At 39.7% G+C, this 1,018,202-nt stretch overlaps 1 protein-coding gene, 1 non-coding gene and 1 pseudogene across 14 annotated transcripts; 2 read left to right on the forward strand and 1 right to left on the reverse strand.

The window, feature by feature from the left end:
• Positions 1-253,263: 253,263 nt before the first annotated feature.
• Positions 253,264-866,719, reverse strand: MAGI1 (membrane associated guanylate kinase, WW and PDZ domain containing 1). Of its 13 annotated transcripts, XM_054595356.1 has the most exons (25): positions 865,779-866,719; positions 493,001-493,117; positions 385,630-385,749; positions 370,033-370,239; positions 363,824-364,025; positions 352,745-352,827; positions 349,100-349,135; positions 343,753-343,810; positions 341,323-341,423; positions 338,696-338,788; positions 333,891-334,073; positions 332,771-333,391; positions 295,673-295,704; positions 285,715-285,931; positions 282,531-282,614; positions 279,624-279,715; positions 277,442-277,634; positions 274,748-275,038; positions 271,666-271,869; positions 264,386-264,479; positions 264,191-264,251; positions 263,181-263,324; positions 260,694-260,832; positions 258,572-258,660; positions 256,516-256,720 (listed from the first exon to the last, which is right to left on the reverse strand). In XM_054595356.1, exons 1-25 carry the CDS (start codon positions 866,089-866,091, stop codon positions 256,664-256,666), a joined length of 3,831 nt encoding a protein of 1,276 aa, XP_054451331.1. In that variant the 5' UTR covers positions 866,092-866,719; the 3' UTR covers positions 256,516-256,663. The 13 variants fall into 13 exon arrangements, with proteins under 13 accessions (XP_054451324.1, XP_054451321.1, XP_054451323.1 ...); XM_054595349.1 differs by lacking the exon at positions 258,572-258,660 and having other exon boundaries at positions 253,264-256,720; positions 271,666-271,833; XM_054595346.1 differs by lacking the exon at positions 258,572-258,660 and having other exon boundaries at positions 253,264-256,720.
• Positions 677,026-677,160, forward strand: LOC129061103 (small nucleolar RNA SNORA75). Its single transcript, XR_008528073.1, has one exon. It is a non-coding gene; the product is annotated as a small nucleolar RNA SNORA75 (small nucleolar RNA).
• Positions 812,461-812,903, forward strand: LOC129088479 (40S ribosomal protein S24-like; annotated as a pseudogene).
• Positions 866,720-1,018,202: the final 151,483 nt, after the last annotated feature.

The raw sequence follows: 1,018,202 nt of genomic DNA on the forward strand, positions 1-1,018,202 counted from the left end.
ATATCTGATTATTGCACCCCTAAGATGGTGCCTTCAAATCACAAATCTATTAGACTTTTCAACTCATCTCTCCAAAGTTAACTAATTCAATCAATATGCCTAATTGAAAAATCCTAGAGAGATGCTCTGATAGGGGCCATCTCTATATACCATTAGACAAATCAAAGGATCCATGAACACTCTTTTAAGGTTGCAAGGCAGAGTCTCTGCAAAAATTGAGTAGCAATAGGAGAAATAATAGACCTCTCACCCTGACCGGTGTGGCTCAGTCGTTTAGGCATCGCGCTGCAAACCAAAAGCTCACTGATTTGATTCCCAGTCAAGGCACATGCCTGGATTGCAGACTAGGACCCCCTTTGGAGCATGCAAGAGGCAATAGATTGATGTTTCTTTACCTCTCGTTTTCCTTCAATTCCCCTCTCTCTAAAAATAAACAGTCTTTCAAAAAAAAAAGAAGGAAAGAAAGAAAGAAAGAAAGAAAGAAAGAAAGAAAGAAAGAAAGAAAGAAAGAAAGAAAGAAAGAAAGAACACCGCTCAAGCTTAACACAGTCCCCACCACAATACCTACACACATGGGGGGAAGGAAGATGGCAGAGGAGTGAATGGGAGTCACACTGACATCCTCCCAAGACCAAACTGAAATTGTGACTAAATAGTGGAGTAATCACCTGGAAAACAATGGAACGATAGAGGGAGAGGAGCCTTGGAGCCGCGGACAGAGAGTGGATTCAACTCTCACACATCCCAATGAGTGAGAAGTGTGGTGGGAGGCTCAAGAGGGTGGGCTGGGTGTCCACGGGCACCAGCACTAGAGGGACATTGGAACGGCCAGTTAACTCCCCCCGAGAAGAACGGGGTCTGAATCATAAACAGGGACCCCTAAACTACAGCAGCTAAAACCAGGAAAACACAGACAAAACGCAACCCCGAAAAGCTTAGGGGCGCTCTCTGCCAGAGACAGGTGGCTGGGGATGCAAAGAGACATTTAAAGGGCCAATGCAAAAATTGCAGTGGCAGCCGCCCTCCTTGATCTCTGGGCAGAGGCGTCAGCAGAGTGGGCTGGTGCCTGAGAAAAGACTGATGAGGAAAACTTTGTGAAGAGAACAGAGACCGCTGGTGGAGCCACCGTGATAACGCACCTCCCACTCTGCAGCTACCATCTTGCTCAGGCATAAGGGAATCAATTAAACTGCCTTTTGTGCGCTCCGCACACAGCTTGTGCCCGTGTGAGCTGGGGTGCTAAGTGCAGACAAGCTGGAAGAAAATAGAGGATATCTGGCCAAAGGGGTCACACAGCTGCATTGAGAGCCTTGAGGAGAGACTGGAGATGGAGGCATTGGGGAAAGAACGGGAGGAGGAACCGGGGAGTCCCAACTGCCTCCCCATTCCGTAGTCTTCAATTTGGGCAGGCAGGGAGCACCCCCAAAGAGGCAAAAGCGGGGCACGCGCAAACCAGACTGCCCAAGATTGAAACACAGTCTGCACAAATAGTGGATCCTTGGCCAAAGGGGTCACAGAACTGCCCAGAGACCCCTGAGGAAATACTGGAGACAGAGGTGTTGGGGAAAGAAGGGGAGGCGGAACCTGGGAGTCCTGACTCCTTCCCCTTCCCGTAGTCTCCATTGTGCAGGAACAGGCCACCAAAGAGCCAAAAGCTGAAAAGCACACAATAGAGAGCCCAAAACCACCCAGTGCAGGTGTGCACACTCACACCGAGTGGCCAGCAAGGGTTGGCGAGCGAGTGCGTGGATCGACGTGGGCTGGGGAGGGCTCCCGCTGGCTGGCAAGGCTTCCCGCAGGTTGAAGAGGCCTGGGAAGGAGCGCGCAGATGGGGAGGGCATACGTAAACCAACCTGCGCGGCCCCGCGGGTGCAGAGAGGTCCGCAGAAATAGTGGATCCCAGGATGAAGGGGTCACAGAGCTGCCCAGAATCCCTGGAGGAGAGACTGGAGACAGGATTAACAGGAGAGTCCTGGAGCTGACTTCCTCCCATTACCATAGTCTCCATTTGGCAAGGGCAAGCAACGCCCCAAAGAGCCAAAAGCCGGGAGAGCACACAATAGAAAACCCTAAACTGACCAGTCCCGGGGTGCCCATGGGGCTCAGGCACTAGATGAGTGCACAAGGTTGGTCAAATAAGTGCCCAGGTGGATTGGAGATCCTGTCTGGCCAGGGATCCTGTCCGACCGGGGAGCATTCTCAAGGAGCCAGCGGAAGAGTGCAAAGCGATCCACAGAAATAGTGAATCCCTCCCAGAAGGGGTCACAGAGCTGAGGAAAGCAGGAGTCGGACACACAATAGACTCCTGGAAAGCTCAAACAAATGACCCAAGGTCATATAGGGTCAACAACTGACATCATCAGAGGCAGGCCCAGAAAGAAAACTAAAGAAAAAAATAAATAAATAAATAAATAAATAAAAAGACCTACCTACTACCATAGAAGTTTAATTTACAAAGTTAGGAAATCTAGACGGCCCAATTGAAGCAGAAGCAAAAATAAATAAATAAATGAATGAATGAATTACTTAACAGACTCTCACAAAAATGGGAAGAAAAAGAACTTCCCCCAAATGAATGGAAAAGGGGACTCCCCACATAGAGAGCTAAATCAAAGAGAGGCAAGGGAACTATCAGATATTGAATTCAAAACAGTGGCTCTAAGGAAGCTCAATGGGCTCAGCGAGATCAAAGATAACTATGAGAAACTTCAGAGAAACTATCAGGATCTTACAGCAAACTATATCAACCTGGAAAAGGACATAGAAACTATTAAGAAGACACAAGAGGATATGAAGAATACCATTTCTGAATTGAAGAACACAGTAGACGGAATCCAAAGCAGGCTGGATGAAGCCGAGGATCGAATCAGTGAGATAGAGGGTAAAGTAGAAAGAAGCTCCCAGAAAGAACAAGAAGTGGAAAAAAGACTCAAAAAGAATGAAGAGGCATTCAGGGAATTGCAGGACAAACTGAAACGCAATACTATCCACATAACAGGGATACCAGAAGGAGAAGGAGAGGAGCAAGGGATAGAGAACCTCCTCGAAAAAGTAATGATGGAAAATTTCCCCAATTTGAGGAGAGAATGGCTCTCATAGATCCAGGAGACACAGAGAACCCCACTCAAGAGGGACCCAAGGAGGTCCACTCCAAGACACATCATCATTAAAATGGCAAATGTCAAAGACAAAGAGAGAATCCTCAAGGCAGCAAGGGAGAAGGAGAAAGTAACATACAAGGGGGGCCCCGATACACCTAGGAGCTGACTTCTCAACAGAAACACTACAAGCCAGAAGGCAATGGCATCAAATATTCCAAGCCATGAAAAGCAAGGGCCTACAACCAAGGCTGCTCTACCCAGCAAGGCTCTCAATTAAAATAGAAGAGGAAATGAGGAGTTTCCCAGACAAGAGAAGGGTAAAAGAATATGTCTCCACCGAACCAGCACTACAAGATATGCTAAAGGGACTGGTGTAAGAAGATGAAGGAAAAGAGTGAGAAAGAAAAAAACACAGGTACGAAGAGAAAAAATGAATAAGTTTCTATCAGTAATAACTCACAATGTAAATGGACTAAATGTCCCAATCAAAAGACATGGGATAGCTGAATGGATAAGAAAACATGACCCATACATATGCTGCCTACAAGAGACCCACCTCAGAGCAAAAGACCTACACAGATTGAAAGTAAAGGGATGGAAAAAAATATTCCAAGCAAATGGGCAAGAGAAAAAGGCCGGGGTTGCCATACTTGTATCAGACAAAGTAGATTTCAAAACAAAGCCCATAAAAAAAGACCCAGAGGGGCACTTTATAATACTTAAAGGAAGAATCTATCAAGAAGACATAAACATTATAAATTTATATGCACCCAACAGAGGGGTTCCCAAGTTTATAAGGAAAATCTTGGACGACTTCAAAAAAGATAGACAGCAACACACTGATAGTAGGGGATTTCAACACCCCACTGTCAAAAATGGACAGATCTTCCAACAAAACATTAATAAACATATTGAGGAGCTGAATGACGCACTGAATCAAATAGACTTAACTGACATATATAGAACCTTACAACCCAAAGACAAAAAATACACATTCTTTTCAAATGCTCACGGCAGTTTTTCAAAGATAGACCACATCATAGGACGCAAAGCAAACCTCAGCAAATTCAGGAAAGTTGAAATAATACCAAACTTTTTCTCGGACCACAAGGGCTTGAAACTGGAAATCAACCTCAAAGAGAAACTTCAAAAACTTGCAATCTCATGGAGACTGAAGAGTAGACTCTTAAACAATGAATGGGTCAATAATGAGATAGGAGAAGACATCAAAAAATTTCTGGAAACAAATGAAAGTGAACAGACAACAGTCCAAAACCTATGGGACACAGCAAAGGCAGTCCTGAGAGAGAAGTTCATAGCAATACACGCTTAACTAAAAAAGATAGAAATATTTCAAATAAAAGACATAACACTACACTTCAAGAACTGGAGAAACAAAACAAATAAATCCCAGAGCAAGGAGAAGGAAGGAAATACTCAAGATTAGGGCAGAATTGAATGACATAGAGATGAAAAGAACAATTTAAAGGATCAACCAATCCAGGAGCTAGTTCTTTGAAAAGATAAATAAAATTGACAAGCCTTTAAGCGGACTCATCAAGAAAAAAAGGAGGAAGACCCAAATTAACAATACCAGAAATGAAACAGGAGAAATAACAACTGATACCACAGGAATACAAAGGATTGTCAGAAACTACTATGAACAATTATATGCCAAGAAATTTGAAAGCCTGGGTGAAATGGACAAAATTCTAGAAAAGTACAGTCTTCCAACACTAAAAGAGGAAGAAACAGAAGCTTGAACAGGCCAATAACAGCTGGGGAAATTGAAGCAGTAATCAAGAAACTCCCCGCACACAAAAGCCCAGGGCTGGACGGTTTCACAGGAGAATTTTACAAAACATTTAAGGAAGAGATAACCCCTGTCCTTCTCAGACTATTCCAACAAATCCAAGAGGAGGGAAGACTCCCAGACTCCTTTTATGAGGCCAGCATCACCCTAATCCCAAAACCAGATAAAGACTCTACAAAGAAAGAAAACTATAGGCCAATTTCACTGATGAACATAGATACTAAAATTCTCAACAAAATATTCCAAACAACATCCAGCAATACATTAAAAAGATTATCCACCATGATCAAGTGGGATTCATCCCAGGGATGCAGGGATGGTTCAATATATGCAAGTCAATAAATGTAATACATCATATAAATAAAAAAAAAGACAAAAACCACATGATCATCTTGATAGACGCAGAAAAAGCATTCGATAAGGTACAGCACCCATTTATGATCAAAACACACAGCAAAATGGGAATAAATGGGGCATTCCTCAACGTAATAAAGGCCATATATGAAAAACCTACAGCCAATATCATACTCAACCGGCAAAAACTGAAAGCTTTCCCACTAAGATCGGGAACATGACAAGGATGTCCGCTTTCACCGCTTCTTTTCAACATCAAATTGGAAGTCCTAGCTACAGCGGTCAGACAACAAAAAGAAATAAAATGCATTCAAATAGGAAAGGAGGAAGTAAAGCTATTGTTGTTTGCAGATGACATGATAGTGTACATAGAGAACCCTGTAGACTCTACTAGAAAAGTCCTCAGCCTAATAAGTGAATTTGGCAAAACAGCAGAATACAAACTCAATATTCGGAAATCAAATTCATTTTTGGTACACCAGCAATGAAATAGAAGAAGAAGAAATCAGAAAAAAAATAGCATTCAATATAGCAACAAGAAAAATAAAGTATCTAAGAATAAATTTAACCAAGGAGGTAAAAGACCTGTATGCAGAAAACTATACAATGTTGAAGAAAGAAATTAAGGAAGACACAAATAAATGGAAGCATATACCGTGCTCATGGATTGGAAGAATTAATATCATCAAAATGTCCATACTACCCAAAGCAATTTGTAGATTCAACGCAATCCCTATTAAGATACCAATGACGTATTTCACAGAAATAGAACAGACATTTCAAAAATTTATATGGAACCATAAATGACCCTGAATAGCCGCAGCAATTTTGAGAAAGAAACACAAAGTAGGAGGGATCACAATACCGGACATCAAACTCGACTACAAAGCCACCATACTCAAAACAATCTGGTACTGGCACAAGAACAGACCCATAGAGCAGTGGAACAGAATAGAAAGCCCAGAAATAAGCCCAGGTCTCTATGGGCATCTAATATTTGACAAAGGGGGCAGAAGCATAAAATGGAGCAATAATAGCCTCTTCAACAAATGGTGTTGGGAGAGCTGGACGCCTACATGCAAAAAATTGAAATTGGATCATCAGCTGACACCATACACAAAAATAAACTCAAGATGGATAAAAGACTTCAATATAAGTCGCAACACCATCAAAGTCCTAGAGGAGAACATTGGCAGGAAACTCTCAGATATCCACGCAGTCATTTTTTCACTGATATGTCTCCTAAAGCAAGGGACATAAAGGAAAGAATAAACAAGTGGGACCTCATCAAAATTAGAAGCTTCTGGACGGCAAAAGAAAACATTAGCAAAATGAAAAGGGAGCCAACCGTATGGGAAAATATATTCACTAATGATACATCAGATAGAGGTTTGATCTCCAAGATATATAAAGAACTCACTCGACTCCACTCCAAGAAGACAAACGATCCAATCAAAAAATGGGCAAAGGACCTGGGCAGACGCTCTTCCAAGGAAGAGGTATAGAAGACCCACAAACATTTGAAAGGATGCTCAGCATCAGTAGCCATCAGAGAAATGCAGATCAAAACCACCATGAGGTACCACCTCACACCGGTCAGAATGGCCATCATAAACAGATCCGCAAAGAAGAGGTGCTGACGAGGCTGTGGAGAAAAGGGAACCCTAGTCCACTGTTGGTGGGAATGCAGACTGGTGCAGCCACTGTGGAAAGCAGTCTGGAATTTCCTCAAAAAGCTGAAAATGGAACTGCCTTTTGATCCAGTGTTTTTCCTGCTGGAACTATACCCTAAGAATTCCAAAACGCCAATACAAAAGAACCTATGCACCCCAATGTTCATAGCAGCACAATTTACAATAGCCAAGTGTTGGAAGCAACCTAAATGCCCATCAGTAGCTGATTGGATCAAAAAGTCATGGTACATATACACAATGGAATACTACGCAGCAGAAAGAAAAAAAGAACTACTAAACTTTGCGACAGCATGGATGGAACTGGAGAGCATTTTGCCAAGCGAAATAAGCCAGGGGGTGAAAGACAAATACCATATGATTTCACCTATAAGTGGAACCTAACCAACAATACAAAGATGTAAGGAAAATAAGACCAGCAACACTGAAAGGAAAAGAAACCAACAGAGACAAGAGGGAAGGAGGGAGAGGGGTGGGGGAAAAGGAAGGGAAGAAGAAAGTCAAGGAAGACAGCAAGGACTCATGGACAATACCCAATGGGAAGAGTTGAGGGAGGGAGAGAAGGAGGGAGGGTGCAAGGGAAAGTGGTGGGGCGAAGGGAGAGACAAATGTATTTGAAAAAATTAATTAATTTTAAAAAACCAAACAATACACACACACATAAGTCAAAGCTACTTATGGGTCTTCCTAGAATGCCAACCTGTTCCCCCATGTGGTATAGAAATGGAGAAGAGGTTGGAAAACTCTGTTTATTCAGGCTAGACAGAATTTCCATTTCCAGCCTCTCCCATGTACTCCCAAAATACAAGCTTCCCCACGGACCACTAACATAGGGCCAGCAAATCCCTCAGGTTACTCTAAACACAAATGAGTCCAATAAAACCTTTAGTCAACTCCAGCTTAATTTTTAACTAGGATAAATTAAGATACTAACTATCAGGATCTAACTGGCCAGATATGAGTTCAAATTTTGACTCCATCAGTGGTGAACTATGATGCAGTGGTAAACTATGATTTCTCTTTGCCACATTTTTTTTTTTTTTACTGTAACCTGTAACCTTCATCATCTTTGCAGTCCCTCTTTCCTAACATTCTGTGGGTCATGATTTTCCACAGCGGGACTGTTTGATGATATTCTTTTATACCTCAATCCCTGTTAATACTCTAAGTTTTCTACTACCAAGTAGCACTAAAATAATTATATGCGAGAGCATCAATGCGGAAATACTAATCTGAGTTCTCGGCCCAGCCCTGACCTTAGCCATTGTGCCACCTGGAGAAGGCACTCCATTTGGTCCTCAAAATGAAATGAGGGAACTGGAGTAATTGTCCCCATGTTTCCTTCCAGCTTTATGCTAATAATATCTCTAAGTGTAAGAACTATTTTAAGATGGGACTTGAGGTAACTTCAGTGTTATCGTCATGGAAAAATTAAGATGCCTTTGTTAAATAAAGGAAGTACCAGGATGCTGTCAAATATGGAATTCTCTTGTACACATGTGGCTGGAGGAAAATCAAAAATCAGAAAGCAACCTCTCAGCCAGGCTTCTGATAAAATACCTAAGGGAATATCCTGAGAGACTAGAGCTCTTCATTCAGATGCCTGGGGCTAGCACAACAGAAAATAAGAGAATATCCAGAAGACTTGCCCTTGTAGGATGTTGCTGGTCTTTTGTGGGTCTGTATTTTTCCCCCTTCCTTGATTCCATATATTGTTTACCTACTAATAGTTTCCTCAGCCAGATAGCAAGCCCCATTTGTGATTTATAAAATGGATTCCAAAGCAATCTTTATTTTGTTGCAAGCAGAGAAATTGGCTTGCTGTAACTATGGCCTTGGGGTTCTGAAGGAGGCTTAACCTACGCAGAATATTATTTCTGAGTAAGGAGCTGAGCAGTCCTTGGGCTGCCACAGCTGCATATTTATGGTGTGCCGGGAAACATGCTCTGGTTGAAGAATCATTTCAAGTCACTGCCCAGGCCTCTCCACTGATTCTGTCATTACATTCTCTCTGACCTGTGCTTGAATACAAATACATTTCCCCACAGCATCCAACACTGTTCTGTGGAGACTCCAGCTGCAAACTATCCTAGAAAATATATGAACAGAGGATGCTTAGCTTTGCAGCATAACTAATTTTGAGTATGTGCCCTTTTTTGTGAACTTAATCGCCCTTTCATATAAAAAGCAAAAAGAAAATTAGAGAAGCAAAATTCATAGATGGGTATTATATCTGACACTCTAGAGAAATAAGGAGAGTGAAAAAAAATCATTTGTTGAGAACTTACTACTGATTGATCTTTAACTGCATTGTCAAATTAAATCCAAATAAGAAGCCTAGGGGCAGGCTTTCCTCTTTCCTTTTTACACGGATCAACTTGCCCACGGTCTCTAGCCAGTTACTAGATGAACTGAGATTTGACCCCAGGTCTGTTTGGCTTCAAAGCCTGTGCTTTTTTTCCCCCTTATGGCCCAAATGTTCAAATACCATTTGATGTAATTGGAAGAGTATGTGTCTCGTTTCCTAACTTAAATTCACATCGATGCATATTATATGACCTGACCAGGGTCTCTTTCTGTGGCATTTTCATAATGTCCCAGAGAGTGAAGTTTTTCTCCAAAGGAAACATGTAGTGAGAATATTAATATACTGCTCACTTGTAAAGGAACATTACACTCCATATTCAGAACAAAATAGCTCCCCCTACAGTTTTTGCTTCATCCACGTCTTAGGCTTCGGCAGAGGCGGCAGAGAAAAACCTCAGGTCGGATGCCAGAAGGCAGAGCAGTGTGTTTGCCCCTTAATGATAGGAAGAATTACCAGTCCATTTGCTTAGAGAGGACCAGCAATGTGCTCGGGACAAGGAGATATCCTTTAACATTTTCATCACTTTCAGCAGAATGAGTCTGTAACTGCTGAGAGTTGTTTTGACCGGGTCTAGACTGGAGTGAAAGTGTGCCTCTGAAGGCCAAATTCCCTTCTGACTTCCAGGGCATAGCTGGCAAAGGCATTCTGTCAGCCTTCCAAGTGCTGACAGTCCTCTGTGACATCACAGGTCCCAGCTTGGCAGAGTGCCCACTGTCTCTTTGGAACTATTTGGAACCTCACAGGGCTGTACGTCAGCATCTCCTCAGAACTGGGTCCCAGCAAGCTCTCCCATGGGGCTGCAATGAGAGGAACAGTGATGAGGCAAGGCCAGCAGGAACTTCTCTGCAGTGCCATAGTACTCAGTGGCCTGGGAACAGTATGACTTTGAAGTGGCCTAATGCTGTTTATTCTCATTATCATCCTTTCCACCAACAAGCTGTCTCCTCCCCTCTCCCATTTGAGCATTTCCCAGAGAACATGGGGATGGGATAGGGGTGACCCCTCCTATATCCATGTAAAACCTACTTAAATGGATAAATTGAGGTGGATAATAATCAGACACCCTACACACACAAACACACACACACACACACACACACACACACACACCCCTTTATTGATAAGGATGATTATATGAGAAAATACAGTTGAAGTGGGCCCTGCAAAATTTAAAGCAGATAGAGATAGCAAGAGCTAGCATCTACTGAGTTCTTTACATGGAATAACCACTGTGTTAACAACTTCCCATGAAATATTTCATTTAATCCTCAAAACAAGCTTATGAGATCAGTTCTACCAATAGGCCTGATTTGCAGAGGAAGAAACTGAGATTGACAGAAATGAAATGATCTCACCAAGTACAGAGTGTAAAATTGAAGCTATACCTATAGTACTCCAGAGTCAGCACTCTGCAGTAGTGTTTTTACAGAACAGAAATGCTAGCTGTTAAGTAGCTATTTAAAATGGAAAGTACACTCAGATATTAAGGATGCCACTTAGAGACACAGATACTTGAGAAAACTGAAATTTTAAAATATAAGCATGCTCTCCCCATGGAGTTGTCCCTTGCATCTTTCAATCTCAAAGACTGGACATGACAGTTAATGTGTACAAAATGATCTGTGGCTTTTCAAGCATTTCCACATATGCCATTTTAGTAAATACTTCTGGGAGTTTATGAGAAACACAGGGAAGGCAGGAATTGTTATTATTATTCCCACTTTCTAGACAACACAACTGAGGTTTGAGGAGGTTGTGACATAGTCAAGGTCCCATAGTTTAAAAGAAGAGTCTCCTGATTCTCAATGTACAGCTCTTCTACTTCTCTTGATGCGTGAAACATTTGGTAACTTCAATTCTTCCACCTCCCACTTACAGTAAGCCTGAGTTCAGACCTGTCTTCCTCTATTTCAAAGACATAACTGCCCTTTCACTTAGACATCCCTATCCAGAGACATGATTAAGTCCCTTATTTGTCCTAATCCTCCCTGGCTACTCTATTTGATGAGTGGCTTCTTCAGAATATTCTTCAGGCTCTCTTGACCAGCTGAAAGTAGTGAGCAATGGAGAGAATTTCAGGCAGGAGGGATGAGGAGTGTGGTAGGTATCTGGGGATAGTATTACCTAAGTCAGCAACTTTATTTTAATCAAGCAGCTTATGTCAAGCCATGATTAGCTCTCCAATGTCAACAGTATCAATGGGATGACTTCCTAAAAGTTCTTGCTCATACAATCTGGCCACTTAGATCCATTTTTCAGTGAAGCCAATGTAATCTTACAAAAATGCCAGTCCCACTCCAGCTTTAAGCCTTTCAAATGCTTCCTAAGACTTTTAGGATTAAGAAACCAAATCCTTCTAATAACATACGACCCTAGCTTACCTGTCCAAATTCCTAGGTCATTCCCATGTGTTGCCTTTCCCTTCTGAGTCTTCACCGTGTTTCTTTTGGTCAGAGTATGAGAATTTTCTTTACAACATCTACAATAACCCCCAACCAAGCCTTCAGCAACTGCAGAAATAGCCTGGCAAGGCAATTATTCCCTTGATAAGCACACCAAATTATCATTTACTAGTTGAATTTCAATATGATCCAAGAGTCACAAAGATCTGGGCTCAAATCCTATTCCATTATGCACTGGCTGTGTGAGCTCTATCTCAAAGTCTCAGTTTTCTCATCTGAAATGTGGACAACCTCATGAGGTTGTGATAGCAATTACATAAGGACATGTTAGAGTGCTTCAAACAATGTTTTGCATAAAGTGTGTTTCATAAATATTAGTTATCATCATTACCATCATCACTCCCCCATATAACTTCCACGCATTTCGTTACACATCTCAGGTTTCTCAAAAGAGTACATGGTAGTATTAACTACTTTAAAAATCAAGTCCTGAGAGAAATCAAGAAAGTGGACAAGTGAGTGGAAGTCACATTTACCTCCTCCCAGGACTAACCTGGAAATACAACTAAATTGTGGAGAAATCACCTGGAACAAACAACTGAACAATAGCAAGAGAGGAGCCCTATAATCTCAGAGACAGAAGAATCAGCTTTTGTGCAATCTAATTGGTAAGGATTGTGGTAGAGACTCAAGAAGGTGGGCGGGGCACCCACAGGTAGCATCACCAGAAGGATATTGAAAGGGCTAGTTGGATCCCCCTGACAAGAGTGGAGTCTAAACCAAAAGCGGGGATCTCCATCCTACAGCACCAGAGCCAAAAAGTACACAGAAAACAGCCAGCTGTGAAAAGTGACAGGGTTGCTCTCTGCCAGAGACAGGCAGCTGGAGATGCAAAGAGCCATTTAAAGGGCCAATGCATATATTTTTATTTGCAGCCACTTATCCTGGTCTCCAACAAAGGCAGGGGCAGAGTGGGTTGGAGACACCTGAGGAGAGACTGGGGAAGAAGGCTTTGGGGAGAGAAGTGAGAGAGTAGCTGGCAGGATCTCAGTGCTGACTCATCCTCCATACAGCAGCAGCCATCTTGCTCAGGCAGAGACCGCTTCCCTTATTGGCAGGAGCATGAGAGGACCCAATAACCCCGCCCCCAGGAGGGGCTCAGAACCACCCTGAGCTGTCCAAGCTGGCCTACTGAGTGCAGAGAGAATAGATTAACAGGTTAAGGAGACAGCCACAGACAATAGATTCCTGAAAGTCTCAAACAGACTGCCTAATGTCAGACAGAGACAACATCTGACATCAGAGGCAGATCCAGAAACTAAAAACAGCAGTCTCATAACATAGAAGTTCACACCAAAAAGTCAGGAAATCAAGACAGATCAATTTAAGATGCAGAAGCCAAAAAGAAGACTCACAAATAATGAGAAGACAAAGAAAAACCCCCACTCAAAGGGAATGGAGGAATCCCCGGAAAGAGAACTGAATGAAATAGAGGCAAGTCAACTATCAGATATTGAGTTCCAATCAACGGTTCTAAGGAAGCTCAATGACCTCAGTGAGCTGAAAGAGAATGAACAAAAAACTACACAGAAACTACAAGGAACTTACTGCAAACTATATCAGCAGGAAAAAGGACATAGAAACTATCAATAAGAGATGAGGAAATGAAGAATACAATTTCTGAATTGAAGAACATGAAGGAATCAAAAGCAGGATAGATGAAGCAGAGGATCGAATCAGCGAGCTGGAGGACAAGGTAGAAAAAAGCTCCCAGAAAGAGCAAGAAAATGAAAAAAGACTCAAAAAGATAAAGAGGCATTCAGGGAAATGCAGGACAACCTGAAACATATTAATATCTGTACGAATGGGATACCAGAAGAAGAATAAGAAGAGCAAGGGATAGAAAACCTGTCTGAAAAAGGAATGATGGAAAACTTCCCTAATTGGAGGAGAGAAAAAGTTACATAAGTCCAGGAACCACACATGGTCCCATTCAAGAGGAACCCAATGAGGCCCACTCCAAGACACATCATCATTAAAATGGCAAATATCAAAGACAAACAAAGAATCCTAAAGCAAGCAAGGGAGAAAGAGGTAGTAACATATAAGGGAGCCCAAATATGGATAGCAGCTGACCTCTCAACAGAAACACTGCAAGCCAGAAGAGAATGTCAAGAAATATCCAAATCATGAAAACAAAGGCCTGCAACCAAGACTGTTCTACCCAGCAAGGCTCCATTAAAATGGAAGGTGAAATAAGGGGTTTCCTAGACAAAAGAAGGCTAAAAGAATATACCATCACCAATTGAGCACTGAAAAATATGCTAAAGGGACTGCTTGAAGATGAAGAAAAAGAGTCTATGAATACCCAGTTCCTTTCACAGTCACCAATACTGGATATTACCAATATTTTTAATACATATTAACCTGATCGTGAAAATGATGTGTTATTTTAATTGTTCCTTTATTATTTGTTGAAACTAAACCTGGTTGTGTATATTTCTTGCCTATTTCTATTATTTTTAAAAAGCTTTAAATGACTTTTTGATATTCTTTATCCATTTATCAATTAAACATTTGTAGAATTTTTTTTCCCTAAAAGAAAATCAACTATTAACCCTTTTATAGATGTGTGGCAAATAGTTTCCTTTTTTATTACTTGTCCTTTATCTTTTTTTATACATATATTACTGTATAGTCTTAAATGTCTAACATAGTCATATTGTCAATATTTTCCTTTATAGCTTCTAGGTTTGAATATTTTACTTCAGGGTAAGAAACATATTAGTTTGTATTGTGCCCTAAAACTCCTTAGAGTCTACGTATTGATTATTAACTCAGCTGAATATTTTTTGCATAATGTGTGAAATAGGGCTCTATATTTTTTTTATTTCAAGTAATAGTAGTCCATACACTTTATTTGTTGAATGAGCCTTATATTACCCATTGATTTTAAATAACAATTTAATCATACATTACATTGTTAGACAGATATATACATGTTTCTATAATGCTCATTTTATTTCATTGATCTACTTGATTATTTCTGTGTTGGTGTCATGTTGGTTTAATTGCTGAGACTTTATAATGGTTTTAAATTTTTTAATATTTTATAATTTACTTTGACATTTAAAAAAATAAAATCAGCCTGCATTTAGAAAGAAAGAAAGAGAAAGAAAGAAAGAAAGAAAGAAAGAAAGAAAGAAAGAAAGAAAGAAAGAAAGAAAGAAAGAAACAGAAAGAACTCCTACCTCTGCGACAACATGGATGAAACTGGAGAATGTTATGCTAAGTGAAATAAGCCTGTTGGTGAAAGACAAATACCATATGATCTCACCGATAAGTGGAATCTATTCAACAAAATAAACTAATGAACAAAATAAACCACAGGCATGGAAACATGGAGCAGACTGAAAGTGACCAGAGGAGATGGGGAAAGAGGACAATGGTGGAAAGAAGGGGAAGGGACTAAACAAAGAACATGTATGAATAACCCATGGACATGGACAACAGAGTGGGAATTGACTGTATGAGCATGGGTGGGGTGGGATGGGTCAAGGGGGGTAAGAATTGGAGAATTGAGACAACTGTAATGGAATAAACAAGATTTAAAAATTAAAAAATAAAGTATACAACTCAAAAAAAAAAAAAAATCAAGGCCCCACAGCACATAGGGCTCACTATCTTTTTATAGACAGAAAATGCCCTGGATTATGGTTAGAGTTTTGCCAAAACTACTGCCAAGTTCATGAGTTTACCAACCAACACTACAGCTTTCTGCTACCCCTTCCACAAAGCCATGTATACCTCACACTCAGCACATGGACCAAAGAGTACATTAGTTTCCCAGTTCAGTTCCCCTTATACATGGATTTCTAATTCAGCTTGAGTTTGTACTATATCAAGCCTATAGGTATATAAGGAAGAGAGAAGAAGGAAGATAAGTTAAGACCAGGGGCAGCTGCACAGGATCCTCTTTTTTACAGAAGGACAGAGAAATAAAATAAATAAAAAGAAATAAAAACACCTGATGTAGTACTCTCATTTGTGTTTCAGGTTCACAGTGAAAAATCAATGAAGCCTCTGTCTTCTCAGAAGTCAAATGTTTACTACTAAAAGCCAATCATCTGCTTAGTTACTTCCTTTCACAGGGACCCAAAGTGAGACTTTAATTTTTGCAGCATGAACTGAATTTCCAGAGGCAACATAGGGGGAGTGCATATGAGAAGACTCTATGGGTGCCAGTGAATGAAACAAGGTGCCCTGCGATGATGATGTGAGAGTCATGCTCAGCCGGATGTGGGCAGACTACCTCTATTACATCACACTCAAGTCCACAGTCCAGGTGCCATGCCAGATGTATCATGAGGAAGCACCATATTTTCTCTGTATCTAAAGACTCTTGTAAACATGAAGAAGTAGGTAAAACAAGCAACTGATATAAACTGTGGGCCTGTATTTTTTCACCCAAATTATAGTATACTGACTACAGTTACAAAACAGGTGGGGGTGGGGGGGGCTGATTTAAAGATCAATCTTTAAAGCATAAATTTAAGTGATTCAAAATCAAAAAACATCCAAGAACTCCAGCTCATCAGGAGGGTAGCCAACTCCTGATAAGGAGGAGAAATCAATTTCTTGATCCCCATTCACTTTACAATTCCTCTGCCCTCCTCACAGCATCAGGCTCTGCTTTAAGCAAATACAGCTCAGAAAGTTTACAGCAACATCTTCTCTCTTCATCTTCATGGCCTTTCTCCCTCATTGCTGCCACCTACAGCTTTCTATCCTGAAGGCACTGAGAACATTGCTCAATAATTCACTGGGATTCCCTTGCTTACAAATGACAGAAACTAAAATTAGTTAAGCTAAACTGTAATGATTGGCTCATATAGTGGGGAAATCCAGAGGTAAACTGGACTCAGGTTGCCCAGTTACTTAGTATGATTATATTTAACATCTCTCTCCATTTCCCAACTCAGATGCTACCTAATGTTCTCCTTCTAAGCTGAGAGATGGAATGGTAAAAGAAGTGTGAGTGCAGACAACTCCAAGCTTCCATCACTCCTGCTTAGTCACACTAGAGCATCTCTATTCCATCATCTATGTGTAAAATAGCAGGAAAAGATTCTGATTGTCCTGAGTCAGGTCACGTGCTCATCTCTGTAGCCACAAAACAGGTTAATATGGTTGGCCAGGCCTGTTCGAGTGCCCACTGGTGCAGCCACAGGACTAGGTCCTGTGGTTGGCAGTTCCTTAGCAAAACATGGGGCAGAACGTGAACAGTTAGTTCCTAGAAGGATGAAGGTGTTTGTTGTACTGAGAAGGCAGAGAGGAAGACAAAAATAACAGATATTCACCAGACCATCCTATTAAGCTTCTATTTCCTGGATATTCATGTACTATGACCCTCTTTCACCTTAAGGCACAATCTCTAGCTCCCATTCAACATTCCCTGTAATAATCCTTAGGAAGGCAGAACTTTGGGTCCAATCTGAAATCCCCCCCTTTTTTAATGTTAGCTCTCTCCATTTATTTGGTCTTTTCTCTTAGTAAGTTCTTTTACATCTTTTTTATTTTTAAATTTTTTTCAATTATAGTTTGCATTTAATACTATTTTGTATTTGTTTCAGATGTATAACATAGTGGTTAGACAATTGTATACTTTACATAATGTTCTCCCTGATGAAATCCTCACTTCTAATCTCATTTTCATAATAAAGAAATGTATCTTAGCAATTAAAAATAGTAAAGAAAAAGCAATTTCAATGTTTACTACAGTTTGATAAGGAGAAACACCAACTTACAAATTATTCTTAAAACACCCAGAAAAATATTCTCATACTGAGCATTCACTGTTTCTCACACTTCAAGATGTATGAAGGCTGCTCTAGTCACCTGCCCTGCTCAGACTAACAATTGCTTTCCAAACCTGTTTCACTGTGCATTTCCCCCTTAATGTTTCTATTATTTTTCCTGTTGTTTACTCTTTGAGTTTACCTGAGTACTTAGCTAGAGTCTGCATACCTTACCATTTCCAGTGATGTATAATAAAGCCCAAGAAGCTGATAATCAACAGAGAAATATATTTGGTTAAGCAAAAGTAATGGAACCAAGTTGGCAAACGCAAATTTTTCTTTAGCAAATGAAGAAGGAAGAAGTCTGTGAATATTCCCATGTAGATAATACTTTCCAGCCATAGCCTATTCACTAAAAATCCAGATATTTGATAACTGCCACTATTTTACAAATTCAATCATAGCCAGGTAGAGTTGTGTAAAGCATCTGGCACAGACCATGTTCTCATTTCTCATGAGATGTTACATCAGCCTTCATAATTAAATAAATTTAGGAAATGTTTTATATTATATTCCTCCACTTAAGATTTATAATGTTCTACAGTAAAAAAAAAAAGTGTTTAATTTGTTTTACCTGGGATTTCAAAACTAGTTTGTTGATAAAAATCTTTAAAGTAATACCTATCAACAATCTTTGCAATATACTTTGAGAATGTAACACTATGAGATTTGTGATTAATAATGCCATCTTTGGGAGCATTTCCATGTTTTGAAAGGTTCACCCCAACAAGAAAGCTCTAATTGTGGAGACACTGGGAATTCAGTTGGCCATTGATAGGGACATAGAAGTTAGTCTTCCCTCTGACAACTAGTCTTCCACTGACTGTATTTGGCTTAAAATTGTTTTCCATGCAAAACTGCTGAGTTACCAGGTACCACAGGTAAGGGAAGAATGATTTTTTTCCACTGGAAGGCTTCCCTCCCATCAAACCAATTTAGTGCTTTTACAGCTCCTATTATACTTTGTGATAGTTAGCAATTTCCTACAAAAAGGAACAGGTGCTGATATTAGTGTTTCAGGAAACTTCTCCAGGCTTCTCCCATATTGCTCCTTTTGAATGCTTCCTCCATCTTCCTATTTCTGGTTGAAAACCTTTGGTTTCAGACTGGGTTTCCACCTCTCTGTCCAGCCCCATTTGATTTGCTGTTTTGTTCCAGAGGTTTAGATCCAACTCCAAACTACTTTCAAACCCCAAAACTATCAGTCAGCTGTTACCTCATTGAAGTCAGATTTCAGAATCCCAGCTCAGGAGTGGAATCATAACCCACCACTGGAGTTCCTCTCCTTGAAAATATCTTCTAAAATTTTACTCCTTTCTCTCATCATACTTAGTACTCCCTACTTGCATTATAGGTATGTGTATACATGTCCTAAATCTCCACCCCCACCTCAGATCTCAAGTTTCCTGAGGATAAAAATCTGTATCATTTTTTTTTGTATCTTTCACAATGTCTGGATAAAGTTGATTGTATGCAGTTAGCACTAAATGAATGTTTATTGACATTAAATAAGAGAATGAGTGATATTTTATATAGCATATGAAATTGTGTTTTTGTGGACCAAGAGGAAAGATAACATATTTATTAATGCAATGTATAAAGGTAAGATAACATTACCTGTTGTTAATTTAGGATTCTCTAATCCAAAACCTGTGCTAATTCCCATAGTGCAGTGATATTTGCCTGCCTGCCTCCTTCCTCCACCTCCAGGTACATCTGGCAATGTTTAGCAGCATATTTTATTGTCACACTAGAGAGGGGAGAACAGAGCTGTTGACATCTAGAGAGGAGAAATCAGGAATTCTACTAAACATCTTACAATGTACAGACCCCAACAATTATATGATCCAAGATGTCAATAGTGCCACTGCTAAGAAAACCTGCAACAGAAGTCAGGCAAAAATACTCCCTTTTCACTGCCCAATAACAAAAGTCTCTTAAGAAATTAATAACCAGAGTGACATCAGAGGACTGGCACATCAGAGATCCTTTTGGACTCTCCCCTTGAAGTTTCAATAATTTAAATAACTACTATTAACAAAAGATTTTCTGCTCAATGCACAAACACATTTGAGATATCCATGCATTGAGACATTTAAAGGTGAGCAAGTGCGAAGAAACCAGGGAGGTAAGAAGGGAGGAAAGCTGAGATGAGTCATGAATGCAGCTCTGCAGCCCATAGTTCACTGCAGGGCTCAACTGGGAGAGGAAGAGAAATCCAAAGTTTGGGTAGAGGTGCAGGGGGGATGCCACGGGATTTCGCCAGTCGCTATTGCTGGCAAGGCAAAGCAACAAAGGAGACAGCTGGGCTCTGCTAGCTCACCCCACCCACACACATCAAGGCTGCCCTGCCAGCAGCAGCTGACTGCAGGGGACAGCACTGGGATTTCATGAATTTGGAGCCCTATCACCTACCGTGTTTCCCTGCAGGGTCAGTCCTCTGGGACTAGAATGAGTGAAACACAGGGGAGGCACTCAACTTCCCAGGGAACACAAGCCACATTCCACCACCCTATAGAGATTTGAAAAGCCAGAGGGTACCAGAGAGCTGGAAAAACAAAAACAAAAAACCTTGTGATTTAGTGCCACCTACTGGAAAGCAATAGAAAGACTTCTTATCAGTCTTCTAGGGAAATGTCACTCATACAGAGATGCCTAGACAGAGAAGCAATCCCCAAAAAAGCATGAATAACCAAGATAATAAGGCAGTTTGGTAAGAAAATTAAAAATATCCAGAAAATAAATTTAAAGATATGGAAATAATGTGATTTCATGAAAGAGAATTCAAAATTGCAGTTCCTAAAAAACTCAACAAGATGCAAACAAACACAAATGGGCAGTTTAATGAACTCAGAAACAAAATCAATGAACAAAACAAATACTTTACTAAAGAGATTGAAACTTTTAAAAAGAACCAAATATAAATTCTACAGATGAAGAACTCAACAAAAAGAGATCAAGAATGAAGTAAAGAGTATAGAAAATAGAGCTGATCAGAGGGAGGAAAGAATTAGTGATATCAAAGATAGGAATCTAGAAATGAAGCAGAGGGAAGAAGAGAGAGCCTTGGACATAAAAAAAAATGAAAGATATCTATGAGAATTATCTCACTCCATCAGAAAGAGTAATATAAAATAATGGGTATACCAGCAGGAGAAGAAAAGGAGAAGGGAATGAAGAGCTTATTCAAACAAATAGTTGATGGGAAACTTCCAAATCTATAGAAAACGCTAGATCCTCAAACCCAAGAAGCAAACAGAACACCTAGTTACCTCAATCCAAAAAGGCCTTCTCCAAGGCATATGTATTAAAACTGTCAAAAACTAATGACAAAGAAAGAATTCTCATGGCAAACACGGAAAAGAAGGAAGTAACCTATAGAGAATGCTCATTAGGTTATCATCAGACTTCTCAGCAGAAACTCTACAAGCTAGATGAGAGTAGAACAAAATATTCAAACTACAGAAAGAGAGAAATTGCCAGCCAAGAATAATATAGCCATCAAAGTTATCTTCTAGATACAAAGGAGAAATAAACACTTTTCCAGACATACAGAAGGTGAGGGAATTTATCACCAAAAGGTCTCCATTTTAGGAAATATTCAAGGTGGGTATTCTACCTGAAACAAAGATGAAAAGGTCACAAAACTATGAGTAAAATCACCAACAAACTTACAGCATAAACAGGAATCATTGTGACAACAAAACCATAAAAGTGAAGAGGTAAAGGTCTGAATTTGCAAAGGAGGGTGGAGGTCAGAGGTATTCAAAAGAAAAATAACTACTGTATATATGGAATGTTCTTTTGTCATAAACATAATGGTAACCACACACACACACACACACAAAAACAAAACTGAGACATATAGCTTTAAAACTAAAAGGAAACCAAGGGGGAAAGTATGGAATACCACCAAACAAAAACAACAGATAGAAACACAAAGGAAAAGCATCAGTGAAGGGGAGGCACTGAACTTCCAGTAAACAAAAGATAAAATGGCTATAGGAAATCCTTATACATCAATAATCACCCTAAATATAATGAACTGAATTCATCAATAAAGAGGCACAGGGTAGAAATTGGATCAAAAATCAAAATCCAACCATATGCTATCTTCAAGAGACACATCTAAGCTGCAAGGACAAAGGTAGAGTCAAAGTGAAAGGGTGGAAAGTGATTCTCAGAGCAAATAACATCCACAGAAGCAGATGTTGCCTTACATATATCTGATGAAATGACTTCAAGCTAAAAAAAGTTAACAAGAGACAAAAATGGATACTTTATAATAATACAGGTGATACTACATCAAGAAGACATGATACTTACCTATATATATATATATATATGCATCCAATCAGGAGCAACAAAATATGTTAAGCAACTACTAGGAGAACTAAAGGGAGAAACTGACAAAAACACAATCAGTATAGGAGACCAAAATACTCCACTGGCAGCTCGGTAGATCATCCAAACAGAAAAATCATTAAAGAAATATTGTCCTTAAATGACATGTTAGATCAAATGGATATAATTGACATTTATAGAGCCTTTCATTTCATAACATCAGATTATACATTCTGCTCCAGTGTACATGGAACAGTCTCAAGGATGGATAATATATTGGATCACAAAACTAGCCTCAACAAATTTAAAAAGATTGAAATCATACCAACATATTTTCTGACTGCAAAGCTCTGAAATTAGAAATCAACTGCAAAAGGAAGTAAAAAAAAAACCCGCACATATGTGAAGATTAAACAGCATGCTACTAAAAAAGACTAGGTCAAAGAAGAAATAAAAGGTGAGGTCAAAAGTATATAGAGACAAAAGAGAATAACAATATGACATATCCAAACTTTTGGTATACAGCAAAAGAGTAATGAGAGGGAAGTTTACATCATTAGAAGCATATCTCAAAAAAAAAAGAAACCCAACAAAACAAAACAAGAAAAATCTCAATAAGCAACCTAGCATTACATCTTAAAGAACTAGAAAAAGAAGAATAAACAGCCCAAAGTCAGCAGAAGAAAGAAAAATTCAAAAATTTTAGCAGAATTGAATGAAACAGAGGACAAAAAGACTATGCAAAAAATTAATACAACAAAGATCTGGTTCTTTTGAAAGATCAATAAAATTGAAAAAAGCTCTGGTTAGATTCACTAAGGAAAAAAGAGAAAAGACTCATATAAAGAAAATCAGACAGGGGCAAGATGGTGAAGTAGTGAGTAGAAGTCACACTAACCCCCTCCCAGGAAAAATCTGGAATTAAAACTAAATTGTGGAAAAATCACCTCAAACAAACAACTGAACATTAGCAAGAAAGAAGCCTTATAACCTTGGACAGACAGAAGAATCAGTTTCAGCACAGCCTGACTGGTAAGGAGTGCAGTGGAGATTCAAGAGGGCTGGCTGGTTGCCTACAGGTGACAGTGCCACAGTGCCAGAGGGTAAATTAAGTGGCCGGTTGTATCCCCCTGAGAAGAGTGGGGTCTAAATCCTAAGCTGGCATCCCTAGCCTAGAGTACCAGAGCCCAAAAAGTACCGAGATAACAACCAGCAGTGAAAAGCCGCAGGTTTACTCTCTGTCAGAGACAGACAGCTGGTGACACAAAGAGCTGTTTAAAGGGCCAATGCACAAATTTTCATTTGCAGCCACTTACCCTGGGTTTTTGCAAAGGTGGGGGCAGAGTGGGCTAGAGATGCCTGAAGAGAGATTGGGGAATGAAGCTTTGATGAAAAAACTGAGAGACTGGCCACTGAGATTCTAGTGCTGAGCCATTCTCCATGGGGCAGCAGCCATTAGTCTCAGGCAGACCACTCCTCTCTGAGCAGCAGCAGCCTGAGGGGAAACAATAGCCTCAACCCCAGGAGGTGATTCTGCCCTGGCTCTGTGATGCTTAAGCCTGATTGCTGAGTGCAGGGTGACTAGATTAACTGAAAGAGACAATCACGTACAGTTTACTCCTGACAGTCTCAGATGGAGTCAACATTTGACATCACCAGAGATGGATACAGAAAGAAAAAAACAGTGATAAATACTAGAGGCTACAGAGACAAAATCCACTGTGGTCTTCTCCATGATTTGTGATATTTTCCTTCCTGCATAGCTTTTTAACATTCATTACTTATCCATCAATTTGTGCATATTAAGACGCTAGATTTTATACCATAGTTTATTTCAACTCACATATTTTGCCCCTCCCTTCTCTTACCCCATTTTACCTTCTTCTTTCCTCTTGTTATTTTTGTTTTAAATTTTGTTTTGTCTCTTGTTGCAACTTGTTTCCACTCCACACTCTTACTGTTTCTCCCCATCCAGCCTCACAAAACCAATTTTCTTGTCAATGGTCATCTCACATCCTTTTCAACCCGCTCTTAAAATACCTGCATTGTCTCTCCATGTTTAGCAATCTTTGCTAGTTGGTTATGGATAGGGTAGTTGTTGTTGCATTTTTTTCAATTTTGTCTCTAGATCTTCCTTAATTTTATATTTCAAATTTCGAATTTTACCAGTTCCTTCTCCTACTTTTTTTGTCTCAAATTTTTAATTTTGCCCTCAGCCTATTTTTTTCTTCATTCTTTCTCTCTTTCACTTGGCCCTTTTATTTTTCTTTTCTCTTTACTTTTTCTTTTTCTTTTAATCTCAAATTTAAATTTTTCCCTGTCTTAGCCTGGTTTTCATCCCTCACTCTTAGCATTCCCTCTTCTCTATCACTTCAAAATCACTTCCCATTCCTTTAGACACCTTTTAAGGTTTTATTCCTCTCTTTTTCCCCTCTTATTCCCATCCTTAATTAATATTAAAAAATATCAATTTTAGCTCATGTGTTGTTGATAGTGCTGTGGTGGATCATTCTCTCTGATTTGGCTTCTATATTTTTATTATTTATTTACTTTTTTTCTTTTTTAATATATATTTTATTGATTATACTATTACAGTTGTCCCATATTTTTCTCCTCTTTATTCCCCTCCACCTTCCACCATCCCTCCCTCCAGCATTCCCCCCTCCTCAGTTCATATCGATATGAACTAATACATATGAACTATATGAACACATACATGTAAGTTCTTTGGCTTCTCCATTTCCTTTACTATTCTTAACCTCTCCCTGCCTATTTTGTACCTACCATTTATGCTGCTTATTCCCTGTACCTTTTCCCCCATTTTTCCCCCTTCCCCTCTTCTCTGATCTCTATTTGTGTGATTCTGTTCCTGTTCTAGTTGTTTTCTTAGTTTATTTTTTGTTTTCAGGTTCAGTTGTTGATAGTTTTGAGTTTGTTGTCATTTTACTGTTCATAGTTTTTGATCTTCTTTTTCTTAGATAAGTCTCTTTAACATTGCATATAATAAGGGCTTGGTGATGATGAAATATTTTAATTTGACCCTATCTGGGAAGCACTTTATCTTCCCTTCCATTCTAAATGATAGCTTTGCTGGCTAGAGTAATCTTGAATGTAGGTCCTTGTCTTTCTTGACTTTGAGCACTTCATTCCAGCCTCTTCTTGCCTGCAAGGTTTCTTTGGAGAATCAGCTGATATCCTTATGGAATTCCTTTGTAAGTTAACTGTCTCCTTTTATCTTGCAGCTTTTAAGGTGCTCTCCTTATCTTTAATCTGTGATAATGTAATTATGATGTGCCTTGATGTGTGCTTCTCTGGGTTCAACTTCTTTGGGACTCTCTGAGCTTCCTGGATCTCCTAGAAGTCTATTTCCTTTGCCAGATTGGGGAGGTTCTCCTTCATTATTTTTTCAACTAAGTTTTCAATTTCCTGCTCTTCTTCTCCTCCTTCTGGCACCCTTATGATTCAGATATTGGAACATTTGAAGTTGTCCTAGAGGTACCTAAACCTCTCCTCATTTTTTTTGAATTCTTGTTTCTTCATTCTGTTCTAGTTGAATGGTTATCTTTTCCTTCTGCTCCAAATCATTGATTTTAGTCCATTTCTTTCCTGTTACTGTTGGTTCCCTGTACATTTTCCTTTACTTCACTTTGCACAACTTTCACTTTTTCCTCCATTTTCTCCATTTTGTGACCATACTCAACCAATTCAATAAACATCCAGATTACCAGTGTTCTGAACTATGCATCTGATAGGTTGGCTATCTGTTCCTCACTTAGTTCCATTTTTGGAGCTTTGATTTGTTCTTTCATTTGGGCCATATTTCTTTGTCTCAGCACATCTGTTATATTGGGAAGGGTGGAGCTTTAGGTATTCATCAGGGTGGGGCAACCAAGGTTGCTGCATTGTGACACTGTGGGAGGGGGGGCATCCAACAGGGAACAATGCTGCTTGCTCATCTTTCAATGGCTTTCAGTTACTTCCTGCACTACCCTCAAACATATTGGGGCCTTCTGGTGCTGATTCCCAGGTGAGTGCATTTGTGTAGATTCTAGGACCCTGTAGGTCTCTCCAACAGGCCCTCCTGTAGGGCTGGGAGTTTATCCTATCACCAAAACCCCCACAGGTTTTTATCTCCAGGCAATTTGAGGCTTTCTTTTCCTATACAGGAACCTTGTCTCACTCTTCAGCTGTTTCTCACAGTTTATCCACACACAAATGTGGGACCACCTGATCCTGTATCTGCCACCTTGCCATGTGTCCTCTCCACCTTGGCTGCCCATGTCTCCCCCTCCTACTGGTCTGAGTGAATTGTTCTTCTTTAGCTTCTTGGTTGGCAGACTTCCATACAGTTTGATTTTTTAGCATTTCTGGTTATTTTTTATTTTTAAATTTGCTTTTGTCCTATTTTTGGTTGTGCAAGGAAGCAAAGTGTATCTACCTATGCCTCCATCTTGTCCAGAAGTCACCATGAATTCTTCTTTTACTTTCTCCCCCTCACTTTATTTTAATTTCTGTTTAAATTTAATACTATGTTTCACTTTTCATACTCCAATCTGCCTTCTTCATTACCTTTTCTATTCATGATGTAAAATTTATCTTCTCTTTCCATTGCTCTGACTCCCAGTTTGTATTAGTGTTCCTCCCTCTACCCTCTTGAAATTATTGTTCTTTCAGTGAGTCATCTCATATTCACTCTCCTTTCACATAATAGTGTTAATATCTTTATATCCTTATCAATACTGGTTCAATTTGCTGTTGATAGTGGGATTGCAGGGGAGGGAGTTATTTTTGTGGGTGTGGCTGTTTCCTTGGCTTTCTGGTCTTATTCTAGCAGCACCTACACAACAGCATACAAGATGTAGTGGGTGGACTAACCCTCAGTCAACCAGCTGGAGGGAAACACCCACAAAACTAATAACCCAACAACAATCAAAACCCAGTTACATCCAGAGAGCCAACATAAATGGCATAAAAGGCATCCCAAGAGCATCAAGTTTAGGAGATCAAGAAGACTACACCACTGAATCGTACAAGTCTCCTACTATAGAAGTTCCAAAGTCAGGGAGTCAAAACAGATCACCTTAAAGCTGAAGCAAACAAGAATAGTCTCACAGGAAAAAAAAAAAAAAGAAAGGAAAGACAAAGAAACAATGCTTAGTCAAAAGGAAAGGAGGAATCCTCAAAGACTGCTAAATAAAATAAAAGCAAGTAAACTATCAGATATTAATTTCAAACCGATGATTATAAGGAAGCTCAATGAGCTTAGTGACAATTAACAAAAACTACAGAGAAACTATTAATAACTTACTGTAAATTGAACAGCATGAACAAGGCCATAGAAAATATCAAGAGAGCCAAGAGGAGATGAAGAATATAACTTCTGAATTGAAGAACACAATAGAAGGAAGCAAAAGCAGGCAATATGAAGCAGAGGATTGAAAAATGAGCTGGAGGACAAGGTAGGAAAAAAATGCTCAGAAACAGCAAGAAAAGGGAAAAAAAGACTCAGAATGAATAAAGGTAAGGGAACTACAGGACAACATGAAACGTAATAATATCCATACAATAAGGATACCAGAAGAGGAGCAAGGGATAGAAAACTAGTTTGAAAAAATAATGATAGTAAATTTCCTTAATCTGATGAGAGAAAAAAGTCCCAAAAGTTCAGGACGCACAGAGGGTCCCATTCAAGAGGAACCCAACAAGGCCCACTCCAAGACACATCATCATTAAAATGGCAACTACCAAAGACAAACAGAATCCTAAAGGCAGCAAGGGAGAAAGAGGTAGTAACATACAAGGGAGCCACAAGATGGCTAGCAGCTGACTTCTCAACAGAAACACTACAAACCAGAAGGGAGTGGCAAGATATATTCCTAGGAATGAAAAGCAATGGCCTGCAACCAAGACCGCTCTACCCAGCAAGGCTCTCAATTAAAATGGAAGGTGAAATAAGGAGTTTCCCAGAAAAAAGAATGCTAAAAGAATACACTTCCACCAAACCAGCACTGCAAGATATGCTAAAGGGACTGCTTTAATACAATGAAGAAAAAGAGAGAGGAACACAGATACAAAGGGGGTAAAATGTCAAAGAATAGGTACCTCTTGGTAATAACTTTCAATGTAAATTGATTAAATACTCCATTCAAAAGACATCAAGTAGCTGCATGGATAAGAAAACAAGGCTCACACATGTGATGTCTACAAGAGACCAACCTCAGAACAAAAGACCAACACAGACTGAAAGTAAAGGGTTGGAAAAAAACATTCCAGGAAAATGGACAGGAAAAAAAAAGCAGTGGTAAAAATACTTATATCAGACCAATTAGACTTTGAAACGAAGGCCATAAGAAGAGGCACAGAAGGACACTTCATAATACTTAAGTGAACAATCCATCAAGAAGATATAATCCTTGTAAACCTATATGAATCCACATAGGAGCACCCAAATAAAAAAGGAAAATCGTTGAGGACTTCAAAACAGATATAGACAGCAACACACTTAAAATAGGGGATTTTAACACCCACTACCAATGATGGGTAGGTCGTCCAAACAAAATACCAACAAGGATATTTTGGCACTGAATGATGCACTAGTTCTAATGGACATAACTGATATATACAGAACCTTTCATCGCAAAGAGCAAAACACACATTCTTTTCAAATGTACACAAAATCTTTTCAAAGATAGAACCACATGATAAGACACAGAACAAGCCTCAAGAAATTCAGAAATATTGAAATCATAACAAACACTTTCTCTGACCACAAGAGCTTGAAACTAGAAACCAACCTCAAGGAAAACACTCAAAACAATCAAAGTCATGGAGACTGAATAGCACGCTATTAAACAATGAACGGGTCAATAATGAGATAAGAGAAGACATCAAAAAGTTTCTGAAAACAAATGAAAATGAACGCACAACAGTCCAAAACCTATGGGACACAGTGAAGGCTGTCCTGAGAGGGAAGTTCATAGCAATACAGGCCTATGTCAAAAAGATAGAAACATTTCAAATAAATGACCTGACCCTACAGCTTCAAGAACTGGAGAAACAGCAACAAACAAAGCCCAGAGCGAGTATAAGGAAGGAAATAATCAAGATCAGAGCAGAATTGAATGACATAGAGACTAAAAGAACAATTCAAAGGATCAACCAATACAGGAGCTGGTTCTCTGAAAAGAGAAACAAAATCGACAAGCCTTTAAGCAGACTTATCAAGAAAAACAGCGAGAGGACCTAAAAAATTAAATTAGAAATGAAAGAGGAGAAAAAAACAACTGCTACAAATAACAGAAATACAAAGGATTGTAAGAAATTACTATGAACAATTATATGCCAAGAAATTTGAAAACCTGGGTGATACGGACAAATTTCTAGAAAAATATAATCTTCCAAAACTGACTCAAGAAGTAGCAGAAAACTTGAACAGAATGATTACAGCTGGTAAAACTGAAGCAATATTCAGAAACACCCGACACACGGAAGCCCTGGACTGGGCAGTTTCACAAGAAAATTTCACAAAACGTTTAAGGAAGAGCTAAGGCCTGTCTTTCTCAGACTATTCCAAATAATCCAAGATGAGTGGAGACTCCCAAACTCCTTTTATGAGGTCAGCATTATCCTAATCCCAACACTGGATAAATACACAACCAAAAAACCCCCAAAACTGCAGGCCAATATTGTTGATGAACATAGACCTAAAATTCTCAACAAAATATTGGCAAACCGCATCCAGCAATACATAAAAAAAGATCATCCATCATGATCACGTGAGACTCATCCCCAGGATGCAAGGATGGTTCAATATTTGCAAATCAATAAATGTGCTACATCACATAAACAAAAGACAAGACAAACATCACATGATCATCTCAATAGATGCAAAAAAAGCTTTTTATAAGGTACAGCACCCATTTATGGTAAAAACACTCAGTGAAGTGGGAATACAGGGGACATACCTCAATATAATAAAGGTTACATATGAAAAAAACTACACCCAACATCATACTCAATGGGCAAAAATAAAAGCTTTCCCAATAAGATCAGGAACAAGACAAGGATGTTCACTTTCACCACTCTATTCAACACATTTTGGAAGTTTTAACCCCAGCAACCAGAGAAGAAAAAGAAATAAAAGGCATCCAAATAGGAAAGGAGGAAGGAAAGCTGTCATTGTTTGTAGATGACATGATAGTGTACACAGAAACCCTCATAGACTCCACCAAAAAAATACTCGACCTACAAGTGAATTTGGCAAAGCAGTGGGATACAAAGTCAATATTTAGAAATCAAAGTCCTTTTTGTACACCAAAAATGAAGTATCAGAATCATAGTTCAGGAGGAAAAAAATCCCCTTTTCTCTAGCCACAAGAAAAATAATGTACCTAGGAGTAAAGTTAACCCAGGAGGTAAAGACCTGTACACAGAAAACTATACAACACTGAAGAAAGAAATTAAGGAAGACACAAATAAATGGAAGAATATACTGTGTTCATGTGTTGGAAGAATTAACACCATGAAAATGTCCATACTACCCAAAGCAATTTATAGATTCAACACAATCCTTATTAAAATACCAATGGCATATTTCACAGATCTAGAACAAACATTTCAAAAATTTATATGGAACCATAAATAACCCTGAATAGCCCATCAATTTTGAGAAAGAAAAACAAAATGGGAGGAATCACAATACCTGACATCAAACTATATTACAAGGCCACGGTAATCAAAACAGTCTGGTACTGGCATAAAAACAGAAACATAGTTCAATGGAATAGAATAGAGAGCCCAGAAATAAACCCATGTCTCTGTTTTCAATTAATATTCTACAAAGGGTACAGAAGCATAAAATGGAGTAAATATAGCCTCTTTAACAAAGGGTGTTGGGAGAGCTGGATAGCTACATGAAAAAAAATGAAATTTGACCAACTTACACCATGCACAAAAATAAACTCAAGAAGGATAAAAGACTTAAATGTAAGTTGTGACATCCTAAAAAGTCCTAGAGGAGAATATGAGCAGGAAACTCTCAGATATCCTATGCAGCAATATTTTCATTAATATGTCCCCTAAGCAAGGGACATAAAGGAAAAAAAATAAACAGTTGGGATTCCACCAAAATAAGAAGCTTCTTTATGGGTAAAGAAAATGTCAGCAAAATGAAAGGGGAGCCGAAAATATGCGAAAATGTATTTGCCAATGATACCTCAGACAGGGGTTTGATATCCAAAATATATGAAGAACTCACATGACTCCACTCCAGGAAGACAAACAATCCAATTAAAAAATGGGCAAAGGACCTGAACAGATACTTCTCCAAGGAGGACATAAACAGGGCCCGCAGGTATTTGAAAGGATGCACAGCACTACTAGCCATCAGAGAAATTCAAATTAAAACCACAATGAGATACCATTTCATACAGGTAAGAATGGCCATCATAAATAAATCAACAAACAAAGGGTGCTGGCAAAGCTGTGGAGAAAAGGGAACCATGGTGCACTGTTGGTGGGAATGCAGGCTGGTGCAGCCACTGTGGAAAACAGTCTGGAATTTCCACAAAAAGCTAAAAATGGAACTTCCTTTTGACCCAGTGATTCCACTGCTGGGATTATACCAAAACACCAATTCAAAAGAACCTATGCACCCAAATGTTAATAGCAGCACAATTTACAATAACCAAGTGCTGGAAGCAACCTAAGTGCCCATCAGTAGATGCTTGGATCAGAAAACAATGTATAATTGTGTAAATTCCATTTACACAATGGAATAATATGCAGCAGAGAGAAAGAAAGAGCTACTATCCTTCATGAGAGCATGGGTGGACCTGGAAAGCATTATGCTAAGTGAAATAACCCAGGCAGTGAAAGACAAATACCATATGATCTCACCTATAAGTGGAACCTAACCAGCAAGGGAAGCAGGCAAGGAAAATATGACCAGAAACATTGAAAGAAAGAAGAAACCGACAGGGATGGGAGAGACGGTGGTAGGGGAGTAGCAGGGAGGGGAAAGGAAAAGGTCAGATCAAGGAATAGGTGTGAAGGACACATGGAGAACGCCAAGGTGGGGAAGGATTGAGGGTGGGAGGTGGGGGAGGGTGGGGCAGGGGAGAGTGGCTGCGAGTAAATGGAGACAAATATATTGGAACAAGATAAAAAAAAGAAATCTGTTTTGAACAAATACAATAGTTGACATAAAAAAAGAAGCAACCAGAAGGGAGGAGAGATGTGGCTGCTTTTGTGAAGGGGCATCTTTAAGGGCATTATGGCTGTGTGTAAAGTTATCCAGGCAGAAAGTGGGGACATTAATGATGACATCAGTGCTCAGAACAAATGACTGGGATTACATTTCTCATTGCATTCATTTGAGCTTTGGAGAAGAAGAAAAAAGGGTGTAAAGGAGCATGCTTTAAAAAATATAGACATCAGATGAAACATGTGTGATGTGTGGGGGTGAGAAGACGCAGAATTCAATTTAAGAGCATGGTGAAACAAAGAAAAAGACCTATCAAGGAATAGGAGAAATGAGCCTTTCATGCAAGAATAGATTTTTAAAGAGAGAATGATTCAAAGTTCATATCATGTGTTAGTTATTTATTTTTGGTGCACAACAGATTTCTCCAAAAATATAGCAGCTGAAAATGACAACATATTTACTATTTCATAGATTCTGTGTGTCAGGGATCCAGGTGCAATTTAGCTGGCTCTTCTTGTTTTGGATCTCTCACAGGGCTGTGGTCATCTCAAGGCTTAACTCTGAAGGATACGTTTCCAAGCTCTCTCGTGTGTGTTGTTAGGATTCAGTTCCTTGTATATTTTTGGACTGAGTTTTAGTCCCTCGTGAGCTGGTGAGCACCCTTGGTTGCTTGCCATAGGTCCCTCCCCCTGGGAAACTGACAACAAGGTAGCGAGGATCAAGAAGGCAAGAGAGAGCACCAGCAACCAAGAAAAAGCTTGCAAGATGGAAGCCAGACTCCTTTATTACCTCACCCTGGAAATGACATCCCATCAGCTGCGCTATATTCTTTATGTTAGAGTCTCTAGGTCCCATACACACTGGTGGGAAGGGGGTTATGCAAGTATGTGAATCCCAGGCATCATTGGGAACCCTGTTAAAAGCTATTTTTTGAGGAAATATTTGAAGAAATGGTGCTGATAAAAACAAACTTTCTGAGCATTTTTGTTTGCCATCAATCACTTTGTAGTTAAGTAAGAACTTCCATAAGAATAACAGAAATGTTTCCCTATGATAGAAGGTCATATGTCAATGGAGGTGTTTTTGGCATTTGCTAATGCACTCAGGAACTTCATTTGAAAAGTGAACTCTACAATACTGTATAATTTCAAATACTTTTCTAGCAAAAATGTATTACTTTTAATTAGACTAATTTAAAGCTGTTAAGATTCTTGTCAGAAGTAATTTTTAAGTGGATGTGTCAAGATATAAACAGCAGTTGTCAAGTGAAGAAAGCAATAATTTGGCATGTGCTGTCTGGCTTAGGAGCAGTTGGGTCTTTCAATATGGAGCAATTGTGCTTCTAATATCCTAATAAAAGATATGCTGGCCATTAGGGATTCAAATTGTCAGAATGCTATTGTTTGTGGTAAATATTTGTCTTATGATTAGGTAGTTAAATTTGGTTCTTACCCTGTAACATAGACAAAAGCATCGCTAAGAAGAAAAGCATTTAAGCAATTCAACTCACCAGTTAATTGGTGAAACACATAGTATTAGCAAAGCATTCTGGGTGGTTACAAGGTAGAATAGTAATAACAATAATGAAGAATATTCTTTGATGAAAGCAAATCAGGTTGCCTAAAGCACTTGAAAAAGATTGAATTCTATTTGCAACAATTTTAGGCTTTTAGCTTCTTTTTTATTTAATTTTATTTTTAAGTTAAATTTATTGGGGTGACATTAATAAAATTATATAGGTTTCAACTGCACATTTCTATGATATATGATCTATATATTGCATTGTGTGCCCCCCACCGAAACTCAAATCATCTTCCTTCACCATATATTTGGCTCCCTTTACCTTTACTACCTCCCCATACCCTTCCCTCTGGTAACCACCATATTGTTTTCTGTGTCTATGATTTGTAGTTTTATATCCCACATATGAGTGAAATTATATGGTTCTTAGCCTTTTCTGACTGATTTATTTCCCTTCGCATAATCTCAAGGTCCATCCATGTTGTTGCAAATGGCAGTATTTCATCTTTTTCATGACTGAGTAGTATTCCATAGTATATATGTACCACATTTTCTTTATATAATTATTCATCAAAGCACACTTTGGTTGTTTCCATGTCTTGGCCACCTTGAATAATGTTGCAACGAACACAGAGGTCCATACATCTTTGCAAGTGTTTTCAAATTTTTCAGGTACATACACAGAAAAGGGATTTTTGTGTCATAGAATAAGTCTAGTATTAATTTTTTGAGGAGCCTCCATAGTGTTTTCTATAGTGGATGTACCAGTTTACAATCTCACCAGCAGTGAATGAGGGTTTCTTCTCCACAACATCTCCAACACTTGTATTTACCTGTCTTATTAATAATAGCCATTCTAACAAGTGTGAGGTGGTATGTCATTGCAGTTTTGACTTACATTTCCCTAACAGTGAAGTTGAGCAGTTTTTCCTACATCTGTTTGCTGTTTGTATGTCTTCTTGGGAGAGTGTCTGTTTAGGTCCTCTGGCCATTTTCAAGTTAACTTTTGTTTGGTGTTGTTTGGATTATTTGTTTGGTGTTGAGTTTTATGAGTTCTTTATATATTTTGGATATCAATCCTTTGTTGGAGCTCTTGTTTGCAAATACTTTCTCCTGTTCAGTTGGTTCCCTTTTTGTTTTTTTGGTGGTTTCTTTTTGGTGCAAAAACTTTTTAGTTTCATATAGTCCCATTTATTTATTTTTGCCTTTACTTTTCTTGATTTTGGGGTCACATTTATAAAATCTTCTCTAAGACCAAGGTCCATAAGTTTAGTACCTATGTTTCCTTTAATGTAATTTATTGCTTCAGATCTTATATTTAGGCCTTTGATCCATTTTGAATTAATTTTTGTATATGGAGACAAAATATAGTCTACTTTCATTCTTTTGCATGTGACTTTCAAGTTTTCCCAGCACCATTTTTTGAAGAGGCTTTCTTTTCTTCATTGTATGTTTTTGGCCCTGTTGTCAAAAATTATTTACCCATGTACATGTAATTTTATTTCTGAGGTCTCAGTTCTGTTTCATTGTTTTGTGTGTCTGTTTTTCTGCCAATATTATGCTGTTTTGATTAGTGTTGTCCTATATTGTAATTTGAAGTCAGGTAGTGTGATACCTTCAGCTTTCTTCTTTTTTCTGAGGATTGCTTTGGCATTTTTTTTTTTTGTGGTTCCATACAAATCTGATGATTTGTTGTTCTATTTCTTTAACAAATGTCATTGAGATTTTGATGGGGATTGAATTACATTTGTATATTGCTTTTGGTAATATGGACATTATAACTATGCTGATTCTTTTGAGCCATGAACACAACATATCTTTCGACTTCTTTGTGTCTTTTTCAATCTCTTTTAATAATGCTTTGTAATTTTCAGTATATAAGCCCTTTATACATCCTTTGTTAGGTTTATTCCTAGGCATTTTATTCTTTTTTTTTTTTGCAATTGCAACAGAAATTATTTTTTTAAGTTTCTTTTTCTGAAATTTCATTGTTAGTGTATAAGAATGCATTGAATTTGTGTATACTGATTTTGTATCCTGCAACTTTACTGCATTTGTTTATTGTTTCTAATAGTTTCTTATGGTGGAGTCTCTAGGGTTTTCTATATAATCACATCATCTGCGAAAAGTGATATTTATACTACTTCCTTCCCAATTTTGATGCCTTATTGATCTGGTTAGGACTTCCAGTGCTATGTTGAATAAGATGATGAGACTGGACATCCTTGTCATGTTCCATATTTTAGTGAAAAGCTTTCAATTTTTCATCACTGAATATGATATTAGCTGAGGGTTTGTTAAATGTGGCATTTATTGTGTTGAAGTGCTTTCCTTCTGTAACGAGGCACAGCCAGGGCCCCCCAAAGGGTATTTGTAACGGGGTCCAGAGATTGGGGTATCCAAGAAAAATATATTCTCCCCACCCCAGGGCAGGCTGCCATTGGGGATGGGAGCCTTGAGCAGGGCCATTGAGAGTCATTTTGTTTGTCAATAACAGGATAGCTTCATTCCTCATATGCAAAGAGGGTTATTTTGAATATCACCAAAGCTAATCAGAAAGGTTTCAAAGACTTTATACGGAATGTAACTGGGAGAGAGAGGAGAGACAGGGGCCTGCAGGAGACACAAAGGGACGCAGTTTCTGGGGAACAGTGTGAAGACCACGTGGAAAGAAAGAGGGGAGAAAGAACTCTTGCTAGTGGGCCAGGAGAAGGTGCCACATGGTTATGGATTAAGAGCTGGAGATCGCGGCAACACAGTGGATGGTGCTGAGACCCGCGAGAGGCCTGCCTAGCCGAGCCCCGGACTTCTGTTCTTTTCTTTCTGCTGAAGGACAGTACCCTGACTGGCCTGACTGGCCTAACTGGGCAAAGGGGGGAAGGCAGGACGGTGTGTGTGCAGGTGGTTGTTTTGAAGGGATTTTGAGGTTTAAGGGTGACATTTAGCCATTAATCAAACCTGTGTAACTTTTGAATAAATAGTTCCTTTTCCTTTTCACCAAACTCTGCCATTCAGAGCCATAATTCCAAGGGTGGCGGGCAAAGGACCCACAACCTAGGGGTCCCAGGGAAGGAGGGTGTCGTGGTTTCGGTAATAGCATCTGGCCACCCCCTCCACCACGGGTCCTTTTGTTCAGTAACACTTCTACACTTACTTTATTGAGTGTTTTAATCATAGGTGGATGTTGTATCTACTTTTTTCTTTATTTTTATTGTTCATACTATTACATGTGTCCTCATTCCCTGCTCCCCCCACCATCTTTGCCTGCCTTCACCCAGACCCCGGCCCCCCTTCCTCTGGCCATCACCATACTATTGTCAGTATCTATGGGTTATGCATATATGAATATGTTCTTTGGTTAATCCCTTGGATGTTGTATCTTATGATATGCTTTTTCTGCATCTATTGATGATATCACATGATCTTTATTCTTTGTTTTGTTAATGTTGTATATTACATTGATCACTTTGTATGTGTTGAGCCATTCTTGTGTCCCTGGAGTAAGGTTTTGATTTTGATGAATTATTTCTTAAATGTATCATTGTATTCAATTTGCTAGTATTTTGTTTAGGATTTTTATGTCTGTATTCATCAGAGATATTGGTCTGTAGTATTCCTTCTTTGTGGTATTCTTGCCAGGTATTGGTATTACGGTTATGTTGACCTTATAAAATGTGTAAGGAAGTGTTTGCTGCCTCTTCATTTTTTTTGACAGAGTTTGAGAAGGATACATATCAAATCTTTGAATGATGGGTAGAATTCACTAAGGAAGCCATGTCGCCCGGACTTTTATTTTTGGGGAGGTTTTTGATGGTTGTTTCATTTTCCACACTGTTGATCAGACTCCTTAGATTTTCCAATTCTTTATGATTCAAATCTAGGAAGGTTATATATTTCCAGGAATTTATCTATTTCTTTTAGGTTATTGAATTTGGTGGCATATAATCTTTCATTTTATTCTAGTATGATTCTATTTCTGCGATGTCTGTGGTAACTTTTTCTCTTTCAGTTTTGATTTTTTAAATTTTTATTTAGTTTTATTGTTGTTCAAGTATGGTTGTCACCATGTGCACACCACCACTTTCCCCCATTCCACCCACCTCCACTTCCCACCCTCAATCCTACTCCCCTTTAGGTTTGTCCCTGGGTCCTATATACCCTTCCCCTGATGACCCTTCTGCTTCTTTCCCCTCTTATACCCCTCTGCCCTCCCCTCTGGTTACTGTCAATTTGTTCTTTATTTCAATGTCTCTGGTTATATTTTGGTTGTTTGTTTGTTTTGTTGATTAGTTTCCACTTATAGGTGAGATCATATGGTATTTGTCTTTCACTGCCTGGCTTATTGTACTTAGCATAATGCTTTCTAGTTCCATCCATGCTGTCAAGAAGGGTAGGAGCTCCTTCCTTCTTTCTGCTGCATAGTATTCCATTGTGTAAATATACCATAGTTTTTTATCCACTCATTTATTGATAAGCACTTAGGTTGCTTCCATTGCTTGGCTATTGTAAACTGTACTGCTATGAACATTGGGGTACATAGGTTCTTTGAAATGATGTCTCAGGATTCTTAGGGTATATTACCAGCACTGAAATTGCTAGGTCAAAAGGCAGTTCTATTTTTAGTTTTTTAAGGAAATTCCATAGTGTTCTCCACTGTGGCTGCACCAGTCTGCATTTCCACCAACTGTGCACCATGGTTCCCTATTCTCCACAACCTCACTTAACACTTACTGTTTGTTGATTTGTTTATGATGGTCATTTTGACCAGTGTGAAGTGGTATCTTTTGTGGTTTTAATTTGCATCTCCCTGATGGCTAGTCATGCTGAGCATCCTTTCATATGTCTCTGGCCCTGTGTATGTCCTCCTTGGAGAAGTGTCTGTTCAGGTCCTTTGCCCATTTTTTTAATTGGATTGTTTGTCTTCCTGGAGTGGAGTTGTGTGAGTTTGTTATATATTTTGGAGATCAAACCCCTGTCCGAGGCATCATTGGCAAATATATTTTCCCATACAGTTGGTTGGTTTCCTTTTCATTTTACTGATGTTTTCTTTACCCATGCAGAAGATTTTTATTTTGATGAAGTCCCATTTGTTTATTCTTTCCTTTATGTTCCTTGCATTAGGGGACACATCAGTGAAAATATTGCTGCATGGGATATCCGAGAGTTTCCTGCCTATGTTCTCTTCTAGGACTTTTATGGTGTCATGACATATATTAAAATCTTTTGTCCATCTTGAGTTTATTTTTGTATATATTATAAGTTGGTGGTTGATTTTGATTATTTTGCATGTAGCCATCCAGATCTCCCAACACCATTTTTTGAAGAGGCTATTGTTACTTCATTTTATGCTTCTGCCCCCTTTGTTGAATATTAATTGACCACAGAGACATGGGTTTATTTCTGGGCTCTCTGTTCTGTTCCATTGATCTGTGTGTCTGTTTTTATGCCAGTACCAGACTGTTTTGATTACAGTGGCCTTGTAATATAGTTTGATGTCAGGTATTGTGATCCCTCCTACTTTGTTTTTCTTTCTCAGAATTACTTTGGCTATTTGGGCTTGTTTATGTTTCCATAAAAATTTTTCAAATGTTTGTTCTATGTCTGTGAAATACGTCATTGGTATTTTAATAGGGATTGAGTTTGTATGTATAAATTGCTTTGGGAAGTATGGACATTTTGATGATATTAATTCTTCCAATCCATGAACACGGTCTATGCTTCCATTTCTGTCTTCCTTATTTTTTGTTATTCAGTCTTGTGTAGTTTTCTGAGTACAGGCCTTTTACCTACTTGGTTAGTTTTATTCCTAGGTACTTTATTTTTCTTGCTGCTATAGCAAATGAGACTCTCCCTGATTTCTGTTTCTCATATTTCATGGTTGGTGTATAGAAATGCCTTCGATTTCTGAATATTGACTTTGTATTCCACTGCTTTGCCAAATTCACTAATTATGATGAGTAGTTTTTTGGTGGAGTCTATAGGGTTTTCTGTGTACACTATCACGTCCTCTACAAACAATGACAGCTTTCCTTCCTCCTTTCCTATTTGGGTGCATTTTATTTCTTTTTTCTTCTGTGGTTGCTATGGCTAGGATGTCTAATACTATGTTGAAAAGAAGTGAAGGTGGACAACCTTGTCTTGTTCCCAATCTTAGTACGACACTTTTAGCTTTTGCCTTTTGAGTATGATGTTGGCTATAGTTTTTCATATATGGCCTTTATTATGTTGAGGTATGTTCCCTCTTCTCCCACTTTGCTGAGTATTTTTATCATAAATGGGTTCTGTACCTTATCAAATGTTTTTCCTGCATCTATTGAGATGACCATGTGATTTTTGTCTTTCTTTTTGTTTATGTGATGTATCACATTTATTGATTTGCAAATATTGAACCATCCTTGTATCTCTGGGAAGGATCCCATTTGATCATGGCGTATGATCTTTTAAATATATTGCTGGATGAGGTTTGTCAGTATTTTCTCGAGGATTTTAGCATCTATGTTCACCAGCAATATTGGTATATAGTTTTCTTTCCTTGTTGTGTCTTTATCTGGTTTTGGGATTAGGATAATGCTGACCTCATAAAAGGAGTTTGGGAGTCTCCACTCATCTTGGATTATTTGGAATAGTCTGAGAAAGACAGGCCTTAGCTCTTCCTTAAACGTTTTGTGAAATTTTCTTGTGAAACTGCCCAGTCCAGGGCTTTCGTGTGCCGGGTGTTTCTGAATATTGCTTCAGTTTCACCAGCTGTAATCATTCTGTTCAAGTTTTCTGCTACTTCTTGAGTCAGTTTTGGAAGATTATATTTTTCTAGAAATTTGTCCGTATCACCCAGGTTTTCAAATTTCTTGGCATATAATTGTTCATAGTAATTTCTTACAATCCTTTGTATTTCTGTTATTTGTAGCAGTTGTTTTTTTCTCCTCTTTCATTTCTAATTTAATTTTTTAGGTCCTCTCGCTGTTTTTCTTGATAAGTCTGCTTAAAGGCTTGTCGATTTTGTTTCTCTTTTCAGAGAACCAGCTCCTGTATTGGTTGATCCTTTGAATTGTTCTTTTAGTCTCTATGTCATTCAATTCTGCTCTGATCTTGATTATTTCCTTCCTTATACTCGCTCTGGGCTTTGTTTGTTGCTGTTTCTCCAGTTCTTGAAGCTGTAGGGTCAGGTCATTTATTTGAAATGTTTCTATCTTTTTGACATAGGCCTGTATTGCTATGAACTTCCCTCTCAGGACAGCCTTCACTGTGTCCCATAGGTTTTGGACTGTTGTGCGTTCATTTTCATTTGTTTTCAGAAACTTTTTGATGTCTTCTCTTATCTCATTATTGACCCGTTCATTGTTTAATAGCGTGCTATTCAGTCTCCATGACTTTGATTGTTTTGAGTGTTTTCCTTGAGGTTGGTTTCTAGTTTCAAGCTCTTGTGGTCAGAGAAAGTGTTTGTTATGATTTCAATATTTCTGAATTTCTTGAGGCTTGTTCTGTGTCTTATCATGTGGTTCTATCTTTGAAAAGATTTTGTGTACATTTGAAAAGAATGTGTGTTTTGCTCTTTGCGATGAAAGGTTCTATATATGTCAGATAAGTCCTTTTGTTCTAAAGTGTCATTCAGTTCCACAATATCCTTTTTGATGTTTTGCTTAGAATATCTATCCATTGTTGACAGTGTGGTGTTAAAATCCCCTACTATCAGTGTATTGTTGTTATCTTTCTTGAAGTCCTCAATGATTTTCCTTTTTATTTGGGTGCTCCTATGTTGGGTGCATATGTTTACAATGTTTATGTCTTCCTGACCGATTCTTCCTTTGAGTATTATATAGTGTCCTTCTGGGTCATTTTTTATGGCCTTTGTTTTGAAACTATTTTGTCTGATATATGTATTGCTACCTTGCTTTTTCCCCTGTCCATTTGCTTGGATTATTTTGTTCCATATCCTTACTTTCAGTTTGTGTATGGCCATTCTTCTGAAGTGGGTCTCTTGTAGGCATCATATGTGTGGTTCATGTTTTCTTATCCATTCAGCTCTCCAATGTCTTTTGATTGGGACATTTCATCCATTTACATTTATAGCTATTATTGATAAGTACTTATTCATTTTTTCATTTTGTACCTGTGTTCCTCTCTTTCTCACTCTTTTTCTTCATCTTCTTAAGCAGTCCCTTTAGCATATCTTGTAGTGCTGGTTTGGTGGAAGTGAAATGTTTTATCCTTCTTTTGTCTAGGAAATTCCTTATTTCACCTTTCATTTTAATTGAGAGCCTTGCTTGGTAGAACAGTCTTTGTTGTGTGCCTTTGCTTCTCATTTTGGAATATTTCTTGCCATTCCCTTCTGGCTTGTAGTGTTTTTGTTGAGAAGTCAGCTGCTAGCCATATCAGGGCTCCCTTTTTTGTTACTACCTGTTTCTCCCTTGCTGCCTTTAGGATTCTCTCTTTGTGTTTGATACTTGCCATTTTAGTGATGATGTATCTTAGAGTGGACCTCATTGAGTTGCTCTGGAATGGGATTGTCTGTTATTTGGACTTTTGTGGCTTTTTCTTTCCTCCAGTTAGGGAGGTTTTCCATCATTACTTTTTCAGACAGGTTCTCTATCTCTTGTTCCTCTTCTCCTTCTGGTATCCCTATTATATGGATATCATTATGTTTCAGGTTTTCCTGCATTTTTCTTTTAGTCTTTTTTCATTTTCTTGCTCTTTCTGGGAGCTTTTTCCTACCTTGTCCTCCAGCTCACTGATTTGATCCTCTGCTTCATTAAGCCTGCTTTTGATTCCTTATATTCTCTTCAATTCAGAAATTGTATTCTTCATTTCCTCTTGTCTCTTATTGATTGTTTCTATGTCTTTTTTCCTGTTGATATAGTTTGCAATATGTTCCTCATAGTTTTCCTGTACTTTTTGGTAATTCTCTTTGAGCTCACTAAGTTCATTGAGCTTCCTTAGAACGGTTGTTTGGAACTTAGTATCTGGTAATTGACTTGCCTATTTCATTTAGTTCTCTTTGTGGGGATTCCTCCTTTCGCTTCTATTGGGGGGGGTGTTTCTTTTTCTTCCCATTATTTGTGAGACTCTTGTTTTTTGCTTCTGCTTTTTAAATTGATCTGTCTTGACTTCCTGACTTTGTGGTGGAACTTCTACAGTAGGAGACCACTTTTTTTTTCTATATTTCTGGATCCACCTCTGATGATGTCAGTTGTTGACACCATCTGATCTTAGGTAGTCTTTAAGAGACTTCCAGGAATCTATTGCCTGTCTCTTCCAGCTGTTAACCTAGTCACTCTGACTTCAGCAGACAGGGCGGGGAGAGTCCCTTATGTGGTCTGAGCTATGGGTCGTTTCATTCTGCTACCACTCAGGGGAGTAGTCTGCCTGAGCAAGATGGCTGCTGCTGTATGCATGTAGAGAGTCTGCACCTGGATCCCCCAGCTACTCCCTCAGTTCTCTCCCCAACGCCCCCATCACCAGACTTTCCTCAAGCATCTCTTGACTACTTTGCCTCTTCTTTAGCCTGGGATCTACTATCTGTGACTGCTGCTCTGTACTCAGCAGTCAGGTTTGCCCATCACCCAGGCTAGGGCCCAGCCTCCTGGGGGTGTGGCTTTTGTGTCCTTTCATGCTGCTGCTGCTCAGGGGATCAAGATGGTTGCTGCTGCATGAGGGAGGAGCCAACTCTAGGATCTCGGCTTCTCCCTCAGTTCTCTCCCTAAAGTCTCTATATCCAGACTCTCCTCAAGCGATCTAGACCACTCTGCGTCCCCTTTAGCCAGAGATCTACTATCTGTGACTGCCTTTTTGTACTCAGCCCCCGGGCCTGTGCAATGCCGGGCCAGGCTAGAGCCTCCTAGGGGTGGGGCTATTGGGTCCTCTCACATTGCTGCTGCTCTGGGGAGTGGTCTGCCTAAGCAAGATGGCAGCTGTGGAATGGGGCATGAGTCAGCACTGGGACTGCTTTGGCCACTTTCTCAGTCCTCTCCCCAAAGCCTCCTTCCCTAGTCTCTCTTCAGGTAGCTCCAGCCTACTCTGCTCCCACCTCTGCTGGAGCCCAAGGTAAGTGGCTGCCACTACAAATTTTTGCATTGGCCCTTTAAACGGCTCCTTGCATCTCAAGCTCCCTGTCTCTAGCAGAGAGCACTACTACACTTTTCGCAGCTGGCTGTTATCTATGTGCTTTTTGGGCTCTGGTGCTGTAGGCTGGAGATCTCTGCTTATGGTTTAGTCCCTGCTCTTCTCAGGGGGATCCAATTGGCCATTTCCATAGCCTCTGGTGCTGCTACCTGTGGGCACCTAGCCTACCTTCTTGAGGCTCTACCACATTCATTACCAGTTAAGTTGTGCTAAAGCTGATTCCTCTGTCTGTCCAAGGTTTTAAGGCTCCTCTCTCACTGTTGTTCACTTGTTTTCCAGGTGATTTCTCCACAGTTTAGTTGTAATTCCAGATTGGTCCTGGGAGGAGGTCCGTGTGACTTCCATTCACTTCTCAACCATCTTGAATCTACTCGTCCAAAACAGATTACTTCAATTCATTTTGTTTATAAAAAGCCAGCTTACACCTTCTAAAACAACTCTCATTTTACATGAAGCTTTTGCCTAAAAATCTAGAGAATGCTCACTTCTGTTTGGAAAATTACCTTTGACCATGACATCCAATCTGACAGTGCACCTGGCATGACAGTTTCTATGTCTTTTGTGACCAGAACCTTATGAAAACTTGACTTCTAAGGTTTAGAACAAGTCTTAGAACAAAATAAAACAGCACAGCCAATTTGATATAATATATCCACTGAGGATATCATGGCAAGTCAGGTTCCCAGGAAGTGGACTGTGAGATGGGGATTATTACCACGAGAAAAGATTGTTAGGGAATCCTTCTAGATTGATTTTTTGGGGTGTGGGGAGCAGAACTGGGCATAGGGAGAAGCTGGGAGACAATGCAATCACTAAGAAAGCCTCAGCCTTATTCAGAACAGCATCTTTACTCTTATAGGGCTAAAACTAGGAGCAACGCAAAATTGTCCACCAACAAAATCAATTGTGGGGTATCAAACAAGAAATATATGTAGTAATTTAAAAAAAAACAAAAAAACTACTGTTAATTCAACAACATGGATAACTTTCATAGACATAATAGTGATCAAAAGAAATCAGTCACTCAAGGGTAATTACTGTATGATTCCATGTATATTAAGTTGAAGAAATGACAAAACTAAACTATAGTTATAGAGATCAAGATAGTGGTTTCATCCTAAGGGTTATTAACTATGAAGGGCCACGTGGGAACCTTTGGGGATGTGGGGACTGATAACATTGTCTTGATCTGGATGGTTGCCATATACCTATGTAAGAATTTCTCCAACTGTAGATTGGATATCTCTACACAATAATGTATGCATGTTGTAACTCACTTTAAAAGGAAAAAAAATAAGTGTTAGCCTAAACAAAACAACAATTATCTCAAACAAATATGTTCATCTTCCTTGATTAATGAGTTAAAGTTCAGTCAATTTATAAAATAGCTTTCCACAGCTGTATGGCTACATGTATACCTCTATTTATAAACTGTAAGATATATGCATCAAAACAAGAGGAAGACACTTGAACAACAATAGTAATCTCTGGACACTTTAATTGAGTATAAATTTCATTTTCTCCTTTTCACCTTTTGATTTTTAAAAAACAAACACTGACTATGGTATGTGTGTGTGTGTGTGTGTGTGTGTGTTAAGAGGAATAGTGATTATTCTTTAAAAATATATTATAATTCATTGAAATGGGCTAGAAGAGGAAGGCAATGCCAAAAGTGAGGTTGCAAACACTGTAATTACTTAGAGCACATGATAAACAGCAAGATGAAATAGTATGGGTTTTTCTTTTTCAGGACATGAGAGTGAAGATTAGTACAGAATGCTAGTTAAAAACTAGCTGAAAATGACCCAAACTGAAATAACAGTGCATTTAAATGGGATCATCTAATGTAAAGGACCATGGCATAACTACTGACATCAGTGGAGGATTTCTGACAAGCAGCAGGCAGAGACAGAGGGGTTGTTCCAGCAACAAGGCTCTGATTTCCCAGGAGGCAAAAAGAGAGCCCCATCCTCTGACAATGATGGCTCTTCCCATGGTGGCAGCTTCCAATGCTGCATAGGGAACAGGCAACACAGATGCAAAGCATGAGACCCTTTCAGTCATTTTCAGATGCCAGGGTAACCAGGATGTCAGCTCTGTTACCTGGGAATACCCAGAGTAAGCCACAGTGATAAGTAAATATTGAAGTGTGTGAATTTGTCAGATTCCAAAGGCTTCCAGACACTTGGACTCAGTGCCTACTGAAATCATTTCATAATGGTCAGATTATTCCCAGGGCCCCTGTTGTGAAGCCTTGCATTCTCTGCCAGCACAACTCAGCATCATGGATCCCCAGGTATGTCTGAAGAAACACAGACATTTTCATGCAGTTTTCATAATAACAGGGAAAATATTCTCTCTCCCAAAAATAATGCTGAAAGCTCACAAAAAGAAAAAGTTTAATTTCTTTATCACCTAATAAAAGTAAACAGTAATAAAATAATAATTTAAGGATTTATATTTGAGGAAGGAACAGGGAGATAAGGTGGTGGCTGTGAAAAATGTCATTTGTCTTTGTGGAAGCAAAAATAGCTTTGAGATTAAAAGCACTAGCATCAGCTGCATAGCCTTGGGCAGTTTACCTCTCTGTTCATCAGCTTCCTCCTGCATGGAGCAGGAGAATGATAACACCCATCTCGTATTGTTGTGAGCAAGGAGTAATGGGGTTGACATATGTTCTGTACACTTAATACAATGCCTGGCACTTAGCAAGCACTTATTAACAACACATGTTACATAGTACATGATGTTATGATTCCCACTATATATTGGCAGTTCTCATTATAGTCTCTTTTGACACTTCTCAATTTCATTCCTGGTGTAAAGTCTTCTTTTATACCTCTTGTGTGTTCTTTCTAAAATAGAGTCTAGCCTTGTAAAAGGTATGATAAGGGCTAGCCCAAGCCAGCTGGCACAAGGTCACAGTAAATGGATTGAGTGTAACACATTGCAAATCCAGGTAGAGAGAAGCCTAGTTAAGGCAAATAGGCAAAATCAGCCTACCTGGTTTTTCCCATTGGAGAGACATCAGAATCTTGACTCATAAAGTCTGGTGTGATCTATGTAAGTACCTACATATGAGAATACCAAGATGTGTCTGTCCTTTAATCACAAAACCTGAGAGGCTCATAAGTAGATGGAATCAATATTCTATAAGGAAACCTACATTCTGTGAAATTTATAATAAAAGATTGATAGTCTCTGGCCCCTTCTTATTAAGGACTTGGTTTTAACCTCTAAACAATGAAGTTGAGGAAAGCTTTCCAATACCATGTCTGGTAACAGAGAAACTTATTAGTACTTTTAGCTTCGGTATTTGCTGGAAGCATAGTATTATAATAAAAAGGACAGACTTTGGCACCACAATGCTTGGGATTTTAACTCAGACCCAACATTTGCTAGATGTGTGGCTTGAGTAGGTTGACATCTCTGTGCCTCACTCTTGTCAACAGTAATTGGTATTAAGTCAAGGGACATATAGCAAGGACTCATGGACAAAACCAAAGGGGAAGAGCTGAGGGAGGGAAGGTGGGAGGGGGCGAGGGAAAGAGGTGGGGGGGAGGCAGAGACAAATGTATTTTAAAAGTAAATAAATTTAAAAAAAAAAAGAATAGTACCTATCTCAGAAGAAGTATTAAATTTATTTATAATAAGGTAAAGAAAGCACTTTAGCACCTGCACACAGCAATTAAATCTTTAACTATTTTTATTAATTAATTTTTGATCAATGAATATCTTTTATTAACTCTTTACTCACATTCACCTTAGAAATTTCAGAAAATAAATTAAAAGGGAGAAAAATAAATTGAAAGGAAGAAAAATGTTATTATCTAACACCTCAAGTTAATCACTGTTAATGTTTTAGAAGTTTTCTTTTTAAATATATAATTTTAGAACTAAGATGAAAGTACACTAGAAATTTTTTAACCTAATTTGTTTCAACTTAACCACCAATTATAGGGGGGTGTCATATTTTTTCATTTAATCATTCTTTATCAGAAAAATTCCTTGTCATTAAATATTCTTCTACACAACATTTTGCCTACTATAAAATATTACATTGCTTAGAGATATTTATTTAGCCATTCCTTCATTAATGGGTATTTTAAAGGTTTCCAAGTTTTTAGCATTTTTAAAAAATGAAAGACCATCTTTAGAGTTGAATGTTTGTGCAGATCTAAGATTTTTTTTCTTCAGATAAATTACTAGGAGTAGAATTTTCAATATCCAAAAAAAGAAAAACATTATTAAAGTTTTTGATATATTTCATGGATTTTTATTGTAGGGCATTATTTCTTTTAAAATACTCTTTAATATTCTGGCCTGGAATATGTGATGCTACAGTTTTTTGTCTCTCTAGACAACAGGTTCTTTTTTCATTTCTGTTATGAGATCCACATTTTCTTCTGTGGTGGTAGGAAGAGCTTTCAAAACTCTTCAAAAGAACCTATGCACCCCAATGTTCACAGCAGCACAATTTGAAATAGCCAAGTGCTGGAAACAATCTAAGTGCCCATCAGTAAATGACTGGGTCAAAAAACTATGGAACATTTACACAATAGAATACTATGCAGCAGAAAGAAAGAAAGAGCTACTACCCTTTGCAACAGCATGGATGGAATTAGAGAGCATTATACTAAGTGAAATAAGCCAGGCAGTGAAAGACAAATACCATATTATTTCACCTACAAGTGGAACCTAATCAGCAAAGCAAGCAGGCAAGGAAAATATGACCCAACAACACTGAAAGAAAAAAGAAACTAATGGGGACTGGAGGGAGGGAGGGAGAGGGGTAGTTAGGACGGGAAGGGAAAGGGTTAGATCAAGGAACAGGTATGAAGGACACATGGATGAAGCCAAGGTGAGGAAGGATTGCGGTGGAATGAGGTGGGGGTGGGGCAGGGGAAAGTGGTGGCAGGTAAATGGAGACAAATGTATGTGAAAACTTAAAAAAAGAAGAAATAAATAAATTTTAAAAATAAATTTAAAAAAACTCTGATAGAAAAGAGTCCTTCTCTCTTGCCTGCAATTAGATTATGAAAAAATATGAACCAAGATACTTGTTGTGCAGCTTCTTGCAATAGCATCCCTGTATGTCAGCTTTTCATCGATTAAAGTTCAGCGTTTTGTATTTCATTTTTTACCTGTTTGATGCTCAGCTATAGTGGAGAGCTTCAACACCTCTTGACCATCTCTCCACTTTCCTTTTTCACTTTATGAACTTGTAATATTACTTTTTATAGGAAAAAGTAGAAGTTAAAAACATGAAATCCCCAAACTTCAACTACTTTACTGCTGATATTTGTCAAATTTCCCGCACAGGGGCCTCCTTGGAATTAGAAGAAATCTCAAACAATCACACTGTCATGAAGAACTAACCCCTGGCTATTTTCCAACTGCTCTGCTCCCCTCTCCCCATTGCCTACCAAACTCTATTCACATAAAATATTCTTCAGGTCCTTTAACATGCCAAGCACTTTGACCCTGGAGCTTGGGCATGAGCTGTCCTTTCTACCTGGAATAATGTTTTGCTCTTACTTATTATTCACATCACAGCTAAAATGACATCTGCTCACAGACCTTCCCTGGACATTCAGTCTTTAGATGCCTCACACTCACTTTCTGACATCACTCAATTTAAGTGTCTGCATTGCACTTGTCATTTTCTGATCTTGAAAAATAGCAAGGGCCTCAGTTTTCTTGTTCCCTGATGTAACCATTGGAACTAGTGCCTGGAACAAAGTAAGTGCTTAATAAATATGCATTGGAAAATTTTGTTGAACTAATTATGAAAAAAATTGCTCGTTATGTCCTGCTTAAAATTACCATCAAACTTGAGTTCTGGAAGGAGGGGAACGTTGTAATGAGAATAAGGTGAACCCCTGTAAGAACAACATCTATTATACAACTAATCTTAGGAAACCAGTTGAGAGAAGATCTATAGATATTAAATAGGATAAAACAGGTTTAGCGACTTTTAAGTGGCAGAGAAATTTCTTCCTGGCTGTCAAAAAGGGACGCAACAAAAAAGGAACAGAATTTGGAGAAGAAGAGAGAAACGGAAGGTGAAAGAAAGAAGGGAAAGGGGGAGGTAATGAGGAAGGAAAAGAAAGCGTGAATTCAAAAGAGGTACAAGCCCATGTAATGATGCACAGAAAGCAAGAATGATGTATTATAGGGCCGCCAACCAGGGAGAGTTTCAAAAAGGAATTTGAACTGAGCTTGAAGAATTAGTAATTTTTTTAATAGAAAGAAATGAAAAAAACATAGCAGATCCTGAGCAAAGGCAAGTAAAAATAAAGTACACGGCTGGTTCACAAAATGGAGGTCATTTTGTGGGACTACAGTAGGAGGGACAAGGGGTGATGGGAGGGAGTTCTGATTGCTAGTACCCCTATATTAAGCACATTTATTACCCAGGGGAAATGGCAACGGCAGGTCAGTTCTGAACTATAACAAGAAGTCAGTCGTGAAATCCATGTTTTTAGTGGTTTTCCTCAATTTCATTTTTCAATTTTTCTCTTTCTTGATATCTTAATTGAGATATAGTGCACACACCATCCAATTCACCCACTTAAGTGTACAATTCAATGGTTTTTAATATATTCACAGAGTTGTGCAACCAACATCACAATCTAATTACAGAATATTGTCATCATCCCTCAAAAGAAAGCCCATTCTATTAACAGTCAGCCCTCATCACCACCTCCCATTCTCAGGCAAATATTAATCCACTTCTTATCTCTATGGTTTGCCTATTCTGAACATTTTATATAAAGGAAGCCCATAATACATGGCCTTTTCTGACTGACTTCTTTCAATGAGCATAATGCTTTCAAAATTCATCTTCATTTTAGCACCCATCGGTTCTTCAATTCTTTTCAAGGTTGAATAATATTCCACTTTTTGGATAGACCACATTTTTTACAGCCATCCACCAGCTGACATATATTTGGACTACTTCCACTTTTGGCTATCGACTTTCACATACAAGTATTTCTGTGAACATATATTTTCATTTGTCCTGGGTATATAGCTAGGAGTAGAATTGTGGATTCATAGTGTTTATGTTTAACATTTTGAGGAATTGCATAGCTGTTTTCCAAAGTGGCTGCATGGTTTTACATTCTCACCAGCAAAATATAAGGTTCCAGTTCTTCTACATTCTTGCCAAAACTTATTACATGTATCATTTTGATTATAGTCTTTCTAGTGGATGTGAAGTGATACCTTCTGTCGTATCTCATTGCAGTTTAGATTTGCATTTCCCTAATGACTACATGTTGAGCATCTTCTATTGTGCTTTTGGCCATTCTATTCTGCTCAATCTCTTGTTCACACTGTAGCAAAATTATAGTCTTTAACCTACACCAGGTCTCAGTAATCCCTTACCTAAAACTTTCAAAGGCCACCCATTACACTTAAACTAAAATCCAAATCCCTACCATAATATACCACACCCTGCATGATATTACAACTTACAATTATTTTACTAATTTGCATGTTTAATTTGGGGGGTATGTTTTAGTCTTTCTCACTCCAAAAGGCAAAAATAATGTCTGCCTGTCCACCGTGAATCCCCATGCTTAGAACAATGACCAGCATATGGTAAAACAAGTGCTCACCAAATGCATGAATAATTAATAAATTACAAAATAAATACCCCCAAATATAGCTAAATAATCCATAACATTATGTGAATAAAAAGTGACAAAAATGTGTGTCCTTTATTTATTTATATAGAATAATAATAGTTTCTTAACTTTTGCCATAAAAATATATACACTAGTCAATCTAGAAGTAAAGAATGCAATTAAAGTAGACATACTTACTGTAGTCAATTCAATTTGATCACAGTCCCTAAAGAGCATGTCAGGTGTTGTGATATTCCCAACCAGCACAACTCACATCCACATGCTGTACATTTGCCACTCCAAACTATAGGAAAAAAAGGAGAATAAATTAGTTAGGCAACAGGCCTATTAACATTATGCAGATTTATAATGCAGGCTTTTTTTGTATAGATTACTACTGTTGTGATTATTCTGATTGTGCTAACAATGAATGTGTAACAGCCAAATAAAAGTGTCTGCTGCTCCATTTTGAGTCTGTGTCTTAACACATTCCAAAGATATTCTGATCACCCTACAAGTCAACCTTTGTTCAATAAAACATAAATGTCATTTTGAACTATGCTGTAGGTGTCGGTTACTTTGGGATTTTGAAGTTGTTATTGTCATACTCTGAGTAATTAAAGTAATTGAAAGTTAATAGAGAAAGAAATTATTCATGCCATGTGTTACTTAAAATGTAAAATCATTATGATGATTTGTGATCTTTTACATGGAAAGCATTTTTTATCCTTTGCCTTTCTAAATGTATGACTTTGAGTATTCAGAACAAAACAGGAAGTAGTTCCCACCTAAGCCTCACTGACTTCTCATACTGTACATATTTGTCCCCAAGAACTCATCTTGTTTAATTATTTAAATTTAGGTAGTTTTACCTTCCACATAAAGATTCTAATGAGTCCACTCTATCTTATGTCAAGTCATCCGCTTCTTTCCACCTTGTCAGTCACCACGATGGTCCAAGACACTCACTTCTTTTTAGGATGACTGCAGCCACTACCCACATGTCCCCTGCTCCACTCATGCTTCCCTCCAGCTCACCCTCGAACTAGAAGGTCAGATCCTGGCACTACCATCATTACTGGGTGAATGAATCAGTGAATGAATGACTAACCCATAGGTGGAGGAGCAGCTATTCTAATGATAATCTTCCCATATTTACAAAGCATTTGTTCATATCCTCAAACCAAGATTTTGATGAGAATAGGTGAGAAGTATTATTATTACTTCCAACTTACAAGTGAAGAAACTGAGACTGGAATGATAAGATGATTTACTCAGAATTCTACAGCTAGTTGGGGGGCAGACAGAGCCAAGATTCTAACTTGAAATTCCAAATGCCCTGCCCTGTGTTCTTTCCATGACATTGTGTTTCCTCTGCCCTCCCTACCTAAACACACACACACACACACACACACACACACACCCTAATTCAAGTAGAATCTAGGGTGTCCAGTCTGTCTCAAAAACAAATCTAAAAGCTATTTATGTTTTCTGTGTTCAGACCAAAAGAACTATTATTGCTTGAACATCTGCAATAGCACAAGTATACCAGTGGGAGATTATTACATTTTCAGGGCAGAACCAATCATGCTATGCTCAAAACCACCCAAGAAGAAACTCCCAATCTCAGAACATGAACACAACTCAAATTACCAGGAAAGCCACTGAAATAAGAAAGCCTTGATCTCCTTTGTAAAGAGCGGCCTCAAATTAATGTTCTGCTGAGCATATCTAGAAAGTGGGAAAGATTAAAATGCTCCCTGACACTTTTCTTGCCTTCAAGCAAGGTACTAAATGAGACAGAGCTCTTTCTGATACCCCTTTTTCTTGTAGTTCACAAAAGCAATTTACAAGATAATGGACAGATGCTCTGTTTTGGCAGGGCAAAGGAGACTGGAGAAAATGAAATAAAAAATAAAGAATCATAGGGTATCTTCATACCAAAATATATCTTAGAACAGAAGGCATGCAGGGTGCACAGTGTCACAAAATTATCTTATTTCTTACTAACCATCTTAATCTCCTTTCTCATCCAGGACAAGAATGACACTCACATTCTCTGGAAAAGAGAGTCAGGCAAGTACAAAGGAGAAAACTCTTCCATGGGTGATATGAAGAAACTTGTTCCCATATGGTACATTTTCTATGACTGGTCAGAGACTGGTAACTCTGTACTAACAGGAAGAACTAAGGGCAATCAAATAAAATTATCCTAGACCAAGGAGTCTAGAACAAAAAAAGAAAAGGAATAAATCAGAGCCTGAGTCAGAAATACACATAAAGTCAAAAATTCTTCTTCAAGACAAATTTCCTCTTTTCCAGAGATATATAGTCCCTCTTACCTGTCTCTTTACAATTTCTGCTTGGTTAGTTAGTACCACACCCTCCCCAGTTCAGTTTCTCTTTTTTCTCTTGAGTTCTAAGTATAGACAGTTTTAAGACCAAGTATAAATGACCTATGTACGTGGACAACAGGGTGGGGATTGACTGCGGGGGGGGGTGGAGCAGGGAAGAACAATGGGGGAAAATTGGGACAGCTGTAATATAACAAATAAACAAAACAAAAACTTCCAGATGTCTAGATGCCTAGGCATCTGTAAAACTACCTAGATGCCTAGGTAAGTGAAAGCAGAGCAGCCATGAGCTGCTGAGACCCTTTTGCTCCATCCCACGTCTGTCACACATCCCTGTGACACTATATTCCCACTTCTACCAAGTAGAAGGATCTCTCTCTCTCTCTTTTTTTTCTTTCTTTATCTCTCTCTGTTCTTTAATTACTCCACATGTTTGATTCCTGGGGACCTTCAAAAATGTTTCTTTCATCTTCCTGGAATGTTTTCTTTCATTACTCATTCTTCTTTGGGTGCCTGACTTGAACCTGCCCCCTTACCCTCTCCTAACCAGACCTAATTAGTTCAGTTTGTCTTACTTTCACAGCACTTATCAAAGAAAGAAACTAATTAATGAAGTAATTATTTATTGTGTTTCCCAGTTAAACTGGGCATTCCAAGAGGAACATGATCTAATTCTTCTATTGGAATACCAATGCTTAACTCATTGCCTAGCACATAAAATGTGCTCAATAAATATCTGTTGTTCCTTTGGCTACCTGTCATCTTTGAAAATATTTCTACTCCATCATCTCTCTCAAATTGTAATTCAGTATATAGTGACCTGGAGATGAAACACAGGTAACCAGAGAGAGACTATTAGGCCCTAATGACCAAGAAGCAGTAGGGTTGTCCTTCCTCCATAGTAGTTTATCTCATTGACATGTTTCACCATCCCTCCTGCTGCATTGCCAGAAATCTAGGCATCATTCTTGATATCTGTCTCTCCTCATCTATAAATCTCACATATCACCCAGGACTGCCTATTTTATCTCCTATCTAATGCTCTGCAAACCACTCTCCAAGTCCCCTTCACAACAGAAGAAGTCCAAGCCACCATTCTCTCCCAGCAGCAGCTTTCTTCTCACTGATCTCGCTACATCTCTGTTACCCCTTTCCCCTTTACACTCTACCTAGCAGCCAAAGTATCTCTTATGAAACATATATCATGCTGCAGCCCTGGCTTCAATGACTTCCCATGATTCTTAGAATAAAGAACAAAAGGCTTAATTAGTCTACAAGGCCCTTGTAGAGAAGACTACTATGCACCTCACCCACCTCAACTGGAGCCAATTTCTCTTTTGCCCTGTCATCTTGCTTTCCTGTGGCCTGCTAAGCCCCTGGTGTCATATGTCTTTGCACAAATTTCCCTCAGTCCACTGTGCTCTTTCCACTCCCCTCCCCCATTAACTCCTAATCATTTTTCAGATTCCAGCTCAATTATCTTACTCAGGAGAGTGTTCTTTGACCATATTTCCTCCCCAACTCTAAAGCCAACTCTTTCCATTTATAGGTTTATATATACTTCCAAATGTTTCTAATTCTGCATCCCTTCAGTGGGACTGTTTGAGGAATTCCTGTCTTTTGTTCTAGACTCTAAGTTCCCTGACAGAACAGAGACTTGATATTTTAATGCATCCTCACATGTAACACAGTGCTTAGTGTATATAGAAGATACTAAACAAACTTTTGTGCATGGGTGGATGGATGAATAATGTGGACGGGTGCTATATTTCTATCTGTTTTGTAATGTATTACAATATCCTCATTGGGGCCAACCAACTGCCACAATTGTGTGAATTATGCTGGGGGTTAGTTAAAAGGAGTGGTAGAGAGTACATTGAAATTTAAAATTTTCTTGAAACCCTAGGTTGGATCAATGAAATGTTTGCCAGCTTTTTTGCAGCTTTTAGTTTAGGCATTTGAGGAGATTGTTCCAGAAAGCTCAAGTCATACCTGCTTGGCCCTCAGAGAGGAAGGAAGGTTTTGTTGTTGACAGGTCATGACCATAGTCTCTCCCCCAAGACCTCTGCTTTCAAAAGGCAAATTCTGTTCACAGGAAGCAAAGGGTATCCACACAAGTCCAATTCCAATGAGGAAGGCTATCACATAACCAAGAAGCCAGAGACTAGAGTTCTACTTACTCTGATTCATATTATGGAGCTTAAAAGACTAAGAGAAGTTCAAAACTTAAACATGTGGTATAACCCCAGCAATTCATTTGTTCAATATTGTTTTTCAAAAAAGAAAGAAAGGGAAGAGTTAAACTTAGTAACAATAGTATGAACACAAAAACATTTCCTGGGAGCAAAAGGAGTATTATGGCTTTGAAATTCTGCTTTTATCTTCATGAGAAAAGCAAGAACTTACAAGCTGAAAAAGAAATGTTTCATTTTTGATAAACTCATAGGCTATTGCTTCCCCATAGCCTCAGCTGATATTTTGCCTATCTATGCCTTGACCATGTAGAAATGTTCAAATGAAAATCAAGGTCATTTTCACTTATCGTTCTTGTTCTTTTTGACAATGAGAACTAATATATTCTAAGTTTACATATGATTTTACATGATTTTTGCCAATACAAGTCTGTTTTCCTTTAACTGCAAACCAACTGATTCTGATTTTCCCTTGACATAAATCTGAAATTTTACTATATTTTATCTGGGATTTACAACTGATGGGCTATGAACCAAGAAAAATACAAGGAAAGAGAAGATAAAAATTATTGGGCAAAAACCATACAGACTATGAAACAACTCTCAGAATATAATGGGGATGGAAAATGTAGTCCTGGCAAAACAAAAAGTGATCTGATGACTAACTTTAAATGAAAAAACCCACATTTTCTTAATAAAACCATACAAAGAGCTGCATTCACCTTTAGGGTTGTTGCAACCCACAAAAGAAAGCAACAGCCTTGGCATTTTATCAACCATATTTTTATGTGTTGCCATCAAAAATTTCTTTCCACTGTTTCTGCATACTCTCTGGTTATAAAAGAGGGAGGCCATTTTCATTGATGTTACATCCACCAACTCCCATACCCCTGACCCAACACTGCATATTTTCCTGAAACCAAACTCACCAGACAATTTTAACCAGATTTACAAAACGGCATTATAGAAACCAATGTCCATCCAAACATTCTAAAGAACACACAGGTAAGACCCGAGTCAATAGACTAAAGAAGTACCTACAATTTTAAAAGTGATGCTAAAATCCATGATTAAAAGCAGAACAATTTATACTTGATATAAAATATTTAAATAGGAAAAGTTAAATTCATCATATATGTACTATGCTTACATGATGCCAAACAGATTACTTGATAGTTGTACATTAAAATAGCTGTTTTCATATTAGCAACTTACATCTAATTTCTATAGGGTTCTGGTCCTGCAAAACTTCTCAGATGTACATTTTTATCCTATTTTCTAAAATCCTTTAGCAGGAATTCAAGAACAGCATTTATCTCATAGAAGAACCTCATCTCTCTCTTTTTTTTTAAAAAAAAAAGCCACTGATAAAACTTGACTTTCAATCAAAACCAAACATTCTTTTTTAAAAATCTGTACAACACATCTTTTGGCAAGTATAGCAAAAAAAAAAAAAAAAAAAAAAAAAATTCAGAGTTTTTACTGCTGTCAAATTTTTAGAAGGATTTATCTCTTTTGTGTTAGAAGCTCATTTAGCCCCAAGTAGCAGAAATTTATTGAATCTTGCTTTGGGATGGGGATGAACAAGAATACATTTTGGAACTCAAGGGCAGGAAACAGCTCAGGGAGGATGAGACCCAAAAGCTGGACAACCAGTCCCTGGATCCCTTATCTCTCTGCATGAAGTCCGTCACCACCATCTCCAAAGAGTCAACAACAGTCTTCTGCCTATAGAAGTGCCTTCTCTGCTCTGCCACTAGGCCTGCTAGACAGAAACTGCTATTCCCTCAACTTGAAGATTGTGGGTTCCCAGCTCAAATGACTAGACAGGCTATCTTTTCTGATTTTAAATTCCCAGATGAACTTCAACTGCCAATCAGCTTTTAGCAGAGGGATACATTTTCATAGTAGAGCAATCCAGAACTATCCAGATAAATTATGTCTATGCATTTCCTAGAAATTCTACTCCAAGGAGAATTTCACAGAGGTTTCTAAAGGGACATGAATAAGGATGTTCTTTGTATGCTGTTTGTTGTGGCAACAAGTTGAGGACCCATTCCTGGGAGAAGAGATTAGGCAAAATTCAGTGGAATCCCATCTCAGAGTATTAAACAGAAGTTAGAAGCAAAGGACTACATGTACCCACATGAGAAATCTTTGTTGAGTTCAGGGTTTAGTCACATACTAGGTAAGCCTCACATGAACAAACTAGAAGTTCCAGGGAGAAGGGCAGCAGCAGGATGTTGGCCACACAGTTGCCTTTACTACAACACCCATGAAAAGATGTTCTGGGGTCAGAGAACAGCCAGATATATCATGGGCCGTGTGCTCCAGGTGGGAGGTCCACCCCTTCTTCTAAGGCCTCGTGAAAGCTGCATTGCAGAACCAGAACAGGCCATGTGGTAGTGTTGGCTCTTCGGGGGAGTTGTATGACAATGCTGATAGCAACTGGAGAAACTTTTAGGAAATTGAGGTTGGAAACAGCCCACTTTGCTGGGGAGAGAGGAGGAACCCCCTAATCCCAGCCAGTTTCCATTTAATGGGAAGAGAACACTGGATTTTGCCATTGACATTTTCATGGTCACTTCAAATCTTAAATAGAAGAAAGGAATATAGAATAATAAAGAGTGCCATTCACATAAAAAGTGGGGCATGTGTAAATAAAATGGGGTGAATGATTAGCAAGTACAACAAAAGAGGATTTTTCACAGAACAGTAATGATAAGGTGGCAGCAACTGACCAGAACTCAACTGAACCCTTTCTACTGGAGGTCCATCAGCAATGATAAACAAAATAATTTTAGAAAATAACTAAACAAAAGACTTATATACTTACAGTTTCAGAAAGGCTGGAGGGTGTGAAGCTGAGGAGTTAGCCTCAAAGCTATGTATGAAAATCTGTCTCTAATCATTTGTACAGACATTAGATTCTGATTTTGAACAAGAAGTGAACATTGTTATACAGTGGCTCTGAATGACCTTTAAATCACAGCCTCTTTGCCAGCAGGGTATTTTTCACTTAACAGTAGACTGCTAAGAAATAAGATTAACTCTTCCTTTCTCTGAAAGTGGCAGTGATGGTGATATCAAACACCCCCTTGACCTCAAAAATTACATAAATAACAGCTCAGCAATGTAATGCTTTATTGTTGTCCAAGAAAATCTTATCAACAAACAGTTAAGCTTTTGTAGAGAAAGAGGAAAAAGAAATTACCTGGAAATATTTTAATAAATCACTAAAGCTTGAAAATGTGTCTGAAGGTGCATGGCACAAATTGAATTCTAGATTTCTGATCTTAAAGTCTTAAACACACTCAATATCTGCAAGAACGTATCTATTTCAATGCGCACCACATTTCAAATCAACTTGTAATTGTCTAAGGTGATCCATCTAATGTCCAAAAGCTTCTTTGACTAATGTGGAACAGAAAAATTTCCTGCATCAGAGGACAATCACACACTGGATTTGTAACTATAAACTTCCAATTATATACCAACTTATATTTCCAACTTTTGCCTTGTATCAACAGACCAGGATTGCCAGAGGGCATGTTTCGGGGGGAAATGCTGATTAAAGCCAATCCAGGGTTAGAGGAACAGTTGGAAAGAAGACTACTCTCTTCCCTGGAATTTCTTGGGCTCATAGAGGACATAGATGACTGGGTCTAAAGGAGAGAGGCCCCTGGCCACCAACGGGCAAGCAGACATTCATTAGTTTAATGATATCATGGTGACCCTTCACTTGGGTCTCAGGATCCACAATTTGTAGTTTGGCTGTTATGTGACCTCTGGGAGTTGATTGAGAACCATTAGTTTTCATTAGGAGTTTTTTTTTAGCTCCAAGTTTTTTATATCTCATTTCCAGAATTATTACAAAGGACACTATGTTTATAAAACATCTCAACACTGAAGAACTTGGCTGAACCAAGGCAACGCTGGGAAATGGTAACATCTGTTTTAGTATTCCACACCTATCAGCCTTCTGTCCAGTGCTACTCTATTATTAAACCTTCCCTTTCCCAAATAGACAGCCAGCCTTACATCCTTGGTTCCTACACACTTAATTTCTCCTCCCCTGCCTGCCCCTCTCCCAACTTGGGTTTTGCTAGGAGACAGCTGATATTAGAAGAATTCACAATGGGGCAAGAATCAATAGGCACCCATATTCTCAAAGTTTGGAGTGTGTCAATGACCAGGCCTGGTATTAAGTAGTATCCACTCTGATAGCTCAGTGCTCATGCCATACTGGTTGTTAAATACTTTAACAACATTCTGTGTATGGAGCTTGTTCAAACTGCAAATGCCATTCCTTCCCTTCCCTCCAAATTCTCCATTCCTTTACCCCAACCCAAGATTCTATGTTATGAACCAATGCCAAAGTGAGTCACTGTGACTGATGAGGATGTGTGGCAATCTATAGGTGTTTGATTCAGAAAAAAAACAATATCCAAGGAACCAGAGTTTAACTTATTATTGCAATGGTTGTTAAGCCTGGCTGTAGGTTAGAAAATTATATGGGAGAGGTTGTTTTTTTTTAATTTTTAAATACTGATGCCCAGTTCTACCCTATGCCAATTTAATTATATTTTCTTTTATATGTTGAATGCCATCAATATTTTTAAAAGATTTTTCAAGTGATTCTATTTTTCAGGCATGACTGATAAGCACTCGCTTTGAAATTATCTGTGCTTTAGGACATACAATGGTTTAACTGAAAGGAAAATTTTACAGAGAAATTTCAGTTACTGTAGATGAGTAGAAGAAATATTTTTGATCAGTTTGGGTATCACATTATATGGACAATTTTTTCTTCCCTCTAGGCATGAGATGCCAGCATTTTGTCTTCATTCTCATCTTGTTAAATAAACAGGGAAATCAGACTGGCTGAAGACTAGTGAGAGATGCTCTGGTACCCACTGGGGTGTGTCTGATGAAAGCCTTCTCTTGGCAGTTATGTCCATGCATGGAAAAGCAAACTCCATGGTACTGTGCTGTTGAACATTGAAATTGAAAAAAAAATATGCAAAACCTTAAGACACTCTAGTTCTTCATGCTTGATTTACTCTACTTAAGTTTACTGCACGCTGGCATTTCTATATTAAATTATTTTTCCTGCTGTCTTGTATTTTAAAGCCCTTTGAGAAGCCCAACATTAAAGTGGCCACACAATAGAAAATTGGGAGAAGCAGACTTCCTCCCACTCTCTTTTGTTACTATGATTGTTTTTTATTAAGTAAAGTCCAAAATGAAAACCACAGGGGCCTTCCATCATAGATATCCACCACAAGCAATGTTGAAGGCATTCTCAGGATCCTTATTAAAAGCTCTATAATGTAATCACAGAGAAACTTGCTTGAAAATTCTGATATCTCAGAATCATTTCTGAGGAGTCAGGTTGGGGATAGAGGTACAGGCAAAGATAATTAAGCTAAAATACTCAAGATTAGAGAAATGTCTCCCTAAATTAATATTTTTTCTATTACAGTTTTTCCAAAATGTTATTGCTGCAAAAATCCAAGTGAATTGTTTAATTTTATATGGGTTTGGCATCTCTTCTTCTCTCAGTTGCTTTTGTTTGTAATTGTGAATATTTTCTATCCTAATTCTGATGCCTCCATATGAAACCTCATATACTGTACATAGTAAAGTATTTCCCCAGAGAGGATGGTGGCCAGGGGATCTTTATTAGATTCAGAAACAGCTATATATTTTCCTAGCAAAAGATAAAAAATATAATAAATGCAGCAGTCATTTATTCTTCTTAGAATAGATGCTTACTGGCATCTCATCTTAGGAGGGCTAGCTCTAGCTTTATCCTACAACTATCCCTTATTAATTCTTACTACAGGCCTTGTGTCATGTACTCATTTTAAATTTAATTTCTTGTTTAATCCTCACCATCGATACTATTCTCCTCACTTTACCAATAGAGGGACTCACTTCAGAGCAGTTAAGTTACTTGATCAAGGACACACAGCTAGTACCTGGCAAACCCAAAGAATGGAAATCCAGTTTGTCTCAACACAAAGCTCTCCATAACAGCTCTCTTCACTTGTGTGACAGAGACTATTAAACAAATTCTGAAAGGGAAAGTAAATGCACATATATCTTCTGGCCTAAATCTTCCTGGGCCACCTTGAAGGACACTGGATGGAAGAGGTAAGCAGTGAGGGAGTCAGGTCATAGGAAGTCAGGTCATTCTTGTAAAGCAGGATCTTTCCCCCTCTCACTACAGACATGTAGAGCCAGATGATTCTTTTATGAGGAGTTGTCCTGTGCACAGTACCATGTTTAGCATCCTTGACCTCTAACCACTAAGTACCAGGAGCAACCTCTCCCAGTTGCGACAAAGTAAAATGACCCAAAATATAATAAAATGTCTTTTGGGGGCAAAATTATCCCCAGATAAGTACAAGTGATGCAGACTAAAATAAGAATGGGGAGAATCAAGATGGTGGAGGAATGAGTAGAAGTCACACTAACCTCCTCCCAGGACCAACTAAACTAAATTCTTGAGTTACAGCTCCACAACTAAATTGTGGAGAAATTACCTGGAACAAAAAACTGAACAATAGTGAGAAAGGAGCCATATAACCTTGGACAGACAGAAGAATCAACTTTAGCATATCCTAACTGTTAAGGAGTATCATAGAGACTCAAGAAGGTGGGCGGAGTGCCCACAGGAAGTAGCACAAGATGGATATTGAAACGGTGAGCTGGATCCCCCTGAGAAGAGTGGAGTCTAAAATATAAGCAGGGATCGCCAACCTACAGCCCCAGGCCCCAAAAAGTACATAGATAACAGCAAGTTGGGAAAAGTGGCAGGTTTGCTCTCTGCCAGAGACAGGCAGCTGGAGATGCAAAGAGCCATTTAAAGGGCCAACGCATCAACTTTTATTTGTAGCCACTTACCCTGGTGTTTGGCAAAGGCAGGGGCAGAATGGGCTGGAGGAACCTGGGGAGAGACTGGGGAAAGAGGCTTTGGGGAGAAAAGAGTAGCCAGTGGGATTCCAGGACTGATTCATTCCCCAGATGGTAGCAGCCATCTTGATCAATCAGGCCACTCGCCTGGGCATCAACAGTGTGAGAGGACCCAATAACCCCGCCCCCAGGAGGACCTTGGCCCCGTCCTGTGGTGTCTCTAATCCAGTCTGCTGAGTGCAAAGTGGCAGCCACAGATAATAGATCCCTGCATAAAAGGGGTGCAGCATGGTCTAGAGACACTTGAGGAGAGACTGGAGATGGAGGCTTTGGGGAGAGAACTGAGAGAGTAGCTGGTGGGATCCCAATGCTGATTCCTCCCCAGTACAGCAGTAGCCATATGGCTCAGGCAGACCACTCCGTAAGCGGCAGCAGCTTGAGAGTACGCAATAACCCAGTCCCAGGAGAGACTCTACTGAGCGCTTTTGTGTCTATAAGCTTGATTGCTGAGTGCAAAGAGACAAGGTTGACAGCTGAAAGAGACAGCCACAGGCAGTAGGTTCCTAGAAGTCTCAAACAGACTATCTAATGTCAGGCAAGGTCAAATTCTGACATCATCAGAGACAGATCTATGGAAAAAAACCCCAGCAGTCTCCTACAATACAGGTTCACACCATAAAGTCAGGAAATCAAGACAGATCAATTTAAGAAGCAGAAACAAAAGAGAAGAGCTTCACAAATAATGGAAAACAAAGAAAAAACCCCAGTCGAAGGGAAAGGAGGAATCCTCAGAAAGAGAACTAAATGAAATAGAGGCAAGTAAACTATCAGATATTGAGTTCCAAACAATGGTTCTAAGGAAGCTCATAGAGCTCAGTGAGCTCAGAGGAAATTACAAAAATCTACAGGGAAACTATGAGGAACTTACTGCAATCTATATCACAATGAAAAAAGACATAGAAACTATCAATAAGAGACAAGAGGAAATTAAGAATACAATTTCTGAATTGAAGAACACAGTTGAAGGAATCAAAAGAAGGCTGGATGAAGCCAAGGCCTGATTCAGCAAGCTGGAAGATAAGGTAGATATAAGCTCCCAGAAAGAGCAAGAAAATGAAAAAAGACTAAAAAAGATAAAGAGGCAACCTGAAACGTATTACTATCTGTACGAATGGGATACCAGAAGAAGAATAAGAAGAGCAAAGGATAGAGAACCTGTCTGAAAAAGCAATGATGGAAAACTTCCCTAATTGGAGGAGAGAAAAAGTTACATAAGTCCAGGAACCACACAGGGCCCCATTCAAGAAGAACCCAATGAGGCCCACTCCAAGATACATCATCATTAAAATAGCAAACATCAAAGACAAACAAAGAATCCTGAAGCAAGCAAGGGAGAAAGAGGTAGTAACATATAAGGGAGCTCCTGTATGGCTAACAGGTGACTTCTCAAAAGAATCACTGCAAGCCAGAAGGGAATGGCAAGAGATATTCCAAGTCATGAAAAGCAAAGTCCTGCAACCAAGACTGCTCTACCCAGCAAGACTCTGAATTAAAATAGAATGTGAAATAAGGGGTTTCCCTGACAAAATAATGCTAAAAGAATACAACTCCACCAAACCAGCACTGTAAAATATGCTAAAGGATCTGCTTTAAGAAGATGAAGAAAAAGAGTCTATGAATACCCAGTTCCTTTCACAGCCACCAATACTTGATATTACCAATATTTTTAATACTTATTAATCTGATTGTGACAATGATGTTATTTTAATTGTTCCTTTATTATTTTTTAAACTAAACCTGTTTTTGTATATTTCTTGCCTATTTCTATTATTTTTAAAAAGCTTTAAATGACCTTTTGGTATTCTTTATCTACTTTTTGATTAAATGTTTGTAGAACTTTTTCCCTAAAGAAAAACTATTAACCCTTTAATAGATGTATTGAAAATACTTTCCTCTTCTATTACTTTAACATGTTTTACATGAATATTACTGTATAGTCTTAAATGTTTAATAGTCATGTTGTCAATATTTTCCTTTATAGTCTGGGTTTGAATATTTTACTTCAGGGTAAGAAAAACATTATTTTGTATTTTTGCCTAAAACTCCTTAGATTCTACATCTTGATTTTTAACTCACCTGAAGATTTGTTGTATAATATGTGATATAGAGCCCTATATTTGTTTTATTTCAAGTAATAGTAATCCATGCACCTTATATGTTGAATAAGCTGTATTTTCTCCAATGATTTGAAATATCAATTTAATCAGATATTACATTGTTAGATAGATATATACATTTGTTTCTAGAATGCTCATTTTATTTCATTGATCTACTTGATTACTTCTGTGTTCCTGTCATGATTGTGGAGACTATAATGATTTAAATTTTTTAATATTTTGTCATGGATCTTGACATAAAAAATAAATAAAATCAATCTGGATTTAAATAAAAGAAAGAAAGAAGGGACTCCTACCTTTTGTGACAACATGGATGGAACTGAAGAATATTATGCTAAGTGAAATAAGCCAATTGGTGAAAGACAAATACCATATGATCTCACCTGTAAGTGAAATTTATTCAACAAAATAAACTAATGAACAAAATAAACCACAGCCAAGGAAAAATGGAGCAGACTGAAAGTGACCAGAGGGGATGGGGAAGGAGGAAATGGTGGAAAGAAAGAGAAGGAACTAAACAAAAACACATGTATGAATGATCCATGGACATGGACAACAAAGTGGGAATTGACTGTGGGAGAGGGGGGCGGGGTGGGATGGGTGGAGGAGAGCAAAAGGGAGAAAATTGAGACAACTGTAATAGTAAACATGATTTTAAAAAATAAAAAAAAGAATGGGGAGCTCTGGCAATGTGCAATGTCAGCAGCCTTGTTCCATCTTATCCATGACCAAAAGTCTCCAAGTAAAAACTGAGATCCACAGTTCTGACTCCTCCCCAATACAACAGAGGCCTTCTTACTCAGGCAGACCACTCCCCTGAGTATCAGCAGAATGAGAGGACCCCAAGGAGGCTCTGCCCTGACCCGGTGGTGTTTAAGCCTGACTGCTAAGTACAGATGGCAGTCACAGATAGTAGATCCTTGGCTAAAGGGTGCACAAAGTAGTATAGAGACATTTGAGGAGAGACTGGGGATAGAAACTTTGGGGAGAGAACTGAGAGAGTAGCTTGCAGGATCCCAATGGTGACCCCTCCCCCATACAGCAGCAGCTGTGTTGCTAAGGCAGACCCCTCCACAGAGAGGCAGCAGCTTGAGAGGCCACAATAGCCCCACCCCAAGGAGAGACTTTGCCTCACCCTGTGGTGCCTAAGCCTGACTTCTGAGTGCAGAGTGACTAAATTAATAACTGAAGGAGACAGCCACAGACAGTATATTCCTAGAAGTCTCAAACAGACTGCATAAGGTCAGATGAGGTCAACATCTGATATCATCAGAGGCAGATCCAGAAAGAAGAAACAGCAATCTCATACCATAGAAGTCCACACCACAAACTCAGGAAGTCAAACAAGATCAATTTAAGAAGCAGAGCAAAAAGAAGAGTCTCACAATGGGAAGACAAAGAGCACACCCCAATCAAAAGGAAAGAAGGAATCCCCAGAAAGAGAACTAAACGAAATAGAGGTAAGTAAACTATCAGATATCGAGTTCACAACAATGGTTCTAAAGACACTCAATGAGCTCCATGAGCTCAGAGAGAATTACAAAAAATAAAGGGAAACTACAAGGAACTTACTGCAAATAATATCAGCATTAAAAGGAACATAGTAACGATTATTAAGAGGCAAGAAGAAATGAAGATTACAATTTCTGAACTGAAAAACACAGTAGAAGGAATCAAAAGGAGACTAGATGTAGCAGAGGATTGAATCAGGAGCTGGAGCACAAGATAGAAAAAACCTCCAAAAAAGAGCAAGAAAATGAACAAAGACTCAGAGAGAATGAAGAGGCATTTAGGAAAATGCAGGACAACCTGAAATGTAATAATAGTATGAATGGGATACCAGAAGAGAATTAGAGGAGGAAGGGATAAAGAGCCTGTTGGAAAAAGTAATGATGGATAATTTCTCTAATTGGAGGAGAGAAAAAGTCACACAAGTCCAGGAACCACACAGGGTCCCATTCAAGAGGAACCCAATGAGGTCCACTCCAAGACACATCATCATTAAAATGACAAATATTGAAGACAAAGATAGAATCCAATAACAGCAAGGGAGGAACAGGTAGTAACATACAGGGGAGCACCAATACAAATAACAGATGACTTCTCAAAAGAAACACTACAAGACAGAAGGGAATGGCAAGAAATGTTCCGAGTAATGAAAGCAAAGGCCCACAAACAACGCTGCTCTACCCAGCAAGGATCTCAGTTAAAATGGAAGACCAAATAGGAGTTTCCCCAGCAAAAGAAGGCTAAAAGAACACACTTCCACCAAACCAGCACTGCAAAATATGCTAAAGGGAACGCTTTAAGAAGATGAAGAAAAAGAGTGAGAAAGAGAAGAACACAGGTACAAAGGGAAAAAAATGAAGAAGTACCTATCAATAATAACTTTAAATGTAAATGGATTAAATACTCCAATCAAAAGACATACAGCAACTTAATGGATACGAGAACATGGCCCACACATATGATGCCTACAAGAGACCTACCTCAGAACAAAGGACCTACAAAGACTGAAAGTAAAGGGATGGAACAAAATATTCCAAGCAAATGGACAGGAAAAAAAAAAACAGGTGTAGCAATACTTATATCCAACAAAATAGATTTCAAAACAAAGGCCATAAAGAGAGACCCATAGAACATTTTATAATACTCAAAGGATGAATCCATCAAGAAGATATAAACATTGTAAACCTATATGCACCCAACAAAGGAGCACAAAAATGCATAAGGAAAATCTTGGAGGACAGAAAGAAATACATTCACAACAATACACTGATAATAGGGGATTTTAACACCCCACTGTCAACAATGGATAGATATTCCAAACAAAACATCAAAAAAGATATTGTGGAACTGAACAATGCACTAGAACAAATGGACTTAACTGACATATATAGAACTTTTCATTGCAAAGATGAAAAATACACATTCTTTTCAAATGTACATGAAACCTTTTCAAAGATAGAACCACATGATAAGACACAGAACAAGCATCAACAAATTCAGGAATATTGAAATCATAACAAACATTTTCTCTGACCACAAGGGCTTGAAGCTAGAAACCAACCTCAAGGAAAAATCTCAAAAACATTCAAAGTCATTGATACTGAATGGTACGCTATTAAACAATGAATGCGTTAATAATGAGATCAAAGAAGAAATCAAAACATTTCAGTTCACAAATGAAAATGAACGCACAACAGTCCAAAACCTATGGGATACAGTGAAGGCAGTCCTGAGAAGGAAGTTCATAGCAATACAGGCCTACCTCAAAAAGATAGAAACATTTCAAATAAACGACCTAACCGTCCAGCTTCAAGAACTGGAGAAACAACAACAAACAAAGCCCAGAGTGAGTATAAGGAAGGAAATAAGCAAGATCAGAGGAGCACTGAATGACATAGAGACTAAAAGAACAATTCAAAGCAACAAAAAAGCCAGGAGCTGATTCTTTGAAAAAGTAAAGGAAATCAAAGAGGCTTTAAGCAGACTCATCAAGAAAATAAGGGAGAGGACTGAAATAAATAATATCAGAAATGAAAGAGGAGAAAGGACAACTTTCAGAAATACAAAGGATTGTAAGAAATTACTATGAACATTTATATACCAAGAAATTTGAAAACCTCAAAGAAATGGACACATTTCTAGAAAAGTTAACCTTCCAACACTGAATGAAGAAGAAGCAGAAAGACTGAACAGACTAATAACAGCTGGTGAAATTGAAGCACTCACCAAAAAACTCCTAGCACACAAAAGCCTTGGACTGAATGGTTTCAGAGCAGAATTTTACAAAACATTTAAGGAAGAGCTAATGCCTGTCTTTCTCAGACTATTCCAAAAAAATCCAGGGAGAGGGAAGACTCCCAAACTCTATTGGTGAGGCCAGCATCATCCTAATCCCCAAACCAGGTAAAGACACAACAAAGAAAGAATACTACAGGCCAATATCGCTGATGAACATAGACACTAAAATCCTCAACAAAATTTTGGAAAACTGCATCAGGCAATACATTAAAAAGCTCATCCACCATGATCAAGTGTGATTCATCCCAGGGATGCATGGATAGTTCAATAGTCAGAAATAAATATAAGTAATACATCACATAAACAAAGGAAAAACAAAAACCTCATGATCATCTCAATAGATGTGGAAAAAGCATTTGATAAGGTACACTACCCATTTATGATAAAAACACTCAGCAAAGTGGGAAAGAGAGGGAGCAATACCTCAACATAATAAAGGCCATATACGAAAAACCTACACTCAACATCATAATCAATGGGCAAAAATTGAAAGTTTTTCCAATAAGATTGGGAACAAGACAAGGATGTCTGCTTTGACCGATTCTATTCATCATAGTATTGGAAGTCCAGGCCACAGAGATCAGACAAGAAAAAGAAATAAGAGGCATCCAAATTGGAAAGGAGGAAGTAAAACTGTCACTGTTTGCAGATGACATGATAGTGTACATAGACAACTCCATAAACTCCACCAGAAAACTCCTCAACCTAATAAGCGAATTTGGCAAAACAGCAAGATACAAAGTCAATATTCAGAAATCAAAGGCATTTTTATACACCAAAAATGAAATATCAGAAAGAGAAATCAGGAAAATATCCCATTTGCTATAACAACAAGAAAAATAAAGTATCTAGGAATAAACATAACCAAGGAGGTAAAAGGCATGTACTCAGAAAACTACACAAATACAGGAATTGAGGAAGACATAAATAAATGGAAGCATGTATCGTGTTCATTGATTGGAAGGAATTAATATCATCAAAATGTCTATACTACCCAAAGCAATTTATAGACTCAACACAATCCCTATTAAAATACTAATGACATATTTCACAGATATATAACATTTAAAAGATTTATATGGAACCCCGAGTAGCTGTAGCAATTCTGAGAAAGAACAAAATAGGAGGGATCACAATACCTGACATCAAAGTATATTACGAGGCCACTGTAATCAAAACAGTCTGGTACTGGCATAAGAACAGACACATTGCTCAATGGAACAGAACAGAGCACCCAGAAATAAATCCATGTCTCTATGGTCAATTAATATTTGATAAAGGGAGCAGAAGCTTAAAATGGAGTAAAAATAGCCTCTCTTAACAAATGGTGTTGGGAGAGCTGGACAGGTACATGCAAAAACTTTGAAATTCAACCACCAACTTACATCAAACTCATGATGAATAAAAGATTTAGATATAAGTCATGACACCATAAAAGTCCTAGAGGAGAACATTGGCAGGAACTCTCAGATATCCCACGCAGCAATATTTTTACTGATATGTCCCCAAGAGCAAGGGAAATAAAGGAAAAAATAAACAAATGAGACTTCATCAAAATAAGAGACTTCTTCATGACTAAAGAAAATATCAGCTCAAAATAAAAAGGGAACCAACCATATGGGAAAACATATTTGCCAATGATACCCCAGACAGGGGTTTGATCTCCAAAATATATACAGAACTCACAAGACTCCACTCCTAGAAGATAAGCAATCCAATTGAAAAATGGGCAAAGGACCTGAATAGACATCTCTCCAAGGAGGACATACACAGGGCTCAGAGACATATGAAAGGATGCTCAGCATCATTAGCCATCAGAGAAATGCAGATCAAAACTACAATGAGATATGACTTCACACAGGTCACAATGGCCAGCATAAACAGATCAACAAACAATGGGTGCTGGCAAGGCTGTGGAGAAAAGAACTATAGTACACTGCATGGTAATGCAGACTTGTGTAGCTTTGTGGAAAACAGTTTGGAATTTCCTCAAAAAGCTGAAATGGAACTGCCTTTTGACCCAGTGATTCCACCGCTGGGATTATACCCTATGAATCCCAAAACACCAATTCAAAAGAACCTATGCACCCCAATGTTCATAGCAGCACAATTTACAATAGCCAAGTGGTGGAAGCAACCTAACTGCCCATCAGCAAATGAGTGGATCAAAAAACACTGGTGCATTTACACACTGGAATACTGCACAGCAGAAAGAAAGAAAAAGCTACTCCCTTCACCATAGCATGGCTAAAACTGGAGAGCATTATGCTAAGTGAAATAAGCCAGGGGTGAAAGACAAATCCCATATGATCTCACCTATAAGTGGAACCTAATCAACAAAACAAACAATTAAGAAAAATATAACCAGCAACATTGAAAGGAAAAAACAATCCTTCAGTAACAAGGGGGAAAGAGGCTGTAATGGGGAAAAGAAGGGAAAAGTCAAATCAAGAAACATGTATAAAGGACCCACGGACAAAGCCAAAGTGGGGAAGGATTGAGGGTGGGAGGTGGGGGTGCGCAGGGCATGTGAAAGTGGTGGTGGATAATGGAGACAAATGTATTTGAACAATAAAATGAAACACAAAACTAAAAAACAAAAAATAAAAAAATGAGTTTTTATTATAAATTTAAAAAAAGAAAGAAAAGAAAACTGGGATCCAAAGGAGTAAGTCAAACCAAAGACAAACAAATTCTACCACACCGGAGTGCTTTGAGACTCCTCCAAACCAGCAATTTTTAACCAGTGTGCTGCAAGAAATTTCAAAACATGCAATACCTGGCTATTTAGTCAGGGGCACTGACCTTTTTTCTCTTAGATTTTCAATTAAAAAAGTGAAAAGAGCCTACACAATAGCTGTCTAGTATGAAAAAATAAAAAAAAAATCTATTTCTTTTGTCAGATTGGCAAAAAATACATATTTTTTGGTGTGCCACAGAATTTCAGTAATTAGTTTATGTGTGTCATGGCATGAAAAAGGTTGAAAATCATTGCTCTAAAACATTTATGCACCATCAGATTGACTGGATCGGAGTCTACACCATTCCCCAAGTCAGTGAATCATTACTTTACAAACAACCTTTGTTCACATTCTTCTAGGATCAATCTAGTTGATGTCACCTTGCCATGTCTGGTATATGTTGCACACTGAGCTATCTATTGTCTGCTCTGTGCTGGGGTCTGCGTTTTCCATCATTCAAAAGCAGAATCGAAAATGGAGGCAGTAATGAAGTTGACAGAGATGAAGTCTTAGGTCAGTGTGCAAAGTCTTGCTACTAGTCTGGTTTCCTTCACAGCACAAAGATTATTCCTGTTTTATAAAATGTCTGTCTCATGTATTCTAAGGACTTCTGGCCTAACATTATTCAATTGCCGACATCATCTTTCACCCCCACCACCAGCAAGAAAACTAGGCAAAAAAGCCACAAAAGGCAGTTCTTTAAATCTTGGAATGTTAGGCTTACATTAGAATTAAGACCTTGAGAGGCCTGTGAAATGAATTATAACCTGAACACCAGGGCGTTAGCAAAACAGAGTAAGTGTGACACAGATTAAATTTATTTGTTGGCTTTGGCATTCTGATCTTCTTATCTCCCCCAAGTGTTGGGCCTAGTAGAGTTGCAGACACTTTCAACCCCAGTTCAAAGCAATACCTAGAATTAATGCAAGCCATTTAATTAACAGCTGATAATAGGAAAAGAGGGAGGGGGGACAGGAATGTTCTAAGACTCCAAAGGCATTTTCTCCAGACCAATTGCTCACAAGTCTGTCTGCAATTCATTTTCTCTTTCCAATGGGCTCAAGACAGGGGCTCTGCACAGAGCATTGAAAAGCTTTTATAGCTTGGTCATTGCAGGTCCTGTTGCCTGCTGTCATCTCTGGATGTCAGAGGAGGTGTTATCCCCTCATTGTCATGGCAACAGGATCCTCCTAGGTTGGCTGCCAGACACTGGAGCCTGGAAATGATATTCATATCACATGGACACTTTTCCCTTGGCACTCTGGGGTCCCAAACTGATCCAATGGCATTGTGCCCCTGCTGGAAATAACTCCAAGGATTTCCCTAAAGTGAACTGGAGCTCAGACCCACACTTGGCCTTGAACATTCTTCCTGCTAGCCACTTAACAGAGCCCACAGAATGAGTTATTTTAGGCAGATGAGCCTGCTTTGAGCCTAGGACTTCTCTGTTCCTGCCAGATGACTCTAACGATAAATCCAATTTCTCTTCCTTGTTGCTAATGTTCAAGCCTTGTGTGAGGTCTCACAAGCATTTTTACAAGTACGAGAATAAGGAAAGACGAAACAAAGGAGCTCAGTCTCTCATCCACCCTTAAAACTTTTTTCTATTACATAAGCCCCAGGGAACTAAAAAATCATTGCCTGAAATAAGCACATCTGAAAACTTGTGACTTTTTCCAGTCAGGATTATGCCATGCTTTGGTTTTATCAATACCTGCGAGTTGGCAAACTCTTACCCTGGTGCTTAGAATTGAGGTTGGTATGTTGGGAACACTGGGTACATGATGCACATCTAAAGCAGATGAATCTTGTGGCCCAGTATTTAACTTTATTCAGTCAAATAAACTCAGACTTTAGAGAATGGCAGTCAATGAAACACAGGCTAGAAAAAAAAAAAGAATTCAAGTATATGAACTCTTTACACAGTCACCCAGAGAAATGCCAAATTCCCTATCTGGGCTCTCTGCTTCCTCTCCTAATCTCCCACAGTCTATCTTCCATAAAGCAATGAGGATGAGCAGATGGAAATAAGGCCATGTTACCCTCCATTTAGGACCATAAAATCCAAAGTTTTATCAGGGCCTCCATGATCTGGTCCATGATCAGCTACCTCTCTGATCTCATTTCCCACCTTTGCCTTCTCAATGACTCAGTCCAGACCTCTGGCTTGCTTTCTTTTGTTTTGTGAACTAAAAGGGCTCTGCAATAAACCTGACAAGCTCGGGGTGGGGGTAGGGGCACATAGAAGGCCTGACAAGCTCACTGACTGAAAGTAATCCCACAGGATTGTCTGATCACAAATTCCTAACTGAGCATGTCATAGCAAATAGTCACATCCCAGACCTATTGCTTCCCTAGCAAAGGTCAAACTTTACTTTAAGAGAGCTGTCCATTGTTCTTATGCATCTAAGATAACATACCTTTGAAATGTCAGTAATTTCCTTTTCCAGACCCCTCAAAGACATAATTGCAGACACAAGAACACAAGACCACCACAGCAAGAGACCACAAAGCCCCTCATTGCTACCTTTTTGCCTGCATTCTATTTGTATTTACTGCAAATGTTGTGTTAACTATTCTGTATCCACAAATGTAAAAAAAGTGTCTCTCCATTTTGTCTTTCATCTAGTCCTAGAGATTCCCTGGAGCATTTGAAATCCTGCTCCCTGGAAAATGTCATCAGTTTCACTCAAATAAACTCATAAAAATTCTCCACAGGTTGGGATGCTTCTTAGGTCAACACTTGGAAAGAACAGATTTGTCCCTACGTGGTTCAAGTGTCTACCAATCATGACTTTGCTAATTGGTCAATACAGCCCTGTCCCAGCATCTCACCCAGCTTTTTCTCTTTCTCCCTTACCCTTACTTGGTTTCTTATCATATTAAACATTAATTAATCATTAATCAATTCATTTGTCACCCCCTCCCAAAAAGGTCAGCTCTATAAAAACAGAAAGTTTGTCATTAAATAGGGTGGTCAAGGAAGGTTTTTATAAGGAAGTGACATTTGAACAGAGAAGTCAGTGACCCCAGATAACCAGAGGGATCAAGCTTGGGGAGGAGAGTTCCTGACAGGACATAAACACAAAGACTCTGAGACAGGACTGGTCTTGGCAATTATGAACAACAACAGGAAAAAAAATTATAATTTCTTAATGTTGGCTTCCTCTCTTTCTGGGAGAAACAAACCAAAACCTTCTCCTTCCAAAGCAGTTCATTATATTTGATAGAATTAGATGAAGCCTTTGTGTTTGTATAGGTTTACAAATTCTCTCCTCTGAGCTTGAATATTCTCTGTAGTAAGACAAGTGCAGCCAATAGGTATTTTGTAAAAGACAGTGTGTCTGGGGAAAAGAAAGTGTGGACTGCCAATTCATTTCTCTTCTAGTCACAGAAAGATTTACCTATGGGAATTTTAGATGTTTCCTCCCAGATTGAGTTCATCTTTAACCTTTTTTTAGGAAATAGAGACTAACTAAGCAAATGAACTGCCACCTTAACTAATCAATCCCCAAAAAGACGACTTTATAGAGCAAACAGGCTAAGGCCTAATTTTCTAAAAGAATTTTTAAAACACAGCCCTGAGGCCTGTCCTCAAAGAGACTAAGTTCTTTTTTTTTTTTTTCTATTTTTTTTTCTTTTTTTTTTCTTTTTTTTTTTAATTAATTTATTTACTTTTTAAATACATTTGTCTCTGCCTTCCCCCCCCTCTTTCCCTTGCCCCCTCCCACCTTCCCTCCCTCAGCTCTTCCCCTTTGGTTTTGTCCATGAGTCCTTGCTATATGTTCCTTGACTTTCCCCTTCCCTTCCCTTTCCCTGCCCCCCCTTCCCTCTTGTCTCTGTTGATTTCTTTTCCTTTCAGTGTTGCTGGTCATATTTGCCTTGCTTCTTTGCATTGTTGGTTAGGTTCCGCTTATAGGTGAGATCATATGGTATTTGTCTTTCGCCCCCTGGCTTATTTCGCTTAGCATGATGCTCTCCAGTTCCATCCATGCTGTTGCGAAGTTTAGTACTTCTTTTTTCTTTCTGCTGCGTAGTATTCCATTGTGTATATGTACCATAATTTTTTGATCCAATCATCTACTGATGGGCATTTCGGTTGCTTCCAACACTTGGCTATTGTAAATTGTGCTGCTATGAACATTGGGGTGCATAGGTTCTTTTGTATTGGCGTTTTGGTGTTCTCAGGGTATAGTCCCAGCAGGGGAATCGCTGGATCAAAAGGCAGTTCCATTTTCAGCTTTCTGAGGAAATTCCACACTGCTTTCCATAGTGGCTGCACCAGTCTGCATTCCCACCAACAGTGGACTAGAGTTCCCTTTTCTCCACAGCCTCGCCAGCACCTGTTGTTTGTGGATCTGTTTATGATGGCCATTCTGACCGGTGTGAGGTGGTACCTCATGGTGGTTTTGATCTGCATTTCTCTAATGGCTAGTGATGCAGAGCATCCTTTCAAATGCCTCTGGGCCCTCTGTATCTCCTCCTTAGAAAAGCGTCTGCCCAGGTCCTTTGCCCATTTTTTGATTGGATCGTTTGTCTTCTTGGAGTAAAGTCGAGTGAGTCAAAGAGACTAAGTTCTAATTCACGGTTGGTTACTCAGTCTTACACCCCAGTATGTATTTTCTTTTATTAGGGAGAGAGAGTGTTACAGAATTTGTGAATCCATGAAATGCATACAAGATACACACACTAAAACTTAGTTTAGAGTAAGAAATTGCCTCACAGGTAATACCTGTGGAGTAGATGAGAGAATTTAGGCAAGGCATCTATAATTCAATTATGGCAAAGGAGCTGAGTTGGTCATATTTTTTTAACAAGTTTTGACTTCCTTACATACTTCTGAATATGGAGCCATATGAAATACCAGGCTCATTTATCACCCAGCATTCAGGAAAGGACCTTTTAAGCTATTTCACCCCAAGGTGATGGCAACTTAATCTGCTACCTCTCCCACAGTCGGCATTATAATTTCATTTTGCGGAAACATTTATTAAGCACTTGCTATGAACAAGGCTTTCTGTTTATTGATTAAACTTGTCTTATCTCAGTGATTCTTAATAGAATGAGGCCATCAGAATTAAGTTCGGGTGGATATAAGTAGATTTTAAATAATATGGCTAATAACTATTATTTTCATGATATAAACTATAGAAACTAAAGCTCAACCAACTTCCTCTTTGTTAGTGGCCTTGTGCCAATTGACTCTAAACCTTGAACTTAAGTAATTCTGCCTCTTCTCTTTGTCCCTTAACCCTCAGAGTATACTTCCTGCTGTTGCTGTCTGGTTGCCAACTCCTATTTGTTTCTTAGCCTCTTTTCCACAATCCATGTGACCAATTCAGTGCATCATAGCCCTCAATTTTAAACACAAAAAATTCTCTGTTTTTATAGTTGGATCTTAATTGATTCAGGGACCATACGTAACATGTTCAAGATCATACTTAAAAGAGGTGGAACTGGGAATAAAACTCAGGTCCGCATGCATCCAACAAGCCATTTCTTCTTGCTACTTGGACAGATTAAATCGTTCAACAAATATTTATTGATCTCCCACTATCTACAGGCACTAGACTAGGAAGTGGATAAGTAAGATTCTGAAAGCAAAGGCTTTTGACTGACTCAAAGGTGATTCTAGCTTCCTGTATTTATAGATGAAGGCGGTAAGAGGGTTTCCTTCCCAAGTGTGAGCTCTCCCTGTCCTTATGGCCACATACTCTAGCTCAGTCACTGAGAGGATGCTTCTCAGACCTCAATATCTAGGATGTGAATCACAAGAATGTCCTAATTTTAAGAAAATATATTGTATTGTCCATTTACTCTATCATCAGAAGTGGCAACTGTGCTGAGAGATGGTCAGAGGGGTGACTGAACTCTACAACTTCCACCACTCCCAATTCCTAGATACATGTTGCCTGCACTCATGGATGTCATCTCCTGATTGGTAGAATCCTCAGAACCATCGTTCCCCCATCACCTCCCCTACAGAGCCATGCTTGCAGAGTCTGGCCTCAGCATGCAGGTTGTCATAATTTCCTATTTCATTACTTCCTGCTCCCATGGCAGGTTACCTCAAATAATATCATGAAATCCATCTTGCTTTTCCTTCTCTTTCTGTATCTTCCTGTGTGATGTGTGTCTCTGTGTTTTTCTTTTCACTTTTTCTTCCTAGTGCTTACTGCCTTACCTTTTCATTTCTTTTGGTAGGTGGTAGATTTTTATAAGTTCTTAAAACCATTTCCATTTGTTTTCTTAAAGTTACTGAAGGCAGGAAACAAAGCTCTAATTCAACTGTAAATACTGCAGTAAACACAGGTTTCAGTTCCTTGAATAGAAATTTATGGAACTACTTATTATCAAAAGCATAATTAAAATCATGTAATAATTTAAATGTCATAGTTAACACTGTTCATTCTTCTGTTTATTCACATAACTCTTTTGCTTTATTAAAAATTTCCTTCATCATCAAGATATTATTTTAACTGCAAATAATTGTAATAAAATCCTGGGTTTGTATCATATGTTGCTTCTTAAACAAAGAGCAATCTGATCTTTGGCTGTACAATCATCTCTTCCTGTATCTTATCAGCAGGGAAGAATGGAAACATGAGATGGTGACACAGAAACTGTGGGGATTTATTGAAAGGCCAAGCATGTTCATGTTGATTTATGGGTTTAGGCATCTGGAGAAATTAGGTAAAATACACATACAGGAGGGCTTTTGTTGTGTGTATGTGTGTGTGGCTGAGCATCTCAGGCTATAAGGTTTATGGGTTTTAGACATGAGCTCCTGAGGCATGGAACCCCACACCTAATGTAGCTTGACAGAGAATCCAATGCACATAAAGATGGCATAATTTTTCCAATGTCATAATCCAAGTTTGTTGCAAATAGAATTGACCTAGTCAGCCATCAAAGTTTTACTCAGGCAAGAAAGAATGGCTGCTTAACTTGTTTTTGCTAATAAAATATTTAAAACTATTTATTTATAAACACACACAAACAAACACATGCAATTGTAAGTTTAGAAATCCTTAGGAAATATTCTACAAACAAGATATGAAAAGAGATTAGTCAAATCTAGAGCACAAAAAGCCATTCTACTATTTGGCATATCTTTCCTCAATAAAAATAATTATTTACACAAGAAAACAAACCCCTAAACATATCCAGGATCCTCTGTATGCACCGGAAATATGACAGCTTACAAAAGAGCAAGTAAGCTGCCTTCCCCTCTCCAGGAGCATTGCTCAGGTCAACAAATAAAAATACACATCTTGGCGCATATATAAATGCTTAGCATGAAATTGCATCTCTTTGAGATTTGGAGTACTGATTAAGAAAATATAGGTAATTTTTTTCTGGCCTAGAAATTAAAGACTCAGTCCTTAGACTTAATGATCTTATCACCTTCCTTTGTCAAGCACAGATAGATCCCAGTCAAACTTGACCTCATCTAGGAATAAATCTCAAGCGCTAGCTCAGAAAGACAAAAAAAGATTTTTTTAATTTTCATTTTATGGTTTAAAAATGTGTCCACAAATTCTTTGAAGCTCCTCTCATCATCAAGAGTGGACTCTTACCCTGATTGGTATGGCTCAGTGGTTGAGTGTCACCCAGCAAAGTGAAAGGTCACTGGTTTGATTCCTGGTCAGACCACATGAATGGGTTGCTGGTCTGGTCTCTGGTTGGGGTGTATGTGAGAGGCAAACAATCATAGATGTTTCTCTCACACATTGATATTTCTCTCCCCTTCTTACTGCCTCCCTTCCCCACTCTCTAAAAATAAATAAACATAATTTTTTTTAAAAGAGTAGACTCTTATTCCAGTTCCCTTAAATATGGCTCCCTTCTAAGGAATAAAAGGCTGCAGAAGTGACACTGTGTGACTTGTGAGGCCATATTTCTCCAAGGTACCTGGCTCTCTCCTCTTTTGGAACACAGGACTCTGGAGCCCCAAGACATGGTGTAAGAAGTCTGGTTACCTGCCACACTGGGGACACCACAGACAGAGAGATGAACAAGGGATTCCAACTATTCAAATCTTCCCAAGCTAGGCACCAACCCTGAGAGTGGCAATGATAATTCCAGGTCAGCCACCAGCTGACTGCAACAGCTTCAATGACCTGAATGGAAACCATCTAGCTAAGCCCTATTAGCCCACAGGATTGTGAGAGAAGATAATGATAAATGATTATTATTGTTTAATGCCATGAAGTAGGGATGATTTTTAACACAGTCACATACTGCATAACAATGTTTTAACGACAGACTGCATATCTGACAGTGGTGCCAGAAGATTATAATGGAGCTGAACTTCCTATAAGAAATTGAAGAATATGTGGTTCAGGAGGAATTATTTTCCTATGACAAGAGCAATATCTATGAGACATAGCAAGAGTCCGCTCTCACTCACAGCACCTCAATTTTGAGTTCACAGATAATATCCTAGTCACTCTACCAGCAACATGTTTCAGCATAGAGGAGCCTGACCACCAGATCTAGCCTGATGGTCTTCAGAATATGCTGTTTAAATTCCTTGTTGGGGACCTAAGATTTTGTACAAGGACGCAGGTCCACAGGAGCTACCTTAACAAGTACTAAGTGCCACTGTCACTTGAGTAAAAGCTTTCTGTGGTTGTGTGGGGACAGCTGGTCCCTGGACTTTGGGAATATTTTCAGGATATAATGATAGAAAGCATAGGTAAGTTTTATTTCTTCCATCAGTTCAATGCCAGAGAGAGTCTTATCTGCTAGATAGGATTATTGGAACAAAAAATAAATTTCCAAAGTCAAAACATCAAGTCCTAATCAATGCATATTTGCAGGTCTACATCATCTCTATATTAAATCTCCTCTTTTTCCTATGAATACCACAAAGTTCCTTAATCTACCCACTGTTTCAACATGCAATAGCCAAAAACACATTGCCATGTCAGTCCTCTGTGCTCCTTTATCTTTCCAACTTAATTTCTAATTTCTACTGATCCTTAGGCCACCTTTCACTCCCTCTTGACAGTCACTATTGTGGTGATCTACACCTTACCCAGCTCGTTCCTCCTGCATATTCCCAATCAATCTAGTGCACATCCCTGTTCATGGAGCTGCATTGACGTTTTATTTCTCACCCTATTTGGAGGAGACAAGGCCTGTGTAATAGAATTTATGAAGTCTACAGTAGTGTCCAGTCATATCCTAGGCCTTCACGTTCACTGACAACTCACTCACAGACTCACCTAGAACAACTTCCAGTCCTGCAAGCTCTATTTATAGTATCTTTTACAGGTGTACCATTTTCTTTCTTTTATACTATACTTTTAATATACTTTTCTATATCTATATGTTTAGATACGTAAGTACTTAGTATCTATATGTTTAGATACGTGAATACTTAGTAAGTTTTCAGTACTATACTGAATAACTGGCTGCAGTATTCAGTATAGTAACATGCTTTACAGGTTTATTGCCTAGGAGCAATGGGCTGTACCATATAGCCTAGGGGTGTGGTAGGCTAGACCATCTAGGTTTACGGAAATGCACTCGGTGATGTTTGCACAATGACAAGATTGCCTAACAACATATTTCTCAAAATGTATACCCTATGTTAAGATATGTATGGCTTTATAGCAATAAATAATCATAACATTAGAAGAAATAAGTTGTTATCTTTCTACTTAGTGCACCTCTGGTATTTTTTAGCTACTTGGATTTTCTCTTTTAGGAATTCTTCTCCTTCTCAATTCTATATGATTTTTCTAGAATTTTCCACAAGATAACTCAGAGTCTTCTGCCTTGGGGACAGACATGCAGCTCAACATAGCCAATCATAGTATCACATCTCAGGTAGTGATTGGTCCAAGACAGGGTACACATGAACTAGCAGGGCCAATCATAGACCTTTAGAGGAATCAATGCAAACTCTAGAAGGAGGAGACCTTGTCCTTTTCTCTGGGTTTTCTAACTTAGGGATGAAATCTTTGAGGAGAAGAAGAAAGAGTTGAACATAGAAACACAGGTGAGGCAAGAGAATGCAGAGGGCAAAGACAGAGCTGTGGACAGCAGAGGTGAGAAAGTGAGGAGACAGAGAAAGTTACTGAGTCACAGTGCCTCACTTGAACTGTTGCATCTAGTTATGCTGAAGGAAGGATCCACTTCCTTGGACTTTTCACACACATAAGTAAATAAAGCTTCATTTGTGCTTAAGCTACTTTGACTTTTGTTTATGACATTTGCAAAATGTGTTCTGTTTAATTCAATATACTTTTTAAAAGAAGTATTCAGGAAGGAGTCAAAATAAAATTATAATTATTCAATATAAATTCTACATGCCAATGATGGAAAACAAATATACAATTCATTATTTTTATCCTACCCAAAGACATTTTTTTTCATTGCCTTTAAAAAGAGATGAAAGGAGAAAGAGAAACATTGACTGGTTGACTCCTATTTGCATCAAGACTGAGGACTGGACCAGAGATCAAATACATAACCTAAGTATGTGCCCTGACCAGAAATCAAACCTACAATGTTTTGGTTATAGTATGATGCTCCAACCAAATAAGCCACACTGACCAGGGCACAATTCATTTTTAAATACACATAACATACTTAATCTAACTGAAAACAAATGAATAAAAGTACAAAATGGAGAGTCAGGATAAAGATTGGTATTAGACTTAGTAATGATTTTGCTTAGGATGTAAATATTACTTTGAAACTTAAACTTAGTGGTTTAGAACATTTATTATCTCACAGTTCTATTGGTCAGGGATCCAGAGGCAGCTTACCTGGGTTGTCTAACTAAGGATCTCTCAGGCTGAAATCAAAGTGTTGGCCAGAGCTGTGGTCTCATCTGAAGGCTCAACTGGGTAAGGACCCGCTCTCAAGTTCACTTCTGTAATCATTGGCAGGGTTTGCATCCTCCTGAGCTGTGAACTGAGAGTCTCCATTCCTCGCTGGGTGTTGGTAAGTGGACACCTTCAGCCCCTGGCAACTTGAACTTCAACAAAGGCAAGCTCACAACATGGTAGCCAGCTCCCATCAGAACACACAAATGAGAAAGTGTGAGAGTGAGAGCAAGACAGAAATCACAGTCTTTTAAAACTCAATCCTAGAAGTGACATCCTGTCACTTTGCCTTATTCTATTTATAGAACCATGTCACTAGGTCCAGTCTACTCTTACAAAATGATATGAATACTGGAAGAGAAGGATCACTGAGAGCCCTTTTAGAAGTAAAATGTCACTGCAAAGGTATTCTCATTTTACAGAAGGCTTCTATGTGCTCTAAGGCCACACTTAAAGCCACAAGAGTTTTATGATAGAGTTCTTGGAACAGAAAGGAGTGATGGCAGAAAAATCCTTTTAGGAAATTGAAGGAAGGTATTCTTCCAAACCGAAGCTGCTCAGAATTTCTATATGTCAGGAGATTATGTTCAACAGTTTTATTAGAAGATGAAAACGAGATTTGTCTCATTCTTTTATATTGTCTATGAGCAGTTGAGAAGTGGGAGTAGTGGATGGAGGTTATGATGGTACTGGACCTTCTATATGCCTATGGTGTACCAGCATCAGAACTTTTTGAGCCATAACACAAAAGCCACAACTTTCTTTGCCTAACAGATAACTGGACTTGGACCAAAGCCTTCCCACCCAAGTCACTGAGGTCACTCTCACCTGGCACCCCTGCTGAGGAACACAGGTGCAATATGGTATATAGGAATGAGAACTAAAGTCCAGAGTGGATGAATTGGTGGAATGGGAAGAACATGACAAGCTATCTGCTTACCAGAAGCACTGTGTCCCCTGTATTTTTTTAAATGTTTGTTCCCCATTCTTTCTAGCCACTAATTACTCCATAAAATCCTATTGGCTATTGTAAACTTGTTCTTCTAGCTAAATGAGTCTGTAAAACAAAAGTGACACCATTAGAACAGCTCTTTGAGTTTTAGAAAAGGACTATCATTGTTCTTATGTGACACAAGGAAAAGAATAAATTATTTGCATAAAATTATTTAATGTAGAATTTTAAAAGAAGCTTCAGGTTTCAGAGTGCTTTATTCCAAAAATAGTTTCACTTTTATTTAAAAAAGCATCTATAGAAGGAGTTGTTTATCATTTTTAGTTACTTTTTCCCCACATAAAGGGGTGCGTTCTAGATTTTGTGTGTTTGGTACTGATTCTTGAATAAGTACCTCAATTTTCCCATCTTTGTGAAAGACAATGTTAGAGTGTCTCTGGAGAACAATGGGCACAAGTCAAGAGGTGGAAGATATCTCTTGTGAGTGTGCTTCTGCATGGGAAGGCCAAGACTGAGGCGGAGACTAAAGCAGCAATAGCGAATTTTCACAGCTTGATTCAAATTGTGTATGCATCAAGTTCATTCAAAAACCCCAAAAATAACCTGCCAGCTAGCTATTATTAAACTAAGACATGTGATCTACAGAGAAATCTGCATGTCAGCAGAGAGCTCTGCTACAAAACTGCTTCTCATCACCAAAATACTGATATAATAATTGATACTTGATAGTTGGTTCTGACTTTTAAAATTATAATCAAGCCTCCTTACTGTTCCCTTCCAAGCTAGTTACAAACACCATAAGCACAAGGTTTAAGACTTGGACATTTCCATGAGAAGGGCATGAATGCTCCTGCCCCTTCCTGTACCTTTAACTCAAAGAATACAAACAAGGTCAGAAAGGACACATGTCTCCACTCTGTGTTCTCACTCATTATTGTCCATGAAAGCCATCTCCCATAAGTGGGACACCGTGTTGGTTAGAATAGCTCTCAAGCCTTGTGACTAGAGGGGACACCATACTATATCTCCAGAAACTCCAGGGTGGAAATTCTCCTGGAAGCCATTTTGAAGTGGCTTGCTTCAATACATAATTCTATTGGGTGCAAACATGACAGGGGACATGAGAATCAAAAATTGGCCTTATTGCTCTTTATTCTCAGATCCTCCAACTCCAGTGGGAGAGTCTTATTTTTTCCACCTACTCATTAGAACACCACGTTTGTTTTTTCTGTATTGTAGCCCCCTGCCTTGATAGTTCGTTCTCAGTTGTGAACTACAGATAACTTTTTATCTGGACTTAAATTATTTTTAGCAATATTATCTAAAACCCTTGATTAGACATTGTCACTATGTGAAAATATTTATTATGCTCTTTCTCCATTGGGAAGCAAACACAGAGTTTGGGGAAAATGGACTTCAGGCCCGGGACCCCCACTCCAGAGGAGTTGTGTTGAGGTTTCCCAGTTTTCATTTCCCATGGGAGACAGCCTTGTGGCCAAGAGCACAGATTTTGGTGTCAGAGAACCTAAATTATAATCCCATTTTTCCTCTTACTCTCTCTGGGCTTAATCTTCATCATATCACATTGGGAATGATAATAGTATCCACTTTACAGGCATGTTGCATGGATTAAATGGACAATCTATTTAAATTGCTTTTAATAGTGCATATAGTAGATGTTCAAAGCATAGCATAAAATTGGAATATAGTAGGGCTCAAGACAAAGCAGCAAGTGCCATCATTATATTGATTGCACCAAGGTCATCAAAATAGTGAGTTCTTGCATTCAGAAACAAACAAACAAACAAAATCCTCAAAGAGTGAAAATGAGCAAGCTTTCAAATGGAGGTATAAAAGTGGGTGGGAAAGAAAGTGCTAGGATGGACCAGTAGCAGGACAATTGGTTGTGTGTCCTGTGTCTGGAACGATGATGAGACAAGGAAAACACAAACCCCTGTGCCTTTTGAGTTATTCTTCTCCCAACAACTAGGGGTCTGATGAGGCCATGACAAAGTACTAGTCCTAAGGTCATAGAAACTTAGAAGTATCAAATACAATCCTCTAATTCTATGCATGAAGAAATGGCAGTCCAACAAGGTGAAATGACTTCCCCAAGGTTATGTAATGCAACTGCTTTGTGGTAGAAGTAGTAATGAAATACAATTTCATGATAACCAAGGCTGTATTTTTTTATCCACCAACCAGAATCTAATTAGCTTTTGCTTTTTATTAATTAAATTTATTGGGATGACATTGGTTTGCAAAGCCATACAGGTTTCAAGTGCATAACTCACTAAAACATCATCTGTACACACCTCATGCACCCATCACTGCAAGTAAAGCCTCTTTCCATTCCCATTTTCCCCTGCTTTGCTCATCTCCACATAGCCCCCACCCCACTTCTCTCTGTTTTATCACCACACTGCTGTCTCTATCTATGTGTTATGTATGTATGTTTTTTGACTAATCCCTCCACCTTCTTTCATCTAGTCACCCCATCCCCACCCCTCTAACAGCTGTCAGTCTGTTCTATGTAGCCATGCTTCTGTTTCTCTTTCATTCATTAGTTTATTTTGTTTATTAGATTCCACATATAACTGGGATCATATGGTATTTGTTTTTCTCTGACCAGTTTATTTTACTTAGCATAATAGTCTTCAGGTCCATCTATGCCAGTGGAAAAGATAAGATTTCCTTCTTTTTATGGCCATATAGTATTCCATTTTGTCAATATACCATAGCTTTTTTACCCACTTGTCTGTTGGACACTGGTTCCAAATCTTTGGCTACTGTAAATAATGCTGCACAGGTGTGCATATATCCTTTCAAATTAGTGTTTCGGGATTCTTTGAATATAATACCAGAGGTGGGATTACTGGGTCAAAAGGCAGTTTTATTTTTTATTTTTTTGATGAAACTCTGTACTGTTTTCCACAATGGCTGCACAAGTTGGCATTCTCACCAATCATGCATTAAGGTTCCCTTTTCTCCACATCCTCATCAGCACTTGTTTGTAGATTTATTGATGATAGCAATTCTGGCAGGTGTGAGGTGACAGCTCATTATGGTTTTATTTTGCATCTGTCTGATAATTAATGGTGTTGAGTATTTTCTCAGATGTCTATTGGCCATCTGTAAGTTCTCTTTGGAGAGGTGTCTATTCAGGTCCTTTGCCCATTTTTTAATTGGGTTGTTTGTCTTCCTGGTGTTGAGTTTTATAAGTTTTTCATATATTTTGAAGATGAACCCCTAATCAGATGTATCATTGGCAAATATGTTCTCCCATTCAGTGCATTCCCTTTTCATTTTGTTGATAGTTTCTTTTTCTGTGCAAAATCTTTTAGTGTGATGTAGTCACATTTGTTTACCTTTTTCCTTTGGTTCCCTTTACTGTGGAGATACATAGGCAAAAATATTGCTATGAGAGATGCCTGAGATTTTCCTGCCTATGTTTATGTTTTCTTTTAAGGTTTTTATGGTTTCAGGACTTACACTTAAGTCTTTTATCCATTGTGAATGTATTCTGGTGTGTGGTAAAGTTTCTGATCTTTTTTTTTCTTTTCTCTCTTTTCTTTCTTTCTTTCTTTTTCTTTTTTTTTTTTTTTTTTGCATGTGCCTGTCCAATTTTCACAACACCATTTATTAAAAAGAGACTCTCTTTATTCCATTGTAAGCTCATGACTCCTTTGTCAAATAGTAATTGACCAATAAAGGCATGTGTTTATTTATGGTCTCTTTGTTCTGTTCTCTTGATCCATATGCTGGTTCTTATGCCAGTACCAGGTTGTTTTGATTACAATGGCCTTATAGTATAGTTTGTTATCAGATAGCATCATTCTTCCAAATTTGTACTTCTTTCTCAAGGTTGCTAAGGTTATTTGTGTTCTATATAAATTTTTGAAATATTTTTACAGATCTGTGAAATATGCTATTGGTATTTTAATAGGAATTGCATTGGATCTATAGATTGATTTGGGTGGACATTTTATTGATGGTAATTCTTTCCACCCATGAACATGGTATATGCTTCCACTTAGACTTGTATCTCCCTCCATTTCTTTCTTCAATGTCCAATCATTTTCTGAGTGCAGGTCTTTAAACTTCTTGGTTAAATTTATTCCTAGGTACATTTTTATTGTTGCAGTAGTAAATGGGATTGTTTCCTTAATTTTTCTTTCTGATAGTACATTATTGGTGCGTATAAAAATGCCACTGATTTCAGAATATCAATTTTGTATCCTGCTACTTTGCCAAATTTATTTATTACATCAGGTAACTTTTAGGTAAAGACTTTGGGGTTCTCTATGTAAGGTGTCATGTCATCTGCATCCAATTTGGATGCCTTTTATTTCTTCCTCTTCTCTGATTGCTATGCTAAGACTTCCAGTACTATGCTAAATAAAAGTGGTGAAAGTGGACATCCTTGTCTTGTTCTTGATCTTAAGAAAAGTGCTTTTAGCTTTTACCCATTGAGTATGATGTTGGCTGTTGGTTTTTCATATATGGTCTTTATTATATTGAGGTATGATACCTCTATTCCCACCTTGCTGCAAGTTTTCATCATAAATGGGTACTGAATTTTATGAAATGCTTTTGTTTTGCATCTGGTGATAAGATTATGTGGTTTGTATCTTTCATTTTGCTTGTGTGATGTATCACATTTATTGATTTGCAAATAACATAGCAAGCTTGCCTCCCAGGAATAAATCCCACTTGATCACAGTGTATGATCTTTTAAATGTATTGCTGGATCTGGCTTACTAATATTTTGTTAAATATTTAGCATCTTTGTTCCTCCAGGATATTGGCCTATAATTTTCTTTGTGGAGACTTTACCTGGTTTTGAATTTAGGATAATGCTGGCCTTGCAAAAATGGCTTGAAAGTCTTCCCGCCTCTTGATTTTTTTTTTTTTTTTAAGTTGTTGAGAAAGATAGGTGTTAGTTCTTCTTCCACTGTTTGGTAAAATTTACCTGTGAAGCCATTTGGTTCAAGGTTTTTGTTTCTGGGAGTTTTTGACTAGTGCTTCAGTTTTATTAGTTGTTATTTATCTATTCAGGTTTTCTGCTTCTTTCTGATTCAGTTTTTGGAAGATTATATGTTTCAAGGAATTTATCCATTTAATCTAGGTTGTCCAATTTGTTGATATATAGTTGTTCATAGTATTTTCTTACAATCCTTTGTATTTCTATTATATCAGTTGTTACTTCTCTCTCATTTCTGATTTTATTTATTTGGATCCTCTCTCTTTTTTTCCTTGATGAATCTAGTTAAAGACTCATTAATTTTGTTTATCTTTCCAAAGAACAAGCTCTGAATTTATTGATGTTTTGATTTTTTTTTTTAGTCTCTGTCATTCATTTCCTCTCTGATCTTAATTATGTCTTTCCTTTTACTTACACTGGTATTTGTTTATTGTTGTTTTTCTAGTTCTTTTAGGTATAGTGATAGATTGTTTATTTGAGATTTTTCTTGCTTCTTGAGACAGGCCTGTAATGCTATGAACTACTTTCTCAGGGCTGCTTTGACTCTTTCCCATCAATTTTGGGTTGTTGTGTGTTCATTTTCATTTTTTCCAGGTAATTTTTGATTTCTGCAGTAATCATATTGATAAGCCATTAATTATTTAATATTGATCATATTGATAAGCCATTAATTATTTAATACTTTCTGTATTTCAATGTTTCTGAGATTTTTTTTTATTGAGGTTGATTTCTAGTTTTATGCCATTGAGATCTGAGAAATTGCCTAATATCATTTCAATTATCTTGAATTTAAGGCCTATTTTCTGTCCTAACATGTGGCCTATCTTTGAGAATGATGCATGTGCACTTGAGAAGAATGTGTATTCTGCTGCTTTGGGATGAAATGTTCTGTAAATGTCAATTAAATCCATTTAATCTAGTGTGTCATTTAAGGTTACTATTTCCTTGTTGATTTTTTTGTCTGGAAGATTTATCCATTGGTGACACTGGGTGTTAAAATCCCCTGCTGTGACTTTATTGCATTGATCTCTTCCTTAAAGTCTACTAAGATTTTCTTTATATATTTAAGTGCTCGTATCTTGGGAGCATATTTGTTCACCAGGGTTATAACCTTTTGTTGGGTCAATTTCTTTAGTTTTTATGCAGAGATCTTTTTTTGTCTCTTGTTATGGCCTTTGTTTTGAAGCCTATGTTTTCAGATATAAGTATTGCTAACCCAGCTCTTTTTTCATTTCCATTTGAATGTAATATTCTTTTCCATCTCTTCACTTTCAATCTCTGTGTATCTTTTGTGGAGGTGGTCTCTTTTATAGACAGCATAAATGCAGATTGTGTTTTCACATACATTCTGCTATGTCTTTTGATTGGAGCCCCTAATCCATTTACATTTAAGGTTATTATTTATAGGTACTTGTTTATTGCCATTTTATTCTTTATACCTATGTTCCTTTCTCTCTTGATTTTTTGTATTTCTTCTTCTTGAAGTAGTCCCTTTAACATTTCTTGCAATACTGTTTTGGTGGTAATGAACTCCTTTAGCTTTTGTTTTTGTTTTTGTGTGTGTGTGTGTGTCTGGGAAGCTTTTTATTTTGCCTTCCATTTTAAATGATACTCTTGCTGGATAAAGTAGTCTGGTTATAGGTCCTTGATTTTCACCACTGATTATTTCATGTCAATATCTTCTGGCCTGAAGTGCTTCTCTTGAAAATCAGCTGACAGCCTTATGGGAGCTCTCTTGAAGGTAATAAATTGCTTTCCTCTTGCTGCTTTTAAGATTTTTTATTTGTATTTATTCTTTGACATTTTAATTATGATGTGTCTTGGTGGGGGACTCTTTGCATTCATCCTGACTGGGACTCTCTGTGCTTCCTGAACTTGTGTGACTTTTTCCTTCACCAGGGGAGGAAAGTTTTCAGTCATTATTCCTTTAAGTATCTTCTCAATCTCTTGTTGTCTCTTCTCTTTCTGGTACCCCTGATGTGGATGTTGCTATGTTTGATGTTTTTTAAAATTCTCTTTTTTTTCAATGCTCTGTTTTGGTTTTTACTATTATCTTGTCCTCTAACTCACTGATTTGCTCCTCTGCTTCATCTAACCTGCTGTTGTTTCTTTCTAGTGTATTCTTCATTTCAGATATTCTGTTTTTCATTTCTGACTCGTTCTTTTCCATGGTCTCTATGTCCTTATTAATGTTCTCTTTTTATTTAAGTTCTTACTGAGGCCATTCATTCTTCCCCTAAAGTCCTTGAGCATCCTTATAACCATTGTTTGAAACTATGCATCTGGTATTTTGATTGTTTTTATTTCATTTAATTCTTTTTCTGGGGATTTCTCTTGTTCATTTGGGGTTTTTTGTCTCCCCATTTTGTCTCTGTATATTATGTTGATCTGCTGTGATTCCAAAACTTATTGTGATGATTTTATGATCAAAGTGTCTTGTTGGGCTCAGTGGCACAGTCTTCCAGATCACCTGAGCTCTAGTACCTCAGGAAAGTTTCTTATGGGTTATATACACCCTTCTGCTGTATTTGAGTCTTGAATGCATTGGGCCCTTTCATGGGTACAGTTCCCTTCAGGTTGCCTACTATAAGGGTAAACCTCAATCACCATGTAAGAGACATTGTGCAAGGTCTCCCTCCTGAGAAAGAGTTGTTCCCAACAGGGTGCCTACTGGAATCCCACTTTGGGTGTGCCACTTATGTGGTAGTTGGTTTGAATTCTGGTGTGGTCTGAAGCCCCCCACTGGTTGTATTGGTTCTGGGTCCACTCAGGTGGGGTTCAAGTAGAGATAAATGTCAGATGTTATGTGTATAACATATTGGGCTACCTGTATAGAGTTACCATGCTGTTCACTGTCCATGGCTGCATCTACTGAGCCTGGGTGTGCCTGAGAGAGGTCAATCTGTGTATAAGGGTTGGTTTCCTCCAATTTATATCTAGGGGCAGATCTATAATAGGACCAAGGCTCCCTGAGGTCCACTTCTATCTGTCAGCTACTTCACCTCCTCCTGAGGTTGCTTGGCCTTCCTCCAGAGTCTTCCAAAAACAATGTAGAGTGGACACAGACTGACCACACTCCACAGACCCTTCCACAGGTTCCAAACTCGGTAAGACTGTGCAATTGGGGTTGAAAGGACAGGGCTGGTCATTCCCCTGCTTGGGGGTCATACATTCAGGCATTCAATGAGAGGAAAGTGGTCCCTACACCAGAGCCAAACGACTCAGTCTCTGCCATAATCTCCTACTCTAATTCCCCCAAGAGGAGTACATAACAGGTTCAGGTTATGTGCAGCCAGGTGTCCCTTCTTCAGGAACAATTTCAGCTGGGCAGAGTCACCAGGCTCCGGGGGGGGGGGTAAATTAAGAGTCTCCCATTGGGGGTGAAGCCAGCTTAGCCCACAGAAGGGGGTTAAGCACTTTGTCCCTGGCCCAGACAATAGTTTTTGAGGGACTCACATTTTGAATGTCCCAGCTCTGAGGAGCTCTCCTCCCCCCTCTCTCCCACACCCCACCCCTCATGAATCTGAGCCCAGCATAGCAGGATATCCAGGACTTGGCATGGCAGACCCAACAGTCTCCTGTTACAGGTAATGCCTGCAAGCCTGTAAAAGGGGGTAGGCATTTCTTCCCCTTTCTGGGGTAGTAAGAGCTGCACTCACTGGAGAAATTAGAATTTCCCTGCTCCTGTGATATAGCCACTCACCCCAGCACCTGACTTTCTTGTTCCCAGACAAAAGCTTTCCCAAGAGACACACTCCAAAAGTCCACACTCTGTGTGGCACTCTGGTCCCCTTGCGCAGCTGAACTCAGCAGTGATTCAACATGTGAGGAGAGGGGCACCAGCTGTGCACTCAAGGTGGAGGAAACCTGCCCTCCTTCCAAAGCCACACAGTTTAGTTATTGTCTGAGTCTCCACCAAGAGCCCCCCATAAAAAGAGAGCCCCAAAAGGCACTGCTGCATGTGTGCAGCAGACTCCTCCACAGGACCAAGCATAGTACAGTGGCCTTGTCAGAATTTGGGGACTGAGTAGTACACTCCTGAGGCTGGTGCTGTAAAAATAGGAGTGCTTGTCCCTGGGAAGGAGGGTCTCCCAGAAGGACTGAATCTCCACTGATTTGCATCACCAGATCTTATGAGAGCTCCTCTTTCCTTCTCTGTTTCTCTGGGTTGGGGATCCCTGCGTGGATGTGGGACCTTATGCTCCTGGGGGAGGGGGTATTGCAGCCATGATACCCTTCTGGCTTCCTAGTCATTACACCTGGATGCAGGGGCCACCCCTTTTCATTACTCTTCCCTTCTTACCAGTTTCTATGTGACTTCTGCTGTAAATCTTTGATTATAATATTTCAGTTCAGCTAGACTTACATTGGTTATTCAGGCTGACTGCTCTATGATTTAGTTGTAAATCTGGTTTGGGACCAGGAGCAGGTGAATATAGTTTCCATCTATTCTGCAGCCATCTTGAAATCACCTCTAATTAGCTTGATTATAATATCATCATGAAAGTGTTCCAGGTGTCATGACCTGCAAATCAATTTTGCACATTAAAAATTTTTTTAAAAAAACAGTTTAAGTTTTCACAATTTTTAAAAGATTTTTATTTATTTTTAGAGAGAGGGAAAGGGAGAGAGAAAGAGAGGGAGCGAAACATGAATGTGTGGCTGCCTCTCATGCACCCTTCACTGGGGATCTGGCCCACAACCCAGGCACATGCCCTGAAAGTTTTCACTTTTGAGAAGGCAAGTTACTGCTCATCAGTAAGAAAGACAGAACACAAATATTATTGTAAAATTTCCAAACCATTGAATTATTGAATAGAATGTACTTACATTTGGAACATCAGTCTATACATAAAACAGAACAAACCACCAAACACAAACTGGATACAGGCAGAATGGGAAGGGTGAGATGTTGACTAACAAAACTGATCCAAGATAAACCAGAAGTAAAGGTGCTCTAACCAACCCGAAATTTACCATTTTGTTCCTTATAACTGCCATGAGACCCAGGACAAAAAGACCTACATTTCAACTCTCTTCTACATACTAGTTATGTGACTGCAGCTGGTTACTTAAACTCTCAGGGCTCCAGATTCTGCTTTTATAAACAGAAGATAATAACATCTGACTCATAGTGCTGTTTTCATGAGGCATTAGAGAGAAATTGTTGATGATGTCCAGAGTAGTGCCTGGCCCATGAAGTTTGGCACTGCCTCTCCCAATCCAGGTATAGTCAAAGATTCATGTTCTAAAAAAGCAGTAATTATCTGTTGTGCAGCAAGCCTTTCCTAATTGGGTTTTTGTTTTATTTTGTTTTAATGATTTTTCCAAATTAAATAGAGAACAAAGAACTGGTTTAGATTACAAGATCACCACAAAAATAGCTGAAGCTGAAGATATGACCTATTTTTAAGCTGCCACAGCATAATTTGGAATATTTTATTTTTCTTGGGAAGGAGCCAGAGCTGGAAGCCTTCTCTCCTCTGCTTTGTAGGTCATATCAACAAGGCAGCAACTTTGACAACTCCAAGGACTTGGCCCATGCCTGGTAGTTCCCTCTGACTTTCCTTAGGTTCCTTCCCTGAAGGCTTACTTAGCACATTTTCCAGAAATATTGAAATTCCCCCTACTTACAAGTAAACTCCAATCAAGGTGATCATAAATGCATTTATGATGCTACTGATACAACATCCAATGCTTCTGAGCATGGCTTTTCTGAATTCTACAACAATTTGTGGCAGATAATCTCCAAAGATGGTCACAAACTCATCTTACAATAAGTACTAGAGGAAGTTCATTAGACTGAAAAAAAGTATTCTCATACAGTAATCTGACTCCACATACACACAAAGAAAAACAAAGTACACACCAGTTAAGGTAATTATGTAATTATAAAAGATAGTATGAATGCTTATTGTTTTTACTTTCTTCTCTTAACTAATTTAAGTAGCAACTGTACAAAAAATATGTATATCATTGTATTATTAGGGTTATAATATGTGGAAGTATGGAATATTTGACAATAATAGCACCAAGGTAGTAAGTCAGAACAAAACTACTTTGAAATAAGAAAATGATACTTAAATCCACAAAAATAAAAAAAATGAAATGGCAAATAAGAACATTACTGTAACAACCTCTATAAGTATATACTTACCTCCTTTTTTCTGTTTACTTTGTTTATAGACATAAATTATATAAAGCAATAATTATAATAATGAATTGTTGGGCTTATAGCATATGTCCATGTAATATTGTGACAATAGCACAAAAAGGAGCAAAAGGGATAGAGATACATAAGAGTAATGTTTCTGTATCTCACTAGAATTTCATTTGTACAAATGTGAAGTCAGTTCTAATAAGAGCAGATGTATGTAGTTCAACCCTAAAGCAACCACTAAAACAATAACTCAAAATATATATTAAAAAGATCACTAAGGAAATTGAAATGTTTCACTAGGAAATATTTACTTAATGCAAAAGAAACAATAAAGAAAGAATAAAGGATCGAGAAAGACATGCACCACATAGAAAACAAAATGTAAAATGTCACATAAATTGAATTGTGGTAATAACATTAAACGTGAATGAATCAAGCAATTCAATTAGAGGGCAGAGACTGTCAGACTAGATAAATGAACAGGATTCAACTATAAACTTCCTACAGGAGATACACTTTAAGTTCAAAGACAGAAATATATAGAAAGTAAGAGGAAGGGAGAAAATGCCATGCAAATGGCAATTATAAAAAAGCTAAGGTAGCTATCCTAATATTAGACAAAATATATTTTAAACACAAAATGTTACTAGAGACAAAGAGGGACATTTTATAATAGCAAATTATAAAATTTTTTGTCAGTAAATCAGGAATATATAATAGTTATAAACATCTATGCACCTAAAAACAGAACCCCAAAATACATGAAGCAAAATTAAGAATTAGAAAGAGAAACAGACAACTCAACAATAATAGTTGGGACTTCAATATTTAACTTTCAGTAATGGACATAACCATGGTATCAACAAGGACACAGAAGACTTAAATAACATGATAAACCAAGTGAAACCAACAGGCATTTATAAAACACCACAACCAATAACAGAGAAGATACACTCTTCTCAAGAACACATAGAACATTCTTAAATATAGACCATATGTTAAACCATAAAATAAGCCTCAGTAAATTTAAAATGATTGAAATAATATAGAGTATATTGTCTGACCACAGCAGAATGAAACCAGAAATCAATAACAGAAAAAAAAATTGGATATTAACAAATATGTAAAAATTGAACAACCCACTCCTAAAAACCCAGTGTATCAAAGAAGGAATCACAAATAAAATTAGAAAATACTTTGTAATAAATGAAAATAAAGATGCAACACACCAAAACTCGTGGGATGTAGCTAAAGCAGGGTTTAGAGGGGAATTTATAGCTCTAAATGAGTACATTAAAAAATAAGATATGAAAGCAATAACAATTTTTACCTTAAGATCCTTGGAAAAAAAGAGTACACTAACCCCAGAGCAAACAAAAGATAGGAAATAATAAATATTAGAGCAGAATTTAATGACACAGAGAATAGAAAATCAGTAAAGAAAATCAATAAAACCAAAAACACCATTAATCCCTTTGTTTATGTACACACATGCAGTTCTCCCCATCAAGAAGTAGCAGTCTATTTTTTTTTCCATCTGAATCTGCACTATCATTGTAATTTGCGCTGACTAGTCAAATAAGACAGAAACAACAGTTAAAGAGGCCACTGTGCTATGTAAGTCCAGGCTAGAATGCTATGAGAAAGGCTTTATGAAGAGTCCTGGGAGGATGGGAAAACATGAGGGGAAGATCCAAAGTTTTAAAAATATCAACCAGCACTGAAATGGGATTTCTGGAGTCAGGATTTCTGGAGCCTTGGAGCCCTGCCCAGCCACTAGCTAAATGTAGCTTCATAAGGCACTCCTCTAATTCCCCTCTAAACCCTGCTTTAGCTACATCCCATGAGTTTTGTACTTTAAATGTACTTTATTATTTTATGTATCTTTATATTTCATCTCAATTTTCCTTTGAACTATTAGATCAATTTCTGTCCATGCAACACTTCAAGTCACTTTATGGATATCATTCTCCCTTTGCTAAAAGGTAAGACCTTGAGGATAAAAACTAGTTTTATTCATCTTTATATTCCTACAGCAAAAAGAAGATGATCAATAACTATTTTTGAGTGAATAAATAAATGAATGGATGAAAAATTTGGCCTTATAGGAAACACAGAAGTCCACTTGCTCTTAGCTCATGTCACATTAGTTTGATCATTTTGTCAATGTAACTGATGGCTGAACTGCAGTTATGCTAAAGGAAAAAAATGCTTGATGACAACTATTTCAGAGATGAAACACTTATTATAAGATCCATAATGTCCCTGTCATTCTTAGCTAACATCTATTAACTAAAATTTCCCCAAAAGTCTTAATCATAATACAGGAAAGAATCTATTCAGGTTTCCAAAGTCAATTAGTACAGCGTAAGTTGTCTGCAGGCTGAAGGTGCTTAAGAACCATGAGGGCGTACTTTGAAGAAACATGAGCAGCTCTCAAAGCCTTGAGAGTTCTCAAAACCAAACAGCCAAAAAGAAGTCAGATCCCAATAATTCTCAGTCCATCATCTTTTTACTTGATGGTGTGGAATCAGTGTGATGAGCATTTAATTTACTACCTCTTGGTTACGTATTCTTAGCAGCTTGTTTTGTCTTCCAATTTTAGCATATTTGTTGAATTGGTGCAAACCAGAAGACAAGTAGTATATCCAGAACAATAAGCACATACTTCCATGGGCTAATGAGAATCATTGCTAGGATTTCATCAGACACAGTCTTGTAATTATCATTATAATTAATAATAATGATAATAAGTAATTTTCTAACTAGCAAAGGTGAAATTACTCAACACAAAACTGATAGATAATCTCAGTCATGATTATTGGCTCATCGTTTTAGCTTCTTGGGAATCTAACAGTTCTCTTGTCAATTTAAGGAGATGAGCTTAATGATTTCGGAAATTTGGTTTATAATAAGTCATAGAATTCCAGAGTCTCAGAAGGTCAGACGTAAGAAAATAACCTATATTTAATCTCTCAGAAGAGGTTGATATGCATTGGCATAGGAAAATGCAAGCTATATTGTCAAGTTGGAAACAATAAATTATAATACATACAATACCAATTTTTCATAAACATAACCACAAAAATAAAAATAAATGAAAATATGTCCTCTGAAAAATGTGTATTCTCCAAAATAAAAATCAGTATAAGTATTTTGGATAAACAGAAGACTATATATCAAAATAGTAACAGTGATTATTTCTGAGGGAATAAAGTTATATAGTGATTACAAAAATAGCATCAATTATTTCCCCTTCCCATATGTATGCTGCTTTTGTGATTTTACAATTCCCCCCACCAAAATGTGGAGTCAGTTTCTCCTTCCTTTGAATCTTGGCTGGTCTTGTGACTTGTGTTGGCCAATACAAGCAACAGGAGCAAGTGTGCCAGTTACAAACCTAGTCATCAATAGGCTTCTACCTGCTTTTGTAAGGTCCTGCTCACCCACCATGAACAAGCCTCAGACTAGCTTGCTGTGTGATGAGAGACATAACCCTGTCTCCCCATTGCCATTGCCCTAACTGACAGCCAGCACCACCAGATTTGCAAATGAGGGCATCCTAGACCAGTCGTTCCCCAGCCAAAATACCTGCTGACCAAAGACACATAAGTAATCTCAAGTATGATCTTCTAAACTTGGATTAGATCAGCAGAAATACCCAACTAACATTTAGAGTTCTGAGCAGTAATTAACACTTCTTATTTCAAGTCACTGGACTTGAGTGTGATTTGTTATGCAGCAATCATTGATGCAACCTAATAACGGGGGTGTGGACACAACCTAATGATCCATTTGTATAATGCCATAATTTTACAATAAGCTTGGATTTGTTTTGAAATCAGAAAGCAAAACTTTTTTAAAATGCTTAACCTTTTAAAGAGAAGCCACCTGAAGGCCTCAATTAGGGAATTGCCCTACTCGTTAGAACTCTGGCAGCAAATAACAAAATCTGCATCCAAAGTTTAAGCAAATGAACTAACTTACTGATTCACAGGAACTTCAAGACCCTGAGTCAACATTTCCAGTTTTGGTAATGGGTGAACTTAGCTGATCAAATCATATTTGTCTGGAATATGCACTTTTCTTCTTTTATGTTTATTTTCTTCTGGTTTGGCTTCATTCTCAGGTAGGCACTCCTAACAGTGTGAAGATGGTCATCTACAGGTTTAGCGCAAAAGTTCTCATTTCTTAAAAATTCTAGCAAAGTCTCAAGATTCACTGTAATTGACCCAATTTGGGTCACATGCCCATCTGTCATTCAACCACTGTTGTTTTTATTGGCCAAGCCTATTCATACCCATTACTCTATCAGGGACATGCCCTGAATGGAGAAGGAGCAGTTGTACTCAGATGAAAATTGGGGTACTGTTTTCCTAAGAAGGGATGAGTGAGAGCTTGAGAGGAAAATAAAAAGTTCAAAACACCCCAGGACATATAACTAGTAAATGATCAAATTGGGATGAATCCCCAGATTTCTGACTTCCAGCACAGCCCTGGAAAATGCCATTCCATGCCCTGGCATAGTATGTTGTATTCATCTCTGCCTTTGCGCTCTTCCTCTAACTGGCAAGCAAGCTTAAAGATTATGAAATGTTTTGCTGCTGTGATACCTCGTGACAAAATACTGTGGTTTCACAAATTAAAATGAAGCTATAGCCCATTATTCGGAGGCAGCAAAACCTGCATTCATTCATTCAGTAACTATTTTGTGGCCACCACTACATGCCTTCGTCTGTTCTATGACTCAATCAGCACATAAATGAAAAGCACTAGAGACACTCTAAAAGGCAGTTAAGTTTAATTATCATCTCACAACTCATCTATTTCTCAAACTTTCTGGAATAGAGCAGAAAAGATGCCTTTTCCACAGCAGAAGCACAGGGAGGCCCTCATTTGTTATGTGAAATGAGCTGAGTCTGTAAAAATAGAAACTTTTTTTATTTTAAATCATGTTTATTCTATTACAGTTGTCTCAATTTTTCCCCCTTTACCTCCCGCCACCCATCCCACCCCCCGCATTCCCACAGTCAATTCCCACTCTGTTGTCCATGTCCATGGGTCATTCATACAAGTTCTTTGTCTAGTCCCTTCTCCTTCTTTCCACCATTGTCCTCTTTCCCCATCCCCTCTGGACACTTTCAGTCTGTTCCATGTTTCCATGCCTGTGGTTTATTTTGTTCATTAGTTTATGTTGTTGAATACGTTGTAATTATAGGTGAGATCATATGGTATTTGTCTTTCACCGACTGGCTTATAAAAATAGAAATTTTAAATGGGCTTTTACTATAGTTAAGTAACCTTCATGTTTTTCTACTAAAGTTTCGGAATATGTACATATTGTCACATTTGCCACAATCTCTCATAGCAAAGCCTCCTGATTTACTATAAAGTAAAAGAAAATTAAAGCCCAGAGAGAGAAACCACCATGCTCAGTTTCACTATTTGACTAGATGTATGTCAGCTCTGATCATCCAGGAATAGAAGTATCTGACCCAGTGGGAGGCAGAGATATTTTCTTTCACATATTTTAATATCACACAGACAAAGCTGGTACATATCAGAAAGTATCTGATGACTTCCTCCTCCAATTCATTTGGTAATTAAACATGGACTTCCTTGTAGCATTCCTCCTTTCTTCAGTTTTTTTGAACTGGAAGTTTACTCTTTCTATTCTACTTTTTTTTGTGTTTGCCTTGGGAACAGGGACTCTATATCAAGCTAGTAAAGATCAGTAGGGTGTTACCTTGTATACCCTCTCTCATTGCTGGTAATTGATGGGGTGTTCGGAAGTTTGATATCAGTGCTCTGTGGGAAAGAGGGCTGAAGTCACTGATAAAGTCTGCCATGACCTCCAGCTCCCTTCTCATTTGACCCACAACTTCTTGTCTTTCATGAAACACTGATTAGTATCCTTTTTCTAGGATTCAAACCTTTGTGTGGATATGGATATATAAATGTTATATATGCAGATATTCTTTAAAAAAGCAATTTGTTTTGTTTTCCAATCAGAAAATTATCATGCATTTTGTGTAGTAAATTTAGAAAAAATTGCAATAAATATAATATGATAAATGACCAATTATGTCATCCAAAGATAACAACTAATAATGTTTTTGGAGTGTTCCTTGAAAATCTACTTATTTTTCTATTTATGTTCCCCCCAAATTTGGTTCATGTTAGTATACAGTTTTAGATTATTTTTATATCTTAGCACTGTATCTCAAACATTTTAAGTATAACTATTTTTCCAAAAAAAAGGGTTTACTCCAATAATATTCCTCTACATGGATTTCCATGTGTTGATTTTCAATTTATTTGAGGCTTTATGATTATTAAACTGTATCAGTTTTGATTGTTTAGATAATTACAATTCTCCATACAACAGTGGGACTTCTCACTGCATTATTACAATAAATAAAACATTTTCACTAGTTCTGCTTCCAAACTAAAAAAAATCCTGAATTCAAACCCCGCCAAGATAACAATCTGCCTTGGCTATACTGTTGGAAAAACGAATAAGATTATAAGGAGAAGAGAATAGTAGTTAGGTTATATCTGTCTGTTGGAATATGATCTGGAAGCAAATTATACTTTTTAATTTTTCTTACTGAATTAAGAATTTACACTATAGCCATTTAGTTAACTTTTCCCCTTGATTGCCTTTAGAGCCTTGAATCCAGGGGGAAATAGTGATACTACTAACAGAGAATTTCCCTTTAACCTCCTGGCAGGTAATACAGTCTTCACATTTTATTCAGGAACATTCCACAGAAGCTATTCTTGGGATAAGATCAGAATGAAAAGAAAAAAAAAGCCATCAAGAGCTAGAATATTCTAGCAATCATCAAAGATAGATCACCAGTAGACATCATTATTTTTCATAGACTTGAAAAGAAACTTGAAGCGTAATTAAGATTAGTTTTTTTCTTTCAAGTTACTTAATGTTGATATACATTAGCATTTCCTAAGTTAAACTGTACACAATAATTAGCTGGGGGCTTGTTAAAGTTTCAGATTCCCATGCTTTACCCTAGACTTACTGCATGAAAATAGTAGGGTAGAGAAGAGGGAAGCCAGAGACTCTGCAGTGTAAAAAGTTCCCCAGGGATTCTGATGCAACTCATGGAAAACCACTCTCTGGAGACAAACAGGTAGAACTGAAAATCACAGTCAATAATCTGCTATTTCATCTTCATGATTTGATGTCAAACAAAATGAATAATGTATTTTGATGAGAGTCCCCAATCCAAGCCAACTAATAATATATTAAACATTAATGTGTTTATCTAAGCCCTCTGCCAATGTTTTATAATTCTCTCTCTATCGAACTGTAGGGATCTGATAACTGGTCCACTCGCATCCCAGAAATTTCTTTAGTGGTTTCAGCAACCAGTTGATATATCTAGCAAACAAGAAAAATGTATTACTACCCTGTCCATAGAGTTCCAGCAAAGAGCAAGAAAATTGACATTTTGGTTGGCCTAAATGGCCTTTGGATGGAAAAATATACCATGTCTGGTTGACATTTTGAAATACTAAGCATAAGTCAAGACTCCTCATAGGCTAATCTTTATTCATGAATTTCTAGAAGTGTGGGTTTACTAGGAGAGCAAAGTATAAGGCTTTCCTTACTTAAGAAAATCAAAGTGGGGCGAGGAGAACAGAAATTATTCTAAACAACAAAAAGGGAAAAATAAAAGACACTGAATAAACAACTGTATGAAGGATCCTGAGTAATAGAAGAAGTTGATGACCAGAAAAAATATACGAGATTTGGTTTCCATAATTATATTAACTTTGTTGATGGAAACTTGCCTACAATTGAATAGTTCCTCATGATATTTATTTTTTTAATACATTTCATTGATTATGCTATTACAGTTGTCCCAATTTTCCCCCTTTGGCCCTCTCCACCCAGTACCCCCATTCCTTCCAGCAATCCCCCCGGCCTTAGTTCATATCCATGGATCATGCATTAAGTTCTTTGGCTACTCCATTTCCTATATTGTTCTTACCATCCCCCTGTCTACTGTACTTACCAATTTGTGCTTATTAATCCCTGCACCTTTTCTACCATTCTCCTCCTTCTCCTTCTGAACTGATAACCCTCCAAATGACTGATCTCCATATCTATGATTTCGTTCTTGTTCCGCTTGTTTGCTCCCTTTATTATTTAGGCTCAATTATTGATAATTGTGAATTTTTTGCCATTTTAATATTCATCATTTTGATCTTTTTCTTATATAATTCCCTTTAGTATTTCATATAATAATGGCTTGGTGATGATGAACTCCTTTAGTTCTACCTTGTCTGAGAAGCCCCTTATTTGCCCTTCCATTCTAAATGATAGCTTTCCTGAATAGAATAATCTAGGTTGTTAGGTCCTTGCTTTTCATCACTTTGAATACGCCTGGCCAGTTCCTTCTAGCTTGCAAAGTTTCTTTTGAGAAATCAGCTGACAGTCTTATGGGATCTCCTATGTGGGTAACTCTCTGCCTTTCTCTTGCTGCTTTTAAGATTCTCTAATTATCTTTAACCTTTGGCATTTTAATTATGATGTGTCTTGGTGTGTCCCTGTTTGGGTCCATCGTGTTTAGCACTCTCTGTACTTCCTGGACTTGTATATCAATTTCTTTCACCAAATTAGGGAAGTTTTCTTTCATTATTTTTTCAAATAAGTTTTTGATTTCTTGTTCTTTGTCTTCTCTTTCTGGTACCCCTATGATTCAGATGTTGGTATGTTTAAAGATGTTCCAGAGGCTACTTAGCCTATCCTCAATTTTTTGAATTCTTTTTTCTTCTTGCTTTTCTGACTAAATGCTTTTTTATTACTTGTGATCCAAATCATTGATTTGATTCTTGGCTTCATTTCCTCCACTGTTAGTTCCCTGTATATTTTTCTTTATTTCACTTAATGTAAACTTCATTTCTGCCTGCATCTATTTTATGCTGTTGAAGTACTTAATGCATTCCTGGAGCATCCTGATAACCAGTGTTTTGATCTGTGCATCTGATAGGGTGCTTATCTCCATTTTGTTTAGTTATTTTTCTGGAGTTCTGTTCTGTTCTTTCATTCAGGCCATATTTCTTTGTTTCCTCATTTTGGCAGCCTCCCTTTGTTTATTTCTGTGTATTAGATAGAGCTGCTTTGACTCTCTGTCTTAATAGCATGGTCTATTATAGAAAAGCATGTCTGTAATTTGTATGGGGCAGAGCCTTAGGTAGTCACCGGGGAAGGGCAACTCATGTCACTGCTCTGTGGCTCTCTGAAGGGGAGGGCTCAGATAACACTCAATGCTGTTGTCTGGCTTCTGGACTTATGTCTAGGAGGAAACCATCTCCTGACATTTGCCCTGTTTCCAGTCTCTTCATTTTCTCACTATATGCCACTGGTGCCCTTCCAGCTGTTGACCTGTTGCTGAATCCCAGAGCGGGTGGGTTTGCATGAGTACCAAGTCCATTATGGGCCTTTTAAGAGGAGTCTCTTAAAAATCCCACAGATTCTTCTGCTGCCTCAATCTCACCCCTACCCCAGTTTTTACAACAAGAATTTATGGGAACTTATCTTCCTGGTTCTAGAACCCTGGGCTGGGTGGTCTGCGCTGGCTCTGGGATCTCTCATTCCTGAGGTATCCCTCCTAAATTTTATCTATCACATATGGATTTGGGACCACCTGTTCCACATCTCAATGCCTCTCCATGCCTCTCCATGCATCTCACACATCTCTGCATCTTGGTATCTCTTACCCATCTGGATGAATGTGACTTCTTTAAATCCTTGGTTGTCAGATTTCCATATAGCTCTATTTTTTACTCTTCTGGGTGATATTTGTTTTATAGTCTAGTTATAATTTTCACTGTAGTTGTGCAAGGAGGCAAGTTGTGTTTACCTATGCCTCCATCCTGACCTCATGATCCTCATGATCTTTATTTTAAATGTGTCAGTATAATACCATTTCTGGATCCCCGATGCGTTAAACATTTTTGTTTGCCAATATATTCGGGGAACTTTTTCAAAGCCTGTTTTCAACCATAAACAATCAGTTAAGACTCTAAACATATAATCCATTTGAAGAAGCAACTGTAATTCACCCTGTTCTTCTGCCTATACTGAAATAATTTTTTTACTCCAGCAATCCAATTTTGAATCGTCAACAAAATAAAAAGACAACCCACAGAATGGTAGAGCATGTTCACTAATACATCTGATAATGGGTTAATATCCAAAATTTATAAAGAACTTACAAAACTCAACATCAAAACACACACACACACACACACACACACACACACACACACACACACACAAAACACAACAATTAGAAAATAAGCAAAAGACCTGAACAGACACTTCTTCAAAGAGGACATATAAATGACCAGTAGACATATGAAAAGATGCTTAAAACCACTAATCATCAGAGAAATGCAAACTAAAACCACCATGAGATATCATCTCAGATCTGTCAGGATGGTTATTTAGGGTAGGATGAGTGTCAAGTGAGAGCCTTGTGCAGGATGCCTTGAAAGCACAAAGAACAAGGTGACAGGCTCAACAAGAGAAGTCAGAATCACAGGTCATAGTGAAGGTCACTTATTTGGAGCATACATGGAAGGACATTAGAGTCAGATGGAAAAGATATGCAAAGGCTTAGTGGCCTTTGTGACAATGGAACATTCAACAACTGGTAATACAATTATGGCTATTAAGGAGCACAGAATCCCAGCTATAGACAAGAGATGAAGATGGAAATGTGACCTGGACCAGACTTCAAAGACCCCTAAATGCCAGGTTAAGGAGTAAGGAAAACAAAAGATTTTTGAGAAATATTTTTCTCAGAAAAATGATTCAGAAAGAGATTTTTTTTGGTTCCTTTTATTTATTTTTTAAATTTATTTTATTGTTCAAATACATTTGTCTCCATTTACCCAGCACCACATTCTCCTGCCCTATCCACCACCCCCAGCCCTCTCAATCCTTCCCCATATGGCTTTGTCCATGGGTCTTTTATACTTGTTCCTTGTTTGACCCTTCCCCTTCTTTTCCCTGTTACCCCCCTGCCTCCTTCCCTCTAGTTACTTTTTTCTTTCACTGTTGCTGGTTATATTTTCCTTCCTTGTTTGTTTTGTTGATTAGGATCCACTTACAGGTGAGATCATATGGTATTTCTCTTTCACCCCCTCACTCATTTAGCTTAGCAAAATGCTCTTCAGTTCCATTCATACTGTCATGAAGGATAGTAGCTCTTTATTTCTTTCTGCTGTGTAGTATTCAATTGTGTAAATGTGCTATAGTTTTTTGATCCACTCATTTACTGATGGGCACTTAGATTGCTTCCAGGACTTGACTATTGTAAATTGTGCTCCTATTAACATTGGGGTACATAGGTTCTTTTGAACTGGTGTTTTGGGATTCTTAGGGTATAATCGAAGCAGTATTGCTGGGTCAAAAGGCAGTTCCATTTTTAGTTTTTTGAGGAAATTCAAAACTGTTTTCCACAGTGGCTGTGCCAATCTGCATTCCCACCAACGGTGCACCATGGTTCCCTTTTCTCCACAACCTCACCAGCACCTGTTGTTTGTTGATCTTTTTATGCTGGCCATTCTGACCGGTGTGAAGCAGTATCTCATTGTGGTTTTAATTTGCACCCCTATGATGGCTAGTGATGCTGTGCATCCTTTCATATGTCTCTGGGCCCTGTGTATGTCCTTCTTGGAAAAGCGTCTGTTCAGATCCTTTGCCAATATTTTAATTGGATTGTTTGTCTTCCTGGAGTGGAGTCGTGTGAGTTCTTTATGTATTTTGGAGATCAAACCCTTGTCCGAAGTATCATTGGCAAATATATTTTCCTATATGTTTGGTGCCCTTTTCATTTTGCTGATGTTTTCTTTAGCCATGTAGAAACTTCTGATTTTGATGAAGTCCCATTTATTTATTTTTTCCTTTATGTCCCTTGCTTAGGGGACAAATTAATGAAAATATTGCTGCGTAGGATATCTGAGAGTTTCCTGCCCATGTTCTCCTCTAGGACTTTTATGGATGTCGCAACTTATATTTAAGTCTTTTATCCTTCTTGAGTTTATTTTTGTGCATGGTGTAAGTTGGTGGGCGATTTTGATTATTTTGCATGTAGCCATCCAGCTCTCCCAACACCATTTGTTGAATGGGCTATTTTTACTCCATTTTATGCTTCTGTCACCTTTGTTGACTATTAATTGACTACAGAAACATGGGTTTATTTCTGGGTTCTCTATTCTGCTCCATTGATCTATGTGTCTGTTCTTATGCCATGACCAGACTGTTTTGATTACAGTGCCCTTGTAATATAGTTTGATGTCAGGTTTTGTGATCCCCTACTTTGTTCTTCTTTCTAAAATTGCTGCAGCTATTTGGGGTCATTTATGATTCCATATAAATTTTTGAAATGTTTGTTCTATGACTGCAAAATACATCATTGGTATTTTAATAGGGATTGCATTGAATCTATAAATTGTTTTGGGTAGTATGGACATTTTGATGATGTTAATTCTTCCAATCCATGAACATGGTATATTCTTCCATTTATTTGTGTCTTCCTTAATTTCTTTCTTCAGTGTTGTATAATTTTCTGAGTACAGGTCCTTTACCTCCTTGGTTAAGTTTATTCCTAGCTACTTTATTTTTCTTCTTGCTATAGCAAATGAGATTTCTTTCCTGATTTCTGATTCTGATATTTCATTTTTGGCATACAAAAATGCCTTTGATTTCTGAATATTGACTTTGTATCCTGCTGTTTTGCCAAATTCACTTATTAGGTTGAGTAGTTTTTTTGGTGAACTCTAAAGGGTATTCTATGTACACTATCATGTCATCTGCAAACAGTGACAGTTTTACTTCCTCCTTTCTAATTTGGGTGCCTGTTCTTTCTTTTTCTTGTCTCATCGCTGTGGCTAGGACTTCCAATACTATGTTGAATAGAAGTGGTGAAAGCAGACATCCTTGTCTTGTTCCCAATCTGAGTGGGAAAGTTTTTCATTTTCACCCTTTGAGTATGAGGTTGGCTGTAGGTTTTTCATATATGACCTTTATTATGTTAAGGTATGCCCCCTTTATTCCCATTTTGCTGAATATTTTATCATAAATGGGTGCTGTACCTTACCAAATGCTTTTTCTGTATCTATTGAGATGGTCATATGGTTTCTATCTTTCATTTTGTTTATGTGATGTATTACTTTTATTGATTTCTGAATATCGAACTATCCTTGCATCCCTGGGATGAATCTCACTTGATCATGGTGGATGAGCTCTTTAATGTATTGTCTGATGCAGTTTGCTAACATTTTGTTGAGGATTTTAGTGTCTATGTTCATCAGTGATATTGGCCTGTAGTTTTCTCTCTTTGTTGTGTCTTTACCTGGTTTGGGGATTAGGATGATATTGGCCTCATAAAAAGAGTTTGGGAGTCCTCCCTCTTCTTGGATTTTTTGGAATAGTCTGAGAAGGATATTCCTTAAATGTTTTGTAAAACTTTGCTGTGAAACTGTCCATTTCACGGCTTTTGTGTGCTCGGCGTTTTTTGATTACTGCTTCAATTTCATCAGCTGTTATTGGTCTGCTCAGGCTTTCTGCTTCTTCACCCAGTATTAGAAGGTTATACTTTTCTAGAAATTTGTCCATTTCACCCAGGTTTTCAAATTTTGGGGCATATAAATGTTCATGGTAATTTCTTGCAATCCTTTGTATTTCTGTAGTATCCATTGATATTTCTCCTCTTTCATTTCTGATATTATTCATTTCGGTCCTCCCCCTTTTTCTTGATGAGTCTGCTTAAAACCTTGTTGATTTTTTTTACTTTTCAAAGAACCAGCTCCTGGATTGGTTGATCCTTTGAATTGTTCTTTTAGTCTCTGTGTCATTCAGTGTTGCTCTGATCTTATTTCCTTTCTTCTACTCACTCTGGGCTTTGTTTGTTGCTGTTTCTCCAGTTCTTGACACTGGAGGGTTAGATCGTTTATTTGAAATGTTTCTATCTTTTCGAGGTAGACCTGTATTACTATGAACTGTCCTCTCAGGACTGCCTTCATTATGTCCTATAGGTTTGGGACTGCTGTGTGTTCATTTTCATTTGTTTCCAGAAACTTTTTGGTTTCTTCTTTGATCTCATTGTTCACCCATTTATTGTTTAATAGCATGCTATTCTGTCTCCATGAGTTTGACTGTTTTTGAGTTTCTTCCTTGAGGTTGGTTTCTAGTTTCAAGCCCCTGGGGACTGAGAAAATGCTTGTTATGATTTCAATTTTCTTGAATTTGTTGAGGCTTGTTTTGTGTCCTATCATGTGATCTATCTTTGAAAGTGTTCCATGTGCATTTTAAAAGAGTTTATTTTTCTTTTGGATGAAAGGTTCTATATTTGTCAGTTAAGTCCACTTGTTCTAATGTGTCATTCAGTTCTACAATATCCTTGCTGATTTTTCATTTGGAAGATCTATCCCTTTTTGACAGTGGGGTGTTAAAATCTCCTAGTATCAGTGTATTGTTTTTGATATCTTTCTTGAAGTCCTCCAAGATTTTCCTTATATATTTTGGTGCTCCTATGTTGGGTGCATATAGGTTTACAATGTTTATGTCTTCTTGATGTATTCTTCCTTTGAGTATTATAAAGTGTCCTTCTGTGTTGTTTCTTATGGCTTTTGTTTTGAAATCTATTTTGTCTGATATAAGTATTGTTACCCTGTTTTTTTTTCCCTGACCATTTGTTTGAAATATTTTTTTCCATCCTTTTACTTTCAGTCTGTGTAGGTCCTTTGTTCTGAGGTGAGTCTCTTGTAGACAGCATATGTGTGGGTCATGTTTTTTTATCCATTCAGCTATCTTATGACTTTTGAATGGGATATTTAATCTATTTATATTTAAAGTTATTATTGATAGGTACTTATTCATTTTTTCTCTGTGCACCTGTCCTCCTCTCTTTTTCACTCTTTTTCCTCATTTTCTTAAAGCAGTTCCTTTAGCATATCTTGCAGTGGTACTTTAGTGGAGGTATATTTTTTTAGCCTTCTTTTGTCTGGGAAATACCTTATTTAATCTTTTATTTTTATTGAGAGCTTTGCTGGGTAGAACAGTCTTGGTTGTAGACCTTTGCTTTTTGTTACTTGGAATATTTTTTGCCATTCCCTTCTGCCTTGTAGTGTTTCTGTTGCGACATCAGCTTCTAGCCATTTCGGGGCTTCCCTTTTGGTTATTATCTGTTTTTCCCTTGTTTCCTTTAGGATTCTCTTTTTGTCTTTGCTATTTGCCATTTTAATGATGATGTGTCTTGGAGTGGGTCTCATTGGATTCCTCTTGAATGGGAACCTCTGTGATTCCTGAACTTGTGTGATTTTTTCTATCTTCTGGTTAGGGAAGTTTTTCATCATTACTTCTTCAAACAGGTTCTCTATCCCTTGTTCCTCTTCTCTTTCTCGTATCCCTATTATACAAATATTATTACCTTTCAGGTTGTCCATTTCCCTAAATGCCTCTTCATTCTTTTTGAGTGTTTTTTTATTTTCTTGCTCTGCAAGATTTTTTCTACCTTGTCCTCCAGACGAACCTCTGCTTCATCTAGCCTGATTTTGATGCCTTCTACTGTGTTCTTCAGTTAAAAAATTGAATTCTTCATTTCCTCTTGCCTCTTATTGATAGTTCCCATTTCCTTTTTCATGCTGATATAGTTTGCAATGAGTTCCACATCATTTCCCTGTAGTTTTTGGTAATTCTCTTTGAACTCGCTGAGCTTTTTTAGGACTGTTGTTTTGAACTCAATATCTGATATTTTACTTGCCATTATTTCATTTAGTTCTCTTTGTGGAGATTCCTCATTTCCCTTTGATTGGGGGGGTGTTTCTTTTTCTTCTGATTATTTGTGAGAACTTCCTCTTTTCTTCTGCTTCTTAAATTGATCTGTCTTGATTTCCTGACTTTGCGGTGTGAACTTCTATGGTAGGAGACTGCTTTTTTTTTTTCCTTTCTGGACCTGCCTTTGATTTTGTCAGCTGATGACCCCATCTGATCTTAGGCAGTAGATCTGGAGATCTACTGCCTGTGTCTGTCTCCTCCAGTTGTTAATCTAGTCACTCTCCCCTAAGCAGTCATGCTTTGCCACCACTGAGCAGGGCAGAGTCCCTCCTCTGTGATGGGTTATTGTGTCCTTTCACACTGCTACCACTGAGGGGATTATTCTGCCTGAGCCAGATGGCTGCTTCCATATAGGGGAGGAGTCAGCACTGGGATCCCCCTGGCTACTCCCTCAGTTCCCTCCCAATGTTTCCATATCCACAATCTCCTCAAGCACCTCTAGACCACTCCATGTCCCCTTTAGCCAGGGATCTACTACCTGTGACTGCCACTCTGACTCAGCACCCAGGCCTGTGCAACACTAGGCTGTGGCAGAGCCTCCTAAGGATAGGTCTATTGTGTCTTTTCATGCTGATGCCGCTCAGGGGAAGGGTCTGCTGAGCAAGATGAAAGCTTCAGAATGGGGGATGAGTCAGCACCAGGACCCTATTGGCTACTTTCTCAGTTCTATGCCCAAAGCCTTCCTCTCCAGTCTTTCCTCAGGCAGCTCCTGCCCACTCTGCTCCCACCTTTGCCGGAGACCAGGGTAAGTGGTTGCCACTACAAATTTTTGCGTTGGCCCTTTAATCAGCCCTTTGCATCTCCAGCCATCTGTCTATGGTCACGAGCACCACTATGCTTTTCATAGCTGGCTGTTTTCTGTGTGCTTTTTGGGCTCTAGTGCTGTAGATTGGAGATCCCTGCCTACAGTTTAGACCCCATTTTTAGGGGATCCAATTGGCCATTTCAATATCCCTCTGGTGCTGCCATCCATAGGCATCCAGTCCACCTTCTTGAGCCTCTACCATACTCCTTACCAGTTAGGTTGTGCTAAAGCCAATTCTTCTGTCTGTCCGAGGTTTTAAGGCTCCTCTCTCACTATTGTTCAGGTGACTTCTCCACAATTTAGTTGCAATTCCAGTTTGGTCCTGGGAGGAGGTCAGAGTGACTTCCACTCACTCCTCTGCCATCTTGAAGTCCTCTCTGAGATTTTTTATTTTTAAAGACATCATCCAATTTGACCAGACTATGAATGGTTATACATAATGTTTTGAAGTCACCTTAAGCTGGAGATAATATCCTTCTTAATTATTTGTCATTAAATAAATTGACATTCATGAAGAACTCAGCAACTGCCTGAGTTATACTCTGTACTCAATAAATAGTAGATGATACAATAATAAGTATAATAGTTTATTATTAATACTTACAACAACCATTCAAAGAAGGCATGAGGGGAAAGGAAAGTTCAAAAGGCCTGAGCGTCTTGCCTAAATTCTAACAGGTAATTAGTTGAGAACTTGACTTCAGCATCAGGTTTTGTGGCTCTAAGTCCAGTGTTCCCTTTTTTTCCACATTACAATGTGTTGACTCCATGATGTTTTACCTGACTGGACTGATTTCTCCTGATACTCAGCACAGATGGAGCAAATTGGAACCCCTCTGAAAGACCATCTCTCAATCTCTCCAGGAAAGTAAGGCTAAGAAAAGTAACAAAGCTGGGCTAACCACTAGCCTAGTTGAAAATAGCAATGCCAATGATAAGACTAACAAGTTGGTTAAAAGTATTAACAACTATAACTTTTATTAAATAATTACTAGGTTCCAGGCACCACATTTTACATACCTTACAATGTAACAAATTCCAACAACCCAAAAAATAAAGTAGTATTCTACAGGTGAAAAAATTGTGAATCTGAGTGCTTAAACAACTTGCCCAAAGATGTAAGTAAGATTCAAACATTAGCCACATCATTCCTAAGCCAGTATTTTAAATCTCTGTCAACATTGCCCAAACAATCCAGATATTCCACTTGCTCAAAAAAAAAAAAAAAAAAAAAAAGAGGAGGAAGGAGGGAAGGAAGGAGGGGACAGAAAAGAAGGAAAAATGGAAGGAAGGGAGGGAGGGAAGGAAATGAAGAAGAAGAAAGAAAGAAAAGAAAGAAAGAAAGAAAGAAAGAAAGAAAGAAAGAAAGAAAGAACGGAAGGAAGGAAGGAAGGAAGAAGGAAAGAAAGAAGGAAGAGAAAGAAAGAAAGAAAGAAAGAAAGAAAGAAAGAAAGAAAGAAAGAAAGAAAGAAAGAAAGAAAGAAAGAAAGAAAGAAAGGAAGAAAGAAAAAGAAAAACAGGGAGAGAATCTCAAAAAAATCATCATCAGCTTGGACACAGGCATTTTCCAGAGCTTATGGTCCTGTGTTGGTTGCAGGAATCACTGGCTTATTAGACCACTGAGTGACCCTAGCATGCTGCAATCTAATCTCTTGCAGAAGGACAATCTCCCATTTGAAAAGCTACATTGGGGATAGGCTCTTTGCTACTATAATTGGCCCATAGGAACATTTGTAACTGAGTATCACTATTTGACCTTGTAACAAAGGTCAGTGATGAATGGAAGGCAAGAGTGACATTTATTAAATCAGGTAGCATCCTCCATGCAGAGGAATGAGGAGCACAAGTGAGCAAGAATGATTCACTAAACCTGCATTCATGCTCTGTGAAGACTTTACTCCAGACTCACAGCAGGGAAAAACATCCTTAAATCTTGCCCACAAAGCTCTCTAGGAAGGAAATCTATCATGTCACTATAGGGGGAGAAAGAGAAATAAGCCCTGCAATTGTGTGCTGTGTCTAGTAGCTGGTCACTGCTGTCAATATTCAAATGTCCTCTAGATGTATAACACATTACTGGCCAATTACTGGCTGTGGAGGCCGTACTGGGCTGTAAGCAGTTTTGAGGTGGTAAGAAACAGCCTCATTGCATAGAGGATGAGAAGAGAGCTTGGTTAGAAGGCTATAAACTGTAAGGAGGAACAAAGCAGAATTCTAGGAGGGAGAACACACTGCATCCATCTCCCCCTACAAGTCAGTTCTCATCTCCCTCAACTGAGGGTGAGCTTGATTTGAGGTCCAGCCTCTGTGCAGGGGAAGTAGGTCAAATGCTTAGTGGTATTCATGGATAGAGGGAGCAGAAAAGCTTTAGCAACTCCTTACCACATCATCCCCTTCTCTAACCTTACTGTATATATCATGAGTCCTAATCTTTGTTGAGCCTTCATTATATGCCAGGTGCTGTGTCAAGTTAAGTCCCTTTGTAAAACAAGCCTCCAAGGTAGGGATTACTATTATCCCTATTTTATAGACGAGCTTTTTAGTAACTTGCTTGGGGTCACCCAAGTCATGAGTTGCTTTGCCAGAATTTATATAGAGCCTTATAATGTAACCATTAGACTCCACCACCTCAAATGATTACACCGGGTTCTGCTCTCGAAGATGATTTCTATATTACTACTTGTAATGGGATGATACTGAATCTTTATTGATTTCCCAGTTCATTTCCTTTATGATACAGAGGTGGACAAAAGTAGGTTTATAGTTGTTCATATGGAAAAAGACAGGCAGGATTTGATTATTACATAGCTTTATTAACTTTGTGTTTCACACACAACTGTAAAACTACTTTTGTAGTCTCCTCTCTTATATCATGTCCACCCAGAACCTCAGAGGTGATCTTTTTGGAAATAGAGTCTTTGCAGATATCATTAATCAAGAATCTCAAGGTTTAAAAAAAAACCATCCTTGATATAGCATATACCCTCTTCCTTCTAAGAGGAGATATCACAAAGCAACACAGATGGCAAGACCATGTGAAGACACAGAGACAGAGATTGGAGATATGTTGCCACATTGGAGGTATGTTGCCAGAAGCCAAGGAATGTCTGGAGCCACCAGAAGCTAGAAGGGTCAAGATTTCGCCTATAGAGCCCTCAGAAGGGAGCTAGCCCCAAGAATGCCTTGATTTCAGACTCTGACCTCCAGAACTAAAATAGAATATATTTCTGTAATTTTAAACTATCCAGTTTACGGTAATTTGTTATGGCAGGCCTAGGAATCTAATACAGCGGTGAATGTAGATGTTATTTGAGAACACATCTTAACTTAAATATATCATACATATGTACATACATATAGAACAACAGCAAGTGACCCAAATTTGAAGCAGTTCAGGTTCTCCTCTCTGGGAGTAAGCTTAATGAATAAAAGTATTCATTCATAGATAAGATGAATTAGAGAACCAAGACCTTCTCAAAATGATCCATCACAGGATCTCCTCAGAGCAAGATTCACTTTAGCAAAATGTTTACTCACAAATGTTCATCCCACACTTTGTGAGCAAAATAAGATAAAATTATAAAAACCATAGTCCTTAAATCAATCATGTTCTTTTTCTTCATCTGATAAAATGAGGTAAAATGCTTATTTATCATACTTCTCCTTTAATGGCCTTTTTTAGTGAGTGATTTCATTAAAATATAACATAGATATGGAAAAGTGCCCAGTATATATCTGTGTGGCTCAATAAATTTCTACAAATTGTTCACACCTATGTTATCAGACAAGAAATGGAGTGTGGCTAGCATTCCAGAAACTTCTTTTATGCTCCCTCCAAGCCACTATTTTATCCTTCTAACACCTTTAACCAGAGTAACCTGTTTTGAATATGTGTAATGGAATCACACAGTATAAACTCTATGTCTGCTTGTTTGCTCAATATCACATCTCTGAGATTCATTCATGTTCTTCATACATGGTAGTTTGTTCTTTTGCATTTCTTTATAAATAAAACACAATTTATTTATCCTTTCTACTGCAAATAAAATTTGGGTTGATTCCACTTTTGTGGCTATTGAAAACAGTGCTTCTATGAACATTTTTAAATCAGTCTTTTGAAGTACATTTTAACACATTCCTTTGAGATATTCAACACATTAGTGTTGAATTATTGTGTTATAAAAAATACTTATATGCATTCTGCTTTCCAACATAGTCAATTCTACCCAGTTTAGTGGATCTGTAGTGGTATTTCATTGTGGTTTTACTTTGCAGTTCTATGATAATAATGATGTTAGGCACCTTTAAAATACTTTCAAATATTGATTGTCCATTTGGTTATCCTCTTTTGTGAAGTGCCTGTGCAAGTCTTCCCATGTTACTAAAAATTAGGTTGCAATCTCTAACATATTTTTAGTTCCCAGTTTTCCACAAAATTATTGTACAAAGTTCATGTGAGAAACATTTTAGCTGACAGAGTACTATAAACAAAAGGCTGACTACAAGAATTCTATTTTGCTATGTGGTTAGAGCACTTCCCTTTGTTATTGGACAGACAAGAGCCTTAGAAAACAGGAGGCTGCCCAGCCTTGAGGCTAGAGGTCTATTTTGGGCCACAAAGCCAGAGTTACTGTTGCAAACAGGCTGTGGAATTCCCCCAGGAGCAACTTGAAGAATATTTTAAATCCTTAGTTTCCCAGTTAGCAGCCATGTTTTTCTCTCTCTCCTTTCTCATAAGTAATCTGAATGTAGTACAAATGATACAGGATCCTTATAGCCAAACTGATTTAGGACCTTCAAGTGCTCACCTTTTTCTCAGCTTTTGGGGAACTCATCCATCAGAGATCATGTTGTCTTGATAGGCAGAGGTGAGGTTTTTCAATGTCAATGCCTGCATGGAAGGAAGGAAGGAAGGAAGGAAGGAAGGAAGGAAGGAAGGAAGGAAGGAAGGAAGGAAGGAAGGAAGGAAGGAAGGGGAAAGAAGGAAAGAAAGAAAGAAAGAGAGAAGGAGAGAGAGGGAAAGAAAGAGAGAGAGAGAGGGAAGGGAGGAAGGGAGGGAGGGAGGAAGGGAGGAAAGGAAAGAAAGAGAAATCCTTTTCTTGAAAAAAATTGATTTTCTTTATAATTTTCACTTTGTTTTTAGAGAAAATATTTTGTTATAATAAGTATAATTGGTTGGCCTAGATCTGATTTCTGTCCATACTGTTGTCTTTCTACTAATTACTGTGATGACCTATTTGGACTAATTTGTACTTGCTGATGGTAAAATGATACACTCTTCCAGGATTCAAGCTGTGAAAAAGGTACCTAAAATAGAGTGAAGAAACTTTTTTACTCAGTGGAGAATCACAGTTTCTACTGGTGTTTTAGGCCTTGAGTCTAGAGACAGCTACGCAGACCCTGGGGAGAAAAATCTGCAGAGCTGAAAATGCAATCCTCAGGCATTTTTATTAGGTGAGTTTCCCAGATACCATTCTGCAACTTTACCACTGAGGCACCTGAGAGCAGTTGTAGCCTCGGGGGACACTGGATGTCAAGAGGGGCAAATTTTATCACTCAGGCAGCCTTTCCTTCCATGAGAGACCCAAGTTTCTACCTGAGGTTCCCTGAACCTAGTGGTAGAGCTCTCAACCAACACTGGTAACATATAGCTTTTTGGTTCTGTTTGCAAACTATCCTAATGAAATAATTAAGGATGTGCACAAAGATTTGCAGACAAAGATAATCATGCCAGCATTATTTATAATGGTAACACATTGCCAATTACCTGAATATTAAACAGTAAAAGACTGGAGTTAAAGGTTATATTTTCCTTATTTTTGTTTATATATTTTCTTTCTATTTTCCCACAAAATTTCTTGTTTAATTAAAAAATATTTTTTAAAATTAAGGGATATTAAACTCAGGTTAGATAAAGAAAAGAATACAAGAGAGTAGTTGCAAAAAAATATTTCACAATCTTTGAACTAGAGCTTCAGGATGGAGCTGGGTTGGGCGGGGCTTCCAGTTGAAATAACTTCCTTTAGGAAAGGAAGATAATGGTACAATAATAGATGAGGCAGCTTGTTCCTGTAGAGGCTCTTGTTTGATAGAAAATAGTAACAGTGGATTTACCCTTGTGTCTAGTGATAGTTACCATTTCAGAGTCATGTGCCAGACATGATAATTATGTACCACTTAATTCAGGCAAAGATGTGACATAGGCACATTTCATGATCTACACCTCCATCTCTCCTTCAACTCCATCTTTCCTATCTACACTACTTCCCCCACCCCACACTCCCAATTCCTACTCCATGTCTTACTCCCTACATTCTGTGTTAGAGGTTGAGTGCCACCATGCTGCCCTCATCTCTTCTAGTTAACCAGAGCATTCTGGACCTTCTCTGGGCCCACAGTCATGCTGTGTACAGCTAAGTCACTTAGTCATTCATTCTTTGCTCAATTTTGAGTAACAACCCAAACTCAAATAGGCAAACTCTGAAATTAAGCACTTCTTCCCTCTCTATTCTACTAGCCCTGGCACGCATACAAGCTTTGGTCTACATAGATAGGGTTCAAATCCCTGTGTTGCCAGTTTCTAGCTGTTTAAGCTGTTTAAGACTTTGGGCCAATTTCTAAGCTCCCTAAGCCACACTGCCTTTATTTGTAAAAATGGGTTTACCAATGGCAACTATTGCATAAGTTTAATATGAGGGTTAAATTAAATAAGACAATGTAGCAGAAGGTCTTGCACAAAGACTGACATATAGACAAATTAGTTTGATTGATTATAATTGAACTGAAAATTGGTCCATCAAATCAAGTTTCTGAAAGAAAAACTTATTAAGTGTTTATTGCAACACTTGGGAAGTGGTGGGAAGTGAACCATGTAAATAGAGCTTTTTCATCAGTATAAATACTGAGTTTCTGTTGAGGTCATTTTGTCCCCAGTCACCCCAAATTACCATTTGATAAAGGTCTAATTGAGGGCCTTCTGAGAAGTAAACATCTGTAGAAAATTTTTCTCTGACTTGTCTCTCTCTCTCTCTCTCTCTCTCTCTGATCCCTCCCAGGAAGATTTAAAATAGGATATTATGTTACCATTCAATGCTCAAAAATTTGCACAGTATTTAAAGGAAAGAAAGATCCTTCAAGATTATCCCTCTTGTTGCTACTCAATCTTTAATGTGCATACAAACCACCTGGGGTTCTTATTAAATACAACTTCTGAATTAGCATACTTGGAGTTGGGCCTGATATGCTACATTTTGAAGAAACTTCCACATGATGTCATACCACTGATCTAAGGATCATACCTTGAGTAGCACAGCAATAGAGCAATAGCTCTCAAATGTCTCTTTATATTTGAATCACCTCAGAGCTATTACAATACTGATACCTGGTTCTCCTGCCCAGAGATTCTGATTTCACTAATGTGCAGTGCAGGCTGGACAGTGGGTGCATATAGCTACCAACAACAACAGTTAGTAGCTATGCATATAAGATTTTAAAGAAATGGTAGGATGTTTTTCTTGAAGTATTCACTCAAGTGCACAGAATGTACTGTGACTCCCAGATATGAAAGAATAGATGTTTATACATACAGCCCAGATTGCTTTCTGTCAGATAAAATCCCCACTGAACGAAAACTGCTACTTACTGGGTACTTACTATGTACAAGGAACTTTGGTAGAAGGCACATATATTCACCTGACTCTAAGACAATTTCTGAGGTAGATATCATTATACCCATTTCACACATTTGACACTCAAAAAATTAAGTGATTGCCCAAGCTAACACTATCAATGTGAGGCAAAGTTAGGAGTCAAAACCAAGTCTATCTGATGGCAAAGTATGGTTTTTAAAAAATTTTAACAGCTTTCAGGCACAATTGACATACAATAAACTGTTCATATTTAAAGCATGTGAGTTGATGAGTTGTGAAATATGTCTACATCTGTGAAGTCATCACCACAGTCAAGAAAAGGCCTCTATCCATCTCCCCTAAAAGCTTTTTTCTGACTTTTGTCTTCCCTCTCTCCTTGTCCCCACCCCACACCCAGGCAACCACTACCTTTTCTGTCACTGTTCCTTGGTTTGAATTTTCTGTAGTTTTATATAAATGATATCAGAATGTGTGCCATTTTTAGCTGCTTTCCATGTTGTTGAGTGTATCAATGGTACACTCCTTTTTATTTCTAAGTAATATTCCATTGTATGGAGGTACCACAATTTGTTTATCAATTCACCTGCTGATGAACACTAGAATTTTTTCCAGTTTGGGACTCTTACAAAAAACACTACTATAAGCATTCATGTAATATTACATTTGGGTGGATTTGTGCTTTCATTTCTCTTGGGTAGATACCTAGGAGTGGAATGTCTGAGTCACATGTTATCTGTATCTAACTTTTTAAGGAACCTCCTAATTACCTTCCAAAGTGGCTGAAGCATTTTACATTCTCTCCAGGAGAGTAGGAGAGTTCCAGCTGCAGCAATTTTTTACCAACATTGGGTATGACTTGGTCTTTTTAATTTTAGCAATTCTGATGGATGTCGAGTCATACCTTGTGGTTTTAATTTGCATTTCCCCAGTGACAACTAATGATGTTGAGCATCATTTTATGTTCTTATTTTAAGTGCAAGATTTTACATTCAATACTAGTGTTTCTCAAACAAATACAATATGATTATTTTTATTTTTGAAAAAATAAAATCATAGCAATCCCCAAACTTTACTTAAATAACTGTTACAGTGATATTTACTTTATTATAATATTAATAAAATGACAATATAAAACCAGGCAAACATTTGTTTTACTTATAAACTTGATATGACTATAAAAAATTAAATCCAAACAAAACTAAAAATTCACTATAATATAAATAATAATGAGACACGATGATGGTTGCTGACCCAAAGTCATCACTTGCAAATTTCCTTGAGTCATCAAAATACTACCCCATGATATTATGTGGCCTTCCTTTGGCAGGAATCCATAATTTATGAACAAGGCCTGCCTTCACTCGTTAGCTGGTGTTAGTCAAAGTAGTTCTTCCTGGCTCTGGCACTACTATAAACACCAATGTAAATGTGGACACTGGTATCACATGGCAAAACTGGCTTATAAAGAGAACCAGATGATTCAAAACATGTTTATACTGTTTTTGTTAGATTTTCTTCCAAATGAAAAACACAATATTGAAATGCCCTCACCATAGTCATCCCCTGAAGACGACTGTGATACCCGGTCAGTTTGGGACACCCCATAGTTAGAAAGTCTCCATGCTGTGATATGGTGCCCTGTGCTGTCTTGACCTGACCACACATTCTGCTTGTACCCCATGTCCAATAATGGTTGCATTGTCCCACGTGCTAATGACTCTTCCAACAGTTTATATGTCAATGTGTCACTGATTCCCCTCCCCTGCCACAGATTTCTGGATGAGGAAACTGAGGCCTAGAACTCTAAGTAAGCCCCCCCCCCCACATTCATATAAAAGAAACTCATGGAGTCACAACTAAAGCCAGTTCACCAAAGTTTAAATTACATTTTTTTTTCTTATATCACAACCTCCCTGGCATTAGTACTAGAAAAAACATTCTGGAGAACACACAAACCTTTTTAACTAGCTCTCCTTATGATCAAACAACCAAATGTTTCCACCCATTTCATTTCCACTAATCCAAAGCAGACTCAGTGCCCTTTTGCCTATAATTCATGTCTATTCTTTTAGTCATCTCTTTATCCTCTTCAATAGGATGCACAAAGTCCCAGGCACACAACTGGGTATGACACAATCCAGCTGCCATCCACATGCAGCTACTGCCCATCATATAAAAACAGGGACCCCTTCCTCCCTCATTCTTGCAGACCAAATCCTGGTGTTTTTATAATCACACCGGTTTTAAGTATCCTCCACACATTCACATATGTCATTAAACATGCCACATTTTTTTTCCAGGTGGAACTTTTTAAATAAAGCTCTAAAAACAATTACAACAGAACCATGCCACCTGCCATTTGTTGAGCTTTTTTTTCAGGCCAGGCTTTATGCTAAAAACTCACGTGTGCCTCATCACCATGCCATGTCTCTGTAAGGGAAATACTTTCTTATCTCCATTTGGGAAATACTGCAATGAATTCAGAGTGACAATTTTACACAGCTAATAACTAGTGGAGCCTGGAATCAAACCTTAGTCTTTTAAGTGCCAGTAACGCATGCTGCTATTTTCCCAGAGAGGCCATTCCCAATTTCTGCTAGCTGTAGGGAATATTTCCTTCCTCTAAAAAGTCAGAGCCCTTCAGTTAGATCTCTTACTCTACTTAGCACTTCTGACTTTGCACTATCTTGAACTGTGAGTCTCATACAAGGTTTAGCACAATGCTGTACCCATAAAAGGCATGTAGTAAAAGTCTATCTATTTTGGGTGTGGGGGCTGGCTAAATGACTGTATAGATAGGCATATGGATGAAGAGGACCCAGTTGCTTTCCTCGGCCCAGCATCCTTATTTCCAGAACTGACACCCACTACCATTACTATCACTACCTATTCTATGAGTGGTCAATCATCCTGTCCATGTCATTCTCTGGCCACATGAATAAAAATGATTCTCAAGTTTCCCTGCAATAGCAATTGATCCAGAAGGGTCAGTTTATCCAAGCAGAGTCATTTTCTGAAGTCTTACATGGACAATGGCAGAGGGAAATACCTCTTCCTTCGGGAATGGCTTAACCTGGACAATGTGACTCTGAAAAAAAATTGTATCTTATTTTTCCTTGTCTTGAGGGGAGAACCTGCATTTCAGATGAGGGAAACATCATTTGAACCCTGAATTCAGCCAGCCATGCCTGAAGCGTGAAACCCCACCAGGCTTACTTGTTAAGTGAGCCACATTTGGCCTATACTCACTTGAGTATTGGCCACTTCCAATTCCAAGTGTCCTGAAAAATACAAGAAACAAGGTCTAGATAAGTACAGTTTTATATACATAAATTATAACTCTTCATATTTTTATTATGAAATCAGTGATGGTACATGAGAAAGGTAGACATGACACATGAGTTTTATGGAATCTGTCATCATTCACAGGCCAAATACCATTTCATGCAGCTAACATATCATAGTCCTCACAGGGATTTTCTCCTCTAGTCTTTTATTTGTATTCTTATTTATTAAAAATAGCAATTGATTTTGTCACCTAAATGTAAAGTCCAGAAGTAAAGCTGATTTCAGGGTAGACTCAAGCAATACCATCAAGGACTTGATTTCTCCCTTTCTCTTCAACCTGACTCCTCCCTTGTTGCCTTTAGCCTCAGGTTTTACATGGTGGGTGCTTGGTGGCTCCAATCTCTCTCCTCATGGATTCAAATGGTTGCAGCTGTTCCAACATCACTTCCTTATACTGTGCCACACCAAGAAAAAAAAAGAGTCTCTCTCTCTCTCATCTCTCTTTCTCTCATCTATCTCATCTGAGGATATTTTTTTTCTAATCCTCACCTGAGTATATGTTTTTAGTAATTTTAGAGAGAGACATGGAGAGAGAGAGAGACTGAGAGAGAAACATTTATCAGTTGTTTCTCATATGTGGCCTGACCAGGGATTGAATGCACAACCTGTGTATGTGCTCTGACTGGAAATTGAACCTTCAACCTTCTTGTGTATGGGATGATGCTCCAACAACCTGAGTCACCTGGCCAGGGCAAGAAGAATCTCTTCTGGTATCTACTACAAGATAGCTTGGTATAATTGAGGTTGTTGGTCTCCAGTAATCACATGAGTAAAAAGGGTGAAAGAACAGGACATGTATATACAGAGAGAGAGAGAGAGGATGGAGCACAAGTATGGTAAAAAAAATTAAATCTAGGTGTGAAAGGTATTTAGGTGTTCACTTTTGTGTATGATTTTTTAACAGATCTATACAGCTATAATTTTTGTGATAAAAAGTTGATGGAAAAAGAAAGTAAGACGGTCATTAGTGGTATCTACCAAGTATTCAGTTCTCAGACTTTCAGACACATGATGAGTTTACTCTTCCCTCCTTCTTTGACTTTTGATGTGGACAAGCAACTAGCCACAGCCTGTGAGATGCGACTAGAGTCACTTTTGTAAGAAGCTCTGTAGGCCCATTTGTTGCAGTGATCAAGGAAGCATATATTGAGATGAAGCCTCCCTCAACCTTGATCTCTGAGAGACTGTACAAGAACAACCCCAGGTAAACTACAGTGGGTATACATCTAAGCAAGAAATAAACATTTCTTGTTACCCTTCTCTAAGATTTGAGGGCTGTTTGTTATAGCAAAAACACTTAGATCATCCTGACCAATAGAAAATTGATGCTATGCAGGAAAAACAATACTACTCCATCCATAAAGTTTTAACTCCTAGATCATTCATAAACAGCAGATTTTAAGCACACACTCAGAGCAGGCTAAAAATAGTGATTTTGTTTTTATTTAAAATGATCAGTTAGATCATGGCCCAAAACCAAACATAATTTGCTCACTCTTTTAAGATATCGGTGCTGTTAAATAATATTGGGAAAACAACCTCAATTGCTGTGTTTCCTTTTTTTCTGCCCTCCAGGAATGGATTACAAATGGTGTCAGAGCAGTAGGCAAGAACATTTGTACAGTGCTAGAGTCTGTCCCATTAGCTGATTGTTTGTGGACATGAGCAACCAGCAGCACATTCATTGTAAGGCAGATCACTGCCCATTATATATAACTGTAAAACAAGGAAAAGCAGCAAATATATCTAGCTGTTGGAAAGTTTCCAAGAAGTTGTAATAGTAAAGTAGAATTAGAGTGAATTCACCAGTAATATCCACCAAAGAAGTAAATGACTTCTCTTCACTACTTAGAGGAAGTCTTTCTAAACTACTCAAAATCCATTGCACCTACTCCACAAGCATTGCCTGTGTGGTAAGTGGTCCTTGGTAGGTTAGTATTGGATTTTTAAAAGTAACTGAAGTGATCTCTCCAAAGAGAAATCATTTAAAAGTGAAGAAGCTACCTGGAGTCCAAATTCAATGTGTAAAAGATTCTCTAAGAACAGAGAGAAATAGGTAAGTGGCCTGATGGATAGGTCTGTATTTTTTGGCAGGAAAGAATCACAGAATTTCTGGTTAATGTGGGGTCTATGTTGACTGCAGCATGGGAGTGGCTCACAGCCACCTTTGAGGCCTCACCCTGTGTTACCTCTCAACAATTCCTTCAGCAGGTGTCTGAAACCTTTGTATTTTTCTGCATCGACTTAGCCATATTGTCTTGGGTAAGTGACCTAAAATCTCTGTGCTTCAGTTTCCCCATCTACAAAATGGGAATAAGGTTATTGTATAGATTAAACAAAATCAAAATATAAAGTGCTTAGCAAGCCTTGGCATATAGCAAAAGCTCAGTAACTGTTTAGTGGCTAATACTTATAATCTTTGTGTCTTTCTTGGACATCTTGTGTGTGTTTTTGTGGGTTGGCTAGGTTTTTCCTTTCTAACTCTTCCAGGTTTCAAGTCACTCTTTTCTTTCCTCTTTAATTCAAGGATAATGAATTATGTGCCAGGCACTGTCCTCTAGGTTGGTGACAATGATGGATAAGACAGATTTCCTTGTCCTCACTAGACAAAACACAAATATAATGTGATCAGAATGCAGGCTGTGGCACCAAGGAGAAGGGCACAAGAGTTGGCCTGGGTCCTAACTCTCCTACCCTAAGGAGCTAATATTTGAATGGTACCCTCTCCACATGCCCAGCTCCACCCCTAGCAGGACTTGCAAACATCACTGTACCTACATGTGTTAGGAAACTAAAGCAATACTCCTCACTCATCTTTCAGGGCTATGGAAACTGGCCTGAAGAAAGAGCTCTGGGAGGCACAGGCAAACCCTAGACTCCAGGAGGCATGGTTTTCTTGCTTGTGTATTGGATATATTCATGCCAAGAAATATAAAGATAGAACTTCTATTCCAAAATTATTAAGACAACAATTCCAGTTTCTGTCTTTCTTTCAGCAGTTTTGGCAATAGACATTTCTCATTGCATGCTTGTGTCATCAAGTTTCACTAGACAGTCTCCCTGCATCTCCATCTGAATTTATTGCTTCAGCAAAGCCTGAACATCATATTAGTGTGAGCATACATCTTGGTTAAGCTGAGATAGTCCTGCTTTATGCCTACTGTCCAAGTGTAATTGTTAATAGCATTACCTTTCGCTTTCAAAAGTGTCTCAGCTTCAATAGTAAATTATTGTTATACATTCCACCTAATTTTAGTAAATCTCTCTAAAATTAAAAAAAAAGTTTGAGTATTTTTATGCTGAAAATTCCTTAAAATTATAAGAGAAGTTGAATTCATTTTCAATGTTATTCATATCATTAATTGATAGAATTATAGCGATAATAAAATTATATACTATTTATTAAAAAGCAAATATGCTAAGGACTTTACTCATTTTATTTCCTATATAAACTTCATAGTTTCATTTTGACTGCTTTCTACAGATGTGAAAATGAAGCACAAGACAGGGAAGTGGCTTACTGAGGAATCATCTGGGGGTAGGTGGAAGTATGTAGTGTGGGGAAGACAAAGGCATGGTAGCGGGAGGGAACCGGGAAAATGCTAGAAGAGGCAGGCAAATAGAGAGAAAGCAGAGATAAAGAACTCTGCTTGGTTCAAGGCTAGTAATACTCCTTGGCTACCACCTTGCAGAAGTTGAAACACTAATGCTTCTTGGCTTTGGAGCTTGAGTCACGCTTTCAGCAGCCCAGATGCTTAAGTGAAGCCCTCAAGTCCACTGATCTTAGAACACTGTGATGCAAATCTTTGCAATAATGAAGTTTCTTCTCATCTCAACTATCCATCTCCCTAGATCCCACCCTAAGCTTTATCTCTAGAGCAATATCAAATTATAAAGATAAGCATGACTTTTAAAATCCAAAGATTGTCAAAAATGAATTTGAGTTCTCATGGCTTGCAAAATCCCTGATGTGGCTCAGTGACTGAGGACAAATCTTTTGCCTCTTCTCAGATTAAGCTACACTAAAATGAAGCATGGTCAGTAAATCTGAGCACTGGGAATCTGGTTCCAATCTCCTTTCTCACATTATTCACATTCTCACCACTGCTAGCATGGGGGTCTCATTTCCGACATCATGATTAATCTAATCTTTCCAGGTTTTCGCTACTAATCACATCTTCATAAAGTTTAATTTAATGTAATTTAAAGTAATACTGCCCTCTTGTGCCTCATTGCACAAGGGGCCTTTTAGGAGAAAGATGTATTTTTAATTAAATTTATAATTCTAGCACCTTATTGAACATTATGCTGGGGAAGGGAGGGCATATTTCTTGTTTATCTGCCTTCATCATTTATCCCAGTCATTTGCTACATTGGTTTACATCATTGATACCTGCTGGCCAAAGAAATCAACTCTAAGGGCAGATCTCAATGTAAATCCACATATGATTATTTTAAAGTAGTAAATGGACGGAAATAGCAAACAATGAATCCAGGCTACCTGGGAATGAGGAGTGCAGGAGAAACTGAGTAAGAAATCAGGAAATGAAAGAAAGTTATTAAATAGGCTTGCCACAGATGGCTTAGTGATTTCAGTAGACTTCATTAATGGGAAAAACAATCATAGAGAGCCCTTTTATTGCTTTTCTGCTGAGTTCCTTTCCACCTCTTTATGTTTGCAGAGATTAATTAGGAGTCCCAATCACAACCTAAAGCTAAACTCAAAAGGACAGATCAGAGAATTTTTTTTAATGGTGGCATGCTCAAGAGATTTCTGAGCAGTGTGGCTCATAAAATCACTGTTCAGTGGCTCTGATTTACAAAAAATTACTTGCAAGGAATAATTAATGTAAGTGCAGAACATAACATGAGATAATACACAAATCACCACATTTTGAGTCTTATTTCTAGCTCAAAAATTAGGTCTTATATTTTTTTCTCTTGACTAACCACTATTCAGCACTGAGGGAAAAAAACAATGTGAAGGAAAATTATCCAGAAAACCTCAGATATTCCATAACTCACCAAAGAAGAAAGGACACAGCCAAGCTGATATCTAAGATAAGGTGAAACACAGGGGCGGCATAAACATCTCTGGAGGCATGCTCCTCACTCTTCCAGAGACAGAGCTTCCAAGATCGTTCCATTTCCATTTGGTTTTCTGACTCCAGCCTCCATCTCTGGGATTATCTCAGAAGGTGGGCATGTTGGCCAATGATAGATATCTGAGTGCTGGGTACATAGCAGGGGTGCCTACTTCCCCCACTGACCCTAACTCATCCCCTCTAGGCCATATTTTGTTTTCTGAGGCAATCTTTTCACCAAGTCCAGAAGTTTGGGCTTTGCCCCAGGCTCTGAACATTCCTAATATCTTAAACTACCAAGGAGCCCCCTTTGGCTTTATCTTCTATTTCCTTTTTTGTTTGTTTTGTTTTCAACATTGTGCCCTCTACTAGTCGGTGTCACCCAGAACCCCATCAGGGATCCATGAAAGACAAGCAAAACTGAGCTCTGAGAGGTTATGAGAAAGTCAACTTATCTAGTTTGGCAGGTTTCTCTGAGGAACTTTAACTCTCCCTAAGGAAGACAGCCCTGAGGGTGGGTAGGGGGAGAGGAGGGGGGAAGGAGAGGAGGATTATTTTCAATGGGAGGCATAGCAAAAGCAAAAATCAGAATAAAATAAGGAGCTCAGTGTGTTCGGGGAATTTATAAAATTATAGTTAAAAGCAAATAACTATAGGAGGGTGACAGTGTCACAAGATGAGACTGGAAAGGTACATTTTATGCCATTTTTCAGGAGAGAGTAAGAAATCGTATGGTCATTATACTATGGCTCCCATTTCTTGATCATTGGTACCCTGTTTCTCAAGGCACACAAAGTTCTGCTCCTGGCAATTCTCTCCACCCATCTAAATTACATCTCAATCATGCAGCTGATGATACTTTGGTCACATGGAGAAATGACTACAAAGGCTTCATGAGTCATACCAGTTTCTGAAGTCTTGGTAGACTACAGAGCCCATAGAATCTGCAGATGGCCTGAGTTCAAATCCAATGCTTTACTCTTACCTTCCGTTTCCTCATTGGTAGAATGAAAATATTAATAACACCTTCCTCATAAAGCTTTTGTGAGGATTTAACAAGATAGTAAAAGTAAAGCATTTAGTATAATGCCTAGGGTATAACAGGATAGTCTTAGCATTTTGATCATGGAACAAAGCTTTAGGCAGAAGGAATAAATCCTGGTGTCATTTTCGGTGCAAGTGAGCTGGAAAGGTACTTAGAAATCTGCCTTTTGTTCATCTTGGAGTCATGTGCAGATCTCCAGCTTGACCCACTGAAAAGCAATGTTTACCATCTCATGAAGCAAATTGGAACACACTTCATAAACCAAGTAGTCTGTCTTGGACCACAATGGCAGTACAACATTTATCTTGGAGGTGAAAGCATTTCTCCCTCTTTTTTTTGATTGGTTTATATTTACTAAACTATCAGTAATGAACATGAAAAGCTTTGCAATTAAAAAAAACATGTTTGTAAAATTTAAATTTAAAAATATTCTTCAATGAATTTTTATAGGCTTGGATACTAGTAATTTTTTCTTTAAAAATTTGTACCAAATTTGGATGTTGAAGTTATTTCACTCCATTTATCATATACTATATACATTTTTCTTTGGCAGCAGTATCTATTACTATTTAATGTAGAATAATAATCATATTTGTCTGATAAATCATTACCTGTTGTATATGGAGCATTGATGTAGACAGTGCACATGTGTCGGGCTGGGAGAAAAGATAGGATAGAGGGCAAAGACTGATGAGGGTTCAGTCCAGAAGCTGATGAGTTTTAAATTCATAAGAAAAAGGAGTCATACACACACAGTTAACTGTTCCACAAGGTGGGAAAAATCAGTGCCTCAGAGATAGGTATCAGTTGTTCTTAGCCTTCAGTATAGATCAGAGCCACCTAGGGAGTTTTTAAAAATTGCAGCTGTCTCAGTCCCACGTTTAGTGATCCTGATTCCATCTGTCTGGGGCAAGGCCCTGGGTATTTATGATTTTTAAAAACCCTCAGGTGATTTTCATATGTAACCAAGGTTGAGAACTACTAGCTTAGCAAAATAGGCATGGGGATTCAAGAAAGTATGAGGTTATTTGCCCTTGAAAAGAATGAACAAAAAAAAGAATGAAAGAGTGGATTCATAGAAGACATGGAATTTTACATGTAAGTAGTTGCAAGATGAGTGCTAATGTAACATATATGTGATGTCATCCATATACCCAGCCCCAGATAAGCACAAAATTACTGGTCATTATGAACTTGAAAACTAGGTAGACATAGTAACCACCCAATGTAAGATATTTTAGAGATTCTCAAGGATGAAAACCAAACACCAATGTGCAAGGAGCCAGTCCATATGCCACCAAAAACAGTAAAACACTGCTTGGTGGAAAACAGAAAGGACTTAAAACTGTTTCAAGTTTGGAGTTAGTATGACCCTGTAGTTCTAGAACTACAGATTGGTAAAATGAAAAAACATATCCTGTTGTTGCAGGAAATATTACTCTCAGTCTTTCAGCTGAGAAGGGAGAAGGGGGCAGATGGGTGCTATGAACATGGCAGCGGTGCTGACTGCACATGCATCGTCTTCTTTGAATAACCAAGTGAAAGGAAGGGCTCCATTTCTTTCTCTCAGGCTTCTGCCTTGCTGAGAAAGTGAAAACACAGAGGAAACAGCTCAAACTCTGCACCAAAACCACTCTATATTTCTTCTCTTTCCTCTCTATCTCCATCATGCTTCTATTTTTGTTTGAAGGGATTGGAATGGCAATGGACATCTTTGGGATTATGCTAAAATTGGGGATATATTTTGTTTGGATTTAGTGGGTGGCATTTATATATTTACAGTCATTTCCATGTAGTGACATGAAGATATAAGACCAGGGATCCTATCCCACTAGAAACTTGTCCTACCTAGAGTACCCTGCACCACAAACATGTAGAAAAGATAAATAAATAAATTGTATAGAGCCAGAGGCTTCTATGTAGAGAATTCTTTCAATTCTTATAGGCTTCATAAATTTGACAACAATTCTAAAAATATTTAATACTGTCAAAAAATACTTGTGAAGCTGAAATTGTTTTGTGAACCACAAATAATAGAAATTAAATGATGATAAAGTATGTTAAAAACAAAACTGATGACAATACTATAAACTTAAATGAAGACGAGATCAACTGCAGAAATGTGTCAAGCAGTTAACTAATAAAACGATATTGTTATTTTTCTGGATTTTGTGTGATGTTTGTGACATTTGTCAGCTTTTTGAAATCTAAAATCTGTTATGATTTGCTTTCTCATTGTAAAAAAATTAAAACACTCTATGTTTATATTAGTATAATTCTTTGCCTCTCCTGAAATTTGCAAGAGAAGCACCAAGGCGAATCTTCTAAATGTTGCAAGAAAGTGTCTAGTTCTTAATCTCAGGAGAAAAAGAAATGTTATACTTATTTATATACTTAAATCAAATTATCTGATTCCCAGTTTGCCATGGGATCAGGAAATTGTCATTCATTATTGGTGTTTCTGCTATCCCAGGATTGTGGGAAGGTCTCAGGGGCCTTGAGGCAGTACCCAGCCTAAAGCATGGGGGGATGGTGAGGAGGTGACACTGTTCATTTGCTCGGCACCTGTGGCACACGGCTCCTAAGGAGAGGTTCCATGGCTACCATGTCATGTTGAGAAAATGAGAATCCTGGGCTAGTCCTGAAGCTCTTGAGCTTACTTATATCCCTGTCCCTGGTTTTCTTGGGTAGGCACACCCCTCCCTAACCCAGGAACACAGCCTTGGATAGATCTACTAATCTCATCCCGTACTGAGCTTCACCGTGTTTAGGTTATTCCCAGTTCTTATCCTCTATCCTTGACCCTATATGCTTGGATTTTTAGTCTCATAGACTCTAATAGCTTAGACCTTTCAAAAAAGCAAGAACAGTGTTGTCTTTCAGCAACTTTGGCTAATATGGAGCAGGGGGACCACAGGACTTAGAAATATCGAGGGTCTGATCACTTCTTGCAACAAAGAGAGGGGGACCTACAGGGAGAATACTGGCCAAAAATATTTAAATAGTGTCTCAAATTAAAAAACAAATCTGACCACATCATTCCCTAAACTGCAACTTTCAGTGGCTTGCCATCACCTGCTAGGTGAAGCATATATCCATTACTGAAAAGAACATCTATGACATTACTCCCACCCTTAAATTCCCTACAAGTTATTTACAAGATTTAATGTGCATCATATTGTTTGAGGATCTTCTTAAAATGCAGATTCTGATTTAGAAGGTCTGGAGTGGATCCAGGGTTCTACATTTCTAACAAGTTCCCAGGTGATACCAAGGCTCCTGCTTCAAGAGCCACACACCAAGCAGCAAGGGATGACAGCATTCTCTTCTGAGCATTCCAGGCCTTCCTGGACCACTGCCAATCTGGAGTGACTATCCTTCTGTGTTGCTTTCAAGCATCCATGAATAAATACTTTATTTTTTAAAATCTTTTCTTACTTTGTAAAAAATATTTTATTTATTTATTTTTAGAGAGGGAAAGAGAGGGAGAGAAATATCAATGTGTGGTTGGATTTCACACACCTCCTGCTGGGGACCTGGCCTGCAACCCAGGCATATGCCCTACATTAGGAATTGAACTGGCGACCCTTTAGTTCGCAGATCAGCACTCAAACCACTGAGCCACACCAGCCAGGTCTAAATACTCTAATCCTTAACTCTGTCTGCTTGGATGTCTCCCTCACAGCTTATGAAATACTAGAGACTAAGAAATTATTTATCATTCATACACCATGGACATTACCCAGTACCAGGGATGAATGAATGGGTGGATGAATGAATAGATGGATGGACAGACAGATAAATAATGAATTAATCAGGGGAAGATCAGTCTTTTAGTCTAGACAAATATAAAAGTTTTACTTGAATGAAATTCATGGGAGTCATTTAAAATACATTTAGCTGGATGGCGGAGGAATGAATGGGAGTCATGCTGACCTCCTCCTCCCAAGAACAAACTGGAATTGTGACTAAATACTGGAGTAATCACCTGGAAAACAATGGAACGATAGTGGGAGAGGAGCCTTGGAGCTGCGGACAGACAGTGAATCCAAATCTCACACATCCCAATGGGTGAGAAGTGTGGTGGAGGCTGGAGAGGGTGGGCTGGGTGCCACAGGCACCAGCACCAGAGGAACATTGGAATGGCCAGTTAGCTCCCCCTGAGAAGAACAGGGTCTGAATCATAAACAGGGACTTCTAAACTAAAGAAGCTAAAACCAGGAAAACACAGACAAAATGCAACCCCAAAAATCTTAGGGGTGCTCTCTGCCAGAAACAGGTTGCTGGGGATGCAAAAAGACATTTAAAAGGCCAATGCAAAAATTGCAGTGGCAGCCACCCTCCTTGATCTCTGGGTAGAGGCGGCAGCAGGGTGGGCTGGTGCCTGGGAAAAGATTGGTGAGGAAAACTTTGTGAAGAGAACTGAGACAGTGGCCGGCAGAGCCCCAGTAATAACGCACCTCCCACTCTGCAGCTACCATCTCGCTCAGGCATAAGGGAATCAATTAAACTGCCTTTTGTGCGCTCCACACACAGCTTGTGTGCATGAGAGCTGGGAAGCTAAGTGCAGACAAGCTGGAAGAAATAGAGGCTCCCTGGCCAAAGGGGTCATGCAGCTGCATTGGGAGACTTGAGGAGAGACTGGAGATGGAGGCTTTGGGGAAAGAACGGGAGGAGGAACTGGGGAGTCCCAACTCCCTCCCCATTCTGTAGTCTCCATTTTGGGCAGGCAGGGAGTGCCCCCAAAGAGGCAGAAGCAGAGCGCACATGAACCAGACTGCCCACAATAGCAACGCGGTCCCCACAAATAGTGGATCCTTGGCCGAAGGGGTCACAGAACTGCCCAGAGACCCCTGAGGAAAGACTGGAGACAGAGATGTTGGGGAAAGAACTGGAGGAGGAACCCGGGAGTCCCAATTCCTTCTCCTTCCCATAGTCTCCATTGTGCGGGAACAGGACACACCCCCAAAGAGCCAAAAGCTGAAAAACACACAATAGACAGCCCAAAACCACCCAGTGCAGGCACAGACACTCACGTCGAGTGGCCAGCGAGGGTTGGCAAGCATGCGTGTGGACCCACGCGGGTTGGCGAGGGCTCACGCAGGCTGGCAAGGCCTCCCGCAGGTTGGCACCAATGGGGCCTACGAGGGAGTGCACAGATCGGCAAGGGCAGGAGTAAAACAACCCGCGTGGCCCATGAGTGCAGAGCGGTCTGCAGAAATAGTGGATCCTGGGCCAAAGGGGTCACAGAGCTTCCCAAAGTCCCTGGAGGAGAGACTGGAGACAGAATTAACAGGAGAGTCCTGGAGCTGACTTCCTACCATTTCCATAGTCGCAATTTGGCGAGGGCAGGCAACGCACCCAAAGAGCCAAAAGTGGGGAAAGCGCACAATAGAAGACCCTAAACAGTGCCGGTGTGCCTGCCGGCCTGGGGGACCGGTCCAGTATGCGAGGTCATGAATAAGCCCCCTGGGCTGGGGCAAGCACACGCAAGCCCAGGTGGGAGGCAGATCCTGCCAGGCAGGGAGCCTACTCAAGGAACGGGCGTGAGAGTGCAGAGTGATCCACAGAAATAGTGGATCCCTGGCAGAAGGGGTCACAGAGCTGCCCCAAGCAGGAGTCAGACACAGACAGTAGATTCCTAGAAAGCTCAAACAAAGGACCCAAGGTCATATAGGGTCAACAACTGACATCACCAGAGGCAGGCCCAGAAAGAAAAGTAAAGGAAAAAATAAATAAATAAATAAATAAATAAATAAATAAATAAATAAATAAATTACTTGACACACTCTCACAAAAATGGAAAGAAAAAGAACTCCCCCCTAAATGAGTAGAAAAGGGGACTGCCCACAGAGAGAGCTAAATCAAAGAGAGGCAAGGGAACTATCAGATACTGAATTCAAAACAATGGTTCTAAGGAAACTCAATGAGCTCAGTCAGATGAAAAATAACTATGAGATACTGCAGAGAAACTCTCAGGATCTTACAACAAACTATATCAACCTGGAAAAGGACATAGAAACTATCAAGAAGACACAAGAGTATATGAAGAATACCATTTCTGAAGTGAAGAACACAGTAAAAGGAATCCAAAGCAGGCTGGATGAAGCTGAGGATCGAATCAATGAGATGGAGGATAAGGTAGAACCAAGCTCCCAGAAAGAACAAGAAATGGACAAAAGACTCAAAAAGAATGAAGAGGCATGTAGGGAAATGCAGGACAACCTGAAACGCAATAATATCCACATAATAGGGATACCAGAAGGAGAAGGAGAGGAGCAAGGGATAGAGAACCTCCTCAAAAAGTAATGATGGAAAATTTCCCCAATTTGAGAATAGAAAAGGTCTCATGGATCTAGGAGGCACAGAGGGCCCCACTCAAGAGGGACCCAAGGAGGTCCACCCCAAGACACATCATCATTAAAATGGCAACTATCAAAGACAGAGAGAATCCTCAAGGCAGCAAGGGAGAAGGAGAAAGTAACATACAAGGGGGCCTCGATACGGCTAGGAGCTGACTTCTCAACAGAAACACTACAAGCCAGAAGGGAACGGCAACAAATATTCCAAGTCATGAAAAGCAAGGGCCTCCAACCAAGGCTACTCTACCCAGCAAGTTTCTCAATTAAAATAGAAGGGGAAATAAGTAGTTTCCCAGACAAAAGAAGGTTAAAAGAATACATCTCTACCAAACCAGGACCCCAAGATATGCTAAAGGGACTGGTTTAAGAAGATGAAGGTAAAGAGGGAGAAAGAGGAAAACACAGGTACAAAGAGAAAAAATGAATAAGTTTCTATCAGTAATAACTCACAATGTAAATGGACTAAATGTCCCAATCAAAAGACATGGGATAGCTGAATGGATAAGAAAACATGACCCATACATATACTGCCTACAAGAGACCCACCTCAGAGCAAAAGACCTACACAGATTGAAAGTAAAGGGATGGAAAAAAATATTCCAAGCAAATTGGCAAGAGAAAAAGGCCGGGGTTGCCATACTTGTATCAGACAAACTAGATTTCAAAACAAAGGCCATAAAAAGAGACCCAGAGGGGCACTTTATAATACTTAAAGGAAGAATCTATCAAGAAGACATAAACATTATAAACTTATATGCACCCAACAGAGGGGCTCCCAAGTTTATAAGGAAAATCTTGGACGACTTCAAAAAAGATATAGACAGCAACACACTGATAGTAGGGGATTTCAACACCCCACTGTCAAAAATGGACAGATCTTCCAAACAAAACATCAATAAGGATATTGTGGAGCTGAATGACTCACTGAATCAAACAGACTTAACTGACGTATATAGAACTTTACATCCCAAAGAAGAAAAATACATATTCTTTTCAAATGCTCATGGCAGTTTTTCAAGGATAGACCACATGATAGGACACAAAGCAAGCCTCAGCAAATTCAGGAAAATTTAAATAATACCAAACTTCTTCTGGGACCACAAGGGCTTGAAACTGGAAATCAACCTCAAAGAGAAACTTCAAAAACTTGCAAACTCATGGAGACTGACAGTAGACTATTGAACAATGAATGGTTCGATAATGAGATAAGAGAAGAAATAAAAAAATTCCTGGAAACAAAGGAAAATGAACAGACAACAGTCCAAAACCTATGGGACACAGCAAAGGCAGTCCTGAGAGGGAAGTTCATAGCAATACAGGCTTACCTAAAAAAGGTAGAAACATTTCAAATAAAAGATCTAACACTAACTTCAAGAACTGGACAAACAACAACAAATAAACCCCAGAGCAAGTAGAAGGAAGGAATAGTCAAGATTAGAGCAGAACTAAATGACATAGGGACGAAAAGAACAATTCAAAGGATCAACCAATCCAGAAGCTGGTTCTTTGAAAAGATAAATAAAATCAACAAGCCTTTAAGCAGACTCATCAAGAAAAAAAGGGAGAGGACCCAAATTAATAATACCAGAAATAAAGAGGAGAAATAACAACTGATATCACAGAAATACAAAGGATTGTCAGAAACTACTATGAACAATTGTATGCCAAGAAATTTGAAAACCTTGACGAAATGGACAAATTTTTAGAAAAGTATAATCTTCCAACACTGAAGGAGCAAGAAACAGAAAGCTTGAAGAGACCAATTACAGCTGGGGAAATTGAAGCAGTAACCAAGAAACTCCCAGCACACAAAAGCCTTGGGCCAGACGGTTTCACAGGAGAATTTTACAAAACACTTAAGGAAGTGCTAACCGCTGTCCTCAGACTATTCCAAAAAATCCAAGAGGAGGGAAAAACCCAGACTCTTTTTATGAGGCCAGCATCACCCTAATCACAAAACCAGATAAAGACCCTACAAAGAAAGAAAACTACAGGCCAATTTCCTTGATGAACATAGATGCTAAAATCCTCAACAAAATATTGGCAAATCACATCCAGCAATACATTAAAAAGATTATCCACCACGATCAAGTGGGATTCATCCCAGGGATGCAAGTATGGTTTAATATACACAAGTCAATAAACGTGATATATCACATAAATAAAAGACAAATACCACATGATCATCTTGAGAGACACAGAAAAAGCATTCGATAAGGTACAGCACCCATTTATGATCAAAACACACAGCAAAATGGGAATAAATGGGACATTCCTCAACATAATAAAGGCCATATATGAAAAACTTACAGCCAACATCATACTCAATGGGCAAAAACTAAAAGCTTTCTCACTAAGATCGGGAACACGACAAGGATGTCTGCTTTCACCACTTTCACCACTTCTTTTCAACATCGTATTGGAAGTCCTAACCACAGCAGTCAGACAAGAAAAAGAAATAAAAGGGATCCAAATAGGAAAGGAGGAAGTAAAGCTATCATTGCTTGCAGATGACATGATAGTGTACATAGAAAACCCTGTAGACTCTACCAAAAAACTCCTCAACCTAATAAGTGAATTTGGCAAAACAGCAGGATACAAAGTCAACATTCAGAAGTCAAAGGCATTTTTGTACACCAGCAATGAAATAGAAGAAGAAATCAGAAAAAAAAAACCATTTGATATAGCAAGATGAAAAATAAAGTACCTACGAATAAATTTAACCAAAGAGGTCAAAGACCTGTACGCAGAAAACTATACAACATTGAAGAAAGAAATTAAGGAAGACACAAATAAATGGAAGCATATACTGTGCTCATAGATTGGAAGAATTAATATCATCAAAATGACCATACTACCCAAAGCAATGTATAGATTCAATGCAATCCCTATTAAGATACCAATGACATATTTCACAGAAATAGAACGGACATTTCAAAAATTTATATGGAACCATAAATGACCCCATATAGCCACAGCAATTTTGAGAAAGAAACACAAAGTAGGAGGGATCACAATACCGACATCAAACTCGACTACAAAGCCACTATACTCAAAACAATCTGGTACTGGCACAGGAACAGACCCATAGACCAGTGGAACAGAATAGAAATCCCAGAAATAACCCAGATCTATATAAGCATCTAATATTTGACAAAAGGGGCAGAAGCATAAAATGGAGCCATAATAGCCTCTTCAACAAATGGTGTTGGGAGATCTGGACGACTACGTGCAAAAGATTGAAATTGGATCATCAGCTGACACCATACACAGAAATAAACTCAAGATGGATCAAAGACTTAAATATACGTCGCAACACCATCAAAGTCCTAGAGGAGAACATTGGCAGGAAACTCTCAGATATCCCACACAGCAATTTTTTCACCGATATGTCTCCTAAAGCAAGGGTCATAAAGGAAAGAATAAGCAAGTGGGACCTCATCAAAATAAGAAGCTTCTGCACGGCTAAAGAAAACATAAGCAAAATGAAAAGGGAGCCAACCGTATGGGAAAATATATTTGCTAATGATACATCAGATAGAGGTTTGATCTCCATATATATAAAGAACTCACTGGACTCTACTCCAAGAACACAAACGATCCAATCAAAAAATGGGCAAAGGACCTGGGCAGATGCTTTTCCAAGGAAGAGGTATAGAGGACCCAGAGACATTTGAAAGGATGCTCAGCATCACTAGCCATCAGAGAAATGCAGATCAAAACCACCATGAGGTACCACCTCACACCGGTCAGAATGGCCATCATAAACAGATCCACAAACAACAGGTGCTGGCGAGGCTGTGGAGAAAAGGGAACCCTAGTCCACTGTTGGTGGGAATGCAGACTGGTGCAGCCACTGCGGAAAGCAGTCCAGAATTTCCTCAAAAAGCTGAAAATGGAACTGCCTTTTGATCCAGTGATTCCCCTGCTGGGACTATACCCGAAGAATCCCAAAACGCCAATTCAAAAGAACCTATGCACCCCAATGTTCATAGCAGCACAATTTTCAATAGCCAAGTGTTGGAAGCAACCGAAATGCCCATCAGTAGCTGATTGGATCAAAAAATATGGTACACTTACACAATGGAATACTACACAGCAGAAAGAAAAAAAAGAACTACTAAACTTCACGACAGCATGGATGGAACTAGAGAGCATTATGCTAAGCGAAATAAGCCAGGGGGCGAAAGACAAATACCATATGATCTCACCTGTAAGCGGACCCTAACCAACAATACAAAGATGCAAGGAAAATAAGACCAGCAACACTGAAAGGAAAAGAAATCAACAGAGACAAGAGGGAAGGAGGGAGCGGGGGGGGGGGGGGGGGAATGGAAAGGAAGGGGAAAGTCAAGGAACATAGCAAGGACTTATGGACAAAACCAAAGGGAAAGAGTTGAGGGAGGGAGGGAAGGAGGGAGGGAGGGAGGGATGGGGCAAGGGAAAGTGGTGGGGGGAAGTCAGAGACAAATGTATTTGAAAAAATAAGTTAATTAATTAAAAAATACATTTAGCTAAATACTAGTGACAAAGTCACAGTGTGTGCTCTTTAAAACCTCACCAAAAAATGTCAAATATCTCAAAAACAGGGCTTTTCTTCCCAAGAAGAGGACTATGCCCTCTATTTTGGTGTGCAATCATGCCAGAGAGATGACAATATAATTTACTCTTAAAAGCTACTTGAGAGTATCTTCTTCTAAAGTCCTCTGTGTACAGTTCTTCTCACCCCTACGTCACTCCCAAAGGGCATCAGTTTTTAGCACCGTAATTATTGTATTACATACTAAATTATACCATCAAGATCAGCTGGACTCTATGAAGCACTTTCTACTATCCAGGAGCTCTGTTGATTCCTTTTATTTGAAATATCTCTTGTAAACTACACAATGAGGTCAAAGGATGTTATAGATGAGGAAACTGAGATTGAAGAGCTTAAGTTAGCTATGCAAAATCAAATAGCTGGCAGGAGAATGGAACTTGGAACTCAGGACTCTCTGACCCCAGAGGCCACACTTGTAACCTCTACATCACAGCATCTCCCAGGGAACATGCTGTGGTCACCCATGCACACATCATTCAAAGCCTGCAGCACAGTTATTTGGATAGAGCTTTGGATTTGTCACCATTGCACTGGATTACCACTGGGAATTTTCATCTTTGAAAACTCCTTGACAGAGGAATCTTTGTGTTACTTTCCTTAGAGAGGATAAATCACACTCAAGTTAGCCCCAGCTCCCATCCAGAACTCTGGGATCCTTACTTTCTGGACAGTCTTGCCTTTCTTCACCTCCATGTCTTACTTATTAAAGCAGCGGGAGAGAGTCCATATGTGGTTAGTAAGTGGTACGTTAAACTACCCAAAGAATTCCACAAAGGCCACAGTCTTTCCTAGACTCGAGGTGTTATTCCTGGTGTTACTTACAATTTCTGGAAAGATGGTGTTTTCAGGTAAAAATCTCCCAAGGCTGCAGTTTTCCTCCAGTTACCCACACGGTTGCCAAGCCCTCTCTGCATCTGAGATTTAGATTAACTCAGCCTCAATCAACAATTATGCTGCCCTCCCAGTGGCTTCTGCCACTTTGAATTTCTCCTATATTCCCATCTCTTGCTTGTATTTCTTTTCCTTATTTTTTCTCCCAGACGAGAAATTCAGTCCCTTTCAGTTTCTACAAAAGCATTCCAAGAGCGAGGAAGAATTTATTAGCAGACAGGAGGTCAAGAAAGCAGTCACATCAGATCTCCTGCCACATCCCCAATCCTCATTCTTACTGCTCTCCTCACTCATTTCAGAGAAGCCAACTTAGTCCCTCCTGAGTGTGCAGAATAAATACACTAGGTGGACTTGGAGAATCAGCAACATTTCCCTCTTTTGCACCCTAATAGAACCCTGAGATTTTTAGGGATTCACCTGTTAAGCCTCTGTGTGCTTTAGAGGATGCCCCCCTCCCTGCTCCAGATGTAACTGAACACAGGTATGGCTGCCCGCCACTTTAAAAGCCAATACTAGAGAAGCAGGTGCTGATTTAAAGGGAAGTGGTTTTATTCAGGTGCCAGCAACCTGGGAGATGGGGGACTCTTGTCTCAAAGCCCATCTTTAACATCTCAGTTCAAGCAGGGGTTTTTGTAAGGAGAGAGAGAGAGACAAGAACAAAGAGAGCAGGGGGAGAGGCTGTGGACACACAGGGAATATCCAACTGGTCCTGATATGGATCTTTGATGTTGGCATCTTGGAGCTGGTCAGTGCAAGACAAATTCCTGCAGTTAGGCAATCTGTGTCACCTGAAATCGTGATCATGGCCATTTCTTACACAAGCAGGAAGTGAACTGCTGGTGCTTGCAATATGCTTACAAAGAATCTGTCAGTATCTGTGTTATTTTTATCAGTTTGTTAGTACATTTTCTTCTAATTCCATTTCATGGTAAGTCAGAGTAGTATAAAGTTTTTAGTTCCTGGTCCACAGTGACTGACTTAACTTGTCAAAGAGAAATTCCACTTCCCTGTGAGTGATCGGTGCAGGTAGGAACAGAAATCAATGGCCAATGAGAGGTGAGGGGAGGTTTGCTGGGGGCTTCTGGGAAAAGTGTCCTCATTCATTTGAGATGGCCCAAAACAGAAATAGTCTGTCTCTTTTCCTCTCTCAGCTACAGTACATGGCTATTACACCTGGCACTGCTACCAAGAGAAGGAAGGTGACTTTGAGAATGACAGAGCAGAAAAATGGGAAGAACTCATGAGAAAGAGATAATACGGTAAGCTAACCAAACCCATTTTATTTTCCTCTTGGATACACAGCAAACCACAATTAACAGACTCGCTAAAGGTAGGCAGCAACACAAAACTGAGTCCTGATCAGTGGATTATGGATGGAAGTAACATTTATAGCTGCTAGGCCTGGTCTTTCTCCACCTGCAGACTGGATCATGCCAGGGTGATTCTGAAGCCATGTTCAGGATGGCACAACTACAGCATAAAAGAAACTAAGGTCCTTGGATATAGAAGGAGCCTCCATTTCCATAGAAAGATTACATGAATGAGCAGTTATGTTGTATTGTGTGAAACCCCTGACATCAGGACTAGTTTGTTATAGCATGTTATAGACTAAATATCTATAATGTTCTCCCCCCACAAATTAATATGTTGAAATCTAATCCTCAATGTGATGGTATTTGGAGGTGAGGCCTTTGCAAAGTAATTAGGAATCCCTCATGAATGGGGTTAGTGCCCCTACAAAAAGAGTCTAGAGAGCTAGTCTGCCATGTGAGTATATGATGAGAAGTTGTAAGCCCTCAGAAGAGAGCCCTCAACAAAACTTGGCCATACTGGCACCTTCATCTTGAACTTTCCATCTTCAGAACTTTGAGAAATAAATTTCTATTGTTTTAAACTGCCCAGTCTATGGTATTTTGTTACAGCATCATGAGTTGACTAAGATATAGAACATGGCATTTCTTACACTAACAGATACAACTAAAATTGTTGAGTGTTGAATCAACCAACTCTGAAGCCCTTCTACCTCTAGACTTCTATGAACTAAGTTTTTCTTAATATTTAAGCCAATTTTGGGCAAGATTTTTTGTTAGTTTCAGTGCAAAATAACAGAAATTCATATTTCTACAGCTCCTACTTTCATACTTGTGTAAACAAACCCATCAAGATGTTCACAGAATCAAGGCCAGGATCCACTATATTAAAGAAGATTATCAACCTATATAAGAATTTTTTAAACACTTTCCAAGGGTTGTTTGCTTTCAAGTCCTCATCTTGTGATTTTCTGCCCTTTATTGGCAAGATCTATTTCTGTGCTTATTTCTGCTTGATGAGTCCAGTGAATTCTCCTAACCAGAACCCTCTTCCAGCCAGCCAGGGCACCTACAGCTATGTGGGATATAGCATTAAGCATTCTGAAATATCTCTCTAGATAAACCCATTGATGAGAACTCAGATCCCTCAGATCTAGCAATAAATTAGATTTTCTTTTGTGAGTCTCATCTTCTCTGCTCTTGGTTCATTTGCCTCCCTTTAAGAGGAGGGTCTTTCAGTGATGCTACCCTCCTTCCTTTGTATGCACATTTTTGTCTGCCCCCAGATGAAGGGCCACAACATTGGCCTTTCTCCCACTACAGGTGTCCCATCCTTCTCAGCCTGGTAGTTCCATTGTGCCACCTGGGATGGAGGCATCAGTGCATCCACCCATAATCCAAGGGATACCAGACTACCTCAACTGGTCTTCCTGAAGGTCCCATGGATATACAGATATACATCTAGAGAAGAAATAAAATATCCCAACAATCAGATCAGGAGTTGCAGCACTATGTGTATGTATGGCAAGTTTCTACATATTCTGCTTCTTTATGGTATTTTCTCTGATAAAATGAAATAATTTGTCTGAGCTCCAAAGCCTTTCCTGAAACTCCTCCTTACTCCCCACATTAGAATTCATCACTTCCTCCTTTATGTATCCTGTTATGGTACCTACTGCCCTTTGACACTCTCTTGAAAGTAGCAGGGTATAGACTTTAGGAGCTTGAACTCTGGAGTAAGAGGACTTTGGCTACATTCCTAGTTCTGTCAACCACTTGGGCAAAGTAAACTCTCTGGGCCTCAATCTCCTCATCTGTAGAAACAGATAATAATAATACTGACTTCAGCAGGAAGTGGTGAATATTAATTGATGAGGTTTATACTTTGCCTAACAGATTAAGTGCTCAATAAATATCCATGTAGCTATTGGTATAGTATCTGTCTACCTCTTCTTAGATTATGAACTTCTTGAAGACAAAATCTTACTCATTTTTTGTAGTCCCATAGAAGACCCTAAGTAATGCTCTGTGTGTGTTGTTTGAGTGAGTGAATGAATGAATAAATGAAAGGATGAGAAATAAGTGAGTGAATTTCCATATGTGCCTATGGCTAATAAGCAGTTATTGAGAGACAGTCCCACTAAAAAATACAGCTTTATAGCCAATAATTCTGGTTTTTGTGTCATATGTCATAACCGAAGCCAAGCTTGGTTTCATGTTCTCTGTACCACTGTGCTTTTTGATGCTTTTCCTGCTCTCACCCCACACCCTCAACCCGTAACCCCTAACTCTCAACCCGTAACTGGGCCCAGGTGAAAATATTCTGTTTATCTAACCACAAGGGAATGGTTAAGAAAGTTAAATCATACTATGAGGCCACTAAGAAGGGAGGTTGGATATCGCACACTTCTGCAGAAAGATGTTTATAATAAACTTTAAGTGATAAAATTAGGTTATAACACTGTATTGTTTACCATTTTGGTAAAATATACATTTTATATACTAAATGTCTAGGCCTGCATTTTTCACCTGCACATTAGAGTCTTAAAAAATGATCCAGTCCAGGCCTATACAGGCCACTTGAGTCAGAATCTCCAGAGTAACATCCAAGCATTGGTACACTAGTCCCCACATCTGCAGTTTTGCTTTTCACAGTTTGTTACCTGCAGTCAATCACAGTCTGAAAATACCAAATAGAAGATTCCAGAAATAAACAATTGATAAGTTTTAAACTGTGTGCTGTTCTGAGTAGTAGGATGAAATTTCATGCTGTTTCACTCCCTTGTTCCCAGAACGTGAACCATACCTTGGTCCAGCATCTCCACACTGCATATGGTCCCCACCCAGAAGTCATTTTGTAGCTGTCTTGGATATCAGATCTGTCATGGTATATTATAGTGTGTGTGTTCAAGTGACCCTTATTTCACTTAATAATGTCTCCAAAGCACAAGAGTAGTGATGCTGGCAATTCAAATATGCCAAAGAGAAGCTGTAAAGTGCTTCTTTTAAGTGAAAATGTTAGTACAGTATAAGATACTTTGAGAGAATGATAAAGATGACATTCACATAACTTTTATTACAGTATACTGTTATGATGTTCTATTTTATTATCAGTTGGTATTGTTAATATCTTACTATGCCTAATTTTCAATTAAACTTTATTATTAGAATATATGTATAGGAAAAAACATAGCATATTTAGAGTTCAGTACTCTCCATGTATCTTCAGGTACCTGCTGGGGTATTGTAATGTATCCACCATGGATAAAAAGGGACTACTATATTTCCTAAAAGGCCCCCAAATGACTCTAAGGATATAAACTGATATGTTTATCAGCAGCTGTCTGTGTCTGGTGAGATTATTGGTGTTTTTATTTCCTTCTTTTAGCTTATTTTTTCCTTGTATAAACATGTATTGCTTTTGTGATCGGGGAAAAAACCCAAGTTCAGTCAAAGCAGAGGGGGAGAGAAGGGTAGAGTGGAGACAATTTTTAACATCAGCCAGCTCCTTATGAGAAGGAAGCATAATGCACTGTTTAAATTCAGCGCCTCAGCTCAGTACTACATGCAGGTCGATGCCAGCCCCTGGGAAGATGATTAAACAATAAGCTGGGCAGCTCTAAACACTGGGCTTACTTTTCTTTTTCTCTTTTTTTAATTGAACTTATTAGGTGACATTGTTCAATAAAATCATACAGATTTCAAGTGTAAATTCTATAACACATCATCTGCATACTGTGTCATGCACTCACAACCTAAAGTAAAGTCTCTTTCGGTCACCATTTATTACCTGTTTGCCTTCTTCCACATTCCCCAACCCTGTCTCTTCCCTCCAGCAATCATCACACTGTGGTCTGTGTCTGGTTTTTGTTTTAGTTTTTTTGTTTTGGTTTTACCTAAACTCTTTATTTTTTTCAATCAGCCCCCTAAGCTTCCTTCCCTTTAAAAACTCTCAGCCTGTATCTCACTTCTCTGTAACACTGGGCTCACCTTTCAAATTTATTCAACTTTTTGTTAGTTAAAGTCCAGCTTCAACTGTCCAGTGCCATGAGACTTGCACTAAGAGAAGATACAGTGTTCACAGAAGTCCTCTGATAGTCCCTAAGGCCATCTGAGATGTCTGAGATGCCAGTGATTACTATATAAACAAATGCAATCCTCTGCAATGTACAAAATTTGAAAATGTCTGAGCATTCTCTAGAGTTGAAGATAATCATAAATTTCAGTATTTACCTAAATAGTGTGCTGGGTAGGGAGATCTGAGCCTGCCCTTAACATCTTCAGGGCCTGGCTCAAGAGTACAAGTGGAGGTCCACATACTAGATGTCTATGTTAAAGTCAACCTAACAGACTGTTCAGTAAGTGGAGACTAAACAGATATGACAACCAAATGTAACATGCAATCCAGGGTTAGATCTTCTTGTTATAAAGAACATTAATGAAACAATTGACAAGACTTGAATGGGCTCTGTGAATTAAATAGCAGTCATCTATTACTGTTAATTTTCTGATGTTTTGTGGGTTCTTTGTAGTCAAATAAAAGAATGTCCTTGTATAGGTCAAGTGTACTCTCAGATATTGGGGGATGACTGGACACTATGTTTGCAACTTACTCTCAGGTAGTTTTGGGAGGAAAACAAGTTCATTGTACTGTTTCTTCAACTTTTTTGCAAGATAGAAATTTAAACATTGATTTTTTTTAACTATATTTTTACTAAATTTATTGGGATAACATTAGTTAACAAAATTATATAGTTTTTAAGTGTACAATTTTATGATACATCATCAGTATGTTGCATTATGCAGCTACCACCCAAAGTCAAATCTTCTTCCGTCACCATATAATTAACTCCGTTTACCCTTTACTACCTCCCACCTCCATTCTCTATGGTCTGTGTCTATGAGATTTTGTCTGTTTTTCTGGTTTGTTCATTTGTTTCTTTTAGTTTTCTATCCCACGTATGAGTGAAATCAAATGATTCTTAACATTTTCTGACATATTTCACTTGGCATGATATTCTCAAGGTCCATCCACATTGTTGCAAATGGTAGTATTTCATTTTTTCGTATGGCTAAGTAATATTCAATTGTATACATGTACTACATCTTTATTATTAACAAGACAAGTAATAACAAACGTTGAAGGGGATGTGGAGAAAAAGAAACCCTCATTCACTGCAGGTAGGAATGTAAACTGGTACAACCACTATAGAAAACAGTATAGAGAGTCCTCAAAAATTTAAAATAGAGTTACCATATGACCAAGAAATTCTTCTTCTGGGTATCTACCTAAAAAATTTGCAAAGGCATATGCACCCTTATGTTTATTGCAGCATTGTTCACAGTGTCCAAGACATGGAAACAACCACAGTGCCCTTTGATAGGTGATTGGATAAAGAAGATATGGTACACAAATATTGTTTTAAAATCACCCCTCATCCTGCAATTTCACAATTATTGACATTACTAATTCTTCCACTAGAATAAAAGCTTTATTTTCTCTTAACTCTCCTTTTTAAACTACTAATATCCCTAAAGCAGATTAATGCTTTCTATGATCCATGATTGATTCATTCATTCAATAAAATTTTACCCACATATTCAATCAATATTTTAGTGCCTATTATGTTTCAGGGACTATATTAAGCAGTAGGAATATGTTGGTGGGCAAAATTAGTCTTGATCCTAGCCCTACTAGGCTTTTGATCTAGTCAGGAAGACACAAATTAATCCAAAAGTCACATTAGCAGCTATAAAATTCCAATTGTGACAAATATTGCAAAGAAATATGTGAGAAGACCATAGAGGAATTGACCTAGTTAGTTTGGAGCACCAAAGATAACAGAGTGAATGGAATACACATTTACTCATAACGTAATAAAGAAAAATATAAAATCATTATATTATAACGTGATAAGTCAAACAAGAGTAATGTGAAAAAAATACATCGGGAGCTCTGAAGAATTGATCTTAATGTAAAAATCAGGTCAGGAAATAAGTGTTGTCGGATCAAAACCTTGAAAAATAAGTAAGCAAAGAAGTGCATTCATATTCAAGTATTTCATAGGAACAAACATGGTGGTATTGGGGGGAGGGGCATAAGTCTTGTTAAGAAAGAGGCAACTATCACAGTGTATCTGCCACACAGACTCTGAGAAAGAATGGTTGGAGCTGTGGCTTCAAAGGCAGTTTAGGATTAGATTGAGAAGGGAGCAAAATATGATCTTTTTTCAAGGTGACGTGGAGCCATTAAAATTTATAAACAGTAGAGTTACATAGCCACATCTTTGCTCAAAAAGTAACTGCACTCATCCACAGAATTGAGATTCCAAAATGTTGCATGAATAAACAAATGAATAAAGGCATTCTACACTTCAAAGGTTGGCTGTTAAAAAGACTTCTGAGAAAAGTACAAGATACAATCTAATGTTTATTGCTGATGTGGTCACTCCAGATTTAAATGATAGAGCCACACTTATCCACTCTGCTACCACAAAGAGCTGAATTGTCCACACCCTCACCCACAAGAAGCTCCAATTTATGCTTAAAGTGGGCCTCTCAGAATCCCTCCCACATAAGTTTTACCAATGGATTTCTATAATAAATAAGATGCTATAATCTTATATAACCTCTATGGTCATTTTTACAAAAAGAAGTGGTTCCTATCTACAAATACAGGAGGAGCACCTCAAAATATGTTGATTCACATAATTATGAGTCAGAACGTTGTAATGTGACAAAAAAACCCCAATTGAAACTGGTATAAGTAAAAGGGAATTTCTAGGATCATATAACTGAGAAATCAAAAGGTTAATAGACAGGCATAGTTTGATCCAGAAGTTTACGTGAAATCAAAGTAATTCTGTATCTCTTTCCATTTCTCACATCTCCCTGAGTCTCATTTCATTTTCAGATATGACCTCTCCCCTTGGTGGCAAACTACCACTTAGCAGCCCCACATTCATATCCTGAATGTTTCAGATTCTCAGTAGTAATAACAAGCTTTTTTTTTAACAGCACTGGCCACAGAGCCTTGGAGGAGACTCTTACAGTGTCCAATGGATGCTGCTCATCTAATTGGCAGATCTGAGTCAGTGTCTACTTCTGAGTGAATTTTTCCCTCACAGAAAAATTAATAAGTAAATAAATTCTGTTTCCAGAAGAAATGGGATGATGTGATACCAGGCAAAGAAGAACAAGGTGGGAGATTTTGCAGGTTAGCTTGTGACTCTTCACTCCAACCTCCTTGTAGCATGCCCTGCTGCTGCTAGTGGCTGGAAAGCTAGAAACTATGCATCCCAGGCTCCCTTCCAGCTCAAATGTGTACAAGGCAGTCTTTGCAGAAGACACACTCATGCAAAATTTAACAACTTATGTTGTTTATTCTGGAAAGTACAGTCATGGAGGTAGTTTGTTGAGATAATTAGAGATGGTCTCCAGCTTCATGGACAGCAAGAAAAATAGGTTAGAGCATCTAATTTGCTGGAAAGGGTCATGGCTGAGACAATCTGGTCTTGGAGCCAAAAGCTGTGGTGACAGCTTGCTAATCATTGCTGTGGTAACAGCTCCTTTGGTAAACCACTTTTGTAATGTTTTGGAGACACTCCATGGGAGCCCAGCCTACAGACTGCTCCTCCAGTCCTTCAAAGGACTGTGTAAGCCCCTAAATGCTTCTATATTTAACCCATTTCTATTTAAATCAGGTCGATTATTTTCTGTTATCTGCAACTGGACCTTGATCAGTGCATTCATCCACCACAATTTTTTAATAATTCTCTACAAAAACTTTTTTTAATTTGTATTTTTTAATTACAGTTGATATTCAATATTATATTAGTTCCAAATATACAGCATAGTGGTTAGACATTTATACAACTCACAAAGTAATCCCTCGATCAAAAACTTTCTTCTGAATTTTTTACATAAATGGAATCCAGCTTAGTAGAGTTATCTATACTTTTACTGATGGACCTCAGCAGTTTGAGATTTTTTTTTATTCTGCCATGCTATACTTCATGGATTCGCCCCACCTCTCTATAGTATTTGTTGTTGAACTCATCTCTTATGATATTAATTTTGATTATTGTAATTTTCAATTCCCACATTTGTGTTTGGTTCTTTGAAAATTTTTCTGTGTAATTTTTCCAGTTTCCTGACAAGATTTTTAATTTTTCAAGGATAGTTACTTTAAAACATGTTTGATCTTTTTAACATTTGGGTAGGGCTTAACTCTACCATCTCTTGTTCTACTTGTATTTAGTTGTGTGTAGTCTCCTTGTGTACCTGGTTATCTGTGGATATAAATGTATTTGAAAAAGTGTTTACAGAAATAACTTGAGAAATCGTGTTATCTTCTTCCAAAGAGGATTTTCCATTTACTTTTGTTGGGCAACCAGAGACAGTGAGAATCTTGAATTGCCTGTACTCAATTCTTAGGAGCCACCCAGATAATTCAAAGGTGGGCTGCAGACTCTATGTTTCCAATCCATTATATACAGCCCTTACTAGTTCTCTACCCTTAGCTGTTGCTGAACTCCAACTTTTTCCCCCCTAGATCCATCAGGTCACTAGAAGCAGTGCTGAGTCCTCTGATGCCTCTTCCAGAATCAGCAGCTGCACCCAAAGTTCAGACAGCCAAAACTGCTAGTTTCCCTTCTCTAGAGTGCTTTTGTCTTCTGCATCTTGTCCCAATAATTTCTTATAACCTAGTTAGCTCTCTTAAACCTTCAAACAGAATTTTTTATATATAATGTTTTGTCCAGATTCCTGGTTGTCACAAATGAGAAGGTTGTTCCAAATTACAAAATCTGCCAAAATCCAGGGTATTTTACTTTTCTGAAATCTAGAAATAGTTTTCCAAACTCAGTCTATCTCAGATTATACAAAGATTTAAAAGAAAATTAAGTGTACATTTGTGTACAGTGTTCCAGTTATTTTTAGAAAATCAGCCTGAGTACATCTAAGGGATGAACCAACCATTTTGAGGAAATTAATGGCCAAGAATTTTGTCTTTAAACACAACAGTGACTTTAAACTCTTGTCAAGCGGCACACTCTCTTCATGGAAAGACAGGCAGTTCTCACACAAGAGGCTGCTGCTTGGAATCGCTTCATTACCAACAGCTGCTCTGCATCCTCCTTACTCCTAACAAGCTGAGAATGGTTCTCCCAAGAAAATTTTGTCATATTTCATTTTTTGATGGCAGGGCATAAAATATGTGTTTTGGGTATAAACAATTTCCTCTCAGTGAATAAAAATAAAAGTAAGAAGGAGGCTTGCCTCAAACATGTTTTACAAAGGATTTAAATTTTAAATATATGAGGCTTCATCATATTATGTATGTTTTGCTTTAGCATGTTGCAAGAAATGATCCTGCAGAGGAACTTTTGCCTACGTTTAATCTTTTTCAAAAATCTGACTTCGTCTAAGCCTGGCTCTCTTCACAGTCTCTTAGCATTTGCTTTGGTCCTGATGCTGAGCGGTAACAATCACAGAGCTTAAAGCCATGGAGTGGAAATATCATGCAGTAGCACCAGGAAGCCCCAGATGTCCTGGTTTTTCTTTATGGACAAAATTTTTCATTCCATTCTATAAGAAAGAGAGTCCCTCCAGGCTGCTCCTCTGGTAGACAGATTCATTTTGCTGAGAAATCTGGGGAAAGTTCCCATGAAATACAAGACTGCCATGTTGATTGCATTTATTAAGCAACCAATGATAAAATATCAGCTGCAGAATCCCACCAGATGACCCATGGGAAACAATAACTCTCAATAGGTAAGGGGAAGGCTAGAGAGGCAGGTCATCAGAGCTGCCCAGAAAAAAGTTATTTTTTGTTAATGAGCAGCCCTGTAAATAATTGACAGGGAGGTGATGTCCAGAACAATGAGACATAATCAAAGGACTAAGAAATTAGAAATCATATAAAATGAGTGTCAGACAGAATAAGAACCTAGGTCTTTGAAGCTTAGCTTTTTCATATGGACCTATACAACAGAAAAACAATTCTCACAAAAGTAGAATAAAAGTGAGCTCAATGTTTACTAGTTTTATGAGTTTGGACACATGTTACAGTCTTTCCACACCTCAGTTTTCTCATCTCTAAAATGGGATTAGTTACAGTTGCCATCCTCAAAGACCAATTGTACATGAAGAGCTTAGAATAGTCTCTGGCATAGAGTACATGATCAATATTGTTACTTTTGTATCACCACATTATTATTAAGTTAGTTTTCCATGAAAACCAAAGTACAAATGACAAAATGAAGTAGTCCCCAGACAAACTGATGTTAGCCAAGGAGGAAGACAGTACAGTGTTTTAAGGCATTATAATTAAAAATGCTTAAATAAAAATCCACTACTCCAGATTCAGTAGTGCTATAAAAAGTGCCTTGCTGACATTTCCCTTTGAACCACTGATTTTTAAAAAGTGTTTTTAAGCAAATGAAATAGTGGAAAGCAGATTAAATGGATTGAATATGACCAACTTCAACAGAAACAGGAATCTATGTGCCAAGTCAATATGCAAAAGTGACTCTACTTTCAGACTTGCTTAAAAGAATAAGCCATATTCACCTTGGCAGAAAGCTCTTAGTGCAAGCAACAAAGTTTCTCCTCTATTTCTATGATATTTCCATCTTCACATTCTTGGCAAAATTCTGTACATCACTTGCTTCTTAATTTGTATTATTCCCAAATCCTGGTGGCTGGCTCTGCTGGAAGATGTACCAGTCAGGTCTTTTCACTTGTGCATGCAGAGCCTCATCTTGATTTGACTTCACCTGAAAACCGAGGGTCTATGGGCATCAGCATGTGAAATCCCATTGATCAGATGATATCCAATAGGAATCTGTTTCTGTCAGGTCTCAATTGCTTTCCAAAATGGCCGCTGGCTCCCCTCACAGTCACAAGCTGACCACGAAATGCTGATCTACTTTGAACAGTAGCAGAAAGAATGAAAACTCCTCTTTCTCATACATTCATTATATATCTTGGAGCTGATTCTTACTGAATTGACTTGGGCCCCTTACCTGTCACTGAACCAGTCACTGTGGCAAGGGGAAAGAAGACACATTTAGCCAGACCTCTATTACATGTCCATTCCAAATAACAGGAAATGAGAGTCAATTGCATCCAGTCTACCAGTCTGAGAGTAAGAGTACAGTAACGCAGAAGAAAGAGGTATATTCAGCTAATGGAAAGGAAGCTATGTAGACAGAATAATAATTATTGCATGCTTCAGGTCTTTCCTGGTCTGGCCCCACTGTCTTCCCTCAACCCTCTGGATACTTCCTGCCACTGAAACAACCTCTATCTCTAATAAATATGATCTTCACTAATCTTGTAAGACTCTACTCAGATATTACTTTCTCCAAGAAGTCTCCCTGACTGTTCACATCACCATCACCCCAGGCAGAGTTAGGAGCCCTCAATAATCCTGCAACTCCCCTTGCTTCTATTATCTACTTACACATTTATGTTCTACTCTCTACTCCTCCACTGAACTCCTTGAGCATAAGGACTATCTAAGTCAATTTTATATTCCCTGAATTTAGCACAGTATCTAACATACAGTAGACATTCAGTGAGTCTTTGATAAGTGAACTAATTGATGAAAAAAAAATTCAATATAAGTTCATAGGCCAAATAATTACACATACACACACACACACAGATGATACTCAAAATTGTTAGGAGTCTGTAAATTCACAGACCAGTCAGAAAGAACATGTTGGCTGTAGGATTAGGGCATGGGTCTGGAGGTACCCTCCAATGGCCAAATGTTGCCATTCAGCTGCTAGATCAGGGGGAAAACTGAGAGTTACGAGAATAACAAGAGGGACACTCAAGGGCAGCAGTTATTTACCAAGTTCTATGGGAATACCTCAATACTTCCTCAGCAGGAATAGTAGCACTGATGCATACTTAGTAATTATCAGTTGTACAGGTGTTTGTATTTATATGAACATGTAGTTAATATACATATACATGAATGAAATATAACATTTCCATCTGTTTCCATTTTATACATTCTCTTATCTAAAAACTTCAAACAATATCCAGGCAGGTCTCAAGATTTCTGAGAAATAGTGTGTGCAAGCGGGAACAAGGGGTGCAGGTTAGGGATTTGTGGGCTTAGAGCACTCCAGAACCCAGGCTGCTTTCAACCATATCTCCCTGGATTCCCAGGTTGTTTTTTTCTGATCTCCACATGTTTAACAGATGGTTAAGGCAGCTCTAGTTTCATCACCCTCTTCATTTGCATGATTGTCCATTTTGAGCTGCATCAAACCTGTTACAGACACATGGCATGATGTGCTGATGGGTTCATCCTGGGTCATATACCTCACCCTTGGACCCATTCTGGAGGTAGCTTCACTGGATCCTCTAAAGAATAATAGAGCTTTCATGGCCAGGACAAGTGGGAGTGGATAGGTACTGAGTGATCAAACCACAAATATCATTTACCCCACCAAGTCCAAGTTATTATAGTGACTGGTAATGAGGTAAGTGAGCATTTAGTTTACAAAGTTATGCTGAACAGTGATTTAGTCATCGGCTTCATTTATGGTAAATGAAATTGAAGTCTCAAGACTACACCATTAATCCAGATTAGAGAGGGGATCCAAGATGGTAGAGAAGTAAGTAGAATCTACACTAACCTCTTCCCAGGACCAATCTGGAATTACAACTAAATTGCAGAAAAATCATCCAAAATAAAGAACTGAAAAAGAGTGTGAGAAAAGACTTATAACCACAGACAGATGAAAGAAACAGCTTCACTACCATGTGACTAGTATGGAATGCAGAGGAGACATGAGAGGGTTGGCTAGGCTCCCACAGGTGGCAGCTGAAACATTGGAGGAAAATTTCAGTGGCCAAGGGTTCCCCCTGAGAAGTGTGGGGTCTAAACCTCAAGCTGGGCTCCCCAGCCTATAGCACCAGAGCCCAGAAAGAATGCAGATAACACCTATTGGCAAAAAGTGGCATGGTTTCTCCCTGCCAGGCACAAATGTCTGGAGTCACAAAGAGCCTTTTAAAGGGCCAATGCATAAAATTTCATTTGCAGCCACTTACTCTGTGCTCTAGCAAAAAGGGATCAGAGTAGATTAGAGATGCTTGAGGAGAGACTGGAGATGGTGGCTTTGAAGAGAGAACTGAGAGAGCTGCCACCAGGGCCCTGGTGCTGAGTCATCTCCCAAACTGCAGTAGCCATCCTGCTCGGGCAGACCACTCCCCTCCAAGTGGTACCAGCCTGAGGGGAAGCAATATCCCTGCCCACATAAATTACTCTACACCATCTTGTGGTGCTTAAGCCTTACTGCTGAGTGCAGAGTGACCAGATTAACAATGAAGGAGTCAGCCTCAGATTGTGGATTGTTGGTAGTGTTGAAGATGCTGCCTAAGGTCAGATTGAGTAACCATCTGACACCACCAGATGCTAATCAAAAAAAAAAAAAAAAGCTGCACCTGCAAAACAGCATACAAGATATGGTGGGCAGAGTGACTCTCAGTCAGCCAGCTGAAGGGAAGGACCCACCAAAGAATGACCAAATCAAAATCAAAACCCAATTACAACTAGAGAACTAACATAAATGACATAAAAGGCATTCGAAGAGCATCAAGTTCAGGAGATCAAGGAGACTGCAGCACTGAATCACACAGGCCTCTTACTGTAGAAGGTAACACCACAAAGACAAGGAGTCAAAGCACATCAATCTAAGAAGCAGAAACAAACAAGAGGAGTATGTAAAAAGGGGAGACAAAGAAACAACCCCTAATCAAAAGGAAAAGAGGAATCCCTAGAAAGAATGCTAAATGAAATAGAGGCAAGTAAACTATCAGACATTAAGTTCAAAATAATGGTTATAATGAAGCTCAATGAGCTCTATGAGAACTACAAAGAACTATAGGGAAGCTGTAAGGAACTTACTATGAAATACATCAGCATGAAAAAGGACATAAAAATTATCTCTGAGAGCCAGCAGGAAACGAAGAATACAATTTCTGAACTGAAGAACACAGTAGAAGGAATTAAAAGCAGGCTAGATGAAGCAAAAGACCAAATCAAGGAGCTGGAGGAAGAGGTAGAAAAAAATTCCCAGACAGAGCAACAAAATGAAAAGGCTCAAAAAGAATGAAGAGGATTTAAGGGAGCTGCAGGACAATATAAAATGCAGTAATACCTGTATCATAGGAATACCAGAAGGAGAAGAGGAACAAGTCAAAGAAAAGCTGTTTGAAAAAGTAATGACAGAAAACTTCCTTAACTTGATGAGAGAAAAAGTCACTCAGGATCCCAATCAAGATGAACCCAAAGAGGCCCACTCCAAGACACATCATAATAAAAATGGCACAATTTAAAGACAAAGAGAAAATATTAAAGGCAGCAAGGGAGAAACAACTAGTAACATACAAGGAGCCCAGATAAGTCTATCATCTGATTACTCAACAGAAATACTACAAGCCAGAAGGAAATGGCAAGAAATATTCCTAGTAATGAAAAGCAATGGCCTGCAACCAAGACTACTCTACTCAGGAAGACTTTCATTTAAAATGGAAGGTGAAATAAGGAGCTTCCTAGACCAAAAAAGAGGCTAAAAAAAATATCTCCACCAAACTAGTATTGCAAGAGATGCTAAAAGGACTGCTTCAAGAAGTTGAAGAAAAAGAAAGAGGGACATAAGAACAAAGGGGAAAATGGCAATGAATAAGTACCTATCAATCATAAACTTAAATGTAAATGGGTTAAATGCTCCAATCAAAAACATAAAGTAGCTTAATGGATAACAAAGTAGGACCCATGTATATGTCTACAGGAGACCCACCTCAGAATAAAACATTTACACAGACTCAAAGTGAAGGGATGGAAAAAAAAATACTTCAAGAAAACAGACCTGTGGGGGGGCAGTAAGCTGGGGTAGCAATGCTTATATCAGACAAAATAGATTTCCAAACAAAGTCTATAAAAAGAGATAAAGAAAGACACAATATGATACTTCAGGGAACAACCCATCCAGAAGATATAACCCTTGTAAACATATAGGCACCAAAAAAAGGAGCATTAAAATACATAAGGAAAATGTTGAAGGACTTCAAGGAAAATATCGACAGCAACACACTCATAGTAGGGAATTTTAGCACCCCATTGTCAACAATGAAAGATCTTACAAGCAAAAAATCAACAAGGATACTGTGGCAATGAATAACGATCTAGATCAAATGGACTTAATTAACATATACAGAACCTTTCACCCCCAAAGAAGCAAAATATACATTCTTTTCAAATGCACATGGAACATTTTCAAAAATAGACCACATGGTATGTCACAAAGAAAAGCCTCAACAAACTCAAGAAAATTGAAATCATGTCAAGCATTTTTTTGGATCTCAATGACTTGAAACAAGAAATCAACATCAAGGAAAAAACTCAAAAACATTCATATTCATAAAGACTGAATTACATGCTATTAAATAATGAATATGTTAATAATGAAGTCAAGGAAGAAATCAAAAAGTTTCGGGAACAAATTAAAATGAACACACAACAGCCCAAAACCTGTGGGACACAGAAAGGCAGTCCTGATAAGGAAATATATAGCAATACCTGTCTACCTACAAAAGATAGAAAAATATCAAATAAACAACCTAACCTTACATCTGCAAGAACTATAGGAAAAAAAACAAACAAAGCCTGGAGTGAATACAAGGAAAGAAATAATCAAGATCAAAGCAGAATTAAATGACATAGAGACTAAAAGAACAGTTCAAAGGATCAATAAATACAGGAGCTGATTCTTTGAAAAGATAAGCAAAATCAACAAGCCTTTAACCAGCCTTATCAAGAAAAAAAAGAGAGAGGACCCAAATAAAATCAAAATCAAAAGAGGAGAAATTATAACTGATACCACAGGAATACAAAGGATTATAAGAAATTACTATTAAAAAACTATAAAGAAACTTGACAACCTGAGTGAAATGGACTAATTTCTAGAAAAAAATAATTTTCCAAACCTGAATTGAGAAGAAGGAGAAAGCCTGAATAGACTGATAACAATTAGTGAAATTGAAGCAGCAATCATAAACTCCTGGCACACAAAAGCCCTGGACCAGATGCATTCACAGACAAATTTTACCAAACATTTAGGAAAGAACTAACTCCTATCCTTCTCAAACTATTCCAAAATATCCAAGAAGGGGGAAGACTTCCAAACTCTTTTTATGAGGCCAGTATAATCCTAATTCCAATACCAGGTAAAGACACAGCAGAGGAAGAAAACTACAGGCCAATATTGCTGATGAACATAGACACTAAAATCCTCAATAAAATATTAGCCAACTGAATGCAGCAATGTATAATCAAGTGTGATTCATACCAGGGATATAAGGATGGTACAATATTCACAAATCAATAAACATAATACACCAAGTAAACAAAGGGAAAGAAAAAAATCACACGATCATATCAATAGATGCTGAAAAAGCATTTGATAAGGTACAGCACCTATTTATGATAAAGACACTCAGCAAAATGAGAATAGTGGGAGCATACCTCAACATAATGAAAGCCATATATAAGAAACCTAATGCCAACGTCATATTCAATGGACAAAAACTAAAATCTTTCCCACTGAGATCAAGAACAAGACAAGGATGTTCACTTTACCCCTTTTATTCAACACAGAATTGGAAGTTGTAGCCACAGTGATCAGACAAGAAAAAGAAAAGAAGGCATCCAAATGGGAAAGGAAGAAGTGAAACTTCCATTATTTACAGACAACATGATAGTGTGCATAGGAAATCCTATAGGCTCCACCAAAAAAACTACTTGACATAATAAGTGAATTTGGCCAAATAGCAGGATACAAAGTCAATATTCAGAAATTGAAGTCATTTTGGACACCAAGAATGAAATATCAGAAACAGAAACAAGGGGAAAAAATTCCATTTACCTGCAAAAAGAAAAAGATAGTAAGTAGGAATTGACTTAACCAAGGAGATAAAAGACATGTATGTTGGGAAATGCCCTGCCTGGTTTCAGGAGCTCTAACCCTGCCAACAGGCTGGAGGGCCCTAAGGCTAGAAATAATCAGGAGGCCTTGGAGAAACAGGCTCCTGAGGAAACATGACCTGTCCCCCTCAGCAGGGGTGTAGCTCCTGCCTCTCTGCTTTGCCTTGTGATGGTCCCTGCCAATGACGGGTAAGACCCCTCAAGGGAGGGGCAACCTAAGCCAGGCATCGACTGATATTGTTAGCAGATAAGAAATTGGGGGACACAGAGAAGGGAAAAAAGGTCCCCACACCTCTTGGCTTGGCTTAGACATGGCCAGAGTCCTCATTGCAGCCGAAAAGCAGTCTTCTTATCTCAGTGGTTCCCTCTCCACACCTGGCTCAGGCTTGAAACAGTGCAGGAGTCAGCTCCAAATCAGGTCTGGCATTTGCCAGGGAAATCAGAGCTAAAAGTAATTTCTTTAAAGTGTGCTTTGTTCTTCCCTCAGATCTCTGGCCAGCTCATGCTGCAAAGGACATTCAAATTATTTACACACTTTACCCTTTATTATTAAGGTGCTTGCCCTTATCTTCATTCTCTTTTGTTTATACTGGCCTCCTCTCAGACCCATGCAAATCAGTGAATTCCTGTCACTTGTTTTCTTAAAAGCATCTATTCCCTGTGAAACTTAACATACTAATGTAACAAGATTACGTATGCATTCCTGTTACCTAGCCCCACTGATAAGATCTTCAATAAAAGCCTTTGAACAAAGGGTGATGGGGCCTTCCCCATTAGAGGGATGTGCCACAGTCTTCTCCAGTAAGAGGGCAGTGCCCCCATCGGCTCTCCTGGCAAACAGAAAAGTGATTGCGATGTTTTGTGTTTATCCCCCTCATCCATGACAACCCCGGGATGGGCTCTGCAGGAATCAGAGCCCTGCTCCCACTTCAGCTGGCCCCAGCTGGTATCCCTCAGGATCAGGGAGTGCCACGCTCTCTGTGGTGCTCCCCCGTGGCAGCATGCCCCATCTAGCCACCACACAGTGCAACACATGTACTCAGAAAACTATAAAACACTGAAGAAATTAATTAAGGAAGATACAAACAAATGGAAGCATATACCCTGTTCATGGATTGGAAGAATCAAAATCATTAAAATGTCTATATTGCCCAAAGCAATCTGCAGATTCAACATAATCCCTCTTAAAATACAAGTAACATACATCACAGATTTAGAACAAATATTTCAAAAATTTATATGGAACCAAAAATGACCCTGAAAAGCCATAGAAATTGTGAGAAGAAGAACAAAATAGGAGGAATCACAATATCTGATATCAAACTATATTACAAGCCCACTGTAATCAAAACAGTCCAGTTCTGGCATAAGAACAGACGCATTGATAAATGGAACAAAATAGAGAGCCCAGAAATAAACTCATGTCTCAATGGTCAATTAATATTTGACAAAGCAGGCAGAAACACAAAATGAAGTAAAAATAGCCTCTTCAACAAATAGTGCTGTGAGATCTGGAATGATATTTGCAAAAAAAAAAAACTAGACCACCAACTTACACCATACACCAGAATAGATTCAAAATGGATAAAAGACTTAAACATAAGCCATGACACCATAAAAGTCCTAGAAGAAAACATAGGCAGTAAAATTTCAGATATACCATGCAGCAATATTTTCGCTGATACATTCTCTAGGGCAAGGGAAATAAAGGAAAGAATAAATGGGACTACATCAAATTGAAAAGCTTCTGCAAGACTAAAGAAAACATCAGCAAAATGAAAAGGGGACCAACCATATGCAAAAACATATTTGCCAATGATACCCTGGATAAGAGTTTGATTTTGAAAATATATAAAGAACTCATATGACTCAATACCAGGAAGACAAACAATCCAATTTAAAAATGAGCAAAGGACCTGAGCAGACACTTCTCCAAGGAGGACATACACAGGGCCCGTAGGTATTTGAATGGGTGCTGAACCTCAGTAACTATGAGAGAGATGCAAATTAAAGCCACAATAAGATGCCTCCTCACATTGGTCAAATGACCATCATAAACAAGTTAATAAACAACAAGTGCTGGGGTAGATGTGGAGGAAAGGGAATCCTAGCACACTATTGGAGGGAATGTAGACTGGTGCAGCCACTGTGGAAAACAGTATGGAATTTCCTCAAAAAAACTAAAAATGCAACTGCCTTTTGACCCAGTGATTCCACTGCTGGGATTATACCCTAAGAATCCTGAAACACAAATTCAAAAGAACCTATGCTGTGCTCATAGCAGCATCATTTATAATAGTCAAGCGCAGGAAACAGCCTAAGGGCCCACCAGTAGATAAGTAGATAAATGTGGTACAATTACACAATGGAATACTGCATAGAAGAAAAAAAATTCCTACCTTTCGCAACAGCAGGGGTGGAATTGGAGAGTATTGTGCTAAGTGAAATAAGCTAGGCAGTGAAAGGCAAATACCATATGGTCTCACCTATAACAGGAACCTAATGAACAGAACAAAGAAATGAGCAAAATAGAACCAGAAGCATGGAAACAAAGAACAAATTGGCAGGGACCAGAGGGGATGGGGCAGGAGATCAGGGAGGACAGAAGGGGAGGGATCCCGTTAAAGAACAAGTATAAATGAACCATCGACATGGACAACTGGGGTGGGGATTGACTATGGGAGCAAGGGGATGGCAGGGGAGAGCAACCAGGCAAAATTGGGACAACTGTAATAAAAACAACAATAAAAATAATAATAAATTACAATTTAAAAAGATTCCTGAGAAATATATCTTTGCCCAGAACAATAATATAGCTCTCTTCTTCATTATACTTTCCATCAAAGGATCATCTGCTCTGACATCAGCTCCCAAAACAACAATTCCTGTAAGATTCCTGGAGATGGCTCAAAGATGATGCTCATCTCTGTGACTCGTGCTCCTATCATAGCAATCTAGGCATACTCATAAGCCTCCCCCCAAGCTTGCATTCATTTCCCAAGAGGCTTCACAACACTTCTCTAAAAAGATGAATCAAACATTAAGAGTCTTAAGTGATCTAAAGGCAACCTGGCTTGAGAAAACCTTCTAAAAAGCTAATTTTGCATTTGCAAAGGAGGTGGCATTAGTCAGGTCCCGCCAGTGAGTGAATTTACAACATATAATTCTTTCAGAATGAGATATGCAAATTAAATCAATTAAATCCTGGCTGTGCTTGGCCATTCTAATGTGCACACTCATCAACACATTAATTGAAACAGTGCTGAAGGAGTCTTAAATTCATAGTAATAAGTTGTGTCTGAGATAATCAGCACGCAATGCATTCACATTAGGGCCAACTAGAAAGAGCCAATCCTAAATCATTCAAGAATTCAGCATTGCTTGTGAGAGAGGCTAGTCATGTGGACTGGTAACCAAAAAAAAAAAAAAAAGAGCTCTGTTTTTCAGTTATATTGGTAAGAGGCACAGCTTGCTCAGGAGAATAGCTGGTTCCTTCCCCACACTCTGGACACCAAACAGGCATAAGGGTGAGGAAAAGTGGTAACTGAGATCTTGACTTAGCAAGAGCTCAAGAGAATAAATCTGGGCCAATCATTTGAATTTAAGCAGTGAGTTGCTTAAGACAGAAACCTGGTTGTTATCCTGGACCCCTACCTCTCTAATGATCCCTTTCCACCAGCAGATCCATCACCAGATCCTCCTTTTTCTGTCTCCTAATAACACTCTTAATCGATCAGCCTTTCTCAATCACCGTTGGCACCACCACCACCCTAGACCAAGCCATCACCATATCTTTCCTGGATTTTATAATTGCTTCCTTATTGGTTTGCCTGATTCCACTTTTGTTTACTTCATCTATTCTCCTTGTAGGTGCTATGGTGGCTTTTATAAATAGAAATCTGATCATATTACTTCTTGCCTTAAAACCTCTCAGTGGTTTCCTATTGCACTTTGAGTAAAAGCCAAACTTTGCATCATAGTCTAATTGGACAAGCATAATGGGCCCCTTCTCCAATCTCCCCATTCTCCTCTCTCCCAGTCCTCTCTCACTCCTCCCCGACTCCCTAGTTATAGCCATATGGACCACCTTTCAGTTCCTCACATACAACAGGTTCTGTCCTCCCTCAGAATATTAGCTATGCTGTTCTCTCTGCCTGGAACATTCTTCCCTACCTCTCCCAGCCACTTCCCTAACCTCTTTTTATGACTGGCTCCTTCTGGTTTTACTGCTTTCACCTTAAATATGACCTCCTCAATAAGCTCTTCCTTTACCACCCTACTCAGAGAACATTCCTTTCCTACTCCAAAGCCCAACACCATGCAACACCAACTCTCCCAAAGGAAGTTTGATACCAACATCCAGAGTTTTCACTGTATCCTCTTCAGCTTGTTTCAAGATGTTGAGAAACAAAAACCCCAATTTTTGCCCTGGTCATCTGAAGCCTGTCAATGCTGCTGCAGCAGTAGTGAGAAATTAAATACTCAGAGATCTGCTCCTGCTGGGATCTATTTCCTCTACCAGCGGGCACACTCCAAAAGGGGTAGCATTTGGATGACTGCAACACACTTGAGCTGGTTTGGCTTCAATCCATTCAATAGGCAACACAATTTAGCCTCACATTTAGTACTACTTGCTTTGCTGAGTACATTCTAACAAATTTTAATGATCCAAGGCGCTCTCTATTACATATGTATAAGTTGATTTATTATTGAGAGCTTTGATTTTCTCATTGGAGACTTCCCTATTAATCCATCATTTATTAAACCATTAGTCAAAGGCTTCAACACTCCAAACATGCTCTCATTAAGACTTTAGCTACTTTCCTATCTCTCGCCCTTCTGTTTAATTTCTTGGAATGACTTCTGGGTACTGCTGCCTCAGGGTATCTGCCCCCAAAACTGCTGGCATCCTCCTCATGCCTCATGTTCTGCACATACCCTTCAGCCTTAAACTCTGAATTACCCAAAGGCCTCAACAGAATTGCCACAGTAGTTTTAACCAACTTCTTAATCTGATTTCACCCATCTTGGCCCTGTAAATATTTTTAATATGCCAGTGAGAGCTTCCCATTTTTCTCAATCCATTCATCTAACCCACTTAATTAGACCCATCTTCTGAAAACTCACTGATTTTTGCAAATATGCTTGAGACGCTGATCCATATAATGGATACCACTTCTCTACCAAACATAGTCCATCAAATTGCTAATTTAGTTTAGTTGTTTTTAAAGGTATTTAAAAAAAAACAGAATCTGATCTCTTTTTTACTTTTTCTGGGATTAAAGAAGAGAAACCTGGGAGGTCGATAACTTCTTATCATCACTGTCATAGCCTGTTAAAAAGATATATTCTTCATACTAACCTACTAATATAGATAATAAGCATTATTCTAGAAGCAAATAAGAAACTCACAGAATCAACCAGGAATTCAAGCAAGATTGGAAAATATTCAGGAAGCAGGGGACACTGGGAAGCTGGGTTACAATATGTTGGCCAGTTACTATTGCTATAAACCCCAAAAGAAAATCATACTCACTGTTGCTGCACCCTACGTGAATACTAACATACCCTTTTCCTTTGTGTCCTTAGACAAGATTGCAAGTCCTTAGAGAATATGATGAACTGAGCCAGCTCCTAAGCACATGCCATCACAGCCAGGCAGCAAGGAAATAGGGAAGCTGGCTCCACGGGTAAGGGCTGTGGTATATGACCCACAGCCCTCACTTCCCAACTTCCACCCCTCAGGATGTTGGTTGCTGATGGTTTATAGATGAGTCCCTCCTGAGGAATCACTCTCCACTGAGAAGAATGGCCTCACCCAAGGTTACACCCTCTGCTGGGGGCAGTCTGCATTCAATGGCTGGCTGATGTGGGGACACAAAGGCTAGTTCCTGTGCCTCAATTTGGGGCATATCTGAAGGGCCACCCTAGACTCAGAGCACCAGTGGTGGTGGCTGGAGTCTCTAATGTAAACTATTTTACATCACAGTTCAATGTCATCCTCTCCCAGTCCTTCTTTCCTCACTCCCTTGCAGGTGTTGTTCCTAAAGTACTCTTCAGTAAACCATCTACATGCAAATGTCTATCTCAACATCTGTCTTCAAACTATGACAGCTCCCTTCAGCTTCCCAAAAAGAACTACCATGATAGGAGAGTCTGTCATGAAGAAGACAGGGCTTGGATACTGGAAACAAAATAAAATGTCATGTGTTCACGATCCAAATACTTTTCCATGGTAGTTAGATTAGACACTGCCATTAGCAGATAGTTTGCAACTTATAGTTCTATTTTTTAAATCCTAGAAAATTTCTATCATCAGGTGTTTCCTTATCCCACTCATCTCATCCCTTCACCATTCTCCCTCCTATATCTCATTTTTGTTAATATCTATATCTACACATTTCTATATCTCTCTATGTATCTATCTCTACCTCTAGAAATGATATGGATGGAGATGGAGATGAAGAGGGAGAAGGAGAAGGAGATGCAGGAACAAGTACAAGTACAGATACAGATACAGATGAGATATATTAGAAGAAATTTTACTTCTGTCTGCCCTCATGTTCTTCTCCCATTCTGGAATTTCTTCTTCTTTTTTATCTCTGCTGGTATAAATCCTACCATTCTTATTTTATGAAACCATTACCTCACATTTGAAAAACACTTGAATAGTTCAAAGTGCTGTAATATATACTTCAACCAATTTGATCTCGTACAATTGCCATGAAGAAAGCAGAACAGATATTCTCATTCCCATTTAGCTCATGGGTGAGACCTGTCCTGGAGATGTGAGCTACTCATCCAGGTTTATTTTTCTGTCATGTTCTTTGAGAATCTCTGGACCTACTTTGACTCTCTTCTAAGCTACTGTAGTGATTATGGCTTGCACACCAAACTGGATTCAGAGCATTAGGTATTGCTCTCCTGGTATTCCTTGCATGGATGTATTTTGTTTCTGTCCAACACTCTCATCTTCCAGCCCACCCCCACTCTGCCCCAGGCTTCCTGGTGATCAGGATCCCATCTTTACTGTTACCACAGTACCCAGAATGGTAAAAATTCAGAGACCATGTCCTGGCTTTAGCTCTTCCTTTCTGGTTGACCTTAAACATGTTGTTTAATTTTTCTAAGCCTTAGAGTCTTCATCTATAAAATGATGAATGCCTACTTTGCAAAATAGTTGTGAGAATTAAATGAAGTGAAGGCATTTGGAAAAACTTGTAACTGATTGACTAAGCACCAACAGAATGACTCACTTTACTCAGATGTCTATCCTCATCCAATCTGATGGAGCCATGGAGGAGGATAGTTACATAATATAATCATGACTTCAGGTTGTCACTTCTGTGTATGTGGAGAGGGACAATTTCTCAGAGAAAGAGCAGCACAAAAGCAGCTACTAGAATAACCTTGGATATTAAAATGACTGTCTTGTATTCAATCATCTGGCTTCTCCCAAGATTCTCAACAATGGGCATCTCCATTTAATCCTTATGCCAACTCATTCATAAAGAGATGTGAACTCCAAACAGTGCCACAGTCACAGGGGTGCACAGCTCAGTTATCCTTTCCAAGAGATTCTGCCATCTCAAAGAGATATTTGCACACCTATGTTTATTGCAATATTTTCACAATAGCCAAGGATGGAATCAAGCTAAGTGCTCACCAACCAATAAATGGATCAAAAAATGTGATATAAATATATAACAGAATATTATTCAGCATGAAAAAAGGATGAAATTCTGAAAAATGTTAAAACATGGATGAAACTTAAGGACAGTATGCTAAAGTAAAATAAGGCAGTCACAAAAAAGAAAAATCGCTGCATGATTTCACTTATATGAGGTACCTAATGTTGCCAAATTTTAGAAACAGAAAATAAAATGGGGGATGCCAGGAGACCTTGTTCAATAGATATCAAATTTCCATTTTGCAAGATGAGGAAGTTCCAGTTCTCTGAATTACAATGTGAACCTAATAAACATTACTATATACTTAGAAATGGTTACAATGGTAAATTTTACCTTATGTGTTTTTTAGAGAGAGAGAGAAAGAAAGACAGCTGTTAGTTTACACCTGTAGGAACCATCTGACTGCTTAATTCTTCATAGAAGGCCCCTAGTCCCAGGCACATCCCAGCAAATGACAGATACCACAACAGCACAGGACTCACTGACACAGGACCCAACATCAGAGCACCACGATAGCACAGGTAATCTTTTTACCAGTGCTCCCTTTGAGCTGGCCGAGACTCTTTCAGCACTGTCCTGCACTCTGGGATTCTTCCTCCTTCCCCTTACCTTTCACAAGTATCAGCCTGACTTCAGATCTGAAGCCTTTCCCTGCCTGTTCTTCCTCTTTTCTTTCATAGGAAATACCCCCAGTAAATATCCTACCCTTCTACCTCTGTCTAGTCATCTGCTTCCCAAAGAACCTACCCATCATAAGCCACTAAAGCTACACACAAAAACAAGTTCTCCCATACACCCGAGAGAAAAGATGTGCATGTGTGTGCATACACATGGTTCAGAACACCATAGAGGAAAGCCCCTCTGAAGGCTGACAGTGACTCCCTGAACCCACAGCTTCATCTTTCCTCTATTTGCATTGCATCTTAGCACACTTAGCTCATCCATTCACACTTAGCAGTTGTTTGGTAAGTCCACAATGCCACTATGAATATGCTCCCTGAAGGCTAAGTACCTAACCTTTTTTATTTCAGTATTCTGAGCACCTGTCAGTATTCTAGCAGACAGGACATACTTTGGAAATGTTTAAGTAAGGAAAGAAGAAAAGACAGGATGAAGAGAGTGAAGGAGGAAGCGTTAAAGGACAGGGACTGTTCAAAACTGCTCACCCACCGGCATGTATACAGTAGTCTGCACCTTCCTGTGATCCAGTCAGCAATTAACAAATATATATTGAGTGCCTACTGTGTGCCATATGGAAAGAGACTGTCACCACATGATTTATGCCTGTGGCCACTGTCCTGGGCACCAAAACACAGGAACATTTGATTGTACTGTAATCAGTTGATGTCCATGTTTCCCCCGGCACTGCTCAGTCAACAAAGAATCCTGTGCACACTGTGGATTTTAACAGATGTGAGGAAAGGTAAAGGTCACTGCTCAGGAAAATGGGCAGTGATGTCACTGATGGTTCTTTCAAGAAGGTTCATGGAAACATTTCATTTAATAAGCCATTAGTCATTTTCAGGTATAAGCTAAGGTTTCTCCTCACTAATTATGTTGACCTTTCTTGAGGCAAAGGTTTACACTGTGAATATATTATCTGTTTCAAGAATCATTGGTTTAGAGATGTAATGAAGTCATGGTGCCTGGGGAGGTTTGCAGACTGGTGACATGAGCATTCCTTCCATATGGAAGATTTTATCACACTTAAGTCACTTAAGGCATTAAAAACAATCATCCCAATGATAATAAAATCATGACTTTCTTCAAGAATAAATACTACTAAATATAGCTGAATTTTAGCTTAGTCTTTATAATTTGTATTGCTGACTTGTCCTTGCTTTCAGGTGGATTTCTAAGTTCCAGAGTGGAGTGACCAGTAAGTGATGGAGATTGCTTCAGTTCAGTGTCCCTTAGCAACCGTAATTTCACTTTCCTGTTGCCATAACAACCATAGCATGAACATCAAGGTCATCAAATCCACTGAGCCTCTCTCAGGAAGCTCAGTCTCTCACACTCTCCAGGTTTCTCTTCTCTGTTTATTCTCACAGGAAATGTATTATAGAAAATGACCTCTGCGTCTCCCTTCCTCCACTCCATGTTACTTTAGAAAGCAATCTATTTAAATAAACAAAATAATCCATAATAAAAGAGATGCAAAGACCTCACCTCTAGATTGAAAGAGCCACTGTCATCAAGCATTGCAATTGTGCTCTATTTTCAAATGGTTGTTTTAAAAGAATGCAGAGACAACATGGCAGGAGGAAGGATATTGAAATTCTGAAAGTCTTGGGTTCTGGTGACATTTGTCACATTCTTAGGGCTTCCTTACGTCTTCTAGCTTGTAGTTCCTGGAAAAGAGGGAGAGGCTTAACTTGACAGTTTCTAAGGTCCTTTACAGAGTTCTTCATTTTGTGAATCCACATTTCAGTGCATCACGTTTTGCAAAGGCTTTCTTTTAAGTGGTAAACTGTAGTTACCCACTTAACTACAGCAGGTTTGTCCAGCTCCCATGAAGAAAATCAGCTTCATGGAAAAAAGGCAAAAGGTCCCTTTCAACATAAGCTTTTGTGCTCGTTCCTATGTGCACAGAGTAGAGATGGCACTCCAGGGTGTTGAATCACTGTGAATAATTATGCATCAGGGAAGCTTTCCTTTCTCTGTCGTCTCTTAAGAATTATAAATAGTCGACATTAAATGTGACATTTTGCCTCAGCTCTCATCCAAAATCAGAGGAATTAGCTAGATATTAGCACTAGGAGATAGTGTAGTTTTGTAACTCTATTAGGGCAGACAAATAAATCTCCTAGCAAAATTGATACCACTTTAGGGGAAAGAAGGGTCTATCTACTTAGGCTCTAGAAGACTAAGGGATCCTGAGCACATTCCTGGCAACCCCCATTTGCCAAGCTTTCCAACCATTATTGTGGACTGCAAACATCTTCTGAAAGTCTGTGCTGCCATTCACTCAGTGTAGGTTTTAATGTGTATCAGATAAATTTGATTTTAGGACATGTTCATGTGCTCATTTAATGAACTGAAGACCTCATCTTTTTCCTCTTACATTTTATTGATTTTTTTGTTGGAAAAAAAATATTTCATTAATTCAAAATAGTTCTTATGGTATTTTGCCTTTTTCTATTTGCCAAAGTGTTTAAAACATTGTTATAAGGTTTTCTTTTCTTTTCTTCCAAAATGCAGTGCTAGCAGGGGTTGATATTTGAAATTACCATCTAGCCCCTTGCTTGCTCTTCCAATCCATATTGACATCAGAGTCTTACTGCCTGCAGCCTTATTCCCTGCCAGAGTGCACACCTCCAGAAGCTGCTGGGGGAAACGGGGCACCAAGTATGCCACTGACATCATTGAAAATTTTTACTCTGGGGTAAGGAAGAACACTAATAAAGAAAGGCTTTCTGGTTGCTCTGATTTTACCAGTGCTTCCTCAGGAGGAGAAATAATGTTTCTTGGCAAAGGATGCAGGAGGCCTGAGTAGTGTGTTCCCTAGAACTGGAAGAAAATGACAGATATAGAGCAAATGATAAATTCCTTATAAAAATGCTAATTAGAAACCAGTGCCTGGCACACAGTGGGCACTTGATAAATACCTCTTGTATGAATGCATGGATCCAATGTCAGCAATTAGCATGTGATAAGTGCAGGCAAAATAAAGTTGCAACACTGAAAAATTAAATAAAATTCACCTATTCATAGATGATCCATATAATTCTATGCCATACTTATAATTTATATGGCATTTTTACTTTTTAGTTCTCTGTCACATTCTCTCACTGGAACTTCCTATGAGCAGCAAATTTTCCTACTCCCATTTTATAGGTGAAGAAACTGAGATGGACATTAAATAACTAATGGGAAATCAAATAGCCAAATAGCTATTCAACTGGGGCTTTAGTTTTCCTGATTCCAGCCCAGTGGCTTTACCTTAAAGTGGAAGTTTTTTGTTGAAAAACGCCCTGTTTGGTTTCAGGAACTGCAACCCTGCCGACAGGCTGGAGGGCCTGAAGCCTGGAAATAATCAGGGAGAAGGCCTTGGAGAAAACAGGTTCCTGAGGGGACATAACCTGTCCCCTCGGCAGGGGCATAGCTCCTGCCTTTCTGCTTTGCCATGTGATGATCGGTAATCCCAGACAGATAGGTTATCTTGAGCTGAGATACCAAGCTAAGACAGATATCAATCAAGTATTGGCAGCAGACAAGAAATTGGGGGACACAGAGAAAAAGCATAAAGGCCCACACGCCTCGGCTCGGCTTAGGCATGGCTAGAGTCCTCATTCTGTCCTAAAGAAGTCTTCTTGTCTCTTGGTGGCTCCCTCCCCTCGCCTGGCTCAGGCTTGAAACAATACCAGAGTCAGTCTTAAACCAGATCTGGTGGCTCCCAGGGAAATCAGGCCTAAAAGTAAATTCTTTAAAGTGTGCTTTGTTTTCCCCTCAGAAGTTACAGCCAGCTCATGCTGGGAAGGAAATTTACATTATTCATAAACTCTAACCCTATACACCCTTGGACACTCATGTTTTCTACACTCTCAGGTGTAGTCCTCTCTCTTGTTCACTTGTCTCCTCTCAAACCCATGTAACTCGGTGTGTTCCTGCCATTTGTTTTCTTCAAAACATCACCCATTCTCTGGGAACATTAACGTACTGATTTAATGAGATAACCTGTGCTTTCCTGTTACCTAGCCCCACTGATAACCTTTTCAATAAAAGCCTTTGGAAAAAGGGGCTCAGGTGGCTTCTTGATGAAGAGGGAAGTGCCCCATGATTCCTCTCCTGGGAAACAGAGAAGTGTTTGCAGTGACTCGTGTTTATTCCCCCATCTGTGACAACCTCGGGACGGGCTCTGAGCGATTCAGAGCCCTGCTCCCAACTCTGCTGGCCCCCGAGGGTAACCCTCAAGTCCAGGAGTGCCGCGCTCCCGGGACACACTCGATTCCCTGATGAGGCACTTGCTGTCCGCCCTGACCCAGGAAGAGCAGCGACCCTCAGTGGCGCTCCCCCCACGCTACAGTTTTTCTACAAAGTGGATGAATTTGGAATTAGAATTCCTTACCTATAAAACACAGTTAAAGCAAAAAAAAAAAAAAATTTAACAAAGGCATCAGTTGGGCTTCCTGGCTGGAAGCAAGATAAACCAACAGTGTTTATTACCACCTTTTGGCAGAAGAATTAATTGGGAGGATGTTAATGGCTCCTACAATGGGTGGCTGAAAATGGGAGTTGGGAATGGCAAAGGGTTCTGGGTCTGATTTGCTGGAGGCAGAAAGCACAGCAACTCTCCCTCTCTTCAAAACTGGTCTGGTCAGACATTGCACAAGATGCTGCTCTTGTTGCCACCATTGCCATTGGTGGCCATGAAAATGTCTCCAAATATTTTTTTATGCTTATTTCACTGCTTCAAGATTAAAGTCCTGGAAAGAGTGTCTGGTTGCTTGAACTTCCGGCTCTTTCAGAGAGCAAGTAGAGGAAGAATCTGCTTTTCTTGCCCCACCCATCAGTTTCTGTGGCAGAAGATGAAGGATTAATGATCCAAATGAAGGTCAGATACTTGCTATTCCAGGTTATAGATAAGTATATTATCCATAGAATTATATGAGCAAGTTAAAGCCACAAATATAAAGAACTGGGCCACGTCCCATCACTTGGACCCTTCTTGGGGTCCCTGGGAAACACAGTGAAAATAGAAGCTAGGAGGACACATAAACTCTGAGAACACCTAGTTGACTTTGAGAGCTGCTCTGACATCATGGAAGAAAACACCTGCTGTTCTGCTTAACAGAGAACATTTCTGCAAAGACTAGTTAGCCCTGCTCTACACTGCACTGTATTTCCTCACTGGCTTCCTAGTTCCATGGATTCCTCCATAATAAGTCACAGCTCACACCTACAGTGGGGTTCTTAGAGAAGAGGAGAGTAAGCCAAAACAGATCATTTGCCTTTAATTTGGTGTTTGCCACTGTGGGTCTCACCTGGTGATCTACTGAACCCTTCAGGTCAATTAGCTCTTCTTTCTAAAGCCATTTCTACTTGTTAGTTTAATGAGTACTTATCATTCTTAGAGGTATATTGGCACCACAGTGAATAGTTGCTAGTTTTGTCTGTCCAGCCCCCTTTGTTCTTTCTTCCAGACATTGCTTCTGGGTTCTGGCAGGTGGAACAACACCTCTCAGACTTCACAGTTCTGGTGTGGTTGACCACACCTTCCCTTGACCTGGGATGAGCATGACCAAAGCCTAGACAAATCCTTCCTCCTGGCAATAATGATAGGTTCAGGAAATGTGTGTGCTATTCAAATTGGACCAATGATATTCAAGCCTGGGAATTCTGATGAAAGAATCAAGAAAAAGAAGCTTTTTTTAGTCTGAGATGACAAAACTGTGAGGCCAGTGGTAGTCTATTCACCATAAAGTAGAGGATTAGCCTAAGCAGAAAGGGAGAAGTAGAGCTGAAACATGGGGACAAAAGATTTGATCCTTACTTGGCATTTGGATGCAGTCATTCCTGCATCCATTCCTGAATCTATACCTGAATTTTCAATTACATGAGTTGATAATTCCCATTTCATGATCGAATCCTTCTGAGTTGTATTTTTTCTCCATGTTTATTCTTCACAATATAAGAATGGTAAAGCCATCCACGCACTCAGCAAATAGTTATTGTGTGCCAGGAGCTCTAATAGGTACAAGAGACACGTAACATATAAACTAGACATGGACTTGACAGTCTGAGAGCAGAGACATTAGTCAAGGAAACACACAGATAAATATGTTTTGAGAAATTGTGACAAATGCTAAGAAGGATGATATAGAGTAGTATGACACTGGACACAAAAGAGATTATGAAATGTCTAAAGGTGAAAAACACTGTTGATGTTAGAGAGCAATAAAAAGTCATCTTTAGGAAAGACCAAACAAAGCGAGGCAGATCAAACCAGCTAGATAAGGCATTTCACCTTAAATTTATTCGAGTATCCCTCTTTTTAAAAAAACTGTAGTGAGAATATTTATCAAGAATCTACCCTCTAAATGCATTTTACTTTATTTTTTTAAGATTTAATTTATTTATTTTTAGAGAGAAAGGGAGGGAGAAAGAGAGGGAGAGAAACATCAATGCATGGTTGACTCTCCAGTGCTCTGCACCGGGACCTGTCCTGCAACCCAGGCATGTGCACTGACTGGGAACTGACAGGCAATATTTTGCTTTTCAGTCTGGTGCTCTATCCACTGAGCCACACCAGCCAGGGCTACCCTCTAAATATATATATATATATTTTGATAAGATTTTTATTTTATTTTTTTAATTTTTAAGTCATGTTTATTCTATTAGAGTTGTCTCAATTTTTCCCCCTTTGCCCTCCTCCAACCATCCCACCCCGACCCATGCTCCCGCAATCAATTCCCACTCTGTTGTCCATGTCCATGGCTCATTAATACATGTTTTCTGTCTAATCTTTTCCCCTTATTTCCACCATTGTCTTCTTTCCCAATCCCCTCTTCTCACTTTCAGTCTGCTCCATGTTTCCATGCCTGTGGTTTATTTTGTTTGTTAGTTTATTTTCTTGAATAGAGTCCACTTATAGGTGAGATCACATGGTATTTGTCGTTCACCAACTGCCTTATTTCACTTAGCATAATATTCTCCAGATCCATCCATTTTGTCACAAAAGATAAGGGTTCCGTCTGCCTTCCTTTCTTTCTTTCTTTCATTCTTCTTTTCTTTCTTTGGTGTAAGTTGGTGGTCAAATTTCAGTAACTGCATGTAGCTGTCCAGCTCTCCCAACAAAATTTGTTGAAGGGGCTATTTCTACTCCATTTAAACTTCTTCCCCCTTTGTCAAATACTAATTGACCACAGACACTTGGGTTTATTTCTGGGCTCTCTAATCTGTTCCACTGATCTATGTGTCTGTTCTTATGCCAGTACCAGACTGTCTTGATTACAGTGGGCTTGTAATGTAGTTTGATGCCAGGTATTGTGATCCCTCCTACTTTGCTCTTCTTTCTCAAAATTGCTGCAGCTATTCAGGGTCGTTTACGGTTCCATGTAAATTTTTGAAATGTTTGTTCTATGTCTTTAAATATGTCATTGGTATTTTAATAGGGATTGTGTTGAATCTATAAATTGCTTTGAGGAGCATAAACATTTTGATAATGTTAATTCTTCCAGTCCATGGGCATGGTATATGCTTCCATTTATTAGTTACTTCCTTCATTTCTTTCTTTAGTGTTGTATCATTTTTTCAGTACAGGTTTTTTACCTCCTTGGTTAAGTTTATTCCTAACTACTTTGTTTTTCTTGTTGCTATAGCAAATGAGAGTGTTCCCTGATTTCTGATTCTGATATTTCATTATTGGTGTACAAAAATGCCTTCGATTTCTGAATATTGACTTTGTATCCTGCTGTTTTGCCAAATTCACTACTAGGTTGAGTAGTTCTTTGGTGGACTCTATAGGGTTTTCTATGTCCACGATCATGTTATCTGCAAACAGTGATAGTTTTACTTCCTCCTTTCCAATTTGGATGCCTTTTATTTCTTTTTCTTGTCTGATCGTTATGGCTAGGACTTCCAATACTACGTTGAATAACAGTGGTGAAAGCAGATAACCTTGTCTTGTTCCTGATCTTAGTGGGAAAGCTTTTAGTTTTTGCCCATTGAGTATGATGTTGGCAGTAGGTTTTTCATATATGGGCTTTAATATGTTGAGGTATGACCCCTTTACCCCCACTCTGCTGTTTTTGTCATAAATGGACGCTGTACCTTATCAAGCGCTTTTTCCACATCTATTGATAGAATCATGTGGTTTTTGTCTTTCCTTTTGTTTATGTGATGTCTTTGCAAATATTGAACCATCCTTGCATCAATGGGATGAAACCCACTTGATCATGGTGGACGAGCTTTTTAAGGTATTGCCTGATGCAGTTTGCCAATATTTTGTTGAGGATTTCGCATCTAAGTTCATCAACAGTGCTGGCCTGTAGCTTGCTTTCCCTGTTGTGTCTTTATCTGATTTGGGGATTAGAATGATGCTGGCCTCATCAAAAGAGTTTGGGAGTCTTCCCTCTTCTAGGATTTTTGTTGAATAGTCTGAGAAGGACCTGGGTTAGCTCTTCCTTAAATGTTTTGTAAAATTCTCCTGTGAAACCGTCCGGTCCAGGGCTTTTGTGTGCCAGGAGTTTTTAGATTACTGCTTCAATTTCACCAGCTGTTATCGTTCTGTTTAGGCTTTCTGCTCCTTCTTCATTCAGTGTTGGACGGAAATTGGAAATTTGTCCATTTCCTCGAGGTTTTCAAATTCCTTGGTATATAATTGTTCATAGTAATTTCTTATAATCTTTTGTATTTCTGTGGTTATTTCCGTTGTTATTTCTCCTGTTTGATTTCTGAGATTATTTATTTGGTTCCTCTCCCATTTTTTCTTTATGAGTCTGCTTAAAGGCTTGTAGATTTTGTTTATCTTTTCACAGAACCATCTCCTGGACTCGTTGATCCTTTGAAATGTTCTTTAATCTCTGTGTCATTCAGTTCTGCTCAGATCTTGATTATTTCCTTGCTTCTCCTCACTCTGGGCTTTGTTTGTTGTTGTTTCTCCAGTTCTGGAAGCTGGAAGGCTAGGTCATTTATTTGAAATGTTTCTATCTTTTTGAGGTAGACCTGGGTTGCTATGAACTCCCCTCTCAGGACTGCCTTCGCTGTGCCCCATAGGTTTCGGACTGTTGTGTGTTCATTGTCATGTGTTCCCAGGAACTTTTTGATTTCTTCTTTGATCTCATTATTGACACATTCATTGTTTAAGAGCATGCTATTCAGTCCCCATGCGTTTGACTGCTTTTGAGTTATTTCCTTGAGGTTGGTTTCCAGTTTCAAGCCCTTGCGGCCTGAGAAAATGCTTGTTCTGATTTCAACTTTCTTGAATTTGTTGAGGCTTGTTTTGTGTCCTATCACGTGCTCTGTCTTTGAAAATGTTCCATGTGCATTTGAAAAGAATGTGTATTTTTCTTCTTTGGGATGAAAGATTCTATATATATCAGTTAAGTCCATTTGATCTAATTCATCGTTCAGTTCCACAATGTCCTTGTTGATTTTTTGCTTGGAAGGTCTATCCCTTTTTGACAGTGGGGTGTTAAAATCCCCTATTATCAATGTCTTGCTGTCTATATCTTTCCTGAGGTCCTCCAAGATTTTCCTTATGTATTTGAGTGCCCCTACATTGGGTGCATATAGGTTTACAATGTTTATGTCTTCTTGATGCATTCTTCCTTTGAGTATTATGAAATGTCACTCTGGGTCTCTTTTTATGTCCTTTGTTTTGACATCTATTTTGGCTGATTTAAGTAGTTCAGCCCTGGTGTGTTTTTTATCCCGCTGTCGATCTGCTTGGAATATTTTGTTCCATCGCTTTACTTTCAGTCTGCGTAGGTCCATTTTTCTGAGGTTGTCTCTTGTAGGCAGTATATGTGCAGGCCATGTTTTCTCACCCACTCAGCTACCCTATGTCTTTTGATTGGAGCACTTAATCCATTTACATTTAAAGTTATTATGGGTAGCTACTCATTCATTTTTTCCCTTTGTACCTGTGTTGCTCTCTTTCTCACTCTTTTTCTTCGTCGTCTTAAAGCAGTCCCTTTAGCATATCTTGCAGTGCTGGTTTGGTGGAGATGTATTCTTTTAGCCTTCTTCTGTCTGGGAAACTCCTTATTTGACTTCCATTTTAATTGCAAGCCTTGCTGGGTAGAGCAGTCTTGGTTGCAGGCCTTTGATTTTCATTACTTGGACTAGTTCTTGCCACTCCCTTCTGGCTTGTAGAGTTTCTGTTGAGAAGTCAGATGCTAGCCCTATCGGGGCCCCTGTATGTTACTACTTGTTTCTCTCTTACTGCCGTTAGGGTTCTCTGTTTGCCTTTGATATTTGCCATTTTAATGATGATGTGTCCTGGAGTGGGCCTCTTTGGGTTCCTCTTGAATGGGACCCTGTGTGTTTCCTGGACTTGTGTGACTTTTTCTCTCCTCCAATTTGGGAAGTTTTCCATCATTACTTTTTCAAACAGGTTCTCTATTCCTTACTCATCCTCTTCTCCTTCTGGTATCCCTATATTATGGATATTATTATGTTTCAGGTTATCCTGCATTTCCCTGAATGCCTCTTAATTCTTTTTGGGTCTTTTTCCATTTTCTTGCTCTCTTTGGGAGCTTTTACCTATCTTGTCCTCCAGCTTGCTGATTCAATCCTCTGCTTCAACTAGTCTGCTTTTGATTCCTTCTACTGTATTTTTTATTTCCTCTTGTCGTTTATTGATAGTTCCTATGTCCTTTTTCATGGTGATATGGTTTGCAATATGTTCCTCATAGTTTCCCTCTAGTTTTTTGTAATTCTCTTTGAGCTCACTGAACTCATTGAACTTCCTTAGAACCATTGTTTTGAACTCAGTATCTGATAGTTTACTTGCCTCTGTTTCATTTAGTTCTTTTTCTTGGGATTCTTCCTTTTCCTTCAAGTGTGGGGTATTTCTTTGTGTTCCCATTATTTGTGAGACTCTTCTTTTTTACTTCTGCTTCTTAAGTCAATCTGTCTTGACTTCCTGACTTTGTGGTGTGAACTTCTATGACAGGAGACAGCTGTTTTTACTTTCTGGATCTGCCTCTGATGAGGTCAGATGTTGTCTCTGTCTGGTCTTAGGCAGTCTATGCGAGACTTCCCACAGGGCCACCAACCCCAGACTTTCCTCAATCATTTCTAGTCCATTCTCCCCACTATCTGCTGGAGCCCAGAGTAGGTGGCTGCAAATGAAATTTTGTGCATTGGCCCTTTAACAGGCTCTCTGAGCCTGTAGCTGTCTGTCTCTAGAAGACAGTAACCCTGCTGCTTTTCATAGCTGGGTGTTATCTGGGTTCCTTTCTGGCTCTGGTGCTGTAGTATGGGGAGCTCAGCTTGGGGTTCACACCCCATACTTATCAGTGGGAACCCCCAGCCACTGTAATATCCCTCTGGAACTGCAGTGGCCACCCATGGGAGCCCTGCTATTCCTCTCACACCTCCTCTGCACTCCCTACCAGACTTGTTATGGTGAAGTGGTTACTTCTGTGTGTCTCTGGTTATAAGGCTTCTCTCTGGCTAGTGTTCCATTGGCTATACAGGATAATTTCTCTACAACATAGTTGTAATCACAGATCAGTCCTAGAAGAAGGTTAGTGTAGCTTCCACTTACTCCTCTGCCATCTTGGCTCTCCCTTTGCCCATTTTTTAAAAATTGGATTGTTTGTCTTCCTGGTGGTGAGTCATATGAGTTCTTCTTATATTTTGGAGATTAAAGCTTTGTCCTATGTATCATTTGCAAATGTGTTCTCCCATACAGTAGGTACCCTTTCCATTTTGATGATGATTTCTTTCATTGTGAAAAGCTTTTTAACTTGATGCAGTTCCATTTGTTTATTTATTCCTTTATTTCCCTTGCCCTTGGAGATATATCCGTCAAAATATTGTTTCATGACATATTTGAAATTTTACTGCCTATGTTTTTCACTAGGATTTTTATGGTATCACAACTTATATTTAAGTTTTTTATCCATTTTTAATTTTTTCTAGTGTATGGTGTAACTTGGTGGTCTAGTTTCATTTTAATATTGCCTATTTTAGAAAGTGGTAGTGATGCCATGATGATATATTTATCAGAAAGGACTTTGTAAAATCTGGTATGTAGTAAATACTAAATTATTCTTAACTACTATTATTACTATGTTTTGGATCTTGATGGATGAGGAAAGTGTGGATAGATTTTGACTCCTGAAAATTAATATTGCCCTAATAACTAATAATAATAACATATAGAGTATTGATTGCATTTCAGGCATTATGCTAAGCTCATAATACAATGAAGAGTATATTATTACCCTCATCTAACAGGCAACAGCACAGAAGTACAGAGAATTTAAGATACCATTCTTTCCTAACACAGCTGAGAAGCAACAAAGCAGAGATTAACCTTACACAGTTTGACTCAAGGTTCCCACAGTTTACCACTACACAGTGCTGCTCTAGGCATGTTCTCTAGCCTGTCCAGTCCTCAGAACTCCTGCAGAGATTTTTTTCAAAGACTTTGTTTTAAGGTCTCACACCCAAGTCTTCCTTTCAATGAGTATGGGGGAGGGGATAGGAATCAATATGCTTAAATCTCTCTAGAGGATTCTGAGATTAAAAGATTTAAGAAACCTCAGGCTTAAAGGACCATGACCCTGACGACCCTGGCAGGCAGTTACCTGCAGCTGCCTTCCTCCCACCACACTTCCTCTTCTGGCCCTCAGAGTACACAATGCTGAGTCTCTCTCCACTATCAAAAAATTGTTTCCTGCAGTATTAACTCATTTGGAACCAGGTATAACTCAATATGCACAGATTTATTCCATGTGATGATTACCTGCATCAAAGTGAAGGGCTTTCTTTGCCCAAACATAAAGACCACTCATGTATTAATTTCAGTTCCACTAGACAGAGGACTTCAAGATGGTGCAGGAGTGAGAAGAAGTCACACTGACTTCGTCCCAAGGACAATCTGGAATTACAACTAAATTGTGGAGAAATCACCTGGAAAACAACTAAACAATAGCAACAGAGGAGCCTTAAAACCTTGGACAGACAGAGGAACCAGCTTCGACACAACCTAACTGGTAAGGAGTGCAGTAGAGGCTTGAGAAGGTGAAATAGGTAGACACAGGGGGAAGCACCAGAGGGATTTGGAAACAGCCATTTGGATCCCCCATGGAAGAGCAGGATCTAAACCATAAGCAGGGATTTCCAGCCTACAGCACCAGAGCCCAAAAAGCACACAAACAACAGACAGCTATGAAATGCTGCAGGGTGCTCTCTGGCAGAGACAGGTGGCTGGAGACGCAAAGAGCCATTTAAAGGGTCAACATAAAAATTGGTAGTGGCAGTCCCTTAAGCTGGCCTGTGGCAGAGGCGAGGGCAGAGTAGGCTGGAGCTGCCTGAGGAGACACTGGAGAGGGTGGTTTTGGGGAAAGAACTGAGAAGGTGGATGGCAGGGTCCTGGCACTGACTCACACCCCATTCTGCAGCTGCCATCTTGCTCAAACAGGTCACTCCCCAAAACACCTTCAGCATGAAAGGACACAATAGCCACACTCCCAGTAGGCTTGGCCCTGGCCCGGTGTTGGGCAAGCCTGGGTGCTAAGTGCAGAGTGGCAGTCATAGATACTACATCCCTGGCTAAGAAGACACAGAGTGGTCTAGAGACCCTCGAGGAAAGTCTGGTGACAGAGTCATTAGAGAGAACTGAGGGAGTAGCTGGGAGGATCCCAGTGCTGACTCCTCCCCCATATGGCAGACCCATCTTGTTCAGGCAGACTACCCTGAGTGGCAGCAGCTTGAAAGGACACATTAGCCCCCCCTACAGGAGGGACTCTGCCCTGCCCTAACTGCAGAGGGCAGAGTGACTAGATTAACAACTGGAAGGGACAGACACAAACAGTAGAATACTGGAAGTCTCTTAAAGACTACCTAAGGTCAGACGGGGTCAACAGCTGACATCATAAAAGGCAGATCCAGAAAGAAAGAAAAAAAAATGGTCTCCTACAATAGACGTTCACACCACAAAGTCAAAAGTCAAGACAGATCAATTTAAGAAGCAGAAGCAAAAAAAGAAGAGTCTAATAAATAATGGGAAGAAAAAGAAACAACCCGCAATTGAAGGGAAACAAGGAATCCTCACAAAGAGAACTAAATGAAATAAAGGCAAGTAAACTATCAGATATTGAGTTCAAAAATATGCTTCTAAGGAAGCTCAATGAGCTCAGTGAGCTCAGAGAAAATACCAAAAAATACAGGGAAACTATAAAGAACTTATTGCCAACTATATCAGCATGAAAAAAAGACATGGAAACTATCAATAAGAGGCGAAGGGAAATGAAGAATAATATTTCTGAATTGAAGAACACAGGAGAAGGAATCAAAAATAGGCTCGATGAAGCAGAGAATTGAATCAATGAGCTGGAGGACAAGGTAGATAAAAGCTCCCATAAAGAGCAAGAAAATAAAAAAAGAATAAAAAAGAAATGAAGAAGCATTCAGGGAAATGCAGGACAACCTGAAATGTAATAATATCCGTATAATATGGATACCAGAAGGAGAAGAGAAACAAGGGATAGAGAACCTATTTGAAAAAGTAATGACGGAAAACTTCCCTAATTGGAGGAGAGGAAATGTCACACAAGTCCAGGAAGCACAGAGGGTCCCATTCAAGAGGAACTCAATGAGGCCCACTCCAAAACATAGCATCATTAAAATGGCAAATATCAAAGGCAAACAGAAAATCCTAAAGGCAGCAAGAGAGAAACAGGTAGTAACATACAAGTGACTCTGATACGGCTAACAGCTGACTTCTCAAGAGAAACACTACAAGCCAGAAGAGAATGGCAAGAAATAGTCCAAGTAATGAAAATCAAAGGCCTGCAACCAAGACTGCTCTACCCAGCAAGGCTTGCAATTAAAATGGAAGGGGAAGTAAGGTGTTTACCAGACAAAAGAAAGCTAAAAGAATACACCTCCACTAAACCAGCACTATCGACAAGATATGCTAAAGAGACTGCTTTAAGAAGATGAAGAAAAAAGAGTGAGAAAGAGATGAGCACAGGTACAAAGAGAAAAAAATGAATAAGCACCTATCATAATAGCTTTAAATGTAAATGGATTAAATGCCCCAATCCAAAGACATAGGATAGCTGAATTGATAAGAAAACATGACCCACACGTATGCTGCCAACAAGACACCCACCTCAGAACAAAGGACCTACGTAGACTGAAAGTAAAGGGATGGAACAAAAATATTCCAAGCATATGGAGAGGAAAAAAAAAACAGGGGTAGCAATACTTATATCAGACAAAAGAGATTTCAAAACAAAGGCCATAAAAAGAGACCCAGGGAACACTTTATAATACTCAAAAGATGAATCTGTTAGAAGACATAAACATTGTAAACCTATATGCACCCAACATAGGAGCACAAAAATACATAAAGAAAATCTTGGATGATGTCAAGGAAGATGTCAACAACAATACACTGATAGTTGGGGATTTTAACACCCTACTGTCAATAATGGATAGGTCGTCCAAACAAAATATCAACAAGGATATTATGGAACTGAATGACGCATAAGAACAAATAGACTTAGCTGACATGTATAGAAATTTTCATCCCAAAGAAGAAAAATATACATCTTTTCAAATGCACATGGAGCAGTTTCAAAGATGGACCACATAAAAGGACACAAAAAAAAGCCTCAACAAATTCAAGAAAATTGAAATCTGAACAAGCATTTTCCTGGACCAAAAAAGCTTGAAACTGGAAACCAACCTCAAGGAAAAAATTCAAAAACATTCAAACTCAGGGAGACACTAATAAACAATGAAAGGGTCAATACTGTGATTAATGAGGAAATAAAAAAGTTTCTGTAAACAAATGAAAATGAACATAAAATAGTCCAAAACCTATGGGACACAGCAAAGGCAGTCCTCAGAGAGAAGTTAAGAGCAATACAGCCTTACTTCAAAAAGATGGAAACATTTCAAATAAACGATCTAACCCTCCAGCTTCAAGAACTGGGGAAACAACAACAAAAAAAGTCCAAAGCAAGTAGAAGAAAGGGAATAATCAAGATCAGAGCAGATCTGAATGACATAGAGATGAAAAGAACAATTCAAAGGATCAACGAATCTAGGAGCTGGTAAACAAAATCCACAAGGCTTTAAGCAGACTCATCAAGAAAAAGAGGAAGAAAACCCAAATAGATAATATCAGAGATGAAAGAGGAGAAATAACAACTGATATGACAAAAAGACAAAGGAATGTACGAAATTACTATGAACAATTATATACCAAGAAATTTGAAAACCTCAAGGAAATGGACAAATTTCTAGAAAAGTCTAACCTTCCAACACTGAATGAAGAAGCAGCAGAAAGCCTGAGTAGACCAATAACAGCTGGTGAAATTGAAGCAGTAGTCAAAAAACTCCCAGCACAGAAAAGCCCTGGACCAGATACTTTCAAGGGGAATTTTACAAAACTTTTTAGGAAGAGCTGACCTCTGTCCTTCTCAGGCTATTCCAAAAGATCCAAGAAGAGAGAGGACTCCCAAACTCTTTTTATGAGGCCAACATCATTCTAATCCTACAACCAGATAAATATACAACCAATAAAGAAAGCTATACATCAATATCACTGATGAACATAGATGCTAAAATCTTCAACAAAATGTTGGCAAAATGCATCCAGAAATACATTAGAAAGATCATCTACTTTTTACCCTGTACCATCTGTACCCAGGAATACAAGGATGGTTCAATATTTGCAAATCATTAAATGTAATATATCACATAAACAAAAGGAAAGAGAAAAGCCATATGATCATATAAATAGATGCAGAAAAAGCATTTGATACGCTAGAGCACCGTTTTATGATAAAAAACACTCAGTGAAGTTGGAGTAAAGGGGGCATACCTCAACATGATAAAGGCCATATACAAAAACCTACAGCCAACCTCATACACAATGGGCAAAAACTAAAAGCTTTCCCACTAAGATCAGGAACAATACATGGATGTCCGCTTTCACCATTTCTATTCAACATAGTATTGAAAGTCCCAGACACAGTGATTGGACAAGAAAAAGAAAGAAAAGGCACCCAAATTGGAAAGGAGGAAGTAAAACTGTTATTGTTTGCAGATGACATGATAGTGTACATGGTAAACCCCATAAACTCCACCAAAAAACTACTTGACCTTGTAAGTGAATTTGGCAAAACAGCAGGATACTAAGTCAATATTCAGAAATCAAAGGCATTTTTGTATGCCAAAAATGAAATATCAGAATCAGAAATCAGGAAAAAAATCCTCTTTGCTATAGCAACAAGAAAAATAAGGTACCTAGGAATAAACTTTTCCAAGGAGGTAAAAAACCTTTACCTAGAAAACTGTACAACACTGAAGAAAGAAATTAAGGAAGACACAAATAAATGGAAGAATATACCCTGTTCATGGATTGGAAGGATTAACATCATCAAAATACCCATGCTACCCAAAGCAATTTATAGATTCAACGCAATCCCTATTAAAATACCAATGGTGTATTTCACAGACATAGAACAAACATTTCAAAAATTTACATGTAACTGTAAACGACCCTGAATAGCTGCAGCAATTTTGAGAAAGAAGAACAAAGTAGGAGGGATCACAATACCTGGCATCAAAGTATATTACAAGGCCACCGTAATCAAAACAGTCTTATAGTGGCATAAGAACAGACACATAGATCACTGGAGCAGAATAGAGAACCCAGCAATAAACCCATGTCTCTGTGGTAAATTAATATTGACAAAGTGTGCAGAATGATAAATGAAGTAAAAATAGCCTCTTCAACAAATGGTGTTGGGAGATCTGGACAGCTACATGCAAAAGATTGAAATTTGACCACTAACTTACACCATACACAAAATAAACTCAAGATGGATAAAAGACTTAAATATAAATCACAACACCATAGAAGTCCTAGAGGAGAACATAGACAGGAAACTCTCAGATATCCCATGCCACAATATTTTCACCAATACGTCCCCTAAATCAAGGGACATAAAGGAAAGAATAAACAAGTGGGACTTCATCAAAATAAGATACTTCTACATGGCTAAAGAAAACATAAGCTACATGAAAAGGGAACCAACCATTTGGGAATATATATTTGCCAATGATACCTCAGACAGGGATTTGTTCTCCAAAATTTGTAAAGAAGTCACATGACTCCACTCCAGGAAGACAAAAAATCCAATTAAAAAAATGGGTAAAGGACCTGAACAGATACTTCTCCAAAGAGGACATACAGAGTGCCCAGAGACATATGAAAGAATACTCAGCATCACTAGCCATCAGAGAAATGCAAATTAAAACCACAATGAGATATCACTTCACACTGGTCAGAATGGCCATTATAAATAAATCAGCAAACAACTGGTGCTGGTGAGGTTGCGGAGAAAAGGGAACCCTAGTACACTGTTGGTGGAAATGCTGACTGGTGCAGCCATTGTGGAAAACAGTGTGGAATTTCCTCAAAAAGCTGAAATGGAACTGCCTTTTGACCCAGTAATTCTACTGCTGGGATTATACTCTAAGAATCCCAAAACATCAATTCAAAAGAACCTATGCACCCCAATGTTCATAGCAGCACAATTTACAATAGCCAAGTGGTGGAAGCAACCGAACTGCCCATCAGTAGATGATTGGATCAAAAACTATGGTACATTTAAGATGAGGGAATACTATGCAGCAGAAAGAAAGAGCTACTACACTTTATGACAGCATGGATGGAACTGGAAAGCATTATGCTAAGTGAAATATGCCAGGTAGGGAAAGACAAATACCATATGATCTCACCTATACGTGGAACCTAATCAGCAAAGCAAGCCGGAAGGTAAAATATGACCAGCAACATTGAAAGAAAGAAGAAAGTGATGGAGATGGGAGGGACAGAGGGAAGGGGGTAGTGAGGAGGGGAAGGGGAAGGGTCAGTTCAAAGAACAGATGCGAAGGACACATGACGAAAGCCAAGGTGGGGAAGGATTGTGCTGGGGGAAGGGGGTCTGGGGGGGCAGGGTAATGTGGTGGCAGGTAAACAGAGACAAACATATTTGAAAATTTTTTTAAAAACATAAATAAATTTTAAAAAAGAAACTTCTAGAGTCTACAACCTGAGATTCACTACATTTAAATGCAAATCCTATCCTGTATTCTATAATTATATAGAACAGGTTATTAAATTATTGACAGTTTGGATAAAAATATAATTTTAGTTCCATTATAAATTATGGTTGTAGTATGTGCCTATAAATATCTTTTAAAATATCTTGAGCTTCCGAGACTTGTAAAGTCTGTCATGCAACTCCCCTTCAATTTATTCCACTCCTTCCAAAATATTTGGCTGTACATTAATGACCATCCCTGGTTCCCCAGCTCATGCCAAGCGTGGCCTCTCAAACACTTCTGAGAAGACCAAGCACTCTACGCACGGTCCAGAGCCAAAGATCCCTGCACGACTCTCATGAAGGCTCAGAGCAGGAGTCACTTGCTTAAGTGGTCTTGTTATATGTTTGGCACAGGCTCACTACACCAAGTAAAAGCTCTATTTGATTTCCTGGGAACATGAGAATGAACTTTCCTCTCAGAAGGGCTCCTAACCAAGGCTGGAAGTTGTTCCCTATAGTCTGTAAAAACTGCCAGAACCAAGGGCTGCATGCAGGTGGCTATCAGCCCAGTCCAAACGAAGCTGTCACTTCACCATATGATGCCAGCAAGTCATTCAAGACATGTGGCACCCATATCCATAAATTAATAACTCAGGCTAGTATATGCACAGCATCTAAAATCAAGGATGCCCAGTAAATGTTTAATCCTGACCTGGAAATTTAAATGCAGTGGAACCACTCAGCTGTTAAACTCTTTCCCCCCTTTTCTGGCATGGTATCCCAGCAGTCATTGCTACTGCCTGGCACAGCAATAAACCTTGTTTAAACAAGTGTTTGAAGCACATTGTTCTCACAATGGAAAGAGAGACAGTGGGAAAAAGCTCTGTGCTTTGACTGATGTGTGATATAGCCTAAGGTGACATATTATAAAATATTTAGTTGAAACAATGCACATAGCTTAAATTCTTTTGCAAATATAAGCATTAGCACCTTTACAGCAACTTCCTCATTATCTACTGGGGGCTGTTCTGCATAGTGGCTTTGCTTTATTCTCTTGATAGAGCACTTTTGGGGTCTTCTTCCACCAGCTTTCCTGTATTTTTAATATACATTTTAAGCTTTATTAAAGGTAGTTTTTAACTCTAGTCAAGAATCTAAGGACAATGTCCTTTGAAATCCAAAACACTTTATTTTCTATACAAGGAAGAGTATGAAGGTAAGCAATGGTACTTGGTAACAATTTATGTCAATCCGTGAAATGGGTCTCCTTAGGTTGTGTGTGGAAAAGCAGAAAAATGACCTGAATTCCAAGTCATCCTCCCGACTTTCTGCTCTAGAATATATATTTAAAACAAATTCTCAGCATGTCAGTTACCCCATTCCTGAATTCCAGATGAGAAAGCAAACCATGAAATTAAATGGAAGCAGGTGAACTTGGGGAATGTCAACTCTAAGATTTTTCTATCCCTATTTCTTGTTTCTCTCCATAAATGTGTTAAATATAACTATGTTCTGTTATTCATGTGTCCTACAACTTACACTTTTGTGCCAATGGGGAAATTTATTCTCTTTTAGTCGCATTTATTTCCATATTTTTACAATATATTCCTTGCTCTCATTTTTCTAGGTTAATGGCACATTTAGGATTCACTTTGCAGAGTCTATTTAATTCTCAATGCCGCAGTGATTAAACACATCCAAGTGACAAACACGTATTGAGCATATCAATTATGATGAAGACATAGCCTCTACTCACAAAAAATACTAAAATCAAAATAAGGCACACATCTTATTCTTTCCCTTGTTCCGAAGGAGCAGCTCCTTCTCCACAGCTGTCACCAAATCATCATTTGAGAATAATCATTTTCTAAAATGTGACAACCTCCTAGTTTTTGTTGTCTGTTTATCTGTTTGGGCTACCTAAAGCCAACAACAATACCTAAGTTGCAGACATAGTTGGTCATGGGATTTAAACCAGAAAAATAGAGAAAGAAAATGAAAGCTTAGCAGACAACTAGTGGAAGTTTCCCATGCTCCCTCCCTCTCTTTCCTCAATAGCCTTTCATTTGCATTTGGAAATCCACAAGGTTCTGGGAAGCTGACTCCACCCTAAATTCCATTAGGGGAGCATGTGATCTCAGCCGAACCAATCCACACATCTCATCCTCCTGGTCAGTAATTGGTTCAGGAGTTGATAGGTATTTTTAAAAGGAGATGGCTGTAAATGGGACAGAGACCCAAAATTAACAGTGACTTAAGCAAAATGAAAGTTTATTCCTCTATCACATAAAACTTAAGCTGGTATGATGACTCTGCTCTTTAGGGGTTTCAGGGGCCCAAGCTTCTTCTGTCTTGTGGTTCTTTCATTTGTAGAGTCCTGATTTTGTCTGTGTGGTCCCAAGACTGCTTACAATTAGGAAAGCTCCCGTGTTTCCTCTTCTTTACTTTAGGGACAAAACACCAAAATTGCACAGAATAATTTCACTCACATTTCATTGGCTCGAACTCAGTCACATGGCCACACTAACAACAAAGAAAGTGGAAAATACCATCTTTTGACAGGCATATATGTGTCCAGTTAAAATTCTATCACTAGGGAAAAAGGGGAGACTAGATATTAGAGGTCAACCAGTAAGTAGCCTCTTTCCAGCATGTAACAAACTATTCCAGATCCTCATGTTTTGGCTTGAAATCCAGGAAAGTAGGTACATATCCCCCCTCTGGATATATGGTTTGCTGAAACAGGAACTTGAGTGACAGTTTTTGCAACCATAAGAAATCCAATATTAGGACGAAGCTAACACAGAAGGGGGCAGGGAGGCAAATCCCAGAGAAAAGTACCTGGGTATTTAGCGATATCATAAAATTCTGGATTAAACTACATCTGAAGCTCTGTCTCCACACTTTTCACTTATGTCAGCCAGCAAATTTTTTGAAAATATATTTTCTCAAGTAGGTTGAATTATTCTATATCGCAACATATAGAATAAAAAATGGAAGGCGAAAGAGACGGGGAGAAAGACTGTGAGATAAAGACCAAAAGATTCCAGATAGCCATTAACATGAAATCTTGACAAAAGTCACTTTCAGAGTCTTGAAGGGTATAAACTACTTAAACAGAACAACTGAATATTAACAAAAGCAGGGAATAACCTAAATATTATGAATGCTTCTTAGAACAAAGAACTGAGGACAAATAGCTGGTATTGAAAAGCCAAGAAGTATGTTTTAAATAATTCTTTTCAAAACTGTTAGCTTGAACTCTGCCGTTAACATCATACTCAAGTTCCCCCACCTGCCACAGGGAAGGGTTTGTTGGCTCAGATAATGCCTCGAATATAAAACCTCATTAGATGGTCAATTCTTCTAGATCAAAGCCTTGGGTAGATTCTTCTACTGTGGTGTCAATGTGAGGCTGTGAAAACTAGTTTTGTAACCTTTCAAATATTTAGTCTACAGTCCCTTAACCTTTGGCCTGAGGACAAGACCAAGCAATTATGCTACTTCTGGCCTTTGTTTTTCCCTAAGATCACAATAATAAATGAAACAGAATATAATTGAAGAAGGAACAGGCACAATTATCAAGGAAACTATAAAAAGACTTTCTTTTTTCTATAGAATAACCCAAAGTTGACTAACAAGCCATGTTTGAAAAAGAGATGAGAATAAGATGGGAAAGATTTTTGTCCTTCAAAGTCACAAGCAAATTAGAGGTATAATTGGCATTAGAATTCAGATTTATTGTTATGATAGACATCCCACCAAAAAGTTCTTCCATTTTATTGATTTCTAGACTGAGAAGACATATATAGTAAGGGTAAGTATTGAGAGAAATATGGCTTAAAATTGGCATTCTTCAAAAAAAGTGTCATTCAGATTCAAAAAACAAAAGTCAGACATTTTGGCAGATATTTTCATATATTACTTTTCATGTGAGACAGGTAAGAGTAAGAGCAAGACTGTTTAGAATACAGATTATGGAGCAGGATGTTCATTCATTCATTCCACAAATATTGATTGCTCCAACTACATGCCATGAACTACTCTGGGTGCTGAGGATACAGCACTAAATAAAACAGACAAGAATCTGCTATCCTCAGAGCCCTCACCCAGGGGTGGTAAGAGCTAAGGAGTTCTGTGACAAGAGCTGGGGAGGAAGGACAGTTTTAAGTAGGGTAGCCAGGGAAAGCCTCCCTGATAAGATGACAATATAGGTTGTTTATAACTCCATAGAAAAGTACCTCTAAAACTTTTCATCTTACAACAACAAACACTTATTATTTCACCATTTTTGTGGGTTAGGAATTCGAGAACACTTTAGCAGGGTGATTCTGACTCAGGGTCTCTCGTGAAGTTGCTAACAACCAGGACTGCAGGCATTTGACCTTGGCTGGGGCTGGAGAACCTGCTTTCTGGGTGTGGGTGGTCATGGCTGTTGGCGGGCCTTGGCACCTGCGTGGACTTGCTGCATGGACTTGCTCTGTATGCTTCTGTGAACCCTCACAACATGGCAGTCGGCTTCCCCCAAGCAAATGATGATGGGGAGCGAAAGCCCAAAATCAAAGCCGCAGTTTTTATAACTTGATCGCAGTATTGACAACACGCATTCTGCTGCGGGCTCTTCATCATGGACTAAAGCTGGAGCATTATAGGAGGTCACTTCACAAAGGTGTCAGGGGGCCAGGAGCAGCAAGGCCCTTTCAGAGGCTGGCTAACTTGGACATTGATGAAATTACCTAAAAGAGGTAATTTCACAGTCACATAACTTCGGGCAAGTCACTTAAATTTTACAAATTTGTTTTCTCTATGCTAGAAATTTTTTAACTATCTACATTATAGTTATGCTGAGAAGACTTAGATAATGCAAATAAATTTCTTTAGCTCAGTGTCTGGCATTCCACAAATTAGCAATATATGTAACTATAATTACTATTAACATTGTTCATATGGTTATCATCATTGACCTCATTTTATAGATGAGAAAACTGAGGCTTCAAAATTTAAATATTCAATGATGGTCATGCCACTGAAGCATGATAATTACATTCAAGCTTTCTGAGTTCAATAACATCTTTATTTAATTGTGCTGCCACATATATACCATGGGAAAGATGAATCAAAGTTTTAAAAATTAATCCAAAGCAGGAATTAGAAAATTAGCATTATATGAGAAGGTAAAGTAAAAAAAGATACAAAATCTACCCCCTGGAAATAACCCGACAGGGCTGTCAAGAGTGCTTTGGGCTCAAAGTAATAGAAAACCCAATTTCTCCCTGGCTCAAACAACAAACATAAAAGTAGATAATTGCTCACTTTGATCCCGATGGTAACCGTTTGGCTTTCTTATGCTTGTATGCTCATGGTTACAAGCTGGCTGCTGTAGTTTCTGACACCACAACCTCTCTGCAGGAAGAGGGAAGGGTGGCGCCCAGGAGCTCTGCTTTCCAAGAGGCTTCAGCAGACTTTCATTTATAGCTAATTGGCTAGAACTGTGTCAAAGGTTATCTTAGTACAAGGGTAGGAGGTAAATTTATAGCTTAAACCTATCATGATGCACCCCTTCCCCCCAGGCCCTGACACATCATTGCCCAAATAAAATCTGGGTTCTGACTTGGCAAAAAAGAAATGTCCGTGTCTTTCTTAAGCAATTGATAGGTTCTGCCACAGTCAGTGAATTCACCGACAGAAAATCACCCATAAAACATGGTCATTTTTTCCACACTTGCTAGGTTAAATCCATTCAAAGTGAAATACTTTCTCGATAATTGAGAAGAGTTATCATAATTTACTAGAGATCAGAGATAAAAACTGCAGACAAGCCCCTGGGCAAATGCACACCTGCCCATCGGAAGCATTTAACCGTGTTTATACGAGGTCTCAGAGCGGCAGGTAAGAGAAACCTGGTTTCACCTTGATGGAGGCTCTTAAAGGGCACCAAAACATCCCAAAATAAACCCCCAAAACCCACTTGGCAACTGAGCCAGAGTGTACTGTCCCCGCCCCCACCCACATCTAACCTCACTTCCCCCTCCAAGTGACTACGCTGCCCAGCGTTTCCTTCCGTGGTAATTCAGAGTAACTTTTCCTTGCTCTCAGTAGGCAGCAACAAATGTTCTCATCATTCCAGATCACAGATATGCTCATCAACATGTATCATAGAATGAATCATTTTTCAAATGTGATGTTTTGTAATTATTTTACATTCTTTGTGGGGCCAGAGAGACTCTAGAGGTATATTTTACAGAGGAAAAGTTTTTAAAAGCTAACAGAAGTACAAGACAGATTCTTTTAAAAAATGACCCTTCATCTCAGATAATCAAATGAAAGCACAATTCAGAGGACTTTTAAAAATTAATTCAAAGAAAGCAAATGATTTTTTTTTTAAAAAAAAAAAAACCTCCTTACCATTGGAGTTGTGATGTGGGGTGGTCTATTACAAAGAGCTTCCAAATCCCTGAATTCTAAGCCCTGTTTGTCCAACTAGAAACCCTGAGGCATAAAATAATTCAGCTATGCTAATGTGGAGATATTTTCTGCCAATTCCGTAAGGCTGAGAGGTAGGCATGGTGTTGATCTAAAACATGATATTGTTGTGTGGAAGTGTTTTCTAAGTAGCTACATTTTATTATGTGACGAGTTTGTGGAAAATGCTGTACACATTCTTTATACTCATCCCATCTGAGCCTAATCTACATAATGTATACTGTTGTCACTGTTCTAAAGTTGGGGAAATTGTGGATCAGAAGAGCTAAAGTGACTTACTCTTAATTACGCAGACAGCAAATCATTGATTCAGAATATGGACCTGTATGGCTCTTTCTACCACAAAATTATTTTCAGTTCAGAATCACACATACACACACTCACACATGAATGCAGTGCCTGTATTTATATTCTCTAGCCTTGTCTACTTTCCAAAACATCTCATTGTCCTTCAGATATGCCCATAGAACCTTTAAACAAAATCCAGCACCTTACTTCAGTATCTCTGTTCTCTCCCAACAAATCTATTGCTTTAGAAACACATGCACATGTTTATAAACACAAACTATTTTGGATTTTTTAGTTTGGGGTGAATCATCAGAAAATGAATAAAATGACCAAAATATACTAAATTGAAAAAATGAAAGGAATAAAATTGCTGAAGCTACAAAGCTTTTAGAAGCCAAAAATATTGGGACAGAGAAGTTTATTGACATTTTGAATAGATATGGGAAATCAAAGAGATGAAAGTTAGGAGGAGAAACTTAGTTTTTATTTCAGATAAAAAAATAATTCTGCCTTTTAAAATGCAAGGAAGAAGGAAAACAATAGCATAAGCTAGGGAAGTAATTATACTAGAATACATTTAGTCTCAGAAAAAAGTTGTTTAATAACAAAAAAAACACTTAATAAACTTAGAGATTTAATACTCATAAGTCCATTACAGATAGAATCTTTACCATGCTGGAAATAATTGAAAGAACGTAGTCACACACTTGACCACTTTATGGCTTCTTTGATTTCTCCAGGCTGTTTGAAGTGTTGAATTCTGGAAAGAATTTGAAAACTGGGCATACAAATCCTGACCAGCTAATTGTCAATGAAGAGAATGAATTACTCAGCAATTATATTAAAGGTGAAAGAGGTCCTGGGGAACAACTCTAACAAAAAAAATGGACTGACATAGGATAAAAGCTTGATTGGTGACAGCCATGACTATTAAGATGTTGAGCCTGAGTTCAAAGGGAGGACAAGAGCAACTTCACATCTGACAATCTTTAGACAGGGTCACCACCCTGTACCAAATATGTGCCAACTTATTCAGACATGATATTTAATTTCATATATCCTTTCTTTACCCACCAAAGTTTTAAAATGCAATCAGATTTGTTTACCATGACTTGTACCTGAATTTGTTCAAAAAGTTTTCCATCCAAGTCATTAGTTGGCCATTATCAAGCTACAGATAAGTTTAAGACAGAGCGGCATAGATAGACATTCTTCTGGAGCTGTAGGTCGTTAGTCACCTTATGGGACTCATTAATTCCAAAAGCTGATAGAGCTTTAAAATAGAGATAGATTGCAAGCAGGTTTTGATAATTCTTGGATGACAGCTCATAATGGATTTTTTTTTTTGAAAAGAGGTCCAACAATTATCTATTGAGCCTCTATTAGGGTTGCCACATAAAATACAGGACACCCAATTAAATTTGAGTTTCAGATAAAAAAATAAACATTATTTTGGTATAAGCCTATCCTGTGCAGTACTTGAGATTTACTAATACTAAAAAAGATATTGCTTATCTGAAATAGAAAAGTAACTGGTCATCCTGATTTGTTTGCATTTTGGGGGTTTTTGGGTCTTTAATTGTTTGTTTGCTTGATTTGGTGGTTTCCTTGGTTTCTTGCCTGCTTGTTTTTGCTAAATCTGGCAACAATAGTCTCTTTTGTTGTAGAGTACTATCTCCCATGGGGTTAGTCTCTTAGTAAGTAAGGAAAAAATTGTCTGTCTTAAAAATTATCATGAAAAATCTCCTAAATCACTCAAAGTCAAGTCTACTTGATTTAATATCATTGTACTGTCTCTCAGTGATTCCAAAACAGACCATTTTCCCTGTGTCGAAAAGTTCTCTAAGTACAAATTGTTAATATTTCCCAAATTCTGCAACATCTCTGCCACACACCTATGAATAATATCTTCCATGTACTTGAACACATCAGTTCCATATTTTTCTTTCCCAAACACCTTCCTCCCAGAGCTTTCCACCCCTTTTTCTCCATTCTGCACCTTCCCTTCTAGGTGTGCTGATCAACTGACATTCTGGGTCTTTTCTTTCACAGCCTTCTGTGCTTTTGCTTTTGTAGTTGTTTACCCAGTTGTTGATATGAGCATACCCTCCAGAATCTTCCTGGGGAGGCTACCCTAAAAGCCCTTGCAAGTATGACAGTGTCATTTGTCTATTCTTATTTGAGAGACTGAGTAGAATTTTAGCTTGAGAATTATTTTCACTCAGAATTTTGTTGGTCGATTGCTTCAAGTTTCCAGTGTTGCGGATGATGAGAACATCCTGATTCTACATGTGACTTATTTTTTCCCCTTTAGAAGCTTTTAGAACTTATTCTTTAATTTGGGGTTTTAAAACATTGTGATTTTTTATTTTTTAGTGTGGGTCTAATCTCATATATAGGGCTGGAGATTTGTATTAGTTCCCTAGGATTGCTGTAACAAAAAGCACAACCTGGGTGGCTTAAAGCAACAGATATTTAGTATCTTCCAGTTCAGGAGGCTGGAAGTCCGAAATCAAGATACCAAAAACTTGGTTCCTCCTGGAGACTCTGAGGGAAAATCTGTACCATGCCTCTCTTCCAGCTTCCGGTGATTGCTAGAAATCCTTGCCAATCCTTGGCTTATCGCTATATCATGACAATTTGTCCATTGTCACATGGCCTTTTTCTGCGTGTCTCCTCTGTGCTGCTGTATGGCCTTCTTATAAAAATACCATTTGTTGGATTTAGGACCCACTCTAACCCAGCATGACTTCAACTTAACTTAATCAATTACATCTTCAAAGGCTATTTCCAAATAAGGTCATATTCTGATGTTCTTTATGAAGACAAATTTGGGTGCACATTATTTAAACTACAACACTGTTCAGGGGTCCCTTTCATTCTGGAGCTCACCGCCTCCACTTCCAGATGTTTTTCTTAATCACTTCATATTTTCCTTCCCCCTCTTTTTTCTAGTTTTGCTCTTTGAAATTCTTATTATTTGTATTTTGGGCCTCCTGGAATCATTCTCTGATTTTCTTATCTTTTATCAGTTGTCTTTCTTTCCTTTTTTGTTATACTCTTCTATAAAACTTCGTTTTCTTATTTTTAAATATTTTATTTATTTATTATTAGAGAGAGGGAAAGGGAGGGAAAAAGAGAGGGAGAGAAATATCAATTGGTTTGCCTCTCACATATCCCCAGCCAGGGACCTGGACTGCAACCCAGGCACGTGCCCTGATCAGGAATCGAACCAGCAACTTTTTGGTTTACAGGATGATGCCCGATGTACTGAGCCACATCAGTCTGGGCTAAAACTTTTCATTTCAGCTTTTGTTTCCATTTCAGTTCAGTATTTAATTTCTAAAAGTCTTTTCTCTTACTTAGGTTTTTCATTTTTACAGCATCTTGTTCTCACATCACAGATGCAATATCTTCTAACATCACTGAGGATGTTGATTACTCTCTGTTGTTGCCGCTGCTATTTTTGAAAATGTCTCTCTCTGCTAAGTTGAAGGCTTTTCTCAACTGTGTGGTGATCCTTTGCTGTTCTTACTAAAAAGTGAGGTAGTAAAAAGGCAAATTGGAATTGCTTTATATAAGAATGGAGTTAGTTGCAGTGCAGAATGATGACACAATAAGCCACTCTCAATTCAATTTTTCCAGAAAAAAAAAAATCCAGTCCCTTGTCAGGGGTGGACAGGGAAGGGTAGTCTACTGTCTAAGAGGGTAGAACAGAAAATCTAGGCTCTAATGGCACTATATACATTTTTTTTTACCAATCTCTGTTTCTTCAACCCCATGTATCGCGCCTCCCATGGCAATAGCTTCTTGGATCAATACAAAGTAAAAAATAAGTAAACAAATAAGCTACTGTTTTTTAGGGCTTAGTGTATACCAGGCACTTTATTAGCCAATTTGAGAAAGTCCCCTTTCTAACATTTGAGGCTGCCCTCACCCAAATCTTCTCAAATATTACTTTTTGAATAATGATAAGAATGGCTCAAAATGTCCTACCTTATATGATGTGAAAAGAGAGATGGCACTTGCTAATAGCCCATCAAAGCTGGTTTGGGGAGCTCTAGAACAGGTATGAGGTGAGGATGCAGTATGGAGTTGAGAAATCCCTAAATGACTAAGGAATAATGTTGCTACTGGGCTATACACAGGTTGGGTCAGTGGGGGTGGTATGTGGGAAGGATGAGGCTTCTATACTCAGGACACTAGTGATCAGGAACTGGCGTCTGAGTTTCAGTCCCAGTTTATTGTCTTCTCACCAGCTCTGGCTCCAAATTCTAACTCTTGCTGAACTTTCCTGCTTTGCTCAGAATCCCTTCATTGCTTGTGCTTTTTCTGAAGAGTGTCAAGCCACATTGGACACATCCTTGTGCGTTTACACCACAAAGAATGAAGACAAAAGATAATGTATAATCTCCTCTACAGATGGTTTAGGAAAGAGTGATGGGGCAGTTGTGGAAAACCTGGGTACTCACTCATCACAGAGACTGACTAAAGTATGGATTCAGTCCATCATGTTTTTTGGTTTTTGTTTTTTGGTTTTTTAACCCTCTGCAACTGCCAGCTACTTTGCTGGCTAGCTCTCCTTCCTCCAAGCCCCATTCGCCTCTTTCCACAGTGGCTCCTGAGAGCTCTCCGATTCATATTTCATTATGAGCAGAATTTAGTTCTCATTATTTCTTTTTCTACTTCAAGTGCAGAACTCATCATTTTGTTGATAAATGGCCTATTAATGTCTTTTGCTAAGCAAAGGTGATCTGATCTAGAAAGAAATGTTGCCGACCCTTAGAGACAGATGTGGCTACACATGTTTTATTAATAAAGAACAGTCTGTTTTTCTCATATCTTAATATAGTCAAATAAGTATGGTTGCATTTTTATGAATATATGTGTGTGTATTCACATATACATATACACACTTCATATAAAGTTGTATGTATGTTATAAATATATATAAATATATATTACACACACAAACTTACATATGTGTAGAGAAAAATAAAGAGAAACTTGGAATAGTATATACTAAAATTATAAATAGAGCAATAGAAATTATCTCTGGAAAGTGCTATACAAAAGTGTTTTGGTTTGTTACATTTTTACAGGGATGTATTACCCAAATAATGAGAAAATGAAAACAAAGCTATCTCCATTTAGAAAAAAAGTAAATTTAGCATGCGTCAGATGAGTAATAAATATAAAATATTTAAAAAGGACCACAGAAAATTTAAAAAGATAGAAAAAAATACATTTATAATAGAGAGGGAGAAAGTTATAATCCTACAAAATTTATTAAACAGAGAATAACACATTTTATGTAACTTTCCCATACTAACAAAACAGAGGGCCTAAGTGCATTTCATGAAGAATGAAATGATACAACTAAAGGTTAATGAAAAGCTAAAATGACAGAACTTCATTTTAGGACTTGCAAAATCTATGCCGTCTGGAATTGCATTCATGTTAAGGAAGTGGGTGGCTCATGCTTCCCTTCCCAATTTACCTCTTTATGGATATCTCTGGTTTTTCTACCAGATTAATCCAGCTTAGGTCACTTTCTATATGGAAACATGTTAAATAGGTTAAGTTAGCCAATACAGCTGATTTTATAGAAAAATGGTAGGTATGTAAACAATTCCACATCCCATAAAGATTAAGGCCCAAATTTCATTGCAGTGGTACCATAAACTAACTTCATCTCCTCTTCACACTCTGAAGGTGATGGTTACATTGGGAAAAAATATGGATTCCAAGAAGCTAGAAATTACCTCAGTGAAGAAAAGAAAGAAAAAGAATAGGGTATATGTTTTAAAAAGTTTTAAAATTCCTGAACTCTTAGTTTTTTTCTGATTATAAAAAGGATAACATTATTACAGATGACTCTTTAAAAAGTTGATAAGGTGTAATAACAGAGCAGGTTAACTGAAAAAAACTAAAACCACTACATTTAACATTTTAAATCCTTTTAACAGCCTCAAAGAGCTGACAAAATAGAAAGGAAATACTAAATAAGTACTAAAATAAAAGAAGTAAATGGAAAACTTCATAGTTACTTTAGCTCTGGAGCCATTTGCAAATCAGGAAACAACTAAGCTGTGTTTTGGATGGCCATGTGGTCTAGGAAACAAAAGTTAAAGTGTGGGGCCCATTCAGCCTTGTGTGTCTGTAAACCACCTGCCAGAGGCATTAAGCTGAGGCCTCAGAAGGCTATAGCATCAGGGAAAGGATAAATCAGGAGTATATCCACCCCCACTTTTCTATTCTAGTAGTTTTTGAGAGATGTACCTTGGCAGTGAGCAGAGCAGGAGAAAAGAAAGGAAGAAGGAAAGAGAGAATTATCCCTAAGAAAATATAAACCATGGGCAGGCTCTATCAAGGATTTACAGCCCCAATTTTGTAATATCTAAGTGGTCAAAAAATATAAACTATGATTTTAACTTAAAATAGCTCTTCAATCATAAGGAACCACCCTCCCCCCACCACCTCCACTCCACCCTACTCCACACACAAATAGTTGTTTACAGGCAGTGAGCAACACACAGACAATAAGTACATGAGGAAATAATATATGATAAGTGAGAACCAATAGAAATAACAGATACCTAAATATTTCAGATATTATAATTATCAGACATAGATTATAAAAGGTTATGGTTCTGCATTTAATGAAATAAAATATAAATTTGAAAATAAATGAAGGGTACAGTGAATTATAAAAAGTATGTTATAGGTTAAAAAAGAACCAAATTGAACTTGGATAAATAAAAAATTACAATAACCAAAATTTGAAACTTTTTCAAAGGCTGCAACTAGAAAAACTGATATGATCAACAGATATTTACAACAGCTTATTAACTACAAAACACTGTGTTAAGTAAGCATTAGAGTTAAAAGTATATATGTTATGACATGTGAAATATATGTTCTTTCTTGAACAACAAGAGCTTCATAAGAGTTTTGTAAGGGCAAGATGGACCTGAGTTCTAACCTGATTCTTCTACTTGCTTTGCTGTGCAATTTAAACAACTAATGTAAAGTGCCTCTGAGGTTCATTTTCTCTATTTGTAAAATGGAGACAGTAGTATCAAAAGAGATAACATACAGAAAGTATGTTATCTATAACATACAATGACAGTATGCATGGCACTCGGTAGATGCACAGTAATGTATGACTCTCTTATTAAGTGAAATTATTTTTTGAGGCACTGGTCTTGGAGAAACTTGCATGTAGCATATAATTTCAAATTACTTGTGAATCCACAAAATCTCCAAAGCCAGTGAAGTCCTGAAACCTATCTTTTGATCCTGATATGGTTATCTAACAATTTGTTGAGAATATTGCTAGTGCCTTACCCAATATGTACCCCTCATTCTTCCTAACAGAACCCGAAAGTATTTGTGGCAGTAATATGCTGAGCTAATAGTCTGCCTCCTAAACCCTCAGAAGCCAGAGTATACATGCGGCATAACTCTAGCCAATAAGGTATTAACTGTGCTGCTGCATGAGACTCCCCAAAAGCCCCTTTGACCTTTTGCACCTCCATCACCTTCCTGCTTGGAATGCAGATGTAGCTTCTAGATGTGCAGCAGGCACCTTGTGAGCATGAGAGCAAACCACTTGAACAGGCAAAGAAGGAACACAGGTGGAGCTGGGGTCTCCATCACTGGGCTGTCATGTCGAACCAATACGGCCTGTTCCCAGACAGTTTCTCATTCTCATGTGAGATAAATAGGCTTCTTATTTATTTAAGTTTTATAGGCTTTTTTAAAAAAAATTACAAGCTGTATTAGCAGTGTTTTCCAGAGAAACAGAACCAAAAAGATGTAGATAGGTGATAGATAATAGATGATAGACAGATGGTGATGATGATGACAGATAGATCGATCCATCGATGGATAGATAGTATAGGTAGATTTATTATAGGAATTGGCTTACATGATTATAGAAGCTGAGACATTACATGATCTGCAGTCGGCAAGCTGGAGGACTAAGGTGTAAGCTTTAGTTGAAAAACTGGCAGCCTTGACCTCTAAGAAAAGCCAATGTTTCTTAGAGGAAGGAAATCCAAAGGCAGAAAAAGGCCAACATTCCAGGTCAAATAGTCAGGCATGAGCTCCCCCTTACCAGCAGGAAGGTCAGCCTTTTTATTCTTTTCAGGCCTTTAGTTAATTGGCTGAGGGCCACCCACATTAGGTAGGGCAATCTTCTTACTCATCTACAAACTCAAATATTAATCTCATCCAAAAATACACAGACACACTCAGAATAATGTCTGATCCTGTTGCTCAGTCAAGTTGACACAAAAAATCAAGCATCACACGAGCAGTCAGATACAAACCTGATTCTTAGTCATTCTTCTTATTTTTAATGTATAAGAAGCTTGGAGATGAGGAATCCCCACCATCTACAATTTTACATTTAGAAAGTCTAAGGCGAGGGTAGTAGAACATGAACACAAATATTAAGGAAGTTAAGAATAATAAAGGAAATGGGCTACTGTAGTGTAAAATGTTAACTAACCCTCAAGGAAAAGCTGTAGTAAAAGTCTGGGGAATAATTAAAGAAAAGTTATGAAGGACAGCTTTCCCCAAAGTGTCCTTTATAATTGCTCCCAAAAGAATTTGCAAATTTCAGTGCTCAATGAGGAAATGAGATACAAGCCACTGGTCTCACCCCTAGCCCCAAGAGAGAGAAGAGAACCCTGTACCTCATCACCACTACCAAAGCTTTATAACGTTCTTTTTAATCATTTTCCCTGATACTTTTGAATTTGTGTACAATGAGCATGTAAGGCACAAATTTGTTGACACTTTGAAAGTGGTTTGATTAGTCCAAGGAAAAGTTCTAATTTATCTGTGGCATTTGCTCACTTATTCATTCATTTGCTGGATAAATTATGGAGTACATTCTACATGTCAGGCTCTGGGGACACAAAGCCAGGCACTCCGTAAAGAGGTTCAAGGAGCCAGTTCTTCCTGTAAGAGTTAATAATCTAATATCAACACTGACATGCATGCAAATATTTCATGGCACAGAATAAAAGAATTCATTCAGGACATTCTCAGACAGTGAAGAATTTATGTCACAGACAAATTAGCTAGCATTGAAGTTAATGTTTGCAAATAAGAGTAATTGGGAATGTAATGAAATGTGTTTCTGCATTAACTTTCATTCACAGTCTAGCTGAATGATCTTGGGCAAGTAGCAGAGCCTCTGTGAACCTCATTCTCATAAAGAAAACAAAGATAGTTTCTAGCATAGGAGATTCTTTGATGATTAAATAACAGCTTATAAGACATATAGCACATGTAGCACAGTGTGCAGCACAAAGTGGAAAATGCTATTAATAGCTGCTCCTACAACTATCACACTTGTCAGAATAATATTAATCTCACTAGAAAAGTAAAGGGTTTTACATACTACATGTATGTTTGAATTTCACAGACTAACCTTTCTGCTTCCAAAGAGTTAAGGTCCTTAATCTTAGTTATCAAGGCAAAAAGTTTTATTTCAACAAATAGTATAGGGGGGTTCATAGTATAGAAAGAAACCAAGTTAAGTGATTCTTTTAAATGCCTTTGCCAGTCATGGAACTAACTATGTCTATTTCATGTTATCAACCACTGATTTTCTGAAATCTCTCAGTCAATTAACCTTCTCTTTAAAATGAGTGGTTTTTGTGTTGCTAAACATTATTTTCTAGGTCTTTCTTTTAATGCATTCATATTTCTGTTTAGCATAACACTAATTTTATTCATTTGTTTACTCATTTATCAAAAATGTATTTTTAGCACCTACTAAGAGCCAGACACTGTTTTGAATTTAACATGTTAAATAATATCACCAAGATGGACACAGTTCCTATTCCCAGGTACCTTAGTCAATGCTGTTGTTCCATCCAAAATGTCTTTCAGATCCTTTCATGTCATGCACTTTCCTGGCCAATCATTGTACACTTTCATCCCTTCAAGATGGTTCATGACATAAGTATCTACTAAACCCTCATCTTTATTTATAGACGACAATCCATCAAACTTATTTTTATTTCTGCTTCTACTCGCTAATCGTCAGTTTCTCGACTAGTGGGTCCCAGTACAGACAGAAGTATCGATGTGTAATTTTGGTGGCTGGAAAACTGTTTATGTTAAGGTTTGATTGAACAATAAGTCATTCCTCTGACACAAATGAGATCCTAATGCAACATGATGATGACACATGAAAAGGAGGCTTTCCGGTAAATCCTTTAGAGTTTTCATCAACTCAGCAGGTAGAAGAGATCGAATATCTGCTCAAAGCATATGTTTATCAGGGACATGTGTTCTAAGACATGAGCTATCCCTTTTCTGAGCAAGATCTTAAACTCCGAACACTTTCATGTTACAAGGCATGAAAAAGCACTGAGCATTCAGTGCATGAATTATAGCGATTTACTGTGTAGGAACCAGTGGGTAATTTGGTGCACATCAAATTTTCCATCTCTCTCTTGATGTGAATGCTGGCCTTGGCTGATACCCCATGAAAGAGTAGTATACATAGACCAGGTATTCAGAAAAAACACCAAATTTCTCGGAAGAGTTGAAAGCATGTTTTTGTTTTAGATGTTCATCTTTCTGTTCATGGTGAGATGAAATAAACACATTTCCAGAAGTTCAGCAAAACATTTTCAGAAGTTAAACAGAAACTCCTAGAAAGCTGAAAGGTATTGATTCCTTCCAGCCCAGCAGCACGGTCCCAGATGAGTATTTAATAAGTGGTGGCACATGGTCTATATTGATGTCCTTTCTGAACCACCTAATTTATACCCAGGAAGTAACTCATGCAACAGGGCTTGCCTCTTCGTTTAATCATCCACCAACCCCTTCAGAGCCCAGTCATGATGATAAAGCACATCACTGATCCCACTGCTGGTCAGCAGGCAGGAGTGTCCCTGACTGCTTATGGGCTTGCAAGGTCTCTGCATCTCACGTTGCCTGTTTCATGCTTCTCTGTCAGTGTCCACAGCAATCTGACCAACTGACTCTCTGCCTCTGTGTGTATCACTCTTCCAGATTTTCCCTCTCTCCCTGTTTCTCTGTCACTATGCGAGTCTCTCTCTGATTCCCTCTGTTTGCATGTCTTTCTTTCTGCTTCTCTCTAAATCTGTCTCACTGTCTCTCTCTCTCTGTTCCTCTCTGTCTGTCTCTCTCTTTCACTGTTTCTGTGTGTCAGTATGTGTGTGAGCTTTTCTCTGCCTCTTTCTTTCTGTCTCTGTCTCTGTCATACATGTGTTATTTTTCAATCCAATAGTACTCTCACCATCATATACTTTTTGCAAATATATACAATTTAAGGTTTCTTAATGTAGAATCCACAGATGTTCCCAGGGGCTCATGAACTCTGAAGCTGAATGAAATTTTTTGCCTATAAACATTTTTCAAGAGAAAAGCTCAGAGCTTTCAACAAAATTCCCAAAGGAGTTCTCATCACACAGACAGAAAGGTTTAATCATCAAAGTGGTTGTCATTTTCTTTTCTTTTCTTTTTTTTTTAAGATTTCATTTATTTATTTTTAGAGAGGGAAAGGAAGGGAGAAAGAGAGGGAGGGAAACATCAATGTGTGGTTGCCTCTAATACATCCCTTACCAGGGACCTGGCCTGAAACCCAGGCATGTGCCCTCGCCTGGGAATCAAACAAATGGCCCTTTGGTTTGCTGGCTACACTCAATCCTCTAAGCCAACCAGCCAGGGCATCATTTTCAATAAATTATAAATTTATTGTAAAAGTTGTACTTTTGGCCAATATACACTTTACCAACTAAGGATACTCACAGGAATACACCAATGTTACATGAAAGTTCACAAAACATTTGACAATTAAAATGATGCAAAAAACTGCTTTAGAAGCTTAGAAATTCTGCCTACAGGGAACTTTCTCATTTGGCACTGCTATTATTTTTCAATCTTTTTTAAAAATATTTGAGAGATACTTATGATACAGTCCAATGAACTCTATCTCCATACATTTTTATCTTTCTGAATAGTTCCACAAGAATGTTTTCTTTTCTATCATAGCCCCTTAAACAGACACTCATAGGCAAGGATAGAGACATGATGCATTTAGCAAGTAGCACATTCTGGCTTCTACAATTAGTCCTACGCAAGTTCTAAAGAAAATGTTGAAAAGGTTATGTATTGTCTGGCTTCTCAGTGCAAAATGAATTTTTGTGTTTGGCTTCAACAATTCCCCAAATGACAAAACTGTAGAAAATGATCAAGGTTCATTCAACATAGATACTTCACTTTAAAATGCAATTGTCATTTTATTTTATTTTTTAAAATATATTTTATTGATTATGCTATTACAATTGTCTCACATTTTCTCCCTTGGCCTCTCCATCCAGTACGCCCCTTCTGTCCAAAAATCCCCGCCCCCCTTAGTTCATGTCCATGAGTCATGCAAACAAGTTCTTTGGCTTCCCATTTCCTATACTATTCTTAACATCCTCCTATCTATTTTGTATTTACCAATTATGCTTCTTAATCCTTGCACCTTTTCTCCCATTCTCCCCATTCCCTCTCCCAGCTGATAACCTTCCAAATGATCTCCATATCTAGGAATCTGTTCCCATTCTGGTTGTTTGCTTAGTTTGTTTTTGTTTTTTAGATTCAGTTTTTGATAGTTTTGAGTTTGTTGTCATTTTAATGTTCTTAGTTCTCATCTTCTTCTTTTTCTTAGATAAGTCACTTTAATATTTCATGCAATAATGGCTTGTTGATGATGAATTCCTTTAGCTTTATCTTGTTTGAGAAGCACTTTATCTGCCCTTCCATTCTAAATGATAGCTTTGCTGGATAGAGTAATCTTGGTTGCAAGTCCTTGGTTTTTATCACTTCGAATACCTCTTGCTAGCCCCTTCTTGCCTGCAAGTTTTCTTTTGAAAAATCAGCTGACAGTGTTATGGGATCTCCTTTGTAGGTAACTCTCTCCCTTTCTCTCACTGCTTTTAAGATTTTCTCTTTATCTCTAACCTTGGCACTTTAATATGATGTGTCTCGGTGTGGTCCTCTTTGGGTCCAACTTGTTTGGCACTCTTTGTGCTTCCTGGACTTGTATGTCTATTTCCTTCACCAAATTAGGGAAGTTTTCTTTCATTATTTTTACAAATAAGTTTTCAATTTCATGCTCTTCTTCTTCTCCTTCTGGTATCCTTATGCTTTGGATTTTGGCACTTTTGGAGCTGTCCCAGAGTCTTTTACTTTCCTCATTTTTCTGAATTCCTGTTTCTTCTTTTTGTTCTGGTTGAATATTTATTTCTTCCTTATGTCCCAAATCATTTATTTGAATCCAAGCTTCCTACCCTTCACTGCTGGTTTCCTGTGGATTTTTTTTTTATTTCACTTAGTGTAATCTTCATTCCTTCCTTGTTTTTTTTGCCATATTCAGTGAGTTCTCTGAGCATCTTGATCACCAGTGTTTTGAACTCTGCCTCTGGTGGGTTGGCTATCTCCATTTTATTTAGTTCTTTTTCTGGGGTTTTGTTCTGTTCTTTCATTTAGGCCATATTTCTTTTCCTCTTCAATTTGGCAGCCTCCCTGTGTTTGTTTCTGTGTATCAGGTAGAGCTGCTTTGACACCCCGTCTTAGCACACCTGTTAAGTTGTATGGGGAGGAGACTTAGGTATTTGCCTGGCTGTGGCAACCCCATTTCACCGCTTTGTGGCTCTGTGTGGTGAAAAGAGTCAGAGAAGGGACAAGGTATCTGCCTGTCTTCTGGAGATTTGCCTAGCACTCACATTATTTCCAGTTACTTTACCCTCTTTCCATATGCAACTGGTGCCATTCTAGCTGTTGCACTGGTGGTAATTCCATGTGGTTGGGGTTTGCATAAATTCTAAGTCCATGAATGCCCATTGAACAGACCCTCCTGAGAAACCAGCAGTTTCTTTTGCCATCTCAATTTGCACTGGTTTTTATAGCCAGAATTTTTGAAGATTTATCTTCCCAGCACTTGGAACCCTGGGCTGGATGGTCTGGCCTGGGGCTGGGATTGCTTTCTCCCATGTTATCCCTCCTGATTTTTATCTACCACATGTGAATGTGGGACCACCCATTCCACTGCCACAGCTGCCACCTCTCCGCACCACACTGGGTACCCTCCACCCTAACTCCACAACTCCACCACTCCTACATGTTTAGATGAATATGGCTTTTTTAAAATCCTCATTTGTCAGACTTCCAGTCTGATTTTCTGGAAGTTCTGGGTGTTTTTGTTTTGAGGTTAGTTATAATTCTTTTTTGGTTGCACAAGGAGACAACACATGACTACCTTACCTACACTTCCATCTTGACCGGAAGTCCCAATTGTCATTGTATTTATAAAACACTTCTAAAAAGAAATGGTTACTTGGAAAATGAGTATCTGAGCATATAATTAAAAACAAAAATGGGTTTCTCAGCAAGGGTGCTGGCTTCATGAGGCCAAGGATAGAAATGTCCTTTAATAAGCTCCACAGTGCCAAAAGGACAAATCTCTCAGACTGGCCTTCAAGGCTCCCTAGAATGCAGCACTAAACTTCAGATCCATCCTGATCTTCAACATTCTTTAACAGCCAATTTATCTCTTTCCTTCTCTTTTTGAACCCAGTATTCTAATATCCCTCCATATCTTTCTTTGCTACTATGACAGACTATACAAAGTGGTCTCTGAGATCTCCAATGTGCCTGGCATCCATATCTTTGTATTATTCTATGCTTGGGTGTATACATCCAATGAACAGAATATAGCAAAGAGGATATATTATGCTATGTAAGACTGGAATCTCTCTCTCTCTCTCTCTCTCTCTCTCTCTCTCTCTCATCTCTCTCTCTCTTCCTCCCTCCCTCCATAGTCCATCTCCATTGTTCAGTTTAAAGAAGCAAGTTGTCATGAATCCTACAGCCCCCAAGAAATTCTGCCAGCAACTCAATGAAACCCGAAAGTGTATCCTGCCCCAGATGAACCTCTGGTGAGATCCCAGCCATGGTCAACACCTTGATTGCAGTCTTCTGAGATCCTAAGCAAGGAACCCCATCCAGGTGCCCCCAAATCCCTGACCCACAGAAACTGTTAGATAATAAATATGTGTTGTTTTAAGTTGTTTACACAGCAAACAAAATTCATACAATTAGTACTTCACTTTTCTAGAATGCTCTCACTCCTTTGAAATCCTGTCCCTTTGTCAAGAATCAGATCCAAAATTCTCTTTCATCTTATTATCACCTAAAAGCTGGCAGTTTATCTCAGGGCTCTTCTAGCAGTTTGATTTTCAGGCTATTCCCAATATCCCATACCCACATGAATGACTCTGGGCCTTACTATCCGGCAGGAATGTGTCTGCCTGTTGCCACAGGGATACACATCTATATAATTGATGCCCCCTGGCTTGATCACTTCTTCATGGCTTTGGTCTTGATTCTCTGGGAACCTTACTCTTCCTTTCCCTATCACTCCTTTTCTTTCCCCACAGCAAAAGTAATCCCTACCCTCTCCCTGACCTTAGTGAGACTCCAGGTTTAGACCTCTGGCCTGGTTTCTTCTTGGCTCTGAATCCAAGCTGATTCCCCAGCTGACCAAACCTTCTGTCTCAAGTTTGAGAGAAGGTGTGAGGGCTCAAATCTGAGTCTTCCCATCAGTGGGCACAGGTCTCTCATCCAATCAAGAAGACCTCACCACTGGTACAGTAGAGTAACAGCTGTGACACCAACCTCTCGTCAGGCCCCCATCAACCTTTTTAAACAATCCACAATCAGATGAGCCAATATTTGAGCCCATATCCAGGTCACAATAAGTATGCCTCACTTATTCCACTGTACCCACTAAACATCAGGTGAGGGTAGAGCTGGCTTTCAATGCCCACAGGGTATTATTCATAAGGGAGTGTAAACTGGGAAAGCTTTTTTGGAGGACACCTTAGAGTATCTATTTAAATATACGATTTATACCCTTTGGCCAAGCAATCCCATTCCACTGTGATTAATATTATAGAAAAATATCCTTATAGGTATACAAGGCCATTCAGTGGAGGATAGCTTATAGAGTAAAAATCTAGGAAAATGTGGGATATGGATGAAATAATTATTATATATGCATATAGTCATACTATAGGTTGGTATTCAGCAATTAGAAAGGATGCTGGGACTTCTGCTTCCAGGAAAAGTAAATAGACATACTTTTGCCTATTTTTCCTGCTAAGTATAACCAAAAACACTGGACATTATATATGAAACAACCATAAGGAAACTCAAAAAGAAAGGAAGAAGACAGATCACCTGGGGGCCTACGATCAGGGGCATGGCACGGCAGCCAGTGTCCTGGGTTTCCTTTTCTCCTACACATCCTGAAACTGGAGCTGAGGAAGTTCAGAGCCCACCTGTACCTGAATGTTCATAATATTCTTAATGGCCCCAAATAGAAACAAGCAAGATGTCCTTCAATGTGTAACAAAGGGAAACAAACATTGGCACACCCACATTATGGAACACTACTCAACAGTAAAAAGGACTTATCTACTAATACATCCAACAGCAGAATGAATGTGCGGAGAGGTGTGTTCAGTGAAAATAGTCAATCCCAAGAGGGTACATACTATAAAATGCTGTTTGCATAATGTTCTTGAAGTCACAAAATTGTAGAAATAGAGAACAAAGTAATAGTTGCTGGGTTTACAAAGGGAGTGAGGACAGGAGAGGAGTAAGTGCAGATTTAAGAGGGCGACACAGAGTCCCTTCAGTGATGGAAAGGTTCTCTATCTTGACTGTAACTATGTCCGCATTTGGGTTTTGATATTGAACCTCAGTTTTATAAGATGTTCCCATTGGGTGACACTGTGAAAGGATACACACAGGATCTCTTCGTTTTTTCTGTGTGTGAACTTACAATCATCTCAAAATAAAAGCTTAATTTTTTTAAAAAAAAAGGAAACCTAATCTCTAATTGCTCCAAGATGCATCATTCAAAAAAAGTAAGTTGTAGAACATCAGCTAAGTATGACCCCATTTATGCTAAAAACATTAACTAAACTTTATAGAGAGACTTACTGGATGTCAGGCACTGCTCCAAGTCCTTTATATACATTCACTCATTTAATCCTCCCTATCAATCTATGGGTTAGGCTCTACTATTATGTGCATTCTACAGAGAAAGAAACTGAGGCTCAGAGAACTCAGCCAAGGTAACAGCAGAAGATAGAGTTAGGATTTGAATTCAAGTTGCCAGATACCTGGATTCATGCCCTAAACCTTATACTAATTTTTCTAGATCACAGTCTGAAATGAATTTTTACATGTAAATAAATAGAAAAGGGTCTTAATAGATATACATGACCAGGGGTATCCTTCTAAAAAAACTCTTTGCGGGTGGAGCTCTGATTTATAATCTTTGACAACTTACGTAGCATGAATCCAGCCAATTTCAAGCTACTGATGTGATGTCCCTAAACACAAGCATTGTCAGAAGCCAGCTCTGACACATCACTGGTTGTTCTGTCCCAGGGTGTGATACCGCAGATTGAAACTAGGATGCCCCGGGGGAGAGGAAAGGATAAATGCCGTATGATCTCACCTATAAGAGGAACCTAATGAACAAAATAGAACCAGAGGCATGGAAACATGGAATAGGCTGACAGTGACCAGAGGGGCAGGAGGAGGGGGTAACGGTGGAAAGAAGGGGAAAAGACTTGTTAAAAAACAGGTGTGAATGACTCATGGATGTGGACAACAGTGTGGGGCTTGACTGTGGGAGCGGGGGATGGGATGGGCAGAGGAGGGCAAAAGGGGGAAAATGAGGGCAACTGAAATAAAATAACAATAAAAAAATTTTAAAAGAAGAAAATGCAAAAAAATAAAATATAAAGAATGATTTTACTTTCTATTAACTGTTCAGAACAAGAATACATATATTGCTCATGTACTTTAAAAATACAAAGTAAAAGCAATTTAAGGATGTATCCCATTAGTTTAGAACTTAAAATCTTATGTTGTTCCAGCCCCTTCCAAAGTACAGTGTGGGGCAAAAGTAGGTTTACAGTTGTGAGCACATGAAATAGAGTATATTCTTATATTATTTATTAATTGGTGTGCTATTTTCCATATGAACAATTGTAAACTTGTTTTTGCCACCCCTGTATTCTAGTGCTCAAAACACTCCGATGCACCCATTGCCCCCAGAAACACCTCAGTCCCCTTCTCAGGATAGACATGTCCTCTGAAGGGTTTGGCCTTGGCTGGGTCCCAACCTCACTTTGTGCCTCTCCTTCCACAAACTCCTGTGCCTCGAACTACTTGCTATGCACTGTCCATCACAATACCTTTGTTTACACTGCTTTCATTTCTGGGCAGGCCTTTCCCATCCCATGTCGCCACACATGCTCCACAGCTGACATAAAGCTTCCAGTTGGACTATACCCTCCTTGATAGGATAAATCATTTCTTACTCATCTTTCTCTCCTTTAGTCCCCATAGCAACAGTACCTAAGAGGTCATTTATTATCCCCATTTTACAGGTAAGGAAACTCTGATTAAGTACTCACTCAATATGCATTAATTATCTATTGCTGCGTAACAAATCACCTCAAAACTAAGCAACTTAAAACAATATTTATCTTTCACAGATTCTGTGGGTCAGAAATCTGGGCACCAGTGAACCTCTGGCCGGCATTCTCTCACAAGGCTATACCAAGTGTTGTCTGGGGTCCCATCACAAAGCTCCATGGGAAAGGGTCCACTGCCATCCACTGATGGTTGTGGGCAGGACCAGCCTCCTTGCAGACTTTTGGACTGAGGGCCTCAGTTGTCCACTGACTGTTAGCTGAAGTTGCCTTTGGTTCCTTGCCCATGGACCTCTTCCTAGGGCAGCTCAGAGTACGGAAGCTCTCTTCACTGGGGAGCAAGTAATGAGAGCCAGAGAGAGAATGTGCAGGTGAGAAAAGAAGTCACAGCCTTCTAAAACCTCTGCATGGAGCTCTCTTCCCCTACTCTTCCCCATCACACGCCTTGCTTCCTTGCTTTTCTCATGTCTCTGCTCAGAAAAACCGTCCCCTCCTTCAACATCTGTCTTTATTCTCTTACCTTTTTTATCATCTGATATAGTTTACATATTTTGGTTTCTGTTTTTGTTCCCTCCTGTCACTCAGCACCCAGGACCCAGTGTTTGGCACACTGTAGGCATCCAACACATATTTATTAAAAGGATGTATATAGTGAGCTAGAGAACACTAACCATGTACGCAGGCAGATAAAAGACACTGGATATCCTTGTAGAAATCCTGGAAATGTTAGCATGTCTGTATTATGTCCCTTGGCAGCTGCTAACACAAATGATGCTCATGACCCCGACTCCTGGTGTTCATGCCCTTGTATAATCCTCTCCCTTTGTGAGGGTGGGACCTAGTGACTTACTCTAACAAATAAAATGTGGTAAAAGTGATAGGATAGTACTTCCAAGATTAGGTAATGGTCGAAGAGAGTTTCAAGCAGAAGGGATAGCAAATGCAAAGGCCCTGAGGTGGGGCTATGTCTGATGTGCTCAAGGAACAAAGAGGAAGCCTGGATGGGGGCGAGGGGGCGCGAGGGAGGGGAAAGTCAGAGGGCTTGGAAGGGCCTTGCAGGCCATGGTAAGAACTTTGGTGTTTTACTTTAACGGTGTCAAGAAGACATTGGAGGGTTAAAAGATTTATTTTTAAGACCCACTCATGTAGTGAGAGACTGAAGTATTTTTTGAGTCTCTCTCTGACCCTCATCATTGTCCTGACTTTGACAGTTTTTCTTTTATCTATTTCAAAGGAAGGAAAATTTACAAATTCTCAGCACATGACATACCCATGTGGCAGGGTTCACCATCATGAACCTAATGCCCTTGCACTGAAGCCTTTGCTTTTCTCTTTTTGGCTTCATTTAAGAGGTCAACAGCAAGTTGCCAACAAAACAGCACAGAGATATTTTTTTCCTCTTTTTTTTTCTAAGCAAATCTCCTGATCTTTGTCTGAACAAACACCATCCAGTTTGACTAAGAACACAGAGACGCTAGCCAAAATGAAGTCAAAAGCTTCATAAGATGAAAGCCAAGCTGAGACATCCAGAGCACCTGTGTAAGCAAACAACCCCACACCATCCAGCATGCACCCAGGGAGTCCTCGCAGTTTAAAGAAGCTTGTGTCATCATTATATTTCTAGATCTGGACTTCATGCTTCATCCTCTCCTTCAGACTTGAAGCAAGTAGATCCAAGTTCTGATGTTCTCTATGGCAGGAGTAAAACTGAGGTTCTCAGCCTCAGTGTTGCTGACATTCTGGCCTGCATGATGCCTTGCTGTGGGGCTCACCTGCACACTGTTGGACATGCAATAACACCTGGCCTCAATTCACCCCTCAGGTGAATACCAGCAACACCTTCCCAGTGTGACAGCCAAAATACCTCCAGACATTTGCCCTCCAAATGTCTTTTGGTTCCAAAATGGTTCCATCTGAGAATATAATTCTATACAGTCTCAGATACATGACTTTGGGGAAGTTACTGATCCTCCTTGGCCTGAAGTTGTTTACCTAGACAGTGAGAAAAATGTCATCCTACATGCCTAAGAATAGGAAGTTTGACAAGGTGACTTTCTGAGATCTTTGTTCAAGATGACTGTTTACGTAAATCTGTGATACTCAATGAAACCATTATATTCAATTGAGAATATTCCTGTGATACTCTGAGCTACTCAAAGATCAGAATGAAATCTTCCATGGCATTGTGTACCAAGGTCCAATTTGTGACATGGAATATGTTCTTAATAAATATTGGCTTAATTTTGATTAAATGTTACCCATACTTTTTTTCTCATTATTGCACAACTAGACCTCTTATACCTAGCATACCTAGATACTTAATAAATGCTTAATACTGTTATTTAATGTGGTAAGGACACCTTAAAATCAGGTCCTTTGTTAATTCAAAAATGTTCAAGTTATCTAACCTATTGATCATTGACAATGATCCAAGTACTGGGCAGATAGATATGACTATAATATGGCTTCTGCCCATCAGAGAATCATGCTAAGTGATGCAAGTCAGGCCCACATCAGAAGATTCCACTATACAAGGAAAGATGTTACAGTCAACATGACAGAGGGTTCCGGAGATAACTGCATAATTCTGCCCGTCATTTCCTTGCATGGGTTCCTAGAGTAAGGAATAGTGGAGAATTGAAGTATATTAATAGAATAAACTATATTTTATAGAAATAAAGTCATCTCTTGGTTAGAACTCTTCATGAGATGGGTCACACATTTCCCCACCATCCTAACTGAATCACATGTGTAATAGAATCCTGTGATGGCCTGATGTTGTGTGCCTTCTTTGACACCTATTTTGTTTCCAGGAGAACTATGTCAGGAATCATGCCAAGGTCACATTCAAGCCCATGCTCAATGTTGCCATGGATCCAGCATGAAGAAATGCTGGTTCACTTCCAGGCACTGACCATCTCCGATTTAATCTTTTCTTGAAAAGTCAAGATAACATTGTAAATATGGCCCACCATGCCAGTAAATGGAGACACCATCATTTGACTTGCATGGGCACAGGTCTTTGGAATCATCCTAGACTCCTCTTTTACTCTTACAGGTCATACCTAAATTGCCAGAAAATGCTAACAGCTCTACCAGCAACTGATAACCACCTCCCCTGCTTCCAACCAGGTACAAATCTCCATTATCTGTTTCCATCTTCAGCTACTCACTTTGCATCCATACTTATCCAACATTTGTTCCTTGAACCACCAAGATACCTTCCAACTCAGGACTCTTGATTTTCTAGTTCCCTCTACCTGGCATTTTCTTTTACCAGGTAATTTTATAGCTTGATCCTTTACCTCCTTCAGCTTCTTAATGAGATTTTCCCTGGCCTTATTGTTTACAATTGCAATTTGAATGCCCTCCCCGTTCTCTGACTTATATTTATCACTTGTCATCAGCTGATATCCTAATATGTTTTTATAATTTATTTAGTGAATACATCTCCCCACTAAAATATATGCTGCATGAAGACAAAAATTTCTCTCCATTCTGTTCACTGTTGTAACTCCAGAACCTAGAAAAGTGCAAGCACATGGTGGCTGATTAATAAGTATTTATCAAATGAAGTATTCAGGATGGCAGAGGAGTGAGTGGAAGCCACACTGACCTCCTCCCAGGAACAATCTGGAATTACAAATAAATTGTGGAGAAATCACCTGGAAAACAACTGAACAGTAGTGAAAGAGGAGCATTAAAACCTCGGACAGACAGAGGAATAGGCTTTAGCACAACCTAACTGGTAAGGAGTGTGGTAGAGGCTCGAGAAGGTGGGATAGGCACCCATGGTTGACAACATGAGATAGATATTGCAACAGCCAATTGGACCCCCCTGAGAAGAGCAGGGTCTAAACCATAAGTAGGGATCTCCAAGCTAAAGCACCAAAGCAAACAGAAAACAGCCAGCTGCGAAAAACGTAATGGTGCTCTCTGCCAGAGATAGGCAGCTGGAGACACAAAGAGTTGTTTAAAGGGCCAGCGCAAAAATTTATAGCGGCAGCCACTTAACCCAGGCTCCGGCAGAGGCAGGAGCTGAGTGGGCTGGAGCCACTTGAGGAGAGACTTGAGAAGGAGGCTATGGGGAAAGGACTGAGAAAGTGGCCAGTGCTGAGTCACACCCCATTCCACAGCTGCCATCTTGCTTAGGTGGAACACTTCCCTGAGCAGCAGCAACGTGAAAGGACAAAAATAGACCCGCCCCCAGGAGGCTCTAGCCTGGCCAGATGTTGCACAGGCCTGGGTGCTTAGTACAGAGCAGCAGTCACAGATAATAGATCTCTGGTTAAAGGGGATGCAGAATGGACTAGAGTTGCTTGAGGAGAGTCTGGATACAGAGGAACTGGGGAGAGAACTGAGGGAGTAGCCGGGAGGATCCCAGTGCTGACTCCTCTTCCATAAGACAGAAGACATCTTGCTCAGGCAAACCACTCCCCTGAGTGGCAGCAGCCTGAGAGGACACATCGCCCTGCAGACAGGAGGGACTCTGCCCTGCCCTGACTGATGAGGGCAGAGTAAATAGATTAACAACTGGAGGAGACAGACACAGTTGATTCTTGGAGGTTTCTTAAAGACTGCCTAAGGTCAGATGGGATCAACAGCTGACATCATAAAAGGCAGATCCAGAAAGAAAGAAAAAAAAAAGTGGTCTCCTACCATAGAAGTTCACACCACAAAGTCAGGAAGTCAAGACAGATTGACTTAAGAAGCAGAAGTAAAAAAGAAGAGTCTCACAAATAATGGGAACACAAAGAAATACCCCACACTTGAAGGAAAAGGAAGAATCCCAAGAAAAAGAACTAAATGAAACAGAGGCAAGTAAACTATCAGATACTGAGTTCAAAACAATGGTTCTAAGGAAGTTCAATGAGTTCAGTGAGCTCAAAGAGAATTACAAAAAACTAGAGGGAAACTATGAGGAACATATTGCAAACCATATCACCATGAAAAAGGACATAGGAACTATCAATAAACGACAAGAGGAAATAAAAAATACAGTAGAAGGAATCAAAAGCAGACTAGTTGAAGCAGAGGATTGAATCAGCAAGCTGGAGGACAAGATAGGTAAAAGCTCCCAAAGAGAGCAAGAAAATGGAAAAAGACCCAAAAAGAATTAAGAGGCATTCAGGGAAATGCAGGATAACCTGAAACATAATAATATCCATAATATAGGGATACCAGAAGGAGAAGAGGATGAGTAAGGAATAGAGAACCTGTTTGAAAAAGTAATGATGGAAAACTTCCCAAATTGGAGGAGAGAAAAAGTCACACAAGTCCAGGAAACACACAGGGTCCCATTCAAGAGGAACCCAAAGAGGCCCACTCCAGGACAAATCATCATTAAAACGGCAAATATCAAAGGCAAACAGAGAACCCTAACGGCAGTAAGAGAGAAACAAGTAGTAACATACAGGGGCCCCGATAGGGCTAGCATCTGACTTCTCAACAGAAACTCTACAAGCCAGAAGGGAGTGGCAAGAACTAGTCCAAGTAATGAAAATCAAAGGCCTGCAACCAAGACTGCTCTACCCAGCAAGGCTTGCAATTAAAATGGAAGTCAAATAAGGAGTTTCCCAGACAGAAGAAGGCTAAAAGAATACATCTCCACCAAACCAGCACTGCAAGATATGCTAAAGGGACTGCTTTAAGACGACGAAGAAAAAGAGTGAGAAAGAGAGCAACACAGGTACAAAGGGAAAAAATGAATGAGTAGCTACCCATAATAACTTTAAATGTAAATGGATTAAGTGCTCCAATCAAAAGACATAGGGTAGCTGAGTGGGTGAGAAAACATGGCCTGCACATATACTGCCTACAAGAGACAACCTCAGAAAAATGGACCTACGCAGACTGAAAGTAAAGCGATGGAACAAAATATTCCAAGCAGATCGACAGCGGGATAAAAAACACACCAGGGCTGAACTACTTAAATCAGCCAAAATAGATGTCAAAACAAAGGACATAAAAAGAGACCCAGAGTGACATTTCATAATACTCAAAGGAAGAATGCATCAAGAAGACATAAACATTGTAAACCTATATGCACCCAATGTAGGGGCACTCAAATACATAAGGAAAATCTTGGAGGACCTCAAGAAAGATATAGACAGCAAGACATTGATAATAGGGGATTTTAACACCCCACTGTCAAAAAGGGATAGACCTTCCAAGCAAAAAATCAACAAGGACATTGTGGAACTGAACGATGAATTAGATCAAATGGACTTAACTGATATATATAGAATCTTTCATCCCAAAGAAGAAAAATACACATTCTTTTCAAATGCACATGGAACATTTTCAAAGACAGAGCACGTGATAGGACACAAAACAAGCCTCAACAAATTCAAGAAAGTTGAAATCAGAACAAGCATTTTCTCAGGCCGCAAGGCTTGAGAAACTGGAAACCAACCTCAAGGAAATAACTCAAAAGCAGTCAAACGCATGGGGACTGAATAGCATGCTCTTAAACAATGAATGTGTCAATAATGAGATCAAAGAAGAAATCAAAAAGTTCCTCGGAACACATGACAATGAACACACAACAGTCCGAAACCTACGGGGCACAGCGAAGGCAGTCCTGAGAGGGGAGTTCATAGCAACCCAGGTCTACCTCAAAAAGATAGAAACATTTCAAATAAATGACCTAGCCTTCCAGCTTCCAGAACTGGAGAAACAACAACAAACAAAGCCCAGAGTGAGGAGAAGCAAGGAAATAATCAAGATCTGAGCAGAACTGAATGACACAGAGATTAAAGAACATTTCAAAGGATCAACGAGTCCAGGAGATGGTTCTGTGAAAAGATAAACAAAATCTACAAGCCTTTAAGCAGACTCATAAAGAAAAAATGGGAGAGGAACCAAATAAATAATCTCAGAAATCAAACAGGAGAAATAACAACGGAAATAACCACAGAAATACAAAAGATTATAAGAAATTACTATGAACAATTATATACCAAGGAATTTGAAAACCTCGAGGAAATGGACAAATTTCCAATTTCCGTCCAACACTGAATGAAGAAGGAGCAGAAAGCCTAAACAGAACGATAACAGCTGGTGAAATTGAAGCAGTAATCTAAAAACTCCTGGCACACAAAAGCCCTGGACCGGACGGTTTCACAGGAGAATTTTACAAAACATTTAAGGAAGAGCTAACCCAGGTCCTTCTCAGACTATTCAACAAAAATCCTAGAAGAGGGAAGACTCCCAAACTCTTTTGATGAGGCCAGCATCATTCTAATCCCCAAATCAGATAAAGACACAACAGGGAAAGCAAGCTACAGGCCAACACTGTTGATGAACTTAGATGCGAAATCCTCAACAAAATATTGGCAAACTGCATCAGGCAATACCTTAAAAAGCTCGTCCACCATGATCAAGTGGGTTTCATCCCATTGATGCAAGGATGGTTCAATATTTGCAAAGACATCACATAAACAAAAGGAAAGACAAAAACCACATGATTCTATCAATAGATGTGGAAAAAGCGCTTGATAAGGTACAGCGTCCATTTATGACAAAAACAGCAGAGTGGGGGTAAAGGGGTCATACCTCAACATATTAAAGCCCATATATGAAAAACCTACTGCCAACATCATACTCAATGGGCAAAAACTAAAAGCTTTCCCACTAAGATCAGGAACAAGACAAGGTTATCTGCTTTCACCACTGTTATTCAACGTAGTATTGGAAGTCCTAGCCATAGCGATCAGACAAGAAAAAGAAATAAAAGGCATCCAAATTGGAAAGGAGGAAGTAAAACTATCACTGTTTGCAGATAACATGATCGTGGACATAGAAAACCCTATAGAGTCCACCAAAGAACTACTCAACCTAGTAGTAAATTTGGCAAAACAGCAGGATACAAAGTCAATATTCAGAAATCAAAGGCATTTTTGTACACCAATAATGAAATATCAGAATCAGAAATCAGGGAACACTCTCATTTGCTATAGCAACAAGAAAAACAAAGTAGTTAGGAATAAACTTAACCAAGGAGGTAAAAAACCTGTACTGAAAAAATGATACAACACTAAAGAAAGAAATGAAGGAAGTAACTAATAAATGGAAGCATATACCATGCCCATGGATTGGAAGAATTAACATTATCAAAATGTTTATGCTCCTCAAAGCAATTTATAGATTCAACACAATCCCTATTAAAATACCAATGACATATTTAAAGACATAGAACAAACATTTCAAAAATTTACATGGAACCGTAAACGACCCTGAATAGCTGCAGCAATTTTGAGAAAGAAGAGCAAAGTAGGAGGGATCACAATACCTGGCATCAAACTACATTACAAGCCCACTGTAATCAAGACAGTCTGGTACTGGCATAAGAACAGACACATAGATCAGTGGAACAGATTAGAGAGCCCAGAAATAAACCCAAGTGTCTGTGGTCAATTAGTATTTGACAAAGGGGGAAGAAGTTTAAATGGAATAGAAATAGCCCCTTCAACAAATTTTGTTGGGAGAGCTGGACAGCTACATGCAGTTATTGAAATTGGGCCACCAACTTACACCATACATAAAATAAACTCAAGATGGATAAAATACTTAAATATAAGTCACAACACCATAAAATGCTTAGAGGTGAACATAGGCAGGAAACTCTCAGAGATTCCATGCAGCAATATTTTCACCCATATGTCCCCTGGAGCAAGGGTCATAAAGGAAAGAATAAACAAATATGTCTTCACCAACATAAGAAGGTTCTGCATGGCTAAAGAAAATATCAGCAAATTGAAAAGGGAACCAACCATTTGGGAATATATATTTGCCAATGATACTTTGGACAAGGGTTTGATCTTTAAAATATATAAAGAGCTCACACAACTCCACTCCAGGAAGACAAACAATCCAATTAAAAAATGGGTAAATGACCTGAACAGACACTTCTCCAAGGAGAACATACACAGGGCCCAGAGACATATGAAAGGATGCTCAGCATCACTAGCCATCAGACAAATGCAAATTAAAACCACAATGAGATACCACTTCTCACTGCTCACAATGGCAGTCATAAAGAAATCAACAAACAACAAGTGCTGGCGAGGTTGTGGAGAAAAGCGACCCCTAGCACGCTGTTGGTGGGAATGTAGACTGGTGCAACCACTGTGGAAAACAGTGTGGAAATTTCTCAAAGACCTGAAAATGGAACTGTCTTTGACCCAGCGATTCCACTGTTGGGATTATACCCTAAGAATTCTGAAACACCAATTCAAAAGAACCTATGCACCCCAATATTCATAGCAGCACAACTTACTATAGACAAGTACTGGAAGAACCTAAGAGCCCATCAGTAGATGAGTGGATCAAAAAACCAAAGTACATTTACACAATGGAATACTACACAGCAGAAAGAAAGAAAGAGTTGCTACCCTTCGCAACAGCACAGATGGAACCAGAGAGCATTACACTAAGCTAAATGAGTCAGGGGGTGAAAAACAAATACCATCTGACTGAGCTATAAGTAGAACCTAATCAACAAAACAAACAAGCAAGGAATATATAACTAGCAACATTGAAAGAAAAAACAAATCGACAATAACCAGAGATGAGGAGGTGGGGGTGATGGGGAAAAGAAGCGGAAACATCAAGAAATTTGTATAAAGGACCCATGGACAAAGCCAAAGTGGGCAAAGGTGGAGGAAGGGTGATGGAAGTGGGTGGAGCAGCAGAAAGTGGTGGCGGGAAAATGGAGACAAAGTATTTGAACGATAAAAATAAAATAAAATAAAAAATAAAAATAAAGAAAGAAATACGTCATTTCTCCTTCATTGTCTTGGTAAATAGGACAAGTCAAATTCGCACAAGAAATTCAACAGGGCTATGAAGAGCTTGGTGTCTGTTTCAAAATATGACCATCATCAAGTCAGAATTCCTCTATTTTACACTGAAAGAAAAAATTATTTGTAAAACCACAGAAGCCCATTAATAGAATGAGCCTGGAATAGCAAACCAAAGTAACAAACAGCTTCTGGCTGAGCATGGGCTAACTGATGTAACAAATAGACCCTAAAGTATATAGTAGTGCAAACACAACACCGTTTATTTCTGGCTTAAAAACAGGCCTGAATAAGTAAATAGGGTGGCTAGTGGTCCTCCCCATGGAGTCATTAGGGGATCCAGGCTGGTAGAGCTCTACTATCAATAGCACAGGGCTTCCATGGGTGCCTGGAAGCTGTCTCCTTTTGATCCAGCCAGCAAGGATAGAGCCTGGAGGAATGTGCATGGGAGGCTTGCAGGCCAGTGCCAAAGTGGTGTTCATGCCTCCTTCCCAGTCCATTGACTAGAACTTGATCTAGTGGTCTCATGATATTTGAGGAAAGATGATACAAATGATAGTATGTATCAACAGCCTCTTCCATAGAACTCCAGATTTGATTCAAGGCTCACAACTTCTAGAAGCAGCTACCCACTAGCAGTGATAAAGTAACTCAATACCTCTGACTCAAAAGGAGAAGTTGGAACCATTTTTACAACATGGACAGACAGTGTATGAAAGTCTCCTTGGTGAATTTCTCAAACTATACAGTGACTCCAGGACTTGGTGGCTCTAGCCTTGCTCACCAAGTCAGACTCCAATATGACACCACAGCAGTGCGTCTCTGGTCCAGCCTCACTGGCACTGGGCCCTGATGTCAGTGTTGGCATCATGCGTTGCTGAAGTAGAAATAATCAGGCTATATAGCAGGATCTCTAAGGTTACTTTCAGCTCTTTCAACAATTAATACTCCTGCCTATAAAAACAGTACACCAGTTATTCCCTTAATAAGATAATAGTTGTTTATTGAAGAGAGTGGAAGCTGTAGTCTGCACTTATTCATTGCGTTCTTCTCTGTGTCTTCTCTGGTACTTCCTAGGATCACAAGCTAATAGTTGTTTTTTTTTTACTTCTATTATCTTAAATTTGATTAATGTCATTGGCAAACAAGAGTACTAATTCATACAAGTTCTTGGGTAATTAGCAAATTTGGACTACCAAAGCATAATTTAAACAAAAAATAGAACAATGGAACTATAGGGGAAGAGGAGCCTTGGAGCCGTGGACAGACAGTGGATTCAACTCTCACACATCCCAACAGGTGAGAAGTGTGGTGGAGGCTGGAGAGGGTGGGCTGGGTGCCCACACACACTAGCACCACAGGGACATTGAAATGGCCAGTTAACTTCCCCCGAGAAGAACAGGGTCTGAATCATAAACAGGGACCTCTAAACTACACCAGCTAAAACCAGGAAAATACAGACAAAATGCAACCCCGAAAAGCTTAGGGGCGCTCTCTGCCAGAGACAGGTGGCTGGGGATGCAAAGACATTTAAAGGGCCAACGCAATAATTGCAGTGGCAGCCACCCTCCTTGATCTCTGGGTAGAGGCGGCAGCAGGATGGGCTGGTGCCTGGGAAAAGACTGGTGAGGAAAACTTTGTGAAGAGAACTAAGACAGCTGCTGGTGGAGCCCCAGTGATAACTCACCTCCTACTCTGCAGCTACCATCTCGCTCAGGCATAAGGGAATCAATTAACCTGACTTTTGTGCGCTCTGCACACAGCTTGTGCACGTGTGAGCTGGGGGGCTAAGTGCAGACTGGCTGGGAGAGCCTTGAGGAGAGACTGGAGATGGAGGCATTGGGGAAAGAATGGGAGGAGGAACGAGGGAGTCCCGACTCCCTCCCCATTCCATAGTCTCCATTTTGGGCAGGCTAAGTGCACCCCCAAAAAGGCAGAAGCGGAGCAAGCATGAACCAGACTGACCCTGATTGAAATGCAGTCCGCACAGGTGGTAGATCCTTGGCCGAAGGGGTCACAGAACTGCCCAGAGACCCCTCAGGAGAGACTGGAAATGGAGGTGTTGGGGAAAGAATGGGAGGAGGAACCTGGGAGTCCCCACTCCTTCTCCTTTCCCTAGTCTCCATTGTGTGGGAAAAGGACACTCCCCCAAAGAGCCAAAAGCCGAAAAGCACACAATAGAGAGCCCAAAACCTTCCAGTGCAGGCGCGTACATCTGCGCCAAGTGGCCGGCGAGGGTTGGCAAGTGTGTGTGTGGAGCTACGCGGGCTGGCAAGGGCTTGCGTTGGCTGGCAAGGCCTCCCACAGGTTGGCACGGGTGGGGCCTGCGAGGGAGTGTGCAGATAGGTGAGGTCAGGTGTAAATCAACCGGCGCGGACCCACGAGTGCAGAGCGGTCCGCAGAAATAGTGGATCCCGGGCGAAGGGGTCACAGAGCTGCCCAGAGTCCCTGGAGGAGAGACTGGAGACAGGATTAACAGGAGAATCCTGGAGCTGACTTCCTCCCATTTCCGTAGTCGCAATTTGGCGAGGGCAGGCAACACATCCAAAGAGCCAAAACCGGGGAAAGCACACAATAGAAGACCCTAAACGGACCAGTGCCAGGCTGCCCACCGGCCTGGGGGGCTAGAGGAGTACACAAGGTCGTGAAGAAGCCCCCTGGGCTGGGGCAAGCATGCGCGAGCCCAGGCAGGCGGGGGATCCTGCCTGGCCAGGGAGCGTGCTCAAGGAGCGGGCATGAGAGTGCAGAGAGATCCACAGAAATAGTGGATCCCTGGTGGAAGGGGTCACAGAGCTGCCCAGAGCAGGAGTCAGACACACACGATAGACTCCTGGAAAGCTCAAACAAACAGCCGAAGGTCGTATAAGGTCAACAACTGACATCATCAGAGGCAGGCCCAGAAAGAAAAGTAAAGGGAAAATAAATAAATGAATGAATGAATGAATGAATGAATAAAAAGACCCGCATACTACCATAGAAGTTTAATCCACAAAGTCAGGAAATCTAAATGGCCCAATTGAAGCAGAAGCAAAAATAAATAAATAAATAAATAAATAAATAACTTGCCAGACTCTTGCAAAAATGTAAAGAAAAAGAACTCTCCCCCCAAATGAGTGGAAAAGGGGATTCCCCACAGAGAGAGCTAAATGAAAGAGAGGCAAGGGAACTATCAGATACTGAATTCAAAACAATGGTTCTAAGGAATCTCAATGAGCTCAGCCAGCTCAAAGATAACTACAAGAAACTGCAGAGAAACTATCAGGATCTTACAACAAACTATATCAACCTGGAAAAGGACATAGAAACTATCAAGAAGACAAGAGTATATGAAGAATACTATTTCTGAAGTGAAGAACACAGTAAAAGGAATCCAAAGCAGGCTGGATGAAGCCGAGGATCGAATCAATGAGATGGAGGATAAGGTAGAACCAAGCTCCCAGAAAGAACAAGAAATGGACAAAAGACTCAAAAAGAATGAAGAGGCATGTAGGGAAATGCAGGACAACCTGAAACACGATAATATCCGCATAATAGGGATATCAGAAGGAGAAGAAGAGGAGAAAGGGATAGAGAACCTCCTCGAAAAAGTAATGATGGAAAATATCCCTAATTTGAGGAGAGAAAGGGTCTCATGGATCCAGGAGGCACAGAGGACCCCACTCAGGAGGGACCCAAGGAGGTCCACTCCAAGACACATCATCATTAAAATGGCAACTACCAAAGACAAGAGAGAATCCTCAAGGCAGCAAGGGAGAAAGAGAAAGTAACATACAAGGGGGCCCCGATACAGCTAGGAGCTGACTTCTCAACAGAAACACTCCAAGCCAGAAGGGAATGGCAACAAATAATCCCATCATGAAAAGCAAGGGCCTACTACCAAGGCTGCTCTACCCAGCAAGGCTCTCAATTAAAATAGAAGGGGAAATAAGGAGTTTCCCAAACAAAAGAAGGTTAAAAGAATACATCTCTACCAAACCAGCACTTCAAGATATGCTAAAGGGGCTGGTTTAAGAAGATGAAATAAAAGAGTGAGAAAGAGAAAAACACAGGTACAAAGAGAAAAAATGAATAAGTTTCTATCAGTAATAACTCTCAATGTAAATGGACTAAATGCCCCAATCAAAAGACATGGGATAGCTGAATGGATAAGAAAACATGACCCACACATATGATGCCTACAAGAGACCCACCTCAGAGCAAAAGACCTACACAGATTGAAAGTAAAGGGATGGAAAAAATATATTCCAAGCAAATGGGCAAGAGAAAAAGGCCGAGGTTGCCATACTTGTATCAGACAAAGTAGATTTCAAATAAAGGCCATAAAAAGAGACCCAGAGGGGCACTTTATAATACTTAAAGGAAGAATCTATCAAGAAGACATAAACATTGTAAACTTATATGCTCCCGATATAGGAGCCCCCAAGTATATAAGGTGATTGTTGGATGACTTCAAAAAAGATATAGACAGCAACACACTGATAGTAGGGGATTTCAACACCCCACTGTCAAAAATGGACAGATCTTCCAAACAAAACATCAATAAGGATATTGTGGAGCTGAATGATGCACTGAATCAAATAGACTTAACTGACATATATAGAACCTTACATCCCAAAGAAGAAAAATACACATTCTTTTCAAATGCGCATGGAACTTTTTCAAGGATAGACCACATGATAGGACACAAAGCAAGCCTCAGCAAATTCAGGAAAGTTGAAATAATACCAAACTCTTTCTCGGACCACAAGAGCTTGAAACTGGAAATCAACCTCAAAGAGAAACTTCAAAAACTTGCAAACTCATGGAGACTGAACAGTAGAATATTAAACAATGAATGGGTCAATAATGAAATAAGAGAAGAAATTAAAAAATTCCTGGAAACAAAGGAAAATGAACAGACAACAGTCCAAAACCTATGGGACACAGCAGAGGCGGTCCTGAGAGGGAAGTTCATAGCAATACAGGCTTACCTAAAAAAGATAGAAACATTTCAAATAAAAGACCTAACACTAGAACTTCAAGAATTGGAGAAACAACAACAAATAAACCCCAGAGCAAGTAGAAGGAAGGAAATAGTCAAGATTAGAGCAGAACTGAATGACATAGAGACAAAAAGAACAATTCAAAGGATCAACCAATCCAGAAGCTGGTTCTTTGAAAAGATAAATAAAATCGACAAGCCTTTAAGCAGACTCATCAAGAAAAAAAGGGAGAGGACCCAAATTAATAATATCAGAAATGAAAGAGGAGAAATAACAACTGATACCACAGAAATACAAAGGATTTTAAGAAATTACTATGAAATATTATAATTTATAATTTCTTAGCATATATACCAAGAAATTTGAAAACCTTGACAAAATGGACAAATTTTTAGAAAAGTATAATCTTCCAACACTGAAGGAGGAAGGAACAGAAAGCTTGAAGAGACCGATAACAGCTGGGGAAATTGAAGCCGTAATCAAGAAACTCCCGGCACACAAAAGCTTTGGGCCGGACAGTTTCACAGAATTTTACAAAACATTTAAGGAAGAGATAACCCCTGTCCTTCTCAGACTATTCCAAAAAATATAAGAGAAGGGAAGACTCCCAGCCTCTTTTTATGAGGCCAGCATCACCCTAATCCCAAAATCAGATAAAGACCCTACAAAGAAAGAAATCTACAGGCCAATTTCACTGATGAACATAGATGCTAAAATCCTCAACAAAATATTGGCACACCGCATCCAGCAATACATTAAAAAGACTATCCACCACGATCAAGTGGGATTCATCCCAGGGATGCAGGATGGTTCAATATATGCAAGTCAATAAACAATACATCACATAAATAAAAGAAAAGACAAAAACCACATGATCATCGCAAATAGATGCAGAAAAAGCATTCGATAAGGTACAGCACCCATTTATGATCAAAACACTCAGCAAAATGGGAATAAATGGGGCATTCCTCAATGTAATAAAGGCCATATATGAAAATCCTACAGCCAACATCATACTCAATGGGCAAAAACTAAAAGCTTTCCCAGTAAGATCGGGAACACGACAAGGATGTCCGCTTTCACCACTTCTTTTCAACATCGTATTGGAAGTCCTAGCCACAACGGTCAGACAAGAAAAGGAAATAAAAGGCATCCAAATAGGAAAAGAGGAAGTAAAGTTATCCTTGTTTGCAGAAGACATGATAGGGTACATAGGAAACCCTGTAGACTCTACCAAAAAACTCCTCAATCTAATAAGTGAATTTGGCAAAACAGCAGGATACAAAGTCAATATTCAGAAATCAAAGGTATTTTTGTACACCAGCAATAAAATAGAAGAAGAAGAAGAAATCAGAAAAAAGTACCATTCGATATAGCAAGAAGAAAAATAAAGTACCTAGGCATAAATTTAACCAAAGACATAAAAGACCTGTACGCAGAAAACTATACAACATTGAAGAAAGAAATTAAGGAAGACACAAATAAATGGAAGCATATACCGTGCTCATGGATTGGAAGAATTAATATCATCAAAATGCCCATACTACCCAAAACAATTTATAGATTCAACACAATCCCTATTAAAATACCAATGATGTATTTCACAGAAATAGAACAGACATTTCAAAAATTTATATGGAACCATAAACGACCCCGAATAGCCTCAGCAATTTTGAGAAAGAAACACAAAGTAGGAGGGATCACAATACCGGACATCAAACTCTACTACAAAGCCACTATACTCAAAACAATCTGGTACTGGCACAAGAACAGACCCATAGAGCAGTGGAACAGAATAGAAAGCCCAGAAATAATCCCAGGTCTCTATGGGCATCTAATATTTGACAAAGGGGGCAGAAGCATAAAATGGAGAAATAATAGCCTCTTCAACAAATGGTGTTGGCAGAGATGGACGGCTACATTCAAAAAATTGAAATTGGATCATCAGCTGACACCATACACAGAAATAAACTCAAGATGGATCAAAGACTTAAATATAAGCCACAACACCATAAAAGTCCTAGAGAAGATCATTGGCAGAAAACTCTCAGATATCCCACGCAGCAATTTTTTCACCGATATGTCTCCTAAGGCAAGGGACATAAAGGAAAGAATTAACAAGTAGGACCTAATCAAAAGAAGAAGCTTCTGCACAGCTAAAGAAAACATCAGCAAAATGAAAAGGGAGCCAACCGTACGGGAAAATATATTTGCTAATGATACATCAGATAGAGGTTGATCTCCAAGATATATAAAGAACTCACTCAACTCCACTCCAAGAAGACAAACGATCCAATCAAAAAATGGGCAAAGGACCTGGGCAGACGCTTTTCCAAGGAGGAGATACAGAGGGCCCAGAGACATTTGAAAGGATGCTCAGCATCACTAGCCATCAGAGAAATACAAATCAAAACCACCATGAGGTACCACCTCACACCGGTCAGAATGGCCATCATAAACAGATCAACAAACAACAGGTGCTGGCGAGGCTGTGGAGAAAAGGGAACACTAGTACACTCTTGGTGGGAATGCAGACTGGTGGGAATGCAGACTGGTGCAGCCACTGTGGAAAGCAGTCTGGAATTTCCTCAAAAAGCTGAAAATGGAACTGCCTTTTGATCCAGTGATTCCCCTGCTGGGACTATACCCTAAGAATCCCAAAACGCCAATTCAAAAGAACCTATGCACTCCAATGTTCATAGCAGCACAATTTACAATAGACAGGTGTTGGAAGCAACCTAAATGCCCATCAGTAAATGATTGGATCAAAAAATTAGGGTACATTTACACAATGGAATACTACACAGCAGAAAGGAAAAAAGAACCACTAAACTTCGTGACAGCATGGATGGAACTAGAGAGCATTATGCTAAGCGAAATAAGCCAGGGGGCAAAAGACAAATACCATATGATCTCACCTATAAGTGGAACCTAACCAACAATACAAAGATGCAAGGAAAATAAGACCAGCAACACTGAAAGGAAAAGAAAGCAACAGAGACAAGAGGGAAGGGGTGGGGGTGGGGGAAAAGGAAGGGAAGGGGAAAGTCAAGGAACATATAGTAAGGACTCATGGACAAAACCAAAGGGGAAAAGTTGAGGGAGTGCGGGAGGGAGGGAGGGATTGGGCAAGGGAAAGTGGTGGGGGGAAGTCAGAGACAAATGTATTTGAAAAAATAAATTGATTAAAAAGAAACATAAAATAAAAGTTTGGAAGAGTCTTAATAATTATAGCCCTGGCCAGATAGCTCAGTTAGTTGGAGCATCATTCCAATATGCTAAGGTTGTGGGTTTGATCCCTGATCAGAGCATATAGGAAAATCAACTAATGAATGCATAAATAAGTGGAACAACAAATCAATCTCTCTCTCTCTCTCTCTCTCTTTCTTTCAAATCAATAAATAATTTTTTTTAAAGGAATAATACACAGAGGCAAAGGAAGAACAAAACAACCATGGAAGCTGACAACATCTTCAGGTGCTCACTCACGTACTTTCTGGAGTAGTGTCCAAGTATGACTTGGCCCAACAGCCTTCCATCTGTAAGTACTACCATTTGGGTTTTCTGATTCCATGGAGAAAAGACTCTAATTGGCCCTACTTGGGAAACACATCTATCTCTGTACTTTCACAAGAGTTTCTCAACCTCAGTGCTATTGACATTTTTGTCAGAATAACTCTTCGTTATGTGGCCTATTCTGTGCATTGCAGGATGTGTACCAACATCCCTGGTTTCGCCCACTAAACTGCCATTAGCTATCTATCACTCCAGACATTGACAAATGTCCCTGTAATGCAAAATCATCTTTGAAAACCACTGTCTTACACTGATTAGCTATGACTAGGAACAGGTAACATTAACTTGGTCACTGGGAAACTTGAGAAAAGCTAGACAGCCCCCTTAGTTTGTGTCTTTTCAAAAGATTTCTCCCTTGAACTTCAAACCATTCCCCCAGATATCCCTGGACATCTCCATCTAGATATTATAAAATCAAAGAGAAATGCAGTAGTTTCTCTTGACCTTGTTTCTTCTATTTGCTATTTTTAAATATTGCATATCGTCATAATGATACTTTTATTGTAATTAATACTTTACGCAAAGAAGTGTAGAGTTAACATGCCACTGTTTTGATTAACCATCTAATAGAATTTTCATTTAAATCACTTGAAAAGATGAGTGATAAGCTTTGGGAAAATTAAGTTTTATCTTGAAATTAGAATATTTTCCTACTATATAGAAAAAGAAATCCCTGTAATTTGTTAAAAATTCTCTGCTTCATCTTCTTTTCCCATATATTTTTTACTTTTTAATAAGGTTCAGGTACACAGCGTTATAATTCAACATTTGAATAGACTACAAAGTGATCGCCACCACCAGTCTAGTTGTTATCTATCACCATACATCTGACCCCCTTCATCCATTTTGCTCACCTCCTAAACCCTTCTCTCTGTCAACAACTAACCGTTCTCTGTATCTATGAGGGGTTTTTGTTTTGTTCTGCTTTGTTTGTTCATTTGTTTTACTTCTTTTAGAGTACATTTATGAGTGAAATCATATGGTATTTGTCTTACTTATTTCACTAAGCATAAAACTCACAAGTTTCATCAATGTTGTTGCAAATGGCAAGATTTCCTTCTTTCTTATGGTTGAATAGTATTCCACTGTATGTACACACACACACACACACCATATCTTTTTTATCCAATAATCCATCACTGGACATAGGTTGTTTTCATGTCTTGGCTCTTGTAAATAATACTGCAATGCACATGAGTGCAGATGCCTTTTCAAATTAGTGTTTTCATATTTTTCAGATAAATATCAAGAAGTGGATTGTTTGCTATCTTGACAAATACTAAAACCATTACACATTCTCCCCAAGCTGACACATGATTCCCACCTCAGCTTCTTATCTCCCCTCCCCCACCCAACTTCCATGCCAACATACTCTGCCCAGTTTCTCCCACAATCCCCTTTCCTTTGCACCCTAATTCCCACACTCTCAGATTTGGCCCACATCAGTTTTTGCTGGACTTTGACAATAGCCTGTTGACCATGCTCTCTGCCATCACTCCCCGTGGCTGTCCATCTTCCAGCCAGCAGAGTGATCTCCTGACAGTTCTGTCTGATCATGGCATGCCCCTGCCCAAAGCATCATGTGTTCTTATTTCTTTAAGTGAGCAGTAGTCCAGCTTTCCAGATTGGGACAAAACATCATTCCTTGTTTTAAGGAATGTTTTAATCTTGCCTCAGATTATTTTTCTCAATTTTATTTTCCTTTCCTTTCCTTTCCCTATTCCTTGTGTTACACACGCACATCCACACATACACATCAATATTTCCAAAGGCATGCCATACTATTGTCATGCCTCTATACATGCTACTGTATTATATTAGAACACATTTTGCTTCTCTTCCAAATAAACTTCTCATTTTCACATCTCTAGAGCACTGTCTGACATTCTCAGAAAGGGTTACATGTTCTCTTCTCCAAGTTTTTGCCATGCACTGTGCTTTGTCTACTATGACACATCATTGGTAGAGTTACACTGACCTACTTACCTGTTGGTTTTCCCCACAAATTAATTGCTTCTCCAGTCAGTGGTGATATCTGTCCAGCACCTAACAGAGTACAGGACATCCAGCAGACAGACAGATGAGTTTCACTTAATGTGTTTGATCATTAAAAGTTTAGGCTGTTATTTCAAGAGCAGCCTAAAATTAAGTGCATGCGCTCTGGAATCAGAAAGAGCCAAGTTCCTATGCTGGCTTTTCCACAAATGTTATCCTGCTTTTCTACCTGAGTTTCCTCATCTCTCATGGGAATAGACAGAACAAGTTCTGCATAGGATTATTATGAAGGTCATTAAATAAGGGTTAAATAAGATCACTTCTGTTGAGCACTTACCCAGAGCCTTTGCAAGCCCTAAATAAGTATTAGCTGCTATTATTCTTAACATCACCATCATTATTATCCATTCATACTCTGCCAAAAGGCATTCAGGCCCTCTGTGCCCTCTGTTGAAAAGCCATTACTGGCTTATGTTGGAATAGAGCCAGAAAAAAACTACCCAGATTGGAAGGCTGTGGCCTGGTGACATTATCCAGTACAAACTCTGCAGGCAGCGCTTTAATGAGGCTGAATGTCAGCATAATGTTAGACTGTTCTGAGGCTTCAGACAATGGCGCATCCCTCATACCACAGGTGGGAAGACCATGGGGATGGAGAATCTGGCTTTAATCCTCCACCCATCAAACTTTGGGCAAAAGGCTTAGGACCTCAGTTTCCTCGTCTATGAAATGAGCACAAAATTATCATATACACCTTTCAGGGCTATGGGTAATGACATTTATTGTCATGTCACTTTGCAAAGCTTTAATACTCAATTCTAATGCAGAAGCTATAGTTTTTCAAAGCCAGTTGTAAATGCTCTCCATCAGGTGTCCAGCAGAATGGGCTGGGCTGAGAGAATTCAATGACAGGCAGACCAGAGTATTCAGAGAATCAGACAAGAAATGGGGTCAATCTCTCAAATGATTTAGGACACACAAGGCCACAAGGCTGATGGGATCCATGTTAGTGCACACATTGAAAAGACACCTCAGATTCCTTAAATAGGAGCATTTCATGGGAAAGCTGGTGGCCCAGGGATGCAAAGTATGTAGTGGAAGAAACTTGTTAGAACCCAATCATGGGCTGTCTCTAGATGAAAACATAAACACTGGGGTTTTCACAGAAGACAAATATTGTATAGCTAAGGTTTTTAGTAAAAATACAAATTGCCCCTTATATGTCATGTGTCAATCACTTTATTAGGCATTATACATACTCTATTTTCCATCTTTCCCCAAATTCTAAATCCCATTTTGTGGGAGAACTAGAAGCCCAGATTTTAGCCTGGGTCATGCAGCTTGTACACAGTAGAATAAAATTTGAACCATGTCCTCCTCCAAAGCTTGAATTCTTCCCACCCTGAGACATCCTGCTTCATGTTCAATATATACCTCCTCCTTGAAATGTTAATTGTCCTAGTTGCTTTATCCTGGACATGGCTAATTTAAATTTTGCAGCCAACACAATGGTTGCTTGTATGTGATCCAAAGAGTTTCAGGGCTTCTGAAATGGAAGACCTTAGGGGGCTTACAGAGAGGGAACAAATGCAGCTTGTCTCCTAAAGGAAATGTAATTCAGATAGGCAAGGCTGGAGTCAGGCGCGTCTGCAGGCTGCTTTCCCAGCCAGAGCCATCTGTGGGAGTTCAGGGTTGACAAGAAATCCCAGATGAGAAACTGAAGTGTTCAGCCACACATCAAGAAGGTTGCCAAAAATTAATTAACTAAGGAACAGGCTTCAGTGACATGAAAAGCACAGAGTTTTGATAAGGGCAGAGAGGCAGACCCATAGCCAAAAGTCAGGGACCTCCTTCCAAGGAGGAAATGACTTCCTCCATTTTGCAACCTTGGTGACATCCAGCTGGGGGTTCCCTGTGACAACTGGTTCTCCTTGGTCAAGATCATTTTCACCGTTATCATGGATATTCATTCAGCACCAGAAATGATTAGTCATTGTGTGTGTGTGTGTGTGTGAGTGTGAGAACTGGGGGAGCAGAGGTAGAATCAAGGAAACTCTAGAGAAATGGGCAAAGTCCAAAATGAAAATATTTACTATTAAAATATAGAAATGTCAAGTCTTTGAAAAATAAATCTGAAGTCACTTTATGGTACAGAAAAGTCAAGAAAGAGAAATAAATGACTTTTTTTAAGCTCATACTTTTGCAAGAACAGAAGACACTCACTATTTTCTGTTCATAAAAAAAAAGCCAGAAATTCACACTTTAAATTAGGATAATCATTTCAAGCTTCTTCTGTCATTGCCAAGTTGGTACTGAAAGAAACTGGTAATTTTGTATGGGAGGGAATAGCTGCAGGGAACTCGAGGTTAAACAAGCAATTAATCTGGTATTGACAGTGGGTTTACTGATAGACTGACAGCTCAGGTGTGATCTGGCTCCTCATTGCCTAGCATTTGTACTTCACCTGTGTTAGCCATTTTTTTTTATTGGGAATGGAAGTGAGAAAGGAAAAATAAGCATTTGTCAAAGGGTCAGAGGATCTGGGTTTTAATGGATCTATAATTTCTATGTAGGGCAGACTTGCAACAAGGCACGGGGAGAGTGTGAAAAATTAGAAGGGGGAGCTGAAAAAAGTATCTTAAAGCCACATTTGCATAACCAGCACATCTGTTCTTTGGGTTGTATGTATCTGTGTGGTGTTTTAAAGGGGCTGATGGCCACATGGGTGGCTTTGCTTCTTACTAACCACAGGTAATGTTGGGCAAGTTATTTAACCTATCAGAACCTCAGAGATCTAGCAACATTTATTGAAGGCTTACTATGTGCCAGGTACTGGCTCAGACACTGAAGAACCAGTAGTAAACCAGATGAAGCTCCTGCCCTTGGGAAGCCTACTTTAAGTGGGAGCAAGAGATGAAAAGCATAAATATACATTCTCATTCCAGGTAGTGTTATGTTATGCTGGATAAGGGATAAAGGTATGAGTAGGGTGAAGAAAGAAAATCTGTTTCTTAAAGATTATGTCGAACACTTTCTCTGAAGAGAAAATAATTAAGCAAAGAACTGAGAAGGACTGGGTTTCCCATCATCATTACTGCTGACACTTGGGGCTGATCATTCCTGTCATGGGGCTGACCTGCATAATACAGGGTTTTAACCAGCATCCCTGGCTTCTTCCCACTAGATGCCAGTAGGACACCTTCTTGGAGTGACAATCAAATATGTCTCAAGACACTTGCCAAATGTCCTCTATGGGGCAAAACTCCCCCTGTTGAAAAGCATTGGAGAAAAGGGAGGGGGAGAGCAATCCAGTTATTCAAGGGTAGAGCCTTTCAGGTGGAAGAAGTACAAGGGCAAAGGCACCTAAGGGGTGGAAATGAACCAGTGGTTTGGAAGAAGAGGAAGAAGACTTGATGGCCAAATGGCTGAAGTCAGGGAAGAAGAAAGAGATAGGAGATAAAGTCAGAGAAGTAGTGAGGGGTTAGATCATTCAGGGTCTAAGCAATGGAAGGAAGAGGTTTAGGATTTGACCTGATTTTCATCTTGAAAGATCACGTTGGCTGCTATGGGAGAACTTACCCTAGATGGTAGAACCACTGATAGATGCTCAGGCATCTAAGGAGAGATGCTAGTGCCAAAGATTGTGGTGATGCCATGGGGATGTGCAGTAGCTGTCAGATTTAGGTTGTACTGAGATGGAAGAACTGACAGAATTTGATGATGTATTGGATGGGAGATTAAGGAGAACAGAAGCCAAAGAAGTACAAGTTGAAGATATGAAACCTGGGTAGGACTGAGCTGGGGAAGTCTGGACAGAAGGAGATTAGGATGGAGGAACCAAGAGTGCCAACTTGGATGTGTTGATTTTGATATGCCTCTCTGGAATTCAAGTGGGAGGTTTGCATAATGCTGGCTCATAGCAGGAGTTAGATCAATGGAACAGAAAGGGGTGGGGGGGTGCGGGGAATCAGACACACCTGGACAATAACAGCATAGAATTATTTACTTTACAACTGCTTATGAAGTGTTCGTTTACATTATGCATTGCCGTCATGCATTTCAAATAAGACAACTGAAATTTTATCCATGTCATTTACCCATAGGTTTTTGTTCCCAATACTTCCATGCTAACATGGGATAGTTGATAGGAGGAATTATTTGGGTATCTGGGATCCATAATCACTAATAAACTTGGTTAATCTTCATGATTCTCCCTTTATTTATTTATTAGACAGTAAATCAGTGGCAGAACTAATTGAAAGCAACCTCTTTATAATATTTTTCTCTATAGTTTCTCACATTCCAAAAAAAAGTTTCACTCCAGAGAGAATTACAGACTCTAAGATGTTGACTATAGAGGAAAGTGATTTTTCAAGGAGTTTAAGGGTGACATTTATACTAAGAACAACCTAGACTCCCTGTTGTCCAACAGAGACATTGCTTTTGGTCATTAGTTAAATAACGCCCTGCTGCTTCTCTCTGTGGAGCATGTGTCCGTGTGAAAAGCACTTGCACCCCAAATGAGTGGCTGCCGTTTGGAGCAGCTTCAGGTTTCTGCTTCTTATTTCAAGTTGTTGTTTTCTCTGCTCTTGCCTTCTTCATCCATGCAGCACATTTCTTCCAATTATTAGCATGTAGAACCTTCATTTTAGATTTCCTAAAGCTGGGATTGGCCAACTTTTTCTCTAAAGGGTCAGATAGTATTTATTTTAGACATTGCAGGCCTTATAGTCTCTACCAAAATTATACAACTCTACCGTTGTGGCAAAAAAAAAAAAAAAAAAAAAAAAAAAGCAACCTTAGCAAGTAAACGAATGAGTGTGACTGGGTTTCAATAAAACTTTCTTTCCAAAAACTGGCCATCGGTGGGATTTTGCCCATGGACACTATTTTGCCAAGCTCTGCTCTGTAGGATTAATCTCTTTCAGATAACAGCCAACTCATCTATAGAGTGACTTCCATGTATATAATACAGTGCATATTGAGACAATCATTTGGAATATAGCCTTCAACACTTTAAAATCTATAGCAATGCATATAGGTAGAATTATAATATCTTTTCCTTTCAAGTTTTATGTTAGGAACTTTAGCATTTGTAATTTCAACAGAAAAAAATATTTGGTGGCATATCAGCTATATCTATTACTACTATGAGGAAATATAACAAATCACTGCAAAGCATAGTCACTGCAAAACAACAGCCATCTTTCATTTCTCCAAAATCTTTGCATCACCGGGATGGTTCTGCCAAGTGGACCTGGCTTGCTGGTCTTGGTCAGGCTTGATTTTGTGTCTGTAGTCAGTTGCTGAGCTGGCTGGGACTGCCTGATCTCAGATAGCCCTGACTAGGACGACTTGGGTGTGGTCCCTGTGGTCTCTCATCCCCCAGAATGCTAGCCAGGGCTGGTGCTCGTGGCGTGCCTGCTGGTGTCCAAGCATGAGCAGGATCCACTGAGCAAGAGAGCAAGTGAAGTGTGCCAGGCCCCTTGAGGCTCAGGCTCTAAACTGTCATGCTGCCATTTGTACTACATTCTTTAGGCTAAAGCAAGTCACAAAGCTAGCCCAGAATCATACTGAAATGGAATTATAAAATTTCAGGGCAGAGGAATGAATACAGAGAGACCATTAACTGGGTCATCAATGCAGCTGGTTTACCACTGTGGCTGCCCCAATACCAGCTGATTACTCGCATGTTTTTGCAGGGTTGGAATACCTCATAGTATCACTTAAGTAAGGAAGGGTAGGAGAAATCAGTTAATTGATTCAGAGCCTTTGACAATCTGTGTTCCAATTATTAAGTGTTTAGAATAGCTGAAAAAATGTCTTTGCTTATTTCCTCTATCTAACCATGATTAAGAGGAGTATTTTATCATTCCAAGGGGGATCAGCATAAAATATACCTTTCCTCCAAATTTAGTATTTAACAGTCCAGAAGTTTTAAGAAGTAAAATGGCCAAAATGATTTAGTTGGATGGGCAAACTGAAGGAGGAAAAATCCAAAAAAAAAAAAAAAAAAAAAGCCTGTCAATAAATCTAAACACAAAGCGCTGGGCTCTGCACCTTCCTTCAGATGGTTTTCCTCTGGACCAGAGTCTTATTGTTAGGCCACCTGAGTGATCTGAACAAAAGTCTTCCACTAGGAAAGTACATCAAAGATGTTTCACTTCTTTTGTAGCAAGCTAGCAAGCTCCATGGAAACTGTATTCACTCAAACCCTTTGGTTGCAAATAACAGAAACCAACTTGTGCAAGCTAAAGCGTTTTTTAAAAAGCTTTAAGAAAAGATGCAGGTCGTCTCTCAGAACCCATGGACAGAGATGCCGCTGAGCTTCAGGAGGAAACTAGAAAGTTAGCCAGGAACCAGGATAATCCTCCTGTTCACTTATTTCTCCCTGATTTATTCCCTCTCCCTGCAGAATTAGCTTTTTCTGTGACTTAGCGCATGTGGTAGAAAATATGGGGTGGGTGGCTGTCCCACTGTGCCTGTGTTTTATTTTTCTTAGCCGAACTAAAGTGTCCAAGTCCTAACTCCATATTCCTGAAAGAATGGATTTCACTTGTCCAGGCTGAGTCAGAGGGCCATTCTGGTCCAATCATCTATGGCCAGTGTTATAAACCATAAACATGGTTCCTAGGGCCTCAAGTTTTGTGGGTGAAGGGAGCACTTAAGGAACAGTCGGTAGTTTTTTCAGTCAAGCCCAAAATGCTTATCATAGCTATTCTACCCAGCTGTAGGATGAGTGTCAATTAGGAAGATGGAAAACAGTCAATCTTGCGATGTCATAAAGAGGCATCATTCAAACACTCCTTATTTTGTGAAGCCCTTTGGTTATGTTCTCCTACTCATCCAGCACAAGGGCTGTTAATGATCCAACACACCAAGAAAAGACTACTAAGAGTTTACCACTGTCTTGATTTGGGGACCCTCTCAAGAACAGACCCTGAGTTAAGGATTTGACAGAAAATACTTATCTGAGAGGTGATCCCAGAAAACGCTGACACAGAAAAGAGAAAACTACATAGTGACCAGAAGAAACCAATGAATGAGTTAACAAGTGACTTAACAAGTTATGACTGTAATCAACTGATGCTTAATCTTGCTGGGCAACTATAAGAAACAGTGTGTGTCATAAACCCAAAGTTTGTCTAGCATTGGTTGAGGGCTTACTGGGGTTGGGATGTTAATTCCCTGGCACTACCAGACTAGAGCTACATGGTAAGAACCAGCTCCACTGGCCAGGGAAAGCTCACGGGCATCGATATCCAGGTTCTTACCGTTGGAAGTCCAGCTGGTGTGCACTGAAATGATTGTCTGACATGATAAGCAAGTAGAGCAGGTGTGATGAATTAGGGAAAGGCCACTCAGCAGATAAGGGACAAGATCTGGCCTATTGCTAAGAAGGCCCACACTAGAAGGAGACAAGTATAGAAGCAGTACGATCAACTAGAAAGCTATTGCACTAGTCCCAGTCCAAGATGCCAGCATCTTGAAAGAAAATCAGTGGTACAAGTGGGAAGAACAGGTTGATAGATTGTAAGAGTTCTAAGGAAGTCTAAGGAACTACTAATGGGTTACAATGTGACAAGGATGACTCCAAGGTAGGCTTGTTGGGTTCATTTGTTTTTATTTTGTTAGGAAGGGGATGGCATTTGAGGCCAAGCAGCAGCCATGGAAGAGGCAAGTGGCAGGACAAGATTTCTTTAAGCCTGTGCTGCTGGGGTTGGGGAGCTTCTGGGAAGTTAGGTCCAGGTCTTATTCTGAGGGGCACACACTGCCTTGTCTTTTGCAGAGAAGAGGCACCCAATCAGATCTGTCTTTTATAAGATTATGTTGGCCAATTATGGAAATCAGATTATCAGAGGAAAGAGTGTAGAGGCCAAGGGGTTCAGTTACAAAACTAACATAATTCTGAAACATTGAGAGGATGAGGGCAGATTTGTGGCAGGAGCATCAGCAAAGATGTGAGAAGGAAAGATTTGAGAAGCACTTCAGGATTGCAGAGGATGAGTCAAAGGAGCTGGTGACTGGATGTGCGGCTCGAAGAAAAAGACCTGGGTCAGACAAGGCTCTGAGGTTTGGCACTGGGTTGACAGTAGGGTGGTGAAGCTAAGGGAAACAGGCAGGGAGGTGATTCAGAAACAGCCACTTTCTCTTGGGTGGGGTCACCAGATAAAATGTGGGAGGCCCAGTTACATTTGATTTTCAGATAAATTACAAATATTTTTTCTTTGGAGAAGTATGTCCCATACAGTATTTGGAGCATTCTTATGCTAAAAATTATTCATTGTTTGTCTAAAATACAAATATAATGGAGTTTTCTTTATATTTACTTGCTAAATTAGGCAACCCTACTCTTTGGAAGAGCTGAATTTGGGGAGTCCATGGAATAAAGGGCACAGATGGAAACATATCTCACATTGAGGGGCAAGGTCTCCTCTAAAGGTACACACCTAAGGATCACACAGAGGACGATTCATGCCTCTGGGTCTCATATTTGGCTGCATCTTGGAATCACCTAAAGAACTTAAAACACACACACACACACACACACACACACACACACACACATGCATACACCCCCAATGATCACATATTCTGATTTAATTAGTCGATAGTGCAATCTGGACACTTGGATATTTTAAAGCTCCCGCAGGTGATTCTAATATGCAACAAAATTTAGAAAACACTGATCTAAGCCACGTCAATAGATAAAATCACTAAAGTGCAGAAAAGGATGCACAAGATGGTTCTCTAAGGGGAGCCATCATGCCTAAACATGCATGGGGACAAGGAGACTATGAAGAGGGGTAGGGGTACAGGGTGGAGGGGAGGGAACAGCAAAGGCCAAGGGGAAAATCAAGAAGGATGTGGTCAGCTGTGTTCAGGCATGGGGAAGGGTAGGGAGGGGGAGTGGGGAAGTTCCATTGGGCCTGTCTATTAGGACTCGGGGCTTTTATGGGCTAAGGGTCACAGGGGGTCAATGTGGAAGCCAAACTGAGGGGCTGAGGAGTGTGCGAGAGATGAGCAAGGTGAATTCACCAATGGACTTGTTATTTGTGGAACAACTCCTTATCTCTTGTCTCTTTATCTGAAGAACAGAGACAATGCCACCTTCTCTACTAGATTCCCAGGAGGATAAAAGCTGGATAGAAAAAAAAAAAGTGTAGTGAAATTTCTTTTAGATGAGTTTCTAAAAAGAATACAATATTGATTTTGAAACAATCCCTCCCAGGATGATCACTTCCCAGCTCTGGTTGAGACAGCAGCTTCTGTGAGCTTCAGTCACTGTGAACTGGGGATAATTGTAACAACGTCAATGGTGACGTGAGGATGAGATGGCGAATTCAGCCTCTAGAGCAGTGCTTGGAATATGTAGGCTTCTACTATTTTTTTCCAAACTACAAAATGCTCTGCAAATATAAGATGATGATGACAGTGACAATCATGATAGTTATAAGGGAATAAGGAAGCAAACTCCAAGGGGGTTAAAAGATAGAGCCTGCGTGTTACAGAAAACCCTCCTGCCCTTAGGGGTCTTGTTACTCTATGGTTCTTTTTGCCCATGGCTGATTAAGAACTGTGGCTCTCAATACCAGGGTTTGGTATAAAGGAAAGGAACTGTTTTTTCAGAAGTTATACAAGTTCAGAGTAATGGCAGAATGTCACCGTTAAATCCCAAAGTCCCTTTAAAACACCCACAAACACACACACACACACAGCCCTGCCTCCCTTTGCCATATCAAGCCAGGCAGGGGTACTGTATCTCAGGGGAAAAAATAGAAGTCCATGCTTAGCTAGGCTCTTGTTCTTAATCCAAAACCGCATCCTCATGGTGGGCCAGGAAATCCTTCCAGCTCCACGCGGCTGCTACATCCTGCTTTCCTGCTTTCTAAGCCGCACTGTCAAGAAAGCCCTCTCTTTGCCCCCAAACCACATGGTAAAAATCCCAGCATGGCTGCTGCACCTGGGTTTAAATCCCAGCGAGGATCTTCCTCCATAACCCCATTTCCTACTCTCCCCACACTGGGGTACACCTGCCAGTAGTCTGGTTTCTTCTGCCTTTTTTCAGCTGCCATTGGCAGTCCAGACAAGCATGGCCTTGCGACATAGGAGCCGCCTTAAAGCCTCCAAGCCCCCAAGCCCTCCCGGCTACGTTGCATCACAGGTTGGAGTCATGCCCATCTTCTTGGCTCTGAGTGCGGGCACAGCTTTTAACATTATTAAAACACTGGCCAAGTTTTTCAGATATGCAAAGCAGCTCCCAATAATCCTGCTCTGCTTCCCTCATCCCCTAAGCAATAGCAATGGGGGCTTTCTCCACTTTGGGGGCTCTCCAGCGCAGCACCCGGTTACATACACAGAAAATAAAGATTTCCTTAACATAATTTTGGTTTACTTGAGACATTTCTACCAGTATCATAATCATGCTGTTCTCTTATTGGGGGTAGGGGTGGGGTAACATGGGGGAAGGAAGGTGGAAGGAACAGACAGTGAATGAATGAATGTGAATGAGAGAACACAGCATTTCTCTAATTTACTCATTAGTATTTCAGAAGTAATAGCCTGAAGTCTTCCATCACTACGAAGGGATTTTAATTTCTCTTGGGGATGTTTTTCTCTTCATCTCACCACTGAAAGAGAATCTGAAAATAGCCATCACAAATGATGTTTGCATTTTTCCACTGTGAGACTACTGCCTATTCCAATATCTTTCTTCCAGTGAACTAACTGCTCAGGCAAGTGAGAAGGCAGGCAGGATCAAAGCCATTAGTAATGACTGAAAAGTGCCTAATTTGCCTAATTATAATAGTTAAAACCCAAAGCGAATTTTTTATCTTTAAAGCACCTTACAAAAGTTAATTAATTAATACTCATAACACCTTCTGAAACATGTATTATTTTTTTAACTCAATGAGAAGAAGCTTCAGTTGGTGGCTGAAATTTAAATCAAGGCCACTTGATAGTGAGAAGTAATATAATTGAATACACAACCAAAATCAGGTTGGCGGTTAATGTCGCAAACTGTCCTCCAAGGATCCTGTGAATTACAAATAAGAAATTTAACAGGCTGCTTCAGTAGCAGTCTGAAAACAAAACAAGGAAATTGTTTACTAAGATACTCCTTTCAAAGAAACACTCAAATCATCAATTTTGGAGAAATGCAGGCTTATTTAAGAATTACATCTTCTGCAAAATTAAGATGAGAAGCCCTTGTTGGGTGGCTCAGTTGATTGGAGCGTCATCCCGTGAACGAGAAGTTTGCTGGTTTAATTCCAGGTCAGGGCGCATACCTGGGTTGTCTGTTCAATCCCTGGTCGGGGCAGGTATGGGAGGCAACCAATCCATGTTTCTCTCTCTACCCCCTCCTACCTCCCTCTCTCTCTAAAATCAGTGATCATATCCTTGGATGAGGGTTAGAAAAATAAGATGTCAATATTCTTTGAAATTATTTGCCCCACTGCAAGGTCCCAGCATCTCTCTATCATGTGGCTTAGAGCAGTTTTTCTCAGCCTTGGCACTACTGAGTACATTTTAGGCTGAATAATTCTTTATTTTGGGGCTGTCCTATGCATTGTAAAGTGTTTAGAAGCATCCCTGACCTGTACTTACTAGATGCCAGTAGCACATCACCCATCTCCTCCATTCAAAATGTGTCCAGATGTTGCTAACTGTGCCCCGGAAGACAAAATTGCCCCTGGGTGAGAACCACTGGCTTAGGAAGAAGTCAAGTTACTCTTTTCCAGTATTGCACACATCCAGAGGGCTCTTGATTTACCAGGAAAGCAATTTTTTTTCTTCCATGGGTCATTACTCTTTGATCTCAATGAACAAAGAATTCCAGATTTTCTCATGGCATAAGGTGACAGGTATATACACACAGAAGTTTCCCAAAAGGTGCACAGCATCGGAAATGTTGTATTTGGTAAGTGGATGCAAATACTATTGGACAACTCTAGGTAGTGGCTGGAAACTGAGCTGGGGGTGTCTGCCTGTGGCCTGGAGTTTTGCGGCCTTCCCAGGTCACCACTGGCAATGCTAATTTTCTAGGAAGACATGCCGCCCACACAGGACATTTCTGGCCTTGTTGCCTCCTCCGGCTTTCCATCCTCAGATGCCAGATTCTCCCACTTTCTTAGCAGGGGAGAAGCAGCCAAAAATTCAGTGTGCTGATGAGATTGAGTAATTGGATATCAGCCTTTTAGAAATCAGTCTCTTGCTTCCATGCCCCTCCTCACCTGCATTCCTTCTCTCTAGCCTTCCCACGCCTTCAAAGATGAGGAAATCTTGGTGACTTTTAGACCAATCAGACAAAATCATGTTGTAGTTAAGCTTTAAAAAAATGTAAAAAGGAATTTAGCCCATGGCAGATCAAGTGAAAGGGATGGACTGAATTGTGTGCCTCCAAAATTCATAGGTTGAAGCCCTCATTCCCAATGTGACTGTATGGAGACAGGGCCATTAAGGAGGTAATTAAGGTTAAATGAGGTCATAAGAGTGGGGCCCTAATCAGAAAGGACTGATGTCTTTATGAGAAGAGCAAGAGGCACCAGGAGTGCACATGCACTGGGAAAAGGCCATGTGAGAGCACAGTGACAAGGTAGCTGTTTGCAAGCCAGGAGGAGAATCCTCATCAGACACCAACCTTAAGCCTTGATCTTGGACTTACAGGATCCATGACTATGAGAAAATCAATCACTGTTGTTTAAACCACCCAGTCTATAGTATCATGTTAGAGTAGCCTGAGCAGACTACGACATTATAGAACACTATCCAAAATTTAAAAAGAGAGAGAGAGAAAGGCACAAGAATGCTCACTAACCTGGAAAGATCTACAAGATGTAGTAAGTGGAAGAAAACACATAAGACCACAAAAGCATATGTAGATTATTGGGCATCTGTCATTTCTGCTCCACACAGACAAGAACTACCTGTGCAGACACGCGTCTGCGCAGACAGTGCCGTTGTCTGAGAGAAGAGCCCCAAGCTGGCAATGGCAACTCTGGGGGAAGCCTGGGGTTTGGGAGGGGTGTGGTCAGGAGGAGCTTTTATACTATTTGGACTTTTTAAAAACAAAGATAGTATGTGTTAATTATTTCATAAAACAAATAACAATGTAAGCTTCTTAAAAATCTTAACTGCTCTCCTAGGCTTTTCAAAGCCTGATTTATGTTCTCAGTGATGCCCATACCTGGCACCTCTGAAAAGTAGCATAAAACCATAGAGAACATGGGTTTCTTTTAATCTAACTACTATAAATAAACCAGACAATTTCCCAGCATTTGAATGTAATGTTCTGTGATGCTATATTGCAGGGGGACAGGGAGGGGGGCGGAGGAATAATCCCATCCTCAGAATATAAATTAAAGTTCATTAATATGAAGGAAAATTAAGATATTTTCATTCTCTAGGTATCTCCTTGGGACTTCTCGTTCAATTTTTTCAATGGAATTCAGGAAGCAAAAGAAGAACTTGTAATAAAAATGAAGAATGAAATAGGCAATCCAGACAAAATACAAAAAAGTAATAAAACTCCCATGAAATAGACTACCAAAGTAAAATAAGAATTGGCTGAGAGGAACAGACATTGGAATCCTGACTGGGTGACTTCATTGGACTCATGACATCGCTCCATAACTTTGCCCATCTATCTACATATAGGAAGTGCTTCCTTGTGGCCAGCTCACAGTAAGACCTGCCCTGTAAAAGAAAGTGACCATCAGCCAAGGGGGGCCCATGCTAAACTTGCTTTCTCTGACTGACATGTTGGCTCTTGCAGGAAGAATAAATAAAATAATCGCTCCTTTGTAAAAAGACCAACATATGATTTTCCCTTCTTATGTTTGTGGTTATTCAGGATTTTAGGATTACAGAGATTTAGAATGTGGGCTGTTCTCACTGCTTTTTGTCACAAGAGTTATTTTAGCATTGGGCCAGGGAATGTAAGTTCACAGGTGGTTCCCTATAAGCTGCTCCTTTGATCTCTTTTTTCTCTCCCAGTGGGAAAACACAGTGAGCCTCTCCCCCTAAGGCTCACGGACACTGTCCAGGTCTTGCTTCTCTCTCCTTTTTCTTTGCCATGCTAGATCTTTAGGCTCACAGGTTGGGTCTTTGCTCCCCTCCAGGAATTAGCCATGAGGCAATTGCCCAGGTGGGGCTTTCTCCTCAGAAAGCCCTGCCTCTTCCCTTCTTTGCCCCACCCAGACTAAGCCCCTCTTGTAGGTAGTCATGGGCACCACATACAGCTCCATAGCTCTTACCACCATTTCACTCAATTATTTAATGTTTGTTTGTCCTGCTAGACTCAATCTCCAGAAAGTTGGGGGTTTTTTTGACACTGAGTATCCAGCACTGTGCCCCCAGAAGTCCTCAGCAAGTATTTAATAATACACTGCTTTGAACTAAACTATATGTTTCAGGAGAGATAACAGAAGAAGTTAAAGTCAACTAAGGTATAATTTCCCAGGATAAGTGAAGAGCGTGCCTCAAAAAAATTCCAAGTGGATGGGGTGGCCATAGAGAGGGCTATCAAATCGATGGGTTGGGCAGGCAAATGAAATTTTCACTTGTCTTGCCACAATGAGCAGCCAGTGAAAGAGGCTACTACTAGTCTTATATTTCAGGACCATTTTAACCTTATTCTTGAGTTTCCCTTTGGTCTAAAGTTAGGGCTAGAAATATCAGGATGGATTCTGTGCCACCTACCTGGGTCAATGTTAGAGTCTCTTCTGTTCACAGGGGTCTAGATAGGTTGTCTTTTTTCCCAGCAGTATTTTCCCAAGACTTCTGTTCCCTTTTTTCCCCTTTTTATTAAATTTACTGGAGTGATACTGGTTAACAAAACTATACAGGTTTCAGGTACACAATTTCACAACACATGATCTGTACACTGTACTGTGTGTTTACCACCCCAAGTCAAGTCTTCACCTGTCACCATTTATCCCCCTATATCTTCTTCTACCTCCCCCAACCCACCTCCTCTGGCCATCACCACACCATTGTCTGTGCCCGTGAGTTTTTTCTTCATTTTCGCTCAATCCTGCCACCCCCACCCCCTCCCAACAGCTGTCAGCCTGCTCTCTATTTATGAGTCTGTCTCTATTTTGCTTGTTAGTTCATTAGATTTCACATATGAGTGAAATCATATGGTACTTCTTTCTCTGACTGGCATATTTAACTTAGCATAATGCGTTTCCCTTAAATTTTAAGGCATTTATGTTGTTTTGGTCATAGGAATGTCACATCCCCCTTATTCAGCCATGACACAATTACTTTCAGCCCCAAAGGTGTCTCCTGAAGTATTTCGGGGAGGGCAGCATCATAAATACTCCAGGAAAACTTGTTAGGAAGAATCTTTCATCTGCATGACTGCTAACCGCTAATTATTCAATACTCTCCCCTTTTCATTAGATTTTAACATAGCACATGTCCCATTTAGTAAGAGCATTAAATTTTTCTCAACATGATTTGAGTGAAAGTGTCGGTGGTGAAAAACGGTGTTAGACCTTGCTTGGTTCAGCAACCTCGGTACTTGAGTTTGGCTTGAAAGAGTTCAGGGTCAAGGAACTCAAATTATAAGGGAAAGTTTATTTGGAAAGTTTCAGAGATAGTAGAAGGGTCCTTGGTGCTTAGGAGATAGAGGGAGAAAGATATGTGCCTTGAGGGAAAAAAGAAAGAGGAGAGATTCAGAAGAGAGAAAGAGAGAGAGGGAGAGAGGAAAGAGAGAAAGAGAAAGGAGATCCTCTTCACCTGACCTATTCTGTCTACTCTGCTTCTGCCTGTCCGACTGCCTGCTACAAAAGTACTCTGGCTAAATCTTGGATAAATGATAGTGCTTTGATCTCTTGTCAGGAATGGAGAAGTCTCTCAATTATCCTTATTACTGAATAAGTTTAGTGGTGACAGGAATATAGAACAGAATTCACAATTGACACATATGTGCCCGTTATGTTTGTATTTCCTTAATAACTTCTTGGAGTCAGAAGACTGTTTAGTTTACTTTGGAAAAATAATTTCTAACCATCTGTCCTTGGGGCTGCTGCTATATTGCAAACTAAAACAAGGCAATAGCAGGCAATATAAATAGAGAAAGAAGCACGGCAGACTCATTAAATCCCAGTCCATGAGATTAAAGCAGATGACAAATATAATGGCTGCCTATTACCATCACCTGTGGGGACAGACTCATAGATGGAGAACAAGATGACAGCTAGTTGAGGGAGGGGGGAGAAAGGGCAGAGGGATTGAGGAAAAAGGAAAAAGGACTCATGGACATGGACAACAGTGTGGTGATTGCTGGGGGGAGGGTACATAAGGGGACTAAAAGGTAATGTAAAAGAATCTTTGTTGTATTCAGTAAAGATTAAATTAAAAGAATAAAAAATAAAAACACACAGGCCACACCCAGACTGATTACATCAGAATCTCCGGAAGGTGGGCTTAGGTGTTTTTAAAGCTCCCAGGTGATTCCAGTGTGTAGTCATGGCTGTGAACTGGGCCTAGTGGTTTCGCTGTGCTTGGTAACTCTCCTCTGATGAGATACATAGCTCTGAAGCCTGCAAGTACTTTGCTGGAAACAGCTGTTTCCAATAAAAGCATGCAAACTCTCAATAATATCAGTGTCACCAGAAATAAAAAAGAACTGGGAGTAACAATGTATCCCTTCAGAAGTATTTAAACCAAACCACTCAAGGGTACCAAGTTTTATACATAAGGTTGTTCACTACAGCATGTATTTCTAATCCATAAGGGACTAGTTAAATAAATGGTGATCAGCTTCAGAACATGAACTGCTAAGAGAGACTAAGCAGAATAGTTCTATTTCCTGAGTGCCTATTATGTGCACCTACTAGAAATGTGATCTTGTTCCAGGAATTTGGAATTCACCAGAGTTCAGGACAAAGATTCTCACCTTTGTAAATCTTATCTTCTAGATAAGGTCAGCTACATAATTTGCGGGACCCAGCACAAATTGAAAAGGCAGTGCTCCTTGTTCAGAAATTACTAAAATTTCAATATAGTGACCACAGAGCATCAAACCAAACCCAGGACCCTTCTGAGTGTGGGCCTCGAGTGACTGCAGGAGCAGACCGCCTGTCAACCAGCACAGACTATAGAGGGACACAGGGGATAAAAAAATAGAGGTAAGTACATAAATTATTCAGCATGTTAGAAGGAGGTAAGTGCTATGGAGGGAAAGAAAGTAAAACAAAGAAGGGAAACCAAGTAGCAATATTAAACTGGGTGGTCAGGGTGGGCCACATTGGAAGAGTGAGATTTGAGCAAAGATTTTAACGAAGCTAGGGAGTCAGATGTGAACATTTGGGGAAAGAACTTTCCAGGCAGGGTGAGGAGCTAAGGCAAAGGCCCCAAGGAGGTCTAGGCATGCGCCTGGGGTGCAGCTGGAGCAGAACTGGTGAGGAAGGGTCAGAGAGGAAAGGAGAGGAGGGATCACATAGGACCTTTTTAAAAGAATTGCTCTGGCCGCTAGGTGAAGAGTCCGCGTGTGGATGGGCAAGGGTAAAGGCAAGAGAACAGCAAGGGAGCCACTGCAGTAATCTGGGAGAGAGGGGAGACAGCACAGTTAGAGAGTAACAATAAATTTGGTGCACACGCACATGCATGAACATATTGTGGCATGGAAAATTATCCACAATATGTGAGATAAAGGTACAGTGCATAAAACAGACAGCACTTAATGACGCACTCTTTTTGTATAAAAACAAAACCCCAAACTATATATAGGAGCCTCCACTTACCTGCCTGGGGTACATTCTAAAACCCCCAGTAGATGCCTGAAACTGCAGGTAGTTCTGAGCCCTCTAAGTATTTTTTTCCTATACCTACATACCTATGATAAAGTTTAATTTGTAAATTAGGCACAGTAAGATATTAACAGCAATAACTAACAGTAAAATAGAACAATTAGACCATACTAGTAATAAAAATTACATAAATGTGATCTCTTTCCATTCACATCTTCCACACACAAATTTAATGCCTTTCCCATCGTAACTAAGGCCTTATGCACTGTGGCTGTAACTTTTGCAATTTGAGATGTGACAGCAAAACTTGCACAAATTTCTTTTTTCTTCATAATTTCACAGATAGTAGATCCATTCTTACAGTAGAGCTAAGCAACCTTGGCATACGATTTTTCCCTTTCCTTACTAAGTGCCAACTTTCATCTTTTCACTTAGAGGAAGCACTTTACAGCTCCTCTGTGGCATATCCGAATTGCCAGCATCACCCACAGCTCTTGTGATTTGGGGCCCTTGCTAAGTAAAACAAGGGTGACTTGAACACAAGCACTGTGATACACTGATAGTCGATCTCATCACCAAGACAGCCGACTACCGAGTGACTAAAGACAGGGAGTGTCTACAGCGTGCACAGGGCAAAGGGATGGTTCAAGTGTGATGGATGAGATTTCATCACACTACTCAGAATGTCCTGCAACTTAAAACTTATGAATTATTTCTGGAATTTTTCATTTAATATTTTCAGACCACAGTTCATAACTAAAACAGCAGAGAGTAAAACTGTGGATAAGGGGGGACTACTGTATGCGCATTTATATATGTAGAAAAAGATAAAAAATGTCACAAACCAAGCTATTAGCAATAGATACTTCTGTGGCTCGGGACTGCTACGTGGTAAGGGACAGCATGTCTTTTTATTTTATACTCTCCTAACATTCTTGAATATTTTACTGTAAATATAGTTTTGTAAATTAAAAAAACCTAATTTGAAAACTTTTCAAATTAGGAAATCATAGGAGCAGCTCCGCTCTCAACACTCAAACACAAGGATTACCTGACAAAGACTGCATAATAGCTGGGCTTTTAAAGATTAAGAAAGACATGGTTAATTTTTTTAAAAAAGTGAAAACAAGATTACAAGGTTTGAAACCAGGAATTGAAAATAAAAAGTGGGATGGGAATTTGTAAACTTGGAGAAAACCAGATAGCATAGTAAATGACTGACTTTATTCAAGAAATCCAGTACAAAGTGTTCTGCATGTATTAATAAAGGTATAGCAAAAAGGAGAAAGAAGGATTTGGGTTGGAAGGAAAATGAATTCTTGCAATAAAAGGATGGTAAACATGGGCCTGGAGACTTCAGCTCTGAGAAATTCCACCTGACCTTGGCTTTTCATGATAAGGGCTGCTGCCTGGGCTCAGAGAGCTTAACCTGGTTCATTCCCAACCTCCTGTGTTGCTCCGAGGCCATCTTTCTGAAGCTCAAACTTGAGGTGGCCACCACACCTTGGTTGAGCTCCCATGGAGGTCACTGGGGGCCCTGCTCACCTCTTCAGTGGTCTTCGTTACTCTTCAAGTCTAAAATTCAAACAAGGCCAGCCCAGTCCTTCATGGTATAACCCCTTCCATTTTGTACCACACTCACATCAAAAGGCTCCGGCCTTCCTCTTTCACTGGTTAATTCCTTCTGCCTTTTGGAATTATAACCTTTCTCAATCTGGCTAAAACCCCTATTAACTACTTTCAGAAGACTGTGTATGTGGTTTGTATTCGTCTTTTCCCCACCAAACAATACGCTCTCAAAACCAGGAAGCCGTGTTCGTCCCACCAAGTACCTGGCAGAGTTAGTCCTCAATATGTATTGAAAAACAAGGAATCTAGTCTCAAGCCTTGTCTGTTGTACATGTAGGGGTTAGTAGCTTTTCTGACCTATTTTCCCTTCAGCTCTGTGATCCTCTGAGATCAAAGAGACTTTATTCCCTGAGGGATAAATAAAAGGACAGTGCTTATTAGTGTGGTATTTAGAGCTCCAGGTTGTGAAGACCAAGTGGAACTCCAGGGATGTCACAATGAAGTGGAAAGGTGATAGAGGGTCGCCATCCCATGCAGTACTTGGGTATTTACTGTGAATACCACCTTGCTTAAATCCATCTTTTTTCAAGACGATGTGGTGATGCAGCGATTGTCTCGCATTAGAGAATTAAAATCACACTCCTGCTCCTGACAATGAGCACAAAGCATAAAGACCTCACTGGGTGAAACCAATAAAAAATTTTCATAGAACGCCCACTCCTACAAAAAATACCCCAAATAATTACGTTGGAGAGGGCCCAGCTTTGTCATTCCCCTTCTTCAAAGCTTGCAATGATGCGTATTCCAAAAGCAATAGGATCTTAATTGTGCTGAATGCTGCACCCCCAATGCTGATCATGTTGCCTGATTATGAGAAAAACCACCTGGAGGAACTTGAAACGCCTCCTCCTTTAACGATTAATGCAGATCATCAAAGGTGGTCTCAGACTGCTCACCAGCAGGAAAAATCCCCGAGAGCTGTGACTGAGTCACATCCAATTCTTTTTCGTGTAGCTATTTATGGCAGGCAAAGATCGTGTGACATATGGCTTTCCGAATAGCTTCCACTGTCAGTTAAGCCAAGGACCATTTCCAGATGCCACCTTTAACAATAAAGATACCAGCAAAGTGACCAGTGTCCCTAATTACCACGTTAGTGACAAAATAAAGTAAAATACTGCAAAAGAGACAAATTGTAGGAAGGCCTATTAGTAAACCCAACACCCTTTTGAATGCCCAGGAACTTAGGTTCTGTAGGAAGCTACTAAGTCATACTAAAAAAACTATCCAAAACCTGCCTGAAGGAACCTGGAATGTCATTAGAAACTACACAATATTAAACAACCAAGACAGATATTAAATCACTCATTAATGGGCTAAATTTTTCATCTAATATGATGAGTTAGGAGTATGTCAAACTCCACATACATCTCTAAGAGTTATACTCCTAGACTATTTTTGTCTTAACTTTCACATCACCGCCTTCTGGTTTCATATTTCAAAACACTGGTGGGTGTAATTATACTTGTGAAGTAGCATGAGCCATATTGTTCACGAACTTTATCATTAAAATAGAAGGCCGTCTCCCCCGTTTTAATAGAGTGAGAAAATATTTCTTCACTTTGATTGGAAAATAAATACTGATTGCAGTACAGATAATTCCTCCTCCTCCTCCTCAAAAAAAAAAGATGATCTTTTACTGAGGAGTTTTCTGATTGTCAGAAGTGTGCTAAGCATTTTGCATTTATACTTCCCAACTATGAGGTGTGGCCTTTTAAAGATGAGGAAATGGAAGCTTAAAAAGAGGTTAAGGAACTCACCTAAGATCACAGGTAGGAAGTGATAAAGCTTTTTGATTGTTTTTGAAGGTTTTGCTTATTACCAGGGTTCCATGCTCTACTGCGCTGTTCAAACTTAGAGAGGGATCTTTTTAAATGCACATTCTAACTTGGTAGGTTCAGGGTGGGACCGAGATTCTGTATTTCTAACAGGATTTGCAGTGATAATGAGCAGCTAGTCAATGGACCACATTTTGAGCAGCAAGGCCCCATCCTGTTGCAAAGGCATAATTCCTTCTCTCTGAAAGGAACAGTGTATTTCATCAAGCTGGAGCCAGACACTTTCACTTGACTACCTGACTTTGATACATTTGAGACAACATGGAGACAAGAAAGATATCAATCCAGAAGCAATAGTGGTTATGGAATGCATACATTTCCATGTATTTTTACAGTAAAAATGCATTAAAAATATTTCACAAAAGAAACTTAAAAAATACAAGTAGGGTGTTGAGTTTTCCCCCCACATTCTTCCAGGCATCAACTGTGTAATGCGTGGGAGGAAAATTTCTATATGGTTTGATTTCATCGTACAAAATACTCATCCATCATCTCTCATCAAGACATTTACATGAAGTGGGGGATTAGGGAAAGTAGGCTCACAAGAATCAGTCTCCAATAAGGTTACAGTAGTTCAGAGAAAACGATATCTTTCTGCTTAGTGCATAGTCCCTGTACAGTACAGTATTTCCAAAGCAAATCTGAGTGGAATTCAGAGGAAATTGCCACACCAAAAGTCTTCAGATAGAGACAGACGCAGGTGGGTAGCACACAGATTTTAAAATGTCAAATGCTATCTCTGACAACAAGAAAGACATCAAAACATTAACTTCAGGATGTACTCCCTAAATCTACCTTGATTTCATTTATTTAAGACTCTAGACCGCAATTGAGAGCATAGATCATTTAACATCACAGATTTTGCTAGAAATAGAGACAATTCCTAGCAGTGGAACCTTCTGAATAAAGTCCCCAAGTTGGCTCTTAGGAAATGGATGAAAAAGAACATCATTATTCAGTTGTATTCTTCCTCAGCCTTACTACTACAGCTCAATGTATGCTTTGTATGGAAAACTTTGATACAAAGAGCAGTCACAGATTTTTCCCTCTTTTTTAGGTATAGAATGTTCATCGTGTCTGTTCCAGGAAAGGAACTTGTTTTGTGAATGTCCACATAACTATAGCTACTCATTCTAATGTTATGTATAAACCCATAAGTCAAATAAAGCTATGAACGATGTAATATTTATATATGCATAGTGTTTTATAAAAAGATTGGCCCACATACTGCTTTTCATCAATACAGAAACAGCATTAAATCCATAGCACACTGCAAGAAATGAGTGAAGAACAGAATGCAAACAAGTGCTTAATAAATCACAGGCAGGCACACTATGGAGGAAATGATGATATTCAAATTGACTAAAGCTTTGGAGATATACTTATATAGTCTCCCATTTTAAAACAGCTTTACATACCTGATTTAGTTTACATTAAAATATATCCCAATGAATCATTTTTTCCATACTCAGAAATATGAACACATCACATTCCTCACAGCTATTTTTTTTGTCATAAATTCTCTTTTATACAAGAAAAAAGGCAACATTTTTTAAAACAGGCTCTATTAATTACAATTTTTAACTCTGTACACCCAATGATTGGCTGGTTTTCTCCATTCTTTTTTTCCCTTTTTTTTTAAAACAGTACCATGAAAACAACAGTGATTGACTTGCAAAGTTTTGTGTCTGTATGGAAAATGCAAAACAGTACTACAGAAATACACACTGCATTGTAAGCAGTGGTTTGCTATAGTGGTCCAACAAGTACAAGCAAACATTTTGGCTCAGCTAGGCAGTAAACCATTTCAACCACTTCCTGGGGCTACAGCTGACCCAACTACACCTTATGTGGGCTTGCAAAAGAATGGGTCTTTTTAAAAAAGGAAAATCATTACATTTTTGTTCTGTCCTAAAATTCAAAGGACAGGGTCATGAGGATATGTTTGCCAACTAGATCTACAACCGTTGAGATCACATCCTCCCCCCTTCAATCATTCTGGAGACTGCTACGGTTTCAAAGGGAAATCAGCATCTAAGAATAAGCACCTCCAACCCTAAATATGAACAAAGAGCTAACTCCACCAAGGCTCACTCCCTTCCGCCCACTTTGGGATAGGGCAACTATGGCCTTATGCCAAGGAGGAACCTAACCTTCTGTATTGTGGATTTTGATGGCTCCTTCAACACTGGGCATATTGTCCCCCACTCCATCTACTCTTCAGCCTCAAATCAGACAAGACGATATATTCAGAAGGTATTTGTTGTTCATTCCTTCCAGTAGGTGAGTGAAGCTGTGACACCACTGCCTGAATGAGATCTTAGTAGATGTTGGTAATGCTAATGAACCTGACCATCTGCAGTTGGGTGATGGGGGCCAGCCTTCTCCTCTCTATGCCTTTCTATGGACAGGGGGAGTCCGAACTGTTTTCTGAACCAATTATAACTCAAAAACATAACATTTCTGTGTGCAGTGTAGGTTTGTTATAAATATCCTTCATTTGCAATAGTAGTCTCTTCATATAGTTTGCTTGATTTTAGGATCATTGGCAATGCTAACCCATCCCAAAAAGTCCTCAGCTTTTACAAATATAGCTTTGCCTTTTTATTTAAAAGAAAAACTCCTAACTACAGTATAGCACTACATCATTACATAACAGTCTATATCAAATTAAACTTACTAACGTCCCTTACTTAGAGAAAATGATCAACAGCCCTATTTAACCAGGAGAGAAAAAGATTGCCCCCAAAAGGGAACAATTCTGGACAACTCTATAGTATATGTAGAAACAAAATTTATATCCCTTTGGGGCAGCATTTGGCAAATAATTTCCAAAAAAGTATGCATTTAAAAATACTTTCTTTAATATTATACATCAGGCACAACACTTTCATATTTTTTTTTCTTATAAGATTTCAAATGCATAAAATGTTTGTTGCTATTTATAGGATCATCAGGTGTCAGATGCTTCATTAGGTAAGAAACTAAATTATTTCAGGTTTATGACTTTCCTCTTAGAACCTTTGACATGGTAAAGGTTGGAATGTGACTCAGAGCTCAGATACTGAGGTCGGTGCTGCATTCTTTATAAGGTCGCCTTCTCTGCTCTGGGGGATGTCTGCAACTTCTGCTGGCATCCTGCTTCAGACTGGGCTCTTCCCTTTCTCGGTGGCTGACTCTGTCCTCTCTGTTCCTTTTCTCAAGGGACCGCTCTCGCCTCCGCTCAGGGGACCTTGCTCGCCTCCGGTCAGTCGATTTTGCCCTCCTTTCAGGCGAGCCCCCCCTCCTTCGTTCTGGAGATCTTCTCTGCTCCAGGAGCCTTTCGAGAGACCTCCTGCGGCGGCTGGGTGAGCTGTCCCTTCTGCGGGTGGGTGACCGCTCTCGCCTCCTCTCAGGAGAAACCTCTCTTCTCTTGTCGTGCTTCTCCCTCCTCTCCAATGTGTTGTCAGCGCTCCGGGTGCCTTCCCTCCGCTTCTCCGGGGACTTCCTCGTGGGGCCATTGGTCACCAGCCGCTCAGGTGGGGCTTCTCTTCGCCCTTCGGGCGCCCGGTCCTTGGGTCGGCAGGCCCCACTGTCGGGTGTCCTGGAAGTTCCGTTCCATGTGTGATGCTCGTTGGGTTGTCTGCTGTACTCTCGGCTGCCCTTTGAATCTTTCCCGTATGCCCGCTTTTCCCCATGTGGTGATGATTTGTGAAGATCGGGTAGATAACTGGATTCCAATGGCGGGTGCGGCCGGCGGCCGGCCGGCCCGGGCCTCATTTCCGGGACACCCTGTGCCAGCCCGGGCCTCACTTCCGGGACACCTTGTGCACCGGCGGAGGCGCCGTTCCGGTCGCTGCTGGGGTCTGCGGGAAAGTAAATGAGAGCGACAGTTGGGTGAGAAGAACCTTGGGCTCCTGTCCCCACTCCCACACTTGAGCTCTCATTAGTGACAACAAACACGCAACTGTTAAAGCAGTCAGAATCAAAGCCAGCTAAGTCCTGGTTAACTATAACTGCAACTAGTTACGTTAAAAACTAGTGCTCGTGGCTTTTAGGGTCTAGCCTACCGTTCTCTCAACACATATAAGGAACTTAAAACATGAAGGCACAACCTTAATAGTCTGTCTCCCTAGAGGTACCCAAACGCTCCCACTTCACCCCTTGCTCTCTGTTCCCCACCCACCAACCCTTCCCCCTTACCCAGCCTTCCCCTCTCCCCATGAAAGAAAATATTTCCTGTAAAGAATACTTTTTAAAATTTGCTTAAAAATAATCTGGGCATGAGGGAACTTTCTGGGGGAATGTTAATAGTGTATGTGTTGATCTAGGTGGTAATTAAATGGACACACACAGAGGTAAAAACTCACTGCAGTGTATACTTAGGCTTTATGCATTTTACTGTATGCATATATACTTCTATTTTAAAATACTTCTTTAAAAAAAATAATCCAGGGTGGTAGGCAAAGGGAACTATGGAGCCAACATGACCAGATGTTGACAACTGGCAAAGGTGACATTAAGTTAGGGTCCATTAAACATTCTCTCTCCATTTGTCCATGTTTATTTAACTATTTACTTCTGTGTATGTTTAATGACCTACTTTTAAAATGTGGAGTCTTCTGACAGGTAAAAGGGAGTGGAAGGGAGGTTGTGAGGGACACAGTGGACATCAGATGGAGTTCAGATAAAGTCTTTAGTTTAGATGCACTTTTCTTTATGCTCAGCCATAATTACATCGATGAGCTATGGAGTTGCTGGATTGCTTCTTACAACATCAAGATATCTATAGATTTAAAAGCAGGACAGCATACATGGGCTTTTTGTTTATTATTAAACTATTTGAAATAACATTGTACATGTAAGTAGCATCCTGAATTTATGAGAGCTTTTTTCAAAGCATGGATGCTTTGTTACAACTAAACCCAAATAGGCCTACACACCATAGCATTTTAGGCAAGGCACCAGGAATGGTGTGCTGCAGCGTGGTGGGCAAACCAGGGGAATAGTCGCAGAGACAAAGTGGATGCTCTGTAAGGAGCTTTCATGAAGCAACAAGGTCAATAGTAAGCAATCTGTTTCATGAATGATTTCCTAAAACTTAGGGTAGGTGTTAACAAAAGCAGGAACATAGCCTTGAGTAGGGGTTGGCAAACTTTTTCTGTATACGGCCAAAGAAAGATATTTTTGGCTTTGCAGCCCTCATAGTTCCTTACAACTACTCAACTCTGGCACTATAGTGTAAAAGCAGCCTTAGACAACACATAAAATGGGTTGTGGTACTCAATTTTACTTGTGAAAACATGCTGTGCATGGGATTTGGCCCATGGACCACCCTTTGCCAAGAGATAACTAATCAAACTGGAAATCTCATCTTCTTCTCTAGCAAAGCCCTATATACCTATATACCTAGGTGAGAGCTCTGTGACATATTTGTTCTTTCTAAATGCTATGTAGGCTATTAGAATTAACACAACTCATTTTAAGATTTGGGTGAGGGGAGGTGCTTAGATCACTATCATAAATCTAACCTTGGCGTTTCTTACACCTACTTTTAGGATAAGGGACAGCAAGACTTCAACAGCGGTGTACTTACAATTCAAAGAACGCAGGGTGCTCAGAATGAATTGCCAAACATATCAAAATAGAGCTAAGCAGAAGCAATGAGGAAATTAGGCCACAGCACAGAAACACCTAGTATTGATTGAGCTACAAACCGTAGTTTGATTATGGCCCATAAGGTAGAAGCAAGCCTCCCCGAGCTTTTCATTTCTCATACATGCAGCGATATTAGGAGGTATCATCGCTGTAGAAGGGAGGGCCCAGCACCAAGAACAGTCAGAGAGAAAGAGAGAAAGAGAAAGAGAAAAAGTTGAACATTTAGATTCCCTATAACAAAGAGGAAAGAAAAAAAATCTGCATTTGTTAACACAGGGCAAAGAGAGTTTATTTGTCCAGTCAGACAGTCTAAGGCAACACTCAAATAAGGCTGCAGAGACCGCAATCAAAACAGTGACGTTTTCAGACAGCCATATAAGGTGACTTGAGGACCCAGACAATAGATGCATCCTTTTTTCTTACTTTTTTTTTTTTTCAAACAACTGGAACAATGACAGGCTGGCATAGGAAAGCATTAACAATAAACAACAAAAGAACAAAGTTCCCTCCCTCCCCCCTTAAGACCGCGGCAGTTAAATCAAGTACAAAAAACTCATTACAAAAATAGCCTCACAGAGAAGCAGGTTCCAATCAAGTCAGAAAAATATTGGAACTTAACATATTATAACCCATTTGTGACTCTAATCAATAGAATTAGAAAGATTTAGTCCAAATGACACATGGAGACATTACAGCAGCACAATCCTGGCATGTTTAACCCTTCTTGGAAAACCAAGTATTTAAATGATCTTTATTTCTAGCCCAAAGAACATTTGTTAGTGTTGGATTTTCATCCTCAGTGCAACAGACATAGATTTTGAGAGGGTACACAGGTTACTGAAGGTGACTCTCAAATGAAATATCACATCCAACAGAAGCATAGGGAAGACAGAAAAGGGAAACAATGTTACACAGTTTCAGTGGCATCAATACACCTGTCAATGGTTCAGTACACTGCACAGCTGTAACATCTTAGTGTTGTCAGACCACCTTCCCTGTGCGTGGTTGGCCAAATCCAAGGGGGCCTGATCTGATAACCACCCATCCCCCACCTTGGGTCCCTCATATTTTGCACCTGTACGGATGTCCAACACCTGGGAAGACTACCCTTTGAAGGAATTATCTTGTCCTTGAGCTGCATCTGAATTAAGAATCTTAGCAAGTCCAAAATGCAACTGGGAATTGTGCAGAATGACTTTCAGAAAAGAGGGTGATAACAGATAAAATCCCTAATAAAGGGGACTGATGTATATGGGGACCATTCAATCACAGTTTCTATAGAAACTTTTGTAGACCTTTGGTTGGGAAGAAAAGCCCTACATCTAGGGCATAGCATTTTTTTTTTAATTTTTAAACAAGAATCTCAAATAAATAGGACATAATTATTATAATATATAATATTTTGCCATCAGGACACTAAGCTATGTAAAGATCATTGCCGTTTAGTCAAATCATGTCTATAGATATGACAAAGGGACTCTATGTATAACCTGGCTTTCCCCATAGGAAAGGTATAATCACGTGTTTCCCTCATGATGAGTACTGGGAATCTATTTCATCCTTTATCATTTAAAAACATATGGCTAACATATCAACAGTTTTGTCTGTTTTCTAGTAGTGGGCTCAGGTGGTTTGGGTTGAGGCAGGGACCAGAGAGGGGAACGCAGAAGTATTGTATACAGAGCATAAAGGAGGTGAGCAAGGCCCCCAAATCATCTCAAAGTTTCACGTCTCATAAGTAAGACATCAAGTAACCACAAAAAAAAAAAGAAAAAGAAAAAAAAGAATTGTGCCTCAACATATCACTCAGGAAACCTGCTTTCCTGCTTCTTAAAAGGAGTATAGTCATTTTGTGCTAAGAATTGGATCTGAGAACAGTTTGGCACAGTTCAAACAATCATTCCTTCGCTCTTGGTCGGACTAGACAAAATGTTCTCTCTGATTATCAGAAAGGGGGCTATAAAGATCTTGTCTTAGGCCATGCCCCAGTCCATGTAAGCAAGCAAAAGGATGAAATGTGTAGAGATTTCAGAACAAGCGAGGCAAAATATCACATGGTGCGAAAGGCTGGTAAGACACTGGTGAATAGGGGAAACAAAAAGACTTTCCTGCTGCAGTTCTGGAGACAAATTCATGGAGTCATGCCAGGGAAGGAAGGAATGTTTTCATAGTTTGACCCACCATATTCTGGGACTGAGCCGTCTCCCCGCTTCAGAGACAGACGCACTCTGCGGCCACCGTTCTTAATCAGTTCTATAGCCCGAGAATGCTTCATGTTTTTGGTGGTTTCACCATTGATCTCTAAAATTTCATCACCGATCTGCTCAAAGCAAGAGAGAACAACAAAGTGAGAACATCACAAAAGGGTTTCACCGGCTATTGAGGTGTTTCATTATTTACAATTCTTTCATTTATTGATTTCTTAAATATTTATTGAGTGCATACTAGAAAATCTTCTATTGCTTAGGATGCAGCAGTGAAAAAAAAAAACTCTGCCATGACGGAGATGACATTCTAATGGGGGAAATACAATTAACAAGAAAATTAAAAAATTACGTCTATGTTAGTCTAAGTACTAAGAAAAAAAATAATAAAGCAGTAAGGTGAATATTAATTGATGAAGAAAGGAAGATGTGGGAAGCAGCTTCTGGGATGGCCCTCAGTGATTTCTACCTCCTTGTATTCATGTCCTATGTAATTTCCTTCCCTTTGAATGTGGTTTGAAATTGGTGACTTGCTTCTAAACAAACAGAATATGGTAAATATGGTCACAGGTCAGTTCAAAGATAAAGTTATGAAATGATTCTGGCTTCTGTTTTGCTTGACCTCTTTTGCTCTCTCACTTGTCCCCTCTGATACCAGCTGCCCTATGGGGTCTGTGCTGGGGACACAAAGGAGGCCCAGGCCAGCAGCCCGACAGGCGCTGCATCCCGCCAATGACCCAGTGAGTGAGCTGAGAAGCAAGTCCTGCCCCAGCTGAGTCTTCAGATGAGATGGCAATCTGGCTGACAGACTGACTGTAGCATTTACTATGTGTCAGCAGCTATTCTAGGCACTGGACATAGAGGAGTAAACAAAGCAGGCCAGATCCTTGATGTCATGGAACTTACATTCTAGAAGATAGAAGAAAAGCCCTAGTTTGGGACTTTAAAGCTTGAATTTGAGCCTACTGCTTGTTAGCTAAGTGATCTTGCTCAAGTCCTTTTAACTTCTCAGAGTTCACATCCTTTCCTATAGAAGGAGATGATAATACCCCATGCTTACCAAGCTGAGGATGTCAAATAGGATAATACATGTAAATGTGTCTTGTGATCTATACAGCCTTATACATCATGATAATAGTATTTCATTCAATCACAAACTCTTTTAACTGAGTAAAAACATGAAAAAGCATACCCCATGTGTTTGAAATTTAAACAAAAGGCATATATACCAGTATACTGAGTCCAGCACAAATAACGCCCCTTTTTTATTACAAAATCTTTTTTTACAAAATCATAAGCATGTAATTCTGTAACATAACAATGTCACACTCAAGTGCACTATATGACATTTTAGAGGAAATGTTCAAATTAAAACTATAAATTATTATACCCATTTGATTACCCTACCAACCACTCTCAAGCAGGCGTTACTTCTACCAGACCCTGTATATTGACTTGTATAGGCACAGATTGTGCATGTATATGCATAGAGAAACTGATAGACAGTTTGATCCAGGGAGCTGTATTTTTATTATGTACTACTTCTCACTGTTTAATTTTTAAAAACCACTTATGTGGTCTACTTTCCCAATGGAAAAAAATACTCATTAAAAAATTCAATCTGAAGAAACCTAAAATTCAAGATTATGTCTTAAGTACGAGTATTAAATTCTCTATGCTTGGTCACTTTTTTCCTTTTTCTGCCCAGTTCCAGTTTCATTCACTTTTTTCTTTTCCTGACCCAACTCCTGGTTTTTTTTTAATTCATTGCCAACTGCTTGCTATGTGTATGGCTCCATCTATGTGACCTATCGATAACAAGCAGATAATCTTTCTTTTTGTAGTCATCTAATCTGCCAAAGAAAGCAACGCATTCATATGCAATAACAGATATTAGATATCTACACAGAGCAGAGTAGATTTATATATTTAAATTTTGTAGCTTTCACTACTACAGAGCGACCCTGAATACGCATGCCATGGATAACTGGCCCTGTGCGGAGGTAGAGTCAGCATGCTGCTGAGGCTACTAGTGTGAGACAGCTGGTGACTAGCGAGAGACCGAATGGAGCTCGCCACCCAAGACCTACAGAACTACAGAGCTTTCCTGCTCTCTAAGCGCCCTGGTACACCCAGGAATTCCTATGAAGTGATATGTCTGCCTCATGAGATTAAGCATAACAAGTATGAAATGATATTCAGAAAATATCTCCTTTAATACTTTTGTAAGCAATTTTAATCCTTCATTCAACCCCAAAGAATTGAAAGCGTTCACCTAACTTTAGCAGCTACATCCAACTATGCTTCAGGGAGAGATTTATGCTAGAGTGGCAGTCATGCATTTTGACTGCCCTGAAAGCTGTAAAAAATGTAGTTCTCATGAAGGAGTTTCTAGCCATATAATGTCAAAAAGTCACTACAGATGACATATTTACATTGACTCCAGACACCTCTTCCGACTTACCCTCATCTTTCCACACCTTTCTGCAGGACCATCCTCTGCTAAGCGCAGGACATAGAGGTCCATGTTATATTCTCGGCCCCCTCGAAGACTAAAGCCAAATCCCTTGGCTCCTCTTTCCAGTTCCACAGTGTAAAACTCCTGGTCCTATTTCAAGAAATTAAATGTAATCATTCTGGGAGAACTTGTATCTTACACATATTTCCATCTCCTCCCAAACATTCTATATTATGATGATTTGACCAAAAGGTACGATCACTTGCCCCTCACTTGGTGATCCTCACTTGTTTATTAATAGCCATTAACCTTAGAAGTTTGTAGATCCAGAATTCGAAAACATTCATAAGTGTGTCTATAGGCTGCACGCCACCATGCAGATATTAAAATTTAAATCAGGGAGGCTGCAATTCTCCATTTACGGCAGGAAAATTCATTATATGATACCCTGCAAATTGCTGGATGCCCAGCCTTCCTGCCCAATGCCTGAAAAACCTCAGCGGTGTTCATCATTAGGACACCAAAAGGCTCAGAAGGCCAGTAGAAAAGGAACCTGCTTAATTTCGCATAATACAATGTTTCCCAAATTGGCTTCACCTGCTATTTATTATTTGCACACCCTCCATCACCACTGTATGGGACAGGTGCTTGCTCTATGGGTCCCACCTGGAATTCACAAGTCTGAGACACACCTGAAGGAAAAGACATCTTGGCCTAAGTGCAATTAGGAATACCATGAGCGGATATCAGCTGTTTTGCTCTTAGATGGGTCACCAATTATAGCTTTTTAGTTTTCTCCCCCTAGAAAAGGATATCTAGAAATACTTTTCAAAGGTAGTAAAATAAAATGTCATTTCCTAGACAACCAAATGTAGTGCATATTTAGTACACTGACTCACAAAAGGTTATTTATTTTCATTGAAGTACCCTGTAAAAGATATCTCATAAAAATAGCTTCAGAAAGCTGGAAGGAATTCATACAAAGCAAACAGACAAAAAAGAGAAACAGCCCTCACCTGTGTTGCCTGGGGTGCTTTGAACTCAAACTGAGATTCCGGCTTTGGTTTGGTGGTATTCCTGCCAAAGCGAAAGAAATACATATAAAAGCAACCCGTGGGGAGACTGAGAAAGAACCAAGGACAAGTGTTGTCATGCCAGCAGTTACTTTTTTCCCCTTTAAACTAACAAAATAAGTCACAGCTATGTCTGACCTGGCCTCCTGGGCTCCTGGCTGAGCAGGGGTGTGAGTGGTGGTGATGGTGGCGATCTTCTCTGCGTTGGTCAGCAAAGTGGCATTCGAAGACTCTGTAGGATGAGATGGAGCACAGTGAAACGAGGGCCCCAGGGAAGACACTCACACTATGAGGTATCCACAAGTCCCGTATCTGAATGACAAACTGGGCTTCTCTGTCACCATTTCAAGCATTCTGACTTGAATTTCTACATAATTAAGACTTCAAAGTACCATTTTAAGATATTCTATGATGTGAGCCATGTAAACCCCATTCCCCTTCTTCCAATCAGACATCCCCAGAAATTAAATAGTTTGCCCAAGAAAATGCTACCCTAAAACTGCAGTGAAGACAGGGGTCTCTCATTCCTCCCCTGCCACTTAAACAGGAAAGTCCCATCAAAATGCTGTACTACACCAGAACTCTTTCCTAGAATTTTACAGGCTGATAATAAATATTGTTCCTAACATTTCCTATAATTTATTAGCAATATTTAATGAATTTGTTTAATTTCCTCATGTGAAGATCAAACTTAGAAATGTGCTAATATCTTGTTAAACACACACTCACTCCCCCACACACACCATCTACTTTCTTCCCTATTGCCTTTAATGACGTACAACGGAAAACGAGGAGTTCTTGACAGATCTCGTCTGGTAACACTCATGAGAAATTAATTTTAAAATTTGCATTTGTTAGAGCTAGAGTTTGTAAATATAAGTTGTATAAATCATGAAGCCACCCTAACATAATAAATATGATTATATTCCTATGTAAATTGACTTTCTTCTCCACTAACCACATTCATAAGCAACTTCATTAATCTCTGTAAGTGTGGAGGCCCAGATGTTGAAAACATTCATGAGCATGCCTATATACTGCACACCAATGCACACATTAAAATGTAATCATTCATGTAGTAATAGTGATATATTCTCTGAGGAATTTTTTCACATTATGATCAAGGCAGATAGCAAGAAACTATGAGCAAGTTGCACTTAATTTTAGATTGGCTGTTTGGAACATGGCATAAATTTCCTATTCAAGAAAATGCTGAATATGGTGGTTAGATTCTAAGATTAGCCCATAAATGCCTATTTAATTCACAGTGTGTCAGGAAGTCTAGAAGTTTCTAGAAGTACTATGGTTTATATAAGGCACTCTAATCTTTGTCAAATACATATATCTACCCATCATGTATAACAAAGTTTGTGTTGGAAGATACATTAATATCCCCACCTGGTATACCTGGACAACATTTCTTTTCACTGCAGTCCTATGTGAAAAGACATCCCTCAAATCCCAATCACTTGTGGTCTGTTTTCCATTACGTGTTTATTTTCATTACACATAGTTGGTAAAAGCATGGGCTTGAGATTTAAACCCAGGTTCAAATCCTCCTTTCCTCACTCATTAGCTGTGTGACTTGTTTTCCTCATCTGATAGAAGGGGGCGATGACATTAATCCCCTTCCGTTGGATAAAAATATATGAAATGTTTAGTATTGTACCTGCCGTACAGTAAGCACTCAATACATATTTACTGAAGGTCTGGCCCTTGCCACTGCTTCTACTTTTTATTGATTACTGTGGAACTTGTATAAATTATTTAAAAATCTCTGCAACATGAGAAAGTTGGAATATGATTTTAACAGTTTGTATTCCAGCCGTAAAGCCCATGCTTGTTACAGCGAAGGTACAAGGTTAGTAAGAAAATATAACTAGATCAAGTGAACTGAAATGTGCATCTTGTTCCTGTGTTAGGACAATGTTTCTCACAATCTGTTTCACCAAATGTTTCTGCAGATTCTGAAGGAAAAGGAACCTGTGTTTAATTAAGGGCGATAAATCATAGGTGAACAGAGAGAAATGTTTCTGTGTTTTCTTTTCCTCAGGACTCCTCCAAACCTTTAATCGTGTCAATATGCCTTGCGACCCTCTGAGTTGGGGAGGTGGGGCTTCTCAAATTTATTGGGAGACAGTTCAGCATAACAGTAACTAGGTCAGATTCTGGAGTCAGTCTATCTGGCTTTGTATCCCAACCTCTGCAATCACCAGCTGGGACCTTCGCAAAGTTACTTAATCTTTCTATGCCTCAGTTTCCTCCACTGCACATATGGGTGAACAGATACATCTTAGAGAACTGGTGCAAAGTTTATCTCAAAGAAAAGTATGTGTGATAGTGCCTAGAACATAAAAAATGTCCCCAAAATGCTTAGCATATTTTTGTTGGTGGCATGTGTTTAGTACTGTTATCATAGTATTAAAAGCCTATTTTTTATGATTGCAGTTAACTGGTACAATCAAGGTGATAAATTTAAGATATTTCATGAAGCATGCCCCCTGTGCGAGTACAAAGGACTAAGACTGCACAACCGCTCATTATGATTCACCAGGCATTTCATAAACACTTGTATTGGACCTTTTAAGAAACTTGATATTGCCCATTGTGATTAATTTTATGGAGACTGTCTGGGAAATCACAAGGTGGTCCAGGCCATGGGGAAATCATAATCAGGATACCGAAAAGGATGTTTCCTTGTAATTACAATGATTATGATTACTGAGTTATATAGAGGTTTCCCTTCAGAGTGCTTGTGTGTTTTGGTAGCCAGTTTTCGAGGCAGATCAGATCTCATTCTCAAACAATTTTTCGATTTCTGCTGCTTTCATGATTGCTGAGGTATAACAGATAATTACTCAATACGCATATAAACAGAACTATTTTTATTAATTTTCCTCCTATCCTTCATTTGCTATTTTTCACTGATTTATATGCAAATCTGTTTTGGTTGAAGCTAAACTTTAAGCATTTAAAAAATTAACATTTAATATGCAGCCCTAGCTGGTGTGTATCAGTTGGTTGGACATCTTCCCACAAACCAAAAGATGCCTGGTTCAATTCAAAAGATGCCTAGTTTAATTCCTGGTGAGGGCACATGCCTAGATTACAGATTCGGTCCCCAGTTGGGGTACGTACAAGAGGCAACTGATCAATGTTTCTCTCTCACATCAATGATTGTCTCCCTCCCTTATTGTCTCTCTAGAATCAATAAAAGAAAAAAAATTTAATATGCAAATGCCTATTTGAGCTCCTTGAATTTTCTTGTTTCTCTTAACCTATGAACAACCACCATTTCCTAATAATTTACAATGTGCCAAGAACTGTGCCAAGTGCATTATCACATGCATTTCCTTTAATTTTTACAACTCAATGAAACAGGTGTAATTAATACCCCCATTTTATAGAGAAACCGAGGCTTAGAAAAGGCAGGTAATATGTCCAAGGTCACCCAGAGAGTAAGTGGAGGCACTGGCAACTTCTAAGTTTTCATTTCGAATGAAACCAAGATGTTTAAGTGCTGAAATTCCCCATAGCTTTTTCCAATACAGAAATGAAGCCCACTATCATAAATTCATAGCTCTATTCCAAAGTACAGTTTACTGCCTATAACAGAAAAAAATATAAAAGAGCCTGACAGAAGAGTAGGCTCCAGGAGCAGTTACTATGAAGGGGTGTCAATGTATTTGACTTTTAAAACTCTAAGGCAGATGGCCAGATTGGCTGTTTTTATGATAAATTATAGAAAGTACCCTACATCCTTTATTAAACAGTGTTTACACCTACGTCAGCTCCCTCAGAGGAATGAAAATGGATATTACTATACTTTGCATAGCAATTGTACACCAAGAAAAGCATGTGTGAGTTCTCCAGGTGCTGTCACAGTGCTGTGCTAAATCAGGGCATTGCCTCCTGACAGCAGCCTCTATCTGGGATTTCAACATATCTCCACGATGAGAGATTACAGTTCGAACCTTGTTTCCATGGTAATATCCTTAGCCTCCCATATGGAATCCACATTACAAAGCCAAGCAAATCAACAAAGGATACAAACATTCCTTTCATAAATATTGTAATGTACAAACATATATGTAATACGCATCTGAAGGAAGCCTTTGGGAGACTTTTAAATGTGTGTGGTTGGAACCCTGTTCTTTTTTGCCCAAGTCTATGCTAGCATCATATCCACGAGCCTTCTATTAAGATACACTATTCTGTGCCTTTACTAAAGAAATAGCAATACCTGTGTTGCCAAGCCCTACCTCTTATTTAAGCAAATACTTTGATACAGGGTGATAAGCAGTACAAATTTATGACAATAAGTAATATATTTTTAAGCTCATAAATATTCTCATTATCTTGAACTTGATTCAGTTTGATGGTCCCATGTTAGCCTGGCTCATTCAAGGTCTGCCCTATCTGATTCAAGTCTCATTTCCATCCAGGCTTCACAGAGCATCTCTATACAACACAAGTGGTAGGAAGCATGTGAGGTTTGGATCATCAGATTTCCAGTTCCAATTCAGTATAGTAAGCAATTCTCTGGGCCTTTCTGTGATGCCATTATGTACTTCTAATCCCATACCCTTATCTCATAGAAGAGAAGATTCTGTCCTGCTCCACCTCCACCCTGGTCCCAGAGATGGTAAAAGCAGAGATGGTGAGGACTCCCCTAGTCTAGGCCTGTCCAACGTCTGAATGTCACAGAGCTTTTGTTGGAAGGAGTGGCAGAGAGAGAGAGGGAGAGCAGGAGAGACAGAGCAAGATGGAAGAAAAAGAAGAAGTGAGGAAAACTACAGACCCAAATAAGTGAAGTTGGAGGAAAAAAATGAGGCAAATGATGATAAGAAAAAAGAATTAGGTGGCATGCGTAAGAAAAAGAAGTGGATTTGGAGTGGGTTCCAAGCACTGGCCAACCAAAAGTGAATCTTCCTGAAGTGCCTCCTAGGGTTTTTGAGAACAGTTCTCTGGACAAGATGGATTTCCAAGAGCTTTAAAAATCATTCTGATTGAGAACTTCAGTCTCCTCATGAGGATCATAAAACAAACCATCTTTGGGCTACCTGATAAATTAAACATTAGAGTGAAAGATCTGAAGGAGACCAGAGAGTACCTCCGTTTCCCCTACACTCCATCATGTCTAACACACTTTCACAGAGAGGAAGTGCAGCCACCATGCATTTCCCTTCAACAAAGTGCAAAACCCTCCTGAGAAGCTCCAGCATCTGCCCAGAAATCGCACTCCCCTGACCAAACTCTAATTTCCAATAATGCAAATCTGGCCCCAGTTACAGGATGAGTATCACAAGTCTATCTCTGTCAGACCTGACTGACTTCTCCTGGCCTCCAAAACTTACGCAGTAACTGATGGAGAGTTTTATTATTATGGCAACGAATTCCTATAGTGTCTTGGATGAAATCATGAAACGGCATCCTCAGCAGCGTACCAGTCCTTAACTATACTGTATCAACTCCAACGTTTACTTCTTCTAACCAAGACACGGTGGATATTTCTATCTGAAGTTTACATTTTTGAAGCATTCAAGTTTAAAAAAATCTGTTTTCATGATAATTATTATTGGATAATTCACCTCACATTATATTTTTTGGTGTTTAGGTTTTCCAAAAATATTTTTCCACTGCACTTTTTAAAAATTAAGCCAACATCTAGTATGTGCACAGTAGTATAAGTTGCCTCTGCATATTTCTGTCTTTCCTGACTTCAAACTTTTTTGCTGAGCCCTTCCCTCAAGGAAATGCTTTCTTTTCCTTTGGACATTGTCATTTCTACATTAAGGCTGACCAGTATAGATTCAGCAAGTCAATTCCTATGTCCAGTTCTTTTGAGTTAGTTTTTAAAAATTTCTCCATGTGTCTAAATTTATAAACTACATTTGGCTCTCTCAACCATTTCTTACTTAATTTTTCCTGGCTTTCTTCATCCTTTCCATAAGGAACCTATGCTCTATCATCTTGTGATCACTTTCCTAAATTGTAATAGCTTTCCAGAGTGGTGAACTGGTGGAATGGACTCTAGACCAGAAGGTCCATTACTAACCGTGCATTTGAGGCAGTCTGGAGGAGACCTTCATTCTAGGAGCTAATTTTTCCTCAACGTTTGGTATGGGGTATTTTTGTGCAGAGAAAATTATTTGTTCTTGGAACCAACAATTTTCAATATTATTGTTCATTCTGGATTTACTTTTTTTCTGAAAGGTATAGTCTATACTACTCAGTTTTAAATTATACAGCTCTTTCTAATAATTCATAAATAAAAATAGTCATTTGATCTATTACATTTAGACAAATTTCTAATTTTTAAAAATTTTACATATCAATGGCATAAAAATTCTATCACACTAGCCCTATAAAACCACATTTTCTCTTGACAACTACTAACTTTTAGCATATATATTTTTATCACAGGCATAGCAGAAATGAAAAGAAAGGGCATTAAAATATTTGTGGACAGGTATCAGTTTCTTCCCAAGGGTCAAATCTACTTAAAATGAGGTCAATATTTAGGACTTAATTCTCTGAAGAATCTATACTTTGTGACATTAGTGTATCAACTTCATTTTTATTAAATATGAATAACACAGTGAGTATTGATATTTTTGGTTGGACAACTTTTTTTGGGGGGGAGGGGGCTGTCCCCTGGGTCTACCCATTTATATGCCCATTATATGCCATAAGCACTCACTCCAGGCAATGCCAAATGTCCCGGGGAGGGGGAACGGGGGATATCACCACTGCTGGGAAAGAACCAAAGACCTGAATTTAACCAACCAACCGAACAAGAATAGGCCAGTTTAATGGAGATGTAATCTATAATTAAATTAAAAATATAGACTTAATTCCTTTTTCATTCATATGTAAAAATTAGAAACAAATCAAGGATGCACAAACCACTAAGACTATACCAATTAAAAAAAAGTAGATACATTCACTTATTCTGAAAAAAAAAAACACTACTGGCTCTGCATTATCCTTATGTAGATTTTGTGATATCACCATATTATACAGTTAAATTTTAGTGATTACTTAAAAAAAAAATCCTTAGCTATTTCCAGATAGAACATCAGGAGATCTTTACTACCTGTATTCAAACTATTATATTGTTTTAAAGCCAAAGGCACCAAAACCAAAAATCACTTGGGGGAAATTGAAGACTTTCTGAAACATTTATATCTGCAGCAAGACAGGCATTAAAGGCTAGAGGATGAAGTAAAGAGAGTGAGGTAAGGTTTGGAAACAATGGCTCACATTTGTTTGATGGGTATGCTCCATTAGGGATGGACAAGGCTGCCTCCAAATCAACACTATTCAATTACATGAACACTAATGATGAAGAGATAGAGAGACAGAGATAAAGGAAACAGAGATACATAGAGAGAGACACAATAGGTATACTTTACCATCCCCAGGAATGATGCGGAGGGTAACTGTGTTTCCTGCTTCTTTGATTAGGTTGACAATGTCTGAATGGGACTTGTTGGTGATGGAACATCCATTTACCGCCAAGATCCGGTCTCCTACTTTCAGCTTGCCACATCGGTCAGCAGGGCTCCCCTCAATAATCCGACCTATTTTGTGAGGCATAGCCACACATGCATTGCCTGCTTTGATATTGAGTTTTAATTTTTTTTTAAGTTATGTGGGAATATAGTACAGGGAGGAGAAAAAGGGTTGAAAAGGGAAAGAGAAGGTTAAGTGTTAATTAATTAAAGCATAAGCAAATGTTATTAAAGGAGAGCTCTGCGCCGATGGTCAAAACATTGGCAACACTCAGGGCGTCCATGTAAGAAGCTACTGCCCTGACCTGCAGTTCTTCCCTGATTCCAAATGAGGGGGAAACCCCAGCAGACCTCCTTAAATCAATTATAAAATCTGGGATACTTAGCAACTTCAAAGATTCTCAAGAGCCCCAAGATAACTTGCCATTGACTTATTTTGGGACTTCAAATGTGAAACCCAGAGCTGGGATGGATGCTTTTATGTATTCCGTGTTCATGTCACTTCATTTTTGCCAGCTATTGGTTAAGTTTCTGCCAATGTTTTGTTCTTTCTCCATTTAGAAAAATAATCACTGGGAGTCTGGTGAGGCATGAGAGTCAGCTAGCAGCAAAAATTCCATCTGAAAACACCTACTGGACAAACACTTCAACTTCCTGCCTTCTAGCCAGGATGATGAAAGCTTTAGAAAAACTAGAGATGAGCCAAGAAAGCTCCCAAGCTTGACAGTTATTTTTGCTTTTATGACCCTTGATCAACCAGCCTACCTCGTGTGCTTTCAGGGCGCGGCCGAAGTGGCTCATGAGCTCTGAAGTCATCCTCCATCCTCTCGAAAATTTCCTCAAAGGAACTAGAAAATCTAGTATCTACTTTTGGACATGATCCAAAGCTAGGTTCAAATTGTTCCTCAATGCTTTTCCTTTAATCATTTACTTTCACATTAGCAGTCACTACCCATCTACAGTACGAAAAACCAGGAAGAGTATATTTGAAGAAGCAGGTTTATTGTGCACTTTGAGTGATTCCATGTCTCAACCAGGAGCATTGTTAACGTCTAGAGAGAGGTGAAAAATTGGCTTTGAAGCCTGACATAGAGTTTTCAGCTAATTGTATATCAGTTTCAAAGTTTCTCATGCACATTCACCTATTTTGGGAACTTGTCTTTCTGGTACTGTGAAGACAGCTGTGCAGTTGAGCCACCTTTTCGAAAGGGTGATGAAATTAACATGGGAGACACTGAAACTGAATAGGCTCTTCCAGCATAATTTGGACCTTGAGGATAAAATGTGCGGGAAAATAAGATGTAATTCCTTTGAATTTCAGCATATTTGCCTGAGTTTATATTATTAGATGTAACATTTTGGCAAAAGAATTTTTTAAAAGGAAGTTAAAGTTTTTCTCCTCTTTTTTTTCCTGAATCCAATAAGCAGGTGTGGTGGAAAGTTTCATGCTCAAATTCAAGGCCTTAAGTTTAGCCCATCTCCAAGGACAATCCGCATGAGAAAGGTATCAAACAGCAGGTATAAGGAAAGCTTGAAACAGAAGTCTCATGCAAGGTATTAGGGAAAGTTTAATTCATTCAATGTAAGAACCAGAGAAAAACAATCAAAGAACAACTGTGAGTGAAGACATTCAATATTCATTAAATAACACATAACCTCCCACCTCCTGACATACCTGCTACTTCCTTCTAAAAAGTGAAACTGAGAATTCTGAAACCCTAGGAACATCAAAGGGTGCATGGGGACAGCAGAAATCTAGATCTGAAGTTTTACTTGGGAGTTCTCACACCCCCTGCCTTTCTTTTTATTTTTAAATTAAGCAGAAGAGTCTTCAAAATTAATTTTAAAAACAAAAAATCCTTGGGTTGATGTCATGTCACCCACCCATGGGTTATTAAAGTAGCTTACAAAAGCAGTGTTAGTAATGGGTGTTTGTTACTGCAGCCACACATGCACAGACCTGCTGACTCACTCTCTCCTTGTGGGTAAGTCTTCGGGAAAATGGCCTTAGCAGGAAGCAAGGGACAGAGGCAAGGGAGTTCTACAGAAACAGGAAGCTGAAGGGATGCAACACTTAGCTGAGCTCAGCCAGCAAGTGCCCTGGGCCACTGGTCCTCAGATGCCTTGTGGGTAAGTCATTTGGGGATAGAGCTGAGGTGCATTTCAAAGCCTGCACAGTGCTTCCCACCTCCCATCATATTCCATATTAATCAGCAAACGTGCTTGGGGAATGACGAATGATTTTTTTATCCAATGAAGAAGGTAGATCATTCTCGGAGTACATATTTATAATCCATTCAATTGGAAATAAATTCATAGATTAGTAGTTCCTGCAATCATCTGGTTTCCTATTTGTCTCTGCTGGTGCGCCCATCAGAGAGTTAACCTTTTGAGAAGGTGACAACTGAGTTTCTCCATACTCTGCTGAAGTCCCTAACACATGGATGAGACAGGAAAATCACTCCCGCTAGAATTCCAGGGCAATGAAGACAAATGACTCCCAGATTTCAATTAGATTCTTGACCAGGTAATAGTATAAAATATTATTTAAAATTAAAGTTAAGAATTTCAGATGGGGATAGAGTAGAGAAAGGACACAGTGGAGAGGGTTTTTCGTATAATATTCTTACTCCTGACATCTCCAATTTTTCCTAAACGTATTATTTTTATAGCCATATGCTTCTCTTAAACAGTCTTAGACTTTCTGATGCTACTGCTATCAATGATATCCCACACAGGAACTTGCAAAAGGCTTTCCCTGGTAAGGATGTCTCACTCTCTATACTGTCAAGGGGTTGTTCTGCGAACTTCATGCAGATTTCACGTACACTTTAGGTTGCTTGCGTGTGAACGGACATTCAGAGTGGACGCTAAAGGGCTACAAAATAAACTGCATCCCCAGTTAAGACTTTTAATTACCTGAAGCAAAAAGCAGGGACGCGCTCTCTTAATGAGATATCGGGGAAGAACCGCCAGCACTCACCAAAGGTCGTGCCCGCCTCCGGCCGGCTCACTGATGACACGATGACGAAACCGAAGCCCTCGCTGTCCCCGCGCCTGATCTCTACGTCGTAGGGCTGCAGCGCGCTCACCACGCCGCTGCCGCCACCCCCGCCGCTGCCGATGCCGCTGGTGCTGCCACTGCCCGAGCTCACCGTGTTCAGGGAGTTCTGGCTGCCCTGCGGGGTGCGCTTGTCCTCGGTCAGGGAGGCGGGCTGCGTGCTGCTGTGGTGGGAGGAGGCGGGCGACGGAACTTCCGTCTCTGCTTTGGGGGCTGTGCAAGACATGCGCCTCTCAGTTACCTGGCCAGGCCCGAAGCATGCCGCCACCTTTCCTCCTCCTCCTCCTCCTCCTCCTCCTCCTCCTCCTCCTCCTCCTCCTCCTCCTCCTCCCCTGACTGCACATAGGCAAGGGGTCAGGAGGTTAACGTGGCCACACAGAACCCAGATACAAGAATTTCGAACAGCTTCTCGGGAAAAGGACTTGCTTTTCTGTATATAGTGACATGGACCCACGGAAAAATGCCAAGAAGGACGGCCGAATTGTGTCTCATTTACTGATGCATCAATACCCTCACCCAGACTCCAGTCGCAGCATTCTGAAGTGACCCCTGTGCACAAATCAAAGGCAACCTCGGGGAAGTGCAGGTGTGGCCCACACCAAGGATGACCCCCATCCTTGCCTCAGAGAAGTGACTGTGGCAGCACATTCATGTTGCCATTATCCAGAAGTCTCAGTTCTGCTCAGCTTTCCAGTTTCTGCTTTTGAATTTTCCATCAGGCAGGAGACTATAAATTAACAGTAGCATTGAGGTTGCCATCCTCTGGAAATTCTGACAACACCTGTCAGAGGTATACTTCCTAGTTTCCAGGTGTCAGTTACCTACTCGCATCACATACTGTATGTCAGCCTCCCTCAGAACTCCAGTTTTATAAAATCCTAGTTTGAGTGCTTTGTCCGGGGACAGGGTAAAGCCGTCCTAAACTGCCACAGTAGTTGGTGGAACCAATTTATGTTTCATGCCAAAACCAAAATGTGTGACCAGCTTTTGGATAAGACCTCATTTATTCAAGAAATCTCCTTTCATAGATTTTTTTTTTATATTGTAGTAAAATATATAAACAAAGTTTATCCTTTTACCTATTTTTAAGTGTACAGTTCAGTGGCATTAAGTACAGTCACACTGCTGTGCAACCATCACCATCTTCATCTCCAGAACTTTGTTATCACCTTCGAAAACTGAAACTCTGCCCGTTAAAGGTCAATTAACTATTTTCCTCTCCCCCAGCCCCTGGCAAACACCATTCTTCTTTCTGACTCTATAAATCTGATTACCCTAGGTACCACAAGGAAGCTGAATTATATAATATTTGTGCTTTTGTGACTGCTTTGTCTATTCATAGATTTAATGTATCTTTGACTCGGAGCTAAAAACCCAAAATATTTAAGATTTTAAAAATAATTCTGAAATAAACAAAAATCCCATTGCTCTACTATTTTTACTTGGGCTAGTGAAGTCAAAAAGTTTTCATCACATCTCAAAAGCCACTTCTGACTGACTGCTATTGGCGGCACGGAATACTATTTGCAGAAAGGTTTTGAGGCCATAAATGAGCTCTAGGGACTTAAATGATTAACACTGCTTTCCCTAGCTGCAGTAGGCAGGACTCTCACACTGGAATCTGACATCCTCATTCTGTGATAAATTATATACAATTTAAATGAGTTATACTAGTTTTTTTTAAAATAAAATGCTAGTTGATTTTATCAGATAAGTATTTGTTTGACTAATATTAAAACTACAGAGAACTCATACTATTTCATACCACACTTCTTCAGTAATTCAACTGATACAATACTGAATCTGCTTCTACTGCCTCCTGGGTTCTGTCTTAGATATTTGGAAATGGGGGCTGCAGACAAAGATTAACCACCAACAGTGTGCTTTCAGGAAACTGGTGAATGAATGGCAAGGACTGACACACAGTACACTAACTGGCAGTTTCTGATATAGAAGTAAACCCTGAATCACAAGAATGGCAAGAAGGGAATGTTAGCACATGGAGGAATTTGGAGGAAGGAGGGCCTATCTGAGGGTGTCACAGAGAAGGTTATATTTGAGTTGGGTCTGAAAGGATACATAGTGTTTTGAGAACTCAGTGCTTTGGGTACTTCGAAGTTTATAGGAAGAATGAATAAAAAATGACCTAGAACTGGGCATCTCTCCACCCTTCTTGTGGAGGAGAAAAATATCTTGCTTTAATGCATGTTACTGTCAACAACAGAGTAACTTTATTATGTGGCACAAACCTAATTTGTGTTCTCTTAATTTGACATTACAGTTCTCCTGTCATAATGACCTCTTTTGTTGAAAGTTATCTTCAGATAACAGGATGACTAGATTCTAGTGGGCAAGGGGTTGAGAGAAGTAATATATTTTCAACTAACCTTCTTCTAGAGGTCTTTGCTGAACACGTATGAATAGCACATTGAAGTACTTTTGAATGACAGTAGTTTTGCAGGGTTTGAGAAATGCAAACCATCTGGAAATTCTGAGCTTAGTCACATTTGCAAAAATTTGCTAGAACAGATGCTTGAGGAGGCAGATACAGAGAAGGGTCCTTTCCTGTGCATGAAATGACAATGCACTGTCTGAAGGAATGCATGAGAAACATACCCGAAAATACCACTTTACGCCGCACTGTGAGGTTGACATGGCCTTGCTTGGCGGCTTGTTGCATAAGCTGGACCACAAGCTGGTGTGACTTTCCAATTACTGGTGTCCCATCCACACAGATTAATTCATCCCCAGACCTGAGGCGGCCATCCGTATCAGCAGCACCCAGTGGTACAATATGACCAATATAAATCTGTTGAGAAATTGGATGATGGATAAAATGTTGATCTTTTGGTCTGCTATTACACTGATAGCCTTCATATCTCTGAGGAATTTTAATCCATTCATTCATTCACATCTGCATCCATGCCTGAAACATTTACTAAGTGCCCGCTGGATACCAGGCATTGTGCTAGGTGTGAAAACGGTTTTTACATGGTGGGAAAAATAACTTTTTCTTGTTTGGTTCCTTGACACTTATCTGTGGTGATGATTCTTTTTTTCTCCTTTGCAGAAATAAATCACTTTCATTTCCAAAATGCTTTCTCCTTTTCTATCTACCCAAGAACCCTCCCTTCAGAAAACTCTGCTAATTATAATAGTAATACTACTTTCTTTAAAATCCAGCACTGTGCCTTGCAGTAGCGAATGCACAATAAATACTGTTAAATGAAGGAATGAATCAAGCAAAGTCTGGTCTGACATCCCCATTTCTGTACTCCCAGCACCTGTATCCAGCACATTAAAGCACAATAAAGATTTAGTGTTTTGCTGTTAGCTTTACCATCCACTAAACTTTACTTAAAATATTTGTGCTTTCCTTGCCTTCTCTCTAGGTAATAATGCTACAGCTATCTTTGCATGACCTGTGTAGTTTACAAAGAACTTTGACAAAAAGACTGGTTAAAAATATGGACTCTGGAATCAAACTCTTTCCAGTCCTTCCATTTACTAACTCTAATCTTGGGGAAGTTAATTAACCTTTTTAATCTTCATTTGCTGACTTGAAACGTGGGGATAAATTCATGGATTTGAAGGATAAATGAGAGAATATATGCTAAAAGCCTTTGGCATCGCGTCTGGCACAGAGTAAACAATAAATATTATGATGAGGGAATTAATACTTTTCTTTAATTCTCTTTCCCCCTTTCAAAAGGATTCTGGGATGTAATACTAAGTTTATTCTAAAGATGAGGCCCAGAGAGGTTAAATGTCTCCTGATCCTTGTTTAGGATTCTTTCTCTTCTTTTGTAAAGGCATCTAATCTCTTACAATGCCTTGTGAAGTGCTCTCCCTGCTGGTGCTACTCGATATACAAAGGCAGCTACCTACTGGCAGATCTAACAGAACTGGCCAGAGGATCAAGCCATTGTTTTCTTAATTGATACCAATTCCTATTTTGCTTTTTGGTTTCATTTTCTTTGATGGGCACTTCAGATGTACTAGCTCCTACTATTCACATATGTGAGCACAAACTTTTTAGAAAGGATCTAGTGAAACCGAGGGTCCTTATGACTTTGATTAAATTTAGCTTTAAATCCTAGCTCTAGAAATCTCTCTCTGTGTCTATACCCTCCAGAGACCTAGCCTTTTCCTTGGATAATCAGAAACCTCTGAGGCAGCAGAAGATAGGAGCCTGGACCTGACAAATGGTCACAGGGTCTGGACCTCTGTCAGGATAAAGATAACATCTCGACCTAAGTTATATTTCAGGTCCTGAGCCCTAAGGTGGAACGATGCCCTGGCTACCTTCCCATGAGGTTGGACAGAACAGACCTCAGACCTAAAGAAATGATTTACTACCTTTACCTCACCTCCCACCAGTCAGCTCCCAGAATGACCCTGAACCCCTAACCCATGGTGTCTTGTGATTTTTCCCTTTAGAGCTGGTATCCTACATGCTATCAGGGAGTTCAGGCTTTTGAGTATTAGCTTCCCGTTCTCCTGAGTGGTGTCATTCATTATAAAATACCTGGTCTTTCTCTACTGCAATTCTCAGTGTCCAGTGTTCGGCTCTGTTAGCACCAGGTGGACGTAGTCTTTCTGTTCTCTAACACTAGTCTCTTCCCACAAGACAAAAAAAGCACCAAAAACCTAAGGAAAACCTCCACTTCCTAAAATGAAGCAGTCAGTGTTACACCTAGTGGGACTCCAAAGTTGGTGATTTGTTACTGCTGCCAATTTGCTTTGAAGTCTTAGAAAAGGGCACTGGGAGAGGGAGGAGGGGAGACAAAAGACTCACAGGTTCCCCTGGTTCATTTCCACCAAGAATCCTAAATCCAAATCCAGTCTCTTTTCTCCAGAGAAAGATGTCCTGTTCTTGGTAATCTGGACCTAGTGAGGGGAGAAGGAAGAGAGAGATTACTTCTCTGATAAAAGCAATCACACGCCTAAGGTTACACAGTTACAGGACCAACACTGATGGTGCTGAGCAGATGACAGTTTTCTAACACAGACAGGGCAACAACAGAATCTGGATGTGTGGAATAATGGAGGACGCAGGCAAAAGTGAACAGTGGGAGTAGTCATTGAGCCTTAAGTTTTTTCAAAAGACTAATGACTGTTCGATAATTCCTAATCAAGCCCAAGTCATGATCCCAGACTAAGCCAGAAATCAGCATTGACTGCTCTCCTTGGCATTGTTGCAAGAGGACTTAATTAAAATCATCACATGCTGCACCGCACCACGGATGCCCATGTCCAAGAAGAGAGATGCTGAGTCAGAGCGACCTCTGAAGCAGGGGCTGGCTCTGCGGATTTTGGAGGCCTGGTAAGTCACGTGATGTGATAGCACCTGAGAAAAAGGCAAAAAGCTTGCAGTAAAGGATGTTCCCTTAAAAAAAAAAATCACTTCTTTCTCCTTTAAAGAAATCAAGACCAGCAATGCCAGTAATTTGATTTGTTAGATCATCTTTGCCAAAAAAAAGTTTGTCTTAAACATCCTAACATTTCCAAATTTGCAAAGTTTACTATGATTTCAGTACTAGTACCAAAAAGTAGGCAGCCTTCCATAACTTTATTAATGGTGAAAACAAATTTGTTTTATATCAATGAACCATATTTCATTGTTAAAATGACTGCTTTAATTCAGATTTTGTCTATAGTGTTTCAGCATTTAAAGTATTAGTTTATTATCAAATAACTTGATATTTCACTTTTAAAACTCAATAGAGTTCAGGGTTTCAGGGTTTTTAAAGTTTAAAATATCTCATTTTTAAAAAATAAAAGTAATTTTCATAAAAACATGCTCACTGCACATGAAATCATTCTATATACCACTGTGTTATCTAACTAAAGTAATAAAAAGCATTATTTCTATTTAATTCTTATTTAATATTTTAAAATATAATGTTTTATAGTCTGTAAAATGACATCTTTATTTAAAGAGAAAAAATATAGTTTAGTGGCAGTGAATCTGAAAAATGTATTTCAAATATTGTTCTGCATACATTCTGATTTATTTAATCAATTGGATTTTGGGCTGAAGCGGTGTATGGGCCTGAGAATTTAACTCATCGCCTCCAATTCCATACGATAGAACCGGGAAGAAGGAGGAGGTGTTTATTTACATTTCAAGCTAGGTGAGAGATGTCCCACTTTAGTTCTTCACCCACAACCTTAAATGGACAGTGACTGAATGTGCTGAGAATAAAACAGCTAAATAAACAGGTAAGTACATGTCAGAGAGGTTTGAATCCGATTATTTTGCTTGGGCTATCTTAATACCATAACTTTCAACTGTGCTTTTTATTCAATACTTTTTATTATAATTGCTGAGGCTAAGCTGTAAGATGCCATGGGACATGGAGAGCACTTCCATAAACATGATCTGAGAATGATATTTTCTTGAGCACACTAAGGTAACAATATTTTCTTTCTGTCTGAGTAGCTGGCTAAAGGGTATTTACTGTAATGGACTCAGTGAAACAACAAATTAAATCAAGTTGGGCCTCTGTCTCCGTTTCACTCAAGCGGAAGATTATTACCAAAACAGACCACAGGGCTTTCCAGGCAGCACTAGGGCCTGGCAGAGTCGGCTTTGAGTCTGCGAAGCCTTTCTGTGAACAAGAAAAGGGCCTCTGCAGAGAATGCAGTCCAGACCCATGTTTCTCAACATTATTGAACACAGGAACACTCACTCATCCTACAATGACACCAAATGTAGCAAGTTTTTGCCTTATACTGCTCATTTAGGTATAAGCTAGCATGCTATGGGTGCTTGCAGCCAACAGACTTGGGCTTATCATACAGGTTAGTCCAAAGGAAAACAGCATTTGTTTCTCTCTGTGAATCAATGGGAAATGGCAAATTTATTAAAAAGCTTCTTGTTGAAAAACAAGATGCCCAATGACACCAAGAATGTTGAGGACTCCAATGATGAGCCAGGAAAACAGAGACACAAACACAGTACATCAACACACAAGGATACTGCAAAGAAAGTCTTTTGGCACCTTAACTTTGGCATTTTAACAATTATACAATTATACTCTTCTTCCACCAACCAAATGCCAGGTACACAAGTACATAACTTTGGTGGTAAATCGGTGCTGCCACATAGAGAATTACAGAATTTCTTTCTTCTGCATCCTTGGCTGCTGGGGACACTGAGGTTTCTAAACTGCTCCCCCAACATGGTTTGTTCTCTTCTTTATTTCAGGCAGATTTTATTATAATTACATTTTTAGGAGGTAGCAGGGTAGAACCATCTTTCTGATGTTTTTATCACTTAGCTTTTCTTTTGAATGAGGCTATATCAAAAAGAGCTAAGAATACCTTGTCCGGCTTTCTTCACTTTTAAGCCTTTGCATAGGAGACAATCTCAGCAGTTAATCTCCTTTGGTAACAAAAATGACAATTCAATAAAGTGGACAAAAGACTTTCTTTGATAATTAGAAGGATGGAATCACCAGGTCTGCAGAGAAACCTCCCGGGTGTCTCCATTATTGCAGAGCACACATTTAACTTAGCAAAAGCATGCCCATCACTTTTTATTTTACCTTTTCTTTGGTCTATGCCTCGTCAACAAGAATAGCAAAACATTTTTGTTCATAGCATTTCTCTTTCTGAGTTTCTCCCCAGCCCCCCAGACCAATGGGAACATCAAACAGGATGGATATAGTGAAGAAAAAAGTTTTCAGCAAATCCTTACTCTGACATTCTCCAAAATTCGTGGAATTGATTTCTCTCTCTCTTTCACCCTTGCTCAATCCCGATGCTGGCGAAGGTGACATAGCTGGAATATTAATTTCACAATTTTGCAAGGCTTAATGTATGTGCTTTCTCTTAGTTCATGTTAATTTCATTTTGATTGATAAGGAACGTGCAGTTAAGTTTTCACAGTAAAGGTCATGGCTGCTGTGAAGTTTAAGACTACAGTTTGATTCTGCTTTATCTTTTTTCCCATGGTGCTTTTCTTGTCAAAAAGCTAGAATTTACATTTGTACTGTTGAGAATTTCATACAGCTCCCATTACCATCTTAGACTTCATATATAATTAAACCCCAAAGTACATATTCTTGTATGACCTTGTTTAATCATGTCATGAACTTTAGAATTGTCTAAACACTTATTTCCTTTAAAAAAATTAAGTATACTTTTGTAACTGCCACACTATGGCACTTATTTATTCCTGATGGAATTCATTCTTGTGCTAATACCTGTTCAGATGAATTCTACACAGTTCAACCAGAATGGTCTTTTATTTGGAGGCGCAGATCATCAGATCTGGCCAAGGTCTGAACACACATACATGGATGCACGTGTGCATGCGCGCGTGCCCACACACACACACATACACAAGAACTGTCATAATGGCTCTTAAAATCTAGAAGAACACACAACCTCCTTAAACTCACTTTGAGAAAGGGGCCCATCCACCAGTTGCACCCTTGGAGGCATATCTCTCCCAAGCAGGGCAGCTTTACCTTGGTTAATATGACAGCTTTGATACTTTTTCTTTCCAAACTATTTGTGAACATGCAAAATTTCAACTGGAAGTTTTAGATTTTCTTAGGCTACATATTTTTTCTTCTTCAAAAAACAAGATAAAAACACAGCCAAGGGAATGTCAGAAACTTATTGGAAATGAAGCAAAATACTAATTAATAGGCAAGATTGATGTAGATTCAGTCACAGGTACTGTGAAAAGTAGAAAATCTGTGACAGATTCAGAATAATTACCAATGGGGGGAAAAGTCTCATCATTATCCTCAGTTAGTAGCTAGGAAGAAATCCAAGTAAATCCTAACATCAATTATGTTGCTACAATCACTCAATTACTGAGCCTCCAATCACCAAAAAGAGATGGATTTTCAGTTGTGCTGCTGGATCCTATCCCTTCAGATGCTAAAGAAAGTGAAGACACAAAACTGGCCCCATCCCAAATTTTTCAGTCTGCCTGCCACCTGAGCAATTCTGATGAGTAAAGTAGCTGGCTGTGGCAAAATTCTTATTGTTTGGGGAGCGGGGTGAAAATATTTTTTCAAAAATTGGATTAAATACCAAATTCTGAAGAAATTTTGCTTCCATCAAAGTAAAAATGGCATTTGAGCTGGAGCTTCCTGTTAACCGATGCGTTAACATCACCTGTCAATTGTGATGTTCCTGCCAACACTTCAGAATATGACTTATTTTATCATGAAAAGATTCCTACATGTGAAAATCAGTCCTAAATGTACACTGTACTGAGAAAAGCAGAGGCACAGTCCATAAAGCAGTATCTCAACATCAACAGAAGTTGGGCCATTGATTGGAGAAGCCACATAGTTAAAGAGAAATGTGAAGAGAATTCTAAAATATTCCTCTTTGGAAAACAATTCTTCAGTGAACTCGCTACAGTTAGAAGACACAGAGAGAACAGACTCCACGTTCATACTCAGTAACTACTGTTTACGAGAGACGTTCCAAAAGGAACCATCAAGGGTTACTCTAGGGGTCTTTCTAGTCCAGGGACTAAGTTGATCTTTTCTGAAATCATGTGGCTTTTGTTAACATAGAGAACCCTTAGCCAAACAGTCTATTTAATTCCACACACTGTTATAAGAAAAAGGCAGTATTTCCCCTTGAGGAGGAAAATGACGGAGGGATCCCTGAGTGACTTCTAAAATTTGATGATCAGACTCCAACTTGCCTTGTGCCATGTTAACTGCTGAAATGCACCAAGTAGTGTGGCCAACTTTCCTTCTCAGACAGGGACGCTGGCCTCACTCCCCTGTTTTGTCTGGGTCACAGAGGAGTTGCTCCAGCCAGCAAAGGAAATGCTTCATAGCCGCATCTGAGGGGTGGGTGGGAGCTGGGGCACCTCCCACTGCCCCACCTCCTCTGTGCCTCGCTCTCCAGGGCCTGCTGCCTGAGAGGTAGCACACCTGTGCTGAGGGGGCGGGGGCAAAGAGGATGGACAAAACGGTTCCCTTTTCCCTTCCAGTTTTAATCAGACCCTTCACCAAACGCCTCCTCCCAGGGATCCTGGGATTCTCTCCTATCCCAGGCCAATAAGAGAAAATGAAGTAAGTACGTGACCTACACAGTTGTTTCATCCTGACCAATCATCCCCAGGAGAAAAGGTCAGCGAAAGCAATAGCCAAAAGCAAAAAGGCCCATTTTTATGTCCCCAAATTAAAGCATTTTAGGAACTTTCATCAGCGTTAAGTTAAATGAATATTATTTATGGTGCACAGTCTTTGGAAATCATTGCATAGCAAAGGTAATACTTTGTTTATAAGAATGAAAAAGTTACGATGTATGCCATTACTAGTTCATATTTATTGAAAATGTAAAGCCAGAGAAACACATTTTAAAACCATGGTATAAATAATTAAAGCACAAACAGCTCAAAATTTTTTCTTTTTAAGGGGAATGTTTAGAAAGACTGATATTATTGGTAAAAAAAATAAATTACCAGTATTCTTAAAAACTAAGAACCACTGAGAAAGAACTTAATTTCTTTTTGTTACTCTTCCAATCCAAACCAATTATATGTACGTTCTGTTGTAAATCAGAGCTGTTTCACAAGAGCATGCCGCAATCTCACACAGGGGAGAATTAATGAGACAGCAGCTCTTATCTGCCACTTCTTTTAACTGAAAGGAAAAATAAATCCATTTTTATCCAGGCCCTTTACTTGATGGCCATCCATACCTACCCCTCCCCAACTGAGGACATAATGGAGCCTCCATCAATATCCAGCAGATTCTTTCACTGCTGAGATTTCACCTCTGACCTCGGTTCACCTCTATCCATTCTACTCACTGAAAATCTATTTTTAATAAGCCTCGAGAGAAGACTGAAGCCCTGGAGTGGGGTCGCAGAAAGGCGGCAGCCAGAGCGCTACTCACGTCGGCTTTCATACATGCTCCTGGACTGGGCCCAGATTTTGAAAGGATCTGGTTTTTTCTGCCCAGCGTTGTCGGTCTGATCTGGAGCCGGGGCCTCTGGAGGCGGGTACTCAGGGGGCACCTGCGTGCTGTGGCTGGGGGAGGCCGTGTGCAGGCTTCGGTGGCTGGACACACTGTGTTGGGAACTGTTCTGGCTGTCTTTTCTTTCCAGAGGTTGCTGCAAGTAAGTAAGTGAGAGGGACAAGAAGAGAGAAGATTATTGGTTCTCTAAGCAGGTGTTTTCCATCAGCTTATCTTTGTTAAGCACTTCTGCACACACATACACAAATGTATCAACAATATTTTGGCTTCCACCTTCCTCCAGCCAATGCTGAATGCCGATAAAACCCCAAGTGACTGGCTGACAGAGACAGGGGTGGGCCAGATGGAGACATAATCACAAACCACACTGCTCTCTGGGCTGTGGCAGAAAACAAATCCAATTCTCATCAAAGGTTTTCGGCTAAGACACTGGGCTAATTTATGACAAGATGTATCAGTTTTTAACATCCTCATTTTTTTAACAAAATGTGTGACACAAAATACCAAAGTAGTTTAAATATAAAGTTATGATATCCAAAAGAAATATAATCAGTGCTAAAAACATTTAGGGATTCCATGTCTTTTTTGTTTGTTCCTCTTCTTTTTTTTTTTAATTGTTCAAATACATTTGTCTCCATTCTCTAACTACCACTTTCCCCTGTCCCACCCACCCCCACCTCCCACCCTCAATCCTTCCCCACTTGGGCTTTGTCCCTGGGTCCTTTATACATGCTCCTTGACTGCACCCCTCCCCTTCTTTTCCCCGTTACTCCCCTCCCTCCTTCCCTCTCATTACTGTCGGTTTCTTTTTTCTTTCAATGTTGCTGGTTATTAAGATTTTATTTATTTATTTGAGGGGAAGGGAGAGAGAAAGAGAGGGACAGAAACATCAGTATGAGAAATGTTGATTGGTTGCCCCCTCGTGTGCCCCCAGCTGGGGACCTGGCCCACGACTCAGGCTTGTGCCCTGACTGGGAATAGAACTGGGCACCTATTTGGTTCACAGGCTGACACTCAGTCCTCTGAGCCACACCTGCCAGGGATTCCATATCTTTTATTGTTCTTTCAATGATAAAATACCTGACTCCTATCTAAGGGTTTGCTATCAGTTCTGGACCGTGAGAAAAGGAGATTAAATCTTTTAAAAATCATTATGTGTGCAGCTGAACTTATAAGTATATAAATAACTATTATATGGAGAGCTTTCATAATTCTTAGGTGATCAATTTTGCAGGCATCACTTCATGCCTGTATCTCCTGACACTACTATTGGTACTTTATATATGGGTTGACCTCAGGGGGTCAGCCTTCTTAGATCTCCACTCTGTCCAAACTCCAAGTTGTATTCAAAAGGAAAGAATGTCATTTAAATTTCAACAAAATAAGCAGTTTCCAGTTCCTTTAAACATGCCCAGCAAATGACCCTTCCCATTTTAAGAAATGTTCTTTATTTGAATGAAGAGCAAAAACTAGGGGGAGGATATGAAATAATTTCAGTTCCTATTTTCTCCAGTAAAAGATTTTTAAGCCCCATTGTTTAGCTTCCCCCATTCAAAATAAAATCCTGGGATCTTGTCCCTCACATGATGGATGCTACGTCCCTACACTTACCCACTGAAGAGCATCCTGAGGGGCAGAGGACAGGAAGGGGAATCTCTGTCCTCTCTTACAGCTTATGATTTTTGAAGTACTTTATAAGATCTTTGACCCAGAGCATTCTGGGTCTCTAGTTATTTATAGAATCAAAATCTTCCCCTTGGTCTTCAATGAATCTTATCAACAGTTCTTTGCTTTCTCCCTAGGTATCCTCCATTCTTCATTCTCCACGTCAATGGAAATTTTCAAGGTCCCTTTCATTTAAAACTCAGGTCTCTCTGCCCCTCTCCATCCAGTCCTTAATTTGAAATAAGTATCTAAAGAAAGCCCATGGAGGACAAAAGCTTCATTTGCCCTTGACAATTACAGATTACAACCTGAAGTCAGGTTTTGGCAAGGATTCAAAGTTGAGGAAAATTGGGCATGCATTTAATGAAGGTAAGACAGACGATTTAAAATTTTCTTTAGTGTGCCTGTGGCAGAAATCTGAGGGCCATATTTTAGACTAGCAAAGAGGTCTTGGTAAAATTGTATGAGGGGTTTGACTCAGGGCACAGAACACTCTGGGGAGGGAGGATGCTGGGAGAAACAGGGTTTGGGTGGTGACAAATAGCATCATAAACCCGTGTATCATTGTTCTCCTTGAGAATAAATTACTCATCTTAGACCTGGATGGAGCAGCATTCCAAAGACTTGGAATAGAACCTGGTTCTGCCAACTTCCAACAGTATCCTCCCCAACAGTGACTTTGGCTCTTAGGGTCAGCTATCTGATTTCTGCCCCAGAAAGTCAATACCGGCTTTCTTGCTTCCCCTGGAGGCATGCTGAAGATTTTCAGAATCAGAAAACATCAATGACAGATAGAATCTCCATTCTCTTTTGCACATACACAGGAATTTGTTTCTCTCTTCACTGTGATGTTTACGTGGGTGGTCTTTATGAACCAGGAAGAGCAGCACTAGCCCATTTTGGGTGTGAATACACATTAGTATAAACAGAAAGACCTGGGATTCAGAGTGGACTTTCCCCCCTCTTTATACTTTCCTATATTGCCTACTTTTAATTAGAATGAAGAGAATGCTTTTTATCATTGACACAAAATTTAAAGCTATTTTCATTTTTGAAATTAATCTTGGTAATGAACATTAATGGGGATTATTCTATTTTTACATCTTGGTGGTACTTTGTTTTTGTTCACCTCTGGGGAGAGGGAAGGAGATATTTTTAAATGTAAAAGCAAATAATTCAATAAAGGACCTCCCAGTTTATCCTGGGAGTTACCTCCCTTCCTTCAAACGCCCACCTCTCTCTTGGTACCTCATATAAGTAGCAAATGCAAGATTGTGGGGTCTGTCCCCTTGACACTAGCTTCGTTTCACAGTTAAGTCTCTGACCCTTGAAGCTCCAGTCTCCTTCAGGTTCACACAAAGTCTCCCTGGGCCCCCAGGCGAGCTGCACTGCAGCATACCAGAGGGACATGTCACACTTCATCCTTCCTGGGGTTACTCTGTAGTCCCTGGAAACCCAACTTTAACCTCTTCCATTCCCTCCCTCTTCCTGAACTGGAGAAAAATATCTTTCTGGCAACCCTGCCCCATGGAGGGAGTCTGATAAAGACTGGGCCTTTCTCCTGCTGAGAATGCACATGAGCTTCTCCATGTGCACCCACAATGCATGCAGAGTCTGCATGTCACCTCATGGGCTCCAAGAACCTTTGGTGGCTGTCCCAGGTGTCACTAATCTCTGGCATGGAGGACCGGACCTCCTGAGTTTAATTTAAGACGTGGTTTTGCCATAAACAGAGGGGCAAACGAAGTCTAATGGACATGGTCTGAGCCATTTTTAACGTTTTAATGCCCCTTCTCACCTCCCCATTAAGGAGTCATATAGGTCCAATTTAACACAAAATGACAGATACAGTTGGGAACAAGTTTGCAAAACTGTCTCACAGTCAAGATGCATTTTTGCAACCCTTTTAAATGTCATCTAAACTTGGTTCCTAAACTGGGAAAAGAGAAAGTAAAGTGGCATCGTGAGAACATGCCCTAAAAACTTCCGCACTAAGCTTTCATGAACTGGCACATTCTCAGCCACACCAAGGGCTAAATATACAATGATCTGGAAGCTTGTGGGATTTTCCCCCAGGTAAGACTGATCTCACTTTATGTTTCTTCTCAAGTTCATTCATGAAAACTACTTAATTTGAAGAGGCATTCTGTATTTAATATTTTGCTGGCACTCTGTGCTTTCTGAAGTTATGTTCTCTGTATGTGGAAACGTTTAAATATATGCCTTTTAATTTTCAGTGAGCATGCTAATGAGCTTTGACATTGTCTTTTAACTGGTCAGAGCTCAGAACTGTCCAGGAGAAAAGCCGTGTTTATGTTTATCTCTCCAGTCACAGTCAACCGGCATGCCTCTTCAGCAGTCTGTGTCACATCCCAGAAGCCTTGGGGCGTGAGGCCAAATTCGCTTCTGAACTGGGTATAAGATCAGGATCAGATTTGTATCTAATGTGATTGGCTTTCACCTCCTTTTCTAGGTGAAAAACTGGCCCAAAGACAAGTATCTGTAGTCAAAGATAGACTTTCAAGCCTGTTGTAGCTAAGAACTGGGGTGGAGGTAGCACCCAGTGCACCAATGACAGAACACCCAGCCTGGGTCCTCCTGAGTAACTACCTGCAGTACATTTATTCACTCATCCAACAAGTACATACTGACCACCTACTGTGAGTCAGATTCTAAGGGAAGCAGTATGTAAATAAGAAAGAGATGGTAGCTGAGCTCTTGGAATACATACCTCTGTGCATATCTAAGGTTGTGTGTGCATTTGTTATGTATAGATGAATATTAGTCAAATGACTATAACAGAATAATAACAACATACTGCGATGTCCTCTAGCTAGGGTAACAAAGAGGCCTCTGGAAAAACATTCCATTAATAGAAGCAGCATGTGTTAAGTCTTCAAAGCAAAAAGAGTCTGGAGTATTTGAGAACAGAGAGAAGGCTAGTGTGGCACAGCAAGGGGCTGGGGCAGTCTTACATTAACTTGGAAACTAAATAATGTAAGGGCCTTGTGGGCTACTTTGAGGAGACTGAGTTTCATTCTAAGTTCAGGGGAGGAGGAATGTGTTAATAAAAGGAAAGCAGGTGTGCACCAGGAGCCACCGTGTGTCCAGAAAGTCTAGTCTGGCTGCTGGGCGGTGTAAAGGTTGGTGGGGAAGGGGGTGAAAGCAGAGAGCAGTCAGGGAACTACTGAGTGTGCAGGGGAGGAGCCCAAGAAGTTTATACGGGGAGTGGGAGTGGCGAAGCAGAAGGCCAAGTGTAGCTAAAAGCCATTTGGTGCTAGAGTCAATAGGAACTGCTCACAGTCTGAGCAGGGGACAGCAGCAGTAGGAGGAAGAGGTCTCACAAACGTGGGCACTCACTTCCCAGGTCCCAGCTTTAGGAACTGATTGGAAAGGGCTGCCATGCATTGAGGTGAGTATTTCCAATGCGTTGTTGTCACTGTGCTGATATTTCTGAATCAAGATTTTAATTTCTGAATATCAAATCAGAACCAACTAGGAAAAAGGAAATGGGCTTAATTTTGAAAACTCCATAGAAGTCCTTGGCCACATACTAGCCATAAGACTTTTTAAAATAAAATTGTACCAACTTCCCTATAATGAATGATTTCCTTACTACTGACAGACCAGGAAGATCCGGAAGATGCAATGGTTTTTATAAACAGAAATGGGGGGAAAAATCAGCTCATCAGTATTTCACAGAATCATTTCAAATGAAGGTACTTATAAAGTAAGCCGAAAATATCCGCTTGGAAGAGCAAATGAATATAGACAGCACTTAGGAGCTTTAATGATGAAAAGAATTCATGTAGCCTAACAATGACAAATCGATACATTTTAAAACAAAATTATTTACAGTTCACTTATCTGCCAAGATTGAAGGCCACTGCAGCAATTTACATGGACAACAGGAAAGAAAAAACTCCAAGTGTTGATGAGATAGCGGGCCAATGTCATTAAAGGTTGTGCGAAAAGCAGAGATTCAAATACAAGGCCAGGCAGATGATGGTCCTTATTTTTGTCTCTTTCTCTTACCACTTATGTGTCTAAGTCAAACAAATTCTTCCAAAAAGGCAGGCAAGAGGAGTCAATGGAGAAGGAAAGGGAGGTACATTAGATAGGAAAATGAATTTTAGTTTACACTGAATGTTTTAAAGCATCTAACATAACTGTTAAGTCTTATTTTTTAGGGCTGCAAAGGGTTGAGGGTATGAGTTGCTGTGGGAGGTGAGAGGCAAGGGAGCTTATTTAAGTCCTTCTCCCATCTACTCCTTACCTTGCAGCCCACAGGAAGTATGACTAGTTGTATTATTGCTCTGGTTGAAGGACAAATGGCATCAGAGTCCTGTGAGAACCAGGAGAGTTTCAGAAAGAGGAAGCATACATAAAACTGGATGATCCAGTCTGGGCGCACTCACTGTGCACGTTGTCCTACAGGGTTCTCCCTCACATCTCTTAGTGACTAGTTGTTAGCGAAGTCCTTCGCATCCTTTCCAAGGAAAAGGAACAGAAGACAATGGAACAGAAACCTGTCACTATGGCTAGCTTTCATCTTGCTGCATTTGCAAGAGGTTGTTGGAGAGACTGCCTTGCCTACCATTCAGTGTCCCCCTTATGAAAACTGCGTGAGAAGTTTTTGAGTAACTGGAAATGTTGTGTCTCCCTAGTGAACATGGTACGCTTTCTTTGATCTGACACAGTAAATCATGTGGTTTCCTGAATTGCTCAGGCTGCTAGGGAACTTGGAAAAATTCCACAGCTCAATCACAGCACCTAACTCAATTATGGGGTTTTTTTATGGCTTTGTATGACTATTTAATTTAGGTTACTGCAATTTAGAGCTGAATGATTTTCATTAAGTGTGTACTTGGTTCTGCTTTGACAACTTTTGAAAGTAGTTGTTCATCAGACTTTAAGCCCCATGAGGAGGTCTATGTCGATCTGCCTGGTTGTGTGGCTGTTGGTCTCTGCTCATTGCACAAGGGCAGGAATGTCTTCTGTTTTAGTTCTTGTTATATACTGGCACTGGTCTGACAGAAAAGATACTCAATTAACACTTATTGTTGGAACAAATGCATTACGAAGTATTGGTGATTTGTGACAATGAGTCTATCTTTTGAAAGTAGCAGTCAATAAATTTTGTGTTTGTAAGATCCAAAAAGAGAGGTGCCATGACATCTTATTTATTATAGTATTCCCAGTGCCACATACAAAACCTGGCACTTAGTATGTTCTCCATTTATTTGCTAAATAAATGAATGGATGTTTGGAATAATGAGTAAAAGATAAATGTATTGATAGATAAATGGATAGATGATGGTTGGACAGATGGACGGGTAGAGAGATGAAGGAAGGGAGAAAAAGAAGCACAAGTGAGAAATGAAGAAGTGAGAAAACATGAATGGATATTAACTTAAAATTCAGGGTTTGCTAAGATATTTAGAGTTTTAAATTCTCACACACAAAATCCTTATGTGTGATCTAGACCAACACTCTCTTAAATGAGTTTCCGGTCAGGGTTATTAAATTGGGCCACAGAATCAGTTTCCTAGTAAGATCTGAAACCTGACAGCAAATGTCTTATTTTTGTGTCTGCCATGCAGCAGAAAAATCTCTGATGTTATGGACATCCCAGTATTAAATTAATAAATTTCATTAAGACACTGCCATTGTTCCCAGCGAGTCCATAAACCATAAAGTCGACATTTAAACTACATCTAGTAGGTGAAATTGCTTAAGAGTAAGCTATCAAGGCCGTCCAGGAGGGGAACCTAGATCAAAAAGATAAGTCCCTCTGTTCTAATAAACACTCGACTACTTAATTATTGAAAACACTATTTTTTTAACAAAAGGCATGAGGGCAAAAAGAAGCTGTCAGTCACATGAGCAAGCCAACAATGTCAGGAACCTTTAAGAAAAAAAAAGAACACATGTTGCTGGTGTAAGACAGTATATTCAGAGCTGATGGTAAATCTAAGCACATCACAGCTCCGGCATTTTATTACACAGCCTGCGAACCTGACCCCATCTGTCATTACATGAATGGCTGTCTGGAACCAGGACACGCCGCCTCCCTGTGGATTCCCGCAGACCCCACCTGAAAAGGCCCCATGCTCCTCTGTCTCTCTGGCAGGACATCACTGAAATTCAGACTGGGAAAGGGGAACGGCATTCCGCCCACCTGTGCAGCGCTCCCCCTGATCACAGATGTCAGCCATGCTCCACCGGCAGCAGCAGCAGGCCTTGGCTGAAATCCCCCAAATTTTGTATAGCAGCTGCCAGAGTGTGCCAGCAGTGCCGTGCAAACCATCATCTCTGTCCTGGCACAAAAAGCAGGTAAGGACAAACCCCAAGCTGGGGGCTTTTTCTTCTCTAACCCAGCAACACACCAGCCTCTTGACTTATGGTAATTAAGAGCCAGCAGACTGTGGGCAAAGCAGTTAAGAGAGCTTTTTTCCCCTAGGAATGCAGCCTGAGTAATTGGCTTGCTTCCGCTAATGACAAGGCTTCTACAAAAATAAATTGTCATAGGGAATTCTTTCAACTGATTCGGTGAATGCAGGCTCTATACCTGTTTGATACCCTTGAATGCAGCAGGGAATTCCAAAACACTTTGGGGAAGAAGAGACACAAATGAATCTACAAAAATCCTCTTGCACAGTAAGTTTGAATAGGATGCAGAACAAAAAGAATACCATGCCTCCTGATGTCTTGTTGCCTGTGCAAAACTACTGAATCTCCTCCACTATGCTCCTTGTCAAGGCTCCGCTCCATGTGGGTGTGTAAAATAAGTCTACCGTGTAGCACGGCTGAGGGTGGGGGAGAAAAGGGATGGCTCCTGCTAACTCAAGCTCATGCGATACATCCTCCAGATTTCTTCTCTCTTCCTGAAGGCTGAACAGGTTTCTGACTATGACCCAGGGATGGGAAGACCCATGTGCATGCATATACACACATGCACACAGAAAGGCTCTGGCATCTCAGTGGGTGCCTACCAGCACTTTTCTTCCTGGATATTAATACAAACTGACAAGGGAAGCAGCCCTGAAGTCACATGTCCCAATCACCACGGCATTAAACCATTGCAATCACATCAATTATTGCAGGTTTTTCTCTTAGGAGAACTTGGGAGTGGGGCTTCGGAATGCAGGAAGCTCCCTCTCTCATCTCCTTAATAAACTTCCACCTCCTGCTGCCAGGCTTGGAGGCAGGTGGAGAGAATTCAGCTGCAGCGCCACGAGCCACAAAGTTTTAAGGTCCTCCTTTCCTGGTGACAGGAAGCTGTAAAATTTCCCTCCCCAAAATATTCTAAGCCACATGAAAGTGGCTGTTCTTTATCTGAATGGCAATGAATTGGGAAGCCTCTTCCACCCAGATCAATTTCACAGACATCGGGGTTCCAGATTCTGAGTTTGTAAGTAGCATTTTAATTTGTTGTCAGTGCCCTGGGAGAAGCTCACACCACCAATCAAAACACTACAGCCTCTAAGCTATTAGCTAACATGTCAACTAGGTAATGCATCTTCAGGGAAACCAGATTAGAAAGGACAGCAAACATCGATTTTTTTTTTTTTTAAAGAATCCTGTACCTGCAGCATAATGCTGCTAAAGCTAGCAAAACAACAAAGGACTTCCACTGCAAGGAAATGTCTTATTCTCAGTGCTGGGGCAGTGAACATTGTTCCATGTGAGCACTGACATACATGTAAGGCAGAGCATTTCTTCCTTAAACCTACAGGCTTTTTAATTTTGTAAATCATTAATCATTCGGTGCATAAGAAAGCTCAGGGGGAGCATCTACCATGTGAACGACTGGAAACACCAGTTGAGAGCAAGGCTACCCAGGAAGCAGGTGGAGCTTTTTTTCCCCCTTCTCCTCCCAAAAGAAACAATAGCATTTGTCTCAGGTTAAAACATCTAAGAAACTCATCCATTTGAAAGAGAGTTGTAACGTATTTATACAGAGAAGATTCCAGTCATGCATTCTTTATCCAGGCTCCCGCAGCCTACCCACAATCACTAGACAGTTAAAGACAAACCCAAATACCTTCTACACTAAGCAGATCCCCAGAACTTAATCTACCGAGCCAGGCTCCTGTCTCCCCATCCACTCTGAAACACATTTAGTGAAGTCAAGCCAGACAGCATCCCCTCCCACCACCAACCGCCCCCCACTCCCCAAATAAGCACCAAGTAACTGGCAAGTCCTTACCGACTTAGGGCTCTTCTTGGGAACTGGCAGTCCTGGAAAAAATGCAACAAGGGGAGGGGGGAGAATTATTAGCATATAAATGTTACCTTTTCCTTAAAGAACAACCCCCAGGTGTTTCAGGGCAACCTAGCCATCTGCAGAGTTATGTCAGATTCCTCCCCAGCACTGGAGTTACTAGGCTGTTCATATCGAATCAAAGCAGGGGAGGAGGAGACGGGAGGCAGGAGATCTATCTGCATTAGCTATGCTGACTTGTACTGCAGCAGCCTGGAGGCTGGGAAAAGAAATTCACAGACCTCGGCGGCCTGGGAAATTGAACACTTGGACAGAATCTCAAATGCTCTTCTGGATTAAGAGAGACTTAACTTACAATTAAGTCCAGGATATTTCCTTTCTACCCAATCCACTTGTCAATTGAAGTGGACCAATAAGAAGAGAGGAAGGGATGCATATTTAATTTCAGCGGAGTACATGGTTAAGGTTTCCTTCTTTCTTTCCTTTTTTTGGTCTTTTCTTTCTTTTTTTTTTTTTCCTCTGCCTGTCAGCAGGGGAAATGCCTTCTTTATTTTGGATGGGCAGAACACCAAAACAAAGACGGATGATCTTCTGCCAGCACAGAACACAGATACGAGTTGCTCTAGGACCCCTGTCCGGATCATGGATGCACCTCTCCATGTGCAGCAGTGAACCAAGCAAACTCCTATTCATCCTGCTGGGAAAAAAACTCAGATGGGACCAGCCCCTGAAGGGGAAAGCAGGTTGTGGGCGAGTAAAAAAGAAAAATGAGAAATTTTACAGAACTGAGATAGATAATAATGGAGAAAGAGGAAGGCAGAGGAGACAAAGATGGTCGTGAAACTGGCTGGCTCTTCCAAAACCCTGTCCTTAGTGGGAGTAATACAGCTGGAAGGGACCTTGGATCTCCTCACTTCCAGGAAAGTTGAAAGGGAGTAGGGGCAGAGCCTGGGAAATGTGCCCCCAGGGGAGTGTAGCAATGGAGGGCTAGAAAGGAAAATTAAGGCATCCAACAGTGTTTCAAAAGTAATCATTTCTGCGAGCGGCCCTCTCATTTTCTTTTTTTTTTTTTTCTGGCTTGAACAAGAGTTAGAATGCAAAATGCAGATTCCATCTGTATTAGACACCAAAGATACACTTGAAATCTGATGACTGCACTGAAAATTTCAACCTTTTTAAGAAAATGATCCCCATGTAGCGTGAGGATATCTACTCTTTGGGAAGTGACTTGACAAACCATGAGCCAATCTAAGTTTAGGGCAAGTAGTACAAAGAACCAGAAATGGGTAAGGAAGAAGCCACCGCAAGGAGCAAGGGGAATGTGTCCACTGCAGCTAGACCTGAGCAGGGTCACTGGTCCTCCGAGGCATGAACACAGTCTTTTGGCAGGGCTCATCACATCGCCACAAAGAGGTCACCGCAGTCTGGCAGAACGGCTCTCACAGTGCAGCTTGTTAAAATGCAGGATCCCTGGGGCTCACCTGGCAGGGGCCCGGGAATCTGCATATGAACATTCCAGGGGGTCTGAGGACCACTAAGGAAACTACAATCCAGTACAGAAAGTATTACTCTTTTGAGTCAAGCAGACTCAAGAGGTAACTTTCAGTGAGCTGCTTTAGAGCCCTCTATGCCTCAGTTTCTCAATTAATCAAATGGAGATAATAAGACTAAGACTGTTACAGTAAGGAAATGAACAGAATGTTTAAAAGCCTAGTACCTGGCAAGGGGTAGGCCCTCAACCATCCCCCGTTTCCTCTCCCCTTGCTAACTGATACCATTCAGGAAGGAGGTGGCTCTAATTTTCTTACTCTAGGCAAAAATCACTTGCCTAGCATGTTATAATACAAAAAAAAAATATTGTAGGGGAAATATTTTTACCTATGGGTGAGAATAACTGTGCTGGGCAATTTAGATATGCCATTATTCTTAAAAATAATTATTAGGCGCTTTTATTTATTCATTCATATGATTCCCTTAATGAATTTTATCAAGTTATATTAGTGGGGTTTACTGTATATACTTAAAAATTATATAATATTACATCTTAAATTCAGACTTTTCCCTAATTCAGACTGACCTTCTTCGTTGATTAGAATGAACAGGCTTCACTGTAGTTAGCTAGACTTGGCTTTACCCAGGATCCCTATGGTTCTCTACAAAAACTTGTAAAGTATGTCCAACTAGGTAAGAGGAGTCAGGGAAAATGGCTTCAGCCCACACTTTGCTAGTCATTTGTAAGACTAGGGCCATCTTAAATTCCCTGCCTTTAATGATTTTCATATGTAAAATAAGGGGCACTTTTCCTTCTCTATCACAGAGACAGATAGACAGGCAGACAGACACACACACACACACACGCGCGTGCGCACGCATGTTCAAAGATGCCTGTATAAGGATGCTCACCACAGCACTGTTTGTATAAAGGGAACCTGGAAACGAATGGAAATTCTAAATAAACTGTGGGACATCCAACCTATAAAGCAGTCTGCAGAGGTTAGAAGAAATAAGCCATCTCTATGGGTAACAATGTGGATGGTTTCTAAAACATAACGCTGACTGAGAACAGCAGGGTCCAGAGTGGCAGGTACAGGAGGAGACAGGTGCGAACCTCACTCAGACACATGCAGAGCATTTGCCTTCTATGACTGTCCACACCAAACTGATAACAAGGACATTTCTGGAGGGACAAAGAAAGGCAGGGATCCAGGGGCTACTGTAGGCAAAATTTAGCCTTAAATTAAAATGCTTTATCAGAAATACCATATTTACACCTTGCTGAGATAATGAAATATTAATTGAAAAATAAATACCAATTCATTAATGGCCTTTCAGTTAACTGTCTGCAGCACACCGGGGTAAGGAGTTGTGGCCTGTTTCCTCTGAGGAGACAGTCCACGGAACATTCCAATGGCCCCAGCTCAGCTGACACAAGTTGTATTTTACAACAGCAACAAAAACAAACTTCTTTTAATTTAAAGAGGAATTTGTTCCTGTTTCCTAGCTAGTTATTGAAAACCTTTTTAAAAAGCCACACCTTTTACAGGAGCCCGAAGTGGTCGCAAACTAGTATTTTACAAGTCCAAAATCAACTGACTCCATTTGACTGCTTTAAAGCAACAACAAAGATTTGTTTTAGGTTCATGCATTCACTAGATTTTTTTAAAAATCTAATGAATAGGAATGCTGGAACAAAACTTCTGATACAATTGATAATTAATTTTAGCCCAAACTATTTGGATGGATTGAAAACAGCTGGGAGACCTAATGGAAAACACTCAAAAGAGGTCACCGTTCGGCACAATTCTCCAAGATCTAGAAATCAGAGGATGCAGCTCTTGTCTAACCAGAGCTGACAGTAGGCCACCCCATACTGGCTGGACGACAGCAAGCAGCTCAGTCCCACACTTGATGGCACATTGGTGGTTTTCCTTAGGACAAACGCACACTTCGTGTTCCCAGTGGGAAGCCTGTGTTGTATAAATCTCATACTCCATAGGAAGCACATGAATAGAAACAGCACCTGTCTTAATGGGTTCATCTGCTCCCTCCAGGGAAAGAAGTGGGATTTTGAGACAAGGCAGAAGAAAGAATTCATGGGTGGCACCATCTGCTCTGAGAGCCTAGAAGGTGACAAATGCTACTTCAAAGGGATCCCAGAAAACTTTTGCAGGGAAGTGTAGTAGGTTCAAAGTGTGAGTCTAAGTGTCATCTACAGAAGTGAGAAAAGCCTGGAAACTGAATTTCTAAAGTTCCCCACAATGAAAGTGTCCCTTTGGAGAAACAAATGGCAAATTGACCGCTAGTGACTGGGATCTGACCAATTAACATGAGGAGGAGAAATCTCATTCCTTTTAAATATCAAGGCTATAAACTATTCTATTGAACATGTTCTCATATAACAAAATGGCAAATGTTATTTTGATGAAATTTTATAATGGTGGTACACAATTCATATAAAAAAAGTAAGAATATAACAGAATCCATATGCATTTGGAAACAAAGACTCGAAGGTTATACTCCAAAACGTCAATGTTTGACTCATGGGATCAAGGATGACTTTATTACCTATTTTTTTCTACAGCATGAAAAGCTTTATTTATTCAGTTATATATACACATAGATAACCACAATAAACAAAACTCTATACTGCCTTTTTAAGTAAGTTAAATTTCAGGACATTTTATTGCACCTTTAAATCTGTAGAGCCATCGCTGATCTCTACATCCAAGAGTTACTTACTTCTATATGTACAGTTTCTTTAAGCATTCTGCTGAGATTAGGACTTGTGCCTGTCCTACTGACTAAGTGGAAATAGGAATGATGTTGGATAGCGTAGCTGGGCTACCTGGGAACGAGACAGAGGCCAAGCCCGACCATGTCAGCACTGAGACGAGCAAAACCTGGGTCGTTGGGAAAGAGATGGGGCTTCCCAGGACCTCGTGCCCTCTTCTGGTTTAAAGAAAGTGAGAATGTCAACCTAACTCACTAACAGAATCATGAAACATACTGCAAAGGGCTTCAAAAGAGTGAATTCTAAAGTCACTGTCACATGCAAAGTGGATCAACAAATCATAAAAGTGTACTTTGTTATTTTGGTTTCCTCCTCAGTGTTCTAACAAACCCTGTGTCTATGTTGCTAATCCACATGCCACTGAACACATGGGATACTTCAGAGTTCTGCATAGCAAATGTTGCATTAAAAACTGTATTGCACCTCAATCAGGTAAGGCAATGTGCAAGGAGCAGGGAACTGATATATATATTTAGAGAGAGAGAGAACAAGAAAGAGACAGGTAGTTCATGAAGACTACCCACAGCCACGGAAAGCAAAGACTCTGAGAACTTGGTTAGGGGATGATATTAGGTACCAAAGAGGATAAGGCTACTCCTGAGCACATTTCATCTCAGACCCCTGGCCTTCTCTCTTACTCTACAATCTATCAATACGTAATCCTAAATGCAGGACACAAAAACCAGAGCTGACTTTAACTCAATAAACTCATCATTAGGAGTTTATATTAAGGAAGTAATTAAAGCATCTCAAAGAGTTATACAAAAAAAGATTTTCAAACCCTGGCCAGTTACCTCCATTGGTTAAAGCATCATCCCGCCATGCCAAGGTTGCGGGTTTGACCCATGGTCAGGGCACATACCAGAATCAACCAATGAATGCATAAATAGGTGGGACAACAAACTGATGTTTCTCTTTCTCTCTCTCCCTCCCACTCCTCTCTTTCTAAAATCAATAAATAAAAAAACATTTTTAAAGATGTTTCACACAGAAGTCTTTAAAGAAGATTAAAAACTGGAAGAAATATGAACTTCCATGAACAGATGACTAAGCAAGCAGATTATTATATCAATAATTGAAAAATTATGAATCCATTAAAAATTAATACAGTGAGGAATAGGGATGTGGAAAAATGGTAATGATATAAATCATGAAAAGAAGGGCAGAAACTGCCATAGAATATAAATTCATTGTTAAAAAATATATATGTATAAAATCACATGCATATATCATACACCCAAAAACTAGAAGGAAATGTATTAAAATACTGTTTCTGAATGCTATGATTAATGTGTGATTCAAGTTGTCTTTTCAGTATTTTCCAAGTTTTCTAGATTTTACATACAACACAGCTAGAAGCATGAACAGCTAAACATTACTGAGTACTGCGGCCATGCTGTGTGCTTAGACAATGCCATGTACTTACTGGCTTTTGTGCAGTGCTAAATTACAAAATAACTGGAGTTCTAGCTCTTTTCTTGACTCAGTGACTGCCATTTCTACTCAGTTGTCTGTGCTACTAAATTACTTGGTCCATGGCTTGATTGAAGACATTAGAATCAGAAGCTGTTAGAGCCTCTCTCAAGCAAAGCTGCACAGAAGCACACAGTTTTGCATATTATTTTAAGCAGTCTCTGAAATCTCAACCAGTAGCCCTGAGAAGCCTATTCTATTGGGTCCCATGATCCTCAGGTTAAATAATCCTTGCCCAAGCACATCACTATGGTGTTAGATGCAATTCCTAGGGTGAGATTCACACCACCAAAGTTTGTGCCTCTAATAAGGGCAGCATATGTAAAATATTGTATCTGCAAGTAGAAGTGACAATGAGAAGGGTCAAGCAGAAAGCAGAAAGGGAAAAGTTTCATAGCTTGCTTCTTCTTCTTCCTTGGAAAGATCTAAAGGACACATCTAAAAAAATTTTTTTTTTGAGGGGAGAAAATCCATTTAAAGAACACACTGGAACACTATTTATCAGCAAAATGCTCCTGCATAAAAAATAATGAATCTTCTAGGTAATGCTTTTATTGAGGAGGAGGGGTAATATGATTACGGGGCAAAATACTAAGAATTCAATGAAGTAAAGATGTGAAGAGAAGTGCAGAAAAAATACAGTGAGAGAATCTATGATTTACCCAGAAATTCAGCATTGATGGTGGACTGAAAACCAGTGGTTCTAACAATTAACATTAATGACCAGTAACCTGTCTAAAAAAAAAAAAAGTCATGTGCACCATCCTCTCCCATCTAGTTTTTCTGATTGTTTCATACATAATATATAACCATGAAATAAATATAAAGTGCCCTGACCTTATTAATAAAATGCTAAGGACAGTCTAGAAGACTGAAAAAGGTAGGTAAAGTCAGTCCTAACTTTTTCCTCTGAGGGCAGAAAGGGAAGTGGGGAAAATTCACTCACTCATTTAACCAAACTGTGCTAAGGGCCTACTATGTGCAAGAGGTTGGCATGAAATAAAGCAATGAAGACAGTCTCCAAGAGCCTGTTTTCACAGGCTCATGTTCTGTGGGGAAAGACAGAATAAACAACTTAGCCAGGAATTTCAGAGTGATAACCTGGGTAAGGAAAGTAAAGCAGGCTAACGAACACGCTGTTCTTGGCCTGCAGAGCTCATTGTACTGGGTGTTCAAGCCCGTCTTTGTTGAAGAGACAGTATTTGAGCCAATACCTGACTCATGAGAAGGAACTGACCATGTGGCTATTCAACCATACAAGATTTACTGAGCTCTGCCATTTGCCAGGTAAAACATTACTGAAGAGATAAAGGTAAATCAGACATGGCTCTGACCTGGACAAGTTCACAGTCTATCCTTCAAAAGAGAAGGAAGCAAAGTGAGTTATAATTCAGTGTGGTCATTGCTAAGTGCCATGACATGAAGAAGCATGCTGCTTTTGGGAGCATGAGGAAGGAAAGCTAATCCAATGTAAAGAAGGGTCAGAGGGATGAGATGAACACTGAAGGAGGCCCAGCACTGGGTCACGGGGTTGGGGACTGGCAGAACGTACAATGATGGATGCTTTATTGCATAATGGCAATGGTGTCTTTTAAGGTTATTTAATTTTTTTTAATTAAAGCTAATCAGTGTGGCAGCATAAACTCAAGGCCAAGTTTTAAACTAGAGTACATTTTCATTGAAGGATTCTACAAACACTATATATCACAATACTGAATCTATAAAACCAGATGAAAAAATGGTTCTAGTTTAAACATGTTTGATTATTTTCTCCTTTCTCTGGCCAACTGTCATAATCAACCCCATGGTATCATTTTTCAATGTAAATATCATACCAGCTGCTAAGAATAGAAGCATCAGACCCAACATCTCCAAAAAGATGAAAACATTATTTCCTTTGGGTACCTTGTAAAGGTCATTATAATATATTATGGCCATCACAATTTAGAGAGATGGTTGGACTTCAGATGTTTGGAATAAGAAGCTCCCAATGTTGTGTTAGTTGGCATTTTATTAAGAAGATTAAGAATATGATTGTATAGCTCTGCAGCTATGAAACAGTCTGCTTCGATTACACAGTATGTATAGCCTAATAAACATGCCCTGAAGAGAAATAAATGGTTTACGAAGTTGGTGATTGCTAATGGTTTACAGAGGCTTTCACCTGGAAGTCCTAAGCCTTGAACTGGCACAGGTGAAGAGACACCTGAAGTCATTAATACTTTGGGCTGCTCAAAATGCTAGGTAAGATGGATGAATTGTCATCATATAATTCTTGAGAGATAAGTGGTCTAACATGAAAAGGTGCCACTGAAATAACATAGACAGTCCTATTGTTGACTCTCAAAAGTATGTAAAGTAAACCTGGAAGAGGTGAAAACTTGGCTTCTCTTTGAATTTCTAAAAAAAAAAAAAAAAAAAAAAAAAAAAAAGGCTGAGTGCAAAAATAGCAAGAACTGTGAGCTTTGACACAGGTGTGTACTTCATAACTGCTGTCTAAGTACCAACATCATCCAGATGAGAAAATTGAGACACTGATGGTTAAATAACACAGTCAAGGTCACATAGTCAGGTGAGCAACAGCTAAGAGCGGACTTGGTCTAATGCTGGGCCTGTGCTTTTAAAAACTGAACTGTATGGTCTCATTCAAAGGTGCTTAATCTATTTTGGATCATAACTCTCTAGAAAGGAATTAAAACAACATTGTTTGTACATACTAAATGCATTCATCGAAAATACTGCACGTAGCTTCGTAGAATACAGGGATATCAACACACAATTGTTATTTGAATTTAGGAAGAATTTCCTTTTTACAGATAGCATGGAAGTCAAAGCATAGTCAATTGAATTCTTCTCATGTCTCTGATAATTTACTCCAAGTGACAGTACCCAAATCACTGACTATTCAAGGCCACATGTGTTAACCAAACCAACAGGTTGGCTGGCCACCAATCCTTATGAAGTACTTTCAAAAGTGGATAGGAACTTTAGCTTGTAAATGTTATGACACTCCCTGATAAGAGGACTATTTTCAAAATTAGGGGTGAGGAAAAGATAGAGTGACAGAAGTAGAATGAGCTACTACATCTTCTCTCCTGGAGGGGAAGGAAAAGAACTGTCAACTGAAAAGACCACTAATTTATCATGATGGACCTACATGAGGCCGATCTTTCTTCTCTAGGGAATATTTCTACCAAGATCTACTTTTTAAGGCTGGAATTAAAGCAGCTTCTCAAATGGCTCCAGGAAAGCTCTCTAGCTCTATGTGGGTTGAAAATACTCATAATTAAGCTGTTTAGGCATAGGGTCTTACTTTAGTCTACAAATGCTTCTACCTCTGAGAAAGACTCTCCAGCTGCCAGACTGACAGCTTGACTTTCCTACCATCCATATTTCACATTTGAATTGCTTTTTGAGCAACCGCTTAAGGGTTGGCCCTGTTACTCATTCCTCTTATCTATGGTTCATCAAGATCTCCCTGGGATAGGAAAGACTACTTGTGGCCTGTAAACTCTAAGACAGTTCCTCTAAACCTGAAAGTTTGACTTCTAGCTGCATGGGATGTATGGGAGGTGGTGGGGTGGGGGCTGGGGGCAGATATGAAACAATAGCTCAAAATAACTCGTTGAAAGAAAATAGCTGTAAGTATTCCTTTTGGGAGTTTGAAAAACAGGATGCTGTGTGAGCCCTTATTTTAAGGTCATTGGCCCCAAAGGGAAACCTATCACTGTAACTGGTGCTGAGCTGTTTTGGGGGAGTGGCAGAGGGGGGGGGGCGGGGCGCAGGCGCCAGTAGCCTTTATTTCAGGATTACTGATTTTTAGGATGATCCTTATCCTGCTTGCTTATTTTTAGCAATGCGAGGTAGTCACAGGACCAAGAAAGAGTATACCAAATTTTATCTTTATATGACACCAAATCCCTGAAACATACGCCCTTCTTGAGGATTCTTAATCTGTCCCACCACACGTCTCCAAAAGTATCCTGATTCCATCCATGTTTGTCCATCTCCACTGCCACAGAACTTTCTTTCCTAAATGAGTGCAAGAGCCTAAAGCCTGGGCTCTCTGCTTTATTCTCCAGTCCCCTTAATTCATTATCCACACAATAGCCAGAGACATATCTCTATGGCAAAAATCAGATTATATGGTCTCCTAGTTACATGTCCCTGTGGCTTCTGAGCAAAGTTTTGATGAAATGCAAATTCTTTTTCCTGTCCCACAAAGCCCTCCTTGATCTGACCCTGCCTACCTCTTTAATTTTATTTCGTACTCCTCTTCTCCTTGCTCATTTGCTTTGGCCAGACTGACACCCTTTACTTCTGGGCTAATTCCTTTCATTCCTCTGGATATTTCCACTGGCGGTTCCTTCTGCCTGGAACACTGTACCTGCAGAACAATGTGTGGGTAGCTTCTCATCATTCAGGGCTCCCTTCAAATGTCACTTGTTCAGAGAAAACATCCAGGGATGCAGGCGATCAGCAGATCTGAGCTGACGCTTCTTGTCACACTTTATTCACACAGCCCAGTTTGTTTGTTTTCACAGATCCTAGGACTTTCTAAAATTATTGCTCGTGCCCTGGCCAGACAGCTCAGTTAGTTAGAGCGTTGTCCTGAAATACCATGTCGTGGGTTCAGTCCTTGGTCAGGGCATATACAAGAATCAACCAATGAATGCATAAATAAGTGAAACAACAAATCAATGTTTTTCTCTCTGTCGCTCGCTTGCTCTCTAAAATCAATAAATAAAAGTTGAAAAAATAGCCCTGGCTGGTGTGGCTCAGTGGATTGAGTGCCGGTCTGTGAACCAAAAGGTCACTGGTTTGATTCCCAGACAGGACACATGCCTCTGTTGCAGGCCAGGTCCCCGATAGGGGGCACTTGAGAGGCAACCACACAATGATGTTTCTCTCCCTTTCTTTCTCCTTCCCTTCCCTTCTCTAAATAAGTAAATAAATATCTTTTTTAAAAAGTTTAAAAAATAAAATAATTGTTTATTTTGTTTACTGTTATCATTTACTTGTTTATTGTCTCTATTTCAAGGACTTAGTCTCTTATTCCAGGACTAGTCCTCAGCCCTAGCACAGTGTCTGGCCCCAGTTCAACAAACACCTTTTGAATAAATGTGGGAAGTGTTGAGCTTATGAAGTGAATTTGTATCTTGAAGGCTGCAGGAAGAGCTGATACAGTGAAGGGAGGGGCAGCTTGGCTCTTCCTTTGATCACCATTATCGCTGATGTGACTACTTCACAGCTCTTGATACGTGGACTGCTCCCTGATTTATTGGTGAGCTGCCAGGCCTAGCTCAACTCACTACTGCGTCCCTCTATGCAGACAGCAAGGTTCTGCTGTGCCACCTTGTGTTCTAAATTCCCATCACAATAGATGGCTCAAGTACAAAGTTAACTGAAGCCTTATAAAGAAACCCCAAACCCTACAGCTCTCAGTCCCAGTAAATGGATATGTTCTCGTGGATTCTTTGAAAGTCAATATAAAGCTTCAGTTAAGGATACCTTCTTTCCTTAGAAAGTGTCTTTCCTTAGAAAAGCATTTTTTTAATGACAAAATTGAGTTAAAAGACTCCAAATGCCTCACCCTTCCCCACAAAAAGCAAACACTGATGAAAACGAGTATTTCAGATCCTTCTCTCTAACCAAATCCATGAATCTCTTGAGGAGTTTTAACCACCTCATTGGTGTGACAATCACTTTTCTATTCCAATGCACTTTTGCAAAATAGGAGGGAAACTTTCCTGTTTTCTCTATAAGAGCATCTGTTATTTAGCCACTTCAATCAACTTTATTACCAAACTGTTTAATTGCACTGAAGCCAACCCTGGCAACATATAAAAACTTTATTCCAATCTCTTAAATTAAGTAAATCATATTAGCCTTAGAAAGAGCTGGACATAGCCAACAAAGGCAAGGCAAGGTGATCCCACGCTGGATCCCTGTAGCACTGCATTATTCAAAGTGTCTGGAAGTCAGACCCAAAGAACCACTTACTGAAGAGTCAGGTTTTTCCAATAAGCAAAGGACGTATGATGAGGAGCCTCATCCATTTCCCATGGAGATATTAAATGTCTTGAAAAAAACCTCTTGCTGAAACAATATCTGAACGGGTTTAAGTGATTATGTGAAATACAGAGGGAAAAAAGCTGTTCCCTTGACTTTGTCAATTTCTTATGAATTGCTGCCCCAGATAGCTATAGAAAGCAGAGGCTTATGCTGTCTTCAACTCTTAGGTTTCAGGTTTCAGTGAGTCAATACTCACTTTGCCAATTGGATTTGCTTACTGACAGAACATGGGAATCAGTTTCACTCACACACACTGCAGCACACACACTGTCCCAGTCAGGATAGATCTCAATTAAAAATAACTTTTATAGGTCAAGTACATTTAAGATGCAGGGGAAATTTAAGAACTGCAAGGTTATTTAATGGAATTTTTAATCCAGAAACAAGACGTATCACAGGGCATTGCCTCGAAGGAGTACTTTGTATTTTCAGCAGGGAAGGGTAAGTAAAAGGAATTCACACTGGCAACGAACTGCATGCTCACCCAGTAAGCATTTACAGTGAGGGAGACACTCAACAAGCTTCTCACCCTGGAGATCAAGTGCCAGGGTAATTTTGCTTCCTCTCCTGTCTGATTTTGGCTGTTCCCTGTTGATTTTCCTAGGTAGATGACACTCTAATCAAACTTAGAATCAAGGTAGATGGAGAACTTGATGCAAGCAAATACTCATACAATGAAAATGGATTTTTAAAAGCTGTCATAAAGTTCTGAGACTTCTTTGTACATACAAGATACCAGCCATAGATATTCTGGGGTACCCCGTGCACAGTAAATTTACAGTTGCCCAATTTTTCTCTTGTTTTTGGATTTAACATTCCTCAGGACAAAAGAATTCATGAAAGAGTCAAACCCATAAAGGTAATATAATATTACGTAAGGGCAACACATAGGCAAGTGATGAAATCTAACCTGGACTTGAACCCAAACTCAGCTTCTCCCTAAATTAAGAGGTCCTGGGAGCAATGGGCAGAGAACGGGTGGTGTTCCCACTGCCCCCCCCCTGCTCTGGATCCCGGTTCCCACTCACACGTCACTCCTATCCTGTCTTCCCACCCTCCTACGGGTCTCCTAAATTTTAGATTTCACAGACCAGCAAATTTTTGTAAAACCAATTTAAGCAACTGGTAACAATCTGCCAATTTCTTATTTTGCCAATTAGGAATATTAAAAAAAGGGGATAAATAATCAACCACCTTTCCATAAGTAAGAGCCTATTTCATCAAAAAAAGAGAGGAAGGCTATCACCTATAAAAGAGCATTCTTCACCTTGGAAAAACTAACTTCATGAAAAACCTATTCAGTTCTGATTTTTCTCATTTCTCTATTTACTTGAAATCATGGTATCACAGACCAGAAGGAACATATCACCAGCTACCTTTTCCCTTGAGCCTCTTCCTTATTGCCTTCCCTTATCTTTTCTTGAGCCCAGAAAATTACACTAAAACAGTAGGAACACCTGAGTATTTCCTCATCTTTCTCTTGAGCCCCATCCAACTGAGCAATAAACCCTCCATCAGGACAGGATGGCATTGTGGGTCTCGTTCTCTGCTACCTACAAAGCAGAGGAAGGCACAGTTCTCTCCATATTTCAGATGACAATGCAGAGGCTCAGGGACTTTGCCCATGGCTGACCCAAGCTGCCCTGCTAGCTAGCGGCAGAAAGGAGGTTGGAAGGGAGACCGTGAAGCCTGACCAAGTTACTACTTCTGTTACTGAGGTGATGCAGGAGCAACAACTGAGAAGAAATGCAGGAATCCTCACATGAAGCTTCTCCCATGCAAGTTCTACAAAAAATAATCCATAAACTGATTTCATTGGCACCTACAAAAAAATAGAACATAGCATTTTCAATAGGCAAAACAGATGGGTGTCAACAGGGTTAAAGTGGTTCTCAGTCAAGTCTGATGCTCCCCTCCAGGGATGTCTGCCAGGGTCTGAAGACACTGTTGGATGTTACCACCGGGGAGGAGGGGGGTCTTTCTGGCATCTGGTTTGGGGAGAGGCCAGGAAAGCTGCTGAAGATCCTGGGATGCACAGGGCAGCCCACGCAGCAAAGAACCATCCAGTCCAGAATGTCAACAGTGCCCAGTTTGAGACACTGTGATAAAAACAGCTGTTTCTTCCTCCTCAAATTACCAAAGTCTAAATGAAAGTTGCTCTGCAGGGACAAACCACACAAACAACGAGACCCATTAATTCATGGGCAGTGCTATTATTTTTAATGCAATCATTTCCCACTTTGGAAAATGGTATTATGGCAAAAGTAAGCATGGGGAACATTTTAAAATTTAGAATCAACATAAATATCTAAGGAAGCAGATACTTAATTCCAACTATTTCCCAAAGATGAAAAAATAAGTTTATGTAAGTATAAGAAAGCGTTTTGAAATACAGTCTTTTAGATAAATACATCATGACAAGCCTCCTGACCATACCAACTGCCAATAAGCACTCAGGTTGTTGAATGAGGTGAGCTGAGAGGCAACAACAGGGACAGAAAGGGATTCCTTCTGTTGCTGTTGGTCCACGTTGCAGTTTCCTAGCTACTATGACTGCTTCTCTACAATACTGTGCAAAGATTGTTGAAACAACCTTGCCTCAAATATGAAAACTAAAAAATTAGTATATTAGAATTTTTCATGGTAAAGGTAATATATCAAGTGAGCTTTCTAGAAAAATAATTAAGCAGAAAAAGAATGGGGAGGATGTGATTAACCACACTGTGTTTTTACAGATGTTTGCTTCCATGCTATTATCTACAATGGGAGATTAACACAGTGCTGAAGTTTGTTAAATGAAAAAAAGAATGAACAGTGTTTACTGCATATGGTGAGAAACAAAAAATGTTGATAATGTTAGAAACATAAAAAGAAACAGGAGTATGAAATAAAGCCAGGTAACAACTTGGCACAGAAAAAGCCATGTTGCATGTTGCCAATGGAAACACCACTTCTGAGGACCCGACACTATTTCCAGAGACCTTAGGGTTCTACCAATGAGATTTCTGAACCAAAAAAGTATTATGTTCATGAATAGGGGACATGATTAATATCTGAGCAGAAATACAACCAGGAAAAATACCAGGTAAGGTATAAGTTGGGGAGCTTTTTAAAAACCTGCAGGTGGCAATGCAAAAACAGCTTCTATAGAAACCATGGCAAGTCCCTCACTCCAGATGGTGGTAAAGAATGCTGGATTTCACTTGAGGGTAAGGAAGAAAGATAAAAAATGTTACATACAGTAAACTCTCTGTTTCAGCTAAGTTTTTAGAATGTTCAGAGCTGAAAAAATACTCTGACAAGAGGCTAGGAACATACCTCTTGCAATAAAGAGAAACTCAGCGAAATAAGGTTGCAAAAAAAGCTTCAGAGAAGGGAGAAGCTGTGTTAATGTTCCTCATGGCAGAGGCTCTGTACCTGGGAGACACCATCCAAAGGTGGTGGTAATTACAAAATTAACTTTTATATGGAAGCAAAGTAAAGGTAGAAAATAAAATTAATTTTTATATGGGACCACAGTAAAGGCAGAGAATCAACTCAAAATTTAAGAAAAAATGTCTAAAAAATATCGTTTCTTTTATTAAAAAATATATATAAAAGAAACCGAAAAGGAAGGAAAAGTAGCCAGTTTCTGCTATTTTGAGAAGATGGCAGTAAAAACGTCCTGAGAAATGGTCCACAGGGGGTCTCTGCACCTTTTCTGGGGCATCCACGCATGCTGTCTTCAGTTAACAAATTATAAGACCAAAAACAAGCGCTCCTTAAGCTGCTGAAAGTGAGGGAGAATTTTTGTGTTATGTAATGAAATATAGACCTAACATACAGACATTTTATATCTGTCTCATCTCTTGCTATAAGTCATCTCAAATACATATATGACTAACATTCTATAAAACAAATTATGAAGTAGAATCCTTGATAACTGTAAACCATGCAATGAACAAAAATAGCAACTTAACACTGTGTTAGTAATATAGGCCAGAAGGCTCCATCGTTGCAAAGGTGACTGCTACACTGGTCAGCACTGTAAGTTTGCTCATTTAACCTGAACAACTTCTAATAGCTAGGGACATATTAGGCAGCAATGCATCTAAATAGATTTGACTTCCAAAATTATTAGAAAACTAAGCAGGAAGGCCAATTAGTTTGAGATACCAAATCAAATATATATGCCAAAGAGACTGCAACGTATTTTTATGTGGCTGATAGGTCATGTGGCAGATTACACGTGACTTTACACATAAGAATTTAAGGTGACTCTTCTTCATGTTTTAAAGGTTCTTCCCCTTTTTGTATTAAAGGTATTTTATGTAATAAAATCATCTAAATTAAGCTTCTTAAACAATGTCAGTCCAGTATATGTGAAGGCCCTGTAATTCCCATTAAAACTTGATAAACTGTCTTGCCACAAGTGCTAATACTTTGCAAATTCTTTTAAGTTCTCTGAGTCGCAATTCCCTGCTACCCCTTAACACGTAGTTAACATGTTTAAAGAGCTTAAAGTGGTGCCTACACAAGGAAAGGACTGAATAAATAGGACCTATAATTGTTACTATCTGTATACAAAAACCCATTCATCACAAAGTTGCTTTCCACTCCATATATGCAAAGGTATACAAATAAGAGAAAGAGTAAAATAAGAGATATTTGAACATCTCGCTTCTGAGGGTAAAATAACGAAACTCCTAGAGCAGGTATGGTCTATGACTGAATGGTCCAATATAGTAGCCATGGCCACACTGAGCTCTTCAAAAGTTGCCAGCTGGACCAAAGAGCCGAATTTTACATGGCATTTAGTTTTGTTTTTATACATTTTTTTATCCTTACCCAAGGATATGTTTATTGATTTCAAAGAGAGAGGGAAACAGGGAGGGGAGGGGGGGGCGAGAGAGAGAGAGAGAGAGAGACATCGATGTGAGGAATAAACATGTATCAAGTTGCCACCCTGACAGGGGCCAAACCTGCAACCTAGGTATGTGCCCTGACCAGGCATCAAACCTGCAACCTTTTGGTGTACAGGATGACACTCCAACCAATGGAACCACCTGGCCAGGGCTTTGGCATTGAATTTTAATTAATTAAAGAGTCACAAGTGGCTAGTGATGGCTGCGCTGGATGTTGGAGAACATGCTTAACTGGACCAATGATTCCAGGATGTGATTCTCTGTCCCATTTCCTTGCCACACAGAGCAGCCTGCGAGACAGAGCCCAGGCTTTGAAGGCAAACAGGCTGTCACCTTTCTACTGTGTGCTTTTAAGATGGTCGATCTCTCCTGCCTGTTTCCTCAGCTGTAATGATATTCGCTTTAGAAAGTACTCTTGAGAATTGGTGTTTATGAAGAAGAGCCTGGTATTCCTATTTTTGTTCAACATATGTGACTATCTGAATACCTACAATGTACCAGGCACAGTTGCAGGTGGTGGGGGTGAAGAAATGGCTGAGACCAAGCCTCCGTCTTTGAGGTGGTAACAGGGACATTTAAGTGCCTGGAGGAAGAAGAAGGGAGCAGAGAGTGGCAGTGGTAGATGGTACTTTACTTTCTATACTGGCCAGAGCAGGCTTCTCGTAGGAAAGGACCTTTGAGCAGAATCCCAAAGGATGTGCATGCCCTGTGGCTCTCTGGAAGACAGAAAATAGAGAGCGAGGGAAAGAGCAAGCACTCAGGCCCTGGCACAAGACTTCAGAGTTCACTCTGAATTATGAGAAGCCATTGTGACATGAGGAGTGACTTGATTCAACTGATGTTAAATCACTCTGGTTGAGAATGGACTGTAGGAAGCACTGAGACCTGCTGCAAGGCCCCTGCAAGGCCAGGTGCCACAGGATGGCTGGTGGAGGCCAGGGGAAGAGCTGGGAGGCACACTGAGCCTGGGCACATGAAGACAGCTGACACAGTTCATTGGTGTGCATATACAAAACAATTAGGATGTGACTCTGCAAGCAACCTGAATTCCCTTTTCAGAGGCCCCACAGCTCAATTTGAGAGATTCTGGCAGTCAAATACTTAAGCAGTGCAATTTGCAATTCATTCTCCAGTCCAAGGCCAAGGGCAGAGAGAGGAGAGGGGCCTGATCAACCCCAGGTTTAGATCTCTAGCACACAGCTCACTGCAGTTCTGATTATGATGGCTGTGCATCATTTCAGAAGGAAAACACACGCACGCGCGCACACACACACACAGGGTCTGATGCTAATGACGGGCTGAGATGATGAGATTAGATGTTGCTTTCCCTTTTTGGATCAATAACGATTTGTTTAACTAAATATCATCAGTAAATCTGGATGAAAATTAAGTGGTATCAACTTGCCCATGGACTTTAGACTCTATCTATTCCTTTGTGTGCAAGATATATCCCTCAACAGTTAGGGTACTGGGGTTTCTTTCCCAGAACACACAAGGCTGCTTAGTTACAGTAGTTAAGGACTCAGTCTCTAGGACTTAAGTTCTGGGCTCCAATCATGGCTTTGCCAATAATCAGCTCTGTGTTCTGGGTAAATCACTGAATCTTTCTAGTCTCACTGTCCTCCTGTCAAACACAGAGTTAACATTTTACTTACTTTAGAGTACTATTTTGAATTACGATCTAAAAAGATGCTTAAACCAATGATTGCCACCACATGTAAAAGTGTTTATTGTTTTTATTACAAGGCGCTTATACATGCTTTTCCAACCAAACCAGAAATTTCTCCTTTCAACACTGGAAACAAAAACAATTTCTTCAATTTCTCACCCTCTAGAGTAGAGGCCAACAATCCTGGCCTTCATTGCCCAGAAGGACCTACTCAGAATCACATTGCGAATTGGTAGCAGTTCCAGTACGGTCACGGCAACAAGGTGTTGTGAGGTGTTATGTGGGTGTAGTGCTTGTACCATGCTAACAAGCCTGGCACATAGTAAGTACTCATCGATGATAATGGTAACAGTATCATTACCTTCACCACCATTTTCATATCTAATATTTGCCTTTTAGCATCTCTTTATCATCTTTCTGAAGTTATGAGATATGACTATAAAACTCTACAATTAATTTTCTATCGTGACTTGTGGAGCAAGTTGCATTTGTTTAGCTAGGATTTACTGAGACATCACCACATGCTATTTCCCCTGACGTACCAGGGATATGGGTTTAAGGTGTAATGCTAACATTTCATTACTTTATAGTCATATCCTAAAATTACTTAGTGACCTGACAAAAGCATTCTGTATACAGTTTGTGCAAACTAGAAAGTGAAACATCACTTCTATTACTGTTGTGATCAGCAAAAGTCACTGGGAGGTCGTGCTCAAAATGAAAATCTCTGAGATCAAGTCCTCCCTTTTGTTCTCCTCAGAAACTGAAAAATGCAGAATTTGGGAGTTGAAATGGACCTTAGGAAAGACGGAGAACTCTGTTGCTTATAAAGTAGACTTTAAAAGAAGGATATTACTCTGAAATGAAAATAGTTTTTTTTAGAAACTTATTTCTAAGTTTTACGTCATAGAATCAAAACTATAAGGATCCATGAGGGTAAAGCCTAACACTGGTTACAACTCTGGTTGCACATCAGAATCACTGTCAGGGCTTCTAAAAAAATACAGATGCCTGGTGGTCAAGCACCGAGATTAAGATATTGTAGGTCCGAGCTAGAGCATTTTTTAATTTTATATTTTTAATAAAGAAAAAGCCACCCCTAGCCAGTTGCTTCTAGTATCAGATAATATCAGTAAAATACCACTATTTTATCATGCGACTACTTCTACGTTAGGAATTAGCACAGATGCTATCTTACTTTTGTCTCCGTCCTGTGCAGGCAAGTGCAAAGTAAGTATTACCATTCTCATATTTTTCAAATGACTTGTCTAAGGTCACAAAGCCAGTAAAGGTAGGAGCTGGAATTTAAACTTACATCACCTGGCTCTAGAATCTTGTGCTGTTAAAAACAAGACAAGCCCTAACTTGTTGTCACTTACGCTAAGCCCCATATCACCAGACCCAGACTTTAATAATTTTGGTTTTGGCATCTCTCAAAAATGGAATCTTAAACCAGTCAATCTGGAATTACCTGGTCAGCACTAGTGAGGTAATCAGCTTGACAGACCCCTACAGTCCCCTAAACAAAGAGGACCTAACAAAAACACTCCATTTTTTAGTAGTAAAATTTCCTGTCCTGCTCTCTCTGCCTGTAAAAGTCTTCCATCGTGTACAGCTTCTTGGAACTCCTTTCTGGTTATTAGATAGGATGCTGCCCAATTCACAAATCATTGAATAAAGCCAGTTAAGATCCATAAAATTTACTCAGTTGAATTTTGTTTTTCTACATATCATGAGGTCATTTTTTGCATAAAGTTATTACCAAAGGGGTCACCCTAAAGATGATCTGGATCAAACCACTCTTTTTTTGTTTTTCTTTGGATAAAGAAATGAGTCTCAAGGCAGGAGTAGTAAACTTATTAGAAGTATAGAGCAGGTAAGGGCAGAGCTTGAACTAGAGGTTGGCTCTCGACACACCCAGTAGACCTTTGTTTTCAGTACATACTTCCTCTAAAAACCAAAACATACATATTCCAATTTCATAAAGCATTGCCAAAGCTTCTCTTGAAACAAAGTATTCTGACTCAACACAAAATTATATCTTAAAGAATGACCTACCTACTAATTGGTGTGAATTAGCCAAATACATAAATTTTTTTATTTTTAAAAAAAGATTTTATTTATTTTTAGAGAGAGGGGAAGGGAGGGAGAAAGAGAGGGAGAGAAACATTGATGTAAGAGAGAAACATCGATTAGTTGCCTCTCGAATGCGCCCCAACCAGGGACTGAACCAGCAACCCAGGCATGTGCCCTGACCGGGAATTGAACTGCGATCTTTCACTTTACAGGATGGTGCCCACACTGGTCAGGGCACACAATATTTTATCTAATAGGGCAGAGGTAGTTATATGCTTCATATAAAATGATCCTTTTCTTTTAAAAAGTTAAAAACCTTTATGGAAGAAATTCTCTATCTTAGTAAATTTTTTTAAAAGACTGTATTTGAAAACAGTAATCACCTTCTAGCCTGGTTTTCCAAATACCTCAAAACAAAGTTTCTAGGGATCCAACAATGGCAGTAAAATAGTTGGATGCTACACTAACCTCCTCCCAGGACCAAACTGGAATGCCAAATAAAATAAAGAACACCCAACCATCCAGAATAACCAACTGAAAAATAGCTGAAGAGAAGTCTTATAACAAAGGATTTACAGAAGAAGCCATACTGAGACTGACAGGGAGGGCTGAGACACGAAAAGTGCAGGTCCACTCCCATGGGCTGTGCCAGGGGTTCCCTGTGATAAGCGTGGTATCTAAACTCCAAGCTGGACTCTCTAGACCAGAGCACCAGAGCATCAGAGTCAGCAAGAGGCACCTACATAGCGCCTGGCTGTGAAGAGCACCACGATTTCTGTCTGCAAGGGAGAGAGGGCTAAAGACACAGGTACCCTCTTAAAGAGTGAATGCACAAAATTTTGTTTGCAGCCACTCATTCTGAGCTTCAGCAGGATGGCAGAGTGAACTAGATTCACATGAAGAGAGTCTGGAGTTTGTGGCTCTGACTAGGGAGCCGAAGGAATAGCTAGCCAGGACCCCTGTGCTAAGTCATTCTCCGATGCCACATACGCTATCTTTCTCGGGTAAAGCATGCAAATCCACATGGCACTAATCTAGGGGAATGCAATAGTACCACCTTCTGGACTCCCTCTTATCCCACCCTGTGGATCTTATGCCCTGCTAAGGAGTGAGCCAGAGTCCGTTTAAGTGAGTGAGTCTTATACACAGCCTATAGGCAGAGGCAGGGGAAGATCTCGAGGTGCCTTGGGACTTTCGCTGATCGGGCCTGGGCCCAGCGCTGGTGAAAGCCAGCCTTGGTGCACAACTTGATCCTTCTCACATGCATCCGGGCCCAGCAGAGGTGGCCACAAACTTTGGATTGCGTTGTAGCTCCCAACAGGTGGCCCAGAGCCAGTCACAGGTAGCGCTTGACACTGCCCAACACCAAGGCCCCTTCCAAGAGGCCCAGAACCAACATACTCAGTGGCCACCTTCTAAAAATAACAGAGCAGGCCTCAATAAGATCACAAGCAGCATATTTAAAGGGACTTCTTGGCAGGCACCAAAGCTTGCTGAGGCAAATTCCCTGCACAGCAACTTGCATGCCATGGTCAGAGTTGAACCTCACAGTCTACCTGCCAGAGGGTCAATCCCACAGATGAACAAGCTAATGGCAATCAAGACTCAATTACAACAGGAGGATCCACAAACACGCACAGGACATTCCTGGAGCACCCAGCTCAAGTGATGAGGGAAACTGTACCATGGACCCCTCAGAACACCTACTACATAAGTCCACCCTACCAAGAGTGGGAGTCATAGCAGATCTACCTTATGCATTGAAAACAAAGACAAAGAGGCAGCCAAACTGGAGAGACAGCATGCCCCAAATATAAGAATAGAATTCTCCAGGAAAAAAAAAGAGCTACTTCAAATGGAGGCTAGATATTTATCAGCTGTGGAGCTCAAAGGAATGGTTATAAGGATACTCAACAGCATGAAAAAAGACAAACTATAAAAAGGGATCAATCAGAAATGAAGAATACAATATATAAAATGAAGAATACACTGAAAGAATAAACAGTAGGTTGGATGAAGCAGAGGATCCAATGAGCGATTTGGAAGACAAGGTAGAAAAAAACATGCAATCAGAGCAGCAGAAAGAAAGAAGAGTTTTAAAAAATGCAGATAGATTAAGGGACTTTGGGGACAACACAAAGTGTGAAAACACCGACATCATAGGGATACCAGAAAGAGAAGAGAGAGAGCAAGGGATGGAGAACCTGTCTGAAGAAATAATGATTGAAAACTTCCTTAATATGGTGAAGAAAAAAAGACACCCACGTCTAGGTAGTACAGAAAGTACCAAACAAGATAAACCCAAAGAGGCCCACACCAAGACACATCATAATTAGCATGGCAAATATTAAAGACAAAGAATGAATCTTAGAAGCTGAAAGAGACAGTTATCTACAAAGGAGATCCCTTAAGACTGTCAGCTGATTTCTCAATAGAAACATTTCAGGCCACAAGGGATTGTTATGACATATTCAAAGTGATAAAAATCAAGGACCTACAACCAAAGCTACTTTAACCAGCAAGGTTGTCATTTAAAATTGGAAGGAGAAATAAAGAGCTTCCCAGGTAAGAAAAAGCTAAGGAAGTTTATTTCCATTAAATCAGTATTATAGGAATTGTTAAAGGGCCAGCTTTAAGAATAATAAGAAAAAAAAACCAGGAACATAGTTAAAAGAATAAATTTATAGTAAATACACACTTATCAAAAATCACTTGAAATGTAAATGGCTTAAATCCTCCAACCAAAAAACATAGGGTAGTTGAATGGATAAGAAAACAAGACCCACCCTGGCTGGTATGGCTCAATGGACTGAGCACAGGCCAATGAACCAAAAGGTCCCTGGTTGGATTCCCAGTCAGGGCACATGCCCAGGTTGTTGGCCAGGTCCCCAGTAGGGGGCACATGAGAGGCAAACACACATTGATGTTTCTCTCCCTTTCTTCTTCCCTTCCTCTCTAAATATAAATAAATAAAATCTTAAAGAAAAATAAAAAAGAAAACAAGACCCATATATATGCTATCTACAAGAGACTGACCTTAGAATGAAAGATACACACAGCCTAAAAGTAAAGGGATGGCAAAAGATTATTTCAGGCAAATGGAAAGGAAAAACGAGCTGAGGTAGCAATACTTATATCAGATAAAATAGATCTCAAAACAAAGGCTGTAATAATAAAGAAAGAAAGAAATTACATAATGACAAAGGGGTCAATCTAACAAAAGTTTATAACCCTTGTACATATATGCACCCAGCAGAGGAGCACCAAAATATATCACATAAAGCCTGATGAACACAAAGGGGTAGACTGAAAGTAACAGAGTCATAGTAAAGGATTTTGACATCCGATTGACATCAATGGATTTCTGCCTTCTAGATGGAAAACAAATAAGAAAACAGTGGCCTTAAATACATACTAGATCAGATTGATTTAGTTGATATGTTCAGAGCATTCCATGCCAAACCAACAGAGTATACATTCTTTTCAGTGTACATGGAACATTTTCTAGGATAGACCATATGTTAGGACACAAAACAAGTCTCAATAAATTTCAAAAGACAGAAATCATATCAAGCATCTTCTCTGACCATAAGGGTAGGAAATCAGAAATTAATCACAAGAAAAAAACTTAAAAACACACAAAGGTATAGAGGCTAAATAACATGTTCATAAACAATTGATGGATTAACAATGAGATCAAGGAAGAAATCAAAAGACTCTGTGAAACAAATAGAAATGAGAACACAACAACCCAAAAATCTATGGGATACAGTGAAAGCAGTCCTGAGAGCAAAATTCATAGCATTACAAGCCAATCTGAAGAAACAAGGAAAAGCTCAAACAATCTACCTTTACACTTAAAGAAATTTGAAAAAGAATAACAAAGCCTAATATGAGTAGAAGGAAGGAAATTATAAAGATCAGAGCAGAAATCAACAAACTAGAGCCTAAAAAAACAATACAAAGGATCAGTGAAACCAAGAGCTGGTTCTTTGAAAAGATAAACAAGATTGACAAATCTTTAACCAGACTCACTGAGAGAAAAGTGAAAAGAGAGAGGGCCTAAATAAATAAAATCAGAAATTAAAGAAAAGAAGTAATAACTGACACCAAAGAAATACCAAGAATTGTAAGGAAGTATTATGAACTGTATACAAACAAATTGGGACAATCTGCATAAACTAGGCACATTTCTAGAAACATACAATCTTCTAAAACCAAATCAAGAAGAATCAGAGAATCTGAATAGACAGACTACAACTAGTGACACTGAAGTAGTAATCAAAAAACTCTGAACAAAAGTCATGGGCTTCACAGAGGAATTTTACCAAACATTCAAAGAACTGATACCTACCCTTCTCCAACTATTCCAAAAAATTCAAGAGGAGAGAAGATGACCAAGCTCATTTTATGAGGCCAGCATTATCCCAATTCCAAAACTAGACAAAGGCACTGCAAAGACAAAAATTTATAGGCTAATGCCCATATCCCTGATGAACACAGATGCTAATACTCTGAACAAATTATTATCATACCAGAGCCAGCAATACATTAAAAAGATCATTCACCACAATCAAGTGGGATTTATTCCAGGGATGCAGGGTTGGTAAAATATCCACAAATCAAATAAAGTGATATACTACATAAATAAAATGAAGGGTAAAAACCACATGATCATATCAATAGATACAGAAAAAAAGCATTTAATAAAATCCAGAACCTATTTAAAAAAACTCTCAGCAAAGAGGGAATACAGAGAACAGACCTCAATGTAACAAAGACCACATATGACAAACCCGCAGCCAACATCATACTCAATGGCAAACACTACAAGAATTTCCCTTCAGATCAGTAACAAGATAGGGAAGTGTGCTTTCACTTCTCTTATTCAACACAATACTGGAAGTCCTAGCCACAGCAATCAGACAATAAGAAGAAATAAAAGGCACCCACATTGGAAGGGAAGAAGTAAAACTGCATTATTTACCTATAACATGATAATGTACATGGCGAACCCAAAAGATTCCACAAAGAAGCTACTAGAACTGATAAATGAGTTCAGTAAAGTAGCAGGATACAAAATAAATATTCAAAAATCAGTTGCATTTTTCTATACGAATAATGAACTATCAGAAAGAGAAACTAAGAAAACAATCCCATTCACAATTGCTTCAAAAGAATAAAATACCCAGAAATAAATTTAAACGAGTTAAAAGACCTGTACTTGAAAAATCATAAGACACTATAAAAAGAAATTGAACAAGAAACAAATAAATGGAAGTATATAATATGTTCATGGAAGGGAAGGACTATCATCTTTAAAATGTCCATACTACCCAAAGAAAAGCATAGATTCAATGCGATTCCTATCAAGAAAACAATGGCTTATATCACAGAAGTAGAACAAATATTCCAAAAATTTATATGGAACCACAAAAGTCCCTTAATAGCAATAACAATCTTGAGAAAGAAGAAAAACGTTGGAGGAAACACACTACCTGGTATCAAATTTACTACAAGGCCATTGTAATTAAAATAGCATGGTACTGGCATAAAAAGTGACATATCGATCCAATGGAACAGAATGAATAGAGAGCCCAAAAATAAACCCATAGATGACTTCAAGATGGCAGAGGAGTAAGTGGAAGTCACACTGACCTCTTCCCAGGACCAATTTGGAATTACAACTAAATTGTAGAGAAATCACCTGGAAAACAACTGAACAATAGCAAGAAAGGAGCCCGAAGACCTTGGACAAAAAGAGGAATCGACTTTAGCACAACCTAACTGGTAAGGAGTGCGATAGAGGCTCAAGAAGAAGGACTAGGCACCCACAGGAGGCAGCGCCAGAGGGATACTGAAACAGCCAGTTGGATCCCCCTAAGAAGAACAAGGTCTAAACCACAAGCAGGGATCTCCAGCCTACAGCACAAGAGCTCAAAAAGCACATAGATAACAGCCAGCTGTGAAATGCGGCAGTGTGCTCTCTGCCTGAGACAGGTGACCGGGTACGCAAAGAGCCGTTTAAAGGCCCAACACAAAAACTGGTAGCGGCAGCCACTTACCCCTCCGATGGAGGCACGGGCAGAGTTAGCTGGAGCCACCTGAGGAGAGACTGGGGAAGGAAAGAACTAAGAAAGTGGACAGTGGGGTCCCGATGGTAACTCACCCCTCATTCCACAGCTGCCATCTTGCTCAGGCAGACCACTCCCCTGAGCTGCAGCAGCGTAAAATGAAACAGTAGCTCCGCCCCCATGCAGCTTGGCCACAGCCTGATGTTGCAAAGGCATGGATGCTGAGTGCAGAGCAGCAGTCACAGATAGTAGATCCTTGGCTAAGGGGACGCAGAGTGGTCTAGAGTCACTTGAGGAGAGTCTGGATATGGAGGCATTGGGGAGCGAACTGAGGGGATAGTCAGGGAGATCCCAGTGCGGACTCCTCTCCCATACGGCAGCAGCCATCTTGCTCAGACAGACTACTCCCCTGAGTGGCAGGAGCTTGAAAGGACACAATAGTCCCATCCACAGAAGGTCTGCCCTGCCGTGACTGCTGAGGGCAGAGTGACTAGATTAACAAATGGAGGAGATAGACACAGACAGCAGATTCCTGGAAGTCTCTCAAAGACTGCCTAAGGTCAGATGGGGTCAACAGCTGACATAGTCACAGGCAGATGCAGAAAGAAAGAAAGAAAAAAAGGTAGTCTCCTACCATAGAAGTTCACACCACAAAGTCAGGAAGTCAAGGCTGAGCAACTTAAGAAGCAGAAGCAAAAAGAGAAGAGTCTCACAAATAATGGGAAGAAAAAGAAACACCATCCAATAGAAGGAAAAGGAGGAATCCCCAGAAAGAGAACTAAATGAAACAGAGGCAAGTAAACTATCAGATATTGAGTTCAAAAAAACGGTTCTAAGGAAGCTCAATCAGCTCAAAGAGAATTACCAAAAACTACAGGGGAACTACGGGGAACTTACTGCAAACAATATCAGCATGAAAAAAGACACAGAAATTCTCAATAAGAGGCAAGAGAAAATGAAGAATACAATTTCTGAATTGAAGAACACAATAGAAGGAATCAAAAGCAGGCTCAATGAAGCAGAGGATTGAATCAGTAAGCTGGAGGACAAGGTAGAAAAAAGCTCCCTGAGAGAGCAAGAAAATGAAAAAAGACTAAAAAAAAATGAAGAGGTGTTCAGGAAAATGCAAGACAACCTGAAATGTAATAATGTCTGTATAATAGGGATAGCCAAAGGGGAAGAAGAACAAGGGATAGAGAACCTGTTTGAAAAAGTAATGATGGAAAACTTCCCTAATTGGAAGAGAGAAAAAGTCACCAAAGTCTAGGAAGCACAAAGGGTCCCATTCAAGAGGAACCAAATGAGCCCACTCCAAGACACACCATCATTAAAATGGCAAATATCAAAGACAAATAGAGAATCCTAAAGGCAGTAAGGGAGAAACAGGTAGTAATATACAAGGGAGTCCCGATACAGCTAGTAGCTGAGTGCTCAACAGAAACACTACAAGCCAGAAGGGAATGGCAAGAAATATTCCAAGTCATGCAGAGCAAGGGACAGCAGCCAAGACTACTCTACTCAGCAAGGCTCTCAATTAAAATGTAAGATGAAGTAAGGAGTTTCCCAGACAAAATAAGGCTAAAAGAATACACCTCCATCAAACCAGAACTACAACATATGCTAAAGGGAATACTTTAAAAAGATGAAGAAAAAGAGTGGGAAAGACAGGATCACAGGTTCAAAGGGAAAAAATAACTAAGTACCTATCAATAATAACTTTAAAGTTAAATAGATTAAATGCTCCAATCAAAAGACATAGGGTAGCTGAATGGATTAGAAAACATGACCCACACATATGCTGTCTACAAAAGACCTACCTCAGAACAAAGGACCTACACAGACTGAAAGTAAAGGGGTGGAACAAGATATTCCAAGCAAATGGACAGGGAAAAAAGCAAGGGTTGCAATACTTATATCAGACAATATAGATTTCAAAACAAAGGCCATAAAAAGAGACCCAGAAGGACGCTTTATAATACTCAAAGGAAGAATCCATCACAAAGACATAAACATTGTAAACATATATGCACCCAACATAGGAGCACCCAAATATATAAGGGAAATCTTGGAGGACGTCAAGAAAGATATAGACAGTAACACACTGATAGTAGGGGATTTTTGCATCCCATTGTCAAAAATGGATAGATCTCCCAAAGAAAACATCAACAAGAACATGTGGAACTCAGTGACACATTAGATCAAATGGACTAAACTGACACTCATAGAACCTTTTATCCCAGGGAAGTAAAAAACACATCCTTTTCCATTAAACATGGAACATTTTCAAAGATAGACCACATGAGAGGACACGAAACAAGCCTCAATAAATTCAGGAAAATCGAAATCATAACAAGCATTTTCTTGGACCACCAGGGCTTGAAACCAAAACCAACCTCAAGGAAAAAACTCAAAAACTTTTAAACTCATGGAGACTGAATAGCATGCTATTAAACAATGAAAGGGTCAATAATGAGATCAAAGAAGAAATCCAAAAGTCTCTGGAAAGAAATGAAAATGAACACACAACAGTCCAAAACCTTTGGGACACAGTGAAGACAGTCCTGAGAGGGGAGTTCATAGCAATACAGTCTTACCTCAAAAAGATAGAAAAATTTCAAATAAATGACCTAATACTCCAGCTTCAAGAACTGAAGAAACAACAAACAAATTCCTGAGCAGGTAGAAGGAAGGAAATAATCTAGATCAGAGCAGAACTGAATGACATAGAGAGTAAAAGAACAATTCAAAGGATCAACGAATCCAGGAGATGATTCCTTGAAAAAAGAAACAAAATTGACAAGCCTTTAAGTAGACTCATAAAGAAAAAAAGAGAGAGGACCCAAATAAATAATATCAGAAATGAAAGAGGAGAAATTACAACGGATGCCAAAGAAATACAAAGGATTGTAAGAAATTACTATGAACAATTATATGCCAAGAAATTTGAAAACCTCAAGGAAATGCACAAATTTCTAGAAAAATATAATGTTCCAACACTGAATGAAAAAGCTGCAGAAAGCCTGAACAGACCGATAACAGCTGGTGAAGTTGAAGCAGTAATCAAAAAAATCCCAGCACACAAAAGCCCTGGACCGGATGGATTAACAGGAGAATGCTACAAAATGTTTAAGGATGAGTTAACCCCTGTCCTTCTCAGACTATTGCAAAAAATCCAAGTAGAGGGAATACTCCCAAACACTTTGGATGAGGTCAGCATCATCCTAATCCCCAAACCAGATAAAGGCAACCACTAAGAAAGAAAACTACAGGCCAATATCGCTGATGAACATAGAGGGTAAAATCCTCAAGAAAATATTGGCAAACTGCATTCGGCAATACATTAAAAGATCATTCACCATGATCAAGTGGGATTCATCCCAGGCATGCAAGGATGGTTCAATATTCACAAATCAATAAATGTGATACATCACAAAAAGTAAAGGAAAGACAAAAACCATATGATCATCTCAATATATGCGGGAAAAGCATTGGATAAGGTACAGCATCCATTAATGATAAAAACACTCAGCAGAGTGGGAATAAAGGGTGCATACCTCAACATAATAAAGGCCATATATGAAAAACCTACAGCCAACCTCATACTCAATGGGCAAAAACTAAAAGCTTTCTTACTAAGGTCAGGAACAAGACAAGGATATCTGCTTTCACAACTTCTATTCAACATAATATTGGAAGTCCTGGCTACAGTGATCCAACAAGAAAAAGAAAGAAAAGGCATCCAAATTGGAAAGGAGGAAGTAAAACTGTCATTGATTGCAAACGACATGATAGTGCACATAGAAAACCTTATCAAGTCCACCAAAAAACTACTTGACCTAGAAAGTGAATCTGGCAAAACAGTGGAATATGTAGTCAATATTCAGAAATCGAAGGCATTGTTGTACACCAAAACCGAAATATCAGAGGCAGAAATCAGGAAAAAAAACTACTCTGCTATAGCAACAAGAAAAATAAAGTTGCTAGGAATAAACATAACCAAGGAGGTAAAAAACCTGTACACAGAAAACTATACAACACCCAAGAAAGAAATTAAGGAAGAGACACAAATAAATGGAAGCATATACCATGTTCATGGACTGGAAGAATTAACATCATCAAAATGCCCATACTACCCAAAGCAATTCACAGATTCAAAGCAATCTCTATTAAAACACCAATGACGTATTTCACAGACATACAAGAAACATTCCCAAAGTTTATAGGGAACCATAAATGACCCTGAGTAGCTTCAACAATTTTGAGAAAGAATAACAAAGTAGGAGGCATCACAATACTGGACATCAAACTATATTACAAGGCCACTGTAATCAAAACAGTCTGGTACTGGCATAAGAACCGACACATAGATCGATGGAACAGAATAGAGAGTCCAGAAATAAATCCATGTCTCTATGGTCAATTAATATTTGACAAAGGGTGCAGAATCATAAAATGGAGTAAAAATAGCCTCTTCAACAAATGCTGTTGGGAGAGCTGGACAGCTACATGCAAAAAATTGAAATTGGACCACCAACTTGTATCATACCCAAAAATAAACTCAAGATTGATAAAAGACTTAAATATAAGTTGTGGCACCATAAAAGTCCTGGAGTAGAACATAGGCAGGCAGCTCTCAGATATCCTATGCAGCAATATTTTCAGTGATATGTCCCTCCAGAGCAAAGGACATAAGGGAAAAAAACCCCACCAAAACCAAATGGGACTTCCTCAAAATAAGAAGCTTCTGCATAGCTAAAGAAAATACCAGCAAAATGAAAAGGGAGCCAACCGTATAGGAAAATATATTTGCCAATGATACCTCAGGCAGGGGTTTGAGCTCCAAAATATATAAGGAATTCATAGGACTCCACTCCAGGAAGACAAACAGTCCAATTAAAAAACGGGCAAAGGACCTGAACACACTTCTCCAAGGAGGATATATATATACAGGGCCTGTAGACATATGAAAGGATGTAGATCATCACTAGCCATCAGAGAAATGCAAAGTGAAACCACAATGAGATACCAGTTCACACTGGTCAGAATAGCCATCATAAAGAAATCAGCAAAAAAACAGGTGCTGGTGAGATTGTGGAGAAAGGGGAACCCTAGCACACTGTTGGTGAGAATGCAGACTAGGGCAGCCACTGTGGAAAACAGTGTGGAATTTCCTCAAGGAGCTAAAAATAGATCTGCCTTTTGACCCAGTGATTCCACTGCTGGAATTATACCCTAAGAATCCTGAAACACCAATTCAAAAGAACCTATGCACCCCAATGCTCATAGATAATAGCGAAGTGGTGGAAGCAACCTAAGTGCCCATCAGTAGATGAGTGAATCAAAAAACTATGGTACATTTACAAAATGGATTACTATGCAGCAGAAAGAAAGTGTTGCTACCCTTCTGGATAGTATGGATGGAACTGGAGAGCATTATGCTAAATGAAATATGCCAGTCAGTGAAAGACAAATGCCATATGATCTTACCTATAAGTGGAACCTAATCAACAAAGCAAGGAGGCAAGGAAAATACGACCAGCAACACTGAAAGAAAGAAGAAACCGACAGGGATGGGAGGGAGCGATGGAGGAGGATAGCGGGGAGGGAAAGGGGAAACTGAAGGGTCAGATCAAGGAACATGTGTGAAGGACACATGGATGAAGCCAAGGTGGGGAAGAATTGAAGGGGGGGTGTGAGGGTGGGTGGGGCAGGGGAAAGTGGTGGTGGGTAAATGGAGACAAATGTATTTGAAAAATTTTAAAAAGAGAGATAAATAAATAAACCCACAACTTTACAGTCAATTAATATTTGACAGAAGAAGCAAAATCATACAACAGCGTAAAGATAGCCTATTCAATAAAGGGTGCTGTGAAGAGCGGACAGATACATGAAAGAAATGAATCTGGACCACCTTCTTATAGCATACACAAGAATAACCTCAAAATGGATTAATAACTTAAATGCTAGACTCGAAACCATGCAACCCCTAGAAGAAATCATAGGCAGTGAAATCTTGGGACATTTCTGGTAGCAATATTTTTTCTTTCTTTCTGATTTATCTCCTCAGGCAATGAAATAAATGGAGAAATAAGCAAATGGGACTACATAAAACTAAAAAGTTTTTGTACAGCAAAGGAAACCATCAACAAAATGAAAAGACGACCAGCCAAGGCTGATGTGGCTCAGTCGACTGAGCACTGGCCTGTGAAATTAGGAGTTGCTGGTTTGATTTCTGGTCAGGGCACATGTCCAGGTTGTAGGCCAGGTCCGTTGTGGGAGTGCGAGAGGCGGCCAACTGAATCCTCTTTCACATCAATGTTTCTCTACCTCTCTTTTTTTCTCCCTTCCCCTCTCCCTGAAAATAAATAAAGTTTTTAAAAAAATGAAGAGAATCCACTGAATGGGAGAATGTATTCACTTGTCCATCTGATAAGGGGTTAGTATCCAAATTTATGAAGAACTTAAAAAACTCAACACCAAAAAAACCAAATAATTCAATTAAAAATGGGCTAAGGACCTGAATAGACACTTCTCCAAAGAGGACACACAGATGGCCAATAGACCATAAAAAGATGCTCAACTTTTAATTTGCATCACTAATCATCAGAGAGATGCAAATTAAAACCACAATGAGATACTACCTCACACCTGTCAGAATGGCCATTATCAATAAATGTACAAACAACAAGTGCTGGTGAGAACAGGGAGAGTGCACTGTTGGTGGGAACACAGACTGGTACAGCCACTGTGGAAAGCAGTATGGAGTTACCTCAAAATATTAAAAATGGAACTGCCTTATGACCCATCTATTCTACTTTTGGGAAGTTATCTGCAAGAACTAGAAACACTAATCAAAGAATATAAGCACCCCTGATGTTCATTGCAGTGTCATTTACAATCGCCAAGATTTGGAAGCAACCCAAGTGACCATCAATAGATGGTTAAAATAGCCATCTATTTTGAGAGGATAAAATAGCTATAGTTCATTCAGACAATGGAATACTACCCAGCCATAAAAAAAAGAAGAAAATTTTACCCTTTGGGATAGCATGGATACACCTGGAGAACATTATACTAAGTAAAATAAGCCAGTCAGAAAAATACAAGTACCATATGATTTCACTCATATGCAGAATCTAATGAACAAAATGAACTAACAAGCAAAATAGAGACAGACTCACAGAAAAAGAGCAGGGGGACAGCTGGGGGTGGTGCTGGGTAGGGGAGTGTAGGGACTGAGCAAAAAGGAAAAAAAGAGAAAGGACTCACGGTTAAAGACTACCATGTGGGGATTGGAGGAAAGTATGGGCGGGGGGAAATGGTGATAGACGGGGACTTGACTTAGGGTGGTGAACACATAATATGGTGTACAGATGATGTGTTGTAGAATTGTACACCCGACACCTGTATAATTTTGTTAACCAGTGTCACCCCAATAAATTCAATCAAGAAAAAACAAACAAACAAAAAAAAGAGTCCCTAGACATTCCATGTGAATGCAAAGACTCTTAAAAAATAAATAACTAAAAAGTATTCTCCTGACTGCACAGCAGAGGGAGGAGGAGGATGGGGAGGCATGGGAAGCCAGGAGCCAGGAACAGGAGGAAGGCGCTGCCCCTTAGAGAACTTGACTGACAGGCCAGTAGGCAGGGATGTCTACAGAGAAGGAATTTATTAACAAATCAGCAATGTTCCCAGCTGCCAGGGATATGGATGGACATTCCCAGCAACTCGAAGCCTGACCCAAGAAACTGACTCCAGAAATGGACTAATGATATTTTCAACCTCTGCTTCATTTCCAGGTTGGGAAAGGAAGGTGGAAGAGATGAAAAACACCAAAAACCAAAATGTACCTGATTCTGACAAGAACAAAAAGCAAAAATGAACTGTGAGATTAAAAATGAAAACAAAATACAATTGTAGCCAGTTATACCCCAAAGTAGAAAAAGGCAGTTTTTTAAAGCAAAGAAAAAGCCTCATCCTCAAGACCTAAAGTCCTGAGATTCACAAAAGGTATGGATTTAATGACTTTATCAATCAGCTTAGTTGGAGTTATAACAGAAGGTTCATGAGAAAGAATCAGTGAAGTGGCCAATTATGTTCTCATTTAACCGACCTTCTGTCTTTGTTGCCTCATCAAACCTTCTCAGTTGCATCCCACCATACAGGACAGGTGATTAAAATGTCAGTGCTGATTCAAATAACTAATGTGTGGCAGAAACAGATATATTTATATGCTGTCTAGAAGGATTAATAATAGCTGTGCTAGCCTGCCAAATGGACATGTTCAAACTTTCTGTCCCATATGTAAATCAAACGCAAGGCATATGGTATATTTGAAAGACTGCTGATGTTACAGTTATCTTAAATTACTCAGGTTCTGGAATAAACTATGCAGATATGGACTACTGAGGCAGTATATTCTGGATCTTTCCATATTAATTTAATATTATAAATGTAATGGCATTTATAATATTAAAATGTAATAACAAAAGGAAGGTCTCAGAAGTTAAAGAGAGAGAATGCAAACATTTGAAATCAAGAGGTATGTTTCTTTAATCAATTGTTTGCTAGTTTGGGCATATTCATTATAATATGATTCCAGTAATCACTGTCAGTTAGTAGACTGTGATGAGACTTTATTTTTTAGTCCCCTTAAAAATGAATCTAAAAAAAAAAAAAGAAAAGAAAACTGAACACATTGACAAAAGAAGGAGCAAATAAATTAGGTAGGAGAGCTGAGTAGTTCGCGACAGTCAAATACATAGTGGCAGAATCATAGATGCCCCAATGAACTAAAGACTGCTGAAAATTTCCCAAGTTGCTGACTAAAGAAATCAACAATTATGCGAAAATCAGTATTTTTCAGAGTTAAGTAGGACAGAATACTGGAATGCAAACTACAGACTGGAGGTGAACTTCTCAGTCATATTGTGAGCTGGCACCTTCCTACATATCAGGGACATGGTAAAAACGAGAGGTGTGTGACAGTATGAAAATGCTTTGTAAATTGCCAACTTACGTATAAGTGCCAGGTATTATTATCATCATCATCCTTACACTCAAGTCACTGTTTAAAAAATAATTATCCATATAGTCAAGTGATCTAGACACAAGAGGTTTCAAAGTTGTATAGGCAGAAACGTTTTTAAGAATCACACCTGCACAATGGCTTTTATAACTGTTCAAGGAAGATTGAGCATTTTGATTCCCACAGACAACTGCTCTGAATTTTGGGTTTCCTTCTAATGACACTAATCATTTTGATCACAGAATGCATGGCTTCATGAGAGCATAAGAACAGGCCGCTGTGACAGAAATGAGTACCACTGTTGCAATGGAACCAGGAGAAAATGCAAGTCTGGTTCCTCATCTCTTTTCAGAGGGTCAGAATATGCCATGCATGAAACAAATCACATTGGCAAGGACAGAGGGAACAATAAATCTCAGGCATATTGCATGAGGTGATCAATCAAGACTAGTCAAAAATACATATTCAGAAACAAGACATTTTAACATTGTGGAAAACATTTTTCAGTGTGAGGTCCTGAGAGTTCTGGTGGGGCAAGGGTAGGGCATGAAGGCAGGGGAAAGAATGAAGTCCGATGTCTCAATATTTAGCATACTCCGCTTCTCTGAGATCCTTAACCACTTCATTAAATTATGGGTATGCTGAGATATGTTTTGGATATAATTGGCGGAGCTGTTGTTCCTGACAAGTATAGATAATCTATATTCATTCATTCATTCATTCATTCAATACCTATTTATTCATGAACACCTAGCAGGAGCCAGGTATTGTGTTAAATGATGGGCATATAGCTATTTACATTTAGACATGGGCCCTAGCTTTATGATCTTATATCCTAGTGAAAAAGAGAGAGCAGCAGAAAATAAATATACAGATCAATGATTTGTGATAATCATGTTAAAGGCTATGAAGAAATGAGGTAATGCAGCAGAGATTACATGGAGGTATTGGGGACCTACTTTAGATAAGTGATAAATGAAGCCTTCTCTCAGGAGATGACTTGAATGAGACTGAACCAGCCAAGGGAAGAGCTGGGAATAGAGCATTCCGAACGGAGGGGACAGGAAGTGCAAAAGTCCTGAGACATAAAGGGACTGGAGCTCAAAAGGCACTTCAGAAAAGAAGCCAGATGACTAAAGCATAGTGAGCAGGGGAGAAAGGTGTGGGAAGGGTGGCCAGGAGCCACATTTTGAAAGGATAAAGGTTTTTAAATCTCAATGGTCATTAAAAGATACAATCTGATTTATATTTAAGAGTATCACTCTAGCGGCGCCTGTATAACCTAATGTATACACACAACCTTTATTCTAAAGATGCTAGCATTAGAAGAAATTAGAAAATAGTTTGAATGCATTTCCAAACATTTAAATAAAAACAATCTTAGAAAAGTAGACATTTAAAAACTCTAAGTAGCCAACTGAAGACCAGGGAGTTAGATGATGGATTATGGGTTAAAAAAAAAAATCAAAGAACAAAATAAACATACATACCTCCTCGTTGCACCAGCAATGTGACCTCACTTCCCTTTGGACATTCTATCAGCATATCCACGACCTGGTTGTGAGTCAGAGCCTGCACATTCTTCTTATTCACTTCCACTATCAGATCTCCTTCTTTCAGACCTCGGCACCTTGGACTGTCAACAATCTGTTTCACTCTTTGGCCGCCCCCACCAGGACTGTCTGCGATAGTAAAACCAAAGCCCATTGGCCCTTTGACTATATGAACAGTTATGAGCTCCGGCTGAGTGGCTATGGAAGAAGCCAAAGAGACAGTGTCATTGGGGTAACCATGGGAACCGTTTGAAGCCACGTCGGCTGGGCTGCTTGGCCTGGCATCCTTCATGCCATTGACTTTGCCTGTTTTACTGCTGTGACTGGCCGGTGAATCATAGTTCTCTTGTCCATTCACAATAATTGGTTCTTTATCCAAAATGGCCACCGAGGTCACTAAACTTGTATTGGGGTCATCTGGGTCAAAAGGCAATGGATAACCTCGGCAGAGTTCAAGGTCCACGCTGGCACCGATGGGAATGGACTGGAAGATTTTCACAACTTGTGCATGTGTGTGTCCCAAAACACAAGTGTCATTCACACTGACAATTACGTCTCCTACAAAAAGAGTATGGGGGTTAAAAAAATACACAGAAAATTTATATCAATATAATAATATAAACACCTACCAATAGGAAACTGAACTGAAACTGGATTTGGGGGTGTTATAGTAGGACACAAAGAACCTACTTCTATTACTTATTTTAACAGCTAATAAGGCATTCTTTTAGAATCTACTGTCTTCCCTGCCAGTGAGAATATATGATCATTGAAAGAACGTTGGACCAGAAATCCATTTATTCAACCAGATCTACAATTTTAGGAAATTACTGCTTTACTCTAAATAGTACCCAAAGAGCTCCCCAAAGTTGAAATGGTTTCTAATTTTTCTTCTATACCAGGGAATGCATTTACATAGTGGAGGAACCTTGCTCATTGTGAAGTTTTTATGGGAGATTTATAAACTCATGAAATCTTGCTGCTGTTTGGTCATGTTTGGGTGCTGGGTAGAAGTCTCACCACACAAGAAATGCTATACGGCCGTGTTTGTCTCTACCTGTTTCCATCTTGCCGTCCAGAGCAGCGGGACCATCTAGGACCAAGCTCTTGATCTGCAGAAACTCATCAGGTTCATCCCCTCCAACAACTGTGAAGCCAAAGCCACGGCTGCTCTTCCGCAGCTTCGTGTGAATGAACTTGCCTTTCAACTCTGAAGGGTTTCGTGTAAAAAAGGGTTTGCCTGGATTAAAACAAGAAAAGTATAAGGAAAATCACAGTGAGTGAAATGGTGAACTAAATAAGAGATGATACAACTTACAGATAGTTCTCCAAGCTCCTGTGCTGGGGCATTTGGGTACATAAGTGTCTAAGAAAGTCCTCTCTTGATTTCAATAATTGGGGTGATCCAAGGTCCCTTTGTTTAAGGAGGGGCGCATGGCACAGGTAGCATGTCAGCATGGAGATCCGAAAGGAAATATAAGAGAAGGATCAAACAGGTGTCCATCACCTGGCACAGGCCCATGGTTTCAGTTCATGTGGCTTGACAGCAATGGACTTGCCACAGGGCCCCTCACAGAAGGAAGAGTGAGCCTTTGCTTTCTGTCTTTTGTGTTGTTATAGTTTATCCTTTGCAATACAGCTTCTAGTGTATTGCGTTGAGGTTGGCTCCCACTTGTAAAACCAAATCAGCAAAATCTTTAGCTTTTAATCAAACAGAAAACTTACTCCGAAAATACATAGATAAGAAACACATTATGGTCACAAAGAACAATTTGCTGAAAGTGCATGATCACTACTTTCAAAATGAAAAGTTATAATTTTACTTTTATTTAAATTCTAAATGACTGATTTTTCCTGTTAATTTGCAACTTTTAACAATTTGTTAAATAGTGTACACATGTCCACTGCTAAAATTTACTGTGTGAAAAAATTTTAGGGATGGGGAGGTAGCTCAGTTATACAGTACATGCTTTGCCATGTATGAAGCCCCAAGTTCAATCCTCTGCATCAAAAAACAAATAAATAAAAAAATATTTAAAAAGTTTAGAAAAGTGGCTTGGAATATTTAAAAAAAATAAAACAAAAAACCCAAACTAAGTGAAATATTTACTAACAAGAGTTGTATAGCTCCAAATTCTGTTGTTTTATTTAAAATAAATTAATAGATATATAGCTTAATAACTTCCAAACATTTTACCTTAGGCTTTACTGAATTTTCTTGATAACATTCACAAGAAACATTTTGTACAGAAACCAAGTTTTGTGTTTTGTTAGTTGGGCATCTCACTGTAATTTAGAAACTTACTGGAATTTCTCTGGTTATCCCAAATGCTCAGACTCTTTCAATTCTCTTAATTATACTTCCTGTATCCTGTCCTTGCCACAGCTTTCCTATATGCCCTATTTCTTTTTTATCAAAAATGTTACTGGAGGGGGGGGGGAGAGAGAAAAAGTCTCTGTAACCCCTGCTCCAGAACCTGGCACCCAGGAAATAAAGTTCTTTTTCGTTAGCTATACCTAAAAGGCATTTGTAAAAAGGTCTCTGGGAACACGTATCTTCTCTGATTGCTTTTTTCAAAAGTTTCTGGCTTTTAAAAAGGCCCTTGAAATTACCGGGAGCCCCAGGTCTGCTCCTCAAGCTTCTCCTCTCTAGGCCAGACCCAAGGCTGGTGGAAGCTGATAGGCTATAACCCTGTGGCCATGGCTAGAGGAAGTAAAGACACAGCAGGTTCACCGTGTAAGGTTGTCTGCAAAGGCACCAGGAGGATATGTAAACTGCAGCCAGGGCTTGTGGACAGACAGTTGCCATGGCAATCATCCACTGAGGACAAGTGAGATGACCCCTCAATTTTACTTTGGGGTGTGTATGAATAGGCCGCTAGGAGTTCAAGGTCTTAAACGGATCACTGCAGAGATACCAGTAACCATCGCCTTCTCAGTGAGGCTTTCCCAACCACTTTGTAAAAAATTGCAACGCCTCCTCCAAAATTCCCAATCCCCTCTCCTGCTTCATTCTTGTCTTTAGCATTTATTTCCGCCTAACACAGTCTACCTCTCACTTAGTGGTTTGGCTTTTTGGCTCACTGTCCCTGCCCCATGTGTGAGGGGCAGCACATGGGCACATACACACACCCACTAGATGTAAGCTCCATGCGGATCTCTGCTTGTACATCCAGTATGTAGAATACTGCCTCTTTCATTCATGTGCTCCAAAAACATGTGCTGAATGAATGAATGAACAACAGCACAAAGAAATGAGATTTAACATGTCTTGGAGAAGGCTGAAGGGGAGGGGGGGTGAGGATTTAAGCTTTCTACCCTTATTACAGGTGAAGTTAAGAAAAGGTGAAAATGTGCCTGGAAGTTTATCTGAATGAATTTTTAAAAGGCATTAGCATATTTTGAGCTTAGTATATTTCCAACTTATTACAGTTATGAGCAGAGCTTTGAAGTTATACCAATGACCTCCTTTTTAAGGCTTAACTAGGGAGGGAAGATCAGAGGGTTTCACATCTATGCACTTCCTATTGTATTTTATGTATGGGAGGGTCATTAGTTAATGAGGTTTGGGGAAAGCAATCCCTTTCTACCCACAAGCTGTGAATTTGAAGCTCTTCCTGCTGCAGCCCTGCAGTACATGTCATTTTCCAGGAGATCCTAGTCTGTTGGTTTAGTTGCCAGTTGTAATATCTGGTTATGGAAGAGAATCACTGGTGTAGCTCTTTATTAAATATACTCATTTTTAGGGCCTGCCCCAGCCTCACTGAATCAGATTCTTCTGCATCTGGGCCCTCAAATCTGCTCTTGAGCAACCCTTATGGGCCTGCTTCCCTGTCAGGTTGGTACCATTCTTGGCACCACTGTTTAAAGGCCCTGGACGACCACTGTCCAGTATACCTTCCGTGGCGAAGTTAACTGTTGAAAGACCAGGCTCAGCGTGGAGATGCAGAAGGGCTGGAAGGATCTGCGTGGTTCCCAGGGAGAGTGCAGTGAGCCTCTCCCAAATCCTAAACTCAGCTGGGAACGAAGAGAGTCAGAAAAGAAAAGAAAGTAAAAAGGCCTAGAAAAAGGAAGAAGGAATCTGAGATAACTCTCCTACTACAGATCAGTAGCTCTGGGCCTTTACCTCAGTTGGTGCACTAAATTTTTGGCACCCAGATCTGGACCTTTAAAGCTTTAATTTATTTAATCTCTAAGACAATTATTTAAGGAAGCTGGGTTGCTTAGCGTGTGTGTATGTCTGTATGTGTACACACCTATATTGTTTCACTCCACAATAAATTGATATCAAAGGGATTCTGCCTGGTTTGGAATACTCTACAATGAAAAAAAGTCTCCTGCTCTATGGGATTTAAAGTCTAAAGAGGAAATTACTGTCAAATAGCTGAACACAAAAATAAACGCTAATTATAAACTGTTAAACTCTATAAACGAAAAGAATAAGATGGTAAGATAGAATATAACAAGAGAATCTAGCAATAACCTGAGATGAGTAGAAGTTAGCAAAGCAAACACTGGAAGAAAAAGACAGCTGCAGAGGGAACAGCATATGCAAAGGCTCTGAAATGGTCCAAGTTCCTCTGGTTTAAGGAACTAAAAAGAGGTTCAAGGAACAGAAAAGATAGTGTAGCTAACTTACCAGGAGAGGTGGAAATAAGACAACATGAGGCTTTTGAAGAAGTTTTATATTTAAAAAATATGAAAAAGGCCACAATCATGTTGATATTAATTAATATATTATCTATGTTATATCTTTATTAAAGCCATTATCATCATAAAAAAGTACATCCAAGCCAGCAGAAATTACTTTACATAAGTTGATATTAATATTAATCTCATGACAATATCCACTAGCAGGGAAACTAGCTAGCGGATATTGTCTTATGAAAATTATAATGGAGGACTCAAAATTAGAGAAAAATAATTATTCTACCTATTTATTTATATCTCTTTTAAAAACAGAGAACAAATTTTATAGTCTTTTTAACAGTTCTGTACCACTAACATTCCCCAACTTTATAAAGTATGATGCTTGTTCTATTTTTCTTATTTAAAAGAGAAAAAACTAAATAAACAAACCCGAAAAGCTTTTCTATCATTGAAGAATAATGAGGCCTGAAAGTAGCAAGATTCAGGAGCTTTCAATTTTCAATCTAGGGGCTCAAATTTTTTGTGAATGCAGAAAAATGAGCCCCAATGAAATGTTGTAAAATGCCAAATGTATAAATGTATAATGTATACATTTATGTAAAATGTATAAATACCAAAACTGCTGTAAGAATCAGAGACAAGAATTTAAAACATCAAACTGTTTTACATGTACAGAAAAATTTTGGCTAAAAGAAAATATGTTGAACTAGAATCTTGAAATATCTAATGCTTAGTTTTCATTTTGTCCTATTTAACGCAATTGTTAAATATCTGTGGTCTCTAAAATCAGTGGTTCACAACTCTGATTGGGTTTTGCCACCCAGAAACACTTTTGATTGTTACAACAAGGGGAGAGTGCTCTTGGCATTTAGTGGGTGAGACCAGGGATGCTGCTAACCATCCTATAGGACAGCCCCAACATAGCATTACCTAGCCCCAAATGTCAACTGTGTTGAGGTTGAGAAACCCTGGCTTAATTGTTCCTTAATGACAAGTAGGCATTGATTTGATAGCATTACAAATAGAGAGATTCATACAGAAAAGTTTCTAATTTTTTTTTACAATTCTGAATGATACATTTAGAATTTCAAGCACTATGGTTTTTACTATCAAAGGAATGAGTTGTGAGTTACAAGATTCCACTCCTTATAGTACCTTTAAAAAATTAGGTTTTTGAGCTGAAACAATGATGCAGTTATAAAAACCCTTTACCCTGAAGTGGAGCTTCTCTGGCTGGCTCCGGATTGCTTGGGGGGTGGTTGGGAATGACAGGAGGCACGAGCGATGAATGGTCTTCTGTCCATTCTGCAAGATACGGAATAAATAACTCACTTAGGATTCACTTTCTTCTTCATTATAAAACTGCCCAAACCAACAAATCCAGGGCCCATGAACTTTAAAAAAAAAAAAGGTATTTGATCCTACTCTACATTAAGAATTTCAAGTCACCTCTCTCTGTTCCTTTTTTTCTTAAGACCTTTTGGATAGAAATATTGTGATATAACCAATAAATCTCCAGTTCTCTTTGGCTGGAGAGTCCAAAGTGAGAGCAAGTAAAAAACATCTGGAAAGATACAGAGTCAACTAAATTCAGCCCAATAAGGGAGACACTTTTCTAACACAGTTGAGACATGGGCTTGGATGCAAAGCCAGCTGAGGTAGTGAAGGTGAATTTACTGAGGTGCTATCTCCTGTCGTCTCTGAACTCCAAACTAGTCCCACTACCAATACTCCTGGGTCTTCACTACAGTCCCATTCCCCTTGGAGGCCCAGAAACAACTCAGTGAGTGACCCTTGACATTTACCCTGAAGTTCCTTTCCAGCTCAGCTCACATATTCAACTGAACACTCCCATTCCCCAAACTCCACTAACGTTACCAAGTTTCACCAGCTCAGGGAAAATATTAAAAATAATTTTTTTAAATAGAAAAGAAATTAAGGTATACAGGAGAACTTTTCAATAGACTAATATTCTCTCTCACTCTCACAAAAAAAAAAAAAAAAAAAACAGTCTAGGGCAGTGTTAGCAAATTATAGCCAAAAGGCCAAACTGGGCCTAATGCCTGATTTTATACAACTTGAGTCAAAAATGGCTTTTATGGTTGAAGATAGAAAGAAGAATATTTCATTACACATGAAAATTACAAGAAGTCTAAATTTCAATGTCCATATATAGTGTTGAATTGGAAAACAGGCACACCGACCTGTTCACATACTGTCTAGAGCTGTTTCCATACAGTGACAGACAGTATGTGTTGTAAAAGAGCCTGTATGGACAACAGAGCCCATAGAATTTACTATATGCCCATTTGCAGAAAAAGTATGCCAGTTTCCACTCTATGATATATATTTATTATGTGAAATGCTATAATAAGAGAAGTGTTATATCTGATGCTCATATATTTAATATTCACAAGTTATATTGAAGATGTATTGTAAGCCTATTGTTTAAAAAGGGTGCAGTAAAAAACTGGGAAAAGCCTAAGCATTTATTAACAAATAGATGGCTAAATGAAGTAGTGACATTTATAAAATAGATTATAATGCAACCATTACAAATTATAAGATAAATCTATATGAACCAACTTTGATATATGTGCAAGAAATATACTTAAGTGAGAAAAACAGGTCACAAAACTTAAATATTGGGTTGGCCAAAAAGTTCATTTTGTTTCTTCTATAAAATAAAAGACACATTTTTCATTTTCACCAATAACTTTATTGATTTGGATATTTTGAGTATGCTGGCTATCTCTCACGTGGTATAATGTTGACTGTTCTCAATTAATGTCTCAATTTGATTGCTATCAACTTCAACTGGCCTACCTGACCATGGAGCATCATCCAGCGAGAAATCTCCAGTATGAAACTTCACAAACTACTTCTGATATGTTCAATCAGGCACGGCACCTTTACCATTCACTGCACAAGTCATTTTTTGTATTTCAGTTGTGTTTTTACCTTTCTTGAAATAATAAAGCATAATACGCCAAAAATGTTGCATATTTTCTTCCATCTTCAATATTAAAATGGTTACACAAAAATTAACCAATTTTGATAAGTTTCTTTGTTAATGCACACTGATATGACAGCTGCCACAATACCATCTAACAAAATTGTTTTGAATGAAGTCAAAAACAACTAAGTGCTACTACAGCCATCTTACAAAAAAAAAAAACAACAAATAACCAAACAAAAAAAAACCTGACAAACTTATTGGCCAAGCCTCTATATACATATATAAAATATGATCTTATTTTTTGTTAAAACATGCATATTTGTATATCCCTAGAAAATTTCTGCATAGTGTTTATCTCTGAGAATGAGCTGGGAGCTAGCAGGATAAAATTTAATATTCAACACTCTTGAATTTTTCATATTTTTACAAAGAGCATGAATTAACTTGTAATTTTAAAAAAGCTCTCAAATCATCAGCTTCTTGTGTTACTTGCATGTAATGCCCCTAAAAGTAAAAGTTAGTTTCATACCTGCTAACTCCCTTTAAGGTGCTAAAAGTGTTTTGGACTTAAGACACCAGTTGCTTTGCAAAGGCTGCTGGAGCAAGAGAATTCTTTCACCATCAGAAAGTTCTCCAATCTAAAAACAGCTCCTTTCTAAATTAAAGTGGATATTGTGGTGTCTGTGAATGGGGGTCCCCACTTGAGCTGTCTGGGTTCCAGGGAAGGGACTCTGGCAGCTTTGCATTCCTCTCAGCAGGACATCGAGTCCTCAGGGCAGCAGGAGGACTCGACCGCCCAGGCCAGTTCTGACCACACGGGGGTGTCAGCGCCAAGGCTTTGCCCTGTGCTTCTCAGCCCACAGATAAAGAGAGAGCCAACCTTCTGACGGCTGTGGCGGCTGCTGTGGCTGCTGCCCAAGCTGCTTCTTCCGTTTGGCTTCTAGAACTGGGTTCTCATATTGTGTCTTCCTGTTGATGTGGCTGGAACAGAAGGCAGATAGTACCCAGTTAGAAAACCTTTTATCCCACAAGCAAATGCCAGTCAGGCCAACTCCCATGATTAGCACCTGAGCAAAGCAGGTGGTCAGAGATGCTGACAATCTTGTGTCAAATGTGCAGTTAGGTAGAGGAAATAAAAAATGATTTCCAGCACTCACTGTTTACATGTACCAAGCATTGTGTTGTAAGATTTATGCACGTTTTATTTAAAAATCTTCAATAAATCCCCAGAGTTAGGTCCTATTATTACTCTGTTTTATGGATTTAAAAAAGTAAATTTTTCAGCAGTTAAGTAATAACTCATCTAGCATAATATAGTTAGTAAACAGTAAAGAGGCATGCAAGTTCAGATCTGCCTGCTTCCAAGTCCCAGGACTCCCAAATATTCAAAGAATCCCCTGACAGGATAAATTGCTTTAAATCAACAAAAAATAGATTATTGAATTATTCAAAAATGAGATTAAAACAGAGATGTGATGATTTGGTAACATACAATGCCAGAACTACTGTGTAACTTTCTGTGATAGAGTTCAGGATGCATAAGCACTCACCCAAACAATAAAGTTAAAAGAAGGACTCTACCAGCATCTGTCAACTATTGGGTCAGGATTTAAGGCTTAGGCAAAAAGACTCCAAATGTAGCTAACCTAAATGTATGTATACAAAGTGACAAAGACCCACATACTTCAGATGGTCCCAAAACTAATAAGGCCATGACAAAACATACACACGTGCACACAAACACACATAATACAAGTACATATATGGTTTTTTGCCATGGCCTTATTTAGTGTATATGTATGTACACACACACATTATATATATACACAAAAGCATAAACATATTCATATTTTTTCCTCCATAAAAATCATACTTCACTAGAAATGTGGGAACATATCAATTATGTGATTATTTAGAATAGAATAAGGTGGATAAGACTACACTTAACTCCTATTTCAGGGCTGCTTATTTCCTAGTTCTTGTAGGCAATTTCATGCTAAGATATACTCTAACATTAACAAGACATTACATCTGAAAAAATACAGGGAGGAAAAGTGTATAGTAAGAAAACAACTTGCCGCTTAAACCAAGCCTCTTCATCAAAGGTGTGTAACCTGTTCCTTTTCTATTAATAAACAAATGGCTACTCAAAATGAGCCCCCAAATTGGCAAGAACCTCATGTGCATGTGCAAGAAAGATAGTCTGCTGGGCACACAAAGGAATTTTATTTTTTGACGGTCAGAGAAATGACTGAGCTTGCCTTTCTGATACCCCAAATCACAATTCCCCCTCCCTGTTAGGAAAATAGGTGGCAATATGAGTAAAGGCCAAGGACACTTGCTATATTTAACTCATAATTTTTTACAATAAGATGCTGAGCATTTTACAACCCCGCATTTTTTACATGATATGTTCTTACCACCAGGATATTACACAAATGACTTTCCATTGCCAGCAGCATGAGGGACAGAAAGTGTGCCAGTTTTTTCTTTGTGGCAGATAGAATTATGATGACAGGACATTTATATGGCATTTGTTTCTTTCAATGGATGTTTTATAGGCTATTTTTCATCTTTCTCAGAAGAAATGATATAAAGCATATTTATTCAATGTTTACTTGGGTTTCTTCTATTTTCACTGGTGTCATCCTACTAATTTGATAGGTTGAAGGAAAAAACAAAGTCTAAGTCCGATGCTAGAATAAGGTGCACAGTAAAGAGGTCCTGATGAGGGCTCGAGACTCTTAAAAATGGAACACAGGAGCCACATGTATAGTCCTCAGGCATGGGAGAGACAAAGAGGCCTACGAGATCTTGCAGGTTAGGCTACTTCTCAATTTCCTTCTTTATCTTGGCAACACTTCATACATTATTAAGACTTGTCTGACCCAATAGAAAGTTTAAATGAATGAATAATTACTGAGAAGTTCAGACTTCAAAATGTAGGCAATCGGGTCCTCCTCCTGAAGAGTCCCTACTCATTTTGTCTATTAAATTTTTGCTTTTCTCATTTGTTCATCCATTTAACTAATACTTACTAAGTACCTGCCATATACCAGGACTATTTTGGGCCTTAGTAATGGAGTGGTAAACAAAAGACACGGTTATGGCCCTCATGAATTGTATAATATAATTTGCTGTCTTCAGATTTGCTGAATATTTTCTCATTCATTAAAACAGATATATTTTCATTATAAAATTATATTATTATTATTTAGTTTTTATTTTATAATGATGGCCAATTCTGTATAGCATAAATGTACATAATGGCAGACAACACAAACTCAAGTGTGGATTAATGGGCACTTACTCTACATAGTAGATACCATAGACAGGGTCTTCAATCTTTTCCCAGCCAGCAGGCAGTTCTGAAAAATAAAAGAATATTCAGAGTAAGAAGAGCATATTCTTAAAAAGCATAAGGATTTTCAACAAGTTAGGCAAAGAAGAAACTCATAAAAGTGCCTTAAATCCAATAAAAACTGTGTATCCTAAAATAAAAGCAACCATTGTTTTTATTTCATCAATGTATTTTTATACATGAAGAACAATTATTTACTTATATTTTGTCCAGGCAAATGAAACTTAATAACATGTAGTCCCAGGTGTCTTCATTCTAAGTCAATTATTAAATTAGATTTTAATAAAAATATAGTTGAAATTTACCTCAAATGTCCAGTTGCTATCTTAAATATTTAATTTTCTCATTTTATTTTTCGACTACCTTAACACAAAAGCAAAACTGGATAAAAATTAGTTTCTTTTCATGTTCAATACAATAGTGCTGTTTTTCTCTTCCTGGAATAAAATAAAATTTACATCTTATTTCCTCCTTATTCCCAATGACAACGCTACTGAGTAAGTAAAAATGTCCACATTGCATTGGGTTTTTGAATTGCATGCATCTATCACTCAGATCGCTATATTTGGGCAGGCCTATCTTCACCAGCAGTTTGCCTACGAAAGCAGAAACACAGGTCCTGCTCTCCCAGAACTCACTAGATTTTATTTCCTTTAAATATGGTGGTAAATGGCATTAGGGCATACATGTGTCTTTCTGAAAACTCAACTGTGCTCTGCTGGACTCAACTTTGTAAGGTTTCATATCAAAGCCTAGAACTTAATTAACTAGGTAACAGTGAGTTCTCTCACAAAAACCTATTGCGAAAAAGCCCTCTGAAGCAGTGATCTGACTTGGTGAAAGACGCAAACAGGTTGTTGTTTTGTGTCATTAAGCAATTCTTTCAGGCAGAGAACAATGACTCAACTTAATTTGAAAGCCACCCAGATACACACATAGATATATAGTTAAGGCAAGCTTGTATAAAACAGTGCTTCAAAGTCAACCATTATTCCTGGAAGTAGCCATTAAGGCCAGCTTGAATGGAATATTACAAACTCTTGAAATATCATTTATTTTGAAATACTAGATTTTTTTTTAAATTCAAGGAATCATTCGATCACTATTTTCAAATAATGGCTGTTTCATCATGGCTTACATATGCCACAAACAGTTCCATACTGAAATGGCGTCCTGTGTATCACCCAAACACACAAAATAATTGCTTACAATTTATGTTTTGCTCAAATTTGGCTACACATCAACATGTATCAATTTCATGGTTTTTGCTCCTTGTTATATCTTTGCAAACAAGGAGATAAGGTTTCCACCTTTTCATCTAATTTAAAAGAAAAACACTTAGCAGGTTTTAAAGTCTTTGAATTCTGGGAGATGTAAACTACTAAAATGCAAGACAAGTCCAGTTTGCAGATGTTGATAAAACTTGGCATTTTTATATGCAGTCTTGTGGACTAATGCAGATTAAATGCTGGGAAAATGGTTTCCCCTTACAAAGCGGGAAATTACCATTTAAATTAAAATGAACCAGGAAAATATTTCTAAAAAGTTGAGAAATTGAATATTAAAAAAATGAAAGTTGGTGCACAGTCATCCATTTGGTGTGGCATGAGGTGTAAGAATGGGTCAGTGTGAGGGGGCCACCGTCTGTTTAATGAGCCAAATCTCTTCTCGAAATCTGCAACCTTAAATACCTGGCCCTATTATCTTTAACAAAATAGGGAAAATAGTAAAAATTCAATTCACCCCATTGTTAGTTTGTTAAACATTTATTGAGTGTCTACTGTCTGCCTGAGAGCGTGAGAGGCACCAGGACACAAAGATAATCACAAGGGCACCATCTGAGCAGATAACTCAAACACCGTGTGCTCAGTGCTCTGATGGAGGTCTGAGAGGGTACAGGAAAAGGTGCCACTTCTGACTTTGCCCTATCACCCAGTCAACAAAGAGAATGAGGCTGTCAACTAGGATTTCTGGATATTCATATATTTAAACACATCTTCTGGGACAGATTTACAAACTCCAAAAATTTTTCAGTTTTTCAAGTAAAACTCATTTAAAACTGAAAAGACAGATTTTGATTTCTCACTTCCAAAATGGTGATTAATTTAATAATAGGAATTAGTCTCATACTGCTTAAAATAGAAATGTTTGTCCTTGAATTTGCCATTTGGTTCTAAAAAACTGAAAACAGCAGAAAATATTAAAAGTTAGAAAAAGAAGACATGACTTTATTTTTACTGAACACTCTGAAGAGGTCCGAGGAACCGCGCCGCACTCCCTCCTTGTTTAACGATTGCCGGACATCAGACCAGACCGCAGCGCCTGTCACAGAGATGTCAGGCAGCCAAGGCCCATTTGTGGTTGCCCAGATCTAAGATGAACCTTAGCTCCACCACCTCACAAATCTGGAGTTGAGCTACTTAACATCTTGGAAGCAGATCTTCCTCTTGGATTTACCACAAAGGTCGACTGCAGATGACATGAGGATGCTTGTGAAACATTTTGCACAGCACCTTGCTGGCACATAGGCTCAGACAATAGCAACTGTTCTAGGAAAGCAGAGGAAAAACAGGGCAGATTTGTATGGTGTGCTTGCTGTTCCTGCCTCTGTAAATTTCACATTGTGCTAATCGTCACCACAAAAGCAAATATGGAACAGTCAAGTGTTCTAAGCTCTTTTCAAAAGGGATTTGTCAGCATACAGATTCAAAGTCATGTTCGTAATCAGAGATAAATTTCAAAACTGTGACTTAGTTTTGGTTGGGAGGAGACTTCATTTCCTCCTCTCAACCTCTCCTAGCTGGTTTCAGCACAAGAATACCCTGTAATTCCAAAAGAAAGTTTGCAAGTGCTCTTCTTTGCAGAAGGTTTGCAAATTCTGCAGAGATGTTATCATAGAGGACGTGATACATCCTGCACACCAAAAGTGCATAATGGAGCTACTGACCCTGATCAAACAACAGAGTTCAGAAATGACAACTCTATAATCAAATGATCTTTGTCCAACACCCATGCCAACACCCTGAGTCTCAGAGGCAGATTACAGAGAGGGTTTCCTAGTCACACTGGGAATTGCATTTTTCACTGAAAACCTGACAGTTGCTGTTGTTTAAGATTAGGACCCTCTTATTAAGAAAAAGGGCAATGAGCTTATCAATAGAATCTGGAGTAAATGCAAAGGAAACGTGTGTGGGTGTGTGTACACCACCCTTTATGGTGGACATGTATAGGCAAAAATCAGAGCGCTATTTCTACTTTACCTACAAGGACACATTTGGGATGTTTCTACAGTATGGATGTTCCTCTCCTGTCCCACATTACAGGCAAAAAGTACCATAAGGAAGTACTGAACAGTCCAAAAAAGAGTGAATTAGGTAACAAATAATAAAACTGAGGGGTATAAGGGGGGTAAAATGGTAATGGGAAAATACAATAAAAAAATAAATAATAAAACTGGTAAAAATGGTATCAGCTGATCACAGGGACAAATATTAAAACACATCTATGAAGTCTCTTCAACATGCACCATGGGAGCTCCTCTTTCAGCCCCTTTTAACAGGTAAGGAAAAGGAAGCTAAGAGAAAGTGAAAAACTTGCCTAAGGTCCTAAAGCCAGTGAGGGGAGATTTGAGGCCAGGCAGCCTGATCTGACCCCAAAGACAGCTCCTCCACTTCCAAACCACTGCCCAGAACTCTGGCCACGAGTGCTACTATGCAGCCACTAAAACCCATTAAGTCCGTAAGATCATAGGAAAATTCCGACAATATTACAGTTACTTGGGAAAAAGAAAACAGACACCTCTTTCCTAAAACTTTCAACATTTAAACTTGCATGGAAGCAAATTAATGTGGACTGTGTACAGGGCCGCAGTATCTCCACCAGCTACGTACAGACAGCAGTGGTCACCCACACATAGGAGGTGGGCAGCGAGAGTGGTTGACATTGGTTCAACAAGTGATTAAGGCACTCACGTTATGTCAGGAAAACCTAGTTCTGTCTTTTTCAGTTACTTTATCTAATATCAATGGATTGAAAATTTTTAAAAAATAAAATTAGCTTCAAATTGGTCTACTAAACAGGTTGAATCACAAGCCATTCCTACTACAATGACCACAGAACTTATTAATCATATTTAAAAACAGATCTATCAATGGTTATCAACCATCATTGGCATATCCATCAATTACAGCAGGATATGTTCCAAACATTTAGAAAAACAGAGCCAAATTCTAGTATATCATAACTCCAGTTAACCGTGATTACCTTCATCTATATAACAAACAAAATAAAACAAAAATAATGATCTCTATTAAATATTATTTTCAGTTAAGGCAATCTTTAAAATGCTAGGCTGATTCGATGGTCTCAGTATAGTTCCATTCATAGTGATGTCAAACAATTTTCTATTTAAAATATATATTATGGTCAATTTTCAACCAGCCAAGGCTTTCTTGTACAATTTGGCCAGAATCTGAGCTTTCTCCTCTAGCCTTCAGTGGAGGAATCAGATGGAATGCAAACTGATATGAACATTGTTCAAAGCTGAACACTGAACAGCTAACTTGGGGAACATCATTCAATATACTCCAACAACAAAGATAAAAAAAACAGTTTGGCATTTTCTGCTAATGTAAATTATTTCTAAACTACAATAGCTAGGGTAGTAAAGACTTGATTTACAAAGACATATACACTCTAAGGACAATGGTATACATAAACACAGCATCTGGTTTTCAAGCTATTGACTATAGTTACAAACGTGGCTAATGACTTAATAACAACATAATACTGAAGATATTAACTATTTATTCAGTTAAGAATCATTGAAGTTACTGTATTACTGCCACTCCTATAAGGAGCCTTGGATTAGTCTGATAGGGTTTGGCTTGTTTTGTTTTGCCTTTTTTTGTGTCACCTATGTAGATAATTACCCACACCAAACAAATCACAAAATGAGGCCTGGATAGGTTATGTGAGAGTTCAAGGGACATGGCAAGGATCTAACCCCTCAGTTTTTTCTTAATCCTCAAATTACAAGAATGCCTAGCACCCATTTGCTAACTCACATTTCAGTCTCAATTCACTCAGACTTCTTCCTTGCGGACATGATTTATTACAACTCCACATGATGTCTGCAGTCAGACACACGTGTTGTAAGATTGACCTTTCGTGGATAAATGGGAATGAAAATCATAATTGGAGAAGTGTAAACTAAAGAAACTGAGAGGTTAAGCAATTCACTGGAGACAAAACCATTCAGGGCAAGTCATCAACAGCAACAGGCTGGAGGGTTTACCTAGTTCACTGTCCAGCTCCTCGGTGTGGACCCCTTCTTCTCCAAAGGAATAGCAGGAATGAGACAGAAAAGAGAGAAAGAAAAATTCAGACACCAGCACCAAGAAAGAAGCTCCCCTCAGAAAAATAGCAGCAAACATATCACTTGATTTTGTCCTTACCTGCATGGTGGCTTATTTCATTGACTTGGCTAACAAACTCTGGGCCTCAGTGTAAATCACAAAATGGCAAGAGCTGGTATTGGCAACATAATCATATGGTTCATTTCCTTGCATGTCAAAATAGGGCTTGATTGGTGGGAAAAGATGATAAATACCTTTGTGGTTTCAATGTTCTTAAGCAAAAAGTCACTTATTACAGGCCTTATATCAAGCAAACAAAGCTGTTAGACCTTTCACTACTAGTCCTTTTAATCCTTCAATAATCCTCTAATCATCGAGGAAATTATACTCATAATTAAAGCATTACTTTTCTTATAAGTGATATTGCTGCCTGAACAATGAGAGATGAGGTCAAATTGAGAACGCAGATTGTAAAATGAGCTACACTTGAATATCTTTTAAAAGGGGTTAGAAAGATGAAGTATGTCACAATGATGTACATTAGGGAAGCAAAGCTTGAAGGCTACCCTGAAGGAGGCAGTTTACTTTATATATTTCTAAGTCAAATGGCTCAGAAATGTTAGAATGAAAATGTTCTCAGTAATTTCAGTGAGTAAAACAAGTCAAGATCCTTGCCATCCCTTGCTGTCAGTAAACATTTTGTTACCTGTGGGGAGAACACAGTACGGCACACACAAACCATTTCATATGTCAAGCCTCTGCAGCTACCGGCAGTGGCTGTCTCCTCTACAGTAAGCTCCACAAAACCAGGGAGCAAGCCTGTTTTCAGTAAAGCAACTGGCTCATGCCCAATGTAGTTTTGGTACATGATAGTGGCAAAACAATTCTCAGACTGATGAAACGAATGACTCGATTGCTGACTTCTAACCAACATGGCCTTAAATACCTTATACACTTTTTAAAGACTATGCAATTGTAAACAGTAAGTTCTGACCCCAGCATTATATCTCAAAGAGGAAATATGATTTACATAAAATCTTTCATGAAAGTGCTTATTTGGATACTCTTTAATAATGTCTCCGGGGGCATTCGTTTATTTCTTCAATAATTATTTAATGAGATCAACTATGTGCCCATCACTACGTCAACTGAGTGACTGAGATATCAAGATGAGCACAATCACATCTCTGTCCCTCTGGAGGAGGAGACAAGTCCAAAGCTCACAAAAATAAAAATTAAATTAAAACTGTGATAACTTCTCTAGAATAAGATGTATAATAGAGCAACCTAAGCATATCTGGGGGCAAGGTCATAGGAACAGTCCCTGAGCTAGAATCTGAAGGATAAGCAAATTTAACAAGAAGACCTAGAGGAGAACATGACTAGAATTTAAGTTCTCCGAGAGCAGGGCTTTTTGTTTATTGTGGTCGTTCATACACCTGAAGCTCCTAGAACACATGACATACAGAAGACTCTCAATAAATAGGTGTGGAATTTAAGAGTATTCTGAGGAGAAGAGAACTGCACATCCAACTGGCTTGCAGCATGTTAGCCACAGAGGGTAGAAAGAAATACAGAAACATACTGTAACCAGCAATGCTATTCTTCTTCATGTCATGACATAAACAACAATACAAGGCAGCTTTGTGTTAACTGACAACAGAAAAAGCAGGTATGGGAGCCTATACTTGTCATGGTGGTGTGATCTGGTTACATATTTATACTGTTTGTGTGTACAGGCACACAGACATACATACAATTTCTACTAGAAATAGAATATAGGAATTCTAATGTTGAAGGGATAATTACTAAGCTAAGTACACTTGGTATGAATACACACTTATTTCAATGGAAAGAACATTTACACCAAAAAGTAAGAAACCTAAGAATTAAAACTTACTGGATTTGGGGAAAAAAAACCATTCAGTAATTCTACTCAATACTTGTACTGCATTAACATTTTTTCTTAATAAAAATGATTGGAGTTTTCTACAACTTATAAAATTATATTAACAGGGATTTGCATACATTTCCATATAACTATAATGGACACTGACATGAAAGACCCTACAGTCATGAGAACGCCTATACAAGCCTTCCAAATCACCAGGCTGCTGATAACGTTTACATTTTGTTCCATGAAGTTTTACAGTTAAATGTGTTTTATATTCTGATCTTTGAAAGTACGTCAAACAGAATATGTGAATATTCAGGAGAGCCCACTATCCCTTAAACATGTAAAATAATGCAGTTGACCATACCTGTTCCATTGCTTCTTCAGGAACAGACTAAACAATCAAAATAAAATGAGCATCTTGGTCATGCCCTCTCAGTCAAAGGATCTGATTTCTACTCGAAGTCAATCAGATAAATATGAACATAGAATTCTATGTTCATTTCATGTGATCTGCAGTCCATGTATAATGGAAGGATCTTGGAGTACAACGTTTTGACAGTATTACACTTTCTTGGCTTACATTTTCAAACAAACCTCAAGGATACATGTAACAATCTGCCTCATAGGATAAATTAATAACGTTTCACCATCTTACAATAAAATATGTATTCAATAATTATACTAATTCAAATGCAAGAAATGAATAACGAGTAGCAAAGCAAACCATTTCCCTTTTAATTTCTTCCTATCAAAAAGTAATTTTGGTAGAACTTGGGCAAGGCTTCAGTGTACTGAGAAGGAACACACTGTTCCATCTTAACTTTTTTCTCTTATTTGGAAAAAGTAATTGGAAATCCCAAAGCCTTGAAATAAACTTTTTAAAACAGTAACTTTTATAGCCAGTTGATTCTTTTTTGAGATTAACAAGAAAAGGGGGGATAAAGTGACACTTCAGCCTCTTTCTTGGAAAAATATACTTTTCAGATACTTAGAATATACTCAAAGGTACACAGAGATTCCCAAATAAGTCAGTATCTGCTTTCCCTACCAGGGGTGTCCAACCTGCAGCTCACAGGCCATGTGCAGCCCAGCATGGCTATCAATGTGGCCCCACACAAAATTGTAAATTTACTTAAAACATCGAGGTTTTTTTGTGATTCCGTTTCACAATGTATTTAATGTGTGGCCCAAGACAACTCTTCTTCCAGTGTGGCCCAGAGATATCAAAAGATTGGACACTCCTGCTACACCAAGACTGGGAAAATAACAGAGTTATAAAAGATGGACAGTCCAAGAAAAGCTGATATTTCTGCCCTTCCCTCCAGGATTTTCAAAATAGAGGATTAAGATTCACTAGGTAAGTCTTTATTTTTAGACTTTCTAGAGCTTTCTCCAATTTCCTAAAGGCAGTGGCTATATCTTCATTTGAATAGTTTCTGACTGTGTAAAATTCTGTTCCCAATGGAGATATGACTATGTAGTTGCTTTTACTTGTAAACAAACGGTTCTTGTAAAAATTCTACTGATTTCCCTTCTGCTTTTGGAAACCTGAGTGCATTTACTAGAAATTGGATTACCTTTTAAAAACTCATTTTTAAAATTGGTTGACCTTGCTACAACTCTTTAAAATACATGCATATAAACAAAGAGCCAATGCATTTGAACCAAGACCTTCTGAGTCCCTTACCATCATCTTCACACTCTTCCAGGGGCTTCTGCTGCTTGTTCAGGCACCGAGGGTCTAACCAAGATGTTGTTTTTGTGTTATGACTGAAATCCAGAAACAAAAACAAGAATATGTTTGAAAAGGAAAAGCAAAGAGATCAATGACAAAAAACTTTTATACTCTTGAACATCTGCTCTCCAACCACTCAAAGGCACTTTCATAGCAAACCCAGACCAGAAGAAAGCCCAATTTTGGAATTACAAAACTGCTTAGGAAAGATCTTCGGCAGGCTTTTTACTTACAGTAAGATATAATCATTCCATTATTGACAGATGAAATTGTAATACCAGTTTTATTTTTGAAAAATGAGTTCCAAATGACACACCTTATCTATACTGTCTACCATTATCTAGACTTATTTTAGTCTCCACATCTGCTGAAGAGCAAACTCCAATTTATTTTTAATTTGCTATGACTTAAATCTTGAATACTGGAATTCACACGGAAGGCTGCTATTTCATTCATTCTATTACATAACAATTCTCACGACAGTGTTTATTCATGCAAGTTGCTCAAAGCAGCTAATACATATCATTAATTGCAGTGTCCCAAGTTATAATTCAGATCTAGTGAAGGCAACCCAAAATCACCCAACATAAAAAAAGAACCTGGGCCAAGAAAAACCTTCAAGAAGGTAAACATGTTACCCAGCTGTCTTCTGGAAGGTGTAACTCTAGATGAAGTGTTTTAACAGACGCTGACTGGAGTCTTGAAGGTCTGAAGTGTGCGGGAACATTTCAAAGAATGTTGCCCTTAACCATATTAGAAATGTCACGAGAATGAATGGCAGAATTGACCCAAACAGATCCACATGGGGGGCAGTTCTGCTTGAGTGCCCAGTACACCCTCTGCACGCTAAGGCGGAGGGCAGAGGGCCTCAAGGCCAGGAGTTCATGCTGCAAACCAGAAATGAAAATTAAAAACTAAAAATTAACTTTATGAAGTTTAGGCAGTAACCTGAAATTTTTTTGAACTCTAAAGTTTAAGTTGTAATTATGTTTTTAAAAATTGCCACAATTTTTTATCTTATATTCAAATCATATTAAATGTTGGAAAATTATGCCTTCAGTGAAAAACAGAATGTGCAAATGTATGTAACACATCAGTAACATGTTATCTCAACTGGGTTTAAATAAAGGTAATATAGTAACAACTATCACCACCAATACTACTTGTTTGTCTAGTTACAACTACCAGAATCAGTTCTTTTACATATTACAATTTATTTAATTCTTTCAATAACCGTGTGAGAGGATTATTATTAATATTGAAATGATTACTCCTCATTTTACAGATAAGAAAACTCAGGGCACAAAAGTGAAGAAATTCGCCCAAGGATACTGCTGATATAAGGCAGAAATGCGAATCAAACCCAGGGAGTCTAGCACTAGAACCCATGGTTTGCTCTATCCCTGCCACAGTAAGACAGTAAAAATGGTCATTGCTCGCAGGGAAGAATATGTATGATTAAAATTTTATAAAAGGACACTTCTAAAAATGATTTTGAGATAACTGCAGATCCACATGCATTTATAGAAAAAAAAACAGAGAGACCCCACATTGCCTCCCCCCCCCAATTACACCATTGGTCACATCTTGCAAAACTGTATTACAATACAATGTCACATCCAGGAAACTAATGTTCCAATAGTCAAGATGCAAACATTTCCATCATCTCCAGGATCCCTAATGCTGCCCTTAAACACCCACACTTGGTTCCCTTCTAATTCCTCCTTGTTAAACCCACTTTAAAATAATGGCAACCACTGAGCTGTGTGCCAATCTAGAATTTTATCACTTTAAAAATGTTATATAAGCCCTGGCTGGTGTCGCTCAGTGGATTGAGCGCCGGCCTGTGAAGCAAAGCGTTCCTGGTGTAATTCCCAGTCAGAGCCCATGCCTGGGTTGCTGGCCAGGTGCCCAGGAGGGGGCATGTGAGAAGCAACCACATATTGATATTTCTCTCCCTCTCTTTCTCCCTCCCTTCCCCTCTCTAAAAATATATAAATAGAATCTTTAAAAAAAATAAATTAAAATGTTATATAAATGGAATCACGCATTATGTAATCATTTGAGGTTGGCATTTTTCATTCAGCATAACTCTCATCGAGGTTGTTGCATACAGGGGTTGGCAAAAGTAGGTTTATGGTTATAATTACCTGAAACAGACTTCATTCTTGTATTATTATTTATTAATTATTGTATTATTTATTTGTATTACAACTATAAACCTACTTTTGCCCACTTCTGTATATCAATAATTCTTTTACTGTTGAGTAATATTTCATGGCATGAATAGACCACAGTTTAATCACTGAAGGACATCTCAGTTGTTTCCAGTTTTTGGTATTGGGTTGGCAAAAAAGTTCATTTGTTTTTTTCTGTAAGATGGCTCTAGTAGCCTTAGTTGTCTTTAACTTTATTCAAAACAGTTTTATTAGATTGTATTGTGACAGCTGTCATATCAGTGTGCATTTACAAAGACACTTACAAAACTTGGTGTGTTTTTGTGTAGCCATTTTAATACTGAAAATGGAAGAAGAAACAACTTTTTTGGCATATTATGCTTTTTTATTTCGAGAAAGGTGAAAACACAACTGAAACACACAAAAAAAGATTTGTGCAGTGTATGGAGAAGGTGCTGTGACTGGTCGAACATATCAAAAGTGGTTTGCGAAGTTTCGAGCGGGAGATTTCTCACTGGGCAGTTCTCCACAGTCAGGTAGACCAGTTAAAGTTCATAGCAATCAAATCGAGACATTAATTGAGAACAGTCAACATTATACCACGTGGGAGAAAGCTGACATACTCAAAATATCCAAATCAATACAGTTATTGGTGAAAATAGAAACGTATCTTTTATTTTATGGAAAAAACTAAATAGACTTTTTGGCCAACCTGGTATTTGTAGTAAGTCTACTTAAATATTCATGTAGGGGTTTTCAGGTGAATGTAAGTGTTGCACATGCTGGGCCATACTGTGGTTGCCTGTTTAGTTTTTTAAAAAACTGTCTGACTGCTTTCTAGAATGCCATACAATGCTACATTCCCACTGGCAATATATGAGTGATAGAGTTTCTCTGCATTTTTGCCATAATTCAGTGCTGTTACTATTTTCTTTTATTTTAGCTATCCTAAAACGCACATAATCATATCTTTGTAGTTTTAATTTGCATGTCCCTAATGGCTAGTGATGTTGAACATTTTCTCAGATACTTATTTGCCATTTGTAAATCTACTTCAGTGAAAATTCATGTTGATGTTTTTAGCTCATTTTCTAATTGGATTTTTATTTTTTACACTGTTGAGTTTTGAGAGTTCTTTATATATTCTAAACACCAACTTTTAGATGGGGGGGTTTGCAAATACTTTTCCCCGTCTATAGTTTGTCTCTTCATTCTCTTATCAGAGTCTTTCCTTAAGCAAAAGTTTTTTATTTTGATGATTCTGGATTTATCATATATTCCTTTTATTTTTATTTCTAATTGTTGACACTACACTATAACAGATACCTCCCATTTCCTCCCTACCATTTACCCCCTTTAGGGATCATGTTAGGATGTAAAAACAAGAATTCTTGAGATCTATTCTTAGATCTCAATCTAGGAACAATCTGTATATTTTGCTAAGGTCCCCCGCCCCAAGTTTTATTGCTTTACATTTTATACTTAAGTGTATGGTGATCTATTTTGAGTTAACTTTTTTGTATAAGGTGAGAGGTGGAGGTTGAGGTTAATTTACTTGCCTCTGGCTCTCTAAATGCTCCAGCACCACTTTACTGAAAAGGCTATCTTCCTCATATTAAATTGCTTTCTTATCTTCCTTAAAAATTAGTTGGACCCATATATGGGTCAGTTTCTGGATTCTACTGATCTATGTATCTATTTATCAATACCACACAGCCTTTGTTACTATGGCTATATAGTAAGTCTTTATACCAGGTAGATTGATAACTCTGGTTTATTCTTTTTCAAAATTGTTTTAGTTATTCTAGTTCCTTTGCCTTCTTCTATAACTTTTAGAATAAACTTGTCTATACTAACAAAAACCTCATTGAGATTTTGGAAGAATGCATAATAAATCTGTATACTCATACAGACATCTTTACTGTACCAATTCTGAGTCTTCTGATCCATGAATAGGGTATGTCTCTCCATTTATATAGACTTGCTTTAATTTCTTTCATCAGCATATTGCAGTTTACAACATACAAAATCTTGTATGTTTTGTTATATTTAAACTGAAGTTTTTAAAGTAATTATGAATATTTTATTTTGAATTTTGTTGTCCATATATTCATTGCTAGTACATAAACATATAATTGACAGTTGTGTGCTTATCTTTTATTTTGCAATCTTGCTGAACTCACTTACTCTAGAAATTTTTGTACATTTCTTTTAGTTTTCTGTATCACCATAATCTGTAAGGAGAAATAGTTCTATTCCTTCCTTTTCAATTGTACATCTTTCATTTCCTTTTATTGATTTATTATCTTAGCTACAATCCAGCATGATTTTGAATAAGAGCAGTGAGAGCTAACTAATATCCTTGACCTATTCCCAATCTTGCAGGAAAAATATTTTCTTCCACCATGAAGCATAATGTTAGCTTTAGATTTTTTGTAGATATTCTTTATTAAGTCAAGAAAATTACCTTTTATTCTTATTTTTCTGAGAATTATTATTGTGAGTACTGAATTTAGTCAAATGTTCTTACTGCATCGATTACTACGATCTCATGATTTTTTTCTTTAGTCTCCTAATATGGTGAATTACACTGATGAAATTTTCAAATATTGAACCAGTTTTGCATCCCTTCAATAATCCCTACCTGGTCAAGGTGTATAATTTTTTCTAAATTACTGAATACCACTTGTTTATATTTTGTTACAGATTTTTGCATCTCTTAATATATTCATGAGGATGTTGTTCTGAAGTTTTCTTTTTTTCTTGGGCTGCCTTTTATTTTTGGTGACAAGGTAACACTCGCTTCATAAACATAATCGGAAAGGATTCCTTCTCTAGTATTTTCAGGAAGAGAGTGTGTAGAAATTTAATCCTTTGAATCGTTCTCTAGTGAAACCATCTGGGCTTGGAGATTTCTTTTCCATGAGTTTTTGAATTAAAAATTCATTTTATTAATAGTTATAAGGCTATTTATATTACCTATTCCCTATTGGATGAGTTGTGCCCATTCACACCTCTCCAGGAAATGGTCAAATTTATATGTGCAGACCTGCTCGCAACATTCTCTTATTATCTCTTTGATGTCTTCAAGGTCTGGGGTGACTTCTTGTTTAATTCCTAATATTGGTAACTTGTATCTTCCTTAAATTTTTTCTTTTTCAGTTTTGTTAGAGGTACTTCAATTCCATTAATCTTTTTGAAGAATCAGGTTTTTATTTCATTGACTTTTCTCCATTGTTTTCATTTTTTATTTCATTGATTTCTGTTCTTTATTATTTCCTTCCATTTACTTATTTCACATTTAACTTGCTATTCTTTTTCTAGGCTCTTGAGTTGCGAGTATAGATAGTCTATTAGAGACCATTCCTCCTTTCTAATATATGTGTTTAGTGCTATAAACTTACTTTTTATTGTTGCTTTGGCTGTATCCCACCTATTTTGAGATGCTGTATTTTCATTTTTATTCACGTCAATGTATTCTTTAAAAATTTCTCTTAGATTTCCTGCATGAACTGTAGATTATTTAGAGGTATGCTGTTTGTGTTTAGAGATTTTCCTACTTTATCTGATATTAATATGCAACTCTTTCTTCTGATTAATGTTTCAACATACATTTTTCCAAACTTTTACTTTCAACTTACCAGTATGTTTTTTTTAAATTTGAAGTTAGTTTTGGTAGGCAGTATATAGCTTGGTCATAATTTTAAATCTCTGCCATTATCTATCTTTTAAATGTTGTATTTAAATTCATTTAATACAATTATTGATGTGTTAGGACTTAAGTCTTCCATTTTGCTTTGTTTTTGTTCTGTTTTTTCCACTATGTGAGAACACAGAGAGAAGAGAACTATCTATGAACCAGGAAATGAATTCTAATCAGACACAGAATCTGCCAGCACCTTGATCTTGAACTTCCCAACCTCTAGGACTGAGAGAAATGCCTGTTGTTGAAGCCACCCAGTCTATGCTATTTTTGTTACAGCAGCCCAAACAGACTGATGATATCGTCTCTGGATATATAGTAGAATATATAGCCATTAATTTTTGCTTCATATATATATATATATATATATATATATATATATATATAATACACACAAAAATATCCTTTTACCTTCCCTCATTTATACTAAAATTGTCTTAAATATTTTCTTTACATACATTTAAAAACATATTAGACAATGTTATAATTTTTGCTTCAACTCTTAAACCTAATTAGAAAACTTGAGAAAAAAATTTATTTTATTTACCTATATTTTACTTTCATTGTTCTTTCTCCCTTTCTAATGTTCCAAGAATATTTATATTATAATTTTATTTTTGTTTAGCAAATAATGTTCAGCCATTCATTTAGTACAGTCCTGCTGGTGGCAAATGCTTAGTTTTCCTTCATCAAAGAATGTCTTAATTTGTCATTTTCACTGGATATAGAACTGTGCATTGATCTTTCTTTTCCTTCAGTATGTGAAAAATGCTGTGCTGCTTCCATCTGGCCTGTGGCTTCTGACTGTCATTTGAATTGTTTCACCAATATAAGCAATGTCTTATTTCTCTCATTGCTTTCAAGACATTTGTTTTCAGAAGTTTGACTACGATGTGTCTTGGTAGTTTTTGTGGGGGAGTTAGCCTGTCTGCATCCACTCAGCTTCTCTGTAGGTTTATTACTTTGGCCAAATTTGGAGAATTTTATTCTTTGAGTACTTTTTCAGCCCCACTCACTTTCAATTCTCCTGGCATTCTGATGACACAAATATTAGATATTCTACTACTGTTCCAAAGCCCCCCAAAGTCCTAGTCATGATTTTATGCAGTTTATTTCCTCTCTGTTGTTCAGACTGGGCAATTTCTATTTTCTGTCTTGAAGTTTACTGATTCTTTCTGTTCTTCCCTCCATTCTCTTGTTGACTCTATCTACTGAGCTTTTTATTTTGCTTATTTAATTTTTCCATTGTAAAATTTCCATTTTTTATAACTTCTGTTGCTTTCCTGAGACTTATATTTGCTGAAACTTTCTATTTTTCCATTTGCTTCAAGCATATTTGTAACTGCTCATTAAAGAGCCTGAATGATGGCTGCTTTGCAGTTTTTTGTCAGATCATGCGAACATCTCTGTCATTTGGTGTTAGCATCTACTGGTTATCTTTATACACTCAATTTGAGATTTTTCTGATTTTTGGGACAAGGGAATTTTTATTAAAACCTGCACATGCAGGGTATTATTTATAGCGCTCTAGAGCATATCTAAACCTTCTATTTTAGTAGGCTTTCCCTGAAACTGCTCAAGACGGGAAGAGGTGGTGCCACCTGTTACTTTTCAGTGAGGTTAAAGTCCAGGGTCCCCATCTGGCCTTCAGTGACATCCAAAGGGGAGAGGAGCTCCTTGTTATTACTGCTGAGTAGAGATGGGAGTTCTAGCTCCCCACTGGGTCTCTGCTGATCCCTGCTTGGCTGGGAGGACAGGAGTGCCTCATTGCTGCTCCCAACTTGATTCTGCTGACTCCAGGGGGTAGTGGCCTCTTACCACTGGATGATGGTGAAAATACTGCCTTTCCACCAAACCTCCTCTGAAACCATCCTAATAGGGAAGAGGAGGCTGCCTCGTTACTTCAAGGTCAAGGTGAGGATCCATGCTTTCCCCTACTTGGCCTCCACTGAATCCACACAGGGAGCGGGGGAATGTCTGCAATGGTCTGGCTACAATCAGTGTCCCAGCTTTCTCTGAGCCGTTATTGACACCACCCTGGCAGAGAGGTTTGGGCTCCTAGTTACAGCCTGTAGAGGGTAGGGGACTAGGCTCCCCACCTGACCTTTGCAGACAGGGGCAGAATCACAGGTTTTTCTGTGTTGTTGGCTAGAGTAACCCAGGTATTGAAGAAAAGCCTTCTGTCTTGTAAGATGACCCTTTCCCAGTCCTTTGGTTAGGAAGAGCAGGCTTTTAGTAGGGCTACACTTGGTGTTTCTGGGTTACTGGTTTCTTCAGGTCCAAGTTTGGGATATATGAGGTAAAAGCTTCCTAGCCAGCCTGCCTTTTCTTCCTTTCAAAGTCTTCTTTACATTCGTTTTCTATATAATGTCCAGGATTTGTTAGTCCCTGCTTCATTTTTAGTATTCCTTCAAATACCAGCATTTCTTAGATTTCTCATAAACTATAAATATTCACACTCATACATAAAACAAGACATATCTGATTCTACAGAAATTTAACTTTGCTATTCAAGATAAGATATTCTAAGATGAAGCTCTTCAGAATGAAGGACACCTAAAAGCTCATTAACCAGGATATATAACTTAGGCTAAAATATAAATGGTGTATAACTAATAACTCTTCTAATATTTTTAGAATTCGATAGCTTCTGACCAAATCCCATTATTGTCAAAAGCCATACTTTTGCATAATTTTTCTATTAAACATTAGGTAAATGTCTAATATTGTAGGAAACATTAGCATCAGTTAAAAGCTAAATTAGGTTATGAAAAGTAAGCACATCACTAAGTCTCCTAAAAGTCTCCTAAAAGTTTGCCCGTCTTGGGTCTTCACTAAACATCTTTACTAAGCATCTCACTTTTTTCAAATTTATGAAGTCAATCTTTAGCAAAAATTATTGGTACATTCTTTTCCAAGAATATGAGTTTCACATAGTATTCTCTATCAGGAATTCCTGTTATATTTCCCCTTGCTCCACACAATTCTTCCTACTAATAGACATAATTTCAAAAGCAATTTATTGCCAAAGGTAAGTACAAAATCCTAAGCTTATAGTTGAAATCCATTTTTATAACAATATTTACAGTCATCTGTAATAACCAAATGATGATGATGAAAATGGGAGCTGTGACAATAATGCTCACTAAGTAGTACTAGCCCACATACTTTACATCCATATCTCATCTAATTCTCATGACAATCTGACAAGGAAGGTATGATTCATATATTCATGCCTCTTGCAGATATGGAAAACTGAGATACAAAGAGGTAAACTCACATTTCCAAGGTCACATTACTAGTAAGTAATGGGAACAACAAGACTTTCTAGGTGTGCTCTTCTCCACTGTATCTTTGGCTCCAAGGAAAAGACTACATCTTCCATCCCTGTCTTTCATAAACACTTGTCATTATCATGAACGTAGACTGTCCCTCCTTCTGGATGGAAAATAACACAAAAGCTCTAGGTCGCTTATCTCAGATTTCCTAGGTTGGTTCTGAAAAAGGGTATTCTGAGACCCAAGCCTTTCCCTTCACTCTTACTTCTTTAAGAAAATTATACCTTCTTATCCTCATGATTTTTCTAATTATAAAATATATGCTCAAATATACAGGGTCTAGTAGAAGTAACACCTGCTTGAGTGTGATAGGTAGGGTAATAATATAGGTGTGATAATTTAGTTTTAATTTGAAATTTTCACCTAAAATATCATATAGTGTGCTTGAGTGTGATATTGTTATGTTACAGAATTACATGCTTATGATCTTGTAATAAAAAATTTTGTAATAAAAAGGGGTGTTATTTTTGCCAGATCCTATATATTTAAATGGAAATATATACTTAAGCCACGCAGAAATGTATAATGCAGTTAGAAAATAAATTCCTTAAATTCCTTATACAAGTTCAGGTATTAAGATACTTCTAGAAGTTGTCTACACATAAAACACTATCTATTGACACATATTCACAGAAACAAATGTATGAATATAACATATATGTGCTGTATCTTTGTGTGTGTATGTGTTTATTTATATACATCTGTATATGTATACACACACGCACACAAAAGTGAGATACTTCATATATTATTCTGCAATGCCCCCCTTCCTTATTGTTCACTGAACAACAGACTTTCTTCAATCTGTTTCAGTACAACAGATTTATCTGTAGTTTTAATTTAACTTATTGTTTAATTGGCCACTTTGCTTTTCCTTTTTAGTGGTATATAAACAGTGGTGAATCTTAATAGAGACTCTTAATAATAGATCCAAAGTACAGCATTTTAAAAACTGATTATCTTTAGTTCGGAAATTATATTATCTCAGATTTTTTTTTAGTTTAGGTTTCACTTGTATGGATTTTTTCCCTTTTCAGTAAAGTTTATTTATTAAGTGTTATAATTTTGAAAGAGTTTTTATGTCTCTATATTCTCAAATCCCATATGTCCTGTACAATGTAAAAACTTACCTTAAAATGGGTCATAGACCTAAATGTAAACTATAAAATTTCTAAAAGGGATATAATAGGGAATGACTGCTTTATGACTTTGAGTTAAGCAAAGATGTCTTAGCTACTACACTCAAAGCACAATCCACAACAGGAAAAAATTGATAAATTAGACTTCATCAAAATTAAAAACTGACTTTTCACAAGACACAGTTAAGACAATAAAAAGAAAACTTGGATTTGGAGAAAATGTTTGCAAGTCACAAATATGATGAAGGAAATGTATCCAGAAAACATGAAGAACTCTCAAGACTCAACAAAAGGAAAACTGCAACCCAACTGAGGAAAAAAACAAACAAAGGATTTGCCTATTTTTAATGGCTAAATATATTCTTTATATATTAGACCATAATTTATATATACGCCATAGCTTAGTTGTCTAACTCTTTAGGAAAAATTATTAGTGCTGTGTTTCCTCAAGCCAGTCAGACTCAATGACTAGGATGATATGCTAATTGCTTTTTTGTGTGCAAAGCTTATTAAATTGTATAAAAGAATACCACCAGCCTGTGATCCACTCTTTCAGATTTAATCTGTATCTGCAGTTGCTAAATATTATATTTAGCAACTGCAAAGGGAAGGAAGGGGGGGAAGGAGAATAAAAGAAAGGGAAAGATTCAGGTAGAAATAATGGTATACTTTACTCTATAAAATAGACTTCTCCATTTTCGGTATAGGCCATCTCCCAGTTTTCAGGTAGAGGACCTAAATTATCCTCTGCAGAAAGAGGTAGGTATTGAGGGAACTTCTGAGAAGGGTCCGTGATGGGAGCAGCAATGATGCTACTATTCACAGGTGGTAGTGCTGTTTCTTGGAGAGTGCGCTCTTCCTGATCACCAGAATCGGCTGTTTCATCACGGGGAGAGAGAGAGAAAAAAATCATCAATCATACCCCAAACTGCGCTATCAGCCCAAACACTGTGTGCATCTAAAAGCCCTCATCTTTTCCTACTTTCTGACCATTGACGATATTCTGTTTTATTTAGAAAAAAGTTTTAAATATAAAACATCAAAACAATGGATGAAATATATTTTACCTAAAAATGAAGAAGAGAAAACCATGTTTAAATAATGCACTGTTTACAATCTTGGAAATGTCAAAAAAGAAACAAATCATGACTCAAAACAAATCCTTAAACTAGGAAGGTTATCAAAACACAGATTGAGTTGCTCTCTCATTCCAGGGGCATCGTTTAGTTTCATGACTCAGAGGACTTTTGAATGCAAGAAAGAAGTCCATGATGAAAATACAGATATAGTAATACTACTGTCCATTTTATATGTTATTTAAAACATTTTTGTTAGAGAGTGGAAAGATCAAAGACTCACAAATCAAGCTGGAAAGCACATAAAAGTTTAGAAGCTAGAGACAGCTATACTAGTGAGTCATACTGAGTATCGTTTGCAAAAGTGAGGAGAATGTTGCTGTGAAAACCAAGACGGTTACCCCAGAACAGTATTATGTGGGTGGACGGACTTGACTTAGGTTTGAAAAGAAGGCTCTAAGTACGTGAGTCTGTTCACCTTCTTATTCACTAGAAACTTCAAGAGGTGATGTCATCAAAGCATCCACAAACTATGGCAATGGTGACAATCATGTTGAATTTTATAAAGGCTGCTGATATTAAATGTCAGTCTCCATTTGTCAGGGGTTCAAAAACAAAATTAGAAATGGAGTTACTTTCTATCTCCCATAGTGATTGTCCTGCAGACATTCTGATTTCATGAATGCAGACTGAGGAACAGTGAAGGTCTGTAATTGGAATCCTTCTTTGATCAGTAGCTCCCAATGACATACGTAAGAAGAAAGGTAAACAAAAGTTGGATGGATGGAGGATGTCACAACTATGAAACAGCCACCATTGCCAAAACCAAAAAACCACTGAGGAGGCTGTCCGTGGTCTTTCCTTCCTCTGCATCTGTTCCCTCCTCTGGTACCACCACTCAGATCTCCCTTTAAAAATCACCCCCTCTATTCCAGATCCAGGCAGGGACTGCCTCAAATGCAGTCCTAGTTCATGCGCTGAGCCCAACTCACACTCCTATCCCTCTTGCCTTTGTGACTGGACCAGGCACATGATCCAATGCAAACCAATGAGTGCCAGGCATGGAAGTTTTGCTCTTATCAAGGTGGCCTCTTGATGCTGAAGTTATGTTGATAGTTTCTTGTACTGTGATACCGGTGACCCTCTTGACACAGCCTGTGAAGACCTGCCTGACACTTAAGCCTACATAAAGGAAAGCAGAGAGGAAAGATACAGAAAGTCACCTAATACCGTGACTGAGCCTCTGATTTCATACCTGAAATCAAGGCTACCCTGGCCTCTTTAACAACTCAATCCCCTAAATGCCCTTTCCTACTTAAGCTCATTTGAGTGGGTTTTATCATTTACATCCAGGAATGCAGATTAAAAAAACAACTATAAGTTTGAAGAAAAAAGGGAAGTTAAGCCAAGACAGAAAAAACATTTTGAAATTACTAATCAATACAAAATAAATTCATAATTTGGCAAGAATTAAAAGATTCATCCTTACTTCTCTAGAGGCCAACACATACTCATTTAGAGTGTATCTTTGGAAGGTATGTAAGAATCACCAGGAGAGACTGTTAACATGAAAGACCTCATTAAGCTATTGTCACTCTATGCTCAAAATGGCTGGTGGAGTGCTACTTAAAGTGGTCCAGAGTGCAATATGCTTTAACACAGTTTGATATACATATCAAAGACTGGGTAGTATCAATTATTTGAAAGAATTTGTGAATTAGTGTATCATAGGTTACCAGCTATTATTGGCTGTAGTTTGGTAAGCGAGGGGACATTCATTCAACATATTCCTTACATCAACACATTCTCTACACATTGAGGATGTCCCATCACATATATATACTGAGACCAGGTCTCTGCATCTTACTGGCTTTCTTGTTTAAGACAGGCACCCAAAAAATGCAACCAGATGGCACTTTTTGGTGCAGAAATTAATGATCCGGCTGACTTTAGCAAAGATGATCTGGGCCCAGTTTTCCTTTGATGCCAGGATTTCAAGTAGAGATTTTATGGGAACAGATTTTTTGAGGCATGACAACTAGAGACAAGAGATTTTAGTTGTTAGACAGAGGAAAGGCATCAAGACCTAGAGTCAGCAACCCTTATGTGCTTTCTATCAGGAAATATGCCTAATAAATGAATGAAAAATAAAGACACATGCTTCTTGGGGACCATGAAGCTGGCTTGGCACAACTGTCTCACCAGACGTTACTCCAAAGGTCCTCTGCTTCTGTGCCCACATCTGTGTTTTGGGTTGTTATAATGATATATTATTCTAATTTGTCAAAAGACTAAGACATTAATATACTTGTTATTTTTAAAAGAATTATTGACTTTTAAAATAATTTGCTCTTGCATCAATAGAGTTACTAACTATAAATGGATAAAATATTTATTTCTAAGTGGATGAAATCACTTGATTTCAATACGGCAAATTTCTCCTAGCTATTGTTACTATAGGTTAACTATTGGCCTAACCTATTCTAATTGAGAAAAAAAAAATTTTCAAGGAATCAAATTCTTAGAGCTAGAAGGGAGTGTATAGACATGATTTAATCCTAGCTAGTCATTTTAGCAAAAAGGGAAGTAGATATTACTATGTTTAGGAATCAAGCAGGGATGTCCAAGAAAAATATAGGGTATTCTCTGCCCCCCCCCCCAACAAGAAAGCCTGCCATGGGGGGTGGGAGACAGGGAGCAGGGCCCTGGAGAATAGTTTCGCTTGTCAGTAACAGGCCGGGGATCACTGAGAGTTACTTTGAATATCAACAACAGGTCGACTTTATACCTGACCTGGACCAGGGCCAGTGAGAGTCACTTTGCACATCAATAACAGGAGGATAGATAGCTTCATACCTCATATGCAAAGATGGATATTTTGCATATCAACCAGACTGACCAGGAAGGTTTGTATAACTTTAACCGGGGATGGGGATGTAGCCATGCAAAGAGCAGCTCCCACAGTTGCAGCACCTGTCAAAGAAGTCGGGGTTGCAGGGGAGGATTCCCGCCAGGGTTGGGACCCAGGCATGGCAGCCATGCTAGAGGCTTTTGACCACGTGGTTTTAAGAGCGGAGTGGGGGCTTCCTTGACCACGGGGCTTAGGAAGCAGGAAAGCAAGATGAGCAGCCATGCAGGTGGCTCCCTCCTGGTGACTCCCTCCTGGTGACAGTGTGTATGCACAAGAGCTCAGAGACTTTTGCTTCATACTGCGAGGGAACAATGCAAAGACTATGTTGAAGGAAAAGGAAGAAAGGACTTTTGCTAGTGGCTATGAGAAGGTGCCATGTTGTTATGAATTAAGAGCTGGAGATTGCAGCAACGCAGCGGATGGTGCTGGGAACAGTGAGAGACCTGCTTAGCTAAACTCTGCAGTTCTGTTATTTTTCGTCTGTAGGGCGGTACCCCTGACTAGCCTGACTGGGCAAGGCGGGGAAGGCAGGACTGTGTGTGTTGGTGGGTGTTTTAAAGGGATTTTGAGATTTAAGGGTGATATTTAGCCATTAATCAAAACCTGTATAACTTTTGAATAAACAATTCCTCTCCTTTTCACCAAACTCTGCCATTGAAAGCCATAATTTTTAAGGACAGTGGGCAAATGAACCTAGACCACAGGGACCCCGGGGAAAAGGGGGAGTGTTGTACCGGGAATAGTATCTGGAGCTCCCCCACAACAGGTCCACATTCAGTAACAAAGAGATACCAAACTGTAATGGGGCACAGCCAGGGCCCCCCAAAGGGTGTTTGTAATGGGGGTCTAGAAATTGGGATATCCAAGAAAAATATATTCTCCCCACCACAAGCAGGATGCCATGGGGGATGGGAGACCTGGAGATGGGCCATTAAGAATACTTTGCATGTCAATAACAGCTGGATAGCTTCATTCCTCATATGCAAAGAGGGTTATTTTACATCTCAACAAGGCTAACCAGGAAGGTTTGAAAGACTTAATACAGAACGTAACTGACAGAGAAGAGACAGACTTGGCCTGTGGGAAAGGCAAAGGGACACAGACTTTGGGAAACAATGGGAAGACTAAACGGGGAGAAAAGGGGAGAAAGGACTCTTGCTAGTGGGCCATGAGAAGGTGCCACACGGTTTTGGATTAAGAGCTGGAGATCGCGGCGACGCAGCGGATGGTGCTGAGAACCACCAGAGGCCTGCCCAGCCGAGCCCCAGACTTCTGTTGTTTTTCTTCTGAAGGACGGTACCTCTGACTGGCCTAACTGGGCAAAGGGGGGAAGGCAGGACTGTGTGTATTGGTGGGTGTTTTAAATGGTGGGTGTTTTGAAGGGATTTTGAGATTTAAGGGCAACATTTAGCCATTAATCAAACCTGTATAACTTTTGAATAAATAGTTCCTTTCCTTTCCACCAAACTCTGCCATTGAGAGCCATAATTCCAAGGGTGGCAGGCAAAGGACCTACAACCGAGGAACCCCAGGGAAGTGGGGGTCGTGGTTTCGGTAAGAGCATCCGGGCACTCCCCACGGGTCCATTGTTCGGTAACAAAACCAGGTCTCTTCCTTTTTCCAATGCTTCTTGCAGAGGGCTGGAGCTACTTTTATAACAATAAATCCATCAAAAAATGTTTTTAAATGCTGAAGAATTTTAGGTTTTTGAGCTTAAATAATGAGAAAATCTCAGAGGGGCCCATAGAGAATGTAGAAAGCATTCAAATAATACAAACTTTTCCCTATTCTATAAGATTTGGTAGTACAAAGAAGAAAGTGCAAAGTTTAAGTAATTTCTCTTTATTAGGGTTAAATTTAACCAAATAATGACTGAATATGGTAAACTCAGAAGAGGCCACTATGAGAGGAAGATTTCAAATGCTGCAAATGGTTAACTCTTTGAGAACTATAACCCTAAAGTATTACAGAAAATATGTAAGTATAGGAAAATTAGAAGAAAAACACATATTCTTCTAAATCATAACACTATAGATTGTAGTAACTCACATATCACACAGTTGTTACATTTTTGAGTTACTATATAAGGTCAAATCCCCACACAGAAAATTATTTTTGAACTGTTCTAGGTCACTGCACCAACTCAGGGAACATCCATCACAGCCTCTGTGAATGGTGCCTCCTGGAAATATGCAAGACCCGACCTATATAGTCTTACCAGAAAGGCCTTTCCTTGAAGATCCCTTAATAAAATACACATATCTAAGTGTGGGGATAGAGAGCCCTGAATACATATAAAAAGATAATGCAATGAGTAATAGATGCTATGTAATACAGAATGCACGTGCAAGATATAATCAGAGTTATTATTTTCCATCTTATAGGGCATATAGTAAAAGTTGCCTCTGTTACTAGAACATGTGATATATTTCCACTGTATCTCTACTTACAAAGGTGTGACATAAAAGGATGCTGCTAGCATTCCATATGGCATCAATTGCTATTAAATTGTTAAAGAAATTTTCATATTTCTCTTTATAAGCAATCATCCATAATTACGGAGCAGTGTCAAGGCCAGGAAATAAATGAACAAAATGCAAATAAGCGTGTGTGTGCGTGTGTGGTTCTGAAGAGACAAACTATATGATTATTCCCAACTCCCTTCTATAGACATTTCTCTTCGGCTCCTTTAAGATATTTGGGTGAAGTTTAAATAATCTTTTGAAGGAGCTTGAAAAATAGACTGGGGAAAAGACCATCTCTTCCAAGCTCTGTGTGGTCAGAGTTTGAATTTTGTTGACCCCTCCAAATTCCTCCTAAGGAATAATCTTTGCAAAAAGCCTCCCACTGCCCACTGTCCCCAAGTCCACTGACGGGAGTATAATCTGGTCTTTACCTGTAAAGCTACTGTTCATTTCAGGAATGTCATCCTCCTCCTCATTCTCCGCATGGATTATGCCAGCATTTTGCATATCATTGTAGGACTTGGTTCGCTTTGGGGTTGATTGCTTGGAGCCAGACTGAAAGCTTTGCAAGGCATCCGTTGTGATCACTTTTCCACTGACTGGCTGGCTAGGAGGTTTGGGTGTCCCATAATAGTTTCCTAGGTGATGGAAAGACACATTTGCATGTTTCAGAAGAGTACTTTGTTTTTTTCAAGACTTTACATCCAAATCTCTTAGCACATTTAGAAAATATGTATTTAAACGGATTAAAAAATAAACAGAACAAACTATTTCATTTTTGAAATGAGTTGGAAAGATGTTCCTACCCAGCTAGACAAGATGATTTCAGAAGCTAGAAGGAAAGCTGCATTGTTTCTGTGCAAAGAACTCAATAGGGCTCAAAACAAAGGAGGCTGTGCTGAATAGCAACACTTCACACTCATTACATTTGAATTTCAATTGGTCACCTTTTTACACATATATGCACTAGCAGAACACTGAATCCCATTTAGAATGAGCCTCACGGAAAATAAAGAATTCATTACTTCCTGCACCCTTACAGGCCAACCAAGTGGAGGTCATCTTCCCTTAATAAGGGGAATCCTCGAGAGGGAACCAGGGCACTATTTAAAAAGGACAGTGACCACCACGTGGCACCTCTTTAACTGAATGGCAGGCTTGACTCTAAGGACCATTCAACTTTGCCAAGCTTTAACAGAAAGCTGCTTCAACGGTGGCACTCCTCACGGGTCACTCTTTTAGTAATTACCCATCTCCTTTCAGCCACTTTCCCCCCAAACTTTGGTTCGGGTTTGAACAGAATGTGCTTCCAAGTGGTACATGGATAGATTTCTGCATTTTAATGAGTGTGTATATTGTTAATGTGCACCAGAAAAAAATCTAACTAGCAAATTATGGTTGTAAAATTAAGTTCACTTTTAAAAGTTAAGTGAATGAACAGTATTTTTAAAATTTGAGTTTTTTAACTTCAAGTTTACAAAAGCAAATATATGGAATAAGAAATTAATCAACTAAGTAAAACAGCAATGATAATACATCATTTCCTTTTTAAAATTTAAGTTAGAAAGTAAGCTTTTCAAAAGAAAACTTTAAATATTCGGATATGGATAAAGCCATGAAGGTGATTCATAAATGGCCAAAGTTTGAAAAATACAGCTTATAATCAATAAGTCCCCTGATTAGATGATAAAAAACATCAACATTAGAATGCCATTGATCCATTCACCATGTTAGATCTTTTAGAGTAAGCCCAGGAAGACAAATTATATTGAGTCCTTCAATCACTCCTAAACCAGTGTTGTTATTCTGCACTTAGTCAAGTAGAATTGTTACTGGTGGATGGTTGGTCAGAGGCCGGGCAGCCTCCCCCCAACCAATATGGAGGCAGGGGACGGTTCTTGCACTGAGCCTGTGAAAAGCCCTTCCTCCCTGCCCCTTCCAGTACCAGACTGGAGGTGGGACCAGAGGAAAGCAGGCACATGCACCACAGAAGTCGAAATAGCAGCGGGGAAAGAACTGCACCAAAGAGGCCTGTCAGTCTCGCCTGGGGAAAGAAGTGATTGGGTGGGAGGTGGACCCACTCTAAGCATCTGAAAGTTTGGGAAGTTGGTTATTTTGAGAAAGCACCCGGTCCATTCCACACCCAAGCTAATATAAAGCCAAGGAAAGAAAGAAACTCTTTGCTCATCATTCTTGTTCATGACCTGGACTTGCACGGTGGGCTTGTCTGTTCTCTCCATGGGCCACGTGGCCCATGGCCTCCAGGAAGGAACCCCTCTCTCCTTCTCTCTTCCCCACCTGGGACACACTAGCCTGTGTGTTTGTGCGACCTTGCGGCCCTAGCAGCCAAATGGCCCATGGCTGCACAAGCTCCACATGCAGCCTCCAGGAGGGAACCTGAAATGAAAAGGAGCCGGGAACAAGCTAAGTTACCTTTATTCGGCAGCTGCCTGCAGCTCCAAAGGACTGGATTTTAAATTGGAGCAGGAACTCTGGACACTGGATTTTGTCTTGGTTTTGCTTAGGAGATGAGCTATGAGGCGAATGTCTGCCGTTCTCCTAGATCATGTGGTACCTGAATAAAACCTCTTTCCTCTTTTACCAGCCTCTGCCTCATGAATCTGGGTTTTGATGGCAGCAGGCAGCTGAATCTCCCTTCTTTTTCAGTAACAGAATTTTTAAATCACAAGAAGTCCTGTACAAGCTATTTTTTTTTTCATGGATCTCATCCCATTGTCTAACCTCAGTTCATAACAACATAAAACATACATTAAAAAACATACATTTTATTATACAAGCCCAAAGGATAAGAAGACAATAATGTGTTGCTCTTCATGATACACAAGTGATGAAGGATTTGCTTTCACTGAGCTGTATCTTTATAATTAAAAAATTTAATTAGTATTATTTCTCTAAAATATTTTTTGAATCACCAAATACATGAATACACACATCCACTTTTTTTGAGAGGGGTATAATACTCATCAGTAGGGGAATGCTAAGCACTCAAATTTGAAAATACAGGGCACCATGTTTGAATTTCAAGGATACCAGACAGAAACCTCACACACACATTCTGGTGAGCTGTACTCAGGCATTGTAGTTCTTTCACAGAAGGTGTTAGAAGTAGCAATCTCTTAAATTTCTTTCAACCTTCCAAGTCAAAATGTACAGGGACTGAGCAGAACCAGCTTGAAGAATGGTACCCCATGTGTATTTTTAGGGGCTAACGGCTGTGTGCAAGGGAGAATGCGTGCGCGCCAAGACTCAGGTTGCACTTCTACAGAAGTTACATTGGAGGATGTCCCATGGCTTTTCCATTAACAGAAGACTATTAGTGAGGTTTAGGAAAGTAAAGCAGCTAATTTTTTTAAATTTATTTTTAGAGAGGGGAAGGGAGGGAGAAAGAAAGGGAGAGAAATGTCAGTGTGTCCTTACCTCTCACGTGCCCCCTACTGGGGACCTGGCCCACAACCCAGGCACATGCTCTGACTGGGAGTGGAACCGGTGACCCTTGGGTTCACAGGCTGGTGCTCAATCCAGCCAGGACTATCTTTTTTTAAATCTTTACAGTGAACAAAAAATAGAAACTAAACTTTACTGAATTCTTACTCTTTCCCATCACACCAAAACATCATGTATTTTTTGATAAACAGGTTAAAATAAAGCAATGTCTATAAATAAGAGTCTTACACTGAAAGATATGACTGAAGGTTGGGACCCTTAAGTCATAATTTTATAATTATAATTTTACAATCATCAATTTTCAGTGGCATTAAACTGAAGTTAACACTCATAAAACTATTGTCATTTAAGCATCAATTAAAACTTTGAAATTCTCAGTTTATGACAGAAATAAAAGTTTGAAAAATAAAAAGTTATATTTGAATTTGAAAAATATATGTGGATTTTCCTCAGTTTTCAAGTCCTGGGTCTTAAGTTAAATGATTAGAAGATTTCTAAACACAACTGAAAATGCACAAACAGCCCCAAATAATCTACCTGTTCACAGTTGTTCCCTGTTTCTGGAAATTAGTTTAAGATTGACAGGAGACAGATAAGATGTGTTTCATTAGGTCGAACCATACAAAATTGCTGTTGTAGAGGACAAGCTGTCAACATCAAGCAGTTTCATTTGGGTTAATCTAATGAATGGGCATTGGCAGTACTCAGCACGCTATAGTGGTAGTTCAGACTTCAGCTTCACTACCTACTGATTAGTGTTACCCTGGGCAAGATAGTTCACCATTTTGTAAAAAATCTTGTTCTTTTCTGTAAAATTGAGGTTCTAGGAGTACCTAGTTTCAACCTAGAATATCAGTTACGGGGATAAAATGAAATGGTCCATTTAAAGCCTTTAGCCCATGCTAAAGCCACTAGACTGAGGCTTGATAAATGTTTATTAATGCTGATAGTGTAGATTTCTAATCTTTAAAATGAAGCTCATTACACTTGCTGGGGGATTAATGAGACAATGTGTCTGAAGTGCCAGTCACCTGGTAAGCGTGTATGTTTCCTTGATATAAAGGAATAAGCGAAAGAATCTGCCAATGACCAAATAACCTTGGGCAAGTTTTTCATACTCAATCTAATACTTTCTCGTGAAATGGGAAATTTCTCTCTGAAATAGTACCAGTCCTAGCAACCTCACAGGATTATCATGAAGATCAAATAATGTTAAGTTTCGAATTGTCCCGTAAACTATAAGGTATGGTAAACAGGAGATGGCGGTGTTATTCAAATTGCTCTAGGATTTCTCACTTTCCATACTGCTATAACCTTTACAGAAAAGCTTCTACTTAGTGTTTTTCTAATTGCAGAGCTTTCCTTTGCAGATATCATTTTTCATATTTTTAAAAGGCAACATGAATTAGTGACTAACATTTATTGTAAAACTAAGTGTTTCAGATTACACAGTCCCCCAACTTGCCAGTTACCAGAGGTCTCCACTGCTTCAGCCATCCTGTTACTCCCTATTCACTCTCTCACTCTACCTGCCACGTCCCCACTCCCCCAACCCCGGCATCTGAATTCACATCTCCTCCCTTCCAGTAAACTCTCGACCTCATCTATAGTTTGGACTCTGGTCATAAACAATTAGGCCAAGCCTAACCACGGCAGAAACACAATTTTTAGAGAGTATGCACAAGAGACTCACTGTGAAGAATACACGGATCACTTAATGGTAGTAAATAAAAATCATGTGAAGAACTATAAATGATTAAAAAATTAATTCGGGTCATCATTTGGCAGGCAGCACAGTTTCTAGGAGACAGGAGCTGGACTCCCCCCAGTCTCCATGTTAGCCAGCACATTAGCCAACACACACTTCCGGAGGTGACTGGGCTCCCTCCCAAGTGGGAATGTGTGTTTTTCTCTTGCTATTTTCAGAACTGGATCTACAATAAAACTCATCAGGGATGGCGGCTGGACAGAGGGAGAGGACAGGGCACATTGTAAGAGGAAGCCACTCCTTGTCTTAATTAATAGGCACAACTTTTGGACACCATTAAGCCAAAGAAAACGTTTTCTGATGTGCATTTAAAAATTAACAGGGACTGCGAATCGATTTTTAGAGCTTGATAAAATATTTAAGGAAAACTGTACCCTGAGTTTTAAGTGAGAATGAATCAAACATATACTGTCTCTCACCTTGTACGGATTTAGTATTCACTCATTTATTTCCTTACAGAGATTTTTATGCCAGATACTGTGCTAGGCACTAGAAATAAATCCCTGTAAAAATGGGACTAAACACTATCTTCACAACTGCTCTGCATAGTATATATCAGTTTTCTTAAGCTTTGTGCGAACAATAAAGTTACACATTAAATGATTCAGTAGGTCAGGGTGGGTCCTGAAATTTGGAATTTCTAGCAAGTACTCTGGTGATGCTGATGCTGCTCATCTATGGACAACATTTTGCATAGCAAGGTAAACAAAGAGGGCAGAGAAAATCATTCCCTGTTCATAGATGAAGAACACGACCCAAAGCAGCAGAAATGCCTGTCTTAGCATCAACCTGACTGGTCCACCGTAAATGGCACTCAGACCCTTTGTCCCACAATCCCAGGTCGGGGGAGGTGGAGAGACCTGTCTGCTTGTTATAGAAAAAGCTTTTGGGAAAAGTAGAATATGATGGTAGTGAGCACCAATAGCTGGAAATCTAGAGCATACATTTTCAGTGGAACAATGTCAGCTCCAAGGGGGTAAAATACAGTTTCATTCGGCAGGGGTTTGGTATACACGCCCACAAAGAGAACATAAAAGCACAGATAGCCAGTGTATCTGTTTTCACCTTGGCTCATGACTAACCTTGCTGGCTCCGCAGGCACCTTCCACGGTTGCTCTCTGCCGCTCTTTCGGCTCTAATCACACTGGTTTTCCTTCAGCACCACATGCAAGCTGTGCCCACCTCATCTCACAGCTCTTGCACCTACTCCTCTCTCTGGTTAACACCCTTCCTTCTGCTTCTTTCCCCACTGTCACACACTCATCCTCCAGTGACAGTTTCTGACCCCACACACTGGATCAGAGCTGCTGTTAGAGATTATATGTTCTCAGGGAACCATGTACCTCTCCTTCCCAAATCCCTTTGCTGTATTTATCAAATGGTTTAATTAATCAATACCTGTCCTTACCTGTGGGCAAGGACTATGAAGTCCTTGAGCACAGGGACCACATCTGTTCTTATGCACCGCTGCATCTCCACACCTAACATAGTGCCAGGCACATGTCACTCAAGAGTTCTTTGTAGCATAAGCAACTGAACATAGGGAGACAGCACCCCTAAATTGCAGTCATGAGTTACTATGCTGTGGATCTGGTTTTTAACAGCATGACCCAGGGCAGTTTCCTTCCAGTCCATCAATTCTATGTGAGTCACCTCAGATCCATGTGACTTCCCCTCACCCCATGCTCACTCAGCACTTGATGGCATCATTCATAAAATCCTCATCACTTTCTTTTCACTCTTCTTTTCCTACCTGCTCTGCCCTACAGAGCTATGATCCAAATGCACAGAAGGATGACATGCCAACATCCTATAAGTACATGTTTGTTCTTGCCAGAGTCATTTGACTTTAAATATAAGACCATATAAGGCAATGCAAGTTAAGAGTTTTGTTACCCTGAGCAGGTAAGGGACCTCCCTCTTTCCAGCCTCAGTTCCCATGGTATAAAGACAGGAATAGCACCCATCTAGTGGAGTTAGATGTAAAGTACTCAGCAATGTGCTTAGGACAAGGTTAGCATGTAATAAGCCCCAGCAGTCTTAAATTGTACCAGATGTTGGAGGCAGATAAAAACTTTACACTGTAGAGGAGTGTGTTGTTATTGAAACACATATTCAAAGAATGTTAACCAAAGTTACATTTACTGTGTACCTACCAAATGCCACTAGCCTTATATTCACCTACTCTAATCTTCACTAACAACTCTACAGACAAATGTCATTAGTATTTCCATTTTCATAGAAAGAAACTGAAATTCACCCAATGTGTAAATGATGACCACAGATTTGTCTGTCTTCAACATCTGTGCTCTCAACAGGGTCTCTGTATAGGGAAGTAAGTGAAACTTCCCTGGCCCCAGGCCTCCTCATCTTCTTACGTAGAGGAACAGCCAAACAGCAACACAGATTCCCTCTGGTTACTTTCATTATCAACAGAGACCATTCTATGGTGGAGTTTGCCAACAGAGCTTATTGTAACAGAGGCTTCCAAGGCCTGCCAAGAGCAGGACTCCAGCCGGTCTCACTTTCCTCAATGACATACAAGAACTCTCTTCACCCCTTCTTTATCTTTGAGTCCCCCAAAAGTATGCCCATGCAGCTGCTTTTATGCAGACCTTCTAGGAAGCAAAACAATAACATTATTGAATGCTGACATCCCCCTTCTAATTAGCATGCAGAAATATGCAACTCGTAACTTCAATTTGAAATGTCACACTGGCACTATACTTCTAAGCCCAGGGAAAATCTCTGCAATGCTCAGAGTGTATAATCAGCCTCTTCTACCCAGAGGCATTTGTAAAACTGGCAGGTCTGGAACCTCCCCCACTGGAAAGCCCATCCCTTGTAACCTTTCCCCTCCTAGAGAAGTCCCACAGGCTGGCTGAGGCAGCAACCTGTCTTGCTGAGAGAAAATGTCAAGAGGAAAAAAACTTAAAACAAGGCAAAAGGGAGAGAGTGTAACTGATTTCGAGCAGCATATCAAATACATGAGTGCCACAATTAGGAAGCTGGAACAAAGAGGAAAGATATGTTTACTTTTGTCCTCTTTTTGACTTGCCTTGATGTTCATTCTGACTAGTGACAGAAAGAGAAGTTGGTTCCAATTGCAAAGTGGAAACCAATTCTGAGTGTTTTGCCTAGTGAGGGGTAATAGTTGGGTTCCTTACCTAACCAGGAAGGGCCTCCACTCTCTCGGGGTCTGCATAACTGTTGGCATTAGAGCCAGTGGGGTTGGACAGTTTCATCAAGGAGTCCCCTGCCCCGCCCCCCACCACATCTGGCCTTCTCTAAGTGTTTCATATTTCAGCAAATGGTAGCAGCATCTATCCAGTTATGTAAGAAAGAAACTGGGGGTCATCCTAGACATCGTAGGAGGGTTATCGTCACCTACTTTTTTCCCTCCTTATTATGATAACCGATACTTTACCCAGTTCAGCTTTTTAATCACATAAATACCTTTCTATTAATTGACTCATTACCACCACCACCACCACCACCACCAAAGTGGTCCAAAACTAACTCCAACTAGGGTTGCCAGATAGGTGTTTTATTTTTTATTTTTTATTTATTTTTTGCTAACTCTAGCAACTCGACTCCAGCTCAACCATCAGAGCTCACCTCAATTATTGCCTCTGCAAGGGAAACTTCTCCCAACTATATAGATATCAGATCTCCCCATCCCACAATCTCCTTTACAGTTCCTAATATTTACAATAGTATATTTCTGTGATTATGTAAATAATGTATCTCATGCACTAGACTTTAAGACCCAGAAGGACAATGATCATATCTGGTTTTGCAAAGCATTTCATCGTCAATGAATCAACAACTCATAACAGAATCTACAAATCAAATGCCAATATCCAGGCAGCAGACATTGGAAATGTTGGCATTCCTGTCCTGCTTGTGACATTAATAACCTGGATGACAAGCATTTGGCCAGGATTTGTGCCCCAACTCCCTTCAGTGTCTTGACCAGTCTCTCTGGATCTTAGTTCTATAATCTGAAGAATAAACTCAACCACATTTCTAGCTTTAAAATCTTAAAACCCTTCAATTCCAAACCCCAAACACATATTAAGCTTAAAAAATGTGATCAGGCCTTGAAGTTTTATTGGTTCACTCTACTTGTCTTTAATATCTCATGCCACTGAATGTATTCACAAAGGAAGATCATCACTCCTCTGTACTGACATTATCTTAGGGAGAATTTAAAATTACACTGTTTCAAAAGGAGCTTAACTTTAACACTTAAAGATGTACTTAGCTCTCTGAAGTCAGCTGGGTGAGAAGGAAAAAATCTTTTTGAAGTCCTTACATGTCCTTGTAGAAGCTTTTATTCTAGAATTGTACTATAAAATATGGCAGCCACCAGGTACATGTGAAATTTGTTAAATCAAATCTAAAATTAAGTTTCTCAGTCCCAATAGCCACACATGACTAGAGGTTGCCATGCTGGACATCTCAGAATACTGAGTATTTTATCACTTAAGAAAGTTTTATTGGATAGCATTGATTACTTAAAAAAAAAAAAAAAAAAAAAAGAGGGCCGGTGCCTTGTCCTTCCTTCCTGAGGACTTGAGGGCACATCACTCTAAACTTGTCTTCATTCATCATCTTGCTTTCTCGGGGTTTGGGCATCATGGCCGGTGCTGACTTTGAACTGCAACACAGTAATAAGCCTGTCACTTAAACTCATGAAATCCTCTGACAAGCTTCACTTCCTAGAGGGCCCTACTCTGATTTGGGATTAGACGTGATGTTCTTTCTGCCTGCTTCTGGAGCATCCTGTCGTTCCCTTCTCAGAACAATCATCACTTGTCCTGAAATTGTTTAAACTTAATTGCCTCATGAGATGAAGGGGCTGAAGAGTGTGGACCCTGGAGTCACTGCCTTGATTTGCATTCCAGCCTTACCTGAGGCTCACCATGTGAACTTAAAAAAGGTAACTGAGAATCCTGGTCCAAATGGCGGACTAGACAAACATGCTGTTCACCTCCTCCCACATCCAGTTCCAAATTTCAACTAAACTACAAAACAACCATCACTGAGAACCACCTGAAGTCTGGCTGAACAGAAGTCCTATAACTAAAGATATGTATAAGAAGTCATGGTAAGACTGGGAGGAGGGGCAGAAATGCAGAATGGGCTGGTCCCAGACCCCAGATGTGGTGGTAAAAATCAGGAGGGACAGCATGGCTGCAGAGGTCCCCAGGGTACCAGTGCCTGAAACAGAATTCCCCATAACTTTTGGCTATGAAATCCAGAGGAGATTGTACCTCAAACAGAGGGTCCTGGAGTCCCATGCATTCCTCTTCAAAAGCCTGCACACAGACTTACTCATTGGTGGATTCACTTGCTCTGAGCTTTAGCACTGGGGCAGCAGCTAGAAAGATGCATGACATTTATGGGGAGAAATGGAATTGTCAGGCTTCAGGGTGAGGGCTGGAGGGGCAGCTTTCTCCCAGACAGAAGTGCTGGCAGAGGCCATTGTTCCTTTTTAGAACCCTCCCCCTACATAGCAGATAGGCAGGCACCAAAATTATGAGTCTCCATGAACCTACCTAATATAGTTCACCCTGCTGGGGTGATTCCCTGTCACTAAGCCCCACCCAAGTTGTCAGCCCACTCATGCCACTTCCAGTGGCTTTTTCATACAAATGGCCTGTTTTGGCTCATGTCACAGACTTTCCCAAAACCTATCAAAGGTCCACAAACCACAAACAAGCAGCATCTGACCTTGGCATGACCCGTATCTCTTGCTAAGCGGCCCCAAGCCTGGCACTAGTGGCAGCTGGCCTCAGTTTGAAGCTTAGCCTCTACTAGGGACCTCCAAGCCTAGCACAAGTGACAACCATTTGCAGATCACCTGTAGCTCATACCAAGTAACCCCCAGCAGGACACAGGCAGTGACTGAACTTGCCTGCACCAGAGTCTATCCCAAGAGGCCCCCAAAACAGCACACTCATTGGCCAGCTTCAGACAACACCAGAGCACCACTCAACCACCTCCACAAACCACACACCCAAAGGGCAGACTCAGCAGGCAGTAGAGCCTCGCTAAAGCAAATCCTGAACAACAGCTCCACTGTACTCATGGCCAGTCCTCACAACCATTCAGGTTGAGAGACAATCCCTCCCACTGACATGCCCAACAGCAATCATGGCTCCACTACAACAGGAGGTCACATACAACCCACACAAGTGACACTCCTGGATCACCAGCCTCAGGAGACCAGAGAGACAGTGTTACTAGGCCCCACAGGTCACTCTACCAAGGTTGGAAGATGTAACAAATATATCTAATATATAGAAACAAACAAAGAAAGGCAGCTTAAATGAGGAGACAAAGAAGCATGTCCCAAATGAAAGAACAGAACAAAACTCCAAAAAAAAAGAACTAAACAAAATGGAGACAAGTAATCTACCCGATGCAGAGTTCAAAACACTGGTTATAAGGATTCTCAATAAACTTAGGGGAAAAGAAGAGGGACTTAACAAGACCTTGAATAAAAAGATAGGAAACATAAAAATGGAGATGGAAAAGAACTATTCAGAAATGAATAATACAACAGATTATGTACATGTAGTAGAGGACTAAATCAGTTATTTGGAAGGTAAGTGAGCAGAAAACACCCAATCAAGACAGCAACAAACAAACAAAACAATGAAAAACATGAGAATAGTTTAAGGGGCTCTGGGACAGTATCAAGCATACCAACATTCTCAACATTGGGGTACCAGAAGGAGAAGAGAGAGAGCAAGGAATTGAAATATTCCTATTTGAAGAAATAATAATAGAAAACTCTCCCAATCTGGTGAAAGAAATAGACAAATAAGCTCAGGAAGTATAGAGAGTCCTAAATAAGATGAACCTAAAGAGGCCCACAGCAAGACACATTATAATTAAAATGCCAAAGTTAAAGACAGACAGAATTTTAAAAACAGCAGGAGAAAAGCAGGTAGGTACCTACAAAGGAGCACCCATAAGACTTCCAGCCGACTTCTCAACAGAAACTTTGCAGGCCAGTAGGGATTGGTATGCAATATTCAAAGTGATAAGTATGTCAATTGTAATTGAAAAATTAAAAAAAAATAAAAAAAAACTGGCACCTCTGGGCCTCATATTTTTCTTCTGTAAAATGGGGACAAATTATAACTACCTCATAGGATTGTTGGGCCATTGAGTCAGTTAGTGAATGTAACGCCCTTTGAACAGCACCCAGCACACAGCATACACTGGACAAGTGCTGGCAAAAATAAATAAGTAAAAAGCCTAAGCACCTTCAAGGGCAGACCTGCTTTAGTCTTCTGCACAGGAAACTATATTGTGTGGCTCAAGAAAACGACCAAAAGTAAATGCTCAATATATACTTGTTGAAACAAACTGTACTTGCATAAAAGGCTTGCTTTAAAGTTACACTGTCAGAAACTTAACCTATAGACATATTCAAAAGTGCAGTGAAATATTTTACAGGAATGCTCACTGTAGCACTGTTTACAAAAACACCTAAGTGTCCGGCTACTACAGGGCAACTGGTTAAATAAATTACATATATTCATACACTGGGATATTGTGCAGCATTTATAAAGTATGAAGTGGAATGGTATGGGCTAACGTGGAAAGATCTCCAAGATATATACGTGTGAAGGGAAAGAATAGAGTGAAATAAATAAGAATACACACGTGTATGTCGTTTATGTGTAAGTATCTGAATCTTTGCACTAGATCCCGTAACAGGGGTTACCTACAGGGAGGAGGAGAGGCAACTTGGACTTAAATATTTTTAAGTTCCTTACCATAGGAAGTAATCTATCATGTACATTTATTACTCTTACTTAAAAATGTTTAAAGTGTCTTACTTTAGAGTATTTTGTGTTGTTGCGGTATAGTTTTCCTCTCTGGAGCCAGGACAAGTTGAGAGAGAGAGAAAAAAAAACTGAGCAGGGAAAAAAAGATGGAGAGTACCTGGGAAGTAAATAAAGCTATTTTCCTGGCAACTCTGTTGGCTTACTCACCAAGAGAAGGGGGAGGAAATCCCCTCAGGTGGCAATTTAGGACCAGTCGTGTGTCTTAACTGGTAGTATAAGAGCTAATGCTGACTGAAAGCTTGCACGTATCAGACACTGGGCTCAGACCTTTCCAATTATTGTCTTGTTTCATCCTACCTATAAGGAGGCATGATTATTATCCTCTTTTTTCTAAACAGAAATGGAGATGTGGAGCATTAAGAGACTTGCCAGAGGCACACAGCTCAACAGCAGAGGGGTCAAGGCTCAAACCTAAGCAGAGCCAGTCAGTACACCTTTAGAGTCCAGCAGACAGCAGCCACCACAGAGTGGGGTGGTCCAGGAGACACAGAGCCAGAGGATTCTGTCGAAAGTCTAGCCAGGCCATTCTTGTCACAGCACCTGGCATTGAATAAAAATCTCACTTTGCTTTAAGCTTATAAGAGTCAGCATCATAGACCAGCTGGTCTCAAAAAATTATGAGCCATCTCATATGGTAGGTAAATTATACAGCTAAAAGGTCAAAGACTAAAATACAGTGCATTCAAATGCCTTAAAATGGAATGGATTAATCTTGGGCATAAGAAAATTTCAACTCCAAAATAGCTAAGTAACATTCATTGAAAGCCTGTTTCATATGAGATGATCAGACATTTTTTGGAAAACATCTCTGTATGGCTACATACTAGGAAATTAGGTTAAGCTATCAATGGGTTGTTTTTTGAACTTTTTAGATGCACCTAGGATATTCCTTTTTTGACATTTTCAGAACGACTGTGGAATGTTAAAGTCAAACTGAGCTGGGTTTGGTTCCTGGCTCTAATATTCTAGGACTAGCTGTACAACCTTGAAAAAGTACAACCTTGAGAAAATTCCTAAGTGCTATTTGGCCTCAGCATCCCCATGTAAAAACTGGTGATAATAACTATCTCTGTCAGAGTAGTACAATTAAATGGGAAAAGAAAATGATTACACCTCTACGTCACCTGCAAAATACACAGCTCAAATGAGTTCATTTTCCTTTCTTCCCCAGACTAAATGTTGTCCAAGTCACATCCTTTTCCTTTTCAGATCCATACTCTTTGGCTTTGCACAACCACTCTTAGTCCTCTCCCACAATGCAAATGGATGTTTTTTATATTAGGAGACTCAGGCTCCCCAAGTGGACACAATAACTGACTTCAGAAAAGGACTATTCATTTTCTGCTAATCAAAGAGGATTCACATTTGTTCCATCCTGAGCCACTTGGATTTTTAACTAGATTTGCATCTATAAGACAACATGTTGAAGATGTTCCTGGTATTCCTCCCTCCCCTCCCCTCACTCCTAGTCCTTAATGAGCCATCTTGCTTTGAACATTCTGAGACCCTCTCCCAGACCCTCAACCAACAGTAGCTAAGACAACTGATAATTAGCAATGTTCAAAGTAAATATTCCTGATTTCACAATCAGAAATTTGATTAACATCTGAACAATGTCCAATATATATTCACAAATTGGAAATCAGCACAACTAAGATTCATCATCATTACTTAACTGTTAGCCACTGCCAGGAAGAGGGGCTGTTCTCACATCAAGGCTATGACCCTTGTGGTAAAATAGTAGTCAACTTTGTATTTACCCTCTGTTTTAAAATCCAACCTTGAAAATGCCCTGTAACCACCTAATAAATCCAAATGTTCAGCGTTCATAAAGAGAAACGATAATAATTTGACAAAGTTAATAATTTGACCTAGGTAATAGTATCGTATTACGCCCTCCTGTCTCAAATAACAACATCCAAAAGAGTAATCAAGCTATAATACTGTTTTCATAAAATCTAAGTTTATTTTTTTCCCTACATTTAGCTTTGACCTTGCAATATCATTTGTGCTATCTCATCATATAGATATATTTCCACTTGTGTGAAGTGATTCATGTTCATGTTATGCAATAGTGTTTTGGAATATTAAAAATATTTATCCGACAGGAACTAACAAAATAAGTTATGATATGCCCATAAAAAAAGATTATACAGCAACCTAAAAAGAAAATAAGAAGTGCTCTATTACTGAATTGGAAAGACCTGAAAGACATACTATTGAATAAAACAGCAAGGTACCAAACAGCATGTATGTATTATATATTACCTGTTAGGTAAAACAGGAAATAAATATGAACACACACACATAAAACATACACGTGTATGCGCGCGCGCGCGCACACACACACACACACACACACCTGTATTTACATAAAGAAATTTTAGAACAGGAATCAGAAAGTAATAACACTGGTTCTAATATTGGGAGAAAAAAGAACCAGAAATTAGGCAGGTGGAAAACAGGTATAAGAAAGAGGTTAGTTACTGAGTAATTTTGAAATATTTTGCTTTATGAACCATGCAAATGTATTATCTACTTGAAAAATCCATTAAGTCAATTAGTGGTAAAAATGATATTTCATTCCTTCAATGTTAAAACAACACTACCAATAAGGTCACATTTTGTGGCTGATTATGATTCTTGTTCATCTTCCTTATAACATCATAGAAGCTCATATTAAAAAACAAAACACATATATTTAAAATAAATTAAACTAGAAACTCACAGAAAAAAACAAGACTACTTCTAAAGAGCTAAACAAAGCTTTATTCCATATATTTGATTATTCACATTAAGGTGAACTGCAATATCCATTAGTTGTTTAGATCTCAGTCCACAAAACACTTCTGCCTAGATAGCCCTGTATCTGCTGAAGTGCCAGGAGAGAGGTGTCCTTGTCACTGTCACACATATAGGCTCACCTTCATAGGTGCCAACTTCCAGAAGAGTCCCACTCTGCTCGAGGTCCAGGAACTCCTTCACAGTCAGAAAGTTGTAGTCCACGCCAGGCACTTCTCCTTCTCTCCGAGATCGGGTTGTGCCTAAAGCAGACAAGACAAAGACATGAGAAACCATCAGTCACCTAAAACAGGAAGCTCCACATCCAGTCGTAATTAAAATAACCTGTTCAGTAAGCTGGGGCACCGAAGGCTCTGAGACTGATCTGCCCAGTCAGGGACCTAGTGAAGACAACTTCTAACAGGATGACACCCTCACCTCTACCCACCAGTGCCTGGGACTCTCAACCAGGAGCAGGAGAAAACCAAACAGTGCGGTAACCCAAGGAGAGTTTTATCCTTTCAAAAATGTGCTGAGTGAAGAAGGTGAACTGGATTTCATAAAACACTTAGTAGCAGCAGCTTTGAGGACTCTAGTAAATACTAAAAAGTTATCCACCTTAAGCTCAAAGCCTAAGGGGTTTATATTTTTATTACAGTCCTTGAGATTCTTGTGTTCCTCAGTGCATCCAGCAAGTTCCAATGTAGTAAGCCTTTTGACGAAAATGACACCCATTGCATAAACACATCACTAGGGAAATGTGATTGCTCAAGATCTGTGGTTGGTATCTCCCGGGGACTAAATAATGCTGCTGCTCTCCATGTAATTAATATGTTGGGTAAAAAGAGGCCACCCATAGTTTTGACTAGAGAGAAAGGACACTGCATTTTGCTACACAATTCTCCCCCTGAATTAAGCTGGTTATTCTTGCAATGACTAATAAATAGAACAATCCCTCTTATGAAATAAAAAATATAGAGCTTTTAGAGAATGTAAGTGACCCAGCTCAGATGGCTAGGCTGTAGACCCATCATTTTAGTTCAATCTCAACTGAAAGTGTGGAAGTAATGTGGAGTTGTGTGGTTTATACATAAACCAAGAGAGGAAAATAAACCAAGATGCAACCATGTAGAGCATACTAGGAACCTATGTGAAATATTATGAAAGACCAAACAATAAAAAAAAAAACCCAGAGAACAGCAAAATACATGATTTCTGCTCCCCTGTTCAAGTTAGAGGATATAATTGACATAGTTCATTTTGAAAGGCACCGTCACCTATGCTGCTTTAAGGTCAACATTTTCCTATGCAGTAAGCAGGGATCTTCCCCGATTCCCAAGAATTTTAAAGCAACTGAATAACCGACGGGACATGCCTAGCGACTTCAATGTTCCTAGCACAGTGCAGCCTCTGATCACTTACCTATGTGACTGATCATATCTAAACACTTACAGTGGATATCCAGAATTTTCTTAAGTCAAAAAAAAAAAACAAACAACCAACACACTGTGCATATTTTTATTCAAGATAAGTACATTTTTAAATAAGCCCAATTTTTCTAATATCTAAAATATGAGTTTTTAAAATAGTGGCAAAGTTTCCATAGAATGGTTATATTACAAATGTTTGCTTAACACACCTAGCATGCTAGGGCTGTCTGGTAACGCAGTCTGCTTGTGCAATAGTTGGAAGTCTACTCTTGTACGGTTTCCTAGTTTGTGCCCATTTCTGGTTCCCCTGGCACGCAATGACAAACAAGTCCCTCGAGGTAGTTCACACGTTTTCAATCTCCAGTGTCAGGCACAAAGTAGGAACTCCAGAACCATAAAGATCATCATGTGGTATAGATTAGCAGGGGTCTGGAGTGTGAGCAATGGGTTCATGGTCTGGCTCCTCAACTTAAGGTCTTGGGCAAGTTCCTTGGCTTCTGGTATTTCTCAGTTCCCTCACCTGCAGAAGAGGGATCATAATGGGACCTCACCACGGGTTTGTTGTGTGTATTGCATGGATAATCCTTTTAGAGGACTTAGCTCAATAAACATTAACAGATACTATAGTTTATAAACAATACCATCGTTTGTTATTGTTAGAATAAAACAAGTTAATAGAATCTTCGAGTTCAAATGATGTATATATTTATCATTACATAGATCTTTATTTTTCATTTAGTTAATAAATATTTACTGAGGTCCCAGTAGATGCTAGGCACTAATTTTGGCACTGAGAAACACTCATGAAACAAGACAAAGCTCCTTCCCTAATGGAATTTATATTTTACTATGCAAAATAGAATATACATATATATATATGTGTGTGTGTATATATATATATGAATGGAAATAGATACAGCATTTAATTTCAGGTGGAAATAATTATTTTGTAGGAAATATAGGTTAAAGTATTAGAAAGTATTTCAGAGAAACATAGGTTAAAGGGCTTGAAAGTGTCTTGGAAGAAGGAAGGAAGGTGGAGAGTAGAGAAGAAACTTTAGAAAGGCAATTGGGAAAAAGCCTGGCTAGAGGTACCATCAAAATTGAAAGCCCTACAAAGGTGATGGGAAGACCATCCCAGGAAGGGGTTAAAGCCCAGAGAAATGGCAGCCCGGCAATGGGAAAGAGGTTAGAAAGGAAAGCCAGTGTCCAGTTTGTGTGGGCCACAGAAAACACTTATTTTTTTCCAAGGGTGATGGGAAAGGCACTAGCAGGGGTGTCCAAACTTTCGGCATCTCTGGGCCACACTGGAAGAAGAGTTGTCTTGGGCCACACATTAAATACACTGTGACACATAATAACAAAAAAAGCCTCATAATGTTTTAAATAAATTCACGATTTTGTGTTGGACTCATTCAAAGCAATCCAGGGTGGCATGAGGCCCGTAGGGCGCAGGTTGGACACCCTTGCTCTGGAGGGTTTTGAGCAAGGTGATACCATGATTCAGTTTTAAAAGATTGCCTGGCTTTACAGAGAACAGTCTATGGGCAGAGTAGCAGGGGCACGTGGCCAAAAACAGAAGCAAGAAAAACAGTTAGGAGCTGTTACAGTGTCCAGGTGAGAGAAATCAGGGCAAGGACAAAAACAGTAGAATGAATGTGGTACAAAGCAGTCAGCTTTCTCTCACAAATTATTGAGTATTTTAAACAGCTGTAACGTAGCCCACAGCATAGATATATTAAAAGTATATCAACTCATTAGGTCATGCTAGGTCAATATTTTTAAGACAGGACTTACTGATATGTCCCCTAGAGCAAGGAACATAAAGGAAAGAATAAGCAAACGTGACTTCATCAAAATGAGAAGCTTCTGCATGGCTAAAGAAAACATCACCAAAACAAAAGGGAACCAACCATACGGGAAAATATATTTGCCAATGATACCTCAGACAGGGGTTTGATCTCCAAAATATACAAAGAACTCACAAAACTCCACTCCAGGAAGACAAACAATCCAATTAAAAAATGGGCAAAGGACTTGAACAGACACTTCTCCAAAAAGGACATACACAGGGCCCAGAGACATATGAAAGGATGCTCAGCATCACTAGCCATCAGATAAATGCAAAGTGAAACCACAATGAGATACCACTTCATAACAGCCAGAATGGCCATCATTTTTAACAGATCAACCAACAACAGGTACTGGAAGGACTGTGGAGAAAAGGGAACCCTAGTACCCTCTTAGTGGGAATGCAGACTGGTGCAGCCACTGTGGGAAACAGTGTGGAATTTCCTCAAAAAGCAAAAATGGAGCTGCCTTTTGACCCAGCAATTCCAATGCTGGGATTATACCCTAAGAATCCCAAAACACCAATTCAAAAGAACCTATGCACCCCAATGTTCATAGCAGCACAATTTACAATAGCCAAGTACTGGAAGCAACCTAAGTGCCCATCAGTAGATGAATGGATCAAAAAAATATGGTACATTTACACAATGGAATAATACACAGCAGAAAGAAGGAAAAACCTACTACCCTTTGGGACAGCATGGATAGAACTGGAGAGCATTATGCTAAGTGAAATGAGCTAGAGGGAGAAAGACAAATACCATATGGTCTCACCCATAAGTGGAAGTTAACCAACAGAACAGACAAGCAAGGAAAATATAACCAGCAACATTGAAAGAAAAAAGAAACCGATAGTGGCGTGAGGGAAGGAGGGAGGGCAGTAACAGGGAAAGGAAGGAGAAGGGTGCAGTCAAGGAACATGTATAAGGGACCCATGGACAAAGCCAAAGTGGGGAAGGATTGAGGGTGGGAGGTGGGGTTGGGTGGGACAGGGGTGACAGGAAAATGGAGACAAATGTATTTGAACAATAAAAAAAAAAGACAAAACTTGCTGATGGAGTGGATATAGTATGTAAGAAAAATGAAAGAATAAAGACTAACATCTAAATTTTGGTCTGGGCAAATGGGTACTGCCATTTATAGAGATCAAGAAAATGGGAGAAATGATTTTTAGGGAAAAGGAATTAAGTGAACTCTTGGACAGATAAAATTTTTTATTTTGAGATGCTTATTAGATACTTAGATATACAGAGCTATAGGCAGTTGATTATATAAATCTGGAGATGAGACTGAAGGTTCGGACATAAACTTGGGAGTGATCAGCAAAGCAGTAGTACTTCAAGGCAAGAGACAAAAAGAGCCAATCTAGGGAGAGTGTAGAAACAAGGAAGCCAAAAAGTTTGGGCTGAACACTAAAACTCTGTGATATGTAGAAGCTGAGCAAAGAAGGGAGATCCTCAACGGAGACTCAGCGGCAGCAGTCAGCAAAAATGAGAGTGTGATGTCTTGGAACCAAGTGGAAAAACTGCTCAGCTAGCTACTTGGAAAACATCACATTGGGAAATTCCAGTGCAGTGCCAGAGCAGAATCTCTTTGAAACTTGCTGTGAAAGGATCTGTCCTAAATATGTTCTGTATGTTGCCATTAACTTAACCTATCCGCTCACTCCACTCCACCAAATAATGAGCACGAACAAAACCAAACAAAAGATTTGGGTTTTTTAAGTCTTACCAAACCAGACAATATTGTTGTTTTTCCTCCCTCTTTCAACCATGTTTTCAGAACCAATTTGTCAGATTTACTTTAAAGACAACAATCACCCCCCCGAGTCTTAATTTCCTAAAAGGATTGAAAATAAGGGCAAACTTCAAAAATGCTACATTTTACAAGAAAAATGAAACTAGCAGATACCATTTTCCCATGTAAATGAATATACTTAGATGGTCTTTGAGCTGCAGGGGAAGGGAGTGGGCAGTGGGCAGGGAAGTCTCTACTCACAAAACCTTCAGGGTTTATTACCGGACAAAACCTCCCCGCTGTGCAGGCCTGCAGGAGGGTTACTCCCAGTTATCCTCCGAGCCGCGTGTCCTGGGTCTGGGCCAACCTGACCAGGCTCCATTTGGTGATGTGAGGGAGGAAGGGGACTCTGCCTCCTCTTTTCTTCTAGCAGAATGACAGGCTGCCTGCTGGACACACGCCTGGCAGATGGCATTTCAAAGGGTTTTCAGGAGCCATCTGGGGTGGGGACAATTATTACAAACCATGCTTCTAACAAAGCCAGAAGGGTTACTTCCTGGCAGAAGAGATGTAAAACAAATTCTATCATGTTTTTCAGGGACAGCATATTAAAAAAATCACCAGGCTGACAAACTGGGGTTATCTACAGCCTACAACACTGCCTTCTGCTCATCTAGCTAGAAACTGGCCCAATGAGATCTTGTTGTTATTAGCTTTAAATAAATAAATAAACACAGTGTGCACCTCTCACTTTCAAGAAGAAAACAGAAGATTATCAAATACTAAGAAAAGAATAGTAACTTCCATTTATTGGACGGTTCCTTATGTATCTCTTAGGCAAGGTGTTAAGCACTTTAGACTATTGTACATAATCTTCACAAGAAAGGCAGAAGGACTGCTATTATACTCATGTTATTGATGAGGAAGCTGAGAATTAGAGAAGTAACCTGCCTAAAGTCACATAACAAGTAAAGTTGGGCAGTAAGATGATTTGAAAGTAGAAATTCTGACTTTAGCATCCCTCCTTTCAAACCATCCCAGAATGGAACTTTCTGCTGTTACAGGAATGGACCATATCTGTGCTGCCTAACATAGTCACATGTGGCTATGGATAAATGCTATTGTGACTGAGGAATTCAATTTTAAGAAGTTTAAAAAGCAGCAGGTGGCTGGGGGGCAACTGGATTGGACAGTGCCATCTCTAAACCATAAAGGTATTTGAGTTGCCTGCACTGCACTGTACCTGGCTCATGGTCCACAAAGCACTTCTGCTTTCAAAATAATAGCAAGGATCATACTTAAACAGCAGACACTCACACAGGAATGCTTTCTTTTTAAAAAAACTCTTATGTGCTTTGAAAAATGATCTGGTCTAACTCTGTTTTATACCCAAAATTCTATTTGGTTCCTATTGGCTATATTCTCTTAGAAAGAAAACCTCCGTAGATATTTGTGACAGCACGGTTTGTAGAAAACAACAACAAACCAAAAGCAGCCTCCAAAACAAAAAAATCTAAGTGCCCGTGAATACAAGAATGATTGAATGAAATATGGTATTTTCATCCTTAAAATTTTGTTCACTTTGTAAAATATAGTTAGATCTACATGCAGTTACCAAATGGAATGTCTACGATGTGGAGTGATAATACAATTTATAGAATAAAATGCAAAAATGTCACTGCATTTTATTGAAAAATAAAAAAGGAAGTCCTATGGACTCTGCACATTTTATTGGTTAATAAATAGTTAAAAGGGTAGAAAAATACTAAAACTTTAATAATGGTAACCTTAGGAGTGTGGGTTCTGAAATGGGAAGAAAGGAAATGACTACTTTATTTAGATACCTCTCACTCTGGATTGTATCATGTGTATGTAATTGTTTTAGCATTTTATGAATTGAATAAAGTAATTGTTTAAGGAATCTTGACAGACCTGATTCTTGGGCATCCTATTCAAATATCTTCAATAATAACTTAGTTCATTGAGAAGTCTCCACAAAAGTATAGGTTCTAGCTGAGTCAAACATACACATGTGCCAAGGCTTCCCAGCTCCCAGACAGACAGCATCAATGTCAACAATACCTGCCTATAGCCATTAGCTGGAACTACTACAAATAAAGCGGAGATGAAGTGGTACTACTTTTCTGCCTCACTTTGTGTTTTAAACATCAAACTGACTTAAGCAGAGTCCTCTTTAAGTTTTAAAATACCTACAAGATTTTCACCAGAATGATAAGTACTATCAACCCTTTCCACCCCCAGATCATAACTTAATTAATTTGAGCTCTGCCCTACTGAATGCCTCAGTATGAATTAGCAATACCCCCCACAAGTCTGCTCCTTAAAAGCTTGAGTGGCTGCTTGCTTCTTAAGCACATTTTACGGTTCATAAACTTTTAATGTACCTGGCTTGAGTGGCCCTTGCAAAGGAAATCAGAAAGTGACCTTCCTTATCCAACTCCACAAACCATGGCTACAGAAAGGAAACCATATTCGGAGCTCATTTGCTCTCTCTTCTTATTCAACTGGAAAATTCTCTTGAAATATCCAATTGAGGTAACAAAAATATCCTAGAGCTGAGGTGCTGTCACACTATTCCTTTGGTTCCATGTTCCTGACACCATCAGGTTCCTGGCAAGCACCTAACAAAACTGTGTCAAGGCCAGACGGCTAACAGAGGAAGCATTACTCTGTGAGGGTTAATTAAGCTGCTAATACTCAATATCACTTGATGTTACCTTCATCTGGGTCCTGCTTATCAGAACTGAACAATAAGACTTCAGAAATTATAGTTACCTCAATTCCATGTTAAGAAAAGAGCATAATTTCCTATAATAAAACAAGTGCTTGCACTGCTTGAAACCAGTTAGATACCTGGGACACCTTCACGCTGCTCATCCTCCAGCTGATGGAGCTGGAGCACAGTTGAACATGATGTTCACTCAGCTACCTATGCAAACAGCTGGGCCGTATCTCAGGACCAGCAATGGTATTTACTCAATATCTTCTCTTCAAAACAAACTGGATATATATATTCATTCATGTAAAAAGGAAGTCATTAATTGCTATACACCTATTAGTATGATTTTTAACAAGTCGTACAACACCAAACACTGGTAAAAACAGTGGGTAAATGGAACTCCCATATTCAAAATCGTATAGCCACCAAGAAAAGATTTTAGCAGTTTGCTAAAAGTCAAAATAAACTTACCACATGGCCCAATGATCACACTCCTGGGTATTTACTCTAGAAAAATGAAAACTTAAGTTCACACAAAAACCTGTATACAAATGTTTATAGAGGCTTTCTGCATAATTGCACAAAATTGAAAAAACCACCCACATGTCCTCTGGTTGGTGAATGGTGCATCCCTACAGTGAGCACCACTCCACAAACAACACACTTGCAGCACAACACAGTGACCCTCAAATACACGTGCTAAGGAAAGGAAAAGCCAGACTCAAAAGGCCACATACAGTGTGATTCCATTTAAATGATAATCTATGAAAGGGGAGACTCCGAGGGGGGTTAACCATGGCGGCCAGCGGTGGGGCTGGAGGTGCTTACAAAGGGACAGTTCGGGGAACCAGGGGAGGCAGAGCCGTGCTGATCCTGACTGCCATCGAGGCTGAAGGGCTATACCTTTCTAAAAGCCTACAAAACTGGACATCAAAGGGTGAACTTTAGTGCTTGTAATTCTTTTAAAAGAAATCATTTTGCATTGCCTCAAATGAAGAATCAGTTTTACCCTGCCACAAATAGTAACTCCAAATAAATATGATAATAAAATAAAGCTATTCCATTCTTTCCAGAGCCCAAGGCGCTAAGCCTGAGATCTGCATTCTCTTATTACAAAGGGAAACCAGCACACATTAGAAAGGTGTTAGACACCTATTAGTACCAAACAGAGACTTTGACCTTAACATACTTATAAGGATTTTAAAAATAATAAGAAAAATCAGCTTCTCACTACTGGATTGAATGTTCAGGCAGTATCTCAAACACTGCCTAAAATGATCTCACATCATACTAAAATCGATTTAAGAATCTCCAGAGCTACATCTCTGACAGTTGGGAAAGCATCAGCATAGAGTGGGGGCTTCTGCTGTGAAGGTGGAAAAACCTAGTTTCCAAGTCCAGCTCGTCCACTTTACTCTCACAGGAGTGTCCAACCTGCGGCCCACGGGCCATGTGCAGCCCAGGATCGCTGTGGACATGGCCCAAGATGAAATCGTAAATTTACTTAAAACACTATGAGATTTGTTTGTGATTATGTGTCACGATGTATTTAATGCGTGGCCCAAGACAACTCTTCTTTTTCCAGTGTGGCGCAGAGACACTAAAAGGTTGGACACCCCTACAAGAATTCAGGTTGCTAAATTTTCTCGGTCTCAGTTCCCTCACCTACAGGTGAAGATGGAAATAATAAAAAATAAGTAAGAATTTAAGATAAAAATTCTAATGGAAATAATAAAATATCTACACCTCAGGGTTCTGTGCAAGCATCCAACCAGGCTCCCCTGATGCAGACCCCATCAGTGTCCAGTAAGTAGTTAAGCATCTGAAACAAATAGCAGGAGTAGTTGATACTCAGCTGACTTAGACTTGGCTGGCTGAAAAACTGGGATGTGAATTTCAACACCATTCTTGGAGGTATGCTCACGGAGAAAAATCTTTATGCTTATGACGTAGCTACATTATGTATTATTTTGTATTCATGCAAAATATCATCAAAGCTTAACCTGAATCATTCTTTGGATCCTGGCTTTCAGTTAATGCAACCTTCTGTATTCTGGCTAGTTTTCTGCCTGTGTACTATTTCAATCCTGTTTCGAAAGAAAAATGAAGAGAGCATACACTCTGCAGCTACGCGATCTTTATGTTTTTCCCCTGAAGGGAAGTCCTGACTCCTTGGCTCCAATTCACAGATGATATTGTCCTCTTTTCATCCTCACAGAATTATAAAGCTCACAGCATGTACCAGTGCAAACTATTCTCCATGAATAGGTACCTTTTTATCAAGGAGCTTGATCAATCGCAGTAAGGATATAAATCTCTTTATTCCTCAGATATATGGAAAGGATAGCTACAAATATTGACCACAGCCTTATGCATGTTAGGGACTCAAAACACTAGCGACTTTTCTCTGTGCCTCCAACGTGGCACAGGCACTCACATGTGCAGCCACTCATATGTGCGCTACATGTGATCTTCCTGAATTTTTAAAATAAAAGCACTCACTTTTACTGAAACTTTTGTGTCATTAATACTGCTAGTTAACATGAAGTATCTTCAGGGAACTGAGGAAAGAAGACCAACAGACCTTTTCTCCTAAGAGAATATGCCTGTGTTTAATACACGTTCACCTGGCTTCTTTCTTGTGTCCTTTCACACCCACATCCCTTGGAAAGGGGGACCTGAACTGACTGTCCATAACTTTGAGGCATAAGAGGAACAACTGGAAAGCATTTGAGAAGAGGGAGAAAAGAGCTAATGATGGGAAGCACAAGACTTGACCCTAACATGACTATTGAAACTATTTCCTCATTAAAGAACAGAGAACAGTAAAATTATTAATAGCTACTATTGATTAAGCACTTACTAGGTGCAAGAGAATTGCTCAGTAACTCATAGTCCTGAGGCTTGGCAAGAGTAAAAAGCCTTTAGAGTAAAAAAAAAAAAAAAAAAAAAAAAAAAAAAAAGGAAAAGTATGTGCTGCATACCGTATAAAGATGATGGGGGTGAACAAGACAGTGCAGACCCTTCTCCGAGAAAGCTTAAAGTTTCTGTGGGGAGGATAAAAGCAAGTAATCACAACAACGAACGTAAGTAATATTAAGGAGAAATTCAAGAAGACTCTCTGTGCTCCCATCAAAGGGACCTACATGTAAGAAGACCCAGGTGAGAAGAGGATGTTAAAAAGCATAAAAAATTCCAATGTGACAACAGGAGAGTGTTGGACAAGGTGGAGGGAGCCACAGAAAGGACTGGGAATATTCTGTGGCTCAAACTCGGTGTGTGCAGGGATGGTGGGGCAAAGGACGGGGCTGAAAACCCATAATACTGTTAATCTTGGATGTGACAGCTGTGTTACTCAGAATGATCACAGGAATGAATGTACCTCAAACTGTCATTAGTGTCACTGAGGATCTCACACACGCGCGCGTGCATGCTCTACTGTGGTTCCAGCAGAACAAAGCGGAGAAGGTAAGGAGGTCCCTATCTTCAAAGAGCTCAGATCTATTGGGCCTGTGTCCAATCAGAATTGATGTCTCATTATAAATGGAAAAGCAACTAAAAAAGAACATGACTGATTAAAATAAAAAGAAACAAAGAAGGGTACCCTGATCCTAGGGGCGCTAGAACCAAAGTTTGGAAGCTGTCAATGTGTTCTTTAATGTTCCACATGGTGATCGTGACTTATGGCCTCTCGCTTCTTCACTCCCAAGAACTCCGCACAGGGTATGAAGGTTAATTTCATGTGTCAACCTGACTGGGTTAAAAGATGCCCAGATGGCTGGTAAAAAAATATTTCTGGGTGTGTCTGTGGCAGTGTTTCCTGAAGACATTAGCATGAAGTCAACAGAGAAAAGGAATTCACCCTCACCGATAAGAATGGGCATCAACCAATCTATTGGTGGCCTAAATAGAACAAGACAGCAGAGGAAGGGCAAATTTGCTCTTTCTGCTTGAGCTGATACACTAATCTACCTTCTCCTGCCGTCAGACTACAGGGCTCCTGGTTCCAGGGCTTTTGGAATCAGGCCAGGACTTACTGCATCAGCTCTGCTGGTTCTCAGACGTTGGACTCAGACTACATTACACTAGTTCTCCTGGTTCTCCAGTAGGTCAGGGGCAGATTGTAGGACTTTACGCCTTCATAACTATATGAGCCAATTCCTATAATCAATTAGTATCTCTACACACACACACACACACACACACACACACACACACACACACGTGCGCGCATCTATACACACACACACACCCCCTACTGGCTACTGGTCCTGTTTCTCTGAAGAATCCTGATTAATACACAGGCAACACAAATTGATCCTTTTGAGAAACACCATTGTGACTAACTGGTCATTCTCCCTCTCCAAACCTCCAATCCTAAAAAAGGTCAGAAACAGTACCCTTATCTTTCTGTCCTGGACACTCACATAAAACACTCAGTAATTATGCAGGTCTTGAGTGGAATATTGCCAAGCTGTTCAAGAGTGGGCGTGTAAAGAGAATTATTTCATGCCAGCTACAACTCACATGCTTGGGAACAGAAGACCCTTTCAGGTTCCGTCTTACACATATGAACACTGTATGATGGAGGCACAGAAACCTCATTAACCAATCATACCTACAATACTTGAAATAAGTAAGGACTTGGCATTTATTCCATTACGCTGATAATTTAGAAAAGTGCCCCAGATGTCAGGGATGGCAAACAACTGATCTGGTCTCCAGTTTTTCTCTACAACTGTGATTTAGGATGAAGAGAAAGGAGAAATTCTGAGTGCCAGATCCAGTGAACTACTCAGCTGAAGGCAATTCAATAGGAACGATTCAAACTGCCCATACGTCCTTTTCTTGGAGGCCAGTTGTCCTTCATTATTAGATGTTTGAGCATGTTACCTTTCTCCTTAGATATCCACCCAAAGACCGCTCAATGAATCACATTATGATACAAAACGAGTGTATATTTTTCCTATGAAAGCCTTTGGCAAACAAACAGCTCCACAAAATAAACAAAGGCAGCAACTGAAAAGAAAAGAACTAGAATAAGAAGAATCAAGTTCTAGTGTCAGCTCTGCTACTAAATAAATGATGTCACTAACCTTGGACAGTTCCTGTTTTTATGTACTCACATGTTCTTATTTGTGAAACAAGAAGGGTAACCATTGCCTTTGACTATTTCACAGAATAACTACAAGATAACAAATGGACTCCTGTGCAAAGTTGCAAAAACTTTTGTAAATTTAAGACACGTAAAATTTTGTTCATATTAAAAATCTGTACTTTGGCCCAACATTTATATTTTATATGTGCTACCTCACTTAACTGTAACAAGTCTATAAGGTGGGTACCACTCACTACTACCCCAACTTCCCAGATGAGAAAACACACATAGAGAGATGAGGTGACTTACCCAAAATTACCCAGCTGGGCAAGTGGCAGAGCTAGGATTTGAACCCAGAATTTAACTGCACATAGCCACAAAAGCTACTGTACTCAAAGTACATATTAGAATCGGGGAACAAACTGGTGGGGGTGGGAGGACAGCTGAACCTTCACAGCTCTTTATCTGAGGGTGAATAAATCATCACCTGTGTTCATCAAAGAAAGGAAAGGGGTGCTGAGAGAGTTGAGCATGGGGAAGAATATCCTTCTCCATGACTCCCTCGATCCAAAACCCAAGCTTTCACAAATTGTCTCACTGCTTCTTAACCAGAATAACGAGGTAAATTAGGCCAGAATCCATTCAACAGGAAAGTTAAGTAATAACCTGAACTTGACTGTTAATCATCCTTCCTCTTTTATGCGAGGGAGGAAACTTTGACACACATAAACTCATGGAAACCACTGCACTCATTAAAAACAGGAAACTGAAAATCCTCAAGCTATCATTTGATTCATTTCAAATATTCAGCATTCAAAAAAAAAGATAAAAATCCTCCAACACTAGAGACACGCTTATCAAAAATCAACTTCTGAGGAGGGTATCCTGAGGTGTTCTTGCCCAAAAAGGAACTCCAGAAATCAGTAGTGCCATATACTAGTACGATAGGCTACCTATGACAAAGGCGGATTAGATCAGATAAACCTCTATTTTGATAAGTAATCATTTTTACTTTATCTGAGTTAATGACAGAAATTGATTGTATAAAATTGAATGTATAATTCCAATTATTTTGACCAGATAATTTCAAAAGCATATGAAAGAAAATGGTAAATTTGATGAAAAGCTAATAGTTAATTAAGAAATCAAGTTTCCACAAATTAGGGGACTTTGTATACACAATGTAGAATGTTTCTATTATTTGGCCACTTTCTCTCTTTGGCTTAAAAAAATAAAAAGTGACTGCAAATGGGTACATAGCTTTTTGGGGGCTATGAGTACGTTCTAACATTAGATAGTTGCAGTGGTTCCACAGTTCTGGGAATATAATAAAAATACTGATTTGTGTACTTTAAAGGGGTGAATTTTATAGAATGTGCATCATATATCAATAAAGCTGTTAAAATATTATTAAACTATAGAGATGCAGAGATAGGAAAAAAGTCTCTGTCCTCAAGAATATCATAATTTAGTAGAGAAACTGTTACATTTCCATAAGTAATACATTCACAGAATGATTCATTCTTTACCAATTTAGTAGCCCCCCTCAGTTAGTTCTTCTAATATATGAATCAAGAACAAGTGTGAGATGAGAAATTACTGACCATGTTATATTATTTTCCTAAAAATTGCAGGGTTCCAGAGTTCTCCCAGAATGGCAGTAAAAAGAAATTGTTAAAATAATCTAAAATCAGACTTGGTGAATTCAAATTCCAGCTCTGATATGTACAAACTGTACAACCATAGCCAAGTTAAGCATTTTAGGTATTGATTCCTCATCTCTAATAATACCAGACTCACAAGGTTGTGTAAGGATTATAAAAGACAACATAAAGAAAATGCTTAGTTAGGTCATAATATGCATTCAATGAACATTGGCCACAATAACAACGAAAGCACCATCACTAGCACCATAAACTCTGCTTTTAAAGAAAAACAGTTGTTAAAGAAAGGAAAGAAGCAAGCTATTGATCTTTTATTATGTTGCTAACATTGAACATAGATTTTCTATGTATAATGTCTAATTCAGTGCTCCCAATAGGGGTATTTTTTCCCTACCTTCACAAAATTTTCTCTCCTTAATCACCATTTTTCAAAGCTTCTCATGCAAATGTACACAACTCCCAACCACAATCCTTTGGGTTATCCTTTGCTAAGAAATCACAAAATCAGCATGTCCTGTAAACACCATAATAGTAGTTCACCATTTGTTATTGAGCACTGGTATCTACCTATAAGAAAATTACTATTTGTTGGAATATAATGTCTTAATTTAAGGACCTCAAGTCCCCTAATTTCATATTATATTATTCTTCATGATTAACTATGTATCACACAATGGATATGATACATAATTATTCAACAAACACTGTGCCCAACAAACACAGTGTGATTGGATATAAAGAGAGAAATCAACATAAATCTAATACTAAGACAATATAATCACAAGAGCAAGTCAAGATGAATGTAAGAGAAAAGTGGTTTGTGTTGATTTAACAAATAGGCTGGTTCTCAGCTGACCTCGGCATGATAGTTCCTGAAGTCTTCTCAGGCATATGGCCAGATATTCAACACTGTGTAGATTTAATTTTGGCTTCCATCAAGTATATGTACTGCATGTCAAAGCAAAGAAAAAGGAATATTGTGTAATGTGTATATAAAGCCTGCACCAATGAAAGATAAACTACTGTATTAGCTATGTGTCTCCTTACTGTGTACTACTGCTTTCATAGTATAAAAGAAAATAGAGGGAATAGTAAAATCTCTAGGATTATAGTTCGGCATAGTATTGAAGCATTACTGAGTTGAAGAGTGTAAAAACCGGATGTTTCTTTCCATGTTTATACTTGGGCTTTTTCTTTTTTTTTTTTTTTTTTTTGGTAATACCAGCATTTACCCTGCAAAGGCTTTACCAATAACAAAGGCCTTAACATTCAAAAAGTGTCTTATGAGCAAAGACAGAAACTTGAGCATTTGAACATCACTTAAGGAGGGGTGCTTCCTAGGCAGCTGAATTCACCCTTGAGACTCGATCGCTCATGAGCAACTTATACTTTTCCCCCTGAAATGATGACATCAGCAGGTTCTCAGAAAACTGAATTACTTCCTTGCCTCCCCTCAACCCTGAGACTATCCATTACCTCATCTAATGGTTGCCAAATATCTCTGTAACTCTAAGTCAGAATCCCAGAAAATAAGAACTTGGAACAATTGCTAAATGATCTAGACCCTGTTGATTAACTGCAATTGTCTTCACTGGAATTAGTTCACTTCTCAATGAGCAATTATATTCTCTCATTATGTAGTATTTCTCTTGCCATAATTCTGGTTCATTTTATGTCACAGGCTACACTTTTCAAATAGATGAGTCCTATAAATTATTATTTTTCACTTTGACTGTTAAGCCAAATTAGGTAGCTTGTAGAGGTGAAATTATAAAAAGTACTAATACTTAGAAAATGAGAACAACAATGAATAGAAGTCTGTGCTAATGTGATAAATTAAAAATCGGTCTCCATGCACACTCACTCCTTTAAAAAATTATTTCATTAGAATACTACATGAAGTATCAAATGTATTATTAGAAAACAAGTGGACAGTTTTTAAAATGTAAAATCAAGTGGAAATCTTTATTACTATAAGTTACTAAGAATGATTATTATATAAAACAATAATTATTCTATGTCTCCATCTAATAGAAATTGGCACTTTCAAACAAGCCTTGCTTCAGGGATGTCCGGTGAGTGAGTGCACTGCTTTCTAGGATAGAGACATCAGTTTAAGCCTCCAGACTCCCCGTTAATCCAAGAATGCAAATGATGCCCTTGTCATCTATACAAACTGGACCTAATGTGAGTCCAGATAAAATCAAATCAAGAATCAAATCAATGACTTTTTATTAGAGACAGGAATTTCAAGAGCAAGTCATTAAAAGGTAACACCATCTCTGTTGTGACATATAAACAACCTACTCTTGAAAGGAAAAAATTAAGTGGTTTCATTTGTTTCTGCTTTGCTTTATTTTATATATATTAATTAAATGTCCTATCACACAATGCTTATTGGTTCTCTCTCCTGGGTTTCATCTAATTCATCATCCCTGTCACCAGCGCCTGCGGATCAAGGGCAAGGAGAGGGGAGAGACGATCTTTATTTCCTGGACTTGGCAGTGGGGTCTGACTGCCATTAGCTCCCTGTCGGCAGGCAATGTGATAGATGGTCCTGGAGCTCTTACAAGGAATTTTCATCAGATACCTGCCTCTTAACCTATTTACCTAGCAATTACACTCTCATCTTCTGGGAAGCCCACATTGTTGCCCAGAGGGGAACCAAGAGTCAAAATCTTTCAAAAATCCAGACGCTGCCACAAAGGCCTTCCACAGACTTGGCTTCTCAAAACAAACCAATGAAAAAGAAACAAAAACAAATGGGTATTTAAATGAGCCTCTGAGAAATCCAGAACAATGCTCCTTCTAATCTCTATATGTAATACATGTTACATTTGAAATGAGTAATAAGAGATTAAAGATAGTCATCTGTAAAGTTAGTGACTTCACAAAATTTTGTGGAAGAAATTTTTGGTTCTATACAGGTAAAACAGGAAATGAGACATTTAAGAGAAAACAATTGGTTTTCTAAACCCTTAAATGAAAACTGGCTAGTGTCACTTTGTGACATTTACATTAAAAAAAAAGCAGTAAAAAATAAAAAAGTCACAAAATAGGACCTGATCAGAGATTTTGGGTAGAGGTGGCTAACTTTGAAACTAATAACACTTACTCACTTATTTTTCTCTTCCGATATAAAAAAAGGCATCCTGTAGAAAATGTAGAACCCACAGAAGAGCACAAGGAACACAAGCATCCCCATCACCTAGAAATGGACACTATCAACAGTGAAGGACCTGAAGCCCCCAGTCAGCACGCCAGGCCCAGGGATAAAGGCCAGGAGTCTTCGGGGAAATTCTCAGCCCCAGAATTGTCACTAACCACTGCAGGTGTCATTACAATCAGCACTCAACCACACGCCAATACTTTGCAAGGAGAAAGCATATTAGCACACCAGCCACTCACATGCTTTAGGTTACATGAATGTTGAAAATGAAACTGAGAAACTTCACAAAATTTATTGGAAAACGAAGTATTGACTGATGCACATTACAGAAATCTTTAGGTGGGGTTGAGGGATTGTAATAAAAAAATCTCAAAATTTATCAGAAGCAATTTCTTGCCCTAGGTATTAAGCCCTGGATCATTAAATAAGTACAGCCATTGTAGTAATGAGGGGAGGAGCAGAAGCGGCAGCAGTAATAGCAGGTGATCAATTAATATCACAGGTTTACGATTATTACCACCACAATCAAATTTTAGTAAGCACTTACTATATGTCAGGCACTGGGCAAGTATTTCAACATTCTTTCCCCCTTGAAACCTTATCACAACCATGAGCATAGGTTTAATATTCTCCCTTCTCAAATCAGAAAATTGAGGATTGGGAAGGACATATTAACGTGCCTAAGGCCATCACATAGTTAAAGAGGGGGATGAACTGGGATTAAAACCCAGTATTTTCTGATTTGAACCTAAGCTCTAAAACTGATCCCCTGATGGCTTAATGTGTCACTGTTGTGTCAGCCATGATGGTCTCCTTATTCCTAAAACACCCTAAGCAGGTTCCTGCCTCAGGGCCTTTCATACTCTTGCCAGAGGAACACTCTTGCACCAGATAGTTTCATGGCTACTCCCAAAGCCCCTTAAAGTATTTGCTCAAATGTCACTGCTGTTGACTAAATTGTGACTTCCCCCTGACTTCAATTCACACGTTGAAGCCCTAAGCCCAATATAAAGGCATTTGTAGGTGGGGATTTTGAGAGGCAATTAGGTTTAGATGAGGTCCTGAGAGTGGGCCCCATAATGAGATTAGTGTCCTTATAAAAAGAACACCAGAAAGAGCTTTTGCCTCCCTCTCTCCTATTCTCTCTCTCCCTTTTTCCCCCTCTCTTCTCCCTCTCCCTTCTCCATTCCCCCCATCTGCTATTTGAGGAGGACACAACAAGAAAGTGGGCCATCTGCCAGCCAGGAAGAGGGCCCTCACCACAACCCAACCATGCTGGCATCTTGATCCTGGACTTCCATCCTCGCTGTTAAAGCCACCGGTTTAGGGAATTTTGTTATGGCGGTCCAAGCAGACTAGTCATCTTCTCAGTAAGGAGATCCCTAATGTCTTTTTTAAACTGCAACAGCCTTCTCCCACTCCCCTCTACCCCTACACTTTCTCTCCACAGCATATATCATCATTTTTTCTGATTATTAAAGTAGCTTCAGCTCCCAATCTGCCCTTCCATACACAGCTCTGTGAAGCTAGAATTAGAAGGCTGCAAACTGTATTTCCTAGAATTCCTGTGCAATAGAGGCCAACTGAGGAAGATTAGGAGGCAAGAGAGGAAAGCCTTGCTTCTTCCTGCTGTTTGGTGCCAGTGTGTCCCCAGCAAGGTCCCTTTACCTGGTACTAGCAGTTGGTTTAGGCCACAGCTCCCCAAAGCAACCTCACCCCATCCCAGAGGTACCAGCAATGCGGGGTGGGCAGGAAGCCAGGGCTGCTTCTAAAGTTTGAGCTCCCAACCAGCTGAGCCCTCCTCTGAGCCTCCCGAATTAAACCCCAAGGACTTGATTTTGGTTTTCCCTCCCTAAGAGTGCAGGCTGCTCTGTGGCATTATTTTCTTTGGATAACCTCAGCTTCCATTCTGGTTTTTGAGATCTCCAAGGCCAATTACCTTTAATGTCATAGAGTCATCTGTTGATATAGCTGATGCTATTTTTGTTTCCTTGACCAAACCCTAATACATTACAAATTAACACATTATATTTTAATTGTAGACCATAGATGACATTTAGAAAATACCTTTTTACACTGGAATGTAAGCCCCATGAGGGCAGGGGTTTCATCTGTCTTGTTCCTGCTGAATCCCGAGAACCTGGAATGGTATCTAGCACATGGTGGGTGCTGAATAAACCTTAGTTGAATGAATGTATCCTTGTAGTCAGAAGCTTAAAACTAAGCAGAAGCCACTGTCTAGGTTTCAGCTTAAAGGCCACCTTAAACCCAAAGCTTTCCCTGACCCTACTTAGTCCCCTCTACTTGTCCTTCAGACCACTGTCGATTTATTTTACAGCACTATTCACTATCTGTAAGGACTTCATGTATTTGTACACTTACATGTTATCTCTTTCACCATGATATTAATATCATAAGGACTTGGGTTATGTCTGTCCCACTATGTCCTCAGTGACTAGTGCAGCCTGGGCATGCAGTAGTTACACGGTTATTTGTTGATAGAAAGATACTTTGGGCTTAATGACCTCACAAGACAATAGTCCCTTTTAAAGTTTCCAGGAAGAAAAAGTAGGAGGAAATGGGAATTAGCACGGTCTCACCCTGGAGCTCCTCGGTGTGACCTGGAAACCCAAATGGCTGTGTGTTAAGCCAGATATGATGTCCTATAGCATTATGAGACAATAAGTTATAGGCATTAGTTTAAAAACTTCATAAACATCAATACTATGAAAAAGTAAAACCTATGTTAAAATCAAGTTCCTCTGTGCATTCAATGACTATTTACTAAAAACCTACTATGTGCCAGGTGCTGTTCGATGTGTTAGTGTACAGAAAAACAACCACAAACACACCAAAATTTCTATCCTCATGGAGATTATACTCTTGTGGGTGAAGATACACAATGAATAAGCTAATAAACAAGTAGTATGACTTAGTATAAAGGAGAAAAAGCAGAGTGAGAGTGATTGGGAATTCTGGGTGAAAAAAGTAAAATCACACTTTTCTATGGTCAGGGAATGGCTCACTGAGAAGGTAAAATGTGCACAGAGGTCTAAACATAGTGAGAGTGGGAACCATGCAGAAAACCCAGAGGTGTTCTAGGCACAGCATGGAACAGCAAATGCTAATGCCCCGAGGCAGGAAAGTGTGTGGTGTATGAGTCTCGGCAAGGAGCAGAATGAATGGGGTAAGAGTAAAATTTTAGATCAGACAGGTAACAGACTTGATAACAAAGGGAGATGTAGGCTACCCGGCCACCATAAGGACTTCAAGTCCTACTCTGAAGACAACAGAAAGACGCAGAAGGGTTTTCACTGGGAGTGTCATGAGAGCTTACAGACTGATTTTAGAGAGGTCACTGGGTATGCTGGGTTGACAATAAACTCCATACTGCACTATAGAAAGAGGAACGAGTTAAGAGAATGTTATAGTAACTGAAGTAATACATTGTGATAGGATCAATGAGCCACTAATCCCTTCTACTAAAACTTGGAATCCCCTTGAATCTGAATTTGCATCTGCTCAGTGAAGTCACTTGAGCAAGAGAATATGGCAGAAGTGACACTGTTCTCTCCAGGGCCAGTCAGAATTCTTGTAGCCTCTGACTTGGCCTGGTAGAACACTTGCTCTTAGAATGAAACTGCCACGCTGGGTGGTATCCGCAGAAACTCAGATGGGGAGGAACCGCAGCTTTCCCTCAGCAGCTCCAGCCGGGCCCTCAGGCAGTGGCCAGCCCAGCCCTGCAGGCCCAGGAGTCAACAGGGACAGAAGTGGACCCTCAGGCTCCATATGAATCAGCCAGTCTACTCGTAATGTGACAGACAGGAGCTACCTCACTGGGCCCTGGCCTAAGGGCAGGTGTTTGAACAAAATATGTGCTTGTTATTGTTTTGGGTCAGTAAGTACTGGAGTGGTTTGTGACACAGCAATAGAGAATTCACAGGGGCCTGGACCAGCCATAACAGAAAAAATAAATTCTAAGCACTAATTTGGGAGGTGTTATATTAATACGGTTAGGAACTTGGGCTTTGGAGTCAGAAAGATTTGCTATTTGAACCCAGCTACGCCACTTAACAGCTGACCCTAGGCAAATCAATGGATTTTTTCCCGAACTTCAGTTTCCTCTTCTGTAAATGGGATTCATAAAAGGGCCTCCTGGTTCCTTGAGACAGCGTGAGGTTATATTGAGTTAAAGTATGTAAAATGTTTTGCTGGTGCCTGACACACAATAAAATGCTCTCTAAAACAATGAGCTAACAAAGGAATTTGATTTTCACTTTTTAAAAAATGGCACTATACCATTAAATATACAAGGAAAATCTAAGTGTCTATGGCATGACTCCCTGATTTCTATCACATTGAGAGCTGAGCTACAAAAAGAATTAGTCCCAAAGAAATCAACAACCACAGTTGTTGATCCACCCACCTTGTAAAAGCAAGAACAGTATTTAAGGTGTTGTAAATGATCCACCAAATGCCCTTTCAGAAGCCCCTGGTGACTGGGGAGCTCAGTAGGAAAGAAAGGAGCTAACTAGTCCCAACTCTCATCACACCTTCCCCCGATTTCAACACTTTCACATGTATTTTAGCAAAGACTTTAGCTAACTCAGTAAGTCAAACTATAATGGCACCGGTTTATGAGGCTGTGTAAATCCATAAAAGAAAGAATGTAATTTTATCATTCCATCAAAATTTTGTGGCAGAAAATGAGTGTAAACGCCACTCCAAACCCTACACATGCAACCTAACATGGACCACACAGTGGAGGACATTCAAACAGAAGGTTCGCTTTCCCACTTTATTACCTTGGGCTTGATAACAGATCGCTGAGATATTCCAATCCACTTCCACTTTATTACAGAGATTACCCTGAACAGAGAGCTGATGTTAACAGTAAAAGTCTTTCTGTGGCATTTAGCCAGAAGCAGTAAAATTTCTGACCTAATAGCTATAACAAAACAGAAAAACCTACTGCCATATATCTCTATAAACAACCAGACTTCAAGATACATCACTGGGAGGACACTCGCTGAAAAGGAATGTTGCTTAAAAAATATCAATACCCCATGATTTAGAAGCAAGTACAACAGATGTTTAGAGTTGGTTTAATAAATATTTAAGTACGTATGCTAACATGCCATTAGTTTGTGAAATATAGATTTCAGAAAATACTGACTTGAGGTCTGTATTACTGAGTAAATACAACGAATATTCATGAACAATGAAAATTCACTCTTTTACTGTAAATATGCATACCTGAGTTACTAAGTGATTTAGCTTCCTATTTGCTGGTTGTTAGATTATGACACATGTTACATTCCTTATCATATGTTAATGAGTAATTTAAAGCACGGGAGCATTGTAAAGAGTCAAGTTTTCATCTTAAACTACAAAATGTTGAAACGTGTTAGAAAGTCATTACAAATTAGCAACCATAAAACTTATCATTTTTACAAAGAAGCCACCATTTATCTGCTGGAGCATAAATGAGAATTTTGTTATTTTTAAAAATTTATATTGGCTATTAAACTTATTGCTTATTTCAACAGAATGTATGTATCTGGAGTGTGCTCCTCCATCATTTCCATTAGTCTTCTTTATAGCTACTTAAGCTTAAGAAAGCAGTGAGTTCCCCAAACCCTTTTTATTGCTACAGAGAGGTAGAGATAAAGGGAACATACTACCAGAGAGGAAAGAAAAACACGTTTCATTCCTCCTTCACTCCCATAATGGTCTTCACAAAGAACTCTGTTTTCTCCCACAGCATGGCCTGCAAATGTTACCATATTTTCATCAATAAAGAGATCAGAGTCAAATAATTTTGGAAAGCACTAGGTTTAATCCAATTAAAATCTTTACAGCAAGACTCCATCAAAGTCTTTAATGTGCTGATATTCACTGAGAGTTTTTATCCAATTCTTTCTTTGTTGGGTATTTCACAGGACTAGTAGTGTTCCCTGGCATATATTTTGGGAAAAAACATAGGTTTTGAGTACCATTTTCCCTAATGCCACAGTCAGCTTACTTACGTTTTTAGTGTCAAGAAAATATTCCTGTTCTTAATTTTTCCTCCTCCACAGACCCAAGATTAGGATGAAATATCACAGTGATTTATGAGGTAGGGCACACTTTCTAGACCCAGGAGACAACAGCAAATACAAATGTAATTACGGGGGAATCCCCAAAAACCCTGGAATTATCTTCTGGAGTGCAGGCCCCTTGTAGTACAGGCCTCCTCCGATAGGTGGGCTTTCTAGGAACCCATCTGTATCAGTGAACCAGCTGGTGTTGTCATGAGAGGCTGCGTTTGGTTTCAGTGAATTTTTTTTGAAGACACAACGTGTCTGCCCTTTTCATGATTTATGAGCACACCTGGCCACACAGCACTGTGTTCAGCAGTTTGTGACCAAAACCAGCATGATCCCCATGACCCACACCCTCCCTATTCAGTCAATCTCAACCTGAGCAACATTTTTTATTTCCCTGAATGAAAAAGCCCTCAAAGGGAAATGCTTTGCTGATATAGAAGAGGTAAAATGAAAAACAAGAAAAGCACTAAAAGGCATCAAAATAGATGAGTTCAAAAACTGTTTTGAGCAGTGGAAACAAACATCTCAATAGGTGTATTACATCAAATGGACAGGACTTAGAAGATGACTGAAGTTTAAACATGTAAGAATACAGTTTTTTTTAAATAAATAAATTCCATTTTGGGAGGTCCTCTCTTGTATATCATTCCCGTTTGAAGTCCTCCAATGGTCTGCCAACACCATTCTTGAAATTTTTGAAAGTTTTTCTAATCCACTCATATCTGCCAGCAATCAGACCCCAAACCTGGCATTCTTGGCTCTCTGCACACCCTTCCCAAGTAAGTGCTCCAAAGGTATGGGAGTCTTGGCTAATTTAGCCCAATGTGGCACCTACTATGATTGTCTACACTTGGAGACATTACACCTGTTATTCCACTAACAGAAAACACTATACTGCCGATTACTGCTGGGTTTCCATATGTTATTTTGGCTTTAGGTTCAGCTCAGACATTACTTCTTCAAGGAATCCTTGACTGATACACAAAGGCTGGGCTGGGTATCAATATTACGGGTTCTCATAGCATCCACCCCTTTCCCGCATCACAGAACTTACCATTCTCCATTGAAATGATCTGTTAACTTGTTTAAAACCAGCATGTATATCCTCAAGGAGCTAACAATGGGGTCTGGGCATACATATCATTTCTAGTAAGAGCCTTTCCACCATAATCAATTGTTAATGCATGTGTAGTCACTAGTGTTGTTGGCCCAATGGATGCCTACCATTTAATCTCAAGAGTAGAAAATTATCCTTCAGTTGCTCTGGATGTTTAAGGAGACAATGCTCTACTTCCACTATTGTGAAGGTACAAGAAAGGGTGAGAGGCCAATCACTATAAACATCATTTAATGTGTGCAAGCTTCATGAGTGGAGTCAGAAAATAAGGGAGTGGGGGAAAAGAAAAGAAAGGACGTGAGGTAGATAAGCAAGGCAAAGAGTGCTGTTGTTTCTCCACTCCAACGATCTTCCGTCCCGAGTGACCAGGAAGTGAGAGGCTGCACCCCCACTGACCTCAGCTCCATGAGCACCTCACAGCGCTCACCCTGCCCCACGCAGCGTTAGATACTGCGCAAATTAAGAGACTTTCAAGGGAAACCTCGACCTGTACCAATTTTGTTTTCCTACGTGCTTGGAAATGGACTCAAATGCATGAAGTATTCTAAGAAAAGAATTATTTCAGTGTTGGCAAAAACTGGAAATAGTGGCTAGATCTAAAATGCAAACATAAATTGGCCACAGGGGCTAAAATATCCCTTCCATAATGTTGTGTCATTCAAGATAACAAGCACAAATATTTCCAGAGTGCACATCCTGGGAAATCTCACTACAGAAGAGCTGATGATATTTTCTTGCTCCTGACATCAACAGAAGTTTGAATTTCATGATCACATTAAACACAGGCTGTAAGTAACCACAGTGGCTGTTACAAAGACAATGCTCAATGAAGCTTTGACAAAGGAAGGAAGGAAATGAGAAAGGGAGTGTAGGCAAGTTGGAGAGAAGGAAATAGAGGGGGAAGAAGGAAAACGAAGGTTAAGAAAGGGAAAGAAGAAAGGATGGTTTTGGCCTTTGGGGTAGCTTTGTTATTCCCAAAGCAACCTTTCATAATTAAAATTTTAATCTACACTCTCAAATCACAAAGTGTGGTGTACAATGAAAACAGATAACACTACCCAGTGGAAAATATCTGCTGCGCTCATTTTGGAAACAACGGAATCTCTCCTAGATCTCTAAGAAGAAAACAAATTGAGACACAAGTCCTAGCTCCCAATCAGCAGCTCATAAGATTGTTTTGGGAGTTCTCAGAGATAAGAAAGGGAAAGTTTCTTTAGCACAGAGCTTGGTCCTTCCCAGGACTTAATGAATGTTAGCCTCCAGTTCCATGACTCTGTTTTGACTTACAGAAAAGTGACAGGCATATAGCCGTTTTTTGTCAAAGTTCCAGGGCAAATGCTGGACATTCAGAGCATCACTCAGTTCTACAGCTGGATATACTAAAATGGGATGGGATCCTGTATGACACAGACACAGACACAGACACAGAAAAATGGAGCAAATGTGACCTGCTCCACAGGTGTCGACACATTCTGCTCTCCTGGCCTGCTGTGAAAACAAATGAATACCCAAGGGTGTAGTCCTTATTAACCAAGTTGAGGCAAACGACTGAGGACGGCAGGTGGATATTTGGACAAAAGTCCGACCATGCAGAATTCCCTGTGGTCACTCATACTCTGGCTCTCTCAGCTGCAAGGGCTCCCTCTGGAGGTCAGAGCTCAGCCACAAGGGCCTGGCAGTGATCCAGAAAATGTACTAGGAAAACTGGCAGAGCTCCCAGCCCAGCCCAGCCCATCAAAACCTGCAGACTGTGCCCTTCAGAGCAAGCCCTCACGACCACAGGTCTCAGAGGTGCAGCCTCACATATGTCTTCCAGAAACAATTACTTGAAAACAGAGGTTCAGTTGTGCTGTTGGCTAAAAATGGTTTCCTCTTCCGTCAGCTCCAACCTCCCTCAACCATGATTTTAAACAGCTACTTGGAACTGCATCTCTAGACTCAAACTGAAATATTGTCATCTCCCTACAATAAGTCCATGGTGCCTTTCCAGCTCATGATCCTCAGCAGCAAGTTCTCCAGTCGCAGCCAGCCCTCTATCCTGATGTCATAGCTGCCTCATTTGTGGGTAACATTTTAGGAAAATTCCAGCATGTGCTGAAGAGAACACCTTCCTCAATCAACAGCTCCAACTGATATCCTCATAAACTCCATCAACTCTCAGTTGTTTATTCTCTCCTCTTTCCCCACATAGTATTTATGACCGAGCACACAACTTGCTGTACTGTGGTCATCTGCACAAAATAATCAGCTAATGTTAGGACTACTTTGACAATCTGTAGAATTAAGATAAACTCATTATACCCATATATTTCATTGTCACTGAAGGATCAATAGTAATCTGAGAAGTGTGAATACTAAGTTTAGAATAGTGAGATTTCGAGTCCACTAAAGGAGCTTCTAAGAAGGTAAAAATGCAATGACATCTTAACTTAAAATATGGACTGTTGTCTGAAATAAATCTTTATGTTCCCCTGTAGTATCTTTTGAGATTAATATCATGGAGTATTCCAATCACAAAGATACTCTGATGTGTAAAAATTTATGAAAAAGAAAGGAGAACAAAACAATTATCTCATCAGTGATATAGAATGTGCCTAATTCTTAACATCCTCAGGTCTTATGATAAGAATCCACTTCTTCATTATACAAGTATTTACTGAGCACCTACCATGTTCAGTCACTGTGCTTGGTGTGACAACAAACAGACATCGCGCAGTTCCACGACTGGCCACACGAGAGTGGAATGGGGTCAGGGCATGATGACACTGTCCTCCCCATGCTCACTCTCCTGAGGACCGCAGTGCCTTTACCAAATCACAGCCAGGGAGAGATGGCAGTTTTTAGAAAATACGTATAGAAAAAAGGTTTCCTAATCTTTGCAAAAGCAACATAGACTCTTGTTACCTAGTTTTCAAAAATTAATCTCACACTCTCTATTTTCATCATAATTTACAGTGTCCTAATTAGGTAAAACTGCAAGTTAACATCTATTTCGTTTTTGCACTCCAACAATGCAACAGGATACTTGATTGTTTTGTTTTTCTGCTCTTCTTGACGCTCAGTTCACTGTAAAGGTTTTGACGTCACTGCCATATTTTGCCAAAATGGCGGTACATATTAAGATAACTTGGGAAGAGAGTGCCTGTAAAACAAATGGGGCATCACTGAAATGGCTACTTCTTGCTTGTATATCATTTGAAACTTAACAAAGTCAGGGAGATGGGTCCCACGAGCATACCTCTAGTAAAAGCTCCAGCTCTCACTAGCAACGTATGTTATGCAGTAATTATGCTACCAAGCTGTCCAGAATTCCTATCTGCATGCAAATTAATTCGTATGTGCTCCAGCTGCTATTATGACAGTATTAAAACAAGAATGTGATAATGAAACTATCCTCTTTATGAAAACACTGTTCAGTTATTCTGATAACACACTGCATATACCTACAATTGTTCCCCAACCGAACAGACTAATTCCCTCCTCACAAGCAGGACCCTGCTTTTGAGCTGTCTTCTCACTGCTGTAAATAGAAGAACAGCCACAAGGGGAATTTCTGGGCTACCCTGACAGACCCGACTCTTTCATGCTGTGGTGGGAGTGCTCCCTCAACTGACAATATGGGTAATTGGACCATTAAATATTCCCACAATCCTCTCAAGGTTAAAAAATTAAATGGCTATCAAACACACAGCTATTAGCTCCCAGCTTTGACATCAATCATTAACATTAAGTCCTGCAACTTTTAAAGGCCACCAGCAGGCAGGAGTACCAGAGGAAAAAAATGTATCAACTTCTTAATTCTAGGCCTAAAGCATAAGCATAAAGCTAAGAATGTAGGTTCTAAACCATATAGAATGGCCATTATACAGGGTGGGCAAAAGTAGGTTTATAGTTGTGAGCACACAAAACACAGTTTATCTTTGTATTCTTATTTATTAACGGTTGTACTATTTTCCATACCAGCAACTGTAAACCTATTTTGCCCCACCCTGTATTACAGGAAGGCTAACATTCATGCATATTCTCTCCTTCCTCTGGTGATTTTCTAGATTTCTCAAACAGCTGTCCTAAATCATTGCTTCCAGGCAGAACCTGCAGGGAAAAGTAAGCGCTGTTGGTCACACCAGCCACTTCTTTCCAGGAAGCCAAGTCCCAGCATCCCTGTGTGCTGTGCCTGGGATTTACCATGAAGACCCTAAGAGCCTCACATCTCGTATCTGCAATGTTGTTTTCAAAGTTGAGGGATTATAAGTAGCAACTGGCAATTTTGCAAAAAGTGGGGAGGATTGATTTTCAAATAAAGTTTTTTTAAATCCTTACCTGAGGATGTGCTTACTCATTTTAGAAAAGGTGGGGCGGGGGGTGAGGTGGGGAGAGGGAGAGAGGAAGAGAGACACTGACCTGAGAAACATCAAATTCTTGTATGCACCCCAACCAGGGATCGAACCTGCAACCCAGGCATGTGCCCTGACTGGGAATTAAACCTACAACCTTTTGGTTTACAGGACCACATTCCAACAAACTGATCTATACCAGCTAAAGTTATTTTCATAGACTGCCTTGTTTGGTTGACTGAAAAATTACAAAGACTTTTAAAAGGACCATAAATCAATCTCAAACTGCTTACATATTTCTCCTTTCCCCTCATATCACAAAAGGACTTAAACACCTTGAAAAAGGTGGCTTGAAATGCTTTTGAAACAGAAATGCCATATTTTTTTTCCTGACTTTTCTTTTACTCTACGTCAAGTGATACAGATTTACCTAACAGCACAAATGTCATCTTTTCCCTCAAAACTGATCTTTTCAGAGTGGTCCAATTGCCAGGAAACATGGTGCTACTTTACACAGCTGAAGGTCTTGTCCATTCATTGACCAGATTCAATACATACACCATGGCGGGGCGGGCCTCAAGGCCTGGGAACCCCACGGTGTATGAACAAGGAGAAAGGGTGCCTGTCCCCCTGGAGCAGAATATCCAACAAACCCGGTACTCATATGGACAACATCTCTTTCTGTGAGGCACTGGACAGGTTCCAGGACTCCCTGAACCTCAACTTCTGAATCTGTAACATGCAGAAAGTGCCTCCCACAACAGAAGACTGTTGTGAGTAATTAAATTGATAACCTAGTTCAGCACTTCACACAGGCCTGGAAGAGAGTACATATACAGCAAATATCAGGTCACATTTCCTTCTTCTCCCCAAGGTAGATTTCACGCCTGCCCCAGTATATTACTTTTAGCTATTCAAGATATTGCCATTAATTATCCCATTACAATGCTCTCTTTCCTAAAAATAAAAAGGAAGTCCAGAAATTTCAGTTCCCACTTTGAAAGCAAAAGATGTTTAATACATATATTTTTATAATGACAAAATATAAAAACAAAAATTCCACCATTTGAACCATTTTAAACTGCACAAGTATGTGGCATGTAGTACATTCACAATGTTGTACAGCCACCATCACTATCTGGTTCCAAAATATTTTCATTACTCCGAATGGAAACTGCATACCCATTAAAGCATTCATTCCTATTCCTAACTTCTCACAATTCCTGGCAACTACTATGGATTTGCCTACTCTGGATATTTCATATAAATGAAACCATAGAGTACGTGGCCTTTTGTGTTGACTTCTTTCACTTAGCATAATGTTTTCAAGGTTTATTCATGTGGTAGTATGTATCTTCTTGTAGTATGTAGTACTTCCTTCCTTTTCATGGCTGAATATTATCGTCTTGTGTGAATATACTAAATTTTGTTTCTTTACTCATCAGCTGATAAACATCTGGGTTGTTTCCACCTTTTGCAAATAGTGTGTTCCCATTAACATTTATGTACAAGTTTCTGTTCAAACATCTGTTTTCAATTATTTTGAGTATATAACTATGGAGTGGAATAGGTTTTAAATATTTTAAACATATACACACAAATATAATACATAGATACATACATAAAACATATAAACACATATACGCATATAGTGTGTATATATACATAGATATAACACCTATATACAAAATATATACAGTTGACCCTTGAACAACATGGGCTTTGAACTATGCAGGTCCACTTCTACATGGATTTAGTCAAAAATTATTTAGAGATTTCCTTACCACCATGAAGCTATCATATCTATTACACCAGGCTACCATAAAGCAATTATGTTGCTGCTGCTTCACTATCAGTACATGAATCTTTATACCGATAGAGAATATGAATTTCTTTTTCATCTCATCTTTTCATTTTTGATGTCTAGTGTTAATAATACATATAACATTTACAGTGTTTTGTATCATAAAAGATAATATGATGTAGGTGCTGACACTGATGATTCAGCTTGTAATCAGATGATTAAAATTATGGTACTGATATAGTACAGTATTGTAAATGTATCTTCTCTACTTTATGATCTTCTTAATACCATTTTCATTCTTTAGCTTACTTTGTTGTAAGAATACAGCATAATATACAAAATATGTGTTGATCGACTATTTATGCTGTTGCTAAGGCTTCCAGTCAGCAGTTGGCTATTAGTAGTTAAGTTCTGGGAGAGTCGAGAGTTACACATGGATTTTGGGCTGCATAGGGGCGGGAGGGTCAGTGTCCCTAACCATCTCACTGTTCAAGGCTGAACTCTACATAGGTAATGTAACTAATAGGCATTTACACTAAACACCCATGTGCCCACAGCAGGCAACTTCTGCGGGAAGCCTTCACTGTACTTGTTTGGTTAAGGACTTTCCTGTCCCTTTCTCCATCATTAGACAATGTTGACTCCTCCCACCTTCACATCTGTAATCTCCTAAAGGACCTACGTCCTCTCCGTGCTCCACCTATCTTTGTTCTAAATATCCGGGAGAATGCTCGGCTCGCGTCGGGTGTTCCATAAATGTATGTTGAATAAATGAATGAATGAAATAGTACCTTGGATAGAGCAAAGATAAAGTGAGCTCTCTAGGGAAAATCAGCCCCATAGTCATCCAAGGTTAAAATAAAGGACATTCTTTAGTGTTCAGAGTGCTCCCTTGAATATCACTGAGTATCTATCATTGGTGTCTCCCATGCTGTTGGATCAGCAAATGCTGGGACTGACCTTGATTTCACTCTTTATCATAAAACTCCTCCAAATGGTTTATCAAAGTAGTTAAAAACATAAGTTTGGAGAGAGACATCACAGTGTTGGCATTTCAACTGGTCACGTTCATTACTGTTTGCGGTTCCCATAAGCTTCTATTTGCCTCTCTAAAAACAAGGACAATAAGCCCCACGCCTTTGAGTTGCTATGGGAATTAAATGACATAATCCCCATCAAGTGCCTGGCACATAGGTGATATAATCAAAGGTACCTCTTAAGTAAGTAGATTCTAAGCATGAATTAAATCTCTCTTAGGGCATGCTGATGCCGAAATCTGTGGGAAATTCAATGCCAGTTGCTCCAATCCAGACTCATGGTTCTACGTCTATATATTGATGAATCTCAAATTTATACCTCAAATTTAGAGCTTCAGTTGCAGTCTGAGCTGCAGACTTGCCTGTAATCCAACTGGCTACGTGAAGTGAAATCTCCACTTAGATCTCTAAGACCTCTTAGAATTAACATAGTGCCCAATAAAGATATTATTGTTGAAGAAATACACACAGGAACGCTCTGTATTATGTTTGCAACTCTATGTGTGTCTTAAACTATTTCAAAATTAAAAGTTCTTCATAATAATACTAAAATTAACATGGCCCAAAGTGAACACTTATAGATTAGATAGGCTCTCCTGCCCCGATTTGCCCACCCATCTCTGTAAATGAACCACAGGGTGCCCAGCCACTCAGGTGAAGCACTCAGCATCATCCTCAAGGTTACAGAGAGAGTGGCAGTAGGAGCACACACACTGGGGTCAGACTGCTGCATTCCAGCCAAGTGACCTTGAGCAAGTTACTTGACTTTGTCATACTTCAGTTTCCTCATCTGTAAAATAAGAATAAACAGGACCTATGCATAAAATTATTATGACTATTAGTGAGTCAATACACTAAAGTGCTTCAAATGGCGCATAGTGCATTCCAAGTTTTCAGTAATTAGTTCTTATTTTCCCTTTGTCTTACACTCATACCCAACATGTATCTAAAACCTGACCTTGTCTAACTCTCCCAGCTGCCAATAGCTCTAGTATAATCAACCACCATCATCAATTCCCATAAATCTGCATATCCTCCTCCCACATGTCTCTATTCTTACTCCTATCCTCCCATATACAGTTAATTTTCCATAGCAGAGTAAATTTTCTAAAACCTGAATCAAATCATCTTATCTTCTATACCACTGGTTTCCATTCAATGCTCCAAAGGTTTTCCATTGAGAAAAAAAATTTTTTTTTTAAATCCTAACAATAACCTGTAAAAACTCCTACTTCTCTGACCTCACGTGTGTCTACTCTTTTCACTAATTTCCTGCCACAATGGCTTGAACATAGCAAACCTTTTGCACTTGCTGTTTGTGGCAGGGATTGCTACTTGACCTCCAATACCCACTCTCCCATTCTTCCTTAGTAAAGGAACTCCCAATTTCTCATGATCAAATGGTATCCTAGAAAGGAGACTACATTTCCAGCCTGCCTATGGTTAGCTACAGACAGGGGACTACATTCTAGCTAGCGGAATCTAAGCAGAAATATTATATGTGAGTTTCAGGAGTAGACCTGAAGTCCAGAAAGCACATCTCCCTTGAGCACTGCCTTGGTCAGACAGGCTGCTGTGTAAATATGACAGCTGAGGCTTGGACAGCCACTTTGGAGCATGAGGTTGGAAAAATGAAAAGCAGCAAGACAGAAGAGGCCAGAAGTCATGAAGGGCAAAGTAAGAGCATAGCAGGAATCTGGGTCCAGGAGACGGTCAAGCTGCATTATCACCTCTAGATTACTCACCTCCGTAATGCTAATGTGAGGGAGAAACAGACAGTGCTCTCCTATTCTGTTTAAGCCACTTTAATGTGAGTTCTCTCCCCATTTCCTTGCAGAACAATCTTCCCTGCAGATCCATGCATAGCTGCCTCTTTCTCATCGGGCAAGTCTCCCATCAATTGGCACCGCTTTTGGGAGGCCTCCCTGACCATCCTGATTCAATAGGACTCTCATCTGCCTCCTTGTATCTCCACCACATGCGATACACTTTCTTCTCTGTAGCCCTTGATAGCACAAGGAATCACTTTACTTCTTTGTACTGTCATTTTCCTTTCACCAGTGGTAAACTTTCCCGGGCGAGGGGACCTCTGTAGCCTCCAGCATTTAGAACAGCTCCTAGCTCACAAAAGGAATGAAATACTTATCTTTTGACTGACTGATTGGTGGTATTGTGAATGAATGGCTTCGTTTTGTGTTTCTCCACTTACTGGTGGGTTTAATTCAGTTAAACACTTATTAAACACCTACTGGGTAGAGACAATGGAGAACAAAGATAACTGAGGCCCAGTCATTGTTGGAGGTAGGGGGTGGGGTGCAGCTTCATAGTGTGGCAATAATGTATTCCACATTTCTTAGCATATCATTAAATATTCAAGGAATAAATAGTAAGTTGATGGCAATTCTTGTTCTGTGTATAATTAGAAGCTTAGACTTTACCCATTATTTTCATTTTTGGATCTAGTTTTGAAACATACTGCAATCGTTACATTAGTTAGTGTTTTGGCTATCACAAAGTATGGATATCTTCCAAAATAGTTTCAAAATATCACTAAATACCCAATTATTGAGAAATTCTGTCATTGCACCACTCTCCCTTGAAAATCACTCTCCAGAATTCAAAGACTCTAACTAATCCCTGAAAATAGTAACAAGTAAGATTCTACCAAGTCCTTTTAATGAGACCAAATGTTCCTACAAGAGGCAACTCCTAACAAATCCCCTCCATCAAAACATTTTCTGTACATTTCAATAAGGAATTGTCCACGTGGCAAAGACAGTTTTTTGGTCTAATTCTACTTAAGATGAAGGCTTTGAAAATTAAACCTGAAAAGTCTTGGGAAACTATCCTACATATGACGTCCATCCAATCCAAAATTCTCAAGTGTCCAAGGATCACTTGTGAAAGTCTGTATCACTTCAGTAAATTCTAGACTTGGATGTTTTACAAAAAGCATCATCACCAATGGTCCTATTCCCAGATTATGTTATGACTTGGAATACAGAATAAAAACACAATTTAATATCAGATAATATCTTACAGAGAAAAGGTACTACTGGTTAAGAAAATGGGATTCATAAAGACAGAGACTAGAGTCTGAAACTGGCCTGAGCCTGTGACTCTGACAAGCAAGTGTCCTAATAACCATTCCAAGCCTCAGTTCCACAAGCTGATATGACAAATAAGTAAGATCAGAAAAAGATCACAGTGCCTGGCATAAATGCTTACTATGTTTGTCAGTTAGAACAATGACATAACAGCAAGAGTGAGCCAGTATTTGAACCCTGGTCTCTCTGCCTCCAAAATGCAGACTCATTTCATTGTCTCTTGTTTAGTTTTTTTCATTGCTAGTCACCAATCTACAGCATTTAGAGGAGGCTTCACCTCTGATTTTTATGGCACAGAGGATCCAAAGCCTCTGGCGGTAGGTGGTTGAGTTTGTTCAACCACATGGCCATGGCAGATAATTTGTGCAGCAGAAAGAACAGAGACTGAATGGAGAAAAAGTGCCAACTCTCCATGTGGGGGACAAGGCACCATATGGCCCTACAATTAGGGAGGAAGAAGAATGCCAAGGGCAAAAATAACCCTGGCAAATCCAATACCACTGGTAGGAGATGTCAGCCCAGGTCAGCTCTTTCTTGGAGTTGTTCTTGTTCCCCAAGAGATTTTACTGTCACTCCTAACCATGAATTTGAAAATGGTTTGAAAGATGAAAAGGAAGTCTGATGTTACTGGATATTTCTAAAGTTAGGTCATTAAAACAATTTTCCTCTTTTCTAAAAGCCTCACATGAACTACTCTTCAAAGGGAAGATCTGGTTCAGGGTAAGATCACTGTTAACACTGAGGAAACTTAACAACCTCACTTTCCTCTCCTATAAAAGAAGTGAACCAAATGAGATGCCTCATCTCTTGCAGCTCTGACATAAGCTCCTGATGCAGTCATATGCTAGAGACAACAACAGGGCGAGAGGGAAGGAAGCTGTATAGATCACCCTACCAGTCCCAACATTTATGTTCAGAGTAGGAGGGCAGGGAACATTGAAATAGCACTCATAACGATGTGCTAAGACCTCAACTATATTTTTATCAGTATACAGGTTTGTTCACACCAGGAAAACCATGAACATGGTAATCTTTTACACTCAGAAAGTAACCTGAATGTTCCTTTTTTTCTTCTTTTAATGGAATAAAAATATCAATGACATTCAAATACCACCATTCATTCAGTTGAAAGCTATTTAAGCATTTGAATACAAGGAATGATTCAAAGAAAAACAGCTAAGGTTTGATTTGGCAAAGTTAAAATTAATATTTCTTAAAATAGAGATCAGTTAAGTAATCTCTATCTTAATTGTGACACCTCAATATTTTTGTCTTGACAACTTATAGTCAAAATCACATTGATTGCTGCTTCCCTAGTTAAGTACCAGCTGAGAAAGCTGGCTTGGATTCAAGGACCATGTTGAATTTAAAAAAAAAAAAAACCACACATAATACACACTAAAATCACACCCACTTGGTGAGGCACTCACACATGAGGGAGGGGCACAGGGAAACTGAAAACAAATGCAATAGGTTCATTCACGCCCTAACTCCTCCTCACTTGGAAAGCTTTACCTGTTGTGTTGAAAGGCAGGCAGCTGTCATAGACTGCATTATTTATAGGATTTTTTCCTTATAGATTGTTTATTTTCTATTTCATGTATACTCTCATTTCACTATATATTATTGTTTTTGTTCTAATTTTATCTCCCCTACCAAGCTGTAAATTCTGTAAATAAATGCAGGATTCATCTTTTTATAATAATTCCTAGCACACTGGAAGTTCCTGGCTTCAAGGCTTCCTACAGTCCAGGTTCTCAGGAACTCTGTAGTGAATAATATGAATGAAAAAAAGTGATCTGCTAATGAAATATGAGTTTAAAGAAAGCCATGAAAATATTGCTACAGCTTACCCTTCCTAAAGATTTCTACAAAAAGGATGAGCCTCTGGCTGGCCTCCTTGTAATAGTTATGATGGTAAAATAAATCAGAAAGGATTCCAGGGTATTTTTCAAAGGAGCCAATCCTTTTCATTGTGTGGGGTAGAACTGATAGTACTGGAAACATACTGTCGTGGTCTAACTGGTCTCCATTCCCCATTTTTCTGTAACCAGCTCCCAGCTCCAGAGATCAGCTCATGACCTTGACCTAGCTAATCAATAACAGCCTTTTCTCCACCAGAGTGTTCACGACTGGTCATATATCCCCAGTTAATCCAACTGGACTCAATCTTGAACTTTGGTTGTAACCAGTAAGAGAAAGAAATTCATTTTCAGGGAGAGTGCTAAGCACAAGGATGGGGAGTCTAAAACTGCCAGGAATAATCCCATCCCACCAGAGATGAGCCTGTGGGTAAAACCAACACAACAGAGGACAGAGCTGAGGTGCAGGGACAGATTCATAACAGCAACCTTTGTGTATCCAGATCTAGACACGCCTGAGGGCAGATACATATCTTTGGAATTTTTCATTACATAAGCCTATAAATTCTCTTTTCTGTTTGAATCAACTTGAGGATCAACATAGACTCACAACACTCAGATCCTTTACAACATACCCTAACCTACTTTCTCTAACTTCACATGCCATCATTCACCATTCAGTCCGTGCATATAAATACTAGGTACACTCCACCATATATCGCCCATGAATAGACCATGCACATTTATGCCAACATACCTTTGCTCATGATATTACCTATCCTGGTAAATTCCTGTTGATGCTACAAAGCCCACTTTCCTGTGTTAGCCATTATCAACATTCAAAAGCAGACACAACCATTCCTTTCTCCATGACGCCTTGGCATTTTCTCCATGATTTATGGCATCTCATGCCATTTACCATACTGGATTATTTTTATTTCTTCATTTCTCTCTCCCCCTGGTCAACAAGCCCATACTGAAGAATTATGACTTATTCTCTTTTGACTCCTCATATTTTAATATTCAATAACCAACTGTGGGAAGGAAAACAGAATCAAAGTGGGGGGCAGAGAAGGAGACTTTCTGAGTCCCCTAGGACTCAAATATAGCTTGAAATAAAAGCAAAAATCAGGAGACCAGTATTGGATTCAAGCACATAGTCCCAAAATAACATTTTTATCTTTCAGTTTACACTGAGAAGTCACTAGGTTATTAAGTAAATGCAAAGGAAACAATCACTGTTAAACTACTAATCAAATTAGAATTCCATTATTCTCCCCAAACCCTGAAAATTATGCATTTAAAGAGACACAGAATGAAGTTACTGGTCTTTTAAATGCAGTCACAATTGTCTCTGTCTGCCACTTTCCCTACCCTGCAGATGGAGCATAAGGATGAAGGCAGAGGGCAGAACTACAGGAATCAGGAATGCAATGGCCTCATGACCTCCAAAGTCTAATGCAATCAACAAAATGCCTCTGCTAAGTAGGATGCTTCAACTGGGATAGACTCAATGGGTAATCCCTTGGCCAGACTAAAAGGTACACACCACGCTTTCAGTGTAGTGAAACACCAATCCTTCTCTCTCATCCAAAAATATTTGTTAAGCATTTTCTGAAAGAAATACACATCCAGAAATCCCCTACAGGTAGACTCATACCAAGTTAGGCTGGGTTTACCTATAATACTACAAAAAGTCTTTGAAATCTGGAAAATAAAACATATCAAAAGTAGCCTGTAATTGAGCTGAAAAATTAATTACAGTCTCAGGGTAATTCTCTTCTGGTAAGAGCCGCTAGGTGCCGTGCTATCATCTAACTTTCATAAGGCGAGATTCACGGCAGAGCCGTAGGGACAAGAAGGGCAGCAGTCAGACCCAGGGCAACCACTTTCTCTCCTTTCGATCCTCAATATTTTTCTTTTATTAAATAAGACACACATACCAACAACCATCAAATAAAAAACTCTCTTCCCTACAATGCTGCCAAAGGGCCATCTGAAATGGATATCCCCATTCTCCTGGGAACAAGCACAACAAAAAAGATGCCTGTGTCCTTTTAACCTGCATCTGCATTTGTGATCCTGGGCCAAAGCATATGTGCTCAATAGCAGGGTGTAAGGAAACATATGTTAAATAACTCACTACAGCCCAACTGGGATCAAAAGCAGAGCCTTTCCAGGCTATTCCTAGACACAAAAAGAGCTGGCTTCCTCCATACTCAGCAGACCCAGGGCAGCTAGTTAGCATATGAAGAGAGGCCAGCCTGTCATCGATATAAATATAGTTTACATACCCTTGGTTTCTAAATAACCTATTACCAGTAGCTTTGACCACAAGTACCTATTCCTTCCTAGTCTGAGGAACCTAGGGAAGGACTGACTCCAGACTTAAGCAGTCTGGATTTCAATATCAACTCTGCTACTTGGAGCGGTGGGAACTTAGGGCAGTAATTTAACCTCTCACTCCTCACAAACTTCCACTGAAGAGGCATAATAACTATCTCATGAGAGCAGCAGGAATAAGAGATTAAATAATATACAGAAAGTACTTGCCATCAAAGGGAAAGTCACCAACCACACACAATGACAACTGGTTCACTAACATTGAAGCTACAGTGAATAGTATGGATCAACAAACACAACCAATAAATAGGAGAGAGACTTACTTTTCATTTGCCTTTCTGAATCGCTCTATCCAAAATAAACACCAACCCCTTGAGTCTCTTTTCTCCTCACCAGCTTTGTTATTTTACATGACAGCATGTAGTATTCATTCCCTGGCATTTCACATTTTCTTGGGGTTTATTTTCTATATCCATGAAGTTTAGTTGAACTCGCTGCTATATCCCAATTGCCCTTAGTAGTGCCTGGCAAACAGGAGGCCCTCAGTAAGTATTTGCAGGATGACAGAATGAATATAAGTTCAAAAAGGTAGGGAGTTATAAATTTTAATACTTGGCTTTAGAAGGGAACTGTATTTTATTAAAAGGGTTTTTAAAATTGCAGGTTGTTTTAAGTCTGAAACAGGATTCACATCTACTAAGACAACAAATACTTACTAGACAGCCTATTTTACAAAGCTGCCTGGGTACTGAGGAAGAGGTAATGCTCAATCAGATTCTGGCCTTCCAGAGGCATTGGAAGAATGCAGTTCATATATACTGGGGTGAATCAATGCACAGCAATCCTCCTTCATTAGGATCTGTCCCTCTCCTTTCTTCCACATGGTGACAGCAAATGCAGCCATGCTGCTAACGTGTAAAAACCAGTGTGCCTGAGAGAGATGGAGGAATCAGATGTTGGGAGCAGCAGAGAGGCTGAGAACTCCAGTGCTCCCCACGGTGCCACAAGTCGGATCATCAAATCTCTGGATAACATCTTTGCTTGAAAAATAGTCACACAATACATATCGAGAACTTTTTACAAGTATTTACATTTCTATGTTTTTAAGAAAATCTACCCCAAAGAAATAAAAAAATAATTAAATATACATGAAAACATAAAGATGTTGATCACAGTAGTTAAAAAGGAAAAACTGATGATTTCAGAATGTGTGTGCATGTGTAAATGGAGAGAGGGATGTAGAAGTAGGGGTGTGCGCGCACACGCGTGTGTGGATGTAAAGGAAATATAGTTGAATGTTCATAATGATTATTCCTGGATTATGGAATTCATGTAAATTTTTATTTTTGAATTTTTTTACCTTTCAGATTCTTTATAATGCATAATTACTATTTTACAGACAAAATGCTGTATTTCACTTTAAAATATTACTCAAGGGACCTGTCTGGTGTGGCTCGATTGGGCATCGTTCCGCAAACTGAAATGTCTCTGGTTCAACTCCTGGTCAGGGCAGATGCCTGGGCTGAAGGCCAGGTCCCTGGCTCAGGATATGCGAGAAGAAACCAGTCAATGTTTCTCTCGCACATAGATGTTTTTCTTCCTCTCTTTCTCCCTCCCTTCCCCTCTCTCTAAAAGTAAATAAATAAAATCTTTTAAAAAATAAAATATTACTCAAAGACTTCTGAAAAGTTCTTCTGTTTCTAAATGATTAAATAGCAAATGCTTCAAAGTCCATCAGGAACATACTACAGTTGAAAGTGTGGGTTTATGACTCATTGCAAGAGGAAGGATGTACCTATGGGGAACTGGTGGTGCTCAGTGGGAAGGTGCTGATTACAATGGGCTTTTATAGGAGTTTGGCAGGTGTCCAGTGGCTTCAGGTGATTTTGACAAAGGGTTCAAGGAAGAAGGGCTTCGTTCTGGGCTGCTCTTCAGAAGTGGAGGTAATTCTAGTGTGTGTGTATCCTAATAAATCACACCTGGAACACAGGAGGGACGAAGCAATGCTACAACTGTAATTGCAAAAATAAAGAAGCAGAAGTCAGTCATATCAGTTAGCAGGGGAACATGTTTGGTCATTTTTGTGGACTAGACAATTTTCATGTTTTTGTCTGTGTTAAGACATGATTATGAGTGGTCTTGTCCTGATCTATCACAAAAGCCTAATTGATAGTACCAGGTCAGATTCACAATTTTGAGGAATATATATGCTGTTAAAAATGTTGAGGAAAAATCAGTGTGATTAGTGTTATCTCTGATAACAACATAATGCAAATTTGATGAGGTTATTTTGTGCATTAAGTAATACATAAGACTGACTTATAACTTGCCGTAACATGTTAGTATGTTGCTAGCATCTTCACTATCACTGTCATCTATATGGATCACTTCTAGGACATAAGGATCAGTATTTCTTTTTGGAAGGCTACAATAGACATGTGTGCATTATTTTAGTTTACCAAGATGGTCAAGAATAATGGAAATAAAGACCCAAATCTTAGGGCACACACTAAAAATTCAAATAACAATGAAAAATAGATAGTACTTCCAAACTCTAATGTCACCCTTTAAAATTTCATAAGAAATTAAGAAATGTAATGCTTACTTAAAAAATACAGTATCTTAAAATAAGCTTAAGAATTTAAAAAAAAAGTTGGCAAAGGTGAAGTGGCATAATGTAGGCAACTAACTTTCTCAATGGTTCAGTCAAAACAAATCAAGCAATGAGAGAAAGAAAGTTAATATTTTGGCTACATAGGATATTTTTAAAATAACTCTTTAAAAATGTACAGATATAGAACTCGAGATAGTTTCTTCCTGTATTCTCATGGATCATCTTGCACTTTGGAGCAAGGACCTATACAAGAGGTCAGAATTCCAGAAGTGTGTATGTTTCTCAAAGGCGAGGAAGTACCCATCTTGAAGCAAAAATTGCTTCCTTTGAGACCTTCCCTTCTTGCTATGAAATTATAAATTCTTAGGTGACTCAAGTTCTAGCCATCCATTCACTCTGAGTATCTGTGGAGTTCCTGACAGGGACCAGGCTCTGTCTAAGCCATGGCAGGTTTATGAAGACTACAAAGAACGCCAGTCAGGTGAGCTTCCTGAGCGGCCTCCCAGGGAGGACGCTGTACCGCGACTGGTATAGGAACTCCGCCTGACAGACATCCCCGGCTCCTTCCGTGCTTATCATCCTATTAAAGGGTTGCAGGTGTTTAAACAAGGCAAAGAAATTAAACAGCCTGCAGTAAAGCAGTAACAAGAAGGGCAAGTTACATAGAAAAAAAGGAACAAATTCAGGAAATCAGGTCCTCCAAATTTTTCTTCTGTTTTTAATTAGTACATGCACATAGTGGTGTATGTTACAAATAACCAACCAATCGACACAATCACTCCCCTCCAGCCCCCTAGACCCTCCCTAAAAACAAACATTATTTTCTATACATATGTACAGACCATAAATTCATTTAAAAACATACATGGCAGTGAACCAGAGACACTGTTTAATACTTTGCTTTGTCTCACTGAACAATATTCACTTAGTCGTTCAATTATTTATGAAGCAACTTTTAAATAGCAAGCACTGTTCTAGGAGGTGCTTAAGAGATGACAAAAATGGATGAAATTCTTGACCTCATGGATTTGGTATTGCAGGGGTTCATTCCATACCATCATATAAACAACACCTCATTCTTTCAATAGGGGTCTAATCACTTCATTGTAAGTATATATTACAATTTCTTTAACCAGTCCTTTATTGATGGGCATTTAGGTTGTTTTTCTAGTCAACACATTCTGTTTTATAAACATTGATCTTACAGCATCTTCTTCATTTATAAACAAATTTCTTGGCCAAACTCGAAACATCTGTCTAAAACACATTAATCTATGTCAACGATGTATGTTTGAAACTGTTTCATTCAAAGACTTCTTTTCACTTACCAACATCTATAAAATCGTATCTGAGAAGACACTCATTTTAGAATTGTTTAACTAAGATTCCAATTGGTTACTTGTAACAGTTTAGCAGAATATGTAATTGATTTTAAGAACCTATGAAGAAAGTTAATGTCATAGTCAATCAATTTTTTTCCCTTGCAACTGTTAGGTGTGGTGCTAATTCTCCCAGCTGGTTTTCAGACAGCTTTGAAATTTACTCTGAAGTTTCCCTATCCCTTAGAAGTCAGAGTGATTGCTTTGCCAAGAGAAACAGAGCTCTGACAGAATAGCTCAGAATTCACTAAGTTCTTACAATTTCAAGTGTAGACATTCTGGGGTGTAGGCATACATCCAGGCACACATGCCCAAGAACATGTGTATGGGTGCACGTGTGTGCCAGCAAACTCCTTAAGCTAAGCTGTGTACCCTGCATCCCAAGGAGTAATGCAGAACCATATTAATCCAGATATTACAAAACAAATACGAACCCAACGCAGTAGCCTATGCTGATTTACAAAAATAACACTAAGCCCAACAGCAACATTTCTTGAGCACTTATGTATACCAGGTCATGTGCTACGAAAGAGTTAAATATAAGTGCAGACAACCTCTGCTTTAAAATCTATAACTGGTTATGGCATTGCGCTCTAGCAACTACAAAATACATCTAATGATAACTTTATGAATTATATGCTAGGCATTTTATACTCATTATTACATGACATGCCATGAAGAATTTATACAGGTTAACTAGCAAATTCCGTAAATGTTGAATCCAAGATCCAATTTAAATCTATCTGACTCTACAGTGAAGAGCATGAGCTCTGCCCAGATTCTAATCCCAGTACAACCACGTGGAAGCTGAACACTGGGTAAATTAATCTCCCTGTACTTCTGCTTATGTTAACTGGGGTTTCTTGATGACTGGGTGCATCAAGGAGCACAGCAGGTGTAAAGAATCAAGAACAGTGTCTCGCCCATGCTCACATTCGCCATACAGCTGGCTGTTGTGGTTATACCGACTGTATCCATTCTATAACAAAGCTACAATTACACATGTTTTCTCCCACATACAAACCACCCCTGGACCATGTCAGGACAGAGCATGGGATTGGGACATCCCACTTGTAGGAAAGCCCAACTATGAAGCTACATTACTGGGAGAAAATTAAGGATAATGCTCAACTGAGAAATAACTGAGGAATTCCCAAACTCCTATCTAAGATGTCCCCAAACAAAAGTCTCTAATAAACCCCCAACCGAGACTAGAATCCATGCAACCCACTGATGGATCCGATTTGGTCTGAAGGAAGAAGGTACTCTGCTCAAGGTATGATTGCCAAGAGGAGAGTTGCACTTCCTATGAGAGGGCGGGGAAGCCATGGAAACTCTGGCCAGAGGGGTATATGGGGGCATCCCAGGTGAAAGAGAGTCCTCAGAGCTTCAGAGCCACCTTTGGCTCACAGAGGAAGAATCCCAAAAGGGGAGGAGATGGGGCAGCTCACAGACAAGCGTAGGAGTGGGATGCCCTAACATCAGTCTTTCTGTTTTTGGGTGGAGGAGAAAGCCTTCTCTACAATGGGGCTCTGCATACCAGGGCGTCTTCTTTTCAGACCTTGTCCATTTCTTCAGCTGAGCCCAGTTTTATGCAAACAACACTCCTAAAGGAGCTCAAAATACAGGCTGGGGCGGGGCGGGGGGTGGGTGATAAGCCAACAATTCATTAAGTGGCAGCAGGCCAGTCAAGTGGGGATGGCGGGAATAGGAGGCAGTGATGGAGAATGGAGCCCGGCTCTCAACCGACCTGAGGCAAAGCAAAGCATCCTCCCCCTGACCCCCACTCCTGGCAGCGCAGGCCTGGAGGAGAGTGGCCGCTCCCATCTCCTTTCACCTGTGCCCACGCCACCGCTGAGGCTGTCCCCGCGCGAGGGCCTGCCGCTCCGCCCTGCCTCCGGGAAGCTCGCCCAGAAAACATGGCTGGCTGCAGCCTGCACGACGCGCGGGAGCAGCGGGAGCGTTCCGGGCAGGCATGCGGGCGGGCGGGCAGGCTGCCCCCGCCCGCCCGCGGGGAGAGGTCGGAGGTGGGGAACTTGAACGTCTAGGATGGCGGCAAGTGCAGCGCCTCCGAGCAGCTCCCTGGCTTGTCTCCTTCCTTCCTCCCTCCCTCCCTCCCTCCCCCCCTTTTTATCCTTCTTTTCCTTCTCCCTTCAGCCTTCCCGTCTTTCTCATCCCTGCCCAGCCTCTTCCAGCCGGCCAGACGCCCCCCCCCCCCTCCCCCGGCTGTCACTTCCAAGCCTAAGGACAAAATCAGCCCGCGGTGCGCGGTTACCTGCGGGCCACCCTGGCCCCGAGGTCCGCCTAGGTCACTGCCAGAGCCGAGGAGCGCACTCAGCAGCCACCCGCCTCATCCCCGCGCGTCTGAGCGGGCCCGGCAACAGCTGCTCCTTTTATGGGGCCCGCAGGCAGAGGCAAAGCCCCGTCGTTCCCCAACCCGCGCGCTCGCTAGGGTGGCAGCAGCGTCAATGCACGCTAGTCACACTCGCCCCCCCCCGCCCCCCCACGGGCTGCTGGGTCCCTGGGGAGTGCTCGGCCTCCCGCCCGCCCCATACACAGAGTCTGCATGGAGATAGTGGGGTGGGGGGGATAAATACTGCTTTCAGGGCACCCAGCTAGGGGAAGGAGGTCACGTGGTCCCTGCCCAGGGTAGCCAGGGAAATACGGGCCCAACCTTGGAAATGGATGTGGAGATGTTAGCCAAACAAGACAAGTATTTTATCCATTAAAATAAAGCAAGGATAAAGTTGAACCATCCTCCTTATATTACTTATAATAACAATTAAATAGCACCTGCCATTTTATTATGTGATTATTATGAGCCAAAAAAGAATTTTCTGTTGGTGCACACCATTTTGAAAGCACTGTGAGGGTATTACAGTCTACCACCCCCACTTTGTTCAATACAAATCCAATCATACCTCAGCTCTTCTGGAAACTTACAATGGCCCCCAATACAAGCTAAACTTTAACTTCACATCCTAGGTCCCTTACAAATCTATCTTGGCACTATGCTACAGCCACAGTATGGATGCATCTCAGCCTCCTGCAGCCCTAGAAGAGGTAACTATCTGTCTTTCCTTTGAAAAATGAAAAAGGTGAGGTTCAGAGAGATCAAATAACTACCAAAGGTTACTCAGCTTTGACGTGCCTGGAGCAATGTCTCAAGTCAGTCCAAGTTCAAAGCCTTGGGCCTTGTTTTCCCCATCCAACTACAGCGTCTAAGGCCAAGATAGCATGTCTTTTGAATTTTGAAAGATAATTCATTTCTTTTTTGGCAAAGATAACCACTGCCACCCCCCCCCCCCAAAGAAAAAAATGGACTCCCTGGGCCATGGGAGGGAAAAAACAACCTCTCAGAGAGCCCCTTTGTCACCTCAGGCCAGCTCATCCTTCAGATTCATACAGAATTGTGGTCCTAACTTCAGGTGGACCATGGCAATAGTGAGTGGGTATTCATAGGAAATAATCGATTTGACTACACCGGCATTGTCCCCTGGCATGCTCACATCATTGCCCAGGACAGCAAATCTTCTATCACAGTAGAAGCCATAAGCAGTTATTGGATATACTTTATAGAATGTTAAAATGATTTTTCCATATGAATTATAGAAGCAGGACAATAACATCCACAATGTAAGTTTGAAACAGACCTCCCCTCAAGGGTGTGGAAATGCATTAACCAAATGAGTGAGTAATGTCACATTCCCTGGTGTCTATTTTTTTTTTTAAGCAGCCACAAGGAAAGGATTTGACAGGAAGAGGTCCAGAAAGCAAAGCGGGGACAATTTTCCTTGTGTAGAGCTCTTCAGAAAGCCCTGATTCTGGTAAGATGCAAAAAAGGAATGTCTAAGTTAGTAACTTCAAAAGAGAAGGGTGGGGTTGAGATAGTCAAAGTGATTTTTCAATTTTGAATAATCACATTAGGCCATTCACTGTGCGGAATGGAGTGTCTGTAGTACAGGGCGTCCCTGCTGAGAGTGTCCTCAAAGGCTGAGTGTTAGGTGGCAGAAAGCCTGTAATTGAAGCCCTGAAGCACCCACCTCTCCATGAAGAGAGCTCAGAGAGAGAGGAGGGGAGGAGGGAGGAGAGAGCTGGGCGGAGAGGGAGAGAGACCTTATTTCCCAACATTACCATCTAACTAATGGCCACGCCTTATGAGCTTCAAGGGGGTGGGAAAAGAAGAATTAAATGCAAAGGGAAACAAAAAGGCCACTTTATAGAACTCTAAGAAATGTGATATAAAGAAAGAAATATTTGAACCCACATGCAAATAACACAGGGTCTAACACAGGGGTGGCTTATCCTTTGAAGCAGCCAGCAAAATCCCTAACTGCTCAGATTCTGAGCTACACAAATTTCGTTTCATTTGCACTTGTGGTAGATTTTCTTACAAGCCCTCTCAGTGCTGCTGGGAAATGCCACTGGGAACAAGAAAATGAGGACTTGGCGGTGATGTCACCATCCTCATGTCTCTCTCTACTCATATATATTAAAATGGGCTTCTTTTGAGCCATGCTACCCTCTCTTGGGCCTTGATCCTCTGAATTACTTACTTTTTGAAAGGTCTGTGAAAACTGACATTTGTACTTGTCTGTAAGGGGGTAGTCTGGCAAATCTAACTTAATTTTATAGCCACTCCTGAACCTCCAACCTAGCTCTAGCAGATGCATGTGTTATGTCTCAATAAAGATTCTAAAATGAACTTTAAGTTTTGTGTAATATGCTGACCAATTTTTTTCCTCTTCACAGATGGGTAATGTAAAATTTCTTGGGGAAAGGAAATTTCAAAATTTCTTGTACATCCTCATACAACTTGGGGTTTCTGCACATGTGTCCAGGGCAATAAAACATCTCAGGAAGGTTGAGTCCCCACCTCAAATATAAAGAGCTGTTCTTAACATTCAACTCAGAAAAGAAGGTGCTTTATATCTCACTTGATTGTATGATCAGCAGTCTATCTCAAAGAATAATACTGTGGGTTCTTTCAAGCCCCTCAAAATGGATGGGAAAATAAAGTCTGATTTAATCTCTATCGGGCGAACACGATATAATGATATTAAGTTATACACGTGGAGCTTGAGTAGCTGAAGGTGGTTTCTACATTAAACTCAACTGGCCACCCAGAACTTACATTCTCTGTGGTAGGTATGAGTCTTTTAACATTTTGGTGGTTGGCGTTTATTTTTTTAAGTGCAAACATCATGGCTCTAACATCAAAACAGAAATAATTCAGTTTGGCTCTGAATTTTTTTGTCTTAAACTATAACATTCATTCAACACATACTTTTTAGCACTTCCTACAGGTTGCATTGTTCTGGACACTGAAGATGCAACAGGGAACAGAGAAAAAGCCAAGCCTTTAAGTAGTTTTATACCTGTCCCTGAGTAGAATCCTAACATCATTGCACGTGTACCCAGAGCTGACCCACAATTATTTACCCTAATTATAAGATAATAAAACAAGAAATTACAATGAATAACTAAGCCTAGAAAAGTTTTCCTTGATTTCAGGATACACTATGTATTTTTTTCTATTGATTTCCTTTAAAAAAAAAAAATTCTCATCTGAGGGCATGTTTCCATTGATTTTCATAGAAAGAGGAAGTGGGGATGGAGAGAGACATCAGTGTGAGAGAGAAATATCAACTGCTTGCCTCCTTTAGGTGCCCCAGGGATCAAGCCCAAAACCCAGGCATGTGCCCTTACCCGGAATACAAAAGGCAAACTTTCAGTGCAAGGAACGATGTGAGCCTCACAGCCAGGGCTAACTTGTTTTTAATATGAATAAGGCTACCTATTGACAGGGATGATCAGTGTTTAGCCCTTGGCCTTTGGAATCTAGGATATCCCCTGTCTATCCTGGGCTCTGTGACCTTGAGCAAGTTACTCAGTCCCACTAAACTTGTTTCCTTATTTGTATGTTGTAATGGGGAGAAGAAGAATACTTAACTTGAGGTAATGTTGTAAAATTAAATGAGATAATATAGGCAAATCATTTGGCCTAGATCAATGTTTCTCAGCCTTTTCTTTATCAACCCACCAATAAGCCTTTTTAGATTTCTTTTCCCCTAATCAATCTGCCCTCGTAAAATTTTAATACTACAGATATCCTGCATGTCTATTTAGTTATTCTAGATCTATCTGTACTTATACATAATAAGATTTTTTTCACCCCTCCCCCAAAGAACCAAGGTTTGCCCCCTTAGAGTAATATCATTCTCCACTGAAAAGGCCTGTACTCGGATCTGGCATGTAGTGCTTGCTAAATCTTAGCAACTATAATAGTAATAAGAAAAACAAAATAAATATATGACCCTATGTCCCCAGACTGGAAAGGGCGTAAAGCCTGGTAAAACGATGATGAAGCACACCTCTGCACCCAGGAAGCCGAGGCGAGTCCAACGGCACAGCAGGTTGGGCTTGAGCCCCCTGCAAGAGGACCTGCTTGCTAATGGGAGACAGGCAAGACCCAAAGCATCACGGTAGCTGGACAAGGACTGATTACAACTCTTAATCATCAGCTAAGGCTCCCCGTTAACTTGCACATGCAATGAAGAACCAAGACAACACCAAAAGGCTCCAGGACAGATATGTCTGCATACCATTCTCCTGGCATGAAAGGTCCTCTTTCCATTTTTCTCTCAAGTCTCACCTTTCTGTCAAGCCCACCAAAAATCCCACTTCCTTCATGAAGTCTTTTCCAGAACAAAGTCTCTGCCAGCCCTCAGTCATCAGATAACCCTAAATAGAAGGCATTTTACAAAATATCTGACTACAGCTCTTCCTCAAAAGTGTCGGGTCCGGAAAGACAAGAAAAGGCTGAGGGAGTGTGCCAGATTTCAGGAGACATGACAAATAAAGGCAGTGTGTGGGGTCCTAGACTGGATCCTGAAGCAGAAGACGGACAGGAGTAGAAAAAACTGGTGAAATCCAAATAGTCCTTAGCTCACTTAACAGTGTTGTGACGATATTAATTTTTGGTTTTCATTATTGTACCATGGTTACCTAGGACGTTACTATCAAGGAAAGCTGGATAGAGGATATATGGGAACTCCCCATACTATCTTTTCAGCTTTTCTCCAAGTCTAAATTATTTCAAAATAAAAAATTAAAATTAAAAAACGGTGATTTGCTCATTCTTTCTTTCAACAATTGTATCCTGAGGGCCTATCTCATGCTAGGTCCTTTCAGAGGCTTGGGAATCAGCAATGAACTAAACAAGACAACAGTAGCTATGAGGCAGTACCTATGGGCCTTATCTTGTCTATTATGGCCAGGCCACATTCATGTCCCCATGGCGGGGTGTAAGTTGCTCATGGGCAGAATATGGCTGTTGTTCTCTGTCACCCAAAGGAATGGATGGGAGAGGAGAACTTTTAAGTCCATTGCCTGGCATGTAACAGGTTCCTAGAACAATGTTTGCTAGACAGTAAATCTTTGATGGGTGAGAGAAGGTGCCATTTTTTAAAATATTAAAGACCTTGACACAGAGCCTGGTACAAAGTAGGTGTTCAATTAAGATATTTCTTGACTAGAACGTAAGAATAATACAGCTGTTGACGCCCTTAGACTTTCAAATGTTAGGATTTTATGACATGTCGTTAATTCTTTGACAAATGAGAGTGTATATGTGTTTGTGTGTGAGAGTTTGTGTAAGAGGGAGTTACTGAATTCATTTTGGAGATAGAGGGAAAGAGGAATGGACATGTGAAATAATATATAGTAATATACCCTAAAATTACTTCAAAAATTAATTAAACTGGGATTTAAAAGATTTCAACAATTTAACAACAAGAATCATAATCAAAAGTGAAACACCAAGAATTCCTATATGTTGCTAGACTTCAGTGACTCACACATAAATTAAAACAAAAAAACAGCACCTGTCATATGGTACTAAATGTGTAGCATGCTTTTGTGAATCAGAGCGGGATTACATTTTTCTTAGCAAAGACATCCCTGCTTATCTCCATACCTGAATAACCCGATATCACTACTCAAAGTATGCAGTGAAATCTCAGTTTAGGGTCGGTTCTGTCATGTCCCCTTCCAGGGTTCACTCTGTTGGTGAATGTTACCCTCATCCATCCCATTCTACAAATCAGAACTTCTGCAATCATCCTGGATACCCTGAGCTGCATGTCTAAGTTCTGACAAATTTTCCTCTGAAACATATTTCATGTCCATCAACATCTATCTCCATTGCCAATATTCTCATCTACCGTGATCTTTAACCTGGACAACTAGAACAGCTTCCCAACTGGCTCACAGTAGGAAAAAATGTTGTTTTTTTCTTTTTTTAAAGGGGTAAATTTGATGATGTCACTCACCAATTTAAGTCTCCAAAAAAACAGAGTCTTAGACATCAAAGAACATATGTGGTCTGGTCCCTGCCAACCTCTTCAGCATGATCTTTCAGCTCATGATTCCCAGGTATTTCTGCTCCATTCATGCCAGCTTTCACTCGGTGTCAAAACACACCATGATTGTACAATCCAGGAAAGGCTCGCTACCACCCTCTCACTCCACCTATTCATCTGTTGTATCTCAGCTTGAACAGTCTTCTCAGAAAAAACTAAGAACAATCCCCCAGACTTGGTGGGTTGGGGGCCTCCCAGATAGCCCCTCTTGGTGCCCATTTCCTGGTATTCAGATTCATGTATTCTCCACCTATAGTGTACCAGGGTTGCTCTGCGTGAACAATAGGATGTGGAGAAGTGATGGTATACATCACTTTCAAGGTTGGGTTATAAGATTTCCAAGAAACAGTGGCTCAGCCAGTACTTCCACTGGATTAACTGTAGAGGCTAAGGTTGTTCAGCCTTCCTCAAATATACATTTTCAACTGTAGTGCTGCTTTAAAAAAATTACACAAAGTAGCAAAAACATACAACAAAATTCATGCATGCCATGGTTCTGCCAACTAGAGAAAACAAAAGCAAACAGGTGGGATAAGTGTATGTATATGCAAACCTATGTTGTTTATTTAAGAATTATCATGTATATTTGGTTTTGTAAATAACTTACTTCATATAAAAATAGTGGGACCATCTTTCTATGCCATTACATTTTCTACCATGTCAAAAAAAAATTACAGATTTAGGGCCCCATCCCGATCTATCCAGTCAGAATTTCCAGAGAAGAAGCCTATGAATCTGCATTCTAACCAGTAACTCAAGAAATGGACTACATTACCTGGCAGAAAAGCTCATGTAACCCGAAATCACTTCTGCTAATAAGGGCTATGATCCCACAAATGCATGTATTTGCTCTAATACAGATGACAGAAAACTAAGGAGAACGATGACAGCAAAAAGCTTTAGGAACTTCATTCTCAAGTGTTACTCCTCTTCTAAATTGGGCTTCTCACAAAGGAACTAAAAGGATCAAATTATACACACACTGCACACTAGAGAGATCAAATAGCTGGGGGTAAAGGAAAAAAAGGCCATACAAAAACGAAACTAACAGCACTCTTCTTGGAGTTCACTTTCATGAATGAACTCACATGTGAGAATACCTCCTTCAGAAGGTGACCATCTGAGGAAAATTACCAAAAAGGTTCTATTATGTCACTTTTCATTATAAAAATCAATTGTGTTTCAAGGCAGAGTACTTAAGCAACTTTACACTTTTCTTAGCTTTCTTTCTTATCCTATCAGGGATCATGAATAAGAAGCTGTTTTTTGCCAATTCAAAAAAACCTATGCACCCCAATGTTCATAGCAGCACAATTTACAATAGCCAAGGGCTGGAAGCAGCCTAAATGCCCATCAGTAGATGAATGGATCAAAAAATTATGGTACATTTACACAATGGAATACTACGCAGCAGAAAGTAAAAAAGAACTACTAAACTTTGCATGGAACTAGAGAGCATTATGCTAAGCGAAATAAGCCAGGGGGCGAAAGACAAACACCATATGATCTCATCTATAAGCAGAACCTAACCAACGAAACAAAGATGGAAGGAAAAAAAGACCAGCAACACTGGAAAAAAAAAAAAGAAAAGGAAAAAAGAAACCAACAGAGACAAGAGGGAAGGGGGTGGGGGCGGAGGAAAAAGAAGGGAAGGGGCAAGTCAAGGAACATAGAGTAAGGACTCATGGACAAAGCCAGAGTGGTGAGGGATTGAGGGAGGGAGAGGGAGGAGGGGGGCAGGGGAAAGTAGTGGGGGAAAGGCAGAGACAAATGTATTTGAAAAAATAAATTAATTTAAATTTTTAAAAAAAGAAGCTGTTTTTGACCCCAACTTCCAACCTACTTTAAACAACCCTACCTAAAAACTTGAAGGACATTTTCATGTGATTGGCTGATCCTGCAATACTACCAGTTTTGAATACCATTTATCTGTAAGAAAACATTTGCCTATATCTACTTTAAATTTTTAAATTTACATAAAATATTTTTCCTTTGCTCTTTATTGAAATAGCTCCAAAATTCTTTCTTTTGCTCTCTTGTTGAAATATCTCCAATATTCTTGGGTGTTTGCTTAATGTATACCAGGTGCTACACGGTTATTTAATCCATTACTTATTTTAATCTGCCCCAAACCCTTATAAGGAAGGGATTTTTCCCTTTATATACATCAGAAAATGGAGGTTCAGAGAGGTTACAAAAGTTCACATGGCTGAAGGGTGATGGACCAGGATTTAAAACAAATTTGAAAGATCACATAATCCAACTTCTGAGTATGAAATCATTTTCTTAAAGAGATATTTGTACTCACTCCCATGTTCATTGTGGCATTATTTAAAATAGTCAAGATATAGAAACAAACTAAGTAAGTATCTATCCATGGATGTATGAATAGAGAAAATGTGAAAAAGTATATATAATGTATAATATATGTACACATTATTATATTATGTAATTATTACATAAATATTATTCAGCCATAAAAAAAAGTAAATCCTCCCAATTGCGACAAACGTGATACACGGGAGGACGTTCGGCTCAGATAACACCAGAGGATTTCAGGCTGGACACAAAAGATAAACACTGTATGATCACTTATATGTGGAAAATAAAACAGCAGAATTCACAGAACCAGAGACTAGAATAGTGGTTTCCAGGGGCTCAAGGGACGGGGAAAATGCAGAGAGGGTGGTCAAAAGGTACAAATTTTAAGTTATAAAATGAGTAAGTTCTGGAGAGCTAATGCACAGTGAGGAGACTATTGTTAACATACTGTTTTATATGCCTGAAATTTGTAAGAGAGTGGGTCTTTATGAAGTATTCTCACCACACACAAAAAGTACCTATATGAAGTAATGGATGTTTTAACTTGTTTTTAATAATCAGTTCATAATGCAATATGTCACATTATATACATTAAATATATGTAATTTGTATTTCTCAATCATACCTCAATATCTGGAAAAAAACAAAAATAAAACAAATCTGACTTCAAACTTGTTTTTTGGACAAAATACCAAACTCCATATATAGAATAAAAATAATTAATATTGCCCCATTGTGACATTAAAAATATTGATTTAAAGTAAGTATATACAAGATTGAGTCCCTGGCCCCTATCAGTGTTTTCTATTACTCTGAAGAAAGTGATACAACATTGCTATGAAATCATTCTCTTTTAAATTAAAATCGTCCATTATGCTGGTGCAATGAAAAATGGACCCCTATCACTTACTCTGTCCTTTAATATGCAGAGACTACACCTGCTAGACCAAATTCTTAAGACAGTTTTGGAGTCTAAAAAAAGCCAGCCACTTGCAATTAATTGAATACGATAAGAGGAAATGTGAACTGTTTCCTGTCCCCTAGATTATGCAATATGGAAAGATGGACCCATGAAAGAAATGGCACTGCAATCCAATGAAAAAGGAAAGCCATCAATTCAGAGCCACAATGATGAGGTTTGCCCCCGGGGGAGGGCTTCCTGCCATGGTGACCATTAAAGACAATGAGAGACACATGGCCCATCTCCAGACTCTGGGGAGTCAGGGCAGAACGCTGCTCTGTGATTAATCCAGGTGGGAACTGCTAAGGTTGCTGAGTTGAGCATCGAAGAAGGTGATTTGCCGAGATAAATGTTTGCATCGGTACAAACCAAGCCCACTTTTTGAAAATGTACATGCCAGCACATCCTTCCTGCAGTAATTCTTATGGGCACAACACAACCAGTATGGCTGATATCTAGAGAAAAGATAAACACAAGCTGTTCAAGGCATTTACATGTTAGAGCTCATGCTTTCCCTATTTCTTTCTTTAAAAAAAAAAAAAAATTCATTTATTTATTTATTTTTAGAGAAGAGAAGGGAGGAAGAATGAGAGGGAGAGAAACATCAATGCGTGGCTGCCTCTCAAGCATCTCCTAGTGGGGATGTGGCCCACAACCCAGGCATGTGCCCTGACTGGGAATCAAACCAGCAACCCTTTCATTCGCAGACTGGTGCTCAGTCCACTGAGCCACACCAGCCAGGGCTCCCTATTTCTTTAATGGACTCTATCAATGGGGGTTTTATTGAGCCTTTGAACCTCCAAGTAGGAAAAGCTTTTATAAATGTTCAAACACTAAGAAAACTCAAAGTACTATAACAATGATTTTTTTTCTATGAATAACTTCCTCATTTGACAGAGCTTTGAGTTTTAGATCTTTTTACTAAAGTATTCTGAGAGCTTCTTTTCCTCCGTAGTTGTACCAGCACCAGACAGACTATCTATGGCTCAGGAAATGACAAGTCAGACCTCTAGATGGATTAAGGTGGAGGATACTAGCAAAGGTCCGCACCTTAACAAACAATCCATAGACTCAGAACAATTCAAAAAGTCCTACTTTACATATTTTTAGTGAAAAGAAAAATAGTAACAGAAAAATGCAAACTCAAGAAGCAAAATTCAAGCATGTGCTTTTAGCCTGAGATGTTCAGGAACAAGCTCTGCGTGGTCAATTAACCCTGGAAATCACAAGCAAACTGGTAATATGACCTATGGGCACTGTGTATTGGAGAGGGTTGATGGGATTTCATTCTATTACAAAAGCCATCTGATAGCCCCCAACAGATTAACAATTAAACTGTTCTCCTCTAGAAAAGACCCAGAATCTTAGTATGTTCAAGATGACAGGACCTTTAGACATAATTTATTTCAACTTTCTTATTTTACACATGAGAAATCTTAGACACACAGGTGTGATGTTTACTACCTTCATTTTAAAATGGCAAAATGTGAGTGTCTTACTTTTTAAATCAGGCCACTGCTTTAGAAAATTTATTAATAACTTTGGACAGACTCAGTTATCCAAACCACATCTGGGGAGACAAGCCCGCCTCAATTCTAACAAGGAATTGGCATGTATTTAACATAGAAAACAAAATCATAAAAACCACCATGTTTCATCAACTGTAAGACAACAATTATAGTTTATGAAGCAGTAAGGCAGAAAAATACTGCCAATTAAATGACAACATACCATGATGACAGAATGCATTTCAATTTCTCAAACATTAAAATGCAGAAAACAAATCTTAGAATTGATGAAATATGATATTGCAAGAAAGTAATGCCTTGATTTATATGGCTCGTAAAAAAACAGAATGTGGTGAACGTCTTTTTGTAATAATTAATAGGTAAGAAAGAGCCTGTAGAACATCTCATACATTAAAAGCCTTCTTTACAGCAGGTGTGAAACCAGCACACAGTAAATTAATCAAAAGAGTTCCACAAAAGAAATCATACAAAATTATTCTACATACATAAAGTATCTTATTTTTACACAAACAGCATTCATTCTTTCATCCATCCTTTAAATTAGATTAAGAGCATTTTTTTGAACCTACTTTCCTTTTTTGGGGTTCTATAGAATCTTTCTTGGTATAAATTAGTATACTTATATTTTAGAGTCTAAGATTTCCAAATTGAAATGAAGTGATAATGCAAAGACACTTGCAAAGCAATTTGAGTGCTTTAGATTTTTTAACGACTTCTCTTTATATTTTATAGTCCTTCCTAAACATGATTTAACAAAGCAACCAACCTTTGTCAAGTAAGTTTTCAAGAAAACATCTCTCTCTTTTTCCTCCACTTATATTTCATTGGTTTATGTAATATTTAAGTATATATTATTATATTAACAATATATTAGGTATAAGCAGGTTTTGGGATAAACAAGCAACTACTGGAAAGCATGCAACTCACAGTGGGAAGAGAAGTGAGCAGACACATGCTTTCAAAGTTGCACTCACTGATTCTTGTCCCCAGGTATTCAAAGCCCCTATGTAATCTCCTCCCACATTGAACAGGGAGATTCTGATATTGCAGAAATGATGAAGTGTGATTTCTGAGGTTATGTCATAAAAGACATTACAACTTGCAACTTGCTCTCTCTTTGGCTTCTCACTGGAGGGAAGCCAGCTCTCATGTTATAAAGTCACTCAAGCAATCCTATGGAGAAGTCCACGTGTCCTCTGCCAACCATGAGCACGAACTAACCAGGCACAAAGTAAGACACTTTGGAGGTGAATCATCCAGTCCCAATCCAGCCATTAGAAGACCACAGCAGCTTAGGCCGATGTGTAGGCTACCATCTCCTGGGACCTCGGCTCAGGATCACACAGCTAAGCCATTACCCAGACTCCTGACCTACAGAAACTGTATGAGGGGCCATACGCTTATTGTTTTAAGCCACCACCAGTTTGCTACATAGAAGTGAAAACTAATACATCAGTCTACTAGCTGGTATCGACCATCAGGAGGCTGTGGGCACCTTTTAGAATGAACAGTAAGTTTGTTCCATAAGAAAGGTTCTCTGGATTTCTGGACTCATGGAGGCTACTAAATATCCGTTTATAGGTGAGGCTCTTATATCCTTTCCTAATTTCCCACTGGGGAATTATGAGTAATACTATTACTCATATTTGTAAGAATACAAATATGAATAATAAAATTATACAATAATACAGTAAGAATTATACAGTAAGAATACAAATAAATTCAGGAAATATTGATAACAGTACCCTCCAGCCACAGGATTGGTCTAAAGATGAATAAACCCTGTACACAAATGGAAGCTGGGAAGAAGATACCAGAAAACCAGGCCATCCCTGTATTTGCAGCTTTGTGATAGCAAACCAGTGCCAACACCTTGACACCTACAAGAGGTGTCCAGCACAAACCTCAGTGCCACCTGCTTCCCGCTCTTCTTGTGCAAAACACATCGCACCTCCAAAGGTCTACACCCAGGAGAGCCTGACCCTGGAAACTGTCAGGCTCGAAAGAATGGATCTCTGAAGCCCATGTACAAATCTGTTTTATAACAAAACAAAATTGAGGGCAGCAGAAACAAAAAAAAAGTGATCCAGAAAATACCTACATTCCCAAATATTCTATCCAGTTCGTCTTCGTATGCAAAGAAAATCAATTAACAGAAACAACTGTCATCCTAGCCAAATCCCACAGTCAAGGCTTAGCTAAATAAATCTGTTTTGTGAAATACAGAAGTAGGCTAATGTATTTTATGAGCATGTGTTGGGTGAAGCAGACCTCAAAATTCACAGAAGGACAAGAATGGGTTTTGACTGGCAGTAAGAGAAATAGATGCCATGGGTCTCAGGTGCCCTGAATATACTTTATTTCTTACAATTACCCTATAAAGACAATATTATCATCTCAATTTTACATATAAGAAAACATATCATGGCAATTAAGAAGTTACCCAAAAATCATAGCTTCATTTCAGTACACCCATTATGTCTTCAATACACTAAGAACGGGCAACTGCTGTGTGCACGCTTCTCTCCCTGTTCTCCCTCAGGCACTGGTCAGAGCGGGGGCGTTCAAGCTGCTCACTCTCTGGCATGCTGGTGAATTCCGTCTGACTAGCTACCAATTTCTCCAGGTGTAAGGAGAGTAGAAAGGCTGCAGAGAGAACTGAAGAGGGAAATCACAGTCGAACTCCAGTTCAAAATTAGGAGCCTGATTTTAGAAAATATACCAATGATTCCCTCTCAAATTCTTGGGCCTCTGGGACTGAAATTACTAAAACAGCACTGAAGATAGAATCCAGATGAATTCAAAACCCAACCCCACCTCTTGTAAGCTGTGTGAATTTTGGGTAACTCAGATAAGACTAACATCACCAAGTTGTCATAAAGTTTAAATGAAAATATCTATAAAATAGTTGCAAAAAGCAAGCGCCCATTAACAAATGGTACTAATCACTAATATTATCGGTGCTTATGTGCACAAATTTTGTAATCATTCCAACCTGAGTCTGAATCCAGACTTAGCCACTTACTAACTGGGTAACTTTGGGTGAAGTACCCTGCTTTCCTAAGAATCAACATTCTCACCAGTAAAACAGGGTTGGCCATTGTGCCCACTCATTGGGCTGCCGTGAGTTGCTAAATTTAATACAAATATTGCTAACAAGCAATTATTACTGAATGCACACTTATGTCAAACAGTGGGCAAAGCCTTTATATTCACTATCAATCATTTTAATGGTGATAAGCCTTCACAGTCCTTATCTTCTCACCTACTAGGTAGCTACTAGTGCACAGCAATTGGGAAGTACTTAATACACGCAACTTCCAGCAATAGTACATGTGATAAGTAAGCACTCCTGCAACTGGAGGCTGGGTTGCAACAAGACGCCAGTCTTGACTGGCCAAATGGATGGCCCCAGCTCCTGTGCAAAGCCACCTTCCTGACTAGATCAGTAAAAAAACAATAAAAACAGCGTTAGCGTGCAGGGCTGGCAAGTGACCTCATGAATCCTAGACCAGCTTCCCTGCCTTACACAAGACTACAAAAATAGACAGAAGATCTTTTAAGGAAAAAAAAAAGAGCAGAACAAATCTATTTTAAAGATTCTTTCCTTCCTTTTACAATCCCAATGTGCTTCGCAAGTGCCCTGATTTTGGTATTTCCACTGCCATTTCTGCCCTTGCATTTGGCTGCCTTCCACATCTAATTTTGATTTTTCTTGTTCACTGAATAGTTCTAGCCAAGGCAAAGAGACAACTAGACCGCAAAGAGGCAACTAGATCGCATAAGAATGAATAAGATTTATTTTTTTAAAGAAAGATCCTTTATAAATAACTCCCTGCAGAAATCTTGAAATAACTGTGGACAAGAATTGTCATCCAATTAACAATACTAATATGAATACAAAAAAAGAAAGAAGAAGAAAGGAAGGAAGGAAGGAAGGAAGGAAGGAAGGAAGGAAGGAAGGAAGGAAGGAAGGAAGGAAGGGAGAGAGAAAGTAGGCCAAGTAATGGCTACACCTGAATCCCCTGGGGAAATTAACAATGGGCACAGCCTTGTCTCCTGTTCACTAGCAACCTAAAGATTTATTCACTTAATATTTTAATGGCCTAACAGCATTCTAACCTGCAGCCAGGGTCTTTAGCAGAGAGACTACTTGTCAAAAATTCTGTCCGATGGCAGCATTAATGTTTTATCATTAAATGCCTGCGAGAGAATAAGTTTACTGGCCCCTCAGTGCTAACCAGCTTATCAATGGTAGAAACACAATATGTTTCTAAAGGCTGGGACAACAACTTAATAATAGAGATGAGCCAGAAGGCTACATACCCAGAGTACTGGTTCCCCAGAGAACATAACAAGGAGCCTTCAGTCAAGGCCAGGGGAACTGCCAAGATGCTGTGGAGATTGTCTAGCTCTTTCTAAACCTAGACACTCACCAACAGACATCAATACAAGCCCATATGGAACCATGCACACATGTGCACACACATGTGCACAAGCAATTTACTAAAGGGTTAAACACATCTCTACTGACAAACAGGCAACAGAAAAAGTATGCATGATTTAAGATACCTTTTCCCTTTTTCTTTTTTATTATCAGATACTGTGAGCTATATCAGATGCAGACTAACTCCGAGAGAAAATAAATACTTTATCAATGGCCCATCATATTCCTTGCTGTTAAACCGCAATATGTAGCCAAACTTAGCATGCCAATATTACTAGTTAGAAAATATGTAGAAACAGGCATGGACAACGAATATTCCACAAGACTGGAGGGGTAACTTAAAAGAGAAAAAGCATACCATGGCCATTTATACCCATGGCTGTGGGGTCCAAGTGTTTGGATTGAATAAACATCCTAGATCCTCACCTTTCAGCCTGACAATATGAGTAAGTTTGTGTAAGGCTACTCTCATTAAGAAACATTTGTGGGAGAACCTAGGCACCTCGCAGCAAGGCACGCAGGGATGCGAAAATCTATCACACAATGGAATGAGAGGGAGCCCCTAACAGTCATGAGGCAGTTATAGAAACTGGAAGAGAAAAGAGTCACAACATTTTACATAGGAAAAAAGGGCAAAAAAGCTATAGACACACACGTTACATAGCTACATGTCACCTGTATGTACACAGAAGACAGGAAAGATAGCGGCAACAGATCATTAACAGGGAATGAGTAGTGGGATTCCAGGTGATTTTGATTTATCCTATTTTGCTTATCTGTAATTTCTTTCTACAATTAACACAAACGATGTCTGTAATAGTCACATTGACTGCAAATGGTAAGAAAAAAAGACACACTTCATACTAACAACCTGGGGTAACTTGTCTTTCAAGTTTCTTAAGGCACTGGCTAATGTGACATATTAACTCAGAGGTCAATTCCCCCAGGTTAATGTTGTTGAGGTTTGTTGTCTGTTTGTTTGTTTCGGAATGTGGACTGTATACTTGTGTATAAGAGTTTAGGCATTTACCAAAAAGCAACCCAACATATGATATAGACAGTGTTAATTAGCAGAGTTTTTCTAAAAGCAGGCAAAATGACAGGGTGTCTGAGATGTCAGAAATGGCCCAGGATGTGTCTAATTTTTGAGGACTTCAGTACAAAATAACCATAAATGGCTATAAATATTATGGTTTATCTTGAGTTATATTGTGACTATATATGTGGCTCATATGTCCACTTGCATTTGGAAATGTCAGAAGTCTAAATACAGGCCTTTCTTGGTCCCTGCACAGCCACCCTGATAATGGGAAAATTGCCCCCCCAAAAACTGCTACTGAAATTAAAAAATAATTTTAAAAGCATTTGATGGAAAGCCTTAAAATTGTGTCCTTAACATTTTGATTGAATCTAAGAAAAGAAGGAAGAAGAGGGCAGGAAGCAGCAAGCACTGCTCAGACCTCTGGGACTTCACACACTGCTGGGACATGGCCCACTGGGAGTCATATTTACACATTTACGTAATTTAGGTTGACCTCAACTCTAGCTACTAAATGTTTTCTTCAAAGCGATGTCAGGATACCAATCCTGGCACTAGCTTCCACATCAACACCAACATGGAACCTTTAAGAGCATCTGCCTAAGGGAACCTATTTCCCAGGGAAGTGACACAACCAGAGGGTATTAACATGAAAGCGAAAGGTTTGTGAAGAGCAAACATCTACCTAAAACCAACTCTTCATAAGTTCTTTACCCGTCTGGGTAAGTAGCAAGTAGTGTTCTTATTGGTAGTGAAAAAGGAATTATTTCCCCATTTCACTCTCCTTCCCCTCCCTAGTTCAGATCCTGCGCTTTGTGGCAATGAAAACAAAATAAGTTTTGACTGGGAAAACACACAACATTTTTTCCCTCTTGGTTTCTCACAAGCGGTTAGAGAGGCCTTGTTATATCCATCCAAACAATACAGGTAGTGCCTTGCTCTGGTTTCTCAAGTCAATCCTTAACTGTAATCAAATCAGGGAGCACCACATATGAGTGGGGAACTGTGCCTTGATCATGCCCAGGCTCCGCTCAGATTGGTGGATTTGCCAACAGTGTACTGGATAACAGGGGCTGCGCTCTCTGCGCTGCAATGTGTTCATTCATTGTGCACCTGCTCTGCACCCTCTTTGGGCAAAGCTCCGTGCCAGGTTCTGTATGTTGGTTCCCAAAGGAGGAGGACTGCTGCCAAGTTTCCTTTAGAATTTGAACCACACTGAGTATGAAATGTAAGTGCTGGGAGTCTTGAAAATTCTGTGATAATGCTCTAAATTTCACTTAAAAAACTAGCCAAGGCTTTAAGTTAGTAGAAAAAGGCCTGTCCCATTAGTGTGATTTCCAGGGATACTTTACCCTCAATGCTTTCAAGGTTTCTATGACTTACAGCAATGAGTTAATAATAATGTCTTACATGAATTTTATTATCCATATAGGGCACCTGACGCAAAATGGCAGTCCATGAGCAATAGCCAGCCAGCTGAGAAAATTTTTTTTTTTCTGGCTGACAAAGTGCTTTCAATTCCGTTAAAAAAAATGAGTTGCCAAGCAACTCAAGTATCCATCAGTGGATAAATGGATAAACAAAATGCTGAATATACATACAATGGAACATCATTCAGCCTAAAGAAAGAAGGAGATTCTGACACATGCAACAACATGGATGAACCTTGAGGATGTTATGCCAAGTAAAATAAACCAGTCACAAAAAGACAAATATTGGGTGATTCCATTAATATGAGCCACCTAGAGGAGTCAAATTCATTGAGACAGAAAGCAGAATGGTGGTTTCCAGGTGCTGGTGGAGGGGAAATGGAGAGCTATATAATGAATGGGTAGAGAGTTTCAGTTTCACAAGATGAAGAGTTCTGGAGATTGGTGGTAGAATAGTGTCAACGTATCTCACATGATTGTACAGTCGGTGTGAATGTAATGCGACTGCACTGTATACTTAAAATGTTTAAAACTGTAAATTTTGTATGTATTTTAATTCGATTAAAAATAATTAGCTATCTTAAGAAGGTGGAGAAGCCTTGGCAACACCGGCCTGCAGGGCTGCCCATACCCTAGTGCGCCCAATTCCCCACCATCCCTGCGGTCACTCTCCACGGCACCTGGCACCTGCATGTCTCCCAGCAGGAGTTCCCAGCGGGAGTGTGTAGCGGGCTCACGTGAATTATGACTCTTAGTCCTGGTTCTAGCCAGGGCACTTTATCAATACCCATGAAAGCTGGGTGTGCCCAGAGAAGGGCACCACCTCTTATCAGGACCAGTATATTAGAGTTGCCTGATTTATGAACACATGGAACACTAGACTGATGGAAGTTAGAGAGCCAGGTTGTACAACAGCTTAACAAAGACCCTCAGATTGGGACTCACTAAGGAAACACCCTAAGCTTTCCCAGCTCGATGACATGGGTTCTCTCTGCAGGGGTGAATGCAACCCTCCATTCTCCTAACACTGAAGGTCCAGTCTCTGAGCAGAGGTTCTGAGCCTTGCTCTGTCCGGAGGGTATATTGGAGTCAATTCACAGTGATGGTCCCAGGGGTCACTAGCAACACAAACATCCTTCTCCTTTTCCATGGTAACTAATGGACCATTGCAGACACCCATCTAGAGATAATGTCCTGTAGCTTACTCACCCCTACCCGCAACCAAGGATTGTATGTGTGGTGTGTATATAGGAAGATTTCTTTTAGATAGATTCATTTTATGAAGACAATCTTTTGTTGTATTCAGTAACTCTGTAATAGTAGAAGTTACTTAAAAAGACTACTTCTGGGCAGATTCCATATTATTTTACATCTTATTGTGGGGAATGAATATAAAGCAGTTTACAGGTCTTAGACTGTCCACATTTGATGGAAAGGTAATGCCTACCAACTCTGCCTCTCCTCCCTTTATCACCTCCCCAGCAGGGAAGCATTTAGAAAATGTGTGGATATGGTTTTCACGGGCACATAATGAATGATAACCAATATCTGTGACAGTGTCACACAATGGAATTCTCCCACCCAAATGGCCAGTAAGACCCTTAAATATAGAGAAAACCACGCTGGCATTGGCAGCCCTCTTGTATGTGACCCAAGACACAGAAATGGTGCACCAATGTCAGAATACTAGAGCTGAAGTCCTGAGGTCTGGCTGCAAATCTGAATATCTTATATCTACTTGCAAGCCTATATAAACTTTCTCAATCTCAGTTTCTGGATCTGTAAAAGGAGGCCAGTGACCCCTGCCCACCTTCAAAGTTTTCTGGAGGTTCAAATAAAACTTAGATATGAAAAGGTTTTTAAATATAAAGCAAAGGACACATTTAATGGAAGACATTTTAAAAATGGAAATAATGCAAGTGTCCACTAATGGATGAATGGAATAAAAAAAAGTGGTAAAATATGTATATATTGAAATATTATTCAGCCCCCAAAGAAAGCAAATTTTGACACGTGCTACAAAGGATTAACATTGAGAACATTATGCTAAGTTCAATAAGCCCCTATAAAAGACAAATATTAGATAATTCCACTTATATGAAGTACCCTGAATAGTCAAATCCAGAGAGACAGAAGAGAAAATTATGGTTACCAGCAGCTGCAGGGAGAAGGGAATAGGAAATTATTATTTAATGAGTCCAGAGTTTCAGTTTAGGAAGATAAAATAGTTCTACAGATAGATGCTGGTAGTGGTTGCACAACAGTGTGAATATACTTAATGTGACTGAATTGTTCACTTAAAATGGTAAATTGTGTCATTTATATTTAAATACAACAAAAAGCTTACAAAAAACCTTCCTCATTTATAAAAATGAATATATGAGCATTGTGGAATCAGAAAATACAGGTAAGTAAAAGAAAATATAAATCCTTCCACAACTCAAATAATCACACTCATTATTTTGGTTTATATCATCCCAGGATTTTTTTCTTTTAAGATATTTTAAGATGAGAAATGGTCAAGCAAACATATGTGGTGAATATTGACTTGTACTATTTTCACTGAAATACTCAGTTGGGACAAGATGAGGTGGGATTTGCAGCAATAGAAGGGAGGAGAGAGACAACCCTCCCTGCTGACCCGGAGGTGAGCTCCTGTCATTCCTACAATACTTTTTAAAGAATAAATGTTTAATCAAATCAGATTTAAAATATCACAATGAAAGAAAAACATTATAAACTGAATAGAAATTAAAAGGTGTACTAAAAAGTAAAGAATACCCAACATTAGGAAAGGTCTTGTATCTATAAGACCTATAAACCATATCAAACACACTAAAATATTTACAAATGAAATTATGAGGTCTAGGACTTGTTTCAGAATAACCCAGTGAGCAGAGAAGTAAACTGGAGTGGATATACAGATGAAAGAAGAGTGACCAAGAGTGGATAATTGTTAAAGTAGGTGATGGGTACACCTAGACTGATGACAACACTCTTTACTTTTGGAGTGGACAGAAACAGATGAGGTTAACAACAGAAAACAAGATTTGAATAAGGACTAAACAACGTTTCCCACCATCATACTCCATTTCTAGCTGTCTAGTTGTTGGGGTTCAAAACTCAGGGGTTCAAAAGAACTACTAATTTTTTAAAAAGCATGCACACAAAACTGTCCACCACTGAATAACAAATTCAAGTTTACCCACTGTTCCTGTGGAAAAGTGGGTTTACGTGCTTTGAAAAATGAGGTGCATTTACTAATTTTGTTTCCTTGAATACAGAAGACAGAAAGGTCATCTCTTCTTCTGGAGACTTATAAACCAGTTTGCTTTTTATTGTTTTTCATTAAATTTTTAAATGTGAAATATGTCCCAGCAAGTGAAAACTCCAATGTGCCTACCCACATTAGGGATTAATTGCTTAGAAAATTCCATTTCAAAAATCACAGTGTTTGAAACTAAGGGGCATTATTTTATTGTTTGCCTTTTACTCAAATGCATGTGAAGTATTTTGTCTAACTTTTGATCACGGAGATACAAAAACATAATAAGAATTTTCCCTCAAATTTTGTATTTTGGAGAATGTAAAAAGAAAATAAGTGTTCTTTAAATAGTTTTTTAAATTATGAATAAATATAATGAAGGTCTACCACTCAAAGAAAATTGTGTAGTGTTATTTATAAGAGTACCCAGGTGATCTTCAGTTAATCTGTAAGCTAACATTTCAGAGGGCTTTATCAAATAGAACTTCTTTTTTCTTAAAGATTGATTGATTGATTGATTAATAGAGAGAGGGAGAAAGACTCAAAGGGGTTAAAGAATGATCTAAGGTTACATGAACTGAGAGCTGGATTTGCTTTCCAGGCTGAAAGAACTGTAATGAAAACACAAGAAATTAAGAACAAGGGAATGGTGTTAGAAGGCCAGAGAATAAGCCAGTGTTGCTAGTGCATGGTGTGCGGAACAAAATGAGGGGAGGCTGGACAAAGAGCTGGGAAGTTATTGCTGACTACTCCAGTGAAAGAGTGAAGACTTCAAGTTCAAACATCCTTCAAAGTGGTTAAGCAGAAGTAAGAGATGACTTGTCAAACATGGGGGCTACACTTTGGCAGTGATTGTAAAATTGAACGAGAGGACTGGAGTTTCTTTGATTCTATCAATAGTAGCAGTAGTAGTGATGGCAGTAGAGTTTACATTTTTAGAAAATGTTCGATATGCTGGTTTCCTTGCATTACCCTTTATCCCTATAACAATATTGTCCACTAGGTCTTATTATGCCTATTTCAAATGCAGAAAAATCAAAAGCCCATAACAAGGCAGGATCCAAGGTCAGACGTGTTTAGCTACAAAACCCCATGCCCACCACACTGCTTTCCTTTTGAGAGGAGGACCAGACCATGGGAACACTGGATTTGTTCCCATACAATCAACATGATTTAGGAAGGATCCAACACCGGCCAAAACCCAGATTGTTTCCCTCCAAATTAACATGGTTCCCAGAATTTTACCCTACCCATGAATTTCAATTTAGGGTTGCATATTTTTAAAAGTAAACATATTACAGATATATGAAGGCAAAATTAACTGTCCTGTCCCTTTCCCTCAAATACATCCCAAAATAACCAATGTAAACATGCTAGTATTTATATTTACTTCTTTCATACGAAACTATATAAACACATATTGTTTTTCTTTTTATGTTTTTCAACAAAATAGAATCATACTGTACATTAATGCCCAACAATATCTCCCATGGATATTTATATAAAATTCTAAACAAAATATTAAAGAATCAAATCCAGCAATAAATAAAAAGGAAAGTAAATCATGGCCAAGGAGGTTATCCCAGGAATGCCATATTAGTTTAACATTAAAAAGTTTATCAATATAATTTTCCACAGTGATAATTTAAAAAGAAAACCCATATGGTCATATCAATAGACAAAGAAAAAGCATCTGACAAACTTCGACCTTGATTACTGATAAAGAAAAAAAAAAACAACTTGGCAAACTATAAATAGCAGGGCACTTCCTCAACCTGATAAAGGGAATCTAGGAGAAATCTAACATCATACTTAACGGTGAAAGAGCAAACCAAACAAGACATCCTCTCTCCTAGTTATCATTCAACATTTTCTAGAGATTCTAGCCAGTGTAATTAAACAAGGAAATAAAAGCATCCAGATTGAGAAAGAAAGATGTAAAACTGTATTTTGTTTCCAGAAAGCACATTTATTTATGACAAGGGTTGGCAAACTGTGGCAGTTTTTGTAAATAAAGTTTTATTGAAATGTAGTAACACCAAATTCGTTTACATATTTTCTATGGCTGCCCTCACAGCCCCCTCGCAGCCCCCTCACAGCCCCCTCAAGACAATGAGAAGTTGCCACAGAGGTTCACAAATCAAAAATATTTACCCTCTGGCTTTATTTTTAAAAGTTTGCTGATTTCTGTTCTATGTAGGAAATCTGATAAAACCTGCAATACAACTGAAGTAATAAGCAATTTTAACAGGATTTCAGAATACGAGATCAATATACAAAAATTTATTATATTTTTAAATGCTTGCAATTTGTAATCAGAAATTAAAAATTTAAATACATTTATAATAGCACCAAAATTTAAAAAAAATACTCAGAGAACATCTGATTAGAAATGTGAATGAACTGCATGAATACTGTAAGAATTTACTGAGAAAAATTTAAAAAGATATACACTGTTCATGGTCAACATGTTTTAAATGTCAATTCTCTCTAAATTGGCCTATATATATTTAATGCAATCCCAATCAAAGTCTCACCATACTGTTTTGTAGAAATGGACAAACCCTCTCATCAGTCAACAGTCATTAATAATCCATTCAACAATAATGTTTATACGTCCTAACACCAGCCCTCTGGAAATTCCGTTAAAGGCACCAGAATAATCTATACAGTGACACCAATACTGGGATGTATGTGACATAGTATCACAGAACTAGTGACGATCCACAGCGACCCCATGCAGACATCGCCATTGACCACTGCGCTTTCCTCAATGAGCCTGGCTAAAGGCTTCTAGTTAAAATAGCGTGGAGCTAGTACCCTCTTTAACATTTCATCAGTCTGATGGATGCTGCTGATTGAGGTCCGTAAATGTTTTTATCTTTATTTTTTGGCCCAACCTTCTCTGCCATTTTATTGCTTTGACAAAATCAAGGAAAATGGGTTCTGTATTGCTACCTATATTTAGTCTTGCATTTAAATTTTATGTTCCCATAATGTTCTCCCTTAAGAACCAGTATACAGCTCATATATTGCAGGAAGCTTCCTATTCATTAAGCCCATGTCATAGTTAGTTTGACTTGCTCTCAATCCTTTGGACACTACATTCCGCACTAGACAATGCCTTATTCAGTTCTGTGCTGTTAGGACTATTCTCTGAGCCTCACTTTTCTCACCTGTAAAACTCTGAGACTGACATCTGTATTGCAGAGTCATAAGAACTAGAGATGATGTAGAGGTACCACTGGGATATTAGCTCTACAAATATCTGAATCTTATCTAATTTGTGTATCACTGTAACCCCAGCACCTACAATAATTCTGAGTGTATAGTGGGCGTTCAATAAATAGCTATTAAAAGAATGAATGTGTAATTAGCTTTGTACATATTATGGCACAGAAAAACAAGTTCAATTCATGCACATAGTTAATATTCTATTGGGTTAGCCAAAAAGTCCATTTGTTTTTTTTTTCCCCATAAGATAGTTTTAGTAGTGCTTTAACTTTATTCAACTTTATTCAAAACAATTTTGTTAGATTGTATTGTGACAGCAGTCATATCAGTGTGCATATCAGTGTGCAAAAAAACTGAATTTTTGTGTAGCCATTTTAATATTGAAGATGGTAGAAAATATGCAACATTTTCATCATATTATGGTTTATTATTTCAAGAAAGATATAAACACAACTGAAAGAAAAAAAAATTCGTGCAGTTTATGGAGAAGGCGCTGTGACCGATCAAACATGTCAAAAATGGTTTGCCAAGTTTTGTGTTGGAGATTTTTCAGTGGGTGATGTTCCACGGTTGGGTAGGCCAGTTGAAGTTGATAGCAATCAAATCGAGACATTAATTGAGAACAATCAATGTTATACCATGCAGGAGACAGCTGACATACTCAAAATATCCAAATCAATAAAGTTATTGGAGAAAGTGAAAAATGTTTTTCACCTTACAGAAAAAAACTAAACAGACTTTTTGGACAACCCAATACACAGTGATTTTCAACCATTTTCATCTCATGGCACACAAATTACTAAATTCTGCAGCACACCAAAAATATATATTTTTTGCTGGTCTGACAAAAAATAGCTATAATTTTTATTTACTCACACCAGACAGCTATTGTTGTGTTGGCTGTTGTCATTTTTTTATTTGACAATCTAAGGGAAAAGCGATCAGTACCCTTGTCTAAATAGTCAGGTACTGCATGCTTTAAAAATTCTTGCGGCACACCAGAGGAAAATCACTGTTTATGAGAATTAAGCTGCTTGAAGACAGTCACCCAGGTACTCTATTTGTCCCCTGGAATCATATTTTACTCAGGGTTTCTAAAGTTAGAAATTAAGGTAAATGCCACAAACAGAGCCAGACCAGAGTAAAGGAATAAGGCACAAGCCTGGTGTGCAAATTTTAAAGAAGTGCCAGAAAAACACAGTAATCAAGAGAAATAGTATTTCCATTCAATATTTTTTGGAAATCAAAACTAATACAAAAAAATCCGTACTGAGCAAAATCAGTTTAAAATAAAAACAAGATCAGTTAACAGCACCATGCTGAGCTATACTGAGGCCTGAGGCAAACAGAGAAAAATCAGTAGCACTGATCCTATCATTATTTAAAATAATTAGATTTTTAAATATCACATTGAAATATTATTTCTATCAATTACTAAGTTTTTATCATCCCCTGAAATTCTATGTCCCAGGTGAGTGTCTCACTTGCTTCTCCTAATCCTGTCTCTGCACAACAGTACAAATTGCCCTTGAAAAATCCCTTAGACTGTCCATGAAATAGCATAACATTCCATTCTTCATAAATTCAGCTCAGTCAGTTTGTGTCCACTTTTGGAACAGCTCATCATTTCTCCAGGTAAGCCCTGGATGAAGAAGGTGGCTTACATTGAAGGAGCCATGCTATCCACAAAATACGTGTCTATAACCAGCAAAGCCACCCTCAGCTCAGGGAGGTACTAAGAGTCTCCTGGTCACTGAAAACAGCAGAATCTTATCTCCCATGTCACCCTTATTCCTGGCAAGGGCTCTAAAGCAGGTGGACAACTATACTATTTCATCTATGTTCATTCTTGCTTGTGTTATTCCTCTCTCTGTCTCCCTGCCCCACCCCCATCTGTCTTGCTGTCTCGCTGTCTCCCTCTTTCTTTCATATACACACACATACACACACACACATGACCTGTGCAATTTGGATGTCTAAACAATGTGACTCTAATGGAAAGCCCCTTGGCTCTGCCCAGCACGCCTGCTCATTGACAAACTGACTCTGTCCTCAGGAGCCTCAGCTCCCACAAATCTCCCACAAATTGCTAGTGATTTCTTCCAGCTGCCAAGACAAAGGCAACCCTGGCAGCCACGCTATGTGTTCCTCTTGCCTTCCCTAAGTACCCGTACCATGTTGCTTCTCACAAATTCACAGTTTTATCCTGAGATGAAATTGCACCATTTCTGCCAGGAATCACACATGGAAACAGTTTCATTTTGCTTCTGGACATACTGTATTTGATGAAATTAAAAGGAAATCACCATATCAACATTTTCACACATGAAGAAAGGGGGGAAAAGAGGAAAGTAAAACTTAAACAGCTATGAGATCCAGTACAGGGAAGATATGAGAAAACATTCCTTTCCTTACAGGTTCCAAATCTTGAGGTATAAATTATCCTCTTGTATTTCTCTTTGTTCCCACTTATGGCATCTAGCCAGTCACCAACTAGTATGAGAGCTGGGTGCCAATTCCATTAAATGTGTTTAAACCTAAATGGAGAGACTGTCATGGCGGGGGGGGGGGGGAGGAAGTCTCCCTGTCCAAGTCTCTCAGCGAGTACAGATATTCCCCCTGCAAGCTCTCCCAGATCACCTTCATTCTTTGGGTCACTGACACAAAACATGGACTAGGCACAGGGCAGGCCATGGTGGAAGGCAGGTCCAATAACTATGTTCATGTAAATATCTATTAGATGAAGTAATCTGGAAGTTCTGCTCAGGCGCTGTCCAACACCCCTGCTGTGCAGATTCGGGAGGCGCCAACTGTCAGATTCCACAAGTTTCTTCCAGGTGCTTTCCTGGAGACAACAGGTGATGTAGCACGCTTAGCAAGGCCAGATGACTTGTCTTAGGTCACACTGACAGCAGGCACAGCCACCCACCAAAGCTTCTCCCGAAGAACCATGATGGGTTCCACTGCCCTGGGGCAGAACCATTTGAACCCAAGCCTGGCACATGTTCCTCATGCAGCCTCACCCCACGATGAGGAGAGCGAGACCCCAATCAGATGTGCCACATTATATGAGCGGCTCCAGAAATGCAGCCAGGAGTCGCAGAGCCACAAATACCTGCTCCTCTGAGACCACAACACCGAGAAATGTGGATGCAGAGTGACTTGTCAAAACTTACTCAGTACTAGTACACAAAAAAACCAACAATACAAGTTCAGTTGTATTCTTTGTTCATTAATCAATGTATCTGTATTTCTAATTATAAAACTATAATGATATCACAAGGCTATTAGCTCCCAGAAATAGCAAAACCTTTTTCTTTCTGTCTTGTTCATTGGTCTATCGTCCATCCAGGTCTGAATCTAACACTAAAAAAAACATTTCCTGAGTGAATGAGATGTGTATGTGTGTGTATACACACACGCATAATATATTCATTGGTAAAATCCCCCAAGTATGGGAAAGTATTATAAATGAAAAGAAACTCTCCCATCATTTCACAAAACAGATATTTGCATTTTAGTTACATTTACAGTTACAGTTTAGGATATTCTGTTGAGAATGTATTCAATCTAATTTGAGATTAGACCAGAGACAGAATTTTGTATCCTTTTTTGCCAAGTAACAAATCTTGCTTTTTAATTTTAGCCTTCCCTTTGGTTCTCTTTTTCTTCAGCTCAAGTACAATTATAGCTAAAGACCCCAGAAATAAGTAAATCAATATACAGTGACCCAAAGTCATCAAACACCAGAGGTTGCTGGAGTTAAACACTTTGGTGGAGTAGAGTCCTTCAGAACCCGTTATTCCTCACTCCTAACACAGGTCATTTTTTCAATTTAACAAGTCAGGCAAACAGCAGCACCAGCATAGTCACACTCAACTTTGTAGTACTCTTTGCATAATAAAGATATATGTCTTTCTCCTAATGTAGAGCTAAAGAACAGAACTGAAGGACAGTAACAAATACGCACGTGGTAGACAACAATCTTGGGTATGAGATCACTCAAGCACTTCTGAATCCTGAAGACTGTAAGAATCACAGATTTGTTTCCAACTTTTTCACAATGTACTATTTGGTTTCTAAATATGAATTGTGCATTTCAACTCAGCAGACTTCCTGTTCCATATCTCTGCTTGGATACTTAATATACGGTGAAACCCAGAATTCCAAAGTTAAACAATAATCTTCCTGTTCAAAGCTGCAACCCCCCCCCCCGCACCAGCCCTACCTCAGTAAATGATGACTCCAGGTTTCCTTTTGTCTCATGGCAAAATTCATGATGCCACCCTTTTCTCCACTTTCTCTCACACCTCCCACCAAACCTCTACTCCCAGAACTGACCCAGAATCTGACCACCTCCTATGCTCCCTGGGGAGGCGTCCATCACTGCTAACCTTGATGGCAGCATGAACCTCCCAAATGGCCTTTCCACAGCCTTGCTTGTCTCCTCACTAATATCCACAGACCACCCAGAATTGTCCTTTGAAATGTTAAGGGAACAAAGAGACAGCACAAGGGAATTTTTTGGAGTGAGAAAATGACAATGGACTCTGTGTCTTGACTATGACAGTGGTTAAGTAACTGTGTGTATTTATTAAAGCTCATAGAACTGTATACCAGTAAGGAGAAATTTTCCTATATGTTAAAAAAAATTAAACCAAAAACATAAATCAGACCATAGAAGTTCTCTGTTCAAAATCTCTACAGTAAAAGTGAAGTTTGTACACAATCCAATTCCCTATCCCATCTTTGACTTCATCTTCTAATGCCCTTTCTCCTCTTTACACACTCTGGTACAGGCCCACCAACCCCTTGCTCCTCAAACAAGTGACTTGGCACACAGGCTGTTCCTTTTCCATGGACGTGTCCCCCCCACGCTACCTTCCAGATACTGCAAGGTTACCACCATCCACTCCACTTCTTGAACTAATGTCACCTTCCCAATTGTGCTCTATTTAAAGATGTCAGCCATTTCCCATCAGCATTCCCAATATCTCTTACCTTGCTGTAATCGCCCTTGTCCTTTCATAGTTTTTTATCAATTTCATACATTCTATATAACTAACCTACTTAAATTTTGTGGCCATTGACTTTTCATTACCCACCCCCAGATGGAATTTAAGCCCCTGATTTTTCTTTCGTTCATCAATATATCCCCAACGCTTAGAAAAGTGCTTATAGTAAGTGTTCAATAAATATCGATCAAATGAATGAGCAGAAATGAAAGGTGCCTGCTATATGAGAGGCATCACACTAGTCCCCTACAATAGATTAAAAATGTAAAATAACACATCCCTGTTTTAAAAAATGCGTTGGGCTACATAACCCCCAAGTGACCCTCTGCCCCCACAGCTCACAAGTTCATTCCAAATGACTGTTTTAAATTACAGGCTACAGCAGAATGAAAGCTCCCCAAAGGAGGGATCTTAGCTTTCTTGCTGCTATCTTCAGTCTCAGAATAATAAGTGGCACACAGTAAGCACTCAGTATCTGAGGAACAAGTAAGCTCCCTGTGGACAAAAAATATAGTTCTTGTTGGTTCTGAGCTTATGATTCTCCCCAGAACACAGACGTCAGAGACAGAGGACCCGGTCCTGATCTGCTCTGCATAGTGTCCTAATGGCAACAGTGCACACAGACTTCCCTTAACATTCTTGGGAACATTAGTGAGAGGGATAATTTTTAGCCACAGAAGCACTTCGCTTCAGGTGATAGCCCTTTAGAATGTCTATTGGATACATCACCTCAGAGAGAGGCTCACTGATGTTGACAGGGATTCTGAGCATGAGAACAATGTCAAATAACAAGCCCATGGACAGCAAACTTTGCAAGAGAAACTGCTGGGCATTCCTTTGTATTGTGACCTTGTGACCTCCTTTCTTCATCTTAAACTTCACAATAAAGTCATCATGAACCCAAATATCCAGGAAAGAAATCTTGGCCATCATCTACCCAATGCCCTCTGCTTCTCCAGAACTCTCAAAGGCTTTGCATCCACTGATGTGAATTTTCCAAAGATGGTTATGCCTCATTGGCAAGTGAACAGCACCATGAGATAGGACTTTGACTTCAACTTCTACAACCATGGTCATATATAGTCTTCCAGCACTGTTCAGTGAATACATAATGTGAACAAAGGTGTAATTCTAAATTACATATATAATATTAAAAAGAAACAAGCGAAATTAATTCAATAATGTATCCACTCTGACTCAATATATCCAAACTGCTATAATTTCAATATGAAATAAAAATACTAATGATATATTTTACCTTCTTTTTTCATACTTAGTTTTTTAAATCCAGTGTTGTCTTTTTTTACACTGACAGTCTATCTCAGTTCAGACTGGCCACATGAGAAACGCTTCAACAGTCGCATGTAGCTCGTCGCAACCATATTGACAGCACAGATCTAGGTGTTAAGCTCCTTCTTTTTCAGGTCGCTGCTGTGTTCTCAGATGCATACCACTGAAAGATGTTATAACTGATTTTAAAGAATCTTCTAAGCTTTACTGACATCACTTTCATTATTCTCAGCTTCAAAACATCTTCTGGCAAGGCAGTTAAATAAGGCAGCATCGCAGTAGGAACAGGCTGCTCAGTAGAGCAAAGCTAACCTGTCTCTATTATTTACAAATATGTGTGTTTCTCCAACCTCTAACTAGAACCCATTTCATTGAATTCTGATGACTTCCTTACCTTCTTTATGTGGTATTTCTTATTGATGATAGGGCAAGTGTGTGCTGACTGCAAGGTTTTTTGAAACAACTATGCCAACAACAGCAAATGGTAAACTAAACAGAAACAAAAAGGAGGCTGGAAGCAGGAGGAAGTTCAGGGGCATTTACCTTCTCATTATAACTGCACTGCTGTATTCCAGCTCTTAGTGTTCTAAGAGGTAGAACCAAGATGAGGCTTAAAAAGAACAGGGCTCTTTGAGGGACTAGGCATAATGTTCTAACTGAGTTTTTAATTAAGAGGAACTAAAAGCACCTTCAGGTTAAGTAATAGTTCACCAGGTGAGAAAGTTGCTTTGAAAATCTGTACCAAGAAGAGCTCCTGTCATCTTTTTCCTTGAAGATGAGATTATTGTTTCTGCTAGTCTCTCAGAGGTGAAATGGATAACATATGAAAGGCAGTTCAGTTTGCAGAACTTTCCACAGGGACAGCAGTGTGAAGTTGGTAGCTAAGTGAAATGTAAGATAATTAACACATCACAGAGCATACAGACTCTGACATTCTCAATCCCTATTTCCATTTTCTATGGCCTCAGAAAGCAACTTTGGCAAAAGAAAGCAAACTGGATTAAAGTTAACTTTCAGTGCAAGGTTGGTTTCAAGTATTTTTCAGCCTACAGAATGAGATATTCTGGCCCAGTTCTAAGAGCTGACTCAGCAGAGACCAGCTGCAACGATGGTTTTCAGGAGACCAACGCTGAAATTGGTGAGACTCTAAAAGTACCTTGCTGAAGTCAGCGATTTCTTAAAAATGGGGTCACATTATAGGAACCCAGATGCTGTATCTACACCCCTGGTTTCTTGGAGAGAGGAAAAGACCAGCCTATAATATCTGCACTATCATAAAAACAGCCAAAAAATAATTGGCAGCAACCTCCAGCAGCACTGATTGATTCTGCTCTTTGCACAGAGCTAGGAAGCAATTGATTTTCTGCAATTACTAGCAGATATCACCTTGAAGTAGAAAAGAAAGCTAAGAATCTGTCGTGGGCCATGGCCCTATTGGTCTTTGAAAATGCATATAAAAGCGGAGAGGAGAAGAAGAAGGAAAGCACATGGCATCATAGATCCTTATGGCTCCAGCCTCTGTGAAATAAACTTGAAGTGTGTGAATAGAAAGATATCAATGACTACAGCACTAAAATTAATGGAAAATGTAATAAAGGTACAACTCAACAAACACTCCTAGATTCAGGACAGTGTCTACTAACACTATATTTGTGATGTTTTTGATAAGTCAAGCACAAACAGTACTCATTCTTTCTTCATTCATGTATTCATTCAACCAGGCGCAAGCCTTTCTTTCATACATGAGGTACTATGCTAGACATTGGTATCACAATGGTAGACTATACCTGACATGGACCTGCCCTTATGGATCCCACTCACCCACTGCGAGGAAGGCAGACTCAGCTACATAAATTCACCTGAGTCAGTAATACTGATAATATTTGTAATAAGAATTGTCATTTAGTGAATGCCTAATATCTGTTGGGTTCTATGCAAGGCATCAGCCTAACAACTACTGGCAAATAAGCATTAAGACCAATTCAAAGACAAGGTAACCAAGTCTTATGACCGCCAAGATCATCCAGAAAGTAAATGACAGAGCCAAGATGTAAACCCAGATTTGTCTGACTCCTATCATAAGCTTAATGTTTGAAAATAAGATGTTCAGCCCTGCCTGGTGTGGCTCAGTTGGTTGGGCATCTTCCCACAAAGTGAAAGATTGGTGGTTTGATTCCCAGTCAGGGCACATGCCTGGGTTGCTAGATGCAGGTTCAGTCCTAGTCAGGGAGTGTACTAGAGGCAACCAATCGATGTTTCTCTCCTTCTCTTTCTCCCTCCCCTACCCTTTCTCTAAAAATAAGTAAATCTTTAAAAAAATAAGATGTTTGAAAATCATGTTTGGGAATATCATCTTGATATTTTAAACGAATTAGGCAAAGCAATGGTTAGTAGGATTGAGTGGTGGTTTGTGCATACCATTAAAATTTCTAATTGAAGAAAACCTATTTAAAATATGCATAAAGAATTTGAACAGCCCCAGCTGGTGTGGCTCAGTTGGTTGAGTGTTGTCCCAAAACCAAAAGGTCATCAATTCAATTCATGGTCAGGGCACATGCCTGGGTTGTGGGTTCAGTCCCTGGTAGTGGCGTGTACAGAGGGCAACCAGTTGATGTTTCTCTCTCACATCAATGTTTCTCTTCCTCTCATTCTCCTTCCTTTCCTCTGTCTCTAAAATAAAAAATGAAGTAACAACAAAAAAAAAAAATCTGAACAGACACTTCACCAAGGAAGACGTATGGATGGAAACAAGCACATGAAAACATGTTCAATATCTTTAATCATTTGGAAAATGCAATTGAAAATTACAGTGAAATACCACCATATTATTAGAAAGTCTGGGAGGAAAAAATTTTTTTTTTAATTTGACAACACCAAGTGCTAGTGAAGGCACAGGCAACTGGACTCTTAAATCTCATTAAAGGAGAATCCAGAATGGTAATTGGTTTGGAAAAGAGTTTGACAATTCTTATACAATTAAGCATACTCACCATACAACTCAGCAACTTCACTCCTAGGTATTTACCCAAGGAAAATGAAAACTGTTTATACAAACCTTTCCAATACACACTTGATTCTTTCCCTAGGGCTCTGAGCCTATTCTCTTGCTTTCTTTGGAAGCTCCTTTATTCATAATCTCCCAGAACTGGAAATAACTCAACTGTCCAAATGGATAAGCATATTGTAGTCCTGTCTTACCATGGGATACTATGCAGCAATACAAAGGAACAAACTAATGATACAAACAAAAAATGGATAAATCTGAAAGTGAAAGAAGCTTAATTCAAAAACTTCATATTATATGATCCTGATTACCTGACATTCAGAAAAAGGCAAAATTTTTGGGAACAGAATATAGATGTGGTTGCCTGGGGGTGGGAGATGGGGAGTGGGGTTGATAACCAAAGGGTGGAAGGAAAGAATGGGGGGAGTGGGGCTTGACAAAACTATTCTGTATGCATTTGTCAAAACTCAGAACTATATAATAAAATGAGCAAATTTAATTGTAATTAAATTCAAAACGTGAATAAAATTTACCTCAAAAAATTGTGATTTTAACATGAGAAATTAAACACCTCTCATAAATACATTAAACTACTTAAAACTCATCTAGCTTAAACCATCTCAAACTACAAGAAATTTTCTTGATGACAAAATGTTGAAACACGCATATTTTCAAACTGACAAGTAACTGACTTTTTTTTTTTTTAACACATTCTCCCTGGTTGGCAAGCAGCACAGTTTGCTCCAACACCTTCACTCTTCGTTCAGGAAAATGCAAACAGCGGGCAGGGCGTTTCTGGAACGGGGATGCAGGTTTTTCCTCAGCCTGTAATAAGTCACAAAATCTGCTGTAGCAAACGTGTGTCTTCACAGAGGAGAAGCTGCCAAGAAGCTGTAATTTTCCAAAGGCTTGCTGATTTCCCAGTGAGAGAGACATACTGTAAGAATAACCTGGTCAATTGCCTGGGTGTTTCTCTCCTTATCCACTGCTGGGTAAGTGCTCTGCTGTCAAAGTCCTGGTTACAGGCCTTTGACGTACTTTGTCATTCCCCAGTAAGATACTGTGCTCTAAATCTTTCCTTACCATGTGCTTTTTTACTGTCACACAGGCATTAACCACACCCTCCACCCCACTTCTTTGCATGACTTATTGTAACACAAGGACACCAAACAGAAGCACTCAGTCAGCCAGTCATTTTACAAGCGTCTGGTAGGCTGGAGAGGAAGCTCACCTTGGCAGCCCCTGCTGGGAGGGCCAGCCCCCTGGGTGTCCACTCTCCAGCACGCATCTGGTTCTCCCCTGGGGCTCCAGGGCCTGTTCCCCTGCTGTGCTCAGAGGCTCCTTTGAGAAATGCCCCCAAGCTCTGGCTCATCTGTCCCCGCAAAGACTCACTAAAAACTCGGTATCACAAACAATTCAAAGCATGAAATGAAAAGTGATGCTCTCAACTCTTGTAAACAGGAAGCTTCCAGAGCCTATGTGTTCCTTCATTTTCCATGTCAGATTCAAGGATACAGTTACCAGCATGTTATATAAGATAAGAATATGGACTAGGCGAAGCATTCTTCCCCAAATTAGACTCCATTAAGGGAAAGCTTTGCAGTAAAAGACAAACCTGGTAGGGTTGTATTAATAGCAAAAAGGAAAACTTCAGAATCAACACTCACCAGAGCAAAGATGACAAGCACTTCCCTCTATATAAAGCGTATTAAAATAATGACTTACTATACTCTCTGAGAGGGAAGCAAGCACATTGTTCAATCTGGACAACACAAATGAAAGCTGCAACGCTCTTGGTGAGACGGGCAGTTCAAGTTCTAGCTCTACGCAATTTAAACAACTGTAAAATAAGACGGCTGAGCAAGAACAAAATCTCCGAGTTCTCTTGCATTATCCTCCATTGCTTTAGGAATTAGAAAAGCGTAGGGGGCAATATACTGTCTGTTTTCCGCTATTAAAATATAAGTTCCATGAGGACAATCCTTGTACCCTTAGTACATAGCATAAACGGTGTGCTCAACAAATTTTTGTTGAATGCCTGAATGAATGATATAAAAGGCAGGAGAAGTGGGCTTTGCCCCATCATTTGACTATCAGATTCTGTAATTAAGAAATCAATATTTACATACCTAAATTGTGATTTCATAGTAAACCCAGTAGGCACAGAAAAGAGTATGAGACACCAAACTTACCCTTGATTTCTAAATGGGGAAATAAGAAATGTTTACTTGAGAAAAGAACAATGTGGGCAGTAGAGAGTCCACACTGAATCTATGCAATGGTTCAGAGCAGGGATAGGTCACAGTGCAGAGTGAGCAGCTTACAGTCTGCAGAGAAGGCTTCCTGGAGTGTAGAGACATGAGGCTGAGCCTTGCTTGACTGGTCAAGAAATATTAAAAATGGCAAAGATGGTGTTCATGTTAAGAACAGGTTACTAAATGGGGCACCAGGATGAGGTGCTTCTGGACTTTTACGTATTAACAAGATACAGTGAAAACAGGTTGAAACTAAACTTGACATTTTGAACTTACGCTGCTCTGAGGTTCAATTATCCCACACTCCGCCAAACATCTCCACTTAGATGCCCCTACAACCTTCCAGGGTGCCTGATCACTCCTCCCAGGACAGTGTGTGCCACCCTGGACTCCTCCTTTACCTCCAATTCCATCTCTCACTAAGCCCTCTCTCCTGAACACCTCTTGGGTTTCTCCCTTCCTCCTTTGCTTCAAGTTGTACTTTTATTTTGACTATAGGTTCCCTGTTGCCCCTCCTGCATGGATTTCACCCCCTATATCAAAGGTCAACAAACTTTTTCTGTAAAGAGCCAAATAATAAATAATTTAGGCTTTGAGGGTCATAAAAGTCTCCATCTAAACTACTCAACACTAGCACTGTAGCCCAAAAGCAGTCTTAAACAATATGTAAGCCAATGACTGTGTTCCAATAGAATGTCCTAACAAAAAGAGACAGTGAGAAGAATTCTGCCCGAGGACCATAGTTTGATGACCGCCAACTCGGATGACTAGCACAGTACTACAGTGGTTTACAAAGAATACAAATAGAACCCTGCTATTCTCCTGCCTAAACTCTTCCAAGACTCCCACTACCCTCACGATAAGTTCCAGGGTCTTTGGCAGGACATACAAGGACCTCTGTGTCTGTCACGCTGCCTGTCCCTCCAACTTTTACCACTGCACATTCAACAATCAATGACTTGATGCTTCCCAGAAATACTAGCCTCTTGTGCCATAATTGTACATGCTTAGGTTCTGTTTGTAGAAGGTCTCCACTTGTCCATCTGGAAAACTCTTGTCTGTCCTTCAAACCCATAATCAATGTCTCTTCCATGAAATCTTTGCTGATCTGAATTCTGAACAACGTCAGGCCAGTCTCTCTATTCCCCAAGGACCTCTACATTTGTTATGGCCCATGTGACATTGGACTGTCATTGACAGGTATGTGTTTCTCACTTCCCCTGGACCTTAAATGAGGATAAAAGCTGTATTTTGCACATCTTTGTATCCCCTGGATCTAGCAAAATATCTAGCACATAGGCAGGTCATAGACAACTATTTGTTTTATTAATTGGTTAAAAAAAGAAAGAAAGAAAGAAAGAAAATCACAAATATTCCAACTTGGTTCTCTTTTGACCTTGTGTAACTTAAAAGAAACCTGATTTTTCTCAACACTTTAACTACTACGGTTATGCCAATGACTTAAATTCAACACTTGCTATTAAAACTTGTCCAAATGTCAGAATGAACTGTTATTTCTCAGGATGTTAAAATTCAAATTTCCCTCTTTTAAAGATGCACTTTAAAAACTGCTACTTAGCTGTCTCCCTGTTAGTCTTTCATTAGCTGCTCGAACAATGCTAAATATGCTACACCCTCTTGTAGACAGCATGAGTCCTCAAGCAATTAGTTTGTCCCACCAAACACAGGTATACCTTGTTTTATCGCATGTCACTTTTTTGTATTTTTTACAAAGTGAAGGGAAGTCTCCACCAGCAGAAAGACTATGACTTGCTGAAGGCTCAGATGATAGCACTTTTTAGCAATAAAGCATTTTTAACCAGGTTTGTACATTTTTTAGATATATTGTTATTGCACATTTAATAGACTACGCTATTAAGACTACATAAACATAACATTCATGTGCACTAGGAAACCCCAAAATGTGCATGACTCACTTTATTGAGATATTAGCTTCATTAGGGTGGTCTGGAACCAAACCCACAATATCTCTCAGGCATACCTGTGTGACCTGATCACCATGTGCCCACAATAAGCAAACTTTCACAGAGCAGGGAAAATTCCTGTGTCTTCCAGAAGCTGCATGGAGCCTGAGGCCAGGGGACACATGAGCCCATCAGCACAGACTATAAAAAAATCTTTTGCCCATCAGCTGGCAAAACTGGAAAAGATTATATTCAGTTTTGGTAAAGATAAAGGGAAATGAATAACCTGTACACACTGATGGGAATGCAAACTATACCATTCTTTCGGGGGGTAACAGGTAATTTGGAAGTACTTTTTACTTCTAAAATGCACAGTCTCTTACAGTCAGCGATGCTACTTCCAGGACTTTAACCAGTGAAAAGATTCACAGTTGGGCACCCAGCCCCGTGTGGAAGGATGCACCTTTCACCATCATTTCTAGCACTCTGAAACAGGGAAATGATCGCCAGAACCAGGCTATAGTGATGTTCTTCATGAGCTCCACGCTCTAGGCCCACTGCCTTCCTGACAGCCCACTTTCATGTCTAAGAGACAGACATCTTAAACTCACCAAGTCCAAGTGAAATTCCAGATCTTCAACCAAAAGATGGCACAGCACAGCGCCCCCCATCCAGGGAGTGGCAGCTCTGCCCCTTCCCGTAGTCCAGGTTTAAAAACACCTCAGAGTCATCCTCAACTCCTCTCTTTTCACAACCCTCATCTTACCTACCAGACAATTCTTCGGGGTATACTTTCAAAATACATCCAACCCCTTCTTACACCATCTCTACCACTTCTACTCTGATCTAGCCACCATCAGTGGCAGCTTCCTGTGTCCTTTGCTCCCAACCCTCCATACATCCTTAACACATTACCTAAGGTGAGACTTTTCTAATGTTGAGGCATGTCATTATCCCAATCAAGACCTTGCAATGGCTCCTATTTCTGAGTAAAGTTTAAATGGTCTAAGATGCTTGGCATAATCTGTCTGCTCTCTCTTACACTCTGACCTTTCTTTCTATATTTCTGCCATTGCCCTCCCTACTCCAGGCCACTCTGGCCTCCCTGTGGTCACTCAGACAATGCAAGAACCACTTCTCGCACAGGGCCTTTGCACGGAGCCCTTGAACTTCTGCCACAGGGCATTTGCGCTTTACCCAGGTACATACATGGCTCCTGCCTTTACTCACTCAAGTTTCTGCTTAAGGTCTACTTTCCCCATGATGTCTACCCTGACAACCCTATTTAAAATTGGGGCAACATACCCTATCTCAATAGTCTTGACCACCTTACTCTGCTCTTCTCCCCATCCTTAATATCACTTTAACCAAAAGACGGCACATAAATTGGATATATTCCATAAAGAAAATATCTAATTTCTTTTTTTTAAGATTTTATTTAATTTTAGAGAGAGGGGAAAGGAGGGAGAGAGGGAGAAAAACATCAGTGTGGGAAAGAAGTGACTGATTGTCTCCCGTAAACCCCAACTGAGGGCCTGGCCCACAACCCAGGCACGTGCCCTTAGTGGGAATCAAACCAGTGACTTTTCAGTTTGCAGGCCGGCACTCGACCCACTGAGCCACACCAGCCGGGGCTTACCAGTTTCTAATATACAAAATAATTTTTTTTTTAGTGTATTACTGTTTATTGTTAGTCTCCCTGATCAGAACATTAACCCCATGAGGAATCGTCCTTTGTTTTGCTCAATACTACCCCACATAAAGGTTGCTAAATAAATGTTTGCTAAATAAATACATGTATCGCAGACTTTTTATGAAACCAAAATTAACCAGCCCTAGCAAACATCCATCTAATCAATTTAGGTTCCAGTTATTATTATAAAGAATGAAATAGGCATACATTTCCCAATGTGGAAAGGTCCCCATAGGTAATGGCAATGAGAAAAACCAAGCTAGACTAGCATGCAACAGCAGTTCTTACTGCATTATTAGTAATACTGAGAAAATGAAAACCATCTATATGGTTCCCATCCAGGGAATGGTTAATAAGAGTGTACCAACACTCACCTCCGTGCTTTGGACACGAGGTAGTTGTTACAAAGAATTATATTATCATATTAAGATAGCACTTTTAGGTGGTAGAGAAAAGTGACTGACTGATTGAACAGGATGTAGAATGTGATACCATTTTCTTTGAAAGAAAAAAACATCTGTGTACATATTAATGCAAAAAGGTTTGGAGGGAAACCAAATGAAATATATATGTAATAGTTACTTTTGAAGAGTGAGGGCTAGTGCTTAATTTTATACCGTATTATTCCATTTTGCTTGACTTTTTTTGTAAGCAATCAAGCAAACTTCTGTTTTGCCAACCACAATAATTTTTAGGAACAAAATTCTTACAACTGAAAGATTCCATTTTAACTAATGACTTCAACCTTATTCCCTATTCCCCGATCTTATTAAGACTAAATTAACATGGATTTTAATGCAAGTTTTAAGAGGGTGTTGGGGGGGGGTGAGGAGCATGGGGATGCCTGTTTGTTTCCGGCACCATCCTCAATAACTAAAACATGCCTGGCACACAGTAAGCACTCACATATTTATAAAGAAAATTAGTTCACGTATGAGATAACCTTCAGGTAAAAACATAAGTAGTGAATTCAGGGACCCAAAAAACTATAAAAAGAAACAGCAAAGGCCTCAGTAAACTCAGTAAACTGGAGTGTTAAGCCTCAAAAAAAGGAGTGAAACCTTTCAGAGTTTTTTGCTTCCCTTTCAGGTCTCTACCTACAATCACTAGGTATTTTTAAAGCTCTCTTTGGCACTGCACCACAATTAACTAGAAAAATAGCCCTGGCTAGTGTGGCTCAGTGGTCTGAGCACCAGCTTGCAAACCGAAAGGTCACCAGTTCAATTCCCTGTCAGAGCACATGCCTGGGTTGTGGGTCAGGTCCCCAGCTGAAGGAATGCAAAAGGCAAGATCAATGTTTCTCTCCCACATTGCTGTTTCTCTCCCTCTCCTCCTCCCCTTCCCTTCTCTCTGAAAAATAAATAAAATCTTTTTTTAAAAAAGAAAATTATGGCACTTACTGTCTTACAGGAAAGTATTTCATATGTTTGTTGTTAAATTTGTAGATTCCCACTGATACAATCTTTACTATGGCAAATAAATGGACCCAGTGTGATACTTCAGGAAAGGTAGTGACAAAAGGAGATTCTTTAATCAGAAGAATAGCATCAACCTTTAAGATCAATTAAACGGGCTTTTGAAGTGTTATAAACACCAAGTACAAAGATCTTGCTAGCCTTCCTTTGCTAACCAGGTCTTGATGACACATTTCCATCATTATTGGCCTCTAGCACATCTATGTGGTTAATTTAGGGAGCCTTAAGCCAGGAAGATGATGCCCAAACAGTGCCCATTACCAGTGTGCGGCGCAGGGGGGAGAGTGAGTAGAAACCTAATGCTTTTTTATTTCCAATAGAACTACATGATAAATATCTAGTTTATGGGAAAGAATATGTATTATGAAATACAACAAAAAGCTCTATTTCCTTTTCCTCTACTTCTAAAACTATTTTTCACAGAATTGTACTTTTTTGCTCTATTTTGGTAATAGCAACTCCTCTCTAGGAACCAGCCCAAACTTCTTAGTGACAGGTCAAAGTTCTCAATTCATCCACTCATTCAAGTATTTACTGAAGAACACATGTTACATGCTAAGCATTGTGCTTAGAACTGGGATAGAGAAAAACAGAAACACTCCCCACCCTGACAAAAGTGTTAAGACTCACAAAAGAGTTGAATGTACTAAGCTTTTCTGCTGCCCTTTCAGGTCAGATAAACACAAACATTAAAACTGTAAACATCTTTTCATTCAAGAGAATTCAGTCCAGTGATTCATTTTCTTTCTTTTGTCAAAAATTTTATATATTGACTTCTTTTTTAAGAGAAAGAGAGAGGAGAGCGAGAAAGAGAGAAAGGAAGAGAAACATCACTTTGTTGTTCAACTCATCCATGTAGTCACTGGTTGTTTCTTGTATGTGCCCTGACAAGAGGATCGAACCCACAGCCCTGGAATATCAGCGCCATGCTCCATGCCATTTTCAAGCTCAGACCTCCCCTTTACTCTCATCTTAAGATATCAAACATCTTAGTAAAATTTAGGTGATATTTTCCCCATGCTATTTTTATTCTTGAATATGACAGACTACTCAAAGTTTAAGGGATGTCAACCTCATTATGAAGAGGAATAAAAATCAACAAGAGCAATTCAAGGATTGTTATCCGGAGATTGGGGGAACCCCAAAAGACACCTAAATAGTGTTTTGGCATCAACTCATTAGACCACAGGTAACTGAACAGATCTAGTGCTATTGTTGTCAACATGGAACCACATATCAAATGGGTTTACCAACGCAAAGCAGCCTCCCCACTTACTAGTGTCATTACAATGGGCACTGTTTGGGCATCATCTTCCTGGCTTAAGGCTCCCTAAATTAACCACACAGATGTGCTAGAGGCCAATAATGATGGAAATGTGTCATCAAGACCTGGTTAGCAAAGGAAGGCCAGCAAGATCTTTGTACTTGGTGTTTATAACACTTCAAAAGCCTAAAAGTCATCTGGGGCTGACACCTGCCTTCAGGCACAACCATCAGCAGAGGGAATTCATGGTTGGCATCAGTGCCTTTTCTTCCCACCAGACTTCTCAAAAACGCTGTGACAGTTTTTCTGGTGCCAGAGGATGTCAGTATGACTGCAAGGGATGTGCTTACAGTCAAATATTTGGGGTCTGATTAGCAACATAAGAAACATTTTTTTTAAAGGAGGAACAAACATGCTGACAAAATGGTGATTACCAAACTAACTAGATTTTGCGATAAATATATAGTTGCAAGAAAAAATGTGGAGTGTTCTGACCAGGTGAAGGAAATCTTTTTAAACTACCATTTCTACATTCACATTCAACTTTAGAAATCCTTTTACCTTTAGCTATAGGTGTCTCGCAAATTATTTTCCCTACAGAAACTCTAATAAGCCAACCTCAGAAAAACTCATGGGTCTACACTGTTATTGGGATCATTAAATAGGCAATCACACTTGGTATCATGTCATCTACTTTACATGACACAGCATAGAAATTAGAGTTCAATTTCTCAATAACTCAATTAATCCTGGTGGTGGGCTCCTTTGTGAACATGGAAATTTCATTCTCTCCTCTTTTTCCTCTCCATATGCCAAGAGTGACTAAAAACCAAGGGAGAGAGGGGAAGCGCCTCATTAGAGGTCTCTGCTAGATGTGCCTTAGTAATACCTGCTAGAGTCGTTGCTTATGGTGCCTTTAACACATGGGTACAATTTCTGTTCTTATACATAAGGGTATCAAAAACCTATTGCCATTTTTTACAATATAGTGCTAGGTATGAGAAAAAATATAGTGGTTCAAGGAGATGCCTTCTGTTAATGAAGCTGTTATGTACAAGTGTTTGGAGAACCTGGGTCCAGTAGACACTCCTGGGCCACATTACAAACTGCCTCTGCTGGCCACAGCTAACTTACAGACAGTGAGGCTCTGGTCTCCCCTGGGGAGGTCTCATAATAAACACAACTGCCCATGCTCTCTGCTTGGCATGGACTGGCAGGAAAGACTGCAGTCTAAAGGTAGTAATAGACCCATTCAAGAGACATAATTAAGTGAAAAGAACAAGAAACTGACCCCATACCTCTTTATTACAAGCACAACAAAGCCAAATACTAAATCCCCAAAATTAAAAATAATGCTGCCACAGAAATACAGACTGAAATATGCAGCCCAACAAAGAAACCACACAGAAATGCAAACCAGTAGAGTAGGGGTGGGAGTTAGAGCTAAGTGTCCTCAGCTGGGACCCTTCCCCTGGGCCTCATCCCCTTTCCCAAAACCAGAAGAGGAAAGGCCTTGTGAGACAAGAGCAGACTGCTTCTGTTTGCTCAGTTGAGAAATGGAGGAATCAAGGCTCTGTTGACATCATTAATCTGCTAAAGCTTTCAACAGCACTAAAATTCATTGGCAAGTGATGAGCTGTGTCTTGTTGACAAGTTACAGTGCAAGTTAAATCATGAAAAGAACCTAAAAGCATATCCAATCAATACTTGAGGGCTTCCAAAGTTATCACAAAACACTAATTTTCAGAAGTTAATAGCCTTGCAGATGATAAAACACAACCTTTTTTGAAGCTAAGAAATGCGTACTTTTCCCAGAACAATTAATATATTATTCTCTGTTACCCAGTTAATATACATGGGTTCGTGTACATGGTACATAATACCCACACTTAAATATTTTTAATATAAAAAAGTCATAATGCCCTCATGCAAAAGCTACCAGTTTTACGTGAACCCCCAACAAAGATGTCTGAACCTTTTGAAAGCACTGAACACTTGTTCAAGGGGAATGTCAAACAAACAGACAACAACAAAACCCAGCAAGGGTTATTTGGCCAGCACACACTCATGAGTAGTCTCCTAGAAGATTCTCAATCGACAGAGCCCTAAGCATGGTTAACTCTAGGAAAGAGAATGGGCACTACATAACTAATCCTTCCTTATAAATAGGCTACACACATCCTCAAATAATTTGGCCCAGGCACAAATCCATTCCCTTTGTTTGTGAGACACAGTGCAGGTACCAACACCATGGACATGACAGCTTTCTTGCTTTCAGGTACCCAAGGCAATTGAACTTAGGACTCAAAATACCAGCAGCCTTCCTTCCTGGCTTGGCCCATTCACTTACAAGAACAAGAAAAAGAGACTGGCCTTTCAGCTCCCAAGCACTCAGCTAACTAGACCCTGGATTCCGGTTCCTATTTTCTGGATTCCTACAAACATGCACATTTCACCTAGACAGGACAGTGCTCTGACACACACATGTTAATTTCCAGGAAGCAAACCTAAAAAACCTTCTGCAAGTCCATTCTCTCTTTTCTTTTTAAAATGGGGAAAATGGGAGGGAGTGCGGATGCGGGTCCTTCCTTTTTTATTAATTCCCGGGAGCTTGCAAAGCCCTCCGAAGTGCAAAGGCATTTGCCACCGCGCCCGCCCCGAGAAGCGGCTCTCCCTCTCCCCGCCTTCCCAGGCTGGGCGCCTGAACAATGCAGCAACATACATTTACCAACACCTGCTGGAGCCTATTAATATGCACGGGGACGTATTGATCCCCACCCCCCTCCTTCCCCTGCCCTCCACACTGAGCAGGCTTTCATCTCCTCCTTTAGCATCCATCAGGAACTCATTTCGCCGGCCCCCTCCCCCTTCCACCCCCAGTCCTCATTCAGTCGAAACCCCTCGCTCCGAAAGCCCAGACTGACGAGCACACTTTGGAATGCACTTCATTAAAATTTAGCTGCCCAATTCCAACCTGCAATGCGGAGGAGGCAATACAAAGCGCGCGCCACACTTCCTCCAGCATCCCCTTCAAAAGCCCCATTGTTCGCCAGGCATCTGCTCCAGAGCCCGGCCTCTCCCTGCCCACTGACCCGATTTTCTTTTTCTACCCCTCCCCCTCCCCCCCCAACTCTGCCTGGCCAAAGGGGCCTGCCCGGTGAATTAAAACGCAGCCTCAGCCATCTGGCCCTCCTAAACTGACTCGTTTCTCCCCGCCCCTCCTCCCTCGTGTGTGTACACACACACATATACACACACACACACGCACGCACACACTACACATGGCATCTTCACCTCCATGGATGTTCCCACAACCCAAGCGCAAACCTCCGGCGGCCGGGCGCCTCTGCCGCCGCCTCCTTGTCCTCAGGCTTCCTCCAGCGGCGGAGCGTTCGAGTCCAGAGGTGGGCAGGGGGCGGCGGGGGAGGCGACGGGGAGATCTTGTACCACTTGTCCTTGCCTGCAAACCTCAGCCCAATCGCCCAGATTAATCCTTCCCTTTGTGAGCCTGAAAGAGCCTGCCACCGCAATCGTCCTTGGCTCTGCAGCAGCTGTAAAGAGAGGCGGGGGTGGGGTTGGGATCCGAACCCCTTCCTAGGCGAGTTGGGGACGCCTCGGCCACCTGACCACAGAACGGTTTGCGAGGGAAGGAGCTGGCAGCAAGAGCAGCTGACGGTGCGAGAAGAGAGAGAAGATGCCCAAGCTTGCGCCTTTTATATTACTGGCGACATTTCTAACACATGACAACAATTTCCATCTGTATTTAAGCAGGGAGTGTGAAAAAAAGAGCATTACATCACAGAGCCTGGGTTCCTAGAGGCTGCCGGATATCTAGGCCAGGGGGATTAAGGCCGCACCTGCGGGGCAGGAGGAGCAGCGCCCGGAGGTCACTGTCTGGGGCCAGGCATGTCAGGTCCCCATCGCACACGTGGCCCTGTGGGAGCCCCAGGACGAGGGAAGGTGGGAAATGTGGCTGCTCCCCTGGCAAGACGCTGGAGGCTGCTGGGTGGATGGGTGGGTGAAGGCAGGGCGGGGGAGTGTGGACTCTCTTGGTTAGGGCTGCAACAACAGGCTTCAGGAGACCGGGCAGAAGACCCAGGGACCTCCCACGGGACCCACTTCTGCCTTTTCTATCGTGCTGCCTCTTGCCCAACTCCGGAGGGAATTTCAAAGACAGTACCTCTCATGTTTGAAATAATATTTTCCATGGAGTTAAGGTAAAGGTGGATGGAGAGGCTCTGAATATTAATTTGAAGAGTCCACCTTCAAGGAACAGCCACTTCAAGAATTAAGGATAGAATCTGGTTCAGAATCAAGCTGTTTCTAAAGATATTCAAACCCATTCTTTAAAAGAATCTGTAAAAGCCCAGACATTATCTCCATTCTGTTTCTGATGAGACATTCCTCCCTCACCCCTCACCCTCCTTGGTGAGAAAACTTTATAGAGATGGGCTTTGGAGAGGTAAGTTTTCTCTTTTGTCAAATGGTAAGTCCTTGGCAACTGTTGAAGTCACTCCTTGTCATAAGGCAGAGAATGCCCAGACTATCAAAGCAGGAAGCCAGCCCACTGCCTGCCTTTCCCTCAGCCAGGTGTTAACACAGTCCAGTGCGACCATCCTCCAGGAACTCGCTACCTGCTACAATTCAAACGGAAGGAAATGAAGGGGTTGGAGGAGGCTCTGAGGTGAAGAATAATAAGAAAATGGGAAAGGGAGGCAGAAGCAAGGGACATTTCTCCTCTTTGGAGGGTACTAAGGAGAAGGCAGTGCAGATGCTTGATTCAAAATGGGTGGAGGTACATGGGATGGGAAAGCAATTTTAAGAATGAGTGGGGAAAGGTGATGGACTACAGAGCTGTTTCAGTCACAAGGTAACAGCCTTTCCCTCCAATGCCCTCTGTGGGATTTCACAGATGAGAAAACATTTCTCCTGCACATTTGTTACTCAGTAAACAGTCATGGTGTGCCTGTTCCCTGGACACCAAGGGTGTGGAAGGAATGTATTTTTTTTTAAGATTTTATTTATTTATTTTTAGAAGGGAAGGGAGGGAGAAAGAGAGGGAAAGAAACATCAACTTGTGGCCACCTCTTGCACGCCTCCCACCGGGGACTGGCTGAGCAACCCAGGCATGTGCCCTGACTGGGAATAGATCCGAAGGCCCCTTGGTTCACAGGCCAGCTCTCAATCCATTGAGCCACACCAGCCAGGGCAGGAATGCCTTTGTAATGCCCCCTGTCCTTCTGGTCACTCATGATGGTCAAAGGCTCAACTCTCAAGTCAGACTCACTGGGTTCCAACCCATGTCTCCACTTTCCTACTGTGGGACTTTGCCAGGTCTGTGCCTGTTTTTCCATGAAGAAAAAATGGAACAAAACCTACCTACTTGTTGTGAGGATGATGCATACCAAGTGCCTGGCGCACAGTTCACTGTACCTGAAAAGTGCTCACTAAATGTCATCTATTATTACTATCGTTATTATGATCATATCTCTGTGTAAACTGTCTCCACAACATGAAAGCCCCATCCTCTATTTCTGCGAGACCTGCAAACTAGAACAGCTCCTAGGGCTTCAAGTAGCAAAGTGCAAACACCAGCACCCTGGATATCACTAGACCTGTAAGAAAAAGTGAGCAAGAGGCCTTGAAAGAAAAACATATTCCTTTGCTTCTAGCTTGTTTCACATCTAGTTTTAGGAAGATGAAAATATCTTCAGGGCTGCATGTGAAATATTAGCTTACACTTTTGGCTTGAGGGAGAAAAATACACTTAAGGGAATAGTGTCTTTATCCACCATGAACATGATACATGTGGACATTTGCATCATATCCCTTTCAATTATTATCAAATAAGAAAAAGAAAGAAAGCAGATTCTACTTAAAACTTTTACAATCTGCCCTGTCCAGATGGCTCAGCTGGGTGGAACGCTGTCTCATGCCCCAAAGGTTGCATGTTCGATCCCTGGTGTTCCTGTCTTGTGTTCTCTCTCTCTCTCTCTCTCTCTCTTCTGTCCACTCTCTAAAATCGGTGAATATATCCCCAAATGAAAAATGAAAAAAAGAAAAAAATTTTGAAAACCTTTAGCCACAACCTAATGTTGAAAAATGGAATTTGTATTAGTTTTCCACAAGAAAATGATTGTGCAGTATAAATTAAATTGCTTTTTTGCAAGGAAGCTGCATAGAGACTGCACGGAAAGGAACAAAAATACAATAGTCATTCTCTCTATGAAAGAAAGAAGGAAGGTTTTATTCAGTAAGAGTCAAGGATAGCTTTCCAGTCTTCAACAGAGGGAGAAAAATAGCCCTCATTTGGTTTGGAAATATCCTTAACAATAACAAATTATTTTCAACCAGAGCTCCAAAGACCAGGTTTCTATGCATAAGTAAAGCAGAAGCAAAAGAGAGAAAATCTACTTACATTTCATCAGAGCACATACTTGATCTCAAAAACTGAGCTACTCTGAGCTTGTGTGGTCTTCAGCATAAACCAGGAGAGATGCTTAATTGCATTTCTTCTGAACTCTGTTTTGTCACACATAAAAAATTAAAACCAATGGCCCTGGGCCAGCCTTCCTTCAGGGACACAAGACTTCTAAACCTTCGGGTCAAGCTATGCAGGGTGTCAGAGCACACTTTAGAGTGGCAGCAAAGTGTAGACGCTTCTTCACTAGCAATTTTTAACAAACAACTGTGAGAAAAGGGCTACGAACTTCCCTCACTGAATAATTCAAAAGCAATTAGGAAAATGATTAGAAATCAGGACAATTAAATGTTGTAGAAATGTGACCACTGATATGGCCGGTTCCAACCCAACTGGGACTGGGTAAGAGACTTTACAATGCCACACCCCCACTTTCTCCCCTGGAAACGGGGACAAAGAGTTCCTGCCTCACAGGACTGTTATGAAGCCTAAGCCGGTACAAGGCAAAGCATTTAGGCGAGCGCCTGGCAGAGAAGAGTGCTCAGTGCTTCTTTTCACTGCCATGTCAGTCACTTCTAGCACAGGTGTGGATTTCCTCCAAAAGCTTGCTCTGCATATGTCGGCCCACAAATATTTATTGAGCATATACGCAGTAGAATATATATATACTGTTGGATGTAATAAAAAGATACAATACATCTATAGGTTTGAAGAAAAGACGGGTTGAATACCTACACCCCCTCATATAAGAATGTTGCCAGCAGGAGCTAAACCCTGGAGAAGACAATTTTAATCAGCAGAATGGATAAACATGGCAATAATAAAAAAAGCAAACTGCTGCCACATGTAAACAATATGGATGAATCTCACAGAAGTAATGCTAGTCAGAGAAGTTAGAACGGAAGAATGCATGGTGTACTATTACATTTATATGAACTTCTAGAATAGGCAAAATTAATCTAGGGTGACAATTCACAACCATGGTTTTTACCTCTGGCAGGGAAAGGTGTTCAGTGGGAGGAGACAGGACAGAGCCTCCTGGAATGCTCAAGTGTTCTATATAATGATCTGGGTAATTGTTGCATGGATGGATGTGCATGTATGTGCATGTGTGGATGCACACGTGTGTATAAAAATTCATCAAGCTCTGCACTTAAGATTTATAGAGCTTACTATATGTATTTGATACCTCAAGTTTTTTTAAAAAGCCCTCTGTCAGAACCCAAATATGCCTAGCTCCAACTGCCACGCTATTGCATCAGTCTGGAAGATGGGGAAGAGAGACCAGTTTGTGGTAGAAGGAAAGGAAAGAGAGGGGGAAGAAAGTGGAGAGAGGAAAGAGCACAGGAAGGGAGAGAGACGAATGATACAGCATGCAAGCCAAGCCCCTAAAGCATGTAATACGATTCCAGAACAAAACAGCAAGTGCTATATCAACAAGTTTTTTTTTCCATCTAGTCAATGTTCCTTAGAGAGAGCATAATTGTTTAGTTATATCTGACAGTGCTTTTCAATTTTTAAATGATCCACATCTACAGTGAACTGAGAAAATAGGAAATTCCCCCACAGGATTCCAGACTGCAGAGAATTTGCATGGGGTGTCTAATTCTAGTGAAATAAAGGAGTCTGAATGCCCACCAGTCAGTGGGTGGCCCATCGGAGGATAGATTGAGCGGCAAACATGAAACTCAATCAAAACTCTATTAGCCACAAATTTCTATCCCCTGGGGAAACACTGAAACACTGGGAGAGCTGGGTCAAAGACGTTCTTGTAGATTCCCAGAATTAGCGGTAGTCAAGCAGGCAACACTGTCAGAACTTAGGCCAAATTTCAGTCCCCCTGATGCTTTTATATGATGTCTCACTTTCAAGTCACACACGTGAAGAACATTTTATCTGCAACCCAGGCAACATGTCCTCAAAATTCCACTGAAACAGATGTGGTGGTGGTTTTCCCCCCAAAATCATTAATTACATGAAGTTGAGACTGTACAAAACTATCTAGAGATGGAAATAAGAAATATGCGTCCCTCAAATCAGCGGATGATGAAAACGAAGAACATAGATGCTGTACCTACTAACAATCCTATAAGATCTGTTTGTAATGATGTCATCCAATGAGAAGGGAAAGGAGAAAAATGTCAAGTTCACTTATGTACAGCAATTGCAATTAGAAAGCCAAAGTAATAAGTCTTTTACAGGTCAGCAGCTTGTTGACCTTGAAAATTACTTCATTTCTAGCATAACCAAATTTTGTCTCACTTTTCAAAGCAAAGCACTTAAGGCAATTGTACGGCTCTGCTTCTAACAGGCAGGTCAAGAGAGCAGAGAAGCCCCAACCAGAAATGTGGCAACGTCATAAGAAATGGTCCAGGAATAAAGAATTTTCTTCTAATGACAGGAATGATGGGAAAGGCGACAAGAAGGCTATGCCCTGGTAACCCTGGGATTCTGGTAGCACCCACCTTGCCTGCTTACGCAGTCCCTTGATAAGTGTCATCTGCCCTGCTTAGGTTTCTTCCATTAACAAGCAGCAGAAGCTGGGTATGAAATAGCCAAGGCTTGGTTGAGAGTTGTCTCCCCATGGCACACTATACCTCTCAAGGTTGCCGAGGAAGGGAAAGGGCGAGGAAGTCATTTGACCCAGCTCTCCTACTCATGAAGGGCATCCAATTTAGACTTTTGTTCTCTTCAGATAAAGTTGTGTCCTCAGTTATAAGGATAACACTAAAGAGAATAAAAGATATTTAAACCTGGGGTCTATTACCAGGCTATTACTGACTTTAGTGTTCCTTAAGTTATTATACATCTTGCAATTAGTGAATAGTACAATTATACGGCATTGTTTTGTGTATGGTAAAAGTATTAATTAAATGCAGACATTAAAATCATACCCTAACTCTTGCTGTTGCATTGGTCTTTGTTGTTGTTTTTATATTTCAGAAGACTGAGAAACCTAAGTGGTCCCTCGAGACTTAGGAGTTCCTCAGGGGCAAGTGCCATCCAAAGGACTTCATTACCTAGAGACTGGGCCTGAAGATTAGGATGCTTAATGTATCTATTATACCCCTAATAAACAGATTCCTTTTTAAAAACAAGTTAAGCTTAGAGATGTTAATTTGCCCACAATCACACGGTTAGATCTTCCTTAATTCTCCTTGGGAATGAGGTTCCACTGCTTTCATTTCTCCTCTCCTTTGGTATTTATATCGCTTCCTGGTCACACGGAGTCACTGGTCTCAAGACTGATGTTGGTGCCAGTCCTTGTATGTCATTCCATCCTGGACTTATCTGATCATGGGACTTACCTTACTCTGGTATAGCTGCCTCCTGTTTGTCTTCCGCACTACACTGAGAACTCCCTGAGAGCAGGAAATGTTACCTCGTATTAGTATTTACTACATGTTTGTTGAATGGGCAAATAAATGGAAGAACTGTAGAATGGTCAAGTAAGTACATGGATCAATTGATTGATACAAATAAAAATGAAAGAAATAGTAGTTACTACCCAGGAAGATCCAATTCTAATACTGTCTCCAGCTTTTAATTAGCTGAACTAAGAATGGAGAGATCTTGTAATTGGATTGGATTGGATTAGGCTTCTGGTGTTTTAAGGATCCAGTGGATATCAGCAGCCTCACTGGGATAAGGCACCCCTTCACCATATTTGGAGATCATGGCTGAGGCATATGCCTCCCAAAGGAATGGAGTTTGATTCTATCTCTCAGGCTCTATGTCTAGCTGAGTGTCTACAATGCAAACTCCGCCACTACAACAAAACAGGGCAATCAGGGTGCAGTTACCAGTGCACCATTCACACAGGTTACAAACTAAATAGCGTCCCCTGAAACTGTATAATGTAGTGGCTTTGATGGGATCTAAGACTAGGAAGTAATTGTATAGAAAAATAACAAAACACACCACCTTAAAGAATAAGAACGTTTTCCCTTTTTTTTTCTTAAATATTTTCTAGCACCATAAAATAAGCAATATGAGCCACTGATTAAGAGCAAAACTTCTGGAACAATACAGCTCTCCCATTTAATAGCTATGACATCTTGAGCAAGTTATTTAACCTTTTTGTTCCTCAGTTTCCTTGAATGGGGAAAGTAATACCATCTACATTACAGGGCCACTGTAAGGACAAAATAAATAAGTTACTATGTTAATATGGAATAAAACCTAGCACATGGCAAGTGTTCAATATGTTAGTAATAATTATTATATTTTTATATTCACCTAGAATCTCATTAGCAGATATTTAAGATCCATTTAAAATAACTTTTCCTAACTTACTGTCTAAAAATGGTAAGTATGTGCATATGTATCCATACGTATAGATGTACATATACATAGTCTGAGCAAATAAAATATGGTGGTTACTAGTGGGAGCTCTAATATCCATCCTGACCGCCTGAGTTCTAATCCTATTCCATACCTGTGAGGTGAGAACATTGCTATGCCCCAGTTTCCTCACCTGTAAATAAGGAACTATAATTAAAACATTTAGCATATACTTTGGTATTCCATAAGTGGTTGATTTTTGTTTTAATATATGTACAACATTGGTCCTGGCTGGGTATTTTAGTTGGTTACAGCATTGTCCCGATACTCCAAGGTTGCAGGTTTGATCTCCAGTCAACGCACATACAAGAATCAACCAATGAATGTATAAATAAGTGGAACAACAAATGAATGTCTCTTTGTCTCTGTCTCTCTCTCTCAAATCAATAAATAAAAATTAAAATAATTAATATGTACAATGTCTTTCAGCCTAGTCTTTCTATATTTTGATAACAAAATCTCAATTATAGGCTAAAAACATTGATAATAATGGAGGAAAAATAAAAACATAACACTCACATATAACCCCCTTTCTCCAAATTATACTGGTTATTTTTTTAATTTTTTGCATGGATATATTTTTAAAATATTTAGAAATTATTTCAAATTTACAGAGAGCTATAAAAATAATAGTACAAAGAATGCTGTGCACACTCTACCCAGATTCACCTAATATTAACATTTCAACCTATTGGCTTGTCATTTGTTCTCCTTCTCTCTCCCCACACATAACAATTTTTAACCATTTTTAATGTTTTGTGGACACTCAAGAGTAAGGTGCATTTACCATGGCCCTTTACATTAAATACATTAGAGTATGTTTCCTAAAAATAGGGGTATGTAATTGCTTATTTGTAAATGCAATAGGAAAATATGTCACTGAGTGAAGTATATTCATATTATGGCTGAAATAACACAAGTGACATATTCTCATTTAAATTTAAGGTGACAATTTGGGGCAGTGCATTTCCCTAGGACCTTAGGTAAGCCCATCAAAATATAACTGGTGAAGTGTCCCTCACTGGACCTTAGCATAAATGTGCATAATCCATTACAGAAGCTGGAAAATTATCTGCAATATATTTATTGAACATAATTGACACAAGATTTCTTTTAAAATATATTTTATTTTATTCTCTTTATTTGAATGACTCTTGGGAAGAAAAAATGTGGTAAAAACATCGCTTTAATAATAAGGGATAAGGATACTGTGAAAATGTCCATATCCCTACATAAATTGCTATGGAAATTGCTTTATAATTGCAACAAATCTTGATGAAAAACGTCAGCTAAAATTACAAAGCAATTAAATAAATTAACATGACTGCCAAATAGATATTTTAGTATCCTAGACCCAGCCAAGGACTAATCCATATGTTCTTTAGATTCTTTTTAAAATTCAATGTATTAATTTTTAAAATGTTTTCTAAGGGAATTACGCCCAAAGAAATATGCCAAGAGCCTGGATTCTTGGAAGCAGCTAAACTGGATTTGAATCTGGATTCCATCACTAGTAAACTGCATCCTTGAACAAGCCACTTACCTGAGCTCCCCATACCTCAACTGCCATACTCCTAACATGGGGATGCTAACTATGCCTCTCAGGGTTTGGGGAGGATTAAAAGAGACAAGACTTGTAAATCACTTAGCACAATACCTGGTCCATAGAGTAACCGCTCAATTAGTGGTAGATATTATTAAGCAGTAAGGCAGGTCTAACATGTTTTCATAAGATTATAAATTACATCATCTCTAATTAAACTTAAATCTAAACTCCTATGTCTCTTCCTTTTTCTCCACTCCTGAAAACCTTGGAATAAAGAATACCAGCCAAACCATGCTTATATGAGTCTATTAATACTGGACATATAAATCAGGTCCAGTGTTATGAGCTCTTAAGTTTGTAGTTTTTCTTTCTTTCTTTCTTTTTTTTTTCCCAATGACTTCATCCACTCAGCAAATATACTATGGCAATTAGGATAACAACATATAATAAGACACACAAAGAAAAAGAACATTGAGGAATTAGCTGATGCCGGGAAAGTGCAGGGAAAGTGCTGCTTCAAGCATGCCTGCTCATTGCTAGGTCATCCAATTATTAATCTTCGTATGTTCTTGCCTAGCTTCTAGTGTTAGACTGTTACTCAACAAATGTTAGAAAATCATTTTTTTTAACTTAGCTTGCTCCCCCATAAAAGAATTATATAAATCATACAAATCATTTAAAAAGAGAGAGAGACACACATAAATAAGGCACAAACGCCTAATGAGAGCTTGAAAAGAGACAAGGGAGAATGTGGGCTTCAGGAGTCATGACAGAAATGAAAGGACAAGGGGCGTGGAAGAAAGAAGACTGATCTAAAGGAGGACCTATGGCGTACCGTGCTCTCTGCTGGGGGTGCTGTACTTCTCAAAACATCAGTAATAGTGATGAGGAAATGGAGTCCCACGAAGTCTCAGTCACCTGCTCAAGTCAACAAAACCAGCAAGTGGTAGAGCATGCGAGCCGCTGCAGCCCACCATACCCGAAAGTCCCTCACACCTGACTGTTCTAGCCGCGAGAAAAAGAGGAAATGCCCAATTCAGGAATGTACACATCCTCCTCCTGACTCACTGACGGGGTAACTTAGTATAGATTCCACTCTGATGGCTTCAGTGCTCCGTAAGGGACACTGCAGAAATGAGAAGGGGTCATTGTGTTTTGGGTTGTCACAAGCATGGGGTGTGCTCCTGGCATTTATCAGGTGGGCGTTGGGAGAGTAACAGAGAACCTTCCCACCTCCCTCACAATCTTTGGTGCCCCTCCCAACATTCATGTGGGTGAAAATTTGTTCAGTTACCTGAGCCCAGACCCTAATTCCAAATTATATCTAAATATAAAGTATTTTTTCTAATCTCATGGTTTTTTAATTTGGCATAAAACTCCTTAGACTACTGCATTCCTTTGTAAAACACAAATCATGCCCCAGCTTTTACTTGGTGGAACAGGAAACTGTATGAGAAGTGATCCAGCAAGCAGAGGGGAAAATCCCCTTGATACAGGCAATCTTGTGTTTAAAGTGTTTTCTATTTATATAATGCTGGGCCAAGCACTATAAAAAGTACAATAACAAATGTAAAGCATAAGAATTCAACCCTACCCATGAATCTGCTTTGTTGGCAGAACATCCCATTATAGGGGGTGTTTTTAGCAGCACCACATTTAAAGTCATCTGTTAAAAATATACATATTATGTAGGATGGAGAACCCTATACCAAAGTATGAGCCACTCACTTCTTTGTTTTAATTCTTGGCTTCTTTGAGGACAATCCAATAGGAAACCAATGTAGAAAAAATATATTTTGGTGGAGAAGGAAGAAAAGGTTAGGTGCAGGTAGTAAGGGGGTGAGTCAGTGGCAAGGAGGAGTCTCACAACCACAGACCAGCCAGGGGCACAGAAGAAAATACAGTGTTGATGGGTAAAGGTAAGCGGAGAGAAGAGTTGAGGACTGATGGAAAATTAATGAAGACAAATGCTGACTGTGTTATAGGCAATATACATGTTTGATTGAACAGAAATGAGGCAGGATTTAAGAGTTGAATGGACTTGAGTTCAGACCTTTAATAATCTGTGTGTCCTCGATGAGGCCAGAGTTAGAGATGACATATATTTATGTTATATATAGATAGATAGATAGATAGATAGATAGATAGATAGATAGATCGTGGCAGGGTACCTCGTACACAGTAGGAGAGGCCAAAACTGAAGAGCTATTTTTGCTGTTACTGGTGACAGTTTTACAACAGGCTAAGCTTTGTAAAGGCTAAAGCAATACCTGTTGTAGACAGCACTTAGTTTTGTTAGAGGACAAGAGCAGTACACACAGCGAGAAGTTCCCAGTGACTTCTATCTGGTCAGTCCAGGGGATGGTGTAGAACTGTCTAGTTCATGAATTAGGACCTGAAGCATTCCACTCCTGTGAAACACAACCTGAACACAGGGATACGCGTTCAAGGAGAGAAGCAGTGTACCAGTGCCCAGTTCTTTTTCCTGGTCCCCTACTGATAAACTGGTCTGGCTCAAATCACCAGCTCGAATTGAAGAATGGGCTGACTTTCAGTAAGCAGTGTTGGAAATAGCTATGTTTAAGAGAAATGAATAGGTTCAAATATGTTTAGAAATAGCACAAATAAAGACTAGGATCCTTTATGTTTACCACCACATCAAATTTAAATTGTCTTATAGATCTAAGAAATTTAGTCCCTTTGTAAACTCCTTTAAGTCAATGATGAATGCCTCTTACACAGGTGACAGTGGGTTTACTGTCAGGCAGAGCCTTGATCGACAAAGGGTTAAGCTACAGGACAAAGTTACTTATCCTTTCCTCTCTCTGATGACCTTTGGTTGAAAAGAAAAGAGAGATCCTTAGAGAGGAGCCCAGAGAAGAGAGGAGAGTGGGGCGGGATACCAGGGTGCCATTCAGCATTCCAGAGAACCAGTGCTACAGGATGAGTTGTATCTTGTTTTGACAGCCACAGTGTAGTAAATGACAAGCCCTGTCAGGTGACACATTTATCTACACAGGAAAAGCAGCCATTCCAAAGCAAGCACCTCAGATGTCACATCAGCTCAGACAAGAAACCATAAAACAGAAAAGCTACCAACACGGGGCGGGGCGGGGGCGGGGGGTTGGGTGTCCAGACCACAGCCAAAGGAGTGTGAATGGGCACTGCCATGCCAAGCTCACAGGAGCCTTGACTTGCCCTCTGGGCCTGGCTTACCAGCCAGGTAATCAGTGGAGTCCTTATTATTAACCCTCTAGGGGCTCAAGTCCCTGAGCTGCCTTTTATTCTAAAACTTTTATGGCAAAAACAGCCCTGCAGTTTCTCCCAAATGTGAAGTAGCCAAGAAAAAAATAAAACAGAAAAACAAAGAACATCTTCACCCATTTCTTCATTTGTTCACTCATTCAACAAATATTTATCCCATGGCCCAGGCACTAATCTAGGTACAGGCTGGTCACTGAGGCAGCTACAGTCACCGGCCTCAGAAGAGTTAGATTCTAATAGGACAGACAAACAGGCAGCAGGCCCGGTGGGAGTCACAGAGGGTGATTCTGGGCACACTGATGAGGGCAGTAGGTGCAATCCATGGAGGCCTTCCTGGAGGAAGTGACTTAAAGCTTAAAAGGGTTAAAGCTTAAAAGAAAGCTATGAACTGGTTACATGAAAGGCAGGGAAATGATATGTATCCAGTTATAAAAGGACACCAGGCGTGTTCAGGGGATGGATGAAGTTTGTATGGCTGAAGCACTGACGGAGAGGAGTTTGGGAACCAAAATAGAATTTGAGGGGCAGGAGACAAGAATATTATCCAGATGGTTCTCAGGAATCAGAGAAGTGAGCAGCACGGATGACATTTACATACATTTCAAATTCATTTATTAAAAGGTGGTTTTCATTAAGTATGCAAAGAAGAGATCTAATGAAAAATAAGATAAACCTGGATATCCCAAGAGAATACTGCAATGATTGTTAAAAGCTAAATAATCATTAAGCAATTATTAAAATTCCATTGTACACACCAGTGAGTTACCTGAAATTCAGAGAGAAGATACTTATTTTTAAGATATTGTGTCTTACATAGCCCCCACACCCAAAACATAAAACCCCATGATTTTAAATAGCTAAAACTAAAATTCAGCAATGAGAAGCTTCTCTTCTTTTTTTTTTCCGTTCGCAATGGTCCACGTTCTACTGCTCTAATCACACTGTTATTTATTACACCCCACATAAGAGTCAGACAGAACTGTCTGAACCCCGACCACGCCACTTGCTAACTGTCCGACTCCAGGCAAGCAATTCACTTCGCTGAGCCTGATTCCTGTGATGGACCCATCTCCGAGGGTTGCAGGTAATGTCTGGGGAGGCGGTCATTGCAGTAGGTATTTCTATTTCCACTTTACTGAAGTGTGAACTAGATCAAAGAGGTTATATGATTGCACAGGTCACACAGCTACACAGCAGCCCCAGGCTTCACACTAGGACTTCTGACTCATTCTCATCTAGTTCTCTTTTCTGTCATAATTATTTTGGAGGGGGGGGGTGATTTTCAATGGTAAATAGAATTACATTTCAACTATGAAGACCTTTTTCATACTGCAGAAATAAAAGTTTTTGAATAAAGAGGGAGTGGAGAATAATAACTAGCAAAAATAGCACTGGATGAATACTGTAAATGGGTGAATTATATGGTATGTGAATTGTATCTCAATAAAGCTATTAAAAATTAAAATAGCACTGGATGAGACGTAATACAGCCTTCAGAAGGGGTTCACTTTTGAGGAATCCCCATTTGCTGCTTCATTTTCTTACCTGTGAAATAGGGCTTCCATTACCTGCCCTGTCTTTGCCTAGGCGTCAGGATAAAACGGATCCTCAACAGTAAAACCCATCATGATGCACCTAAGGCTCTACTGCACTAGAGGACACTGCAAAGAACTGAAGATCAAAGGGGCTTTATTTATTAATTTCTAATGATATGTGAGCCTCCTAAAATGTATAGGTAACGAAGGCTAGCCCAATTGGCAAGCACCTGTTCATGAGGTCATCCCTTCTCAAAATACTGATGTCACTGAAATAGCAGCAGCAGGAAGTTCTGGGAAATAGAGATTATATAAGTGTGTTTCCCTACGGCACGGTTACATATACCAGGAAAATCCGTTCTCCAAATCGAGGGCTTCCTCACCCATTAGCACGACAGGCTGGTAGAGAGAGGTTCTGCTTTACCAGTCGCAGGGGTCAAAGAATCAAAATAAACACAAATGTGGCCAGAGATATCCGAGCCTATGACAGAATCCTAAGTCCCGCCTGGCCTACTCACGTTCAAAGACACACACACTGCGCCAGACTCGGAAACAGGCCTCTTCTGAATTTCCTTTCCACTTTATGAAGGAAATATAAAACGAAATGTTACGTGTTTTCTTTTTCAGTAGGAAGGCCATTTCCATGTTCCAAATTCCTAATTTAATGGTTTCATAGAAATGCAGCATCAACACCAAGGCCTTTATACAAGCAAAGATAAAACATGATTTTCCACAATTTTTAAAAGGATGAGATCATTTTTGCCCCAGTTCCTACATAATGGTAAGCTTAAAATCAAGCCTTTTAGCTCACAGTCAGGTGCGATAAAATCAGTGGAAAACATAAGTGGGAAAGCATGCCAAAATTGTAACCATAGTAACACCACAGATGCGTCTAGAAATGGTGTGCTCGTGTGCTTCACTCCCCACTTCTTAAACTGGAATCTAAGTCAGGGAAAAAATTATACAGAGAACAATCATGATTCTGCAATTACGAAATTCTGAAAAACTGTACTCAGCCTGTTCTAGAACTTCAGAGGTAGCTGCAGTACAGCTACAGAAACAGCCCTGATGGCTTAAAAGATGCCACTTAGCAGTTACCTAATCTGCCCATGGCTCTGTTTCCTCTTCTATAAAATGGGTATTAAAAATCCCAACCTCAAAAGGTTTTTCTAAGAGTAAAATTGGACAGTATGTCAGAGGCAGGAGACCCAAGGCCCTGGTTACTGTTAAGCCTGTTTTTATTGGCTTACCTTAGTGCCTTGGATCTATAAAAATAGCATGATAATCCTGTTTCACCCATGTGACTAATATTAAAAATTATTACTAATCCAAGTGTAAGGAATTATTATTAGGATATTATCTGGATTATACTTTTCAATTCCAGTGCTGAAAGCCCAAGAAAACTGAGAGCGAGAATGTCCCATTAATGCATTATGACATTTTCTCTGTCCAATGCAGCTCTGCCACTCTGCAGAAAGGGGCTACTTTGGGGCACTGACCCAAGTTACTTGAAGTCAACCTCTTTTCCTCTTGGAGCCTTGGTTTTATCAGTAAGTAAATTGGAGGGCAGGGGTCTATTCTAAAATCTGATCTCTAAAGGTTCCAGTCTAGAGGTATGGTCTAAGTCCTTGCAGATCTACGGCATGCCTTCACTTGGGTTATGTTTATTATTTTGCAGTAGTGTCAGGAAATATTCACACTCTGGCACATTACTTGTGAAACATTATCTTTTAAAGAAAACCAAATCACAGCAATAAGCAGGGTACCTTGACCTTTAATTTATTCTTCATTTTCCTGGTTAAAACACAATACTTCTAAAAAGGTATTTCAAACTCTGAAGGAGGGGTAATAGAGAGGAGACAAAAATACCTTCCAGAATCATTCTTCCTTCTATTTTGAATGAAATCAAATAATTGTATGTCTTTCCAGGCTTCCTACCTTACGACTGGCTGTGTAGGGATGAAGTGTGATAGTGGATGATAACACTTCACCTTAACTGAGTTGCCAATAATCTACCTCATAGGCATCCCCCTCCCTCCGCGCTCAGTCTGAAGGCCTGGTCCACCCCATGAATAACAATTTCAGTTAACATTTCTGGAGGCTTACACCCTTCCCATACTAAACAAAATTGACATACCTCATCCCACTTACTCCTCATAACAGTTCTATAAAGTTATTAGTATGACTGAGATATCCTTTTTCACTAATGTGAAAACTGAACATTACAGGAGAAATAACTTGCCTGGCATTATAAGCTAGTACGTGGCCGAGCCAATCCTGGGAAGCCATGTAATTCACCTTGCACTCTTCTGTGCGTCTCATTGTTGATTATGATTCTCAGACTTAACGGAGGAGCCACTAAGTGAGCAAGCTACCACATGTTCCAGACCAGTTCTCTTCTCTCCTCCAACTTTTCACACACCCATCCATCAGAAAGGTGCCCAAACCGGTTACTTACAAGGCACAGCATGGCGATACAGATTATCCCTTATGGTCTGCTGGAGCTCATGATCGGGAGATCCTTTCTGGAACCGCTGGTTGAGAAAGTGTCGTAGGTCCTTGTTCAGCTTTCCTCCTGCAGGAAATGTATAAAACAGACAGAACACATCAACAACAGGGCTTCCCAGAGGCCAAGTAGCCCAAGAGCTATGTGGGAAAGCCACAGGAAGCTCTTCTATTCAGCCACCCTCAGTCATTAGGAGGACTGACTTCAGGTTTTTCTCTGCAGAGGAGGAAGCAAGCAGGAATGTTAAGAGTGATAAAGCAGCATTAAAACAGCATTAATTTGGGGGCCCCATTTCATGTAATACTAGAAGCCTAAGAATTTAAACGAGGTTATTATATTAAAAATAAGTGACACAGACATTTGCAGACACCATTAGAGAGAGAGAGAGAGAGAGTAAATGCTGACACCCTAAAGAGGACAATCTAGCAATAACTGACAAATTAGGAAATGTTCTTTGCCCAGGGAGCCAATTGGTAGAAATCTGCCCCACAGATATACTTGCAGAAGTCTGACAGAATCTCCAGTATTGTTAATTGCAGTATTTTTATAACCACGAATAAATAAAAACAAAAACAAAAAACCTGGAGACAACCACCAGGGATCAACCAGTTAAAGCAGTTCATCTAAATAGTAACAGTGCAAAAGCTAGATCTTTATGTGTTGATACTGTAGAAAAATATGTAGAATAGTGCATGCTGTCTGATCCCTTTTGTGTAAAAATAAAATTAAGAAAGGAGAGACCATGTAATAATGGAAGAATCATCAGAAAGTTTTTTTAAGTACATTTTCTCGATTATGCTATTACAGTTGTCCCATTTTCTCCCCTTTATCCCCTCAGTCCTGTACCCTCTTCCCTCCAGCAAGGTCATGTCCATGGGTCATATATTTAAGTTCTTTGGCTTCTCCATTTCCTGTACTATTCTTAACCTCCCGCTGTCTATTCTGTACCTACCAATTATGCTTCTTATTCCCTGTACCTTTTCCTCCATTCTCCCCCTCCCCCTCCCCACTGATATCCCTCCATGTGATCTCCATTTCTGTGATTCTGTTCCTGATTCTGCTCCTTGATTGCTTAGTTTGTTTTTGTTTTTGCTTTTGTTTTTGTTTTTGTTTAGGTTCAGATGTTAATAGTTGTTGAGTCTGTTGTCATTTTACTGTTCATAGTTTCTGGTCTTCATCCTTTTCTTAGATAAGTCCCTTAAACATTTCATATAAGGGCTTGGCGATGATGAACTTCTTTAACTTTACCTTATCTGGGAAGCACTTTATCTTCCCTTCATTTCTAAATAATAGCTTTTCTGGGTAGAGTAATCTTGGATGTAGGTCCTTGCTTTTCATGACTTCTTTCCAGCCCCTTCCTGCCTGTAAGGTTTCCTTGGAGATATCAGCTGACAGTCTTAAGGGAACTCCTTTGTAGGTAACTGCCTCCTTTTCTCTTGCTGCTTCTAAGATTCTCTCCTTATCTTTAATCTTGAATAACTTAATCATGATGTGCCTTGGTGTGTTCCTCTTTGGGTCCAACTTCTTTGGGCCTCTGAGATTCCTGGACTTGTATGTCTATTTCCTCCACCAGATTGAGGAAGTTTTCTTTCATTATTTTTTTCAAGTAAGTTTTCCACTTCTTGCTCATCCTCTTCTCCTTCTGTCACCCCTATGATTCGGATGATGGAATGTTTAAAGTTGTCCCAGAGGTTCCTAAGCCTCTCCTCATTTTTAAAAAATTCTAATTTCTTCATTCTGTTCCGGCTAAATGTTCATTTCTTCCTTTTGTTCCAAATCATTAATTTGAGTCCCAGTTTCCTTCCTTTCACTGTTGGTTCCCTTAATATTTTTCTTCATTTCCCTTTGTATAGCCTTCATTTCTTCCTCTATTTTGCAGCTCTACTCAATCATTTCTATGAGTATCCTGATTACTAGTGTCTTGGACTCCGCATCTGATGAGTTGGTTATCTCCTCATCACTTAGTTTTTTCCAGAGTTTTGCTCTGTTCTTTCATTTGAGCCATATTTCTTTGGCTCAGTGCACCTGTTACATTGTAAGGGGCAGAGTCTTAGGTATTTGCCAGGGCAGGGAAACCCAGGTTGCTGCGCTATGGCAGTGTATGTGGGGGAACGGTCAGAGAGGGAACAATGCTATTTGCTCAGCTCTTGCCCCACTCTCCTTCACTTCCCCTGCTACCCACAAGCAAACTGCACCCTTCTGATGCTGATTTGAGGGTGAGTGGGTCTGTGTATCTTCTAGGACTCTGTGGGTCTCTCCAACAGACTCTCCTGTGAGACTGGCAGTTTCTGCGCCACCAAACCCCCCCAGTTTTTACAGCCAAGGTTTTGAAACTTTCTTTTCCTGGCACTGGAACCCTGGGTTGCATGGTCTGTCTCACTCCCCAGTTGTTCTTCCTGGTCTGTCTGCCTGTGAATGTGGGATATCCTGGTCTGCCAGCCATGGCCTCGCTTGCCTGGTCCCCTGGCCACCACTTTGCTGCACGTCCTGTCTGCCTGGCTGCCCATCTCCGCCCCTACCCCTCCGCCAGTCTGGATAAACGTTTCTTCTTTAACTCCTTGGTTGTTGGACTTCCATAAATTTCAATTTTCTGGCGGTTCTGGTTGTTTTTTGTTTTTAAATTGGTTGTTATCCTTATTTTGGTTGTGTAAAGAAGCGAAGCACATCTACCTACACCTCCACCTTGGCTGGAAGCCTTGATGTTTCATGAGAATGTTTTAACAACAGTTTACCTTAGGGAGAAGGTCTTGAGTATGGGAAATAAAGGAGATACCACTCTTTATTTTAGAGACAGAGAGAAATATAGAGATCTCACTATCCTGTGTTGACACACAAACACTAAATACATATTTCTTTCTTATTAATGTTGTTGTTTAAGTAGTAGTTAACTGGGTAGAGCTTTGTGTTTATTTCTTTGTAATTCTCTACAGTAATAGAACAAAAATAAAGCTAAAAAATTATATTGTTACAATTATAAGCCATAGAAAGAAGGTAACGGTTTTGTTTTTAATTATAAACACAAACTATAAACTACAGCAACTACATAATGCCTGTATATCAACCTAGATAACATTAGTTCTTAATGGAGAAAGACACTTCAGTGACATCTAAAAATAACAAGGCTCAGATTGTCCTTCCATTTTTAGACATGATAAAAATTAGGTAAGAGCATTTCTAGCCCTAGAGAAACAATGCAGCAATTCAGTATCTGTGCAAGCCACAATATTCATGTCTTCCCCATGGTCAAAAAGAGTAAATCATGAAGATGACAGGAATAGTTAGGATGATGATATGTCCTACCTAGGGCAGGAAACTACTGATCTTTATTCTAATGTCATGTTCAAAACAAGATTCCCTGCAACAATTGATCATTTTAGAATATACTAATAAAAAACAATCTGAACTATTTAATTTGAGTTGTATTATACCTACAGTTTCAAGAGGCCAAAAAGAAAATACATACATTCAAGTCAAGCTTAGGTCATTCAATAAATATTCAATTACTCATATGTTTTTTTTATCCTCACCCAAGGAGATGTTTATTGCTTTTAGAGAGGAAAAGAGGAAGAAAGGGAGAGATACATCAATGGGAGATAGAAACATCTATCGGTTGCCTCTCACATGCCCTGACCAGGAACCAAATCCACAACCTAGACATGTGCCCTGACTGGGAATTGAACCCATGACCTTTCGGTTTATAGGACAATGCTCTGACCAACTGAGCCACACCAGCCAGGACTCATCAAAATACTTATTGAATGAAGTCAAACACACACACACACTTCACTTACTCTCCCATAAAATGAGCACAAGGTTTAATAAGACATTTTGCAAAATAATATATATGATTTGCCATTATGCACATGAAAAGATATTCAATATCACAATTATCAGAGAAATGCAAATTAAAACCACAATAAGATCCTACAGCATACCCACTAGTACAGCAAAAATCATAGACTGACAATCTCAAGTGTTAGCAAGTGTGTGGAGCAACGGAACTTTTGTACATTGCTAGTGGATATATAAAATAGTTCATTCACTTGGGAAAACAATTTAGCAACATCCTATAAAGTTATAAACCTTAACTAACCAAATGACCCAACAATTACACTTTATTCAAGCAAAATGAAAGCAAGTCCACACACACACACACACACACACACACACACACACACACACATACACACACACATAACATGTAGATGAATCTTCATAGTAACTTTGTTCATTAAATAATAGGCTCAAATTTGAAACAACCCACACGTCTATCAACAGGAGAATGGATAAGCAAACTGCATTATATTCAAACAATAGGATGCTATACCACAATTAAAAGGAGTACATACATAATATTAATGTCTCAAATACATAATGCTAAGAAAAAGTAGATGCAAAAGAGAACATACTGTACAAGTCTATCTTTACAAAAAGTTTTTGTAAATGCTAGCCAAATTTAGAGTGACAGAGGGGCAGTTCAGTGGTTACCTAAGGGTAAACAAACACTGGAAATGGGCACAGGAGATTCAAAGGTCTACGGAGCATAGCAATGTCAATTTCTTGGCTTTGTAATTGTGCTATAGTTATGTAAGATGTTACCACTGGGGAAAACTGAGGGAAGGGTACACAGGACCTCTGCATTCACAATGATACTAAATTAAAATATTTTAAAATGGGGAGCATAAGGAAGCTTTTGGGAGGAGATGTCCGTAAAATATATCTTGGTTATCATAGTGACATCACAGATGTATACAGTTGTCAAAACTTAGAGAGCTATACACTCGTATGTAAACAAGTACATTTTATAATATGCAAATTATATTGTAATATGATCTATTTCAAAATTTTAAAATATACATAATTATTGAATGACTATGTAGTAGACACTGTTCTAAATGCTTAGTTCTCAAAGTCTTAGAAAACTGAAGTAAAAGAAAGAAAAAAAATCTTGGTAGTTAGGACTGACAGGCCTGGGTTTAAATCCTGGCTATGCTGTTTATTAGGCTAGTGAGCCCAAGCAGTGTGCACTGCTTAATCTCTGAACCACATTCCTCATCAGCAGAAATAGAGCCCTGATATCACAGTAGTTCCATCACAAGACTGTTGAGAGGATTAAATGAGACTTGCAGTGCTTGGCAATGAGAAAGCACTCAATAAGTGATGGAAATTACCACTATGAGAATACAGCATGGACAACTGAGGCAACAGGGAAAGAATTGGTATCAGTCCAAAAGTGGACTGTTACTTTAAAAAAAAAAAATTCAGCTAAACATAAAACCCATCGTGTTTGATTAGAAATAGTGAAAAACAAAATACAGCCCCAAGGAAACATGAATTACTATTTTTAGAGTTTTTGAAAGGGAACTCTAAAGAAAGGGAATAAAATTTTACTTGTACTCAAATGGCCTGGATATGTGTAAACTGGTTAACAAACACTTAGTACATGAAATATTCCAAGCACTGTTCTGGAGCTGAAGTTCAAGAAATAAAACCAACTGGTAAATCGCTGATGTTTGATAGTTATACCTGCCAACTCTACCTTTAGGTATAAAGCATTCTGGAATTTGACCAAAAGGATAACAATGTTTACCAATAAAATCTGTATTACCTAGAATCTAGGGTTTTATATTCCCCTTAGGAGACCAAAGTCTTAAGACATTAAAAAGACACTGACAGTTATCACTTGTACCTTGAATACCAAAGATGTCTATGGGATCCAAATGTACAGCTTGAGTCAAAAGCAAAATTCCAAAGAAGATTCAGGATACAGCATCTCTTTATCCCATATACACCGTAGGTTCATACATGAGATACCTATCAAGGTAAACCAGGGACTTATAGATTGGAAGGCTTTAAGACACACACACTCTTGGTTTACATGTGAGCTTTACATTAAAACTAGCCAAGCCAGCTACAGTTTATGATCATCCAACTAAAATTCCTCTCTACTGAGGCTGTGCCAAAGGGCAGGGTTAACTATGCTGCCCATTAACATTTACTGTGTGTTCCATGACATTTGTAAGTGAAAAGTCTCAACCTTTGCATTACATTAACAATACTGTACTTTTCGGCATCTAATCTCAAATTAATTGCCAATTATTTGGGGGACATGTCTATAAATCTTCCCCTAATTGTCAAGGGCAGTAGCCAATGAAATAATAAATTGCAAGGCAGAGTTTGTCATAGCATTTGCACTTTCTTTGAAATTCAAGATTTGTTTTGCAAATGGAAAGGAAAACATAGGTCAGGAATACGGGGAACTTTTTCTGAGAAAAGAATTTAGAGCCTCTTAGTTTTTAAAAATTGTTGTTCAGTAAGTTGTCCACCTTTTTTGCCCTTGCTCACCCAAACCGCATTACCCCCCACTCCCACAGTCCAGCCTTCCCCATTGTCCACGCCCATGAGTCCTCTGTTCATGTTCCTTTGCTTGTTCCTTCTTATTTTCTCCGTTATCCTGCCCCTTACCCTCTGGTCACTGGTTCTATTTTCCAAGTCTCTGGTTCTATTTTGCTTATTTGTTTATTTTATTGATTAGGTACCACTTATAGATGAGATTATATAGTATTTGTCTTTCACCGCCTGTCTTATTTCACTTGCACAGTGCTTTCTATTTCCATCCATGCTGTCTGGAATGGGTAGGAGTTCTTTCTTTCTGCTGTGTAGTATTCCATTGTGTAAATGTACCAGAGTTTTCTGATCCACTCATTACTCATAGGCACCTAGGCTGTTCCCAGCACTTGGCTATTGTAAATAATGCTGCTATGAACATTGGGTGCATAGGTTCTTTTAGAACGGCGATTCAGGAGTCTTTGGGTATAGTCTCAGCAGTGGGATTGCTGGGTCAAAAAGCAGTTCCATCTTTAGTTTTTGAGGAAATTCCATACTCTTTTCCACAGTGGCTGCCCCAGTCTGCATTCCCACCGACAGCACACTAGGGTTTCCTTTTCTCCACCACCTCACCAACTCTTGTTCTTTGTTGATTTATTAATAATGGCCATTCTGACCAGTGTGAACTAGTATCTCACTGCAGTTTTAATTTGCATCTTTCTAATGGCTAGTGATGTTGATTATTTTTTCATGTATCTATGGGCCTTCTCCACTTCTCTGGAGAAGTGTCTGTTCAGGTCCTTTGCCCATTTTTTAATTGGATTGTTTGTCTTCCTGGTGTGGAGTCACATGAGTTATTTATATATTTTGGAAATAAAACCCTTGTCCAAGGGATTCAGAGCTTAATTTAATACATTTTATAATATATATTGGAAAATAGGGTTTCAATAGCCCTAGATTTACCATTATTTTATACTTTGATATTTTATCTACATATCTGGATTTTTTTACAATTAAGACAATATATTGCTGCTTTTTAAATTCGTATTAGTTTACAGAAATTTAACTGTATCAATTGATGCAATTTTTGTTATTTTAAATGTTGTGTAATATTTCATTTAAAAAAATATATCAAAATATATTTCTCCTTCATTGAATCCTCATTCATGGCTATCCTCATTGTTTGTGACAATGCTGCAATGTTATTGTAATGTCTTTTTTTAAAACAAATGTGCTAATTTTTTTTCTCTAGACTATCTAAATATGCAAATGTACATAAACATATTTAATTTATCTAGTTATCATTGGTAAATACATCTCCAAAATGGTGGTGTCAATTTACCTTCCAGCAACAATTTTTAGAGGCCCTCCTTCCCCACACTCAGGGCAACATTTGCTATTATTAGTGTATGAGGGGTTATGGATATCACCCCCAGATTTGATGATTCACTATCAGAATTCACAGGATTCAGTATAAGGTTGACTGAGAGCTATGATTTAGTACAGGAAAAGGGTGCAAAGCAATAGCAGCAAAGGGAAAGGCTCATGGAGCAACAAAGTCCAAAGGCCATCAGATGCCAGCCTCCCAGAGTCCTCTCCCACTGGAGTCATACACTCAACTCCCAGTACAACGAATTGTAACAACACTGTGAAGTACTGCCCATTAGACACTCTGAGAAGCTCATTAGACACTCAGAGCCCAGAGTGTTTATTAGGAACTGGTCAAGTAGACAGCATGCGCCTGGCATGAAACAAAACTCTAGACTTTTAGAAGGAAAGCATAAACCGTATCTTTTGCAGAAAGAGTTAAAGCACAGTGAGCCAATGGGGAGAGCCCCTCTGAAATCCAAGCTCCCAGATTCCAGCCAAAAGCCAGCTTGGTAAAGCAGACTTTCATATGGACAATCATGAACACTTTTCTGCGCAGTCCCTCTTTTAAAATTCTGTCTAACCTAATAAGGATAAAATGACATCTTGGTGTTATACTAATTTTCAATTATTGATTACTAGTGAAATTGACTATTATATCTCTTTTTTGTCTTTTATGTTTTCTCTCCTGTGACTCCCTGTTCATATTTTCTGTGCGCTTTCCTAATGAGTTTTATTATTCTTGGTAAGATCTGATATGTTTGCTTTATCAATTATTTATGTTGCAGATTTTGCTTGTCATTATTTAAACATGAAAGGATCCCCTCACATAATTGAGGGGTACTGTTTCTCCAGCTTTTCCTCTCCTATACTAGACAGTTTTGTTCCCACTCAACCAGAAGCAGCATTTTCAAGGTGATGGGTTTTGAGGGGACTCTGCTTGATCTGACCTCTGTCTCCTAAGGGAGAATGCTAGTCATTAGAAATAATCATCATGGTCAAGAAACTGGGTTTCCAGTGAGAACCCTTTTCAGCCCTCTTAAGTCATCTGTTTCTGACCAAGAAGGCAAAACACAGCTCTCCTTGTGCCATGTGAGCTCTAAGATGCTCCCCTCTACTAGGTCAAAGAATAGTGTTTCAATTGTAGAATTACAATTTAGAACTTATACTTTCATACATTTCACATTTTCAGTGTGGAGGAAAACCTGTATAAGGATATTAAGTAATGACACTTTCAGGAGATTCTGCTTTAGCACACAATTTCTTCAGGCAATGACTTGAGTTGTAGGAAAGACATTTCTTAAGGCAACACAAATAGTTTGCACTGTGGTGGAGCTATTGCTGAAAAAAAATCTGTCAGTTCAGCAGTTCAGGGTAGAAAGAATAATTTTTTAAATATTTTATTTATTTATTTTTAGGGAGAGGGGAAGGGAGGGAGAAAGAGAGGGAAAGAAACATCGATCAGTTGCCTCTCATACGTGCCTTGTCCAGTGATTGAACCCACAACCCAGGCACGAGCCTTGACCAGGAATTGACCCAGCGACCTTCTGCTTAGTAGGACAATGTCCAACCAACTGAACCACATCAGTCAGGACAAGAATAATTTTTTTAAAACCAATGTATATATTGAAATACACATTAACTAGTTTTATAGTCACTCAAACTTACAATCTAAAATGCACTGAAATGAGCATTGTCTGGAAAAGATGTTTGCTATTTATTTCTTTCTGATACATTTTTCTAACTAAAAATAATGCACATTGCTGTAGAGTTAATAATTAATGGGTACAGAGTTTCCATTGGGAAAAATAAAAAATGTCTGAGGATGGATAGTGATGATGGCTGCACAACAATGTACTTATTGCCACAGAACTGTAACCTTAAAAATGGCTAGCATGATAAACTTCATGTTATGTATATTTTACCACAATAAAAAGGTAATATAGATTAATTACAATATTTGAAAAGTACAGAAGTTAAAACCAAATGTAACTTGATTTGCATCACTCTTAACATTTTATAGTGTATGCACACATATATATTGTACATACCTACACACTTACAATACACTTAGACATTTGAGGATATACATTCAACAAATACACTCATTCAACAAATATTTTTTTGTTGGCCCTTATTCTGTGGGCCCTTAGGATCCAACAGGACAACGCAGAATTCCAGAGCAGGGACTGACACGTGTGTACTTTAGGAAGGCAGACAGGGCTGGCCTCCGGACAGAGACAACTGTTAAGATGTAAACTGAAGGAAGACAAGAGGCTGGCTGGCTGGTTCTGCACAATGTGGGGGAAAGAGCATTTTACACAAAACAAACAGCATGTGCAAGTGGTTTGGAAGTATAAAAGAGGTCAGCATGTTGGAGAAATAGCACGAAGCTCACATGAGGGGTGGCACAGACTGAGGCTAAAAAGAGACATGGAAGCCATATTGTCCTCGCAGGCCATGATAAAGAGCTGGCATTTTATTCCAAGCTCAGTAGAAGTCCACTGAGGTGAGTTTAGTCAGGGAGCAGGGGGAGGTGTGGTCTAAATTCTGAGATGACTTCTGCAACTGTGCGGTGGGTCACACATAGAGGCAGGTGATGGTATGAAGCCAATGGAGCTGATCAAAGACTTGGAGTGCTGGGACAAGGAGATTCCCCTGCCAGGAAGAGGACAGGAGGGCACAGAGAGGAGATGTCATTGAAAGCTGGAACTGATACGGTTTGCTGATGTGATGGAGGACAATAGCAAAGGCAAAGAAGGAGTCAAAATGAATCCAGTGTCTGGGCTTATGTACTGATGAACAGGTCTGAAGGAATTCAGAGTTCCCACTACATTTGAGATGTGTATGTTCGTGCCATATATGTGCATTTTTATCCAACTGTTCTAACACGGAATTCATAGCATCCCCAATGCACTAGTAGAGCTCAAAAATATAGTTTTATTAGCTATATAATATTTTATTTTCTCATTCCATCACAGCCTATTTAATCATTACCAATTACTAAGCATACATAACCTGTGATTAATCTTCTTGTATAAAAGCTATCTGTATTTCTGGTTATTTTCTATGATTCCTAAAATGAAAATATTGGGACTAAAAGGATAAAAGTGTTGAAGACTTTTGCAACAAATTTCCTCCAAAAAGATTGTATCAGATACCCTTCATCCAGCTTGATTTTAAATGGCTCCAAAGTACCAATGTGGATTCACCATAATATTATCAGTTTCATATCAATAGACACTTAGATATCTTTCCTTTTTTAAAAAACTACTATAAACAATGCTGTCATGAAAAATCTTGAACATAATTTTTGGCTGAAATTTCCTAAAATAGGAATTACTAGAGTAATAAGTATGAACATTATTTTAAATATTCTTGATATATAGTTAGAGATTGCTTTCCAGAAAGGTTATACCAGTTTCTAGAGTCGAAAATAAGTACAATATCACTAATCTGACAATTACAGTGTCAAAATGCGAATGCCTTTCCCCCTTTCAGTTATGTGATTTTTAAAAGTTTCCACCCATACTTCAAATGTATGCCAGCTCTGTATTAGTGAGGCAACATGCATGGTAAAACTGTGCTTCTTTTCATTTTGAGAAACTGCTGATTCCAATAAGAAAATTAATTTGGGGAATGGCCTGTTGAGAAGTAATGAATGAAAGTCCATTATCACATATATTTAAGTAAAAAAGAAAAGAGAGAGAGAGAAAAAAAAACAAACAAACAACAAAAAAGCCCTTGCTTCTAAAACACATACAAGTTGGCAAAGTCGGTGTACTGGTTCCTTATAGAAGTACTTCCAAGCCTCCTTCTCTCAAATGACATGAAAGCATTGGTCTAGATCAGGGGTCAGCAAAATTTTTCTACAAAGGGCCAAGGGCCAGATACATATTTGCCAGCTTTGGGAGCATGTCAGAAACCTGTCCAACTACTAAAACTCGGCCTTTGTAGTATGAAAGCAGTCACAGATTATATGTAAACAAGGTAGTTTTCCAATAAAACTTTATTGACAAAAACAGGCAGAATATTTAGCTCATGAGCCATAGTTAGGCTAAATCCTAGCCTCTATGTTGGCCCTGCACCTCCAGGTTAGCACTTCTCCTTAAGCAGTTCTCAGGGTGGAGGTGGTGGGTATTCACTGCCTCCAAGGTTAGCCTAAGCAGCATTACCCAGATTTGTTAAATGCAAACTTTGAGGTTCCATCCCAGACTTACTGCATTAGAACCTCTGAGGGTCCCTTTCCGCAACCTATGTTTTAACAAGCCTTCCAGGTGATTCTAAAAGATCCTGAAGTTTGGGAACCAATGATCGAAGCCACAGCAAAGTCCCCTAAGAAAATGCAGGCAGTTAGGCTCTGACAATGAGCCTATTTGCCAGTCCCTCACAAATGTTTCCCATCTCTGGCAAACCTCAATGCTGCCACTCCACTACTGGGCTAACAATAACACCTTATAATAACAGGCACAGCAGAAATGACTTCAAGCAGGTGGTACCTAATCAGACATGCAAAGATTAAATCCATTGCCCTAGTGGTACAAAAACAGTTATTCTTTCAGTCATGTTTCTGTAGAGTTTAAATAAAATGAAAAAGAAAAATGTGTAATGAGTCTATGGTGTGAAATAGAGGCTGCAGGACAGATCTGTGTGTGTTGATAAAGTTCCAGAAACTACTATTGACCTTGAACTCCCCTCATGGACAAGCACAAAACATTCTTGTTAGCACTTCAGGACATTCGCTTTATTATTTCCTGACTGTCTTCTCTGTTCTTTTTCTCCTGGAGAATCTTTTTATAACAAACTATGCATAGGAAGAAAAGCAAGGTTTGAATTCTATCACCCCTATCGTTTCATTACTTCCAGCTTTTTTTTGCTTTTTATATTTATTCTAGCTACACTAGGGTAGTAGAATAATATCTGTTCAAAAGTAAATTTAAAAAAAGATTTACATAGAGAAAGCAGAAAGCAATATTGACAAAGTAACAAAGGTGAAATAAGTTTATGCTCAGCCTTAACCAACAAACAGCGGTATGGCCTCACTGAAAGTTTAAGTCAGACATCTCTACACTGAGAACAGTGAGAGAGGTCTGAACACGTACACGTGTGAGTGTTATGTGTCTGCTTGTGCACATGTGTGTGCCCTTCAAGAAAATACTATGCCCTGACCGGTGTGGCTCAATTGGTGGGGCATCGTCCCACAAAGCAGAAGGTCACTGGTTCGATTCCCGGTCAGGGCATGTGTGTAGCTTGTGAGTTCCATTCCGGGATGGGGTGCATACAGGAGGCAACCAATTGATGTTTCTCTCCCTTCTTCCTCTCTAAAAATAAATAAATAAAATATTTAAAAATATATAACAAAACAGAAAACCTAATTTTTAAGACACTCCATTGGGATCTGAAAAAACTCTGCTTAGATGACCTGCTGGACTCGTCACAACAGTGAACATTTCTTAAGCACTTTTCACAGACCAAACACTGAGCTCAGTAATAACTTCACAATTCTCACTACAACCCAGTATGGTTCGTTCTATTTCCAGTCCCATTTTACAGAAGAATAAATCAAGGCTTGCAGATTGCCCTACCCCACAGGTAATTTGGTAAAATGGACGTATGTATAAATTTAGAGAGCTGGAATGGGTACATCAAGATGTGAATAGCCAGTGAGTCTTGGTGACAACAATGCTGTTCTTTCAACAGTAGTGGGGTTTTGAATTTTTTCAAAATAAAAACATAAAATAACATAATTTTCATATATGCCACTGACTTCCCATCTATACTGTTACACTGTACAGTTGTCCCAATATCCTTCTTGATGCCCAATGTTTGCAGAAACCAAGAAAGCTAAACAGCACTGGCTTCCAGGGAATGCTCAGTCAGGGATGTCATTAAGCAAGGTCCTTACCTAGAAAGTGGCAAGAACTTAGGACAGTGCTGACAAATAAGATGTTTTAAATGCTTTCATGCAAATACAAGCTGAGATCCTGCTGACATTTCAGAACCTGGAACATCCGTGGTAATTACCACAGCTGTCGCCCTGCCCGCCAAGCCTCACCCTAATTTATTCTCAGACAGGAATGGATAATCTGGATCACAGACTATTCTAATATGGCCTGATATCATTTACACAACAACAGGCTGAGACCACAGTTCCAGGTACTCTGACCCAAACTGGGCAATCTCATACAAACAGGGTTACAATAGAGTACGCCACTCGGACATCTGCTGGATTATGAGAGCAGGGATCACCAGCTATATCCAGGTCGTTTGATGGGCCTGAAAAAGGTGAGACCATTTCCCCTCAGCAGCGTATCCTTAGGAGTTTATTCTTTGCACAATACTCCTCTTAAACAACTTTCAAAGATGGAAACAAAAGAGCTCCAGCCTAGCAAGAATGCAAAGAAAAACATGTCCGGCATCAGTAGGATTCTAGAGCAGGGGCACACAAAAATTTTCTGTGAGGTCAGATAGTGAATATTTTAGGCTTTGCAGGCTGTGAGATCTATGTTCCCACTATTCAATTCTACTTTTTTGGCAGGCAATCAGCCCTAAACAATACGTAAATGACGGTGTGGCTCTCCTGTAATAAAACAATATTACAAAAACAGGCAGGGTTTGTCCACAAGCTGCACTTTGCTACCCCATTCTAGAGGACTGTGTCTCTCCCAAAATCATGCCACATTTCCCCAGTGCTGCCAGGACATGCATGTGTGAGCAGGAAGCTCTGGATGTGAAAACCATTCCCTTAGGAAAGGGATGGGAAAACAAGCCAGGGGTTTGTGCTGGTGAGACTTTCACAGAAAAACTGAACAGGTTAAAAATATTCCTTCCCCACATCCTCTAGAAGGTAAAATAATTTTACCTAATTTAATTTAAAAGGTCTGGATAGCCTTTGAAGAAGTCTATCAAATGACTCCTGGAATAAAACTTGTTACTGGTGTCAGCCTCCAGTTTATACAAATATGCAGAATAGAAAAACTCATATGATGCAAGTACAAATTTCCCTTCGATGATTGTAAATTTTATGCCTTATCATAAATTGCTTTCATGAATATTATCTCATTTAAACCTAATAAAACCCAGCGAAAATGGTGGCATTATTCCCACCTTAAAACAGATGAGGAAAATGAGACTCCCAATGCTGAAGTCCCCAGATGCAGGTTTAGAACCCAGATGTTCCCCACAAAGTTCTATGCTTTGCCCCCCACCTGTGTGACTCCAAACAAACTGTTCATCCAGCAGTCAAGAGTGAAAATTTATTTTTTAAAATCCATATTATGATATTCTTCAAAACTATCAAGGTCATACAGAAACAAGGGACAACTAAGAACCTGGTACAGACAAGAGGAGTCTAAGAGAACATGACAAATAAATGCAATGTAGAGATCTGCACTGGATCAGGGACAGAAAAGAAACATTAAGGGGGGAAAAAACTGGTGAAATCTGAGTTAAGAGCAGAGTTAGTAGTAATATACTGACTTTAACTTCTTAACTTTGACAAATGTACCATGGTTATGCAAGATGTCAGCATTAGGAAAAATTAGTCGAATGACATTCAGCAATTCTGTACCATCTTTGCAACTTTTTTCCATCTTAAATGTTCCAAAATAGTCATTTTTTAAAAATTTCTATAGTGCACTGAACACACGAATGTGCCTGTGTGCTGGTTTCTTGGCTCTTTGGTATGTTGCAAATACCACTACAGTAAGGATTCTTGAGAGATTCACCTTTCTGGATTGACAACTGCTCCCATTTTTAGAAAGTATATTGCACAGTATACCTGGTTAAAAATATTTGGAAGAGAGAGTTCCCATCTCATAGACTGATTATCAGATATTTCTAATCTTCATAATTTCATAAATGATGATCATTTCCACACTCTATTTTCATTTCATCTTACTGGAGTCTTTCAGCTGCTATTCAAAAGTGATTATAAATAATGGGGCCATAAAAGCCATCCAGTAATCAGGACACTCACTGGCCATATGCCCACCTTGACAACAGAAGTGATTCACAGGAGGTAGCTCAATCACTCAGCTCACTCGGCTTCCCCTCTGACAGGCTCTCCAGTTGCTCATCAACATCACTCTTAACAACGTCTCGTTTTTTGACTGGAGGGCAGACCAGCAAGTCAAATGCTCCAGCTTCTTAAAGTTTATATGCAAGTAGAGAAAAACAAATTCAACTATTTTCTGTCTTGCCATTTCACACATCCAGAGGACAGGAAGCAAGTACAGAATGTAATGAATCAACACAAAGTCCTGGCCTTTGTCGTTGAATGCAGAAGCCCAAGTGGAATCAGAGGACTAAAGAACTCAGACCTGACCAACAAAACCTTGCCTGTCAACACACAAGACCTCAGCACACAAGCTTAATTAAGCCCATTGCACAACTCACCAAGTGTCTCTCAATAGAAGAACCATGGGCATCTTGGCAAGACAGCTCTTATGTTGTGGCAGGGTCAACTCTCTAGACATCAGCATCCCTGTTCTTGGCAGCTCCTGAAATCACTGTGACAACCCTAGTACGGCAGTCCCACCCCCAGAAGGTAAGTAAACAAAAAGCAGTCAGAAACAGTTACTGTTCAACTGTTACTTTCTTTTCTTTCTTTTTTTTTTTCCATTTAGCTCCAAGAGCGTATTAGAGCAGAATGTTACAAAAGGACCCATATTGGTAAAGATCGTATTTGCAATGCACAGGCTTCAGTAAATGCACGTGACTTTTGGTGCAGGGCTGCTGCCTGCCCGCTGCGGAGCCCAGCGCTGGGATCCGAGGTCTGAGCTCCTGTTCCAGCAGCTCAGCAGAGGCCCTCGCCAACACGGCCTGCTGCAGGAGGCCCTCCATCAGTGGCTATATCCCACTGCTCGGGTATACTGTGCTCAGAGCTATTTTCTTTGAAATAATTTATTTTCCTTTATCCTTGTTTGTTATTTGTCACTTCCCCACCAGGAGGTTTTCATATAAAAGCTGAGAACCTCTCCACTTAGAGGAGGAGTTGGCACAGACTTAATGACTGACTGGAGGAATAAAGAATGATAATACTAATTAAAATAGTACAAGCAGTGGCTAAACCAAAACCAGGTGGAAGTATGTCCTCACTCTGACTTTACCATTTGCTCCCTTAATCACTCCAAGCCCCAATCAGTAAAATGGGGATAATGATAGTATAGACCAACATAGCCCTCATGAGGAATAAATGAGAACATACAATGTAATGTTCAATAAATGTTAGGTACCCCCCGCTTCACCACCTGTCTTGAAAGAAACATATTAAAAAAAAAAAAAAAAAAAAAAAGCCTTTCATAAAATTTGGTTTCCTCTCGAGGAGAGATATTTTTTGAAGATTTGTGGTTATGACTAAGTATATAAAACAAAGTTAAACAAGCCAGTCTTTCCATATCGCTAGACTGCAAACTAATTAAAACCTAAATGTTATAACCAGATTGCTTCCACACACCCACTTCTGTTGGTAGTACTCTGTATGGCTGAAAGTGTGCAAACGAAGAGACAGGATTTCAAGGTTCATATGAACTATGACAACAGTGCAGAGCACCAAACAACCGCGTTCCTCCCTCTAGACCAGGCATCAAGGTATCTGGAATTCATTCTTTACTTAACCATTTATTTATATGTTCTTCATATGTGTATTATATTATTTTAATTTTGATTACCCTCATGACTAATGCTGTAAAACATCTTATCATGTGCTAATATGTACCCTACATGCTAGTCCTTTGTCATAAATATATTTTGCAAATATCTTCTCCTAGTCTGTGTCTTGTCTATTCATTTTCTTGATGATGTTCTTTTGATAAGTGGAAGTTTTGATTGTTGATGAAGTCTAATTTATCAAGTTTTGTAAGTTTTTGTATGTGTTATTCATTTATTACAGATAAGTCAGCAAATAGCATAACAAAATAAGATAGAAGAACTGTGGATGAGGGTTAATATACCTGAATTTGACGCCTAAATCTGTGCCGTATTTGTTTTGGGGAAATCATTTGTGAGGATTAATTTTACTTGTCAAGTTAACTGGGCCATGGGGTGCCCAGATATTTGCTCAAATATTATTCCACTTCTTTCTGTGACTATTCTTATGGGTAAGTTTAACACTAAAATGATATACTGAGTAAAGCAGATTGCCCTCCCACATACAGAGTGGGCCTCACCCAATCAGTTGAAAGCCTGAATAGAACGAAAAGGCTGACCTTCCCAGGAGTAAGAGGGATTTCCTCCTGCCTGAGCCATCAAGCTGCCTGTCTCCTGCCTTTGAACTCAAACCTCAGGTCTTCCTGGGTCTCAAGCCTGTCAAGGCTTAGGACCAGAACTCACAGTATCAACTCTCCTAGCTGCCAGACCTTCACACTCAGACCACAACTACACCATCGGTTCTTCTGCATCTCCAGCTTACCGACTGCAGATTTTAGGGCTTATCAGCCCCTATAATTGTGTAAGCAAATTTTTCATAATAATCTCTTTATACACACACACACACACATACACACACACACACACGCACGCTTCCACACACACACACACACACACACACACGCACGCATTCTATTGGCTCTGTTTCTCTGGAACACTAACTAATACATCATCTGCCTCTTTCTAGCTCCAGCACAGCACGGAGCATTTTAATAGATGCCTAATGAATGTTGCTGGAATCTCTAATAAATTGGCCTGGTTCACATATCTGTGAATGAGCTCAATTTGACAACCCCACAGGTCTCCCCATTCTGAAAATCTGATACTTATCTTGGTCTCACCTTTCCATTCCAGCAACACCTTCTCCCTCAAGTGCCCTCTTCCAAAATTAATTTGACTGTGCTCTCTCAGAAAAAGTGACAAAGCACCCTCCTAGCTAATCAGCTCATCAGTCATTCTGACAGGCCCCTGCTCTATAGCATCCTGTTCCGGCTTTCTCTCCCACATGGGGGAGCAAAGCTAACTCATGCAAACAAAGTAGTTGGAGTGTTTACTCTCAATAGGGGTGGTAGCCAAAGAATTCTTTCACATTTCTCCTCTAAATACATCGTTCATCTGCAGACATACTCACCCCACTTCTAAAATAACCTTTTTAAACTGCAGTAAAGATTCCAGCTGAGCTACTAAAACTAGTTACTGACCCACTGTTGGGCAACCAAGTCCCCAACACTCCAACAGTTACCAAATCACAGAAGGGGTCCAGCATTTGTCAGAGGAACAAACAAGCCCGTCAACACCTCAGCCTCTGGGAACCTGTAACACCCTCTCGTTACTGTTTTGTTTCAGACCAGTCCTGAAATTCCAGAGAGAAACTGATCTTTAGAAATCAAATAAATTTAATAAAATTAAATGAACTTTATTTATTTAATAAATAAAATTAAATAAATGAACTTTATTTATTTAATAAATAAAATTAAATAAATTTTGCAATGTTCTTTGAGACCAGCCTATACCCTAGGGAGATGCCAAACCATATTTGAGAATTCTTACTTTATAATAAATTTATATTAAAAAAATAAATTAGGTGATAGTGATTGAGGGCTGCAGTAAGAATCTGAAGGAATTCAGCTCCCTAGATTCCCTCACATGGCTCTAACAAAAGCAGAGGGCTGCTCACTCCTTTGGTCTTGGAATGTTCTAGTAACAGGGAACCAAGGCAGGCTTATTCAGAACTTAAGTGGTAACTGGGTGTTGTCTAGAAGGAACAGTCTGAACCTGACTGCACATTTGCAATCGCCTGTGGTATATCTGCAATAACGTGTTTAGGCCCAGACCTCTCACCAATTAAGACTATGTAGGGAGGAACTAGGCTTTGTTCTTTTTTTTTTTCTTGGTGGGGGACAAGGGCCGGGGGTGGGTGGGCATCTTCCCTAGTGATTCCAGCATACAGCCAGGGTTCTAAGTTTAGCCTCTTTCCCCAATCCTGATTCTCAGAGGATCCACCAAATGTGAGAATATCTACTCAGAACCTTCTGTTTACAGATCTAATATCCTATCAGATCTCCTAGGATGAAGTGCCCTGAGCTTCAAAGCAGAAATATAAGTCTCTGAACCAGAAGCAGGAAGGGATGGATGGGAGTGAAGAACATTAAGGGGAAAGGGAACTATAAAAACCCCTAACATCCTCTTAAGAGTTACGACCCTGGGGATTTACACTAGGTTTCTGCCAGACCCGACTAAGGAAGAAAACACAAATGAGCTGGGTAGAAAATTCACTTCCAAGAATCAGGGGACCCTGGCTGGCCTGGACTTTGATGTCCCACTGTGGCTCAGCCACCTTTTCACTTTCACACCAATTCCTTGAGAAAAAGTTATGACGCTTATATTTAGTTTGAAGAACATACATCAAATGCAAGTGGTGGGACGGGGATGGGGGCAGGGGCACGCAAGGTGTCCCCCTGGCTGTAATCGGTGACAAAGAGCAAGGTGAGAAGGGCTATGAGAGCACAAATGCGGGCCTTCCCTTGCTGACATGCTGCTACTGACAACTTCAAGTGGCACAGACTGACCTCTGGGACTGAGCACAGCACCAACACATTTAGAAATAGCTAGAGAAGATGAAAGAACACACAGAAGGCTCTGGGAATTAAACACAACTCAAATATGACTGCTGTGAATCGAGTAATTCTTACGTTGATGTATTTAACACTCAAGCTAACACTGAGCACGTGCTACCTCAAAAGGTTTCTTCAAGGAGAAACACCAACTGATGCCTTCGGCCACTCCCAGATCCTGATGGGCACCTTCAGTGCTCAGAGGACCTTTAATGAGGTCTTTAATGAGATATGATCCCACCAATGATCACAGGCCCAGGAGCTATTACAACCATGCCCTTTCTCTTAAAGACTCCGAGGGAACCAGCGAAAAGGCTTAATTTTTTTTTTTTATCAGCAAACTAAAAATATTTCAGCCCAGCAAAAAACCCTTTCTTCATCCAGATACCAACATTTTCTGTTAAAGTGTCTCTGTCCCGGCTTAACTAAACATCCACGCTATCTATAACTTTGATATGTATGTTTTATTTATATATACTGAAAGCACACTGGTAACTTAAAAGTTCAAGCAAAATCAAATTATGAAAATAAAGCTGTTATGCTTCTCTTCTTTTTTCTTCTTGAAAGAAGACTAGCTTAACATTTGTTTTTCTCTTCATAATTAGAAAGATTCTGGAAAGAAAATGTAGCCAAACAGCCTTGAGCAGAAAATAGCCAAAAATGAAGCCTCGTATATAAAAGAATAACAATTAAAGAATGAAAGCTTCAGCTCTCACTTGAAAGGTGCTACCTTGCCTGGAAACTGAAACATCCTTTGTGTTATCTCCAGAGAAGCCTTCTGTTCCCAAACAAGGGTGCAATGTTTGACTGGAGCAAGCCAAACAAGCCAGAAGAAACAGACGGCTCTGCGAAGCTTCAGCAGAACAAGCCCTAACAATATGCCAAAGAACATGTTTGACACAACAGAAGCAGAAAAATATTTTCAAAATCAGCTCTTGGCTTAATTACAGCATTTGGCACCTCATGTAAACACAGAGGAGAAGAACAAACTTGGTGATGTCCTGTGACTTTCTGAACTGCACAGGCCACCGGCGGGTTGGTTATTCATTTACCAGGCCCTGCACCCTCTATGTCTTTCCATCAGCAACTTCCCAATTCAGGGCTCCTTAGAAGGGCTGGGAAGAAAAGAACTGCAGAAATACAGATCACTAACTTCCTCAGTCATTATGTCCTTTAACACCATGCTGATAGCAAATATCTCATGCCATCTCAACAACTCTCATTATTAGATGTTCTGGATTATAGAGTCAAGTCGATGTCTCACCTACTGCCTATAAAAAAGTAAAGGGGTAATACCTCCCTCTCTGGGAAGATGGGGCAGAGGTACGTTTCCCTATTACTCCCACTAAGTGCAACAACAGACCTTGGATGTCACCTATAAGACAAGCAAGAAGTCTCTGAAATGTAAACAGAGGAAGGCAGAGAAGCCAGAACACTACAGAAAGACTTAGGAATGAAAGCGAGTTCCATGGATATTCTCTATATCTCATATACCTCAGGATTCAGAGTGAAGACCTGTCAAGTGGCAAATACCAATGGATTAGACATAAGGAGTAGAGAAAAGCCTACTCTTTCTGTCTAAAGGACCAGAAAAGAAGTAGACTACAGCACAGAAAACTTTTAGACAATAACTGCTCTACTCCAGCCAAATACCACACAAAAATATACTATGTTCCCAGCAAATACCCAACCCAGACATGACAGAGCAGGGTGCCCACACATCCACAGGCTCCAGGCTATAACAGGGTGTCCAATCCCCCTGCTCCATGCCAGGGTGATGTCAGAGAACACAGAACAGAGAGACAGAATTTTCAAGCCACTGGGTTGAAAAGAACCTTTTCTCCTCTCTTCTCCAACCCTCCCCACACGTCCTATGGGAAGTCACAACTCCTGCCACACCCAAAGTAATAGAAAGTCGTCACCGACCCCCACCCCCCACCCCGCCCCGGCCGATCAAGTGTCAAGGAAGGAAAAATGAAGACCCTGGATGTCCATTCATCCCCTCACTAGCAAGGTATCATCCCCCTTCTCTATCAAACAACGTAAAACAGAAAGTTTAAATAAGATTCGGAGTTTCCTGGCCTGTGTAGCTCAGATGGTAGAAGTGTTATCCTGTAATCTAAGAGTTGCAGGTTCAGTTCCCAGTGGGGGACACATGCTTGTGTTGTGGATCCAAGCTCCAGACCAGGCACATACAGGAGAGAGCCAACAGATGTTTCTCCACACATTGACGTTTCTCTCTCTCTCTCTCTCTCTCTCTCTCCCCCTTTCTCTCTCCCTTCCCCTCTCTCTAATAGCAAAGGAAAAAAGAGGTCCTTGGGTAGAGATTAAAAGGAAAAAGATTCTGAGTTTTGTAACATAATATCCAAAATGTCCAGATTTTAATTGACAATCACTAATCATAACAAGATCCAGAAAAATCTCAACCAGAATGAAAATAATCAGTAGACGCAAACACTGAAAAGGCAGAGATGTTGGGATTATCTGACAAATATTTGAAAACATTCGTTGTAAAAATAATTCAAGGAGCAATTACACACTTGAAACAATGAAAAAATATAAAGTCTCAACAAAACAATGGAAGAGAGAGTATAAAGGTAAAACAGAGAAATTTTAGAACTATAAAATAAAATCAGTGAATAATGGGGGGAGGGCAGAGGAAATAATCACTCAACTTAAAGGTAAAATATTAGAAATTATCCAATCTGAAAAAGTGAGAAAATGACTAGGGAAAAAGAAACAGCATCTCAGATATCTGTGGGAACAGAATGAAAAATCTAACATTTGTGTCACTGGAGTCTTGAAAGAAAGGAAAAAGAGGATAGAATTAAACACTTACTTGAAGAAATGATGACTGAAAACTTTGCGAATTTAGCGAAAGACATAAATGTATAGGTATAAGGTGCGCAAACTCCAAAACAGAATAAAGTTTTTAAAATATACACCAAAACACATCATAATCAAATTTTTGAAAACTAAAGGAAAATAAAAATTTTGAAAGCAGTGAAATAAATGACACCTTACTCAGAGAGGAGAAATAATTAGAGTGACAGTGGATTATTCATAGGAAATTATTATGGAGACCAGAAAGAAAAAGGTACAACATTTTTCAAGTGTGGGGAAAAAAGAGCTGTCGAGTTAGAATTCTACATCAGATGAAAATCTCCTTCATAAATGAGGGGGAAATCAAGACCTTCTCAGATGAAGGAAAATTAAAAGACTCTGTAGGTAGCAGACCATCCCTAAAAGGAACTAGCTAAAGAAGTTGTCTAAACAGAAGAAAAGAATTGTTAAAGTAGGAATTTTAGAGTAAGAGGAAAGAAAAAAATAGAGCAAAAATGTCAACAGATAAAATATATTTTTCCTACTCCCCTTGAGTTTTCTAAGTTAGAGTTGATGGTCAAAACAAAAAGTATAACACTCTCTCATGTGGTTCCAGGTGTACATGAAGGAAATATTTAAGACAATGATGTTATAAACAAGAGTGTAAAAGAGGCAAAGTTTCAAGAATTCACTAACTTGAACTGATAAAATGACAATAGTACACTGTGAAAAATGTCTATAAGGCAACACTCAAAACCATTACAAGAAAATTAAAATAAAATGCTAAAAAATGTTAAACTAACTCACAGAAAAGCAAGAAAGAAAACACAAATGAGTACGAGACCAAACATACACATACACACACACACACACACACACACTCACACACAAGTGTTAGACTTAAGCTCTAAATTGTCCATAATTATATTAAATGTAAATTGTTCAGCTGTACCCCATCTATAAGAAACTCTCTTCAAATATAATGCTCTATAGGTATGTTGAAAGAAAAAAATGGGAAAAGATATATTAGGTAGCACTAATGAAAAGAAAACAGGACTGCTATGTTTATCAGATAAAATAGACTTCAGAGCTAAGAAAGCTAACATAAACAGTAAAAAATAATTATGTAATGATAAACAGGTCAAAGTACCAAGAGGACGACAAAAGGACCAAAACACCAAAAAGACATAGCAATCCTAAATGGGTATGCACCAAACAAGAGTGTTACAGAGTACATAAAGCAAAATTGATAGAACTGAAAGGAAGAAGAACAAATCCAAAATTATAGTTACTTCAACATCCCTCTCTCAACAACTGATAGAATTAAACAGAAAATCAGCAAAATGTAAAAAATTTCACCTTCAAGCAACAAGATCAAATGAGCATTCATAAAACACTCCACCCAACAACAGCAGAATGTAAATTCAAGTGTCCATGGAATATATAGCATGACAGGTCATACTGTGGATGATAAAATGGACCTCAACAACATTTTTTAAGATTTTATTTATTTATTTTTACAGAGAGGGGAAGGGAGGGAGAGAGAGTGGGAGAGAAACATCAATGTGCCTCTCACAGGCCCCTAGTTAGAGACCTGACCCACAGCCCAGGCATGTGCCCCACTGAGTCACACCAGTCAGGGCCTTAACAAATTTTAAAGAATTGAAATCATACATACAGAGTATATTCTTTAAGCACAAAGAAACCAAACTTGAAGTCAGTAAAAGATAAGAAAACCTCTAAAAACTACAAACCAACCATACGCTTCTTTAAAATAAAATGAGCCAAAGAGAGAACATCTCAAGGGAAATAAAATATAGGAAACTGAATGAAAAATAAAAGTGCAACCTAAAATTTGTGAGGCACAGTTAAATCAATGCTGAGAACAAAAATACACAGTGCTAAAGGATTATATTAGAAAAGAAACATTTCAAATCAAAATCTCAGTTATTACCTTAAGCACTACAAAAGGAAAAGCAAAATAAACCCAAAGAAAAGAAAAACATAAAGATAGAAATCAATGAAATTAAAAACAGAAAAACAATGAGAAAAAAAATCAGTGAAACAAAAAGCTAGTTCTCTGAAAAGGTCTAAGAATGGACACATTTCTAGCAAGACTGACAAAAAAAATTGCCAGTAACAATCCGCAATCTATAAAAAGAATTACACATCATGACCAAATGAGGTTTCATGGATGCAAAGTCAATTATATATTCGAAAGTCAGTCACTGAAATACACAACACATATTAACATGCTAAAGAAGAAAACCTACATGATCACATCAACAGATCCAGGAGTATTTGATAAAATTCAATATCCATTATTGACAATAACTCTCATAAAATAATGAATAGAGAGAAACTTCTTTAAGTTGATAGAGAACATGTATAAAAACCCACAACCACTTTATACTCAATGGTGAAAGACTAACTAACCACCCCCATGCATGATGGGAAACAGCACCAGACTCTCGTTCAACAAAGTGCTGGGAGGTCTGGCAACAGTAATGCAAGAGAGACCAGAGAGGGAAAAAGAAGGCATACAAATCAGAAAGGAAGAAATTAAACCATCCTTATTTGCAGATGGCACAATTAGCTATAGAGAAAATCCCAAGGGATCTACTGAAAAACAGATCTTGGTACAAATAAGTGACTTTAGAAAGATTACAACATACAAGAAACACATCCAAAAATCAATTACATTTCTATATACTAGCAATGAACACAATGAAATTTAAATTTAAAATCTAATTTACAATGGTTCAAAAAGATGGAATCCTTACGTGTAAATCTGACAAATCATGTACAGGACCTGTTTGCTGAAAACTAGAAAACAGTGATGAAATAAATCAAAGAAGACCTAAAGAAATGTAGAAGATACATGCCACATCCATGGATTGAAAGTGTCAACATAGAAAAGACATCAATTCTCCTCAAACTATCATACAGGTTTAATACAATTCCAATCAGAAGCCCATGAAAGTATTTTGTAGACATATACAAGATTATTCTAAAATTCATATGGAAAGGCAAAGAAATTGGAATAGCAAAAAAAAATTTTTTTAAAGAAGGTTAGAAGTATCAGTATACTTGATTTCAAGACTTTGTAAAGCTAAGTATTCAAGTCTGTATAGCACTGATGTTGGGCCAGACATGTAGATTAATGGGACAGAATACAGAACCCAGAAACAGATCCAAACAAATATACCCAACTGATTTTTCACAAAGCAACAAAAGCAATTCAGTGGAGCAAGGATAACCTTTCAACAAATGGTGCTGGAACAACCAGAGCGCCCCCCCCCCCAAAAAAAGATGGATCCTGACTTACACCTCACACCTTGTGTAAAAATTAACTCAAACTGGATGATGAACTTAAATGTAAAATGTAAAACTACAAAATATTTATGGAGAAAATAAATAAAATCTTTGGTACTGAGAACAAGGTAAAGAGTTCTTATTCCTGACACCAAAACCACAATCAACAAAAAGAAAACAATAAATTGGGCTTCATCAAAATTAACAAGTTGTTTTTCAGCAAAAGACCATAAAAAGAATGAAAAGACTAGGAGAAAATATTTGCAAACTCTGTATCAGACAAAGACCTAATATCTAGAACAGAAAAAGAACTCTCAATTCTCAATAGTAAACACAACAATAACACATAACCTTCGTAGAAAAGAGGCAAAAGATATGATCAGACACCAGACATCAAATATGAGCATTTTACCAAAGAAGTTACACAGATGGAAAATTAGCATATGAAAAGATACTCGACATCATTAGGACATAGGGAAATGCAAATTAAAACCATGACCTATTGCTACACACTTATCCGAAGCATTAACATAATGACAACTGGGTCACTCATACTGCTGGTGGGATGCAAACTGAGAGAGCCACGCAGGAAAAGTGTGGCAGCTTCTTAAGTGTCTGCACAGGCAACTACCATGTGACTCAGCAACTGTGCTCCTGGACATTTATTTCAGAAAAATGAAAACCATGCTCACACAAAAATCTGTGTGTGACTTTATAGCAGCTTCACTTTTAATAGCCAAAAATGAACCCTCCCCCTTCAATGGGCGAACGGTTAAATCAGCTCAGCAAGAAAAAGGATGGAACTACTGATACACGCAACAACCTAGCAGAATCTCCAGAGAATTATAATGAGTGAAAAATGCCAATCCCAAATGGTTACTTTCTGTATGATTTCATTTATATAACATTCTTGAAATGACAAGAAGCAGGAAAAGGCAAAGAAGAGATTCTCCGCTATACATACCCTCTGACGGTGGTTTTAGGCCACCAAGGTTGTGGTCATTTGTTATAGCAGCCGCAGGATATTAATACACCTGCCATAGAAGCAGCCTGTGGGAACTTGCTAGGAATCCAGATTCTCAGGTTCTGACCCGGACATAGCGAATCAGAATCAGCATTTAAACAATGTTCCCGGGTGCTGGGAATGCAATTCAGGTTTGAGAAGCACTGACATACATTGCTACACAGTTCCTGAACTACCACAGTGATGACTTAGTACCAACTTGAAAAGCATTTACGATACCAACATATGTAAAGTAAGTAGGGAAAACATTTGAAATTCCATATTGTTTGTGTGAATTTTTTTGTGTCAAGGCCTGGATGAAAATAAGCATAAAAATGGCTGCTGGGTGGGCAGAGGGATGGTGACTCCTTCCCTTCAAAACCCCCACTTTGTTCTCAACACTTCTTATAGTTGTGCAAATATATTTTATGGTAATTTGTAAGGCCAATACAGGTTTATACGGGAACAACATTTGCTTTTCTTTGCTCACTGCTCTCCTAGAATCACAATGACCATGACCGGTGGAATGAAACCCCCACACGCAGGCTTCCCCAGGCTCATTAACGACCAGGACTCCAAGGCCCTGGAATGGGTTTAGGCAGTGCGGCTGCCTGCAAGAAGAATGAAACAAAATCATGGTCCACAGCATTCCCATTTGAAGGGACACCCTAAGCAACGCCAACAGGCTCTGCAGGTAAGGTCCAAGCGGCCAGTATAGTCACACTCCTTGCCTGGACACAGTCTGGGGTCATTTGCTCCAGGATGCCGATCTGGCAGCAAGAGCCCAGTATCCACCAGAAATGCTCAGTGCCTGACAGCGATGGTGGGTAGCTGTGTGCCTGGACACCATGGCCAAAGTATGTACTTGGACATTAAGGCAACTTTCCAACCCCACAAAGTCAGTAACATCAAACAACAAAATCACCTGATTGTTAGCAGAGTCTTGTTCTCACTGAAGGCAGATACCCAGGTATGTCAACCTTGCAAATGGCACCAAGAAAACACCCACAGATTTTCAGAGGCTCCAAGAGGTTATCTTTTTCACATATTTGAAAGTAACAATATGCTTCACTCAACCCCAAAGTTAACTTTTCAAATGATTTGTACTAAAAGCCAACTCTCCACCCCTCTCATCTTAAAATGACTGTTTTTAGATGAAATTTTCAGTTCATCTTTAGAGAACGTAGTGCTCCAGTTCAAACAAGTCCTAGGACTATTTATACATAAACATCTAAAAACTTACTTCCTTTAACTATCACACTGAGGGAAGGAAACATTTTAATTAAAGGGGTAATCCTAAACTGGCTGAACAGAACAGTATCTACTTCCAAAGTCCAACAATTATTTATATACATGCCATCCACAAAACTAAATGAGTTTTATTATTATTTCTATACTAGTCACACCCATGCTATGAATTGTTATTTAAATATTTTAAAAATCTGATTATCAAAGGGTAGACACTCTTCTAAAAAAATTGTTTTCATCTCTAAATATGAAGTCATTTGTCATTTTTTTAAGATTTCAAGAGGAACGTAGGATTCATGGTCTTTCAAAGTGAATATTAGAGAGCAGGAACAACACCGTAACGCCTGGCGAAATACAATATGACTTTAATTCAGGGCTCTCAACCTTAGCACTGTTGACACGGGGGCCAGGTAATTCCTTGTTGTGGGGGGTTGTGTTGGGCATTGTAGGAGATTCGTCAGCCTCACGGGCAGGATCTCTACCCACTAGAGATCAGATGCTAATACTTATTTCCCACCAGGTAAGAAAACCAAAAGCACCTCCAGACATTGCCAAACTTATCTTGGGGAATGAATTGCCCTTAGCTGAAAACCACCTTTAAACTTAGCAATAAGGCAACTTCCAAAACCCACCCCCCCCTCCTTTTAAAAAAAAAAAAAAATTTAAAAAAAAAAAAAACCAGAAAAGGAAAAAAAAAAAAACTTTTTTTTTAAAAAAAAAGAATTAAAAAAAAACAAAAACCCCAAACCACTACCCCAAAACATGGAAAACATATTGTAGTCCTGGTCTAATCTATCCTGAAAAATATGACTGCCCTATTAGCCTCAATTGTTGGGATCCAGGAAACTTGAGCAGTCAGAAGACCATCGGGTAAGCCAGCTCATCCAGCAGGCACCCAGGGGTCACCTGCAGTTTCAGAATAACGTCAATGGGGGTAAGCAAGCCTGTATGTTAGTCTTTTTATTTATTTCCCAATGGAAATTTACATTAAACTCATAACTTGGGGAGGAAGAAAGAGCATCTTCCTGTTCCTAGAAGTCACCTTTCATACCCTCCACCTTCCATCTCCCCAACATTACATTCATTGCCCAGTTCTCCCAATCCCACTCCTGTGTTTCTCTTGAACAGACCCACTCTGCCTATCACACCCTTCATTTCAGGTTTATTCAAAAAACTTCCTAAACAGCTACCTAGCATCCAGTCTTAGCCTCTTCCATGGAACAGAAAGAAATCTTTCAAAAGCATGAATCTGCCTTGACCATTGTGGCTCAGTTGGTCGAGTGTCACCCTGCAAAGAGAAAGGTCACGGGTCCGATTCCTGGTCAGGCCACTTGCCAGGTTTGTGGATTCGGTGCCTGGTCGGGGCATGTAAGAAAGGCAACTGATCAACGTTTCTTTCTCACATCCATGTTCCTCTCCTTCTCTTTCTCCCTCCCTTCCCCCCTCTCTAGACATAAATAAATAAAATCTTAAAAAAAAAAAAAAAGCATGAACCTGGTTGATTTTCTCCAGCTTGCATTCCCTTCATGGGCTTCCCAACGTGCTTAAATGAAATCCAAACACCTTTGAGCTTCTGTGCATCTGGACCATGATTCAATATAAGCCCGAGGGTGAGGACAGATGCAGAAAACAATGTCATGTGCAGTGGCATACACTTTATGGAGGGTTTGGTACTGAAAGAGTTTATGAAGCCAGAATCATTGATAATCGAAATTACACATAAAAATCACTCTACACTGTCAGTACCTGGACTTTTGGGAGCTCAAAGGCCAAGAATCAACCTCTCCAGTTTTTCTTTGAATTTCCATTGTAACTTCCCTTTCCCCAACACAGTGAGACTAAAGTTAGTCTCTAGATTTAAGCTAAGGTTAGTTTAAATCTGGCAAGAGTGGAGGATGGAGAAGTTACAGTGGTGATAAACTTTATTCACAATGTGACTCCAGAATGTAAAACACAAGTCCAGCTATGTTCAAAATATACATGCACATATGTGTTATATTTCCACAAGGTGGGAAGAGGGAAAGAGGGCTGTTACCCACAGACTTACAAGCAAGACAAATGAGCTAAGAAGGAATACAGTCATAGATTAGCAGGAATATCTCTGGACGGTGAGATTAGAGATGACTAATTTGATTCTCAACACTTTCATGTAGTTTCTACTATCAATAATGAAATAAGAAAAATAAAAACTCTAAAAGGTTCCCTTTTTAAAAAATAAAAGAAAGCTTTATATATAGACCTAGATATAGAACACATAGCAAAGGTAGTATCAAATTGTTTTAGAATGAAAAGACTGGTCACTTGCCCCTATTCTTCTCAGCTACAGGTATTCAAAAATGGGGCATGGGATGGAAAATGTTGTCATTTGTTGTTTTTGCAAGTTACTTCCCCTCCCCCCCAATCAATAATCCCTAAGGTCTTTAACACCCACACAAAGATACACAAAAGTGAGAGAATAGAAATTTCCGGTAAAATTGTTAATGGGTCAACAGGACATTAGCGTGTGTGTTAAAGGTGTAGAGAGGGATGTGGAATGCTGGCCCATTGTGAACATAAACAAATGGAGAAGAACACTTCTTAAGTCTGGATGCCTTGTAACAATCTGTGCAAGTGTTTCCCTGACACTTTCAAATCAAAGGTTCCATGAATAAGAAAAGCTTCCAGTTCACAGTTTCATTTGACACACATAATTGAGGCTCTTTCTGTGTACTCATGACATGCATAGTGACTGTCTAATTATTTCCCTGAAGAATATCTTTTTCATTATGGGTATGGTGATACACCTACATGAGCATTTTTACCTACTCTTACCTCTACTTACCCAAAAGCCACAGCATGAATCTTGGTTAGCCAAAATGAACAGTTGTATAGAGACCATGGGCTGCTCTGTTTCCTTCTGACTGCTGCATTTCTTTTCCTAAGTTTCTGAGTGTTGGGCCTCGAGTGTAAGAATGTAAACTACACTGACTTTACTGCCCAGTGGTTTTATAAATGTAAAATGTTAAGCACAGATTGCACTTGGAGTGATTACATTTATTTCACAATTGTCAAATAACTTAAATTTGAACAGGAAAAATCCTCTTGCTATTTTACCCCATTCCTTCCATATCAATTTCAAAAGGTGAAATTGCTGCCTTGGGATAGCAAGACCAGTTGTAATCTGGCCTTTCTAAATTCTCTTCATTACACATATGCGTTCTCCTACCAATGTGCAGGTGTGGGGGAGAGGGGGGCCAGCGGCGGGGAGTTTTTGGGTTCTTATCCAACCCTCAGGCATTCTTGCAGTATGACCACTGTAAGTATAAACACAGGGAAGGGGGTTGGGGGAACATCTCACCACCAGTGAAAAACACTTCACTGAAAACCCATAAAGGCTTACAGAAATATAAAACAATGCACTAATTAAAAGGCATGACCTATATCCAGCCATACAGAGTTAGTGTACAAATTATTATCTATACAGTCCACTGTGACTTCTGAGATAGAACCAAGTCAAACTCCAGCAAAACACACATGAGAAAATAAAGAACTCTTCTGCTCCTCCTTCCACTGATGGAACAATAGAATTCGTATAGATTATCTTAATTCAAAGAATTTTCCCCTTCTGCTCACTTCGACAAACGGAAGAAAATTTTGAGTTGCTGTCACCCGTTACCACGATGACTACAATTTATTATGGGACTATGCTGAACACTCACATACATTATTTAATTCAATCCTTTCCACTCTTTGAAATGAAGACTATCATTCTCTCTGTTTTAGAAATAAGGCACAGAAAAGTTGAGAAAGTTGTCCAAGTTCACAAGCTTAGTAAGAGGTAGAAATTGTGCTCGAATTTAGACAGCTGAATTCTAGTATTCTGAGTCACACCCTATGTGAAAAGTCTTGTTATTTAACAAAGAAATAATCTTCTTAGGTTTGGGGTTTGGGTTTTTGTTTGTTTTTTTATTTGTTTGTTTTGGTCTCTTCTCAAAGTTTGGGCTATACCTTGAGTTCACTGATAACCCAAAAAGCTTTAGTGTCAAAGACATTAGAACTATCTATTCATAGAGGTGTGGATCTCCCAGCTAACCATTCCAGATTTCAATTTTTTAATAAAAATATAATCCCCTAATGTTGGCAAATATGCATCAGGGAAAGAGAAATGAAGTTTAATGTGTGTTAATTTTTTTTTTAAGTCTCCCTTAATATTATGAAGGAAATTCCAGGTCATACATTGAGAGAACTCATTCTTCTTAATCAAAAGGTAGAAAACACATCCATCCCAAAATCCCTTGGTCTCTGATGAATTCAACTGTCTGTTAAACTACATATGACAATACGACAAGTGTCTGCTCTGTTCGTGTTTCCAGAAGGCTTAATATTGGAAATAAGGTGAGGTCTGATGTAAGTTTTCCAAGTATATTTCATATTCAAAGGGATCAAATCCTGCATGCCAAGCCATCATTAAACACAGAACAATATACATCCTTTAAGCAATTTTCAATTCCACATCTCATGCATATAAAATGTTATGGGATATGAAGTAGGATAATGGAATTAAGATAACCATCAAAGGTAAAAAAGAACCTGGAGTCTTTTTGTACAAAATTCTTATTCCAGAGGAGAACAATGAAGCAGAGAAATCTAATAAAATATGGCAGTCAATGAAAGAGTATCTGTGTTCCACCACAAACATAGGAAACATTAGGAAGTATCAAAAAGTGACACAATAGCAAACGTGATGATAATGAGAATAAGGACAATAATATCAACAGCTAACATGTATCAAATGCCTACTGCCTGCCAAGTATTGGGTTAAGAACTTTATAAGTAAGTAGCCCTACCTTCAAACACCACAACATTCCTAGGAGCTTAATACTACCATTATCTCCAATTTAAAGAGAAGGAAAGAGAGGCAGAGGCAGGCAAAGAATCTTGTCAAAGGTGTATACGAAGTGTGGAGCTAGGGTTCAAACTCCAGAGCGAGCATGTGCTGATCCAGATAGAACACATGGAAAATAGTATAATGGGGTAGGGAAAGTGCCCTCAATTTTGTATATACAAGAGCAAGAAATGTGAAAGCCATTTGCTGCTTCTTATTTAGCAGAAAAACATACTAATTTCCCAAGTCAACACCTCTGTTAAAGGAAGGAGTAAGTTGGATCCCCATCCCTGCCCTGTGCCCTGAGCAACTGGGGGATGAGAGTGCAGTGAAACCTGCCAGGCTTCACAGCCTGGCTAAACTCTGGCTTCTATTAAAATGTCTACTTGCCCGCATCCTAATTATCCTAAGCTTTGTGCAGCCAAAATTGGGTGGCAAAGACACTTGCTCCCAAGTCTGGAGCAAAGTCCAATAACGATCAAAACTCCTTGCGCAACCCCCATCCAAAAAGAAGTGATAGCAGCACTAAGATCTTGGTTTAAATCTTGACTTTGCCACTGAAAGCAGCTGCGTGCTAGTGGGAAGGATGCTCGTATCCTCTGAGAGTAATTCCCTCATCTGTCAAATGAGCCTAACCCTGCCTTCCTTAGAGGGCCATTGTTAATTGAGATTATACATGTAAAATGCTTAGCACCATGTATGATGTATTTATTAGTAAATTATTGTGTACAGACAGAAAATAATTTGGGGGTTAGCATTAATTCAATATGCTAGGATGTTAAAATGACGTGGGAGCCACATCAAGGAAAACCACCGACTTCATCACAAGTTCCTGGGTAAAGAGATTCAGTGCCAAAAAGCACGATTTGTAATAAGAAGGCGGAATCAGGTGATAGTTCATTAAAATTAACTGATTGTGGTTGTTTTTGTTTTTTGGCTCAAAATCACTTATAAAACCTTCCTGTTGAGCTCTAGAAAACTGTAAAGTTCTCTTTATAAATCTCACTGTTGACTTTTAATAAGGACCTGATAAAGTAAATATCAATTATGTCAGTGTAGGAATATAGCTCCAGTTTGAGTTAAAACCCAGAGGCCAGATAAAATGCCATTACTTTAATAATCAACATTAATTTTTAAAAGATTTTACCTTCTCTGTCCTCCAACACCGTCATGACAGTAATCAAATTAATATAATGAACAAATGAATTCTTTAGGATAGATCTTCTCAAATGTTATGTGCCTCTCAATCACATAGGCATTTAATTAAAATGCTGATTTTGGTTCTGTAGAACCGGGTGAGCCCTGAAATTCTGCATTTCTACAGGCTCCCACGTGACCCCAATGCTGCTGGTCCATGTGAGACCTGTCATCTCTCTCCCTCCCTCCTTCCCTCCCCTCCCCTAGCTTTACATTTTTTCAATCAGCTCAGAAGCCATTTTTTGTCCTCCTACCACAGAGGAAGTTTCTCTGCAATGCCAAAACCAAATAAAATACCAATAAAACACAAAACTGTGGGAGATCTAAATCTGATTTTCTTGCCCTGTATCTTGATATAACTACATCGGGATAAAGACGCAATACTAGGAATCAACCAGAATTTATACCCACACCTCCTTTGTTTAAGGATTAATGATAATTGCTTTTTTTACATGTTTCATGCCAGTCCTTTATGTTGATCTAATCCCAACAACCACCACCAGGTAGGTCCTATTTTTATCCCTATTTTGTAGAAGAGAAAAGTGAAGTGCAACCGGATGAAATAACTTGCTCACTATTATCCAGACAGGAAGTGCAGAGTCTGTCTGACTCCCAAGTCGGAGCTTGTAACCAGTGTTGTGAGGTACAATTATCCCAGACCGTTCCATTCTGCTTCTGGAGTAAGGGGCACCAAATCACTCACTTCCTGCGTCACACTGATCTTGGCCCCCGCTCTCCATTTCTCACATCCTAAATCTCTGAGTGAGTGGGTGGTGAGGGAAGTGGGTTCCCAGAGTTTGGCTGTGGTCTGTCGATGTGCTACACGGAGCTCGTGGTTTACAGCCTGCCCAGAGCAACACTGAAAGACACCAGTTCTAAGTGACCACATGGAAATCACTCAGCTATCCAATTTAAGTGTTTTTTTTTTTTTCAAATGATTCCTCTCTGCTGTATTGTGAGCTAAGTACAAGAAAGAGGTGGTGGTCAGACAGAGGAAGACAAACGCTGTATAATTTCACTTAACATGTGGAATCCAATAAACACAATAAAAAATAAAACAAAACAGAGAACAAACTGATGGTTGCCAGATGGTAGAGAGGGTAAGAGGATGAGTGAAAAAGTGAAGGCAATTAGGAAATACAAACTTCCACTTATAAAGTAAGTCATGGGAATATACTGTACAGCATAGGAAATATGGTCAATAATATTGTAATAGCTATTTACAGTGACAGGTGGGTACTAGATTGATCATGATCACTTCATAAGGTATATAAATATCTAATCACTATGTTGTATACCTGAAACTAATATAATATTGTATGGCAGCTCTAATTTTAAAAAAATTTTAAAAAGAAGGAAAATGGGAGTATGGGCTCTTTGCCTCCAAGGGCATCTAATATTTTTGGTGAGGTAAGACTTCATCGGACGGTTTTCATTCATTTCACAAATATTCACTAGGGACTGTACTATGCCACCCACTCCGTAAGGTACTAGGCCATGAAGGTAAAGATGTTAGATGAGGACTTCTCTCTCTTTTAGTTCATAGTCAAGGAGGAGAGACAGACATTAAACAAACAATTATATAATACAAATAATCACAATTGTGATAAATGCAACCAGGATCAAGTACAAGATGTTAGGGAAGCCCTGGACTAGCCAAGGGCCACATACAAGACATCCTAGAAAACTCAGACAAGGTGAATATTCAAATACCCATAATTACTCATTTTGTGTTTTGGGGTGGTTGTTTTTTTTTTTTGTCTACACAAAATGACTGTCCCTCTGACAACTCTGAAATCAACACATTCTTTGGGAACAAAGAATGTTATTGTCTTTTGAAAAAGTTTCCAGGTTTCTTTAGGGGAAAATGGGCCAGATTTCTGTTCTTAATAGCATGATTACTTCAAACCATGCTTAAAATCACAGAAAGCAAAGCTATGAAAAAGTTTTCTGGCATCTGTCTTCTAGCAATACTTTTCACTTTCAATTAAACGAATTTTGTTCTAATGAAACACGATGAACAGGGAGCACCATCTCTATTGGAGGCCACAATATCTAGTCTTCCACAGTAAGCGATTACAACATGTTGGAATCATCTGTAGAGGCCAAAGGACCAATTATTACTGGAATTTAATTCTGGGAATACAATTAGTAGGGAGAAGAGCATCAAGTTCAAACAGAAAAACATTCACCACACTGGTACCTCATAGGCACATGAAACAAAACTCTAAACTACACCCCAGGATTCCAGTATGAATAGTCATTTCCTTAGGTAAATTAGATACCCTTCAGGACATAGAACCATCTTCCCTGACATCAGTTTAGAGCTCTAGAAAATTAAAAACAAGCTGAAAACCCAAATGCATATTCTTGTGCACATTTGCTCAGTGGATGGTTTGCAACTAGATTAATTGTGAGTATACATCCCCAGGGGCAGAAATAGCCTTTCCAGATCCCTAGTCTGGAAATCTGGACTGAGTAGGGAGAGAAGCAAATGTCAAAGATACTTCCATTATCATATGTAAATTACAGGGTAAATGATTTCCTGTCAACAAAATAAAAATTCTGTATGTTGCTGTGGTTGTGGCATCTTATTAAACACACAAGTCATTTTCATAATTACGCAAGGATAAATTCCACGGAAAACAGCCATTTAAAATGACATCGCGGTTTTTCAGGGGGAAAAAAAAATCCTGAATGTTAACATTTTAAAATATGTGTTGAAACATAAGCCACATCAACACATCAATAATCAACAGGCCCTGCTACATAAAAAATTAAAACTTGACTCAGGTCAAGTCAGAACTTTCACCCTGCTCCTTCTAGATTGGGAGACGTAGGCAAACTACCTGTCTTCTCTGAACCTCAGTTTCCCCATTTGAAAATAAGGGATGATAGATTTGCTATGATGTGAAGCATATCAAGTTCACAGCCAGCACCTGGCACTCGTAAGTTTTACCTGTTATTACTATTCTTACAATTATCTTTGTATTTCTTTATTGTTGCAACCAAAAAAAGAGGAGAAGAAGGAGAAGGAGAAGGAGAAGGAGAAGGAGGAAGAGGAGGAGGGAGGAGGGAGGAGGGAGGAGAAGGAAGAAGGAGAAGGAAGAAGAAGAAGGAAGAAGAAGGAAGAAGAAGAAGGAAGGAAGAAGAAGGAAGAAGAAGAAGGAAGGAAGGAAGAAGAAGAAGGGCACTAACATACTGAAAAAATAAGCATTACCAAGAGCTTTACTAACAAGATCCGGATAGATGCTCAATCAAATCAGACTAAAAGGTAAATTAAAGGAGAAAAAAAATTTTTAATCAAAAGATTTGATCCCTCCCTTCCTGAGTCCCCAGGCCACACTTAGTGCCCTGCTCACACTATTTTCTGTGTTCTCCTTATGTAGGAAATATGGCACAATTGAGATTTTTAAAATAATAAAACCATATAGGAAGAGATTAGTCAAAGAACTGAATCCTAAAATATGGAGGTCATACAGACAAGCCAAACCAAAGGGCTAAGCATGCTGTAGATCCATTCAAGAGGTTCATCTATTGAGGGCCCACTGAGTAACCACTCCTAAGCCAGGCTTCAGGAGGGCAAAGGAGCCACAGTGCCTGCCCTCAAGAAATCTTCAGGTTTAGTTTAGGGTTTCTCGCCATTGGAACCCCTCACAGTTTGAGCCCGACAGTTCTTTGCTGTGCACAGCTGTCCTGTGTGTTCCAGGATGTTGAGCAGCGTCCCTGGGCTCCACCCATTAGATGCCAGTAGCACCTCCCCAAGTTCTGACCAAAAATGTTTCCACACATCGCCAAATGCACCCCCAGCATTAAAATCATGTCCACTGGCCTAAAGCAAAGGAATGATAATTACAGTTAATGAAAACTACAACCCCAATGGTGCAGAAGGGGTTTTAAACCAAAATGTTAAATCCTCACAGAAAAATCACATCCATTATGAAATGTAAATCCTGACTAATTGATAGTTGTCATCATTAGGCAAAGGGTTAAGTGCATTCACACTGTCCAGTGATGTTGCCGCAGGTTCTGTGCTGGGCTCCAGAGCTAATTCAGACTGTAACCCTGCCAAATATTACAGTCTGCACTGCCTGGAAGAAAAAAACAGAGATCCAGATACTTAACCAGATTCACTGTCTCCAAGTCTAATATTACTACCAACAGCAAAAAAGGTAACACTTATTAAATACGTATGTATTACATACACAACAATCCTATCAGGTAGCATCTGACATTGCCACAATTTACAGGTGAAAAACATGTTCAACGTCACACCACTCTTAAGTGTTGGAAGAGGGATTTTAATTCTATCACACCAGTGGTTCCTCAATCTAGCTTCATATGGATAATTAGTCAATCCTAATTATTCTCAAATACATATTTATGCATTGGCCTACTCACTAAAATTTATTTGTAACTCCAAAATTAACACTGGTGGCACTTTTACGGTCATTTACAGATACACACTGATCAATTAAAAATTTTACTCAACCAATGTGCATGTTATTAGTGAGATCAAATAAAGCCAAACTCTGCTTTCCTGTTTCAGCTTTCAAATTATAAATGTGCCTTTTTCATGTCTTTTTAGTGGCGTGTTTTCACACTTTTGTGCTTTTTTTTGCGATTGGTCTATTTTAAACGGTTCTCAAGTGCAATGTTCAAGTTCTATCTAGTGTTCCTAAGTGGAGAAGACTGTGATGAGCCTTACAGAGAAAACACGCAATAACTAACCTTCGTTCAGGCATGAATTATGTTGCATTGGCCATAAGTTCCATGTTTTCAACAGTAAAGTACACCCAGAAAAAGGATGAGAAAATTTTCCAATCTATAAATTTGTGGCTTCTTCAGATGATAACCAGTATTTAAAAAAAAAAAAAAAAAGCATAGTAGACAGTGTTATGAGACTGAAAGCCAAAGAAATTTATAGCCACATTATCCAGGTTCAGGAAAATGTTAAATCTTTCTCATGTATGGTTTTATTATTAAAAAAAAATACTGTATATACCATTTGTAAGAAATATAAATTACATAAAGTATCTTTAAACAGAATCACAATTAAAACAATGATATGTATTGAGCAATGAAAACACTGTGGCCAGAGCTAACAGGAACTTAACCCTGTTTTGCCCCTAGGAGCAATGGCTGAATATTTGCTAATTCAGTGTTCATGGCAAGTCTACACAACATTGACTACTGAAAAAAGGAAAAGCATCAATTTTAACTGTATCACAGTTAGAAGTTACATATGTCTGGACTTCATCTCACAGGTCCTGATATAAAATTTTCAGCAGTAGGGCCAAGGAACCAGAGCATTTTAAATCTCTTCGCCCATAGACCTGTGTTTAGGAGTTGCTGTAAGTGATACATGATGCTCTTTAACAAAACTGAACTACTCAGTTTTGGCATCCTGGCTTTTGGCATCACCCTGAATTTGACTTGTATGACAAACAGTTGCCCACAGTCATATAATGCTCATGCTGTGAAACTGGTTTATATCCTTGCTCACAGGCAACAGTTCCTTAAACCATTAGGAGAAAAAATTCAAACACCTTCTATATGGTCATTCAAAAAGTGACCCCACCCAAAATTCTAACCAGAAGTCTACCTGCTAAGCAGAAGGCTTTCTGTACTAACCATGGTTACACTGACTCATGTTGATCAATAAATGGATTTGCCATCAACTCTCTGTCACTCTCAGCAAGTTCTAATGTCCCACCCCTTTAAAACCTTCCATGTATGTGTTTGTTTACCATGTGTTATTATATTAGTAATGAGGGCAATATACAAGTAGCATTAAAAGATAATCAGACTTGGAAATAGTGATTTGGAAATGTACTTTCTTAAGAGAACAATGACTGATCCCTGCTCTGGGTGAATCTTAAGAGTCACCCTCAAGTGTCCAACAATTTTTAGCTCCAACACATAATTCTCCAGACATGGTTCTGCTGAACATAGTCACATATAGAGTGCTTCAAGAAGAAAGAATCCTATGGCAGGTAAGTCTGGAAAGTGCTAGGTGAAACATTGTACACACTCAATCACATATTAGTGTAATACAAGCTCTGAGAAGCCCTGAAGGGAAGATAGGAATAAAACATATCTAAACTATGTTTCAATGAGATGTTCCCAGGCTTAGGCACCTATAAATTCCAGGGAACAGAGGCCACAGAGAGTGATAAAACAATCCACCTCTAACGGCATCTTCAGTCCTCTAACAGACCCTCCATGACTCCTCACTCTCCTCCCTCCCATGGAAGATTCGTGGCAAGCAAACTGCCACACAGCCTTGGGACCCTTCAGACACTCCACAGCTACAACGACTTGCTGCCTGACCACAGTTAAGGGCTGCCCTTCAGGAGGAGCTGAGTGCTGGAATTCACTCCCCTTTCTTCCACAACAGTGTCCATCCCAAACTAGGTAATATGGCCCAGGTGAAGCCTTAGGAAACACATACTCTATCCCACTGGGAGAGAGGAGCATGATAAAAGAAGGTTCTCATACAAGAAAAAACAAGAAAGGTAGAGGAGGTGAAATGGCTTCCTTCTGCCTGGAATAAGGACAGAAAAGTCTTCAAATTAAAACATTTTCATTTTCAAAGGCCTTTATCTAAATTATGTTGTGACATCAGCAGAGATTCCATGAGGAAGGGAGCAATGGGCTATGGTCCCTTGAGGGACAACTCAAAATGGTAAGTGAGACTTGTGCTATGTATGAGGTGTGGGCAAGGAAGGCAGGGTAAGATTTCAGAGTGGTTTAAATGGAAGAACAAACATAACATAGAGAAGAGTTTGGTTCATTAGAATTCCACAGTGGCCAACCCCTCTGAGAAAAGCAGCCAGAGGTAAGACTTAATTAGACTCTCCAAGGCCACTGGAGACATGCCTGCGTGAGGACTGTGATGTGCACTTGGCACTGGCTGGGGAAGGAAGGACCCCATGTGTGTGAGAAAACAGAGCCAGGAGGAATGAGCATCTTATCAGAATTCTAGACCCTTAAGGAATATTTAAATGAATAACATTAGACTTTCTGAGTGATAACAGTATAATGCTGAGGTACGGAGAATGAACTCTGAACCCAGGATGCCTGAACCCCATCCCAACTCTGCCATTTACTAGCTATGTGACCCTGGGCTAGTTGCTTAAACTCTGTGCATCAGCAAAATGAAAGTGATGACAGTATGTCTTCCTCAAAAGGCCTGATGTGAGGTTGAAATGAGCTATCCACTTTAAGCACTTAGCACAGTACCTGGCACATGCCAAGTGCTATTGGGCAGTCATGTCCTGAAGCTGGTCATACTGGTTAATGACAGCCAATCTCTTCCCAATTTGTGCTCAGTGATGTCTGGCTCACTAAAGGCAGAGTCAGTTGTTAAACACTTACCAGCATATCATACATATATACATGCATACATATGCACACACAGACATGTCTCCATGTACATGCATATACATGCTATATATACACATACATACCTCTATGTGTGTGTGTATATATATGCATGATATCTATACATACATGCACATGAATATGTCTCTGTGCATAAATGTATATACATATGATGTCTGTCTAGAAGGTATCCAGCCATGTACTATAAAAATAGAAACGTTTATTGAAGAAGATATAAGATACAAGAAATATTGTACACAGGACAATGACACCTTGGTCCCCTTCAAAGTAGGCACCTTGGGACCTCTCACAGTTCTCCCAGTCGCCCTATAGTATTTCCCTGACTCATCAACAGTCTGAAATCTCTTCCTTTTCAAAGGTGGTTTTAGCTTCAGGAAAAGCCAGAAGTCACAGGGCACCAAATCAGAGCTGTATCAGGGCTGAGTTACCTGAGTGATTTGATGTTTCACCAAAACTCTCTGCATGAGACATGATGCATGAGCATGCATGTTGTCGTGATGAACCTGCCAATCACCAGTTGCACACAGCTGCAGCCTTCTGAGTCATTCAAATAGTTTCCACAAAGGAATGTTCAAGCTTAAAGCAAAATGTGATGCAGATTCATTGCTCTACTCACTCAGTCATTTTGAATGTGACAGCCACACAGTACACATACTCATTCAACGGCATCTACCACCCCCACTGTGAAGTTGTCATTGTTCACATATGGACATTCCAGTCCACTCTCCTTGGCTGCCAAGTTACATCAATGTTGCCCAAACCATTCTCATTATATTAACAATCACTGCACTTTTTCCAGAAAGACCTCATATGTATAAGTATTTGCCATCATTATTATAACATTACTAATTATTTTTTAATGTAACTGAAGGGGAGGGGAGGGGTAAGGAGAGAGATGAACAAGCACTTTTCACTTTAAATCAGCAAGCCTCTATTAAGTCCTTAGAAGGTATCTGAGGGCTTTTTGTGACTTTCTACATTTGGGGGCAACTTTTTCACTGTTTTAGCTAAGCCTTATGATGTTGTATTAAAACAAAAAGGCATGCACTATAGTTAATTATAACATCTAATGTTTACTAAGAATGTCCTAGCAGCCACACATTCTTCTAAGCACTTTAGTCCTCACAACCCTGTGAAGTATCTGTTACTATCACCATTTTACAGATGAGAATACCCCAGAGCTTGAAGAGATCGAGTAATCGGCCTAGGGTCACAGAGGCAGTAAGAACTGGAATTTGACCTGGAGTTTGGCAGACTCTGGAGCTCCACATCGAGTGCCTCTCAAGGCTGGCGTGACTGACACTGGGCTGGGTAATTCCCTGCTGTGCACTGCTATGCACTGTAGATGTTTAGCAGCATCTCTGGCCTCACTGACAAGTTACCAGAAGCAATTCCCATTTGTGACAATGAATGGTGTCGCCCATAAGAAATGCACCCAAATGAGTTTGCCAAATGTCCTCTCTGGACGAAAACGGCACCAGATTAAGAACCACTGCTGTAAATGAAGGAAGTAGAATAGAGGAATTCCTAAACCTGGCTATATATTAGTAATGCCATAGGGTACTTTTAAAAATAAGATTAATCATGGAGATGTCAGGCCCTACTGCTGCCTCAGGGAATCAGAACTTCTAGAGGTCCAGCACGATGGTCCAAGAAAACTATTAGAGGAGACATCTGCCACCAATGAGTTATATCATGTTGGGAAATTACTTGCCCTCTCTGTGTCTTAAGGTCTTTATGTACATAAGCTGAACAGACAGAGCCAAGCTGTGAATGAGGCTTCTCCCTGCTAACAATCCTTCTGTGACACCACCTGAGACCCACGGCTTTCCTCCTGGCCAGGCTTCTACCCCACACTGCACATAGTGTCTCAGATCCCCAGAGGAAGACAGTTTGTACAACTCCAGTCTTCATATAATTATGAGACGACCTGGCCAAAGACATATTCTTTGACAAATTTACAATCTCTTCATCAAAGACACAAAACCAGAGCAGAATCACTGCCAGAAAAAGGCTGGTTTCCACTTCACATCTGAGGGATGTAAAAATTTAATCCCAAATTAGAAATGCATCATTTCACCATGCAAAGTGTCTGCTACATCTCTGAAGGAAAAATAAAAATCAGTATTGCCAGAAACTGGATGCATCTGAAATCTCTCACTGGAGATTTCATGCTCATGCATTCAGATTCACAAAATGCATTCATATCCTTTGTGTGATAAAAGCCAAAGGGAAAAAGCAGGGGTACACTATACACTATAGATGGGTAGGCTGTAGTCTAAAAACCCTGGGTCCTATCCCCATTCTGACAAAATTCATTCCGTGACAAGAAACTACTTTAGAGAGTCAAGCAATAATCTCTATATCTGCATATGAGCCTCAAATGAGAAAACTGCAGAGGGACCATACCAACAGTTTAAAAGAAGGCATTTTTCTCTGCTTGTTCCAATTTGTGGATAATCTGCAGGTTACATCAATTCAGGACACCTAAACTTTGTACATCCATGAGTAGACATGGAATACAATGGTTACATTTGAAAGGTTATAGAAGAAATGACAACCACCATTCTTCAAGCCGGAGGGAGAAGTAATCCCTGCAAGAATGTTTAATAGAAGGGAACCTGCAGGGAGGAGAGAGAAAGGGGAGATTTCCTGGATTACAACACCATGATACAGTCTTCTGTCTGTTATCAATTAATTAAGAGATGATCAGATGCCACTAAATCAGTTTAGTAGAAAGTGACTAGTAGCTGTAATTTCAAATCCATTCCCGTAAGCACGTACTACCAATATGCTCTATCAAGGGCAGACTTTGCTTAATATTAAAGTATTAAAGAAATTATTCCCACTTTCTTGGTAAGTATGGAATAATATAAGAAAGGAATCAATTGATCTTAAGTGACATGCTGCTATCGAGCATGAATAATTGCTTTCTTCTATCTTATCTTCTTAAGTGATGGATTAGACAGATTCTGAAAAGGTGTTTAAAAACACTTCTTTCCCAAGCCCAAAAGGGCATCACCTAAACAAACCACTACCGCCATCTATTGGTGGTAGACAGTGTTACAGTTTTACTGGGGTATGCACATTTCTTGGTTCACATTGGATCAAGATGTCCTCATTAAAGTTTTCCATGTGGAGAAGTGTCTTTTGACTATTCTTAATGGTGTAGTACAGAAAGTCTAAAATGTTTTTCCTAACATTTGTACTTTTAACATGGCGGCAGCCTGAATGGATTCCCTGTAGTGATCTGGAGGTAAAGTCTAAAGTAATTGCCTCAAATTCTCTGATGTATAATACTGTAGCTTGAAATTTCATCTCAGTTTTGTGCTGTATACTAGAGTGATCCATGCGTCTGGTTCACTGTAAAGGGATTTAAGATTATTTACAGTTTGACTGCTTTGTTTTTTCACCAAATATTCAGGTTAAACTGATGAGTCATTTGGTTACCATATTTAGCCTCTGGTTTCACATAACTCTGGATACTAATAATCTCCCAAAGTAGTCTTGCCTCAGTATGAAAAGAATCCACATGAACATAAGCTTAGCTCTGCCACAGCCTGCTGTGCCCAAGCTGAGCCTCAGTTTCCTTACTCATGAGGAAGAATCTTACACAGGATCTTGAAGGATGCTCCCCACCCTGGCAGCTCCTGCATCAGTGGCCGTCAGACCTGCAGATACAAAAGCCTCACTCCCCTCTCTCTCTACAGGTGGGCCGCCAGGCACGGTCTTATAAAATGTGGACAAATGTAATAATTCTATTATATTATGTTATATATACAATAAGTTACTAAATATTACAAGTAAACACTTCCTATTTCATCTATATTCCTAAAAGCTTTTGTACACAAGTTAGAAACATTAAAGCTCCTCCCCAATTCTTCTCATTAGCAAAATGGGAAAAAGCCTTACATGTGGGGTCACCTCATACTTAAGCTTACACATTAACTCAGTAGAACTTAAAAGAGTTCAAAGGTAGAGCAAAAGTGACACTAGAGACATAAGCAATGACCTTATCAAAAGAAGTCTCAAAAGTGATGTTAAGATCCAAATATACAAAGAATTCATAAAACTCAACAGTAAAAACTAATTAAAAATGGGCTGGGAGGGGTCACAAAATGGTGACAGAGTGGGAGGATTCTCATGTCTCCTCCCAGAGCCAAGCCGGAAAAAAACAAAAGAGGAGAACAGTCACCCAGAATTAGCAACCAAAGGCTGCCTGAAGAGACTTTTAAAAAAGGATGAGCAGAAACCAACTCAAAACCAGTAGGAAGGGGCAGGGTAGAGGAAGGGACTGGCGTACTCTACCCTGCCCCTTCTAGGCCCCTGCCTGGAGGAAAGCTACAGAAAAACAGACTGGTTGTGGGAACCTCCCCCTGTGAGGACTAAGACCTGGACCCCAGGCTAGGCTCCCAAGCAGGGAGCGCCACAGCCAGGATCAGCCGCCTGTGTAGCATCCAGTGGTAAAAGGCAGTGGGATTACTGTCCAATGGGGAGAGACGGAGCCTGCTGGAAACAAAACCACATTTTTTTAAAGGGCCAAAGCACAGGTTTTTCATTCACAGCCACCCACCTTGGGCTCCTGTGAAGGGAGGACAGTGCAAACTGGAATCACCTGAGGAGAAGCCAGAGAGGGAAGCACTAGGGAGGGACATTGGGAAGTGACGGCTGGGATCCCTGTCAGGGGTCATCCTCCAGTATCACAGCAGCCATTTTTCTTGAGAAGAACAAGTCCCTCCCAGGGGAATCAGCCTGGGGAAAAACAATTGCCCCTGTGGGATACCACTGGCACAGCCCTCTAGAATCCTGCTCCCCTCACCTTGCATCTTTTTTCCCCCTACCCTGCATCTTAACCCCTGCTGAGAAGACAGCAACATAAGCAGACTCAGGAGGTGTCAGAGACCAGCTTTGGGGCTGGCCATTCTCTACACTGGCGCTTCTGCCTCACCAGAGTGCCCAAAGAAACACCTGAGAGCAACACACTCCTGGTCTCTGGAAGACCCAAACTCTGGGCTCCAGCCTCTACCCTCTTGCCTAAGGAGCTCTGCCAGGAGCTCTGACCTGCCACATTCAAGGAAATAATCCAGGACAGACTGAGACATGAGGCTTGGGGGCAGGGTGACACACCCACAATCTTCCCTGAAGTCTGAAAGTCACCTCAGAGATCCAGGGGTCCCACCCTCCTGATTCCATCAGAAGCCCTTTCAGAAACAGTCAGGATCAGTCTTGCCAGCAGAGGAAGATCCTGCGGTACCCTGGGATATTTCCTGACCCATTGCTGGGCCTTGTGCTGGTAAAAGCCAGCCTTGGAGCGCAGCTTGGCCCATCCTGGAAGCAGCCAAGCCCAGCAAGGCAGCAACAAGCTGTGGATCACTTGTAGCTTAAAACAGGCAGCTGAGGGCCAGACACGGACAGTGTCTTAAATTGGCTTACACCAGCTTCAGACAGCAAGGGAGCAGAACCTAAAGGGAGTGCCTGCCTGGCAGGCAGGCACTAAAACTCTGCAAAGATGAATTTCACTTGGTTCTTTTTCATTTTTTTCATTATTTTTTTCTTTTTCATGGTCTTTTAATCATTTCATTATTCTTCTACTTTTTCTTATGCTATTTTTCTTCTTTCCTTTCCTTATTTTATTCTTTCTAATTCTTTGTTCTTTTTTGCTGTTTTTCTCTTTCTGTTCTTCATTATCTCTTCTCCTCCTCTCCTCTCATAATCATTTTCCTTTCCTTTAGTCTTCTTGTATTCTTTTTATTTATTTTACTATTCTATTTCTCTTTTCTCTTTTTTTGTTGACTTTGCTGTTGTTATTGGGTTTTTTTTTACTTGTTTTTGTTGTGTGTGTGTGTGCACGCGCTGTTTGGTTTTGTTCTGTTCCATCAGCACCCCTACAACAGCCTGCAAGACAGGGTGAAAATTGAACCTCTCAGTCAGCCAGCCAGAGGGGAGGGAGATCCTACCAATGAATGGGCCAACAACAAATATAACAGGAGAGCCCATATAACTTACACAAAGGACATTCCTAGAGCATCTAGCTCAGGCGATCAAGGAGACTGCACCACAAGATCCCAAAGGACTCCTAGTACATATGGCCACACAGCGTGAAGACTGGGAATCAAAACAGATCTATCTAATACATAAAGACCCTCACCAAGACACATCATAATTAAAATGGCAGTCGTTAAAAACAAAGAGAGAATTCTAAAGGCAGAAAGAGAGACACAGTCAATTACCTACAAGGAAGCCCCCATAAGGCTGATGTCTGATTTCTCAACAGAAACACTTCAGGCCAGAAAGAATTGCCAGATTATTCAAAGCGATGAAAAGCAAGGACCTGCAACCAACTCTATACAGCAAGGCTCTCATTTAAAATTGAAGGTGAAATGAAGAGCTTCCCAAACACAAAAACAAAAAACAAACAAACAAACAAAAACCTACAGGCTAAAGGAGTCAGAAGGCACAGAGAAAAGAAAACATGACCAATATATATGCTATCTACAAGAGACCCACCTCAGAACAAAAGATTTCCACAGCCTGAAAGTGAAGGTATGGAAAAAATATTCCATGCAAGTACTGGGGTAGCAATGCTTATATCTGACAAAAGAGACTTCATTACAAAGGCCATAACAAGAGACAAAGAAGGGCACTACATAATACTAATGAAATTGATCCAACAAGAGGATATAACTCTGGTGAACATATATGCACCCAATATAGGAAGTCCTAAATATATAAAGAAAATTTTGGTGGACATTAAGGAAGACATCAATGCAATACAGTTACAGTAGGGGATTTTAACACCCCACTGTCACCAATGGATAGATCTTTGAGACAAAAAATCAACAAGGAAACAGTGACCTAAATGACATACTAGATCAAATGGATTTAATTGATATTTATAGGACATTTCATCCCAATGCAGCAGAATACACATTCTTCTCAAGTGCACATGTATCATTCTCAAATACAGACCACATGTTAGTACACAAAATAAGTCTTAACAAATTCAAGAAATTTGAAATCATAGCAAGCATTTTTTTGGATGACAATGGCATGAAACTAGAACTCAGTCTCAATTAAAAAACTCAAAAGCATTCAAATACATGGCAGCTAAAAAGCATGTTATTAAATAATGAATGGATTATCAATGAGATCAAGGGAAAAATAAAAAATTACCTGGAAACAAATGAAAAGAAACAAAACAACCCAAAATCTATGGGCCACAATGAAAGCAGTCCTGAGAGGGAAGTTCATAGCATTACAGGCCAACCTCAAGAAGCAAGAAAAATCTCAAATGAACAATCTAACACCCCACCTAAAAGAACTAGGAAAACAACAACAAACAAATAGCAGTGGGAGTAGAAGGAAGGAAATAATTAAGATCAGAGTGGAAATAAATGACAGAGAGACTAAAACAACAACAACAACAACAACAACAACAACAACAAAACAATTCAAAGGATCATAAATCCAGAAGCTGGTTCTTTGAAAACAGAAACATAATTGATGAACCATTAGCCACACTTATCAAGAAAAAAAGCGGATCCAAATAAAATCAGAAATGAAAAAGAAATAACAACTGATATCACAGAAATACAAAGGATTGTAAGAAAATACTATGAACAACAATATGCCCACAAATTGCACATCCTGGGTGAAGTGGATAAGTTTCTGGACATATACAATCTTCCAAAACTGAATAAGGAAGAAGCAGAAAACCTGAATAGGCCAGTAACAACTAATGAAATTGAAGCAGTAATCAAAAAATTCCAGGCAAACAAAACTCCGGGACCAGATGGTGAAGTTTACCAATCATTTGAAGAAGAGCTAAAGACTGTCCTTCTCAAACTATTCCAAAAAATTCAAGAGTAGGGAAGACTTTCAAGCTTTTTTTTAATGGAATTATCCCAATTCCAAAGTCAGATTAAGACACAACAAAGAAAGAAAATTAAAGGATATTATCCCTGATGGATATAGAGGCTGAAATCCTTAAGAAAATATTAGCAAATTGGATCAAGCAATACATTATAAAGATCATACACCAAGATCAAGTAGGATTTATCCCAGGGATGCAAGGCAGGTACAATATTTGCAAATTAATAAATGTGATACATCACATAAACAAAATAAAAGATAAAAAACACATGATCATATCAATAGATGCCAGAAAAGCATTTGATAAAATACAGAACCCATTTATGATAAAAACTCTCAGCAACGTGGACACAGTCCACACATCAACATAATAAAGTCCATATACAAAAAACCTACAGCCAACATCATACTCAATGGGCAAAAACTAAAAAGCATTTCCCTTAAGATCCAAAACAAGACAGGGATGTCTGCTTTCACCACCCTTATTCAAACATATTACTGGAACTCCTGATTGTTGTGACAATCAGGCAAGGAGAAGAAATAAAAGGCACCCAAATTGCAAAGAAGGAAATGAAACTGTCATTATTCAGATGACATGATATTGTACATAGAAAACTCTAAAGACTCCACCAAAAAACCACTAGACCTAATAAATGAATTCAGCAAAGTAGAAGGACACAAAAGGAATGTGCAGAAATTGATGGCATTTTTATAAACCAATAATCATCTATCAGAAAGAGAAACTAAGAAAACAATCACATTTACTATTGCAACAACAACAACAACAACAAAAAGCACCTAGGAATAAGTTTAATCAAGGAAAAAGAAAATTTAAAATTAATTAATTAATTAATTAACCAAGGATGTAAAAGATTTGTACTCAGAAAGCTATCAGACAAGGAAGAAAGAAATTAAGGAAGATACAAATAAAAGAGAGAATATACCATGTTCATAGATTGGAAGAATTAACATCATTAAAATGTCCATACTACGCAAAGTAATCTATAGATTCAAACCAATTCCTATTAAAATACCAATAACATATCTCACAGATCTAGTGAAAACATTCCCAAAATTTGTATGGAACCAAAAAAGACTCTGAATACCCTCAGCAATCTTGCAAAAGAAAAACAAAGTTCGAGGGATGATAATTCCTGATATAAACTATATTATGAGACTACTGTAATCAAAACAGCCTTGTACTGGCATAAGAACAGACATATTGATTAATGGAAAAGAACAGAGAGCTCAGAAATAAGCACACACTCTTATAGTCAATAGTTGACAAAGGAGACAAGAGCATACAATGGAGTAAAGACAGCCTCTTCAATAAATGGTGTTGGGAAAAGTGGACTCGTACAAGGGAAAAAATGAAACTAGACCACCAATTTACACCATATACTAGAATAAACTCAAAATGGATAAAAGATTTAAATATAAGTTGCAATACCACAAAAATCCTAGAGGAAAACATAGGCAGTAAAATTTCAAATACCTCACATAGCAATATTTTTCCAATATATCTTCTAGGCCAAGAAAAACAAAGGAAAAAATAAACAATTGGACTACATCAAATTAAAAAGCTTCAGGACAGCTAAAGAAACCATCATTAAAATGAAAAGAGAATCCACTGTATGAAAGAACGTATCTGTCAATGATATATCAGATAAGGGTTTAATTTCCAAAACAGACATATACAAATATACATTTATATGACTTAAACCAAGAAGACAAACAATCCAATTAAAATATAGGCAAAGGACCTGAACAGACACTTCTCCAACAAGGGCATACAGATGGCCCATAGACATATGAAAAAATGCTCAACATCACTAACCATCAAAGGAAATGCAAATTAAAACCATAATGAGATATCACCTCACTTCTGTCAGAATGTCCATCATTAACAAATCAACAAGTGCTGGTGAGATATGGAGAAAAGGGAACCTAGTACGCTGTTGGTGGGAATGCAGACTGGTGCAGCCGCTGTGGAAAACAGTATGGAGTTTCCTCAAAAAATTAAAAATGAAACTGCCTTTCGGCCCAGCAATTCCACTTCTGGGAATATATCCTAAGAATCCCAAAACACCAGTTCAAAAGAATATACGCACCCCTCTGTTCATAGTAGCGCTATTTACAATAGCCAAGATCTGGAAACAGCCTAAGTGCCATCAGTAGATCAGTGGATAAAAAAGCTGTGGCTCATTCACACAATGGGATACTATGCAACAGTAAAAAAGAAGGAATTCTTACCTTTTGCAACAGCATGGGTAGACCCAGAGAGTATTATGCTAAGTGAAATACGTCAGCCATGGCAAGACAAATATGACCTTACTTATATATGGAATCTAATGAACAAAACAAACTAACAAGCAAAACAGAACAGAGGCATAGAAACAGGGAACAGACTGACAGCTATAGGGGTGGGGGAGGGGTGGGGGGAATGGATGAAAGAAGGTGAATGGATTAGCCAAAAAACAAGCAGGCATTACCCATTGTCATGAACAACAATGTGGGGATTGCCTGAGGGAGTGGGAGGGGTTGAGTGGAGGCAAGCAAAGGGGGAAAAACTGGGACAAGTGTAATAGCACAAACAATGAAATATTAAAAATGCACATTTTTAAAAATAAATAAATAAAAATGGGCCAAAGACCTTAAGAGACCTCATAAAAGATGTGCAGATGCAAAATAAACATATGAAAACATGTTCTGTATCATGTCATCAGGGAAATGCAAATTAAAACAAACAAGATACCACTACACAGTGATTAGAAATGGCCAAAATCTGGACACAACACCACCAAATACTGGCGAGGATGTGGAGCAACAGAAATTCTCATTCACTGCTGATAAGAATAAAAAATGATGCGGCCAATTTGTAAGGCAGCTTGGGAGTTTCTGACAAAACTAATTGTATACTTTACCATCAATCCAGCAACCAGGCCTCTTGGTATTTACCCAAAGGAGTTAAAAAATATTTGTTATGTCCACACAAAAACCTACACAAAATGTCTATAGCAGCTTCACTTGTAATTGCCAAATCATGGAGGCAACTAAGACATCCTTCAGTAGGTGAATGTATAAATAAACCGTGATTCAACCAGACAATGGAATGTTATTCAGCACTAAAAAGAAATGAGCTATCAAACTATGAAAAGACATGGAGAAAACTTACATGCATATTACTAACTAAAGCCAACTTGAAAAGCTACATACTGTATGATTATAACTATATGACACTCTGGAAAAGGGAAAACTACGGAGACATTAAAAAGATGAGGGGTTGGAGGAGGGAGAGGGATGAACAGGTGGAGCACAAAAAAATGTTAAGGCAGTGAAAATACTCTATATGACACTATAATGATAATACACGTCATCATACATTTGTCCAAACCCATGGAATGTACAACGCTAAGAGTGAACCGTAACAAAAACTGTAGACTCTGAGCTATAAGGATGTGCCAGTGTAGGGTCCCCAGTTAGAACAAATGTACCACTCTGGTGGGGGAGGCAGTGGGGTGGAGGAGGAGTGAGGACATACAGAACTCTTATCTTCCTATCAATTTTGCTGTGAACTTGAAACTGTTCTTAAAAAAACTGTCTTTAAAACATAATTTTGCCCTTTACATGTATCTATGTAAAGAAAAAAAGATTTCCCCACTTGTTGGTCTGTGGATTTTTATACTCTGATAAGCCCAACAAGCTTACGCACCAGCGTAGAGAACCAACCACAGCCTGACGGGCATGAGGCCTTCAGTGCTGATTCCTGCAAACAGAAGAAGGTAGCTCTCAAATGAATCTTCCAGAACAAGACCAGTCATATTATTTCTTCCCTGGGGTGACACATTCCCAGTCCCATGAGGTGCCAGTGACACTCCACATATGGGAACTCTATTTTCAGGAAAAAGTCCACAGTGTCAGAGGCTGCATATCACAAGAATAACCCCTTCTTTCTGCTTTACTGACAAAATTCAACTTTCTCTAGGTTCTGTAGCAGCTATTTCCAAGGCTTTACATTCTCAGACAAGTTTCAACATGGCCTTGCTCCTAGAGTCACTACTAAAAAATAAAATAAAATTTCCAGTGCGCCCTTCACCTTTTCCGTGTCTCCACTCCATCCCCCGCCCAGCACCCAGCCTGCTGTGTAATTCAGGCCTGGTGCACTTCCCAGTGACACAGGTAGTCTAAATTTGTACTACAATGACAGCTTCAAGCAATAATTAGTTGCAAATCAAATATTAAAAATGAGAATTAATCTCATCACTACAACCCAACAGATGTGTCTAGTGTTAATAAATAAACTTGAAACCTCCTGCAGACACTCTGAAGTGAATCCCCAATTTGCTTTTGTGCGTGGTTCCTGACAGAGAGGAGAGTGCTCCATTGAGATGCTGAGGCTGCACTGCCCAAGGATTCTAGCAGCTGGCTCTGTGGAATCTCAGAAGACAAAAGAATCAGAGGGGGAGAAACATTCTGACCTGATGCCCTCTGATCTCCCTAAGGAACCTCTAACCACAGCACAGGTCTCAGTCACATTGTGTGGGCAGGGAGATTCATGAAGCCAAGAAAAAATAAAAGTATGGTAGTCATTGATATGTGTGATGCAAGGGTTGCTGAAAAGCACCACATGTTTACAGTTTTCAGTATAATTTAAAACAGCAGCATATCGGCCATGGAAACAGAACTCCCTAAACTTCAAGGATAACAGAAGCTGCTTGCTTAGGATAAGTTAATTTGGAAAGCTATACTCATCAGTCTCAAAATAATTTCTGCCAAAGCATAAATGACAATAGAAACACAGGGGGGTAAAGTGGTAGAAAAAATATTACTTGAACATTTATTAATAGTATATTACAGAATATATAAAAGTTAAGTATTAAGGAACATGTGAAAAATACAGAGTTAAACTCATATGAATGCATGCAAAAACGTAGCACAGTGAATTCAACAGCATGTTAAAAACAAAAGCAACCCACCATGGGCCAAGTAAGAATAATCCACAAATACAAGGCAAGATAATAGATCTATAAAGGTAGTTCACTGCAGTGGCAGCCCATCATATATATGTCTAACTTTAAGAATTTCAACTGTATAACTGAGCTAAAACAGAACAAGATAAAATAAAAACATAACCAAGAATAATCATCTTTAATGAAGGATGTTTCTATAACACAAGCCAACCATTTCATAGGTTCAATCAAAGAAACAATCATCCATTCCAATAGTGGAGGAAAATCTGGCTGAGAAATGCTAGAACAGAAATGGGGATGATTTAATGGGTTTTCAAAGATAGTTATAGCAGTAGTCAATTTTTATCTTGTTTAATGACTTAAAAGTTTAATATCCCCTACAGAGCAACAGTTCAGAGAGGAAGGGAAAAAAAAAATACCTCAGCATATAGTGTAAAGAAAGCATGTAATAAAATTGAGCACATATTCTTCATACACTTTTAGTAAAGCACGAGGAAATTTGTAGTATTATTATTTAATAGTACACTATGGAAACAATATCCCCCCAAAAATATATATATAAGAAAAATCATGGTATATCTATACAAAGAAGTTCTGAGTAACAATTTAAAAAATGAGACATACACACACTGAGAGGAAAGATGCAAACTAAAGGAAAGGATGGAAACTATAGTTGCACTTTTATAAAAGTCATAACATGCACACATGTTTCTATATTTAAAGTAAAAAGTATGAAAAGACATAAATCAAATTGTTAATAATGGTTACCTCTGGGGAATGATATTAAACAGAGGTTTTCATTTTTCACTTTATAACTTTCTGAAAACTCAGATTTTGTAAAAAAAAAAATTATTTTGTAATTTAAAAAAACTAGAAAATAAGAAAAAAAAAAACAACTTGAAGTAAAAACACAGAATAGGAAGCAGCCCAGACAGGTCACTTAGAAAAGGCTGCATCCAGCATCTCCACCAAAGATGAGGCTCCTGTGAAGAAGCAGGGAAGGACATGGCAGAGTTCCTGCGTCATCCAGTCAATTGTTACACCACCTGAACAGTGAAAAAAAGTGTCCCTTTCATCAACCCCCTTCTTCTTATCCTAGCTCAGAAGCTAATCCTTTTGTTCTTCCCTCAGAAGCTATAGAAAACAGATGGTCACACCATCCTTTGAATTTGTTAGTGAACCACACAAAATGAACAGTGTTCTTCTGAAGGGACAATACTATTGTGTTGACAATACAGAATGATGTCCCAGTTTGCTCCTCACACGGGAACTTATCAGACTTCATTACCAATGAGCTATTCAAAGGGATTTTACCAGATGTATTTTCATTCAACAAGTATTAATTCAGTGCCTCCAATGTACTTGGTATTTTATTATGAGTTATGAAGGGCCCTTTAGAAATTTAAATTTTCTTGATGGGGAGGAGAAAATGACAAGGAGATAAATGAGGATAGTTTAAAATTAACTAGGAGAATGCACTCATATTATTATTATTATTATTATTATTATTATTATTATTAAAGCATAAACAAGACCTTTAAAGTTGAAGTGAGGCTAAACAGGGTGACGAGAGCTTTTATAACCTTTTTAAATTTACTATTTTAGAAAAACAAGTAAAATAAAATAAAATTTACTGTTTTATTTTGTCTTCCTTTTTTAAAGGGTTTTGGTTTTGTTTGTTCTTTTTTAATGTATTATTTGCCAGCAAGGTTGGATAAGCTTTGGAAAGGAGAGCAAAGAAGGTCTGCCAGGTGGAAGCAGGAAGGCTAACGCAGAGGCTTTTCAGTCGCTAGGCAGCCAGTGAAGACAGCCAGCAGATGCAGTGCCCCAGACACGTGAAAGAAGACTTGAGCAGGCTTGATGACTCAAGGACAGAAAGGGCGGTTCCTGTAACTGACCAAACAGAGAAGGAAAATGTTCAATTTGAGGAGGGTGCTGAAGGTAATGTAAAGAAACTGTCAGTACTGGAAACAGAAAGGCCATCTCAAAAGTCAGATCTGGACTCTGGTTTATCATGTAGGAGAATCATCACTTTGTGGCCTCTCCACTTTCTACGCCTCACAGCTCTCTGCAGTTGGCACCAGAATTTAGTGGCAACTCCGCTACCTCACAATCTTTTGTATCCAAGTTCAAAGGTAAATCTCTTCATTTGCCCAGCAGCTGCCTCTGCCTAATTCAATTCACAAAGGAACGCACCAAACAGACATCACTCTATTAATGACTGGTAGGTTGTGTGTGTTTCCTTTCTAAAAAAAAAAAAAAAAAAAATAGCTTCTCATACTGCAAAATGGTAGTATTTTGGCATTTTCTTTAAGTATCCACCTTGATGCCCCAGAAACTAAATCAATCATCCTTGCTAATAAAAGAAAAGTGAGTGTTAGCCTTGGCTGGGTAGCATAATTGATTACAGCATCATCCCAATACACCAAGGTTGCAGGTTCGATCCCTGGTCAGGGCACAATCAAGAATCAAATGCATAAATAAGTGAAGCAACAAATTGATGTCCCTTTGTCTCGGTCTCTCTCCCTCTCAAATCAATCGTTTTTTTAATTAATTAATTTTTAAAAAAGAAAGAAAAGTGGGTGTTACTTGAGGTCCTTAACAGTATAATAGGATTAAGGGAACATGCAGATAGCCTTTGGTCTTAGTGGAAGGGATAGACACTTCTTCAAGTCTACCCTGTTTCTGGGCTTTCTGCAGACACAGGGAACCCACTCTTGTTTGGTTACACTAACAGGAACTCACAGCTTGCCTTGCTAAAAGGAGAAAGCTCAGAGACATCTTTTTTTAATTCGCTCATCAGTGCTGTTCTTTTCATATTTTGTCAGCCTGTTGTGCTAAAACTCTTTGAACAAGAAAACTGTCAATGGGTGTAAAATTTCTCTCCAACACTGAAACTCAACAGACTTCCAAAAATCTGCAAAATTCCACACATACTTAATCTAGGAATTTTGAAAATCTTTTACTGATTTCAATTTACCTTTTCACTTCAGAGATAGTTATCTTCTATCCCTATTGACACTCAAATAAATTATTGAAAGCTATTCAATCTTTCAACATGAATAACGGCCTAAGTGGTTACAGAACTCATTTTTATATCCATGTTCTATTTGCTCAGCTTTTCCTCCTCAATCATGTTATTCAATTTCTCATCAGCTAAGCATATCTTTGGACTAATAAAGCAATTTTCCGCTACAGTATGTCATTTTTGTAGAGAATGTTTTCTGTTTACCTGCTTACATCCTTGAGCTCAAAAACATGAATGAGGTAGACTTAACTGTCTCAAATAGTCTACATTTGCATTGTGTTTGATACAAGAATTACAGAGTGAGTAATGTCTTAAAATTGAATGTGTAGTGGTTACTTCATCTTAGGACCATCTTTTCACAGGTATCCATGGCGATAAGACATGTTGTTGAGGTTTCCCTGGAGATTCTTTGATAAATCTTATCATTTCCTTAACAGCATTCCCACAGCTTAATGAAAACCAACCAAGAAATCCATCAGAAGAGAACAAGTCCAAAGCACAGGACCATGGAGGGAGCTTCCTTCAGAAGCTCTGCATGTTATCTGAACAGATGACTCAAGGCTCACACTGAGTAATGTCTCCATGCCTGGTCAGTAGTCCTGAAACACCATTATCTGCCCACAAGTGTGGAAAGAATGTCACAAGAAAATAATCAAATGTTCAGGTTTGCAAATTATTTTCTATTTTTCTCATAAACTAGAATGAATTGGGGGCACCTTTATAAAAAGGTACTCTAGCCCTGGCTGGTATGGCTCAGTGGGTTGAGCACGGGCCTGAAAACCAAAGGGTCGCCAGTTTGATTCCCAGTTAGGACACATGCCTGGGTTATAGGCCAGGCCCCCAGCAGGTGGCATGCAAAAGGTAACCACACATCGACGTTTCTCTCCATCTCTCTCTCTTCCCCTCGCTCTATAAATAAATAAATAAATAAATAAATAAATAAATAAATAAATAAATAAATTTTTAAAAAATAAAAAAGGTACTCTCAGATCTGCGACAAATTCTAACTTGTCTTCTTGAGTTAAATGAGAAGTGTGTGAATTTATAACTAAAATATAAAATGTCCCACCTAGCCCTTATCTGTGCTGGAACAAACAGTAACAAATACTTCTCAATAAATATGTTTAAGATCTCCATTTAATTTCCTTCTAAAATGACACTTTTTGAGATATTGTAAATTGTTTGTATCATTACTTAAGTGCTTTAAAAATATTGCTAAAAATTCTATACCAAAAATTCTCTAGCTGCCCTGATCCTGCTTTGCCTCAGAGTTGTATCATCACACATTCCTTAGAGGCAGAAGAGTGACCAGATCCAAAAACCATGCATCATGAGCAGGATAGGTGTGGCCTTTATGAAATCCCCTCTTTCTCATCTTCATACCAGCCTCTAGGAAGAGTGCTGCGATGGTTGGAGAGGGTAAAGGGCATTTTAGCGGTCTCTAAGGCTGGGTAGCATTTCACCTGCTCATCAGAAGTCTGAGTGCATGGGGCTGCTGAACCTTTCCTATTTGGAAATTTCCCAAATTTCCAGGAGGCTCTTGGGCAGTAGGACAAGGTTATGCCCACACAACTCTTGATATTCTGGTCTTCTCCATTCTCTTGATGAAGTGGGAATAAGGCAGATCCTAAAGCATTCTCCCTTCTTCATATGGGTAAAAAGCAGGAAGATCTTCCTATAGAAAACGGCCTTACATCTCCCTTTTCTTTTTCTTTGTACACACTTACTTTTCCATGCAATTAGGTAGAAAAGGTCTGCAGGTCTCTCCCTTGGATTCCCATATGCTACCTCAAACTCACTTCATTCAAGACATAGCAGTGGACAGTAGGCTTGGGTAGGTCTCCACCAAGCATTAGGCTTATCATTCATCCCTTTCTTATGATATGTCTCTAATTGAATATGCTATGACTATAGTGACTATATAATTTATCATTCAAATAGGATACTCGAGAATGAAATAATTAAACTGGGACAACCAAAGATGTATACCATAGGTGTTCCAGGCAAACCAGAAAATTATGGTATGACTTTTTCCTCCTTATGGAGTAGAAAGATCGGATATTCACATTTGGGCTTTGGGAAAGATGAAGGACTGGTATGGGCCTACCTGAAGCCATTCTGGAGCACTGGCAGGGCTCAGGAAAGGAGTTCACAAGTTCATAGGTCCAGAGGTACTTAATCAAGACCTGCAAAGCATCTATGTTCTTATATTTTGACTCATCACCTGTGCATAAGTGTCTTAGAGACTCTGAGAACAAAGTGTAGGTATTCCTTGGTCTATTTGGTCATCATCACAGAAACTTCACAGCATCCTTTCCATTATTTACAATACAAAGAATAATTCTAAATCACTTCCTCCTAAGTTTATTCCTTCTCTCTTCCAAAGGCCTGGGACTCACTTGTAGACCACAATCTAGAAACACCTCCACGCTAGCTATTCCCTCAGGGTCTCTGAAAAATAACAAAGGGCCAACGTGACTCTGTCAGATAAAATCATCAGTTTATCTTGCCATTATTTTTTAATGTGAGTTATATAATTTTCACTCTAAATAAACAACTCAAATGTTTTTAAGAAAAAACCTCTTCATATGTTTATATATCCAACAAGGACAGGCATTACAATTAACACTAATCATTTTGCTGCCACACTGTTAGGAAATATTTTCCAAAGAAGATAACTCCCCAAATTTTCTGTTTAAATCAACACTAGCTGAACCTCGGGCCCTTATACTTATGCTCAAGCTCACTGACACACCAACTCAAAGCCATTTTGCTTTTTGAACAGAACACTATTAGATGGCCAGTGGGTAATCATCCCAAATCCCAATCATGTAGATAAACTCAAACAAAAAAAAAAGAACTTAAGAACTGGAGGCCCAAGGAAGCAGATGATACAAAAACAGAACAAGCTCATGGCAAGTTGTTTAAAAGTTTGGCAAGTTTTGATAGGCATAAATAAAATCATCCACAATTTTATTTTTAGGACACTCAGAGAAAAAAAGAAAGACAGGATTCCCCAGGAAAAGGAAAATGCCCTTTTAGTAAAACAAAATACCCTCTTGATGGAAAACTGGAAAGTAAGTCCAGGATTGAAAATCAGCATCACAAACAGACATGCAACACCAGAAAAGAGGACCCATCACCACAAGCAATCCAGCCCAAGAGTAGCTGAAACAATCCTGATGAAGAAAAATAAGTAGAAATAATCACTCTACCCAATATTAAGGCTCATTATGTAGCTCCAGTAATCAGGACTGTGTGGTACTGGCAGAGGGATAGAGATAAATCAATAGAACACAGATTTAGATCTACACAAATATGCCTGACTTTTGACAAAGGTACAAAAAATATTCAAGGGCAAGAGGATTTGTCTTTTCAACAAATGATCCTGGAACAAGTAGACATTCACAGGCAAAAAAATAAATATTGACCTAAACCTCATAATTCATACAAAAATCTCTCAAGATGGATCATGAACTTAAATGTAAAATGTAATATTAGGTTTGACACCAAAAGCATAAGCCATAAAAGGCAAAATTTATTGTTTGAACCTTTTACCCTGTGAAAGCCCATATGAAAAGCATAAAAAAGACAACCTATAGACTGGGAAAGAATATTTACAAATCACACACATGTTAACCTAAAAATAAAAGACCTTTAAGAGTAAGAGGCAACAAGCATTTATTTGAGATCAAAGCTATGCAGGAAGCTCTGATTCAGAAGGAAACCCTGACAGTGTTCTAAAGGCAAGGGATATTTATGAGAAAGGAACATCAATGGAAGAAAGGCATTTCTATTGAGGCAGATTACATAACATAGTGATCCTAAATCTAAATAATTTTTTAAAATTTTTCAGTCCAATAATCATTAGTCTGGTAGTCATAATATCTGCTTCCTTGTTATCCTTGTAAACAGTTCTGTGGAAGTGAGGTTGCTTTAGGCGCAATCCAAAGATATTTTGCCCTGTTTTGACATTAACATTTGCCCTGTTTTAACATTAACATCAATATTTAACATCAACATTAACATTAACATTTAACATTAACATTTTAACATGACATGGCAGCTCTGGCTCCATTTTAAGGAGGCTCCATTTATATGTTCCTTTAACTCACATGACAAAAAACTAGTATCTAGAACATATAAAGAACTCTCAAACTTCAAACATTTTTTTAAAATCCAATTAAAAAATGGGCAAAAGACCTGAACAGACATCTGACTGAAAAGAATATATACATGGCAAACACATGAAAAGATATTCAATGTTATTGGGCAGTTAGGAAATGCAAACTTAAAATACAATGAGATCACTTTACACATAACAGAATGGATAAAATGAAATAGTGATGCCACCATATGCTAGTAAGGGTGTAAAAAAACTACATCACACCCATGAGTTGCAGGTGAAATACAGAATAGTACGGCTGCCTCAGAAACAGTCTGTTAGTCTCTTAAAATCTAAACTTGTGACCAGAAATTGCACACTTGTGAATTTGTCCTGGAAAAAAGAAAAATGTTTATTCAAAAAGGGAAAAAAACAAAAACAAAAAACGCTGTATATGTATGTTCATAGCAACTTTATCTGTAACAGCAAAAAGCTAGAATCAACCCAGGTGCCTTTCAACAGGTGAGTGGTTAAGCAAATTGTGTACATATAATAAATATATATACAAAATAAATACTTGCAACGCCAGATAATTACGCTGAGTGAAAAAATGCCAATCACAAAAGGTTAATATGTATTACTCTATTAACATAAAATTTTTGAAATGACACAACTTTAGAACTTGAGGGCAGATTAGCAGCTGTCAGGGGTTTGGTGGAGGCAAAAAAGTGGGTAAGGCTGTAAAGGGGAAAAGGAGAGGTCTTCGGTGATGTAACAACTCAGTATTTTGCTTGGAGGTGACCACATGAACCTATATAGGTGATACAAGTGTACAGAACTAAATACAAATCCACACAAATGAGTACAAGTAGAACTGGAGAAATCTGGACGAGGTTCGTAGAGCACATCAATGTCAATATCCTGGATGCTGTATTATACTACAGTTTTGTAAAGTGTGACACTGATGGAAACTGGGCAAAGTATATGACAGATCTTGCTGGACCATTTCATAAAACTATGTATAGTCTACAATTAACTAAAGTTCTTCCATTAATAAAATAATTGCTAACAATAAAGCATCTTATATTATAAAGTACAATATTAAATAAAAACATTAACATACAAAACTAAAGGACACACACTGATTTTCTTAAAATGTGAGCTTGTGTTTGCATATTTATGCATTTAAAAAAAAAGATTAAGAGAGAACACTGTACTTATAGTGGTTGTCATTTCTAGGTGGTAAGGCTATACATACTGTTACTTGCTTTTTAATTTTACTCTCAAATTCCTATTTTTCAAATAGTCTATAATGAATATATTATTTTTTATTTCAAAAGTATTGAAAATGCTTGATATCAAAAGAGGAAAAATCATCCCTATCATATAGATTTCTTATCAAGCACAGTATCAAAGAATGCAGCTTGTCTGAGGGTTTAAATATTTTAGAAACCTTGTGAGGCAGTAAGTAGTTGAATTTAGAAAAGATCATCTCTTGAATATAAATACCTCTTGTGATACAATTTAATAAAACCCACTCTACATACTCCTATTCACATGTAGTTAATCCGCCTTTTCTATTTTAGAAATAAGGCTCTCAGTGCCCATCTTCAGAGTGAGGTGTAGCCCTGAGAACTGCCCTCTCTGCCTGGAGGCACCGGTGGCCTCTGACGCTGGGAACACAGGGCCTCTGGGACCCGTGGAGACTGTGCTGGAAAAACACAAATCAGTCTGTGGTTACCAGGAAGTTAATACTTGTTTTCTTCTTCTCCAAAATTATCTTCATTTGCTTCAGATGCTCCACGGGCCTCCACTTAACACTCTCTAACAACACGGTGCCAAACAAATCTGTCGGCTTCAAATACAGCCATAGCAACTTCTCTCCAATTACTAGGGCAACAAAGTGAACAGCAGAGAAAACACAACCAAAAAGAATGTACCACTCTGCTTGCCACATGGAGTTAAATGACTGTGACCCTATTTTCTTTGGGTCCTGGCTTATGAGACAATTTGCCTAAATATAGTCTTCATATCACGCCATGACCCTCCTCCTTGTGGCCTATGTGCTTTTAATTTGTCTTTGGGTTCAAAGTTCTCAACAGACGGTAGGTCCCCCTGGGAGGCATCTTGGAAATCCGTGGGTTGTTTTCTAAATACAGAGAGGAAGGGAGCTCTCTCAGCAATGGGGGTGCGGGGGCCAGACAACCTCCGATTTGGTGGCTCCAGCATCTCAAAAAACTGTGCTATGATGCATCAGGACCACCACGTACCTGAGCCTAGAACCTTCCTTTGGGTCACACAAATGCAAAACATGTTTTTCATAGTTTCAAATAAAATGTATGCAAAATTACATAACATGAGAATGAATTGCTACTCTTCTTTGTTGGGAACCATTTCAGAAAGTGCCATTATCAGCTCTCCTTTTCAGTAGCACATTCCATGCATCTGCAGCAGTTGATCGCATGGCTGGAGTACTCATAGGGATTCTATGTGGAGGTGCAAGCAGCTGATACTTCAATATGTCCTCCAGAGCCTTGCTATCCAAAGCGAGGTCCAAGACCTGTGGTTCTGGAGTCACCTGGGAGTCTGTCAGAAATGCAGATTCTCAGGTCCCACGCAGAGCTGCTAGTCATAACCTGCATTTCACCAGGACTCTTCTGAACTTGGGCTGAAGCGTGTATTACATAGGCATCATTTATTACAAAGTACTTTCCTTTTTTCATTTTCTATACTTAGTTAAGTTACTACATGACTGTAAGAATTTGGTCAATTGAAGATGTGTGAGGAGGGAACTCCCCACAGAAAATTGGAATTAGCTTATAGAGGGTGGGCCCCTAGTAATACAATCTTTCCACTAGGAGAGTGTTCTAGGTGCCCATCTCAGTGTACGAGCTGGCATTGTTTTGAGAGGCTATGTTCAGCCTCAGTGAATTTTCTTTAAAAACTTTTCCAACACATTTGCCCATTTCATGACGGGTGATTTCTGACCGCACCTGCCCACACCACACCAAATGTTCAGCAGTTGTTAACAAAAACAGCATGACCTTCATGTCCCACCCTCCCTATTCAACAGATCTTGCCCGTAGTGACTTTTTTGTTTGTTTGTTTTCCTGGATAAGAAAAGTCCTCAAAGGGAAATGTTTTTTGCCAATGTGGAAGACGTGAAACAAAAAATGGCAAAAGCACTAAAAGGCATCAAAATCAATGAGTTCAAAAACTGTTTTGAGCAGCAGAAAAAAGTCTCGATAGGGGTATTGCATCAAATGGAGAGTATTTTGAAAGTGACTGAAGTTTAAATATGTAAGAATAAATACACAATTTTTATATCTGGGGTTTTAGGGGGATCTCCTCTCTCATTATTTATTAACTTCAATTGAGGATAAGAAAGGGGACACTAAAAATATTTATTTTAAAACAGAAAGTCACTGAGTTGAAAACTACTGAGTAAGAAACTATTTACATGTTGCCAGCTCTATTTGTAGTTTTATGGTTCTACAATATCCCTAGCCCTGGAAAAATAGTTTATGTGCAGCTGACTACAAAAAAAAAAAAAAAAAAGCAAATGTGAATTTTCCTTGACAATGATTGTGCCCCAAATTGTCCTCACTGAGTCATGTGTATTATGTCACTAAAATATGTCATCAAATACAATTTGTCACTCACAAAAGGAAACATTTAACAAGACATCATCCCTCTGAGACCCAGACATCACTGATTTAGAGAGAAAATGAATGCTCCAAAAACACTCCCCTTGAACAGTGTTATTACAGGATAAAGCATTCTACCTACTACTCCTCATGAGGAAATGTGCTTCACTTAATGAGAGAAAGTTTTGTGTTAAACCGAAGTGGATGAGATGGGACTTTCCCATGATACAAGCAATGAGCCTGGGGTCCATGGTCCCAAATGTCAACTGTCCTAACAGCAGCCCCAATGCATTTCACTTGCAAAGTCACCGTTGGCATCTTCTCTCCTAAATCTGCTCTTTCTCCTTTGTTCCCTTATTTCAGTTGAAGACATCCCCCCAAACAAAAAAACCCAACCCCCTAATCCTATAACAATAAAAAAATCATTAAGAATTAACTATGCCAGGTCGTGGTGACAGCAGCCTGAGAGACACAGTCGCCCTTGTGGAGAGGCTCACAGACAAGAAGGGATCCTGGTCTAGCTACCATCTGGACCATTTTAAGTCATCCTTGAGTCCTCTCTCTCATGTGTTCCCACACTGAATTCATTGTCAGGACCTGTTGGTTTTATTATTGTGACATCTCTCCGGTTTGTTGATGTCATCAGCACCTAATTACCTAACAAACTTAATTACCTGCAGCTTAACTAACGAGAAGCTCAGTTAGCCGAAATGTTTTTCCTTCAACATGCAGCAAAAGGGGTTTTCACAAGTCAACGAACTAAAAGCGCAGATGAATGGCATACTGTGTTATTTTTACCTGCAAGACATACATTCTTCGGGGCACAGCACCTCCATTTACTTTTGGACGTCCATCTGCATGTCCTCACCCTGGCTCAGTGCATATGGTCTCAATGTGGCTGACACTACCCTTTGGCAAAGGAGACAGCACACATCCCATCCTTGCCCATCACAGGGCTAAAGAGGGGGTGGGAGGAAGAGAGTCACAGGATGAAACCAGGCCAATGGGATTTCAATATGGGACTTTGTTGGAAGATGGCAAAGAATGTTCTTTGCACTGCAAATGCTATGTGAGTAGACCTGCTGGAGTCCATTTGCTACAAAGGCAAAGCTCTTCCTGAAGAATGAAATGACTATAGACAAGAGAAGATCTAGCAGATGGAGTGGAGCTGAATCCTGATGACACACTCTTAATTAGTACGTCTCTCTCCTGATGCTTTCATACTATTTTGGATTAAAGCTAACTGGAGTTGGATACCTGACACTTTTAACAAAAAATAGATATTTTGAGTTATTTTTTAATTGCTGAGTTTAGTAATAAACTTAAAGACAGATCTATAAAACTTTAATCACTGTAATGGTCTATTTTAAAAATTGACATTTGGATTGATGCCTGTGAAATACCAAGATACAACATTAAGATATCCTGAATGGTAAAAGACAAAATTCTGATAAAAATGCCCCACTTACCAAACCAACAAAATGTGTGAGCTATCTTAGATTGTCTAGAGAGACCATCCCAAAGGTTGTTTCTCAGGATTCCAATCCCTCAAGAAAAAAGTCTGGGGACAAACGTATGTAAAAGTCTGCATGCTGTAGTCGCCACTTGGAAAATGACAATGTACACTAGCATATTAAGGGCTCTGTGAAGTTCTGCCTTTAAGAAACCTGTTTTCCAGTGCTCTTTCACTACATAACTTTCTCTTATTATATTTTTAAATTTTTATTTATGAATTTTTAGAGAGAAAGGAGGAGAAAGGGGGAAAGGGGGAAGGGGGGAGAGAAAGAGAGAGAGAGAGAGAAACATCTATCTGTTTTTCCACTTATTTATGCATTCATTGGTTGCTTCTTGCAAGCACCCTGACCAGCGATCAAACCTACAACCCTGGAGTGTGGAGATGATGCTCTAAGCAACTGAGGTACATGGCCAGGGCCTCTTTTATTGTAATTTCTATTTATGTATTCTTAGCAATACCCAGTAGCACCTCACTAGGGAAGCGATGCACTCAAGGGCCCACCAACTCCATCTGAAGCAACACCCTATTCTAGGTCTCCCCAGTCTGCTACTGTATTGATAAAAATGTAGGCAACTTGACTTTCAAACTCTAACAGAGTTTGAACCCTACCACTACAGCGTATCCCAAGATAATATGCTTCCAGAAGTTATGCCGTCAGCATTGTGTGGCGTTTCTCAATTTTGGGTTTGAGACTTCGGTGGCTGCTTGTGCTGACATGTGGGAAGAGAGAAAAAAAGAAAGCTAAGTAAAACCAACCTAGAAAACAGGCGCAAACCAATTCCAGCCTAATTAGTTTCTCGTAGAAGATGAAAACCTACTTTATATAACCAAACAGCTATTATTAAATCAAAGTCAAAGTGTTGCATTTCAGAACAGAATAAAATTCACATTGTTAACTAATCACTCCAGAGTCAAAATTTAAATATTCTGTCTTTGTGATTTAATTACATGACTCTAACACCATTTGTGCTGAATCAAGTAGACAAGTAAGGCGTATGAGATTTTTTTTTTAAATATAAAAATGTAACCTGGGCATTCCCAGATCAGACATACTAACTTAGGAACACAGAAAAAGAGAACTCAAAGAATAAGCTCAATGTTAGAACATGTGATACAAAAACATGTTTTAAATGTTCAAAGGACTTATGATACAAATACATGTTTTAAATGTTTTAATGGTCAACAAAGTATGGCATCATTCATTCATGCTTGCATGCATGTTCATTGATTTAATAGCTGTTTACTGACGGTCTACTCTGAGCTAAGTGCTGTGCTGCATGATGGGGAAAGGAGAGTCTAGCAAACTCAGACTTCCTCCTTTCCCTCATGTTATTGACTGATTTGTGCCCTTACCCCGACCCCTGCCAATTGCATATGTTGAAGGCCTAACCCCTAGTATCACAAAATGTGACTATGTTTGGAGAGAGGGTCTTTAGAGAGATAATTAAGTTAAAATGAAGTCATCAGGATAGGCCCTAATCTAGTATGACTGGTGTCCTTATAAGAAGACAAGATTAGAACACAGACACACACAGAGGAAAGACCATATGGAGGCACAAAAAGGAGGCAGTCATCTACAAGCCAACAAATGAAGACTCAGAAGAAATCACCTCTGCTGAGACCTTGATCTTGGATATCTAGCCTCTAACATGGTGAGAAAATAAAATTCTGTGGTTTCAGTGACCCAATCTATGATATGTTGTTATGATAACCCTTACAAATTAATACATGAAGCTTAAACTCTATTTGGAGAGACAGTCCTTGACCAAGTATCCACACAAATAAACCCAGACCTGTAGCCCTGACGTGGTTCACGAGATTAAACAATAGGGTCTCTAGCGGAGGAGAGCGCGCTTATAGGGGAGATCAGTAAAATATTCCCTGTGAAGGTGACTCTTGAACTGAGATGGGAATGACAGGAGGGATGGGAAGTGTGTTTGAGGGAGGGGAACCAGTACGTGCAAAGGCCCTGTGAGGAAGAGTGTGAGTGACCAGGGGTACGCTGTGTGGTTGTGGAGCAGAAAGCAAGGGAGTGTGACAGGAGACATGTGGCTGGCAAGGTAATCAGAGGCCAAGCTCTAGTGTATAAGACAAGGAAGGTATTATTAATAGGATCATATTCCAAGGTCTGGGAAATTGAATAGAAAAAAATCACATTCTTATTTTTACAACTTTTAACTAAAATTCAGCATCTCCTTTTGTTATGAATATAGGCAACAAGCCATGGTAGTATTATAGCAACTTTTTCACCAATGGAAATTAGTGGTATTTTCATATAATGTTGACATTCTTGTAGGTACCTTGAAATTAATTTGCGGTCACCACTACTTTGAAATTACAGAGTTATTATGCCTGGCTCTAGATGTAGTTACTTAAGCCATTTAAAGAAGCTCATCTATTACTTCTATGATCCTTATGCCACAAATTTATTTAAAATACTTTGCTAACTGTATGTAATTATTTCCTCTGTAATGTCATGTTATTTTATTGAGTTAAAAATAGTATTCTGAGGTTCTTCCAGGGCGGAGGGGCATGGAAATGGCAGCCAGGTTTAAACTCTGAAAGATCATTTTGGCTCCAATGGAGAGAGTGTCTGAAAGGGATCAGAGAGGACACCCAAACAGGAGACTCCCAGAGCAGTGTGGCAGCTGAAGAATTACCTAATCTAATACTACACTTTTTAGCAGAGAAAACCATTCTTCAAAACAGATCTTAAATAGAAGTCAGATACATAAGTCAGATAAAAGTAGCACCACCCCAGATGAAGTTGGGTGTGCGAGCCCAGGCCCATCAGCTCTGCATTTATATGCTCCCAGAAAATCAATTCCGACACATCAGAAATTCCTCGTCAACAAAGACCTTAATTTGAAGGACTGTTCATAGTTATCTTCTGATAGGAAAATTCTGAGACTTCCAAAACTGTTCAATAGTCCCAGGTTCTTATAAACTGTAGGATCATTCATACTTTAATTTACCTGCATGCTAAGTTTCAGCAGAGATTCATTCATTTATTCAAAAGTCCTGCTGAGTGCTACTCTGTGCCAGGCACTGTCCTGTACACTGAGGATACAGGTGCACTTATAGCATTAAGTGGAAAATCTAGAGGACAGATGAGACAAAAAATAAACAAAAGAAAATAAAAGAAATATATATATGTAAATGATGCATGTTTGTATCATTATATAGATAATGATATCTATACATCATTATATAGATTAACGCCGATACAGCTATAACCTTGTAAATGGTCAAAAGCATATCTCACTTCTTGGCACAGCCTAATATTGATGAGATTCTAGACCACCTCCTCGAATTTTTTTTATATCTAATGTTCTTCTCTTTTATCATAATTTCATTGCTTTTTATTTCTTCAAAGTACATCACCATTTGTCTATCCTATCTTTATTTTAAATACCTCTGACAGTGATGCCTAATCTCTGTTTCTTCTATTTTCCCACTTTTGCAAATACATTTTGTGTGCTTAATATTCTTTGGACAAATTCCTCCTCTTTTCAGCCTCCTAGCCAAGCAATGAGTCAGCACCTCCTTCTGAAGTAGCATGCAGAGAGCTCCATCCCTAGCCCAATGCACTGTTCTTGGAAAACCATCCAATGTGCCCTCATTTCCCCCAATTCTGATCCCCAACCTACAGGATGAAAAACATGTTTAAACTACTGGGTACAAGGGAGTCGAGTGAGGAAGAAAGTAAGCTCTGTGAAGGCAGGACTGCATCTGACTTGTTCAGGGTCATATCCTAGGGCTGAAAGGGCATTTGATAAAAGTATTACTCAAGGCTGAGGAGGAAGATGGAGGGATGGAGAGAGGAACAGATGGAAAGATGGGTGAGTGGGTGGACTGCTGGATACATAGAAGAATAGAAGAATAAAATGGAAGAAGAGGGGGTAAGGATTAAATAACAAGGAAAACTGCATATTGAGGAGAAAGTAGAATACATAGACATTGAAGTATATTATTTAAGAGGATTTGACTTACCTACATAGTTTTGTATAATTCACATAACCCTAAGAGATACATGAGAGGAGATCTGTATAGCTGTATGACCCTAGTACCACCATCAGCATCAGCATCACTACCATCCCCATTTTGTAGACATGGGGACTGAGACCTTTAAACACAAAGCTTAGACTCGGACCTTTGTCCTCACTGCCCCATATTACTGGGTTCCAAGGCACCTGGAGCATAAAAAGTAACATCCGAATTGGCCATTTTTTCAAAGAAAGCCAAGTGAGATTCTGAAAACATTGAATATGAGAAGTGGAGGGACTGCTCATAATCATAACTTCCTTGAGGATCTTTTCTGCTGTATGTGAAATGCCTACTCCCTTATCACCAAAGGGAAATCAAGGTGAGTCTTCCTGGAGGGACCCAAGAAGGCCAGGCCTAAGAAGACCAGGAGATGTGCTCTAAGGGAAAACATGGGTTAAAAAATTAAAAACAGACTTTTTTATCAGCAGAAAAACAAAGATGAAAATTATACAAACAAGAGGGATTATATTAAGTATCTGACCTCCTATACTCTACAATATAGTTAAACTGTTTTTTAAGTCAAATCTAAATTGTAGCAACTGCAGTTATTTCCTTCACATAAACACTTGATGTCTGTCCAGCACCGGACTAAGCAGGGTGCCCTTGAGTACTTGCTTACCTTTTAGTGTCATGATTTCCTCAGTGGAGACATGGGATACCAGTGTCCACACACCAGGCCATTGTGAGGAGTAACTGAAATGACGCCTGTAAAGTGCTTTGGAAAATGCCTGGCATGTCGTAAGTGCGCAGAACGTGAACTGTTCTCATCACCCCCACCCGGGATTCCTCCTTACAGCAACCCAATAAGGCAGATTCAATCCAGTCCATTTTATAGATGAGTAAACCAAAGCCTGGTGAGCCATCCTCAGGGATTGTAGAACAGAAAGGACTTACTTGAAAGCCCCTTTAATTCAGACAGCTACAGGCAGCATTGACGGTTGGTTCCAGCTGAGTTTCCTGCTCTTGCCCAATCACATCTGGAAATTCCCACCCTGCAAATAGCAGGTGCCCTGATGCTTGCCCTGCTCCTGCGACCAACCCCTCAGCTACACTTGCCAAAGCAATGCCCAACTAAATGAGTATACTAAAAAGCAGAAGTCTATTATTTACAACCAAAGACTTCCGTAACAAAATACTGCAATTACTACTCACTACTCTGGCTGGACGACTCCCTGAACATTAAATAATTGGTTTCTTTTATATATTACTTTTCCTACTGAATGGCATTTTCTGTATGTATCTTTTAGCAACTATCACCTCAGGGTACAAAATGAGAAATATCTTTTGTATATAAGGTTAGTGCTCAAGGAAAATTTTAGTACATTAGATGGGTATTTATTACAAAAAATAATTATAGAAGAAAAGGGGGAGGAAAAGAGTCCCCAAACTAATAAGTTTATTACTACATAAATGCCATGTGAAACCTACTTTCATATATTCCCCCAGAGAGCCCTCTTCAACATAGATAACTAGTAAGATGAAAAAAGGACGATAAAAGAGAACTGAATTAGAGGAAGGGAGACAAAAGAAATCAGTGCAGGAGACAAGCGGTGTTTGGGGTGGGAGAGCGTTAGGAGGTCCCAAACAGATGGAGGCATCACCCCTAACAAATGATTCAGACACTTGCCAATCATGTCACTGGGAGGGTGCTGCAGAGTTCTCACTCTGCATGGACAAACAGGGTATCTGCGAACTAAGAGAAAAGAGGAAATGTGCTCTAGACCCTGTCTGTTAGTCCATCTTGCCAACGGGACCTCATACCTGCTGCTCCCTGCACCAAAAGCCCTTCTCTTTATTTAAACAGCCAACTCCTCATATTTCAGATCTCACTCACATCATTTTTCTTCATAGCACTTACAATCTGAAATGATTGTTTATTGACTTACAGACTTTTCATTGTCTGCCTCACAATATTCAATATATGGGGTCTGGTACATTTTTTATTACAAAACCTCCTATTACAAACTCATAAGCAAGTAATTTAGTAACATAACAACATCACAGTCATGCACACCATATGACATTTTAGGTGAAATGATCAAATTAAAACTATAAATTATTACACCCATATTATTACCCTACCAACCACACTAAAGCAGGCATTACTTCTGCCAGACCCCTGTGTGTTGTGGATGACTGAACAAATCTGGAACAGATGCCGAGACCTCTTCTACAGATAAATAATGCATTCAAAAGCCATTTGATATGTGAACTGTTGGGACCGACAGATCTCATTTCATTGCACCCTCCAAGCTCAGAGCTGCCTTGCAAGGTATGTTGGGAGGTCATCTCCATCAATGCCGAGACCACCAAGAAAGCACTCTGCGACTGATTTGTGATGTCTGCCACGTGTGCAGCAACAGGCTTCCCACTGTTTTACTCATGCTTCACTCATCCTGCATCACCTGAGATGCTTTGTTTCTACTCACCACAAGCAGCATGACTATTCCTTCTTCTAAAGTTAAAGCAGGCCCTACCAGTGCACTTATTTTTATCTTCACCCAAGGACATTTTTTTCATTGCTTTTAGAGGAAGGGAGAGAGGGTTTAGAGAGAAGGGAAGGGAGGGAGAAAGAGGGAAAGAAACATTGATGTACGAAACATCAACTGGTTGGCTTTTTGTATGCACCCAAGCACAACCCGGCCAGGGTCTGTAGCTGCAACCTAGGCATGTGTCCTAACCGGAACCAAACCTGTGACCTTTCAGTTTGAGGGATGGTACGTCCAACCGACAGAGCCACATACACTGGCCAGGGTGTCACAGCACTTCTCAAAACCCTTTCATGACTTTTCACTCAGAAGAAAATCCATGGGTCCTTCATCATCCCCCTTCCCTCTCTCTCAAAGGGTCCCAACTGCACTGGCCTCCTTGCTAGTCTTCAAATACAGCAAGGACACTCCTGCCTCCCTGTCCTGAAAGGCTTCCCTCCATCAGAAACATCCTTCTTCCCCAAATACCCATGAGCGCAGCACCCTTATTGCCTGCAGCAACTACCGCTGTGCCTGGGTGGCCTCCCTTGCTCATCTGATGTAAAATAGCCCTTTACAACTATCACTTTCTATAATGTCATCCAGCTTTATTTTGTATCACATTTTCTTCTTGACATATATTGTAGTCATTGCCGGCTTCCTCCCTCCACCCCTTTTGTACCCCATCCAGTATCTAGACTACATTAGGAATTTTATCTTCTTTATTCTGGAGTATCTGGAACACTTAGAACAATATCCGGTGCATGGGAGTCCCCAATAAATGTGTTGAATGAATGAATGAATGAATGCCCACTGATAATTAAAATGTTTAAGGCCTATTTTTACCTAAAGAACAGTTTATCCATTCATTAAAATATGTATTTGAGCCTAACACCTTGCTACCCTCCTGCCAGATACCATAAACCCAATTTCACAATTTGAAACAATTATGGATGAAAAGGCAAATGGAAATACACACTTGGATTCTCAGCAAAAAGCAACGTACCTCACCATGCAACACATGTAATAAAGAAACAAGATGGGCAGGGAGCTGTCCTATGTAACCCCTTAAGAATTTTCCCTGAATCCTGAATTCTCCTCATGTGGTCTGTACACTCAGCATCAAAACTCCTAGGCACTTGCTAGAAATGCAAGTTCTTGGGCCCTACTTCAGATCCCCCTGAATCAAAAGCTTTGAGAATGGGGGCCGAGAAATCTGTATTTTCATAAGCCCTTCAAAGAATTCTGATGCATACTCATGTTTGAAAACTACTGCCCTGAAGGAAGTTGTGAGTTTTTAGAAATTTATTTTAGGTAGGCATAATTTTACTCTTTTGGCTTGTAAATTAAAAACATGACTATAAGAAAAGCGAGACAACCCTTAAATAATAAACAGCAAATTTTACCCTATCATCTAAAAGGAATTGTCATTCTGGCTAGAAATTATACACAAATGGATCTAATGTTTTGAATAATTTTTTTTATCAAGCTTTGTATTCCATGGCTGCTTTGGGTGTACTTATAATAAAACTGAGCAACCACATCTAATTTCATCCTAATGCTGTGATTGTTTCAGGTAGCAGTTCTGATAATTAGCAGGAATCAGCAAATTAAAAAATGACAATAAAACGTATAAGAAACCCTTGAAGGATAGAAAATGTGAGAGTCTAACAGCCCCAGGTACAGAAAATTCAAAAAAGTCTTTACCTGAAGCTGTTTCTTTAATTGCTCCTAATGAAGTCAGTGCATATGTTAATTAAATATTAAGTGCAAATGTGAGTACTCCCAACATGCAGCAGAGCTCTTCAGAGCTTAAGTGCTCTAGCCACTCCCCAAGTCTAGAGAACAGGGACACCTGGGGTCCCCAATCACTTAGTCAACTGCCCCCTCAGTGCACTGAGGCCACCATCAAGGCGCTCGTTACCAAATTCCAGAGACAAAAATTGTGCCCACAACATGGTGTGAGGACAGTTTATATAAAAAGGTTAGCAGTGTTAATCGCTGACTTTGTGCTAAGCACTATGTACCTTTCGTTAATTTTTACAATAGCCTATGAAGTTTATATTTATTTCCAGTTACGAATGAAATAACCAAGGTCCCAGTAAACAAAGTAACCTAACTAAAAATATACAATTTGTACGAATAAAGACTGAACTTGAATCCAGTTAGCAATCAATGCAAGATGCACTTTTTTTTTTTCTATCACATTTATAGTTCCCATGAGCTTCCAAGACAGGCCCCAAATAAAGGCACTTTTACTATAGGACTAAGAAAGACGGGACGAGGAAGGGCTGGAATACAAACTTAATTTGCCAAGAAATAGTCTCTGGTGGACGCGGACATTCCTTTTTTTCACTGATGCTCTGCTCTGAATCACAGCTGTAAATTTCCAACAAAAAGAACTATATGAATTGCAGTCAATATAGGCAAAAGAATAAAACAGAGGGGAGAATGGCTACATGGGTCTCCATGATAAAATTTTAATTTCAACATTTTCTGAGACCAGATTTCAGCTTATCAAGTGCTGTGCAAATCACATGCAATGCCTGCATATATTCCCCATGCCTATTATTTTCTCTTCCTTTCTCCCCCCACCCCTTCCCAGGATGTGACCCACGGGAAATCCAAGTACAAACAACAGAGCTCTGATCACCCTCCTGGCTCAGTGCTCAGGCTGGAATATTGTCTGTAGTGGGGAAGACAAATCTCAGGGAGGTTTTTGATCGGTATTCAGTACATATGTTGACAAATAAGCCCACTGGTCTCCTATAATGACAGCATTAAATCCAAATGTCAAGGAATTTATATGCAAATATTTTTTAAGTGTCAGTTTAAAAGGCCTCAGCCCCATTACATACAGACTCTTGCCACCCTGCTTCTTTAAAAATCAAGGCGCACACACAACAATCCACTTTTGGGGAGTATTCATTAGGCCTTTGAAACAAGGACAATAATGGGAAGAAGGACGGTCCAATACCACCGTGGCCTTTCGGGTCACTGCTATAATTTATCATAGGGCAACTGCAGGCTACCCCAGGAGACACCTCTCACATGGCACACTCCTCTCACTTTCTAGAATTATCGAGCCCTCTCCTCCTTGGCCTTTTTCACTTATTCTTTAACTCTTCTCGATTTTTCCCCTACATCTATCCCCTTTGCATCCTTCAGGACTCAGCTTAAATGGCCCCTCCTCTGAGAAGCCTTCTCTAGCTAAATAAGACCATCCAATTATTTTCCATCAGAATACTTATATCACCTGTAACTATTTTATTTATTTTACCTATATACCTCTTCCAGACCTGAATGCCTTGAGAGCAAAGACCTTATCTCTGTTGGCAACCAGGGCATCTCTAAAAGCCTTGGTCTTTAATGCATGCTTGTCAAATAAGTGAATAAGTTAACAGCTCCTTTTCTGTTGTTGTTTATTTTACAGTTTCCACTCCTGAAAAATTGGGCTGATCATATGATGGTGAGGAACTTCCTTTCTCAGATCTCTGAGGTGCAGAGCTGCCGCCCTGCTAAGATCGCAGAAGGCACCTGCTTTCAGAGAACACTTTAAAGCAGAATTTTGACCAGAGGCACTGAGAGAACGGGCCTAGGAGAGGCTCCAAGTTCAGGAGCTCCATCCTGCTCTTGACAGCCTGCCTCATTCCAGCTTCAAGGCACGATGTGCTCCAGACTGTTCGGGCAGAGGGTGGTGGGCTGTCAGTCTTTGCTGCTGTACTACTGAACAAGCAGATGAGCAAATCTGACAGCTGCTCTAATGCTGAGCGAGTCTCTCTAGAGAAATGAACACCATGAGGGCAATCACTGAACTCTGGAGTAGGCTGTATGAGTGAGGACCCATGACTGGTGAGTCAGTTATCTACTCAAATGCTAGCAAGACTGCCCTGGTCAACTTTTCTCACTTATTAGAAAGGACCCAATAAAAATTTGCCCAAGAAAATTTAAATACACTCCCAGAGCCCTTTCTCATTTTATCAGAGGCAATGCCCTTAAGTGGCTCCATCCAAGCCCAAGTCTTAAGTTATCTCTATGCTGATGAATCTTCCAAGATGGCCCTCTTTTCTGAGCAACTTTCACATATCAACTGCCACCTGGACACTGCTACTTTAATATCTTGCAGGCATCTCAAAATTGTGCAAAACTTGCCTAAGTCACACTGATAGAAAGTGGCAGTTTATTTCAGGTTTTGATGACACCAAAGAATATCCAGTCCTCCCCGCCACCCCCCGCCATTGATGGGACAGTGCAAGGGTGGGTGCAACTGCACTAATTTGCTTGGGTAAACGAACCTCAGGGAAATGAGTTCTAGATTGGTAATGGCAGTGAACGCTGTCAATAAAATACTTCCCAGCCTCCAATTAACCCGAGAATTAATGTCAGTGGTAGCTGGGGACTTCTTACATGTTGATGGGCTTGATTCACTTGCCTAGAATGCTATGGGGTTCTTGGAGGCAGTACAATCTGAACAGCCTTTAATTGCTTACATTGCTTTTCAAGAGTTTCGGGTAATGAAGTACCTCCCTGCACAGGGGATGAGGAAGTGTGGAAGAAGGAAGGGGGTCACCCATAATAATCCTCAAAGGAAAATACCATTTCTTGAGCAACATTCTACAAGTCCAGCTGGCTACGTGTTCTGCCTCATTTCTTTTATGGTTTAGCTCACCGACACGAATAGGTGAAATTATTCCCTCTCTGAACTGAACTCTGTTGTCTATTTGCAGTTTGTTGCAAGCTTCAACTCCTTCCATTTTTCTTGGACACAATTGTTACCAAATAAGCTCCAGCCCAGGGACGACCATCCATCCTCGCCAGTGGGAGGCACAGGTCAGACTGGCTATTCTATGTTTTCCACATGCTTCCTCAGAATTTTTTGGACATTACCACTTACCAAGTTTCTCCTGCCCTTGATCTCCTGTTTCCCATTATCTTTGTACAGATGGGTTAGTTTGATATGGATTTTTTCCTCATCTGACTTGGCACCAAGAACTTGCACATTTGACAAGTGAAGTCAATGGGGGTTATGTGGTTTGTAAATTTAGGAATCTCTGGTAGGTCCATTTTATTTTTTTCAATAGTTATTTTAATCAGTTCCTGATAATTTCTGTGCATCTGATTTCCTGACCGTGTAATGATGCCTATTTTAGAATCATTTTTAATGCCGTGAGTAGCATTACAGAGTTAACACTTTGTAGAGATGCTCCTTTAGGGTGAGACTGTTTCTTCTCAATGTTAGTCATGCACTAGACCCCATCTCATTCCACTTTGCAAGACATGGGTACCATGCGCTCTTTCTCATATTTACCTGCCCTACCCAATAATTCCTATTATTTTCCTTCTAAACTCAAAACACGGCTTTCCACTGGTGCACAGATTCCTCAGGGGTCCTCCCAAATCCCCACTCAATTAAAAATGGCTCTACCTGGCTAAGTTTTTGGAGACTTTTTCCAAAGTTAAGAATCAGTCACAATTCATCTCATATTACTTCATACAAATATTGGGTAGGACACTGATGCAGAGAATTTCAGATTTTACAAAAATTCTCTCTCTCATGGTATTAAGTCAAGCTATGTTCTTATCAAGGTCTATTTGCAGTAAGAGAAAACGATTTCTAAGGTTACGTTTGGATAATAAAGTGTTATTTTAACTAATTTAATGTTTTTAGAATATGTTAGCTTAAGTGAGTATTTTTTCTGCTCTGTGAAATTTCACAAAGCAGTTAGCATTCAATAGCATACCAAAGCCAGCTATGAGGTACTTCAGAAATTTACCAAAATTCTAGTTAAAGAGTGTCTTGAAAACCCCTAAGAGGACCAATACCAACTATACACCTAATCCCTTAAAAAGCAATTAGTAATTATGTACATACACTTTAAATGGTTAACTTTGTGTTATATGAAGTTCAGCTCAATTTTTTAAAAAGCAGTTGTGCAAGGTGCTACATTAGTCTAAGCAACCTCAGCAATGATGCTTCTTTGTTACATGGGCAGCCTGTGACTATCACATTCAGTTGCAGCACCTCTAGTTTACAGCTTTGAATGATAGATTTTGGATACCTACACACCCTATTTTCTTGTTCACACAGGGCTAACAGATAGGTTTGGGGCCAATGACTTTTCAATAAGGAATCTAATGGGAAGTTAGCACTGATATTCTCATTGATTAACAAAGGAAAAATGGTGAAGTGATCATTTCCTTACTGTAGAATGTTTCTACTTGAATTGGAGTTTAAGCATAAAATATATCCCAAGTGTATGATGTAACAAATTCTTCTCTAAAAGTGCAAACTAGAATCATATTTATAAAGGATAGGCCTTTCAGTACTTTCTGTTTAACAAACAGTTCAGTAGGACCAAACTAAGTTTTCCAAGTCATTTTTTTCTAATAGATGTAATGAAAATAGTAGCACTTTTGTTGTTTTGTTGGAAAATCCATTGGCACAATAGATGATAAACAAGTAAGTTTAATATTCACTTGGCTTTGTGGATGGAATTTAAAACAAAATAATCTTAACTTTATATCAAATTGATGCCTCTGTCTGAAAGCACAAAATTTGTTTTCAAACAAAGAAAAAAACCTCTGATATAGCAAACCACGGCAACTGTTGACATGAACGAGCAAAATCTGAGCAGAATTTTTTAAAGCCTCACTGGAATGTCTGGCACCTATTCCATATGGAATAAGGAGCCATATTAGAACATTTGTCTTTCCTCAATTTATCCAGACTCCATTCACTAACTCAACAAATGTGCGCTGAGCACTTTCCATGCGACGAGCAGAGTGCTACAAATGGGGAAACTGTCAAACCTGAGCCAAGGCCCCCTGCTTCCATGAACCAGAAAGCAGGGTCAGCTAGAGTAAAATCAGCCGGGGGGGGGGGGGGGGGGGGGGGCCTGGGGTGTCAGGAGGTGTCAAGGCTGGCACAGTCTTGAGTGGAGTGAAAGATGAGGAGGATCCAGGCATAGGGGAGGAGGCAGAGATTCAAGGCAAGGGAAATGGAAAGGCAAAGACCCCGAGCAAAGTCAGTCTCACAGCACCATACCTTTCTACTGACTACAGAAAGATGATGGCTGGTGTGCGAGTAGCACGAGATGGGGCTGAAAAGCAAAAAGAGGCCAGATACCGCAGGGCCTTTTGGCCACTGTAGTATCTGCATTTTATTATAATTTCAACGGGAATACACTGAGGGCCTTGATTCAGGATGCTCAATTTGCTTTAAATCCAGTCCTATAATTCCATCTTTGCATAGCGTAAACAAAAAATTTACACACCAAAATCACCTGTGGGTTTTATTCATCATTTCAAGTTCACCACTGTCTCAGCACAACAGTAGGACAAACTAAAGACCTGGCGAAGGAAGACAAAAGCTCACTGATCAAACATGAATGTGTTTGCTGCAGTTACTGCAGATGGTACAGGAACTTCTACCTCCCACAGCCTAAAAGAACACTAGATGTAGGAAACTTTTCTTCAATGTTGACTGGCAGGACTGCTACGGTGGGACTTTCAAACTAAACCTGCCATTTCACACTTCCAAATCATACAAATATTTCATTACTCATGTGCTGTAGGGTTAATGCCATGCCACACACTATGGAAATAATCAAAACAGGCAATCAAGATGGCAGAGAATCCCTGGAGAACAGAGAGTTATTAAGGCACAAAGGTAAAAGACATTTCACCAGCAATGGATTTCAAACTTCCCTCTCAAGTTTCTTCTTCAGGAAAGCCTGTAAACTATATCAATAGCTGAACCAGAGAAAAGCAAGTCAATAAAATATAGACAGAAAATTAGAAGATCTGTTAAAACCCAAGGTTATGGTTAAGGTCATGGCCAATTCAACCTGGGGCCATGACTGTGTTGAAGAATATCCAACCAAATAGGTACAAAGAGTTAAGCATCATTTGATAGACCATCAATGGATACATATTTAAAAAGCATTTCATTTTCAAGGAGTATGAAATACGATATAGTTCTGCATATGTATTATTTACTAAGATAATCAGCCCTATAAATGTAACCTGCTTTCCCTAAGTTGAAAAATAATCTTTAGAACTAGCCTGACAAAATTGATGTCTCTCCCACATCTAAACTTTCTTCAACCTGAGGTTCAACATTGCTACAACCATTTACAGATGAGACCCACCCCAGCTTTTCCTCCTTAAAAAAAATCAATCCCAATTAAATATGGAAATAGTTTAAAAATGAACAAAGCCAATAAAGAGAAGATAATGAAGGCCACGAGGGGAGGAAGGCCCACTTTTATTGACATTACAAATCCTCTGGCTCCTTACAACTGAAAGTGAGCTGTGTGGGCAAAGCTCTCTGTCCCTGTAGGAAGAGAGAGAATGTACTCAGAGGGGCAGCTGTGGTTGTCACTTGTTGTGGGGAAGAAGAGAGGACAGAAGGGGAGACAGGGGTGGAGAGCCCGGTCAAAGATGGGGTAAACAGAGACTGGCTGAGAGATGCCATTTTGTCATTGATCCAGAAAAGCTTTCTCTTCTTAAAAATAAATTTGGGAAGAAATGCTCAATCAATTATTTCTTCTAATTAGAGCTTCAGTAAACAATGAGGTTGGCCAAGTGGGTTATTGGGGGTGGAGAGAAAAGGGAAAAAGGGGAAAGGTAAACTGAGAAAAAAGAAAGGGAGGAGAGAAGAATAAAAGGCTGGGAGTAGAGAAGGTGAAAGAAGAGAGAGACAGAAGAGGCAGGAAAAAGAAAGAATAGACAGGAAATAGCATTTCATTTCTTGTGGCAGCTTCCACAGAGACCTTGCCACTCTTTTCAGCTAGCCCTTGCCTTATTTCCTCCTCTTCCCACCAGAGCCCAAGGTGTCTGAAGCACATGAATAATAAGAAGGGAGGGAAAATCCAGCCAAGCAGAGAAGAATAATGTTCCACCTCCTCAACCTCTTTCTCAATGCTTGATGGGCCCTGTAGCCTAAAAGGGGAAAGTCAGAGGTTCCCTAAGAGTTAACAAATTGCTCTAGTTTAAAAAGAACCCAGATGATCAGATACACCCACACACCACAGCTCTGGCAGGATAGAAATTAAATTTAAAACTAGTCAATAATTTTCAAACAAAGATGTATATATATATTAAATATATGTTACATGTATATATAATAGACTTCTGTTCCCTTTTGTGTCAGAAATTTGTTCTGCATTCACATTAATATTGCTCAGTTTTGTCGAAGTAAAGAAAACAGCAAGGAAAAAATGTACAGCCACACATATTTCTTAACCCAATCCCCACGGGAGGGCAGTTAGTGACACACCAGAAAATGAAAACCTCCTATTTCTTTGTTTCCAGTCCGGTGCTTAGCACACTTGATTACAGAGCCATCAAAAGTTTTAAGAAAAGTACTACTTGAGGCTGTGTCTTTTGCAAAGTCTCTGCCTTTAAAAGTGACTTGGTTCACCTCCACTTTTGAATACTTCTGAGGTTTCCCTCCACGTTTAAGAGACACTGAAAGAACCAAATTGAGGACAAAATATTTAAGCCTCTTTTAGCAATATCATAGATGAGCTTTAGGAAAATAAAGATGCAAAATTAGAGTGTAAAAGAGAAACATCAACAACCTTACTGCATTTCTTTGCTGTGTGAGCTTTTAGTAAGACCAGATGCATTTAACACCTACCTTTCCATGTCTCATCCATGAGAGATGGGTGTAAGCAAGCTGACACCCAATTCTGATCCCTCAATCAGCATATGAGAGTGCTCACTTGATGTGTTGCATCTAACAGGTTAAAAATTCAAGATCTGCTTTTGTCAAGAATTTTGTTTTTAATTTGAATGACTCAAGTCTCTATATTAATTGAAACACACACCGTAACTGATATAACACTTTCCTGGAAGTATGTGGTGCACTTTAAGTTATGAAAAATAACTGTGTCCAAAACTGATGTTCTTATGATTAAAGCTTGTTCAGAAAGCCTACTTGATGGGAAAACAGAGAACTGTGGCAAATAAAATCCTAACTTTTTAACTTCTGAACATTCTGTTTGTAGAGCACCTTATCATTAAGGAAATTGTTTTAAGAAGTTATTCCCCAAGATTCCACAAGCATTTTTGACTCATGGTTTAGAAAAGCAAAATAGTGGGTTGGCCAAAAAATTAATTCAGTTTTTTCCATAAGATGGCTCTAGTAGTTTGACTGTCTTTAACTTTATCTGAAACAATTTTTGTTAGATTGTACTGTGACAGCTGTCATATCAACATGCACTTAAAAAAAATTTATCACAATTGGTGATTATTTGTGTAGCCATTTTAATACTGAAGATGGAAGAAAATACAGAACATTTTCAGCATGTTATGTTTTATTATTTTAAGAAAGGTAAAAACACAACCAAAATGCAAAAAAAAAAGATTTGTGTAGTACATGGAGAAGGTTCTGTGACTGACCAAACATGTCAAGAGTAGTTCACGAAGTTTCATGCTGGAGGTTTCTCACTGGACAATGCTCCGCAGTTGGGTAGATCAGTTGAAGTTTACTGAGAATGATCAACGTTATACCATGCAGGAGATAGCCAACATACTCAAAATATCTAAATCAATAAAGTTACTGGTGAAAAATAAAAATGTATCTTTTATTTTATGGAAAAAACTAAACAAACTTTTTGGCCAACGCAATTACTATGTTATAGAACAGGAGGGAGACACTTGAGTTGCAATTTAAAAAGACATTTTTAAACCAGATAAGTTTAGACAATTCTTGATTTTGAGTATCATTTTTCCCCTTACATCTCCAGAACACTTAATAGTTTCTAGATTTGTCTCAATACCATGACTGCTTTTGAAGCACCTATACCCTGTGGGGTGGACAGTTACAGACAGATAACAATTTTCTCAATTCAAATATGAAGAAACTGATTTTTAGAGTCTGGTTTGCCCAAGGTCACATAACTAATCAAGAATAATAGAAACCTAGAACTAATCTTTTCTAATTTCCCACCACGCACTTCTTTCAACCAGACACTTCTTGACTGACAGTCCTTCTTGAGCATGTTCTTCCTAAGCGTCCAGAGACACAGACATTCTTTAAGTCCTATCTCCCTGCCATCTCTCTAACTACTGCCTTTTTTTTTTTTTTTTTTTTTTTGCTCATTCTCCTTGCTGTAACCCTTAAATACGATATGATAGTTAATTTTATGTGTCAACTTAACTGGGCTAAGTGATACCCCAAGAGCTAGTAAAACATTATTTCAGGTTGTATCCATAAGGGTGTTTCTGGAAGAATTAGCATTTGATTCAACAGGCTGAAGAAAGAAGATCTCCCTTCCCCAGTGTGGGTAGGCATCACCCAATCTGCTGAGGGGCCAATAGAACAAAAGGCAGTGGAAGGGGAAGTTGTTCCCTCTCTCTTTTTGAGCTAGGGCATCCATTTTCCTCCTGCCCTGGGCATCCATACATCTGGTTCTTGAGCCTGTGGACTCCAGGGCTCACATCAGTGCTTCTCAGGCCTTCAGACTGGGAGTAACACCAAAGGTACCAGCCCTGGTTCTCAGGCCTTTAAACTCAAGCTGAATCATACCACCAGCTTTGATTATGCAGGTAGACGGAAGATCACAGGACTTCTCAGCCTCCTTAGCTATGTGAGTCAATTCCCATTCGTTCATTCAGTCCGTCATTCTCGTTCTCGTTCTCGTTCTCATTCTCTCTCTCTCTCTTTCTCCCTCCCTTTCTCCCTCCCTCTCCTTCCCTCCCCTTCTCCAATCCCTGTCTCTCTCTCTCTCTCTCTCTCTCTCTCTCTCTGAATAACTCTGACTAATATAAATGGGTCTTCTGAACTTTCCTCTTATACACAATCCTCCTGATGTTCCCATCTATTTTCATGACCTCTATGTAGATGATTGTCACATCTTTTGGTTCTAGTCTATACCCTGAACCACAGTACATACATTCATTCAACAAATGCCAACTATGTTCTTCATACAATAACAGGTTTCAGGAATGATGCGATAAATGGGAGAAGTTCCTGCCTTTGTGGAGCTGGCAATCTAGAAGAGGAGAAACAATGCTTAGTAAAAACAATTACCGTAAACTCCATGATGCCATGATCAGTGCACATAAATTCTTTAAGAGCTTATAGATGGGATCAATCAGGTAATGGCTGTCAGAGGAAATGAAGTAAAAATTTGGAAGCTAGACTTCCTTAGATATACTTGTAAATTTTACTTTGAAACAATGTAAACATTTTATTTCAACATAAAACAGAATTAAATTTAAAAACAACCCCTAAAAACAGAGAGAGTCACAAATGATGTAAAACCAGGTAATTTGAGTTTATACCCATAGCAAGATACAGACAGTCAAATCCCTATTTTGAGCTCAACTGTGTCCCTCTAAAATTCAAATGTTGAGGTCTTAATTCACAGGACCTCAAAATATGACTGCATTTGGAGATAGCATCTTTAAAGAGGTAATCAAGAGAAAATGAGTTCATATGAGTAAGCCCTAAGCTAATAGGACTGATGTTCTTATAAAAAGAGGAGATTAGGACACGGATGTGCATGCATAGAATACAGACCAGGTAAGAACATGTGAGAGGGCAGAACTTGCAAGCCTAGCAGAGAGGCTTCATGAGAAACCAAACCTGCCAGCCAGTGATCCTGGACTTTCAGCCTACAGAACTGTGAGAAAACACATTTCTGTTGCTTTAGATCCCCAGTCTGCAGTATTTTGTTATGGCAGCCTAAGCAAACTAATTTGGTTTCCACATTGTAGACTCTCAGAGTATGTCCCCATCATGACCCTTACTGTACTGCAATTTACCTTCTATTTTCATGCTTTTAGGTTGAAGTCTATCTCCCAAGTTATAAACTGCATGAGGAAAGAAAGAGGGTATGTTTCTTCAAAGTGTCCAGCACATAGTTGGCATCTGTGGTGGTTTAAAAACATAACCTAAAAAGCTTTTGGCACTTTCTCCATTGAAAGGTAGGGTCTATGTTACCTCCCCTGTAATGTGGGCTGTGCCAGTTTCCAGGTTTAGAACACAGACTTACAGTTCCTCTCTCCTGGACACTGTCACAACCCAGCCAGCATAGAGAGAAGGAACTCAGACCACGTGGCGAGGCCGTGAGCACATGCTCTGGCCAAAAGTCCAAATGGCGGCACCAACACCACACGTGCGAGTCAGGGATACTGCAGGACAAACCCAGCCCCCGCGACCCTCTAAAATGCAGCCACATAGGAGACCAGAAGCAAGAACTAACTGCCCCTGAATCAGGAGAATAATAAAATTGTTGTTGTAAGCCACATGTTTTGGGATGGTTTTTTATGTAGTAATATATTACCTAAACAGCACTCTAAAACTATCTGTTCAATGAAATTCGTTCTGGGATATTTCTACATATTTTGTCCATAAGTGCTTTTGGCTATCCCTGGGAACCTTAACAGATTAATGCCTTTCTACCTCTATTCTCTCACTGGTAGACTCCCCAACTAAATATGCATTCAGGGAAGTCAAAGTCACAGAATTAATCCTACTGTCAACTCTTGACTCCTGGTATAGGCAATCCTCTCAAAAATGCAATAAGAAGGGATCTTCACAGACAAAAACAGCTTTTCAGGATCCAGTCCTTCCACCCACGAGCCAGTTCCTGTCCACTCTCATCGGCTGCGGATCCTACTGTTTGCGGTCATACAGGGCTTTGCTGCTTGGTAATGCAGAAGCATCACTCTGTCCAACGCTTCCTCTCCCTGCCACACCAGCACTATTAAAGCTGCAACCATCACCATGGAAACTAGCCTAGGAAGAACTCATCACTCTTGGCCAAACCCTTTGCTGTCACCCACAGGGAGCTCGAGAGCGAGAAGCTAGTATTTAAGAAAAAAAAATGGTTATTTTTTATTCTGAGAGGCACCCATGGGGGGAGGGAGGAGACATTGTTTTCTCACTATCAAGCTGGAAGAGAGATTAAAAAAACAAAAATAAATGAAGGACTTTCGTTTCTAACTTATTCCAAAATAATGTTAACTGCCTACTTTATGGGGACTACTAAAACAATCCATACCAAACCCTAAGCCCCAAGGATGTTTGAGCATTGGGCTGATACCACTACTAACTGAAGAGGTAGAGATTAATAATAGTTAAGTATGAGGCTTCAGAGCCAGACAGACTTCAGTTCAAGTCCTGATTCTATTACTCAGTATCGGGGCAAATCCATCCATTTGTTTACATATTCATTCAACAAATTTTTTTTTTCGTGCATCTACTAGGTCACAGGCACTTTGCTAAACACTGAGAAATGCTCAGGTTCAAAAGAGACACAGTCTCAAAATATGTACCCCATGCCTCCCACATACTGCCAACTACTAATCTGGCTGTAGGAAAAGCAAAGGTGAACACAATAAAGTCCTTGCCTTTGAAGAGCTTTCATTTCAGCGATGGAGACAGAAGAGAACTTAAATAACATGGCATATCATGATAGGAACCATGAAAGAAATATATAAGGGGCTACAAAACAGAAAATAATAGAGTCTTGCTTTAGGGCAGTGGTCAGAAGCAGCATTAGTGTTTACACTGTTTAGGTCCTCGTCTGCCGACCTATAAAGCAGCATACTTCTACACTGGGTTGTTGCAAGTTAACCCATGCAGAGCATGTGCACTCTTCTTGGAGTGCAGTGATGTGCAATAAATGGCAGATGGCGTTACTGATATGATATATGAAGGTAACTTGGGGGACTCTTGGGAGTGGCGATCCACCATGGGCCCTGAACTCCTACTGTCCCTGTTAAGAATGCTAAGCCCTGACTACTCTTTGCCTGGGCCATCACACAGAATTGTGTCTACAATGAGCATTCTTGAGGGATAAGGTCAAGGTTCCCTCCAGAGCAAAGAGCAGCTATGCCATAAAATAAGTGGGTTCCCAAGCTCAGGGTTCCTTGGCTTTAAAGCAAACCCGGTGTGCACGATACCCAGTGTGCACAAATCAACCTCCTTGGGATTTGCGGAGCCTGAAAGCAGATACAAAATGTTGCTCATTCTGCTTTCTGTGCTGGGATTGATTAAATCCTGTATCTCTGACCCAAGAGTCTCATGGTTTCTGTCAGCGTGCATAAAACCGTAATAGGCAAACTTATTTCAGATCCTAATAGTGTCCTTAAAGAATCACTGGTAACCCTTAACTTAGGTTGTCTACAGGTAAGTTTTGAGTCACTTCCTCTCTGACAGAGTAATCTCTTTTAATGACAGTTTGTAGGTACCATCATGATGAAATAAACCACACAATACCAATCTCAATCATCCCAAATTTCTGTTCACGATTACACCAAGCCTGGAAGTTTCTTTTGTTCCTCACCACTGGAGATTACAGATACTAATGATGTTTCGTTTTCCCACAAAGCCAGAAAGAGCTGTGACCATAGGCACAGCTTTAGAATCAGCAAACAGGATGGTGAACAAGATAAAAGACGAGAGAGAGAGAGAGATTGAGGGGTTGGTGGGGGAGTTGAGGGGAGGACAGAGCGAAGGAATCATGAAAACGAAGAGGCAGGCATACTTGAAAATATGGTATAGTGCATAGATTGGCTCTCAAAATGGAGACTTATCGAGAAAGAAAAATGACCTCTAACAAGTGTTAATCAGCAATGCTTTGCAAAAGGCACCTTGTTAAGGACATACCACTTTTATCAGATATTATATAACCCAAGTAAAAGTAAAAAGTGCACAGGCAGCAGTTATAATTTTTGCCAGGTCATAAAGGATTTCATGGTCTCCTTGTACTATTTTCTTCCTTCTCTCCTGGCCATTTTTTTATGAAGAAAGGTGTAAGTGGAATTTGCTAACTCATGTTATATATTGCAAAAGCTCAGAATGCGAAATGCCCTTTTAATTAAGTGTACTGCTGGGAATTTGGAAATCCCCATTGGACCAGCATTTGTCTATTTCATCTTGACATGAAAAGCAGCGCCACTCTCCTCCCTCAGTGCCACCTACTCCCAGGGTCACGCGACCATTCCCGGGAAAGAAGTGGCAGGTACACAGAGACTGGTACACACATGAACCACAGTTTCAGGCACATATTTTGTTTAAAACAGAAATCACCTGAAGAGAGAAAGCAGATTTAGCACTTGTCCCAGTGATAAATTTCACTAACCATGCTGTGAAATTGTATCATATCAAAGATAATTGCATCGATGAAATATTTATGTGCACTCATTAGAGGAAAACACTCCATTTTATAACCAAGACTTTGTGCTGCTTAAGTAAAAAAGAAGGGAAAGTTTAAGTAGTAGAATTTGCTCTGGCTTGGATTTGTAAATTGTGTAAACTAAAGCCAGGGCAGTTCCCATCACACGAGATGTCCTTCAGGTAACCAGAGGTGCTGGAAGCAGTTTTTGAGAGTAGAGCTTTCAAAAAGTTCCACATTCAATTACACATACATGACATTCAGGTCTCTGATCTCTGGACTCTGCAAAAACAAAAAATCGAGTTCCAAGAGAGCATGTGCTGAACTAAGCCGTTTAGGCTCCCTTGAACTGTTTTAAATTAAAGGCATCCTCTGGTCCTTACCTTCAGTGCTAATGTAACAGACGCTGTCCACCCAGCAGTGAGGCACTGAGTCAGAGGCAGGACCAGCCTGAGGTCTGGGAGGGTTTCTGAGGACATGAAAGGCATAGTAGAAACAGCCAGATACGCTACAGGCCAGTGAACTGTAATCCCAAAGGGATTAGTGCCATCTCCCCGTTAGAAAACCCAGTCTCTAGGACACACAAGGCAGAAACACGAAATATTTCATCTTGAGAAACTGATCTGAGAAGGAAAATAAAAATAATAAATTCTGCTCCACCCAGGATTGATTTATCAGTCACCTGCTTCAATGTGCAATGCACAGAAAACAAAAGGACTGAAGAGCAGCAATTAAGCCAACACAGAAACAGACTACCTTATTTCACAGAGTGGTAGGAACAGTAGGGAACTGCAGTTGTTCCTTGCTACCTGACTCTGAAATCCCCAGCTCTTTAAAATCACCTAATTGCTTATCTTTGCGGGGAATGTTTACTTCCCTTCTCTGCATTCTCTCTCCCAGAGCCCTGCCTAACGATTCATGGGGTAGAGTTTCTAATAATTCTCCTCTTGGGGCCCAAGACAAATGGAAAGAATAAACCTACGTGCAGTGAGTCCACAAGGAGGGACATTGTGTACCAGGCTTCTTGTCAGTGACGGGGGTGGGGAGATAAAAAAACAATCTGATTCTTAAAACTGCAGCCATCATGATTGAGAAAGAGGTTTTGAATACTAGGTTTCAAACACTTTATTATTAACTTGCAGTAACTGAAAGTCAAGTCAAACTAGTGCAAGAAAACATAAACTTAGTGTATATGGCAGGCAGGATAATGGCCCCCAAAGATGTCCATGTGCTATTCTCCAAATTTCTGAATATGTCACCTTATATGGTGAAAGGGACGCTACAGAGGACCTCACAATGGGGAGATGATTCTGGACTATCTGGATGGGCTGATTAATCACACAGATCCTTAAAAGAGGAGAACCTTTCCTGGCTTTAGTCAGAGATGCGATGACAGAAGCAGGGTCATACAGATGACAGCAATAGAAAATTAATATAGTATACAAATGACGAAGAAGTTAAAGAGTTATCTTCAGACCCAATTAGATCTGGTTGTTTCAATCAATAGTTCTCAACTGGAGACCATGCTGTCCATCAAAGGATATTTGGCAATGCCTGGAAACATGTCTGGTTATCACATATGGTGCCATGGGGATGGTGCTGTTGGTATCTGGTGAGTGAGTAGAGGCCAGGAATGCTGCTAAGCATCCTACATTGCATAAGACATCCCCCTACAACAAAGAATTATCCACCCCCAAATGTCAATTGTGCTCTTTTTTTTTAATGCTGATTTTACTTTTATTTTATGTTTATTTTGCTTTTAGATTTATTTAATTTTAGACAGCGGGGAAGGGAGAGAGAAAAGAGAGGGAGACAAACATCAATGTGTGGTCGCATCTAGCATGCTCCACACTGGAGATCTGCCCTGCAACCCAGGCATGTGCCCTGACTGGGAAACAAACCAGTGAATCTTTGGTTCACAGGTTGGTGTTCAAACCACTAAGCCACACCAGCCTGGGCTAACTGTGCTCTGTCTTAATGTAATATTGACACCTTTTCTCTACATGTCTTGTCTTTGCTTGGCTTTATTGACAAGTAAGAGCTCCCTACATATAATGTGGCTGCACACAGCTTCAAGTAACAACTTTCGATCTCAGAAACCCCTTCTTTGATAGGTCTGGCGAAAGTCCTATTGATTCTGACTGGCCAGTGCGGGTCATGCCCTGACTCCTGAAGTAACTGCGGTGGCTATGAGGATGGAGCCCTATCCTGATTGGCTGAGTGTGGTCGCATACCCTCTCCTGGGCTGAGTCGGCTCCAGCTCCACATACACTATCAAGCAATAGTGGGAGGCAGTCACCAAAAGGAAACAATATAAGAAAGAATTTTTTTTTTAAGTGTTGCTATAGCAGTAGATTCTTTCTAACCCAGTGGACAAGGAGCTATTTTGGAGGGTTTTACGAACATAACACCTTCCATACACAGGTCTCCACACCTCCAAACCTCCACGTGGAACTATGAATTGATTGGTCTATTAATACCCTATCAAGGTGTTTTTCAAGAGGTCACAATAAAATATAACTGATAGACTGTTGTTTGAAGTAAATGTGAATGAATTTGGTCAATGCAGATTTTCCTTTTAAGAGTGCTATGAGCAGTCACTCAAACAATAGAGGTAAGCTCTACAGCACTGCCAGGAGCACTGTGGCTGGATCTAAAACATAGCTTCCTAAAATGGTGGGGAAAAAGATCACTCTGAGAACCTGATACAATTCTCTTCAAAGTACATGTGTCCAGAAGGATAGGGGGATGAAACAATCTTTGAGTTCTGTGGAGTGTCTGCTATATCGTTTCAAATCACTTCCATGACGTATCTCTCTGCAAAGCATGGGCACCAGTAATGCGCCTTGACTTCACATTTCTTCATGTTTTCATAACTCTGGTACAAACAGTCCAAGTGGCCTGTGATCAAGGATACAGATCTCTGTGCACATACGAAGTCAAACCACTATGGGATTCACATATAAACATGGCAGAGGAACCTGGAAATTAACATAGCACTAAGGGGGACGACATAAAAAGTGAAATCTAAATCTTTTTTATATGAATCTCCCAGAAACAACATATTGGTCCTTTCGGGATTCACATTTCCCAGGTCAGGTATCACTAGGCATCCTTCACAGGCTTCCACCTGTTCTTTCAGTATTTTCCCTCCTTTGTTTGTTTCTCCTTCCTTTCTCTTTCCTTCCCTCCTTCCACAAACCATTAAGAGACAGTGTCAACCCCCTCCCCCTGCCCTCTCTCGGCTCCTCACCCCAGGCTACGTGCTCCTGTGCTGAATGCCCACAGCAGCACACAGCCCTAAAAAGAAAGGACACAATGCAAATGCCCTCAACTTCTGGATGCTAAAAATGATTTTTAGAAATCCCCTGAAAAATAACTTTAAAGCAAAATATTACATATTCATGACAGAAACATCAGAAGACAGCTAGATACAAGGAGATCCACAAAGACTAGAGCATCCACATGAGGCTAACCTGTATAAACACACTGCTATGGATTTGTTCAGACCATGCATATAAAGTACATGTGGGTTACATTATTTATTATATAAAACACATGCAAGGTATACATATATACTATGTATCTAGACTTACTATAATTCCATTTTTGTAAAACATAGTGTATGTAATACATATTAAATATTTTAATAAGCAATCAAATATCATTCTATTTTATAACTAGTTTTTTATAACTTACACTATACATTGTGAATACTGTTCCATTCCAGTTAATATTAATCTGTGACATCACTGTTAATACGTAGTATTTTATTACAGATGTACCATAACTTACCTACTCAATCTCTTATTCTTACATATTTAGTTTTCTGCTAATTTTATTTCAGTGTCAATTTTTTAAATGTTTCTACTCAGACAGCAAGAATAAATGCAGTGTCTTAACTTCCTATAGTTTATTAAGTTTTCCTTAAGAGTTCTCCTTTTCCCCCCTCGCCCCATGGCTGAGTAGTATAAACTTACTGTTAACAGTATTTCAACTTCTTATGGTCTACATGAGGTCCTTGAGTAAAGCCATTGAATGTAACCCCAACAATGGCAGGGATTCTTCCAGGTATTTTTTACTGATGTGTCCCCAGTACGCAGAGCAGTGCCTGGCACAGGGATACGTTTTAAAAGAAAGAATCCATCTCATTCATGAGAATGCAACCTGTATGCCTTCCATTTTCCTCTGATCCCTGCTAACGCCCAGGAAGACAGCCAGGTATAGGGCAGACTTACTCGATCTTGCAGCAGTGGGGAGTAGGGCCCTGTGCTGGTCTCTTTGTCCTCTGATCTCTGCCACAAAGCATCTTACCTCCCTGGGTTTGCCCAGGGCTGGACACTGAATTCCACCCCAGGTGACTCACTCTGCTCTCCAAGCACAACCTGAGCCCTGTGTCCTCCTTTTCCAGCTCCATCCCACCTGAACTCTCCCAACTTCTGGCGAACTATCTAGGCCGTGGTCCTACCTTCCAGCTAAGGCCTGTCCAGCCTACTTAGGCTGCACCCTCCAGGCTGTCATCCCATGCTCCCTAAGTCTTCCCCATCACAAATCCTCTGGTTTTCTCCTTACAACCTAAGCAACCGCCCCTCCCACCCCCCACAGCCCCACCCCGCCCCCGGCCAAAGAACATGTCCACTTCCCTTTCACGCCAGGTGGTAGCCCAGGATGCTCAAGACTGACAGGATCTCTCAGGTCTTCTCTGCCTAAACCCACCATACTGTTCTTATCATGCTTCTGCCAACCTGCCTCCAGGAGGCAACCCTACACTGTGGTCTTCCTAGGGTTTCAAGGACAATGAGGCAAAAAATACTATCATCACTTTTAGCTAAGATATCTACCAGCACCCCAAAACACAATCATTGAAATTCTGACTTTGGAGAGAGAGTAAATCATAAACACATCAACTGTCCTCTCATTTTCCACGTTTGCTGGGGCTGGGGGGCTCAGCCCCATCTCATTCCATGTTCCTTGTGGCATGGATTTCCCTGTAATTTTTCATCCAAACCAGAAAACATCTGAGAGTGAAGGGGGTGCTACTGATAATAGGCCAAGACAACCTGCATGGAATGAGCCATCCTGGTACATGTATTACTGAGGCAAGCTGGTAAGGATGGTCACTCTAATCATACTAAACCTGACACTCAAGCCCTATATAAAAAATCCCATCACCTGCAGACATACCATCATTTCAAACAAAGCAATCTGGATACTCCAAGCAAAGCACTGACAATTATAAGCATGTACAGATAGCTTTAATTAGGCTGAACACTGTGAATCTTAAAAAAGACAATACACATATTAGAGTTTTCTTCCACCACAAGCAGGCTTTATAAAAGTACATGTGTTGTACATAAACTCACATTGTCCTGTCAAAATTATGATGTAATGGTGGAGAGGGATGCTAAGAAAAGTGGTTACCATAGCAACAACAAAAAAACCACCACCACACTGAAGATGTCTGAGTGATTCAGTCTCATCTCTGAGGTTCTTGCCAGAATGACTTGCTCAAGTTATTCTTCAGCAGTCCCGAGGAAAATCCTTTAGGCAGATTGTTCTGAGTCACCCGAGTATGATCATAGGTACAAAGTCTTTGGGTAGGGAATGTACTGTATACCTGGCTCAGAAGATCAATCAGTACTGCCCACTACAGTGCAGGCTACCTGAGAGGAGGGGTTTTTTTCCCCTGTTTTTTGGTTCTTTGCTAAATCTCCATTATCTAGGATAATGCCTGGCACATACTTGGTGTTCAATAAATATTTTTTTAAATAAATTATCCCTATGAAAAACACAGCACTAATGAAAACCACAGCTCAAATCTCCATACTTTATTTTAAAATCTCAAGGCCCAGGATCTGGGTCAAAGAACTCAGTTTTTCAACCTACTAAAAACAAACAAAAAACCTTCTAAATAAGATTCCAATGTAACACAGCTTGATACTGTATCCCTCCCAATTATCACTAAGTCATTCAACTGAGACAAGATAATACAATGGTTAAGTATGTGAACTCTGGAACCACAATGCCTGGTTTTAAAACCTGGCTCTATCACTGTGTGACCTTAAAGAGATTACTTAACTTCTGTGTGCCCCCATGTTGAAAAACAAAGTGAGTAATAGGATATGCCTCAGTGTTAGTATTATAATTGAGCTTACATCATAGATAAAAAGACGAATAAACATCCGAAGTTTTTATTCCAGCACCACCCACGTGGTATCTTGTTGTTTGTGTTCCATTGTCTCAAGTCAGCAAAAGCTGATGTAAAATTTCCTACAGTTTGGAAGTAGATTTTTAACTCAACCAAATCTTTGAAGATCATACCATGACAATTACATTTATATCATTAGCTATTCTGAAACAAAGGCTGGAAAGCAAACATGGTGCTAGCTTTTTGGTCCTCTGGCATAGCAATGGAAAAGGAAGAATAGAGGGGACTTCAGTGAGACAAGCTAAAGGAGTGGAAAGAAAAGAATCAGCGGATCCTTCATTCTCTGCCCAAATGCTGGAATGAGCGGCAGCACACTTCATTCCAACTTAAATGTACGTGGCACAACCTTAGTCGATGATCATACACAAGTGATCCGGCACTTCAGTTTCCAAAAAAAACTCTGTGCATAACGGAAATATGTGGAAACTCATCTCAAAAAGCTTGATTCCCAGTAATTTAATTAGTAATATAAAAAAGGAAAAGAGAAATGATTATTTAAGGGGTTAAGAGACTAGTTGCTTTTCAAATATTTTCTGAAGCCAGTATAACAGAGGAAAGTGATTTATGTGAACAGAGTCTTGGCAAAAAGGGTAGAGTAGAGAAATATAAAATTATGCAAAAGCTTGTTGAGATTAAATGAATTACTGCAGCACATGAATCAGTCTTTTTTAAAGAAGCTATACAGTATAAAATAGACATAGTCTTGTGGTTGATTAGATTTACACTTCCATCTTATTTAAACTATGCCACCTGGAGAATAAAATAATTCAATGCTTTTCATATAAAACAGCTTAGCTTAATATTTCACAATGTGAAGCCTTGCTTTTGGATTAAATTATGCCAAAACGGCAGTCTAGGAGAAAAGAATATTCATTGTGTGGGATGCTAGTCATTCAATCTGGTAAAGACGCTGAATCTCTGGCACTGGATAACTATTAGAAATGCTACCAAATCTTTGATAATCTGACCATAAGGCATGTATAAATTACCATGTTCTCTTATAGGGGCACCAAGTTTCTGCAGCATTCAAAGCCTAGACATCTCTGAATAATGCATTTCTCAGTTAATGGATGATATCTCAAAAATAGACAGAATTAGTCTTCTAGACACACTAATATGAAAGAAGGCCTAAATAAAGTCTATAGACCATTATCCATAAGTGTGTTATAAAATACAGCTCCTAGGGCTCCTAGATAAACTGATGCCCTCAGTGCTCAGGGTCCTGGGTGGACACTTGGGCAGCTGAAGGCTTTAGGACAGTCTCAGCCTATGTGCATCTTGTCTGGGCTCTAAATTCACTCCACAGGATCATGCAGATATCGCCATGGCATATTTCAGCCATGGCATGCAAAAGGTGGAAGGCACGTTGTGAGAATATAGTTAGTTCCACATAATGTTAACAGGAGTTTGGAAGAAAACAAAATACATAGGATAGAGGAGATTCTGTGGCCAAATAATGTAAATGTTGAGAAACAAATAATAGAGATTCTGTCACTGAGGAAATTTGAAAAATTCTTTAACATGCTAATGGCATCTACTAAAGGAATTATCGTACCATTGTATTTTGTTGGGAAACACCCTTTCTGGTTTCAGGAACTGTAGCCCCAACGATAGGCGAGAGGGGACCAAGGCTGGAGCTAATCAAGGAGGCAAAACCTGTCCCCCCTGCCTCCCTCACATCACCCTGCTTGGCCCTGAAAGATGGCGGGTTAGTCAATAATGGGCAAGACCCCTTCAATGGAAGGGACAACCTAAGACAGGCACGGCTGCAATGGGCATCAGGGAAAAAACTTGGGGGACACAGAAAGGGCGAAAGACCCTCACCCCTCAGCTTCAATATGGCCAGGGTCCTCATTCTATCTGAAAAAAGTCTCCTTATTTCCTGTGCCTTGCCCTCCCCCGACCTGGCTCAGGTTTGAAACAAAACTGGAGACAGCCCTAAACTGGATCTGGCAGTTCCCAGGGGAAATCAGGCCTAGAAGTAAATTCCTTGAAGCATGCTTTGTTTTTCCCTCAAAAGCTATGATAACCAGCTCATGCTGGGTTGGAAATGTACATTATTCACAGACCCTAACCCTAAACCCTTTGGTGCCCTTATATTTACACCCTCATGTTTACTCATCCCGTCTCAGACCCATGTAAATGGACCCATGTAAATCGGTGTGTTACTGCCATTTGTTTTCCTCAACATCATCTATTATCTGTGAACATTAACATACTGATGTAATGGGATCACTTGTACATTCCTATTACCTAGCCCCATTGATAACCCTTTCAATAAAAGGCTTTGGAAAAAGGGGCTTGGATTGCTTCTCCACTAGAGGGAAGAGCCGTTCCCCTCTCCTGGCAGACAGAGAAGTTTCTGGGACGACTCATTTTATTTCCCTCCATCCATGACAACCCTGGGACAGATTCTGTGGGATCAGAGCCCACACTCCCACCTCAGCTGGCACCCAAACAGGGACGAACAGGGACCTGAAGGGTCCCTGCCTCAGTATTTCACCAACTTATTTGACAACACACTTTTTCATGAAGTTTCATCAGGATTAATAGTGCACACAACAATTTAGGAATGGGTGCTTTAAGCACTTAAGTTGTGTTACCTGATGAATGAAGGGGCTTCAATAAGCACTTGAGTTACATCTGAATTATTACTTTAAAAACAAATTTAAAAAGAAAAGGAGAGTCATTCTAGATGGAGTTCCTAATGAGGTAGATATTTTATGATTGAGCTGACTGATTATGGTCAGGAGAAGTTAATAGCATATTTGGATGGCCTAAATTAATTCTCCCATTTCTCTTCTAAGATATCGCACGTATATATGTACATTGTTTACGTTTCCTTTCCGTTCATTTCATTCGAGGAGTATTTATGAGAGTATACAGGCACTCCAGCCACTGCGAAACCCAGTCTTGCTTGCAGACAGACAAGATGAATAAACGAGGTAGGCAGGCTGGAACTTCCATTTCCACAGCGGGAGATGGACAACAGAAATACTGATATATAAAATAAATTCAGAAGGAAAATTATGTTATGTTTGTAAGTGTGATATATCAGCCTGGGTAATGTGATAAAGATGTGGCAGCTACTCGAAGGAGGTAATGTAGGCGTTATGTTCAAGGCCATGAGAAAAAGACTGGAAAGCAAAGATCTGGAAAAAGAGATTTCCTTACCAGGCAAACAGACACAAATGCTCTGAGATGCACAGGAGCGGAGGAGAAACCAGGAACAGGGCCAGTGCAGCTGGAGTGTTGTCCAAGACAGAGAAACAGCAAGAGACAGCCAGAGACCCAGGCAGGAACAGACAACGCGGGCTGCACGTTGTGGTAATAAATTGGTAACAAATTGGATGTTCATCTGAGGTAATCTACTCAGCAAGTTTTAGCAGGAAAACACCATGCCATGATTTCTGTTGTTACACATGTGTGCTGCTGTGTGAAAAACAGCAAGAAAGAGGTTAGAGCAATGAAGTGGTATAATTCACGCCTAAACACGGCAGACATCTCCTCAAACCTCAGGGCCTCAAAACCCAAATCCTGGAGGGAGGAGTCACATTCAGTATTCACCAGCTAAGGAATGACCAGATGTTTGTCACACGGATGCACTTCACCCTTCACACAGTTTTGTCCGAAGAGATACGGTCATCCCAAAGAAACAATGCAAAAAAAGAAACACGTGCTTTAAATAGTATTTCGCCTAGGGTACCATTGTTCTTAACATCCTTCTTTTGAATCTTAAAAAAAAAAAAAAAACCTTGGTGATAAAACTTACAATTTTAACTACATAAGCATGATTCCTCTAGTAGAACTCAAGCATGTATCAAAGCCAATTATTTTAAAAAACAGTAATGCTTTACCTTGGTTCTTCATCAACACTCACATGACAGCTCCTCACAAAATAACTTACCATGTTTAAAAACTCCTGAGATTAAAAAGAAGCAACAGTAAAACCTAAGCAATTCTGACCCTATTAGATCAGAGTTTATAAAAATTTGGATTTGGTAATCTGAATCTGTATTCTCCTTTATCCAATAAAAAAATTCTGGTCTACAGATTAGCAATTAACAAACAACTGGTGGGGGTGGGAGTGCAAATTCAATCTGAAGAGAACAAACAATATAGAAATATATTTATACAGAACCTTACACACTAATCACAAAGTGCTCATCTATTCCTTACAGCAGCCACCAAAAGATCTCTATTACACTGTCAGCCTACTTTGAGGTTGTCTACACCTACATCTTAGTAAATGAATATATTCATTAAAAAATATTTCCTAGTTGAAAGTTTTCGGTAATTCTTGCTGGTTTTAGAATATAGTTTGTACAAAAGTTTGAATTTGGCTCAAATCACATCAAGTCAGTATGTTTTAACATTTTGGGAATAATATTATGTACAACAAACAATACAACACTGACATTTTATCCAGTCACTTGTGACTTGTTTGTTTTTCTAAACTTATAAGTGGATTAAGCGCCTGCCATTCAGGTTTAGAAATAATGCTGAATCTAAGGCTGAGAGGAGCCCTTCCCAGCAAGGCCAAAGTCTTCGAGCAAGCCCATGCTGGCCCTCTCTGGAACCCATCTTTAAGGCTCCCAGTACTAACGAAAGTGAACTCTACCTCCTGACCTTTCCAGCTGCTCTGGGAACCAAGCCATAACCAGAGCCTCCTGCAAGAACCTCTGAGTCAGTTTACTGTATATGCAGTACTCCAGTCTAAGCAGAAGACTGGGCTAGATTTTAAAACAAGTGGTTAACAACAAAAGACAGCAACTAAAATCACCATGTAATATAATCGTGCTAGCTCTGATCTTTGGTTATTCATTGGTATAGGATGATTTAATTCAGTAAGAAATTCCAGATTATTTTTTTTCTGTTGCCAAGTATTTTAGGGCCTCATGTTCAACTAAAAATTAAAATTTGGCCACACATACTAATAGTCTAATTACATTTCTCAACATCTGCCTTTCATTCCAAGCCAAAAGAAAAATAATATTTACAGAATAGCATATTGAAACAAAATATACTAATGTCTTTTTATCTAGTTGAATTGGTGAACATCGCCATTACATAATTTGCCTTTTAGATGGTGTGTGAGTTAGGAATGCTTTTGGCAACAAATAAGAGAATCCCTGAATAACAGTGGCTTAAATAACGAGTGGTTTATTTTCCTCATAGAAATATGGAGGGAGATGGTCCCTAAGGACAACGCCGGTATTCAACAATGCTGTCAAAGACACAGCTCTCTCCTTCTATACCACCATCCTCAGCATGCTACTTTTCTTCTTCAAGCCTGTTTCCTCATTGTTACAATATGGCTGCTGTATTTCAAAGCGACATATCTTCCTTCACAATGATAAACAAGAGAGGCAAAAGAATTTATTTTCATGGGCCTCTGTCTTTTTCTTTCCCAGGAAGGGACTCACTCCCACTTCCCCTTATGTGTCATTGGCCAGAGCTGGGCCACATATACAACTCTAGACCACTTGCTGTGGAAGCAGAATGGGTTAAGCAGACTGGCTGAGACTAATCATGATTCATGAAGCACCACTGCCTACTTTACCTGAGACCAAGTAATTGTGCCCCCTAACTACAAATCATGGTTCTGTTTGTAGAAACACAGTGGGGCTGGCTACTGGGGAAGCCAGGAAGTAGTGTATCCCACAGATATTTCAGAGGATGGAAGTGTGTATCTATGAAAAAACAAACAAACAAACAGCCATTAAAGGAGGAAAAGTAATCTCACATCTTCTGTCTGCTCTAAAGCTTGAATATAGTGGGATGCTAAAGTGTCAGGGGTATAAGAGAGAATGACTTATCATGAGCTGTCCTCAGATTTCTCATTCATTGTCTTTAATTAGAGAGATGATCATCTCCATAGCAAGTTTCACCATGTTCACTGAAAAGAAACAGGATGAATGAAATTACCTCTAGAAATATCATCCAACTCCAAAATTCACTGATTGGATAACTGAAAAGATAACCAAAATGCAACAGGGTATTTCATTCAGTTTTCCTGGAAGGTGATTTAAATATCCATTTTGAATGGGTGGTAATATGAAGAAAAGTTAAAATTTACAAATACTCCCATGAAGAAAATGTGTCCTCAGAGTGGTATAGCTCCAAAGGAGAAATGGGGGTGACTGTTTGCCATGTCGCAGCTAAAAATGCCATCACACAGCCAAATCTAACATGTGACTGCAATTGGGCTAAAATGGGATTCTAGCAGCATATAAAGAAATTTACATTATCATGCACAAATTAACAATTTCAGTGCTTTAAATAAGTAAATGTTACTTTTTATAACTCAGGCATCAAGCAACTGTACATATTTATCCCCAGAAATCAAGGCCTGATGCTAAGAAAAACATTTAAAATTGACCATAACCAAATTGGAACATAACATGTAGTCGCCTTTCTTGCTGCATCTGTAAGCACAGGGCAGAATAAGTCTCCAGATTTTACCAACAGCCAATGTAATATAATTGGCGATGGTTATCTGGGGTTCAGATATAATGTTAAGATGACAAATGTTCATTAATTAAATTAATAAACAATTCTATTTTAAGTTTTGTGAAAACTCTACCCCTTTAAATTACATCGCTTCCTAGTAAAAAGTAACCATGTAAATCTGTTGAGCAAATTAGTTCTTGCTAATTTGTTCAGGAATAAAATTAATTCATACTTGGCTTCAAAAAGAGGTCACAAATCTAAGAAAGACAATAGAATCTAGAGTGAAAAAGCTCCTGCCTCTCTTGACAGCATCTCTGTGTTAGAATTACAGTCCAGTTGCTTGGCACTTAGCAGCCAAGTAACACACACATGCAGGTTGTATTTGGCTACTCTGACTTAAAAACACAAAAATTTACAAAAATAGTTTAGACACACACACACTTCTTATTTGAATGATTCTTAGGGGCACTAATAAACAATACTAGCAGAAGACACATTTTTCCTCCCTCTTCCCATATGTTCCAAGAACTCTCTTTGCTCCCAGGATTATCTTGCAAGGCAAACAGAGAGAAGAAAAGGTTTCTGAATTATTCCAAACCAGTAGCTAAGCCCCATACTCTAACCTGAAGCTGCTCTCTATTTCCCTCTAGAGGATATCAATATTACAGCAGGAAAAGGACTGCTCAATTTTCACATCATTGCACACTTTTTATTCACTGATGACTTAGCAAACAAGAATGTGAAATAGGTCTAAAATGAGGATTTCTTGCATATAAGATTCTGAACTCTTGAAGTGTAGGTTTTTTACATTTCGACTATCATGAGAAAATCATGCAAAAATCTTGCCATAGATTGTACATCACAATTAAGCATAATTAACCCAATATAGCCCATTGCCCCAGGTTTTGTCTACTTCCTGGAGTTTACACATCCATTACCTGTAGGTACTGGACTTTCTGCTCTCTAAAAAGTGTCTCTAAGTCCTAAAACCTATGACTCAGTGATTCTTAAATTCAGTGATTAGAAACTCAAATAAGAGAAATGAACTAGGTATAAAAAACATTGGAGGAATGCCCTAACTGCTGTGGCCCAGTGGGCTGGGCGTCATAGTCCTGTAAACTGAAAGGCCGCAGGTTCGATTCCCAGTCAGGGTACATGCCTGGGTTGCAGTACAAGTCCCCAGTTGGGGGCATGCAAGAGGCAACAGATCAATGCTTTTCTCTGTCTGCTTTTCCTTCCCTTCCGTTCTCTCTAAAAATAAATATATAAAATGTTAAAAAAAATAAAAACACTAGGGGATGGTAAGGACTGTCGCAAACCGGAGATCTCACACCCAGAAAAGAGGTTCTTGCTGATTATGTGGACCCAAGGTTGCAAATCACCTGATTTTTTAAAGAAAAGTCAAAAAACTTTATATAAAAATTTCCATGTTTCATATATTTAAATTACCTCAAAGCACTGTATTGGGGGAAAAAAATCATGACAATAGATTGGATGCAGCCCACCAGAGCAGACCCACCTACCGTAAGATCATCTAATGATGGCAACGACAAACTAGGAGAAAAAACAGAGAAGAAAAACTCATCCATCTCTCCTACAATGAGAGTCATCCTATCAAAAGACATTTGGCTGATAGCAACAGATGCAGCAGATGTGGTAATTTGAAGGTTGCTTCAATCTTCAGACAGTCCCTTCATTGGGTGTTTCATTTTAATTTTAAAACAAAATGGCTTTCTACAGCATATTAAAGCATAAACTAATCACTCTAATATTCTGGGCTATTTCTTCCCCTGCTGGCTCAGTCCAAAATCTCAAAAGACAGAGAGTTAGATGGGCACTCCCAAGGAGGAAAGGGAGGCAAGGGAAGAGAGTCACATCTGCGGGGCGGGGGGCGGGGCGCGTGCCCCAATACCACTGCTGTCATTAATCCTCCCTCGGGGAAAGGCGATCAATGCAGGTCGAGGTGTGGTTAAACCCAGAAGTTTCAGTCTTAATTCCTACTGTTACTTTTTCCCACCTTGGGTTAGATTTAAACTCCAATCTATCCTTCCTATTGGTATAATTGCCCTTTCTTACATCCATTTATCTTTTTCAAAAATAAGTGCATGTGCTTAGTCCATCTTGTCTACAGCCAACAGACCATGGGATATGGAATAGATTCAGCAAAAGAAGACAGGTTGACAAGATGCCAACTCGCTTTCATTTGCAGGTTAAATAGACTGTCTTATCTAGATAACCTTTGCTATCATTAGTCAGATCTCTATTTCAGCAACATTAAAAACTCCTTACTGACTGTTCCCACCTTCAATACATGACCTTTGAAGATTCCTGAAGGAAGCACATTTCCTGAAATCTAATGAAAGGACCCAATCCTTTTCAATATATTTATGCATTTATTAGAAATTCCTGGGGTGCTAAATCCAGTATTAAATCTAAGTTAACAGCTCTAAAAAAGAGAAAGAAAGCAAGTAAAAAAGAGAGAACAAATCCTAAAATTATCCTACCAACCACTGCAATTCACATGAGAGTTCCTCTATCTATATTAAAGAATGCATGTGCATGTACACATAATTTACTTAAAAATCTGGCCAAATAATTACTGATTATTTAACAATAAGTTACTCCTCAAAGAGGTATTAAGTTAAATTTAAAGACCTATGGATATCATTTAACCTCCAAAGATTTCTTCAGATCCCCGTTGGGACTGTGCTATATTCCAGCATTTCTTTTTGTCCCCCTGAAAATGAATGAATGGGAGCCATACAGGCTGCTTGGTTTAAAATCTCACTTTATCAATTATTGTCTGTAAATGTTCTAATAATAGGCAAATGGAAGCAGAAGTCGTATAGTTTTGGTCTCTTTTTTAAGGTGGGTAAAGCCCATATTTTTTAAGTTATGTTTGTTGTTTTTTTTTAAGGACAGGAGGTCAACAGGAAACATAAATACTGGAAGTAATACCTAAGGTGATGTAGGCAGTTAGAGGAAAACAGGGCCAATCAGAATTGTGGGACACTGGGATTCCATGGACTTGCTGTATCACATAGAAATTATAGATCAGAAGAATCAGTAATGTTGTCGAAGGGACAAGGGCAATCTGAAGGCTTCACTGATGCACAGAGAGCATTGAATTTGGCATCCACATCTCTTGCTAGGGATCCTTCTGACCCACTGGAAACTCCCTGAGCTGGTGTAAAAAGTAATTGCCAGGCACCAGAGCAGCAAATCAATGGTGATCACTGAAGACCAAAAGTCCACTGAAGACCAAAAGTAGGCAACACATACTGACCAAGGAGACTCCACAATTAAAGAGCCCTTCTTTGCTAATTCTCATTTACAACAAAAGAAATTACACATTTCAATACAAATTAATAGTTAAAGATAATATTTAACCATCAATTAAATATTTAGAATGTTAAAGGCATTATGCCAGGCCTATGTCAATAAATCCTCCAGATGTCTTATGAGGCTGCTGTTCATATACCCATGGTCAGATTTCATGGAGGCCTCTGGAGCTTAAATGGCCTGATCAAGCTTTCACCATAAGCAAGTACCCAAGCTGCAATCAAACTCATATCTTTACACAAGATGCTCTAACAGTTAGAACTCAGACACACAGAATTTTCAAGAATTAACACTGACATTTTTTAAAGTGAATTCTCACCACAAGGGGGGTTTCATTTATATCATTCTACCTCAAACCCATATGGAAAAGTTCCCAGAAAGAGAAGAAGCCTCACCTATCTGCAAATTGCAGGTGGTGATTGTTAGATCAATAGAGCCCCAGGTGAAAAGAACAGCGCTCCCATTTAAATAGGATGCTATTAATTTCAAAGACAACATCATTCACCAAACATTACAAACACCTGATTATTAATGTTCTTTGCTTCAAGCCTTTTAAAATGGATGAGTGGATGGGTGAACAGACAGGCAGATTGCCCAAAATGAATAACAAAAGTAAATTTCTTTAGGTAAGAGACAAGTCAACCTTTAGAACTAATCCACAGTCACCGAACACACCTTGAGTTAAAACCCAGTAACATGCTAGTCACTGGCAATCCAAATGGCCCCAAAATAATTATGTAAGTTTCCTCTAATTGCACAGCTCCAATAGGGGTGAGCAGAGTGCTGTGGGACTGTGGCAGTGGGGCGCTATAACACTGTCCTGGAGACACCAAGGTCACCTTCTTTCACGCCTGGCAAATGTCCATAGCTCCAGGTGAGTGGCATCAGTGAGCTGTGGAACTTGAATGCCTAACTTCAGCCACTCTTTTCACTGCCACTTGCTGCCACATGTAGCCCAGCCTTCCAACTCTTCCGAAAGGCAGGAAATGAAGATTTTAGATGAGTAGGCAGCTGGGGTCAGATCACAAAGGTCCAGGTGAGTCATGTCAAATAGAACCAATAAAAGGTCTCAAACAAGGAAGTGAGGTGGTCGATTCTGCTTATGAACATCGCTCCAGCTCCATGTGCCAGGTTGGAAATCGGTGAAGGCCCAAGTCTGAAGTTTCACTTAACCAATTACTACACACACACACGCACGCACGCACGCACGCGCACGCATGCACACATATTAGCCCATGGAACCAGCCTCATTAGACCTCCTAAAAATAGATCTGCATCCCCTTACAATTTTCTAACTTGAGAAAAACTCACTGCAAGCAACAGTGTTTTCAAAAGCTCTCCACTTTTCTTTTCTCTTTGTGTCAATGGCTTCAGGCCACATCTTCTCACTCTAGTACCAAAGTGTTTAAATCACAAGTGTACATTGAAACCAGCACACATCCTGTCAATATCCTCCAAGAAGACTTGTAATGGTTTTCGTGTTTATCCAAAGCCTTGAGTACACAGGGTACACACTGGTACTCCCACCTGTGTACACACACACAATCACCCAGCAGCCCATATTCTTATTTCTGCCAGGGAACGCCATGGATCAGCTTCCATTGGGGGTGCCTTTGAGGTTCTTATAACAATCAACTGATAAAAGACACTAGTGACTAAAAATGACACTAAAAACATCTTCTAAGTGCCAGACATTGTGCAAGGTAAATTTCATACATCACCCTAACATTTGATTTAATCGTGGCATGAATCCTAGGAGATTAGGACAATTACTATCCCCATTGTCCCAGTGAAACTTTGAGTGCTAATGAGCTGGCCAAAGGTCACATGCCCATAACAATGCTGAGACCTGAACCATGGAAATCCTGACTCCTACCCATTTCTAAAAGGCATACCCACTATATCAAGTGCAAGAACAACAAAGGTTGTTCTTCAAAGGCTCCTGTTGTTATGTATCAATGACAAAAATAATAGCAACAATGGGCATTACATAGGGAGCACTAAGGGTGCATCAGACACCATGTCAAAGACTCTACATCATCACATTTAATTTTAAGAGATGATTCCCACAATTCTAGTGCCCATGCTTTGAAAGAACACATGTATTTTTTTTCCTTTTAGAAAAACCTAACACATCCCAAACATGCTTCTCATTTCGATAAATCATTTTTAGGGAGAATCAGAACAGCAAAGGAGTGAGTGGAAGTCACACTGACCTCCTCCCAGTACCAACCTGGATTTACAACTAAACTGGGGAGAAATCACCTGGAACGAACAACTGAACAATAGCGAGAGAGGAGCCTTATAACCTCGGACAGACAGAAGAATCAGCTTTAGAACAATCTAACTGTCACTTACCCTGGTCTCCAGCAAAGGCAGGGGCAGAGTGGGCTGGAGACGCCTGAAGAGAGACAAGGGAAGGAGGCTTTGGGGAGAGAACAGAGAGAGTAAGCCAGCAGGACCCCGGTGCTGACTCATCCTCCAGATGGTAGCAACCATCTTGCTCAGGCAGACCACTCCCCTGAGCAGCAGCAGTGAGAGAGGACCCAAGAACCCCGCCCCTAGGAGGGCCTCGGGCCCACCCTGTGGTGTTTCTAGCCTGGCCTCCTGAGTGCAGAGTGACTAGATTAACAGCTGAAGGAGACAGCCACAGACAGTAGATTCCTGGAACTCTCGAACAGACTGCCTAAGGTCAGACAGGGTCAACATCTGATATCATCAGACGCAGATCCAGAAAGTAAAAAACAGTGGTCTCCTACCATAGAAGTTCACACCACAAAGTCAGGAAATCAAGACAGATCAATTTAAGAAGCAGAAGCAAAAGAGAAGAGCCTCACAAATAATGGGAAGATAAAGAAACATCCCCCCAGTCAAAGGGAAAGGAGGAATCCCCAGAAAGAAAACTAAGTGAAATAGGGGCAAGTAAACTATCAGATATGGAGTTCAAAACAACGGTTCTAAGGAAGCTCAATGAGTTCAGTGAGCTCAGAAAGAATTACAAAAAACTACACAGAAACTACGAGGAACTTACTGCATACTATATCAGCATGAAAAAGGATAGAGAAACTACCAATAAGAGGAAATGAAGAATACAATTTCTGAATTGAAGAATAGAGTAGAAGGAATCAAAAGTAGGCTAGATAACGCAGAGGGTCAAATCAGTGAGCTGGATGATAAAGTAGAAAAAAGATCCCAAGAAAGGCAAGAAAATGAAAAAAGACTCAAAAAGAATGAGGAGCGTTTAGGGAAATGCAGGACAACCTGAAACATAATAATGTCCTTATAATAGGGATACCAGAAGGAGAAGAAGAGGAACCAGAGATAGAGAACCTGTTTGAAAGAGTAATGATGGAAAACTTCCCTAATTGGAGGAAGGAAAAAGTCACACATGTCCAGGAAGCACAGAGGATCCCATTCAAGAGGAACCCAAAGAGGCCCACTCCAAGACACATCATCATTAAAAGGGCAACTATCAAAGACAAACAGAGAATCCTAAAAGAACCAAGGGAGAAGCAGGTTGTAACATATAAGGGAGCCCTGATACAGCTAGCAGCTGACTTCTCAACAGAAACACTACAAGCCAGAAGGGAATGGCAAGAAATATTCCAAGTAATGAAAAAGCAAAGGCCTGCAACCAAGACTGCTCTACCTAGTAATGCTGTCAATCAAAATGGAAGGCGAAATAATGAGTTTCCCGGACAAAAGAAGGCTAAAAGAATACATCTCCACCAAACCAGCATTGCAAGATATACTAAAGGGACTGCTTGAAGAAAATGAAGAAAAAGAGTCCATGAGTACCCAGTTCCTTTGACAATCACCAATACTAGATATTATCAATATTTTTAATGCTTACTAATGTAATTGTGACAATGATGTGCTATTTTCATTGTTACTATAGTATTTGTTGAAACTAAACCTGGTTTTATATATTTCTTGCCTATTTCTATTATTTTTAAAAAGCTTTAAATGACTTTTTGTTATTCTTTATCCACTTTTTGATTAAATGTTTATAGAATTGTTGCCAGAAAAAAAATCTATTAACCCTGTTTTAGATGTGTTGCAAATACTTTCCTATTCTAGTACTTGTCCTTTAACTTTTTTTATATGTATATTACTATATAGTCTTAAATGTTTAATACAGTCATATTGTCAATATTTTACTTTATAGCTTCTGGGTTTGAATATGTTACTTCAGGGTACGAAAAATATTATTTTGAGTTTTCTCCCAAAAACTCCTGAGATTTTACGTATTGATTTTTAACTCACCTGAATATTTTTTGTATAATGTGTGAAATAGGGCTCTATATTTGTTTTCCTTCAAGTAATAGTGGTATATGCACCTTTTTTGTTGAATGAGCCTTATTTTCCCCACTGATTTGAAATAACAATTTAATCATATATTACATTGTTAGACAGATATATATACATTTGTTTCTAGAATGCTCATTTTATTTCATTGATCTACTTGATTACTTTTGTGCTGATGTCATGTTGTTTTAATTGCTGAGACTTTATAATGGATTTAAATTTTTTAATATTTTATCATGGATTTTGACATTAAAAGAAATAAATAAATAAATAAAATCTGCATTTTAAAAAAGAAAAGGAAAGAAGGAACTCCTACCTTTTGCAGCATCATGGATGGAACTGGAGAATATTATGCTAAGTGAAACAAGCCAGTCAGTGAAAGACAAATACCATATAATCTCATCTATAACTGGAATCTATTCAACAAAATAAACTAATGAACAAAATAAACCACAGGCAAGGAAACCTGGAGCAGGTTGAAAGTAACCAGAAGAGATGGAGTAGGAGGACAATGGTCAAAAGAAGGAGAAAGGACTAAACAAAGAACATGTAAGAATGATCCATGGACATGGACAGCAGAGAGGGAATTGACTGGGGGGGTGGGGGAGATCGGTGAAGGAGGGCAAAGGGGGAAAAAACTGAGACAACTACAATAGAATAAACATGATTTAAAAATAAAATTAAAATGAATAAAAGAAATGTAAAAATGAAACGCACAAAAATAAATAAGTAAATCATTTTTTTTAAGAGAGCAAGTAGGGCTTCAGAGCATGATATATCAGGGCGTGAACTGTGACCTGTACCATGAATTTTTCAGGTAGACTTTGGCAAGTTCTGCTGTCTCTGAAACTCTCTGTTCTCAGCTAGAAAGATTACAGTGTCTTTTCCCAGAACGCAGCAGATGTTTACATAAGATAGTATGTACGAATAAATGTGTGCATTGCCCAGTACTTAGAATGGTAATTGCACGATGGCTGAGCGTCATCTTATTTGAGACAAGACCTACAGCCCAACTGTTTCATGTGTTCTCACTCTTTTAAGGAATTCCTTTCTGTAAGAACTGTCCTAAGATTCATTATCAGATTTCCACTGGACTCTGCTGAGTTCGTAAGCTTCTCTGTCCCTGCATCTCTGAAAGCCTAATAGCATTTGCCATGCAATCAGAACACAGAAAACAGGCTTAAGAAGCTGCTGTTAACTGAAGAAACCTGCTGATCGACAACATGTCTGTAAAATGTTTGTAAACAAACTCTGAAACATCTGCCCACATAAGTATCTGAAAACAGATATGAAGATTAGCTTTTCAAGAAAGGAGGGTAAATAAGAGATAGTGTAAAATAAGCCCTATTTTATCAACCACTGAAAAAAGTCCCAAATGCTTTCTATATACATTCCTGGGTGCTAGATACATACAGGCACACAAACACAAGTTACACCACCCCATTATCACTGCTCCAATTTTCTTGAGATCGTGTATTAAAATAAGGAATATACCTTTATTCCTGTGGTGATAATATTCATATCCTAGCATAAAAGTTCTACCTTTTCACAATCTATTGATTCTTTGAATTGCATATCAAGTTTCTACCACGTGCCTTGTACTGTATAGCGAGGAGATAGTCTAGAAGTTCCTACATGTTTGTCCACTCAGTTCATATTCCACCATCCCCCTTCTAAAACAACCCAGAAAAATGTTTCAAAAGCAGTTCTAATACTGTCTCTGCCAGTGTTTAAAAAAATCTAAAAAACATTTCCACTTGTCTCATTAAGGCTTTTCTTAAAGTAATTTTTCTGCACCTATATTTAGTCTATCTTCATTTTCTTATGTTGGTTCTCAAATCTTGAGTGGGATCCATGTTAATACAAGAAAAGTAAGTCTGGGAGAATTAATTTACAAGTAAGAAAAAAATATATCCAGAAACACAGTTGTTGTGTGTGGGCTTTGTTCTACTGCTTAAAAAAATGACACTTCACACTTCTTCCCCAGAATTCTGGTAAGGAGAAGCACTTGGTTTTTGTTGGGTTTTTTTTTAACACCTCTTTCAAATTGTTTGTTATATTACAAATAAGTTTTTAGGAGAGGCCAAAAATATCTTGAGTATCCACTAACAGAAAAAAGGAGAGCTGATTCTGGAAAATACTTACAGTAGTTTATTTGTGGCCAGGTTACTTCTGGATAGTTTTCAAGTATTAGAATTGAATGTCCTATGTCAGAGACTTTTAGGACCAGAGGAATGTTACAGAATCCTACACCGTCCACCCAGTGTCTCCAAAAATGCATTGCACAGAACTACTTTCCATAGGTCAGAGGATATGACTTGACTACTTAGGCCCAGTCCTGGCTTCCCTGAGCTCAGAGGGCCGGTAGGTGAGTGGCACCCAGTGAGTGCTCAGGGACTACTTGTTCATGCATGAAAGGGAGGCATCAGCATAAACAGAAATAGGCTGAGAAGGATCAATGGCGGTACGTGGTCTTTAATAAATGTGTCTGATCAGAATGAACTCTTATGTAGCTGATGGTATTGATGCAAAGGTTTCAATGGTATAGTAAAATACTTATGGGACCAAGACAAGGATGCCCACTTTCACCTCTCTTATTCAACATAGTACTGGAAGTCCTAGTCACAGCAACCAGACAAGAAGAAATAAAAGGCATCCTAATGGGAAACGAGGAAGTAAAAGGAGGTCTTTATTTGCAGGTGATGTGATACTGTACATACAGAATCCCCTTTCACCATGAAACTACTAGGAATGGTAAATGAATTCATAAAAGTAGCAGGATACAAAATTAGTATCCAGAAATCAGTTGCATTTTTATATGCAGTAGTTATACACACAATGGCGTGCAACCATCACCACTATCTATTTCCAAAATTTTTTCAGTAATATCTCAATAAAACTGGTGGGAAAGCCCTTCTACATGACCTCAAACAGAGATTCTGTAATTTTTAGCAGTAATTCTACATTCTTTCCGTTCTCCCAACCCCTGGTAACCTGTCTTTACAAATGTGTCCATTCTACAGATTTCATGTAAGTGGAATCATACACTCTTGGTCCCTTTGTGTCTGGCTTGTTTCAATTAGCATAATGTTTCCAAGGTTCCTCTAGGTTTTGTGTTTGAAATACGGAGTGAGATTTGAGGGAAGGCATCCCCGCAGGACGAACAGGGCAGACGCAGGCGCAGAGGACAGACATGTGCAGCACTGAGCCTCTGCCATGACGTGAGCACGGGTGCTCATGAGCAGCGGTCAGTATGTCGAACTACACCCTGGAGTCAGCCTAGCAGAGAATGTATATAACCCAGATTACTTCCATAGCTCTTACCTCAAGAAATAGCACAGAGCATATTACTTACAATTGGAGCCCTAATTTTGGAGGCAAGCATATTTTGCATGATTTGGCAGATTATGAACAAATGCAAGAAGACGGCATCTGTCAAGTTCCTTAGGAAACCAAGCAGAACCAAATGTAATTCCTTACCTGAAAAACATAAACATATAATACACATTAAAATTCAACTGGCATAATTTTATGTCTTTCTTAGTCATTTAGGCCACATGTTTAATCAGTGATTTCTTCTTCTCATGGCAGGGTGGCAATGGCACATGGAGATTAAATTCTCAATTCAATGCACATTTATTCCCAAGTCCAGACTGTTTTGCTGTTATGTCCCCATCTAGGATGTACATTCGGTAAGTGCTCCTAATGCATGTATGTGAAGTCATTGTGTCAAACATAACTCACAGTTGACAGCAATTACTAACAGTGTAGTTAATTTCCAGGACACAATAATCATATAATCAAATGGATTCTCAACTCCTACTTGAAATCCCATCTAACCCCTAAATCCATGCACTCACGAGTTGAATATCCATCCATTCAGCACACCTACTGATCATGAATTACACCTGTTGATGATATACAGTGAAAAAGCACAATTCCAGTCATCAAGGACTCCACAATCTAATGTATAAATAATGTGCAAGCTTCTTTTTCCCTTTTTACTAGTAAATTCCTGGACGATAATTATATCAGTTTCCATTTCTTCTGCCTAGGCAATCATGGATTCAATAACTATATGCAGGGCATTTGTGCTAGGACTACACCATACAGCAGTGAGCAATCCCTGCCCTTGGGGACTCATGGTCTGGCGGCAAATACAGATATTCTAACATAAGTGCGTGTGATGGGAAGGCAGAACAGAGGGGTCTAGTCTAAGGTAAGAGAGGCCTCCTTGACAACACATATCTCTACTGGTGACGTAAAGGATGAATAGGGGTTAAAGGAGGCATCGTCTGGGTGTATGGAAGCGGTTCTCAACGTGTGATCAGGGAGTTCCCAAGTCCCTTTCAGAGGATTCACAAGCTCCAACTATTTCCTAATAATGCAAACACATACATGCCTTTTTCACTCTCATTTTCTCACAAGTATACAGTGGCTATGTAACTAGTGGCATGCCAGCAGACTGAAGCAAAAGCAATTATTAGATGCCAGCTGTCTTCTATTAAACCAGGCCATAAAGAGATTGGCAAAAATGTAAAGAAATGCCATTTATAATTTTTAATATCTCAGTTTCAATTTGTGAAGATATATACAAGAAACAAAAGCCCTTCTGTGTTCTCAAATACATTTGAGTGTGAAGGGTTAAACTATGGACTTTAAATAATATATCAATATTGATTTATCAATTTTAACAAATATATACACTAACACAAAACTGTTGGGTGAGAAGAGATATGTGGGAACTCTATGTACCTTCTGTGCAACTTTTCTATAAACCTAAAACTGCTCAAAGAACTAAAGTCTATTAAAATAGAAAGAACACAAAAGTGCTGAGACCAAAAAACTTGAGAACCCCTGGCCCACGGAAAAGCATAACTGAAGCCGTGGAAGGAGGTAGGGTGAGAAACCAGTGAGCAGCATCCTCTAACCAAGATGAGAAGTGATGGTAGTTAGAACCAAGGTGTGGCTCTAAGAAAGCTTTCAACAACACACTGTTTTCCAGCATTACTGACAGAAACAGGACACCCCTCTCCTCAAATAATGACATCCAAAAGGGACAAAGAAAACATGGAAGTCTCAAAGACAGTCAAGGTGATGCACCTTAGTAGCAGATTTAGACACTGAGTCTGTTCAGGCTTGCTCTCATCAAGATTAGGAGAATTAAGATTTTTTAAAAATATATAATTCAAAAAGTGTCCTCAAAGAATCAGAGAGGAGCAGCACTAAGACAGCTCATGTTCACTGAAGTTACTTTCTCTGGTGGCAAAGAGAAGGAAATGGAAGCCATGCGTGCAGAGACATTTCAATTCTCAAGCTCACGTCTTCTGGAATTGATCAATGCAGAGCCCAGAGCGGGTATGAGCCTTCAGACCTCCTGACTCTATTCTGGGTTAGGAATTTGAAAAACTGAGCAGTAACCCCCAGAGAATGCAGAATGCAAGGGAAATGCAATTATGTGTCTTTTCAGACACAGGATGATAGATTTATAAATTTCTACCTACTGCTTTGTACTGCTACACAGTACAGGTAGGCTAGGCTCAGCTGTTTGTTCATTCATTAAAATGGTATTTATTAAGCCCCTACTGTGTCAGACCTGACATCAAGGACCTACTGATCAATTTGGAGAAACTGGTTAAAAAGAAAGAGTTGGTATGTTATGAGAGAGATAAAGGATACTACTGGCATCCAGAGGAAGGACAGGAGGAACACGCCTGTCTGGAGGAGCTGCTGTCAAAATTGAGGTCTGGTTGACAAGTAATACTTGCCCGGATCATGAGTAGAAGGATGGAATGCACAACAGTGTTGAGACTTGGGGAAATGGGGTACCACATGTGCAAAAGGACAGAAGCAACAGAGGATCTCAAAAGAAAGGAGCCCCAGGAAGGGGGGTGAAGGCAGAGGCAGGAGAGTGGGCAGGAGGGATGACAGGGGTTCAGATGGCATCCTCAGCTAGGCCAGCAGCTGTGGGTGGAGAGAAGTCAATGGGCTGAGATACTCTGGAACGGCGCTGATGGGCTCTGGGAATAACTGGATGCATGCAATAAAAAGGAGACATACAATGTAAACAGCCAAATCTCTACAGTGAAAATGGTAATGGGCTTCTACAACTCAGTCATATGAGAGCAGAAGTCAGTGGCCAGCAAACCCTAGCAAAGGCAGTGGTACAGATTAAATGAAAGAATACCGAATGCCTGTATGCAATTACAAAGACCTGTTGTTACTACTATTACCATAGCTATCCTTGTAAATGAGCATCAGACCAATTAAATAAGATGACTTTGAGACACTGTTTTACATAAATCATGGCCAAAATCAGATGTAAAGCTGTGTGTTCTTGGCCAGTCATCAATTATGTGAGTGAGGTTAAAGGTTATGTACAGGAAGAGCTGATACTACTGAATCAAATGTTGGCCGAGCAATCAAAGGGGAGGCTTCAAGTTATATTCCAAATCTTTATTTTAAAGTGTTTTATTTCCCCCCCTCTGGCAAGGTCCGGCTGGCATAGATGGAACACACTCTTTCTACCTGCTCCATAACCTTGTGGGGAGCATTTAAAGTCAAAGTGATGATCAAACACAGACAGGGTCGGGAAGCCTGCAGCACACAGGGAAATCCAGCCTCTCAGAGGCAAAGGCTCTGGTTAGGGGCAGGCAGAACAGAAAGGGGTCCAGTGGTTGCTGAAGCCAGGGCACATGCCACCAATTAAAATCAGAAGTCAATGCCCTCAGGCAAACACCGGAACAAGATGTGTGGGTAACTGGCAAAATGATAGCCAGGGATGCAAAGCAACCATCCTGTAATTCTGTCAAGCGTCCCTGATGGAGGCAGGAACAGACATCTGCATGTACACATGTCACAGAGGAAAACAGGCTTTAAAAAGGGGATTGAGGAACTGGGATTTAGAACTAGAGAGGCATGAAAGGAATCTTTAATACTGCTTCTCAGGTAGAGATGCATCATCAAGACTAAATCTGGCATTAACAATCAAATCAACAAACCAGATGAACAAGAAAATGAGTTCATAAAATTTATAAAAGACCTTACAACATGAGTCTTCTAAATTGTGATTAATTTTACAAATACTGGTTCATAACCATTTTAGAAACCTATGCGATATAACTAGTGCCTCTGAGAATCAGAATTAGTTCAAAATTTGCTCTGTAGATCAGAGTTTCTCCTAATACAGTCAATGGAGAGTCTGTATCTGTCTCACGTGAGGTATCTGTGGAAAACGCACATTGTGGGGACCAAATTCAGATCTATTCCTTTAGAATCTTTGGGTCACAGAATGCAAATTTTTCCCAAGCTCCCTGAGGTTACTGACATACACTGAAATTTGAAATTTATCCCCAGGCTAAAGCAAGTAGACCTTGAAGGAAGGGTCCTTACACACTCTACTGTCCTCAATCAACACAGAAAGAAAGTACCATTTGGAATTTGTGTAGCCAAAGAAAGGATTTACAATAGGAAGTGTCAATGAACATTGAAATGAATTATCAAAGATGCTTATAAAAAAATTTCTGACCCTTTCTTTATACAAGATGCAGTGGACAAGTTATGTAACCTTTCTGAGCCTGTTACCTTATCTTTAAAGTGGGAATTAAAAACAACGTCATGAATCTGTTATGAGGATTGATGTAACTAATACTTTCACTATGTGCACAGTTGTCAGGCACACACAAAGCTATGAACTACACTGTATAAGCAATAATTATATTACACTTGGTTAAATGGTGTAACTAGTTCTGCACTCAAAAAACGAAACGAGTGTCTATTACACTTCTGCCTTTACATTTGCCCTAACCAGCTCAGAGACACTCTGAAATAAAAATAAGAACTTTCAGCCGGAGATGGCTCATGAAGAAAGAAACAAACTGTCCTGCCCCCTGCTGGGCAATGGAGTAATAACAGAAAGAGAAAGAGAAAAATGTAGCATCACAGCCAGGCTGCAGCATTTTCACTATGTGGCAGGGTCAGCTTCAAAGAACAGTATCTCCCTTTGTCTATTTTGATGTCCCTTTTCAATCTAAGATTATGATGTCGCACTCACCTTCAGAGAAAAGGGCACTGTTCTGATAAGCTGCTTTCTAAAAAACACCTCCTAGCACTACTTCTTACCAAGAGAACAAGATGATGATCATGTCATTTAATAGTGGCCTTAGGAAAGAGATGGCAAAGGCTGTTTCCAAAGGTCACTGGAAACTGGTCTTTGAGAATATCACTGAGTCAGATGTGGACCAGTGCATGTAAAAATGTGTGTGCACATCTGTTACATACATCTGCATATTACATATAATTTTTCTCTCCCTAATTGAAATATGTAAAAACGCTACACTTAAGTTCATGTAGCATTTTTACAGTTTAAAATAAGATGTACAATATTTAGGGTCAAGAGATGTGGTCACTAACCAATTTTTTTATTTCCATTTTTATTCTGTTCTTTTACAAATAAAGAATTTCTAATGGAAGGATTTTTAAACAGTATTTATCTTTAATGAGGTCTTTAAAGATTTAAAGGTATCTTTAACGGCTGGAGTTAAAACTTAGGTTTTGTCACTTCGGTATGACATGAGGCAAGTCAACCTCTGTAAGCTTCAATTTTCTTCTCTCAGGTGGGGAAATGCCTACTTAGATTTCTTATGAGTAAGTGAAATAATGTATGGTAAAGTGCTTTACAAGTGGCAATTACATAAATATAATTGAAAGTCAAAATTAAACCATGTAATTAATCCAAAATGGTTGCTCTCCACCAAATTTGGAAATGATCTTGCACAGTTACACCTGCAAGCCCAAAAGTATGATTTTTAGCATACAGCACAAAGCTGTTAAGGGGATGGTGATGAGCAGGCAGCTATTTTTGATGGAGGACCAGGCCTTGCTGTATCTCTTTGTACTGACAAAGCCTCTCCTAGACCAGGCCCTGACCTTGGCCCTGGGCTTGTCTTTGGCCTGCTCAGCCCTGTTTTATCAAAGACTCCTGTCAATCCTCCAACCCTTGAAGTCTGTACTTTGACCTGCCTTCAGCCAAGTTCATTTATCAAGAAGCCCCCCACCCATGATGTTTCCTCTTAGTAACTTCCCATCCACTGACCACCCCTCCAACTCTGCTCATTGGTTATTAATGTCCACTGTCTTTCCAGTATTCAGAGTTGAGCTTAATCTCTCTCCCCTATTTATTGTAAACCCTCATTGTAATCATCCCGAACAGTCTTCAGTGTTGTTTTAACAATAATCAATAATTTTCTCTTTAACAGTCTGTAAAAGATAAATAGAAAAAGCAAGAGCTCATGCCACAGGACAGTGACAAAGATGACAGAAATAAATATTTAAAAATCAGGAAAAAAATATATATCCTGAATTGAAATAGAGCGTCTGAGACCTACAGGGAAACATTTGAACTAACTTTCTCTCTGTCTCCCCTCCCACTCCACCCTCCTTCCCTCACTCTCTCTAAACTGTCTAGGGTCACTGAATTTTGTGGTGGCCCAGACACATCATCATTACCCAATGAGAAAAACCAAGAAAAAATACTAAGATGAAGCAATCTTATGTCTATTGTCTCACTGAATCTTCACAGAAGTAGGGTAAATGAATTAAACAAGGAAGTCTTTAGACTGAGGAGACTTTGAAGACTTAGACTACATAAGCTATTCAAACCCTAAGCAGAGAATGCCTCAAGACCAACAAATTGAAACCAAAGGACAAACAATTACAAATAGCTTTCCTAAATAAAGCAACAGCTTAAGTTACAGCCAGTCAGTTTCCTGGCTTTACTTCAACCCCTTCTCTATAGAAGTCTCTCCCGGGCTTCTGTGGGTGGTGCACTCTTAACCACTTTCAGATTGGCTATGGCCAAATTGAACTGATTTTTGCTCAAATAAACTCTCAAAAATTTTACTATCCCTCAGTTTATCTTTTAACATAGGAATATTTATTATCTCCATTTTATTTGTGAAATAACTAATAATTAGAAAAGTAAAGTAATTTGTGCCAAGTTACACAGCTAGCAAGTGCAAAGCCTATATCAGACCCAGGAAGGCTGATTCGATTCTGAAGACCATTCTTTTCACCACCACACAAAACTGACTCCTTAGGAGCGATATTCAGGAGAAAAGAGGAAAAGGAAAACTGAAATTCCAGAAGTGGGGGACCCAGAACTAGAGAACCACCCAATCCCAACCTCATAGGCCTGGGAACTGAACACAGGGTTTCAGGCAATTTTTGAATAAATACTCAATGTCTAAAAGAACAAATAAGTTAGTTTGCCCTCCTCGTTAGTTATAATCACACAAAATCTTTCTCACTATTCTTCAAATATTCCTCCCAGAGAACTTTCTTCTCTACCCTGCTGCATTTACTGTTCACTTGAAATCTACCACATGATGGCTATTACTATAATACAGTAACTTTTTTTTTACCAATTTCTTCAAAGCATAAAAGCAAAACACATCATCTACAAACAGTTGAGAGGCAATTTTGATCACCACCCCAAAGAGTGAATCAGCAAATATGCCAGGATCCGCTGTGAAAACAGTGGCACATTAAAAGTTAATGTCCATCCCGATACAGTGTCAGTTACAAGAGGGAAAAAAATAAGAAGCTAATTTGGGATGAGATGAAAAAAATTAAGGCATCTATCAAAGACATCAATACTCAGGGCACACAAAAATATATTCACCCAATGTTGTGCTCACTCACTTATTTTGGTCCTCAGACTTTTATCCTCACCATCATTTTTCAAGAGCAAGAAAGTACTTCACCAGCATCTGAAACAAGCATTTCACTATATGTATATCATGCACTCTTGGATGTTGTCAGTCTAGCTTTTCACCAGTGCCATTGTAAAAGGCAATGCCTTAAGGAAAACAGTTTTGTGTAAACCTACACTGCCCCCACCAAAGGCAGTGTTAGTTGCAAGTATCTGAAAGAAGTAAAACTTAAGAGAAGCCCTACTGGTTTCCAAATCCTTTATTCTCATTATTTGCAACCAAGTATGCCAAGATACAGATAAACATAGGCAAATTCCTAGTCAACCAATTTGGACAGTATTTTTGGAGGCTAAACCAATTTGGAGTACATATGAATTGCTTGCTTTTTTTTTAATGTTTAAGAGAAAGTATCTTCCATATAAAAGAAAGAGGAAAGGAGGGACCGTTAAACACCTATTATACACCAAAACACAATGTATTTACATTTTCTCAATTTTTTTTTACCCATTTCCCCCAGCCCCCAGCCCCAGCCTCTGACAACCACCAAATTGTACTCTGTCCCTCTGAATTCAGTATTTTTAGATTCCACATATCAGTGAGACCATACAGTATTTCTTTCTCTGTTTGACATTTCACTTAGCACAGTGCCATCAAGATCCATCCATGTTGTCACAATGGCAGATTTTCTTCTTTTTATGGATGAATAGTATTCCATATATATATGGAATATATATATAAATATATATCTCACATTTTCTTTATCTATTCATCCAATTATAGACACTTAGGTTGTCTCCATGTCTTAGCTATTGTGAAGAATGCTGCAATGAATATGCGGGTACAGATCTCTCTTCAAGATAGTGATTTCTTTTCCTTCAGGTATACATATACCCAGAAGTGGAACTGCTGGGTCATGATAGTTCTTTTTTTAATTTTGGAGGGGAACCTCCATACTGTTTTGCATAGTGGCTTCACCAATTTATATATTACTTCAATTAATGCTTACAACAATTCACCCAAGGAAGTAGTTATCTCCTTTAGACAATTAAAGAGAAAGAGCTTAGAAAAATTAAGTACGCTGGTGGCGTTGTGGTCATTTCTAACCACGTCCAGCCCATACTTTCCCCCATATCTGTGCCCTCCAATACTGGCATGTTTGCACAAGTATGTGGGAGTTTATTTGAAATAAAAATCATCATTTTGTGTAGTCATACAGGGAAAGAATGAGGGCGGTATTAGAATTAACTTCTTCCAGTGTGTGAGGGAATTCAGCATGAGATGGTAGAAATTTACATATAAGCATAAAAAATCAAGGTCTTCTATGAAAATGTAAATGAGATTCAAAGATTCAACTATATACAGTTATGGACTACAAGAAGGTTATGGTAATATTTTCTCATGTTGATAATAAAATTAACTTACCACAATCAAGTCTTTTAAAAATTAAGGCAACAGCTAATCTTCAAATTTACAATTATTAAAATAAAGCCTCATTAATCCTGTGCCAACTAATTTTATATAATACCAATCTGAGAATACTGTTACCCTGAAGGCAACTTTATGTATTATTATGCTATAATACAAATAATGAAAAATCTGAACATGGATAATTCAAAATCTCTCATTTCTAATCTCTTACATTTAAAATTCATATAATTTTATCATGATCACTTCTCCACTTGTGAATAAGCTCTCCTCCTAAATCTTTAAAATACTTTCAGCTTTCACAATGGAAGATATTCTAAATTGGGGAACAACCACACAATATTCATGCGGTAAGAATATTAACAGGGGGAGACTTCTTCCTCTTTTTCAACTGGGTTTTCTCACTGATTCTCATTTGTTGAAAAGAGAAAGGACAATCTGACATAGTTTTCCCCTGTAGGATCCTTGAGGGGAAAAAGGAGTTAGAATGGAGGCTGCATGCTCCTGGGGAAACACAACTGTTGGGCAGAAACTGCACATTTTGGGGCAGCAAAGCTTAGTCGTTCATGATGGAGTGGAGGTGAGTGAAGTTCTCAAGTACTGAGAGCAAGAGAAAATAGAGGCCAGATGATTTGAGTGAGGGTGGTCATGTAGCCAGTAATTTTGGACCACCGTCAATATCTCATAAAAACATGGGTAAAAGTCAAAATTCTTGCTGGAACGACCTTCTTAAAAGTAACACTACTCTAGGACTGCACAGCATGAGCACGCCTTATAAATGTGACCTGGCCACTAGCCTCCAGCATCTGCTGTCAAACCTTTCATAAGCATTTCTGTGCATCAAGAGATATGTCCTTGACCCACTGTAAACACTCCAAAGTGAATTATTGTGGCATAATCTCTTCCTATAAATGACATTTATAAAAAATTATGGTCACATTCCCAAGTGACACATGCTGAGGTAGGTAATTACCTGCAACTCAGAGAGAGAGCTAAAATAAAAACTACGCACAATGTCTACACTTAAGTCTTAACTAAAACATAATACCCACATACATGAACACACCATCATACAAATAGGATATTTTATTATCTACCTTTGATGAAAAAAATTCTTTGGTAATCGGTACCTTATAACTAAACCTCTACATGGAAGGCCAAATTTGAAAGCATTTCAGTTCAAGAAAATAACTCTCGCCCTGGTCAGTTGGTTAGAGCCTTGTCCTAATAATGCCAAGGTTGTGGGTTCAATCTCTAGTGAGGGCACATACAAGAATTAGCCAATGAATGCATAAATAAATGGAATAACATCTCCTCCCACACAAAAAAAATCAGTAAGTAAAAAAAAGTTTTAAAAAATAACAAAATATAATGAAATCATTCTATTTTAGACATTTAAAAGGATATACTTAAAATCTCTTTCTGTATCATAGCTTTGAGTATCATACCTTTTTGAATGCAAAGTATATAAAATCATTTAAAAGCCCTTCTCAAATCTTGTAGCTTTCCAGTTGCTATTTTTTTAAACAGTAATTTGGAGACAAAAACATATTTGATTGTCTATACTGACTCTGTTATTCTTCACTGAGTTTCAGCTGAAACAAGCATTAATTTATAACCATTTTAGAGGACCAAAGCTGGGATGAGGAAGAGGGCATTTACAAAACAGAGATTCTCTGAAACATGTAAACAAAGAGACTATGTGGGGCGGGGGGGGGGGGGCAGCACGTGAGGCGGGGATAGTAGCGGCACTGTAACAATATAACCAGTTCATTTTTTTAATGTAGTATAAATTAAACCATGCCCTCCTAGTGACTTAAATCATCTTCTCAGAAGTGGTTCACATTATGCAGGGGCACTAACTACTTGTATTTAGGTTTCTCTGCCATCTGATCCATAAGAAGGAATTCTTGAATAAATTATTTTAGAAGCTAAAAAGAGGAGGGGAAAGAAAATATACTTATTTCTACTTTCTCTGGTTAAAATTGAAATTTTTATCTTTGATATCAAAACAAAAAACATGTGAATTTTAGCTGAATGAATCATGTAATTTCCTTTGAAAAATAGAGATAAACATTCTTTCAGGGAGATATTTTAGAACCTTTCTTCTCTTGCCAGAAACTTGTCACTGGAAGAGCTGAGTTGAGAAGCACATTTCTGTGATGTCTCAGCACCTTACACACACAGAGCTCATAGACACCTGAGACCCTAGAGCCTAATTAAGTGGCTTCTAACCCAAAAAAAGGACACTTGCAGCCTTCAAGAGTGTATTGATTCTCAAGATGAATCTCCCAGTCCTAGGTGAGTCTCTCAGAGAGGCACAAAACAAACCAACTAAAATGGAATTGTTGAACCAATCACCTTCTTATGTTAGGAAAGCAAGGTGGGGAAAAAAAGATACTTCATGAAAATAAGCGAAAAAAGCTAGGATAGCAATGCTTATACCAGACAAAGTGGACTTTAGGACAAAAGCTATATGACAAGAGACAAAGAAAGACCAAGCAATGCCACTTCTATGTATTTATCAAAAGAAACCCAACACATTAATTCAAAAAGAAATATGCACCCCTATGTTCACTGCAGCATTATTTACAATAGCCAAGATATGGAAGCAACCTAAGTGTCCACTAATAGATGAATCAATGGATAAAGATGTGGTTCATGGATACAATGGAATATTACTCAGCCATAAAAAAAAATGAAATCTTACCATTTACAACAACATGGATGAATCTATAGGATATTATATGAAGTGAGATAAGTCAAAGAAAGAGAAATACTAGATGATTTCATTCATATGTGGAATCTAATGAACAAAATAAATGAACAAACGAAATAGAAACAGACTCATAGATACAGAGAACAAACTGATGGCTGACGGGGCGGGGTTGGGGGGCGGCACTTAGGGACCTGTTTGAAAAAGATGAAGAGATTAAAAAGCACATACTGGTAGTTTCAAAATAGTCACGGGACTGTAAAGTACAGTACAGGGGATACAGTGAATAATATTGTAATAACTACGTGTGGTGTCAGGTGGGTACAGGCCTATCAGAGGGAACACTTGGTAAATTATATAATTGTCTAACCACTGGGCTATACACCTGAAACTAATATTATATGTCGATATAATTGAAAAATTAAAAACTATTTTTTCAAAAAGAAAATAAGACAGAGCATGGAGGGAAGGGGACAGAATAAGACTTATAAACAAAGGGAAGGGAGAGAAAGAAAGATTATCCGTTCCCTTCAAAGATGCTTCCTGCTACTGATTTTATTATATTCAAAACTTTCCACACATTAGAAAGCCAGCCGGTCTCATTGTCTTTTTCCTGTAATTACACAGAGCTCATTCCCAAGAAAGGCATTCTTGAAATACAGGGGAGAAAATCCCTTTGGTCCACCATGGGCCAGATTTCACAAACTGTCCACATGAGCCCATTATCGCATGTTACCCAGTGGGCAGTATATTTACTTTTAAGCTAATTCTTTGCCAATATAGAACCCCAGTCCAACGGTTCTCAGCTGGAGTTACTACTGCCCCCAGGGGACATTTGCAATGTCTAGAGACATTCTTGGTATTCACAACTAGGGGGATGCAGCTGACATCTAATGGATAGAGGCTGTGGATATTGCTAAACCTCCCACAATGCACAGACCTCCCATGACAGGAAGTACCCGACCCAAAATGTCAATAGTGTCAAGGGTGAGAAACTCTGCCCAAGAGAAATCAAAAGCATTTTTGTTGCCTTCGCTCACTGAGAGCAGTGTTTCACAAAAGAGTAAACTTTCTTACTCACAACTTTTCACTAACTTTAACATGCACCTTCACTAAGTCTGAAAATAGGCAAATATTTACGTATTTCCAACATTTAAAAGGTAAGACACTCAATAAACACAGAGGCTTGTGAATGTTAGCGGAGTCCACATTTTAAACCCATGATACACTTGCAAGCTTTCCTATATGTTACTTCACATACTTTACCACAGTCCCACGAAGGGGAATGCCTATTGTGGAAAAGGAAAGTGAGCTTGAAGGAAGTAAAGCGATTTGTCTGAATTTTCCCAGTGTGTGCAAAGGACAGCAGGGAATTCAATCTTGTTCCTAATTTTGGTTTTTCCTCTGGCTATGATGAGGTTCTCCTCCAGAATGGTTTTGTAATATACAAGTGGGCTGATAAAATTGTTGCCATCCTCATCAATGCCAAACGTTCACAGACGTCACCTAACCTGTACAAGTCTCAGTTTCCTGACCTATGGAGTGGGGACGTGTTGTGGGGAGTAAATGAGACAGTGCTCTAAGGTCCATACTAAGCACACCATGAGCTCTCAAGGACAAGCAGCTGCTGCTGTTGCTGTTAGTGAGATCTCAGGCCAAAGTGTGGAATTAGAGCAGAATGATATTTTAGCAGGAAACCCAAAATTGGGAGGGGAAAGCCAGCACAAGAAACATCTGTTGCAGAATAGGAGCAGAGCAAGCCACAGGGGAAACGGCTTTCAGGTTAGATGGGGCCCACGGTTGTCTTTCAGGTTAGATGGGGCCCAGGGTTGTAAAAACAAGTCTTTGACATTTGTCTTCATTTCCTTTTCTGCTATAAAAGACAATGCATGGGCAAAGCTATGGCTAGCAAATGTGTGGACATCTTTGTGCCAGTAAAGTTGAGTACCTGCTTCCTCACTTAAGGGGATAGTGAGTAGGTGAAATAGACTCAAAATGGAGTTCATTTTTATGTGAGTGATGTGGCACTAAAATTAAAACTCAAGGCCCTAGAAATACATAGCCTGGATTCAAATCTTGGCTCTACCTCTTACTAGCTCTGACCAGTAAAAAGTTAGATAACCTTTCTAACCTTCAGCTTCCTTGGCAAATTTGAGATTACAACAGTACCTCCTTTGTAGAAATATTGAAATTCAAAAGATATAATGCACGTCAAACCCTTAATACAGCGTCCAGCACGCTGCACATAGAAACTTGAACTATAACTTCTATTGTTCCTGTTACCGTCATCATTATCCAAAAGGCCCAGCTCTATGCCTAGCCCAAGGCGGACTGACAGCAAATGTCTGCTGATTAATAACTGCTAACATTTAATCATTGTTTACTATGTGCTAAACAATGTCCTATGGGGTCATTGCTATTTATATTTACAAAGGACAAATTGGACACCAGAGAGGTTAAGAAACTTGTTCAAGGTCCTGCCCCACAAAGAAGCAGAGCCAGTATTTGAGCCTAGGCTGTGAGGCTAGGTTAGCATGTGACACTGCTTTATTATGGAGGAAAGTAAAAAAGAGGCTGAGAAATTTCTTGTAATCTGGGATCCCAATCACTGAAATAAGCACATATTTAAGGATGAAAAGACAGAGCTTTTCCACAGGGCAGACACAGCAAAATACCAGATGTAATTTGAAACCCTCAACTTATCTTGACTCTCACTGGGCAAGTCCAATTTCCAGAGTGCCCCTGACGTGTAGAAGGCAAAAGATGGTATATTTGTGGAAAATCAACTTTCAGGCATCACAGCCATAACTTCACCATCTGATCACAAACTAAATTCAGAGGAATCATTATTAGACATGATAACTGAGACTTCCGTGCAGCAAGAGAAGGCAAATGGAGTCAAATCGAAAAGACATTTTTATAAGACTAAATCATAGTTCCAATAAACCTAGGAGTAGTCTTGTCAGTTAGGACTCTATAGAACTAGAGCAAAATACCAAATCCTAACACTGTCAAGCTACTTCCTACAGTAACTACATGAGGTTTCATTTCTAACCTCTCAAAATGCTTTTAAGTATGTTTTCTAGTGGCAAAAAGCAGAGGTTAAGGGGAGAGACCTGTTTTGTTAAACACAAGCCACAAACCGAAAGCATGATGCTGCAAATGCGGTCTCTGTGCAGCCCGCCAGCTTGATCATTACCCAGCCGAGAAAGAGCCCAGAATGCACAATGTCGTGGGAATCGCGGAAAGCAGACGCCTGTGGTTGCAGGTAAAACTCATGTGTTTGTCTCATGGTGCCACTTGGTAGGGATGGTGATCTGCTTCATCTCCATTCCTTCCTTCCAGACTGCTAGGCCTCCAAGTGTTTGTGGAAACAAGTCAGGTGTGGGGGACAGTACTACAGAAATGAAAAATGGTCTTGACGAGACACAGTGCTGCATTTTCCATCTTGTTTTAAATGGGCCTAGAGAGACACAATGTGAGGGCTGCTTAACCCTTTGTACCCACCGCTCCATAGATCACAATAGAACATGAGCCCAGAAAGTTTCAGGGGGTCAGCCGGACAGTGTGGGATCTTCACAGTAACTCACTGTCATTTATCCAGTGCTCATAACATCCCAGAATGACTGCATTTCAACAGGTGAAAAACATTGCAAATATTCAGGCCCCCTGGGGCAGGCAGTCCATGAATAAACACAGTTCAAGTTGTACTACTTTTGCCCTCTCCAACAGGAACCATGAATGTGTCCCGGGAGGGGGTTCCCACTGGAAGCTTCTGCAACATCCATCGCTCTCTGCTCCAAATCGGCAATTCTGTACGGTGGCTGCAGACCTCTCATGATGGGAAAGAGACACAGGTAGCAGGGAGACTCCTAGAGCACCCATTCATTCTCCAAAAACTAGCCTCCCTAGGACTCTCATTACTGCACAGCAGATGGATATGGGAGGTACAGAGAGTGGGAGGGAGAAACCCAGGGGGCAAAAATGTACAGCTCTCAGAAAGGACACCACTGTTATTTTATTTCATAATAATCCCCGGAAAAGAGCGAATCACTCACTGCTTATTTATTCGTTCACTAGGGAGCCAGGAGCAGGCTCCAGGGAAGGAACAACATTATCAGTAACAATAACAACTTTATTTCCATTTCTTTGGTTAGTTATATCATGTGTGGTATATTTATTATGGGTCAGGCACTCTGCTAAGTGTTTTTCTCATTTAATCCATTTAACCACCCACTGAAGTAGGTACTATTGTTTCCTTCCATTTCGTAGAAAAGAAAACTGAGATCTTGAGAGACTAAATGTCTCACCCAAGGTCACACAGCTAGTACGTAGCTGAGATAGGATTTAACTCTTGCTTACAGTAAGAAAAAGAAACAGAGCAGCATTCTTTGTACTGTATTAACGTACGCATCACACTACCACCTCCAGAATGTGGTCTAAGTGCAGACATAATTAGTGAATATACAAGAATATTCATTGCAGCACAATTTGAAACCAAAAGTAGGGTGGTTCAATCAACAACAGAAAAGCCATACAATGAGATATGCAGTCATTAAAAAGGAAAACGGCTAAGTGAGGTGATGATGACAACTTTAATATAGTACTTACTACTTGTCAGGCACTTTTCATATATTAGTCCATCTAATCCTCACAAGAACCCCAGGGGGAAAGCAGGCACAGAGAAACAAATTAACTTGCCCCATCCTATAGAAGTGCAAGAGCTGAAAATCCAATCCTGGCTGCCTGGCTTCAGAGTCTTTCTTCTTAAGCGAGACTCTACACTAAGGATAACAAAATAGCACAATCTCCTTGTTGGGAGTATATGCATATTCCTTAGTTTAATACACACACACACACACACACACACACACACACACACACACGTGCACGCACACACTTTTTTTTAAGGAAAAAAAGAACCCTCATTGTGAACAAGGCTTATAGTTGGGTAGTAAGATGGTCTTTCTCTTCCCTTTTATAATAAACAGAAATACTACAATATAGTTAGCAAAACTTCTACACTCCTTCCCTCAGAAAAAGGATATAGAAGTCAAAATGGTATGATACTGAATTATCAAAATCTTCTTAGCTAAATGGTTAACATAAGCTGGCATAGCATTATTTACTGTTGTGATTCATTCTCTCTCTGCCTTTCCTCCTTTCCCTTTCTCTCTACCTCTCTAATCAAAAAGGAAAGGAAAATCCAAACATCTAGCTATGACATTGCAATGGTTGCTGTATTCTATTTTACTATGTTTTCAAAACAACAAATTTTTTTTTAAGTAAGGGAATGTCAGTTTTATTTCATCTGGTTCTCCACTTTTTATTCTTGTAAAAATTAGTAACAGAAACCACACATACATGTTACTCAACACAGACTACTGACCCCAGTGGGAAGGGACTACCGTGTGTCTCAGACAGGAAGTGAGGATACTTGACTCCCACTGCTCAGCCAGTGGGAGACCATCATAACCAACCACTTGGAGACTTCAGTTTCCTCCAATGTACTCTGTTTATAACAGTCCCTCCCAAGTCCATGAAAACAGCATTCCTCTCCTTTGTTCCTCTAGACTTGTGCTAGGTGCATTATTTGACCAAACGTCCTGAGTCGCAATTGTTTGTATTCCTGAATAAACCATTTTGCTGGAGAACAATCTGGCTATTAGTTTGTTTAATGTCAATACTCTAAGTCAAAGTTTAATTTGCCTTTAAATTTAGCTTTAAAGAAGGCCTGACAACAGAGGCTTTTTGGAAGGATCACCCATCTTGATAGAATGCTTAGCAGGAAAAAAAAAATCATAGACAGTCCTACATTATGCAGACAGCAGACATCAACTATAGATCAGTTTTGTTTTGTTTTTTAAGCATTCTCTTTAGGATATGGTGAGAGAAAAAAACAGTATCATTTAACATGAAATTTTAAAGGAATTTAAGAAATTAATTTATTTCTTGGATAATCATAAGTGCACACAGATTCGTAACATGCTTGGGGCCTACTGATTTATTCTAGACGTTTAAATACATCACCTCTTGTTCGGTACATTTTTAAGTCTATCTCACACGGCTCACAAAGTGACATGGTAACAGACTGCATACTATTTCCTTGGGAATCCACCACTGAGGCAAGAATATGATCAAAAAAATGGACACGATCACCAAAGGAATTATATGAACTTAATTAAGTCAACCAATCAATGAGGTTGGTTTTCATAAAGGGGCTGTGTCCCTAGGTACACAATGCATACTTTCCATCATGGAGGTCAACAGACAGCCCTCAACATTGTGCCCTTGGTCCTGCAGAATTTAGTAACAAACATTATCTGACTCATCTGTTCCCTTTAAAAAGTATAATATATGACATCAACTCCATTAGAATGAAAATCTTTGGCAAATACGATGAATCCTATTTACAGCTTTGGTGTTAGGAAATGGACTGACACCAAAAGCTAAGGCTACCCAACCCCTAACAGGGTTGTTATCGGGAGGCTTGATTTGCATTTGACATAGTGCCAGTATTCGACTTTATCACAGCAACTGGTGATGGTGACAACTATCAATTTACCAATATTTGTGTGCACACAAGCTCAAGAGTCTCATTAGTGCTCTTAACCTTAAAAAGTATGTATATATTAACTTTATTTCACATAATAAAATAAAGAAAAATGAATTTTAAAATATTTAAGTATTTTACCCAAAGTCATTCAGCTAGAGATTCAAGTGTCAGTATTCAAGCCCAGGACAGCCTAACACCAAATCCATTAAGCTATATTGCCTTTGCACCACCATCTTAAAGTTGCCCTAAAAGGTTGCCTGAAGTAGTATTGTGACTGGATTTTAGAAATACTCAACCAGAGGCTGAATCATCTTTTGGAATTAATTTTGTAGAGACTTGGGTCACTGGCTGGGGAATGCCAGTGATTCCTTCCCTATGAAATTAATTCAGTTTTTCCATATGCAAATCCATGGACAATCTTCAACATTTTCAGAATTTCCATCTTTCTCAACCTTGTTTCTAGGCCAAGCAGCTCCTATACAAAATAATTCACATTTCTGCAACATCTCCCTAAATTGTTAATAAGTACATGACCCTGACAACATAACCAAAATATTTGCTGCCCTTAACTAAATACTATGACTTGACTATCTCAACCATCAGCCCCATCAGTGGCTTAATTCTTGCTACTTATTAAATTGAGAGGAACAAGTTGGGCTGAACTATGCCTAACATTTTCCTGCTTGTATAATTAACAGCTGTGGATATTTTGCATTTGTTTTCTGTAAATATTTAGTACTAATTAAACCTCACATATTCAGTACAGCTCTTTCTACAAGATACTGCACAAGTTATTAAGTTAATCCTCAGAAAACTTCATCAGGGTAAGTAGGGGAATACCTGCTTCAACTTAGAAGTGGGGATTTTAACAAGCTTTGCTTGCATTGAAGGTAGTATATTATCTAGACAAAGGGAGGAGGTGCCTGCTTTGGTGGGCAATAGTTAGAACATACCTGAGCTATTACAATCCATTCTGTGTGCCACATTTTAAGAGGGAAACAAACTGAATTGATGCAAAGGCGAGGTGGGTGAAATAGATTTGAAACCAGTTTGGAAGAGATTTAACGTTTGTCTCAAGCACTAGAGTGTTGGGTATATATTTAAAACAATGTTCCTTAAAATAACTCAAAGCGTAAGTTTAATGAGATACACCCCCAAAAAAAATCAGGGAGGGGGGTTCTTATAGTTAAATAGTTGGAATTGATATGTTACACATCCTAGCCTCCTCTTAGAATTTAAAAAAATACTAATATTCTAATGAATATGTTCAGGGAATATATGCTAAAGTTTTATGTGTGCTTTTTTACGTGGCCTACACATCTATGACACCACAGTTAGCAACTACTGCTCACCAGCAAGAGCTTGAAAACACCAGAATGACAAAGGAGTTCTCTGGATAAAATGCAAATATGGGGAATGTGGCCTGCTGAAGTGAAAAAAAAAAAAAAATCATCATCACACCTATTGTTGTGATGAAGCAACAGAAAAACACACTAGCCTCAGGGTAAAGATGCCTGAGTTCTAGTCCAGCCCCAGCTGGTAACACACCCACCATCTTGGGGCAAGTTAATCCCCTCTGCGAGATTCCCTCTCTCGTCTCTTCTCCCGTGTTTGGTCTGATTACGTTGTAGGGGGAGCAGAATCGCAGTGTGCAATACCAAGTGCAGACGTGCTCTTTTTGACCAGCATGAAGCCTTCAAACCCCCACAATTGCTACCTCTCCATCATATCAATAATCACCTATTCACACATTTAAGTTCCTGCCTGACCCTTGTGTAATCCCCAAATTCTATACTACTTCTTCCAGATCCAGAAAGACACGTGCTTTCTCTTTCTGAATCCTCCACAGTTTGTTTTTTAATAAACACTTTCCTCAAAACATTTTCAAAATTCTCATCATCTTAAATTGGATAGTATTTTTCTATCATTTAGGATGCTCAAAGCCATCCATTCCTCCCTCCAAAGAAAGCACAACCAGGAATGAAGTTCTGACAACAGTATTAGGCAAGCACCCTCTTTCCACTGGACATTCTGTAAACAAACTTACTTAGTTTGACAATTACTTAAGAAGATTGGTTCCGCTCTATCAGATTCAAGTACTGGTAAAACAAAGATCACTTGCTGCAACTGAGTTTTTTAATTTAATGTTTTGGGGGTTTTTTTTTGCTTTACTAAAGTGTGTGTGTGCACATGCACACACATACATACAATTGAAACCAAAGAGCAGAAAGAACGCTTTCTGAAACCTAATCACTCCTGCAGGATTCACATAATCACACCAGCTGTGGGCGAGAATGACTTTAGCCACATCTATTAAATAAAAAACAAAGATGAAATGCAGCAGTGGAGGCCCATTTTTCCCAGTTAAGGTAGAGCGCACAGTAGTGTGCCTTTGAAACTTCCTAGAGCGTAATTTTTACATCTCTACTTTAGACCACACTACACTGCATTACATTAAAGAAATCATTATCTTTTGAAAACTGTGTAAAACATGTTTTTAAAAGATAAAAACTGTGCAGCACAGAGAATAATATTTTCTCCTTGAAACTCCAAGGACAAGGCAGGTTTTCCATTTCACTGGAAGCCACTGGGATTCTGAGAAGGCATATCTATCCAAACTCAGTGCTAAGAACACCTTGAAACTGAAGCCAGTAAATAGCTCTTGATAACTCAAATCAATGTATTTCAGTTTAAAAGTGAACAACTCCTTAACAAGAAGTGCCTTGGGAAAAAATGGCAAACCTTGAACTCAAAATTTTGCTTTACCATCGAACAAAAAAAGTAAGAAAATATTCTTTAAAAGTTGCCAATCCCTTTTTAATGACAAAAGTAATATAAGCAAGGCCAAGTGATTACACAGGTGTATATAATCTTCGTGTGTGTATAGAGGTCTACGTTTCCTTTTGATCTTTTTACAGAATGAGTTCACATTGCAGATGCCCTGAGATATGGATGTGCTGCTCAAAGGGAGGTTATTTAAAAATACTCAATCTTGCCATGGCCTGGTGGTTCAGTTGTATAGAGCGCCCTCCTGTGCACCAAAAGGTTGCATGTTCGATCCTCACATAACAACGGAAAATTGCAACAGGGGATTGTAACCCACCCCACCACCATTCTTTTGACATTGTTTCTATAAGTGTTAACTCTGACTAACATGTAGCTTGTAGATAAACAGCATGTTTATGTAAGAATCCTAGGAACTAACTTCAAAAGATACAGACCTCAATCTTCAGGCAACCCAGCTCTGCGAGATTTACTGACTTTCAACTATGGAAACAAAATGATGTGAAGCCAGGATGACTAAACCAGGATGACGCATAACAGACCATCACTTGGCTTATTGGAATGGACTATGCTCACCTCCACAAAGAGAACTTTGCAACCCTCTTGCTTGTTCTGTTCCCCTCTCCCTCCTTATAAAAATCTCTGCCTCCAATGAGAGGTGGAGATGGGCTTTGAGAAATGAGTCCCCCATCTTCCAGATGGCAGGCATCTGCAAATAAACCACTTCCCTTTACATCGGCACCTGCCTATCAAGCATTGGCTTTTGTATCAGCAGGCAGTTTTACCTGTTTTCCATTACAACCGGTCAGGGCACATAGCTAGGCTGGAGGTTCGATCCCCCGCTGGGCATGTATGGGAGGCAACCAATAGACGTTTCTCTCTCATATCAATGCCTCTGTCTCTCTGTCTGTCTGTCTCTCTCTCTCTCTCTCGAAATCAATAAATATATTCTCAGATGAGGATTAAAAAACATACACAATATACAATGTCAGGCCCCACCTCAGGTACAAACTGTACTTGAACAATATTCCAAGGGGATTTATATGCAAATGAAAGTTGAAAAAGCCCTGGGTATAGAATGATTATAAAGCACCATTCCAATTCTTCTTTGATAAGAAGATACAAGTACTGGTGTTGATAACACAAACTTCTGGAAACCAAAAAAGACGTAGTTAACTGTCTCTATATAACAGTGCCTCCAAAAAGCCTGCTCATCTCTTTTTTAAGAGCACATCCATAGATGATAATGTCTTATTTACCTCTGAACTGTTGTGAAAACAAGAGCACAATAAAAAAGTATTAAAAAAAAAAGAGAGTGCCAACCACCGTAAGCAATTTTCTAATCTCATTATCCGTCTCATTTGATCTTGGTGCAACCTGTTTCATATCACTGTTTGACCCCTGAAGAAACTGAAGCAGAATGAGAATAAAAGGGGCCTTCAAGTTCAGGTTCTAGGGAGCAGAGGGCCTTTGGCAACAGCTTCCCATGTTGTATCATTCTCTAGTAATGTAGCTCAAACATCACCCATGAGATCAACTCTCCTGTCACAACCTCTGACAAAAGTCACTGTATCCAACGGGGTCCTTGGGCAAAGATGTTCACGTCCAAACTGCACCATGAAAGTCTCAAGGTACAGATTTAGGTAGCACTCAGGAGGTTGCTGGCCGAGGCCCATGACACTACTGCGGCTCTCACACCTTATTATTAGACGTAGGGCAGCGACGGAGGCAGGAGGAAACATTGATATGTCCTAGGGTGAACTGCCCTCTGTGCTTACCGTGAGTTTGCTAAATGCTTGCCTGCAGAAATGTGACCCTGGGGGAAGACCTCTAAGGCCATTCAACTTTCCCCAGACTCTATACCTTCTCCCAGTTCCAAAGAAGACAGCCTCCGGAAAAACTGGAATCAGGATTCTCAATCTTTGTATCAAAATTGGTCAAACTGATTATTAGAAGTATATAAAATGCTAAATCACTGCCCTTTAGTTATCATAGGACATCACTCGATAAATTTAATCTCTGATCCATCTTGCCAGGTAGAATAAGAAACAGAGCTGGGAGAAAGCCTGCTGGTCAGTCCTTTCTCTGAGCATACCCAGTGGCCCTTGGCACACGCAAAACACTCCATGTGCCTTGGTCTACTCTTGTGTAAATGATACCTATTCACCTCAAGTGTGTCTCAAAGTGAGGTTAACCTCCCATGGGGCGAAAAGGAAAGGGAATGTAAAGGGTGATTTTAACAAGTGATGAATATTAGAAAAATATTGGGTCTTTGTACATAGACGGGTCTTCTTTTTTAGTATTTTTTTTTATTTTTAAGGAAGTCAACTTAAAGTCTACTGTTAAACAAAAATGAGCTCAGATGACATGTGAATGTGAGAAAAAGTCTTGAAGTTGGTTCTCAATCTTTTCAGGAGGCAGAGCACTTAGAGGTGAGCATTTATCCCAAGAATACAAGGAAATATTGAGATATTCTATTTCATCATAAATACAGGGGAACTTTTATAACTATGTAATATAAAATGATGACTATTAGATTACATATAAGCAACTTTTTAAAAAATACTCATTATCAAAAAAAGATATAACCAGCATTCTTAAAATGTGTTGGTTAATAGTTATTTGCTATTAATTTATATTGGCTTTTTTTCTTCTTTGCTAACATTCAAAAGTAAATAAGCTAGAGTAAGCTTCTAAAATTTTGAAAACTTTGACAAAAGAAATAGCTTAATGAATTTAATTTTTTATTCATTAAGACTATGACTATTTTACTCTATTTCAGCCTTAATCATGAATCTCCAATGCTGCTTGGAACATGCTTTATGAAGCAGGGACCAGGTTGTGTCTGAAGTACATTTCGTGATTCTATGTCATAGTTTATGGTTGTGAATATTTTAAAAGAATGTTACATATTAGGCCAGACTCCTTCCCTGTAGGGTCAATTTCCTTTTTCCTCATGAAAATAGAGACTTTATGATTCTACTTTATGAGTCTATACTCGATATCTTCCCATTAGTAACATCGGAGTGTGGGGAGGATCTATTCCTTCCCTGCCTCTCCCCACGCTTCACGGGACTCCATGGGACCAGGTACAGCCATCCATCAAGGAACCTGGCTGTTACTGACATGGGAACCAGGGAGGCCAATCAACTCTGATGTAAGCATGGGACCTGACTGAGCCAACTGAGTTCTAGTCAGAAAATGAAAATGACGCTGGAAGGAAGGGTGCCTCCTTCCTTGGGACCAGTAGATGTGACAATGAAGTGGGTCAGGAGCCGTCGTGTGGAGACCACTTTCCTGACATGGAAGTAAACATAGATATGAACAGTGAGCAGAGAACACAGAATGCAGATGAGTCCTGGAAAGCCTCCCAAACAAGGGAGCTGGCAGCCTTCAGAGGAACTAGGAGTGGCTTTTGCACACCAGCCTGGTTTGGGGCAAGACCTGTGCAGGGACCTGATTTTGTGACCCAGTCCTTTGTGAACGGGCTGGTGGGGATTTCTTACCTGCAGGGATAAGAGGAAAACTGCACAGAAAGCAGCTGATGACCTGAGAATTCGGGGAGGGGAATCAACATGGGGAGGTGGGAAATGGAAGGTTACAGGGTCTGCAGAACTGGATTGGGATCCAGACCCCTCATGCCAGCCACAGCCTCCTCTCTCTGAATACTCTGAAAAGTGACTGGACCTCTCAGGACCTCGCTTCCTCGCATGTTAAACAGAAAAGCTACCAGGATGGCAGTGCTATTATAAGAAATAAGTGAAGTCATATGTATAAAGTTTTCAGAAAAGTACTGGCCTAGAATAGTCCATTAATGTTAGCTATTATTACTTTTACCCCCGTAAAATGTAAAATTAAAAAATATATATATATAAACTTTCACCAGGATTTCACCAATCCTGAAGCACTATGATATATTATAGGAATAATATATTAAAACAACAGCCAACACCTCCAAAGATTAATGGCCTGAATGAGCGGGAAAGGATCACTGGCAGATTCACTCAGAACACTGTGGCTCCAGGTCTGGCCACATCGTTCTGATTGGTTAACGTCACCTCCTGGCTTGGAGAGTGGCACAGGCTGTGGTGCTCGTGGACAGGCCTTGGAGTTCTATAATAGGCTGCAATCACCTTCGATTTGCTCTTTGATCTAAACATTCACAAGACTGCCTTCTGGAGAATATGCTGAATTCAGAAGGAAAATATAACTGTATTCTAATTTGCCCTTCTAAGGTTTCAGAGTGCCATGACTAGGCTGGTTAGTATAAATTATATTTAAGTCATTATTTTAATGACCTTTTTGTAATTAGATACAAAGATTAGAATTTTTATATCCCATTGTACTTTCCTCTTAGTATGAATTACTTGTGGTTTTTGAATGAGTTACAAATTAGAATAATTTCTTCCAAAGAACAAACAAAAAGAAGGATTCATAGGAAGAGAGAAAACTCCAAAAGATAAATAACCCTGTTGCAGAAACTACACATTCTAGAATCACATAATGTAACCGCTCAATAATTAATTGGCACATAGACATTTGTTTTTATAGTCCTAGGTTCTCAAGCTAATAAACAAAAGTTAAAAAATGGTTTTTAATAAAGATTTAGTCTAATGTTGGAGTTAACGTCCTATTGTTATAAATGTCTACTTTCAACATAAAATTCTGGTTGAGCCAAAATTCTGTTTTTGACAAATACAGAAGTCCTGAGCAGAGTAAAATAGTGGTTTTCACCACTAATGACCCTTCAAGACATGAAATATACTTATCACAATATCACTGTTGCCTGTATGATCTGCCTATGGGTTTTCTTCACCCATAAATTTACTGAAAACGTGAAACAAGCCCCATTTTTTTTCCAGCATTGCTTCCTGGATAATTAGTTTCTTAGATCCAAATTGTCTGACATTTAAAATGCTGGGGTAAAGAGCTCCTTCTTATTTTGAATGCCCAGGTTTTGATGGAAATGACTCATTGTACATGCTCACTTACTTTCCCAGAACCCTGCTGGTACGCATCCCCTAAAAACTCAGAGTCTGTCAAGCTTTTGTTCCTACGGTCTGTGGATGAACTGTGCACCCATTCTTCACCTTGACATTGGTCTGCTTCACTAAGAGGAATAGCATGCTTAAAAATACTTTCGCATTTGGTGATGTACAACTGCACTGAATTTAAAGATCACAAGCGATGTTAAGAAACAGCTAAGAAATTCAACCAAAGAGCCAACTGGTACTGAGCACATGTAGTTACCTAATAAGGGGCCTTAAGATACAGGATCTGGCTTAGGCAGCAGGGAGGTAATAGTAAGTCAGCCATCAAAATCAGGTAAGCCTGGGTTTGATTTCTGTGCCTGCTATTGATTATCTACATGAGCCAATTTCTTAGCCTTTCTAAGCTTGAGTTTCCTCTCCATAAATTCGAGATAAAAATATTAACATTGAACAGTAGTGAAATTTAATGTGACAACATATATAGAGTTCATAGTACCTGGCATATAGTTAAGAGCTCAATAATATTAGCTATAAATTTTTTATCATTATCGTTCTTACTATCATCCAAAAGGATCACATTAATATAGCATGAATATAGTTTATTGACCCCAAATGCACTTTTATTCTAAGTTTTCTAAAACCTGTGGTGTAATAATTCTATCCTTCCCCTTCTCCCCCACCCTTTAAAACTATCACGGTTTACATTAGTGAACACTGATAAACATCACAATAGACAGTGTCTTATAATAAAGATTGCAGTCTATATATGAATGGGTATGCATAGAGAAAATCTGGAATCAAATACACCAAAGTGTTCATTGTGATTATAATGATTAGAAAGTACAGGTCTTTTTAACAGCATTTTCTAACTTTTCTCTCATGGCACGTACTACTTCTGAAATAAAGAAATTGAACAAAATTTCTTTTGTAAAAGAAATAAAACATAAAACCACAACTTACATTGTGACCAAAATCTAATAGAATAAATTAAATGAATACAGTTTTTTGTCACTATTACTGTTTGCAATTTTTACTAGTCCCTTGCAATGTAAATACACATTGCTCTGCCTTCTCCATAGGTGGCACACAAAAAATAAAAGAAACCAATGCAGCATTCTTTATTACTTGCTGCATGAAACACTATTGGCATCAGACAGCTGGGGTTTTATGGCTTCTGAATGTTTTACCTCCCATTCATTAAATCCTACTTAAAATTATTTGTAAAAAGCCACAAAAACATTAATGTCAAAAAAAAGTGATGAGGTGAAAGAATGGAAGATTCACTCCCAAAAATTTTTCAAGGTCTCTTGAGTCCCAGAAAACACAATGTATAAATGGTAACCCTTACTTAAACACACAGACACACACACACACACACACACACTGAAAAAAAGATCTCCTTGTCAAACACAGTAAATTATAAATTCAACATCAGTGTTGTAGAGGCTGACTTCTAAATCATAATGGAACACATCTGGGTGATTTTCTGACTCTCCTTGAATATTTAGTTTTCTTGGCAGCGACAGGAAATCTCTGGGCAGACATACTGCTAAAATAATTAATGCCAGCTTTCAGGCACCATGATGAAAAAAAATTCATGACAGCAACAAAAAATGGTACGCGCTCCCCCCCACCAAAAAAATAACCACAGAGATTTAATGTAAAACATGAATCCACGTGGCCTCCAGCCTAGAGCAGCTGAAAGACATTTGTGTGATTCATGAACAAAGAGTTATTCGATCTCTTCCATCATACCATTGCTGCAGTTCAGCCACTTTTGTCTTTGCCCAACACTGGCTGCTTCATTCATACCCTGGTTTTCCCTGTACTGAACTGTGCTCCTGATTTCCACCACTGGTTCCAACAAGTCCCATGCCTTCTCCTTGCTTCTAAACTCCCACAAATGCAGAGCCCAGCACAGTGCCTAGAAAAGAGCAGCCACTCCACCAAACACTGGGTAGATGCGCTGCAGGAAAATTAAGTGTGTGAATGGATCAGGATATGTAAGAACAAAAAGCAAACATCAAAAACTAAAAGCCGTCCTGGTTCTAAAATGGCCTCATTTCAAGACACATAATCAACTGAACAGAATAGAGAGCCCAGAAAGAAATCTATGTCTTTATGGTCAATTAATATTCAACAAAGGGGGCAGAAGCATGAAATTGGGTAAAAATAGCCTCTTCAACACATGGTGTTGGGAAAGCTGGACAGCTACATGCAAGAAAATGAAATTCGACCACCAACTTACACCATACAAAAAGATAAACTCAAGACGGATAAAAACTTAAATGTAAGTCACTACATCATAAAAGTCCTAGAGGAGAACACAGGCAGGAAATCTCAGATATCTCACCCAGCAGTATTTTCACCCATATATCCCCTAAAGCAGGGGGGCATAAAGGAAAGAATAAAGAAATGGGACTTCATCAAAATAAGAAGCTTTTTCATGGCTAAAGAAAACATCAACAAAATGAAAAGGGAACCAACCGTATGGGAAAATATACTTGCCAATGATACCTCAGACAAGGGTTTGATCTCTCAAATCTATAACGAATTCACATGACTCCACTCCAGGAAGACAAACAATCCAATAAAAAATGGGCAAAGGACCTGAACAGGCACTTCTCCAAGGAGGACATACGCAGGGCCCAGAGACCTATGAAAGGACGCTCAGCATCACTAGCCATCAGAGAGGTGCATATTAAAACCACAATGAGGTACCACTTGCCATCGGTCGGAATGGGCATCATGAACAAATCCACAAACAACGCGCGCTGGTGAGGTTGAGGAGAAAAGGGAACCCTGATACGCTGTCGGTGGGAATGCAGACGGGTGCAGCTACTGTGGAAAACAGTGTGGAATTCCCTCAGAAAGCTGAAAATGGAACTGCCTTTTGACCCAGCGATTCCACTGCTGGGGTTATACCCTAAGAATCCCAAAACACCAATTCAAAAGAACCTATGCACCCCAATGTTCACAGCAGCACAATTTACAATAGCCAAGTGGTGGAAGCAACCTAAGTGCCCCTCAGTAAATGAGTGGATCAAAAAACCATGGTACATTTATACAGTGGAACACTGTGCAGAAGAAAGAAGAGAGGAGAGGAGAGGAGGGGAGAGGAGGGGAGGGGAGGGGAGGGGAGGGAAGAGAAGGGAAGGGAAGGGAAGGGAAGGGAAGGGAAGGGAAGGGAAAGGAAGGGAAGGGAAGGGAAGGGAAGGGAGCGAGGAAGGAAGGAAGGAAGGAAGGAAGGAAGGAAGGAAGGAAGGAAGGAAGGAAGGAAGGAAGGAAGGAAGGAAGGAAGAGTTCCTGCCACCCTTCGCGGGAGCATGGATGGAACCAGAGAGCATTATGCTAAGCTGAAATGAGCCAGGGGTGAAAGACAAGTACCATCTGATCTCACCTATAAGTGAAACCTAATCAACGAAACAAATAAGCAAGGAAAATATAACCAGCAACACGGAAAGAGAAAACGAACTGACAGTTACCAGAGGGGAGGGGGAAGGGGGGTAACCAGGGAAAAGAAGGGAAAGGGTCAAGTCAAGGAACATGTATGAAGGACCCATGGACAAAGCCCAAGTGGGGAAGGACTGAGGGTGGGAAATGGGCGTGGGTGAGGCAGGGGAACGTGGTGGCAGGAAAATGGAGACAACTGTACTTGAACAATAACAGAAAAAATTTTTAAAAAAGGTTTCATTTCGAAAAGGAAAAAGGACTCATGCATATGGACAACACTGCAAACACTGGGGGCTGACAGTGGGGCAGAATAAGGGGACTAAATAGCCATGGGAAAAAATACAATTAAAAAAATATGTAAATAAAATTTAAAAATGGATATACTGCCATACTGCTCTAAATTAAATTATGTGAGTTTATATTTTCACAAAAAAATTTTTTTAAAGAAAATAAAATGGCTGCATTTATTCAACTTTTCAGAAGCAAACATGCAGATTACATGTTCAGTAGCTGTGTAACTTTAGGGAAATTCCTTCTCCCTGTGCTTCAGTTTCCTCTCCTGTCAAATAGAGAGAGTAACAATACCCACCTCGGGATTGTTGGGAGCGTTAAATTACTTTCTGTTTGTAAAGTACTTCACAGAGTGACTGAAACAGAATAAATGCTACAACTCAAGAGAGAAAGTAATGAAAGCAAATAAACATCATGTTCACTATCACTATTCTATTAAAACATAGGACGCATGCTTGGCATAAAGACCAAAAGGACTTGAAAAATATGTTCAGACTCCTAAAAGATGGGGAACAAATGTTCACAGCTGGCTTCAATTCCTGCCTGTTTGACTGGGGTGTTGTATAATCTGTAGGACTCTGCAGACCGTTTTTAACAATAGCTCTCATCTCATAAAGATTTTGTGAAGATTAAATTAATAATATGTATAAAGAATTTATCAAGCTGCCTGGTACATAGTTAATAATCAACATATTTCAGCTAACACTACTGTAGTGTTATTTGAGAGTCTGGTAACATCATGATTAAATAGGTACTGCATAATAATTAATGTTGTGCATCATTTTTTCATTCATCTAATACTCAGGGAGCACTTACATCATATCAGGCAATTTCAAATATCATATTCTGCAAAAAAATACAATAGCCCCACGAGGCAGTTTACAGCATGAAACTGTAACTGTAAACTTTGTTTAAAAAACAAAAAAACCCACAGTAATTTAAAAAGAAAAGCCTTTTGAGAAATATAGGAGAGGATTTAAAGAAAGATAGTACTGATTAAAGAGCCAACATATTCCAGGCCCCATAAAAGGCCCTTTTCATATATGATCTAATTTCAGCCTCACAAAATACAAGAAGATTGGTAGGATTAAACTGCACAGGTGAAGACACACAGCAGTTGAGCCACTTACCTGCCAAGACCACACAAGTCACAGAGCCAAAATTCAAACTCAGCTCTACGGACTTTATTCCCATCTCTGTAAAAATTTGCTAAGCAGAAAAATATAAAGATGAATAAAGCAATCAAAATTTATCTTCACTTTTAGTAATTTTTAAAAAGACAAACTGTCATCTCTGCTCAAGTTAAGATAACAAGTTTGCAAAAATTCTAAGGTATTCCCAAGATTTTCCAGAGGAGTGATAATGCCCCCAGGGGACACTGCCAATATCCAGACACAGTCCTGGTTGTCACAGCTGGGGAGGAGCTACTGGCATCTAGGGGTAGAGGCCATGGATGTGGCTAAATACCCTACAATGCACAGCCCCGGCCAACAGTGTCCAAAACGTCAATAGTGCTGATGTTAAGAAACTCTGTATTCACCAATGAAATGAAAATCTTTCAACTTCCAAAAAGGTGACCAGCGCTTGGCCATACTCTAGAATTCCGCAGGAATCACCCAGTCAGTGTGCGCATGCTTCCCCACTATGAAGCTTCTGCTTCAGCACACATTACCGCCAGTGTGACCTGGGCTCAGCCAGCATTCACGGCAGGGCCCCTCTTCTCCACGCAGATGTGAACAAATGGACCAACAATGATTTCAATGATACAGGAGGTTCCCAACTGGCTTCCCAAAGGGCTCGGCCCAAGGTAAGGACAGTTAGGAGCGTGCTCTTTCCAGTGCCATTCATTTGCACTCAACATTTTTCCAGATATAACACATGTTCAACCCAGCACTGTGATCTTCTTTGCCTGTGTTTTCTGGCATAAAGAACTGGGAGACGATTGAAAATGAACTTTGGAAGGTAAAGTTGAATCTGTTAAGGGCAGGAATTGCAATCACTTATAGACATATCCCCTAATTTGATAGCCTCTGTCCCTTCCCAGAAAATTTCAGCTTAGGATTTATGGTTCTCCTGTGGAAACACAAGCCTTTGAAAGTCAGTCTAATGAATTTTACTCACACTGTGGACGAAAAGTTCTTGATTCCTGAAGGTCTCCAAAAGCCATCTCTCTTTTGAAAGTGACAAGTATGTGTTGTTACGATGAGCAGTAACAAGTAATGCTAACCTTTTCCGTACTGGCTATATCTGTTACCAATTACACGTGAGGAGAGCATGGATTTTCATGCAAATCATAGCTTTTAAGAAGGGAAAGAATGATAGCTGTAACACATTTGACAAACGTGAAGAAGCGGTGACACTTGCTGTTTGAGACTGTGCTGTCATCTTAATATGTATAACAGGCAGGAAGAAGGACGAGCAGTTTATTCAATGTTACTGCCACCAAATATTCAAGCAGGAAGGCAAAAAGACTTCCCCTATCAAACATATACAGATTAATTTAAGTCAATATTTAATTCTAAAATTACTAACTTATCCTAAAGGCCTGAAAAAGCAGTGAAGACAATTTAAAGTAAAAGGTCTACAACCACAATACTAAGGAGACTGAAAGGATGAACAAGCAGATCTGAAATGAATGAAAGAGGAGTCCTGGAGGGCTGACTCCCACATTCATCCACGGAGGGCTGTAGTGTTCAGACTCAAGGTGTTACGCAGGCTCACAAGCTGTTAACAGCTGAACACAAATTTTCCTTTTGAGGGAAGAATCCATTTTTTAAAAAATATTCTAACATTTTTCAAAAATCATTACTGTGATCAATTGGATGAAAAAACCCACTGTATATATATTTTAAGAACATGTGTGGACTATTTGTAAAACTCAGAAAAATTAAGGAACGATGAGAACCAGATTGTTAACAGTCCTTTGCAGAAGACAAGAGGAAAAGGATCTAGCCCACATGGTGCAAACGGTGGTAGAAACACTGCTTACTTTATACTTTGTAAAGGCTGTGGCTATGGGTGATTTTTACTTTTTTCAGTATTTTTTAGTTTTTATGGTTTAGTACTTCCATTATTACTTTGAAAAATTCAGAAGGAAAACAGAACAGTATGTGCACACTGCATCAAGAACAAATGTCGGAATATCCTACACTACTTCACAGCATTCACTGAACTCTTCTAAGTGCCAGGCCTTGGGCTAAGACTTCACTCGATCATCTGAGTCCTTGACTGTTTCCTCTTCACAACTGCCTTATCTACCCTGATCACGGACTAGCATAGATTCTTTTAAACTAAAAAGTCTGTTTCACAGAACTACGTTCATTAAATGAGTTATTATAAAAATTATATAGTAATTGCAGATTTTGAAAGGCCAAGGATATAATGAAACTGACTTGACATTAAATTCATAGATAATTCAGATTCATCTCATGACTGAGAAGCTGTTACAGGATCATAAAAGCTTTGAGCCAATATTGGCAACAACCCTAATAACAATCACCACCACGACAGGGACCTACTAAGGACATGGGCTCAGTTCTCATTAATCTGTATCAGTCTGCCTGCTCTGAGGCTACGAAATCAAGTTAGGTAGCTTTCTTGAACTCACAGGGTCAGTAGGAGGCTGAGCTATCTGACTGTTCTGTAAAAACAGAGATACATAAAAAGGACCTTCTCTGGACGCACTGGTAGACTTCACTGTCACATGTAGTTTGGCATGGGAGGCATTTCCTGTCAGTTCACACTCTAGTCTATAGAACCCCTGGCTACAAAAACTCTGCAATCCTAGCTGGCAGAAATTATAATTAAGAAGTGTGGCAGGCAGAGTATGCTCTCCAAAGTTCTCCACCTCCAAATCCCCAGAACCTGAACATATGTTACAATATAGCAAAGGAGAATTAAAGTTGCTATTTATACTGACCTTTAAGTAGAGAGATTATTCTGCTTTATCTAGGTGGGGCAAATCTAATCACAAGTGCCCTTAAAAGTAAAAGAACCAGAGAAAGATACTACTATGGGAGAAAGGCACAGAAAGATACAACATTGCTGGCTTTGAAGACAGAAGAAAGAACACTCCAGAAGGGGAAAAGTCAAAGAAAAAGATTCTCCCATAGAGCCTTGAAAAGGGAATGAAGCCCTGCACACTACCTGGGTTTAGCTCAGTAAAATCCCTGTGGGGCTTCTAACCTACAGACCTGTAAAATAATAAATTTGTAGGTTTTAAGGCACCATTTTTATGGAAATTTGTTCAGCACCAAAAAGAAAATTGATACAGGAAGTAACTACTAAGTCTTTCTCTAAAACCTCTTAGAATGGGGAGAATATCAAATATTTGAAAAGGAATTATATGCATTGTTTTAGCAGGAGAAAACAATAAGGCCCTGGCTGGTGTGGCTAAGTGGAATGAGCGCCTACTTACAAACCAAAGGGTCACCCTTTTCAATCCCTAGTTAGGGTACATACCTGGGTTGCAGGCCAGGTCCCCAGTTGGGGGCGCACAAGAGGCAACCACACATTGATGTTTCTCTCCCTCTCTTTCTCCCTTCCTTAGAAAGAAAGGAAGGGAGGGAGGCAGGCAGGGAGGGAGGCAGGGAGGGAGGGAGGTGGGGGAGGGAGGGAGGGAGAAAATCTTTTAAAAAAAGAAAAAGGAAAAAAATCACTTTTGAAAATTTCACTTTAGCATGCAAGCCGGCAGAGAAGTAATTGGAAGCTACACTGACCTCCTCCCAGGACCAATCTGGAACTACAACTAAACTGTGGAGAAATCACCTGAAACAAACAACTGAAAAATAGCAAGACAGGAGACTTATAACCTCAGAGAGACAGAAGAATCACCTTTACTACAGACTGACTGGTAAGGAGTGCGGCAGAGACTAGAGAAGACAGGCATAGCAACCACATGTGGCAGCGCTAGAGGGATTATTTAAATGGCCAGATGAATCCTCCTGAGGGAAGTGGGGTCTAAACCATAAGCCGGGATATCCAGCCCACAGCATCAGAGCCCAAAAAGTACACAATTAACAGCCAACTGCAAAAAGCTGCAGGGTTGCTCTCTGCCAGAGATGGGCCGCTGGAGTCCCAAAGAGCAGTTTACAAAGACAACGCATGAATTTTTCTTTGAGCCACTTACCCTGCCCTCCAGCAAAGGCAGGGTCAGAGTGTGCTAGAGACTCCTGAGGAGCAACTGGGAACAAAGGCTTTGGAGAGAAAAAGGAAGGAATAGCTAGCTGAGTCATCCCCCATGTGGTAGCAGAGACCTTGCTCAGGCAAACCACTCTCCTAAGTGCCAGGAGCTTCAGAGGACACAATACCCCACCCCCAGGAGGGACTCTGCCCCACCCTGCGGTGCCTAAGACTGACTGCTGAGTGCACAGTGACTAGATTAACAACTGAAGGAGACAGCCACAGATACTAGATTCCAGGAAGTCTTAAACAGTCTGCCTAAGGGTCAACATCAGACATCATCAGTGGCAGATCCAGAAAGAAAAAAAAGCGGCCTCCTACCATAAAAGTTAACACCACAGAGTCAAGAAGTCAAGACAGATCAATTTAAGAAGCAGAATTAAAAAAAGAAGTGTCTCAAAAAGTAATGGAGGACAAAGAAATGCCCACCAATCTAAGGGAAAGGAGGAATCCCCAGAAAGAGAACTAAATGAAATAGAGGCAAGTAAACTATCAGATACTGAGTTCAAAACAATGGTTCTAAGGAAGCTCAATGAGCTCAGTGAGCTCAGAGGGAATTACCGAAAACTACGAGGAAGTTACTGCAAATTATATCAGCATGAAAAAGGACATAGAAACTATCAATAAGAGGCAAGAGGAAATGAAGACTACAATTTTTGAATTGAAGAACACAGCAGATGGAACCAAAAGCAGGCTCCATGAAGCAGAGGTTCGAATAAGCGGGTTTGAGGACAAGGTAGAAAAAAGCTCCCAGAAAGGGCAAGAAAATGAAAAAAGACACAAAAAGAACGAAGAGGCATTTAGGGAAATGCAGGACAACCTGAAACATAGTAATATCTGTATAATAGGGATACCAGAAGGAGAAGAAGAGGAGCAAGGGATAGAGAACCTGTTAGAAAAAGTAATGATGGAAAACCTCCTTAATTGAAGGAGAGAAAAAGTCACACAAGTCCAGGAAGCACAGGGGGTCCCATTCAAGAGGAACCCAATGATGCCCCTCCAACACACATCATCATTAAAATGGCAAATATCAAAGACAAACAGAGAATGCTAAAGGCAGCAAGGGAGAAACAGAAAGTACAAGGGATCCCCAATACAGCTAGCAGCTGACTTCTCAACAGAAACACTGCAAACCAGAAGGGAGTGGCAAGAAATATTCCAAGTCATGAAAAGCGAAGGCCTGCAACCAAGACTGCTCTACCCAGCAAGGTTCTCAATTAAAATAAAAGGCAAAATAAGGAGTTTCCAAGGCAAAGGAAGGCTAAAAGAATACACCTCCACCAAACCAGTCCTACAAGATATGCTAAAGGGACTGCTTTAAAAAGATGAAGGACAGGAGTGAGAAAGAGAGGAATGCAGGTACAAAGGGGAAAAAATGAATAAGCACCTATCAATAATAACTTTAAATGTGAATAGATTAAAAGCTCCAATCAAAAGACATAGGGTTGCTGATGGGATAAGAAAACATAACCCACACATATGCTGTCTACAAGAGACCGACCTTAGAATAAAGGACCTACACAGACTGAAAGTAAGGGATAGAAAAAAAATATTCCAAGCAAATGGACAGGGGGAAAAAAGCCAAGGGTAGCAATACTTATATCAGACAAAACAGATTTCAAAACAGCCATAAAAAGAAACCCAAAAGGACACTTCATAATACTCTAAGAAGAACCCATCAAGAAGACACAAACATTGTAAACCTATATGCACCCAACATAGGAGCACCCAAATATATAAGGAAAATCTCGAAGGATTTCAAGAAAGATATAGACAGCAACACACTGATAGTAGGGGATTTTAACACCCCACTGTCAACAACGGATTGATTTTCCAAACAAAATATCAACAAGGGTATTGTTGAACTGTACAATGCATTAGATCAAATGGACTTCACGGATATATATAAAACCTTTTATCCCAAATAAGCAAAATACACATTCTTTTCAAATGCACATGGAACATTTTCAAAGACAGACCGCTTGATAGGACTCAAAACAAGCCTCAACAAATTCAGGAAAATCAAAATCATAACAAGTATGTGCTCAGACCACAAGGGCCTGAAACTAGAAACAAGCTTCAAAGGAAAAACTCAAAAACATTCAAACTCATGGAGACTGAATAGCATGCTATTAAATATGAATGGGTCAATACTGAGATCAAAGGAGAAATCAAAAACATTCTGGAAACAAATGAAAATGAACGCACAACGGTCCCCAACCTGTGGGACAAAGCAAAGACAGTCCTGAGAGGGAAGTTTTTAGCAATTCAGGTCTACCTAAAAGAGACAGAAACATTTCAAATAAATGACCTAACTCTACCTCTTCAAGAACTAAAGAAACAACAACAAACAAAGCGCAGAGCAAGTAGAAGAAAGGAAATTATCAAGATCAGACAAGAACTGAACGACATAGAGACTGAAAGAGCAATTCAAAGGATTGACAAATCCAGGAGCTGGTTCTTTGAAAAGATTTTTTTCTTTTAATCGACAAGCCTTTAAGCAGACTCATCAAGAAAAAAGGGAGAGGACCCCAATAAATAATATGGGAAATAAAAGCAGAGAAATAACAACCGATACCACAGAAAGGATTGTAAAAAATTACTATGAACCATTATATGGCCAGAAATTTGAAAATCTCGATGAAATGGACAAATTGCGAGAAAAATATAACCTTCCAACACTAAATGAAGAAGAAGAAAAAACCCTGAACAGACCAGTAACAGCTGGTGAAATTGAAGCAGTAATTTAAAAACTCCAGGCACACATACACCCTGGACCAAATGGTTTCACAGTGGAATTTCACAAAACATTTAAGGAAGAGCTAATCCCTGTCCTTCTCAGACTATTCCAAAAAATCCAGGAAAAGGGAAGACTTCCAAACTCTTTTTATAAGGTCAGCATTATCCTAATCCCAAAACCAGATGAAGGCACAACAAAAAAAAGAATACAACAGGCCAATATCACTGATGAAAACAAACGTTAAAATCCTCAACAAAATATTGGCAAACCACATCCAGCAACACATTAAAAAGATCATCCACCATGATCAAGTGGGATTCATCCCAGGGATGCAAGGATAGTTCAATATTCACAAATCTATAAACATAATACATCACATAAATAAAACGAAAGACAACAACCACATGATCATCTCAATAGATGCAGAAAAAGCATTTGATAAGGTACAGCACCCATTTATGATAAAAACACTCAGCAAAGTGGGAGTAAAGTGGGCATACCTCAACATAATAAAGGCCATATATGAAAAACCTACAGCCATCATCATACTCAATGGGCAAAAACTAAAAGCTTTCCCACTAAGATCGGGAACAAGACAAGTTTGTCCGCTTTCACCACTTCTATTCAACATAGTATTGGAAGTGCTAGCCACAGTGATTAGACAAGAAAAAGAAATAAAAGGCATCCAATTGGAAAGGAGGAGGTAAAACTATCATTGTTTGCAGATGCCATGATAGTATACATAGAAAATCTCATGGACTCCGCAAAAAAACTACTCAACCTCCTAAGTGAATTTGGAGAAACAGCAGGATACAAATTCAATATTCAGAAATCAAAGACATTTTTGTACACCAACAATAAAATATCAGAACCAGATATCAGGAAAAACTCCCATTTTCTATAGCAACAAGAAAAATAAAGTACTTCAGAATAAACTTAACCAAAGAGGTTAAAGATCTGTACTCAGAAATCTATACAACACTGAAGAAAGAAACTAAGGAAGAGACAAATAAATGGAAGCATATACAGTGCTCATGGATTAGAAGAATTACCATCATCAAAATGTCCATACTACCTAAAGCAATTTATAGATTCAATGTAATCCCTATTAAAATACCAAGGACATATTTCACAGACATAGAACATTTAAAACATTTATATGGAACCATAAATGACACTGAATAGCAGCAGCAATTTTGAGAAAGAAAAACAAAGTAAGAGGGATCACAATAACTGACATCAAACTATATTACAATCTGACTGTAATCAAAACAGCCTAGTACTGGCATATGAACAGACATAGATCAACTGAACAGAATAGAGAGCCCAGAAAGAAATCTATGTCTTTATGGTCAATTAATATTCAACAAAGGGGGCAGAAGCATGAAATTGGGTAAAAATAGCCTCTTCAACACATGGTGTTGGGAAAGCTGGACAGCTACATGCAAGAAAATGAAATTCGACCACCAACTTACACCATACAAAAAGATAAACTCAAGACGGATAAAAGACTTAAATGTAAGTCACTACATCATAAAAGTCCTAGAGGAGAACACAGGCAGGAAATCTCAGATATCTCACCCAGCAGTATTTTCACCCATATATCCCCTAAAGCAGGGGGGCATAAAGGAAAGAATAAAGAAATGGGACTTCATCAAAATAAGAAGCTTTTTCATGGCTAAAGAAAACATCAACAAAATGAAAAGGGAACCAACCGTATGGGAAAATATACTTGCCAATGATACCTCAGACAAGGGTTTGATCTCTCAAATCTATAACGAATTCACATGACTCCACTCCAGGAAGACAAACAATCCAATAAAAAATGGGCAAAGGACCTGAACAGGCACTTCTCCAAGGAGGACATACGCAGGGCCCAGAGACCTATGAAAGGACGCTCAGCATCACTAGCCATCAGAGAGGTGCATATTAAAACCACAATGAGGTACCACTTGCCATCGGTCGGAATGGGCATCATGAACAAATCCACAAACAACGCGCGCTGGTGAGGTTGAGGAGAAAAGGGAACCCTGATACGCTGTCGGTGGGAATGCAGACGGGTGCAGCTACTGTGGAAAGCAGTGTGGAATTTCCTCAGAAAGCTGAAAATGGAACTGCCTTTTGACCCAGCGATTCCACTGCTGGGGTTATACCCTAAGAATCCCAAAACACCAATTCAAAAGAACCTATGCACCCCAATGTTCACAGCAGCACAATTTACAATAGCCAAGTGGTGGAAGCAACCTAAGTGCCCATCAGTAAATGAGTGGATCAAAACACCATGGTACATTTACACAGTGGAACACTGTGAGGGAGGGAGGAATGGAGGGAGGGAGGAAGAGCTACTGCCACCCTTCGCGGGAGCATGGATGGAACCAGAGAGCATTATGCTAAACTGAAATGAGCCAGGGGTGAAAGACAAGTACCATCTGATCTCACCTATAAGTGAAACCTAATCAACGAAACAAATAAGCAAGGAAAATATAACCAGCAACACGGAAAGAGAAAACGAACTGACAGTTACCAGAGGGGAGTGGGGAGGGGGGTAACAGGGGAAAAGAAGGGAAAGGGTCATACAAGGAACATGTATGAAGGACCCATGGACAAAGCCCAAGTGGGGAAGGGCTGAGGGTGGGAGATGGGCGTGGGTGAGGCAGGGGAACGTGGTGGCAGGAAAATGGAGACAAATATATTTGAACCAAAAAAAAAAAAAAAAAGAAAAGAAAAGAAGGAAAAGAAAAGAAAGTTTCACTTTATTATGACGTTTTTCTCAAAATGTCTGCCTTTCAAAGTAATTGATATTTACAAATTGCACTTTAGGGTATAATCTTGTTGGATAAAAGCGCTCTGTTTTAGCAGAGCTGGTATGTTTTCAGGTTAGATAACCACAACAATAAACATTCACTGAGTGTTTACTCCGTTCCAGGTATAAGTACCATCTCACTGAGTCCTCACAACAACCTATGAGGCAGATACTATTATTACTGGACCACTGTTTAAAAGTAATATAATGGATCATAACCTTTATTATAAAAGGTAAAACTATAAGACCCTTAAAAGAAAACACAGACCTAACTTTCTCGGCCTTGGTTAGGCAATGGTTCCTCCAAAGTTGATAGGGAGGTAGATATGACCAAAAGCATAAGCAACTTAAAAAAAAGAGAGAAATTGGATGAAATCAAAATTTAAAACTTGTGTGCTATAAAGAATGTTACCAAGAAAGTAAAACAACAATCATCAAAATGGGAAAAATATTTGCAAAACATGTATTGAAACGATTCACTGCCCAGAATATATTAAAATTAAAAAAATGGGTCAAGTATTTTAACAGACATTTCTTCAAAGAAGTGATCTTACATTGAGCACGTAAGAAGGTGCTGACAGCGGTGCAGCACTCATCAGGGAAATGACAATGAAAAGCACAGTGGGACACCGCTCCACACCCACTAGGAAAACTTAAATCAAAAAGGAACACTATCAAGTATTGGTGAGGATGTGGCAAAATGAGAATCCTCGTGAGTCAGCCAGTTTGGAAAACAGTCTGGGAGTTCTTCAGAAAGTTAAATACAGAGCTATGTTGTGACCCAGCAACTCCACTCCTGTGTATATACCCAAGAGAAATGGATGTCCACACAAAAACTCATACATTAATTTTCTCAATAGCATTATTCATAATAGTCAAAAAATAGAAACTAGCCAAATGTCCATCCACTGATGAATAAATATAATGTGGTATATCCATACAGTGGGATATTATTTTGCAATAAAAAGAAATGAAGTACTAATACATGTTTAAAAAAAATAGGTAAACCTGAAAACAAGTGAAAGCAGCCAGGCAACAAAACACCCCATGTTATATGATTCTATTTGTATCCATTTGTCCAGAATAGGCAAATTGATACAGACAGAAAAGAGAGAAGGAAAACAACAAATTTAAAAATAAAAAATAACCAGACTGCCAGAAAATCGAACTGTATGGAAGTCCGACAACCAAGGAGCTAAAGAAGTAACATTCATCCAGACCAGTAGGAGGGGCAGAGATGGGCGGCTGGAGCAGAGAGGAGGCACAGCAAGGCAAAAGCTGGAGGACCAGGCAGGGGAGGTGCTGGCAGCTGGCAGCCCAGGTGGTCCTACACTTGTGTGTGGATACACTGGGACCGAAACAGACAGTGCAACCCAGGGTTCCAGGGTGGGAAAAGAAAGCCTCAAAACCTCTAGCTATAAAAACCTCTGGGGATTGCGGCAGTGGGAAAAACTCCCAGCCTCAAAGGAGAGTTGGTTGAAGAAACCCACAGGGTCCTAGAATGTAAACAAACTCACCCACCAGGGAATCAGCATTAGAAGGTCCTAATTTGATTGTGGGTAGCCAGGGAAGTGACTGAAAGCCTGCGGGGAGCCTCGCAAGTGGCATTGTTTCCTCTCGGACACCTCCCCCACATACAGCATCACAATGCAGCGACCTGGGTTGCCCTACCCTGGTGAATACCTCAGGTTCTGTCCCTTCCGACTTAACAGGCACGCTGAGACAAAGTACCGTGGCCCAAATGAAAGAACAGATCACAGCTCCAAAAATAGAATTAAGTGATGAAGAGATAGCCAACCTATTAGATGCACAGTTCAAATCACTGCTAATCAGGATGCTCACAGAATTGGTTGACTATGGTTGCAAAATGGAAGAATAAGTGAAGGCTATGCAAAGTGAAATAAAGAAAAATAGACAGGGAACCAAGAGTGAAAGAAGGAAACTGGGACTCAAATCCACAATCTGGAGCAGAAAAAATAGATTCCTTCAACCAGAACAGAATGGAGAAACAAAAATTTTTAAAAACAAGGAGAGGCTTAAGAACCTCTGGAACAACTTTAAACATTCCAACATCCAAATCATAGGGGTGCAAGAAGGAGAAGAGGAAGAGCAAGAAATGCAGAACTTATTTGGAAAAATAATAAAGAACTTCCCCAGTCTGGCGGAGGAAATAGACTTCCAGGAGATCTAGGAAGCTCAGAGAGTCCCAAAGAAGTTTGGATCCAAAAGCACACACCTGAGGCACATTACAATTACATTACCCAAGATTAAAGATAAGGAGAGAATCTTAAAAGTAGCAAGAAAGAAGGAGACAGTTACCTCTTTTGCAGCTGATTTCTCAAAAGAAACCTTGCAGGCAAGAAAGTGCTGGAAAGAAGTATTCAAAGTCATGGAAGCGGAGAATCTACATCCAAGATCACTCTATCCAGCAAAGCTATCATTTGGAATGGAAGGGCAGATATAGTGCTTCCCAGATAAAATAAAGTTGTTCATCATCGTCAAGCCTTTATTATATGAAATGTTAAAGGGACTTATCTAAGAAAAGGATGAAGACCGGAAACTATGAACAGTAAAATGATAACAAACTCACAACTACCAACAAATGAATGTAAAAAACAAAAACAAAACAAAAAAACTAAGCAAACAACTAGAACAGGAATAGAATCACAGAAATGGAGATCAGAGGGGAGGGGGAGGGTAGAGAATGAGAGAATAGGTACAGGGAATAAGAAGCATAAATACTAGGTACAAAACAGACAGGGGGAGGTTAAGAATAGTATAGGAAATGGAGAAGCCAGAGAACTTCTACATGTGTGACCCATGGACACGAACTGGGGGGGTAAGAAATGTTGGTGGGAGGGGAGAGTGCAGGGCAGAGGGAAATAAAGGGGAGGAAAAAATGAGACAACTGTAATAGCATAATCAATAAAATATATATTTTAAAAGAAGAAAATAGGTTTGCGGTTTCCTAGGGTTCAGCAGAGGACGGGGGTGGGTCAAACAAGGAGTGACTACTAATGAGTATAGGATTCCCTTTGGAGGGGACGTAATGCTCTAAAAATGGACTATCGCAACGGTTGCACAACACTGTGAATCTCTTAAAAACACTGAATTGTACATGTTACATGGATGAAGTGGATGGTATATTAATTATATTTCAATAGAGCTGTTTTTAAAAATGTTATTTAACTTAAGTATTCCATAGGTACCCATGAATTACTATATAGTTTCTATATAAGAAAGCAGGTACTTGAGAAAGAATTGTGAAACAACCAGTCAACCACAAGAGGGCACTTTCCCCATAACTACAGAGTAAGGTTCTAAATTACCTGGGTAATACAGTATTCACCAGTTTGATCTCAGTCCCAGCTTTGTGTGTGTGTATGTGTGTGCATGTGCACCCTGCATGGCACGGGGGTGGGGGTGGGGACAGTTATGAATATGTTTCATCCAATACATTTAAACCAGTAGTGTGACCAAAGTTGATGACGGATCGAACAAATCATGACAAACACAGATAAAAAGTAAATGTTTACACTCAGTAATGGAGAAATGGTAAATAGCATTGCATTGGGTTCATTTCTTTTCCTTCTGGTCATAGAAAAAATTACACAAAGTTATTTATTTAGCATAAAGCTCATTAAGATAATATAGATCATTACAAGAAATGAAACATGTTGTAAATACTTGGTCTCTGGTTCTGTACTCTCTATTTCCAGCCCCCAGAACAATGCCTGGTATAATGGACACTGGATAAATATTTGTTAAATGGAAGAAAAAAATGATAAAATAAGTGATATCCACATTTCTTAAATTTCAGAAAAAAATTTCATTCACTATGCCTTGAAGACCCCATCAAACTATCTCCCTTCATCCAAACAACAGGTAAATACAATGTCACAGTCATTTCACTGAATAAATCTCTCAAACAAGTTCATAGAGACATTATGTGATGTTAAATATAATTCCTTAGCCACAAATCCCTTAATATTGACTGACACAACTTTCTCAATGAGTTATATCTTTGGTCTTCCTACTTACAGTTCTTCAATCAATGCACCTCTTAATAAACCACAAGCATAGAACATTTCATTAGTGGGAACCAGATTCCTCTCCAACCATCTCATATTTCAAATGGTCTGACATCAGAATAATGTCTGGAGGCAATAATAATGCTGGCCCTATTTTTTCCACACAAGCCATGTTCAATTACAAAAATTATACTTGACACTAAATTCAGTCACCACAAAAATTAGGCATAATTTTTAGAGATATTTTTCATTTGAGATTAACAATTAGGTGAAATATGAGCTGTTGCAGACCCAGGAGAAGGATGAGCTGTTGCAGACAGAGTTTATCAGGCACTGGAGCACTTTCATAGCAACACACTGTGTAAGAAACTGGATCACCAAACGATAAACAATTTGAAAAATCTTCTCTGCCATTTTTTTAGTGAACAGTCTACTGTCAAAACAAAGATGTCATGTTTAGCTGGTTCTAGGCAGCCCAGAAACTTAAAATAGAATGCCAAAACACTTTCTACTTGAGCAACAAGGCAACTAACTCTCACATATCATTCATTTATATGCCTAAAAATTATTCCATATAACTAGGTACTATATTAGGTGCTTGGAGATATTACCTGGACACATTACCTGCCCTCTTAGAGCTCACAGCCTAGTGGACTAGATGGGCCAACAAGTAGACAACAACAGAAGAGCATGGGATGCCAGGGCAGGCACACAGTGCTATGGGAACACAGGGGATGAACTCCTAATTTACCCTTCAGTGGTTAGTAATAACTATAAAGGGATGTGATAATACAGCTGACAGTTAGGAGGAGTAAGCTATTAAAATAAGTAGGAAAGTCACCCAAGGCAGAAGGAAAAGCCTGTGCATAGTTCTGGAAGCAGGACAGCTTAGCAAATTCAAGAAATAAAGAGAGTTCAGTATGGTTGAAACTCAGTATGGAACAAAGACTACAAGAGATTAAGGAGATAAGCTCAGGCTAATCACGAAAAATGTTATAAACATTCTGATCCTTAGGAAACCATCCTGTAAGGGTCCTCCACATTTTCTAGACCCTTCTAAATTTCCTTAAGGTCAAACCGTAAACCTTAAAAAGTAATTAAGGTTCATGCTGTCACTCAACTGTGCCCAAGTAAGTCCACAGCCAACTGCAAGAAATTCTCCAAAAGCCATTTTGGGGAAGACTCACAAGTCATACGAATGTTAAGAGCACTTTACACTTTTACAAAGAGTTTTCAGATGCAGTTTTTCCTGGCAATCACACAGCTATCCCACGACATAAGTGTTGTCATCCCAGTCTTACAAATGATGTTACTGAGGTTCAAAAAGGAGAATGGAAGAGTCAAGGTCATGAACTCAGTAACAGGACTTGGACTACAACTCCAGTCTGTTTTATTCCAGACTAGTAGTTTTAACTTGTCCAAGTGCCAAAGCAAGTTTATGCTCAGCGCAATTTTACCAAACAAACCCAACATTAAAAATCAAGATACAATATTCAAAATTAATAAAAACTATGAAGTCTCTAGACCATAAGAAAAACAAAAACAAAAGATAAAATGCTTTGTTTGACCTTTTAACCTCTCTTACTGCTTTATTAATTACAGCAGTTTATCTAATTGGAGAAGAATGAAGAAGAACGAGGATGCCCACTGAGACCACCTATCAAAATATTTGCCTAGAACAGGTCTACCCAAATTAGTCTTTTTTTAACCCAGATCCAGCCAGCTTTTAATCCAACTGCTCTGAAGCCTAGTAATGGTCATTTTTGACTGGAAGCTAAATTGAGTACTCATTTCATCGGTTAAGCAGAAGATGTGACTGTCAAGACAAAACACATCCTATTTTTCCCAAAACATATATATTTAGAACTTGATTCGATAACATTTTACTAGTCCTGTTAAATTGGCTATAGGATTTTTAAAAATGCTGAACTTAAGCTAATAAAATGGCGAAAATGGTAGCCTTGACTCAAAGCATTACAGCACATCACCTTAACAATCTCAGCTTCCCGGGGAACACGGTCTAGCCTTTCAATTCCACAGCGGTTAGAGATCAGTGTAATAAATGACTGTTCAAATCAACATGCCTTAAAGACGCAATCCTTTTGCCACGACACCTTTCACTGTGCTTGCTGTCCCCTCCAACGCGGTCAACTTCTCGCTCCAGGCAGGCCCCTGGTGACTGCAAACTCAGCCTCCACGTGAGGAACCCATGACCTCTTGGACCAAAAATGAGTGACCCAGGCTGTGCCCATCAGACACTCTCTATCAGAATTCAGAATTGAGACACAATGCTAGGTGTCCGCCTGCAGTCTTTCAGGGGTGTCCAGCCCGCAGCCTGCAGGCCGCCTGTGGCCCAGGATGGCTGAATGCAGCCCCGCACAAAATTGTATATTTACTTAAACCATTTTTTTGCTCATCAGTTTTCATTAGTGTTGTGTATTTAATGTGTGACCCAAGACAACTCTTCTTCCAGTGTGGCCTAGAGATGCCACAAGGTTGGACATCCCTATGGCTGACAAACCCCAAAAAGCCAGGGTTACGATGGCCATTTTTCTACCCTGTACATGTGAAAACAGAGAAAGCTGGTGTGGAGGAGAAGGAAAATGGGGTCAACACAAAAAGTGATGAAAGGAAATAAGAAAACGAGGAAAAACAAAGTGGGACCCTGGTTACTGAATTTCTACCAACCAGGCCAAGTCCCTGCAATGCTGCTCTTTTCCTTGTCCTTGGCCTCTAAGAGCTGCTAGTGTCCTTCAGTACATTTCCTTTTGTGCTCCAGCTAATCTGAATAGGTTTTTCTTTGTGTTAAAACCTTTTAGTATGTCCACTTTGATGTAGAATTCCACCTTAAGGTATAATTTTCTCAAGAAAATGGTTGGATAAATATACTAATACATATAGTCTATATATAAGTATATTCACTGGGCAGAAACTTAAATGACAAGCTATATAGGATTGGTTAAGTAAATTATGACTCATATATTCTGATACTGTTCAAATATTTATTTACTATCACCTATCAGCACTGTTGCAGGCATTGCACTCAGCTGGGAACACAACAAGGTATCTGCCTTCAGGGAACCTATACTCTAGTAACATAGGATAGAGAGCAAATAAAAAACACATGGTTAAAAATATTAATATTAGACAATATTTAAGGACATTAAGTGGAACAAGTTTACAAATAACACTTTCTAAAAATTATCAGTAAACATATAATTACGTATTTTCAGCATACAAAGGCAAAGGGAGGGGTTAAAGAAGAGGAAGAATGAAATGGGAAAGGGGAGAGGAAGAGCTGGAAGATTTGCCATCTTTCCGTTCAAATTAACAATAAATGTTTTTTATTGATAGCTTGTAGGTAGTGTTTACTCTCTTCTTTATGCTTTTCCACTTCCCATGTATTCTACACATAAAACATGTTACTTTCACAGTAGAGAAACAATTTATTTATTTATATACATCCATAGGAAAAGACATATACATTCATATCCCCCCCACCCTTGGTGTTTCTTTAAGGCCTTTGTAATAATAGTGCAGTTTGAGCTGGGACCATAGTCAACATGTCTGTCTATGGATGCCTCCAGTGTTAATATGTTCGACTCCAATCCTCTTAAACCAGAACCTCTAAGGTGAGGCCCTGAAACTTGTGTTCTCAGTCTCTGTATGGCTCAAACACACAATAAAAAAACTACCACTACACAAAAGTTTGAAAAATTAGTTAATTATAAGGCAAAATTCTGATCCTAATGATTTGTTCAGGCAACCTGCTAAGTGGAATAGGTTTCTTTTCTTACTAAGAAACCCTCTGAAGACTGTCTGTAGGGAAGCCACACTTAGGAAGTCAGGAGCTATAGAAGGCAGGGCCAGGGACTCAGAGTGGTTGATTACCAGCAGGGTTTGATAATTTTTGAGCAGGTATATTCCATTTAGGCACCATATGGGCTTAGCTGAAGGGAAGAAGTCCATTTAGCTAGAACAAATGGAATGTGAAATGAATCTATCTGTGACCATCTTTAATAAAATTACTCAGGCCCAGGCAAAGGAGGAAATGATTGGTTTATAAATAGGTAATTACACATAATGGTGGCAATGACAAGAGCTCTCACCAACAGAGCCTGAGTCATTAATCCAGCCACCTTCCACTGTGAATCCCGGAATCTCAGAATGCTCCAGGTGGGACAGGAGGAGGAATTATCCAAACCTTACCATTGACTGAGGTATTACTGTGAGCAAACTGCAACATGCTAGCCTAAGAATCCGGGTGCTATCTACTAAAGAGAACAATGAAAATACAGGAGCAAATACTGCCCCACTGCCAGGCTGGGTGAAACATCTACAGACCTATACCTGTTTGGAAGGAACTCCAGGGCTGTCTGTCCCTGGTTCCTCCTCTGAGTTTGCCTACACTACACTCTAAAGGTAAATCTAACCCTGGAAGAGATAAAGAAAATATATTACGCAGATATATTTCTCTACCAATACCATGCAGATAAAATCCACTCCATTTTCTGCTATTTGATGCTGGCTCTTGTGACACAGACCGTACCGACCTTCCCCTAGGACTGATGAAGCACTTCCGTGAACCTGCACACGCTGCTCAAAAGCATTGCCTTTCTTCCTCCTTGGAGCAAAATGGCCACAGTATGTGGTGTGAAGTGCATTTTCACAACACAAAACATGTCTTGCATCCCAAGTCCTTTACTTCCTGGACCACATCCTAAGGCTGGAAGATTCCAGTGAAAGTGAGAGATGAGATGAAAGCCATAGCCAAAGGCAATATCCAGGCAAATTTCTCTGGAAGTTCGTACTTAACTCTTCTTCTCAGTCACCTTACATGTATTTGCAAACTGCTAAAATAAAAGACACTGATTTCTATTTTAGATATTTATGAAAAGATAAAAAACTCTGGTAAAGGGTTTTTTTGGCTAACACCATAGATCTACAAGTTTCCAATGGAAAATTCATTTTTGAAGTGGCAAGAAACAGCGACAAAAATTAAAGGGGAAAATAAATTTCAAAAACAGCAGGTGTTTTGCTTCCAGTCATACAAAAGCATTGATGCAGTCAATACCCATGGCTTGAGTGTTTCCAGATCTAACATATACAGGACTGGCTTTAAAAATCTAAAAATTAAAAAAAAAAAAGAAGAAGAAGAAGAAGAAGAAGAAGAAGAAAGAAGAAAAAGGAGGAGGGGGAGGGGGAGAGGAGGGAGGAGATTTGAACTGATAAAAGTCGCTAAGTCTTGAGATGGGATGCCAAGTCACAGAAAAATGGCAGGTCGCTGAGATCTTAGATTCCATCAAGATGACTAACAAATTTGGAGGAAAATCTTTGCAGTTGGATCACTTAGCCGGAGTAGCATCTTAGGCAAACTTGGCTGGAGAATGCTCTACATCATCAAAGTCTAAGGAAGATCTCTACAAATCTGGGTATTATTGGGAGGAGGAAATTTTCCCCTTACCTTTCTTAGTTCACAGTGGCTGATCTTACAATGAAATTGACATAAGACAGATTTACAGAAAAAAAATTATTTATACATATGAATGTCTCATAGAAAAGGGATCCAAGAAGTAACCTAGGCAGACTGCTTATATATATACTTTTTTCAACAAAGAAACATTTATTTGTGAAGATATGACAAAACTAGGGGAGTTGCTCAGAGTAGCAAATCAATGAAGAAGTAAAGAAGTTTGTTTATATAGGTTTCTCAGCCTTGAATTCCCTAACTCTGCTGATAAGGACACCATCAATTCTCTTGGTATAAGAGTATGCTTTCACATGGGTGACTTAGCTCCAGCTTTCAGGGTCAAAGGGCAAGGGAGAGCAGAGTGTTCTTACATCAGTTGTTTCTCAAGTAACTTTAACTCAAAATAACCAAATGCCAAAGTGGCATATTTTGGGGTTGCCTGCCCTAAGCCCCAATCACTAACCATCTCCCTGCGGCCCACCTCTCTCTCCAGTGACCCCTCCGCCCACCATCTGTCCTCCACTCCAGCTCAGTAGCTCCAAACTATTCCAAATGAGCAGATACATTTTCAAGTTTAGTGGAACCTAATGTGACAGTAATTCAATTTTTAATATCAGTTGGTTAAGAAAATACATGTAAACAAAAACCATCAAGAAATTCACTGAGTTTCTATTTTATACAACCCTCATAGCAGCTGCATTAATTTAAAAATAATTATTCAAATTTATTTGAGCTCCTCCTACGTGCTAGGCACTGTTTGCAGAACCTGAGATTCAAACCCTCACTTCCTTCCTCCCTGACCCCTCCCCCCTCTCTCTCAGAAGAGGTCTGAATGAAATGGTTACTTCTAATAGGGAAATTCTTAATTCTATTTGGTTGAGGGAAAGAAGGAGGAGAAGGAGATGGAAGCAATTTTCCATTTGTCTTTGCGGTTTTAATTTTTGACCACATGAATGCATTAATGAATTAGTCATGTAACTAAAACTAAAGGGAGGGGATTAGTGCATCTTTGTGTGAGAGATCTTTAAAAAAATAAAAAAGACCTTTGCAGTGACTTAAGGCCTGCTAAGGTTATGAGATACCACTGAACCACACACTGCATAGTGGAACAAGAAACCAGTGGCTCTACCAACTGTTCCTATCAATGCAAATTATATGAACTGGTGGCAGTGAACTGGTGGCAGTGCTCAGGCAAGGGCCACTTTTCTTTTGTTCATCCTGTAACCTCCATCAAGTACACAATGCCTGGCATATGACTAACACTCCAGTAAGTAATTATTGAGCAGCTTGCTGAAGGAATGGGCAACTGAGACCTAGTACTGAATGCCTGACCATTTTTTCTTCCTTGGTGACTCTAAGACACTGTCCACAACTCCCCTCAAAGGATAACCTCCTCTGTGTATGTGCCTGTTTTTTTTTATTGTTCAAATACATTTGTCTCTGCCTTCCAGCCACTACTTTCTCCTGCCCCCTCCCCACCTCCTTCCCTCAATCCTCTCCCACTTTGGCTTTGTCCATGGGTCCTCCACACATGTTCCTTGACTTGACCCTTTCCCTTCTCTTTCCCCGTCCCCACCTCCCTCCTTCCCTCTTGATTCTGCTGGTTTCTTTTTTTTTTTTTCAATGTTGTTGGTTATATTTTCCTTGCTTGTTTGTTTTGTTGGTTAGGTTCCCCTTAGAATTGAGATCACATGGTATTTGTCTTTCGCCCCCTGGCTTATTTCACTTCACACAATGCTCTCCAGTTCCATGCATGCTGTCCCGAAGGGCAGCAGTAGCTCTTTCTTTCTTTCTTTCTGCTGTGTAGTATTCCATTGTGTAAATGTCCCATGGTTTTTTGATCCACTCATTTACTGACGGGCACCTTGGTTGCTTCCAATACTTGGCTACTGTAAATTGTGCTGCTATGAACACTGGGTGCATAGGTTCTTTTGAACTGGTGTTTTGGGATTCTTAGGGTATAGTCCCAGTAGGGGAATCTCTAGATCAAAAGGCAGTTTCATTTTCAGCTTTTTGAGGAAATTCTACACTGCTTTCCACAATGGCTGCACTAGTCTGCATTCCCACCAACAGTGCACTAGGGTTCCCTTTTCTCCACAGCCTTGCCAGCACCTGTTGTTTGTTGATCCGTTTATGATGGCCATTGTGACCAGTGTGAAGTGGTATCTCATTGTGATTTTAATTTGCATTTCTCTGATGGCTAGCGATGCTGACATCTAATTTACCCATGGTGCCGAACACAAATTTTAAGTCTACACCTGTATGTTTTCTGCTGTTGAACACACCCATGCAGATAAAGAAAGAGAAAACATTTTCAGTGCCTCCAAGAGACTCCCTCTTTATCGCTTCCTTTATCCTTTTAATAACATCTTCATCCATTTTTTGTTTCTTTGTTTTCTGCTACTTGAAAAGTGAAAGGGGTTTTGAATAAGACTATGGTTACATAAGCTGATTTTTTTTATTAGAGAGAGCAAACATCTTCAATCTGGCAAAGTGATATAAACTCAAAATAGTATGAAGAATCTAATAGCATTCTATCAGTATATGAAAATTTAAATCTGGCCTAAAATTACATCAGTGACATTTATTATAATCAGCATCATGCACATGCAAATGCATTATAGATTTAATTGTAATACCTTTATTCTCTCTCAATAGTCAATGCTTAAATAATTTTCATTTACATGTTTTTTGACTATAAATAGAATATACACTTAGGAAACACTCAGATGGGACACAATGTATGACCTCAAAATTCTCATCTTAAAGTTGTCCATTTATGCCCTGGCCAGGTGGCTCAGTTGGTTGGCTCATTGTCCCATACACAAAAAGGTTGCACGATTAACTACTGATCAGGGTACATACGTAGGTTGACAGTTCATTCCCCAGTAGGGGTGTGTGACCAACTGGTGTTTCTCTCATATCAATGTCTGTCTGTCTGTCTGTCTGTCTGTCTGTCTCTCTCCTCCTTTCCTTTCCTCTCTCTCTGAAATTAATAAACAAATCCATAGGCCCTGACTGGAGAGAGTTGGGCATTCTCCTGCAAAGCATAAGGTCGCCAGTTTGATTACAGGTCAGAACAAATGCCCAAGTTATGGGTTTGGTCACCTGGGTACGGCGTGTATGGCAACCAATTAATGTTTCTTTCTCACATCGATGTTTCTCCCTCCCTTCCTCTCTCTCTAAAATTAAGTAAATATAATCTTTTTTAAAAAATAAATAAAAATATCTTTGTGTGAGGATCAAAAAAAGAAACATTGTTTTTAAAAAAATTGTTCCGTTTATGAAACCTTATTCAACCTATCACAATGTCAGGAGGCAAAATAATTCATTAAAAAGATTTTACAAACAACAAAATATCTCACATCTTCTTTTACAGAGGAATGATAAAATGAGGGCTTCATATACAATGTCTATCTAAGGTTTATAACGACTACCTAAATCATTAAGAGAATAATGCTAAATTAACAAAAATCCAGAACAAACTGTATAAGGCATCTCTAAAATTCACTTTCCACCTCTCCTTGGGACAACTCCAAGAACATTCAAGTCCCATTTATAACATTCAAGAAGTCTGAAAAGCAAACATCTGTCTTATCGACGTAAAAGCCCAAAGAAGTCTCACCCCATTAGCTCCTCAACACAGCCTGGCACAGACTATGCTTGGCGCAGAACACAAATAAGAAAGGCATAAAGTTCTGAATTCATCAATTTTGCAAAACAGAGCATTTTTCAGATAGCTTAGAAAAAGGAACACAGTAATGCCAAATCATCAAAATGAAGAAAAGACTTCCAGATGATATCAGTAACTGGTGTGGACAATTTATTTACATTAGTGTTTCCCAACCTCAACACTGACACTTGGAACCAGATCATTCTTTTTTAAATTTTTATTTATTGATTTGAGAGAGAGAGGGAGAAAGAGAAAGAAAGGGAGACAGAGACAGAGAGAAAGGAAGAGAGAGAGACAAAGAGAGAGAGAAACATCAATTTGTTGTTCCACTTATTTATACATTCATTGGTTACTTCTTGGATGTGCCCTGACCGGAGACTGAATCAATAACTTTGGCATATCAGGATGACAATTTAACCAACTTAGCTACCTGGCTAGGGCCAGATCTTTCTTTTTTATGGTAGGCTGTCCTGTGCACTGCGGGTTATTCAACAGCACCCCTCATCTCTGCTCTCTAGCTGCCAGCAGCACACCCACCATGCTGTGCCAACCAAAAAACATGTCTGGACATTCCAAATGTCTCTTGGGAGAAAAATCAGCCCTTGGTGAGAACAACTGATTTATAATGATGGCTGGCATAGTTGATGACGATGATGATAATAACAATAGCAGTCAATAAGAATAAAACATATGTGTAATTTCTACCTCTTCAGTATTCTATATCAGATGTTATATTGAGGATTGTATATATACTTTATTCTGTAAAACAACCCTATGAGATAGGTACTATAAATTTCCATATTTTATAGATAAAGAAACTAAGGTTCAAAAAGTTAAATGTCCCATTCAAGGTCAAACAGTTAAGAGGCTACCCAGGGGTTCACACCTAGGTCTAACTTTTAAAGCCATAAGTTTACCCACCATGCTATACATCGCCACCTCCGCACAGAGATTATGAGAGTGCTCTTCCAGCACAGCACCGGGTTATTCCAAACAGAGGTAAATGCGGCACACAGTATGCAAAGAACACCGTAAATGATGTGTAGAAGCAGTGGAAGCAGGCCACCGCTGGACTGGGAACTCTTGTGTGGCTTCTATTAATAACATATGCTTCATGTGTTCATATGATCTCAATAACCCTCAGAGCAACTTTCAAGATAGATACCATTATTCCCATGTTACAGGTAAGACAACCTTGTCTAGAGAGACTGAGTAAATTATCTGAGGTTACATAATTGGCTTTCCTGTGGAGCCAAGAGTTAAAATGAGACTGCTCTGACAACTGAGTCTCAATTACTTTGGACACAATGATTTTGTGGGTTGAGGAACGATAATAATGTAAACAGCTGACATACGATCAGCAGTACCTGACGTGGGTTAAATACCCTTGGGTCCCACTTCGTGGTGAGACCTTCATAGGACCAATAGAATTCCAGCCTCATGCTCTAACCACCTCACAAACTGGGGACTGTTCCGGTCTCCTGTCACTCTGGACTTATGCAGGTCCTGAATGGAATCTTAGTTTTTCAAATCTCATTTTAAGTAGAACCAGATTTGGGGGATGGGGTGCGTAAGTGAATTCTCCCTTCACAAAAGTATTAACTTCACAGCTGAAGCTCATCAGGGACATGTGAAGTGTATGAACAATGTGGCTCATGGATGACCCAAAGGGGGAAGGAAAGAAACAAAGGGAGATTTATGGTGGGAAAATGAGAGCAATACCCAGGGTGGGAATGATCTAAAGTACAGACATTTAATATGAAAGAAATATTTGGATGTTAGGAATTCCAAAGAAGAACTGAGCCCATGATTAGGGTCCAGATAGGCCCACAGGCTGTTATTAAGAAACACGCTTACATTGAAATACTAGCCCACATACACATGCACATACCAGAGTGGTATAAAAATGCTGTGTGAGGTTTCACAAGGCATTCCCATCGCTCTGAAAGCTGGGATAACTGACCGTGCTGGGACCCGAAGCTTCTTTCTGGACACTTCTGCAGCTCAAGCGTAGAGATAAATTTAAATGTAAGGCCATTAGGACAGAGGAACAACTGTTATAATTTTCAAGGGAACAGTAAATAAGTAGGTGAAAGAATTTATATAAAGCCCTTAGCAGGGTCAGAGAAATTCAGTTCTTAGATGCCATCCATTTTAAGTTCCTTTGCAATATGGAAATAACAGAGTGTTTGTAAGTCAGAGAACTGGTGGCAATAAAGGTGTCAGAGAAAAGACATCAATGGGGGAGGAAAGAACAGTTTAATAAGGGGTCTTTCAGAAACATTTTGCACTGGCTATTCACTCTGTTCTGCTCAATCCCACATCCTGCAGAAATCCTGAACAATCAGGGAAAAATAGAAATCTTTCAGGTATGATGAAAACCCAACTCAAGCTGAAGCAGCCTGGAACCCAGGAGCCAGAGAAGAAAGTAGCACAGTACAGGCTGGACTGCCCACGGAGAAGTGGGGCCCAGTTATGCAAGAAAGGGGGAAGGGATGCAATGCAGGAAAAAACACAGACTGCACATTCAGGTCAGTCTGGTCATGCACATACAATGGCAGGCATGTTGTGCTTTCTAGAAAAGCTCAGTCTTCAAAATTCACCTGGGTTCCTTTCCCACTACTGCCCCTCTGCATACCCCCATCTTGGATGACCCTCCTCCAACTCTCTTCCCACTTGTCCTGTGTGTACATCTGGGTTCCCCTCCCCCACAAGCCTCCGCTATCATCTATCACTCTCCTTCATTTTAGTATCTCTTTTCCCAGTTATCTAATGGTTTCATCTCTGCCAGAAACGTAGCCAATAGGTGAACCCATTCATGAGAAGTTTCTATTAGCATCATTCTTGCCTGTAATGTCACATTATGTAAAGTCACTTTAATGGGAAGGCATGAGTGCTAATGGTAGGGTATCAGATACTGCGCACTCTGGGGAGACTAAGTGGACCTTTCTTCCAAACGGCCTTCAAATCATGTCACGGTGACAGTGTGCCTCTGAAGTCTAGCCAGCGGGGGGCCTCTCTCTTTTGCCTAATTTCTACCCCATACACCTAAAAGACCAATTTGTGCGCCAGTAATGCCTCTACCCGAACAAGCCACCTTCCAAAAGGTTATTTCCAGACAGACTGTTAAATGAAACATGAGTAATTCCATTAGACTGTTGATTAGGAACTCAAGTCAGAAACTGCTCTAGACAAGAAACTAGCAACCTCAACAAATGGAAAATGAACTCCAGCTTGGCTCCCTGGAATCAGATGAGCTGATGGGTATTTCCCTTCTCTGATTTCTGCAGATCCACCGCTGTCAGTGATGCTAAGGAGTCAGTTTCGGGGAAGATGGTGGCAGCCCTCTGTTGGAGCACCAGCAGTCCTCAGTCAGCCAAGGGGAAGTAGCCCGATCTTGACACATGGCAAGGAAATCTCTCTACTTCCACAAAACACGGGTGATACAAGTTCAAATTCCACCACTCTGCTCTTTAAACAACATATACACATACACCCACATGTACAGTCACACTTAACAATGTGGCTACTCAAAGTGCAGGATAACTCACAAATAGCATTACCACTGGAAGAACTTACCTGCCTTCTTAGCAATTTCACTAAATACTTGCGACAGTTATTTTCTTACAGCATACACATTTTTTTAAGTGTTAACCTTGGGATCTGTCTTCCAGTTTCAACATATGTCCTGTGCATTGACTTTCTCAATCCATATCTCTGAATGTCATGACAGGACACCTCAGATGCCCAGATGCTTTAGATGACACTCAACTTCTGGCATCGAGACCTCCCGGTGACACACCTCAGCCTGCCTGAGACAGTCATAAGTCTTCCTTGCTTTGTGTCCTGCCTGCACAGAGTTAGATACTGCCTTCACTGTGATCCCACAGGCCCCTGTACCTCTCATCCCCAGAAGCACATGCTTGGTGTCATATCTGCCTGGTATTACAAAATGCACTATGAACCTTGTGGATTTGTTAAAAATAATAATAACAACTCACCATCTCCTAGACCCTGGTGACCCAGGCTCATTCATACCATAATTGTCCTTGCTCATTACGACTCAGCAGTATGACTGACTGCCCTTCCCTGTGCCTGGAAAGCTGTTTGCCCAATTCTTTCCACTCTTCCAGTCTCCACCCTGTGTCACCTCAACACAGAAGTCTTTTTCATGATCTGTAAATAGTGGTATGGAAAACAACTCTATTCCCTCCCCCGGTCACGTGATTCTCAACCTGTTTATATCCTCATGGCACCTACATAGCTTGTTATTCTGTTTGTTTTGTTCTTCGTGTACATGTTTATTCTTTCTACCCTACTCGTCCATGAGACTATGTCAGGAGGGCTCTGGGCAATATCCTTATTACCTTGCCAATACCTGGCCCAGAGTAGGCACTTAATGCACACTGGTTGGGATCATTAATCCACTGGTTTTAAACAAAGAACTGATGAGTAATTTAATAAATGCCTACACTTTGTCTTAGTCAACTATAGCTGTCATAACAAAGTACCATAGACCAGGTGGCTTAAAGAGCAAGAATTTCTCTCATAGTTCTTGAGGCAGAGAAGTACAAGACCAAGGTGGCCACTGATTTGAATCCTGGTGAGAGCTGTCCTCCTGGCTTGTTGACAGCTGCCTCCTCACTGTGTCTTCACACGGTGAAGAAAGAGTAAACTCTGGTCCTTCTCCTCTTATAAGGACACATCTCATCAAGGGGGCCCCCTTCTCATGACCTCATCTTAACCTCCCAAAGGCTTCCACTACCAAATATCATCATGTTGGGAGTGAGGACTTCAACATGTGAATTTGGAGGGGACATTAACATTCAGTCCACGTCACATACAAACGAAGAAATTTTTTTCTCATGAATGGATAATTGATTTTTAGTCACTGCAGACTTAACTATAGAAAATGTTCTGCAATACCTAAGCGTATACAGGAAAGCAAAACTTTGCTGTACATACTTCATTATTTATCTCCACACAGTTTCACAAAGCAGTCTTTGAATCCTGGCCCCTTAGTCTGTGTTGAGCATCTATTGTTATGGTCTTTTTCTCCCTTACTCATTATTCAGCCCCTACTGACGTGAACAAACAACGAAGACTACATTTGCTAACATTTCCTGCTTAGAGCCTAGGATATTAGTGTCTGCTTGCAGGGTTGCTTTTTTTCTTATTATACTGGACATCTTTTGGATTGCCTGCCAAGCACAGAAGCCATCCTTCTTCTCAGGAAGCTTTCTGCCAGACCTCCATGGGGAGGGCAAGCCAGCCCTGTTTGCACTGCGAATCCAAGCTCCACACTGGCCGAGAGCAGTCATCTGACCCATGCTTGGCAATGCAGAGCCTCTTTCCAGGGAACGTGGAACTGCGACTGAGAGCCAACTAGTCAGGCTCCGTGGGTGGCTGGAACTGTGTAAGGAGCTATGGGTTATCCATGTTTTCTTCCTCAGGAAAGTCCCTCTGCAGGGACAGAGAAGAAGTAGCAAAAACAAAAAAGCAGGGACCACAGAAAGTCCTCATGGTTTTTCAGGGTTAGATTACAGTCTATTTCCAAGTACCAGCTCATTCCTGACCCTAAGTGGCATGAGATACCCCAATATAATAAAGATCCCCTCTCTTTTCCTTGTTTCACTTAAGCTAGCTTCATTGCTAGCTAGCTCATTCATTGTAACCAAATATGAAAATTCTAATTTCCTGACAATGTGAAAATCTTTTGTATATCTACATACACACATGCGCTCAAACACACACATGCACACATGCAGCTATAAACACAAAACTATTTCTTTTTTGTGCAAACTCCCACAGAAACTCTGAGGAGGAGAAGGCGGAAACTGCTGTAACAGAAATTAGCATTTCTAGAAAATTTACTTTGTGCTATTATATTGCACCTATGCTGCGTCAGAAATGAGAAAAGACTGGCCAGCTTAGTGGCGCATTATTATTTTCCTCTTGCACTTAAAAAATATTTGTTATTTGTCTAGGGAAATGTTTTCTGAAAGCTCTTGAGATAGCTTGACCTCAAGTTACAGGAAAAATTACCGTATTTGGCTATGTGTAACATGCTCCCATATATAATACGTACCCATGTTTTTGGTCTAACATTTCAGGGAAAAAAAATCTTTCATTGTAATTTTTTACTTATTCAATTATTTACTTATTTATTTATTTATATTTAAAAACAAAACCGATTATCATATTTTTATTATAAAATACTATTTTATAGGGTATATTTTGCATATGAATATTGTTATTGCTTTCTAGAGTTACACTTTTAACATATAAGCATAAATAAAAGAATTAAAAACATACATATAGATACAGAATTAGCACTACCCGTGCACAATGTGCATCCTTACTTTTCCCTCAAAAATCTGGCCAAAAAAAGTGCATATTATTCATGACAACATATGGTAATCTCATGATCTCTAAATTAATCCAGCCTGAAACTCATCTGTGCATCTTTGTAACTCAAGCGCTCTCAAGTGGAGCTGGCGAGGGTAGGGTACATGACAGTATGTCCCTAAATCCATAAAAACATTTTCTGTGAACGAAGACTGAATAAAATCACAGGATAATTATGAGTTAACCATCAGACTTGGCATTTTGTGTTCTACAATTATTTTAGAACATAGAAAATTAATGACACTAAGTGACTGGTTAAAACTGGTTTACATTCTTAAAAGAAAAACTGTCAATTTATATTTATAAGAGAAAAAATACAGAGGCACAATGGCACTTGAGGGAACGAACACGTCTTCTTTCTTCTGAAAAAATCCAGGAGTCAGAGGCATGGCATTCTGGGACTGCTTTCCAAGCCGCTCCCCTCTCTTTTTCTCACCAAGACTCATACCCCAATTCCTCCCGGCTCTTCCATAGACCCAGCATGGTTGGGTGAGACCTGTAACAGCTGAAGGCCCTTTATTGTTCCCCATCATCTACCCGCCCCAAGAAATCCTACAGCAAAGCAAGACGGCCCTCAAGCAAAAGTTGACCAAAGGCAACTTGGGAGAATACGGGAGTGATAAAGGGAATAGGAAGATCATAGGATTTCACAATCACCTTCACTAGCAATCGACAAATCAAATGGAAACAATGAGGTTTTACTTGGGACCTGTCAAACGGGCAGCTATTCAGGAAAAAATATATACTACAGAGTAATAGTGAGGATGCAGAAAAGTCTCTAACTTGACTGCTGGTAGGGTAACTTGTCTTAAACTTTCTAGTGCCCTTCGTTAAAATATCTATCATCTTGGACCCAGCAATTCCACTTCTACAAGTTTATCCTACAGATATGATAAGAAAGATGTAGAGTGCTTTGGGAGCACAGGTATCCCAAACAATAAAAACCATAAAATGGCCTTTCTGAAAAAAAGGTCTTATTTATTTATATTTAGAGAGAAGGGAAGGGAGGGAGAAAGAAAGGGAGAGGAACATCAATGTGTTTTTGCCTCTCGAGTACCCCATACTGGAAGCCTGCCCCCCAACCGAGGCAGGTGCCCTGACTGGGAATCGAACCAGTGACCCTCTGATTTGCAGGCCAGCACTCAATCCACTGAGCCCCACCAACCAGGTAAAACGGCCTTATAACAGGGAAAACATGGCAACAATCTAATAATCCCACAATGGTGGGGTAGTTCCCAGAAATATACACACACATATATTTAAGCCCAGAGCTCTTCAAACATTTCTCAGAAAAGTTGTGGCTGAAAAAGGTGTGGCTGAAAAAGGTGTGGCTGATGTAGCTAAAGGTCTCCTGCAGCAAAGAGCAGGGAATTGAAGTGGATGGGTCTCTTCCCTATTCATCCCAGACTTCATGCTCATTACATATTAGGCATCCACTTAAAATTATGTGTAATGAGGTTATTCTATTGCTTAAGAAACAAAAAATGATTGGGTATTAAAATATATGATGTAACTGTTATAAACCATGTACTATAAAGATATATACAGATTGAAAAGTGTAATTAGCTCCCTAAATACCTAGTAGGTTCCAGTGAAGGGTGGGTCTTTAGTACCCACTACTTAAAAGCACAGATTTTCCTGACCTACACTGGGGTTTTCATCCTAATAAACTCTTAAATATGGTGTAACTTTCTCTTAATTCCATCTGCATAAAGAAACAATGATAAAAAATCTCTCCTAAGGTGGTAATGAAACTTAATTGGATAATTCATGTAAAAGTTTTTAACTCAGTATTTGAAATACAATATTCCATAATGGAAGTACTTTTGATATACGTATCAGCCTAAAGCTTAGAATTTTACATTTAGCCAGAAGTTGTCCCTCACTTCCACTGATGTAACAATTCAAACCATCATCAACTCAGACACCCTAGTAGGCATCCATGAATCCAAGTCTTTTATATACATAGTTAAAAATTATCTCTCTCACCCAAAGGACTCCATCTTTGAAATGTACAGACATTTTATTGTTTCGTTTTGTTGTTTTGTTTTGTTTCTGTACCTAAAGAAGCAAGGACTTCATTTCTTAAGCAACTGCTTATCCTCACTAACAACCCCAACAGGTTACCTTTCCTCACAATCACAGAAATATTCAAAGAACACTCAGAGAATCACAGAATGTTACAGACGCCTTTATGTAGAAAAGTAGGGTTGGAAAGTTTTATGTCTGTGAGAAATTATTATAATTCAGGTTTCATTTCTATAGTAATTTGATGTGATCATTTTAAAACACAGACATAAAATGGTTCATTTATATAACCAGTTGCTAAGAGTCTTGGCATTTTAACAGGCAGCCTATAAAAACATACCTTTTGAAAGAAAAAACTAGTATCTACAGAGAGGATATGGATGGATGAAGCTCATAAAATTTAACTGCATTTTAGTTTTGACTTGAGGAAATCAATCCACAAATCCACTGATACATTGCTAAGTCCTACCTGGTACAGTTCCTAGCCAATTGCTGCCATGAGAGCCCCTTTTCAAAAGGGTTCATTCAGTAAGTTAGCATCAAACAGCAGGCGTCGACAAGTGCCCCTCCACCAAAACCTCTCCCTTCTACCTCATGGAAGTCTCAACGGTTCTCGAAACTGTAAAGGAGGTTCTCTCTTCAAAATCTGATAAGGCTCAGCCTACTGGTCTGAGAATAAGATGGCCTTGCCTAATTCAGGTCAGGGTCAACAACTGGTTGTTGATTGCTCTAGGATGTACCAGCCCCAGTCATTTCTCAAGAGAGAACACGTGTTAAGAGCATTCAAATTCAGTCCTTTCTCAACAAAAAAGTTAACCAAGAAAGTGAAGCAAGCAACTTGTAGTAGGTACAACAGACTCTATAGTAGCCTTCCTGACCCACAAAATCTCCCCATTCATTTAACAGTGGTACCCAAATCCCTATCTTGATTTCCCATCACATACTGTAAGGAGAATATTTCAAAGTTCCCTGACAGAGGGGCAAAATTCATGAAGACAAATCATTATAAATTATAATTATATATTAATTATATATTATAAAATTGCATTATAAAATATATTTTAAATATTTCATTTTGTGCATCATAAAATATATTTTATTATAAATATAGTAATATTTCTTAAGGGTTTATGTGCCAGGAACTGTCGCAACTGTTTTATATACCTTACCTTAATTAATCTTCACACGCTCCAAGGCAAGCAGTACTATTTACACGTGAAGTAACAAAAGCTCAGACTGGTTAAGTAACTGGCCAAAAGTCACTCAGCTAGTAAGAGGCAGAACCCAGGGTCACTTGACTCCCAAGACATTATATTCTACTGTCTCTCTTTAAGCAGGTTCCAAAGGAGGTGGGTTGGGAAAAGGCAGGTATACCAAGTTCAAGGAACAATGATTTGTACATTAAAAAAATAAAATGCTATTATCTAGAATGGTGTTAGCAGGTGACTGGAATCACTAAGGGAATTTTTTTTTAATGTTGGTGCCTCAGCTTTACCTCCCCTGGCCCCCCCCCCCCCCCCACACACACACAAACTATTCTGATTTCAATTGGCTTGAGTATAGGAATTTTTAAACATTTTCAAACATGAGATGTTTGGATAGAGTCAAGGTTAGAAACCATACCTTGAAGGATTTGGAGCAAAACTTAAATATTAATAGAAGCAGCTAAGTGACCAAATGACATTTTGGGAATCTCCAGAGCAGCACAATCTGAAAATACTTCCTTCAGTGATGGAAATATTCAGTAACCTGCACTGTCCAAATGGTAGTCACTAGCTACGCTGGCTAGAGTGACTGAGGAAATGAATTTTAAATTTTATTAAGTTTTAGTGAGTTTAAATTTATACAATATGAAAAGAGTGGCTAATGTACTGGACATCAGTGCACCTCACTCTGCTGGTTTGAAATGGGTGAGGAGGCCGCTGGCGGTAAGCCACAGGGCAGAGCGGAGGAGCGCTTACTCTGAGTATTGAACAGGACCACTTCTCCCAAATGGGCCACTATGAATGATTCAGACACAGTGAGTAGCTAAGAGGGGGGGAAAATGATCAATGCCTTTGAAAAGACATCAAATGCGTTCAGTCAAATACGCTTTGAGGACACAACTCTTCAGGATCACTCTTTTTGCTCTGTATAAAGCCCATTGCACAGATTCAGTACCAACTGCTAGTCATGGCCATCATATATACTGTATCATAACGATAATACAGAGGAATGAATTTAAGATGTGAGAAATTGTGCATTCATAAATCTTTGACACTACTTCAATTCTCTAAATATATATTTGATGGGTTAAGTCAGTGATTTTCAACTGGTGTGCCACAAGAATTTTGAAAACATGTAATACCTGACTATTTAGTCAGGGGCACTGACCTCTTTTCCCTTAGATTGTCAAATAAAAAATGACAACAGTCAACACAACAATAGCCATTTGTGTGAATGCCTTGTATTGAACCATAAATATATAAGTCATATAATAATAGAGTTGCTTCTATTGGTCACATTGTATAAGGTTGCATCTAACTGGTTAATTCTTGGCACCATAAATCCTTATATACAAGTATAGACACCTGATTTTTTTAAAATCACTTTGGAGCAAAAAGGGTAGATAATCATTATTATTTTCTGTGTGTAAATTAATCAAAATTATACCTAAATATTTTTTGGCAGATTAGCAAAATGCATAATATATTTTTTTGGTGTACTGAAAATTGTCGTAATTATTTTATGTGTGCCATGTGATGAAAGAGGTTGAAAATTACTGGATTAGTTAATAACGTAATGAGAGAGCAATTACAAATACATTTATCCAATATCTTCAATATTGTAGCTAATCGTACTTGAAGAATATAAGGGCTTGATATAAGTTACAGTCTAGAAGAGATACCAATACATCTCACTTTTATTATAATAAGAATTTTTTACATTCTCAGGTACATTACATGCCTATGTGCCAAGCTATGCACTTCATTTGGACTACAAGACTGCATTTCAGTGGACTAATTCCAGAGATGTGTGTGTTTCCCTAAATTTTGCCATAAAATGATATTGTTAAAAGCCTCAGATTTATCAAATCTTGCATCAGATATCTGAATTCAATTTAGAAAGGCCTTAGCTAATTACACATGTGAATACCTCCATAACTTAAAATTACATTATATTCTGAATGGCACTTTCAAAAAGGGAACAGCACCTATGGCTCTACATTTATCTCTGCAACACAATCATGCTAAAACCTGGGCATGGGACCAATCTAAAAGCAAGCAAGAGCTTCATCTGGTAAATTAGATTGTCTGGAGATTAAAAAAACCAAAAAACTTACTGATATACTTCTCATTAACTCAGTAATATAATCGAACTTCCTCCCATTTTCCAAAACGAAGCCAGGTTAACCACTGAGTGGCTATTAGAAAAGAGAGATGAAGGGTAATCAATGGCACTGGACATGCCACATGGGCTCGGTTCATTAGCTGCTTTGAGGACACACGCTTCTGGACCTTGCCTGTTCTACTCTGTATCATCCGAGTAGTAGTTACCGCTCTGGTCTTGGTAAGTACCATTTTTATGACAGTAATTAAAAGAAAAAGTTTGCCTGTGTTTTTAAGCAAATGACATAGCAAATATATTAAAACAAGATACATGGTCTAATAAAAAAAAGCAAATCCTAAAACAAATTTGGACTGTGATAATGGCCTGAAATAGTCATTTCCAATGCAAGAGACTGTATCTTCTAATGGTTCCTTTCTAGTTACACAGTGAAAACCAAAACACGCAACATAAGCTGCAGTCAAAAAACAACCAAGTACAATTATGAGGCAGTCTCTCTCTCCTTTTCTAAATAGAATATAAAAAGAACTGGAGTCTTTTAATATTGGTACCACAATATTCTATATTACTCAAACATTGCGAAATGTGGAAAATATGGGTTAATTTATCCTCCATGGATTCTCTTATACATTTTTCTATGGAAGAATTTACTGCACTCTTCTGTAGCTAGTTTGTACAACTATTTCCAACATTTAATTCCACAAATATTTATTGAGGGACCATTTGTCAAGCACCATACCAGATACTGCAGACCTGACAATGAACCTGGTAAGTTTCATGGTCTGATGGAACAATACATAGATTTATAGCTGAGTAAGGGCTGATAAAGGCAATAAAGGGAGTGAGTGAAGGTGCTCTCAAAACACTCACTGGGGATCTCACCCAGATGTGGGAGTAAGGAACGACCTTCCAGAACGATGTGACCCAAAGCATGAATCCAAGCTGGCCAACAAAAGAAGCAGAGGAGCAGAGGGTAAAAAAGCTAAGAGCATCACACTGGCTGGTGTGGCTCCGTGGACTGAGTGCCAGCCTGCACACCAAAGAAAGGGTCACTGGTTCAATTCCCAGTCAGGGCACATGCCTGGGTTGCGGGCCAGGTCCCAGTAAAGGGCCCATGAGAGGCAACAACACATTGATATTTCTCTCCCTCTCTTTCTCCCTCCTTTCTGCTCTCTCTAAAAATAAATAAATAAAATATTTTTTTTTAACAGTTAAGAGCATCACTGGACCAAGAAATGCCATGCCCTACTACTTGGCAGTGAGCACAGCACTGAAAGAAGAAGAAGAACTTTCAGTAAGCTCGAGGGGAGAGGAGTGTATTCAAGATGAGGCCAGAGAATGAGCCTCTTCTCACTCAGTACCACTGAAGAAGTCTTGTACTTCCTGTTCAGGCATTTTGGCTTTTATTTGGATAGCACAGCGGAATCAGACTTGAGTTTTATGGAACAATTATTCTGGCACCTTGGAGAGAGGAGATGGGACTGGGGCAGAAGCCAGAAAGCAGAAAACTCCTGCACACTGCCTCCCAGAACGCAGTTTAACAAGCTCAATGTAAAATCAATAATGTTGGTTCAACTTAATTCATGCTGGAAAACATATCCATTTACCAATTCACTCAAATTGTATAGATATAGCTAGATACAGATATAAAATTTTTTACTAACAATGCATATGCTCCCCAACTAGAGAGTATGTGGTTTGAGCTACTTTATAATTACTAAATTAGCTTGCCCTAAACTTTATGTACTCTACCTCCACCCCATCACCCTCACATTCCTCATCCTAGTGATCAGCACTTGCACAGCGGCAGGCCAGAACTAGAGGTCCCCTGAGCCAAGTTAACTCTTTTTTTGTACAGTGTTGGTTCCATCAATGTGATAAGAGTCCACCCCAGCATTAAGACAGTAAAAAGCAAAGTTAAAGAATAAAGGCTGCTTGCATACCCATACAGAAATTTTTGAGCAAAATTATTTATCTTAAGCCCATATGCTGCGTGTGCACAGGTATGTCACCCAAGAAGCATCCCGCTGGACCACTCCAGGGACCATCCCAGCAATTTATTAATCAGTTGATTAACCTTTAAACAGACCTACCAGAATGTCCAACAATCAGCATCCACACAGAAACAAATCTTTACTGCTGCACAAGCGAGTAATTCAAAGAGGGATTAAAAAAAAAAAATCCACACTTGAAGTAAATTGTTATTTACTGTAACAATTCTTTTTCTGCCTTTCAGTTTGCACTGCATAAAATTACCATTTCTGGGAGATCCTCAGAGATGGGTCTCTGGTGCTGACGCCACAGATGGGAACAGGTTTAGAAGCCCGCTCATCAACACGTGGTATTTGTCCTGCAGTTACACTGTGATGTCATCCTCCATGTCAAGGGGGAAAATGGGTAGAAGGGGTAGTGATGGAGTTGTGCTCTTTTTTTCTTTAAGTCAAGAGTACAGCTTCTACTGTAATTCAGAAACATCATCAGGGATCCTTAACCTTTTGGGGTCATGAGGCTATGGGGTCACACCCTCCAAGTATCACAAAATCTTGAATGCAATTTCTGAAGCCCACGTATGGACCCCCCAAATGCATCCAGATCAGTTAGGATTCTTTGGGTTCTAAGGAACAGGAAATCAAAGTCAAACTAACTCAAGTCCTCTAACCCAAGTAATTACATTGTCTTGTGCAAGTAACATAACTAACATGTCATTTGACAACATGGCACAGCCTGAGTCAAGAGGTGCAGTTTGCACCATCAAGACTGTCTTGCTTTCATCTCACGGGGTTCCATTCTCGGGAGCTACATACGTCGTGGTACAATGGAGCGAGGAGCTCTAGGCCTACACCATCTCGGGTTCAAAGGAAAGGGGGCAGTACATTTTTTCCTACTGCACCAACAAAACTCACGGTAATAGCTCTAATGGCTTCTGATTGGGCCACAGGTCCATATCTGCATCAATCACAACAGCCAAGGAGATGGGATTCTCTGCCCAGCCTTGGGCCACATGCCCACCCCAGGAGCTCGGAGGTCAAATCAGCAGAAGGGGACATGGTAGTTCAATATAAATCTAACAGGCTTTTGTTGGAAGACAAGGAAGTGGGTGCTGGTTACAAACTCCTGATCTACACACTGAATTTAAGTAATCTAAGTTCCTGCAGTAGAATCTTAAAACCAAAGAATCTCAGAATTCAAGGAAATAAACAGAGTGATCTAGACCAGTGGTTCTCAAAGTGTGGACCGGGGCCCCTGGGGGGTCCTGGGACCTCCTGTGGACTCGCTGGGGCTCGGTCATTCCCCTGCAACATTTCAGGCACTGAGGGCTCCTGTACATTGGCTACAGTATATATGTTTATTATAATTGGTACCCTTACCTGTAAGCTCCATATAGGCAACACTCATGTGTGTGCTACTCCCCATTGTTTACCCCACACCAACCTTCTCAGATGTTATACAATAAGAGGCCTGATTCTTATATGGAGCTAAAACAGGGTATCACTACAATATAAGCATGATATAAACTGTAATTAATTTACTTGGACAAAGGGCTTTCTTGATGCCCCTGTGCCTTAGCATATTCAGATTGGGGCAAAATTTAAGATAAGCAGCTAAGAAGGCAGAGCTGATAGTGCATAATAATGAGACTCAAACTGTACCAAGGCCTGCTCCAAAGGAATGATGGCTGCAATAAGCTAACAAACTCTGAGACAACTATTCTTTTTAGAATTTCATTTTTACATTTAAGGGGATCATCTCAACTTAGCCATATCACTCCACTTTCCATCCACCCAAAGAAGGAAAGTAGCAAGTGTCTATCTGCACCTACCAACTTACAGGAAACACAGACAATCGAGCAACATGTGAACTGACACTGGAGGATGGACCAGCTGGTCCACATTGTGGGAAACTAAAGGACAAACAACCCACATTCTTCAAAATTAAACTGCAGAGAGAGGAAGACTTGTTGGGAATGAGGAAATGGAGAAGAAACTTAACAGATAACCAGAAGCATAAAGGACCAATCAATCAATCACAGAACAGGGATCTTATTTAGATCCTTATTAAATCAAAGAGAAAAAAACATTTTACAATATTTGATAATTAGTCTTTTGAACATTGACTGGATATTTGATGATGAAGGTATTAAGCTGACTTTTTTAATTTTACATTTTTTAAAGTCCTTCTCTCTTAGAAGCACATACTGAAAGATATATGAAGTAAGATAACATCTACAAATTGCTTCAAAATAGGAAGGAGAACAAGACTGAGGAGAGTTCTTCAGGGTGGATGGGGCACACAGGAAGGCGTTGGTTATACTACTCATTCTCCTCTTATGTTCCATGTCATTCTCTGGACACAAGACAGAAAATGGGTTCCACAAAAGCAGGGTCTTAACCCATCTGTTCTCTGTTACATTTCCAGTCCAGGCACAGCTCCTGACAAAGGGGCTCAAGAAATATTTATTAAATGAGGGCGAGGACATTCCCACTACTTCCTATTATTCATTTCACTAGTCCAAGGCCAGTGGCAGTTTTGTGGAGGGTCATATAAAGCTAAGTAAAACCTTCTCCCGCCTGCTTGTACAGACATACATACCACATACTCTGCTGTTGTCAACAGCATCTTGTTATTCTCATCCTCTCTGTCACTACTGATAGCTTAGTATATAATCTCATTATGTAAATGGATAAAAGTGAGGAAAAACCCTACTCAGAGCGATCAATATATATGTTTATACTATATATATATATATAGTATAGATATTTATACATATATATATATATTTTTTTTAATCTGTACTGTAAGCCAGAACTGATCTAGGTACTGAGGATGCTTCATGGCACTTACATTTCTAACAGTGGACACATGCCTGGCACGCCCCTTCTCCAGTGTCGCCAGGTGAGATGTAGAAGTGTACACTGGGCTCCAGAACGTAAGAGACCAGGTGTAAATCTGGTTTGCCACCTACTAGGTGGTAGGACATTAGATGAATTGTTTAAACCTTCTTCACCTCCATGTCTTCACTGGTAAAATGGAGGACATTTAAGTGTTTCCTAGGGTTGGTATTAGAATTAAACATAAAGTGCCTTTCATTAAGCCCAGCACAAAAGAACTAAAAAGTTACTGACCACTGTACCAATTTTTTCCCCTGGGAAATGTTAGAGAATTAATTTGTTTTAACTAAAAGAATATTAAAAGTGTCTTCTCATTGAGCTCCTTGCTGTCGATCTGTGGCAGTTTATGGATTCGCACGAGAAGAAGAGCGAGTTCACAGAGCTAGCATTGTTTCACCTTTGGTCTTCAGAGATACATTCTGCTGTTTTGTGAGACATTCGTTAAGGGGGAAAAAAAAGTTATTCAGCTAAGCCACCTATGACTACTCACCATCACTGCAAATTTGGAACTTGACATGTTTTGAGAATCACTGCCCTGCCTTTACCCAAACCCTTTCAGGATCTTAAAGGAGAGATATAATTAACTGCCAGAGCTGCAGGTGTGCAAATAGTGGGTCTTGTTTGCACATCACATCTCACATCTTTCCATTTCCTTGCTGGCCAAGAACTCTTCGCAAGTCCCAAAGCAATACAACCTATTTGTGCACTTGCTATGAGAGGTCAATGAACACATCCTGCTGCTGCACAGATGCAAGAAAACAAGGGTGGGCAGGTCTAGAGGTCCCAGGTTACTTCCCAAACTTTTAACTGTTAAGAAACAAATGAGTGATGACGAAGACATTAAGAAAGTTGCAAGTACAAGCCAAATGGATTGTTGAAAGGGTTTTGCGTAAGAACCACTGTCCTCAAAAATAAATCTGCTCTCAGCTGACCAACCTCTTTCCACCATTCATTAATTCATGAACAAAGAAACGGACACACCAGCCCTCCATTTCCTTCTGAAAGTGGCCATCTAAATACCTTTCATATCTAAGGCAGCATTTAGAGCTTAGGGTTTTTAAATCAAGAAGGCAGGCAATATTACTAGAAGCCATGTTTTTTTTTCCTTGTGTTTCAATAATTTAACCTTGCTGAAAAATAGCATGTTTCTTTCCATCTTAATTTCTTTTGTTCCCAGGTACCAAAGCATCCACTGGAATATTAAAACATATTTTAAGACTAAATGAACGCTAAGTATTTCCAGATGCTCCCTGGGAGAAGCATGGTCTGCAGTCCCTAGCCCCAGCCACCAAATATACACAAACAGCCTAAGATAAGGTCCATGAAGTAGAGGAGAGAGTAATATCTTCAAAATGCACAAAGACATAGGAAATGCATTAACAACTTTAAAACAGCATATTGGTTTAAGATGTTTTAGAAGATTATCTCTGAAAATCGAAGCACAAGGTTAGTTTTGAAAAATTAAGAGAAGCAGTGGAAAGAAAAACATCTTGATAGGTTATCAATTAAACATTTTGGCCGATGGCAGGCATGTTTTGTTTTGTTTTTTTCCATAACTGACAGTCCCTCTTAACATGTTGAGATTCTGTCTAGCATCTAAACAATACTTCCCTTAAAGAACTATCCTTAAAACCAATTGTTTAAAACTTTAACCTTTGGTAGTGTGGTGCTGAAGCTGGTGTGTCCTGGCTCACAGAGTAACACCTCTTCACAACTCCATGTTCAGTCACTTCACACTGGTAGCTGGACATCAGCCACGGCGGTGGGTACACACATACCATGGAAATCAGAATGTCCTAAGTCAGGGCTCTTTTTTCCCCAGAGAACCAGTTGTTAAACACTTATCAGCACACTACTGTAGGTAAACGTCCATCAAAAGAAATTTAAAAAAAATAAATTATGGCATAATTATATAATGGACTTCTAAAACACTTTGAAAGGTAATATAGAACTATATATTTATCAATGAGGAAAGATGTCCACAGTATTTTAAAGTTAATATCATATACATATATACACTTATAAGTATTTTATATTATGAGCCATTTTAGTAATACACACACACACACACACACACACACACACACACACACAACACAACACACCACCCACCCCCCCAACCTCCTACAGAAAATAATCTGGAAAAATATACATCAAAATGGTAAAAACACATTATTGATGAGTGGTAGAATTATGAGTGAATTCTAGTTTCTTCATCTACTTTTCTGAACACTCCCAAGTTTTTTGGAATTAACAGCTATGATTTTTATAATGGATAGGGGACCACAACAAAACTTAAATAAACAGATTAATATTATCATATTAGCAATGTTAGCTACTATAATGAGCTACTTACATGTGAAGATGATTGGGGTAATAAGAAATCAAGGGGAGTATTATTTTTTAAATGTTTTGAAATGGATTAGGTATCAGACCTTCTCTGTAACTTTTCAAAAGTTGCTTTGGCTCAAAAGAACCTTCATCTGTTTCTGGGCCAATTAAGTATGGCTACTCAGTCAGATAACACTTTGAAAAAAATTAATAGATAATTAAGAGGAGTATTTTTCTTAGTGACCTTTCCTGTCATTATATACACTGGTTATACCCTTCAAGATTTGGTACATTTTGTGCCCAACTCAGAAGACCAGAACAACCTGACATTTATCAGTGTGGATTCTTTTTTCATTTCTTCCCTCTCTAATTACTCTAAGGGCACTGTATTGAGATGTGGACAGTTTTGCCATCAAGAAACTCTAACAAGCTGATCCTCCAAAACCCTCTGCTGTAGGTTTTGAAGATGGGACACATGACCAACTTCATATTTCAAATGTTTTTTTTCCCCAAAGCCTTTTATACATATTACCAATGATAACATCAGTGAGAGGAATAAGGGCACCTTTAAAAATAAATAACAGGAGCCCTGGTCAGTGTGGCTCAGTTGTTTGGAGCACTGGCCCACATACCAAAAAGTTGCAGGTTCGGTTCTTGTCAGGACATATATGAGGCAATCGATCGATGTTGCTCTTCCCCCAACCCTCTCCCTCACCCTTCCCCTTTCTCTCTAAAATTAATAAGCATGTCCTTAGGTGAGGAAATAAATAAGTAAGTAAGTAAGTAAATTACATTCGTTCTGTTAGCACTGCCCTTGGCAACTGCCCTCTGGTTCTTCTGTTTCTCCTCACCTTTCCTGACTTGCTCCAATCTGATGTAAATTTGCACCGCAGCTCCCTGCATCCTGCCCGTTAACAAGACTTCCTGCTTCTCAAGGAGGTTCTGGGTTCCATAATCTCTGAGGGTTCCATAATCCAGGGTAATCGCCTGATCAATAAGGAATTGCTTTTTACCACTCAAATTTCTTAGACTGGCCTTGTTTTTCTTAACATTGACAGTTTCGAAGAATACTGGTCATTTTGTAGGATAACCCTCCATTTGGGTTTGTCTGGCATTTTTCTCATGATTAGGTTAGGGTTATAAATTTGGGAAGTAATACCAAAGAGTGAGACGGCCCTTTTGTCATTTCATATTAAGAGTATATGCTATCAACATGGCCCATCACTGATGATGTTAACCTTGATCACTTTGTTAAGGTGTGTCTGCCAGCTTTCTCCACTGTAGAGTCGCTATTTTTCATTCCCCATGTTCTAATCTGTGGACACGAGTTACTAAGTCTATGCCACACTTCGGGAGGCAAATTAAGCCCCCCCTCTTTTCTATAGTACTTGGAATTATTCTGCAAGGCAGGTTTATCACTTCTTCCCCATTTATGCGTGTATTCCATCATTTATTGTTATCATGGTGGACTCAATATTTCATTTTATTCTTTGGGCAATGTTTCAATGTTGTCATTATTTTGCTGCTATTTATATTTTCTGCCTGCACAGTTTTTTTTTTGAGAAATTGAGGTCTAGGATTTTTTCATCAGCCATGTTAGACAGAAATAGTTATTCACATTAAATTTATATTTTCCCAGCTTGGATGCCTGTCCCATAGTTCTATGATCCTGAGATTTTCAATACAAATGTATGCCACCTCCAGGCCTACCCCACTGCACAGCCCCATACTGATCACATAAAAAATTTAAAGAATTTTCTTTATCCAGTCCCCAAAAACTCAGTGCTGGTTATAAACCTAAATCTTCACCACTGACATCGGTAGTTCTCCCTTTTTTCCTTCCTATATTCTATTCTTCTCCCTAATACAAAGGCAAAACAACAATATTCATGACCAAAAGCCTAAGGGCTGTGTCAGGCTTTAGAATGTTAATACTGAATTGGGAGGTAAGGCAGCAAGCAGGAAAGAGATGGGAGAAGCAGGGGGAAAAACTGCTTCCATTCATTGACCATTTTACTATATGTCAGGCACAGGGCAAACAGTATCATTTTTTAATTTTAATTTTTAAAAGATTTTATTTATTTTTTAGAGAGAGGGGAAGGGAGGGAGAAAGAGAGAGAGAGAAACATTAATGTGTGGTTGCACTCATGCGGCCCCTTCTGGGGACCTGGCCTGCAACCCAGGCCTGTGCCCTGACTGGGAATCGAACCAGTGACCCTCTGGTTCACAGGTCAGCCTTCAAACCACTGAGCCACACCAGCCAGAGCTACATTTTTTAAAAAGGTCTCTTTAGGAGACAACGCCATATTTAGAATTTACACAGCAAAATGAGATAATGTCAAAGTGTCACAGAGCTCGTTAACTGTAGAGTCAAATCACCTTTGTTCCAAAGGCCTTTCTATTAAGCACTGTACTCTTCTACCTCAACACAGGCCTCAGTCTGAACCTTCAAATGCCTTTGATCTAAGATGTTGTGCCAAGGGGGTTCAATGAAGACATGCAGGTGCATCTTTACTTCAAGGCTTACTCATCCACATTCCCTCCATGAAACACTAAATTTCTAGTTCCCAAGCTATCCATTCTTGGCATGGAGGACGTTTCTACGACTGCTGACATAATTACTACAGGGGGGGAAAAGCTTTCTCCCATTTCATTTCAGCACTCAAAAGTACAGCTCTACTCACAGTTATGTAACATATAAGTTAATGTTCCATCCCTCCAATTGCCTGCAGTACAATTTTTAAAAAAGAGTAGGTGTACAAATAAGCAGCATCTCTGCACCTACCCTTACAACCGTGAGGCTTAAATGCATTCCAAAAATTCCCTGAGCACTTCCTTCCAGGTAAAGCAGTAACTACCCTCTCTTACAAAGTGCACGCTCAACCAGAGTTGGTTTCATACTATATTAATTAACACAGCATCGTTCTGCAGTGACAAGAGCCCATCTGCTTTCTTGGCAGCAAAGAAGAGATGGATTTCAAGTCATCTTAAGGGGCGCTGAGCCTGGAACATTTCTACCTGCATATTAAGCTGGAAGTTCTTACCTAGTTCTACTTTTCAGTGTTAACTCAGCAAATCTTAACAGATTTCTTCAACAGGCGACAGAAAGACCATAATTTATCCATCAAGTTCCAGCATCAGGGGCTAAATCTGAAGCAGAACTTCTAAAGCTGAACTAGGAGGAAGAAGGCCCATCCTACAATCGTAAGATTTTTTACTGTTGAAACCAAAAGTAGTAACTTCTCTACAGCTAGACCCCCTTTCTGCATTGTTTTTGTTCTGTAAGACAGTGAAATCTCAAATCAGTGGCTAGATCTCTTCAAATGATTTTTTTTAATTTATTTACTTTTTAAATACATTTTTCTTGAGTGCTCTGATGGAGGACTAGAAGAAAGGACGTAAGCACTGTTGATGCCACTGTGTGACGAGTGATTACTGCTCTACTCTCCAATTCCAAGGGCAAAAGTCTAAGCAAATTAGCAGAGTTTCAAGTTTAAAAGTAAAATAATTGCTAGGCTGTGATAGGTAGAATAATGGTACCCAGATGATGCCCACAACCCAGTGAATATGCTACCTTACATTTCAAAAGCACTTTGCAGACACAATAAAGACCTTGAGGTGAGGAAATTATCCTGGGTTACCTGGAGGGAGCAACCTAATCCCAAATCCTTAAAAACTGTGGACCTTTCCTAGTTAGAGAGGTGGGATAGGGGAAGGAGGAGAGATTCCCAGAAGCAAAAGGAATTCAGCCTACTGCGGCTGGCTATACAGATGGACTAACAATGTCCATGAGCTAAAGAAAATGGGTTGCTTTGTGCAACTGAGAACGGCTCTCAGTTGACAGCCGGCAAGGAAAAGGAATCTTAATACTCCAGTCACAACGAACTGAATATTGTCAACCACCCAAATGAGTAAGAAGCGATCTTCCCTGGAGCCTCCAAATAGGAAGACAACCAGCTGACACTTTGGTGTTAGCCCAGTGAGGCCCATGTGAAACTGCTGGCCTTCAAAACATAAAATAAATTTGTATTGTTTCAGGCTACTAAATTTGTTGTCATTTGTCATGGCAGCAAAAGAAAACTAATAGATAGGCTCAGGGTAAATGAACCCATTTCTCAACATATAGATCCTAGTTTTTAAAATCAAAAGGAACCATAATACTTGCATAGCACTGTACTGTTTACAAACCCACTTTAGTAAGAGTTGCTGCAGAACCACATTTGTGATGCCAAAAACAGCTGTTGGTATTGGGCAGTGCCTGAGAGATCACTACCAAAGATACTCATATTAAATCACCCAGACCACTCTGACAGGCAATGATAATTAACATTGACCTGTGATTCCAAGTTTTTCAAGCGCAAGAAGCACTTATAATGGTTAAAAAAAAAAAAAGGCACAGGACATACATGAAAGTTGTGCTTTCAGCAACGTGGACTAATAAAATACATAATCCCCCAAATCTGGTCTGGATTCACTAACGCTTTTACGTGAATTGCCGTCTTATTAATCACAACAGCATCGACATACAGGTGAAAAATTGTATTCCAGACACACAAGGTAATCATTTATGCAAACAAAGCCTGGAACACATACAGATGCAAGGGTCCCTTTGTATCCAGCACGACCCAGACCCATAAAAGGAAAACCAGTGGCATGGACTAAGTACACCATCAGCGCCCTGGCACATACCATGGCAGAAGTAGGTGCCTCTGGGGCGCCACAGTTTTTGTAATTTCTATCGAAAGGATGAGTCTGATTTTCTCATAATTACAAATCCACCTGAGGCTAGTTCTATACTGCTAAAGCCACACGTGGGAAAAATACTGTGAAAGGAATGAAAGGAATGACTATCAAGAAAAAAGTCACTTCCAGAAAAAAAGTAAACCTTGGGGTAGTTATGGCGGTATGGTTCAGTTCATTACCAAGCCATGCTGGTTTAACCATGACTCCAGTGAAAGCTCTCACGGAAAACATGAAGTAAGTTTTAACAACGAAAATGGGTGCAAATAATTTTCTAAATATTAACTCACTGATAACCAATGAGCTTCCGTACACATCACCTCTCAGTAGACATTACTTCCACCAGGCTCCCGCCGTCGGACTTTGTATCACACACCTTACCAATACCATTTCAACGAGGCTGACTAACATTTGCAATCAATTGCCAATGTGGTTCATCAGTGACGGTATTATAATATGCAATCCATTGGAAATAATCAGATGTGTCCATGTGATTAAATACTGAAACACTTGCCCAAAGCTCCTCAAGCGGGCAGTACTTCAAATTCAATATCATGAGTAAAAAAATGTATAAAAAGATGGCAACACCTCCACTGCTTACCATGAATCCCACTTGTGACTTCAGGTGTTTTAAAAAAAATGAAAAGGTTTATAGTATTAAATTGAAGCCAGCAAGCATGAAACATTGGAGAGAAGTTGACATTAAATGGCTTTAGGAAGGTTATATAGTAACCTTTAAAATCTTTAATAGTAAACACTAATCTGGGATGTAGGACCTGTCAAAGCTCAGCTGTGCATCTTTAGGCCAGTAACTGAGCCTCACTGGACTTATGATTTTCCCCTCACTTGCAAAACAAGGAGCAGGTACATCTGATTCTGCATTCTAAATTCATGAATGCTACGTGGACTACCAGTATCCCCAACCATGACTTTTGATTCTTGATAACGTCCCTCACTTCTCGCACAGAACTAGAATCAGCCTGCCCCTCTGCTCTGAGCCCTCCCCCTTACTCCATAGACAAACTTGAGCAAGTGTGGCTTCCCTTGCAAGCCTCAGTTGCTCCTCAGCTCTAATTATGAGGAACAATAGGGCAACCTGGAGAGAAATTTCTATATAATTTAAGCATCATTACTGTTTACAAAAACTAAAACAAGTATGGACTAAAACCCAGACCTATTGAGTTCGAATTCCGTTTTACTTTTAAGAATAGATTGCATAAAGGAAAGAAATACAGAAATAAAGCATCTCGGCATAAGCAAGCACAGTGATGGACTTGACGTTCTTTTCCCAAAGCACATAAAATAGCACACTTAGGCTTGGCCTCTAACGATTTGGCATACATCTACAATAAAGAATGCCAAGCTTTTGAACAAAAAAACAAAAAAGAACTAAATGACTCCTGGTCTTAAGATTTGGGCAGGAAAACTCCAAACAAAACAAAACAAAATTCCACAAAGATTTGTGCAAGACAGAATTTGAAAAGCACACACTGGAGAAAGCCTATGTGCATGAATAGAGTTTTAGATAAAATGCCCACACTGAACACCACTGAGTCAAAAAAAGAGAAAGAAAAAAGGAAGGTGGCAGGTATTTTAAGTGTTTACTGCAGGTTTAAAATTGAAAAAGGCAAATCTGAAACTTGTCACCACAGATGTGAGACCCACGACTGCAGTGAGGAGCACACCATCGTTTTCTAATTTATATACTTTACCCACTCCTGGACTATGTGGATGATGAGTATTACTTGTGGCAGCCCTGCTTATAATACTGTGCCAATACTCCCCTGAGAGATTTCAGGCTGTCATTTATCGAGAAGTTTTTAACATTTTGTTGTCATCCCTCCCAAGTACCTTTTGGTCTGTGATGCTCCCAGCCACCCCTCTTTCTGAGCGCACGTCTCTGTCCGACCGCAGATGGACGTTTGACCACGGCTGCATAGGAGCAAGCGCTCAGCCATCAGCAGAAACCCCACTGAAGACCTGCTGACCACTGCATTTAACAGGCAGAAGTGATGTCTGCCCCATCAGCTCCTACAAATGCAGCTGATTTTGGTATAGTCCTTGTGTCTTATAATTTGGCTAAGACAAAAATGATGCCAAGGGAGAAGCTAAGAGAGAATCTTCAAGACAATAGTGAGACTGTCAGTGCGCGTTTAGCACATATAAGAAGACTAAACACTTGCAAAATGAAACTACTAGGTATGGGCTTATTTATTCATCCCTAGTAGTGAGGGAGGAAGGAAGGGAGGGAGGGAGGGAGGGAGGGAGGGAGGAAGGAAGAAAAGAAGAAGAAGAAAAAGAAGGCTTAAAGGAACTCTTCATAGCCAAATTGCTAGCACTACTCTAGCAGGGGAGCTTCCAGGCCCACCTGCTCTGCACGTGTACTCTGCCGGGGGAATGTCACTCATCCTTCCAGACCCATGGGTGAAGCTAGATGCTCCCCTCTCTCTCTGCCAGAACAGCTTAGACTGTTCCAGAAATTACCATGTGTTTTGTAGCTGTTCATTCTTCTGTCCATCTCTCTCAGAAGTCCAGAGCTTCTTGTTCATTTCTCTATCTCTACAGCTTGGCCCCATGCATACACACAAGAGATACTTAGCATTTATTGCAATGACTATCCACCAGACAAAGCATCTGCCTTTAATGTAACCATAGGGGTCTCGACCTACTTCCATGGAGATATAACACCCTTATGAATACTGTTGAGTTTTCAAGTCTGATTATTATTCACTGTGGTGGAAGTGTGAAGCCTACTCAACAGCTTCCCCTCCTCCAGTATATAATTATGTCAAAGTTGTTATTATTTTTTGTAAAATCCTTCCCAAAATTCTACAGCGGTGCTTTTATCATTCCCATCCTTATGGGTGAGGTAACTAGGGCTGGGTAGGGTAACTGACTTTTCCAACACCTCCCAGCAAGAAAGTCAGGGGCAGAGCCAGGACTAGACCTGTCAAACTTCCAACACCCCATGATTTACGACCTCCCCAACTTACCCAATAGCATATGTTCAACTACAATTCAAAACAGAAAAGGCAAAAACCTTGAAGGTGACCTTTCACTTAATGTGCATTTACATGTTCAAATACTAATTTAACAGGGTAACCACTATTTGTTAATCATTTACCTATTTGCAAATTTTTGCTATGCCAGGTAAACTAAAGAATATTCATTTCTAAACTTAAAATTCACTGGTGTAGATCTTTATTTCGTTATTACAACAAACTTTAGGGAACTGCATACCTTTTTCCACAAGTTAAGGTTGCAGACTTCTGAATGTTTTTGAGCATATTTAACCTATTTCAATCTAAGTTCCCATGAGAGTGTCTTTTGTTGGATTATCAAATATGTGAAACCAAAGGTTAGCTAAGCAGAGAAGCTAGGTCTCTCTGTTTCATTTCCATGCAGGAAAGAGTTTGTTTACTAACTTTCACAAGATGATCCCTTGTGGCTTTCTGTGGCAGGAGATGATCTTCAGGTAACTACAGTATACATGGCTACCTGGGTGATAGAAATCCACTGTCCACTCAGTACCTACCCATCTGGGGGATGGGGACTCTGTGTAGCATGGTAATTTCTACTTTTCTAGAGCTAATATTCTTGTCCATAACAGTGGCTGATAATTATATAAATAAACAAAAAAGGTAGCTTTAGATATTTATAACAACTGAAAAGAAAATGACAAGGTGATACAAAAATGGAGGGAGGGATAAAGACAGGAGGAGGGTAGTGAGAGGTCCATGCAGAGGGTACTTAGGATAGGGTAAGTGCAGTAGTTTCTGAGATGGTGTTGAATTTAGACCTCAGAATGAATAAGCCAGGAAAATATCCAAGGGGAGAAGATTCTAGACAGAAACTACAAATGGTGTGGTCTTACTATATTCAAAACACAATGCAGGAAGTCGAAGTAGATGGAGCTATCTTTCTCTTACTGATTTCTACTTTGATTCTGCTGTCATTAGAGAACATATTCTGTATGATGCAGGTTTGTTGTAGTTTTTTTTTTAATTTAGTGAAGCTTGAATCATGGCTCAAAATATGGACGCTCTTGGTATATGATCTATGGATGTTTCAAAAGAACTTTTATTGTGTTCTATAAATCCTGATGGTTGATGATGTTATTCAATATCAATTCCTTTGAAATCCCTGTCGTTGTTCTATCATTTGTTGAGAGGGTCGTTAAACTCTCAAACTGTAATTGTGGTGGATTTGTCTTTTTTCACCACATTGTTGGTGCAAAAACATTTAGAATTGTCATGTCAACTTCCTGGAATGACCCTCTTTTATTTCCTCTCAGGTCTACTTTATCTGATATTAGTATATAGCCACTTTGCTTTCTTTTATTTGTATTTCCATGATGTATCTTTTTCTATCCTTTTACATTGAACCTGGCTATGTCATTTTATTTGATGCAAGTGTCTTAAAGACACATAGAGTCGGGTTCTGTTTTCATTCGCCCTGCCCGTCTCTGTCATTAAACTGATCTATGTACTTAGGCCATTTGAATTCAATGGAATTACTGATGTGCTAGGACTTAAGTCTATCATTTATTTTTATTTTGTTTTTTTTTTTTCTCTCCTCTTTTCCCTCCCTTCCTCTGGGTTACACGAACATTTTTAGAATTCCATTTTAATATGTCTGTGGTATTTTTAGGGCATTTCTTTGGTACAATATTTATTTTATTTTTATCCAGGGGCTTATTATGTGCTAGATACTATGTTATTACTCACATCAAGGAAACAAGAGATTATAGTTACATCATAAGGATATTTTAAAATTCAATGTGTAGACATGTCTGGAAGAAAGAGAAGTGTAGAAGGGCCTCTTAATAGCAATGATAAATGTACCAGCAAGTTAATTTATATCAAGCAATGGAGAAAAGATTCACTTTCAACCCAAAGCCAATGCAATTTCTAATTCCATGAGTCTGCATTTGCTGACTTTCTGATTCTTACCATTTTAACAAATAGAACTCATAAATATGATAAAAGCCATTCAGGGTAAGCCAATATTTGAAAATAGATGACTGTGTACAAGAAATAATAACTCTGGTGTATTTACTTTCATTGCCAAATAAAATTTTCATTAATATTACATTTTTATGGTGAAAATACTAAGAAATTTAAACTGTTTAAACATAAATGAGAACACTCTTATTTCACACTAAGTATTTATAGACCACTATTTGGCAGATTTAATGATTTATATTAACAATTTTAGCACCCACTGCGCCACATAGAAACTCTCCTGTCCTGTGCTTGAAACCAGAATGCAGCCCTTCTGTTCAGCAGCCCTGTCTCTCCCTTTGGATCACATTACGCTTCTTATTTATTTCTGCTTCAGTTATGCAATGGTATGATGGAGAACAGGTGAAAGCAGAACTGAAGTTCACATCCCTGCACACAAACAAGGCGCTGCCTGCGCAACCTGAGGACCCAGGCTCAGGACACTGGAGTTTGGTGGCTTCTGCCTGTCACCCACGTTACCCCAGACACACACTGCTGTAGTCTCCCAGCTCAATATTGCCGGAAGCAGCGCGTGTGACCTGGACAGGACTGAGGCATGCCCAGTCCTGAGTAAGAGCACCCAGCACCACAAAGTCAAACAAAGATGACGTTTGCCCTCGAAAATCTGAAAACCTGACTCCATGAATCAGGAGAATAAACAGCTCTACTTAGTGATAGGCTGAACAGTCACAAAGAAACTGATCTAATTTTGCATGCATGGTGTGATGCTTCCACAGTTTTACCAGTTTCTTAAACAATCTCTAAAACACAGAGATTGAGGCCCACTGGCTCAGTGACAGGGGTGGTGAAGAAAGGACAAATATGAGGGAGTCCAGGGCAAAGACAAAGTCAGGTATGTTTCCTCGTGAAGCACTGTGATATCTCAGTTCCATGGAGGCACAGGTGGGACCTGGGAGCCACTCCTGCTAGAAATAATCCCAGGTAAAATAGAGTTTCCAAGGCAGGTGCGCACCTCCCTGGCCTTGCACCTCCGTGCTGGGCCCTGTCTGTCACCTCTGCAGCCGCTGGCCCACCCCTCAGGGGTAGGACAGGGCGCCTGGGTTCCCCGGGCCAGATTCTGCACTGCCCACACCTTCGATGTCACACTGCCCCAATATCCGTCCCTGCGGCTCACCACCGGCGCTGCCGCAGCCAGTATGTCTTTCACTTGAGTCAAATACACGGCAACCAGCTGCTCACCCAAGACACAGCCAAGCTCCAGCCAGACTCCTGCTTCCTGTAACAGTGAGCATTTTCTCTGTGTGTAAAAACCACATATGAACATAAAGCACCAAGTAACTAAATTTGCCATTTTCTTTCGTTTATATAATACTTTTTTCTCCTTTAGATTCACAGGACGGTTTTGTCAGCATTCTAATTTGGGTGGGTCTACTTTGCTTATCTATCATGTCCTGTCTGATATTATTATCTGATGCCTTAGAGGCGTAACCCCGAATCTCATGCTTCCTAGGATTTCTCAAACTGAAACTACTGACATTTAGAGCTGAAAGATTCTTTATTGCTGTGGCTTTGCTGTGTACTCCAGGACATCTAGTAGCATCCCTGGCCCCACTTGTGACAATCAAAAATTTCTCCAGGCATTTTGCAATGTGCCCAGCGTGGGGGGCGGGGTCCTCCATTTGGAGAACAAATGATACAGATCACAACTGGCCTAAAATGAGCCAATTCCAACAACAGGAGGGACGTCAGCAGTTCATTTCAAAAACTGGATCATCATCTATTTCAATAATACAGACACAAGGGAAGCAAGTCCCAGCAATGAAATATTTAAGTAACTAAATATTTAAATATCAGCGTGAGCATTTTTATCATTCCACCTTCCAACTTCCTGCTCCAGACCTCCCTCCACAGAAATGTTTGGCCTCAATCAAATTTTATTGCCATTTCACTAACATCAAAACAGATGTTGCAGCTCTGAGTTATGGAGCAGTTTCCTAGAGAGCAGGAAGAAGTTGAGTTTTCCCTCCTGGGTGTCCTAAGAGAGAGCAAATAAACAATACCACCTTTTGTAACACCATAATTTACACTCTAGTAAGGGAGGAAGTAGAAAAGGTTGTATAATCAAGCAAACAAATTAACACCTGTTCTCTCCTCCCTTAGTTCTGTCTCCCTTGCATTTTATAAATGTGTAGTTATAACCCAATATTGTTTCCTGCTGAAAGAAATATTTGGACTATACAGCAAAATGCTTCTATGTAATTCCTTCCTTCCTTCCTTCCTTCCTTCTACTAAGCTTCAGAGCCCACAAGGTCCTGGTGTGGGGAGCAGGGGGAGGGGTACAAAATCATGCTGGCCAACTGTTCCTGATTTATTTCCACATGCACCTTACTGTTCTCTGCTTACGTATGGACCATGAATTATGATACACTGAGAGACAGTAGCTTTTTTGTTCAACTGTCTCTGTCTCCTCACCGCAAATGAAAACTGAAGAATGTCTCCTCTACCAAGAAAACTCCCTCCATATTTTCACTTCAGTGTTAGATTATAAAAGACTATCTCTTCTGTCTTAGGTTCTCTCCCTCATGTTCTCCCATCCTTCTCCCTGGGAGAAGTCAGGTCCCACATTACGCAGCCACTGTGTGGAGAGGTACATGTGGCCAGGGACCAAGGCGTGCCAACCATGAGAGCGACCTTGGAAGGACAGTCCCACGCTCCCACAGTCGGGCCTTAGCTGACACTGCAGCCCCAGCGGATGCCATGACTGCAATCTTAGCAGAAACCCCGAGCCACCGCCGCAAGTTAAGCCATGCTCAGATTACTGACCCACAGAAACTGTGAAATACAAAATGTTTACTATTATAAGCTGATAAATTCGGGGGTCATTTGTTATAAAGAAGTAGATAACTAATAAACCTTCCCAGCTAGGGACCTCTACAACCAAAATAAGACTTAGCCAGTTGTCATTTAACTCACTCGTTTCCAAAGAGCCTCTGTTTCCAGAAGACCCTTCACTCCAGCTCTCCTCACCAGGTTCCTCATGTAGAAGAAGTAAGTCATCACCATGACTTCTATCTGTGGAATGCTTTTCACATTAAAGCAACAAAAATGAAACAGAAGCAAGAGGAAGTAAAGCTCAAATTTTCCATGTGTTTTCAACACTTGTCTCAAAGGAGCTCCGTAAAAGAGAGTTTCAGGGTCAAAAATATTTTGACAAGCTATGCATTCTTCCTGGAGAACGCTAGGGTTTCTGAGCATGTTGAAAGCTCTGAGAATCCTGCAAAGGAGCTCTGCTAAACTTCAATACACTCTCCACCCACCAAGTATCTCCTATGAAGGTCCTACTGAACCAATATGAATGACATACTTCAGGGAATAGAGGTCCAGGGCAGCAGTTCTCAAAGTGCAGCTTTAAAAGTGAGTGAAAACCCACTTCACAAAGGTCTTGGTCTTATTTGACAGTGTGCTTCCCAATGCAGATTGCAACCTACTCTAAAAACATGAAAACCAAGTGGTGAATGGAGTGATGTCGGTTATCATTCACTACTCTTTCTCTAAAGGACACGCTGGGGACCATGAATCCAGTCTCACTTCAGATTTCAAGGTCAGGGAGACATCAGCATCCTACGTGTCCATGTACAAATTGTTCCGCCCTCTCTCTCTCTCTTCTGCCAATCGAAATCCTTGGGGACACAGTGCAGCAGGTAAGATGACGGGCCTTGGAGTAACTCTGAACTTTATTTCTGCTCCATCACGTACTATACATGTCAAGTAACCTCTTTACCGAATATAAAATATGGATAATAAGACCTACCTCGCTGGATTACATATTTAATTTAGATACAATGTCTGGCACTGAGTAGGCACTCAATAAATGTCACCTATTTGGCAATGGTATCATCACCCAATGCATCAGATCTTCATTAACAATTTAACTTTCTAACAGAGTCCCAACATCTCAACATGTCTCAACCACATCAATCACAAGTGCACAAGTGTCATATCCTTGCTGTTTCTGGACTGCCAGATGGAAGAATATGATGCTGTACCTTCACTCTCACGTGGCAGCTCTTAGCTCTTGACCCTCACCTGTCCTGGCCACACCTCCCTCGGCCTTCTCTAGTTTCCAACTGTAGGCGATGCCATAATAACCACTTCAATTTTAGAAGTTTCAGTCATTTACAAAAGGTAAGCTTTGCTGTTTTACTTCCAATATCATTCATAATGCCACCCAATATTTTACTGTAGTCTAGCAGACAGATTAACCTGCAAAGCCTATCAGATCCTTCTGTCCTCCTTATGTAGTTCAGGGATGAAAAGTAAGTAGATGACTAGGCTGAAAAAGCTTAATTCTTTCTTTCACTAAATTTAGGGGTCAGAGCTACAAACCCGTAGTAACAATGCCACACTCAGGCCCATGCTTGGCCAGCTGAGAACCCTCGGAAACTGAGCTGGTGTGTGGAAGATAAGGAGGCTACAAATGCAGCATCTGACACTAACAGAAGGTAGTGGTTATGTAAAAGTGTTATTTTCAAGATGGGCATGGGAATCTCTAACGCTGACTACAGGCTGTCTGAAATGAGTGTCATTCTGAGGCGCAAGCCATGATGTAATGTGGTTTCCAGTGAATTAACAGCTGGAAAGGGAAATTTTTCCCTCGACTCTGCAACATAGCAAACCTACAGCAAGGCTGAGACACCCATGCAGCTTGGCCTTTGAGCGACCTTAATAAGGTACTTAAGCCCTGTAAGCAACATTCCTCCTTTATAAAACTAGAGGCATGGTCTGGACAGTGTAGAGGTAAATGATCCTTCACCACTAATGACACATATAAGGGCAGCTCCATGAGCAACTAGCTCAAAGTACCAACAGTCATGGTCACCAACATGTTCTGAGCATTTACTCTGTAAAAACGTGTGCCATACTTTTGGCATCATCCCAGCCCTGAAGTATGTCCTGTTATTATTCCCACAACAGACGGGATAACGGCAGGCCTGGGAAGCTAAGCAACTTTATTCACGCAGCTAGGAAATGCAGGAGCTAGGATGCAAATCCAAGGTTCTCGCCATTGTAGCACACTGCCTCCCTGAGGAAACATTTCATATGGATTTGTAAAAGGAAGAATGAATTGTCAAGGATAATTATGTATTGTTTTTATCCTGCGGCACTTTGTTTTTTCCAAGGGAAGAAAACATTGATTTGTTCTCCTTGCAGAATAAAAAGAGCAGCAGCTTACTAAACACCGAACACATTTGTTTACACTGATTTTTAAGACAATTACTTCCTGAACCAAATTTTTACTACCCTGAGGGTGGGCATTTATTTAAACAGTGCCACTTAATGACATGGGGGTCCAAAAAAGCAACAGCCGGTCACCACACGCAATTTTTTTTTTTTTTTTTGTAAATACGAACATCTTATAGGTTAAAAGAGTGTAGCATAACAAATCACAAATCAGAGACAGAGTCTTTGACAGGAGGATTTAAAGCTCAAAAATTTCAATGTATTTAATAACATCAAATCTGAGACAGATGGTGGAATGCCTTAAGAAATCCCAAATTGTTAAGGTTATCCTGGATGGAAAACTACTTAGCTGGGTTTGTATTTCTTCACTCTTGATCAGAAAATGGCTGGCACCACCTGGTGGTTCTCTTTTCCTCTAAAAATCTAAGTCCTCATGAGCCAAAAAACTAAGATCTGAGCAGTATCTTTGCTGTCAAAGAAACTGGCCTTGTGTAAGAAAGCAGGCAATCATTAATTTATAACTTATTCACGTAATTCTAACTAAAGTGTTAAACAAATTTAGTTTTTATCTAAATAGAAATATTCTCATTTCTAGAGCACTCCCATAAAAATAGAGAATATATTGCCCTTGCCAGCTTGGCTTAGTTGGTTGGAGCATCATCCCGTAACCAAAGGATTGTGGGTTCGATTCCCAGTCAGGACACATACGTAGGTTACTGGTCTGTTGCCTGGATTTAGGCACGTAAGGGAGGCAACCAATCGATGTTTATCTCACATCCATGTTTCTCTCTCTCCCCCTTCCTCTCTTCCTTCCTCTCTCTCTAAAAGCAATGAAAAAAAAAATGTCCTTGGGAGAGGATAAAAAAATAGAAAATGTCCCCAAGACTCACACCCAGCACAGTGTGAATGCTCCTAAACTTACGCAGCCTGGGAACCACCAACATCATGCATTTAATCAGGCTGAGGATGGAAGGATGCTTTCATATAAGTTAAACGTACTTTCAGTGATACAACACCACTGGGTTCTGAGCTCTTCACCATTTTATAGGTGAGGACACTGAGGCTTCGTCTGAACTTGGAACCAGTGCCAGATCTAGTAAAGAGTGGTAAGTAGCAGATCTGGGATTTAAGTGCGATTTTCTCTGTTCACATAATCGTTCTGGCTATTCTGTGATCTGCTTCACCTTGAAGGCCATCATGCTCACTAATCCTCACGTAGTACGTGAAAATGGAAGAGCTCTAATGAACATTTGAACCCCATTAACTAATAGCAGTTGTACTAAAATTCTCCTTTGCTGGCAGTCCTAGTCAGCCAAGGTGCAGTTGTACTGGACACATACAGGTGTTGAAACACTGCTGATTTATTAGTTTAAAAGCTCAGTTGACCTTGGGTAGCTCTGATGCACTAAATGCTCTTCCCCTATGGAAGCACAAAGAGATAACCAGAGGATATGAACTACCCGAAGGATAGGAAGGTTGCTTGTCTAATTTACAATTATCAACAAGAAGAAAAAAGTTGGAACAAATCTCTTTTTCCAACCACGTATCTTGGTTACTTGAAGTGTAGTAAACACGGGAACTGTGTGTTATCCTAAATGAAACTTCAAGTAAAGAAAACCAAATGGGAAACAGCAGAGTTAGTTAGAGGTGGGTGAAGTAAAGTAACCTAGAAGGTTTCACAGCCTCTGTTGGTTCTGGACAATCTTAATTAGACGCTCCAATTTACATCCTCTCGACTGGGCACACACTTCAGCACTTTGGTACATTTTCCCTCACCCAGGGACCCATTATTGCTCAGCTTTATCATAACACAACATTTATAGAGAGCTGACAGCAATCTTTAATCAAAATGAACTAGAAATGATGACTTGCATAAAGAAAATGACTTTTTCTTGGTAGAGTTGTAATCAGTCCGTGTGTGTGTGTGTTTTCCTTCTAAGCAGAGTTTTTATTGAAGGAGAGAAACTGCCCTTGCTGGCATGTCTCAATTGATTAGAGCATTGTCCTGTATACCAAAAAGGTCACGGCACATACCTAGGTTGCGGGTTTAAAACCCGGTCGGGGCCCGTTGCAAGGCAACCAATCGATGCTTTTCTCTCATATCAATGTCACTCTCTCTCTCTCCCCCTTCCTCTCTCTCTAAAATCAATAAATGTATTTTAAAAATAAAAGGAAGAAGTTAGCCTTATAATTTATTAAAAGAGGAAAAATCTGTGGTGGAGCAAGTGCAGGGAAAGGCAGCAGGGTAGCTTGGCAGTTAAGAGCTTGGTTGCTGGACGCAGACAGTCCTGAGTTTCAGTTCTGCCACATGAATGCTGAAAGCTCAAAGTCAAATTACTTAAATCATCTAAGCCTCAGGTTCCCTACCTTCAAATGAAGAAGACTTCCTGCATTCGGGGCCTCTGCCTCTGCCTTCAGGAAGGTGGAAGGTAAACATGCCCCTGCCTCTTCTCTGCTAGGTGTGGTGGGGCTGTGTGATTAGTTCTGGTCAGTAAGTTGCATGCAGAAGTGTGGTATGTCTCTTCCAGTCCAAACACAGAACCACAGGTTCAAGACCATCCAGAGCCTGCTTTTCCCTTGTGCACAGCAATGTTAGGAGGGGCCTCTCTAGCAATCTGATTGACTGGGATGAGCAGGCCTCCTCCTCACCCACTAACATGTTTTAAGCACATGCATCCGGAGCTGAGAACAAAACCTCTTTTTACAAGATTCGTATTTGTGGGGTGGTTGTGTTTGCTGCTGCATGTAATGCTGATAGACTACTTCATACGCTGCTTGTAAGCAGTACATGAAACTATGCTAAGATGTCCATAAGTACTCAATGAGTGACTTGTTCTCCTTCCTTCCTCTCCCTTCCACCCTTCTATCCTTCCTTCTTTCCTTCTTTCTTCCTTCGTAAGGAACAAGCACTTGTCCTAGCCAGGTAGAGCACGGTCAGTGCTGCAGTGGTACACTGGAGGTATATTTTTCTTTACACCTAAGAGAGAAGGAACTTAACTAAAATATAAATCAGTAAACATTTTCTCCTTTCCTTCTTTTAGGGTTCCACTGAAGATTTCATGTTGGTTTTTGGAAACAATAAAAATCTAACCCCAAGGAAACCAGCTCTCCCTCTCAGGATTCACCTTCAAACTTGAGAATTTCTCTGCAATGAAGATAAATAAGTCCTTTTACTAGTTTGGTACAAAGCAAGAATATACACCAAAAATTAATGAACAATTATGCTCTATTATGGTTGAGGGCTATATCATATTTTCCTATGAAATAGCTGTTATTAGAAGTGAAGTAAAATATCACCAGCCAAATTCATTTGGATACCCAGTTTCTTTATAAAAATAATGCTAATTTTAATTAACTCCTTGGAGAATGTTCTAAGATTTTGAACCAGTGTTCTGCTGCGCTCTCCATTACAGTAACCATGACTCTTTCGCTGCCAGTGTGCAATCAGGATGACCAGCTAGTCCCATCCTGCCTGAGATTTATCCGGTTTTAACACCAAACATCCTGCAAACGTGGGAAGCCACTCAGGCCCAGCAAATCAGACAATCCGGGACTGTCTTAGTTTAAAGTAGGTCTGCATCCCAGCAGCACCCTCCACCCAGGACAAGCCAGAATCATGGGTCACCCTAATGCAAAGACAGCCATCAAGCACAAAATAAACAAGACACATCTTCCTGGGGTGTAAGATACCAGGGAGGGGCACTACATCATCTAAAAGAGTTTTACATTAAAACAAAGATACTATATAAATTCTGGGTCAACTTTTAGGAGAAAACTCAAGTGGTCAAAATAAGGTTGAGCTTTCTGACCTGTTTTCACAGAGGCACACAGGTGGAAAAGCTTGAAAAGCAAGACAGTAGAAGAAAAGATCAGACATAGAAACACCTAGGGTGCAATGTTCATACCCTCCCTACCTCGCTACACGAACTTAGCCCCATCCTTTAATCTGCCTAGGTCTAAATCACAGTTCCTTGATTTTTAAAACCCTCCCCACAAGAAGGCAGGGACTTTGCTCTGTTCATTGCTGCGTGCCCAGGATCCGCCACTGTGCTTGGCACAGAGGAAATGCTCACTCTGTGGCGTGGTAGTGAGTGCCCACATCTCTATGTTGGAGATAAAACTAACACCCATGCGAGCATCGGTGACATTCTCAAAGATTATATGTGCAGAAGTGCTTTGCATGGTAATAAGGGCAGTATGAAAAGAATGTCTATTACTTTTACAAAGCTCTTTATTATCTTATTTTCTCCATTCAGTGACTTATGGATTTTGTTGGGTAGTAGTGACAGAATGTGATCTGCGGACTTCAGTCGGGAAAAATCTGTTAGGCTAAGTTATATGTTACAGTAACCTCTCCTTATCTGCAGATTCACTTTCAGCAGTTCCAGTTACCTGTAGTCAACCACAGTGCAAAAACAGTAAATGAAAATTTCAGAAAGAAACAATTCATAAGTTTTAAATTGCATACCCTTATGAGTGGTGTGGTGAAATCTCTAGATATCCCGCTCCATCCCGCTCAGGGTGTGAACCATCTCTTTGTCCAGTGTCCCCACACTGCTAATGCTCCCAACTATCAGTCACTCAGGACCAGTCTCAGTTATCTGTATCGCAGTCTTGTGTTCAAGTGACCCTTCTACTTAACCCAAAGCACAAGAGCAGTGATGTTGGCAGTCGGAATCAGATACGCCAAGGAAAAGCCAAAAAGTGTTTCTTTTAGTGAAAAGGTGAGTGCAGTACAAGATTTTAAGAGAGTGAAAGAGAGACCACATTCACAGGACTTTTGTTGTTATAGTTGTTCCATTTTATTATTAGTTATTGTTGTTAACCTCTTACTGCAGCTAATTTATAAATTAAACTTTACATAGGAATGTATGTATGGGGAAAAAAAACAGTATATACAGGATTCAGTATTCTCTGTGATTTCAAGCATCCACTGTGGATCTTGGAACCTTATCTCCCACAGGCAAGGAGGAACTACTGTTTAAACTTGTGTGGCAACATATGTTTGGAAATATTTTCTAATATGTATTTTGTTCAAATATATCTGCCTCTACTTTCCCGCCACCACTTTCCCCTCCCCCCCTCCTCCCCCTCCCTCCCTCAATTCTTTCCCCCCTTGGCTTTGTCCATGGGTCCTTTATACGTGTTCCTTGACTTGACCCTTCCCTTCCCTTTCCCCACTCCGCCTTCTTCCCTCTCGATTCTGTTGGTTTCTTTTTTCTTTCAATGTTGCTGGTTATATTTTCCTTGCTTGTTTGTTTTGTTGGTTAGGTTCCACTTATAGGTGAGATCATACAGTATTTGTCCTTCTCCCCCTGGCTTATTTCACTTGGCATAATGCTCTGTTTCCATCCATGCTGTCACGAAGTGTAGTAGCTCTTTCTTTCTTTCTGCTGCACAGTGTTCCACTGTGTAAATGTACCATACTTTTTTGATCCACTCATTTACTGAGGGGCACTTAGGTTGCTCCCACCACTTGGCTATTGTAAATTGTGCTGCTGTGAACATTGGGGTGCATAGGTTCTTTTGAACTGGAGTTTCCAGATTCTTAGGGTATAGTCCCAGCAGGGGAATTGTTGGATCAAAGGCAGTTCCATTTTTAGCTTTTTGAGAAAATTCCAAACTGTTTTCCACAGTAGCTGCACCAGTCTGCATTCCCACCGACAGCGTATCAGGGTTCCCTTTTCTCCTCAACCTCACCAGCGCGTGTTGTTTGTGGATTTTTTCATGATGGCCATTCTGACCGGTGTGAGGTGGTACCTCATTGTGGTTTTAATTTTCATCTCTCCGATGGCTAGTGATGCTGAGCGTCCTTTCATATGTCCCTGAGCCTTCTGTATCTCTTCCCTGGAGAAGTGCCTGCCCAGTTTTTAATTGGATTGTCTGTCTTCTTGGAGTAGAGTTGTATGAGTTCTTTATATATTTTGGAGATCAAACCTCTATCTGATGTATCATTGGCAAATACATTTTCCCATGTGGTTTCTTCCCTTTTCATTTTCCTGATGCTTTCTTTAGCCATGCAGAAGCTTCTTATTTTGATGAGGTCCCACGTATTTTTTTCTTTCCTTTATGTCCCTTGCTTTAGGGGACATATCCATGAAAATATTGCTGCATGGGATATCTGAGTTATCTGCCTATGTTTTCCTCTAGGGTTTTTATGGTGTCATGACTTATATCTAAGTCTTTTATCCATCTTGAGTTTATTTTTGTGTTTGGTGTCATTTGGTGATCAAATTTCAATTTTTTGCATGTAGCTGACCAGATTTCCCAACACCATTTGTTGAAGAGGCTATTTTTACTCCAATTTATGCTTCTGCCCCCTTTGTCAAATATTAATTGACCATAAAGACATGGGGTTATTTCTGGACTTTCTATTCTGTTCCACTGGTCTATGTGTCTGTTCTTGTGCCCATATCAGACTGTTTTGATGACAGTGGCCTCATAACATAGTTTTATGTCCAGTCTAAAATATATTATAGTGGCAGAAATCAAACGTTCATACTCAGTAATATCAAACAAAGTTTAACCAAAACGTTTGAAGACATATGCATCGTAGGGCAGAAGAAGCTGCACAGTTCAATCTACAAGAAAAGGAGGAAGGAGAAAATTCGAGAGGTGTATGAATGAAGGCTGAGGGGGACCAAAGTTTACCACTTCAAAATATGTCTTTTGGGATACTGATAACAGTAAGCTAGTAAGTTTTAAGAAACCAAGGCTCAGGACAAACCTTTGAAATCTCCCCTAATTGCCCAAAAGCAAATTAGATAGAGGACCAGCTCTAGGAAAGGAGGTATCATCACAGAGAACTGTAGTTTAAATGAACTCATGTGTGACAGTCAGGGAGACAGTCCTCTCCGTGTCTCACTGTTACAGATGGCCTAGCAAACACTTATTTAGCAACATTTGCTTTCCACCTCCATGTGAATTGCCTTCCTGCCCTCTGAAGTCACAGTCAACTAACCCCCACTTCTCCTTAGCTCCATATGGCACATAAACCTCAACAGCCCAACATGTCATTGGGTCTCATATACTCACGGTGCCCCTGCATGTACATTCATAATAAATTTTGGACACTTTCTCCTGTTAATCTGTCTCATGTTAATTTGATTATTAGCCCAAACAGAAGAACTTAGAAAAGTGAGAGGAAAATCGCCTTTTGATCTCCAAAAGGCCAAAATACGAGATGTATCGAAGGTTTTTAAGTAGGGAAACAAGAGAACACATGGAGCCAAGGTGGGAGGACTCCAGAGCACCAGGCCCAGGGCAAGCCTTCCATTCCTCCACTTGGGGGGAGTAGGACCAACCCAAACGCCAAGTATTTGTGGGTCAGTGCTACCTACACTTCCCTTCCTTTTTTGTCCCTCATATAAGGAAGAAATCCTAGCCAAGGTTATTCTCCTGGTGGCTTCTATGGGGTGACACAGTGTCTAGTAATGGGAACACACATTGTCTGGGACGGGTATCAGATTTGAGCCTGCCCAGAAAGGGAAGAGGATGATAATGAGAAAACAAATTTTATTTTTTACCGTTTCCCCAGCATGTTTGGGATTGTGGACCAAATGTGAAACCCTACCTAACAGGTAAAACCAAACACTGGACGTGTGTATACAAACACATCCATTACCTTTTTTTTTTTTTTAATGTTAGAAAACATGTCTGACACACACATTTTAAATCATTGGCAAAGTATTCAAAAATATTTGTGGTTGCTATTTTGAGACACGTCACCAACATCCTTTGTTGATTCATAACTCAAGATTCAAGAAGGACTCTTGAGATTTATGATGTTTCTCTAGATAGCCCCACCTGACACGGGTGCAGCAAACAGCTCAATATAAACTGTAAACATTACCTGCCTGCGTGATAGGAACATTTTCACAAGTGCATGTTCAATGCATTGACGAGTGAGTTCCTGGCAGGGTCAAGATCTTACTAGCTCATTCTCGTATGCACACCCTGTACTGATAAAATTTTTAACAGAAGTTCCCTCTCTCAAATACCTCAATATCAAAAGTCTAATATGCATACCATACTTTTCTCAGCTGCTGGGAAGTTCTGATGTATCTTATTTATTTCACTGCTCTGCCCACACTGCCCTCCCCCCTCAACTTAATTATTAGAGAAAAGTAGGCTGCATTTCTGGATGAATAAATAAAACTCAGACATGTCCAAAAAGGGTGTCTGGATGTCAAGGAAACAAAAGCAGAACCCTTTGAAACACCCAACAAAAATAGTTTGGTTATGTGAAAATTCTAGCCTATTTAAAAATATGTATATTTTTAAGCAGACAGAAACAAAGAAACATAAACGTAACACACTTTCTCTTTTCATTCAAAAATTACGCTATCCCTGACAGCTGTCAGAGGGGAGCGGGGTTGCAGAGCTGGGTGAAAAAGGTGAAGGGATTAGGAAAAAAAAAAAAACACAAGCACAAAACTTCATAGACACAAACAATAGTATGGTGGTTACCAGAGGGAAAAGGGGTAGGAGAGGCAGAACAGGGTATAGGTGGAATAAATGGTGACGGAAGGAGACTTGACTTTGGGTGGTAAACACATGATACAATATACAGATGATATATTATAGAATTGTACACCTGAAACCTATATAATTTTATTAACTAGTATCACCCCAATAAATTCAATAAAAAGGAAAATCTATGTCATTCCAGTAACTTAGGGCTTTGTATTTAAAAACAACTATTTTTTAAATAAATAAGTGAGTGAGTGAGTGAATGATATGCATCTATGTCTCTATTCATACAAAGCTCAGGAATCCCTATGCCAGCAGTTCCACAATCACAATTTCCATATTATTTAGATAAAGTGCCCACCAGATAAATAACTGATTTCAAAGGCCAGATTTAGAAAAACCACCCTTTCTGCAAAATGAATAACTTTCAAATATAGCCATAGGAAACTTCAAACTAGTCTTCCAAACACCACTCCAGGAAGTCCTGCCTTGGGGAATTTGCATAGAACATTCTACCTGAGGGTGCTCAGTGCAGTGGCTTCTACAAATGAAGCACAGACCTGAAAACAGATCTGTAGTTCCTGCCAACTACATGGGGTGCTGTGTCACGGGGCTCCACTGGCCCCACCACGCCCACAGTTCCCGCACCAGAGGACCCCACTACTAAAGAAGGAAATACACCAAGCCCACAACTGAGGGAGAATCTGGCACCTCAAAGGTCTGAACAGCGTCTTCCGATCAAGGGCCTGGAAGGGAATGTACCTGGGTTACCCACCTGCTGGTATCACACAAGAGAGGGCATGCTGACTGCAGCTGGAGATGAAGCTGAGGGTATCTATGACTTTCACTAAATTTACCTATAAACCTTATTAGCTCTAGAAATCGTCTCTCTGTGTGTCTATATCCTTCAGAGACCTACCCTGTCCCCTCCAATAATCAGCAACCCTCAAGGCAGCAGAAGATGGGAGACTAGACCTGACTGATGATCACCACAGTTTGGACCTCTGGATAAAGGTAACATCTTGACCTAAGTTATGTTTCAGTTCCTGAGTCCTTAGGTGGAACTGGCTACTGTCCCATGAGACCAGAGGGAGCTGTCCTCCAGAAATAATTCATTACCCTTCCCTCACATCCCACTGGGCAGCTCCCAGGACAACCCCAAACCCCTAACCCATGTTGTCTTGTGATTTTACCCTACATAACTGGTATCCTACACACGTTAGCTTCGCCTCCATATTAGCCAATCCAAACATTAAACAATTTTTCTTTCTATACTACAAACTCGTCCTCGTGCATTTCTTTGTGCCAGTGCACACAGGCAGGTACATTCAAGAAAAAAAATTAGGTTCAGTGCCAGAGAGGAAAAGCAACACCTGAAGGATAAAAATTAATAGTTAAACTCTGGGCTGATCAAGTAAAACCTGACCAAATCCACAGGGGCGTGAGTTCCCAGCCTCTAGAAGGAACATATCAACATGAGGTTGTGACAGGCTGCAGGTGCCAGCCCAATACACTCTCTTCTCACGGTGCTCGTTGGAAAGCCGAACTTCATAGGATGCAGTGTGTGCAGCTAAAAGACTGCATGTCCTAGTGTCCTTTGCAATGAGGTGTCCATGCAGCTATTGGGTGAAACTTACAGAAAAGTTATTTAGAAGACATTATCCCCTTCCTGTTTCTTTTGTCTTGAAATCATCCAGCAGCCTCCTGTGAGGTGAGGACAGGGCCTGACAGGGATGGCAGGACAGAAAGCAAACACGGTGGTAGTACCATGCACCTGACATCCTGGGTCACATCCCCTGGACTTTTCATTTCCTGGGAGAAATGTCAATCTTGGTTAGGGTACTATTTTAGAGTCTTTACATTATCATCCCAACACAATTCCTAACTGACAGGGTCCTGGAGCATCTAAGGTCAATCAGAACATGGATTCACAGGGAAGCAATAAGGACATAGTGAGAGGGAGCCCCATCTAGTGGCTTTGAGGTCTCTTTTTTTTTTAAAGGATGCATTTTATTTTTTTTAAGACTTTATTTAATTTTCGAGAGAGGTGGAGGGAGAAAGGGAGAGAAACATCAATGTGTAGTTGCCTCTTATGTGCCCCCTACTGGGGACCTGGCCTGCAACCCAGGCATGTGCCCTGACTGGGAATTGAACTGGTGACCCTTTGGTTCTCAGTCCGGCACTCAATCCACTGAGCCATACCAGCCAGGGCTCAAGTCTTTGATAAGAATGTGACCACTGGCTCTGCAGCATTCTTGAGAGCTGGCTCTCCTTAGGCAAGTGGCTTAAAAAAACTGGCAGGCCCCAGCTTTCCCATCTGGGCCTCCAGTCGTACTACCTCCAGGAAGAACACCTGGGCTGCACTGAATTGTTTACCTGAAGCACTTCCCACCCTAGCCACACACAGGATGTGCTCAGTAAAAGGTATCAATGGAGTAGAAACCCAGGTGAGTCTGCAAAACAGAAAAGGGCTTCTGCAATGTCTGCTTTGAGATCTGCAGACAAGAGATTAACAGCCTTGAAGAACTGGGAGGAAATGTAATCCAGCAAGTGAAGTCAGGAGGAGGTAGATGGCACGTGTAAACTTGTAAGAAAAGCGTGGACAGCCAATACTGCCACAAGGACATCAGCCTGGGTAAAAGAAAGGAGGACAGTGCTAATCCACTCACATGTAGCAAAACCCCTCCATCATTTACTCGCGGACATCCACTCACTCATTCTTTCACTTGCTCGTCCCACAGATGGTCACAGGGAGCTTCTCACGGGCCAAGGACCTGAGGCTCAGCACAGCAGGCTTGATGGTGAGCACAAACACACGCATGTGCACGCACGCACGCACGCAGGCTTTGCTATTCCAGACTGCACTGCCTCTAGCGCAGTACAGCAGACCTTTCTATCATGACAGAAATATTTTAGATCAGCTTTGGCATTTACAGTAGCTATAAGGCATATGAAATTTGGCCATTGTGACTGAGAGATGGAGGTTTCCTTTATTGTGGTTCATTTATTAACATTTCGATTTCAATAGCTACATGGGACTAATGGCTAACACCGTGGCCACTGCAGGCCTAGGCAGAGTGTATGGGAAATAGCTCTCAGCCTGGGGAGAAAAGAGGAGAAGGAGGGAGAACAGAAGACCCCAGAGGAGTGGAGTACAGGTCTTCCCTCAACAGCCCTTATCTACTCATAACTTTCTATACCTATCAGATACCTCAAGTGTTCAGCTTTTTTATTCCTAACTCCTCCAATCTTGAAACATGCCTTCCCAGGTAGAAGCTAAAAATGAATGGCAGATTATGACAATCACCAAAGGTGCTCCTATTCAAGGAAGTGTCTACCAGAGGACTGGAGTCAGGGAACTCGGGTGCCCCATCCACTTTAGTCCTAACTGCATGCTGCCCCGTGCTGCTCCCTTCCCACACTACAAGGACAATGACAAGGTCACCTTCCTATCGGAGGACAAAAATGCTGCAGTATTATAGAAAACAAGGAGTTTTCTATAATACTTGGGAAACACATCAGTCTTTTCTCCTCTCCATTCTGACATATTTCAGATGGATAAGTGAGGATGTTACATGTTAGGCCTTCATGTCGATAGCACTTTTTCAAGATCAGCTAGTCCGCACTGTATTGATGATCCCTGGGACACAGGGCAGGGAGCTGCTGGTCTCAACCCCTCTGCCAAGCTGGAATCATTCTCACCACAGCTGGCAGCGTGAAGGAACAGCACCCTTTCTTTCCAGGGGAGTTCTAGGGCAGGCTCGAGTTTCCAGGATGTCTAACGGAAGGGGACCACAAATTGCTCAAATGGCCAGCCTTCCTTCTCTTAAAATCAAGTGACATTAGAAACCGTCAGCTAGTCTACCAAAAATATAGAGCTCCCATGAAAACCGATATAACCTGATTGCCCTGTTCACTTGACAGGAATCGGTGAGCCAAAACAGAGGTGATGGATGGGCTTTAGTGGGAGCTCCTGGACACTGCCCACGCACAGGGTGCACCTGACAGAAAGGCAGCCCTTATTTCCTGAGGAGAGCTGGCCTTAGTTCATTGGGTCAGTTGCGGGTGTCACGGTCAGCAGCGTTCTGAACAGGAAATACAAGTCTTTCTGAGGGCTGGCAAGCAGTTTTTTGGAGGGAAAAACATGGAACTACGGCACAGAACCTAAGCTTTTCAGAGTTTGTGAAACATCAAAACACAAAAATGATGCCAAGCAATCTATGACTTCAGATATGTCCTATTTTTCACATTTAACAACTTAAAAATTGATGAAATTGTGTAATTATCACCCTAGGGTTGTTTGCAAATCAAATCACTTTCATGGCTATTTTCTCATTTACACCTGCTGATCCCCACACGACTTCAGCAAAGTTGGTATCATCACCCCCAATTCATATGACGGAAAGCACAGTTCAGAGCACAGTGGCTCTGACTTCCCCGCAGGGCTATCTGATGTATCAAATATTGTACGACGTTGGTCAGAAAAGCTGTGATTTTTAGCTCTTTTTGTCTAGTATTTCCATCAAGAAAGAACCTGAGGGGAACAGCAGATGCCACCCCAAACATGCCTCTCTGGCACAGAATTATCTTGAACTAGTTATTTTAAAGAAATGACAAACACAGAAGAAGCTTTGAAAACTGAGGAGAAGTTACCCTTTTGTAAGAGACATTTACATTTCTAAGGGAAATTTCCATTTTTAAGTGTTTCACTCTGTGTACCAGGAAGAGGAAGATGACTAAAACTCCACATCGATGGAGGAGCCCTGAGGTAAATATTCATACCCTTGTCTCCTGGGCTTCCCCTGGTCTCCTCCCGTAACTGGTCTTCTCCCCATTCCCAGCACCTCTCTTTTGTCTTCAGCTGGAGATAGTTTTTCAGGTGATGGCTTGGGCCATTTCATGGAGTTATTCATTCTTCCTGGATATTGCCTATGCACATGAAAGCATTAAACTTGTTGGTTTTTTTCCTTTGAATCTGTCTTTTATTACAGGAGGGAGTGTCTCAGCCAAAATCTAGAAGGGTAGAGGGAAAATCACTTTTCTTCTCCTATAAACCTAAAAAGGCATAAACCCGAGATGCTGCCTTTCATGAAATCCTGCAAATTGCTTTGCAGCAAGAATCCAGATAGGTGGTGCTACAGTCTGCCACCCACTTAGATGGGACAGATACAGGTAGGTCCTGCTTTTCCTGCATTGAATTCTTTTCATAAAGGAACCATGAACAACATCCTTTTAGGCATTTCAAAGAAGATAGAAAGAGAAGGAAGGAGGGAACAAATTGGCCTAGCTACACACATTTTTATGATTAAATAAAGGTTCATGAAAATGTAGTGTTTTCAACAGTGTTAATTATAAAATGATGATAACAAGTACAGTATTTTAACAATGGCCTAAGCATAAATGTGATCATTACCATCAAACAGAAATTCATGACAAAATCTTGTAGATGATTACAGAAAGAACTCATTGCTCCATGTTCACATGATAAGGCGTGAATTTATGGAGCTGAACAATGTGATTAGGAAAAATGTCCTGGGTCACATCTATGACACAAACTAGTCGCTATGGAGATGATACATCAATGAGTCTCTGCTGCATTCAACTAATTTTTAATCTTGTTGATCTGTGAGTCTGCTTGGCTGGGTAATGCTAATAATAAATTTGAAATAATGAGAACAAGGATTTTCAAGGTTCTAGTACAAGATAATTAAATAATTGCTTCTTCCCAACAGGAATCAAAAATTCCTTTATTATGAGCTCTACTGTATTCTTATCTCTTTACAGGACATATTTGAGACTATCTGTCTTTTGAGAAGAGGAAAAAAGAGGACAATAACATTGCAATGCTAAAGCTTTGCTTTTTTAAACCACCGAAGGCCTGCTGTTCTCATCTATATAAGAAAATCCTCATGTGTGATGAGGAGTAAACACAGCAATTTTCAAGAATTATTTTATGTAAATATATAATCTCCAATTGCACCTACATGGAAATAGTTATAAATCAAATCCTGTTTTCTCATTGACTTGTGTTATTATTTCAGAGTTAATTCATTTTCACTTCTGAATGAGCTAACACCAGGTTTCTCTGCATCTATCACAAATGCAGTTGGACTCTTCAAACTCACAGAGCAAGAAATTCATACCAAAGCAGGAAAGAGTGAGAACAAGAGATCAATTGTATGTCGAATGCCTGCTATGTGCTACCTGCTTGCTCTGTGCTTTAAATATGTGATTTTATTGACTCCTTACACCAGAATTGTAGACAAGTGCAGTGACAGAGCCATCTTCACGGATGGAGACAGTGGGGCAGGCCGGGGCCGGGTGTCGCGGAGCTGGGCGGGCGGCTGCCAGTGTATCCGGGTCTGCGGCCGCCATGCTCTCCATCCCTCCACACTAACCCCAAAGTGGGAGAAGTCCTCGCGGGGGGCCACAGGGATCTGGGTCCATTTCTAACAGGAGCTGTGGGGACTCACCATGGTGAAGGCATCCTCAGCCAGGCGTCCTAGGCAAGGGGCCTCTGGGACTGTGCTCGGAGCTGGCTCTCCCTTAGGCAGCTTGTGCCACTGAAGGGAATGCTCAAGAGAGAAAACGATGTGTGTAAGTGTGTGTGTGTGGGGGGGGGGGAGAGAGAGAGAGAGAGAGAGAGCGCGAGCAAGCGCACTCTTCATTAACATCAGCTGCTTTGAGAGGAGGACTGTCCTTTATAGATTCAAACTGGGTTTGATGTGACAAATATATTGTTTGAGTACTTTCAAAGTATCAAACAATAATCATTACTTTCCCCTCACTTTCTCATTATTTCCAAAGTAGCAAGCATACAGAATCCAAGTCAGAGGGGCACAGGCTGCACTTTCCTGAACATCCTCAGCATTTCGAGGAGGGGAGAGAGGCAGCGCAGCAGTGCGACCATGGGGCCAGCCCCACACTCAGAATTAGAAGTGGCAGGAAGCAAGCTCTCCTCTCTCTAGTTTTTCAGCCAAGGGTGAGGAAGGGGAATGCCTGTTTATGCTGCTCCTAGTTTTCAAAGATTTCTCCAACGTGCTATATTCCTTATCAGAGGACACAAAGTAGAAACTGGGTGGGGGCGGGGGGGTGGGGGGGGCTGAACACAGCCCTTCTAAGTATTTTGTTTGCCAACACAATGGGTTTTTTTACTGGAGTTAACCGTTTCTCAGACCAGGTGTGGACTCTCTTGTCCAGCCACCACGCCACCTACTCTGACCAATTCTGACTCAGCCAGGCCAGTGTCACTCTTATGTCACCTCCCTGACCCCTAAACATTTTCTGTTTGCAAACCCAGTTTTGTATATTCAGAGGTAGAAAAAATGACAGAAAACTCATCCCCACAAAAATTACATACCTATCCTAACCTCTTTTGCATATAAGCCCTGGAAAGAGCGGCGGGGGGGGGGGGCGGGGGGGGGGGGGGAATACCCTAACTGAAGAAACAGACCTCAGAACAGATCATAATAAAAATAGAGTTAACTGCACAGTCTGAACAGGGAAGAGGGAAAACCACCTCTGACCAGGAAGTTAGGGAAAGCTTCAGAGTGGGGGACCATTTGACCTGGTCTTCAAGGTGAGGGGGAGCTTGCAGAGGGGAGGGACCCCCTGAGACAAAGGTGTGTTCATGCAGTGAAGAGCAGCATGACTCAACGGCTGAGTCACAGGGACCGTACCTCCACTCTCTGTGTAAAATGTGCGTCCAACTTTCCTTTAACAACCGATACAGAGCAACCAGTGAAAACCCTCATAGAACGTGTCAGGATGTTAGCAGGCATGTGGAATACCTGTGCTAAGTCAGGGCCTGGCCTTGAGAGCTAGCAGATCTGGACCAGGGAAGGCCTTGTGCACAAAGTCACACGGACATGCCCTGCCCCTCCACTTGGAACCACCAAGCCCCCAAGCCCGACATCTTGTTCATCTTTGATTCCCCTCTTCCTCACCTCATTTCAGACATGGTTCTCTTTTCACCTTCTCTCTCCTTCTGCATCCCCAGAGTAAGAGCAGGGCTAGCTAGCCAGAGGCAGGCAGTAGTGGTTAAGAGTTCAGCAGCTGGGCTAAGACCAGCCTGGGTTGGAATCCTGGTTCTTCCAGTTCTCAGCAAATGAACCCCTAGACTCAAGTTTTTCTTCTGTGAAACAGGGCAACAGCAGCACCTGTCACAGAGGGTTGATGTTTATGAAGCTCCTGCCACACAGTGAGTATTCGGGGAATGTTAGCTTTCATTATTTGTGCTTTCACCAAACAAGCTGTTACATAAATCATGACATAGCCATATATGGAATATCATAACCATAAAAATGGGTAAACTCTCCTCATTTCCTAACCCAATTCCACCTCCACATCTGATACCTCAGGTCACATGGAAAGTGTCAGCCCTCAAGGATGAAGTCCCCTCTGCTACACACTCATAGAGCAACTTTCCTTCAGGGCTGGTATGATGCATTTGATTATTTGATTATTAACTATCTCTCCTACTAATATTAAATGAATGACAGTGGAGTGTTTCCTTTTTATTATTAAATAGATTAGTGAATGAACAAATGAACATTCAACAGAATATTGACATGAAAAAATAGTATAGTTGTAATTGCAAAAATTAGTTTATCAATAATATCGATAGAATGTTCAGCACAATCCTATTCTGTGAAGGAAAAATGTTATGCTCACATGTCAACACACACATATACACACTCCTGGAAGGTACTATACAAAATATCAACAATGCATTTTTCTAGCCAAAGTTAGAAGTATCTATATGGGGGCAATTATGACCCCACTCAGAAAATTCCAGGCTCGCGTTTCTCCCTGACACAGTCCAGGGCAGTCCCCCCGCCGAGTGATGGGCAGAATGGACAATTTCTGCGAGCAGGTGGAGGAGGAGACTGACTCCCTGCTTTGCTCACCAACCGCAGAACTGCAGCTGTGACGCCCAAGCTTGGACTGTCCTGGCCGTCCGCCAGCCACAGCAAGATGGCAGAGCCCACGGCAGGTGCCCGTGGCCAGACCAGCCACATCCAGCGCTACCCAGCTGTGTCAGAATTGGGAAAAACAGCACTTTCCACTCCAGTTTCCCAGCTTGAGCCAGTCCACTATGGAGAAAACCAGGTGGCTTTTCATGTCAATTCACTGGAAATATTGCAACTAATGTGAAAGTCCTACCTATGCAGTCTGTTCAAATCCAAAATCAGTCACAAAATGGCAGCAGTGAAAGAATATATGCCAATTATCATACTGATGGACATCAGCTCTTCCCTTTAATACATCAGATAAAGGCATCTGTAATTTTGCCATACATACATACATACACACATATTTAACATACAAGTATAGAGGGCATAATGATACAGTGCAACCTCAGTTCTCAAACTTAATTCATTCCAGAAAACTGTTCAAGAAGTGATTTATTCGAAAACCACATCTACCTTGTTTGTCATCTGAAAGACACATGACTGATCATACAGGTATCACCATGAAAGCATTGTCAGGTCGAGAATCGAGACCGAAAGTATAGTTAGACAACCGAGATATTTTTTCCTTGAACAACTTGGTCGAGACATTCAAAAACTGAGGTTTAACTGTATATGGTAATATTTATAAAAAATCAGAAGTTGGGAAAACTGTACACCCTTTGAAAGTACAATTTTCTGCTGTAAACTTATCAAATAAATAACCTAGGATGTGTGCCAACATAGAAATCTGGAAATATGCTAAGCGGTTAAAGAAATTACAGTACATGAAAAAGCACTTCACAAACTTTTAAACACACAAATGCAGCTGCTGACGTAGAATAATGTTCACAAAACATTACTGAGAAGAAAATAAGTTTCAAAACACTATATATTGTTTGATTCAAACTTTATAAAATAATTCTATTAAAATATAAATATTATGCAGGATATAAAACATATAAAATGATTGTATACTATGTATAAAGAAAGTAGTTATGGTTGATACTGGCTATCTTCAATTTTTTCTTTCTTTCTTTTTTCTTTAAGAACAAGATATGCAATCTAAAGAAAAAAGAAAAAGGTTGGGGTAGGGATGAGCCAGTTGATAAAGACCAGGTCACAACAGAATAACCCATGCAAGTTGGGCTTGCACTTAACAGATACGGCATCTTGTCTTTATGTTTAAGATGGTGTTTCCAGTATGGGCACTGCCCACTACATCTGTCCTGCATTCCCCCTCCTCCCAGGCCTCTAAGTTTGACTGTTTTATGAAGCTGATTGCTTTCTAAGGCTGGAGTGCTGCCGCATTCATCAAATAAACTCAAAAAACAAACTAACTCAAGGTTGCTCACTACATGAGAAAGGGGCCAGGTAATGAGCACGGAGAAGATGGTGAGGCATCAAGGAGCGGTTGATGGTGGGGATGGTCAATCAGCAGAATAAGCAGAGACACGCCATTGCCGCTGGCTGTCACTGGGCAGGACCAGAGCCCAGCCATGTCCATCCACCGTCAGATCCTTGTAAAAAGAAGCTGAAAACCCAGGTGTCTGGGAAATGTCCTGATATCTTAGGTGTTCATTACTATATGGGTATGCCCTTGGGTGAGTTACTTAAGCTCTCTCTGCCTTAGCTCCCCATCTGTAAACTGGAGATAACAATAACTATCTCACAGGACTGCTGTAATGTTTAAATGACTTAATCCAGACAAAGTGCTTAGAAAGTCACCTGAACCAATGTAAGCACTCAGTGCTTCCCTTCATCCACCCATGAACTCCCACAAGTGACCCCTGAACTACAACTACCTAATGGCTAGGAGCAGCCCGGGGACAGGGCCTCTGCCAGTTCCATTTGCCCGAGCACGGCACAGTAGCTGGGACACTGCTGGCAGCAGTGTTTTCCGGATATACGACTCAATCATGGGATGATTCCCAAGGAGTTAGAGTCATAAAGACCTCTGGCATCACCAGGCCAGACCCTGGGATCTCAAAGGGTATGAGTGGGCTGCACACAAAGCAGCCTCCCTGGAAGACTGCCCCCACCCTGGCCCAAGGGACCCCAGGGACCTTTACTTCCATTTTCTGAGTTCCAGTTAGGGTTGGAGATTCGAGATATGGCCAGTCTGGGGACGACTGGAACAGATGGCAGTCTCAGGGATGGCTCCTGCAACTGCTGATCTATCAGGAATCCGCAAGCCACTCCTCGAGGCCGTCATTTGTTTACATGTCCACCTGCTAAGAAAAATCCCTGGGGGTCCTTTTGGTCCATATGCTATTCTGGAAAGTTGGCATGCGTTGGAGGAGGAAGTGAGAAGTGCCAGTGCATCCCTACTACATGCCTCTCACCGGGCCTCGGCGCGGAGCCTTTGTGCCACCGTGACCCGCGCCATCTTGCCAGGAGCAAAACCTCAAATGATCCTGCAGGTGAGGACAGACAATAACAAGCACTGTTGTAACAACACATGTCAGACTCTATACCCAACACAGTCAACGATCCTTATGTCAGCGTACCAATAACTCTTTGTGCAAGTATTAATATCCCGATTTCACAGAAGAGGAAGGCAAATATCAAAGAGAAGAAGGAACATCCCAAATATCAAATGGTAGAGCGCAGATTCAAAAGATAGTATGACTCTGAAGACATCTTTTAATCACTTCACTTTACCTCATGGAGAGGTTCTCGGTGCTCTGGGAAAACATCCCAGAATCTCATGTGTCACTGGGCCACCCATGGAGCACGGGCTCAGCATACACCTCGGGCAGAGTGTTGACTGACAGAAAGTCTTTCCTCCTCTGAACTCCACAGCGAATCTGTCCACACCATTCCCTGAAGTGACTAATTATTTCCTAGGGGCTAACTGATCTTCGAAAAAATGGTGATGGATAAGCCATTCCTATATTACCCAGTTTAACAAAGACTTGTCAAATGAGGATAGAATGGTCTTTTCACTATTCTGCACTTTTTACTGAATTCACCACTTCCCCATGAAGTCACCAGGACTATTCCACTTAAAACCATAATCTATTAAAGTCTAGGCATTGTTAATCCCCTGACCCTGCTATACTTTTCTTGATTCCACAGCCCTTACCAACTTCTATTATACTTCTTATTTCACTCACTGATTATGTTTATAGTTTATCATCTATCCTACCATACCTGCCCACCCCTGCTAGAATGCACACTACCCAAGGACAAGACTCTTATTTTTAACTGATGCATCCCAAGTGCCTCTAAGAGAGCCTTGTACACAGTAGGCACGCCACAAATATTTCTCATTGAACTGAACTGAAATGCAAGTTTTCATTGCTTGGTGTTTCATGTTCCTTACCTGCAATCAGCATTTCTAACACTGCCAATTCCACATGTTGTCATGAACATACAAGGGCCAGCAACGGTGTGGAGTACTTGGTGTGATGCCTGGCACAGAGAAAACATTCATTGCATCTTCCCTGTTCTTTAACCCATAAAAGGAAATCCACACCGTAATCTGTACTTGGCTTCATATATTGAGCCATATACTGCTACCCTTCCAGTGGGTCAAGCTGATTCCAAGATTAGGAAAGCCATCCTTTATTAGATGCAATTCCTCTTAAAAGTAGCTATTTATTCTACCAAGAGATGCTGAGCATTTATTTCTTCTAGACAGGAGCCTACAATAATGACAAATGTCTGGAATGATCAGTAAACAAACTTGGGAAGGGTAGGAACTGAACTTAATTTAATAGGTTGCCTGAATACTGGAATACTTTTTTTTTTTTTTTAATTCCCAGGAGCCAAGGTCAATTCGACATTGGAGTATCAGTCCTGGGCCTCCAATGACGCTTCTGTGTCATTCTAAGTGAATGAGGAGGACTATCCAAATGACAAAAAAGGAAAACGAAACAAACAAACAAAAGAAAACCTTTGTGGCAATTAACAATTCACATCTGACTTCCACGCAAAACCTTGATCTCCTCGTGGGAAAGAGCAGTGTCTTAATGCATCTTTGTGCCCCTTGGCCCCAACACACTGGCTGGACCAGAGTAGCAACTCACTGAAATGAGGAGAGGAGGGAGTAAGAGGAGCAGGGAACCAGGAAGTAAGAACAAGGAGGGAAGCCAGCTGGGAAGGAGGGAGGGGAGGCAGACAAAAAAGAGAAGAGGAGGGAGGAGAAGACAGGACGGTGTGCATAATGAGACTACCATTTTAGGAGAGGAAAAAGGTTTTTTAATGAAATGTAGACCAACTATGATTGTTATGCTTTTATATGTTTCTATAGGTGTGGAAAGATATGGTCAACTGATAGCACCTGGGGTAGGACTGAGGGAACACTGAAATTGTTGGGGGTCAGAGATGTGTTAACATTTTCTTTTTTTTTAAGATTTTATTTATTTATTTTTAGAGAGAGAGGAAGGGAGGAAGAAAGAGAAGGAGAGAAACATCGATCAGTTGCCTCTCACACCCCCTCAACCAGGGACCTGGCCTGCAACCCAGGAACGTGCCCTGACTGGGAATCAAACCTTTCAGTTCGCAGGATGATGACTAACCCACTGAGCCACACCAGTCAGGGCATGTTAACATTTTCTTTATACACCTCTGTAATGTTTGACTCGCTCCAGTACTGAGATTGTATGATGCAGTAGGTCCATCCCCCTCAGAGCACAGCACTGAGAAGAGACCTGGGGAACTGCTAAAGGGAAAAGAGAGGAAAATAATTATAGAATCCTGGGTACTTCCCAGGAGGCCAGTACTACATCCTAGGGGCAAAGCAGTTAGCAGCCTAAGGGTGGTATGCTACCAGGACAGCCCACAACATGGCAGGCAGGGAGAGAAAGAGGACGGAAAAGAAAGGCACTTTTACTGGGGACCATTCTCAGGGAGCACAATGCAGAAAGAGCAGGCTGAGGGACTTAAGGCAAAAGTGGTGTGAGGGGGCATCTGGACTGTTCAGCATCACCTCAATGCAAAGTTTTCTAGTGAATGCTGGGAAAGAAACCAAAAACTTTGCCCTAGAGATGAGGCTACATATTGTAGAAAGAGATTTGTCCACTTTCCTTTTCTTTCATCTGAACGGTCACTGTTCCTCCTTGAACTACTCAAGAAAAGCCTGGATGAATCCCCTTGTGATTTATCCTGCCTTTATCAACAATGGTTCTTTACTTGTTCATGTCTAAAAGCAAGTACATATCAGTCTGCCTCCCATAGTCTCTGTGATCAATATATTGATGTCAACCCATCAGAGTTCCCACTCTACTAATTTACCAGTTCTGTGACCTGGGGGCATGTTACTGAAACTCTCAGACCTTCAGCTCCCTAACTGATAACCTGGAGAAATAAAGTCCATAACTCACAGGTTGCTGTGAAGATTAAATTACCTAATTATTCAATACATCAGCAGAGTGATGAGTACCTAGGAAGCTGTCAATAAATTTAAGCTGTGACTTTGAGGCATTACTTCATCTACTGCTCATATTCACCCTATGATACAAGTTCTTATTATGTGCTCCATTTTACAGATAAGAAATGTGTGCCTCAGGTGAAGTAGGTTTCCTGAAGTTATTAAACAAGTAGTAAATGGCAGAGCTAGAATTTTAATCCAGACTGAAAATTTGTATTCTCGGCCCATAATTTTTACTGTCTCCAAGTCATTCTCTTCACTTTCTTCCCTTCATACTCTCCCAATTAACATTTTAACTTTCACAATCTTGATTTAGTATTATCCGACCTCCTATCTCTTTCTGCCTCTATGGAAATCTCTTCCTCTTTCTCCCCTGTGACCTGTACTTGCCTGGCCACAAAATGATACTCTCAGCCAGAGCTCAGAGAGAAATGTAAACAGGAAAAGAGGATCAAAAATCAGAATTCACCTACTAGTGTCTTCTAAAGCCAAATGCATACCCACCATCCAACCTAGCTCTTCCACACCTGTGTAAATGCATAAAAGAAATGAGTGCTTGGGTCTCCCAAAGTCCCAGGACAAAAATGAACACAGCACTTTAACAGAAAATGGTCCCAAACTACAAGCTACCCAGATTCCTATGAGTAGAAGGATAAATATTATGGTACATTCATATAGGGGAATATTACACTGTATGATATAAAATAAAAGCAATAATGAATGAACTACTGATAGGCACAATAAAATGGATGAGTCTCACAAACATTATATTGAACAAGTTAAGCAAGTAATAAAAGAGCACATACTACAGTTTTTACTTATTTGAAATTCAAAGTTAGGCAAACAAAGGTGACCTCTTTGGGAAGGGAGCTTTGAGTACGAAGAGGCACAAGAGGAGCTTCAGAGGTGCTCGCAGTACTCCGGGGCTTGATCTGGGCCATGGCAACAGAAGAATGCATAGGTTAAAGGGTCACCAAGCTGTATTTAATATTAGTGTACTTTATGTATTCTAGACTTCAATAATAAAAAGAAAAGTGGTAATAAAAATATCTAAATCCATTTCATTGCAGAGGTATTGCAGCTTCCAGGGCAGTAGCCAAGATGGTGGGCTTTGGTGCTGTCCACAAAGTGCTGACTTGTCCCCTGGCTAAGACCTGAGACATCTCTATAAGCAGGAATGGAACAGTGTCGGTCAGGACACATTCAATGGAGTCACAGCCAAGTGCACCTGCAGCTCTCTGCATCTCTCAGTCCCACAGCAAACTCAAGCCCACATAGGTCTGCCGCAAAAGCTGAAGTACAGCTCATCCAGCTGGGCAACTTGTGCTTATGTTACATCATGTACTTTTGGTAACCCTCAAAATTAATCCCTGGTTCATATTTTCTGGCACATTTGATGATTTTTAGTTGGCACAATATTATATTTTGGTTCTCTCTCTTTCCCTTATCTGACCTGGAATGCATCCCCCCAAGATGTGTATTTCTTCTCATCACAGAAATTTCACACAAAGGAGATTGTTAGAACCCATTCATTTTATTATCCGGCACGTTATTACATTAGTTACCCACACTTTGAGGGACAGAAGGATAGCGTGGCAGTATGTCAAAACCCCTGCAGATTTAACTTTCAACAAGGGTGCCAAGAAAATTCAATGAGAAAAGAATAGTCTTTCCAACAAATGGTACTGGGACAATTTCATATCTACATGCAAATAAATTTAGGACCCCTTCCTCACACCATCACAAAAGCTAACTCAAAGTGGATCACAAACCCAAATACTGTACAAGGCGTACAAGCTGTAAAACTCTCAGAAAAAGATATAGGAGTAAATCTTCATGACTAAGAGTTAGGCAAAGCCTACTTAGATATGAACCAAAAGCATAAACATAAAAGAAAAAAGCTAAATAAAACGTTTGTGCTGCAAATGATACCATCAAGTAAGTGAAAAGATGCCCCTCAAAATAGGAGAAAATATTTGCAAATCATACAACCATTAAGGGACTTTTGTCCATAATATATTTAAAAACTGTACAACTCAATAATAGCAATAACACAATTTTAAAATGTGGAATGCATCTGAATAAATATTTCTCCAAAGGAGATATACAAATAACCACTAAGCACAGAAAAAGATGCTCAATATCACTAGCCACCAGGAAAATACAGACAAAACCACAAGGTATCACTTCAAATGCTTCAAATTGGATTCTTCATACATTGCTGGAAGGAATGTAAAATAGAGCAGCTGCTTCAGAAAACAGTTTGGCAGATCCTCAAAAGGTTAGGCCTGGAGTATCCATGTGAACCAGCAATTCCACACCTAGGTATGTCTCCACAAAAAATGAAAACATATATCCACATAAAACTTGTACATGAATATTAATAAGAGCCAAAAAGTGGAAATAAACAAAATGCCCATCAACTGATAAATGAACAAAATGTAAATGTCTACAATGGAAAACTATTCAGCAATAAAAAGGAATGAAGTGCTGATGCATGCTACACCACAGATCAGATTTTCAACCCCTGTGTAACTAGAATTTTTGAAATATGCAGTACCTGACTATTTAGTCAGGGACACTGACCTCTTTTCTATTAGATTGTCAAATGAAAAAAAATGACAACAATCAAAATTATCTCTTTTTCTTTTTTGGTCAGATAAGCAAAAAATATATGTTTTGGTGTGCCACAGAATTTTAATTAGTTTATTTGTGCCATGAGATGCAAAAGGTTGAAAATCACTGACATAGATGAGTCTGGCAAACATCATATTAAGTAAAAGAATCTAGAGTCACAAAGGTTCCATTTATTTAGGTTCCTTATTTTTAAGTTCCATTTATATGAAATGTCCACAACAGTCAAATCTGTTGAGAGAGGAAGTAGACTAGTAGTTGCACAGGGATGGGGATTAGGAGAGTCCGAGTGAAAGGGTGCGAGCTGTCTTTCTGAGAAGATGAAATGTTACGTTAGATTTTGGTGATGACTGCAACTGCGTGAATATATTAAAACTATAGAATTATAAACTTTAAGTAGGAGAACAGTGTGGTATTTGAATTATACCACACTGTTCAATGAATCTGTTCTCTATTTTTTTAAAAGAAAGAAATTAGGAAAGGAGAGAAGAAATGGTTACGACATTTTAGAACAAAACAAAACAAAACCCCTTGCAGGCTACTGAGGTGGCATGAGGAAATGGAAAGAACACACGACTGTCACTGAAGGAAGAGGGGCAGCGGCCTAGTTCTGCTCTACTCTGTGTGTCAGACTAGCCCCATGACCTTGGGAAAGACACACATCTCCTCTGGTTCTCCTTGTAAAAGGAAGGGTTATGCTATTGCGATCTCCAAACTCTAGCATTTCCTGATTTTTATAGATGCATTACAGATTAGCGATCACAGTATAACATGATAAAGAAGAGGAGAATAATAAAAAAGAAAAAGATTAACAGCAACTAATACTTGAGAGCTCTACTTCATGCTACTGGCTTACATATATTAGTTCATTCAATTCTCACAATAACTCCCTGAGAAAGATAACATCCCCATAATGTAGACGGGGAACGCTGGCTGAGAAGGGTTGGGACCCTTCGCCTTTCAAGGATACTTCCAAGGAAAAATTCAGGATGATAAGTGTGGAATGGACATAGTAAAAACCCAGTCCAGATCAGAGCAAGAGTGCAGAAAACAACAGGAGAAGAGATTCCAAGCATGTTTTGTTTTGGGTGGGTTTTTTTTTTAAGGAACTGATGGATTCTTTTATTAGTTTTACTATGTTGGAAGCATTTTTCAGTTCTGTTGTAAAGCATGGGCAAAATTAGAGAGGGGTACAAGGAAAACTAAGCAAAAAAAGCAAAGCACTTATCAGTGTCATAAAAAGTTATTATACTACACTATATGGCTGTGAATGTTTGCCCAAAAATGCTGATATGCTTATAATGATATGTAGATATTATTAGCAGGGTAGAGGAAGAAAAGTGTGAGTTTTAGGTGGAATAAGAAGACAAAGCCTCAACTTCTCACTAGGGATAATAGTAGATGATACCTACATTTGAAACTGGTTTGTAAATCTGGAGGGAACTATCAGAAGAAACAGCTTACAGAGTTAAAGATGGCACACTCTGAGGGGTCCTAGTAAGAGGTACAGAGGGGTGATGTTGGGGACTCCTATTTTTTGTTATACACCTTAAAAATACTTGCTGAGGTTTTTAAAATTATCTATATGTATTACTTAAATAAAGTTAAGTTAAAGCAAAATTAAAATCCTTGTCCAAGTTTGAACTGGGATTCAAATACAGGTCGGAGTACACAATCTATGCCATGGGATCTTTATTCCTAAAAGATTTACATAAAATTCTCTTGAAGATGTCTTAGAAAATATCCTTAAACAAATTAAGTCATTTTTTACATAATCACCAACATGGGTTACTTCACCCCACATAAGAAATGAAACCTACACAGCTCAGCTCTCTCTACTGACACAGCCAGCACACTCTAACCACAGCAGAGACACAAACACTGGCAGCCTCCCTCTGAGTATGAGCAGCTCTCAAACTCCCACAGATAGATATCTGATCTGAATGTGTTTTTCTCCACTTCCAACCGTGGGGACAGGTTCCCCAGAGATGCCCTTAGGGTATATCCAGCTGCAGAGTGCAGGTCTTATCCTTGGAAAAAGTGTCCTAGCTCTCAGGCACAGATTCAGTAACGTGAGAAAAAGGAGGAGAAATATTTTCCCACCAAAACAGCCACCTGGATTTTCCAGTTAACTATTGTTCAGAAGCTTTCTGGTCATCAGAAAAGAATCTGATCTCCTGCGAGAACAGAATAGCTCATAACAGAACAGGACCACAGTAAACACAAAACCACCTGACTTTGGAGAAAATTCTCCAATAATAGGGTGTTCAGTCTTAAAGTTGACAGTTGGGATGTAAGACTGTAAGTTCATTTTTTAGTTGCCCCAAAAAAGATAAAATATTATTCTCTCCAGCACTTGAATAAGTATTTATTATACCCACGATTAGAAGGAAGAAATAAAAGTAGCGGACAAGTGACACCAGAAACAAATGGAAGCTTTCCTGCCATGATTGCACAACACGTTTGTGACAGTTAAAATAGCGTACTCAGCTTCCACACTGTCATGTCAGCCTGGTTACAAACAGCCCAGAGCCCTGCTCCTGATCACAACCCCAAGGATTGATTTAATGACCAGCTCTGACCAGAAGCTGCCTTCAATTTATCTATGCAAAAGGTGGGGCAGATGGAGGAGCTAAAGTGGGGCAGATGGAGGAGCTAAAGTGGGGCAGATGGAGGAGCTAAAGGTGGGAACTGGTCTTTGCATTTGGCAGTTTCTTCCTCCAACTCTCACTTCACCATTCACGCTCTCTGAGCTGCATGTGCCTGCCCCTGTAGCCAGAGCTCCGCCAGCTAGGAGCTGGAGTGACCAAAGTCAACACAGATCTAACTCAGAATGGATTCAATGCCATCACTCCACCTTAAATAAATAAATATTAAAATTAAAAAAAAAAGTTCCTCAGTAAACAAGAGTATTCCCACCAGGCAGGCCCTTAGCCTAATTGGAGGTGAGTCAGCTCCCCAATGTACCAGAGGCTGGCTAAAACCTCCTTGAACATTTCTCAATTTGTTGATGCAAAGCCAGAAAATGAGGTGGAAGCAGAGAGTGAATAGAAGCAATTTAAGTTCACTGGGAGTCCCAATCAAACTCCTAAAAAGCAATCACTCTACAGTTGCTTTAAGGACTGCAGAAAACCAGACCCACCTCCAGCTGCAGCAGACAGAATGTCAAGATGGGAATAAAAGTGCTGTGCTGAGAGAAGTCAGGGTGACCTCCACAAAGGAAGAAGCAGGTTTCCTTGATGACTAAAGACTAGCTTGTGATCATCTTACTGCATTTGGAACAAATGTTACAATGTGCCAAGTGACATCTTGCTCAAAGCATCACAAGATAACAACCTTGAGCAACCAGACCACCTGCATCCCAGTCACAGCTCCCCTGCACATTGGCTGTACACAGGCAAAGTTCTTGCTTCTCTGTGCTCAGAATCATCTGTAGATTGGGAATAATGATGATTCCTACAACCCAAAGGGAAGTTAAAGGGTTTGAAGTAGACAGCCTGGGTAAATGCCTAGTACATACTAAGAAGTGAACATCATTATTCCCATCTCACAGACAAGGAAACCAGCCCGAGAAGGGATCACAAATTTGTCGCAGCTTACATAGAACTTAAGTGGCAGCAATGAGTCTGACTGAATCCAGAGATCATACTTATTACTATTACAGTCTCTCCTCTCCCTCTGCTCTTCCTTTTAACATCCTTAAGGGATACATGAAATCATCTCTTGGCTTGTCTATGTGATTTAAAAAAAAAAAAAGTCTTGGAAGAAAAATTTGAATTCCTTAAAAACCCATATAGTAGTAATAGTAGTAGTAGTAGTAGTAGTAGCAGCAGCAGCAGCAGCAGTGGTGGTTGTCGTCGCTACAGTAGTACTCAATATTGGAGTGACCCCTGGCTGCCCCTGTAGGCTATGCTGTGTACATACACAGTCTCATCTCTGTTTGAGAGACTGCAATTCAGCTAAAACATCAGGTATTTGTAAGTGGCAGCACAGAAGGAAAGATACATCTTGGCAGGACAAATAAACAAGCACTATTGCTGAATGGTCCCAAAAACAAGCACCCTTCTAACAAATGGGGGAGAAGAACCAGCATAGCAAATGCCCATGTCATAGAGGTACTACAGACTTCACATCTAAGGAGCTGATGGACAACCAGCAGCCACATATCACTGGGAGATGGTCCTTACTCAACAGCAGTCAGGGCGGGAAGAAAAGGCCTTAATTTCTCTCCAGCAGGAAAAAAAAAAAAAAAATCAGTGAAGTCATTATACTGATGGAAAAATTCAAAGATATAGTTGAAACCTCCTAAATTAAAAAAAAAAAAAATCAAGGTAGTATTCTTGGCCAGGGACACATTTAACAATGCCACATCATTTTCATCCCCTTTCACATTTTCATGAAAAATGAAACATCTCTGGGAGTAATTTTAACTCTTCCTCTGCATCCTCATCTCTACAAGGGCAGGGATTCAGTGCTGTTCACTGCAGTACACACAGTATCCACAACAGTACATGGCACAAGGTAAGTATGTAATAAATATTTGCTAAATGCACAAATGATGTATCCAAAGCTCATAACAGGCAAATACTAAAAACTAACTAAATAGGTGGTAACTGATTAGCATTATTTTCTATTTTTCTCTACAGAAGAATCAGTTTATTTCTTTGAATCCCCACAATTCTCAAGCCTCAAACGCAAAGTTCATACTCAACAAGTGCTTCATGCATACACAGAGGAAAAAAATATGAACATTTGCCACTAAGCAGGTCCCTGCCATCCTAAATGAGGACTTAAATCAAACCAAAATCATACACACACAGACACAAAAATACGTACAAAACCCCTGAAATTTATTGTGTGTATACTGAACACTTCCTCTCTAAGACAGAAGAATCCAGTAGAAAAAGTAATTAACCAAACAGCTGCTTTTTATAACCTGGAAACTCATATCTTTGATTCCTCTCTTCCAACAGAAACCAAATTCCCTGAGGGCAAAAAGTGAAGAAGACAGAAATCTAAGATCACTATTTCAGTTGGCTAGAAAAAAAAGATAAATACTAAAATTAAAAATTTAAGTGTACTACAGACTTCTTTTGAGGGGGAAGACTATAATGTTTTAACAAAGAGGAGATGCTTTTCCATACCAATTATTCTGCTATTCACACCTACTCCTACTTTCACTTAAAAATCAATAACATCTTACAACTAAAAGAAAAAAAATCAAAGATTATCTAAAGACTAAACTTCTCATTTTCCCAATGGAGAAAGAAAAGAGATATGGCAATTTTATGAGGAAACTACATTATACTCAGGACATGTAATGTTCTCAGAACATACTCTAATTAAAACTAACTCGAGCTCTCTGAAGGCCATTGACACCACTGTAAATATTTGCAGTTTTGCCTCACTTTCTGCCTTGTTCCTTTATTCATTCCCCAGTTTCCACATATCTTATAACTTGACATCTCTCCTAGGAATTCGTATGCACAAGTACGTGTCTCAGCAGCTGCAGGCCAACAGGCCCAGCATTCCCAAATCCACATACAGGAAGCAATAACAAAGACCAAAGCCTCAAGTGCAGATCAATGAGTAAAATGCGGTTACTCACTATGAATACTCACCAAATCCAGCAGGCCCAACCCACCCTGAGGAAACCCTCACTGCACACCTGGAGTGACACACCCAGAGCCCAAGAGGTTGTGTTTCCACTACACACTCTGTGATCTCAGCAAATCCTTCAAAGTCATATCCAACACCTTTGTTTTTCATAAACTGAAGTCAAGAGCAGTGAGATAGGCAAAAGCAAACTCAGGCTTCCTGATTCCCAACCCTGTGATCTTTCTAAAGCCCTGATTGGACAGAGATCATGTGAGAAGAGCAGGGCTGCAAAAACACAAGTGTAATTTGTCATGTTCTGGCACCTTCCCCAGCTCCTACAAACTAAATCAGTTTGTCCTTCAAGGCCAAGCTAAATGTCATCTCCTCTGTGACATCCACCTCATCGTCCCCTAGCCCAGCTGAGATCAATCACTCCTTAGTCTATGTCATCAACTCAGCTCTTTCCTTGATCTACCAATTAACTTTCAGTTCAGTCAGCCTGTAATGAACGTTATCATTCACCACCTGTCCTCTGGGCTGGAAGCTCTTCATTGGCTGGGTTCCCCTTTCTCCTCTCCTCTCTTCACCCCACCCCCAGCCTAACACGCCCTGCACATTTGCACGTACTCATTAAAACATTAACTTATTTGACAAATATTCACTAAGATCCCACTTCATTCCAATCATTGCACTAGGGATATGACAATGACCAAGCCAGAAACTGAAAGTGCTGCCCTGCACTCTTCATTCTTGAAAGGAGAGTCACGTTAAAGAATTATTCAAATATGCCCCTGCTGGTGTGGATAATTGGACTGAGTGCCAGCCTGCAAACCAAGGGATCACCAGTTCAATTCCCAATCAGGGCACATGCCTGGGTTGCGGGCCGGGTCCTCGGTGGGGAGCACATGAGAGGCAACCACACATTGATGTTTCTTTCCCTCTCTTTCTCCCTCCCTTCCTCTCTCTCTAAATAAAATCTTTTTTTAAAAAAATAATTTTTCAAATAATATCAAAGGGTAGTACTGACTGATCAGGAAAAAAAATGCACTGAATTTAAGTGGACGGGAATGGTCAGGGTAAATAACAAGCAAGCAAAATTCCTTGGGAGAGGGCCTCTATGTGGACATGCATATTTGGGAACATTCTGTATATTCGGTAGCAGTAGCAGAATGTATTCAATCTGAAAGTTTTGCTGATTGTGATTCTACCAATAAGAAAATTGTCTTGGGCAGTAGAGCCAAGAGAAATGATTAAAAGTCAGGTTTTGATATGTTTGTGACTAAAATAGGAAGTGAGAAAATGAAGTGGGATTTTGGAAGAAATTTTTAAAGAACATGAGGTCAAATGAGAAAGGATCAGAGTAGTGAATAAAAGAAGAGTTTCCCCGAGGAAGAGTTTTAAGCTAAGCCCAAACTGTAACTATGACGAAGGTAGGTAGGTTGAGGAGGATGAGACCGGTAAAGGTATGGATCATCCCAGGTGGAAGTAATAACAGATTTATATCAAGCCTGAAGATTATAAATGATCAGCACACTATAGGCATCCAATGGTTGTGAAGGTAACCAATTTTTAGGTTCTTTCATTTCTTCTTCCAACACTAGAATCCAAATATAGCAGCCAGGTGCTGCCAGCTAGACGTGTCGATTTTTCCCAAATACCATTTCAGACAGGTTTTGCTTCCCAAGAAGCATCACATATAAATTTAAAATCGCTCTCATCTTAAAGGACAAGATAGTCACAGGGTAGAAACTGCACAGAAGGAGCTGGAAAACTTGGGCTTAAATGTCAGTTTTGCAGTTAATTTTCCAGGTGGCCTTTCTCAAGTCAATAAACAACCTTCTGCCTTCCATTCTGTGTCTATAAAATGATTATCCAGAATGACCCTGTTTTTTTTTAAAAACACTGAAATTTTACACTATCTGCCAAGACATACCACTGAATCTGCTTTAAAATGATTCGGTAATTCAGTCAGTTCAAAAAAATGTTTATAAGTATTTAAAGTTATTTGCTCTTTTGATACAGAGGAATATTATTCCAAGAGATTGTATCTTTTTTTTATAAATAATTTGAAGTCTACACTACAGCTTTTACATTAATTAGAAATACAATATATGGCCCAATTGTTAAGCCATGCAACAACCGAAAACTTCAAAGTAGACACATAACAGGCCAAATGTCCATGGCCCCAAGTATTAGCATTCAACAGTGCAGAAGGAACAAAGAGCAGAGAGTGACACTTTGGAGATGACAGATCACAGTTGGGATTCTTCCTCCCTCACCTCAACCAGCAAAGTTGCATGACTTTGGGCCTTAACTTTGGGCAAAGGGCTATGAAGAGCCATTTTTTAGTGTGAACATGAGTTTGTCCCTAATGTGTACTGAAGAATTCAGAAGCACCCAGAGTCCGATCCAGATGGTCTGGTTGTGATCCTAGGAAGTTGGGACTAACATGTGGGTGTAATAAGCTCATCTCACACTTCTAGTAAGCTCATCAAATGATTGTATTTAGCCTTATGAATGTCTAGGTATATAGGAGAATGTGTTCTCAAATGTATGATGGAGGGCTTCAGCTCCTCTGTCCTTCTGAATTCATTCAGATCCATGTCCTAGCAGATAAGCTAAGTGGGAGAGAAGGCTCAAAATTCTTCTTAACTGAATAAGCAGTGGTCAAAAAGGCATGAGAGCCTCTGAAGATCTCGCAGAGGAAAGCGCAGTACGTTTCAGTGCCATCCGACCACTAGCAAGAGGACACCAGGTTCCAATAATGGATCATACAAATAACTCATCCAATCCACCAAACAATATACTATTTGCAACAGACTTCCCAACTGGCTTGACAACAGGGAACAACTGCGTTAAAATGCTACAATAAGCAGTCTATTCTAGTGATTGATTTTCTAAATTAATAAATGCTCATTCTAACTTGTGTATCATTCTCTGGAAGGTGAAGTAATGTGAGTTTGCTCCAGGCACCAGGGCAAATACTCCTACCAGGCCCCCTGGCTGATGTAAAAGCTTCCTTGAAGTGTCATCAGATATACATTCCAGATAGGCTTCTCTGTTGGCAACAGAAACAAATGCTAATTTAAAAAAATAAGTTTATTATGTGGTCACAAAATAAAAGAAAAAGCTAAAGAAACAGACTTAAAAAGGACAGGAACCAAAATATTTTTAAAGATTTAGGCAGGAGGAGCTAACAGTCTTTTCTCACCTCTGGGTCATCAAGTTTTTATATCACTCAGTTTCCTTTCAGTTTCAGGAAGAGTGAGTCTGATTGGCTTAGCTTAAGTCACATGTTCTCCCATCAGGAGGCAAAGAACCTTGGCTGACCATACCATTAAGACTGAGAGGGACTTTTTCCAATAAAAGGGGGAAGTGCTGTGGTGAGGAAGGAAGGCAGGGAGGGAGGAAGGAAAAATAGGAGGGGGTTGGGAGGGAGAGAGGGAAGGATCAAAGGGAATGCGCATTGACCCCTCCATGCAGAAAGTGCACACATTCATCTTACAAGTGTTCAGGGAACCCACAACAGCAACTTACACAACCTTTAACCTCCCAATTTCTTTCTCACATTCCAGTTACTTAGTGGGCCGAGATATATAAGAAAAGGTTGAAGTTCAGGTCTGAAAATATAATGGCCTCTCATGAGGAAAGCATAGTTAAAATGTATATATCAAAAATGAACCAAACCCTGGCCAGCGCAGATCAGCTGGTTGGAATATCATTCCATATGCTGAAAACTTACAGGTTCGATTCCCAGTCAGGGCACATACCTAGGTTGTGGGCTTGGTCCTAGTCAGGGAACATATGAGAGACAACTGATAGAGGTTTCTCTCTCACATCAATGTTTCTCTTCCTCTCTCTCTCTCCCCCTTCTGCCCCTTCTCTCTAAAATCATGTCCTTGGGTGAGGATTTAAAAAAAAAAAAAAAAAAGCCAAAAAAGTCAGTGAGAGTCATAAAAAAGGACTCAGTTACTTCATTACATAATCTTCACTGATGACAGATTTTGTGATATCTCAATGAATTGAAAATAATCTTTCAGAAAATATACCCATGAAGATGTTGCCCTTGTCAAAAATAAAAAAAAGGTAAAATCAAATAATTTTTAAGTGGGACCCAAAGGAAGAACAAGACTACCTCTTTTACAAGTCAGATGGGTCATAGGAAGGAAAAATTTAATACTTGTTAGACAAACAACTTTTTGGAACAATTATAACAAAGATTTATGTCTAGAATTCCACTGAAACTGGCAACTTGCTCTAAAATCATCCTGCTGTAAGACCACCCAGTTTAAATGGAATGTGTCAATTACTGAATTGCTAATATTCACACTTTCAACAGATATTCTTTGGAAGAGGTTTTTGCTTTGAACACTGATATCAGAATATCCAGTAGTAAAACATATGATACACATCAGGATTGCCAATGTTCTAACCCTTTCCACGGTCTTATTTTCCCTGTCTCCCACCCTCAGACACAGGAGACAGGATGGCTGCAATTGTAACAACAGTTCATCTCGGGGGGGGGGGGGGGGTTTAATACATAAATCACCTGTGGGCACTTGGTAAAATACGATTCCCCCAAGTAAACTAGGGGAGCCAGTACATCTCCTGTTCATCAAGAAGAAATAAAGCTTTCAGTCTTAATTCCCCAGTCTACCAAAAAGAAAGAAGAAAGGAATTCTTTCAAAATTGTTTCCTAAATAAGTGAAAGAAAGAAAATGAGATTATAGTAAGAAATAAGATAGGAAAAATGATAAGAATGAAAAGAGGAAGGTAAGTAGAGAAGACACCAACCAAAGGCTATATTAAAGGAATCTAAAGTTGATGGTCAACTAATGCAATTCCTGAATTTACAATAAAACAGAAAAGTAGTCCATGCCCAAATAAAGCCTACCACCCTCCTCTCCCCACCGCCCTGACATTTGCTGCCTACCCTTATATACCAGAGGAAGCTAATGACAGAACTTTAAGAAAGTGAGGTATCTGAGTGCAGGCCCACTACCAATGTGGAAGGATACACTGTATGACATAAGAGTGGAAGAATAATGGGAGAATTTGACACCACCACCATCTAGAAACACACAAAAAAGGGTGAACAATGAACAAAAGCACTTCCCTCAAATACAAAAGACCATTGTTTCAAAGTATGGGATAAAATTAAGTAAGAATAAATTCAAGACAATTTGAATCAACTCCCTAAGAAAATACTGAACTCTCAAACAATAAATTTTGCTATCATGTTAACAAAGATTTAAATTTTAAAAATCAGGTTAACAAAGACCTTTAAAAAGTATAAATTCCATCACCAAGCAATACTGCATACAATAGTTGTCTCAAGGAAATAGTCACATAAATATACAACATTGTATATACAAAGATATTCACCATAGTATTGTTTATAAAAGCATAAGTTCAGAGAAAACCTAAATATTCACCAATAAAACTCAATAAATAAATTATAAAACTGGTAAAATGAGTATCTGAATAATGATGGGGGAAAAAATGGTGTTTCACATTTACTGTGGACATCATTCCATAGGTCATGTGGTCAAAAAGTTCAAGCTGTGACATAGATAAAACCTATGGGACAAATGGTCATGAAGTTGTATGACCTACACCTTTGTATATACACTTATATACACATACATTCAATATATACATATGCTATTTAAAAACCAAATATTGTATGGTGGTTATCTTGAGTAGAGGTATCACAGTTTAGTTTTTATTTCCTAACTAGAGCAAGTAAGTTTGATAAATTAAAGCTAAAATACTTTACAAGGATAATGTGCCATACTTACCTACAGGTTAGAACAGTAACAGGTCAAACTTTAATCAGATTGAGAAATTAACTGCTATATTCCAACTCTCCCTATTTCTACATAGTTTTCTTACCTCATAAAAATCTTACTTCAAATCTTTTCTGCAGAGAATATTCATATGTGAAGGTCTCATTATTAGCAAAATTACATTTTTGACAAACCACATAAATTGATGAAAACAAGGAAAAATTTAAACAGAAAATTACTTTTTTAACTTCTATTTAGTACATCAATGGAATTTTCACTTAATCTCAAAATGTTAATATCTCAAGGCTCCTTTTGAACAAAATTATAAAGTCATACTCTTCAGCGAAGACTGTGAGTTGCCAACTAAAATGTATTCCCCCCATCCTCCAAGTCCTCAGCTGAGCATATGGCTGCCCTGATTAAAGTCTTCCATTGCATCCAGTTATGGCCATATGAATGAGGTCTGGCTAATGAGATGTGAGCAGAAATGAAGTGTGTAATTTCTAAGACATGTTTGTGTAGAGACCTGCCCTCCTTGTTCCCTTCCCATGAGCACGAATGCTAAAAAAGAGAGTAATACTCTCATAATGGCAGGGCAGAAATAGGATAGAACCCAAGTTCCCATCCCCACAGAACCACCACATTAGCTGTGGACTATTATAGGGCTGGACCATTACATAGAACAGAAGTCAAATTCTATAATATTGAAGCCACTATAACTTAGGGTCATCTGCTAATGGGGTCAAACCTATATCTTGGCAGATACACAGAAAATGTGACTACAATGGAACCAGTCAGCTATTTAATTTCTCCAATCTGATCTTACACATCTCTTCCCAAAAAAAAAAAAAATCTCAAAATAAGTTGTCACTTCTTAATCATTTAATACAGGACCTAGTTAATGTCAAGGGCTTCTATAACACATAAAAATACCAGATGTAGTTACAATAAAATACTGATTAAGGGTGGTCTAAGTTGAAAGCAACATTTTCAGACAAAAGTAAAATATCTGCCATCTAAAGAAAAAAAATCCAAAAGATCATATGTATATTTTATATGTATAGAAAAACTGAAAAAAAATAATAGCTCAAGTTGTTTACCTCTGTAGGATTAGAATTTTGGGTTAGGGATAGACAGAAGTAATGGAAATATAGTTTTCTTCTTTATATACCTATAATTTACTATAATTTTTACAACAAATATGTACTAATTTAATAAATTTTAAAAACTACCAAAAAAGTATATTTCAAAACTCTGTAAGTTATACTGAAATTTAAAATGACAGGGGCAGGGAAAGCAGTGAAACTTCTATCTACAATTAAAATCACAACCTTCTGAATTCAATGAAATAAATTGATAAACTTATAACTTCTACTATACATTAAAAAACTATAGCACACTATAAACTTTAAATCTATTTAACTTCCTTAACTTTAACAAATACCACAATTTCTCTTATAGATGGTACACAGAAAAAAAGAAAACATGAAAAAATAAAGGGACAGATAAACATTCCTTGTCTGGTTAAGACATTAAACATACAATCACAGGGCACCACTGGCATCTAAGAATAGTGTTTTCAATTTGTATGTTAGGTGAGCCCATCTTTAGGCCTCAGTCAAGTTCTGACGGCTGTCAAGACCTTGTTAGGATGTGGCAGACAGCCCATTATCTAACTTGGGTAGTCATTCATTTCAGAGGACTTATTGCCACAGAAGAACTGCATAACTACACTTCACTGAATGATAATGCACATTAAACATACATTAACATCCTACACACTGAATGTCAGCAACTATGACAGCTTATATAATACAGCATCAATAGCCAACTATATCATTCAGGCTGCCATTAGATCAATATAATATATTGTATTTCATGAAAACACCATCAAATTAACACTTTTTTAACACTTCTTTAGACCAGCAATACAGAATCCTTATTAAAGGTACATCAAGTTGATTAGGTAAATCCCATTCTCACTACTGTAAAAACAATTCCCACTACCCAACCCCATGGTAAATGGTAAAGAAGCAGCCACATAACTGTGAAAAATCATCAACTTTACCTTTTCCTAGAAAAGAGTGCTCCTAATCTTCATGGAACTTACAATCTAAGAAGCCATAATGAGCATCTAGAATTAATCTCAACAACCTTACAAAAGCCCAAGTGTATTCAAAGACAGGCAAAAAAAGGAAGGGCTGTATCTTTCATCTCCAAGTACAGAACCAAGGAAGATATCGAGCATATAATGGGGACTTAGTACATGTCCAATATTGGCAACCAGAGAATTCAAGAGACTCGTAAGTGTCAAGATTCAAATGAACTCTTAAGAGGCTAAGTTAGTATACATTGCAAGTTACTACTTTAAGAAGTTAAGAAAATAAACTCAAGCAGTAAATGGGATAAAATTTCTAATATCAATGAAAGCAGTTTTGGAACCTATCAAAATCCAAAAATTAATTCACAAGTCTTAAACACACACATATACACACACACATTTAATTTTAAAATGTTTCTAAAGTGTATAATTCCCCCATTCTAAAAAATAATAATAAAACAAGGGGGCATAACATTTGCCCAAGATGTACAACACATGAAAAGCTAATGCTCCCACAGACTGTGGGTCACAAAATCTGATAGAGAGAAGTTATTCCAAGGGGTACAGGATTCTACATGCACATCAAAAATTATCTGTATGCTAAATAACTAATGTAATTAAAATATAAATATTATATACACACATTCATATGTAATAGATATTATATGGATGTAATACATAATAGGCATTGCTGGGTCCATATTAATTTTACAAAACTAACAGATTCTGAAAGTACAACTAATACTAAGTTAGCATCTGAATTTTTTTCTTTTTAATATACACTCCATAGACTCTAAAAGACTGGAAACAACCACACTATCCCGAGTGACTTTTCCATTGACCTAGATAATATAATGCCTGATAGATTGGGAGAGTAACTAAGTTAGCCCTAGGTCAGAGGGAAATGCCTGCATTAATGAATCATAGAAAATAAGCATCTGATTATGTACTGGAAAGTGTATGAAAGGAGAAGAGAAAGTTCCATCAATTTAAAAAGGCAGTCTTTTTAGAGGTGTAGTTTCTGCTGCAGGTTTTGGATCAACACAGACCATCTATTCTCTTCTGGGCTTAGCAATACATGCAACATTTTCAGTGCAAAGGCATAATACTCCATCCTCTCAGGTATTCAGATACATAATGAGTCACACTAATGACCATTTTAATACCACTAGTGACTTTCAACAAATTCTAAGCTATGCCAACCAATTTTAAACCTAAGTGATGCAAAGGAGTAACACTCACCAGGGAGCTGCAACTTGAGACAAACATCATATTTTGATGTCAGGAAAACATAAGAGTTTAACTTGAGAGGCCTTACAAAAACAAAAACTAAAAGAACAATGCAAAAATTATTCAAAATAAGGGAAAGAGAAATAATAATAGCCATCACCATCTACTGAGAGCTAAAATATTGGGTAAATTTACATTCATTTAATGCCATAGGGTAATAGGCTCCAAAGACCAGGAAAACCACTCTTGAGCTCTCCATTTTTTTAATGCATGCCTTGGAATTGGTAGAGGCTAGGCAACATTCTGTTTTCCATGCAATCAGAGGAAAAAATAGGTGTAGATTATTCAAAGTCACTGGACAACAACTCCGGAGTACCATCCCTTTGAGTTTCATCTCACTAAACTGGTAACAAAGTAAGTGTACACCTCTTAACACATATCAAAAGAAGTCAGAAGTGGCTAAGTAGAATAAAATGTGTGAGGATTTAATAAATTAACACTGACATTAAAATATTTTATTACTCACTTTCCTACTAATACACTATCAATAAAACAATACAACTTGGAACTATTCAAACCATCACATTTACATTTTCCTATAACTTAGTGAAAGGGTATGAGAAATACCTGCCTGAATTTTAACCAAGAAGTTGAACAAAATAAAGCCAGAAAAAGAGAAATATAAACCCTAAAATGAGATATCCATATTCTCATTAAACTTTGTATTATGCAAGAGAAGGAACAGAAGGCAAAGCTAGACACAGAGACTTCAGTTTTAGTAAATATCCATCAGTCCATCCATCTATACATTCATATGCAGGATGCATGAATCACCTGAATTACATACATATGAATTACTATGTACTAATACATCCTGAGCATCTATGATGCGTCATGTCGGGCAATAAATATAAAGAAAGGCATATTTACTCTCAAATTGCTCATGGTGGGGGCTCAAAAATAAAGTAGACATACTTTAATAAAAATGCGTGGTACAAAAGAAGCATGAAAAGAGACACTTAACTGGGAAGAAAGGAGATGTGGGAGGATCTGAAAGAGGTTGTCAGGTAAGACTGCCTGGAGGAAGTGCCACCTGAGCTAAAACCAAAAGCAGGAGTAGAATGTAAATCTACTGGAATATAAGCACAAGGAATAGGTATGAGGATGTTCACATATGTGTATGGATGTGCACTACAATGCCAAATGTGCAAACAAGCTTCATGGCTTTCAAAGGGTTGTAATCTTAATGCCCATCTCATGCTATCTGTTAAAAAAAGTATGGTAACTCTGTGTGTGTGTGTGTGTGTACACACTTATTGTGGTGATCATTTCACAATATATTCAAATATGGAATCATTATGCTGCGCACATAAAACTGATATCATATTATGTGTCAATTATACATCAATTTTTTAAAAAGACAACAATAATTTTATCTTTCATGACTTCTGAGTCAGGATTTTTGTACAGAGCCCAGTGGAAATGTCTCATCTCTGCTCCTTCATGCCTGCAGCGTCCACTGTGAAGACAAGAGCAACTCGACAGCCAGGGGCTGGAACTCTCCAATGCAACACCTCAGTGGCTGTGTCTCCCATGAGTCTGCTTCAGCTTCCTCAAAGCATGTTGGCTATGCTCCAAAATCAAATGTCCCAAGACCGTCAGGTAGAAGACATGTCACTTTGTACAGTCCTGTCTTGGAATTTTCATAGCATCACTTCTGCCATAGTCATAAATCCCCAGATTCAAAGAGGAAAAACACAGACACTACCATCCTCTTCATCCCCAGAAGCAGTGCCCAAGTCACTCTGTAAGAGTATGTTACCACTTAACTCAATTTCTGCCATAATCTCTAAAGAAACAATGAATATTATGATTCCTAAAAAAGAGTGAAAAAATTGAGTTTCAGAGAGGCTGTGTGAGTTGCCCAAGGTTACATAATTAATAAGCAATGATGTTAAGATGCTAAACCAAGCTTGTGTGACTCCAAATCCTATGGGATTTCCATTGCACCTTATGTAAAACATGCCACTGAAAACGTGCTCTACTTCGATGAAAGTTAGGACAAGTTTATGTTTTTTAAAAAATAAAGAAAAGTAAATCATCCTGCAAAAGTTATGTTAAAAGAGTATCCAAATATGAATGACCACATTTTGAAAAGATAACAATTAGAAATCCTGTTATATACTTAACTTTATCAATACTCGGCCTATTTGTTTTTAATTGAGAATTAGTGCAAGAAAAGAGAAATAAATACCAAGAGTATTCTGCAAATAAAGTCCTTGAAAAGAATAGGAATCACCTAGGACAGTGGTGCAATCATCCAATGAAGCCTAAATAGGACATACTCGGCAACCCCATGAGCCAACTTGTCTGGTGTCAAGTCCAAAAGGGGCGTTTTCAGTCATCACCACTGATAGCCTTAAAAGTGCCAGTCCCAGCTATGAGAGTCTCTTCTGGCATGGGAAATTTCACAACACATCTTAATTGCAGGCCAAGGAAGCTTACATCACCCAGATTTGTTGCCTTATGAAGACCTGCAATGTGAATGCTTACTGTTGTTATGGAGTCTTCACATGATGTCAAAATAACACACACCCATCACTGTGACATTTCCAAATGGGGCTACCAATCACAATGATGGGAGACAGAGATGTTTAACAATGTTATTTATTACAACGAATCAAGACGTCTCATTTTTAGGTATCTGTGATGTTCATTGGGGAATTAACAATATGTACATGCTTTTGCATAATTGGACAATAAGCCTATCGGTCCTTTATTTCACCACTGAGTAGAGTACAATGCCAGCAACAGCACTGGCTCCCTCGATGGGTTCAGAGCAAGCAGAAGAGGCAAAATGGCTTCTTTAAAAACCCAGCACCTCTTTTCAATCCATTTTCTCTCCACCCAATGCCTTGAACAAGTTGTTAAAGGACACAACATGTGAAACACAGCATTTATTGGTCTGGGTTTCATCAAGTAACATCTTGAGGGTTTAGAATAAAACTGCCACCGCAGAGTCAGAGACCAGAATTCTCAAAATTACTATCGTTCAGCCCAGAAGGCAAGGCACAGTGGATACTAGCTTCGTCTCCACATCTTGCTTTCAAAGAAAAAGAAAAAGGAAAGTTTTTCACACATCTTGCAGTTAATCACTTGTATGCTTAGATCAAAGAGAATAATTAAATACAGTACCAAAAGAATTTCAGATCATCTTTCACATTACCATGTATCCCATGATTATAATTACCTGAGCCAAAATATAATGAGCTTTCTACTCTACTGAGAAAACACGCCTCTTTGTGTGTCTTTGGGACAAGTTATGAGCAGTATATATTCAATCATCATACCTTGGATATTACTGCAAGGACACATGCAGTTTCTTACATATCTAATCAGGCCTCTTTGTATTCATTAACTATTTAAAAATCATACCCACCACCGAGGGAAATAAAGGTATAAATCAAATATCACTAAGCAACCTGCAAAATGACTTCTCACTCATTACAATAAATACAACAGGTGAGAAGCAGACAGAAAACACAGGGTTATCACTGGGAAGAGGCTACAAAGGGGTGGATGAAAATTAAATGAGGCATGAATTAGTTGTCTAGTTTTAAACTTGAAACAGGGCTTAGCATATAGCTGGCACTCAGTAAACGCTCATTTAGTATACTAGACACAATTAATTTGCCGTATCTGGCTATCCAACATCATGCACATAAATACTAATGTTTGACTAGGTTCTAAAGTAGGAATTGGGATGGGGAGGAACTTAATAAGAGGACCAACAAACAAGGATAAAACCCAACTGTGGAAAACCACAGCGTTCCTGGGCAAATACCCCATCCCCCGATTTTCTAGCCATTGCCACACTCCTATCTACTGGGTATAACAGACACACCTCAAGCCACTATATTTGCAAGGAACTCACTGTATTGGCAGTTTGTTGATCCTAGCCCTTATGGACCAATCAGAGCCCCTCCCCTGTAATTTACAACAAGGATTAAGAGATTCCAGCCTCAGTCTGGCTGAGGCCATTAGAGGAAGCAATGTATGTTGGGAGCTGTGGGCAGCCAGGCGCTGCTATGGTAGGTAGTCCATTTTAAGACATGAATACTTAACCAACAAATGCACGGATAAGTAGAACAACAAACTGATGTTTCTTTCTCTGCCTCCTCTCTCTCTCACTCTCTCCCCTCTCTCTTCTTCCCCTTTCTTTTCTCTCTCTAAAATCAATACATTTAAAAATATATGTATTTTAAAAGAGGATAATTGAAGAATGAAGCAAGAGCACATTAAGAGGGAAAAGACAGCTACCTACAGAAAAAAATGACGAAGCCCAAAGTCCTGGGTCCCAGGATGTTTCTGAGTCTTGACTATATCCCTGAGCGCGGGTATCCCTGAGGTATATTATATCCATAAAACACTCGTATACACCCTCTTTCTATTGGGCTCAAGAGCATTATACAACTTGCAAATCAGAGTCCTACACAGAAGGCTCTATAACAAAAATAATGAAGAGGAAAGAGAAAAACAAAATGAGCTCATAGGAAGAGGATGGGCAAATAACCCAGGGTGGCCCCTGAGCAGATGAGGAACCCACCATGCAGGGCCAGAACGGAGAAACAGTAACTCAGAGAAAGTGTACAAATTACAGTTCTCTTCATCCTCTGTGGAATGTCAGAGTAGTGACTAAACTGGCGAGAATATCCATTGTTTTCACAGTGTTTCAGTATCTGCGAATACCACATTCTTTTCCTTTCTTGCACAGTCTTGTTTGAAACACTCTGGCAAAATGCTGTGCAGAGAAGCAATTGAAAGTTGGCTGAGATAAAGTTCTGAGATTTCAATTAAAAACATTCTCTCACCCACTGCTTGCTACCACCATGGAATATAAAGAACTGCAATGGTGAGGTTTTATTCATTTTGAAAAATATTTCTGTTAAGCTCAGAATGGGGAAAACCATCTATCTACATACACAAATAACTGCTGTTCAGGCTATACCAGGGCTCTGGTCCAATCCTCAGTTTCTGGGAAAACTGGTAAATTTTGTATAGACTAATTCTACTGTTCTCATTTCCTAAGCAACCTCCACAGATTTGCATTTATATATCCAAGAATGCCTAAAAAGTCCCACAATTGCCTGCTATCCCACAGAGTTCCAATTATTATTCCATTTACTAGTGCATGCTCATTCTCCTTCAGGAGATATCTACTAGGTTTAAAAAGTTATTCTTATTTAAAAAAACAAAAAACAAAAAACTTTTACCACACAAAAGAACTCCCAAGACTGTTCTCTCTAAAAGGTCAACATACCAAATTTTTCACCATGACACTAAGTACAAAAAAATAAAACAATAAATCCCTTTGTGAGAATTCTCTGATATCAATGAATGACAACTTCTAATATAGTGACAGTACGGAATTAATAGTTCAGTTTTCTTCTGTTACTGAATAATCTCACAGGTTGGAATGTTAGTATTATATACACAGAAGGAAGGCAGATAAGCAAAGCTGAAGGAGAGAACTCTCCCGCAGCTCTGAGCTTGATCTTCCCAGAGAAGTGGTCTCCCCAACACTGCTCCCATCTCCAGGGTGCCTAACAGAAGCCATAGACTGGCACCCTCTAAAAGAAGCCCAACTTTAAGGAGTGGGGAAAAAAACAGAAGGAACCAAGATGGCTCCTTCACAATGAAATTCCAAGCAACACTGGGAGACAGCAGCCCAGACACAGACTTCAGAAGGCAGAAATAGCCCAGGCCCATTGACTAAGTAGAATAAACCCCCTAAGGAGTCATTCATTCCTGCAGGAAGCACCGGGGACCTGCAGGAATCACAAGCAGAAGGGCTAAGTTTAGCTGTGAAGAAACAGAGAGGAGCTGGAGCTCCGAATCTCTTACCTGTACCTGCCTGCAGCTCCCTCCCCCTTATTCCAATTAGGGAGAGGCGGCCAGGGCACCTCTAGCAACTCTGTGAAAGGGGCGGGGCTGCCTGAGTTCTTCAGGCACCTGGGCAAACTGAGCATGCTCCCCAACCTGGGAGCCGCACACCCTCATCCCTAGTTTAAGAATAGACCAGACCAGCAGTGTCCACCTTTTAACATTACTATTAAGCTAAGAAAATATGAGCAAAAACTAAAATTGCCCTAAGGAGCTTTAAGAGAATTAGAAATTAAAGATCAAAGGAAGGGAGCCACAGAGGTCTTTGGGGTCACTAAATGAGTCCAAGAACACCACAGGGCCAATCAGGTAACAAGAGCCATGGAATGTGTCCACATTCAGCGAGGGGCTCTTTGACTGCAGGCTAAAGATAGCATAGGAACAGTGGATAAGACTTCAAGCTGTGGGACCTGGGTTTATATCCTGACTATGCCGTTTCCTAGTTGGGTGTGACCTTGGGCAAGTCGCTTCTCCTCTCTAGGGTGTAGTTTCCTCACCCACAAAATAGGGATAATAGTAGTGCCTACCTCACAGGGCGGAGTAAGAATTCCTAAAATTAAAAAAAAAAAAAAAATTCCTAGCATAAAGTCATGAAATGTCATTATCAAGGGTAATGCAATCCAGGAGAATCTACACACACACACACACACACACACACACACACACACACTCACACTTATACACACATACCCCTTCTCTGGAGATCTGGTACTTCCTGAAAGGTCTTTGTTTTTATTCCTGGCCAATAGGTTTGCTTTATTCAAAGTTCCTAAGTGCCTTTTATAAATGGCCTACTCTTCAATTTCCCTAAAATCAGGCACAGAAAATAATTTAAAATTCTGTGAAACCATGTATATCTAGCAAGTCAGAAAGAAGCACAGAGTCTTTGGGAAGTCATCTAGATTGTGTAAGAGCTTTTGGAGTCAGCTCTCGCCTTTCCAACTAATCCCAGACAGCGCAGAAACACCATCACATTGATGGCTTTTAGATCTGCAAAGTACATAGTGAAGAGAGCTGGTGAGGACCAGAGTGACCTGCACTGGACAACCCTGCTTTATCTTCTACTTAGCCTGCTTGACCTGAAACCAGAGTCTCAGGATGAGAAGAGGCAATAAGGCCACGCAATGTCAAGGCCCTTCTCACCTACCATATCTCCAAGGGGTTATTCAGCCTCTGAGATACCAACCTGGGTGATAGGAAGCTCACTGCCTGCTTAACGTCCTCCAACGGCTGGCCACTGCCCTACGGACAAATTCCAAATCCCTTATTATGGCCTTCAGGGCCCTGTAGTCTGTCCTCTACTGCTCTTCCCAATCCAGTTCCTTCCACTCTCCCTGGGCCCAACCTCATGAGACATTCCAAGGTCCACCCACTTCTAGGACTTTGTTCCCACCATCCCTCAGCCCAGAGTGTCCTTTCTTTCTTATTCCCATCTCTGGCTCTTTCTCATTCTCCAAGTCTTAGACCACCCGGCCTCATACAGGCCCTTCCCCATTTGGTTCACACTGGGCTTACAGTCCACCTCCCTATCCTCCTACACCAGAAGCCCCATGATGGCAGGGACATGAGCTAATTCCCACGTGTATATGAAGCACCTGGCACATGATCAGGGTGAAAAGACAGGCAAGGTGGTGGTAACCATCTCCAGAAGCTGCCCATCTCGTCTTTGGATAGCATTCTGAGACATAGCTTAAGCAGGTAATAGGAAAAAAGAAGTTCCATCTTTTATGGAAATCACCAATAATACACAGCCTTAAGCAAAATGTTAGGTATGCTATACAGAGAATCTCAACTTTGATGCCACATTACAGTAAGAAGGGGAGCCTGAAAAAGATACTTTAAGAGAAAAAAAATACTGATGCCTGGGTTAAATATTGCCAAGGTTCTGATTTAATTGGCATGCGGTAGGTCCACTGGCACCGGAAGATCTGGCAAGCTCCCCGAGGTGAGCCTAAATGTGCAGCTGGGGTTGAAAACCGCTGCTTTAGACAACTGCTTCTCAAACCATTGGTGGGGAAGAACCAGTTGTTTCTTGTTTTCAGAAGTATCAAAATACAATAAAAATGAATTACTAGAAAAATGATAATAAACTCAATTTTTATTATTAAGTCAACAGATATGCAATTGCTCGGTAAAATTATTATTAAATTTCTAAATACTTACACTAAATCTCTGTATTTATACCATTGTGCACAGGTAACAAACACAGAGTATGCACAGGTCTACAGAGCATGCTTAGAGTAGCACTGCCCATAGGGTTCAGGAAAAGCACAAAATGTAGTCTACCAATTACTGCTGCTTCTGGGTACAAGGTAGAGCTCTCTGAGTGTTCTTACAATGATGAAATTTCTGGAGTGGTTCATGCACAAAGTATTCCCTGATTAAAAACATACCCTTACTTGTGTTTGATTGCTTTTCTTAATGTCACCATACTGAAACATGCATTTGGCATTACCTGATAATGCAGAGGTGTGTCATTCTTCTCCCTGAAAATATGCCCTTATCATGGAGGCATGTGTTAATAATTATAGCATCTTACAATAAAGAGAAAGTATTACTGATGTAGAACTCAGTAGGTAGGAAGGAGAGACGCATGACCTAAAATAAATTCAAGGATGGGACTGATCAAGGTGGGCCCCAGGAGTAAGTGAGGGCCTCATGAAAGAGGCAGAACCAGAGGTGAGCTTAAATAGGCATTAGGATTAGACATAGAACCAAGGAGAGGTTTCAGACCAGTCTGAAAGGCAGCAAGCAGAGCAGACAGTCATGGCACAGAGCTCTGCATAGCAAGGGAGAGAGCGGCAGAGGGAACCATTATCCCCAGGCTCCCAGGCCCATCCTGCCTCCTCAGTATTCACAGAAGACAATGCTTTCATTAAGCTCTCAAAGGAAATATCAAAAACAAAGAAAAGTTTAAATACGATCTAAGTCAAAGTCCATGGTCTTCCTAGTAAGTTTTAAAAAGGAGAACTTGATAATGTACTTCCACACTGGAACTGTGAATGAGAAAAATGAGATTTCCCTATTGTCTCTAGCATTGACCCACAAATTCAGTAGGATGAATCTTGCTTCTTGTTTACTTAAAACAAAATAAAACCATGGGAACAATCTCTACTTGGTGAAGTTGAGAATTAAAAAAAAAAAAAAAAAACCAACTTGATTACAAATAACATTAGTTCTAAGGAGGGCCCTGAATCATATTTTTCAAACTGCTAAGAATATTACTACTTATCCCCCTTTGGGTTCCAATATGGCATGATATGTAATATCATTAATAATATACACATTATATATGTTATTCCCATTTTTCCTTCAGATAACCAGAGTAGGTGGATGGATATCGCTATCTTTTTACAGACTGAGGCCTAGAGAGGTAAAATTATTTTTCAGAAATCCTACAGACTGCCAGTGACAGAAGTCAGAGTCCAACTCAGTCTCTGATGCCAAATCCTTTGAAGGTCACCACCTGCAAAGTGCTTTCACTCCGCTGCCTTCTTAGATCTCATAATAGCTCAGCCAGTGAAGCTTTGGCTAACGAAGCAAATTTTAAAGCAAAGAGGACACACTAAAAGCAAATGCAAATGTTGTTTTAAAATCTAGACTGCTCTGCTCTGTGGAAATGGCCAACCAAAAGGCTTGACGTTTTTCAGATTGAAGTCTTCAACAGACCTGGCATTTCACGTGGCCCAGCCCTGAATCCTCAATCAGCATCACCACGAATCCTAACGGATAATTTTGCTTCACTGTCCTTTAAGCCTGTCTCAAGCTATTCCTTCTCTACCACAACTGCTTTCCTCAAACACGCAGTGGCTTTTTCAGACTTGTCCCTGTCTCAAGGGTTTGACACCTGTCATTCGCTCTGCATTCACCCTTTCTCCAAATGTCCATGTACCTGGGTTTGACCTATATTTGCGTCCCAACTCAAACACTACTTCCTCAAAGAGGCCTACTGGGAATGCCCTGTCACAGGCCGCCCCCTCCCGCCACCCTCTGTTTCATTTGTTCTCTAGTGTGTACCACTACCTGAGATTCTTATTAATTGGACATACAGCCTCCACATGAGCACAACTTAAAGGAAGAAAGAATCAAGGTTAACGCAATACATAAACCAGATGCCACACATATCATAAACAAACATACCCTGAAGGAAATAAAGTTAAAATAATGGAAGAGACCAAATATTGGTAATATTGCTAGTGCATGTATAGTACACAGTAAGAAGCACTCAAAGGCAATACACACAAAAAACGTCCTCCGAACAACAAAACACCAATCTCTTCTTCCTGCTGTTTAACATTTAACACTCTTTCCTCCACCAATATTGTCCATAGCAAATTTTAACGTTTCTAAAAGGAATAACTTTTAACTGTCGCTACAAATTATTTATCTCCTGTATAGCCCCCTCTACGAAGTAGGAAAACTGTTAACTAAGCTGTCCAACACAAAGTGTATGAGGACCGCCTGTCCAACATCCCCCTCCAGAAAACTTGGATCGGTCTTTCCAACAGACTCCTCAGGGTCACCTTCCAGAGTGCCTTATCGTTAGAAGGTTCTCTCAGCCATCAGTCGTAATGACCTTTCGCAGGCCCCTCGTTTCCATCTGTTAACACATGAGCTGAAACTCAGAATCTGCTCCTTCCCCAGCATGTTATGCTAATGCAGATCAATGTTTTAACAAAAGTGGTAAGTTTATGATTTTAAAATATAAAGGATGACTTCCAGCTTTGACAAAATGACCGATTTTCTAGAGACGGCCCTCTACAATGCCAACCTTGTGCACGACTGGAAAACACATTCAAGTGTGACTGTTTCCAAGGAGAGCGTGTGAATGCTTACTGCAGGGTATTTTCTGATCACTGTGCCTGCCCTCCCCTTGAGACCACCCTCAAATTGTATTCACATGTACAAAATCTCTCTTCTCTACCACAATTGCTTTCCTCAAACACGCAGTGGCTTTTTCAGACTTGTCCCTGTCTCAAGGGTTTTTATGCTCTACAGCCTACCTCTTCTCAGAGTAGCTGCCATCAGCTTTATTTCAGAGGTTTGGGGATTCCAAACAAGATAAGCAAAGCCAGATAATACCTACACAACATAAACTCATAACCTCATACTCATAGGTCTGTGTTTGGAGAAAATTATATACTGAATAACAATATAAACAATAAATAAATCTGAAGATTTAAGGAGTACTTTTGTTAAGAGATAGAACTAGGAATGTCAAAGTTGGAAGATTTTTATCCCCATGAAAAGAATATACCAGTTATTTCAAAACAAATATGTAAAAAATTGACAATACTGTGCTGACAATATACAAATCTGTCAAATGTACAATCCAGAGTAAAAACAAACACTCTTAAAAAAAAAAAAAAAAAAAACCACCTGTGTAGCCCTGCTGAGATGGCTCAACTGTTTGGAATGTTGTCCCATACACCAAAAGGTCGCAGGTTCAATTCTCGGTCAGGGCACATACCTAGGCTGCAGATTCCATCCCCAGGCAGCACATGCAGGAGACAACCAATCGATGTTTCTCTCTCTTTCCCCACCCCACCTCCTTCCTCTCTCCAAATCAATCAATCAATCAATCAATCAATCAATCCTCGGATGAGGATTTTAGAAAAAGAATTTCATGAAAAAAATCAATAAGTAAATCACCAAAATCTAATATGATGGGGGACATAGACATAAGAGGTAGTTAGGGAAAATAATAATCCCATCTAAGAAAAGAATACTGCTTATTGAAACTATTTAAAATACTTTGCTATAATAAGCAGGAAATGGCCCTTAACCTCTACCAAAATCCAATGGCTGCCCATTACCCTCAGGACATAATCCCAAAGTCCTCTCCATCCTTTCTTCCAATCATCCTCTAGACACAAATATCTTGATCAAGTAAAATATCTGTGTGTCATCTATCTAACATTATGGATGAATTTCTACTTTAAGTTCTCTTTCATACATGGCGAATCTCTGGATCCAACATCCATTTCACTTCTCCTGGTAGAAGCAAGCCAGTGTTGTTGAAAGAAAATATCCTTTCTCCACTGGCTATGGTTTAGTGGGACCAGCAGTCAAGCTGCTCTGCATGGGCATTTTACCCAAGTTGAACAATTTGAACATTTGTTCATGGATGTTTAATCTCAAACTGAAAATGGTTGGCATAGATTCATCCTCCAGGGGGTGCTTGACAGAGATGGTGCATCAACTCCCCTCCATCCAGCAGCCTGGAGCTGCCCAGTCTCTTTCTGTTCCCATTTTTCAGGTGTCCCTCAGATTCTATTAAGCTAACCTATGATCCCATTGTTTGCTCTTAACACATTTACTTATTTTTTATTTGAAGTAGATTCAAGGTAGATTTTCTGCTGCTTGCAACCAAAGTATCTAAAACTCACAGGCTTACCTAGGTCATCTTGTACCTTGGTACAAAAACCCAGCCCTGATTATTTTCAAGCCTCTCAAAGCTACTAACCCAACACCATGACCATCCCTTCTCAAAATTGTGTCAGTCCTACCATGTACTCTTACTTTTCATTTGCCCTGCCTTTCCAAATAAAATACAAAAGCATAACTCTGTTAGACAGTCCATTGACTTGTGACTTTCCAGCACTGAATTTGCTACCTAGATGGCAATGAAAGGTTTGTTGTTGTTTTTTTTAATTTCCCTTTATTAACAAGATAGGAAGAGTTGACCCATTTCACAGGTGATCACATCAAGGCTGAAAAGCGATTACTTTACCCAAGGGCACACATGCACAGCTACTAAATGAACAAACCCCTCAAAAACCTAAATTCCCAACCACTATAAGGATAATACTTGATGGGGGAAAGGGGTGGGGTGGGGAGGGCTGAAAGTAATTGCACCTGGGGAATTTTTATTTTGTTGACTGGCCATTAATAACCAAAACGATATCACCTCTTGGGTCTGGTTATGAAACTCTGCCTATTTGAATGCCCATGAATCCCATCTTAGAAACTGTTTAGAGTTAAATGCAATGGTCCATTACTTCAGTTAAACAAAAATGAAAATTAAAAAAACAACAACAACAAAAAAAAACACCCTGGCCTCTTTGAGAGAGAGAGAGAGAGAGAGAGAGAGAGAGACAGTCTGCTGCCTAAATCATGCACACCCTGTTCTCAGAGTGTGGGGCTGAGTTATCAGCTGCTCTGACAAGGCCATGGTGGAGTCAGAGAGGCAGAAGAGCAGGGAGGAAAGAACCCAGAAGCCAGGGATTAAAAACTACTGCAAGTAGATAATTCGCATCTCATCATTTGGATTTGGGTACCTTAAAAATAACTCACATCTGGTTTTAGTTAAGCTCCCTGTTTTGTCTAATAAACAAGTGCCAAAATGTCAGGAATTTTGACTTTTGGCTTTTTAAAAATTAGGTACATAAATGTATTTTTCAAGTCACACAAGTCGAGTTAGTTTGGCGAATGGACACCTAATTCACTGAACTAACACACCAAGTGACTTCATCTCCTCAGACCCATTTCCTTAACAAAATGGAGAAATATTTTTTTAGTTACCTCAGAAGATTACTATGAGACTCAAAAGAAAGCATTTGATGTGGGAAAGATTTACACTCATGAGAACAAATATACCCAGAAGAGTCAGAGAAGGTCCATCTAAATTGACATTTACCCAAGTTTGTCTAACATGCCATAAACTGCAGCATCAGTTACAAGTCATTACAGTCACCAAAATAGAAACACAGTCCCCATATCGCCTGGTGATATCACCCACCAGACATCATGAGGACTGATATAAGCTTTCATTTAGCATAGACACTGTGAATACTACCAAGCCTTTAAATTCAATTCTTCATTAATAATTGTTCAGAATTTAAACTCAACACCTACAATAACCCCCTGAGGCTCAGGGACTACAGTGTGAGACTGTAAAAGCCAGGTAAGAGGTGTACAATGGGCAGACAAATCTGACTTCACCTACGAACTACTCCTCCTCGATTGAACCCGCACCCAGTTGCCCTATAATCCTCAAGACTGAGGAATGACCAAAAGAAATAGAGCAATTGTAATCATACAGAAACTCCATTTCTTTAACATGACCCTTTCTCCTTTCTGCCCGTCCACTCCCTTCCTTAATCAGTAAGCCATTGAGACATCAGATTCTGGTCAGCCTCAAACTGTCTTAAGAACAAAGTCTTGGGTACATCTTGACTTCAATTGTGTTTCAGCCCCAGGCCCATGAAAGCTGAACTACCCTACAGACCACGCACTCATTATGCCAGACAGAACAACACCATGGCTGACATCAAGACCCAATACAATGATCAACTACTCCCCGCCCTGGCTCCAACCAATCAGTATAGCCCATGACCCCAACTAATTTAGCCAAAATGATTAATGATTTTCCCCTATATAACCCATACCCTGGAAGCCATCTGAGGAGCCAGGTCTTTGAGCAGAAGCTCACCTGTGACTTCAGACATGGCACCATTTCCTTAAAAATAAACTTCTACTTTCTTAGTTGGAAAAAAAAAAAAAAAGTTGTTCATGCTTGGTAAACTTGTACTTCACAAAATAACTCTACTGAAATGAAACTCGAATTAGCTCCCCTACCCCACCCCCCAAAAAATGAAGCTATGACTTCATGCTTTTAGGCAATTTCTACAGAGAGGCAATTTCAAAGTACGTGCTGTAGAAAGCTAATTCGTACTGGTTGTTTTGTAGGATAGGAGGTGGTGTACAGAAAGTACAGATTCTAGAGGAGATTCTCTGGTCAAGTAAGTTTGAGTAACACTGTGTTAAGCAAAACTAAATATGTTCCTTAAATAGGCTCCTGCTCAGAGCCTTTAACATGTTATACATTTCAAATTCCTAGGAAGGTATGGGAATAAAAAGCATTTCCCAAACTTATTTGTAATGGACAAATATTTCACGGGAAACACACTAATAATGTGGCAGAAGGTATTTAAAGATAAAAATACATGGAGCAGAAATTTCTTCAAAACATACCACCTGTAGAGAGGTCATTGTCCATAAACAGTGGTGTGGGGAGTCCCACCACTGACCCGGTGTCCCACGTTCTCTAGTCCAGGAGTCCCAGAGCCCTTGAACAATCTTGATAATTTAGAAGACACTCCCATGGGTACAGAATGCAACTTATTTAAGCTAAACAGTCAACTGGCAAAGAAATAAGGGCAGAAGGGAGAAAGAAGAAAAAAAAAAAAAGAATCATAGACACCCCCTTTTTCTACTAATGCTTATGAACAAACACCCAACTTGCTTTCTTTTTTTTTCTTCAGTAAATGTAGCCTGATGATAAGTCACCTCAGGGCATATTATTAGAATGAATCAAACATCAGTCTTCAGAAAATTCACCATGTGACTCTATCCACAGGTCAGCAGGCAGATATTCAATGATTTTTAAAGAAGGTGGGCAATTCTAAAAACAAAGTGCCTTCTCTGAAAATGTTAAAAGTGAATTGGTAGTAAAGTCAACCCATTGTTTTATATTGAGTAATGTAAATACCTGCAATGGTTATTTCAGGACAAAAATTGATTTGTTAATGTTAATATGGACCAACAAATAAACACATCCCCTAACTGTTATATCTCCTGATTTAATGGTGTCTGCCATCATGAATTCAAATTCCATCATGGGCCATGCAGATAACCTTAGTGAGTAAAATAGGCAGGGCCTAAGAAAATGGGGGCTTGTGGGGACTAAGGGGGAACTTGAAGGTACAAGCCAAGCCTTGAGGCATTCGTGCTCAATTCAGTTAAAACACAGTGCTTCCCTCCCTCAACAAGTCCCCTCAAAAAAGAAAAAAAGAGAACAGAATAGGTAAGGTACAAATTCTGCCCACAGGATGCTAGTTTAAGACTGAGGGAGAGCCACCATCCTTAAGAGGGTTTGAACCTACTTTTCCACAAAATGCCTGAAGAGCACATTAAATTTACAAATCGCCAAGGTGAGTAGAGTGTCACCCAAATGTGTCAAATACATTTGCTTATAGTGAATGAATATTTGCAAGGTGTATGTACAAACATAATGGCTTTCAACACTGTATAACTGAGTTGAATGACTGCTCAATGACCTTGAGCAAGGCATGTCAGCTCTCTGAGCCCCAATTTCCTCATCTATAAAATGAAAATGATTATGCCAGCCTGATCCTTTAAGAAGTAGTGAAGATTACACAGGAATACATTTGTCACACTGTTAGCACATAGCAGGCACTCCATTAAATAGTAGTTAATCATTGTTTTTACAAGGTATATTTCAGTTACTACTATAAGTGATGTTTAGAACAATTCAGGTGAGGGCACAGTGAATTTCACAGGCAAACTGTTAGGTAAATGATGCTGATAACTCCCTTGGAAAGAGCTCCTCATTGTGTGACCAATCTCAGCCTCTTTCCAGAATTCATGAAGTAAATTATGGTGCCATCTCATGGAAATGCCAAGAGGAGATTTAAAAAAGAAACACCTCATATGTTCAAATTTGAACAAAAGCTTACAAACATTTAGCATCAATTCTGTAAAATAAATACTCAAATCAAAAGTACAAATCCAAAAACAAAGAACACAATGTGTCCAGTCATTTGCCCTCCACAATTCACACCCATTAAAGGTTACCAGTCTCACCCCGTCTTCCGGCAGACAGTGTGTATTCTTGACCTTTTAAAGATACTGAATGCTCACCACTATAGAAAATTTAAATTCCAACTTGTTGGGTCTTTTTTTTTTAATCCCTGAAGAAACTGGACTGGGAAGAGGAAAAATTATGAAGAATACCCAGGTGCTTCCTACCTAATTAAAAGAGAAGTTTACAGCTGCTCGGTCGTGAATCACCCCTGCGGGTTACCCACATGTGTCCTTCAAGAGGCACGTAGCTCCATCAAGAGCCATATCCCATATGCTTTCCTGAAAATTGCCTTCTCTTAGCTTGGTAAAATGATGACTATCAGGTAACTAATGGTATTTTCTGCTTCCTGTCTTTCCTCCCTATGGACATCCCAGTTCATTTGCGTTTCCTTAATTCTAAAAATAATTAAGCAACCTGGAAGGAAGAGGCTGAGAGCTTAGTAAATCAAGCTTTGATTTATATTGAATCAAAGTGTGCTGTCGGTGGGGAAAAAAAGCTATTTGTAAAATTATGTATACGTTACCATTTGCCTCAAATATATGATGCAATATGTATTATACACACATACAGCCTCTAGAAAAACCCACTGATAAAGGTGAGGGGAAGACAGCTGATTGTGGTGGGAACTACTTCCTTTTTATCTTTTCATTTAATACCCTTTTTATCTTCTGAAAATTATATACCTAATAAATACATTAATGGCCCTAAAAATTTATCTTTGACTTTAAAAATTTATCTGGACTGCCAAGTGTTTTCTTACATTTCAAATTACTAATGTCAAAAATGTTTAAACTAATCTTTTTTATTTCATAAACTTATCCAAAGATTTTTCTATATACAAATTAAAAAACAGCTAGAAAGATATATATATCAGACCACTAACCCTAATGATGAGGAGTTACCTGGGTCTAGAGGTTTTGTTTTTTTCTCTAGCCTTCTGCAATGTTACCACTTTTAAAATTGAAAAATAAAAAGCTACACAGAGGAACAACAATGAGAGATACCACTACACATCTACTAGAACGGCCAGAATCCAGAACAGTGACAACCCCAGACTCATTACAAGTAAATTCCTATACTGAAAGCATTTGTATTAAATGCCCAGAAAGACACATGCAATTTAAACAGAAACTTAAACAATTATATCAGGGTAATTTTCTGTAATCTTTTTTTTAACTGAATTTATTAGGGTTACATTGGTTAATAAAATGATATAGGTTCCAGATGTACAATTCTGTAATATATTAGCTGTATATTGTATTGTGTGTTCTCCACCCCAAGTCAAGTCAATTTTCTGCACTCTTCAATTTTGCTTATCTTGATTAAAAATCTGGGGCTGTAAACGTTCCTTGCTCATTGCTCCCTTTTGAGGATCTATGAAAATATCTAGCTCCACAACATTCTTCCACTAATCTGTTTTAGCTATGAATGAGTTGTTCTCATTCTAATGTTTGGTGGCTAAACATATCAGCTTATATTTAATTGCTTAAAATCAGAATATTTAATATATTCTCTTCAAATTGTTCCACCTACAAATAAATATAAGGAGAATGCTTGTAAAAAGTGTTGAAGTGTTAAATTGTATCACAGGGAGATCTGTTTTTCTTGAGGAAGAATAATGTTCTTCATTTTCCAAAACAATAAGAGAAAACAAAACGAAAACTACCAGAAAGGATACCTGAGTCCCATATTACTCTGGCAGACAGTTGAGTGTCTACTGGGGCCTTCACTGCACAGGAGATCAGGTAATAAGATGAACACCGACTGCGAAGACTATCAGTTTTCATGACCCTTGTTCAACAGAATTTCGTCAGCTTTTCCTTTGGAGAAGAGTGAATTAATTTGATTGAATTTCAAGTAGATTTTTTTTTCATCCCAGGAGATAAAACGCTGACTTCTCATTCTGAAATTATATATGTAATAAAAACCTGATTTTCCATTTCTTAACCCCCAAAATGCTTATACAAGACAAGACATCCAGGAGGTAACTTGCATATACTCCCATTCATTCATTTTCATTTTCATTCTCTCTCTCTCTCTCTCTCTCTTCCCTCTCCCCTCTCTTCTCTTCGCTGTCTCTCCCCTGCCATTCCCTCCATGTTTTTTTTTTTCATTGTGTCAACTTAGAAAATGCTCCCTGCTCTCTAGAGAGAATAAACTTAATTATTTTCTAAAGAAGAAAATGCAATTTCCCCTAATGTTTGGCTTTGTTAACAATGACCATTAAATACTGCTAGAATAATTTTCCCCATACCCACTCCTGGCCTCCTCCCTAAAATCCAGCTGCTGCTTTGTATATCAAAATTCTACTTCTTAGACAAATATCCCAGACCTTCAATCACTGTGCCCCTTTTAACTTTCTCCAGTTGTATCCCATTGGTCATCATCCTGGAAATTCAGTATCTAAGTGGTCACCTGGCCCAACTTCGCATCCAATCTTTGAGTCCACTCTAAATTTCTGCTTGGAATGACCCAGCCTGGGCTTGGAAAGTTCAGCTATCAGTGAAAGAACCACATTTCTAGGTGATCACATCTCATGGTAGGGCGCTTTGCATGTCACCAATTATTCCCCATAATTCTGTTTACATCTCTTAGGGCCACAGAGAACAAACTGAACTTCATTTACACATGTTGGCTCTTCACCCAGTTAATATTAACCCTCCACCCAACTCCATTCTGCTGTGTTATTTTCTTCTAACTAAGTATTTCAGACCGTGCCCTTCGTTTCTCTAAGACCTCTGTGATAGTCATTAACGACAGTGATATTCAAGAACAAGAGGTTCTACATTGACTTTCTTTTTAGTTTTAAGCAGTACATAACAAAACATGTTGGATCTTCAATCATATTGTCAGTCACATACAAACACCATATGAATTTCTAATCCTGAATCATCTCTTCTTAAGGCTATACTACCTAGGTCAGGTGAAACCCTAAATCTCTGTTCTCCTAGATTCAAGCACTTCAAGCCACTCCATATATATAAGCTTCATTCGCTCCTGGAACTTAAAAATATTTTTAAAACAAGACTGTGTAATTAATTTTAGTTCATTTTGCCTCTTCTTAAAGAGATTCTTAACAACATGTATTCAATTTCACATTTCAGAACAAAATGAAAATTAACATTAAATCGAATCATCACCCCCATGACACACAAGTTTTAATTTATAATTACATTTACTAAGAACAAAATAGAATTGGGCTGCAATTTTACACTTTTAATCTACTCCACTGCCAAATGAAGTTCAGTACAGCTTATAATTGCACAGAAAATGCAAACATATTTCTCTGACTTTTATTAACATTTCAGCCCACTGCAGAATTACTTAACATGGTTATGACAAATTGGAAAAGCCCAAATACATGACTCTTGCTCAAGCCAATGTGCAATCAGAAAATATTTGATGTGACCTGGCTGGTGGCTCAGTGCATTGAATACTGGCCTGCGAACCAAAGGGTTGCTGGTTCAATTCCCAGTCAGGGCACATGCCCGGATTGTGCGCCAGATCCCCAGTTGCAGGCATGCAAGGGGCAACCACACATTGATGTTTCTCTCCCTTTCTTCCTCCCTCCCTTTCTCTAAAAATAAATAAATAAAATCTTAAAAAAAAAAATTTGATATGAAAGACAATCTTCATAAGTCATTCTGTATTTTAGCAGCGACTTAACATTTTTCTTAAAAACTTTCCCACCATCTTGGAATAATCTCCAATCAACACAGAAACTCTTATTTCTCTTGTAATCTTCCTCAAGGAGTAATCAGTCCACGCAATCAATCAAAGAAAAATCAATCAAAATAATTGGTAATTGGCTACAACCTACTAATAAAAGTTAATGGAGCAAAAAAGAAAATCAGAATTGATTTGGAAAATCAGTAAAAAGAAAATCAGAAAATCTCTTTAGATTTGGCTTCGGATGACAGAAGAAATAATAACAAAAGCATATTAAATGTGTTTCCCATGTACTGACCACATTTTACATGGTCTGTATGCATCACCTCACTTAATCTTCAAAACCTTCTAAGAAAATGGTACTATTACTTAGTCCCCTTTTACAGAAAATGAGACTGTAAGAGATAACAAGAATGCACAAGGTCACACAAAGAACCTTGACCTGAACTCGTGGACTATCCTCTATGGAAAAGAGGTGAAACCTGGTGTACTGAGTTGAATAGTGTCCCTATCCCCCTAAAATTCATGTCTACCTGGAGCCCCAGGTGACCTTATTTAGAAATAGGATCTTTGCAGACACTCTTCATTAAGATGATCACACTGGATTAGGGTCAGCCCTAAACCCAACATGACTGTTTTCCTTATTAGATGAGAGAAGTCACTCAGAGGCCCAGAGGGAAGACAGCCATGTGCAGAGAGAGGCATAACAGGCATGATGAGGCTGCAGACCAAGGAATGCCAAGGACTGCCAGCAACCAACAGAAGCCAGGAAGAGATAAGAAAGGTTCTTTACCAGGGCCTTCAGGGGAAACATGGCCCAGGCGGGCGGACACCTTGGCCTCAGTCTTGCACCTCCCAGAACTGTGAAAAACTAAAGTTATATTGTTTTAAGCCACCTAGTTTGCAGTACTTTGTTATGCTAATCCTAGGAAACCAATACACCTGGGAAGAGCATGGAATAATTAGACGTAACATTACAGCCTGAAGAAAGTCTGTAAACAACAAGACAGTATTAGCAACTAACAAGTCAGAAGATGACCAGGTTAGTATCAAATACCCACTGGTGTATTCCCAGCCCCTTCGAACAGTCATTAGAAGCCCCAGTTTGCAAATATGTATATGATGAGATCTGGTCGCAGTTCACTTAATAGTAAAACATACATTTTTTTCTTCATAGCAGGGACATCTGGTTATGTGGAACACAGGAGATTCACAACGGAAGAGATTTGCAAAAATACAGCCTCCCTGAGGGCTGAGAAGCAATTAGATAAAATTTGATTATTCCATACCAGTCTGCAAACTTGAGTTTAAGATCCCAGGTCCATGTGTCCCAGGAAAAAGATCTCTAATTCTTCAATGCAAGACCTATGCATTCCATTTATATCCATCCTCCAACCCATGCATGCAATGGTCAAGTCTGCATTCAATACACATCATAAACCATACACATGATAAAGAGCTTACTAGGTGCCCGGTATTTGCCTGTCCATAAGAGATACAGTAGTAATGATGACAAATATAGGCTTACCCTCTGGCAAGAATGAGACATTCAACAAGTTGTTTTAAGTGCAATGAGAATTACCCAGGGGAAGGATGTTGTGAGGGACAGATGAGGCTGGCCAGTCCTGTGCAGCTGCGCAGGCCGCGCATCGATCGCACAAGGGCACCTGCCCAAGGAACATGTTGGGATGAAGGTACAGCCCTCTCCCTGTGTCATTTTCTCATTACCACAAAGAAGCAATCTGAACTAGCATCAGCCCTGAAGCTATAAAGGACAGGGGACAGATATTGCAGGCAGCATTAATGAATTTGGATCTTGTATTAAGAGTAATAGGAAATAATTGAAGAGATTTTTAAGTATTAGACTCAGCTGTGGAGGGGAGCAAGGCAGTAATTTACCCAACATGATTTCATCACTTGTGTAATACTGAAATAATTCAAGGAAATGTATAAACAAATGAAGTTAAGACCATCTGTTAAAATGCCATTTTGGCTCTTGACAAATTAGCATGGATTTAAAATCCGATGCAACATGTAGCTTTTTTTCATTCTTTTAACTTAAGGAAAATTTAAATGGATTATTAATCAAATGCCCTTTCAATTAACTTAAGTAGGATTACAGGCCCTATTCAAACCTGCCTTCCCTTTCCATATACCAAGTCTTATGCTACTGAAGTTCTCAGATGAAAAAGGGCTGGTCTGCAGAAATGGGATCTGTTCTCCTCATCCAGGAGACTGTCAAGTTGAAAAATTAAACCTGTCACTTTAAGATATATGAGTCCTGCTTCAAGAATTTCTAGTATCAAATCAAGCAAGACTATCATGGGAGACAAATCTATACAGTGCAGGGATTCTAAGACAAGAGATCATTTCCTGGGCAGAAACCAGAAGTCCTAGTAGCATGAGGTCAGAGTGAGGCCATCCTACATCCAAAATAATCTACGTGGGTCAGTTTGCTAGAGCATCGGAGCAGTTTTCCTGGGCTCTAATCTCACAAGGTGCATCACAGAACCTGTCTCTGATCAGGTTAAGTGCAGGAAACCCTACCTCCTACAGTCCATGCTTCAGTTTCCTCACATATCAAATGAGAATACATACACATTGGGCTGTTGTGAGGATTTATAAGTCAATACATGTGAAGAGCTCAGAACCATGTCTGGCACGTACTAAGTGCTAAATTAAAGTTAACTTATTACTATTTACCATTTTGAGCATTAGGATGGATTTTCATACATAAAACCCTCTGGGAAAACATACAAATAGATAAATCTATTGAGCTTTATATATTCCAGTCTTTCCCAAGCTTGTCTGCCCACCTCCCCATCCCCGATCCTTTCACTGCCCCATAAACAGTTTCTGTCACTAGAGGAGCTCAAGTTCTACACAGTTCACCGTGGTATATGCTGCCCCAAGCCTGTGTCTCTCTCTGCCTCCTTCCAAGTACTTACCCAGTAATCCAGGAGGTTTTATTTCTAGTTTAAACCGTGAGATGTAAGAAGAAAAAGCAGATCCATACTTAAGCCACCTTTAAATTTCCACTTCCTCATCTACTGAATCACGCTTGATATTCCTTTGAAATTTCATCCCAAAGTAATAAAAGGCTTCAGTCCAGGGGGTGCTTTTATTTATTATTTATACATAAGAAATTAACTTAGCGGTCAAGTGAAATGACAATAAAGGGCACCTTGCCCAGACTTTGTATAAAAAAAGCCCACCTTGACCCAAGAAGAACAATTAAAAACAACCCAGTGCCAGTGAAAACATAATTCTCCAATGGGAAGCTGGGAGAAAAACAATGAGAACTTTGTTCATAATATTAACACAATATGGCTTATTTCTTTTTCAATTTACATGACCTAGACCACTAAGTGATACACCTTTAACAGCTAGGACATGTTGCTTAGACTGATGAAAAAGAGTATCATCCCCTTAAGAAATAATTTTTAAAAATAGTAATAGCTCACACCTACATAGCCATAACTACCCTTAATGAATTAGTTCATTTAAATCCTCACAACTACCTTTTGAGGTAAATACTTATATCCCCATCTTGCAGATAAGCAAACTGAGGCACCAAGTACAGTAATAAGTACCTTACCAAAGATCATACAACTAGTAAAAGAGGGATTCAAGCCTTGACTGGTGTGGCTCAGTGTGGGTTGGGCATGTCCTGAAGACAGAAAGGTCGCTGGTTCAATTCCCAGTAGGAGCACATGCTTGGGTTGAAGACCAGGTCCCCCACTGGGGGCATATGAGAGGCAACTGACAGATATTTCTCTCCCTCTCTCCCCCGTTCCCCTCTCTAAAAATATATATATAAATAAATAAATAAAATATTTTTTAAAAAGGGGGCAGGGGGTTCAAATCAAAAGTTTGGCTCCAAAGTTTATGCTCTTAACCACTATTCAGCTACATGATTATGGTGAGATATTTTTAGGTTTTAAAATGTTGTTACTTATTTTCTGACCTAGGCTATTAAAAGGATTTATGTCTACTTCTGACTCTGCAGCATTAGACAAATATTAACCAAACCTCCAAACCTCAGACATTGAAGAGCCAACTTTATATGTCATATTTCAAAAATACCTATTATTTATGCATATTTGTTTAAATGAACACATTTTTAACATGAATAGACAATTTTATTTCATTATTGTGAAACAAGAATTATATCATCTATTCTAAAAGGAAGCCCTGAAAATATACAACAAATTAAAGAATGTTATTAATTTCTAGCCAAAAACTGTCATTTGCAGATGGTCCAAGATTGGCATTCTCTCCTTCTCCCAGTTTCTCTTTTCTGAACAGGTGGATCAGCAAGGCTAAAAGATACTAAAGACTCACTGGCACCAAACGAGACCATATCAACGTCATTACACCCACAAAGGGTGACCTACAAGGCAGAGTGACCACCTCACTACAAGATTCAATGCCATTTACTGCCAACCCCTTCACGTGTAATGGGTAGCCCGTACTTTAGGAAACACTGCTTCAAGGAACATTAAGAAACAAAGATGCCACAAATGAGGATTTATTTGCCAATAAATCAAGTTGCCCCTGCAGGTTTTTTACATAACGAGAAACCACAGAGATAAATATAAAGGACTGATTCTAGGTTCACTCAGTCAATGGTAAAATGATACGATGAGGAAAACCCGGCTTGGCTGGCAGGTGTCCCTGCTGGAAACAGATGCGTATTTGAGGCTGACCACAAGATCAACACCAGCCAAGAATGTGACATGGGTCCAAGGACAGGGAAAGGCCTCTACCCATTAAGGACCAGACCAAGGGAAGGAAGGGGAAAGGAGCCCTGCCTGCAGTGAGCCAGGCAGACCACACCTGGTGCTCAGGAAACACAACTAAACACAGCACGTCCTTTCCAGGAGAGGCAGTCAGCAAAGGCAGAAGGTCTGAAAATTGTGTGATCTCAGGGGGTAGTATCACCTTATTTCAATTTTTTTTCACCTCCTAACATGCAACATTCATTACTTTTACATGAATTTGTTGTCTATCCCGCCAACCAAGACAAGGATATTTTACTGTTTTATTCCCTGACACACCCCTGGTGCAGAGAACCACACTGGACACACAACAGATGCTCATTAACCTGAATACATTAGTGAGTTATCTCATAAGAAGTATGGATATTTATGACTGGAAAAGAGAAAGCTTATGGGGAATGCAATCAATGTTTAACCATTTAAATAATTATATTTTACAATAATTACAAATGAAGACCCTAGAATCAGAAAGACTCAGGTTCAGATCTTAGACATGCCACTGAGAACCAACTCCACGCTACGGTTTTAGATAACCCCAGATCCCATCGAGATGACCAATGAGACTGAGAGAATCGAAATGCTTCGAAATAAAGACTGGGATGAGTAACAGCACTTATTTGAGACAGCTCCTTAAATAATGTAAAATGTAAATAATGTAAAAGAGCTTTTTTGTTTTTTTATTTATAAATCATGTTTATTCTATCACAGTTGTCTCAATATTTCCCCCTTTACCCCTTCCACCCATCCCACCCCCACCCCTCACTCCCACAGTTAATTCCCACTCTGTTGTCCATGTCCATGGGTCATTCAGACATGTTCTTTCTCTACTCCCTTCCCCTTCTTTGCACCATTGTCCTCTTTCCCCCTCCCCTCTGGTCACTTTAAATCTGCTCCATGTTTTCGTGCCTGTGGTTTATTTTGTTCATTAGTTTATTTTGTTGAATAGAGTCCACTTATAGGTGATCATATGGTATTTTTCTTTCATCAATCGGCTTATTTCACTTAGCTTAATACTCTCCACTTCCATCTATGTTGTCGCAAAAGGTAGGAGTTCAATCTCTCTCTCTTTCTTTCTTAAATGCAGATTGATTTTATTTATTTTTTTAAATGTCAAAGTTAATTATAAATTATTTAAAAAATTTTTTAAACCATTATAGTCTCAGCAATTAAACCAAAATGACATCAGCACAGAAATAATCAAATAGATCAATGAAATATAATGAGCATTCTAAAGACAAACGTATATATCTGGTTAATATATGTAAGATTAAGTTGATATTTCAAATCAATGGGTAAAATATGGCTTATTCAACAAATAGGGTGCATGGATCACTATTACTTGAAATAAAACAAATATAGAGCCCTATTTCACACATTATACAAGAAATATTCAGGTGAGTTAAAAATCAATATGTAGAATCTAAGGAGTTTTAGAAGAAAACAGAACTAATACTTTTCATAACCTGAAGTAAAATATTCAACCCCAGAAGCTATAAAGTAAATATGGACAATATGACTATATTAAACATTTAACTATATAGTAATATACATACAAAAAAGGTTAAAGGACAAGGAATAGAATAGAAAAGTATTTGCAACACATCTAAAACCTGGTTAATAGGTTTTTGGGGTTTGTTTTTTTTAAGGGAAAAAGGTTCTACAAACCTTTAATCAATAAATGGGTAAAGAATACCAAAAAGTCATTTAAAGCTTTAAAAAAAATAGAAATAGGCAAGAAATATACTAAAACAGGTTTAGTTTCAACAAATAGTAAAGGAGCAATTAAAATAACATCCTTGTCACAATCAGACTAATGAGTACTAAGTATATTGGTAATATCAAGTATTGGCAACTGTGAAAGGAACTGGGTATTCATAGAAACTTTTTCTTCATCTTAAGGCAGTCCTTTTAGCATATTTTGTAGTGCTGGTTTGGTGGAGGTGTATTCTTTTAGCCTCCTTTTGTCTGGGAAACTCCTTATTTCGCCTCCATTTTAATTGAGAGCCTTGCTGGGTAGAGCAGTCTTGGTTGCAGGCCTTTGCTTTTCATGACTTGGAATATTTCTTGCCACTCCCTTCTGGCTTGCAGTGTTTCTGCTGAGAAGTCAGATGCTAGCCTGATCGGGGCTCCCTTATATGTTACTACCTCTTTCTCCCTTGCTTGCTTTAGGATTCTCTGTTTCTCTTTGAGATTTGCCATCTTAATGATGATGTGTCTTGGAGTGGGCCTCATTGGGTTCCTCTTGAATGGGACCTTCTGTGCTTCCTGTGCTTCCTGGGCTTGTGGGACTTTTTCTCTCCTCCAATTAGGGAAGTTTTCCATCATTACTTTTTCAAACAGGTTCTCTATCCCTTCCTCATCCTCTTCTCCCTCTGGTATCCCTATTATACAGATATTATTACATTTCAGGTTGTCCTGAATTTCTCTAAATGCCTCTTCATTCTTTTTGAGTCTTTTTTCATTTTCTTGCTCTTTCTGGGAGCTTTTTTCTACCTTGTCCACCAGCTTGCTGATTTGGTCCTCAGCTTCATCTAGCCTGTTTTTTAATCCTTCTACTGTGTTCTTCAATTCAGAAATTGTATTCTTCATTTCCTCTTGTCTCTTATTGATAGTTCCTATGTCCTTTTTCATGCTGATATACTTTGCAGTAAGTTCCTCATAGTTTCCCTGTAGTTTTTTGTAATTCTCTCTGAGCTCACTGAGCTCATTGAGCTTCCTTAGAACCATTGTTTGGAACTCAATATCTGATAGTTTACTTGCCTCTCTTTCATTCAGTTCTCTTTCTGGAGATTCCTCCTTTCCCTTCTAGTGGAGAGTATTTCTTTGTCTTCCCATTATTTGTGAGACTCTTCTCTTTTGCTTCTGTTTCTTGATTTCCTGACTTTGTGGTGTGAACTTCTATGATTGGAGACTGCTGTTTTACTTTCTGGCTCTGCCTCTGATGATGTCAGATGTTGACCCTCTCTGACCGTAAGCAGTCTGTTCGAGAGTTCCAGTAATCCACTGTCTGTGGCTGTCTCCTTCAGCTGTTAATCTACTCACTCTGCACTCAGCAGGGCACCTTAGACAGCTCAGAGCGGGGCAGAGTCCCTCCTCGGGGCGGGGTTATTGGGTCCTTGGACACTGGTGCTGCTCACGGGGTGTGGTCTCTGCCTGAGCAAGATGGCTGCTGCGGCATGGAATGAGTCAGCACTGAGATCCTGCCAGCTACTCTCAGCTCTCTCCCCAAAGCCTCCTTCCCCATTCTCTCCTCAGGCGTCTCTAGCCCACTCTGCCCCTGCCTTTGCCGGAGACCAGAGTAAGTGGCTGCAAATAAAAATCTTGCACTGGCCCTATAGAAGCTCTTTGCGTCTCCAGCCACCTGTCTCTGGCCGAGAGCAACCCTGCAGCTTTTCACAGCTGGCTGTTATCTGTGTACTTTTTGGGCTCCGGTGCTGTGGGCTAGAGATCCCAGCTTTTAGTTTAGACCCCACTCTTCTCAGGGGGATCCCACTGGCCGTTTCAATATCCTTCTGATGCTGCCACCCATGGGCGCCCCGGCCGCCATCTCAGGCCTGTACTGCACTCCTTACCAATTAGAGTGCACTAAAGCTGATTCTTCTGTCTCCGAAGTTACAAGGCTCCTCTCTCACTATTGTTCAGTTGTTTGTTCCAGGTGATTTTTCCACAATTTCGTTGTAATTCCAGGTTGGTCCTGGGAGGACGTCAGTGTGACTTCCACTCACTCCTTCACCATCTTGATTCTCCTCTTAAAAATAGCTTTTAAAACTCCTAATCCCAATGAACCATTATCCACCCTCACTTAGGGTTATTATATTATCAGTCATTATGTTTCACTGCGAATGGAATACACTGGTGGCAAGAGTCACCTGTATTATCACCAAGGAGCCAATTGTATGCAACTCTTCCTAGCTGCGTTCAGTGCCTGCATATAGTCACTTAATACTGGCCTTGGTGGGAATAGTCACACAATGGAAAAGGGCAAACACTACAAATCAGCACTCCCTGCCCAGAGCGGGTTGGTAACCATTAACCAGCACACCAAGACTACAGTTTGAGAACAGAATTAGGGGCAACAGCCACTGAGATCCCTTCATGCTTCAAAAGCTGTAAAAGTGAAAAACTAAAAGAAATCCTACAAACAAGGGGCCTCAGGGCAAACCTACTCAGGGTAACTATTTGGAGTAAGAAGCTGAGGGCACCAAAAGGCTCTAAGTGGGAAATGGGCTGGGTCAGAAGTCCTAAGCTCTAGTCCATTCTCTGATGTACTAATAGTGATGTGACCGGGCAAGCAGTTAGACCAAGTTCTAGTTTCCTTCATCAGCAAACGAGATAATATTTCTCTTGTGTACCTCACACCTGCCCTAAAAGGGTAAATCACTTCCTAGAAGGGTATGTAAAGGTAAGTTTCTTATAAACAAACTCTGTAAAACAAAAAACTATGCTTGTATCTAAAGTAAGCGTTAAGTTTTTCCAAGTATATTTTGGCCCTTACTACTAGCTTCTTCTAATCAGATGGGGTATTTATCAAAATGCCGCTTATATTCTTATGTTCTCTTCAACTTCTTTTCAAGTTATAATACAGGGTAAAAACTTACACATTATTCCCCAGGGCACAAGGAAACCTGCTATTACGTGTGAATTTACACACAACTTTGGGTACAGCACAGTGAAAATCTCCACATGTATTTTCTTACAATTGACTTTTCATTGCACTATAATTAGCATAGATGTACACTCATAGCAAAGCCTTATAACACAAATTAAACCATGTGTTTTAAAATACACTCTCCCCTCTGGAATACCATCACATATAAAAAGACTTCATTGAAGTTTGGAGTTGCCAAACATTCCAGAAAATAAACCACAGAAATAAATTAAGATATTGAGAATCTGAGCACTTTGGAACCTCTTTAAACTACCTGTTTGTGGACAATATTTACAAACACTTCGAAAGCTTTCACTATGTTTATTTTTCAGTAAAGAACACTTCAAAACTTGCACATTTTACATCTAATCTATACATCATTTTCTTGCTTATTTTTTCTTCTGTTCTGCTTACAAGAATGCAAAGAAGGCCTTGTTGGAGACTTACGGATTATGTTCTATTGAAATTACTTCATTGTATCGTTTGTGAGGAAGTATTTCAGACACCCTGACCCTAAGTCCTACGTGGCAAATAAGAACATCCGAACTGTCTCATGATTCAGCCCAAACTCCAAGAGATGACTGAATTCACAAGGACCAGAACAATTGTTCTTATTCCTTCTACCCTTTCAAATGCACGTTTACAGGTCACAGTTTTGACGAGCCAACAATACTGACTTTCCTTAAAATATCACAAAAGTACATTACCAATATAGTCTTTTATTTTGGCTTCTAGGGTATGTGGTAAGTATTACTATACCCTCAAATACTAAAGCTCTTGGTTGTAAAAAGTATAAATCCAGGATCTAAGTAGGAAGGAGGAAGAGGAGGAAAATAATAGACTTTATCAGTGATCTCTGCTTTGTAGAATAATGGGTTGAGAATTTGCTACTTTATGAAGCTGAGATGGTACATCATGTTTTCTAAACTGAGTTCTCTCCTCTGATACAGATACCTTTCAAGTACCTGTCAGTCCCACAAACTTCTTCTTTAGAATCTAGTCTCCTTCAGTATCTCCCCCTCAACACACATATACTATTAACAGGAATGTGTTACTGGTAGCCCTATGGTCCTCCATCCTTCACCCCCAACACGCTCCCATCCTTATCTTCCCTGCACACACAATGGTTGACTGGCTCAGAAATGAACATCTGGCCAAGGAACTACCAAATTCTTTTGAGAAAACTACAACACAGAACCTCTGTGTGACTAAAACTGTCACATAATAAATTAGGAGGCTGTAGTGCTTCCAAATTCCACCTTGAAGATGAAAAGTCAGAGAAAGACCATCTAGAGAAAAATATATTCAAGGCAAAGAACACGTAGAGTCCTTGCAACTTTCTATTCCAGTTCCAGAACCTTCATGAGGCTCTACTCCATCCTTACCTTTAAGCTTCATGAGATGGTCCTCTTTCCATATAATAAATTCTCCTTCCTTTTTATGCTATTACTCGCAACCAAAGCTGATTCATAATTAAGTATAGATTAATCTATACTATCCTGGAGCAGACTTCATTTACTTAACAGTTCTATCTTTGCAAAGTTTTAATCTTATGATGTAGGAATGATATGAGAGACGAGACCATCCTACCTGTCTCTAAGTAGCATCTGACTAAGTGTTCCATTGAAAGTTGAGCATCCAGGAAAGATTATAGTCATACTTCTCTCAATAACTCATTATATTGTATAACTATGTATGGCTGGGAGGACCTATTCCAGAGCTAAACTCAGCCAATCCAGTTGCAGACAAAGGCCAAGTTCTTTTCTTAAGAGTCCAGAAAGAATGCGAAATAGTTGACATATTAGATCTCTATTGATGTGTAACAAATTACTCCAAAGTATAGTAGCCTAAAACCACAACAGCCCTTTACTATCTCACACAGCTTCTGTGGGTCAGGAATTTGGGAGCAGTTTAGCAAGATGGTTCCAGCTCAGGGGCTCTCACATTGTTGAGGCAAGATGATGGCCAGAGCTATAGTCATCTGAAGGCTTGACTGGTGCTAGAGGATCTGCCTTTCAAAAGGCTTATCATAAGGCTGTTGGCAAGAAACCTGGGCTCCTCACCATGTGGACCAGTCCAAAGGCTGCTTTCACATCCTCATAACGCGGCAACTGGCTTACCACAGAGCAAGTTGCCACAATACCTGTTGTGACCTAGCCTTGCGAGTGATATGCTGTCATTTACACCACAGTTTATTGGCTCAAATGTCAGTCCTCTTATAGTGTGGAGGTTTTTGTAGTTTATTTTGTTCCAAAATTAAAGTATGCAAAATAAAGAAGATCCAGTTTTATTAAAAAAAAAAAAAAAAAAAAAAGTCAGCCCTCTGCACTGCAAGATTGACCTATACAAGGCATGAATACAAGAAGTGAGATTTGTTGGGAGCAGGAATAAGGGTGGAGAGCTCTGGAAGGCTGGCTACCACAGCCACCTAGATTAGAATATATACTCATTGAAACTCTGAAACAAAGCACTAAATATAGTATTTGAAGTAAAAAAAGGAGCAAGACATCTTGGATGAGCCAGTGTTTATTAATTAATTATCATAGTATGCACTGTGAAGAAGAAAATAAATGAGGTATGAAACATGTTCCTTTTCCTTCAAAGAGCTGAATCTAGGTGAGAAGCTGAGACTTGCACATGGAATAATTAGAGAGCAATTAGGCTGACAAACCGATTCTAAATGCAATATAGGTTCAGAAAAGAAGGAAATAATAGGGCGGATGAGCTAAAGTAAAGCCTTTCTTAAATTAGCTTCTGTAACCACCTATTTTATAGACTACAGGTAAGACTTTTTCAAAACATTCACTTGATGTTAGCGAGTGATTTAACGGGTCTAATGACTCAGTAAGTCTAAGAGGAAGATTTCCAACCTAATTATATCACCACGTCCTCTTCTAGTGGGCTCTTTCTTTGAGAACAGATTGCTGGGCTGAGCAAAAAGGAATAAAGGGGGAAGGGATATAGAATGAGAAAGATATTCCAAAAGAAAACATCAAAATCATCTTGAGAGCAAATACCAATAATGAATCTACACCAATTGGATGTGCATTCTACAAATATTTCTTTAACACCAGCCATTATAAGCCAGTCACTGTGCTGGGTACTAGACATACAGTAAGAACAAGATAGATACTAGTCCTGCCTCCTACAGTTTAAAGTTTATCAGGAAGGATAAAAAATAATAATTCTTAAAGGAGTGATGGGTGATGCTATGACAATGAAAGCAAAAGAAATTATTACATCAAAGAAGATTATATTTCCCTAAACCTAGGGTATGGGCAAGGAAGAGCTCCCTTATTAAGTGACAATGAAGCTGAGATCTTTAGTATGTGCAGCACTTAGCTGGAAAAAAATAGGCGAGAAAGAATATTCCAGGTGGAGAGAAATACTTATTTCAGGCCACTTATTTCAGCTTGTCTGGAAAACAAGCTAAGTTTAAGGAACTGAAAAAAACTTAGTGGCCAGAATACACAGTGAAAGGGGACATATGGAAAGAGTTGAGAGGAATGGCTTGGCACACTGAATTCTCTACAGCAAATCCCATCAAGAGGTGGAGTCTGTTTCTTCAACCTCTGAATGTTGGCTGACGTCAGACTTGCTCTAACCAACAGAACGTGGAAAAGGTGACAGTATGACTGCCATAGCTTGGGCCTCAAGGGACCTTGTTTCTACCTTCACTATTCTGAAATGCTGCTTTGAAATCACCAAGTAAAAAAGCCAGCCAGTCTAGCCCTACTGGAAGTAAAGAGACCATGTGGACAAGAATCAAGATAACTTCGGTGGACAGCCAGGACCAAAGACCAGACAGTAAGGAAAACCACCATGACTATCTAGCTCACTCACCTTTCCTATTGAATGTAAAATATGAGTCAGCCCAGGTAAAACAAGCCCAAGAACTATCTGGCCAACTCAAAAATTCATGAGAAATAAGAAGTTATTGTTTTTATTTTTTTAAGCCACTAAGCTTTGGTGGTTTTGTTAGGCAACAAAACAAAGAGGTCAGATCATGCAGAACCAGGTTAAGGATGTTGACCTTCATCCTGAAATCAATGAAGAGCCATGGAAAGGTTTTAAGAAAAAGTATCATAATCCACCAGCACCACAGACATTGTGCTTAGGCCAACAAGTTTTCCAAGGGTCTACAAATCTTGTAATTGTTTGGAGGCAGGGCATTGCCTATGAAATACACAAAGAAGATGGTAATGGTGTTGGGAAAAGTAGACAGATAGGTGCAGAAAAATGAAACTAGACCACCTTTTTACACCACACACAACAATACATTCAGAATGGATCAAAGACTTAAATATTAGACCCGAAACCATAAAAATCATAGAAGAAAACATAGGCAACAAAATCTCAGACATTGCTCATAGAAATTTTCTACTGGATATATCTCCCAGGCAAGGGAAACAAAAGAAAAAATAAACAAATGGGACTTCATCAAACGAAAAAGATTTTGCACACAAAGGAAATCATCAACGACAACAACAAAAAAAAGACAATCCACAGAATGGCAGAACATATTCATCGATACATCTGATAAGGGATTAATATCCAAAATTTATAAAAGTACTTACAAAACACAGCACCAAAAAAAAAAACAAACCACCCCATTAAAAAATGGGCAAAGGACCTGAATATACACTTACCCAAAGAGCACATACAGGTGACCAACAGACATAGAAAAGATGCTCAACGGCACTAATCATCACAGAAACGCTAATAAAAACGACAATGAGATATCATCTCACACCTATCAGAATGGCTATCATCAATATATCAAAAAACAAGTGCTGGAGAGGATGTGGAGAAAGGGGAACCCTTTTGCACTGCTGGTGGGAATGCAGATCGGTGCAACTACTGTGGAAAGCAGTATGGAGATACCTCAAAAAATTAAAAATGGATCTGCCTTTTGACCCAGCAATCTCACTTCTGGGAATATATCTGAAGGAACCCAAAACACTAATTCAAAGGGACATAAGCACCCCCATGTTCATTGCAGTGTTATTTACAATGGCCAAGTTATGGAAGCAGCCCAAGTGTCCAACAGATAAGTGGATAAAACAACTATGGGACATTTAGACAATGAAATTCTACTCAGCAGTAAAAAAGAAAAGAAAGAAAAGAACAGAAAAGAAAAGAGAAAAGAGAAGAAAAGAAAAGAAAAGAAAAAAGAAAAGAAAAGAAAGAAAAGAAAAGAAAAGAAAAGAAAAGAAAAGAAAAAAGAAAAGAAAAGAAAAGAAGAAAGAAAATTTTACCCTTTGCAGCAGTATGGATGGACCTGGAGAACATTATGCTAAGTGAAGTAAGCCAATCAGAGAAAGACAAATACCATATGATTTCACTCATATGTGGAATCTAACAAACAATCTGAACTAACAAGAAAACCTGAAAAAGGCTCATAGATGGAGAAGAGATGACAGCTAGTGGGGTGGTTGGGAGGTTAGGTGGTGGAAGGACTGAGCAAAAGGGAAAAAGGACTCATGAACATGGACAACAGTGTGGTGACTGCTGGGCAGAGGAGGGTATAAGGGGACTATGGTAATGGAACAATATATAATAAAAATTATATATTTTTAAAAATGGGAAAAATAGCAGTCAGAATTAATCCATATTTCAGTAGATGCCTGTGATTCATAGCAGGTCAACTACAAATCAATTCTTATGTAGATAGATATGTTATCTTTCATCTGAGAAGTGAGTACATTTCAATTAATCCGATTAGTTATGGAAGGAGGATTCTCCAAAGTACCCTGTTCCTTGACTGTCTTTAAATAGCAAAGATGGAACGGAGGGGACTCAGAAGTGAGGTTAGCAAGCAAAGAGACCAAGAAGTGGAGTCCTCAATATAGCAAAGAAGAATTACATTTACCTTGCCAACCAAAAATAAAATAAAGAAAATTAAGCAAAATTTGAAACAAACTGTTAAAAAAAATTATATCTAATTTTATCTGCAGACAGCTTCTTTCATCTTGAAGATGAGTAAGTTTGTACAGCTTACCAAAAGCACAGCCTCTACCAGTGTGGCAATACCACAAAGAGAAGCTCATCAAGAAAGTAAACCAGCAAAGGGGAGAAAGACCCATGTTCTGATATATAAATTCCAATACCAAGGTACTACTCCTTGAGATTTCAAAGAGCTGTCAAAAGAACGGCAGCCAAATACCTTGAAAATGCTTTCAACCTGTCTGCAGATCTCAGCCTGCTTGCTCTTCCTGGTCACATCTCCCTTGCCCTTTTCCCTCAAATTTCCAAGGCTCACTGTCTTTGTCTGTTTTGAATGACAGTGCACAGTGTTCAGCTAAGGAAATCCCCTCCCTCCCCAGCTGGCAGGAAATTGTTTGGAAGTCAGTGTTTTCCTGGAGGTTATCTGATTGCCCACAGGGAGAGAAGGAGCTAAGAACTAACACCCTCGGTAGGCCAGTTTGTGGATGATGGGTGCACACGTGGCCACAGGCAGCCATGGCAACCGGAGGCACCTGTGTGCCCCTGTGTTTCACTATGGCTTGTTGTGGATAAGGATGCCCACAACTCACTGTCCCTCACCTGCTAAATACAACTTTTAAACACAATTTTTATTTGATTTCGTTTATTTTTTATTTCCAACTTAATCAACTTCCAACAAACAGGGCAGCTATTGCAAAGGTAATGAAAGAGATAGATAACAAAATTGCATAAAATTTTTAGATGGTTACTTTAGCCCAGAAGTTATTTGACTGAAATCAGGCTTTGTCAATCTAATAAAAAAAAATGAAATATAGCAATTCTTTTATTTTTAATTTCATTTTATTTTTTCCTTAGGGTTTTTTTAGAAAAATAGTTGTCAGAATCAAAAGAATATGAACAAAATAATACTCTCCTAAGAGTGAATTATTTTACCATATGCCCTAAACTTAAGAAGTATATTGCATATTAAATGTCAATATAATCATAATTTCCTCTCAAGTTCACATATGTACAAGATAAACTTCAAGCTATTAAGCCTTTTTTTAAATTATCCAAATTAAAAACAAAAATAGTGCTTTCCTGAGAAATAAAGAACTTGATCTGTGGAAAGGAATAATTTTTTTCAATTTACCTTAGTTAGCTTTAGTGTTACAAGATGGGAGGACTGGATTTTGAAATATCCTTCTTTAGAAACGTTTAACAAAGGCTCTGTTCTCACTCATCTGCTCAAGGTGATTAAAGTATTAAATAGAGCCTGTGAAAGGATGGCCAACCTCTGAATGTCGCCTTTAGTCTTACAACACTGTCAAAATGACAACCTCCCCACTAGTCATATTCAGTGAAACTTAATGCTTTTTGCCCTTCTGCATTTAGACATGTCAATTTAAAGCCCAGAATGAAATAAAATAAAAAGTATCAAACACGAACCCGTGAAGGCAGACTGCTAGTATTGAACATAGGTGGGGCATCCTAATTATCTAAAGCCTCAAGATGTACTTGTTTTTCAGTGTAACAGTGACACAAGATTTATTTATAGTTTTCCCAAGACTCATTAAGCATTTCCTCAAATGAGACTGATTCACTGAAATCATTTTGCTGTGGTAAGATGGTAAAACACAAAGGGACGGCAGTCCTTAGAGACTAAAAGGTTCTGCTTGAGTCTTTGGAGCAGAGGGTGGGGCATGTTTTCACTGTGGATGCAGTCATTCTAGGTAAACAGTGAGAACTCTCTCTGTTACATCCTGTCCTGTTTAACTCATTAATTTAGGCCACTCTAAGCCACTGTAGTAAACATTAGCATTAGGAATTCTTCTCTGACCACCCCTCAAATCACTTCATCATGCCTATGTAGCTAAAGAGAACAACATAAACCCATCTAATTACTCTTTAAACTTTAAGATCACACATGAAATAGTTTATTCAGATCATCACTGTTTTGAACTTACTGTGGACCCTCCGTTGGACATAAAGAGTCATTTTATTTATTTCCCCTTTTTTTAAATTGCCGTTTGCAAGTCCTGAATATGTTCGCATTACTATTACTATGGGTAGGAAGACTAATAGCAAAATGTATAGTCTTTATTATTCAAAAACATACAAACTACATTTTACTACCAATATTATTTCATACTCTCTCATGTTTACATTGTGGGGGCGGGGGGTCAATAACCAGAAAAATTACCGATACTAATTCCGGACAAATTACAAACAGCTAACTGTAGACAACTATAGACAATCTTGAATTCCTTACAGACACACTGAATCATTTAAAAGTATTCCAAAGAAATGCTGTCAAATGGTCTTAAAGATGGCTCATTTTCTAACTTCAGAGAAAATATTTCAATAGTGAATGTTCAATTATGAGCCCACCTAAACTATTGCAGTAGTGATATGGGCTGTATGAAATACCAACTCCAACTCCTCCACCACTCAGAGCAGCCCTTCTGATCGTCCCTAGAATGTGTCATCTGCATCTAAGACCCTACAAAAAAAGAGGGTGATTGATTTGGGGAGTAAAAAGATTTAAGCAGTGATGGTGTCGAGTTTGGGGCTAATAAGGATTTGGAAGCACAGCTGACATTCTTCCTATTCTTTGAACATCAGGGAGCACAGCATGGCCAACTGATAAATGCTTGCTTGTAATATTACTTAGTTTCTGGATCATTTTGTAGTCTGAGGACATTAAGAAAAACATAAAGTAAGAAAGAAGAATATTATGTGACCAAAAAAAAATCAGAAAGGAATCTTTGAGTATCATTGTGAGAGAGGCTGCTGATTGCCTGTTGTCTATCCTACCCCTTTGGCTCTTAATAACAGAATCCACATCATTGGCAACCAAATGCCAAGAGCTGGGCTAGGCGACCAGCAGGGAAAGAAGACCTTTCCTCTCCAGAGTCACACTCCAGAAGGAGTTCTCCAAACCTTACTTCTCTTTATCCAAAACAAAACACAGTTCTCAAGGAGAGCAACACTAGAAATGCCCACTCAAAGAATTTTCTATCTATGCCATACTTCAATGAAGAATTAGGGAATCTATCGGGATTCTTTTCTCATCTTTAAAATAGGTAACGTTCTGAATTTTATTGGATATTATAAGTAAGCAAAACATATGCAAAGCACTTACAACACTGCCCAACCTGGGAAAACCTGAAATATATTACCATGATTTAGTCTGCTCATAGCATGTTTCCACATAAGGTCACTCAACATCTCACAAACTCCAAACCCGAAACAGCTCCATCCAAATTCAACAATTTTCCAGTCAGTGGACACCATCTCTCACCTCTTCTCTCCACTGCAGCCCCTGCCCTCAAATAATTTGCAAATGGAAATGAAACAGTATACAAGAAAAGGAATTTTAATGAAATCAAGGATAAGATAATCAGAATACTATCGCTCCTAGTTAAAAAACCAAGACAGTTTACTAACACAGAATTACATCAGATTGCTCTGAAGCAAGTTTCCATGATCTGCATTTGCGGCTGGATAATTCTGTGTTGTGGGAAACTGTACTATACATTGTAGAATGTTTGGGGAGTATCCCTGGCCTCTACCCTCTAGGTGCCAGGAGCGCCCTCTCAGTTGTGACAACAAAAAAAAGCTGTGTCCAGACATCACCAAATGTCCTCTGGAGACCAACATTGACCCTGTTGAGAACCACTGCTACTCTAACACCAATAAATGAGAGCCACAACTCTATAGTCAGAAGCTCTTGGGTTTTGCTTCTCTCATAAGCAAATAAAATAACCCTCTTTAGGAGTCAACAGTGTTTTTCAGTGGTTATGGGGCTTTAAAGGAAGAGCATTAACTTTCTCAGAGAATGCCACTTTCTGTTGTGGTGGAAGAAAAGTCTTTTCCTTCTACTCTTCTCAGTTCTCAACCAGGGATCTGAATCAAAAGACAGGTAAACATTAAAAGGAAAAAAGTATACAAATTTATTTTATATAATTTTTTTATTGACTGATTTTAGAGCGAGAGGAAGGGGGAAAGAGAAAGAGAGAAACATCTATTTATTGTTCCACTTATTTATTCATTCATTGGTTGCTTCTTGTGTGTGCTCTGACTGGGGGATCAAACCCACAGCCTTGGTGAATCCGGAGGGCGTTTTAACCAACTGAGCTACCTGGCAAGGGCTCGTATAAGTTTTAAGTGACCTGAGAGCCTTCCTAAGAAAATGAAGACCCCCAAGAAGCAGTTAAACCTGAACTTTTATAAATGTTAGTGTTAGCGTGGGCAGCTAGTTAGACATATTAACAAAAGAGAAGGGAACAAAACTGCCTAAGCCTAAGCCTAAGCCTGGAAGTTACAGCTTGAGACACCCAGAGAAGAGCTACATCCTTCACCAAAGGGGACTTCTCCACCCCTAAGACCAGCTTTCCAAGCTGGGGGCGGGGGGGGGAGAGAGGTACACTATGGGCCATTAGCAGGGATTAGGCAGGAGTGAAATTCCTCTGTTGGGCGCATGCACAGGAGCCAAGATGATAACCATACAGGAAAGGTATCTAGCCTGGGAAAAGGATCAGATTGGATAAGGGACACAGAACCCCAGAAGATTTAAGAAAGGGATGGGTTAAAGGGAGATGTCAGCACAAGCCCTCGAAGGGATTGGCTAGTTTGAAAGCCAGCCAGGAATTTCCCAAGCCCAAGGTAATATAATCAAAGTTTAACAATGGCCCCTCTCGGTAGCACATGTTTGCCAGTTATTTTGTGAGGTTAGTTTGTGCATTCTTTCCTGCAGCAGTTGTGAGGCTCCAAGCACGGGCCTGGAGACACGAGGGTGGCACCAGCCAGAAAAGAGCAGAGAACTGAGAACTGAGAAAAGAGCCAGACAGGGACAGGCACTGAGCTGGACTAAGCTTTGGCATGGACGGAACTGAACTATGGCAGCTTTGGACACCCTGCCAATGTCGGATAATGGCACAACATCTCTGGACCCCAGCTCTTCTTCTGGGCTTGGTGAAGACAAGGCTGGACTTCTTCCACTGTGGACGGAGCTAAGCCATCTGGTCATGGATGAGACACTGGGCACCTAGGGACAGTCCTTTACGTTAGCTTCACCTCCAAAAAATCTTACTTCTACACCTCATCTTCCTAAACATGGGTTCCTGAAAAGTGTTTCTTGCACCTGCATGGAAGAATCCCATTTCTACCAGCAACACTAGGTTTGATGAAGAGTAAAGTCCTGCTAACTGTGACAGGACAAGGATATGAGCAAACAGTTGCAAACTAGAGCACATTAAGGTATGTTCATTCCTGTCAGTGTCTTCCCCTTCATCCCAGGAGATAAGGAAGCTCCTTTCCCCCAGCTATGGGTCATATGACCTTCTTCAGGGAAAGGGCAGAGAGTCCTTCCTGCAAATGCCATTTCCCAAACTCCTTCACCCTGAAATATAAGACAAGGTGCAATATTTGGGGGCAGTGTGTCCTAAACTGCATCACCTTCCTCTCCTGTGGCCAGGAGCCTGACTGCTCAGCATGTCACTATACACACTGTGCTATAGTTACTGAGAAGTGTCACTTCTACTCTCATTTGCAAGAAAGACAGGTACAAAATCAACGTAAGGAGTAATTCTGACACTGGTGAATGTTCCTTACTGAGGATCACTGGCCATCACATGCGGTGGCCAGAAACTAGCAAGGAATATTTGAAGAAGGCTTATTCATGTTCTAGAGAACTGTGTTCTTTAAATAGTCCTCAGTTGATGGTTCTAGGTTCAAACCTATAATAAATAATTTGCTTTACCCCCCCAAATCCATTACTATGGGGCCAGAAAGAATATTGTCCACGATCACAACTCTAATGTAATATGATAAGCTTCTGTTTTTAATTACCATTACTTAATATGAGGTCAAAGTTATACATACTAATTACTACTGTCACTTTCTTATAGTTAATTATGTCATAAAGAATGCTAGCAAGTACTTCACTTTTTATACCCATAAAACAAGGACAATAACAGAAGTACATACACCCTACAGGGCTGTTATGCAGATCAAATTAGTTAATATTTGTAAAATGCTCACAATGGTGATACCACGTGGTGAGTACTATGTAAGTGCTTGTTGAATAAATAAAATTAGTATTGCTCTGATAATTGAAGAAGAAATTACAGTGTTCATGCTTGCATTCCTGTCAAATTGGCTGTATTTTCATGTGATTTTGTTTTTCTTTTGAGGGGAGAAGATGCAGAAACAGGTCTTTTGAAATGTCCTCTTCTGTCTCTGAATTCTCAGAACACACTCACAATATCTGGAAAAAACCTTTTGGGAAACAGTACCCCACCACATATGATGCACTAATATGTATATGTGTTAATGTATATGTGAATTCTGGTTGTAACCCACTATATGGATTTCACTACCAATAATCATGAATCTCACCCTTCAGTTTGAAAAATAGCACTTTAGTATTCCCCAAAGAGTATTCTATAGAGAATTAACATCAGGATATATTAAAGAAAGAGTTCCAGAGTCAAATAAGTTTGGGGAACAGTTTATTCCATATACCCTCAAAACAATACAAGCCTTAAGAAATTCTGTATTTAAGAAATCTATTAATTCCATGTAACTCCAAAGGCCTCAAACTTACCTGTGAACTGGGGACATTATTTTTTCCATTACAACAGGTTAGCATCACCTAGCTTAAGAAACTGTCGCTAAATTTCATTTTTCAAATGAAAAAAAAAAAAGAGAGAGAGAGAGTACCAGAGAGAAACATTGTCCTTGTCTCAAAGGGCCCAACCTAGGCCTAACCCAAGGGAAGTGCTTAGGAACCCCTGCTCTACTCCATTAAGCTGTTTTATGGTTTCTTGGTAGAAGTTAATGAAAAGCGGTCCCAATTATTTTTCCCCTAAAAGGAAACATACTAGTTAAACAAAATAGCAGATATTGAAAGTCTAACTATATAAATGCTAACAGCTTTTAAAGTCTTTTGTGTTTTTGTCTCACTCACCCATTTATTCATTTATCTATTCAACAAATATTTATTGACAATCCACTATGTGCCAGACACTTCACTAAATGCCGTGCGTGTGCACGCGCGCATGTGTGTGTTGGGGGGAGCGGGGTGGTCAGGATCTCTGGCATTTCTAACCCCCCCAATTTTACTGTGATATAATTTACATATAACACTATTCAGTAAGTTGTACAGCACAAGAATTTGATACATGTATATACTGCAAGATGATCACCACAATAAATTTAGTTAACAGTCATTATCTCACATAGAACTTTTTCAGTAGTCTTTTAAATAAGTAAGTACACATTTTAAAACCATAAAGGAAGCCCTTTGGATATTTATGTCCTTTCTACAAGAAACTTTTAGAAAAATACTACCAGCTCACAAAAAGAAAAACTATATGCCTAAATTCCTTCTTCTTTGTAGCATTAGAAAAATAACAGAAATTTGGGGACGGGGGCTAATCCAACAGTAGGGAATTGGTAAAATATAGACAGTGCCCAGTTGTGTTGGGTAATACAAAAGTATATAACCAGGTAAATATTCACAGTACTGGCATTCATTTGTTATATTTGGTATATTCATTACATAATATTGCTCGGTGAGATAGGGAAAGGGGAATAGAAAATGGAAACTGAGATCTTCACATCACTATATGTATATTTTAAAATATAAATATATATATTTTATATATATTTATTCATATTTATTCATATATATTTATTCATATATATGAAAATATATATCACTATATATATATGAAAAGCAATAGGGAAACTAGAAATGGTGTAGTAGGACAGCTGTTCTAAAATATGGAGACATACTGACTGGAGAAGACTATCCGAAAATGCAGATTCTCAGGCCTCTCTCCTAGACATTCTTATCCTGCAGGCCCAGGGAGTGCCCGAGAGTCTGCATTTGTAATGACCACCTAGAAGCTGCTGAGCCAGTGGACTGTGGGCCATACATTCATTCAATGAAAATTTACTAAGTACCTAGTATGTGCCAAGTCCTGCTCTAGGTGCTAAAACAGAGCTGTGAATAAAGCCACACTTCAAAAACAAGAATTGGGGTGGTGATATATACTTTTTAATTCTTTTAGGTTAAAATTCTATTTCTCACATAAATTTGAAAGAACTCAAAGGGCCAAAATGTCGCTGCTATTTTTTTTTTTTAACATAAAAGGAAAAACACATGCGACAGCTCTCTGGGCTGACCCTCAGGTCAGCCTGCGGCTGGATCCATGGAAGGGAGTGGAATGAGCTGGCTGCAGAGGGCCAGCAGCCACCTGGAGAGGGCTCCAAAAATGAGGCCCGAGCATTTCCTGCCAAGCCTGCATGGCCTCCCAGGGAATAAAGGGCAGCAACTGGAAATCAGAAAGGGTGTGAAAGAGAACAAAAAATGTGTTACCTCACCTTTCCAAAAGCACATGTGAAAGGACATTTAAAAACTGCAATTCCTTCTCTGCCTCTTCATGGTTGTTGACACTGACCTCCGAACTCCATGCCAGGTAGAATCTGTTCCCTGCTTTTCCTGCATTGTATCATTTATTTCCGGACTGGAATACTAAAACTTCACTATCTCATGTTTTGGTCTTTGTTTTCTTTTGGATACAAGTTTCAAGGAGCTTCCCCAGGTTAGAGAAAGGCAGAGCCAAGGGTGGAATGAAATTCAGTATGGGCATAAGCTGTCACCAACGGGGACAACTCAGTTCTATTTGTCTTGGCAAGGTATTTGGTGAGCTGTTGGTTATGCCATTTGCCCCTGAGTAGGCAGTTCTGCAGTCATCCATTTCCCAAAAAACCGGTATCCTGAAAAAGCGCGCGCGCGCGCGCGCACACACACACAGCAGTACACCACCCCCATATGCTTTGACTCCAGAAGAAACAAGCCCAAGCACAAGCAAATGAAAAACAAAAGATACAAGCCACAATGAACAAAACACATAAGAATTTTTACTATTAAAATACTTTTTCACCTACAGAGTAAGAAACTACAGGAAAAGTGGACAGTTAGAAAATTTTATCTAGCAAATGAGTTTACACATTACACTTTTGAACTTAAATCTAAAATGACAAAACCATGAAAGCTAAACAATACTCAAAATTCTACCACTAAAGTGTTTCATCTCAGATATTTTATATTAATTAATTTCAATTTACAATTCAATGTCAAGGAAAATTGGTTCCTTTCTCTATTGTGTTATATTTGGTGCCCTAAGGTCTTTAGGCCCTGGGTAATTTAAACAAAAGTAACACTTTATCCTGATTGTTATGTAAAATAATTTCCCAGCTTTTGCTGCCTTCAGTCCCTAAGGGAAACAGAATCCTAATGTTGCAGGAGAATTAGAACTATAAGCCACAGCAAACAGTTCCTCAAAGCAAACCAGCAGATGTGAAGATAATACTATGTCCCTTTACATTCATGATTGTAGCTATAGGAACTCTGGATTTTAGAATTTCTGAAACCCCAAAAAGAATGGCAAATCAGATGATCAAACTAAGATGGGGTAATAAGGTGGATAAACAACAGCATTTCTCTAAATTCAGGCATAAGATAAATTGTAAGGATTAAATATCCTGCATTTATATCTTAAGAATCATCAAATGAACACACTGAAACAAGCTATCATAAAATTAAGCTCACATTACACTAATTATAAACACACATTTCTGATGAAACGTTTAAGCTTTTAAGTGAAAGCTTTAATCAGCAAAACCTTTTCTAAAATATTTGGCAATGTGGGCTCTGACCGCACTGAGCCGGATCTGAGCCCTGCGCTCCAGGAAGGGAGCCTGTCCAAGACACACCCTCCCTTTAGAGACCCTTCTGTGCTCAGAGAAAGGGTTAACTGCAAAGGACCACTCTGCCTACCTTCACCTTTTCCCAGTGGTTCTCTTGTTCTATAAAATCCCACGTTTTCTCTCTCTACTTTGAAACTTCCCTCGTTAATGAAAGAGCTCCCTTTTTCAACAGCCTGAAGAAAATGCCCATTGCATTTGCCCTTTCACTACAGTAGAATCCAAACTGCCCAAGTAGAGTTTACGGTAACTTTTGACCAGCCTCACTAAACTACAGTTTGTATTAGACCCAAGAGTCTGAAAATTCTTGTAAAGTTCAGTTAGGGTTAACTAAAAAAAAAGAAAAAGAAAAAGAAAAGAAAGAAATCAAATCAAAACCCATGTTTGAATTTTGGAAATCTTCTCTTTAAAAAATAGGGGCACATTTCATACTGACTCGGCTTATTCAATATATTTGAAAAACAAATTACTATGTCACAAGCAAAGACATCTTTCTTCAACTGTGGCAGCCTTACTAACTCAGAGACCCAAAATAACCAAAAATGGTCTGAAATTAAAACTTTCTACCTACGTCCTAGGCCTGTTGCTTCCCTGACAAAGGTCAATCTTTACCTTAAGTGAGCCTGTCTATTGTGTTTTAGCATCTACAATAACAAACCTTTGGAATGTCCAGGTAATTTCCTGGGGTTTTTTTCCTTACCTCTCAGGGCACAACCACTAGAGCAGAGACCACAAATCCCCTCATTGTTATTATCATCATGTTAATTGTTAACTATTATCTATCCAGTACCCACCTGTGTAAAAAAACATATTGTCTACTCCTCTTACTTTGTACCCAATCCCAGAGATTTCCCCACTTTGGTTTCTCCCTCCCCCTAGTCTATCACCAATGGATTTCATGTAACCCCCTTTAGCGGCCCCCCCTTTGACTATAATGTATAAAATAGGGTGTCAAACTGCCATTCTCTGGAGCATTTTCTCAATCCCTTGAGATTTTGCTTCCTGGAATTGTCCTCAGTTTGGCTCAAATAAACTCATAAAAATTCCCTACAGGTTTGGACATTTCTTACATTGACAATACCTCAAATAATACTTAAGCAACTGTATAAACTGCTTAAATTTTAAGTTGCTTTAAATTGTTTTAACCACATAAAATCTGTTTTGACTTTAGCATTATAAAATCTCTTAGCATCCCTTATAATTACAAATTCTCCGGGGCACAAAGATGATGGTACAGATAACTAACTACCTATGAATCATGCAGTTAATTCTATGTCCCAAAGCAAGTGACAACTGCATCATCCAGTCTCCTTTAAGGGCCCAGACACCATCCCAAGATGACAAGACCAGAGTGAATGAAGCACAGGGAAAAATATACGCAAAGCAGGCCACTGTCGCTCCTTCGTCTGTCCTTATCTGACCTGTGTTCTTCGGAGCATTGATCACTTCCTGAGCATACTTCCATTGCAGCCGTGATAACATTCACCTATAAAATGTTTTTCAGTCAACTCATTAACATGCCAGTGTGCAAGTGCCATATCAGATCTGCTCCACACCTGCAAAAGCAAACTGTGTCCATTGTGCTGGTTGCTGTAGTCTAGAACAGTTCTTCATACATAGTAAGCACCCACTAAACATTTGTGGGAGGAATAAATAAATTCCATTTCTGTTGTTATTACTACTATTTGGCTGGAAATTGCTAAGTTTCTCTTAGGTGTGGAATTAAAAAAAAAAAAAAACACAGAATCCATGGGCAGTCAGCGTTTATACTTTTCCAGGTTTACTGCTTTATTTTACATAGATTACAACTCCTCAAGAGCAGAAAATATCCCTTCAATTCTCTTTCAGGAGCCCTAGCACAATATAACAATCAGCTGAGGTATGAGGCATGCGTCCAGGTTTCTAAGGGCTAAAAGTTTTAACATTCTCTCTAAAGTGCAAAATACATCAGGAGTTACTCATGGGCAGAATTCACCTACTGGCAGTATCAGAATGCCCTCCACATCTACCTTGCCCTTAAGTGTTTACACTTTGATATCTGGGAAACAGTAAACTGGATCAGGACTAGCAACTTTATTGGTTCATAATTTTTTACGAGCTTGTCAATTTTAATCAAAGGAAATGAAAAAGCCACATCCAGTATCCAAATCTGAGACACACATTAGCAAATGAAAGTAGAGCTCACTACCCAAATGGCTACCATAGTGTTGACTGAAATCACCTATCTTACTTTTGGAAACTCATTCCTGGAAAGGAAAAGGCGTTTCTAACAACTTTAGCCAGTGGGAAGCATGGAGCCTCGCAGAACCTTCGTGGGAAAGGTCCCCCATGTGGATCTGCAGATTCTCTTTAGCCCCTAACAGACTGTAAGAACTTGCCTGCACCTGCCCTAGCTAGTGAATGACAAATAGCCAAGGAAGGTCAACTGGGAATCCAGAAAGGAAGGGTACACGATGAAATCCTGTCCTGCAGGACACCAAGCGGGTGAGGATGGGGTAAAACAAACAAAGCCCTAAAAATTCATGTGTAAATTAAATCCTAATATTATGCCAAAGTTTGCTCAAGGGGAAAAAAAACAGAATCTTTCCTCTCCAGGATTTGTAAATCTCTCTTCAAAGGTTGAACTGGAAATTACAAAATTCCACCCACTACTAATCTGTAAAAGCCATCTTTGAGTCACACAAAGCCCCAGACCACAGAGTCTATTCTGTGTTGTCTCTATTGAAGTGAAGGTCTGGGGACAGGGGAGTTCTGGGGACATATTATTGTCCCAACAAGCACCTGCTTCACTAAACCAGGTAACAGGCGATCCCACTGCAGTCTTACTGAAGTCTCCCCGAATGTCCCCTTCCCCGTTTTCTGCTGCCTGACTCTAGAGTTTGGCTGTCTGCTGTGGGTCACATATCGGTGGCAGGGTGACTGTCAAACTGAATTTTAAGTTGTATTTAATCTTTTCTTAAATAATTTTATCTTTTGGGGGTTTTTTTTAAAGGTTTAATTTATTTACTCTTAGAGAGCAGGGAAGGGAGGTAGAAAGAGAGGGAGACAAACATTGATGTCTGAGAGAAACAACTGGTTGCCTCTCGCAAGCCACGAACACAGCACGTGGCCCAAAACCTAGGCATGTGCCCTGAACAGGAATCGAACCAGCAACCTTTCAGTTTGCAGGAAGACGCTCAGCCCAGTGAGCCACACCAGTCAGGGCTTTAATCTTCATTGACTTAAAGTTTAGTGACTCAGTGCACCTAATGGAAAATTTTTAATTGTATTTTGACCCAAATCTACTTTGCCAACTAAATTCTGTTAAATGTAAATACAGACGCAAGTATTTTCATTGAAACTACAGCATCCAAAATCAGATATATTCTAAGTATAAAGTACACACCTAGTTTAAAATACTTAGTATGAAGAAAAGTGTAAAATATCTCATTACTAACTTAATACTGACTACCTGTTGAAATGACATTTTGAATAGATTCAGTTGAATTGATTATTAAATTAATTTAGCCCATTGAAATCAATTTTATTAAAATTATTAGTATTCATTTGACTTGTTCCATTTATTCTTCTTAATGTAGCTACTAGAAAATTTTTAATTGCACGCAGCTTACATTATATTTCTATTGGACAGCACCACTTGAGAGATTCTAATCAGCTTGACCTTTCACCTTTAAAACTCCCTCTACTGTGTTTTTGTTCCTGGACTCATTTGGCAGTTGGAAGAAATCTATGGGCCTTTCAGAATGATGTTTATAAATGAATAAAATAAAATATATAAGAATACAAAGGAAACCAATTATACTGAACTACAGTTTAAAAATACTTAAAATTATAATATAACTATGCTTTTTCTAAGTTCAGGCACTGCATAGCAATAAATAGTGGTAGTCTAACAACTAGTGTAACTTCTAAGTACTGAGACGCACAAACTGTAATGCCATACTAAAATAGCTAGGATTTCTATGGATGACAAAGTCCTGGGCTGTGGTTTGATGCCTACACTCATAATTGAAGGAAATGCTCAAGTGCAGTTAGGGGTGAGGGAAATTGGAGATGTCATTTTCACCCCACCCAAATGTATGATGCCCTGATTTCTGCCCACAGACCGCCTTGGGGATCCATGGACTCTGGGTTGAGAGGGCTGCTTTAATACCTGGTTAGTTCCAGAGTCCCTTTGTCAAAGATGCACTCTGTTCTTGAATGTCATTTTACCTTGGCTCATTCCTGTCAATTTCGAGCTCATGACTCATAATTCCTGTTTTTGACCACAACCAAACCAATACTCTGAGGAAGCGCCTGCACTTGTTTTTTCCCCCGATACTTTTGCTCTCCAAAGGGACAGGAACAGTAGTAATGAATGTATATTTAAAAGGAAAAATTCTTACAACATACCAAAAAAAGGAACACACAATTCTCTTAATCTAATGATTAATTTCTGTGTGTTCGAATGACTACATAAATTTCAGTAGTACTTCGTATAACTGTACAAAGTATTTCCCATTTTATTTTCATTTACAAACACTTCTACAACACTTCTATGCTAGTTACTATTCTAAGAACTACAAATATTACAATCTGAATCCTTAATGTAACTCTATGAGTTCATTACTTTTTATTATTATCCCCTTTTTACAGGTGAGAAAACTGAGGCTCAGGGAAATGGTAGGCAACTTGCCCAAGGTCAAGGTGGACTTCCAACAGAGACCAGCTAGCTCGCCTGTGATGTTTTCAGGGAGCCAGGCAATACCAAAAAATGGAACCTCAAGGCTAGCTCATTGCAAGTGATCAAACAGGATTAGCACCCCCATCCCCTTTTCTAAATCACTTGCTGAAAAATTCAACCCAGATGAAGTAAGGAAGGCCACCTTTATGCCTTCTGGCCTATTCACAAGCAGCTTTCAAAATTAAACCAAGTGCCTTTCTTTGTCTATAAGGAAAAATAAAAGGCCCTCTGTATCTTTGGACAGCAAATGCTGGGCCTGGCATTTTTTCTGCTCTTATCTAAAATATGTTCCAGGGGAATCTAGGCCCAGTGATAAGCCAAGTTTCGACTTCACCACACCAGCTTAAGAGAGATTACACACACACTCGGGACTTAACCAGCAAGAGGACACAGAAACCTCTGTTCCTCGGTCCAGTCACTGTTGACTCTCTGTTGCCAGGGCCCGGTCAACCGCCTGTGTCAAGTGCTGAGCAGTGAGGTTTCATCAGCAAAACCAGCCCTACAGGTGTATCCAGGGAGGCAGGTACACAATGCCACATTCCTTCCTTCTGTGAACAAATGAAGGTTTGTCTCCATGCTGCTCCAGGCCAGATAAGCCTCCCCCTCACACAGCAATCTCTACACAGGAACATTTTCGCTAGCTGCCATTCTAACACCAAAAGTAAAATGGCTTTAAATGCCAACCACTAAAAGAAAGAGGCGGATACTATTACAATAACATCTATCTAGAAAGACAATGCTCGTTAGGTAAAATTTAACTACAGCAAGAATCTTTAAGGTAGATACAATCAATAAATATTTGTGGCTCTCAAAATCTACTGCTACCTTTTAAAAGTCTTTTGGTCTAATTTAAAAGCTTTATCTTGGCTGTGTGAACTGCCATCCCCTTTCTGGAATGATAGAGTCCCAGTGGTAGCCATAATACTAAATAAAATGACCTCATTTCCTCCAGAGAAATATTTTTACCTCAACCCCCACACTCCGGTACTCAAATACACAAAACTCCAATATCAGGGGGCAAAAAGTCAGGCCTAATAGGCCTGGATCATTCTCAGATTAACAACCTTGGGGGAATAACCCTATAAGAAAATATTTTAAAGATTTTGGGTAATAACATTTTTGGGCCAGATTAAATTTGTTAGAGTTTGCACTTTTGTTTCTAAAAACCTCTGAAGTCATTTGTTTCCCACAGTTTTTCTCAGAAGCTAGTTTGTGGGAAAGAAAGCCAGTCCCCAGGCAGCACGCCAGCCAGAACTGCACTGCTCTGAAAGAAAGCCAGCCCCGCCAAGGCTGGGCCAGATGGCGAGCTCCTGCCAAGGTGGTTAACCTGTTACCTTGGGAGAGCTATAGGTGCTGCCATGGAAGGACGTTTGTGACACGGCTATCATGAAGCAGGCAGGTCACCTATCGAATTATGTAGGAAGAGTTCTGGCAAGCTGTGAAATGGTTATCTCCGGGGACTGGGGGATGTTGTTTGGAGGGAGAGTGGGAGAAGAGCAATATTGTGATTAAGATCAGATTCTACAACTAAACTACCTCCCATTCAAATCCCAGCTTTGCCACTTACTACCTGAACAATCTTAGTCAAGTTACGTAAACAATCTCTGCCTCAGCTTCCTCATCTATACACTGGAGCACACAACCCCTGGGCTGCTGTGAGGATTAAAAGATCTGATATGTGCGAGCACTTTAGGTAACTGTAGCTGTTATTATTTTTGCAATTCTCAAGTGTTGCTTTTTAACATGTCTTTTTTAACATAACCTTCAAACAGTAGGATGAGTGTCTCCACAAAGAGATGAAACAAATGCAGCTGAGAGAAATCAAGGAACTTGCCCCAAACACTGCAGGTAGTAAGAGACACATGGAGGGACGCACACCGTGAGTGTAAATTCCAACATGAGCACTGTTAATTCCAGTCCGAGCACTGTTAATTCCTAGACTCCTGTCGCCTTTTCTTTCCTTAACTAATTTTCTCTTCAAAAATAAAGACAAGGGAGAAGTAAATGTACTAGGTATATACTTTATTCAACTAATAAAAATAACCTTAGCTAACTACAAATGAAAGCCCATCAGGTCAAACTCTAGGAAGGTGCAAGCTGAAGGCTAGCTCTCTCCTACCCCCAGCATGGCTTGCACCTGGATTCCAGCTGAGTGTCTCGGGCAGAGGAGGTGAAGGACAGTGAGGCCGGCAGAGGGAAGCCAGGAACTAAGCCACCTGAACCAAGGCTCCCCTGCCTTTCATGCAGCTTTGCTAAGGCTCAGGAGGCCACATGATTAACCTGGGTACTCAGCAGAGCAAATGCAAACAACCTTCATGACCAGAAATTTCCCTCCTTGAAATGCCTCAAAATTTCCCTCAAAAGAAAAATTTCTCTTGTCATTCTTATTTCTCTGGACATCACTTTTTCATTTCTGGAACTGCTATGACTCTCGAATATCAGAATGACAACGACTGATTTTTTAAAATGCCACCCACAGGCACCACGCAATGGTGAAAGAGGAAAAAACAAGGACACAGGCTGCCAGTCACAATATTTACCAGGGCTGGAATGTTTGTTTGTCCTCGGTGGAGGATGCAGAGAGTTGACAAAGGAAAAACAAAACTCCTCTGTGTCAAAACACAAGCTGAAGATGATTTCCTTCTCCACGGCCCTGTGTCAGCCACACACAAATCCAGACCGGCCCTGGGCTCCAGAAGTGTTTATGGTCCCACTGAGCCATAACCATGCCATTCTTCAAAACAACACAGAGCCACGTGAACATCAAACAGGGCAGTTCCATAAAGGATATATTGGGTTTTGACGTCTAATGCTCTCAGTGCAATAACTGTGTTTCCCCTAAAAATAGATAAACTAAAATAAATATCAGAGTGTTCCAAAGTAATGTAGCCAGCCACTTCTTCCTGTGACTCACCGTGGCCTCGGGACTTCTTTTTTATAATGACTATGGAGCAGGAACTATGTGCTTTTTAGTGGATTGACTCTTTCTACCAACTCTGTGAGGAACATAAAATTATTCCCATTTTGCAGATGAGGAGGCTGAGGTTCACAAAGGTTAAACAACTCTGTAGGTTCACAGAGTTTGCCACTGGCTTTTGGACCCTGGTCAGATTCTGGAGGCCGAAGTCAAAGGATACTGCCCCATACTCAGTTAAGGTCAAAAACAGTCCCTTAGTGGCCCTTCAACCAGGGCTCAGGTGACATTCATTCAACATTTCTGGACTCCAAACCTCAGTCTCATTTCTTTAAAATAAAACACACAGACACCATAATGATCAATTTTAAAATTTTAAAGTAGGAATAACTTTAAATGGCTAGAATTAAAAGATTAGCAATACTAAGTGCTGATTAGAATTTTTTTCAAGGTTTGATTTATTTATTTGCAGAGAGAAGGGAAGGGAGGGCAAAAGAGGGAGAGAAACATCGATGTACAAGAGAAACACAGATCAGCTGCCTCCCACATGCTGCAACGGGGCCCCTCCCCCATCACAATGCAGGCATTGCCCCAACAGGAACAGAAGCAGCGACCCCTAGGTCCGCAGGACAAAGCCCAACCCACTGGGCCACACCAGCCAGGGCTGCCATTCTCTCTCTCTCTCTTTTTTTTTTTTTTTAAGATTTGAGAATGTAAAACAATGGAAGCTCATATCCTGCTAGTGCAAATGTAAACTGAAGCCACCACCTGGGAACACAGTTTGCAATTATCTACTGGTATTAGAGACATCATACTCTACGACGTGATCCCCAGAGAAATATAAGTACATTTCATGTATACTAAAAGACATGTATGGCCATAATGATAGTAACATTATTTATAATATTCCCAAACTCCAAGCAACACGAATATCATCAAAAGTAAAACGTGTGAGCAAATGTTGCTATCTTCATGCCCTAACACTATAAAAATAAAAATGAATAAACTATAGCTATGTGCAACATGGACAAACCTATGTCAAGCATAACACTGAGGAAGTGAAACCAGGTGCAAAAAAATACATACTGAATGAATGAATCCATTTACACTAAGTCCCAAAACAAGTAAAACACACTTAGTAGGGATGGAGTCAGGATAGTGGTTACTTTGGGGAGGGGATAGTGAGCTCTATGAGACAGTTTTTTTTTATTTGCAAATATTTTATTTATTTTTAGGGAGAGGGAAAGGGAGGGAAAAAGAGAAGGAGAGAAACCTCAAAGTGAGAAAGAAACATCCAACAGTCGCCTCTTGTACACAGCCTGACTGGGGACCGAACCAGCAACTCAGACATGTACCCTGACAAGAAATCAGACTGGCCACCTTTTGCTTTGCGGGATGATGACGCCTAACCAACTAAGCCACACCAGTCAGGGCCCAAGGGGCAATCTTGGTTGCTGGGACACTCTAGTTCTGGGCTGAGCCTGTGTTACCCCGGTGGGCTGACTCTTTGACTTTTCACTGTGTACTTATGATTTATGTGGCTCTTTCAGATTACAGCAATCCTCCCTTATCCACGGTTTCACCTTCCGTGGTTCCAGTATCCCACAACCACCTAGTCCAAAAACAATAAGTAGAACATTCCAGAAATAAAAAAATTTATGTTTTAAATTGTGTGTCATTCTAACTAGTGTGATGAAATCTCAGGCCACCCCATCTGCATCCCACCTGGGATGGGAATCATCCCCTTGTCCAGCATGTGCCCATTGCAGATGCCACCGACCATCGGTCACTTAGTAGCCATCCTGGTTATTACGTTGGACTGTCAAGGTACGCAAGGAGAGCATTAGAGCAAGGTATTGCCACTGGGATTTGTGTGCAAATCACCTCTATTTTAATTCGTAATGTTCCCAAGTGCAAAAGTAGCGATGCTGGCAATCCTAACATGCCAAAAGAGAGCCATAAAGTACTTTCTTCAAGTGAAAAGGTAAATATAGTACAGTAAGATATTTTGAGAGAAAGAGGTCACATTCACAGAACTTTTATTGCAGTATATTATGAATTGTTCTATTTTATTATTAATTATTGTTGTTGATCTCATATTGTGACTAATTTATAAGTTAAACAATCATAGGTATGCACGCATAGGAAAAGAATAGTTTTTACAGGGATTGGTACTACAGGCAGTTTCAGGTATCCACTGAGGGTCCTGAAATGTATCCCCCAAGGATGAGGAGCGGCTACTGTACCACTCCCTCCCTCCTCTCTAAAAAACAAGTAAGGAAATTCCTAGAACCTGTAAATCTAAACCAAGTTTTTAAGATTTGAACAAGAAAAAAACTGGTACAATATGAGACATTCTTAAACAAGCTCAATATTCCTAACACGCAGAAACAATTCTACAAAGAAATTGCTTCAACAATATTTTAAACAATGTTTGTATTCAATAAACACCTGCTTACTGTGGTATCAAACACACATACAATCCATTTCAAGAACAGGCATACACACACAGCCCCTAGAGTTTGAAAGTATAACTCTCTTGTGGCAATAATGAAGTCATTTAGTTTTTTGGCACAAAATACACTGAGCCAGTGTAAAATTGAGTATTCTATGTCCGTCACAGTGTTACTTTCAATAGTCCTACAGAAGACAACAGGACTCTACACAACATGGCCCGTATATTTGAGGTAAAAAGCCAATGTCCATGGTCCTAGTGAGCAAAACTACTCATTTTGTCCCTTGGCCAGTGTAGAAAGAATTCTAGTGCTTCTTACTTACATCTGCCAAAGCAGAACTCTCCAGAAACCCAAGGGAATGGCAGCTCCGAAGAATACGGACCCTGGGACAGACTGAACTAGCTTCCCTTCCCTTCCCTTCCCTTCCCTTCCCCTCCCCTCCCCTCCCCTTCCCTTCCCTTCCTTGCTTCCTCTCCAGCCCCTTCATCTGGTCCACTCCCAAAACGACTTCATACTTACCTCAAGCTCACTGCATCCAAGCTTCCCCTGGCCTCCCTTTCCCATGTGGTGGGTCCCTTCACCTTCTGCTTTTTTAGACTGTTGATGCTTTCCTATTAACTCTTTACTCAAATTGTCATTATACCCTTATATGCACAATTGTTCAATTCATCACAAAGAATATCACTTTTCTACCCATCTTTGATTCTGTAAGACAAAAGGCACTATCTGTGCATAGTAGGTACTTGATAAAGTCTTAATGGACAAATGAATAAACTCTATTATACTAAAAAAAACAACAGAGGCAAAGATCTTTCCATTCTTCCCAAACCAATAACTGCAGCCTGGTACATTTCAGGAGTGACCTGAACTCATCCCAGAGTGGTTTGTGGCAGTCAGGCGGATTTTCCTGTTAGCTTCATCTCCCGAGTGGAAAAGCTCCTAGAAAGGCTTGCCTAGATAAGGAAAGAGTGATGTCTAGACAACTCTGCTTTAGCCTTCTTCTGGGAAAACCTCCAGCTACTTCACTGAACCTCATACAACCAAGTCAGAGTTTACATTTTAGAAATTCCTCGCAAGGGTTTTGGCATTTTTAGAGAAAACAGCTGGGGGAAGGGTGGGCCAATATCTGTCTTTAGAGTGGTTTCTAACAAAGTGATGAGTACAAACAACTCTAGGACAACTAGGATGTCATTTGTCCCTTTATCAAGTCTGTGGTTGCCAAACAACAAAGCACGTCTGTCCTATGGAATGACTCCAAAGAGTGAAAAAGTGCCTAATCATGATTCAGTTACATGACTTAATCCGGAAATCAGAGGAGAAACTCACCCAGGTCTGAAGCTGGAATTGTGGGTCTCATTGTCCACAAAATACAAGATTGCCCTTCAGCAGAACTACGCAGGAAAGTGGTTCTTCGTACCCTGCACCCATTTCAATTCTCTCACCTTTCCCTGTAATTCCCCGCTTTGTTTCCATATCATTTCCCTATCCTTCCTCCTATGTGGCTTCGAGAAAAAAAAAAAATCTGACAAATGAGTCTAAATGCTCCACTTGCATGCACGCCTTTGTTTTCTGTTAATAACGCATCACTCTTGCTGACCTTCTCTACCGTGCCTCTACGCTATAAGCTCTTGGTGGGCAGGGACTCATATGCCTTTTTCATGTTACAGGCAGCTCAGAGTACAGGCAGCCTGGCATGTCAGGCATGCAAATTGTGATAGGATAGATGGATGAATTACACTCCTACTATGCTTTGAAATAACATGAAATTCCAGAACAACTTTTGAACTTCCATGACACCACACTTCTAGGGACAAAGACAGTGGGGTTCCTCCTGTTTCCATCTAGCACACCCCAGCATCAGGATATTTCCACTTGCTGAGATACATCAGAAAGGACAGAGGGAAAACTAAGTGGTTTCTGTCCAGTCAAAAAATTATTCAACACATCCATGGCCAGGTGGCTCAGTTGGTTGGAGTATTGTCCCACACACCAAAAGGTTGCGAGCTTGATTCCTGGTCCAGGCACATATTTAGGCTGCAGGTTCAATCCCCAGTCAGAGCAAGTACAAGAGGTAACTGATTGATATTCCTCTCACACATCAATGTTTCTCTCACTCTTTCTCTGCCTTCCCCTTTCTCTCTCTAAAATCAATTAAAAAAAAAGTCCTTACACAAGGATTAAAAAAGAAATTATTCAACACAAATCTATAGAAATAAAAGTCACCTTGAGTTTGGAACAACTTACCCAGCATGCAATTCCCCTTACCTCTTTGCATTTACTGTGATTGAGGCCATCCCTTCCTGGGTGGTAGTTACTAGTATTGTTACTCTCAAGTCAAGATCCTCAAAGCAACACTAAACATGTACACGTGAACTGTACACTGTCAGGACTAGGATTTTGAAGATTCCTCATGTAAGTTAAAAAAAAACATACAGAACAGCCCTGACTGATATGGCCCAGTTGGTTGGCCATCATCCTACAAACCAAAAGGTCGTGGGTTCAATTCCCAGTCAGGGCAAGTGCCTGGGTTGCAAGTTTGGTCCCTGTCAGGGCATGCAAGAGGCAGCCGATCAGTGTTTCTCTCACATCAACGTTTCTCTCCTTTTTTTCTTCCTCCCTTACCCTCTCTCTAGAATCAATGAATGAAAAAATAAATTTTTTAAAATAAACAATACAGAACAAAAAAATCCATTGAAAACTACTTTGTGGCATTCTGCAAGGCCGGCTATAACTACAGAAATACCTTTGTATATGTACTATGCTGGATATGTTGAAAAATAATGTTAAAATGAAGCCCTTTTAGAGATCCCAATGAGATAAGAAAGGTCAAGTGCCTCGCTAGTACCTCAAAAGGCACTGGGTGGAAACCAGGCATCCTCATCACCAGTATAATCAGGAGATGAACTAATCCAGAACTGCATCCAATCATGCCATTCTGCATGTTTCACAAAACAAACTTTCCAATAAGGACAGGCTCCATTCCTCTTCCCCCTGACCTTCCTTTCAGGCTTCCCTTACTAAAGTTTCTGCCCAATAAATATCATGAATGTTCCATTGTGCCAGAAGAAAGATTACAGCAAATTGCTGGGTTAGAGCTAAGAGCTTGGGAACCACCTGAGCAATCAGCTAAGTTACTTAGAAAAGGTTATTCTTCCAATTGGGACAGTTTCCATGATCTGAATTAGCATAATGTTCATCAAAGAGTTGTTTTCCTTCTACCTTTCCCATATGGGTAGTTTCAGGATAAGAAATAAGCACATTTAGCTTGTTTGTTTTTGCAGACACTACTCTGAACTACATTATTCAAGAGTACTCAAGTTTTTCCAGGAGATGCGTGCACGTGTGCACACACACACGTACTTTCCAACTCAGTTGTTTAGGAAGATGAGCTTTGTTACATCAAAACATTGATTAAAGAATCATGACACAATAGGCAGAAAAACTACATTTCATCTTACGAGCAGGCAAAAGAATATTAAAAGAATATCAGTTTTTTAAATACTGTGTATAAGTAATTTGTTCCAAGTTCTGTTAAAATAACAACCCAAGGTAAAATGGGCAGTTCATAACTTTTCCTCAATAATTATTTCATAATTTTAAAAAGAGCTCTATGCCAAGCCCTCTACAGGTACTATTTTATTTAAATCTCACAGTCATCGTAGATGAGAGGGGAAAAGACCATGAGGGCAGAGCTCTGCCTGTCTTTTTCACTCATTTATCTTGAGATCTGGTATAGTGCCATGTATACAGTAGGTACTTAATAAAATTTATTGACCAAAGGCCAACATTTTTTATATGTTATACAAATGCCGTTCATAAAACTTAAGCAACTTGTCTGAGGCCACAAGGGTGGCCATTAGCTAAGCCAGGCTCCCAATGAAATACAGTAGATTCCTGAGTCTGGTCCTTTTAATAACATTTCTAAGAGTGTTAACATTAGCCCTTATCACATCACATCTCTGCAAAGCAGCCACCACACCACCCTACAGACAGAGACAAACACAGCTGTCAACCATTAACCCAGTAACCGCCATGACAAGGCTCTCACTGTCCTTTCACGCTCCCTTTTACAGTGAAACTCTGTCCCCAGTAATTACCTTAGTGTTAGAAACCCATGGGGGAACTGGAGACCGGAGAAAAGCCAACCCATTGACCTGATAGCACAGCCGCACACTGTTGGAGGAAGTCACCTCCATACTGGTATCAAAATCAGGCACTAGGAGCAGGAAGAAGGAAAAGAAGTTCACGTGAATCACCTTGACGCTCCCAACAGGCCTCAGATATCTAGGTCAGGCAGTCAATCAGAGAAAGAGAACTCTCCACAGAGAAGAGGCCTGAGTTACTGTTTCCTCTCTAATCAAGAGATAAAAAGAAAAGAGTCTCCTTATATCCACCTGAAAATCTCTCCATCAATCAATCTCTCTCTCTCTCTCTCTCTCTCCCCCCCCACCTCTCCATATGTGTATGTGTGTGTGTGTGTATACATACATACATATATATATATATATATACACATATCAATACCTCGCCCCCACCCCTCCCTCTCATTTGCTCCCACTCTTAAGAGGCTCCATGAATTGCCAACAATTTCATAACAATGAGCCTCTGGTTCTCCTTTCAAGGTAAAGATCTTGCCCTTACCTTCCTTCCTTTCCAAACTTCCAAAGTTGAGGTTATTTAACACTAACTCAGCTCAGACAGATTTTCTGAGCAGCAGCACACCTTTATCTCCCTAACCGGAATCCCTAAGAACAGTGCACGTCCTCAGGCTTATCCTGCATTCTCTGTCGACTCCCTGAGGATGCCACTTTTTGATGTTCATCTGCCATGCAAATCTAGTAGATTTACAGTACCCATTTCTTGTATGTACAGTCAAGTACAAAATGCAAAGAATTTCAATAAGAGGTTGGAAACATCTGCATCCAACTCACCTATTCTGGGTGCTATTATACCAAGGACGGTTTCATGAAAACAAGAGTACTTGGCCAAAGCCCCAGGGCATAATTAGTCTTGTTCTAAAACCTTCCAAAGAGGCCAGAACCTACTGCATATATTTTTCTTAGCCAAGAAACAGATGCAGGGTGTAATGACTTTCCACTGAGCATCTTCAAAAAAGATGCAACTATGAAGGGGGACCCAAAAAAAAATAAAGACCCAGAATTTATTTATAAAAACTGTGTATTTATTCTTACATGTTTCAACTTTAGTCATCTTCAAAGTACTCTCCGTTTGATGCAATACACCTACAGAGACATCTTTTTCCACTACTTAAAACAGTTTTTGAACTTGTCGATTTTAATGCCTTTTAGTGCTTCTGCTGTTTTTTGTTTCACCTCTTCCACAAAAGCAAAACGGTTTCCCTTTGAGGATTTTTTTCATCCAGGAAACAAAAAAAAGTCCCTAGGGGTGAGATCAGGTGAATAGGGAGGGTGGGCACAGGGGTCATGCTGTTTTTAGCCAAAAACCTCTGAACATTCAGCGATGTGTGGGCAGGTACACTGGTAAATCGCCCATCATGAAATGGGCAAATGCGTTGAAGAGTCTTCAAAAAAAATTCACTGAAGCCAACCACAACCTCTCACAACAACACCAGCTGGTACACTGATACAGATGGGTTCCTGGAACACTTACCTAGCAGGGGAAGCCTGTATCACAAGGGGCCCACCCTTCAGAAGACAATTCAGTTTTCTGGGGGGATGTCCCCCCTCATATATGATAGATGCTCCCTCTGTCCAAAGCATCCAGTCGATGGAGACTAGACAGACAAACCTGAGGATCACTTAGTACAGGGGTGTGTCCATCCTTTAGGCATCTGTGGGTCACACTGGAGGAAGAAGAGTTGCCGTGGGCCACACATTAAATATACTGAGACCCATAATCACACAAAAAAAAAAATCTTGGGGGGTAAAGGGGTAAAAATTGAGACAACTGTAACAGAATAAACATGATTTATAAATAAAATTTTTAAAAAAGAAAAAAAACAAGACTATAAAAAAAATCTCCGAACGTTTTAAGTAAACTTATGATTTTATGTTGGGCCACCTTCACAGCCATCTTGGGCCGCATGCGGCCCATGGGCAACAGTTTGGACACCCCTGATTAGTGGTTAATAACTTCCATCATTTGCATCCTCATTCCATCCCCATGACTTTTGCCACATCTCAGTACTAACTCTACTATTCCATCCTAGGTTTTTAAAAAGTTTATTTTAAGTACTTAAATGTACTTTACATGAAAACCTTCTATCATCTCTAAGGAGACATACAGAATTAGTTGCCAAAAAATAAGGTGTCTCAAAGAAAATACAATGAAAGCCAAGCGATATTAAGACCTATAGTCTCTCAATTATAAAGGGAAATTAGCAAATGTTAAGGAGTGTTAAAGACACACTGGCACCTGGAATTAATGGGAAAGGGGGAAAGGACGGAATCTGAGTTAAGGCAGGAACTCCAGTGAGAAGACAAAGGTTGAGGGCTTTATTTTAATCTCCTCTTCACTGCTGAGTTATGCACTTAGCAGATCTTACAGTGGGCCATTTCCCACAGACACTGATATTATTGAGGCCAAAACTTTCAGCCTAAAGTGACCAACTGGGGCAAGGCTTCTCCTCAAAACATCCAGGTCTATGAAAGAGTCAGCAGTCATATTATTTTTCTATTTCCTATTTTCAATAAAAGAGTTTGGACAGCAAACTAGCAGTAATTTTCTAGCATCTGAGACATTAAACAGTTGGCAGATGGATGGCACTGCCAAAACACGCCGAGGAAATTCCTATTGGCTAGGTCAGCCAGAACTCCAGGCGGCAGGAGGACCTGGAAATGGAAATGCTAATGGGAGGGAAAGTGTGTTAGCAAGATACAAAAACAGCAAGGTGCTATTTCTCCTGTAGTACTGACCTTCAAGGTCACCCCAAAATGGTAAAACCTTGGGTGCTTGTACCTATTTCCCAGAGTTCAGATGAAGGGTTTCTTTGTTTTTTCCCCAGCCACAGAAATCATTGCCACCTTATACATCCTGAAATTTCTCCATTTTGAGATTAAAAGAGAAAAGGAAAAGCCTGAAGATTATGACCACACAAGTCCAAGAGATGTGCGGTTAAAGCCCATTGCTGCCACTTACAAGGCCTCAGTTTGCTCATCTGAAAAGAGAGATAACTTGAGGATCAAATGAGGCAATGGACTTAAAACATCAGGCACAGTACCAGCACACAGTGGCTTCTCCCCTAAAATCCGTAAAAATCCACAAAAATCTATGAAATGAATGTTAATTTAGCACTTTACGTCATGTACTACATGGTTAATATTGGTAGCCACTGTTCTAAGTGTTATACACATACCGATTCATTTAATCTCACAGAACCCCATGAAGTTGGCAGTAGTATTATTACCATTTAACAGATGAAAACACTGAGGCACAAAGAGGTTTGGTAACTTGCCCAAGATCACAGAAAGAAATGGCGGAGACAGGAATCAAACCTAGGCAGTCTGGCTCCACAGCTCACACTACTAAGCCCCCGAACCGTGATACCTCTGAAATGCCAGACAAAAATCACTAAAAGAGCCCAAAATATTGAATAGAGGGTCAGCTACATAATAAAACAAGTATAATAAAATATTTATGGCAGAATCTATTAGCAGGCATATGGCTGTTCATTACAAAATTATTTCAACTTTGCTGTATGCCTAAAATTCTTCATAGTAAAATGTTGGGAGCAGAGCAGGGAAGAGCCCAGAATGTCAATTCCAGCTCAAAAATGGTTGACTGCTCAAGAGAGGCTCTGCCAATACTGTCATGGTGAGAGGATTAAAAAGACCGTGTCCCAGTTAAACTCTACAGGCCACAGAATCAAGTTACAGGTTACTCCAATTGGGGTCAAAGGCTAGAAAAGATAGAGAGCCACGTGGGGCTGGAAACCTGGGTCCCTTGCCAGCTTAGAGAGAGAAACCACCTCCCCCACGAAAATGTTAATGGACATGCCGGGCCAAAGCAATCATCTGGAAACTGTGTCTTGACACTATACATGCAAACAGACTCTGCTTCTTCTGAAATGGCTAAGAATGCACTGGTCCAACCATGCCTATCTTTAGTCCTGGCAAGTACCCAAGACAAGTGAAAAGATTTCAGCTTCTCAGGCGCTAGAGATAAATACCAGCTCTTAAAAGCTTCACAGGGAATGAAAGGGAGGAAAGGGTGAGGAAGGGGTTTCACCCAGCTGCAGCTGAGCTGGTAATTAACAGGGAGGACAGAAGTGAGTGTCCAGGGAGGAAGTCCTGGCACTGCTCAAAAGAAGGACAGATTTGTGTCTTTCCAGAACGTGCCCTCGACTTGTGTTCAAATACTTCATTGACATCAACCTTCTATAGAAGGCCTCCCACCTTTTAGACTGAGTCTGAGGCTTGGAAGGGAAGAGAGAAAGGGGAAGGAAGAGATGATAAAGGAATAAGGGGATGACATTTTAGGCTTGTCCATATAAGCTGGTAAAAGTAGAAAATGGTTTATTTTGGAAGGGCCATTTGGCAATGTAATAAAACCATAAAAATGTATTTGCCTTTTGAATCAGAAAGCCTACTTCTGGGATTTTACTTTATAAATACAATCACATGTGCATAAAAATCAAGGAACAATAATATATTACTCATTGCAGCATTATTTGTTAAAAACAAAAAGGCTGGAAAGGACATAAATGCTCATCAGCAGGGGACTGGTTAAATGAATTATGTATGGAACGGTGACACGAAAGTGAACTCCAAGTCACTGAAAAGAATGAAGCCAATCTCAATGCTAATGGAAAAAGGGCTCCAAAACAGAACTGTAAATATTAACTGAAAATAATAAGGAGCAGAAACTGATATATAGATACCATCCAAAGATACATAATGTATATATGCACATATATACACATATTCATATATACACATATATACTCTGCTTTCTATTTTTTCTGTGTATTTTTTTAAAAGAAAGGAGGGAAAGGAAAGAGGAAAAAGAATACACTTATAACAGTATAAACAATTTCTAGAAAAGAAATCATCCAGGAGCAGTCAGGGGGTGATAGACTCTTCCCCTTTTTGTACTATTTGAATTTTTCATTCCACACCTATACTTTCCTTTTCACTTTAAATATAAGTAATTACATATGGATATTCCAAATCAGGCTATTGAAAGTGTATTTCATATAGCTTCACAGTGCATTTATTGTACTGTTTGTGAGTATGTACTGAATTATTTCCTAAGGGGCTGTGACAATTAGTGGCTTAGCCTAAAATACTGTACATTAGTGTTGGACTTTAAAGTTCACTTTCATATGCATTAACTACTCTTGATTAAAATCTCCGGGACAAAAATGTATCACTTCCATGGACATTCTGTCAAGGAACTCTTGAGTGATAAAAAGCACAGTATCAGGCTGTTCATTTTTGGAAATCAGGTTGATTCATAGTTTTCAAATAATTAAAACTCAGTCTTCTTAAAATTATAGGTCGTCCTTTTAAGTACATATAGATCTTTCACGATGCAATGCAGAAAATCCTCAAGATACTGCATCTGCATGCTGAGATGGTAAGATTTTGAGAAGACATTTTATTGATGCCCTTTGGTCACCAGTAAAAACATATAGGAATAAAATCATCACCAGCCAAGAGACCACTAGTAAAATACCATGTGGCCCCATTGGTTTGTTTTTTTTTAAATAATATTTGATTCATATGGAATCTAACAGTATATTTGATATTTAGTCAAAACATCTGTGAGCCTACTGCAGTTGAATGCCTACTATGTGTTAGACATTTCACAGAACTCCCTTAAATCTAATACTCAATTTACCCAGGATATATAACTAAAGGACAGGACGGCTAAATAATTTGTTCTATTAGCAACATTTAGCAAGAGGCTAAAACAAACCCAATTCAAAATATTTCAAGCGAAACAGTCAAGTTTTGTAATACTAAGGTTCTTGACAGAACCCAAGCAAAAGAAAGAGGCTAATCTCAGGAAAAGAGAAGTGGAAGCTGGAACCTGGTCAGGAGTCTCTCCAGCTCTGTGGCTTCATTTCTCTCACTGCACACCAGCTACCTCTACACGCCAAAAGCATGGCTCTCAGTCCCCTATGCTCATTTCCTCAGGAGCAGGACTCTATCTCATGTCTGGAATTAGAAGTCTCTGGAGCCACAGAGTTTGTTGCTGTGGGGGACGGTCCTGTGCATTGTAGAATGTTTAGATGAGATGCCAGGAGCACCTCCCTCTTCCCCCAGGGGTGAAAAGCACTTCCGTCTCCAGACATTGCTAAATGCCTCCAGGAAATAAAATTGCCAATGACCCAGAGAAGCTAAACCACCTGTTTAGTTTGCCTTCTGAAGTGTTAAGGCAGGGCAAGTGCTGATTGGCTGACTTGTTGATCAAACGTAGACAAATAAACTACGGCAAACCTGAACTCACAGGGTGACAGATACCTTGATAGACTTGTAGTTTAAGGAGACAGTTCCCAGAAGTAGAGAGTTGTCACTCTACCATTGCTAACTGGCTTTCCCTAAAACTTTTCAGTCAGTGCTGTCCAATACAATAGGCACCAGCCACAGGTGACTATGAATCACTTGAATTGCAGCTACTGCAATTGAAAAACTGAATTTCAAATTTTATCTCACTTTCATTAAGTTATATTTAAATATCCACAAGTAACTACTGGCTACCAAATGGGACAGCACAACTTTAAGTACTGAGAGAGTGCAGCTTCCTTTAGAACAGCTACTAGGACGTACAGGGTCCGGCAGAAGCAACACCTGCTTGAGTGTAGTTGGTAGGGTAACAATATGGGTGTAATAATTTATAGTTTTAATTTGAACATTTTATCTAAAATGTCATATGGTGTGCTTGACTGTGATACTGTTATGTTACAGAATTACATGCTTACGATTTTGTAATAAAAGACTGTAATAAAAAGTGGCGTTATTCTTGCCAGATCCTGTAGTAGGTGCTAAATAAGTATTTGCTGAATAAATGAATAAATGAATGGACAAAGCTGAACCCAGAATGCAGCAAGGAAAAGATTATTAAACAAAGTCAAGCGGCTCTAGTCTAGGGAGAATAAAAACTCAGCAACAAAGAATCAGGAAAGTGGCCAGCAATGAAGGAGAGCAGGTAAACGCTGTGCTCACCTCCTCCCACAATTATATCAAAATTACAACTACTGTATTTTGCTGTGCATAATGCACACTTTTTTGCCCAAATTCTTGAGGGAAAAATAAGGTTGCACATTATACATGGGTAGTACTAATTCCATATAAATGTTTTTAATTCTTTTATTTATGATTATGAGTTAAAAGTGTAATTGTAGAAAGCAATAACAATATCCATATGCAAAAATAACACCCTAGAATATGATAATCAGTTTTGTTTCTAAATATAAATAAATAATTGGATTGAAAATTAAAACGAAAGGGTCTTTTCCTGAAAGCGCGGGCCAAAAACATCGGTGCACATTATACATAGCAAAATACAATAAACTACAAACCAACCATCACTGACAATTGCCTAAGTCTAGCTGAACAGAAGTCATACAACTAAACATATCCAGAAGCAGCCAACTTGAAACTGGTAGGAGAGGCAGAAACATGGAACAGGCTGGTTCCACACCCACTGATGGCTACAGACATCCTCCCTGAGAAGCAATGCCACCCAACCCAGGGTTCCAGTGTCAGGAAGAGAAGCCCCCACAACTTCTGGTTGAGAAAAAGGCAAGGATTCTAGGAGAGTGAGCCAGAGGCTTCTGGAGTCCCAGCCATTCCTCCTAAAGCGCCCACACATGAACTTACTCAGACTCACTCGCTCTGAACTTCAGCACTGAGGCAGCAGCTCAAAAGGCATTAGGGACATACAGGGAAGAACGGAATTGTCTGGCTTCCAGGCAAGGGCTGGGGGGCAGCTTTCTACAGACAGAAGTGCTGGCAGAGGCCACAGTTCCCTTGCTGAGCCCTCCCCCTGCAGGCACAAGCAGTGACCATATTTGAGTATCTATCAACCTGGATAACATCTTTAATCCTATCCTGGTGATTCCCTGAGACCCTGCCCCATCCAACCTGTAGGCCCACCCAAAACCCTCCCAGTGGCTTTTCCATACAAATGACCTGCCTTGGCTCATGCTGTGGACCTTCCTAAAATCTCTCAAAGGTTCACAAACCCCAAACAAGCAGCATATGGCCTCAGCACACTATATACCATTTATAAGTGGCCCCAAGCCCAATACTAGTGGCAGCCAGCCTCAGTTCATAGCTTAGACTTTCCCAGGCACCTGCAAGTCCAGCACAAGTGGCAACCATCACTTTGTAGCTCATACTAGGGGGGCTATGCCAGGGCATAGGCATCAAATGAACATGGCCCGCACCAGAAACGCTCACAAGAGGCCCCAAAATGAACACACCCAGTGGCCAGCTTCAGACCATGAGAGAGCACCACCCTACTACCTCACACAAATGACACACTAAGAGGGTTCGCTCAGCAAGCACCAGAGCCCTGCTAAAGTGAATCCTGCTCCACAGGGTCGGCACCAGCACAACAGCTCCTTCACCGTAGTCATGGTCTTGTCCTGACAACAAGCCTGAGGGCCAACTCCTCCCACTGTCATGCCAACAGCAATCGAGACTCAACAACAGGAGGGAACACACAACCCACACAAGAGACATACCCGAAGCACCAAGCTCAGGTGACCAGGGCGACTTGTACCACTGGGCCCCACAGGACACCTACTACGTAAGGCCACTCTACCAAGACCAGGAAATGTAACAGCTCTGCCTAATATACAGAAACAAACACAGGAAAACAGCCAAAATGAGGAGACAAAGAAACATGTCCCAAATGAAACTTAAGAAAAAGAACTAAACAAAGTGGAAAAAAGCAATCTACTAGATACAGAGTTCAAAACACTAGTTATAAAGATGCTCAGTGATCTGAGTAAGAACTTCAACAAAGATACAGGAAACATAAAATTGGATGTAAAAACATAAAAAAGAACCAGTTGGAAATGGAGAAGACAATAGGTGAAATGAAGACTACATTAGAGGGAATCAATGACAGATTAGATAAAGTAGAGGATCAAAATAGTGATTTGGAAGACAAGGTAGCAGAAAACTCCCAACCAAGACAGCAAAAAGAAAACAGAATCCAAAAAAAATGAGGAGAGTTTAAGAGTCCTCTGGTGCAACATCAAACATGACAACATTCACATGATAGGAGCACCAGAAGGAGATGAAAGAGAGCAAGGCACTGAAAACCTATTTAAAAAGAACAATGATGGAAAGATGCCCTAATCTGGCAAGGGAAATAGACACACAAGCCCAGGAAGCGCAGAGTTCCAAACAATATAAGCCCATAGAAACGCACACCAAGACACATCATAATTAAAATGCCAAAGGATAAAGGCAAAGAGAAAATCTTAAAAGCAGCAAGAGAGACACAGTCAGTTACATACAAGGGAGCTCCCATAAGATTGTCAGTTGATTTCTCAACAGAAACAATTCAGACTAGAAGGGACTGGCATGAAATATTCAGAATTATACAAAGCAAGAACCAACAGTCAAGATTATTCTACCCAGCAAAGCAATCATTTAGAATCAAAGAAAAGCTACAGGGCTTTACAGATCAAACATAAAACTAAAGGAGGTCATTACCACCAAACCATTATTACAAGAAATGTTAAAGGGATGCCTTTAAGAAAAATAAGGAGAAGAAAAAGATCAAAAATATGAATAATAAAATAGCGATAACTATGTACCTAGCAACAATTATTTTAAATGCAAATGGACTAAATGCTCCAACCAAAGGGTTCACTGACTGGATAAAAAAACAAGATCCTTACATATGCTGTCTACAAAAGACTCATTACAGCTTGAAAGACACACACAAACTGAAAGTAAAAGGATGGAAAAAGATTTCATGAAAGTGGAAATGAAACAAGAAGCTGGGGTAACAATACTTATACCAGACAAAACAGACTTTAAAACAAAGGCTACCCCTCCAGTCAAGATGGGGGTATAGGTAAACAAGGTTCACCTCCTTGAACAATCATGGGGAAACTTATAACCAGACTACAAAACACCTATCACCCAAAACTGTCAGAAAATAGAGCTGTATGGAAGTCTGACAACCAAGGAATTAAAGAAGTCACATTCATTCAGACAGGCAGGAGGAGCGGTTACACAGAACAGGCTGGTCCCACACCCACGTATAGTGTATAAAAATTAAGAGGGATATCTCAGGAACAAGGGATCCCAGCCTCATGCTAAGCCACCCTGTCCAGGGTTCCAATGTCAGAAAGATGAGTACCCATAATTTCTGGCTATAAAAACCAGTGGGGGTTGGGATGGCAGAAGAAACTCGGCATTCTCAGGTGTCTCCTATTAAAGGAACCATAACAGACTCAGGGTTTACACAGACGCACTCCCTCTGGGCTCCAGCACTGGGGCAGCATCTTGAAGAACATCAGTGGCATATGGGGAGAAACTGAAGTGTCTGGCATCGGGCCAAGTGCCAGGGGACAGCTTCCTCCTGGACAAAACTCCAGAGGCCAGAAAGTAGCCACTGTTCCTTTTCTGAGCCCTCCCCATCACAGAACAACAGAGCGGCAGCACCATATCTGAGACTCCATCAACCTGGTTCACATAGGCTGCCCTGCCCTGGCGATTACCTAAGGCTCCACCCCACCCAACTTACCATGCACTTTTCTACATTAGGCCACACTACTAAGGCAAGGGGTCAAAGCGGCTCTACCTAACACATAGAAACAAACACAGGGAGGCTGCCAAAATAAGAGACAAAGAAATATGGCCCAAATGAAAGAAGAGAACAAGGCCCCAGGAAAAGAACTAAATGATAAGCAATCTATCAGATGCACAGTTCAAAACACTGGTAATTAGGATGCTCAAGGAATTCACTGTGTATTTCAACAGCATAAAGGAGACCGAGGCAGAAATGAAGGTTGCATTCAGTGAAATAAAGAAAAATCTAAAAGGAACCAACAATAGAGGGGATGAAATCAAGATTCAAATCAACGATTTGGAACATAGAAAGGAATAAGCATTCACCCAGAACAGCAAGAAGAAAAAAGAATATTAAAAAATAAGGATAAAATAAGGAGCCTCTGAGACATCTCCAAACATACCAACATCCAAACCACAGGGGTGCTGGAAGAGCAAGTAATTGAAAACTTATTTGAAAAAATAATGAAAGAAAACTTCCCTAATTTGGCAAAAGAAAAAGACATACAAGTCCAGGAAGCACAGAGAGTCCCACGCAAGAGGAACACAAAGAGGACCACACCAAGACACACTATCATTAAAATGCCAAAGGTTAAAAATAAAGAAGAGACAACCTTAAAAGCAGCAAAACAAAGGCAGAGAGTTACCTACAAAGGAGTTCCCATAGGACTGTCAGCTGATTTCTCAAAAGATACTTTGCAGGCTAGAAGGGACTGGCAGGAAGTATTCAAAGTTATAAAAAGCAAGTACCTACAACCTAGATTACTCTATCCAGCAAAGCTAACATTTAGAATGGAAGGGCAGATAAAAGTGCTTCCTAGACAAGATAAAGCTAAAGGAGTTCATCATCACCAAGCCATTATTACTGAGATGTTGAAGGGACTTATTTAAGAAAAATAAATAAAAAATATGAACATTAAAATTGCAATGAATTCACAACTATCAACAATGGAATCTAAAAACAAATTAAGCAAACAAGCAGAACAGAAACAGAATCATAGATATGGAGGTCATTTGGAAGGTTACTAACTGGGAGGGGGAAAGGGAGAATGGGAAAAAAGATGGAGGGATTAAGAAGTAAAAATTGGTAGGTACAAAATAGACAGGGGGATGTTAAGAACAATATAGGAAATGTAGTAACCAAAGAATTAATATGCATGATTCATGGACATGACCTAAGGGAAGGAGGATTGCTGGAGGCAATGGGTGGTACTGGGTGGAGGGGGGTAAAGAGGGAAAACTGGAACTGTAATAGTATAATAAATAAAACATATTTTTAAAAAAACAAAAGCTATAACAAGAGACAAAGAGGGACCCAGCAATTCCACTTCTGGGTATTTATCTGAAGAAATCCAAAATACTAATTCAAAAAGGCATATGCATCCATATGTTCATTACAACATTATTTATAATAGCCAAGATACAGAAGCAACCTAAGCATCCATCGATAGATGAATGGATAAAGAAGATGTGAGATACAGATACACGCACACATAATGGAATATGACTCAGCCATAAAAAAATAAAACAAAAGCTTGCCATCTGCAACAACATGAATGGACTCAGAAGGTATTGTACTAAGTGTAATAAATCAGACAGAGAAAGACAGATGCCACATAATTTCTCTTATTGTGGAAACAAAACAGAAAGAAACGCAGACATAGAGAGCATTTTGATGGTTGCTGGATGGGTGAAAAAGGTGAAGGGATTAAGAAGTACAAATAGGTAGTTATGAAATAGTCATGGGGATATTATACAGCATAGGGAATACAGTCATTAACATTATAGTACTGCCCAGGTAGTTCAGTTAGTTAGAGCACTGTCGCGATATGCCAAGGTTGTAGGTTCGACCCTGACTTCTTCTATGTGATTGTGGTCAGGGTACATAGAAGAAGCAACCACTGTATGCATAAATAAGTGGAACAAAAAAACTGACGTTTCTCTCTCCCTTCCTCTTTCTCTAAAAATCAATAAATAAAAAATAATAATGACATTGTAATAACTATTTATGATATCAGAAGGGTACTATATTTATTGGGGTGATAACTTCTTAAGTAATATAAATGTCTAATCACTATATTATACACCTGAAACTAATATATTGTATGTCTACTGTAATTGAAAAATAAAAAAATATTTTAAATGTTTTTTAAAACAATCAGGAAAATGGAAGTAATCCAAATGTCGACTGACAGACTCATAATGAAATATTCAGCTCAAAAAGGAAGAAAATTTTGACACATGCTACAACATGGATGAATCTTGAAGACATTACATTAAGTGAAATACACCAGTCAAAAGATAAATATTGTATGAGTCAGCTTATATGCAGTAACGAGAGTACTCAGATTCATTGAGGCTTAAAGCAGAATGGCAGTTGCTAGGGGCGGGGGAGCAGGAAAGGGAGTTAGTGTTTGGATACACAGTATCAGTCTAAAAAATAGAAAAAGTTCTGGAGATGGATGATGGTGATGGCTGCAAAACAATGTGAATGTGATTAATGCCACAGAAAGAACCGTACACTCAGAAACAGTTAAAAAGGCCATTTTCATATTATGTATATTATACTGTAAAAGAAAGAAGGAAGAAAAGAAAGGAGGGAGTATGAGGGAGGGAGAAGGAACAAAGCAGGACAGCTTAACAGAGTACAGTAAATGGAACTATTGCTTGCAGTTCTTCATGCCTTCCCTGTATTAAAACTATACATCCATGCCCTTTGCCATGCAACTTCGCAGCTCTTTCTGAGACGAATGGAGTTTACTTCTCTGCAGCATGAATCCCAGGTCTGTTTTGGCCAATGGAACATTCCTGGGCATGACAAGACATAAACAGAAGCTTCAAATGTGCTTTTGCAGTCTCACTAGCCCTCTTTCACTCTGGTGATTCACGGTGAGCAGAAAACATCAGAGTAGATACTAATCAGAGAAGAAAGAGGAAATAAACAGAGCAGACCCCAACCCAACCACATACTGTGGAACAAAGACTAGCCTGACATAGAGACACCCACAAATTTATGACTGCGAGAAAGACACCTTTGTAGGCTATGGGTTTGGACAGCAGATTGTTACACAGCAAGTTTATAGCAAGAACTACCTGATACAATGAGTTTCAATGGTCACAGCTCTGTCACCAAAAGAATGATCAAAGAATAACAAATACTTGCCACGAGGGCAGTTAAGAATCAGGTGCATTCTAGAATTCCAGATACATCGGTTCTCTTAAATATGCACTTTTATGAATCATTATTTAGCAGGGCAACTAGGCCTCAGAGCCATAAAGAAGGTGGGTCCAAAGTGGAACTGTGCTTCATTCTTAAGGGCCTGTGGCTTATGGTTTTAAGTGGAACTGAACCTAAGGACAACAAATCCTGGCACCTCTCAGAACTCATTATCATCCCCGGAGATGATCTGATTGTAAAAGGATTCAATTCGAAATGCTCCCTGAAGCACTTCAGGCCTCACTCAACATTCTCCTCTTAAAATTTCTCCTTTCAGCAGCCCCTGGCAGTCACTCTGAGCTGGCAGCCAACATACTCTACTATCTGAGGCCCTTCACCCAGAAAGGAAATTAAATTTGCATCCAAGTCAAGCACATGTTTGTAGGCAGTTCAAAAAAACCAAACCAGGAAAACTCAGCGGGCTCACAGGGGCTCTGTCATCACACCCTCAGATCTGTGAAGCTGACTCAGGGACACCCTCACTTCCACAAGACGGGATGCCTCCTGCACCCTGCTGGAGGGAGCCCTCCCTGTCCAGCTTCCTGCCAATTCGCCTCACTGGGCTTTAAACAGCTGCACACCCAGCCCCAGCTTCCCTACCCCTCTGTGCCAGGTGGCCGAGGAGGAACATGGTTTGAAATTTTATTCCTCCCAGAGAATAAACTTCCTACCCTACTAAGGCCCAGGCTCAACATAGTTCCTCTTGGGCACACTCAATAATCATGCTGTACCCGGCAAGAAGGAGCAGAAGGAAAATCCAGGGGCAAATGGGAAACCATCCTATGGGGCTAAGAAAGAGAGCACTTCAGAAAAGTCTGACTCAAGGGAATAAGGGCAAGGGGGTTAGTCAAGGCTCTCTCAGTCCCACTGCCTCCATTCAAGCAGCCTGACTGATCCCTAATTCTGCCACATCACATGGTAAAGTGGGTACATCCCTTGTTTGGAAAACCCACAGGGCGTAAGGCAGCAGGTAGGGGGAACACATACAACAACAAAAGAGAAAGAAGTGAAAGACAGAAGACCATTAAAAGAGTGAGATGTAAGGCAAACCTATTGTTGTAAATTTAAATGGTTAACTATTGTACAAAAAAAAAAAAAAACAAAACACCAACTCAAATCATTTCACCATTGTTAGAAAGATGTTCAACAGCCCTGGCCCATGTGGCTGTTGGTTGGAACATCACCCCACAGACCAAAGGGTCATGGATTTGATTCCTCATCAGGGCAAATAGCCCAGTCACGGGTTTGATCCCTGGTCAGGGCTCATATGAGAAGGCAATTGATCAGTGTTTCTCTCTCATATCAATCTCTCTCTCTCTCTCTCTCTCCCCCCCTCCACTCCCCCCTTCCTCTCACTGTCTGAAAGCAATGAAAAAATGTCCTCAGATGAAGATTTAAAAAAAAAAAGGTTCATCAAATGATGAAATTTTGCTGATTATACCTTAGTAATTTTAAACACTTTCTGATGCAGTAACATTCCATTGCCCAATGTGTATGTCATATGCACATAACATATACATTTGTTTCTTCTTTTATTTAAATTGCAATTTAATAAATTAAATAGCTGTTCCTTTTAACTTAGTTTCTTTTATATGTTCTCCTGGGCAGTCAGCACTGTCTGAACTTTACTTGCCCAGAGCCATTTTTTCCCTGATTTTTATTTAAAGTTTCTATTCAGCCTGACATTTCATGTATTCCTGTTAAAATGCTTATGATCCCTTTGGAGGGTTAGGGTCGGGTGAGAGAGGCTGCTAATGATGAGAATGATAATGAAGAGGAAGAGAAGGGAAAATCAAACAAGAAAGGGATCTTATATTCAACTATTAATGGTTAACAATTATTTGAGTACATGCATATACTCAATCCTCAGAACAACATAAGCATGTTAAATTATTCTAATTTCATATGTGGTAAAATAAGCTCAAAAGCGCTTAGGCATCCTGACTGAGGTTACATACGTAGTAAATAGCGGTGCTCAAATTAAAAGTCCTGTTCTCTGAACAAAGTCACTAGTGTCCTGCCCTCCAGGTAGGTGCCAAATATCTTTATGAGGACAAGAGGTAATGGAACCGCGGCCCCCTGTCTTAACACTGATTAAAATGTAATGAAATGAAGTACATTTTCATGAGGCCTCTAATCTGGTACTTTCTCTTCCCATTCCCTCACTTCCTCCTCCTCGTCCTTTTGTTTTTTCATCTTCAGCACCTTCATAAATAAAGTACCAAAAAGTTCCTTTGTCTCACCCACAATTGGGTAAGATACCCCATTTGAAGTTCTGACTATTGCAGCCTACGTGACATTCTGATACCGATTTGGCCAAACCATGCTGTAAGGGCTCTGTTTACACATAGCCAACAGCGAAAATGTGTCCTGGCAAAACTATAAAAGTCCAGAAACACGCAGCATGATATTATGCATCAGTACACATGCATATACATTTATGAATAGCAGAGGAACTAAGACCTTGAGATCTGGGTTTGAAACTCATCTCCAATCCTTACTGATTTCTGGACTTTGTACTAAATCTTAGTTTCATTGTAATTAAATAGGGATGGTCATTATTATCACCTTGTGAGAATTAACTGAAGAAACATACCTAAGTTGGTGATCATTTTGCAATATATACAAATACCAAATCGTTATGTTGTATACTTGAAATTAATAAGCATATAATATCGTATGTCAATTGTATCTCAATTTTTCTCAAGTTTAAAGTAATATTAGCTCACAGTTTCTGTGGGCGAGGAATCCCAGAGAGGCCCAGATGGGCGGTTCTGGGTCGGATCTCTCCCAGCTCTGCGACGCGTTAGTGGGACTGCAGTCACCGCAGCCGACAGGGTCTGGGAAATACCCTTCCAAGCTCACTCACATGGCTGTTGACAGGGGCTTCATTCAGTTCCCGACCCCATGGGCCTCTCCACTAGGACGCTCACAACACAGCTTCCCCTAAGCTGAGGGACCTAAGAGAGGGGGAAGGGGGAAAATGCCAGGACAGAAGGCAGTCTTTTATTTTCTAACAATCTCAGAAATGACATAGCATCCCTTCTGCCTGTCACTGTACTACTGGTCACAAAGACCATCTCTGAGAGTGTGAGAAAAGGCTGTAGAAGGGTGCGAATAACAGGAGGCAGGAATCGCTGGGGGACATCTTTCCAGGCTATGAAGTTTGAGATCATCAAATTTTCTAAATCCTAGAGCCAAACTCAGACAATGAAAAATTCACACAGCACCATAGGCAGAGTTATTTTTGCTCAGCGGCAAAAACTTACACAAACCACTCATGTTATATTACAAAGGTAAAAACAGAGATATCTATGAAAAAGAAAACAGAATTCTCCATGAGAAATAGTAACTTTTTGTTCCCTATATCAAAAATGATTGAAATGCTCTTGGCTCCCTAACGTTCAACTCACAGTGATCTTGATTTCCATTCTAAAACTTCGGGACTTGGCTCAGCAAATACATTAGTGCCCAGATGGTCAATTCCCCAAATTACATCTCCCTCTTTCTGGAGCAAATGACCACAAAATGGTCTGTCACCTCTAGCCCTTGGATAGGCAATAACATTCATTAAGGCATAAAATAGAAGGAAACACTTTCCTGAAACACCTTATTGTCCAAGTCTGAATTGGAAGATGGATTTCACATCATGAAAAGCTTTGCGCTGATTTCTCTCCTCCTTCATTTGTAATCAAATGTCACTCAGACTTGGACTCAATTCAAGTCCTAACTGACAGATGTTAATTCTCCTGAGTCAGAGCTCTTGTATGACTGGATCAAGCCCAGGGGTAACTTTACTTGGCACATTCTTCTTCGTTTTAAATATTTCCAGAGGATGGTGACAATGGGCAGCAAGGAAAAATACAAAATACTTCAAATTATATTTTGGAGCTGGAATTAAGGAGAAACAAATGTCAGGCTGAACACGTTGCTGAATGACAGAGAGGGTCTCTATTGTAAAGGACCGACATTTTTTATGGCTGCTTTCCTTCCTAGTTCCTTCAAAATTGCCCTTTGCAAGTATTTCATCATAGTTCTACTCTGAATGCTAAGAAGCCAGGGCATTTGGTGAACTCAACCGCATCTTTCTCTGTGGGCGGTCTACCCCTAGCTGGCCCTCCCTAGTCAGCCATATGTGGTAATGTAAGAGCTGCTGAGTCATAGTTATTCACAATTAAAGCAAATCATCACTAGGTCCTGGCTGGGAAGCTCAGTTAGTTAGAGCACTGTCCCCGTACACCAAGTTTGCAGGTTTCATCCTTGTTCAGGGCACATACAAGATACAACCAATGAATGCCTAAGTAAGTGGAACAACAAATCAATGTCTCTCTTGCACTCCCCCCGACACCTCCTCTCTCTCTAAAATAATTTTTTTAAAAAAGCAAATCATCACTAACACCTTCAAATGATGGAAATTATTGCACATGACTACTTTTAAACAGAGTGTGTGTGTTTGGAGGGAGTGGGAGTTTAAAATGTAGACCCTACAAAATTTATTTTAAAAACGTTTCTTACTGATGAGCTTATTGATGGTAGAAAAAAAAATTTCATCATGCTCTGAAGTTAATTATTCTTGCACTTGACTGTGTTACTCTTTTAAAACACACTTAATTGCATACAAGAATCAATCAAAATACACTTAGCTTAAAGGACAGGTTAACCATGAAGAGGGGTTAGAAGTTGTGCAGCATACCCTGACTGGTATGACTCAGTGGGTTGGGTGTTGTCCCGCAAACCGAAAGGTCACCGGTTCAATTCCCAGTCAGGGCACATGCCTAGGTTGCGGGCCAGGTGCCCAGTTGTGGGTATTCCAAAGGCAACTCATCGATGTTTTCCTCCCTCTCTTTCTCCCTCCCTCCCCTCCCTCTAAAAATAAATTTTAAAAAATCTTTGGCTTTTTTTTCCTCCCTTGCTGCTTGAAGATCGGTAGCCATCATGAATGACACAATGACTATCCGGACCAGGAAGTTCATGGACCTACAGACTACTTCAGCAGAAACAAACGGTCATTGATGTTCTTCACCCTGGCAAGGCAACAGTACCCAAGATAGAAATTCGGGGAAAACTAGCCAAAATGTGTAAGACTACACCAGATGTCATCTTTGTATTTGGATTCAGAACCCATTTTGGTGGTGGGAAGACAACTGGCTTTGGCATGATTTATGATTCCTTGGATTATGCAAAGAAAAATGAACCCAAGCACAGACTGGCAGGACATGGCCTATATGAGAAGAAGACCTCAAGAAAACAGAGAAAGGAACGCAAGCACAGATGAAGAAAGGCAGGGGGACTGCAAAGGCCAATGTTGGTGCTGGCAAAAAGGAGGAGTTAAAGAGTCTTCAGTGACTTGTCTGTGGTGATAGTGCAGATTTTTCATGAGAGGATTAATAAACTAAGAATTTTAATGTGGAAAAAAAAATCTTTGAGGCAAAAGATACGAAGTTGTGCAGCATGATCCTAAATAAGCAGAAGCTTTATTACCTGCCCCAATCAAATCACACACTTTCACACTCTCTTTGTTAAAAATAAACAACAGGTAGAGGATATTCTCAAACATTCTTGGCAATATGTCTTACAGGTATTTTCAAGTAGAAATCAATTGCATATTTCAAGTTAACAAGAAATGGAAACCACTCCAACAGGCAATCTTTCAAATGCCAATTCTAGAAAAACAAAATGTCATTGAAAGCATTTAACCTTGGGCATTTCTAGTAATGCTTAGTACTTATTTATAAGTGATGGTGGTATTATAGGGTCTGCTTCCATTCAATCTGTGCTTTAGGCATCTCAGCATCTAAAAGGAAACCACAGTTCACCATAGAGTCTAACCTGTGGGTCTGCTGACAACCCTTCCCCCAATACCATACATGGAAGGATGTTACCCTCAGTCTGCTGGCGCTCTACCTGACTTCATCCTAAGACCACACTCAGGCATGGGTTCCAGAGTGGCTTTTTCAAAAGCAGATCATGCGGCTGCTTAGCTAAAGACCCACTATGCTTACAATAAATTCCAAGTTCATCTCTAGGATCCACATAGCCCAGCATGATCTGGCCATGGCCTTATCTTTGAGCCATCTCCCGCTTTTGTGCCACTGGAGCCACACTGGTCTTCTGACAATTCCTTACTCACCGAGTTCTTTTCTGCCTCAGGCACTCTGTTGGTGCTGTTCCCTCTGCCTCATACCATCACAGGGCAGATCCCTGGAAGCCAGGTCCTGTCTCAAATATCAGCTTCTGCAGGAGGCCTCCCCTGACCAGCATATGTAATATTGCATCCCCCACTATCCCTATCGCCAGCTGCTATTTTTATCTGCATTTATTCATTAACATGCCTATTATGTCATATGGGTACGCATGAGAAGGTAAGCTCTACAGTCATAGCAGTTAATAACAACTAAGACTTATATTTTATGTAAGACTTATTGGGTGACAGAAACAGTCCTAAGCACCTTAGTTCTCATAACAACCCAACAAGGCAGGTAAAAGCATTCTCCTTGCCTTACAAATGAGAATACTAAAGTACACAGAGGTTAAGTAATTTGCCAAATATACAACTACTAGGTAGTAAAGCTGGGATGCAAACCCAAAGTGTGTGACCCCAGAATCTGTTCTCTTAACCACCACCTCCTGCCGCCTTCCCCATCTAAGCAGGGACCTTCTCTGTTCTGCTTGGCTGAATCTCTGAGCTCAGCACTTGGAAGAACAGCAAGAGGAAGGAGCCCACTCATTTCCTACACCAGACCCACTTCCTTCCCTCCTATCAGCCCCAAACACTTCCAGCTCAGGGACCCTATCCTCCACCTCCACCAGGGTTCTCAGCTCCTTCATTGCAAGTGTAATAGAAAATCATACAGCACAGTGACTCAGCTCTACATTACTTCATTCACAGAGCAATGATGCTAAGGATCCAAAAAGCACCTCTTTCTTCATTCAAATATCTATTTCACTGAGTCACTTATTTTCTTAAATTCCAGAAAAAGGAGTCAAGTTAGAGAGAACAGCCAGTTTTTTGTTTGTTTGTTTGTTTGTTTTTTACCACAGCTACACACAAAAGTCTCAAGTCCTCTGGAACAGTAAATAAGAACTGAACATTAAACCCAAGCCAATGTTTACAGTAATTTATCCAACAAGGCACAACCTTAGCCTACAAAGCCCTTCCTGATATTCCAGCTTCCATAATATTTCTATCTTCAAGAGATCACATTCCCAGAGCTGGGAAGCAGCCTGTTGTTTAACCAAACCACTATCCAACAAAAACCTTTCTAGCAGCTGAGAACAGTTCCTTCAGGAGCAGCTGGCTGAGAGCTCACTGGGACGTGCAGTTTCAGCTATTCTTACTCTTCAGGGTAGTACTAGTTTTCCTCAAAGCAACATAGCCCATGGAAACCTGATTAACTTCTTTGGTGATGTGCTCCTAAAACTCATAGCTCTCTTCACTTCAGGGAATTTGAATGACACACCTCTGTTTCATGACAGCTTTAAAATACCCAGAGGAATATGAGCAAAAATTGATACCTCTCCTGGAATAGTCTTTGTCTCTCCTTGGTCTTTATTTTGTTTTTAGAATGTAGGTCAGCTTAGGAACCGGAAACTATACCTTACCTTAATGATGTGGGGTCCAAAGAGGTTGTTAGTAAGTGAATAGCTTATGTGTTCTAAGGACATGGAAAAGGACATGCCAACTTCTCCACTGTCTGGGGCAGCCCAGCTTCGATGGTTCTGGCAGCAGGCCATGAGGCCAAGGATTCAGAAGCAATCTCCTCACAAACTGCGGGCTCAGCAATATCCCAGGGTTCAACTGCACTCTTGGTCCCAGACAGTCATCTTCAAAGTATGTGCTGGTGACTCAAGATTAACTGGCCTACAAAGTGGGTCAGTACAAACTGATTACCATTCCTAAAAAAAGCTGCCAAGCCCTTGGCCCTGAACAAGAGAATTCCTGAGCAACCACCAGGACTAGGACTAAAGTGTGAAGAGTAAGGCAAGGGAGTACAAGTGCAGGGCTGGATCCTGATGGTATTAACAACTTGATATTTTGTTCATCATAAACTTCTCCACTAATTCTGAGTTTTTAAAATATTACTGTGAGCCCTGATTGGTGTCGTTCAATGGGGTGGGCATCGTCCCACAAACTGAAAGGTTGCCAGTTCAACTCCCAGTCAGGGCACATGCCTGGGTTGCGGGTCTGGACCCCAGTTGGGAACAAATGACCGATACTTCTCTCCCTCTCTTTCTCCCCCTATTCCCCTCTCTCTCTAAAAATAATAAATAAACTCTTTAAAAAAATATATTCCCTTGCTTATTGGGGTTGTTGGTGCCCCTTAACTTTTGCACCCAAGGCAAGTGCCTTACTTGCCTTACCCTAGTCCCTACCCTGACATCTCATCTCTTTGTATTAACTGCTCACATTTTAAGCTTCATGTGCCAGTTGATTTACTCATCTCTGCTAGGTTTTTCAATTTAATCCTCATGACAACCTTATTAGGTAGGTATCTGCTATTATCTCCACTTTACTCAGGATTCGAAAGCACACGCCAGGTGGCACATTAGTGACAGCAGGTGCTCTGAGGGATCCATCCCAAAGCAGCCAGAGTGGAATTTGTAACTGTGCTGGTATTCCTTGACAGATAAACTTAAAACTCCTTACCTGCATTGCCAACTTTCACGTAAAGAAACGGCAGCTAAGGAATACAAGATAATACTCAAAGTATAAAACTAAAATAGCTAGAAAGAAACAGCTTGTTGGGCTATCTATCACAAGGTAAACATAAATAATGTAACACTTATCCTTAAAAGACTATTTAAACATACAAGCTTCTAAGGTTCCAACTGACATATCAAATATGGTTAATGGATCACCAGAGAAAACAATCTCAGTTCCTGAATATGAGTCAGAAACAAACTTGCTGAAATCCTGGTAAGGGATGCACACACCTCAGAAAAAGAAATCAAGCACATAGAAGGTGAAAGGACCAAGGACATGCGCATTTGCACCTAGGGAGCATCAAAGCAAGAGCTAATTTTAGGACTGGCTATCTTGTTCAAATCCCTTTATCTTAATTATATATTTCTGCTAATAGAGCTTTGCGACTGGCCCAGATTCAGATAAAAGAGACACATTCAGGTGCATATCCCAACTCCTCTATGGATAAAATTAGTATAGGTTATAAATGTATTTATAGAATCTCTTCAGCTGAACCTAAGGATCCCTGCAAATATTAATTCTTCTACTAAGGCAGTAACTTTTTTAAGATTTTATTTTTTTTATTTTTAGAGAGAGGAGAAGGGAGGGAGAAACATAGATGTGCAAAAGAAACATCACTTGGTTGCCTCTAGCACACACTCCAACTGGGGACCAAACCCACAACCTGGGCATGTGCCCTGACCAGGAATTGAACCTGCAACCTTTTGGTTTGCAGAAAGACACCCAACCAACTGAGCCACACTGGCCAAGGCAGGCAACAAATTTTTTTTAGTTAATTTATAGCCCTGGCCAGGTGGCTCAGTTGGTTGGAGCATTGTCCTGTACACTGAAAGGTTGTGGGTTCGATATTCAGTCAGGACAAATATAAATATCAACCAATAAATGCATGAATAAGTGCATTCTCTCTCTCTCTCTCTCTCTCTGTTTCCTGCCCCCCTTCCTCTCTCTCTCTAAAATAAACAAACACATTCTCAGGTGAGGATTTTTATAAAAGTTCATTTAATGTGGGTGAAATCTGGACTACATCATTAAAAAAAATGTCATGTCACAAATAGCATACAGTTTGCACTTCATGTGCCAATTCCAATACATTGAGAATAACTTTGCAAACAAATCTACCTTTGGTGGGAAAAGGTGCCATGACTGATCAGCTATGCCTGCCAGGGGCAGGAAGTCAATGACCAACGATGTATGTACATCGAACATATTTGCTCCCCCTCTCCTATACCCTTGCCCTTCAGCAGACTACCCAAAAAACAATGAAGGATAAAGAATCTATGAACAAGGGTAGATGTCTTTACAAATATCTGCAACATTTACTACATTCTTCTTGATTATGGTTCTATGTCAACTCATGGAGCATGTTCAAATGAGCACTATTTTATCTTTTTTAGTTTTAATGTTTCAACTTTCTATTTCCCATTCTCTTGGTTTTTCAGCAAGGTCACTATCTTTTTGACCTGAACTTAGAGATGCAAAAAATATGAGCTAAATTGGGTCCATCCCAACTCACTGTCTGAACTCACTGCCCTCTCGTGATTACAGCTCCCATTGTTCTGAGACAATGTGACATTTCCTCCAAACAGGTAGTTGGTAAGCAAACAATCAAATACTGGAAATGAAGTTTACTTTAGCTTCCTAAGTACTGGGGGTGGGGGGCGGGGAGGGGCGGGAAGTAAGAGATTCCAACTTAAGACAGTTTAATAGTCATATTCACTTCTATAATTTTGATTCTACTGAACCCTTTGGAATATACTACCTACAGGAATTTTCAAAGAGACTTGAGAAAGATATGCATTTTCAACTTTATCAAATAGTGTATCGTGTACATTTTCAACAAGGAGGTGCATGAATACCAGTTAGCTCCAACTAGGCATTGAGAATATCCCTGCATATGACCAAATGATCAGGCTATCAAAATGGGCTCTATGGTCATTTTGGCCATTCTTAAGACAGAAGAGATTAAATTCATGAACAAAGTCTCAGCTTGAATGCTTCCTTGACCTGCCACCTGCAATACAGGTAATATTAAGACCAACGTGTTCTATGTTCCTACAACACTCTTGGCATTCTCCTAGTTACACACTCAGGGTAAGAGTATGGTGATCCAATTCATCATGGAACTTAAGATGCTCAAAAAGCCTTTCAAAAGTGACATATGCTCAGGAAATGAGCAAACACTGGGGTTGCCATCAGCGCCAAAAGTGAGGTTGGAAGAGCTATTGAAGAGAACTGGACTCAGAGGCAGAAGGCCTGAGCCTCAGCCCCACTCTGGCCCTAACCCGGAACCACAAGAATTGCCGCTCTCTCTCCTCAAGTTGCTCCATTTGCAAAACACAGGGACAAACCCTCCTCCTCTCCATGGCACATTAATCTGAAAAGAAAATGGTATATTTTTAAAAAATTACTTTAAAACTTTTTTAAAAGGGGGTAAAGGAGATATAAATATGAAAATTGGTCACTGCAGTTTCACTAAACACTTCCATCTTAGTAAACATAACTTTTAAAAAATAAAGAAAAATTTTTACAAAGTAAGTAAATGCCAGCTTCAGAATCCATGAATGCAAAACCACACCTTTCTATTAACCACTAGATTCCCAGTACCCAGCGCACTGCCTTTTTAAAAAGCATTTAATTACCATTTGATGAATGAGGGAGCAAGTGGATGAAAGAATGATGACGGTGTTAATAAGAACAAAAATAATAATGACAATATATTGAGTACTTCCTGGGTACCAAGTACTACTCAAAGCACTTTCTATGCATTAACACATTTATATCTCCCACCACCTTCTAAACCGTACCTGTGGTACTTACCTTCTGGGTTTAGTACTAACAAATACTCTCATTTTACAAATCTGAAAACAGAGAGGTTATGTAGTCCAGCAAAGGCACACACGTGGGAAGTGGCTGCTCCGAACTAACATTTCCAGCCACGCCAGGTGTGCGGAGTGGCTGTGTGAGTGAGGGTCTGAGGAATAATGAAGACAACTGGAGAGGGGAGAAGAGGGGCCAGGGAAATTATTTATTTAAAAGACGGCCCACCAAACCCTTCAGTTGGATTTTTTTTTTAAAGAAAATGTATTTAGAGAAACAGATTCAAATTTAGAATCATCCTATCTAATCTCATTGTCTGTTCAAATTAGTTCAATCCAAATTATGTGAGCAATTTAAAAGACAGAAAAGTACCAAGTTTCAGTAACTTAAAAACTGTTTCACAGAGACCTTGGAGAACCGCATTATACTCTACATTCTTTGGATAAAAGGACTTCATTTTATTTTCACAGCTTCAAAGGTGAGACAAGCAGACAGCAGTCCATAAGTCAGTGACTACGAAAGCTGACGAGAGAAATAAATCATAAGTCCACATAATAAAGAGAAGGGAAGGGAGCACAGGGGTGGGAACAGAAGGGTAGAGCTGTTCATGTGGAAAAACACATGCAGGTTCTGATTATTGCAACAGCCTTATTAACTCAAAAGGATAATACAAGAATAAACCCTGTTTCATGTACTCCCAACTTGTAAACCTACTTTTGCTACCTCTATGTTTATGTCAGAAAGCAAGCAGCTTTTTCTTTGTTTCCTGACCTCCACTTCTTTATGACGTCCACACATGAAAATACCCATGTTCCTGCCTGTTAAAATTTTTTGAAAAATACTTTATAATATAAATCTTGTACTCTTAAAGCCTATCATGAGAGCTCCGGAAAGCTCTTAGTCCTTGAGGCCTCTCAGTCACAGACTTCTGGCAAATTCTCATACTGCACTTAAACACAGTGACTATAACCCACTGACTAGATTGAAATTACACTATACTCATGACAACTTTACACACAAGCCCCATTACTGGACTAAACATGCTTCAAGACATTGATAATCCATACTGTTTATGAAATCATAACTAATAATGGTGGTCAGTCCACACGGCATATTATATATGCATTAAAAGTACTAATTTATTAGCTATAAATATTTAAAATATACCATCACTTTTATAGCTGTGTTTTGGCGTATCTTCTCTTTATGAGTGCACCATGGAAATTTCCCAACTGTCTCAGGCCCTACCCATGACTGGGGGTGAACTCTCACTGGCAAGGAGGAGAAAGGTAACAGAACAGATCTGTCTTTTTTCTGAAGCTGCATATGAAATCTCACACAAAACAAGGAGCATACAGCTTGCCCACGTTTGGCCCTTGAGATAAGCAGAGAGTAGAATTAACCTACAGACTGGTCTCAGGCTGAAGTGGTCGTAGAAACCCTCTTCCATAAGTCAAGACCTCTCCCCCAAGCCATTAGGAAAGGGCCCGATGCCCAGGGAAGTGGGCCAAGAGGTGGAAGCACTTGTCTGTTGATTAAACCCAGCTCCAGCCAAAATGGCACTGCAGGAAAAGTATCCCTTTACTTGCTTGTTTTGAATGGCATAATTAAGGACTCCATTTTTGCAAGGTCAGGAGGTGCTGCAATGCAGTGGTACTTAAAGAGCTAGGGCTCTGAAGGCAGACAGAGGCTCCACCTACAAAACCTGGGGCCAGTGCTGAGCTATACGTAAAAGATGTGTACCATCTTTTCAGCAGTTAGTACATACAACATCTCATATAAGATTTACAAGAAATCTGTAAAGAGGCTATACAAGCCTGTAAGGGGGCTATTATTGTCAATCACACAATTAGTGGAGAAGCCAAGACTAGAACCAGAAGTCAGCATAACTCCAAGATCATCCTCTTCATGGCCCTATTTCACCAAACCCCCCAAAAGACAAACTATGGGCCACACGGTTCACCTACCTGCCAGAGCAGCACCATCCAGTAGCACTTTCAGTGATGACTGGAATGTTTTCTAGCCAAGCTGTCCAGTACAGTAGCCATCAGCCACGTGTGGCCGCTAAGCTCTTGACATGCGGCTAACATGACTACGAAATTAAATATATTCTTTCATTTTAATTCATATAACTTTATTTAAATTTAAATATCATAAACTTAAGAGGGGGTAAGCGTTGGAGCACGTGGATGACCCACGGCAGGGCTGGCACTGATCAGCGGAGCACGCTCTCAGCGGCACTCAAGCAGGTGCCTTTCTACAGCACCAGACAACAGGTGTCCTGTGGGCCAGGCCTCCATACACATCACTTAACCAGTCTGAACCTCAGCTATTAATTAGCAACTCTGTGCTAAGTCACCAGGCCTTTCCACGTAATATCCTTTTATTCTTCACGGACCCATGAACTGTATTATTACAGTCCAGGAAAATGTGGCTCAAAGAGTCTAAGTAATTTGCCCATGTCACATGGCTAATAAGTGGCAGGAACCAGGACTCCAAACATTTACCTTCTGACTCCCTTCCTTAAAGCTGAACCTTACCTGCCACCACCATTTACTTGTGAGGAAAATTCCTCTCCCAATTACCTCATATTGTTATAAAAATGAAATGAGATCATGGATCTGAAAATGCATTGACAACATAAGACAGGTGTAAATTATTATCTGGACACGTTTTTAAAGTTTGAAAAACAAAACCAAAAACTTCTCAACTTTTCAGCTTATTATTGTGAACTTACGACATTCTAATCAAATAAAAAAAAACCTAGGTCAGTAAGTATTGGAAATATTCAGGAATCTCTCTCCAAATCACTCAAATCTACACTCATCCCAAAGTTCAAGGTATTCTTTCATGTCTGTGAGATCCCTTTTTTTTTCAGCCTGTGGTTCCCAAAGCCAGAGCGGCCAGCTATTTTCAAGCTGAAGGTTAAATCAGGCATAACTGTGCTCTGGACAATGTTAGTCACTGGCCGTGGTACAGGGGGGGATCCAGACAGCCCCTCAATCCAGTGGGAGATGGGGAGTGCGAGGTTTCTCTTCACCCACATCACTCCATCTAAGCCAGCATCTGCTGCAGAGCAAGATTTCTACCAATAATGTGGAAACGTGAAACTTCCAAGGACTCTACCCACAAATGAGGAGAACTCCAGAGCCAACTAACGTTACCACACTGGTAAAAACAAACACGTGGAGACACAGTGAAACGGAGTCTAACCTCTAGATACTGCAATCAGGCTGTGTTTTTGTTTTAGCTGTAGTTAGTGGCCGCTGTTCAGCAAGCATTAAGGCAAGACCAGCTGTCCTTTTCTGAGGACCGTGAGCCATCCAAAAATTAAAAAATGGGCTATGATCTACAATTATAATTAGCAAGAATTCATTTTTTAAATCATTGCTGCTACTGTGAAATATATTCTCAAATCCTTCCCTATTTTGTTTAAACCTTCCCTCAGACTTAATTAACAATAGCTATATGCCATGATACCCTTAAGAAAGTTGACAGAACATTCTGAAAATACGTTTTCTCATTTGACCCGTACTCAGTTCTGGGAAATATCAATGGCATACATTAGTCTCTCCATTTTGACAATAGGCTTAACCAAGGCTCAGAAAGATGTAGTCAATTGCCTTGCAATTCCCAAGTTAATAATAAGTGGCAAGACTGAGCCTGGAACCCAAGTCTCCTCACTTTCACTCCAATGCTGTATCACAAAATTATACATTTACAATGTCCCCAGTGCTGGTACTCTTCAGAGCACCATGATGATTTCTGTCTAACTAGTAAGTCTCGAAAAAGATACTTTTAATAAGATTAATATAGAAATAGAGTAAAATATGCATTAAAATGGGTAGAGACTAAAGATAGTAGGACTATTTGACCATATTCTGGGCTCAGTGTTTTTCAGCTTTGGTTGCACACTAGAGTCTCCCAAGAAACTTTTTAGAAAAACTCTCTGTACCTATATCCCATTCCCAGAAAATTTGACCTATCAGTGAAGCTTGGAACATTGGGATTTTTTCATATCTTCCCCCCATGACTCTAAAGTTACTTTAGCTAAGAACCACCGATAGAAGTCAACGGTTGCTCCCAATAGCACATGGGGCAAGGTACAATTTTTTTTTAAATGTTAACAGTTGTGTGTTCATTGTAATGAGTATCTGAAAAAAGTTACCTGTCTTATAAAGCTGATGATTTTATTTATTTTCACAGACTACAGTGTAAAAGGCATTTGATTCAAAGAAAAATATAAGTAAAAAAATAGTACAGGTGGTCCACACATTACTTCAAGGATGAACAAAGTCTCAATGTCTAATGAGGAAAAACTACAGGTGGTCTCAGGGAAGGGGGGACGCAGACACAGGAAAAAGAAGCAGCGGAACCTACAGAGTGACCTGAGTGAGGCAGGGAAGAGAAAGAGAGAGCAAGAGCCAACCAGGACAAAGCCAAGTTCTGTATCTTGCTCCAAGTACTACCAACATCTGGTAGGTAGGCAATAAGCATTGTACCAAAAGCAGAAATGGAAGGGTTAAAGACCAAAGAGGTTACTGGTGCAAGACTAACAATGAAATCAACTGCTCAGGCTTGTTTCCTTAGAAAGATGTACAAGTAACTTGTAAATGATGCCACCTACCATGGTTGCCCCCCAAAGAATGGCCCCATGGTAAGGGAGACTCTCCTTATTTAGCCAGAAACTTCTAGACTCATAGAAACTGTGAGGCCATTTTCAGGCATATGCTTCACATTGCATTCTTCAAATTTGGGGCCTGCCAGGGCAGTATGGATCTTTGAGCCACTTTGCCCCCTACACAGGTACCTGATAAACGTGAACTTCAGTATAGTAAACTCTCCTGAAGCCCAAGTGTTGTCAACTGGACAACTCGCTCAGAGATGGCTTTAGAGAGAGAATTCCACCCTGCCTGACGTGGCTCAGTGGACTGAGTGCTAGCCTGAGGATGGAAGGGTTGCTGGTTCGATTCCTTGTCAGGACACATGCCAGGGTTGTAGCCAGGTCCCTAGTTGGGCGTGTGCGAGAGGCAACGGATTGACGTATCTCTCGCACCTCAAAGTTTCTCTCCCTCTTTGTCCCTCCCTTCCGTTCTCCCTAAAAATAAATATTTTTAAAAAAAACTAAAAATGAAAGAGTATTCCAACAATGAAAACATATTTATCTTCAGTCATATTTGCCCATGTACAGAAGAACTTAGATGGTATATAGACCCAGAAATAAGTAACAGTAAATTACATTTTGAGAAAATTATTTCCTTTCTAATTCTCTTTCGACCCTCCCAATTTCGGATCTCAGAAGGTAACAGTTTGGAATTGTAGGGGTTTTTTCACCTAACATTGTTGGTTAACTGTACTCTTTAATGAGGAGACAACAGGATTCAGGCTCAGAAGCCTGGATTTACATGTGTTATATTCATGACAAATAGTGCAGGTTTCCACTTACGACTATATGAAGTTTGCTCTTAAAATTTAATTTTTGAGTTACTCAGCCACAGAAAAACAAGTCAATCATATAGAAATAATATGCAAATGTGGCCAAAAAATTGTGAAGGTGGTTTCCAAGTTACTCACATTTGAGGCCTTTGCTTCAGATGCCATGTTTTACTGTTCTTCAGTGGTATTATAAAAGTGTTTCTCTGCAGGCTCAGTGTATTTATGAAATGCAGGTGTTGGAAATGCAGAATGAGACATCACTTTTTCTCTCTCCCAGGAAACTGAAGAAATAGCTTAGACGAGCTCATTCTAGCAGACTGCCGTGAGGCCTGCTTCTGATGCAATGAAATTCAAATATTTACCAACCACTACATTTCAGACTTTGCTCTGACCGACCAAATGTGAGTTTTGGTGTAGACTCTTTTCTTGCTTAGATTCTTCCCTAAATCGCATATTGACACTAGTTTAAAAAATCACCCCCAATGCCATGAGAAAGAAGTGTGCAGGAGGATGGCAGAAGGGTTAGGTGCCATAGAGATGTGGTGTTTGATAAGAGGCAAGTGAACCTCACAAAACCTCCATGTCCTCAGGAAGGTATAAGAAGACTGAATGAAACGATATACAAAAAGTGCCTCATACACTAACTGACGTTTAACAGGCACTTCATAAAGCTCGCTTCTGGAATAACACAGCCAGTTAGGTAGTTAAGGAAACACTACCTCATCAGTGTCCTGGCAGAGGCATTCATCCAATAAATAACTTAGCACAAGTATTTGCTCTCCCTCCCCAGGAACTGAGTACTATCCTTGAATACCTGTAATGAAATAAACATGGACTTGAGTACTGAAGAAAACCTGAGCCAAAACAATGAAAAGCTCCGTGATCAAAGTTCATCGTGTAGTAGCAATTGTGTCTCACCTGCTTAAAAGTAACACTTTTTCTTTAGTAGTCATCACATTGCTTCCCTTCAATACCAGAACCACAGAACCAAACTTTTCCAATCACCCTCTCAAGCACAAGTTTACCACCTCATGGTAGCACCTAAGGATCTTGACAAAATGCAAATTCTCATCTAGTAGGTCTGGGAAGGGGACTGAGATTCTGTATTTAATAAGGTCTCAGGAGATGCTGATGCTGCTGGTCAGTCCATGGATCACATTTTAAATAGCAAAGCCCTAACCAACATCAATGCCTTCCAGGCCAGTAAGGGGAACAATGGAAGGAAGGACATAGTACTTATCAGGCTTTCACAAATTCTCTTCTCTTTCCAAGAGTCTGACCATCATTTCAGCTTTATTCCCAGATGTTCCAGAAAGGAAACGAAATGTCTAACCAAAAATCCCATTTAATGAAGCGTCACTGCAACAGCCCATATGGAGTTAGCTACAATGACACATTACTAATTTGCTTACTTCACACAATTTTACCGACAACCCATTTTATTTTTTAGTTCAATAAATTCTTTTTTTTCCAAATACATTTGTCTCCATTTTCCTGCCACCACTTTCCCCTGCCCCACCCACCACCAACTCCCACCCTCAATCCTTCCGCAATTTGGCTCTGTCCATGGGTCCTTTATACATGTTCCTTGACCCTTCCCCTTCTTTTCCCTGTTAACCCCTCCCTTCTTCCCTCTTGTTATTGTACTGACAACCCATCTGATGTCAGTTTCCCCATGACACTTGGAACAGACAGCTCTGCCTGTTATTCCACAAAGTGAGGCCCTACATGGGTAGAACAAGAACTCAGGTAGCTAGAGGCTGATGAGTCGTGGTAGGAATCCACATGCATTTAGAAGAACCAACAAGCCCTGACTGAACACCTACTGACCAAGAATAACTTTCATCCAAATAGACCACACATTAGTCATTCATTCAACAAATGCTTGCAGGGAATTAACCAGTGCCAAGCACTCTTCCAGGTTCCACTGCCTGACCCCACTGTTTACCACTGCAGTCTTTACTCCCTTGGGAGACACTTAATTTTTCTAATCAAATTGAATGAAAGTTGATCGCAGCAAGCCTGTGAGTTACTAAGTTGAAATATAATCTCATCAGATCTTATGATAGATCATCTTACATAATTTTCAGACTCCATAAAGTAAACATTATCTGTAGCTAAGAGAGCTTAACACACACATGCACGCGCACGCACACGCGCACACGCGCCCCCCTCTTGAGGGAGTTAGGTAAAATTCTCCCAAGTAACACAGCTAGCAAATGCCAACCAAATCCCACCTGAGTGCAAGATCCACGGTCTTAAGTTTCCAGTCTGTGCTCCCTCCTGAGGGGACAAAGGCAATTCTCTGCCTGTCCTCCAGAAGTTCATCATCTTGTGAAAGAAAGAGAACAATCCACAGCTGAGAGGCAGCTAAACAAAGTAGTAAATGATAAACAAAGTGAACATTCCAACACAAAATGCTCTAGAACTCAGAACCCACTGAGAACCCACTGCCCTTTCCAAAGTATTAAATACTTTGGAAAAAGTATTAAATATCTTTCTTCTTACCTATACACTAAGCTCCCTAAGGGAGAGAGACTAGCCCAGTGATAGGCCCACACTTGGTGCTGGCTAAACATCTCCCAAATACATTTATTTTGATTATCTTTTTTATACCAAATTATGCAAAGCTAACTGACTTAGAACAAACAACAACGATTTCATTATTTCTCACAATTCTCATAATTCTCAGTTAGGAATTTGGACAGTAAATAGCAGGATACTCTGTCTTAGCTCCCTATGATATCTGCTGGGCTGGAGCATCCAAGCAAAAGGCCATCCACAGTCACAGGTCTGGCACCCCAGCCGGCACGGCTTGCACAGCTGAAGATGATAAGTGATGCTTACAAAGGGTTCAAGGGTTAGGTGCTAAATGTAAGGGGCATGGATGGGAAGCCCCTTCACCAACCTACAGCAGTCCCTTCTTATCCATAGTTTCAGGTACTTACAGTTACCATGGTTCGAAAATATTCAATGGAAAATTCCAGAAATAAACAATTCATAGGTTTTAAATTGCTTGCCTTTTTGAGTGTCTCACCTCACCTCGCCACACAAGCACGGTATCATCTCACATCATCACAAGAAGGGTGAGTACAGTGCAGTGAGATTTTGAGAGATCATAGTCATATAACTTTTATTCCAGTATACTGTTATAATGGTTCTGTTTTATTATTAGTTGTTGTTCATCTTTTACTGTGCCTTACAAATTAAAATTTAAAATAGGTGTGTATGTATAAGAGGAAATATTATAGATAGATAGATAGATAGATAGATAGGGTTTATAGTACTATCTGTGGTTTCAAGCATCCACTGGGGGTCTTGAAGTGTGTATCCCCATGGACAAGGAAGGACTATTGGATAAGCTTTTGCGGGGTGAGAGTATTGTCTTGTTCCCCACAGATCCCCAGTGCTTACACACTGCAGGCCCCAGACAAACACGGAAGGAACCATGACCTTCTGATGAGTCACTTAGCTTTGGCTTCTCCCCAGTGCAGACAGACAATAAGAAACACATTTCCATAAAGGCACTAAGATAAGCAGCAACATAAATAACAAACGTAATATGGTCTTGGGATGGACTGGATACCCAACAGTGCCTGTCCAGAGGGGTTCAGCAACAGCCAATAATTACAATGAGTCATTAGTAGGTAAGTGGCTAGCGCCGTCCCAACACAGGGGAACCCAGAAATAAAAAACAGATTTGGTCCCAGTGAAAGGTCAAGTTAATTAGAAATTAAAAACACTTTTAAACAGTATCACTGATAGAAACAAGAGGACACACTGTTCGCCCACTTTCCATGTAGGGATTTATAGCTCCCTTAGGGTTCTTTAAAGATGGGGGTCAGATCCAAAGTCTGTTACCAGGCCCCAAACAATTAATTCAAATCCTACTCCAGCTATAGTCAGGAAAGGAGGGAAAATAAAGAACCAGCAAGCACATTCCTAAAACAGCAAACTTAACCTCCCGTAATTTCTTCCAGCTGAGACGCACTGCTCAGCTGGGCCCTCCTATTCCCACTTGTAATTATTCAGGTGCGATCGTTTCCATAGTACTCAATGTCTACCTAAGTCCATGCTCAGGGAATCCTAAGAATAGATTCTTTCAGACAAAAGTTTGTGCACCATTTCAAAAGGCTCTTCTTCTTTCTAAAAAAAATAAAATAAAATAACTAGAGTTCTAAAAATTTGGGTCCTAGAGTATGTAGGGGTGGCTTAGATTCTGCAACCCTCTACTCATTCGCTAAGTAACTTTGGGCAACTGCTCAACTTCTCTGAGCCTCATCTTCCTCATCTATACGAGAATTATAATAGCACCCAACTCATAGGGCGATTAAAAGGATCAAAAAAAATGATACCGTGTCTGTCAAGCACTTCTTCCAAAACAAGGCACCCAATAAGCTCTCAATAATTGCTAGCTACTATTATAACTTGTCTTTTTATACTGCAGCTAACCCTAAATTAACAGTAAGACAACTTTAAGTCTCATAATTCCACTCCATTCAAATCTAACTGAATTTAAAATATACACCAAAACACCTAAAAAAAGATACAGGCACAGCTGCCAAATGGCAAGTAAAAAGCCATAATTTTCCATCGTTGGAATATATTTAGTGATAACTATAAAAGAAAAACTAAGGGAAAAAAAATTCTCCAACTTAAAGTCACCCTCCCAGTCTGACAGTCTGGAAACCAAAAGCGAAGTTAGACTTCCGCCAGCTTTGCTCCTTTCCCCTCCCGTCTGTCAAGGTTGGGTGGAGAACTCCCACATTTCCTGTTCTGAGCCAGAAGAACTCTGCCAGGTAAAGCAAGAGGCACTACTCCAGCTTGTGTTGGACAGCTGGGACTGTCAGAGGGCTGGGAACTCAGGAAGATTTCTCCCATTATTTTGGGGTAATTTCTGATCGTATCAGCACCTTGAACTATGAGAGGGCCCCAGCCAGCCAGGGGAAAAGTTCACTCATCAAGTGCCTAGCATGCCTACATCTTAACAAGCAACTCCTGTTTTACCGTAAACTCCTGTTTACGGTTCCAGTGACATCATCTCTGATTCAAACCTTGTTGGAGGTTCTAGTCCCAGTTTCTCAGAGCTGAAAAGTCACTGGCCTGTTGGCTCCTCATTTTGCTTAGCAGAAGCAGAAATTTAATTGGGATATATATGATTTGTTAGTTTTTCTTCTGCAGATTATGTAGCCTGCAGCACTTTACACACTCTAGATCACAATGTCTGATCGAAGGGGTACTTAAAAATGTATGTTTGGACAGATCTCCCCATTGATGGACGTCAGACGTCCTCACTTACACTAACCAGCATGTGTAAAATTTGAGAGAAAATCCTAACCACAAAACCTCCACCACCTCATCCACAGACCAAAATTCAGATTTGCAAAAAATTGTATAAAACTATAGCAATGTCATACTAGAAAGGAAAGAACATAAGCTCTAAAGAACTCAATAAAAATGACAAAATATAATATGACTACATTTTATCCAGTCATGTTCTACCACATCACCCTGCCTGCTATCTGAAATTACTTTGTTCAACTAACGTGTTTTTGCTAATGTGTTTACTGTTTTTCTCTCCCCCCCTACCCTCCGAAATGAGAATGTAAGCTCCATGAGAGGAAGGACTTTTTCAATTTTGTTCACCAGTGCAACCAGTCTCACAAGAAATGGCAAATAATAGTTGTGGGTGGATTAGATTATTTTTGACAAATAGTATTTCCCTCCTCCTCCTCCAACCTCTATGGAAGGAATATACTTCATTGATGCGCCTTGGCTGAAACAGCAGCATCATGTCAGCTCCAAGACTAGGCCTCGCTGTCTACCTGCTTTCCCCTCTAAGAGCTTTGACTTGGGGCATGAGAAGAACCTGTCCCACATACCACTGCCCAGTCCAGCCTGGGCCCCAGAATGAAACAGAACAGAGCTTCCCCAGCCAATCTGTAGACCCGGGAGCGTGAAAATAAATACTTAATGCTCAATGCCACAGAGTTTTGGTGATTTGTTACAAAGGATTCTTATGTCAATAGATGGCTGATACAGCAGGCTCTCAATAAATACCTGCTTAACGAGTGAAACAAATTCATTTGTTATTAATAAATTAACAAAGGAATTAACAGTGAAAAAATTCACTACACTTAGTACTTCCAAAATCTATTAATTGTGACAATTCTGCAACATTTTACATTTTAAGCCTGGTTTCTGTTTTGGAATACAGTCCTTTGTGTAATAAAGAACACAATCAGAAACTGAGACTTAAGAGACCAAAGCTGATCTGCTAGGCCTTCCTTATTTAACTGAAGCCAAAAGATAATGACCACTTCTTCCATGTGTAGATTATACTAAAACCATTGATGGTTGGTTTTGTGGGTTTTTTGTTTGTTTGTTTGTTTTGCTTTTTTACCCTCTCCTTTCCTAAAACGTTGGTGAAAGTTTTAAGCTCATAAGATACCAATTTTTATAGGGTAGTATTCCTTTCATCTAGTGCAAAAAGCCTTGAAGCTCATAAAAATGAGGCTATAAACTTTTAAAGTATATAGCTTCATAGGATTACTGTTGATGTGTTCCCATTACTTGAAACATTTAATGGAAGTGGGTATACAGTTCACCTATATCTTGTATTTATAATTATTTCATGTTTTGCAGAGAACAGAATCACATCTAAACGGGGTAAAACGACATTACAGTTCATAAGTACCTTTTCATTCTCACTCTTTACTATTCGAGGCAGTGGCTATAAAAGAATCCCTTTTTAATGAAATTACAACTGGGGCAAGGCGGGATTTGGAGAGCAGAGGAGGTAGACTGACAGAGAGACAGACAGAGAGGGGCTAGGACCGATATATAAATCTGAGACCAGTGTTTCCCATGTATGTTATTGCTTTCTTAATCTGAATGTTCTTAAACACATGAAATACCAAAATTTCACATGGGCAGATGGTTATAATCTGTCAAAGCCTTCCCCCCGCTTCAAGTGTAAAAGAAATAAGGAAGCACCTAGCAGAGTACCCAGAACCTTATGGTGAAATATTCAGTGAATAAAACAAGTCTATTTTAATATATATTTTAATGACCTAAAATTCAGATTAATTCAAAATGTCTTCCAGGCCACCTGGAAAGTCCATCATTTTTCTTATGTCGAAAAGCTCAAATCATTTTTGATGCATGTAGTAATGTTGGCTCATTCCCTTCTTTATTACTAAGTTTTTTAAGTTCCCTTTTAAGATATGACAGAATATGCCAGTGGTCCACAATCCTTTTGCTAGCAAGAACTAATTGCATCACGTTTCAAAAATACAACCCAGTTGTGAGAAGTCTGAACTCCCACTGCACTAATGAACTAAGGAGTAACTTATCTGCCCCTGAAATAGCCAGTGTAACCAACAGAGTTGAGATAATTCCAACTAAAAGTAAAGAAACTTGACTTTTCAGTTAACCTAAGTAACAGTATCTTTAGAAATGCATTCTTGTCCATTGGGTTTTGTTATCTTTTATTAATGAAAACAGCTTGAAATTCCTTCCCCAAAAACCTTTTAAGGACCCCAAAAAGAGTCAGGGAACCAGACTGGGAGGTAATGTTCAGTTTTAATCCCTATTTCCCCTCTCTCTCTCTTTCTACCTCAACTAAATTTTCTTACTGAAATGAAAGTAGGTTAAACGAAACTTAATATGACTGAGGCAAAAATACCCCCTGTACACACACTCTGCTACTTCTAAATAAAAGCACATGATGGGCCTTGTGGGGAATAAAACCTAAGACATCCAAAGGCAGCAGACAAGATGAAAGGTGTCCAAACTGGAGTATTGCAATTAGGAAGCAGGGGGGCCGAAACTTAGCTTACCTCCCAGGCCTCCTCTGATGGGGCTAAACAGCACAAGGGCCTGGCATGCAGTGGGGCTCTTAATGGATGTCATTCCCTGTCAGCAATAGGAAAACACCCTATCTCATGGGCTAAACCTTCCACATCAGGCTCTACAAAAGATAAGCAACTATTTATTCTCTCAGTCCACCCACCTCTGTGAGAACCCAGTACATGCTAGATCCTGTCTAAAGTGCTGCACGCCAATTATTTCATTTATTCAACCCAAAGATCCAGTGAGCAAGAAGGAAACTGAGGCTCCAAGAATCACAGTCAGCATGGATGAGACACGCAGGTGACCTATCCTAGTGCTGGAGATGCAGAAGCTTACGTAATCAGCACCTTCAAGACTGCTTCTACCTGCCCTTCAGATTCTGTTTCCTGTCCATTTCAAAATAATGCGTTTGCCTAATCAAAAACAAGCAGCCTGAAGAACAATGGAAAATTCTGGACATCTGTGCCAATTTTAATAAAATAATTGCTTGCCTACAGGCCAAGCTACGAAAGCTCGTAGAAAAAGATGCGACATTGAAAGCATTTATGAACATCAAACTAAAAGCTACCTAGATGATGACTATTAAAGTCCAAACCGTCCCCTAGCCTCTGTCCTTGTTCCCAACAGAAAGCCCAGGTTTGCTGAACCACTTCCTGCCTCAGTCCTCCCTGAGCCGCAGGGTGCTCAGACCCTCACAAGCCATTTGTGAGGCTGTCGTCTCTATTTCATAGAGTGAGTCTCATAAAGAAATATAAGTAGCCAGCACAGAAAGTTCCTGCCAATAAAGGGACTCACATTAGTTCTCCTTAAACAAAATATGAACTTGAATAATTAGCTTAGAAATAAGACATTTATAATTAGCATTTTTGGAAACAGGGCAAATTGACAAGAAAAAAAATGGATGGGCAAGGTGAGACCTCACTATGTTAAATGTCTCTATGATAAAGAGTCCCCTAAACTACCTATTTTACTCACTTGACATTTTGTTTCCTTTCAATGCAAATAGTGCAAATATACAGAAGACAACACTACATCTCCAATTTTATTTGTAAGGACATAGGTCTTAAGCAAGAATTAGGGTCTATTTTTAAGACATTTTTGAGGAGGGGAAGATCTGTATCTTCTCCAAAATAATTGGGTACTACTCACAAGTCCCAATATGACTATTTTTTTAAGTGGTGCATCTCACTCACTACACTTCAAAGTTTGCCTTTCTGTTACTTACAAAGCTTGGGAAGGTCCATTTGCCCAGGTAGGTAGATTACATCTAATGATTGACACTAAAAGGAGAATTAGTATAGGACTGGAATTAACAATAACCACACACACCCAGAGGCAATATGAGATCTATTTCATATATTAGACAAAGCTTTCCCTTGAACTACTTTGACCTGTCTGCCATAAACATAATGCACAAAGAAATGATACCTTTGATAACTGTAAAACTGTGAAGATGAACAAGACCAATTGATGCAAGCCTGCAAAAACCTTCCCACTTGAACACCAGCTTCCAAGGAAGGCCATCGACACTGATTCTAACTCCTCCTTCCATTCCCTCCCTTTTCCCACCAGCGATGTGTCCCGAGCATGAAAACAGAACACCAGACAGTGATGGCCGTCTAGCCACAGTGTGATGGAACGTGTAGATTTGCCTTGTTGATTCCTAAGGTAAAAGGAGGGTAGGTATGAGAGAAAACTACTGCATTAGAGAAAAGGGAAAATCTATGTTGGCTTATTTGCTCCTCTCACTCACAGATAAGTCAAATTTTTAATTGTACTAGGAAAGAAACCTATTAGTTCCCAGTGAACCGCATGTGAACATAGAGCCTTTATTCACACACAGCCCAGCTTTCGGCCACTCCTTCCTGAAGGACGGCATGATGTCCTGGAAAAGTGTTGGCCTGAGCGCCAGGAGTCTAGAGCCCAGGTCTGAGCTCTGCCACTTCTCAGCTCTCATGCATATAAAACAAAAAACTCCCTATCCAGTGACTGTCAAGGTCCTAACCTTGGACCTTGGACCTAGCTCTGTGAGCACAGGCAAGTCACTCCTTCTGGGCATGGGTTTCTGTAAGATAAAGATAACAAACGAGGTGACTGCTAAGGTCCCTTCTAGACCAAGACTCTTCACTAGAAAATATTCTTCACCAAATAGCCATTAAATTTGGTTTAGAAAATTCATCACAGGTAAGAAGTTATGAAGGAACCAGAAACACAGCAGGTATATGGGATGTCAGGAAACCAAAATGCTTTGTGTGTTTAAGGCTAACCTGGTAATCACTTAGAGCAAATTCACACTTTTTTGTTTGTTTCTAATAATAGAACAGTACCAACAGAAGGTAAGTACAATAATCTCTGCCTATCCTCTTTTTACGCTGACAACACTTACTTCCTTCTTACCTGAGAGGCAAGCTGAAACAATTCATAAGGTCTTGCTTTATGCTCCCAAAAAGCAAGTGTGAGGGTGGGGCTGGAGGGGTCCCACTCAGATTTCATTTGAAGGAAATGTCTTTTTCCACCCATTCTCATTCATATTCTCTCTCTCTCTCTCTCTCTCTCTCTCTTTCCCCCATCCCCTTTCTCACTCGTTATTAATGCTCCAAAACAAACCACCATTGGGGTATAAAACTACCATTTTATTGTTCTGGGGTTCAGGAATTCAGGTGGAGCACAGTGGAAATGGTTGGACTCTACAGTGTCTGTGGCTTCAGCTGGGGATGCCGTGACATCTGGGTGCTGGAATATCAGGAGGCATCTTCACTCCCATGCCTGGAGGTTGACACTGGCTATCAGCTGCAACACCTACACATGGCCCGTCCATGGGGTCTCTGCATGAGCTAGTTTGGGCTTCCTCACAGCATGGAGCCTGAGTTCCAAGAATAATATCCCAAGAGAGCAGAGCAGATACACATGGCATTTTTATGGGTCTTGCCTCAAAGGTTATGCAGTGAGACTGATTTCTGTCATGCTGTGTTGGTTGAGACAATCACAAAGGTCTGCCCAGGTTCAAGAAGAGGGAGATGTGAGGAGGACAGTCAAGGTCATGTTGTAAGATGAGCATGTGGGACAGGAGATAGTTTTGCAGCTATCTTTGGAAAATACAATCTGCCATGTGGCACCACTACTGACAAAAGAACCCCACAAACAAGGTAAGTACAAAAATCTGGATCTCAGGCATCTTTGACTATTGCAGATTTAAAGCGAACACTTTGGTAGGCAAAAGATCACGGCCAAGAGCTAGAAAAATGAGAATCCCACCAAGCTGCCTTTGAAGTGATGATTACAAACACTAGTCCTGGTAACAATTGGAAGGGTCCTCGACATACATACCTTTGTTGTTTTATTACAGCTTGGTTCCTTCTGTACCCCATTGACATTTGATTTAAATGTACAAGGGTATTAAAACATCTGCTGAATTATAATTCCAAAGTTCAGAAGACATTGAGATGAAATCTATGAAACTATGAATTCATCATGTTAAAAATTTTTTTTTTTAATTTTTAATGGAATACAGAGAGCAGCTGTTTATAAAGCAGCCCCATATGCAAAGCCATGGATTTGGTTTAATTCGCAGCTGATGTGACCTACGACTTTTGGACATGCTGCAGAAGAGACCTCAGTCTTCAATAATACAGGATCTCATAGCAGTCCTGCTCTTGGGGACAGGAGGGGACAGGAGGGGACGGGAGGCAGAGGAGGTGGTCAACACTGAGCATCCCATACCTTAGTTTTCAGCACCTTTTTTCCCCCTTCTTAAACCTAAAAACCATGTTCCAGCCTCGTCTATATTAAGGACATAACAGAACAATCTTTAGGTTTCTAGTTCCATCACTAACCAGGATCACCATCACTAACCAGGATCACCATCACTAACCAGGATCACCATCACTATCAGATATTAAGCTAATAGTCCTGCCCTAGTTGCTCAAGAATCAATCTTCACAACCTCTTTGCCTCTCCTCACCTACTAAGAAAATATTTCGCCTTGCTCACTCAGCATCACACCCATTCCTAACTGCTTTCCCCATTCTCCTACTCCTTCCCCTGTGTCTTACTCTGAATATTGAGGTGATCTATGTGTGAGGGTGGAGGAGGGGAAAGCAAAGGGAGATGAGAGCAGCTGAAGGATAAAGAAAAAGAGAAGGAAGGAGAAGCACAGGAATAGCAGCATGGGTGCCAGGAGAGACTTGGTAGAGGGAGGAACATACAATGAGGAGGTTTTCCAAGCATCTACCAAGTACCAAGAACTGGACTGAAGAGAAAAAGGCAGAGCAGGAAAATTCTGAGGAAGGCAATCACCTGAATTCTTCCAAATTTTCTTTGGGAGACGGAAGACTGAAAATACTTCTGTTGGCTCCTAGACTCCATTTCTTTGAATGAGACATGCTCCAAGAGTCAGTCAGTTAGGATCCCTAGGTATCCGTGGGTTCCATGCAGCTGATAAAAGTGGGGCTCAGAGAGGTCAGTAACTGGGAAAGTAACAGCTCAATTCTACCTGTCACTAAGGTTAGTGATTTACCACGATCACACTGCCAGTAAACAGAAATCTGCAGTCACTCTGCCATTATCTCCAACTGGTCATGAGAATCCGCTGTGCGGGCCAAAACCCAGAACCAATAGAAAGCATTTGTGTTGCTCTCACACAAACATCAGCCAATAAGAATTAACTTGCAAGACATTGAAAAATTGTTTGTGCCAGTGATGGATGTGAAATAACACAAATTTCCACCTTCTAAGAAAGAAAATTGCCAAGGACTTTATTCAGAGTTTTAAGGTCTTAAAAACTTCTCATCAAGTCAAACAAGTAACTTTGTTTCAATAAGAGAGATATGAACTTTACCCAGCACTGTAGTTAGCAACCTGTCCTCATGAGCATATTAACTCTTGAAGCTAAAGGAATTCTTTTTATTAAATAAGAATAATCACTGGCATGTAACAATGCTAAGCTCTAACCTCACATTTACTATTTTGTTAAGTCGTCACAATAACTCCATGAAGTAGGTACTGCTATTAACTCCAGTTTACAACAAAGCACAAGGGGGACAGTCACTCGCTCAGGCTCTAATTGTGAGTCCCGCTCTAAGCAGGCTTCTGACTCCTCCGGGTCCCCAGTGGGCATCACCCTACAGAGCAAGCTGGCAACTCACTCACCTTGAGCTCTTTGAAACATGCTGATGTTCACTGACTCCCAACAAGGCCTGGTGCATTCAAATCCTTGCTGAGTTAAAGTTTGAATGAAGAAACCCACCCCTAGACCAGGGGTTAGAAGTGGGTAAAGGGTAAGAAAGACTAAAACAGGTGCTTCATAAAAGTTCCCTACTTACACATGGCTTGGCTGGACTGCAGTGTCCTTAGTAAGCCACCTACCTTAAAATCCCTAAGGACTAAATTTTGTTAAAATGTACAGTAACTTCCTCTTCTGAATTTCCTGTTTGGGCTCTTTGGAGGAAATGCCTAATCCCTGCTTTATTCAACCATGAACTGAACTGCCTTTATCTTCCAATTTTTTTGCATTCCACGGGCACAACTAATTTGGTATTTACAAAACACCTTTGCCCTCAGGATTTCCAGGCAGTGATAAACACACGGAGGAAAGTTTGCGGCTGGTCCTTCCCCAGTACTGTAGGGGGTGTGCACAATGCCAGCCAGCTGTAACCACAGGGTCAAGAGTAAGCTTTCTTGGAGATAGCCAAGTGTTACCTGCGGCATTTAAATGGTAAAGGGCCTTGAGTCAAATATTTCCCCAGGGAATTGGAGGGTTGCCAATTTGCTCAAAGTCACCCCTAGCTGGGGAATATAATAGAGGGCTACAGTCTGGACTTCTATTCCAGCTGATGATTCATTTAGGAAAAAAGATTTTACCTTTCCTTTCATACCCCAGTGACAAAAGGTGTGTTGGAGAAAGCCAATTCAGCAAACTTCAAGGGTGTCTACACTGCAGATGTAAAGCTACGCGGAAAATGAAAGGGCCAGCCCAAAATATTCTTTTCGATGGCAGCTACCACTGCAACAGTCACACAGCAGCAAAAGTACGGGTTGGGAACCAGTCAAATGTGAGTTCAAAACCAAACACATCCACTTCCCAGGTATGTGTTTTCAGTCAAGTTACTGAAGATAGTGCCGATTAAATTAATACGAACACTCACAGACACACCTGCACTATGTGCTCATATGCAATGAACCTCCAGGGTCCCCCATCATGACTGCCGAGAGCCTCCTCCTCCTAGATCACATCCCTGCCCCAAAAGAAACCACACCCAAGGGCTAGTTGACCTAACAAGATGGCCCTCTCATCTCAACTCAGGACAATGTGCAGAACCATCTCAACTCCCAAGCTTCAAGGGGTCAACCTGTATCTTTGGAAAATACAATCTGCCGTGTGGCACCACTACTGACAAAAGAACCCCACAAACAAGGTAAGTACAAAAATCTCAGCCTCCGCTGAGATTACCTCACAATTCAACCAGTCCCTCCATACAGGCTGACTCCTAGACATTCCCTAACAAATGTCCCCTCTGGAAATCTGTATCTCGGTTTGCTTTCCAGTAAGCCAAATCATATACTTCACCAAAATACTAGAAGGAGAAACAGAAGTAGATATCACTTGATTTGTCCTTTTTCCATGGTTAAGTAAATGCAAATCTGAAAAAAACAGAGTTAACTCTTTACAGAGCTGATATGATACCCAACAGACACCTTACCTTTCCTTTTTCGTCAGCTCTAATTCTCCTTACATCTTATGAACTGGTCTACATCAGATTTGTTTTTGTTTGTTTTAATTAGAATGAAGAGCAAAGTGGGTATTTCAAAGTTTTGTCTTTGAAATTAGAAAGAATGACGGCTAATGAAACAATCAGCTGACCTGACACACCCAACTTTAAAATGCATACAGGCTTTAATCTCTCAAAAGCTTAACTAAAACTTTTCTTGGGACAAGTAATATATTGGAAACTATTTTTTAACAGAGGACAAATAAATTACACCATGATCCACTAAATTTGAATAATACCCACTATAGTTTATCAAGAAAACATTCATTGTAAATTGTTCTTAACGAATATAAATATGGGAAGAGATAACATTCAAAGTTCCCGATCACCAGCCTTTCCTTAAAACACAAAGAAAAGATATTAAAGCTCAGTAATAACCAGCTAATTACTAAAAGCAGAGGTGGGAATGGATGAGAGATAAAAAGCAGATGGTGAGCCTTTGTTAACTAGTTTAATTCACTTACAAAGATTTCCCAGGAATGAGCCTTGAGGTAGCTAAGAATTAGACCAATGTGTGGCATAATGGCCAAACACCACTACTATATCACCAAAGGCTCTAAGAGGCGTTATTTAAGCCTCTTGCTATAACTCTGAATGAGGTCCTACAGTTATGGTACATCCCTGACTGACCAGGGTAAAAAAAAAATGATATCTGACAAAGGATGGGCAAGATTAATAAACTAAGAAATATCTTCTTGGTTCAACAATTTTAATCTCCTCACCATTTGACCACAGCCATTCACCGTCTAATAGGATTTTCAGCTACTTTTTTCCACTTCCCCAGGTAATAAACAAAAATGAAAAGCAAGAAAATTAGACCTGGAGGAGAACAAACGCAAATTTCCAAGCGTAAGGGTCTGTCTTGCTTTGCCTGTCGCTCTTAAATCTTGATTTGTCTGGATGCTACAATATTCTTCAATTTTGGTAAGGTAAAGTCATTCTTAACCAAGGACTACTCTGTCCCCCTGCCCCGGGGCTTCTAGCAATGTCTAAAGAAATTACTTGCTTGTTACAACTTGGTGGAGGTGGGGGCTTGCATCTTACAGCACCCACCAGGGCCGCCAACAACAAAGAATAACCCCGCACAAAATGTCAATGGTGCTAAGGTTGAGAAACACTAGTGGAGAGAACTGAACATGAAAATTCCAAATCAAAGAAGCCTGATTTGAATCCCAAATACCTGGTCAGGTACTTAGCTTTTCTGAGCCTCAGTTCCCATATGCATAAAATGGTACTCCTAATAGTCTTCCAGAGTTTTAGTAAAGAATAAGTGAAATGACAGATGAGAAGTCACCTACACAGTGCCTGGCACATCAAAGGTGTCTATGAAGTCTGGCAAGTCTGAATCACTGCTTTTTTTTAACTACCACTATTTCCCACCCATCCCCATTTCCTCTAGGGTTTTACTGGGAAGCAAAGAAAAGGGGAACCCAGCCAACTCTAAAGCCCAATCTAGGTCAATAGTTTGCATGTAGCTCATTTAATAATTTTGACTCCCATTGTGTCTAAATTTATGTATGAGGAACCTGGGGGTGGGGAAGGCCACAATTTCTACATTTTTTAAAAAGGTGTGTTGTTTTTCTAAAGGAGAATTTCAATTCAATGACCTGGGAGCCAAAATGAAAGAAGGAAATACAAAAATCTCCACTAAGTCTTTAAAAAGCATGTTAATGTGGAACGCAAAGTACTTTTCTCAGACAATAAATATCTTCAATGAGTTAACTGAAGGCATTTAACTACAACAAAGTAGATGCTCAGATATCTGACGTGCCCCTCTCCCCCAAAAATGGTAACTTCTTCCTAATGACCACGTAGGGTGGCTCACTGGTGAAACACTACATAATGTATCAGGGCCCTAAGACTCGGTTTACCTTATAAAGATAATATGTTCCTGCTGTAAACTACACCAAGTTACATGTGTGACAGTCAGTTTCTATTGCTTTTGCCCCAATCCCAATCCTCAGAGGAAGGTCAGGTAACCATATAATTCACCATCCAAATTAGGACCTTGAAGATTGAAAGGGGCACTATTAATAATTAGGCCAAGACAACAGGTGTAAACCACATATTTCTCAAGCAAAATAGGACACATGGCGACCCTACTCAGAGGTCACCAAGGGCACTGTTCTCTGCACACACAAACATACCCACCCAGGTCAGTGAACAGTTATACAAGTGCAATTATCCTATAAATGCTGCCCTATCTCTAGCTTTTTTTATTTGATACATATACCATGAGATGTTTACATATCAACCTCATTCTCTTTAATTGACAGCAGAATATGCCACTACAGGGAGATGCCATAATTCTCAATCACCCATAGCACATACAATGTCTGTCCAGCAAAAGTCCAGCCATTGTTAGTGTAACAAGCATGGTTTTGCACAACACAACATCAATATAACCTGGCAGCCAAGGACAGTGGACTGGAATGCCAGCTTCACTGGACTAGTCAGTGGGGGTGGTAGATGCCATTGAGTGAGCATGCATACTGTGTGGCCATTGCATTCAAAATGACTGAGCAGGTAGAGCAAAGAATCTGCATGAAATTTTGCAGTGAGCTTGAACATTCCTCCACGGAAACTATTGGTGTTATTCACAAGGCCACAGCTATGGGCAACTGGTGATTGGCAGCTTCATCATGACAATGCGCCCACTTATGGATGGCATCTTGTGAATTTTTTTAGCCAAACATAAAATCACCCAGGTGACTCAGCTCCACTACAGCCCAGATTTGGTGCCTGCAACTTCTGGCTTTTCCCAAAACTAAAAATCACCTTTCAAAGGGAAGAGATTTCAGAGAGATTCAGGAAAATATGACAGGGCAGCTGATGGCAATTGGGAGAACTGTGTGAGGTCCCAGGGTACTTACTTTCCAGGCAACTGAGGCATCATTGTCTTATGTACAATGTTTCTTATATCTTCTTCAATAAATGCCTCCATTTTTCATGTTACATAGCTGAGTATCTTCTAGACAAACCTTGTGTAAGTCAGCGTTATATTTTTTGTTATTATGAGCAATGATACAGAGAACATAGCCCTACATCCATCTTCCATAGGCTTGAGTATTTCCAGAGAACAGGTTTCTCGTGATGGAAATGCAAGGTGAAAATGTTACCATGTATGACAGATTCTTCCCAAATGCTCTCTAAAAAGGTTTTACAAGTCATATCAAGAACAACAGTTCATGAACACTTCTGAAATTCCACAAAGCTGATAAAGGGAGCATACTATCTCATTCCCTTCCTTTTTTGCGTGTTTCCTCATCTCCAGGCAGTATGAGCCATGGGTGTACTAGGAATTTTCCTGCCTCTAGGTCTATGTTCATGTTTGTTAAATGGAGCCTCTAATAACCATTGCTCAATGGATCAAATAATGATGATGATAGTTAACATGTACTGAGCACTTAGGATGTACTCTGACGAACATTTCTCATTCATCATCTTACATAATCTTCACAAATATTCTGTGAGGTAGGTACTTGACAGATAAGAAAACTGAAACTTGAAGAAGTTTCAAGTCTCACCAATGCCAGAGATGAAGAGGGGATTCAGGACCATGACTGCCTGACTCCAGAGCCTCCTTAACACATTCGAGAGTCCATACACATTAGAGGGAGAAGTCAACAGAGTCCCCAAAGCTCCTAGTCTTACTCAATTACAGATTCTTTCATAAAATATAAATTCCTTCATATGTGTGCAGACTGGATGTTCTGAGAAGAAAAATCCTGCAACCTAGTGCAATAAGGTATGCCTGTCCTGATTCACCCAGCCCTCACCGTATCTCCCCGCCAATGAAACCAAATATAGGGTGGGGCGAAAGTAGGTTTATAGTTGTGAGTACACTCAACAGAGCTTATTCTTGTATTATTATTTATTAATTACTTTGTTATTTTTCCATAGGAACAACTGTAAACCTCCCTCTGCCGCACTCCGTATTTACTTTAAAAATAACTTTAGCCCCAAGGGCATGGGCAAATGAAACAATCCTATAGAAGGCAAATTTCAGGTCTCCAAGGCCAGGCTCAACCGATGTCCTTCTAGTCAAGTGGATCGTGGACTCGACCCACACTGTAGTCTTCAGGTCCAAAAACATACTACTGTTCTATGGCAGCACGCTGCCCTGAGAGAGGAAACATGACTGGGCACTCCAACAGTTTGGGCAACGAGCCTTCAACATGCCCACCATGTCAGGAACTTCTGGCCCTGCAGTGGGTTACTGGGAATCCTGAAGTCCTCAGGGAAACAGCGAGCAGAGACCACATCCCCATGATGGCTGGAATTTAGTAACTTCACTGAATTCCAGCAGTGTGTCTTCACATTTATGAATATGGCACAGTATTCTTTCTACAGATGAGGAAACTGAGACATGGTCCTGGTTCATTTGAAAGTAGAAATAAAATGGGACTGCCAGTAAGCACAATGTTTCCCCCATGACATTCACACTGGTTTGTTGCATCATTTGTAGGACTTCTCCTAAAAGGTTTGAGAAAATGTGAAAGGAAAGACGTACTGGACATGTACTCACTGATACATGAAGACAGCTGTGGTAAATCAAAATCAGCCTAGGATATGACATCAAAGACCTGGACACAAAGCTCTGGCTCTGTTGATCTCAGAGAAGTCCATTTACTCATTGATAAGTGAAGACACAGCCAACTACCTTCCCGTGCTGATAAGTGCATCCATCATTCCTGGACCTTGGAACCTGGTTTGCATCCCAGCTCCACCATTAGCAGCAGGAACAGAAAACATCTTAACTTTTCTGGGCCTCAATTTCTTCTCAAAATGACAATTATTATAGTACCTACATGTCACAGAGTTGTTTGAGGAGTAAATGAGATACTATAGAGCACTTATAGCGAAGTACTGTGTACAGTAAGGATTACATGAGATTAAAGCAAACATAAATTTTTATAAGCAATAAATGTCTAGTTGCTCCTTTTTGATCTCATTCACAGCTGGAAGAATCAATTAAAAGAAGAATTGACCCAACCATGCATCTAGTTTATTGCGAAATGCCTGTGTGCATTTGCTACCCCTCTGTCTTCACACCAATCACTCTAGAATACTAAAGACTCCAGAATCATTTAACTGTGCTCTAATCATTTGAATTTAGTGGTGACTAAATTCAGACCTCAAGCAAGAGATCTAAGGGAAATAACATAAAGACATACAGAGAGTATACTTAGAATGTGTTTCTATCAAATCTGCTCCATATAATTTGGTCCAACAAATTCAGCTCCATAAAAATCTAAGAGGAGGTAGTAGTGCCAGGAAGAAAGACAAAAACCCAGAGTATTAAACAGAACTGTTCTGAGTCATTATGCAGTCAGTTCAGCGCCTCCACAAACCTAAAATCAAAAGTTATCAGATTCCGCTTGTTGGAGCGTCATCCCAGTACACTGAGGTTGTGGGTTCAATCCCCAGCCAGGGCACATACAAGAATCAACCAATGAATACATAAATAAGTGGAACAACAAATAGATGAGATGTTTCTCTCTCTCTCCATCTCTACCCCCCCACTCTCTCTCTAAAACCAATAAATAAAATTTTTAAGTTATCAGATGCAAAAGAGGAAAACTAACCAATCAACTATCCTAACTATCATTTATTCGACACTGCCTCTGCTCTATATTCCATGCTGAGAGTTTCACTGCAACATTTCCTTAATACATACAAGGTGTGTTCTTATCACTGTGTCACAGGAAAATTATGCTCCCAAGGTCACAGAGCAGGTGAGCAGTGGAACTGGATTTGAGCCCAGCTACTTGAAATGCAAACCTGTGAGCATAACTACTGATCATATGCCTCCAACCCAACAAGGTGGAATGTTGGCCAGGTCAAAGCTAATGGTGGGATTAAAGGCCCTAAGACCAGATGACCAACATGCACACCCTTAGCAAGCTGCTCAAAGTTCCAAAGAGATGACAAGGAAACATTCCCCATCCTCAGGGCTAGAGACATCAGGCAAACAGGGGCCCTGAGAGACCTGGAAGGTCAGGCACAGCAATGCAAAAGGGAGAAAAGCAGCAGGGAGGCCAAGACATGGAGAAAATCAAGCTGCACCTGCTTCTGAGGGCAGAAAGAAGATAATATCCAACAGAAAAGGTAGAAACCCAAATGTCCACCGGCAGATCAATGGATAAGAAAAATATGATACATACATAGCACCGACTATTATTCCACCTTTAGAAAGAAGGAAATTCAGACACATGCTACAAAATGGATGAGCCCTGAATGCATTCTATTAAGTGGAACAATAGGCCAGAAAAGAACAAATACTGTATGATCCACTTACATGGGTACCTACAGTAGTCTGATATACAGACAGACAGTAGAATGGCGATTGCCAGGATGGGGGAGGGAAGTTAGTATTTAGTGGCTACAAAGTTTGGGATGATGAAAATGCTCTGGAGATGGATGGTTGTGATGGTTGTACAGCAAGGTGAATATACTTAATGCCACAGAACATATGGTTAAAAACAGCGTAAATGGTAAACTTTTTTATGTATATTTTATCACAATTTTTTTTTTAAAAGTCAGATAGAGCCCTTAAGAGTCTTGTTCAGTGGACTGGGAGCTGGCCCACAAACCAAAAGGTCACTGGCTCGATTCCCAGTCAGAACACATGCCTGGATGGTGGGCCAGGTCCCTACTTGGGGGTGTGACAGAGGCAACTCATGGACATTTCTCTCACACATCGATGTTTCTCTCTCTCTTTCTCCCTCTCTTCCCTTCTGTCTGAAAATAAATAAATAAAGTCTTTTTTAAAAAGTCAAATAGAACCTTGCTATGTCCATGAAGTGTAAGTTCCAGGGCTTAGGACTGTGTCTGAAGAAACAGCCGCGATCATCAGTGCTGGAGGACACAGGCACTATGTCTGGACCTGCACAGAGAACAGCTGCAGGTGGACAAACAGAGCTCTGAGGTGTGAATGCCCACACCTACCCCCCAGGTACAGACATTTCCTTCCCCACAGAGGGCACAAGAACTGTGGCCCACCCCGGTGCAAGAAAGAAGGGCTAGCTGCTGGACCACGCCCAGCAGTTTCCATACCCTAAATTCACATGATGGCACAGTGCGGTCTGAGGGGATCCCACCACATTCCATGAGGCAATAAAGCAGCATCTGCTAACAGTCCAGAGGGTCTCCAAGTGTGAGAAAACCCTTCGCTGTCACTTCATCAGCTGAGTACCTGGGACAGATAACAACTGATTGAAAGCCTCAGTGTCCTGATCTCTACTATGGGAGAATGGTGCACATACTTCAGAGCCGAGCTGAGGATGAAAGATTATCTTGTGTGGGGCACGGAGCAAGGCCTGACCTGACAAGCACTGAAATGAGTTCCACTATTGCTGGCATCATCCATATTCATCTTCTCCCCTCATTTTTCATGCCCATACTTGAAACCCAATAGGCAGGTGATATAAGGTGAGGAGGTGGAAGCTGGAAGGCTTCCCATCTTTGACAAGAAAGAAGGACATTTAGGCCCACAGAATAGAGGAGAAAGCCAGTGAAGAGCCAAACAGCGAGGATGCCGGGAACCAAAGATAAAAGAAAAAGCAAAAATCTTTACTCTTCTTTGGGAATTAATATCTATAAATTGCTGTATTATATTGCATTCATTTCTTTTTCCTTCTTCCACCTTGGTCAGAGATGGAGTCTCTAATTATTGCTGGCCGTACTCTCTCTCACACACACAACCATGAAGCAAAGGTTAGGACACTGGTGTGTGTGTGTGTGTGTGCAGGCATTTTATGTTGTTTTATTTTACAAGTCTAGGAACAAAACACCTTGACCCACCCCTCCCATACACACACATCTGTTGCTCCTGCATATTTCCACATTTGTAACTTTCTGCTATCACCACTTGGGGGATATAAAAGCAGACGGTTTTCCTCCACAGACTGTATATCTGGTTAACAGCATTTGGCTCTCTTTCCCGAAAGACAGCATCCATCCCCCTCTCCACCCACTTGTGGCCAGGTTTCCAGGTGTACCTGCTAAAGCTTTTGGTGGTCACTGATGGAGTAATGACCTTCTTTGCATCCCCCTGCATTCTGAGTATTCAGGGTCTTAGTCAGCCGCCCAAGCTCAGTCTCTCACCTCACTCTGCACAAGACGGGTTGTCCTAGTTACTTATCTCCCTTTCTCCTCTTCACATCACTGCTTGTCAAGTTTGACCAGCAGAACAAAACCTTGTCTGCTCTTCTCTCACCCTGCTCATTGGGAGTCCAGTGTGTCTCCATAAATAACAAGCACTGTTCAAAGCTTCTCGTTAATTGTTATATCTTCCCTGAGCCATGTCCATATCTGAAAGTACCTACACACCACAAAAAGGAAGCTATTTGGATTGGTTCGTTCATTCATTCATTAGGCTGCTCACCTGCCAGATGCCAGGTACTGCCTAGTCATAATAATAATAGAGTATACAACTCAGGTTCCTGCCCTCAAGATAATTACACTCCAGTGGAACAGAATAAATAAACTCAGGTGGTGGTACCTGTTAAGATGAAACACTTAAGATGTAGCATGATGAGGCTGATGTGGCTCAGTGGATTAAGCACTAGGTGTAAACCAAAAGAGTTACTGGTTCAATCCCTAGTCAGGGCACATTCATGGGTTGCAGGCCAGGTCCCCGGTTGGGGTGTGCAAGAGCAACAGAGCAATGTTTCTCTCCTAGTCTTTCTCCCTTCCTTCCCCTCTCTGAAAATAAAATATTTTAAAAAAGAAAGAAAGAAAGTAGAGTGACTGGAGGAGGAGGTTCTATGAGAAGGTAACGTAAGTCTAGACCAGAGTTTCTAGATCTTGGTTGTACTGGTATTTGGGGCCAGGTAATTCTTTGTTGCAGGGGACTGTCCTATGCACTGGGATGTTTAGCAGCCTCCATAGTCTCTACCCACTATATGTTAGTAACCCCTCCCCAGCTGTATGTAACAACCAAAACTGTCTTCACACATTGCCTGATCAGGGTGGAGGATGGGAACAAAACCACCTGGGTTGGAAACCACTGATCTTAAATGATGTTTAACAGCATGGGTTCTGGAGTTAGAATGGATTAGGATTGCTGCTTATTAGCTGTTGAGTTGAGGCAAATTACTTCATCTAAGCCTCGGTTTCTTCATAAGTAAAATAGGCAAAATAATATCTACATCAAAATTAATGTGAAGAAAAATAATACCTGTTGTCACAGACTAAATATTTGTGTCCCTCCTACCCGCGCCCCCCCGCAAATTCACATATTGAATCCCTAATCCCTAGTGTGGCTGTATTTGGAGGAAGGACTTCTAAAGAAGTAATTAGGGTTGAATGAAGCTATAGGATGAGGCCCTAATCCAATAAGGTTAGACCACTTATAAAAAAAAGGACACCAAAAGTAAGAAGGTAGCCATCTGCAAGCCAGGAAGAGGACCCTCACCAGAAACTGAAATTTGTCATCACCTTGATCATGAACTTCTAGCCCAGAACTGTAAAAAAAAAATAAATCTGTTGTTTAAACAACCCAATCTGTGGCATTTTGTTATGGCAGCCCAAGCAGACTAATACACATTTTCTGTAAAGAGCCCAGAGCAGAGCTACAATAACCAAGGGTGAATAAATGGAGCTGTTACTATTCTTGAATTCATCAGCTGAACTGTTATCAACAGACTCCATTCTTGTCTCATCTATACTCAATTACAGTTGAAGTTTCCATGGCATTTGTCCATTTTGACTCCCTCTAAATTCACCATCACATTAGGGGCAGGTACAAGAATCAGGCATCAGGCCCTGATGAGTGTGGCTCAGTGGGTCGGGCGTTACCCCACAAAGTAAAAGATCACCAGTTGATTCCTGTTCTGGGCCTATCCCTGGGTTAGTAGTTCAGTCTGCAGTCAGAGTTCATACAGGAGGCCGCATACAGGAGAGAAACCAATCGATGTTTTTCTCCCTCTTTCTTCCTCCTTCCCCTCTCTCTAAAAATAAATAAATAAAATCTTTTTAAAATAAAAAAGAATTAGGCATTAGTTACCAGCATCCATTCCATGGCTTCTCCCTTCTTAACAGAACCTACACGTCTCCCCAACAAGGCCCAGATGAGAACTGACTTCGCCCCCACTGCAAGTGAACAATGATTTGCATAAGCTTAAGTGATTGGTATAGGGACTGCAGGCCTAAGCCATGCAGCACACAGCATGTAGCATTACTCTAGGTCTCCCTGTAAATAAGCAAGCCTGTCTCTCCTTTTGCCACAGTCACCCACCTGCAAACAAGAGAAGCTGTCCTGATGCCAAAGCCAGCACAGGGCAGACTGCAGTGCTGAGAGAATCGAGACTGTCCTTGACAATATCTGGGTCATGGTCTCACAGGTGGTGAGCATGGGCTGAAATCCAAGCCTTGCTGGGATGTGTATGCCCAGAAAATATATACAAGGGGTACTGTCTAGTTTGAACAAGGGTGCCATAGGGGCTGACGGCAGTTCTGAAGCAAATCAGAGAAATATGACCCATGTTCTGATCGAACCCTACCTGAAGCTCCCTCGTTCTTCTGAAAGTCTTAATTATATGCATCAACTAATCCCCTTTGTTGTTTAAGCCATTTAAGTCGTTTTTTTTAATTACCTGTAACCAAAAGCATCAAGGTGATTAAAATAGTTTATGCAACCGAAAGGAAACTTGGAATCTTCACCTCTGTACAAAATACTCAAACTGAAATCATTTATTCAGCTATCCATTATATCAGCTGCTGGAGACAGAGCAATCCACAGGAACATCATGTCTACCCTCGTGGAACATATCTGTTCTGTATAAACTACTTCACTTCAGAGAATCAGCACACCCCATACACTGAGCTTTTTAAAGAAAACTGTCATCAGTAAACACATTGATAAAGAAAGTTAAAAGGAACACTCAAAAACTACTCATCCCAGGCTTTCACATATAACAAGCATCAAACCCAAAGTGTCACTCTAGCCTCTTCTTCATGGAGAAGGTAAATATGACAGCAAAGATTGTGCCTATCCTCGCCATTTGTAATGGCATTGTGTCTTGTGCTGTTCAGTTTGGCAAGCACTAGCCAGCCATATGTGGATACTTAAGAGTTAAATTTAAAATAATTTTATGCAAATAAGATGAAATATTCATTTTCATAATGTGACTAATGAAATGTGGACACACTAGCCACACTAAAAGTACACGATCTGCACATGTAGCTAGTGAACAAAATACTGGAGAGAGGAAATAAAGAACATTTTCAGTATTGCAGAATATTTTATTGGATAGTAGTCTTTCTTCCAGAGTTCCTTTGCTATTTTAAGAAGGCAAGTATGGTGCTGAGGAAGAGGCCCCTCTAAATTAACAGGCTAATGCTAGGATCCACAAGCAAGAAACTGACCTTCCACCTACACATATGCACACACCCGGTATTTGCCACCCAAGAACTAGTAGCTCAAATCACTCAATTAGTCTTTCTGTTCTTTACTGTTGCCCCCAATCACTGGTCATTCAAATAGAGAGCAGGCTCTCTTACCATCATTTATTAGGTAGCTGGAATTGAAAAGGCCAGTATTTTAGACCCTGGAGCCTCGAACTTAGGACTTCCCACAACTAGCCAGTACTTTTTTAAACAATGGATTCAGAAGGCCCACTGCAGAGGATTCTAATTCCTGGGCTGGGGCCTAGTGATCCCCATCTTCAATAAACACCCTGGATTATTCTGAGTCATTGTGGATCATTCCTGGGAGTCAGGGCATCAGGCTGCGTTGGGCAAGGAGATATGATTCAGCACCACTCATGAAGTCACCCCCAGATGCCCACAGCATGAAAACTCTCCCAGGTAATAATTCTGGTGCACTTTAATTTCATGCAAACCCAATCTGTGGGCCACTGTTTCTGAAGCTGATCTTCTCCAAATACCTCTGCCTGCAATCTGCCAGCAGCCATCAGGTGAATATAAGGGCCTGGTAAGAGGTGCACAGGGCCCCAAAGATCCCCACGCCTTTTTAGAACATCTCTTCCCCCTCAGGAAGTCATGCAACAGGATGACTCATCATATTTTATTACACCAAACAGAGAGCCTTCTTCCACCAAAAAAGACTTCAATAATTACCAGCTATCATATTCCCAGTAATGCCTCCTTCTCACAATCATCTTCCTCTGAGATAATTATTTCACATAGAATTGCTTGAGCTTCAATTTTCAGGTGAAAAATACCTCAGAAACAGATTCACACTGCTTACAAAAGCCAGATCCCTTCTTACTTATGGCAGTTATTTTCCCACAGGCTTAGAGAAACAGAAATAGACAATAACTCCATGAATTTTTTCCTTGCTGGGCATCCTATCTCTCTGACTTCTCTCTTCTAAGTAATTAAATGTGTACAATACGTCAGTATTGATAGAACAATCTGTGCTTTCTAAAGAATTTTTATATACACGTGGAAGTGCTTAACCATGGCTTTGCATTACGGCATGACTCACTGTGGCTAGACTCTAATCTTTACCAAAGGCCAAAGCTCAGGAATTGTATCAAGGATCACCTGTACTAAAACACCATGGAATATAAGCTTTTCCTGCTATATCTTATCCTTAAGCATTTTAGAGAAACAAAAGCCAAAGTTCACCCCAACTTAGGAGAACTGCAGGTGCCCCAAAAGCAATTACGGTAAAGGAAGTGGATCCGAGTATACAGTAGTTGAAACTTGAAAACTGTTCTGAGCCTTGTCTCACATCCAAAGTCCTAAATTAAATATAGAATATCCTATCTAAACTTTGAGTTTCTATATAGCCCATTGAAATGTTCTTACTCTGTCTGATACGGGTCGGACAGAGGGAAGGAGAATAGAAACACTGTACAAATCCAAACCTACCAAAATTTGAACTCCATGTTGGGCTTTTGCTGTCAACTGTACAGTTTTCATTTGATAGAGGCCCTTCCTTGCTTGGCTCCTTGACAGAAAAATTGCAGTAACTAAACTCGAGCCTGAGTTACCTGAGTCCCTTTTGCCACCCCGCTGCTGCATACCCGGTACCCAACATGAATAATGCGTAACAGTCCAGGACACGAGCAGGAAAGCGGAAGGGCTGTATTGGTTTTCAAAGAACAAAACGGCCATATAACACTGTCCCTGAAAAACAGATGCCCACTGGTATTAGAGGTTAATCATGTTCTGAAAACATCCATTCTTGGAACAAAGGTCATGGTCCTTATTTATCTGTAAAATGTCCACACAAGTCATGTTACTAGGAACTTTCCGACTCTATTTAAAGCCAAACCTCCCTAAAAGCTGTATATAAAATTCATTCATTCTCTTATTTGTAAGGTCACATACTTCACAGTAAAATCACTTAAGGGCAGAGAATATATATGTATATATTTCCAGTACATATTCATATAAATGTCATCATCAAGATGCTATTTTGCACCCAGTTCTAAGAGTCAGCAGATCAGCACCATGAGATAAAGTACTCCAAGAATTACAATCAGCTGTCAAAATGCACCCTCTCCCCAGCTCCTCACAATTAAAATGGAGGAGTTGTCACTAGGCAGGCCCCAAACAAACGTCGATGGACTAGTGACAAACTAGACCACTTCTGGAACATAAAATTTTCTTTGACACGCACTTACTGACCCTCACTGTAAGTTGGTTGCTCTTCTGGGCCCTGAGAACACAGAAAAGGGTAAGAAACGCAATCGCTTCTCTTAAAAGAGATGAAGTGTGAGAGACGTCAAGTGCGAGAGACAAATACATAAGAGGTTGCAAGTTTGTCGCCTGAGGACCAAATATGGCTCCCAGATGTGTTTTGTTTGGTTCATCCATGCTTTTGAAATAACTCTGAACCAGCCTTTTGAAAATGATGATGTTCATTGTTGTTATTTTTTTTAACAAACTCAAGTTCCTAGGTTCTCTTGAAAACTTGAAAAACCTGGCAACACTGGGCCAATGATCCCACATAACAGCAATAAGCTGAAGCGGAGTGGCAGCTGCTCCCTTTGAACAAGACATGACCTTCCACTTCACCCAAGTCCCACTGCTCCCTAATGTACTTTAACACACCTACTCAGTATTTGAGTCCGTGATGACTATCATTAGGTAGAATCTGTTATAAGTGAGCTTAGTGAAGAGATACAAGACTCTCACATATAGGCTACAAGGATGTAAGTTGACATGTTTTCTGAAGAGCACTATAATGGTCGGTAATTAAGCCTTAAGAAGGTAAAATCATGTGGGCCAAGAATCCTAGACATCTATCTGAAGAAAATATCTAAAGAATTCACTAAAATATATGTATAAGGATATTCATCAATGTGTGTTTAATATAGAGAAGTGAAAACAGCCTAAATGTTCATCCTTTAATATTTTACAATATAGTAAATATAATGGTTTAATATATTATAATACAACCAAAATATGGTTTAGTATGTTATAATACAACTAAAAATTGATTCCACAGTTGTTTAAATGGTACAGTAAATATATAGATAGTAAAGAAAAATTATCTATGATATATTGTTAGGCACAAAGAAAAATCACACTAAAACAACACATATTGTATTATCCAATTTTCATAAGAAAAAGACCTTAAAAAAGCCTATCAAAAAAAGGATCTAATATATGTTTGTGTGCATTTTACATATGTGTGTGTATATAAAAATAGTGTTAACACATGTATTTCTCTGCAGTGGATGAGCAATGTGGATACGTTTTCCTTTCATATTCACATCTTTCTAAACTGCATACGTTGTTTAAATGAGGGGACAAAATTAAATTTCACCAGAAAAAACATAAGCTGTAGAAGCACAGACCAACTACCAGGTAGTGACTGACAGCCGCACAAGGTCACAATACTATTAGAGTTTTTAAAAGATTAGAAACCATAATCTAGATGCCTATGCTTTCATTTCAAAAAAATAAAACAACTCATATGTTCGAAACCAAAATAAGTTCATTTTTAACAACTTGATCTTGAGTTTTGAATTTTTAACCAAGTCACACAGACTTCAACAGGCTAATAGAAGAGGAAACGAACAGGCTTTCCCTATCAGATGTAAATTCTAGAGCTCGGCCAAGAATCCAGGTGGTAAAATACTGACTCTATTTAAATCAAGCCAAAGTGATGCCTTCTGTGGCCACATTACATAAGCAATAGGTTCAATCACTGAACACATCTGGTCAGAATAAAGGCCCTCTGCGACCTTCAACACAATTAATTCAGTATTTTCTATACAGTTCAAAATGCTACAACAACTGGCAGACAACCATCTTAAATCATCATAGAAAAGTCAGACATATGGCTAAGTATATTTAATATGCCTTAAAAATAAGCCAGAGATTTTCTAGCCAACGAGATCTTAGGCAAGAATTTTTTTTTTAATTTAAAAGTTCTGCCTACTTGTTACGCTCAAAAGAATTTGACAAATTATTCATTGAGCACCTACTGAGGACAGAGATGACAAAGAGCTCGAGAACAGGGATGCTGGCTTCAAGAATTCAGGAAAACATATCATCCAGTACAGAAGAGTGGCAAGTCTGCAATTATATCCAAGACCCCACTGTGACTCTTGAAATCAAACGTCCATGAGGGAAAAAAGAGAGAGCAGAGAGAGAGAGCAGAGAGAGGAAGGAATAAGAAGGGCTGTGAGGGAGATCAGGGAAAGTAGAAGATAGCAAATGAGCAGAATTGCTTGAAACTAGGTGGCAGCGTGCTGTGTGTTCTGGCAGATAAACACTTAAGAAATAAATATTGTATTTCTAGGACTGTCTTCAGTGGGCCACCTGGCATGTTGTGCTGTTTCAGGCAGCAACAGGACAGCCTCTAAGAGATGCATCCACACTGACTCCAACTGTCAAAGGACATGGAGTTAACACATTTCTGATGTAGAAACTGACCAGAGAAAAATTCTGAAATGTCCTATATTAAATTACAGCAGGCCGAGCACAGGAAGAAGAGACAAGGAGAGCTAATCAGTTAACAGCCACCAGCCAAAACCAACAGTCCGCTCACATACCTGAACGTATATTAAAACATTGAATCAACTTCCAGGCAGCTATTTCAGTTCTTATCTAACAGGATTAGCCGACCACCAGATAACACCACATCTTCCTTAAGCATGAACTTTCCAGACTGTTGCCCACAACCAATCCAGAAGCAACAAATACTTCATTACTATGCATCTGTCCCAGAACTTTCTCTGCTTCACCTTCTCCTACCCCAATGCAAACTCTTTCAAAACAACTTATATCCTCTCTCTCCAACTTATATCCTCTTCTCATTATAGAAGAGCCCTGTCAATCCCAGCATGGCAGACATGTTTGTCTTCTCCACCTGGCTCTGCCAGTGGTGGCCTAGACTGCATGCCCCAGGACCTGGTCCTCTTTCTAGACAAAACCGGGGATAAGAATTTTAAAACCGGGAATCTCACCTGTGTCAGTTGCCTGGGGACCAGGATATACTGCTGACCTCTCCAGCGAATTTTCTCATGGCTAAAATGAGAATGACATCATCTACCCAGGTAAAATCCTAACCTGATGTCAGTGACATGTTAGAAAATAGGGGGGAGGGGCCGGTAGGGGGACTGGGTATAAAAGGTGAAGAGATTGTGAAGTACAGATTAGTGGTTACAAAATAGTCAGGGGAATATAAAGAACAGCATAGGAAATATAGTCAATAAAATTGAAATAACTATGCATAAAGAGTTTCAGGTAGGTACTAGAAATATCACGGGGAACACCTTTATAGAGTATATGATTGTCTAACTACTCTCCTGCACACATGAAACTAATACAAAATAACACTGAATGTAAACTGAAATTGAAAAAAAATTTAATAAAAAAATTTTAAGTAAAAAATAAAAGATCAACAAATAATAGTCTGATTATTAGTTTACCACTCCTAATTCAGATTCCCAGTCTTAACCATGAAGTTATGCCTTACAGCAGGCTTCTCAGCCTCAGCTTTATTGCCTTTTAGGGCTAAAAATTCTCCAGTGTGAGGCTGTATTGTGCACAGTAGCATGTTTAGCAGCATCCCTGGCCTCTACTCCCTAAATGCCAGTAGCATGTCCCATCCTCAGTTGTTAACAATCAAAAATGATTCTAGACATTGCCAAATGTCCCCTGGGTGCAACATTTCCCCTAGTGAGAACATGGCTTTAGAGGACCTCACTGATGAGTCTCCATCTCTCAAATGAAAATTATCACAGCTGTTACTATGAAGGTATTTCAGCAAGCACTCCTAGGTGCCAAGCAAAGGACTGTTTTGCACACATTTTCCCATATAATCCTCCCAATGACCCAATGAAGTAGGTATTATTCTCATTTTCAACTGAAAGAACTGAGGTTCTGGGAAGTTAACATGCCCGTGGTGACTCAGCCAGGAAATGCCAGAGCCTGGACTTGAACCCAACCAGTCCAATTACAAACCCTTAAAATACCAAGCTCCACTGTGTCCCCAACCATTCCTGATATGGGAGCCTAGGTATGATACCAGGAAGAACAAAGGACCTCAGTACGACATTCTCAAGGATCATCCTTACTGCCTAGGACCCCCAGGAAATAGGGAAAGGACTTGTCCCTCCTTTATGCCTTACTTCAAAATGGGGCCTGATGACAATTATTAGAATTGATTGTCACCGGTGACAATGTGGGAGAAGTTCAGGCAGCTCAGACCTCCACCTATGCTTTATGAGGTACAGAGGTTTCCTTCTTACTTCTCTGAACTAATCCAGTCCCAGCCTTTTAAAAAAGCAGCATCTGAATCATGCAGAAAAATGAGGTATCCTAGACTTGAAAATATCTCCAGAGAACTGTGTACCACAATCTCCATCTCTTAAGAGATGCTTCTCTTCCAAATGCTTCCAGACAGGGAACATTCAAATAATAATGGAAGCCAACATTTCCTGAGCACTCACTATGTGCTGGGCCCTGCGCCAGGTGGTTTACTTAAATCTCATGTTATTCTTCCATCAGCCCAAGGAAGTAGGTATCATTATCATCCCTATTTTCAGAGAGAGAAATCATTGTACAAAGAAGTGTAGGTCTCACCCTGGGTCAAAGAGCTAATGAGCAGAAAAGCCTGCCTTCAAAAACCTGTGAATCTGCAGCACACCAAGAAATTGATATTTGTGGATTACCTTATAGTCCTATTAACTGTACTGCAGTCCTTTTAACACTGTATGTTGCAATAATTTTGAAATATGGCTTATAATCAGGGCATAATTGCCTTTTAATTGCACCATCAAGCCACTGTCCATAAAGAGAGCTTCGAATCTTGTCTCATAATGGGCTGAAAGATTTGCCTTATTGTGGAAAACATAACTGCATCTCATTAAATGCCCACCAAATGCCTCCACTGGCAGTAATGACACCTTAGATACAAGAATGTAATTCTCTTACATAACTTGTTCTCATGACACTGGAGATGAAAAGTCTATACACACAGCAGCTGACAGAGGTGCCCAGAAGAACCTCTCACAGTCCATTTGTGGCTGAGAGTTAGAAAAGTCCCCTGACAGTCAGCACAAGCGGCCAGCAATGTTCATTGTCTTCAAGAACATTCCTATATTAATCAGCTAAGCTCTACTTAGCTCCAGTCAGACACTGCAAATGTTAAACCCTCAGCAAGTTGAACATGATCCATCACGAATTACCTAAGTTGTCAGAGACTTTCAAATATTGGAATTTTTAGAGGCAACTGAGCTCGGGAGAGATTTATTCTAGTTCTAAATTTGACAGTGGATATCAGGAAATACTTGAACAACTACTACGCACTAGGCACTATTCTCGGTGCTATGCAGGCAGCAGGGAAGAGGATCAAACACATCCCTGCCCTCTCAGAGCTTATGTTCTAGAAGGGACAGATAAAACAAGGAATTTACTTATTTGGAAATTATTCACATACTATACAGTAAAATAAAGCAAAGAAAGGGAACAGGGAATGACAAGTGGCAGTGGACTTACAGTTTTAAATAACGAGGTCCGAGGAGGTGTCACTGAGAAGGTGACGTTTGGAAAAGACTTGAAGTTCATGAGGAAGCAAACCTTTGACATGTCTGAGTGGGGACTAGCAGGCCACATGGACAGGACAGAGAAGGAATGTCATGGGCCACATCATGGGGGGCCTTTTTAGTCCCTGAAAGGTCTTGGGCTTTCATTCTGAGGTAGGGACTATAGAAATGATTCTAAATAATGGGTTATTTCATTATTTAATTACTTAGCTATAAAAAAAGAAGGTTTAATCACAGAAGACATTGTTCAAACTACATTTTCTAATTTTGCTACATGCCTTCAGAAAAGCTGACGTCCAGAACACACTGGGCCCTACCCAGGACACTTGACTATAAAGGTAGAAGTCAGTATAACCGGGGTGTACTTGACATCCTGGGGATTCAGCTGTGGAAACACCAACACAAATTTACAGGAAATACTGCATGGATGCAGACATCCATACGATGCAGTACAACAAAGCTCCGGTATTTACTAGGGATTTTTCAAGGTTATGGATCTCACATATGAGCTGCACAAAGACAGACAGGAACGCAATAACCTACTTTTTTAGGATGCAAATGTCAGCCCTTAACAAATTTGACAGCCTTTATTTTCAGTGTATACAAAATCAGTATATCCTGTTACACATATATACACACTCAAGGAAGAGACCACTAACATCAGAGACGGGTGTTTTGCATTAAATAACCATCGTTTATAAAGCAACATCCTTCACATAAACCCTTGTGGTAAGAAGATGTCAGAATGTTTTTGCTTATAAACCACTTAATTCCCCTTGGTGGATATCATCAATTCTGCCATCTAAAACTAGCTGGGGAATGAATGCCAACAAACACAGTGAGCCAACTGTATGCCATTGCATCATGAGGTCAAGTTAATCTATTTTTAAATAACACAGCCATTGGCAAAGGGTGGCCGCTGGAAACAATGCACAAGTTGGGATGCCTGGCCTCGCGTTATTTTTTGTAAAAGCCGTGGAATGTTCCAAAGGATAACCCAAAAGTATCCTTCAGAGAGTGGTCTTCTGGCACCAAGAACAAAAACAGACTGGTTTTTGAAAGGTTAAGTTTAAAAAAAAGACAAACAAAACAATTTAAGAGCAGGAAGGGAAAAAAAATCAGACTTTCTGTACCAAAGATCTGATTTGCTATTGGTCGGGAAAATTGTACAGAGAGAGACAGTGCTACAAGAAAACAGAGGTACAGTGTCATTCTTCTGGATCCTAACACAGAGCAGGTCCCACATCAGCAGAAAACAGAAAAACCCCTCATCACCCTGCCTGCTGAATATCTTAATTTTCACTTCATAAAGTCCAGTTAGAGTCAACAGCAGAAATACTTAAATATAACTCATTAAGCCTATCAGTCACTTATTTATTTATATCTCAGTCTAAATTATTAGACACAGGAAACCCACTAAATGGAAGATCTAGTGATCAGAAAATGAACCTATTATGATCCTAAGTGAGAAAAAATAAGAGAGAAAAGAAGGAAATATGTTGTAGATGGTCTAGTCTGCACTTATCTAAGAAGCAACACTGGAAAACTCATTCACACATCCAACAAATTTTAGTGAGCTCCTATGATTTCATGGGTACTATTTTAGGCAATAAGAAACAGAGGAGTGAACAACTGAGCAAAGCTACTTGTTGTCATGGACCTTACATTCCAGTGGGAGGGGAGACAGACAATAAAGAAGAAACAGAAGACAATGTGAAATTTTGGCAAGGCTATGAAAACACAAACAGGAAGAAGAATGGCACGAGGTTCTAGAAGCTGTCTTCCAAGGGGTCAGTGTAGTGCTGACTTTCGCAGAACTGATTACCCTCAGCTCTTCCCAACTCAGTGATGCCACAGATCAAGGCCTCCCTTTTACCAGAGCTGGTTGTTAGGCATTTAGCAGCACAGCTCGGGAAAAGGAGCTCAAGGAGGCCTCTCTGAAGGGACACCAGGAGAGGAGCCATCTTGTGACCTTCTAGGGGGAAGAAAAAGCAAGCCCAGAGACCCTGAAGCAGAATTTGTGGGAAACCAAGAAAGACAAGGCACTGTATTTTAAGATGAGAATAGAATTTTGTTACAGAACTAGTGTAATATATTCCAATGGGTCAAAATAAACACATCCAAAACAAAACAAAGAAAGGCACAAAGAACTATTCAATTGTATGTGGTCATAATTCCCTCATTATGGCAAGGGAAGGGCCAGGTGGTGGTGTTGTGGTTTTTAAATTGTGTCTTATTTATTGACTTCATTCTGTCTCAAAAAAAAAAAAAAAAAACGGAGGGACCATTTCAGTTCCTGGGTAATTTGCAAAACCACAAAATTCACCTACAAAAATATGTAAGCATGACCTATAATATTACCAGTTTGGGAAACTACAATCACACCATTTTAAACTTTTGAAGTCTGGGTTATTCATGGAATTGCTACATTTGAGTGCAAAAGACCTGAAGGTGCAAACCCACTTCTTTCTGGCAGGAAGAAACTTAGGCCCAAAGAGGGTAACTTATCAAGAGTTACAGTACTAGCTGGCTAACCTGGAAGTCAGGTCATCTACCTCGTATGATATCATTTCCTCAATGTTAGTCTGCACCCAAAGGCAGTGGTACTCAAAATTAAGCGTACGTCAGAATCATCTGAGAGCTCGTCAAAACCACCCCACAGACTGCATCCCCACGAGCTTCAGAATCGGTGAGGATGAAGTGAGGCCAGGGAATGTGCATGTCTAACCAGTTCCCAGGTGATATTGGGTTGGCCAAAAAGTCCATTATATTTTTTCCATACCATGGCTCTCATAGTGCTTAGTTGTAACTTCATTTGAAACAATTTTGATAGATTATATTGTAACAGCTTTCATATCAGCGTGCATTTAAAAAAAAAAAAAACTTATCAAAATTGGTGAATTTTTGTGCAGCCATTGTATTGTTGAAGACGGAAGAAAATATACAACATTTTTGGTGTGTTATGCTTTAGTATTTCAAGAAAGGTAAAAATGCAACTGAAACACCAAAAAAATATTTGTGCTGTGTATGGAGAAGGTGCTGTGACTGGTTGAACATGTCAGAAGTGGTTTGCAAAGCTTCTTGGTTCTATTGACATTTTGGTCAAATAATTCTTTGCTGTGGGCTGTCTTCTGCATTAGAAGATGTTTAGCAGCACCCCTGGCCTCTACCCACTAGAAGCCAAGAGCGGGAGATAGCCAACGTACTCAAAATATCCAAATCAATAGTTATTGGTGAAAATGAAAAATCTGTCTTTTATGTTACGGAAAAAACTAAACAGGCTTTTTGGCCTACCCGATATTAATGCCACTGGTCTTTGAAACCCACTGACCCAGAAATTTAGGAGTATGGGTTTTGGAATCCAACACAGCTGCCAGCACTAGTTTTGCCACTTGTTTGAGCCATGGAAAAGCCACTCAAACTCTCTGGACTTTAGCTTCTGACATCTAACTTATGAGGAATAAAGAACAAAATGCCCATCCAGCACTAGCTTAGCAAAAGGGCTAGCACATTCTAAAGCAAGTGCTTAGTAAAAACTAACTACATCCTATAGCAACATTCCCTTAATTAGTTTTTTCTTTTTCCACATACACTAGAATGACTAAAATTCAAAAGAACAGACAATAGATTAGCAAAGATGTGAAGGAAATGGAAATTTATAGCAGCTTTATTCATTTAGCTATTATTCAAAAGCTAAAAATAGGATAAACAGTCCAAACGTCCATTGGTGAGCAAAAATATAAACAAACTGCCCTGACTGGTGTGGTTCAGTGGGTTGGGTGTCATCCCACAAACTGAAAGGTCCCAGGTTGATTCCCAGTCAGAGAACGTGCCTCAGCTGTGTGCTGGGTCCGCAGTTGGGGGTGTGAGAGGAGCAACTGATCAGCATTTCTCTCACATGTCACTGTTTCCCTTTCTTTCTCCCTCTCTCAATAAATAAATAAATAAATAAATAAAATCTTTAAAACATATATGCATATATAAACTGGTATACATATATAGCAGAATACTACTCAATAATAAAAAAGAACAATGATGCACACAAAAATATGAAATCTCCAAAAATATTTTGCTGAGTGAAAAAACCCAGACAAAAAGAGTACACACTGCATTATTTCATTTGTATGACTTTCAATAATAGACAAAAATAACTTATAAATGAGAAATAAATGGTGATAGAAGGCAATATGACTTGGGGTGGTGAACACAAAATACAATATACAGATGATGTATGATAGCACTGTATCTCTGAAACCTACGTCATTTTTTTTAGATTTTTATTTATTTATTTTTAGAGAGAAGGAAAGAGAAGGACAGAAACATCAGTGTGATGTTGTCTTTCGCAGGCCCTAACCAGGAACCTAGCCCGCAACCCAGGAATGTGCCCTGACCAGGACTCCAACCAAAGGCCCTTCTATTTGCAGGCTGGCACTCAACCCATTGAGCCACACCAGCTAGGGCTAAAACCTATGTAACTTTATTAACAAAGATCACCCCCAATAAATTCAATTTAAAAAATTTCAAATAACAAAGAAAAAGTAATTCATGGTGGAAGAGATCAAACAGCCTTTGCCTCTGGAGGACATGGAGGGAACTGACTGGAGAAGAACATGAGGGAAATTTCTGGGGTTCTATATCCTGGTCTGGGTGAATGTAACATGAGTATATACAATGGTCAAAACTCAGCAAACTATATACTTAAGATTGTGCATTTCACTACAGATAAATATTGCTTATAAAGTACCCAAATATGCTTTATAATACATGTAATAACATTTATATAGTACATATATACAAAAATGTTTGTAGGTACTTTGTGACAAAAGACTGTCTTCTCCCTTTAAAATCAATCAACTCCAACCTAGTAGATCCATTTAGCTTGATTCCTTCACAATCCAGTCCTACTTCATATAATACCACTTACTAATTTTGGTCTGTACACCATTCTAGAGACCTACCATTAAATAGAAACAGCAGAAATTTCTCTCAAAAGAAGACTGTGACACTTCCATACAGATAGCACCCACAGTGACCCATGTCCCTGGGAGTAGCTAGCTCAGGGTGCAGACAACACCAAAGTAACATTTTCCTTTAACATGTACCAAGTAAAAGGCTATCTAATATGATTAAAACATAGTAATGACACAGTAAGAGCAATTCTGTCATAATTTACATCATATTCTCAATGTCAAAGAGGGAACAGAAGACCAGTGAAATGCTTTCTAGTGTCATGTTTCTGTAATGAAGACATTAAAGAGCTAACTATGCCCATATAATTATCACGTGAAATAGTAGGTTTCATTTTGTAGTGGATTCCAGGCCATTCAAGTGTCCCCATCCACATTTTTATTCTATCCCACTACAAGCCAGACAAGTTAATCTATACGCACACCTGCTGTGAACATTCCTATGCAGCACATACAAAGGTTCTGGGGAAGGCAAATAACATAACACTTGGAGACACTACCATTTCCTTCCAGCCCAGAGGTGCCTGACTGCAAACACACTTGATTATCTGACCAATCCTTCCTAAATTCTTGACGAGGCAGCCCCGGAACAATGCCTCTCAGATCTTTGATAACTGGTGGAAGAGCACCTTGATGTGGAAAACTAGCTCCCATACAAAACCTAATGGACACCTGGAGGTCCCCCACTAGATGGTACCCCTGCCTGTCCTTCCTCCAGCCCTTCCTCCAGAAATGCCCCTGAACTGAGACCTGAAGCTGCTCCCATCAAAAGCTTTTACAAAGTATTTCTGCTACAGTTCTATCAAGAAAGTCATAAACCAGGTTTCTAAATCTAAAAGCTAAACTTAGAAATAAAACAACTGCTCAAATTCAATTTAAATATAACAGTAATAGCTCATTTTTATTGAGCACTTACTATGTGCCAGGCACTATTCTGCATACTTTCCTCTTATGCTTATGTAACAATCTTAAGAAAGCCATTTTACAGCTAGGTGTGAGGACAGTCTCTCCTGAGGCCAGGAATTGGCCCTCAAGTAAAGTCGGGGGAGAAAGGCAATGAATGAAGCACTCTTTCCGTCCAGTGAACTTACTACTTTGTATGGAAATGAGGCAAGAGATCTAACTCACAGTTTAGAATAAAGAACAAACTACAAGGTACACACTTATGGGACCCCAGAGAAAGAAGGATTTGTTCATCCTGGCTGGTTGCTCGAGGGCTTCTTCTTGAAAGAGATGTTCACGTGGAAACTGAGGACAGAAATGGAAGGAGTTTTCCATAGCTAAGTGTCAGCCCCTCAGCTCCCAAAGCTAGAAGTCCCACCACTCCACTTGGCAGCCTCTGTTTCATCTGGGACAGGCCACTTTCCAAGGCAGGATCAGCCAGTCTTATTTTTCCTTGACATGTTCCTCCAGCTTCTGTTGCCCCTACAGACCGTCACACATGGGAACTTTTCACCGCACTCTGCCACCTCCGCGCCCCCCCCCCCCCCCGCTGCCCCGCCACGCCCCGCGGCCCCGGCTTTGACGGAGAGGAAGTGCATAAAGACACTGGGTAGTACCAGGCATCCCTTTACTGATACAGGGACAACCCCCTGCCCCCACCGACTGTAAGGGACTCCCCACCACCCGCAGCCATCAAGGAGGCAATCACTCCACAGATTTGTGAGAGGAATTAGCTTCCACTCCCTCCTCACCAGTCTCTCCCCTCCCCAAAGGTCAGCTCCCCACATTTTCCTCTTCAGTGCTTTAAAGCTCTGCAGCTGGGCTCAGACCCTCATTTCGGTATCTGTGTGATCTTGGACAAGTAACCTAACCAATGTTAGTCCCAGTTTTCTTATCTGGAATAACTCGCCCTCAGGATTCTAGTGACTCAGAACGAGATAATGAAAAAAAAGCATTTTACAGTCTCGCACGTATTAAGTTAACAGAGAAGAGTGGTTATCCTTACCGTCATCATTAATGGTGATGATGACGGTGATGGTGGTGATAGTAGTGGCAGCATAAACTGGGGCTTGATTTGTGCTGGGAAATACCCCTCCTTTCCCTCCCCCAGTCCACCCCCCTCCCCCCCCCCCCCCACGTCTTGGTGCTGAGCCACACGGTGGAGACACATGCGTCATCCAGTTGTGGGGCGAGTGCAGGACCTTCAGGAGGCTGGCTCCGGAACATCCGGCGCCCCAACCCACCTGGAGGGTTGCAGGGTAAAGACAATTTTCTAATGGAGGAGGTCCAACAACCACACATCCTCTCCTCGTTCATACCCATTCTCCAGGTCTGAACACAGACAAGTAGCAAAGAACGCAGCACTGCGCCTGCTGCAACGCTCCCCCAAGGAGCCAGGAGATCCTCTACTCTGCCCTAGCCTCAGTTCCCCAAGTCTCCTCCAGGCACAAACGAAGCTGCGCTGCACTTGGTGGCTGAGATAACAGGTTGGCAAACAGGCCTGGGAAAAGTGCCCCCGCCTCCCGGCGCAAATCCAAACCCCTATTCCCAACACAGGTGGGCAAACAACCCGAAACCTATCCACAACTTTCTGTATTTCACCACCACTGGGCGCACAGCCTCAATTTCCCCCTCTAAACTGCGCTCGGAGCGGGGAAGCGGGAAATCGAGATGGGGGTTGGGGGAGAGAGGGACACTGCGCAGGCCGCTCCCCTTTTCTGGAAGCCTACCGGAGGCGCGTCCCGTCTTACCTTGTCTGACGGCTTTGAAAGTGACGGATTCCTTGCAGCTGTCGATGACTCCCAGAACGTCATAGCGGGGCAAGCCGGACACCCGGATCCCCTGCACCTCCAGAAGCAGCTCCCCCTCGCCCAGCCGGGGGCCCTCGCCGCCGCCAGGAAGCCCTGCCGCCTCGGCCGCTGCCACCGCTCCGACATACAGAAACTCCCCATTCTCCGCGCCCCCCAGCACCGTCACCCCCAGCTCGCCCTGGGGTCCCCGCTTCACGGTGCATTCGTGAACCTTGCTTGTCCAGTGGTTCTTCTTCTGGATCACTTTCGACATGACGAGTTATACCCCTCCTTCCCCCAAAAAAATATAAAATAAAATGAGAGACAGGTGCCCCCCCCCACGGCACAGCCCCCAAGTCCCCGCTGGTTCATGGGAGGGACATCTCCCTCCAAATAACGCAACGGGAGAGAGAAACTTGGCAGCCTTGCTCCCCTGCACACACTCGCGCACTCAAGCCATCATAAAACAAACTTTCTGGGCTTCCTCGCGAGCCCTGCACCGGCGCCCGCGAGCTTTGTTTGCATTCCGGTGCTTCTCGGTCCACGTTCTGGCGCCCGATCGTGCTCCCCGGGAGCAGAGTCCACTCTGCGCCGCTTGGGTTATATTTTTTTTCCTTCCTTCCTTTCTTTCGTGCCTCTTAGAAATGCGGAGTCTCCTCTTTACCTCCCGCCTGGCTCTCCTGTCCTCGTTGGCGGGCTGTTCCCGAGGGTGAGGGAAGCCCTTCCAGCCAGTTGCTGGGAGCCCTGGAGACGCTGTTGCAGAGTGGGGGTGGGGTGGGGGACAGGAGGGAAGTGCCTGCGGTCCCTTTAAGCAGATACAAAGGCTCGGCTTGTTTTGTTACAGTTCATTCTATTCCGCGCCGCGGAGCGCAGCGGCCGGCTGGAGGAGACGCGCGCGCATGCGCCCCGCGGTCTCCTGCCGGCCAGGCCGCCCCACCCCTCCTTCCCAAAGAGAGAGATTCCAATGTGCTTCCCTTTGGGTCCTAAAACCGATCCTCCGGAGGAAGGCAAGTTACCTTCTTTCATACACCCCTCTTATTCCTCCTTTCCTTTCAGGGCCCTGAACGCGGCGAATCCCTTTGGAGCTAAGGGGACGAGCACGTGTTTTACTCTTAACTGTTTGCAACTTTTGAAGCATTGTTAATATGGCTTTGGCATTTTAAAACCATTTCAAACAGGTCAGGGCTGAGGGAGGCTTACACACTCACCGTCACACATACACACTCTCGCCGGCCTAAGCCTCCTAATCGCCTTCGGCCAATGTCTGGCCCCGCTGACAGTGACCCAGCCCTGCTAGTCCACCGCCTCCGCCCACGCCCCACCCCCACCTCCCCTCCACTTTTACCCGTGTGCCCTACGCGGAGGCGGGCCATTGCTCCCGCCGACACTGAGCGGGAGGGTTCGGGTCCTGGAGCAGGTCTTGCCAGTGTCACCGGCAGGAGAAGGTCGACGGGGAGACGCGGGAGCGGGGCCGGGGAAGGTGGCGGCGGGTCGGGGGGGAGGGCGGGGGTTGTCCCCTGGAACGGCGTCGCACGCTCCCACACACAGATACCCGCACCCTTAAACTTTGGGGCCAACTTTTTAAGAGACAGGGAAAACTATAGAGGAGGGAAATAAGCCAGACGGTGAGAGTGGTTTGGGGGCTTTTTAACTGCCCTTTCAGCAAAACTTCTGAAGTCAGTCATCTCTACCCCGGCTCCAGTTTCCGGCTGAGTTGGAAAGGCTGCGGACCCGCCCCGGGGCCAGGAGATAAGGATCACCTCCGGGCTTGAGATCTTCACCGCGTCCTGGCGCCCGCGGGGGCGTAGGCGCGGCAGCCACCTCTAGAAATTCGCAGCCCCGGGGCGAGTGCCGCCCCGGCGCTCCGGGTGGGCGAGGGGTAGAGCGAGCGTCCGGAGCTGGGGAGCTGCAGACAACGAATCCCGTACACCAGGAAGTCTGCCCTCCTCGAATACTCCCCAAATTTTTTCCTCGGTGATTTATAACTTGTTTGTTTATCTTTGGTCACAGGAGAGAGTCCAAGTGTTCAAAAAGGGAGGTGAGTAGAAGCGATTCTCCGAAGGATGGGATGCTGCAGCAGCCAGAGTTGAGATCTGGATTTAGGTTCCCACTGGTCCAATCTCTTTGTGCCCTTGAGCGAGCTCCTTGACCCCTGGGAGCCTTCGTTCCTGGTGTTAAGTGAGAATAACAATACCTCACAAGGATTTTAGGAATGGCACACGGGCGAACACTTGTAAAGTGCCCAGCATGTACACAATACTTTTAAGTGGCTTATAATAAAAACTGATACTATTATAGTAGTATCACAGTATATGGAAAGAGAATTAGAAAGTCATTTGGGGTTTCAAAATAGATGATGCTGATAATTCTTTCTCTCCTTTCTAAAGCTTAAAGTAGTATAAAGGAATACATTTAAATGTGTTTAAAGCATGGGTTGGGGGGTGCTACCTAAGCTAATAAAAATAAGAGAAGAACGTTGATGTTTCTCCCTTGAGATATCCAGAACTGAAAAACCCATTGCCTTGTAGTATTTGTCAAAGGAGGAAGTGGCCAATTTTTCTTGGCTCTTCTTGTTGAGGAAAATTTCATATCCATGCTCTTTTCTCAGAAGCAATCAGTTTGTTTCACACCTGACTGGATCAAAATGAGTGGGAGCTTCAAAATATTCCTTCCCAAGGCCAATCAACCATCCAGCCCATCAGAAACTGAGGACTTTTAAGGTTCCCTTTAGGTGGGGCTGATACCCAACAGTTGAGGACCACACATCTAGCATCTTGATTCCTAAACGTTTTTCACATCACAGACCCTTTTGGAAAATAAACCTGTGTTGCACAGCTTCCTCTAGAGTGTAAGCTCCAGGAAGGAAGGGGACTTTAGCAATTTGGTTTACTGATATAGTCCCATTTCCTGGAACTGTGCCTGGTATCTCGTTAGTGAACAATTTTGTTGAATGGAACCCCCCAACAAAAAAGCACATTTTTGCATAACACCTTGGAATGAAGTCACAGATTCCCCTACAAATCACTAGTAAGCTTTAAAGCTTACTTCTCTACTCCATATTCTAGCAGTCTGATTGCTTGCCAAGGAGTTCCCTACCTGCCTAGCATCAGTGGTCCCCTCTCCATTTCCCCAGTATACTCCCGCTCCTGATAGGAGGAGTCCAAAGGATGGATGAGACCAAGTGTTTTGTGATTCCTCTCACTGCACAACATCATCTTCCCTCTCTAGGATTACAGGTGTCCTGCAGCTGAGAAGGAGAAAGAACTTGGAATGTGGCACACTTCAGATTTTAGATAGGGAATAACGCCAAGAAGGGCTACCTGAGGGTACAGAGGGCATGATGGAGAGTTGCACAGAAAGACATACTGTAATCCAAGAACATAAGTATGTTCAAGCTCCAAAGCGGCTAAGACTGTCAGTGTTCAGGAGTTTCAAAAAACTATGTTCAGGAGTTTTTTGAAAACCCTTCTTCTGACCCTTTCTGTCTATTCTCTTTCACCTGGTCCATTTCCTGTGTCCCATACCCAAAACAACTTCAGGGCAGAAGTATCTATCCAATCCAACCTTTGAATTCTCAGCACCTAAACCCATGTTTTGTGTGGAGTGTGCACCATACATATTTGTTGAATGACTAGGTATATAGATGAACAGTAACATTACCTGCAGAATATGTGACCTTTGATATGAAGCCTAGTTAGATTTAGTGGTATTTATAGATTGTTTTCTTGAAAGAGCTTATAGTTATCTCATTTTGAAGCAGATTTTTCTTGAAAAAATGTGAAGTGGGATCCTAGCGCTCTGCCTTCTCTCGTGTAGGCTATGACTTTGGTAATATACCAATGGGGAAAATAATGACATAAAATACCAAACTTTGAAGCTTACCATGTATGCCAGGATAGTTACGTGCATTATTTCATTTAATCATCACAACAACCATGTGAAGTAGGTATGACCTTGATCTTACATGAACAGCCCTCATTTTACAACTGAGAAAAGTGAAGCTAGGGAAGTAAAGAAACTTGCCCAAGAGCTTGGAATTAACAAAGCTAGGATGTCAACCCAGAGGCATGACCCAAAACCCATGCCCAGAACACTGTATTATGAAAGTGTCAGATGTGGCCACCTGCCATGTAGCATATTTAGCCAACAGTATTTCTTTGGCGCTCGAATCTGCCACAGAGTGTTGGTACACTAAGTCACTGTCCTATCTCTTCCCTAATTTAATGTGAATGAATACAGCGTTCTACTAAGGAATCCAATCTCCTGTTCCCCATCTTTGGGCTATGAAAATTGAATAATTTACTGGAATTTAAGTGGGATTAATTTGCAAAATTACTTTTTTGCAAAGAATTTGCACCACATTTTTATCTCTTACTCCATTTCTTACCAACTCTGACAGTATAGTAATTGGAACATGATAGGTGCTTAAACAAACACTCTAGAGTGTTTGGAGATCTATGGGATGTGGTACCTGTAAAGTGCTAAACATTCTTATACTGTTGTTGCATTAGCATTTCAACAATGAACTCTTAATAAGCACAGTAGATAGAGATAAGAACTACACTGTAACTGCACAAATTAGGATCTTATTTTCATATAGCTAGTTACACTAAGGAGAGGGGAAAAACTCATGAATATAAAATGTGCATTTCTTCTCTTTTTCCCAAATATGTTTCTTCCAAAGTTCTCCATTTGTTAATTAAGGAAATTTATATTTGCAGTCTTAAGTGGTGTTTCACATTTTTCTGAAAATGTAAGGACAGAGAATAAGTTGGTGAGCTGTGGGGCAAAGAAGAACATAAAAATTGGTTATCATTTAATGATTTTTTTTGAAAAATGCCATTAAAAGACATATATTGTACCTATCAACATTGTATGGTAACTAACTCCAAACTGGTAATTTAGAAAAAAGAGGAAACTGATTCCATTAGTTCAGACAGAAGGTAAATGGGAGGCAGTGAGGGCATTTTTATGAGTCACTTGATAACTTGTTCTGTATCTCACAGGGAGGCAGATAGACAGTTTTCTCTGACCACAGTACTTCTTTCTCCTTTTAGTTCTTTGAGCTAGGCAAGAATAAATAAAATGTTAATTCTTATAACCTTTCTAGACAGCACATGTACACTATTACTTTAATACCCAAAGGAAGGAACTCCAGGGAGAGAATTTAATCCTGACTTATGTTCTGTTTCACTTCCATGAGAGAAATGAATACTGGTAACTGGAAGACTGGAAATTCTAGGGAGGCAGCATGGCCCAGTAGTCTAAAGCGCTGAAATTCTAGAAATCCAATAATTCATTATAGAAATCCCCCCTAAAATTTTCCAGATGATTAAGCTGCATAAAATACTATGTACTCCACCCTGGCCTCATAGCTTGGTTGGGTGGAGGAGCGTCTGGATGCACTAGGCCTGCAATTCTGTCCCAAGTTGGATACATGCAGGATCCCTCGGGAAGTACATGAATGGGTGGACTGATGGATCCATGTTTTTCTCTCTTTCTAAATCAATAAATAAAACTAAAAAAAAATTATATATCCCATATTAGTGTGTTATCCAGCATAATTCTGCTGAAAATATATTTGTCGATCTTATTAATTTCCTTGAGAACAGAACATTTGTTTTTTCTTGATTACAGACATTTGTATCTCTTATTCCATTTCTCACCAACTCTGTGACAGTATAGTAATTTGAACATGATAGGTGCTTAAACAATACAGGATTTTACTATTGAAAGTGTTCCCTCTCTTCTTCCTTATTGTATATCTTTAACAATTTATCGCACCAAAACAGAGCTGAATTAATTCACACTGAAACCAAGGGTGGAATAAGCATTAAAAAAAAAACCCCTACTGATACATTTTTGTTGAACAATTTTAAAAATAGGTAAAAAGGCAGCATTAAATTAAGATATTCAAAATTCTATAAGCTAGAGATAAGTACTTTTTACATTTGGGTATATCTCTTCCTGGATTTTGGCCAAAACAAATACACAGATTCTTTCTCCTCCCCTTCCCCTGCCCCACACCTTTTGATATTTATAAGCTAATTTATGGAATAAAATAATCCTTTTTATCCTTTTCATTCACCAATATATTATCAGTTTTCCTATGTGTAAATATAGACCTATATTTATCATTTTCATTAGCTCAACAATATTCCATTCTTTGAATGTTTCAAAATGCACTTAACCAATGCACTAGTAGTGATCATTTAGAATTCTGAATGGGACTAAAGTAATTATTTGTGTTAGGATGTTTTGGTTTCCAGTGACAAAACCCTAGTTGAACCCGCTTAAGCGAAAAAGGATATGTATTACCCTGTATAACTGGCCACATTAGAAGTGAAACTAGTGTTCAGCATGGCTCTGCCCTCAGTTCTCTCTGCATCTCTTGGCTCCACTGTGCTCTGTCGCTCTCATCCTCTCCTACATCCAGCTTGGCCTTCTCCAGGCATCCAGAAAAGATCGCCACAAGCAGCTTACATCATCCAGGTTTAACAATATCAGAAGAAAGGAGATTGTCACTAACAGTTTGAAAAAAGTAATAGCGAAATTTCAGTCTATATTACAGCTTTCAGTTTTAATTATTGAGTAGAGGTAGAATCTGCCTACTTTTCAGTGGCTTTGACAACAAACATACATCACAAACACCATCAACTGCCTGATCAAGCCCAGCAGAGTATGTATGGACTTGGGGTGACTCAGGGAAACCCCAGCAAGGTGCGTTGTCTATAAACTCTTATCATGGTCACCTTTCCTACAGTTAAAGAGTTCCAAGAATTCAAATGTAGTGGGAGTTTGATTTCAATCAAAGCTACAGTGGTTGGGCCACATTTTGGTAGATATTTTGAAGGTAATGCTGTCGCTGGCAAGGGTTTCAGGTTCAAACCCTTTACAAAGGAGTCCAGCCAAGTGTTTTATTTTTTAATACAGATGGTGTTAAATTACATAAGATTTCAAATGTTTTGAAATGAATCTTAGTTTCTCTGAGGCCACACTGAAAAAGAAAATCAAATATTCCAAGATGGCACTTGACAGTTGGCATATTATTTTCATTCATTCAACAAACGATTAAATTCTTACTTTGTCAATTCCTACTAGGCATTGACAGTTCAAAACTGAAAGATACACCTTTTTTTTTTTTTTCGTGGAGGAAGTTTACCTCCTGTTTGGATACTCAGACAAGAAAACAATTGTGTTTGGTAAGTTCAGTGATAGGGACCCTGGGGTGATCCTGGAGGACGTCTCATTAGGGAAGATTGTAATGTGCAAACTTGGTTTCAGAAATTAAAGGTACCATTGTTAGGAGAAAATCTTGCCTCCTCCCTCTCTAATTTATTTTAATAGTATTTTAAGAAGTGAAAGACAAAGTCCAGTTTAATGATCACATTATAGTACTCAAAGGTGTGTTTTATTGGAGCCATTCATAAAGTTCAGTCACCCACAGTGCAAATATATGGTTCGATAGCGCACAATACTTTCTTGATACAAAACTGATCCAGTAAACACTAGGTGGAGTTTTGGAAAATGACTCAGGACAATTACGCAATCTGGAATCTGTGCAGCCTTGATCCTTGAATTGTGCCATCTTTGGAAAATTGTTCCCCACAAAACCTAATAACCAGATTAATGAGGAACCACCCGAAAAACGTATAACTCATTTTCCAGGTTTGGCGCATTCCTAGAATTTTAAACTTATTGTTATGGCCCATTGCCCAGGTGAGGGGAGGCTTAGGCAAACCCAAAGTGGTTAAGAGCAACATTCCCCAGGGAGTCAGTGCCTCAATTTAGTGTCTTTGTGTTCTGAACACTCCTGACACTCCTGGCTGAGGAATTCAGCATGCTGAGTTTGGGTACCCCAAAGGATTTTACATGCAACAGGGAACTGCTGAATTAAGCTAAGTGTTGGAAGACACTGCCATTTTAATTATTAAGTTAGCCCTCTGCCTTAGTGAATACATAAGCTGGCATAGGCTTGGGAATGTTTCTGCTCCCAAACTCACAGTATCTGCATTTTTCAGATATTTGACCTTGTTCTTTTGACCTTTCCTCTAGAATCCTGAGAGTACTGGGAACACTCACAGCTGAGTGATAGGAGCAAAAACTAGACAGATAGCAATTTTTTTTAAAATTTAAATCCTAGACTACTCTGTTTTAGACTAGACTCAATTTCCCCTTCAGCTATTAATTTTATTTTGACAGATTACCTTGTTTTGACTTTACTTTTTGAATTGCCACCACTAAAGCCTAAAACTATCAAAGTTATGCAATTCCCTTGCTAAGGCAAACTGGAGTTTCCTGACACTGCTCTCCAGGTAGCTAAGATCCTTCTCTAGGTTAGTTTTCAATTTTTTTTGGCAGGGGGTGATATGGGGGGTGTTGCTATTCAGAACAAGAAATGCATTTTTTTCCTCTACTCAGCACGCATACACATCTATACATATTATTGAAACAAGAGATTCACGAAACCATATTAGTCCTTTCTGTGATACACTGCGCCAGGTGTTATGAGTTTAACTCTGGGCATGTACAAGAGGCAACAAATCCATGTTTCTCTCTCTCGCACTGATGTTCTCTACCACCTCCCCCTTTCCTCCACTCTCTCTAAAATCAATAAGCATGTCCTCAGGTGAGGATTAAAAAAAAAAGGAAACAAAGTTTATGTCTCATTTATTGAATGCCAAACAATGAGTTTTCTCATTTGATCCTCATAATGACACTGTGAGATAGATACTATTCCTATTTTTCAGAAGAAGAGGCTGAGGGTCAAAGACATAAAGTACCTTGTCTGACATGATATACCAGTATTCACACCTGTATGATTCTTAACATGTTCTTAATCACTTCCTTTATTAATTTTTACTGTTACTGTAATACTATCTACCCCATTTGTAGGCAAAATAAACAATGTATCAGAACCTTCATTAATAACTGTAATGTTTCCCAATGACATATTTCTTTACCGAAAAGTTCAAAATCTTTTGGAAGAAGTAAAGGAGGACTAGAGATGCCTTCAGATACATTTGATAAAGAGATTGTGTTCTCAAAATGTTGTTATATAATCTTTGCTAGTTTTTTTGTAAATCTAAAACTAAGTTTATTTTAAAAACACTTTGAAGCATATGAAGTTGTTTAACATCATTGGTCATTAGGGAAATACATATCAAAATCACAATGAAATACCACTTCACACCCACTAGGATAGGTATAATCTTTAGTGGAAATTTACAAATGTTGGTGCAAATGTGAAGAAAATTGGAACATTTATACATTGCTGGTAGGACTATAAAATGACGTAGACACTGTGGAAAACAATTTGGTGCTTCCTCAATAAGTAAAACATAGAATTACTATATGATCCAGCAATTCCACTCCTGGGTATATGTATATACCCAAAAGAGTTGAAAAGAGGTGTAAAAACAAAAACATATGCATGAATGTACATAGCAGGAATATTCACAATAGCCAAAGGTGGAAACAATCTGAATGTCCATCAACAGATGAATGTACAAAAATGTGATTATCCATATCATTGAATATTATTCAACTAAAGAAAAGGAATAAAATAGTGATATATTCTATTATAATGAAGAACTCTGAAAACATGACATTGAGTGAAAGAAGCTGAATACAAAAGACCACACATTCCATTCCATTAATACGAAATGTTTCATACACATTCCATTAATATGAAATGTGTAGAATAGACAAATCCATAGAGACAGAAAGTAAATTAGTGGTTTCCAGTAGCTTGGGAGAAAGAGGGAAGGACAGTGCTGCCTAGTGGTTATGGGATTTCCTTCGGGATGACAAAAATGTTCTGGAACTAAATAGTTATCATGATTGCGTAACATCATGAATGTACTAAAAGCCACTGAATAGTATAAAGATTTTATTTATCCATTTTTAGAGAGAGGGTAAAAGAGGGAGAAAGGGAGAGAAACATCGACGTGTGAGAGAAATATCGATGGGCTGCCTCTCACACGTGCCCCAACCAGTACCAGAACGTGCCCTGACCAGGAATCCAACCAGCGACTTTTCACTTTGCAGAACGACACTCAACCAACTGAGCCACACGGGTCAGGGCTGAATTGTATACTTAAAACAATTAAAATGGTGAACTTCATGTTATGCGGATTTAACCTAAATTAAAAAAAAAACAACACTCTAACACCATGAAAAAATTGTGATATACTAAAAAAAATGTAGAATGTGCTGGGGTATACAATGTAATTTATACAGGAAAAAATTTAAATATAACATGAAATACTGGTACCAGTACAGCATCTTGTTTAGAGCATGGACTTCCTTAACTGATAGTTTCGGAACCAAAGCCCTGTGCTGTCACTTAATGAATGGCTCGATGTCCTCAGGTAGGTGTTTTAACCTGCCTAGGCTCACTGTCCTCATTCATTAACTATGTATTATGGCTGTTATTGTGATGAAATATCTTTTTTTCAAAAAGTTTGTTTATTTCTAGAGAGAGGGGAAAGAGGGAGTTAGAGAGAGAAGCACAGAAGGAAACAAGAGAGAAACATTGATCAGTTACCTCTCATATGCACTCGGACCAGTGACTGAACCCACAGCTCAGGAATGTGCCCGGATCTGTGAATTGAACCATGACCTTTTGCTTTCTGGTAGGATGCCCAACCAACTGAGCCACAGCAGTCAGGGCTGTTATGAAATATTCTGATGTAAGTTGTCACTTAACAATAATGATGATTAATATTTACCTCTTTATTTTTTTCCTTCGTAAGTGAATTGAGTGGTGCTAATCTTCCTAGTGTTCATTACATTAAAAGCAAAGCTATCTGGCCCTGGCTGGTGTGGCTCAGTGGATTGAGCATCATCCTGCAAACCAAAGGGTCTCTGGTTTGATCCCCAACCTGGACACAGGCATGTCTCCCTAGTATGGGAGACATGAGATGCAAGCACACATTGATGTTTCTCTCCCTCTCTTTCTCCCTCCCTTCCCCTCTGTCTAAAAATAAATAAATAATCTTTTTTTAAAAAAGTGATCTGGGATTGGGGAGATAATCAGATTTTTATCTTCATATGCAGCCTTCTACATTCCAGGAAAGCAATACTGTGAACAGATCTTTAAAATAGTTTCCACAGGAGAATAGCAATCCACTATAACTATTATGCGGAGTTAAAATAAAATTTGTGTTAAATTGCTTTACTAGGATTTCTAGTCCAGTCTCAACCTGTTCCCAAGAACAGATATGTAATCTAGGAGTTAATAATAAAGACTTCATTAATTAATAAAAAAGATACCTACTCTTCTTCCCTTTCCTTCCAGGATAACTAAGCTATCACCACAAATATCAAGACTGTTATTTCTTCTTGTATTTGCATATGGCATCCTTCCAGGTAATTTATGGAGCAGATCCTAACACAGCTCCAAAAGAAACCATGTAGCTGCTTTAGTATCATTAGTAACTGAAAGGCCAAAACGTTTAAAGAGGCAGGTGAAATTCATCTCCCAAAGGGCTGACACAGGACTCTGCACTCTATACCATATCCAGTTCCTCCACCCACACAACTCAGCCTTCCTTAAGTAAGAGAACACTCCGAGGACTCAGCCCACTAACCCTGCAAGATCCTTGTCCTCTCTGGCTCTCCTGGGAGTTGAAGAAGGCTGAGAAATAGCTTGAGGGTCTGGCTTCCAGTTGGTCAACCCTGACACTAATTTCTGGGTGGGACACTTTTAATCTCTGTTCTTGGCAAGCAACTGAAGGACAACAAAGGCTGCCAGCTGAGTGAGCAGATATATGTTGAAGAGCAGCAGAGTGGGTCAGATGCGGATCTGGGGAGTGAAAGGTTTAACAAGAGTGCCTTCCCATCCCTGCTCGTGCATTCTAGTTTTACCATAACTGTAACAAAGTTTGACTGGCATTTGACCTATTAGATGAACACAATCAAAATGATTGAGAACCCCTTATTCTTCTAGGTACTTCTTGTGACTCCTTCAACTAGGGTAAAGGCCCTATATTTGTTTTAGTACAATCTGTACTTCTTCATCTAGACATTCATTCATTCAAAAACATTTACTTGAGTGCCTACTAGGTACTGATTCACTTAGCCTTTCATTGAGTAAATATTTATTGATCATTTAATACCTGTCAGGCATTTGAGCTACGAGGGGGGAAAAAAAACAACAGTCAAATGAAGTGAGAGAGGTTTGTTCTCACAGAGCTTACATTTTAGTGTTGCAATACACAAATGAGCAAACAGTCTTTAAACAGCATAAGTGGTATGAAGAGGAAACAGGGAATCGTGATGCCCAAAGTGGGATTTGCTATCATGTGTAAGGAGGTCAGGGAACAAGACTGAGCCCAGTGGCTCTCTGAGAGACAGTGCTCCAGGCAGAGGAAGAGCAAAGGCCAAGGCCCTGCAGTGGGAGCGTGCTTGGCGTGGCATGGGAGCACAAAGGTGAAAACGACAGACAAGACTCCCTCCTTCACAGATCGCAGAGTCTGGTGGGGACTCTATACCACATATCAACTATCTCCCAAATAGGTGTCTAGTTCTGAAGGGTCTAGGTACCAAGAGAGAAACACAGTTGGGGCTAAAGCTCCAAAAAGGGTACCCGATCCAATCCTCTGAAACATAGTTTAAATCTGAAATCTAAAGAATAAGAGGTTAACCTGATGAAGGAGAATGAGACTGGGGGGTATTTCCTGCAAAGAGGACAGTGTGTGTTCCAAGGAGGGGAAAGAGATAGAGCTAGTTCTAAGAAATAAAAGATCCAGGCATTTGCCTTGCAGAGAATGAGGGGGAAGCACCCTTGATAAGCCAGAAGATATGAGCAGAGGGACACATCCCACAGGGACTTGACAGTTTGTATTTATGTAATTGTTTAAGTAAATATGGCTACAGTCTGTCTTCTGTGCTGGAGGGGCCTGCTGGGGGCTTGGAGCCTGCCTCAGTCACCCCTGCATCCGTAGCTCCTGCCCAGAGTGTGTGAAGTCCACAGCAACAGCACAGTCTGCATTTACTGGCTGGTGAACATCTCAAGCCATCTAATGGCCACCTGAAACACTCAATAATGAAGCTATGCTTGGGTTTTGTGAGTAGTTGGCTCTGCAAAATTCTGGATTTAGAAAAGGCCAGCGCCCTGGCCAGGTGGCTCAGTTGGTTAGAATGTCTCCCTATACAGCAAGGTTGCAGGTTCAATCGCTGGTCAGGGCACATACAAGAAGCAGCCAATGAATGCGTAAGTAAGTGAAACAACAAGTTGATGTTTCTCTCTCTCCTCCTTCCTCTATTTTTCTAAAATCAATTTTGAAAAATGTTAAAGAAAAGGCCAGTAGACTCAACAGTATTCAAAGATGTGTTTTCTCTTTCAAAACCATGATAAGCCTAGCCGGGTGGCTCAGTTGGTTGGAGTGTCATCCCATGCACCAAAAGCCTGTGGGTTTGACTCCCGGATGGGGCACATAGCTGTATATTGGGTTCTACCACCCATCAGGGCACATGCAGGAGGCAACTGGTCAAGGTTTCTCTCTCACATCAGGTTCTCTCTCTCCCTCCCCGCCCCCACCCTCTCAAATCAATACATCTTCTCAGGTGAGGATTTGAAAAATTAATTAATTAATACTAAATAAGTAAATAAGAACCATAGATGAAAGCTGACTGTGACCATGGAATGGAGAGCTCCCACTGAGAAGCAGCATCCACCTTGAAACCTTGGCCAAGATCAGATGGAGCAGAGTTCTCATGATTACTAGGCAACAGTGCCGTCTTGTATGAGTGCTCATTTGCACGGTAGTAAAGAGGAAAACTGTCAGATATGGAAACAATAGTGTTCTTTCATTTCGAGAGCATGTATGGTGTTACCTAAGATACCCGTTGTTCACTCAGTAGACTGATTACCATGCCATCTTCACTGTGAGAAATAAAGTACAACATAACTCTGGGACAAAGTGCAGAGATTAGGCAAGTCCTCATGGTTGTAAGATGAAGGATCAACCTTTTGGGCATAATTCCTCATATTTGTCTTTTGGGATTGGGGTAACAGACTTACTGCTTGTCTTCAGACCTCTACTTCCCCTTCCTCCTTCCCAACAACCCTCAACTTCCATTGGAAGACATGTGGTTCTGGGGAAGCAAGTCTTTCCTCCCCAGAACAGAAGTGGGTTATCCCAGGTGCAACTGCTAGGCCCATTTTATTAACCTGGTCCCAGTTACATATTCAGCACTGCGCAGGTGACCTAGGCTGATTCAGTGGCATGAACCTCGGTTGTTGCACTTGGAATGCTGGGATAAATGCTCCCTTCACTATAGACTGTTACAGAGCCTGGGGCAGAGGTGGTCATTTTTGCCACCAATGCCACATGCCAGCCTGGGGCCATTGTGAATGCAAAAGAGGCCTGAGTTGAGAGGATTAAAGGGAAAGAGCTTCAAAATCTTCAAAACCCTGTGAGCCTCCTAATCAAATGACACCTGGCTCCTGCCCCACTTCTGGACTCCTTCATTAAGCCCATACATTCTGTTCATTGTTTACATTGAGACTTCTGTAATTGGTGGTCAAATCATCCTGATGGCAAGGGTGATGACAATACAGAAACAATTTTCTGTTCTCTAAAAAAACAGCAGGTCATTCCAATAAATTTCATTATAAATAAATAAATCAATAATACAGCAGCGCATACAGGAAATCAGAATGTGGATGGAATTGCTCCACGATCCATCTTCTCTTAAATTTTATAAGTAAAATCTTCCAAGAGTTACTTCCTTAAATATGTTAATGAAATTTCGAGTAAATAAAAATATGTTGTTTTTTTTTTAAAAATGCCAAGTCAAAGGGGCACAAAGTGAGAAGGTCTCCATCCTTCTCTTCAACGCTCTTCAATGTTCCCTCCCAAAAGCAACATTTTAACTACTTTACACAGTTTCATTTGTATACTTTCTAAAATATTCTGTACATAGATTTCTCTTTTTTTATCCTCACCTGAGAATATGTGTATTGATTTTAGAGAGGAAGGGGGAGAGAGGGAAAGAATCAGTTGTCCCCCGTGCCTGCCGTCACTGGGGATTAAACCTGCAACCTAGGCATGTGTCCTGACCGGGAATCGAACCTACAACCTTCTAGTGTAGGGGACAAGGCTCCAACCAACTGAGCCAGCCGGCCAGGGCAGATTTCTCTTTTAATTTTCTGTCAGCCCCTTGCTTTTTTGCTTAGAAATAAATTTCAGAAGCTGATCCATATCAGAAAATATTTAGCTGCTTCTTAAATATGGCAAAATGGCTATAAATTTTTAATTCTTCGTTTCATTGCTACCTGCAAACAGGGGCCAGTAAATTAGTTTGTTTAACCAGTGAAATGAAGCAACATTAGCAAAATCTTCACAGGCTTCTGTGAAAATTCATTCAGAATTATGAAAGAGCTCTAAACCGTTCAACTAGTTCTGTAATTTATTTAATCAAAATTCTGTGGAGCCCTGGCTGGGTAGCTCAGTTGGTTGGAGCATTTTCCTCTTATACCAGTGTTGTGGATTTGATCCCCAGTCAAGGCACATGCAAGAATCAACCAATGTATGCATAAATAAGTGGAATAACAACTCTCCCCCAACCCCGGAAAAAATAAATCAATAAATTTTAAAAAATTCTATGGAAATCCACTTAGGCTACAACCTTTAGCAATTTCATACAAAGCTACAACAAATGTTGTCTATGCTCCTTTGTTTGAAAGGTGTATAACCTGTTCTCAACAACAGTTTATGTAAATAAACGCTATTGAACCAAAACTATTAAATTTTGGACCCTGAGTAAAGAAATTCAAAAATAACATGTGTTTTGTTTTGTTTTGTTTTGGTCTTCTTTGACATTTAAACCTCTTTTTCCCAACAAATAAATGGAGTCCTTTTTCTCACTCATGAATCCATACATTCATTTATTTAAAAAATATTTATTTGGCACCCACTATGTGTCAGGGAACATTTGGGTGCTGATTCTTACCTTGAGAGCCTAACATTACAAGTTAATTTGAGAAGGTAATAGGACTGTTAGAAGGACTATTCTGTCCTCTGTGGTTATTTAGACACATTAATAGTCAAAGGACTTTAACTGTAATAGCTGTACAGTTGTTTCAGTGAAACTAGTCATGGACTGTCTTAAAAGGGGTCCTATCTGTTTTTTGTTAAAATTAAAATATTTTAACAGGAGAAAATAAGAGTTTAATACATGCACATAGGGAATTCACATAGACATGATAACCCCTTGAAAATTCCAAAGCCAGTGAGCCAACATCGCGTATAGAAGGTATTTTTCAACAAAGAGGAAAGGGAGGGAATGAGGTCATTAGATTTCAGACATGATGATGGGTGATTTGCAGGTAGTTGAGGAAGAGGAGAACATATGTTGGCAGAAAAATCCTTGCTAGACAGCTCAGGAACAATGGGACATGGTTTGTGGGGTGGGGAGGTATTGTATGTAGCTAACAGATACATGCCTGACTTTCTCTTCTTTCCATATTTAGTTCAAATTAGGCTAAAGCAAAATGCTAACATCTCCTTCCTGAAGCAGGTTTCTCTGTTTGAATCCCTTGGGCAGGAAAGGAGGGAGGATCAAAAATCCTTTCTGAGTTGGAAGGGATCATTTCTATGCTAGGTCACTAAAAATTTGTAAGCAAAATACACAAGGGACCAACAGTCCTTTTCGAGGGAGAGCCTTCCCCACAATCCCTTACTGCAAGACACAGCTCCAGACCATTCGTCCAGTGTCAGTGCCCATGCAGGCTCCCTGCAGCCCTAGCTCTCTGGATGTGGCTGACTAGACCAGACATGGGCACAGGACCTAAAGGCAGCCGTTTTATAGGCTGGCTGGTGGCCTATGAGCAGGCGTGTCTCCAAAGCTTTGTCTATTTGGAATGATAGTAACAACATTTCCCCAAACTGATTCTCTGTTTGAATTGACATACAGAGAAAACAGAATACATGGTAACTAAGGAAGCAAAAACCAAAGGAGAGTAGTAGCTAAGTCATGTAACTATCGAACCCCTAGTCAAGGTTTTCAAACCCAGTTGCTACCCAGGTCAGGGGATGGCCTTCATTCTAGGGTATTTGTTCTCAAACTTGAGCAGATGCTGGTTTCACCACCAGAATTTCTAGGAGTCACTGGGGATGGGTTGGTAGGAGGTGTGAACATGCATTTCTAACAAATTCCTAGATGGTATTGATGCTGGTGATTGAAGGAGCACACTTTGAGAATTACTGCCCTAGAGAAAGTTTCCACTTATTCAAGTTCAAGTCTCTATGGGCTCTGCTCTTACTTTTAGGGTTTGTTGGGTCCCTTTGAGATCACTCTTCCACAGAGCCAAAATTCTTGATTGTCAAATTTTTCTGCAGAGTCTTACAACATCTCCACATTATTTGCACTAATCTAATTAAGTCCTTACCACACTATGAGCCCAACAAATAGGACATAGTAATAAGTACCTATATATAGAAAGCATTCAATAAATAACTAGTTTTTCTCTTGGGGATTGCAGTGAGTCTTATAAATATTTTGTCCATAAATCCATTACTGTAGAGTTATTTTTCTTTTAAATAAAAGATTTTTCTTTTTCTTGAATCTTACCAATGAAGTGTATAAAAACAAATTTTGGCTCACCATTTGCATTTTTTCTACAGTTCCAATGTTCAATTCCATCATATTCTTAAAAATATTAAAACACTAGAATTCCAGCCAAGATGGAGGCATAAGTAGATGCTTCACCTCCTCACATAACCATAAAAAGGATAATAACCAATCTAAAAGCAAGTGACAACTATAACTACCATAAAATTGAACTGTAAGGAAGTCCAACAACTAAGGAGTTAAAAAAGAAACATTAATCCAGACAGGTAGGAGGGGCAGAGATGGGTTGCCAGAGTGGAGAGGATGCAGTGTGGCATGGCAAAGCAGCCAGTGAAATTGGCAGTCCCACTTTCATGTGAGGCAGATAAAAACTTGGAGGGACTATAGGGGAGTGAGTGATCCCAGGCCCAGGCCAGACCACAAAGCCCAGGTTTCCAGGGAAAATAAAGCCTCATAACCTCTGGCTGTTAAAACCAATGGGGATTGGAGTGGTGGAAGAAACTGCCAGTCTCCCAGGAGAGTCCATTTAAAGGGCTCACAAGGACCTGGGATGTACACAAACCCACCCACTCAGGGAATCAGCACCAGGGCAGCAGCTAGAAGGGTGCCAGTAGCTTATGGGAAGTGGGGGAAGTGACTGAAAATGGGCGAGAGCCAAGCAAGCCACATCGTTCCCTCTCTGATTCTTTCCTCACATACAGCGCCACAAAGCAGTGAAGCAGGTTGCCCTGCCCTAGTGAATACCTAAGGCTCTGCCCCTTACAATGGAACGGGTGCACTGACACGGGGAGTCAAAGCAGCTCTACCTAATACACAGAAACAGAGGGGGGCTGCCAAATTGAGGAGACAAAGAAACATGGCCCACATGAAGGAATGGATCAAAACTCCAGAAAAAGAACTAAGCGACATGCGACATGGAGATAGTCAACATATCAGATGCAGAGTTCAAAACACTGGTGATCAGGATGCTCAGATAAATCATTAATTAGGGTAACAACGTAAAGGAAGGAGTGAAGGCTACACAAAGTGAAATAAAGAAAAATACACAAGGAACCAACAGTGAAGTGAAGGGAATGGGAGTCAAATCAATGATTTGGAACAAAAGGAAGAAATAAACATTCAAGCAGAACAGCAAAATAATAATAATAATAATAATAATAATAATAATTCAACAAAACAAGGAGAGGTTTAGGAACCTCTGGGACAACTTTACACATTCCAACATTCAAATCATAGGGGTGCCAAAAGGAGAAGAAGAAGAGCAAGAAATTGAAAACTTATTTGAAAAAATAATGAAAGAAAACTTCCCTGATATGATAAAGGAAATAGACATACAAGTCCAGGAAGCTCAGAGACTCCCAAAGAAGTTGGACCCAAAGAGGGCCACACCAAGACACATCATAATTAAAACGCCTAAGGTTGAAGATTAAGAGAGAATCTTAAAAGCAGCAAGAGAAAACAAGAGAGTTAGCTACAGGGGCGTTTCCATAAGACTATCAACTGATTTCTCAAAAGAAACTTTGCAGGCAAGAAGAGACTGGGAAGAAGTATTCAAAATGATGAAAAGCAAAGACTTATAACCTAGATTACTCTATCGGCAAAGCTATCATTTACAATGGAAGGGCAGATAAAGTACTTCCCAGAAAAGGTAAAGCTGAAGGAATTCATCATCACCAAGTCATTATTACATGAAATGTTCTGAGAAAAAGAAGATCAAAACTATGAACAGTAAAATGACAACGAACTCACAATTATTAACAACTGAACCTAAAAATACAAAACAAACTAAGCAAACAACTAAAACAGGAACAGAATCACAGAAATGGAGATCACATGGAGGGTTATCAGTGGGGAGAGGGAATGGAGAAAATGGGGGAAAAGGTACAGGGATTAAGAAGCCTAATTGGTAGGTACAAAATAGACAGGAGGAGGTTAAGAATAGTATAGGAAATGGAATAGGAAAGAATTTATTTGTATGACCCATGGACATGAACTAAGGGGGCAGGGACTGCTGGAGGGAATGGGGGTACAGGGTGAAAGGGGGCAAAGGGGGAAAATAGGACAACTGTAATAGCATAATCAATAAAATATATTTAATTAAAGAATATTAAAACTCTAAGAAAATAAGAAGAATCGCTAACAAAATGAGACTGAGCTCTTTCTGTGACCTAGATACATTGCTCCTGATAAATGAGGGTGTTATAAGAATGTTTTACTATGAGGAAATCTGATCATATTTATTACAAACAGAACTAGAAACATTTCACAGAAGTTAATTTCTGTCAGGCTCCATCTTTATAATCTCAGTTCTCTTCTTTCACTTTCTGTTTGTCTTATGTCAAACTTTAAAATGGAATATTTATTATATTATTATCTTTTGTCTTTCTTCTCCACTGTACTCTAAGCTTGATGAGATCAGTGACTAGGTCTATTTTTCGACCAACTTTCAGGAACTAGCATGTGACAAGTGCACAGTAAATATTAGTGGATGTTATGAACTCAATGTTTGAGTCCCTCTAAGTCCTAACCCACATAGAATTCAGAGGTGGAGCCTCTGTGAGATAATTAGGTCATGAGGGTGTAGCCCTCATGAATGGAATGGGTGATCTTAGGGATAAAGCTCCAGAGAGCTCTCTCCTCTCTTTCTGATATGCAAGGGCACAGCCAGAAGAGGACCCTCACAGAAATTAACCACGTTGGAATCCTTATCTCAGACTTCCAGGCTCTAGAAGTGCAATAAAAAATTTTCTGTTGTTTATAAGCTACCCAGTCTATGGTACTTTTATAGTAGCCTGAGCAAACCAAGACAGAATTGAATTTATTGGGTAATGCTCTTATTATTAAAATGTACTAAAGTAAGAGCAGTTTGTATAATAAAATTAGAATAGCAACATGAAAGTAAAAGTAAAATAATACAGTGAAGATAAAATAGTTCATTTAGTAAGCCAGTGAATAGGAACATGCCTAGGAATTTCTTCCCTCTACTGATAGAAACACCACCTGTAGCCAAGAACAATTGAATTAGTTCTTTTAATTGGCGAAAAGAGGCAACCACCTTCACATGCTTATAATGAAACAATTCATTTAAAATGACTGTGCTCTACATACTATAAAAGAAATGTAAGCCCATGATAAAAATAACAGTCTGATACACCAAAATGGTCCTTTTCATCTCAAGACCTTGAGGCATTTTGCAAATGATAATTATTTCTTACATCATCCCCTCTGAGGTAAGAATTATTTTCCCCGTTTATAATGGAGCCTACAAAAAGTTATTTCTCACAAAGTCCCAAGTCAAGACTGCTCTTTGAACCCCTTACCTGCTGAGATATGTGTGTAAATTAGCACATAAATCACATTGTTAATGAAAAACTTTAAATCGGGGCTGTTATGTTTGAGTTACAAGTGACTAAGCTCATTAGGGATTTCAGATATCAAATAAAAATTTCCCAGTGATGAGTGGAAATGGAAAGGGACTGAAAGAATTTCAAGACAAAAACCTTTTCAGTTCTACTTCATAATCTAATGACATTTTCAATATTTGGATGGGCTAAGAGATGAATTGACTTCAAAACACATTCTGAAATTACAGGTGACCTGGAGCCAAAATAAAGAATATCTGACCAAGCATACATTCTCAGAGGGATGATAATAAAAGCCTAGACTGGAAGAATGTTTCATTTTATTGCCCAAATCCATAGAAATTCACCATCGTAGAGAAAACTTTTAATATCTGGTCACAACAGGATATCATTCTTAATGACACCCAGCTGCAGAGAGTGTGCGCTTGGAATTTCATCCCTACCTTTGTGCTATGAGGGGCCCTACATTTTAAATTTACAAAATTTAAAAACTTTTATTTGTAAATAGTTACAAGTATCCAGAAAACTCACATGGATAGTATAAAAAGCTCCATATATCCTTTACCTAGATTCACCGATTGCAAACATCTTGCCCCTGTCCTTTGTCTTATATAATTTTTTCAAACACTTGCAATTAAGTTATATTCACCATGCCATCTTACCCGTAAATTCTTTAGCATTTATTCCCTAAGCACCAGAACGTCCTCTTACATGAACACTCCATATTTACCTACTTCAGGTAATTAAGCATTGATCAATACTTTTATTTAATCTACTGGCCATATTCCAATTTTGTTAACTAATCCAGTAAGGACCTTTATTTAATTTTTTTCCTCGAGTATGATATTCAGACTAAGATTGCATATTATATTTCATTATTACGCCCCCTTTAATTTTGATCAGTCCTTTAGCCTTTCTATGTCTTTCATGATGATGACATTTTTGGAGAACACAGGTCCATTTTTAAATAGATGATATGGGAAATATTTTTTTTGAGAAATGTAGGTTTTATGTTTGCTGTTATTGTTTTCCAGTTAACAACTTTTGATGGTAATCAAAAGAAAAGGAGAGATAAGAACTGCATGACTTCTGATTCAGCGTCATCGTGAAGTCCATTGCAGTCCATCCACCCGAGATGTGTGAAGGCAGTGCCTGGCACACAGCTGCGGCCCAAGGAGTGGCCTCAAAAGCGCTTTTTCTGCCCCCCTCCAAACACATTGGCTCCATATGAGTGAGAGCCATAGATGAGTCTTGTTGGTCATTTTACCCTCACAGGGAGGTCCAACCCCTGGCCCGCGGTCCGCATGTGGCCCAGGATGGCTCTGAATGCGGCCCAAGACAAAATCATAAACTTAAAACATTGTGAGATTTTTTAAAATTATGTGTTGCAACGTATTTAATGTCTGGCCCAAGACAACTCTTCTTCCAGTGTGGCCCAGTGACACCAAAGTTTTGGATACCCCTGATTCTAACACAATGCACTGGTATTCAGTACATTTAGCAAAGAGTTTGTTAAATAAATGACTGTCACAGGGGAGAGGAATTGTACTCAGGTATGTTAAATGGCAGCATCTCCCTTTTTTTCCCCTTTTAATCTCTTCAGTGTAGAGACAAGGCATGAAATAATTGAGCAGTTGACAGCCTTCACCTTCTCAGTAAAATAGGTTTTCCCAGCAGGCGTCAAGCATACTCCTGGAAAGAATGTTTTGTTTACTTCCCAAAAGCTCAAAATCCACTGACATGGTGTTATGTTCCATTATTTTTAAAAGTTGTCACATAAAATTTTCTTCTTTATTCATTCCTCCTCTCCACACTTTGGGATACCAAAAACTCGTGAACTTCAAATCTGCTGAATTGAAATTTGTGAAGTTTTTGAAAAGTTCTCTGTCATCAGAACATGCTAAGCAAATTTTTACAAAATAAAGAGTTGTAAGAGGGCCTGTTTTGTCTGCTTAAGGAAATCAATAGTACTTTGCTTAGGCATTATTTACACAGAGGGGATGGGTTAATTGAAAAGAGTTGTATACTATTATTTAGTTACCAAATTTAGGGGACACTGACTATGACTCTATTTACTTGTACTAATCCCCACACAACCACATTTCAGCCACAGACAAGGTGATGGACATCCAGAGATGAGGAACTAGCCAACATTACACAGCTGGGATTTAAGTCCTGGTCTAGTCTGTGAGAGACTTGTTTTAGTGGTACAGTTCCTTACAGTTGCAGATCCCTGGTAGGCAGATTAAATGTGCTCAGGCAACAGCAAAGCAGTTTCACCAAAAATTTTTTTGAAAAAGAATTAAATATATACTATTTGGAAAAATCAATAATGAAGCATTTGTGGAGAAAATAGAACTTTGGTCTTATTTTTATTTCTTTTTATTTACTTGTTTTCATTTTGAAATACAAGATGGGGTATGGGAAGTAGCCATCATAATCTCTTTGGTCCTTTGAGCTTTCTAAAGTTTTAAGCCCAGGCCTGGGTCCTTTAAAAGTAGTAAAATGGCATTTTATTTAAAAATATTCTTTACTTTGGCCCTGACTGGTATGGCTTAATGGGCTAGGCGTCACCCTGCAAAACAAAAGGTCCACCGGTTTGATTCCTGGTCAGGGCACCTGCCTGTGTTTCAGGCCTGGTCCCTGGCTGGGGGCTTGTGAAAGGCAACCAATAGATGTTTCTCTTGCATATCAATGTTTCTCTCTCTCACTTTCTCTCTCCCTTCCCCTCTCTCTAAGACTAAATAAAATCTTTTTTTTTTAAAGGCAGGGTTAAAAGGTTAAAAAACAAAATATTCTTTACTTTGGAGAAAGCTTCCCTCACATTGATTTAATGAGATTTTTCCTGAAAAACACAGTTGTGAGAGACTTTGCTTTCGAATTACCCAACTCGAAGCACATTTCGAGTAATTAGAACTGCTTTGAGATAAAGGCATCACCTGACAGAAACCACATGCATTTGTATTTAGAGAGAGTTAATGGAGATTTCACGGTAGCCGTTACTTTTTGACTTTTCATGGTTTATATCTGGTCAGTTAAAAATTAAATTATTTCTTTGCGTTCTGATAAAGTGCTCTTCTGAATACTTAATAGTTCTCTCTACATACGGTTGAAGTTTTACTTCTTTTAAAAAATTTCTTTTAAAACTGGGGACCATAGAATAAGTGGGAGGAGTATGTTAAATGTATGCCAGAAATTTCATTAACTTCCTTAAAGGAAGACTCTTTTTTAAATGTTTTATTTATTGATCCTAGAGAGAAAGAGAGGAAAAGGGAGAGAGACAGAGCAAGAATCATCAACCCACTGTTCCACCCGTGGATGTACTCACTGGTTGAGTCCTGTATGTGCCCTGACCAGGGACAGAACCTGCAATCCAGGCATATTGGGACTATGGTCCAAACAATTCAGCCACCCAGGCAGAGCTAAAAGAAGAATCTTGAAATGGTCCATCTACCCATAAATTAAATGCTGCTTTTATATATGTGATTTAGACTGCTTTTAGTATAATTATTTCCATCTACTCATAATTGTGCTAGCCTCAAAAATTATGGGAAAGCAAAGTAGACATAAACCTCCTTTTGCATTTTACCTGCACAAACAGATGAAGGAGTGTTGTACACTGAATATGTACATGTTGAAGGGGTGAGATTGTCCTCATTCGCTGGCCGGTAGACAAACCAAATGGCAACAGTAACGACACTTAGTATTTACTGAGCATTGTGTTTTGCAGGCACCAAGGGAAGCACTTCACTTTCACTTAATCCTCACCTGAAACCTCAGAGGCAGTGACTGCTATCAGTTTTGTAGGTGAAGAGAGACTTTGGCTGAGCTAAAGCTCCTACAGTTGACAAGCCCATTCAATGTGACTCCAGTCTAGAAGCTATAGATTGTTTGGATAAACCTCACCGGCAGCTGTCAGAAGGCTAAATTGTAAGGCATTGAATGGAATCAGGAAATCAGAGAAGGAGCTGTGGCAGGTAGAGTTTCTTCACCTGTTGCCTGTCCAGGTAAGGGGTGATGATAGCTTGGACTAGAATTTTGAGAGTGACATTAGAGGAAAGTGGATGGAAATGGTCAGGTCTTGGTGATGGATTGGATTGGGGCAAGAGAGGAAGGTAGTTTTGCGGATCAGCACGGGGTTTTTCCCTGATAAGTTATGAAATATATATTTGATCTTAGTCCTCATTTCTTGTACAGAGCTTCTAAAACTTGAGTGTCTTTTGTAATGTTAATAAAGTGATTTGGGGGCCCCATCTGAGGATCTAGGAGCTGCTTGCCAGGGGAGCCAACCATGTGATTAGAGGGCTGGAACTTTCAGTCTCGCTCCTGACCTCTGTAGAGGGGAGGAGGTTAGGGGCTGAAAGGTTGAATCATTTTCCGGTTGCCAATGATTTAATCAACCATGCCTAAGTCAGGAAGCTTCCATAAAACCCCAGAAAGGACAGGGTCCAGAGAGCCTCCAGGTTGGCAAACATGCGAGGGTACCCAAAGAGTGACCCACCTGGGGAGGGCGCAGGAGTCCCATGCCCCTCCTGCACGCCTGGCCTCTGCATCTCTTCCATCTGGCCGTTCTTGAGTCATGCCCTTTTATAATGAACCAGCAATGTAGTAAGTAACATGTTTCTCTGAGTTCTTGAGCTGCTCTAAAAAATGAATCAGATCCAAGGAGGAGGATGTGGGAAACATTAATTTATAGCTAGTCAGTAAGAAGCACAGGTAACAACTTGGGCTTGTGACTGGTATCTAAAGAGGGATAGGGGCAAATTTGTGGGACTGAACCCTTAATGTGAACTTGATGGTACCTCCAGGTAGTGTCAAAAATGAGTTGAATTGTAGGACACCCAACTGGTGTCCTGCGACTGCTTTGTAATGTGGGGAAACCCCCCTTCCCTCACCACCTCCCCTCTACCCCTGCCATACATTGGAAATGGGTTTGGGAACTCCAAAATACATGGCAAGGAGAGGGGGTGAAGGAGCAGCTCTGAAGAAAAAGACCCATCAAAGCCTACTTGTCTGATGCCTTGATAGAGGAAAACCAGCCAGGATCAGTGGAAGGTTAGAATGAGAAAACATTTTACCAGAAACAGTTTTAGTATTTCCAGGAAATAGAACCAGGCTGTAAAATTATTCCCTGGTCTGCTGCAGCACTTGTTTAATAAAGAATTAGAATGATTTGCAATTCACAAATCAGTCAGACTGCAAATAGTGCTTTCAAGTGTTTGAAGGTCATTAAAAGTGGTTTGTTTTTCTTAGCAGTTTAAATATTCCCTCTGGAAATCTTGTTAAACTCTTCATTTGCTTCCCAAACTCTTTCTCTTTAAAAAGAGGAAAACAGAAACTTCAGGTGAGCCTCTGTCACAATTAATGAGGCTTTCCTCAGTTAGGAATTATTGACCGCTGCTTTAGTCTGTGTCTTCTTCTGCGGCCAATTGAGGCACTTTTTTACAATGCAGTTAAAACTGAACTGGTGTTAGTGATTATTTTATGACAATATTGGCATCAGCAGCGATGATTAGAAATGGATACTCATTTTTTTTTTATTTCTAAGTTTATTGATTTTAGAGAGATGGGAAGGGGGTGAAGAGAGAAAAACATCCATCTGTTGTAACCAACTGAGTTACCCAGCCAGGGCCATACACTCATTCCGCATTTCGCCTCTTCTCTTTATTCTTTTCCTTCTACCTTGCATATCTTATCAAGTGCTAAAACTTAATGGTTTCATTCCCACATATTTTTGTATTAGTTTGTCAGAAACCCTCTGTATTAGTTTCATAGGGCTGCTGTGACAAATAACCAAAAGTGTAATGGCTCAAAACAATGCAAATTTATTCTCTTATAATTCTAGAAGCCAGAAATCTGAAATGTGTCTGAAAGTCTGAAATCAAGGCATCGGTAGGGCTAGTTCCTCCTGTAAGCTCTAGGGTGGAATCCACGTCTTCATCCTTTATAGTTCCTGGAGGCTGTCTGCATTTCGTGGTTTATGGCTGCTTCCTCCAACCATATCACTTTTTCCCTGCTCCCCACCCCACCACATCCCTTGTCATATGGTCTTCTTCCTCTTCTACACTTAAATCTCCCTCTCCTTTGCTCTTATAAGGATACTGTTATTATAATTAGGGCCTCCCTAGAAAATTTAGGACAGCCTCTGCCTCTCAAGATCCTTAATTATACCTGCAGAGTCCTTTTTACCATGCCAAGTAACATTCACGCATTCAAGGGATTAGAACATGGGCATCCTGCGGGGCTACATTTCTGTTTCCCACAACACACTGCTGGCCTGGCTCTGTCCTCATCCTTTACCTCCCAGCTTGTCTCCCTGCCTTGAGTTTAACCTGTCCTCACTCCCTGCCTCCTGTGACTTAGAGCATGGTCCCCGAAAGCAGTTTCATAAGTTGAACTCTGGGAAGATTTTTAAGGATACAGATGCCTGGGCTCTACCCTTCGAGAGTCTAATTCAAAAAGTCTAGTAGATCTATAGTTTATAAATCCATCACCATACTGATTTAAATAAGTAAATGATCAGCAAAGGCCTTATACTTTGATGACAGTTCCAAAATTTCTGCATAGGGGAAACTTAGGATAGAAGTTTCCTTTGGCTTCCCTGGGAGACTTAACGGAGACTGTGTACATACAAGCATACCACTTTTGCATTGATTGCATATTATAGATCAATGAAAATAGAGTTTTCTTAAGATATTTTTATGCAGATACTATATTAGTTTTGTAAAAATTGTTTTAAAATTAGCACTGGCTGGTGTGGCTCAGTGGGTTGAGCATCAGCCTGTGAACCAAAAAGTTGCTGGTTGGATTCCCAGTCAGGGCACATGACTGGATTGTCAGCCAGGTCCCCAAATGGGGGCATGAGAGAAGCATCTGATCGATGTTTCTCTCTCTGGCACATGATGTTTCTCTCCCTCTCTTTCTCTCTTCCTTCCACTTTCTCTAAAAAATAAATTGAATCTTTTACAAATTGTTTTTAAATTAGAAGTAACTTTCAAGGGTTGATGGAAGTTATCGGGTGAGGGAATGGTACTAAAACATTTCTTCCCCATGTTGTACTTATCACCGAGTGTTTCTCCAAGTCATTCTGATGCCTGCCGAGTTTGGGAATCTCTGATTCTGACTCTAAGCTTCTTGAGGACAAGGATTGTATCTTGCTCTATATTTAATCCCCACCTCTAGGACATTGGCACATGTTTGACATTCAATTAATATACAGTTGACCCTTGAATACTTTGGGGTTTAGTTGACAATCCATGTATAACTTTTGATTTCCCAAAACTTAACTAGTAATTGCCTACTGTTAACCAGAAGCCTTACCAGTAATGTAAACAGCCCATTAACACATATTTTCTAACCCTGGCTGGGAAGCTCTGTTGTTTGGAGAGTCATCTGAATGTACCGGATGTCCCGAGGTTGCAGTTTGATCCTCGGTCAGGACACATGCAGAAATCAACGAGTGAATGAATGCATGTATGGGTGAAGTAACAAATTGATGTTTTTCTCTCTCCCTTCCCCTCTCTCTAAAAATCAATTTTTTAAAAAAAACCCTATTTTGATTATCTATTAAATACTATATTCTTACAATAAAAGAAGCTATAGAAAAGAAAATATTATTAAGAAAATTGTTAGGAAGAGAAAATACATTTATAGTATTTAATGAAAGAAATCCCACAGTAGAAGTGGATCAAGCAGTTCAAATCCATGTTGTTCAAGTGTTAAGTGCATACTAAATATATGATTCAATGAGTTAATGAGTAAATTAGTAGAATTAATGCTATTAAAAAAGAATTTGTTGAGTTTTTACTAAAAGAAAACCTACTTTGATGAGAATCTGAGGTGAGAGATTAAAGAATCTGTTGAAAGAAGCACAAACAACCAGGTTGTTCAGAGGTGAAGGCGAGCATTTGCTGTTGAAGAGCGTTACCAATGCTGGCTGGTGGTAATGCATGTTTAAAATGAGCACAAACACTTTTGGAAAGTAAAAAACCAAGTAGATATATGTTATTTGTAGCTATCTAGTTATGGGGTATACAGATAATAGCCGACACCTACATAGCACTTATTATGGGTGAGACGCTGTTCTAAACACTGTATGTATATTGACATACGGGGGGAAACTCAGAGCATGGTCCCGCCACCTCGGAGAACAGGAGGCTGCCTGGCCAGCTGCACTAAGGACCAAGGAAGACAGTCTGTATCTGGATGTCCCAGTCCTCTCAAGGTCCCTGTACTCAAGGCTCCTTTGTTTATCACGAAAGTGTAGAATTTTCACACACTACTCCCTCCCTAACTCTATAAGTAGAACCAAGGCGGGAAGCGGAGCTTGGTCTCTCTGGCACCGATCTGCTGCCATTGGAGTACTCCCCTGTAACGTGAGTAATAAATAGCATATCTACAACATGTCAACATCTGTGGGTCCTCCGGGTGAAGTTTTTGGAATATCATGAACACAAGTGCAGCTCCCAGTGTGGAGCTCCTGCATTACAGCATATATGTGCATCATCTCATTTAATTTTCACAAGAACCTTCATATCCCCCCACGACACACATACACTCATACATATACACACACACCCAATCATTTTCCAATGATGGAACAATGTGGCTAAATGCCTTGCCCGTGGTTACGCAGCTGAGGAGTGGATCCAAGCCTGAGCACCCTGGCTCCAGAGTTCTCACCCGCTCTGCCGTGGCACCACAGATCTGTGCTGTCACACTGGGTAAGAGAGATGAAATAATACATTCCGGATATGTGGTGCAGTCAGGTAGAAAGGACACAAGCATAGACAATATTTTGAGACTATGACAAATAATTTAATACTAACGTACTTGTTCCCTGAAGTTTTAAAAACTTAAGGAGGGCAAGCGACTTGTCTAAGATTGTGCTAGTAAATGGCACAGCTGAGACTAGAATTCATATGTGTCTGAGACCAAATCCAAGTAGTTTGAAGTGTAACGAATCTCTCTGAAGTAGGTGCCAAGGGAAGGAATAGCCAGGGCATTTTATTTAATCTCAGGCTAAGGAAGACCTGGCATTGTTATTATTATTATATAATTTAGTAATTTTTATTTAATGTACTGAGTTGAATGACTACCATTAAAATCCAATTTTAGAAAATTCTCATAACCCCCGTAAGATCTCTCATTCCCACTTAGAGTTAATTTCTGTTTCTACCTCCAGCCACAAGTAATCACTAATCTACTTTTTGTCTTCATAGATTTGCTTTTTTCTGGATATTTCATATAAATGGAACCACACAATGTGCGATCTTTTATGTTGGCTTTTTTCATTTCTTTTTTTCCTTTTTATTGAATTTATTGGGGTGACATCAGTTTACAAAATTATACAGGTTTTAGGTGCACAATGTTACATGTGTTGGCTTTTTTCATATAACATAATTTTTCTTCAAGTTTCATGCATGTTGTAGTATTAGCAGTGGAAAAATGGCACCAGGCATTAACCTCGGTTCACCAACCTCATATGTCGAGTTCTGGCTAAGAGAAGAATTCAGAGCCAAGACTCTAACTATAAGAGAAAGTTTGTTTACAAAGTTACAGAGGTAGAAGTGAGCCATAGAAGGAATGGGCTGAGGAAACAAGTTACAGCAAAAGAAGGGCCCTTGGAGCGAGAGAGCAGGAGAGAATGAGAATGCCCTGGGAAAGAAAAGGGTGAGGAAAGACGTGCTCCACAGAGACAGCCCCTCCAGGTACTGCCTGCTTTTATCTGAAGGCCTCAGTGGAAGATCTCAATGGAATATTCGTCAGCTTTCCAGGGGTGTCCTTTCACGGTCCTTTCACTTACTGATTCACACGAGGGAGGGTGTCATTAGTCATCACAGCTGGCTGACATTAGCCACATCTGTCACTCTGCCTCGTTTTGCTGCTTTTCTGGGCCTGGAGCTGAAACACAGAGGCCTCCTTGTCATCTCCAGGGATTAATGCTTGAGGGAGTGGTCAGGCAAGCGCTTGCAGTTTTGCCCGTTGCTAGGCACCCTCTGCACCAGGCCCATCTTTCCTGTTCTGCTCATGCCTCCCTAACTGCCTACTGCAGTAACATCTGTCTGTACTTATTTCCTTTTTATGGCTGAGTAATATTCCATTATAGGGCTATATCACATTTTTTTAAAGGTTTTATTTATTTATTTTTAGGGAGAAGAGAAGGGAGTGAGAAAGAAAGGGAGAAAAACATTGATGGGTTGCCTCTTGCACATCCCCAATTGAGGACCTGGCCCACAACCCAGGCATGTGCCCTGACTGGGAATCAAACCAGCAACCTTTGGATTCACAAGTTGGCACTCAATCCATTGAGCCACACCAGCCAGGGCCACGTTTTTTTCATCCAAGCCTTTGGATGTTTTCCAGTTTGAGCTGTTCTGAATGATGTTGCTGTGAACATTCATGTACAAGATTTTGTGTGGACATAGGTTTTTATTTCCCTTGGGCACACGCCTAAAAATGGAATTGCTTGGTTGTACTGTAATTTTGTTTACTTTTGCTTATGTTTAATTTTTAAGAAACTATAGTCTGACATTTAAGCCAAGATATGAAGGCTGAAAAAAGTAAGAATCCAAGGAGAAGGAAGGGGCAATGTTCTCTGCAGTGGGAAAAGAACTCATTTCTGTGTTTCATAAGTAGCACCTATAAAATAATAATTATTGTATTTTGTATCTTAAACCTGAGGCGAAGCAATGTTACCAAATCAAAACTGTCAATTTCTGGAAGATGATAAATGTGCCTGCATCATAGCAAGGTAGCCTTTTCTCAGTTTGCATTGAACTATTCTATGAGAAATCACTAAAACAAAAACAAACAAACCCACCACTATATCCAAGCTAACTAAAAACAAAACAAAGAGCAAGCGAACAAACAAAAGCCAAAACTCTGGCCCTGATGACCTGGCCTGAGAAGGGAATGTGCCAAAAGAGAGAGTCTGTGCTACTGCTTATATTGTCTTTTTCTGTGTTTCGGCAAGTTAATCTCCTTACGTGCATAGCAATCATATCTGCATAGTCTAGATGCCACAGCTCTGTTTGCAGTTTCCCAGAAAGAAAAATGCTATTCAGCAAAATGCAAAAAAAAAAAAAAAAAAAAAATCATACCCAAGTCATCTTTCTCTAATGTGCTTTCTTCTCTTTTGCCAGATTTTGCCAAAGTGGTTTTATGTGTGTTTTCCTTCTGTATACTTTGCAGTGTAAGTCTGCAGTTGCTCAGCCAATCAGTTGAACATATGATACATTGGTTAATGCAAAGTGACCTGCAGGTTTAAACTTTGTTCGCAGAGGCAGTTTCCGTACAACCATGAAGGCAATTATGACATTATGAACCATGGACATAAAGCTGGAGAGATGATTTCTAAAAGGCCCAAAGAGAGTTTTAACTTCTTAGGCCAATGACCAGAAATCCATGGCACATTAAGTTTTCCATTTGAAAAACTAAGAGAATCCCTTGTGACAGCTTTTAGCTTCTGAAAATGATTGGAGAGAGAAAATATCAGGATTTTTCTTGATGAAAAGAATTCTCCAAGTGCAGTGGTAGAAGGGCAGCTCCCTCTCTCTGCTTTAAGGCTAAGTAGGAGGTAGAGATTGGTGGTATATGTTGGTAGAGGTCAGCAGTGGCCATTTTTAAAAATTATCTACTTAAAATTCTTGCCCCTAACTTTTGGAAATGGCCCCTTGATTTTCCTCTGTCATTCTCAAGTTCATGCAGTTTGGTTGATCTCGCAGCATCACAGGGTCCCCGGGTTGGCACATAACCCCTAGTTGACCAGTTGGGAAGATGCCTTTTCCTGGTCACTGTGGTTGTTTCATGAATAAGCATGTGATCCAAGGTGGGATAAAGAGAAGCCGAGAGCTTTTGCTGAAACAATCAGGAAGGAGTGCTTTTTGCTTTGGGGTAGTAGGCTGGAAGAATTGAAGTTTAGAGCTGCTAAGGAGTATCTTCTCTGGCCATGCAGTGGGCTCCTGTCTGTGACAGAAGAGAATGAAGCCGGTAGAGAGGAAAGTAGAGCCCAGAGGTGGAAGATGATGGGTTTCATGGCATCATCTCAGCATTCCGAGCCAACTGTGCTGAAGCCAGCTCAGCCCGCGGACCAGTCCACTTTTTGAACCAGTAATTTCTTGCATGTGTATTTGAGTGGAGGGTGGGTTCTGTTACACACAACCAAAAAAAGAAAAAGGTGGGGGGGATTGGTTTAGAGTACACCAAAGCTCTGTTCAATACTGTAGGAAAATGAACTTTCTCCCTACCTTTAACTCCAATTTTGAATCAATATAGAAATTGCAAAATAGTCTTAGCACATGGTTTCAGGATATTTTTGCTTTATTTATACATAGGTACAACACATCAAAATCTCAGCCAGTGAAAAATTAAAAGAAGCCCAGGTTTCTGATCTAATAAGATGAAGTGGCTGTCGAAGGGCCATAAGATGTGGTATAATTGTAGTGCCACATTGTCTGAGTCTTTCCCTTTTGCTATCTTTTAGTGAAATGCCTTTCAAAGCTTAAAATCCTACGCATAATTTGGTTGTAAAATCAACATATTGGATAGTGATCAGCTTTTTAAAATAAATGAAATTAAATAGATAACTTCAGACTACATCCCCTATAAGGGTAATATTTTGTGAAGTTTTGTTTCAGTTATGTATGAAAGTAAATGTATATCCACATATACATAGATATCAATGTACTGAGCCTGACGTGAACTCTGTACTTCTTTTGAAAAGACGTGTGAAAGCCTCTTTAGTGCATGTTTGGATTTCTTTCATGAGCATGTTTTCATTGAAAGGTAAAAAATTATATTTTTTGTAACAGGAACGAGGCACCTGGCATTTTCTAGTCAAACTAGCACATTCTGGATGGCGTGGATTGTAATGAAACTTCAAGGCTTGAGTTATAGACACACGCCATTCCCCTGTTTGTCTTCCACATTGCTGAGCTGCCAGGAAAGAACATTCTTTTGGAACACTTGGAGTTCTTTGGGGGTTGATAGTGCTGCATAAAATCAAGTCCGGTCTGTTTATGGATCTGATCCCCGGTGCTGAGAGATCAGGACGAGCACTGCGGCCTGAATTACATGCATCTGATTCTCATTAACCCTGGGATCTCCCCTTGGATCGGGTGCCTCTGCCATTTCTGAATCACTGTGCACGTGGCTGCCTCCTGCAGACTGTTCAGCCCTGGTCAGCTGCAGTCGAGTCTGCTGTCCTGTTACAACCCACACTGCAATTTGAGCAGACCCATATCAAGAGTGTTTTTGACATAAAAATTCTGTTTAATGATTAAAGAAATTCCCTGAGCTAAATGCTGCTGACTCTGCAAAGTTTATTACCCAACGCTGTGGAAGAGAAGCAGGGGATTTGATTTCTCAGGCCTGCAGAAAAAAAAGTGGACAATAAATGTTTATTACCAAAACTTGGACAGCAAGCAAGGCCTGTCTCAATCACTTTTGAGTGCCAAAAGAGTGTTTCAGACTTTTTCTTAACCAGTAAGTACTTATGTCATGCCTACTATGTGTCAGGCATGTTCTCAATGCTTAACAACTATTTACTCAGAAACTCTACATAACAACACTCAATCAGGGTGAGCTAAATTAAGCTGCAGTAACAAATAATCCCCAAATTTCACTGTTTAAATCTATCGGTGTTTATTTCTCCTTCACACTATGTCTTCCTTGAGTCAGTGTGTGTTTGTTGAGGGGAGGGCTCCTTTCCATGTCACTCACTCTCAGGTACACTGATTGCACCTGGCAAATAGCAAGCCACTGTGGCAGAGGAAGAAAGAGCTGCACATTGTGACTAGTTCTTAAAAACTCTACTTAGAAGTGCCATATTCCTTCTGCTCATTTTTCATTGGCTAAAGCAAGTCACAGGTCTCACCTAACTAACTGCAGGGACAAGGAAAGGCTGTCCTACCACATTTCTGGAAGGAAGAGAAGCAGAGACATTTTATTGAACAATACAAATACTACTATGAAGAATGTGCTTTTACTATTCCTTTTATTTTTTAACAGATGAGGGAACTGAAACACAGAGTTTATATAACTTGCTCTAGGTCACAAAACTAGTAACTGGAGGAGGGTTACTGGGTTTAGCAAATAAAAGTGCAGGATACCCAGTTAAGTTTGAGTTTCAGATAAACAACTAACCATTTGTTAGTATAAATATATCTCATATGCAGATTTCGTACATATTTTTGCTAAAAATGTATTTGTTGTTCATAGGAAATTTAAATATAACTGGGTGTCCTGTAGTTTATCTGGCAATCCAATAGCAAATTTAAAGACTTTTCCATCAAGGAAAAAATATCATTCTGGAAATGTTTTCTCACTAATAGTTTCATGTAGAGTCCTAGGAGCTGGGGCGTGGGGTGGGGACAAGAGATAGGAGGAGTAGGAGATCAGGAGAAAATGAGTCTTTGCTGTAAAATGAATGTCTTACTTTCAGATGTATAGAGTGATCTGCCTCTGAATGTTCTTAGCTAATGAAAGGGGAAATGCAGGGCATACAATCAAAATGACAGTTAATCCCTAAAACTTTCCCCTGATTTTGAAATGTGACATATTTGGCCTTCTAATTAAGAAGCACTTATGCTGATAACAAAATTAGTTTGCATTTTCCGACCGCAATAATTGAGGACACAGGCTTGAGCAGTTGGATTCACACCAGGGGTAGTCAGCGGGCATATGTTTATGCATGTGAGTGGGTGTGAGCTTTAGAGGGGAGTATGAAGGCACCCCAAGGCTCCAAATCCTTCGGATACTTTCCCACAAAATGGGTAGTTGATATACAAATAATTAAGTGTTGAAAATAATGATAGCTGATACACAATACATTTAATAAATATTTATTAATTGCCTGACACAGAACCTGGCAGTATTGGGAATTAAATATTTGTTAAATCAATGAATGTTGATACCCTATTAGATAGATGCCTTTATTTGCCCTATTTTACAAGGAGGAACTGGAAGTTTAAAGGGACTTAAGTGACCCTGAATTAAAGTCTGGCCGACTTCTGAGGAGCTTCGGTCTAGGCAAGAGCTTGGGTTTCGCAAATGGATGGTTTTGCAAATGGATGGTTTGCAGGGTTCTGCATTGCTGCTCCCTTTGATTTGACTTGGCCCCCTCAGGACTTGCAGCAAGCAGCTGAACCTGGTGACTCATCACCCTTATTAGGAATAATAGTTACAAAGAGATGATTAGCATGCCTGAGCCCTTGGATAAAAAAATAAACTACGTACAAAAATCTTTTTTCCCATTTTTTCTTTCTTTTTATCTATATGAGAAGATAGATGTTAGCTAAACTCACTGTGTTAATCATTTTACTATATATGTAAATCAAGCCATCATGCTGTATGTCTTAACCTTGTTTTAATTGGTTTTTAGAGAGAGACAGCCATCTATTTGTTTCTTTGAAATATATTTTATTGATTACGCTATTACAGTTGTCCCATTTCCCCCTTTTCCCCTTCTGCCCAGTACTCCCCTTCCTTCCAGCAATCCCCTCAACTTAGTTCATGTCCATGGGTCATGCATATAAGTTCTTTGGCTGTTCCATTTCCTATACTATTCTTAACATCCCGCTGTCTACTTTGTATCTACCAATTATGCTTCTTAATCCCTGCACGTTTTTCCCTCATTCCCCCCTCCCAACTGATAACCCTCCAAATGATCTCCATATCTATGATTCTGTTTCTGTTCTGCTTGTTTGCTTAGCTTGTTTTTTTTCAGATTCACTTGTCGATAGTTGTGAATTGGTTGTCATTTTAATGTTCATAGTTTTGATCTTTGATCTTTTTTTTCTTAAATAAGTCCCTTTAACATTTCATATAATAAGGGCTTGGTGATGACAATGTCTTTTAGCTTTACGTTGTCTGGGAAGCACTTTATCTGCCCTTCATTTCTAAATGATAGCTTTGCTGCATAGAGTAATCTAGGTTGTAGGTCCTTGCTTTTCATCACTTTGAATACTTCTTGCCAGTCCCTTCTTGCCTGCAAAGTTTCTTTTGAGAAATCTGTTGATAGTCTTATGGGAACGCCCCTGTAGCTAACTCTCTTGTTTTCTCTTGCTGCTTTTAAGATTCTCTCTTTATCTTTAACGTTTGACATTTTAATTATGATGTGTCTTGGTGTGGCCCTCTTTGGGTCCAACTTCTTTGGGACTCTCTGAGCTTCCTGGACTTGTATGTCTATTTCCTTTATCAAATTAGGGAAGTTTTCTTTCATTATTTTTTCAAATAAGTTTTCAGTTTCTTGCTCTTCCTCTCCTCCTTCGGGCCTCCCTGTGATGCAGATGTTAGTGTGTTCGGAGATGTTCCAGAGGCTCCTAATACTATCCTCGCTTTTTTGAATTCTTTTTTTCTTCTTGATGTTCTGGTTGAATGCTGATTTCTTTCTTATGTTCCAAATCATTGATTTTAATCCTGGCTTCCTGCCCTCCGCTGATGGTTCCCTGTAGATTTTTCTTTATTTCACTTAGTGTAAACTTCATTTCTTCTTTTATGTTGTTATCATAATTAACGAGTTCTTTGAGCATCCTGATCACCAGTGTTTTGAACTCTCCATCTGATAGGTTGGTTATCTCTGTTTTGTTTAGTTTTTTTTCAGGGGTTTTGTTCTGTTCTTTCATTTGGGCCATATGTCTTTGTCTTCTCAATATGGCAGCCTCCCTGTGTTGTTTCTGCATATGAAGTAGAGCTGCTTTGACTCTATGTCTTAGTGGTGTGGCCTATGCAGGAAAGGCACCTATAAACTGTGGGACCGAGCCTTGGGTAATTGCCGGGGCAGGGCATCCTGCTTCAGGGCTTGGTGGCTCTGTATGGGGGGAGGGCTCATAGAGGAGACAATGCTGCTGCCTGGCTTCTGGAGGTTTTCCTGGCACTTGCCCCATTTCCAGTCACTTCACCCACTTCCCACATGTGACTGGTGCCCTTCTATTTGTTGTCCTGGTGCTAAATCCTAGAGTGCATGGGTTGCATACCTTCTCAGTCCATACAGGCCCTTTAAACAGAGTCTCCTGAAATTCCAGCAGTTTCTTCTGTTGCCCCAACTCCTACTGGTTTTTACAGCCAGTAGTTTGGGGAATTTTTCTTCCCAGCACTGAAACTCTAAGCTCTGCGGTCTGACCTGGGGTTAGGATCACTGACTCCCAAGGTATCCCTCCTGATTTTATCCACCATGCATGAATGTGGGACCATCTTTTCCACCACTGCCACTGCCTCTCCATGCCACACCATGTCTGTGTGCCTCTCTGCCTAATTCTGTGGCTCTGTCTCTCCTATCCGTCTGGATAAATGTGTCTTCTTTAAATCCTTGGTTGTGAGATTTCCATACAGTTCAGTTTTCTGATGATTCTGTATGTTATTTGTTTTGAGATCTAGTTGTAATTCTTCCTGTGGTTGTGCAAGGAGATGAAGTGTGTCTACCTGTACCTCCAACTTGACAGGAAGTTTTGTTGTTCCACTTATTTATGCGTTCATTGGTTGATTCTTGTATGTGCCCAGACTGAGGAGTGAATCAACAATTTTGGCATACGGGAATGATGCTTTAACCAACTGAGCTACCTGACCAAATCCATGCCTTAACCTTATACAGTGATGTATGTCAATTATTTCTCAATAAAACTGGGGGATAAAAGAAGTTGTGGAAAAATCAAAACTAAGCTAATAAGGCTGAAAAATGAGGAATTTACCATCAAAACTAAGGTAAGAAGTGTGAAAGACAGTAATAAGGTTGAAAGAAATAAAGATAGCCCTGACCCGCGTGGATAAGTTGGTTGGGTATCATCCTGTGAAGCAAAATGTCACCAGTTTGATCCCTTGTCAGAGCACATACCTGGGTTGTGGGCCAGGTCCTTTGTCAGGGAGCATACAAAAGGCAACCATTCGATGTTTCTCTCTCACATGGATGTTTCTCTCCCTTTGTTTCTCCCTCTCTTCCCCTATTTCTAAAAATAAATAAATAAAAGCTTTTTAAAAAGATCGATAGATGACAGATAGATAGGTAGATAGATAGATAGATAGAAGCAAAGTTTTGTGGGAGTTATATGGTTGTGTGAATATCACCCCAAAAATGAGAAGTAAAGCACTGTAGAATGAAGGTGCAGCAAGAAGGCTGATGGCATGCCCGCATTTGATGCTGTATATGATGCTGTGTATTTAAACAGGTTATCTGTTTAGGTTTAAGGGATGCTATTGCTCTGGTTTACTTACTTAGCATGCTAGAAATTGGATAACTAACATTAAATATATTTTTCATTTTACAAATAGATTTTCTTGTTCATCTTTTTATCTCTAGTGACTACTACAAAAATCACTGTTCATTGAGGTTGGTTTTCTTGTAGTGTTTTTTTTCTACCATTAAAAAAAATCCATTTAGTCCTGACTGAGTAGCTCAGTTGGTTAGCTCATTGTCCTGATGCACCGAGATTGTGGGTTTGATACCCAGTCATGGTGCATACAAGAATTAACCAATAAATGCATGAATAAATGGAACAATAAAAGTCTCTCTCACTCTCTCCCCACCCCCCCCACTGGTAAAATAATAATAAAAAAATCCTTTAAAAATCCATTTACACACTCTTTTATGATTTATTCACTGACATATGGTATATGATGTGTGTTAATATTGGATTTAATAAAAGATTAACTAAATTAAAAAAGATAAGCAAGTACAGAAGATTAGTATTTCCTTGCTGGTAAGTGACCTGAGTTTCCTGTTTTAATCAAGACAAAAATCTTACCCTAGGCAAGTCTTTTAAAGATTTTATTTATTTATTTAGGGAGGGGGGAAAGGAGGGAGAAAGAGAGGGAGAAAAACATGTGTGAGGGAAACCTAGACTGATTGCCTCTTGCAAGCCCCCTACCTGGAGACCTGGCCTGCAACCCAGGCATGTGCCTAGCAACCTTTCAGTCTGTAAGCCAGCGCCCAACCCACTGAGCCACATCAGCCTGTGCCCTAGACAAGGTTTTAAAGCAAAATATTTTTTGTGATTTGATGATCACACCAACTGAACCACCTGTATATAAATCTCTTCCTGCAAAGACACAACCTGAGTGTTTTTGTTCCAGAATAGCTGTTGTATGCAAAAGCACTCCGGTACTTTGTTTTAATCTTGCCAGCTTGCTTGCAGTTCAAAGAAACTACACCCTTAGTGAGGCCCATGCAGACTATGTCAGTTCTGAGCAATGGGGATCCCTCAGGACCCTCTTATGCACCTTGGTGCCAGGGCCAAGGAAAAGGAAAGTCAATGCAAATCTGGAGAAGATGTTTTTGATCAAGAAGCTACTTAACATTGATGTTTTTCTTGGGCTACTTAATACATTTTGGCTAGGCACTAGGGTATATCAATAAGCTGTACATACACACCTTAAAGACTTTAATAGTGTAACAGAAGAGAACACTCAGCATTAATTTATTAGTATTGAGAGTACTAGTTTTTATTTAGTCATTATTATATCCTAGGTCCTGTCCTGTGTTCTTTACCATGACCTTATTTTATAACCCTCAAGTCATCCTTATTGGTGGGTATACAGTTTGGTAAAGCCACTTTGCAAAACTGTTTGGCAGCTTCCATGCAATTCTACTCCCCAATATACATCAAACGGAGATGTGTACATGTGCTTACCAAAAGAATAGTAGAATTTTTTTTGTTATAGGAGCTATCCCAATGCTCATCAACTTTTATATGAGTAAGTAAATTGTGGTATATTCACATTTGCAGCAATGCAAATAAACCATCTGCAGTTACACACAGAGGAATGAGTGCATTTCACAAATATAATGCTGAACCAAGAAGCCAGACACAAGAGGCAAACTGTATGATTCCATTTTTATAAAGTTCAAAAACTGCTAAAACTCCTGAGGTAGACATCAGATAATGGTTACCTTTAGAGGGTGGAATGGCCGGCAGAAGTCTAAGGTGGCTGCCACATGATCTTTGCCAGCAGTGTCACTCGCTTGTTTAATCTCTGCCCCTTGAATACGGGTAGAACCTGTGTGCATCACTGTTTTAATTAAGACCCCTAAATGCCTAAGAGATTGTTCTGGGTGGGCCTGACCTGACCAGGCAAGTTCTCAAAAGAGCATTTCAAGTCAGAGACAGAAGTCAGAGAGGCAAGGTACTACTGGCCTGGAAGAAAAACAACAGTGTGAACTGTCTATAGAGGTCATGTGGCAAGAAATGTGGGGAGCCTGTAGGGGCTGAGAGTAGTCTCCAGCCAACACCTAGCAAGAAAATGGGGACTGCAGTTACAATGAAGAATTGAATCCTGCCTTCAAACTGAATGAGTCAAGCCTCAGATGATCCCAAGCCTTGGCTGACACCTTGATTGCCACCTTATGAGCAGAGGATTTAGATCAGCCATGCCTAGAATCCCGCTCTGTGGAAACTGAGATAACAAATTGTACTGTTTTAGGACACTAAGCTTGTTTGTTACACAGCAAGAGAAAACTACTAGAGGTGGCAGAGACTGGAAGGGAGCTCCTGAGGCATTGAAAATGTTTCCTGATCTAGGTGATGGTCACATGAGTATATTTTTAATTTCTGAAGATTCATTGTGCTTTGCACTTAGAATGGGTGTACTTTCCTCTATATATAAGATACTTGATACAAAATATCACTACGATAATACAAAGTATTTATACTATTATGATATGATCTTATGAAGTAAATTATATATCATAGCCTCTAATTTACAGCAGGGGAAATAGAAGCCCAGAGACAGCAAACCAAGCCCACCTGTTACACTGTGCTTTGAGGTCCACATTGTAGCCTGCCCCTCTCGTTGCTGGTCATGCAATAAGTGTATCCTCTGGGTGATACTACTGTGGGGGAAAAAAGAAAGAGAATGGAGGAGTAACCCTAGAATGATTTAGACCTTTGAGATATGTCATTCTGATCATTTGGAGAAGCTTGATAATAATTCTGGTCATTCTCTAGGGATGCAGTAAGTGAGCTCTGATACATGTGAGCTTTTATTGCTGTCTCAGTGTCACTCCTTCCAGATACCAGCCAAAACTGTAGCCACTGAAGATCCTGACTTTTGACCCAACAAGAGAGAATGAAAGTAGTGATGAGTGAGAGGTAAGGGTTCCCCCAAGGTGTGTTTATTCAGGGAAAGGCACCCTTAGAGCCACAGCTTTTTTAAAACAAACAAAAACCCAACAACAACTGTCGATTATCGATGTAATACATAACTACTTTAATAGGATTAAATAACTTTAGAAATTAAAAACCTGCAAACTAAAGATTCCCCAAAAGTAATTGCTGTTAACTCTTGAGAATTTCTTTTGCTTGTTTGTTTGTTTGCTTGTGTTTTAGTGATTTTACTGTTTGTTTGAACTATAAAAGCAAGTGGAAAGGTACCAGAAAATAGGACTGCCTATCCTATTATTATGCAGAACAACAGCGCAAACATATGTAAGACTTAGGAAGAAATGAATGTTAATACATCAGTGGTATTATATTGGTCATATATTAAAATGATGGTTTTATGATATATTGGGCTGAATATTTATTACTAGAATAAAATTTTACCTGTGGCTCACATAATACTTTCATTGGACAGGGTGAGGTAGCATATTGCAGGTTCTCACAAACACACTTATGAAGGAAAAAACTGGGAATTTAATTCCACAGCATCATTATTTGTTTCTTAAAATCTTTTTTCTGATTATAAATGTATTATGATATAGTTTTTAAAAAGTCATATACAGGAAAGAATAAATTAGTAAGCAAAATCTCTCCCATAATCAGAATCATCATTTTTGTTAACATTACGGCTTACACTCTTACAAATGATATATATATACACATACCATGTAATCTCTCTTATAAACATTTTTTCACTAAATGTATTATGGGCCTCTTTATGTAATAATATAAAGGCTGACATTTTACTATATGAATGGATCATGAGATTAATGTTCCATAAAATACATTTTTCATGAAAAAAATTAAAATAGCACCTACTAAAATTCCAGTAGTACTTTTATTATTCATTCATAGCAATTTTAGGGTATTAACTCTTTGAGGATTGCCTGGAAATTAGTAGGTGCTCCATTGCTGTAATTAACCGAATCAGAAAAATTATTCAATTCTGTCTACCCAAACTTTATGTTTGTAAGATTAGCAATAATTTATTAGAAATATAAAACCATTCTATTCTCAGGAAACATGTTTCAATCTAAAATACACACCTCTAGGGATTTAAGACCTATAGATTAACCTTCTATACTATACAGTTCTTAACATGATTTTTTTTTTAAAGGCAAAAATGCCGCCTACTGGAGCGTAATGGAAATGTATTTAGAAGGACTTGACTAATTTCTCCTGGAGTTAGGGGTGGGGGGTTGGGGGGCAGCACCTGGCCTACATGGAAAAGCCTTAAGGTGAGAGGTCGTCCCTTCTGGCAGACACAAAGTGGGCTGTGAGCCAGGAGTGTGGGTGCCCACTGGCACTGGTAACCTTGTTTGAATCTCTTTAAAGAACCCCACTCTGAAGAAGAATGTGGCAGAATGCGCAGTACGGGCTGTACCCCAGAGCAGGCCAGGAAAGGACACTCAAGCTCCCGATGAAAGTGTCGTATCTAAGAGGGTAGGGCAGTGCCCGGGTCCCTAGTTATGCGGTGGTGAGGGGGGCAGTGATCTCTAAAGAACATAAAACTGCCCCCAAAGAGAAGAGGCCAGCGTTGGAGATTTTATGTCACCAGTTCAGGAAGATAGTATTGTCCTCTTCGATAAACTCTTCTCCCTCTCTGCGCCCAAACTCTACGCAGTCTGCAAGAAGTTGGGAACGATTAGAATGGGAGGCCCAGCAAGGAGAGAAATAAAAATTTTGCTATCCCATCTGGGGGCTATATCTGAACTACTGGAAAGAAAAGCTTGAATTGGATGACACTGAAATTCTGACATTAAAAGTGCACTGGGCATTTTAATACCTGAATATGAGATTGTTAATACTTGACTGTTCCTGAAAAAGCCGTGGAATCTTCCCTAGATATTGTCCTGGGGTAGGAAAGAAAAACACAGTGGAGAAGATTTGAAGACCACCGTGGGAGAAATAAATTGGCTTCCTTCTATATCTCATCAAGTCCAATTCATTGAAGTAGCCAGTTTCTTCCTTAGTCTTCATTGTTGTGTAAACGGTATCCCAGCCCTGGCTGGGTAGCTCAATTGGTTAAGAGCATTGTCCCAGTACACCAAGGTTGTGGGTTTGAAACCTGGTCAGGACACATAGAAGAAGCAACTAATGAATGCATAAATAAGTAGAACAACAAATCTATGTTTCTCTTTCTCTCCTTCTCTCTCTAAAAAGCAATAATAATAATTAAAAAATTTGTACCCCAGTTTTTAACAGCTTGAGATAACCTGACTGACACCATTGTCATATGTGGCTTGTTTGTTAGGGATCTAATAAAGAATCTCTACTAAAACCAGATGGTTCTCTTATGACTAAACAGAAACTGGTCCACTAATCAGCAGCATTTGCATCACCTGGGAGCTGTTAGCAATGCAGAATCCCCAGGTTGATTCACATGCATAAAGTAGTATGAGAAGTGTTGCTTAGTGAACTGAGTATGTTTTGGATTATCAGCTAGACAGAGAATTTCTCATTTTGATTTCAGGGTTGTGGGATCCTGAGTTAGAAGGAGCTTAGAATTATGAGACCTAGGCCCTCTCTGTTACCCTGGACAAATCATTTCCAGGACTCTCCTGCACTCTCATCATTGGTTAATTAGATTAATTGTAAGATCCTATCTGGTTCTGACATTCTACAATTCTAAGAAATTTTGCTGAAGCAAAAGAAAAAATAAAACCCAGTTGAAATATAATAAACACCATAATAAATTGATTAAAGAGCGACGGTGGCTTTACCATGTCATTGTGCAACAGTGATGGAGGGTATTGTTCATGTATCCACGCTCAGCACACAGTCCTTGTGTCAGTTCAGATGAAAAGTAATTTCCTGTTAAATAACAATCACCCCTTCTTTACTGAAGAGGAAGCATATTTAATGGGAAAAGATTATCATTATCACTACAACAAAATTATATTTAAAGCAGCAGACTGCAAGGAACTTCTGAATCATTTATATTGGAATGAATAGTAAATTCTTTATCTGAAAAACCATTAATCAGAATCATTGTGGTGTGCAAGGATTTTTTTTCAAGGAAAAAGAGAGAGCTCTGTTGAAAAACAAAAGGAAACTATACCTATGTAACAAACTCATACTCGACCTTCTGAGTGCAAGTCATGCGTTGGTGCAGATAAAGGACACTACTGAGGATCAATACTCAGGAATTTGCTGCAGGCGCATCCCTGACCCACTGTGTGACCATGGCCAAGTCTCTTTCCCTCTGTGGTTCAGTTGTATTGTTTTCAAAGTGATCGGATCGGGCTATTCCAGCTTGCATGTTTCTTGCTGCTCCTTACTAGAGGTCACCTGAAACTTTGGACTCAGAGGTACAACAGGACTTCAGGCAAGCTCAGAGGGAAAGGGTTGATCAATTAGTAATGCCTGCTCTGGGCAAGAGAACAAGGGGTGACCAAGTCCGGTCCATTTGTTTGTCAATTCCTGGGCTAGAGGCTCTCTGAGGATATTGGCTACATTCAATATTTCCTCCTGAAAACATTTATGAAAGGATTTTATAGGATAAAATGAAAGAAAAGTAGACTGATTACTAGGTTTACTCTTGCTATTTTGAGGCCTTTTGTAGTATACGTTTATTTTTCTGGTCTTGATAGCAACAAGCAGGACAAGCTCTGGGAAAAGAAAAATGTGCCTGGATTTAGAAGAAATTCAGTATGAAACATCTGATAGGTTGAAAGTAATTTATGAAATGATTCCTTTGTTTGGTTAGGACATAGATTGTTGTCCTATTCAGGCCTCTTATCTGAAACAGGTGCCCAGTCTCTAAGTCAGGCACCCCCGCATTAAGATAGGTGGCATTTTTGTATAAGTTATTGTAGACCAAGGAAGCACAATTGTGGATGAACACATTGTTATTGGTTTCTTGGCATAGAAATCATTTTATCAGTTATTTGCTTGGGGCAATCTTTTCCCCACCCCTCCTAGAGAATTGACCGGTCATGAGGAAGGAGTGGAATGTTCTGTAGAACAACGTGTTTGTTCTTCGACCTAAGAGGTTCCTCCTCAGGTTGAACATGATGGGGGAGGTAAGTGCCTCCTTCCCAGCTGTTGAGAGAGCATTTGGGTTCAGTTTCAAGTGTAAATACCTACAAGCTGCATTAAAGTATCCCATAGAGTTCACAGAGGAATACATTTATAGTTTTCTTTTTTTCCCTTATAGGTCATTGAGCTCCTACTTCAGTGTTCAGTTTTCTACTTCCTGTTTTAAAAACGAAAATGTCATTGTTTTCATGTCATTCCTTGTTTTTTTTTCTTAATTGTTTTCGATAGTCAGCTAATGATCATTCTCTTCATACTTGAAATCAGCAAGCTCATTCCTTTATTCATTGATTTGGTGAAAAGTCTGCATTTAATTACCTGACTGAGAGTAAGACTCTCACAGGCCAACATGTTACAGTGTTGCATAGGACATGCCCTGTCTTCAAGGTTTACCACCCAACATGGTGCCAGAAATATGTTCAGAATTAAAGAAATTTTAAATATAGCTTCTGATTTGGGAAGCCCTTATTTATTTTAGACAATATTAAATGTTTTCTTTATATTGATTGTAGTATTTGAGTTGGTCATATAGTCACATGATTCAAAAATAAAAATAAAGTCAAAAGAAGTTTTATTCTATCTCTTGACCCTGCCTACCCAATTTCCCACCTTTAGCTTCTTATACATAACCACTCTTATGATTTGTACAGCCTTCTGGTGTTAATTTTTATGCAGATTTAAACAAATACAAATATATTCCCTAAAATTGTTTTTAATTGATTGATTTAAGAGAAAAAATCATTGATCTTCCATTCCAGTCATCTATGCATCCATTGGTGGATTCTCACATGTGCCCTGACCAGGGATTGTACCCACAAGCCCCACACATCAGGATAATGCTCCAACCAACCGAGCTGCCCGGGTAGGACCATAAATGTATTCTTATGCCCCCTTCTTTACATAGAAAGTAGGATACTGCATGGATTATTTTTGCCTCCTGCTTTTTTCATGTACTAGCTGCCCTGAAATATTTTCATAGGGCATGGAGAACTGCATTCTCTTTTTCACAGCTGTGTAATACTGTGTAAAAATGCCATGGCTTATTTATCTCTTCCTCTCCACATGGACACTTAGATGTTTCCAGCCTCTTGTTCACACATGCACCCAACTCTGCAATCAATAATGGAGTTTATCATCTGTCACTTTACTTCATGCTAGTTTAAGTATAGCTGTAAAAAAAAAAATATCTCAGGAGTGAAATTGTTGAGTGAAAAAGTAAATGCATGTTTAATTTTGATAGGACTTGCCAGTGAGCTCCATAAAGGGTTGCACCATTTTGCTTTCTTGCCAGCAATGCATGAAAGTGCCTAATTCCACTACTTATTACACAACATGTACAATTTTTGAACTGGATTTTTGCCAACTTGATAGGTGAAAAATGATATCCTTGTATAGTTTTGACTTGCATTATTCTTATGATAAGTGAGGTCAAACATTTTTCACATGGGTAAGAGACATTTTTTCTGTGAGCTGTCTGTTAATGTTTCCTGCTCATATTTCTGTTGCTTTGTTGATATTATTTTCTTCACAGTTCTAGGCAGAAACTTACTTTCATTAATGAACATTTATTCTAAGGATCTGAGCTAAGTCCGCTTTATATGCGCATTTGTTCAATCCCTACTGCAAGCCTGGGAGGATGGGTGTTGCTGCCCCATTTTAATAATAAGAAAACAGGTTCAGAGCTGTTAAGTAAATGACTGCAGTCCACATAGCCAGTAAGAGGCAAAACTGATCCAAGTCTGTCTTATTCCTAAAGACTTTCTTCTTAATCATCCAATATTACTCTTTCTCATAGGCAGAGACCAGAGTTCACTAATTCAAACTAGCTTTCATTGCCCAAGCACACAGGATGACAGTGAAGGGTTTTGCTGAGATCATGCTGGGTGGCATTCGGAAGCCCAGCTGGGATTAGAAACATGCCTCACATAATCCACCCAGTGAATAATTCACAGGAGGTTGATTGTGTACCCCACCCCTAGCCCCCCAGGAAAGCCTCGCCATCACACAACTGAAGCCAAGAGGAAACAGAGATGACAAGTGGCTGAAATTACACAGGAAAGGTATTACACTGAGTGAGGCCACTCTGGACCAACACAGAAACCAAACTTTACCCAAGAGTGGCTCCCCATGAGGAGCCCAGAAAAAAATTAAATATTGCAGCTCCTTCTGCTTCTGCTGTCTTGAAGGAGCCTTCAGGGAAATCTTGGCTGCAGGCGGCGTCTGGAGTCCCTCACCTAGTTATTTCTCAAACTGCCTGGGCCAGCACCCGGAGCTCAGGGGTTCTTGGGAAGGATCACTTCCCCTCCCAGCTGTCTCTCTGTTTCAAGTTGCTTGTGCTGTGGATGAAAAATAGAGCTGTCCCCAAAGAGAAAAAGAGACAAAACTGCAGTTCATTTATGGCCTTTGACAAATCTGCAAGATTCGATGCAAGTGCATTACCGGATGATTAAGACCCAGGGTTCCCCCTCTGACAGTAAGTGTATGAGAACATTGCTCCAAGTAATGGGATCACTGCACTTTCCTGCTGGTTCAAAAATATAGCCGAGATGCCCTTTCCATTCTATTTACCAATTGTGTTCTAAAAACCCTCTTCTTTACAGCAAGTTGCCCCATTTTCTTTCACTTTAGTTTATTGTGTTTCAGTAAAGTACGAATCCAGTGGATTTAAACTTAATTAAAGCTACAGTCATATTTTTAAGCAGCATAGCAGGCATGTTCAAGGGCACGTGCTAACAAGATCCTGGTGCTGTCTCCTGGTGTACAGACTGATTACTCACCACAGGAGGGGAATCGGGTTTGGTTTAGTTGAGCATTTAATTAAAGTTTTCTTCGGGATGCAGAGATTCAGCATTTCCCCTGAATGTATATGTTCAGAAATAGAAAAAAATCCTGAAAGTGGATTTTTAGTGTTGTTTCCAATTCTTTAGCTTGATGACAAAGGAGAGCTAGTGTAATACAATCAGGAAAAATTTTAAGCTGTAGCCACACCACAGACCTGAAGTTGGCAAACTTTTTCTAAAGGGCCAGGAAGTAAATCTATAAGGCTTTCAAAGTCACTGACACAACTGCTCACCTCTGCCATTGTAGTGCAGCCAAAGCCCGCACATAAATGAATGGGAATGGTTTTGTTCAGTAAAACTTTATTTAAAATAATAACAGCAGTGAGCAGGACTTGGCCAGAGTGCCATGCAGCAAAGCATGAGAGCTTTCTTTCCTAAGTAAGGAAGCCTGCTCTGGGCAGTGCCTCCATCCACAAAAATAGAAGTAGACACCACCAAGGGGACCATGGCGGTGGGTCTTCCACTAAGTTTTTATTTTCATCATTCTTTTTGCTCTTGTCTCCTTTTAGTCATAAGCCATTTATTTAATACTTTTCCTACCATGTGACATGGTTCTCTTATCTTTTCAGTTTACTTTCTCAGCTTTCTTGCTAACCCCTGAGATACTATGGGAGAGGGGAAGGCGCAAGCCTGAGGCTCTCTCACACCTGGGTTAAAGCTTGGCTCCGCCGCTTGTTTAAGAAGCTGTTTGACTACTTGACTGTAATTTTTCATCTTTTGAATGAGGCTTGAAATAGAGAATCCATAAAGTTACTGTGATGTTTATGAGTAAGAATAAAGCTTCAAAGGTTACTATAAGTACTAAAAAATATGCACAAAATAAGTTTAAATTGTTACTATTAGTTTGTACTTTATGGCATTCTCTCTACTTTTATGAGTTTTGGGTCCAGATTTCCATATTTGGTAAGGTTGGAAGCAGAGAAGTCCTCAGAAGAGAATAAGTGATTGTTTAGGGTACTGTAAAGGTTGGTGGTGAGCAACTAAAACACAAAATAACAGTGGTTTATGCCAGAGAAGCTGGGCAGCATGGTGGCAGGATGGAGACCCCACCACCTTGCGCCTTCCACATCCACATTTTGTCCAGAGTGCCTGCTCTGGTTCTGGGGACAGGTAAGCAATCAGAGAGGACGGGGCACAAAGAAAGGGCAAGGAGCAGGAGGCTTTGCCAAATCAACCAGTGGCTCCCTCAGGTACTCTCTGTCATATAAACCTGCTTTACTTTCTGTATTAGCTGCAATCTTCTTGTGTCTTTGTTTACTTGTTTATCGTCTGTTTCCTCCCAATAGAATATTCAGTTTCAGGAGTGTGGTGACTTTTATGTACCACCGTTTCCCTCAAACCTGATACAATGGCTGGCGTGTTGTAGATGCACATCAAGTACCTTTAGAATGAATTCCAGAGTAAAATCATTTCACTTTGACATACTGAAAGGATCAATCTTTGTGTCCCTCAGAGTGCTTTGTGCGTTGTAGGTTCTCAATACAAATACCTGGGTGAGCCCTGGAACACTAGGTAGAGTATCAGTCAGCTTGGATTAGTGACAGGAATCAATAAGAGTTAACAATGATTACATGCCAAAGATCCAAAAAATATTTTACATGCTTTACCTTGCTTACCACTCCTACAACCCAAGAACAATAGATTGTGGTAGTATTACTACTACTAGTAGTAGTACTAGTGGTAGTAGGAGCAGCACTAGTGGTAGTAGTAGTAGTGGCAATACTAGTGGTAGTAGCAGCAGTGCTAGTGGTGGTAGTGGTGGTAGTAGCAGCAGTCACCTTATTTGAATGATAATGACACTAGACTTCAGGGAGCTGAAATAACTTGCCCAAGGTCATACCACCGAAAGAACAATAAAACCGAGACTTGACCGAGGGGTATCAGATTTTAAGGTCTGTTGTTTTAAACACCAGATTGTATTGCCCACAGAGGATCCTACTAAATGACGTGGCCAGACTGAAGTGATTTCAGGATTCCTGGACTAATTAGAGTGAGTGATGTTTGAGGTGCAATAGGCCAGTCTCTAATATGTGTGGCAAAGAGACACAAAGAAGTACTCTGCAAAGGAATTACTACGTCATTGCCCATTGACTTGACAGTGAGTCTGTTTGAACTTGTTCTATTATTTTATTATGATTAGTAATAGACGTTCAACTTAAATTCAAAGAAAAGTTAATGAAGTGAAGTTTAAAAGTTAGCAAAGGAAGAAAAATAAATCAAGCTGATAAAAAACTAAACTTTAAAAGACTTTTTTCCAAACATTTGAAATCACATTTCTTTTTTGAGGGTGGGAGGTGGGGGTGGGTGGGACAGAGGAAAGTGGTGGCAGGAAAATGGAGACAAATGTATTCCAACAACAACAACAAAAAAAGCTAAGTGCCCAAATTTTTCTTTAATTGGACTTTTCTTTTTTGGATATAGTGCTGCTAAAAACCATGAAATCATGACCACAGTACAGGTTGAACAACTATAACCATGCAATGATTTGGAATTCATTTTTTAAAAGTACAAGTCAAAACCTTCATGTTTGAGGCAGTGTGGGATAACAGGAAACATCCAGGACCTAGAAGCAGACATATCTGACCTTGAATACTGGCTTTGCCAGCTCCTGCCTGGGTGGTCACTGTCTTCTCAAGTCTCTGAGACTTGGTTTCCTCGTCTTAAAAAAGAGGGATAGGAGGGTACTGAAATCCCCCTCACTGTTTTATCATGAAAAATCAACAAAATTAAAAAAATCACTTCGCAGTGTCTGCCAATTGTAAGCACTCTTGAAATGCTGACTCGGGCTGTGAATGCAGCATCTGAGGTTTCCTCTGGGGAACTGCAATACTCACTGACAGCACCATGATGATAAATAGCACATTGCTGGATTTTTATTGGGAGCTTAGCCAATGCAAATCATTGAGATTGTTCATCAGTTTTTCTTGATCAAAGTTGATTTGGTTCTTTTTTTAAACACTTTTCTTTAAATTGAAGACTAACATACCTACAGCAAAGTGCCAAAACCTTAACCACAGTGCTCAGTGAAATTTAAATGTGTACATACCAATGTACTCCAAGCTAGATCAAGATAGAGAATAGTTCCAATACACCAGGTGTCCTCACACTCCTCCCAGTTGGTACCGAAGAGGAACCAGTATTCTTCTCTCTTTTTTGTAACTTTTCAATCTGAAATAATCTCAGCCTTACCAAAAAACTTGTAAAAGTTGGACAAAAAATTTCTGCTTACCAACTTTACTCACTTTTTCCAACTGTTAACAGTTTTCTAATTGTTCTGTAACAATTTTCTAATTTTTCTGTTACATAACAGAACAATTGTCAAAACCCATAAATTAACATTGATAAAATACTATTAACTATTCTACAGACCTTATCTCAGTTATTCCACTAATGCTGTTTTTCTAGTCCAGGATCCAAGCTAGTTTCCTGTATTATATCCTGTTGTCCTAGCTCTTTAGTCTACGCTAGTCTGGGACAGCTTCTCCATCTTTCCTGTCCTACATGACATTTTAAGGGACTGGTCCATTATTTTGTATAAGTTCCTCAATTTAAGTTTGTGTGATGCTCCTTCATGATTAAGTTCAGGTCATGCATTTCTTTACAAGGGTGCCACCGGAGTGACACTGTGCCCATCTCCACGCTCTCTATCCGGAGATATATGATAATTGCTGGCATTAGCCTTGATCACATGACAACGGTGCTGTCTGCCAGATTTCTCAACTGTAAAACTATTATTTTTCTCTTTTCTAATTAGTAAATATCTTGTTGGTAGATATTTTGAGGCTATGCCACCATATCATTGCTCATCATATATTTACCCACTAATTTTAGCATCCATTGTTACTGTTTGACAAAGGTGGTTTTCTATATTGGTCATTCCTTCTACATTTATGAAGTGGGATTATGCTATAAGGAAGAGGTGCCCCTTCCCATTTATTTCTTTATTTAATTTTTAGTTAATATCAGTCCGTATACTAATGGAAATTTACTTTATTCTATGTGTTACAATTCTTTACCATCGGTATTTAGTTTACTGCTCAAATTGTCCCAGCCTTGGCCACTGGAAGTGCCTTCACGTTGGCTTCTGTTGCCTGATCAACGTGTGCCGTCACCTTTTTGAGCAATTCCAAGCTCATCTCATGCTTTCTCTGCTCCATCCCTGGATCAACCACTGCTTTAAGAAGTCCTGTTTCCTTTTATTGGAGAATGGCATGAAGACCACAATCTGGAAATGACGTATGCTCAATGCCACTGGAACGTCATTGTTTTCTTTCTTTTATCTTTTTCTTTAAATTACGATTGACTTACAATATTATATTAGTTTCAGGGGTACACCATAGCGATTAGACAATTCATATAACTTAGAAAGTAATCCCCTGGTAACTCCAGTACCCACCTGACACCATACACAGTGATTACAATATTATCGACTGTATTCCCGGTGCTGTACTTTTGTCATCATTTTCATTGCTCTGGATCCTCTCACCAGAACACACTAGGAAATGTATATATAAACACTAACATATATCTACATTTATTTCTACACCTATATGTGTGTATAGCTTTGTGTGTGGGTGCGTGTAAATGTAATGCATAATAATGGGTTATACTGATAACGCTAATGCCGATCCAATACCACAAGGTTTATTCTATTGTTGCTCATTTTCTTATTTAAAACTCTTCTCTCCCATAGTGAGAAACCTATATATCATCTATAATATATTGCTCAATCCTTGAATACATATAAAATAGCCTCTAAATTGCTAACCCATGTTTAGAACAGTTCTTTATTGTTAAAACATATAGTGAAAATACTGTTTTGCAGAGTTACTTTAAAAAAAAAGTTGGTGCACCTCTCACCTCCAGTCACTCTGTTATTCAGGTTCATTTGTTACTGTTTGTATTCTACTTAGCTTCCCTCCACATCCTGGTTGATTTCAATTATGTATGTATATATGAGAATGCAAACATTAACATGGTTCTAGACTCCAGCACTCTGCTCAGAAGGGTTACGCCCCCTGCAGAAGGGTCACTCCACCTGCATCTCTTCCACCCCAACCCCATTTCTCCATCCTTTCCATCCCATGCCCATCATCTCCTGTAGGATGTCATTTTCATTAGCTTCCATTTTATCTGTCGTGTGTTTCTTTTTGTAGAAGTGAGCAGACACACCTATGTTTTCTTCCGCCTCCTTCTTTCTTATATGAAAGTTGGCATATGCAGATATTCTTTTTCACTTTGCTCTTTTCACTGAAAACATACTCTGGAAATCATCTTTTAACTGTTGATTAAAACTTTCTTCATTCTTTCTTTTTTTTAACAGGAACACAGCATTTTACTGTGTGATGTACCCTGGTCACTCAACCATTCTGTATTTAGATATGTAGGAATTTGCAACTACAAACAGTGTTGTAAAAAAAAAATGTGCACGTATATTTTTGTATTGCTGGAGATGTGTCGTCAGTAAAAATTCCTAGAAAGAAGATTGCTCGGTCAAAAGGTAAGGGCATGTGGAGTTTTGTTACATATTTCCAAAGTCCCATACGTAGGGCTTGCACCAGTGTGCACTGTTACCAGCAATCTATGGGAGTAACCATTGTCCCCACAGTCTTGCTAACAGAATGAGTTATCTTTTTTTTTGAGTTATCATTTTTAATGTTCACAAATTGATAAGTAAGAAATAATATTTCAATGTTGTTTTAATTTACATTTATCAAATTACCTAATTATGAGGGAGTTTGAACATTTTTTCGTAAGGTTAAGGACCATTTGTGTGTGTTTGGTCTGTTGATGTGGTCTTTCCTCTTCTTTTGTTAGATTATTCTAAAGTGAATTTTTAAAAGTTCTTTATGTTTTAGTGGTATTGGGCTATGTGATATGTGTTGTGAATATCTTCTCCCTGTTTGTCATTTGTCTTTTTGCCTTTGTATATCGTGGTTTATGGTCATGAAAATTTAAAAATGCTTATGTAGTCAAATATGTTTATGTTTATATTTCTATTCACTGATACTACTTTTATTGCCTCTAGATTTTGAGTCATTATCAGAAAGCCTTTTCTTACACTATGGTTAATGAAGAACTCAACCATGTTTTCTTCTAGTACGTGTATAGTTTCATTTTTTCGTTTTCCATTTGGCTCCCCAATCCATTTGGAGATTATTCTTATGTATGGTATGAATTATTCATTTAACTTTATCTTTTACAATCAGCTACCCAGTTACCAGCACCATTTATTAAAGTCTTTTTTTTTTTTTTGACGTGGCCCGTAGTTCAGTTGGTTGGAGAGTCATCTGGATAAGCCAAGGTTGGGGGTTTGTTCCCCAGTCAGGGCACATGCAACAATTAACCAATGAATGCATAAATAAGTGGAAAAACAAATCGATGCCCCCCTCAATAAATAAAAAAATTTATGCTTTAATAAATAAATAACTATTTTTAAAAAGTCTTTCTTTTGCCCTAGTGATTTGAGATGCCACCTTTATCATGTGCTAAATTGTCATATACATTTGGATCTATTTTTAGGCTCTATTCTATACATGTATTTTTTTCTTTTCATTTGCAAATACTATACTGTTCTAATTCTATTTGCCTGGTAGAACAATGCAGTTTTTCTTTTTCAGTGTAGATAAAAAGTATTTTGACTCCTATCACTGTAGATTAATTTTGACTGTCTTTGATCTTCATATAAATGGAACTATATTTTGTGTCTGGCTGTTTTCATTTAATCTTTTATCTGTGAGGTATATCCACGAAGTAGGAAGTATCAGTAGCTTGCTGTTTTCACTGCTGTGTAGTATTCATTTGCTTACATATGCCACAGTTTCTTTATCCATTCTTCTGTTGTTAGACCTGTGTGTTGCTTCCAATTTGAGCTGCTCATAAGATAAGTGGATGCTTAGCTTTAATAGATACTACGAAATGGCGTTTCAAAGTGTTTGTACTAATTTATACTCCTACCAGCAATGGTTGAGATTTCCAGTTACTCCAGTCCTGTCAGCACTTTATACTGTCGGACTTTTAAGGTGAAACTGCTACTCGAAGGGAAGAAAGTAGAAGAGACCGATGAAATGGACCAGGTAGAACCGGTGGACTTTGATCCAAATCAAGAAAGATGGCACCATTGCAATGGAGAGGAATACGAGGATGATGAACGTCATCCTAGGGGCTGTGTTCACTGTCAGGGCTCTTAATGGGGCCAGTGAAGGACACTCGCTGCTGGTGTTTTATATACCGTAGTGAACGAGAGAAGGACTATAATCATAATATGCTTACTACTTGCTATTGTTTTTGTTTTACTACTCAGCTATAGCAGTGTTTAAAAGTTAAAGGAAGAATAAACTCAAAATATAAAAAAAGAAAAGAAAGAAAAGGAAAAACTTTATATGACATCAATTCTTCCTCTTGAGACTCAGAAGCCATTTCCAAAGCTAGGAACATCCTTGAAAGAAACACGAACAAACCACAGTAGGCCCCATTTCCAACACATCTAACAAGTTACTCATGGCAGTAATGAATAATTCAGTTTTATAGAAAAGTTTTAAAAAGTGGTTGTTAGCCTAGATTCAGTGTAACAGTTTGTTGCCTATTCATAAGCCACTTCCTCTCTTCTTTACCAGCAGGACCTCAGTTTTGTTCAGCCTCCATCCTTCACGGATAGTAAACCTATCTTCAACTCAGAGGGCAATCCTGATCATTTTGAGTTAATCATGGCTTTCCTGTTCATGTCACAGTAATTAGCTGAGGAATCAGCATGGACCCAGGTCTAGCCAGTGAGAAATGAGGGAAGGACCGCTGGTGGGAAGGAGGCTCCTAGAAAATATTTCCTTACTGCTAAGAATGAGATTCCAGAGGAAATAGTCATTTTTGACTCTGATGTGTTATATATCTGGGTATGACCCTTGGAATGGCCACAGCCACCTGATAGCCAGGGTGAAAACACAGCACATCCATGAAAGAATCACAGGACTTGGTGATGGAACCTTCAGCGTAGGTCCTGGAATTGGCCCTATCCAAATTTCTGAAAAGTAATAGTTGCTAATTACCTAAGACCATTGGGGCTGGTTTTTTCTATTACTGGCCACTGTAAGCTAATAACCTTGGACTGCGTTAGAATAACAAAGGGGAAACATTGATCTTACTTATGCTTTATAAATATGTATAGCAACCTCCTGCTTGTTCTAGACCAGTGGTTCTCAGTCTTTAGCATGCATGAGAATCACCTGGAAGGATTATTAAAACAAGTTAGTGAAATCTACTATAAGAGTTTCTGATTCAGTAGGTCTGTCTGGTTTAGGGTCCAGAATCTGCACTTTCCCAAGTGATGCTAATGCTGCTGGTCCAGGGATCACATTTGGAGAACAAGTGTTCTAGAATATAGACACCATCTTATTGTTTTTATCAACATGCTTTTAAAAAAACTATTTTTTATGGACTTCATTTCACTTTTGTGTCAATGACTTCAACTCTTAGTCATCATTTTGAGTCACAACTCAGTGTTATATTGTGTGAATATATTAGAATTTCAAAAACTGTGTTACTAATGATGGAACTTCTGTTATTTTGGAGGTTAGTATTTTTACATTAATATGAAAAATCCTGCCATAATATCATTTTATAGTAAAACTGAATGTTGAGTAATTTCCCTAAGGTAAATTTCTAGCAGAATTGCTGATCAAAGGGAGAAGGTTTTTCCTTCTTATATCATCTCCATAATCCCTCTGCTCTCTACTCCCAGATATATTGTCCAAGGGTTTCAGTATTTTGCCAGAGAACTTTAGGTTGATCCTGCTCAACAGGCCAAGGCCTTGACCATTTGCCTTGTTTGTGGTCTTTCTTTCATATTAAAAGTGTTGGACCAAAAGTCCATGGCACTGCCAGTGAATGACACTTAACTGTTGTCCATTGCAAAGAGTTCTTTTAGTCATTTTTATTAGAAGATGTGAATGGATGCCTGAGAGCTTCCTAAGTCTGTATTTCTCTATAACATGAGAATTTGAGCATGCTTTCTATCTTTGTCATATTTTTCTTTGAAAATAAAGAAAACCAACCTCTCAGTGCTCCAGAGATCAATGTTTGCATTTGGATGTCATCTGTCTATCACGTCAGATATAAAAGAAAGTCACCCTGAGGGGGGAAAACTGGGTTTTAGCTATGGCTGTGATGCTTGACCTATGGAAACATTGGTTTTCAGAGGTATCTACCCTCCTAATGTAACAGTGGAAAATTGTAACGGTGGGAAGTTGTAACCCACCCCACCATCCTTTTGACATTTTTTCTGTAAGTGCAGGCTCTGACTAATAGGTAGCTTGTAGATGAACAGTATATTTGTATAAGAATCCTAAGAACTAACTTCAAAAGATACAGATCCTGACCTTCAGGGTGACATGAAGTCAGGAAGATGTGACACCAGGATGACTAAACCAGGATGGTGCACACCAGACCACCACTCGCCTTATCAGAATGAACTATGCTCATCTGCATGTAGAGAACTTTGTAACCCTTAAGGCAGAGTCACACCTTCTGTTCAGCCAGGGCACTTAGTATAATTTAAGGGAAGAATGTTCACCAGAAGAAAGCTGGCAAACAAAACGCAGGTGATATATGATTATTACTGGTCTTGGCTTCTTTAGGTAGTACAACTCAAGGCAAAGTTTGAGGCACCTGATACATTTTCAATATGAATATATTAGTTTATTTCTCTTTCACTTAAAACTCCATTGATGAATGGTCCAGTACTGGCATAGCAGCTCAGCCATCACTGATTTGTTTGCTCCTAAACTGTTCGAATTGCTGCTACTTCCCAGCCAGTGGGGAGTGGGTGACGGAGAGAGAAGAAAAGAAGGGAGGCAGGAGGGTGAGAGGGAGGTGTATACTAAATTGTTTTTAAGGACAAGACCTTGGAATTTGTATATACCACTTCTGCTCACATCTCCTTGGCAAAAACTTAGGCAAACAGTTACACCTATTTCCAACGGTTTGGTCTCCAGCTGTGTGGGCATGTGTAAGGCACTAAAACTTTGATTTAGACGGTTCAAACTCAGGGAGGTTATGCTGAGGGAAAAGCAGAGCCAGGCATGGAAAGATGTGAAACACTGTGATGCCTTGCATTGTGAGCCAGTCATGAAAAGTCACGTGGACCACTTATCAGACATGTTGGCTTTGCGCAAAGTACTTTTCTGCAAGAGTTACATGGGAGCAACATGCCTGGAAGTAGTCCATGGAGGAGGAAATAGAGGGGAAATTATCTGTTCCTCTACCACCCAGTCCCATTTTTCGCTGGCCAAGATCTACTCTTGTGGGGACCTAATTCTCTTCTCTTCCTTTTGTAAAATTCAACCCCTTCGCATCTGCTCAGAAACGATACCCTGTCTGAAAGTGGAAGAATAACCCCATGTGAATGGGGCAGTAACTAGGAGAGAAAAGGGGCATTTAGAAGACTCTGAGAAGGTGTATAAGATCTATGTTTCAATATATTTTGAGAGGAAAATAAAAGGGATGTTTTTATAAACTGCTCTAACCATAAACTATCTCTCAGAGTTCTGAGTCTATTGCTTGGTATTCTATAAAATGATCTAATTGATCAAAAAAGCTGATGGGGAGAAATGAACCCCCTTTTACCTTTGACCAAGAACTCTCTTGACATAAGGATGCTTTTGTCATCTCAGGAACCTAAATGACAATTTCCTCTTTCTGCTCTCTTCTCATTGGATGTCTGTCAGGATGCTCTGAGAGGTTGTCCTTAATGCTATCCATCATCCATTCTTTCTTCCTACCTCCCTTTCATCCATCCATCCATCCATCCATCCATCCAAAAGAGGGCTTTATGTGTGATTATTTTTGTTCTGTTAAAAAGGTTAAACTCTATCATGGCATTAAGAAAAAAAAGCAATGTGCAAATCGACTGAAATGGCACAAAACATGGACAGCTAGGCAACCAAATTAGTATATGATTTAGGTTGTCTTTGACTGAGCTTGACATGTTTGTTTACCATGAATTTGGAAATACAACCAAATCAAAACATAACTAAGAGACTCATCTCCAATGAGAAATGGGCTCAGTGGATTTTGAAACATCTAACTCTGTTTTCAAAGAGTCTTTTAAAAACAGAAATGTGATCACATTGACACCATTACATCAATAGGCTGTACAGATTCTAGAATGTAAGAGCAGGAAGATCTGTCAAGATATAGTCACATGATTTTTAGACTTGGCTGCCTGAAGTTCTGTGGCTTCTGGGAGGCCCCCTTGGAGTCTTATTGCGGTAGGGGGCACAGCAAAGAGAGGAGAGGCTGAATGAATAGGAATCATGCCCATCCTTCCCTAATTCAGTCTGATCAGCTCCATTTTTGTGCTTTTCACATTGTTTCAGAAGCTAGTTATTTATTGTTCAATGTTTATCCCTCAGTTTTTCCTTCCTATACCCTGATTTTGTGTGAAGTGGTAATGGCCCACCTTCAAGCTATGGAGTATATTCATTCATGACAATTCTATCCCTCAATTTCTCAGTCTTGCTGGCAGATATGGATTGGCGTATGACCCCGTGTTAGCCCATGAAATATGAGAAGTCTCTGATGTTAAAGTTTTTCTGAAATGTTGACTTCCTTATTAAAAAGGGACACCTGTGACCGATACTGACCTTGCCTTTCTTCCTCCCTCTTCCTGTCAATGCCAACATCGTGTGTGCTGCTACTGTGCATCAGTAGCCTTGTGACTGCGTGGCCATAGCCTGATATGAATGCCTGGGGTCATAGCAACATAGAATCTGACCTCGATGAGCCACAGAAATAATTTCAGCAAACATCTGGCTCCAGGCTTTTTGCCACATGAGGAAAGGAACCACTATTGTCTAAATTATTTCAGTTGGGTTTTTGTCACCTGTATCCAAAACAAAGCATTCTTAACAGATATACACATATTGTGCTTCCAGATAAGATTTTGTTTAGATCAATGATTCTGAAGCTAAAAAGAATTTGAGATATCACATTCTTGTCCCACTTCTCAGTTTAAAGATAAAGAAACAGTTTTATTTGTCTATTGCTGTGTAACAAATGACCTCAAAACTTAGTGGCTCAAACCACAGCCTTTTTACAAATCTCTTGCAATCCTGTGAGTTGACTGGGCCCATTTGGGCAGTTCTTCTGCCCCACAACATCCACTGGGGCTGGTTATTTGGGTGCTCAGCAGGCTCATTTGGCTAATGTCTTAACAGGAACAGGAAGTTCTTTGGCTCAGCTGGAGCACTGGGTCCCCCTCTGTCCCTCCCCACAGTGGCAGAACTCTCTGTCCGCATGGCCTGTCCATGGATGCCTCTCCAATTGTTCTCCTTAGCCAGGAGCCTGGGCTTTTACATGGCACCTCATTCAGGCCAAACCAGGCCTTCCTACAGCGTAGGCCTGGGTCTGGCATAATGTCATGTTTGTGACATTCTGCTGGTTAAAGTGTCATGGGGCCATTTAGATTCAAGAGCAGAGAGCTATACAAAGTTGTTCATACCAGATGGTGTCCTTTATTGAGGGCAATCTTCACAGATTAGCTCCTACAGAAACTGAGACCTAGACTGTGAAAGCTTGTTATCTAAGCTACTAGCATCCTGACTGTGTCATTTAGAAGATCACTGAAGGGATGAGAGCTCGGTTCGTGGGATGGAGGGGGTTGGGGGAAGGAGAGAAGGTATTTATCCGTGGCCCAGGGTTTTTCAACCTCAGCATTCTTGACATTTGGGGCCAGTTAATTCTGTGTTGCTGGGGACTATTCTGCACATTGTAGGATGAACAACAGCATCACTGGCCTCTACCCAATACTTGGCAGTAATACTTCCCCTCCAGCTGTAAGGGTGAAACATGTCTCTGGGCATTGCCAGATCTTTTTTGGAGAAAAAAGAGCTCCAACTGAGAACAACAGCCCTAGCCTGAGGGGTATTTAAAGGTTGTGTTACTTTATAGAAGCCCAGTGGGGCTGGAGAGCCTGATCTTACATGTGAGCCAGTGGAACACATTTATAATTTTAAATTCTTCCCATGGGAAATGTCTCTGTAATAGAAAAAGATGAGATAATCAATTGATTACCCTGGACCACTTGTTCCACGTGGAGCCTTTATTTTGGATAAAGGCTTTTTAGTTTCTGCTCTAAGTTCACCAAGGAGACTGTACCAAGTGAAATCTGAATTGGTATCTCCTTCATTGTTAGTATATAGAACTATTTTCACTATTTCACTAATTTCACTATTATATTTCCTTTTTCTTTTACCAAGAGCTGTCCACAAATAAGTAGGTGGATTTTAAAGCCATATGACCAGTTGAAATCAGCTAGAGAAATAGGCAGATGAAGAAAGAAGAAAAGATGGTAGCCTAGGCCAGGCTCCACCCAGAGTCTCTTCGACATTTAAAGGTGGAATAGAAAAGAAAGAAAACTGGAAACATATTTATATATATTTATTCACACATACATACACTTGCATACATATAGACACATGTATGTATACAAGGTCTGTCCAGAAGGTATTTGACCATGTAATATGAAAAATTGAGACATTTATCGAAGAAGATACAAGCTGCAATATACATTGTACATAAGATAATGATGCCTCAGTCCCCTGCAAAGTAAGCATCTTGGGACCTCACACAGTTCCAATTGCCATCAGCTGCCCGGTCATATTTTCCTGAATCTCATTAGTGGTCTGAAATCTCTTCCTTTTCAAAGATGACTTTAGTTTTGGGAAAAGCCAGAAGTCGCAGGGTGCCAAATCTGGGCTGTAGGGGGGCTGAGTCACCAGGTGGGTGATTTGATGTTCCACCAAAAAACTCTGCACAAGACGTGATGCATGAGCAGTCACGTTGTTATGATGAAGCTGTCAAGTTGCCCATGGCTGTGGCCTTCTGAATCATCTGCATAGTTTCCGCGGAGCAATGTTCAAACTTCATGCAAAATTTGATGCAGGTTCTTTGCTCTAGTCAGTCATTTTGAATGCAATAGCCACAAAGTACATGTGCTCACTTAATGGCATCTGCTGTCCCCACTGACTAGGGCAGTGAAATCATCATTGTACACCCATGTGCATTCCAGTCCACTCTTCTTGGCTGCCAGGTTACAGCGGTGTCGTGCAAACTGTACTCATAATACTAACAATGGCTGGACTGTTTTTAGACAGACCTTGTATACATATGTGTATATATTTATATTTTGTGAGATAATAGAGAATATATATTGGCCCCTACCCCCAGTTCCTGGCACAGATCTCTTAAAACCCTTGTAATTTCCTAAGTGATAAGAACACTGAGAGCATTTCTTCTTGTAATATTTGGTCTTTGACCCTGATTCCTGACACAGGTCTCCTGAAACCCTTGTAATTTCCTGGGTTAAAGGAGTATCTTTTGTTCCAGTGAGGGGTCTCTGGGTGGGCTCTTAGTGAGGGTTGGTCACCAGAAAGATGAGCCATCATTAGAAACTTGGACCCTTCAGTCCAACCCCATTCTCCTGAAAAGGGAGAAGCACTGAGAATGGAGTTAATGATTGATCGTGTCTACAAGATGAAACTTCCATAACAAATCCCAAAAGTGTGGGATTTGGAGACTTTCAAGTTGGTAAATGTGGAGATGCTGGGACAGTGGTAAACCAGGACAGGACAGAAGAGCTCCATGCCCCTTCCCATATAACTTGTCCTGTGCGGCTCTTCCATCTGGATATACCCTCATCATATTCTTTTATAATAAACCAGCGATCTAGTAAGGAAACTATTTCTCTTGAGTTCTATGTGCCACTTTAGCAAATTAATCAAACCCAAGGAGGGCATTATGAGCATCTTTGATTTATAGCCAATGGGTTAGAAGTACAGATAACAATCTGGTCTTAAACAATCAGTGTCCGGAGTTGGAGGGAGTCGTTGGCATCCCCGATTTGTAGCCGGTCAGTCAGAAGCCCAACATGGGCTTACAAGTGGCATCTGAAAGGCGAGGGGGAGTCTTGTGAGACTGAGCACTCAACCTGTGGAGTCAGATGATATCTTCAGGCAGGCAGTGTAAAAACTGAGTTTAACTGAAGGACCCCCAGTTGGTATTGCAGAGAATTGCTTGGTGTGAGGAACTAACCCCCTCCAGCAACAATGGAGTTAGTACCAGAGCCTATACTCTCTCTGTATTTTCCTATTCATTTGGAGACTGGTTGAATATTTTAAAGGAGGAAGAAATAATTTAAAATAGTTTTGAGTCACTCTTGAATAAGGCAAGGGATTGATCTGGTCACTGCCAATGCCAGGCTTGTGACAGCCCCCATCTAAATTAAGAGGAGGCATATTCATGAGTTCCGTGAAACTAGCCTGCCATGCTCATCCCTGTGTCCACAGTGCCTGGAAAAGTGCGTGGCGTGGACTAGGCGCTCATGTTATGTTTGTTGAATGAGTGGGTAGTCTGTGCTGCAAAGGAAACCACTTGAACACCTGCAGTCAGATGATGTGGGTGATAGGTGCAGCTCTGTAAAGTCACTGTGATTTGTGCTGTTGGTGCCCTGCCCAGTTCCCATTTATTTAGAGGGGTATCCATCCTCTCGGGGCTCCAAGTGTTGGCTTAATCCAGGTGAGTGACGATGATGACTTGGACCAGGGTATTGTCAGTAGAAATGTTAGAAGTGATTAGAATCTGGATTATATTGCTTACATGTTTTATTTTTTGAAAGCTATGATGATTAAAAAATCTTTCTGGCTGGAGAAATACTGCTCCTCTTAGTCTAACCAATTCTTAGAGATAGTAAAGGACTCATTGATGTAAACTAACAAACCCAGAGCCACACCTTCTCCTTACCTAGTTGGCCCTTGCACCCCAAGAGGCAATATTCCTTTGCCTTAATCATCCCAAGGCCACCTTGGCTGGACAGCTGAGTTGGTTAGAGAGCTGTCCCAAAACACCAGCATTGCAGGTTTGATCCGCAGTCAGGCCACATAGAAGAATCAACCGATGAGTGCATGGATGAGTGGGATAAATGGATGTTTCTCTCTCTCTTTCTCGTGCCCCTCCAATTCCTCTCTTTTTCTAAAAATCAATAAATAGAAAAAATAAAATTAAATCATCGCAAGACCAAGTACCTGGCAATTAGGGACTGCTTGTACAATTTAAACCCTGAAAAAACTATTCAAACTGTTTACCCTTCCCTGCCTTTCAATCTGCTGCAGAAACCCTAATAAAGGCTCTGGCCTAAATGTTTCCCCCACCCTCCTGTCTTGAGCCCCCTGACCAGAACCTGTTCCCTCATAGGGCCCTGTGTGCTGTGTCATGCCTCACGGCCTACGAAGGCCTACGACGGGTGGCTATATTAAACCTTGTTTTCCTGAGCCTCTCCTGTGTTTCTTTTTCTGGCCACCTCTGACTGACCATCACATAAAAAGATACAGACCATGGATACATTTTTGCAGTAGAGCCAACAGATTTCCTGGTGGATAAGATATGGACAGTAAGAGAAAGAGAGCAGGCAAGGATGATTCCAAGGTTTCTCGCTAGAACAACTGGCTAGAGGGAGTGGGAATTTGCTGAGCTATGAAAGGCTGCATATGGAACCAGTGAGGGGTAGAGTAGAGGAACAGGAGTGGTTTTGCCTCATTAATGTCAATAATTCTAATGGACACCATACAGAAGGAACTGAGGAGGTTGTTGAATAAGTGAGTCTGGGCTTCAGGAGAAAGGTCTGGGCTAGAGATATGTGCACAATTTGGGAGTTATTGGCACATAGAGGTTTAAAGCCATGAAACTGAAAAAAGTCACTGAGTAGGTGAATTTGAAGAAGAGCAGAGGATCAAGGACTGAGGACCAAGGAGTGAGCCCCGGGATCATCAAAGTTTCAAGTTAAATATTTGTCCCAGTGATTCTCTACGATTCATTTCCATTATCGTATTCGGTAAGTCTTATGAAACTAATAAGTGTCTCAGTCTTTTCCTAAATCTACAAATTGATCGTATTTCCTTTAAATTACTCATCACTTGAATCAAATTGTTATCATTCACCAAAATATAGGGACATAAAACACCAACATTTTTACTATATCTCATGGTCTTGTGGGTACAGAAGGTGGGCTGGGCTGGGTGAGACTTCTGATCCCTTTGGAGTAGCTGGAGGCCTGCTGATGGTATTCAGCTGGTGGGTGAACTGATACAGCCAGTGTGGAGAGATGTAAACAGACTGTTGCAGCCACCCAGGTAAAAGCTGATGAAAAGTTACTGTGTTGCATAGAAAGAGAGGGCTGGACACTCCTGGAGAAGATTTCCGTCTTCTTAGCCCCTAAGGCTGTTATAGATTTGGGGGAAATGACCAGAAGTTTGGTAAATTGAGACATAAATAATAAGACAACTCTACTCATGTTCAGAGCAACAAAATCCCACCAGAGCATTGGCTCTCCTCTAGCTCAACACTTGATTTCATATAATAATCGACCCCCTGAGCTATGGGTCCTTGTGCGGGAAAGCACTGCTCTGCACTTGTTACAGTGAATGCTCTCCAGCCTCCCCCAGGCAGCAACGGTTGTTTCCTTTGCCGGGCTCCCTGCAGTGGTTTGCGCTCTGGGGAGGTGTGCGTTGTCTGAGGAGCGCACTTCAGAGCACAGTGTGGATGTGCGTTTCTGGTGAGGGCAGGTTTAGTGGGAATTAACCTGGAAAGAAAGTGAAAATAAAGTAATTTTTTCCTATTCAATGTTATTTCTAATTGCTACTTCATGCAAGAGGCAAAGAGTAAATCACCTCTTGATTGTTTTGCTTGGCATAAAGTTCTAATAGACAAAATTTAGTAATAAATGGCAAGTTTAGTAATAAATGGCAAGTTCCATATGCAGCCTTTCACTTTTTTGCCTAATAAAAAATTAGTTTTGCATTTATATATGCACACGTGTGTGTGTATGTGTGTATGTGTGTGTGTGTAAATTCTCTAGAGCTACAGAATTTGAAACTTTTTTGATATATCCTATACTTACAGAAAAGGGCACAACTCAAAAATGCACAACTTGGTGAATTTTCATTCTCATGAAGCATTCACACCCAGGGAGTCAGCACCTAGCCCCAGAAGCAGACCTTACTAGCTCCTGGGTGCTCCTCTCTTGCTCAAATTCAGTGATTACCTAAGAAAGAATTCTCCTGACTTAGAACAGCATAGATGAGTGTTGCTGGTTATTAAATGTCATATAAATGAAATTATGTTTTGTGTCTGGCTTCTTTTTCTGCACATTATGCCTGAGAGAATTAGATGCGTTATTGTTTATTGTACTTTATTCAGTCTCATTACCATGTATTCCATAGTATGCACATACTAAAATGTATTCATTCCACCATTGATGGATATTTTGGAGGTGTTCGGTTTGAGACTCTGAGGAATTGCGTTACTCTGAACAATTTAGTACCTGAGTTTTGGTGCACTTGTGTATGCCTTTCTGTTGGGTCCCAATGTAGTTGCTCTTGCCTTGCAAATCTGTTTACTTCTCTATATCTGTTCAAAATTGTAGCTTCAACGACCTTGTGTACTTTGTTGGCACAATACATATTGAATTCAACTGATATTTGATATAGTTTACAAAAGAGTACACAATGATTCAGCTGCTCTGCCTGGAGGACAAACTCATCCGAGGTGCGGAGGTATAGGAAGATCATTTTGGCTTCTTGTCTAGGCAGTGTTCTCTTCAGCTTCACAGCCATGAAGCCACCACTGCGGTACAGGCCCTCATCATCTATTACGTGTAGAGTTGTAATAATTTCCTTAGAAACCTTCCTGCTTCCGACACTACCACTGTTTACAAGTTGTTCTCAGCACAGCAGCTAGAAGGAGCATTTAAAACATAGGTCAGGACGTATCATTGCAAACCTGCACTAGTTTCCCATCCCACTTGGTGTCCAGTCTGAGCGTCACACAGGCCTTGTGCCCTGTGACTTTGTCACTCTCTGACGTCCTCTCTTACCACTCCTTCCCCTCCCCAGCCCCAACCTCAGCTAGAACCACCGTGGCCTCCTTACATGCTCCAATTTAGGGCCTTTCTCATTTTGTCTCCCCAGAAGCAGACTTACAGATGAGGACTGGAGCACAAATCATTTATTTGGAAAGGAAAGGGAATGTCCTAACAGGGGTGTCCAAACTTTTGGTGTTTCTGGGCCACACTGGAGGAAGAAGAGCTGTCTTAGGCCACGCATTAAATACACAAATATTAACAAAAACTGATGAGCAAAAAAAAAAAAAGGTTTTAAATAAACTTACGATTTTGTGTTGAGCCACCTTCATAACCATCCCATGCCACATGCGGCCTGCAGGCTGAGAGTCGGACCCCCAGCCTAGGAGGAGGAAGATGGCTAGTAAAGCTGTGCTGCAAGCCAGCATCCCCTGTGCGGGACTGACTTCAATGCACCGGCAAAGCTGGGAGACAGTGTGCCATAGGCACCTCGGCGTGAACCCCTCCGAGAGTCAGCGGGCGTGTGTGGAGGCAGTGTGTGGGGTGGCAAAGCAGGCGCCAGTGCCCAGAGAAAGCCCTCAGGCAAAAAGGATGTGGATGCTGACAATTTGACTTTAGACCGTCATTAAAATGGTAACCTGAGGCATATGGGTTTGCTGTTCCCTCTGCCAAGAGCACTCTGTCCTCTGATATTTGCACTTCACCCTTCCAGGTCTATGCTTAAATGACTCCTTAGGAAAGCTTTTTCTAATCGCCTTCTTTAAATTGCCACCCAACTTCTAACACACACAGGTATGTTTATTGCCTTTCCTCCCTCACTGAAGAGAGGCACCATGAGCACAGGAATTTGAGTCTGTATGTGTGTTGCTTTATTTCCGCTACCCAGCATGGTGTCTCATACGTAATAGGAATTCAATAAATACTAAATGAATGAATGAAAGCTCATTTCTAAGAAGGACCTTTCTGTTTTTCTCCTATGTCTTTGTCAATTGATTTATAATCCTTAGAGATGAAAAATATGATTGTCATCTACAAGCACCAACCTGTACCTATTGAAGCCTGATTATGAATGGCCTTAAATGGCTCTCCTCTCTCTCCCAGAAAGGATGAACATCCACTGCGCTCCAGGAAATAGTCAAAAGACTAGGAATACTGCTATATGTTGACCAGGAATGACTTTTGGCAGCAAGAAACAGAAATGCCAAAATCAATGACTTTAACCAAGTAAGGGTTTTATTTTTCTCATGTAACCAGGAATCTAGATGCAGACAATGCTGTGCACATACAGTGGCTCCAAGGACTCTTCAGGGACCCATCTGATTCTGCTTTCTCCTTGTGGTCCCAGGCTCGCTGCTCCCCCTCCAGCAGTGTCTGCATTCCAGGCAGGAAGGGAAAACATGTGTCCCAGAGGGTACCTTACCCTATGATCTGCTTTCCCCAAAAGTCCACCCAACGACTCCTGCTTGTATCTTCTTACCCATCTCTTGACCACCTAGCAGTAAGGGAGCTAAGCAATGTAGCATTTTTGTGATTAGTTTGTTTCCTTTAGTGGGCTACTTGCTTGTGTAAATAAAATTGGGGATAAGTGCACAATTAAATGAGTAAGCCACTAGCAATACCTGCTGCTGTAAGACTGACAAGCACCATGCTCTCTTGAAGCTGTCCTTGGAGTGCTGGCAAACAGAAAACCAGAAAGCAGGCGCATACCCACTTACACATACATACCCACTTGCAAAACGTGCCCAATAGCCATGAGAGCTGTGCAAGTAGTAGAATGACAGGGGTGGTTACAGTAACTCAGGTCCTAGTTTCACCTAGAAGTCAGAGGCTGCTCATCTAAGAAGTGACATTGCCGCTGAAATCTGAATGACAAACAGAGCCAACCTTGCCAAGATCAATAGCAATTTTCCTGATCCTTTGTTGGTTATAATGTAATCCGGGACAAGAAAGCAGTGTCTGCCCAGTTCTACAAAATCCAGCTTTCAACATGTGGAATAAAGCATCCTTGTTTTTCCTAAACATTTTCTCAAGGTTGTGATGGGGCCTTTTCTTCTAATTCTCCTCTCTCTCTCTTTCTCCTCTCTTCTCCTCTCCTCTCACACACAGAGCAAAAGTTGATCTTATTCCTTGGCAATAACAGGACATGATCATGGAGTGAATGGGTGGGAAGGTGTTTTGTTTTGTTTTGTTTTGTTTTGTTTTGTTTTTAAAGCCTGGCAAAGTCTAATGCAAGGAAAAAATTCAGGGAAATAAACCAGATGAGGGCAATTTATAACAGAGGGGGAAATTGTAGATAGTCTGTTCACCCCACATACCAGTCCAGTGAGGGTAGGTTTTATTAAGGAGGAAGCATTGTGAGAGCTCGACGTTTTGCCTTCGAGAGGCTGTTGGTGGCACTGGATGACACACTCTGCCTGCGGGTTCTAATTCACACTGTCTTAGCGTGGCTCTCAAGTGCTCTTGGATTGCAAGTCAGCTGTTATGGAGAAGTGTGATTTTTATATATCTAATAAGGTTTGCTGACCACCATAAGGGTTCAAGTGTCCCTGGATTTAGTTTTTCTTGAGACTGTGCTGAGAACTTGCTGCCAGTTCTTTTCTCCCAATGCTTTTATGCCACAGTTTGTTATCCTTTATCTAATAGCCACAGACAGAAATACCTTTGTGCAAGTTAACAACTGTAGCTCCTTAAAATCCTGCTTACCGGGAACAGCTGGTGACTTTAAGTCCACTTTCATGAGAATCAATGGGGAGGAGAGTGGGAAAATGTCGTGAACGCTCTGAGTCTCACGTGTCGATCATAGATTGCTTCATATTACATTTACCAGTGACTTTTTACAGTTGTATGGAAATGTTTAAGACATCTTCCATCACATATCATTTTAAGGCCGCAGTGTTGTGGGACTGTTTTTTTTTCTTTTACTTTGGAGATGAAGCACTCTGAGCGCAGATCACCCGTGCTTGCCCGGACGACAGAACGCCTTACAGACCGCCAGGTCCAGATGAAGTACTTTCTGGGTTTTTTAATCTGGAAGTTCAGTAAGGTGTAAGTGCTGCCTAAATGGAAATTTTTTTTTAATTGTAATAAACCTATATTATAATGGACTCGGATAATGTTAATGTCTTTATTACATATAACTTCTTTGGTAATTATCTTCTCTGTATAGGGAGTACCTGCTGTTTATCCTGTTCCATTTGCAACTGCTGATAATAAAACCCTATGTCCTTAATTTCGGAATTCCTTGTCTTGTTCATATAATAATTCTACTTATGGAATAAATATCTAAGATAAAAGATTTTTATAATCAAGATTGTTTTAAAATGTCACTTGAGTGATTTAAATAAACGGATAGATTATTGTAAAGGAATTATTTGCAATGATTAGCAACCATGTTACTAAAGCATTTAATAAGAAAATGGCGTTAATATTATGTTGAATAAAAATAAAAAAGATATAGAATAATGTAATTACTGGATGATTCCAATTCTGTAAGACGCATTAAAAAACTAGAAAATACTGGTTTTGTGGAGGTCCATTATGCTAAGTGAAATAAACCAGGCGGCAAAAGACAAATACCATATGATCTCACCTATAAGTGGAACCTAATCAACAAAACAAGAAAGCAAGCAAAATATAACCAGAGACACTGAAATAAAGAACAAACTGACAGTAACGAGAGGAGGGGAAGGGGGGGTAACGAGAGAAAGAAGGGAAAGGGTTGTCAAGGAACATGTATAAAGGACACATGGACAAAGCCGAAGTGGGGAAGGATTTAGGGTGGGAGGAGGGGGTGGGTGGAGCAGGGGAAAGTGGTGGCGGGAAAATGGAGACAACTGTACTTAAACAGCAATAAAAATTTTAAAAAACCCTGAAAAATAAAACCTCTGAGTATTAATCACTGTATAGTGGGAATTTGAGTAATTTTTACTTTTTTATTTTGCATTTTCCTGCATAGTTTGCATTATGTTTACAATGAACATGTAAAATCAGTTTTAAATTTTTTAAATTTTTTTTTAATTTTTAGAGAAGGGAAGAGAAGAAGAAAGAGTGGGAGAGAAACATCAATGTGTGGTTGCCTCTCACGCACCCCTTACTGGGGACCTGGCCCGCAACCAACCTAGGCTTGTGCCCTGACTGGGAATCAAACTGGTGACCCTTTGACTTACAGGTCCCACAAAATCCACCAAGCCACACCAGCCAGGGCAAAATCAATTTTAGAAAGAATACAGATTTATTTTTTCAATAAGGAGGCAATGTATTAGGAAGAAAGAATACTGGCTTAGGAACTGAATAAATGTGGGTTCAAATTCAATTTACTGTTTATTACATATGCAACCTAAACCTCTCTAAGCTTCAATATCTTTTTTTCTGTAAGTCCAAGGAGAGGGATGAGTAGTTTTCCAAAGTCATACCTTTTCCAATAAATACAAAGGTGAAGGGTTGAAATGACAGTGCTAGAATCATAATGAGAATATGATAGAGGAATCTGTGAGAAAGAAAGTTCATGAGGTGGGACACACAGAGCGGATGGTCGAAGTGAAGCCCTGATGTTGCCCATGCTGCCCCAACTACCGTCAATACAGGCTCACCATTCCAGTGTCAGAGCACTTCTAGAAACTAGCTACCCTCTTCCCAAAGATGGGGGAAAAATGCATACATGTAGTATAATCATGAGAAGATGGCAGCAAGATACTACAGGTTCTGTACTCAGGTACTGTATACAGGTACTGCAGGTACTCAGAACTGTTATATTCTTTTTTTTTTTAATTGTTAGTATCTTTTAAGATTTTATTTATTTTTAGAGAAGAGGAAGGAGGGAGAGAGGGAGAGAAATATCAATGTGTGGTTGCATCTCGCATGCCTCCCACTGGGGACCTGGCCGGCAACCCAGGCATGTGCCCTACACTGGGAACTGAACTGGTGACCCTTTGGTTCTCAGGCCGGCACTCAATCCACTGAGCCACATCAGCTAGGGAAGAATTGTCATTTTCTAATGTTTGCTTCTGTCACTCACAATAGAAAGGAAAGAAGGGCTAATACATGAAAATTACTATTTGTGCTGAGGGCTGCTTTAGATGCTTAGAAGTCTATTTTAGCAGACTTCCCTACAGTTGCAAAACAAAACCTTTATCTTTTTCCATTTAAACACAGATATCCTGTTCTGATAACCTTTGACACTTTATTACATGGCTATGGTAAATAACAACTGCCCCATTTTAAATTCCAGTCCTGGTTAAACAGTGCCATTAATTATTGAACATAAAAATTGAAGTTTCTGTGAATAGGAGGAAATGTCATTTAGATTCCTTTGGTTTGTTTGCTAGATTTATTGGAGGGCTTGGTGGTTTCAGTGGCTAAGAGAGAACCACTGAGTTGTTGGTCAGTCACTGAGAACTGCCCTACACAGACAATAAAAACCAGCCAACTCAGGGGAAGTGCTGACATATTAAGAGAATTACAGAACTTCGTTGGAAATCTGAGTGCAAAATGAAATTGAGAAATCAACTTCCAAACACTCACAAACAGCCTTAATTGCTTAGAAAATGCATTTTGAGTTACCTTACTTACTGTATAAAATGACACTCTTTGTTAAAAACTTGCAAAGGAATGAGTCAAAAATCATGTAGGTCACTTTGAAGAAAGTCTCGGAAATTGCTTTACCTTAAATTTCTGTATTGATCAGGACATCGAGTTAAAGTTTTTTGTCATCTTTCATCTTTGGTCTTGTCATCTTTTGGTCAGCATTTCTTAAATAAGGAAAATCTGGGATTATATAATTCAAATTCTACTGAAAATTGGTTTATTTTTGTTTTTCCATTATTGACTAATTTTTTTCTTTATTTATATTTTTAACTTCAGAAATTATTTATTTTTATTACAGGTTGATTTTCAATTTCTCCTAACCTTTTGAAACTAAGCTTTAGTAGAATAGAAAAAACATTATAATCTGCTAGATGATAGAATCTTACAATTTTATAATTAGAAGAGGCTTTCCTGTCCCATCATTTCCATTTAGATGATTACTACAGAATCATCAACACTGGTAATATTTTAAAGGAGAATAATTTGTTCTAGTTCATTTATTTTGTATTATAAATCTGCTATTTTCAAAAATGGTGTTAACTTCTGCAGATTAGGTCTTGACATAAGTATAAGGAAAAATTAAGACTTTGGAATAAACAGAAGGGATGACTGGATATTTTTTCAGTGGAACACAGGTCTTTGGGGATCATGTAATTCTATAGGAATGTACACCTTTATCTTTCACTAAACTGTTTTACAAGTCTGTTGAAATAAAAGTTAACTTGTAAACTATTTCACTATAAATGTCTGAATCGACCAGAACAGTTCAGAAGTTGATGAGAAAACTATAATAATGCAAATAATTCTTGTCCTGTGGGTGGTCAATGAATTTTCCCCTCCCATTGTGGAAGAGGACAGTTTTTGTCCATTTGTAAATTTATTTCTGCATTTCCATTTATCTATGTCTCCATTCTTTGAATTCTTCCTTTGAGTGAGTTGTAACATTTCACTAATTATCACTGGTAAATTAAATAAAATATTCACCAGGTATTGATTTTTATCTATATGGGAGTCATTATTTTACCTTTTTGGTAAAATTATCCTTTAACATATGACATTATATAAATGGCCATTACATGATAGAAAACCAGTCACCCCCTTTTCCAGGCTTATAAATGAAATAAATGGAAGTTCAGAGAAACTCAACGTATATGAGGTGTATGTAACAAATTGCTGAGTAGATTTGAATACACTTCTCTTTGGTTCCTAAGTTAATGTTCTTTCTATCTCAACGCACTGTCTTCTCATGGAATACCTCTCAAACATGAGAAATACTTCTTTATTCTTGAGAAAATTGCTTTTAGTTTCATCTTCCAGTTAATGCTGATGTTTCAAAGTATTTATTGTTATTAAAAAAAAGATACTCGCACAATCTTGAGATTCATGGTACTTAAATTTGATTCACATAGTCTTTGGACTCATCGTGTCTTTTTGACTGCTAGGTTTCTCTGTTCTGCTTTGGCTGAGACATTTTTCTTGGCTTTGCATCAAGTACCATATTTCTCGAAGCCATGATTGGTATCAATTAAGGTAGGCATTAAATTGCATACAAAGCTACTCCCTTTCAGTGTTTGTTCAGACCTTGTGATTATGTCAAGGAGAAAGCTTCAGTAGGGTGGTAGTGTGTCTTTAACATCTCTCTTGAACTTGCCATTTGTTATTTTATAACAAAGAGAGAGATTTAGAGCCTCCCAAGAAGGGTCAGTATGATAATTTTCTTTTTTTATTGTGCTAATTTCATGGTTATCTTTTATTTATGGGACATAATTCTGATTTGCATTTACATTAGTAGGATAAAACTTCTTTTAAAATAAATTTTTGTTAAAAACAGGTTTAAATAGAGAAAAACATTAATTAAGTAACCCAGGTAATAGTTATAAGGTAGGAGATAGCAAAAGTTATGACTCCTATGATGACTCAATTTGATAACGAGGAGAGTCTTTGGAGGTGAAAATTCAGGGCTATTCCAGTCAGCCATGCCATAGTTAAGTGGCCTGGGTCACTTACCTATAGGAACCTGTCTGTCAAACTGAGGATCCTATAGACAGTACCACATAATGACATTTTGGTCAATGAGGAACCACATACACAACAGTGGTTCCATAAGATTATAATGGAGCTGAAAAATTCCTATAGCCTAGTGACATGGTAGCTACAATACCATGCATTACTCATGTATTTGTGGTGATGCTGGTATAAACAAGCCTTCTGCACTGTCAGTTGTATAAAAGAGTAGCACATACAATTACAGTAATAGACTATGTCATTTAGGTTTTCATAATTGGAACTGAGCTCTTCACACAAAAACAAAATTGCCTAAGAATGCATATCTCAGAAGTATCCCTGTTGCTCAGTGGTGCATGACTATGCTATCTACTTCATGGAGCCATTGTGACAACATAAACGACTGTAGGTTTCCTGATGTCACAGAGTGTATCTAATTTATGTGTTTATTCTTCAGCTTCTAGTACAGTTCTTAGAACATAGGACTCAATAAGAGCTCATTTTCTTTCTTTCCTTCTGTGGTGCTCCTTAGTATGGTCACCTGGACTTTCCTATGGTGTTATAAAGCAGAATATTGCATAAGAACACCTGAAAAATACACAAGCACTTATAATCTTTCATTTTTCCTTGTGATTATCAAGGGTGTATACTATACCTAGACTGCATACAGGGTGTGTGGATGGAGATTTTATACACACACACACACACACACACACACACACACACACATATATATATATGAATGAAGCAAAAAAGATTCTTAAATGCCATCCCTATACACATACATCACACCTCAAAGTCAATCACTTAATTTGACAAATTTTTATTTTTTCTATAATTAAAAAAAGTCTTTATACATTTGAGATACTACCATTACCAGTTTTGTAACCTGTTACTTTCATTTAACATTAGATCATAAATTTTTTGACTTGACATTCAAAATTTTTCATTCACCATAATTTTTAGTGCTTGACCCACACTGGGGCCTTTCTTTCCATCCATCGTGGGACCTACCAAGAGAATGTGAACCTGCAAGCTCTTTGGTAAAGGACCAATCAGACTATTTGGGTTTAGGAAGTATGGCTGTTTGCGGGGCAGGGTAGGGAAAAAGAAGGAGACAAAGGGAGTAAGGTAGGGAAGGAGGCATGGAGAAAGAGCTTCACCAACGCGAGCTGGATTGGGACGTCCTGACCAGGGAAGAGGCTACCCTGCAAAGCTTGGAACCCACCCATTAGTCTTGCGCTCCCCCTGCTGGCCATGTAAGCACATCAATGGGGTGATTAATGTGAGCTGTGACTAAGCAGGAGCCCAGTCCACTGAAATCTTTGGTGAAAAACAGCCAGCTTTGTGCAACTTAAACATCAAAGTTTACATCAGCATTGATGGATTGACTGTGCTTATTTAGTTGAAACAAATTAGAATCCGAGATCCCTACCCCTTCCTGGTACCTTTCTTTTTTTTTCTCTGCCCCAAGGGAATGAAATTCTAAAGGTCTCAGCTTTCCTTTCCAAGATTCTTCCTATCCTCCTGCCAGGTCTTCACGATCTTGGTTGTTTCTCTGAACTGCATTTTGCTCTTGCTCTCCTTCCTTTCCTTCCTTCCTTCCTCCCCTCCCCTCCCCATCTTTGCCACCCTCTATGCATTGCTGGTGCATTTGTGAATAAAAATGTAACAATGAAACCCTGCCTTTGCCTTGCAAAGCAGAGCTCCATTAGCTCCTAATAATTATGCAGCCTCTTATCTCTCCATTTGCACTTAATTCAAAGATGTAAAAAGCTTTTCAAAAATAGGTGTATGCTCAACTTGACAGTTGTGATAAAACAATGCCTCCAATAAAGAGAAAACAGAGCACATTTGTAATTTCCTTTTCCATAATTTATAGTGATTTAGCTCCCCCCATCAGGAGATAAGAATTTCTTTGGGAACAATTTTCTTTTAGTAGTACCATCTGAAGCAGCCAACTTTTTTTTTTTGCAGCTATTAGAGCTCCTATCCTACAAAACAGTGACTGGAGATTGAATTAGGGTTTAGAGAGAGTCTGTCTGCTTCACAGGCGTGGGCCACCTCGTTAAAGAATTTAAATAAGCAGTACAGATGGTCGGCTGCTGTGCTACACATCCATAACCTATTTAAAAGATGACATTGGTAATGGAAAAAATATAATAAAGATAAATATTATGATCAGAAAAAAAAAAGACGACAGTACAGGGTCAGAAGCGTTAATGTACTCACAGTGCCATTCATTTACTCGAGTATTTCTTTTACACTAACACGAAAGTCATGAATCAGGTGAATAATTGCTGGCAGTAATGCAGACAGATGAGAAGGTAAGGGAATTGTTGAATGACGAGGAAAAGTACTAAATTAACTTAAAGATTTGTGACCCCAAGCTTAACCTAATTAATGTCATTTGCCACTGATCTTTCTTGCTGATTTGTGACCAAAAAAGAAAATCGATTCATGTTTAAGCACATACAAAAAGGTAGTTTATTATCTTATTTGTTCATGTAATAGATGTTTAGAGCTTCAGGTATAGCTGGTTCTAGAAGCTATTATAAAACAAAAAATTAGCCCTGGCTGGTGTAGCTCCGTGGATTGAGTGCAGGCCTGGGAACCAATGGGTTGCCAGTTCGATTCCCAGTCTGGGTTGCCTGGGTTGCCTGAGTTGCCTCTATGCCTGGGTTGTGGGCCAGGTCCCCAGCAGGTGCGCGCAAGAGGCAACCAACCACACATTGATGTTTCTCTCCCTCTCTTTCTCTTTCCCTTTCCCACTTTCTAAAAATAAATAAATACAATATTGAAAAAAATTCAACTGGGAAAAATGTAAAGATCTAATTGGCTTTGTTCAGCAATCCGTGAATCAGGCAGCATCCATCTAGCAAATAGGAAAGAGCTCCAAACACCTGTACAAAATAAGAGAGGGAGAAAAAAGGACATTTCTAGCCAAAAGTAGATTGTTTCAAGCAGTGGTGTATCAGGCAGATTACCTCAGCAGGCTGACCAGGTAATTCCAGATTGACAGGTTACATTCCTGGGAAGGGCTAAAACTGCAATTAGATTAGGTATTAATTCTTGGTTTGGTGATATTAAGTTGGGTTAGCATCAATGACTCCATTTTAGGCCAGTTGTCTCTTTTTCAACAATGTTCAGGTAGGGTTGTCAGGTCTGTTTTCTTCCATGCTGGCTTCATTTACAGTGTGCTGTCCATGCTGATATTCACTGATGCGCTACGTCTACATATTAACACATTCAAATCCACTGAAAGAGATTCTTTCCTAATCATTCCAGCAAAAGATCAGGGATTACATCTCTTTGACTCCTTTCAGGTATGTGCATTTGTAACTGAGCAACCTGGGCCTGTGCACATGGCTTCTTGATGCATGACCCAACAATTAATGTTGGAGGAAACAAGTTTTTATTTACAGGATTCCAGCCTTGAGGGGGCTGGGAGCACTTCTGCTCAGAGCCCTGTTCTCCCACAAGACCCAGCCAGCACTTCCCTGGCTCCCCACCAGGCTATAAGCGAAACCATGCCCAGTAGTTCCCCATATCCTTATCTGTTCTTCAGGTGGCTGCACAAACAGTTCCCCATCCCCTGGAAATACAGTGGTCAGTTTCAAAGTCTTCACCTTCTGGCAGCAGCTCTCTCCTTCAGGATCTGGGGTACGTTGTCCTTAGCCTCCATGTAGTAGTCCAGGAAAACATGTGCTGTGTTACACTGCATCATGGTGAAGTTTGGGAAGGCACACACCCCAAGAAGGTGACTTCTCTGTATGTCCTCCAGAGAAGGAAAAGTTTACATTCTCAGCTTTCCTGGCCACAGTTCAGCATTCCAGACATCTCCCACGAATCCATGCTTGGTTCGGCAGCTTCCCGCACAGCTCTATCAGCTCTGCCACTGTGTTCTCCAGGCAGGTTTCCCAGCGGATCTCCTCTTTCTTACTCTAGCTCCTTCCTTACTATAGGCCACCTGGCAGTTTCTTACATTACAGTAGGCATAGCTGCATCTCCTCATGGCTACCTCTCTTTCAAACTGCATGGCTGCATCTTTCTCCCATGGTGGAACAGCCTTTATGGTGAAATTCTCAGAGAAGCAGAAAGAACTCTCACACTACAGGCAGCATGGCAGAATCTCTTTTTCTTTCAGGCCACCCTTACTTAAATCCCGACCCAGGGTTCCTACATGACCTCCTACTGGCTCCTCCCATAATGTGCTACATTTGCCAGTTTTCCTGTATCATTTACATTCTTTCAGCTGCCATCTTTAGTCAGGGCAAGAGCGACTGAGTGACACCTGGGCCTCTGCCTCCCTGCCTCTTGCGCACTGTAAAAACCTCTTCCCATCCCACCTCAGGAGTCCCTGAATACTCTCTGAAAGTCAGGTATGCCTTTTGCCCAGGGCAGTAGCATTCTTCCCTTCAGGAATGACATGGCTATCACCTTGCCATTGTTACGAAAAGTATCTTAAGCCGTATCATCTGTTGGTCCCCTTTCCCCAACCATGGGCTGTGGGGAACATTTCCTATTTTGAGGTCCCTTTGTTTTGTACCCTGTTTCACATTTTCTGAACCAATCATTGTGTACAGAAGAGTGGAGTGTGTTTAATGAGTCATGTGCTATTCTGTGACCCATGAGTGTGTATGTGGCGGGGGGAGAAACAAGGGGGTTTGTGGATAGCACCACCAAAAGAGCTAGACTAAGACTAAAATCTACATGCTATTAGCAGAAAATTTTGGAATGGATGTCAAATAGGTAAGGGATACCTAATCCTTTAATGAATGCAATTTAGAAAGGAGCAGTCTCTAGAACATTCAAGTGAATTCATTTAACACATGGGATGGGTCCTATAGTAAACACTGGAAAGTATCCTCATATCTGTTTCTTCATCTGAGGTTCCAGTTCTAAGTTAAATTTATTAGGAGGCTGTACTAGCCAGTATTCTTTGTCAGTAAAAACAATCTTACTTGTACCTTTAAATACTATCACTCTATGTTTGCCAAACTTCAAGTTTCCCATTTTCTCAAATGACAGAAGAAAATATTACTGTATCACGTCCTTCAGTGTGTTGAATTAAAAAAAAATGCGTGGCAGCTAATCTGAGAATCATGGTGCCAAAAGGGTCAAGTGAGTGTAAAAAGCATGGTTAACTAACAGGTTCCAGACTGCAAAGCCTCTCTCACTATTTTAGAAATGTTTCTTTTAACTTATACTCAGGGCCCTTTACTTGTGGTTACTCTGGTGGTACCACAATCTCTCTGGAATTTCTTACTAGTCAACAGACTACAATAAAAAAAGGAACCATTGTTACACTTCAGTATAGAAACAGGACCCGCCTCCCCCCAACAACACACACACACACACAAATGACTACTTATAAAACTGCTAAAATTTGAATGAGATAGATAGATGGATCAATGTCAATTTCCTGGTTGCAATATTATTCTATAGTTTTGCAATATGTTTTCATTGTGGTAATTGGGTGGAGGGGACATAGATCTCTCTGTATAACTTTTTATAACTGCATATGCATCTAAAATAATCCCAAATTTTATTGTAAAATAGCATAAGACCAGCAAACAAAAACAACCAAAAAATAGTTCTAGGGTTGGCATTATGATAACAATGACCTGTGTCATCTTGATGGAAGCAAATATTTGAAATGTTTTTCCAGTGTTTGGGTATGCTCTTATCTTCACGTGAACTCAAAAGCTTGGGGCTGAAGTTGCTGAAGCCCTGGACTGGGGGAAGAATACTTTGCACTGAGCTGTGGGAAGAGTCTTGAGACAAGTTCTCAGTAAGTATTCATGCAACAAATATTTATTTTTTAAATATCGAAGTAAAATTCATTTAATATATAATTAATCATTTTAAAACATAACATGAACCATTTAAAGTGAACAATTCAGCAGCATTTAGTACATTCAGAATGTTGCACAACCCCTATCTCTATCCAGTTTCATTCCCCGAAAACTAAAACCCTGTATCCACCAAGCAGTTTCTTGCCATCTCTCCCCTCCCTTTGTCCCCTCTGGCAACCACCAATCTGCTTCCTATCTCTACATATTTACCTGCTCTAGATATTTCATATAAGTGGAATCATATAACATATGACCTTTTATGTCTGGCTTTTTAAATTTAACATAATATCTTGCTAATGAAAATGTTCATCCATGTTGTAGCATGTATCAGTAGTTCTTTCCTTTCCATGGCTGAATAATACTGTTACCTAATATAACATATTTTGCTTATCCATTCATCAGTTGATGGACGTTTGTGTTGTTTCCACATTTTGGTTATTCTGAACAATGCTGTTTTAACATTTGTATGAGTATACGACTATTTGTTTAAACATATGTTTTCAATCCTTTTGGGAGTATACCTAGAAGTGAAATTGCTGGGTCATATGATCGTTTTATATTTAACTTACCAAATATTTATTGAGCACCAACAATATTCCCTATAGTGTTCTAAGTGCTGACAACACAATGTTGAACCAAAAAGATAATAATCCCTGCTCTCCTGGGGCTTATGCTCTAATAATAAAGAGACAGCAAACAGTAAGCAGGAGTGGCACCTAACCTGTGGTGCTAAATGAAAATGTGGGTCTCTGTGGAAAATCATTATTATTCTAAACTTTAAGATGGCAATAACAGGACGTCTCAGCATATGGCGGGTCCTTCTGGAGAGACTGCATATCACCCATCCTGAAGCACCCCTGACAAAAAGAACATAAACACAGTACTTGCAGGTGCTAGGACTTGCAAGCATACAGAATGAGGTAACATGACAGAACCCAGGAATGGGTGAGCTACTTGGGAAAGGCCTCTGAGAAGGTCAAGTTCAAACTGAGACCTGGGTGATAAAAATGAACCAGATTTATCAAGGTCTAGGGACGGAGTACACAAACAAAGGTAACAATTTGAGCAAAGCCCCCCAGGTGTAAGTGCGTTTGGTGTAGTTAAGGAACCAGAATAACCAAACAAGACCAGTGTGGCTAGATCCCGACTGTCCTCAGCCTGGGTCCAAGTATGATTTGTAACATTACGTTCTTTGATGAAAGCACCCAAGCCGTTCCATTTCTAATCAATGAATATGTGGGCCTTTTCTTTGGAATGAAGCCAGTGAAGTTGTCTTGGTCACTTCAGGCTCTGGACCCATGGTTCTCAATGAGCAAGACACTGGTGTTCCCAGGTACTTTCTAGGTGGGTCCCAGATTTTCAGAATGTGTAACATTTACTCTGCTTCAGTGAAGAATGCCCATTATCTTAGACATGCTGAGCTGCGGGCTGGCTGGAGGTGGTACGTGTGGAGTACAACATGATGCTAGTGAATGGCGAGAAGCACACCATGATGCTGGCACAGTGCTGAAGGATGTCAACTGGGATGCATGGAGAACGTGGGCTTCTGGGAGCACAAAGGGAAGAAGGTGGAACAGAGGCCAAGAGAACAGAGGAAGTTTGAGGGACACTCTCATAGATACCACTAGATACTGTTAAGCTGGAGCAGACACTGTTAAACTTGATTAGCAGACACTGTTAATCACTGCTGATGCCTCAGTGTCTTTCCATCTCTTTAAGCACATGTTTTCTAAATTCCTACTATTGATCAAGTTCTAGGAACTGGAACAATGTGGAGAACATGGCTCCAGGCAACATTGACAAAGACCGTGTAAAGGGGAAGAATCCAGTCCAAGAAGTAGGATATACACCCAGGCCAAGACTTTTCTGGGCCATGATACCAGAGGTGGAAGAGTCAGAGAGATGATACAATCCAGAAGGAATTTCTTAAGAAGTACTGTAGAATCAGTGGTTTAGAAAGCTGAACTAATGGGGCTGGAGACTGTATATTAGCAAGGGGGGAAATCTATATTCACCATGTCTTTCCCAGGCAGTACTAGAAACTATAAGACAGGAACAATGTGTGTCATCTGAAAGGAGAAAGTGAAGATAACAGATCACAGAAATGATTGCGTGGGAGTCTAAATACTCCACAAGCTTTGCATGAATAAATCTTTCCCAGTTCTTTTTGGTAGATAAACACTTCATCTTGGATCTATAAATGTGGTCATATTCATTTTAAAGGACACTGTTTTAGTCACTTGGACCTTCTGTAACAAATCACCATACACTGGGTGGCTTAAGCAACAAACATTAATTTTTCACAGTATGAAGCCTGGAGGTCTGTGATCAGGATGCCACGTGGTTGGGTTCTGGTGAGAACCCTCTTCCAGGTTGCAGACAGCCAGCTTCTCATTGTACCCTCACATGACAGAAAAAGAGTGGGAGAGAACTCTGAGGTCTTTTTTTATTAGGGTGCTAATCCCATTTATCAGTGCTTCACCTTATAAATTAATTACCTGCTAAGCCTCCCCACCCATCACTAAGGGCAAAACTTCACTATGTATATTGGGCAGACACAAGCATTCAGTCCACATCAGGGTCTGAAGTGGCCTTCATATTCATTGACTTTGCGGAAACTTCTGATTGCTGAGAACATTGCAAGTGGTTCCAGCCATGCTTGGGGGTCCAGTTATAAGACAATTCTTGCCAGGATACAGAGTCCCAAGTTCTTTTTCCTTGTTAACAGCCGTTGCTGAATCGGCATTCTATTCAGTGTGCAATATATAACTTTTGTGTTTTTAAAAATACTCATCATCACTTGGCATGGTTTTTTTTTTTATTGTTTTTTTTTTGTTTTGTTTTGTTTTTTTAAATTCTTTCAAAGTGAAATACCTAGGGAAAAATGTTATACTCTAATTTACTCCTAAATATAACACCTCCAGATGGGAATAGAAATTAGAATATATTCCATCTCATTTCAATTCTTTTTTTCTCTAGTATGATAGTAGGAGGAATTCAGGAAAACCAGTCAAGTAAAAAAAATTCTCCACATTTATTTTTCCTGCCTAAGTAAAATTTGAAAAGTAAATCCCTTCTTTATGAGAGAACTCTTAAAATAATTATTTGTAATTGTTTGGAAAAAGGTAAAGTTATAATAATCCTAATAATAGTGTTCTACAAACATAAAGTGTTGGGAACCATCCTGCCTGGTTTCAGGGACTGTAGGCCCCAAGGCTGGAGATGAGCAAGGAGGACTTGGAAAAATAGGCCACTGAGGAGCCAAAATCTGTCCTTCTGGCAGGGGCACAGCCCCTGCCTCCCTCACATCACCCTGCTTGGCCCTGGAGGATGGCTGCTTAGTCAATGACAGGTAAGACCCCTCGATGGCAGGGGCAACCTAAGACAGGCACAGTCGCATAGGGGCCATCAGGGAAGGACTTGGGAGTCACGGAGAAGAGGCAAAAGACCCTCACCTCTCATCTTTGTCATGGCCAGAGTCCTCATTCTATCTGAAAGAAGTCTCCTTATCTCTTGCTGCTCTGCTCCACCTGACCAGGTCAGTGAAACAATACTAAAGGCAGATACAGCCCTAAACTGGATCAGGCAGTTTCTGGGGACAATTAGGCCTGGAAAAGGAGTGCATTAAATCTTATGAAACGTACTTTGCTAAGAATGCCGTCGAGTTAATGAGTACTTATATTTGGAGTCCAAGTATAGAATGTGATCAGTTTCCCTGGTTTCAGGGCTGAATGGGAGCTACCCTACCAGACCCTGACCTGAGGCAAATCTCTGTGTTCCTTCAGTCACAGCCTTTTGAAATTGATTGATGAGCTTTGCATGCCTGCTGTATACCCCTGTGCATATCGTTCTCAATAAAGCCACTTCAAGAGAAGGGCTCAGGGCATTCTCCACTAGAGGGAATCACCACCCCCTTTCCCTGGCAGACTGAGAAGTGCCGGAATGACTTATTTTATTTTCCTCCATCCGTGGCAACACGGGGGGACTCTGTGTGGGATATTGATGGGGGTAACCCCCCATCAACAAAGTAATTTTTATGTGATTGAGGTTGAATCTGAAAACATTAGCTTCTTATTACATTTTTTAACAAGAGTGGTAAACTATTTTTTACACATTTTTTTCCTTTGAGAACATTCCATTTAAAATTAGTCCACTAATAATTATTCCACTTTCATTTTTTAAAAAATCTGTGTTTATGTACTGTATGGAGCAAAGGTAGATTTATAGTTGTTCATATGGAAAATAATATAATAATAAATAATAATACAAAAATAAACACAGTTTCACGTACACATGACTGTAAACCTACTTTCCCCCCACCGTATATATATTTACATTCAAAGAATAAGATATGGAAGGGTATAGCCCAAAATGTAAGTAACCAGCACATGTAGGGGTAAGATTAGGTATGATTTTTCTTTTCTTTTTTTGTGTTTTCATGTTTTTCTACAGTGTTATGTATTATTCATATAACTGGGGAAAACAGAAAACTAACTAATGCAGGCAAGCTACAGGTTCAAAACTTGGCCGTGAACAGATGGCATATCCAAGAGTTTAAACAAGGAGAGTAGAGTTGAGTTAATCACCTTGTGGAGAGAAGCAGTCAGGGTTAAGGAAGCAACAAGGCATGATGAAGTTGCCAAGAACTAACACAGTGCGATGGGAATGTGATTCCAGAGCTTGGAGAGAGCTTGAAACTGACAGGACCTTGGTGAGGAAGAGACTGAGTTGGGGAAGACACTGCCTAGCCTTGCTTTCTTGCCCCTAATCTAAACCCAGTAGAACCCAGGTTCAGCACTCCTAAGAGGTTGGTCTCAGGATCTCAGGCAGGTCAGAGAGCAGAGGATGAGGGATACACTAGACAAATGGAGAAGTAGCAGCAAGGATAACCAGGTTATAAAGATACATTGTCTGCTATGGGCTACTTCTCTTGTATGTTTTCACCATTTTGAACAAAATTACTTTTTTTAATCCATTATTTTCTTCTTTTTGCTCTTCATGGAATTGAAATAAATTTTATGTGTCTGTATCAGAGACCATTCTCTCAACATAAATGCATTAGGGGCTGAGTGCAATTTAACCATCTTTTGTTAAGGATATATGAGGTAGGCATTTGTCAGTTTTCTTTGTCTATCTTTCATTCTTTCTGGGGAACATATTCTGCCCAACTCTGCATGATGAAAGAATCAATCAAGGGTACCTATTTCATTTGCCATGTGATGGGTATGTGACCCAGGCTAGTCAATCAGCATACTCCATTTCCCTGGATATGGGGTTAAGTGAATACAGGACCCCATGGGAACTACGCAGAGCTCTTTTCTAAGGACTGATATGAATACTGGGAAATAAAGGCTCTTTCTCCTTCTAAAATCAGGAACTCTACACACCAGATCTGGAGCTCTCAGCAGCTACCTTTTTTTACCATCTAGAGAGCCTTTGGTGAATGCTGCCAACCTGCAGGGAAAAGAAGACTAAAAGACAGAGGAAGAACACAAATTCCTGATGAAATGCCTTAGCATCTGAGCCAGCAACACCTGGAGCTAGCAAAACCCCTGGGCATCTCAGTGTAAATGTTTAAATGCATTTTTCTGCTTATGTGACTTTGAGGTATATTTCTTATACTAAAACTGAGAGAGTCCTGAAAAATAGACCCTCCAATGGGAGGATAAGTGTGGTAACAACTACTGTTCCCTGTGCTCTTACCTATATTGTTTTCATTTCTATAATAACCCTTTGAAGAAAATAGTATTTTTTTAAATTTTATTTTAATTTATTTTTTCAAATACATTTGTCTCTGCCTCCCCACCACCACTTTCCCTTCACCCTCCCTCCTTCCCTCCCTCAGCTCTTCCCCTTTGGTTTTGTCCATGAGTCCCTGCTATATGTTCCTTGACTTTCCCCTTCCCTTCCTTTTCCCTGCCCCCCCTCCTTCCCTCTTGTCTCTGTTGATTTCTTTTCCTTTCAGTGTTGCAAGTCTTATTTTCCTTGCATCTTTGTATTGTTGGTTAGGTTCCGCTTATAGGTGAGATCATATGGTATTTGTTTTTTGTTTTTTTTTTTCTAAATTTTTTTGATTTTTAAAAAATTTATTTACTTTTTAAATACATTTGTCTCTGCCTCCCCCCCACCTCTTTCCCTTGCCCTCTCCCTCCTTCCCTCCCTCAGCTCTTCCCCTTTGGTTTTGTCCATGTGTCCTTGCTATATGTTCCTTGACTTTCCCCTTCCCTTCCCTTTCCCTGCCCCCTCCTTCCCTCTTGTCTCTGTTGGTTTCTTTTCCTTTCAGTGTTGCTGGTCATATTTTCCTTGTATCTTTGCATTGTTGGTTAGGTTCCGCTTATAGGTGAGATCATATGGTATTTGTCTTTCGCCCCCTGGCTTATTTCGCTTAGCATGATGCTCTCCAGTTCCATCCATGCTGTCGCGAAGTTTAGTAGTTCTTTTTAAGAAAATAGTATTTTTATCACTATTTTCCCGGTAAACAAACTGAGGTAGAGAGATGTTAGATACCCTGTTAACGACACTAAGGAACTAAATTGTTATTCAAATCTTAGTTGGTTCAACTGCGAAACCTGTGCTTTTTCAATTTTTTTTAAGGGAGAGAGAGGGAGAGGGAAGGAGAAAGAGAGGGAGAGAAACATCAGTGTGAGAGAAACATCAATCAGTACCCTCTCACATGCACCCGACCAGGGACCAAACCAGGTGTGTACCGTTACTGGGAATTGAAACAGTGACCTTTCACTTTGTGGCATGATGCCCAACCAACTGAGCCACATCAGTCTGGGCAAAAACCTATGCTCTTAATGAAGTAACTATGTAATTTATCTGCTGGGCCAGAGCACTTTTATAGTGACACTGGAATAATGGACACAAACCAGGACTATCCCAGGTCAACTGGTATTCACCTGTCTCTTTACCATTTTACCATAATTCTCATGATCCCTGCTTTACTGTTGAGGAACTGAGATGTGGATAGGTTATGTAATTTACCTAAGGTCACATGCTAGCACATTTCAGAGCTCCATGGCTAGGGAGGAAGAGAATTAGGAAAGTGACTGTCAGCCACATCTGTGTCTCACTTAGACCCAACCCAAGGCTTTTCAAGAATCATAGCCTCCTCATTCATGGATCCATACAGAGGCACAGGAGGTCAAATTTCAGGCTACAACAAAGGCTTATCTCCAAGTCTCCAAACCAGAGGAACTTGAAATACCAAGATAAATTTATTAAGAGGCAGTTTTTGAGCTGCTAGAACAGCAAAAGTATGAACTTTAAAAAAATGTATAGTATGGCACCTAGAGGATCAGCTATTAACAGGCTGACTTTGAGACTGAATCAGAAACTATGAGATAGTAGTAAATGAGGACATCTTTTCATCCACTCACAAAACCATTGGATAATATTTAATAGGCTCTCTGTTTTAGATTACAGTAGCTGGTGGAGGGAATTAGCTGCTCATACTATTTTTCCTTTGGGATTCCCTATATGTGTGTGTGTGTGCACATGCACACTCATGAACATGTATTTGTGTATTGTGTGGGGAAAATGTGGCATGTGCCTTGTGCTGTGCTGTGTACTCACACAGTCACCTCTGTAACACAACACTGGGAAGCAGGTGCTATTATTATCCTATTTTACAGACAAGGAAACTGAAGCTCACTATGGTTAAGGAGCCTGAGCTAGGGTATTCAGCCAACAGATATTAATTATGACCTCCTTTGGGCTTGGGTGTGTGGCCCAAAGTGCTGAGAGTCAAGTAATGATGATGTCACCTTCAGTGGCCCTCACAACAAAGATATAGAGACTGCTTCAGTCCAGGTCAGCCTGACCTGTTGTCCCGTTTTGCCTGTCAGCCCCAAATAACAAGCATGGTGTGAACATGCTAACCCTTGCTGGCCTACTCTACTTGGTTGAGAAATTGTGAGGAAAGACAAGATCACAGACGTTGGCAGAAGGGCTCAGCTTTTGTACCATTCTCAATAAATAAGCTGTGTGTTCTGGAAGGGGCTATATTAAATGCTTCAGTGACTTTCTGCACAGCAAAGAAAGAAACTAACATAGTAAAAAGGGATTCTACGGAATGGGAAAAAAAATATTTGCAAACCATCTATCTGATAAGAGGTTAAGCTCCAAACTATATAAGGAGCTTCTACAACTCAATAGTAAAATAATAATAATAATAATAATAATAATAATAATAACAGCAACAACAACAACCTGATTAATTGGGCTAAGGACTTGAATAGACATTTCACCAAAGACATACAAATGGCAACAGATATATGAAAAAAATGTTCAACGTTACTAATCATCAAGAAAGTGAAAATCAAAGCCACAGAGAGATATCACCTCACATGTGTCAAGGTAGCTATTATCAAAAAAGACCCCCCAAAAACAAAGGATGGTGAGGATGTGGAGAAATTGGAACACTTGCACATTATTAGTTGGAATGCAAAATGGTGTAACCACTATGGGAGACACTGTAGCTGTTCCTTAAAAAGTTAAAAGTAGAACTAACATGTGATCCAACAGTTCACTTCTAGATATTTAACCAAAAGAATTAACAATCAGGGTTTGGCAAGATATTAACACTCCCATATTCATGGCAGCATCACTCACAATAGTCAATTTGTGGAAACAACTTACATGTCCATTGACAGATGAGTGGATGAAGAAAATGTGTACACACACACACACACACACACAGACACACAGTGGAGTACTATTTAGCCTTAATAAAAGAAATCTGCAATATACAACAACATGGATGAACCTAGAGGACATTATGCTAAGTAAAGTAAGTCAGGTGCAGGAAGTAAAATACTACCTGATTCTGCTTATTTGAGGTAACTAATAGTCAAATTCATAGAATCAGAGTGAAATGGTGGTTTCCAGGATCTGGGGGAGGGGAAAAGAGGAATTACTAATCAACTGGCATAAAGTTTCCATCAAGTTGAATAAGCTCTACAGATCTGCTTTACAATGTTGTCAACCTACAGTCAACGGTAATGCATTGTACATGCAAACATTTGCGGAGAGGGTAGATCTGATGCTAAGTGTTCCTATCACAATAAAACAAAGTGCATCTATAGTTTTCTGACAGTATGGGGATTAAAGGGGAAAGCTTCCTAAGGTGGATTTTATTTTTTCCTAACATGGATTTTAAAGTGTTGTAAAGCCTGAGCCTCGACCATCCCTCTCAACCCATTGGGAACCTTCCCATCCCCAGTTCAGCTCTTTGCATCCCAAAGCCCCTGTCCTCTTGAAGCTCATTGATTTCATCCTGCTTCTCCCTGAATGTGAATGACTTTTGCATCATCCTCTCTTCTACCTTGGTTATTCTCCTCTCCACCTGTCCCAGCTTTCTCTACTCACCCTTCAAATCTCATCAGGGCAGGCTTGCCTGACCATGCTAATCACATCAAATCTCCACCATGGCCCCATGTACCTCTCCAGGGTAGCACTTGTATAATTGGACCTTAGCATTTGTTTGTACTTGGAGTACTATTTGTTTTCTTCAAATAGACAGTGAGCTTTTTAAAAGCAATACTGCCCCCTCTCTCTTCTTTGCTTATTTTTCAATATTTTTGTTAATTTTGTTGAATTTATAAGTGTAGTGTTAATTACACATCTGTTGAAAGAATGAATGAATTGATGAAGATGCAGTGTTGCCAAGTATAAAGCAAGGCATCTAACAAGTCAGAGAAGGTAAGTAACCATGACTGCTTTTTGCTTATCATTGTCTCCTGATCACCTAGTCCAGCGCTTGAGAGGTGAGTTATCTAAGCCACTTTTTCTAACACTTGAATATTCACACGAATCACTCAGGCATCTTGTTACCATGCAGCTTCTGATTCAGTAGATCTGGAAAGGAGCTTGAGATTTTGCATTTCTAGCAAAGACTGCACTTTAAGTAGCAAGTCTCCAAGCAATCCCATGTTGCAAGAGGACATCGGCCTAGAATTGTACACTGGTTAGGATGCTTTGGTTGTAAATAACAGAAAACTCAGCTCAAACTGACTTACTTAAAAAAAAAAGGTTATTTACTTTGTCTCATAACTGAAAAGGGTGGCATTCATGCACAAGTAGATCAAGGTTCCCATTCTCTTTCCCTGTGAGTCTCCTGGTGCTGCCCTCTTCTGAGACCCTTTCCTTTCTTTAGTTGATTTCCTTTCCCTTTGTGCCAAAATGACTGCAGCTTTTTCACCTGCCACATCTCTGTACCATACCATTTATTAGAGAAGAGGCTATCTGCTCCTCGAGCAATCAAGAAAAGTTCTATTTTTAACTCTGTTTTGACCAAGTTTGTTTATATATGGGGTGAGGAGGGAGGAATTTAGAATGTATTTGAAGTTATCCACTTGCTAGCTTCAGAAGAGGTGGCTCGTATTGTCCTATCTGCACACTTGGTCCTGATGGTACATAGGCCTTCAAATAATTCCATCCATATGGCTTCATAATATAATAGGCCCTTGTCTCCAAGTGTCTACATAGAGAAGTGGTTCTTATATCTGGCACATTAGAATTACTTGGGAAACTTTAAAAATATAGGTGCCTACCTTCTATCCTTAATCAAACAAATGAGAGCTTTTGGGGGTATGGTCCAATAATCCAAGTTTTACAAAGATAAGGTCCCTGAGTGATTCTAATGCACAGCCAGCATTGGAAACCACATCCCTAGAGCAGTGCTTCTCAGTGGGGAGTGGGGTTGGGGGGGTGGGACTTGCCCCCAGGGGACATTTGTCAGTGCTTGGAGCCACTTTTTGGTTTTCACAAATGGAAGGTAGTTATTACCTGTGTCTTGTGGGGTGGTGCTAAATGTCTTATATTGCACAGGACAATCCCCTGCCCCCATACAAAAATTTCCTGGCCCAAATGTTGACAGTATTAAGGTAGAGAACCATTGACCTAGAGGGACAGATGTTAGAGCCACTGACTAGTCTGCAGCATGTTCTGGCACACTGGCAGGAGAATATACAAGGTAGGATAGTGGTTTTCAAACTTTATTGTGCTTAAGGATTGGTAGAAGTGCATGTTTAAAAGGAAGGTTTCTGGAGCCCTTGACTTGAAGTATTGATTTATCTAGTCACCTTAATGTTTATTCTGATGAAGTTGACTTGAAGGCAGGTGTTACACAGACTACGCTCTGAGAAACAGTGACAGAATGTAACTTATAATTCACAGGGTGCTCTCAAGGAGGAGCCTAGCCTGAGTCCATAAGTAGTGTCATGAAAGGTGGCAATTGGCTGGAATGCATCCCCTGGGCGGGAGTCCAGGTGCTGCAGCGGTTGGGAGGTCCTGGGGAGATCCAGTGGCAGCTCTCACTCTTCTCTGATGGGCTTGGCCTGATAAAGTCAAATGAAAACCCATCTAGTTCATGACCTCATTTTCCTCTGAGGAAAGACTGTCTGAAGACACGGTTATGGCTTCCAATGTACCAACTGAGCTCTCAGGGTTTTATTGACATTCATTTTTATAGATATGAGGATATTATTTTTATTCTTCTGTCAGTAATGTGGGGTAAGCAGGGAGGAAAATGAGATTCCCCCAGGAGCGCATGATTTTGTGGAACATTGTAATGTAATCGTGATTAGCGGGTTTGAGCCCCATGGAAGCTCTGTGATCAGGTTGTTTATTGTCTCACTGTAGTGCTGGCAACTCAGGTTCCAGAGCCTTGCTGCCAGGAGATTTGGGGAAGAAATGGCAGCCTGGAAAACTTCATTCTTCCTAACTGCCCACTTGGGAGGCCCTGGGCCTCCATCCAAGCCCCAGCACTGTTGGGAGACCCGCTGAGACCACGTGGTGGTGCTTCAGCAGGGAGAGCTAAGTGTCTCATCCTTGTGATGTCTACATTATTTTGGCAGACTTTATCCTAAAAATAGCACAACCAAGTCCCGCCTGGGCACCCTCTGCAAGGTTGTACAGCGTGTATGGTTTGTGCACACTTCCAGTCTTACAGAAGAGGCAGCATTATGTAGGAGGAGGAAAAAGAAAAACAGTGGGCTTTGGAGACAGGACACAAAAGCTAAGTCCTGGCTCTGCCTCTGTCCGGCCTCAGTGACTTTACATAAGTCACTTAACACTTGTGGGGCTTAGTTTTACCAGCTTACTTATGCAACAGGAATCTTCTAAGGCCATTCTCATGGAATCAGTCTGAAGAGAAAATCAGATAAAATATGTCTCAGTTCTTTGGTAAAGAACAATGTGAGTGTTCCCATTCTGAGCAGATTGTAGCCCCTTCATATCAATAATGACTTAGGTGTCTGTGTAGAGCCCACCACCATTCCTGGAACAGAGTAAGTGCTGTGTGATATAAAGTCACATTCACTATTCCTCTTCTTGTCTTTATTTGATTAATGACTTCCACCCAGCCAGAATGCCACAAGGGCAGAGATGGTGTCTACTTGTTGCGTACCTGTTCATGTCTACTTTCTAGGCCAGTGTCCAGCTCAATAAATATTTGCTGAATAAAAGAGCAAATTAATGAATGAAAAATGGATTCGAGTTAACAAAGGTTTTGTGAATGTTTCCTATGTGCTAAGGTTTTGTAGTCAGGAATTATTTGTGTGCAAGAAATACAAAAGCTGCCAAACAGACAAATGCGGACTGACAGAAATAAGCAAGGCTGGAGGCATAACCAGGTTCTGAGGGACTAGGTGAGTGGCTCAAAGCTCAGGGAACTCTGTCTCTCTCTCTACACCTGCCTCTGTTCTCACCTCCACACTGCCTCCCTGCAATTGCTTTTACTCTCTTTAGCTGCATACTGGCTCTTTTTGCTTTGCTCATGCTTGAGACCAGACCAGGACAGACTCTTACTTTAAGGATAAACTCCTTTATAAAAAATATATTTTATTGATTATGCTATTACAGTTGTCTCAATTTGCCCCCTATGCCCAGTACCCTTGTTCCCTTCAGCAATCACCTCTCTTAGTTCATGTCCATGGATCATGTATATAAGTTCTTTGGCTATTCTATTTCTTATACAATTTTTAATAGTCCCCTGTTTATTCCATATCTACCATTTTTTTTTATTATTTAAATACATTTGTCTCCATCTTCCAATCACCACTTTCCCCTGCCCCAACCACCGCCAACTCGCACTCTCAATCCTTCTCCACTTTGGCTTTGTCCATGGGTCCTTTACACATGTTTCTTGGCTTGACCTTTCTCTTTCTTGTACCCAATCCCCTGCTCCCACCGCCCCTCTGGTCATTGTCAGTTTATTTTCTTGTTCATTGTTGCTGGTTATATATTCTCTTTCTTGCTTGTTTTGTTGATTAAGTTCCACTTATAGGTGAGGTCATATGGTATTTGTCTTTTATGCCCTGGCTTATTTCACTTAGCATAATGCTCTCCAGTTCCATACATGCTGTCACGAAGTGTAGTAGCCCTTTCTTCATTTCGGTTGTGTAGTATTCCATTGTGTAAATGTACCGTCTTTGTTTTTTTATCCACTCATTTATTGATGGGCACTTAGGTTGTTTCCAGCACTTGGCTATTGCAAATTGTGCTGCTATGAACAGTAGGGTGCTTAGGTTCTTTTGAATTGTGTTTCAGGATTCTTAGGGTATAATCCCAGCAGTGGAATTTCTGGGTCAAAAGACAGTTCCATTTTTACCTTTTTGAGGGAATTCCAAACTGTTTTCCACAGTGGCTGCACCACTCTGCATTCCCACCAACAGTGTACCAGGGTTCCCTTTTCTCCACAATCGTGCCAGCACGTGTTTGTTGATTTATTTATGATGGGCATTCTGGCTGCTGCGGAGTGGTATCTAATTGTGGTTTTAATTTGCACCTCTCTGATGGTTAGTGATGCTGCGCATCCTTTCATATGTCTCTGGGCCCTGTGTATGTCCTCCTTCGAGGAGTGTCTCTTCAGGTCCTTTGCCCATTTTTTCCTTGGATTGTTTGTCATCCTGGAGCAGAGTCAGGTGAGTTCTTTATATATTTTGGAGATCAAACCCCTGTCTGAGGTATCATTGGCTAATATATTTTCCCATATGGTTGGTTCTCTTTCCATTTTGCCAATGTTTTCTTTAGCCATGCAGAAGCCTCTTATTTTGATGAAGTCTCATTTGTGTATTCTTTCCTTTATGTCTCTTGCTCTATGGAACATAGCGGTGAAAATATTGCTGCGTGGAATATCCGAGAGATTCCTGCCTATGTTCTCCTCTAGGACTTTTATGGTGTCACAATTATATTTAAGCCTTTCATCCATCTTGAGTTTATCTTTATGTGTGGAGTAAGCGGGTGGTCGAATTTCATTTTTTTGCATGTAGCCATCCAGATCTCCCAACACCATTTGTTGAGGAGGCTATTTTTACTCCATTTTATGCTTCTGCACCCTTTGTCAAATATTAATTGACCATAGAGACATGGGTTTATTTCTAGGCTCTCTATTCTGTTCCATTGACTTAGGTGTCTGTTCTTATGCCTGTACCAGACTGTGTTGATTACAGTGGCCATGTCATATAGCTTGATGTCAACTATTGTGATTCCTCCTACTTTGTTCTTCTTTCTCAAAATTGCTGAGGTTATTCGGGGCCGTTTGTGGTTCCATATAAATTTTGAAATGTTTGTTCTAGATCTGTGAAATATGTCATGGTATTCTAATAGGGAGTGTGTTGAATCTATAAGTCACTTTGGGTAGTATGGACATTTTGATGATGTTAATCTTTCCAACCCATGAACACGGTATATGCTTCCATTTATTTTTGTCTTCCTTAATTTCTTCTTCAGTGTTCTGTAGTTTTCTGAGTACAGGTCTTTTACCTCCTTGGTTGAGTTTATTCTTAGGTACGTTATTTTTCTTGTTGCTACAGCAAATGGGATTTTTTTCCTGATTTCTGATTCTGATATGTCATTGTTGGTGTACAAAAATGCCTTTGATTCCTGAATATTGACTTTGCATCCTGCTGCTTTGCCAAATTCACTTATTAGGTTGAGTACTTTTTAGGTGGAGTCCATAGCATTTTCTATGTACATTATCATGTCATCTGCAAACATGACAGTTTTACTTCCTCCTTTCCAATTTGGATGCCTTTTATTTCTTTTTCTTGTCTGATCGCTGTGGCTAGGACTTCCAATACTGTGTTGAATAGAAGTGGTAACAGCAGACATACTTGTCTTGTTCCTGATCTTAGTGGGAAAGCTTTTAGTTATTGCCTGTTGAGTATGATGTTCGCTGTAGGTTTTTCATATGTGGTCTTTATTATGTTGATCTATGCTCCCTTTACTCCCGCTCTGCTGAGTGTTTTTATCAGAAATGGCTGCTGTACCTTATCGAATGCTTTTTCTGAATCTATCAAGATGATCATGTGGTTTTTCGTCTTTCCTTTTTTTTTTAAAAAAAATATACTGTTTTACTTTTATTGATTTGTGAATATTGAACCATCCTTACATCTCTGGGATGAATCTCACTTGATCACGGTGTATGATCTTTTTAATGTGTTGCTGGATGTGGTTTGCCAGTATTTTGTTGAGGATTTTAACGCCTACGTTCATCAGTGATATTGGCTTATATGTTTTCTTCTTGATTGTGACTTTATCTGGTTTTGAGATTGGGATGATGCTGGCCTCATAAAAAGAGTTTGGGAGTCTTCCCTCTTCTGGGATTTTTTGGAATAGTCTGAGAAGGACAGGGGTTAGCTGTTCCTCAAATGGTTTGTAAAATTGTCCTGTGAAACCATCTAGTGCAGGGCTGTTGTGTGCCGGGAGTTTTTGGATTACTGCTTCGATTTCACCCGCTGTTATTGGTCTATTCAAGCTTTCTGCTCCTTCTTCATTCAGTTTTGGAAGGTCATATTTTTCTAGAAATTTGTCCATTTCACCCAGGTTTTCAAATTCCCGGGTGTATAATTGTTCCTAGTACTTTCTTACAATCATTTGTATTTCTGGGGTATCAGTTGTTATTTCTCTTCTTTCATTTCTGAGAGTATAAATGGGTCCTCTCCCTTTCTTTCCTGATGATTCTGCTTAAGGTCTTGTCGATTTTGTTTATCTTTTCAAAGAACCAACTCCTGGATTGGTTGGTTCTTTGAATTGTTCTTTTAGTCTCCATGTCATTCAGTTCTGCTCCGATCTTGATTATTTCCTTCCTTCTACTCGCTATGGGCTTTGTTTGTTGTTGTTTCTCCAGTTTGTTGTTGAAGCTGGAGGGTTATGTTGTTTATTTGACATGTTTCTATCTTTTTGAGGTAGGCCTGTATTGCTATGAACATCCCTCTCAGGACTGCCTTTGCTGTGCGCCATAGGTTTTGGACTGTTTTGTGTTCATTTTCATTTGTTTCCAGAAACTTTTTGATTTCTTCTTTGATCTCATTATTGACACATTCATTGTTTAATAGCATGCTATTCAGTCCCCATGAGTTTTGACTGGTTTTGAATTATTTCCTTGAGGTTGGTTTTTAATTTCAAGTCCTTGTGGTCCAAGAAAATGTTTGTTATGATTTCAATTTTCTTGATTTTTTTGAGGCTTGTTTTGTGTCCTATCATGTGGCCTATCTTTGAAAATGTTCCCTGTGAATTTGAAGAGAATGTGTATTTTGCTTCTATGGGATGAAAAGTTCTGTATGTGTCAGTGAAGTGTATTTGATCTAATGTGTCGTTCGGTTCCACCATATCCTTGTTGATGTTTTGTTTGGGAGATCTATTCTTTTTTGAGAATGGGGTGTTAAAATCCCCAACTCTCAGTTTGTTGCTGTCTATATATTTCTTGAAGTCCTCCAAGATTTTCCTTATATATTGGTGTGCTCCTATGTTGGGTGCATATAGGTTTACAGTGTTTATGTCTTCTTGATGGATCCTTCCTTTGAGTATTAAAAAGTGTCCTTATGGGTCTCTTTTTATGGCCTTTGTTTTGAAATCTTTTTGTCTAATATAAATATTGCTACCCCTGTTTTTCTTCCTGTCCAATTGCTTGGAATATTTTTTTTCATCTCTTTAATTTCAGTCTGTGTAGATCCTTTGTTCTGACGTGGGTCTCTTGTAGGCAATATATGTGTGGGTCATGTTTTTTTATCTATTTCGCTACCCTATGTCTTTCAATTGAAATATTTAATCCATTTACATTTGAAGTTCTTATTGATAGGTTTATTCATTTTTTTCCTTTTATACCTGTGTTCCTCTCTTTCTCATTCTCTTCCTTCATCCTCTTAAAGCAGTTCCTTTAGCATGTCTTGCAGTGTTGCTTTCGTGGAGGTGTATTGTTTACCTTTCTTTTGCCTGGGAAACCCCTTAGTTTGCCTTCCATTTTAATTTAGAGCCTTGCTGGGTAAAGCAGTCTTAGTTGCAGGCCTTTGCTTTTCATGATTTGGAATATTTCTTGACATTCCCTTCTTGCTTGTAGGGTTTTTGTTGAGAAGTCAGCTGCTAACTATATCTGGGCTCCCTTGTATGTTTCTCCCTTGCTGCCTTTTGGATTCTTTCTTTGTCTTTGATATTTGCCATTTTAATGATGATGTATCGTGGAGTAGGCCTCTTTGGGTTCCCCTTGAATGGGACTCTCGGTGCTTCCTGGTCTTGTGTGACTTTTTCTCTCCTTCAATGAGGGAAGTTTTCCATCATTACTTTTTTCAAATAGGTTCTCTATCCCTTCCTTGTCTTCTCCTTCTGGTATCCCTATTATACGAATATTGTTACATTTCAGGTTGTCCTGCATTTCCCTACATGCATCTTCATTCTTTTTGAGTCTTTTATTTTCCTTCTCTTTCTAGGAGCTTTTTTCTACTTTGTCCTCCAGCTCGCTGATTTGATCCTCCGCTTCATCTAGCCTGCTTTTTATTCCTTCTACTGTGTTCTGCAATTATGAAATTGTATTCTTCATTTCCTCTTGCCTCTTGTTGATAGTTTCTATGTCCTTTTTATGCTGATATAGTTTGCAATAAGTTCCTCATAGTTTCCCTGTAGTTTTTTGTAATTCTTTCTGAGGTCACTGAGCTCATTGAGCTTCCTTAGAACCATTGTTTTGAACTCAATATCTGATAGTTTACTTGCCTCTATTTCATTTAGTTCCTTTTCTGTGGATTCCTCCTTTCCCTGTGATCAGGGTAAGTTTCTTTGTCTTCCCATTATATGTAAGACTCTTGTTTTATGCTTCTGCTTCTTCAATTGAACTGTCTGACTTCCTGACTTTGTGGTTTGAACTTCTCTGGTAGGAGACTGCTGTTTTCCTTTCTGATTCTGCCTCTGATGTTGTCAGATGTTGACCCTGTCTGACCTTTGGCAGACTGTTTGGGACTTCCAGTAATCTACTATCTGTGGCTGTCTCCTTCAGTTGTTAATTTAGTCAGTCTACACGCAGCAGTAAGGCTTAGACACCCCAAGGTATGGCAGAGTCCCTCCTGGGAGCGGGGTTATTGCATCCTCTTACACTTCTGGCGCTCAGAGGAATGGTCTGCTTGAGCAAGATGGCTGCTGCTGTATGGGGGAATGAGTCAGCACTGGGATCTTGCCTGCTATTCTCTCATTTCTTTCCCTAAAGTGTCCTTCCTTAGTGTCTCCTCAGGCATCTCTAACTCACTCTGTTCCCCCCCTTTGCCTGAGCCCAGTGTAAGTGGCTGTAAGTAAAAATTTATGTATTAGCCCTTTACACATCTCTTTGCTTGTCCAGCTGTACATCTCTGGTGGAGAGTAACCCTGCCTCTTTTCATAGCTGGCTGATTTCTGTGTACTTTTTGAGCTCTGGTCCTGCAGTCTGGAGATCCCCGCTTATTGTTTAGACCCCACTCTTTTCAGGGGTATCCAACTAGCCATTTAAATATCCCTATGGTGCTGCCGCCTGTGGGCGCCCAGCCTGTCTTCTCAAGTCTCTGTTGCACTACTTACCAGTCAGGTTGTGCTAAAGCTGATTCTTCTGTCTGTCCGAGGTTATAAGGCTCCTCTCTTACTATTGTTCAGTTGTCTGTTCCAGTTGATTTCTCCACAATTTAGTTGTAATTACAGATAGGCCCTGGGAAGAGGTCAGTGTGACTTACATTCACTCCTCCATCATCTTGCCCCCTTCCCAATCTGTACTTCTTAATTCCTGCATCTTTTCCCTCATTCTTCCCCTTCCCCCTCCAAGCTGATAACCCTCCAAATGATCTCCATATCTATGATTCTGTTCCTGTTCTTCTTGTTTGCTTAGTTTGTTTTTTTGATTCTGTTTTGATAGTTGTGAATTTGTTGTCATATTAATGTTCATAGTTGTGATCTTATTTTTCTCATATAGTTCCCTTTAAAATTTAACATAATAATGGCTTGGTGACGATGAACTTCTATAGTGTTACTGTGTCTGGGAAGCACTTTATCTGTCCTTCATTTCTAAATAACAGCTTTGCTGGATACAGTAATCTAGGTTGTAGGTCCTTGCTTTTCATCACTTTGAATACTTCTTTTCAGGCCCTTCTTGCCTGTAAAGTTTCTTTTGAGAAATCAGCTGACAGTCCTATGGGAACTCCCCTGTAGGTAACTTTCTTCACTTGTTGCTTTGAAGATTCTCTCTTTATCTTTAACCTTTGGCATTTTAATTATAATGTGTCTTGGTGTGGTCCTCTTTGGGTACAACTTGTTTGGGACTCTTGTGCTTCCCAGACTTGTATGTCTATTTTCTTCACCAAATTAGTGAAGTTTTCTTTCATTTTTTTTTTCAAATAAGTTTTCAATTTCTTGCTCTTCCTCTTCTTTTTCTGGCACTCATATGATTTGGATGTTGGTATATTTGCAGATGTCTCAGAGACTCCTTATTTTGTCCTTATTTTTTAAAATTCTTTTTTCTTCTTGCTGTTCTGGGTGAATGCTTATTTCTTCCTATGTTCCAAATTGCTGATTTGATTATTGATTTCATCCCTCTGCTGTTGTTTCCATGTAGATTTTCCTTTATTTCACTTAATGCAACCTGCATTTCACTTAATGCAACCTTCATTTCTGCCTGGGTCTTATTTATCTTGTTGAAGTACCCAGTGAGTTCTTTGAGCATCCTGATAACCAGTGTTTTGAACTGTGCATCTGATAGGTTGCTTATCTCCATTTCATTTAGTTATTTTCCTGGGGTTTTGTTTTGTTCTTTCATTTGGGCCATATCTCTTTGTCTTCTCAATTTGGGAGCCTCCCTGTGTTGCTTCTGTGTATGAGGTAGTGCTGCTTTGATTCCCGGTAGTACCATGGTCTATTATAGAAAAGGCACCTATAAATTGTGTGGGGGCAGAGCCTTAGGTAGTTGCCAGGGCAGCACGACCCATTTCACTACTTTGTGGCTCTTTATGAGCGAGGGCTCAGAGATGGGAAAATCTGCTGCCTGGCCTCTGGAGGATGCTATCTGCTAGCATTCACCCTCTTGCCAGTCACTTCACTTCCTCTCTTTCTCTTTTGTATGTCACCTGTGCCCCTCTAGCTGTTGCCCTGGGGCTGAATCCCGGAGGGGGTGGTCTGCCTGAGTCCTAAGTCCATTGCAGGCCCTTTAAGAGGAGTCTCTTGAGAATCCATCAGTTTCTTCTACTGCCCCCAACTCCCATGGGGTTTTACAACCAGAAGTTATGTGGACTTATCTTCCTGGTGCTGGAACCCTGGCTGGGTGGTCTGGTCTGGTGCTGGAATAACTCAATCCCAAGGTATGCCTCCAATTTTTACCCACAATGTATGAATGTGGTACTGCCCATTCTGCTGCCTCTCTGTGCCTCTCCACACTTCCATGTCTCTGCGCTTCTACCTGTCTGGATGAATGTGGCTTCTTTAAATCATTGATTGTTGGACCAATATAGTTTGATTTTATGATAACTATGGGTGATATTTGTTTTGTATTCCAGTTGTAATTTTTGCTGTAGTTGTGCATGGAGGCAAAGTATGTTTACCTATGCCTCCATCTTGACCCTAAACATAAACTTATTAACCATAGTCTCTGAGTGCCAAACCTAAATTTCCAAGAAAGAAATTATGAATATCTTAGCTCAGGAAAGGAGTCCACTCCAGGTCCAATCATCCATGATGTCATGAGATTGTACTGTGTGTGTGAGAGTTTCTGACCTGCTCCGTGCTTCTCAGAGGCCCAAAGGGAGGGCATGGAGCAATTCTGAGAGGTGATCATTGGTAGAGAACAGACACATTTCTGGGCACTGGGATTAGTGCCATTCATTCCAGAAATAGTCACTGGATGTCTACTATGTGCCAGCCAGTTTTCCAGGTTCTGAGGATACAACGGTAACAAGAAAGGCAGACAAGAACCATGACTTCCTGGAACCCTCATTCTGCAATGCCAATGGTTCTACATTACAGCAAACAAGAACATGAGGAAGATAATTTCAGACAGTGATAACTGCTTCAAGAAAGGGCAGTATGATGCAGGATGATGGGGCAAGGGGTGGCGGGGTTATTTTCAGTTGCCCCTTAGAATGTCCTATTCTGTCATACTGCCAAACATATCAATAATAGTGCCATAATCTGATTGTTCCGTTTATTAAAAAATAGTAAAAGTACAGTTCAGAATGTTTTTCGCAATATTCCCTTTGCTTTTCATGATGAGGGGGACAATTGGCAGGGGGCAAAACACTTAGTTTGGGCTGGACTAGGGACAACCAGACTGTGGAGCCACCCCTTGAACCCCCTTGAACCCCCTTATGGGAATGTTTACAGCAGCTCTGAGTGGCCCAGGACATAGCACAGTCCAGGAGCCACCTGCCTCTGCTTGATTTGGGGGCCTGCCTAATGCAGACAGCCTTCAGGCAAAGTAGAGGAAATGTCATGGGAGAGGGGAGGTCACCTGTTCACTTCAACTTCAGGCCTCTTGGACTTCCCCCAACAATCTTGCATAGAAAGGTGCAGTAAAGGGCAGACTTTTCTCTAGCCATCCTCTGAAATGACAATAGCTAAGGCTTACTGAGTGCTTAACACAGGCCAGTTCTAAATGCTGTTTAACACTGTTCTAAAATTTCTGCATGTATTGTTATTTAATTTAACAGATACAATTTTACTATGTATTAATTTATTTAATTTCTCTATATCATGAGGGAGATACTATTATTATCCCCATTTTACAGTTGAGGAAATCAAGGCACAAAAATCTTATATAATTTGCTTCAAGTCATATGATAAAACTGGACTTCAAATTGAAGCATTCCAGCTCCAAAATGCATTTTTTTTTAAATGAATAGTGTCTGATTCCAGCTGACTCAGACCCCTGTCTCTGGCTTCCCTCAAAGTATTAAACCACTAAATGATTACATCATGCTTTCTATGTCCAACAGATATTCCACTACATGAGGGCCACATGCATGGTCAATATCTTTCAAAGCTCCTATTCAAATAAGAGAGTGAAAAAATCCTTGAATTTCAGATCAAATGAAGAATGACTCTTTTTTGTAGCCCTTCCATCAAACCATGGTAATAAGACACCCACTGGGGGGAGAAAGAGTTGTATCATCCCTGTCTTCATTTGGAGAACAAACTGGTCCCAGACATTGCTCCATAAGTGTGTAGAGTAAGAGCAAAGTATTAAAACACTTAGACTAGAACTAGCCACTGTGGCTCAGTTGGTGGGAGCATTATCCCATAACCAAAGGGTTGCAGGTTCAATCCCTGGTCAGGGCACATACCTAGGTTGCAGGTTTAGCTGCTGGTTTGGGTGCCTAATGAAGGCAACCAATTGATGTTTCTGTCTCACATCAGTGTTTCTCTCTTTTCATTCCCCTCTCTCTAGCATCAATAAAATATATCCTCAAGTGAGGATTTTAAAAAATAATAAAGAAGTAAACAAACAAAAACACTTCTAGAATACAACTCCACAGGAGAGTTTCATGCATCAGTGAGTAGGTAGCAAAGGGTTTGGGGGCAGGGAAGCCGTCTTGATGCTTCCCACATCACTACAGTCCTTGGGAGGGAAGCGTAGCAGAATGGATAGGCTGAGCCCAAGTCTGGTTTTGTTAGAAGGAACTGGAGAGCTGATGATTCTTTTTCCCCATTCCTCACTTAAAATTTTTACGTTTTTTTAAAGATTTTATTTATTTATTTACTGAAGAATAAAAAACCAATTTATTGGCTCATGTGTTTGAATAGCATGGGGGGATAAATTTCAGACATGGCTGATCCAGGTGTTCAAAACATGGCAGCAGGTGTATCTGCTTGTCTCTCATCCCTGGTCATGATTTGCCTCTGTGCTGGCTTCATTCTTTTTTTTTAATTTTTATTTTTATTCATTATGCTATCACAGTTGTCCAAACTTTTTCCCATTTGCCCCTCACCTCTGCCTTGCACCCTGCACTCGCTTGCGCAATCCCCACACCATGTTCGTGTCCATGGGTCACAAGTATAAATTCTTTGGCTACTCCATTTCCTATTCTGTACTTTATATCCCCATGGGTATTCTGTAACTACCTACTGTATTTTGCCATATGTAATGTGAATCCACATTTTAGTACTGATTCCCATGTTTAATATGAATTACGTGTGGGAATTAGTACTACCCATGTATAATGCACATCCTTATTTTTCCCTCAAAAGTTTGGGCAAAAAAGTGTGTGGTATACATGGCAAAATATGGTATTTGTGCATCTTACTCCCCTCACCTCTTCACCCATTCCCTTTCGTCCCCCTTCCATCTGGCAACCATCAAAACTCTCTCTGTATTCATGATTCTAGTTCTATTCTTCTTGTTTGATTATTTTGTTTTTTAGAATTAATTGTTGATAAGTACATATTTATTGTCATTTCATTGTTGATAGTTCTGATCTCCTTTTTCTTAAATAAGCCCCTTTAACACTTCATGTGATAATGGTTTGGTGATGATGAACTTCTTTATCTGCCCTTCGATTCTAAATGACATCTTTGCTGGGTAGAGCGATCTTGGCTGTAGGTTTCTACTTTTCATGGCTTTGACTATTTCTTACCAGTCTGTTCTAGCCTGCAAAGTTTATTTTGAGAAATCAGCTGACAGTCTTATGGGAACTCCCCTGTAGGTACCTCTCTGCTTTTCTCTTGTTGCTTTTAAGATTCTCTCTTTATCTTTAACCTTTGGCATTTTAACTATGATGTGTCTTGGAGTGGGCCTCTTTGCATCCATCTTGTTTGGGTCTCTCTGTGCTTCCTGGACTCGCCTTTCTATTTCCTTCACCAAATAAGGAAATTTTCTTTCATTATTTTTTAAAATAGATTTCCATTTTCTTGCTTTCTTTTCTCCTTCTGGTATCCCTATGATGTGAATGTTGGAATGCTTGAAGTTGTCCCAGAGGCCATTTATACTATCCTCATTTCTTTGGATTCTATTTTCTTCTTGTTATTCTGACTCATTGTTTTTTGCTTCCTTATGCTCCAAAGCATTCATTTGATTCTCAACTTCATTCACTCTTCTGTTGTTTCCCTATAAGTGGTTCTTTATTTCTATTAGTGTATCTTTTGTTTCTGACTGGATCTTTTTTATGCTGTTGAGGTCCTCACTAAATTCCTTGAGCATTCTTATAACCAGTGTTTGGAACTCTGCATCTGATAGATTGCTTACCTCCATTTTGTTTAATCCTTTTTCTGGAATTTTGATCTGTTCTTTCATTTGGGCCATGGTTCTTTGTTTCTTCATTTTGGCAGCCTCCCTGTCTCTGTTTCTATGTATTAGGAAGAGCTGCTATGACTCCATGTCTTAGGCAGCATGGCCTAATGTAGTAGATGTCCTATAGGGTCCCGTAGCACAACCTCCCCTATCACCCAAGCTGGGTACTTGAGATGTGCCCTTCTTGTGGGCTGAGCACACCCTCCTCTTGTAGTTGGGCCTTGGTTGCTCTTGTCAGGTCAATGGGTGGGATTTGCCCAGGCCAGTCAGTTGCAAGGATTGACTGTGACCACAAGCCTCAGCCCTCTGTGGAGGATCAGCTGTGCGGGGGCAGGGTCCTGGTACTCCAACATGGCCTGTAGCTGTCCACTGGGTGCACAGGCCCTGGAGTTTCCCAGGTGGTGCAGGCCAAGTTCAGCCCCTATCTGCGTTTTTCCTAGGGCCACCCTGCCTGAGCTATAAAGCAATCTGAGATGGCTTCTACTTGTGCCAGGCTTGGAGATTAGCAGGTAAAGCCAAGCTGTGAATCCAGGCTGGCTGCTGCTAATGCCATGCCTGCGGCCACTTAGCAAGAGGTATGGGGGCTGGGGGCTCTGAGGCCAGCTGTTGCTTGTTTGAGAAGATATAGGAAGTTGTGGAGTGTGAGCCAAGACCAGCCATTCATATGGAAAAGCTACTGTTAACAGCTGCAAGTTGGGTGGGACGAAGCCTCAGGGGATCTCCAGGGCAGTGCAAACTGTGTTAGCCACATTGATGGAGTCTCAGATATGGTACTCGCCTGCTGATTCTGGGGCTCTGCCCACCTTTCTGTCTGGGAGAAAGCTGTCCCCAGCTCTCTCCTTGATGTGAGCCACTGCAGTTCCTCCCTGTATGTGACTGGTGCCTTTCGAGCTGCAACCCTGGTGCTGAAGCTCAGAGGGAGTGAGTCTGAGTAAGTTTGTGCGTAGGTTCTTTAAGAGGAACTGCTTGGGACTCTGGAAATTTCTTCTACTGACTCAATCTCTGCTAGTTTTTGCAGCCAGAAGTTATGGAGACTTATCTTTCTGCACTCGTACCCTGGGCTGGGGGGCCTTGCGTTGTGTGGGGCTGGGACTCATCACTCCTGAGACATCCCTCCCAAATTTTTATCGGGACCAGCCTGTTCTGTGTCTCCGACCAGTCTGGATGGATGTGGTTTCTTTAATTCCATAGTTGTCAGACTTCCATTCAACTCGATTTCTGACATTTCTGACTGATGGTTGTTCTATAATTTAATTGTAATTTTGATGTGGTTGTGCAAGGATGTGAACGGTTTTTACCTATGCCGCCGTCTTCTACTTATTTATTTTTAAAGAGAGGGCAAGGAATGGAGAAAGAGATGGAGAGAAACATCAATGTGAGAGAGCAATATTGATCTGTTGCCTTTCACATGCACCTTCACTGGGGACTGAACCTGCAACCTTGGTATGTACCGTGACCGCGAATTGAACCAGTGACCTTTAGGTTTGCAGGACAATGCTCAACCAACTGAGCCACATTGGTCAGGGCTCACTTAAAGTTTTTTTAAAAAATTGAGATGCAGCACTGTCCAGTGTGGTTTGGTTCGTTGCTTGTATTTATGCAAACTGAAATGTTGTGGGTTCAAATCTGGTCACGGCACATGTCTAGGTTGAGTTTGGTCCCCAGTAGGGGTGCATGAGAGAAGCAACCCATCAATATTTCTCTCTCACATTGATGTTTCTCTCCCTTTCTCCCTTCCATCCATCCCCTCTCTCTAAGGTCACTGGGCATGTTCTCAGGTGAGGATAAAAAAAAAATTGAGGTCTAATTCACCTACCATACAATTAACCTTTTAAGTCTAGGGTATTCACAGAATTGTACAACCATCACCACTATCTAATTCCAGAATATTCTATTCACTCCACAAGATACAATACACCCATTAGCAGTCACTCCCCATTCCCTGCTTCCTCTGGCAAACCACCAGTGTACTTTCTTTCTTTGTGGATTTACCTATTCTGGACATTTCACATGAATGGAATCAGACAATATGTGATCTTTGTATCTGGCTTTTTCATAGCATACTATATTGGAGGTTCATCCATGTTGTGGCATGTATTTGCATTTCTTCCATTTTATGGCTTAATATTATTCTATCATGTGAATATATCCCATGTTATTTATCCATTCATCTATTGAAGGGCATTTGGGTTCCTTTCATTTTGGGGTATTATGAATGATATTGTTATCAATGTGTATGTACAAGCTTTTGTGTAGATATTTGCTTTTAATTCCATTAAATACATACCTAGATGGTATTGCTCCTTTTTTGGGTACAGGCTGTTGATTCTTGTAGGCCTTTGGTTCACAAATTTTTCCATAAGGTGGCTTTTGTTTCATTGGCTAAAGGAAAGTAAGGATTTATTTATCTATTTATATGTGGCAGGGAAGGACTGGTTCAGTAGGGATAATAGAGTTTTGTCACCCGTCGTTGTCTAATGAATTTATCTTGAGTCTCAGGGAAGGCAGGAGGAACGTCAGAGTACAAGAAGTTCCTCAAAGACCAGGGAAGACTCTATGCACCAGCAGGGATCAGGTTCAATAGTGTGGGGATCCTTTCCCCATACTGATGGCTGGAATGTGGGAGAGCATGGAGGGGTACTGAGGGACCCGAGCACTGCAGTGGCACAGCTGCCCCATGTTCGTTGAGGGCACTGGGAGGAACACAGTCTGGGAGCCCTCCTCGAATGATGGATAGGCAGTGGCTTCCGCAGGGAGGCTGGGCTGCAAGAGTATACAATGACACACTGTGCAAGTTCTGCTTTAGGAGCTAAAATCAACAGTTTGGGAGTGAATCTTTAACCCACAGGCTGGCAAATGCTGGCACCATGTATATGCAGCCCTAACTCAGAGGCCCTGTGCAAACCTGAGTTCTTTTGTTTTTTTGCCTTCTAGGGAATTTGGGCCTGACAAGTAAGTATCTTTGAGCCTAATGAAGAAATGAAAATAGAAGCCCCTGAATCCTTGCAATTCCTTATTTTTCCACCCAGTCTTCTGTTTCTCATTATTGTTTTAGAGAATGGAAGAAGTAGATTTTGTGCCATGTAAATTATTTTGAGTTTGTGGTCTCCGGAGAAAAAGACAGGACTGATTCCTGAGAGGATGTTTTATGCTAGTTCGTTAGCAAGAGCTCCTTACTGATGAACCAATAAAGCACGCCCTGCCTGAGCGCCTACTGGAATCTCCTAATTAACATTCAGGGAAAGGGCCTCCACATTCATCTGAGTTCACTCCTGTGGTAATGGGTGTTTAATTTCTGTTTTATTGGCCAGGGTTCATAAATCCTGGAAGATTCTGGTTCCAGATATTTATTCTGAGAGGCTTCTGTGTCCTTTATTGTTTTTAATCTAACAATACCTTTCAGTAAACAAGAAAGCCTGTAATGTCTTAGCTTTTTGTGTGCTTTAAACTTGAAGGAGCCTTTCTACAATCTCATTTAGGTTCTGTGCCAGTTTAGGAAGGTAGAATGAGGTAGGTATCATGAAACCTCATTTGAACTTGTGAGGAAACTGTGTCTAGAAATGGGTTTTAAGTGGTAAAAATTGAGTCATGACCTTGATTCTCTCAACTTGACACAAGTCCTGTGCTGCATTTATAAAATATTACTAATGAAACTTGTAAAATTGACTTTATTGACTTGATTTACAGATCAATCTATCTCCCATTTCTTCACCATCCAAAAAAGCCAAGATGCTCAGAGCCAAAACACTGTCAGGATAATTGATAGATTCAGTTAAAATAAAATAAATTCTGTTCAAGCAAAATAATCTTAAGTAATCAGGCATTTATTCCCAATACACTGGCCTTTCCTCCCCTGCAATACTGTAAAAGGAATTATTCTATGTGCACAATAATCTGTGACAAACTTGAATTGACATATAGGGTTAAAAAACTATTATGAAAATCAATAGTAAATGGCCAGAAATCCCACTGTTACTAACCACTTTTGCTACCTCTAAAATCAGCCTCTGATTGATAGCTTGTTAAAGTGAGTTTCAAAACCAAGGGGAACTCTCTTTAAAGTAGGCATGTATTTCATTTAGAGTGTATTGATTTGCATAATTTAGCAAATAAAATACTATGCAATTAAAGGTCTGGAGATATTTACTCTTACCCAAGTTAAAAAAGAGAAAAAAAAACCCAAACCTATCTTGTGGCCTAGATTTGTTACATGAACACCAGCCTGTAAAATGGAAACTGTGCAGGTACAAATTATTCCAGCCATACCTTGAGAAACTTTTCACCTGGTAGCTTGGTTATTATCAGGTTCACCTAAAAGAAAGTAGCATTATATAAAATAAAAAAGACACCTGGAAAACAAGGCAATGTAATAAATGTAATTGCCAGAGATTTTATTACAAATGCAATATAGAAAATTTTCTAGAGCAGAAAAAAAAGTCAATAGTAATTAAAAGGAACACTTAGCTGACAAAGTTCATAGAACTGAAGTACTTGCAAGCTCTTAATTTTCTTTCTCCCTGCAATTGCTCCCTCTAGATTTTCATGGCTTTCCATTGTTTGTTATTCAAATATCAAAAAAAGATGAACTAGTCTTTATGCTACAGGTGATTTCAATTACTAAAAGCATAAACTGGGATTCTGTCTTTTGAAAGAACTTCTCTAATTTTGGGCTTACTCTTTTAAACTCTGTCAATATGCACTTTAAAAGATGGTTACATGAAAAATGGTGGCCCATTGTTTTCCCATGCAATCAGTATAAATGGATTGGAGCTGTAGCAGGAGGTACCAAGGTCAGATTTTTGTGGATTCCCAGCTACACAAGAATCTTTTTTTCTCCCTTCCATCTTCTCCTTCTGCTGTCTTCTCCGGACTCCTATGGGAACTGGGATACAGAAATGGCAAGACCCAGAACCAAGAAACATAAGTAATGGAAAACCCACTAGAATATTTTCTTTGACTACTAATGATTCTAGGACCAAATTTGAGGGACATTTGAAATCTATGACTTCAAATGTCTAATGAGTTATAGCTACTTTTATTAGAAGTTAGTGAACTTAGGTAAACTAAGAAGATACTGCTTAAAATCCATGTCCCTTCTTCAGTGAGAGAGTTTGTATTTGCCTAAGTTATCTGGACAACTGACGTGACATTTTTTCATTCATATCCATCCATCCATCTATGGAAAACATATGACATGCCCTCTATATGCCTATAGGCATTCAGGCAGGTCTTAATGATGCAGAGACAGACAATTCCTGACCTCAAGACCTTCAGTCATCTACCCCTCAAGCCATCCCATCAACCCATATACATCCACACACTAAGAAGGAGACAGAACATAAAGCAGACAATTCCACCTGATGTTTTTTGAAAAGGAAAATAAAGAATGGCGTGGGAATGTCATGGCTTGTCTCCAGGAAGCTATTGAAGGTTTCCTGGGGTATATAAGTTTGTTAGGGCTGTGTAACACAGTACCACAATGTGGGTGGCTTAAGCAACAGAAATTCATTTCCTCACAGTTCTGGAGGCTAGAAGTCCAAGATCAAAGTTTCAGCAGGGTTGATTTTGTTGGGGAGGCACACACACTTGTCTTTACCCTCAAGGTTCATCTGGTTGTACTAATAATCAAATAGGCATGAGACAGATCAGCAAGAGAAAAATAACCAAATTTAATACATGCATATATATATATATATGGGAACCCTGTATTCATGAGAGAGTCAAAGACCCCACATGCAGCAGAGGTTCAGAGATAGAAAGGGAGATTGAGGTATATAAAACATCTTGAGCTAGGGAAGTGGTAATGCACCTTGGGGACTTCAAAAGGTCACCACAGAATGACAAGAACAGGTGTTTGGTAAGTACAAGATTTTCCCTGCCATGTAAGTGATAATCTCTTATTATAGGTAAGATCTCTATTCAAGTTCTTCTAGGTAATTAAGGGAGGGGCAGAAATTTCTCTTGAGTCTGTGGCTACTAAAGTTGCCTTTAGCTCAAAACAACCTGCACATCTTGGAGTGACTCATTCTGGATCCCCACAGTTTCTTCGGAGGCCTCTCCCCTTATCTTGCACAAAACCACCTTCACACGACCTTCCTTCTTGAGTATGTTTGTGTCCTAATCTCTTATCAGAACACCAGTCATATTGGATTAAGGTCCAGTCATATCATTTTAGTTCACCTTAATTACTACTTTAAAGGCTCAGTCTCTAGGCCCTGACCAAGTAGCTCAGTTGATTAGAGCATCTTCCCAATATGCCAACAGTGCAGGTTCAATCCCCAGTCAGGGCACATATAAGAATCAACCAATGAATGCATAAATAAGTAGAACAACAAATTGATGTTTCTCTCTCTGATTCTCCCTTCCTCTCTGCCTCAAAAATCAATTTTTTGAAAAAGCTTTATCTTCAAAAAGGGGCTGTGGATTAGGACTTGAATATGTGAAGGAGAACACAATTCACCCTATAACATAGGGAGACTGACTGTTAAACTGGGTTGTAAGGAAAAAGTAGGATTTAGTCAGGTCAAAAACTAGGGGAAAGGGTGTGAAAGGTGAAATAAAGTGGAGTCACTATGTCAAGGGTTTTTAAATGGAGCCAGGAGGCCATTAAGGAGACGGACCTTATGCACATCTTCACCAGGTGGAACCATGAACTTCTGAATGGGGCCAAACCACAGCTATTCCAACGACTCTATGAAGGACACCTGCAACTTGCTATAGTAGCACTTTTGCTTAGTCCCCTAAACCACTCATATTTCCCTAAAACTAGCTTTCTGCCACCAACATAATCATAACTCTTTGTAAACAACTTCAGCAAACATTGATTTTTATTTTCCCCTGAAAAAACCCTCTGACTTTTGCTCCCTAGTGGGACACTACTTGGGTTGCTACCCAAATCTGTGTATCCAGAATTGCAATTCTTTGATCCCAGGTAAACACTTTTACTAGATCATTGTAGTTAAGCTGTTTCATGTAGACAGTCTTGTTTAATCCTCCTAATTCACAGCGGAGAACACCTCGGCTCAGGGTGATGGAGGGATGTGCCTAATAAAAGGTCATGAAGCTTGCACTAGTGAGTCTGAATTGGAACTCCAGCCTTTCACCTCTTTGCTCCAGGCTCTTTCTAGGAAATCAGCCTTCAGAGTGGTGAGCTGCATTCTCTAACATCTCTTCCAAGAAGCACTGCAGTACCTGTTTCTTTGTGGCCTACTCAACATTCCTGTTAAAGTGTTCACTCTTTTACGGAGGAAAAAAAAGCTGTAATTTGAGAGGCATTTACTGACATAATTACAGCCACCATTTGGTGAAGTTGAGTGAGGAGACCCCCAAGATAGACCACACTCCATATGCTGCAATCTTTCAGGGACCAGAACTGACAGAAAACAGTTTGATGGGAACTTTTCTTTTGTATTTTCAAAAGAGTCAGACATGTTGCAGGGAACCACACTGATACACTGACATATTTTTCTCATTACTGCATTGTGGTTTTCCAACTATTTTTGTGTGCTATCTTCTTATCTTTTTTTCAGATTCTATTTATTTATTTATTTATTTTTAGAGGGAGGAGAAGGGAGGAAGAAAGGGAGAGAGCGACACATTGATTGGTTGCCTCTCGTATGTGCTCCAACCAGGGACCAAACCCAGGCACGTGCCCTTACCGTGAATTGAACCAGCAACTCTTCATTTTATGGGGTGATGTCCAACCAGCTGAGCCACACATGTCTGGGCTGTGTGCTGTCTTCTAATCTTCCTCCCCCAGTATACATCCTTTATCAAAACCTTTGCCCCAAAGGGCTACAGTCTCCCTGAACTCTCTGGGCACCATCAGTAAGATCACACTTCTTTCTTTTCATCTGGCCCTCTGTGGTCCTCAGGACGAGTTTAAGACATAGACCAAAGAACTTTTCTCATTATGTTCCAGTAAGTTCTATATACCAGACAGGACCAGAAGAGGAGCTAGCAGTGGTGGTCTCTGAGCCCCACCAGCCTGAGAAATGGCTGAAATTACAGTGCCCCCTCCAACTCTTCCTTTGTCTTTATGGTCTCAACTTGCCCTCTCAATTGTACCCCTTTGTCTCCAAGGCCTCTATGCTTTCACCACAGTCTGACTAAACCCCATGTTTAATCTGAAGTTTTGCATAATAATTTATGATTGAAATTAATATCCTAAAAATCATTCATTCAGACCAGTGGTTCTCAGTTGGGAGTCATTTTGCCCCCCAGGGGACATTTGGAAATATCTGGAAACATTTTTGTTAGTCACAGCTTGGAGATAGGAGTGTTAGTAGCATCTAGTGGGTGGCAACAGAGATGCTGCCGCATTCTACATTGTACAGGACAACCCTTACACTGAGAATTATTCTGCTCCAAATGTCAATAGCGCTGATGTTGAGAAACCATGATTTAGACAACTAATACTTAGAACTTTATTCTATGCCAGATCTTATTGTATAAATAAGTAATTCTATGATCAACATACATTTTATCCTCTAAAGTTTACTGTCTACTAGAGGGTACATATAATTTAGAATGTTTTTGGCTACAAGTAACAGAATTCCCAAACAATGGCTTAAAGATAGTTTTAATTTTCTCACATAACAAAAATCTGGAAATAGGGTATTTTAGGATTGGTTAACTGAGCAACTTAATGTCAGATATCTGAGTCTGCTCTTCCAGAATACAGTATTGTTGGCTTTCTCCTCATGGCTGCAAAACAGCTGCCACAATTTCATTCTTGCCAAACAATCCCCATAGCAGGATTGATGAAAAGCATAAGGGATATCCTCTGATGTACCCATTTTTTAAGGAGGTAGAAAACTCCTTTCCAGACGCTCCTCAGTGTCTGGTAGGCTTTCCCTTATATCCTTCATGTCAAAATGGGGTCAGTTGGGAATGGGATTGACATCAGTGACTTAGGCCAGGGATGAGCAAACTTCATCTGTAAAGGGACAGCAACAAAAAATTTTAGGTTTTGTGTGCACAGTATGGTCTCTGTTGCACATTCTTCTTCTTTTAAATTTTACAACCTTTAAAAAATGTTAAAACTATACTTAGTTCATGGGTTGTACAAAACCAGGCCATGGGCCATAGTTTGCTAATCTCTGGGAAGAAGTGCTTTCTAATACCTGAACAAGAGCAAGTTCTGTAGCCAGGAGGATGGGGACAATGGCTGTTGGTAAGCAGACAACTGTCTGCCACAGAAGGCTGTGCAAGTGAAAGGTAATGATAATACAGTGAGTTGAGAGCTATGATAAAAATGCATAAGATGCTCCCCCCAAAAAAGCCATGCATCCTAGTGTTCATAGTCTTGTATCAGGTTGGTTTGTTGGGCTAGTGGAAGTGATGGTATATGAATTTAGAAGCTAGGTCATAAAGGACATGGTTACTTCTACCTCAGTCTCTTGAGGTGCCCATTCCGGGGTAAGCCAGTTGCTATACTGCAAGAATACTCAAGTAAACTGTTGAGGGGCTCACACAGTGAGGAGCTGAGGCTTTCCATCCACCAGCTTTCCAGCCAAGAGAATGAACCACCTTGGAAGCTGCTTTTTCAGCCCAAGATCAAGCCTTCAGGTGGCTAAAGCTCAGGCTGATATCTTGACTACCACCTCATGAGAGACCCTCAGAGAGAATGTCTCAGCTAAGCTGCTTCTGAATTACTGACCCACAGAAACTGTAAGGTAATACATATTTGTTGTCATAAGTCCCTTAGTTTGGGGGTGATTTGTTATGCATCCATAGGTAATTAACATACAGGTGTCTAAGGCGGGTGACAATGCCTTAGTCTTAAGACTTTTGGAATAGAATTTTTAGGTATTAGTGAGACAGTGAAGTGTGGTTGTGAGTGGAAGGGAACCCAACAGAGAGTTCAGGAGTCCTGGGACTTCCAGTTCATTTATGAACTTGGGGAAAATAGATACACTTCGTTGGAGGGCAGCAGATCCTGGGAAGGAGAGAGTGAATGATTGTCAGAAAAGTGCAGGAACTATCAAAGGTTTGCGGAATAACTTATATATTTTGGTACAAGGCTCAATTCTCTTTTCTAGGAGGTAGTAAATAACGTATACTTCCCCACATTTATCTTGAAACAAAAATACATAAAAACTCATAGCACCAGGAGAGGCTGGACAGGAGTACAAATGTCAGATATCAGAAAAAGCATCTCTGCGTGGAGGAATGGTTCAGAACCAAGGACAGCAACCCGCATGCTTCTGACTCTCCCCCCCCCCCCCCCCCTGAAAATTTGGGGCTTGATATGCATTTTCTGGCATCCATTCTCTGATATATAAAATTAGAGGAGTTGAATCACATGCTATTTAAAACTGAGCTCTAATCTGTAAATTCACGATTCTAGGTTATTTGCACTGTTCTCAAATCCCTTCCAAATACCTTCAGTTTTTGCCAGTGCAGAAGATCAGTCTTGTCCATCAGTGGGCAAAGCACTGAAGGTGATATATTAACTTGTGACCATTCACAAAGGAAAAGAGGACAAGCACTGGGTGCGCATGTTTTTCTCTTTACTTGGCTCACATTTACTGCTGTTTGCTATCAGTGCCAAGCTCTGCAGGGGACAACGGAGGGAAGTCACAGATTCTTTCTTTAAAAAGTCTGCTGTCTAGAGGGGAAATGACAAGGATTCAAATAGCTCTCCTTACTGTATATAACCTTCCTCCTTTATACACATTGCACTCATCTCCCTAAATAAGACAGACTCTCAGAGAGAGATCTTATAACAGACATTTTTACTTTGATGTGAGTTTAATTCACTGTGTTACTGCATACTTGAAACTTCATCTATCTTAGGAAATGGAAGGTTTAATCTTCTGTTAAAGAAATTTGAGGCCATCATTAACAGACACTTAATTTGTTCAAGTCTACTGTTAAAATTTTTTCATCTGTAAAATGGGTCTAACAATATTGACACTGCCTGCATGTAGCTTTTCTTACTCTGCACTCCTCTTTTATTGCTGAAATAGTACCCCCAACCCTGGTACCATGTGGCTCTGGTTGGACTGTCCAATCACTTCCACTACCCATAGACTTGAGTCTGGCCAATGACCGTAAACTGTTCCATTGTTCATAGAGAATGGTTCAAGGAACGAGTCCAGGGCCAAAGCAGGACCACTTAGAGTCTCTTCACACACTCTGATTTCTGCTTCATCTGGAACTGAAATCTATAAGAATGATGTCAGCTTTAGCTGCCTGTAGCAAGCCATCTACAGTAGGAAAAGATGACATTAACATGTTATAAAAAATGAAGTCAAGCCCTGACTGGTGGGGCTGTTGGTTGGACATCATCCCAAAAGCAAAAGGTCACAGTTTGGATCCCCAGTCAGGGCACATGCCTGGGTTGTGGGTTTGGTTCCTGGTAGGGGCACGTGTGAGGGGCAACTGATCAATGTTTCTCTCTCACATTGATGTTTCTCTCCCTCTCCTTCTCCCTTCCTTTCCCTTTCTCTAAAAATAAATAAATAAAATCTTTATTTTTAGGTTCCTATAATGTGTATATTTTGTTTTGCCCAGGGAAACAAACTGAGTTAAAGCAAAATTTCATCAAGCTTAACTCAGTACATTGGTCCTTTTGATTCAGCAACCACCTTTGCCTTGTTTTTTTCCCATCATTTTTTCTCTTTCATAGTTTTCTGAAAGCTGCTTTTTGTATATAATAATCTCAATAGAAAAATCTTCAACTGCTAATATAAGGTCAATTTTTTTTTTCACAGCTATAGGCTGAAGCACTGATTTCTCCAGATATCAACAGAGGACAGAAAACTTGTATGCACTGTTAATTCCAGATTCTAAGAATACTGTCCCAAGATCCTGTTGCCACAGCCATGCCATCATCAGTTACACCAAAACAGCTGACAAACATATAAAATCTTTTTAAAAAATGAAGCTAAGATACAGAGAAGGTTGGAGAAAGACGGAATGATAGAGAATAATGAGAGAAAGGTAGAGAGGTAGTTTGGCCTTTGAATCTAGCCAGGCCTGAATGTAACACATTTTATATAAGCCAACACATTCTTTTTTATGCTTATTCATGTTTAAGATAGGTTTACATATCTTATACTTACAATGTAAAAGACTCCTGATTAACATGCTAACTATATGGACTATTATGAGGACCAAGTAAAATATGTGAAAGGCTTTTGTCAAACACTCAGTATAAAAACTGCACTAATGTTCTTTGGAGCTAATCCTTTAACCTCTCTGTGTGTCTCTAAGGGCATAATAAAAATTATTCCATTCAATTCTGTCTTGCAGCCTTGATGTCCTGATGATGGGGAAAACCTTCAATATTTCTTCCTTTGATATTAAGCTAATGTGTTTAATTTGTTAAATTTCTCAGTGAACTAAATAATAACCTGAAAGACCCCTGTATTCTTTCAGTATGAGTTAGAAATGCATAGCTACTTAAAGTTAAGTGCAACCAGCTTTCTGCTTTACTTTATAGCTAGAACCTTAAGGGAACCACTGCTCCTTGATGTTTTGTTTAAACTGCAGTTAAATGGTTGCTGTTTGGGGTGACAGACACTCCACTATTCACTGCCCCTGATTTTATCTGCACTAAGATGAATCCATTACAGCGGCATTCCTGAAATTCTGAGGCAGGACAAAAACATTTGCAGATGTTTTCTCAAGTTAATTTTTCTCTATTTTTCTCCTTTCTTTGGGTGGGGGGTGGTATGTTTAGAAACCCTTACCTTCTTAAAGCATTTTTAAGTAGTCTTTTGGGAGCTTTGACTTACAGTCATAACTGTAATTAGTCTTATTTTTCCCCCAAACTTGAAATATGGGAAACATGGGATTTTGCCTTCCCTCCCAATGTAGGCACATGTTTGGAATACAGTTAAGAGATTCTGAAGGTCTGATGGTTAAAGTGAAAGCAGGGGCTGCAGTGGGGTTGAAAAGTTTGTTGGATCTAAATTTCTGGCTGATAGAGGTGGTTTTTGAGCCTCAAAAAGTCATCTAGCTCACTAATTCCTAAAAATTGAGCCCATAGGCTCAAAAAATGTACAGCCCATAGGTCTTACAGATAAAGTATTTAATAATTGAAAAAGTGCTGGTCATTTCTTGATTTTTTACAAGGACTTTTAATTTCTTAGATTTCCATTAAACAGAAAGTCTGTTCCTAAAAGCCTGTTAAACAGTTACTAAATGGTTTTTAATGCTTATTCAAACTTGACATTCAGAAACTAAACGCAGTGCACTATAGATCTACCAAGGCTTCACATTAAGCATTAATTTTCTATGTGCCAGCTAAGCTGGTCCTGTCTGTGTTCCTCAGTGAGACCAAATTTATTACCTACTTTGTGCCTTTGCAGTTACTGTTTCCTCTACCTTGGAATTCAGTTTCTCATATCTTCACACATTTGGCTCCATCTTGCAACTAGATGTCAGCTCAAATGACTCCCCAGGATGCCTGCCCTGCTCACCTCATTAAAATAGCCACCCACCAGTCACTTTTGGTAACTTTATCCTATTTTGTTTTGTGCTTTTTGTGTTTTTTATCAGTCTTGCTTCTGGAATTTCCATTCCATGAGAATTAGAGCCTTGTTCATCTCATTAATACTATATGACCAGCTTCTAGAAACTATGCCAAATGGCTAATGGGCACTCAATAAGCATTTGCTGGATGAAAATAATCTAGTTTCCATGTACCTTTACACACTGGCTTGTACATATTAGAGTCCTCTTGGACACTGGGAGCAAGTAGCATTGGTGGACTATGGTGTTTTTGTAGCACTAAAAACAAAAAGATTGCAGGCTTTTAAAAAGTTTTAGAGCCGCTAATCCAAGAGAAGGTTCTTCACCTGAAATTCATAAATAGGTCCCAGAGGTCCATGAACCCTCTGAAATTTTATGCATATTTTCCTGGGGAGAAGGTCAGTAATGTTAAGGGGAGAAACCTGGTTCTTCTTGCCAATGCTATAAAGAATTACAGATCAGCAAATTTATTAGCATGCAAGCAGGGTTTATTGGTGGGCCTTGCTGAAGCGGGGGTAGTGAAAGGCTAGGTTCCGGGCAAAGCAAGGTGAGGATGGCCAAAGTGAGGGCAGCCAAAGGCCAGGGTGGCAAAGCCCCCCGCCCCCCGTCCTTTTTTCTGAGGACTTATATAGTAGGCAGGATGGGGGGATTAGAGGGTTACATATTGATTGACAGGTAAAGGTGGTGCCAGCTTTCTGGAGGTGGTGGTGGTGTGGTGAATACCCAAAAGTGTTAATGGGCTTCTACTTTTGGGCACTGTGAGTCTTTCTGACCTCTGAGGCCTTGGGATGAAAGTATAGGTTCCAACAGCTTTCTTTCCCAGGTAATGGAACCAATACATAGAATTTCAAGGGCTTCCCTCTTTCCTACTTTGGTTTACTATTCATCCTACCTAAGTGCCAAAAGGCATTTCCTGGTAACCAGGATGTTAGATGCTGGTCAGCAACAGCAGCACATTCTCAGAGTTCTTCCTATGCTATCTCCTGCCTCAGGAATATTCCTCACGTTTCTAGTGGGATGGGCAGCACTGGCTGAGGCTGACTTGCTGCTGATTTAGACCAAGTCCAAGCCAACCCCACTGCACTGAAGCACACACCTGGGCAACCCACATTTCCTCCTTTCTAGCCCAGGAATCTACATTCAGGTTCTGAACAAGATGCTAACCAAGTGCTTTTATTTACATTTTTTAATTGATTGTATATGAAAGAAATATTTTTAAATGATTTTATTTTAAAAAAATATTTTTTAAATTTATTTTTAGACAGAGGGGAAGGGAGGGAAAAGGAGGGAAAAGAACATCAATGTCTGGTTGCCTCTTGTAGGCCTCCCCACTGGGGACCTGGCCTGCAACCCAGGCATGTGCCCTGACTGGGAACAGAACCAGCAACCCTTTGGTTTGCAGTCTGGTGCTCCATCCACTGAACCATACCAGCCAAAGCGACATTTTAAACTACTGAAGTTCCTAATGTATTTGTGTAAGGATATATAAAAGTAGAGCAGAAAAAAATATTTTGAAAACTTTGGTAATTTGTTGCCTAAAACTCTCCATGGTTTTTTACACCTCAGGTACAACTGAATCTTTTCAACACAGCTTGCTTCTACTGTCAATCTTGCGGATGTCCAAGATTTCGGACTCTGGTGTCAGGTGCATTTCTGTTCAAATCCATGCCCAGCCACTTTGTGACCACTCACAGGCTGCTCTTACTGCTCTCAGCATTCAAAATGGCACACTAGCCTTGAGGATTGTTATGAGGAGCATGTGGTACTGTATGCCAAACACTTCCCAGCTACTTTACATATATTAACTCAGTAATACAGAGGACCGCTCCCAAAAAGGGAATTATCTTCTGGAAGGCAGTCCCCTTGTCATACAGGCTCCTCCTGCTAAGTGAGTGTTCTAGGAACTTATCTCTATCAGCGAACCAGCTGACATTGTGAGAGGCTGTGTTTGGCTTTGGAGAAATTTTTTTGAAGACTCTTTCAATATGTTTGCCCAATTCACAATGGCTGATTTACAGGTGGACCTGCACTTACCACGCTGAGTGTTCACACTCAGCAGTTTCAGCAGTTTCTGATAAAAAAAAAACAAAAACGTCATGACACCCATGCCCCACCCCTCCCATTCACCTGATCTTGCCCCAAGCAACTTTTTTCTGTTTCCCCAGATAAAAAAAAGTCCTCAAAATGGAAATGTTTCAGCGATATGGAAGAGGCGAAACCAAAAACAGCAGAAGCACTAAAAGGCTTCAAAGTCAACAAGTTCAAAAATATTTTGAGCAGCGGTAAAAAACATCTTGACAGGTATATTGCATCAAATGGAGAGCACTTTGAAGGTGACTGAAGTTTAAACGTAAGAATAAATACACAATTTTAAATAATAAATCTGGGTTTTTTGGGGGGTCCCCCCTCATATAATATAATCCTCGTAAGAATCTACAAGGTAGGTCACTTAAAAGTCATTGCAGTCCGTAGACTGGGAAACTGAGGCCCAAAGTAATTAAGTAGCTTGACCAAGGATACACAGCTATTAAACGTCCCTGCAGAGTTCAGTCTTTGTTCTATGCCATTCCACAGGGCCTGTCACATCAAGGGCATATCCCATGCCCTTGGAGTTGTTGGAATGACTAAATGGGAAGATAATTTAGTACGTGGAGCATGACGCTGAGCAAACATTTAATTGATGTTATTGTTTCATTGAAAGCAGTCCTTCCTGTTGGAACAGTTGGTGGCAGAACTACCCCAAATGTAGCCTGAATTCCAGAAAACATGAATATTTTGTTTTTATGGACCAGAAGGTCGTTATGTGTAAACCAAGTTTGGACTATGAAGTGTTTGTAAAACATTTCTCTGTCATCAGTGACAGTGACAAATGCAGGCCAAACTGAGATGTGCACTGTTCAGGTGCAGTGGCAGCAGAATCCACACAACTGCTTTTGGGGCATGATTTTGATAATGGTCCTGGCTGTGTGTTCCAGTCAAGCTCTCTAGTTATCTCTGCAATTATTTGGTTTAGTCAACATCTTTTTAACACACCCCTACCTTATTTTTGTTAAAAAAAAGTTCTATTGCTTGCAGCTAAGGACTCAGATTTTCATTTCATTTTTTTATCAAATATTTACAGAGCAGCTCTTACGTGGTAAGCACTGGAGATACAGCAGGGAACCATAGGGAAATGTTCCTGCTCTCACAGAGCCTTTGTGAGGGGTTTATGTGACAAAAGCATTGTTCCTGTTTGATTCCTTCCTGTGAGTTGTCATTCAGCTGGTTAATATCCCCAGCTCCCTCGCCCTCTCCTAAATGACACAGTTTTATTTCCATCACTATTTCGATCCCCTCCTCTGGTGCTCCATGGATTGTTGGGGCGTTTGAGAGGAATATTATGTAGCAAGTGCTAGAAACTCAATCAAATTGAATTAAGTAAAAGGAAAAAGTATTGGTTTAAGAAATTGAAAATTCTAGGGCCAGTCAACTTCAGGCGAGACTGGTCATTGGCTCTGGATTAGTGTGCTAGGGCTGCCCTGACAAAGTACTGCCTAGGGGGCGTCTTAATGACAGGTATTTATTGTCTCAGTTTCCGAAGCTAGAAGTAGGAGATCAGGGCATGGGCAGGATCAGTGCCTTCTGAGGTGTGAGGGGAATCTCTTCCCTGCCTCTCTCCTAGCTTCTGTTGGTTTACTGGCAACCTTTGGCATTCCTCAGAATGAATCTGATTAAAATATTAAGTAGCAGAAAACAGGATGCCCCTATTTACAAAGTGAGACTTATTTAATTCTTCCATAATGGGAAGTTTCTGGCTGACAAATGGCTCTCCCCAGAAAATTCAGGGTCTCCCTAAAGTCTCAAAGATAAGTAGCTTAGGAAGTTGTACCTAAGTTACAACCCCAAATACTTGCACATCCCCACTATTGTATTTATATCCGCATTTCCATTTTGAACCAAACTTTCTAGAAGCTCACTCATTCATGTGACAAGGCTCTCAGAGAAGACACTGTGCCTTGAGCACTTATTTATATTCATCATTATCTCTAAATGAAGACCAAAATCAGATCATGTTGTCAGGCTTATGAAAATGCATTATGAAAAGTCACTAAATATTGCTCTGCAGAGGATGGCACTTGAAGCTTTAATGATGTAGTCAGTACCTCTCCATTTACCTAGCCTCACACTAAAGTTAACCCAGGAAGTGAGTGGATTTTCATGTTGGCATATATGTTAAATGAGACAAGATTGATACACTTAGCACAAACGTTATTTGCAAACTTGGCTTTTGAATCATAATGACCCTGGTTCTAACCCAAGCTCCAGCCCCTTTACTCTCTGGGAAAGTTACTGAACTTCTCCAGACATGTTTCCTCATCTACTATATAGAAATAAATGTACCTGGCACATAAAGTAGTTTTGAGGGTTAAATAGGTTAACCTATGAAATTATGTGGTCTAGTACCTGTCTATAGAAAGCATTCAGTAAAAATAACAACCATTGCAAAATTTAAAAAAAAACACCATTTTTCTTTAATAATCAGAAAAACTTGACCCTTTTGCCTCAACAAGATGTTTAGATAAATGTAATCTTTGAAAAACCACACCTGGATAATATTCTTAATCTTGAAAGAAATACCTATCAAGTTATAAAAGGAGTGTTTTATTGTATTTTTGCCATTGTATAAAAGTAAGTTACACCTCTAAGTAATTGTTTTCTAAAAGCTATCTATGCATATATACAATACAGAGCTCTTTAAGAAACAAACTGGAGCAAATATTCTGGCATCTTCCATTGAACCTGAAAAGAGTTTTGAGCACAGTGTTATATGAGCATAATAGATGAAGAATGAGGAAAATTTTTAAAGCCTAAAGGAGGAGCAGGGGGGGGAGTCTGTAGATGGTGGTATCCTGTGTAAGTGATGTTTCCTGTAACATGCTGCTCTAATATACAGTAAGTTCAGAGAATGCCTTGGAGCCTAGTAAATCAAATACATTTTGAATCTTACTGGTTAAACAAAAAAGTCGAATTAGTCTTCTCCTGAAATCTACTTGCAGTTATAGAATAGTACCTGAAATTTTAGAGTATTGAGGAAAAATTGCCAGCCCAAAACCAGGTTGTTAGAGTATAGAAGATTTCAGACTTTTATTTTTTAAAATATGTTCATTGATATTAGAGAGAGAGGATGGGGTGGTGGGGGGTGGGGAGAGAGGAGGAGGAGAGAGAGAGAGGGAGCGAAACATTGTTGTACAGTGCAATGCTCCAACCAACTGAGCCATGTCAGCAAGGGCAGATCTCAGACTTTTGTACTGACTTGACTCAAAGTCTAACATCAGATACCTAAATAAATAAATGATATTATTGCAGACAGGAATCGAAGGGCACTTTATATTGGTTTTTTCCTTAAGGGACTCCTCATAATTTTATAGGACCAGATGAGGATTTTATTTTTTGTTGCCTTAATTGTGGAAGGAGTATAAATGATAAGGTGAAGAGAAGGGGAAGATGCTGAGAAATCTACTCCCCTGCCCATAAAACAAGAAAGCTTAGAGGTGTCTGGTCTATTTTTGTACAGGGTGACCGAGCCTATTGTCCTGATAATAAATGATCTTCTTAGATCTCTTTCTAGTCCTATAATTTTGGAATTCCAAGAATAAAGTGCCCTTCTGGCTATTAAGGTAATTAAGGTAAAGATCACACTTAAGCAAAAGTGAGATTATGGCCTGAGTCATCCAGATAATTGCTATAATCCTCTGCTCTCCTTTGGCTTTGGAATCCTGGCATGTCTTATTAAAATAAAGGCACTCTTGACTGAGGGAAAGAGATGGTTAACTGGGTTAATTGAGAACTGCAAATACTCGTATGCTGTGTACCACAGTGAATGTCAGCTCACGTGATCTCTGCCCTGCAGAATTTTGGAACTGCTGAGGGAGCTAGACTGAACACAGATTGTCTTAGAGGGTTAGCCAATTTTAGGGATAATGACAAGTAACAAAAAGGCTCTCCCCAAAGGCCACTTGACTGAATAGACTTTGCACATAAAGACCTTCAGCAAAATTGTAATGGTACTGAAACTTTTTTCAGCAAAAAGTCACAACACTTTCTAGTTTCACCCTCTCATCATTTGAGCTCCTACCCATCCTTGACAACATCTCCTGTCCCCTCCATACTGAATCCCCACAGTTGCCTTTTGTGCCACGTAGAACTTTTGCTATTAACCCCTTTGCTTCTCACAACGTACCCATCTTCTGCCCTGATTGCCCAGGGATGGGAAGGGGTGAGATCTGGATGGTGCATGAACCCCTCTCAGGTTATGGACTCATCCCTTGAAGAGTAATGCTAAGCAAAGCTGGCATTTAAGGCACAGAGTTCAATAGTTCACTACTATGAATATCTACTATGTGCTGGAGTTTTAGAAATAGCTGTGGTTAATTCCCTTTAACTGTTGTCTAGTACAAGCCAGCAAGGAAGATGTTGTTGCTTTCTCATACTACTGGGTAGCTGCTATTTCATTCTACTTATGGGAAAGAAAATAGCAAGATGAGTGGACTGAACAGAATTGAGTTTTCTGATTGGCATTGGGGCTAGCAGAGGTGGGTCACTTCAAAGATGGACACTTGTTTGGAATTTTCCAAATGAGATGGCTCCTGAGAATTGGAAACTTGCTCTTCTTGGTATTTGTTGAACTTGAGGATGCAGGGCAGGCCTCTCCTGTGTAGGCAAATGGGATCCATCTACAAGGAAGAAGTCCTGTCGTGACCTGTTGTCCAGCCTTGGTGGCCCTAGCTGGAGGCTGTGTTCCAAAGGCCCAGCTGCTCTTGGTGAGCTCAGAGCAACCCTGCTGGCCACGTCTCACTGACAGGCACACTGTGTATCCTTCTTGTTCTGCTCCCCTCGTGGCCCATCAAAGGTGCAGCCAAAAGGGTGGGAAAGCTAACACGCCTCAGGGGCGACCTTCAACCAGCGGGAAGAGGAGCTTGCAGATGAGTCTTCCATCCTCCCTTCCTTTAGCCAGACAATTCTGGGCAGCATTCTGCATGCTTCCCGAGAGGTCCTGGGGGAACTGAGTTCCTGTTGCCCCTGCCCTGTGGCAGTTTCAGCCATGTTTCACCTCTACTTCCTCACTCTGCTTCCTGGGATTCTCCTGATAGAGCAACTGCACTCACATCCTTGTCTTAGGAGTTCCATTCAGGAACCTCAAGAGGGTAGTTTTCTCTCATGAAAATCTGTAACATGTCAGGACTATAGCTGTCTATCATTGACTCTGACTTATTAAAGTTATGAGATGCCTTATCCTGCTAATTAAAGTAAAAATGTAAATTGTTAAAAATTTAATACATATTTTTCAATGCCAGCAAGTAACACAGAAAGAAAGCTTTCAAGAAAACATAATGAGGATGAAAAATTAAGTTGAAGAATTATATGCTAAGATGTTTATATACCTGTTGAAAGACATACAAAGCAACATCTTACATAACTGATGGCTACATATATTTGTGGTCAAAGCATACGTTCCAAGTTCAGTGTTAGTCACCTCAGGGCCGGTGGGGGCTGGGGGTAGACAGACAAGAAAATGGGACTTGCAAGGGATACAGAGGGAATTTCATCTTTATCTCCAACTTTTGTCATATATTTTATAGAAAAGATTTGAGGAAAGGCGACAAAATGTTAACATTTGTTCATTTTGGTTGGAAAGTATGCATACATTTGTTATATTTTTCTATTATATATTTAACATTTCCCCAAATTGAAAAGTTAAAGCAGTTTGACATGTTTCCTAATAAAATTCAGTGAATTCTAAGCTTTGAAAAGGAATTATGATGACCTATACAACTCAGCCCCAAGCAATAACGATATTGCCATTTTGATACATATTCCTCCAGCTGTTTTTTTCCTACCTTAGTATTTGTTGACTTGAAATGCAGCTCTAAGTCTTGCTGCCTTTAGAGCTCAGAACTTCTATTGTTGACCATGGTAACCAGGGAGGAAATATTAGTAACAGAGAAATTTTAAAGATATATTAATTTCTTTTCCAGAAAATGTAAAATTAGCACTATGAGTAAATATGGGGTGTGACTTATTTCACAGTCACACAGAGAAGGTTCCCAAAGTAAAGAATGTTTGTTCTTACTCCAGATGGCTGAACACCCAATCCAGAATTTTTATAGGAAATAAATCAAGTTCAACTACATTTCTCTCTTTCCTTTACCATCCAGCTATACAACCTGTAACATACAAGCTTTATTCTATCTCCCATAGAATTGTTGGTTACTGGGCTAGTTTTTTTTTTCTTTTTATGATTACAAATAGCCATCATTAAATTTGCAAACTAAACCTACAGTTTGGAATCCTGTGCATGGCTGCAACGTGGTATTACTCAGTATTATTTTTATTAATATACATGTTGGGAGACAAAAGCACATTTTGATAAATACTCTTGAAATGTGCCAGGTTGATGCATATTTAGAGTCTCTACTTGCACAAAGCAATGACATGAACATATGGTTCACAAGTTCTGAAGCCTGATACTGCTCAATAGATTGATGCTGGTAATTTATCATGTGTTGCTATGAGTAGAGAGATGAATTGTAAAACACTTTAATGGTTTCTGACATGCAGGCAAAAAACCTGTCTGGCCTTTGTGTCTTGCCCTCAGTCTCATCAGCACCTCTGTGAAGTAGGGTTCAAGGACCAAAGTCAATATGAAACTTTTTTGCTAAGTTTTCAGGAGAAGACCAGGAGGGCTTGGTTATGAGCAAAACTCAAGGACAACACTACAGAGATAAAACCACAATTTATTTTCCCCTGAGGCTTTAAAAAAACCCCTTGCAGTTTGGCATGCTGTAAATTTTTCTCTTTGTTTCCCTTCTCTCCTTCACCCTCCAACCCCATGGGAACTAGGGATAATAGTTTCTGATGGCTGTGGGGGGTGAGGGGCAGGGGGAGCATGCTGCAAAGCTGTGGAAGTGATTTGAGAACTCTTGGCTTCTCAGACCACAAAGTGCCAGAAACTATAAAGAGGAATCCTTGGCAAGAGGGACAGAAGGGACAGGCCTTTTACTTCTTCTGAATGCTCTCAAGCAGAAGAGAGAGAATGTTGATTTCTTCAGAGCTTGGCCTAATGGGACAGCAGTTATCTGGGCAGATTTCAGAGCTGAAGAATTTTGCTGCTGTTGACCTGATGGGATTTTAGAAAATCCCTCTTTGAGGGGAAAAAGTAGACAAACTTCTTATTTTTCAGGGTATTTATCTATTACAGGTCTGTTATGGACTGAGTTGTATTCCCCTCCACTGCTCCCCCCAAATTTATACGTTAAAATCCTAACCCCCAATATTATGTATTTGGAGATAGAGCTGTCAGGGAGATGACTGAGGTTAAATGAGGTTATAAGGGTGGGGTCCAAATCTGGCTGGGCTTGTGTCCTTTTAAGAAGAGGAAGAGACACCAGGAAAGCATATGCACACAGAAAGGGCCATGTGAGGCCACAGCAAGAAGGCAGCCATCTGCAAGCCAAAGACAGAGTCCTTACCAGAAACCAACCCTGTGGGCATCTGGATCTTGAACTTCTGTTCTCCAGAACAGTGAGAAAATAAATCTCTGCTGCTTAAGCCACCTGGTCTGTCGTATTCTGTTATGGCAGCTTGAATTGACTGATAAAACGTTGTTTGGCACTGGTAGAAAGATTTCATCTCATTTGTGTATGTGTAAAGGAACTAGATACATATTAAATGGCAGAATGGCTAAGCAAATTGGCTGTTGGACTCCAGCAGGCCTTGTTCAAGTCCAAGTTGACCACTTACTAGGTGTGTGACCTCCAGCAAATTACCATGCCTCTGTCTGTCTCTCCATATGAAGAAGAGGAATAATAGTTTATTCCTGTAAGACTGTTGCAAGATTAAATGCTTGAATATAAGTATGGCATGTCATAGTGGCTGGTAAATAGCAGTATACAAAATGCTAGCTCTCACAGTGATGCTGGACCTTGTTTATAGCATTTTCAGTTTATAAAGTACTTCCATAGCTATCATTTCACTTGATTTTTATAGTGTATAATGAGATTAGTTGGGAAGGAAATATTATACCCATTCAAGGGAAAAGGAAACCAAAATTCAAGAGGCCAAGCTCAAACTTTTACTAAATGAAATAAATCAAGCAGAGCCAGTCTTCAGATTAAGGTCCCTGTATCCAACTTCAGTGTTTTCCCTTCTTGTTTCCTTCCTTCTTATGGTATTTATTTTCTTTCTTTCTTTCTTTCTTTCTTTCTTTCTTTCTTTCTTTCTTTCTTTCTTTCTTTCTCTCTCTCTCTCTTTCTTTCTTTCTTTCTTTCTTTCTTTCTTTCTTTCTTTCTTTCTTTCTTTCTTTCTTTCTTTCTTTCTTTCTTTCTTTCTTTCTTTCTCACTCTCTCCCTCTCTTTCTTTCTCCCTCTTTCTTTCCTTCCTTCCTTCCTTCCTCCCTCCCTCCCTCCCTCCCTCCCTCCCTCCCTCCCTCCCTCCCTCCTTTCTTTCTTTCTTTCTTTCTTTCTTTCTTTCTTTCTTTCTTTCTTTCTTTCTTTCTTTCTTTCTTTCTTTCTTTCTTTCTTTCTTTCTTTCTTTCTTTCTTTCTTTCTTCGTTCCTTTCTTTATTTATTTTCTTTACCCAATGTGTGTTGAGTATCTAACATGTTCCAGGCATTTCCTCTTCTTTCTCTGGATCTCTGTATTTCTTTTTTTTTTTATTTGTTTTGACCTGGATGCTATGTGTGTGCATGCATTTGAGCATCCTGTACTGTGTCACTCTCACTGAGGGTGACTCTCTGGCCTTGTGTCTCTTCTCTTTCCTGCCAGTTTGTTTTGTTTTAGTTAAAAAAGTCAGCTTCTGCTTTCAAGGACATATTATAAATAGAGCCTTAACAGCAACTCTCATTTTCATCTGAAAACTGGCACCAAGCACAGACAAGCAGGACAAGAGAAAGAGAACAGGGTCAGTGATAGAGCAGATAATCAATATCTTTAAATGATATGAGAGCAGAGATTCCCAAAAGAGCGATGAGAGAAGACCTGAAAGGGACAGCCTGAGGAGTTTGCTGGGCTCTAAAAGCAGACTTCTTATTATAACTTTTATATTTGGAAAAATGTCAAAAATCTCTCTTATTCTCATAGCACAAACCATAGAAACTAAAGCTCTGCAGATTCTCCCTAACCCTAGAAAGTGTGCAGGAGTTGAACTGGGTCCCAGGAGGTAGGTGCTGAATTGAGAGATGAGATCATGACCTGCATTTTTGGCCATATGGGACATGAATTTTATTTTATTTCATTTTTAAAATATATTTTATTGATTATGCTATTAAAATTGTCCCAATTTTCCCCCATTTGCCCCTTCCACCCAGTACTCTCTATTCCCTCCAGCAATCCACCCCTTAGTTCATGTCCATGGGTCATACATATAAGTTCTTTAGCTACTCCATTTCTTACACTGTTCCTAACCACACTCTGTCTATTTTGTACCTATCAATTTGTACTTCTTAATTCCTTGACTTTTCTCCCCATTCTCCCCTTTCCCCTTTCCAGCTGATTACCCCCAAAATGATCTTCGTATCTATGATTCTCCTTGTTTGCTTAGTTTGTTTTTTAGATTCAATTGTTGATAGTTGTGAATTTATTGCCATTTTAATGTTCATAGTTTTGATCTTTTTCTTATACAGTTCCCTTTAAAATTTCATATAATATTGGCTTGATGATGATGAACTCCTTTAACTTGATTTATCTGGGACATACTTTATCTGCCCTTCCATTGTAAATGATGGCTTTGCTGGATAGAATAATCTAGGTTGCAGGTCCTTGCTTTTCATCACTTTGGATACTTCTTGCCAATTCCTTCTAGCCTGCAAAGTTTCTTTTGAGATATCAGCTAGCAGTCCTACAGGAACTCCCCTGCAGGTAACTCTTCTTTTCTCTTGCAGCTTTGAAGATTCTCTCTTTATCTTTAACCTTTGGGATTTTAATTATAATGTGTCTTGGTGTGGTCCTCTTTGGGTCCAACTTGTTTGGGACTCTCTGTGCTTTCTGGACTTGTACGTCTATTTCCTTCACCAAATTAGGGAAGTTTTCTTTCATTATTTTTTCAAATAAGCTTTCAATTTCTTGCTCTTCTTTTTCTTCTTGTCTCCCTAAGATTGGGATGCTAGTACGTTTGGAGATGTCCTGGAGGCCCCTTATTCTATCCTCAATTTTTTTTAATTTCTTTTTTCTTCTTGCTGTTCTTGAATGCTTATTTCTTCCTTACGTTCCAAATCATTGATTTGAACCCTGGTTACCTTCCCTTCAGTAATGGTTCCCTGTAGATTTTTCTTTATTTCACTTAGTGTAAACTTCATTTCTGCTTGGGTCTTTTTTATGCTGTTGAAGTATACAGTGAATTCCTTGAGCATCCTTATAACCAGTGTTTTGAACTCTGCATCTGATAGATTGCTCATCTCCATTTTATTTAGTTCTTTTTTGGAGTTTTATTCCATTTTTTTCATTTGGGCCATATTTCTTTGTCTTCTCATTTTGCCAGCCTCTTGTGTTTGTTTCTATGTATTAGGTAGAGCTGCTTTGACTCCCTGTCTTAGTAGTACAGCCTATTGTAGAGAAGTACACCATTGAGTTGGATGGGGCTGAGACCTAGGTAATCACCTAAGTGGGGCAACCTGTGTCAATCAGGTTGATGAAGTCTCATATGGTGTCACTGTTCTGTGGCTCTGTTTCCGGGCTCAGAAAGGGGACAATGCCACTGCCTGGGCTCCGAAGTTTTGTCCAGGAGGAAGCTGTCCCACAGCACTCACCCTGATGCCAGATACTTCAATTTCTCCCCACATGCCACTCTTGCCCTTCCAGCTGCTGACCCAGTGCTGGAGCCCAGAGGGAGTGAGTCTGCATAAGTCCCAAGTCCACTGCAGGTCCTGTAAGAGGAGATGCCTGAGAATCCCAGTTTCTTCCACTTCCCCAACCCCCATTGGTGTTTATAGCCAGAAGTCATGGGGGCTTATCTTCTTGGCATTGGAACCCTGGGCTGGGTGGCCTGGTTTGGGGCTGGTATCCCTCACTCCTGAGTTATCCCTCCTGATTTTTATTCACCACATGTGAGTGTCAGACTACCCCTTTCCCCTTCTCCGTGTCTCCATGCCTCTCTGCATCTCTGCCCCTCCTCCCTGTCTGGATGAATGTGACTTCTTTAATTCCTTGGTTGTCAGACATCCATACAGCTTGATTTTCTGATGATTCTGGGTGATAGTTGTTGTGTAGTATAGTTGTAATTTTTGTTGTGGTTGTGTGAGGAGGTGAGCCATGTTTTCCTATGCCTCTATCTTGACCATAAGTGGGGAACATGAATTTTGAAGCTGAGAAACACTATTCTGCACCCTGCATGAGAAGCATGGCTTGAGAGTTGGAATGGTGAGTGCCTGAAATGTTCCCACAGAGTTTGAAAAGACCATTGAATACAACTCACCTGTTTTACACATGAGGCAACTGATGCACAAAGAGAAGTCACTGTATGAGGGTAATGGTTATGGCCAGACATGCCATGAACAGTATCTGCTTCACCCTGAAGGTGAGGGGATATTCTGAAAGACCAGGGAAGCTCTGAGTAGTTATCCTCTTCAAATACAGAGCATGAAGAGATGCCTTTAGAAGGCTGGGACCAATCCCAGGGCATTGGCTCGATAAGGGTCTGAATCTGATCCTAATCTTTCCTAATGCTCACAAAGACTCAAATCCTGAATGTGACCCTAACGAAGAACCTGATTTTGACCTTGACCCAGAAACTCACCTTGACTGAATTCTGACCATTGAATTGAACCTCATGTTGTCTCTCCTCATAATGCTCAGCCTGTGTCTCAACTCAATGCTTAATAAGCTCCTGACCCTGAACCTGACTCTTATCATGACTATACCTTATCCAGACTCTTATCATGACTATACCTTATCCAGACTCTTATCCTGACCCTTATCTGATCCTTACCTTCATTCTGTCTCTGAACTTTACTCTGAAACTCACACTAATCTAACCTTGACCCTGCCCTTCATTTGGACCCAAACCCTTACCCATGTCCTACCTTGACTCTCATCTTAACTCACATTACACTCACCCTAACTCTGACACTGACCTTGGTCCTCACTCTGACCTGATTTTGACCCATACCCTCATCATGACCCTCATTCTAACTTTCTCACTGACCTTGAACCTTACCCTGAATCTTACTGTCACTCTGAACCTAACATTGACCCTGAACCTCACCCTGAGCGTCACGCTTCACAAGATCCTGAGCCATACCCTGGACATGTCTAGAACATTGAATCTGATGCTCATCCTGAGTTTGACCCTCATCCTCACTCTCACCACAGCTCTGATGCTTATCCTGACATTTACTCTCACCTTGACTTTGTACCTGACACTTAAGCTGACCCTGAAAACCTCATGTTAAACCTCACCCTAACACTGTCACATAGATTATCTTACCCTGACCATGATTCTGACCCTGATCCTGACCATGACCCTATCACACTGAACTTCATTCTCACCCTGAACCTCACCTCAGTCTTGACACTCATCCTTATCCTGATCACGATCTTCACCCTTACCATGACCCTAACTGTGAAACTTATCAGACCATGTCTTTTATCCTGACTTTAAAATTGATCCTCAACCTGGTCCTTAGACTAAATTCACCTTGAAACTAACCATCACATTGACCCTAACTATGACAATGTCATTGATCTTCATCACGTCCCTAAACTGTACACAGAACTTGACCATCAGCCTCACACTGACCCTGTCTCTGAATCTCATGCATACTTTTACATTCACCCTGACTTTTACCTGCCTCTGACCATGATGTAGACCCTGAAGTTTACTTTCACCCTATGCCTAACATGAACAGGATTTTGACTTTGACCCTCTACAGACCCCTACACTGAACCTGACCCCCACTTGACCTTTAACCTGAACATGACTATCAAGTTCACATTCACCTGACACTTACCCTCACTCTAACCCTAAACCTGACTCTGAATCTAAAGCTTACCCTAATCCTTACATGGAACATGGCCATGCCCCTGTCCATTACACTGGCCCTGATGCTTATCTTAACACTGACTCCGATGCTCATCCACACAATAACCCTGATATTGACCAAAATCCTGATGCTTACCTGACACTATTCTTTATCCCATCAGCCTGATTCTTCACCTGAAACTGACCCTCACCAAGATCCTGACCCTAAATCTTGTCATGTCCCTGATTTTGACACTAACTGCAACAATCACATTGTCACTGACCCTCTTCCTTTCACATAACTTAACCTGACCTTTAGCTTGTTCCTTACCCTCATATTCCCATTACCTGCACACCTACCCTTATTCTTTTCTGAACATATAATAAACCTTACTCTTACTTTCTCCCTAATTCTGAGCTTCACATTGACTTTGTCCCAAAAGCTGTGATGACACTGAACCTCAACCTGACCCACACCATGGCTCTCACATTCTCCATGACCATTTTCCCAAACTGACTCTGATGTCACTGTAATACCAGCTCTAACTTCTCCACTCACAAGCCTTACCTGACCTTGACTCTCAACTTGCCCTTACCTTTAACCTGATCCTGATTAACACCCTACTTTGAAAACCTTGACCCTGATCCTAAAGCAGGCCCTGACCCAGACACTATTCTCACACTGACCCAGATCCTGAGCTTGACCCTGAACCATAACTGATCCTAAACTTTACCCTATCACCATGTCTCTTCAGCTGACATTGACCATGGCCATCAAGCTAAACTTTACCCTGGCCATTTACCATTCTCTACCTGTAGCTTGACATTTACCCTTACTCTGACTTTCGTGCTAAATCTGACGTGACCCTCTCCCTGAACTGCACCCTTATTCTCACCATGTCTCTAAACTTGACCCTTACCCATATATGTTCATGGGTTAACAAAATATGCAAATGCCTTTGGATAGCAATGCATACGCTTGCATTTGCCTTATCAAAGCTTTTCATTAATATGAGATGAATGCTCCTAAATATTATCAGGGCAGTTTCTAACTTTCTGTTCTCTAGGTGTCTTTTGTTTTTTAATTGTTCAAATACGCTTGCCTTAATTTTCCCACCACAACTTTTGCCTGCCCCAACCACCCCCACCTCCCTCCCTCAATCCTTCCCCACTTTGGCTTTGTCCATGGGTCCTTTACACATGTTCCTTGGCTTGACCTTTCTCCTTCTTGCCCTCCATTACCCCCCTTTCACCTTCCTTCTGGTTACTATCAGTTTATTTTTTCTTTTAGTGTTGCTGGTTATGTATTCTCTTGCTCATTCGGTTTGTTGATCAGGTTCCACTTATAGGTGAGGTCATATGGTATTTGTCTTTAACCCCTGGCTTATTCACTTAGCATAATGCTCTCCAGTTCCATACATGCTGTCACGAAGTGTAGTAGCCCTTTCTTTCTTTCGGTTGTGTAGTATTCCATTGTGTAAATGTACCGTCTTTGTTTTTTTATCCACTCATTTATTGATGGGCACTTAGGTTGTTTCCAGCACTTGGCTATTGCAAATTGTGCTGCTATGAACAGTAGGGTGCTTAGGTTCTTTTGAATTGTGTTTCAGGATTCTTAGGGTATAATCCCAGCAGTGGAATTTCTGGGTCAAAAGACAGTTCCATTTTTACCTTTTTGAGGGAATTCCAAACTTTTCCACAGTGGCTGCACCACTCTGCATTCCCACCAACAGTGTACCAGGGTTCCCTTTTCTCCACAATCGTGCCAGCACGTGTTTGTTGATTTATTTATGATGGGCATTCTGGCTGCTGCGGAGTGGTATCTAATTGTGGTTTTAATTTGCACCTCTCTGATGGTTAGTGATGCTGCGCATCCTTTCATATGTCTCTGGGCCCTGTGTATGTCCTCCTTCGAGGAGTGTCTCTTCAGGTCCTTTGCCCATTTTTTCCTTGGATTGTTTGTCATCCTGGAGCAGAGTCAGGTGAGTTCTTTATATATTTTGGAGATCAAACCCCTGTCTGAGGTATCATTGGCTAATATATTTTCCCATATGGTTGGTTCTCTTTCCATTTTGCCAATGTTTTCTTTAGCCATGCAGAAGCCTCTTATTTTGATGAAGTCTCATTTGTGTATTCTTTCCTTTATGTCTCTTGCTCTATGGAACATAGCGGTGAAAATATTGCTGCGTGGAATATCCGAGAGATTCCTGCCTATGTTCTCCTCTAGGACTTTTATGGTGTCACAATTATATTTAAGCCTTTCATCCATCTTGAGTTTATCTTTATGTGTGGAGTAAGCGGGTGGTCGAATTTCATTTTTTTGCATGTAGCCATCCAGATCTCCCAACACCATTTGTTGAGGAGGCTATTTTTACTCCATTTTATGCTTCTGCACCCTTTGTCAAATATTAATTGACCATAGAGACATGGGTTTATTTCTGGGCTCTCTATTCTGTTCCATTGACTTAGGTGTCTGTTCTTATGCCTGTACCAGACTGTGTTGATTACAGTGGCCATGTCATATAGCTTGATGTCAACTATTGTGATTCCTCCTACTTTGTTCTTCTTTCTCAAAATTGCTGAGGTTATTCGGGGCCGTTTGTGGTTCCATATAAATTTTGAAATGTTTGTTCTAGATCTGTGAAATATGTCATGGTATTTTAATAGGGAGTGTGTTGAATCTATAAGTCACTTTGGGTAGTATGGACATTTTGATGATGTTAATCTTTCCAACCCATGAACACGGTATATGCTTCCATTTATTTTTGTCTTCCTTAATTTCTTCTTCAGTGTTCTGTAGTTTTCTGAGTACAGGTCTTTTACCTCCTTGGTTGAGTTTATTCTTAGGTACGTTATTTTTCTTGTTGCTACAGCAAATGGGATTTTTTTCCTGATTTCTGATTCTGATATGTCATTGTTGGTGTACAAAAATGCCTTTGATTCCTGAATATTGACTTTGCATCCTGCTGCTTTGCCAAATTCACTTATTAGGTTGAGTACTTTTTAGGTGGAGTCCATAGCATTTTCTATGTACATTATCATGTCATCTGCAAACATGACAGTTTTACTTCCTCCTTTCCAATTTGGATGCCTTTTATTTCTTTTTCTTGTCTGATCGCTGTGGCTAGGACTTCCAATACTGTGTTGAATAGAAGTGGTAACAGCAGACATACTTGTCTTGTTCCTGATCTTAGTGGGAAAGCTTTTAGTTATTGCCTGTTGAGTATGATGTTCGCTGTAGGTTTTTCATATGTGGTCTTTATTATGTTGATCTATGCTCCCTTTACTCCCGCTCTGCTGAGTGTTTTTATCAGAAATGGCTGCTGTACCTTATCGAATGCTTTTTCTGAATCTATCAAGATGATCATGTGGTTTTTCGTCTTTCCTTTTTTTAAAAAAAAATATACTGTTTTACTTTTATTGATTTGTGAATATTGAACCATCCTTACATCTCTGGGATGAATCTCACTTGATCACGGTGTATGATCTTTTTAATGTGTTGCTGGATGTGGTTTGCCAGTATTTTGTTGAGGATTTTAACGCCTACGTTCATCAGTGATATTGGCTTATATGTTTTCTTCTTGATTGTGACTTTATCTGGTTTTGAGATTGGGATGATGCTGGCCTCATAAAAAGAGTTTGGGAGTCTTCCCTCTTCTGGGATTTTTTGGAATAGTCTGAGAAGGACAGGGGTTAGCTGTTCCTCAAATGGTTTGTAAAATTGTCCTGTGAAACCATCTAGTGCAGGGCTGTTGTGTGCCGGGAGTTTTTGGATTACTGCTTCGATTTCACCCGCTGTTATTGGTCTATTCAAGCTTTCTGCTCCTTCTTCCTTCAGTTTTGGAAGGTCATATTTTTCTAGAAATTTGTCCATTTCACCCAGGTTTTCAAATTCCTGGGTGTATAATTGTTCCTAGTACTTTCTTACAATCATTTGTATTTCTGGGGTATCAGTTGTTATTTCTCTTCTTTCATTTCTGAGAGTATAAATGGGTCCTCTCCCTTTCTTTCCTGATGATTCTGCTTAAGGTCTTGTCGATTTTGTTTATCTTTTCAAAGAACCAACTCCTGGATTGGTTGGTTCTTTGAATTGTTCTTTTAGTCTCCATGTCATTCAGTTCTGCTCCGATCTTGATTATTTCCTTCCTTCTACTCGCTATGGGCTTTGTTTGTTGTTGTTTCTCCAGTTTGTTGTTGAAGCTGGAGGGTTATGTTGTTTATTTGACATGTTTCTATCTTTTTGAGGTAGGCCTGTATTGCTATGAACATCCCTCTCAGGACTGCCTTTGCTGTGCGCCATAGGTTTTGGACTGTTTTGTGTTCATTTTCATTTGTTTCCAGAAACTTTTTGATTTCTTCTTTGATCTCATTATTGACACATTCATTGTTTAATAGCATGCTATTCAGTCCCCATGAGTTTTGACTGGTTTTGAATTATTTCCTTGAGGTTGGTTTTTAATTTCAAGTCCTTGTGGTCCAAGAAAATGTTTGTTATGATTTCAATTTTCTTGATTTTTTTGAGGCTTGTTTTGTGTCCTATCATGTGGCCTATCTTTGAAAATGTTCCCTGTGAATTTGAAGAGAATGTGTATTTTGCTTCTATGGGATGAAAAGTTCTGTATGTGTCAGTGAAGTGTATTTGATCTAATGTGTCGTTCGGTTCCACCATATCCTTGTTGATGTTTTATTTGGGAGATCTATTCTTTTTTGAGAATGGGGTGTTAAAATCCCCAACTCTCAGTTTGTTGCTGTCTATATATTTCTTGAAGTCCTCCAAGATTTTCCTTATATATTGGTGTGCTCCTATGTTGGGTGCATATAGGTTTACAGTGTTTATGTCTTCTTGATGGATCCTTCCTTTGAGTATTAAAAAGTGTCCTTATGGGTCTCTTTTTATGGCCTTTGTTTTGAAATCTTTTTGTCTAATATAAATATTGCTACCCCTGTTTTTCTTCCTGTCCAATTGCTTGGAATATTTTTTTTCATCCCTTTAATATCATTCTGTGTAGATCCTTTGTTCTGATGTGGGACTCTTGTAGGCAGCCAATGTGTGGGTCATGTTTTCTTATTCATTCAGTTACCTTATGTGTTTTGATTGGAGCATTTAATACATTTACATTTAAAGTTATTATCGATAGGAACTTATTCATTTTTTTTCCTTTTATACCTGTGTTCCTCTCTTTCTCATTCTCTTCCTTCATCTCCTTAAAGCAGTTCCTTTAGCATGTCTTGCAATGTTGGCTTGGTGGAGGTGTATTCTTTTAGTCTTTTTTTGCCTGGGAAACTCCTTATTTCACCTTCCATTTAAATTGAGAGCCTTGCTGGGTAGAGCAGTCTTGGTTGCAGGCCTTTGCTTTTCACGATTTGGAATATTTGTTGCCATTCCCTTCTGGCTTGTAGGGTTTCTGTTGAGAAGTTAGAGGCTAACCTGATTGGGGCTCCTGTGTATGTTACTACCTGTTTCTCCCTTACTGCTTTTAGAATTCTCTCTTTGTCTTTGACATTTGCCATTTTAATGATGATGTATCTTGGAGTGAGCCTCTTTGGGTTCCCCTTGAATGAAACCCTCGGTGCTTCCTAGTCTTGTGTGAATTTTTCTCTCCTCCAATTAAGGAAGTTTTCCATCATTACTTTTTCAAATAGATTCTCTATCCCTTCCTCGTCTTCTCCTTCTGGTATCCCTATTATACAGATATTGTTACGTTTCAGGTTGTCCTGCATTTCCCTCAATGCCTCTTCATTCTTTTGTAGTCTTTTTTCATTTTCTTGCTCTTTCTGGGAGCTTTTTCTACTTTGTCCTCCAGCTCCCTGATTTGATCCTCTGCTTCATCTGACCTGATTTTAATTCATTCTACTGTGTTCTTCAATTCAGAAATTGTATTCCTCATTTACTCTTGCCTCTTGTTGATAGTTTCTATGTCCTTTTTCCTGCTGATATAGTTTGAAGTAAGTCCGTCAGTTTCCCTGTAGTTTTTGTAATTCTCTCTGAGCTCACTGTGCTCATTGAGTTTCCTTAGTACCATTGTTTCGAACTCAATATCTGATAGTTTACTTGCCTCTATTTCATTTAGTTCTATTTGTGGGGATTCCTCCCTTCCTTTTGATTAGGGAGTGTTTCTTTGTCTTCCCATTAATTGTGAGACTCTTCTTTTTTTGCTTCTGCTTCTTAAATTCATCCGTCTTGACTTCCTGACTTTGTGGTATAAACGTCTATTGTAGGAGACTTGTGAGATTCAGTGGGGTAGTCTCTTTGATCTACTCAACTTGATGCTATTTTGATGCCTATTATGTCGTTTATGTTGGCTCTCTGGAAGTAATTGGGTTTTGATTGTTGTTTGGTTCTTCTTTGGTGGGTTCTCCCCTCCAGCTGCTTGACTGAGGGTCACTCAGCCAACCATGTTTTGTGTGTTTTGTTTTTGGTTTTTTGTTTGTTTGTTTGTTTTTTACAGATACAGTCAGAACAAAGCCACAAAGCTCAGGAAACAAACTCACATCTGGGAAAATAACTCCCCCTAATCAACAGCAAATGAACCAGTATTAATAAGGCTGTAAAGAGATTAAGACTATTATAAGAAAGGAGAGAAATAAACTACTAGTATGAAATCTAATGACTTAATTTGCACAAACTTGATGTACCTGAAATGAACATTAAAAGGCTATCTAGTATAGAAAATATCACAAATCATGGAGAAGACCACAGTGGATTTTATCTCGGTAGCCTCTAGTATTCACTGCTGTTTTTCTTTCTCTATCTGCCTCTGTTGATGTCAGATGTTGACCCTGTCTGACCTTAGGCAGTCTGTTCGAGACTTCCAGGAATCTACTGTCTGTGGCTGTCTCCTTAGTTGTTAACCTCCTAGGTGTCTCTTATGTCTAGAAAAAAAATACAGTAATTAAAGATAGTATTCATAATAGATAGTTGATTATACTGGTACAAGTATTGCAGAGAGTTACAGGCGTATGGATGGGATGGGAATTTTTGTTTATTTTTGAAAGTTGTACAGTTCATTCACATAATAAATTTAAAATGATATAGTGTTTTATTTAGTATACTGACAATTATATTTTAAAGCTATCATTTGAATCTTTATATTATTTCCTATACATATGTTTTACATCTACAAAAAAGCATACATTCTTTATTACAATTTGTTACATATGTTCCAAAAGAGTTAAGTTAGAATTTAAAATTAGAATGGGAATCTTTTATGTAAAATGACTTGTTACTTTATACCCAGATCAGTAGAAGTTTCTTTTTGTCAAAGTTATCAATTGGTAAACTATAAATGCTCATGTTTTTTGGGTATTCTTCAACCATATTCTTAGTGATTCCAGGCACAGCCTTAATTTATTTATTTTTTAATGTTAAAAGTGCTATCACAGGAGCTTCCCAGTCAAGAGAGTGATGTAGGGAGACATGGCTCACCTCCTCCCACAACCACATCAAAATACAACTAAAATATAGAACAACTATCACTCAGGGACATCAGAAATTGAGTTGAATGGAAGTCTGACAACTACAGAATTTAAGAAACCACATCCATTGAGACTGGTAGGAGGGGCACAGGTAAAGAAATGGCTGGCCCTACAGCCATGTGGATGAAAATTCAGGAGGGGTGTCTCAGAAGCGAGGAGTCCCAGACCCACACCAGTCTGGGAGTCCAGTGCCTGGAAGATAAGTCCCCACAACTTCTGGCTGAGAAAACCAGTGGGGATTGAGTCGGTGAAGGAGGCTGCTGAATTCCTAAGCAGTTCCTCTTGGGGAACCCACATATGGACTCACCTACTCAGACATGCTCACTGGAGTGGCAGCTTGAAGGGCACCAGTGGTATACAGAGAGAAATGGAAGTGTCTGGCACCTGGGTGAGCAGAGCATTGTCCCTTTGCTGAGCCTTCCTCCCACAGAGCCAGTAGGCTGGTGTCATATCTGAGACTCCATCAACCTGGCTAACACTGAGCGACCCACCTTGGAGATCCACAAAGACTGTGTCCTACCCATACAGCCTGTGTGGATCTTCACGGGCCCACCCAAGCTGCTTTTCCATAAGAATGGCTGGTCTTGGATCCTAAATCCTATCAAACAAGCAACAGCCTGCTTCAGTGAGCCCTAGTGGCAGCCAGATCAGAGTCACAGCTCGGCTTCACCTGGGAATCTCCAAGCCCAGCAAAAATAGCAGTCATCGCAGATTGCTTTACAGCTCAGACATGGTGCCCTGGGCAAAACACAGATGGGGTCTGACCTTGGCCTGTACCACCTGGGAATCCCCAGGGCCAACACACCCAGTGGACAGCTATAGACCATGTTGCAGCACCACCACCTTGCCCCTGCATAGCTGATTCTCCACAGAGGGTGGAGGTTGGTGGTCAAAGCCAGACACTTGCAGGCGACTGGCCTGGGTAGATGCCTCCCATTGATCTGACAACAGTAACCACAGGCTAATTACAAGAGGGAGGTGCAACTTGAGTACCCAGCTTGGGTGATATGGGAGGCTGTGCCACTGGACCCTATAGGAAACCTACTACATTAGGCCACACTAGCAAGACACAGAGTCAAAACAGCTCTTTCTAATACATAGAAACAAACACAGGAAGGCTGCCAAAATGAAGATACAAAAAAATGTGGCCCAAATGAAAGAACAGATCACAACTCCAGAGAAATAGCTAAATGAAATGGAGGTAAGCAATCTATCAGACGTAGAGTTCAAAACACTGGTTATAAGAATGCTCAAGGAATTTAGTGAGGACCTCAGCAGCATGAAAAAGACCCAGTCAGAAACAAAAGATATACTACTTGAACTAAAGAATAATTTAAAGGGAAACAACAGTAGAATGAATGAGGTGAAGAATCAAATCAATGATTTGGAACATAAGGAAGCAAAAAACAACCACGTGGAACAAGAAGAAAAAAGAATAAAAAAAAATGAGGATAGTATAAACAGCCTCTGAGACAGCTTTAAGAGGTTCAACATTTGCCTCATAGGGGTATCAGAAAGAGAAGAGAAAGAGCAAGAAATTGGAAATCTGAAAAAATAGTGAATGAAAACTTCCTTAATGTGGTGAAGGAAATAGACATTTAAGTCCAGGAAGCTCAGAGACTCCTAATTATGATGGAAGAAAAGAGGCCCACTCCAAGACACACCATTATTAAAAGGCCAAAGTTGAGATAAGGAGAGACTCTTTAAAGCAAGAGAAAAGAAGTAAGTTATTGGCAGGTTGCCAGATGGAAGAGGTGTATAGGGGAATGGGTGAGTGGTTTAAGAAGCACAAATAGGTAGTTACAGAATAGCCATGGGGATGTAAAATACAATATAGGAAATGGAGAAGCCAAAGAACTTACATATATGATCCATGGACATGAACAGTGGTGGGGGGATTGCCTGAAGGAGTGGGGGGTGCTGGGTGGAGGAGGGCAAAGGGAGTAAAATCAGGACAACTGTAATAGCATAATCAATAAAATATAATTAAAACAATAAAAATAAAAATAAATGCTATCACAGAGTTAAATTCACCCTTTAGACATGGACAACTTCCAGAAATTAAATCAGTTCAGGTGTCTAGTATAATTGTCCTCTCACAGGCTTACCAAGCAACAAAAATTTAAAGTGCAACTACATATATTGATGGTAAGTATTCTTTTGGGGTAGTCCATGAATTCACCAATTCACAATCATTTAGAAACAAAGGTGTTTCTAACCTTGAAAAGCCTGGACAACACATTAAAGAACTTTTAGATGCTTCGCTATTACCTAAGAGCATAGCTATAATAAAAATAAAGAGTCAAAGATGAAGATCTAGAATCTCACAGTAATGCTTTGGTTCACCATAGTGTTAAACAAACAATGTTAACCTAGATAAACACTCTTAGAGTCACACCAACAAAAGTCTTGGAGAAATTCAAAGAGGCTGTTATTAACTGTCAGAACAAAAAGTCTCTAATTTAACTTAGGATGCTTATTACCAGTACAACTTGGGATGGCTTACTGATACACTAAAACAGTTGAAAACGATGCTTAACAAAAATTCTTCATATTAGCCATGAAGCAAAGATAAATCAGCAACAATATTAGATCAGCCCTGGCCAGTGTGGCTCAGTTAGTTGCTCACTGTCCCTCAAAATGAAAGGTGACAGGGTTGGATTCCCAGTCAGGGCACATGGCTGGGTTGCAGGTTGGGTCCTGGGTTGGGTCAGGGTGAATGTGAGAGGCAACCAATCAACTGATGTTAATAAATAAATAAAATAAATAGTAATAAATAAAAATACTAAAACAACACTGGGAGCCTAATTTAAGATGCAGATGCCAAGGATGGTTTCCAAACAAGCCTTACCTGCCAACCACACAGTTCTGATAAAAAGGTCAAGGTGGGTCATGGACAGGAACCAATGGCCCTAGGGCTCTTTAAACCCCTCCAAATGGACTTCATTCAAATACATTTTGCATTGAATAGAAATATGTTCAATCTATTGTGCAATTATTCTCAGGGTGCATTGAAGTTTTTCCTTGTTGAAGAACTATGCCCATACCTGGGGGAAGACAAAGGTGGCTTGGTTTTGTTTTCCTATTTGGGAAATTCTCACTTACCTCTCTAATGATAGAGACACTGATTTAACTAGTACTGCTCTTAAGTAGTACTTTCACACAGAACCTTCTCTGTCTGTATCTCCAAGTCCTCACAAACAATATTCCATGGAGTTCTAAAACTAAAGTTAACAAAGTTCTCAGAAACCCTTGAACGCCTGCCACTCAAACTACCATTGTCTTTCAAATCTGTATCCTTTCTGCCCCCCCCCCCCCCCCGTTTTCCTCTTTAGTCTGTAATGGGGCACAGCCAGGGCCCCTCCAAAGGGTATTTGTAACGGGGTCCAGAAATTGGGGTGTCCAAGAAAAATATATTCTTCCCACCCCAAGGCAGGCCAGCATGGGGGATGGGAGCCTTGAGTAGGACCATTGAGAGTTACTTTGTGTATTGATAACAGGCCAGCTTCTTACCTGAAGTGGAGCAAGGCCATTGAGAGTCATTTTGCATGTCAATAACAGGTTAGCTTCTTTCCTCATATGCAAAGAGGGTTATTTTACATCTCAACAAGGCTAACCAGGAAGGTCTGAAAAAGTTTTAATACAGAATGTAACTGGGAGAGGGAGGAGGAGAGACAGGGGCCTGTGGGAGAGACAAAGGGACTTAGACTCTGGGGAACAGTGGGAAGACCATGTGGGAAGAAAGAGGGGAGAAAGGACTCTTGCTAGTGGGCCAGGAGAAGTGCCACATGGTTTTGGATTAAGAGCTGGAGATCGGGGCGACACAGCGGATGGTGCTGAGAACCGCGAGAGACCTGCCTAGCCGAGCCCCGGACTTCTGTTCTTTTTCTTCTGAAGGACGGTACCCCTGACTGGCCTGACTGGCCTAACTGGGCAAAGCGGGGAAGGCAGGACTGTGTAAGTTGGTGGGTGTTTTGAAGGGATTTTAAGATTTAAGAGCGACATTTAGCCATTAATCAAACCTGTATAACTTTTGAATAAATAGTTCCTTTTCTTTTCACCAAACTGTACCATTGAGAGCCATAATTCCAAGGGCGGCGGGCAAAGGACCTACAACCGAGGGACCCCAGGGAAGCAGGGGTCGTTGTTTGGGTAATAGCATCTGCCTACCGCCATCCCCACGCGTCCGTTTGTTCGGTAACAATTCTGCAAAGGGGAAATTTTCTTAAAAGGACAGGTCTACGCCTCCTGCACCTTTCAGAAGGGAGAGAGGGAAACATCACTGTGTGGTTGCCTTTCTCCTGTCCTCCACTAGGGTCCTGGTGTGCAACCCAAGCATGTTCCCTGACTAGGAATCAAACAGGCGATCCTTTGGTTCGCAGGCCAGCGTTCAACCCACTGAGCCTCACCAGCCAGGGCTCCTTTTGTATTTTAATTCACATGGCGTAAATCACCCTCCCACTGCTCCTCAGTGCATGCGGCAGACAGTATGCCACTCTGCAGTTTGTACAGAGGAGACCCTGACCCTGGACATTCCACCCAGAACCTGGGGTAGTCAGGAGTCACTGGGGCTGGGAAACTGACAGGGCGATCCCCTTGATCCTGCCGAAAACTACTGATCTTTTGGAAAAAGACCCCTGCCGGACGACTGACCATGGTGGGGCTATTTCCAGGCGCTTTGGCGACCAAATAGTTACTCTCAAAGGGCCAGTGCGAGGTAGCCCTAGGCCGCCCCAGGATAGGCGGTCAGGCGAGGATGGGGTTACCGAGACTTACTGCCCTCACCCCCTCTTCTCTCAAAAGTAAGAACCACAGGAGGGAATGTCTGGGCTCGGATAAACAGAGGACCCCAACCACCTGTTCTCAACAAAGGGCCATGGTGCTGGGCAGGTCCGCGGGAGTGTGTCTGGTGGGGTGGTAGCGCGCAGCCGGGAGCGCAAGCTCTGGGCATCTCCACCTGCTGGTAACGTCAGCATTTTTAGGGCTGAGTTAAAGTGCAATGACATTTTAAAATGTGAGCAAATAAAATTAGGTCTGGGCTATCCAAGAGAGTCTTAAAAGAATGGTTGAAGGGCATGTGAAAAGCATTGAAAATTAACAATAATTTGTGACAAAAGGAATCTCAATTGATCTGGCCATAAAATAATTCTAATTTTTACATGAAAGACCTAAATACTAATTTATTCCTTTGGCACATAACTTTTGTAACAAACTGTAGTAAAAGATCTACTGATATATATTGGTATTGATATAAGTGTATTTGTATGGATTTAGGAATGTATAGATACACAAACATGTGATAGTGATAATTTAAAATGCCTGACTATAGGTTTAAAATACAATTATCCTATACATAGACCTGTAATATCTCTGCAATCCTGATTTCTAGCATAATCAACATTTCTGTTATTTACTATCTTTGATTACCATATTTATTTATTTATTAATTTATTTCTTCTCTAGACATAAAAGACACTCAGGACAGAAAGTTGAAAAGTATCCAACTTTTTAAAAACAAACAAACAAACAACTAAGCAAGCAAGCAAGCCTTGCCATGGCCAATGTGGTGCATTTGTTTGGAGCTTCATCCCATAAACTGATATGTTACAGGTTTGATTCCGGTCAGGGCACATGCCTAGGTTGCAGTTGGGTTCCTGACTGGGACACTTACGAGATGCAACCAATCGCTGTTTCTCTCCCTTTCTCTCCCTCCCTTTTCCTCGCTAAAATCAATAAGCATGTCCTTGAGTGAGGATAAAAAAATTAAAATAAGCCTTTATCTCCTACTATTTTAAAATTCTGAAAAGGCAAAATAAAAAGGTATTCTAACCCTGACCACTGACTCTGCAGCTCCTGTGCCCATGAGCATGTTGAACTTGTTCAGTGCCATTAAGCCAAAAAACCCCAAAATCATACTTATAATTGAATAAATTTGGCTTAATACTGTTTGCATTGAAGGAAAATGCACACCTCTGGGAAGTATACAGAGTCTCAGTAAGAGGATATTTAAAAAGTATTTATTATAGAATTGGATCCTTTGCTGGATGATTTGGGGAAGGTCTAAGGAAGTCAAGATTTGATTTAATGTGCGTGTTATTAGAAAGTGGGGACAACTCTATGACTGGGTACTTTGTGGATACACCAACAAATGATTAGGTAATAATTTAAAGTTTTTTAACTACAGACTTAAAATACAATTTAATTGTCAGTGTGTTCAATAAAACAACATGTATCATATTGAATTTATTGTGTGAATGAACTGCAATAACTTTTAAAAATAAATAGAAAATCACATATGTGCTCTCTATAATTTTGTATCCAGTATAATCGACTACCTGCATTGTCTTTCACTGAAGTTGTCTTTTCTTTCTTTTTCTGTAGACATAAGTGACACCTAGAGGGCAGAAAGTTAAAAACAGCCCAGGTAATTCTCATATTAAAAAATTTGAGGCAGATACAAACATATATGCATTTTAATACAAAGGCATTTACTTAATTCACTGATATTTTAAGAAATAAGGGGCCAATTAAAATTATGATTTATAAACAGTGTTTTTTATATATTTTTTTCTTTAAATAAGATGTACCTTTGTAATGAATGTGTTTTGTTGTTTAATGTTTATCTCAGTTTAGTCTAAGGAGCAATAAGGACTTCATTATGAAACGAATCTGAAGCTGAGGAGGTTTACACCAATATGAATTGTTTTCATTACTACTTCTTGTTTGCCTACACTGAGAATTATGTAAGATTTATGTGAGAAAAAAAACAGAGCTCAGAAATGTCTTATCTCACTGCTTTTACTTCCCATGGGTTAGAAAAAGGTAAGGGTAATATAAGCCATATATATGGAAATGAGCTCATATTTATACATTGTTCTCAACTATAACTTAGAAGTTTAAGCAAATAAAGTTGCAAATTGCATGTATGTGTATAGACAAGGATGTATGTGTACAGACATGTATATATGTGTAAAGAATAAATCATGTTCAGAATTGGGCATTTGTCTCTAAAGAAAATTCTTTTTTCTAGAATCTTTTATTGATTATTCTATTACAGTTGTCCCAACTTTTTCCCCTTTGCCCCCTGCACCCAGTGCTCCCCATTCCCTCCAGCAATCCCCTACTTTAGTTATTGTCCATGGGTCATGCATGTAAGTTATTTGGCTTCTCCATCTCCTATAGTATTCTTAACTCCTCTGTCTATTTTGTACTTACAAATTACGTTTCTTAATCCCTGCACCCCCCCATTCTCCCCTTCCCCTGCCCAGCTAACCCTCCAAATAATCTCCATATCTATGAATCTGTTCCTGTTCTAGTTCTTCACTTAGTTTGTTTTTGTTTTTTAGGTTCAGTGCTTGATAGTTGTGAGTTTGTTGTCATTTTAATATTCATAGTTTTGATCTTCTTTTTCTTAGGTAAGTCCCTTTAAAATTTCATGTAATAATGACTTGGTGATGATGAATTCCTTTAACTTTACCTTATCTGGGAAGCACTTTATCTGTCCTTCCATTCTAAATGATAGCTTTGCTGGATAGTGGATGTAGGTCCTTACCTTTACTGACTTTGAATACTTCTTTCCAGCCCCTTCTTGCCTGTAAGGTTTCTTTTAAGAAATCAGCTGATATCTTATGGGAATTTCTTTGTAGGTAACTCTCCTTTTTACTTGCTGCTTTTAAGATTCTCTCCTTATCTTTAATCTTGGGAAATATAATTATGATGTGTGTTGGTGTGTTCCTCCTTAGGTCCAACGTCTTTGGGACTCTCTGAGCTTCCTGGAGTTGCATGTCTAGTTCCTTCGCCAGACAGAGGAAGTTTTCTTTCATTATTTTTTCAAATAAGTTTTCCATTTCTTGCTCGTCCTCTCCTCCTTCTGGCACCCCTGTGATTTGGATGTTGGTACATTTAAAGTTGATCCAGAGGTTCCTAAGCCTTTCTTCATTTTTTGAATTCTTGTTTCTTCATTCTGCCTGGTTGAATGTTTATTTCTTCTTTCTACTCCAAATTGTTGATTTGAGTCCCTGTTTCCTTCCCTTCACTGTTGGTTCCTTGTATATTTTTCTTTATTTCACTTTGCATAGCCTTCACTTTTTCTTCCATTTTGAGACCATACTCAACCATTTCTGTGAGCATCCTGATTACCAGTGTTTTGAACTCTGCATCTTATATGTTGGATATCTGCTCATTGCTTAGTTCTTTTTCTGGATTTTTGATCTCTTTTTTCATTTGGGCCATATTTCTTTGTCTTGGAAAACCTGTTACATTGTAAGGGGCAGAGCCTTAGGTATTAACCAGGGTGGGGCAATCCACTTCACTGGGTTGTGGTGCTGTAAGTGGGGGTAGGAGTCAGAGAGGAAACAATGCCCCTTGCTTGGCTCTTGCCCCACTTTCAGTCACTTCCCCTGCTACCCACAAGTGAATTGTGCTTTTCTGGTGCTGATTCCCAGATGGGTGGGTTTGTGTACATTCTAGGACCCTGTGGTTCCCTCCAACAGACTCTCCTGTGAGACTGGGAGGTTCTCCCATCACCACAACCCCCACAGGTTTTTACACCCTGAGGTTTTGAAACTTTCTTTTCTGGAGCTGGAACCCTGGGTGGTCTGTCTCGCTCCCCAGTTGTTCCTCCTGGTTTATCCTCACATGAATGTGGAACTGCCCAGTCAGCCAGCTGCCACTTTGCTGCATGCCCTCTCTGTCCTGGCTGCCCATCTCTGCCTCTCCTACCAGTGTGGATGAATGTTTCTTCTTTAACTCCTTGTCAGACTTCCATGCAGATCAATTTTCTGGCCACTCTGGTTGGTTTTTATTTTTCAATTTGTTGTTGTCCTTCTTTTGGTTGTGCGAGGAAGCAAAGTGTATCTACCTATACCACCATCTTGGCCAGAAGTCTGTGATCATTATTTTGACCCTGACACACATTGAGACCCTGATCTTGACCCTTACTGTGACCCTGAAGCTCATTTTCACCATGATATGAGGGTGAGGGATCTTGACTCTTACCCTCAGCCAGTCCATTACCACCTCCCTGACACAAAACTTGTTTTTAATCATAATTAATACCCTGACCTGACCAGAGTCTGATGCTAAGCTTGACCTCTATCATGATCCTGGCCCTAAAACTGACTCTGACATTGTGCACCCGACCTTCACAGTGACCCTCACTATTACCATGACTTTCATCCTAACCTTGAACTTCAGTATAGCATTGGTCCTGGCCTTGTATTTATCCTTTAAACTCAGCTGACAGTTACTTTCATCTGGACTCTATTCTTTACTATTACTTATCCACATCTTCAACTTTATTATGACCCTCGCAATATCCCTAACCCTGCATTTGATCCTGATTCTCACTTTTAGCTTGATCATTTACTTGTCCTAATCCTTGTCTGTGACCTTCACCTTGATCTTTTGCCATGTTGCTAAACCTGAAGCTAAACCTCAGCATCACCCACACTATGACACTAATACTCTTACATTTATAATGATCCTCACCTAGACTCTGACATTCATGCTGACTGACTGGCTTTGACCTTGAATTTGATCCTCACTCTCACACTTTTTCTGACCTATTACTCTATGCCTCTCTCTTTCTCTAATCCTCATCTTAGTTTTTTTTTTTTAAATTATTTTTGGAGAGAGGGAAAGGGAGGGAGACATAGAGGGAGACAAACATTGATATGCAAGAGAAACATTTCTCTGTTGTCTCTCGCCTGCCCTCAACTGGGGGCCTGGCCCGCAACCCAGGCATGGGCCTGACCCTAACAGGGGAATTGAACCAGTGACCTTTCTGTTTGTAGGCCCTTCCTCAATCCACTGGGCCATGCCACGCACAGCTCCTCATCTTACTCTTTGGTGACTCTCATGCTGGCTCTTGTCATGACCCTGACCCTCAACATAACTGACATATGCATTCATAAATCTGACTCTGACCCTCAACTGACCCTGACACTAAGCCTGAGTAAGACCTTCATCCTCACAGTCACACCATAGAGAATGTGAATGTTAACTCTATCCCTACCCTGACCCTGATTCGGACTCTGACTCTGATTCTGACACATTGACTCTGTCCCTGATGCTTACATTTATCCTTACTCTGATTCTTACTGTCCCTGACTGATTCATACTGACCCTGTTCATGAAGTAGACCTAAACCCTGACCCTGACCCTCTCCTTCCCTTGAACCTACCCTCAGACTGACATTGACTCTGACCATCATCCTGATCCTGAATCAGATTCTGAAACTGACTCTGCCCTGTCCCTGGATTTCATGTTCACACTCAACAAACCTGCCCCTCAAACTGACTCTGATGTCACCCTGCCACCATCTCTGAACTTCCAGTCATTAGAAGTTACCCTGAAATTGGCCTCATCCTGACCCTAACAATGATGCCGATCTATTCTGTGATTGAGATTGATGCACTAAATTTGACTCTGAAGTTGCCCATAACCTTTATACTTCTCTAACTTTGACCCTATTCCTGAAACGTACTGTCACCTTGACCCTAAACTTTCACCTAATCCTTCTTCTGAACCTTAAACTACCCTGACTCACACTAGAATCCTCACCCTTTTTTTTAACCTGATTTGACTGTCATCCTGAACTTTACCC

This window comes from Pteronotus mesoamericanus, unplaced genomic scaffold (genome assembly GCF_021234165.1).
Source record: "Pteronotus mesoamericanus isolate MK-2021 breed Mesoamerican mustached bat unplaced genomic scaffold, CSHL_Meso_final scaffold_54, whole genome shotgun sequence".
NCBI lineage: Eukaryota > Metazoa > Chordata > Mammalia > Chiroptera > Mormoopidae > Pteronotus > Pteronotus mesoamericanus.

Coding starts and splice junctions, on each gene's coding strand:
- MAGI1 (XM_054595345.1), bottom strand. CDS start 866,091: ATGTCGAAAGTGATCCAGAAGAAGAACCACTGGACAAGCAAGGTTCAC. Junction 364,026..370,032: donor AATGAACAGTAGCTTTACAG/GTAAAGACCAGA, acceptor GTGATGAAACAG/CCGATTCTGGTGATCAGGAA. Junction 352,828..363,823: donor GGAGAAGTCTATTTTATAGA/GTAAAGTATACC, acceptor TCTGGATTTCAG/TCATAACACAAAAACAACAT.